Source organism: Lampris incognitus, chromosome 5 (genome assembly GCF_029633865.1).
Source record: "Lampris incognitus isolate fLamInc1 chromosome 5, fLamInc1.hap2, whole genome shotgun sequence".
In the NCBI taxonomy this organism is placed as follows: Eukaryota; Metazoa; Chordata; class Actinopteri; order Lampriformes; family Lampridae; genus Lampris; species Lampris incognitus.
Genome location: NC_079215.1, coordinates 35,126,646 through 36,280,078, shown reverse-complemented (window position 1 = coordinate 36,280,078; position 1,153,433 = coordinate 35,126,646). Strand labels below are relative to the sequence as shown.

The 1,153,433-nt window shown below is 43.2% G+C and overlaps 4 protein-coding genes across 7 annotated transcripts; 3 read left to right on the top strand and 1 right to left on the bottom strand.

The window, feature by feature from the left end:
* Positions 1-176,696: 176,696 nt before the first annotated feature.
* LOC130112973 (transcriptional regulator Myc-like) lies at positions 176,697-177,317 on the top strand. The gene has a single exon (XM_056280493.1). The coding sequence runs from the start codon at positions 176,697-176,699 to the stop codon at positions 177,315-177,317; it is 621 nt and encodes a 206-aa protein (XP_056136468.1).
* A 56,287-nt stretch (positions 177,318-233,604) lies between these two features.
* LOC130112972 (paraneoplastic antigen Ma2-like) lies at positions 233,605-235,301 on the top strand. Its single transcript, XM_056280492.1, has 2 exons — positions 233,605-234,411; positions 234,558-235,301. Exons 1-2 carry the CDS (start codon positions 233,605-233,607, stop codon positions 235,299-235,301), a joined length of 1,551 nt encoding a protein of 516 aa, XP_056136467.1.
* Positions 235,302-352,109: 116,808 nt separating this feature from the next.
* On the top strand, positions 352,110-1,084,490 carry ctnna2 (catenin (cadherin-associated protein), alpha 2). 4 transcript variants are annotated; one of them, XM_056279504.1, is made up of 17 exons: positions 352,110-352,211; positions 467,227-467,422; positions 478,324-478,490; positions 479,565-479,684; positions 481,280-481,546; positions 553,153-553,356; positions 928,279-928,359; positions 944,678-944,830; positions 1,041,893-1,041,985; positions 1,044,445-1,044,601; positions 1,045,129-1,045,329; positions 1,055,245-1,055,396; positions 1,059,515-1,059,628; positions 1,066,930-1,067,111; positions 1,068,130-1,068,235; positions 1,080,923-1,081,057; positions 1,084,203-1,084,490. In XM_056279504.1, exons 1-17 carry the CDS (start codon positions 352,110-352,112, stop codon positions 1,084,488-1,084,490), a joined length of 2,718 nt encoding a protein of 905 aa, XP_056135479.1. The 4 variants fall into 4 exon arrangements, with proteins under 4 accessions (XP_056135479.1, XP_056135482.1, XP_056135480.1 ...); XM_056279507.1 differs by lacking the exon at positions 479,565-479,684; XM_056279505.1 differs by lacking the exon at positions 1,041,893-1,041,985.
* On the bottom strand, positions 864,883-866,460 carry lrrtm1 (leucine rich repeat transmembrane neuronal 1). Its single transcript, XM_056279508.1, has one exon. The coding sequence runs from the start codon at positions 866,458-866,460 to the stop codon at positions 864,883-864,885; it is 1,578 nt and encodes a 525-aa protein (XP_056135483.1).
* Positions 1,084,491-1,153,433: the final 68,943 nt, after the last annotated feature.

The following is a 1,153,433-nucleotide window of genomic DNA, read 5'->3' as shown; positions in this document are numbered from 1 at the left end:
CATGTGAAAGGTTCCGATGGCACGTTCGTTTATCACCCCCTTGTGGACATATCGGAGCAAGATTGCTAACTGTTCTTTCTTAGACATGTCCTTTGTTTCATCAACTAAAATCGAAAAGTATTCTGCTTCCTTTACATTCCTAATCTTTTCTCCAATAACCTTAATCATATCATTCTGAGCCTCTGGGGAGGAGTAGTGTCCATATCTGCGATCCTGTTCGGTTTTCACATTGTTGTCATCAGTTGATACAACATCGAAATGTTCCAGAAAATTTCCCCTATTATCAGCACTATCTTCCTCGTTGTGGCCACGAAAGGGGAGTCCCTGTCGCCCTAAAAATGATGCGACTTTTAATAAGGATTTAACGTGCGCTCTGTTTTCGTGCACCTCCGATAATCTATGAGCATCAATTTGACTCGCTATAGAATCCTTGCGTTCATTGGCCACAGCCTGAACTCAATCCATGCCAATACAGCGTTTCTGTGCCTGTTGCTCTCCGTATGCTCCAGAAGATTCTTTTGCATAATTCTCCAGCATGTGTATCCATGGTCAATGAAAACACGGCGCAGCAGTCGAAACCCCACTGAAATGACCGCATGCAAAACAATAGATAGCATCCCGTGACACTGAGTACTCAACCCAGTCGTAGTTCTTAGATACATTGACATTAAAACGTCTTGCATTCCTGGTAGGAAATTGAGTTAAACGAGGTTGCACAGGCTCACTTGCGCTGATGTTGGATTTCATAACGTTGGCGTTGGGGCTGGAAGTTGATTGCTCTGGCGGCTCTGCAGGCTGCGCCTCCCCGTTGTGTTACTTTCTATGGGGTGGTGGGGTTTGAGTTGTGTTTAGTCAGAGATTTTAGTTTAGTTTAAGAACAAACTTGTGAAAGTTATTTCGTTTACATGTAGTTAAATTGTAACATTGTTTGAATTGTTAGGTAAATAAGTGAAACTGAGTATTGATAATAATAATGATATTTATTTCAGTTCGGATGTATGTGATTTCTGTGTGCTTGATAAGGACTTTTATTGCGAAATCCTATTGTTGAGAAATGCGTGCATCCGGGGTCTCAGTTGGGGAGCTGCTGTGATTGGGTGATTTACGTTCTGGGGGTGACGTCAAGAAAGTTAATACAGCTTCAGAGCGGAGATTCTTTAGTATGACTGGACGAGAGGATGGGCTGGTGAGTGATTGCGAGAGTGAGTGAGTTATATTGTGTGTTAGCTTTGAGTTGAGGGGTATTTGAATGGTGTATGTTTGTATTTTGTGTGGTTTTCTTTTCAAGGTTCGTAACCTGTTGGTTAAAATAAAGAAATTTTCGACCATTGAGTGACGTCCTGTTCCTCCTCACCTCAGCTGCGGGGCTCGTTTGAGAGTTAGCAGCACAGTTACGAACCACCACGACGGCAGAAGAGTTGCTGAACCGTTGCCTGGAACAGAAAGGTTGTGGTATCTATGTTGTTGGTGTAAACGTAATAAACCCACACATAAGGCCGCTAGGGTCAGCGAGCAGGTGGTGAACTTTCCCTTTCAACAACATACCTGTTTGTAGCTAGCTTGCTAGCTCAGGCCCGTGTAGCTAAGGAAAGTAAGGGCTCAGCTAGCAGTTTAGGAAGCTAACGCTGCTAGCTAAAATAAGCACAGCTAGTACGCTATGAAGCTAGTGTGCTAGCTAGCAATTATGAGAGTTAGCAAGGGAAAGCTAACGTGAGTTAGCATCGGAAGCTAACGTAATTACCATAACAAAAGCTGACGTGAGCTAGCAAGGAAAGCTAGCCCAGCCAGTAGAATAGGAGCTGGCTAACTAAACAGCTACCTGCTGATGCCAGTGATCACATTTAGCAGCTGTCTAAATTAATGACCTAAGCTTTAGCTTAGTTTTAAGTGTACCTGGGTAGCAAGCCGGCGGGGGAAGGTGAGACCGTCCCCACTTTATTTATTTGTGTTGTTTTCTATTTTGGGCGGTATCCCCGGGGGGACCCCTGGTGAGCCCGGTAACGCCGCTGAAGACTAGTCAAGCTGAGCTAGTCAGGGCAGAAGATTCTGAGCTAGTGTAGGCAGCTAGAGAGGGCGGAAGACTTTGAGTTAGAAAATGAGATACAGGTATGCTCAGGGCTTAGCATCCACGGTCAATCAATAAAAATTGAATCACTAAAGAAAGAGGACCAAAGTGAAGACGGCGTTCACAAAAAGAGCCAACTACATCCTTAGAATGGCAACAACCATGGTTCGAGATGAGCTGAAAGTTGAGTGGAAATCATTTTCTGATGATGCAAAAAAGGTTCTTTCTGCAAATGATGACTATGAGGCTGGCTTGCTAGCTGAAGCGAACGATGACGCGGAGGCACTGGATGGGCAGCTCAAAGCAGACATAGAGAGAGTAACCAGAGAGTGTGAGCTCAAAGTTGAAGAGGTGAGACAGGCAGTCAAGTCCAGCCTTTGGTCGAGATATGTGGAGACCGAGCTAATATCTACCATTGGACGGGCAGAAAGAAGCTATGAAAGCGCTGAGGGAATCAGCCTGGAAGGAGTAACCTACAACAACGGTAAGGAGCAAAATGCACTCTTGGCGGGTCTCGTCGCCAAGGCAGAAAATCTGCTGGCTATCTGGGAAGAGTGGATTCCTGAAGGGGTTACGTGCGACATGAGTAAGTGGCTACGGGTGCTGGAGGACAAGAGAAACGAGCTCTGGATCAGGTGGTTGGCAGAATTCGGCAGGGCCAGGAAAAAGGAGGCCGATGAGATCGCCGAGACTGAGAAGAGAGCCGCCGAGGCCAGGCTAAAGGCTGCCGAAGTTAGCGCCGAGTCTGAGGAGAGGGCTGCGGAGGCCAGGAAAAAGGCTGCTGAAGCTCAGCAAAGGATTGCAGAAGCTGCCGAAGAAGAGCGTGCTGAGCTAGCTAGAGCTCAGCGGAAAGCATGGGAGGAAGCACATAGCGCCAGTATGGCATGCCTGGGAGCGGGAGGCATGCAAGCAGCAGCCAAACCGAGAGTGCGCCTCCAACCAACAAGACTACCGACATTCAGCGGTTGCATGAGAGACTTCCACCGTTGGTGAAGAGACTGGGAAAGTCTGCAGCGGCAGGGAGATCTGTCAGAGTCACCGGAAGTGAAAAAATTCCAGCTCCTAGACAGCGTGGAAGAAAAAATCACCAAAGACCTCAGACTTTCGAGCTATGATACTGCAGGAGAAATGCTCAGGGTCCTGGAGAACCGGTTTGGGAACAAGACTACCAACATGATTCAGATAATCAGGGAGTTGGAGAAGTTTCCAGCGGTGAAAGGAAACCAACCAAGAAAGACAATTGATCTGATTCAAGTTGTGGAGAAGGCCCTGACCGATCTGACGAATCTCGGAAATACCGATGCCATAAAGAATCCGCTGGCAATGGAAACTATAGAGAGCAAGCTACCTGACAGTGTGAAGATGGACTGGCTCAAATTCGAAAGCAAACCCGAGAACGATGTCACCGCTGGTGGTCGCTTTAATGCTCTCTTAAAGTTCCTAAAGGAGCAAGAAGCGGTCTTCGAAAGGATGGAGCAGCTAAGAGTCTCAGGAGAGCCTGAGAAATCGAGCAAACCGGAAAGGAGGGCGTTCACAAGGGCCACAGGAGGGAATTTGGCAGAAGAGGAGTGCAGCGTGTGTGGAGATGAGAAACACGGAGGCAGGATCTTCTTCTGCAAGAAGTTCAAAGGGCTCAGCCTAGCTGAAAAGAAAGACGTCGTCGAAAGGAATGGAGCCTGCAGGAGATGCTTGGCATCCCGTGGTGCGGATGGAGAATGTAGTAACAGGTTCCTCTGCAAGAAGAAGTGCTGCCAGAAAAGATACGGCTCAGACCACCACTACCTCTTGTGCTCCATGGAAGGAGGGCACAAAAGTGATGAGAAAAAGAGGGAAGAGCAAGAAGGGGGAAAGAGAGACACAAAGGCAGGAAGAATCTCAAAAGAACAAGAGAAGGCCCTAGCTGATGTCTCCCCTGAAGTAGCGGAAAGGGTAATAAGGGCATTTTCCAACAAGACGACAGTGTCAATGAGAGCGAGCGCAAAGGGTGATGGTCTCCTTGAAGAAAGGGGTTTGACAGAGCATCCAGTGCTTATGATGAACATGGAAGTCACAACCAATGGAGGACAAACAATCGGGACCCTGATGGACCTTGTGTCCGATACTAATTATGTTACCCACCAAGCCGCCAACAGACTCCGACTGAAAGTAGAGAAGGTAATGCTGGTTGTGCGTGGAGTTGGTGGAATGAAAGTAAGAGTCCAGACAAAAAGGTACTTGCTCAAAGTCAGAATGTGGACTTCAGAGAATGAGTGGAGTCCCCACCAGATCGTCTGTTATGGACTGGATGAGATCGCACAAGCAGACCGTGTTGTTAGCCCAGGGCAGCTCAAGAAGTTCTTCCCGGAGGTCAAGACACAGGAACTGGTCAGGCCAGAGAAAATCGAACTCTTGATCAGCCACCGAGAGGGTAGGCTTGCTCCGCAGCGGATGAAGAGAGTGGGAGACCTGGTGTTGTGGGACGGCCCGCTGGGCAAGACTGTGGGGGGAGCGCACCCTAATCTGTTCGAGGAGGTGAAGGTATCCATTCACAACTCAAAGACATATTTTGCACGCTCAATGAGAGCAAAAGTGATCAAGGTCGAAGAGACTTCCAGAGAGCCAAATAGCTCCAGAGAGGAAACGCTGGGCCTGAAGCAAGAGAGTGGTGAGGAGATCAGAAACACGGCCGCAACCAGCAAGGAAGTTCTTGAGTGGTGGAAATGGGACAGCATCGGAGCTGCGTGTGAGCCGAAGTGTGGAGGATGTCGGTGCGGGAAATGCCAGCCAGGGGGGAAGGAAATGACTAGCTGAAGAGAAAGAACTAGAAAAGATCAAGGAAGGCCTGACCTATGTGGCTACTGACGACCACAGTGACTCACCGCACTGGGACGCGGGATACCCCTGGGCTGAAGACCCGGCTTCACTTCCAAATAACAGGAAAGTGGTGGAGGCGACATTCCTGAGAACTGAAAAGCGCCTCAAGAAGGACCCATTGTGGAGAGCTGCTTATGCAGCCCAAGTACACGAGATGGTGGAAAGAGGAGCAGCCATCGAGTTAAAGAAGGACACAATCAACAGTTGGAGAGGGCCAGTTTGGTATGTAAGTCACCTAATCGCACCAAACCCTCACTCTGTCACCACGCCACTGCGGCTCGTCTGGAACAGTAGCCAAGAATTCAAAGGGACGAGCATGAACAACATCCTGCTGAAGGGTCTGGATGTGCTAAATCCAACCCGGGCGGTTCTGCTCAGGTTCAGAACAGGAGAGCATGCGGCCAAAGGAGACATCAAGAAGATGTACAATTCTGTGTGGCTGAACGAAAGAGAGGTTCACCTTCATCGGTTCCTCTGAAGGGACTCACCCGAGACTTCGCTATCACTCGGGTCAATATTGGAGACAGGCCAGCGGGATGCATAGCGCAGTTGGCCATGAGGGAAACCACGAGACTGCCCAGGTTCTCTCACATGAACGACGAGAGAAGAGTGCTTGAAGAGGACAGCTATGTGGATGACATCCTCACGTCCCACAATGACCCAGAGAAACTGGACAAGATCACAAGAGGAGTGGAGGAGATACTCTGGGCCGGAGGCTTCTCGCTCAAACCGTGGGTTCGATCCGGTCAAAGTGGGAGGTGCGAGGGTAGTCAGGTTGGGCAAGCTGTTAAAAGCCCAAGTCCAGAGTCCGGAACCCTGGTGTTGTCCAACCAGCTAGGGCAGGAAGACAACAAGGCTCTTGGTGTCGGATCCTACGTGGACAGCGACAGACCCTTCCTTATGATTTCAATTAACTTCTCCAAAAGAAAGCAGAAGATGAGGACGGGGGTCGACCTCTTGGAGAAGGAGATCAAGGAGAAAATGCTAAACCCTCTGACCAGACGGGAGCTCCTAAGCCAGGAAGCAGGGCTCTACGACCCTGTTGGTCTAGCTACCCCGGCTAAAGAGAGAGGGGCCATCTTGGTCAGGAGAGCCTTCCAGGAGGCTGGGGGAGGAGATTCCAAGAAAGACACGTGGGACAGTCCCCTTCCGGCAGACCTCCGGACAGATGCCATCAAGCTTTTTGAAGAGTATGTGCGGCTTCGTCAAATCAGTTTCAAAAGGAGCCTTACTCCTCCTGGATGGAGGGGGAGGCCGTGGGGCATCACGTTTTCAGACGGGAGTGATGGCGCCTTCGGAGCTGTTCTGTACCTGAGGTGGGAGACGTCTACAGGGGCGGACATCCACCTTGTTGAGTCAAAGGCCAAGCTGGCGCCCCTTGACCAGAAGGGCGACGTGGTCAAAGCAGAGATCTGCGGCGCCGTCTTCGCTGCCAGGCTGAGAGGGTTCTGGGAGAGGCAGGGTCGACTTGAGGTGGAGCGATGGTTCCACTTCGTAGACAGCCAGACTGTAATGAATGAAAGGTCACGTGTTTAACTTGACCTACTCACGGGTGTACGTGCAGTGCGTGTGACGTATACAGGAAGTGAGACGGGGATGTTATGAAGGTTGTATGTCGGATGAACGCTAGTAAAAGCTACACAGTTAAGAACCTACGAAGTCGGCTCGTTCTTGAATTATTCTTATGTCAGTAAGACAAGGCGTCTACGGACATTACATGGTGTCAGAATAGTCTGTGTATCGGAACACGAGCGGTCATGCCGAAGTTTAATCCGCCGAGTGAATTCAAGTTTGACTGCCCCGTTGAATGGCCGGAGTGGAAACAACGGTTTTCGCGCTTCAGGCTCGCGACAAAGCTGGATAAAGACGACGGGGAGATTCAAGTGAGTTCGCTGATTTATGCAATGGGCAGCGAGGCTGAAAAGATATTCAGCTCGTTTGACTTCGCGGCGGAGGGTGATAAAGTGGACTATGATATCGTACTGAAAAAGTTCGACGACTACTTTATTCCCCGCCGTAACATCATACATGAGAGGGCGTGCTTCTATCAACGTAGCCAGCAGCCAGGAGAGACAGCGGAGATGTACATCCGGACATTGTATGAGCTGTCTGAACACTGTGAGTTTGGGGACAAGAGGGATGAACATATCAGAGATCGTCTGGTAGTGGGCATAAAAGACAAAGTGCTCTCCCGTCAGTTCCAGCTCACAGCGGACCTTACTCTGGTGAAAGTCATTGAACAAGTACGCCAGGCGGAGGCAATAACAAAGCAGCTCAGCCTCCAAGCTAACCAACCAGAGGCCCAGCTGGCTAACGTCAATGTTGTCCGATGGCGGGACGAACGCCAAAACAAAAAGGGCGGACAGCGTCATGGTGGCAGCAGACCTGCAACCAACAAAGTAGATGAATGCGGGGGGTGCGGCAAGACACAGCACACCGATGAGCGGAAGTGTCCTGCAACGAACAGTAAGTGCAAAAAGTGTCATAAAAAGGGACATTGGGAGCGTGTATGTCACTCTAAAGCGGTGAGAGAAGTCACTGAAGAGGTTAAGCAGCTGTACTTTCTGGGAGAAGTTGGCAAAGAGAGCAGTCAGGAAGATTGGACTGTTAGTTTAACAATAAGTGATGTACCAATAACCTTTAAAATTGACACGGGGGCTGACGCTACTGTTATCAACCAAGGGACATTTAAAAAGCTGAAGCCAAACATAAAACTGGGACCTCCTGACACATGCTTCATAAGCCCAGGTGGAAACATCAGCTGCATAGGACAGTTTCAAGCCACAACCAACTACAAGGAGAAACAATACTCCTTTCCAGTGTATGTGATCAAGGGGAGAGGCAGCTGTCTGCTGAGTCGTCCAGAGGCAGTGGAGATGGGTCTAGTGAAGCGGATGAATGAGGTCAGTGGAGTTTTCGGTTCAAGTGGACTGCTGAAAACAGACCCAGTGAAAATAGCTCTGGTGGAGGGTGCCCAGCCATACGCGGTGCATACAGCCAGACGGATACCGCTGCCACTTGTACCACTGGTTAAGAAAGAACTGCAGCGCATGGAAAATGAGGGCATTATTGAAAAAGTGACTCAGCCCACAGAATGGTGCGCCGCTATGGTGCCGGTGCTGAAACCGAACAAGAAAGAGGTTCGCTGCTGCGCTGACCTCAGGAGGCTGAATCGAGCGGTGAAACGTGAGAAATACGTGCTGCCCACTATGGAGGAAATAATGCCAAGGCTCGCAGGGTCAAAGTTCTTCACAACGTTGGATGCAGCAAGTGGGTTTTACCAGATCCCCTTGCATGAAGACAGCAGGGGGCTCACCACTTTCATCACCCCATTTGGGAGGTATGCTTTCTGCCGCCTTCCATTTGGTATAATGAGTGCTCCAGAGATTTTCCAGAGAAAGATGGCGGAAACTCTGACCGGGCTAGAGGGCACAGAGGTGTACATGGATGACATCCTTATACATGGAGAGACTGAGGAAATCCATGACCGGCGCCTAGCAGAGGCGCTGGGGGTCATTGGAACAGCAGGTCTCAAACTGAACCAAGCGAAATGCAAGTTCAAACAGAAACAAGTCCGCTTCCTTGGTCATATCATCAACAAGGCAGGCATCAGACCTGACCCGGACAAAGTGGCCGGAATAGAGAACTTTCCTCAGCCCCAGAACGTGACGGAACTCAAGAGGTTCCTCGGGATGGTGAACTATTTGGCAAAATACGTCCCAGAGCTGTCCACTGTAGGTCAGCCGCTTTATGGACTGCTTAAAGCAACGACAGAGTGGCTGTGGGGACCTGCACAGAACACAGCATTCCAAGACCTTAAAGCAGCACTCGCCACCGCCCCGGTACTCACCTTTTATGACGTCACTAAGGCTACGGTGGTGTCAGCAGATGCCAGCAGCTACGGGCTGGGAGGCGTTCTGCTCCAGCAGCACGGGGAACACTGGAAGCCCGTGGCCTACTGCTCCCGACGGCTGAGTGACGCAGAGACAAGGTACGCACAGATCGAGAAAGAGTGCTTAGCCAGCGTCTGGGCATGTGAAAGGTTCGAGAAGTACTTGTTTGGGCTTGACAATCTCAGACTTGTCACCGATCATAAACCACTAGTGCCTCTCATGAACAGCAAAGACTTGGATAATGTGCCCATTAGGTGCCAGAGACTGTTAATGAGGCTGATGCGTTTCATTGCAGTGGCTGAATACGCACCAGGCAAAACTTTAGCTGTGGCTGATGCACTCTCCAGAGGCCCAGAGCAGCGCTATGGAGATGGTGCTTCTCATGATGATGTTGCAGCGCACATTGATGCCATCATGTGCCAGGTGCCTGCCACACCTCAAAGGATGCAGGAGATAAAACAGAGCACGGATGGGGATCTGCAGCTCCAGACAGTGTTGGGCTTCATCAGACACGGCTGGCCTGAGTATGTCGATAAAGTGCCGGAGACAGTCAGAGACTTTTATCAGGTGAGAGGGGAGTTATCTGAGGTAGATGGTTTAGTCATCAGAGGCAGTCGTATCGTCATTCCCACAGAGATGAGGGAGGTGATCTTAGACAGAATACACGACGGGCACCAGGGGATAGTTAAGTGCAGAGAGAGAGCTAGCCAGTCAGTGTGGTGGCCCAAAATGACAGAGCACATTACAACAAAGATATAGCAATGTCAATTCTGCAGAGAACACAAGAACACACAGAGAAAAGAGCCTTTAATGTCAAGTGAGCTCCCATCCAGACCATGGCAGAAAGTTGGCATAGACCTGTGTGAGTACAAAAAGCAAAACTACTTGATAGTGTCTGACTATTATTCCAGGTTTTTGGAGATCCTAAATCTACCAACAACTACTAGCAGTCAGGTTGTAGCTAGGCTGAAGGCTACATTTGCACGTTTTGGTATCCCTGAAATTGTAGTTAGTGATAATGGGCCACAGCTAGTTTCAGAAGAGATGAGGAGGTTCAGTGAGGATTATGATTTCATCCATGTGACTTCAAGCCCACACTACCCCCAGAGTAATGGACAGGCAGAGAGGGCTGTTCAGATAGCCAAAAGCATATTAAGGCAGGAAGACCCTCTCCTCGCCCTGTTGACATACAGAGCTACACCCTCTTCTTCCACTGGAGCCAGTCCAGCGGAATTGCTCATGGGTAGGAGACTCAGAACCACCTTACCCACATTGCAGCATAACCTGAAACCGGCCTGGCCTAAAGAGGAACTGATCAAAACCGCTGACGCCGCAGCCAAATCGAGGCAGGCTTTCTACTACAACCGCAGGAACGGCGTGCGGACACTGCGCCCACTGAACTCGGGTGACGCAGTACTCACCAAACCTGATGGACAGAAAACATGGACAATGCCAGCAGTTGTTCACAGTCAGAGCTCCACTCCCAGATCCTACATAGTGGAGACAGCTCAAGGTGAACATTACAGAAGGTACAGGCGCCACCTGTTGGCCACACCTAAAACACTCACCTTTGTCAGCAGGGATCCTGACCATGTCACTCCAGGGGAGAGTGGAAACACGGATGAGTCCCGAGCAGCAGAAATGCCAACTTCCACACCATATGTTACTCGCTCTGGCAGGGTGAGCAAGCCTGCAATCCGGCTGGATTTGTGAGGCGTATGGACTTGTGTACTGTGGGGGATTTTTTATTTTTTTTTTGTGAAAAGGGGGGTGATATACAGGTTAGAAAATCATCTTAGAGGGGGAGATGTAATGAATGAAAGGTCACGTGTTTAACTTGACCTACTCACGGGTGTACGTGCAGTGCGTGTGACGTATACAGGAAGTGAGACGGGGATGTTATGAAGGTTGTATGTCGGATGAACGCTAGTAAAAGCTACACAGTTAAGAACCTACGAAGTCGGCTCGTTCTTGAATTATTCTTATGTCAGTAAGACAAGGCGTCTACGGACATTACACAGACTATCTTGGGAGCTATCCAAAGGGAGAGTTACGGGTATCAGACGTTCTTCGCGAACAGGGTCAGGGAAATTCAGAAGGCTGGGCTTGTAGCTGACTGGTGGTGGATCCCAGGAGATCTGAACGTCGCCGACCTTGTCACCTGAGGAGGTCCTCCAGAAGACCTGGGTGAAGGCTCCATTTGGCAAAAGGGTCCTGAGTTCCTAGTGAGGCTGGTAGAAGAGTGGCCCATGAAGTCCGCGGCGGAGGTGGCGGCCAGCGCCAGAGAGGCTGTGAGTAAGCTCCAGCGGAGGGCATTCACAGCGGCTCTCACTCGAGCCCAGTGGAAGAAGACGGCAAGTCCTGTCCAGGGGCCTCTGGATGGGGCTGACGAGGCTCCTGTGCACACGTTGAAGGAGGAAGAGTCGACCTCCGCTGAGATTGAAAGCAAGGAGAGGCTCTGGGGCGCTGTTGATCTGGTTGAACCTGAAAAGTTCAGTAGCTTGGCCAAGCTCTGTGTGATCGGTTGGGTTCGCCGAGCTGTTAAGAGATGGCTGATTCGCGGGAGAGCCCTGGAGAGAGCAGAGTGGGAGGCTAAGCACTCGAGAGAGGAGGTGGGCAAGCCAGTTCTCGACGTGGGGGAGGTCAGAGCTGCCTTTTGGAACCTATGCTTGGCAGCCCAAGAGGGGGTAGCTTTCCCTGAGTCTACATTGAACAGGCTTGTAGTCGTCAGAGAAGAGACGTCAGGGCTACTGTTGTGCTATGGAAGGGTCCACACCACAGGAGAGACAGGAGTGCCGCTGGTTCCGTATGGAGCATGGATGAGCACCCTGCTGGCACGAGAGGCCCATGGAGCAAACCATGAAGGGGTGACTGGCACCCTGTTTCGGATGAAGAAAAAGGCTTGGGTGGTTCAGGCTCAACGAGTCGCTTGGAAGGTCGTTGACTCCTGTGTCCCCTGCCGGAAGACCAGAGCAGAGATGTGCCAGCAGGTTATGGGCGACCTTCCCTCTGAGCGGACCGAGCCAGCCGCTCCATTTCAGTTTACGACCCTAGATCTGTTTGGCCCATACACGATCAGGGATGTGGTAAAGAGGAGGTCTAGGTTAAAGGTCTGGGGTGTGGCGTTCTCTTGCATGGCCTCTAGGGCGCTACATGCTGATATGGTGGAGAGCCTGTCCATGGAGGGCTTTTTGGGCACTTACCAGCGGTTCACTGCTCTCAGAGGGCGCCCGAAGAAGGTCTGGTCTGACCAGGGTACGAACTTTGTTGGAGCTCGACCGGCGCTGAAGGAGCTCCATGAGTTCCTGGAGAATGTTGACAAGGAAGAAGTAAGAGGAAAAGCCACCAGGCAAGGAACAGAATGGATTTGGGTTCTCCACCCAGCCTACTCGCCTCACAGGGATGGCGCAGCGGAAGCAGCAGTCCGCATACTCAAGAGGGCACTGAGCAACGTTGGGAGTGACGGAAACCTCACGGGGCTTGAGTTTCAAACTCTGCTCTACCTGGCAGCCAACTTGTCAAATGAGAGGCCGATTGGCGCCAGACTACAGATCTGAGACGACGCGGTGGAGGTGGTTACGCCCAACACTCTGCTGTTGGGAAGAGCTGGACCCACAGGGGACATGCGGGGCTTTGAGTTTCAGAACTATCCATTTGTGAGGTTGAGGGCAGTCCAGGCTGAAGTAAACAGATTCTGGCTGCGGTGGAGCCAGCTAGCTGGGCCAGGCCTGTTCATCAGGCCTAAGTGGCATAGAAAGGCTCGCAACATCGCAGTGGGGGACTTGGTTTGGCTAGCTGATCAGAACGCTCTGAGGGGTCAGTTTAGGCTGGGTCGAGTCCTGGAGGTGACCCCCGATGAGAAAGGGGTCGTTCGTGATGTCAAAGTGAGAACGTGCCCAGTGGCTACAGGCAAGCGTCCAGAGGAGAAGAACGACGGCGGCCAGAGGTTCTCCACAGTGCTCAGCAGAGACGTTCGAAGGCTCGTGGTGCTCCTGCCTGTGGAGGAGCAGGAAGGGCTGGGGAGTGAGCGGCCCCAGGATGGCGGCCATGCCTCTCCGGGAGGACCTGGCTCCGGGGTCGTGAGAGGTCAGGAGAGCATTCGACTCCGTGACTCTGGCTGTGCCTCTTCGGGGGCCCTGTACGAAGATCAGCAGCGAGTGACCCTGTGATGCTGGCCGTGCCTCTTCGGGGGGACCTGACTCCGGGGTCGTTAAAGGCTTGAAGAAATTGAAGAGTTGACCGAAGAAACACCACCAAAGAGAAAGCGGTGATTATTAGTGTGGTCTCCTTAGGCCTAGAGTCCAGGAGACCAAGTGGGAGGTGTGTTATTTTCTATGGGGTGGTGGGGTTTGAGTTGTGTTTAGTCAGAGATTTTAGTTTAGTTTAAGTACAAACTTATGAAAGTTATTTCGTTTACATGTAGTTAAATTGTAACATTGTTTGAATTGTTAGGTACATAAGTGAAACTGAGTATTGATAATAATAATGATATTTATTTCAGTTCGGATGTCTGTGATTTCTGTGTGCTTGATAAGGACTTTTATTGCGAAATTCTATTGTTGAGAAATGCGTGCATCCGGGGTCTCAGTTGGGGAGCTGCTGTGATTGGGTGATTTACGTTCTTGGGGTGACGTCAAGAAAGTTAATACAGCTTCAGAGCGGAGATTCTTTAGTATGACTGGACGAGAGGATGGGCTGGTGAGTGACTGCGAGAGTGAGTGAGTTATATTGTGTGTTAGCTTTGAGTTGAGGGGTATTTGAATGATGTATGTTTGTATTTTGTGTGGTTTTCTTTTCAAGGTTCGTAACCTGTTGGTTAAAATAAAGACATTTTTGACCATTGAGTGACGTCCTGTTCATCCTCGCCTCAGCTGCGGGGCTCATTTGAGAGTTAGCAGCACACCCGTGATCAGTTTCACCCCTAGCAGCAGCAGTGGCTTTAGCATTGTCGACGCCATGGCCACGGTCCTTTTCTTCACCAGTGTCCACTCTTAGTTACGAAAGCATCTAAATATATCTGTTTTCGTTTCATTTTCCCCAAAAGAACTCCAAAACCAAACATAGCTAGCCTAACTGCGTACTGTAACTTCAGCTACACCGCAGCACCTGCCACATGTCCACTTATCAACATCGATCATGCCCTACGTGCTAGAGGTCTGCACACGGACATGAAATTAAAGCCTGAACCCGACCCGTTCCCGTGACCTTAAAGCCTTACCCGAACTGAGCCCGACGACCGGTACTGCCAAATTTGAAGCTCAACCCGACCCGAACCCGAAATCAGAAAAGTTGGTTTAGTTTGTGATAGATAGCTGCTTTGTGGCACTGCCCCCCCCCCCCTCTCTCTCTCTCTCTCTGTCTCTCTCTCTCTCTGCACTGCATGCTGGGAGTTTTGGTGGTGGAGAGCGTGGTGAGTTTGGCGGAGAATCTGTGACTTTTTCTAGATTTTCCCTCTTTTCCTTTTCCTACTGTGTTTATTGTATGATTATTTTGTAGTTGTGGTTGTTTTTTTAATGTATTTTGATGTGTGTTTGGTCATTGTTTTTGGTGGACGGTGAGTCATGCTTCGTGCCGGGCATGGGGTCCCTTGAGACGCCGTCTCTGTCTTTGAGGCACGGAGTGAGGATAGCACCACAGCCCAGTACCATGGTGGAGCAGGTGCTGTTGGTGGTAGGAGAACAGGTGGGGCATAGAAACATCTCGTTTGCTTCACGAATGCATAAAGCGGTGGCTGTATTTTTGAAGGAACAAGGTTTGGTCAACCAGCTCATCGAAAACGGCTTACTGGTAAATGATGAGTTTACACTCGTTTCCCCGCTGGCGGTGCCTTCCACCCGGATCACCGTGTTCGGAATCCCTCCTTTTATTTCCAACAAGGCGCTGGCGCAAGAACTGAGGCGCTTCGGGAAGTTTGCGAATGGGTTCCGGACGGTGAATCTGGGGTGTGAGGACACCAAATTGAAGCATGTTCAGTCTCTGAGGAGACAGGTGTTCATGTATTTGCACTCTCCAACCCAAACACTGAACGTCCCTTTCCATGGGAGGGTTTCTGCATGGTAAATGCTAGCTCCGGGACTATGAAGTGTTTTGAGTGTGGAGATGTGGGTCACAAGCGGATTGCTTGCCCACGTAGACAGCATGCAGCGGGGTCTGCTGCGGCTGATGTGTGTGACAACGGGGAGGGGAGCAGCGGGCAGTGGGCCGATGTGGCTAATGGTGGTGAGCAGCAGGCCGCTGCGGCCGATGTGGCTGACGGTGGCGGGCAACAGACCGCTGCGGACGAGGTAGCTGACGGTGGTGAGCAGCGGGCCGATGTGGCTGACGGTGGCGAGCATCGGGCCGCTGCGGCTGACAATGGTGAGGGAGGCAGAGGGCGGCAGACGCTGCTCAAGGCCGCTCCCCCTGTGCAGAGTGAGGCTGGTGGCTCCGTGGTCGGGGCCGCCGGTGCGTGCGGCTCTGTGTCTATGGATAATTTAGCAGGGGGAGTGGAGGCTGACTCTGTGGTCAGGACAGTGAAGAGGGAAGACGACATGGGGAGGTCGGAGCAGGTTTCAGTACAAGAGGCAGAGAAGCTGCAGGTTGAAATGAACAGTGAGGCAGAGGAGCAGGTGGTGAAGCCTGCTGAGTGGTGTGACAATGTGACTGGTATGGAGCGTGAAGATAAATCTGATAATGTTTCTGTAGCGGACAGTGACTCTCAGAATGTAAAATTATGCTCACTGAAGGAGATTAACAGTTTTTTAGATGAGACATATGGCAAATCAGTGAATGTCATGGATTATTTTCCTGACGCTGACAAATTTATTCGGTCAATTACTACACTGTGGCAGGATGTGGGGTTAGATGTACTGGATAGCAAGAAACGTTACCGTCTAAAGAAACATGTTACTGGTCTAAAGAGAGATTTGAAAGTGCCTATGGCAAAAATGGTGAAGAAAGTGAAACTCTCAGTTTAGATGTACCATGATCATGCAACACTTGATGTTTCTTATCAGCTGTCTTTCTGATTTCTCACTGGTCTGTCTTCCTTCCCCCGCAATGCAGGGTTTCAAGGTGGCTTCATTAATCATGAATGGGGGTAGAGATGCACAGAAAAGAGCATTAGTAACAGAAGTAATCACACAGAAAGGACTGGATGTGATTTTTCTACAGGAAACACACAGTGATAGCATGAATGAAATAGACTGGGGCTTATGGTGGGCAGGGCAACATGAGCTTAGCAATGGGACCAATTTTAGTGCAGGAGTTGCCATTTTATTTTCTCCTGCCTTAAATGTGAACATCTTGTCCAGCACGGAGATTGTGAAGGGCAGGGTCCTTATGGTGACAGCGGAAATAGGGGAATTTATGTTTATTTTTATTAATGTTTATGCACCAAACAATGGCTCTGAGCGCAGAGGGCTCTTTAAGATGTTGCAGGACAAATTGGGTGGCATTAATCCGGGAGGATGTATTGTATTGGGTGGAGACTGGAATTGCTGCACTGACTTTACCTTAGATAGGACTGGAGAGGAGCCACACCTTCAGTCATCCTCTGTTTTGTCCCATGTCTTAAAGAAATCTGATTTGGTTGATGTGTGGACGATGAAACACCCTTCAGTCAAACAGTACACTTGGGTCAAAATGTCAGACGGCAGAGTTAGTGCAGCTAGATTGGACAGGTTTTACGTGTCTAGCTCCTTTACAGCTCGAGTTGTTAATTGTCAGATCCACCCAGTTGCTTTTACGGATCATCATGTAGTTTTAATGGAGCTGATCTTATCTCCCACTAGAAAACCCAACTTTTTTTTTGCCATTTAACGTTAAATTACTGCATGATCGCAATTTTTGTGAAAACTTTAAATTGTTTTGGGATTGTTATCTAAGAAAGACAATTTTCTTTCTCTAACTCAATGGTGGGAGGTAGGAAAGGCCCAAATCAGGGTTGTTGTTTTTTTGTTTGTTTTTTTTTTTTGCCAACAATACACATACAATTTCACAGCCAACATTAAGAGACCTGTACAGAAGTTAGAAGACGAGATAAGAGACTTGGAAGATGTTTCCACCTCACAGCCTGATCAGCAGCATAATAATATCTTACACTGTAAAAGACAGCAGCTGAACTCCTTCCTGCGAGAGAGAGCTAAAGGAGCTTTAGTCCGAGCACGCTTCACCAGACTCCAAGACATGGATGCACCAACTGCTTTCTTCTTTAATTTAGAGAAGTCAGTGGTTAAAAAAAAACAGATGGTGTGTCTTCGTCTTCCTGATGGAAAGGTGACCACAGATTCTGCTGAGATGAGGAAGCATGCAGCGGACTTCTACACAGACTTGTTCAGGGCAGAGGGCTGTGATGTGGACTCTGCTGCAGAGCTTTTACAGAGCCTTCCCCAGCTGAGTCCAGCAGAACAGCATACATTGAGCATGGACACAACTCTAGATGAACTGACTGCTGCGGTGTCTCAGATGGCATCGGGCAAGGCTCCAGGAATGGACGGCTTACCATCCAACTTCTTTAAACACTTCTGGAGTGTTTTGGGACAGGATCTTCTGCACATGTTTAAAGAGTACTTTAAAAAAGGGACATTTCCTGCTTCTTGCAGGTGTGCAGTTCTCTCTCTGCTGCCTAAGAGGGGAGACTTAGCCCTTTTGGAAAACTGGAGACCAGTAGCCCTTTTGTGTGCAGACTATAAAATCCTTTCCAAAGTTTTATCCAACAGACTGAAATTGTTTATTGAACTAGAAATTGGTGCGGATCAATCCTATTGTGTTCCAGGCAGGTCTATGATAGATCATTTGTTTTTGATGAGAGATGTGTTTGATATATGTAAGCTATATGGTATAAATGTTGATATCTTGTCCATTGACCAAGAGAAGGCTTTTGACCGTGTAGCTCACACCTTTCTTTTCTCCACCTTGTAGGTCTTTGGTGTTGGGGATGGGTTCCTGTCCTGGATAAAGCTGTTGTATAGCGGTGCATGTTGTGTAGTGAAGGTGGGGGGAGGGTTGAGCTGTGCTGTGCCAGTTGGGAGGGGTATTAGGAAGGGCTGCCCCATCTCAGGCCAGCTATACAGCATTGCCATTGAGCCTCTCTTATGTAGGTTGAGGAGCAGGCTGAGGGGTCTCTCTCTGCCAGAGTTAGCTCAACACCCTTCGGTTGTTGTATCAGCATACACTGATGATGTTAATGTTTTTGTCCAGGGATAGGGAGATGTTCAGGAATTGGAAGAAAGCCTGGCCTTGTATGAAAAGGCTTCTTTAGCCAAAGTCAACTGGGGGAAAAGTGAGGCTTGTTTGGTGGGTCAGTGGGACTTGAGGAGTGCTCCTAGTCTTCCTGGGAATCGTAGGTGGGGGGTAAGAGGTATTAAAGTTCTAGGAGTATATCTGGGAAGTGAGGACTTTCAGAGCTAGAAGTGGGAGGGAGTGCTGGAGAAGGTGGAAGCCAGGTTGTCTAAATTGAATTGGATGCTACCCCTGCTGTCCTACAAGGGAAGAGCTCTGGTCGTTAATAACCTGGTCGCCTCGTCTCTCTGGCACAGACTCGCTGTTTTAGTGCCACCACCAGGCCTTGCAGAAGAGATGCAGAGGCTTCTGGTGAAGTTTTTCTGGTTTGGTCTGCACTGGCTGAGGTCATCGGCCCTGTATCTCCCTGTGGCAGAGGGAGGACAAGGACTTATAGACATTCGGTCCAGGACTGCGGCCTTCAGAGTACAGACAGCACAGAGGTTGCTGTATGGCTGTGGTCACTGCTGGTTGGCTCCTGCTCAGCTGCTTCTTTGGAAACCTGTTTGGCTTGGGTTGGATAATCAGATTTTTTACTGAGATCAACAGAAGCTGACCTAGTTGGACTCACATCTTTTTACACTTCGGTGGTTGAAGCCTGGCAGATGCTGAAGGTCACATGAACTCCAGACCCTAGACCAGGAATGTGGCTTTTTGAGGAGCTGCTGTTTCACAATGACTTCCTTACGAATACCATTTTCTCCTCTGCAACAGTGCGGACTGCATTTGTTGAGGCTGGCATTACCAAACTGGGCCATCTTACAAGAACATCCGTGGAAACACTTGGTGGCATCATCAACAGCAGGTCCTCCAGAGTGCTGAAGAGGGTTGTGAAGGAAGTCTGGGAGTCCCTGCCTGGGCCACTGCGGGCGTTTGCCGAAAATCATGCTCTAGCTGACCAATGGGATGATGACAATGAGTACGTTTTTCCCTCCCTGATCATCAGTCCTGCATTTGGGGCATGGCGAGGGGGGAGCTGACTGTTTCTTTCCCTGAGTACACCAGTGCTGTGTAGTTTCAGCTCTTGTGGGAAGAAGCAGCTTTACTACAGCTGTGTGAAGGTACGCAACCTTCACTCTCTGGCTGAAGTCAGGGAGTCGAGGTGGACTGAGGTTTTTGCTTCAGACTGTACCCCTAAGGGCAGATGGAGGGTCCTGTATAAGCCCCCTGTTGAGAAACGGATGGCTGACCTCCAGTGGAGGATCATACATGGAGCAATAGCTACGAACAGACACAGGGCTCACCTCAATCCAAGCACTGGGGAGGGCTGTCCTTTCTGCATTCAGAGGGAAACGTTAGAGCACTTAGTGGTCTCTTGTCCTCGATTGGTGGGCTTATTTAGGGTACTGCAGGAATGGGTGGAAGCTTTGGATGAGGGTTTCTCCATCCCCATGTTTGTTTTTGGGCCCAAATACACGGCAAGAAAAAGGCTGCTCATGGTCCTAGTCAATTTTCTGTTCAGCACTGCTAAGCTAGCGATCTGGAAGACCAGGAAGAATCAGATGCTAGGTCAGGGCTGGAATGATGTGGTGCAGAGTATGAAGGGTTTGGTGGTGGCTCGTCTGAGCATAGAGCATGCTTTCTACACCCTGACCAATAATCTGGACTCTTTCAGGAATTTGTGGGGGTTACGACGTGTTTTATGTTCACTAAGTGAAGATGGGTTACTTGTTCTGAATTTCTAATTCATTATGGTCGTGTGTATGTATTTTGATTGAGAAATGATGCATGTGATTTTGTTTTTCTAGCTTACCAGTTTGTTTAATGTCGACTTGATGGGAATGGAGTGTTAGTTTTTTACTGTGATGTAAATAAAAGTTATTTTAAAAGTCAAAGTCTATCTCTCTCTCTCTCTCTCGGAGCGACGGAGTGTGCATATACATATATACAGACAGATTCTCTCAGTTATACAATGCATTGCTAGGCTGCTGTGTGTGTGAGTTGATGGATGGAAACTGTCTTATGCTGCTGAGCTAAACTGGTATATTTTACAAGAATCGGAATACTTGTTACCAGTATTTGAATACAAGTGAATAAGTTATCAACGTAAAAGTTGCAATCGATCTGACTGGAATGAGATTTTATGTGACACTAACGGCACAAGTTCACTTACATCTTCAGACAGGCTTAGCTAATAAAACCCCAGAACCAGCATACAGAAATAAAAATGAATCACAGAATTCAAACCAACTAATTAGGCTACTTCTTACGCACAGTGGTCCGAATCAGCAACACATAGGCTAGTAGTAGCCTACACACTGCACGGTGGCCATCAGAACAACACAGCAGTATAACAATAAACCACTTTTTCATCTTACTTGTTCGTAGCATTTCCAATAATGCAGTAAAACGTCACCCACCGAATAAGTTGACATGGCAACGGTTCAATAATCCAATCTTTGTCATATGAACATGGCTGAGTAACAGTTCACAAATCATCTTCGCCAACTGAACTTGATCAAGGCAACAGTTAAAACAAGTTAGACTATTACTGTTGTCACATCGAGGTCATTCTGTTTCCATAACGAAGCCTTCCCTGACTCATTTGGGATTTTAAGAAGTTCTGCCTTTGAGAGTTTTTGTTTAATTTCAAAGTCATCCATTGTGTATGCTACAGTTATTAGCTAGCTACACAGTACGCACGCTCTTCTTCCTCTGTTTCTGGCGTCCGCATCAGTTAGCAACACATGTGACGCATGCGCAGAGAGAGAGAGAGAGAGAGAGAGAGAGAGAGAGAGAGAGAGAGAGAGAGAGAGAGAGAGAGAGAGAGAGAGAGAAAGAGAGAGACAGCTCCTCTCACTATTGAGTCAGTGATGACCGAAAGACAGGAGTTGAGCCGAGTGAGGTGCCGATTCACTCGATTTTATTCTACTTTGTGCAATGAATGATTTTGCTACAGTAATAGGATCATTTAAAACACTGATAAATATTTATATTGAAATATATTATTACACATTGACCAAGCAGCCAAGGTATGGCAGCTGCCATCTATCTATCTATCTATCTATCTATCTATCTATCTATCTATCTATCTATCTATCTATCTATCTATCTATCTATCTATCTATCTATCTATGTGTGTGTGTGTGTGTGTGTGTGTGTGTGTGTGTATAATCATATTATCAACAACATCATTGATGGTTTCCGGGAAAAAAAACTTTATATTGTGACAACCCCGGTGTCAGCCCAGCTTCTGCACCATGGCCAGCGACCCAGCACAGCCCAGAAACACACCTGTACCCACTCCCCCCCCCCTCAACGGGAGGGAGACTGAGCGACACACCTGGCCCCAATCAGAGGCTGAGGAGGAGCCCAAGGATAAAAGGGAGCCAGAGACAGCCGCCAGGGGGCGAGAGAGGAAGCGATAGTTGTGTTGGCTGCCCAGCGTAGGAGCCAAGGAAGCCAGCCGGCTGAGATGACGAGCAGTACTTCTGTTGAGGGCTTTTCCTTGTTTGTTTTGAATAAACGCCCACAGCGGGCTCTGTTTCGTTGTTGGGTCGGGTGCTAAGTTCCCCCGTGGTTGTCACAGTTGGTGGAGGATGCAGGCACAGTGAAACCACTACCAGAGCACTCGATTCAGTGAAGCAGACCGTGAACAGCTGAAACATGGAGGCAGCAATGCAGTTGCTGATCCAAGCCCAAACCATGCAGGCTGAGGGCATGGCCACTCTCCAGACGATGGTGGCGCAGCTGGGCGCCACCAGCTGGCTGGTGTCCCAGAGGGACACCAGCCAGCTGTCTCACCAAACAAACACCGGAGGACGACGTGACGGCGTACCTGGAGGTCTTTGAGCGGGTGGCAACATGAGAAGGCTGGCCCGAGGCACAATGGGCAAATATCGTCGCCCCGTTCCTGACGGGAGACGCGCAGCGAGCGTACCAGGACTTGGACACTGGAAGTGCAGCCGATTATAAAATTATTAAGAAAGCGATTCTGAACATTCATGGACACAATTTGGCTGTTAGGGCCAAACGGGTTTTTCCGTGGGAATATAATGACAGTCGGTGCGCAGCCAGTTGGCTCAATTGCGAAGGCTGACACGTAATTGGTTGACAGAGGGGGATGGGCCGGCCATGGTTGACAGGGTCGTACTTGATAAATGTGTATGCTCCCTGCCGCCGGAGGACCAAACGTGGGCCACCCAGAAATCCCCAACCTCAACTGATGATCTAGCTCAAGTGCTGGAAGCATACCAGGTAGCCCAGCAGATGAAGGGCGCGGCCGCCCAAAGCACTTGCCCTAGGGAGGCGCGGCCCGAGAGACAGGTGAGGGGTGGGGATCGGGGCACGCCAGCCCCGCCCACCACCGCCCAGAGAAGAACCCGAGCACCATCACCCCGTAAGAACTGGCACTGCTATTCCTGTGGACAGAAGGGACATCTAGTTCGCCAGTGCCCCGGCGGAGGCAAAGCCTCCATGCCCACTGCCAGCGCCCCAGAACCCTTTTCAGCCAGATGCTGTTTATTCTCCGACTGCCTGACCTCCGAGGGGTCCGAAGCGCCCCGCCTACCAGTGAAAGTGGGATGTCAGGATACGTGGGCTCTTCTCGACACGGACAGTCACCTGTCCCTGGTCCGACCCGACCTCGTCGATGGCCCCCCAGGGAAGATGGTGGAAGTGACCTGCATACATGGCGACGGCCACAGCTACCCGACTCATCACATCGTGATCCAGACCCCAAAGGGTACGTATGCGGTACAGGCGGGGGTGGTCCCAGAGCTGCCGGTTCCCCTTCTCTTGGGCCGAGGCTGCCCCCTGCTGGAGAAGTACTGGGGTGAATGCCGCGACAGAGGCCGAGGCCGGCCACGCGCCACCCGGAGGCACAGGGACCGTCGTCCTGCTGCATGCGCAGCTCTGAGGTCCCTCACACACTCGACTGATGAAGGGCCTGGAAGAGAGGATGACGTGGCCCAGCGTGAGCAACAGGCCTCCCTGGAGACACCGGAGACCGCAACCGCCAGTGAGCAGGCCCGCCCACCGCCTGCCGTGGACAGCCCTGACACCGCCACAGCCTCGCCAGCCCCAGCTCAGCAGACAGGCCTGGACCCGGACAGCTCCCCCCTCACCATGCTGTCGGACTTCCCATTTGCTGTTGGGGATGGAGCCGCCCTAGAAGGGCGATTCACAACGGCACAGCTGGAGGACGAGGTCCTGAGTAATGCCTGGGCGCAGGTGCGAGTCCACAATGGGAAGCCCCTAGATCTGGTGAGTCCCCTTGTTTATCCTCACTTCGCCACTCGGCGCAATCTACTGTATAGAGTAGTGAAAAGCAATGGGGACGTGGTAGAGCAGCTGGTCGTACCCTGACCGTATGTAACCAAAGTACTGTACATGGCCCACACCCACCTATTAGGGGCGCACCTAGGAATGGAGAAGACCCGAGAGAGAATTGAGGCAAGGTTTCATTGGCCTGGGTTGAAGAAGGAAGTCTGTGATTATTGTAGAGAATGCCCCGAGTGTCAGAAAAATGCACCCAGGCCTACTGTGCGCAACCCTCTAATCCCATTGCCGATAATCGAAACCCCATTTGAGAGACTGGCTATGGACATAGTGGGGCCCCTCCCCAAGACCAGCAGAGGCAACAGATATCTACTGAAGATGGTGGACTGCGCCACTCGGTATCCTGAAGCTGTGCCACTGCGTGCTGCCTCTTCCAGGTCTGTAGCCAGGAAGCTGATGCTGCTGTTTAGCCAGGTGGGGATTGCCAGGGAAATCTCAACAGACCAGGGCTCCTGCTTTATGTCCAGGGTCTTAAAAGATCTCCTGAGTCTCTTACAGGTGAAGCAGCTGAGGACGTCTGTGTACCACCCCCAGCCAGATGGGCTGGTGGAGAGATTTAACAAGACCCTCAAGAGCATGTTGCAGAAGGTAATCGACCTTGATGGGAAGAACTGGGACCAGCTCCTGCCACATGTGTTGTTCGCCATCCGGGAGGTACCCCAGGCCTCCACTGGGTTCTCCCCGTTCGAGCTGCTGTAAGGTTAGGAGACCAAGGGGGCTGCTCGACCTGGCCAAGGAAGTCTGGGAGAGCCGCCCCCCCCCCCCACCACTCCGTCATCGAACACATGGAGGGGATGAAGAAGAGGCTGGCCCAGATCTGGCCGGTGGTGCGAACGCACCTGGAACAGGCCCAGCAAGCCCAGGCCCGGGTGTACAACAGAGGGGCCCAGGTGCGTACCTTCCAGCCAGGTGAGAAGGTACTGGTCCTAATCCCCTCATCTGAATGCAAGTTCCTGGCCAAGTGGCAGGGGCCTTACGAGGTGATTGAGCAGTTGGGGAAGGTGAACTATGTGGTAAGACAGCCGGGGAGACGGAAACCTACGCAGCTGTACCATATCAATCTGCTTAAAAAGTGGCACTCTCACCCTGTCCCACAGGCTGGTCCAGTGTTTCTAACCCACTCTCCCCCCCCCCTGAGGTTCCAATGGGAGCCATGTTGGGGCCCAGCCAGCAGCAGGATCTCCGTAAAGTGGTCCTGCAGCACCAGGACGTCTTCTCAGAGCTGCCTGGGCGAACTACAGTGACGACTCATGACATCCACACCGACCCAGGGGTGACCGTTCGGGTGAGACCGAACCGGGTCCCAGAGGTGAGGCGGACAGCCATTCAGGAGGAGGTAGAAAAGATGCTGAAGTTGGGAGTGATAGAGGAGTCTCAGAGCCATTGGTCTAGCCCCATAGTCCTTGTACCTAAGCCAGATGGGACTTTTAGTTTTTGCAATGATTTCAGGCAGCTGAATGCAGTGTCCAGGTTTGACGCCTATCCCATGCCCTGGGTAGACGAGCTCATTGAGCGGCTAGGGCCAGCCCGTTTCATTACAACCCTTGACTTAACTACAGGCTATTGGCAGGTTCCCTTGACGCTGGCTGCAAGGGAGAAGACGGCGTTTGCGGCCCCAACCAGGCTGTACCAATACACCGTACTCCCGTTCGGGGTACATGGGGCCCCCGCCACCTTCCAGCGGATGATGGACCGGGTCCTGGGTCCTCACCGGGCCTACGCCGCGGCCTACCTGGACGACATTGTGATCCACAGCACCACCTGGGGGGGTCACCCTGACCCACCTGCGAGCCGTCCTGGGTTCCCTGAGGGCCGCGGGCCTCACAGCCAACCCGCGGAAGTGCCGCCTTGGGGTTGAGGAAGCCTCATACCTGGGCTACCGAGTGGGATGAGGCAACGTGTGGCCCCAGGAACCGAAGCTGGAGGCCATCAGGGAGTGGCCCCACCTTGTGACGAAAAAACAGGTGAAGTCGTTCCTTGGACTGGTGGGGTACTACCAGAGGTTCATCCCCCAGTACGCAACCCTGGCCGGCCTCACCAAGAAGAACCTACCTGACCACGTTCTCTGGACCAGAGAAGCGGAGGAGGCCTTCACCATGCTCAGGCAAGCCCTCTGCTCTGATTCAGTACTGGTTACCCCTGATTTTGCCCTGCCTTTTGTTGTCCAAACTGATGCTTCAGCCATAGGGGGTGGGAGCAGTCCTCTCCCAGGTGAAGGATGGAGAGGAGCATCCGGTGACCTACATAAGCCGCAAGTTCCTGCCCCATGAGCGGGCCTACTCCATGGTAGAGAAGGAGGCATTGGCCATCAAGTGGGCAGTGGAGAGCTCCGCTACTACCTCCTGGGGAGACGCTTCGACCTCATCACAGACCACGCTCCGCTCCGGTGGATGGCCGCCGCCAAGGACATGAACAAGCGGGTAACACGATGGTTCCTTATGTTGCAGGATTACAGTTTCAGAGTGGTGCACCACCCGGGACGGGAGAACGCCAACACCGACGCCCTGTCCCGCCGCGATGCCTGCCTCTGGGCCATACGTGGGGACCCTGGCTACCTTCTTGGGAGGGGGAGTTGTGACAACTCCGGTGTCAACCCAGCTTCTGCACCACGGCCAGCGACCCAGCACAGCCCAGAAACACACCTGTACCCACTCGCCCCCCCTCAACGAGAGGGAGACTGAGCGACACACCTGGCCCCAATCAGAGGCTGAGGAGGAGCCCAAAGATAAAAGGGAGCCAGAGACAGCTGCCAGGGGGCGAGAGAGGAAGCGATAGTTGTGTTGGCTGCCCAGCCTAGGAGCCAAGGGAGACGGGAGCCAGCCGGCTGAGACGAGGAGCAGTACTCCTGTTGAGGGCTTTTCCTTGTGTGTTTTGAATAAATGCCCACAGCGGGCTCAACTTGCCGACGGTCTCTGTTTCGTTGTTGGGTCGGGTGCTAAGTTCCCCCGTGGTTGTTACAATATATTATATATATATATATATATATATATATATATATATATATATACACTACCGTTCAAAAGTTTGGGATCACATTGAAATGTCCATATTTTTGAAGGAAAAGCACTGTACTTTTCAATGAAGATAACTTTAAACTAGTCTTAACTTTAAAGAAATACACTCTATACATTGCTAATGTGGTAAATGACTATTCTAGCTGCAAATGTCTGGTTTTTGGTGCAATATCTACATAGGTGTATAGAGGCCCATTTCAAGCAACTATCACTCCAGTGTTCTAATGGTACAATGTGTTTGCTCATTGGCTCAGAAGGCTAATTGATGATTAGAAAACCCTTGTGCAATCATGTTCACACATCTGAAAACAGTTTAGCTTGTTACAGAAGCTACAAAACTGACCTTCCTTTGAGCAGATTGAGTTTCTGGAGCATCACATTTGTGGGGTCAATTAAACGCTCAAAATGGCCAGAAAAAGAGAACTTTCATCTGAAACTCGACAGTCTATTCTTGTTCTTAGAAATGAAGGCTATTCCATGTGAGAAATTGCTAAGAAATTGAAGATTTCCTACACCGGTGTGTACTACTCCCTTCAGAGGACAGCACAAACAGGCTCTAACCAGAGTAGAAAAAGAAGTGGGAGGCCGCGTTGCACAACTGAGCAAGAAGATAAGTACATTAGAGTCTCTAGTTTGAGAAACAGACGCCTCACAGGTCCCCAACTGGCATCTTCATTAAATAGTACCCGCAAAACACCAGTGTCAATATCTACAGTGAAGAGGCGGCTGCGGGATTCTGGGCTTCAGGGCAGAGTGGCAAAGAAAAAGCCATATCTGAGACTGACCAATAAAAGAAAAAGATTAAGATGGGCAAAAGAACACAGACATTGGACAGAGGAAGACTGGAAAAAAGTGTTGTGGATGGATGAATCCAAGTTTGAGGTGTTTGGATCACAAAGAAGAATGTTTGTGAGACGCAGAACAAATGAAAAGATGCTGGAAGAATGCCTGACGCCATCTGTTAAGCATGGTGGAGGTAATGTGATGGTCTGGGGTTGCTTTGGTGCTGGTAAGGTGGGAGATTTGTACAGGGTAAAAGGGATTCTGAATAAGGAAGGCTATCACTCCATTTTGCAACGCCATGCCATACCCAGTGGACAGCGCTTGATTGGAGCCAATTTCATCCTACAACAGGACAATGACCCTAAACACACCTCCAAATTGTGCAAGAACTATTTAGAGCAGAAGCAGGCAGCTGGTATTCTATCGGTAATGGAGTGGCCAGCGCAGTCACCAGATCTGAACCCCATTGAGCTGTTGTGGGAGCAGCTTGACCGTATGGTACGCAAGAAGTGCCCATCCAACCAATCCAACTTGTGGGAGCTGCTTCTGGAAGCGTGGGGTGCAATTTCTCCAGATTACCTCAACAAATTAACAGCTAGAATGCCAAAGGTCTGCAATGCTGTAATTGCTGCAAATGGAGGATTCTTTGACGAAAGCAAAGTTTGATGTAAAAAAAATCTTATTTCAAATACAAATCATTATTTCTAACCTTGTCAATGTCTTGACTCTATTTTCTATTCATTTCACAACATATGGTGGTGAATAAGTGTGACTTTTCATGGAAAACACAAAATTGTTTGGGTGATCCCAAACTTTTGAACGGTAGTGTATATATATATATATATATATGTGTGTGTATGTATGTGTGTATGTATGTATATATACACACACACACACACACACACACACATATATATAATCCAGAGAGTCGAGTAAATGCTTTATGAGACAGTACAAGCCTGTTTCATGCCATGATAATGCTGATGATTGTTTATGCCATGAAAAAGGCTTGTACTGTCTCATAAAGAATTTACTTGACCCACTGGATTTTATATATGTATATATATATATATATATATATATACACACACACACACACTAGTAACTATTTCATCATATCTGTGCTTACTTGTGCAAAGATCCATTTTTCAAATGTTGTATTAGCTCATATCCTGATGTTAATTATGCCTCAATCTAAATGAAGCATTAAGAACCTTTAGAAATAGCCATCTATTTTTAGCAGTTACAATTTGCATATTTCTATTAGAAAAGCCCTGTGCTGAAATAGTACCAGCTATGTTAGGCATGCAGCCATTGCAATAGGCAACACTGAAGCATAATTTCTTAGTGTGGGAAGTGTTGGGTCGAGGTGCTTATTTTGATGGGGACAACCGATTACTGCATAGGAACTTCTAACATTCTAATCTCAAAGAGAGGCTAATCTCAAAGAGAGGCTAATCTCAAAGAGAAAATGGCAACTGATCTGACTCAGACATTGGCCTTAGATTTAAGGCATAATTGTCAAAATCATAACACAGCAACCATTATCTGAAAATGTTTTATTTTATTCTGTTCTTCTGCTTTTGAGTCCCGGTGTCTTGATTTTCCTCTTCCCGTCGTCATTCCTCCCCTCTGTCTCCCTCCTTCTGAGTCTCACTCATATATTTTGTCCTGAGGCTCTGTATGACACGTGAGAGTGAATCACACTCTTTAGGCGAAAGATGAGTCATAGAGAGAGAGGGCAATGAGAGAGGGAGGGGAGAGAGCGAGACATGAATGGGGAGGTAGAAGGGTAAATTGGGCAGCAGATGCGAGAATGAGGAGAAAGACTAACGCAACACATCGAGACTAACGCAACACATTCTGGGGTGAGAGAGTATGAGATGTCTGCCGGATGTCAAAGAGCAAAGTCACATTTTTTGCACACATGATTGCAAGCACACATGGTTGCTTGCAATCTACTGAATTCTCAAAATAATCATGTTTCCTCCTGTTTAGTTGTCAGATCAGGAAACTTAATCTGGTGATTTTGACATGGACTGAAATGTAACTAGCTACCTGCTGTCTTTTGGATGAGAATGTGTTATAAGGGCTACTATCCAAGGGTTTTGTGTTGATTGTGATTGTAAATAGGCCTGAAATTTATCATGGATGCCTCTATCATGCACGACCCTGGGCCATTTTTTTTTTTTGCTTCTCGATTCGCTTTAGTACTGTAACGTGCACTGATAAATAGACTCGCTAGCCCTTGGCTAATGCTTCGGACCCTTTAGTCGATTGGTTAACGTTGTCGCCCACGGTGCGGGAGATCCAGGTTCGCGTCCTGGCTGTGGCGGTTCCCGGGCTGCCCACCGAATTGTTGGAAGTGGGATGGTGAGAGCGTGAGGCCATCGGAAGCGCGTGCGCCCAGATGCGTGAAGGAGCTGATATGCTGGAGCGCGGGGACGCGCTTCCCGAAAGAGGGGAGTAGTATAATGATGAATAGACTCGCTAGCCCTTGGCTAACGCTATAAACTACATCACAATACGTACGTGTCAGAGGACACGTTTTTGCGAGAGCGAAATACGTGTATATGGACACGTATTAGTTGTCACTGGGGCCGCAATCCCGTCTTCTGGCCACTGGGGGCGCAATCCTGTCTTCTAGGTCTAGGCAGAGCTATATCGGTCGGGATTCACCACAATTTCTCCACCACACAAGGTAATGTTACATCTAATACATATTTAAGTAAAATGTTAATTTAGACATCCTTTTTATAGAATTGGCTGTTGCCCCATAGCTAGATTTGCGCACCATTTTACCGGATTATAAATTCATCATTACCAGACTCAGATTGTTTTTTGGTAAATCGCATGCAAAATTGTGGGGACTAATTTATTGAGATTGCATTGACACTTCGTTTATTTAGCGCATATTTAGCAATTTAGATATAGTATCCACTCGCATATAACGTTAATATGAGTCAAAAAATAATTTGAAGATAGCAAATTTAGCTACGACTCACATATTAAGAACATTCGCTTCGCTTCGCATCGCTCCGCCATCTTTGTTCAATATTTTTGACATTCTATTGCGTCATGACCATGGTCATGACAGACCTAGTTATTGTATTTAGAAATCACGTCAGGACACAGCGCTGTCGCTCGACACAACCTCTCCGTGGCATTCTTTATTTAGACTGACACAGCATCAAAGGCAGACCCGATCAAACAACCCAGAGCCCGCAGGCATCACCAATCGATCCCAGCACAATAGAACAGCACCAAATCAAATGCAGCACTGTCGATGTGTGCATACATAACATTTCCCCCCCCCCCCGGCAGGATTTCAAACATGAAAGGTTGACACAAAGTCCTCTAGGTGGCCAGGGCGTAAACGTGTGCGAACAGGTCGCGGGGCGGCCTGAGGCTGGTCAGGCCGAGGTGGGGAGGGAGATGGCAGGGGAACCTGAGGCCCAGAAATGTCTGGGGCCCGTGTAGGAGCTGCATGAAGCCCTGGGGCGTCTCGCCATGCTGAGGGAATGGCTATGGTTGTGTCACCAGCTGTGTGTGGCGGAGCTGACACCTTCCGTAGACGACTGGAGTGCCACCGAGTGCCATCGCTGAGGAGGTAAGTGGCTGGGCCCAGCTGACGGGTGACTTGGAGAGGAGAGGACCAGTATGAAGCCATTTTATTGTCCCTGTGGGGCCTGCGGACCCTGACCCAGTCTGACACATTGATGTCTGGCACCCTGGTTCGTTTTGACTGGTCAAACCGTTGCTTCATCCGCGTCTGCTGACGAGTGACTGAGGCTCTGACCCCAGAGGGAGGTGCCTGAGGTGTGGAGGGGCGGAGCCTGTCAAGGGGCATGCACAGTTCCCGGCCTAGCATGAGAGAGGCTGGGGAGACGCCTGTGGTCGAGTGCTGTGTGGCCCGATAGTGCAGCAGAGTGTGACGGATGGCCTGCGTGAAAGAGCACCCTTGGGCCATGTGTGCTCTGAGGCCGTTCTTCAGTGACTGGTGAAAACGTTCAACGCCGCCATTGGCCTGGGGGTGGTAGTACGCAGTGCGTATATGACGGATGCCCTTGCTGTCGAGATAAGCAGTGAACTCAGCAGAGACCAGCTGAGGGCCGTTGTCAGTGTTGATGGCCTTTGGGAGGCCCCAGCGAGAGAAAAGAGAGTCCAGGAAGTCGATGATTATCTGTGTGGTCACAGTGCCGGAAGTGGTGAGTTCAGGCCATTTTGAGTGTAGATCGTAGGCGACCACCATGAAGCGTTGGTGGTGGGGAACTCCATGGATCTCACCACAAATGTCCAACTGCAGGTGTTCCCAGGGCTGAGAGGGCCAGGCGAGAGGTTGCAGGGGTGGGGGAGCCTGGTGGCCAGTCTTGCCACTCACAAGGCAGGCAGAACAGTCCTTCACCAGAGCCTCAATATCTCTGTCTATCCCCGGCCACCACACCAGGTCTCGGCAGCGCTGTTTCAGTTTCACAATGCCCAGGTGGCCTTCATGCGCCGTATTCAAAACACGTGCACGGAGAGCAGCTGGGACCACTGTGCAAAACCCACGTGCCACGCAGGTGTCGTTCCAGCAGGAGAGCTCCTGTCTGACTCGGGCGAACGCAGCCAGCTCCTCTGGGACCTTGTGAGGCCAGCCGTTCTGGATGTAGGTGCGGAGCTGGGAGAGGACAGGGTCCTGTTCGGAGGCTGCCCTCAGCTCCTGCAGAGAGACAGTGGCCTGGAGGGGTGTGTGTAGCATTTGGACAATGTCCTTTTCCATACAGTCAGTGTCCGTCTGTGGAGCTGGGGTGGAGACAGAGCGAGAGAGCAGGTCGGCGACAACATTGTCTCTGCCTGGGGTGAACTGCAGGCTGAAGTTGTACTGGCGGAGGCGGTCAGACCAGCGGTGCAGCCTCAGGGGTTTGTGGCCTGTCCCAGATGTGGACAGCAGCGCTGTCAGGGCCTGGTGATCTGTCCTGAGGGTGAAGGAGCGGCCATAGAGGTAGAGGTGCCACCTTTCACAAGCCCAGATACAGGCTAACGCCTCACGCTCACCCACGGAGTACCGCTGCTCGGTCAGGTTGAGGGCACGGGAGGCGAAGGCAATGGGCTTCTCCACACCGTTCTGGGTTTGAGACAACACGGCCCCTATCGCTGTGGCTGATGCGTCACAGGTCACAAAGGTGGAGCTGGAGATGTCGAAGTGAGCCAACACTGGTGGTGAAGTCAGTTGAGTCTTGAGATCACGCACAGCGTCACTGCATGCCTTTGACCACACCCATGGCTCGTCCTTACGCAGCAGCTGGCGCAGGGGGGCTGTGGTCGCAGAGTACTGGGGAAGAAACCTCAGGTAGTAACTTGTCATACCCAGGAAGGAGGCGACCTGGGCGGCCGAGCTGGGCTCAGGGATGGCCTGAATGGCGTCCACGTTGGATTGTAGTGGAGTTACACCGCTCGCTGACAGCCGGAACCCAACAAAGTCGATGGCTGGTACAGAGAGGACACATTTCTCAGCATTGAGAGTTAGCTTGTGCTTGGACAGGGCTGCGAAGACCATGTTAAGGCGCTTGTCGTGGATTTCACTGGTGGGCCCGTGTACCACTATATCGTCCAGATAAATGGCCACGCCCAGTATGCCAGCCAGCATGGAGACCATGATTTTCTGGAAGCAGCTAGGGGCGGAGCTGAGACCGAAAGGCATCCTGGTGTAGCGAAACACTCCTGCATGTGTCACAAAGGCTGTGAGGTTTTGGCTGCTGGGGTGGAGGGGCACCTGTAAGTACCCCTGTCTGAGGTCGAGCTTGGAGAACACCTCAGAGCCATAGAACTGAGCAGTGAGTTCTTCTGAGGTGGGCAGTGGATACTTATCAGGGACCACTGCCTTATTTACTGCACGTAGATCGACGCAGACACGCAGGCCCCCCGACTTCTTCTTAGCCACCACGAGGTTTGAGACCCAAGGTGACGCGTCCACCGGTTCAATGATGCCAGCTTCCAGCAGTTGTTGCAGCTCGGCGGAGACCCCATCACGGAGAGCCAACGGGATGCGGCGCAGTGGTTGGATGACAGATTTCACAGCAGGGTTGAGGAGAGGTTGATGGGTGAAGGCGGAGAGGCAGCCCAGCCCCATAAACAGCGATGGCCACTTCTGCTGCCAAGGTGTGGCGACAGTCAGGATTGCTGCCCCCCTTGTGTCTAAGAGGGAAAACCCCAGAGCGGAGAACAGGTCCAGGCCCATCAGGTTGGCCCCACGGTGTGCCACATGAAAAACTGCATTGGGCACCAGCTTGGTTCCATAGCGGACAGTCACTTGGAGAGAGCCAACCAGATCGATTTTGGAGTCACCATACCCACAGAGGACAGCTGAGGGTGCGGACAGTGGCAGTGAACCGAAAAATTGACTGTAGGTATCAACATTCAGGAGAGACACACTTGCACCGGTGTCCAACAGCAGGGGGATGCACACATCATTAATGTTGACTGTGCATGATTTGAATGACACTGGCCCAGAGCTCACCTTGTGAATGACGGCGGTTGAAGACTGGGGGGTGTGGCCCTCTGACCCAGCCGGGGAAGATCGACAGACGTTGGCAAAGTGATTGTGCTTACCGCAGCTACGGCATGTCTGGCCACGGGCAGGGCAGTTCTGAGCCCTTGAAACATGAGACCGAGACCCACAGTTACCACAGGACTGTTGAGGGCGGGGCCGAGAACGCCGTCGTTGCAGTTGCAAGACGTCCCCAGTGGAGTCGGCGCCCGCCTCGCTCTGGCTGGGTTGCGTCCCGAGGGGCAGCCGTGAGTAGAGGGAGGAGTCGTTGGCAGCTTGACTGGAGGTGGCCACTTGCTGTGTATTTAGCATAGCAGCATACTCAGCTGCTCCCTCAACCTGTAGTGCGATGGTAATTGCTCTGGACAGCAGCAGATCGTCTTTTTCCAGCAGGAGAGTCTCACGCACCTTTGCGTTGTTGGTGTGTTCGATTAGCTGGTCGCGAACCATCTCGTCCTGAAGCGCGCCAAACTTGCATGAGCTAGCTAGCCCTCGCAAATTAGCTACGTACTGCCGCACAGACTCACCAGGCAGTTGGTGTCGCTGACGGAATATAAATCGCCGAAGGAGGGCACTCTGTGGAGCAGCGAAATGGGTGCTCATAAGTCCCACAGCTTCGGCAAAGCTTGTGACGTTCCCCAGAGTCCCGAGCACACGATGACCCTCTGCTCCCAAGCAGTGAAGCAACAGAGCCGTCTTCCTAGCCTGGCTCACGTCGTCGCCAGGTAATGCCAGGGAGGGGGCAGGTGGTGGGAGAGAGATATCAGCCATCCTCGTCGCCAATATTGTATTTAGAAATCACGTCAGGACACAGCGCTGTCGCTCGACACAACCTCTCCGTGGCATTCTTTATTTAGACTGACACAGCATCAAAGGCAGACCCGATCAAACAACCCAGAGCCCGCAGGCATCACCAATCGATCCCAGCACAATAGAACAGCACCAAATCAAATGCAGCACTGTCGATGTGTGCATACATAACACTAGTAGGCTACAGGGCGCCCCTAGCGGCATCTGTGAGATACGTGTCAATGAACACGTATAAGAGACTTGCAGAAGCGTGTCCATAGACACGTAAAGAGGAGGCGACCGGTCTGGGCTAACGGGTCGGACCCTTTAGTCGACTGGTTAACGTGGTCGCCCGTGGTGCGGGAGATCCGGTTTCGCGTCCTGGCTTCGGCGGTTCCCGGGATGCCCACAGAATTGTTAGAAGTTGGATGGTGAGACCGTGAGGCCATCGGAAGTGCGTGCGCCCAGAGGCGTGAATGAGTTGATATGCTGGAGCGCGGGGACGCGCTTCCCGAAAGAGGGGAGTCGTGTAATGATCACAGATGACTAGACTCGCTAGTCATCTGGCTGCGGCGGTTCCCGGGCTGCTCTCCGAATTCGCTACATTGGTGTCAGAAGTGGGATGGTGAGACCGTGAGGCCTTCGGAAGCGCGTGCGCCCAGAAGCATGAGGGAGCTGATGTGCTGATGTGCGGGGACGCACTTCCCGAAGGAGGTAGCCCTTGGCTAACGAGTTGGACCCTTTAGTCGACTGGTTAACGTAGTCGCCCGTGGTGCGGGGAAACCTAGATTCGCGTCCCGGCTGTGGCGGTTCCTGGGCTAACCCCAGAATTCGCTACAGTACGTTGAGTTCCACCTGGCTCTACTTGACATTTACTAAGCTATTTATCATTAGGGGGCAAGCACCGAAAATAAAAAGGCACAGCATTTGTGCCTATTTGTCTTGTATCTGTTCCATCATCATCTTCATCATTATCATCGTCATTATTATTATTATTGTTGTTATTATTATTCCTTTCACGTTTCCTGTTTTACATCCTGTAGAGCCGGGTCTAAACTATGGATCTGAGTCACTATAGGGCAGATGTCACTTGATTGACAGTACTCGTCATAATATGTGGGCTGTTCCGAGTAGGGCGATCTTCTGGACTGCAGATGATCGCCCTACTTGGAAGATCGCCCTACTTATTATTATTATTATTATTATTATTATTATAAGAGCCATAATGTTATTTGGTAATATTTTTTCGTTAGTTTAAATGCCAGTTTGTTATGGTGTAGTGATAGAAATAGCGCGTCCCCGCGCTTCAGCATATCGGCTCCCTCACGCCTCTGGGCGCACGCGCTTCCGATGGCCTACGGTCCCACCATCCCACTTCTGACACCAATGTAGCGAATTCGGGGGGCCGTCTGGGAGACCATCACCACAGCCGGGACGCGAACACGTGTTTCCCGCTCTGCAAGCGACAACGTTAACCAGTCGACTAAAGGGTCCGACGCGTTAGTCAAGGACCAACGTGTCTACTTATCCATGCACGTTACACTACCCCCCTCATTCGGGAAGAGCGTCCCCGCGCTTAAGCATATCAGTTCCTTCACGCTTCTGGGCGCACGCGCTTCCGATGACCTCACGGTCTCACCATCCCACTTCTGACACCAATGTAGCGAATTTGGGGGGCAGTCCGGGAATCGCCACAGCCGGGACGCGAACCCGTATCTCCCACTCCGCAAGCGACAACGTTAACGACTGACGCGAACCCGTATCTCCCACTCCACAACCTTGTGGAGTGGGAGACACGGGTTTGCGTCCCGGCTGTGGCGACGGTCTCCCGGACTGCCCCCCGAATTCGCTACAATATTTTGACTCCAGTATTTTGTTTAAGAAGAGATACGACACTGACACGTCCGGAGTAAAAACAGTTCCATAGACATTCAACGTCAGTAGCCTACAATTAATATTATTATTATTATTATTATTATTATTATCTAAAACCCACCCCCAAAGTCTCAAAATCTACTTGACTCGCAAGCAAAGTAAAGGTTGTGTTGACCACACACAAGTGAAGAGAAACCAAGTTCACGTGTGTCACACCTCCGTGTTCGCAGGACTGCATTATTGCATATAAAACAGAAATGCTCCTTCACATGGTTGCTTCTTTGCACGCTGTGAGGTGAGCGAGCAAAGAAGCATCACACGAGAGCTGAGGCTAATAGCTCTCGTGCGTTGATCCTGTTCTGTGTGCCATAATTGTAGCGCCTCACTGTAACATCAACCAAGAGCATCAAGCAAATACACTCAGTGTATTAGGTTTCTTTTAAACATAAAATCAGAAAAAACTTTGCAATTTTCTTTCATGCACTCACGCGCATGAAATGAAACGAAAAATCGTTTTCCCCAGCCCACAACAGTGAAACACAGACAAAAACACATATCCAAGAACTACAAGAACACATATATCCTCTACATGTTTCTTCTTCGGGCGCAGCTCCCGGTCAAGGCCGGAGTCTGGGCCCAGAGGACGCAGCAGACCAGGCTCCCTCAGCCTATCCAAGACTAGCTCTCCCAGCCAGACACCTTCGACACATCTCCCCGCATGCCACGACTGTTAGAAGACTAGACTAATACTTTATGTCTATCTCTGCGCAGATGAAGTGGATTATTAAACCGTTATAAAGAATCGTACTGACTACCGAACTTCTGCTGGAGGGAAAAATGCAGCCTTCGTTTATTCGGTAGTTTTGGGAGAAGAAAAAAATGAACAGCGTCTCAGTGACGTAATCAATCCACGCATGCAAGCGCAACACCGCCCACTTGTGGACAAACAAAGTTGTAAACAAAATAATAGTACACAGTAACACATAGTCATACAAATACACTGGTGTTATATCTCAACACTCCCACTTATGAATCATGAGCTTACTGTATACCTTTTCATATTCATAGAACAAATGAAAAGAAACTTGGTATAACCCATACCACTCACATTTCACACACCAAACATTGCCTTAGCAATTGTCTTCAGTTTTACCTTGGATGCGGGCTTCGTCATTACACCCGCAACCCTTTCGTCTGTAGGGCAATACACCAATGACATCCTTTCCTGTGACTCCTTGGAGTACACACAATGGTCTGATTGGTTTTGTGTAAAACCATCACCTGTCAAACACTCGTGTAACAGTAAGTTCCAATTGCGGCCAGACTGCTTGAGGCCGTAGATTGACTTCTCTAGTTTACACACTAGTTTTTCTCCCTTCTCAATATAACCCTTAGGTTGTTCCATGTATATGTCATAGTCTATGGGGGCATGAAGATAGGCCGTCTTTACATCCATCTGGTGTAAAATCAAGTCATACTGAGCCACCTTCTGTAGAAGCACTCGAACACTTGTTAGGTTGGCTGTTGGCGAAAATGTCTCCCCATAATCCACCCCAGCTCTCTGGCTATATCCCTTTGCTACAAATCTAGCCTTGTACTTGTCGTGTCCGTCTATATCTGTCTTTATCGTATACACCCACCTTCCTCCCACTGTTTTCTTGCCCTCTGGCAATTTCGTAAGGGTGAATGTTTTGTTGTCTCTTTGAGACTCCATTTCCTCGTCCATTGCCCTGGACCACTTTTCTGATTCTGGCGATTCCATGGCCTCTTTAAAGGTCAGAGGGACACCGCACACTGCCCTGTATGCATAATCTATAGTAGTGAGTGAGCTGTCATCACTGTCGCCCTGACTATAGTCAATCAGGTATCTCGGAGGGTTGCGTTCCCTTTGGGGGTACCTCCCACTGGCTGAGGCTTGTGACGTCACCCTTGGGTGCTCCTCGTCATCATCCTCGGGTGCTGACTGTGTACTGTCAGTCTGTACATTTTTCTGTACTCTAGGCTGAGTTGCAGCTGTCTCAACAGACTTTCTCTCTCTTACCCAGTCTTCTGGGTGCAGACCTGGTGTTTGAGTCTCATTTTCACTAGTTGCCTTGTGTATAAACTTAACTAGTCTGTGTTTCTGTACTTTCTCTTGGTCAGGGTAGTAGACTAGGTAGGCCGGGCTGTTCTTGTCGTGTCCTACAAGACACCCCCTCTCACATCTAGAATCTAACTTTCCCTTGTCCTGCTGGTAAGCATAGCAGGCGTAGTGCCTGTGTGCTTGTTGAAGCATCTGTTTCTGTTTTGGGTAAACTTCCCTTCTATGCATACTGCACACTCTTTGTCAGGTTTACATACTTTACCCTTTATATGCATACCATCAGTGATATCCTGTAGCTTTATGATATCGTCATAGTTGCAGTGGCCCATTATCTCATGCCAAGTTTCTATATCATGGCTCACATGGCACTTTTCAACAACACATTCAGTTTGCAAATAGTACATTTTCCCCTGTACAAAAATGTCAAACCTGGTACCATCCGGTGACATCAGGGCATCTCTGCCCTCTTCGAAGAACACACTGGCTCCGTGTGCTGTCGCAGACTTCACAGAGAAGAGCTCTTGGGGGTACGATGGAATATATAGTGCGTTCCGCAGTGTCACTCTACACCGTCGCCCCTCACTGTCGAGCAGACATACCGTAGCATCTCCCCTGCCCTGCACCACACCAAAGGTGCGCTTACCGTCCGCCAGCTCCATGCAGTGTTTCTCTGGCTCGAACGAGCTGTCAAAGCTCTTGAACTTCTTCTTATCATTGACTATGTGGGAAGAAGCCCCACAGTCCACAATCAATCCTGGTTTGAACTGTTGCCGTCGTCCTGGTCCTGCTGAGCTGGTCTCTCCAGCCTGCACTCTGAAGATGTAGTTCTCTTCTTCCGCAGCATTCCCCGGTCCCTGACCTCGACCTGCTCCGTGACCACCACCGCCGCCGCCACCTTGCTCGCGTGCACACCTGGCTCCATCAGCGCCGTCCTTCTTCTTGCACACTTTGTCCGTGTGACCCTTGACCCGGCAGAAGCTGCACCACACGCTGCGTGAACAGTCCGATTTCCGATGGCCTTTGTCACCGCATCGCCAGCACACCGTTTGTTCATCATCTCCCTCACAGCGTTTCACTGGCTTTTTCTTAGGCGCTGCGTGGGCCTTCATCACCCTCTCGGACGTCTCGTCCGATGCTGTAGCATTAGCTACATCTTCTGCCGCCTCAAAGTTTCTCAATTTGGCCTTAAATTGTCCCAATGTCAACTCACTGTCGCCATGTGTCACCATTAGAGTGAATGGTTTATATCTCTCAGGTAACCCCCTCATCACCATGGCCATCATTAGTCCCTCACTCGGTGCTTCTCCCGCCCCTTCGAGAGCCGTAATGATTTGTTCAGCTCGGATAATGTATTCGGTTATCGTCTCATTATCAGCTTTCTTTAGCCCAGTCAATGTTACATACAAAGTGACAATCCGGGGTCTGCCCTTACCAATGTAATGTTCCCGCAACACCCGTAGACTCTCTCTACCTTTGTCCTTCGTTTCTCTGAAGATCAGTCCCAAGCTTGTGTTGTCCAATAAAGGCGCCAATGCGCAGTAGGCGTCCGCGTTCCGCTGTTCGTCTAGGGCCTGCTCTTCCACTGTCAAAGGTCCCACGGGCTTGGTAAGAATGGTGGTTTTCAGCCCCACACCATGCATGCAACAGAGCATTTGCTCTTCCCACAGTTCCTACTCATCAGCCTGTCCGTTGAATGTGGGCCACCTGCTCTTCTTTCGCTCCATCTCCCTAGGTAGCGTTAGCTTAGCTTAGCGTTCCGTTAGCTTCCCGATAGCCTCTCTCGATGCTAACTAGCTTCACACTTGCTAACTTGCTACTCCGTGCTAACCTGCGCGCATCCCGCCATCCGAGGTTATCACACTTTGTGTACTTCTTTTATCAAACCACTAAATAATCCAACGTTATCTGGGCCCATAACCTGTTAGAAGACTAGACTAATACTTTATGTCTATCTCTGCGCAGATGAAGTGGATTATTAAACCGTTATAAAGAATCGTACTGACTACCGAACTTCTGCTGGAGGGAAAAATGCAGCCTTCGTTTATTCGGTAGTTTTGGGAGAAGAAAAAAATGAACAGCGTCTCAGTGACGTAATCAATCCACGCATGCAAGCGCAACACCGCCAACTTGTGGACAAACAAAGTCATAAACAAAATAATAGTACACAGTAACACATAGTCATACAAATACACTGGTGTTATATCTCAACAACGACGACACTAAAAATGCAGTCAAGGCTTGGCGAGGCTACCGCCAGACCGGCCTATGGCAAGCCATTTTAACATTTATTAGCTAAGTTTGACAATCTGTAATTGTGCTGCCAGATACTAAATGAACGGCGGCTTTTATTTTGACACGGAAGGAAGTTGAGTTTGGCGGCTGTTGTGTATAGGCCATGAAGAAGGAAAAAAATCTTTCACAAAGAAGAAGAAAGATAAAAGTGTAATATTCTCTAGAATATAATAGCCCGTTTGGCTATAAGGTTGATGTGATACAAGCACTCCTATTGGCTGTTAAGTTAGCTGCAAGCTGATTGGTCCATCTGACGCATGAGGGCGCAGGGGAACCACATAATCATCAGTCTATGTTTAGCACTCAGACGAGTCACTACTGCGGAGCTAGCTACTGTATGATTGTAACCGTCACCGTTGAAATAAAGACACTTAACTATAAAGTCGTCATCGGATCCCTCCATATAGACAGAAAGTCAGACAAAAAGGAGCTCACGACGGGAGAGACGGAGAGTGTGGCCTGAGCTGCTAATTGAGAGCCAACTGGTCACAATAGGCTCGGTGCATTAATGTCGCACTGCGGAACTTCCGGGTGTGTCTGTTTGCATAAGAACTTCCGGTACAACCGGATGCTTACGTCCCTACTGAATCATTAGTTAGTTGCTAACTTATCTGTCCTGAGCGTCCGGGTAGCGTAGTGGTCTATTTCATTGCCTACCAACATGGGGATAGCCGGCTCGAATCCCAGTGTTAGCTCCGACTTGGTCGGGTGTCCCTACAGACACAATTGGCCGTGTCTGTGGGTGGGAAGCCGGAGGTGGGCAAAACGGGGGCAACTGGCCACGTACAATTGGGGGAAAGAATGGGAAGGAAAAATAAAAAATAAATAACTTATCTGTCCGAAATCTTAATTTCGTCCGAAAACTCAATGAATCAAACAGGGCAAAAAGGGGCGTTAAGTATCAACGCCGTGAATCAGGCTCCACTGAACACTGTTGTGTGCCACAGGCCACAGTGTGCAAATTCGGCGCGCTATAATTTTCTTTTAAGTTTCCTTTGATTCCCTAGTAACTGCGAGGAAAGAGCTAAGTGGCTGGCAAAGATTCAGAGGGATACATTTACTGTCACCAAGAGTACAAAAGTGTGTAGTCGGCATTTTGAACCAGGTGATTTTGCTGTGCCAGCTACAGGTGTGTTAAGGAGGCTCAAGAAATGAGCTGTACCCACACTCTGCGTGGAATCAGTACTCCAAACCCGCACCTAGGCTAGGTGTGTGGGAGCGCCGGGAACATCCTGTTGTCGCCCGTCTGCCAGCTCTGGACTCCTCTGATAATGAGATGGATGTCAGCAGCTGCCTGCAAGAGCATGACCATTGCGTGGCTCCTAATCCTGCCACTTTGGATGATGCCCTGGCCCAAAATGAGTCAATGAGGAAACAAATAGAAGTGCTCCAGAAACAACTAGATACCGTCCAGCTACAGTCCAAATTCAGCCTGAGGCGATTTGCAGGTTCTTATGAGGGCATTCGGTTTTAAACCAGGTATGTCGGATTTGTATCATTTCATTTAATCGCCCCTGCCAAATTAACTCACCTATTCAGTCTGTCCACCCCCCACCATGCCTCTCTCACACACACCCACACATAGTAGATTGCAATAAGTACTTGGCTATACTTTAACAACTGTGCAGAAGATACAATGTGAACATTAGCTGACTAATGAAAACAAAGCAGCAAGGTAAAGTTATTTGCAAGGCAGCCAGCTAACGTTAGTTAGCTAGCTAGCTAGCTAGCTAGCTAGCGCTAGCATCGTTCTAATGATGCCTTTACTCACCCTTGTAGTTGTCGATGTAGCTTGACATATACATCTTAAACCCGTTTTCTTCATCTGAGCTACCGAGGAAGCACTCGGGATGTGGTGTACATCATTGACCGTGATTTTAGGGCAGTCCTGCAAACAGTGAGTGCAAAACAAAGCCATATCTTCTGTCAAAAAATCAGACTGGAAGTTCTTGTGCAAGTACTCGTACGTCGGAAGTCGAACGACGCCATCTTACACAACCAGGTTATTAAACCAAAACTGGAGTGGAGTGATCGTCATCTTGCTGGCCGTCTACAGCGATGCCACTGGTGGGCTAATTAATCCTTTTTTGTCGTTACCATTCATTGCTGGTTAGCATTGCTGTAGAATTCATTGATAGTTAGCATTCTGGTATTAGGCTAATGTTTAAACGGTTAGCTAATCACTCAGATTGCCTTGCTGTGTATTTTAGGTCATGTGTAATTAAGTTAGCTTGAGGTTAGCCATGTTTTGTGCAATTAAATGCAATGTGTATGGTTATATATACATTTAATTTGGTAAAGGATGTAGAATATGAGTGAGATTCATTTTGTTCATACCCTTAAAAAGAATGATTAAGAAAAAAAAGAAGTTTATTCTTCTGTATTTGTGGAATGGAATTAGTAGTAATTGCAACATTATAGTTTCTTCCTCTCTCTTTGTATTGTAAACTAACAACGCAATCATCAAAAAGCTTGACAGCTGAAATAATTCAGTAAAACAAGACTAAAGAAGATTGCTGTTTGAGTTGTGCCATACATTCCCTGTGGTTGGCTAAGGCCTTTTTCAAGTTTAGGCAGGAGCTGAAGCAAATTCCCCTTAAATAACTTGACAGGAATTAACATCACAAATATCAACAACTTCATTTTGACTAGTTGTAATTAAATTGTCACCAGTAAACATTGTTATTCAAGATATCTATAACGTCATTCTGACTAGTCAAAACGACAGTGAGAAATATCTGTAATTCACTTTAGAACAGTCAAAGCTGAATTACAGATATCTGCATTGTTGTCACTGTTGATGACACTCAACTTGTCACATATCCTAAATGACAATTACAGATATCTATGGCAAGCCCTTTTAACATGTATTAGCTATGTTTGACTATCCAGAATTAACATCAAAAATTATCAACGTCATTTTGACTAGTCAAAAGTTGAATTACAGATATCTGCATTGTTGTCACTGTTGATGACAGCTGACTCATCACATATCCTAAAAGACAATTACAGATACCTGCAATTCAGTTTTGACTAGTCCAAATAAAATTTGCGGATATCTCAAACGTCATTTGGACTAGTCAGAATTGTTGTGCATGATGTTACTCATGAGATCTTTCTCATTGGATATTGGTCTAACAAATCATTTTTAACTGTTTTGAACAGTGTTAGCAAAGCAATGGCTGTTAGTGTTGTGGATAGGATAGTTAGAAAATGCCATGAAATAGAAAGAGCTTATCATCAAGGAATATGTTAGTCAGGACCGAATTTGGGAAAAAACTCTTCAGAAAATGAGGTGGTAGGCATTTTGGGGTAAAAGTGTTTTCTTGGTTGTTCCTATAGTATTTTTTTATGCTGAATTCATTTCTGCCGGATGCCAAGCTGTACAAGTTACGGTTTAGTCATAATTATTGATTAATTAGCATAATTATTGATTAATCGCCCAAAATTAGAAATGGCTATAATTTTCCTGTTTGTTAATATTTAATATACGATTGTGTTGTATCATTGTAAAGGGGACCTTCTAGGCTTTCATTTAAGCCCATGGTTGTATCTTTCTGACAAACACAGAGTTCACATGACCTCTTTAAGCCATAAATTACACACATTTTCCCACAATTTTCGCCTAAACTATATAGTTTCTTTTATCCCTGTGGGATCAAGGGATACCAGGCACCCAAAATTCAACAACTTCAATACGTAATGGCCTCTGTGGATTCAGGAAATGAATAATATACCCATACTATTTCTTTGTGAGAGGTTATTGTGAGCCTTAAAGTAGCAGTAACAGGCTCATGCCCATTCACCTCCATTCATTCTTCATCGTCAGATTAGGTGGCCTTCATACTGCAATGAAATTCATGACAGTCATCGGCAAGCACATCCAATCATCTGGACGGTTGGAAGCATGGGTTGAGAGCAACCTACTTGGCCCCAAAACTGCTGAACTAGTAATGACAGGGAAGTCCTACAACAAGGGAATCAGAGCCCACAAAATCACTCTCCAATCCATGTGGAGGATGCTTATTCCTGAGCTGCTTAGCTTCCTGGGACACAGGAATCCGGACCTCAAAGAACAATTGGAGAAGACCAAGACCGGCCCTGCAGAAGATCTTGTGACGTTGCTTGCTTCCAAAGAGTTTGAAGCCACCACAGAAGCCTACTTTGCAGCCAATGACAACCCAAACTTCAGATTTTGGTGGGGCTACATGCAGATGGTCCAAATCCTTCTGTTGTTCATTCGCGCTCAGAAAGATGGCATCTGGGACCTGCACCTTTATGCATTCCAGCGAATGTTGCCTTACTTCATGCGGTACAATCATACCAACTATGCTCGCTGGGGGACCATCTACCTGAATGAGATGCACCAACGTCCACAGCAAGTCAAGAGGGAGTTTGAGGCTGGAAACTTTGTGGTCAAACACTCTTCACAATGCTTCAACCAAGTGGACCCAGATCAAAGTCAGGAGTGGCTAGGCTGTATCGGCAAAAAGAGAGGAGGCATTATTGGAATCACAAAGACATCTTCAGCTCTCAGCCGGTGGGCTCTGTCTTTCAACCTCCGAAGTGATCTTGCCCATAACACCAGGGTGGCCTTGGGTCTGGGAACCGGTGACAAATGCATCCACAATGAAACCACAAAAGGCAGAATGAAACGGGACTCAAAAGATGAAGATTCTTTGCTCACTGTCTTGCAGAGATTTGGTCTCTTTTCCACTAACCTGCCTCAGACACTGCAAAACATTGCGAACAACGACTTGGCTACACAAGATATCGAAGATGACCTGTTGAACACTCCACAGAAAGGGCAAGATCAGTTGGATGCTTTTGTCAAGGAGAGGCTGATACCATCTAAGGAGAGAAGAGTGGGCTTCAGGGACAAATTGATACAGAACAAGCATTTGACTTTTTCCTCACTGTTTGAAGTAAAACAGTCAGATCCCAAAGCAGGACGTACAGTTAACCTGGACAACATAATGATGCATGAACTGTTTGTTGTACCTCTGTCTTTGGCAGAGGTTAACGGGCAGCTTCGTTCAGGTTCAAAGGCAATATTTGCTAAGATCTTGACAGCTGACATACCATGTCCCAATCACCTCAAAGCCAGAGATCTACAGTGTGAACCAATGCTAGTCATTGATGGACAAGCTCTAATCATTTCCATTGGAAAACCACAAGAAGCCAAAACCTTTGGAGACCTGGCAGACACTTTTGTTGAATCTGTTCTTCAAAGTGCACACAGTTCCAGTGAATTTATGTCCTGTTCGATCACTACCATGAGCACTCAATCAAAGGCGGAACACGGAACACGGAAACGGTGTGGGAAAGGCTCAGTGCCAATCAGAAGACCAGTTACAAACAGAGATTTACCACTTCCTGCAAAGTGGGAGAACTTCATTGCTCACGAAGACAACAAGGCAGACCTTGCTCGCTTTCTCTCCCAACAACTGATTCTGAGGGCACCAGCAAACAAAACCATAGTTGCTGCAGGTGGTTTCAGCGATGAAGAGAGGGTCGAAGCTTCTGACCCAACCCTTGATACAGACAGCTTGGAAGCTAAACATGAAGAAGCAGATACAAGAATTGTTCTTCACTGCATTAGAAGCAGAGCGGCAACCATTTTTGTGTCTGAAAGAGACACCGACGTCTTGATTCTGCTGATCGCCTACTTCCACAGAATGCCATGCCAATAAATCTGGATGAAAGCAGGGACAGCAAAGGACAGAAAGTACATCCCCATTCATGCAGTTGTGGAAAAGCTGCAGATGGAAGAACAGGTCCTTGAGCTGCTTCCAGGTTTCCATGCACTGACTGGGAGTGACTCAACATCATACATTGCAGGACACACAAAGAAGACCTGCTGGAATGTCTTTGGACAGCACAGCCATCTACTCAAAGGGCTTGGTGAAGGTCCTGAGCTTAGTGACTCCACCATCCAGGATGCAGAAGTGTTCTTCTGCAAATTATATGGTGCAATGAACACAAACAATATCAATGAAGTCCGTTTGGGCATGTTTGTCAAGGGCATGACCATAGAGAGACTGCCACCCACCAGAGATGCTCCGAACTTTCACATTCAGCGTGTGCACTTCCAGACTTTGGTCTGGCGCTAGGCCCACTTGCAGTACCCGGTGCTGCCACTCCCTGAAAATATGGGATGGAAGATGAAGGACAATGTGCTTGTTCCTGAACTCATGTCGCTGCCTGCAGTTCCAGATGCCTGTGAGGAGCTAGTGACCTGTGGCTGCACAACTGGATGCAAGACAGCTCGATGCAGCTGCAAGCCAAACCCATGCACTGCATCTTGTCAGTGCTGAAATTCAAGTGACCTTTGCATGAATATGTAATGCACTGAAGAAAATAAAAAATGTGATCCCAAAAAAATGAATATGTAATGCACTGTTGTTTTGATTTGATCATTACTATCCATATTTGTAATTAGTGGCCATGTTCAGTGAATTTTATGGATTAATTAAATGGATGAAAATTTTTTACCTGGCCTATGATTATAATTACATTAGTATTAGTAATATTATCAATATATCTAGACAATTGGTGTGGTAGTTTTTACGTAATGCTGGTCCAAAGAATGAATGGAGGTGAATGGGCCTGAGTCGGTGACTTCTTATTTAAGGTTCACAATAACCTCTCACAAAGAAATAGTATGGGTATATTATACATTTTCTGAATCCTCAGAGTCCACTAAGTATTGAGGTTGTTGGGTTTTGGGTCCCTGATATCCCTTGATCCCACAGGGATAAAAGAAACTATATAGTGTAGGCGAAAATTGTGGGAAAATGTGTGTAATTTATGGTTTAAAGAGGTCATGTGAACTCTGTGTTTGTCAGAAAGATACAACCATGGGCTTAAATGAAAGCCTAGAAGGTCCCCTTTACAATGATACCAAACAGCCATATATAGAATATTAACAAATAGGAAATGTATAGCAATTTCTAATTTTGGGCGCTTAATCAATAATTATGCTAATTAATCAATAATTATGACTAAACCGTAACTTTTACAGCTTGCCATCCGTCAGAAATGGATTCAGCACAAAAAAAATACTATAGGAACAACCAAGAAAACACTTTTACCCCAAAATGCCTACAGGGTTCCAGAATTCTGAAGTTACAGCTCTGACTATGTGGCAAAAGAGAGCTTTGTTCACTGGAGAGTTGTGGTAGAAATGTAAAGTGTATTGTAAATTTTTTGTCTCCAGACACACTTGAGGACTTTCGACTGGAGTAACGTTCTGGAGTAACGACTGAAAATGTAGGGTTTTCAGCCCATTGAATTAATTCAGGTGAGTTTATTTGGAACAACATGATGGACTGGCGGCCTGTCCAGGGCATCTCTCCGCCTGCCGCCCAGTGACTACTGGGATAGGCTCCAGCATCCCATGACCCTATGTAGGGTGAGCGGTTTGGATAATGGATGGATGATGTAGCCTAACGTTTGATAATAATCAGACGGTAACAGAAATGCTCAAACACATGAAACGAGCTGCAGACAAACCAATAAATAATAATAATAATTAAAATAAAGTGCTTTAGCTTCTTTGGGACCAGTGTTAGGAGTAAGTTATACAATATTAGGCTAATAATCAGGGCCACAGTTGGATAAATGGCTGGCTTTTTCTTGTCTCCTGTGTGGTATGGTTTTCTTTAAGGTAGGCCACTTGCATGATTTTGCATTCATGAGTTTACTGTAGGGCTTGGTTCTAGTTAAATCAGTGGTTTTCAGTGAAATTATCTGGAGTTAATTTCATTTGTGATATCTTAAATACATATTGAAATGTTTTTTTTTAAATTTGTTTCAGGATGGTGAGGGCGACCAGCAATTCATGTAACCAAGCACCAAATTTATTTATTTATTTATTTATTTTATGATACAAGGCCAGACTGTTAAGTGAATAGCAAACATTTTGGGATGTTCTTTATTGTCTCTTTACAAGAGGTTGAAGTTGCTCGGTATACTAGTTAGGAGCAAATTTTCCATGATGGATGGTGAAGAACTTGAACGTCATGTAAGACGACTTCAAATATTTAACTTTAGATAGGTTATTGAAAATATTGTTTAGAAAGCCTGTATGGGAATTTGTAATCCTGTTTTTCTTTGGTGTTCTTCCAAACTCTGCTTGTCTTCAGCAGTGTTGCCATTCTTGATAGGACAAATACACAATTCTACTCACTTGGGATGACAGCACTGCTTTATAACTGTGATGATGTGTTACAACACAGGGGTAACACAGAAGCAGAGTGCTCTGACTTCTCACACAGCCTGCCTAAATGATGGATTTTAAAAATTACTTTGTAGCTTAAAAACTGTCTACCCATATAGATTAAATATGTGCATCAGAGAAACAGGCTACCATTAAGTTGAGGTTTGATGCTTTATACTGGTTGATTTTTTTTTCCCTTATGGTTTTCGATGGCATTAACAAATATACCTACGCAGTGGTCATTTTTAGTGGCTAATACCTATGAAATTGGGACACTATAGTATAAACATGTACAACCCTGGTAACCTTTTTTGTCTAGGTCTTGATTATTTAGAAAACAATTAGGGTAGGCTAATAAAAGATGACAGTGACAACATTTAATACTGCATTGTTATAAGGCCTTGTAACTAATTGAAGCCTTTTTTATTATTTTGTTGATAATCCTGTTTTACACATTAAATAGTTACTTGTTTATTAACCACAAATATTTGTTCTGTCTGTTTTCATCATTTTAGATGGGGCTTTCCAGTTCATAGTGCCGTAGATGGACGCTCTCAATTGATCACTTATCTTAATTGCAACTCTGACAACCGTGCCACCACTGTGCTGTCCAAGTTTCTTAAAGCCACATGCCTTTATGGACGACCCTCTAGAGTCAGATCAGATTATGGTGATGAGAACTTGCAGGTGGCCTTGTTCATGAATATTGTGCAGGGCATTGAGTGCCGGAGTTTCCTTACAGGAGAGTCAGTCCATAACCAGAGAATTGAGCGTCTTTGGAGGGATGTGTTTTTGCATGTGTTGCAATCATTTTACAGCACATTCTACTCTCTTGAGGATTTACAGCTTTTGGATTCCAGTAATGACATCCACAAAATTTCACTTCACATTGTATTTCTTCCTGAGTTTCAAAAAAGCCTAGAACATTTTAGGGAGGCCTGGAACAACCATGCTTTGCATACGGAAAACAACAGAACACCAACTCAAGTCTGGACAGAAGGCATGCTCTCAAATATAGCAATGGACAGTGCAGCAATAAACAATGTGTTTGGGGAAAATCCCCACAGACCACAAAATTTGGAGGCTGTTATGGCACACTATGGAATTGACTCTTTACCCACTACTGATGATGATGATCTCCCAGCTGTAATTATGGAGCAATCTCAAATCAATCTCAGTCAAAAGCAACAGGAGTCTGTCTCTCGTGCCATTGACCACATTTCTGATTGAAGATGAAGTATCTGACATGCTGTGCAGAGATTTCAAATTGTTTGGCAACCTAGAACTGTTCACCTGTTCTTCAAATGGGGACACTACTCTTATGACATGTTTGGAATTATATGATAAAGGCCATTTTAAGTGCTACAGGGGTAATCTTGTCAGGTGCATGTTGGCAAAAGACATCTTGACAGAACAGTATTTGAGCTGTAGACATACAGTATGAGTTAAATAAACTTAATAATCAAGTTTGAAACAATGTATTCGTTCAAATCTACATTTAAGTTGCACACTCAAGTATGGTACTTATTGTAAACATAGTACAATTCTGTGAACATTGCACAATTCTTGTTTGACATCATTGCAAAAACTTTGGAAAACTTTGCAACTCTTTGAAACATTACTGAACTCAGCAAACTATGAAAGTGCATGACACTTTTTTGGGATGCACAACTGTTAATGTGCTCAATCTTTGAAGTTCGAATTCATTACATTTTAAGTACACACATAAGATATGTGTTCACATAACTTGTAGCAGTGGCAACAACCATGGAAAGAAACATTCATTTTAATGAATTGTTAACAGACTTGTCACTTCATGCCATACGTTGGTGCCAGTGAATTTTGTTTATCTATTAATCAACTTTTGATGGAATACAGCACTTTTTTTTGGTACGCTATTGGCTCAATAAAATGCTTCATCTCACAAATCCTGTTTTCTTACTCTTTTCATGTGGCAGTTGTTAGTGTGGAAAAGCAGTAAAAACTTCCTAGACAGAAACAACAATTTTGTGAGCGAAATCCTACTTACAAATACTGTTCACACAATACCAAAAGTAGGGGTCTGCAGAATTCCCTCTGTCATATATTTATTGAAGATGTCATAACCATCATGTATGGGTAAGCAGAGGATTATTAGGCAGGTGTTTGCCTCTGGAAAGAGTTTGATGGCTTCATGGAGGAACTGAATTTGTGGACGGTGTGGAAATCCCAGCGGAGCCACTGCTGAGGCTCCAGAGGTAAACTCCCAATACCTTCTCAAGGGTAATTGGACTGCGTTCTCCTTCTGTAACACAAAGTGGGGGAAAATTTATAGTATATTGACCCTTTTATGACCTACGTCACGCATAGTATGTGTGCACATTTTGGCAGCAAAAAAGACAACTTCTCCATCTCCAATCAATGCAGAGTGCAAGTGGATTTTTGATCGATTGATATTTACATTTTTAAAATGTCATCTTGTTGTGTTGTGGGTTGCCAGAACAGGTCTAGCAAAACTAAAGGTTTAAATTTCTACTACATTCCATCGGGAAAAATACCGTTCAAAGCAAACAGGCAAAGATTTTAAGTCGCTTTAGATAAAAGCGTCGGCTAAATGACTGTAATGTAATGTAATTGTGGCTACAATCAATAAAATGAGTCTAGATAAATACGTAAGTGGCTATCATAACAAATAGAAGTTATATTGTAGCATAAATAAGAGGTTATAGCATGCAATTGTATGGTCGCAAATAATAAAATACATTTTTTGATGCCAAAATGTGTGCGCATACTAAATCGCATGATCACTGTTTACCAACTGAAAATGGGTCTATACACTGCCTAAAAAAGAAATTCAGAAAAAAGAAATTCAGACCACTGAAACATTTTAATATGTAATTTAGAATGACTTTTTTTGTATAGGTATGAATAACAAAGACTAAAATATAAATGTGGAGAATAAATCTGGAAATTGGTCCACAAGTATTTTGAAATATGAAACAAATGTATGTAGTTCTTAGTAGTACTTTTTCATTCTACCTAAACAGCTAACAGCATGGTATGTCTTTCACTCCTTGATGGAGCTGGAGAACTGTCGCTGAGAGTTATGAAAATGTAGAAGTTGCAGTATCAGTCATTTTTGCCAATTGTTGGATTTCTCCAACTTTCCCAGAAAAAAAAATCCACTGTATCAGTACATCCACCTTCTACAGTTTCACATATGGCAGTGGAGAGGTAATATACATTTTATCTGGACTGATGTGAGGTGCCATTCATAAATAATGAACATACACACAAATACAAAAAAATGCAATGGACTTTACCTTATTTGCCAAGGAAACATATTTCTGAGACATAACTTCAAAGACAACATTGTTCATAGACTTTAAGTACAGTTTACACAATGTACTGTATGAGCTACTTATGTGCAATTTTTAAAGTTTTGCCTGTATGGATGCTAAGGACAACATATTCATTATTAGTTATGTTGATTGAATCTCTTTTGTACTGGCTTTTTTGGATCAATTTGGACATTTCAATCATCACACTGACATTGTTGAGTTTTGACAGTGAATATCAACAAAAAGCCTCAAGTAAATTTTTGGTCAAATATTACAACACAATTTGGAAAAGTTTAAGGGAGCTTGTCTACCCATTGTACTTATGAAGTACCTTACATTACAACCAATACAACAGATAGTTTACCTTCAGTCAATCAAGTTGCATTCTGCTGAAAGCACTTTACATTTCTGGTCAAATCTGAATTTCAGACACCTGTTACAAGCCGTTTTCCGTACAATCGCTACCTACCTTCAATATCAATTAACCAGTCACACCAAAATCATGTTATCATGTTTTCTCTGGCTCTTCTGTTGCTGCCCTGCACAGAGAAGTCCACTTCAAACAGAGTGCATAGGTCCTTCACCTGAAGTGGCCTCTCCTCACTGATGAAGATGTAGAACACTGCTGCATTCTTTCACAGCTTCTCCAGTAAACCAAGGGTTCTTAAGCCCTCAACAAACCTGTAAAACATATTACATAATGTGAGACTTTACCTGGGCTAATGACAAGTTTCATTTATCTGACCCAAGGACAGGTGGGGCAATTGCTTACTGGTCCAGGGCAGTCTGCACCCTCCCATTGACAAAGAAGTCTGCAGCAGACTGGACAAGGGAGTCCTTCTCCTCCAAGCTGGGCACATGTCTCATGGCACCTATAATGCTGAAACTGCTGCTTCTGCAATAGCACTGTTTGCCTGTTGGACTGTTGTTGCTTCCTGTATCTAAAAAGAGTCAGTCAGTCAGTAAGTCAGACAGTAATTCAGTCATTAAGTTAGTTGGTTATTTGCACATAAAAAGACAAGAGAATAATCATTAAATTTAAAGCATTGTGCTGGTAAGCCTAGAAGCCAAAATTGGCTTCTTAGGATACCTCCACTATATACACTCACCGGCCACTTTATTAGGCACACCTGTCCAATTGCTCGTTAATGCAAATTTCTAATCAGCCAATCACATGGCAGCAACTCAATGCATTTAGGCATGTAGACATGGTCAAGACGATCTGCTGCAGTTCAAACCGAGCATCAGAATGGGGAAGAAAGGTGATTTAAGTGACTTTGAACGTGGCATGGTTGTTGGTGCCAGACGGGCTGGTCTGAGTATTTCAGAAACTGCTGATCTACTGGGATTTTCACACACAACCATCTCTAGGGTTTACAGAGAATGGTCCGAAAAAGAGAAAATATCCAGTGAGCGGCAGTTCTGTGGGCGAAAATGCCTTGTTGATGCCAGAGGTCAGAGGAGAATGGCCAGACTGGTTCGAGCTGACAGAAAGGCTACAGTAACTCAAATAACCACTCATTACAACCGAGGTATGCAGAAGAGCATCTCTGAACGCACAACACGTCGAACCTTGAGGCAGATGGGCTACAGCGGCAGAAGACCACACCGGGTGCCACTCCTGTCAGCTAAGAACAGGAAACTGAGGCTACAATTCGCACAGGCTCACCAAAATTGGACAATAGAAGATTGGAAAAACGTTGCCTGGTCTGATGAGTCTCGATTTCTGCTGCGACATTCGGATGGTAGGGTCAGAATTTGGCGTCAACAACATGAAAGCATGGATCCATCCTGCCTTGTGTCAACGGTTCAGGCTGGTGGTGGTGGTGTAATGGTGTGGGGGATATTTTCTTGGCACACTTTGGGCCCCTTAGTACCAATTGAGCATTGTGTCAACGCCACAGCCTACCTGAGTATTGTTGCTGACCATGTCCATCCCTTTATGACCACAGTGTTCCCATCTTCTGATGGCTACTTCCAGCAGGATAACGCGCCATGTCATAAAGCTCGAATCATCTCAGACTGGTTTCTTGAACATGACAATGAGTTCACTGTACTCAAATGGCCTCCACAGTCACCAGATCTCAATCCAATAGAGCACCTTTGGGATGTGGTGGACCGGGAGATTCGCATCATGGATGTGCAGCCGACAAATCTGCAGCAACTGCGTGATGCTATCATGTCAATATGGACCAAACTCTCTGAGGAATGTTTCCAGTACCTTGTTGAATCTATGCCACGAAGGATCAAGGCAGTTCTGAAGGCAAAAGGGGTCCAACCCGGTACTAGCAAGGTGTACCTAATAAAGTGGCCAGTGAGTGTAGATATCAACAGTAATACACTATGAATGAAAGGGGTGGATAAAAAAGAAAGAAAGAAAGTAAATGGAAAGCAACTTGAGAGCTATGTCACATCAGACTGTACGTTCTATGTATAATACATTTAAACTCCTGCTTACTTTGATTAACTGTTCCCTGAAGATATGGTCACCAACCTCATCCACTCTAGCAGGGGGTGTTGGGATCCAGCAGATCTGCTGGAAAAGCCTTTCGGAGAAGAAATGTGGACCAACTCCTCCATGAACACACACAGCTATCGTTTTTACCACCCATGTGTACAGTTTAATCTGCAAAGCTAAACTGAAAGACACACAAGAAGAAAACTGCTGCTCTGTTGTAATGCTTCTTAAAAAAAATATTGTCTTAAAAATGTACTTATTAATATTAATGCTACTACTAACAATAATGGCGTTTAATAGCACCTTTCAAAACATGTACAAGGTGTTTCAGTCAGTCAATGAAAAAAACAAAACAATTAAGAATGAAGGTAAAAACCTAACTGAGAATAAGCAGTTAAAGACAAAATCATTATTAAACAAAAGAACAGATAAAAGTAAGACAATGCAGAGATAATTACAACACAATGTAAAACCTGGGTAAGAGATTAAAAACAAATATCAGAAGATAAAGACAATAAATCAGACAGGAGAAATAGTTAGGCAAAAGCAATTTTAAAAAACGAGTTAACATGTATTAACTTACAGGCAAAAATTATGTCCGTTAAATGAAGACAGTCATATTAATGTGGGCTTACTTACCTTGAATATCAAGAGACAACTGCTGGCCTTTCTCATGGCCATCAAAAATGTTTGACTGATGGATAGCCCTCATGAATAGCCTTAGATACTCTTATCGGGCCACCTTCGTCAACTGTCCCTTCACCATTGTGATCTTCATCCACAAAAACAATGTCCAATTTTGCTTCAGGGTTGAAGTATCTGTGTTTGAACACATGCAGGCTACACGGTAAAACATTATTTCTGCATACATTTATTTGGTTGCTTGTTGGACAGAAGCTTTCATCAACTTTGCTGACCAGTTTTATCAGTATGTAGATCAATCCTGCAACCAAAGAAGTTAATGCATTTTATTCATATGCCAAATGTATAATTTTTTTATCATAGTTTTGATTTACGGCACATCTGAATAAATGTAAAAGGACATTAACTTTACACTGACTGTATATACTAACTGGATTAGTGTGAGTCCTTTATGTAGTATTGATAAAAACATCTCTACATACAAACATACAAAAACAACATAAAGGCAAGTTTAATGAGAAAAGACACTTATCCACAGGTACTCTGCGGTGATGTAGTGATACAGGTAAAATATTGCATGAAACTGGCTCCTCTTGTTCATCAAGAATAATGATTGGTTCCTTGGCAGATGAAGGACTGAGTGGTGGTTCATCATCAATAATCTGGATATCTGGTGGGTGTGAGGTCAGAGTGAGTGGAGGCTGGGTGGAGGGCACATACAGCAGTGGCTGGTTGGAGGGCACAGACAGCGGTGGCTGGGTGGAGAACAGAGTGAATGGTGGCTGGGTGGAGGGAACAGACAGCAGTGGCTGGGTGGCGAACAGAGTGAGTTGTGGCTGCTGGGTGGAGGGCACAAAGCAGTGGCTGGGTGGAGAACAGAGTGAGTGGTGGCTGGATGGAGGGTACAGACAGCAGTGGCTGGGTGGAGAGCACATACAGCAGTGGCTGAGAGGAGAACCGAGTGAGTGCTGGCTGGGTGGAGGGTACAGACACCAGTGGCTGAGAAGAGAACAGAGTGAGTTCTGGCTGGGTGGAGGGTACAGACAGCAGTGGCTGGGTGGAGGGCACAGACAGCAGCAGCTGGGTGGAGAACAGCGTGAGTGTTGGGAATGAATTCTGGGACATGACAGAGGATGGTGATGTTACCTGAGGGTAGACAAGGGAGCCTTTTTAACTTTGCATATATACACTTACTTATATGACTGTAGTTATGATATAAATTCTTCTGTGTGTTATTCCATACCTGCAATACAGTGGCTCATGGCACAATGTAAAGTCTGCTTTTGCCAACTGTTTTTTTTAGCTTCTTCACAGAACGTACTTGTACTTTCTGGAGCTTACATCCTTTGTCTGTCCTTGCCAATTCAAAGCCTAGAAAATTTAAACTGACTTGAGGGTAGCTTTGGCAAACAAAGTTGTTCGATTCAGACAAACTCGTTTAACTCAATCTTTGACCTTGTGTGTCTGGCCTCCGTGGTCTCATGCTCAGGTTTCCCTTAAAATGGAAATGTCAACATCAGTAACATCAGTTTCTAGTGGCAATGTAACACATTCATAGCTGCTATATGCAAGATATCTCAGGACTAATATCAAAGTACATAATGCCCAGACTCCTAGAATGTTGGGGGGCCAATTTAAGAGAAAATAAGTTCTACAAATATCATATTTTCAGCCATAATCAAAATGTTTCCCAAAAACTAGCCTAAGCCTGTTGAAAGAATATAACTACCATAGGTAACTAAGAAGCATGTTTTTTGTTTCTACAAATTATATATCTTTAAAACTAAGCTAACCTTACATACTCTCCAAGGGAAATTGCATGAGTGAGAAGATCGAGCCTCTGGGCACATGCGGAAAAAAAAATTAACATATATAGTGTAACATAACCTTTGGCCTCTGAATGCACCACCCAGATCCTCACACTAGCCTTAACCACATCCCACCATTGACTAATTTTAACACATAGCTGATGCAAAAGAACACTTTTACAAAATGACACCTTGGCCTGGGAATGTGTTAGAAGGGCATAGGTGTGACTATTAAAATAATTATGTGGAAACTGATATGAAAATCCAGACAGGAGAGAGTAAACAGCGCTACAATATTTTTAAAGCTAATACTAATGTATTCAACATAACTATATGTTTCCCTATAGAGCCAGTAAGTAACCAAAGGGAACAGTTACAGGCTCATGGTAACATAAAATTCAAAGTAGCTCATTCCAATGTTTTCTTAGCAAGAAACAGATAAACCTGGAATCAATGTCTTGGTGTCATAATATAAAAGGTTTATGTGATTAAATCTCACATTTACCTAATCCAAGTTTAGCGAGTTCCGCGAGTTCAGATGTGGAGGGTAGAACCTCATTATCTGGCCCTGAAAGAAAAAAGTTTTGCCTGCCAAATATGGTTTTATCTGCATCCACCAGATCCTCCCGCAAACAAAAATAAACAACTGTCAACAGTCAGACATTGCTAAAACTGCTCTACTTCCACTAAGAACAAACCAGGGGTGGTACAGAATAATTGAATGTTACTTGAGTAGTGTAGTTACTCATATGAAAAAAAAATATTTTGAGTAAAAGTTACCTTGTAAGCAGGGCACAAAATTTGCACAAGACACTAGCCAAATGTTAGTAAAATATACAAATGGCTGGAAGATTTGCTTCACTCAATAGTCAAAAAACAATCGTAATCTATTGGGTGGCTGGTAAATTTGAGCCGTCACTACTAGCCATTTGGCTTGTGGACAAGAGTTAAATTTGCACCCTGTCTGTAAGGAAACTACTAAAGTAAAAAAGCAATGTTCAGTAAAAACACAACTTTGATTAGTGAGCAGTTGTTACATTTTTAGTTTGGTCTATGTTCACACCATGTGATATAATCAAGAACTGTGATTCAAAAAGTAGCAATTTTAACATTTTTGTTTGGCGTCACGTTACAAATAAGTTGGTTCATGATCTTTAGTTGTCACATTTTCAAAGACATTGTATTGATATCAGGTGAAAACAGTAACAGTAGTAAATTATGCTGCAAATAACTTATTACATTAACATTAACCCTTGTATGGTATTTGGGTCTGTTTTCAATGTTTACTAAAAGAGAAAATATATAATGATTTTTTTTTCAACCTGAGACTCAGTGGCCTTGGCTCATTTTGTTTCGATCATGAATATTGTGGACCCCCCCCCCCCTACACATTTGTATTACCATATGTGGTGTTCGGGTCAACTGGACTCGAGGGTAATACCCCTCTCCCCCCCCAGCACACACACACCCCTAGTCCTCCTAGTCCATAAGGATTCTTGTTTCTTGTCAAAATCAGAAATCAGCTGCTCCTTGGGCAACACACACACTTGCTTGCTTTAGGTTGTCCGTCGTGTCCGATGATGACAATCCTGCCTCTGTCACTTGTGAGTCTTCTTATGGCTGTAAAGCCCAATCCGCGATCCACTATTTCTGCCGCAGACAAAACAGGTGAAATCACTGACTGGGGATGTAGGTGTGGTACTGGCTTCATGTCTCTTCAGACGTCTTCTGGTCCGTCGATCACCGCGGTCCTTCTCGAGGTTTTGCACCCCTTGTTGACAGAGCTGCCGCCAGATGGAGCGTTGGGCGGCAGTGTCTTCCAGCTGGCTCGGGTTCAGGCCGCAATTTTTTATGATGGTCTTCAGCTGGTCTTTGTACCGTTTTTCTGGCCCCCTGCCAAGCGGCGGCTAAGATGTAGCTGGCCATACATCACTTTACGCGGTAAGCGCTCCTTTGGCATCCTGATGACATGACCGAGCCATCGAAGTTGGTGCTGGGTGACGGTAGCCTCCATGCTGATGCAGTTGGTCTTGCGGAGTATTTCAGTATGGGGCACTCGGTCACGCCAGGTTATCCTCAGGATGCATTGTAGGCATCTGATGTGGAAGGCCTCAAGCATCCTAAGGTGGTGGCTGTACAGGGTCCACGCCTCACAGCTGTAGAGGAGAGTCGTGATGACAACTGCCAAGTAGACAGATATTTTGGTGTGGAGGTTGAGGTCTTTGTTTTGAAAGACCCTTCTCCTAAGTTTGCCAAAAGAGGATGACGCTTGTTTAATCCAGTTTTGCATCTCCCTGTCGATGCTGCAGTCGTCAGAGAGGAAGCTGCCCAGGTATTTGAAGGATTCCACTGTTGCAAGTGGTTTGTCGGAGATGTTGAAGGTTGGTGAATGAGATGGAGGAGTAGATGCCCACTGGCATACTACTTCAGTTTTTGCCATATTTATAGAGAGCCCCAGCCTACCATACGCCCTTGCAGCAGCTGCAAGGGTAGCTTGTAGTGCCTCGGATGTGTGGGCCACAACTGCACAGTCATCTGCGTACTGTAACTCGATGATGTGCTCGGATGTCATTTTTGTGACCACTTGGAGCCTACGGATGTTAAATAGGTTTCCATCTAGTCTGAAGTCCACAGTAACCCCACTGTCCTTCCTGATTTCCTTGTGGAGCAGCAATGTCACACACAGGAGGAATATGTTGAAGAGAACTGGAGCAAGGATGCACCCCTGATGTACCCCGGTGCACACCCTGAAGGGCTCGGATTCCTGGCCTCCAATGGTCACACGTGCCATCATCCCCACATGAAATCTTTGAAGGATGTTGACAAACTTTCGTGGACAGCCAAACTTCAGGAGGATGTTCCATAGGATGTCCCTGTTGACTGTGTCGAAAGCCTTTGACAGGTCGATGAAGGCTGTGAAGAGGTTCTGATGTTGCTCCCTACACTTCTCTTGGAGTTGCCGTGCTGTGAACACCATGTCCACAGTACTCCTATTCCTCCTAAACCCACACTGTGACTCAGGCAACAGTTCCTCTGAGATGTGTTTTACCAGCCTGTGTAACATGAGTTTGGCCAGGACTTTTCCAGCAACAGCCAGTAGTGAAATGCCACGGCTGTTGCCACAGAGGGGCTTGTCTCCTTTGCCTTTATATATGGAGATGATGTTAGCATCCCTCCACTGCTGAGGGACAGTTTCATTCTTCCATACGTGTGAGATGAACAGGAAAAGTGCACGGGTGCAGAGGTAGCCTCCCTGTTTAAAAATCTCTGCAGGGATACTGTCAGGGCCAGGGGTCTTGTTATTTTTCAGCGACCTAACTGCACAATGAACCTCTTCAAAGGTTGGTGGACGGTCAAGGTCTTGGATGGTGGGGTGGACAGGTAGTTCATCCAAGATCAAGGGATCTGTTGGGAAGGGCTGGTTCAAAAGAGTCTCAAAATGTTCTGCCCATCTTTTTGTGATGAGTTTCTGGTCCTTTATGAGGGTGGTACCATCATCAGACTTCAGGGGGGAGACAGAGCAGTTTCTTGGGCCATAGATGGTTTTCACTGCATCATAAAAGTTGTGCATATCATTTCTATCGGCATGGGATTGTATTTCATTTGCCTTCGATATCCACCACTCATTCTGCAGGGCACGCAATTTTGACTGCACCTCTCTCCTGGATGCTTGCCATTGTTGCCGGAGTGTAGCTGATGTGGGATTGTTGAGGACAGCACTGTGTGCTTTATGCATGCCTTTGAGTATGGAAGTTATTGTGCCTGTGTTGTCATTGAACCAGTCCTGGTGTTTTCTGCTCTTGTAACCGATGGATTGGGATGCTGCCTTGTAGAGTCTGGAGCTCACGGAAGACCATTTCCTGTCAATGGAATCATCCGTGCTCAAGAGAAGCTCAATGTCTTCCAGGTTTTCAGCCAGAGAGAGGCGGAGATTGTTCTGGACCTCAGCCTTTTCTAGCCGGGTACAGTCAAGTCTCTTCTTTCCTGACCTTTGGAGACGAACAGCAGGGCGTACCTCCACCTGGAGCCTGGTCATGATGAGCCGGTGATCTGTCCAGCACTCAGCACCTCTCATTGCACGAGTGAGTAAGACATCTTTTGTATCAGCACGTCGCACAATGATGTAGTCCAATAGGTGCCAATGTTTGGAGCGTGGGTGCATCCAGGATGTTTTGTGCTTATTTTTTAATTGGAAGAGGGTGTTTGTGATGGTCAAGCCATGCTCAGCACAGAGGCTTAGGAGGCGCAGTCCATTTGCATTGACTTTCCCAATGCCATGCCCACCAATGACACCACTCCACACCTTGTTGTCTTTCCCCACTCTGGCATTGAAATCGCCCAGCAAAAAGATCTTGTCCTCCTTGGGTATATGACGGAGAGCCTCATCTAGTGACTGGTAGAAGCAGTCCTTTACGTCATCCTCTGATGGCAGTGTTGGCGCATAGGCACCTAGGAGGGTGGCATAACGTTTCTTGGCCAGAGGGATCCTGAGTGACATGAGCCTTTCACTTATGCCAATCGGTGTTTCAGTGAGTCTTGGTAGGAGGCTGTTTTTTATTGCAAATCCCACACCATGCTGATGTTGTCCTCCTGCAGGGTATCCCTTCCAGAAGAAGGTGTAGGTGTCCTCCTTCAGGGAGCCTTCATCCAGGAACCTGGTTTCGCTGAGTGCAGCAATGTCAATATTGTAGCGATTGAGTTCCGCTGCCATTAGTGCAGTCCTTTGCTGAGGTCTTTCGGCATTAACGTCCAGCAGAGTTCTTATGTTCCATGTTGCCAGTTTAAAGGGAATTATTTTCTTTTTTTTATTTCGACCGCAGAGTGGAATGTCCTGATAGGCGCGGTAGCCTATCCAGGATGTTTTGAGTGGGCAATGTTTAGGCCACCTTTTCTAGGCCCCTCCCCAGTTGGGGTGAGCAGTGTGGCTCCTAAATAGGGCTGCTCAGACACACAGGGGTCTGCCGAGAGCAGCTGCCACTCAAGCCCAGCTGCTGGCGACCATGAATAGCCCTGTGCCGCTGGCGTGCAGGGGTCTGATTAGGAGCTTCCAGTGCATTCATACCTGCTCCCATCACCAGACACCCCATCGCCGCCAGACTTTGATCCATATTCCGGTTGCTGGTCTCACCGAGGCAGAGGTGGATACCTGCGCAAAGAGATTATTTACAGTGCCGCTGGGGGTGCGCATGTCCCAGCAGCACTTCTTCACTGTGAGAGGTTGGGATCTAGTGGCAAGGGGGGCCCAAGACGACCAGCACTCTTCCACAGCTGCAGGAGGCTGCCGGAGCTCCAGTCTGTCAGAGGACCGCCTATCGTGCGCCGCCATGCACGTTGCTTTTCTCTCAGGGTGTGCTCCCCTGGCCTTTGTCGTCCTACACTTACCCACAAGGCAGTGGGACAGTGGTTGGTCAATGTCAGGGCATATCCACTTCACATGGGCCTGTGCATTAGACCTCTGGGGACCACTGTAGCTCCGAGATCCCCTACAGTTTAGCCAGGGACCGCAAGGTACCCAGTTACCGTGTGTGGCCACGAGGAGGCACTGCAGGAGTCTTGGCGGTAGAGAGGCTATGTACCGGCAGGGGAGACTTACGCACTCGGCTCCTCTTTTCACCCCCGCAAAGAGGGCTAGCTGGCGGCAGTAGCTGAGAGCAGAGCGTAGCAAGCAGAAGCAGCATGCAGCATGCACTAAGTACAAGCACTACTACCCCAGTATTACTGCACTGACGCATCACACACGCACTGTGCCGCACGCACACACACACAACACACACACACACACACACACACACACACACACACACACACACACACACACACACACACACACACTCCTAGTCCTCCTAGTCCATAAGGATTCTTGTTTCTTTTCAAAATCAGAAATCAGCTGCTCCGTGGGCAAAACACACACACACACACACACACACACATTCCCGCACACTTTACCCTCTGTAGTGTATAAAACTACACAATGTCCCATGAAAACCTGCACAATGTTCTTTCAAAACATGCTAAACATTTTATATTTTCTCACACTCTATCCCAGCTGCAAATTGAGGGCGGGATTCAACAAATAAATAGCTTTGCATGTGTGGCTTTTTTTATCACAATCGATCAACATGACAAAAAGATTCTCTGCCCAGAAAGCATCAGAAATTATTTTAGAAGAGAGAGGAAGCATTGAATAATGTTCAGTTCAAAGCAATAAACATTTAAATTTGTTCAAGATAAACATGATTTATTCCACCCATATCTTGGAAATAATTAAGTTTTGTTTTAAAAATCACATTTTATCATAAACAACGAATGGCACTTTTATTGACAAATTTGATCTTGCAGAGGTAAATGGCAAATAACCATAGATACTGTCTATATTGCTTGAATTCGCGCCGTCACTGCAAACGTGAATTTGCGCAGCCATCTTCCCACACCGAGAGCAGTGTGATGTCCACCATGCAAAAATACTTTCAAAAGCAACTGTTTTAATTCAGAGTCCTCTCTAACTTTATTACCATATGCAAACTGATTTTAACAATGCCTGTGTTAGCATTGCGGCTAGCTACCTTGAAATGTATGCATGCTACATATTTTCCGCTGCTGTTGCTCCTGCCACCTCAATGCATTTACCATTTATGTTGCCATATACATTTATATGAAGAAAGGTACATTCATCATCTGAATGCATTGATTCTGCATTCTTGTATGTTTATAGCGTAAAAGTCACTGCAGGATTTGTGTTACAGAAGTGCAGAATGTGACTGACGGTCTATTCCGTTGCCTACCAACATGGGGATCTCCACTTCGAATCCCCATGTTACCTCCGGCTTGGTCGGGCATCCCTATTGACACAAATGGCCGTGTCTGCGGGTGGGAAGCCGGATGTGGGTATGTGTCCTGGTCGCTGCAGTAACGCCTCCTCTGGTCAGTCGGGGCACCTGTACGGGGGGGGGGGTAGCTTAACCCTCACATGTGCTATGTCCCCCTGGTGAAACTCTTCACCATCAGGTGAAAAGAAGCGGCTGGTGACTCCACATGTATCGGAGGAGGCATGTGGTAGTCTGCGGCCCTCCTCGGATCGGCAGAGGGGGTGGAGCAGCGACTGGGACGGCTCAGAAGTGGGGTAATTGAACGGATACAATTGGGGAGAAAAAGGGAGGGGGGAATAAAAAAAAAATAAATAATGTGACTGACTGCAGTAATGGAATCAGGATGATTTATTCCTTTTTGTATTCTCCATAATCTACAGATGTTAAACTAAATTTGGTAAAAACCTTGGGCCTGTCTGGGCTTGTCTCCTAAAACCTACACAATGAAGTAGGTATGTAGAATGATATGGTAATCGATAGGAATGAATATATCTATGAAAATAAGACTCAAGTTGTAAAAAAACACTAATTTCACTTAAGCAGTCCTGAAACAACACATGGTGCATGTAACAGACTTTTTGTTTGCTCATTCCTTTCACTGCTTCATCTTTTGAAGATGCATGTCCTCCCACCTCAAATTACAAAACTGTGATTTTTTAAGCAACAGTTCTACACCTAACACACAAAGGCTTCTCTAATGCCACCACATGCACACCCATAAAAAAATCCTCTGATGAACATCTTATGAGATCAGCATCTTATTACAGGTCAGGAGATATATCAGAAACAGAGATGCTGAGTTTAGAAGCATCAGGGGGAGTGTCATCTGTGTAAGAAAGCTCCTACATTATATATGTCATTTATGCTGCAACTAAACAATACCTTCCACTTGGGGGGGGGGGGGGCTCTCAATAGTTTCCGATCTGTAATTCCTACACCTGCCATTACTGATTTATTCTGACCTTGGTCAGAAGCATAATCATGGTATCCGCAGAGAATGAAATTCCCTCCCAAACGGTGTCCCTTCTTCCGCACTTAGCCAAGATTCACTGCACACATAAGAATTATGGGTCATGTAAGAAATATGGCTTCCCCCTAGCCTTTAACTAACAATCCGTAGTCTTGCCTTGTTCTCACTTGGAAAAAATAATACTTCTCCAAAAGGAGCATATGTCACCAACATGCTTACCTCTGCAATACATTATATATATATATATATATATATATATATATATATATATATATACACTACCGTTCAAAAGTTTGGGATCACCCAAACAATTTTGTGTTTTCCATGAAAAGTCACACTTATTCACCACCATATGTTGTGAAATGAATAGAAAATAGAGTCAAGACATTGACAAGGTTAGAAATAATGATTTGTATTTGAAATAAGATTTTTTTTACATCAAACTTTGCTTTCGTCAAAGAATCCTCCATTTGCAGCAATTACAGCATTGCAGACCTTTGGCATTCTAGCTGTTAATTTGTTGAGGTAATCTGGAGAAATTGCACCCCACGCTTCCAGAAGCAGCTCCCACAAGTTGGATTGGTTGGATGGGCACTTCTTGCGTACCATACGGTCAAGCTGCTCCCACAACAGCTCAATGGGGTTCAGATCTGGTGACTGCGCTGGCCACTCCATTACCGATAGAATACCAGCTGCCTGCTTCTGCTCTAAATAGTTCTTGCACAATTTGGAGGTGTGTTTAGGGTCATTGTCCTGTTGTAGGATGAAATTGGCTCCAATCAAGCGCTGTCCACTGGGTATGGCATGGCGTTGCAAAATGGAGTGATAGCCTTCCTTATTCAGAATCCCTTTTACCCTGTACAAATCTCCCACCTTACCAGCACCAAAGCAACCCCAGACCATCACATTACCTCCACCATGCTTAACAGATGGCGTCAGGCATTCTTCCAGCATCTTTTCATTTGTTCTGCGTCTCACAAACGTTCTTCTTTGTGATCCAAACACCTCAAACTTGGATTCATCCGTCCACAACACTTTTTTCCAGTCTTCCTCTGTCCAATGTCTGTGTTCTTTTGCCCATCTTAATCTTTTTCTTTTATTGGTCAGTCTCAGATATGGCTTTTTCTTTGCCACTCTGCCCTGAAGCCCAGAATCCCGCAGCCGCCTCTTCACTGTAGATGTTGACACTGGTGTTTTGCGGGTACTATTTAATGAAGATGCCAGTTGGGGACCTGTGAGGCGTCTGTTTCTCAAACTAGAGACTCTAATGTACTTATCTTCTTGCTCAGTTGTGCAACGCGGCCTCCCACTTCTTTTTCTACTCTGGTTAGAGCCTGTTTGTGCTGTCCTCTGAAGTGAGTAGTACACACCGGTGTAGGAAATCTTCAATTTCTTAGCAATTTCTCGCATGGAATAGCCTTCATTTCTAAGAACAAGAATAGACTGTCGAGTTTCAGATGAAAGTTCTCTTTTTCTGGCCATTTTGAGCGTTTAATTGACCCCACAAATGTGATGCTCCAGAAACTCAATCTGCTCAAAGGAAGGTCAGTTTTGTAGCTTCTGTAACGAGCTAAACTGTTTTCAGATGTGTGAACATGATTGCACAAGGGTTTTCTAATCATCAGTTAGCCTTCTGAGCCAATGAGCAAACACATTGTACCATTAGAACACTGGAGTGATAGTTGCTTGAAATGGGCCTCTATACACCTATGTAGATATTGCACCAAAAACCAGACATTTGCAGCTAGAATAGTCATTTACCACATTAGCAATGTATAGAGTGTATTTCTTTAAAGTTAAGACTAGTTTAAAGTTATCTTCATTGAACAGTACAGTGCTTTTCCTTCAAAAATATGGACATTTCAATGTGATCCCAAACTTTTGAACGGTAGTGTATATATATATATATATATATATATATATATATCATTACGTCACCTTCTTAATATAATGGCCTAAGTCATATTTTCAAGTTTTTCAAAAAACAGAATAAACTGAAACAAATATAGAATATAATTGACAGACAGCGTTATTTGTATGTCAATAGTCATATATTGTCATAACCTTTTTGTGTGAAATGATTAAGAAATATCATATATTCTATATTTGTTTCAGTTTATTCTGTTTTTGAAAAACTTGAAAATGTGACATAGGCCATTATTTTAAGAAGGTGACGATTATATACGTATATCAACACGGATACAGGAAAAAAGATTTTAATACATAGCAGTACAGGCCTGTTTCGTGCGTCTCGCACTCATCAGCTGCTAATGTTTTTTTCACAAAGACTCATACAGTTACGTTGCCCAGCGTCACACCCCTAATTTTGGTTGGACAGCTACCAATCAGATTGGGAAACATTCAAATTATAACAGCCAATGGGGTAGGTGCTTATGATGCACAGCAACCAATGGAGGGGTAGAAAACATTACAAACAATGGGACTGGGGTTTGTTTTGAAAAGCATTTAGGGGCCAGGGCACTGTTGAAATGGCATGCATTAAAAATATAACAAGGTAACTTATGTGACTTATATATTGGGTTGGTGTTGGGGCACAGTTGGGAGGACAGGTAGTTAAAAAAATATCTAAAATAGCATATAAAAATAGCATATAAAAAAGCATATTTAAAAAAATCTAATAAATATCATATTTGTATCATCTAATGGGGGGAGAATAATAAAGACATTTCACTTCTTCTAGTTACAAAGGAGATAGTTTTTTCGGTGTCTACAGCTGGTGGCCAATTAGTTTCTATTATTCAAGGTGGACATATCAGGTCTGCAAATAATAAAATACTTTTCTGCCAAGCACAGGTTACATCTTTTGCCCCTAACTGAATATGCACTACTCTTTGCAAGGATTTTCCATGAGACAGAATAACTGATATTCTTGTCTATCAATGACCAAATGTGGCAGCTTAAGGCCGTTGCATTTTTCACGCGCTCATTTCTGAAGCTACTCATATGGGCGTTAAACCTAATTTTAAAAGGGCCTTCTGTTAATCCCACGTAAGTGTCTACATTGTAGTTATCTTTTCTTGTCTCTGATGCCTGGTAGATGACTCCCTCTATCTGGCATTTTCCTTCTAGAGGACATGATGTCTTAACACGGCATTTGCAGTTGGAGGTGTTTGGTTGCGGTGAGGGGGTCTGTGCCTTGGCCATGATGCTTGTGTTGTGGGATGAAATAACCTACTGGACATTTGGCATGCAGCTGTAGCTCATTTTGACTGTGTTTCTGCTGAATATTTTCCTCAATAGATGGTCTGGGGTAAAGATCTCACCCAAAAGCTTGAAAAATTGTTTTCCAATATTAGAGGCCACAGTGTCACTGTAGGGAGGATTATACAAGGTGATATTTCGCCCTCTGTTGCACTTTTTTGTTGTTGTTGCTGGCTATCGCTAATTGGTGGTGGATTGTACTTAAGTCTGAAATCATATCCACGTGTTTGTAAGGCTTCCTGGTATGGGGGGGGGGGCTGCTTCATTAAAGATGGCTTCGCTGGATGATAAACATGAGAGTCTTTTGTTTATGCTCACTGGGATATTTTTCAAAATGGAGGGTGGATGATTGCTTTCCCTGTGGATGTATTGCAGTATATTGTTGGGCTTCATGTAAGGCTTGTATTTACCATTTCTCAGATCTAATGAGATGTCGAGGAAGTCAGTCTGTTTTTTGTTAGCCTCAATTGTAATTTTTAGTCCATTGTTCGCGGATATACTACACGTTTTATTTTTTATTCTCTCGACTTCTCTTGCCAGTTTGTTGCAGACTGCCAGCCCATCGTCTCTATATAGCCCGACGTTGATGTCTAGGACCTGTAGTTGGGACAACAAGTCCAAGCCCATCAGCTCACAAATCTCTGTCCTGTCGAAGCTGCCCATGGTCACGTCAAATTTGCTGTTACCTTGTTTCTGCCATGGTATTCCCTTGTGGTATAAGATTGACTCTTTAGCATGGGCTATTAGGTCTCTGTCTTGGTGGGATATTTTGGTGTATGTTGAGGCAAATTCAATGGCTTTGTCTAATAGCTCTTTAGTTATGGAGGGGTAACATCCACAAATATGAGCGTATGTCTGCTCTTGTCATCTATGTCCTTAAACCAGTTCAATACTTGGTCGGTGTTCTTCGACTGGTTTAAGGGAACCTTCTTCAGAATCGACCGAATAATATTTTCAATATTTATTTTTTTTTGCTGAGCTTACCTATTTCGGGCTTGATGGGGTTGATAAGCCTACATGTTGGTTTATTTTTAAAATTTAGTTCGTGGTCTTTCAGGGTAATAAAGGCTTGCTTCTGGGCAGTGACATCAATGCGGTCATCTAATTTCAGATCCAATGCAATTTTTTTGTCCTTTAGGGTGATGTCTCTCTCAGCAGACTCCACAGCCTTGTCGTAAGATTTGGTGATGTTGCTGTGTAGAAGACTGTCATATTGATCGGTTTCTATTTTATAAAAATTAGAAGTTTTGTTGGTTGCAATGAAGAGTTTGTCATCTTCTTTTATTACATTTTTATTAGGTTTAACACCCATATGAGTAGCTTCAGAAATGAGCACGCGAAAAACGCAACGGCCTTAAGCCGTCACATTTGGTCATTGGTAGACAAGAGTATCAGTTATTCTGTCTCATGGAAAATCCTTGCGAAGAGTAGTACATATTCAGTTAGGGGTAAAAGATGTAACATGTGCTTGCCAGAAAAGCATTTTATTATTTGCAGACCTGATATGTCCACCTTTAATAATAGAAAGGAATTAGCCACCAGTTGTAGACACCGAAAAAAATATCTCCTTTGTAACTATAAGTAAAACGTCTTTATTATTCTCCCCCCATTAGATGATACACATATGACATTTATTAGGTTTTTTTAAATATGCTTTTTTATGCTGTTTTTGTATGCTATTTTAAACGTTTTTTAATTACCTGTCCTCCCAACTGTGCCCCAACACCAACCCAATATATAATTCACATAAGTTACCTTGTTATATTTTTAATGCATGCCATTTCAACAGTGCCCTGGCCCCTAAATGCTTTTCAAAACAAACCCCAGTCCCATTGGTTGTAATGTTTTCTACCCCTCCATTGGTTGCTGTGCATCATAAGCACCTACCCCATTGGCTGTTATAATTTGAATGTTTCCCCATCTGATTGGTAGTTGTCCAACCGAAATTAGAAGCGTGATGCTGGGCAACGTAACTGTATGATTCTTTTTGAAAAAAACATTAGCAGCTGACGAGTGCGAGACGCACGAAACAGGCCTGTACTGCTATGTATTAAAATCTTTTTTCCTGTATCCGTGTTGATATTCCGCTCCTCATTAGTTGAGCACTCAACACCATTGACGGTTTCGAAAAAAACGCCATATATATATATTGGCATTGTGATCTGTAGCGAGAGTAGGGTGCAGGTTGAGGAGAGCCTGGACAGGTGGAGGTATGCACTGGAGAGAAGAGGAATGAAAGTCAGTAGGAGCAAGATGGAATACCTATGCGTGAATGAGAGGGAGAACAGTGGAATGGTCAGGATGTAAGTAGTGGCGGTGACAAACGCATTTGAGTTTAAATAATTGGGATCAAATGTCCAAAGTAACGGGGAGTGCAGTAGAGAGGTGAAGAAGAGAGTGCAGGCAGGGTGGAGTGGGTGGAGAAGAGTGTCAGGAGTGATTTGGGACAGAAGGGTACCAGCAAGAGTTAAAGGGAAGGTTTACAAGATGGTTGTTAGACCAACTATGTTATATGGTTTGGAGACAGTGGCACTGACAAAAAGACAGGAGGTGGAGCTGGAGGTGGCAGAGTTGAAGATGCTAAGATTTTCACTGGGAGTAACGAAGAAGGACAGGATTAGGAACGATTATATGAGAGGGACCGCTCAGGTTGGACGGTTTGGAGACAAAGCAAGAGAAGCAAGATTGAGATGGCTTGGACATGTGTGGAGGAGAGATGCTGGGTATATTGGGAGAAGGATACTGAATATGGAGCTGCCAGGAAAGAGGAAAAGAGGATGGCCAAAGAGGAAGTTTATGGATGTGGTGAGGGAAGACATACAGGTGGCTGGTGTGACAGAGGAAGACTCAGAAGACAGGAAGAAATGGGAACGGATGATCTGCCGTGGCGACCCCTAATGGGAGCAGCCAAAAGTAGAAAAGTAGTAGTAGTATATATATATATATACACACACACACACACACACACACACACACACATACGTATATACTATATATATATATATATATATATATATATATATATATATGTCATTGTACATGTTTTCCCTGCAAGGCTAATGGGTTTTGCAATTCATATCTAAACCAGAGGTAGGGCCCTGCAGAATATGGGCACTATGACAGCTGGTATATCAGCCTGTTTGTACCTGACCTGATTATCACTGCCACTAAGTCCTGGTTTGACATGTAACTGATTTGGCATGTTGTCAAGCTAATTCGGTCAATTGCACAGTTATGGTGAGTTTACGTGAACAGCTGGGCTCTCTTGCAGCCAAGCGTTTCTGGCTGATTTTGCACCCTAGACAGTATCTGAAACTCTGGATCCATGTTGAAGGGACCACTAGACAGCCAAAATGTTGATTAGACACCCAACTCCAATCCTCTTTCTTTGACTATTAAGACATCTTCTTTGGCAGATGGGGATGTTAAGTAAGGGATAACACAGTATTACAAGATAAAAGAAAGAAGAGACACTTTCATGACTTTTCTTACAAAGATTTTGAAACATTCATTTATGTTCAGTATAGTGTTTGCCTTAGTAGAGGCTTATTCCAGCTATACTCCATTCCCTCAGCAGCATCAGCAGGCCATACTACAAAACAAAAACAAAAACAAAAAACACACACTGCCCGCAACCAAACCGCCATAAGATTGGCCAATCATTTTAACCTGCACAATCCCATTTTCCAACTATTTTTGAGTCCTTTAATCTTGTACCTATTTGATAAAGGTTCGTGGTGAGTGGATGTACAGTAGCATGGGACCCATTGAGACACACTGACGTGAACAAATCCTTGATCTTTTCCGTGTATAAAGAGATTTACTAGACATGTGGTAGCAGATCATATTGGACAAACTTTTTGTTAGTCACATGTGCTTGCATGATTATGGCGATGTCAATGGTCAAGCAGTCATGCTTTTACTTAAAGGCGGACCTACAATAGGTTTTGGGGTTCAGTAAACAGGGTGGAGTAGTTACTAAGTAAATAACTTCATTCTTTACATTTACCCACTTTATGGATGGATTATCAAAATAAACTCACTCTCAGTCAGACAGCATGCATACAATATGGTCTCCAACCCACCGGCTTTACATCTTGGGCCCAGGTCTGCAGCCAGACCTGTGTTGCATCACATCGCCTCTCTTTCTTGTCAGTGTTTTCTGCCCTGTGCAAATAAAAGATGCAGAACAAAAGTAAATAGGAAAAAAATCTGCCAGCGAGAAAAGAGGATTTCATCAGATTGCAGTAAAAGTGAACTATTTTCAGGAAATTCCTGGAATGAAATATTCTTGCCTTCATACTATCTGAGTGAGTGACCTAATTCTCCCCATGTTAAGACAGTGGCACCAGCAGCCTTAATCCTGTATGCACCATGCGTACGTTTTTTTATGATTTTGTTTGCTTTTTTTGCCACTCACGCCGTTTGACACAAATACATTCCCATATCCAGCTTCTCACCCACACACATGGCCAGTTGTGTCTGTAGGGATACCGGACCAAATCGAAGGTAACACGGAGATTCAATCCAGCGATCCCCGTGTTGGTAGGCGGATCTGAACAACTGGTTTTGAATGGGGTAATATTATTGGACTATAGAGGAAGTGCATATAAAATGAAAATGAAAGTCACTTTATTCGACATTGTATTCTTACAATAAATTGTATTTTTACAATGAAATATGTTCTCATCCTATTGTGTAGAAGCAGTGGGCAGCTACAGTGCCCAGGGACCAACTCCAGTTCTTCTTTCTATTGCCTTGGTCAGGGAAACACAGGAGTATTAACCCTAACATGCATGTCTTTTGATGGTGGGAGGAAACCGGAGCACCCGAAGGAAACCCACGCAGACACGGGGAGAACGTGCAAACTCCACACAGAAAGGACTTCGGACGGCCAGGGGTTCAAACTCTGGACCTTCTTGCTGTGAGGCACCAGTGCTAACCACTGGGCCACTGTGCCACCCAATATATATGATGTCTCTCTGGCTTTGGCTCGGTATTGTCTGTTAACCTCAGCACCAGTCAGCAGTGAGCATCTCTGCCATTGAACTGTATTATAAATTGCTAACAGCTTTGTAATCTAGTTTCATTTAAACTTTTCTCAAAGCCTTTTTATTATTATTATTATTATTTTATTCTACAGTTAATGGCAGCTGAACTTTAAAGTTTCCTATTAAGAATATTTAGCAGCATAGCAATATGTTGTTTATGGATTTTAATGGTGGTTTGTGGCTCTCAAGATACATTCTTTGTACTGTCTAAGACAACTGTGGCACAGTGGTGCAGTGGTTAGCGCTGTCACCTCACAGCAAAAAGGTCCTGGGGGTCATCCTCTGTGTGGAGTTTGCATGTTCTCCCTGTGTCTGTGGTGGGTTTTCTTTGGGTGCTCCGGTTTCCCCCACCATCAAAAAGACATGGATGTTAAGGGTTAATACTCCTGTCTGTGCCCTTGACCGAGGCATGGCAAGACAAACTGGAGTTGGTCCCCGAGTGCTGCACGGTGGCTGCCCACTGCTCCTAGCCACACAGCTAGGATGGATTAAATGCAGAGTGTAATTTCCCCACAGGGATTAATGAAGTATCCCAAAAAAAATGTTTTGGTTTACCTCTCAAGAGCAAATCTCAAGTTCATTGGTTTTGCTGCTGTAAGACACCAAGCATTCTCTATAAGAATGTAGATATGTGTTATAGCAATATTTGAAATCAGATAATTAATGTTTTGTCATATTAAAAAAAAACCACATTTGCCCAGAGTTACTGATGACATCTATTGTTATTCTGATATTTATAATTGACATTTCTGTTTCGAAGAACAATCTGGTTCTCAATAATATTTTGAGGTGCATAAGGAGTTATTTCAGTTGAATTTGGTCAGTGCTTTCTGTATATTCCCTTCAGTTTAGTTTGATGAAAACTGGAATTGATTTCCTTTCTCTCTCTTTATAAACAGTGTTCAACCCTTTTTTACTGAGCAGAATTATATATCAAGTAATGCACAAATAGATAAGTATGATCAGAATCAGAATACTTTATTCATCCATCAATCCATCAATTCTCTTAACCGCTTATCCTGCTATCACGGTCGCGGGGATGCTGGAGCCTATTCTAACAGTCAATGGGCAACATGCGGGGAGACACCCTGGACAGGCTGCCAGGGCGCGCACGCACGCACGCACACTCATTCATTAATTCTTAGGGACAATTTAGTACTGCCAATTTACCTGACTTACATGTCTTTGGACTGTGGGAGGAAAGCGGAGCCATCGGAGGAAACCCACAGGGAGAACACGCAAACTCCACACAGAGGACGACCCGGGATGACCCACCAAGGTTGGACTACCCCAGGGCTCGAACCCAGGACCTTCTTGCTGTGAGGCGGCCACGCTAACCACTGTGCCACCGTGCCGCCACTTTAATCATCCCCAAGAGGAAATTGGGTCTACTTAAAATCAAATAAGCCAGGGGGATTTGTTGCGCTTAAAATATCAGATATCTTCAACTATTTCAAATCTGTCTATTCAAATGCAAAAAAAAAAAGCCAAGTGCAGGGGCATCATGGGGAATAATTGAGAGTGATTTTAGAAGTTATCTCGACATCAACTTATTGCATACCTCTGAAATGAAGAGTAGCACAGGGGTGTTCATTTTTCTTTTATTCTGCAGCACCAATGATTAACGGATTCGAGATAACACAGCTACACTAATTAATACTGAGTAATTTGGTGTTACTTAAAGAGGGACTCGTCTGACCATCATCGAGTTCTCTGTGCAACTGTGGGCTTTCAAAGATAAAGGGTTAGAAATGATTGCTTCCATTAAGAAGTTACAATATATAAAACATTTCAGGGACAACTATACAGTGGTGTGAAAAAGTGTTTGCCCCCGTCCTGATTTCTTATTTTTTTGCATGTTTGTCACACTTAAATGTTTCAGATCATCAAACTAATTTAAATATTAGACAAAGATAACACAAGTAAACACAAAATGCAGTTTTTTAATGAAGGTTTTTATTATTAAGGGAAAAGAAAAATCCAAACCTACATGGCCCTGTATGAAAAAGTGATTGCCCCCCCCCTGTTAAAATATAAATTAAGTGTGGTTTATCACATCTTTGGAAAGCTGAGTTCAATTTCTCTAGCCATACCCAGGCCTGATTACTACCACATCTCTTCTCAATCAAAAAATCACTTAAATAGGACCTGCCTGACAAAGTGAAGTAGACCAAAAGATTCTCAAAAGCTAGACATCATGCTGCAATCCAAAGAAATTCAGGAACAAATGAGAAACAAAGTAATTGAAATCTATCAGTCTGGAAAAGGTTATAAAGCCATTTCTAAAGCTTTGGGACTCCAGCGAACCACAGTGAGAGCCATTATCCACAAATGGCAAAAACATGGAACAGTGGTGAACCTTCCCAGGAGTGGCCGGCCGACCAATTTACCCCAAGAGCGCAGCGACGACTCATCCAAGAGGTCACAAAAGACGCCACAACAACATCCAAAGAACTGCAGGCCTCACTTGCCTTAGTTAAGGTCAGTGTTCATGACTCCACCATAAGAAAGAGACTGGGCAAAAATGGCCTGCATGGCAGAGTTCCAAGACGAAAACCACTGCTGAGCAAAAAGAACATAAAGGCTCGTCTCACTTTTGCCAGAAAACATCTTGATGATCCCCAAGACTTTTGGGAAAATACTCTGTGGACTGACGAGACAAAAGTTGAACTTATATATATATATATATATATATATATATATATATATATATATATATATATATATATATATATAAACACACAGACACACACACACATCATAACACTACTACTACCACTTTCACAGCTGCTCCCGTTAGGGGTCGCCACCGCGGATCATCCGTTTCCATTTCTTCCTATCCTCTGCATCTTCCTCTGTCACACCAGGCACCTGCATGTCCTCCCTCACCACATCCAATAACCTCCTCTTTGGCCTTCCTCTTTTCCTCTTCCCTGGCAGCTCCATATTCAGCATCCTTCTTCCAATTTTGAGGAGAAGGATGCTGTTTCTCCCAGCATCCTTCTCCCCTTTTACAGTTTGTAAACAGTGATGACGTAGGTGTGGATGCGCGCGCATTTAGGCAATGGAAGTATGGCGGATGTCCCATTACATCTGGCGTAAAAATAACACCGCATTTCAGAAAAGGAACATCATACCAACAGTAAAATATGGTGGTGGTAGTGTGATGGTCTGGGGCTGTTTTGCTGCTTCAGGACCTGGAAGACTTGCTGTGGTAAATGGAACCATGAATTCTGCTGTCTACCAAAAAATCCTGGAGGAGAATGTCCGGCCATCTGTTCGTGACCTCAAGCTGAAGCGCACTTGGGTTCTGCAGCAGGACAATGATCCAAAACACACCAGCAAGTCCACCTCTGAATGGCTTAAGAAAAACAAAATAAAGACTTTGGATTGGCCTAGTCAAAGTCCTGACCTGAATCCGATTGAGAGGCTGTGGCATGACCTTAAAAAGGCGGTTCATGCTCAAAAACCCTCCAATGTGGCTGAATTACAACAATTCTGCAAAGATGAGTGGGCCAAAATTCCTCCACAGCGCTGTAAAAGACTCATTGCCAGTTATCGCAAACGCTTGATTGCAGTTGTTGCTGCTAAGGGTGGCCCAACCAGTTATTAGGTTTAGGGGGCAATCACTTTTTCACACAGGACCATGTAGCTTTGGATTTTTTTTTCCCCTTAATAATAAAAACCTTCATTTAAAAACTGCATTTTGTGTTAATTTGTGTTATCTTTGTCTAATATTTAAATTTGTTTGATGATCTGAAACATTTAAGTGTGACAAACATGCAAAAAAATAAGAAATCAGGAAGGGGGCAAACACTTTTTCACACCACTGTATATCTCTGCCAGTTTCATATCCTCCCACTTATCATGTACAAGGCTCTGGTAAAGCTCTCCTGCCCCCTTGTGTAATGTCAGCTTTCAGTAGTTTCTGTGTTGTCTACATTTAATCTGTCCCAACAGAATTATTCAAAAATAGTCTGTTCTAATCAGACAGTGATTAAAAACATGTTTTGCCTGGAATGACATGAAGAGGTCCAGCAGTTTTACTGGTTTTGGCACAGAAAGGATGCAAGAAATTCCACGCTCAACTCACTGGTTATTGTTTGACTTCATGAGGAAGGAAGGGAGGGAGATCATCTCTCATCCCTTGCCCTTCCTTCTAAAAAAAAGGCCTGTGTAAACCAGTAGACCGGCAATGAACGCCAGAAGAAATGACATCTTAATGCCAGGGCTGTGTTTTCTGCCAAGCTATTTTGAGGCCTCGCCAAGACTGAAGATATGACTTGATTTGACACTGGTCCTGAGTCCAAGACTGTGCACGTTTGCTGCCATAGTGTCTGAAACTCTCACAGCTCAAATAAACAGTGTATTTCAATTGCCTCTAACATTATTGGCCCAGCTGATCAACAATTGCCCATGTAGAATAAGAAAATGTGGCCCTCAAAAAACTGACGATTAATTAATATTGATTAAGATTATAACATACTGTTAATTTACAGCTCTATTTCATGTTTTCATAGCAGACTGCCATTTTAAGGAAATTACATCCCGCAAGCTTTGTGATATGACAAGGAAAGGCTTTTTTTTTTGATGAAAGTCCACCACCTAGTGGCACCAAGTGGAGGGTTGCTTTCAATATGCTCCTCCACAGTCTGAGTATACTATATCTGGGTGTGCTTTTTAATTTCTCTGAGATATTTTATCGTGTATTTCTTCTTTTGGAGGTGGGTTCAAGGGACCATTCTTGGTTTTGGGGCATTTAAATTCTTGTAATAATAGCAAGAGAGAGGATGTGTGCATGTGTATTTAACTTTTTTCCCCCCATTTTTCTATTTTGTGAAGTTGTTTCTAGGTAAACTGTTAACTGACGTAACCATCATATGGTTTAAGCATATTTTCTTGACAGAATGAATATGAAAGTATCATGGAGCTAAAATGATAATTCACACAGTAGCACCATCTAAGCCTGAACATGTAACGCAAACCGATGCTCTGTCCATGTTGTCAATGTATGCTGTGATGGGATACACCACTTTCTTACAGTAGCACTGAGGTAAATCTGCACCACAGACTGGCAGTACAGTGAGGGCACAACTGCCGATTTATCAAAACCAGGACTTTTAAAACATCAGAGTTAAAACCATGTTTAAAAAAACAAAACTAAACAAATATTAGTTAAGTCTTTTTTTAAGGGAGAAAGCCCTGCTTTGTAGGGAGAAAGCCCTGAGAAAGCCCCAGATCTCATGCTCACCAGCCAAATCAAAGCAATCACTAAAACAGCCTTCTATCATCTTAAAGATATAGCCAGAACCAAGGGTCTGGTGTCCCAAAATGACCAAGAGAAGCTCATCCACACTTTTATTTCCAGTAGAATTGATTATTGTAATGGTCTCTTAACTGGTATTCCCAAAAAGACCATTAAACAGCTGCAGCTTATTCAGAATGCTGCTGCTAGAGATTTAACCAGGACCAAGAGAACAGAGCAGATTACTCCAGTCCTGAAATCTTTACACTGGCTTCAGGTTAGTTACAGCATAGATTTTAAAGTGCTGCTACTTGTGTACAAATCACTGAATTGTGTAGGCCCAGAATACCATCACTGACATGCTTGGAGAGTATAAACTGGGTAGGGCTCTAAGCTACATGGACTCAGGTCAGTTAGTTCAGCCCAGAGTCCAAACCAAACATGGTGAAGCAGCATTTAGCTGTTTTGCTGCATGCAACTGGAACAAACTACCAGAAGATCTTAGATGTGCCCCAAATATTTCAATTTTTACATCTAGGTTAAAAAACATTTCTTTTTCTTGTGCCTATGATTGAGCATTAAAACTTGCACCTCATTCCTACTGCACTTTAATTCTGGAAGTAGCTCTCTAGTCACTCCGGACAGGGAAGTGACTATGTTTTTATTCTATTTTTTTTTGTACTTTGTATTTTCTTTTTATAGTACCTGTCTTTTAACTAGATTACTATTTTTAATTTCTAATTCAAAGTACATTTTATATATTTTGTACTCTTTTAATTATGTTTAACATATGATTGTTCCGATTTGTTTTTATTTAATATCTTTAATTATAATTCCTATGGTTGTTCCTTTTCTGTTTTTATTTGTGTAAAGCACATTGAATTGCCCCTTGTACGAAATGTGCTATATATATATATATATAAACTTGCTTGCGGGTCCATCCCCACAGCTTTCAGTTCTCTCCCTGTCTCTGGTGTGTCTTTTTTTTCCCTCTTTTTTTTGGGGGGGGGTGGGACCAGTTTATCCGTGTTGAGTTAAGTAGACTAACTCGGGACAGCTGGTCCACACCCCAATCTGCCACAAGCACGTTAACCCCTTGACAGCTGTATTTTTGTCCACTAGCAAGTTTTATGTGCACAGAAAGACGAAGTTCTTTTTCGAGACACCCCCAGGCACAACGTCACTGTTCAGTCTATCAATGTTAATAGTAGTGGAGAGTGTACGCAGTGAGTTTTTCTGATGATCAGTTTTTATTATCTGGGATTCGATCACACTCCTCCAACTCAGCTTCAGGAAGTCAGTTAAAACCACCAGAGGAACTCAGACAACATGATATATATATAAAAACACACAGACACACACACACATCATAACACTACTACTACCACTTTCACAGCTGCTCCCGTTAGGGGTCGCCACCGCGGATCATCCGTTTCCATTTCTTCCTATCCTCTGCATCTTCCTCTGTCACACCAGGCACCTGCATGTCCTCCCTCACCACATCCAATAACCTCCTCTTTGGCCTTCCTCTTTTCCTCTTCCCTGGCAGCTCCATATTCAGCATCCTTCTTCCAATTTTGAGGAGAAGGATGCTGTTTCTCCCAGCATCCTTCTCCCCTTTTACAGTTTGTAAACAGTGATGACGTAGGTGTGGATGCGCGCGCATTTAGGCAATGGAAGTATGGCGGAGTTAGCTAGTTTGGCAAACTATGCAAGACGATTAATGACAAAAGATCGCGAAAGTTACCTGAATAAATTAACTTTGGCGAACGGCAACCGACTTCCAGATCCGTGTGGTATTACCGAGTGGGAGGAAGACGTTACTAAGTGGCCTAATATCCAGTGGCCAGATATATATACATATTTGGTGGAGAAACCGAGCGTATACACAAGAGAGAAGTTGCGGGCATACAAGTCACTGGATGCTTACAACTATGTTGTCTGTGGTCACGTACAAAATGTAAAATACCATGACATAGACTCTGAGTTTTGTGTCCTGAAATCCGAAGTCTTGCCAGGTCAAAGACAAGGACACAAGACGGCTATGTACGAGGCATGGGTCATCATAAACAAACTCAAGAACTACGTCCTCACGGCCAGTTGTACCTGCATGGCAGGGTGAGTATTTTCTGTCCTGTTGCTTTTCTAGTTTGCTCAGGGTTAATGATATCGGCCGAGTTGTTGTGCAAACATGAAATCTGCTTCTATTTTACTGTCATTTTCTCCCCTCATCACATCAAAATGTGCCTTTCCCTGTAACTCAGTCATGATAAACGGGGCATGAAATTCACATTATCATGAACTACACACAGTGTCTTGTTGATTCAGTTCCAGCTGTGGATGTTATTAATTTGCAGTGGAAAAATGCGAAATTATATAGTAGTCTCAGCCACAGCCTAATTTTGACTGAGATGGGGTGTTAATTGCAAGCCCTGGTCATCAAATTAAAACATATTGTGGCGGACACTAGGGGCTATGCCTCTCACCCAGCAGGACTGTGAGCTGGGGGCGTGGTTTACGTTCCCGGGCTTGCTGGTGCAGGGTTGTTCCTGCTGTACTTTTGGTTTTTGGAGTTGAGGAATAAACATCAAACTCGCCTTCGTCTGCTGTGTTTTTCCTCATCCTGCCACATTGGTGACCCCGAATTGAACATGTTTGGAGCAGAAGAAGAGTGTGAATCCACTTCCACCTGCCACAATATATTGGATAAGTCAATATGTTTTATTCTGTCTTTTTCACATTTCAGACTTGGGTCATGCGGCAGCCATGCAGCAGCAATTTTATTTAAAGTTGAGCCCCGTGAGCCCGTAGTTTTTCACACTCCTGCTGCAGGTTGACATAGTCATTCTGAAGCTCAGTGTACCTCAGGTTCAGATCATCATATTCTGTCCTTTGAACTGGGAAAAGCGAACAGTTAGGATATGCCGGCACAAGCTCAAAACAATTTGGTTGATTGCACAACAAAAATATATCCTTACCAGGACAGCGATCCATGCTGCTGACTTGTCCGAGAGTTTCAGAAGGAGCAGGCTGATTTGGTGGAGCGTAAACCTTTTCATCTCATCTCCTTTTCCTATGGTACCTTAACATAAAAAAGCTAAATTAATGAACAGAAATACTGCTCAGAGGCCATATTACAGGAAATTCCTAACTTGCAGATCCTATCTTAACTGTTTGGTTACGATTAGATATTAGGTTATGATTTGCTTAATACCAACTGGAGAAAAATCCTATCTTAGACATCCCTATCTCCACTTTAAACTTAAGACAGTAAATATTTGTAATACAGCCTCGTTTTCTCAAAGCCAGCAGCTGCAAGCTCCAAAGTGCACTGAATAGCATGAAATGAAAGAGGGAAAAAGTAATTCTAAAATGATTAGGAAGTGTTAGGCCTAATTATTCTTACATTTCCACCTTTGCCTCGGGGTTCTGACTTTGCTTTGTGTACTTAAACACAGAGGGCACAAAATCAGGATTCTGTGAGTCCAGTGACGTCTCACCTGTAAATAGCCAGACACACCACATTAGCCAAATAATACCAGCTAACGCTGCTTATCGGTTACTTTAGATATTAGTCTACATCTAAACCAGGCATTCCAGTGAAACCAAAGAGTAGATAGATAACTTACCTGATATAAAATGGGCACTGCAAACGCCGGCATTTTGGATCGTGTCCTCAGTCCAGTTTTCATCAATACGTTTGATGGCTTGCAACCACAGGTGCCTCCGGTTGCTCTGAAATGGCCGTGATCCCGTTGGAATTCAGTAAAACTTCAGTCCGCTGGTGGTAGAGTAGCGATTCGTACAGCCAAACACACAACAACCGGACATTTTGATGTGGGTTATACTTCTGAATAAACTTTGTAATCTCCTCTTCCTCGTCTGAATCCGTGAATGAATGGGAGACTTTGGGGGGGGGGGTAGCATTTCACTTCCGTTGCCTAAATGCGCGCGCATACTTTTGATGACATAGGCTGTAAAAGGGTCTATATTGTTACACTTCTAACTTGCATATTATGCCAAGTAGAACCGAATTAAATCATATGCACACCGAGAGCCACGTTTCACATCACTTCACTTTACTCCATATTTCTTTTTCATCTACATTCCGCATCAAAGCGCGACGTAATGACGTAATCAATACACGACATCCCCCCCTTACTTGGATTAGAACTCTAATGTCTCCTTTACATAAACACTGCCCCCTAGCATTATCTATTAATTTTCTCTATTACCATACACATGAACATATGCATTCTCACATTGAATTCACTTCATAACAAAACCTGTGAATCTCTGGGGCGTCTTTATTTCTCGTTGAGGTCTCTCTGTCTGTGCTGTCAGAGGTCGGCATGGGGATGACCCCTGACTGAGTGTCTCTGGTATGGACCTCTCTTTGTGTTCAAGTCCCTGGTTTTCATTCTCACTCAGTGTTGTCTGTGTTTCTTTTCCAGCAGGTGATGACTCGGCTCAGCTGGTGTGTACCTTTTGACATGGGTTGTGTTTCTGGAGTCCTGAGCTCCTGTGGGTGACTCAACTACCACATTGTTACTGTTCTTACTGTGGTGTCTGGTTGAAAGTTGTCATGAACTTATCTGCTTTGTCCTGTTTCAAAAGGACTTCATCTCCCACTTGTACATGGGATGGTTTGGCTCCGCGTCGGTAGTCGGCGTATATTTTGGACTTCCCCTTTCGCTCTACATCAGTGTCCCGTGCCTCCAGGTCACTCCTAGGTGTACTGATGTCTGACAGCTTTCCTCGCAGCTTTCTGTTGAACAAGAGTTCGGCTGGGCTCTTGCCCATGGTGGAGTGGTCTATGGATCTGTAGATGGTGACGCACCTCCGGAGTTCCTTCTCCCAGTCCAGTCCCTCCGCCTGTGCAATGCATATCCATTTCATGATCGACGCGTTTTGCCTCTCCACTTCTCCATTTGCTTGTGCCCATTTAGGCGTTGTTTTCACGTGCTGTATGCCGTTGTCTTGACAGAACTCCTGGAACTGTAATGACAAGAACTGTGGTCCACAGTCGGACCTGATAGCGACAGGTAGACCGTGACGGCTGAATATGTTCCCTAGACGGTCTATCACTTTGTCTGTCATGGTGGATCGCATGATCTCGTACTCATAATATCTGCTGTAGTAGTCTAAAACTACTAAGATAGAATGTCCTGTTGGTAACGGACCTAACAAATCCGTGGCAATATCCTGCCATGGTCCATCAAGGAGAGCTGTGGGCCGCAATGGCTCTGGTACGTCGGGCTGCGCCACTAGTTGGCACCCGTGACATGACTTAACATATTTCTCTGTTGCCCCGTACATCCCTGGCCACCACACCTTTCCCCTGAGATGCTGTTTTGTCCCTACAATACCTAAATGTCCTTCATGAGCTAACGCTAGAGCTCTGTTCTGTAGGCTCTGCGGTAGAACAATTCTCGTTCCCCTTAACATTAACTGTCTTATAGTGCATAGTTCCTTTGCAATAGCCACATAGGCTGAACACTTCTCAAACTGACACTTCTCACCATTTAAGGTCAAGCCGCATCTCTCAAGTCTCTCCAGTATGTCGTGTAGTCACTGGTCATGTGTCTCACGATCTGGTGCGTGGACGATGATGTCATCGGATATGTTTGCAATTCCTTCGATGCCAGCCAGTGCCGTTGCCACTTCATATTGGTACTGCTCACTCGCAGACGAGACTCCAAATATGAGCCTTTTGTAACGGTATGTTCCACTGTGCACGGCGGATGTTGTTATGGCTCTTGACTCTGGTGTGAGCTCCATTTGATGGTAGCCCCATTTTAGATTGAGTCTACTAAACACAACTGAACCGTTCATGTCATGTAACAGTTCATCAACTGTCAGGATTGGCTATCTTCCCCGGATGATAGCCCTGTTTGCCATTCTCATATCTAGGCATAGTCTGATGTCAGTATCTTTGGGAACTACTACGACTGGGTTTTCCACGGTGTTGGGCCCTCAACCTTTTCGATATGTCCATGCTTAGCAGCTCCTCTTTCTTCTTGTCTACTGCCTCCCTCAGATGGAACGGTACTCATCTCAGTGGTTGTGCTACGGGTTCCACGTCATTGTCGATGTGCAGACTGATCTGTTTGGTATTAAGCTTACCAGCCCCTGTGAAGAGCTTTGGGTACTTCCTCTTTACCTCTGCCCTGATATCAGTCACCGCTGCTACATCTACACCCACTTTTAGCGCACCTAGCTCCATGGCTGTCTCTCTCCCTAGTAGTGGTATTCCCTGACCCGCTACTACTGTGAACTCTGCTTTTTCCCTTTTCCCTATCTTCACCTCACATGTGAACACTCCCTTCACTGGCAGTGGTTCCTTTGAAGAGTATGTTTCCAGCTCTTTGTCTGAAGTGGAGGACTGACACTTAATTTTTTTCTCTTTTTAGGCCTTCCCATGTGTTTTCATCTACTATATTGGTCGTAGCCCCTGAGTCAATCAACATTACTAGGTCTACACCACCCACATTAAATGTTAATCTAACAATATCGCTACTGTCACATACTACAAATGCATAATCTTTATCCTGTTGCTCTTCCTTTTCGGAGTCTACATACAGTGCATCCGGAAAGTATTCACACCCCTTCACTTTCCCCACATTTTGTTATGTTACAGCCTTATTCCAAAATGGATTAAATTCCTTTTTTTCTCATCAATCTGCACACAATACCCCATTATGACAAAGTGAGAAAGGTTTTGAGGAAATTTTTGCAAATTTATTAAAAATAAAAAACTGAAATATTGCATGTACATAAGTATTCACACCCTTTGCTATGACACTCAAAATTGAGCTCAGGTTCATCCTATTTCAACTGATCATCCTGGAGATGTTTCTACATCTTGATTGGAGTCCACCTGTAGTAAATTCAATTGATCGGACATGATTTGGAAAGGCACACACCTGTCTATATAAGGTCCCACTGTTGACAGCGAATGTCAGAGCAGAAACCAAGCCATGAAGTCAAAGGAATAGTCTGTGGATCTCCAAGACAGGATTGTATCAAGACACAGATCTAGGTAAGGGTACAAAAATTTTTCTACAGCTTTGAAGGTCCCGAAGAGCACAGTAGTCTCCATCATTTGTAAATGGAAGAAGATGGATCCACCAGGACTCTTCCTAGAGCTGGCCGCCCAGCCAAACTGAGCAATCGGGGGAGAAGGTCCTTGGTCAGGGTGGTGACCAAGAACCCGATGGTCACTCTGACAGAGCTCCAGCGTTCCTCTGTGGAGATGGGCGAACCTTCCAGAAGGACAACCATCTCTGCAGCACTCCACCAATCAGGCCTTTAGGGTAGAGTAGCCAGACGGAAGCCTCTGCACAGTAAAAGGCACATGACAGCCTGTTTGGAGTTTGCCAGAAAGCACCTAAAGGACTCTCAGACCATGAGAAACAAGATTCTCTGGTCTGATGAAACCAAGATTGAACTCTTTGGGCTGAATGCCAAACGTCACGTCTGGAGGAAACCAGGCACCTCTCATCACCTTGCTAATACCATCCCTACAGTGAAGCATGGTGGTGGCAACATCATGCTGTGGGGATGTTTTTCAGTGGCAGGAACTGGGAGACAAGTCAGGATTGAGGGAAAGATGAATGGAGCAAAGTACAGAGAGATCCTTCATGTAAACCTGCTCCAGAGCGCTCAGGACCTCAGACTGGGGAGAAGGTTTACCTATCAACACGACAATGACCCTAAGCACACAGCCAAGACAACGAAGGAGTGGCTTCGGGACAAGTCTGTGAATGTCCTTGAGTGGCCCAGCCAGAGCCCAGACTTGAACCCCATTGAACATCTCTGGAAAGACCTGAAAATAGCTGTGCAGCAACACTCCCCATCTAACCTTACAGAGCTTGAGAGGATCTGCAGAGAAGAATGGGAGAAATACTCCAAATATAGTTGTGCCAAGCTTGTAGCTTCATACCCAAGAAGACTTGAGGCTGTAATCGCTGCCAAGGGTGCCTCAACCAAGTACTGGGTAAAGGGCGTGAATACTTATGTACATGCAATATTTCAGTTTTTTTATTTTTAATACATTTTCAAAAATTTCTACAAAATCTTTTTCACTTTGTCATTATGGGGTATTGTATGTAGATTGATGAGAAAAAAAGTAATTTAATCCATTTTGGAATAAGGCTGTAACATAACAAAATGTGGGGAAAGTGAAGGGGTGTGAATACTTTCCGGATGCACTGTGTTTCACTGACTGTTTGCGACCTTTACATTTGCACATTTTCGCATAGTGATCTTTACCACCGCACTTCCTGCAGGTTTGCCCGCGTGCTGGACATGTTTCGTCTTTTGCAAAGTGGTCTCCGTGCCCACAACGATAGCACAGTTTCTCTTTCCCTTTTCCTTCCGCTTCACGTTTTCGGCTCTTCTTGGCCCATTTCCCTTTGGATACCTGGTTCACAGTCTCAGTTGCCTTTGCATCCGTGTTACTCACTCTCATTGCTGCCATCTGTTGTTCTACTCTTTCACACTGCGCAGCAATCTCTAGCGCTCTCGCTAAAGTCAGTCCCCAACCCTCCTCAAGCAGCTTTCTCCGCACATATTCTGATGTGCATTTACTCAGCACCGCATCCCTGAGCTGATTAGACATATCTGCCCCAAAACCACAGTCTTTAGCTGTCTGGCGCAAACGTGTTACAAACTGTTGTAGTCTCGCCATTGTTCTGTGACAATTGGTAGAAAGTCTGGCGCACGAATGCGGTATTCACCTGAGGCATGAAATAGTTATTCAGTGCATCCACTGCTTTGGCATAATCTTCATGACCTCCCGTGTTGTCAAGGGTAGAGAAAACGTCCTGTACATCTGTCCCTGCATGATGCAAAAGTAATGCTCTTCTCCTAATCTTTGTACTTGCGCTGACATTGTCTGTCATTATCAGACCTTTATCATCTGCGAACAACTCGAAAGCCGTTAGCCATCTACTCCAACGAGGACCTAGTGTAGCAGGCTCGTTGTAGCAATCAAACTTTGGCACGTTGGTGTTCTCCATCTTGCGGACGAACTAAACTCACTTTCCATATTTAACTATTCGAATTTAGTATCCTCGTCGCCACTGTTACACTTCTAACTTGAATATTATGCCAAGTAGAACCAAATTAAATCATACGCACACCGAGAGCCATGTTTCACATCACTTCACTTTACTCCATATTTCTTCTTCATCTACATTCCGCATCGAAGCGCGACGTAAGGACGTAATCAATACACGACATATATAAACAGCATCTCTCCTCTACACTTGTCCAAGCCATCTCAATCTTGCCTCTCTTGCTTTGTCTCCAAACCGTCCAAGCTGAGCGGTCCCTCTAATACAATCGTTCCTAATCCTGTCCTTCTTCGTCACTCCCAATGCAAATTTTAGCATCTGGATCATAATGCCATAAATTATAAATTCTTGGCCAGGAGGCAGGCAACGCTATAAGTATGACCCCAACCAATCATTGTATGCTATCTTTCATGATCGTTAGTTACGTACTGTAATACCACATTCTATAGGCAGAACCGTCACATGGGCTGTGCTAAGTGTGACCGCAAAGGGCCTTGCACCTCGCGTCAGGCCTGTAATTCTATAGTTTTTTTTTTATGACGTAATTTTTTTATGACCGTTGTTGACCCAATATGCAACTAAAATGAAATTCCTGTGTGTCAATTCCATTTTGCATAATCAAGGTCACATGAAAAAAAACAAAAAACAAACAAAAACAATGTAGTACCTGCTCCACCTTGCTGCTCACGGCAAGGAAGAAATAGAAGAGGAAATAATGTCGGCTGCGTGAGAGCGCGACCGATTTCGTAAACACAAGTCGGATGCTGAGAAAAGGAAAACCAGTAAAAAGAAGGACGAATTTCATAAGTAACTGCGAGGATTGCTGGATAAATTTGTCAACACTTCCGGAGATGTGATAGCTGAGCAGGTGTCCAAAGCAAATGCATGTGACCGTAGGCTACATGTAATGACTGGTCTGAAAAATTATCTAAAATCTGCATGAAATGTAGACAATAGACCTGAAATGTTCAGAATCAGAAGATTCAGAATCATGTTTATTGGCCATGTAGTTTTGCACATACATGGAATTTGGCTCTGGTTTCGTGGTTCTCTCAGTGTACTTAACATAGAATAACAATACTACAACTGTTGTAGTGTTGTGACTCTATGTTAAGTATTGTGTTGTGTTGTAGTACAATAAGCTGATCATACCCCCCCCCCCCCGTCTATATGCAGACTCATCACCATCCCGGATAAGGCCAATGATGTTTGTGTCGGCCGCAAACTTCAGGAGATTAACAGACGGGTCACCTGAGGTGCATTCGTTTGTGTAGTGAGAGAAGAGTAGAGGGGAGAACAAACATCCCTGGGGGCTGCCATTGCTGATTGTCTGGGTGCTGGATGTGATTTCCCCAGCCTCACCTGCTGCCTCCTGTCTGTCAGGAAGTTTTTAATCCACTGGCAGATAGGGGCTGGCACAGTGAGCCGGGTGAGTTTGGAGTGGAGGATATATGAGACGATGGTGTTGAACGCTGAGCTGAAGTCCACAAACAACTGAGCTGACTTGATGATATAAGCAAATAGTTTACAGTGGTTGTTGTTTTGTTTTTGTTTTGTTTTGTTTTTTTCGTTGAAAGACTATAATAGCAAAAGGTCATATACACTATGTGTGTTGTAATGGCACTATTTTATAAGAGCGCAGAGCATATTGATATGTTGTGTGACGTTTCAAGAAAAGGGGTTCCAGTTGAGGGAGGAGTAATGGGTTTCTTTTTATTCAGTTTGAAGCTCCATGTTGATGGGCTGGATTGGTCGATAAATTCTCCTCAGACAACGGATGTTTATGTGTGTTTGTAACACTACATGGTGTCAGAAGTTAAAAGACGATGGCGAAGAGTCCACCTCCTGAAAACTTTTAGTTCTCTCGCCCACAACTTTGGTCAGAATGGCGCCAACAATTCCAATGCTACAGAATCGCAACAAAGTTGAACAAGGAGGAAGGAGGGGTACAGGTCTGTACACTGCTCTATTCTCTGGGGAAGGAATCTGGAAGATTGTGAGACTGTGTTAGCCAAATTGGACAATTCCTTTGTACCGAAAGTAACGTCATCCACGAACGAGCCCGTTTTCACCAGCGAGTTCAAAAGCCCGGTGAGAGCACAGATGAGTATATCAGAAGCCTGCATGAGCTTTCGGATACATGCTCCTTTGCTGAAGCCAAGAACGAAAACATCCGCGACCGGTTAGTAATTGGCATACTAGATAAAGAACTGTCTGAGAAGCTACAGCTAACATCTGATTTAACTCTTGACAAAGCGGTAGAGTTAGTGCGGCAGTCCGAGCAAGTTAAGGGACATGTCAGCGAGTAAGGAGCACATGCTAACAGTAGCACACAGCTCGACAAAGTTGCCAAGCCTGTGCAGCACGCAGTGAAGCCAGAGCGCAGCTTTGTTCAGCGGAACTGGAGCATCGTGAAACCAGCACAACCCTGGTGTTGAACATAATGTGCAGTCTCACATATACAGCCAGTCAGCCACGGTATTATTTACTACGCTATAAGCAGCTATTTTGGTCCTTGCGGGTATCCATATGTGTGTGTGTGTATGACTTCTGCGCATGTGCAATAAAGTTCTCTTCCTGCCCCACCAAGTACGACTGGACGTCTAATGTTCGCTCCTGCAGTCTAACTCTACAAAAGTATATTAACATACCAAACAAGTATGTAGCTAGACATCCGTGACATAAATATGAACAATGCAACAGGTTATGGGCCCAGTGCCATGTCTAGTCAGCGATTTAATAGACTTTTGTTCGACGGCGACGAGAGAGGATACGAGTTATGGGAAACTTGCTTCCTAGCCCACATGGAGTTGAGAGGACTCAGCGAGACTCTACTGAACGTGCCAGTTATCGCTGCGGGCGAAAATGCTGTCAAGTTGAGAGAAGCAGACGTCAAGAAAAACAGAGAAGCGTACGCGGAGCTGGTGCAAGTTTTAGACAACAAGAGCTTGTCACTAATTATGCGGGATGCAGCAGCCGACGGTAGGGCGGCATTGAAGATACTTCGGCAACATTACGCGGGCAAAGGGAAACCGCGCGTGGTGAGTTTATATTGTGAACTCTCAGCTCTTCGCATGGAAAGCAACGAGACCGTCACAGAGTATATTGTTCGTGCAGAGACAATATTCTCGTCGTTGAAAGGAGCCGACGAGAACATAAGTGACGGGTTGCAAGTGGGAATGGTAGTGAAAGGACTGCCGGACTCTTTCAAACCGTTCGTGGTTCATATTACTCAGAGTAGTGACAGCCTGACATTCAGTGAATTTAAGGCAAAACTAAGGAGCTTTGAAGACACAGAAAGGTACAAGCCGAGTAATGGTGATGACGGGGACAGTGTGATAAGAGCTGCCACAGCAGCCACCACCTCTCGTGGAAGAGGTAGAGAGAGAAAAAGCATGGCCGAAATTGAGTGCTTCAGATGCCACAAAAAAAGGGCATATGTCTCGAACATGTATGAGCATGCCTGAACCAAGAAGAGCGGAACGCAGGAGAGACGCGCGAGGCCGGGGGAAGCAGCGAGACGCCATCGCGGGAGTGACCGGAGCAGAGCAGGGTGCAGCGGGGGACCAGGACGGACGCTGGGGAGCGCACCGAGAGACAGACGGCACCCACCGAGAAATAGAGGCGGACGCCGATGACCGGGTAGGCAGGTCATATTGCTTCAAGATGAAAGAGGACACCAGGCCGGTGAGGCGGACTGTCAACAACAGAGGTTTGATGGTCGACTGTGGCGCGACGTCACACATGATAAATGACTTTACAAAGTTCAAAACAGTCGATAAAGGCTTTAAGCCCAAGAGTCACGTGATTGAACTTGCAGACGGGACAAAGGCTACCGGAGTTGCCAAGGCCAGAGGAGAAGCTGAAGTCACCTTAATTGACAGCAAAGGAAGAAAGGTGACAGCACGACTGAAGAGGGCCCTGTATATCCCGACGTTTCCTCAGGACATTTTTTCCGTTAAAGCAGCCTCAAGTAACGGAGCAGAAATCCACTTCAAGGAAGGTGAAAATTGGATGGGGTATAAAAACGAGGGTACCAAGTTTAACATTGAAGTATTTGGGAAACTGTATTATTTGTCTATAGCTAATAATACTGATGATAATGTTGACGGATACAAAGGATGTCATGATATTGAAACGTGGCACAGAATCCTTGGTCATTGTAACTTAGATGATGTTTCAAGACTAGAAGGTGTAGTTGAAGGAATGATGATTAAGGGGAAAAGTGACAAATCTAACTTCAACTGTGAAACATGTACACAAGGAAAATTTGTGGAGTCTAGAAATAGACAGGCTGATAGCAAAGCTAAAGGAATACTTGAACTAGTCCATACAGATCTGTGCGGCCCGATCGAGCCTACTGATAAAGATGGGTATAAATACACCATAGCTTTCACAGATGACTATAGCAGTATGACATGGACATATTTCATGAGGTCAAAGAGTGATACAGCTAAGGCTACCGAAAAATTCTTAGCTGACACTGCCTCTTTTGGGCAGGTGAAAACCATTAGGTCTGACAATGGTACCGAGTTCACTGGAGGATGTTTCCAAGATCTGCTGAGAGAAAATAAAATTAGTCACCAAACTAGTGCCCCCTACTTGCCGCATCAGAACGGCACGGCAGAACGAAACTGGAGAACATTATTTGACATGGCACGATGTATGCTGCTAGAAAGTAAGATGCCAAAACAGCTATGGAGGTTTGCGGTGCAGACAGCTGCACAGATATGCAACAGGTGCTATTGTAAGCGATTAAAGCAAACCCCATACAGTGCTTTCACATGGAAAACACCAAATATTTCCCATATGATGGTTTTTGGCACTGAGTGCTATGCCTATAGACAAGACAAAAAGAAACTGGATCCAAGGTGCGAGAAGGGCATTTTCATAGGATATGATAAATACAGCCCTGCATACAATGTATATTATCCAAAAACAGGAAAAGTGTCAAAGCATAGATTAGTTAAGTTCATACAGAAGAGCAACAGAGACTGCCAGACACAAACAGGTCCACACAACGATGGAGACAGCTATGAGGATATAGACTCATACGAGCCTGATGTAGTACCAGTTAGGACTGATGAGCAGCCCCAGATTACAGGTACAGGAGGTGAAAGTGGTACACTTTCTAATAACCAGGGGGATAGTGAGGGCAGAAACCGCTACCCAACTAGAGAGAGGAAGACCCCAAAATATCTTGAAGAATACCAGTGTAAAGCAGAATGTACTGACGAGCAAGATGTGGATTATTTTTATAGAGCTGTATTTGGGGTACCAAACACATTCAAGGAGGCCATGAGCTCTAATAAGTCTCAGAAGTGGGCTAACGCAATGGAAGAAGAGATTAACTCTTTAAAAGAGAACGAAACGTTCACATTGACCACACTTCCTAAAGGGAAAACTGTTGTGGGAGGTCGCTGGGTCTTTACGATTAAAGAGAACCATGATGAATCTGAAACATACAAAGCTAGATATGTAGCTAAGGGCTATAGCCAGATAGAGGGGATAGATTATAAAGAGACATTCTCCCCAACTGCTAACATGACGTCAGTGAGAATTCTGATGCAGATGGCGACACAAGACGACCTAGTGCTCCATCAGATGGACGTGAAAACGGCGTACCTACATGCCCCGATGGACTGTGAGGTGTATATAGAACAGCCGGAGGGATTCATAGTTGAGTCCAACACTGATGATCGTTTGGTTTGTAAGCTGAACAAGTCGTTGTATGGCCTGAAACAGTCAGGGCGCAACTGGAACAAACTCCTACATGATCACCTAGTAGAAAACGGATTTATCCAGAATGCGGCCGACAATTGTGTATATGATAAACAATCTGAAAATGAGAAGGTGATCCTGATTATTAGGGTGGACGATTTAATAATTGCAGCCAACAACAACGACTTGATCAGTGAGGTAAAGGAAACGTTGAAAATGAAGTTCAAAATGAAGGATCTAGGGGAGCTTAAACATTTCTTGGGTATTGATTTCACACAGAAAAAGGGAGAAATCAAGATGAGTCAGGCAAGACGCATTGCAAAGGTGCTACAGAGGTTTGGCATGTCCGACTGTAAACCGAGGTCAACACCCTGTGAACAAAAGCTAAATTTTGATGAGGAGGGTGAGGTTGTAGATGCCATAGGTTACAGAGAGATAGTTGGCAGTCTGATCTACATAATGACCTCTACCAGACCAGACCTAAGCTGGGTGGTCAGCAAGTTGTCACAACACTTAGCACAGCCAAAACAACAACACTGGGTAACAGCTAAACAGGTGCTACGTTACTTGAAGGGCACAATTGAATATGAGCTATGTTACAAAAGAAGTGACAAAGACCTTAAACTAGAGGGTTATAGTGATGCCGACTGGGCGTCAGACCAAAATGACAGGAGTACTACTGGGTACTGTTTTAGCTTGGTCAAAGAGGGTCCAGTTGTATCCTGGAAGACTAGGAAACAACCAACAGTGGCTTTGTCAACATGCGAGGCGGAGTACATGGCTCTAGCAGCCACTGCCCAAGAGAGCCTATATCTTGTTCAATTACTTCAAGGGATGAATAAGGATAGGCAGCACACACCAGTGAGAATATTCGAAGACAATCAGGGGACGATTGCTCTGTCCAAAAATCCAGTATGTAGGCAACGGCGCAAACATGTTGATATTAAATATCATTTTTATGCGAGCCGCACATATTGATGGTAAAATATCCATTGAATACTGTCCCACAGAAAACATGATGGCCGACGTGTTGACCAAACCACTGACAAAAGCAAAGTTTGAGAAGTTCAGATGTTATTTGTTTGGGGAAACATAGATAACCCAGAAGTATCAAACAACAATAAAGTTGGGGCTTTCCTGAGTTGTTATTCAAGGAATAATGCTACCGTTATGTTATGTTATGTTAATTACCGGCATAGGTAATTTATGTTTTAAGGAAGACCTGTTTTTCTTTTCATGTAAGTCTGTAAAGGTGAGCCTGAGTGAGGGTGTTGAACATAATGTGCAGTCTCACATATACAGCCAGTCAGCCACTGTATTATTTACTGCGCTATAAGCAGCTATTTTGGTCCTTGCGGGTATCCATATGTGTGTGTGTATGACTTCTGCGCATGTGCAATAAAGTTCTCTTCCTGCCCCACCAAGTACGACTGGACGTCTAATGTTTGCTCCTGCAGTCTAACTTTACAAAAGTATATTAACATACCAAACAAGTATGTAGCTAGACATCCGTGACATAAATATGAACAATGCAACACCTGGAAAGGAAAAGGAAAGAAATGTTACAGATGCAGAAAGCCACATGTAAAAGGAGACGGATGCCCTGCGAGGAATGCTGAATGCCACACCTGTAAAAAGATGGGACACTTTGCGGCACGTGCCATTCACGCATCGTCAATGAGGTCAGTGCGCAGCCAGATGGTGCCCAGCAGAGCCAGGCTCCATTTCTCGGAGAAATCACTCAGGTGAATGATTCCAATGATGCTTGGACAGTAAAACTGCCAATACGTGGTATCCTTGTGAACTTAAAAATTGACACAGGGGCAGATGCAAGTGTTACATCAGAAAAGACTTAGCTTGATGGGAAATAAGTCAGTAGTACTGAAGAAAGTTGGGACAAAACTTGATAGTCGGGGGGGGGGGTAGACTGAGCTGTTTAGATTATTTTATAGCCAACACCCAGAGAAATTAGAGACAGTTCAGGTTCAAAGTAAATGTAATTTGTGGGGACGGCAGTCACCTCCTCGGGAGAAATGTAGCTGTGGCAATGGGCCTAGTTATGCACATTGAAGAAATAAAATCAGAGCATAGCAAAATTTCCTGTCCAGCAGAAATATGAGTTTTGAAGATAAAACCTATAAAAAATAGCATTGGAGGAAGGTGCAGTCCCATGTAGTGTTCGACGGCTAGATGTGTGTCAGTGCCCATGCTCTCTAAAGTAAAAGAATAACTAGATTGCATGGTAGCCAGTGGCGTAATCACTGAAATTAAATAATAATAAGGATACATTTTATTTGTGGGCGCCTTTCAGATCACTCAAGGACACCTTACAGAACATAGTAAAAAAAACAAAAACAAGCAGTACTGTATCAGACAGCATAAAATCAAAACAAAGCAGGGTGGACAATAAAAAGTTAATACAAAATATAAGTATAAAATCATTATCTGCACAAAACTCAATGAAGCGTGGATCAGACTGAATATGCCAGTTTGAAAAGGTATGCTTTGAGATGGGATTTGAAAGTTGAAAGAGAGTCACTGTTGCAAATGTCTTGTGAGAGAGAGTTCCATAGGCGGGGGACAGAATGACTGAAGGTTCTAGTCCCCATGGTAGTCAAGCGGGCCGATGGTGTAGCGAGTTGGAGATCAGAAGAGGATCTGAGAGTGCGGGAGGGTGTGTATATGAAGGAGCTTGGAATGATATGAAGGAGCTAAGTTATTAAGGGCCTTAAAGGTGAGGAGCAGGATCTTGAAGTCAATATGGTATTTAACAGGGAGCCAATGGAGTTGCTGAATAACAGGAGTGATGATCTATGGAAGGAGTTCTGGTAATGATACGGGCAGCTGAATTCTGGACCAATTGAAGCTTATGAAGACACTTGAGGGGAAGACCAAAGAGGATAGCTTTACAGTAGTCAATATGGAATGTAACCAGGGTGTGAGTGAGTATGGCTGTGCTTTGATTAATATTGTGTAGGTGGAAGTATGCCGACTGAGTAACATTGTTGATGTGGGCTTCAAAGGATAATGTGCTGTCCAGAATGACACCCAGACTCTTAACCGGAGGCGATGGGGGAACTATAGAATTTCAATAGTAAGAGAACAATTATCAGTTTTGGCCAAAGTAGATTTAGTGCCAACTAGGAGGACCTCGGTTTTATCACTATTAAGTTTGAGGAAGTGGTATGAAACCCATGGTTTAATTTCTAGTAAGCAGTCAGAAGGTGAAATGGGTGGAAGAGTGGAGGTAGGCTTGGTGGATAGATAAAGTTGGGTGTCATCCACGTAGCCGTGAAATCGAATGTCAAATTTCCTGAAAATGTGGCTAAGAGGTAGTAGGTAAATAATAAATAGGAGGGGCCCTAATACGGACCCCTGGCGAACGCCGGTAGTAACAGGAAAGAACTGAGATCTCAAATTTTTAAGTTGGACAAACTGAGTGCAGCCAGAGAGATATGATCTAAATCAGTCAAGGGGGGTGCCAGTTATTCCAGTGGAAGCTAATCTATCAAGGAGGATGTTATGTTAGGCTGGGAGCCAGGACCAGCCCTCAGGATGTTTTCTGCTACCATTTTTCACTATTATTTCTTGTTAGCCTATACCTTGGGCTAGGGCTGGGTGATATGGCCTTTTACTAATATCCCGATATTTTTAGGCCATGTCACGATACACGATATATATCTCGATATTTTGCCTTCGCCTTGAATTAACACTTTGATGCACACAATCATGCCAGTATGATGATTCTACGTGTCTACATTAAAACATTCTTGTTCATACTGCATTAATATATGCTGATTTTAAACATTCATTACTTACAACGTTACTGCGGACTTTATCTCCTTCTGTTTTTGACTATTTTTGTTGTATGGTGTTGTTCTGGAAGAAGAAGACGCCAGACTCAATTGCGTCGGTGCTGGTTGCTTCGGCACTTTCTTCGATATGGCACTGGCCGGAGATGCGCTCGTGCGGAGTTTCAAGCACTCTTGGTTTTCTAGCGGGTGGGTTCTCAAATGGTGAAATAAATTCGTTGTACTACCACCTTTTGTGGCGACGCTTTTGCGGCATACTTTACATATTACGTTTATTTGTTCAACGTCCTCCCTCTTGTACCCAAACCACTGCCAGACGATGGATCCTGCGTTTTTCTTGGGAATTAATTCTCCCTCCTCCATTTGTCATAGCACGTGCTGCTGCCGCTACCTGACATCTCTGCTGCTACATGCTGCCGGGCGTATGACGTTGCACGCATGACAGAATGTGACATACATAACTAGGTGCACTTGTTTTATCTCTCTGTGCGGAGAGATGAGAAAGAGTGAGAAAAACCTGTAGTTCAATGCCCGCGACTAAAACCAACTGCGTGACAATTGAACATATACTCGAGTATTCGCGATATAATCATTTTCTACATCCCACAGAGAACAAGCCGCGATACATTGAGTATATTTGATATATCGTCCAGCCCTACCTTGGGCCATCACAAGTTGATAACGAGCACCCCCAACTTGGCCCCGTTTGGCCTCAGGGGGCCAAAAACCCAATTTTTAGGACATGTTCCTGGCGAAATTATGTCAATGTAAATATTAAGGTATTACAATGGCATAATTAGTCATACAAGTATGACATAGTGGGAAGCAGGAAAATAAGAATCTGGGGCTTGCTGCAACTCTATTTTAAGATATCACCCACACCATCCCCAAAGAGACAAAAAAGTATTGTCTGCCTGACAAATTCTCATCAAAATTATTATTTTTCAGCACTTTATGGTGAATAGCTCTGCCTTACTTGTATATAGAAAACGTCCCTAGTTCATAAGCTTCAGGTTGAGCCCAAGATGACCTTTCTATCTCGAAAATTACACTTGCTGTGGCCAAAAGTCTTCTCTATACCTCAAATCAGAGAATTTTTTTTAGTCACTAGCCTTCCAAATAGGGGTAAGTGCAATGTATTACATTCAACAATATGTTCATATGTACTGTTTACTACTGCTATCTGAAGTGAACACGAAAAGTGAATACTAAAGTACCTGTAGGAAAACAAATGCTTTTAAGTGGTGTCTCATAGGCCTATAGCTTGTCCAAAGCAATACACTCAAGTAGAAGCCAACCAGCAATAGAGTAAACTTTTTTTATAATCATTATTAAACAGATGGTTTTCATTTTATTAACAACAACGAAACATTAATCCCTACCCTTTTACCCCATCCATCCCATCCCATCGACCCCTAAAAAACTACTCAAAATATAGCCAAAGGGAGAAATAACAACAGAAGAAGCCAAAAAAATCACCTTAAAAATAAAAATAATATAAAATAAATCATAATTGGTCGTTCACTAGGATAGTGCGCATACCACATCACTTGTCCCTAATGCACCAGCATGGGTTCGAATCCAGCCCACATCCATATGCTGCATGTCCTCCCTTCTCTCCTTCACCACTCACGTCTATTTCAACTGTACTATCTAATAAAGGTGAAAACCCGAATAAAATAAAATCAAAATTGGATTTGACATCTTAATCATCCCCATATTCCTCCTCTTCTTCATCATCATCCATGTTACTGTGTATTTACTCAAGGTCATCCTCGTCTGTCCCCTCTTCCAAGACATCAATGAGGGCCTGGGGGATGACGTCACCCTCAAACCACAGAGGTTCTAGCGTGCCATCATCATTTACATGAAACCCATGGTCCAAAGGGGATGGGACGTTTGGGTGATTTTCCTGAGCCGTTTTCCAGATTTCTACTTGGTAGTTCACTCTCTTTATGTGCTGCAAAAGGACCCTCTTGCACGGTGGAAAGTTTTAAAGGTCAATAGAGAGAACTTGTCGCAGCTCGAGGCTTGAGCCACATATTTTCTTGACCTTGACCTCTCTTGCCTCGTCAGCCTGCTTTACTCGAGGACCAATGCCATAGGGGCGACAGGTGAACTCTTTGGCACCACTGAGGACAAGTTCATCAAGCTCCCAAGGGTTCCCCACTGCAGCAAAGATCTGAATGAACTTTGAATTCTGATTCAGAATCTTGATCGGTCGCACCTTTCCTTTGCTTTTGAATGCTGAAGTGCAGTTGGCACCAGTGAAGGCATGCAAGGCCAGTAGAGCTGAAACATGTTCTTGTGAATAATTGTCAGCCAGCTGGTTGATATTGATCAGCTTATTTCCCATGTCAAAGATGATGTCAACTGTGAATGATTTGGCATAGTAGAGGAGAATGAAGAAAATGTCAGAGTCTTTTGCTCTGACTCTGACTGTTTTGATGTGAGGCATTCTGGTTTGGAAATACTTAATGTAGATGATCACCCTCACATCAGTTTCGTCATGTTTTGAACAGATCTCAGGTAGAAGTTATTTTGATATCACTCCAGGATGGCATTCTATTTTGAAAGCTTGACCAGCATCTATGAAGATGACAGGCTTTCTAAGGATTGCTTCCATCATATCTGCAGAGCTCCAGTGCTCGAGAAGTATATGAATGAATTATATCTTGTTTTCATCATTTGTGAGGAAAGCTTTCCAATCTGCAGGTCGATGAACATTCAGATCACTAACTATGAACTGTTCCCCACAACCTCTATGATCCCTCTCAGCTGATTTTGGCGAAGGACGACGGTCTACATAAGTGTCTGTGCTGAATACTGTTTCAGCTGCAGCAGGTAGACATTTGAAGGTGCGCTCTGATATAGTCTTCATTGTCCGAGGCACATCATTCATGTATAATGAGCAGTTCATCTTGAACGAGAGCACATTGGCTAGGAGAGGGGAGCTGTGCATTCTCAGCATCTTTGTGACACAATCACAGGCCAGAGGATCAGCAGCCAACAGGTGACATTTCCCTATCGGCCTGCAATCAGCCAGTATGAGTGGCACCTGTGTACTGGTTGGCCTGTGATTAGGTGCACCTGTGCTGGGCATTATTTGACTGGGGGCTTTGCAGACATTCCGTGTTGAGTCTTGGAAAAGCTTCACATTGGTCTGCAGAAGCCCGTGTCTCCTAGACCCTCGTCTGCCTCCTCTGTGTGAGAGAGTGTTTCCTTTGCCTCCTCTGTGCGAGAGAGTGTTTTTGCGTCGTTTAGTTTTGTACTTTTATTCTAGTTAGTGTTATTGCCTGCCCTGTTGTGCAGTGGTCTTTTGCTATTTTGTGTTGTTTTTGAAGTCCAGTAAAAGACTTGTTACGTTACAAACTGCCTCTGCCTCTTCTCTGCAATTGGGTCCAAATACTCAGCGTTACAGCAAGACTCGATCAGACATGGACCCAGCAGAGTTAGAGCAGTTGCGCATCGCTGTTACCGTCCAAGATGCAGCTCTGGGCGAAGAGTACACCAAGCTGCAGTCACTGGAGGCGAGCGTCCGCTCCATCTCCAGGTCTGTTGGAGAGATCCACTGCATGTTTCAGCAGCTGACAGCAAATTGCTCCCAGCTGCAGCAGGTCCAGGCTCGACAGCAGCAGATGATGGCCGCCATCCCCAGCCTCACCACCACTGTTCAGCAGCTACAGCCTACCCAAACAGCGCCACCTGTGTCAGCAACGCCCACCCCGACCAGTATGGACCCAGCAGAGGGGTCAGCGTACCGGAGACAATGTAGGCCGAGCCTGGTGTCTGGGGTAAATGGCCTCCAGTGAGGGGTTGTTCGGTTGGATAACCTGCAGCCTGTCTCCCGGTCTGCTGGCCCTGAACCCACTAGCCGCCATCCTGCCTACCGCCTGGTAAACTGCCAATCGAGGGGTGGTGCTGAGCTGGCTCCAGCCCAAGACCCATTCTGGGGAAACCGCCTGGCCAGGGGAGGTCCCCGGAGTCTCCACCAGTCCCATGTTCCTCAGTAGCTGGCCGACGTCCTGTCCGACTACCAGTCGCCGGCCACACCAGCCGACTCCGTCTAGCAGTGGTACTCACTAATTTTCTTAGGAGAGCCACTTATGAGTAAGACCATTCCTCAAAGAGCCACAGAGCTTGCAAAACATTTCGGAAATACAAAGCTACACACATAGGCTATATGTCAACCCATGATCCCACGCTGTTACGTAGCCTACGTTCTTTGACATAGCTTCAGTATGCTGCCATTTGCTGTATAATTAATTTCAATGTGCTAAAACAAGACACAAACAGAACCTATAGAAGTAAGTTATAGCTATGTTCTTATTGTTATCAGTGGCTCTATATGAGGCGCAAAACAAAGTCTCATGAGCTGCATGCAGCTTGCGCGCCACATAAAAAGTAACACTGGTCTAGAGGTTCCTGTTCGGCCGGCCACTGCCGCCAACCAGTTGGGCTTGGCTGCCGAGCATCCCCAAGCCTCTGCTGCCCATCGTCCCCGAGCCTCTGCTGCCCAGCGTCCCCGAGCCTCAGCTGCACAACGTCCCCGAGCATCAGCTGCCCAGCGTCCCTGAGCCTCAGCTGCCCAGTGTCCCCAAGCCTCAGCAACCTGCTCCACGACCAGCTGCCGGGCCACCTCCGAGGTCCGTCTGCTCCGCGGCTGCCACGCCGCTTCCGGGATCCATCTGCACCCGCGGCTGCCACGCCGCCTCCGGGGTCCGTCTGCCCCGTGGCTGCCACGCCGCCTCCGAGGTCCGTCTTAACCGCGGCCGTCCCGCCGCCTCCGAGGTCCGTCTCCCCCACGGCCGTCCCGCCGCCTCCAAGGTCCGTCTGCCCCGCGGCCGTCTCGCCGCCTCCAAGGTCCGTTTGCCCCGCGGCCGTCCCGCCGCCTCCGAGTTCAGTTTGCCCCGCCTTACACTGGATCACTTTCTGGTTTGATGCCATAAGCTTCCTTTTAGGTGTTGTGGAAGACATTGTCTTGAATTTGTTTCTCTTGATAGGATAAAAAAAGAAGAACTTTCCTTGTAAGAGGACAATCACAGATTAACTCTTCTTTTTGAGTTCGGCCATTTTTCAGAACATTCAGCACATCAGAGCGCACCTCTTCTGGCATAGCAGCACCTGAAGTCAAACTTGTCAAGGGTTGAGAAGTCTCAAGCTTAAATGGGTTGATGAACTCTGAAATGCTTCTATTATTTGCTGCACTTGCTCCTCAGACCAATTGATTTCACGTGGTCTTAGCTCTCTTTGCTGGTTCTCTGAATGCTCACCTCAGCTGCTAATCATATTCCACATGGCCTCTACAAACTCTCCTTTAGCATGGGCAGTCAGGATCTGACGTTGGCTGGCTTCATAATTGCTGGTGATTCCACAGATTTCAGCTGTGTTCCAGAACCCGAGATTGACTGAAGCCATTTCATAGCTGTCTCCTCTATTGCTTTGTCGACATGGCAGCGTTTGCCTGGGATATTTCATCTTGCTACACTGATTGCTCCAGCACCCAAAAGTTTCTCTGAACCAGGATATGTTTCCTCAATGTGTTCAAGGAAGCATTCAAAGTATGCGAGGGATCTAGCGTAATTCTGCTGATCTGAGCAGAAAAAGAGGTCTTGCATGATGTTTATGTCAGCTTTGTACCCATCATAGTCATTCATTTTGATTGCGCTATTCATTGTCAGGACAAACCAGATGCAGTCCATGTATTCCATCAGAAACTGGCCAGTTTCTCCCAGCTCCCCCTTTCTCACTCTTTCTCTGAATGAATTATATTCTGCTATGTAGTGAGATATATCAGCTGATGATAGAACTTCAGTGAGAGTAGATTCATTCGGGGTATGTTTTCCAGAAAAAAAGGTATCTTCAGCAGAGAGTGCTTCATGGGTTTCCAGATACTCGTCATAGAGGAGTCTCTCAAGACCTTCTAGCATCGACTTGTATGTGTTCATAGCTCTGTCCCAATTCTTTCCACCAGTGACCCCAGCCACAGAGCCTGTGGTGATCAGTTTTGCTTCCAATGCCACTTCTACCCATCCACTCCCCTGACAGTATCTTCGGCCTATGCCTTTCAAGTAAGCTCCACAACAATGGAATATCCCAACAAGGATGATGAGCTTTTTTGTATTTTTCAGGTTCATTCCATATTAGCTAGCTATAGAGCTAAGTAGCTAGCTTGTTAGCAAAATTGTGCTAGCTTGATAGCGAAATTGTGCTTGCTTGCTAGCTAGCTAAAACTCAAGAGATTTGCTTAAATCATGTTAACTATTGTTAAATATCAGTTTAATAAGTCTTCTAATCATTGTTACAATGCTTAGTCACTGGTCTAGAACCTAATACATACCTTCAATCTGTGGTGACCTTGTGGTTTTCAGGCTTTTTTTGATACAGCCCACAGTTACCATGGCAGGGAAAATGATACGTATCTGTTTTTTTTTCACATTTGAGGTACTGTAGGTATATAGTGAATTCTGCCACAGCAAGTGTAATTTTTGAGATAGAAAGGCCATATTAGGCTCAAATTGAAGTTTATGAACTAGGGAAGTTTTCTATACACAAGCGAGTCATAGATATTCACCATAAAGTGCTAAAGAATAATCAGTACTTGAGTACTTTTTGGGGGGGGGGGTGTTGGACTGCAGCTCACTCTACCAACTCATCTTCATCTATGTGAGAGCGTAGTCCTGCGTGTTTGTTGATAAAGCAATAGGAGAAGATGTTCGGTCTCAAAACCATCCGTTTTATTTAGCAGTAAATGGATAAAGCATACAGAGCTCTGGGTCTAGATCTTCCTATCCCTGACAAACAACAGATTGTGTCAGTTCACGAAGTCTGACTGTCTCTCCTTTCCCTGACCCAGTCTTTATACTATACAAAGTGTTGACTGAATATGGATGTGTGGTCTTCTTTCTGATTGGTCCGTTCATCTGACTCCGTTTCCGCCTCACTGATATCCGGACTCCAGGTAATCTTCTTCTCCATCTGCTGTGATCTCCTTGTTGCAGCTGCCGTCGTAAAATCCTGTTCCTATCTCTGAAACCACAAATCACAGCACATCTCGTCTCTACTCCCCCTTGACCACAACACCCTTATTGTTCCCTTTCCTATTCAGAGCCGCTAACCTTATCTAAGGTCAGCGACCCTCACTCCTTCCATGGAGATAGACACACTCTCCTTGGGACATCTTATCCTTTTATTGCCCCCCACTTCTCTTCCCATAATTTACTCTGCATTCCTCTGTCTGCTAACATACTCAGTACTTTTCCACTGCCACTATAGCCCCTCATGTCCTTGTAACAAGCCCTGTTCCTCATGCATATGCTTTCCCAATGATTAATATATCCTTATATCCCTTATTCCAATTAATACATTGTAATCATCATTATTAAACATCACACCATTACATTTATCTACAGGGGTGTGGGTGATATCTTAAAATAGAGTTGCAGCAATCCCCAGGATCTTATTTTCCTACTTCCCCTTATGTATCAGGATACTCTGCCAAATTTCATACTTGTGTGATTATTTATGCCATTGTAGTACCTTACTATTTGCATTTACATAATTTTGTCAGGAACATGTCCCAAAAATTGGGTTTTTGGCCCCCTGAGGCCAAACGGGGCCGAGTTGGGGGTGCTCGTTATCAACTTGTGATGGCTTAAGGTATAGGCTAACAAGAAATAATAGTGGGGAAAAAAAGGCAGCAGAAAACATCCTGAGGGCTTGTCTTGGCTCCCGGCCTATGTGAGATGGTATCAAAGGCTGCACTCAGATCAAGGAGGACAAGTATGGTTAAGAGCCCAGAGTCAGCTGCCATCAAAAGATCATTAGTGATTTTCACCAAGGCTTTCTCCGTACTGTGCATGGAGCAAAAACCAGACTGGAATTGTTCAAACAGATTGTTGTTAGTCAAGTGAGCGTGTACCTGAGATGCCACTGTTCTTTCTAGTGTTTTAGAAAGAAATGGTAAATTTGAGATTGGGTGAAAATTATTCAAATTGTTGGGCCTACAGAGTGGTGTGCGTCAATGGTACCTGTACCAAAGAAAAATAAGGAACAGCCTAGAATATGTGTAGATTTGAAGAATCTAAACAAAGCAGTGAAGAGAGAGAAATATATGCTGCCTATGCTACGATAGATGACATTTTACCTAAGCTGGCTCATGCAAAAGTTTTTTTCTCTAATGGATGCAGCTAGTGGTTTCTGGCAGATGTATATTGGCACAGAGAGCGCTAAATTGACTACATTTATTACACCATTTGTAAGGGGTTTTTTTTCAGTAGATTTCCATGTGGGATCACGAGTGCCCTGGAAATCTTCCAGCAGGAGATGACTGAGCTTTTAAAGGACCTAGAGGGCGTGGCCATATACATGGATGATATCTTGATCTACTCCGAGACCGCCAAACAGCACAAGGTGAGGCTTCAGAACACCCTGGAAACATTGAGGAAAGCAGGGTTAAAGCTAATCCACGACAAGTACTTGTTACGTCAGTGGGGGCTCAACTACTTGGACCATTGCATCAACGAGCATGGAATCCACCCAGATGACACCAAAGTCCAAGCCATCACTCAGCTACAACCTCCAAAAAATGTACATGAGCTCAGAAGAATCATGGGCATGATTCACTACCTAGGCGGGTATCTCCCACACCTATCTGATGTCACAAAGCCCTTGACTGACCTGCTTAAGACTGAAGTAATGTGGACTTGGGGTGCAGGACAGGAGGAGGCCTTTAAGAAAGTAAAATGGCTCGTTACAGAGGCCCTTGTGTTAACAGTCTTTGATGTAAGAAAAAAAAAAACTTGTCAGTGCTGATGCGAGTAGGTATGGGCTGGGTGGGGTTCTACTGCAGACACATGATGGACAATTAAGACCAGTAGCATACTGTTCCAGAACATTGATTGATGCAGAAAAGTGCAATGCGTAAATAGAAAAAGGATGTCTTGCTGCAGTCTGGTCATGTGAAAAATTTACAAGATACTTGTATGGTCTAGATTCATTCACATTACAGAGTGATCACAAACCACTCATTCCACTCATCAACAGCAAAGACCTAGACTCTTTACCGATGAGATGTCAGAGAGTGTTACTTCGTATGATGCGGTATAGCCCTACTGCTGACTATGTTCCAAGGAAACACCTTGTCATTGCAGACACCCTGTCCAGACATCCTCCGATTATGGCTTCGCAGGAAATTGCAGAGTTGACCAGTGAGCTGGAGGCTTACGAGGAAGCTGTCCAGGAGGTGTGGCTCATCACACCCAGCAAGCTCGACATGGTCAAACAGCAGACACTGCAGGATGCCGAGCTGCAGTTGGTCAGACACTACGTGACTGATGGGTGGCCTAAGTACTCTGCTGATGTACCACTAAAGGTAAAAGCCTTCTATTCACACCAAGATCACCTGACAATATCACAAGGGCTAGTGTTGTACAACAACAGGACTGTGGTGCCCCAGAGCATGAGAACTGAGATATTGGAACGTATACATGATGACCACCAAGGTATTGTTAAGTGCCGTGAGAGAGCAAAGTGTAGTATATTGTGGCCCAGAATAAGCAAAAACATTCAAGGAATAGTCAGCACTTGCAGTGAGTGCCTGGAGATTAAGCCAATTTAGTGAAGAGAACCTCTCATTTGTACACCACTTCCTAGCTGCCCATGGAGAGGGTAGCAGCAGACTTTTGCCAGTTAAACCAAGAGAACTACTTAGTAGTTACGGACTATTTTTCAAGATACATAGAAATAGGTCACCTTACTAATATGCCTGCAGATACAATTATAGGTAGTCTGAAGAACATCTTTGCCAGGTGGGAGTGCCCAAATGAACTGATTACAGATAATGGACTCTAATTTTCAGGGAACGTTTTTTTCAGTTTTTAAAAACTTTTGATTTCAACCAAATCACTACAAGCCCTCATTATGTACAAGCCAACAGTGAAGCAGAGAGCACTGTGCAGCTAAACAGATTCTGAAACAATCTGATCCTTTCTTAATGCTGTTGTCTACAGAGCAACTCCCTTGTAGGTGATGGGGGGAGCACAGCCCAGCCCAGCACAGCTAATGATGGGCAGACAAATCGGCGCTTCACTTCTTACCCTGGAGGCTAACTTACAGCCTGTATGGCCAGACCTTCAACAGGTGTGGCAGATAGACGACAGAGCCAAACAGAGATACAGTCGAGTGTACAACACAAGGTACAAACTCAGACCACTACCTGCACTTCAACCAGGGAACAGTGTTGCAGTAAAGCTGGACATGAGAGAGGCTGGACAGAATCAGCTTCAGTTGGGCAGAAGTGTGACACACCGAGGTCATCTTTATATATATATATATATGAGAGTGTATGTTTGTATGTTCGCTTAAAACTCCAGAAATACTCATTGTAGAACAAAAAGAAAGGTATCATTAGTCAGCACTTTCCAAGGATTGCACAGTTAAAAAAATATTTCAAAAACAAAGTTAAACAAAATTATTTATTTGCGAAATTGATTTTATTTTGTGGCGAGTGGCGGTGGCCAAGACTGTATGTTTATATGTTCGCTTAAAACTCCACAAATACTCATTGTAGAACAAAAAGAAAGGTATCTTTAGAATCAGCACTTTCGAATGATTGCACAGTTTGAAAAATATTTCAAAACCAAGTAAAAATTTTGAATTCTTTGCGACATTGAGGTTATTTTGTGGTGATTTGTGGCGGCAGTGGTGGCCAAGAGTGTATGTTTCTATGTTCGCTTAAAACTCCAGAAATATTAATTGCAGAGCAAAAAGAAAGGTATCTTTAGAATCAGCACTTTCCAAGGATTGCACTTTTCGAAAAATATTTTGAAAACCAAGTAAAAAATGTATTTATTTGCGAAAGAGGCATTCCAACAATGCTTTGTGAAGACTTCCGGCAAATACTTCCAGTGGCCAAGGGAGTCACTACACTGAACATTGTCAATGCTAGCCTGAAGGCACGCAGTGTGGTTTACCATGAGGCACTTGTGTGTGCAGTAGAACTAGTATAGCTGCATGCAGTAGAACTAGAATAGCTATGTGCATGTGACACTGATTCGTGTGCATGCATGTCAATGAACAGGACCTCGCATTTTAAGTTTGCATAGGGCCTTGCATCCCCCCTGCAATGTTCCTGCGTATAGCCATAGCCCTCTAAGAGCTGTCACTACTGAGTTTATCCCTGCATACATGCGCAGTTATAAAGATTTTCTTTTGCACCCTTGTGCTCTGCACGGGCCTTCCTCAGGTCCGTATTGATTGTATAGAACTTCTGTGTGACTTGGCTCTGCTTCTAAATAAGCTAGTTTTTTCTTCAGCTGATGTTGGTGCAGCCAGTGGGGCCCGAAGCTTAGAGGGCTATGCCTATACTAATAGATCTGGAGTTACAGTATGTAACTAACGTTCTATTTCATATAGGCTTCTCCCTCTTAAGAGTTGTCACTATTGGGGTAAGGGTGAAGCTGAATGTAGTCAATGCCCTGGTGGACCACCAGAATCTACAAGCACTAACACACCAGCAAGGCAGTGTGTACATCCTTAGTATCCTTTAAGAAGGAGGAAACTGATGTGACAATATCTTTAAGAAAAAAATAACCAAACCTGGACAATGGTTCAGTGATGGAACCTATTCCAGAGACAATGGGTCTCAGAGGGGGTTCAGTTGGATGTTTATGGATCTTATGTAGACTGTATAGGATAGGGGTTCTCGGAAACTCAACAGTAAGATAATCAAACTCCTTTTTTGAAATCAGATTGTGATGCTTGTTTCAAGACGTTGTCGATTTCTTCTTTAATTTCATTGACTGGATTCCGATGGAGGGGTTTATATGCCTCTGTGTCCAGATGTGCAAGCATTTTCGTCTGATAGTATTCTGAGTCCATAATCACTATTGCACCACCTTTATCTGCTGCCCTGCTTGTGATGTCTGAATTGTCTTTCAGTTCTTTTAGAGCTTTGCAGTCAGCATCACTGTGATTGTGATATTTAGGTCCTTTGTCTTTCTTGATCATTTCATCTATATCAAGGTCAATTGGGCATAAATGATGATAGTTCAGCAAACGGAGTTCTAGTAGAGCTATCAGTAGATGGGGTAGTGGTGTAGCTTGTGGTTTCATTTAAGGTAGATAAAAAATGCTTGATGTATTTTCCTCATGAACTTGAATGTGTCCATCTTCAAATTGAATGCTTTAACCCGGTTTGTCAGGGAGTAAGAAAGGCCTTTACTGAGGAGAGACATATGGGCAGGGCTGAGAGCTGTTTTGGGAGGTTTATTACCGGGGCCTCAGTTACCATCTCAGGGGCTCTCTTTCCCCTTGAGCCTCTTCTCATCCTCCGCCTCCTCTGTTGCGTCCACAGCCTCTTCGACATTTGTCCAAAAAAGGAACTGTTGGTTAGAACGAGAATCAACATCTCAGTATCACTTGAGGCACTTGACTGGTCATCACTCACTGAGGAGTACCCAGAGTGAAAACGCCCATTCTGTGGACATCTTTGTATTGTGGTACATTGCCTTGTTTGAGTGTGAGATTTCCCTTTTTTATGCCATTCATATACTCTGCCCTCTTTATAGTCATGTATATCACATTCATATTTCTTACATTTGTAGTCACTTAATTGGTTTTTGAAGGTGTCCATTGACGCATTTAGCTTGTCTTTCCACAGAGCATAGTCATCAGTTTTGGGCATTTCCTGGATTTTCTGTTCAATTGTTTTCATTTCTTCCAACTTTTTCCTCCCTTTCAGATTTGGTTTTCTCAATTATCAAGACTTCCAAGTCAAGAGAGCGCTTGTTAAGAATAATCTCCCATTTTCTGATTAATTTTGGGTCATCCCTTCCAAAAGTTGGTGATTTTTTAATCCATAAGCCTCGTGGTATTCATTGTTGGCGTCTGTACTCAGATAAGGTTGCTGCATGCCATATTAGGTGGATTTCTTTTTCCTTCAGATCTTCCAAGTCAGAGAACAGTTACTTTCGAGAAGTTTGGGGATTTGAGTTTTGTACTATTTCATCAAAAAGAGGGTTGTGGCAGAAATACGTCTTGTAGATCTTGATCGCTGTGGAAAAAAAAGTGTCCGATCTTACCGAAGTAAGCTGATTCAAATTATCAAACATGGCCATGGTGTGAAGGATGTCCGTATTTCAAACACTATGATGGGAGCTGCAGTCCAAAAGAGAAATTAAAGTTGGAATAGAGGAATTGGATGCACCTTCCCAAAAAAAAACTCTTACTGTCGTGCTAAACCCAAAAAAAAACTTATTCTTCAAAAACCACATCCAAGGATGTAGGGTAGCACTCACCAATTTGAAAAAGGACAGAGACAGTGCCTCATTTTCACCAAATTATTTTGGCCAGCAAAATATGCTAACGTTTCGGCCTACTGCTGCTGCTACAGGCCTATATCAGAGTGATTTGATAGTATGTTATTGTAATATAATTTATATTTTGAAAAGTAAAGACTTTTGTTTACTGTATTTGATTGAGTTCCATTACTCATTTAATGAGGGAATATTCTTAGATCATTAAGATAACGGAGGAACCTACAAAAATAAAAACATTATACATGATTATTTATATATACACACACATTAAAAAGAACTCAGGGTGCCCCTAAGAGAGAGTTTAGTCAATTTAAGGTTTCATGCCCATCACCTCAGCATGGGGGTGTTACACAAACTACATTTGTCACAGATTCTGTGATTTTTGGCAGTGTTAATGATAAGTTAGGCTATGCAATGGATAGGATCAGGAAAAGTTCCTGTTAGCGCGATTGGAAAATGGGAAAGTAACTTTACACAGGGATAACGTATCACCAAAATTTATGACAAAGGGCCATTAAGTTCAGTAAATTCATTTAAATGTGTTAAGGAACAACTGCATCTTAAAAAGCAGAACAAACTCTGTTAAAATAAGTGATGTCAACAAGGCATGACAAATTATTTCAGATGAACTTTAATTTCTAGTTAAGGCATCAACTTTCACAGTGCAATTTATTTGGAGCGATGGGAGTTGTGGCCACTTCCTCCCACAAAGTGAGGCTCACACATTCCTCCCCATCTGAAAAGAGATCAGTCTGTGCACACTGATATCTGTGTCATAGCTCTCTTGAGGGGAACCCCCGCTGACAAAACATAAGGGTTTTTCCAGTATATCAGCTCTGACTGCAGGGATCGGTGGGGTGGGGTCACCATGCATTTCTTGTGATGTAATGGGTCGATGTGGAGACAGCCAACCATCTCTGGATTTTCCTCATGTGAAGAAGACCCAGAGAGACTACTTCATGACTGGCTGACATCATCTAGTAGACTCATCACAGAAAGAGCTGTCATCACTTTGCGAGGTGTGATGCAGGACAGGAGAGAGCTGAGCACTTCCAGCTTGGCAGGGGACAGTTTCACTCTCATGTTGGATGACTCCAAATCCACCCCCAGGTAAAGTATTACTGTGAGGCGAGGGGAGAGTTTTTCCGCCAGTTTATGGCAAAACCTAGCAGTGACAGGTGTTTGACGTACAAGCTCCATCGTATGAAGTACTGCACTCATTCTGGAGGGCACCATCACAATCAGACCATCCAGATGGAATAATTCCCTGTGTCTTCTTTGGCACTAGGAAGTAGCAGGAGTAACAGCCCTCTTTCTCCTCACCTGGTCAGACTCTGGAAATAGCTCCTTTTTCCAGGAGCTCCAACAACCCTGTCATCAGAGTGGCTGTTTCTGTCTAACTGGAGCATGTAACCTCTCTTTATTAATTTTGCCATCCATTCATTCATGGAAAACAGACTTTGCCACACTAAGCGGCACTCTGAATGCAGGCGAGCAAACATCTGCGGAGCCTCTGTAGACATTTCTGACAGCCAGTGAAGGGCCCTGTCCACCACTGTGTGAACCAAATGTATGCTCGACACAGCCCATGGGAGGGCCGAGCTGAAAAGACTGAAGCGGAGGCCATATGTTAGTGTAAACACCAAAACAGTTTCTGAGACTGATTCATGCTGTGCAGGGGTGATACGAACCGATTTACCTCTGCACATAATGATACTGCTAAGCCATGCCTCACCACCACAAACATTCTGTACATGAAGTCACTTCATTTAAACTTCATCACAACTTTCAAATAATACAAACATCTCTCTCCAACAGTATGACATGTCACGCTTCAAAAATTCAGTGCAACTAAATACATTTCTTCACCACTGCAAACACTACCGCCTTTACAAAAGACCACACCCAAGGGCGGATCTACGGGGTGGCAGCTGCCACCTCTGGGACACAGTCTTGCCACCCCTGTTGCCACCCCATTTATAAATCAGATAATATGTTTTTAAAGTATATTTTATATACATGCATGGTGAAGGTCAATGAGACCCCCACCAAACTCATCTCAAACAGAAATCGCCGATTTAGAATCCCCCGCCCTCTCACAATGGTTTCACCCATCACCATCAGCGCAGCGACCCTGCGAAATTTCACCATTGGCAGCAGGCTGCACTGTGCATGCAACAACAAAGTGGTTCGGAGAAGAGAGGCTGATTTTCCTGAGCAGTTTGGAGGTAAGTTTGACCACCACGTCGAAAAGGTCCATCAGACAGTTAACCCTTCAACAACCTCATTGTTACGTTATTTACATCCGCAATACTTTGTCTCGTCGAATTTTTCGATGATGGTCAGGTCAGATAAGGACCATGCTTGTGTGTAGCATAACGTTGTTTAGGACATGTCCTCGGTATTTTTTCCTCAAGTTTTGTTTCATTTCCTTTTTTTCCCTTCAGTGTCAGCAAGTGAAAATGTAGACTTAAAGGCATGAAAACAAAGGCATAAAGCCGACCTAATTATCATGGCTTCAATGTGGTTTCACGAGACACAGCAGCTCCATCTGACTCGTTAAACCGAAAGTAAACACGGTCGCGACGTGACTGAGGGTCTATTCTTAGAGCGGTAAATTTACATGACTGAGAATTTAAATAGGATAAGAGAATGAGAAAAAGAGTGACCTACAGATGCAACAGATAGCCAATAGAGATGCTAACCTGTAACCTACTGTATCACGATCAACTAGAAAGAACATAAACAGTAACATTGTTGATAACAGCTGTTCATGGCTCTGCAGCATTGTTAATTTAAAAAAAACATCTCATGGGAATACACAATAGGTATGCTATCTATCTAGTCAAAGTATTTACATTTTACTAAGGATTAAGATTCAATTGACATGGATAGATGAATTAAAATTGTATGACGTGTGCTGACTCCTGTCATTTCTATTAGTATTTTGAAACTATAGTGCCACCTACTGGCGGAAGGGTTATTGCTCCTGCAAGGAAGTGATGCGGCGCCAGCCCATGTTGTCATAACGGCATTTCCTTTCAGTATGAGTTCGCCTGAAAACAGAAAACTAACGTTAATGGATGTGCTCTATAGTTGTTTTTGTGTCCCGTAGAGTAGATCTATCACTAAGTATGGTGTTATTTCGTGTTTAAGTTAGAAATGAATGTGTGTTATGGGAAAAGTTAAGTCATGGGTTTCTATGAGTGTTTAACGTTACGTCGGTTGTTGTGTGTGTGTGTGTGTGTGTGTTAGCTATATACCGTTAGCCTAGCCTCGTGCATGATAGCCTGACGTTACTTGCTGGTAGCTGTGCATCACATTCATTGTTCTGTTTAGTGTGCTCTGTAGTTTACCTACCATATACTTACCCAACATTATTTGAAACTGGAAGGAAGTTCTCTAGTAATAGAGCTATAGTTTATTGTTACATAGGAAAAGTTTGTTATGTTGAAATTTGGATTGTACTTACCTTTGTGAATGTTGATCCTGGTGAGGGTACCTGTAAAAGAAACATGTTAACTGAGGTCACAATTGTTTAATATTCTTATTTTAATGTGTTCACATTGTGCTTTGTGTGTTTCAGTTTTACAAAATTGCAACGAGTGATTAAACTACTCCAGTGGAAAGCTTTGTCCCTTGTTTGCGTTAGCTATCTGTCTAGGCACTGCACAGAACTCATGTGCCGAGGACAGAATGACATGATTTTAACCAACATGCTATTTTTATGTTTCACAAACTGCAGGTCAGATTAGGATGAGAAATGAAAAGGTTTGGCATAGCTAAGTTTTTCCAACCAAAGAAAAAAAGGGGGGAGCTGGACACAGGTGGAGAAGACAGGGAGAGAAGCTAGAGAAACAGAAGGAGAAAAGGACAGGCAAGTTAGACAAAATTGAGCAGCACAAGAGACTGGAGCAGACCGAGGGCCAGAAGCAGACCAAGGGCCAGAAGCAGCACAAGGCTCAGGAGCAGCACAAGAGACTGGAGCAAACCGAGGGGCAGGAGTGGCATGAGAGACAGGAGCAAACTGAGGGGCAGGAGCGGCATGAGAGACTGGAGCAAACCGAGGGGCAGGAGCGGCATGAGAGACTGGAGCAGACCGAGGGGCAGGAGCGGCATGAGAGACTGGAGCAAACCGAGGGGCAGGAGCAGCATGAGAGACTGGAGCAGACCGAGGGCCAGAACCAGTGCGAGGGGCAGGAGCGGCATGAGAGACTGGAGCAGACCGAGGGTTATGAGCAGCATGAGGGGCAGGATCAGTACGAGGGTCATGAGCAGCACACAGGGCTGGAGCAGCCCACTGAAGAAGAGGGAAATGTAGGACGAGAAAGAGGGAAAATCAGTGAAGAGTGTGAAAGTGAAGCTGATCTAGGAGCAGCGAATGTCAAGCTGGCCCTCATGGTACGTTGAATCACTGCTGTGATAAAGACATTTTCCAACTCTAGGCTGCAAAATTAAAACAGATCTTGTTTAGATAAATTCAACAAAAATTGTAACATGTCAGTGCTGTGATTGTGTTTTTTTTTGTTTTCTCTTCTCAGATATATCAAAGCTGAAGGCAGATGATCTGACACAACCCGTGTTAAAGGTATTTCCCAAAACCATGCAGGGAGGGGCAAGGAGGAGCTTCCGCGGCAAGTGGTATGAGGAATATCCTTGGTTGGAATATTCAGTGACCATCGATGCTGCGTATTGCTTTGCATGCCGCCATTTTTCATCACTTTCAAAGATGGTGGCTTTAGAGTACATTCCAAATCTGAAGCGCATTTGAATGCAATGACGCATGGCAAGAGCATCAAAAGATGATGAAACGCAACATGTCTGTATTAGGCATGATGAATGACGAGAATCGCAAACAGATAAAAGAAAATCCAACATTACATGATAAAGACTATAGGGGAAGTATTGCGTCTTACTGCAACACAAAATATAGCTCAGCGTGGACATAATGAAAATGATGAGTCTAGGAACAGAGGCAATTTTCTTGAGATTTTGCACATAGTAGGAGGTCATGACTCTTTTATTCAAAAAAGACTGTCAGAAGGCCCCCGCAATGCGATGTATACTTCCAAAAATATCCAAAATGAAATATTGCAAACGCTGGCAGGGATGGTCCAGGAGGACATACTAAAAGAATTGAAATCTGTCAGTACTTCTCTGTTACATCATGTGACGAAACAAAAGATCTCAGCAAAAGGGAGCAATTGTCCATAGTCTTGAGGGATTACTATGATGGAGCCGTAAGGGAGGGCTTCTTAGGCTTTTGGGAAGCGGAACATTTGGATGCCAGCTCCTTAGCTAACAAAATCATCTCTTGTTTGGAACAGTATGGCCTTGAATACAAGGAGAATTTAGTGGGCCAAGGGTACGACGGCGCTGCCGTAATGAGTAGCAGGTGCTCAGGGGTGCAGACAAGAGTTAAACAGGTGGCAAAATATGCTTTCTACGTCCACCGCAATGCTCATTGCTTAAATTTGATCATTGTTGATTGAGTCAAAAAGGTCCCTGAGGCTGGGGAGTTTTTTTCTTTGCTCCAGCAATTGTATGTGTTTCTTTCCGGCTCTTATGTCCGTCAAAAGTGGATTGAAGTACAAGTGGAGCTGTTTAATGGCCCCCCTAGAGAACTTCAAAGCCTCAGCGACACAAGATGGGCCTGTCGCAGCATTGCCTGTAGGAACCTTTTTGATAGATTGCCTGCAGTACTCAAAGTGTAAGATGACATATCATACAAGGTTGATCCTGCAAGATCTACGAATGCCCGAGGGCTACTCTGTCAAATTGACCTTAATTTCATTGGGCTACTTGCCGTATTTAGACAGGTGCTTGGTGACGCAAAATTTTTGTCTGAGCTGCTACAGTCACCAGACTTGGATCTCCTCAGAGCTGTAGACTTAATTGAGACCCTCAGGGAGACCTTTGAAGAGCATCGCAATGATGATGAGTACTTTAATGAGCTGTGGAACACAGTGATCCACACGTGAAATCTGCTACATTCCCATCACTGTTAGACTAAAAATAGCCAGACACACACCCAGAGCACTAAATTATAGTTATGTCACATCCACACTTGGTCATGGAGGCCAAGTTGATGGGAAGGATGCCTTTAGAAGGTGCATATTCCTGCCCATAATGGACTCCCTTATTGGGGAAATGCAGAAGCGTTTTTCTATGTCCAGTTGCAATATAATGAAAGGCTTACAGGGGCTAAACCCAGTTAGCAATCACTTCCTAAAAGAGGATGTTGTCTTGTTGTTTGCTGAGGCATATGGCTCAAATATTGAGGATCTGAAAACTGAACTCAATCAGGTTAAGAGGCTTCTTGGAAGGAGTAAAAGAGATGGAAAAGATTGTCCATCTTTAATTGAACTGCTAGGTTATTTGGACCCTTTTGAAGAGGTGTTGTGTGAGATGCATCGTTTATGCAAGATTGCAGCTGTTTTACCAGTTACCACAGCTGGATGTGAACACAGTTTTTCCACTTTAAAACTCATACAAAATCACCTGTGCTCAACTATGTTAACTGAGAGGTTGCCCCATTTAGCTGTGCTCAGCATTAAGAGTGACTGTGCGAACGCAGTTGATTTGAATGAGTTTATTCAACACTTTGCTAGAAGTCATGGCAACCACCGTCTGAAATTGATTTAACTGTAGTTTAATGTATAGTAATGTGCAATAAAATAGCAGCATCTTGCAAATAAGAGAATTCCATTAAAAGAAGAGCTCTCAAAAGAGATATTGGATAGAATTGGAAGCCATGTTGCCATGCAATCGAACCAAGCCATGTTGCCATGCAATCAAACCATTCATATAGTTTTATTAAGTTAGTGTTATCAGAGAAATAGCAGTGTCAGTACGTTTCTAAATCAAGATTTACTGTTCAAAATGAAGACATTGCACAAGGCTGCCTGAATTTAGCTCACTAAACCAATGTTGTTTTTCATGTTTTCTGCATACCGGTACAGTATGGAGCCTCACAAATGCCTGGCATCCATAAATGGGCATTTCAGCCCAAGATGAACTATCTATAGTTAAAGGTTGTGTCAGCGATGCTTAGCGACAAAACACTTTTTATAATCTTCAGCTAATATCTCCTCATGGTTGGCTAGCTCTCATGCCATTATAAGCGCTGTAAAAAAATCTGGTCTTTTTACGCAGCCCAGGCACCACAAACCGGACAAACATTCTGGGGTTGGTAGCACCACCAATAATAACAAATCATTGTGTGGATTTAAAAAAAAAGAATACTGAATGTAAGGGTGAGTTATCTCTTGTGTGTGTCTTGTTGGGTCCTCAGACAAAATATAAAATTAGTTATATCGGGCAAAAACGAAATTTGAACATAAACACAAACAAAAACACATGCAATATCCGCCAGGCTCGCTGATACAACCTTTAATATGGATTCCATAGTTCAGGGGTTCCCAATAGGCGGCCCGCGGGCCACGTCCGGCCCGTGACGGGTTGATTTATGGTCCACGAGAATTTTTGGAGAAATGCCAGAAGGAAGTTTTTTTTTTAATTATTTCCCTACCAAAAAAAAAAAACTTAATTTTTTTTGGAAATAAAAAATTGTTTCTTCCTTCTGGTATTTCTACACATTTTGTTTGGGAACACTATTCCAAACATAATTTCAGCAATCAATCCAACAAGAAATGCTACCTTGTATCTATCAATTCCACCCCGCATTTCCCCTTGTGGGCTAGTCCAGCCCCCCTCACTTGCGCGTCACATGACCTTATCAGCATTACTGAAAATACTTCAGTTATGGTGGGCTAGAATCGAGAATCGAGACAGACGCATAAGACCAAATAAGTAAGTTCCTAATTGCAATGGCTACAAAGAAACGCAAAGTTGACACCGAAAATAAACTGTTTAATGAAGATTGGACGGATCAATTTTGCTTCATTCTGCCTGAACATAACAATGCTAAGCCAACTTGCTTGATCTGTTCGCAAATGGTAGCGGTCAGCAAAGTTGCTAACATCAAACGCCATTTCGAAACAAAACACAGCAGCTTCAATGAAAGATTTCCACCGAAATCAGATACCAGAAAGCAGAAAATAGCTAGCTTAAACTCTGCGTATGTTCACTCTGTTAAAGTTATTCATAAAACGGCTACTGCTCAAGAAAATGCTACCGCAGCATCTCTCCGTGTATCATGGCGTCTTGCAAAGAGCAAAAAACCTTACTCAGACGCAGAGCTTTTGAAGACTTGTGCTGTGGATATGCTGGAGGAAGTGCTCAGTCATGACGAAAAAACAAAAAAATCTGTGACAGAGTTAATCAAACAAGTCCCGCTGTCTGATAATAGCGTAACAAGAAGGATAGAAGTCTTAGCCGAGGATTGCTTCCCATCCCTCCTTGCCGATCTCAAAAAGGCAGATTCCATGTCACTAGCCGTCGACGAGTCCTGTGATGGAACTGACATTGAACAGCTTTCTGTTTTTGTGCGTTTTTTTGACGAGAAGTCTTTTCGAGAGGAGTTGCTATGTTTGATCCCGTTACATGGGCACACTACAGGTGAAATTATTTTTACAGAACTAACCCAGTTTTTTGAAAAGAATGATTTGGACATGAGCAAAGTTATAGGAATTGTAACAGACGGAGCTCTGGCCATGATTGGTTCTCAAAAGGTCTGGTAAGCAGGCTTGCTGCCATTAACCCAGCACTCCTGTCATTCCACTGTATCATTCACAAGTCCGTTTTGTGTGCAAAATTGTGTGGGACGATGAAAGAAACCATGGATACTGTGATGTGGCTCGTAAACTTTATTCGCGAGAACTCCAGTCTGCAACACAGACTTTTCAGGGCTCTACTGGAGGAACGGTCAGCGGCACACAAGGACTTGCTGTTGCGCAGTGATGTACGTTGGCTAAGCAAGGGCCGGGTACTCGAGAGAGTGTGCGAACTACAAGACGAAATACTCGTCTTTTTAGGCAGCCTGAAAAGCCAGAAGGCACAACCATTTCTTGATGTTTTTAATGACAGCAGTGCTATGGTAAATGTGCATTTTCTGTGCGATGTCACATCCCACCTCAACCAGCTCAATTTGCAAATGCAGGGCAGGAATCACACTGTTGCTGACCTGTACGAGGCCGTTGAAGCTTTCCGCCTCAAACTGAACATTTTTGAGAGGGATCTGCATGGGAGAATGCTCCACTTTCCTCGCCTCCAGCAGCACTGCGAGAAGAACCACACACAGGCTGCGCCACAGATGCATGCATTCATGACGCGACTGATCGAGAATTTCAAGGAACGCTTTGACAATTTCAAACTCTCAAGCGAAATCCTGATGTTTCTCCGCCAACCCTTTGCTGTGAAACCAGACGGACGGTGGACTACCGAGGCTAAAAGGCTGCTTCCATCGCTGCAGGAAGCATCTCTCCGGTTAGAAGTCGTGGAACTTTCATATTCGGATTTACTGAAAGAACAGCATAAGAATGTCAAACCTGCCGAATTCTGGATCAGTGTGCCCGAAAAATTCAGATTCGCAAGAGCCATTGCATTGTTCTTGCTCACATTGTTTCCATCCACTTACATCTGCGAATCATCATTTTCAATGATGAATATGATCAAAAGCCAAGAAAGAAATCGGCTGACCAACGAACATCTTGACCAGTGCCTTCGCATAGCAACAACGGAGTATGAGCCCAACTTCAGGACCATGGCCGCTTCCCGACGCTGTCATTTCTCCCACTGAGCGGTGAGTCTACAGTAGTGGACAAAAGTTTAATCCGGAGGGCAAATTCTCATGGACTCAATCGGTTATAAGTTTAGGCCAGTGATATTATGTTTTTTTCAGACAATAACTTTATAAAACGTTTATTAAAAGCTTATGTTTATAACATTTCTTCGTTGTTAGTTTCTTTTCATTAAATATAATAAACACTGGAATCTTTCGAATCATCGTTCTATTGAAAACCTACAAATTCGGCACCCGGACTAAACTTTTGGCCACTACTGTATGTGAAATAATTAATTTCTTAGTAAAAGTAAGACTAGTAATATATCGAAAAATAGATGAAAAATCTTTGTTTAAATTATAATACCTGCAACGTATCGACACCAAAACAAACTAACGAACAACATGCTGCTGGAGGTTGAGTGGCCCGTGGATTTAAAAGTGGCCCTAAAAGTGGCCCGCTATGAAAAGTAATTGGGGACCCCTGCCATAGTTCCTCTGGATGTTGAGGTCTTGCCTCAGAAAATTTAATTTTTGATGAGTTGCTAAATTGTATGTTGTATCGCAATAAATATTATCCAAAAAAGAATGTTTTGACTAAGAAGGTATTTGACTGAGTCTTTATTGAATAAGAGGGAAATGTTTTGAAAGTCACAGTCATGATCATCACTGCAACAATCCTGCATTAGAATCTTGTTTCAATCCAGATAACCTAAATCTATTGATGGCATATTTTGTATGACTAAATTTATCCATATTCCCTCAAAACTCACCAGAAGACATCATCTGAGGGGTAATTTTTTCAAAAATTTCCCCGGGGGAGCATACACCCAACCCCCCCTAGAATTGCTTTTTAAGCAATTTAAGTATAGACTATACATACTGTAGATAGTGATTACACAGAGAAAGGGTCCACAATTCACAAATTAAGACCCATACCATCCAAAAGCCAGCTACATCTCTGACTTGCCTCCCACCCCGTGTAATGTAGTGTAGAGAACAAAATACATTCGATGAAATCCGAGTTTTGAATAATAATACGTTTAGAATAATGTCCATTGCCCCCCTCCTTGAACCTCATGCCACCCCTTTGCCACCCCAGGAAAAAATCTCTAGATCCGCCACTGGGATGCATTGCAAGCTACATAAACAGTCTAGAGCATGTTAATGCCATAATTACAAGCATTAGAATTATGACCGGTTTTCTTGGCTGCAAAATCCCTGATTAACTCCTTGAAGTTCAGTGCCCAAAGAATGTCACTCTCAGTGGATATTAGCATCAGTAGGCTTATGGCCCTTTCAGACACAATGCAATTTGAGCTGTGCGCACCACTGGGTTTTCAGCACGCAGCCTACAGACACAACGAGATTTGAGCTGCAGTCACTGCTGGGTTCAGCGCACATCTGAAATCTGGGGAACTCATGGAGGATAGAGCAAAATAGGCACGGTTTCCAAAGTTTCTGGCGGGACATCTCAAAACTTCTAGCAGGATCATTTTGTCATTTTGTTGTTGGAAACGTATATCCAAGATAGGGCTTTCCTCCCGAGGTCTCAATATAAGCAAAAACATGTGTTGTACAATTTCAGGAATTCTGACGAAAACAATATTATCTTTTCCTCCATGTTGCCTTCTATGCCTGGCTGGCTGCCTAGTTTCTATTGGCCACGCAGGTATTCGTCACAGCGCACATGTGAGCTCGCCGCTCGATGCAGCAAAAAGCCATCATGGTGCAGCGCAGGCCCTTGGAATGTGTTTCAGAGTGCAGTGTTGCCATTGGATCGTTGTGTACTATATTGTTAAAAGATATCCAGAGGCCGTTTGAAATTCGGGACCCCTGGGTTCAGCCCAGGAAAACCGTTCATTTAATTGCCACTGGTGCTGCGGAGAAAAACTTCCACCAAACACTCACTGGTGGGTGAGAAGTAGGGAGGCTGCAGAGAGGCGGAGTGTGGAGGGACTGTTGTGTACAAATGAGATGAGAGGTTATTCCTGCTTGTGACAATGTTTGACAGGAGTGACTCTGCTGCTGGCATACCATGTGTACGTGCAGTGGAGGCAACATGAATCGGGGAGTTGTGGGCCTCACACATCTTTTTGCTTTTTGTCTCAACAGAAACAGCTGCTGAATGCTCAGGCTGACAGAAAAAAGCCCTTTATTGTTAAGTGACAGCTAATGCACTGTGTAAGATTCGACTTAGAGACGAGAGAGAGATTGGTTGTAACGAACTCTTTACTTAGAACTTAACAAATTTAGGATACTCAGCCATCAGGCTACATCTGCGTTTCTTCCAGTTCGGCTCATACTTAACATTACTTCCTGGTCTCGTCTCGCGAGAGCCCCCCATCAAAGACTAACCAGAGAGCATGCGCATTAACATAAGTCCCAATACATTACACCCCTTTCCCCCAGTCAACAAAATTCGCCAAGTGGCGTGGAGGGTGCCGGTCTCTTGCCAGACGCTGTAGAGGGGTAGTGGGCACAGGAATGGACACAGGACCAGAGGGATCTTCAACAGACCCGCTGGTCTCTGGTCGTGGCGTTTCCGACGAGGTAGACTCGAGCGGCCCATCTTCAGGTGACTGCTCACCAGGAACAATGGATTCTCCAGCGACCACATCCGTGCATGCAGTCGCTCTACCACGCAGCTGATCCACGTGGCGTCGATGCATTTGCCCATCAGGAGTCTGTGTAGCGCCGCATTATGTAATAACGCTGCATTATGTAATAATGTAATAAATTTTCACATCATTATGTAATAACGCCACATTTCGTAATAACTTGCCGCATTTTGTAATAAAATTCTTGAACGCAATATGTAATAAAGTTTGCCGCATTTGGTAATAAGTTGTTACATATTGCACCGGTTATTGCAAAATGCAGATGTTACACTTTTTTATGAAGAAAATGTAATAATTTGGTGCATTATGTAATAAACCACCAAAATGTGTCTTGATTTGAAAAAAACATAACGTCAGAACAACATTGATTTTAAGCATTCTAGCATGACTCAACTAAGAATTAATTTTACAAACTAGTAAGATGTTTCATTAGTCAAAACTTATTCAAATATAACTGTTTATTATAATCATAGAGAATGTGTTTGAATGTTCAGAGACAAAAACTGCACTAAATGCGTGTTACAGACACAAACATTATCAGTGCACTGAAATGTCAGGAGACATACACACATCTGCATTATGTTATGCATATATACGTGATAGAAAGACAAAAGACAGAAACAAATATGGAATAGAAAAAACTTTATTCCAGTTCCATTTGTGTTAATGCAACATAGATGTCCTTTTCTATAGTGATTAACAATAGTATAAACTGACTAAAAACAGCCTAAACAATCTTTCAAATCAAAATGAGATATTTCTAATCATGATATTAAAATAAAAAAGAAGGCTAGCCACACTTGCCGATTAACAAAAAGATTTGCAATATTTCCAATATACAAGAAATTTACTTACGACTTGAAAAAAAAACATCTCCAGTAGCAACAGTAGAAATACCTTTTCTTCCAACATAAACTTCTCTTAAAACAACCATCACTTAGTAAGATTAAAGATAAACAGTCAGAAAATTATTGAACTAGGTACAACAGACACATACTGTTCAAGGTTAAATGTGATCTGTCACATTTGGAAGTTCCTCCTATCATTCTTTCCTTTATTCATTCACTATTTACATCATATCTCTCCTTCCTTCCTTCCTTCCTTCCCATACTATGTTTTCCAAAAAATGTCCTTGATTTTGAAATGTCCACAGCTTGTGTGCCTCAACAAGACCCAGGCCCTCATCCACTTGCTATTTTTTCCAAATAGCTCCTTTAATCTCGCTGAGAGACCACTCCCACGTCCAGCTGATTTATATAGCTTCATAATACTAATGACACTGTCACTGTCATGTTCCAACTGAAGGCTTTCAGCTAAAGATTCCCTGATGTAGATTTGAGGAAGAAATCGTGATGCAAGGTCTTGAAAAAGTTTAGAAACCCTGTTGAATACACCAAGCATTGACATGTCAGCATGTAGTGTCAACTGAATAACATATGCCAGCAATTCTATCGGCAGGTTGGGCATGTCACAATTTCCATCATCATATAGAAGGGCATCATCATGGAGTATATCCAGGGGATCATGATGGTGTTCATCCAGAGCACAGTCATCTGGTTCATCCGTGAAATGGTGATGGTTTTCAACAAACGTAGCATCATGGCATTCATTCAGGGCATCATCATGGAGAACATCTGGTTCATCATCTTCTTGGTTTGATCCATTCTCATATCTTTGACATGTCCTTTCCCTCTCAGCTTCCACAATATTCTCAATGAATTAAGACACTGACCCCTCCAGACTGAGATAATGTGCTCCATGCTCCTCTGCAATATGTCCAAGGACCAGCAATGGCAAGCTTTCTGAGTATGTGTTAGACTGAGATATAATAGAAGAGGCATCAGTTCCCATTGTGGAGATAATGAGAAATTGGACATTGAAAATCTCAGCTGCCCTTTGTAGTGTGATGTGATCTCCGTAGGTCCCAAATTGTGACATGCTATCCAAGTATACATCCAAGTCATTTCCATCAACATAGTGAGACAAAGGTGTTCCATTTACGGTAAATGGATTAGACCTGAGATCTTGAACTATTTTATCCCTTAGGGTTGCTGCTGATCTGAATATTCCTAATGAAGCAAGCTGATCAGCTATGGCATTAAACTGGCAATTTCCATCGGGTGCTGGGTCAAACCTTACACTCACATCTAAGGAGTTATAGTCCCTCAGTCTGTCTTCATGTGTGTATGTCATCAAAAGTGGATGCAAAGTTAGAACTGACTTCGAAGATTTAGAGCGCTTTTTTCTCGTTGCCGTGTTGTACTGGTCACATCAGAAACAAAGTACCATTTTTCTTGCACTTTAGCATCACCAGGAATCTTGAACTGAACTTTGTATTTTGAAAGCTTTATGTTACGTTTCATGATCCTACCAGGCAACACGCGATACCGTTTTGAAACTCGATGGGCACCATCTTTCACTCTCGCCAAAACAGCTTCACTGACATGATAAACAGATGGAGGATTTTGTTTAGATGCATGCCGGATCATCCGTTTACTGCAATGCTCAGTGGCTTTCTTTGCCATTTGTCTTTGTCTTCTTCGTTTTTCCTCAAATCTGAGCCACTGTTTCAGGGAGGGTAAATTACTTTGTGGATAATTCGTGGATTGTTCACCAATGACACTGGATGGAGAACCTGCCAGGGGATGCATCACCATGTTACTTTTCCTCCCATAGTATACTTGAAATGGAGACATCCAACTTAAAACTTCCTTTGGGTCTTCATTTAGCCCTCGGGAATATGACGGCAAATGTTTAACCCAGTTAACCCCTTTCCTCTGACAATTCACAAGGTCATACATGATCTTTTTCCTCAGCACTCTGTGGGTCCTCTCTACCTTTCCTTGGCTTTGGGGATGGAACGGTGAACTCTCAATTATTCTCACTTGCATTGATTCCATCAGCCTTCGCACAGCTCCTTTAAACTCTCTGCCTTGATCATGCTGCAAAACTTGAGGTGGGCCATGTTCAGTGTAGATATCATAAAGATGTCTTGCAATCTCTGAGCTGTCTACTTTTTAATGGTTTAAGCCATGTGTATCGACTAAAGACATCAATCACAGTGAGGATGTATCGATATGTGAAATGGCCATGCTTGATCTTCCACTTTCCCATATCAAGGAGGTCAATCTGATGCCGATCCTGTACTTCTTTGGCCCTGATAGGCCTCGGAATGGGTTTATTTCCCAAATCTAGCCTCGTGGAGTTGGTAGCATCTAGAGCAGTCCAGTGTTTTTTGAACCTTTCTTTCACTAATGCCAGAGTGTTGCTCATTTAGTTGCTTATTCAGCTTCCTCGCACCTGATCCCTTTGTGTCATCCAGACCTTTTTTTACAATGCCACCAACTGCAGACTTCATAGTTACTGGCTTCCCGGCACATAGCAAGGTCTCTCCATCCTCGCTCAGAGAGTAGAGATTCCTATTTCTCCACAGCCTCACCAGAGCACTTTGTTGCACTCTTGTACGTGCATTGACAGGAACATTGAACTCTCCCTTTAGTTTCTTCACAATGACTTCATAGACATCTTTAGTCATTGATTGTTGTTGTCCATATCCCATGCAGACAACCCAAAGGGTACAGGCCACAATTATGCTGAACTGTAGAGCTGTCAAAAAATATTTTGTTTAATTGAATATATCACGTTGTTGTATTATGTTATAGCAGTAACTTACAGTAGTTTTCTGTTATTGGTCCCCGAAATTAATCTGTCATTTCAGAAACTTTCTAAAACCAATCTAGCATCTGCTAGTTTAGCTTATCATTGCTAATCAGATCATGGTTACTAACTTAAAAGTTTGGGCTTTAATCTGTTAGCATTTCATATTAGTTGCAAATCAATCAACATACATTTCTGAGAGATTCTCTGAATCTGAATTGCTGTTATTGGTCCCCGAAATTAATCTGTCATTTCAGAAACGTTCTAAAACCAATCTAGCATCTGCTAGTTTAGCTTATCATTGCTAATCAGATCATGGTTACTAACTTAAAAGTTTGGGCTTTAATCTGTTAGCATTTCATATTAGTTGCAAATCAATCAACATACATTTCTGAGAGATTCTCTGAATCTGAAATCTGATATTTGTTCATACCTTTAATCATGTTGCCTTTCAAATATTTTCCATCTTAAGTGGTCAGAGGGCATGGCAAAACTGAAGCCAAAGTGTTTGGATCTCCCCCTGGTGGCTGGCGTTAGTACACACACATACTACCACCACTATGTTGTGAACCAAACCAAAAAATAACGTATAATGCTAGTCCTGTTAGAGAATTTTAAATTTTCCTAATTGTTATACATATTATGAATGCAGATGAAGGACAATAATTTTGATTGTTTATTAAATTAATTAAACTGCATTATTTTTTCTGTTTCATATTTGTTTTTATCTTTTGTCTGCTTTCTAATCACATGATATTTGTTTAACATAATGCAGATGTGTGTATGTCTCCTGACATTTCAGTGCACTGATAATGTTTGTGTCTGTAACATGCATTTAGTGCAGTTTTTGTCTGAACATTCAAACACATTCTCTATGATTATAATAAACAGTTATATTTGAATAAGTTTTGACTAATGAAACATCTTACTAGTTTGTAAAATTAATTCTTAGTTGAGTCATGCTAGAATGCTTAAAATCAATGTTGTTCTGACGTTATGTTTTTTTCAAATTAAGACATACATTTTGGTGGTTTATTACATAATGCACCAAATTATTACATTTTCTTCATAAAAAATTGTAACATCCGCATTTTGTAATAACCGGTGCAATAAGTAACAACTTATTACAAAATGCAGCAAACTTTATTACATATTGCGTTCAACAATTTTATTACAAAATGCGGCAAGTTATTACGAAATGTGGCGTTATTACATAATGATGTGAAAATTTATTACATTATTACATAATGCGGCGTTATTACATAATGCGGTGCTACATCCTGCACTCTATATGAAACTGGGCCAGTAGGATCGGCTATCACACCAGGGACCCATTTGGGTCCCCCAGTGTAGCTCCTCATGTACACAGTGTCCTGTGGCCTAAAACATCTGTTTGGGCCTTGCAGCTTTTCTGCACTCACTTCCTGCTTGAGGTGCATCCCATTTTCATAGTCAGGATGAAGGCGATCAAAGGCCGTGGTAAGACGCCGGTTTATGAGAAGCTCGGCAGGGCTCTTTCCTGTTGCTGAATTGGGAGTCACATGCTGTGACAGCAGAAACCTAGCCAGGCGTGTCCGCCAGTCACCAATAGTGATCCTAGATAGGGCCTCCTTGGTTGTCTGGACCATACGTTCTGCTTGGCCATTTGAACGAGGATGGTAAGGGGCCGTAGTCACTGCTCTGATGCCATTCCGTCTGGCAAACTCTTTGAATTCTTCCGATGCGAAGGCTGCACTGTTGTCAGAAACAATGACACCTGGTAACCCGTGAGTTGCAAAGAGGAGCCTCAGTGTGCTGATCGCTGCAGAGGAGGACATTGAACTCACCATGGCAACCTCTAACCACTTAAGAGTGTGAGTCCACAATTATGAGAAATGTCTTCCCCTGGAATGGACCAGCAAAGTCAATGTGTAGCTGGGACCATTTCTTAGTTGTCCACTCCCAAGGGTGCAGCTGTGCTGTTGGTGGTGCATGACGAGTTCTCTGACAGGTTTCACAGGATTTTACTGTCTGTTCTATTGCTAAATCGATACCTGGCCACCAGGAATAACTCCTCCCCAGGCCCTTCATATGCACAATGCCTGGGTATGCATCATGCAGCATGGCTAGTACCTCCTCCCTCGCCAGGTTAGGAATAACTACACGACTCCCCCATAATAGGCAGTCCTTGTGTGCGGACAGTTCATGGCGCCGGGTGAAAAACGGCTTGAAACGGCTGTCGGGTGTATCCACTGGCCAGCCATGCAGGACCCAGCGCAGCACCCGAGACAGAACTGGATCCTTCCGAGTAAGGGCGGCAATGTGTTTTGCATTCAGTGGTGCTTCAGGCGCCATTTCCAGTAAGAGCACCCCCATGGGTGGAGGGGTCTCACGCATACCAGCGGGCAGTGGTAAGCGACTGAGGGCATCAGCATTTGCTAGCTGTTTGCCAGGGCGGTAGCCCAATTCGTAATCGTAGGCCCCAAGAAGAACACTCCAGCGTAGCATGTGTGGGGACAGGACAGGTGGCATGGGCTTTGAGTGGTGTAGCAGGCCCAAAAGAGGTTTGTTGTCAGTAAAAACCACAAAGTGGCTCCCAGCAAGGTACTGGTGAAATTTTTTGACTGCAAAAATGACCGCCAAGGCCTCCTTATTTATTTGAGCATAATTTATTTCAGTGGAGGATAGTGTCCTCGAGGCAAAGACGATGGGAGCCTCCCGGCCATCAGACTCCATGTGGAAGAGCAGCACCCCCAAGCCATAAGGCGAAGCGTCACAAACAACGGCTAATGGCTTTGTTTCGTCATAGTGCGTGAGCATGCCATCAGCCTGAAGCAGTTGTTTTGCAGCAGTGTAAGCTTTTTTATGTGCGTCAGTCCACTGCCAGGGTGCTGACTGATCCAGGAGGCGGTGCAGCGGTTCTAAGATGGTAGCCTTGTTTGGCAAAAAACAGCTGTGAAAATTGAGTAGGCCTAGGAATGACTGAAGCTCCGTTTTGTTCCAGGGTGAAGGCGCCTTCTGAATAGCCTCAACTTTCTCCATAGTCGGCCGCACGCCATCCTTGTCCACACGAAAACCTAAAAATTCAACTTGGTCAGCAGCAAACACACTCTTCTCCTTCTGTAGCCGCAATCCTGCTTCTGCGAATCGTTCCAGCACTGCACGAAGATGGTCATTGTGCTGGTCAACAGTCTTTCCCGCTATTAAGACATCGTCCAGGTACGGTTGCATGCCTGGTATACCGGCGAGGAGTGTATCCATGAAACGCTGAAATATGGACACAGCTGTCGATACTCCAAACTGCAGGTGGCGGGCCCGAAACAGCCCGCGATGGGTGTTTATAGTGAGAAGCTCTGCAGCCTCGTCGTCCAGCACCAGCTGCTGGTAAGCTTGTTTGAGGTCCAATTTACTGAAAAGCACCCCCCCCTGCCAGTCTGGAAAACAGTTCAGCCACCGTAGGAATGGGGTATACATCAGGTTTCACAACTGTATTCACAGTGCAGTGATAGTCACCGCAAATTCTTAAGCTGCCATCCTTCTTAACTACTGGTACGATGGGTGTGGCCCACCTTGAGTGTCTCACGGGTTCAAAAATACCCTGAGCTACTAGCTTGTCAAGCTCCTCGTCTAGCTTTGGTCGAAGGGCAAAGGGCACCGAACGTGCTTTAAAAAACTTGGGTGATGCTGTCATATTAATATCAATAGCAATTGGAGGGGTTCGTGAAGCCCCGAGATCCTGGAAGACTTCTGCATATTCCATTAAGATGGACTCCACAGATTGTAAGCATACTCGGCGCACCCCCGTTACAGAAATGCCCAGTGCCTCAAACCAGTCCCTGCCCAGTAGACTTGCCCCCTGACCTCGAACAATAATCAGTGGCAAGGTCTTGTGATTGCCTTGATACTGCACATCCACAAAAATCTTCCCATTAACTTGTAGTTCTGCTTGTGACCATTGTCTAAGCACACTACTGTCCTTGTGCAGTAAAGGCGGCTGGTCAGGCCACAAGGTGTTGTAACTGCCCTCACTGATCAAGGAGCATGCGGCTCCAGAGTCCACCTCCATTACATGTGCTTTGTTATTCAGGATCACAGTGGCTTGATATGGCTTTTTTACGTGAGCATACAGCTGCCTGCCCATGGTGTAAATGTCATATTCCTCTTCTTGTTGCCTAACAGTGTGTGTGTGTTGTTCGGCTTGAGGAACTGTGTCAGAAGAATCCGCTGATGCGACATCCCTGCTCTTTTTAAAACAAACACGAGAAATGTGCCCCCTTTTTTTGCAATAGTGGCATACAGCAGAGGTAAATTTGCAATGTTGTTGGTTGTGTGTATAGTGGTTACAGAAGACGTTTGGTTGAAGTAATGGCTGCAAAAGGAGGAGCCACAAGCTACTAATACAAGGGTTCACATACTTTTGCACATGTAACATTTTCAGTTTTTGTGAAATAAACTACCTTTGTTGAATTAAATAATGAAAATATATCTCTTTTTGTGTGTGTGTCCATTATTTGGAAGGTGTGCTTTACAAATTGGTATTTGGATGTATGTGTAATAAGCTTATTTTAATGTTTTTTACAAAAACAGTGACCATGTCTGGAGGGTTCACAAACTTTCAAGCAGCACTGTATATATATATATATATATATATATATATATATATATATATATATTATAGGGAGTTTGTATGTTCTCTGCTTGTCTGCGTGAGTTTCCTCCGGGTCCTCCAGTTTCCTCTCACAGTCCAAAGACATGTAAGTCAAGTGAATTGACCAATTGCACCTGTGTGTGTGTGTGTGTGTGTGTGTGTGTGTGTGTGTGTGTGTGTGTGTGTGTGTGTGTGTGTGTGTGTGTGTGTGCACTGTGATGGCCTGGCGGCCTGTCCAGGGTGTCTCCCCGCCTGCCGCCAAATGACTGCCGGGATAAGCTCCAGTATCCCCGCGACCCTGAGAACAGGATAAGCGGTTTGGATAAAGGACTCTATATATATATATATATATATATATACACGTCATTAAATAAGCCCTTCAACAGTAGGGGAAGTCCTCAAAAAACAAGGAGCAAAATAATCCAGTGGTTCAAGTAGTTCTTTGATAGACAGTCTTGAAACACTGGATTATATATATATATATATATATATATATATATATATATATATATATATATATATATATATATATATACACTACCGTTCAAAAGTTTGGGATCACCCAAACAATTTTGTGTTTTCCATGAAAAGTCACACTTATTCACCACCATATGTTGTGAAATGAATAGAAAATAGAGTCAAGACATTGACAAGGTTAGAAATAATGATTTGTATTTGAAATAAGATTTTTTTTACATCAAACTTTGCTTTCGTCAAAGAATCCTCCATTTGCAGCAATTACAGCATTGCAGACCTTTGGCATTCGAACTGTTAATTTGTTGAGGTAATCTGGAGAAATTGCACCCCACGCTTCCAGAAGCAGCTCCCACAAGTTGGATTGGTTGGATGGGCACTTCTTGCGTACCATACGGTCAAGCTGCTCCCACAACAGCTCAATGGGGTTCAGATCTGGTGACTGCGCTGGCCACTCCATTACCGATAGAATACCAGCTGCCTGCTTCTGCTCTAAATAGTTCTTGCACAATTTGGAGGTGTGTTTAGGGTCATTGTCCTGTTGTAGGATGAAATTGGCTCCAATCAAGCGCTGTCCACTGGGTATGGCATGGCGTTGCAAAATTGAGTGATAGCCCTCCTTATTCAGAATCCCTTTTACCCTGTACAAATCTCCCACCTTACCAGCACCAAAGCAACCCCAGACCATCACATTACCTCCACCATGCTTAACAGATGGCGTCAGGCATTCTTCCAGCATCTTTTCATTTGTTTTGCGTCTCACAAACGTTCTTCTTTGTGATCCAAACACCTCAAACTTGGATTCATCCGTCCACAACACTTTTTTCCAGTCTTCCTCTGTCCAATGTCTGTGTTCTTTTGCCCATCTTAATCTTTTTCTTTTATTGGTCAGTCTCAGATATGGCTTTTTCTTTGCCACTCTGCCCTGAAGCCCAGAATCCCGCAGCCGCCTCTTCACTGTAGATGTTGACACTGGTGTTTTGCGGGTACTATTTAATGAAGATGCCAGTTGGGGACCTGTGAGGCGTCTGTTTCTCAAACTAGAGACTCTAATGTACTTATCTTCTTGCTCAGTTGTGCAACGCGGCCTCCCACTTCTTTTTCTACTCTGGTTAGAGCCTGTTTGTGCTGTCCTCTGAAGGGAGTAGTACACACCGGTGTAGGAAATCTTCAATTTCTTAGCAATTTCTCGCATGGAATAGCCTTTATTTCTAAGAACAAGAATAGACTGTCGAGTTTCAGATGAAAGTTCTCTTTTTCTGGCCATTTTGAGCGTTTAATTGACCCCACAAATGTGATGCTCCAGAAACTCAATCTGCTCAAAGGAAGGTCAGTTTTGTAGCTTCTGTAACGAGCTAAACTGTTTTCAGATGTGTGAACATGATTGCACAAGGGTTTTCTAATCATCAATTAGCCTTCTGAGCCAATGAGCAAACACATTGTACCATTAGAACACTGGAGTGATAGTTGCTTGAAATGGGCCTCTATACACCTATGTAGATATTGCACCAAAAACCAGACATTTGCAGCTAGAATAGTCATTTACCACATTAGCAATGTATAGAGTGTATTTCTTTAAAGTTAAGACTAGTTTAAAGTTATCTTCATTGAACAGTACAGTGCTTTTCCTTCAAAAATATGGACATTTCAATGTGATCCCAAACTTTTGAACGGTAGTGTATATATATATATATATATTAGCTCAAAGTTGTTAAATGGCAGAACAAGCTTGTTTCGTGCTCAGTGCACTCATCAGCTGCCTACATGGTTACAGTCCTTTTTATACCAGTTACTGTACATGGGCTCTAACCATGTAGGCAGCTGATGAGTGCACTGAGCACGAAACAAGCTTGTTCTGCCATTTAACAAATTGAGCTATAAGAAATATATCTTTGCTCCTGAATTGTTGAGCTCTTTTTTCTACATCAAAGTTTTCACTGCAACATCCTGTGGACACACACACACACACACACACACACACACACACATATATATATATATATATATATATATATATATATATATATATATATATATATATATATATATATATATACACTCACTGGCCACTTTATTAGGCACACCTGTCCAACTGCTCGTTAACGCAAATTTCTAATCAGCCAATCACATGGCAGCAACTCAATGCATTTAGGCATGTAGACATGGTCAAGACGATCTGCTGCAGTTCAAACCGAGCGTCAGAATGGGGAAGAAAGGTGATTTAAGTGACTTTGAACGTGGCGTTGTTGTTGGTGCCAGACGGGCTGGTCTGAGTATTTCAGAAACTGCTGATCTACTGGGATTTTCACGCACAACCATCTCTAGGGTTTACAGAGAATGGTCCGAAAAAGAGAAAATATCCAGTGAGCGGCAGTTCTGTGGGCGAAAACGCCTTGTTGATGCCAGAGGTCAGAGGAGAATGGCCAGACTGGTTCGAGCTGATAGAAAGGCAACAGTAACTCAAATAACCACTCATTGCAACCGAGGTATGCAGAAGAGCATCTCTGAACGCACAACACGTCGAACCTTGAGGCAGATGGGCTACAGCAGCAGAAGACCACACCGGGTGCCACTCCTGTCAGCTAAGAACAGGAAACTGAGGCTACAATTCGCACAGGCTCACCAAAATTGGACAATAGAAGATTGGAAAAACGTTGCCTGGTCTGATGAGTCTCGATTTCTGCTGCGACATTCGGATGGTAGGGTCAGAATTTGGCGTCAACAACATGAAAGCATGGATCCATCCTGCCTTGTATCAACGGTTCAGGGTGGTGGTGTAATGGTGTGAGGGATATTTTCTTGGCACACTTTGGGCCCCTTAGTACCAATTGAGCATCGTGTCAATGCCACAGCCTACCTGAGTATTGTTGCTGACCATGTCCATCCCTTTATGACCACAGTGTTCCCATCTTCTGATGGCTACTTCCAGCAGGATAACACGCCATGTCATAAAGCTCGAATCATCTCAGACTGGATTCTTGAACATGACAATGAGTTCACTGTACTCAAATGGCCTCCACAGTCACCAGATCTCAATCCAATAGAGCACCTTTGGGATGTGGTGGACCGGGAGATTCGCATCATGGATGTGCAGCCGACAAATCTGCAGCAACTGCGTGATGCTATCATGTCAATATGGACCAAACTCTCTGAGGAATGTTTCCAGTACCTTGTTGAATCTATGCCACGAAGGATTAAGGCAGTTCTGAAGGCAAAAGGGGGTCCAACCCGGTACTAGCAAGGTGTACCTAATAAAGTGGCCAGTGAGTGTATGTATATATATATATATATATATATATATATATATATAGATATAGATATATATATATATATATATATATATATATATATATACATATGTGTTGTTTTTATATTCACTTTTTGCCATTTTCTTAAATAATAATCATTAGTAGTGATGGTAAATTATCTGATCTCTTTGGATTTTTTCCCCTTTTTCTCCCAATTGTATCCAGCCAATTACCCCACTCTTCCAAGCCATCCTGGTTACTGCTCCATCCCTTCTGCCAAGCCGGGGAAGGTTGCAGACTACCACATGCCTCCTCCGATTCATGTGGAGTCGCCAGCCACTTCTTTTCACCTGACAGTGAGGAGTTTCGCCAGGGGGACGTAGCACGTGGAAGGATCACGCTATTCGCCCCGTTCCCCCCCCCCCCCCCGAATAGGCGCCCCGACCATCCAGAGGAGGCGCTAGTGCAGCGACCAGGACACACCCGCAAACACGGACAATTGTGTCTGTAGGGATGCCCGACCAAGCCGGGGGTGACACAGGAATTTGAACCGACGATCCCCCTGTTGGTAGGCAACGGAATAGACCGCCACATCACCTGAACGCATGGTCTCTTTTACCTTTAATACATCCATGGTTATAGAAATGAGAATACGTGACAAATTTGGTGTTTATTGCCAACACTTTCCCTAAAGATTGTTTCCATTGTTCATCATTGTTGTTTAAATAATTATTAAAATAAATTCTGTAAATGTAATCATTTTGTTAGTGAAACCACTCAACTCAATCGATCAATTTAGGGGTGAAAAAGAAAGCGCTTGTGGTGAAAATGATGGTTCGATATATAAGAAATAAGAGGGATCACATACGGAAGGTGTTTTTAAGGGACGCAAATAATGTGGTAGGTGTGGGGAGCATGGAGTGTATATGCTGCTGAAGAAAGGTATGTTGATCGGTTTTACAAGGAGGTGCTAGGAGCATGGGGAGAGTTTGTGAAATGTGTGCAGTATGAATGTAAGAATGTGAAGCAGATGTGCAGACAGCCAGTGTTTATAAAGCCAAAAATCACATTTGAGGGGAACACAATTTACAACAGGGTGATTTGGAGATTGGCGTTTAGAAAGGTAAAGGATTTAGTTTATGAGTATGTACCAGGGTTTAAGTGCATCCGGAAAGTATTCACACCCCTTCACTTTCCCCACATTTTATTATGTTACAGCCTTATTCCAAAATGGATTAAATTCCTTTTTTTTTCTCATCAATCTCCGCAAAATACCCCATAATGACAAAGTGAAAAAGGTTTTGTAGAAATGTTTGCAAATTTATTGAAAATAAAAAACTGAAATATTGCATGTACATAAGTATTCGCACCCTCTGCTATGATACTCAAAATTGAGCTCAGGTTCATCCTGTTTCCACTGATCATCCTTGAGATGTTTCTACATCTTGATTGGAGTCCACCTGTAGTAAATTCAATTGATTGGACATGATTTGGAAAGGCACACACCTGTCTATATAAGGTCCCACTGTTGACAGTGCATGTCAGAGCATAAACCAAGCCATGAAGTCAAAGAAATTGTCTGTGGACCTCCAAGACAGGGTTGTATAGAGGCACAGATCTGGGGAAGGATACCAAAAGATTTCCACAGCTTGGAAGGTCCGGAAGAGCACAGTGGTCTCCATCATTCATAAATGGAAGAAGTTCGGGTCCACCAGGACTCTTCCTAGAGCTGGCCGCCCAGCCAAACTGAGCAATCGGAGGAGAAGGGCCTTAGTCAGGGAGGTGACCAAGAACCCGATGGTCACTCTGACAGAGCTCCAGCATTCCTCTGTGGAGATGGGAGAACCTTCCAGAAGGACAACCATCTCTGCAGCACTCCACCAAACAGGCCTTTATGGTACAGAGGCCAGACGGAAGCCTCTGCTCAGTAAAAGGCACATGACAACCCGCTTGGCGTTTGCCAGGAAGAACCTAAAGGACTCTCAGACCTTGAGAAACAAGATTCTCTGGTCTGGTGAAACCAAGATTTAACTCTTTGGCCTGAATGCCAAACGTCACGTCTGGAGGAAACCAGGCACCTCTCATCACCTTGCTAATACCATCCCAACAGTGAAGCATGGTTGTGGCAGCATCATGCTGTGGGGATGTTTTTCAGCGGCAGGAACTGGGAGACTAGTCAGGATCGAGGGAAAGATGAATGGAGCAAAGTACAGAGAGATCCTTAATGAAAACCTGCTGCAGAGCGCTCGGGACCTCAGACTGGGGCGAAGGTTTACCTTTCAACACGACAACGACCCTAAGCACACAGCCAAGACAACGAAGGAGTGGCTTCGGGATAAGTCTGTGAACGTCCTTGGGTGGCCCAGCCAGAGCCCAGACTTGAACCCCATTGAACATCTCTGGAAAGACCTGAAAATAGCTGTGCAGTGACGCTCCCCATCTAACCTTACAGAGCTCAAGAGGATCTGCAGAGAAGAATGGGAGAAATACCCCAAATATAGGTGTGCCAAGCTTGTAGCTTCATTACCAAGAAGACTTGAGACTGTAATCGCTGTCAAGGATGCCTCAACCAAGTACTGAGTAAAGGGCGTGAATACTTATGTACATGCAATATTTCAGTTTTTTATTTTTAATACATTTGCAAAAATTTCTACAAAACCTTTTTCGCTTTGTCATTATGGGATATTGTATCTAGACTGATGAGAAAAAAAAGGAATTTAATCCATTTTGGAATAAGGCTATAACATAACAAAATGTGGGGAAAGTGAAGGGGTGTGAATACTTTCCGGATGCACTATATGGGCACAGGTAGTGGTAGATGAAATGAGGGGAAGGGGTGATTGAATGTGGTTGAGTACGGCGGAGGGGGTCTTGGGAAAGATCAAGGGGGGGATGCTGAGAGAATGGGTCAGTATGATTGAGAGAGAGAGGCTGTATTGGATGAGGAAGGGGTGATAGAAATGCACCCCCAACCTTTTCTCCCCAATTGTACTTGGCCAATTACCCAACTCTTCACATCCGGCTTCCCACCCGCAGACATGGCCAATTGTGTCTGTAGAGACTCCCGACCAAGCCGAAGGTAACACGGAGATTCGAACCACAGACCCCCGTGTTGGTAGGCAACAGAATAGACCGTCGCACTACCCGGGCGTATGTGGGAGAAGGAGAGAGGAGGGTGAGGACAGTGAGTCTGATGAGTGTGAAAATGAGTGATGTATAGATGTTCAAGAGGGGAAGAAGTGAGAAGACCGGCTGCGGAGAAAGTGTGGGAGAGGGTTATGAATGAGATGGTTGTAGGGAGGATATGGAGACATCTGAGGGTGAAGTGGAACAGTTGAATGTGAGACTTTTTTTTTTTTGATAAGGCATAATAGGGTGTTCGATAATGTAATAATCAGTAAGTTTGATGTGAATGTGAAGGAAGAATATGATGTGTGTGGTGTAGGAGTGGAAACATGCATGAGTTTGTTGAATGTTGTGAGCTGGAGGGATACATGTTGAAAATGAAAGAATAAGTAGATGTTGGAGAGGTGGGTTTGTTTAGAGAATGTAATGGAGAGAATTGTGGTTGTTTGGTTTGGGGTGACTAGTGAAGTGAAAGGATGTAACGTGAGTTTATTAAATTGTCTTTTGAGCCATGCAAGGTTTGCTGTAAAGTTAAGGTGGAATATAGCTCATTATGAAAAGCAGAGAGTTGAGGCGTGGAGTAATGGAAAGAGATGTAAATATGTTGTATAGTTATGTCAGGGAAGGAGAGTTTATTAGTGGATTTGTGGAGGGGAGCACTTTTATTTTGATTGGGGAAGAAGGGAGGGTGATGTTAGATTTTGGTAAATAGTGTAGTGTGTGGGGTAAGACGTATTGGGGATGATATATATGTAATTTTTGTTTGATTTATTTGATTTGGTGGGGGGGGGTCTGTAGGCTGGAAGCTAAGCAAAAGCCTACAGGTTCCCTCACTATTTTCTGTCTCGTCTATCTGTGTATTAAACTTTAGTTGAATGTTTTGTAAGAAGAAAAAAAAACAAAATGCTTTTTTCTTTTTGTTCTATGATTATGTATATGTATGTTTGTGTTAAAATGTAAATATAAAATTTGGTATGTATTTTCATAATATTAAAAAAAAAATCTGCTTATTTACAGACGTCTCTTTCACAATGTAAGTCTATAGGGAAAAGTCTTTTTGGGCCAGTGTGCGTCACCAGTTGTTGTAATTAATTACATGGTTTGGCCACTACATCAAATTTACTTCAGAGCCCGGCACACTTCCTGTATCCAGTTCTCTTTATACATCCATGTTGGAAACTCTCATAGAATTTAAGCATCCGGTTGACAGCTTTTCTTTTCTAATTTATTTATTTATTTATTTATTAAGTGGTCAGTGTGTACTTGTATGTGCACACTTGTCCCAAATCTGTCCCAAGCAAATATGAGTAGTGGACTGACCTCATTGCCCCCAAGCTATAGTTCTTCTCTTCAGAGAGAGCAAATTGAAGGCATCTCCCCATATCTGATAATTTTCAAACGTCTCATATTCCCAAAACAGGCAGCTGAGAGGTCTAATTGTGCTGCGAAAAACGTCAATGATCGTTTCAACATTACCATTGAAAACTTAAATGATTGCCCCTTTGGACTGTGATGAAGTCTAGCGCAAAGATTCGGCAAAGTGCCGAGTTTCTCAAAAATGACGCAATCAGTGTCATTTTTATTTGTACCGTTTTAAGTAGAGTCTGACAACATTTTAATGAGCCTCGTTTAAAGAAAAGTGAAAAGTGTGTGTGTGTGTGTGTGTGTGTGTGTGTGTGTGTGTGTGTGCACGCCCCCTGAACCAGAGCAGATAGGATTGTCTCGCTCATCCCACATGGCAGTCCCACAGACACTGCTGTCCTCTACTGATACATTTTGCATGGAACTGACAACAAACATCCTTTGATCAAAGTCCACAGCTCTGCCATTGCACATATCCCAGGCTAACACTGGAAATGTCAAATGAGGTGTCTCTCAGCGTACTGATTTGTACATTTTGATTGCTGCTGTTGCAGCAAGTCTTTTGTCGTTTCGTTGAGTGGACATTTTCTATATTTTTCATTGATAGAAAAATTGCTCCCTTCGAAGGCTTGCAATCCCTTAAGCGCACGTCAAAAATATCTAAAACAGATGGAATGCTCTTTGGATTTCTACTGGAAGGATAGAACTAAGGGGCTGATCGAAAATCATAGCTAAAGTATATCAATGGCTGTGGGTCTTCTTGTTTTAAATGATTAGATGCATGAATCCAGTGTTTCATGCATTTCAGATGGGCAACTTTTTTCTTTTCTTTTTTTTTGCAGCAGTGTTTTGCTGGGAGGATGTTTGGAGTTATGGCTCCATTATCCCAGAAAATTCAAATTACTAATGAGCTACAAGATTAGCGGTGAGGTTCATGGCAATAGGGAAGAAATGTTGCATTGAAGATAGACTAATTCCTCTCCCCAAGTGGAATTAGTCTATCTTCCCAGGCTCTTTTGAAATCCTCTTCTGCATATTAAGCTAATGATCTGAATAGCTTCAAAACAACATGGTTTTAGCAGTTATTCCACCTCAAATCTTTTTAACTGTGAACATTTTCTCGCAGTGGTCCCTGCATCCTCCTGTAAAGTGGAATTATAAATGGATATTATTTCTCCTCTCTATCCCTCAATAGTACTCGTTTTAGTCGTCCTTTTCATTTATTTCCTGAGTAAATACAAACATGCTTCCTGGAATCATTGCAGAACTACTTCAAAATGCATGAAATGGATCGTTATTCATATTTGAAGAACACTTATTGGGTGCATTTAGATTCACTGACTTACAAATGTTTGGTTTGGTGACTCTTCTGGGTTTTGTTTGTAGCTGTCATAGTTCCTTGGTGATATGATGTGAACCATGTCTGAGAAAAGAAGCTTAACAGTAGTCTGAACCCCACTTGACTTCAAAGTGTAAGTAATTGATTTTATATTTTCCTGAGCGAGCAACAGTGGAAAGGTCTAACTGGGTTATGTCTCTGACAGAGTTTTGTTATGCAACAATTCTGGTCCTTTGTGCATGCAAAAATCTGCCTTTAACATCAGAATCAGAATCATGTTTATTGGCCACGTAGGTTTGCACTACATGGAATTTGACTCCGGTTTCGTGGCTCTCTCGGTGTACTTAACAGAATAACAACACTACAACACAACAAGTATCAGATATATACACACGGATTGACTTATACGTCACCTAATTTCCCCTCAGGGATGAATAAAGTATTCTGATTCTGATTCTGATGAGGTGTAATGGTGCAGAGGATATATCAGAGATGCTGAGATAGATGAACTCTGTTTTATGTTTCCATGACTCTAACAGTTTAAAACTACCAAAGTTGACCATCATATTATGTAACAGAGGTAACAGAGTTAAATTTAGTGGATCAGATGCACACAAGGCATGTTTTATAATCTTCAGTAATACAACAAATGTATGCAAAGTACTCCACAAATATAATCCCCCACCTCAGTTACCACCAAAATAATCAATATTAATGGTAACAGTTGCTATATGTTATCCTTGATAGACCACATTTAGCTTGAAACGAAGATGAAGTTTAGCAACTTATTTTACTATGGTGGAGCTGGTGAGTCTGTCGGGGGGAGGGGGGGATGATTAGATGTGGAAAAACAAATAATATTTTTTTGATGCCAAATATTCACATTTTGATTGATTTATCATTCTGTATTATTTGGCTGTTTATTTTGTGTTGAAAAAAATAACCAGTGGACAGCCACTGGAACAGCACAGTCAAAAATACATCTTTGAGATTAGTTAGTTTATTCAGATTTCTTTAAAAAAAAAGAAGCATGAATGACAAATTTTGTTCTGAACAACAAAAGATAAACCAAATTTCACTCTGGAAAACATTTTTTTTTATTTACCAAAACCAATATCGGGTTCAGTTTCACATGTCAGCAACTGTCGTTAGTAATCGTTGTGGTGGAAAGGACCGCGTAAGCTGCAACACTGTGTGAGCCACAGGTTTTGAGTGAAAGTTCATGTAGCGAATCCTACATGAACAGAGAAAGTTATCAAGATATGGAGACATTTTAGATTGCTTAATATTATTGGTTAGTAGGACAAATGTAATTTTGAGTGTGGCTGTGCAGGCTATAACTAGAAATAGACATGTATGCTAGTTGGGTTGTTAATGTACGGGAATGGTGTTATAGAAATGTTTATAGAAATGTACTGCTGTAACCTGTGGGCTGCTACCAACACAGTTGCTCGAAAGGGGTGTTTATTTGATATATGTTGGGACTAAATTGTGACTCAAAAATTTTATTTAACAGTTAAGGCTTACTGTTCAAAATTCACATTTTGTGTATAAAGGATCTTGAAGGAAGCTTTATGGACTGGAATGATAATGTTGGACTACAATTGAAATGGAATGCAATGGCAATAGACAATTAGTGTAAAAATTATTATTGCTGTATTGTTGATGTTTTCTTTCTCAGCAAAAGTTTGATTCTCCATAAAAATGCCAGACAGTGAACACTATAAGCCATATCTTTATAGATTCTCTCCCTTTTCATGGTATAATGTGTGTGGTGTCTGTTTCCCTGTCAAAACAGTAGGCGAGTGTACAGACTTCCCAATATGTGTGTTGAAAATATGTTTTTTACACTTTCAATATGTAGAAAAAAATCTTGTTATCATCAAAAGGCTTGAACAGTCAAACATAAACTCATCCTTTTGTCACCAGCACCTTGAAAGTCTTCAAGATTTCAAGTTCAAGTACTTTATTTGTCACATGCGCACAAATACAAAGTAAAACATGCAGTGAAATGAATGGTACTCCATCTGTCATTATGTGAAAAAAGACAGGCCTAGATAAAAGACAAAAGATCAGTGCATTCTTAAGTCAAAATAAACATTAAATAACAAATTTTAAAAAAAAACTAGCTGTCTCAAGTATGTGAAAGGTTGTATATGTTGAGAGTTCTTATGGCCTGTGAATAAAAACTTCTCTTTGGTCTCTATGTTTTGGCCCTAAGACTACAGAGGCATCTACCAGACCCCAATAGTGTGAACAGTCCGTTGTTAAGGTGAGAAGTTTTACTCATGATCTTCTTGGCTCTAGTCCTCACTCTTCTGGTGTAAGTGTCCTGCAGGATGGGGAGGGATGTTCTGGGGGTGCGAACGCACCACCACAAGTCAATGAACAGCAATGAACAGCAGTGATAGAAATATTTGTCAATTTTCTGAATTTACGGTGATAGAAATATTTGTCAATTTTCTAACTATGATTTCTTCTCACACACACACACAGATACACATTAACAGACAGAAAAAGACCCCCCCCACACACACACACACCCTGGATCCTGTTGACCAGAGCTGGTCCAGGGAATATGCTGTCTCCTTTGAATTTGAGATGCTACCAGTGTTTCTCCCACTGGTTTCTCCAAGCTCCTCCACAGAGAGAGCAGCATGCTAATTTTGGAACGGCTCCATCTGGATGACAATGGAGTTTCAGGCTCCCAGAATATGTTCAAAGTTTTATTGTGTGTGTGTGTGTGTGTGTGTGTGTGTGTGTGTGTGTGTGTGTGTGTGTGTGTGTGTGTGTGTGTGTGTGTGTGCGTGCGTGCATGCGTGCGTGCACATGAATGTGAAAATAATGATTTAAGAGAAGAAATACTGTGTGGAGAATTAGCAGCCTATGGTATCTTATATTTATAAAGTTTAAACAAGGGTGAGCCTGTTTTCTTTAATCTCTTTACCCCTTTTCAGCCTCAATTCTCCGCTTAAATGACCCAGACATCATTAAAACTTACAACAACAAAAAAAGAAGAAAAAAAAAGAAAATGAGACCTGAATATAAAAGGAGGGTATAGACAGACAGACACACACACAGAGACATCAAAGTCCATCTAATTAGAAAACCTAGACACTGCTGTCAGTTTCAGGTAGCATCCACAAAGCATTACTTTTATTTGGATTTTTAACATTATCAGTGTTGACCAAATGTTTTCTTTTATTTGATCCAAGACATAATCCTTAGTAAGATGCAGGAGTTCTTGCAATTATAATTGAATAAATGAACAGCTAGTAACCTATTAAGTAAAACAAGTCTTTTCTAAGGGATCCTGCTGTGGCCATTCTGTACCTTACAACGTGCTTCCTGTTTACACAGTTTGTAGTGGTATTAATTCAAATGTCCCTATAGTGTGACAGACTGATAGAATAATACTTTATCGCATTTAGCACATTGAATGGATTGCAAACACATCAGGCCGGGGTGGTGCTCATCTACTTGGGTTCTGCTCTGTACAGTTATTGGTATATGAAAACTGTAACTAATTTTGATGCATGCAGCTGTAACTAATTTTGACGGTGTTTGATGGTGTTGTGGTGTTGATGGTGTAACACCAAGAGAGGTCGAGCAAATTAAGAAATCTGTATGCAGACTATTCTCAAATAATGGGCTAAAAATCACAATTGAAGCAAACAAAAAACAAATTGAATTTCTGGATATCTCAATGGACCTTAGGAACGGCAGATACAAGCCATACATTAACCCCAACAACATGTTGCAGTATGTCCATAGAGAAAGCAACCACCCATCCTCCATCTTGAAAAACATCCCAAAAACCGTTAATAGAAGACTCTCAAAAATATCATCAAATGAGTCCACCTTCAATGAAACTACACCCCCATACCAAGATGCATTACAAAAGAGCAGCTACAATTTTAAGCTCAAGTACAACCCACCATTAAATACTGACTGCCAGCAAATCAATAAATGTAGCAGAAGACGAAACATCACCTGGTGCAACCCACCCTACAGTGATACCGTGGCCACAAATGTTGGTAAGCAGTTTTCTGAACTTTTGGGGAAGTGTTTCACCCTGGACCATCAACTGGAGAAGATATTCAATAAGAACACCATCAAAATTAGTTACAACTGCATGCCTAACATTCAACAAATAATATCATCCCACAACACAAGAATAATGAACAAATCAATGACACCATCACAAACATACACCCCCAACTGCAACTGCCATGTGAACGACTCATGCCCCCTCGAAAGAAAATGCCAGACGAAGGGAGTTATCTACCAGGCTACAGTGACGAGAAATGACAACGGCAAAATAGAGACATACGTTGGTCTAACAAAGGGAACATTCAAAAAGAGGTTTAATGCACACATGTAGCTTTAGAAACAAACATTTAAAGAATGTAACATCTTTCAGTCATTATATTTGGTCATTGGCGGACAGAAACATTAATTATTCTATGACCTGGAAAATTCTCTCAAAAAATAAAGCATATTCAACCAGTAGTAGAATGTGCAATCTATGTCTAACTGAAAAGTATTTTATCATTTGCAAACCAGAAATGTCTACATTGAATAACAAGAATGAAGTGGCCAGCAGTTGCAGACATAGATATAAGCATCTATTTTGTAATTATAGATAAAGTATGTCAATAGACAAATACCATTAACCTTGTATGCAACCTACCCCCCCCCCCCCCCGCGATCACATATTTTTGAATGTTTTAATGTAGGCACCCCCCCCCTTCCCCGTTGGACGCTGTGCACGTGATGTGCATGACGATGACGAAGCAATTATGTTCTTTCCAGTGTAGATTTATTGACAGCTGATGATTGCTTATGTAATGAAACAGGCTTGTACTGTCTATTAAATAATATACTTAAATCACTGGAATTTAAGTGGGCACCTTTCAGAGCACTCAAGGACACCTTACAGAAGACAGTAAAAAACAAGCAGCACTGTATCAGACAGCATCAAATTAAAACAAAGCAGGGTAGACGATAAAAAGTTAATACAACGGATAAGTATGAGATCCTCATCTGCACAAAACTCAATGAAGCGTGTATCAGACTGAATATGCCAGATTGAAAAGGTACATTTTGAGATGGGATTTGAGATATTATACATATATATATAGATATATAGATAGATAGATAGATAGATAGATAGATAGATAGATAGATAGATAGATAGATAGATACAATCTCTCTCTCACCCCTTTTCGGGTGGTTTATGTCTTCCTCAAGCTTGGGTCCTGTAACCAGAGGCCTGGGAGTTTGTCTTAGCTGTTTCTAGGGCCACACTCTTCTGGACAGTGACCTCAGATGTTGTTCCTGGAATCTGCTGTAGCCACTCTCCCGGTTTGGGGGTCACAGCCCCTAGTGTTCCTATTACCACTGGGGAATACTGTGGATTTCACCTTCCACATCCAATCTAGTTCTTCCCTCAGCCCTTGGTATTTCTCTAGCGTCTCATGCTCTTTCTTTCTTATGTTGCCGTCACTCGGATTGCTACATCGAACACTACTGCTGTCTTCTGTTCCTTGTCGACCACTACAAGGTCTGTTTGGTTAGCCAGCACCTGCTTGTCAGTCTGGAACTTGAAGTCCCACAGAATCTTAGCTCTGCCATTCTCAACCACCATTGGCAGTGTCTCCCATTTGGACTTGGGAACTTCCAGTCTCTATTCAGTACAGATATTTCTGTACACTTACACAGCCACTTGGTTATGCCTTTCAGTGTATGCTTTCCCAGCTAGTATTTTACACCCTGCTACTAAGTGCTGGACTGTCTCAGGGTCATCTTTGCAGAGTCAGTATCTTGGAACTTGTCTCTTATCTGGTGTGGTAGACTCCTGCCTCAATCAATCTGGTGCTGAGTGCCTTTTCTTGTGCTGCTATGATCAGAGCCTCTGTGCTGTTCTTCAATCTAGCCTTTTGCCTTTTCTAGCCACTGGTAGGATTTCCTGATATCAGGTATGTCTTCTATCTGTCAATGGTACATCCCATGGAGGGGCTTGATCTTCCATGATACTTCCTCTTCTTCCTCCGCACTCTCTGTCTTCTGCTACCTGAGGTACTCACTCAGCAGTTCATCCTGGGGGAAGGGGGCTCTTTCTAATGTATTCATGGATGTTCCTTGTTTCATGCTGGATAGTGGCCCTGAATCTCACTAACCCTCTGCCCCCATCTTTTTGCTTATGTACGGTCTCAGACTGCTGGACTTCGGGTGGAACCCACCGTGCATTGTGAGGAGTTTCCATATCCTGATATCTGAGGCCTTTATCGCCTCCTTTTGCCAACTTATTATTCCAGCTGTGTATCAGATGACTGGTAGGGCATATGTGTTGATGGCTGGAATCTTAATTCTTCCCATTGAGCTGGCTCCTCAGGACCTGCCTCACTATGTGGAGGTATTTGACTGTAGTTGACCTCCTTGCTGCATCGACGTGGTTCCCATTTGCTTTTGGAATGCCCAGGTACTTGTAACTGTGCTGTATGTCTGTTATCCTCCATCCATCCATTATTTTAACCACTTATCCTGCTGTCAGGGTCACGGGGATGCTGGAGCCTATTCCAGCAGTCATTGGGCGGCAGGCGGGGAGACACCCTGGACAGGCCACCAGGCCATCACAGGGCCAACACACACACATTCATTTCTAGGGACAATTTAGTACAGCCAATTCACCTGACTTACATGTCTTTGGACTGTGGGAGGAAACCAGAGCCCCTGGAGGAAACCCACACAGACATGTGGAGAACATACAAACTCCACATGGAGGATGACCTGGGATGACCCCCCAAGGTTGGACTACCCCCGGGGCTCGAACCCAGGACCTTCTTGCTGTGAGGTGACTGTGCTAACCACTGCGCCACCATGCTGCCCTGTCTGTTATCCTGCTATCTGAAAATCCAACCCCTTTCATGTTTACCACCTTTCCTCTTTTTACCATCATTTGATGGCATTTGACCAGTCTGACTGACATCCCAATGTTGTCGCTGTAGATCCTGGTGAGGGGGATCAGCAGGTCAATGTCTCACTCATTCCTGGCATACAGCTTGATGTCATCCATGTTTTGGGGGGTGGCTGATGGTAACTCCACTTCTGAACCTGTATCCATATCCGCTCTTTTTGATGATCTGACTCTGAGGGGGTTCAGGCCTATGCAGAACAGCAGCAGGGACAGTGCATCCCCTTGGTATATGTCACATTTGATGGTTACTTGTGTGATTGTCTTTGAGTTGGCCTCTAGTGTTGTTTTCCACTGCAGCATTGAGTTCTTGATGAAGGCTGTTAGTGTCCTGTTGGCTTTGTATAGTGCCAAGCACTCCAGTAACCTGGGTGTGGGGCATTAAATCATAGGCTTTCTTGTTGTCAATAGATTGTTTGCACATGACGTCACGAACTACAGATGGAGGGTAGGAAGTGGTTTTCTACAGGGGAAGCACTATCACAAACGCTCGAAATACCTGTGTTTGGCGTCATTAACTGAGAAACCACAAAGAGTTTTTATTGAGTACCAAAAGTTATTGTTCATGAGGGGGGGAAAAATGCAAGAAATTGACCAAAAATGCCGGAAGAAAATGGCTTGCGAACCGTCGTATGCAGTCGGGAGGAGCGGAGGCGGATAACGTGTGTGTGCAGTGACCACTTCGTCAAAAAAATCACTCTTCATAACAGAAAGGATCACGTCCAACATTTCTTACTTTCTGTTTATACCTTTCTCTCATAATATCATCTAAACTAGCACAGTTCAGGCTAAACTAGCTCCATCTTGTCCATTCTGCTTTTCACTTCCTGGCCTCCATCTGAATCCTGTGTGTCATCAGAATCACTTGACTGCAAACAAGCTATTCAGGCTGTGCTCAGGTTGATCTGTCTGGTCTTAGAGTCTTGGGTGACTGCTCTATCAACCAGTCGCTGATGCTTTGACCCTCTGGTATTATTCCCAATTCCTTTCTGAGTTTCATTCATGTAGTGACTTATGTGCCCATTCAGCTTAGCTGCTATGATGCCTGACAGTATCTTCCATGTTGTGAAGAGGTGGTTATCGGCCGGTAGTTTGATGGTGTTGTACCCTTGTGGGGATCCCTCTTGATCAGTATTGTTCTCCCCTGTGTTAGCCAGTCAAGGTGAGACCCTGATGTTAGCAGCTGGTTAATCTGTGTTGCCAGGCATTCAAAGAGTGCCGTTAGCTTCTTCAAGTAGTAGGCATGAGTCATGTCAGGGCCTGGTGCAGTCCAGCTCTTCATGTTTGAGACTCATCGTTGGATGTCACCCACTGTGATGATAACTGGTTTTTGTTCTGGGATATTGCTGTGGTCTGCTCTTAGGCTCACCAGCCAATGGGCATTGGTGTTGTGTGATGCCTCCTTTTCCTATATATCCTTCCAGTATTGCTCAGTCTCTGCTCTGGGTAGGTCTGATTTTTTTTCCATTGTTACTCTGCAGCTGGGAGTGCACTTAGGATGGTTCTTGGAGAAACAGACCATTTATTATTTTGGCTTCTACTTCTCTAGTGTAACTCTTCAGCCTGGTGGGCAGACCTGTGAGCCTTTGTTTGGTAGTTTCTAGGGCCTCACTTTTGGACAGCTTGCTGTACTTCTTCAACCAGAGCCTGTCTTTCATCACATCTTTCTGCACGTCTGTTAACTGGGTAATGTTTCTCCGTGGTTCTTCAGTCATGGCTTCCAGCCTTCTCTTACATGGAGGGTACTGTTTTTTACTTGTGTTCTTAATCTTGTACCCAAGAATCTCCAGGATTACAGTTGCAGTGGCATATACAAGCTCATTGGTCTCTGATACGGGGGCATTTGAGATCAGGAATCAGGAACGGTTTATTTGTCATTTCATTTCATGTACTTGCATAAATGAAATGAAACAAAATGCTGTTACCCCCAGCCCACAGCAGTGCAACACAAAGACGAAAACACATATCCAAATACTACAAGAACTACAAGAACACACATAACCAAACTAACACATATATCCAAACTAAAAAAAAAATATCGCAGTCCAAGGGAACAAATGGCAGCCAGGATGACTGTCGGAACTACCTTTCTGCATGAGCTATCAGTTAGCTTAGCCTGCCCTGCTTCCACATCCTGTCAGACCACCCTCAGTGTTTCCACTTTGGGCACAGACGTTGTGTAAGGCTGTGTTCACATCCGTAAGCAGGTGTTGTGATGGTACTTTTTCACTGAGTCATGGAAGCCATGCCTGGGGGTTGACTGTCTTTAGGCTGGCCATGATTATTATTTGAATCTCAGTAGATTCAGCTGTCATGGCCAGTAAGCTTGTTTCATCTGGTTGGGGTCTGTCCTCATGTATCTCCTGCCAACTGGGCAGCCATTCAGGGTGCTGAACTGTATAGTCATCCTGTTGGAGCCTCTCCATCTCAAGTCGTGACAGCAGCTCCCTTCTACTGATGTTTGAGCATTGAGGCACTAGTTACTTCTGAGTCAGTGTGGAAGTAGGTGTCCTACTGGTCCACAGTTCCCACAGTCACTTCATATAGCCCCTCTCCAGGGGTCTGCTGTTATAGTAGCATTCCATCAATTCCAGGTTCTCTGCCTTTGTTCATGAATGTCTTGTTCCAATAGTCCATTTCTCATAAGGTTGCCCTGGTTCCCCAATACCTGACCCGGACCTTGTTAACCTGGGCAACATCCGAGCCGGTGTTACTCTATTCATGTTACTCTCACTCATATCTGAGGTGGCTGGCTTATATAATGTTCACGAAATCGGTCGTGCTCTTGTGCAGCTGACATTTTTTTCCCCTTCCTCACAGTGAGCAGCAAGATGGAGCATGCAGTATGTATTGAAATATCGAAAAAGAAAAAACCTGAATAATTTGTTAGATTTTTTTTCACGTGACCTTGAATATGCATAATGGAATTGACACAGGAATTTAATTTTAGAGACATGTTGGGCCTAGAACAGCCATAAAAAAATATACATATATATATATACATATATATATATATATATATATATATAAGAAATTGTAGGCCAGGCGTGAGGCCCTGTGTGGTCGCACACTTGGCACAGCCCATGCAATGGTTCTGCCTCCAGTAAAGGAATGTGAAAAAACCACTCTAGTGACAAACTGTCCACAGATACAGGTCAGTATAGTCAAAGCCAGACATTTTAGGGAACACAAATATAAGAGTAGAGGTGTACTTTAGGGTTTTTCTTTTTATATATATATTGTGGCGGACACCAGGGGCTATGCCTCTCACCCAGCAGGACTGTGAGCTGGGAGCGTGGTTTACGTTCCCGGGCCCGCCGGTGCAGGGTTGTTCCTGCTGCAGTTGGTTTTTGGAGTTGAGGAATAAACATCAAACTCGCCTTGGTCCCCTGTGTTTTTCCTCATTCCTGCCACAATATAAAATTAGCACAAAGGAAATTTGTGTTTGGTAGATTATTTCTTTGTTGTAACAATGCTTCTTGGCAATAAATCTTATATCAGGCACCTGATTGTCAGCGCCTGGGGTACCAAAAGCTCAAAACAAGAGTCAATAGCAACAGCAAAATAAGCTGTTTGGCATTGGCAAAGAAGATTTGGCAAATTTTTCATGGACACAACCAACATACTCAGCTCTGCTGCTCATCCCACAAATGCATGTTCCTTACAAATGTGGCACCATTTAAAAGGGAAATAAACAGGCTTTCCAACGGCATAGGACTTATTGCCAAGAAGCATTGTTACAATAAAGAAATAATCTACCAAACACAAATTTCCTACTTTTTGTGCTAAGTATATATATATACACTACCGTTCAAAAGTTTGGGATCACCCAAACAATTTTGTGTTTTCCATGAAAAGTCACACTTATTCACCACCATATGTTGTGAAATGAATAGAAAATAGAGTCAAGACATTGACAAGGTTAGAAATAATGATTTGTATTTGAAATAAGATTTTTTTTACATCAAACTTTGCTTTCGTCAAAGAATCCTCCATTTGCAGCAATTACAGCATTGCAGACCTTTGGCATTCTAGCTGTTAATTTGTTGAGGTAATCTGGAGAAATTGCACCCCACGCTTCCAGAAGCAGCTCCCACAAGTTGGATTGGTTGGATGGGTACTTCTTTGAGCAGATTGAGTTTCTGGAGCATCACATTTGTGGGGTCAATTAAACGCTCAAAATGGCCAGAAAAAGAGAACTTTCATCTGAAACTCGACAGTCTATTCTTGTTCTTAGAAATGAAGGCTATTCCATGCGAGAAATTGCTAAGAAATTGAAGATTTCCTACACCGGTGTGTACTACTCCCTTCAGAGGACAGCACAAACAGGCTCTAACAGGTACTATTTAATGAAGATGCCAGTTGGGGACCTGTGAGGCGTCTGTTTCTCAAACTAGAGACTCTAATGTGCTTATCTTCTTGCTCAGTTGTGCAACGCAGCCTCCCACTTCTTTTTCTACTCTGGTTAGAGCCTGTTTGTGCTGTCCTCTGAAGGGAGTAGTACACACCGGTGTAGGAAATCTTCAATTTCTTAGCAATTTCTCGCATGGAATAGCCTTCATTTCTAAGAACAAGAATAGACTGTCGAGTTTCAGATGAAAGTTCTCTTTTTCTGGCCATTTTGAGCGTTTAATTGACCCCACAAATGTGATGCTCCAGAAACTCAATCTGCTCAAAGAAGTGCCCATCCAACCAATCCAACTTGTGGGAGCTGCTTCTGGAAGCGTGGGGTGCAATTTCTCCAGATTACCTCAACAAATTAACAGCTAGAATGCCAAAGGTCTGCAATGCTGTAATTGCTGCAAATGGAGGATTCTTTGACGAAAGCAAAGTTTGATGTAAAAAAAATCTTATTTCAAATACAAATCATTATTTCTAACCTTGTCAATGTCTTGACTCTATTTTCTATTCATTTCACAACATATGGTGGTGAATAAGTGTGACTTTTCATGGAAAACACAAAATTGTTTGGGTGATCCCAAACTTTTGAACAGTAGTGTATATAATATCTTTCCCTCCCTTGCACATTCCACAGTATGACAAACATCAGGAAATCTCTAGCTTCATCATTTTAATATCATTCTTTTCCTTCTAACTGAAGGTTGGCTGGATTATGGGTTTTGGTCTTTGTTGACCGGGATGGAGAGTGACACGTCACAGAAGAGCCTTGTATTCTCATAATTTAATTGTCTTGTCTTTAAGGTCAAGATGAAATGTATTCCTAACCTGTCATTCACTGTCTTCTTTCAGGGTTTTTTTCTGTGTCTTAAAATCTATTCTACTAATAGTTCATTTTCTTTTAGATAGCTGATCTCATATATAGTGAGTAGAAACAGCATTTGCTGCTGGGTTGGTGTCTAAAAAACAAAGATAAATGCTGTTCAGTAATATAGATGTCATTGGGTGTTGGGTGTGGACAATCCTGTTTTGAAATATGACTTCAGATTATTCTGTCAGTTTCTTTCTCTCTCTGTCTCACACCATCTTTCTCCTATGTAGACACCTGCAGACATTGCACCAATTTTTCCACATCTGTCTTTCCTCCTCTCAAAGCATTTGTCTTTATTCCCTGTTCATGTATACCGACCGGAATGTTCCTATACCATGCAGTAAAATTATTAATAATTCAAGAAGTTCAATTATAATAATGGATTACATTTATATAGTGCTTCATCTAGACACCCAAAGCGCTTCAACGTTGAAGGGGGTAACTCACTTCAACCACCACCAATGTGTAGCACCCACCTGGGTGATGCACAGCAGCTGTTTTGCACCAGAACGCCCACCGCACATCAGTTCGAGGTGGAGAGAGGGGAACCATTAAGCGAATTACATGGGGGGATGATTAGGTGGCCAGCTGGAGAGAGCCAAATTGGGTATTTTGCCAGGACACCTCCTACTCTTTGTGATAAGTCAGGACCTCAGTTTACGGCATCTCCTACAGGACAGGGTCCCCATCACTGCACTGGATTTTTTTTTTTTTAGGACCAGAGGGAGGACTGCCCCCTACTGACCCACCAACACCACTTCCAGCAGCCACTCATTTTCCCGGGAGGTCTCCCATCCAAGTACTAACCAAACCCATACCTGCTTAGCTCCCGTTGTTCGGCAGAGCCAGGATACATGTTGGTATGCCTGCCGGTTTTGGATTTTACTGACCAACTTATCCCTGTCAGCCACACCCATCATCTCACAGAAGACTCAATGAGCTCCTGTTTTGTGTGGTAGGAGCCCTTAAGACAAATTAAGATGTCAAGCTCGTTGTCTTCTCCAGCTACATTCTGAGTGGGAGGTATCATATCTGTTGGCTCCACGAGGCACAGGTCATTTCGACATCAATTTATCTTTTTACTCTGCAATGAGGCACAAACAGAATTGTCATTAGTTTGAAAATAGTAAACTTCTAAATCTCAGTGTAACATTTTATTCTGAGGAAACCCCAATAAAATGTCCCCAATTAGGAATCTAAGTGAGGCTATTGATTCAACATTGTGATTGTTAGTGTGTTAGATTAATGGGGCACCAGTTCCTCTCGATAACAACAGTTCACTCTCAAATCAATCTTTTGATTCAAAAAGCTACATTAAGATCAACTATACTGTAATCGTCTCAGACTACTTTTGTAAAAACACCCACAAATGTGCGAGTCCTCACCTCACCTCACCTCACCTCACCTCACCTCACCTCACCTCACCTCACCTATCCCGTAACCTCTCGAGAGGTCGTTGGGGCACCGCTGTTGAATCTGCAACCAGTTCTCGCCATCTCTGTCTGTCCTCAACTGCCCTCTGTAAGCTGGCAAAGACAAGGCCTTTCCACTCTCAGCTGTTACATAGCCATCACTTATTCTGTCTTCCTCGTCTTTACCCGCCCCTCACTCTGCCTTGTACGATGGTCTTGGCAAGGCCTGTGAGTCCTCACTCCCCCAGTGAAGTACTTGAATTTCTAATATGATGAATTAAGCAACAGGCATCAATGAAAGAAAACAACTGAATGGACTAATGCATAAATAAATGATCATGTGGGGAAAGACATTTGGTTGTTTAGGATGGGGAGGTGAAGGATGAAGCGGATGAAATAGTTTAGTCAACAATCTGAAAGAAGATGACAGACTTCTTCAGAGGAGAGAATTCTGTCTGTAGGATAAAGTGTAGGAAGCTGATCTCAATAAATCACAAGTGAAAGTGTCACTATGGAAACTGGTGATAAATGTACCTTTGCCTGAATGAGCAGCTCAGGCAGAGACTATATAGGTGGAAAGCAACTGACATTTCAGTTACCGGGCACAGAATAAAAAGAAGGAACGGCAGACGGCAGTAAAGACTGTGTCTATCATTATTTCCACTGCTAACATTTGTACTCACACCAGTGCAAATTACACATTCGGCGAGAAAGATTGGATGAGCCGGGGTTCTTTGGTCAGATGAAGTTCATTGTTTTATAAAGGGCAACAATGCTGGGTGGGGCTCTCCATGGAGAGAAGAGCAAAGCGGGCTGTCTGATAACAATGTTATCATGGGTTTTTGATGTTGCAGCAGAGAGGGGATTATGCTCCATCTGTCCAGTGTAATAGTTGAAGGCTGGATAAGTGTGACCTATTCATATGAATTTTAATGGGACAGATATGATTCATTTTGAGTTATGTTATCGTTTATTTCCACGGTTTTATATACACTGCCTTGTAATTGTATGTAATTGATTGTTGATAGTTGTTGTGCATATATGTGTGTATTTTGATTAACCTGCCCAGGAACAGGGGATGAAAATAAGCTATCTAGCGATACCTCTGTCTAATGCATCAGATTTTTTGGAAGGTTACTTGTTTTTGTACCTGATCCTTGTTAAATAAAAGTGGAAATAAAATAAGATAGTTGCTGCGGCTGGGCTTTGTCAAGACGAAACACGGCCTCTTAATTAATGTCAGTTGTAACTCATTTATAGTCGATCTCTTTTGGGCATTCAAACTCTGAAACATGAAACCTTCAGTTGAGGAAGAGGAGCAGACCTAGAAGTGGTGTAGTACACTAGGCAGGCAGTTCAGAGACCCAGTGTTGCAATTAGAGGCCTTGGAGTGGATTTGTTGGTGGTCTGATCTGTTATTTTCTATTGTATATATCCATATATATGTAAAATGCCAAAACATAACCTTGGATTTCAGATATTTGATAAGATTTCAATTAACACTGTAAATAAATATCTCACATGGAAAAACTATCATTTATCATTTGTAAGTCATTAGTGAAATACAGGAGTACAGAGGGATATTAAGCACATCAGGCAAAATGGAACATCATTTTCAGATAGCATGTAAAATTCAGGGCGGCACGGTTGCGCAGTGGTTAGCGTGGTCGCCTCACAGCATGAAGGTCCTGGGTTTGAGTCCCGGGGTAGCCCAAACTTGGGGGTCATCCCAGTTCGTCCTCTGTGTGGAGTTTGCATGTTCTCCCCATGTCTGCGTGGGTTTCCTGCAGGGGCTCCGGTTTCCTCCCACAGTCCAAATACATGTAGGTCAGGTGAATCGGCCGTACTAAATTGTCCCTAGGGGGGTGTGTGTGCGTGTGTGTGTGTGTGTGTGTGTGTGTGTGTGTGTGTGTGTGTGTGTGTGTGTGTGTGTGCGTGCGCGCGCGCGCGCGCGCGCGTGTGTGTGTGTGTGTGTGTGTGTGTGATGGCCTGGCAGCCTGTCCAGGGTGTCGCCCCACCTGCTGCCCAGTGACTGCTGGGATAGGCTCCAGCATCCCTGCAACCCTGAGAGCAGGATAAGTGGTTCGGATAATGGATGGATGGATGTAAAATTCATTATTTTGCACAAAATGTTCCCTTCTTCCCCAAATGAGACGTGAGATTGTATTCCAGATTATATCCTTCGTAACCAATACAAGCATGTATTTAAAGAACATGTGTGAGCTGGGGACCAACTTGTTGGCATATCTTGCTGTTTAAATGTTGTTTCCATTTCAGCATGAAGACATTTAATATTTCTTATATTGTGTATGGGAACTTTAAATAAATATAGCTAGAAGCTATTGTACTTTTCCCCTAACAATTATCAAGTCTCGTGACCTTTGTACATAGAAACGTTAAAAATTTCCTTCTTCATCAAGAAAACCAGTCTTGCTTCAACAGCAATTACTGAAGTCAACAACACACCCAATTAGAGACAATGATTCAAATGCCACATTTGTTTTTTGATACACCATCATACTGAAATTGTATACTGTTGTGCACTCTGAGTGGAAATTATTTATATCAGTTTGAAAGTATCTAATTAATGTAAAATGTAGATGTTTTCCTGTGTCTGATTCCATTTAAGGGAGTGCTAATCAAGTTTGTTTATTTTGGGGCAGCAGTGTCTCAGTGGCTCAGACATAGAGTAGGTCATCTGGTAACTGGAGGGTTCGATCCTCTTCCCCTCCTTGCAAATATATCGAGGTGTCCCTGAGCAAGATACTGAACCCGAACTGTCTGCAATGAACTGATTGTTACTTTGCATGGTTGGCACTGCCATTGGTCTATGAGTGTGCAGGGGCGAATGTGAGGCATTCATTGTAAAGCACCTCTAGTGGCCGTTGCAGCTACAGCAGCGCTATATAAAATGCAGTCCATTTACCATTTATTTCATATACAAAGGCAATTCAACTGCTTAACATAAAGGCATAAAAGACATTAAACAGGAAACACAGAAAGATGAAAAGAAATGAAAAAACACTAAAAGATAAAAAAAATAAAATAAAACTGAGATTGAAAGATGAAAATACAGAAGAATGAAGTAGCCAAAACTGGTTAGACAATAAAACGCTAATCAGGGGGAGACAGAGCCTCCAAAAAAAAACCAAAAACTGAAATTCAGTCCACAAGTGCATTTTTTAACAAGAGAAAACTCAGTGGAACAACAGCATATAGAGTAAAATAAGTGCACCTTCTTGCAGACTGTGGTACTGTGTAAACACAAAATAGCTTCTCCAACAAAGTGATATGCAGACAACTGATAAACAGTTTCTCCCGGAACAAGACTCAATTATGCCTGAGTACATTTGCAGCACAACCAAAAGCAGTTATAGAAACAAACAAAGTTCTCCCCATACAAGACTGAAAGATGACAGACTTTATCCTTGGACAAGACTCGGTTACATACAAAGATTTTGATTCTGCCCAGAACAAGACTCTGTTAAGCATAAGTATATTTGCTGTATTGGTATACAAACAATCAACAAGTTGTTCTAGACAAGATCACCCTCTTAAAATGGTAACAATCAAACAAATAGCACCATACAATATAATATTAGCCTTTAAAACCAGATCCACAGTCTGCTAACTCTGGGAATAGTTAGCAGACTATTCCAGGTGACCTGTGGGGTCGAGAAAGTTCACATGGTAAAAGCAAGTCAGAGTTGTATTTTTTTCCTACACCATTGAGAATTGTAGACAAGCAGCAGTATGCCCAAGTATTTATTCTTTGACACATTGGAAGCCAAAGCAAGTCAGAGTTGTATTTTTTTCCTACACCATTGAGATTTGTAGACAAGCAGCAGTATGCCCAAGTATTTATTCTTTGACACATTGGAAGCCAGTGCTGCTGGGGTCTGTGTTAGCATCCTAGCAGTAGCATTCTGAATGACCTGAAGTTGCCTGAGAGCCTTTTTGGAGAGACCTGAGGAAAGGCTAGGCTATGACAGACCTACTGAAGATAAATGTGTGGATGCAATTTGTTAAGTTTTGTTTGGGCACGAATCCTCTCATTCTTGCTATAAAAGATGATAATAAGCTGATTTTGTTGTTGACTTGTTGAGGCCAAGGTTTCTAGCTTGGTTTTTATTCTTCAAAGACGTGGAGTCATGTTGAGCACTGACTCTCAGCTTTTCTTCTTTGGCAGGAAAAACAATTATCTCAGTTTTGTCTTTATTTAGTTGAAGGAAGTTCAGGCAGGTCATTGATTTGTTCAGTGCACTGACATAGCTATGGGACCATAGTCAAGTCAAGTCAATTTTATTTGTATAGCCAAATCTCACAAATTACAAATTTACCTCAGTGGGCTTTATAGCAACACAGCATCCTGTCCTTAGACCCTCTCATCGGATAAGGATCAACTCCCTAAAAAAAAAAAAACCCTTCTACAGGGAGAAAAAATAGGAAGAAACCTCAGGGAGAGCAACAGAGGAGATGGACAACATGCAATGGATGTTGTGTTTACACAATTTGCAGGATACAACATTGAAAGAGGATAACAGAATTATAATGGAATTATAAAATTTATGAAGAATGAAGAATATGTAATATGATGCGAAGGATGCCAAGCAGTGTCCAGATGCCATCGGAACAGCCCAGGACCCAAGCCACGCGACCACCATCACCATGCAAAAAAAAGAAGAAGAAAAGAAACAGGATAGCAAAAATTGTGGATTTATAAGGTATATAAAAAGAAAATGTGATGAGGGGAATGCCAAGCAGCATCCAGGTGGTGACCATCATCACCACAGAGACCTGGGAGGAGGACCGACTGCACGTGCACACAAAGGAGACTCAAATGACACTATTCACACAATAATATGTGTGAATATAGCACATTCTTGTGAACATATTCAAAAGAATATGCTATAATCTCGTCAGCAGAACAGTGGTCACTCGAAAGAGCTATGCACATTTGCACACATATCACATTTGGGAGAGAGATCCCTCCTCTGTTGCTCTCCCTGAGGTTTCTTCCTATTTTTTTCTCCCTGTTAAATTTTTTTTTTTAGGGAGTTGTTCCTTATCCGATGAGAGGGTCTAAGGACAGGATGTTGTGTTGCTGTTAAGCCCATTGAGGCAAATTTGTAACTTGTGATATTGGGCTATACTAATAAAATTGATTTGATTTTGATTTGTTTTGATTTGATTTGGATGTTGTCTGCATAGTTATGACAGTTGGCTGTTAAGTGCCAGATAATAAGTGTTATAGAATTGCAAGCATGCCATCCATTGCCTCCTAACATCATGCATAGCTATAAGACCTTGAAAATTTACAGAGCGTCTCCCAGCAACACCGGCTTTCAGCTGTCACTCAAACACTATAACAATGGGAATACCCAATCAGTGGAATGAGGTCAAGATGCCATTTCAGCATAGATCTCCAAAATATGCTTTACCTTCTTTTCAAAAATATAGTCAGAATGATGTTGATATAACCTTATTTATGTATTTTACCACAAAAGTGAGAAACTTTTTATTTATTTTTTTGGGGTGGAGGGCAGTGTCCTTGTGCCCTTTGTGTTAAGGCAGAGAGAGCCAGAGCACAAGAATTGCATTGTATTCCAATACACAAGATAATAAAGTAGAACTTGAACTTGAGCTTTCAAATTTCAGAGGCCTTAAAGATGTCTCACATTTCTTCAAGAGTTTTGTTGTCAATAGCATTGAACTGTTATCTTTACCAAGTTACCTTTATATGGATGTAATGGGAAAGCAATTTTCCTGTTTGACAAGGATGTTTTGACTGCTTGTCTAATGCTTTTGATTTTATTACTGACACATGTAACAAACTGGTAGCACTCATAGGCAGAGGTGGGGGGGGGCTGTTGGTGCTGGCGGCGGTTACTAGATCTACAGACAGTAGCAAACAAAATGCATGCATTATGAATATTATTGTGGATGATGTTAGTCTAGTACTTCATCTCATCATCAGCCGCTTCTCTGGGGTTAAGTCACAGTAGCAGCAAGCTAAGTAGGGCACTCCAGACGTCCCTCTCCCCAGCAATAACCTCCAGTGCCTCCTGGGGGATGCCAAGGCGTTCCGAGGCCAGATTGGACATGTAGTCCCTCCAGCGAGTTCTGGGTCTACCCCGGGGTTTCCTCCCAGTTGGACATGCCCCGAAAATCTCCAAAGGAAAGTCTAAAAAAATCTCCAAAGTCTAGTACTTATCAACTCCAAATCTCCAGTCTAAAAAGGGAAAAAAGGAAACAAAAAAAAGGAAAGTCTGAAGTCTCTCTTTATAGATGTCATGATATGATATGGCAAAAACCATTCCAGTTGGTATTTACAGGGCACAACACTGTTTTCTTTTTAATTTGTCTTTTACTAATAATAATCTGGCATCGCCAAAATGATCATTCTGATCCAGTATATTAATCACAAGATGCAACTAAAATGGCAGACAGCAAAAAAGCTAACTTTCAACCAGACACCCATAAAGGGCAAAAATGTCTTGTTACTTATGCTGCAGTGGCCAGACCTCGCCACCTGTTTCCTGACAAGTGATGATATGCACACAGGCAACGGTATTATCCTAACCAACTCTCTTATAGGAATATATTTTCTCATAATACATTGTAACATATTAATGTAGCATAAAACGCTGCACAGGCATTAGAGTGAAGAGAAAACGAGAAGGACAGAATAGGAGGAGGATTCACAGAGACTGATAAAGAAAGACACATTCAAGCAACCATGGTAGATATAAGGTTTAAAGTCAAAGAGGCTGGCAAATGATAAAGAGAATGATAGATTTTAAGACGCAAAGAGACAGGGCAGATGGAGCCTTGGCTTCCTTAACTTGCTGATTTGTAAATGATGTTGGCATATTGGTATATTCATGAATAATGTATGTGTCCTTATCTGTATGTATTTGTGCATCTCTGTGTGCATGTGTTTATCGTCGGCCGAGGACAGCCAGGTTGTTTCTGCACGCTGACAGTGTGATCTGTGAACTCCTTTTCAGTGCCATCTTTAAAAATGTGGAGTGGAGTAGTGGGCCCAAATCCTAATCAAACCAGCCAGATGCCAACAGATGCAAATGTCAGTGTCGGCCACGGAACCATCCACTAAGATGGCTAATCATATTTACACAAGGAGGGCTAAAGGCATAGGCCATACAGGCGGTCGCTTAGAGCGCCACCCTCTGGTGGGCACTGGTCACAATTGCCGGTGGGCACCCTTCCTCACTTTCTGCCTTGAGGTAACAAATGAACAAATAAATAAAGAGAGACAGAAATACAGCGTTCCTTTCTTAAAACAAAGAGGGAGAGCATCCAGGTGGTGTGGCGGTCAGTCTATTCCGTTGCCTAACAACACAGGGATCCAGGTTCGAATCCCAGTGTTACCTCCGGCTTGGTCGGGCGTCCCTACAGACACAATTGGCCGTGTCTGCAGGTGTGAAGCCGGATGTGGGTATGTGTCCTGGTCGCTGCACTAGTACCTCCACTGTCCACTGGTCGGTCAGGGCGCCTGTTCAGGGGGGAGGGGAAACTGGGGGGAATAGCATGATCCTCCCACACGCTATGTCCCCCTGGCGAAACTCGTCACTGTCAGGTGAAAAGAAGTGGGTGGTGACTCCACATGTTTCGGAGGAGGCCTGTGTTAGTTTGCAGCCCCCCCCCCCGGATCGGCAGAGAGGATGTAGCATGATTTACCTGCCTTAAATTAAGTGGCAGGGGGGGCCGCTCTGATGGCCGAGCGGAATAAACCGCCGTTCTTGTAATCCGCTCATCATGTGGCTGGGAGGTTCATATCCCAGACTCGCCGTAACCGGTCACGGCCAGAGCGTCCAACTGGGTAAGGCATTCATTAGGCCACCCTTACCCGAGGGATAGTGGGTGTAGATCAGTGTAGTGTTCGGGGACTCGTCGTTCTCCAGTGACCCTCCAGTGACGACTATCTCCTTCCTGTGGAAACGTGAGCCAGGGGAGTTATTCGACAAGAGTTCCAGCCATATGCCATTGGGTTAATCGGGTGGGATAAGGGGAAAAACTAGATTTTTTAAAAAATTTTTTTTAGATAATTGGCAGGGGAATATCTGAAGGGAACTGACCTTTATTCTAACATCAGCCTGCAGTTTTCAGTGATATCAAGATTATCCAATTTCTTTACTTGCCTTCAGCCAGGAGAAATTGACTCTTTCTGAAGGACACCACTGACTGAAAGCGTAGACCAACTGAAATGGCATGGTTGTGGGTTCTGCTCAGTTTATTCTGTAACTCCAAAACAAAAGACTGGACTTCAGGGTGCTAAACCATCTTTAAAGTGTTACTCTTACAGATATTAAGTAGTGTTCCAAGCAATAGCATGTCAGGATGAGTTCACATGCATTGACTTAAAATGTGCATATTTTCATGTTCCAGTGGGACCTTGTTACAGGCAGTTACAGGGAGACCCATCAGTACAAGGTGTTCCTGTCTGTAAAGGTCCTAGGTTTTTAGGAACATACTTGCAGCTCTGTTTCCGGTGCTAGCCAAAGGTATGTGAATTCAGAAAATGAGATCTGAAATATTTGAGGAAGGGTTATTTGAAAATTAGTTTTAGTTTATACTTTACTTGACCAATTCAACGAGATGAACCTCAGTTGGATTCTTGAAGGCATACTGAGTAGCGTTTAGCCACTTGTGGCTTGTAAACACAACTTGACTCTCCTTACCAGCTCATCAAGATGTACAGCCCACACATTTGGTTTTCTTTCTTCCTTATCTTCTCCTTCAATGCTTGCAAATGTTGAAACACCGACCCCAGACTTTTGTTTTGGAGGCAAAATACCTCACTCTATTTTTGTTTTTGTTTTATTTATTTTTTTGTTTTGTTTTTTGTTTTGTTTTTTTTAGATGCTGTGTCAACCATTATGTATCGTTTTAGCTACAACAATCTATTACACTCACTGAACACTGCACTTTCAAAGAATCATGCCCTCACATGCTATTGGTTACAGGTGTTGACTGACAGACCCACTGCCAAATAGTTGACACCCAGAAATGTCCTGAACATTCAGAAAACAAGAAACACGAAACACAGGCAGAAAGCAGGTTGTCTGCAAACAGAAACACTGAAATACATTCGGTGGCCCATAAAGTATGACTGAGTAGGTGGGGGGATTCTATCTGTATGCCCTTAGATATTTTATATTGGGTATTTTTGCACATGTAAGCAGATATCACAATATATATTGATATCCTGTAAAATTCTTGATGAATATCGTTTACATATTACCCCGCACTACATAGAGGGAGGAGCACAGTATATCTTGCTTGAAGAGTTTCATTATTTTTATCCCGTTTTCTTTTTTTTCTTTAATATGATACATCTAATTCCCTTGTTCTCTGGTTTTGCACAACCCCAGAAATGCCTGAGGGCGTGGAGTCGCCAACCCCTTTGTCTCACTTGCTGGTGTGGAGGCCCATGTTATTTCCCCCAAACCCCCCCCACACACACACACAGTTGAACCGGTGCCCCGCCACCAGTAGGAATCACTAGTTGCAATGGCAGGACACATTGCCCTCTGTTCTTCTCTTATTCTAAAGTAGTGATGACAGATGCCTTGCCCCCTGTATTGGAAACAGTATGGCAGCACAGGATAGTCAGGGGACTCTGAAGTGTACAGGAGAGGGATGAGCACATAAACTGGCTTGAATTCAGTGCTGTATGTGGCACTCAGACAATTTTTGCCATAACTGAGGGTAAGGTTGTCATTGGTCCAACCACACCCCTTCCTTGTACCATATCTATCATAAAGGGGGGCACCAGGTCCAGTCACTAAGTGGTATGACGATTCCTCATATCGGCCTTTCCACACTTTGCAAGCTTCGGGACCGTACATTCCCTTCTGCTTAGAGACCTCACTTGGGGGTGGTCATAGGTAGGTGACGCAAAATGGAGCCAGCATGGGAGGGCGGAGGTAGAGGTTGGCAAGTCTCCAATAATGTATTTCTGAGTCTGTTGAGAAAAACACACTGGCACATTCATGGGCAGGCTGTCTCCTCTACACCTTTCTGCCAAATAATATAGATGACCTTGTGCAGAGTTCAGTAAGGTGCAGTTCTACAAGGTGTAGGTTGCTGCTCCCCATTGTAGCAGCAGCTGTATTACAAACACCATCAGCCTGCTCTCAATGAAGTGGGCACATTACCTTTGGCCTCGTTGGTAATAGCCATCCAATCTCTATTTCTAATGTTTGGATAGAAGGCTTTTGGCTTAAAGCTTGTGATTCTGGTTGTACTGTAGTACCAGTGGTGTGTTAATTCTTTGTGTGTGTTATTATGCTTTTAAAATAGTCCAAGGTGTAGCACTTTATATATTTAAATTGCATCAGTTGAGGTCTGTATTTGGGTGACTGAAACCTGTATGTTAGCTCAAATATTGCACATTTTAAGGCACATCTGAGCTGTGCATTTCATTTCCATTATGACAGTGTGATTGTAGGTGGGAGCTGCTGAGTGGAAGTCATTGCCATGTTTAGGATTGATCTCGGAATAACTTCAGAGTGTTTCAATTTTGTGCAATCTTTTGAAAGTAATATCCAAATAGAGCAACACAGGTCAGCGTATTGGCTGCCCTCCATAATTTCCTTATGGATATGCTACCTGCCCAGTCATTTATAAAAAAAAAAAAGTTTGACCTAACTGCTTTCTTGCCTACTCATTGGTTATGCCTATTAACTACTCATCATAAACTTTTTGTGCTTGGACTTAATATTTTATCACATTGTTGCTTCTGTATTTTTTATGTCCCCTGCTATTCAAATTCTTGCTTTTCCCCTTCTGCAGAGGAAGACTGGCCCAGTGGGACTGGCTGCTTCCTGAAGAGAGGGAGAGAGAGATTATTTGCACTTTTTAAACTTTTTTTTTTGGCAACATGTGCTCTTTGTCATGTATGGAAGCAACTGGCAGACTCTTAAAGAAATATGTCTTTCTAGTTTCCGCACATTGTCCTCCTGGTTGGGATACTGTAACATGTCAGGCTATAACACCTACTTACTTACATCTTTATCCCTTCACTCATATCAGCCTCACATAGGAAGCTTGTAGCACAGTGACAACTTAAAGTAAAAGTGGGACTGTAGAACATTGTGAAAGGTTACAAGTGCAGGAGAACAGCTTTAAGTAGGTAATAACTAGGATGTAAAGCTTACGATTTCCAATTATGTTGCCATTAAAAGCAGACTTTCCTCAGGTATTAAGTTGCTGAATACAGGCACTGACTTGTTATATGAATAACAGTGTAAGTCCTATGTAACAAGTTTTGAAAAGGTGGTACAACTCAAAAAACGTAAAATAAAGGAAATATATAAGTGCAAGAACCTGAATATGAAGTTTTGTAAGAATTAAAGGTTAAAATATCCTTGTTGAAGACAATTCATCTGCAAGTCTGTCTTCAGCGTTATACAGCGTATTTGAAATATGATACAGACTTAACAGATTTCATTGACTCAACTAGAGGCTTCTTTGGCATGTAGGTCCAGATGGCCCAGTCAAACGCTTGGAAGTGAGTTTGATTAATAACACAGACACACTCACCCTTGCATACATCAGCAGAGAAAAGCCACCGCATTGTTGAAGCCTCAGTACTTTTTAACTTTTTGGGTGGGTCAGTCCAGTCAGCCAGACACTCACTTAGTAGGCAAAATGACCTCGGTGAATCATGGTTATGAAGTCACTTGGACAATTTTCTTATCAGATAATGGCTGATGCAGTGACATAAATTGAAGATAGAGTTCACCTTCGGGACACTTGTTGTCTTGACTTACTAGGACTGGCATGCTGAGGACAGCACACCTTTGTTGAAAGGTAAACACATTTGAAATAATTAATTTCGGTCTTCCAAGATCCCTGAGTAAAGGGACTAATTGTTTGTGTCTTAGTTCCCTCTGTATATGATTTAACAAAGGACTGAAGAAAAAGTTATTACTGCTGCATATCCAGAGACTCTTGCTTCATCGTGCCAAAATAATGAACAAACATCGGGGTAAGCTTAAATTCTGTTATTTTAAAATGTACTGCTTTAGTTTGTCCATCCATCCATCCATCCATCCATCCATTATCCGAAGCACTTAGCCTGCTCTCAGGGTCATGGGGATGCTGGAGCTCATTCCAGTAGACAGTGGGCGCCAGGCCATCAAACAGGGCCACACACACACACACACACACACACACACACACACACACACACACACACACACACACACATTCATACCTAGGGGCAATTAAGTATGGCCGATTCACCTGACCTACATGTCTTTGGACTGTGGGAGAAAACCGGAGCACCTGGAAGAAACCTATGCAGACATGGGGAGAACATGCAAACTCCACACATAGTAATAATAATAATAATAATAATAATAATAAACTTTATTTGTATAGCACCTTTCATACATAAAATGAAGCTCAAAGTGATTTACATTAAAAACAGGGGAAACAATAAAACTCAACAACAATACAGATAAAAGAAGTTAAAAATAATAAAACACAGACCTAGGCAAAAAAAACATAAAACAAGGTGTAACCTGCACGACAGGGGGATGGGCCTATGCTTGCGCAGGGACAGTTTACAGTCTAATGTCTAAGTTCAGTGGAGATTGGTGTAGGTTTTTTTCTAGACCAGATTCTAGTACTCACCCCAAAGACAACACACACACTCGTGGGTATAGTTTACAATAACAAAAAACAATTTATTTCAACAGTTCAAAGTAAAGTTATTTCAATATCAATACTAAATTAGATGTGTTATATATATATATTTTACTCTATTATACTTTTTAAAAGTTCTTCCTAATATTCTGTTTATTGTCTATATCTATCTATATTCTATTTTATACCCTTCTAATATATTACTTATGCAGCCATATTCTACACTAACAAATTAAAGAAAATAATCCAAAATAAAGTATGAGTGCACTCAAAGAAAATAATAAAGAAAAGAAAAGGGGGAATGATTCAGTCTTCCAATCTGTGCAAGGTGCAATGTCCAGATCCTACCACAATCACAGGGGCAAGTTAATGTAGAGGCGATGATGATGAATCCAAATCCAGGGCGATGATGGGGGCAATCCAAAGGGGGTATCCAAGGGTTCCAAACGGTGTAGCAAGGGGGGTTGTTCGGGGTACTAAAAAAAACAGTCAGGATTCCAGCAGCGTACAAAACACAAGAGAAAAGAGTCTTCCTTCTTCCTTCAACAGGAGATCATCTGTCAAGGAAGCTTCGTGGGAGGGATCTTTTTTGTCGTAGTTCAAATGTCCTGTAGCTCAAATATTTGTAGTTCAAATATCAATAATTCAGGTATCCATAGTCAAAGTTGTCCGTATTTCTAAATATCCGTATTTCTCTTCTCTATTGTCGACGGTTGTTTGTATGGTTTAAACTCTGTAGCTCGTGTGCATCCTAGAGGCAACTCGTGGAACTTACATACGTCACAGGGTACATGAAATCATGTGGGTTACAAAGGCAAGAAATAAAACCACAGTACTGTGGTGACCCACATCTATATAATGAGAGACATTCACCTAAGAGGACGGTGTACCTTTAAGGGAAGAGGCGAGGGGTCAGATAATGCACTTCCGCTTCCGGTTCACAGTTCAGTGTCGTTGTCGAATGTATGACATGCTAAATTGGAGCTAGTAAACTACCTCGACTACGTCTACTCTCACGTCTCCTGTCTCGTTGTTTTCTAACTCCACAGTACAAGATAAAAATAAGAATAAAAATAAATATAAAGTGGAATTAATTAAAAGCATGGGCATAAAAATGGGTCTTAAGCTGATTATTAAAACTATCTATGGGCGTTGCTTTTCTTATTTGTTGTGGGAGTCTATTCCAAGCCGTCGGTGCATAAAAACAAAATGCTGCTGCACCATACTTTTGGTAGTTCATTCTAGGGACATTGAGCAGGCCAGCAATGGAGGATCTAACAGAGCAGCTCCGAACATAATCAGATAAGCTGTCAGATAGGTACGAGGGTGCTAAACCATGTAGTGCTTTAAACACAAGTAAAATAATTTTGAAATCAATCCTCAGTGCTACAGGAAGCCAGTGTAAAGACGCGAAAACTGGGCTAATGTGATCTCTCATCCTGTTTTTTGTTACGACCCTTGCTACCGTGTTCTGTACTAGTTGCAGTCTATCAATACTTTTTTTTTGGGTAAACCAGTAAGAAGTGCATTGCAATAGTCTAGACGCGAAGCGATAAAAGCATGTGTCACCTTTTTGCCGTCTTCCAGAGAGAGGTAGGGTCTAATTCTAGCAATATTATTTAGGTGAAAAAAGGCACCCTTTGTAACATTGTTGATATGTGATTTAAAATCCAACTCAGAGTCAATGATGACACCCAGGTTTTTTTACAACAGTCTTATTCTGTACAGCCAGACTTCCCATTTTACTAGATATCATTTCTCTATGTGCATTAGTACCTATAATGAGAATTTCTGTCTTGTCTTCATTCGATTTGAGAAAGTTTTCACTCATCCATTGTTTAATACTAGACAGACAGTTCATCAAGGTTTGAGAGCATTGAGGTCATCTGGTGCTACAGATAAATATAACTGAGTATCATCAGCATAAAAATTGGAATTCACTCCATGATCACAGATAATTTTCCCAAGCAGCAGCATGCATAGGCAGAACAATAAAGGACCAAGAATGGAACCCTGCGGAATACCTGAGAAAATTAAATGTTTGTCTGAGACATGGTCAGAAAGACTAACAAAATAGCTTCTGCCAGTAAGATATGTGTAGAACCATGATCGGGCAGTGCCTGAAAGGCCAATCCAATTCTCAAGGCAGTCTATACGTATATCATGATCGACTGTATCCAAGGCAGCCGTCAGATCAAGGAGTAAAAGATGACTTAGGAGTAAAAGATGACCCCCAAGGTTGGACTACCCTGGGGGCTCGAATCCAGAACCTTCTTGCTGGGAGGCAACATCACTAACCACTGCACCACCGTGTTTTAGTTTGTAAAAAGTTAAATTTAGCACTTCAAATTAGTATTGATTTATATGCAAATGTTAGTTGTATTTACTTTATTTTGGAGGTAATGATAGTTATGTTCTCAGACATCAACACACAGGGCTCTATTTTCACGAAACTGGGCACAAACACAAATGCAAGCTTGGGCGAGCTGATGTGCATATCTAAAATATTTTTGGTAATATGGTGACCAGCAATGCAAGGGCAACCCTGGTGCAACATGGTACAGTTGATGAAGAGGTTGGATTAGGATGAATGCAGGAAGTCTCCGGATTACGAACGAGCTCCATTTTTGAGTCTGTTCATAAATCGAATTTGTATTCAAGTCGGAAGTTACATACAGTTCAAATGTAGCATCAATTAGCCAAATGTTTGTCTTAGTATATAGTATTGTGACATGGTGAAATAATGGACTTCTCAGCCAGCCTTTCAGAGTTAACCAGCAAGCTTTTAATGACCGTAAACTAAGCCAGTCTTAACAGGCACACGTTAGTATTGGTCTCAGTTCACCCGCTCTTCTTGGCCACAGAACCAACCTTACCTATTTGCCTACTCTTCACACTCATGGTGGGAAATAGCATGCTGTCTAATATAACTTCTCTCATAACGTCCCCATTACCTTCCACCACATCCCCGCTATCTGTAACAGATATGCCCGTTTTTAGCATGCTCAATATCCCACAACACAACCAAAACATTAACACTCTTCGGTTGCATCGTGGGTAATATGCAAATGAACCCCCTGACTTCGAGCAGGAACACTCCAGTAGAATTCGCCACACTATATAGTTTACCTAAAACACCATAATTATAATAATTAAGTACTAATAATAATATAACTACAGCACATTATTTATAATTGAGAGAGAGAATGTGTGTATAAAAAAACTTTAAAGAAACATTTCTTACATTTCAAACTCCCCACCTGCCACTGTCCCAGAAGCGGGTCGCGACTGGCGACGCCGGCCGTTTGACGCCAGAAATGGGAGCCCGCTTGGGGCTCGCCTCCCCGCCTCACCGGTTAAGTGAAGAAAAAAAAAAAATGGTGAGCGTTGCACCTCTCTCTGAACGCTTTATTATTTCCACTTTCATTTCAATCGTGATCATTTTCCTTTTCTTCGATGCATCGCCATCACTTGCATCAGATTTATGCTTTGAAGCCACGATGACGTGTAGAAACACGTGAAAAATGTAAGTGAAAACACAATGCACACAACAATGTTTACGCAATTTGACTTAAACGGCGTGACAACAACGGCGTGGCGTGTTCTCCCTCGGGCAGTAGAACCACCTAAAATGCAGTGTTTTGAGCATCGCGCAGAGTAGTTTGCCGTTCGTTAGTGTGAACCAATGTGTGTCATTCCATTTTTGTTTTTTTTAATAATGGGCTTTACGGGGTTTGGTTCGTAAATACGGGAACTCGTAAATTGGGTGTTCATAAATCGGGTGTTCGTAACCTGATGACTCCCTGTACATTATAAGGAGGTGGTATTAGGGCGGGCTTTGACTTGGACAATCAAAACAGTCACCTCTGGTCATATGCTGTGTTGTCATAGGCGCATTGTCATTTTCATGATCGATGAAGAGGGACTCACATCAGAAAGGCTCCACCAGAGCAATTTTATGCTAGGAGAAAATGATTTGCTTGTCCAGGAGGTGCAAAGTTGTCACGATTAAAAATTTCACAGGAGATGTGTAGCTTTTGCCTACATTCCTCCTTGGTTAACATGGACTTATATGAAAGAACGGTAAGTTCTTTCATATATCTTTGATGAAATCCATATTCATTATGTTGTTGTCATATAGGCCAGATTGCTATTTATATCCACTGTTTTAAATAGATCAGATTGTATGTATAACTTTTGAGATTGGTTTTCTGATGTATTGCACATTTTTATTTTGTCTTGATTGTTCTTTGTCTGCCCGTTCAATAGTTTTCTTATGTATTGTTATGTTTTTACTTCTGTATTAATTGTTGTTTGTTTGCTTGCCCAGGGACTACAGATGCAAATTAGCTGCCAGCTAACTCTGGTGCAATTGTAAAATTGTGCGTTGTCCCTGTCAAATAAATGATAAACTAAACTAAACTAAGTTCTTTCATATTCTGCTGCCATCTTGAAATTATATTATCTATCCCTATAGAGTGTAAAAAAAACAATATATATGTAATTTGAAACAGCACACAAGAAGTTAACTCAACAGTCTGGTTGACATAATTTACGAATTGCTTTCAGTGTTCACTTGTTGTGCACAATAGCCTACAACATTGTTTCCAAACCGTATTTATGCCACTGCACAGGTTTTATAATGGAAAAATCCCACAATACACTACAATCCACTATAGCCCTACTGTAACATGTTGAACTGTAGGCCTATTAGTTTTAATATGGGTTGTATGGTAATAAGGGATTTATCAGGCCTATTCGTACAGGATAAATTATAGTTCACCGAAATCACAACAGATAGCCATAAACACAGTTTTGCCTAAAAGGAAACGTGGTGTCTAGTCGTAAGGTGGAACTGTCACGCTTATAATTTGTTTTAGCAGGCAGGGTGGACTGGGTGGAGAAGAGTGTCAGGAGTGATTTGTGACAGAAGGGTACCAGCAAGAGTTAAAGGGAAGGTTTACAAGATGGTTGTGACACCAGCTATGTTATATGGTTTGGAGACAGTGGCACTGATGAAAAGACAGGAGGTGGAGCTGGAGGTGGCAATGTTGAAGATGCTAAGATTTTGATTGAGAGTGACAAAAAAGGACAGGATTAGGGACAGCTCAGGTTGGACAGTTTGGAGACAAAGCAAGAGAGAAGATTGAGATTGTTTGGACATGTGTAGAGGAGGATGCTGAATATGGAGCTGCCAGAGAAGAGGAAAAGTGGAAGGTCAAAGAGGAGGTTTATGGATGTGGTGAGAGAGGACATGCAGGTGGCTGGTGTGACAGAGGAAGATGCAGAGGACAGAAAGAAATGGAAACGGATGATCTGCTGTGGCAACCCCTAACGGGAGCAGCCAAAAGTAGCAGTAGTAGTGGTAATAGTAGTAGTAGTAGTAGATAGTAAATAATGGACATTGTACTCCTTGTTTCTTCTTCTTCTTCCGGCCTGTTCCCCTATTTTCAGGGGTTGCCACTGTGGATGTTAGTTTCCTTTGGAACCTTGTGAGGGCATAGCATCAATGGTGGCCATTGTTAACCCAGGCCTTGACCGAGCTGGTATGGTCTTGTCAATCTGCATACTGATTTGGCAGAATTTTACGCCAATAGCCCTTCCTGACAAAACCGCTAACCCTATGGACGGGGGCACAGGTAAAGTGCTGGATGCCTCCCCAGTATTCTTGGACTTGTGCCCATACCTGTCACCACTCCATTGTATTTGTGTGAAACAATCAAAAACAAAAAACAGGTGTGTACCTAGGCTGCCAAAAAGTAGTCCAAAACATGTCACTGGTCGAGAGAGAGGAAACTTGACATTTAATTTTGGTGTGTTATGCTCATCACCAAAGAGATAATTGTGCACAATGATAGTGTATGGAAAAGTGTTTTCAAAGAACATTTATCAAATTGTCCTTCGATAAATTATGCGTTTAATGACTGGGGCAAGTACTGCAAAAGCAGGAAAATACAAGAGGTCAGGAGCCAATCCCATGCAAAAAGCGTGTTGTATGTTACTACATTACAGATGTGTCAATTAACACTGGATAAATTAGAGAAAATCCCCCGGATGTTTTACTTTTCTGACTTGTAAAAACTATGGACACATCCGATTCATACTGGATTACACATATCCTATCGGTAATTCCTTATATTACTGAATGGATGAAACTAATCCAGTTTGAGAAGGTCTTACAACATGAAAAAAAATTACTATACAATTTTGAAATTGCAATGTAAGAACCAATTTCCATTAAGAATATAAGTTTGTTGTATTTTATATATAGACAATCCATTTTGAATGGAATTTGAAATTTCTCCAATGTTCTCCTGGTCAGCTCTGATGGTAAACCAGTCGTCCATTTGTGTACACCAGTTTAAAAACACTGGCCAAAAGAGACTGGCACAGTAGTTTACTCTATAGACAGTTTGTACTGTTGGATACATCCTATGAGGCCAGACAGATATTCGCATACCCTTAAGGTTAATTTCCCATACCAGCTGTCTTTGAGTCACATTGAATTCAATAGCAACATAGAGTAAGTATATCAACCGTATTCAAACACTGCATTCAGTTAGTTGTTGCCAGTGGTTTCATTAGTCCTTTTTTCCAGGTTAAATGCATAGGTTAATATCCATTGAAACACATTTGGACAGATGTTCCCCTTCGCCCTTGCCTAGACTGCTGCGTTGAAATAGGTTACTGCACATGCACCTGCACTTAGAAGTGGTCTGGGTGAGTGTAGGTATAATTTCAAGCCAAATAGACACCAAAATTGTACTGCGTCAGTGGATCTGCAATAATACAACACCAGCTGTGCCACCCCACCCATCTCAGCACAGGAGGGCTCCTTCAAGCCACAAGCTTACCAACAGAATGCAGGCAGGGAACTGTTGCCTTGGGCCAATCAACCTGCATTCACTCCTCTGCCAGCCTTCGACCAGCATGGAAATAGATCCCACAGAGTTATCTCATATTCTCATATCTCATATTCTCTTATTTTGTTTATTTCATTTCATGATGCTAACAGTTATTTTCAAAATGCAGTAGGCTGAAGTAAGGCATCTGTTAGCTACAAATTACAAGCCCCAATTCCAATGAAGTTAGGACGTTGTGTAAAACATAAATTAAAACAGAATGCAATGATTTGCAAATCCCTTTCGACCTATATTCAATTGAATACACTATGAAGACAAGATATTTAATGTTCAAACTGATAAACTTTATTGTTTTTTTGCAAATATTCTCTTATTTTGAATTTGATGCCTGCAACACGCTCCAAAAAAGCTGGGGCAGGGGCATGTTTACCACTGTGTTACATCACCTTTCCTTTTAACAACACTCAATAAGCGTTTGGGAACTGAGGACACTAATTGTTGAAGCTTTGTAGGTGAAATTCTTTCCCATTCTTGCTTGATGTATGACTTCAGTTGCTCAGCAGTCCGGGGTCTCCGTTGTCATATTTTGCGCTTCATAATGCGCCACACATTTTCAATGGGAGAGGTCTGGACTGCAGGCAGGCCAGTCTAGTACCCGCACTCTTTTACTACGAAGCCACGCTGTTGTAACACATGCAGAATGTGGCTTGGCATTGTCTTGCTGAAATAAGCAGGGACGTCCCTGAAAAAGACGCCGCTTGGATGGCAGCATGTTGCTCCAAAACCTGTATGTACCTTTCAGCATTAATGGTGCCTTCACAGATGTGCAAGTTACCCATGTCATGGGCACTAACACACCCCCATACCATCACAGATGCTGGCTTTTGAACTTTGCGCTGATAACAATCTGGGAGGTCCTTTTCCTCTTTAGCCCGGAGGACATGACATCCATGATTCCCAAAAACAATTTGAAATGTGGACTCGTCAGACCAGAGCACACTTTTCCACTTTGCGTCAGTCCATCTCAGATGAGCTCAGGCCAGAGAAGCCAGCGGCGTTTCTGGGTGTTGTTGATATATGGCTTTCACTTTGCATGGGAGTTTTAACTTGCACTTGTAGATGTAGCGGCGAACTGTGTTAACTGAAATTGTTTTCCGAAGTGTTCCTGAGCCCACGTGGTAATATCCTTTACAGAATGATGTCGGTTTTTAACGCAGTGCCGCCTGAGAGGTCGAAGGTCACGGGCAATCAATGTTGGTTTTCAGCCTTGCCGCTTACGTGCAGAGATTTCTCCAGATTCTCTGAATCTTTTGATGATATTATGGACTGTAGATGATGAAATCCCTAAATTCCTTGCAGTTGCATGTTGAGAAATGTTGTTCTTAAACTGTTGGACTATTTGCTCACACAGTTGTTCACAAAGTGGGGAACCTCGCCCCATCCTTGCTTGTGAACGACTGAGCCTTTCGGGGATGCTCCTTTTATACCCAATCATGACACTCATCTGTTTCCAATTAACCTGTTCACCTGTGGAATGTTCCAAACAGGTGTTTTTTTTAGCATTACTCAACTTTCCCAGTCTTTTGTTGCCCCTATCCCAGCTTCTTTGGAACATGTTGCAGGCATCAAATTCAAAATGAGTGACTATTTGCAAAAAAAAATAAAGTTTACCAGTTTGAACATTAAATATCTTGTCTTTGTAGTGTATTCAATTGAATATTGGTCAAAAAGGATTTGCAAATCATTGTATTCTGTTTTTATTTACGTTTTACACAATGTCCCAACTTCATTGGAATTGGGGTTTGTAATTTTAAATGAATGTTCAAGTAAAGAAATTATCTTTTGATGATAATTTTGTGTTTCTGAGATTATATTCAATTCTATATATATACTATATAGTCCATCCATCCATTTTCCGAACCACTTATCCTGCTCCTGCTCTCAGGGATGCTGGAGCCTATCCAAGTAATCACTGGACGGCAGGCGGGGAGACACCCTGGACAGGCCACCAAACTGGGCTGACATATACATATACACACACCTAGGGGTTGGACTACCCCGGGGCTTCAACCCAGAACCTTCTTGCTGTGAGGTGACCACGCTAACCACTGCGCCACTGTGCCGCCCAATACTGTAGCAAATTCAGGGGGCAACCGGGACGCGAACCCGGGTCTCCTGCACCACGGCGACTACATTAACCAGTCAACTAAATAGTCCGACCCAAGTAGTATAAAGTTTTATCCATTGGTGACATCCGTTGGTAAAAGAGAAAAGTCTTGATCATGATTGTTTTTTTTCTTTCTTTTATTACTTGTACCATTTTTGAGCATTTGCATGGCATTTTATGACTATACTTTTGAATGAACTGAATTTTCAGCAATCACTGTTGTCTGACAATGATTTTCGGGTTTCTTCCTTGTGGCTCTCCTGCGGTGTGTCAAACAGTGCAGATAGAGTGCAATCATGCAGTGCAATCATGTTCACAGTGGGTGGCCTGTTCATCCTCTATTGAATCACATTATTACTTCACTCTTGACTGCACCCTTTGATGTCTGTACAAGGTAACTTCCTCTCTTCCTTTGCAATAAAATAATGCTCTAGCCAAATCACCGAACATAATTTCCTTAAGCAGGCCATATAATGTGTATCCATGTGTTTTATCACAAAATGGTATTTGATATAGAAACTTATTGTACAATAGGAAAAGAAAATTACTTGATTATGAGGTAATAACCATTTTGTGACAGACTGTACCTATCCTAAATTAGGACTTCAAGTCAGTGCCAGTTCTTTATTTTATTTTATTTTTTATAACTGTAGTAAAGTTCCAATCTCATTTCAGAAGAGGATGAAGGGGATGAGGAGGAAGAAGAGGAACAGGAGATATCAGAAGGGGAGGTAGTAGTTACCATGGGGAAGGGGAATGTGAATGTTTGCTATTTCTGCTGTTCCAATCTCATTTCAGAAGAGGAGGAAGGGGATGAGGAGGAGGAGGACGAGGAGATAGATGTGGTTACCGGGAAAAAGAGGGAGTCTGTGAAGCAGTGCAGCTCCATCTCAGTGGAGACGAGGTGTCCCAGCCTCCTCGTGTTGAAGAGGTGCCAGGTCTACCACCACTATAATTATGCCGCCCACCCATCCACGAGGTGGGAGCTGCCGGCTGTCAAGATGCTGAAGCTGGAGAGTGTCGGCAGCCACAGCAGGGTCTTCGAACAGATCAGCAGCAATCGCAAGTGTTCCAATCCCCAGACGTCAGATACGGAAGACTACAACAAGAGAATGACTCGTACAGTGCATGAGGGTTGGAGGTGGAATGATCGCAAGTCAATCTTGTGCGCCCTGCAAGATGAGATGCCGGAGGTGGCCAACGATGAGAAGGCAGCCCAGGTGGTCATCCTGGAGAAGGCCAGGGAGTGCATTCACAGCATGCAGTCGGACGAGCAGAGTATCCTCTCATTGAAAGAGCAGCTGAGGAGGAAAAGTGAACTCTTAAGACAGAGACTTGCACAGTTGCAGAGTTCCCGTGTTTAAATTAATGTTTAAAGACTTTTTTCTGGCCTTCAAGTTTTCTATGAAAGTTCTGACTTAATGTGTACAGTTATTGCATGCAAATGCAAATATTCTTGGAGTCTTGTTTGAGTTCAATGTTAAAACTTCCTCAATTGATATTATGGGTGGATCAGATATGGAAAGTTAATTTGTATTAGTAAAATATTTAAAATGTCCTAAGAAATATAAGTTTCGATCTCAATTTTCTGGAATATCAAACAGTTGTTTTCAGTGTTAGGTTTTCCATGTTCTCTCTAGATTCTTTTGAAATATAAAACCATTTCTTCTTGACAATATCTCTCTTGTCTTCCATTGCACAACACCTCATATCGAGTTTCACAGTGAGGCAAATCCCACATCCATGCAGATTTAAAGAGTACTGCTACAGTTAGAATCATATTAGTGGGTTACTTTGAATAAAACCCAACCTACATATCTACAATATGCACTACCTCTTTAAACCAGATATGCAAGACAAATGTTTGTGCAGTACAAATGTACAATCATAAATACCTATTCAACTGCTGTATACTGGTTACAAATTATTGTCGTTATTGTTGTTGTAACATAGGTATATAATATAGTATGTAGTTGTGAGGTGCGTGGTAGGTGAATATATAGTTTATACCTCTGGTACATAAGATAAAAAAGTGTAATATAGTGGGAGTACATAGCATTGTATATGGGCATGATGGGTTGTAGAGTTGTGGTATTGGTCAGACATGGGACCAGAACATTGTTTTTCAAGTCACAAGTCTCAAGTCCTGGCTGTCAAGTCCCCATAATGTGGCCGTGTTGCCTTGACTACGCACAGCTCTTAAAGTGAGCGAGTCAACACAACGTCATAACATAACTGCACATGTTGAACAACACAATGAACGACAGGCTATGATGAATTATGTCCACAACTCCACCAAGAGTCCACTGAAGGTGGTTGTTTTAAAGCATATGGTCAATTTTTTACAAACACCAATGTTGCAAATGGCTTTTTCCAGGCATGGGTTCCTACGGTACAATAACAGTCATTTTATTAGAGTCTGCCAGCCACTGAGGATGCACAAGCCAGTGCATTCTTAGTGCCAGTCCCAAGCCCAGATAAATGGGGAGGTTTGCGTCAAGAACGGCATCCGGCGAAAAACCTTTGCCAAATCAAATATGCAGATCATAAATCAAATTTCCATACTGGATCGGTCGATGCCCGGGTTACCAACGACCACCACCAGTAGTGTTGGCCAGCAGGGTGCCGGTGGAAACAGCTACTGTTAGGCAAAGGAGAAGAGGAAGGCACGTCCAGAGGCAGTAGGAGAGGAGGAAGGGTCTAGAAGTGTGGAGGTGAGAATCGGAACTTTGAATGTTGGCACTATGACTGGTAAAGGGAGAGAGCTGGCTGATATGATGGAGATGGAAGGTAGATATACTGTGTATGTAAGATACCAGGTATAAGGGGAGTAAGGCAAGGAGCATCGGAGGTGGGTTAAAACTCTTATACCAAGGTGCAATTGGGAGGAGAAATGTGGTAGTGTATCTCTGAAGGAAGAATATGTCAAGAGTGTGTTATAGGTGAAGAGAGTGTCGGACAGAGTGATGAATACGAAGCTGGAAATCTAAGGTCAGAATCAGAATCATGTTTAGGTTTGCACAAACATGGAATTTGACTCCAGTGTCTACAACACAACACTCTTCAGATATATACACACGGATTGACTATATACAGGTGAAATAAGAGGTGATAAGGTGCAATGGTGCAGAGAATATATCCGAAATGCTGAAATAGATGGTAGCATGTTACTTACTACATACATGCCTTAGGAAGACGGACATGTCAGAGCGTACTAGTATACGTAAATGTACAGTATAGTATATACAAAATGGTTGGATTTATTGTGAGTGTTAAGCGTTCATTTCAATGACAGTCCGCAGAAAGAAACTGTTTTATATCTGTTGTTTTGGTGTACTGTGCTCTGTAGTGCCTGCCAGAGGGGAGGAGTTGAAACAGGTTGTGTCCAGGGTGTGAGTAGCAGCAAACTGTATTAGTTATTTTTATAATGTCGCTGTTAAGCAGGCTCAGATTGAACTGGAGGAGATTCAGGACAATTACCTATGACCTAGACTTAGATCTTGACCTTGACGGAAAGTGCATTGTTTTAAATACCCCGCCCTACAGGGTTCCGGTTCCCCACTGACGATTTGTTTGTTTGTTGCTCTGCTTGCTTTTAAATTTTAAAAAAACTTTTAAGAACTCATTGGGACCATTGTATTATTTTAACTGATTTTATGGTTTGCTTCGATCCGTTGGGCGGTGTACACCTGTGTCAGCGGGATCTCTGTTGCTGCTATTTTTGGATTTTACTCGTTTTTTTACGTGATTTTAAAGTTGATGTTTTTTTTTATCCAGCTTTTTCTTTTAAGTATGTTTAAGCACTGCAATTATTTTAATGATCGGAGGATCTAAACACCTGATTTTCACTCTTAACGAAATGAAGCTTGAGCTGTCCAGTCTGAGATCCGAACTCCACTCCATCGAGAGCCTTCTGGATGACGTCCTCCAGCGGCAGTCTTCGCTTCTCTCTCAGGTAGATCTGCTGCAGCTGGATGCTCCCCACCGCTCTTAGAGTCCGGCAAAAAGTGACACTCCCGGCTCATCCGCTGTCCCTGCCCCCCTCCCCAGGAAGTCCGTCATGAGGAAGGAAGAATAATTTATCTTCCTCTGTTCTCTCCAGGTGGGGAAGACGACCCTGTCCCGCTTTCAAATGTCTTTGCTCCAATTGAACAGCTACCTGACCTAACGGCTGCACATACATAGACAGCTCCGGAGCAGCTGGCCCCAGTCCAGTCCAACAAGAGGGGAAAGCGTTGAAACTCCCCGGCGACCCCGGCTTCCCCTGGGAAACATCCCCTCCTGCTGTCTCCAACCTCGAGTATGCATCTGCTAGCCCTCAGCATCCAACCCACCAGCTCAACGGAGCAATGGATACTGCCGTGGCTAATGGTGACATTATCTGCAGCAGTGACTTGCCAGGTGAAACTCTTTTTATCAACTCTGTTGTCCTTGAAGCTGCCCCAATTAATGTGGCTAACATCATTCAGCTACCTATTTCTTCCAAACTTTTTGCCTACATAGGGGGCTGTAAGGACAGGCAACCTGAAATCCTTGTTATTGATGACTCCATCAGAAGACCAGTTGTACTCCCAGGCGCTATCACCTACTGTGTCTCTGGTGGCAAAGTTGCAGACATGATCAAACTGTCACCAGTACTCACAGATCTCCACCCCTCAGCTCATATTCTAATTTTCCATGCGGGCACAAATGATGTTATGGATAAACAATCAAATTCTGTGATCAGTTAGAATCTCTTGCAATCACAATCCAGAGCCTGGGCAAAACCTGCATTTTTTTTCTGGCCCCATTCCCTCTCCTTCAAAAAGCGCTGAACGTTTCAGCCATCTCAATAGTCTGCATGGATGATTAAAAACCTTCCGCGCTGCAACTGGGCAGGGTTTTATTAGCAACTTTGACTGTTTCTGGGCCAGACATGACCTCTATAAATCAGATACCCTGCACCCAAACACAAAGGACATTATACAACTTGCTCAGAACCTCATACAGTATATTGGTCTTAATTCTGACTGATACCTACCTCAGTATGACCCTGTACCAGAAACCATGCCCACTCATATTGAAGTGCCTCTGAGATGACTCTCTGGGTCCTGCTGAGCACTCCTCCATCAACAATATACCTAACAGGATCACCCTAAACAGTACCACCTATAGACACAGAGGTACTACTAAATCTACAGTAAGAGCAAACTTAGTTTCCATTCCACCCACTCCAATAACAAAATCAGGAATAGCTCCTACTCAACTTCAGTTACGCCCTGTAACTGTACTGCTGAAGCCATCTCTAACATTGCTGTTGTGTTTTGTTTACTTAATGTGAAGTCCCTTGCTAACAAGTCTCTTATGCCAAGATTTTATTAAAACCAATAATATAGTTTTTTTTTTCATTACTGAGTCCTGGTTAAGCCCTGGATACACTATCCCGCTAACTGAGGCATGTTCCCCTAACTACTCCTGTTTTAATCAACCTAGACTTTCTGGCCATGGAGGTGGGGTAGCTGTCATTTTTAATAATTACAAATGCTCCCCTGTCTCTCTTAATACTTTTTCATTCTTTAGAGTCTCTGGGTTTTCTTTTAAATTGTCAGCATCCTATACTCTGTATTTTAATCTTTAGACTGCCTAAGGCTAACACTAGTTTTATAAAATCATTTTCTGAACTTCTTTCTTTTGTTATGGAAAAATATGATCAAGTTCTTATCTTTGGCGAGTTTAACATTCACATGTGTTGCCCCTCCATGTCTTGTTTTACCACTGATTTTATTAACCTCTTTGAGTCTTTTAATCTTGAACAGTCTTTGAAAAATTCAACTCAATAGGGGACATACTCTTGATCTTGTGTTGTCATATAATGTTTCTCTTAATAATAAGCCCTCTCCTGGCTTAATGACCACACAAGGGTCTTAAAGATGCAATGCAAGAAAGCTGAAAGAAAATGGAAGGACAAACTTAAGGTATCTCTTGATACACAGAAAGGTTTGTTGCTGGCTTATCAGAATACATTTAAGGAAGCATGGCATCCCTACTTCTCCAGTTTGCTTGCTGGTAGCTGCCACAACCCCAGGTTTTATTCAAAGCAATAAATTCAGTGCTTAGCCCTACTCCTAGCCAGCCTTTGGAAGCATCCATTGAAAATGTGAGAAGTTCCCCCACCATTTATTTAATAAAATAGATGATATCAGGCTCCACATTACACCTGTGATGAGAAATCCCCTCATCTGCACTGAACCCTCAGCCAGTTTGACTCATTTTAAACAGATTTCTCTGTTTGATTTAGAGGGGTTAATCTCTCACTTGGAGTCTTCCACCTGTCAATTAGACACCATCCCCACTAGCTTTCTGAAAGAGGTATTTCGGAGAGTCGGCTCACAAATTCTCTCCATTATAATGGAGAAAATTAACTGCTCACGCACACAAACACACACACACACACACACACACACGCGCGCACGCACGCACACATGCACGCACGCAATGAAACGCATAATCCCCTCCAGGCTACCACTTGGCAGAGTATATAAACACGTTTCCACAGTTGATGTGTTCACCAGTCACTCGTGCAACTTCAACAAATTCAATAAAGTATAGCCACAATATTGTAAAGTGCATGGATAAGTAGACACGTTGGTCCTTCACTAACGGGTCGGACCCTTTAGTCGACTGGTTAACGTTGTCGCTTGCGGAGTGGGAGATACAGTGCTGCTTGAAAGTTTGTGAACCCTCCAGACATGGTCACTGTTTTTGCAAAAAACATTAAAATAAGCTTATTACACATACATCCAAATCCCAATTTGTAAAGCACACCTTCCAAATAATGGAAACACACACAAAAAGAGATATATTTTCATTATTTAATTCAACAAAGGTAGTTTATTTCATAAAAACTGAAAATTTAACATGTGCAAAAGTATGTGAACCCTTGTATTAGTAGCTTGTGGCTCCTCCTTTTGCAGCCATTACTTCAACCAAATGTCTTCTGTAACCACTAACCAGTCTCTCGCATCTGCTTATGGGGCTTTTTGCCCACTCCTCCTTGTAGAACTCAGCCAGTTGAGAGAGGTTGGAGGGACATCTGGTATGTACCAACTTCTTCAGGTCTCGCCACAACATTTCAATTGGATTAAGGTCCGGACTTTGACTGGGCCAATCCAGAGTACGAATCCTCTTTCTCTGAAGCCATTCCTTTGTAGTTTTGCTGGAATGCTTTGGGTAATTGTCTTGTTGCATAATCAATTTTCGTCCCAGCTTCAACTCCCTGACTGATGGCAGGAGATTCTGGTCAAGAATTTGTTGATATGCCGGAGAATTCATGGTTCCTTGGATAATATGGAGTCGTCCAGCTCCAGAAGCAGAAAAGCAGCCCCAGACCTTCACATTTCCACCACCATGCTTCACTGTTGGGAGGAGGTTCTTTTCTTCATATGCAGCGTTGGCTTTTCTCCAAACATGTTGGTTTTGATTGTGACCAAATAATTCTATTTTGGACTTGTCTGTTCAGGGAATGGACTTCCAGAAGGTCTCTGGTTTGTCCAAGTGCTCTCTGGCAAAGTTGAAATGGGCAGCTTTGTTCTTTTTTGAGAGCAGAGGCTTCCTTCTAGCAACCCTCCCATGAATGTCATGGCTATTCAATTTTCGTCTGATTGTAGACGCATGCACATTTGTCCCAGATACTATCAGAGAGGTCTGCAACTCTCTAGAGGTGATGTGTGGGTTGGCCTTTACCTGATTTATTATTTTTCTGGTGCTTCTGGGTGATAGTTTTGATGGGCGTCCACTTCTAGGCAGAGTTGCTGTCATGTTGAAGGCCCTCCATTTGTAAATTATTTGTCTTACAGTGGATGGATGGAGCTGGAATCTTTTGGAGATGGTCTTATATCCCTCCCCAGACTGATGGGCTATCACTACCCTCTTCTTCATGTCCTCAGATATCTCCTTTGCTCTCGGCATTGTTGATTTGTATGGGACCACGGTGGTTTGGTTGGTTTCCTCTCTCTTTTAATTAGTGCAGGCCAAACCCTTTCCCAAGGATGTCTCATTTCATTGGTCTGCTTAAATGATTAATTAAGCACCCAAATGTGTTTCACCTGAGTCTGTTACCTGCTTGACTTAACCAATGCAGCTGGGGGTTCACTTACTTTTGCACATACACTAATTCCATGTTTCATGTAGTTTTTGGGCTACTTAAACAAATCCCACTAAACAAGTACCTGCAACTGATAAACATATATCTGACATTTCATACATAAAAACTGGTGATGATAGAATAAGAAAATCATTGTAAAACAACAGACAAAATCTAAACTGCTCAAGGGGTTCACATACTTTCAAGCAGCACTGTATGGGTTCGCGTCCCGGTTGTGGCGGTATTCGGGCTACCCCCTTGAATTAGGTACAATATTATAAGTGCATCCCCTTCAGTTCAATAAGACAAATCTGCACACTAGCGAACTTCCACCTCACTTGAGAGACTTGTGGTAGCCTTTTCTTCCAGAATTCGTCCAATAATTTAGTCTGTTTGGGAGAACGTGTAAAAAATGCAGACAATTCTCCCAGAATCACAAAATACACGAATTAGATCGGAAACGAGATCATCAGAAGCTGTAAATGTGGTGGCCATTGCACTTAGCTCGCTCACAACATGCCAAAGGCTCAAACTAAAACTTGATGACGACACCAGGGGTGAGCACCGATACATTGCGGGGCCCCTGCAGCATTCTGTCACTACACATCAGGGGCGGATCTACAGGGTGGCAAGGGGTGGCAGCTGCCACCTCTGGGACACAGTCTTGCCACCCCTTTGCCACCCCAGGAAAAAATCTCTAGATCCACCACTGCTACACATCAAAATTTGATTGGCTGAGGATACAGCCACTTGTAATCAGCTTGCAGCTTTGGGCTTCAATGAAAGGCTAGAAATACCGCTAGTGCAGGTCCAAGGCACTGTGATGCGTTTAGATGACATAGGAATTCCCTGTTCAGCCCCTCGAGAAAACAAGTAATTGAATTCAGAAACATTTCAGGCACACTGCAATTTAACTATGAAAAACAAATTACGATTTTCATTCATTTTATCTTTCAATTGATTTTTGTATAGCCCAATATCACAAATTACAAAGTTGCCTCAGTGAGCTTTAGAGCAATACAACATCCTGTATTTAGACTGTCACACTGGATAAGGAACAACTCCCTAAAGAAACCCTTTAACAGGAAGAAAAAACAGGGAGACATTTCAGGGAGAGCAAAAGAGGAGGGATCTCTCTCCCAAGATGGACAGACGTGCAATGTATGTTGTGTTTACAGAATAGAACACAATTAACAGAATACAGCATTGGAAGAGAATGACAGAATTATAATGGAAATCAATAATTTAGCTCAAGATGGAAGATAAATGAAGAATGTGATGAGGAGGACGCCAAGCCTAGCACCTGAGCCACGCAACCACCAACACCAGAAAAGCCTAGCACCTGAGCCACACAACCACCAACACCATGTAGACCTGGCAGGAGACTCATATGACACCATTCACTTACACGGGAGAGAAGAGACAAGAAAATACATTAGTCACCCATCGGGGGGGGGGGGGGAGAGAGAGCGAGAGAGAGAGAGAGAGAGAGAGAGAGAGAGAGAGAGAGAGAGAGAGAGAGAGAGAGAGAGAGAGAGAGAGAGAGAGAGAGAGAGAGAGAGAGAGAGAGAGAGAGAGAGAGAGATGATACAACATTGAAACACGACAACAAAATTATATGGATTTATAAGATATATAAAGAGTGTGATGAGGAGAATGCCAAGCAGCGTCCAGTTGGTGGCCACCATCACTATGGAGACCTGGCAGGAGGACAGACTACACGTGCACTCCGGGGAGACTCACATCACACCTTTCACGTGTACGGAAGAAGAGACAGGAAAATATATTATTCAGAGAGAGAAAGACGTGAGAGAGAACAGTTGCTGTAAGTGACCGCAACCCTAATGTCGTTTTTTACCAACTTTTAATTTGAGATAGCTATACCTATGTATGGGGACTTTTATTTTGAAGAATGATTTCCTTGCCGTCCGACTAGCGGAAGTTCGCGTTGGCTCAACGATAAAGCAGGCGAAGGCATATATGTGTGAGATCGCAATATGAAAAGGATCGTAGTGTTCACTGCATAACGCGAGAATTGGCCTAAATGTTTATGATTACTGAACAACAATTGATTCGAAACTATTGATAAGCAGTTTAAAACGTTTGCAACCAGAAGACTGTTAGAGATGAAGAGCAAGTTGCAGAGTTTATGGCAAATTGCTAGCTGTTTCAAGACGTGTCTCAAGATGGCGTTCTAAGATTTTCCTAGCCCCTTGATAAGCGGGGCGAGGTACGTCATGTTTCACGTTAAGTATAGCCTACTATTGCTCATGCGTTTTCTTTTATGGTACATTCCTCTAAATGTATATTATTTTGTGAAGCCATGGAGTAGTTAACCTAATTGTGTTGTGACTGTCATTCTATTCTTTATAGTTTTCACGGTGCTCGACAAGAATGTACCTTTGTGGTGTTTGAAGCAATAAATGCACCCGTTGAGACTCCACGTTTCGTCTTTATTAAAAATATCGAGGGCAGCTACAGTGAAAACTCGCTGCTGAGCATCGACGACAACTCAACGCCTCATCTGCTGTGTGCCATCTTGTGCATCGAGGACGCCTCAAGTCCCGTCATCAGTCCACTGGCCCACGTTTGTAACCAGCACTCAGGCAAGATCAGTACAGTAGGCTACCGAACGCACGGATGCAGTGAGAGACCTTTTCTGACAAAAGTAGCCTAACGTTGATATCCACATATTGGACTGAAAGTTACCTGGAAATGATTGTATATTTTCTGATTGTAAAGGGATTTAAAGACTTTAGTTACATGATCTAAGTATAGGCCTACAGTTAATTTAATCTCTTAAATTTAGAACTACTGAACCTGTGTTATTGTACGACAACCAAAAGGGAGAAATTGTGTAATTGTGCTGTACTTTGAGATTTGTTCAGTTTTTGTTTGATAGAAATCCTTTAGGTGTTTAAAGTAGTATATGTCTAGTGATGTCACTCCGTGCTAAAACAAACTATATTCATTGAAGTTCAAACTCAGACTCAAGACACTCTAAAGTCATAAGTTAGTTATACAGCTGCACAAGCCAAACAAAATGCCGATCCCTGAAGAGACAACGGTTGACACACAACAGGTTAGGTCAAGCTCTCATGAAAGAAGCTTAACAGACAAGGGCCGAGAGATGCACGATCAGGAAACAGAAACATGCAAAGGCATTTAACAAGGCTTATAACTCCTGGAGGGAGATAGCAAGAGAATCTAGAACAGCACTGAAATCATTCTGTTCACATGAAGACCTTGATAAAATTGAAAAGGATATTCAACCCAGGCACAACGTACTAAGCCAACATTATGAGCCCACCCAACGCAACTGCAATGCTACTCCAGATATTGTTCATAAAATGGATGCCTGTCTTATAATAACGGCAGAGATATGTGACATTGTAAGTAAACGGCTAGAGACTGTTGATGGGGCCTTCAGTGTCCATCTTGAGAAGGAGAGAGCGAGGATGGTGCTAAATAAGGATGAATATACGTCTGTCTTTGGAGGCACAAATACAGAAACCGTAATCTCAGGGTTATCACAGATATCAGAGAACCATTCAAATGCCTCTAAGGCCTCCAACAACCACTCAAATGCCACCTCCAAGGCCTCCAGCAAGCGAGCTGATGCAGAAGCAGAACTTGCAGCTAAACAAGAACAAGCTAAGTCCATGCATGAAATCCATACTCAGCATGCAAGACTTTGTAAACTAGAGACAGAGATGCAAGAAGAGAAGACAAAACTACAGCTGCTACAAGCTGAGAAAGAAGTTAAGAGTAGCACCAGCACGGGTGAGAACATACAAGAGTTTTGAAGATGATTCTAAGCACTGTGATGAAGAGGTTGATAACAAACCGCCCTGTTCCTCGAAATACTGAATCGAAAATCCATGTAAACCCAGAAGTGATGACATTCCAACCTCTGCAAGCACACCCTGAAATATCAGTAACTCAGGAGAAAGGTAGTCTAACCTACCTTTTCACACATCCAAAGCCTAAAAGCAGACATAATATTCCTCCAAGAGACACATTTACACTGCTCAAAAAAATAAAGGGAACACATAAGCAATGCAATGTAGCTCCAAGTCAATCACACTTTTGAGATATCAACCTGTCCAGTTAGGAAGCAACACTGATTTGTGAATCGATTTCACCTGTTGGTAAATTGTCTAATTTCCACCAGGTGGAAATTAGACAATTTGCAAGACAACCCCTATAAAAGGAATGGATTTGCAGGTGGTGGCCACAGACCATTTGCCTGTCCTCATCTTTTCTGGCCGATCTTTGGTTAGTTTTTCATTTTGCTAGTGCCCTCACCACTAGAGGTGGCATGAGGCGGTATCTGCAACCTACAGAAGTTGCTCAGGTAGTGCAGCTCATCCAGGATGGCACATCAATGCGTGCTGTGGCAAGAAGATTTGATGTGTCTCCCAGCACAGTGTCCAGAGCATGGAGGAGGTACCAGGAGACAGGCCAGTACACCAGGAGACGTGGAGGGGGCCGCAGGAGGACAACAACCCCGCAGCAGGACCGCTATCTGGTCCTTTGTGCAAGGAGGAACAGGAGGAGCACTGCCGGAGCCCTACCAAACGACCTTCAACAGGCCACTAATGTGCAGGTTTCTGCTCAAACTGAGAAACAGAATGCATGAGGATGGTATGAGGGCCCGACGTCCACAATTGGGGCCTGTGCTCACAGCCCAACACCGTGCAGCCCGATTGACCTTTGCCAGAGAACATCTTGGTTGGCAGATTCGCCATTGGCGCCCTGTGCTCTTCACAGATGAGAGCAGGTTCACACTGAACACATGTGACAGACGTGAGAGAGTCTGGAGACGCTGTGGAGAACGTTCTGCTGCCTGCAACATCCTCCAGCATGACCGGTTTGGCGGTGGTTCAGTGATGGTCTGGGGAGGCATATCCTTGGAGGGCCGCATAGACCTCTACGTGCTAGCCAGAGGTACCATGACTGCCATTAGGTACCGGGATGAGATCCTCAGACCCATTGTCAGACCATATGCTGGTGCAGTGGGCCCTGGGTTCCTGCTCATGCATGACAATGCTCGTCCTCATGTGGCCAGAGTGTGTCAGCAGTTCCTGTATGTCGAGGGCATTGATGTTATGGACTGGCCTGCACGTTCCCCAGACCTGAATCCAATTGAGCACCTCTGGGACATCATGTCTCGTACCATCCGCCAACGCAATGTCACACCACAGACTGTCCAGGAGTTGACCGATGCCCTGATCCAGGTCTGGGAGGAGATCCCTCAGGAGACCATCCGTCGTCTCATCAGGAGCATGCCCAGATGTTGTAGGGAGTGCATACAGGCACGTGGAGGCCACACACACTACTGAGCCTCATTTTGAATCGTCTTGAAGAATTTCCACAGAAGTTGGATCAGCCTATGTTCTCATTTTCCATTTTGATTTTGTGTATGATTCTGAATCCAGACCTTAATGGGCTAATGATATTGATGTCCATTGATCATTCTTAGGTTATTTTGCTCTAAACACATTCCTCTGTCTAATAAATAAAGATTTTCAGCTGAAATATTTCATTCATCGAGGTCTATATTGTGTTTTTAGGTGTTCCCTTTATTTTTTTGAGCAGTGTACTTAATGCCGATCAACAGAGACTAAGTAGACATTGGATAGGACAGATTTTTCATTCAAAATGTATCTGAAAACAAGGGGTGCTGCTATTCTAATTGGAAAAATGTACACTTTACATCATTGTCTCCAGTACACTATACCAAAAAAGAAAAATCACAGTTATTCTTTTGCCTGTATATGCCCCTAATCGGGGCGATCATAACTTTATCAGAGGTCTGTTATCCTCTCTTTCCAATTTAAATTCCCATTTATTAATAATGGGGGGAGACATGAGCTGTGTCATTGACCCTTTAATTGATAGATCTAGTCCTAGGGCTATGACACCCTCCAAAATGTCTCAGACCCTCTCTGATTTTATGGAACAATACGGATACATCGACCCCTGGAGATTTTTATATCCCTCTGCAAAACAGTTTTTTTTCCACATGTACATCGGACCGATTCGTGTATAGATTATTTCTTCATAGATAGAGCATTTATCTCATCAGTAGTCTCTGCACAATACTCACCAATAGCTCTATCAGACCGTGTTACAGTAATCTTTGATCTTTGGTTTGACCTTAAACCTAAATATTTTAGATCTTGGCATTTAGATCCCTTATTATTGGCTGAAGCAAATTTTTGTATATACGTCTCATTGACTTTTTCTTGGAGACTAACGGAATAGAAGGCACCTCTCCTTTTTTTATTATGGGAAACCCTAAAGGCATTTATTAGAGATGAAATTATCTCATACGCATCTCATGCTAGTAAATGTTGTAGAGCTTGTCAAAGGGAATTAGAAGAGTCTATCGCTAGCATAGACAGTCACTACTCAGCTAATTAGTCACCCGATCTTTGTAAGAAAAGTTTGAAACTCCAAACAGAGCTTGATCTTCTGAGAACCAGAAAAGCTGAGCAACTGCTGCTTCGCTCACGAGGTACTTTGTATGAGTATGGGGACAAAGCGAGCTGTCTTTTGGCTCATCATTTAAAGGTTAGAACCGCTTCCAAACGGATCACTCAGATTCGTAATAACACAGACACTCTTAGTGTCGATCCTAGTGAGATCAACAAAGTTTTTACAGTTTTTATACCCAACTTTATACATCAGAGTCCTCCAACGATGAAGCCCACGTCTGAATTCTTTGCGTGGCAGCCGATGATGGACAGCTATTAGATAAACCCTTACGACGTTCCGCGATTACTGAGGCAATTAAATGAACCCATAATGACAAATCCCCAGGGCCTGATGGATTCCCGGTGGAATATTATAAGAAATTTTCAGCGAAGTTTGCTCCATTAGTACTTGAAATATTTAAACAATTATTCCAACAGGGCTCTTTGCCACCCACTCTCACATAGGCCTCCTTCTCTCTAATTCTCAAGAAGGACAAAGATCCTTTTGATTGTTCTTCCTTCCGTCCAATATCACTGTTATCTGTTGATGTAAAAATACTTGCGAAGGCATTTGCCCGTTGATTAGAATCTATGAGGATCACCAGTTCAAATCCCCATGTTACCTGTGGCTTGGTCGGATGTCCTTACAGACACAATTGGCCGTGTGTGCAGGTGGAAAGCCAGATGTGGGTATGTGTCCTGCTCGCTGCATTAGCGCCTCCTCTGGCTGGTCAGGGTGCCTGTTTTTGGGGGAGGGGGAACTGGGGGAAATAGCGTGATCCTCCCATGCACTAAGTCCCCCTAGTGAAACGCCTCACTACTACTACTACTACTACTTTCGGCGGTTCCCGTTAGGAGTTGCCACAGCGTAGAGGGGAACCTTTAGGGACTTCCAGGATTTCAGAGAAGGCCCAACATATCAGCATTTTAAATGCTATATTTAAAAGCTTTGAGGCCTTCTGATGGAACTTAAATCCGAGGACAAACTGCATGATGCTGCCATTGCCCACTTCACAAAGAAGGACCGCCGGATGGACTTTATATTCAAGTAGCCTAATAAAGTAAGCTGCCTAATTTTATTTTACTCCAAATCAAAGCTGGCATATTCATTTTACATATTGTGATGGCACTTCATAACTGGTTAATATCACACTTTACTCATGTAACGATAGGCCTACTACACTCAATATTATGTCGTAAGGTTTGGCATATTTTGCATATGTTTGGATTGCGACTTTGCTCATGGCATATTCTGCAGGTTGATTTATCATTATTTCTATTCTTTGCTCATGAATTTGATCATTACCTAAATTAGGTGGACACTACTTAAATTAGGTGGAAATGTCGCCTAAGAAAAACGCAGGACTCCCTGAGGAGGTCGAGGAGATTAGGAAGTCTCTCAACTTTCTTTCGGCAGAGATATCCACAATAGCCGCACAGCAAAAACGGATCATGGATCGAGTAACAAGTTCAAGCACTAAAAAAACAGAACATGGAAAAGGACAAAAAGATATCTTTCCTGGAAAAACGAGTGGACGACCTGGAGCAGTACTACAGGGTAAACAACCTGCTCATCAGTGGTCTGAAAACCAGGCACCGGTCCTACGCAGGGGTGGTGGCAGCAGCCAATGACACCACCGCTGGGCGTGGAGCCGACGCGACCGAGGCCAAAAGGGAATAACTGGAGAAACGGGTTGTAAATTTTTTGGACAGTAAGGGTATCTCTATTAAGAGTAATGATGTAGAGCAGAGAACCACATCCAAGGATGTAGGGTAGCACTCAACAATTTCAAAAAGGACAAGGACAGTGCCTCATTTCCACCAATTTATTTTGGCATGCTAACGTTTTGGCCTACTGCTACAGGCCTTCATCAGAGCATGAGTGTAACAAATGGCATGTGATTTATATAGGGCCTTATTGTGGTTACATGATACAGGACATGAAATGGTCACATGACAGGTCACCAAGGTCACATGCAAAGGTTGCATGGTCACATGACAGGTCACCAAGGTCACATGCAAAGGTTGCATGGTCACATGACATGTCACCAAGGTCACATGCAAAGGTTACATGGTCACATGACAGGTCAGCAAAGTCACATGAAAGGTTACATGACACGGATCAGCAAAGGTCACATGACAGACCAATAAAAAGGTAAAAAGGTTCAAACTTAGTTCATACTAGTACATTCCTGAGGTAAGATCAACATCCAATTCAGCAATTGTTAATCACGATTACGTACCTGGGAAATAGACAATATAGACAAAATTGGAAGAAAACAAAAAACAATCAATAGGCTACTGCTATTAATTTACAAAGCATGCAGCAACCCGAAGGAGCCAAGTCACCAAACCAAAACCGCATAGGAAATAGTGGCCAGGAACAAAGCAACAATTCAAGGGGCAAATCACAACAATTACTCCCATTGCTGCTGAGTCTGTATACAATATATACAGTAAATCTGAGTGATACAGTTAATAATTGATGGTTATTTAATTACATTTAGAAGAAATAATTCAAACTGAAATCATCATTTAAGCCAGCTGGACCCATTGTATTTAGCATGTATATCCAAAACATCTCTCTTTGAGAGAATAGCTTTGCAATATTACCACCTCTTACTGGAGTGGACACCTGTTCAAGTCCAACAAAGTGTAAAGAAGCCAGAGAACCATGGCCGGCTTCATGGTAATGTTTGGCCATTGCGTAGTCCATGTTGCCGGTGCGTATAGCTGTTTTATGCTCAGACACCCTTCGCTTCAGACAGCGTTTTGTCTGTTCAACATAAGCTTTTCCACAATGGCAAGTTAGTTTATACACCACGGAGGTGGTGCTACAGTTAATGAACTGTTTTATAAAGAATTTTTTCCCAGTATGCGGGTGTGTGAAGAACTTCACATCTGCTGAATTATTGCAATGGCTACATCTACCGCATCTGTAGTTGTCCTTTAAGTCAAGCCAAGACCGTTGTAGCATGTTTGGTTGAAAGGTGTGAACAACACTGTCCTTGATGGTAGGTGCTCTTCGAAAGGTGAAGAAGGGAGGAGTTTTAGTCTGTTCACAAAGCGTAGGCTCAGCTTGCAGAATATGCCAGTGTTTGGTGATGATATTGCACAATTGTTGGTGGCAATGATTAAATTCTGTAGTAAAACATAATCGGTTTGCTTTTGAAGGTCTTTCTTTTGGCTTGAGTACATCAGGTCGGAGATACTGGAGGCGTGCTGGTAAGCTTTGTTTATTGCTTCAGCTGGATAATTTCTTTGCCTGAAGCGAGTTTTCATGTCCTCTGCTTTTTGTTCAAAATCCAGTATGCTTGAACAGTTTTGCCTCAGTCACAAAAATTGACCTTTTGGTATTTTTGTTTTCAGATGATTTATATGGTTGCTTGAGCCATGAAGAACTGTGTTGCATTTCATTGGTTTTCTGTAGATGGTGGTCTCAACGTGTCCATCACAAGTTTTGAGGATTGTGAGATCTAGAAGGTTGACAGAGGTGAGATTATATTCTACAGTGAATTGTAAAAAGGAGCTACTTAAATTGGTATAGTCATGAAACAGTTTGAGCTCTTCAACTGTACCATCCCAAAAGATGAGGATACCATCCAAGTATCTTTTCCACAACTTAGTTTTGGCATGGAAAGGGTTTGTAGTAGTATTGTAGATTATGTTTTCTTCCCAGTGTGCCACTACTAATGATGCAAAAGATGGCGCTGCCGGTGTTCCCATTGCTGTCCCTTTGGCGTGAAGGTAGTAATAATCCCCAAATCTGAAATAGTTTTTCAATAGTACAAGATTGAGGATTTCTAAAAGGAACTCATTTGGAGGTAGGGCTTGGGTGTCGCATTGGGTCAGATAATGAGCCACAGAGGCTAAACCAATCTCATGTGGGATGCAGGTGTACAGGCTATCTACATCGAATGAAGCAAGGATTGTTGAGCTATCCAAATAGTAGTTGGTGAGGCATTTTAGTACATCCTTAGTATCCTTTAAGAAGGCGGGAACTGATGTGACAATGTCCTTCAGAAAAAAATCCACAAACTTTGACAGTGGTTCAGTGATGGAACCTATCCCTGAGACAATGAGTCTCAGAGCGGGTTCAGTTGGATGTTTATGGATCTTAGGTAGACTGTATAGGATAGGGGTCCTCAGAAAATTAACAGTAAGATAATCAAAATCCCTTTTTGAAATCCAATCAGATTGTAATGCTTGTTTCAAGCAGTTGTCGATTTCTTCTTTAATTTCATTGATTGGATTCCAACGGAGGGGTTTATATGCCCCTGTGTCCAGATGTGCAAGCATTTTCGTTTGATAGTATTCTGAGTCCATAATCCCTATTACAACGCCTTTATCTGCTGCCCTGATTGTGATGTCTGAATTATCTTTTCAGATCTTTTAGAGCTTTGCACTCAGCATCACTGAGATTGTGATATTTTGGTCCTTTGTCATTCTTGATCATTTTGTCTATATCATGGTCAGTTAGCTTGCCAAAAGCAGTTATTAAAGGGCTGGTATTATTGGGCATAAAAGATGATGGTTTAGCAAATTGAGTTCTAGTAGTGTTATCAGTAGATGGGGTAGTGGTATAGCTTGTGTTTTCATTTAAGGGAGAGAAAATGCTTGAGATGTAGGCTCGGTAGCCCTTGGCTAACGGGTCGGACCCTTTAGTCAAGTGGTTAACATTGTTGCTTGCGGTGCGGGAGCCCCAGGTTCGCGTGCTGGCTGTGGCGATTCCTGAAGGAAGGGGGCAATGTAACGATCACGGATGAATAGGCTCGGTAGCCCTTGGCTAACGGTTCAGACCCTTTAGTCGACTGGTTAACATTTTTGCCTGTGGTGCGTGAAATCCGGGTTCGCGTCCCGGATGCGGCGATTTCCGACTGCGGCAATTCACGACTGCCCCCTGAATAGGCTCGGTAGCCCTTGGCAAATGGGTCGGACCCTTCATTCGATTGGTTAACGCTGTCGCCTGTGGTACAGGAGATACGGGTTTGAGTCCCAGCTATGGCGGTTCCCGCCCGGCAGTACATCATCTGTGATCTTGTTGACCTGTCATGTGACCATTTCATGTCCTGTATCATGTGACCACTATGAAGCCCTATAGAAATCACATGCCATTAGTTACACTCATGCTCTGATGAAGGCCTGTAGCAGTAGGCCGAAATGTTAGCATGCCAAAAATAAATTGGTGGAAATGAGGCACTGTCCCTGTCCTTTTTGAAATTGGTGAGTGCTACCCTACATCCTTGGATGTGGTTCTTTGAAGTACTTGTTTTTTTGGGTTCAGCACCACAGTAAGAGTTTTGAAACAAATGTTTGATGATGATATCGTTTGCTTGGTTTGGTTTTTTTTCTTTTTCTTTTTTTTTATTATACATTTTCATTTTATTTTTTAACATTCGAAATAAACTGAATAAACTAAAACTAATTGCTTTGACTTGATCTGGTCAGCAAATTTCCATCTCTATCCTTGATCGCCCTTACCTGCTGCACATCCTTCCCAGCTTGGTCCCTCTCTTTAGCCAATTGGTACAAGTCCTTTTCTCCTTCCTTGGTGTCTAACTTCTCATACAACTCGCCATATGCCTTTTCCTTTGCCTTTGCCACCTCTCTCTTCGCTTTATGCTGCATCTCCTCATTCTCATGTGTACTTTCTTCATCTCTCTGCCTATCCCATTTCTTCTTTGCCAACCTGTTCCTCTGTATAATTTGCTGTACTTCCTTGTTCCACCACCAAGTCTCCTTGTCTTCCTTCCTGTGTCCTGATGACACACCAAGTACCTTCCTGACTGTCTCCCTCACTATTTCTGCAATGGTTGCCCAGCCATCTGGTAACTCTTCACAACCACCCAGTGCCTGTTTTAACTCCTCCCTGAACTCCACACAACATTCTTCCTTCTTCAACTTCCACCATTTGATCCTTGGCTATGCCTTCACTCGCTTCCTTTTCTTGGTCTCCAAAATAATCCTACATACTGCCATCCAATGCTGCCTAGCTACATTCTCCCTTGTCTCCACCTTGCAGTCTCCAATCCATTTCAGATCGTGCCTTCTACACAAGACATCGTCAACCTGTGTGCGCTTTCCTCCACTCTTATACATCACCCTGTGTTCCTCCGTCTTCTTGAAATACGTATGTATTCACCACAGCCATTTCCATCCTTTTCGCAAAATACACCACCATTAGTCCTTCCAAATTTCTCTCCTTGACACCATACCTGCCCATCAACTCCTCCTCGCCTCTGTTTCCTTCACCAACATGCCCTTTGAAGTCCGCTCCAATCACCACTCTCCTCCTTGGGTACACTCTCCACCACTTCATCCAACTCACTCCACAATTATTCTTTCTCTTCAAGCTTGCAGGGCATATGCCCTGATAACATTCATCAATACACATTTGATTTCCAGCTTCATACTCATCACTCTGTCCAACACTCTCTTCACCTCCAGCACACTCTTGACATACTCTTCCTTCAGAATTACCCCTACCCAATTTCTCCTCCTATTCACAACATGGTAGAAGAGTTTGAACCCACCTCCAATGCTCCTGGCCCTACTCCCCTTCCACCTGGTCTCTTGCACACAGTATACATACCTTTCTTCTTTCCATCATATCAGCCAGCTCTCTCCCTTTACCAGTCATAGTGCCAACATTCAAGGTTCCAACTCTCACTTCCACACTCCTACCCTTCCTCCTCTCCCGTTGCCTCTGGACATGCCTTCCCCCTCTCCTCCTCCTTCGCCCAACAGTAGCATAGTTTCCACCAGCACCCTGCTGGCCAACAGTAGTGGTGGTGGTTGTTGGTAACCCGGGCCTCGACCGATCCAGTATGGAAATGTGACTTTTGATCCGCATATTTGATTTGGCAAACATTTTACGCTGGATGCCCTTCCTGATGCAACCCTCCCCATTTATCCAGGCTTGGGACTGGCACTAAGAATGCACTGGTTTGTATATCCTCAGTGGTTGGGTTGGTGAAACTCCTCACTGTCAGGTGAAAAGAAGCAGCTGGTGACTCCATATGTACAGGAGGAGACGTGGTAGTCTGCAGCCTTCCCCGGATTGGCAGAGGGGGTGGAGCAGTGACCAGGATGGCTCGGAAGAGTGGTATTATTGTCCGGATACAATTGGGGAAAAAAATCCACAAACAAAAAGAGAATCTATTGTACCTTCAATCATATCAGAAGATCAAACAGGATTCATTAGACAGCGGCATTCATTTTCTAACATTCAGAGGCTTCTCTGCATCATTCATAATCCGGCTTCTCCTTCTGATTAGGAAGTAATTAGTATACAGTGCATCCGGAAAGTATTCACACCCCTTCACTTTCCCCACATTTTGTTATGTTACAGCCTTATTCCAAAATGGATTAAATTACTTTTTTTCTCATCAATCTACATACAATACCCAGTAATGACAAAGCGAAAAAGGTTTTGTAGAAATTTTTGCAAATTTATTAAAAATAAAAACTGAAATATTGCATGTACATAAGTATTCACACCCTTTACTCAGTACTTGGTTGAGGCACCCTTGGCAGGGATTACAGCCTCAAGTCTCCTTGGGTATGAAGCTATAAGCTTGGCACACCTATATTTGGGGTATTTCTCCCATTCTTCTCTGCAGATCCTCTCGAGCTCTGTAAGGTTAGATGGGGAGCATCGCTGCACAGCTATTTTCAGGTCTTTCCAGAGATGTTCAATGGGGTTCAAGTCTGGGCTCTGGCTGGGCCACTCAAGGACATTCACAGACTTGTCCCGAAGCCACTCCTTCGTTGTCTTGGCTGTGTGCTTAGGGTCGTTGTCGTGTTGAAAGGTAAACCTTCACCCCAGTCTGAGGTCCTGAGCGCTCCGGAGCAGGTTTTCATCAAGGATCTCACTGTACTTTGCTCCATTCATCTTTCCCTCGATCCTGACTAGTCTCCCAGTTCCTGCCGCTGAAAAACATCCCCACAGCATGATGCTGCCACCACCATGCTTCACTGTAGGGATGGTATTAGCAAGGTGATGAGAGGTGCCTGGTTTCCTCCAGATGTGACGTTTGGCATTCAGGCCAACGAGTTCAACCTTGGTTTCAGCAGACCAGAGAATCTTGTTTCTCATGGTCTGAGAGTCCTTTAGGTGCTTTCTGGCAAACTCCAAGCGGGCTGTCATGTGCCTATTACTGAGCAAAGGCTTCCGTCTGGCCACTCTACCATAAAGGCCTGATTGGTGGAATGCTGCAGAGATGGTTGTCCTTCTGGAAGGTTCTCCCATCTCCACAGAGGAATGCTGGAGCTCTGTCAGAGTGACCATCGGGTTCTTGGTCACCTCCCTGACCAAGGCCCTTCTCCCCCGATTGCTCAGTTTGGCCGGACAGCCAGCTCTAGGAAGAGTCCTGGTGGATCCAAACTTCTTCCATTTATGAATGATGGAGACCACTGTGCTCTTCCGGACCTTCAAAGCTGTAGAAATGTTTTTGTACCCTTTCCGAGATCTGTGCCTCGATACAATCTTGTCTCGGAGGTCCACAGACAATTCCTTTGACTTTATGGCTTGGTTTCTGCTCTGACATGCACTGTCAACAGTGGGACCTTATATAGACAGGTGTGTGCCTTTCCATATCATGTCCAATCAATTGAATTTACTACGGGTGGACTCCAATCAAGATGTAGAAATATCTCAAGGATGATCAGAGGAAACAGGATGAACCTGAGCTCAATTTTGAGTATCATAGCAGAGGGTGTGAATACTTATGTACATGCAATATTTCAGTTTTTTATTTTTAATAATTTTGCAAAAATTTCTACAAAACCTTTTTCACTTTGTCATTATGGAATATTGTGTGGAGATTGATGAGAAAAAAAAGGAATTTAATCCATTTTGGAATAAGGCTGTAACATAACAAAATGTGGGGAAAGTGAAGGGGTGTGAATACTTTCCGGATGCACTGTATGTCTGGATGCCGAGAATGCCTTTGACAGAGTGGAGTGGGCCTACTTGCTTTCTACACTGCAGCGGTTTGGTTTCAGGGATAGTTTCATCTCTTGGACTCGATTGCTCTATACCTCTCCTCATGCATCAGTATGTACAAAATACCAATCGCTCTATACCTTTTTCCCTCTTTCGTGGAATAAGTCAAGGGTGCCCACTTTCCCCGCTGTTATTCGCCATCACCATCGAGCCGCTCTCGATAGCACTGAAAACTGAAACTCAGTTTTTAGATATTCAGCGATGGGGAACAGAGCACAAAGTCTCACTACACGCAGATGACATATTGTTATATGTGCATAATCCATCATGTAATATCCCCTACATTCTGTCAGCTCTAAATTCTTTTGGCACACTTTCAGGGTATAAATTGAATATTTAAAAAAGTAAATGCGTCCCTATTAATCAACCAGCCTTAAAAATATTACTGTTATCATGTCCATTCCAGCTCTCCAAATCAGGGTTTAAATACTTTGGTGTTATTATGACACGGTCCATTATTTCATTATGTGAAAAGATTTTTTTTCTTTCTTTTTTTTAATTTAGACCCTAGACCTTTTTTTTCCTTCAGTTTCCCCCTTTTTTTCTCCCCAATTGTATCTGGCCAAACCCGCTCTTTTTGAGCTGTCCCAGTTTCTGCTCCACCCCCTCTCTGCCAATCTGGGGGCGCCCCGACCGACCAGAGGAGACGTTAGTGCAGTGACCAGGACAAATACCCACATCCGACTTCCCACCCGCAGACATGGCCAACTGTGTCTGTAGCAACGCCCGACCAAACCGGAGGTAAGACGGGGATTCGACCTGGCTATCCCGTGTTGGTAGGCAACAGAATAGACCGCTACGCTACCCGGGCACCCACGTGAAAATAATTTTATGGCCCTAACAATAACTAAATAAATATAAAGTCTGACTTATAAAGATGGAGTCACTTGCCTCTTTCTCTAGCAGGGCGAGTGCAAACAATTAAAATGAACATAATGCCCAGATAGTTTTACATTTTCCAAAATAGCCCCATCTTTTTACCCAAATCCTTTTTCAAATCTACTGACTCTATCATCTCCTCATTCATATGGGCGGGCAAGAATTCAAGAATCAGTAAAGTCTCTCTGTAACTGAGTAGGACGTCAGGTGGACTTGGTTTACCGAACGTTCTGTGCTATTACTGGGCTGCAAATATACACAAGCTTCTGCTTTGGTTTACTTCCCCGCAGAGTAACTGGTGCCAACTCGAGACTAATTCATGTATATCCTGTTCACCCCAGGCTCTGACATGTAATACCCTATCTCCCTCAAAATATACAGCTAATCCCATCGTTATTGCCACCTTGAAGATATGGGCACAAATAAGACGAAATTTCAAGTGGTCCACCTCTCCTCGATCAACTCTTATTTGCAATAACCATCTTTTTTGCCTGATAGAATGGATTCTAGGTTTATGTACTTGGCTAGAAAGGGCTTGCACTGCTTGGGGGGAAATATATGTGGACAGTCAATTCAGACTTTTTAGGTACTTTCAACTACGGGACATTGCGAGGACTCATTCTTTGGTCTTCCCTCAAATTCCAACTGAAACTGGCACAGATTACATACTCATGGCTGATACTTGAACCAAGGGTCATGTCTCTTACCTTTATGACCATTTACTACCTACAAATGAATCGATTTTAGAGAAAATTAGAGCAAACTGGGAGAGTTACAGACTACTTTCTCTGATCAATTCTGGGAAGAAGCCATAAAAACTGTCAACTCGTCCTCTTCTTGTGCCCGGCTTAGCCTTATCCAGTTTAAGGTGCTTCACAGGCTCCACTATAGTAAGGCTAAGCTTTCCAAAATTTATCCAGATACAATCGAAGATAAATGCAATAGATGCTAATTTTCTCCGTGTGATATAAAACATGTTCTGGTCGTGCCCCAAATTACTTAGGTTTTGGGAATCTTTTTTCAATGTAGTCTCCGAAATAACACAGAATCAAATTTCACCATCTCCTCACATAGCAATTTTTGGAAGACCAACAGAAGATAACATCACAATTACGATTCAAACTAACGTTATTGCCTTTACCTCTGTTATTTATCCACATATTATATAGCAGAAATGACATGACTGCTCAGTAACTGTCCACAACTGTCCAGGAGCAGCCTAGGGTTCTGGCTGGAACCAGCCCTGGTGTAACATGACTGTAGACTGTGTGTAATTTATATTTCTTGCCATTGAATAGGCCAGATTGATTTTTATAGCTGTTGTCGTAGTTTAGGTCAGATTGCTATTTATTTATGTTTCAGGTCAGTTTACTATTTATATTTATTGTTGCTGAATAGATGAAATCCATATTCATTATGTTGTTGTCATATAGGCCAGATTGCTATTTATATCCACTGTTTTAAATATATCAGATTGTATTTATAACTTTTGAAATTGGTTTTCTGATGTATTGTCATGTTTTATTTTGTCTTGATTGTTCTTTGTCTGCCTGTTAAATAGTTTTCTTATGTATTGTTATGTTTTAACTTCTGTATTAATTGTTGTTTGTTTGCCTGCCCAGGGACTACAGATGCAAATTAGCTGCTGGCTAACTCTGGTGCAATTGTAAAATTGTGTGTTGTCCCTGTCAAATAAACAATAAACTAAACTAAACATCAGTTCTGTTTATTTTCTGGTTTTTTTTTCATGTCTTTTTCTTACTTCTCCCTTCTACTCCCCCCCCCCCCCCCCCAGTGAGCAGCGGACTAACTACAAGATATAATATCCCTCCACCCCTCGTTGAGCATAACCATTACTTTGAAATAAACTCCCACAAACACTCGCAGATGAGTAAATGTGGGTCTAACCAAATAAAATATTCACAGAAAGAACAATATAAAAGCAGCTAACTCAGAGTGGGGGTAAACTGCCCCAGCTCTGGTGGACTCAGAACAGGGATTATCGTGCCCCAACAAGTTCTGGCCACTCTAACTACAAATCAAGGTTTTCGGGGGGGGGGTTGCCTTGACCTACAGGAACGGCGAGGGCCCTCATACCCTATTTTCTCCTCCCTAACGTCAGGCTCAGTATCAGGTGACTGATGTGGCTGCTCAGCTTCACTTCCACCCCCCACCCTACCCCACCCCCCCAACAGCTTGTGGTCATTGTGCCAGGTCCTCAGGCTCTGTACACGGTGGCTGAGTTGACTGCACAGCCCCATAGCAAGAAGAGCACGCATATTAAAGGAAACCTGGCAGTCACAGAATGCTGTAGAAATGACTTTCTACAGCTAAATTCAGCAACTCCTCCAGGATTTGTTTCTATATGGAAACCTACCTAATCAATCTTCCTTTGAACTACTGACTGATAAGCTCTATGGCCCTACACCCATCATTATTGCTGCTCTGTACAGGCCACCGAAGTCATCGAATATTTGTATGACAGAACTCTCGACAGTCTTAACCACCCTTAGTGCAATTTCTCCGAATATAATCCCAATGGGGGATTTAATATTCATTTTGATAACACTGAAAATATGTTCACTAAAGATTTTAAAGCAATGTTAAATTGCTTTGATCTAACACAATATGTCAACTTTACAACCCACACTAATATCCTTGACTTAGTTTGCTGTTCCGGCATCACACCATCAGGAATCAGGAGCATTTTTTTGTCATTTCATTCCATGCACCTGTGCACATGAAATGAAATGAAATATCGTTTCCCCCAGCCCACAGCAGTGCAACACAAAGACAAAAACACATCCAAACTACAAGAATGCATATATCTAAACTATAAAAAAACTACAAAAACACATATATCCAACATATATATATATATAAACATAAATAAATTCACTATCTAAGAGAGCGAACACTAGGATGACTGTCGCAACTGCCGGTCTGCATGGGCTAGCAGTTAGCTTAGACTGTCCCGCTTCCTTGTCCTGTCAGACCGCCCTCAGTGTTTCCTCTTCGGGCACAGCTCCAGGCAGGGCCATGGTCCCTGGGCCCACCGGATGCAGCAGACCAGGCTGACTCCCCCAGCCAATCTAACACCAGCTCTCGTAGCCAGATACCTTCGACCCCCCCCCCCCCCACTCCACACGACAGAACCAAAAACAGTCAACGGTAGGCGAGGCCGCCGCCAGACTGCCCTCAATGGTATTGGAACTGCTGGTCTGCATGGGCTAGCAGTTAGCTTAGCCTGCCCCACTTCCACGTCCTGTCAAACCACCCTTGGTGTTTCCTCCTCGGGTGCAGCTCCAGACAGGGCTGTGGTCCCTGAGCCCACAGGGCGCAGCAGACCAAGCTCTCCTAGCCGATCCAGCACCAGCTATCCCAGCCATTAAATGAAAACACAAACTTAAATGCAGATGTAAACAAAGACACTGCATGGATGGTACTGGGTGAGGCCGCTGCAACATAAGTTCGCACTGCCATCTTCGTACACCGGTACTGGGTGAGGCCATTGCAAACTTGAATTTGTTCAGCCATCTTCCCACACCGGAAGCGGAAAAAGAAAACCTATAACATCACCTCTGTGGAATTACCTATCTCTGGCCATAAAGCTGTCTTATTCAACACCAACCTAATGCTTAGTAAATCAATGGTGCATCGTACCATATCATAATTTTAGATATGTTAATCCAGATGATCTCATCAGTTTAATTACATTGAACCCCATTCCTGCTCCCACCTCCTCACTCCCTGATCTTGTGGACTACTACAATAATATTTTACCTTCTGTGCCTGATACTTTAGCGCCCCTGAAAACAGGGGTTGTCTCATTTGTCCATACTGCTCCTTGGTAAACATCTAAATTACGTCAGCTCAAGGTTATAGGTCAGCGCCTTGCACCAAGACTGGACTTGCTGTTCACAAACGTGTATTCCAATCATAAACTCCATTACAAAAATGTTCTTTCAACAGCAAAAACTTCCCATTATGCAAATATCAGTACCATTGAAGGGAATACTGGAACACTCTTCTCCGTAGTGAAAAGACTACTAAATCCGCCTGAAACCAATGTAAACAGTAACATTTCTAGTGAACAATGCTCTTCTTTTTTTTTTAAGTTTTTCAATTCCAAAATTAGTACCATTCATGAGCAGCTAGCATCTGCTAACATCATGCAGACTGCCTTACCATCAGCAAGTGCCATGAAACTGTCCCCATCCACTGTCCTGTGTGACTTCAATCTTCCAACTGAAAATCACATTTCTGAATGTATTACTAAGTCCAGCACCTCCATATGTCACATGTATCCAATCCCCACAACCATAGTTAAAACATGCCTGCCCTCTATCATCTCCCTGATATTCTTCATCATCAACTCCTCTCGGTCCACTGGTACAGTTCCCCCTTCACTGAAGGTTGCCATAATCGGACAACTCTTAAACAAAACCTAATTTAGATTCTAATGACCAAAAAAACTATGGGCCTATTTCCAATTTGCCATTCATCTCCAAAATCCTTGAGAGGGTAGTTGCATCTCAACTCCAGATCTACCTTGATAACAATAGTTTCTTTGAACAATTACAATTTGGCTTTCACCCCAAACATAGCACAGAAACAGCCCTGGTTAAGATTACAAACGATCTCCTTCATGCAGCTGATTTCGGTCTACTTTCTATCCTCATCCTCCTTGACCTCACTGCAGCCTTTGATATTATATCCCATCAGCTCCTCATTAATTGTCTGGCTAGCATTGGAGTTGGGGGCACTGTGTATCAGTGGTTTCCTTCCTACCTTACAGACGGGACAAATTTTGTACAAATTCAGAATTACCGGTCAGCAAGTGCGATAGTTCTCATGGAGTTGCACAGGGTTCAGTGTTGGGGCCACTCCTGTTTATTAATTACCGCCTCCCTCTTGGCAACATCTTTCACCACTATGGTATCCATTTCAACTGTTTTGCTAATGATACACAGATTTATGTGTCCACCAAGCCCACTTCCACGCTCTCCTCCGGTACCCTCACTGCTTGTCATATACAGATATGAATGACTAACAATTATCTGAAATTCAACAGTAGTAAAATTGAGCTACTCCTCATTGGCACTCAACCTACACTCTCAAAAACTATTTGTTCACTCCCCATTGCTGGAGCCACCACACCTGTCTCCTCGCAGGCTAAGAGCCTTGGTGTTATCCAAGGTAGTACCCTTTCCTTTTCCAGTCATATAAACAATGTCTCCCGGATTGTCTTTTTTTATCTGTGAAACATCTCCAGACTACCCCCTGCTTTAACACAACACCCCACAGAAGGCTTAGTCGATGCTTTGGTCACATCACGCATTGACTACTGCAATGCGATCCTGGCAGGCATCCCCAACAAACTTATTCGCTGACTTCAACTCATCCAGAATTCTGCAGCACGGCTTATTACACGTTTAAAGTCCACTGACCATGTCTCTCCCCTGCTGATTCAATTACACTGGCTTCTTGTGTCACAGCGGATTAATTTTAAAATTTTATTAACATTCAAAGCTCTTCATAATTTATCTAATGCTTATCTCACAGACCTTCTTCAGACCTACACTTCATCTCACTCCCTGCAGTCTTCACCAGCAGGTCTATTGGCACTACCAGCTGTCAACTTCAGCACAGTGGGTGCCAAGGCTGTCTCCTATGCTGCACCCAAACTCTGGAGCACCATTCCCCGTCACATCCACTTACTAGACTACATTACAGAATTCAAAACTGCTCTTAAGACCCACCTTTTTAAACTCGCTTACTCACTTTTACAGCATTTACAGCACCAAATTCATCTTCTTCTTTTTTAAACTCCTGCTGATGTGTGCTCTATTGCTTATTGTGCGTTTTATTGCTGGTTGCACTGATGTTTTTTTACTGCTTTGTTTTATTGTATGTGATGTAAGATGACCTTGTGTGTCATGAAAGGAGCCTTTAAATAAAATGTTTATATTATTATTGTCATTATTATTATTAAAAATGTATACATTGCAAGGAGAACATGCATACTAAAGAGACAGAGCGAGATCCAGTCAACATGGACAGCAGGTTGCAAAATATTAAGCTGAATGGATCAACACCAGATGCAGATAAAGTGCTTATCATACAGGACATAAATGAACTGTCCGAGTTTGATGTATCAAAGCTGGGAGAGCAATCACAACAAGGCCACAGTATGAAAACATGAAAATCAAATAAGGTAACAACTCACTAAACATTCCCATTTCAAATTCGGACAGAAATCACTCATCCACAAAATATTAAAAACCGGACTTGAAAACTTTGAAATATACTGAATATAAATCACAAGGCATTGAAAAGGATTTAGACCCTGACAACACTTTCTTCAAGAACACATGCAGACATTGTGAATACTACACAGAAGACTAGTTCAAAAGAAATGTAAAAATGGATTGAGCAATATCAATAATTCAATTCAATAGCAAGAGCCTTAGTTCAAGCTTTTCGAAGATCAATCGCTGCTTAAGAAAACTGGACAAGAAATCCCCAGTAATTTGGCTTAGCAAAGAACAGACAGACATGGTCAAGATTTAGGAATATGAAATGTCTTTCATTAACAGGATGCAAACAAAAGGTGGGGGAGTTGTACTATACATCAATGAAAATTATAAATGTAAATCTGCCAGGAATATGTCATATGTCTTGGACAATGTCATGGAATGTGTGGAATGGAGAAATGGAGATGGAGAAATCAAAAAATATTCTAATCTGCATAAACAGAAAACCTGGATCTTGTATCAACACATTCAAGGACAGGGTACTGGAATTGTGTAACAATATAAATAATAAGAAAATTGCCTTTGTCTGTGAGGATTTAAATATTGATCTGCTAAACCCACAAGAACATGATACAACCACAGAATAGGTTTCCTCCCACAGTACAAAGTCATGTAGGTCAGGTGAATCGGATTGTCCCTAGGTATGAATGTGTGTGTGTGTGTGTGGACCCTGTGTGAAGGCCTGGCGGCCTGTTCAGGATGTCTCCCCGCCTGCCGCCCAGTGACTGCTGGGATAGGCTCCAGGATCCCTGCGACCCTGACAGCAGGATAAGCGGTTTGGATAATGGATGGATGGATGTTTACCGGCAACCAACACATACTGATCAGTACTTAAGGTTTGACTCTCATCATCTGCTGGAGCACAAACTAGGAGTCATCAAGACGCTGTACCACCGAGCTGGCAACGTCGCCACCGACACAGTGGCCAGGGAAGGGTAGAAATCCCACATTAAGGAGGCCCTGGTTAGGTGTGGTTATCCTAATAGGGCTTTTGTCAAAGCCAGGAAGACGCCCAAATAGTGAACCAGCAAATCAAAGAAAGGAGAAGGGCAACTACTGTCTCAAGCGAAAACCAGCGGTGATCCCGATCCATGTGGCGGGAGTGCCGGAACATTTGAGACCCATGGTTTTCCAAACACCGCGTCTCAGTTGCTTTCAAACCCTAAAACATGCTGCACCAGAGGTAGGCCCACCCCAAGGATCAGGCTCCCCGGCACAAACAAACAGTTCCTCCCTCTTCTTGAATTCACCACAGCCATTTCCATCCTTTTCGCAAAATCCACCACCATCTGTCCTTCCACATTTCTGTGCTTGACACCATACCTACACTGGTATGGTGGGTTGAAAACAACCCAAATTGGGTTGTTTTTAACCCAGGTGCTGGTCAACTATTGGACAAAACACACATTGGATTAAAATAACCCAACAAGATGGGTTGTTAATTTAACCCAGAAGCTGGGTTTCTCAACCAAACCAAATATTGGTTCATTCTGACAGGGATGCTGGGTTAAAATGACCTGGAAATTTGGTCTGACCTATCAACCCATTACTGGTTTATATTGACCTCTTTGTTGGGTTTATTTGACTTTTCAATTAAGTTATTATTTCCAGGTTTTTGCACAGGTAAAAAATTACATTATTTACACATTATGAGTACATAATAGTGTAATAGGGGTGGATGCTACCTCCATGTTTGAACTAAATAACTGACAGCTAAACCCTGTGATGTTACTTAGTCCAGCCCCTTTGTGAAATCTTCCAATCGGCATTCATAAAAATTAAGGGAAAGTTGTGCATTCCATGCTAAAAACAAAAACAACCCAGCGGCTGGGTAAAAACAACCCAGCTACAGGGTGAGCTAAGAAATCACAGTGGCTTAGCACATTTGCATTTACAAGGTGCTAGCTGTTAAAGCTAAACAAAGTTTAACAAAACAGTCATCACAAACAAAGCATTATTTATTTGCATTTGATAATCAGAGCATTCAATATCACTCAAAATCAGCATGCGTAGAAACAGGTGTTTACGCCAACTCATCCAGCACTCTCTCTTGGGCTGTCCTTTACTTCCCTGTCGTTTTCCCTAATGTGTGGATGGCTACAGTGGGGGGGGGGGGGGGGCGAATTCGGGCCGACATGTTGTATTTAAAAACGAAAAGCAAGCAGTCTGAAACCAACGTGTTCTGCCTGTCTGTCAAGCTCCTCCGCTTCGTTTCTGTACTATCACAGTGCTGCCCCAACATACAATGCCACTGCCCTGCTGCTGCTGCTACTATCATGGCCACTCTGTTGATCCGCCGAAACGAGTGTGTTTATTTCACTCCGTTTTCCAATGCATTTTGAAAACTACTCGCTAGTACGGTCGGAAGAATGACTATTTTTTTAAGTTGTTCAGTTCAATGAAACAACTGAGTTAAAGTGACCCAGTCGCTGGGTAGATTACGTCACATTCGGTGGAGGAGCAGAGGGCCACTGTCTTCAACCACGAATTCTGGGGTAATTTCTGTAACCCAGGGTTACAGAAAACAACTCAGAATTAGTTAAAATAACCCAAAATATGGTCAAGCAGCCTCAACCCAGCGTTTGTATTACGAAAACAACCAGCATTTTTTTTCAGCGTACCCATCACCTCCTCGTCACCTCCACTTCCTTCACCAACATGCCCATTGAAGTCCACTCCAATCACCACTCTCTCCTCCTTGGGTATACTCCCCACCACCTCATCCAACTCACTCCAGAATTCTTCTTTCTCTTCCATCTCACACCCAACTTGTGGGGCATATGCGCTGATAACATTCATCGACACACCTTCGATTTCCAGCTTCATACTCTGACTCTGTCTGACACAGTCTTCACCTCCAACACCAACACACTCTTGACATGCTCTTCCTTCAGAATTACCCCTACCCCTTTTTTCCTCCCATTAGCACCTGGTAGAAGAGTTTGCACCCACCTCCGATGCTCCCGGCCTTACTCCCCATCCACCTGGTCTCTTGCACACACAGTATGCCTACCTTCCTTCTGGCCTTCATATCAGCCAGCTCTCTCCCTTTACCAGTCATAGTGCCAACATTCAAAGTTCCGACTCTCACCTCCACACTCCTACCCTTCCTCCTCTCTCGCTGCCTTTGGACACGCCTTCCCCTCTCCTTCGCTCAGCTGTAGCATTTCCACCGGCGCCCTGCTGGCCAACAGCACTGGTGGCGGTCGTTGGTAACCCGGGCCTCAACCGATCCAGTATGGAAATCTTATTTATGAGCCGCACATTTGATTTGGCGAAGATTTTACGCCGGATGCCCTTCCTGACGCAACCCTCCACATCCATCTGGGCTTGGGACCGGCACTAAGAATGCACTGGCTTGTGCATCCTCAGTGGCTGGTTGAGTGAACGATTGAAAGACATTATTAAATAAAGCCTGTTTTAATCGCCTAAAACCATGTCCACCTTCACCTCGAACCCTCCCTGTGGCACGTGCCACAATCACGTAAATAAACAGAGAAACATGTACAGAAATGCAGGGAGAGAGGAGTCAAAGCAACAGGCATTTAACAAATGAGGTCGTTGCTCACTCGAGCCTCATTTTAATGCGCCATCAATCAGTATGACGCATTTCACATCTGCTGGTTATTACTGTCAAATTATGTTGTTATAACAACTTTGAAGTGCTATTAAAGAACTAAAATAAATCACCATATCCTAACTGCGTTTCTTTTCTTTTATCTCCACTCCACTTCGTTGTGAAGCACAACAGGGTTTTAGAAAGTGCCGTGTAAATAAACGCTATTATTCTAATGATGATGATGATGTAGTTCTGAAAGCCTTCAGACCTGATATATCGCCTTTAAGAAATAGTCTATTGTGGCTAAATAGTTCCAAAGTATTACAGAGTAGTGTTATGGACACAGCAAATGCATGTCGCGCCAGGCAGAGACAAATAATGTAATTGTAAGGTAGTAATGTAAATCCGCAACAGGGTGGCACTGTTACGCTGTATGTTCCCCTGGGAATGCCGCAAATGGCAATGTTTGTCCCTTTTGCAACACCGTACCCCTAGTTCTTGCCCCGGGCAAAAGGCTACGTTGATCAAATGTTTTTTTGTTTCTTCTGCCGGAAGGTGAGCAGTGTTACTGGCGGTCTGCATTATCATAAAAATATTGATTTATATCGCACATATTGTCTAACTGTTTATTCTGTGGTGTTAATAGACAAGTTTGCTTATAACCTAGTTAAAGTTTGATGTCGAACATTGTATTTGGCAAGAGAAATGTGACAAAAAGTGTTGGCTAGCCTGTTGAGCATTAGCATGGCATATAACGCAGGATGCAGTATTATTTGAGCAGATTATCCATGGTTTTTTTGTTTAATTTTATGGGTAATAAGTGCCTTATTTAATTTATAATGGATGACATTTGCTTTGGTTTTGCCGTAAGGTAGCATTTTGATATGAGATGTGTTTATTGGCACATTTGCACTTTTTATTTTAATTTTATTGAGAAAGAAAAATGTTTTTTTGTTTCTTCTGCCGGAAGCTGTGAGTATGATGAGGCCAGCGGCCAGCTGATAGATGAGAGGTGAAGTGCAAGCGAGTGCCAATAAAGTGTCCAGGTCTCAGCCACGATACCAAGCCTCCGCCTCCTTCCTTTCCACGCAAACATCATACTACAACAAACACAACGCAGAGTCCCAGGGCGTGTGGGGAGACGACGGCCGAACGCAAAGTACGGGTTACATAATCATTCCAGCGGGTTTGGGAGGGTCGGGCTCTGTGCTGCGGTGGCTCAATGAGCTTGAACCTGAAGTTGAACTTGAATGTGCAAGCAGGCGGGGGCTCATCCACAATTGTGGGTCTAATGTCAAAAATCGCAGACGAGATAAAAAAAAACAAAAAACAAAACAAAACAAAAAGAAAAACCCAGGCGAGGATTTGGTGACTAGATGACCCTTCAGTGCGGCCTGAGACATGTGCGTTTACACGTCAAACGCGATGTGGACAAACGCGTCCCAGGCCACCTCCGAATATGGCCTGAGAGATCGGATCTCAAGACGCACTGAGGACGCATTGGGTCCATTCACACCTGTACTTAGTGTTAGAAGACTAGACTAATACTTTATGTCTATCTCTGCGCAGATGAAGTGGATTATTAAACCGTTATAAAGAATCGTACTGACTACCGAACTTCTGCTGGAGGGAAAAAATGCAGGCTCCGTTTACTCGGTAGTTTTGGGAGAAGAAGAAAATGAACAGCGTCTCAGTGACGTAATCAATCCGCGCATGCAAGCGCAACACCGCCCACTTGTGGACAAACAAAGTCGTAAACAAAATAATAGTACACAGTAACACATAGTCATACAAATACACTGGTGTCATATCTCAACACTCCCACTTATGAATCATGTGCTTACTGTATACCTTTTCATATTCATAGAACAAATCAAAAGAAACTTGGTATAACCCATACCACTCACATTTCACACACCAAACATTGCCTTAGCAAATGTCTTCAGTTTTACCTTGGATGTGGGCTTCGTCATTACACCCGCAACCATTTCGTCTGTAGGGCAATACACCAATGACATCCTTTCCTGTGACTCCTTGGAGTACACACAATGGTCTGATTGGTTTTGTGTAAAACCATCACCTGTCAAACACTCGTGTAACAGTAAGTTCCAATTGCGGCCAGACTGCTTGAGGCCGTAGATTGACTTCTCTAGTTTACACACTAGTTTTTCTCCCTTCTCAATATAACCCTCAGGTTGTTCTATGTATATGTCATAGTCTATGGGGGCATGAAGATAGGCCGTCTTTACATCCGTCTGGTGTAAAATCAAGTCATATTGAGCCGCCTTCTGTAGAAGCACTCGAACACTTGTTAGGTTGGCTGTCGGCGAAAATGTCTCCCCATAATCCACCCCAGCTCTCTGGCTATATCCCTTTGCTACAAATCTAGCCATGTACTTGTCGTGTCCGTCTATATCTGTCTTTATCGTATACACCCACCTTCCTCCCACTGTTTTCTTGCCCTCTGGCAATTTCGTAAGGGTGAATGTTTTGTTGTCTCTTAGAGACTCCATTTCCTCGTCCATTGCCCTGGACCACTTTTCTGATTCTGGCGATTCCATGGCCTCTTTAAAGGTCAGAGGGACACCGCACACTGCCCTGTATGCATAATCTATAGTAGTGAGTGAGCTGTCATCACTGTCGCCCTGACTATAGTCAATCAGGTATCTCGGAGGGTTGCGTTCCCTTTGGGGGTACCTCCCACTGGCTGAGGCTTGTGACTTCACCCTTGGGTGCTCCTCGTCATCATCCTCGGGTGTTGACTGTGTACCATCAGTCTGTACATTTTTCTGTACTCTAGGCTGAGTTGCAGCCGTCTCAACAGACTTTCTCTCTTTTACCCAGTCTTCTGGGTGCAGACCTGGTGTTTGAGTCTCATTTTCACTAGTTGCCTTGTGTATAAACTTAACTAGTCTGTGTTTCTGTACTTTCTCTTGGTCAGGGTAGTAGACTAGGTAGGCCGGGCTGTTCTTGTCGTGTCCTACAAAACGCCCCCTCTCACATCTAGAATCTAACCTTCCCTTGTCCTGCTGATAAGCATAGCATTCTGTCCCGAACTTTTGCATTCTAGGCATGTTGCACTTTTTTCCTGTCATTGCCGTGTATGGCGTAGTGCCTGTGTGCTTGTTGAAGCATCTGTTTCTGGTGTGGGCTGCCTCCTGTACGGCATAATGCCAGAGGCTCTTTGGTAGACCACTATCTATTAGCATACACCTTGCCATCTCATATAGTGTGCGTCCTTCTCTCTCTGCAACGCCATTTTCTTGGGGAGAGTATGGGCAGGACGTCTCATGTCTTATTTTGTTCCGTCTCAACAGGGTTTGAAACTCCTTGCCTCTAAACTCAGTTCCATTATCCGACCTTATGCATTTCACTGTCCCATAGGGAGCTACATCTGCCAGAAATTTCTCGGTCGCTTGCACTGTGTCACTCTTTGTTTTTAAGAAATAAACACACACTGCCCCTGTGCACACATCTGTAAACGATTGCATGTACCTGAAACCATTAATGGACTCGTTTGCCACAGGACCGGCTAAATCAGTGTTTACCAACTCCAGTGGTGTCTTGGCTTTGTCTGTAGATTTCCTGTTCCTGTTTTGGGTAAACTTCCCTTCTATGCATACTGCACACTCTTTGTCAGGTTTACACACTTTACCCTTTATATGCATACCATTAGTGATATCCTGTAGCTTTATGATATCGTCATAGTTGCAGTGGCCCATTATCTCATGCCAAGTTTCTATATCATGGCTCACATGGCACTTTTCAACAACACATTCAGTTTGCAAATAGTACATTTTCCCCTGTACAAAAATGTCAAACCTGGTACCATCCGGTGACATCAGGGCACCTCTGCCCTCTTCGAAGAACACACTGGCTCCGTGTGCTGTCGCAGACTTCACAGAGAAGAGCTCTTGGGGGTACGATGGAATATATAGTGCGTTCCGCAGTGTCACTCTACACCATCGCCCCTCACTGTCGAGCAGACATACCGTAGCATCTCCCCTGCCCTGCACCACACCAAAGGTGCGCTTACCGTCCGCCAGCTCCATGCAGTGTTTCTCTGGCTCGAACGAGCTGTCAAAGCTCTTGAACTTCTTCTTATCATTGACTATGTGGGAAGAAGCCCCACAGTCCACAATCAATCCTGGTTTGAACTGTTGCCGTCGTCCTGGTCCTGCTGAGCTGGTCTCTCCAGCCTGCACTCTGAAGATGTAGTTCTCTTCTTCCGCAGCATTCCCCGGTCCCTGACCTCGACCTGCTCCGTGACCACCACCGCCGCCGCCACCTTGCTCGCGTGCACACCTGGCTCCATCAGCGCAGTCCTTCTTCTTGCACACTTTGTCCGTGTGACCCTTGACCCGGCAGAAGCTGCACCACACGCTGCGTGAACAGTCCGATTTCCGATGGCCTTTGTTACCGCATCGCCAGCACACCGTTTATTCATCATCTCCCTCACAGCGTTTCACTGGCTTTTTCTTAGGCGCTGCGTGGGCCTTCATCACCCTCTCGGACGTCTCGTCCGATGCTGTAGCATTAGCTACATCTTCAGCCGCCTCAAAGTTTCTCAATTTGGCCTTAAATTGTCCCAATGTCAACTCACTGTCGCCATGTGTCACCATTAGAGTGAATGGCTTATATCTCTCGGGTAACCCCCTCATCACAATGGCCATCATTAGTCCCTCACTCGGTGCTTCTCCCGCCCCTTTGAGAGCCGTAATGATTTGTTCAGCTCGGATAATGTATTCGGTTATCGTCTCATTATCAGCTTTCTTTAGCCCAGTCAATGTTACATACAGAGTGACAATCCGGGGTCTGCCCTTACCAATGTAATGTTCCCGCAACACCCGTAGACTCTCTCTACCTTTGTTCTTCGTTTCTCTGAAGATCAATCCCAAGCTTGTGTTGTCCAATAAAGGCGCCAATGCGCAGTAGGCGTGCGCGTTCCGCTCCTCGTCTAGGGCCGGCTCTTCCGCTGTCAAAGGCCCCGCGGGCTCGGTAAGAATGGTGGTTTTCAGCCCCATACCATGCATGCAACAGAGCATTCGCTCTTCCCACAGTTCATACTCATCGGCCTGTCCGTTGAATGTGGGCCACCTGCTCTTCTTTCGCTCCATCTCCCTAGGTAGCGTTAGCTTAGCTTAGCGTTCCGTTAGCTTCCCGATAGCCTCTCTCGATGCTAACTAGCTTCACACTTGCTAACTTGCTACTCCGTGCTAACCTGCGCGCATCCCGCCATCCGAGGTTATCACACTTTGTGTACTTCTTTTATCAAGCTACTAAATAATCCAACGTTAGCTGGGCCCATAACCTGTTAGAAGACTAGACTAATACTTTATGTCTATCTCTGCGCAGATGAAGTGGATTATTAAACCGTTATAAAGAATCGTACTGACTACCGAACTTCTGCTGGAGGGAAAAAATGCAGGCTCCGTTTATTCGGTAGTTTTGGGAGAAGAAGAAAATGAACAGCGTCTCAGTGACGTAATCAATCCGCGCATGCAAGCGCAACACCGCCCACTTGTGGACAAACAAAGTCGTAAACAAAATAATAGTACACAGTAACACATAGTCATACAAATACACTGGTGTCATATCTCAACACTTAGACCTAGGTGCGAAATTCTGATATCAACTTTGGAGGGGACAATTACATGAAATGTTCTCAAGCGCAATTCCTGAGAGGGACACCAAAAGTAGTGTTGTACATCAGGGACGAAATATTGGGGGGGGGGGATATATCATATTTTTCTCAGGATGGGGGGATCATGCCCCCCCCCCGCAATTTCCGTCTATGCTTAGACCTGTCCACTTGTGATCGGATCACCCAAGACGCATGCTAACGCCAGGCTCCGATTGTCAAAGAGCCCATATGTGACGGGGGAACGACCATCCCTGAACCGAGGAGTGGGGCTAAAAGTACGTCATTTGCCATCTTATTCCCCAATCCTCTGTGAATAGTACACATGGACATTGTAACTCTAGTTAATGGTCACGTCAATTTGCATATGAAACCGATCGCCGGTTTCGGTCGCTATGCAACTGTGCTTTTTGTATCGGTGGGGAAACCTGTAGTCAGTTGAGCCTGACGAAGTCACTCATAGGTCACTTTCCTAGGTCTGATTTTTTGTAATGCAACCTCAGTCTGAACAGTCATATCAGAACATACGGTAACCCCGCCCCTGTTGCCAGAGTCTTGTGGAGAGGTGCTGACAAATGTAATTAAAATGAGGCCTTGACATAATGAAATGTTGGATGCAATATGTTTCTGTGAAGCCATTCAGGTCATGATCCCGCCACTCGTGGCTCCGACTCCGCATCCGCACACACCGTCGTACAGAAGCAGCAGCCATATTGCTCCACAAAAAGCCATAATCAAAAATCTGGCTCTCTTTCTCCTCATCCTCGTCCTCGTTATCACCTGCTCACAAACTCACTGGCTTCCACTGCACATCAACTTATTAATGAAACCGTAAACGCTGACTTCAGTGGCGTCCATGTTTTGTTTTTGTTTTTTATTTTATTGAAAATAATACTAACTATACGCCATTAGACCAATCAGCAATAAACAACCTTACACCTTCACATTCGATGGTCATAACCAAGGTAAATAAAGAAAATGAATAAACCTGTAGTATTAACAATAATAATGATAATAATAATAACGCTGAACAAAAATTTAGCACTTTTGCCAGGGGGCAAATTAGTGAAAAAGTTATCGTCATAGTATTACAGCTATTACGGTAATGTGCACGACAGTGACGGAAACTGTGAGATGTGGCTGTACTTAAAGAGGTTTTTACGACAGTAGGCTTTATGCGTGAAAGTCGTGTTGCATACATGTAAGCTGACCTATTAGCTGAATAAAGCAGACACTTGACCTGCTCCGTTTGACCGGACATTCCGTGATTTATTACACGGTGTCAGAAGTGAGGCATATATTCACAAAGATAGTGAATTATGGCGAAGTTTAGCCCACCAGAAAACTTTTGCTTTGATAAACCGACGGAATGGACTGACTGGAAAAGACGCTTCGAGAGATTCAGAATGGCGACCAAGCTCCACAAGGAAGATGGTGAAGTACAAGTTAGTTATCTAATATATGCGATGGGGAGTGAAGCAGAGAATATTTTCAAGTCTTTCACTTTTGCTGAAGCAGCATACGAGAGGGATTACAATATAGTCATGGATAAATACGAGTACGTTTCCCTAAACCGAATATAATCCGCGAGCGAGCCATTTTTCATCAGCGAGTGCAACAGCCAGGTGAGAAAGCAGAGACATTTATCAGAGCCCTTTATGAGCTATCAGAGCACTGCGAGTTCGGGATAAATAGGGATGAGAATATTCGTGACCGGATCGTGGTAGGGATTCTAGATAAAGAGCAGTCTCGTTAGTTGCAAAACATTAATGATCTCACGCTAGCACAAACAATACTGTAGCGAATTCGGGGGGCAACTACAGGGACTGCCGCAGCCGGGACGCGGACATGTTAGCCAAGGGCTAAGGTGTCTACTTATTCGTGTACGGTACACTACCCCGCTCCTTCGGGATAGGGCGTCCCCGGCCGGACCGTCACAGCCGGGGATCCCACTTCTGACACCAATGTAGCGAACTCGGGGTGGCAACCACAGGAACCGCCGCTGTCACCCGCGGTGCGGGAGATACGGGTTCGCGTCCCGGCTGCGGCAGCTCCTGTGGTTGCCCCCCCGAATTCGCTACATTGCTACCCGACATCGCTAACCACTCGAATAAAGGTGGCTGGTTAACGTTGTCGCAGAGTTCGCGTCCCGGCTGCGACGGTCCGGCCGGGCTGCCCCCCGAATTCGCTACATTGGTGTCTGAAGTGGGATCTCCGGCTGTGACGGTCCGGCCGGGGACGCCCTATCCCGAAGGAGGGGGGTAGTGTAACGTACACGAATAAGTAGACACATTAGCCCTTGGCTAACGGGTCGGACCCTTCAGTCGAGCGGTTAGCGATGTCTCCCGCTGTCCCGGCTGCGGCAGTTCCCGTGGTTGCCCCCTGAATTCGCTACAATACAGTCAGTGCGTCAGTCAGAGACCGTTAGCATGCAAATTAACAAGCAAGGGGAAGCTATAAGCGTTGCAGCAGCTGTGCAAGAGGTGCATGCACAGGGCGCGTGGAAGAAAAATACAAAATGGCAACATAACGCTAAACAGAAAGGAGACAAAGACTCTAGAAACACGGAGCGCGGAGGAAAGTGCGGCAGATGTGGAAAAAGGCAAAACAAAAACCACGAAAGTTGCCCAGCGTTCAAATCAGCATGCAACAAGTGCAACAAAAATGGCATTGGGAGAGAATGTGTAAGAGCAAATTGGTGTGAAGTTACAAAGACTGATGAGCAGAATGCATACTTTTTGGGATCAGTGAATGCAAACTTGAGTGATGAAAAATGGACAGTGCAGCTTCTCATTGGTGCAACACCAGTGTTATGTGTGAAGACTGGAGCAGACGTTAGTGTTATGGGTGAAGAGACTTTCAATATGCTAATTCCAGAGAGAACTAACGCAGACCAGCATTTCACTATGCAGTCCAGGGGGTCAGTTGAATTGTCAAGGGCAATTTCAAGCATTCACCATGTACAAGGGCAAGTCATACTCATTCCCAGTGTATGTTATCAGAGGGCAGAGTGTCAATAACTTACTCAGCCGTTCCACTGCAGCAGAGATGGGCCTTGTGAAGCAAGTTGAGGAGGTCCTTAATGCATTTGCAGAGCATGGCACTCTCAAGACAGATCCTGTAAAGATACAATTAAAGGACAATGCCACACCATATGCATTGCACACAGTGTGCAGTGTCCCAATACCGCTAATGCACACGGTTAGAGAGGAGCTGCGCCGGATGGAGGAGAATGGCATTATAGAGGAGGTAACAGAGCCGACAGATTGGTGTGCCCCTATGGTGCCCGTCCTGAAAAGGTCTGGAAAAGTGCGAATATGCGTGGATCTAAAGAATCTGAATGAGCAGGTCAAGAGAGAGAGATTCATCTTACCTACACCGGAGGCGTTCATGGCCAAGCTGAGCAGAGCAATGGTGTTCTCCAGCCTCGACGCAGCCTCAGGATTTTTCCAGATCCCTTTGCACAGTGACAGTGCCAGGCAGACAATGTTCATCACTCCATTCGCCAGGTACTGTTTCCGATGCTTAGCGTTTGGAATAACGAGTGCACCAGAGATGTGTCAAAGAAAAATGACAGAGACACTGCATGGCCTAGAGGGGGCAGCTGTGTACATGGACGACAATCGTGTATGGAAGGGACATGGAAGAACACGACTTTCAGCTTCAGAAAGTCCTGGAGAGAGTCGAGTCCGCTGGACTTAAGCTCAACAAGGAAAAGTATGTGCTGAGGCAGAAACAGCTTCACTCCCTGGGCATGTGATCGATGCCGCTGGCGTGCGACCAGATCCAGCCAAATTGGAGGCTATCCAAGAGCTTACCACACCAGAGAATGTGCAGGACCTGAAACGAGTCATTGGCATGGTGAACTATCTCAGTCAATACTTGCCAAACCTATCCACAGTGGGCCAGCCACTGTATGAGCTGCTAAGGTCCAAGACAGCATGGACCTGGGGGCCAGCACAACAGACAGCATTTGAGAGATTTAAAGAGCTCCTGATGACTTTGCCTGTGTTGACATTCTATGACGTCAACAAACCCACCGCAGTCTCAGCTGATGCAAGTAGCTATGGGATCGGTGGCGTTCTCCTGCAGCACCATGGGGAAGACTGGAAGCTAGTAGCATACTGCTCCAAAAGATTGGCTGACGCGGAAACCTGATACATGCAGATCAAGAAAGAGTGTTTGGCGTGTGTCTGGACCTGCGAGCGGTTTGAATAATACCTCTATGGCCTCGAGAGTTTCAACTAGTGACAGACCACAAGCCCTTGGTCCCACTGATGAACAGCAAGGACTTAGACCAGGGGCGCCCACTACGTCGATCGCGATCGACCAGTAGATCGCGAAGGCAATGCTGGTAGATCTCCATGACATTCCAAAAAAACATTTTTTTTTCAAGACATTAGCCTATCATCTGTCCTCCATTTGGCATTTGCTTTTTGATTGATGTAAAGGACGGTCAGTCTGCAAAGATTCTAGAGTGGAACCTAAAACTTTGTTACATTAGGTTACCCTAACAACCAGAGCCCTTCTCTAACGTACATTGAAGTTCACATGCCCACAACGTGAGCTAATGCAGAACTGCATTGAGCTAGCTAGTTCAACTCTCTAAAAAAAAACTCTACTAAAAAGTGAAACAAAACAAAAATGAGTGGGGGAGCCGGTCCTAGCAAGAAACAAAAAAACGTACCATTTCCATGTGGAATGGGAGGAGGACTTTTTTTCACCATGTCTTATTCCAAATGCGTTTGTCTCATCGGTTAGTCTAGCATTGCTATCCCAAAAAAAGGAAACGTGGAGAGGCACTATCGAACTGTTCATAAAAACTATGACAATGACTTCCTCCGAAAGGCGAGCTGAGAAAGGTGAGGGAACTAAAATCGCAGTTAATCGTGCAGCAGTCACTTTCCACACAGCCGAATTCAAAGGCAAAGGCAGCCACCGAAGCATCTTTACGGGTGAGTCACTCCATCATTAAGCATAAGAAGGCCTTCCAAGATGGAGAGATGATGAAAGAGGCCTTCCTTGAGGCAGCAGATTCGTTGTTTCGGGACTTTAAAAACAAATCAGAAATAATATCTTCAATCAAAGCTCTCCAGTTATCAAGAAATTCCGTCACGAGGCGCTGTGAAGTGATGGGCGATGATTTGACACAGCAGCTTTGGAGGGACATCGTGGACTGCGAGTGTTTCTCACTACAATTGGACGAGTCTACGGACATAAGTGATACAGCCGAGTTGTGCATTTTCATTCGGATGGTTTTTTCAAGATATGACCTCAAAAGAGGAGTTGTTAACAATACTACCCATGAAGGAACACATGCGGGGAGAGGACATTTTTCAGATCTTCAAAAACTTTGTGGATAAAACCCAGCTCCCAGTGTGTAAACTGGTGTCAATCACCACGGACGGTGCGCCTGCTATGGTGGGCCGCTCGAGTGGATTTATTGCCAAGTGCAGGGGGGACGATGGTTTCCCGGACTTCCTTAATTACCATTGCATAATACACCAACAAGCACTATGCGCAAAAATACTAAACATGAAAGAGGTCATGGATGTGGCAACCAAAATCGAAGGAGACGCATCGCCACTTTCGTGACAAGGTGAATCCAGGCCAAACCACTGCTTTTTCCAACACAAACAGAGATGCATTCATGTGATGAACACAAGCCGACTCCGCCCCCCTCCCGAAGACAGCGTTGCCAATTATTGCTGCTTCATCGAATCCAGCCATAGTCAGATCTGACGAGACCGGGGCGCGAACCCCGGTCCCCACTGGGCAACTGCATCGACACAAAGCCGATGCTTCGACCGCTACACCACCGCGGACCCGATACATAGAGATTCTACACATGACAACAACAACCAGTGCTCAAGTCGATCTGAAGCTAAAAGCAACATGTGCATGGTACGTCGTACCGGATTTGGTCGTGAGTGACAATGGGCCACAGTTCTCGAGTGCCAAGTCCTAGCCCATGAGCTCAATTTTAAACATATCACCTCGAGCCCACACAATGCACAAGGAAATAAATGGTCATGCGGAAAGGGCCGTGCAGACTGCAAAGACAATCCTGAAACAGAAGGACCGTCTCATTGCACTCATGTGATACAGGTCGACTCCCTGCAGCACCACGGGAGCCAGCCCAGCTGAACTCCTAATGGGCCGGAAGATCAGGACGACGCTTCCTGCCCTCAAGAGAAACCTGCAGCCTAGATGGCCTAATTTGCAACAGATCAAGCAGACGGACAAGGCTAAAAAGAAGAAGCAAGCCTTCTACTATAACCAATGTCACTTAGCTTGCTGCCACCACAACCCAACCCCGGAAAAGCGGCTGAAGATGAGATGAGATTAATGCCCACGATAGAAGTATCTGTTTATGGAATGCCGAAAGTGTCACAGGGATTTTATCAACATTATAATTACAAAGAAGAATGAAACTAAGACCACCAAGTTTTGAAAATATGTAACGTGGAAAGATATTCCAAACAGAGGTAGGATTCTTTAAATAGGACTTGATCCAATTTATTTTGAATGTATGATTTAGAGTTGTACAATCTAAGAAATTTAAGCCTCCCTTTTCATAAGAATTCATCACTGCTGATTCCTCCAAACAAAGTTAAATAACAATTGGTCAATGGATTTGATAGTCCGACTATCTAAATACAAAGATAAGGCAGTCAGTATATGTTAGTCGAGATATTCCTTCTGCCTTTAATAGCAAAACTCTACCCTTCAAGCTCAGTTCCCCTTGGAGCCACTGATTGAGGTGTTTTTTTTAGTTTTGTCAATTATGGGGTCAAAGTTCAGTGGACAGCTTACTATTTGAGCTTTTGCAATAATTATGCCTAAATATATCACACTGTTTTTGACAGGAATGTCACAAATAGATACCATTGAACATTAGGGTAAAGTCCTGGAGCTTTGGAGAAGGATTGAATTAGGTGAAGGGCATAAGATATTTGACTGCTGTCTTTCAGAAAAATAGTGTTATCTGCTAGCTGGCGTCCATGCCCCCCCTCCCAATTTTCCACCTTTTTCTCCCCAGTTGTATCTGGCCAATTACCCCGCTGTTTTTGAGCCATCCCGGTCGCTGCTCTACCCTCTCTCTGCCGATCCAGGGGGCTCCCCAACCGACCTGAGGAGGCGCTAGTGCAGCGACCAGGACAAATACCCTCATCCGACTTCCCACCCTCAGACACAGCCAAGCCGGAGGTAACATGGGGATTCGACCCGGCAATCCCGTGTTGGTAGGCAATGGAAGTGTCGTCCATGTTTACTTTCGTACGACAGCTGTGTGTGACATCTTTGTTATTGTTCTGTGCATGCGGGTTAGTTCAGGACCATGACCAGTTCACACAAGAATCTGATATTGGCCACATTTAAATAATTATGTGAACAGCCAAAAAAAAAAAAACGGATCTGAGCATTAAATACGAATTGACCACTAAGGCTTGCAGTCTTAAAGTAGCAAAAGGTACCGACATTCCGTTGCCTACCGACACGGGGATCGCCGGTTCGAATCCGAAGTAGCAAAAGGTAAGTGATGAAATGTTTCTTCCACTAAACTTTGTGTCCAGATGGACTGATTCAACTTTCTGAGATAGAAAGATCCTTTTTTCCCAACTGCAAGCTGCCTACATACATATGACATACTATGTGAGCAGACAAGAATAGCAGTGATGGCATTAATACTTAATGGAGAAAGTCAGGTATTAAACTGGAAATTGATGTGAGGACACAGTAAGTACATTTAAATGTTTTATGTGTGACTCAGCATTCATAAAATTATTTCATTCAGTGACATATTAGAGTGTCGGATTTGGGGATTCACTTTTGCTAGAAACTTTTAGATTTTTTTTGTACACTTTTGGAAGACAGAAAAAGAAATAAGAGATCAAGGGAATGTAACTTCTCTCTTAAATGAGAAGAGGGTAGTGTTGTTTTCAAGATGGCAATGAGTGAATGATAGCGTATTGATTACTGCATAGATTACTGTCTGTGATTTCTCCAGTCATAGAGGGCAATTGGAAAAATCCCACCTACATTGTGAATATCCCAAATGTGCATTAAAGACATATGCTGTTCAAACATATAATGGCAGAAGTTAGATTCATTGTTTGCTCTATTTTATTTTCTAATTAGTTTCTTTTCTAAAAGTGGATGTTGGTGGTAATGTTTGGATTTGGCTCTAGTTTTAAGGTCTTAAGAATTCCTTGGTAAATTGAATATATATAATTTTGAGTGCTGAAATTATAACATATGGATAGTATACACACAAACGCGCATATGCTCAACCCAACTTCCCGACTTGAGTCCCTCTGCCCACACACACACGGGAGTACAAATTCGGTCTGACGGGGGGGACCAACATCGGCGATGGCCAGTCATTCCCAGAAAAAAAGGCTATATATATATATATGTGTGTGTGTGTATGTATATGTATATGTAGTATATGTATGTATGTGTGTATGTGTGTGTGTGTGTATATATATATATATATATATATATATATATATATATATATATACACTACCGTTCAAAAGTTTGGGATCACCCAAACAATTTCGTGTTTTCCATGAAAAGTCACACTTATTCACCACCATATGTTGTGAAATGAATAGAAAATAGAGTCAAGACATTGACAAGGTTAGAAATAATGATTTGTATTTGAAATAAGATTTTTTTTACATCAAACTTTGCTTTCGTCAAAGAATCCTCCATTTGCAGCAATTACAGCATTGCAGACCTTTGGCATTCTAACTGTTAATTTGTTGAGGTAATCTGGAGAAATTGCACCCCACGCTTCCAGAAGCAGCTCCCACAAGTTGGATTGGTTGGATGGGCACTTCTTTGAGCAGATTGAGTTTCTGGAGCATCACATTTGTGGGGTCAATTAAACGCTCAAAATGGCCAGAAAAAGAGAACTTTCATCTGAAACTCGACAGTCTATTCTTGTTCTTAGAAATGAAGGCTATTCCATGCGAGAAATTGCTAAGAAATTGAAGATTTCCTACACCGGTGTGTACTACTCCCTTCAGAGGACAGCACAAACAGGCTCTAACAGGTACTATTTAATGAAGATGCCAGTTGGGGACCTGTGAGGCGTCTGTTTCTCAAACTAGAGACTCTAATGTACTTATCTTCTTGCTCAGTTGTGCAACGCGGCCTCCCACTTCTTTTTCTACTCTGGTTATAGCCTGTTTGTGCTGTCCTCTGAAGGGAGTAGTACACACCGGTGTAGGAAATCTTCAATTTCTTAGCAATTTCTCGCATGGAATAGCCTTCATTTCTAAGAACAAGAATAGACTGTCGAGTTTCAGATGAAAGTTCTCTTTTTCTGGCCATTTTGAGCGTTTAATTGACCCCACAAATGTGATGCTCCAGAAACTCAGTCTGCTCAAAGAAGTGCCCATCCAACCAATCCAACTTGTGGGAGCTGCTTCTGGAAGCGTGGGGTGCAATTTCTCCAAATTACCTCAACAAATTAACAGCTAGAATGCCAAAGGTCTGCAATGCTGTAATTGCTGCAAATGGAGGATTCTTTGACGAAAGCAAAGTTTGATGTAAAAAAAATCTTATTTCAAATACAAATCATTATTTCTAACCTTGTCAATGTCTTGACTCTATTTTCTATTCATTTCACAACATATGGTGGTGAATAAGTGTGACTTTTCATGGAAAACACAAAATTGTTTGGGTGATCCCAAACTTTTGAACGGTAGTGTGTGTGTGTGTGTGTGTACATGCGCGCGCACACACACACACACCAGTTCAAATGCAAAATTAGGCTACCAGAAAGCCTATAATTCAAATTCGCTTTTAGTTTTGCCTATATTCTACATCCCTTTGTTACTTACAGACTTCAATATAGGATCCAACGCAGGGTATACAGTACCTGTCAAAAGTTTGAGTACATCTGCTTGAAACCAGGTTATTCATGATTATCTATGCTTGAAATTGCATGAACTGGTCTATTAACACTTTATATTTAATTATATGATACATGAACTTATACATGTGGCTATAATCATCAAGTGAATTGCATTCAAAAAAATAATTTTAAATGAAAATATAAATAATTCACCAAATGCTAGTTAACTCAGAGAACATCTAACCAAGACACCTTTACAAGTGTTCTAATTCCATGTTATACATTTCAGACTTTAAACTGACCTGGGATTCAGACCTGATATCCCCTTGCTATAGGTGACTATTTCATAAAATTTTATTTTAATTTAAAATAAAAAAATATTGAATGCAATTAACTTATTATATGTACAGGTATAAGTACACATATTCTATGATTAAATATTAAGCATTTATAGACAAGTGTATACAGTTGGAAGCATAGATAACCATGAAAAACCTGGTTTTGCAGGTATACTCAAACTTTTGACTGGTAGAGCTACACTCACTGGCCACTTTATTACGTACACCTTGCTAGTACCGGGTTGGACCCCCTTTTGCCTTCAGAACTGCCTTAATCCTTCGTGGCATAGATTCAACAAGGTACTGGAAACATTCCTCAGAGAGTTTGGTCCATATTGACATGATAGCATCACGCAGTTGCTGCAGATTTGTCGGCTGCACATCCATGATTCGAATCTCCCGGTCCACCACATCCCAAAGGTGCTCTATTGGATTGAGATCTGGTGACTGTGGAGGCCATTTGAGTACAGTGAACTCATTGTCATGTTCAAGAAACCAGTCTGTGATGATTCGAGCTTTATGACCTGGCGCGTTATCCTGCTGGAAGTAGCCATCAGAAGATGGGAACACTGTGGTCATAAAGGGATGGACATGGTCAGCAACAATACTCAGGTAGGCTGTGGCGTTGACACGATGCTCAATTGGTACTAAGGGGCCCAAAGTGTGCCAAGAAAATATCCCCCACACCATTACACCACCACCACCAGCCTGAACCGTTGATACAAGGCAGGATGGATCCATGCTTTCATGTTGTTGACGCCAAATTCTGACCCTACCATCCGAATGTCGCAGCAGAAATCGAGACTCATCAGACCAGGCAACGTTTTTCCAATCTTCTATTGTCTAATTTTGGTGAGCCTGTGCGAATTGTAGCCTCAGTTTCCTGTTCTTAGCTGACAGGAGTGGCACCCGGTGTGGTCTTCTGCTGTTGTAGCCCATCTGCCTCAAGGTTCGACGTGTTGTGCGTTCAGAGATGCTCTTCTGCATACCTCGGTTGTAATGAGTGGTTATTTGAGTTACTGTTGCCTTTCTATCAGCTCGAACCAGTCTGGCCATTCTCCTCTGACCTCTGGCATCAACAAGGCATTTTCGCCCACAGAACTGCCGCTCACTGGATATTTTCTCTTTTTCGGACCATTCTCTGTAAACCCTAGAGATGGTTGTGCGTGAAAATCCCAGTAGATCAGCAGTTTCTGAAATACTCAGACCAGCCCGTCTGGCACCAACAACCATGCCACGTTCAAAGTCACTTAAATCACCTTTCTCCCCCATTCTGATGCTCGGTTTGAACTGCAGCAGATCGTCTTGACCATGTCTACATGCCTAAATGCATTGAGTTGCTGCCTTGTGATTGGCTGATTAGAAATTTGCGTTAACGAGCAGTTGGACAGGTGTGCCTAATAAAGTGGCCGGTGAGTGTATATAAATAAAGTTGAACTGAATTGAATTGAATTGAATAGAGTATACGTTTTACTTAAGTTGTTTGTAAAACTACAAACAGAATAATACATATGAATTCTATAATGTTCCATAAATTATTATCAATACTCCATACTAATGATCTGGCAATGGCAGGTATATCAATAGCCTAAAGAGTCAGCTGTAGTGAACTAGTTGATTCTGGTGACTTCTGAAAGGAGAATATTGTAAACTACATTGCACACCTTCTACTTTTTTCCTCAACTATATTCTCAAAGCTGTTTTTACGAGGAGGTCAGAGATGAGTCAATATGCATTTTTGTAATAGGCCTACCTCTAAGAGCATTTTCCTGCCATTAAGGACCCCTTAGCAATTGATGGGTTTCAGGCCTTTCTCCCCTTTTTTCCCCCACCCCTACACACATTTGTCACCCCTACACACATTTATTACATGGGCAAGCCATCGGTGGTGCCTCAGCCAGATGCTGTTAAAAAGTTGTGCATGCCTCCAGCCAGTCAGGTCAGATGAAAATGATGCGAGGGCTGCAGCCAGTACCAAATACATGGAGGGGGAGGGGATTTTTTTGTTTTTGTTTTTTTGTCGTTTTTTGTTGTTTTGTTTTTTTTTGTTAATAACATGCTTTTACATATTGTGGGATGGGAGTGACATGAATGATGGCACATACAGAGAGTGTATGTCTAATATTGTACATATGTATATATCTAGTAGTGGTGGAAAATCGAACTTTCAAAAAGTGGGGGGGTTTTGTCCCCCCTGACCCCCCATATTTTGTGCCGATGCGCGCGCACACACACACACGCGCGCACACACACCTTCAAAGCAAAAGTACACACCCTCAGGGCATCATGTTGCAAGTCTCATATGAAAGGGAGCAATTGTTCTTTGTTTCACTCCATGACCAGTGTATCAAAACACAGTAAATATGCAATGCTGTGCCAATTGATTTTAGGAATTTTAAAAGATGATTGGAAAGTGTACAAAATAAATTGTGAAAAAAATGTAATGAAGCGACAATTATTGGTGCTATCTAATGTTATAAGTTGTGAAACAAAACTGCAAGAAAGCCTTTAAGTGCATTCTTGTAACAAAGTGCAACCTCTGGTGATGTGTTCATAAAGGACAGGCAGATGTTTAGTGGTTTTATTTGTTTTTATTTTTGTAGCACTAAAATGTCAGTGTGATTTAGTAGAGTAATAAAACATTATGCAAAAATGCATTGTCAGAGAAAACCCATTAAGCTCTTGTCATATATATATATATATATATATATATATATATATATATATATGTGTGTGTGTGTGTGTGTGTGTGTGTGTGTGTGTGTGTGTGTTTGATCTTCAGGTGCATTTGTGGGTAATGGTAATGGTGTTTGGGGGATCTGTGGAATATATTTTCATAATGCATGTTTGTAGCCCTGTTTGATGAGCCAGTCTTAAAAGAGTGCACTGATAAATTTGTGATTGAACATTTTTCATTGTGAGTACTCAACCATTATTGACTAAAGACACAAATAGCTTAGTCCAAGTTAATGAACATTATGCCCTGCAGCCATTCTTTTTTCTGCTGCACAGATGACTGAAGCCATGGGATTGTTCACTGGATGAATGGTGAGTCACCTCGCCGCTTTTAGCCCTGGTTAATAGTATAGCTCTCAGACAAAATGGTGTCCCTTGAAACGTTTATGAAAATGGGTTTGCATTATGCACGTTAAATGTTATCTTTGGTAGTAGAAACAAACCTGCTAATTTGTATTGTTATTGGGAATCTGAGGTTTGTTTCTGCGTCACAGCAACACCAAGGCTTACATGAGTTAGCCAGTTCTTCCAAAAAAGATGCACAGTGCTAAGGCAGTTTATCAAACCAAACAGTTTGTACATTTGAACTCTCACAGCCCACAGATGCACCTTTATGGAAATAGAATACATTAATTTACACAATAGATAATACAAGTGTTAACTCGAATCATCAGGGTGGACATTTAAAACAGTAAAAGAAATAACACTCCCCTTTAAGGCAATATGTACACAGAAGAAAAGCACATAAAAATCTTCCAAAAATATACACAGGGCCCACACATTATGCGTACCTAATCTGATTAACAACAGCAATCTTAAGTCATGTTAGCTTGCAAGCAATCTACTTCATCAGCAGAGAAAATAAAAGAAAATGAAATAAAAAAAACAAGCCTGCACTCTCAGACAGACTGTCAGACAACTCTGTCTCAGTGTATCCAGGCTACAATAGAAGTGGAAGCTGCCTTCGAAGTGAGTGTGTCTAACATGCATGAGAATGCATGAACGGCATGCACTACATGGACATTCATGATAAAAACAGGTGGCTTTTCAAAAAAATGTTGACTTAAATATTTAAATCTTCTTTATTTGCATTTGAAGATTTAATGATTTGAAGATTTAATTATTTTTACTAAGGCCTATGGTCTGTAGTCTTTTCATCTTTGTTTAAATCTTCTTTTTTTTTCTTATCTAGTGTAAAGTGCCGTTGGGTTCCTTGAAGGCGCTATACAAAACTGTTGTCGTTGTTAAATCTTGTTCATTCAAATAGTTTTTCCACATTTGTGATGCCCAGACTTTTTTTTTTCCCTCCCCAGTTTAACAGGCCTTTCATTTCCAGTGTTTCTCAATGCATAAGTCTCTTTAAGACCCATGGCATCACATTGCAGTTCCAAGCTTGGCCACTGAACCCATACACGCGATATGTACTGGGTGAGCAGCCCCCATTGTAATTAATAAATGGTCATGATTCAGTCTGTCTTCCAGAGATTAATACATCCATGAGATGGGGAGATACTTGTAAATCGGGATGCTTAAATTGAGTATTAACCGTGAAGGGATATTTGTATACAATGATTTGCATGTAGAGTTGAATCATGTTTTTTCACGCACAAATCTTATTTATATGTATTTAGATGACATACAACTATGATTATTTTTTTAAGTTTTATTTCATCCATCCATTATCTTAACCGCTTATCCTGCTCTCAGGGTCGCGGGGATTCTGGAGCCTATTTCAGCAGTCAGTCATTGGACGGCAGGTGGGGAGGAACCCTGGACAGGCCGCCAGGCCATCACAGGGCCCACACACACACACACACACACACACACACACACACACACACACACACACACACACACACACACACACACACACACATTCATTCCAAGGGACAATTTAGTATGGCCAATTCACCTGATTTACATGTCTTTGGACTGTGGGAGGAAACCGGAGCCCCGGAGGAAACCCGCGCAGACACAGGGAGAACATGCAAACTCCACACCGAGGACGACCTGGGATGACCCACCAAGGTTGGATCACCCCAGGGCTCGAACCCAGGACCTTCTTGCTGTGAGGTGACTGCGCTAACCACTGTGCCACAGTTTTATTTCACTCATTTGCAAATATCTGTATACTAGCATAAGTAACAAAACACAAATACACCTCTTTAGACATTTGAGTACAAGTAACCAAATACAGCTATAACTCTTTAGATGTTCAAGTACAAGTTATGATAGTGATTGAACACCATAAGTGAGTGCGCATGCACGCAGACACACACACACACACACACACACACACACACACACACACACATACACACACACGTCAGTTAAAACTGGTACCACCAGAGAGAGGAATATATAAAATTGTTTCAAAATTAAAGTCAAAATTTCAGCAATGAAATGTAATTATTGAGAACTGAGAATTATTAAACTCAAAATGTTGATTATAAAGTCAAACCTAAAAAAACTAAATTCAATTTCGAACAGAGTCAAAATGTTGACAATAAAGTCCAGAATAAAGGCACATTCCACAGTTGATGCACACCGCAACTATCCGCCCCTTTCTGCCCTTGTCTTGGTCATACTTTGTAAGCACTGTTCCCTTTGTAGCCCTGGTTAAATATATCAGGCTTTAAAAATGCAGAGAATAAATAATGTCATATTATTGGGAAAATAAATTCATTTAAGAGAGAAGGTTAAGATCATATAAATGGTTTTAAAAAGTCATTTCATAGAGTTTCATAATATTGAATAGTAATTTGTGTTTTACTATTTACAAGGTTTATGCTCATATGTCATAAGTTCATAGTTGAGCATAGTTTATTTGAATTACACATGGTCCAGCACATGTTAAGTTTAACAACCTAACCTCATTTAATCCAAATGTCATTCATTCTTTTTCTTTAATGTAATTCGTGTATCCTAAATTATTAACCAATCTGATAGTGTATTCAGAGGAAAAGGGGTGGGGCTTGCGGCCCCAATACTTGGTTTCGTGGGTGACAGTGGCAGACAGCAGCTGAACACGATAGAGTGAACCTGTCATTTTTGACATTGATCGTGAACTTTGTATGCAGACCGTCTGGGGATTGACGACCAGTTAATTTCATCGTGTGTTTGTGTATATTGTTTCTACTAAAGGTAACTATGCAGTTTATATCCTGTATTATTTGCTATGACTACTCATTAGAGTTAAGAAATGTAGCCTAGCATAGTGTAACCGGTTATTTTCTTGCCCGGTGCGGGATTCGATACGGGGTGTGCTGCACCACAAGGCGACACCACTAACTGCTCGGCTAAAGGGTCAGACCCGTTAGCTAGGGGCTAACGTGTCTTATTAGTAGTTTACAGTCGTCACCCTCCCTGGAAGCGCGCCCTCGCACTTTGTTATTCCCGCGCTCCGAAGAGACTTCTGAGGATCTGCACACTTCCGGATCCCACCGCTGCCACCAATGTAACCGGTTATTTTTCTTTCCCGGTGCGGGATTCGATACGGGGTGTACTGCACCACAAGGCGGCACCACTAACCACTCGGCTAAAAGGTCAGACCTGTTAGCTAGGGGCTAACGTGTCTTATTAGTAGTTTACAATAGCAATGTTAGCTGTGTGTATGTTGGCTGCCTGAGACCAGTTGTTCCCAGCTCAAACCGGGATAGTATTGGGACTTGGTAGCTTAGCTATCTATTTTATTCAAAAGGAGTCGGACAAGGTGAACGGTGAGCAGGGAAGACCTCCGTGGACAACATTGAAACGTTCTCCCGGCTGCCATGCTACCTTGGACTGCCCTGCTGTTTCCTCGACGTGACATTTGTTCTCTCTCATCCTCTGGCGCACGCTGCGCGAACGGTTACCCTGATTCCCACCATCGTTGCCCCTCTCCCCTGGCGCGGGGACTCGTGAGTACAAACCTCCATTCATGCACGTGCATTTTGTTTATACTTGGCAGTGACCAAGCAAAGTGGCCATAACAGTTTGTAGGCCCCACCGCTCCCAAGCTACATTTCAGGCCTGCAACGTACCCGTTACAGTCTGGATAAAAGTTGGACTGTGTCGTTGCATCATGTGAGTGTGTGTGCGAGTGTGTGGGCCCACTTTATTATTTTGTGTTGTTGAAAGTTGGTAACAGAGTCTAATTGGAGACTCCGCTTTATTATTTTTCTAGGTTTTGAACCTACATGGCTTAAAGCCATACATTGTGTTTACATACAAATCCAACTATTGTGATTTCATATCTATATTATTATTGTCTATAATAGACAATTCCTCATTTCATTTCATATTGCTTGTTAAATAGATATCTATATTTTGGTACATTTTAAGTTAAAGGTGTTGTGTCACATATTTAAAAAATAGACAATTCCTATAATTCATAAGGTAAACAGGAAGTCTTAATTCATGTTACTTCCTTTTAGTCATGGAGGCACCGCCAATATTTACAGTTTTTTTACAGCATTAGGACATTTTGGTAACCAGTTGATAAGCTAAGAGCGCCATTTATTTAGATCATAACCCAGGGCCCGCCCATATTAGTAACAGACTGCAGATTTTATTTAGATAAATATGGGACGGGTGTTACACATTGGAGGCACCGCTTGGATGTTTGTAGCATAACAAGCATTTATTTAGTTTACTAGTACAAGGTTGTTTTTTTTTGTGACACAACTACCAATCAGTTTACATTGTTTAGCACGTTGCAAGAATGGCAGGCCAAACAAGTAGCCCTTCACAGCTTGAGTTGGTCAACTGGTGTAGAGGAGAGAGATTGAACGTAGAACATGCCCTTCTAGTGTATGGAGTGCCAGAAGAAACTACCATAGCAGAGATAGAGGAAACAGTAGGAGCAGTTAAAGTCTTGGGCAAGGTTGCAGTTAAGGGCAAAATGTTTAACTCGCAACATCAGTCCTTGATGGTGTTGTGTGAGTGTCGTGAAGTAATAGACCCCACAACAGTCCCCCCAGAAATACCCCCCCTAGAGGAGGGTGGTAGTGCATGGAAGATGGTGTACTACACCGAGGAGGAGGAGGCTGAGACCCCAGATGACTTCGCAGTGAAGTTATCCCAGTTCCTACAGCATGAGGGAAAAACAATGGATGATATCCCGAGACTAGGCCAACCCACTATAGCAGGACACAGTAGCCCTGAGTCTATTATACGTGCCGTTGGTGATGTATGGGGTAAAAGTAGTAAACCACCAGACAGTAGTTCATATAGGCATCTGAGAACTTTCTCTGGGGTCAGTCCTACCCCCACAGGAGAAGAAAGTCTAGACCTCTGGTTAGAGCAAGCTAAAGTCATGGTAGACGAAGGCGAGTGCTCTGAGAAAGAAAAACGCAGAAGAATCCTTGAGAGTCTAAAAGGCCCTGCGTTGGAGATCATACAGGCTGTGCATATGACTGATGCTGATGCTAGCCCAATGGAGTACATTCAGGCAATAGAGAGCATCTTTGGTACGTTCAAATCTGGGGAAGACCTCTATTTTTCCTTTAGATCTCTTCGCAAGAGTCTAGTGAGAGTTTGTCTGACTTCCTCAGACGTTTAGAGAGGTCCCTAGTAAAAGTAGTGCAGAGAGGAGGTCTCCCAGCTAGTTCAGCTAACAAAGCCAGAGTTGAGCAGCTTATTAGAGGTTCAACCTTCGACCTTCTTCTACTCCAGTTGAAAGTTAGGGAGCGGAAAGATGATCCCCCTACCTTTCTGAGTCTGCTCCAAGAGATCCGCGAAGAGGAAGAATGCCAGTCTGATCGCCAAAGCCTAGGAGCAACCACCAGTAAGCAGCGAGTACGCGCTGTGCAGGTTGAGAAGGAAACAGAGCCTGAGATGGACCAGCAGAGTGAACTTCGAGATCAGATCAAAGAACTAACTGCTAAGATGGATGAACAAATGAGCAACCAGTGCCAGCAGCGATCTGACCGTTCACAAGGTGGGTCAAAGAAAAAACAAACACGGAGAGTGAAAAAGGAATCACATAGTGACATGGAGTCACTTGGCCAACAAGTGAAAGCGTTAGAAGAGAAAATAAGAGTGATGTCTGTGAGACCCAAATCAGAAAACACGCGAGAGACCACAACTCAGTCCCGTCGATCAGCTCCAGGCCATAGAGCTGGTTCATCCAAAGAATATTTTTGCTATCGATGTGCCGAAAATGGTCATATTACACCAAAGTGCTCTGCACCAGAGAACGCACAGAAGGTAATCAAAAAGCTTGTGCGTTTGGTGCGCGGACCAAAAGACAAACTCGATGAGACTCCCAAAACCTCTTCAGAAGAGGAGACAGTAGCTAGGACCCACAAGCTCGAAGTCTCGGAAGAGGGCACTGGTCTGCCTGGCGGTCTTCTGGGTCCATCAAGTATCTACAGGACAAATGCACCAGCATCACCGTTCTGGAAGAACCCAATATGATTAGCATCACCACCACAATAATGCAGCACCAACTGCGATGGAGAGGCCATGTCATCCACATGTCCAACACACATCCCCCAAACAGATCCTGTACTCCCAGCTGAAGTAAGGTCAGCGAGCTCCCGGTGGGCAAAATGACCGTTTCAAGGGCAATATCAAGACCAGTCTGAAGAAATTCAAGTTCACATCAAGCAACTGGCAATACATGCACTGGGAGGCACTACAGGAGCCTCAGAGCCCGCACTACCAGGCTCAAAAACAGTTTCTTTCCACAAGCTGTTGCCCACCTGAACCTGGCTACCCACTGAATGTCTGTAGATATTTTTAAATATTTTGTACTCCAGCTCTCTTTTAACTTATTTTTAGCTTTTGGTCTTCGTGTGTGTATATCTTATATTGTGTTTGCTGTGTTTGTCTGTGTGTGTCTGTCTTGCACTGTTTGATGAAGCCACAGCCCTCATTTCATTTTTAACATGTGCCTGCACATTGTTTTTAATGACAATAAAATTGAATTGAATTGAATTGAATTGGATAGGTGCTTCTGGAAGAAATCCATGCAGGAAGGAGCTGCACATCATGAAATGGAACTCCACTGTGCCACACAGAATAAGCAACAGCACAGAAAGGAGAGAGAAAAAAAGCTCAACCACCACCACCAACCAACACCACTTTCCCCGGTCCACACGGCACCAAAGTATGTGGATCACAGATCAGCCTCTACAGCCATCTCAAGACCCACAAGTAGACAACCCAACTGAGAGGACAGTCATACTCGCTTCAAGTGACAGCCGATGATGATTTCATCGTTGGAGTCCTCCACTTGTGATGATGCAAGCTGATATGATGGATAGAAGGAAGGTAGATATACTGTGTGTGCAAGAGACCAGGTGGATGGGGACTAAGGCCGGGAGCATCAGAGGTGGGTTCAAACTCTTCTACTGTGGTGTAAATGGGAGGAGAAATGGGGTAGGGGTAATTCAAAGAAGAAAGGAGTACAAGGAGATGCCGTGTAACTTGAAAGAGGTGGCAAAGGCAAATGTTAAAGGCGTATGATGAGTTGTATGAGAGGTTGAACACTAAGGAAGGAGAAAAGGACTTGTATTGATTAGCTAATGAGAGGTACCGGGCTCGGATGAATGTGCAGCAGGTTAGGGTGATCCAAGGATAGAGATGGAAATGTGCTGCGAGGAGAGTGTAAGGTGGAAGAAGTACTTTGAGGGCTGATGAATAGAGAAAATTAGAGAGAGCAGGTTGAATGATGTGGTTATAGTGAATCAGGAAGTGCAGTGGATTATCAAAGAGAAAGTGAGGACAGCTGTGAAGAGGATGAAGAGTTGGTCCTGATGACATACCTGTGGAGACATGAAGATGTTTAGGAGAGGTGGCAGTAGAGTTTTTAACTAAACTTAGCACAAAAAGTAAGGAAATTTGTGTTTGGTAGATTATTTCTTTGTTGTAACAATGCTTCTTGGCAATAAATCTTACAGTGCATCCGGAAAGTATTCACACCCCTTCACTCTCCCCACATTCTGTTATGTTACAGCCTTATTCCAAAATGGATTAAATTCCTTTTTTTTCTCATCAATCTACATACAATACCCAGTAATGACAAAGTGAAAAATGTTTTATAGACATTTTTGCAAATTTATTAAAAATAAAAAACTGAAATATTGCATGTACGTAAGTATTCACACCCTTTACTCAGTACTTGATTGAGGCACCCTTGGCAGCGATTACAGCCTCAAGTCTTCTTGGGTATGAAGCTACAAGTTTGGCACACCTATATTTGGGGTATTTCTCCCATTCTTCTCTGCAGATCCTCTCAAGCTCTGTAAGGTTAGATGGGGAGCATCGCTGCACAGCTATTTTCAGGTCTTTCCAGAGATGTTCAATGGGGTTCAAGTCTGGGCTCTGGCTCGGCCACTCAAGGACATTCAGAGGCTTGTCCCGAAGCCACTCCTTCGTTGTCTTGGCTGTGTGCTTAGGGTCATTGTCGTGTTGAAAGGTAAACCTTTGCCCCAGTCTGAGGTCCTGAGCGCTCTGGATCAGGTTTTCATCAAGGATCTCTCTGTACTTTGCTCCATTCATCTTTCCCCCAATCCTGACTAGTCTCCCAGTTCCTGCCGCTGAAAAACATCCCCACAGCATGATGCTGCCACCACCATGCTTCACTGTAGGGATGGTATTAGCAAGGTGATGAGAGGTGCCTGGTTTCCTCCAGATGTGACGTTTGGCATTCAGGCCAAAGAGTTCGATCTTGGTTTCATCAGACGAGAGAATCTTGTTTCTCATGGTCTGAGATTCCTTTAGGTGCTTTCTGGCAAACTCCAAGCGTGCTGTCATGTGCCTTTTACTGAGCAGAGGCTTCCGTCTGGCCACTCTACCATAAAGGCCTGATTGGTGGAGTGCTGCAGAGATGGTTGTCCTTCTGGAAGGTTCTCCCATCTCCACAGAGGAATGCTGGAGCTCTATCAGAGTGACCATCAGGTTCTTGGTCACCTCCCTGACCAAGGCCCTTCTCCCCCGATTGCTCAGTTTGGCTGGGCGGCCAGCTCTAGGAAGAGTCCTGGTGGATCCAAACTTCTTCCATTTACGAATGATGAAGACCACTGTGTGGAAAAACACTTCAGTCACCAAGTCTAGCAAAAGCCACGGATCTGATAATATCTGTGGTCAGGTTCTTAAAACCTGTGCTGAACAGTTGTGTGGAATATTTCACACTATTTTCACACTATCCCTTCAGCAACAGAGGGTCCTTAAATTATGGAAAAATTCCACAATTGTACCAGTTGCCAAGACTAGAACCCCTGTGACATTAAATGAATGTAGACCAGTAGCCTTGACTTCTCTAATCATGAAGATATTTGAGAAGCTCATTAAAAATTAGGTTTTATCAATGGTAGAGAAATCCCTTGCTCCACTGCAATTTGCATACAGGCCCGATAGGGGTGTACAAGATGCCATAATAACACTTTTAAATTTTCTCTACTGCCATCTTGAGTGGACAAATACTTATGCCAGACTGTTGTTTATATATTTCTCCTCAGCCTTTAACACAATCCAGCCACATCTGTTAGCAGATGAACTAATTCATCTTTTCAAACTGGATCTTAATCTAGTTGGCTGGATACTGGACTTCTTGACTGATAGGTCCCAGTGTGTGAAGGTTAGTGGCTGCTTTTCCAATCAGCTGTACTCTTTCACTGGTTCCCCTCAGGGCTGTTGCCTCTCCCCATTACTCTACATATTGTGCACTAATGATTGTCGCAGCAACCATACCAACAGACACATATTCAAATTTGCAGACGATTCAGTGATTGTAAGTCTTCTTGAAAGGGAGGAGGAACAACATGGACCTGTGGTCAATGATTTTGTGTCTTGGTGTGATGACTCCTTTCTCCACTTAAATATGTCTAAAACTAAAGACCCAATAATCAGCTTTAGAAACACTCTTCCTAGTCCTGTACCAACCAGCATTAAAGGGCAGCTTTAGCAGCAGAAAGGGAGGAGGAGAAAGTGGAAAGAAGAGATTGGAAGTTGAGAAGGTCCTCTGGGAGTTTGCCTTTTCTCCATTTGCACTCTGAGTCTGTCAGTACGTACTGAGTCAGACAGCCAAGGGGCAGGTGGAGTGGCGTGCAGGCCTGGAGGTGAGGGGATAGAGATTGTCCAGAGAAGAGGAGAGGGTAGAGAGAAGACGAACATTAGCAGTGTGAGGGGGTAGGAGAGAGAAAGAGTCAGGTGTAGGGAGGATAGAGGTAACAGAGGGAGAAAGCTCAGTGGCAGAGAGAGAGTGGAGGTGTCTACAGGTGGAAACTATGTGGGTAGGGTGAGGGGCTGAGGGGGGAGAAGAGAGGCAACAAGCAACTCACTCTATTCCCTATCTCATAGTATCTCTGTTTGGAAAATCTTAAGGTTCCTTCCGCTTTATATGTGAGGAGCTTATCCAATGCCTTCATAGTTTATTTTCGTTCTAGCAGGATGTTACAAACCCCAATTCCAATGAAGTTGGGACGTTGTGTAAAACGTGAATAAAAACAGAATGCAATGATTTACAAATCCTTTTCGACCTGTATTCAATTGAATACACTACAAAGACAAGATATTTAATGTTCAAACTGATAAACTTTATTGTTTTTTGCAAATATTCACTCATTTTGAATTTGATGCCTGCAACATGTTCCAAAGAAGCTGGGACAGGGGCAACAAAAAACTGGGAAAGTTGAGTAATGCTCAAAAACCACCTGTTTGGAACATTCCACAGGTGAACAGGTTAATTGGAAACAGGTGAGTGTCATGACTGGGTATAAAAGGAGCATCCCTGAAAGGCTCAGTCGTTCACAAGCAAGGATGGGGCGAGGTTTACCACTTTGTGAACAACTGCATGAGCAAATAGTCCAACAGTTTAGGAACAACGTTTCTCAATGTACAATTGCTAGGAATTTAGGGATTTCATCATCTACAGTCAATAATATCATCAAAAGATTCAGAGAATCCGGAGAAATCTCTGCACGTAAGCGGCAAGGCTGAAAACCAACATTGATTGCCCGTGACCCTCGACCCCTCAGGCAGCACTGCATTAAAAACCTACATCATTCTGTAAATGATATTACCACGTGGGCTCAGGGACACTTCGGAAAACCATCGTCAGTTAACACAGTTCATCGCTACATCTACAAGTGCAAGTTAAAACTCCCATGCAAAGCAAAAGCCATATATCAACAACACCCAGAAACGCCGCCGGCTTCTCTGGCCAGAGCTCATCTGAGATGGACTGACACAAAGGGGAAAAGTGCGCTGTGGTCTGACGAGTCCACATTTAAGATTGTTTTTGGAAATCATGGATGTCGTGTGCTCCGGGCTAAAGAGGAAAAGGACCATCCAGATTGTTATCAGCGCAAAGTTCGAAAGCCAGCATCTGTGATAGTATGGGGGTGTGTTAGTGCCCATGGCATGGGTAACTTGCACATCTGTGAAGGCACCATTAATGCTGAAAGGTACATACAGGTTTTGGAGCAACATATGCTGCCATCCAAGCAATGTGTTTTTCAGGGACGTCCCTGCTTATTTCAGCAAGACAATACCAAGCCACATTCTGCACATGTTACAACATCGTGGCTTCGTAGTAAAATAGTGCGGGTACTAGACTGACCTGCCTGCAGTCCAGACCTGTCTCCCATTGAAAAGGTGTGGCGCATTATGAAGCGCAAAATACCACAATGGAGACCCCAGACTGTTGAGCAACTGAAGTCGTACATCAAGCAAGAATGGGAAAGAATTCCACCTACAAAGCTTCAACAATTAGTGTCCTCAATTCCAAAACGCTTATTGAGTGTGTTAAAAGGAAAGGTGATGTAACACAGTGGTGAGCATGCCCCTGTCCCAGCTTTTTTGGAGCGTGTTGCAGGCATCAAATTCAAAATGAGTGAATATTTGCACAAAAAAACCCCAATAAAGTTTATCAGTTTGAACATTAAATATCTTGTCTTTGTAGTGTATTCAATTGAATATAGGTAGAAAAGGATTTGCAAATCATTGTATTCTGTTTTATTTACGTTTCACACAATGTCCCAACTTCATTGGAATTGGGGTTTGTATATGTACCTGTAGTTCTATGTTCAATTTCTAATTGCTTTATTCTATTTTCTAGCTTCATTTGCTCTTCCAATCGTATTTTCTTTAGTCTTGATGCAGTCTGGATCATTTTCTCCCTTATGACTCTTTTGCCCCCCCCCCCCCCCCCCACAGTATTGATGGTGTCACCTTTCCATTATCATTTATCTCAAAGTATTCTTTTAAGTTCTGTTTTAGTTTTAGATCTTGCCCTATTGCTTTATTTGTAAGTAATGACACAGTAAGTCTCCAGTATCTGAAGAAATTTTCTTTACTTAAATCTCTGTTTAACATGACAGGTGCATGGTCACTCAGTGTTATTGGTTCAATATGACAATCTATTACTTTATACATATGCTGTTGGGAAAGACAAAAAAAAGTCAATCGTGGAATAACTATGATGAACATTGGAAGAAAAAAAAAACTGAAGTCCCTCCTTTTTGGGTTTTTAGATCTCCATGGGTCAACAAGTCCTAGTTCTGAAATCATATTAAGTGTTTAGTTTTTTGTTTTTTTGGTTCGGAGTCCTCCTTCTGATGGTGTGTTATCTAATCTTCCATCTTGTACAACATTAAAGTCACCCCCAACTACTATCATGCCCTTAGCATTGTAAGTAATGATATTTGCAATTTCCTTGAGGAATTTCTGATCATATTCATTTGGGGCATACAGGTTCAAAATAGACACCTCCACTTCCCCTATTGTGCCTACTACCATGACAAACCTCCCCCGTTTATCCTGGATGACATTTTGACGTTATTCTTGAAACTCTTCTTGAAAATTTTGAGGGTGTTTTTTTTCTTCAATTTCAAGTCTTATCACAAAATGTTTACTTTATTCATGACATTTTAACTCCTGCAATTATTTTTTCTTTCTGTGATTTTTTTTTCCTTCAGTGGCCCCAGTTACACACAATTCCTTCCACACATGTACCAAAGCAAAGACAATGGGAAGAGAAGGCTCAACCTCTCAATTGAATGTTAAGATATCTAAGTTCTTTTAAGGGCTTTCCTAGCAAAGAGAAAAGCCAAGTCAGTTTTATTTGTATAGCACATTTCATACAAAATTAGACACAGTGTACGTCACATTAAAAAACAGCTGATCTACAGACAATGGGCTTCTCCCCAGCCATTCTCACTCCATTGAACTGGGTGAACATGAATAATACGAAATTAAATTAGCACTGAAAAGGGTTGAGTTTCAGGGGAGGAGCTAATTCACAAACCATTCATGGTATTCCAAAACCGAGAGCTGAATACAAGCCATTATAAAATAAAACAGGTTTACACCACAAACATATTATACCCAAAAGGTCAGCTAGACTGAGGGGAAAATGTGTGTGTGTGTGTGTGTGTGTGTGTGTGTGTGTGTGTGTGTGTGTGTGTGTGTGTGTGTGTGTGTGTGTGTGTGTGTGTGTGTGTGTGTGTGTGTGTGTGTGTGTGTGTCTCAGTAGTCTGTGTAAAGAAAATCTGATAGACTTGTTTTCCATGAAATTGAATCCCTGATGCCCTGACGTAGGGTATTAAATTGCATCCCTGAAGCCTTTTCAATGTATATTCATCTTTTAATCTTTAAATGAATATCAATCAGCAATGCACTTGACTTTTTGCTTGTAGTGAAAACAATTCAGTCCAACCTCACAGACAAAAGAGTTTGTCTGTGTGTGTGTGTGTATGGGGTGGGGGGGGGGGGGGTGGGGGATGGATCATGTCTTAGATGTAGCTCATTGCCTGTGGTGACCTCCATGGGTCTGTCCTAAGCTCCACTGTGTTCATGCTTTACATTCTCCTGCTTGGTCATGTCATCCGCCGCCACAGGATCTCATTCCACTGCTATGCAGATGACTCAGCGTCAGATGAAAATATCCCAAAACCCCACTGCAGCTATGGCTAAACACTGCCTTGAGGAGATGAAGGCCTAGGCCATATACTCATCACTGGGAGGTGAAATGATGCCATGAAAGAGCAAAACATAAAAATGGTTGTACAGACAAACTTTATTATTGCTTGACAACGTGTTCTTATGAAAATATGTCTCATTGCAAGATACAAAAATAATTCAGTTCAATTTGTCGTTATGCATTTATGGTATAATTACAATACATTTAACTACATTGCATATTTTCACCATTAATGCCAATTCAATGGAACGAACGCAAGAAGCGCAGCTGCAGCACATCAGAGCTACAGTAAAAGGCTCAGGCATTTACCCAGTCCCAGCGTATACTCTGACAGAAAGTTGGAGAGGGAACCAACACTACAACAACACTAACATTGAATAAAATCAAAGAAGGTCTGTGCTGCATTTTTGAGGCCAAATTGCATCCTCAGGAACTCGAACAGGCCAAATGGTGTGATCACTGCCGTCTTAGGAACGTCCAGCGCATGAACGGGCACCTGATGGTAGCCGCGGACCAGGTCCACCTTGAAGAAAATGACCGTACCAGCTAAGCGGGCAGAGAAGTCCTCAATGTGTGGAACTGGGTAGTGGGTCAGGAGTTGTTGTGTCATCGAGCTGGTGGTAAACCCACCGCCAGGCTTCGGTGTGATGTGGATGGGTAAAGCCCATGGGCTGCTGGAGCGGTGAATGATGCCGAGGCGCTCCATGTTTTCAAACTCGGCCTTGGCGATGGTGAGTTTGACCAGGTCGAGGCGCCGAGCCCGGGCGTGTAGTACAGGCAGCCCGGTGGTGGAGTGTGGCGTTCCACCCTGTGCTTGGCGGACGAGAAGGTGGGCTGCGTGAGCGCCAGGAACTTAGTGATGAGGCAGACAAACTCATCCGCGGCCGAGAGCATGCTGGACAGCCCAGCGATGTGTGGTCCGCCCGTGAGGGGTTTAAATAACGGGGAAAACAGGGGTGCCCAGTTACCTAATGGATGAAGTTCACTAGTGGACAGTAGTGATTACTGGGCATGAAGCATGGAGCCAGTAATCATAACACCGTGTACAAAACAGGTTTCTGTGAATTATCTGCCTGTCCATACAGAGCCCGCTGCAACACAGGATTGAATCGGTTCACCCGGACATGACGTTTGGTGGGAGAAAAGTTTCATCACTCGTGTAAGTGACTTCTTCAGTCTCAGCAGGCTACAAGGTGGGGACAGTCTTTTTATATATCTTATAAATCCATTTAATTTTGTATCCTGTTTCAATATTATATCCTTCTTTCACTCAGATGTGTGGCTATTTTTTCCCTCTCCATGTTAAGGGTTTTTTAGGGAATTGCGCCTTATCGGATGCAAGGATCTAAGCACAGGTTGTTGTGTTGCTGTAAAGCTCTTTGGGGCAAATTTGTGATATTGGGCTATACAAATAAAATTGACTTGACTTGACTTGACTGCAGTGCAAAAAAAGAAAAAAGTATGAAATGGTGCAAGATAAAATTCCGAGCTACAACATGAACGAAACAAGAGAGTGCACTTAGATAGTATAAAATTCATAAGACGCCATTATAGGAAAATGGCATGCATAAAAATAAGTGAAAGCCTGGATAGAATCGTAGGTAATTGCACGTTGGCATTCAGTTCTTGCACTTAGTTACCAGTCCACATAGTTAGCAGTCAGGATAACGTTTAGTGTATGTATGTGTAGGGGGTCAGTAGCTCAACAACTCTAAGATGAAAACTGTTCTTTAGGCTGTTGGTCCGGGATTGGATGGGCCAGTACCTCCTGCCAGATGGAAGAGGGTCGAAAAAAAATACTGACTTGGGTGTGAGGGATCTTTATGCGGACCCCCAGGAACTTGAAGCTCTCTACCCTTTCAACAACAAATTCATCAGTGAAACCCTTAATATAGAGGGGTTTGTGATTCCCTCCTTTATTCCTCTAATCAACAATCAGCTCCTTAGTTTTATCGATGTTTAAGCACAAATTGTTGTTGGTGCACCACACTGCTAGGAGCTCCACCTCCTCTCCATAGGCTGTCTTTTAATTGTTGTGGATTAGACCCTCTGCTGTAGTGTCATTGACTAATTTAATGATAGAGTTTGTGTTGTGCCTGGTGATACAGCCGTGGAAGTACACAGAGTAAATCAGTTGTCTGAACATGCAGCCCTGGGCGGCAGTGTTGTTTAAATAGACTGTGGTTGAAGTGAGGTCTCCCAACCTGACAGACTGGTCTGCCAGTGAGGAAGTCCGGGAGCCAATTGCATGTGGGGTTGGGTAGATCAAGGGCTTGTAGTTTGCTAGCCATTACCAGAATAATGGTATTGCAAGCTGAGCTGAAGTCAATAAACAGCATCCTCACACATGCATTTCTATTTTCAAGGTGGGTTAGTGGGTGGTGATGGGCTGTTTAGATTGTGTCCTCTGTGCAGGGATTGGGCTGATAAGCAAACTGAAGTGGGACTATATTAAGGTGACCAGATTTCTCAAATCAAATCCGGGAACATTTCCAGTTTTGAGGTTAAAAAAATCAAATGTTATCATGATGAAATAAAAAAAACTGGGACAATTACAGTTTCATTTATTTTGACCAATGTATACACATTTAAACAAGAATACTCAGTCATGTATGTATGTTTTCTGCATTTTAATCTAACGTTACAATGTTATGTTTCATATTTTAAAAAATAATCATGAAAATCGGATTTGAGGTTTTTTAAGTTATGGACCCTCAATGGAATCTCTACTCAACATTGTAGTCATTGAGAAAACCAGTCCAGATTACATCATCTGGACTGGTTTTGGCGTGGGAAAATGAAAATTTTCTAGGACAGGGTTACATTGACAGTGTTTACAAAGCCTACTCATATAATTTAAACATTCAATCCAAATATAGCCTTAAGATAGTATAGCATGACAGTGCCCCTTTAAAAAACACACACACAATATGGTCATGTATTATACACATACATAGAATACACAATATTCTTTTCTGTTTGCTCTTCCACTTATCTTGTCAGGAGAGCCAGTCAGTGGTCCTGGTAGTCTGGAATGGATAAGAGTAGAAGAGAACATGAGCACAAAACTGAGAGAATAGGGATTTGAGATGTACCATTAACTAATTTAACCGTGCAACAGCATCAGAAAGACTAAACAACAACATAATGCAACTGTATTAAAATAAAAATAGCCCACATGCTATAACTAGCACTGATAAAATCCACTCATCAGAGGAACATATTCACAGCTTTTGTATAGAAATGCATTAAGGATCAGGTCATGTTTCTCCTTCTGTCTCTCTCTCTCTCTCTCTCTCTCTCTCTCTCTCTCTCTCTCTCTCTCTCTCTCTCTCTCTCTCAATTCAATTCAATATGTGCTTTATTGGCGTGACATACGTTTGTGTACATATTGCCAAAGCATGTAAAACAACAACATAATACAACAATGATTATAATAATAACAGCAACAACTACAATGATTATGATATTAAACAACAACAGTAGCAATAGGTACCGTCACCCACTGTCTCTCAGGTTGTGGCAAGATAATATAAATCTTGCTGCAATGCTCGCCGCTGGCCCCCGTCCCAGGACCACCCGCAGCCTACTTGCGTCATCCATTTCCTGGTACTCTGGAATCACATGTTCCAGTTCCTTGACAAAAGCCCGGCGCTGTTTTTCAAATTTGTCACATTTAAGGAGGAAGTGCACCTCTGTCTCCACCTCATCTGTCATACACTGACACATGTTCTCGCTCTTTTGGCAACCACGTCTTTTTGTGTCTCCCCTTTTCAATGGCTAGACTGTGGTCACTGAGCCTGTATTTGGTGAGGATCTGTCGCTGCTTCCTGTCTCTTGACAGTTAAGAGGTATTCTTCCAAATCATAGTTTGTTTTTAGGGCCCGATAGACTTTTGGTTTGTTTTGAGTTTTGATTTCAGCGTTCCAATGTTTTTCACTGCCCTACTGAAACTCCCTGATGCTGTAATAATTAGACCAAGGTAAGTATACTGCATCGTATGCTCTAAGGTAATGCTATCTAGAGTCAACTGATATCTATTTTCCTGACATCTGGGCTTCTTCTGGAAGATCATTACTTTTGTCTTTTTTGGATTTATTGCCAGGGCCCAGTGCTGGCAATAGTCCTCAAGCAGGTCTAGTAGTTGTTGCAGCCCATCTGCGGTTGGTGACAACAAAACTAGATCATCTGCACAAAGCAAACATTTCACTTCCATGTCATACAGGGGGAGACCTGGGGTTGCACACTGTTCCAGCTGCACCGCCAGTTCATTAATATATATATTAAACAGTGTCGGGCTAAGTCCACAGCCCTGTCTCACCCCTCTATTCTGAGTGAAGAACTCAGTGTGTTAATCTCCAATCTTAATTGCACATTTGTTGTCCGAATACATTGACTTTATTATGTCATACACTTTACCCCCTATACCACTTTGTAAAAGTTTATAGTATAGTCCTTCATGCCAAAGAGTCGAAAGCTTTTTTGAAGTCAATAAAACAAGCAAATATTTTTCCATTTTTGGTTTGATTCATATTTTCATTTATGAGGGTGTGTGGGGTGTAAATATGGTCCGTAGTCCGGTGATTTGGGAGGAAGCCAATTTGACCTTTGCTCAGGACATTGTGTTCGTTAAGGAGGGTTAGAATTCGATTGTTCAAAATGCTATTAAACACCTTCCCCAGACTACTGCTCACACAAATGCCTCTGAAATTATTAGGATCCAATTTGTCTCCATTTTTATGAATAGGAGTTATAAGCCCTTTGCTCCAGATGTCAGGAAAAAATCCCGAACTTAGAACAATGTTGAACAATTTGAGTACTGCCCTTTGCAGCTCAGGTGTGCCGTTTTTAAGCATCTCACTTCTGATGCTGTCAAGGCCACAAGGTTTATTGGGTTTTAAGGATTTGAGCTTCTGTGCCAATTCTTCTTGTGTTATTGGAAAATCCAGTGGGTTTTGGTTGTCTTTTATAGTGCATTCGAGCAACTGTAATTTTTGTTTGATCAGATGGTAATTGGAATTTGAGTGTTCTTGTTGGATTTACGAATAGATATGTTTAAAATTATTTTCCAAATTTCTCCATTTTGGATAGGCAGGTCTTGTGGTTTTGTAGCGCTCAAATTATTCCACATTTCCCAGAATTGGTTTTGATTCAGGGAATTTTCTATTTCTTGTAGGGTTCTATCTACATGGCTTTGTTTTTCATTCTTAATGTGTGTTAATATAGTTTGAATGTTTCACTATATTTCTTTCTTATATCCATATCTTGAGGTTGGTATTGTTTCAGGTTTGACAATTTACGCAGTTCTTTTCTTATATTTTTACAATTGTTGTCAAACCATTTTTAATTTTCTGATTGTTTCTTCTTCTTTTTTTTTGGTCCTTGGTAGGACCATGTTTGCTGCCGTCTGAAAGATACAATTGATTTAATTGACAGCTTGGTTGGTACTGTCCTTATTAGTTTCAAATGGTTTGTTAATGAAGTTAGTAATCATATTAAGTAATTTGGATGAATTCAGGATATTGATAAATTTTTCTGCACTGTCTGGAGCCATCTGTAGGTCTTATTAATTTTGAACAGCTTGCTGGGCTCCTCTATAGGCATTTGAGTCAGGTTAATAGTTTTGAAGAAAATCATAATTTGGTTATGGTCAGAAAGAGGAGTTTGTTGTCTGACAGTGAATGCGTTGAAGGAGGTGGGGTCCATGTCAGTTATTGCATAGTCAACTACACTAGCTCCAAGACCTGAACAATATGTGAACCTTCCCAAAGAGTCTCCTCTGATCCTACCATTAAGCGTGTACAAGGCCAGAGGCGCGACAGAGGTGCACTAGCTCCTTACCAGCCTTGTTCACAGTATGGTCGAGGGAGCTCCTTTTAATGAGGGTTGGTGAGAGGTACGGGGAATGTTGACCAAACACATGTCTGTTACCCTGAGGGTCAATGGTATCATTTATTGAACCTGTTCTTGCGTTAAAATCTCCACACAGCAGCACATTTCCCTGGGCTTGGAATAGGCTTACCTCTTCATGGAGGTTCCTCAGGAAATCCTCACCATAATATGGGGATTCAATTGGGGGAGAATATAGAGCACAGAGATAGATATCTTTGTTTGATATGCCAATTTTATAGCTTACGTTTCGTTTTTTATGCACGTCAGATTCAACTGTACATGTCCTACCTTTCCCTCTGCGTCGGCAGGTAGCGTGTTTCTTCAGATTGGATCCGTAACGTTGGACCAGGCCACGTTAGTTGTTGAGTTGTTTTGCTTTACGGTTGGCTAGCAGGTTAGCCAGCTAACAAGTTAGCCAGCTAGCTGTTTGCGAACTCTTCTACGCAGATTTAATCTAAAAACTTGGGTTTCCTTGTCGGATTAAAGGGAGGATTTTCTTTTAGGAAAACGATATACGATGTCTTCTTCTTTTAGACTGTTTTCTAAATTCTCTGTCTCACTAGAGACCCAATGTTTGATAATTTTTTAAGAGCTCATCTCGTGTGTGCGCTCTCTCTCTGTCTGTCTGTCTCTCTCTCTCCCTTACCTAATGTGCATATTTCTCTGAAGAATGTATCTTCTTCAGGATGGCTTTGTTGCTGGCTAGCATCTCCTTGAACTCCTGACAAGGGAGGTTGATGTTGTTCTTCACTATTAGCATGGCCTTGATGGTCTCAACAGTGAATCTATTTCTGCTGTCTGTCCAAATGTCATTCATGAGAGAGAACACCCTCTCTACTGGTGCATTACTCCCAGGTAGGCACAGGACAACAGATACACATCTCGCAGGTTAGTGTGTGGGGTTTCATTTGCTTTAAAGTGAGAGAACACTGCTCCATCTCTGAAAGAGGTGTCTCATCTTTTCTCCAGTCTTCAAGTGCCCCCCCTTTCAAGAATTCATGCAGAGCAGAGACTTGTCAAATAGTGTATCCTCATCGATGTGGACACTAGGGCACTTTTCTTTCAGTCTTGTGGCTGCCTTCTCAATCTCCTCACGCTGAGGTGTATTTTTTAAAAGTAGACAGTTTAAGTCTGAGAGAGAGTCTGCGTGCTTTCCCCAAGCCTGTATGTAGTTGACAGCGGTGCTGAAGAATGACCGGGATGTGGTTAGAAAGGTGTCTCTCGTCATTGCTCCATTTTCTTCAAGCTCCTGTCCTCTGGCCAGAACTGGGATGAAGTTGTTGTCATGTTGTGTGCAGTCAATTTTGCCTCTAGGTTTCTCAGAATTGCAGCAGACTCCACAGCACAGCGGTCCTGGCCTTCAAGCATCTTGATTGTGTCACTGAACATGGTCAGGTTTCCATGGGCAAAGGCCAGCCACAGCTCAGTCAGTGGATCTTCAAACACCCTTCACAGGACAACAGGGCATTTCTCTTCAGAGAGAAAAAAGGATTTCAGTGGTGCATACATTTTCAGCACTCTTTCTAGTGCAGGGAGCATAGACAGCCAGCGAACATTGCTGTGTCCTAATATGTTGTGGTACTCCTGGCCAGCAAACTCACAAAAGCTCTTCAGTCTTTCTACTCGAACGGTAACATTACGGTAACGTTAGCCTACTTTTGAGTCGCTATTTCCAATGTAACTTTTCTTACTGTGTGCCAGTGTGTGGCCACTCCTAGCTTATGTTACACTGTTCGTACTACACTGACTAATGTCGAGGGTGTGAGGGGATGAGGGATGTTGGCACTAACGTTAACTGTTAGCTGAGGGATGTCATGGTTCATGTATGCTAACTGTTAGCCCAACTCACAGTCCCACACAAAATAAAGTTCTTCACACACGTACTTATCGTATAACGCAGTAAATCCAGCCAGGACCAGGTCCCCAAAAATCCTCAAGCCTCGGATCAGTGACAATATAGAAGCCATGGATGGCACGAATGATGAGAGCTCTTCTTTTGATTTCCGCACGCTCTCTGCTCGCTCGGGCTTCATAGTAGCCTAGCAACAGCAGTGCATCGGCAGCAGTGCGACCACCAGCTACCGGTCTCGCGCATAGAGATTAGTAGAGACGACATCTATCTATCTGGTCTCGCGTAGCTTGCTCCGCCCCCAAACAGTAGGCGAAGGGCGAGAGACTACATTGTTTCTTTGTTATTATTAATATCAAAACATTAACACACCATTGTTCTGTGTTCTAGTCTGCGCGCATCAAGACGTATACCATACATAAAATGCTGAAATCGGGGACATTTCCGGGGACAACTTTAGCCGGGGACAGGACATCCAAAACGGGGACTGTCTCCGGAAATCGGGGACGTCTGGTCACCGTAGTCTATATGTGTGTTGGGGATGATGTCCTGAATTTTTGTCATAACAAGCCTCTCGAAGCTCTTCATGATAATGGAGCGGTAGTTGTCCAGACATGTGATGACAGACAGGTGTCTTTGGGACGAGAATGGTAGTCATGGTCTTTAAGCAGGTGGATGCTATAACTTGGGCCAAGGACACACTGAATATGTCTGCACAGATCTCAGCCAGCTGTTGTGCACAGGCTCTGAGGGCACAGCTAGGTATTCTGTCAGGGCCTGCTGACACGATCACTGGCCAGAGGTTCAGCAGCCAACAGGTGTGAGGTTTTCCTATCGGCCTGCAATCAACCAATATGAGTGGCATCTGCATACTGGTTGGCCTGTGATTAGGTGCACCTGTCATGGTCTGTGATCTGGGCTCTCCCATCTCTGGATTGATGTTTTGGTTCACCTATGCCCAGTCTCTTTGATTGGTCTGTGATTAAGTGCACCTGTGCTGGGGACTATTTGACTGGGTGCTTTGCAGACGTACGTGGTCGAGTCTTGGAGAGGCTTCGCGTTGGTGTGCGGAAACCCGTGTCTCCTGAATCCTCGTCTGCCTCCTCTGTGTGATGGTATTTTATGTTTATTCTGGTTTGCATTTTTGCCTGCCCTGTTGTGCAGTGGTTTTTTGGTTATTGTGTGTTTACTGAAGTCCAGTAAAACAACTTAGTACTTACCAACTGCCTCTGCCTCTTCTCTGCAATTGGGTCCAAACGCACTGCGTTACAGCAAGACTCGACCAGACATGAACCCAGCAGAGTTGGAGCAGTTGCGTGTCGCCGTTACTGCCCAAGGTGCAGCTCTGGGTGAAAAGCACACTGAGCTGCAGTCGCTGAAGGCGAGCATCCGCTCCGTCTCCAGGTCTGTTGGAGAGACCCGCCCCATGCTTCAGCAGCGGAGAAGCGGATCACTCCCAGCTGCAGCAGGTCCAGGCTCAACAGCAGCAGATAATGGCCGCCATCACCAGCCTCACCACCGCTCTCCAGCAGCTACAGCCTACCCAGACAGCGCCACCTGTTTCAGCAACACCCACCCCGACCAATATGGACCCAGCAGAGGGGTCGACATACCGGAAACAACGTAGGCCGAGCCCGGTGTCTGAGATAAATGTTCTCCAGCGAGGGGTTGTTCGGTTGGGTAACCAGCAGCCTGCCTGCCTCCCGGTCTGCTGGCCCTGAACCCGCTAGCCGCCACCCTGCCTACCGCCCGGTAAACCGCCAATCGAGGGGTAGTGCCGAGCCGGCTCCAGCCCAAGACCCATTCTGGGGAACCCGCCTGGCCTGGGGAGGTCCCCGGAGTCTCCTCCAGTCCCACGTTCCTCAGCAGCCCCCCGACGTCCTGTCCAACTACCAATAGGCGGTCTCACCAGCTGACACAGTCTACAGGTTCCTGTTTGGCCGGCCACTCCTGTCGACCAGTTCGGCTTGGCTGCCCAGCGTCCCCGGGGCGCCTCCGAAACCTACTCCACGAGAGGCTGCCATGCCGCCTCCGGGGTCCGTCTCCCTCGCGGCTGCCACGCTGCCACCTCCGAGTTCAGTCTGCCCCGCAGCCAGCCCCCTGCCTCCGAAGTCTGGTCGCCCAGCGGCTCCAGCCACAGCGGTACTATCGGCATTGTCCATCTGTCCATCCGCCGGAGATGATCTGCGTCCTGGTCGCCCTCCCGATTGGTCCCAGCCCTCGGGCCGCCTGCCTGAGATCCCTGGCCCCATTCGTCCTCCCCCTGGGCCCCTCTATCCGTCCTGCTGGGTCCTTTCGGTTTTGGGACATCTGGAATCCGTCCCTGGGAGAGGGGTACTGACCCGATCACTGGCCAGAGGATCAGCAGCCAACAGGTGTGACATTTCCCTATCGGCCAGTATGAGTGGCACTTGCATACTGGTTGGCCTGTGATTAGGTTCACCTGTCACTGTCTTATCTGGGCTCTCCCATCTCTGGATTGGTGCTTTGGTTCACCTGCGCCCAGTCTCTTTTGATTGGCCTGTGATTAGGTGCACTTGTGCTGGGGACTATTTGACTGGGTGCTTTGCAGACATGCGTCGCCGAGTCTTGGAGAGGCTTCGCTTCGGTCTGCGGAAGCCCGTGTCTCCTGAACCCTCGTCTGCCTCCTCTTTGTGAGTTTCCTTTTGTTTATTCTGGTTTGCATTTTTGCCTGTCCTGTTTGGCAGCGGTTGTTTGCTGAATTCCAGTAAAGTGACTTAATACTTACCAACTGCCTCTTCTCTGCAATTGGGTCCAAACGCACTGTGTTACACCTGCAGCCTTGTTTGTGTGTGGCCACCATCCTCAGACATCCCATTACATCATCCGTGGATAGCTGGAGTGATTGGTTATCTTGACCTGTCACAGACAAGCACTGAGGCTGTGTTTTGGGCTTCAAAGCATGCATTGCATGTGTTGTGCTTAGGGCTGAAAGATGTATTTCAGAATTGTCATTGTAATGTGTGCATGTGCAATAGCCAGCCACATCGCAGGGCATGCGATATTAAGAGGCAAATTAACAAACACCAAGCTACTTTTTTTTTTACTGCTTGATACAAAAGGAAAACTCGCACGGTTCTCATTTTTCATGATGAATCTACGAGAAGTGTCTGCTATAACAATTTACTCCAATTTAATGGTTCTTAGATGGACGGCGTTTGTTGCTAGTTAGTGACACGCAGGCTCTGCATGCACAATGAACCACCAATCACAGCCATTCTTGATCAGTCTATAAAACCACAGCAGGCCCTGCTAGTCGCCACCCGCAACCTGAAAATGAACGAAGAACAGGAGAAAAACACTGAAAAGGAAGATTGGGTTGCAAAAAGAAAAGCAACGTCAGTGTTATGACTTTTTAAACTATCCTTAAGACTAGATTATTTTCAGCTCTTATCAGGATGCACATTTGTCCACTGTCCATCAGTTTTTGCCTGCTGTGCATCAGGTGCATAAGTTTTCAAGAATCAGTCCTTTCATTTCATGTGCTTCTGTACATTAAAGTTTCCCCCAGCCTACAGCAGTGCAACACAGACGAAAACACATCCCAAAACTACAAGAACACATATATACAATCTAACAACTCAAGGTAGGATGGCCAAATATTTACACACTACTCAACAAAAACCAAAATCTCTACAATTCATATTTTTTTTCAATGCAACCCAGCCACTGCAAATGCACAAGCCAATGCATTCTTAGTGCCAGTCCCAAGCCCGGCTAAGTGGGTAGAGTGACGTCAGGAAGAGCATCCAACATAAAATATTTGCCAAATCAAATATGTGGATCATAAATCAGATTTCCATACCGGATCAGTCGAGGCCTGGGTTACCAATGGTACTGTTGGCCAGCAGCGTGCCGGTGGAAACTATGCTACTGTTGGGCGAAGGAGAAGGCAGGTCCAGAGGCAGAGAAAGAGTAGAAGTGTGGAGGTGAGACTTGGAACTTGGAAAGTTTGTTGCAGCTAGAAAAGGGCTATATAAAATGCAACTTGACTGATTGAATGTTGGCACTATGACTGGTAGAGGGGGAGAGCTGGCTGATATGATGCAAAGAAGAAAGGTAGGCATACTGTGTGTGCAAGAGACCAGGTGGAAGGGGAGTAAGGCCAGGAGCATTGGAGGTGGGTTCAACCTCTTCTACCATGGTGCGAATGGGAGGAGAAATTGGGTAGCGATATTTCTGAAGGAGGAGTATGTCGAGAGTGTGCTGGAGGTGAAGAGTGTCAGAGTGATGAGTGTGAAGCTGGAAATCAAAGGTGTCTTGATGAATGTTATCAGGGCATATGCCCTGCAAGCTTGAAGAGAAGAATTCTGGAGTGAGTTGGATGAGTGTCCCCAAGGAGGAGAGCATGGTGATTTGGAGCAGACTTCAATGGTTATGTTGGTGAAGGGAACAGAGGTGATGAGTGGGTATGATATCAAGGAGAGAAATGTGGAAGGACAGATGGTGGTGGATTTTGCAAAAAGCGTGGAAATGGCTGTGGTGAATACATATTTCAAGAAGGGCAAGGAACACAGGGTGACGTAAGAGTGCAGGAAAATGCACGTGTTGACTATATCTTATGTAGAAGGTGTGATCTGAAAGGGATTGGAGAATGCAAGGTGGTGACAGGAGAGAACGTAGCTAGACAGCATCGGATGGTGGTCTGTAGGAGGATTTTAGAGACCAAGAAGAGGAAGAGAGTGAAGGCAGAACCAAGGATCAAATAGTGGAAGTTGAAGGAAGACTGTTGTGTGGAGTTCAGGCAGGAGTTAAGACCGGCACTGGGTGGTAGTGAAGAGTTACCGGATGACTGGGCAACCACTACAGAAATAGTGAGGGAGACAGCTAGGAAGGTACTTGGTGTGTCATCAGGACAGAGGAAGGAAAACAAGGACACTTGGTGGTGGAATGAGGAAGTACAGCAAAGTATACAGAGGAAGAGGTTGGCAAGGAAGATGTGGGATAGTCAGAGAGATGAAGAAAGTAGACAGGAGTACAAGGAGATGCAGCATAAATTGAAGAGAAGGGTGGCAAAGGAAAAGGCGTATGGTGTTATATGAGAGGTTAGACATTAAGGAAGGAGATACTTTTACCGATTGGCTAGACAGAGGGACCAAGCTGGGAAGGATGTGCAGCAGGTAAGGGCAATCAAGAATATTGATGGAATTGTGCTGACAAGGGAGGAGAGTGTGTTGAGAAGGTGGAAGGAGTACTTTAAGGGGCTGATGAATGAAGAAAATGAGAGAGAGAGAGAAGACTGGATGATGAATCAGTAAGTGGTAGATTAGCAAGGAGGAAGTGAGGGCAGCTATGAAAAGGAAGGCAGTTGGTCCAGATGACATACCTGTGGAGGCATGGAGACGTTTAGGAGAGATGGCAGTGGAGTTTTCAGCTGCTACTACTACTATTAATACTACTTTCGGCTGCTCCCGTTAGGGGTCGCCACAGCGGATCATCCGTTTCTATTTCTTCCTGTTCTCTGCATCTTCCTCTGTCACACCAGCCACCTGCATGCCTTCCCTCACCACATCCATGAACCCCCTCATTGGCCCTCCTCGTTTCCTCTTCCCTGGCAGTTCCATATTCAGCATCCTTCTCCCAATATACCCAGCATCTCTCCTCCACACATGTCCAAGCCATCTCAATCTTGCCTCCCTTGCTTTGTCTCCAAACCGTCCAACTTGAGCGGTTCCTCTCATATAATTGTTCCTAATCCGGTTCTTCGTCACTCCCGATAAAAATCTTAACATCTTCAGCTCTGCCTCCTGTTTTTTTGTCAGTGCCACTGTCTCCAAACCATATAAAGCATAGCTGGTCTCACAACCGTCTTGTAAACGTTCCCTTTAACTCTTGCTAGTACCCTTCTGTTACGACCACGTGTGTCCGTATAGTTGTGTTCTGTTTCGTGTTCCCTTCTGTATTTAACCCTCACTCTCATTCTACATTCAGGTATCCGACAGGTCACCTAATCAAGCAGTCAACCAATTTCCATCAGCTGTGCAGACTACTATTTAAACCCCCACATGTCTTCGGTTCCCCGGCCAACTGGTTTAGTTTGTGTGTGAGTTTAGTTAGTGTTCTGTAGCCACCTTGTGTTGATGTCTTTGTAGCTACTTTGTGTTTGTAAAGTCTGGTCAGTTTCCAGTTAAGTTTTGCATTGTTTCAGACTTGAGTATGTTGAGTTATGTTTAGCCTTTAGTTTGTTTAGTTCTTTTGGGTAAGGAGATCAAGGAAGATGCCCATAGGCATACACCCCATCACGTAGCTTACCTCCTGTTATACACACTAGGTTAGGAGTGGTTGCCACCCTTTGTATTTAGGTTTGGTGCTTTTGAGCACTATCAAAGGGGGGGGGGTACATTTATTAGTAGTTTGTTGTTTTGGCAACCGTTCGGTTCCCCTGTCATGGTGTTTAAGTTAATAAATATTTATATTTTATTATACATTTACCTGTCTCACTGTGTTGCACCCTCACCTCACTGTTACCCAGTGCACTAGTTGTTGTCCCTCACAAGACTGAAGGATGTAACACCTTCTGTTGCAAATCACTCCTGACATTCTTCCCCACCCTGCCTGCACTCTCTTCTGCACTCCCCGTTAAGTTGGACAGTTGACCCCAAGTATTTAAACTCATACGCCTTCATCACCTCTACTCCTTGCATCCTCACCATTCCACTGTCCTCCCTCTCATTCACGCATTGGTATTCCGTCTTGCTCCTAATGACTTTCATTCCTCTTCTCCAGTGCATACATCCACCTCTCCAGGCTCTCCTCAACCTGCACCCTCATGTTGCTATAGATGACAATGTCATCTGCAAACATCATAGTCCATGGAGACTCCTGCCTGATCTCGTCCGTCAACCTGTCCACCATTGTAAACAAAGGGCTCAGAGCCGTTTTTAACTAGCCTATTTTTTTTTAACATTTATTTCTGATTTTTCCCTTTTTCTCCCAATTTAGCGGCCAATCGATCCCTGTTTTAATTCAAACACCCACCCTCGTACTGCATGCGTTCGCCAACTGCATCTCTCCGGCCGGCAGTCTCGAAGGAGACGCCTCCCCACTTTCGTGAAAAGGCGAATCCAGGCTGAACCACTGCTTTTTCTGACGCATTCATGTGAAGAACACAAGCCGATTCCACCCCCCTCCCGAAGACAGCGTTGCCAATTATTGCTTCTTCATCGAGTCCGACCATAGTCGGATCTGACGAGACCGAGGCGCGAACCCCGATCCCCAGTGGGCAACTGCATCGACACAAAGCCGATGTTTAGACCGCTACACCACCACAGACTACATACAACTAGTCTACTTTTGAACTAGATTGTGTAACAATCTTGGAAAGTGAGAGGATGCCTGAGGAGTGGAGAAGAAGCATACTAGTATCGATGTTCAAGAATAAAGGTGATGTGCAGAACTGTGGCAACTACAGAGGTATAAAGTTGATCAGCCACAGCAGGAAGATATGTAAAAGAGTAATAGAAGCTAGGTTAAGAGGAGAGGTGATGATTAGCGAGCAGCAGCATGGTTTCATGTCATGAAAGAGCACCACAGATGTGATGTTTGCTTTGAGAATGTTGACTGAGAAGTATAGCGAAGGCCAGAAGGAGTTACATTGTGTCTTTGTGGATTTAGAGAAAGCATATGACAGAGTGCCAAGAGAGGAGGTGTGGTATTGTATGAGGAAGTCGGGAGTTGCAGGGAGGACAGTGGAATGGAGGAGGACAGTGGAATGGTGAGGATGCAAGGAGTAGAGGTGATGGAGGCATACAAGTTTAAATACTTGGGGTCAACTGTCCAAAGTAATGGGGAGTGCAGAAGAGAGGTGAAGAAGAGAGTGCAGGCAGGGTGAAGTGGGGGGAGAAAAGTGTCGAGAGTGATTTGCGACAGAAGGGTACCAGCAAGAGTTAAAGGGAAGTTTTACAAGATGGTTGTGAGACCAGCTATGTTGTATAGTTTGGAGACAGTGGATTTTCATTGGGAGTGATGAAGAAGGACAGGATTAGGAACGAGTATATTAGAGGGACAGCTCAGGTGGATGGTTTGGTGACAAAGCGAGAGGCAAGATTGAGATGGCTTGGACATGTGTGGAGGAGAGATACTGGGTTTAATGGGAGAAGGTTGCTGAATATGGAGCTGCCAGGGAAGAGGAAAAAAGGAAGGCCCAAGAGGTTTGTGGATGTGGTGAGGGAGGCCATGCAGGTGGCTGGTGTGACAGAGGAAGATGCAGAGGACAGGAAGAGATGGAAACGGGTGATCCGCTGTGGCGACCCCTAACGGGAGCAGCCGAAAGTAGTAGTAGAGTTTATTATTTTCTATGCAGATGCATTCCCCTACAAAATCACCTCAATTATTTTAGAATGATTAATTCTTTCCAAATAGAGCTATTCAAGTCATCTGGTGAAAAGTCATGTATTTCCTTTTTTCATATCACAATATATACAACAGGGAAAAAAAAGATCTTGCAATGTGAGTTTTTTTCCAGTATGCTGCATCCCTAGTTGAGTTCATTCAGCCAGGTGGCAGCAGAAACTGCTACACAGCTAGATTTGCTTTTTATAATCTGTGATTGTTTGGATGCCCTGCCACATGCCGGGTGGGTCTGTGTTGAAGGGAAAGTTGTCCTCAATTTGTAGTTTGAGTTTGTTGTTGATAATCAGTCACTCCTCTTGCAGTGTAGTATTGATGAATTCAATCGATACAGTTTAAGAGCATCGATCCAAATTGTTGACATTATTTAGAAAACAATGTTTTAAAGGTTTTATTGTTTCCCTTTGAAAGTGCATGAAATTTTTCAGAGTTTGGTTTGCAAAAGGCATTTATGAGCAGAGGCTGGAGGGGAAAATTGGGGCAAGATGGGTGAGGGGAAAAAAGTAAAAATCTACATGGTAACATGAAATAATGAATATCGTACAATCAGATTTGTCGTTCCTGAGCAATTTATTACTTTTCTTGCTCGCTTTAAATTTATCTTAGCCGAATTAAATTTAATCATTCCCGCATGTTCCAAATAATCAAACTTAATCAAGCACAATAACATTAAGATTGTTATATAATATTTAATCAGTCAATCAGACTTTATTTACACAGCACTTTTCATACAAACAAATGTAACACAAAGTGCTTCACACCAGTGGTGGCTGGCCAGTACAGGGCGCTGGAGCACCGCCCCCTTCAGATATCACGAGATGAAAATCTATTTAAACATGTTAAATATAATTTAGTTATATATTCCAAATAATTATGAAATAAAGTGTTTTTCAGTCTTTGAGTGTCTGTCAGCAGCCAGGTATTTGGTTGATTTCTGTCTGAATACATATACTTCCTGGGTGAGGGGTGCCGGCCAAACGATACCTTACGTAAGCCCTGAAACTTTTGGCGAGCAGGTGACCTGAGGCTGCTGTCTAATTGGTTTCGTCAGATGTTCCATGGGGCGCAATTCTGTGCACCCCAGACACTCCCAATTTTATTGGCAACGAATTTGTATTGTTTTATAATAAACAGATATTGTTTTTCGTGCAGAATTGAACGTTTCATTCAGAAGGCTGTGAGAGATTGTATCATTTCAAAACTGACAGAGTAGATCAATCATGTTGTAACTAGCCAAGATATCGCTGTTCAGTGAGCCTAAACCTAACTGCAATAAAAATATTTGCACTATCAACACGATATCAATTGAAATGATACAATCTCTTGCAGCCTTCTGAATGAAACATCCAATTCTGCATGAAAAACACAGTCCATTGAAATCTCCATTGACTTAAATTCGTCCAGTGCAGGATGAAAAAAGTTAACAATCGTTCAATAGATTAATTTTCCTCAATATAAGAACGAAATCTAGTGATACCATGTTGCACTGCGCCAAGGTAAATTGCGCCCCCCCCCCAAAAAAAATATCACCAGCCACCACTGCTTCACACAGTAAAACAATAACCCCCCCACACACACACAAAGACAAAACAAACAAAAAAACAATGGTCCAGTCCAAAAAACAAAAAAAAGTAGACAGTTTTAAACTTGTCTGTACTTTTATAAAATGACTTATTAAAATAAATAAAAGTGCCATAAAAACTGATTAATTAAAAGTAACAAAATTGGAGCAGAAATATAAAAAATAGCAAAATATACAAAACACACACCTAGAACTTAGCTGTAGGCGGTTTTAAAAAGTAAGGTTTTTAACCTGCTTTTGAATGTGTCCATCTGTTGAGTTTAACATCTGTTGATTTTTTTTTTAATTATTATTCAATAATAAATTATCATTGCTCATTTCCTTGTTGAGGCTGAAGGCACCCCAGGCAAGGGTGAGCACAGAGGGAAGAGAAGCCGCTATTGTGAGTAGCTCCTTGGCATGGAAAAGTCTATGGGGCACAGGGCCTCCAAACCCCCCTAATCTCCTCAGCCACGAAACCTCAGTCCCATGCCATGGCCAATGGCCTCTCCTTCAGAAAGGGACAGGGAGAGGGATTTGGGGCCTCTTGAGAGAAGGCAGCCAGATTAGCTGAATATTAAAGAGAGCCAGGAGTGGGATGACGAAAGCGAGAGGACGAAAGAGAAGTAAAGCAAGAGAGACACAATGGAGAAAGGGGAGTAAAGTGAAGAGTGAAAGCGGGGAGTTGAGAGAGAGAGATGAACAAGACATCCCTCCAAAATTGATGAGAGGATGAGGGAAAAAACTGGTCAGGGGGGATGCTAAGAGGCCTACGACTACATTAAAGGAGCTGCAGAAATTTCTGGCAAGTACTGGTTGCTCCCTACATGTGACAACAATTTCCCATATTGTTTATATGTTTGAGCTATGGGGTAGGGTGGCAAGATGGGAAGCCTTTTAGCACAAACAAAAACATCCAAGCCTGGCTAAATATTGCAAAAAGATACATCCAGTCTCCCAAAACCATGTGGGAAAATGTGATATGGTCTTTTGAGACCAGGCATGGTCTAATTTTTTGGCCATAATTCCAAAAGGTATGTTTGGCACATCTCCAAAAGAACAGCATACCGGTGGTGAAGCATGGTGGTGGTGGCCTCAAGGTTTGGGGCTGCTTTTCTTGAGCCAGAACTGAGGCTTTAGCCAAGGTGGAGGGAATCATGAATAGCTCCAAATACCAGTCGATTTTGGCACAAAACCTTCAGGCGTCTGCTAGAAAGCTGAAGATGAAGAGGAATTTCACCTTTCAGCACAACAAGGACCCAAAGCATACATCCATATCAACAAAGGAATGGCTTCACCAAAAAGGAGATCATTTTGGAATGGCCCAGACCTAATTGAAAGTCTGTGGGGACCTGAAGAGGGCTTGCACGGCAGATGCCCTCTGAATGTAACAATCTAGGAGCATTTTTTTCAGGGAAGAGTAGAAAAATACTGCCAAGTCAAGATGTGCCAAGCTTATGGACGTTTACCTCAAAAGACTGAGTGCTGTAATAAAATCCAAAGGTGCTTCAACAAAGTATCAGTTTAGGGGTGTGCACACTTATGCAACCAGGTTATTGTAAGGTGTTTTTTTTTCATTGAAAGGTTTCTGATTTTTTTTCACATTTTTATAGGTTGCAGTTTCACATTAAAAGGTAGAAAAAGTTCATCATTATACTCATTAGTAAGACAATTGGAGAAATCGATATATTTTTTCTGCACACCCCCCCCCCACCACCACCACCACTATTCTCTTAGCAGCTCCCTCATTTTCTATCACTTGGTTTTGCCCAAAGTTTCATTTGAGGTAAAATTTCACAGAAGCACTATCTGCACAGATGCATGTAGGATGTGCTCTATCACCTTTAAAATGCTCAAACAAATTCATCTTTTGATCAAGAGTTTTAAAGCGTTTCTGATATGTGAGCTTTTTTTTTTTTTTTTGAGATTTTTCGGGGTTGTTGGTTTGCTAAAAACATGACGAGCTAACTTTTTCCTCTGAACAGGTGCAAAAGCATCTAATTCACAATGTCAGGGTACGGGGATACGCAAATATAAATCATATGTAACATTGGTGTGGAGGAGTAGGGTGTGCACCCGCTGTCCAAAGTTAGTGTAATTAGCTCAGCTCAGGACAGATAAAATACCCCACAACCCAAACAAAGATGCACCATAGACAAGAAGAGAGTGAGAGGGGAGCAGGTCCATGTTTCCTCGGCCCTGTTTTATTGAACTTACCTAAACTTAACATAACTTGACTGCAACCTCTACCTAACCTTAACCCAAATCTTACCTTAAGCTAACCTTAACCGATAGTGCTGACCCTGAGTGAGAGCTACAAACATGTGGACTTTGCAAGACCTCTTGTTTTTAGTCTTTGTTTTATAATAAGAGTTTATCCTTGGTGTTTTTAGCCTTGTGGTTTAAAAAGCAAAAAAACAAAACAAAACAGGCGTTTGCACCCTCAGTCGCTGTCTTTGTCCATGTCTCTGGCAAGGCTGCACTGTGGCACAGCCTTGCCACAGGCTGCTTATTCAATTGAAAACATGCAGTCAATATGAGGTCTGCTACCATTACAAACTTAAGACAATGATCCTGTATCGGTCTGTTCACAACAAAGCAACACAACTACTGTTTACGATTGTGTGTCTACACAGGTATGAGACAGTAGGTGGCAAATACACCAAAATGCTCTCAAAATCCACAACTCTCTAATAAACAGAACACTTAAAAAAAAAGTTCTTAGCATCTATGAGACATCCTTGTTGTATCGGGTACTTTTTTTTTTCTTACGGCAACTTAAGTTTGCTTTCATTATGAGTATGCTCCTGTGGTGCTGGGATCATTGCATCAAGCACAGACTCTGCAGCTGCAGTGTTTCTTGTGTTTTCAGGCAGCAGGGCTCAAGCATACTTTCATCCTCCTCAGCACCACGGTCTGTCTCATGGTTATGACACAGGTTGTGGAGGAAGGCACAGGCAATGATGACCTCATGAGGTAAGCTCCACCTTTACCCCCAGAGCCTTCAAAAACATGGCGCGCCTCCTGGTCTTCAGCACCACAAATGACCATCACATCACAAATTGCCCTGGACAACTTTTCTTTGTACCCTCCACTGTGCATACCAGACTGATGCTGTATTCATCCAGCAGATGCTCCATCAAGGAGGCCAGTGAATGTAGCTGGAACTGTGTTTCTCTGTCTGTGGAAGTAGGGTATGTGATGTCCCCGGGTCTACCCACCGTTTGTTTAAGAGCTCTTTTCTTTTTTCCCAGGCTCTATGGCATTCATTTAGTGATGCTGTATGGGAAAGTGGGTGGCATGGTGGCACAGTGGTTAGCACGGTCACCTCACAGCAGGAAGGTTCTGGGTTCGAACCCTGAGGTTGTCCAACCTTGGGGGTCAACCCAGGTCGTCCTCTGTGTGGAGTTTGCATGTTCTCCCCATGTCTGCATGGGTTTTCTCCGGGTGCTCCGGTTTCCTCCCACAGTCCAAAGACATGTAGGTCAGGTGAATCAGCCATACTAAATTGTCTCTAGGTGTAAATATGTGTGTGTTTCCCCTGGCAGCCTGTCCAGGGTGTCTCCCCAACTGTCACCCAATGACTGCTGGGGTAGGCTCCAGCATCCCCGCAACCCTGAGTAAGGATAAGTGGTTTGGATAATGAATGAATGTATGGGAAAGTCCTGCTCTGTGGCAATGTTTGGGGAGGATGCTTTGAATGTTTCTGCATGCAGTGCTGTCCCAGTATCCAGTTTTCTTTTTTGCATTGTTTTGTTATCACATAGGCCCTGTGATGGCCTGGCGGCCTGTCCAGGGTGTCTCCCCGTCTGCCGCCCAATGACTGCTGGGATAGGCTCCAGCATCCCCACAACCCTGAGACCAGGATAAGCCGTTTGGATAATGGATGGATGGAATGTTATCATATAATTAAGTGATTTTCATTAAGTGACTTATTTTTACATCTGCTACTTCAGTATCTACCTTGTCCATTTGGTATGTATTGCAAGCCTCTGTACTGAAACATGGAGCTCTCCTCTGCTGCTCCTCCCAATCTTTTTCCTTTTTTTTTCTGAAAAGTCATTTTTTTTCTGCAGTTTTAAATCTAGGATTAAATCAAGAGTCAAAGGATAAGGTGTCTTTCCAATTTTGTCCATCGTTGTTGAAACCAACTGTGATTTATGGCTACACAAATACACTTTTATGTAACTTTACTGTGTTTGAGGGCCTGTGCAAAATGCACACAGCCAGGGCTGTCATATGAACGAAGTCTGTAGAGCTTAATCGTTTGTGTTAAAGTGATGGGGGGGGGGAAGCAATGGAAGAAAAGTCCACATCGTTTCCCTCAAGGGTTAACAGTTAAAACGCTTAGAAAGAGGTGAGTGGCTTTGCTTTTGTGTTGTGGAGATGTGCCACTTCCATGAATGCAGTTGTTTTTCAAACACATCCTTACAGTCTGTAACCTCACCGTTACATTTTTAGCTGATCTGACCTTTGACAGTCATATGAAAGACCTATTCTACACAAGTTTGTGCAAGGATTGATTTCAAAATACTTCTTTTGACGTATCAGTCCATGAACCTACATGTCCCTACCTGAAGGACCTGCTAACCCATCTAACCACCCACTTGTTCCTTCCATCCAGTCTTGAAACGTCTTTGCATATCTTGGTTTTGAAGCTTTCTGCTTTCATGTGCTTTGGTTTTAATGTTTTTCCACTGCTTTTGACTTGCACTTTCACATTTGATCATAATAAAACACGCATTATAAAAAATATTCTTTATTATCATCATCAAATTTGTCTATAACAGAAACTCTTTTCTGCATGGCAAAATATGCTCCAATTAAGGTTTTGCATACAGAGCTCCAGGGATGTTATAAAACAGCCTGAATCGAGATTTCAACTGTGATTTATGGTTGTAAAAAAGAATTTGTCTCAACAAAACTTGACTATTTGAAGGCCTGTGCATAATATGCACAGCCATGGTAACCTGCAAAAATACCAAGGAAGTGGCTCTTGTGTGGCCTGAAATTCAAGAGTAAAATGGTCTCTTGTTCAAATAGTCATGTTGGTGTAGAGTTGTAGAAGAGGCAACCGGGCACTGAAACCAAGCTTATTTTGGAAATTCCTTAAGATGCAAATCATATGATGGTTGCCAGACGCTATGTCCAAAAAGACTCCAGTTATATATTTTTTTTTTAAATTTTTATTTTGAGATACTTTATTGATCCCCGTAGGGAAATTACTCTCTGCATTTAACCCATCTGAGCTGTGCAGCAAGGAGCAGTGGGTACCTGCCATGCGGCACGCGAGGACCAACTCCAGTTCATCTTGCGATGCCTCGGTCAAGGGCACAGACAGGAGTACTAACCCTAACATGCATGTCTTTTTTGATGGTGGGGGAAACCAGAGCACCTGCAGAAAACCCACCGCAGACAAGACATGCAAGCTCCACAAAGAGGACAACCTGGGATGACCCCCAAGGTTGGACAACCCCAGGGTTTGGACCAATTTCCATATTGATTTTCCATATGAAAATCAAAATGGAAAATTTCCACTTTTGTCTGGAAATACAAAGTCAATTGTTTTTGTTTTTTTTCCAAAGAAGTTAGGTTCTCAAAGGCCGATTTCACTCCTAAAACGTGTTTTGGTGGGGATTTTGAAAATTACTGTTCCATTGAAAGGATATAAAGGCTTAAAAATGTGTAGTTTTGGAGGTGGTTGCCTTTATTGATAATTTCTCTGTCTGAAGTCACTGACCGTTTGCTCATGGGGAATCCCTATTTGTAGACCATTTCACCTGGGGTTAACTTTAAATTAAAATAAGGATTAAGGATGTCCGGGTATCATGGCGGTCTATTCCATTGCCTACCAACACGGATTGCCCATTCGAATCCCTGTGTTACCTCTGGCTTGGTTGGGCATCCCTACAGACACAACTGGCCATATATGTGGGTGGGAAGCCAGATGTAGATATGTGTCCTGTTTGCTGCAGTAGCGCCTCCTCTGGTCGGTCAGGGCGCCTGTTCGGGGGGGAGGGGGAACTAGGGGAATAGCGGGATCCTCCCATGCGCTACATCCCCCTGGTGAAACTCCTCACTGTCAGGTGAAAAGAAGCAGCTGGCGACTCCACATGTACTGGAGGAGGCATGTGGTAGTCTGCAGACCTCCCCAGATTGGCAGAGGGGGTGGAGCAGTGACTGGAACGACTAGGAAGAGTGGGGTAATTGGCCAGATACAGTTGGGGGGGAAAAAGGGAGAAAAAAATCCCCCCCCAAAAAATGATAAGGTTGGAAATGATTTCGATGACATCATCAGATGTGCACACACTGGGAGTCCTGTTTACTCATGCATCTGAAGCACTGACCAGTATGGTCCCAGCTCTGCTGCACCTTGCCGCCCCAATTTAGATGTTCAGATTCCAAAATCTGACAAAATGGGTCTGAGCGTGCCTGCACAAAAGACTTTCAGAAGCTTATGCCTGAGTTCACAGACACATGTTTATCTGGAATGTGTCCCCATTTACCCTTAGCTTTTCCTGGTTGAGTAATCGACATGACCTTCCTGAAAATCTCTATTTGCCCTTTGCTGACTTGGTGGCACTTTAATTTGTTCTTAATGAAAGATGCATTATAAACAATGTTTTCTATCATTAATACTTGTATGAAATACAGCTCAATCATCTTTAACCTTCTCCTACATGACTTGGCAATGATTTTAGGAAATTGTACATAAAATCTTTTCTGCAAGGCAAGAGAGGCTCCCTTTAAGGCTTTGCACAGTGAGCTCCGGGGATGTTATAAAACAAAACCCATATTACAGTGCAACAAAGACTTGTGAAAAAATGGGGGTGTGGAAGGAATGTGTGGAATGTGTATGCAAGACTTTAGTCTGTCCCCATCTTTTCATTTAAAGTCAGCTGAACAATCTATCTTAAAAATTCAGGAAGTGTGCTTAAAAAGAATCTGACAGCAGAAATAACCCAATTTGCTGAGGCTTGTGCTCGCAGCGGAAGCCTCAACTTTAACAACAATCCCCACCACCACACACACACACACACACACACACACACACACACACACACACACACACACACACACACACACACTTCTGAGAACTAGCAATTCTTACAAAACTCAATATAAAAGTTTCAAGATTATCTTGAAAAGAAACATAATCAAAATTAGGCCATCACATCTATAGCACCCTTTGCAAATATAACTTTGTAGGCATGATATGAAAAGTAAATTCTTAGATTTAGGCAACATCATAACCCAACTATATACTTTCTACATCAATACATGGAACAGGCTAGTGTTTTGCAGCAAACGGGCTTCCAGTGCATGTATTCTTTTCCTTTTAAGAAATCCATTTTCCCTTGCTACTGTCCGTAGCATAGCAATACTGCTAGATGGGAGAAGTTAATGATGTGTTGTACCAGTAAAGATTCCATTGCATTGACTTATGATCCAAAGACCATGGAAAATTTACTGTTAAATGACTTCACTCACTCCCCACAGGATAAAAGATAGACTCTGAATAACCATAGTAATATCTCATGCCTGACACAGGTCTAAATGATATATTTCATCACAGGTTTTAAATCACCAACCATCTTTGATTTATTACTTGGGTGTGGAACAGAGGCCAGCAAAGAAAAAAAAATCCAAGGAAGATTATATTTAACATCCTGGACATCTCCTAAATTGTCAGTTGTCAGTGAAGCTGACCACCTAGCTACACTGACTGCTTCTCCAATCTGCTGAAAATTCTGCCTGAATGCAAACTCTCTATCCCAGTCTTATGTAGACCTCCAGAATATAAATTCAAATCAGACATTTGGTGTCTAACATGTTTATTTGATATACCTGAATGAAAGCACATATGAACATATTCCAATAAGATTCTCAATTCTCATATTTTTTCTCATATTAATCACTTCACATACATCACTCTTTCTTTTTTAAGTGTCATCCATCCCATGTAACGTGATGCATTTTGCATGCAATCTGACACACCCCTTTGCACAATAAAGCATGTATCGTTTCCCTTCACTCATTTAGTGGCCGTGTACCAGTGCAATAAAGGCCCAGCTCCATAGGGGTCCAAGGTGGTGTAGCGGTCTAAGCATCGGCTTTGTGTCGATGCAGTTGCCCACTGGGGATTGGGGTTCGCGCCCCGGTCTCGTCAGATCCGACTATGGCCGGACTCGATGAAGCAGCAATCATTGGCAATGCTGTCTTCGGGAGGGGGGCGGAGTCGGCTTGTGTTCGTCACGTGAATGCGTCTCTGTGTGTGTCGGAAAAAACAGTGGTTCGGCCTGGAGTCGCCTTGTCACGAAAGTGGGGAGGCGGTCTCCTTCGAAACTGCCGGCCGGAGAGATGCAGTTGGTGAACGCATGCAGTACGAGGGTGGGTGTTTGAATTAAAATAGGGATCGATTGGCCACTAAATTGGGAGAAAATCAGAAATACATTTTGAAAAAAATTTAAAAAAGCCCAGCTCCATGCTGCCAACTTTGGATCAGTGTGGGGATAACAAGCAGGATGAAGATAACTTAGACTTTAAATAAATGAGATGCTGATTGGTAGCGTGATAATATTTCCATTGGATGAAAGCAGGAGTCTGGACGAGTTGGCAGTAATGATGATATTGTTTGCTTATGTCAGATGTGTGCACAATAAAAGACCCCGATTATACATAGACACATGTTGCCACCACCACTGCTATAGTGTTATAGTGGTGTTGGGGTCATCATTGTCTTCCACCGGCTGTGAAATGCAACAAAACTCTTGAAACAGGAGCTAATTGGATTAATTAGGGGATTAAGCCATTATCATTAGACTACATTGTAAACCACTGCTAATGGCTTCTCATACATAATGCAGCCCAACATTCTGTCTCTAACCCATCTTTGTGTTTTTTAACAGATAAACAAATGCAAAAACAGATAGCTAGCATTCCAACATGGGGAAGTGTTTTTGCCTGACTAGCTTCAAAATAATTCATGCCTTTTTGTGAGGATTTTTGGTGCTTCAGTCCTGTAGGAGCATACAAAAGTCACTCTCAAAACTAGAAATAATACAAGAAAAGCTCTCTTGATGATGCTTTCAAACATCATGGAGCAGCTGCACTGACAGCAACTCAGCAGACGGGTATACATCAACTCATCTTAAGAAGAAGAAAGCCACTTTATTTTTCCATTGTATTCCTACTACAAATTTACTCTGCATTTAACCCATCCAATTGTATAGGAGCAGTGGGCAGCTGCAGCACCTGGGGACCAACTGCAGTTCTTCTTTCCATTGCCTTGGTCATGGACACAGACAGGAGTATTAACCCTAACATGCATGTCTTTTTGATGGTGGGAGGAAACCAGAGCACCTGGAGGAAACCCACACAGACATGGGCAGAACATGCAAACTCCACACAGAAAGGACCTGGGACAGCCTGGTGTTCAAACCCAGGACATTCTTCCTGTGAAGCAACAGTGCTAACCACTGGGCCACCATGCCACCCTTGATGTCCATCCATCCATTATCCAAGCCGCTTATTCCAATCGGGGTCGCGGAAAGCTGGAGCCTATCCCAGCAGTCGTTGGGAGGCAGGCGGGGAGACACCCTGGACAGGCCGCCAGTCCATCACAGGGCCGACACATTCACATCTAGGGACAATTTAATATGTCCAATTCACCTCACCTACATGTCTTTGGACTGTGGGAGGAAACCAGAACACCTGAAGGAAACCCTCACAGACACAGGGAGAACATTAAAACTCAACACAGAGGACGACCTGGAATGGCCTGGTGTTTGAACCTTGTTGCTGTGAAGCAACAGTGCTAACCACTGGGCCACCATGCCGTCCTTGATGTAAAAGATCAAAATAGGATAGGATGCATCTTTTGAGAGGTCTTAACTTTTAAGGAGTGTGTCCAAGGTTTTGGTGCAGGACAAGGAACAGATCTGAAATGAGGAGCATTTCAAAGATTTAACTAAATTTGTATTTGATTTATTCAACACACATTTACAGCTAACATAACAGAGGCATGAAGAGCTGAAGAATTGTTTTAAAGAAGGGATGGAAAAGGAGAAAAACATAGACAGTAATGGTAATAAACAGCATTGTGATGATAAATTATCAAGATAACAATAGAACATGATTACATTTACATTAATGCAAAAACATCTGCATAAATTTGCAAACTTTGCATTATTAATTTTTATCAAGGATGAGACAAATACTGAACAGGAGGCTTGAAGATTCACATACGTAAAATGACAATAAGGCTAGATTCCCCTCCAGATGAAGCACAAAATTTAATCTTAAAAAACACAATATAATAATGATGAAATAAGTTGATGCTAATAAATTGATGCTACTGTCTTGTTGGTCCACCCGGGAGGAAGTTCCCCCTTGTCCTTTCTGTTGGGCCAATCATTGCTCGTTAGCTAAATAAATGTCTGTTACTGTTGTGTGTAATGTACCATTTCTGTTGGACCAAGCAGAGAGAGGACATTCTGCATATCCTCTCTCATGGACCAGACTTGAGTTCTGTTTTTTTTTTGGGGGGGGGGTTGTTTTGGGGGGGGTTGCGTGTGGAAAGGGTGGGACCGACAGGTTTTTTTTTTTTTTTTTATGCAAAGGCTTTTATGAATTGAATAAGAATCAGAACTTATTGTATTGCCATGTGCATTTACAAGCACTAGGAAGTTAGCCAGGTGTTGTTGGTACAACTTCTTGCACTCTTAATTGTACTAAAAACGCCAAGTTAAACATGCATGTAGTGCATGTAAATGCACATGGTAATAAAAATATATCTGATTCTCATTCAAATCATAAAAACCTTTGAATTAAAAAAAAACGCATCACTCTGACCCTTCCCACGAAAAAAATCTCAAGTCTGGTCCATGAGAGAGGATATGCAGAAAGTCCTCTCTCTGCTTGGTCCAACAGAATCGCTATTGTTTTGACTTAGCCAGTGATAGAACAGACATTATGTATTAATTCAAAAAAAGCTCATTATTACCAGTTTAAGTTGGTGCTCTATTAAACAATGTAAAATAGGGGGTGTCCGGGTAGCGTAGCGGTCTGTTCCATTGACTACCAACACGGGGCTCGCCGGTTCGAATCCCCGTGTTATCTCCAGCTTGGTTGGGGGTCCCTGCAGACGCAATTGGCCGTGTCTGTGGATGGGAAGCCGGATGTGGGCATGTGTCCTGGTCGGTGCACTAGCGCCTCTTCTGGTCGGCCGGGGCGCCTGTTTGGGTGGGAGGGGAAACTGAGGGGAATAGCGTGATCCCACTACGTCCTCCTGGTGAAACGCCTCACTGTCAGGTGAAAGGAAGTGGCTGGCGACTCCACATGTATTGGAGGAGGCATGTGGTAGTCTGCAGCCCTCCCTGGACCGGCACAGGGGGTGGAGCAGCAACCGGGACGGCTTGGAAAATAGGGTAATTGGCCAAGTACAATTGTGGAGAAAAAGAGGGAAAAAGAAAAAAAAAGTAAAATAAATTAAAACCATGCATGAATGAGATTGTAATAGAACACTATTGCTTAAATAGGGCCCTGAGAAAATAGCTGCAGCACTTGATGTTAGTACTGAGTACTACGTATATGTACCGTATAATGTGTCTGTATTTCAAGAGTTCAAGATTCTTTATTTGTTACGTCTCATTATACAAGTACAAGAGGGTAAAATTATTGTGTTTTGGCTCCTCAACACTGCAGCAACAATAGTAACAAAATAACAACAAAACAGAACAAAAACGCAGTAATAATAGTAAATAGTGTGCGGTGTATGTAAGGTGCTGTGTGTGTGTGTGTGTAGGCCCAACCTTAATAAAAGTGCATATGTGTGTGTAGTTGTTTGCATATTTGTGTGTGTTTGTGTATGCCAAGCTACTTCTTTGTCTGTGTGTGTGTGTGTGTGTGTGTGTGTGTGTGTTTGTAAACTGATGATCCGCTGAAGACCATAGGTCAGTACCATCCGTCCGGCACCAGGCTTAGTGTCTTTAATGTTCTTTGTTCAAAAGCCTGGTTGCTTGGTGGGAAAAGCTGTTTTGGAGCCTACTGGTCCAGGCTTTGAGGCTGCAGTACCGCTTGCCTGAAAATAGCAGCTGGAACAGTCCATAATTGTGGTGGCTGGGATCTTTGATAATCCTATGGGCTTTGCTGACACAACATCCATTGTCTATGTTCTGGATGGAGGGAAACTCACATCCACTGATGTACTGGGCCATCCGCACAACCCTCTGCAGTGTGTTGCGGTTGTGGGCAGTACAGTTCCCATGCCAGGTGGTGATGCATCCAGTCAGGATGCTCTCGGTTGTGCCTCTGTAGAAGGCCTGTAGAATCTTGGGTCCCATGCCAAACTTCTTCAGTCGCTTGAGGTGAAAGAGGTGTTGCTGTGCCTTTTTCACCACATGGCTGGCATGTTCATCCCAGGTGAGGTCCTCGGTAATGTGGACACCGAGGAACTTGAAGCTCTTGACCCTCTCTCCAGCGGTCCCGTTGATGGTGATGGGCTCCAGCCTCCCCCCTCTTCCTGTAGTTTGTTTCATATTGCTTCCTTTGTTATATTCCCAGTGGTTATCAACATCTGTCACACCTCTCCATTAATTCTAAATTTGTGTTTTTCTTTGAGAATTGAAATAAAAACCTATTAACATTTTTTACACCATCATCTAAATGTAGTTACAATTGGATTCAAGTTTAAAACCAAAGGGTGCTTTATATCAGAAAAATGGGAATAAAAAAGAAAGGTAAAGTGTCTTTTTCAATCTATAAAACTTAAAACAGTGTTTGGAGCTTTGCGATCAACTATACATTCAGTTGTGTTGTATTATTTATAGTTTATCTCAGCAAAAATGGTACGCTGATATAAATGAGGTTATTTTTCATATCATTCAGCTGTAGAAAATGGACTACAGCAGCTTTTTTGTTTCCCCTCATTGAGCATCATGGCATATTCCAGCTAGAGAACAGTTTTTTCCTAAAATGAAAAATTAGAAGTGTTGAACTTTTAATTTCTTTAAGTGTTTGTTTGCTTTTGCATACTTTGCATTTACTCTACTGCACACACAGAACAGAACAGTTTGCACTTCTCTACCGGCTGGTGCTGATGTTAATGCGCCAGCGCAAGGCTTTTACAGAGGGAAATGATGCTAATCTGTTTACGCTCAAGGCATAACTACCCTTTATTCAATCATTTATTTGATTTAGTTTTTTATATTTTCATAACCTCCATTCATTGTTTGTCAGCAAAGCTCATACTGACATTTCATGAACAAGGCACCATTCGATAGGACGGATACACAGTGAGGCAGAGAAACTGTAAATTGTTCTAAAGGAAAGAGAAAAAAAGATCCATGCAATTTAAACAGCACATTTATGACTGTTTTTCTGAAAATATATTCTATCATTTACTTTCATGGTGGCACGGTGGCGCAGTGGTTAGCACGGTCGCCTCACAGCAAGAAGGTCCTGGGTTGAGCCCCGGGGTAGTCCAACCTTGGGGCTCGTCCCAGGTTGTCCTCTGTGTGAAGTTTGCTTGTTCCCCCCGTTTCTGCTTGAGTTTTCTCCGGGTGCTCCGGTTTCCTCTCACAGCCTAAAGACATGTAGGTCAGGTGCATCATTGATCAAATGTAGTGACAATGAAGTTGTATTGTTTACAGTGCATCCGGAAAGTATTCACACCCCTTCACTTTCCCCACATTTTGTTATGTTACAGCCTTATTCCAAAATTGATTGAATTCCTTTTTTTTCCATCAATCTACATACATTACCCCATAATGACAAAGTAAAAAAGGTTTTGTAGAAATTTTTGCAAATTTATTAAAAATAAAAAACTGAAATATTGCATGTACATAAGTATTCACACCCTTTACTCAGTACTTGGTTAAGGCACCCTTGGCAGCGATTACAGCCTCAAGTCTTCTTGGGTATGAAGCTACAAGCTTGGCACACCTATATTTGGGGTATTTCTCCCATTCTTCTCTGCAGATCCTCTCGAGTTCGGTAAGGTTAGATGGGGAGCGTCGCTGCACAGCTATTTTCACGTCTTTCCAGAGATGTTCAATGGGGTTCAAGTCTGGGCTCTGGCTGGGCCACTCAAGGACATTCACAGACTTGTCCCGAAGCCACTCCTTCATTGTTTTGGCTGTGTGCTTAGGGTCATTTTCGTGTTGAAAGGTAAACCTTCGCCCCAGTCTGAGGTCCTGAGCGCTCTGGAGCAGGTTTTCATCAAGGATCTCACTGTACTTTGCTCCATTCATCTTTCCCTCGATCCTGACTAGTCTCCCAGTTCCTGCCGCTGAAAAACATCCCCACAGCATGATGCTGCCACCACCATGCTTCACTGTAGGGATGGTATTAGCAAGGTGATGAGAGGTGCCTGGTTTCCTCCAGACGTAACGTTTGGCATTCAGGCCAAAGAGTTCAATCTTGGTTGCATCAGACCAGAGAATCTTGTTTCTCATGGTCGGAGAGTCCTTTAGGTGCTTTCTGGCAAACTCCAAGCGGGCTGCCATGTGCCTTTTACTGAGCAGAGGCTTCCGTCTGGCCACTATTCCATAAAGGCCTTATTGGTGGAGTGCTGCAGAGATGGTTGTCCTTCTGGAGGGTTCTCCCATCTCCACAGAGGAACGCTGGAGCTCTGTCAGAGTGACCATCAGGTTCTTGGTCACCTCCCTGACCACGGCCCTTCTCCCCCGATTGCTCAGTTTGGCTGGGCGGCCAGCTCTAGGAAGAGTCCTGGTGGATCCAAACTGCTTCCATTTACGAATGATGAAGACCACTGTGCTCTTCAGGACCTTCAAAGCTGTAGACATTTTTTGTACCCTTCCCCAGATCTGTGCCTCGATACAATCCTGTCTCGGAGGTGCACAGACAATTCCTTTGACTTCATGGCTGGGTTTCTGCTCTGACATGCACTGTCAACAGTGGGACCTTATATAGACAGGTGTGTGCCTTTCCAAATCATGTCCAATCCATTGAATTTACTAGAGGTGGACTCCAATCAAGATGTAGAAACATCTCAAGGAGGATCAGTGGAAACAGGATGAACCTGAGCTCAATCTTGAGTGTCATAGCAAAGGGGGTGAATACTTATGTACATGCAATATTTCAGGTTTTTATTTTTAATAAATTTGCAAAAAAATCTACAAAACCTTTTTCACTTTGTCATTATGGGGTATTGTGTGTAGATTGATGAGAACATAAAGGAATTTAATCCATTTTGGAATAAGGCTGTAACATAACAAAATGTGGGGAAAGTGAAGGGGTGTGAATACTTTCCGGATGCACTGTATATGCACAAGTTACATTAGTGGAAAAAATGTATCCATATAAGACCTCTTAACACCTTGGAGGTAAACCTATTTATTTAGGATTTAATTTTGAGTGACACTTGCTCTCGGAAACTCAAACACCATTGTCTCCATTTCATCCTGTTTTCCTGTGCGCTATGACCAAAAGACATCAAATGAATGATCCATGGCAAACAAGAACAGAGAAAAAGAGGATGGGTGGCTCTTCTTCAGAGACCCAACAATGATCCAAACAAAGGTTATGATGAATTTATGTCTACTTTTACCAACTTATATGACAATCACTGTCTTATACAAACATGAAGACAAGCCCTGGATCACTAGTGGACTAGAAAATAGCTGTAAAAATATACTATACAAGCAGTTGTTAAGGAAGGAAAAAAGTAAATATAAAAAATATAGAAATAAAATGATAAATATAATGAGACTCAATAAAAAGGATTATTACAACAAATTATTGAAACAGCATAGAATTAATACACAAGGTACATGGAAAGGGCTTAACAGCATAAGTAGGGCACAGGAAAATCAGATTACCCAAGTTACTTCATTAAAAATCAACCAATCATAATCGATACAAAAGAGATTGCCAATGAATTTCATGATTACTTTGTGGATTTTGGCTATAATTTAGCAAATTATTGGTGGACCCAATAACGGGTGTAAACAATGACATTATTGACATAAACTCCAACACCATCTTTCTGAAGAGAATTGATGGAACCAATTGACATAGTATACAATTATAAGAATAAAAAAAATCACTGATTGTACTGATATTGACATGACATTAATAGAAAAAAAGATTATAGAGTTCAACCAGTCATTCCAAACAGGTATATTTAAAAAAAAACATGAAAATAGTAAAGGTCAGAGCCTTTATCTGTATAAAGGTGGTATATCAATCAAAGGAGTTTATTTGTGGAATAGTTTTTTTTTTAAAAAGTCAGCACCTTTTGTTTTTAAACTATTGACCTGTTTCTCTCTTTCCTAATTTCTCAAACATTTTAGAAAACGTTTTTTTGTTCAAAGACTTGATCATTTTATAGAAAAACACATTTTTTTGAGTGACCATCAATATGGTCTTAGATCTAATCAATCCACTGCAATGACAGTGATGCAACTGATAGAGAAAATATCCACAGCAATAAAAAAATAAGGAATATACTGTAGGGGTATTCAAAGAATTAAAAAAGGCATTTGATACAACTGATCATAATGAGGAGACTTGTAAGATATTGTGGGAGTACAGGAATGAGGAAACGGAGAGATCGAGTCGAGTCAATACCATTTACTCACCACACAAAACGACACCGATAGAGCACAATCTCTCGTGGCAACCAGCTAACCGCTAGGCTGCTGCAAACATGGCTCACTCCGGGAACCCTGAGCAGTGCCTACGTCAGTACTCTGAATGTCCACCTTAAAGGAGCAGCAGCTCCTGGTGAATCTACCGTCATTTGTGTATCACCACACAGGCCCCCCCATAATTCACCATCACGAAAAAATGCAACACAACAGTACTCAGCGAAACACAAACAGCCAACAGGCAAACAGTCCTCAGTGAAACAGTCAACGTCTCGGGGGGTGGACCAGGCAGCCCAAAACGGCTGCGTTGAATGGGTATTGGGGCGGGGACAGGGGCAGGGGCAAGGGACAGAGCCGGAGCCCTGGCAGGGGCCGAGGCTGGGCCAGGGGCCTGAGAAGGGGGGCGTCCACGCCGTGAGGGCAGGGCCAGTTCAACCGGCCAACCCAGGTCCAAATGGGCAGGCTTGAGACGGTCCAGCGAGACCCGCTCCGGCTTGCCCCCCATGTCCACCACAAAGTTCTTAGGCCCCGCTTCCAGGACGTGGAAGGGCCCGTCGTAGGGGGGCTGCAGGGGGGTACGGTGGCTGTCGTGGCAGATGAAGACGTACCTGGCCGACAGCAGATCCTTGGGGACGTAGGACTGAGGGAGGCAGTGGTGAGATGTAGGGATCGGAGCGAAAGCTTTGGCGCTGTCCTGGGCCGCAGCCCGATGAGAAGCTGCTGACCAGGGGGCCACAGCGTCCGTGAGAAACTCACCCGGGACACACAGCAACTGGCCGTAAACCAGCTCGGCAGATCAGGGCTGGAGGTCTTCCTTGGGGGCAGAGCGAAGGTCGGGCATGACCCACAGGAGGCGATCAACCCAGTTGCTGTCCGTGAGGCTGGCACGAAGAGCGGCCTTCATAGACCGATGAAACTGCTCACAAAGTCCGTTGCCCTGCGGGTTGTATGCTGTGGTGCGGTGGAGCTTCACCCCCAGCCCCTCCGCGACTGCAGTCCAGAGCTCTGACATGAACTGCGGGCCCCTGTCAGAGGTGAGGTCAGCCGGCATGCCAAAACGGGCCACCCAGGACCCGATGAATGCCCGGGCCACCTCAGTAGATGTGGTCGATGACAGGGGAACAGCTTCTGGCCACCTGGTGGTCCTGTCCACCATGGCGAGAAGGTGAGTGAACCCGTGGGAGGGGGGAAGGGGGCCCACCAGGTCCACATTCACATGGTCAAAACGCCTCTCGGGCACCAGGAATGGTGCCAAGGGGGCTTTGGTATGACAGTGTACTTTGGAACGCTGGCACATCACGCAGGAGTCAGCCCAGGCCTTGACGTCCTTCCTGAGGCCGGGCCAGACGAACTTGGCTCCTACCAGCTTAGTGGACGCCTTCACACCCGGGTGGGAAAGGCCATGGATAACATCAAAAACACGGCGCCGCCAGCCTGTGGGCACCATGAGGCGCTGTTGGCCCGTGGAAACATCACAGAGGAGCGTGGCGCTGGCCCTGTCAAACACCACGTCCTCCAACCGCAGCCCCCTAGCAGCTGTCCGATATGCCTGGATGTCCGCGTCAGCGGCTTGGTCTGCAGCCATGGCAGCGTAATCGAGTCCCAAGTGAACGCACCCTGCCACCGCCCAGGAGAGGCAGTCAGTGACCAAGTTGTCCTTGCCAGCCACGTGCCGGATATCCCACTGCTCGCACACCGCCCCGACCGCATAGTCAGAGGCGTTGGTCGTGAGGGCAATCGGGACAATGGGGGACGGGTGCGCCAGCAAAGCGGCATTGGCCAGCGCAGCCTTGGCATCGTCGAAAGCTTCGTCCATCCCCGGGGACCAGTCTACTTTGCCCTTGGCTTCCTTGCCCCGCAGGGCTCGTACAAGGGCCGAATGTGGTGAGCTGCATGGGGAATGAACCTGTTATAAAAGTTCACCATGCCCAAGAACTCCTGCAGGGACTTCACAGTGCGGGAGTGTGGAAAACTGGCGACGGCGTTCACTCTGGCAGGAAACGGAACGGCTCCTTGCGGGGAGATGCGGTGGCCGAGGAAGTCGATGGACGACAGGCCAAACTGGCACTTGGCTGGGTTGACTATGAGTCCATGCGCACTCAGCCGCTTGAACAACTGCCAGAGCAGCGTCAGGTGCTCCTCCGCGGATGCGCTGGCCACGAGAATGTCATCCAAGTAAACAAACAAGAACAGCATATCCCGTAGCACAGAGTCCATCAGCCGCTGGAACGTCTGCGCTACCCCCTTGAGACCGAAGGGTATCCTAAGGAACTCGGAAGAGTCCAAATGGTGTGATGACCGCTGTCTTGGGCACGTCCCGAGGGTGGACCAGTACCTGGTGGTAGCCCCGCACCAATTTACTTTGGAAAAGATGGTGGCCCCCACCAGTTGGGCGGAGAAATCCTGTATGTGCGGGACGGGGTACAGGTCAGGGGTTGTGGCATTGTTCAGGTGACGAAAATCGCCACAGGGGCGCAAACCTCCATTAGCCTTAGAAACCATGTGCAAGGGGGAGGCCCACAGGTTGTCCGAGCGGTGCACAATGCCGAGGCGTTCCATCGTGGCAAACTCTTCCTTGGCGATCGCGAGCTTAGTAGAGTCGAGGCGCCGAGCACGTGCATAGACAGGGGGGCCGTCAGTGGCAATATGGTGCTCCATGCCGTGCTTGGCCACCGCTGACGAGAACGTCGGGGTCACCAATGTGGGAGTGCAGCAATGAGGAGACGATCGAGTCGAGTCAATTCCGTTTACTCGCCACACAAAACGACACCGATACAGCACAATCTCTCGTGGCAACCAGCTAACCGCTAGGCTGCTGCAAACATGGCTCCCCCCGGAAACCCTAAGCAGTGCCTATGTCAGCACTCTGAATGTCCGCCTTAAAGGAGCAGCAGCACCTGGTGAATCTACCCTCATTTGTGTATCATCCCAATATGGTATTAAAGGGGTAGCATACTTAGTTTTTAGTATTAAGCTTAGCAACTATCTATAATAGACATCAGTATGTGCAAATAAAAAATGATGAATTTGACGTTCAGGGTCACATGTGGGGTTCCACAAGGTTCGGTGCTGGGTCTCAAGTTGTTTATATTGTACATTAATGATATCTGCAATGTGTACAAATTGCTAAACTTTGTTTTATTTGTAGATGATATTAATTTAATTTGTTCTGGTAAATACTTTAACCCAGCCACTGAGGATGCACAAGCCAGTGCATCCTTAGTGCCGGTCCCAAGCCCGGACAAATGGGGAGGGTTGCGTCAGGAAGGGCATCCGGCGTAAAATCTTTGCCAAATCAAATATGCGGATCATAAATAAGACTTACATACCGGATCGGTCGAGGCCCGGGTTACCAACGACCGCCACCGGTACTGTTAACCAGCAGGGTGTCGGTGGAAACTATGCTACTGTTGGGCGAAGGAGAAGGAGAGGGGGAAAGCATGTCCAGAGGCAGCTAGAGAGGAGGAAGGGTGGGCATGTGGAGGTGAGAGTTGGAACTTTGAATGTTGGCACTATGACTGGTAACGGGAGAGAGCTGGCTGACATGATGGAAAGAAGAAAGGTAGGCATACTGTGTGTGCAAGAGACCAGGTGGAAGGGGAGTAAGGCCAGGAGTATCGGAGGTGGGTTCAAACTCTTCTACCATGGTGTGAATGGGAGGAGTAATGGGGTAGGGGTAATTCTGAAGGAAGAGTATGTCAAGAGCGTGCTGGAGGTGAAGAGAGTGTCAGGCAGAGTGATGAGTATGAAGCTGGAAATTGAAGGTTTATTGCTGAATGTTATCAGCGCATATGCCCCGCAAGTTGGGTGTGAGATGGATGAAAAAGAAGAATTCTGGAATGAGTTGGACGACATGGTGGAGAGGGTACCCAAGGAGGAGAGAGTGGTGATTGGAGCGGACTTCAATGGACATGTTGGTGAAGGGAACAGAGGTGATGAGGAGGTGATGGGAAGGTATGGAGTCAAGAAGAGAAATGTGGAAGGACAGATGGTGGTCGATTTTGCGAAAAGGATGGAAATGGCTGTGGTGAATACATATTTCAAGAAGAGGGAGGAACACAGGGTGACGTACAAGAGTGGAGGAAAGTGCACACAGGTGGACTATATCTTATGTAGAAGGCGCCATCTAAAAGGGATTGGAGACTGCAAGGTGGTGACAGGGGAGAGCGTAGCTAGGCAGCATCGGATGGTGGTCTGTAGGATGACTTTGGAGACCAAGAAGAGGAAGCGAGTGAAGACACAGCCGAAGATCAAATGTTGGAAGTTGAAGAAGGAAGACTGTTGTGTGGAGTTCAGGCAGGAGTTAAGACAGGCACTGGGTGGTAGTGAAGAGTTGCCAGATGGCTGGAAAACCACTGCAGAAATAGTGAGGGAGACAGCTAGGAAGGTACTTGGTGTGTCATCAGGACAGAGGAAGGAAGACAAGGAGACTTGGTGGTGGAATGAGGAAGTACAGCAAATTATACAGAGGAAAAGGTTGGCAAAGAAGAAGTGGGATAGTCAGAGAGATGAAGAAAGTAGACAGGAGTACAAGGAGATGCAGCATAAAGCAAAGAGAGAGGTGGCAAAGGCAAAGGAAAAGGCGTATGGTGAGTTGTATGGCAGATTAGACACTAAGGAAGGAGAAAAGGACTTGTACCGATTGGTTAGACAGAGGGACCAAGCTGCAAAGGATGTGCAGCAAGTTAGGGCGATCAAGGATAGAGATGGAAATGTGCTGACAAGCGAGGAGAGTGTGCTAAGAAGGTGGAAGGAATACTTTGAGGGGCTGATGAATGAAGAAAATGAGAGAGAGAGAAGGTTGGATGATGTAGGGATAGTGAATCAGGAAGTTCAGCGGATTAGCAAGGAGGAAGTGAGGGCAGCTATGAAGAGGATGAAGAATGGAAAGGCAGTTGGTCCTGATGACATACCTGTGGAGGCATGGAGATGTTTAGGAGAGATGGCAGTGGAGTTTTTAACTAGATTGTTTAACACAATCCTGGAAAGTGAGAGGATGCCTGAGGAGTGGAGAAGAAGCATACTGGTACCGATTTTCAAGAACAAGGGCGATGTGCAGAACTGTAACAACTACAGAGGCATAAAGTTGATCAGCCACAGCATGAAGATTTGGGAAAGAGTAATAGAAGCTAGGTTAAGAGGAGAGGTGACGATCAGCGAGCAGCAGTATGGTTTCATGCCACGAAAGAGCACCACAGATGCGATGTTTGCTTTGAGAATGTTGATTGAGAAGTATAGAGAAGGCCAGAAAGAGTTGCATTGTGTCTTTGTAGATTTAGAGAAAGCTTATGACATAGTGCCGAGAGAGGAGGTGTGGTATTGTATGAGGAAGTCAGGAGTTGCAGAGAAGTATGTAGGAGTGGTGCAGGATACGTATGAGGGAAGTGTGACAATGGTGAGGTGTGCGGTTGGAATGACAGATGGGTTCAAGGTGGAGGTGGGATTACATCAAGGATCGACTCTGAGCCCTTTCTTGTTTGCAATGGTGATGGACAGGTTGACGGACAAGATCAGGCAGGAGTCTCCATGGACGATGATGTTCGCGGATGACATAGTGATCTGTAGCGAGAGTAGGGTGCAGGTTGAGGAGAGCCTGGAGAGGTGGAGGTATGCACTGGAGAGAAGAGGAATGAAAGTCAGTAGGAGCAAGACGGAATACCTATGCGTGAATGAGAGAGAGGACAGTGTCAGGATGCAAGGAGTGGAGGTGACAAAGGCATTTGAGTTTAAATACTTGGGGTCAACTGTCCAAAGTAACGGGGAGTGCAGTAGAGAGGTGAAAAAGAGAGTGCAGGCAGGTTGGAGTGGGTGGAGAAGTGTGTCAGGAGTGATTTGCGACAGAAGGGTATCAGCAAGAGTTAAAGGGAAAGTTTACAAGATGGTTGTGAGACCAGCTATGTTATATGGTTTGGAGACAGTGGCACTGACGAAAAGACAGGAGGCGGAGCTGGAGGTGGCAGAGTTGAAGATGCTAAGATTTTCACTGGGAGTGATGAAGAAGGACAGGATTAGGAACGATTATATTAGAGGGACCGCTCAGGTTGGACGGTTTGGAGACAAAGCAAGAGAGGCAAGATTGAGATGGCTTGGACATGTGTGGAGGAGAGATGCTGAGTATATTGGGAGAAGGATGCTGAATATGGAGCTGCCAGGGAAGAGGAGAAGAGGAAGGCCAAAGAGGAGGTTCATGGATGTGGTGAGGGAAGACATGCAGGTGGCTGGTGTGACAGAGGAAGACGCAGAAGACAGGAAGAAATGGAAACGGATGATCCGCTGTGGCGACCCCTAACGGGAGCAGCCGAAAGTAGTAGTAGTTCTGGTAAATAGTTTGAGCAGCCTCTGGATAGAGTGGAAAAGGATTTGAAAACTTTAAAATGATGGTTTGGTATTTAGTGGTCATTCAAGTTAAATAAAACTAAAATTATAATATTTGGATATTAAAAAATATATAATCAAGTACAAATCATGATGTATAATGCTGACATAGAAAGAGTTTATGAAATTTAATTTTTGGGAGATGTTATAGACCACAAACTATGCTGAAAACCACATATAAATCATATAAAGCCAAAACTGTCAAAGTCCATTGCAATACTGCACAAATCAAAAGACATTCCCAATCTAAATTCATTTCATACTATATACCCAGCTGATGAGCAATTGGGGTCACCTGGGCTCAATCGGCAGTTCCACAGAAGGCAGGGCATTACCTGGAGAGGGAAAATTAGACATGCGGCACTAGGGCCATAACACCCCCTCCCATAAAAACAAACCCTAGGTTTGTATATGAGTTTAACTGTATACAACACACGGCGCTGGGGCCGTAACATAACCGATCACTTTACCAAATACACAGTTGCCATACCCACCAATGATCAGAAGGCTACAACAGTTGCAGGTATCACCAAAGTGGGCACTAGTCCCTATCATCCACGGGGAAATCCGGTTGAATGGTTCAATCGAAAACTTCTTGGCATGTTAACCTTGAGCGACAAGAAGAAAAGTCACTGGCGTGACTATGTAAAGCCAGTAACCCATGCTTACAACTGCACCAAGAATGAGGTCACCAGGTTCAGCTATATGAGTTAATGTTTGGGTGTCAGCCTAGGTTACCAGTGGACATTGCGTTCTGCTGGCCTGTTAAAGATGATGCACCTAAATCCCACTTCCAGTATGTGAGAAACCTGAAAGCATGGCTTGAGGAGAGTTACCAGATTGCTCGCAAGAATTCACAAAAGGTTGCTGAACGAAACAAACGCCACTTTGACAAGGCAGTAAGAGAGTCAACACTAGAGGAAGGTAATCAAGTTTTAGTAAGAAATCTGTGGTTGCAAAACAAACACAAGCTTGCGGATAAGTGGGAATCCACCATGTACAAAGTTCTGGAAAAGATGGGAGACCTACCTGTGTACAAAGTACAGCCCACAAATGGATATGGTCCTATCCAAACCTTACATAGGGACCTCTTACTCCCTTGTGGTGACTTATCTGAAGCAGAGGAAGTCGAACAGGGCGAAGCCAAAGGCCTGCAGGCCAAGAACCAGGCGTGGTCCACCTCAGCCTCGAAAGGAGTACTCTGAGTCTGAGGATGACTCACCTTTCTTTCCCACCCAGCTGTCTGTCCTTCCTGAGGAAAGAGTCGTTCATGTGTATGAAATTCCAAGGACACAGCAACCCACTGTAATGCAAGCAATAGATGGTAAATACTCACCAGCCCTGCCAATGACCTCCCATCCTCAGGACGAATCTCATGTTGGTCATTCTGTGATGCCAGCTGAACCTGTTGAGATGCCCCCTGAGATGGTTGAAGTACAGACGCCAGACACTAGGTATGAGCAATCCCCTACTGGATAGGATACAGCTTCACCGGACATGACAAATGAAATTCCAGCCATTGCTGTTGATGATTATGACACATCTGTTAATCAGGAGGATCCTGAAGATGGCAAAGCTGTTGAGGAAGTTCAGCAAAATACTGACATGAACGATGAACCAACCAGTAAGATGACTGGTAAAGGAAAGGAAAGTGAAGTGAAGATGTGGCACATGAAGAAACAAATGACTCTACACGTAAATCTGAGAGGTCACGACGGCCCCCCGGCCGTTTTCACTACCCCCGGTTAGGGAAACCCTTAATCTCCTTTGCACAGTCTCTAAGAAACTTTAATGTAGCACTTGACACCATTATTGACTATAAGGCTTCCCCGTTTAGTCTTTTAGACTGGCAATAGGTCAGCGCATCAAGGGACTCATGCAGAGTCAAGGGGGGGAGGGCGTAACCCATATGTATATAGGGCTACTAATAGTAATTGATTTAGAGGTGTAGTGACATGCCGCTCCTTAAGGGGTGCACTATGCAAATCGCTAGGGTAGAGAGTACTAGAGACTGCTACACGCAGTCGTCATCTTTTCTTTTTTTTTTTTGCGATCCCCGGAAATTGTGCTCCTTAACCGACGACTGAATTTCATTATACATAGCCTCAGAAAGTTAGAGTATTGGCATTTTTTTATTCTGAAAAGTGTTATGTATAATCAGAATCTCATCTGTGAGCTTACGAGAAGAAGGTCTGTTGAGTTTTAAGTAATTGGCACTCCGGTGAGTAAAGCACGTTTTTGTGCTAGCTTATTGCTAACCACTGAAGGGAAAAGATAACGCTGGATCATATAGCTGTTAAGATACTCTTCATAAAACCAGTCGGAGTTATAAGAATGTCTAATGTTTGAATAGCCTGTACTTTGGTAAGTATTGTATCATAGTTATGAGAATGTTTAGAACTCACTTTGGTGCATACTGTATCACTGTGTCATGTTGAATGTTTTAGAAGATAGCTCACGCCAATAGTTAGCTAGTGTCAAACGCTAGCTTAGTCAGTGAAGCATTGGGGAATTGTGTAGCATTAAAGATCGGTGGCAATTATCCTGTTGATGTTAAAGCCATTCGGTTTAAGTGGTTAGCGCACTTAAATGGTTTGTATTGAGGCTACACTGTGATTGCACAGATTTTTTGTAACAGAATTATATATGTTTAGTGATTAAGTAATGATATTGCAATTCCTTTATAAGTTAATGGAAAGCATATTGTAAGATGTTCTGAATGAAAAGAAGTTAATGAGATCTCATGTTAGAAACGGATATAGAATGGAATACTTACTGTTCTGCACTATTTGCTTAGTGTTTTTTTTTTAATTACTGGATAGAATTTGGAAGATTGTGATGGCGAGCCCAGCCCAGTGAGATTGTGGACAATCATAGAAGCGGTGGCCTACCGTAGGATCTCTTCCAGGAGACGTCTGACAGCCTGAATCATTCATCCAGACACCAGATAAGAACCCATACAAATTAGCCTATTTCCTCTGCCAGGGTAGAAATAGTCATTGTTGAAGTATATTCAATACACTCACGGAACTCTTGGACCAACCTATACACTCAAGGACAAGGAACTGAACTTTTCTTTCATCTCAAACTGCTAACACTCATTGAGGGTTGTGATTTGAATGAGGTTTTCTTTGGTTTATTATTTTATTTATTTCAAAGAGCTCTATTTTGTTTTATTTCAGTCCTTTTATGTAAAAGTCAGCATTGTGTATATTTTGCTGTTGTGAGGCAATAAAATTGTCAACTGTTCAACTACACATCAACTCCTCTCGTGAGTTATAGTCCAGTGGCTTAGTGACATGATCGTTACGGAGCGGACAAAAGCGCCATTTTTTTGCATGATGTTTCCTTAGGGTCAGTTATTGAATTTTAGCCTAGGAGCCCCCGGCAAATATCTATTTAAAATAGTAAATTGCAAGACTATGAATATCATGAAATATGTGAAAATTCGCCTAGTAAAATCCAGCCTATATGCATCATAAAATGACCAAATTACATCCAAATCTGATAAAGTTGACTTCTTTAAGATTATTAAAGACCCAGAACATGAAGTATAATCAATAATACCTTTAATGCAATGATAAATTCAAACAAACATGCATCATAATGTGAAAACTTGGTGTCGTGTTGTGCGTTACTGTACTTGGTGTCTATTTGTTACAGTTGCATTTACAAAGTGGTGAACAGTCCAAATTTGCATTGCTGCATTTGCAGGTGCTACAGTCCCATTTACAAGAGCATTTGATCAGCTCTCTGCATCCTCTGGAAACCTCTGGAATGGTCAACCAAACTGGCACCCATGACCCCGATTCCTTGGTCCATCCGTAGCCCCGTGGAGAGGGAATCACTTGCTGGGGTTGTATGCTGGTTGCCCAGATTCCTGCTTGATACACTGCCCGTTTCATATGCTGTAGTAGGGCATCTTGAGTGGGAGGTAGTTTCTGCATTGACCGACTCTCTTGACAGAAGAGTTCCTTTCTTTTATGGATGATGGAGCTCAAAGGACTGGATTTGTCATATAGGATTACACTCAGTCTTTCAAGCTTCTGGAACTGCTCGCAGTCAACATCTAGTTGCTGGAAGGGATGCTTTGCCAGATAGACAAATGTTTCTGTTCCATCGTCATAGGCTTGCCAGGACCGCCAAGCTGACTTCTTACCTTTTCCACTGAATGCAGATGTTGTGTCACAACCTGAATACGCATGAAACATAGGCAGAGCTCGAGATTTGGGCTCCCCCAGGCTTTTGCAGATGTCGTTGATGTGGTAAAATCGGTATTTTTTTGCCCATGCCAAAAGCCACCCAGATGTCAGTCAAGGGTTGAAGCACCACTAAATCATGGAAGACGCCTGCAAGGATCACTATAACATCAGTGTCCACAGTACGCACAAGAACAGTTTTTGATACTTGCTCCAGTGCATGTTGTACATGAACCACAATCCTGGTGTCTGCCTCCTCATGATTGCAACAGTTCATGCTACTGGAACCAAAAGATGACACAGCTTGTCCTGATGTGACATGCAAAGCTTTGGTTGGTGGCCAGCTGAACTCTTCAATCCTGGATATCAAAAAGTCTGTTTAGAGCTTCCTTTAACATATTTTTTATTCCTTCCTTGAAAATGAGAAGTGTGTTCTTCCCATCACACTGTGCTCGTGCCTCTGGCAAGTGTTCAAGTAAATGATCCTGGAGCCTGGTCTTGTTGACTAGTTTCTTGATCCCCAGCTCCTCAAGGCGACTCACATACAGAGAATGGATCTCAGACAACTTGAAGAGAAGAACTCCAGAGTCCACAGATTTCACAATGTAGTTGATCAGTTCTATGAAAGCTCGAGACTCATTCGTTTTTTCATCAGTGTTTTCTGGAGATGACTTCCGAGTGAGACTTAGGTGGTGATTTCTAAACTTGGTCAGGTATGGCAAATGGTATTTTGCCTCCATTGCCATTAAATCTCCTCCGAGTATCCTGGTCATAAGCTTAGTGTCATTTAATTAAGTGATCATGGTTCAGATCTTCTTATCATCATCAAATGTTGACACTTCATGGAGAGCACCTTGATCTGTGCCACTCTCACAGAAGAAGCATTTTTGAATTTCTAGTCTTTGGCACTTAATTTGCTTTTTCCCTTCAGAGTCATCAGGATTCTGCAGTCTCTTCTGTTTTGCCAGCTTAAAATTGTTGAATTTCAGGTGACAAGATTTGTGCCATGAAGCAGAATGTGATGCAAAATTTCTTGCAGTTTGACCATCCCCAAAATAGAGTTCAGTTGGAAGAGCATCAATGGCACGGAATTGCTCTACATTAGTCAGAAATGAACTGTAGGCATCTATTTTATTATCATCACTTGTCCCAGGGCCTCTCAAGGGACATCTCAAGGGTTCAGCAGTGTCCTTCTGGCAAATGATACAGCGATCCCAGTTCAGTTCCATGGCTCACAAACTGTCACACAAAAAAATGGAACAAATTAATCAAGAAAATGCAATCAACTTAGCTTTCACTCTGTTTAGCAACGTATAGCTCATTGTTAATGAATTACTATTGTGTTATTTACCTGAATTATGTACACTTGTTGGGTTGCAGCTCTGTGTGAGTGTCTACTGCATTATGAGCATTCTGAGTTCTGGCTTTCTGGCTAAGTTCACTTTCATCTTGAGGCCTCACAGACTGTCACACAAATAATGGAACAAATTAACCAAGATAATGCAATCATGGCACATGTACAGTCCTTATATATCATATCAGAACTATATTAAATGACTTTTTTGGTGGGTGTCCAACAATTAATTGTGTTCTAGATTAGACTAGCTAACATTATCTAGCTAGCTAGCTACCATTAACCTGGTTAGTTGCTAGCTGCAAAAACACAGACCTCTGTGCTAACATTAGCTGTCTAATGTAAGTAGCCTAGCTAATCAACTTTCCCTTTGCTCTGTTTAGCTACATAAAGCTCATTGTTAATGAATTACTATTATGTTATTTACCTGAATTATGTTCACTTGTTTGATTGCAGCTCTGCGTGAGGCTCTACTGCATGCTGAGAGCATGCATGCTCATGTTCTGGGTTCTGAGTTCTGGCATCAGGGAAAAACTCATTTTTACAGTTAGGCTTATTTTATTTAGCGCCATCTGTTGTTGTAAATGTATAGTGACACAGTAGTTGTGAATGTGAACAACTTGATGCTTAAATCTCAAACCAAAATGAAGAGAGAGAACTCTTTACATAAACATAGAATACTTTTACGTCTTTTTTTTTAATTCAGCCTATACTGTGCAGGACTTTATGGAGGGTGTACAGGTACCAGGTGTCTTGGTACTCTATTTTACACATCATTTGGGAAGTTTGATAGTCAGTGGACAAATTAAAATCAGATTAATCTTCTTAGGTGGACAAAAAAAGAAAAATTTACCACCGATGTTCTTTTTATGACTCAAGAAAAATATTTTTTTTATATAAAAAACAACTTTTGTGTTTTGTATAGATATTTCAAATATCTGTGTGGGGCTCCTAGGCTAAAATCCTCTAGTTGGCCCTAAGAAAGCCTCGTGCAAAGTTTGGCGCTTTTGTCCGCTCCGTAACGATTTGCCTAAAAAAGTGCGCTAAGCCTCTGGACTATTAGTCAAGTCAAACCCCTCACCAAACCTAGTTAGCGCCTTTACTGCTTCCTGTAGTTTGCACCGGAGGTGCTGCAATAGTTTTCAAAATCATATTTACAGGTCTTTAATTTACTAAAGACTCAACATTTGGTATTTAGACAGCGATAGTACAGACTTGAAGAAATAGCAATAGAAATAGTTGTGTGGTAGAATAGTGAACTAAATAGGAACAGATAGCGCTATAAACTGCTCCAGACCAAAAAAAAAAAAAAAGAAATTACAGAGGAAAGTAATTTCTGCCATAATGTGCTCAAACACCATATTCACATGTATTGCCTATTCATAATATGAGTGTGTTTTTTCAGATTACCATCTGTGAGCTAATCGGTAACCTCTCATTTGCTCCTTATTTGTGTGACAATAAACTACTTCAAATGATTCTTTACTTCCAGTTGAGCAGCATATGCATTGTTGGTTTTGGGGGAAAGGAACCCTTAAAAAAAAAAAAAAAAAAAAACATATTAATTTTGAACGGATATTTATGCCCCTTTTCCACAACATGGTACTGGCTCAACTTGACTCGCAGACTGTCATTTTCCATTACTGTAACAGTACCCCCCAGTGTAGCTGGTCTTCATTGATTTTGGTACCCGCTTGTTTTTTTTGGAACCGTGACAAAAGGTGGTACCAGTTACCAAAATGCCAGTACTTTCCAGTAATGAAAAACGAAAAAGTCAAGTTGAGTTGAGCCGGTACCATGTAGTGCAAAAGGGGCATTAGACGCCCAGTTGACTTTTCCAATCGGACTTGGGACAAATCATTTGAAAACTGGAATGTCTGGCTGAGAGGATTCGGTCACATCCATTGTAGATAAATAGTGAACATAAGCAAGCATACCCTCTGACCTAAACTCTCTGAAACAGAACACACACCACTGATGCAAATTTACAGAGGAGGTTGCCTGGGTCTAGACCTTCAAATCAGTCCACTCCACCGAGTCGACTGATTCTTCTGGTCTGGCATCCATCCATCCATCCATTATCCAAACCACTTATCCTGCTGTCAGGGTCGCGGGGATGCTGGAGCCTATCCCAGCAGGCATCGTGACATGATAAAGCCATTTCTCGGTTGAAAAAGTGATTATCCAATCAGTGTTGTAGGCAAAACTAACGATTAGCCAATCAGCGCCGTGGGCAGGACTAACGCCATTGTCAAACCGTTGTTGTTGTGTCAAGTCTTCTCAATATATGCTGACATTGCAGCTTGTTTTTACTTCGCTCCACTCTTAAAACCCCGGCAAAACCAGTATGCTGGCATGGCTATGCATCAGTGTCGACTTAAAAAGCCATTAGAGTCAGGTGGATACGTTGGTCTCTTGTGATTGGTGAAGGAAAATCGAATCCCTCTCCCCGACGGAAATCGGTTAGAGTGGAGGCAATGTCTGACTGAAGATGGAAATGGAGTGTATCAAAGTGTAGCAAAAAGACATGCATGTTAGGGTTAATACTCCTGTCTGTGCCCCTGACCAAGGCAATGGGAAGAAGAACTGGAGTTCGTCCTTGGGTGCTGCAGCTGCCCACTGCTCCTATGCAGAGAACAAATTCATTGTAACAAACAACTGTGCAATGACAAAAATAGTGGCTTTCATTCTTTTCTTTCAAAGTGGCTTTCTTTCTTTTCTTTCTTTCTAACGAATTCTTTGTGATATCAGGCAACAGAGAAGGAGCTGCATTAAACCCAATTACTGGGTAGGCCCTTCAAATGCACGATACAATTAAAATGTGATGGAGAGTTTCTTTGTTAAAGTACAGAGTCTCAAAAGAATACAGGTACAAGGTGCTCCACAATGCAACCTTCCCCTTATACTGTAGGTATATACAGTTACACCGCAAAAAAAGAAAAATTCAAAAGACCACATTACATAATATTCATTCATTCTTCAGCCACTTCTCTGGGGTTGGGTCATGGTGGCAGCAAGCTAAGTAGGGCACTCCAGATGCCTCTCTCCCCAGCAACGGCCTCCAGCTCCTCCTGGGGGATCCCAAGGTGTTCCCAGGCCAGACTGGACATGTCATCCCTCCAGTGTGTTCTGGGTCTACCCCGGGGTCTCCTCCCAGTTGGCCATGCCCAGTTAACCTCCAAAGGAAGGTGCCCCGGAGGCATCCTAATCAGATGCCCGAACCACCTCAACTGGCTCCTTTCAACACGAATTACATAATACCCTTGCAATTTTGCATTTGCCATTTCTCATCTATGTCATTGTTTGTGGGGGCTAATTTTGAAATCGCATAGCCGAACTTTAGCAAAACCCATGTTAGGGACATACTCATCCCTTTGCTGTTGACCAAGGCACTGGCTCTATATCTGGGGCTGGTCTCCAGGCTCTGGAGAAATGGCTACCCACTGCTCCTTATAGCTAGAATGGGTCAAATGCACAAGACAAATTCCAGCTATGTGTGAAAATATACCTGGCAAATAAAGCTCTTAAACTTTAGTGTTAAGCTTATATGAGAACTAATTGAAAATGGGTTGAATTTGAATGAGTTCTGAGGGTGGGCTGTGATGGAGCAAAAGCAATGAGCAATAATTCCACTGTATGAATCCTACATACATGTTGCTCTCTAAAAGAAAACAAAATGCCCTAAAACATTTAAAGAACTGATTGGATGCCATGAATCTCTAAATATTTCAATCTGATAAACAAATGTAATATTACTCTCGTTGCTCGCTGCAACTAGAAATGCCCATGCCTCCAAAAAAAAACTCTACCAAAAAGTAAGGAGTTATCAGATACAAGTAGATGAACATATATTTTTGGGGGATGATGGAGCTTTGACCTTTCTTTGCCTGGTCTGTGAACTTTTATTTGTCCACCTGCAAAGTGCATTACAGCTGTGGTGTGCTGAGGTTTGTTGGAGGAGTAGCCAAAATATAATTAGGACCACTTGTATTGCCCCCTCTCTTCTTCCCCTGCATTACAGAGGAGAGCAGGGCTAATTAGAAACCCTTAATCTCTTAAGCCTCAGCTCATCTCCTTATGTACATGTAGAATAAAAAAAAAAGTATGCCTCCAAGTACGAATCCCACACCTGCTTCTACAGACTAGTTCCAAAAGGTGGTAATTGGGTTGTTTGCATGCTCCTTCAAAGTGCTCCTGCTGTTGATTGCTGCTTTTACCAGGTGTGCCTCGTTCTCATGTAAAGTGAGTCGGGTTGAAATAAGCAGCAGAACTGAAACACTACTCCTCTGTAGATATTAAGCCCCAGGGGAGAGTTGTGGAAAGTGCTGTCTGACTCCTTCTCTCCTCTTCGCTCTGTACTCCTGGTCTCACGGGCTGAGAGACCAGGAGTAGTGTGACAAAACATTGGGAAGCTTAATTATTCCCCTGCGCAGTGAATGTGGTGTGAAGTCATGTGAAGCCAATAGAAATTAGCCCAGTCTTTCTCAATGAGAGTCCCTGGGTTTATTGATGAGAAGAAAAAAGATTTTAAAAAAAACAGAATCCAGCTGGATACTTTGATGGGCTTTCAACATATGTGTTGACAAAGGAGAGGTTTTTTTTATGAGCCAGTGGGATGTCCTTGTGCACAATCACATGCATGCATGCACACACGCACGCACACACACACACACACACACACACACACACACACACACACACACACTATAGCCTACTATTGGGATCAGATTTTATTTGCAAATGAGAACAAGTATGCTAAAACATTTTAATTTTAGTGTGAAGCCTTTTAGTGCTGGAAGAAAAGGGGAGCTTATCCCCGTGTAAATACTTCATGCAGAGGCCTTGATCTAAATATAAAGTTAGTAGAAATTCAGTCAGCTACCACTCACATCCACAGACAGCTGTATTCCCAGTGCAGCTCTGCTCCAGATGCAGCACACTAGAGAACCAGATGGCAGTTCCGATTAAGGGGCTGAGTAAAACAAGGGGACATGTTTTAGAGCCCAAGAGTAATCCAATAGTCACACTCCCTTACAAATAAGAAATTGCCTGCTAATATGCTGTGCTGTGTTAATACCATGCCGGAGAGTCTATGGGATGCTGCTGTTCCCCTCTTCTCACCAGAGGAAGAAATATGAGAGGGAACCAAAGTGACTGTAAATGGACAACATTGTTTTCTCACAAACAAATTAGTTGCTTTAACCATTACCACCAATGGAGTTCATATAATCTTGGCTTATTTATGTGGATTGTGTTGTGGAAAAACATCATAAAAAAGTCTGAAATTGTCTGGCTTATTTTCAGTGCATTAGTTTGTTAGATAGTCTTGCAGTTTTGTTCTTAAGGGTGTTTCACTATGTACTTTTGATAATGTTCGGCGTAAGATCATCAGATCATCTGCCACAGCTGCATGGCTTAAAAGTTACATCCCTTTTAGCAATGCCTTATTGACCTAAAATGGTGCTTTACGTCATATAATCCAGTTTCCTCAGAAGGCACTACTTTGCCAAGGCTCTCTGTGATTAACTGCTTCTTTTTGGCCCAGAATTTGTTTTAATGTTTAATAGGCTGTTCTTGAAATTAAAATGTTGTTTTTTTTCTTTTCTTTTTTTTTTGTTTTGTTTGTTTGTTTGTTTTTTGCTGTTACAGGCTGATGAATATTTCACCTTGACAAGATATGATATGGATATTGCTACTGAACTACTCCACAGCAGAATGGTCTTGAATGAGTTTTGTTTCTTTTATCCTTTATGGAATATTGCTCTGCCATGTGGTCCATGGACTCTGCATTGTATGGAAAAATATATTATTGTTTCAACAGTTTAAATAAAGTCTATGGTAAATACGCTCTTAAGAGATTTTCATGTTTTGTTCAATGATGATGACGATGATAATAATTAATGAACACCATTGAACAACTTATACAGTATAGAAACAATTTATATGAGTAAAGAGTGGACATTAGGTAAATCTGTATAAAAACAGAACTACGACTAGAGGTTGCACACCTCTGACTGCCACGTTAAGTTTCTTCAATTTAAACTTAGCCAGTGCATTAAGATATCAAGTTTTTTTTTATATTGTTAAATATAGATGTAGTTTTTTAGCTGGGTTTATCATATCTATGGTTGCTTTTCTTCATGGGTCCTCTGTTGTCACTGTGGCAATGGCTGTCAGCTGGTAACTTGACATCCCTTCTTAAGACAGTAATGAAGGCTTGATGGTAGTTTTGGTGAATTTATATGTTCAGTGTGATGACGTAATTTCTGACCAAACTCGTGGAGGGTGCTTGTTCAGAAACTATTTGGCCTTTCTCTAAGATAGACATTTTCTTAAAACTGTGTTGGTACCAGAACTTGTTTAATGCATTTAACCAAAAATCATCCACTTTTCTCAGTGAGTGCGTGTGAGAGAGAGAGAGAGAGAGAGAGAGAGAGAGAGAGAGAGAGAGAGAGAGAGAGAGAGAGAGAGAGAGAGAGAGAGAGAAGAGGGGGGGGGGTCTTAATATAAATTTATTTCTTTTATATCCACCACAGCATTGTAATATCCGACTGATAACTGATTGAGAGGATCACCAAATGCCTCAAATATGCAGTTGGTTACAGGCCAAAAAATAATGCGGTTGGACTTTGGGAAATGTACCAAGCAGCCATAAATAGGTGTTGTGTCAGGTGTTTCAACACGCTCTGGACTTAAGTGATACTTGGTAACCTACAGTACCTTTTCATAAATGCTGTGTTCAGTAGCCTACCTTTTATCGTTTTACTATCAAAGCAGACATTTGCTCGCAGCATCACAGTATTTGGCAAAGCGCTGAAGTACTCCCTCCTCTCACGGCGCGTTTGCCAGACGTGTGACTGCGCAGGCGTAAAATGGTCGCGACTCCTCTGATTTGACCATCACTGAATGTGCCACATAGCTCACTATATTGCAAGGCTCCCGTTTGTCATCCAGCGGGCACGCATAGCGGACAGCCTCTGCCTGCCTTCGCTGTGGTTGAGTCGGAGCGCTGGGAGGGGTCATTATTTTGCAGGCGTCGACGAAGAGGGGAGGGATTTCCTGCTTACCATCAGCCTCGCATGCAGTCGGAATCAGCACCACAAGACTGAGGAAAGCGTCCGGGTTTCGGCAGTCTTACGTTAACTAACTGTGGAGACAGAGACGGAAGGCAATCGTCTTTGGGAATACACAGTGAAACCAGACGTTTTAAACGTTTCGTGGACCTGCGAGAGGCGACATCCGAACCGGGTAAGGTACGCAGTCAGACGCTGTTGGTTGTCAGCTGGGTGTTTCTAGGTGTCTTTTTGGCTAGCAGCGTAGCATTCTTCTCACTGCACTGGCATATTACTGTAGCAACTGTGCTGCTAATGTTAGCTAAGGCGAGGTCTGGTCATTCATTCATTGGTCTGTTTTCGCTAGTGAGTGTCTCCACATTAGAATACGCCTATCTTAATCCGTAATCGCAGCCCTGGTCTAACGTGAATGGCAAATATAGGAGCTGAATTGATGCACTTAGTCAGTATATTTTTTCTCACCCCGCAACCAAAACTGTGCGCCGAGCCCTGCTATCCAGAGAACCCGGTGCTGAAAGCTTGTTGGGTCCGAGCGGTGCAAGCATTACGGGCAAGAGGAGCTAGCATGCTACCATAGCGGCTAGGCTAATGAGCTCCAGCCACTGTTATCCACGTAAATAACGATTCCTAGTCTCAAAAGCATGTCCACACTTAGGTTATGGCCCCTATCGTCGATCGCATGTCTATCAACCCTCGGGAATCTTAGCCCTTGAGCACCTTCCACTTTATTTTGCAGTTGCTGCTCCTCCTCATCCTGTGGATAGTGCACATTGATGTCTTTGTCTGGTGATTTTGCCTTTTGTTTAGTTCCGAGTCTTATACTTAACAGGCCAACTCGTCATTATTTTTTTTACCAGTACCAGAACCCTTAATTAGGCATTCACACTTGACTTTAAGACTTAAAGGCTTGTAGTTACAGAACTATATTTAAGTGTTAGGCTAACGGCAGCTGTTGTAAACTAGTGTCAACCTCGAGCAGCAAAGCCTTACCTCATACTCAAGTCGGCTTTAGGTCGCATTTGAAATGATTTTCTAACTATTGTATACCAACAGCTCTTTGACCGATTTAACATGATGAGACTGTCACCTATATAAATCGTTTTGAAACGCATCCCAAAACGTGCAGCTCAGAAACTAAGTTGACGTGCTGATTAAAAGCCCATGTTTACTATAACTGCATCATACAGCAGTAAACAGTCTCCATTAAAACAACTCATACTGCCTTTTTTTAATCACGTACTGTGTATGTGTTTTGGTGGTAGGTGGACTGCATAGTGCAAGTTATGTTATTTATTTATTTATAAGGATCCCCATTAGTTGATGCCCATGGCACCAGCTAGTCTTGTGGGTCCGTTATGTGAGTGTTGTTTCTAATAATGTTGCACAATGAGTACCCAGTGAAAGTAGTTATGACTCAGTGCAGTTTACCACACTAGGCTCATGTAACTAGAGCTGTAATGTGGAATTCCAGAGGGCTGTAGGGGTCACAGAGTGGCTGAATATAGAAGGGGAACTTATGATTGGCACTGAGGCATGCACAGAGCACACAGACATGCTGCAAGCTTCTCCCAAGATTTTTGGGAGAACCAGTTCTTTGGCCACGGGAAGCTGACGGATAGATACGTATATGTCATTAAGAAAAGATGAGGAAAATTATACATTGCACAAATAAGCAAGGATGGATGACCTCTCCCGGTGCCTTTTAACTTTGGAAGAAATTGCTCCCAGGGCTCCCGTTATAAAATGCGAATGAAACGATAGAAATGAGTAGCTAAACATATGTTAGATTGTTTTGTCCCTCATTAAATAAAGCAATACTGATCACTATTTCTCTGTTGCTTACTTCCAGCTTTAGACGAGAAGTAATCTGATGAGCATTATGAATATTTTAACAGTTATTACAAGCTATTTTACAGACAGGATATCTACAGAGTAACATTTTTATTTTAACTTTTACCTTGGTGCTGTTTAAACTTCTGGCATGGGGACAAGGGGAGAGTTGAAAGAGGCATGACTGTGGGCTGCAACGGAGAGACAGCCTGTCCTCTCCCCATACTGAACTAGCTGCATTTGTTTCTGTCTCTGCTACTGCCTCGGACTGTCTTTTCCGCAGGGATAAATTGGTTCATCTTTTGGATGCTTTTGCCTTTTCATAATTTCACATTAGGCTACAATTATATTAAAAACCTGTCATGCAAACCCATTTTTTAACAAGGGCAAATGTAATTTGATAATTGATATGGATATTATTAAATGTTTTAATCTTAATGTCCTTGCTTTAATTCAGCAGATCACTTTGGAAAATTTGGTTTAAACTTCGAATCACCTATGGTAGGACAAATAAAAATATTGCAGTGATGATGCAACCATGAGAAAGGTTTAGACTTCTTTTGAGCTCTATCAGTTGGGAAAAAAAAGTATTTCCACTTGCTTCTCTCAGTATTTGTGAAAATGGACTAAAAATAAGCCGAGTGCAGTTTTAGGTTATTCACAACAGTAATATTTTCAGACAATAATTTAGCCTTGCTCTACAATTACAATATTATCACATTATCTCTCCATAATACAGCACACTTGTGTGTTTGTGCAGGTGATTTTATAGCAAGGTTCAAGCACAAAGCATCAAATGAATGAGCTAATATTCACCATATTCACTTACCTCTGGATATTTTGAATAGAGTACCCTTTGTTGCTCTCAATTTAAAAACGGTCTATGTGGCTTGATCTGGTGTAAACCTTACAGCACACTCTGAAAAAGGAAATATTTAATACAGTATATCAATTCATTGGTCTTTATCCCAGTGGTGCAGTCTAGAATTCTTAAAGGTTCAACGTTGATTGCAGACAATCCAGTAAGGAAACACTTATTCCTGTCACATTATTTATTCATTAATCCCATTCAGTTCTTAATGCACATTTGCAAACAGTATTTGGCAGATATCTGCATGTAAGCATCTGTATATATGGGCTCAACGAGGTCACCGGTGGCTCATAGCCTGTATTTTGTGTTGCTTTGATAAGGACAAGCTGTAATTTATGGGCAAGGCTACACAATCAATGACAGTCAGGATTGCATTGTGTTCCTTGTCTCCTGGGAGAGGAAGCCGTGTTGGCTGAAAACCATGGAGCCCCCCCGTTGTTGAGCAGATGCAGAGCCTCGGGGTAGCCATGGTACCACTGTTGAATGGAACAGAATTGCCTCTCCTCTGTCGCCATTCACTTTTAGTCTAACTCGTAGGACAAATGTTTGATGTTGTTTAAGTGACAAGACGGTAAAAAAACAAAAATAAAATAATCCATAATTGCAGCTGTCTTGTTTATATTCCTGATAATCAATTTCAACTGTCTTGACCAGAGAGTGGATACTACACTATGCTGTAGTTTGAATCGGTGTTGTTTTGAAAACTCAAAATTCTCACCAAGCCTCATGTATTTAAGCCTTTATTTATTTATTTATTTATTTTAACAATATGTTGTTTTAACTCTTATTATTGTTCTGAATGTGAGGTAAGCTGTTAACTTGTCTACATCACACTGGTACCAGCTCGAATGCTCTATTGTTTTCTTAGTTGTTTTATGACGTCAGCTCACTAACGGCCCATGTAAATGACATGCTGGTGGCAGGATGTGTAGTGTCAGCAACCGTTTGGTGCATCATAAAAGAATGAGGTCATTGTCCTTAGCTGGTCTACATGTCTGTTAGACTTCCTAAGACCACACCCACACTGCCTCACTAAAGCATTGCTGCTGTGTAAGGAACGGCTAGCATTTCACCGAGGGGCTTCGGCAAGGCACTATGAAGAGCACCGTAAACACATCACCAGTGCTTTATGAATGCAGAGCAGGAAATAGGTCTAAATCATAGCTGTGCATTCTAGGTTATTACTGTGACAAAATGTTCATGTACGGGGCCTGAATATCTATCACAAGTGCATCCATTCATCGCTTATTTAGGTAGTTTTGATATGGATTTCAGTAGGATTCAAGGAAATAAAGCAAAGAATCCTGACTTGGAATATGCCATCTCTGTCTCGATATGTACTTGGAGGGTAATGATGTTGACTACTACTTTTCATCCTCACTAAGCTACAGTACGGTGAAAGAGCAAACCCGTCTAAAATGCCGACGAGATAGAGCAAAGCTGAAACTAAGACCAGAGGTGTCACTGTTATAAAAACAGAGTGGTTAAATACAAAAGTTGATATAAAATGCCAAAAAATAATTAGCATATTCTGTACTGCTCCATAACCCATTTGTGTTGATGCTCAAAAGATTTCTATGAGACTGCAGTTGTTTTTTCCATACTTGGCTCTCTGGCTTATGATATAATCAGCTGTTAATGTCTGTCTCCTGACAGATCCTATCTATGGACAATACACTAACATTAGGCTACTCAGCTGACTCATTACGGTTAGCAACAGAACAATTAGCAAACACAACTTACATACATGGAACCGCTATTTCTGCAACAAAAATTTCATCATAAAGTGCCAGAATGTGTTTGTTTTACCATCATGAAAAGGGTTTAGTTATATCACAATACATCACCATATCCTAGCAGTCCATGCAAACTAATAGTGATGGAGAACTTGGTTGTAAATTCTCATGTTTTTATCTTATTTTGTTTTATTTTTGTGCACATGAAAAGAGAATTAAGGGAGGTGTGTGAAAATTCAAACATAATTTATGAAGATTCACATTTTTATGTTAAATTGACATTTTCAAACAACATACCTAACATTATTTTAGAGAATGTAACATAACATTATTTGTAACATAACACTATTTTAGAGGTTTTTTTTTTGCTCTAAAATGAGAGAATGTTTCATTAGTGTACATGTTAAGAACACTCAATGGTCTCACCTGGCTGACCAAAATTTGCCTTTCGATGCAGCATTTTAGTGATAAAGTCCACAGTAAGTGACAGTCTTGAGAGCTGGATTCAGCATCAACATGCAGCAGTTTCTCTAATTTGTAAGCAAGAACACACTTCTAGAGGCTAAAACGCTAGAATGGAAATCAGATATGAGCTCTGTAATACCAGAGCTTTTAGACCAGTAAGGCTGCTACCACATTTTTCTCATTTGCTCATTGAAACTACCTTTTCTAAAGTGTTCCAGCATTTCTCAAGGACACATTTAATGGTACATTTTCAACATTAACCTGACATTTTGACCTTTCACTTTCATTATTTCACTGAAGCTTCCATTATGGTCGGCTACCCGATAAAGTTGAAGTTAAAGAATGTACTGTCCAGCCTTTATAATGGTTCTCTGGCATTTGGCTTTCATTTGGCTGTTTATTTCCCCACCCTACCTGCTGTGATGCTAACTTAAGACTTGTCGAAATCCATCCATCCATTATCCGAACCACTCATCCTGCTCCCAGGGTCACAGGGATGCTGGAGCCTATCCCAGCAGTCATTGGGCGGCAGGCAGAGAGACACCCTGAAAAGGCCGCCAGGCCATCACACACACACACACACACACACACACACACACACACACACACACACACACACACACACACACACACACACACACACACACACACACATACCTAGGGGCAATTTAGTGTGGCCGATTCACCTGACCTACATGTCTTTGGACTGTGGGAGGAAACCGGAGCACCTGGAGGAAACCCATGCAGACATGGGGAGAACATGCAAAATCCACACAGAGGACGACCTGGGGCGACCCCCAAGGTTGAACTACCCTGGGGCTTGAATCCAGAACCTTGTTTCTGTGACCACGCTAACCACTGCGCCACCGTGCTGCTTGTTGTCGAGCTGTCCTTTATAAAAGTTGCATGGCAACATATAGCTCGATTTCTGTGAACTTATTTCTGGTCATTTCTGTGCACTTGCCAAACAAATTATGAATATTATGGTTAGGACTGGGCCAATATAAATTTTTTCAAACCGGTTTGATATTAAGCCGAACACCGAACCGAACCGGTATACCGAATTTTACCACTAAGTGTCACACTTGACTCGGCAGCCGCTCCCGAGTGGACCATTGTGAGACTCGAGTGCAGCAATTCCAGTCCAGCTGGGGGCGGTAATGCCAATATGATATCACGAGATTTCGTTCTTTTATTGATGAAAATTAATCTATTGAATTGTCCGCCAGTCGACGACTGTTTAACTTTTTTTGTTCTGCACTGGACGGATTGAAGTCAATGGAGCTTTCAATGGACTGTCATATCATTTCAAAACTGACAGGGTAGATCAATCATCTTGTAACTAGCCAAGATATCGCTGTTCAGTGACCCTATGTGAGTAACGTGTCAAAACGCGGTTGTATGTTTTGCTTGAAATATCCTGATTTGTAGAGTTATTTGCCATCATTCACCTAATTTTAATTTGATATAGTGTTGATAGTGCAAATGCTTTTTATTGCAGTTAGGGTTAGGGTTAGGGTCACTGAACGGTAATATCTTGGCTAGTTACATACAACATGATTGATCTACTCTGTCAGTTTTGAAATGATACGACAGTCCATTGCAGTCTCCATTGACTTAAATTCATCCAGTGCAGGACGAAAAAAGTTAAACAATCGTCCATTGGTGGACGATTCAATAGATTCATTTCCGTTGGTAATGCACCTCTCTAAGCTGGTTCAATAAACACTAAATAAGAAGTGTAGCGTTTACCCGATGCCTCGTCTGTGTTTTCGGCTTTCCGCTTTCGTCGGCTTCGTATCCAAACTGTTGCCATATTGGCACAGTTTTCGTTTTCCTGCCATGTCTCGTCTCTCTGGTCACCCCCAAACAAAGTAAACAAACACACCGTGTGCATCTTGCCTCCATACACATTTACGGAAATTTGATATCCTTTTTCCCGTACTGGCTCGGCGCTAATGGCGCTTCTCCATGGTACCAACTCGACTCGGCAAATTACCCATGGCCTGTTAACTGTTAGACAGTAGTGGCTCCGCTAGCTACATATATATATATATATGTATATATACATATATATATATATATATATGTATATATACACTCACCGGCCACTTTATTAGGCACACCTGTCCAACTGCTCGTTAACGCAAATTTCTAATCAGCCAATCACATGGCAGCAACTCAATGCATTTAGGCATGTAGACATGGTCAAGACGATCTGCTGCAGTTCAAACCGAGCATCAGAATGGGGAAGAAAGGTGATTTAAGTGACTTTGAACGTGGCGTGGTTGTTGTTGCCAGACGGGCTGGTCTGAGTATTTCAGAAACTGCTGATCTACTGGGATTTTCACGCACAACCATCTCTAGGGTTTACAGAGAATGGTCCGAAAAAGAGAAAATATCCAGTGAGCGGCAGTTCTGTGGGCGAAAATGCCTTGTTGATGCCAGAGGTCAGAGGAGAATGGCCAGACTGGTTCGAGCTGACAGAAAGGCAACAGTAACTCAAATAACCACTCATTACAACCGAGGTATGCAGAAGAGCATCTCTGAATGCACAACACGTCGAACCTTGAGGCAGATGGGCTACAGCAGCAGAAGACCACACCAAGTGCCACTCCTGTCAGCTAAGAACAGGAAACTGAGGCTACAATTAGCACAGGCTCACCAAAATTGGACAATAGAAGATTGGAAAAACGTTGCCTGGTCTGATGAGTCTCGGTTTCTGCTGCGACATTCGGATGGTAGGGTCAGAATTTGGCGTCAACAACATGAAAGCATGGATCCATCCTGCCTTGTATCAACGGTTCAGGCTGGTGGTGGTGGTGTAATGGTGTGGGGGACATTTTCTTGGCACACTTTGGGCCCCTTAGTACCAATTGAGCATCGTGTCAACGCCACAGCCTACCTGAGTATTGTTGCTGACCATGTCCATCCCTTTATGACCACAGTGTTCCCATCTTCTGATGGCTACTTCCAGCAGGATAACGCGCCATGTCATAAAGCTCAAATCATCTCAGACTGGTTTCTTGAACATGACAGTGAGTTCACTGTACTCAAATGGCCTCCACAGTCACCAGATCTCAATCCAATAGAGCACCTTTGGGATGTGGTGGACCGGGAGATTCGCATCATGGATGTGCAGCCGACAAATCTGCAGCAACTGTGTGATGCTATCATGTCAATATGGACCAAACTCTCTGAGGAATGTTTCCAGTACCTTGTTGAATCTATGCCACAAAGGATTAAGGCAGTTCTTAAGGCAAAAGGGGGTCCAACCCGGTACTAGCAAGGTGTACCTAGTAAAGTGGCCGGTGAGTGTGTATATATATATATATATATACACACACACACACACACACACACACATGTTAATCACGTTGTCATATTGCTTATTACTAATGCAATTAGGGTTGACAACTTTTTTACTACCAAATAAGGGATAAAAGGTGGTGTGCCGCAGCAGTGTGGGTATGGTGTTGTGTGAATTTTCAGTGTATTGTTTTAAGCCATTTGTCATAATGATAGCTAATCTCTTACAGTCAAATTAAAGATCAATGCACAACTCTCATGCCTTGGCAACATACGGTAGGTTTAATAATAGTTTGTTAATTTACAGCAGGTACCTTTAACACTCCCTTATTTGAACCATTACCTATTACTTTTACGATTAGTCTAAGTCAGAACACTTGTGACTCTTGCACTGTAGGTAACAAAAAGTTATCCCTTTCTTGTTAATCCTGCAAGTGACAAACTAGAAGTAACAATAGCTTCTGTATGCAGTAGTTTTGCAGAGGAATCAAACAGCAGACTCACAGAAGGTGCACCCTCTGTGTACACAAACAGTGGTGGGGAATGAATGCTTCATGTTCTTATTCATTAAAACTATATATAAGCTGGAAATCACAACTTGGACCTTCACAGCAACAAAATAAATAAATAAATAAATAAATAAATGCAAAAGCGGAAAAGAGGGGCATGCCTCTGCTCACCAAGTCTACTTTTCCCATGGATATTTGTTGCTGCTCTTGACCGATTCAAGCAGTCTTTTGTCCTTTTGTGCAGTCAGAGAAAAGTCCTTACATGACAAGTCACAGTTCACAGATATTTGAAGTTCATTTTTAATCAGGTCTATGCCGCATCTGTGTCTTGAGTTGACCATTTAATGGTCATCAGAGAGAAAATTCTTTCTACAAAGGCATTTAGTCTGGCACATAGGACGAATGAGACGATCCTGAACATGATCAAGTTGGCTTTCCCTGTGTTTTGGAAAACTGCCACCCACTTCTAATTGGTGGATTTTCTGGTATCCTGTCTGCCTTTCTGTATTTCCTCCCTGCTAGCACAAAACTATTTGTAGAGTTGGTCCATACTGACTGTCTGTCATTTTGAGGGCAGCCACCACCTGCTCCAGGTCAGTGAAGGAGAGCTCCTCGTGTAGGCCAATTGATTTGAGTTTCATCATTACATTTTCTGATGAGAAATAAAAGCACTTGTCAATGTATGAAATGACAGAGTCACAGAACTTCAGAAAGTCCTTTTGCTGCTTTGATCTTTGTGCTGACACTGTTTGTCCATCAGCTGCTTGGTCTGGTATCCAAAAAAAGCTGTCTTGTTTCCACTGATGCATCTTCACTTTGAATTTTCCCACCTCATCGTAAACATCTGTGATGCAGAGTATTGTTTCCTCCAGCTTTCTAACGAGTGTGTCAAAAACACACCCTGCATTGTGGAAAAAGCAAAGATAAATCTCAGCAGCTCCGGTTTTTTCTTTGTCCTCAAAAATCCTCTTCAGTCTCTCTCTCCCCAAGGGACCTGAAGTATGAGGTGAGAGCTGGCCAGCTCTGCAGGAGACGATCAACAGCTGGATGAAGAGACAGCCATCGCATGCAAACATGACACAGAATTTCACGCCACTCATTGTCAACAAAGGCAAAAAATGCACGCAGTTCCCCTCTTCTGGAAGCAGATATTGAGTAGTGGCTGTAGATCTTTAAAACGAGTGACTGAATATCCACTGACAGCTGATCACAGGTGTGCTTGCAGGTGTTATGAGCTATGTAAGCCAGACAATTAGCTTTCAGAATGTGACTGTTGGCACTGCTCAATAACTGGTAAACAGAGTGGTGTTTTCCAAAGTTGATATTAGCATTATCTGCTGTATAGGATGTGATATGTTTAATATCCAGTTCATACTTTTCCAAACAGTTCATCAGAGCTTGATGTATACCATTTGCAGTTTCATCACTGTCTTCATAAAAGTCAAGTAACTTGCACTGCACTCCATCAGACACAGAAAAATGTCTCACACACACTGGAAACATTTTTCTATTTCCCTTGTTTGAGGCATCGGTGGCAACTGAGTAAAACACAGGCTCACCTTCAGTCGGGGCCAGAATATCCCGCACAGTCTTTAATCCTAAAACATTCATTCTGATCAGCTCACTTTTCGTTCTTCCCAAGTGCATCTTCTTCACAGCATTTGAGTCATGAAACAATGCACCGTTGAGCTTAACGAGACATTCGCTGCTGTTGTAGCTGAGTCCATGTTTAACAGTTTGATACACGTACGAGGCGTCACTTGCCGCAACTTTGTCATTTTCCACAGTAGATGCCATGAAGAATGCACCGATATTTCTTGCACCTTTAGCTAGTGTGGCCTTCTTGTGCATTTCTGTGGAAGCATGCTGAGTCAGGTAATTCTCACCTCCATAGCCAACTGAAAATGTCCTGCGACATAAAGTACAGAAGACTTTCGTTGAGTCACCACTGACGGGCTTAACCCACATCTTTTTTACTTCCCCTTGCTTATTGTAACTGCACAGTCTTTTCTCTTTTGCAGGTTTATCCATATTTGCAGTTAATGCATATTTCTACACGCCAAACCGACTGAACAGTACCAGACATTGCTGGAACTTTTTCTGTTTTTGAAGGAATTGACGCATTTACTGTACATGTACAACTGATGCTCGTGAGGGGGCTGTGAATGGATGATGACAGGGGATCATTCTCACCCATCGTGATCAGCACTGCTGCTACTGCTGTTGTTTCAGATTTGGTACTACTGTGAGAATGCCCTCTAGTGGTTAGAGTAGAGTCGCAGTCAATTTGCGGGACAAAGGAGGTCATGTGGGACAAATCAATTTGGCCCAATATTAGGGACATCCCGGCTAATATGGGTCAGTTGGCAACCCTGAATGCAATGCAAGTTGGATTTCGCGCCATGATGCCATCGGCACAGGTTGCTGATGTAGGCTACTTTTTAATTTTGGCAGACGTCTCATAATGACAAATGGCGGTTCAGTCGGTTTGCATAAAATCAAACCATTTTAAACTCATACACTGAACCGGACCGGCAAACCGGAAACCGACTCAACTCTAATTATGGTGACGAAGACATTCTCAGCATGCTGAGAATGCCCTCATATTTCCCTTGCATAATTAAGTTTGAACCATCCTTTTATTTTTCATTGATATACTACAGAAATGTAGTGCTTTATTCCTGACATGTGTCAGGAATAGAGCAAGGTGACCTTTCAACTACATAGACTGTATTTCAAGAGACACTCAAATAAATGTTCCAAGACCTACCAAATCAAATGGGAAACAGAATAGTGGTGTGACGTTGTGAATGCATGCTCGACTGCGGTCGAAGGATGATGATGATGATTCCTGACATCTCTTTATGTGTCTTATACTAAAGGTAAGACAAGATAGAATAAGATAAAATTAGATGAAATAAAATAAGGTTTATTGGATGTTGAGAAGACTAACAGTATAACTTCATGTGTGTTATTCTCAACAAGTATTTCTGTTGTGTTCTGTTTGTGGTCTTACATTATTAGTTAAGTGTTACTACATAGATACTGTCCACAAGTTGTCCTGACTAGTGGTTTGCCACTGCAGGTAGACTGTGTATGTGTAGAGTGAAATGACATCATTATTGTTTTAATGGATCTTTAGAGCCCTCAGCTCCCTCTTGCAGGCATTATCAATCTGATTGTAAGAATCCAGCTGATTGATCATTGTTGATCTTTTAAATTGGCAAAGGATGCAAACCAAGCCTCTCTCGTTTTAATTAAAGTAATTCTTTGCAAACCACTTCTCCAATTAAAGAGAAAAATTACCTGAGATAAAGTTTTTATCTGCCTTGGCATGAAAAGAGTAATGAAACTGTAATGAGTTGATGAAACAACCAAAAGAGTGGGGTCTCCTGGGAAGCACACAGTGTAATCACTGTTTTTATTGTAAAGCTGGTTGTGTCTTGAGACATAGTTACTGAGGTACAATGCCAGGTGCAGCTGAGAGTTTTTTGATACTTTTTTAATGATACTCTCCCAGCCCCACACAGATATCACACTCGCAGTGGGGCATTTATTGATGTAGACAAGATTGAATTTAGAAGATGCCTTTTATAACAGATGGCATTCCCAGTCTTATCTAGTGAAAGGAAAGTCATATTTTACTTTTTCAGTGCAAGCAAGGTGGTTTATTCACGCAAGTTATTGGGTTAAGAGTTGGACCCAAACATTGTCATTCAAAAGGGATGGTACTAAGTTTAAGAGTTAAACTTTTTTTTTCACAAGACCTTAAGTAGTTTATTTGATATTTGTGAACACAAGTTCCCCTTAAGCATACAGTAGTATGCCAAGGGACAGTTTCAATCCATTTGTCAATGTATGGTACCATAAGGTGTTAGAGTTACAAGGATAATTTGTAACATTTACAGACAAGGCATTGTATCTCATTTGCAAGCACCCAAATATGCTCACGGACACCCAGTGGTTAGCGCTGTTGCCTAGAAGGTCCTGAGTTCAAACCCAGGGTTGTCCAACCTAGGGAGGGTGATCCCAGGACATCCTCTGTGTGGCGTTTGCATGTTCTCCCCATGTCTGTGGTGGGTTTTCTCTGGGTGCTCCGGTTTCCCCCACCATCAAAACAAACATGCATGTTAGGGTTTATACTCCTGTCTGTGCCCCTGACCAAGGCAATGGGAAAAGAACTGGAGTTGATCCCTGGGTGCTGCATGAAGGCAGCTGCCCACTGCTCCTAGCTACACAGATCACAGCTAGGATGGGTTCATTTGCAGTAACTGAATTTCACCAAGGTGATTATTAAAGGAAACTTAACATACAGCACATATGTACCTCAAAAATCCCATTATAAATTATTTGAATTGATTTAAGATGTTTGTCAACAGACAAGGTATGTGGCCAAAGCAAAAAGGTAGCTAGGGTTGGGATGTTTTTGTTTCATTGTCATGGGATGATGTCGCCTCTTCATTGTACATTGAGGTTGAAGATGATGACCACAGTTTATTTATTTCCTCTTAGTTGGTATCAGTGGAATCAATTCATGAATTCTGAAAATATGCACAGAGAGTGTACCCTTGGGCCAATGGTGCATCTGCACAAACTGAGCTGATTGATCTCCTGGAGAATGGTTCTCTGAATTAAGTGGATTGTGATCCTTTGACCTTCTGGACAAAGATGGTTACTGCAGCGAATGTGCCACACCCTTCATGTCCTTACCATATTTGGTTCCACCTACACTTGTGAGTCTGGCTTTTCAATAATTTACTTCTTGAAGTTACATTTATTCCCAGAGTCTAACCAATGAACATTTACATCAGTGTTTCCACCTAGCCTTTGCACCTTTTATGCCCAGGTATTGCTGTATTGTTAAATGTGTTTAGTTCAAGACTGTCAGTGTCACGGACTTTATTTCATGATGTTGCATTTAGCTGATATTGTATTGGACCTTGGAGTTTGGTATACATTTTGCAAGTGGACCTTCAATAAATATATTTGAGCACCCCTGATTGAAATGTCAGTGAGTAGGAGGCACCAATGTGGCTTTTCTCTGATATGTGCCACATTTTGACTGATAATGCTGAAAGCCAAAGCGAGGCAGGGCAAGGTTATTTATATAGCACGATTCATACACAAAGGCAATTCAAAGTGCTTTACATAAGGACATAAAAAGACATTAAAAAGGTGATACAGAACATGATAAAAAGATTAATAATAAAAAGAATATTAAAAATATAATGATCAAACAAAGTTGAAGTGATTATTTAGTAAAATGCAGTGATGAACTTGAAAGTTTTAAACCTGGATTTAAATGGGTCATGCTTGAGGCAGAGCTGATCTCTTCAGATAGTTTATTCCAATGATGAGCTGCATAATGACTGACCGCTGCCTCGCCATGTTTGGTTTTCACCCTGAGAACTACCAGCAGAGCATCCTCAGATGACCTGAGGGGTCTGCAAGGTAATCCAAAAGCAGGTCAGTGATGTGTTTTGGCCCTGAACCATTGAGAGATTTATATAAAAAAAAGCACTGTTTTAGATTAGATTCTGTGATTTACTGGAAGCCGGTGATGGGACCTTAGAACTGGAGTTGCATGTTCAAATATTTAATGTTGCACTAACTTCCACAAACCTTGTTGCCCTCTCTCTGTAGTGTCGTACAAAACACTGTTTCTGGCACTCATTCATACCTTCCTTGAAATTCTCTATCCTTCCTCTTTACTTTTTCTCCAGCCCTCCGCTGTGCCAGGAACCCCATATTGTTCATTTGATTCTATCAAAACCAAATCGGAGGAGAATATTACCTGAGGGTATTGAAGTCTAATCATCTCTTTTCCCCTCCATTGTTATGTCCCTTTGCAACATAACATCCTACCTCTCTCTCTGTTGCTCTCTCTCACGCTCTTTGTGTCTTATTTTCCAGCCTGTTCTAACAGTTTCTTTCTCTCCCTTTCCCCTGTCTCTTCACCTTCACCATCGGCTTTATCTGGGACTAGAATGGGCCTCCGGTATTGGCGGAGCTCCTCTCGCACAGTGTGTCTTTTCTATGCTGCTGTTGTAATGCACTGGTTTTCTTCTCTCTTTCTCTTCCTAACGAAAATCCCTGTGCTGGCATATTTAACATCCGTTTCAGTCATGTGCTCTTGGAGTTGTGAGCATCTGACTTTCTCCTTTTCCCCCCTACTTGGTTAGTATAGTTTACAGTTTCATGACCTTAACTCACACCGTGCTTTGGGTTTCTCTCTGCTCACAGGTTGCATACAAGGCAGGGTGTGCATCTTCAGGTATTTAGTAATAAAAAAAGAAAATTATGATTTATTTTTTAAACTACCTTCATGTGCACATTATGAATTTGGAGCGGACACTTGGTGACAGTGATGGGGAATCAGAACATTTCCCTCCTATTACAATTTCATCTAGTTCTACCCTGCTTTAAATCTTCCCTCAAAGAGGCATATTCATAACTATGAAAGCGCTTTCATCCACCCATGACTTGAAATTGATTTCCTGTTTTGCCCCCGAAATACAAGGCAGACTACAAAAGAGCAGGGGGCTTTTCTAGTTCTCTTTTTTTGATGGATATTAAAGGATTGTTTAACAAAAGGCAGGAGATCTGCAGCATGCATGGGAAAAGAATGTTTTTTCGAGCTGGAGCATTTATATTTGGTTGTGTGCTTGCGTATGTGTGTGTGTGTGTGTGTTAGTTGGCAACCTCTTTTAGGTGGCAGGCCTTTGGAATCAAAGCACTTCGAGCCCTGCAAAGTCAGAGTTGTGCCATATGCACACGTCTTCAAATCGTATCAATGGAGCTCTAAGCAGATGTCAAATTGTTGCTTGAAAGAGGGTAATTTACTGGGGAGGGCTTAAAAAATGTGCTAAAAGTCAGATATTTGGAGAATAAAGAATATCAAATAGTCATTGTCAAAGTGCGTGCTGTTCATAATATGACTTTTTTTTACCCCCCCCCCCCCCCCGTTTTTCTCCCCAATTGTACCTGGCCAATCACCCCACTCTTTGAGCTTTTCCGGTCACTGCTGCACCCCCTCTGCCGATCCGGGGAGGGCTGCAGACTACCACATGTTTCCTCCAATACATGTGGAGTCTCCAGTCACTCCTTTTCACCTGACAGTGAGGAGTTTTGCCAGGGGGACATAGCACATGAGAGGATCATGCTATTCCCCCCAATTCCCCCTTCCCCCCTGAACAGACGCCCCGACTGACCAGAGGAGGCGCTAGTGCAGCAACCAGAACGCATACCCACATCCGGCTTCACACCTGCAGACACGGGCAACTGTGGCTGTAGGGACGCCCGACCAAGCCAGGGGTAACACGGGGATTCGAACTGGCATTCTCCGTGTTGGTAGGCGATGGAATAGTTCACTACGCTACCCAGAATACGGCCAATTTAAGCACCACCTTTACTCTGCAAAGAAAATCACATCATGAAAATATGAAGAAAAAAAAGTTCTAATCATAAAAATTCGCCCTGGAACCACACATTTCCTCAACCTGTCTAATTTGAGAATGCCAGCCATACAAGGTTTTCTGAGAATCTTGTCATGTTAAAGTAATGATGGGAGTTTAAAAGCTGATCAGGCAGGTGGAGACAAAATGGAGCGACAACAGAAAACATCCCCTTTTTGTTTCTACATAGCTTTAGTTTTAGTGAGTTGCTGAGTCATACTAAGGGAGAGTCTTCTTGTTACGATTGCAGCAAAAAAAAAAAAAAAGAAAAAAAGAAACTGATTTGCCTTTCATAGATTTCCAAAGGGAGGCCTGGAAATTAAATTGTACCCATTACTTCAGCTGTAAAAGTGCACCACCATATGATATAGAGTTCAGACCAGGTATATGCTGCGGTGTGCTGGAAAACATTTAGATGCTCACATGCTTTCAATACAACACCTGATGGAGTGCATTAGGCTGAAGTAACAGAAGCCATTAATGCAGTTTTTCCATTATCAAGTTACTTCTACAGACTTTGATGCTAAGAGACAGAGATTGCAGAGCCCCCATTCCCCTGACAGAGATAGGATAGGGTTAAGTGTAGAAGACACACACTACTGGCTTTATACTAATCCCCTGCTCACACTATCGTCCAAATTATGCACATTTGTTGAACCAGTTAAGTCAAATTAAAACTGTATTACATAGTATTGCCCTATTTGATTAATATTCTCCCTTAGATAGTTTGGTGCCTACACTGTTATCATGCTGCAAATACCAAGACACCTCATTGACTCCCCCTAGGGAAATGTGAAGGACTGATCAACTTCATTATGCTATGGGGTGCAAGGGGAGATAGCAAACAGTAATTTCTCTATCCCAAATCACTGAGTGGTTTTGTATGGCTATAGAGAATAGGGAGGGTGAATTTTGAATAATTATCAGGCACAATCATCTGATTGACTTACAGAAATCAAGAGACGTATTGATTTCTGTAAGTTGTCTTTTCAAAGGAGGATGTTCCGCTGGGATGCCAGATACCATTTCTCTCAGAAATGATGACTTCTGTCTAAAGGAACAATTTTTATTGACATTTTTGCAGAGCAAAAAGGCCCCAGATGATATATTTCATTGTTGAAATTTTGTTTGAATTATCGGAATCGTTTTTTCCTTAATTCCCACACTGAGTGTGTGTGTGTGTGTGTGTGTGTGTGTGTGTGTGTGTGTGTGTGTGTGTGTGTGTGTGTGTGTGTGTGTGTGTGCTGGGAGTTTACATGTATTCAAATTAATGTAAATACTAATTTCAAAATGTTTCACTGTTGATTCTAATGTCTAATAATACATTGTATTTATTGACTCATACTCCTTTTGGCTACGCATGAAAAATCAAAATGGTTCTACATCTTTTTTCTTTTTTTTTTATCTTTGCGAGGCAAAAAGAGTATAGGCATTATGTCATTATGTGCTGTCGCATGTTTCTGTGTACTCAGGGAAATGTGGAAACTAATTTCATGCTATTTTGATCAGCCCCTTTCAGTTGTGGAGAGCAGTTTTATGACAGGTTGAGCCTTGTTTGTTGCTTCAAGAGACTCACTATTAGGCCTACTTTGTGCATGTGTGCATGTTCTTAAACGTACGCCGTGAATCTGGGCCATTGCAGAGTCTGCATATTAGCTCTCCATAATGACAAATGACAGGGATTGTAGAAGTCACCAAGTTAGAACATCACATGGTTAAGAAACCGCAATGCTCAGTTTATGCAGTTCAAGCAGATATTCAAACTTTATAGCATTTTCCTGTCTGACACGAGTGTGTGCAAAAATCCACGCTAGAGACTTTCTGAAACAAGCCTTGTGAATTATTGAAAACTATCACCCTAATTCATTACTTAAAGTCGTTGTTCAAGCACTCTTGCCTGTATTCTTTAAAAACAGATTTCTTGAGTACAACTCTATATCTGTTTCTTGTTGTGTTGCTGTACGTTGCCTCTGCTGGGATCCATTGGAGGTAAAACATCTACATGTTAAATCACCAGATGTTTTGAGTTATGATTTCAATTTCCAAGTGCAAAATAAAATAGTGTACAAGGCTTGATTGACTTTGGTTTTATGGTATTTCTCAAAAAATGTCATTTTGATTAGAAAATTATTATTAAATTCCGTCAAGATAACTGCTCAGAGCAACTCAAGGATCTATGGGAAACTTCTTAATCAGGCACAAAGACACCCGCTCTCCTCTGTGAATTAGATATTCAGTACATATTGGCTGCTATATATGCTTTTTCTTTGTCATCATGATTATTTTTTCTTTTGCTTAAGGTAAAAAGATATTTTTTTGGTGGCACAGTGACCCAGTGGTTAGCCCTGTCACCTCACAGCAAGAAAGTCCTGGGTTCGAATCCTGGGGTTGTCCAACCTTTGGGGTCATCCCAGGTCATCATCTGTTTGGAGTTTGCATGTTCTCCCTGTGTCTACGGTGGATTTTCTCCAGGTGCTCCGGTTTCCCCCACCATCAAAAAGTTAGGGTTAATGCTCCTGTCTGTGCCCCTGGCCCCTCGGTCAGGCAAGAAGAACTGGAGTTGGTCCCTGTGTGCTGGACGACGGCTGCCCACTGCTCCTAGCTACACAGCTAGGATGGGTTGAATGCCGAGAGGAATTTCCCCACACGGATCAATAAAGTATCTCAAATCCGCCCCCCCCCTCCAAAAAAAAATCAAAAGGTTTATTGTGGGGATCTGCAAAATTATTCAACCACAAATTGTTGGAGCATTTGGACTGACCTTATTTCTTGAATCCCCTGAACACTTATCATAGCATTAACCTCATTTGAGGCATAATAGTGATGTTAATCCCAGTCAACATGGCCTCAAGACAGATGAGCCGTCATTTTCACCCCGTCTCTCTGACCACCAGATGAGATGCAGACCAAGTGATAGCTTCTTAACAGGCGTAAAGTAAAACCATAATGCATTCATTTTAGCCTTGAGTATAAAAATTGACAACTTGATGTGGACATGGCCTAACCACTTAATGTGAACCATTAATGTTTGCATAAATGGGATGTGCTGAATTGTGCAACCATGAAAACTTGCAATGCATGAAATGCAATAATTTTGTCAAGTGTGCTGATGAAACATATTTATGCTTTGGTCAGAGGATTTAGCCACTTTTGAAAGCATGTTTTAGTTTCTGCTCCATTTTATTTTACGCAGTGGAAACAGTATGAGTAACAATGCAATACTGGACACAATTTCCTGCTGGTAGTAGCTGATAAAACTTAATTTTGTACCAGAAATCAGAGATAGCCATGTCATAGCTGTAGAGAGGATGAATATTTTGATTTCCAACCTGGATTCCTTTATAACTGGTTCAGTATGCATTACAAAACAGACATTTGAAAACTGAACAGGATGCTAGAGTGTACAGATGCCAACATGACAGAGAAACGATACAGAATGTTTTTAATTTTGTCATGACCTTTCTTACATATTCTGCCTTTAAATGTCCTCATTCCAGAATTATTTCTAAAATTGCTTTGGAAAACAAATACAGAGAGATTAGATGGTTTGCACCCTATACATGTATTCAAATGAATGTAAATATTAATATACCTCGAACCCTGCAGCATCATGGACCACAGGGTCGAAATACAAGGATACAGCTCTGTGCTGCAGCATGCCATTTGACATGACTATTTCTATTGCATTCATCCCTTGTAATTGTGAGTGCTGACAAAACCCAGTTAGCCATAGTCACATGTGACTACTAATGTGCTTGCTAAACAACAGTGTGATGAGCATAAGGAAGGGGGAAGTGGGGTTTCAGGAAAGGCACAGGGAGGCACCATTCAGACTCAACAGACAGGCAGTACCAAGTCCATTAGACTGTCACAGAAACAGAAGGTGCAGTCATTACACAAATATAGCAATAGAAACAGCAATTTCCTTTAACTTTGTTACTTGGACATGTTGAGGCACATTAAACATCCGGCACCTCGGGAGAGAAAGTAGGCAGAGGCATAAAGAATAAAGGGACAAATAACTGCTTGTATTTCAATTAACTTTCTAATATTTGCTTACAAAAATGTGTGGCACTGTGAAAGATGACTACATGAGGAAGAGCATTCTAAAAGTGTTTTCTTGCCTTGGCAAACTAGACAAGCTCTGATTTTTTTAAATAGTCGTCCCAAGCCTGAGTTGGAGCAGAGTATGCATTCACATGTTAGTGCCACGTTTGATCACTCAGCACAACGCTGCTGTGTTTGCAGCCCTCAGCCAGGGACAACACTGGTTTCATAAGAAGCAGGAGCACCAGAGGTTGGACAACAGTGTTCAATAGTACTAGTCATTACCATCTGTTCTCTTTCATGTTGTCACTATAACACTGGATAGATTGCGTCTATTTAAGGGGTGTTCAATCAATGTAGACACTGCAACAAAGCTCTGACTCAGCAGGCTATCTTTCCTGACTGTCGTCATTGCATTGCCCCTCTGTGCTTTGCTGCAATGTTCATCCTGCCATAGCTTTAAGCTATCATTTAAAAAAAAAAAATTATGAAAAGTTAATAAAATCGAACAGCGGAGGTTGATCCAGGTTGATCACAGACTAAACAATGTTTTCCAGTCCAAGCATCATCGTTGCTTGGAGTGGAATTTGGAAGCAGCCTGAAATTAACAATGACTAACTCACATTTATTAGAGCTAATAGTACTATGATGATGTCTAAGTTGGCTGAGATACTTGTTAATGAGGACACTGGCAGAAATATTTGCTGGATAACTGTGACCTTGAGGCCTTGGCATTAGACAAAGATGACCATTTAAAGGATGCCTGAATCGACATTCCCCATTGATATAATAATATTTTATGAAATAGTTATTGAGTATAGGAGAACTTTCTCTATCAAGGATTGCTTGTAGGCCAAGCCTACCAGGCTAAGCATCAGTGATTATTCTTAGTTGATGTTTTATCTGTTTATCAAAGTGCATGGATTTATTTTTGACATACAGTGCATCCGGAAAGTATTCACACCCCTTCACTTTCCCCACATTTTGTTAAGTTACAGCCTTATTCCAAAATGGATTAAATTCCTTTTTTTTCCATCAATCTACACACAATACCGCATAATGACAAAGTGAAAAAGGTTTTGTAGAAATTTTTGCAAATTTATTAAAAATAAAAAACTGAAATATTGCATGTACATAAGTATTCACACCCTTTGCTATGACACTTAAAATTGAGCTCAGGTTCATCCTGTTTCCACTGATCATCCTTGAGATGTTTCTACATCTTGATTGGAGTCCACCTGTAGTAAAGTCAATTGATTGGACATGATTTGGAAAGGCACACACCTGTCTATATAAGGTCCCACTGTTGACAGTGCATGTCAGAGCAGAAACCAAGCCATGAAGTCAAAGGAATTGTCTGCGGACCTCCGAGACAGGATTGTATTGAGGCACAGATCTGGGGAAGGGTACAAAAAAATTTCTACAGCTTTGAAGGTCCCGAAGAGCACAGTGGTCTCCATCATTCATAAATGGAAGAAGTTTGGATCCACCAGGACTCTTCCTAGAGCTGGCTGCCCGGCCAAACTGAGCAATCGGGGGAGAAGGGCCTTGGTCAGGGAGGTGACCAAGAACCCGATGGTCACTCTGACAGAGCTCCAGCGTTCCTCTGTGGAGATGGGAGAACCTTCCAGAAGGACAACCATCTCTGCAGCACTCCACCAATCAGGCCTTTATGGTAGAGTGGCCAGATGGAAGCCTCTGCTCAGTAAAAGGCACATGACAGCCTGCTTGGAGTTTGCCAGAAAGCACCTAAAGGACTCTCAGACCATGAGAAACAAGATTCTCTGGTCTGATGAAACCAAGATTGAACTCTTTGGGCTGAATGCCAAACGTCACGTCTGGAGGAAACCAGGCACCTCTCATCACCTTGCTAATACCATCCCTACAGTGAAGCATGGTGGTGGCAGCATCATGCTGTGGGGATGTTTTTCGGCGGCAGGAACTGGGAGACTAGTCAGGATCGAGGGAAAGATGAATGGAGCAAAGTGCAGAGAGATCCTTGATGAAAACCTGCTCCAGAGTGCTCAGGACCTCAGACTGGGGCAAAGGTTTACCTTTCAACACGACAACGACCCTAAGCACACAGCCAAGACAACGAAGGAGTGGCTTCGGGACAAGTCTGTGAATGTCCTTGAGTGGCCCAGACTTGAACCCCATTGAACATCTCTGGAAAGACCTGAAAATAGCTGTGCAGCGACGCTCCCCATCTGATCTTACAGAGCTCGAGAGGATCTGCAGAGAAGAATGGGAGAAATACCCCAAATATAGGTGTGCCGAGCTTGTAGCTTCATACCCAAGAAGACTTGAGGCTGTAATCGCTGCCAAGGGTGCCTCAACCAAGTACTGAGTAAAGGGTGTGAGTACTTATGTACATGCAATATTTCAGTTTTTTAGTTTTAATAAATTTGCAAAAATTTCTACAAAACCTTTTTCACTTTGTCATTATGGGGTATTGTGTGTAGATTGATGAGAAAAAAAGGGATTTCATCCATTTTGGAATAAGGCTGTAACATAACAAAATGTGGGGAAAGTGAAGGGGTGTGAATACTTTCCGGATGCACTGTATTTTCTTGAATAGAATCCTGAATGGCATAATTTTGAAGTTAGTCGACTGTACTTGACCTCTTTGAATCGGACTTTCCCAATTCCACAGTTAATAAATAAATAAAAGCAGTATTTTATACATATGTACTCAGACATGTAGCTGCTGTCAAATAAAGACTGGCTGATAAAGATGGAAGAGTCACACTTAATATTAGAAAAATAGTATGGGATCCCTAGATACAGAAGATCTGATGAGTATATTTGTGTGAAGACTTTGATGTTCTGCTGAAAAAATAGTCTACCCAACGACTGTTGAAATAAGCAGAACATTATGGCAGTGTCAAAGATCCACTCCAGTGACTTTCATCCTTTCAAAGATTGCTTGGAAAACACCTTGAATTTGCATTAGTTTGATAACACACCTTTTTGCTGGTGTTTCCACTGAACTAATTGATTTTACGCACCAACGATTCCATCACATCTAGCCATGCTGTGGAAAAGTGTGTGGGAGTGCTGTTTGCTGTCACCCCCCCCCCCCCCCCCACACACACACACACACACACACACACACACAACAAACCAGTGGTTGATAAGTTGATTTAACAAGTAGACAGCAAGTCAAATATTGGAGGGGAGCACATGTTAACACAGTGAATCCCTCGTTTTCTAAAAGGCAACAGTACACATATTATGATAAACTATCTTGATATGATGTGAGGGTTTTCCCGTGGCAACATAAATAAAAAGAAACACTGCAAGCAAGATAGCTTAAACAGGCTAGTGGGCCAAGTACTACTACTTCTATTATTACCATCATATCAGCCAGCACTCTCCCTTTACCAGTCATAATGCCAACATTCAAAGGTCCGACTATCACCTCCACACTTCTACTCTTCCTCCTCTCCTTCTCCTTTTTCTTCACCAAAAGTAGCATAGCATCCACCGGCACTCTGCTAGCCAACAGTACTTCTGACGGTCGTTGGTAACCTAGGCCTCGACCGATCCAGTATGGAAATCTTATTTATGATCCACATATTTGATTTGGCAACAGTTTTACGACGGATGCCCTTCCTGATGCAATTCCCCCATTTATCCGGGCTGGCGACCGGCACTAAGTATGCACTGGCTTGTGCATCCTCGGTGGCTGAGTTGGCTGGCAGGCCAAGTAATATTGCAACAAAATTGTTTAGATGATTTTTTATTTTTATATTCACCCTAAATGCCCCCAAACAACCCAGACAGTTGGAATATTTGTGTTTTTGATGTTCAGGTAATTATTAGGTAGATTGTCACCCACCCACTCTCAACCCCCTCCTTATAGGGTAGTGCTTGTCAGAGATCTGTATGGGTTTTAGACAGCCTGTACGGACAAGATAATATCTTATAAATTTACTTTAAAACTGTAGCCCAAATAATTAGGTTATCTTAACATATTACATTTTAGTTATTTTAATTGAAATCAGGTGCATTAATTATTACATTAGACTACATACCATTAACTATTTCTGATGTCTTATAGGTGCTCACCACCTGGAAAGGGTATTTGCAAAAAAAAAACCTCCATTACTTTTTAAAATCCAAATCACTTTGTGTTCTGTTGCATTTCAGTTTTAATGACTTTGTTAGGTCGATGCAGCTTACATAAGTTTGTTTTATTGGGTTGTGTTTTAGAGATTAGTTCATTATGGTGAGTTGTGTGCAGTGCTAGGGAGGCAGAGCAGAGCTTCTCCCAACATGAAGCAGGAACCCGTTGGCTCTGCAGGGTTCTCATTCTATTAAACACTGTAACTTCATCTGACTTGAAGTAACAGCTATTTATTAGACTCTATTTGTAGTTAGTCGAGACATTTGACATTACTCCTCTTACTTATAAGTTACCGCATGAGTCAAGAACGCTGACTAATGAAAAAGAATTAAAACTCAACCAAATGTTTATCGCTAGTATGTCTTTGCTAAACTCATATTGTATTAGTTTGCTGTTACCCGCTTTAAACATTTGTGCCAAATGAAACCTGGGTTGGTTTTTTTTTATATATATTTTTTAAGATATACTTCATTGATCCCCAGGGGAAAATTATGCTCTGCATTTAATCCATCCTAGCTGTGTAGCTAGGAGCAGTGGGCAGCCGCCATGCAGCACCCACGGACCAACTCTAGTTCGTCTTGCCATGCCTCAGTCAGGGGCACAGACGGGAGTATTAACCCTAACATGTATGCCTTTTTGATGGTGGGGGAAACTGGAGCACCCGGAGGAAACCCACCGCAGACGCAGGGAGAACATGCAAACTCCATACAGAGGATGACCTGGGATGACCCCCAAGGTTGGACAACCCTGGGGTTCGAACCCAGGATCTTCTTGCTGCGAGGCGACAGCGCTAACCGCTGGGCCACCCAGTTATTCGATGATTAGATGATTAATGTATATAAGCAAGCAGGTCAAGCAACTAATAGTTGAAATGGCTGAGTTATCTTATGTACAACTGAGTTAAGCGTACTAATGGTTGTATGGTGCTCTATGGAGCCAGGGTATGGTAGGAGTACAATTTGACTTCATGCAGATGGAGAAAGAGGAGTTAAGTGGCTCGATGTCAAAAACATTATTGGCCTAAATCAGACTTATGTTAAAAATGTATCATTGACTGACTCAACTTACTCAATATTTACTTGAGGGAAATCATAAGGGTGATGGAAGCAATGGAGTAAGTGCTTTTGCTGTGCTACATTATGTAAGGAACCTGGTTGTGTAGGGAGACTGAGAAGGTGAAAAAAAAAAAAGAAGCTAGCCCATGATGCCGGCTGTTATTTACAGACAGCTGGGAATGTCTCTTGGAATTGCCTTGCACATCGCTCTGTATTTCCCCCACTAAAATAAAATCCAGAAGGAAGTTGTCACAAGGCGTGGACAAGTAAGAACTCGACCATTTATTGTGTATAGAAACATGTACATGCTCTCACAATCTCACATGCGCACACATGCACACACACATCCATGCGTGCACACACACATACACACACACACACACACACACAGAGTTGTTGGCACCTGGCCAACTGATGCTATTACTTAACATTCGTTAACAGCTGTCTCTGTGCCATGCCATCAGCGTAATTTCAGAAGCAAGCTGACATTAGCAGGACTTCAGCTCATAATACTATTTAATGGGAAATAAACACCAGACAATATAAAAAAAAAAAGCCCCCACACAAAGTGATAGATAAGCTGACCCATGAAAAAGTGCAGCATGTGGCACAATCCCTCCTCTTTGTTGTCCAATTTGCTTTTGTGTTAACCTTTGTGCAGTTGCACACCACTGCCCCCAGTCACTATCGGGCCTCTCCCATGTTCAAGAACCATCCAGTGGCAGCCATGTGGTAGGGTTATGTTTATTCCTGTAAATCTCAGATCTCAGCTCAACCCCTGATTGTTATTGAATATAATTGTTGAAGCTTAAATTGTTTTGTTTTTTTACCACGCTGTTAGGATGTTTGTTTTCCATTAGCACCGTGTTTATCCTAAGTTACAACATCCGCCCTGTCCTTGAATAGTCACAGTTTCTCACTTACATACACTGTCGAAGTTGTGCAAAATTCAACACCTGTGCAATGTTAGAGGTGATGGGATAGCAGAGCAGCGTTGATACTGATCACCAGGAAGAGGGGTTTGAGCCTGGAGGACATACTGAGAGAGGAGTGTATTTGTCTAATGCTGCATTAGGTTCCTGTCATGGGACAATTTACAGGAACATCGCAGCATGGTAATGTTTTTTTTTTTCATTTTCAAATAACCTGTATCCTATTGCTTCAACCCATTTACATGCCAATTTTGGAGTATGCAATTGTTGGAAAGTGCATCTAAACACTTTCCATCTTTATTTTATGGATATTTGTATCTCTGCACATGATTTCATTCATGTCTTGCTGAGCATATTTGAATTCTAAATCTGGCTACAATTTCCAACCAAGTAATTATATGGATGATCATTCATGATCACAATTTAGAATATTTTTTTTCCCCACCCCAAGGATCGGGTCCCCTGGCACAAACAAAGCAATATAGTATACACTGTTTGTTAAGTGCCAGGAGGATTGCAGTGACTTGTACATTGGGGAAACTAAACAGACGCTGGCCAAGAGGATGGCACAACACAGAAGAGCTAACACGTCAGGCTAGGACTCCGCAGTCTACACCCATCTACAGGCCAGTGGCCATTCTTTCAAGGATGAGGATGTGCACATCCTTGATAGGGGGGAACGCTGGTTTGAACATGGAGTCAAAGTGGCCATCTATGTTAAGAGGGAACGACCATCCCTGAACCGGGGGGCTAAGAGTACATCTGTCACCATCTTACAATGCTATGATTGCAAACATTCCCCAGTCCTCTGTGAATAGTACACATAGCCATTGGAACTGTAGTTAATGGTCACACCTATATTAACATATGAAACCGATCATTGGTTTCGGTCCTGATGCTACTATATAAGGGTTGGGATACCTGCAGTGAATTGAGACTGAAGAGGTCACTTAGTTGAGTGATGAACGTATCTGTCAATAAACATTGTGTCCAGATGAACTGATTCACCTTTCTTTGACAATTTAGAATACTTTTTAATAGAATAGAATACACTTTATTTGTCATTTGTACATACCATGAAATTCACCCTCTACATTTAACCCATCCTCGCTGTCTAGCTGGGAGTAGTGGGCAGCTGCTGTGCAGCGCCCGGGGAAAAACTGCAGTTATTTCATCCTGTTGCCTTGCTCGGGGAACAGACAGGGGTATTAAGCCTAACATGGATGTCTTTTTTGATCGTGGGAGGAAACCGGAGCACCTGGAGGAAACCCATACAGACACGGGGAGAACATGCAAAATCCACACAGAAAGGAACCTGGGACGGCCTGGGGTTTGAACCCAGGACCTTCTTGCTGTGAGGCAATAGTGCTAATCACTGGGCCACCATGCTGCCCATTATATATGATATATGATATTCTTTGAAGTTATTCTTTTGTACTCCACACCATTTCTCCAGAGAAGTGCCTCTGGAGGTGGGGGGGGATTGTTTACTTGCTCAAGGATACTTAAGCAGAGCTGCTGCTTGTTGTCATGGGAAATTAAACTTGGGCCTTCTAATTGAAGGGCTCTTTTCTTCAGACGGGGTTTGCTAAAAGAGTACCCTCATGTACTCAGGTTCACATTGGACATGTGACGTAAGTGACATGTTACATGTTTTGTTTTTCAGATAGATACTTGTGATAACTGGATGGGTAGGAATCTTGCAGATTTCACTTTTGAATCTCATTCTCAAAGGCCCCCCCTTTTTTTTTTCAGACAAGGTCATGCACAATAGAGACCTTAAAGCCAGTGTCAAACTAGACGGCTGTTTAAAGTGTGCCTGGGGACTAAGAATCAATCAATCCGTCAGACTTTATTTGTATAGCACTTTTCATGCAAACAAATGTAACACAAAGAGCTTCACATACTAAAACAATACCCCCCCACAAAAAAATCAACGATCAGGTCAAAAAAATAAAAAAGTACAGACAAATTTTATAAAAGTACAGACAAGTTTAAAACTCAATTATTCAGATAAATAAAAGTGCCATAAAAACTGATTAATTAAAAGAAACAACAATCAGAGCAGACTATATAAAAATAGCAAAATATACAAAGCACACACACACACACACACACACACACACACACACACACACACACACACACACACACCCATTCAGTATAGGCCTAAATAAATTCAGCACAGAAAGCTGCCCATTGGAGGAATTCAACTTTAACCAGGTAGTAGCGAAATGGATGTCCTCTTGTTATTATTGGCTTGTTATATCCTTCTCTCACTAAGAAACTGACTCTTCTAAGAGGGTCAGGAGGCCAAATAGGAAAGAGTAGCCAACAGACATGCCATATCTCACACACACACACACACCCACACACACACACACCATACATATATGTCTGATGATATACATTTACTGAGATTTGCACTGCTCATTTGATGCATAATATTGATGTTTTGTATACAGTTATGTCCCTGCAATTTACCATTATGGCCAAATAAAGAAAATGTCTGAAAACATTGTTGAGGTTTGGATTTTGTGTGCTCTGTTTGCAACATTGTTGTCCTTTGCCAGTCACATGCCTGTTTAAGTGAACTGCGCTATTTGTGTGTTTGTTTTTTTTTAGAAATGGGGTAACAGACGTTTTATACTCGTGCTACAATTATGTGGCCTGTGCTACAAAGAGGTTGTGTGTGTAAAAAAAAAAAAAAAGTTAACATATAGCCCTGGAATAAATAAAATAAGATGATATTTATATTATAAAATATTCAATGTTATCTTAAACATGGCTTGCGCTTGCTCCAAATTAGCAATGATATAACAGAGTTAAGGCCATGACTCTCAGTTGGTCACTAGAGTTACCCTCTATCCATCTTGGCAAGCAGAATATTGGAGCCTCCCATCCGAGACACTGGCATAGTGCTGCAAATGAATCCTAACTGCTGCACTATCACCTCCTGTCACTCATTTTACAAAAAAAAATTGTAATATACACATTGTAGCATGCTTCAAAATGAATGTGCTGACAAAATGTGTTGAAAATGAGTGACAAGGCCGTCAGTTTATTATATTATGAACTTTGTCCAGAAAATAGTAGTTTGTTCAGGGTGTTAAGGCATCTTTTCCGTTGACTTCCATTCAAAAAGAACAGCCCAAGGTCTCCCTGTTCACATCCCAAGGCACTGTGAGGATTAGGGCAAAGTTTGTGAAGAGGGTCTGTGACTGGTCTGTCAGGTTTCAATTCACAAATCTGGTTTTGCATTTGGGGTTTCTTTTCTTCTTTTTTTTTTTAAAGTACACTCTGTACAGCCAATCGGATTATGTCTCCATTCAATCCTGTGATTCAAGATCATCACATTGCACTACTTCTATACAGTTTGGCTTTGCTCTATCTGCCTTTCCGATCACTGATGACAAGGAGTAACCAACATGTCTTTAATTGTCAACACGATGGCCAATAGCTGCACTCCACGCTAAAGTTAAGCAGAAATATTTCTACAGTTGGTAACTTTTCTAACAAAGTGCCACATTTGCATTTGAGTTTCCCCTTGTGGTGGTTGCACTAATCCCAACCAGTCACCATTATATAAACACTGTAAGCCAGTTGTTACAATAGGATCTCTGTTGAAGCCAGATTTCTTTCTGCATCTGATCTTCCTTCTCTCCACTGTGTGGACTAATAAATGCAAATTGTGTTTGCAGCGTTGATATAACTTGTTTTGTGCTTTTGCAACATTGGAAGTAACCTAGTCTTCCCACCATTTGTCTAGCTTGCTAATTTAGCCAACATTAGCAAACCCTCTTCATTTATATTACCAACTTTGTGATAAACTGATGTAGCGTAGAGTAAAGCTTTAATGTCCCTGAGGGGTAATTTGGCTTACAACAGCAGTCAGTAATAGTAAAATGGTATCCATACAATATAGACATATATCCACAAATCAAAACAAGTACACAGTTAGCGGCAACAGCACTGTTGTCACTTATTATCAGAACCATCAGAAGAAGCAATAATTAGTCACAGTCCCACTTTGTTTAAAAAGCCAATAACTGATGTAATAAACGACCTCATATATCTGTTAATGTCACCTCTAGGGTGGTAAAACCTCTGCCCTGAGGGAAGCAAATTAATCTCACTGTGTAAAGGGTGCTGGGAGTCCAATAAGTTGGCCTGAGCTTTCTGTGTGGCTTTGACTTGGTGCATATGGCAAAGATCATTTAAATTTACACCAGTCACTTTACGGCACACATTCAAACTTTTTCCCCAACAAGTTTTTGTTTCTCACAATGAGATTACCAAACCAACAGATCATAGTGAATGTTAAAACTGACCCAATACACAAATTATAGAACACTTTCAGCAGAGACTTGTCAACATTAAAACTTCTGAGCTTCCTAAAGAAAAGCAATCGTTGGTTTGCCTGTGATGGCCTGGCGGCCTGTCCAGGGTGTCTCCCTGCCTGCCACCCAGTGACTGCTGGGATAGGCTCCAGCATCCCCGTGATCCTGAGAGCAGGATAAGCAGTTTAGATAATTGATGGATGGATGGATGGTTTGCCTTTTTACAAACAAAATCCCTGTTGGCATCACAGGCAAGTTTATCATCCAGGATGGTTCCCAAATATCTGTATTTCTGGACTACAGTCACAGCCTCCCCTGAAATGATGGCAGGAACAAGAAAAGTAGAAGTAGGTCTCCTGCGAAAGTCAATGAACATCTCTTTGGCCTTAGAAACATTCAGTTGTCAGAAAGATTGTTCACACCAACTGACAAATTCTCCAACCAGTGGTCCATGACTGTTCCTCATGCAAAAGGGTGACCATTACAATGTCATCCACATACTTAAGCACATACCTTTCTTTATGATAAATCTGACAGTCGTGTATACAAGACAAATCAAAGCGGGGAAAGAAGACGGGACTGAGGAGACCATGTGGAAGATGAGTGTACTAGACAGAGAACCATTCACTCAAACTGTGTTCTATTTTTCAAAAAAATCTAGCAACCAACAAAAAATATTAAAATCCAAATTAAAATTTGACAACAGCCTAAATGTCAAAGATGGTTGAATCAGTTCATCTGGATCTCATCACTCATTTAAGTGACCTCTTCAGTCTAAACTGACTGCAGGTATCCCCAGCCTTATAAACAATACAGTTGCATAATGACTGAAACCAATGATCGGTTTCATATGCAAATTATCGTGACCATTAACTAGAGTTGCAATTGCTATGTGTACTATTCTCAGAGGATTTGGGAATGTTTGCAATCACAGGATTATAAAATGGTGACAGATGTACTCTTAGCCCCCCCCCCCCCCAGTTCAGGGATGGTCGTTCCCTCTTCACATAGATGGCCTCTGACTCCCAGCCTATGTGCAATGATGTGAGGCTGAATACAATTAAAAGCTGAAGAGAAATCATTGAAGAGCAGTCTTGCATGGTTTTGTTCCCTTTCAGGTGCCTCGGAACAAGATTTAACAAATTTGCAATAGCATCTTCAACCTCTCTCCTTGCCTTATACACAAACTGAAGGTATCTTGTGTTACGTATAAAATCTTGTTTTTAACAATTCATTCAAGTTTTCATTACAAGGGAAGTAAGAGCCACGAGCCAATAATCATTTGATCTCGTTGGTGATGTGACTTGGCCACTGGAACCACATTGATTCCTTTCAAAGTCTGGATACTTTCTGCTGTTCCAAAGAGGACTGAAAGTAACACAGCTTTTCAGGGGTTTTCCCCCCAACGCATTTAGGACCAGGACTTTTCCTCTCATTGATAAGACTGAAAGATTGAAATGCTATGTTTGTCAATCTGTATCCTACAGCCTACTCGATAAGACTAGAAGATTTGTATACTATGGCTTCGTCAATGTGTATCCTACATCCCACTACCCTGTCTCGGAACTCAGAGTTCAGGATTAAAATCCTGTGTATCAAACCTTAGATAAAACTTATTTAACTCCTCTGCCAATTCAGTGTTAGACATATCAATGCCCTTCACGTTTTTCTTTTTATTCTGCAATCCAACCATAGATTTAATGCTTTCCAGGCTGCGCATGAGTTACCATTTCTCACTTCACTCTCCACTTTATACTTAAGTTGAGCTAGTTTTATATCCCTCTTAACAGGCTTCTGGACCTTTTTTTATTCTTTTTATTTTTTTTAAGCACTGTCCCCCAGATGAAAGGTTATTTTCTTCTGATTCAATAGCTGTTTAAGTGATTTACTAATCCAAGGTTTATTGTCGGAAAAATATTGTACATGTTTTGTGAGGAGTGAGCACATGTTCACGGAATTTAATGTAACATGATACTGTGTCAATAAGTTCATCCAGATCTGTACAGGATTCTTTAAAAATGTCCTCCAAGTTTGTACATTCAAAACCGTGATTTAGTTTCTGAAAAGAGTCCTCAGACCACAATATGATGTCCTTGTGCTCCGTTTTTTCCCTCTTTAGAGTTGGCTGGTAAACTGGAACTAAATTAACTTAATTATGGCCAGAGTTGCCTCGAGGAGCTTTGAAGTAAGAGTTGTAGGCTCCCCTGATGGTCCCATGACAAAGGTTCAGCACCTTGCCATGTCTGGTGGGACAGGTAACATACTGAAAAAAGTGACTGAGGGACTTTGCCATAGAACAGTGATTAGAATCCCTCATAATAAAGTTAGTTGCATCAGGGGATATGCTTTTCAAACGCTGCATCACTCTGACAATGACTGATGTTACATTGTCCATGTTTGGTTTTGGGTGGATATAAACATCCATCCAGCTTATATTATCCAGTATGATCCATCCATCATATAATCCAAACAGTTTATCCCGCTCAGGGTCGTGGGGATGCTGGAGCCTATCCCAGCAGTCATTGGGCAGCAGGCAGGGAGACACCCTGGACAGGCTGCCAGGCCATCACATCACAACTGTAATAAATATTGCGGAAATTCTCTTGGCAGATGAAAAGGGTGCAGAGAAACAATAACTCAATGTTGGGGCTGCAGACAGTTTCACGCACAACCACAGTCTTACACCAGTAGTTGTTTACATATAAACACACACCTCCCTCCTGTACTTTACCAGTCTTATGAGGGTCCTGATCCAATCTGGCATGGTGGCCCAGTGGTTAGCGCTGTCACCTCACTGCAAGAAGGTCCTGAGTTCGATCCCCGGGGTTGTCCAGTCTTGGGGGTCATCCCAGGTCGTCCTCTGCGTGGAGTTTGCATGTTTTCACATGTCTGCGGTGGGTTTTCTGCGGGTGCTCCAGTTTCCCCCACTATCGAAAAGACATGCATGTTAGGGTTAGTGCTCAAGGCATGGCAAGACGAACTGGAGTTGGTCCTGCAGTGCTGCGCGGCAGCTGCCCACTGCTCCTAGCTACACAGCTAGGATGGGTTAAATGCAGAGCAGAATTTCCCCAAGGGGATTAATGAAGTATATCAAAGTCAAATAGAAAAAAAAGAAGTCTCAAGGGCTGCCCAAAACCTTCCATTTCAAGATTGAAGTGGGAGTCCTGTACTTTGAGCCAGGTTTCAGTGAGAGCGAAGATGTAGGTGTTTCTGTACTCTGACAGAAACCTTGCATTTGCTCTCACTTCATACATCTTATTCTTTAGCAATTGCACATTATCGAGCATAATTGAGGGCAGGGATATACGGCACAGACTCCTCCCTTCCTTCCCCTCTTTCTCACCTTAACAGTCCTGGTTCTAGGGTACATTACACGACCTTCCTTCAGAATCACTGGCTGTATAATAGTGCCTGGATGCATAGCCACAATTCCAAAATTAGGGCAGTGAATGAGAAATTGTCAGCTGTATTTGAGTCTGTGAAGCTGGTCATATTGTAGGCCAAACATGACCATAAAAAGACCATTATCATGCAAAAAAAGTTCGCAACATCAATGTTAGTATAATGACAATGTGACAGTGGTTGTTTCTTTCTTACAGAAGCACATACCGCTGAACAGATAAGTGACAGAGACACTGTGCTAAAAGTTTTTTTTTTTTTAATGGGGATATCCTATTTTCATATTGTTATGACACAACTTAGACATTTGTGTTGTCTTGGTCACATAGCCTAAAAATTCAATTCAATTCAAATTTATTGTCATTAAAAACAATGTGCAGGCACATGTTAAAAATGAAATGAGGGAAAGCCCCAAGGCTCATACCCCATTAAAATCTTGTAAGTAAAAAACATTTGTTAGTTTGTTTTTGCTTTGTTTTTTGTCACATATTTTACTCTTACTTGCAGATGAAGCCATCAGAGAACGTTTTGAATCCAAAACTACAAGACTAATCTATGGGGAAGTCATCATTGACAAATAGTTAACAATGCTTTTTCACTTTGTAAACATTCATGGCTAGTAGCAATATGAATTCGTATACACTGTCATTTTATGCAAAGTCCATACTGTATATGTTTGTTTTCACTGGAAAGTTAATATACTGAAATGTTTTTCATTTTGTATTGACCTCCGTCCCTGGAAAATACAGTAATTGATGCATTCTTAGGGATTCTTTAAAAGCGAAAATGCCACCCCCTAATTCTGACACAATATACTGTGAATGGATTTAATTTGTCATGCTAACAAATAAAAATGATGCTTGGTTTAATGTAATGGTAAATGGATTATTTGCCTTACTTTGCAAGTTAGAAATGAAATACAGTAGGCCGTGTTGTATGCCTGCACAACTAATAGCAATTAATGAGTGATGTGTTTAAGCAAAATCTTTAGCCCACTGTGCAGAGAATTGATGAAAATGTCATCGCTTCATGCAGTCGCTCAGCAATGCAGGAGTGGGGCTGAACAAAACTGTTTCTCAGACATGGAAAAGACATCCCCTGTTTCCTTTCCAAATCAAAGCAAGTCTTCATGTAGTCCAAGTTACAAACTGCCCTTGGTTTTTGACCACAATCCAGATGCATGTTGCTATAAAATTCAGAGATTGTATATATTAAAAATCTGCTAAGTGGTTATATTAAGCCATTATCTGCATAATTTGTAAGTAGTTACAGCTAAGGTGACACAAAGAAAAGACCGTGCAATTTGCAAATACAGCCAGAATTTTTTTGGATTATTACTTAATGTAATGCTATTGAACAAAAGCACATACAACCCTTACCTTGTTCCATAAGGTGGGAATATCTGCTGCTCCCTTCTTTTGTAGAGAGCATACTTAAGTAATGTCTGGATGATGGAAAGACATTATAATTAAAATGTTAATGACAATGAAAATGAGTGTTCGTGGAGTGCCTCATCAGTTGCTTTGTTGAGATATCATTGTGCTGTGATCCCAGTGTTCGAGCAAATGACTGTGAAGCAGATGTTAAAGTGATGTTCAGCCTTGACGAGATCAATAATTGTACTGATTAGGAAGGACAACCAGGGGATGGAAGACTATGAGGACTTGGAGCACAAGACCCACTGGATAGAAAAAAAGAACAGCAAGCAAGCAACATTTTATTTATATAACACTTTTAACAACACATTTACAAAGTGCTTTACACAAAATATGAATAAATACATAAAATAAATTGAATGAATGAATATAAGACATGGCATAGGGAGTAACAAACCAAAACTAAAAATGAAACAAAACAGAAGGCAGAGGGAGGGAATCTATAAAAAGGCTTGCCTGAAAAGATGGGGTTTTAGAAGCCACTTGAAACAGGGGAACATATTGTGGGAAACAAATATTTATAGAATAAAGTAAAAAAATATATCAAAATTTAAAAAAAAGAAGGCTTTTTTACCCCCTTTTCTCCCCAATTGTACCCGTCCAATTACACCACTCTTCCAAGCCTTCCTGGTCGCTGCTGCACCCCCTCTGCCGATCTGGGAGGGCTACAGACTACCACATGCCTCCTCCGATACATGTGGAGTCGCCACCCGCTTCTTTTCACCTGACAGTGAGGAGTTTCGCCAGGGGGATGTACGACATATGACATGTATTTATATATATATACATATGTGTATGTGTGTATATATATATATATATATATATATATATATATATACACACACACAGTATATATATATATATATATACACACACACACACAGTATATATCTATCTATATATATATATATCTATATATATACACACACACACACACACACAGAGTATATATATATATATATATATATATATTTGTGTGTGTGTGTATCTGGGGGGGACTATAATGCATATCAGTACTGAGCTGAAATGCATTAAAGTTTTTTTTCCTATAGCTAACTTAATATTCTGCTCCTCATTTGTTTAGCACTTTTTAAATAGATATATTTCTGATTTTTCCCATTTTCTCCCAATTCAGTGGCCAATCGATCCCTATTTTAATTCGAACATCCACCCTCGTACTGCATGCGTTCGCCAATTGCATCTCTCCGGCCGGCAGTCTCGAAGGAGACCGCCTCCCCACTTTCGTGACAAGGCGACTCCAGGCTGAATCACTGCTTTTTTTCCGACACACACAGAGACGCATTCACGTGACGAACTCAAGCCGACTCCGCCCCCTCCCGAAGACAGCGTTGCCAATTATTGCTGCTTCATCGAGTCCGTCGATAGTCGGATCTGACGAGACCCGGGAGCGAACCCCGGTCCCCAGTGGGCAACTGCATCGGTCTAAGCATCGGTAAGCCGATGCTTAGACCGCTACACCACCGAGTACCCCTGTTGAGCACTTTTATCTACACCATTGATGGTTTCTAAATAATAATAAAACAAATTTTTAAAAAAAACACTAACTATTCCCACCACATTGAAATTATGGGACATCCATGCATGTATACAATAGGTATGTAGAGGTCTTCAGTTGGAATTCAATTATTATTATTTTATTTATTTATTTATTTTTTTATACTTTAAGCTTCGGGCCCCATTTCTTTCACCTTTTTCTTGTTATCTTTTTAATTAATTTTCTTTTTTTTTCTTCTTTCTTTTTTATCTTTTCATTTCTTCTTCTCTTATCGTCTGTGGCGAAGGAAAAGCTCTCTGATGATTTTAGCTATTAGAGGCGTCTACTAATCCACAAATTACACAGCAAGTTTATATGAACATTGGTCAGTGGTTGGGACTAGTGCGACCACTGCATGGCGGAACCCCAATGTAAAGTTAACATTATTAGCTAAGTGAACAATTGTAAACGAATATTTATTTATTTATCCATTTATTTATTTATTTTATTGATTTCCCGGGCCCCCTTTTTTTCGCTCCAATTGTACTTGGCTAACTACCCCACTCTTCTGAGCCATCATGGTCGCTGCTCCACCCCCTCTACTGATCCGGGGAAGGCTGCAGACTACCATATGCCTCCTCCGATACATGCAGAGTCGCCAGCCTATTCTTTTCACTCACTGTGAGGAGTTTTGCCAGGGGGACGTAGTGCACGGGAGGATCATGCTATTCCCCCCAGTTCCCCATTCCCCCTGAACAGGCACTCTGACCGACCAGAGGAGACATTAGTGCAGCGACCAGGACACATAGCCTCATCCGGCTTCCCACCCACAGACATGGCCAATTGTCTGTAGGGATGCCCAACCAAGCCAGAGGTAGCACAGGAATTCGAACTGCTGATCCTCGTGTTGGTAGACAATGGAATAGACCACTACACTACCCAGATGCCCACAAGAATATATATTTAAATACAAAAAATAACATGATTATTAGTTATACAATTTGTGCTTCACTTAAATGTGGAGTGCAGTTATCAACCACCATGTTGTAAATGTGTTGACCTCTGTTCCTTGTTGTCACTTATTGGGGAGGTCATACCAAATTCTGCGCCTTGAAAATTGTGACCCTGTGGTTGTTCTGAATGTGCAGAGTGCCATCTCAAAGTAACCATACCCAACCCATAACTAAACTTAACCAGATATCGGAGGACTTGGAAATGTCCACCAGTCCGCCACCACACTCTAATGCATTGTTCCCCAGTTGTTCCCAAATTTTTTAGCCAAAATCTTCAGCTTCTGCAGATTTTGTTTAGACATAACATTGCATCATCAAAGCCTCTATTGCTACTACTACTACTACTACTTTTCGCTGCTCCCGTTAGGGGTCACCACAGCAGATCATCTGTTTCCATCTCTTCCTGTCCTCTGCATCTTCCTATGTCATGCCAAACACTTGCATGTCCTCCCTCACCACATCCATGAACCTCCTCATTGGCCTTCCTCTTTTCCACTTCCCTGGCAGCTCCATATTCAGCATCCTTCTCCCAATATACCCAGCATCTCTCCTCCACACATGTCCAAGCCATCTCAAGCTTGCCTCTCTTGCTTTGTCTCCAAACTGTCCAACTTGAGTGGTCCCTCTGATATAATCGTTCCTAATCCTGTCCTTCTTCGTCACTCCCAGTGAAAATCTTAGCATCTTCAACTCTGCCACCCCCAGCTCCACCTCCTGTCTTTTCGTCAGTGCCACTGTCTCCAATGCATATAACATAGCTAGTCTCACAACCATCTTGTAAACCTTCCCTTTAACTCTTGCTGGTACTCTTCTGTCGCAAATCATTCCTGACACTCTTCTCCACACACTCCACCCTGCCTGCACTCTCTTCTTCACCTCTCTCCTGCACTCCCCGTTACTTTGGACAGTTGACCCCAAGTATTTAAACTCATATGCCTTCATCACCTCCACTCCTTGGATCCTCACCATTCCACTGTTCTCCCTTTCATTCATGCATAGGTACTCCTTCTTGCTCCTACTGACATTCATTCCTCTTCTCTCCAGTGCATACCTCCACCTCTCCAGGCTCTCCTCAACCTGCACCCTACTGTCGCTACAGATCACAATGTCATCCGCGAACATCATCATCCATGGAGACTCCTGCCTGATCTTGTCCGTCAACATGTCCATCACCATTGCAAACAAGAAAGGGCTCAGAGCCGATCCTTGATGTAATCCTACCTCCACCTTGAACCCATCTGTCATTCCAACCGCACACCTCACCATTGTCACACTTCCCTCATACATATCCTGCACCACTCCTACATACTTCTCTGCAACTCCTGACTTCCTCATGCAATACCACACCTCCTCACTCGGCACCCTGTCATAAACTTTCTCTAAATCTACAAAGACACAGTGTAACTCCTTCTGGCCTTCTCTATAGTTCTTGATCAACATTCTCAAAGCATAGAGAATGCTGGTGTTGGTACTCTGTGGTATTAACATTGCAGGATAAAGACAGCTGCAGGTAATAGTATTGATGATCAGTCTGTTGGATGTGCTGTAGGTGTGCCAACGAACCAGCAGTGACTACTATGGACAGTTGTTAGTGCTGACTCTGTCTGTCTGTCTGTCTGTCTGTCTGTCTGTCTGTCTGTCTGTCTGTCTGTCTGTCTGTCTGTCTGTCTGTCAATGCTGATAGGTGTGCTGGCACACCTAAACCAAAAGAAAGTCTTTAGGGATAACAATCGGAGGCTAAATCTGCTGGTCAGACAATGCCCTTTCCAGTCATTGTCCAACTGTGCAACTAATACCTCTACTTTTGTTTGCTACTTTAGACAACAATTCATTGAAGGATATTTTAACGTAATTATCATCGTAGCATGATGTTAGTTAATTTAGGGGATGAGATGTGTGCTGATAAGTATATGGAAACTTGACAGACTAGTAACAAAAACATTGTGTAATTTAAGAGTTGTATATATATATATATACATATATATAATTTAATACATACTGCTGTGTATTAAAACTTGTTTCCTGCATCTGTATTGATATTCTGCTCCTCATTAGTTGAGTACTTCTAACAACACCATTGACGGTTTCGGGGAAAAAAAACGTTATATATATATATATATAGAGAGAGAGAGAGAGGTTTTTTTTTTTTCTCCCCAATTGTATCTGGCCAATTACCCCACTCTTCTGAGCCGTCCTGGGCACTGCTCCACCCCCTCTGCCAATCCTAGGAGGGCCGCAGACTACCATGTCTCCTCCGATAAATGTGGAGTCGTCAGCCACTTCTTTTCACCTGACAGTGAGGAGTTTCGCCAGGGGGATGTAGCTGGGGGGATGTTGCTATTCCCCCCAGCCTCCCCCTCCCGAACAGGCACCCCGACCGACCAGAGGAGGCGCTAGTGCAGCGACCAGGACACATACCCACACGCGGCTTCCAACCCGCAGACACGGCCAATTGTGTCTGTAGGGAGGCCCGACAAAGCTGGAGGTAACACAGGGATTTGAACCAGGGAGCCCAGTGTTGGTAGGCAATAGAATAGACCACCATACCACCCGGACACCCCATATTGATTTTAGAATTGAAATGCCTCAACTATTTGTCTCCATTTTGCTCCATTGAGGTTCATATCTGTTCTTCCTCACTTCAGTTTCAAAATCTTTTCGGCCCCCATCTAGATATCAGTACAGATTTATCTGAGAGGAGTAAGAACATCTTTCTGGAGGTGTTTTCAGGGAAAATTATCCCCCAAAATAAGTTCTTAAAATTGTAGAGGATGGCCCAGTATTTCTGCCTTTATACACTGTCTGATTATAAATCTTCTGACAGAATGCCATCTTGCATGTGAAGCATGTCCTGGGGAATTGGGTACAAACATTAGCTTTAGTCTGTGAATTGAGGAACAAACACGATAGTAAGCATATATTGCTCTCTTCAAACAACAGTCCTTCAAAAAATGTCTACCCACACACTGGCACACTTCAACAAACGTGCACATTGGCATGCACAGAAGGAATCACTACTCATATTCACAGGCACACACACACTAACAAAATCACACTCAAATGCAGGAGCAAACAAGCATTTGCATATACTTGCCACACATTTACAACTCGTACACACAAACATGCACATGCAGACACACACACACACACACTTACAAAGATGCACATATAAACTCATGCATAGAGTAGACAAACATCAAAACGTTCAACGGCAATTCACCATTTCTGCCCCAACTTGGAGGTTTTAGGAGCCAGTGGATAGGAGCTTTTGAGGGGCGGCTACATAAAGAGGTATTTTTGATGGGCTTACCTCCTTGTGGCACTGAGAGGAGCTCTGCTAAGTGGTGCACTACTCACTCCTGATATTTACTGCCCTTCCAATGACAAACCCTGAGTCCCTTCCATCCTGTTTGTGCACGTCTGTTTTTGTATGCCCATTATTATCCATTGACCAAGTGCAGACAAACAAATAATAACAATATGTTCTTTGCATTATCATAAAAGGAAAATCAATATGTCATGGGTGGGTACTATCTCTCTATCTCTCTCTCTCTCTCTCTCTCTCTCTCTCTCTCTCTCTCTCTCTCTCTCTCTCTCTCTCTCTCTCTCTCTCTCTCTCTCTCTCTCTCTCTCTCTCCATCTATCTATCCCCTGCTTAATATTAGTTAACCTGTTTGGTATTGCATCAGGACTCTAGATGAACACAGTTACTGCTTGGCAAGCTTTGAGTATGTGAAGGCATTTGTTTGATTACTTCAGTTTACTGCTTTAATGAATTGGCTGTGGTGTACCATTGCTCTCTGGATTTGTGTCATATTGCTTTCAGAGGCCCATGGTCTGTCGTGCTCGTTTTTTTTCTTTTTTTTCTGTCTGATAGCTTTCCTTTGTTGGTTTCATTTGAGTATAAGGGAAGGTGTTAAATTTCAGGGATAGCCAGTCTGTCCCCAGAAAGCGCAACAGAGCTCAAGTAAACAAAGGGTTTATCCAGCCAAATAGCTCTGCTCCTATATTCCCCAAAGTCTAACCTCACCCAAGTGTATATGAATGTGAGCTGCTTGTTCGCATCTGGTGCAAACCAAAGAAACCACTAGAAACCACTGCGTTTGGATATCACTAATTGCCATTTTCCATGTCTTTGTTATGAGATTTTTGCTTTTCTGTTCCTTGTTTGAGAATGTTGCATAGAATTACTGTCACTGGTTCTTAACCTACAATACCAATGTGTGAGATTGAACATGGACAGTTTGCTGAAGACATTTCAGCAACAAACTGACAAGTCATCTCAGCTTTGAGTCTTCTTGTTTCAGCTGCTGCTGTTAGGGGTCATCACAGCGAATCATCTGTTTCCATCTCTTCCTGTCCTCTGCATCTTCCTATGTCATGCCAAACACTTGCATGCCTTCCCTCACCACATCCATAAACCTCCTCTTTGGCCTTCCGCTTTTCTTCTTGCCTGGCAGCTCCATATTCAGCATCCTTCCCCCAATATACCCAGCATCTCTCCTCTGCACATGTCCAAACCATCTCAATCTTGCCTCTATTGCTTTGTCTCCAAACTGTCCAACCTAAGCTGTCCCTCTAATATATTCGTTCCTAATCCTGTCCTTCTTCGTCCCTCCCAATGAAAATCTTAGCATCTTCAACTCTGCCACCTCCAGTTCCACCTCCTGTCTTTTTGTCACTGCCACCATGTCCAAACCATACAACATAAGCTGGTCTCACTACCATCTTGTAAACCTTCCCTTTCACACCTACTTGCTACCCTTCTGTCACAAATCACTCCTGACACTCTTCTCCACCCACTCCACCCTGGCTGCACTCTCTTCTTCACCTCTCTTCTGCGCTACCCGTTTCTTTGAACAGTTGACCCCAAGTAATTAAACTCATACACCTTCGTCACCTCTACTCCTTCCATCGTCACCATTCTGCTGTCCTCCCTCTCATTCACACCATCTTCCTCCTACTGACTTTCATTCCTCTTCTCTCTAGTGCATACCTCCACCTCTCCAGGCTCTCCTCAACTTGCACCCGACTCTCGCTACAGGTCACAATGTCATCCATGAACATCATTGTCCACGGAGACTCCTGCCTGATCTCGTACATCAACCTTGTTTTATCACCATTGCAAACAAGAAAGGGCTCAGCCAATCCTTGATGTAATCCCACCTCCACCTCGAACCCATCTGTCATTCCAATCGCACACCTCACCACTGTTGCACTTCCCTCATACATATCTTGCACCACTTCTACATACTTCTCTACCACTCCCGACTTCCTCATACAATAACACACCTCCTCTCTCAGCACCCTGTCGTATGCTTTCTCTAAATCTACAGACACAATGTAACTCCTTGTGACCTTCTCTATACTTCTCCATCAACATTCTCAAAGCAAACATCACATCTGTGGAGCTCTTTCGTGGCATGAAACCATACTGCTGCTCGCTAATCATCACCTCTCCTCTTAACCTAGCTTCCACAGTACTTTTTCCCATAACTTCATGCTGTGGCTGATCAACTTTATACCTCTGTAGTTACTACAGCTCTCCATATCACCCTTATTCTTAAAAATCGGTACCAGTACACTTCTTCTTCACTCCTCAGGCATCCTCTCACTTTCCAAGATTTTCCTTCTTGGCAATGATCTACATTTGTCAAGGGCTTTGGGTCAAGTTTTATATGGGTTTCTAAGTTGCACATTCATGTGATAGCTAATGCATGAGTTTGGCCTTGCCACTCTCGCAGACTACCACTGTATTATTGATTTTTGCTTTTATTCTTTTTTTTCTTATTTTAAGACCCAGGTTTCCAAGGCAGCATATTATTGATAGATTGGATATGAGAACACAACAGATGCATCCCTTCTTTAATTCCTTTTTGAAGTATTTCACTCTGTTGCTTTCAAACTTTTAAATTTCTGGGCACCCTGATCAAGGTTTTCCACCTCTAGTCAAAGGGGAATGGGCTTGGTTGTCTTACACACTTTCAAGGTATGGGTTTCAAGTCATTGAAAAAGACAGTCATGTAAGTGTGTCACAGCCTCTCACCCTTGACATCAAAGCGTCCCATTATACTTGGTCATCCCTGGCTGGTTAAGCATAGTCCCCATATTGATTGCTCATTGGCCAGAATTTCAAGTTGGAGTCCTGTCTGTCATGCCATATGCCTCCAGTCTGCTCTGCCTCAGTCTGTCCCCAGTCAGGTGTCAAGCTCTGAGACCTCTGACCTGTCACTGGTGCCTCCAGAGTACCATGACCTCCAAGCCATGTTCAACAAGCAGCAAGCTCTCTCCCTGCCTCCTCATCGCCCCTATGATTGCGCTATTGACCTGCTGCCGGGCGCTCCCCTCCCCAGCAGCCGCCTATATAGCCTCTCCAAGCCTGAGCGCAAGTCCATGGAGAGGTACATCAAAGACTCCATGGCTGCTGGTCTGATTCGCCTGTCTTCATCGCCCCTTGGTGCGGGGTTCTTTTTTGTGGCCAAGAAGGGCAAGACCCTCCGGCCGTGTATTGACTATAGAGGCCTCAATAACATCACAGTCAAGAATAAGTACCCTCTGCCCCTCATGACTTCCGCTTTTGATTCTCTCCAGGGAGCCACAGTGTTCACTAAACTAGACCACCGCAATGCTTACCACCTGGTCCGGGTTCGAGACGGAGATGAATGGAAGACTGCCTTCAACACCCCCTGGGGCATTTTGAATATCTGGTGATGCCGATTGGTCTCACTAATGCCCCAGCTATCTTCCAGAGTCTGGTCAATGACGTCCTACGTGACATGTTGGATCGTTTCGTTTTTGTTTACCTGGATGATATCCTGATTTTTTCCAGAGACCTGTCAGAGCATGTCATGCACGTCCGCCAAGTCCTTCAATGGCTACTGGAGAACCGCCTTTTCGTAAAAGCAGAGAAGTGCGAATTCCATGCCCCTTCAGTCACCTTCCTGGGCTACATCGTGGCCGATGGGCAGGTGAGAATGGACCCCGCCAAGGTCAGAGCGGTGCTTGAGTGGCCAAGCCCGACCAGCCGTAAGCAGCTTCAGAGGTTCCTCGGGTTTGCCAACTTCTACAGACGGTTCATCCACAACTACAGCCGTGTTGCGGCCCCACTAACCGCTCTTACCTCCACCTCCAGACCGTTCCTGTGGACCCCTGTAGCAGAGGCAGCTTTCCAAGCCCTCAAGCACTGCTTCACCACATCTCCTATCCTCATCCAGCCAGACCCAACCAAGCAGTTCGTTGTAGAAGTGGATGCCTCTGAGATTGGGGTGGGGGCAGTCCTTTCTCAGCGCTCCAGTGAGGATGGCAAGACACACCCCTGTGCCTTCCTGTCTCGCCGTCTCTCCCCAGCTGAAAGGAACTATGATGTGGGGAATCGTGAGCTCCTGGCGGTGAAATTGGCACTGGAGGAATGGCGACATTTTCTGGAGGGGTCTGAGCTCCCTTTCATAGTGTGGACTGACCATAACAACTTGGAATACATCCAGTCAGCAAAGCGACTCACCGCGCGCCAAGCCAGGTGGGCGCTCTTTTTTGGTCGTTTTAATTTTTCTTTGACGTACAGACCTGGCTCCAGGAATGCCAAGCCCGATGCTCTGTCTCGTGTGCATGGGGAGGAGTCTGAGCCCAAGCTCCAACCTGACACCATCGTTCCCTCTACCTGTGTGGTTGCGACTGCGGCTGTCACCTGGAACATTGAAAGGGAGGTCATGGCAGCACAACAGACTCAGCCTGACCCAGGTAACGGTCCCCCCGGGCGCTTGTTTGTTCCAGACGCTGTTAGATCTAGCGTGTTGCAGTGGGCTCACTCTTCCAAACTTACCTGCCATCCTGGAGTAACCCGTACCCTAGCCTTCCTCCGCAGGCGGTTCTGGTGGCCTTCCATGACGGAGGATACTGGGTCTTTTGTTTCTGCCTGTCCTGTTAGTGCCCTGAATAAGCCCTCCACTCGGACCAGTGCCGGTCTGCTGCGCCCCCTGCCTGTTCCACACCGTCCCTGGTCACATCTGTCCTTGGGTTTCGTCTCTGGTCTGCCTGCCTCCGATGGTAACACCGTTGTACTGACTGTCGTTGATCGCTTCAGTAAATTTGCTCACTTTTTGCCCTTGTCTAAACTGCCTTCGGCCCGAGAGACTGCGGATCTGCTGGTCAGGGAGGTTTTCCGGGTCCACGGTCTTCCCCGTGATATAGTGTTTGACCGTGGCCCCCAGTTCACTTCTGCTGTCTGGAAGGCTTTCTGCTCTGCCATCGGTGCCACCGTCAGCCTGTCATCGGGGTTCCATCCTTAGACCAACGGCAAGGCCGAGAGGGCCAACCAGGCATTGGAGACTGTCCTCCGCTGTCTGGTGTCTGCCAACCCATCCTCTTGGTCCTCACAACTTCCCTGGGTAGAATATGCCCATAACACCTTGCCATCGTCTGCTACTGGGTTGTCCCCTTTTCAATGCCTTTACGGCTATCAGCCCCCCCTTTTTCCTTCTCAAGAGGTAGACATTCCAGTTCCGTCTGTCCAGGCCCATGTCCGTCGGTGCCGTCGGACCTGGCGGCGAGCCCGTGCTGCACTGCTCAGGGCCTCCGGCCGTTACCAGCACTTGGCAGATCGTCATCGCACCCCTGCCCCGGACTACTCCCCTGGCGACCAGGTATGGCTCTCTACCAAGGATCTACCCTTGAGATCGGACGCTAAAAAACTGTCCCCCAGGTATATTGGTCCCTTTCCCATTGTCAAAGTCATTAACCCCTCTGTGGTCCGTCTGAAGCTGCCCCGCACTCTCCGGGTTCACCCTTCCTTCCATGTGTCCTGCCTCAAACCTGTCTCTACCAGCCCTCTAGTTCCTCCGGCCCCCCCGCCCCCACCTCCTCGTATGATCAACGATCATCCGGCTTACACCGTTCGTCATCTCCTGGACTCTCGTCGCCGCGGTTGCGGCCTGCAGTATCTTGTGGACTGGGAGGGATATGGCCCGGAGGAGAGGTGTTGGGTCCCTTGTCGCCTTGTCCTGGACGCGAACCCCATCTGGGACTTCCACAGGACACACCCTGACGGGCCTGGTAGGTCGCCCGGTGGCGCCCCTCGGAGGGGGGGTACTGTCACAGCCTCTCGCCCTTGACATCAAAGCGATCGCCCTTGACACCTGCTACGCCAGCTGACACCTGCTACACCAGCTGACACCTGCTGACCCCCCCTTCACCCCGGCAATGGCCCTCACCCTTAAAAGGCCTCCACTATGGACCAGTCTTAGCTGGAACGTCGCCATTCATGGACTTCTGCCTGCCTGCCTACCTGCCACAGAGCCACCTCTTGCTCTACCCCCGAGATCAGTCACTTCAATAAAGACTGGATTCTTCCCTTACCTGGTTGTCCCGTCTGCTTTTGGGTTCCTTCCCGATACGTGACAAAGTGCAATTATCTATTGCTGTATTATTTCTCTGAAGTACTTTGTGTGTGTGTGTGTGTGTGTGTGTGTGTGTGTGTGTGTGTGTTGGTGGGGGGGTGTTGGAAAGGAAACGCAATTTCAGTGATGAAAATTCTGGTGGATATTGCGAAGAGCAGCTACTAAATCAAAAGAATTCAAATAGAATTCAAAATGTGAACAGGGTGCCATCGCTTGGCTGAAATCTGGAGTCACTAAAATGGGTCTCTCAGGGGGCCCAGCTTTTAAAGGACCACCTCACAGTCATAACACTGTTCGCTCTCCGATGAGCGATAGGAAAAATGACCGCTTTGAGCAGACACATGAACAGAGGATCTGTATATTACTTATAAGTTTAATATGCTTAATACAAAATTAGAGCACAGGATTCAATATTTCAAAATCTAAATCACTTGCTCCTCAGAAAAATGTAGAATTATGATTTTTCTGCTAATTTTTTCAATTTTCTCATTTTAGCTTTATAATTACAAATGGCTTCATAATTAGGAATGGATGAGAAGTTGAGAGAGACAAGATTGAGATGATTTGGACATGTACAAAGAGGAGCTTTAGACTATATTGGAAAGAAGGTATTGGACATGGAAATATCTGCTAAAAGAAAAAGAAGAAGACTAAGGAAACAATAAGAGACCAGATAGAGGAGGACATGAGGGGGGGTTGGACTGCAGGACAGAGATAATAGTAATAATAATAATAATAATAATAATAATAATAAATCAAACTTATATAGCGCTCTTCTAACACTCAGTCACTTTACAATAAACGGGGTGAAACAAGATGACAGATAAACATAACGCAGACATACAGGGGTGGATGGGAAGGGGGGCTATGAGATGTGTCAGACAAAAACTATGGAGGACAAAAAAATCTGCTGTGGCAACCCCTAAGAAACAGGAAACAAGCCAAAAGAAGAAGTAGAAGAAGAAGAAGAAGAAGAAGCTTTATAATTAGAAAAAATGAAATTACAACAGTATTGGTATTTGAGATGAAAATTGGGCTTTTTGTTAGTTTCATGATATACACAATTTATGTTTTTTTTAATTTATTTCTGATTTTTCCCCCAATTTAGTGGCCAATCGATCCGTATTTTAATTCAAACACCCACCCTCGTACTGCATGCGTTCGCCAACTGCATCTCTCCGGCCGGCAGTCTCGAAGGAGACCGCCTCCCCACTTTCGTGATAAGGCGACTCCAGGCTGAATCACTGTTTTTTCCGACACACACAGAGACGCATTCACGTGACGAACTCAAGCCGACTCCGCGCCCTCCCGAAGACAGCGTTGCCAATTATTGCTGCTTCATCGAGTCCGGCCATAGTCGGATCTGACGAGACCGGGGCGCGAACCCCGGTCCCCAGTGGGCAACTGCATCGACACAAAGCCGATGCTTAGACTGCTACACCACCGTGGACCCCACAATTTATGTTTTTAAATACACTATATATGTGAAATATGAGCCATATTAATGAAGTCTTATCATGCTTGTTTATAAAACAAGTTTGCACTTGTTTGTAAAAATGGTGCAGTCTGCAATTGACTGTGACGGTGGCCAGCTTAGAAGCTCTGCATATTGCGTGTGTGCATTTGTCATGTACTGAAGAGAAGAAGAAAGCCACTTTATTTCATCATTGTACAGGTTACAATGAAATTTGTTCTCTGCATTTAACCCATCCTATTGTAAAGGAGTAGCGGGCAGCTGCAGCACCCGGGGACCAACTCCAGTTCTTCTTTCCATTGCCTTACTCAGGGACACAGACAGGAATATTAACCCTAACATGCATATCTTTTTTATGGTGGGAGGAAACTGGAGCACCTGAAGGAAACCCACACAGACACGGGGAGAACATACAAACTCCACACAGAAAGGACCTGGGTAGGCCTGGGGTTCGAACTCAGGACCTTCTTGCTGTGAGGCAACAGTGCTAACCACTGGGCCACCGTGACGCCCATGTTGATAATACTGTTATTTTCCTATGGTGGATCAATGGCACGCTTCCATGCCTGAAGCACTTGCATCATTGCTGCGGATGTTCAGCCCTGGTGCTATGTATTTGGCTGGAAGCCCGTCTTAATTGAAAAAAGAACAAAGAAAAGGAAACGGCATGTTTGTTTTTTCCCTGTTCATTCTTTCGCTATTTACGGTTTGGGTGGCATGATTTAATGTGGGTTTGTCAACAGCCAGCTTGGATTAGGTCTGATTAGCTGAATCACAAACCACATAATGACAAGAGAACTGGAGAAGCTTCCATCATCTAATGACACAAAGCTCTCAGTCCATTAGGGCACACTATCATGATTCAGTACATTTATGGTGTCAGTGAGCTCTCCAAACGTGGCCAGACTCTAAACAGGAGCTGTGCATGCAAAATAGATTTCAAACCAAACTTTTTCCTACTTTGTTTTTTTCTTTTCTTTTTTTTTCTGGCACAGTGACATTACTTTATGAAGGTTGTAATGTCATTCTGCTCATCTTTTCAACATTTTTGTAAAATCAAAAGCAGTGGTTGTCAGATGTTTTTCTTTGGGTTATGAGAGGAATTGAGCTGGCTTTAGTTTTGGTCCCTCCATGAACATGCCATGTATCTACTTATGTTCCCCAGCTTCCCAGTGTCACCTACTTAAGAGCACCCAAACCACTTCTCACCACATTTATTGCCTTAGCAAAAACAAATGTTAGCTGAAGGGCAACTGGACTGTAAAGCCTGTTGCCTCCAAACTACATCTAAATTATCCACCATAAATGTATTTTTTATCAGTGTAAGTGAAGTATCACAATGTTATTAATGTCACTGCTGTTTGTAATGCTTTCCTGAAAATATTTTCAGAGAACATTTTTAACTTTACACAGGATATGATGTCAAAAATTCCTTGTGTGGTGTCCGGGTGGCATGGTGGTCTATTCCGTTGCCTACCAAAATGGGGATTGGCGGTTTGAATCCCCGTGTTACCTCCGGCTTGGTCCAGAATCCCTACAGACACAACTGGCCTGCACAATTGCAATTTTATTTTTGCAAAATTGCAAATTGCAAACAAAAAAAAACAAAACATGCGCAATAGGTGTCTGTGGGTGGGAAGCCGAATGTAGGTATGTGTCCTGGTCACTGCATTAGCGCCTCCTCTGGTCGGTCGGGGCCCCTGTTACGCTATTCCTGAATAGCGTGATCCTCCACGCGCTATGTCCTCCTGGCAGGTGAAACGAAGCGGCTGGTGACTTCACGTGTATCAGAGGAGGCATGTGGTAGTCTGCAGCCCTCTCCATATTGGCAGAGAGGGTGGAGCAGCAACCGGGACGGCTCGGAAGAGTGGGGTAATAGGTTGGATACAATTGGGGAGAAAAAGGGGGAAAAATCCACACAAAAAAAAATCCTTGTGCTTATTCCCCAAGAAGAGCATTCACAAAGAAACACAGTTTCCTTGATAAACATAAACAAATAAATAAAACAAACAAACGAAGAGTGGTTTGCGAATAGATAACTTCTATCATAACCTGCTAATGTTGACTGTAATGTGTTTTAAATGCCTTCTTGAACATGGGCATATTTGGAGTAATTTGGATGCTATCAGAGCTTTGGAAATACATTGGCTGAGTCAGGGCTATGATGAAGCGGCAGGAGGCATCATGGTGGGATGAGGAGGAACCCTACCACACCACTATGTTACCTTAACATGCATGGACCCACTACCTTTCCTGCAACTAAATGCTGGTGTTGTTTGGTGAGGATTGCAGTCCATTAATGCAATGAGGGTTAATTGCCAGCAAGTTTTCCGAGTGTTCATCCATCTTTACTGACCCAGGCCAGAGTTAGGGGGCCTCTGGCCCAGATCTGTCATGTTTATTCACTTTCTCTCCTCCCCTCTGCCAGCTTGACATCAGCAATAGACTTGAGTGTGTCCTGGGCAGCTCACTGTGAAGGTACTTGGACTCATACCACCACAGTAACACCAGACGGCTACCCCTGCCATCCTCTCAAAATAACCCTACCAGGCCAAATGGCTTCGTAATTCAAATAGCATGGCCAGGTTCATATAAGTCTACCAGTAGTAAAGGGAGTCTGTGTCTCACATTTTTACCTGCTTACTCACCTCCCCTTTTTTTTCTCCCCAATTGCACCTGGCCAATTACCCCACTCTTCTGAGCCGTCCTGGTTGCTGCTCTACCCCCTCTGCCAATCCGGGAAGGGCTGCAGACTACCACATGCCTCCTCCGATACACGTGGAGTCGCCAGCCACTTCTTTTCACCTGACAGTGAGGAGTTTCACCAGGGGGAAGTAGTGCGTGGAATGGTTACACTATTCCCCCTAGTTCCCCCTCCCCCCCAAACAGGCACCCTGACCGACCAGAGGAGGCACTAGTGCAGTGATCAGGACACATACCCACATCCGGCTTCCCACCCGCAGACACGGCCAATTGTGTCTGTAGGGACACTGACCAAGCTGGAGGTAACACGGGGATTCGAAGCGGCGAGCCCCATGTTGGTAGGCAACAGAATAGACTGCCACGCCACCTGGACACCCCTCCCTGCTTACTTTTAATCAGGAAAAAAAACTTTTGTTACCTTGTTTTGTTTGGATGCTTTCATGGTGCAAAGCCACAGTGCAAGTGTCTGATATGCTTTTCAGTAGTCCAAGTCCTGCTCTCGTCAGCTCAAAGGAAATGTGTCTGAAACTAGGCTAAAATACCAATCAATGGCAATCAGTTTGAAAAAGGAGCAAAGTAAGTTTTCTGTGAATTTCCTCAAATGTATCTCAATAAACACCACTTTGGTGATGCATAGTGCTGTTGAAAAAGCAAAGTAAGCGCAAAGTTAATCCAGTGAGTGTCGGGTTCAAGCAGCGGTCAGGTCGTTTATGGTGTGCGTGCACAGTATGGCTCTGTGGGGGTGGTTGACGGCCCCTTTGACTTATTTCTGAAGGTGTGACTAGTAGGGATTCTCTAACAGTGAAATCGTCTAACCGACAGGGCGCTGAATCCATAAAGCAGTCATGATACACAGGGCTTAACTTTCAGTGCCTCATAAATAATCTGAAAATGAGTCAAGAGATATTGTATGATTATATTGACTGTAACAAGAGCCTGCCCGTGTGAGCTATATTATTCTTAATGGCAGGTTTGCAATATTATATTTGGGAAAATTGTTGAATTAATAGATCCTGTGTTTGGTTTTAGTAAATATCTCGTGTTATTTATAATTTCACATGTATGGGTTGTAATCATTTGTATCTAATATGACTGAAGCTTATGGAGCATTAATGCAAAATGTGCAATGTACTTTCTTGGTATAATAACAGAACACTACAACTAAGTAGACAGACTGACACCAAACTAGCTCTTTATAATTGTCATTCTTTTTTCTTGGGGAAGTCTCAGGTGTGAAAAGAACCAGTAAGGTCTCTCTTACCATACTATCTACTGAGTTCAAGTACACACCCAGCTATTTGAACCACAGTCTTTTATATGGCTGTCGTTATCAGGAGAAACCTAAAATTGAAGCTACTCCATTAAGTTCTTCCATTTTGTCAATTTAACCTCCTTTAATCCCTCTTTTAAAGCTGTTTTATGGTGTATGTGTCATCATGAAGAAATTGAGCGAGATGTCAAATACTACTACTCAACAAATTTCACTCGTGCTGAGAGTGTAACTTTGGTTTCAGTGTATTTCTACCCTACTATATTTTCCATCAGCTACCACTTGCTTCTATGCGGTATGCTTTTTGGGAACCCAATTAGGAACGTGGAGGAATACAACAAATGCTCTGCTTTAGGGAAAATATTTTGACAACTCACTAGAGTCGTCAACAACAACACCAACAGCAACACCGCCACCGTAACAAAAACAACAAACACCACCATCACAACAACAAAGACCACCACCACCACCACAACAACAAACACCACCACAACAACAACAAAGACCACCAACACCACCACAACAACAACAGCAATCACCACTACCAACACCACCACCTCAACAAAGACCACTACCACAACAAAGACCACCCAGCAAACATACCTCTTTGGGGCCCATGTGGGGCCACTGTGGGCAGGAACAGAGGGCCCACAGTGGGCTGCCCACAGTGGGCCCTGTTACCGGCATGACATGCGGGGCACGTGTGGGCCCCACACTAAAGGCCCCTGATGGGGCCCCAGTGGGCAGCCCACACTAAGCAGAGTGGGCCCTCAGAGGGACCCATTGTGGGCCTGCAGCATGCCCATAGTATGCCCACACTTTGGGCTGGGAGCAGTGGTCCCACATGGGCCCATAGTGCCCCATGTGTACCTGGTATGCTAGTGACATTTATTGACAACCAGCTCAAACAAAAAAAATGAAGAAAATATAAATTATACAAAGAAACAATTTATTCAAAATTGGAAACAATTGGAATTGAAAAACAAAACTATATACCAAATTAAATGCTTTTATAAAACAGAACAACAAACATAGAGCCACATTTGAACACTATAAGAACATTAAATCTAAAAAATAAAAAAAAACATTAAATCTATTTTTTGCTCCTTCTGCTCCTTCCTCCGTCTCTATCCCTGGCATTTCTGAGCCACATTTTAATGGCGGCTTCCACCTCGGATGCTGTGGCCCGGCTGCTTTTTGTCACAGCCTCTGAAGAAAACGACAATTAAAATGTAAGTGCACAGTATGAGTTAGCCACAGGTGGAGCATTTAATCTAGCCAGGGATTCCATTCACCTGTTGGGGTAGAGGCAAATCTCGAACAGAGATGTCTCGAAACCTGGGCAAGTAAAGCCAAAATTATCTGTATGTGACCGTGTTTTTTTATTTAGGTAAACTGACACTTTGATTGTTCCGTGGACTCAGGCGGGGCAAAATTCAAATTAAACTATCCAAATCCAACTTCTTGGAGTATTTAAAGTAACGAGGATTGGCATCACCTCGTGACCAAGCCCAAACTGAACCAGGGCTATAGGCTATATTTACTTGTGTACTGCTAGAGTGATGGAGTGTGTGTCAAGCTTATTACTGCACACATGCACAACATGTCAAATGTATTGCAGACTATATGAGACTACAATAAGCTGCTGTGTGTGTATGTTCGCTAAATTTCTGATGGTTCAAAATGATTAAAATTGTAAAGTTATGAGTAATAATTAATCTGTAATTAAGTTGGTTAAGAAAACAGCATGAGCTGCTCTGTGGGAACATTTAAGGGAAAAAAAATTAACAAAAAAAACTTGTGTTCTTTCTCTTAACTATAATATGAAACAGCTGCGACAAACCAAAAAGTTGAGACGGTACTTGTCTTGTTGGATGGGCAGTTTTAGTTAAGTATGGGATGGACCGGTTATACCTTGGACAACTTGTTTACATTTTACTGTCATTTTTGCAGAGGTCTGACTATATGCAGCATCGGGCATGGGCGGTAAATAAAAAGTTTGAGTACCGCTTACCCTAAAGCAGTTGTAATCTTAAAACGTTTTAACTGTACTGTCAACAGGGGGTTGACCTCAAAGGTCAAAACTGCTGTGGGCCCCGCATGGGCTAACCCACAGAGGGCCCATGTGGGCTTACTGTGGGCAAGCCCAAAATAGGTACCTCAAAGGGCAAAACTGCTGTGGGCAAGCCCCGCATGGGCTGACCCACTTGGGGCCCACATGGGTTTACTGTGGACAAGAACACAGTTGGACTTGCCCACAATAAGCCCACATAGGGGCCTCAAAGGGCAAAACTACTGTGGGCCCTGCATGGGTTAACCACATGGGGCCCATGTGGGATTAGTGCGGGTTTGCCCCTGCCCACATTGCCCCACAGTAAACTCACACCTACCCACAGTGGGCCCGTACGGGCATGTTTGCTGGGCACTACCACCACCACAACAACAACAAACACCATCACCACTACAACAAAGACCACTACCACCAACACCACCACAACAATCACCACTACCAACACCACCACCACAACAAAGACCACTACCACAACAACACCACCACAACAACAACAAAAACCACTACCACCAACACCACCAGAACAACAACAACAAACACCACTATCACCGCCACCACAACAACAAACACCAACACCACTAACACCACCACCTCTATTACCACAACAAACACCAACACCACCACCACAACAAACACCAACACCACCACAACATCAAACAGCAACACCACCAAATGCCTCTTCTGTTACGATCAAACGTCAAAGTTTGTGGTAGAGTGTCAGCATAAAACTTGTTAAACGGTAAAATGGGCTTTTACCAGGTTGTACCTGATTTTATATAGAACTGGACTTATCTTTTCATACCCAATTTTAAATATTTTACCTCCCAACATTAATACCTGTCTTGATGAGATCAATTGCCCCTGATCTCTTCACATGTACTTAAGGACATTAAAGCTGCCAAATGGTCCTTAGATCATGTCTACTTTTGCTATGAAACCCAATGCCAATGTGTGACAGCTTGCTCTGTATCACTTTTTCCACATCACATTCAGAGCAGCAGCCTGTGATGAGATGAGACTACAATTATCCGAGGTTACTCATCCTTGTAAATGTTGCCGTGCCTCTTTTCCCACCAGAGACCATGACGACCGCCACATCCCCCATCCTGTTGAAATGGGACCCCAAGAGTCTTGAGATTCGCACCCTGACGGTGGAGAGACTGCTGGAGCCTCTGGTCACACAGGTAGGACTCGAATTAGTCATACCAGACCTTTTATACCAATATCGCTAGTGCTGCCATTAAAAGCACGGAAAATCTCATCTCAACTCTACTCAATTATTATTGGTTTTTTTTTTTTTTTTTTTTTTGGTCAAAGTAAAACCAATCAGTTGCTAGCAAACATTTGCTACAATACACAAAGGATATAATTGGTGAAAACAACTAAAAAATATAAAGAAATAAGAAATGCTTAGAAAGGACAGTACAGAAAATAACAATATTTCCAGACCACACTATAAAAGTGTTTTACGGCGCTCAGACACAGAATGTGATAGGTTTCTCATGCCGAGTGCAGGCTGTTCCCTTGTCACATGGCCATTGAGAGAAGGCAATCTGCTTGTAGCCCGGTGTCAGAGCCTTATAATAGGCTCTGGTGCCTCTACTCCTGGGCCACTTGTTATAGTGCTGGTATGCTTCATTGTGTTGCAGAAAAGGATTTGGGGTTATGGCCACTGACTTGTTCAGCATGACTGTGGCTTATTTACTGTGGCTCCCACAGATTCTGACAAGCCCAGGTACTAAAACAGTGCCCTTTCATGCAGGCACAATTAATCAAGTACATTTAAAAGAGAAAAGTGTTGTTCATAAGAAGAAATTCATCCTTTTTCTGTCTACTAGTCAGGCCTCCCAAGAACACGGGCAATGGCAATAACTTCTTCACTTCATGTTTTTTCTTCTTTTTTTCATAGACATTAATAAAGTATTCTGATTCTGAACCAAACTCTGCAAATATTATATGTTTTAACAGTTCTAGGTTCTCAGTCATACTATTTACTTTGAAAACACATTCTTGGCAACCAGTCCAATTCCTTAGGAAGACTTTATAAAGGTTTGTCAGTGCAAAGGTGTCTGTGTTGAATATTAGATCCTGGACCAGATTTACTCACTGTTTAGATCTAACTCCAAAGCATAGTGTTCAAATACTGCACATTCACCCTGTTTAACCGTAACCACCCCTTGGGATTTTTTTTAAACATTGATTCTCGACTCTTTGCCAACTACTGCTGAGTTCTTTTTTTTCTACCATTGTCTCCTTTTCAGTGAAGTCTGGCATTTATTTCTGTTGGAGGGAAGGATTGCTCTGAACCTCCCAAATATCCACTCATAACAAAGCACAAGCACATACTGCAGCTCGACCTGGTGTGTGTGTTTGTGTGTGTGTGTGTGTGTGTGTGTGTGTGTGTGTGTGTGTGTGTGTGTGTGTGTGTGTGTGTGTGTGTGTGTGTGTGTGTGTGTGTGTGTGCGTGTGTGTTTTCAAAAGGGGATGGAGGGGGTCTACGCCATTGCAACATGTTGTCCAAATAATGTTTCATGGTACTTTTCTATTTGTAGTTCATTTTAAAGTCACTGACAGAAATGTGGTATACTGTCTCAATGCATGCTCAATAATCCTGTTGTATACTATTATGTTTTGATGGGGTCCTTCTCAAAATAAATGCTACTGTTTGGTCAGCAAAACATGGGCTTACTGACGCTGTGTGGGTGCGCGTGCATGGGGGCGGTGGAGTTGGGGGGGGGCATAAGAGGCACCACAAAAAGCAATACTGAATGGAACACGTACCTCACAGCGAGATACGGATGAAAAGGTAGAAAATAAGTCTTGCAAAAATGATTCTGTCCAAAAGTGTATGCATGCAGTGCTTTAGTGCAGTGTATCTCAAACTCTTTTTTTTCTTCTTTTTTCTGGGGATCCACTTTTTAAAAATGACAAACCATCGCGACCCAATTCACAATAGGCCTTATCTATAAATCGTGAGAAGAGCGAATTTGTGCATAAATGAACGTTCCTGACCATTTTCCTTCCATTGCCACATCACCTTGTATTATCTTGAATAGGTAAAGCAGCCATTTCAAAGAGACATATATTTGATAAATCACAAATGTGTTTTATGCACGTATTGTTAAAAACATATACACATGTTAAATGCTTTATAAAGGAGACCAAATAAATACATTTAGGTGGAGTTAATAGGCTAGCTCATTGTTTTTATTTTCTCTCATCAGTAAAACAACATGTTAAGTATTTTATAAATGAGACAAAATAAGTGCATTTAGGCAGTTAACAGGCTCTCATTGTTCCTCTCATCAGTAAAACGGAGTGTACGCTAGACTTTCATATTAGATTCAATGTTATAAGTACAATTATCAGAACAATCCAAATATTCAGGGCTATCAAAAACATGCTTCTTGTTGAAAGTTATTTGTTCGTGCCTATTATCAGAATAAGTAGGCTTGTGTTTAAGTGTAGCTATGTTATCAAACAACAAACAATCAGTTCATTAACCACATCAGGTCTATTCCACATCAAAGCTCATTAGGCCCATTATGTGCTATTTACTTATCCTGAATATTATCTTTTTAGGCCTACTCCAAATATCAATTTGTGCATATTAATTTTACTTACGCCTTGCTAATGTGATGCATTTAATCAGTGGACACCACTCGTTTTTATTACAACACACCTGTCATAATTGTTTTCTTTAATAAAGTAGAGGTTTATTATTATTATTATTATTGTTATTGTTGTTGTTGTTGTTATTGCTTAACATACTGCATAGGTGTAAAAATTAACTTTTTTAGCAAGAGATAGCACTTGCAAAGCCTAAGAAAGTAGCAGAAATGTGCAGAAAGTCGTTTTTGTCTTAAAGTCATCGTGACCTTAAGACAATCTTAGTACTCTAGAGGTGTACAGCTTTCATGGAAATATGAACAAAAACAACGTTTCACTTTTCTAATGTTGGGGTCACTCTAGGTAAAGTCATCAAATTTCAGGTTGAAAAAAACATAATTTAGTCTTTTTTTCCTGCTGTTAAACAATGTTATGGTCTTTCTTTTTCTTTTTCTTTTTTCTTTTCTTTTTTTTTTGACCTGTAGACAACAGAAGGATTAAATAAAAGACTATGGAAGAAGTTCTGCAAACTTTATTTGGCGACCCGGGTCACGACTCAGTCTCTGAGAATGACTGCTTTAGATCAAAATGGTCTGGAAACAGATTAACCTCCAGAATCCCAGCACTGCATTTCATCTGGCAGCTGTCACTGTATTTTGTGTTCCTTCCTGTTGGTTTCACTGAAAGTTTAAAACAAAATCATTGAATTCGACATGTAATCACTGCTGAAAGCTTTCAGAAGGAAGTAGTAGTAGTAAATGCATTGAAGCACAGAGGTAAAACACAATATAGAACAACAGACTAATATGATGTTGGATAGGCCTAGCTTAGTGAAACCGTGTTTATTGATTTGGTCAATTTCATGTTGCTTTGGTCACATTTGTCATCCAGCCCCAACTCAATTAGCCAGATGTAATAGAAATAAATGGCATTAACTAGTGACGGTGAAGGATATCAAAATTTCATGCTGTTGTCTTAATTTTGTCCTCTGTTCAAGAGGTTTAGGTGACAGTGAAAAATAGCCCAGAAAAATAAGCTTTTACTGTTTTTAATTAGCTTTTATATTATTTGTTCATTTAAATCTAACATCTCCCCAAACGTTTGGAAATGTAATACTGATATTTTTACTACAGCTACTACTGCAAATAATAATAATGTAAGATTAAGTTAAAAAAACACTACAGAAATGTCTAAGTCAACAAATGTATTTCTTTGGGTATGTTGGCAGCTCAAAAATGGTTTCTTGTTTTGGCTAGAATCTACTGCTCTCAAATCAAGGAGGTTTGTTAACAATTAAGTAGGAAATTGGGAAGTTTTCAATGATTAATAGCATGAAGTGAAGAAATGAAGAAGAAAGGAGCTAGAGGGATGAAAGAGTTTAGTGGAGCACCAAGTGACTAGGGACGAGATGGCTCACATCTGTCACCAACCTGGCCATATTCCATGGAGATGGGCCCTCTGGGAGCCACTTGGCTGAGCGATGAGCTGAAGTTCCAATAGCAATCACAGCACTCAGTATTTCCTCCTTCCTTCCCTCTGTGTCTGCTGACTTTCCAGTCTGTTATACAGTCTTCGTCTGGATTCAGCTGATTTCATCCATATCTCTCAATATGTTCTAGTTGGGGGAAATGATTGTTTCACTGTAATGATAACAGAGGCAGATAAAAGGCAGTTGTGTGTGTGTGTGTGTGTGTGTGTGTGTGTGTGTGTGTGTGTGTGTGTGTGTGTGTGTGTGTGTGTGTGCGCGTGTGTGTGCATTTAAATTTTGTTCTTTTATAACAAAATAAGTCTTTGTAGATTTAGAGAAAGCATATGACAGGGCGCCAAGAGAGGAGGTGTGGTATTGTATGAGGAAGTCGGGAGTTGCAGAGAAGTATGTAGGAGTGGTGTAGGATATGTATGAGGGCAGTGTGACAATGTTGAGGTGTGTGGTTGGAATGAAAGATGGGTTCATGGTGGAGGTGGGATTACATCAAGGATCGACTCTGAGCCCTTTCTTGTTTGCAATGGTGATGGACAGGTTGACGGACAAGATCAGGCAGGAGTCTTCATGGATGATGATGTTCGCAGATGACATTGTGATCTGTAGCAAGAGTAGGGTGCAGGTTGAGGAGAGCCTGGAGAGGTGGAGGTATGCACTGGAGAGAAGAGGAATGAAAGTCAGTAGGAGCAAGACGGAATACCTATGCGTGAATGAGAGGGAGGACAGTGGAATGGTCAGGATGCAAGGAGTGGAGGTAACGAAGGCATATGAGTTTAAATACTTGGGGTCAACTGTCCAAAGTAACGGGGAGTGCAGTAGAGAGGTGAAAAAGAGAGTGCAGACAGGGTTGAATGGGTGGAGAAGAGTGTCAGGAGTGATTTGTGACAGAAGGGTACCAGCAAGAGTTAAAGGGAAGGTTTACAAGATGGTTGTGAGACCAGCTATGTTATATGGTTTGGAGACAGTGGCACTGACGAAAAGACAGGAGGCGGGGCTGGAGGAGGCAGAGTTGAAGATGCTAAGATTTTCACTGGGAGTAACGAAGAAGGGCAGGATTAGGAATGATTATATTAGAGGGACCGCTCAAGTTGGACGGTTTGGAGACAAAGCAAGAGAGGCAAGCTTGAGATGGCTTGGACATGTGTGGAGGAGAGATGCTGGGCCAGGGAAGAGGAAAAGAGGAAGACCAAAGAGGAGGTTTATGGATGTGGTGAGGGAAGACATGCAGATAGCTGGTGTGACAGAAGAAGATGCAGAAGTCAGGAAGAAATGGAAACGAGTGATCCGCTGTGGCGACCCCTAACGGGAGCAGCCGAAAGTAGTAGTAGTCTTTTATAACAAAATAACATCTCGTGGGGGTTTGTACGTACTTTGAAACTTGAACCAAGGAGTCTGAAATAAAAACATTCCATAAAGATTAAAGTGACAGGTCTTTGAGCAGTTGAACTCCTTATTTATTGCATAAAAAACTCCCAACAACATGATATCCATGGTAATATGAAGGGCCTGAAATTGAAGTAGTACTACGTAGGCAGCATGTTTACTGAAGCTGACCCTTCACCTACTATGGCTACGGATGCACTATGCTACTAGAAGTGTAATGTCCGTAGACGCCTTGTCTTACTGACATAAGAATAATTCAAGAACGAGCCGACTTCGTAGGTTCTTAACTGTGTAGCTTTTACTAGCGTTCATCCGACATACAACCTTCATAACATGCGCTTCTAACTTCCTGTATACGTCACGCGCACTGCACGTACACCCGTGAGTAGGTCAAGTTAAACACGTGACCTTTCATTCATTACATCTCCCCCTCTAAGATGATTTTCTAACCTGTATATCACCCCCCTTTTCACAAAAAAAATAAAAAATCCCCCACAGTACACAAGTCCATACGCCTCACAAATCCAGCCGGATTGCTGGCTTGCTCACCCTGCCAGAGCGAGTAACATATGGTGTGGAAGTTGGCCTTTCTGCTGCTCGGGACTCATCCATGTTTCCATTCTCCCCTGGAGTGACATGGTCAGGATCCCTGCTGACAAAGGTGAGTGTTTTAGGTGTGGCCAACAGGTGGCGCCTGTTCCTTCTGTAATGTTCACCTTGAGCTGTCTCCACTATGTAGGATCTGGGAGTGGAGCTCTGACTGTGAACAACTGCTGGCATTGTCCATGTTTTCTGTCCATCAGGTTTGGTGAGTACTGCGTCACCCGAGTTCAGTGGGCGCAGTGTCCGCACGCCGTTCCTGCGGTTGTAGTAGAAAGCCTGCCTCGATTTGGCTGCGGCGTCAGCGGTTTTGATCAGTTCCTCTTTAGGCCAGGCCGGTTTCAGGTTATGCTGCAATGTGGGTAAGGTGGTTCTGAGTCTCCTACCCATGAGCAATTCCGCTGGACTGGCTCCAGTGGAAGAAGAGGGTGTAGCTCTGTATGTCAACAGGGCGAGGAGAGGGTCTTCCTGCCTTAATATGCTTTTGGCTATCTGAACAGCCCTCTCTGCCTGTCCATTACTCTGGGGGTAGTGTGGGCTTGAAGTCACATGGATGAAATCATAATCCTCACTGAACCTCCTCATCTCTTCTGAAACTAGCTGTGGCCCATTATCACTAACTACAATTTCAGGGATACCAAAACGTGCAAATGTAGCCTTCAGCCTAGCTACAACCTGACTGCTAGTAGTTGTTGGTAGATTTAGGATCTCCAAAAACCTGGAATAATAGTCAGACACTATCAAGTAGTTTTGCTTTTTGTACTCACACAGGTCTATGCCAACTTTCTGCCATGGTCTGGATGGGAGCTCACTTGACATTAAAGGCTCTTTTCTCTGTGTGTTCTTGTGTTCTCTGCAGAATTGACATTGCTGTATCTTTGTTGTAATGTGCTCTGTCATTTTGGGCCACCACACTGACTGGCTAGCTCTCTCTCTGCACTTAGCTATCCCCTGGTGCCCGTCGTGTATTCTGTCTAAGATCACCTCCCTCATCTCTGTGGGAATGACGATACGACTGCCTCTGATGACTAAACCATCTACCTCAGATAACTCCCCTCTCACCTGATAAAAGTCTCTGACTGTCTCCGGCACTTTATCGACATACTCAGGCCAGCCGTGTCTGATGAAGCCCAACACTGTCTGGAGCTGCAGATCCCCATCCGTGCTCTGTTTAAACTCCTGCATCCTTTGAGGTGTGGCAGGCACCTGGCACACGATGGCATCAATGTGCGCTGCAACATCATCATGAGAAGCACCATCTCCGTAGCGCTGCTCTGGGCCTCTGGAGAGTGCATCAGCCACAGCTAAAGTTTTGCCTGGTGCGTATTCAGCCACTGCATTGAAACGCATCAGCCTCATTAACAGTCTCTGGCACCTAATGGGCACATTATCCAAGTCTTTGCTGTTCATGAGAGGCACTAGTGGTTTATGATCGGTGACAAGTCTGAAATTGTCAAGCCCAAACAAGTACTTCTCGAACCTTTCACATGCCCAGACGCTGGCTAAGCACTCTTTCTCGATCTGTGCGTACCTTGTCTCTGCGTCACTCAGCCGTCGGGAGCAGTAGGCCACGGTCTTCCAGTGTTCCCCGTGCTGCTGGAGCAGAACGCCTCCCAGCCCGTAGCTGCTGGCATCTGCTGACACCACCGTAGCCTTAGTGACGTCATAAAAGGTGAGTACCGGGGCGGTGGCGAGTGCTGCTTTAAGGTCTTGGAATGCTGTGTTCTGTGCAGGTCCCCACAGCCACTCTGTCGTTGCTTTAAGCAGTCCATAAAGCGGCTGACCTACAGTGGACAGCTCTGGGACGTATTTTGCCAAATAGTTCACCATCCCGAGGAACCTCTTGAGTTCCGTCACGTTCTGGGGCTGAGGAAAGTTCTCTATTCCGGCCACTTTGTCCGGGTCAGGTCTGATGCCTGCCTCGTTGATGATATGACTAAGGAAGCGGACTTGTTTCTGTTTGAACTTGCATTTCGCTTGGTTCAGTTTGAGACCTGCTGTTTCAATGACCCCCAGCGCCTCTGATAGGCGCCGGTCATGGATTTCCTCAGTCTCTCCATGTATAAGGATGTCATCCATGTACACCTCTGTGCCCTCTAGCCCGGTCAGAGTTTCCGCCATCTTTCTCTGGAAAATCTCTGGAGCACTCGTTATACCAAATGGAAGGCGGCAGAAAGCCTACCTCCCAAATGGGGTGATGAAAGTGGTGAGCTGTCTTCATGCAAGGGGATCTGGTAAAACCCACTTGCTGCATCCAACGTTGTGAAGAACTTTGACCCTGCGAGCCTTGGCATTATTTCCTCCATAGTGGGCAGCACGTATTTCTCACGTTTCACCGCTCGATTCAGCCTCCTGAGGTCAGCACAGCAGCGAACCTCTTTCTTGTTCGGTTTCAGCACCGGCACCATAGCGGCGCACCATTCTGTGGGCTGAGTCACTTTTTCAATAATGCCCTCATTTTCCATGCGCTGCAGTTCTTTCTTAACCAGTGGTACAAGTGGCAGCGGTATCCGTCTGGCTGTATGCACCGCGTATGGCTGGGCACCCTCCACCAGAGCTATTTTCACTGGGTCTGTTTTCAGCAGTCCACTTGAACCGAAAACTCCACTGACCTCATTCATCCGCTTCACTAGACCCATCTCCACTGCCTCTGGACGACTCAGCAGACAGCTGCCTCTCCCCTTGATCACATACACTGGAAAGGAGTATTGTTTCTCCTTGTAGTTGGTTGTGGCTTGAAACTGTCCTATGCAGCTGATGTTTCCACCTGGGCTTATGAAGCATGTGTCAGGAGGTCCCAGTTTTATGTTTGGCTTCAGCTTTTTAAATGTCCCTTGGTTGATAACAGTAGCGTCAGCCCCCGTGTCAATTTGAAAGGTTATTGGTACATCACTTATTGTTAAACTAACAGTCCAATCTTCCTGACTGCTCTCTTTGCCAACTTCTCCCAGAAAGTATAGCTGTTTAACCTCTTCAGTGACTTCTCTCACCGCTTTAGAGTGACATACACGCTCCCAATGTCCCTTTTTATGACACTTGTTGCACTTACTGTTCGTTGCAGGACACTTCCGCTCATCGGTGTGCTGCGTCTTGCCGCACCTCCCGCATTCATCTACTTTGTTGGTTGCAGGTCTGCTGCCACCATGACGCTGTGCGCCCTTTTTGTTTTGGCGTCCGTCCCGCCGTCGGACAACATTGACGTTAGCCAGCTGGGCCTCTGGTTGGTTAGCTTGGAGGCTGAGCTGCTTTGTTATTGCCTCCGCCTGGCGCACTTGTTCAATGACTTTCACCAGAGTAAGGTCCGCTGTGAGCTGGAACTGACGGGAGAGCACCTTATCTTTTATGCCCACTACCAGACGATCTCTGATATGTTCATCCCTCTTGTCCCCAAACTCACAGTGTTCAGACAGCTCATACAATGTCCGGATGTACATCTCCGCTGTCTCTCCTGGCTGCTGGCTACGTTGATAGAAGCACGCCCTCTCATGTATGATGTTACGGCGGGGAATAAAGTAGCCGTCGAACTTTTTCAGTACGATATCATAGTCCACTTTATCACCCTCCGCCGCGAAGTCAAACGAGCTGAATATCTTTTCAGCCTCGCTGCCCATTGCATAAATCAGCGAACTCACTTGAATCTCCCCGTCGTCTTTATCCAGCTTTGTCGCGAGCCTGAAGCGCGAAAACCGTTGTTTCCACTCCGGCCATTCAACGGGGCAGTCAAACTTGAATTCACTCGGCGGATTAAACTTCGGCATGACCGCTCGTGTTCCGATACACAGACTATTCTGACACCATGTAATGTCCGTAGACGCCTTGTCTTACTGACATAAGAATAATTCAAGAACGAGCCGACTTCGTAGGTTCTTAACTGTGTAGCTTTTACTAGCGTTCATCCGACATACAACCTTCATAACATGCGCTTCTAACTTCCTGTATACGTCACGCGCACTGCACGTACACCCGTGAGTAGGTCAAGTTAAACACGTGACCTTTCATTCATTACAAGAAGGATCACCAACTAACAGATAATTCAGGATTATTTTGTTCAAAAAGTAACTGTTGCAGCATCCGGGTGGCGTAGAGGTCTATTCTGTTGCCCACCAACATGGGGATCGTCAGTTGAAATTCTCGTATTACCTCTGGCTTAGTCGGGTGTCCCTACAGACACAACTGGCTTTATCTGCGGGTGGGAAGCCGAATGTGGGTATGTGTCCTGGTTGCTGCACTAGTGCCTCCTCTAGTCAGTCGGGGTGCCTGCTTGGGTGGGGTGGGGGGACTAGAGGGAATAGCGTGATCCTCCCACGCGCTACGTCCCCCTGGTGAAACTCCTCACTGTGATTTGAAAAGAAGTGGCCGGTGACTCCACATGTATCGGAGGAGACGTGGTAGTCTGCAGCACTCCCCGAACTGGCAGAGGGGGTTGTAACAATAGGAACTATTGTTAGGAACCATTGTTTAGTTCCTTGTTTACACAGGGGTCGTTTATGTTGTTGCACCTGGAATAACGGACCGAGCATGACGCATAACCTTACGTGCCGAAGTTATTATTAAAGTTTATAGCCCAGTGGGGTTGAAAGGAGTTGTAAAGTCTCATTAGTAGAAGGAAACAACACACTTTAACAGGGGTGGAGCAGCGACCGGGACAGCTCAGAAGAGTGGTGTTATGTATGCACACATCGACAGTGCTGCATTTGATTTGGTGCTGTTCTATTGTGCTGGGATCGATTGGTGATGCCTGCGGGCTCTGGGTTGTTTGATCGGGTCTGCCTTTGATGCTGTGTCAGTCTAAATAAAGAATGCCAAGGAGAGGTTGTGTCGAGCGACAGCGCTGTGTCCTGACGTGATTTCTAAATACAATATTGGCGACGAGGATGGCTGATATCTCCCTCCCACCACCTGCCCCCTTCCTGGCATTACCTGACGAGCCTCCGGTACCATGGACTCGCTGGCTACATAGTTTTGAAAATTACATCATCGCCTCAGGGCTCGACGACGTGAGCCAGGCTAGGAAGACGGCTCTGTTGCTACACTGCTTGGGAGCAGAGGGTCATCGTGTGCTCGGGTCTCTGGGGAACGTCACAAGCTTTGCCGAAGCTGTGGGACTTATGAGCACCCATTTCGCTGGTGATTTCTAAATACAATAAGTGGCCGGGTACAACTGGGGAGAAAAAGGGGGGAAAACAATCCCAAAAAAAAGAAAAAGAAAATAACTGTTGCTTAGCTTCATTTCATCTATTTTAGTCAGCCTTTTTAGATCTTTAGTTTTCCTTAGAGTTTGAACAACCCACCTGACCTTTCTAGGTTATCTTCATATATTCAACTCTTCAGGTTTTTTATTCACTGTCCAGATGAGATAGAATTTCGTAGGTGATCATTTCTAAACCTCTGGTCTGTAATAACGCTAGAATCTGATTTTATTTGAACTCTGTTTGTGGGCTTTAGCATTATCATGCACTGTGTTTTGATAGTGAGATTTCAGCCAAACTGTATGACATGGATGCAGTAGGACGTTGCTCATCTGACCCCTTTGAGAGTGAAGTTTGAACTGTAAAATATTCACAACACAGAAATACATTGAAATGCTGGGTGGAAATATGATCCATACCTTTACATACATTGTACAGCTCTATTTTGGAGTCGAGTCTTAAGTCAAACTCTTGTGCTTCTATTGGCCCTATCTACAAATAGAATAAGAGAAATAATCAATAGTTGGCTCCTGTCTTGGTGCTCTGCCACCTTTCCTGAACGATAAGTTTGAATTTATGAGATGTAAATGACCAAATCAGTGGGCCGGTGTTGTGGCATATCCAACTTAGTGTAACCAGGTTAAAATTAATGTTTTTATTTTATTTTGTTTGAGTATGAAATATCACCAAATCCTGTCTGTGTGCTGTTATTTGTGTTTACTACATTTTATTTTATGTCATTATTTACTTTTATGTGTTTTACAACGACCGTCATATACGTGTACTGTCGCTTTAAGAGAGAGGTCTTATGGGTACACGGAAGACGGAACGCGGGAGAGGCCATTTTTGTTTTGTGGGAGGAGTCTCAAGCAGCAATCGAGCCGAGCGACACGTGTTTCTTACCGTGGGACAGTTTTGCTGGTTGAGGAGAACGTAACCTTGAGTATCCCTGTAAGAAGATACTGCAAGCTGTGGGATAAAATACTTGTTTATCCTTTCTTACATCGGAGTCCCGTGGACGGTTTCTACTTCTAACGCACACGAGTGGAGTCTGGGCAGTGGTTGAACTTCGACCCCCACGTCCGTAAGAAACACCGCTCCTGCTGGAGGACTGGACGGTTGTCGAAGGGTTTGAAACCAAAATAAATGGCAAGGTGGGCCAAATAGAGTCCTGTGTGTCCCCGCTCCTTCCTTGATCATGATGATGATGATGATGAGAGACTGAGGGCCCCCCACAACACCTGGGGCCCCACACAACTAGAACACAACGCAGAGCTAATGATGAGAGTGACGGGCGTGCAGCAGGCTGACCAGCATAGAACAGCATAGGACTGCCCCCGTTACATTAGCCAAGTTAAAAGAACAAAACAAAAAAAAAGAAGATAAACAAATTTAAAAAAAAATGACACCGAGACCATTTCTTATGCAACGAGATTAAAATGCCAAATGAAAAGGTCTCGACCATCACTTACACAGCTTAGTTTCATTTTACAACTGCACTGACTTGACTGTGAAGCAGGGTGAGTTTCACTGTGTAACCAAGCAATGCCAGACTAGTCTCAGTTTGCAGGGCTGAACTGAGAGACCTTGGGTAATGTTTAACTTTCTTGAGAAAGACTAGCCTGTGTAAGATGTCTGTTTAAACTCTGTGTGTACTTATGGGCATGTTTGCACATATGTGTCTGTAGTCATGGCATTTCCAGTGATAGGTTACAACTTTGACCTCCATTACTGCTTCACTGGCACTGAAATATGCTTAGTCTGAGCATCTCCCTGAAACCCATGACACCGCAGCATTGTTTCAGAAAAGCTGTTAGAACATAATTCAAAGGACACCAGCTTCCATTTTCATGCATTATGTGTTACCGCTCAACAAGATATGATATTCCTGCATGCATTATATCATGGAACACTTTTTGTTATGGGACATATGGTGACCAATGCATGGGTCAGAATGGATAAGAATACTGCATTTGTGCATCTGGTCGGCGTGGCGGTCTGTTCCATTGCCAACCAACACAGAGATCGCCAGTTCGAATCCCCATGTTACCTCTAGCTTGGTTAGATGTCACTACAGACACAATTGGTTATGTCTGCAGATGGGAAGTCAGATGTAGGTATGTGTCCCGGTCGCTGCACTTGCGGGGCGCCTGTTCGGGCAGGAGGGGGAACTGGGGGGAATAGCGTGATCCTCCCATGTGCTACGTCCCCCTGGCGAAACGCCTCACTGTCAGGTGAAAAGAAGCAGCTGGCGGCTGCACATGTATTGGAGGAGCCATGTGCTAGTCTGCAGCCCTCCCCGGATCGGCAGAGGGGGTGGAGCAGTGACCAGGACAGCTCAGAAGAGTGGGGTAATTGGGCAGATACAACTGGGGAGAAAAAAGGAGGAAGAAATCCAAAAAAAGAAAAAGAATACTGCATTTGTGAGGTTAGGTGAAGACAACATCCATGACTGTGAGGATGCATGCACAGTGGGGTCGACTGAAGCCTTTAATGAAATAAATGATTGGAATAGCTTTCTATGGGAACACAGAGATTTTTCAATTTAATGAAAATGAAATGGATAGGTATTTTGGAAGCATTTCAGCAGTGACAGGGTAAATAAAGATTTAGATTGTGAAGGTTGTGAAACCATTATATTAGAATGAAGTATTTATAAGTCATCAAAACTGTTCACACTCTTAATTACTCTGAAATAAAATTGTTTTATTAGCACATGGTTTTTGAAGGTGTTTCAGTGATTCTAAAGAAACCTGACAAACGTTTAATGAAGCTGAGTTAAAAAAAAAAGACAAAAAACAAGTGAACTTGTCCTTTCAGGCTGATGGCTCAAGGGAAATTGGTTGCATTATAACTATCCTTGCATAGTACATATGCAAAGCTCACTGTATATATTTTGGACATGGAATGGATCATACAATTTTGGAATTGGACAGTGTGTCTGTACTTTGTGCGCATCAAGGCTAAATATACATGGCCAATGGCTGCTATCATTTCCTCAACTCTCGTTTTCTTTTTTGCCCCTCTTTTCTTCAATCTAGCATGGCTAACAGAGACTGGAATTTTTACTCTCATTAAACTGGACTGATTTATCACTGGTGGCACGGTGGCCCAGTGGTTAGCGCAGTGGCCTCACAGCAATGAAGGTCCTGGGTTCGAGCCCAGCCTAGGTAGTCCAACCTTCGGGGTTGTCACGGGGCGTCCTCTGTGTGGAGTTTGCACGTTCTCCCCGTATCTGCGTGGGTTTCCTCCCACAGTCCAAAGACATGTAGGTCAGGTGAATCGGCAGTACTAAATTGTCGCTAGGTGTGAATGTGTGTGCGTGTGTGTGTGTGTGTGTGGGGGGGGGGGCTGTGATGGCCTGGCAGCCTGTCCAGGGTGACTCCCCGCCTGCTGCCCAATGACTGCTGGGATAGGCTCCAGCATTCCCTCAATCTTGAGTAGGATAAGCGGTTTGGCTAATGGATGAATGGATGGAAGTACACATATGTGAGACCCCTCCCGTCACATTGGAGACATACGGTCATACAGATGCTTCGCATGACCTCCACAGTTCACTAAAAGTAGTTGAAACACTACCATCTGCCCATTATGCATTCATTTTCACCCTCAGCCCCTTTCTGTTTGGTGCTATTGTGTAATATTTCCGCTTTTTTGTGGCAAAATATAACCAAAAGGTCTAAATAGTGAAAGAAAAAATCACTCAAGTCAAGTTGATTTGTATAGCTATAAATCACAGTTACAGTCTCGGAGGGATTTACATCCCTACATATAACAAAAACAGATAGGTAGGGGTAGTCACCAATAAACAACACTCCTGCATGAATGTTTATGTTATTGCCGGTTGCATCACCCCCAGAGGATTTGGCTCACTCTCACAGTCCTCTTTGAATGATGCAGATACGTCCACTGGAGATGTTCAAAAACGGTAGATATAGGCAATATGTGCTAGCTATCCACTACTTTTGTATCTGAATTTGCTTGTGTAATCTGTTTTGATTTGTAATTTGTATAGCTATATCAGAAATAACAGCAATCAGGGCCTATGTGTAGGAATTGCACATAGCCCCTTTATGGTCAACTATGACTCACCCAAATAAGGGAAACTGTAAAAAAAATTGCAAACACTGCTTCCTTTGCTGTTTCATAAATAGCCCCTGAAGACAGGGAGTGAGTGACACACTAGTAATGGAGGAATTTCATTTGGTCCGTGTAGCTACTCTGTCAGCATCAGTGCTATATTCAGGTTTGGTCTCTCACACATCTTGCACAAAGTGATAGCCATTACTTGCCTTTTTTTCCCCAGAGTATTATTATACATCTCTTTGCCTTTTAAGTCCCCTCTGGCTCACTGGGATGGCAGAGCAGGTCTTTGATCAGGCAAAATTATTGTCATTACAAGACTCCAGGATATACTCTGCACCGCTGTCCCCTCACCATGATACAAATGATGGCTATTTCCAGAAATCCAAATTTAGTGTGATCATTCCATGTGTACAGCTTAGTTCATTTACATTGTCTTCCCTACATGAAACATTGAAGGCCTTCAGTTGCACACAGAATGGGGGCTGGGTGGGTGGGGGTGCGTTTAGGCTTTTCATCATGTTATCAGCATGTTCACCCATAACTTAATAACTAAAATGTTTGCTGTTTATGAAACATCACAGGGATCATCCAAATATTGTGGTTATCAATTTTAACCCTGCAAAATGCCTTGTAACCTTTCATTTAAAGAGGTCCCGTCAACTGAGTGTGTGATGTTTGCTTCCAAACATTCATTTGCAAATGTTTTGCACAGTTATCTGGATGGTTTCCACCTCTCCACAGTTGAATATTGTTGTTTTTAACTAAAATAATGCCCACTTGAGTTGAGAAATGCCGTGATAGCAGAATTCAGGTCAGGTTTCCTTTTTAGATGTGACACACCTCATGAGCCTAGCTTCTAACTCACTGACTCACAAGCGGACATTTAGCCCCACTTTTAGCTGTGCCATCTGCATAGGTTTCTGGATGGGGTGTACAACCCCTCTAAAAATGTTTGAGTGCATCGAAAAACAAATGCTATTCTCAGAATTTAAAAGTTTTGCTTTTTTTTTTAAAGTTAACATTATAATCCTATTTGGTAAGAAAATTAGCAGCATATGTATTTTTCCTGCAGTCACACCACTATTTTCCCTTTTTTTGGGGGGGGGGGTTCTCCCCTTTTTGTCCCCAATTGTATCCGGCCAATTATCCTACTGTACTCCACTCTGAGCCATCCCGGTCGCTACTCCACCCCCTCTGCCGATCCGGAGAGGGCTGCAGACTACCACAGGCCTCCTTCGATACATGTGTCTCCTCCGATACCAGCCGCTTCTTTTCACCTGACAGTGAGGTGTTTTGTCAGGGGGACATAGCGCGTGGGAGGTTCACGCTATTCCCCCCAGTCCCCCCCCCCCCGAACAGGCACCCCGACCGCCCAGAGGAGGCGCTAGTGCAGCGACCAGGACACATACCCACATCCGGCTTTCCACCCGCAGACACAGCCAATTGTGTCTGTAGGGATGCCCAACCAAGCCGGGGGTAACACAGGGATTCAAACCAGCGATCCCCATGTTGGTAGGCAACAGAATAGACGGCTACGCTACCCAGACACCGATACTAGGCCTACTTCTAATTGCAATCCTATGAGCGTGTATCGTTCTATTCACAACAAAGTCACACAACAGTTCTTTGTATTTATGACACTGTGTCCTCATTAAGATATTGATTGCTGATGTTTTTCCTCTTCACATTGAGTTATTCTTCTTCATTCCTCATCATGTTATGTTTGTTCTCAAGAAAATCATTTGTTGTTAAACGTGAATTTTTATTCAGATTTTCGTCACTTGAGTTATATCTTGTGTATTAGCCATACAAGATGTTAGGCTATATATAAGCTGTTATCAAAGTGGCAGGCAGGCATTTATGTAATATCCAGAAGAATAAAGGCTGATTAGCTTTTTGTTTCTACGTTGATGGATTATGATACAGAGCTATTTAATTTGAACTATTGACAGACTGGTATAGTGCAGATGTAACTTTATCAAATAAATATATTCATATATATGGGGGGGGCTCTCTTTTGCTACCTTGAGAAAATATTGTTAATTTTGTCATAAATTGACTTTGCCATTTTGCTGTTGCCACAGTGATCTTTTGGATCCTTTTGACAGATTAACTCTTTTTTGAGAGTAGTTCCCTGACACAAAGCTTATTGATTTAACCAGGAATAAAGAGCTCAAATACAGTTATTTTTTTTAGACTGGCAGTCTGAGATAAAAACAATTGATTGCTCCCTTGTGCATCCATGAATGTGTTTGTGTTGGTATATACACCAATCAGTCAAAGCATTAAAACCACTTGCCTAATATTGTTTAGGTCCCTCTCGTGCCGCCGAAACAGCTGTGACCCATTGAGGCACGGACTCCACAAGACCTCTGAAGGTGTCCTCTGGTATCTGGCACCAAGACGTTAGCAGCAGATCCTTTTAAGTTCTGTAAGTTGAGAGGTGGGGCCTCCATGGATCGGACTTGTTTTTTCAGCACATCCCACAAATGCCCGATTAGAATGAGATCTAGGGTATTTGGAGATCAGGGCAACACCTTGAACTCTTTGTCATGTTCCTCAAACCATTCCCGAACAATGTGTGCAGTGTAGCAGGGCACATTATCCTGCTGAAAGGGGCCACTGCCATCAGGGATTGCCGTTGCCATGAAGGGGTGTACCTGGTCCGTAACAATGTTTAGGTAGATGGTACATGTCAAAGTAACATCCACGTGAATGCCAGGATCCAGGGTTTCCCAACAGAACAATGTCCAGAGCATCACACTGCCTCTGCCAGCCTGCCCTCTGCCCATAGTACATCCTGGTGCCATCTTTTCCCCAGGTAAACAGCGCACACACACCTGGCCGTCCACATGATGTAAAAGAAAATGTGATCCATAAGACCAGCCCACTTCTTCCACTGCTCCATGGTCCAGTTCTGATACCCACGTGGCCATTGTAGGAACTTTCGATGGTGTACAGGGGTCAGCATGGGCACTCTGACTGATCTGAGGCTATGCAGCCCCATACACAGCAGGATACGATACGATGCACTATGTGTTCTGACACCTGTCTTATCATAGACAGCATTAACCTTTTTCAGCAATTTAAGCTACAGTAGCTTTTCTGTGGGATTGGACCAGACGGGCTAGCCTTTGCTCCTCACATGCATCAGTGAGCCTTGGGCACCCATGACCCATCACCAGTTCATCGGTATTCCTTCCTTGGACCACTTTTGGTAGATACTGACCACTGCATACTGGGTAAACCCCGCAAGACCCGTTGTTTTGGAGATGCTCTGACCCAGTCGTCTAACCATCACAATTTGGTCCATGTCAAAGTTGCTCAGATCCTTACGCTTGCCTATTTTTTCTGCTTCCAACACATCAACTTCAAGAAGAAGAAGGAAGCCACTTTATTTTGTCACTGTAGGTACAATGAAATTGTAGGTTATAACAAAATGTGATCTCTGCATTTAACCCATCCTATTGTATAGGAGCAGTTGGCAGCTGCAGTACCCAGGGACCAACGCTAGTTCTTCTTTCTATTGCCTTGCTCAGGGGCACAGGCAGGAGTATTAACCCTAACATGGATGTCTCTTTGATGGTGGGAGGAAACTGGAGCACCTGGAGTAAACACGCACAGACTTTTTTAGAACTGACTGTTCACTTGTTGCCTAATATATTCCACCCCTTGACAGGTGTCATTGTAACAAGATAATATTGTAACGTGCATGGATAAGTAGACACGTTAGCCACGGGTCGGACCCTTTAGTCGAGCGGTTAGTGATGTCTCCTGCGGTGCGGGAGATATGGGTTCGCGTCCCGGCTGCGGTAGTTCCTGCAGTTGCCCCCCGAATTCGCTACATTGGTGTTAGAAGGGGAATGCGCGCGGACGCGCTTCCCGAAGGAGGGGGGTAGTGTAACGTGCATGGATAAATAGACGCGTTAGCCATTGGCTAACAGGCCGGACCCTTTAGTCGAGGGGTTAGCGATGTCTCCCATGGTGCGGGAGATACGGGTTTACGTCCCGGCTGCGGCGGTTGCCCCCCGAATTCGCTACAATATTAATGTTATTCACTTACCTGTATTGTTTTGGCTGATCAGTGTGTGTGTGTGTGTGTGTGTGTGTGTGTGTGTGTGTGTGTGTGTGTTGGTACAATGTTTATTTTCCTCTTTCCAATTAGCTTTTAGCCACTGTTACTGGATGTGGGAAACTAAACGCCAGTGATTTCTCTTGTGTTTTTCCCTGATAGTCTATTCCTCTATGTGCAATTTCTATCTGACCTTATTCCCTCAAGATGAATATTTTAACTTCAAGGAATTTATCTCTCTACTGTGCTATACAACATCTGCAGTATTCTGCAAGAAAGATTCAACTCATTTTAAAAGTTGCACTCACTATAAAACTATAGGAAAGAAATCAATACGTAACAATAAAAATAAATCTTTCCCATCCATCATTGTGAGAAATTTTTAGATATAAACAAACAATGACATGTTTTCCCTATTGTTTTGGAGGATTCAGTGTACCTGAAGCAAGGATGGGTACCAAAACCCGGTATTAAATGGGAACTTGCGTTAAATTATTAAACACCGGGGTATTGATAAGCTCTGATGTTCGCGGTCTGTTATCAGTATTGGAATTTTTAAAAAAAAAATCCTATTTATTCAGGCTACATACACGTTATCTTGCACCTTTTATCTCACAAACTCCGTTTCTAATTTGCAAAAGGATTAAGACGTTCGTCTATGATGCAGAGAGATGTCTCTCGGAGTCTGCCGAGAGTGCGAGCTCTCTGCCTCTCTCTCAGACACACACACACACACACACACTCACACACACACACACACACACACACACACACACACACACACACACACACACACACACACACACACACACACACACACACACACACAGTGCTTGCCCTTAGTGACAATGGCGGAGAGAGAACTAAACGGTCAGAAGTCTGGTTATACTTCCCTAGAGTCCTTGCTGATAATGCTCGCTGCCACAAGTGCAACAAGTGTTTGCGTGTAAGGGCGGAAACACAAGCAATATTTCGAAACATCTAGCGAAAGTGCATCAAATACAGGTGGAGAAACGCACAGTTTTCGACTGCCTAGCTCGTTCATCTCTCGCTGGCCCATCGACCTCAGGTTTGTTATGTATGCAAGCAGCCTCGAGCCCACACAGTTAACTAAACTATACAAACATGGGTTAATAATTAAAAGTAACGATATGTCCAGACATGCGAAAATAAAGCAATATTAATTCTGTTCTTTTTTTTCTTTTATAAATTAACAAAAAGAACAGATATGAGTACTTTTAAAGTACCGGATTGATAAGCAGTGTCGGTAAGAGTAGTTGTACCATTAAAATCTCAATGATACCCATCCCTAACCTGAAGTAAATAAAAAGCAGCCAGAGGTGGTTAGACCATCAGGCTTAAAGGGATAGTTCCGATTTATGGACATTGGGTGATATGAGTTACTCACTAGTAGTGTTATCAATGCATGGATATTACCTTGGTCAGTGAGACCCATGGTCAGAGATGTCTGGTTACTAGTCCAACGAGCAATAAGCCATCATGCTATTCATGGTACAGCTATTGAAGCTATTCACAGTGAACGCTGAGTGGTCAACATGACGGCTAAAGTTATTGATAAAATAACATTTGTATACCATTTGAAATCCTGACAATTTTGCTGAAATGCAACCAATAGATGCACCTGAGTTGAGTAAACAAAGATTGAAAAGAAATTAACTACAAGTTTGTACTCAACATTGTGCAAAAAGAAGGTCCTTCAAGTAAAAAACAAACAAACAAACAAACATGCAAATAGTAGTTTTCCATTACACAGTACTCACAGGGAAACATTGCACCAGTGAACCAGTTTAATCTGTAGTTATGCCTTTTGTCATAGCCACTGATACAGAGCTTATAAATATCATTTGTAATTGGCTTTAAATGCAGTCTAAATTAGACTACAAAATTCCATCTTTACAGCCTATACTAACTACACAGTAGGTGTGAATTGCTCACCTGATAAAGTAAAAAAAAAAATAAAGAAATTAAGCAGAAATTAAGCAGTCTGCAGGCAAGAGGTGAGATACAGATATAAAAAATGCACTGAAGGTTACTCTTTTCATACACACTAGAAGCTAGGGGGTACTTGGCTAGGGTGGGTTCTATGTATTATTCAGCCCTATGTGTATTATTCTTCAAATCACCTGTATTTCACTCTGCTGACAGCGTGGCCCATGCTTTACATTTGTATTCCAACAGAGTTGCTTTGCTCTCTAAGGCTGATTCTCGTAAACCACTTCCATCATTACCATCCTGCCTGACCTTCTATCACACTACTTGCACTGATATGTGGAGATTTTGTCAGAAGGGGTACAGGGCAACATGTAGCAAAGTCATAAAGAATCTCAAAGAATAAAAATTTGAAGAATCATTGGGAATGAGCAAGAGAGGCTGTGATAAGTAGAATGGTAGCATCAAAGCTTGATAATCAAATTTCTAATTTGATTGAGGCATGTTTGAGATGGGACTCTGCTCACTAGGTTAGACTGACTCTATTAGGATTTCCCTCTCGCCGCCTTTCCAATTCCAATTTCTGACTCCTGTCATGGGCAATGAGAGGAGCAATGCAATGAAGGAGGTTGTCAGGTTTGGATGATGACATCAGAATCAGATTTATTGCCAAGTAGTTCAATAACATGCAAGGAATTGGTCTTGGTATGTTAATGCAAGAGGGAAAAATTAAGAGTAAATAGTACAGATATAAGTTAAAAGGATGATAAAATTTATGTATATACAAATTAAAATTAAAATACACAATACAGTAAATATGGTGCAATAAAGGGGGGACACTGGGGATATGGCAAGTACTCTATTTACAAAATGTTAAATGAGAATTTTAAATGTTATTTACAGAATAATAAGTTATATGTAGGATAAGAGTTATTTACAGGGTAGTGCAGTTTTTGTGCAAAGTGTCCATGTACAGAGGGTACAGTAGGGCAGATAGAAAAATTGCACTGTTTGTGCATGTGTGAAAGCGTATGTCATGTCATAGTGCGGAGAGAGGGGGATGGGTAGGGGCAGTGTCAGTATCTTAGGGTGTCTGAGTGCTTGTTGGAAATGCCTACTGCTATTGGGAAGAAGGTGTTCTTATCAAGTGGGGTTCTGATTTTTTATAGAGTTTAACCTCTTGTCAGAGGGGAGTGTTTTGAAGAGACCATAGTCTGGGTGGGAAGGGTCAACCGAATCTTTCCTGCTTGCCTCTGTGTCCTTGATGCATAGAGGTCCTGAAGGGATGGCAGGCTTCAACCAATCACCCTCTCAGCAAAGCGAATGATTCTCTGGAGTCTGCCCTTGTCCTTGGCAGTGACAGCAGCATACCAGATAGTGAAGAGGAGGTGAGAGTGGACTCAATGATGGCAGTGTAAATGTGCACCATCATTGGCTTTGGCAAGTTGAACTTCTTCAGCTGGCGCAGGGAGTACAACCTCTGCTGTACCTTGTTGGTGAGGGAGCTGATGTTCAGCTCCCACTTGAGGTGCTGGATGATTGTGGTGCCCAGAAAGTAGAGGGATTCCACAGTGTCAAATATGGAGCCACATAGGGTGATGGGGACAGGTGGCTGGATTCTTTCTGAAGTCCACAACTGTCTCTACTGTCTTTAGAGCATTGAGCTTCAAGTTGTTTTGGCCACACCAGGACACAAGATGGTCAATCTCTCACCTATAGGCAGACTCGTCCCCACCAGAGATGAGCCCAATGGGGGTGATGTCATCAGCAAACTTCAGGAGCTTGGCTGACTGATGACTAGGTGCAGCTGTTTTTATACAGGGAGAAGAGTAGAGGGGAATGGACACAGCATTGAAGGAAACCAGTGCTGATAGTTCAGGAGTCAGAGACGTATTTCCCCAGCTTCACGTGCTGCTTCCCGTCAGGTAGGAAGTCAGTGATCCACCTGCAGGTGGAGTCAGGCACGTGCATCTGGGAGAGCTTGTCCTGCAGCAGATCCGGGATGATGGTGTTGGAATGTGGAGCTGAAATCAAACAGGATCCTGGCATAGGTTCCTGCAGAGTCCAGGTGCTGGAGGATGAAATGGAGCACAATGTTTACTGCATCATCTACAGACCTGCTTGTTCTGTAGGCAAACTGCAAGGGGTCAAGGAGTGGGTTGCTGATTGTTTTAAGGTAGGACAGTACAATGCACTCGAAAGACTTCATTACCACAGAGTTCAGGGCAATGGGTCTGTAGTCACTGAGTCCTGTGGTCCTTGTTTTTTTAAGAATGGTGATGATGGTGGAGGTCTTGAAGCAGGCTGGTATGTGGCATGTCTCCAATGAGGTGTTCAAAATGTCTGTGAATACCAGAGGCAGCTGATTGACACAGTGCTTTAGGGTGGAGGGAAAGACAGATTCTGGTCCAGCTGTTTTGTAGGGGTTCTGTTTCTTGGAACAGCCTGTTAACATCCCTCTTCAGGATTAAGAGAGTCATCACTGTGGTAGGGTAGGAGGGGGCCTCTAAAGTGGGCAGTTGTAGAGTGGCCCGGGCCCCTGCAGAGAAGGAGGAGCTGGTGAGCTGGACCTGGTGGGTGGAGTTACAGAAGATGGTTTCAGGATTGTCCCATTGTCTTTCAAAACAACAAGAGTACTTATTCACAGGCACGGATCTATGCACGGGCTTACCTGGGCTTCAGCCCAGGGGCCAATCAGGAGAGAGGGCCTATGATACTTCAATTTTTTATAGGCCCCAAGTCCGAAATCTCCCCCAAATCCGAAACCCTTCCCCCTCCAAATGGTGCTTGTAGTCTATCGTCGAAATGGCAATGTGTGTCTTTCATGTTCACGTTACCTTAGCTGACCCTGGGTTGTACGTGTATCTAAATGCTACCTTAGCTGACCTCGTTTATAACCAATCAGGGGCCATGTTCTGTTCAAAAGTGGTATGCAATGTGCAGGTGCACGTTGGTTTTGAGATTGTGGGAAAACGACAGCTAGTTTACTAATTCAAATCGATGCAATCAAAATGTCAGAGTCTCAGCCACCGCGTAAATTTGAAAGTGGTTATCAAAAAAGAAAGACACAGAAACTCAAGGAGCTTCGTGAGCAAGAACTGCTTAAAAAGATTCCGAAACTTACTGGATATTTCGGTAAGGCTCCTGCTGATCAGTTGCCCGTGGGGAAAAAAATTGAGCGCTGCTGCCAAAGAGCTCGACCTAGCTACAAGTGGCAGCGCTGCTAATCATCCAGCAGCAGAAGCAGCAACAGCACTTCCAGGCCCAGCAGCACTCACTAGCCCTGCTCCCAACAGCATACCATCAGCCGACCCAGACGAAGATCTGGTCAAACAGCCTAGCGACGAGAATGCGGACTTCAATATCACAGCAGCCGACCCCAGAGAATCGACCGCAGAGCCCTTGGGTACTAATGCTAACGATGTAGCAGCTAGCCACCCCGATCAAGCTGCCAGGTCAAACGTGGCTGAGGATCCATACAGTACAGATGCAGCACGCTGGGGTAACATTAATGAAGCTGTGCGGACTTATTGGGTGAGTAAAGGGCATGAATCATGCCAGAATAAAAACGTGGATTTCTCAGCTTCTGAGAGACAATATAAACATCAAAAGCGGTGTTTTTCAAAAACTTTATTCAATCGAAAGCCTGTTAATGGAGAATATGTTCCCCGTGAGTGGCTCCTTTACTCCCCTTCTAAAGGAGTGGTGTTTTGTTTTGTCTGTCGCTTGTTCGGGGACAGAACATCACATTCAAAGCCATTTGTTAATAATGGCTATAATGATTGGAAACATGCCCATGATGGCATAGTTGAGCATGAAGGCTCTGACTCCCACAGGAAGGCGATGCTTGCGTGGCTTGCTAGGATGGCAGATAAAGGACAGATCGATTCAGACCTGAAAAAACAATTCGAGAGTGAATGTGATTACTGGAAAGATGTGCTCACACGGGTGGTCGCAGTTATGAAATTTTTGTCCGAGCGTGGGCTACCTTTTAGGGGTGACAGCGAGTTATTTGGTCTTCCAAGTAATGGCAATTATTTAGGCATGTTAGAAGTGATAAGCCAATTTGATCCTTTTCTAAAAGCACACATCAATAATACGGGAACGCTGGCCGAGGAAATCCTTCCTACTGTGGTGACCCACATCTATATAACAAGAGACATTCACCTAAGAGGACGGTGTACCTTTAAGGGAAGAGGCGAGGGGTCAGATAATGCACTTCCGCTTCTGGTTGACAGTTGAGTTCAGTGTCATTGTCGAATGTATGACATGCTAAGTTGGAGCTAGTAAACTACCTCGACTACGTCTACTCTCACGTCTCCTGTCTCGTTGTTTTCTAACTCCACATTGGTGACCCCGACGTGATCGAATACTAATACGAGTATGTCTGACAACGAAGACGCCGGGAATAATGCTGCTGCGGTACCCACTCCCGACGCCGGTGCTAACAACATGGCTATTGCTAACGCTAGCATTTACACCGCTACTGTGAAGCTACCCGAATTTTGGCAGGATAATCCACGGCCGTGGTTTCAACATGTGGACGCCCAGTTCCAGCTGAGAGGGATAACGCAGGATGCAACACAGTACTTCCACGTAGTGGCGGCGTTAGACGCATCGACAACGGCGCGAGCAATGACACTGTTGGAAGCTCCGCCAGCTGCTGGCAAGTACGATGCTATAAAGACATTCCTCCTGAAGCTATTTGAACTGTCGGAGCTGGAGAAGGCAGACCGTTTACTGTCCCCGAATGGCCTCGGCGACGGCAAACCGTCTGAGTTAATGGAAAAAATGCTGTCTGTGCTGGGATCGGCTGATCCGGCCTTTCTTTTCACACACATTTTTCTGAGGCAGCTCCCCGCACCTGTACGCACAGCACTGGCCAGTTCTCCTCTCGCCGCCTCCAAGGACTACCGTTCTCTGGCTGCTGAAGCAGACAGGGTTTTCCTGGCCAACCGGCAACAGTTTGTGCAGGCCCTGCTACCCCACCAGACCGCCCCACCACCACCTGTGTACGACTATATGGACACCGCGGCTGCGGTGACAGCCCGCCGCCAACCTGACGACGGGCTCTGTTATTACCATGCCAGGTTTGGGGCAAAAGCAAAACAGTGTCGCAAACCGTGCAGTTACAGGGTTCAGGGAAACGCCAAGGCCGGCGCTCGTTAACGGCTATGGGCGCCGGCCGTGACTGCAAGCTGTTGTTCATCAGAGACTCCTTGTCGGGCCGGCGGCTGCTGGTTGACTCTGGCGCTCAACGCAGCATACTACCAGCACATGCTGTGGACACGATGACCGACAGTCACGGCCCCCAGATGGACGCCGCCAACGGCACGTCCATTCGGACGTACGGTATCAGACATGTGGACGTGTGTTTTGGCGGCTGACGTTTCGGCTGGGACTTTGTGATGGCTGCTGTATCCACCCCGCTCCTAGGTGCGGATTTCCTCTGTGCTTTCAACCTGCTGGTGGATGTTAAAAACTGTCGCGTGATTGATGCCGTCTCTTTTGCGTCATACCCCTGCACGCTTGGGGGGCTGGAGCGCTGTGCCTCACTAACACACTCTCCACCGGGGATCCATACCAACGCCTGCTCGCAAATTTCCCCGAGCTCACCACACCCACCTTCTCCTCGGCGGTGGCCAAGCACAGCGTGGAACATCATATCACCACAGTGGGCCCCCCAGTTTACGCCCGGGCCCGACGCCTCGACTCGGCCAAGCTCGCAATAGCCAGGGAGGAGTTTTCAACTATGGAGCGCCTCGGCATTGTCCGCCATTCTGACAGCCCGTGGGCTTCCCCTCTTCACATGGTTACTAAGGCCGACGGGGGTTGGCGCCCGTGGGGGGACTACCGTCGCCTAAACAATGCCACGACCCCCGACCGGTACCCCATACCGCACATACAAGATTTCTCTACCCACCTGGCGGGCGCTGCCATCTATTCCAAAATCGACTTAGTGCGGGGGTATCACCAAGTGCCGGTCCACCCACTGGATGTCCCAAAAACGGCTGTCATCACACCCTTTGGGCTCTTTCAGTTCTTACGTATGCCTTTCGGCCTTAAAGGGGCGGCGCAGACGTTTCAGCGCCTTATGGATTCTGTGCTCCGCGACATGCCATTTTTGATTGTGTACTTAGACGACATCCTCGTGGCCAGCGCGTCGGCGGAGGAACACATGACGCACCTCAGACAGCTGTTCGACAGGCTCAGCGAACACGGCCTCATCATCAACCCAGCTAAGTGTCAGTTCGGGGAGTCGTCCATCACCTTCCTCGGGCACCACATCACTCCACAGGGGGCCGTTCCCCTCCCTGCCAGGGTTGAAGCTGTCACCATGTTCCCCCGCCCCCGCACTGTACAGTCGCTGCAGGAATTCCTGGGCATGGTGAACTTTTATAACCGTTTCCTGCCCCGTGCCGCCCACATCATGCGTCCCCTGTTTGAGGCCCTGCGGGGTAAGAAGTCTAAGGACGAGCTGGACTGGTCTTCGGGGATGGATGAGGCTTTTGTGGCCGCCAAGACCGCACTGGCCAACGCTGCGCTGCTAGCTCACCCGTCGCCTGCCGCCCCCATAGCCCTTACAACAGATGCCTCCGACTACGCCGTGGGGGCCGTGTGTGAGCAGTGGGTGGGTGGGGGGGGGGCTGGCAGCCGTTGGCGTTCTTCAGTAAACAACTCCGTGAGAGCGAGCGCAAATACAGCACCTTTGATAGGGAACTACTGGGTCTCTTCCTCGCAACCAGACACTTTAGGTTCCTATTGGAGGGCCGACAGTTCACTGCTTTCGTGGACCACAAACCGCTGACGTTCTGTATGGCCAAAACCTCAGAACCGTGGTCTGGGCGTCAGCAGCGCCATCTCGCGGCGGTTTCCGAGTTTACCACGGACATACAACATGTGTCGGGCAAGGATAACTTCGTCGCCGACTGCCTTTCACGGGCGGTTGTTAACGCCGTTCACTTGGGACTCGACTACGCCACTATGGCAGCGGACCAAGCCAAGGACGCGATCGTTCAAGACTACCGGTCGACCCCTATGGCGCTACGGCTGGAGGACGTGACGTTCGACGCGGCCAACACCACCCTCCTCTGTGACATCTCCATCGGTCAACCGCGCCCCCTGGTGCCTACTTCCTGGCGGCGCCGAGTTTTCGACACCGTCCACGGCCTTTCCCACCCGGGAGTGAAGGCCTCGACCAAGCTGGTGAGCGTCAAGTTCGTTTGGCCTGGGCTCCGTAAGGATGTTAGAGCCTGGGCCGGCTCGTATGTGGCGTGCCAACGCGCCAAGGTGCACCGCCATACCAAGGCCCCCTTTGGCGCCGTTTGTGGTTCCAGAGAGGCGGTTTGACCACGTCAATGTTGACCTGGTGGGTCCCCTGCCCCCCTCCCGTGGTTATACGTTCCTCCTCACTATTGTGGACAGGGCCACCAGGTGGCCAGAGGCTATTCCCTTGTCCTCCACGACGGCAGCAGAGGTAGCACGGGCATTCATTGGCTGCTGGGTGGCCCGTTTCGGCACGCCTGGTGACATCACGAGCGACCGGGGCTCCCAGTTTACCTCGGAGCTCTGGACGGCGGTCGCTGAGCACCTGGGGGTGAAGATCCACCGCACTACGGCGTACAACCCGCAGAGCAACGGACTTTGTGAGCGGTTCCATCGGGACATGAAAGCCGCTCTGCGGGCAAGCCTCACTGGCTGCGACTGGATGGACCGGCTCCCGTGGGTCATGCTCGGCCTGCGTTCGGCCCCGAAGGAAGACCTCCAGACCTCCTCCGCTGAGCTGGTGTATGGCCAGCCCCTGCGGGTTCCGGGGGAGTTTCTTCCGGATGCTACGGCTCCCTGGTCGGCCGCCTCTCACCTCAGTGCGTCCCGGAGCGCTGCCGGTGCCTTCGCTCCCGTTCCTATGTCTCAACACTACCTCCCCCGGTCCTACGTCCCCAAGGATCTGCCATCGGCGAGGTACGTCTTCATTAGGCACGACAGCCATCGGTCCCCGCTGCAGCCCCCATACGACGGGCCCTTCCGCGTCCTGGAGGCGGGGGATAAGAACTTTGTGGTGGACATGGGGGGCAGGCCGGAGCGGGTCGCTATAGACCGTCTCAAGCCCGCTCACTTGGACATTGGGGAGCCAATGCAATTGGCCCTACCCCCGCGGCGGGGGCGCCCTCCTAGGTCGGCCCCGGCACCTGCCTCTGTTCCTGCTTCGGCCCCGCCTATGGCCCGGGTTTCGGCCCCATCTGTTTCCCCTCCTGTGAAGCGCAGCCGTTACGGCCGCAGGGTCCGCCCCCTGACTCGTCACCTGTTTTCCCCGTGACTTTGCACTATGTCATTGACTGTTCTGTTGTAGAGTCTATTTTTATGTTCATGACTTGCACTTTTGCTGTTTTGCATTGTTTTGTGTAGGTGAATTCTGGGGGGGCCTGTGTGGTGACCCACATCTATATAACAAGAGACATTCACCTAAGAGGGCGGTGTACCTTTAAGGGCAGAAGCGAGGGGTCAGATAATGCACTTCCGCTTCCGGTTGACAGTTGAGTTCAGTGTCGTTGTCGAATGTATGACATGCTAAGTTGGAGCTAGTAAACTACCTCGACTACGTCTACTCTCACGTCTCCTGTCTCGTTGTTTTCTAACTCCACACTACCTTTCTTCAAATATTCGTGAAGAATTTATCGGGCTGATGGGACAAAAGGTGCTTTCAGAAATAATAAGTCAATTGAAGATCGCAAAGTACTTCTCGATCAGTGTCGACTCGACTCCTGATGTTTCGCACGTAGATCAACTTACGTTCATTATGCGTTATGTGTCGCCCGACGGATCCATTGAGGGGCGTTTCCTGAAGTTTTTACCAATAGCAAGTCACACAGGAGAATCGTTGTGCAATTCAGTTCTCGCTGTTTTGCAGGAGACGGATATCGATATAGCCAATTGCAGAGCCCAGTGCTATGACAATGCTAGCAGTATGGCAGGGTCGTACAAAGGGTTGCAGTCATGCATACGGGAGATTAATCCACTAGTGGAGTGGCTTCCGTGCGCTGCCCATACGCTCGATTTAGTGAGAGTAACAAGTGTTAACTGCTGTCTTGAGACAGACGAGTTTTTTTCTTTTGTGCAGTGCCTTTTTAATTTTTGTTCCAAGTCAACCTCGTGCTGGCAAATGGTTACCTCGGGGTTACAGCCAAACGATAACAAGCGAATCGAGACGCTTACAAGCCTATCCGATGCGCGGTGGTCCGCGCATGCCCAAGCTTCAAAGGCACTCTGCCTGAATTATGTTAATATCCAGCAGTCTATTAAAAAAAATATCTGATGACCCAAACCAAAATTTGACCACTCGTAATGAGGCACGAGCACTCAACAAGAAAATGGAACATCTCGAGACGGCTTTCCTTTGCAACTTGTGGAATACTACTTGTTATGTCTGCACACATCGACAGTGCTGCATTTGATTTGGTGCTGTTCTATTGTGCTGGGATCGATTGGTGATGCCTGCGGGCTCTGGGTTGTTTGATCGGGTCTGCCTGTGATGCTGTGTCAGTCTAAATAAAGAATGCAACGTAGCGGTTGTGTCGAGCAACAGCGCTGTGTCCTGACGTGATTTCTAAATACAATATTGGCAACGAGGATGGCTGATATCTCTGTCCCACCACCTGCCCCCTTCCTGGCATTACCTGGCGAGCCTCCGGTACCATGGACTCGCTGGCTACATAGTTTTGAAAATTACATCATCGCCTCAGGGCTCGGCGACGTGAGCCAGGCTAGGAAGACAGCTCTGTTGCTACACTGCTTGGGAGCAGAGGGCCATCGTGTGCTCGGGACTCTGGGGAACGTCACAAGCTTTGACGAAGCTGTGGGACTTATGAGCACCCATTTCGCTGCTCCACAGAGTGCCCTCCTTCGGCGATTTATATTCCGTCAGCGACACTAACTGCCTGGTGAGTCTGTGCAGCAGTATGTAGCTAATTTGTGAGGGCTAGCTAGCTCATGCAAGTTTGGCTCGCTTCGGGACGAGATGGTTCGCGACCAGCTAATCGAACACACCAACAACGCAAAGGTGCGTGAGACTCTCCTGCTGGAAAAAGACAATCTGCTGCTGTCCAGAGCAATTACCATCGCACTACAGGTTGAGGGAGCAGCTGAGTGTGCTGCTGTGCTAAATACACAGCAAGTGGCCACCTCCAGTCAAGCTGCCAACGACTCCTCCCTCTACTCACGGCTGCCCCTCGGGACGCAACCCAGCCAGAGCGAGGTGGGCGCCGACTCTACTGGGGACGTCTTGCAACTGCAACGACGGCGTTCTCGGCCCCGCCCTCAACAGTCCTGTGGTAACTGTGAGTCTCGGTCTCATGTTTCAAGGGCTCAGAACTGCCCTGCCCGTGGCCAGACATGCCGTAGCTGCGGTAAGCAAAATCACTTTGCCAACGTCTGTCGATCTTCCCCGGCTGGGTCAGAGGGCCACACCCCCCAGTCTTCAACCGCCGTCATTCACAAGGTGAGCTCTGGGCCAGTGTCATTCAAATCATGCATAGTCAACATTAATGATGTGTGCATCCCCCTGCTGTTGGACACCGGTGCAGGTGTGTCTCTCCTGAATGTTGATACCTACAGTCAATTTTTCGGTTCACTGCCACTGTCCGCACCCTCAGCTGTCCTCTGTGGGTATGGTGACTCCAAAATCGATCTGGTTGGCTCTCTCCAAGTGACTGTCCGCTATGGAACCAAGCTGGTGCCCAATGCAGTTTTTCATGTGGCACGCCGTGGGGCCAACCTGATGGGCCTGGACCTGTTCTCCGCTCTGGGGTTCTCCCTCTTAGACACAAGGGGGGCAGCAATCCTGACTGTTGCCACACCTTGGCAGCAGAAGTGGCCATCGCTGTTTATGGGGCTGGGCTGCCTCTCCGCCTTCGCCCATCAACCTCTCCTCAACCCTGCTGTGAAATCTGTCATCCAACCACTGCGCCGCATTCCGTTGGCTCTCCGTGATGGGGTCTCCGCCGAGCTGCAACAACTGCTGGAAGCTGGCATCATTGAACCGGTGGATGCGTCACCTTGGGTCTCAAACCTCGTGGTGGCTAAGAAGAAGTCGGGGGGCCTGCGTGTCTGCGTCGATCTACGTGCAGTAAATAAGGCAGTGGTCCCTGATAAGTATCCACTGCCCACCTCAGAAGAACTCACTGCTCAGTTCTATGGCTCTGAGGTGTTCTCCAAGCTCGACCTCAGACAGGGGTACTTACAGGTGCCCCTCCACCCCAGCAGCCAAAACCTCACAGCCTTTGTGACACATGCAGGAGTGTTTCGCTACACCAGGATGCCTTTCGGTCTCAGCTCCGCCCCTAGCTGCTTCCAGAAAATCATGGTCTCTGTGCTGACTGGCATACTGGGCGTGGCCATTTATCTGGACGATATAGTGGTACACGGGCCCACCAGTGAAATCCACGAGAAGCGCCTCAACATGGTCTTCGCAGCCCTGTCCAAGCACAAGCTAACTGTCAATGCTGAGAAATGTGTCCTCTCTGTGCCAGCCATCGAGTTCATGGGGTTCCAGCTGTCAGCGAGCGGTGTAACTCCGCTACAATCCAACGTGGATGCCATTCAGGCCATCCCTGAGCCCAGCTCGGCCGCCCAGGTCGCCTCCTTCCTGGGTATGACAAGTTACTACCTGAGGTTTCTTCCCCAGTACTCTGCGACCACAGCTCCCCTGTGCCAGCTGCTGCGTAAGGACGAGCCATGGGTGTGGTCAAAAGCATGCAGTGACGCTGTGCGTGATCTCAAGACTCAACTGACTTCACCACCAGTGTTGGCTCACTTCGACATCTCCAGCTCCACCTTTGTGACCTGTGACGCATCAGCCACAGCGATAGGGGCTGTGCTGTCTCAATCCCAGAACGGTGTGGAGAAGCCCATCGCCTTCGCCTCCCGTGCCCTCAACCTGACCGAGCAGCGGTACTCCGTGGGTGAGCGTGAGGCGTTAGCCTGTATCTGGGCTTGTGAAAGGTGGCACCTCTACCTCCATGGCCGCTCCTTCACCCTCAGGACAGATCACCAGGCCCTGACAGCGCTGCTGTCCACATCTGGGACAGGCCACAAACCCCTGAGGTTGCACCGCTGGTCTGACCGCCTCCGCCAGTACAACTTCAGCCTGCAGTTCACCCCAGGCAGAGACAATGTTGTCGCCAACCTGCTCTCTCGCTCTGTCTCCACCCCAGCTCCACAGACGGACACTGACTGTGTGGAAAAGGACATTGTCCAAATGCTACACACACCCCTTCAGGCCACTGTCTCTCTGCAGAAGCTGAGGGCAGCCTCCGAACAGGACCCTGTCCTCTCCCAGCTCCGCACCTACATCCAGAACGGCTGGCCTCACAAGGTCCCAGAGGAGCTGGCTGCGTTCGCCCGAGTCAGACAGGAGCTCTCCTGCTGGAACGACACCTGCGTGGCACGTGGGTTTTGCACAGTGGTCCCAGCTGCTCTCCATGCACGTGTTTTGAATATGGCGCATGAAGGCCACCTGGGCATTGTGAAACTGAAACAGCGCTGCCGACACCTGGTGTGGTGGCCGGGGATAGATAGAGATATTGAGGCTCTGGTGAAGGACTGTTCTGCCTGCCTTGTGAGTGGCAAGACTGGCCACCAGGCTCCCCCACCCCTGCAACCTCTCGCCTGGCCCTCTCAGCCCTGGGAACACCTGCAGTTGGACATTTGTGGTGAGATCCATGGAGTTCCCCACCACCAACGCTTCATGGTGGTCGCCTACGATCTACACTCAAAATGGCCTGAACTCACCACTTCCGGCACTGTGACCTCACAGATCATCATCGACTTCCTGGACTCTCTTTTCTCTCGCTGGGGCCTACCAAAGACCATCACCACTGACAACGGCCCTCAGCTGGTCTCTGCTGAGTTCACTGCTTATCTCGAAAGCAAGGGCATCCGTCATATACGCACTGCGTACTACCACCCCCAGGCCAATGGTGGTGTTGAACATGTTCACCAGTCACTGAAGAACGGCCTCAGAGCGCACATGGCCCAAGGGTGCTCTTTCACGCAGGCCATCCGTCACACTCTGCTGCACTATCGGGCCACACAGCACTCGACCACAGGCGTCTCCCCAGCCTCTCTCATGCTAGGCCGGGAACTGTGCATGCCCCTTGACAGGCTCCGCCCCTCCACACCCCAGGCACCTCCCTCTGGGGTCAGAGCCTCAGTCACTCATCAGCAGACGCGGATGAAGCAACGGTTTGACCAGTCAAAACGAACCAGGGTGCCAGACATCAATGTGTCAGACTGGGTCAGGGTCCGCAGGCCCCACAGGGACAATAAAATGGCTTCATACTGGTCCTCTCCTCTCCAAGTCACCCGTCAGCTGGGCCCAGCCACTTACCTCCTCAGCGATGGCACTCGGTGGCACTCCAGTCATCTACGGAAGGTGTCAGCTCCGCCACACACAGCTGGTGACACAACCTTAGCCATTCCCTCGGCATGACGAGACGCCCCGGGGCTTCATGCAGCTCCTACATGGGCCCCAGACATTTCTGGGCCTCAGCTTCCCCTGCCTTCTCCCTCCCCACCTCGGCCTGCCCAGCCTCAGGCCGTCCCACGACCTGTTCGCACACGTTTACGCCCTGGCCACCTAGAGGACTTCGTGTCAACCTTTCATGTTTGAAATCCTGCCGGGGGGGGGGGATGTTATGTCTGCACACATCGACAGTGCTGCATTTGATTTGGTGCTGTTCTATTGTGCTGGGATCGATTGGTGATGCCTGCGGGCTCTGGGTTGTTTGATCGGGTCTGCCTGTGATGCTGTGCCAGTCTAAATAAAGAATGCAACGTAGCGGTTGTGTCGAGCGACAGTGCTGTGTTCTGACACGATTTCTAAATACAATACTATTCTCCAACCATTTCAAAAGACAAGCACTTCCCTCCAGGCTGTGGAACTTGACCTATGTAACGCCGCTGATTTGGTGCGCTCATTAAGAGAATTTGTAGCTGGGTTGCGGGATCAATTTGAGCGCTTTGGGTCGGCAGCAAAATGATTGTCGCCCTCATTTTCACAACTCTACAAATCGGACACGCAACGCGAGTCAAAACGAAAAAAACATTCTGATGAATCATCAGAACCTGACTGTCACATGTCAATGTCAGGCAGACAAAAATTTTCTGTGGGGGTCTTCACTATCACTGACAAACTTTCCGTGGGGGTCTTCGCTATCATTGACAAACTTGTCGCGGAGCTAGATCGAAGATATAAGTCGTACAAGGAGGTTAACCACAACTTTGGATTTTTAAACAATCTACATAACCTCTCCCCACAGGACCTTCGTTCTTCTGCACTTAATCTGCAAAAGAAATACCGCACGGATTTGCAAAACAATTTTGCAGATGAACTGGCCCAGTTCAGGGAATTCATCAGAAATGAGGAGAAGAAATCTGCGAAGACATTGCTGCAGCTGCTGAGGCAAAGGAATCTACAGGCTGTGTTTCCAAGTGTAGACATTGCACTACGGCTATTCTTGACTTTACCGGTAACAAACACGGGAGGTGAGAGATCTTTTTCAAAGTTGGCTCTGGTGAAAAACAGACTGCGATCTAAAATGCATCAGGAGAGACTGAACTATTTGACTTTAATGTCACTTGAGAGTGACCTGCTCCGGGCCCTGGATTTCACAGACATAATCACGGATTTTGCAGCCCGAAAAACCAGTTGACACTGACCATATTGCTAACTGTTGGATTGTGAATTTGACTGGTAGAGTGTGCCTGACAAGCATCTCTTACCGCCTTGCTAAACCTGTATTTAGACTCTTTAAACCGGACCTTGTCCCCACTCCTAAACACTTCCTACTTTTCTAACCTTAGCTGTCTGAGTTTAGCTGTAAACCAGAGTTTGTTGTTGTTGTAACAAACCCTGGTGCGTGATGGTACACAGCTGTCATCACAGAAGCTGATGTAAAATGTCACAGCCACAGTGTATTCATCCAGACTGTTGGCGGCAGCCCTGAAAGCATTCCAGTCACTACAGTCCAAGCACACACGAAGAGCCTCCATAGCTTCACTGGTCTATTTCTTACATGTCCTCACAACAGGTTTACAGAGTTTTAGTTTCTGCCTGTATGTAGGAATCAGGTGGACCATGACATGGTCTGTGTCCCAGTGCAGCACGGGGAACCGTGTGAGGCACTGTTGATTGAAGTGTAACAGTGATCTTAAGTGTTCTCCACCCTTGTTGGGCATTTCATCAGCTGACGTTATCTAGGTAGTTTATGGCTGAGATTCGGGTAGCACGGTGGCGCAGTGGTTAGCGTGGTCAACTCACAGCAAGAAGGTCCTGAGTTCGAGCCCTGGGGTAGTGAAACCGGGTGCTCCGGTTTCCTCCCACAGTTCAAAGACATGTAAGTCAGGTGAATTGGCTATACTAAATTGCCCCTAGGTATGAAAGTTTGTGTGTGTGTGTGTGTGTGTGTGTGTGTGTGTGTGTGTGTGTGTGTGTGTGTGTGTGTGTGTGTGTGTGTGTGTGTCGGCCCAGTGTGATGACCTGGCGGCCTGTCCAAGGTGTCTCCCCGCCTACCGCCCAATGACTGCTGGGTTAGGCTCCAGCATCCCCGCGACCCTGAGAGTAGGATAAGCGGTTTGGATAATGGATGGATGGATGGATGGCTAAGATTCCCTTTGTTAAAGCCATTGAGGAAAATAGTGAAAGAGCTCAGGTTTGTTGGCTCCATACAAATTATCTGGTCTGTGAGCACGTGCTGTGCCTCCTGCAGGTCGATCTGAAGTAGAATGTTAACACTAGCCAGAGAGTGACGCGAACTCACGGGGGGAGGTTTACAGTTGATAATTTTTTTCCAGAATAGAAGAACAGTGCTGCAGAATCACTGTCACAGAATTACACCGGCCACTGTTGATATGAAAACAAAAACCTCCACTTTTAATTTTGCCGGAGAGCTCTGCATCGCGATCTGCTCTTAACAGCTTAACAGCTGGAAACCTGCCAGCTGCAGCAGGAGTACAGTATTGATCCACACAACTAGGTTTCTGTGAAGCACAAAACACATGATGAAGAAAAGTAACTATTCTTCCCCACCAGTAGATGAAGTTAATCTAGGATGTTGCATAGTGATCAGACATTAGAGAGAAATATTCCCAGTAATGGAGTGTGCAGTCCATGTCTGTGGAGATGCAGCGGCGCACCGACACGTTTCCCTCTCCTCCGGCATTTCATTAAGTTTACAAAGGTAAGCTCACCTTTGACCAAATGTCCAGCAATTCCACAGATATGATGAGAAATTTGGGAACTAAATCCATAAAAGTTGTTTCCCTGATGTTCATGAGCTCTTCTCTGGTGAAAGAGTTCCGGGTACTGTAGCAAAATACTGAATTTGCAAACAAAACAGTACACACTGACACACCAAGGCTACCACTGGCAGTGCCATCTTGGAGCTTGATCTGGAAATGCCTCTCCTAATCCAAGTGACACATAGGCAAAACTAGAGGATTGCACTCAGTAGAGTACAGATCTCCGCCAGATGTATGCATCCTCTTTTCCGGTATTCAAACTTGGCTGGTTTCTTATATCTTAATATGCTGCACTTCAGTTTGCAATCTTATAGTCAGTCCATCTCCTGTTTTAGCATTGCATATTTTAGGCCAGGGAGGAGAACTGCTATCCCAGGCACTCTTTTAAGCTTGACTTTACCACCTCGAAAAGAAACCATCGATTTCTCAAAAAATAAATCATTGATCAGAAACAAACCAAAGAAAGTTGAAGCAAATAGTACAACCATTCACCTTTTCAACTCTGTTTTCCAACTTTCTGAGGTCATGGCAACTTCCTATAGTAAACTTCATGTGAGGTGACAAGACAAGCTGACCCGAGGAGGTTAAGATGCTTTTCATGTTTTCAGGTTGGTAGTTAATGTGCCGTACCCTGCCCATTGTGCTGTGAGAGCTAGATGGTTTTGTCCCCAGGTCTCAGTGGAGCATTTTGCTTTGCACATGAATGACTTCAGACTTATTCAGACGTGCAGCAAATGGTCCTTCTGGCCCCACTGCTGCTACTGTGAAGCACAAGAGCTGAAACATCACTTTTCTCTGTGTCTCTGCATATAATGCTTATACAATAACACATGCAGCAAAAACAGAGAAAAATGTGAATAATAGTAGTGAAAGGAATCTGGGTAAATAAGATTATAAAAAAAGCTATCATCACTTTTAAATCTTGAAAAAACGGCTTGTTTAAATTGAGCCCAACCATTCGTAGATGCATTTGAAACACTGTACAACTTATATTTCATTGAGTTAAACAAGAAAATCATACACAACTGCTATTGACAGCATCCCACATGCATTTCCCAGTCAGCTTCCTCAACTCGGGAGTCAAATGTGAGTTGAAAGTTCATCCCTTCTTCTCACATGGTGTCTTGATTTGAGCAACACAAAAATGTACACAGTACTATGGATTCTGGATTAAATCCAAAGAAACAAACTTCATTGTCAGAACTTTTTTGGCTGGTGACAAGCTGGAGTAAAACATGATACTGAAGTATGACTTTCTTTGGGGAGTCTGAAATTGTTGTTTGGTGAGACTGCTATGTTGTTAATAACGAATACACTTGACAGGCCTCCTGCCCCAAAAAAGAAAAAAAAAGTGTTGTTTCATGGCTGGAGTCAGCAAAGGAAATCTCTCTCTCTCTCTCTCTCTCTCTCTCTCTCTCTCTCTCTCTCTCTCTCTCTCTCTCTCTCTCTCTCTCTCTCTCTCTCTCTCTCTCTCTCTCTCTCTCTGTTTCCATCTCTCTCTCTCTCTCTCTCTCTGTTTCCATCTCTCTGTCTCTGTCTCTCTGTCTATCTCTCTCTCGCTCTTCTCTCTGTCATGCTCTCTGTCTCTCTTGCACACACACAATCACACACACAGGCACACAAACATACACAAATTTATTGTATTTTTCCTCTTCCAGCTTCCCACCTTTTGTTTTTTCTTTGTTCCTTCTCTTTTACCTTTCCACTTTGTTCATCAGACATTGCCATGTATAGGAAAATAATGTCCTGTTTGCTTTGTGTGCTTCATTTCATTTGTTAGATGTGCAAATTGGACATTCCTTTCAATAAAAACAGTCATGAGGCCTGCTAGAAATGCCGTCATTACGAAAACGAGAAAGTAGCCAAAGGAAATTTTATGACCCTATCACTAGGCTGTTCATTCATCTGGTATCTAAATGAAAACACTAAAAAACAGAACACATTTCTCCACTAACATGAGTGAAAAAGTAAAGAATAGACTGTAATTGTTTTTTTTCTTTCTTGTAGAATACCTTAAATGGTGTGGTTTATTAGAATTCAGCTCAACTGCATCCTTCAAAAAGCCACACCTGTTTTGATATGATAAAATGATCTGTGATGGAGATTTCTAATGGTCCTTGCTTATTGTGGTTGACCACCAAGTTAATGATCATATGGTAGACATTGATAGCATATAGTCTTCATTATCTCCCAAACAGCTCTCGGTGGCAGTGCCTCCAGTATCATTTTTGGATTTGAGTGTTTGGGGTCTTTAAAGTTGATGCAGTCCCATCAAACTGCATCTTAAAAGCCCACCTTAGTTGAATACTGCCTTAATACAAAAAAAACAAAAACAAAACCTAGGTTTAGAGTTATTTCTTTGATGGTTTTAGTCCAAAATGCATATTTTCTGTGTTTTTGGCATATTGGTCATGGAGCACAGCTGCTCCTCATCACGTGAGATTTCTAACACGATGCCAAGGATGTGTACTTTTATTCTGAAGATGTGTGTGTGTGTGTGTGTGTGTGTGTGTGTGTGTGTGTGTGTGTGTATGTGTGTGTGTGTGTAGGGCCGCCTACAAGGGGGGGGGGGCTTTCTGGGGCTGAGATGTCAGGAGGGGCCCATGGAGGCCAGCAATAATCATGTTCATCGTAAATATAAGCAATGATAATGGCATCACTTGCCACTGAGTGTGAACTGGCTAAACAGATGGTCTTTAAAGACATTATAAAGGACTTTGCATCCAGTAAGACAGGGAAGATGGCTGTATATGAGGCAAAGATGAAGCCATAAGGTAAGAAATTACATGTTTTACTAGGACGTGTGGTGTAAGTGTAGCAGATCTTTGTTGGCCTTGGTGTGTTTGGTGTGTTTGTGTGTCGAAGAGTTATATTGTTGTGTGTGTGTGTGTGTGTCTATGTAGCCCCGTTACTAAGTAACTCTCAGTTTTCATTGTATGTGTTTAGTAGGTGAGAGAGAGAGAGAGAGAGAGAGAGAGAGAGAGAGAGAGAGAGAGAGAGAGAGAGAGAGAGAGAGAGAGAGAATGTACATGCGTTGATATGAGTAAAGCAGATTTTTTATTTTTTTGGGGGGGGGAAAATTCACGAGACTAAGTAAAAAATATATATGAGAGAGAGAGAGAGTGTGTGTGTATGTGCATGCATGTGTGCATGCATGCACGTGTGTATGTGTGTGTGTAGGGAGGTACTTGATTCAAGAAGTTGTGAGTTGCACCTGCGTGTTTGCATGTTATTCGTGTGTCATAATGTCTGCAGTTACAGATATTTACTTTACTTAAGACTTTGAAATACGTCTAAAAGCTAGAATCAAATCCAAACATGACCAACAACCCCAACCTTTAGAAAATAAAATATATGGTAATTAAGCATAAACAATGGATGTAATTTCTGCCATAATATGGCTGAACACCAAATGCTTTGACTGCACACATATAGTAGGCTATTCATTGTGTGATAGTTTCTTCTGATTACCATCCACGATCAGAGAAATCACAGTCAGTTATCCGTGGGATAATCAATAACCTTATTATTCACTCCTTGCCCTTGTGAAAACAAACACTCCTTTAAACAATGTTTTGCTTTGATTGAGCGGCGTATGTGTTGCGGTCGGTTTTGGGAGTACAATTAGATGCTTAGTGGATGTACGATGAACATAAGTGAACACACTCTCTGACATAAGACACACAACTGATGCATTATTTGAAAATTTACAGAGGAGAGACTCCAATAAAAACCAACCACTGGGTATGCCCTTGAAGCATCTGCCTCTCTTTGTAGACAGGAACCATGCTGAACATTGATTTATGTACTGATCCCCTCATCAAGTAGGCAATATTTTTTTTTCTGTGTTCGATGGCTAAGATTCTTTTGACTGGGATCCCTTTTGTTAAGTCACCATATTGCTTGCTAGCTTTATCTTTGTCTTTTCACTGATGGCTCAATATTTTCGCATTATAGAGTGTAATGGCTTCTAATATAAATTGCTTTTCCAGATTATCATGGAGATGTAAAAGTAAAAAAAAAAGTAAGAAAAAGAACATACAAAGAATTTAATTAAAAGTGAGTAGGATCCTAAAGTTTTTCATGGACCAAGAGAATACCTAAGGTGTCCACCTATTTATTTTGAACAATCAAACACAGTATACTGAACAAAATAAACACTACTAGCCACACCTGACAATTCCCCCCCCATTTACTCCCCAATTGTATGCGGCCAATTACCCCACTCTTTCGAGTCATCCCGGTCACTATTCCACCCCCTCTGCTGATCCAGGGAGGGCTGCAGATTACCACATGCCTTCTCCAATACATGTGGAGTCGTCAGCCGCTACTTTTCACCTGACAGTGAGGAGTTTCGCCAGGGGGACGTAGCGCATGGGAGGATCCCCCATGAACAGGCAACCCCAACCGACCAGAGGAGGTGCTAGTGCAGCGACCAGAACACTACTCACATCTGGCTTCCCACCCACAGACACAACCAATTGTGTCTGTAGGGATGCCTGACCAAGCCAGAGGTAACACAGGAATTTGAACCACGAATCCCCGTGTTACACGTATTTCATTTGAACAATCAATCACAACATATCGAACAAAATCAACAATGCTAACCACACCTGAATTTTTTTACGGTAATAGTTCATGAAAGAAAACCAGTGAATTGAAATGCAGTCATTAGACCTGTATCTATGGACATCATTGGACAGGGTCTACTGATAAGCATCTCTTGGTCATGTACCATATTAGAGGGGGAGAAAAAGAAACATGGCTCCAAAAATGTCTCAGTATTAGATGTAATCATCATATTTTTCTGCACATCCTCTCAGAGCTGAGGCCACTTCTCTTCAATGGCTGTTCTAGTGAAGAGACGTACTGAAAAATTAAATGATGGCAGCAGATGAATAGCACAATTATGAGCATCAGTTGAAGATTTGAATTTTTCACAGTGTCTGTGACAGCTTAAAATGCCATTGATGAAATACACGTGCTCATTATTTGTTGCTTATGCTTTCCTATATCCTATGACACCTAAATGCTGTGAGATAGCACATACATAAAGAAGGCTAATAGAAAAGCAACACATATGAATAGTTTACCCCATTTTCAAATGTGCATGTCTGCTTTCAAGATGACTTGGACTAAAAAAAACCAACAACAAATAGGCATGAATCCAAACCCTCTAAATGTTGGTGTCTAAGTCCCAGTGTAGAGCACTACTACCATGATAATACAGTGGCACACTAGCCCTGTGGTTAGCACTGTTTCCTCACAGCAAGAAGGTCCTGGGTTCAAACCCCAGGCTGTTCCAGATCCTTTCTATGTTGAGTTTGCATGTGCTCCTCATGTCTGTGTGGGTTTCCTCCGGGTGCGCCGATTTCCTCCTACCATCAAAAAGACATGCATGTTAGGGTTAATACTCCTGCTTGTGTCCCTGAGCAAGGCAATGGAAAGAAGAACTGGAGTTGGTCCCCACGTGCTGCAGCTTCCCAATGTTCCTATACAATAGGGTGGGTTAAATACAGAAGACAAATTTCATTGTAAGAATACAATGGTCAAATAAAGTGGCTTTCATAATATGTATAAACAATGTATGTTTACTGATAGTCTGTAAGTGATAGCTGAGTTGCCTAAATGCATTGCCTAGTAACAGTTGGACCATGTAAAGACATTTTGTGGCAATTAGAGGTGTGCGTTCAGGAATCAAGAACAGGACTCAAGAACACTTGGTCATTTCACTTCATGTACTTGCGTACATGAAATGAAATAAAATATTTTTTCCCCTAGCCCACAACAGTGCAACACAAATACAAAAACATATATACAAAAACTACAAGAACACATATATTCAAACTAGAACACATATCCAAACTAAATACATATATCCAAACTAAAAACACATATATCCAAGCTAAACACATATATCCAAACTAAACACATATATCCAAACTAAGAACATATACACTACCGTTCAAAAGTTTGGGATCACCCAAACAATTTTGTGTTTTCCATGTAAAGTCACACTTATTCACCACCATATGTTGTGAAATGAATAGAAAATAGAGTCAAGACATTGACAAGGTTAGAAATAATGATTTGTATTTGAAATAAGATTTTTTTTACATCAAACTTTGCTTTCGTCAAAGAATCCTCCATTTGCAGCAATTACAGCATTGCAGACCTTTGGCATTCTAGCTGTTAATTTGTTGAGGTAATCTGGAGAAATTGCACCCCACGCTTCCAGAAGCAGCTCCCACAAGTTGGATTGGTTGGATGGGCACTTCTTTGAGCAGATTGAGTTTCTGGAGCATCACATTTGTGGGGTCAATTAAACGCTCAAAATGGCCAGAAAAAGAGAACTTTCATCTGAAACTCGACGGTCTATTCTTGTTCTTAGAAATGAAGGCTATTCCATGCGAGAAATTGCTAAGAAAATGAAGATTTCCTACACCGGTGTGTACTACTCCCTTCAGAGGACAGCACAAACAGGCTCTAACCAGAGTAGAAAAAGAAGTGGGAGGCCGCGTTGCACAACTGAGCAAGAAGATAAGTACATTAGAGTCTCTAGTTTGAGAAACAGACGCCTCACAGGTCCCCAACTGGCATCTTCATTAAATAGTACCTGTTAGAGCCTGTTTGTGCTGTCCTCTGAAGGGAGTAGTACACACCGGTGTAGGAAATCTTCAATTTCTTAGCAATTTCTCGCATGGAATAGCCTTCATTTCTAAGAACAAGAATAGACTGTCGAGTTTCAGATGAAAGTTCTCTTTTTCTGGCCATTTTGAGCGTTTAATTGACCCCACAAATGTGATGCTCCAGAAACTCAATCTGCTCAAAGAAGTGCCCATCCAACCAATCCAACTTGTGGGAGCTGCTTCTGGAAGCGTGGGGTGCAATTTCTCCAGATTACCTCAACAAATTAACAGCTAGAATGCCAAAGGTCTGCAATGCTGTAATTGCTGCAAATGGAGGATTCTTTGACGAAAGCAAAGTTTGATGTAAAAAAAATCTTATTTCAAATACAAATCATTATTTCTAACCTTGTCAATGTCTTGACTCTATTTTCTATTCATTTCACAACATATGGTGGTGAATAAGTGTGACTTTTCATGGAAAACACAAAATTGTTTGGGTGATCCCAAACTTTTGAACGGTAGTGTAAATCCAAACTAAGAACAGTTATATCCAAACTAAGAACACATATATCCATACTAAACCATATATCCAAACGAAATACATACATATATCCAAACTAAACACAAATATCCAAACTAAGCAACACAAAATTCACTGACAACTATTGTGGTTGAAATTGCTGTGTCAGGCTACCTTGTCAGAATAGCTGTCAGATAATTTGTTTGAAATATTCCAGCGAGTACAACCACATTAAAGTGTGGACCTCAGTGAATGATCCAAAGAGAGAAAGAGAGAGATACAGCTCTTTACAGTTTTTCTTGATTGCTTACACACATTTAGCGAATCATGGGTCAACTTAATCTAATGCTCACACCTTCCTTGCACAGCAAGAGTCTTGTCTGGCGAATAGGTTAACTATTTCTCGCTGATTTCGCACAATTTTCTTTGAGTTTCAACACACTTTTCAAAACAGTTAACACACTTCTCAGAGAGACACAAAACCTAATTGACCTTTCGCAAAGTCCCACCCCCCTTAGTTACTGCCCGTCAAGCATTTCAGAACTAGGAAGAAACCTACATCCATGATATAATTTGTCAGCGTGTGAATGAAGGGGAAATTAAAATCGAGGCTAAAGCCTACAGGTCCCAATATAAGACCCAGGCACCCCACGTCTTAACTATTCACGTTAAGGACAAGGAGATAAATGAGCAACAATGCTCGTGCACAGCAGGGTAAGACAATATAGATAGTTGTAGTTTAAGTTGTATTTTAAGCTGACATTTAGTTATGAGTCCATATAGCCTACTAGCTAGCTTTCAGATCTAGCTAACATTAGGCTATGTTTTAGCTAGCCAGGCTAGCCAGCTGGATCAGGGGAGCTCACATGCACTTTCCCGTTTGTTTAAAGTGCACCAGGATATTGCTCACACATCGTGGGCTTGAGCCATACACTGGATCTTATAAAGGCAAGAACAGAAGAGTCAGCTGAGTCCTGCACAAGTTTGCCACAACAATGGCACAAACCAAGAGGTGGTAAAATAAAGGCTGTGCCCGTATCATTGGTGGTGGTCGCAAAGGCTAGATAGGATTGAAAGCGGAGGCCAGTTGACTGTCACGTTAGCTAACCTATCTAGCTAGGCTAGCTAACGTTAGCAAGCTTACCTTGAAGCAAACAAATGTATTTTTGTTTATCCTGAATGGATTCAGCTGTGAGTGAGGTCTTCCACACTTTTTGATCCACATTAGACATTTTTCCTCTTGTGTTTTACGCTTAGGAAAAGCCCAAAATACGACTCCACCCTCCAAACTTTTAGGATATCTGCTGTCTGATTTGAAGGGACTGTATGCACACCGCTTTGGCATTTCCTCGATAGCTTGCCAGGCCTCCTCTGCTTAGTAACGGTTACTAACGTAGGATTGGACAGTGGCTGTTCTAGGGCGGGGCTTAACGAAGGGTCAGTTGAGTGCAAATTGTAGGTTTTGATGGAAATGTTTGGTTTTGATGGGTGTGTGTCAAGTTTGAGAAGGTGGTGTCATTCTGCAAACATTATATGCTGTTTTGGTCATTTTGTCTTCTGTTAAGGGCTGTGTGTGAGCTGTTTTGAAAAAGTAAACTGCGAATGGAGTAGGGGGTAGTATAACGAGCATGAATGAGTTGACTTTCTAGCCCTCTGCTAATGGGTCGGACCCTTTAGTCGACTGGTTAGCGCATACCCGGGTTCACATCCCAACTGCGACAGTCCCCAGCTTCCCCCCCCCCCCGAATTCACTAGCATTATAGCATTTTTTATATATATATATGAGGAGCTTTGCCATATTCCACTCCTCATTAGTTGAGCACGCAACACCATTGACGGTTTCGGAAAAAAACGCTGTATTTTTATATAATCAAGTGAGTAAATTAAATTCTTTATGACTCACTGGATTATTTTGCTCCTTGTTCTTTAGCACTTTCTCTACCACTGAGTGTTTCTTTTACATAAAGTCATATATATATATATATATATATATATATATATATATATATATAGAGAGAGAGAGAGAGAGAGAGAGAGAGAGAGAGAGAGCGAGCAAGAGAGAGCTTTGTTATCAACATTGGATGTTATTGACAGCTGATGATTGCTTATGGCATGAAACAGGCTTGTACTGTCTCATAAAGAATTTACTTTACTAACTGGATTATTTTGCTCCTTATTTGTTGAGCACTTTCCCTACCGTTGAGTGTTTCTTTTGACAAAGTTTTATTTATATATATATATATTATATAGACGTAAGAAGAAAAAAAAACTTGATACATAGCAGTGCAAGCTTGTTTCGTGAATCGCACACTCATCAGCTGCTAATATTCTGCTCCTCATTTGTTGAGCACTTTTATCAACTCCATTGATGGTTTCCGGAAGAAAAAAAAGCTATATATATATTGTAGCGTTTTCTGCCTCAAGGTTCGACGTGTTGTGCATTCAGAGATGCTCTTCTGCATACCTCGGTTGTAATGAGTGGTTATTTGAGTTACTGTTGCCTTTCTATCAGCTCAAACCAGTCTGGCCATTCTCCTCTGACCTCTGGCATCAACAAGGCATTTTCGCCCACAGAACTGCCGCTCACTGGATATTTTCTCTTTTTCGGATCAGCAGTTTCTGAAATACTCAGACCAGCCCGTCTGGCACCAACAACCACGCCACGTTCAAAGTCACTTAAATCACCTTTCTTCCCCATTCTGATGCTCGGTTTGAACTGCAGCAGATCGTCTTGACCATGTCTACATGCCTAAATGCATTGAGTTGCTGCCATGTGATTGGCTGATTAGAAATTTGCGTTAACGAGCAGTTGGATGGGTGTGCCTAATAAAGTGGCCGGTGAGTGTATATATATATATATATATATATATGTGTGTGTGTGTGTGTATGTATTCTCCTTATCTCTGTGAACAAAGGTTCTCTCGCCTACTTTTCTTCACAAGAAGAGACAGCAACGGCATTATGGTACATTTTTTAGCTTGAGTGCTGCATATTAAAAACTTTTTTGCTATATTTCCAGTTCAGTTGACTTGGACACTGCTGTAAAGCCCACTGAGGCAATTGCGTAATTTGTGATATTGGGCTATACAAATAAAATTGACTTAACTTGTCTCTCGTTCCGCATCCTTTTTTTTGTTTTTTGTTTTTTTTTTGTTATCACTCATCGGGAAATAATTGGTGGTGGGGAAAAGTCTACGAAAGCACACACATCCAAATGATAAATACTAGGTGCTAGACAGACAAACATTAGAAAAATATAGTCTGCACACTAGATAATGCTCTCATGAGCATTTAATGGTATACCACCAAGTGACATTTCAAGCATTTAAGCTCTTCTTCTGACAAGATAATTGGTAATGGCCCTACAATAAATCAAAAGCATGTCCGATATCTCTTAGAGGGAGGTAGAAATCATGGATGTCCGTACAGAAATGGTGAGACATGAGCCCCGTTTGAGCAAAGCAAAGTGCATTTGCACTGTGATCTCTCTGTCCTAATCCGGCCTCTTGGATGGGATTTCACTGGGATGTTTTGGATGTTTACATGACAGTCTGCCTCTGCATATGATGATGAGAAGAGTTTCCACAGAGACCAGAGGGATCTGTCAGACTGCCTCCATGCTATTGAGCTATCCTGTGTTTTTCTCTCTCTGGGTGCTTGTGATTCCTTGGCTGTTTAGGGTCCTGTAACATGGATTCATCCATGGTGAGTAGTCGTGTGAGCTTCTTGATACACCTTAGTGCTCTTGATTAATGTCTGTTCCAAGTGGTCAGTTGCCTTGCATTGATTCTCCAACTCGAAATCACTTTAATAGGGCACATGGCCTTACAACATGCACTTTCGATTCCTGCTGGAAGTCCACCACTGCATAAGAGTCTCTTGACATAAGTTACATTATGCTTATCTTCTTAACTGGACAAGGTCACACAAGTCCATTGGCCCTTTTTCCTCCAGTCTTTGTAATGAACCAGAGCTGCATTGAGCCTGCTGGTCTTCAGGTTGTTATGTTCAGGTGACAGTTTGTACTGAGAAGAGGCAGAGGGTACATTTTTTTGCCTTTGGCTGTGGTACGGCTGATTAAAAAGATCTTACTGCACAAACGACACACGAGTGACTTCAAAGTCAACTGTTAGAAGAGACAAAAATAAAATAATTTATATTCACTTAGAATCTAAGGTTGATAGTTGTTCTTGTGCTTTTGGATTTATGTGCATACTTATGACGGCAGTTATAAATTGTATTATAACTGTCAAGCAGAGGATCAAAAACTAATTCATCAAGGAGTCTATCAACATTATATCGTGATTAAAGTGTCAGAAATTGTATTTGCACAAGTGTAAAAGCAGGAGGAAATTATGTAAAAATCAAAATACAAAAAAAAGTTCTAGTTTGGAACAAATGTATTTGTTTTTGCTGTTTTAATATTTAGTTTTTTTATCATAGTATTTAATGTTCATAGTTTTTTAAGAATTGTATTTAGATAATGATAATAATAATTGTATTTAATTTTGTATTTGAATAATAATTAGGCATGTGGAAAGACTGGCATAATGACAATGCAACTGTATTGTTTATAAGGGTGGGGATACCTGCAGTCAGTTTAGACTGAAGAGGTCACTTAGATGAGTGATGAAACGTTTCTGTCAATAAACGTTGTGTCCAGATGAACCGATTCAACAATAAAACTGGGCAATGAAAATAATGGGTTACCCAAAAACTACACTTATCTGAGCTCGTTCATAAGAATACCATGGTAGTGATTGCTGCTACAAGTGCACTGTCATGGCATTATTACCAGCTGTAGCCCCGGTGAAAGACTATAAAATCAAATTATAAAGGTTGCTTATTGAACAACCCCCTGATCATCCACAGCTATGTGCAAGTACAATCAATATCCAACTAGATGGCTCTGAAAGGCAAAAAAAAAAAAAATCCGCTGTTTTTGGCAACAGAACTTCATAAATTAAAGGAGGAATTTTTCATCTCTGGGGGCAAAATGTCTTTGTAATCTAACAACTGGCTATTCATCCCCTAACAAATCACCTCTATCTTCATGCACTGCTGATGCTGTAACTGCAATTTTTGCCAAGAGTCCAAGATATAGATAGACTGCACCTTAGTTATGGTCGATAATGGGATATTTAAAATGCAGTGCCATTTGCCAAATGTTGCCTCTTAATAAGGCTATGAGCCAAACACCTGCTTCCAAGGACATACTGACTCAAATTGACAAATCATAACTTTTAGACATGCTTTTTTATTACTGAAACTTTTTTTTCAATTTACATAATCATAACTTTGACACTATACAGTGTAGGTAGTATTTTCACCCAGCGGTGGGCTTTTATAAATCTCCTAAAGGACACGCAAATCATTAAAAGGAGGTGGTGAGGTCAGAATAGCTCAAGTGGTATAACTGAAGTGCTAATTCCCATTTATGAATTAGGAAAATGCCTACCACCATGCACACTGCAGTGTTGTTGACCCTCCCAGTAAGTTTTAGGAATGTATGTCGTTGTATTATGCATGTGTGCTCTTGAGAAGTGAGAGTGCTGGAAGGACGATGTTTCTCAGAAGTACAGGTTGAGTAAGCTCAGAAACTTATTTTTTATTTATCTGAGTTATTCATAATCTATTCTATAAATGATCATAGCATTTTTTTTGGCTGGACCGGACCAGCGGGCCAGCCCTACAAACGTGAATGTCCCTAACTAACTGACTGACTGAGTGATCAGTTTGACAGGATCAGGCCACTGGATCAGTTGACCAACAATGTCACTGAAGTTAAATGATTGGTTGGGCTGCCAATGATGTATCTGGTAAACATAGAAATGGGAGTTTCCCTATTGGCCGTTGCTCTTTCAAAATTAATTGGCACTGGGCATCCCTACAGACACAATTGGCCGTGTCTGCGGGTGGGAAGCAGGATGTAGGTATGTGTCCTGGTCGCTGCACTAGCGCCTCCTCTGGTCGGCCAGGGCGCCTGTTCGGGGGGGGGGGATGAACTGAGGGGAATAGCGTGATCCTCCCATTTGCTAAGTCCCCCTGGCGAAACTCTTTACTGTCAGGTGAAAAGAAGCAGCTGGTGACTCCACATGTATCGGAGAAGGCATGTGGTAGTCTGCAGCCCTCCCCGGCTTGGCAGAGGGGGTGAAGCAGTAACCGGCATGGCTCAGAAGAGTGGGGTAATTGGCCAGATACAATTGGGGAGAAAAGGGGGGGGGTATCCAAAAAAAAAAGAATATGCGCCGCAGTTCCAGCTCCTTCCACATTTACCGCATGCTAACGAATATGTTGCTGCTCGTGGATACTACTGAAACACTAAGAACAGAATAGTTTGCTGCTCTTTCCCCATCTGGCTATGCACTGTAACAGTCCAGCATATACTAGTGTAGCAGAGAAAAGAGCTCTGTCCAAGCATGGAGAGGCATGACGGAGAGCGCACAGTTAAAGCATCCCAAATAATGATCACTGACAAAACACTCACAGGTAATTCAAAAGGAATGGATTGCCGCTGCTGATAGCACCATGAATCATGCATCAACTGCAACTGCCATCTGCCCCGTCTAAAGGTCTGATTCAATAAAGATACTGTGCTAATGCTATTACAGTGCAAACACACCCATAAAGCTTTGCAGCTGAGTGCAATTTGCCATTGTTTTGCATTTGATTGCAATTTTCTGTGGCAAAGTATAAATGGTGGTTATGCACCAAGAACACGGTAGGCAGGCTCAATATCATCCCTGATGTCATCAACTATAGCAAAAATTGTTTGACCTGGCAACCTGTATGTGCAAATGATTTCGATCTCAGTTTAATAAAAAAAATGATATCCATCCATCCATTATCTAAACCGCTTATCCTAATTAGGGTTGCAGGATGCTGGAGCCTATCCCAGCACTCATTTGGCGGCAGGCGGGGAGACACCCTGGACAGGCCATCAGTCCATCACAGGGCAAAAAAAAGAAAAGAAAAATATATTCTTCTTCGAAATATTCACTCACAAGCACACCTGGCATGACGATGCCTTCGCCTGGCCATAATCACTTCTGCCATGATCACTGGGCTTGACACCCCTTAGAGTATAGTATGTGCATTTCACTTACCAGCAACTCTCTGAACATGCTAATAATTTTAACTCTAACCGCGTGTGGCTATTAGCGCTGATGTTTGTGAATTTGACTTTTTTGCAATGAGGCTCATTTGCATAGAAAGGAGACAATTTTGCACCAAATGTATGCATATTACCTAATTTAAATACATGCAAATAGCAACAGAGCACTGAGACGCTATTTGCGTGGCAGAGCAGTTAGGAATGCACTTGATTCTCCACAAATATTACTGGGATCACAACAGCAAATTGCAGAAGAACATTTAAAACCCAGGAATTCACATTATAGACCACTGACTTACCCTGCAACAAATTGGCCACAATTTCGAACACTGACCATACATGGTCCAGCCATATACTAGGTTTTGACCTAGTCTTGTTTCACTAATTAGGATACAGTGCATATATGCACTGCAGGAGCTTGGAATGGGCCATCCTGCAGTTTTTTGGCTAAGGATCAGGCTCATACTTCCTACACAGTGCTAATAGATTTGGCAAATCTGCAAGTACATCATTATGAAACCTCCATGGTGCAATAGAAGTGCAACTTGATTTATTGCATGTGTTCATACCCATGACAATCACAAACAAAATGCTGTATATATTGAGTATTTGGACAGTGACAAAATGATCCTGTGGATCTGCACTAATTATTGTTGACAGGAAATGACAATGAGTTTTAAGTGCAAATTACCAGCTTTGATATGAGGCAATTTTCAGGCAAGTTGGATGAACAGAACATATTAGGATTTCAGAGCCAGAGAACAGCATGCCACTGTGCAATTACTATATATCTTGCATTACCTTTGGGATTTCTTTGCAGCACATGGCAATGAGTACGCATCTTTTCACTGATTTCAAAAGTGTGTCTGTAGAGAATATGCTTGTTTGATTGTAATAAGACTTGAGGGTTTATAAAGCTGTTTGCTGGGTACTCACTGACTGACATTATTACATGATGATGCTGGTCGCGTGGCTTGGGTCCTGGACTGCTTCGTTGGCACGTGGACACTGCTTGGCATCCTGTGCATCATGTTCTTCATAAATTTTATGTCCATTATAATTCTGTTATCCTCTTTCAATGTTGTATTATGTAAATTGCGTGAACACAACATCCATTGCACGCTGTCCATCTTGGGAGAGAGATCCCTCCTCTGTTGCTCTCCCTGAGGTTTCTTCTTATTTTTTCTCCCTGTTAAAGGGTTTTTTTAGGGAGTTTTTCCTTATCCGATGAGAGGGTCTAAGGACAGGATGTTGTGTTGCTGTTAAGCCCACTGAGGCAAATTTGTAATTTGTGATATTGGGCTATACAAATAAAATTGATTTGATTTGATTTGATGATGCTTCAAGGCTATGGCTAATACTTTGTTGTCAGTCAGGTATCCATGACTTGCAGTCATGTTCTACAATTCCAACAGAGAATAATTCTAAATTCTGTCAGGTCTCAGTCCTTAGTCCCCACTCCACTGGCTTCTTTTGAGAGGGGGCTGTTTTCTGACCCCAGTGCTCATTGTACTTTTTGTAGTTAAAGCAGAACATCAATAGAGTAGGTAGTTCTCCAACATTGGTGGTTATAGTATTGTCTTCTGTACATATCACTCTGTCAGCAGCAACGGTGACATTCCTTGGATAATTATTACAAAGTAAGTCTTAACTGTTATTGATTCCGCTGCAAATGAGTTTAGTAAGGATCACTGGGTAACAAACAAGGCTTAAAAGATAAGTGTCTAGCTGGTTGTTGTATGCCAAGTTGCCTTTCAAAATCAGCTTTAGCGTTCGAGTTTCATTTCATTTTATGATGCAAACTATTACTTTCTTAACAAAAGAAAGTTGAATCAGTTCATCTGGATACAACGTTTATTGATATAAACGTTTCATCACTCATCTAAGTGACCTCTTCAGTCTAAACTGACAGCAGGTATCCCCACCCTTATAAACAATACAGTTGCATAGATGTGGTATACTGACTACCTGTTCATATTATACTTACCTGCAGTACCACCCCACCCCCTAAGGAGGTACAGTTGATCCCTAGGGTTATCAAGTTGATGAGTTGAGACATACACAGAGTAAGTAGTGATAACTGAAATGACAACATGTGAATCTGTACGCTGTTCCGTGAGGCTGAATAAAATCGGTAAACCCGAATCCGGTGAAACTACTTCTTTTCATAAAGAACACGTTATCACAATAACGACCGAAACCAACAACCAGTTTCATATGCAAATATGGGTGTGACCATTAACTAGAGTTTCAATGTCCATGTGTATTATTCAGAAGGATTTGGGAATGTTTGCAATTGAAGCCTTAGTTCAGTAGTAGTTCAGGTATGGTCCTTGCCTCTTAACATACAGATGGCCTCTTTGACTCCCCATTCAAACCAGCATTCCTCCCTATCAAGCTATAGATCTAGAAAGCTAGAGATCATGGTTATTGACTTTATTAAATAGACAGTTCATTCTATAGGGGGAATATAAGAAAATAGATTCATAAAAAAGACCGACAACAAGAGCAAACTGGTTTAAAAACAAAAGCCAAAATATGCCCCTCTTTATTTTTGTGTCTTCTAATGATGAATTAATTTTTGCTGGCTTACTGGAATGGTCAAATTTGCCGACAGTCAATGTCACAAACCTCACATATAAAGCTCACTCTCCATGACACCCACACACTATACCAGCACTTGAGGCTCCTGCTCCTAGCGTGTAATTCCTGAGCACAGCCGAGGTGAAACACTCATGGCAGACCTCCTGCGGGCAAGCTGAACACCTCTGAATGGCAGTATTGGCTGTCAGAAGTGGATGCCTCAACCTCTTCTCCCTTTTCATGTCTTCCAAGCCCAGAGGCTGGCTCAGGCTGTTTGCTGGCAGCTGACACAAATACACCCACAAACACACACAAACACTTTTGTCGAAAGGGTTTAACCGTAAAGGGAGGGGAGATGACGTGGCGGGAGGAGGATTAAGGCCTCATGCTGCATTACTATTATAATCCATTAAGCCAGCGTAAAAGGAGGAGGTTGGCACCTAAAACAGGCAGTCTTTGGAGGCAGGGAAGGATGCTGCATTGCTCCTCAGGGATCTTGCATCTAAACAAGGCGACACGAAAATGATTAATTCCATGGAGTTACTGAAGATGAACCCTGTGTTGGAAAGTGATGATAGTTTCAGCAAAAAAACAAAAAAAAAAAAAAAAAAACGAAACAAAATAAATAGCTTTTAGCTTGCAGGGATATTGTCCTGCACTTGGTTTCATAGATGATACTTGGAGAAATCATAGTGAGGTGGTAGATTTTTAAGTGTGTCTGTGAATGTTCTCATTCATCCAGGCATGGTTTCGCGTCATCTTTGAATCCATTTTATATGCCCCGTCATGTCCATACGAAGCTCCCTGGCAATATGTAGGTTCTTTAATGTTATCCTCAAACACAACACTTCTTCCTATAAGATAGCATAGATGCAATGGGCCATTTTCTGTCGGAAACACCCACAGCATGGCTCCAGGAGTCTTTCTGAATTATCCACATTAGAAAGTGTTGAGAGAGATAAGAGAAAGTCTGTTTGGATTTGGAGTTGTTCAGTCCTGCTGTGTTTGTACTTTTTTTTTATCATCCCTCATTTGAATTTGGGTGATGGTATTTCTAAGAAGCTTTGGACAGCTATGTGAGAGTGATGTAGAAAGGCTGTCTGCAACCTCCTGCTTCCTGGCATGCCACTCATTGGACACTTACAATGTTACAGGATGCCCTTAATTAACATCGGTGAGAAAAGGTGGAGCTCTAAGTGACATTAGCGTATTTGGAGAAATGGAAACTTTATGACATTCTAGTAGGGACGACATTGCAGTTTCAGCGTCTCTTTTTAACGGGATGCTTATCGAGCGGCAGCTGTTTCACTGCCAGTGGGTTGCATTGTAATGATATACATGATGGTGAGATATTGTCTCATTACCCACAGCATGAGCAGTTTTAAATTGGCGTTAAGCTTGCAGGAAGTGAAAGGGCTTGAGTTTTGCATTTTGAATCTTAAATGATGTTGCATTAAACAATGGAATCTGCTTTAGAGCTTTCAGTAAGATTATTCAGGAAGATTATTAAAGAAAGAAATTATATAATTTTTCTACCTCGTTAGAAAGAAAATATTTCAGCCCATGTCATGCTACATTGATTTCTAATTCAGCCTGCCAATGACTTCTTAGTTGTTCAGTTATGTGGTCAGTCAGTCAATGCAAGGACAGTCAAACTCATGATTTAAAGCTGCAATCCCTAACAGTTCTCCTGTAATAAATCATTATTTTATCCATCTGGAACATGGAGTCAGGTTGCATAATACAATCATCTTTACCCTGTTTGTAGACAGTTGCAGTCTCCATATGCCACATTTTTTGACCAGGTGGGATGAACAATGGTGCAGCAGCAAACACATACATATTGGAAAGAACCCAGTAGGAAAAAGACTGAAATGTGATGCCGATGTGGCGATGCTTCTGTTCGATAGACGATCGAGATACACTGACGAGCCAAAACATTATGACCACCTGCCTAATATGTTGTTGGTCCTCCATGTGCCGCCAAAACAGTGCCAACCCGCAGAGGCATGGGCTCTACAAAATATTTGAAGGTGTCCTGTGGTATCTGACACCAAAACATTAGCTACAGATCCTTCAAAGTCCTGTAAGATGTGAGGTGGAGCCACTGTGGATAGGACTTGTCGGTACAGCACTTCCCACAGACGATCAATCGGATTGAGATCTAGAGAATTTGGAGGCCAGGGCAACACCTTGAACACTTCATCATGTTTCTCAAACCATTCCCAAATAATGTGTGCAGTGCGGCAGGGTGCATTATCCTGCTGAAAGAGGCCACTGCCATTAAGGTATACCATTGCCATGAAGGGGTATAACTGGTCTGTAATGTTGTCTTTATGCATGCTCAATTATCCAGGTAAGGAAATCACAAAAAGTTTAAATTAGTTCATCTGGACACAAGGTTTATTGAGAGATGTCTCTCAATAAATGTTGTGTCCAGATGAACTGATTCAACTTTCTGTGGTCTGCAATGGTTTGTACGTAGGTGGCACATGTCAAATTGACGTCCACATGATTAGCCAGACCTAGGGTTTCCCAGCAGAACATTGCCCAGAACATCACATGCTCTTCACCAGCTTGTCAACTTCCCACAGTGCATCCTGATGCAATTACTTCCCCAGGTAAATGGCACACACGTAAACGGCCATCCAAGTGATCTAAAAGAAATGTGATTCATCAGACCGGGCAACCTTCTTCCACTGCTCCAAGGTCCAGCTCCACTGCTTGCGTGCCCATTGTAGAGGCTTTTGATGGTAGACAGGAGTTATCATGGTTACTCTGACCGGTCTGCATCTACGCAGCCCCATATGCAGCAGGGTGCGATGCACTGTGTGTTGTGACACATTCCTCCCATAACCATCATTAAAATGTTCTGTGACGTGCCACAGTAGACCTTCTGTCCATTCGGACCAGATGGGATAGCCTTCGTTGCCCTCACACATTGATGAGCCTTGGGTGCCCTGTCGCCAGTTTGGGGTTTGTTCCTCCTTGGACCACTGTCAGTAGATACTCACCACTGCTGACTGGGAGCACCCCACAAACCTTGCCATTTCAGAGATGCTCTGACCCAGTCGTCTGACTGTAACAATTTGGCCCTTGTCAAAGTCGGTCAGGTCTTTACTCCTGCCCCTTTCTCCTGCGTCCAACAAGTTGACTATGACAACTGATTGTTCGCTTACCATCTAATCTACTGTTAGAGGTGATAGGAGTTATAGCTGCCTTTTCCCTCTTCTTTTCTTACTTACTTGGGCTGGTTTTCATTGAGAAATGATTGGAGATGTGGTTAAGCAGGGTATATAAGAGGACATCACCGTGAGGTGCGGGTGCGTCTCCTGGTCTACAGGTTGATAACGGGTTGGTTTGGCTTGTTAGCTGATGGCTACTTCGCTAATGGTGGCAGGTGTTTTGCTGGTGTGCACCGCAGTGTATCGGTTTTGGGTCTTCGAGTAACGTCGTGAGCGCTCTGTGTGCGGCCTGTTCATAACAATTTCTGGGAATATTTCGATTTATGAGCTAACTCTTGTTGCAGGTTATATGTTTTGTTGGTAAGGCTATTTGGTAATAGTTACCTTAGAGGTAATTTTGTGAGAGTCTTGTCTCTTTTGGTTAGCCTAACTTTTGAGAGAATTTGATAACGATAACCATGGCAATGTTCAATGTTCAATGTCGAGGAGTTTTGTGGGAGTGGTTTTGGGCGCAAGGAGTTGCATAAGCTTAAAAAGGGAGATTTGCTTTCAGTAGCTCAATATTGTGACGTAGATGTCACTCCAGAGACGAAAAAGCCAGAGATTGTGGAGACCCTGATTTCAGTGTTACACCTAAAAGATCACATACATGAACGAGCAGAGTGAGAGAGAGAGGGGGAATGGCTGTTTCAGCGTGAGTTAGCAAAGCTGACATTGGAGCAAGAAAAGCTTAAAGTGAATAACACTGACTTACAACATAAGAGTGATGCTTGTTTTGATTTTTCTAGCTGTTTGAGACTCATGCCAAAATTTAACGGAGATGATGTGGGCTCTTTCTTTGACGCTTTTGAGAAAATTGCCAAAGAGCTAGAATGGCCTGAGAATAGGTGGACGTTGCTTGTGCAGAGTGTGCTTGAGGGCAGAGCCCAGGAAGCTTATGCTGCGTTAGATGCTTCTGACGGGGGAGGCTATGATACTGTGAGGAAGGTGGTTCTGGCAGCCTATGAGGTGGTGCCAGAAGCCTATCGACAGAAGTTCAGGTCTCTGCAGTGTAAATCAAGTGAAACTTCCCTTGAATTGGCTAGGCAACAGGAGGTTGTGTTTGACAGGTGGTTAGCAAGCACTAACACTCACACCTTTCAAGAGGTGCGGCAACTTATGCTGGTGGAGCAGTTCAAAACAAGTTTACCCTGACATATGGAGATAACTCTAAATGGGATGGGCATTACTGAGTTAAGAAAAGCTGCTATGGCAGCAGATTCTTATGAGTTAACTCACAGAGAAATGTCCTTGAAAGGAAAGATTGGCAGACAGGATAGGAGGCAGGCTGCAACTGACAGGCTTGGTGAGGCTGTCACGACAGAATCTACTCCCACCTCTGTTCAGTCTCCAGGGCCAGGGAAAATATATCAGAAGCTTAATTTTTTTCCACAAAGATGTCATCTGTCAGTATTGCAGAAAACCTGGCCATATAAAGTCCAGTTGTCCCGGTCCAAAGAGGAAAAATGGAAATGGGAAAATTTTGGGACTGATTAGAGCCCAGACTCAGATCAGTTCCTGTGAAGTGGACAGTTTGAACCTGCCTTCCTGCCCAATAGTGAAGGGGTTTGAAAGTTTTGTGTCCAAAGGAGCGGTGTCTGGTGCACCTGATTGCGAAATGGTCCCTATATCAATTTTGAGGGACACAGGTGCTACACAGTCCTTAATGGGTCAGGGTGTCATAGATCTACCGTCTGCCACCTATTTAAAAGCTTCTACCCCAGTGAAGGGGGTAGGAGGTGGTTTTGTTAGTGCCCCTCTGTACAAAGTATTTCTAGCATCTAACATTGTAAATGGACCGGTAGTGGTGGGTAATGTTCCTTCTTTGCCAATTGCAGGAGTTGCCTTCGTGTTGGGCAATGATTTGGCTGGTACTCAGGTTTGTGTGACACCTGTTGTGAGTGAGACACCTTGTGAGGTCTCTGAGACCACAGGTTGTGGGCAAGCCCAACCAGACAATTCAAGTTGCTCCTCTCTAGACTCTACCTGTTATGGAGGAACCGTTCTCAAGAGTACTTATTGATTGTGTTGGCCCTTTGCCAAAAACTAGGAAAGGGAAATAGTATCTCCTAACTATTATGGATGTGGCCACCAGATTGCCAGAGGCGGTGCCAATGAAATCAATTAAGACCAAGGTCATAGTGGAGGCTCTGCTCCGTTTCTTTTCACAGGTAGGTTTACCACTAGAAGTCCAACATGATCGTGGGTCCAACTTCACTTCTGGTATGTTCCAGGAAGTGATGCATGAGCTGGGAGTTAAACAAATTATGTCATCTGCCTATCATCCTCAGTCCCAAGGTGCAATCGAGAGGTTGCACATATACTTTAAAGTCTATGATTAAGACCTATTGTGTTGGTTGCTCAAATGACTGGGATGTAGCCATGCCATTTTTATTGTTTGCTGTCAGAGACTTGGTGAATGAGGTTACAGATTTTAGCCCTTTTCAGCTGGTTTATGGACATCAAGTGAGAGGGCCACTGAAGATGGTGAAAGAACAGCTGTTGCAGTCAGCTTTGCAGAAAGGTGCTCTTGGTGGGGTTTTGCAGTATGTAGCATCCTTCAAGGACTGGCTGCATGCAGCTTGTGACTTGGCCAGGAATAACTTGGAAGCAGCTAAGGGAAAGACGAAGGCTCACAAAAAGGCAGTGAAGTGTACCGTCAAAACAGGAGACCACATTCTAGTGTTGTTGCCCATGGGTGGAGGTAAGCTGGGGGTGAAATTCTATGGTCCATATAAGGCTATCAAGAAGGTGGGTGATTGCAATTATGTTGTTAAGACACCCGACTGGAGACAGAAATCACGATTATGTCACATCAATCTTCTGAAACCTTATTATACTCGTGACACTCCATCTGCTGTGTGTATCACATCTCAGGTTACTGTGGAAGAGGAGGAGAGTGAGGATGATGGGGTTGGGTCAGTTGAACCAGTCACAGCTAGGTTTAAGAATTCCAATGCCCTGGCCAATCTCAGAGAGTCACTGAGTCATCTCACCACAGAGCAGAAAGAGGATGTATTACATCTAGTGGATCAGTATAGTCCTCTGTTTAGCGATACCCCTGGCTTAACAAATGTAATAACTCATGATGTAGACACTGGTGAGGCAACCCCCATTAAACAACATCCATACCGGATTAACCCACAAAAATGGGCTCAGCTGAAACCAGAGTTGCTCTACATGGAAGGAACTGGAGTGATCGAGCAAGGCTCAAGTGAATGGAGTTCTCCCTTAGTCCCTGTTCTCAAGCCCGATTTAACTGTGCGTCCTTGCGTTGATTACCGAAAGGTAAATAATGTAACTAAAACAGATGCATATCCTATACCCAGGTTGGAAGACTGTATTGATAAGATTGGCAATGCACAGTATGTGTCGAAATTTGACTTGTTAAAGGGCTACGGGCAAGTCCCGTTGACAGAAAGGGCAAAATATGTGTTTGCATTTGTGACACAGGAGAATTTGTATCGCTGTCAGGTTCTCCCGTTTGGCATGAAAAACGCACCGGCAACCTGTCAGAGATTAATGAATTTGGTAACCTCCAGACTGCAGAACACTGTCACATATCTGGATGATGTGGTTTGCTATAGCACTTCGTGGTCTGATCACATCGACCACATGAGACAGCTGTTTGAGCATCTTAAGCAAGCGGGGTTGGTAATCAACTTGTCCAAATGTGAGATTGGAAAGGGGCAAGTCACATATTTGGGGTACCAGGTGGGTCAAGGTTAAGTGAGACCAAGGACTGCCAAGGTGCAAGCCATTTTAGACCTGCCTGTTCCGAAAACAAAACGCCAGCTAATGTGCCTTTTGGGCATGTGTGGTTTTTATAGGCGATTTGTTCCCAACTTCGCAGCTGTGACACCACCACTCACAAACCTGTTGAAGAAGGGAGTTAAGTTTAGCTGGTCAGCGGATTGTCAAGACAGGTCTGGAAATGTTTAAAGCTATTCTAACTAGTGAACTGGTGCTGGTTGCTCCTGACTTCTCTGTCACATTCAAGCTTGCAGTGGATGCTTGTGATGTTGGAATGGGGGTGGTGCTGCTACAGACTGATGGGTCGGGAATAGACAGGCCTGTTGCATATTTCTCCAAGAAACTGAATCGCCATCAGAGGCAATATTCCACCATCAAGAAGGAGGCCATGGCTCTTGTCCTAGCAGTTCAACACTTTGAGGTGTACGTCTCTAGTGCTGGAGCTGATCTGGTAGTCCTCACTGACCACAACCCACTTACGTTCCTGTCAAAGTTCAGAACATCCAGTCAGAGAGTGTTCCATTGGAGTTTAATTTTACAACCATATAAGCTGACGGTAGTGCATTTGCCAGGCAGAGAAAATGTTATTGCGGACACTCTGTCAAGGGGATGATGGTTTGGGTATTTTTGAAAAGTTTGTGAGTGCATTGCTGATAGTAATGCACTTGAATCAGTGGAGTTAAAAAAAACCAGAATTAGATTATATCTGTACATAGTCTTGTTGTTGTTTTAAGAAATGAGGAAATAATATAAAAATGATATAAAAAAAACAAATAGGTGGAAACCAGATTTTGTTGTTGTTTTTTTTGTAAGGGGGGAGGAATGTTAGAAGTGATAGGGGTTATAGCTGCCTTTTCCCCCTCTTCTTTTCTTGAACTGGTTTCATTGAGAAATGATTGGAGGTGTGGTTAAGCAGGGTATATAAAACGACGTCACCGTAAGACGCGGGTGCGCCTCCTGGAGTTTGTTAATGGCGGGAGGTTGCATAAACGCATCAGGATACGCCACTTTGAAAACGCGGTACTGGTTCACACCATTTCAGCCTTGAGGGACTTTGAAGAAAACCAACTTTCTTTTATTTTTGAGGATCCATCCACTATCAAACTAAACTGAACTAAACTACCAAGACAGTGTCTGCCGCTTACGGAAGCCGAGACCCACGGGCCGAGGCCTTGTCGGAGGGACCTGCTAACTGCTAGCCTGCTACCTCGGTAAGCTAGCCCACCTCCGCTATCTCTCTTGTCTCGGAAATCAGTCCTTCTTGTTTTTTCCCTCGTTTCCATCTTTTCTACACGTTCCAGGTTAGGACTACTATTGCGTGTTTAACCCTTAACTCCTAGACCCGACTAGTCCGTAACATCTACCTTGATATGTGCCCGTGTTCGGAGACGATCTATGTTATTCAGTTCACCTGGGTGGTCATAATGTTATGGCTCATCAGTGTAACTGTAGAACAACGTGTCAATGTAATTTGATGAAGTGTAGACTACCTACATTAGCTCTGGCCCAAGACTCTTATTTTTACAAGAGTGCAGACTATTTACTGGTGAGCTGATGCCATACGAGCCAACGGTCGCTACATCTTGTTTCTAGTCCAAGAAAGTACACGTCAACAGGACTATATCTCTCTGGCTCCTACATTAAGCTATGTTGGAATGCTGTGTGACCATAATATTGATCAATTGTTCAACAGAATCACCACGTTGTCAGCACATTTTGAATAAATAAAACAATGCAAATTCTTAGGAATTGCAATTTTAAGATGGGCCAAGATAACACGATGAGTTTGTCTTGTTGGGTTAGTTCACGGTGAGGCATCTGCTGCTGTTCTCTGCTCTGACCTGAGGGTTACTTACTTGGCTCCACCAAAACCACGTTTCTTGTTTTTATTACTTCTACAGGTGCCTACCTTGTTTGAGTGTGTGCATGCACACACGCACATACATGGCCCCCCCCCCACACACACACACACAGTCTTATCAGGCTCAAATCTTGTGGGACACTTTCATCTTATCTCTAGGCCGTAGCTTCTGACATGTTGCTTTGTCAGCATATGGCTTGCCCCAGGGTTCTGAACAGCAGTCATAGACAGATGCTGTTTTCCTGCTGCTTTTCTATGAGGAAATTAATGGCGTCCTTTGTAAAGCTCTGTTCTACTTCCAGGATACAATGCACCTCACAATGAAATGACTGCATCATATTACAGTAGATGGCTCGAGTGCAAGTTGAACCCCTAACCCTGGCAGCATGAGTGGCACGCTCCAGGCATTTGCTGCCATACCACCACTTTCAAGGATTGAGGTACACAGGACTACAAGAAATGGTCACAGTGTCAGAGCAGATTGCCTCACTAAAACAACTGGGATTTCACTCCTACCTAAAACAAACATGGGCCATCAAAATGACCGGCGGTTTCTAAACTATATTCTGTCAAGATAAATACCCAATTGAGATATTAATGCATTGCATATGTTGGTATGTCTGCTAGGAAACGACTGACACCAAAATTAACCATTAAACAACTTTAATACTATTTTTAAAGAATTTGGACTTCAGAGAGACATGGTCGAACTTGAATAGCAAAATTGAAAAAAGTGAAATTATCTGAAAAACAAAACTGAAAACACATTGCTAATCTAACAAATGAAACAAGGCCTATAAAATGTGAAATGTAAAAAAAAAGGAAAGAAAAAAGAACTGAAAATAAATATTAAAACAGTCCCAAACAATGACAGGAACTTAAAAACGACTACAACAGCCATGGGCAGTCAAAATGACGGCCCACGGTTTTTAAACTCTATATTCTGTCAAAATAAATACCCAATTGAGATCTTAATGCATAACATAGTATGGTAGTATGTCTGTTAAGAAACGACTGACACCAAAATTAACATTTTAACAACTTTAACTCTAGTTTTCAAACAATTTAAAATTGCCACTGTCCATCGCCTGTAAATATTGCAACGCCTCGGTGGTAGTCATGGTGCGTCTGAAACGGTGTCTGTTACCAGACATGTTGGCACTAATCAGAAATCAAGTTTGGACTATTACTCTGTACTGGAGAATGCTAGTGTGTTTCTAGGACAGAACAATGAACTTCGCGAAGGAAACGATGCGACCAAAAAACATTGTTTATAGTGACATGACGCGCACGATCTCGCGCAAGTTAGAGCCGTCTTTTTGATGGCTGAAGATCGTTTTAAGTAGACCTTATCATAATCTTTTTTTGTGTGCAATTGATCTAAAACTAATTTAATGCAAATATATTCAATTTTAGGAGCTCTCACGGAGTGGCAGGTCTGTATCTTTTTCTTTTTTTTTTCAGTTATTAAACTTTGAAGATCCAAAACCGTCAAAACGACGGCCTTGGTCGTTCTAGTGCTAAGAGACACTCACTCGGTAATGATAAGAATAAAAAAAGAAAAAAAGAAAAACTCTATTCACCTCCGACCTGTTTCCATGATGTTTACCAAGAGACAATCTAACCTGCTTCTTTTTTTTTCCCATTTAATTTGTTCAGTTTTCTTAGTCAGTGCAGTATATGTAGCTCAAAATTAAGTTTTTCAACAACCACAATAAACATTAAGCTCAAATCTTGCTCTCAATAAAACTTTTAACATTGTTAAACACAGGTGCGATCAAGAAAATCTGACAAATATCCCAGATCTAAAATAATACTGAAACAATAAATAAGTACACCAGTTGATTAGCTACAGTGGGTGCGCTGGTAAGCTTGTTTTAAGATTTCTTTTATTTTTAATGACATTTCTGCTTTATTCGACTGTGACAGTATAGAGGAAAGATGGGGGGAGACAGAGGGGATGACATGCAACTAGGGTCGTCTGCTGGATTTGAACCGACAACATTGTGACTGTGTGGCCATGCGGTATGGGCTTTCATCACTCAGCTATGGAGGCAAGTTGCGCTAGTGATATTTCTACAGTGCAAGTAGTAATATGAGTAAATGTTATCCTCCCTAAAAATAAGTAATAATAAAAGAGTTTGTCATATAAATTAACCATGCAGCTTCTTCAAAAAGTCAATATTTAAACACCAGAACACTGCACAAAGTACAGGCACCTTTCAGACTGCAACATGGAACAGTTTTTGTTCTCTCCTCAAATGAAGTGAATAAAAAATGAATTTTCTCGCATTTCCATCAAGTAACCTTCAGTCGTCTTTTTTGAAGTTGTTCAAAAGCACATGTCCCAGACCTGCTCAGCCTGTGTGTGCAACTTCATGTCATTAGAGCTTGTCAGTAGCTCAGTACACCGATGCATTATGCTTTAGCCCAGTGTAGGCACCAATATAATCACCTCATTATCAGGCAAGTCAGTAAATACTGTTATAGCAAAAATTCAGGATGCCCATCCTTATAAGTGCCATTAATGTGGTCTATGTAATTTATTTTCTTCATTTGTGGTTTTGTATCATCACTTTAACCATCATCCCCCTATGTAGTTGTTACAATAATAGGTTCCTGGGGGGCGGGGGCGTCCTCCTCCTCCTCCTCCTCTGAAACTTCTTGAGATGTTCTCTTAGGAGCTAATAGGCTAAGAAAAAAGTTTATTTAGTTCTTTTGCTATGATAATTGACCCTGGTAGATAAAGCCATAGTTGGCCCCTGAAGAGGAGCATAGAAACTTCAATGACAATGATATTAACATGTAATGAGATTGACAGGCCTTGTCCTTAGTTGTGCTCAGTCACTTGGAATGCACTAAACTCAGGAGAGGACTTACATGCATGTTTCATGAGAACAGCCCAAGGTTGTTCAAAGCGAACATTTTGCTATCAAGCCCTACTTTGAATCAACTAAATGACTAACTAAATTAATATATAATGGCGTAGTGGTTAGCACTGTTACATGACAATGGAGGAGAGGAGGTTTCTGGGTGGGATCTCAGCCCCTCTGAATGGAGTGTCTAAATTCTCCCTTTATTAACATAGGTTTCTCACAATATTCCAGTTGTCTACCACAGTTCAAACTGCAGACTCTAAATGTCCCATAGCTGAGTGAAAAAAATCTTAAGATATAGTTTTGGCCATCCGAGTGGCATGGTGTCTATTCCATTGCCTACCAACACAGGGATCACTGGTTCGAATCCCTGTGTTACCTCTGGCTTGGTCAGGTGTCCCTACAGACACAATTGACCATGTCTGTGGGTGGGAGGCCAGATGTGTGTATGTGTCCTGGTCACTGCACTAGTGCCTCCTCTGGTCGGTCGGGGTGCCTGTTTGGGGGGGAGGGGGAACTGGGGGGGAAGTGTGATCCTCCCACGCACAACATCCTCCTGGTGAAATGCCTCACGGTCAGGTGAAAAGAAGTGGCTGTCAACTCCACATGTATCAGAGGAGGCATGTGGTAGTCTGCAGCCCTCTCGGGGATCGGCAGAGGGGTTGGAGCAGCGATCAGGATGGCTCAGAAGAGTGGGATGATAGGCCAGACACAATTGGGGAGAAACCGGGGGGGGGGGGGATCCAAGAAAAAAAAGATATAGTTTTGTTGCAAAATGAATTGCTAAATAGGGGTTGAAGGTAAAGTTTTGAAGTTAGATAGGTAGTGCCATAGCTCCTGAGTTCATAAGATGAAAAACTTTACAATCGATAAAACAGCCAACAAAAATGTCAGACCAAAAAGGTCATAAAGGCCAATAAACAGAACATATAGTGCACTGACAACCCACTTTAATAGCCCATCCATCCATTATCTATACCCGCTTATCCTGGTCAGGGTCCCAGGGGATGCTGGACCATCCCAGTATGCATTGGGCACAGGGCAGGATCGACCCCTTGACAGGGCGCTTGTAAAAAACAGGGTGAACACAGACATACAGCAACTCGCACTCACATTCATACCTACGGGCAATTTAATGTCTTCAGTCCACCTAACCTGCAAGTCTTTGGACTGTGGGAGGAAACTGGAATACCTGGAGGAAACCTACAGGAACATGGGGGAGAATATGCAAACTCTACACAGAAAGGACCAAGGCCGAGATTGAACCCAGGTCCTTCTTGCTGTGGGGGGAAGGCCCATTTTGATAATATTTGATAAAATAATATTTTTTTTCTTTTTCTCCCCAATTGTACTTGGCCAGTTACCCTATTTTCCAAGCTGTCTCGGCCACTGCTCCACTCCCTCTGCCGATCCAGGGAGGGCTGCAGACTACTACATGCCTCCTCCGATACATGTGGAGTTGCCAGCCGCCTCTTTTCACCTGACAGTGAGGCGTTTCACCAGGTGGATGTAGTGCGTGAGAGGATCATGCTATTCCCTCCAGTTCCCCCTCCCCCCCGAACAGGCGACCCGACTGACCAGAGGAGGCGCTAGTGCAGCAACCAAGACACATACCCACATCTGGCTTTCCACCCACAGACACAACCAATTGTGTCTGTAGGGATACCCGACCAAGTCGGAGGTGAAATGGGGATTCAAACCGGCAATCCCTGTGTTGGTAGACAGCGGAATAGACAGCTATGCTACCCAGACGCCCCAATTTAATGATTTTTGATTAATACCAGGGACAGGATGTGAACATGTATTTTCCCCCAACTCAAATATGTATTTCGTGTCTATTTCAATGTAAAATCCTAATCATAATGAGTAACATATTATCACCATTACATTTTCTAGTCATGTAGCATTCCATCATATGAGAATATTTGGGTTAGTAATGTTTTACTGTAGATCATAGACTCCTAAAAACATGAGATCGTTTTATAAATGTTCAAACCTAAATAATCAGCCCAGTGGTTAAGTAGGCAATCCTGTGCTCAAATTTGTAGGCACAATGTGCAGCTCTTATCATGCTCTTTGATATTTTTCAAACATAATATGCATTCTCGTTACATCAGGGAATAAACCTTCAGAGTCCTACCCAAGTTCAGTTTAAATTGTTAATGTTAAATCGTCACAGGTTGATCAAACCTTGAGTTTTATTCCCTTTCCGACCAACCCACTATTTTGAAAACCATAGTCAGATGGGTGCATAGAGAAACCGTGGAGGGAGGGAAGTAGGAAGAGGGGATGCGGCTGTCACTACCTGCACACACATCCACCACAGAGTAAGAGGAGTAATACAGAATCTCACCAAACTTTTGCACCAACAAACTACCAAATAACAACAGGATTATAGACTAACTGTAGGTAAACTAAATAATTAGAAAAATATGGATCGGGCTCTCTCTGAAAAACTAAGGACACAACCTGCAGAAGCGCTTGTGCAGAGAAGGGTGGATAAGTCCATACGTTCTGTGAAATCTGCGATGACAAATGTTAACACAAATAATGTAGTTGTACTTAAAGTAAGAATATATGAACCACCCAATAAAATTCGCCTACTTTTGATTTTCAGTCCCCCTAGGAAAGAGAATATTTATTTAACACCTGAAGCAAACACATTGCAGTGGATACACTTACCTGTTGAGGCGCTATTTTCTGCTACTTCAACAATAACCCAGATGTCAGTTAACACTGCAAAAGCACATTTTAGTTTTTTCTTTTCTTCTTTTTTTTGTTTGAATTTCCCCTCTTTTTCTCCCCAACTGCATCCTTCGGCCAACCACCCCACCCCTCCAAGCCATCCTGGTCGTTGCTCCACCCCCTCTGCTGATCCGGGGAGGGCTGCAGACTACCACACACCTCCTCCGATACATGTGGAGTCACCAGCTGCTTCTTTTTACCTGACAGTGAGGAGTTTCGCCAGGAGGACATGGCGCGTGGGAGAATCGCACTATTCCCCCCAATTCTTCCTTCCCCCTGAACAGGTGCCCCGACCAACCAGAGGAGGCGCCAGTACACTGACCATGACACACATCCACATCTGGTTTCCCACTTGTCAACACGGCCAACCATGTCTGTAGGGATGCTCAACCAAGCTGGAGGCAACACGGGGACTCGAACTGGCGATCCCCAAGCCGGTAGGCAACGGAACAGACTGCCACGCCACCCGGATGCCCCACAGTTCAGTTTTTCTGACCCCCTTTAAATTCTTGCTTGGTTGATCCACAAACTGAACAGAAAATTTGATTTAATGGCGTAAGGAGAAATAAGAGCTTTTGTGGGTCCCCCTCCCCTCTCTTGAATTTCTCCTTAAATGAGAGCTAAGGTTATGATTTCATCATGATGAATTTATAGTTAAGGTAAGCAAGGCTTTGCGAAGAGAATGAATAATGAAGGAAGTTAACATTATGCAATTTTAAGAGGATTGTGCCGCTCTGCAAAGGCCAAATTCTGTTAGCATGAAAGCCAGATAGTGAGATGTTCATAAGTAGTTGCAAATACTGGTAAAACATGTTATAGATTTTTTTTTTTTGGTTTGTAGTCATTGGACCATTGCTTGAAAAATAATTAATACTAGCATACCTGACTTTTAATAGATGCTGATGGCAATCAGGGGTGCTAATGACCTAAGTGTAAATTCAGAACGAGCTTTTGCTGTGTAGTGGGAGGTACATTATAGTTTTTGCTTGTAGTCAAAGACCGTTTCCTCGTTATTGATGCTGAACAGTGTTGGCACGAGCAAGCTGTTGGAGCAGAGGGGGACAGTCCAAAGTCATTCTTGCTGCATTTTATGTGTGTGAGGGTGTGTGTGCAGGATGAATGAAATTCACAACCTCTAACAATCTCTGATCTTGTACTTTTGAACACATGTATCAGATTGTACAGAAACAAAAAAAAACAAAAACTGACATAATGTCCAAGCCCTCACTGGAAGGATGCTCTAGACTCCCAGGAGTGAGTTAGCTTAACTGAAAAATGTGCAGCGCTGAAGTGATTCATTGCAGTGAGCCAGCAGCGCTCTTTTCTTTGTATATGTGTGTGTGTGTGTGTGTGTGTGTGTCTCTCTCTCGCTCGCTCTCTCTCTGTGTTTGCGTTTGTGTGTAGGGGAGAGGGGGAGAGCAGGTGAACTAGATTATGAATTTCTGAGATTTTGAAGAGACTGAATTTGTGCTCATTCAGGTTGGGAGTGGATCAGTGCAGCTGATAAGATTTAGATTTGATGATATTTTAATTTGACAATAAGTCAATATGTTTGTCTACCTTTTGTCTTTTCTGTGAATGCTCTTTTTGTGTATGTTCATGTGCATCTTTCCATTTCTTGCTTTGTTCCTTTTTTCTGTACCTCATTCATTAGCCCTACCATCTACTACTTTACGATGCTACAGACAGTTTATTCTGATGCACAACATCTTATCATTTTAGAGATGAGAAAATACCAAAAAATCAACCTGCGTCCATGAATATTTTACCAGCAAAGCCCGGTTTGTAAAACCACTTGATTAGTCTTTTGCTCTCCCCCTTGTTTTGAAATAAGTGTTGCGTTTTCTCAGAGGAGGAGTTACTGTCCGATGTAAACATTTTGCTGCTATTCCCTATGGCCCACTGTTGGAGGAGTACTGTTTCTGTTGCACAGAAACAAACCAAATAATTAGTTTAGCTTTTTCATCCTTAATGATTTAGATTGCACACATGGACCCCTGCGTTAATCCACTCTTGTGATTTACTTTGTTTTTAGGCGTTACATAATTTTAAGGCAAAAATTCTTTGCAGACAAAGGAGGGCAGGATTAGGAATAATTATATTAGAGGGACGGCTCAGGTTGGATGGTTTGGAGATGAAAGCAAGAGTGGCAAGATTGAGATGGCTTGGACATGTGTGGAGGAGAGATGCTGGTTATATTGGGAGAAAGATGCTGAATATGGAGCTGCCAGGGAAGAGGAAAAGAGGAAGGCCAAAGAGGAGGTTTATGGATGTGGTGAGGGAGGACATGCAGGTGGTTGAAGTGACAGAAGAAGATGCAGAGGACAGAAAGGGATGGAAACGGATGATCTGATGTGGTGACCCCTAACGGGAGCAGCCGAAAGTAGTAGTAGTAGATAATTATTTGCAGTTTGTATCCCAGTTGCATTGTCGGACAACACGTAGACATTTTCTCGCAGTTCTTGCACTTGTATTTTAAATGATCTTGACCTACACATCAGTCCACCAAGGCGGTTATTGTGACTGATTGCTCAAGAACTTCAGAGCAGTGGCCAGGATGGACAAGGAGACTGCGGGTAAAATAATCAGCTAGCGGGTGAATACTGAAGACTACCCAGGATAGATTTAACTTACCAAGGTGTTTTAAAATATCTAAGAAAACACCCTGCTAACCCTGTTGGTTGTTGTTACACACATTCTTTGCTTTTTTAATGTCAATCACTAACGCATCTTTACATAAAATCATTGAAACTGTTCCATGACATTTCAACAACCTCTGGGAAAAGAAAACAACTGTCCCATACAGCTTTCAGTTGATCCTTTAGAAAATGTGGTGCCATTTGAACCACATGCAGCAGATAAACTGTATCAAGTCTTTCCACATACATATGATGCTGTTATATTCATGTGCTCAGCTTGCTAAATTTTTCTCATTTAATGTTTTAATGTTTTGTTTAATGTTTTAATGTCAATTGTCTATTTTAAGTTAACCTCCTTTCTGAAGTACACAATCACTATGAATTTACAAGAGGAAAGTAGAACAACCAAAAATAAAATACTGTATTTCCTCAAATAAAAGCTGATACTCAGTTAAAAGTTGGGTCCCCAATAATGGCTGGGGGCGTTGTTGTTGACACGAACGAATAAAGGCCAGCCCCAAATACAGGCTGAGGATAAGAAAAAAGTGTGGACAAACTCCTCGTGCTTGTATAATGTGCAGTTATGTACAAGTGCCACAAGATGACAATAGCTACATCTGAAGTACCATATGGGACCCGTGCATGTGACTAAATTTTCCACAACACGGTATAGAGCGAACTTGAGCAACACGGTATAGAGCGAACTTGAGTAGCATGGAACCATGTATAGAGAGAGTCTTGCCATCCTTTAATCTTTGCAACATGCACTGTGATTAGCCGAGAGCCTGTCATGTACTTGACGGGCGCCATGTTGCCTACCAACGTCTGGCTCTGTCATCATGACGTTTCAACGATTTTTCCTGCATTTTTGTCCCATTTCTCGCCGAGTTGTAGCAGGTGAAGGAGAAATGGTGTGTTGTGCGGCTTGGGGCTGTTATTTTCGGCCGGGACAAGGCCATATGATGCATTGATTTCCACAGGATGCACAAAGGAGGGCAGTGTGGACCGTGAAGATTCGCAGGCTGGCTGATTCCCCTCAGCTTATTCCTACTTGTGCTCGGTGAGTTAATTTCAGGGTGTACGAATTTTCGATAAACTAACTTCCCTAGAGCAATCTGATAGTCTGTAAGGTATTGATGTGTGGAAATCAGTTGTGTAGCACATCCAAGCCATGTATAACCGTTGATAGAAATCAGGCAACTGTAAACAGTGTCAGATTTTCATATGGGATGGATTGAGTGACAGGCCTGAGCCGAGGCAGTGTGTGGATAGTGTTGAGATAAACTAGACAAGAGCCCCGATACAGAACTGATACTGCACTGGCTAAACCTCAAAACAGGTTGGCCTAATATTTCTCAAGTGTTCCTGATATTATTGCTCATTATCATTCACTAGTAGCTTACTGAGCGTTGCAAAATATGTAATCCTAGTACTGATCACCAATTTACCCACCACACCAGTAGTGTAGTGGATAAAAACTAAAGTCTCTGCTCAGTGCCTGCAACTGTGTTATGACCGCTGGTGGTTCTCTTCCTGACCTCATCACCTTCATCATGGACTGAAAACATGAAACACGTTATTACCATAGCCTCTGCTCCTGATCTGTGTTAAACCACCTACTCTGACTACTGGTGCGCAATGATAAAAAAAAGAAAATCTGGTTCTCTGAAACTGGGATTGAAATGATGGAAAATCCATAATTTCTGGAACCCTAAGTACTGGTACTGAATGATATAAAATACATAAAGTACCTCTCAAAATAATTTACGCAGTGGTGTGGCCTTAAAAGGCCAAACCTCTTTCTCAATAGCTTCAATATGTTGTCTAAAATTTTAATCTAATAAATTCTTGTTTCCTCTAAATTGGGGTCAAAGTCTAGTAATAGAAATTAACAGAGTGATCCATTCATGGTACATTACACCCACAAAACAGGGTAAGCTGTGAGCCTCATTTTGCCATGTGACCAATTAATAAGGTGACAGACACAACAGTCATGTTAAATTCTTATTTAACAGTTGTCAAAACTGAGGCGACTCGGTCAGTTATCTCATTAAGCTGGTCACATGACATAACAAGGCTCATAGCTTACCCTATTACATGGAGTGCTTCAATCGTCCTCCTGATTTCTATTACTGCACTTGAACTGTGACCCCCGACTTACAGGAACATGAATTTATTAGATTAAATAATTTAGACAACATTTTGACACTATTCAGAAAGGGTTTTGAGCTTTTCTGAGGCTGTCATTAGCATTTTTAATACTTACAGCGTGATTTTTGAATAGCATGCGCATTGGGCTGCCGACCAGTTGGTAGGCAATATGACGCCCGTGTAACCAGTTGGCCAGACTCTATACACATGGCACTGGTGGGGGGGGGGGGACTGGGTGGGGTAGCACGATCCTTCCACGCGCTACGTCTCCTCACCGTCAGGTGAAAAGAAGTGGCTGGTGACTATACTGTCAGGTGAAAAGAAGCGGCTGGTGACTCCACATGTATCAGAGGAGACATGTGGTAGTCTGCAGCGCTCCCCGGATGGGCAGAGGGGGTGGAGCAGCAACCGGAACATTTTGGAAGAGTAGGGTGAAAAAGTGGAGAGGAAAAGGGGGACCCCCCCCCCCCCAAAAAAAAAGGAAAGAAAGCAAAAGCCGAATCTAGACATTTTTGGCGATTTAGAAATCCCAGCTGGATGCTTTTTTTTTTTTTTTTTTTTCAGGCCCAAAAAAGAGTATGTCTGGGGAAAAGGATGTATGGTCCCCCTTATTACCCATCCTTCATCAGAGCATATCTTACATTTATCTTTGGTACTACCTAAAGGGAATCTTTTATTTTATTCATTTTTTAAACCAGAGTTCGACTAGAGTTTAATCTGATTCACTTGGTACTTTTGCTAGCTTTAAATGCCTGGTAGAATAGAATAAAATGCTGAAATGATTTATATATTTGTTGGTGGTTGTTGTTTTTTTGTTTTTGATTTTTTTTGCCGTTTACCACTTTTTATTCAGCTGAAAAACTTTCCAAATATAGATTGTAGGGTTCTGTTTTGAGTGAATACCCAGACATTATCAGCCCACTTGAGTGTGTACTGCTGGTGGATATTGCTTCATTCAAACCTTATATGCTGCTCCCACTTCTCACTTCGTGGACACCAACCGACGAAGTCCCCTGACAATTCATGTAAATTATGTTGAATAATCTTGTACAATAGCAGTTAGAAATTAAAACAAAACAAATATCAGTTTAGACCAGAGAGATGATGGCTTTCATCGTCATAGTTGCCCCTCATTGTCCTATCCATGTCAACAATTGCAGCAGGTGATCTTCAGGGTTGTGTTTTAGTGGTGGGGATGTGGGACAGTCCCTCAAGTTCTTAGAGGATTGTTTTCTGATATTAGATTTTTACATATTCCAGGGGGCTTTTTTTTACTAGTATGAGTCCCCTTTTTCCAAGGACACTGGTACACTGATTTTTCTTCTTTTTCTTCCCATAAAGCCTTACGTACATCTGGGGCAGCAATCTCATTAAAAGTCAGAACTTTGTAAGACATTTTGTTTGTGATGTGAGCGTATTGGATGGTGCAGATTCTGTCATTTGTTACAGAGGTTATGTGAAATCCTCAGGGCACGTTGTTTAAAAAGTTATTTATTTGAATATTTGATAGGGACAGAGCACATCAATGAACATCAGTATAAAATACAAGACGTAAACATGCCGGAGTTAGCAAGAATGCTAATTTACATGCGTCGTCCCTAGGCAGGTAACAGAAACAATGTAGGTAACAATATGCAAATACAAATAAACAAATACACAAGTAAAAGAAGGCAAAATACATTGTACACATGTCCGGTCAAAAGTGATCACAGTTCTGGTTTACCTTGAGCCATTGTTTGAGATGAGTCGTAAAGGTGGGCTATGTAGGGCACTTCTTAATGCAAGTGGTAGGCCATTCCAATATGTACTTCCCTTTACTGACAGCAAAGTTTGTCCAAATGTGGTGTGGCTATATGGCACCACACAGTCCCCTCTAGTGGTGGCCTGGTGCTATTGCCACTGTCAGCCCTCTTAATGAAATGCAACTCGAATTAAATGAGGACTTGTTGAAGAGGCGTTAACTTTTGAATATTTTGTGATGTTATTTGCTCATCTTAAAAATTTAGTTGGAAAGTTTAAAAATTATGCATAACCTTCCCCAGAATTAATTATCATATGATTAGCCAGTGTATCATATTTGAAAGTATAGCTCTCTTTTACTGCTGTTTTTTTAAAAAAAAATTTCATTATTGCTTCCCAAATTAAAGCTTGGATACCTATATTTATGGACTAATAGGTGTCCAAATCAAGCAGGTTGTTTCTAGGATTTGTTATGGGTGTATATTTTTCTGCCTCCTGAACCTGATGGAGTAGTTAGTGTTAACTGCTTTGTATCTTCGGACTGGAAAAGTGTGTTAGAAAAGAGTAATTTCATTTCCCAGACATTTGGTTCCAAATGGTAGCTGTGATGCTGCCCTAACGAAAGGGTAGGGACAATTCTAGCAACAGTCCACAAAATTTTCTTACAACAACGTGAGTAGTTTTCAAGATGCAGGGCCTAAAAACTGTCATTAGAGCATGATGAACCTCCTGAGCCTTGGTTCTGGCAATGGTCAGATTGATCTGGAAATTTATGGGAATCAAATGGCCTGTGGCCATGAGATACTTTCCTCCTACTCACGCATTAGCCTTTGAACATTGCTTTAGGTGTTTGTTTTTTTTTTCTTTTGTTTAACTAACCTATCAATCCTTGAGGCAATCAACTTTGACAGTTATATAGCCTCAATCAGGGCAAACAGACAGCCATGATGAAGAGAACAGTGGGAGACGAGAGGAGTGTGGAGAACGAGGTCAGACACAGTGGGTCGTGAGAACTTACAAGAGAGCACAGGAGAAAAGGATATAAAGAATTCAAAAGCCCCAAAATGATAGGGGATGGTGAATGCTAATCTGAGGGGGCCGTGCCTATAGTCCCCGGGTCCTATAGGACCCTTTCGAAAAAAAAGGGTCCCATATTCCCCGTTTTCCCCTAAAAAGGTCCTATAATCCCCGTTGCAATAGACACCGGGGAACATAGGACCCTCTTTTGGAAAAAGGGTCCTATATTCCCCGCTGTTTCCAGGGGAACATAGGACCTTTTTCCAAATAAAGGGTCCTATATTCCCCGCTATTGCCAATCGAGGAACAAACCGGGGAACTTAGAACCCTTTTTGCAAATTATTTCCTTAACGGGTCCAAAATAATCAAAACTGGGGTCATGGCTGAGATGTAGGCTACGACAATCTATTCCTCCGCTGATTAAATTAGGCCGTATTACCATTGTTGGCTGTTGTATATCGCAGGCCACCTTGAGTGCGTATCCAAATTGGGCCTAGAGGAGGCTGTAATTTGCTTTATTGTTATTTCTTACCAATATTTACTGCAGTAGGCCTAGTTAGTTGGCTCTCCGGCTCAGCATGGACAGTCGGCAATCAACGCAAGTTTGTCTTGCAGTAGGCCCGCCTACCAGTATAACCTAGCCATTTCCACCTTCGCTCAAAGTTCAATTTGCACAGCACTGGACACTTCAGCCACTTTCTTGTTACTTTGCAGATCGTTTTCCATATTAAATCACTTGGCAGACTTTCTTTCAAAAAGACTTTAATGATGAACTTTTTAGGCAGAGAACTTAGACCAGGACTTGAAATTTAGGACCAGCAAAAAGTATCCATCAACGGGGGCCGCCTACCTTACACAATAGGCTAATTGCCTAATAATAATAATATGTGCTTCTCAAAAAACTAAAGGCTTGTGGAGGTGCTAAACCAAAAACATGAATCAAAGACGAACATCAAAGGATGTAAGGTAACACTCACCAAATGGTAAAAAAATAACAGAGGCAGTCCTCTATTTCACCATTTTATTGTTTGGCATCAGTCATTAAGGTTTCTGAAGAAGACCACCCGGCCAAGTTAATGACTGATGCCAAACAATGAAATGGTAAAATAGAGAATTGTGTCTTTTTTTTCATTTGATGAGTGCTACTTTACATCCTTTGATGTTCTTCTTTAATAATAATAATAATAATAGTAATAGTAATAATATCAATAATAATAATAATAAGAAATAATACATAATAATAATAATAATAATTACAGCCTAATAATAATAATGATAATAATAATAATAGCCTAATTATAAAAGAGGCCTAATAACAAATAACAAAATGCTTTTAGTAAAAGCTTGGCTGAAAAAGGGTTGGTCTATGGCAGAAGCCCCCCAGAAAAGGCATGGTCTAAAACAAAAATCTCCAAGGCCTAACTAGGCTAACGTTAAGGCTTTTTTCTTCTTCAAAAAATCAAAATGAGTAGTCCTAGTCCATTAGGCTACTCAACAAAGAGGGGCTAAACCCTGGATTTGACATTGCCGACACTGCAGGACCCTTTGCGCATTATAGATCCTTCTGATTGGGACTGTTGGCTCCCTCGCAACTTCTGCAACCACCCCCTGTCGGAATTCTGCACGGTGCACCATTTCTCCGTCAGGGGGATGCACGTGTTCCCCAACATCGTGCACAATAATGTTAGCATCCACGTCCTCCACTTCAAATCTATTTGTGATCAGTGGCACTCTACAGTTCCACCTCCAGCACCTCCATCTAATGGTGTCTTGATTGGTGCGGTGCTTCTGATATCTGAAGTTCTCATGTACCAACACTTTGCCCCCTCGATCACCATCCATAACTATCGCCATGGTTTGTCTTCTTGTAGGCTAGTAAGCACATGACAGTGAGTCCACGAGTTATCACCAATAACAACCGATTGTTGCAAGTTGGCGGGCGGTTTAGACATTGGTGAATTTTGATCATGTGGTTTAGAACGCCAGGAAACTTGCGTGCAGATGACCACACATCCACGACAAGTCTTAAATATTTCCAAACTCGAAATCATGTGTGCATTTGGCTATTTATAAATTATTTTTCGAGCAATATGTGTTTTGTGATTCAGCTTTAGTGTTGTTGATTAGCCTTTCATTCATATTTTGTCAAAAAGGCGTATTCATTAGCCTAGGCCTATGTCCTGTTATTTCTGTAGCATACAGCATCTTAGAATCTTAAGAGACCAGGCAGATATTGTTATTATTTTATTGTTATTACCATGCTATATTAGCCTACTTTATAATTATAAATATTTCAATTATCCAATTTTTAGCATTTCTAATATAAGGCTATATTGTTATTATTATTATTATTATTATCATCATCATCATCATTATTATTATTAGGCTATTATTATTATCATTATTATTGTCATTATTATTATGTTATTATTATTATCATTACAATTATGATGCTTAAAGGGCCTTACTGAGCAGATGGTTTCTATCTAATATCTGTCAGATGCTTTTCCCAATAAGCTGGTGTGGTTATGATGGGAACGACGGCTTTCTAGCGAACATAGAAGAAGTGGGTCGGAATTGGCCTATTGTGGGTATCAGCCAGCTTTTGCAGGAGTCTATCCCTGGTACAATGCGCTAGACCTCTGGGAGATGGACTGCTGAGGACGGAACACAACACCTATCCTCAGCTCCCAGCACTTCTCGCACAATGTGCTACTCATACGCCGAGTTGGCGGTACCCGGGATCGAACTCACGACCTTGCGATCCATAGGCGAGAGCTCTACCGACTGAGCTACGCCCGGGTACAATTGCCCAAGGAACACAGGCTTACTATATTACATTCAGACACAGACGAGCCAGCTCACCTACTCGGCGAGGCGCATTTTCCTCGGTAAGTGACACATTTCGCGCATAAATATCAGAGAACTACCGGGGTGGGTTATGCGCCCAAATACAGGCTATAGCCTAATAAGTTGAAATTGGTGTAGTGTCGAAAGTTTCCACATACTTTAGCCAACCTGGACTTTGTGAATTCGTTTTTGTGATATAAAAATAGAAATCGTATGATTCATTGACTTCTTAATAATCTGCCCTAAATAATGCATTATTGAAAATGCACTTTTTGCGCCAAACAGCATCAAACCTGCTGACCGGGGAACATAGGACCTTTCTTTATAAAAAGGGTCCTATGTTCCCCTAGGGCACCCGGGGAACATAGGACCCTTTTTATAAAGAAAGGTCCTATGTTCCCCTGCACATACAAAACGGGGAACATAGGACCCTTTTGGGGAAAAGTGGGGAATATAGGGCCCTCTGTATACAAAAAGGTCCGATATTCCCCGGTCTCATACAAAGCGGGGAACATAGGACCCGGGGACTATAGGACCCGGGGACTATAGGGAGGACCCCAATCTGAGAGGTTAAGCAGGCCATACTGGAAGCACAAGTCTTGGACTGACTCTTGGATGCCAAGTGTCATCACTGCTGATGCTGCCTTATATCTCGTGGATGGTTCTGCCCTACTGCTGAGTCACGCTCATGAAGTTGCTATCTGTTATCAATCAGTCAACCAATTATCCAAACTTTATTTACATTGCTTATTTTGTACATTAAAACCCAATGCTATGCACTTTACATGAAAATGCACAAATAAAATTAACATAATGATGAAAACAATAGACTGAATAAACAAAGAAAATTTAGAAAATAGTGAAGATATAAGAGCATCATAAAATGGAAAGGCATGAAGCAAAACAAAATCGATTATATTAGTATAGATAATTTATAACTGATAAACAGCAGGCTGATGGTTGATAAATAAAAGGAGAGACTTTGCTAGGCAAAAGTGTAATTAAGGTGTACTTAATTACGTACAATTAAGGAAAAAGGTGTGTTTTAGGAAAACAGTTTAAAGTTATTGCAGCGGTTGTTCTCAGTTCCAGTGGGAGAGTATTCCTTGGTTTATGACCATACACACAGAACTCTGCTTCACCATATGCCTTAGTTGATGTTTTTGGATTAGTTTGAAGAAGATTGCCTGTGGATCCGTTTTTGTTTTTTTTACCAGGAACATATTCATGCAGTGTATTCTTTATGTAGGCAGAAGGTCCATTGACAAAATCACAAGTGTAAGGTTCGTGAAATCTATTATAGGGCGGTGAAAGGTTTCAGAATAGGAGTGACATAGCATCTCTACTTCTTTCCTGTTAGTACTCCAGCCAGTTGTCGCTGATAGCAATGTTGTTCCCTGACAACAATGCATTGCAGTAATTATACGGAATCAGAACAGTCTCAGTATTTACAAATATACCAAGCAAAATTCACACATGAATATGTTTGTTCACAAATATTTTTCTGATGCACACACAAATATTTCTTATTTTAAATAAGTAAAAACAATCCACATATACATATAAACACTTAATTTGAAGTGTTTCATGTACATACGTATATGTACATCTAAAACATATATTAATGTCGTTAAATACATCTACAGATTGTTGAATCTGCATTCATAAATCACCGGATATGTGTGGATTCCATTACATTTATTCACACACACACACACACACACACACACACACACACACACACACACACCACACATTATTTATTATTATTATTATTACTGCTTTTTTGTTCTGATCTGTTGTTATTTTATTACTATTTTTGCTGCAGTGTTGAGGAGCCAAAACACAATAATTTTACTGTCTTGTATTTGTATATTGAGATGTAACAAGTAAATAATCTTGAGACCTTTCTGCCAGGTTTAGATTCACAAATTAATTTTTCAAAATGAATTTTGTTTAGCCAATGAGGTTTTTTTCCCCATCTCAGCCAATCATATTATGTCTGCATTCAAGCCTATGATTCAAGATCATTCCATTGCGTCATTTCAGTGTAGTGGTGCTTTGGCATATCAGGTGTTACACCAAAATCTGTGGCCATCAAAAATTCTGACCATCCTTAAGTTACGTAAAAAATGGTGAATACTCCAAGAGAGTTTGGCAGTGGACATCTCCTACCTATGAAGTCCTCCCATCTTTTGATTAAATTTCGATAAGAGTTTGGTGTGGTTAAGGCCAGGATAACATTGTGGAAGGGAGGTCCTCCCATAGCAATGTCATATAGTGACGGACCATACGGTCACAATTCTCCATGGTCTCAGATTTTGGCATAATACTGCCTCCACCATCACTGACGACAAGGAAGTGAAGCCAACATGTCTGACAGCAGCATGGGGGCTGAAACCAACTCTGTGAGGCAGAAGTTATCTAGCTATTAATCCCCATGTTGTTCGTGTTTCAATAAATTTTGCAATCAGTTACATTTCAAACAAAATGCCTGCTTTTACATGTGGTTTCCCCATGCAGTGGTCGCACTGGTCCCAAACACTGATCAATATAAACACATAGACACAGCAAGCCCATTACTATAGGGTCTTTGTTGAAGCCAGATTGTTTCTACTGCTACAAATTCTCTTCGACTTCACTGTGTCGATTAGTAGATGTAAATTGTAAATCAATGGTCACCAACCCTGCTCCTGGAGAGCTACCATCCTGCTGGTTCTCACTCCAACCCTAATTTAACATGCAGGGATGGGCAACATGATCCAGAAACGGCTGGTGTGGGTGCAGGTCTTTGTTCCAACCAAGCAGTTACACATCTGAATCTACAAATCAAGGTCCTTAGCAAAGACTATTGGTTGACTAATATAATCAAGTGTGTAACTGCTTGGTTGGAACAAAGACCTGCACCCACACCAGCCCTTTCTGGATCATGTTGCCCATCCCTGAATCAAGGTCTTGGTAGAATCAGGTGTGTTAAACCAGCACTGGGAGGTGTCCACCTCCGTGTTTCTAGCTGGCGAACTTGGCTAATGTTAGCAAACCCTCTTAATTCAATAATGCTTTGTCATTCAGTGACACATCCATGACCAGAAGCAATCTAAATTCCAGTCAAAACCAAATGAATAAATTTACTCTTATGTTCCACAGTGCTGGATTTAATTTTTTTTTATTTTTTTTTTATTATATCTTTGAATAGTTTTATGGGAGACATTAAGGGAGATATTGGATGACCTACATGTAAACTAAGAAGGAGGAAGATGTGTTTTGTCTTTGACAGACAATCTCAAAGGATAATCTTAAAATTCCTCTGATGCAGGCATCTCAAATATTAGTTGAGATGGTTAGTGCTTAAAAGTTTTTCTAAATGTTTTGTTCAACTTTATTTTATAAAAATACATTTCCCACAATATGCTCCCTTGTTTTTTCTTGTTGTTTAGTGGGTCTTGTGCTCCACATCTTCTTTCACCAAAGCCCTCATACCCTTCCATCCCCTGGTTAACCATCCTGATCAGTACTGTACTTGATCTCCAAGAGGATGAATATCACTTCATCATCCACTTGGCAGTAATTGGCTCAAACACTGGGAATATGGCACAATTGCTATGCCAGTGGAGCAACTGACGAAGCACTCTGTGAACACTCATTCTCATGGTCATTAACATTTTAATTATAATGTGTTCTCATGATCCAGACATTACTTATTTGCACTCAACACAAGGAGAGAACAGCAGACATATCAATCATTATAGAACAAGGTAATACGATTAGTAATATTCTGAAATATGTAGCTGTTTACATACACCATTATAGCACTCATCTTTGTGTCACCTTAGCTTTAATCTAAAAGATTATGCATATAATGGCTTGATATAACCACTCGGTAGATATGTAATGTAGATGTGTTTTACAGCATCTTGGATCTAAATTGTGGACAAAAATCAAGGGCAGTGGGGTGTCCGGGTGGTGTGGTGGTCAATTCCGTTGCCTACCAACCTGGGGATCACCAGTTCGAATCCCCGTGTTACCTCTGGCTTGGTCGGGCATCCCTACAGACACAATTGGCCGTGTCTGTGGGTATATGTCCTGGTTGCTGCACTAGTGCCTCCTCTGGTCAGTTGGGGTGCCTGTTTGGGGGAGGAGGGGGAACTGGGGGGAATAGTGGGATCCTCCCACATGCTACGTTCCCCTGGCAAAACGCCTCACTGTAAGGTGAAAAGAAGCAGCTTGTGACTCCACATGTATTGGAGAAGGCATGTGGTAGTCTGCAGCCCTCCTTGGATCGGCAGAGGGGGTGGAGCAGCGACTGGAACGGCTTTGAAGAGTGGGGTAATTGGCCAAGTACAATCAGGGGGGAAAATAAATAAATAAAAAATTGAGGGAAGTTTGTAACTTTGCCTACCTGCAGTCTTGTCTTAGTTTGAAAGGAACCAAAACTAAGACAAGTTTGGCTGCTGGGGGATGTCTTATCCAAGATACTTGCACTACGCCGATTCCATATAGTCAGGCCTATTGGCAACAAATGCATGAACCAATTTCTCACTGTCACAGAGAAAAAAGGGATTGACTTTTGATATATTGTTAGATGCTAAGTGCTGTTTTTGTCATATGATTTACATGCAGTTGGATACTTAGGTCTGAATCGAAGATGACACTGCCATTTTTGGATGGATCTGTAACATGATAATGAAGTTGGTGAGCTCAGTGTCTTCTCACTGGTCATGAAAACTTAAGTTTTCTCTTGGTTGAGGTTCATGAAATGTGTCATCCATACGTTCATATTTGATAGAGAATTTGCGAGTTTTACTAGAGTGTTGAGATTCTCAGGTGTAACAGCTAAATAAAGTTGGTTGTCATCTTCCATAATAATGGGATTATATCTTATGTATGGGGATAATGGTCTCTAGTGGTAATGTATAAAAACTAAATTGAAATGGACCTAGAATTTAACCTTGTGGCACTCCATTAAAAATGTCACTTTCTCTGAAGAAATTTCATCAAGACAAATGATTCGGTGATCAGTTAGGTAGGACAGAAACCATTCCAATGCTATGTGGGAGGCTCTTTTTTTAAACATTTAATCTGTCTATAAGAATGATGTGATCTACAATGTCAGAGGTTGCACTCATATCTAAAAGTACAAGACATTTTTTTTTCTTCATCACAGTTCATTCTTAAGTTATTTAGAATTTTTACCAGAGCAGTTTCCGTGCTGTGCAACATTCTCAACTGGAATTTCTCAAACATATTGACGGAAATAAAGTAATCTATTAACTCTATGACAGTTTTCTCCAGAAATTCATTGAGAAATCACAGAGTTGAGATTGGTCAATAATTTGTAAGATAAGCTCCAGCATCCCCGCAACTCTGACAGCAAGATAAGCGGTTTGGATAATGGATAGATGGATGGTTTAGTCTAGAGTGGGTTTTCAGTGGTGTGCGCACAAAAGTAGTTTAATGAGTGGCTAAAAAACATCTGGTTTCTAAAGAATAATAAAATCACAAAGCAGATCAGCAGGCAGACATTCAAAGACGGAGTTTATGTTCAAGTTTCACTTTATTGTCATATACACTTAAAAAGTACCATGTACCTTCTAATGCAATGAACTGCATATGTCCTGGCTTTCTCTCAGCCTTTAAACTATATACAAACCCCAATTCCAATGAAGTTGGGACGTTGTGTAAAACGTGAATAAAAACAGAATACAATGATTTGCAAATCCTTTTCGACCTATATTCAATTGAATACACTACAAAGACAAGATATTTAATGTTCAAACTGATAAACTTTTATTATTTTTTGCAAATAGTCACTCATTTTGAAGTTGATGCCTGTAACACGTTCCAAAGAAGCTGGGACAGGGGCAACAAAAGACTGGGAAAGTTGAGGAATGCTCAAAAAACACCTATTTAGAACATTCCACAGGTCAACAGGTTAATTGGAAACAGGTGAGTGTCATGATTGGGTATAAAAGGAGCATCCCCGAAAGGCTCAGTCGTTCACTAGCAAGGAAGGGCGAGGTTCACCACTTTGTGAACAACTGCGTGAGCAAATAGTCCAACAGTTTAAGAACAACGTTTCTCAACGTACAATTGCAAGGAATTTAGGGATTTCATCATCTACAGTCCATGATATCATCAAAAGATTCAGACAATTCGGAGAAATCTCTGCACGTAAGCAGCAAGGCCAAAAACCAGCAGTGAATGCCTGTGACCTTCGATCCCTCAGGCGGCACTGCATTAAAAACCGACATCATTCTGTAAAGGATATTACCATGTGGGCTCAGGAACACTTCGGAAAACCATTGTCAGTTAACACAGTTCGTCGCTACATCTACAAGTGCACGTTAAAACTCTTCCATGCAAAGCGAAAGCCATATATCAACAACACCCAGAAACGCCGCCGGCTTCTCTGGGCCTGAGCTCATCTGAGATGGACTGACGCAAAGTGGAAAAGTGTGCTGTGGTCTGACGAGTCCACATTTCAGATTGTTTTTGGAAATCATGGACGTCGTGTCTTCCGGGCTAAAGAGGAAAAGGACCATCCAGATTGTATCAGCGCAAAGTTCAAAAGCCAGCATCTGTGATGGTATGGGGGTGTGTTAGTGCCCATGGCATGGGTAACTTGCACATCTGTGAAGGCACCATTAATGCTGAAAGGTATATACAGGTTTTGGAGCAACATGCTTCCATCCAAGCGGTGTCTTTTTCAGGGATGTCCCTGCTTATTTCAACAAGACAATGCCAAGCCACATTCTGCACGTGTTACAACAGCGTGGCTTTGTAGTAAAAGAGTGCGGGTACTAGACTGGCCTGCCTGCAGTCCCGACCTGTCTCCCATTGAAAATGTGTGGCACATTATGAAGCGCAAAATACGACAACGGAGACCCCCGACTGTTGAGCAACTGAAGTCGTACATCAAGCAAGAATGGGAAATAAAAAATAATAACAAAAACAATAAATCAGGCGTCCGGGTAGCGTAGCGGCCTATTCCATTGCCTATCAACACGGGATTGTCGGATCAAGTCCCCGTGGTTCCTCTGGCTTGGTCGGGTGTCTCTACAGACACAACTGGCCATCTCTGCGGGTGGAAAGCAGGATGTAGGTATGTGTCCTGGTCACTGCACTATCACCTCCTCTGGTCGGTTGGGGCTGCTGTTCAGGGGGGAGGGGGAACTGGGGAGGAATAGCATGATCCTCCCACACGCTGCGTCCTGCTGGTGAAACTTCTCACTGTTAGATGAAAAGAAGCAACTGGCGACTCCACATGTATCAGAGGAGATGTGGTAGTCTGCAGCCCTTCCCAGATCGGCAGAGGGGGTGGAGCAGAGACCAGGACAGCTCGGAAGAATGGGGCAATTGGTCGGATACAATTGGGGAGAAAAAGGGAGGGGAAAAAAACCCAAAAAACAAATCGGAAATCCCACAAAATAATAAATCACTGAAAGTTATGCAAAGCACCTACTGTTTATTATTCTGACCCCCTGGGGGTAAAAACTGTCTTTGAGGCAGCTGGTCGGAGCTCTGATGTTCTGTAAACATTGTCCTGAGGGAAGGAGGAGAACAGACCATGTGCTGAGTTTCTGGTGTCCTCCATCCTGCTTGGGGCCTTCCTTCTGCAATGGGTGGTGTACATGTCGTGAAGCTGTGGCAGTGCTGCGCCTATGATTTTTGAAGCTGTTTATACTATCCTTCTCAGTTGTTTGTGGTCCTGTTCAGTCAGGTTGCCAAACTACACCAGTATGCTTCCAGTAAGGATGCTCTCTATGGTAGTGTAATAGAAACTGACCGGGGGTTTTATGGACAGTTTATATTTTTTAAGACATCTCAGATCTAATGTGACTTTCTTGACTTTTGATTTTGAGATACTTTATTGATTCCTGTAGGAAAATTAAGCTCTGCATTTAACTCATCCTAGCTGTGTAGCTAGGAGTAGTGGGCAGCCGCTGTGCAGCATCCGGGTACCAACTCCAGTTCGTCTCGCCATGCCTTGGTCAGGGGCACACTAACATGCATGTCTTTTTGATGTTGGGGGAAACTTGAGCATTTGGAGAAAATCCATGGCAGACATGGGGAGAACATGCAAACTCCACACAAAAGACGACCTGGGATGACTTGCAAGGTTGGACAACCCCAGAGTTTGAAACCAGAATTAAGAGCAAAGTAAACATGGAGCTTAATGGTCAGATGCAACTTGCTGGGTTCATGTGTTTATTGTTTTGCAGAGAAATATAGCAATTTATTAAATTAACTCAGTTAAATAATAGTAATAAAAAAACAAACTTGATGAAACGGTTATTGTTTTGTTATTTAGAATTCTCATCAGTTTTACTTTTACCGGCTGTTGTGTGTGTTTCTGTCTGAGATTTGATCACTTGGTTTTTAAGTCGTAAATATCAAACTTGTTTGATATTATCGGGGCAGCTTCGACTGATGTGCAACAAGATCAGGAGGCTGCAGATTGAATCTGTAAATACTTCACAGTACAGGATAATCTCCGAGCAGCCTCAAATCAGGACTGCCCCCCTGATTCTAAATGGGGGCAAATCAGACCTAAAATTGGGCTGATTATCCTCCGGTGTGCATCCAGCCTTACTTGCATGAGCATACAAGACCATTTGCTGTCTGTGATTAGGAGAACAGTGATGGAATCAGAAAAGAAATGCATGCATCAAAGCAGAACTGATCTCGCAGAGGTGATGTGGGTACGAGCGAGTGTTTATCAGGCTTTAGAGGGAAGTTATAGTAAACAAAAAAAACCCAAAACATGATTAGATGTGTCAGCCTGATTAACAGCTGAAATTTGAAAATATTTGTAATATCTATAAAGCATTGTGAATACTTGTTTTCAGCTAGGTGTGCAGTGAAGTAGATACTTTTTTGTTGTTTTTTTTGGCTTTTAATTTCAGACTACAGTTTTTACTTGGCACAAAAATAACTATTTTATGAGACATTTTTTGGGGGGGGGGTTAGGAAATTATGTGCTTTGTTTGTAATAAAAAAGTCTATGGAGGAGTAATGCAAGCATTGTTTTCTTCATTCACATTTTTCATCTGTACCATCACTCCTCCTTTCTGCAGTATACATAGTTCCTTTTCTTCTTTTGCCCATTAAGTTGCTCTTGTTCCTCTAGTCTTATTATTATTCTTTTAGGGACATTTCTGTGGAATGTGATGGTGAACATTGTTCAGAATATTACAGCTTGCTAAAAAGGTGCCTCTTCACCCTAAAATCCATTCAAGTACCAATGTGGGCACTTTCTAATACTTGTCTTGCACTTGAGCAGATTGTTTAAACTAAAGGGACATAATCCAAACTGATCCAATGCAAAGTTTTTTTGTTTTATTTGCTTTTTTGTTTTGTATGTAAAGGTAATTGTTAACCTATCTCTTCCGGGAGTGATTGATTTATTCTACCGACTGGAAAATTTGCTTGTTTGCTCTTGCCCTTCCTACCCCTTGTACTCATCTTGTTCCCCTCCGAATGTTGCGAGGGCTGTGACCTGATCAGGCTCCATGGGGGTATGCACACAAGGTCACTGCTCTGTGATGCACCCATTACCCTCATGCTGTCATCATCCCGCTGTGCATTCATCTGAACTGACTAGTGACCTTCACCTCGAGAGAGCTGTGTGTGTGTGTACATAGGGGACGTGGGGCATGGTTTTATAAGTTTGTGTGTGTGTGGAGAGAGAGAGCGAACGAGAGAGAGATTCTAGTGGGAGCAATTTCTCATGGGGTAAGCATGCAGTCAACATAGCAGTCTCTTTGTGGACAGGTTTCTACAGTATCTCCCTATGGCTTTATAATTTTTTCATTCACTGGGCAAAATGTCACTTCGCTAAATGAGAGACCAGGGATAATGGGGAGAAGGCTTGATCAAAATGTGGTACTCTGAGCTTTTGCACTATGCCCTTTCGACAAAAGATTCATCCATAATTCAGCACAAAGGCTCACATGTAGTACATGATGTAGGACGAGGCCAAAGGTCAGCTTGATCTTACAGGAACTTGTGGGACAAACACACCCACCTTAGTTTCCAGCAGTTAAATCTTCTCTCTCATCCATTGAATGCCAGTCTCAGAGACTGTGGGCATAAAAATGAGCAGCTGCACATAGCCACAGGGATTTACTGCTGAGCATAGCATCTACTGGCCATAGGTTCAGAGAGGGCAGGGCATGTGGCATTTAATGTTATTGATTAGCAATAAAATGGGTGGGCAAGGCCTAGCAACTCCCTGTGTTGGAGAGAAAGGTTAGCCTCTCTTGTGTTGCAGTATAATCAGTTGTAGATTACTGGTAGATCTCGCGTCTCATCGTGACATCTCACATCTGAGCATTAAGGCCATAGAATTAATCATTAATTTATAAATACCATAAATAAATTCTATTTACCCTTTTTCTTTCATGAGAAGACATTGTATGGGGAGTACATTTTTTTAGACATGGGGAAGCCCTTATTCACTGACGTCAAAGACAGTATTACCTTGGTGAGAGCAGTAGGCATACTCTAATATAATGGATCAGTATGGGACTGCATGATAGCAATAAAGAGAGCTGAACTGTGGTCACTGGTTAACACACTTGCATTTAATATATAATATATTTGTTTTCTACGTCTTTCTTAATATTCCGCTCCTCATTTATTAAGCACTTTTGTCAACACCATTTACGGTTTCCGGAAAAAAACAAATCTCTCTCTCTCTCTCTCTCTCTCTCTCTCTCTCTCTCTCTCTCTCTCTCTCTTTCTATATATATATATATATATATATATATATATATATATATATATATATATATATATATCCAGTGAGTCAAGCTACATGGGAAATAACATGCCATTGGACCGTAAGCGATGATGTGTTTTTGAATTTTTTTAATGTCGCACCTCTCCCTTCCCCATTGGACGTTGGGCACATGATGTGCATGACAAGGCAATCATCAGCTGTCAATAAAGTTACTGTGAAAGAACATAACATTTACCAGTTCTTTCAGAGTAGCTTTACTGACAGCTGATGATTGCTTATGGCATGAAACAGGATTGTACTTTCTCATAAAGAATTTACTTGACTCACTGGATTTTATATATATATATAGAGCCCATGTCTCTTCAGGGGGGAAGGGCCCTGACTTGATGCTTGGGAGCGGAGAGGCCCAAAACTTATTTGGCCGCTTCAGTCAATAGAGCAACAAAACAAAAGTGTGGTACCTTGATAACAAATTCTGAGTCCAATCTGCAGCTTATACCGATCTCTTGGTCTCCAGGGAAGGAAGAAAAGACCCATTGTCTTTTTCTCCCTGAAATGAAATGAAATGAAGAAAAGGCCCACAGTGAGGCTCTTGCTCAGCATCAGGCTGCATCTGCCAGTCTTTCCAGTGACAATGAGCAGTTGCAAATGCAGTATAGTCATGCTGAGAAGGAGAAGACAGACATCAATGAACTGTGGCGCTCCAAGCTAGAGTCAGCTATTGCCTCTCACCAACAAGCCATGGAGGAGTTGAAGTTGTCCTTCAGCCATGGAGGAGTTGAAGTTGTCCTTTGTCTCCATCAGCTCTGTTGTCTGAGCTGGTGGAGACAAAGAGTACCCTGGAGAAGTTGAAGGTGGAGCACAAGTTGGCTCTGGCAGAGGCTGAAGCCAGGCATGAGGCTGACATTGGACCTTGGGCTCTGAAGACAGAAGCACTGAAAGCACAGCTGCTGTCTTTGACTGAGGAAAAGGAGAGACTGGAGGATTCCCTGGGGTCCAGCGTTGACCATGCTGAAGAGTAGCATCTTGTGGAAATGGAGGATGTGTTGGGAAAGCTGCATGCTGCTGAGCTGAAGGTAAAGAACTGCAGGAGAAGGAATCAAAGTTAGTTCAAGAGGCTCAGGACAAAGACAAAGAAGCCTAAGAGCAGATGGCCACAGTGGAGGCCTTGTACTCCAGGGAGGTTCAAAATGACCAGGACCTTTAAGACTCTGAAAGCCAGTCTTAAGGAGGCACAAAATCAGACCAAGTCAGAGAGGCTTAAGGTCAGTGAGCTGAGCTCTATGTTGGATGGCTGACAACAGGAGATCATATCCTTACAACAGAGTCTGACCAATTTACAACAGGATAAAGATGCCCTAGAGAAAGAAACCAGAGGCCTGAAACAAAAGTTGTTGGAGAGCACAGAAGAGAAGACTAATTCAGCAAAAAACTATGCAAGAAATGCTTGAGAAGATCAGTAAAAAAGAAGAGCAATGCACATCCCGTCCAGCAAATTAGAAGCTGTGAGAGGTCAAGTTACTGGAGAGGGAGCTAAAGGCTGGAGATGAGAAGCTTGATCAACTAACAAAAGATGAGGCCAAACTGGAAAGTGATATTTCAGACATGATGAAATCATAGCTCAGTGCAGCTGACCAAAGTGAATGAAGTCCTCACACAGAAAAAAAAAGATACTTTAGGAGTTACAGAATCAACTGGCAGAGAAGAAGGAACAGGTGGCAAACGTAAGTGAAAAACACCAGCGAAGCTGTCTCGCAAAGACCAGGGGCTGAATTCTATCAGAGATGGGTACCAGTGTCAAATAAGCAGCCTCCTGGAGAAGATTGCTGAGTTGGAGAAGAGTGTAGAGCAAGGTGAGAGCTGGGTTAAGGAACTGAAGGCTTCCCAGGAGAAGGCCTTGTCTCAGTCATCTGAGCTCCATGCGATGGAGCTTGAGGAGTTGCAGAGTGATAGCAACAAGCTGAAGCAAAAGCTTGCCACCTCCAGGGACAGAACCGAAAAACCGACAGAACCTTAATTGATGGGCTGGGGTAAAGCACTCATCCAAAAGATTGAAAAATAGTTTTCCAATATTAGAGGCCATGGTAGTTTATTAGATGTTATATTATTTTATATATGCCCTTCCAACTGTGCCCAAACACCACCCCACTATATTATATATGTCAATTACCCCATTTGATGTTATCTTGTTATATTTTAAATTTGTGCTATTTCAGCAGTGACCTGGCCCTTTAAATCCTTGCTTTTTCAAAACAAGCCCCAACCCAAACCCCATTGGTTGAAATGTGTTCTATCCTGCCATTAGTTGCTGTTCATCGTAAATGCCTACCCCATTGGTTGCAGTATTGCAAATGATTTCTATCCTCTCATTGGTTGCTGTTCACCAAAATTAGGCGTGTGACGTGGGGCAACATAATATTTATTGACTGTGTTTTTCTTTGTTGTTTAATCACATTGGCAGCAACGCACGAAACAAGCTTGTACTGAAATGCATTAAAGTTTTTTTTCCTACATCTGTCTATATATATATATATATATATACATATATATATATATATATAAAAACAAAATTGTTTTCAAAAAAAAAAACTACGTACAGTATTTTTCTCTTCTCTAGCAGAGAAATAAAGCTTCTTGTTCTACAAACACGTATTATCATTGTTTGGCTAGCTAAAACATGCACCCAGAAATATAATTCCTTGCCATGTTAGACTAAGCTTTATCTGTTGGCTAGTGATAGATTGTCTAACATATTTCCTATGTTGACGCCTTCTTGTTTGAGCAGCTTTTCTCCTTGCAAAGGGCTTTCAAAGAGAAAGTCCAAGCACAGAACTAAATGAAAGACAACAGTGTCTGTGTTGGAAAAAAAAAGTTTTATTTTATTGAAATGAATTAAAAAACTTTTAGGATAATTTTTAGACACAAATACTATAAAACATAGTGCACAATACTACCTGTAGAACACACAACATTACACAGTTGTGTACAGCCATGGCTTTTGGTAATGCATAATTTTGTTAAGTTAAAGCCAGATGATGCATGCAGATGAACACAATTGCTATACCACAGAAAACACTGAAGTTAAACTTAGTTGAACAGAAATACATAGCTTGCATACAAGCTGAGATGTCAAGCAGGAATATTTGTGTAATATTTCACAATTGTGTCACACTTTATCAGTTACAACGAAGATACGGTTTGCACAAACAGAAAACATATCGTACAAAAAGGGAGGTATTGCCCAATAAAACAAATCCACACTAGCTCCCAGCTGACAAGTTGTTGATGTTGCATCATTACAATGTGCTTGTGTTACTGACTCGCTGATGAGTGAGTCATCAGGGTGTGTCAATGTTCATTGAATCAGAGACCTAATCAGTGCCCAAAATACAATGCACTGCAGTGCAGTTCACTCAATCACTACCTACTGAACTGAGACACAATCTGGTTACGTGTAGAGCGGAGTTAATGGGAACTTGTTTCAACTGGTGCTAATTCACACAACAATCACTGCAACAACAGGGTGGGGATATGATAGGCATGACACTTACTAATATTTTTCTTTTTGTTTGTTTACAACCATCACCAAATTACTGGCAAGCAAGGAGGCGAGCGAAAAACACAGCTGAGGTAGTTTTTTTTTAAGGTTCATGGACAGTTTGAGAATATTGTACCATATTGGTTTTGACAGTTTGAAAGAAATTGTTTTGGTTTACCTGATTGAGGATGCTACATGCTGCCCAGAAGCATGACTCGGAGAGACAGAGCTTGTCTGAAGTGAGAACCCGTCCCATCTCTGCTACCCAGTTTAGAAAATGAATTGGCGTCCAAATAGTTTATTTCATCAATGAGCCTGCAGCTGTTGTACATCTCTGCATTTCCTGCCTGACTGGATATGAGGAATTGTCAAATTGCCAAACCCTACATAATTAAGACTGAACTTAGACTGCTTTTAATGTCATCACCTTATATGCATACAATGGAATGAAATTATATTTCACATGGACCACAATGCCACATAAAAATATATAACACACAATAAATATTAAAAACAAAGAGCATTAAAAACAAAAAAATGACCTAACGGACCTAAATATCACAAGCACACCTGACATGGACAGTGAGTAAGAAGGTCAATAAGTAATTTTACGGAAGGTCTAAGTGTTCAGGCTATTGAGGAGCCTCACGGCCTGAGAAATGAAACTGTTGCATAGTCTGGTGGAGGCAGCACGGATGCTCCGGTACCTCCTGCCAGTGGGTAGGAGGGTGAAATGGATGTGGGAAGGGTGGGTGGGGTCTTTCATGATGCTGAGAGCCTTCCAGGTGCACCGTGTGTCATAGATGGCCTGGGTGGATGGGAGAGCAGTTCCTGTGATCTTTCCAGCTGTCTTCACTATCCACTGTAAATATTTGTGGTCGGAGGCCTTGCGGTTCCCAACATGAAACACAACATATAGTGTATGTTGTGTTTCACAAAACCTGTAGGGTTTGCTGCTAATACTGTTGATAAATGAGCTGGCCATACCGGCTGATGCCCGCTGACCGTGGAGGGCAAGGTTGCCCATCAAAACAGTATATTTATTTTGTTAGGTATCATACATTTGAATGCAGCACAAAATACAATATTCTGTTTCATTTCATTCTGGAAAAACATTTCAAACACTACTTTTGTTTCCTCCTACTTCCCTGTTGGGCCAGTTTGATTTGGTGATTTGCCTGTTTTAGTTTTTGCTCTTTTGTTTCCACGCAGATTCAAGGCTCCCACAGGCCATGTTTCAATGTTTTTCCCATTAAAGTGTACCATGCCAATGCCAATACTTCCAACATGGCCATGCAGAAAATAGCTTTGTGGCATATAATTTTTCATTTGGCTGTATGGCTCTGGGCCATGCACAACTGTGTGTGGAATGTGTATGAGTTTCAACCAGCTGGATCCCCCCATCTTCTGGGAGACACACACACACACACACACACACACACACACACACACACACACACACACACACACACAGAGTTGGAGCTTTTTCACAGGTATTGTTTTCAAAGCATTATGCTATTGTAAGAAGAACTCCCTACAAATGTTTTGAAGTAGTAAGACTTCCTCTCCCCCCTGGGGGGTTTGACACCCCTTCCTTTGCCCTGTTTTGATTCTGATGTGGGGTTTTCAGTCTCTTACCTTATTTGTATCATCCTACCACTTCCACTGCATTCACAGCACCGTCAAATACAGTGTACCATAACAGCAACAGTATCTATGCTCCTCTTGACCACATCAGTGTTTTATTTAGCATTTATCATCATTTAAAATTTGAAAGCGACTGATTCATTCATTTTGCAAAGTGTTATTTCAACTGCCTAGTAATCATGTAAATGTATTGCTCTTCAGCCGAGTTAACACAGATAATCAAATAATTTTCCAAAGCCAGAAAAGTTAGCCTTTGTGGTCTCACACTAAAGGCTGAGATGTCAAGAGCTATTTATGTATTCATGCACACTCACTGATTCAACTTTCTGTGAGATATTTATGTAGACATTCCAAATGCTTCCCCTGTTCATGCCACTGAAATACACAGAAGCCAGTGGAAAGCGTGTATATATATACACATATCGTTTTGTTTACCATTGGCATTTTGTTTAAACTTTGATACCACCCTTATCATACACTTTATTTATTTTAATATTATTGGAATTCTTAAAAGGCGCAGTGGTTAGTGCAGTTGCCTCACAGCAAGAAGTTCCTGGGTTCAAACCACAGGGTAGTCCAACCTTGGGGGTCCTCCCGGGTCATCCTCTGTGTGGAGTTTTGATGTTCTCCCTGTGTCTGCGTGGGTTTCCTTCGGGTGCTCTGGTTTCCTCCCACAGTCCCAACACGTGTAGGTCTGGTGAATTGGCCGCACACATGTGTAGGTCTGGTGAATTGGCCGTACACATGTGTAGGTCTGGTGAATTGGCTGTACTAAATTGTCCCTAGGTGTGAGTGTGTGTGTGTGTGTGTGTGTGTGTGTGTGTGTGTGTGTGTGTGTGTGTGTGTGTGTGTGTGTGTGAGAGCCCTTTGATGGACTGGCAGCCTGTTCAGGGTGTCTCCCCACCTGCCGCCCATTGACTGCTGGGATAGGCTCCAGCATCCCTGTGACCCTGAGCAGAATAAGTGGTTCGGATAATGGATGGATGGATGGATTTTGTTTAGAAAAGTAATCAGATTTCAATTCTATCCTAATTCATACAGTGAAGCTATTGTTGGCATGATTAAATCATAATTGAATAGCTTTTTTTTTTAAAGTTGCTGCAACAGAATAAATCTTGGGCAAGTTTTAAAGTTTATGAAAAGTAAATGAATCAGTCACACCCATTGCTTCCATTTCTTCTTGCATTTATGAACTGGTGTGGGCATTATGAAGACTTGAGCTAATAGGTTGATTATCCCTGAAATTGACTGATTAATTGTATTATGAAAGAAATCAATATTCTCATCACCTAATCTCTGAGGTATGGAAGCCTGTTTCCGCCACTTAAAAGAACAAAAAAGAAAAAAAGATCACAACTCATTATTTTGGGATATCATCTTGTTATTTTGAATTTAGAAATGCTGTCTCGAAATATTGAAATACACTGTGTGCACAATTATTAGGCAAGTTGTATTTTTGACGATGTTATTTTTCAACAACTACAGCGCTCTTGCTCAATCCAAACTGTTAATAAAGCTCAAACCTGAATATTTAAGAAAGTAAAAGTCAGATTTTGTCTTTCTTAAGAGAATATCTCCATGTGCACAATTATTTGGCAAATATTGGTGCGCAGAATTATTAGGCAACTAAATGAAATACGAATATTGTCCCATCTCACTTGTTTATTTTCATCTGTTAAAGTGAAAATAATGAACAAACAACTGAAAATTTACAAATAAACATTTCTAACATTTCCACACAAAAAAAAATCAGTGACCAGTATAGCCAACCTTCTTTTCAATAACCATCACAAGCCTTCCATCCATGGAGTCTGTCAATTTCTTTATCTGTTGACAATCAACTTTTTGTGCAGCAGCAACCACAGCCTCCCAGACACGGTTCAGAGAGGTGTACTGTTTTCCTTCATTGTAAATCTCCCATTTAAGAAGAGCCCACAAGTTCTCAATAGGGTTGAGGTCAGGTGAGGAAGGGGGCCATGTAATTTTCCTGTCATCTTTAAGGCCTTTACTGGCAAGCCATGCAGTGGAGTATTTTGATGCATGTGATAGAGCATTGTCCTGTATAAAAATCATGGTCTTCTTGAAAGATGCAGGCTTTTTTTCTGTACCACTGCTTGAAGAACGTGTGCTCTGAAAACTGGCAGTAGTTCTGGGAGTTGATTTTAAGTCCATCTTCAACCCGAAAAGGTCCAACTAGCTCATCTTTAATGATACCAGCCCATACCAGAACCCCACTTCCACCTTGCTGGCGTTTGAATCGAAATGGAGCTTTGTGCCCATTACTGATCCAGCCACGGGCCCATCCATCTGGTCCGGCAAGAGTCACTCTCATTTCATCAGTCCATAAAACCTTTGAAAAATCTGTCTTCAGGTATTTCTTGGCCCAGTGTTGATGTTTCAACTTATGTGTCTTGCTCAATGGTGGTCGGATTTCAGCCCTCCTTACCTTGGCCATGTCTCTGAGCACTGAACACCTTGTACTTCTGGGTACTCCATGTAGGTTACAGTTCTGGAATATGCCAGCACTGGAGGACAATGGGTTCCTAGTAGCTTCACGCTTGATTTTTCGTAAATCTTTGGCAGTTAATTTGCGTCTTTTTTTCTCAACACGTTTCTTTCGACCCTGTTGACTTTTTGCAACAAAACATTTGAAAGTTCTGTGATCACGACCCAATATCTTTGCAATTTCAAGTGTGCTGCATCCCTCTGAAAGATTTTTTTTTACAATTTTTGACTTTTCAGAGTCAGTCAAATCTCTTTTTCGGCCCATTTTGCCTGAGGAAAAGAATCTGCCTAATAATTATGCACACTGATATAGGGTGTTGATCTCCTTAGGCCACACCCTCCCTCATTACACAAATACACATCACCTGATATGCTCAAATCCAATAAGCACTCAAGTTTGTATAGCTTGGAGTTGGGAAAATATGCATAAAAATGGTGACATGGTCAAAATACTCACTTGCCTAATAATTGTGCACACAGTGTAGTATCTTAAAATATTGAGTCAGAGAGTGTCATTTTGATAAATGCATACACCCACTCGCTGTAAACACCATACCAAACTGGTTATGAATACTCCATTATGCTTAGTTTATCAACTCATAATGAGACTTATAACCCACTTCTCAATCCACCAATTTTCATGACAATCACATATTAACTTGAAAGTACAATAACGACATCGGCCGACTCGTCTTTATTTGTTTTGTACTTGGAAAACTAGGCTATGGTCACTGACACCAGAGCAATAGCTCAATTCATAAATTCAAGGTCTTTCCTGCAGACAACCCGGGTTGGATTCCTGCACAAACAGACTTCTCTGTTCTTACGGAGTAATTTATATTTATTAAATGATTAATTCGGACGCATTATGCATCAAAATGTTTGCCGCCTTCTTGTGACACTCACAATGTAAAAATCTAAGCTGTGTGATGTCTAAAGAAAATATATAAATTAATATGTGATTGGTATGAAAGTTAGTAGATTGAGAAGTGGGTTAATTAAGTCGATAAACTAAGCATAATAGAGTATTAATAGCCAGTTAGGTAAGGTGTGTGTGTGTGTGTGTGTGTGTGTGTGTGTGTGTGTGTGTGTGTGTGTGCCCACACACACCATACCTAACACTAGCGAAACAGGCCTTCAACACATTAATTTGGCGTTTATTGCTGGTATAGATACATTTATATTTTTGAGTTGAGTGATTGATCTGAATTCATGAGACTAAAAAGAGTTGGAATTTGGACTCATTTCATGCTAATAACATTTGTAACATGTTGTACATTGACTGTGTGTTTGGTATTTGCCATTGGGTATTTTCTGTGAGTTATTTAGTGTATGCTTAAGAACTAGGTGTGTTTAAATAAGGTTTAATACCCAGAACAAAGAAAACATTTGTGTTAGAAAGTAAAGAGGGTTTTGCATTTGAAACAATTTGTGTTGAAGCAAAGTAGGTTTCATATTAAAAATAGTGTGACTGAAGGTGACGTGAAATCTCATAATATGGAAATTGGTTTCAGAGGAAATAGTGATTAAAGTTTTGGAAAAGTATTCAAAGGAATTGAATCAAGTGCAACTGGACTTGGTATATATCCGTGAAGATGTTTCGTCCCTCATCCAAGAGGTTTCATCAGTTCGTGCCTTTCTGACTAGACCAAGCTAGTCTGACTGGTTGGTGATGAAACTCAGATATTTATCCTCTTTGGGGTCGTTATCAGAGCTATTGATGTGCATGGCTCTTTGTGATCCGATGTTAAGCAGCGACGGTCATTGGGGGTGTTAGTTTCGACTTCGTTAGTGCTCCATTCAGTGGTCATGAGTCATTGGAGCTGTTAGTGACCGACTGTTGTTCTTGGAGGCTAGGCTTCTTGAGTCTCCTGGGTAGAGATGAAAGGACGGCATTGTAAGTGGGAGATAGGTGGTGTCGCGGACCTCCTCCTCTGTTGAGGGATGGTTTTTCCAGTTTCGCATAGATGGCTTTCTTCACCCCTCTTTCAAACCATCTATCTTCCCTGTCCAAAATGTGTACGTTGCTGTCCTCTGAGTGCGTCTTCTCCTTTAGGTGTAGATAAACTGCTGAGTCTTGTCCTGAGGAGTTTGGCCTTCTGTGTTGGGCCATCCGTTTGTGTAGTGGTTGTTTGGTTTCTCCTATGTAGTATAGGTCAGTGCAAACTCATTGTATTGTACAGCATACACCAGATTGCTTTTTGGGGTGTGTGGTACACGGTCTTTGGGATGAACCAGTCTTTGTCGGAGTGTGTTGCTGGGTTTGAAGTATACCGGGACGCGGTGTTTGTTAAAAATTCTCGGAGACCCCAGAAACATATGGGATGACTATGTTATTCCTTCTGTTCCTTTTCTCCTCATCGCTCACCCGGTTGGTCTTTTTGGAACGTGTTGCAGTTTTCACAAAGGTCGAACTGGGCTAGCCGCCCGTTTTTAAAGCTCCCTTCAGGTTTTTGTGTTCTTCTTGTTGGGCCTGAGTGCTGCTGGGTACATTGTTAGCTCTGTGTTGCAGAGTTCTGATGACGCTCAGTTTGTGTTCCAGAGGGTGGTGTGAGTCAAAAAGTAGATATTGGTCTGTGTGTGTAGGTTTCCTGTAAACCCCAATGTGGAGGCTCCTGTCGTCCCCAATGTGGATGTCACAGTCCAAGAAGGGCAAACTGTTGTTCTTTACATCTTCCCTTGTGAACTTAATGTTCTTGTCCACTGAGTTGATGTGTTTGGTAAATGCTTGCACCTCTTGTGTTTGGATTTTGACCCATGTGTCATCCACATATCTGAACCAGTGGCTCGGAGGTGTTCCTCTGAAGGAGTTCAGGGCCCTGTGTTCTACATCTTCCATATATAAGTTGGCCACAGTGGGAGACACTGGTGAGCCCATTGCACAGCCATGTTTCTGTCTGTAAAACTGGCCCCTGAATTGGAAATATGTAGTGTTCAGGCAAATGTCCAGTAGTTGGCAAATCTGATCACGCATATCAATATCTCTGATAACGACCGCCGTTGCTAAACATCGGAACACAAAGAGCCATGGACATCAATAGCTCTGATAACGACTCCAAAGAGGATAAATATTTGAGTTTCATCACCAGCCAGTCAGACTAGCTTGGTCTAGTCAAAAAGGTACGAACTGATGAAGCCTCTTGGATGAGAGGCGAAACGTCTTCACGGATATATACCAAGTCCAGTTGCACTTGATTCAATTCCTTTGGATAACCATGACCTGGATGAATGAGAACATTCACAGACATCTTATGGAAAAGTAGTTTCCTACAACTGAAATAAATTGAGAAATAAGATAAAGACAGTGATTTGATATTTTATTTTATTATAATTTCATTTATATTTTGAAAAGTAAATAATTTTATGTTGACTGTATTTGATTGAGTTCCATTACTCATTGAGATATATGTAGTGCCCCCATGCCGTGGTGATGGGCATGAAACCTTAAATTAACTAAACTCTCTCCTAGGGGCGCCCTGAGTTCTTTTTAACTTATGTCTACAAATAATAATGTATAATGTTTTGAAGATGAGTTTTTCTTTTTGTAGGTTCCTCCCAGTTATCTTAATGATCTGAGAATATTCACTTGTGAAATATTTCAAGATAGTATCTCTAAATAACGACATGCTTATAATAATAATGAGATATTTCAAACTAATGAGTCGTGAGCTGTTTTTTTCTTTCTTTTAAGCGGTGAAAATGGGCTTCCATACTTAGGTGATGTATTGGAAGAAGCCAGAAGTAAAAAAATAAAATTAAAATCCACAAGTACAGCCTAATGCAATTCAAAAGAGGTAGACAGTCAATGTCAAAAACTTGAGCTTACTTTTTGCCTATTTGTCATCTTGATTTGTTACAGGCAAGCCATTATCATTTCATCAAATGCCATTGATAGATTACAGCTGTGGAACAATTTTCTTACCGTAAAAATAAATTCTCAAAGTCAGCACTTGCATAAGGAAAAGTTCAGTTCACTTTAATCTTGCAATTGCAGGCAAAGGTGACAAACAGCATAGCTACAGTGCTTCAGATGGACTGTCTCCCCAAATGTAGAGAAACAATTATTTTTGTACAGTAAATAGCAATACACATAGAATGTAGTTTAAATTCACAGGGTTATATCAATTCCTTTCACAATAGTATGGTCGACTTTCTGGCTCCAACAGTAAGGTGAAAACAACATAAATGAATTAGCATTGAACACCATTGGCCCATTGGGTTTGGCTTGGCACATGAGCCAGTGTTCTTTGCATAAACAAGAGTAACTAGCATATGGGCAATTGACTCATGGGGTTAGGGGAATCCTTCAGGGAGTAATTATCCAGTGACAGATAACTCAATTAGGCTCAAATTAAGTAAGCACCTATGTATGTAAAGAGGCACTCAGAAACTCGGTGCCTCCTTGTCTGGAGGAAAGCTCTTGATTATAACAAAAGGGGAAAAATATGCTTCCAGACAGCAGACTTAAAGTCTCACTTTGCCTTCTGAATGCCATGTGCAAGCAGGTTATTGCAAAAGTCAACTCTATAGAACATGTTCTACCAAACTGAACACTGAATACAATAAATGCAGAAAAACGCTACATAGAAATCAAATACCATACCCATGGTAATCAGTGGACCCCCTGCTATTCTACCAGGCCAATAGCAGAGATAATTGCTATGTGCTTTAAAAATCCAACCTAAAACCTATAGCTAACCAGAAGCTAAAGAAAATTATTTGGGGGTTTTCACATGTTTAGAAGACATTTAAGCCCTCAACCTAATACGATATATGGATCAGGCCATGATAATGAAGGGACAATGAAAGAGTTTCAGGGGAGAACCCTTAGTGCAGCTCTGGGTAATAAATCATAAAGGAGCTGTTTGAAACCAGCCACTGTGGACACATGGATCTACTGTAACTTTACTGAGGTACTGTCATAACTGTTTAGAAGAACAGAACTGGCAAGAAAAGCGGGTCTTTGTGTATTTTCATGTGGTCTTGTACTGCTGTTGCGTGTATGTATATGTGCACTGGTTTTCTCACATGTGTGTATCGCTTATGTGAGTGGGTGTCTTTTCTGGTATTTGGTAATGTGCATGCACTGTTGTGCTTTTTTGTTTACTCAAAAAAGCTTTTAGTGAAATATATAACATTAGACCCCTTATTGAGCAGTCAACTGTTGTTAGCTGTAGTGTTATATTTGGCAGAGCATTTGCATGATATTAGAATAAGTTGTCAGTGGAGCCATTATTGTAGCTTCTACAGATAATTGATACAGAACCTGGAAACACTCAATTGAAAACAATAGGAGTTCAAACACTTTGGTATGACTGACGAGCTAAACCGGGATTCCAAATGAACACTCCTATTCATAGGTGCATCATGAATATGGATGCACATATAAAAGTTATTATGCCTGTTTAGAAGTATTTAAATGATATAGTCTAGTCAGAACATAATTTTGCTCTTAACAGCTTTTAAGAGAAAAAAAAGACTGAAGTGAAATATTGTGTGCATTCCACTGGTCTTATTACAACATATATTAACTGAGCTGTTGACTGACAGGGCTACAGCAGACATTATAGGAGTGTGTGGTAGGGCATTCACAACTGCTGCATTTAAGTAGTAACCAATACTCCCAAAAAGTAGTTGAGTAGTTGATGAATCACTGGTGATATATCATATTTTGTGACCCAATAACAACAATAAATTCTTGTCAAAAAGGTCTCAAATACAACCAGTAAAGGGTTAACTAATGTAGGCAGGACCAACCTGTGAGGTAGATTAAATAGTAGAGTCCTCGATTGGCTCCGAGAGGCTGTTTACAAATGAGCTGCAATCTGATTGGACTAAACCCCAGCTAGCCTGTCTGAGCTAGAGGGTTTGACTGTAGTAACAGTGCAACTGCTTTCTTGCAGGTCCACGTTCTGGTGACTTTCAACCGAATGCATCGGTGGTTGTTGTGGTGACAGCAGCTGTTGAAAAGCCTAAATGGCTTAAATGATCTTAAATTGAATGTTCAATACTGCATATATTTGCCTGGTCCTTTTTGTCCTACATTATGTAAATTAAACGGTATCACCAACTAGAAGCATTCACATTTCTTCAAGTTACTTTTAACGTGGCGAAAAACAAGTCAGTTACCTTACTGGAACAGTCCGTTGTTGGGATGGTGAGGGTCCTTCATAATCCTGTAGGCTCTGGTTTGCCACCTCTTGGTGTATAAGTCCTGCAGGGTGGGGAGTGAGTTACCAATAGTGCGCTCAGCCGAACGCACTACCGTATGCAGAGCCTTCCTATCCTGGGCGGTGTTGTTGTCAAACCAGACAGAGATGCATCCTGTCAGGATGCTCTCCACTGCCCCAGAGTAGGCCTGGAGGATCTTCCAGGGGACTTTGAATTTCCTCAGCTGCCTGAGGTGATAGAGGCACTGCCTTGCCTTGCTCACCAAAGTGTCTGTGTGTGAGTGCCATGTGAGATCCTCTGTAATGTGGACTCCCAGGTATTTATACCTGCTCACCCTCTCCACAGTAGTCTCATTAATCCTCAATGATGAGTACGTCCTCAGTTGTTGTTGTGCCCTCCTAAAGTCCACAATCATCTCCTTAGTTTTGGAGACATTCAAGAGGAGGCTGTTGTCCTGGCACCAGACTGATAAAGCAACAACTTCCTCCTGGTAGGCTTTCTCTTGATGCAATGTTTGCTTTGAGAATTTTGATCAAGAAGTACAGAGAAGGCCAGAAGGAGCTACATTGTGTCTTTGTAGATTTAGAGAAAGCATATGACAGGGTGCCGAGAGAGGAGCTGTGGTATTGTATGAGGAAGTCGGGAGTTGCAGAGATGTATGAGTGCTCCGGAATTGCTAGTCTGCGGTGCCGAAAGCTGGGTTTATCTCAGGCTATGCATCCTTGCTCCCCCTCAACTTTCTTGCTTTAACTGAGACCTGGATCATGCCAAAAAACACTACCACACCCACAGCTCTTTCAGATGTGTACGCTTTTTCTCACACTCCCAGAGCTGGGAGGCAAGGTGGTGGTACTGGCCTGCTAATCTCCCCGAAATGGAAATACTCTCTTGTTAACATTCCACAATTTTCTCCGCCCTCTTTTGAATTTCATGCTGTTATTGTCTCTTATCCAGTCAAGCTCACCATTGTGGTTGTGTGCCGCCCACCAGGCCCCCTTGGTGAGTTTCTGGAGGAGCCTGACACACTTGTCTCACACTTCCCTGATGATGACTCTGCACTTATCCTTCTTGGTGACTTCAACATCCACACTGACAAGCTAGATCCTCTTCTATCTTTCCTCTCCTCCACCTCTCACCCTCTTCTCCTACTCACAAGGCTGGCAACCAGTTGGACCTTATCTTTACTAGACACTGTCCTATTTCCAATCTCTCTGTTACTCCCCTCCAGCTCTCTGACCACTATTTTATGTCCTACTCTCTCTTCCTCTCTTCTCCCCCCTCACCCCCTCCCCCTACCCACGTGGTTTCCACCCGTAGACACCGCCGCTGTCTCTCCGCCACTGATCTTTCTTGCTCTGATACGTCTATCCTCCCTACACTCGAATCTTTCTCTTTCCTATCCATTGACACTGCTACTGATCTTCTTCCCTCTACCCTCTCCTCTTCTCTGGACAATCTCTGTCCCCTCACCTCCGGGGCTGACTCAGTACGTACTGACCGACGGAGCCCAAGAATGGCAGAGTGCAAATGGAGAAAAGGCAAACCCCCAGAGGACCTTCTCAACTTCCAATATCTTCTTTCCACTTATTCCTCCTCCCTTTCTGCTGCTATAGCTGACTTCTATTGCTCTAAAATCCTATCATCTGCCTCTAATCCTAAGAAACTCTTTGAAACCTTCTCTACACTTCAACCCCCACATCCTCCTCCTACTTCCTCCCTTCTTCCTGATGACTTCGCTGAGTTCTTTGACAAGAAGGTAAACAACATCAGATCCTGCTTTTCTCACCACCCGGTTAGCGCTCCTTGCACTAGCCCACCCTCTGCACCCTCCCTCACCCCTCCATGTCCCACCCTATCCCACCTCACTGCCCTCTCCCCCGTCGAGGTCCTCAATCTCATCACATCCAGTCGCCCCACCACATGCTCCCTTGACCCGGTCCCCTCTCCTCTTCTTCAGTCTATAGCACCTGAACTCCTTCTCTTTCTAACCCACCTCATCAACTCCTCCCTCCAGGCAGAATGTTTTCCATCTGCCTTCAAGACTGCTAGAGTCACCCCCTCCTCAAGAAACCATCACTTGTCCCCTCTGATGTCAAAAACTACAGACCGGTTTCCCTTCTACTCTTGCGATCCAAAACACTCGAACATGCTGTCTTTAACCAACTTTCTTCGTACCTCCACCAGAACAACCTCCTGGACCCCAACCAGTCTGGGTTCAAGATGGGTCACTCAACAGAGACGGCCGTCCTTGCAGTGACAGAGTCACTGCGCTCTGTGAGAGCAAACTCTCTCTCCTCTGTCCTGATACTCCTGGACCTGTCAGCTGTGTTCGACACAGTGAACCACCGGATCCTCCTCTCTACCCTCGAAGGGCTGGGTGTCACAGGCTCTGCACTCTCAATGTTTGCATCCTACCTGACGGGTCGCTCCTACCAGGTGACATGGAGGGGATCTGTGTCGGAGTCTCGCAGACTGACTACAGGCGTTCCACAAGGTTCGGATCTGGGTCCTCTCCTATTCTCCTTGTCACAACATCCCTGGTTCTGTTATTCACTCACATGACTTCTCTTACTATTGTTACGCCGATGACACCCAGCTGATCTTGTCCTTCCCTCCCTCTGACACACAAGTAGAGACATTGCTGCGTGCGTGACTGGCGTCTCGGAGTGGATGGCAATACACCACCTGGAGCTCAATCTGGACAAGACTGAGCTGATGTTCCTCCCGGGGAATGGTTGCCCACACCGAAACCTGGCCATCACCATTGACAACACCATGGTGAATCCAACTCAGACTGTGAGGAATCTGGGTGTGATCCTGGACGACCAGCTATCGTTTGCTGCAAACGTTGCATCGGTTGCTCGCTCCTGCAGATTTCTCCTCTATAACATTAGGAGGACTCGCTCGTTCCTCACCAACGAGATGGCACAGGTGCTCACCCAGGCTCTGGTCATCTCCCGGCTGGACTACGGCAACTCCCTCCTTGCTGGTGCCCTGGCATCGGCCATCAGACCTCTGGAGCCTGTTCAGAAAGCTGCAGCTCATCTGGTGTTCAACCGCCCTAAGTTCTCCCACACAACTCCCTTTTTCATGTCCCTACACTAGTTCCCAGTAGCTGCTCACATCCAGTTTAAGACTCTGGGGCTAGCCTACAGGTCAGTGAAAGGAACAGCTCCTTCCTATCTGCAGGCCATGGTCAAGCCCTACACCCCCGCCTGACCACTTCGCTCTGCTGCCTTGGGACGCCTGGTTGCCCTGTCGCTCAGAGGCCCCTGCTGCCGATTGACCTGGTCACGGCTCTTTTCTGTCCTGACCCCACAGTGGTGTAAGGAACTCCCCACTGATGTCAGGACAGCGGAGTCGCTGCCCATCTTTCAGCGCAGGTTGAAAACTCACCTCTTCAAGAACTAATACCCTGTTACTTGCTCTTAGCACTTATTGTATTCACTCATTTAAAAAAAAAACTTTTTTGCACTTTCACTTTAGCACTGGTTTTGCTCTTAGATGCTTGTTTAGGGAGAAGATGCACTTATGACCTCTGATGACTAGTAGTTCTCCTGATTTCCTACGTTAAATGTACTTATTGTAAGTCGCTTTGGATAAATGTGTCGGCCAAATAACTAATGTAGGAGTGGTGCAGGATATATATGAGGGAAGTATGACAATGGTGATGTGTGCGGTTGGAATGACAGATGAGTTCAAGGTGGAGGTGGGATTACATCAAGGATTGGCTCTGAGCCCTTTCATGTTTGCAATGGTGATGGACAGGTTGATGGACAAGATCAGGCAGGAGTCTTCATGGACGCTGATGTTCGCTGATGACATTGTGATCTGTAGCGAGAGTAGGATGCAGGTTGAGGTGAGCCTGGAGGGGTGGAGGTATGCCCTGGAGAGAAGAGGAATGAAAGTCAGTAGGAGCAAGATGTAATACCTATGCGTGAATGAGAGGGAGGACAGTGGAATGGTGAGGATGCAAGGAGTGGAGGTGACCGAAGGCATATTAATTTAAATACTTGGGGTCAACTGTCCAAAGTAACAGGGAGTGCAGGAGAGAGGTGAAGAAGAGAGTGCAGGCAGGGTGGAGTGGGTGGAGAAGAGTGTCAGGAGTGATTTGCGACAGAAGGTTACCAGCAAGAGTTAAAGGGAAGGTTTACAAGATGGTTGTGAGACCAGCTATGCTATATGGTTTGGAGACAGTGGCACTGATGAAAAGACAGGACACAGAGCTGGAGGTGGCAGAGTTGAAGATGCTAAGATTTTCACTAGGAGTGATGCAGAAGGACAGGATTAGGAATGATTATATTAGAGGTACCGCTCAAGTTGGACAGTTTGGAGACAAAGCAAGAGAAGCAAGATTGAGAGGGTTTGGACATGTGTGGAGGAGAGATGCTAGGTATATTGGGATAAGGATGGTCAATATGGAGCTGCCAGGGGAAAGGAAAAGAGGAAGGCCAAAAGGAGGTTTATGGATGTGGTGATGGAAGACATGTAGGTGGCTGGTTTGACAGAGGAAGATGCAGAAGACAGGAAGAAATGGAAACAGATGATCCACTGTGGCAACCCCTAACGGGAGCAGCCAAAAGTAGTAGTATATGTTAAGGAAGGGTTAGTGGTCTGTCTAGTCTTTTGAAACTATAACCGGTTCAATGCAAATCATTTTGACAGAAATCCACTTTCTCCTGCCAAGAGAGCTGAGGTTCTCCACTGACGTCATTGGTACCGGAAGTAAGCCAGTTTGCTATAGCGGGCTATGGCAATGCAGACAACATTGAGAATTATTGCGTACGTTATAGAGATGTCATCCCTAAGATTAATATGTGGACCTGAGGTTGAAAATCAGCAAAATTTCCTTTGAATGGTAACTTTAGTGATGCTAGCTGTTGAAAACATAAACAGAACACATTGTGTCCTCCTAAATGCCTTTAATTTTACTTTAATCAATTTAATACACATTCATCTGTGATTAATATCTATGCTAACCATTTATGTAAGTTAAATTTTGCACAGCAAGATTCAGTCACCTCTCGCAATATTTCTTATAATGTGGGAAACAAACCGCAGCTGAAAGTGCAGCTCTGTTTTATTGTTTTCCTCAGTTGGAAAGTGATCCATATTCAATCATTTAACAGCTCAGACAACCCCACACACAGCCAGAAGGTCCTGGGTTTGAGCCCCGGGGTAGTCCAACCTTGGGGGTCATCCTCTGTGTAGAGTTTGCATGTTCTCCTCGTGTCTGCGTGGGTTTCCTCTTGGTGATCTGGTTTCCTCCTACAGTCCAAAGACCTGTAGGTCAGGTGAATTGGCCAGAGTAAATTGTCCCTGGGGAGGTGTGTGTGTGTGTGTGTGTGTGTGTGTGTGTGTGTGTGTGTGTGTGTGTGTGTGTGTGTGTGTGTGTGTGTGTGTGTGTGTGTGTGTGTGTGCCTTTAGCTATCCTTGTCCAGACCAAATGTCCACACAAAGATAGCAAACCTGACAGCACGTACCTTGTGCGGACATTTCAGAGGTCCGCACCAGGAAAAGGGTCTATTTTAGGGTTAGGAGTTGGTTTTAGGGTTACGGTTAGGTTAAAGTTAGGGTTAGGCATGCAGTTTGCGTGGGTAAGGTTAGGGTTAAGGGCTAGGAAATGAATTTAGTCAATGAGGGGTCCGCACAAGTATAGTGAAACACGACTGTGTGTGTGTGTGTGTGTGTGTGTGTGTGTGTGTGTGTGTGTGTGTGTGAGAACCCTGTGATGGTCTCGCAGCCTGTCCAGGGTGTCTCCCCACCTGCTGCCCAATGACTGCTGGGATAGGCTCCAGCATCCCCGCAACCCTGATTAAGGATAAGCGGTTGGGATAATGAATGAATGAACAGCTCAGACAGGCTAGCTGGGGGTTTAGCCCAATCAAATTGCAGCTCATATTTATACAGCCTCTCAGAGCCAGTCAAGGACTCTGCTATTTCATCTACCCCCAGGTTGGTCCTACCTACATTAGTTAACCCTTTACCGGTTTTATTTGAGAACTTTTTGACAAGAATTGATCATTGTCATTGGGTGATAAAAGTATGTTAAATCTCCTGCGATTGATTGACTACTCCACTACTTTTTGGGAGTAGTTGATGACTACTAAAATGCAGCAGTTGTGAATGCCCTACTGGGTAGTACTGATTGATAAAGAGAAAACGACTAATGGCCCCCTAACTCCCAAGATTATTGAACATTTTAATTTTGCCTGAGTTGTTTTATGTTGACAGCCACAAAGTACTTTGCTCACACTTAACGCCCCCACCACACTATGCAGCTATCAGAGTAAACAATATCTGAGCATGTTTGAAAATGGCAGAATGCTGTTGGCAAAAGTGCTGTGTCTCTGTTGCTTTTTAATATTGAGTAACTGCCGATTACATGTACACTACCGTTCAAAAGTTTGGGATCACCCAAACAATTTTGTGTTTTCCATGAAAAGTCACACTTATTCACCACCATATGTTGTGAAATGAATAGAAAATAGAGTCAAGACATTGACAAGGTTAGAAATAATGATTTGTATTTGAAATAAGATTTTTTTTACATCAAACTTTGCTTTCGTCAAAGAATCCTCCATTTGCAGCAATTACAGCATTGCAGACCTTTGGCATTCTAGCTGTTAATTTGTTGAGGTAATCTGGAGAAATTGCACCCCACGCTTCCAGAAGCAGCTCCCACAAGTTGGATTGGTTGGATGGGCACTTCTTGCGTATCATACGGTCAAGCTGCTCCCACAACAGCTCAATGGGGTTCAGATCTGGTGACTGCGCTGGCCACTCCATTACCGATAGAATACCAGCTGCCTGCTTCTGCTCTAAATAGTTCTTGCACAATTTGGAGGTGTGTTTAGGGTCATTGTCCTGTTGTAGGATGAAATTGGCTCCAATCAAGCGCTGTCCACTGGGTATGGCATGGCGTTGCAAAATGGAGTGATAGCCTTCCTTATTCAGAATCCCTTTTACCCTGTACAAATCTCCCACCTTACCAGCACCAAAGCAACCCCAGACCATCACATTACCTCCACCATGCTTAACAGATGGCGTCAGGCATTCTTCCAGCATCTTTTCATTTGTTCTGCGTCTCACAAACGTTCTTCTTTGTGATCCAAACACCTCAAACTTGGATTCATCCGTCCACAACACTTTTTTCCAGTCTTCCTCTGTCCAATGTCTGTGTTCTTTTGCCCATCTTAATCTTTTTCTTTTATTGGTCAGTCTCCGATATCGCTTTTTCTTTGCCACTCTGCCCTGAAGCCCAGAATCCCGCAGCCGCCTCTTCACTGTAGATGTTGACACTGGTGTTTTGCGGGTACTATTTAATGAAGATGCCAGTTGGGGACCTGTGAGGCGTCTGTTTCTCAAACTAGAGACTCTAATGTACTTATCTTCTTGCTCAGTTGTGCAACGCGGCCTCCCACTTCTTTTTCTACTCTGGTTAGAGCCTGTTTGTGCTGTCCTCTGAAGGGAGTAGTACACACCGGTGTAGGAAATCTTCTATTTCTTAGCAATTTCTCGCATGGAATAGCCTTCATTTCTAAGAACAAGAATAGACTGTCGAGTTTCAGATGAAAGTTCTCTTTTTCTGGCCATTTTGAGCGTTTAATTGACCCCACAAATGTGATGCTCCAGAAACTCAATCTGCTCAAAGGAAGGTCAGTTTTGTAGCTTCTGTAACGAGCTAAACTGTTTTCAGATGTGTGAACATGATTGCACAAGGGTTTTCTAATCATCAATTAGCCTTCTGAGCCAATGAGCAAACACATTGTACCATTAGAACACTGGAGTGATAGTTGCTTGAAATGGGCCTCTATACACCTATGTAGATATTGCACCAAAAACCAGACATTTGCAGCTAGAATAGTCATTTACCACATTAGCAATGTATAGAGTGTATTTCTTTAAAGTTAAGACTAGTTTAAAGTTATCTTCATTGAAAAGTACAGTGCTTTTCCTTCAAAAATATGGACATTTCAATGTGATCCCAAACTTTTGAACGGTAGTGTATGTGTTACATGCATGGGTTATCTGGCCCATGTCTGTTTTGGGAATAGTGCTCATCATGAGTGAGGCTCCTGTTTTCATTATGGCTAGACTAATGCTATCAATAAAACATATGGTTACAGACTTCATGTTTTCATAGAATAATATGCATTTTCTTCCCTGTCTGCCTGCTTGGTGAGAATGTAGGTAGTGGAATTGATTGAATAGAGTCTCCTGACTGTAATTTCAGCTGCAGTCACTATGGAAACCATCACTTTTCTTCTGCAGATTACATGAAATGCTGACCACACCCAAAAATAATCACATTTATGACTCACTTTATAGGATTCAAGAAACACATGTTCTGTATTGATTATGTGCAGTGTAGTCTACCCAAAATAGCTGAGATAAGGAAAACGATTGCTCAAAGCCAGATTCACAATAAAAAAAAATTTTTTTATTTTCCCGATATATACTCGTGCTTGCGGGCCTTTTTCTTCACCACACTTTCATTAGCTGAGGAAAGTAAAGACTGTGTACTTTTGGTGACTCAGGGTATTCGTAGACAGAAAGGTCCCTGTTTGATGTTGTACAGTTTTACAATTTTCAGTTACAAAGATGGCACTTTTTATAAAATGCTGGATTATAGTTGCAAAAGCTGTTGATAACAGACAAATTACCTTTTGTGTATGCTTAGAGGCAAAAAATATGTTTTAAACATATTTATGAAAGAAACTAAAAAAATAAGACGAAGAAATAAATTCAACTTGTAAGGGCACAGGGATAATAAGTGCTTGCTTTTTTTGTTGTATTTCACTTTTGATACCTGAAACACATAAGGGGCCACTCACATTCTAATGATGACTCTAATCTTATCTAACTAAATAAGCTGTTATAGTATGGACACAAATTACAAGAAAGGGTGCGCTGGTGGCTCAGCTGATAGATAGATGCACCACTTAGGCTCAGGCCTTATGTCAACATCCTGGGTTTGAGCTGGGACCTTTGTCACTTGTCATCCCCTCATCTGTTTCATGTCCTTCTACACTTTCCTGGCAATGAAGGCTAAAATGGCATAAATTGAAAAAAAAAAAAAAAACAAGAAAAAAACAAAACAAAAATCACTTAATCTCTGTCTTGGGAGAGAGATCCCACCTCTGTTCTCCCTGAGGTTTCTTTCTATATTTTTCTCATTCCCTGTTAATGAGTTTTTTAGGAAGTTATTCCTTATCCGATGCGAGGGTCTAAGAACAGGACCTTGTGTTGCTGTAAAGCCCCTGAAGCTAATTTGTGATATTAGGTTATGGGTTATTCTCATATTATGTCACATATCACGTGACAGCGATACATCCACCATGTTGGAGGACAATGGCTCCAATCCATAGGCTACTGTGTTGCTCTCACTGTGCGATGCTAAACGTTTTCTAAACAGTCGGAGTGGGCAGAATTTGTTTCAAGATTTGATTCCTACAGAATAGCTATCATGGTTGGATATTTTACAATTTGGTTCATACAGAATAGCTATCATGGTTCAATATTTTACAATGGTTAATTTCTGCGCTGTTTTTGGTTGTTCTAATCAAGCTGACAGAGAGCGGAACAAGTCCTACTTTTGCATTCCAAAGATAATCAGCCATCATGGAGATGTCAAGTCAGGTCGTCAATTTTACTTGTATAGCCCAATATCACAAATTACAAATTTGCCTCAAGGGGCTTTATAGCAACACAACGTCCTGTCCTTAGACCCTCGAGAAGAAACTCGAAGGTTGTCAGAGGAAAGAAGAAGAAGAAAATGGATATCGAGGATAAGTCGGGAACATCTTACAGATGAAAAATTCATATACAGAAGTTAAGATAACTGCTTTTACAAAAGGGAAAAAGCAGCTTGGTCCTCTAGAAATTGAGGCAACAAGAATGTTTGCATCAGTCCGCATCCATGTGGAGTGTGTCATTGGCATAGTATGGAGAAAATTTACATCTTTACAAGGAATTTTACCAACAGACTACCTCAGTAATAAGGATAGTGCTGGTATGACAACAGTGGATAAAACTGCCTTGGTTTCTTGTACATTGACATGTGTGGGACTCAGTAGTTCCCTCAGACTGATACAACTTTCAAGTTATGTATTATTCATTGTATAAAACTGTTATACTTTTTAAGAAACAAAATCATTTAAAAATAAAGACATTTAATTTTAATAGACATTTTTCAGTTGTGTGTCAACCATCATCAGCTAAATCTTAAAATTACATGGTTTGAATATAATTGGTACAAGAGGGAGAGAAACTGCTTTTGTTTTGTAAATTTTTTAACATATCGGGCTAACATATCGATAAGTGCGAATTTTTCCATACATTTCCTTGGATTTTCCATATAAATCTTGTACATACATTCTTGATGGAAGCCATCTTGGAATTGCATAAGATTGGCCTAACAGCCAAAAATTCTCAAGTCGAATCTGATCCTTTGTGCCGTTTGGCCAGAACTTTGCAAAATTTATTTTGCAAACTGTTTTTTGAAGAGTGGATCACAACTGCGATGCTTTATTTTGGTAGGTTTGTCCGATTTTCACTGAAAATTTCGTTTTTGTAAACACAGATGGACAATGAGAACTTCAGTGTAAACAGTGGTTGCTAAGGTCTAGTTGTCCTCCAACATGGCGGAGCTGTTCGTTGTCAATGAAAAAGTCATGCGATTGAGAATAACCCATACAAATAAAATTGACTTGACTTAATCTCATTTGCAATTGTTTTTTCCTTGTGATTTTACTTTGTTGTACAGGGGCAGGGGGTTCTTTTGAACAAGTTTGCTTTTTTACCAAGGCATTGGCACATCATTATGTTGGAAACGTAAAAAAGTTATTCAACATGCAAAGACCACCCCAAGCCTATTTTGACATAAATAAATATAAAATGGGTCACCGAAGGTTCCAGCTGATGCAGTGATCCTATCAGTTGCTCCTCTGCAATACTTCTCCAAATTTCACCATCCTGACACAATGTCATATTTTTTACATTTGTCACAAACCAAGCTTAACAAAAAAAAAACAAAAAAAACATAATCCTCAGCACCAGTTTTGAGTGTCTGAGTTGCATTTTTGTCCCTAATGCATAGGATCTTGAGATAACCTGAATTATCCTTGTGGGAAACTGACCAAACATTACAAAAGTGAATTCTTCACTTTGTCGTACATTCTCTGTTAAACATATCTCTCTCTCTCTCTTCTCTTTTTCTTAGGTGACCACCCTGGTCAACACCAGTAACAAAGGGCCATCCAGTAAGAAGAAGGGGCGCTCCAAGAAGGCCCATGTGCTGGCTGTATCTGTGGAGCAGGCCACACAAAACTTTCTGGAGAAGGGTGAGCAGATTGCTAAAGACAGCCAGGACCTCAAGGAGGAGCTCATTGTAGCTGTAGAGGATGTTCGCAAGCAAGGTAAGCTAGTGAACAGTCCTCGTATAGACAGGTAAATCCTCCAGTTATTATGAGGTTGTTTTGATATTGGTCAGCTGTATGAAAAAAAGCACAATATCTCAACGACATAACCACAATGTAGGTAGACATCTAGCAATCCCTTGCTGTTCGCCACATTCATATTGTTCTGTTCTGTCAATCTTCCAGAAAAAAATGTAACTGGCTTATTCCTTGGAAGTACAGAATGGTGCATGATGAGGTTAAACATATCCTCTCTCAGAGTTTTCCAAAGATAGTTGCATTTATCTTTGAATTAAGGAAGACACACACCACCTGAAAAAGGGGTGAGAGGGAGATTTGCAATGTAATTGGATTTGCTTGTCCACCACTGGAAATAGTTTGGCTCACATTGTAATGGATCCTAATCTAAATGAAATCCTGAAAACATACTAACAGTATCGCACAATTACCATGCCGAGAAATAAAGAAATCACCACTACAGCAAAAGTGATCAGCCAAAACTTTAAAACAGCTGACAGGTGAAGTGAATAACATTGATTATCTTGTTACAATGGCACCTGTCAAGGGGTGGGATGTATTAGATAGAGCTGTCTAGATCATGAAATTTTAGTTGACGATTGTCATACAAATAATCACGGTTAATGATTAAATTGTAATTTTTATGTCAGATTTTTGTCTTTTTTATTATTTACTAATTTTATGTCAGATGATTCAATATCTACATTGCTTTAACTCCTGTAATAATAACTCCAAACAGGATACTGATAGAATAAAATAGAATGATTTGCAATTAACTTAGCCTCTTGCAACTAAGAATGAATAAATCATAAAATGTCACTATAGCAATGAATGGTATTTCTTGCAACCACCAGTGGTTTAGCTGAAGGTTCTGTGTTATGACAGTTTTTTTTCCTTTTAAAACAAGGCATCCTTTAGATCCAGTCCAACTAAAACCAAGAATAAAGATTAACTTAAAAAAAAAAGAAGTTTCGTTTGACTTGCAGAGGAAACACAGCCAGAGGCAAGATTTAAGCTTTCTCACAAGCTACAAGTAAAAAAACGGGTACATCCTCAAAAAACTCAGGCTGATTTATAATTTAATCTTATTTTTTCTTTCCAAGTTCGGCAAATTGGGTGGGGTGGTGGATCTGTAGATGGTTTTTAAGTTTGTGGTATTAGCACTTTTGACTGCTACCTTTTTGCTGCAAAATCTGACAAATCGCCTCCTCCAAGTTAGTGGGCTCTCCTTCATTTGGCTTAAAACCAAAATGTACCCACTGCGGTACTGTGGTGGTTGGCTTTGCAACTATGTCTATGATGGTAATGTCAACAGATGCTCGTCAAAACGCAGTCATCAAATATTATAGAATAAGCATCTCAAGATAAACAGTTTGTTGGTGCTAATTCACCACTCATATACTGGGGCGCAACAAGATGACGCCGTTAAAAGAGCACCAGTCAAACAACAAACTGTGGAAAATGATGTGGAAATACTGATGGAAATATGACATTTCTGTTAGTTTCATCCAGCTATTTTTATACAAATGAATGGAAACAATTCTAATGAATGTGCAAAATGATCACGGTCAGGTCAAATGATCGCGATCAGGCAATTGTGTAATAATTGTGATAGGCTTAGTATTAGGCAGGAAGTGAACCATCAGTTTTTGAAGTTGATGTGTTGGAAGTAGGAAAAATGGGCAAATGTAAGAATCTGAGCAACTTTGACAAGAACTAAATTTTTATGGCTAGATGACTGGGTCAGAACATCTCCAGAACAGCAGGTCTTGTGGGATGTCCCCGGTATGCAGTGGTCCGTACCTACCAAAAGCGGTCCAAGGAAGGATAACTGGTGAACCAGTGACAGGGAATGGGTGCCCAAGGCTCACTGATGCGCTTGGGGAGCAAGGGTAGCACGTCTGGTCTGATCCAAATTAAGAGCTACTGTAAGGCAAATTGCTGAAAAAGTTCATGCTGGCTATGATAGACAGGTGTCAGAACACACAGTGAGTCCCAGTTTACTGTATATGCGGTTTTGTAGCCTAAGACTAGTCAGAGTGCCCATGATGGCCGGCAAAAGTGCCTACGATGGGCACGTGAACGTCAGAACTGGACCATGGAGCAATAGAAGAAGGTGGCCCGGTCTAATGAATCACATTTTCTTTTACATCATGTGGATGGCCGGGTGCATATGTGTTTACCTGGGGAAGAGATGGCACCGGGATGCACTAGGGGAAGAAGGCAAGCTGGTGGAGGCAGTGTGATGCTCTGGGCAATGTTCTGCTGTGAAACCTTGGGTCCTGGCGTTCATGTGGACGTTACTTTGCCACGTACCACCTACCTAAACATAATTGCAGACCAAGTGCACCCCTTCATGGCAATCGTATTCCCTGATGGCAATGGTCTCAGGTCGTTTTCATGTTTTGGCTGATTGGTGTTTAACATAATGATACTTATTCAGACTCACTCAACTTTGCCATGAACCCCTCCCACAACAGGGAACAAATCACTATGACAATAGTCACAGTAGCTTCAAACAAGGTGGCAGCTAAAGGACAGTCAAACAAAAGTTTTTTTTTATTTTTTAAGAAAATGGCTCTTTCTCAAACATTCTTTATTTGACTACTTTTATTTTTATTTTCATTTTTATTTTGGGATCACAATAGACCGTTTCCCAGCCACTGATTTCATTTGCATAGTGCATGCAAGGGAATGAGATCCATTCTCAACACTGAAACCATTCATACAATGAAAGCTCATAGAAAAAGTAGACAGAAGTCCCAATCAGATTGTTCATTATCCACATAACATATTCAGATGCAGAACATGGGATAATAACAGGTGTACATAAAAGTGGAGCCAGTGAGATTGATTAAATGAAAAAGGAGGGATCAATTATAGACATGAAGAGGTAATTAGAAAAAATGATGCCATATCTTGCAGTATTCAGAGTGTCTCTAGCTCCTGGCGTCCGGGTAGCGTAGCAATCTACTCCGTTGTCTACCAATATGGGGATCTCTGGTTCGAATACCTCTGGCTTGGTTGGGTGTCCCTACAGACACAATTGGCCGTGTCTGCAGGTGGGAAGCCAGATGTGGGTATGTGTCCTGGTCGTTACACTAGCGCCTCCTCTGGATGGTTGCGGTGCCTGTTCAGGGGGGAGGGGGAACTGGGGGAAATAGCAGGATCCTCCCACGTACTACGTCCCCCTGGTGAAACTCCTTACTGTCAGGTGAAAAGAAGCGGCTGGCAACTCCACATGTATCTGAGGAGGCATGTGGTAGTCTGCAGCCCTCCTTGGATCGGCACAGGGGGTGGAGAGCTCCCGGGACAGCTCGGAAGAGTGGGGGTGATTGTCCAAGTACAATTGGGGAGAAAAAGGGGGGGGGGGGAAAGAAAAGAATGTCTCTGGCTCATTTTCTGTTTCATTCATTTTGCATAACTATAGTGTTGCACAAAGAAATCGCTTCAGATGACCTCTTTTGCCACCCAATAGGGATAATGTCATGAAATACAGACTGAGATGATTCAAAGTATAGAGGGATAGTCATTAGCACTGTCAGAGAGACACAGACATAATATCCCCTTTTCAAGGATTCTCACAGCTCCCTTCAGTCCAGCCTGGATGGGACTGAATGTATTTCACCATGGCAGCCCACAGATCCTGTCCCACCATTTCAAGATTAGAATGGCCTGTTTACAGATATTACTTGTATGGCTTCGAGCCAGCACATAACGGAGATTTTACAAGAACACAGTGTATAAATGGCAATTAAAAACGGTATGAAAAATGTCTTTTGACATATTTGATGAAGGAATTGTTACAATAAAAATCATGATATAGCAAAAATATTTTCAGTTATTCGAAAAAAAATCAAAGTAAGTTGAATCAGTTCATCTGGATACAACATTTATTGACATACGTTTCATCACTCAGCTAAGTGATATCTCAGACCGGTTGCCCCCTCTTTACGTGTCTGTGGACATGCTTCTGCAAGTCACTTATACGTGTTCATTGACACGTATCTCACAGATGCCGCTAGGGGCGCCCTGTAGCCTACTAGGTCTGTCATGACCATGGTCATGACGCAATAGAATGTCAAAAATATTGAACAAAGATGGCAGAGCGATGCAAAGCGAATGTTCTTAATATGTGAGTCATAGCTAAATTTGCCTGTCAGTATTCACGAAAGTAGCTAGGTAAATTAGCCTAATGATGCGTGTACATGTCATATTAACGTTATATGCGAGTGGATACTATATTTAAATTGAATAAATGTAAGCTAAATAAACGAAGTGTCAATGCAATCTCAATAAATTAGTCCCCACAATTTTGCATGCGATTTACCGAAAAACAATCGGAGTCTGGTAATGATGAATTTGTAATCCGGTAAAATGGTGCGCAAATCTAGCTATGGGGCAACAGCCAATTCTATAAAAAGGATGTCTAAATTAACATTTTACTTAAATATGTATTAGATGTAACATTACCTTGTGTGGTGGAGAAATTGTGGTGAATCCCGACCGATACAGCTCTGCCTAGACCTAGAACAGTGTTTCTCAACCCGGGGTCCGCGGACCCCTAGTGGTCCGTGGTGTAATTGCAAGGGGTCCGTGAAAATAAAATATCTTTAAAAAAAGATCCTATGACATTTGTAGAAATAGGATTATTTTACTCAAATGTGACTGAGACCTTTATCTACCTAAACTATAAAGGGTAACAGGACTTTTTTCTCTAATTACATCTGTTTCACAAGTGTAATTTATTGTATTTTAATAAGAGATCTCGCTCCTGTTTGCATTGTTAAAAGTAACTGCATAAAAATTCTGTTGTTACATATATCTGAAAGTTACTGAATACATATTCTGTTTTGTTACATACATCTGAAAGTTACTGCATAAGAATTCTGTTTTGTTAACTATATCTAAGTTCTAACTGAAAGCTCTTATTTTTGCCCCAAAGAGTGAATAAATGCTATGATGCAATTTAAAATGCAATTCTACTGTTTCTATCAAATTGCAACCCCCCTCCCCCAAGATCAGGTGGAGGGGTCCTCAGGGTAGATCAAAAATACGCAGGGGGTCCAGGACCCCAAAAAGGTTGAGAACCACTGACCTAGAAGACAGGATTGCGCCCCCAGTGGCCAGAAGACGGGATTGCGGCCCCAGTGGCAACTAATACGTGTCCATATACACGTATTTCGCTCTCGCAAAAACGTGTCCTCTGACACGTACGTATTGTGATGTAGTGTTGGATATCTTCAGTCTAAACTAACTGCAGATATCCCCACCCTTATAAACAGTACAGTACAATAGTTGCATAACGACCGAAACCAACGACCAGTTTGATATGCAAATATGGGTGTGACCATTAACTAGAGTTTCAATGGCCATGTGTACTATTCACAGAGGATTTGGGAATGCTGCAATCACAGCTTTGTAATGTGGCGATAGATGTATAACAACCGAAACCGGTGACAAGTTTCATGGAGTATGGACCATGAAACTGGTCATTGGTTTCAGTCGTTATGCAGCTGTACTGTTTATAAGGGTGGGGATACCTGCAGTCAGTTTAGACTTAAGATGTCACTTAGTTGAGAGATGAAACATATGTCATTAAACGTTGTATCCAGATGAACTGATTCAACCCTATTTGATTTTCTTACCTGCATTATTGAGCATGCATCAAGACCGAACAATCAGAATATGATTAATTAGCTAAATAGAAGGTTTTTCACAGAAAAAAAAAGTAGTGAAGCTACATGGCAACACAAACTATAATGATAGCATGATCATGTTAAACGGCAACGAATACCTCATGTGGCTGTGGAGAGCCACACACACACTTTTAGACACCAGATCTTAGTTCTCAGTTCTTGACTGCAGAGCTGGCAGGAGTAATAGGGTAAATGTATTTGCAACAGATGAAGGCAGCTAATGGAGTCGGGGGGGGGGGGGGGAGACATCAAAGATTCCTGATTGAAACCCATTTGCTTTGGGCTTTACTGTGGTGCCGTCAGCTTTGGCAAGAGTAACGACTTTGATTCCCCGAGTTGTTTACCCCACAGTTACGTGTCGTTAAAGCTTCGACTGTCTTCGCTGGCGAGGCGCCCTGCTGCCTTTTAGCTCCGCTCAGATGGCCGTCTCACAAGCAACTACTGTGCCGTTTTACACATGGTCACACCAAAGCTGCTGGACAGACATTAACACCCCATCCTAAACGAATTGTGACAAATTGTTTTTGGTTGTGTTTCTCTCCTCTGCACTGAGTGGAAGCCAATGAGCCCCAACACAAGTCACACATTTGTCTCCGGAATGGAATTGGACCCCATGTTCAATACCATTGTCACCAGAGAGACTGAGTAGAAACTGTGTGGAAATGTTCAACCCATATTCCTTATCCGGCATTGTCTGTTCCACTTGGCCAGTGGTGTTGTTAAAGACTGAATGAGACAATGCCCATGCCCAGGTCTTCTGAGGCGTGAAATTGATCAGTGGCCTGTAGGTCCGCAGCATAGGCTGCATGAAGATGGATGTAGAGATCTATCATTTCCACAATTGTGTGTAAGCCATTGTTCAATTATTGGCAACAAATGAAATGTGCTTGTAGACTGAAGGTTCTACTTTAAATTCGCTTAGCTTGTCTCTGTTGGTGTTTATGCTTGTGGGCAGGACTTGTACATTGTTACTTGTACTTGTTACCTGCAAATCTCTCTCCTTCATGTCGCAAATGATCAACTGCGATGCCCAGGACAAGCTGACCTTGAACTAAAAAGCATACTAAAAGAGTCCATAGCAGATCCATAACAGATCAGCAAATGAAACTGAAATCCTCACATTTCTTATCCTATTAAGCAGCTACTGTTACAGAGAGATTTGGCATGTTTGAATGGAAAATAAATTCTTTGTACCCTACAGAACTCTCTCCTGCTGATACACAGCTACTCGTGTGCGAGCAGTCTCTCTCTCTCTCTCTCTCTCTCTCTCTCTCTCTCTCTCTCTCTCTCTCTCTCTCTCTCTCTCTCTCTCTCTCTCTCTCTCTCTCTCTCTCTCTCTCTCTCTCTCTCTCTCTCTCTCTCTCTCTCTCTCTCTCACTCACACACACATAGTTACAGGAGGTGACTACAAAGTACCCTGGCTTCCTGTCCCTATGATGCACATTTTCTGTCAGGTAAATTTCGATGGAATCCTCTCATATGCACTAATCGGAACAAAAAGACAAAATAGCCCGTTTCTAAATTCCTGTTTTATGATTTAAAGAGCCCCTTCAATGAAAATCACCACGTTAACATGTGCATGTGGTGTTAGGGTACTGTTATAAGACATATCAGGAGCAAAATAAGCAGTCGATGCCATGGCTGAGCATATCTACTTTGAAAACGTAGTGTACCAAGGACAGACTCAACAAAACAGTCTAGGGTGTCCGGGTAGCATAGCAGTCTATTCCGTTGCCTACTAACACGGGGATTGCCGGTTCGAATCCCCATGTTACCTGCGGCTTGGTGGCGCCTCTCTACAGGCACAATTGGCTGTGTCTGTGGGTGGGAAGCTGGATGTGGGTATGTGTCCTCATTGCTGCTCTAGTGCCTCCTCTGGTCGGTTGGGGGCGCCTGTTCGGGTGGTGGTGGGGGGGCTGGGAGGAATAATGTGATCCTCCCACGTGCTACATCCCCCTGGCTACACACCTCACTGTCCGGTGAAAAGATGCGGCTGGTGACTCCACATGTATCGAAGGAGACATGGTAGTCTGCAGCCCTCCATGGATCGGCAGAGGGGGTGGAACAGCGACTGGGATGGCTCGGAAGAGTGGGATAATTGGACAGGTACAATTGGGTAGAAAAAAGGGGGGGGATGATTCAGACAGGCAGGGTTTCATACGTCCCAAACCTAAGGAACCATTCATGGGCGAGGTGGTGTTCAGTAACGGGATTGGTTACGTATCATTTCACATACCATTATGTGCACCCGCTTCAGCACTGCGAGCCAGAGAAGTGGTGTCGTTAATGTTGCCAGCTTTAAGTTTTGCTTTCTGCTGCAAATTTACAAAAGGAGAAACGGTGAGCCTTCATTTATTACCAAAGGATCTGAAAATCCAAGAGAAATGGGTGCAGTTTATTTGGAAAAATCTTAACATCCCAGCCAAACTTCCAGAGAAAACGTGAGTTTGCAGTAGCCATTTTTAAGAGCACTCTTTTGAAAATGTATCACAAAAACAGGTGGGTTTTGCCACAAAACTCATATTGAAGCCCGGCGCTGTGCTATCCATTTATCCTGGGGACACAGTAAGTATGAGCCGATGTGTTGGTCAACCAGTATATTTATTTTTCCTTCTATTTCGACAGAGACTTTGTATGATCATCAAAGCGTTTATTCCTCATGGCGCATTGAGTGTTTATCTTCAAAAGGTAGATAACTTGTCAGAGCTGGCGAGCGGGACCAAGGTTTATCTCACATTAGAAACACTTTATTAGCTGATGGATAACACAGTCTGATACGTCCACTTGTACGCAACTGTGGCGAGTCTGTTGCCACGAGGGGGGTTGGACAGAGAGACGGAGGCAAATATTATCAGTCACAGTTATATTTATTATGTCACATACATACAGTAATGAGAAGTAGACAGAGCCGGCCACAGGCACGGAGAGCTTTCCCAGTCTTTCCCCGGCCCACCTTGCTCCCCTCCCTCCCTTCCCCGGCATTGCTTTCTCAGGGTGACAGCCACTCGACGGCGGCCCCAGCTGGCACTGTCTGTGGCACAACATTATCTCTCTCCGTCTGTCTCGGTCGTCTGGCACATTCACCTCCGCCCGGTGTGGCGGTGGTGGTGAGGCTCCGCTTGCCATTCTCGGCCTAGAGAGCACACCAGAGGCTCAGTGGGGAGGATGAAGGCTGCACAATCGCATCAACTTGCCGCCTCCTCTCCGCTGGCGCTAACAAGCCACAGCGACCCTGTCCAATTTGCTTCTTCGGAATTGGTTTCCCGTTTGAACATGCACGGCTGAATTACTCCTATAGTACCACTTGCTATTGTGTAGTGTACAGTAGCAAGCAAAACAGAAAACAAGCAGAAGTTAGTGTTTGATGAACACTGCGGGGGGGGGTAGATTTAAATTGAGGGTGGGGATAATTTGCATATTCCTAGATTCTGGATTTATTTTTTTTTACGAGGGAGGAGTAGATGTAATTTTCAGGATTTTAACTAGATAATTGAACTTATTTTGCAGAAAAAACACATCAGACTATTTATTATTTCAAGCAGAGCATTTTGTATGTCTTAAACATGACAGGAGGGGGACTTAAAATGGTGTAACTTCGTTTGGTTTTGTAACTTCATTACACAACAAACAATATTCTGCAACTTAAACAGGGAGGTTGTCAGACTGAGCTGCAATCACAGTAGTCTTCTGAGATCAATAGAGGCATTTATTGTAGGTTTGATCACCAGCAAGCACTTTGTCAGAACGACAATATAATGTATAAGGTAATAGCACCCCAAAACTTCTCCCCTCACCGCTACACCTCCATATCATCTCCCCGTCCTCCCAGAAACTCCAGTAAAAGCCAATGGTTCACACTTCTAAGGCTTGGAAACTTCCAGCACTAGAAGTGATCTGAGGCTTATTGTCTTCCTCCCTGACATTGGCTAAACAACTGAATGAGCTGCTGAGCAAGCCCCTCTGTCACAGTGACACCTCTATTTTCCTCATGTTCTCCATCCCAGCACATTTCACAAAATGTATTGAATGACATGGTTAATAGGCCTGTCCAAGACAGGTTGTTAGTCAACAAACACGATCTATATCTATCTATCTGTCTGTCTATCTATTTATCCATCTATCTAGCTATCTATACATCTATCTATCATTGGTTAACCATTCTTGTATATGATCAATTTAAGCTATAAATAGTAATTATTTTGCAGCTCCTTTTTTGTATCCCTTGGTACCTCTGTGATTAGTGAGGTGGTCTTAAGGTCACGGATGCTACCACCTCGAGCTTTGAGTCAATGAAACGTTCTGAAGGTCCCTTTTTCCAAACGGCACATTTAAAATAGTCTCGTGGTCCACACACAACATGGCTCTTACACTTACACAAATCCTTTCTGTTGGTGGTGGTGGTAAACAGGCTAATTGTGAACATGGTGCACCTTCAGCCAACCAGTGTGTTTCTCCTAGTGAAGGTCATTGTACCACACCCTCTTTAAAAAGATTACCTCCTCCATGTCACCCTGAGCTCGTCATCTCACCTGCCTATGTGCTGTCCTGATTAAATTATAGATGCTGATTTCCAACTGCAGAGAGACTCGATAATCAGGCACTCAGAACCGTCACTCTCTACTAGCTCATTACCGGGCCAGACAGAGTTATGGCTGCACATAGCAATAGCCTGTATAGGTGTGTGTGTGTGCGTGCGTGCTCAGAGTGCCTACCCCATCTTTGTGTGCATTTCCTTTTTATGTGCTTGCTTTACTTTGTCCTTGGCTGCTTTCATTCCAGTCCCTAAGGATTTAGTGTCATGTTACACCTGGAACAACTGCAATAGGTTCTATGTATTTGTTTTACATGAATCAACAAACGCTAACAGGCTTCTTGGGACACAGAGATCTCCAGAGATATCCAGAGAAATCTCATTTTGGCTTGCTCTGGTCCTTGGGGATGTCAGAGTGCAGGCAGGGCGAGATATAGGAGCTGGCCTGTGGGACTTAATAGAGGACTCATGCCTGGGTCTTGTGGTTGAGAGGCAAAGATGAAAACTTCCTAGTGAAGAAACAATAAATCATCACATTATTATTGCTCCTCTTTTCTCTCTCTCTCTCTCTCTCTCTCTCTCTCTCTCTCTCTCTCTCTCTCTCTCTCTCTCTCTCTCTCTCTCTCTCTTGCTCTCTCTCTTTCTCTCTCCAGGTGAGACAATGCGTATTGCCTCCTCTGAGTTTGCCGATGACCCGTGCTCCTCAGTGAAGCGCGGCACCATGGTGAGGGCCGCCCGGGCTCTACTGTCAGCTGTCACCCGCCTGCTCATCCTTGCCGACATGGCCGATGTCATGCGGCTGCTGGCACATCTTAAAATTGTAAGTATAAACAACAACAACCCATCTATGCTAACTTATTTAGCTCGAGTCTCACGCCACATAAAGTGTTTGAATCAACATTCTCCTGAGCGGTTATTGCTCTCTCATGCACACTTTAAGTGGCTTTGTGGTTGGTCAGATGCTGTGGCAAGGAGTCTGGCTGTCTCCACTGGTTATTCCACCAGGATGTTGTGGTAATCCACAGTATTACCAGTCCCTTTCATTCCCAGCTCTGCATTAGCATATAGATAAGGTATAGAGGAGTATCCAGCAAGCACACATCTGATAGCCCTGTTGCCATGGTATGATTGAAAACACACCACTATCGTACCTAATCCCCAGATTTAGAAAGTCGGTTAGGTCCTCAAGAGGGACATTATTTAAAGTTACCAGCAATCAAAATAAGCAGTGGTAGGATTTCAAGCAGTCTCACACATACACAACTAACACATCCTTGCTTGTGTCCCTTCAACTTTTTCTCTTTCTACTTTCATTCACATGCTTATGCACATGTGCACCGATTTCATTTTTGATGTCCATAGAGGGGCTTAACAGCTGCCAGTGTAAGCCCTGCCATCAAAGGCCACATAAAAGTTATCTCTCCCCTTCTTTCTTTCTCATTATGGCTTGCTTGGCACTTCCATTAGAGACTGAGAGTAGTTTAGAATAAGAATGGGCCTGCACTGGGATGGAGATAGCTGAAATGGGGTCCATTTTTTAAACTTGTATGTTAATGGCCACTGTCTGTTTTCAGCCTGGGTGCAATTACATTGGAGGGAAAATTTATTTTTATTTGCACCATTCAAAGAATCTAATTGTTTATTACGTATTTCTCTCTCCACATTTATCACTAAAGACTTGTTAACCAGCTGGAAGCCATGCAGTTATTTTTAGTTATGGCCACTGGGTATTTGGATAGTCACAAATGTGTTTTATGTGTGTGCATAAACATGTGTGTGTGTGTCCGTGTGTGTGTGTCCATGTGTTTGCGTGTTTGTGCACGTATGTGCTTGTATGTGTCTGTATTTTGTCCCTGTGTGCTTATTTGTGCATGCATTTTTGTGTGTGTGGCAGGTGGAAGAGGCCCTGGAGGGAGTGAAGAATGCGACCAACGAGCAGGACCTAGCCAATCGCTTTAAGGAGTTTGGGAAGGAGATGGTGAAGCTGAACTATGTAGCTGCCCGAAGACAGCAGGTAAACGAGGGCAGCCATCTACTGTCTCCTTCCGTTAGCTTAAAATGCTCCTGACTCGCCCTCTAGTGTCACTAATGCATATGTAGTATGAAGTTCTGTCCCGTGAGAAATGGCCACCGCAGGAGCACACGCTCACTCTGTTTCTGTTTTTCTCTGTGCTGCATGCGCATACACACTCATACACATGCACACAAACCCTTCGCTCTCTCTCTCTCTCACACACACACACACACACACACAAAGTTCTACATACCTCAGAAATCAATAAAATAGTGAGAATTTCTTCCAGTGAAGAAGATAGTATTGAACACTACAGGACACATTAGTGCTGAATGACTTCATGTTGTTTTAGAAAAGTGCTATTAAAATAAAGTTATTAGTATTATCATGATTGTTGTTCATTCATTCATTCATTCATTCATTCATTCATTCATTCATTCATGCATTCATTATCCAAACTGCTTATCCTGCTCTAAGGGTCACAGGGATGCTGGATTCTATCCTAGCAGTCATTATTATTATTATTATTATTATTATTATTATGTTGATTAGCATAGATAAGCTGAGCTCGAATCAAAACGTAAAACCATCTGCATTTGCAACAACTGTGTTACAAAGCCCACAGTCCTGCCAAAAATGCCAAGCATCGCACAGGTAGTGTGACCTGTTTTATTTATGTCACCCAGCAAGTGCTTGTTCCACCAGAGAGGGTAGGTAGAACAAACACTCTGTGTTTCAATGTTGTGGCGGCTGTCTCCTGGGAAGAATATGCCAAAAAAAGAACACAACCGGAGTCTTCAAGATTGCACTTTAATTGCAGCTTGATGTTTATTTTGGCTTCATTTGATTTTATGATGTGTGTCCCTTAATGAGGAAATGTTAAAATTCACTGGGCTCAATAAAACACATCACTGTATGCAAAAAGGAGTGTGGATGTTCTGCAGCACTCCTTGCACTCCAGAGCAGTGCATCTCTGCATGTGCATTGAGATTGATAGAATTTTCTAATCTCTGTTTGACCTGTCAAATGGTGCAAACATCTCCCAACAGTCTCAAACTAGCCTTGACACCACTCATTTTAAGAGCTGGCCAGCAGATGGTGGTGTACTGTTGTGGGGGGGCTGTCAGCATGGAATGGAAATGAAAATATGGCCCCACACGGCCACATAAATGAACACTGCAGTCTTTTGGGCCAGTTTATAATGAGTCACACCCTGGGGGCTGCAGCACAAAGAACAGTTTCATGAGTTTCATCAAACCTTTGCATATCATGAAGGCTGAGGTAAATAAAACCCCTCAATTTGTTTAATTGGCAAGTACACTGAACTATATGGATTAATCCCCCTGGCTAATTACAGATCTCTAGCCACTGTTAAGCCAGTAATTGTGTTGCTCTAAATAATCTGACATGAATCTCTTTATGGTTAGTCTGGAATGCCTGTTGTTGATAAACCCTTTAAAATGTGTGCTTCTGAATATGGCGCAGGGCTCTCTTGTATTCTGTTATTTCCATAGTTCAAATCTTCTTTGGAAATTAACCACAAACAATTGTTAACTGGAATACTGGCCTGTCTGGAATATTCTGCCTTTCATTAGGAGCTGAAAGACCCTCAGTGTCGGGATGAAATGGCTGCGGCACGAGGGGCCCTGAAGAAAAACGCCACCATGTTGTACACTGCCTCTCAGGCCTTCCTGCGCCACCCTGATGTGGCAGCCACGCGCGCCAACCGAGACTATGTGTTCAAGCAGGTGCAGGAGGCGATAGGAGGAATCTCCAGCGCTGCCCAGGCCACCTCGCCCACTGACGAGAAGCATGGCCATGCCGGCATCGGTGAGCTGGCTGCTGCCCTCAATGAGTTTGATGTAAGTCACCAAAGTTTCCTTTGTATTTCTGTCATGCTTGTTTCACGCTATAAGTTTCTATTCACCGGTGATAATACTCAGTTGCTTGAATAGAGTCAAGTTTCCTCCTGTGGCGATATAAATGTACATTTGACTGATGTTGACAGAAAAAACAAAAGGGCCTGCAGTGTTAGCGATGATTCCTGGTTTTACAGCCGTATTCCCATAGCCTTTCAAAGTAAGACACCCCAGCAGTAAATAAACAGTTTACTTTATTAGCTGTAGGGAAGAGGACCTTCTAATGACCACACTCCCATTTATGACTTCGTTTGAAACCGCTTTCATGTGCACACAGCATGATAAACCACATGCTTAGTATTTCCTGGACACTGTATTTCAACTAAGACCACTAGATGGCACTGTTTAATCTTGTGACGCAATTGGAAATACTGTATCACCATGTAAATGCGACATATACACCAAAGCGACTTATATGTTTTTTTCCCCCTTGCAACAATGCTTTTTTTTGGCTGAGTGTGCCTTATACTCCAGTGTGATGTGTAGTCCGGGAAATACAATAGTTAGGAATCATTCATTTATAATTTTCATGATTTCGAATAGAGCATGTAGAAATTTTCATACTGACATGACACTGTAAACAAACTTGTTTGCTTTCACACACAAATGCACACAATGACGTATATGCATGCACAAAACCTCACATTTTGTCTTGTTCTGTGAGTTTTTTTTTGTTTTTGTTTATATCTCAATGATGGTGTTTCATCTGGATTTTTGCATGATATTTTATGTGCATATAAATTAGAGGTTTGGACATTTCTCGATTCTTAAGATGCATCATCATGCGAATGTGGACAATTCTGCAACAAGGAGTGACAGAACATAATCATACAAAATTATAGCCTACTAATGTTGATTGTTGATTTACCGACATAGTTCTGACCATAAACAATGCTGACTAGCGATCCGGCGGCGTTATACCCATGACCAGCTCAGCAGCATCCGGGAAACCAAAGTCTTTGGGTTTGGGAGGGAGTATGGTTGCAAAGCTGAAGCTTAAAGGAAGTGATGGAAGAGCCCCACCAGGAATGGAGCCTTCAGCTTTATTTGACTCAACACGGGAAATTTCAGCTGGCCGGACACGGAAAGGACTAACTGATTGATAGCCCTTTCTTGATTCTGGGAGTGATGGTGTATGGCCATTCTTTGTTGGTGAAGCAATCTGTGTTGTTAATTCCGATAACAAACGACCCCGGCATTTTAACTAGTTACACGGCCCCATGCGGTCATTAGTCCAACTTCTTAGATTGACAAGTGGTGTTCAACCATGCGAGACTGAGCAATAATAACAGGTCCGTGATGCCCTGAGATGTCAGGGGCTGCGTGTATCTGCCCTCCGCCGATCCCTGATACTCATTACGAGGGGGGTTCAGCGGGTTACCTGCACCTCTCCATGGAGTTTTTGATATTTGCCACATTCAGGAAGTGTCCTTTCTTAGAGCTGCTATGTGAAAACCTTATTATTATTTTTGTAGATTACAGCACACTTGTAATGCACTGCAGAAGGATTTATGTTTTGTTTTTGTAATGTTGATGTATTGAGGTGGGTCACACAGATACTTGTATTGAAAAGATGCAGCTTTTTATATTATAGGCTGCTGTTGTCTGATGTTTGAAAATACTTCTAATTAAAAAGGGAGCTCAGATTTATCGGACTGCTTGTATTAATTGATGAAAAAGTAGCCATATGCAGTATATAGAAAACTGAGGATGCGATACATTGAGATGCATCAAGATGCATTGAGCACTTGAATCGTTGTCAGGTGAATCGTAATTGAACCATGAGGCCAGTGAAGATTCACACCTCTTATATCAATGTCATTCTGTTGCCAACTTTTTTTTTCCTCCAATTCTGCATATGAAAGTGACCATGCCAAATCCTCTTCCACATGACGCACAATAATTTGGGAGTTCATGGGGCATAATGATTGCATACTTTTATGTACTAATTTGTTTGGGCTATGACAATTGAAATGCAGTCTCTAGCCTTGTTTTCACACACACACACACACACACACAATTAGAATTTTGATTTTTGGCTGCAGATTGATTGCACATGCCAAATGTTTCCCTGAAAGAATTTTCTTATCACGTTTAGAAAAACTAACAAATATAGTGTTATTATCTGCCGCCATCTAGAGGCCATATAGTGACAGTGAATCCAGTGTGACGACGAGGATATTTTAGTGGCAGTTTGTTCAGTCTAGTAATATTTATGTTTTAGTTTTGAGCTGATTATCATATTCAAACCAGCTAATAATAAACAAAATTCTAGAATCAGTTAATAAGCAAGCAAGTGAACAATGTTGACATCAGTTTTAATTAATATAGGTGTAATAACAAGCACCCAGTGTTACAAACAGCCAACATTTTGACAGTATGGATTCTACTAGTAAGTGACCTGCAACCAAGTTGCGGTGATCATGACGTTTATTAGCTATCCACCCGTCTAAATCTCCCTCCTCTTCATCCTGCCAGCTAACCGCCTTCCCCCTGCCCCTAACCCCCCCCACTCCAACTCCCTCCCCCCAAATGCTCAGAATCATCTGAAATACCGAGAAGTGGTTTTTAGCCATTTTTAGAGAAATGCATATTTTGCATATTTATGCATAATAATGCATAATTTTAATTTTCTGGGATTTTTCCCTTACTCTCTGAGACAATACCTACCACCTCCAAAAGAATTAGGATCATAAATGCTTTAGTTTTCGGTCCCGCTATCTACACTAACACACACACACTAACACCACACACACACACATTCCGAAAATATATGAGTAGAAGGTGCGAAAGTACCCACACCTGTACGACACATCACAGAGAGGATACATACCACCGTCTCTTCAGTTTATTTTCTTGTAGAGCCAGCAGGCAAGAGCATCTCTTCCTCGTCGTCAGTGTCGGACGCCATGACAGAAGTGTAAACAACACGCAAGCATTGTGGGTAATGTAGTGTTTCACGGACAGTTTTACAGGAAACTACAACGCGGAAGTGCGCTCGACTATGGAAGCCCAAATGACTGCGGACATTCCTCGTGGAGTCCGCTCCGCGTACTTTCCGCCCGAGTTTGTTTGGGCCTTTAAATGTGATTCATCAGATAAGACACTCGGACACTTCCACGCGCGCAACAGCGGACAACTTTATTGTTCGTCAGACCAGCCAAAACTCAAACCGCCCACACGCGCTGATTTACATTCAAAAACAGACAACTTTATTGAGTTCACTTCACGTGACAGCCGCCATATACGCCCGTGCTCGACCCATGCAAATGCGACTCTTACGTTGTGGCTTATTTCACGGACGCTCTCTATTTCCAACGCTGCTCGCTGTCTCCGACCGCCATCCAGCAACCCGTTAAGAACGCGAGGTTTGTGCGAACAGCGGAAAGAGCCGAGGTGTGACGTAGCCAGAGCCCGCCATCTTGTTGAACTGCTCAGGATTATGAAGGGATTCCACATATTTTATGCATATTCTGCATATTATGCACAATTTTAATTTCCTGCTATTTTTTCTAGGTGCCCCTCATCATCCCCAATAACCTCCAAAAAGAAGGCCCCAAGTGCTTTAGTTTGGCCGTTTATAGACTCCCACACAGACACACACCAGACACACATTGTGAAAATACGGGAGTCGATGGATTTAACTTATTAACATATCAGCTAGTTGTCATGCTCATAAAACAAGGAAAACACCCTGTAACAAATAACTTCTTGCTGAATTAGAAATAATTTATATGTTTTAAGATATTCATCATTTCTATTTAGCCCCAGTATGTGTTTTGCCTTTAAAATGATGACTGGGGTGTCTTGGTGGCGTGGCCAACATGGAGCTCACTGGTTCGAATCCCCCAGTTACCCCTGGCTTAGTCATGCGTCCCTACAGACATAATTGGCTGTGTCTGCAGGTCGGAAGCTGGATGTGTGTATGTGTCCTAGTCGCTGCACTAGCGCCTCCTCTTGTCAGTCTTGGCTCCCGTTTGGGGGGGAGGGGGAACTGGGGGAGAATAGCGTGATCCTCCCATGCACTACGTCCCCCTGGTGAAACGCCTCACTGTCAGGTGAAAAGAAGCGGCTGGTCACTCCACATGTATTAAAGGAGGCCTGTGGTAGTCTGCAGCCCTCCCTAGATCGGCAGAGGGGTTGGAGCAGCAGCCGAGACAGCTTGGAAGAGTGGGGTAATTGGCGAAGTACAATTGGGGAGAACAAGGGGCAAAACTTTTTTTTCTTTTTTTTTTTTGATGACTAATACCCTGATCTGAATGAATCACAGATCAAAATGACTTTTAACATGAGTTTTGGTGACATTAATGAAAATAAACTGATAATTCAAATATATTTTGCCACACACATAATTTCATAAGAAAAACAAATAAGAGGTCCGCTTGTGCTTGACAGTTATTCTTTTGTCTTTCCTGTATGTGGTGTGTTGCATTTTTACTCTTCTGGCTACTAGGTGTTATATACTGCAATTATTTTACAACATTTTAGCACAAATGAAGGGGGTCAAACTCCTTGTTCGCACATTATACAGTGGCAAACAAAGGCGGCTCTGACTCTGTAAAGGCAAATTATAATCGGTAATTACATTTGTCCCTGGTGAGGGAAGGGCTTCGGACTAACGTCAGTGCACTGTGAGATGCTCTGTGGAGAAAATAGGCAGGGTCACGGGGTCTTTGACAAACGTCACTGAAGAAACCGAAGGATGAGAGCACTTCCCTGTTTTGGATAATGGCAGATATCTGTGACACCTGTGATTTATGTGATGACCTCTGGAATACACAGGTTGCAGTATGGACTCTGTTATCAGATGATGAGTATACTCTTTCCAAAGATATGAGCTTCTTGGGTAAGATCAAATATAAATTACTGGTAGGAATAATGCGTTTATGTGTATTGTAAGTGGGTTCTGGAGTGCGGCTTATATACACTCGTTCATATGTCTTCAGCCCCTCTTGTTGTGACTGCAGATGTTTTCAGATTTGTCCATTCCGTACGTGGCTTTGTATAAGATGTTTTGATGGGGGGGGACAATCTTGTTGTGTGATGTTATTGAATGTGTCCATCCCAAATGGCTGTCGGATTGCTTAAAGCAGTATGTGAGGGACCCCATGTGGTATCACTTGGACACTGCAAGTAGCCCATATTTTTACACTTAAATAAATGTGGAGAAATTGCACGTAGGGGAAATTACCAGAGGTTGTTCAGACATTAGCACATTATATAAATCTAGATGTAGGAATAGTAGACAATCCACAGCTGTGGTGTTAAACAGGCTTAGAAAGAAGCACATTATAATTTTTTCCCTGAACTCCTGCTCTTCCATTCTGCATGCAACAGTTTTATGTAAAAAAGAGGGTCGGGAGGAGCAGAGAGAAGAAAGAGCTAGAAAAATTTTATTCTAGAATAGCAAAAGAACAACATCATTTTGCTCAAGCTGGCAGGCAAACGGACAGAAATTATAATGAGACAAATTACCCTTTGCTCAGCCCTCTGTGCTTGGCTGGTTCATGGATAATCCCTAACTCACCATGGAGAAACACACTGGTCAGATCCACCAAGAATAATAATGACCTGATATACAAAGCAATGTCAGAGCACGTGTACATACATGCACACTGTATGCTCACAGATGCATGTGCACGCACTCTCTCTCTTACCCATACACACACACACACACACCTACCTTATGTTGCATGTTTTGTGCCTGCCCTATAATACATCTACTCATGTGTCCTACACACACACACACACACACACACACACACACACACAGAGTTTGTATTCAGTAATGAAGTCCCTCTGGATGATGCGGTGTCATGATGGCATCCATCTGTTTTGGACTAGTGTTGTTTAGAGAATGAATCCTCTTCCTTTGATTGTGGAAGCTCTAGTGGATCAACGGCTAGTTGGACCACAGGTAGAGGGCCGGTTGAAGAAAAAATCAATCCATGCCTAAAAGACTAGATCTGTGGCGGCTTGTGATTGTGTTACTAAGGTGCTGTTGTTTAGCAGATGAGTTATCCTCACTGCAGAACAGAACGGATAATTTTGGCTGTGGCACTTGACTGACTCCTCTCCTTTCTATTTGTTCTTAAATGGTTCCTTTTTCTAGTTCCTTTTCACTGAGACTCCACATGACACCCTCGCTGGAAGTGCTACAAGGCATGGAGGCAGATCTGTCAGAATATAGACCGCCTACTATTAGGGTTCTTTTGTTATTTTGTAGTTTTAGCACGGTGTTGGGAGTCAATCTCATCTCTGTGCATCATCCATACATCCATCCATCCCTTATCCAAGCCACTTATTCCAATCGGAGTCATGGGATGCTGGAGCCTATCCCAGCAGTCATTGGGTGGCAGGCAGGGAGACACCCTAGACAGGCCGCCAGTCCATCACAGGGCGGACACATTCACACCTAGGGACAATTTTAGTACGGCCGATTTGCCTGACCTACGTCTTTGGACTGTGGGCAGAAACCGGAGTACCCGGAGGAAACCCACACAGACACAGGGAGAACATGCAAACTCCACACAGACAATGATCTGGGATGACCCCCAAAATTGGACAGCCCTGGGGTTCGAACCCAGCGCCTTCTTGCTGTGAAGCGATCTCATCTTAGTGCATCATGATGCTTCCTAAAGTGCTGTGCTATTGTCTGTAATTAAACTCTGAGGACGTGCTCCACCGGGGTAAAGGTTGATATTATCATGATAAGGCACTTTGCCTTTTCTCTCCACCCTGTCCTGATGTTACAAAACAAACCAAGGATCTTTCTGAAGGTCGATGCAGGCCAACCCATCAGGGAACTAAAAATGGCAAAGACTTTGAGCACCTTGCCTTCACCCGCTCCCAAACATGTAGAGTCACTGACACAAAGGTTAGACAAAAATGCTAAATGCTGGACCCAGACACTGCTCCACAGCTGGGGATAAAGGGCAGCATATGAATAAGACAAGGAGAGGATGACCTAATCCATGCTTTTCCGCTGGCAGTAAGAAGTTGTTCAGAACGAGTCAACTGCAGACATTAAGATGCCTGATATACAGCTTGACAGAAAGAGAGATGATCTGTATTGATTTATGGTGAACAAATTTTAGTGTCTCTTGGCAAATACCCCCATTCAATCTTTCACCTGCAGCAGTCTGAATTTATGCGATAATGGGGACATGAGAGCGACTCAGTTCCACCCCCTTGTAGTTATTTGAGTGCTTTGTGAAAGGGGTCAGTTTTAACTGAAGTCGGAGACTGCGTGCTGGGCAGTCTTCATCATCACATACTGACGCCGTCTGGAGATCTGAGCTTAGGGAGACAGATGGGAGGAAGGCCCTGCGGGTGTGAGGGTGGAGACCCTGTAGTATACCAAGGCTTAGAATTTTAGGTCACACAGCAAACATGGATACAACAGTTCCATGACGTTTAATGCACGATAAAAAAGGTACTAAAAATGATTCAGGTTGCTGGCGCCCTGTGGCAAATTATACAACATGACGTGCACTCTCAAATACGGAGGGTGGTGTATTTCCACATCAGCCATGCCAACCTAATAGACAGAGAACACAGGGTGTGGGTGCCTGTGGGGTAATGCAGTCACCACTATCCTCAATGGAGTAGGGTGGTTTGCCTATGTCTATCACTATGGAGCAGCCTCTGGTATTTGTGCTCAGTTTGTGGAGAGGATTGGTCTCTGTCAGGCTATCGCTGTGTGGACATGAATAGACAACCTGCACCGCCCCCCCTCTCTCTGCAGCCTTTTTTTGAATGCTTATACTCTATGGTTGTCTCCCTCTTCCTAACCCTTGGATAAAATAGCACACACCTGATAGTACTAGGATGTTTAAAAAAAATAAACAAAGAAGGGGGGAAAAAAGCACAACATCTCATTGTGTACACATATACCTTCTGAGTTTGCAGAAATCCAAGTTACAGTTTGATGACTCAGGAAATATAACAGCGTACCAAGGCAGGACTGGCCCCAGAGCCTCTGCCCCCTTTTGTGTTCTGCTGGCTTCTGTTAGATGATCTAAGGGGATCTTTGAAAGATGTGTCAGGTGCTCTTTAAGACAATTGCATATGCATCGAAAACAATAGCTGTAAGCAAGGCGGTCCCTCTTCTCAACCAGCCAATAAAAAGTGACTTTTCTTTTTTTTTAGCCTGGTTAGCTTTGTTCAAATCTATTGATAAGGCCGTCCTTGCAACTTAGCTTGCAACTTGATAATCTGTTGGGGCGGCATTGCATCTCTGGGGCATCCTATTTTTCTTTAACTGAATCAGCACATGTAGGTGTTGAAAGGCGCATCTATTTTCATCTTGAGCCGCATGTTGGAACCCTGCATTTTAGTCAGCAGGTGGCAGTGTTGAATAGCTTTTTGTCTTCATCTTTTTTTTTTTTTAATTTATTGCTCCACACTGTCTTTCCATCTTTATTCCTTTTTCCTGCAAGTCCTTAAAAACAGAAATTTGTAGTCTGGCTCGTTTACTGTTCAGAGCAAGGGCCTACATCACCTCGTGTGTTTTTTTTAACATTAATGAGACAGAGGCCATCTTGCTGGTATAGGATGTTTTTTTTCTATTTAAATCCTTAGGAGGAGCTGTGTCAAAGAGAATATTCTACACTGGAGTTTGCAAGACGCAGCTTTCCTATTTTGACCCCGTGCTGCTTGTTCATCGGTTAGCAGTGCCTTCCTCTGATCCGTATTCCTGCAGAGAGGAGACAACTCAGTCAGCAGTCCGGTCCAAACACCCCCTGACACACACACACCCTCCCTCCCTCACTGATCTATCATCACATCCCTCATACACCCACAGCTACCTGCCATTAAACCACTCTATAGCAGCTGGCAAACTGCTGTGCAACCCATGATGCGACACACACACACACACACACACACACACACACACACAGAACAGAATGACAAATTCAAACAGACAATATACACTTTCATTCAAATGCAGTGTAGACACTCATGCAGCGATGGGAGGATGAGAGTGGAGCATTGCTTTCAGCCCGCGGCAGAGATTCAAATCACTCTGGATCGTTTTACCTCTACTCTCATTTCCATCTGTTTATGTTTGGGATTTTTCTCAATTTATTTATCATTTCATTTTTTTAACCTTCCCTACCAGATACCCATCTTTTCTTACTCTTTCTCCTTCTCTCTCTTTCTACCCCTCTTTCTCCTCGTTGCTACTGTGCATACATGCAGTTAGTCTCCACAGAGATGTTCAAAATGGCTGCATGTTTAGATGCCCACTCCAGGCCCATTGTGGGACAACATGCATGACTCTCCTCTGCCTGTATGATGAGTTTTGTATTCATAGTTTGAAAGCGTTTGCCGGAGCTTAAGCCCTGCCTCTGCATACATTGTGCTCCATAACTGGATTTGGTCAGCCGCCCAGCAAAAGCGTGTTTGACAACCAGCTCTTTTGAATCCTGCTGGGAAGTGTCTTTTACCGCATGTGGCATTGTCTGTGTGCCGGGACCTGTTGTCGACAGCAGCAGGGTCAATCAGTTGCTCAGCTGTTGGTTATTGTTTAACACATGGAGACACTTCTCCGCATACATTCAGTGTCCAGCATGGGACACTCAATCAATATCATGGCCATCAGACAAGTGACTGGATGAGAGACTATGGTATCTCTCGCTCTCTCTCTCTCTCTCTCTTGCTGCCTTACTTTATCTTTTTTCTCTTTTCACTTATTTTAATTTTCCTCAGTTTTTGTTTTTGTTTTTTGTCGGGACAAAAAGTTCCTGCAGTGTTTTTTCCCTGTACCATGTATGTATGAGCTGCATACGTGATAGTTGGGGGCAGTGCATGACAGTAGCTGCCCAAAATACTTTTTTTTTTTTCCTCTGGCTTGTTGTGTAAGGGTGCATGAGACCAAAGCCTTTTTCTCTCTGAGAGTCAAGCAGCCACATAGCAGCTTCACTCTAATTTATTTAGATGTATTCCAGACCAAGGAATAGCTTTCTCACTAATTGCTGTATCAATCTGTGCACTCGTATCCATTGTCACATTTCTCTCTCGCTCTCTGTCTCTGCTGCTTGCAGGGGCAGTAGCTCAGGAGGTAGAGCAGGTCATCTGGTAACAAGAGGGTAACCAGATCGATCTTCGGCTCCTCCTGGTAAAAATGTCGAGTTGTCCCCGAGCAAGACGCCTAACCCCTAAGTGCTGCTGATGAGCTAGTTGTTAGAGCTAGTTGTTACCTTTGCGTGGTTGACACCACCATCGGTGTATGAGTGTGAATGTGAGGCATTAATTGTAAAGCGCTTTGAGTGGCTGTTGCAGCTAGATAAGTGCTATATAAAATGCAGTTCATTTATCATTTTGCATGTTCATATGCATGCACGCACACACACACACACACATTAGTTGTGTTTCCATTAATTGTGAAGCAAATTTCAAGCGAACTTTTGAAATGTTGAAAAAAAGAAAAGAAAATGTGAATTAGGCACGTTTCCATCAACTGGTTTGGAGTGAATAAATAAATTAGGCCATGCAAAGTGTAGTTTTATCAGAAGTTGGTGGTATATGCTACGTTACGCATGGCTGTAATAAATGGAGTGGAAGAAGTAGAGGTTGCGAACCGGGAATGAAACGAGTCGCTTCGGCCATCAGAACTTATTCGGCAAAGGTGATTCTGTTTCCCTTTAGTGCATTAAATCTTTTGAAAAAGGCAAACCACCTCAAGCGAACGTAAAAACTGTTTTAATAATGATAATAATAATACTAATAATAGGAGCAAAATCCTCAAAGACCCAAGTGTGCAGGATATGTGGTCAATTCCAAGAAACCATTGACCATATTGTGGGAGGATGCCCTGAGCTGGCCAAAACTGAATACCTACAAAGACACAACAAGGCCGCCACAGACCTGCACTGGAACATCTGCAAAGAAGTCAACATCAACGAAAGAAAAACGGTACGAGCACAAGCCCCAAACAGTAACAAAAAGACGACATCACAATCTTATGGGACACGCCAATACAGACAGATCGTGAGATAAAGACCAACAGACCAGACATCATCATCAAGAACAAACAAAGAAAAACGCTGCCTACTCATCGACATGTCCATCCCGACTGAAAGGAGCACCTCAGTAAAAGTAACTGAAAAACTGTCGAAATATAAAGACCTTGAAATCGAGATTGAACGAATGTGGGGAATGAAAACCACAACAATACCAGTAGTGATAGGAGCCCTGGGACTTGTACAAAAAGGGATGGAGAAATACACCCTATGGATCGCGGGTAACCTCAGAATACAAGAACTACAGAAGATCGCACTACTTGGAACATCTCATGTCCTAAGAAAGGCACTATCCATCACATAGACTTCTACTTCATTCTAACCCTAGGCCCAAGGAATGGGCGCTGTTATTATGCTGTGTTATGGCATGAAGTTAAAGGAAAGTTGTATAATAATAATAATTATGCATTTTATTTATATAGCACTTTTCATGGTACTCAAAGACGTTTTGCGAAATTGAGGAAATTTTTTTCGACTTTTGCCGCTTCCATAAACCTTATAATGTGATACTTCAAATTGCATATAAAAATACCATATGGAAACACTGCTACAAACTGTTATTGCTTTCTTTCTCTTGTTCTGTTGTTTCTTCCTCTTTGATTTTGTTGTTCTCCCGCTTTGACTCACATTGTCTTGGTGCAAGACCATGTCTCTGTTCATTGACTGCTCATATGACTGTTTCTTTTTTCATCTATGTGACAAACTGCCAGATAAGACTTACTACCATTTGCTCCATCCATCGAGCAGATCAGTGTTTTTTGGCTGAACCGGACCAGCAGGCCAGTCCTACAAACTCGAATGTCCCTGAGCAACCACGTTACAGTGATTGAGTGTTCATGTTTAGAGTGACTGAGTGAAGAAGTTACACGATCGCGCTGCTGGATTAGGTGACCAACAACATCACTGAAGTTACATGATTGGTAGGCCGACCATCGACATTGCTGTTTTAGTAAGTTGACTAAAGTGGTCAGGGTTTTTGGTACTTTATTTGTACTCAACATAACACTCGTGACAACTTCACTTTGCTTCCTCTCACTGATATGCTGCTACTGTTGGATCTTCTCTGCCCCAGCATCTGCCGTCACGGACCCTCTATTGCACACTAGTGGATAGGCTGCTTTACTACACCGGTCAACACAGAAATAGAAGTATCCCTATTGGCCGTTGCTCTTTCAAAGTGAATCGGTCGCAGTGGTTCCAGCTCATTCCACATTTATTGCACGCTAACGCACAGAACACATTACTGCTCATGGATGCTACTGAAACACTAAGAACAGATTATTTTGCTGCTCTTTCCGCACCTGGTTATGTACGTACTGTAACAGTCCAGCGTAATAGAGCAGAGCCGGAGAGAAAACAGCTGTCCATATGCCAGAAGGCATGAGGGAGAGTGCACAGTTGAAGCAACCCAAATAACAGCCACTCTGACAAAACACAATACAGAATGAGTCTTAGAAAAATGAGAGACATCCGTAGATAGAAACAGACCAAATAGGGGGATATAAGAGATAATTTAATTGTAAGTATAACTCCTCTAATTAAGTTCTCATTCAAATCAAACATCCCAAGATATGAGTGGAAAGTATTTTTCTAACAACTGCCTTCATACCCTTTTTTTTTCTTCTTTTACTTGAACGTAGCTTTACCATGTCATGTGATGTGCTACTTCAGTACACTTTAACAACAAATATTACTGGGACCACAACAGCAAATTTCAGACGAACATTTAATATCCAGGAATTCACATCATAAACACTACACTGACTATCCCTGTAACAAATTGACCGTACATGGTCCGGCCATATACTAGATTTTGACCTAGTCTTGTTTGACTTAGGACAGTGGGACACATGAAGTGTGCATGTGCATGGCCAACCATGCATGCAAAAACAAACAAACACTCAGCCAAGTATTAATGACCACATCCGTGTCACAAAATGGCTTCCCTGTCTACTTTTTTACACAAACAGCTCCGTCACAGTTTGTCAGATTGAACACTGTGCCAAGTGGCAGTGTGTTATTGACAAGACCTTGTTGTGTTCAATAATACTCCACTCCCACAGTCATTTTCACCTCGACTGAGCCTCATGTTAGCTCAGAGGCACACCTCTTAATTACCACATCCTCTGCCTGGCCATTACAACACTGCCTCATTCTCCATGGACAGATGCACCTGTCAAGAAAGATATGAATAGTTGGAGCGGGTTGAAGTAATGGGACATGACCGGCCAGATAGGAGGGTAACATTTTGTTTGTTGCCACAAAGTGATTAGCCGCTATTTGAGACAATATCTTAATGAGGAGTATGACGAGAGGTTGCCATTTTCCAATAACCCTGGTGTCTATAGCTCTAGATCCATAGTGATCAGCTTCACCACTGTTGGATCCATAAAGCTCAGTCTGCAGCATTCAGGTCCCACACAGCTCAGCTTATTCCTCCACCATAATAGATCTGGTTGTGTTGGATCAATGACTGATCGTTTAAAAGCCAGAACACTTGAGGAATTTCAGTTCACAAAACATGCACAGCTCAGTGAGCTATTGATGTGTTGGTCATACATGAGATATTTTTAGCAATGCATCAAATGTGTTGTTAAAACAATATCTTGTTGGATTACTTGAGATAAAGGAGAGGCCCGTACTTTCAGGATTCCTAAGAATCCTGTATCCCTGTTTTTATTATTATTATTATTATTGTTGTTATTAATAATGTTATCAGAGGTGTTTTTTTTCCCCCATTGGCTCATTATGATTCTGGACAGAACCTTTCTATTTGTTAATTACATACCACTTCCTCTTTCAGCACAAAATTCCTAGGTACAGGTTTTTCAGTGGGCATTGAGTCATCTTTTTCTTTGTATAATATCCATTTTAGTCAAGGTGACCTCCAGATGCAGCTCACCCAACCTCTGTTAAATATTATGCACTTTATGTTATCAGACATAGGCTTTTGCTTGCACTGCTGCATGCACTTGTCAGTGTTCAATAATTGCCAAGTGAACAAACAGGTGCACGTTTAAAGGCCCGTGCAGAGTACCTTTAAGTTGTCCAGTTTCTCCAGATGTGTAAGGTCTTAACTCTGGGATGAACGAAGTGTGGTTGTGTGTGCCTCAGGCAAATCTCACTAGTCCTTGCCACTTGCACAAAGCTACTTTGTAAAGTTTTGATGACCTTTGCAAATGAACTACTCCCTCTCAGCCTTTTTTCTCCAGCATATAAGCTCAGGCATTCACAGTTCTAAGTACATGTGCACTCACACTTGCTTTCCTTTATGCACACACACACACACACACACACACACACACACACACACACACACACACACGCGCGCGCACACATGCAGAGAGCAGTGTTAGGGAGGCAAGACTTTCTGCACAGGGATATATCTGGCAGCTAACTCTGGGGGGATTTGAGACAAAACCCAACCAAAAGATTATAAATGGGCTGATTTTCTGATTTTTCAGTTTCTGTGTTGCTACGCTAAGCTCTCCTCCTCAACGTCAGACCTTGGGGAGAGAAGCGCAACAGCCTTTTCATCCTAGAAATATTATCTCAATCCTTGTGTGTTATGACTGGCTCTCAGGCCACAACAGAAGAGGGAACCACACGGCAAACGTAACAATAATAAACCAAAATGTATTAAAGTAACAAAGGTAATACAGTAATGTATGAATAGACGTGGTACAAGTTGAGCGAGGCTTATGTAGGTGCTGGGACACCGGGCAGATGTTCCCAGTTGATACTTGATGTCACCTCAACTCCACCCCTCCCAAGACCGAAGGGAGAGACACTGGAGCCATCACCCCCCCTCCCCCCAAAAGACAAGGTCTCCAAAGGAACCCATGCACCTACTCTAAAAAGATCTGCAACATATATGTAATCTAAGCTATAACAACAAACAATATATAATATAACCTTTTTAATCCCCCCGTCCTCAGCAACTGGATCCTTGAAGGTGATTTCAGAGGAAAGAGAGAGAGGCCTACAGGAAAAAGGAACAAAACAGAGTGCAAATAAACACATATTAGGACATTATTCACAGGGAGCCCGAGACAATACATCCGCCACCACATTGTCCTGCCCCTTGATGTGATGAATGTCCAGGTAATAAAAGACAGGAGCAGCAGAGCCCAGCGCATCGGCCTCTGGTTAAGACACTGGAGAGAACTGAGAAAGGTCAATGGATTGTGATGTGTAAAGACCACCATAGGCCTAGTGCTAACATACACATTGGAATGCTGCAAAGCCCAAACCAATGTCAGTGTTTCTTTTTCAATAACTGAATAATTCACTTCACTTTATTCTGCACTGTTCACTTTCATCTACACCACTCCTGCACAGTGTACATCAGAATCATGTTTATTGGCCATGTAGGTTTGCGCGTACATGGACTTTGACTCCGGTTTCGTGGCTCTCTCAGTGTACTTAACATAGAATAACAACACTACAACACAACAATCGTCAGATGTGTTTCAACACAAGGATTGACTTATACAGGTGAAATGAGAGGTGATAAGGTGCAATGGTGCAGAGAATATATCAGAGATGCTGAAGCAGATGTTAGCATGTTACATGGTACATGCCTGAGGTAGATGGACATGACAGAGCATACCAGTACAGGTACAATGTACACTGCAAAAAACATGAGTTTAAATACAAGAAATAAATACTGAACTTGAGGGGAAAAGTACTTAATACTAGTGAAATTATCTGTCTATGCAGCAAGATAATTTTACTTGACAAGAAATCATAAGTTGGTTCCAGTCTAGAAATAAGTAGGCTCGGATGAGTGTTCAAAGGCTTGAAATAAGAAGAAAATGCTGGTTTATAGGTCAAATTACTTAAGATCAGACCCACCCTCGTACTGCATGCGTTCGCCAATTGCCAATTATTGCTGCTTCATCGAATCTGGCCACAGTCGAATCTGACGAGACCGAGGTGCGAACCCCGGTCCCCAGTGGGCAACTGCATCAACACAAAGCTGACACTTAGACTTCTACACCACCATGTCAGGGGAGGGTGCCCCAGACATAGCCAACGCTAAACCATACATGTCAGAGCAGCTGGATGCTGTCAAAAAAAAAATCAAGAGCTGTAAAGATTACTACCAAATTATTGGAGCTGAAAAATATGCAAATGAATCAAATAATTCTTAACTCAATTTTTTGCATTTTTAATTTTAGCACACTGAAAAAGGAAAAAGAAATCAAATAACTAATTTAAGTGGAAACTACTTAATACTAGTGGAGTATGATTATTCCGTTACTTGAAACAAGTTGGCTCATCGTGACATACGTAGGCCCAAACTTAAAACTAGTCCTTAATCCAGGAGCATACATCTTAAAACAGGAAACTTGGTTTACTGAAATCACAACCAGGACAAGTGAAATTTCTGTCAACATTTATTGACAACTCTTTCCAAGTTTTAGCAGTGATAATCAAAGTGTACTTTCATTTCCTGATAGGTGAAGCATGTTGGGCTATTGAATAAAAATGTGTGTGTATATATATATATATATATATATATATATATATATACACACACTCACCGGCCACTTTATTAGGCACACCTGTCCAACTGCTCGTTAACGCAAATTTCTAATCAGCCAATCACATGGCAGCAACTCAATGCATTTAGGCATGTAGACATGGTCAAGACGATCTGCTGCAGTTCAAACTGCACATCAGAATGGGGAAGAAAGGTGATTTAAGTGACTTTGAACGTGGCATGGTTGTTGGTGCCAGACAGGCTGGTCTGAGTATTTCAGAAACTGCTGATCTACTGGGATTTTCACGCACAACCATCTCTAGGCTTTACAGAGAATTGTCCGAAAAAGTGAAAATATCCAGTGAGCGGCAGTTCTGTGGGCGAAAATGCCTTGTTGATGCCAGAGGTCAGAGGAGAATGGCTAGACTGGTTCGAGCTGACAGAAAGGCAACAGTAACTCAAATAACCACTCTTTACAACCGAGGTATGCAGAAGAGCATCTCTGAACGCACAACACGTCGAACCTTGAAGCAGATGGGCTACAGCAGCAGAAGACCACACCGGGTGCCACTCCTGTCAGCTAAGAACAGGAAACTGAGGCTACAATTCGCACAGGCTCACCAAAATTGGACAATAGAAGATTGGAAAAACGTTGCCTGGTCTGATGAGTCTCGATTTCTGCTGCGACATTCGGATGGTAGGGTCAGAATTTAGCATCAACAACATGAAAGCATGGACCCATCCTGCCTTGTATCAACGGTTCAGGCTGGTGGTGGTGGTGTAATGGTGTGGGGGATATTTTCTTGGCACACTTTGGGCCCCTTAGTACCAATTGAGCATCGTGTCAACACCACAGCCTACCTGAGTATTGTTGCTGACCATGTCCATCCCTTTATGACCACAGTGCTCCCATCTTCTGATGGCTACTTCCAGCAGGATAACGCGCCATGTCATAAAGCTCGAATCATCTCAGACTGGTTTCTTGAACATGACAATGAGTTCACTGTACTCAAATGGCCTCCACATTCACCAGATCTCAATCCAATAGAGCATCTTTGGGATGTGGTGGACCGGGAGATTCACATCATGGATGTGCAGCCGACAAATCTGCAGCAACTGCGTGATGCTATCATGTCAATATGGACCAAACTCTCTGAGGAATGTTTCCAGTACCTTGTTGAATCTATGCCACGAAGGATTAAGGCAGTTCTGAAGGCAAAAGGGGGTCCAACCCGGTACTAGCAAGGTGTACCTAATAAAGTGGCCAGTGAGTGTATATATACGCCATGTGGCTTTCTTAAATAAAGCAATTGAATTTGAGTTTGTGTCACGGAATCTTGAAACAAGTTATTTTTGGTGAAAGAGAATGGTACAAATTGCTACTCTAGCTAATTTAGCTTGTTTTAACAATACATTACTCAATTGTAAGATTTTGTGACTAATTGAGACATAAAAGACATAGTCATGACCAATTTAAGAATATATCATTAATTCAACGATAGAAACCAGTAAATAACCTTTAGAACAAGATAATCTCATGTTTCCTGATCTAAGATTTTAAACCTTGGCAAGCTCAGAAGAATTTGCAGTATATGCAAAATGGTTGGATCTATTTGACAATGTTAAGTGTAAATTATAGTAAAATATAATATAGTTACATTTAACGTATTTGTTACAACTACCTCTGTATATACTGTTACAATCCATATCTACTGTTAATTCTAGATTTAATGTGTGATTTTAGTTGAAATTTAAGTTTATTCTTCTGAGGCCTATATTTTAGCTTACTTTTAGTCTATTTTTGCTTTAGTTTTAATTTTTCAGGCTAGACTGTAAAGACTGTAAATGCTGTAATTTCATTTTATAATTTGATTATTTTTCCTAATTTTTGTATTTTTTTTTTTTTAAAATAACAGCTTGATCTTGAACTTGAATAATGGTACAGACGAGAGCCAACCTTGCATTGCTGAACCGTGGATCTCGTAGCAACCCTCTCTCTGCATTTATGTTGTGGTCCCTGGAATGCAACAAGTGCTCCGTATCGTTCATCTGATGTGTGGGAGAAGTGGTTCCAATTAATGCAGGCTCGTTGACAGACCTATTTGGGTATCATCTTGAGATTCTACGGAGATAGGTGGAACTGCACTGGAGATGAGACCAGTGTACCAGAAATCCAACATCCTGAGTGCAACCATCTGTGGCTCTCCTTATTCTGCTGGAGGTTCACAGGTTGTTTGTTCCCCTGTTACCAAGACATCAATTTGATTCTCACAATGACCCTATAGTTAGATAATGTCAAGATTTAACATCAGGAGTGTTTTGTTTTTTCCCCCCTCATTCTTTTTTTTTTTGCTGCACTTGATAATTTACCATGGAGCAGGATGATGATTAAATTTGTCTGCTGTTGCTCTCATCAGCACAGCTTTATTTGTCAGGTCTTTCATTCCCTTGCTGAAATTGCTTTTTCATGCCTTTGCTTGCCTTGCATTAAGCCTTGATCTGGTTTGTTCTACATCTCGTACCTTTATCCGGTCTCATAGATGTTTTCAGTGTGCCCATAAAAACATCCAGCTGGTTGGAGTTGCATAGCAGTGCATTGTGTGCAGCTGTCTAGAGACATAGTCTCTGAGCCATGGGTTGAGATCGCTAATAAGTCTGGGATCAGAGTGGGAGGTGTTTTCCTATCTGGCAAAAGCTGCAGCAATTAAATGAGAAACTTAGGAAAATTATCCTGCCATCCCTGCCAAGTCCAATGGCGGCCTTTTTACAGTCTCTGATGTCGAAACACACACACACACACACACAAAGGTTAATACGAGTGGCATAATCACTTAGATATCCTCCAACTGATGCTCCTTTGCTCATTCAGGACATTGAGTGAAACCCAAACAAATGATAATGGTGAATTAGTGTAAAAGCCAAATACATATTAATTCATCTGCAGTGGTGTACAGTCTTTGTAAATACAGTGCTTTAAGGTGAGTTGGTGGACTAAAAAGTATTTTTTTTCAAATTCAATTCCAAGCTTCTGCTTTTACCTCCAGTACCAATACTGCTGTAGTTTCAATATTTTTGAAAAACATGAATTACTCAGGAGTAGGGCTGCACCTAACATTTTTTTTTTGATCAATGAATCTAGTGATTCTTTTTGCAATTACTCGATTAATGTAATGACCAATTTATCAATTATTCTTAAGATTTTTTAACAATGTGTTCATTCAGTCATTCATTATCCAATTCATTTACCCAAAATAATTGTCAAAAACTTGTCTCATTAATATTTCAATGTTTTAGTCTATCATCTTCTCTTAAAAACAAGACACATATATTAATTTAATCACTATGTCATAGCAACCCTTTCCCTGAACTGGTGAATCAGTATTTTTACTTAAGTACTTGATCTCACATTTAAAATGGTTACGACATGGATTTATTTCATCACTGGATTAATTTGAATGTTCCTTTGGTTATTTCATGGAAAGACAGACAGTGAGATAGAGGTATATTTATGAACCCCGACAGCCGGTGTTGTATCGAACTGTTTCCCCGTTGAGCTCTGTTTCCCCCTAGCCAGAGTTCGATATAACACCGGGGTGCTTGATTAACCTGAACCCAACCTTAACTTATCCTCAACCTCATTCTAACGCGTACCTTATCCTAACCTTAACCTAACCTCATCCCAATGCTTAACTGATTGCTAACCTGTTTCCATAGGGGTAAAGAGATCTCGATGGGGAAACAGAGTTCGATACAACACCGGTACCTCCGCGACGCTCATTTCACCTACATGGACTAATCAGTGGCAAACGTATTGTAGTGACCCTGTACTGTTAGTAGTTCTGATTAGTGGAGTCTGTCATCCCCTGCTCTCTGCCAATCACGGGAATGCATGCTATGTTGGTCAGTGTGCATGCCTGTGGTTGGTGGAGCAGAGTGAGGAGGGATGGCCCGCTGCTTACTTATTGTTTGTCGTCGTTGTTTTGCATAAGTAGGTTGTTGATTGTACGGCATGGCTGTGGCGAACAACAGCCGAGAGTAAAGATTTCATTCGGTTGTAAAATATGCAAGTGTGATCCTTATAGCGGTGAATGCTACAGTATTTTTGCATCAGTGTGCAGCAAGGAAAATAACTGAAACAATTTGCAGGCTGTAACAACAGTCTGTAATGTTAGTTAAAGCAGTTTTCTCACTCATACATGGCTGTTTAAAGTTCCCAGAAAATATAAGATGGCTGAATAGCAATGTTGGATGGTGCATGGTGTAACGTTACGTTACTGTAGCAGCAGTGGTACAGAAATTACTTTTGTCATGGGGGTGATGGAGAAACGTTTAGAAAATTAATTTCAAGGGACTACTACTAACAGAAACATGTTCCACATGTTGATAATCTGAATGTATCATGAGTATATATTGTGAAGACAAAAGTAAACAGGATTTACGGTGATGTCTCGTCGCCGGTTTGACAAAGGGCTCCGGTATGCTTTTGCTTCAAGTGTCTTTATGCATGCTCAATAATCTAGGTAAAGACTTATTATTCTCCCAATAAACGTTGTGTCCAGATGAACTGATTCAACTTTCTGTGATTTCACTTCAAGTGTTTGTGCATAGCAGTTGTACTGCTGTGATGAGCCATTTCCAATTTGCATAGTTGACAGAGCACCACATTGTTGGGTCTCTGTCTGAAATACTCCCATGCTTAAGGTGATTGTGGTCGAGGTTAGCTGCAGCTTGTTCTCTGGAGGAAGCCATGCTTTGACTGGGAGAACCCATTTTATCTAATTGCGACGCGCTGACGCACGGTATGCAAATCAACGTATTTGAGTAATTGATGACGTCGATTACGTCAATTAGTTGCCCCAGCCCTACTCAGGGGTCCTTGTAGCTCGGGCAATAGTGGCAGAGCTGTGTGCCAGGGTGTGTGCTGTTGCATCAGTTAAACGAAGGACGTGAGTAATAATAGCATGCTATTTAATATTAATTAAATATGTTACGGAGGCTGCCAACTTCTGAAAATGGATGCTTTGAGTGGCTGTTGCAGCTAAAAAAGTGCTATAAAATGTAACTTGATTGATTGATTGACACATGGTCAACATACAAACCTCGCATAAGCAAAATGAACATTTAGCTGAGTTAAAAGTACACTTAAACACACATTTTGTGTCCTTTTCTTTATAACTGTTTGGTTGTTCCAGTTTTGTTTTTTTTAAACTAAACTGTTGTGTAAGGACTGCTATAGCTATCCTGATAAACTAAATAAAAGAGAAGAACCTTATGGCTGACACGTGTTCCACTTGTCTGTTTGGTCCAATAATGATTTGTGTTTTAAGTATTTATTTGAACTTGCTTGAAGACATACAGTGAAATAATGAATTGCATCCATGAAATAATAACTTTTAACCTGACCTAATACATGCATACACAAGGCACGGATACACATAGGCTACGGTCACGTAGGCTATGCATGTCACGTAAGCTATGCACGTCACGTAGGCTATGAACGGTCAGAAAAACCATGTGGCTCCACTCTTCCATTCTAGGCAACTCGCCCTTCCGCTTACTTCCTCTTCCGGAGCGTTTTAACCCAAGAACACCCTTCTTAAGTTCTTAAAGTGACATGCACCTATCTAAGACTACACAGCAAACTTAATACATACACAAATAAAGCAGTTACCTAAAGTATATGATGTGTAAAAAACTAAGTATTTAAACTAATTATTCAAATTACTAATTGAAACATTAATTATTAACCATTAGGAGACATTCGGCTCCTACATATTGATTGTACTGTTCTTCAGAGCAGTGACATCTGCCATACACACCAGTGCATTGATTAATATTCTTCGTGTGGAGTTAGGAAATAGACTCTTTCACTCATGATTACTTCAATTTAAGGCAGCATGCACAATTACTGAGATGTCATGGGCTGAAGTGTCAGTTGCTCATTTATGTGCCTGCCCTCTTAGTTTTGGGGAGTAAAGGTAACTGGTTAAAGTCAGAATAGAGGTGGACAAACTGATATGCCAAAAATAAGGACAAATTTAAATATTTAAACTTCGCTTCTCTTAACTCTCCTTGGTGGAAGCTTTTCTAAAGAGCATATTCATTTAGATTCCTTTAAAGCAAGGGTGTAGAATTTGCTCTACTACGAGTCCCGCCTCCCTAACCCAATATGGCTAACAGGACTGGCTTTGCTGTTTCTTGCTAACATGTGATAGGCTGTAGATACATCTGGTAGTCAGAAGTGCCAAAGCTCCGTCAACTAGATGTGCATGTAGGCTAAGTGAGGAAGACGCCATCCTTATACTAACAGTTCATGTGTTATGCCATTACGGTTTGTTTATTTAGTAGGCTACCATGTGCATCTGCAGCAGTAAGTGGTCACAGCTTTGGCGTTCATTATGCCAGGGTAGCTAGACATATTTTGATATCAGACATTTACTTTGTCCTGTTGTGTGTGTGTGTGTGTAGTGTGTGTGTGTGCGTGCGTGCGTGTGTGCGTGTGTGTGTGTGTGTGTGTGTGTGTGTGTGTGTGTGTGTGTGAATTAGGCTAATTTGGTGATACTCCCAGCTCAGTCAGGATGGCAGCCAAAAAAGAAAGGTGGACATTAAGAGCTACTTTACACAAGTCAAAGTGCTAATGTGTAGAGACACCAATAATGGTAATGATAAGACTCAACTAAGCTATACATGTTTTTCCCTCACCGTTCAAATGGCATGCATCAATGTGTTATTTTGTCAGGTGATAGAAGCAACCTGACCTAGTAGTAGCTCAGACAGAGGAGGAGAGGCAGGTGGAGAGGCAGGGTCACAGGTGAGGTCAAATAATGACTTGGTGATATGTTCGTACTGAGATTCAGCATTGTGACAAATGTTAGACTGATGATGTGCCGTATAACAGTGGTTCATAAGTGTGTGTTTGAAATGAGAGGTTTGAATGGAATAGGCACAAGTCTCACTGTTCATATGGCATGCATCAATGTGTTATCTTATCAGGTGACAGAAGCAATCCTGCCAGGTAGTAATCAATATTGTGTAATTATAGTCCCAAGAACATATTGACAGTAAGAAAAAAAAACTCCCTGTATGAGTGTGTTGGCAACCATATTTTTAAATAAAGGCTCTAGTCTATCATAAATGGGAAAAAAAACCCCTCAGCTTCGGGGTGGGGGCACTCTTCTGTCCCCACCAATGTCAAAATCAAACCTACGTCCTTGCTTTGAACATAATAACATAACATTTTTTTTAAACTACTCTGGTTGCATAGCTGTTGCATATGGGTGGTGGTTTTGATAACTGGATTGGATGGTGAGAAGGTGATAATAGTGTAGCGGTAAGGCAGAAGCATCGGCAATGTCTAGAAGAATGATTTCTATTGAGGTGTTTATGGTGAACAACAGCAGGGGTTATCACCTTGCTAGACGGAATTTGAAAAGGCAGAGAATTAAATGAGAACTGTATTCTTATTCAAATCCAAATGTGCATTCTAAGTTTTCAATTATGGAGGTGTATATTTATGCATTTTGGAAAGCGCTGAATTGCAGATATGTCGACTTCTATTCTGTTGACAAGTGTCTGTCTGTCTGTCATTCTGTCTGTCTGTCTGTCTTACAGACGGGGGGAAAAAAATGACTCTCAGCCACAGCGACATTTCTGTGTGCTATGACATTGAATGCAGTCTGTTAGGTCTACTAATGAAAATTCAACTGTATATTTTATTGTTAGGGGACATTTGTCCAGTGGTGCTCTGAAGATTACATTCTGCTGCAGTTAAAAAAAAAACAACTTTGTGTTGGGAAAAAAAAACTATAACAAGCACATGAAGCTCCTGATAAGAATGATATCCCAGAGCATGTGGTGATTCTGAGTTTTAGGTTTGTTTTGCCTCTACCTCTTGAACCCATAATATCTTTCACCTAATATTTGGCGGATAAAATGGAAACTGAAAACCCTAAATCCCGAGATGGATAATGACATTAGACCAATCAGCTTCACAGCCACTGACTCAGAGAATGCACCAGTTTGCTCCTGCATATTCATAAGCTTTTAAAGTGTCAGAAGCATTTATATATAAAAAAAAATTCCCCTATACCCCCAAATGTATTCTATATCCATGTAGTTATCATTCACTCCATAACAGCAGTGTCCAAACTAGATTAGAAAAAAAAACCCCAAAACAAAACCAAAAAAACATGATGGTTTCTGTGTTTGCATGCCCAGCAGCACACCATCAGCGTTGTCTCAGCAATGCTCTTTTAATGAAAATGGGGCATATTGGCTGAGTGTGTGGCATGATTTCCCTCGTCATCATTTAAAGTCCAGACCCCTTGCTGTGGTGTGAGTGGTTTTAATCTTCATTAAGACACAAGAGACCCATCTGACACAGTGCTACAGAGCACATGAGAGGGTTTACTGAAGTTCCTCCTGAATAATTAATAAAGCCCTCTACTCTCTCTCCAGCAACTCTCTTCCTCAGCCCCCCATAGAGTTAAGATGAGGAGATGGAAAGTTAATTTTGAATGGTAATTGTGGCTTAGTACCTCTGGAATTGTTTATACCGTTTCTGTGCATTTTCAGTAAACACTAGGTAAAATATAGGGATTAGCCATCCAGTAATGATGGTGATAATTACAACCTACACCACCACAGTCACACACTCAGTACCTGCCCCAACACTGTGATGTATTTCTCACAGTAATGGTTGCTCTGGAGTCTCCTGCCACTTCATAGGTGATGGAAGATGCAGCTATGAACGTGGGAAGAAAGCTGGTTTCCAGTTTATGTGCAATAGAATCTCTTTGAGTTTTATGGACCTATCCCTCATAGCTGTTGCAGCAGCGTTTCAAAAGCAGGGCTGTCTCTGCCCTATTTCTTCACCATTGCTGCCTCTCTGTGTGGACATACTGATGGGGACACAGTGGTCACAGCAACAGCTCAGGTTTTAGCCTTTGTGAAAAGTCGCCAGATGCAGTGAACAGGGTAATTAAAAAAATAAAAATTATTGACCATGCACCAAACAAATACATTGTCATTTTTGGTTTAAGTACAAAATACAACAGCAGAAAACGGGGGGATACAGAGAAAAGGGAAAGAACAAATCAAAATGAAATAAACACACCCTCTCACCCACCCCATCCCAAGAATGGTACAATGCTCACCAGGGTAACAGGGTACAGGGTGTTGTTTGAACAATACAGTCACTACAACAGCCATTAGTGAGTTAGCTGGCTGTCAGCTAACTCTTGTACAGAACTGAAAATAGGAACCCGCGTGCTGTGTTTTTGTGCAATAACTATTCAGAAATATAAAGACAGGAAGAGAATATCATCTTACATGCTTCCTTAAGGACTTTAACTGCCATGGTTGTGCAGCAACAAGGACAGAGTATTGCAAGAGCTGAGGTACTTCAGACCAGTTAGAGAAGTAATCTATGTATGCGTCCGTATTACAGAAATTGTGCTATCTCTACTACTACTTCTGGCTGCTCCCATTAGGGGTCACCACAGCAGATCATCCGTTTCTATTTCTTCCTGTCCTCTGCATCTTCCTTTGTCACACCAGCCACCTGCATGTCCTCCTCTCTCACCACATCCATAAACTTCCTCTTTGGCCTTCCTCTTTTCCTCTTGCCTGGCAGCTCCATATTCAGCATCCTTCTCCCAATATACTCAGCATCTCTCCTCCACACATGTCCAAACCATCTCAATCTTATCTCTCCTGCTTTGTCTCCAAACTGTCCAACCTGAGCTGGCCCTCTAATATACTGTCCTTCTTTGTCACTCCCAATTAAAGTCTGGAAATTGTGCTATCTCAAACCATGTAAATCCTCTCATCAAAATATTTCCTCAAACTCATGACTTCAAGTAATCTGGGTCTTGGCAGCATTAAAATTTAATCACTGACATTTAGGATTTATGGTATGGTCAAATCATAGTAAAACATTGACTAAAGTGATGATAAAACTAAGTGTAAACAAAAGGGATATTGAAGTAAGTGATAAGAAATTGGTATGTTCAATTAATAAGAAAATGGTAAGCAATAGTGGCGGTTACTAACCAAAAATGATGTGGTGCAACAAAAATTCCATTTGCAAAACCCCTCATTTCAAACATTATCCTATCTCTAAGGCTGATCCCAGACACCCTATGGAGGAAACTCATTTCAGCCACTTGTATCCGCGATCTTACCCTTTCGGTCACTATAAGCCCATGACCATAGGTGAGGGTTGGAATGAAGATTGACTGGTAAATTGAGAGCTTTGCCTTCCAGCTCAGCTCTGTCTTCACCACAACGGTCTGGTACAACGTCCGCATTACTGCTGATAGTGCTGTAATGCAGACATTGTACCACCTAGCCAGCTAGGCACATCTCTTGCTAATTCAATTTCTCATCAAATTGAGAGTTCTATGAACAGAGAAATTTGTCATAATTAACCTTAAAACCTTTTCTGTATTCTCTAATACAGAAAAGGTTTTCTGTATTCTCTAAAAAAAAAAGATTTTATTCTGAAATAATTTTGTTGAACATCATTTAAAAAAATATGTCTTTGTGAAAACAACACAGATGAACGTACACACATATTCACAGACTGAATCAATCATTTTTGCCTTGTGGTTAGAATCCATATAGATGTTTCAGGTAAAAAAAAAATAAGCAAGGTTGGGCAATTTATTTTTTTACATTTGTAGGATTTACCATTTTGGTTATATTTGGTGAAAATGTCTTTACATCTTGACAGATAACAGTAAATGTAATGCTCTGGGAATCTGGACTTTGTGACTGCTCATGTAATCAGTCTGAATCTAACACCCAATCAGGACTGCTCTCTGATGAGCCGTCCACACCTGCCTGTCAATCACGTTGCACATGATTACCTTCAGTGCTTGCAGTGCACCATGATGTGACGTAGCTAAAGTTTAGCAAATGAAGTAACCGTATGCTAAACATTATACGCCATATGCTAAAAGTCCAATATGCCGTTTAATATGTGTAAATGCTGAATAACATTTTAGTTATATGCTAAACATTTAGCATGAATCTAAAATACTTGATGTTTAGTATTCAGCTATTAGCATTTTAGCTTTATGCTAAACATCTTATTTATAACCTGTACACAGAATTTAATTAATCCTGTTCAGTTTTTTGTTCTTTTTTTCCTACAAATTAGCAGCAAAGCGTTGGCAGGCTGGACCCTCTCCTAGTTTGGTAATCATGTGACTGTAGCTGTATTAATATCACAAATGGCCAGTTCCAGTCATAGCTACCAGCACAAACGGCATTGCTGCAATTCATTACAGTACATTGCAGGCACAGGTGATATGCTCTGTGTGCACACAACATGATTGATAGGCAGATAGGGATGCCTCCTTGCAGAGAGCTGGCGCCGTGAGATTTTGGAATGGCTCATTACATTGCTTAGGGTAGTAACAGAGACCAGATTTTTTTCCAGAGCATTTCATTTATTGATCTTTGTCAATATTAGGGTTGGCACCCGTTGCCACCCCTCTGTAACGGAATGATTATTTAATGAATAGTGAAATGAATAGTGAAATGTTATTTTTGTTTGAGTCAATAAGGAATACCGTTTGTCCCATACATCCATACTTGAGTAATAGAAATGAGAATAACACAATTAGGAATTATAATGAAACCATTTTTTTTCATCAACCTGTACTAGAGAGTAATTTTTGTTGTAAACAAATTAAATTGCAGGTGGGCAGCCCTCCCAGGGGAGTTTCCCCATTGTGTGTGTGTGTGTGTGTGTGTGTGTGTGTGCGCACGCGTGTGTCGTGGCTGTTGCCTAGTTATACAGTTGCCAATCTTGTGTGCTATTGTAAGCAAAGATGTGTTGCTTCCCTCCTAGCTACAAGCAGCAATGGCCTCTTCCTCCTCAAGTCCACCTCTGAAACAATGGCATTTACAAAAAATATTGAGTTGAATGAGAGAAACAATATCAATGGCTCGAGTGTGTCAGAGAAGATACATTCAGGTCACATTGCTAAGAGTGTCATTGGCAATTTTTTTTTTTTTTTTTGCCCATGCGGGCATGTCTAATTTTAATAAGCAGCATGCCTCAGGAGAGGGGCATACTAGTAATATTAAGGGACAGAAGTCCTTGGGTCAGAGAAGAATTGACTAATTTCTCATTCTTCACACATCCCCCAGAATCTGACATGGCAATGACGTACCTCTGCCAAATACTCTGTGTGTTTGGGAAGATCTGCTAAATAAAATGTTAGGCTAAATTCTAGTCAGATAGTTCCATCTATAGAATTGCACATTACAATAGGGAAGTGTAGCCCATTATACTGTCATGGTTTGACTGAATATAAACGTTGCAGTAGCCTAATTCTGGACATTTACATTTAAGTGTACAATATTTCATGAATTATTATAATGACAACCATAAATATTGCAGGGGATACATAGTTTATTGACAGCCCCACTTCATCTGTGTTAAAAATGTCTACATTTTATGTTAAATATGTTAAAAAGTGAAACGAAATCATTAAATGTGTATTAAACAGATTGAAAAGTCCTGCACAATTTGCTTTCATAAATAAGTCACTGAGGCTATCTTTGAACTTTTGAGTAACCTGTGTCATAAGTCACTCCCTGCTCATTATTTTCACTTTCATTCCTCAAAGGTGGCAACCCTAGTTGGTACGTAAAGACATTTTTCAAATGTCCCGAATATTACTAAATGGTTATATTTTGGATACAATAGTTATACAATATCATATCCCAAATTTATATATTTGGGATATGCTTTATTACCAAAAATGGTTGAAAAAAGTTGCCTACTGTAGTTTTAAACATTCATACGTATGAACTGCATCAGTCATGCAGAGCTCCAGTTAACAGATCCTGTTGCAGTATATTATGGGGCATCTGTATCTATTTCCTAACACCTGCTGTATATTCAGACGTTCTCTATGAATGTTGTATACATCAAGTACACAAATGGAGCTGCCAGGGAAGAGGAAAAGGAAGGCCAAAGAGGAGGTTTATGGATGTGGTGAGGGAAGGACATGCAGGTGGCTGGTGTGACAGAGGAAGATGCAGAAGACGGGAAGAAATGGAAACAGATGATCCGCTGTGGCGACCCCTAACGGGAGCAGCCAAAAATAACAGTAGTAGTAGTAGTATAAATCAAGTACACAAAATCAAAATACTTCTCAGTAGAAACAAACCACACACTTAATTTTAGGTCACAGTAAAATATTATTGGTGGTGTGCGGTTTCAACACAGTCCAAACCCTGAGGCCTCATGGGTGTTACAGGCCTGCCCACAAGTGTCTACTACTGCTGCCTCATTCAGCTTTGGCCCATTTGAACCATATAACTAAAATACACTGAACTGGCACCAGGGCAGAAGAGCGGGGCCTTTGCAAAAAGTGCCATGGCGCGACACACTCATGCACACATACGATTTCCCTCACGCTGCCTAGCTTGACCTGGTCAGTGCAACATTCTGTAATGCCACCCTCCATAGGGGTTAGGCAGCTGGTGATGAGTACCAGCATGGGTGTGCTAGAGGAGGACTACAGGGCTGAAAGGTCAATGTTGGTCAAGTTACTGCCATTGTGCAGTGGAAGTGAATGCATTTAATGTTGACATGAATGCAATTAATGGTGTGCAAGTATAACTGCTGTTTATGTTGCAATAAAAATATACAAATATAAAGATAAAAAAAAACTAAATATACATTCTGTGAAAACACAATTTTGCAGCTGACCTTCACAACTGACCATACTATATAAATGGTGCAGTCAGGGAGACACTTGTCACCTAGCATGTAAACACTGACTGCTCATGTGAATAGAATATATAAAAATCCATGGTTACTGTCCCCAGAGGTTTTTTTTTTTTTGCTTTGTGAGATTCAGTTGGTAAAGAAATCAAGTCATTCTTCCCAGTAAAAGAAAAAAAAATCCTGCAACATCATGTCTTTATGTGGCACTATCAAAGCCGTCGCTCGCTGACACCTCGACCCCAGCTACATAGAGTGGATATAAAAAGTCAACACGCCCCTGTTAAAATGGCAGGTTTTTGTGACGTAAAAAAGTGAAACCAAGATAAATTGTCAGAACTTTTTCGACCCTTAATGTGGAATTGCAACCTATAGAAATAACGTGAAAAACAAACTGAAACCTTTTCAAAAAAAAGAAGAAAATTACATCACTTACAATAACCTTGTTGCATAAGTGTGCACATCCTTTTATAATTGGGTATATGGCTGTGTTTAGAATTAACCAGTCACATTCAAACTCATGTTAAGTAGTAGGTAGTGTACACCTGCCATCAATTAAAGTTTCCTGACATCTTCTTGGTTGCATCCAACTGCAAAAGCCATGGACCACAAGGAGTTTACAAAGCATAAATGGCATCATACGTATATACTTAGCACAAAAAGTAAGGACATTTGTGTTTGGTAGATTATTTCTTTGTTGTAACAATGCTTCTTTGCAATAAATCTTATACCGTTGGAAAGCCTGTTTATTTCCCTTTTAAATGGTGCCACATTTGTGAGGAACATGCATTTGTGGGATGAGCAGCAGAGCGGAGTATGTGGGTTGTGCCCATGAAAAATTTGCCAAATTTTCTCTGCCAATGCCAAACAGCTTATTTTGCTGTTGCTATTGACTCTTGTTTTGAGCTTCTGGTACCCCAGGTGCTGACAATCAGGTGCCTGATATAAGATTTATTGCCAAGAAGCATTGTTAGAACAAAGCAATAATCTACCAAACTCACATTTCCTTACTTTTCGTGCTAAGTTTAGTTGAAAGGTAATCCAATGAGTCAAGTAAATTCTTTGAGACAGTACAAGTCTGTTTCATGTCATAAGCAATTATCGGCTCTATATTATAGTTTATATTATTATAATATACATTATAGATGAAAGGTATCAATCAGGAGAGGGGTGCAAAATAATTTCCAAGGCATTAGATAGATCATGGAACACATTGAAGACAATCATCAACAAGTGCCGAAAATATTGCACAACAGTGACATTACCAAGAAGAGGACATCCCTCCAAAATTGATGTGAGGATGAGGAGGAAACTGGTCAGGGAGGCTGCTAAGAGGCCTACGATTGCATTAAAGGAGCTGCAGGAATTTCTGGCTAGTACTGGTTGCTCCCTACATGCGACAACAATTTCCCATATGCTTTATATGTCTCGGCTATGGGGTAGGGTGGCAAGACGGGAAGCTTTTTCACATGGGGAAAAAATAAACAACATCCAAGCCTATTTAAATTTTGTAAAAAAGAGACATCCAGTCTCCCAAAACCATGTGGGAACATGTGTCATGGTCTGATGAGACCAATGTTGAAATTTTTGGCCATCATTCCAAAAGGTATGTTTGGCACAAAAACAACACAGCACATCTCCAAAAGAACAGCATGCCCATAGTGAAGCATGGTGGTGGCGGCATCATGCTTCAAGGCTGCTTTTCTTCAGCCGTAACTGAGGCTGTAGTCAAGGTGGAGGGAATCATGAGTAGCTCCAAATAACAGTAAATTTTAGTACAAAACTTTCAAGTGTCTGCTAGAAAGCTGCAGATGAAGAGGAATTTCACCTTTCAGCACAGCAATGACCCAAAGCATATATCCACATCAACAAAGGAATGGCTTCACCAAAACAAGATCAATGTTTTGAAATGGCCCAGACCTGAATCCTATTGAAAGTCTGTGGGGTGATCTGAAAAGGGCTGTGCACTGGAGATGCCCTCACAATTTGACGGATCTAGAGTATTTTTGCAAGGAAGAGTGGGAAAATACTGCAAAATTAAAATGTTTCAAGCTTATATACTTTTACCCAAAAAGACTGAGTGCTGTAATAAAATCAAAAGGTGCTTCAACAAAGTATTAGTTTAGGAGTGTGCACACTTACGAAAGCCATGTTATTGTAAGTTTTGCAGTTTGTTTTTTTTCCCCTAAAATGTTTCAGTTTGTTTTACACATTATTTTTAGAGGTTGCAATTTCACATTAAAATTGGGAAAAGTTCCGACATGATTTAACTTGGATTAATTTTTTTTTATATCACAAAAAACTGCCATTTTAACTGGATGTGTAGACTTTTTATATCCTCTGTGCACCACAGTCAAAGGTGTTTGGAGATTGGTTCTAAAAAGCAGAGGACCTATACACCCTTAACAATATCTTGTTGGTAGTGGAGGCCAAGCAGGCCAATCCTAGAGGTCAGTTAATAGCCCCCCTCCATCCCATCCCCCCACAACTGTGCAGCCTCTCAGGATCTTAAACTACTCCGACTGATTTGCACTCGTTGCCCCACGCCTCCTCCCACCCTGCTCCTCGGTGTAAATTCCCAGGGGGCCTTCTGAACAAGGCTCTCTGAAATACAAAGCGGAAGTCTGTTTTACTTTCTGCACACAATAGGTGACATAACAGCCACTTCTGACTCTAGCTGGCAGATTTGGAATTTACAAAGTACTCTCTGAACAGTTACGTTGTAACAGTGACACGAAACTGAGAGCCTTCGCTGATTTTTTAAATTTTTTTTATATGACTCAGAACGGTATAATGACTTGGATAATGGGCTTTTAAACTGCTGCCATCCAGTCTTGATGCATGCTCAATAATCCAAGTAAGAACATCAAAGAAGGTTGAATCAGTTCATGTGGATAAACGTTGTATCCAGATGAACTGATTCAACCTTCTTTGATGCTGCCATCCAGGTTTACTTTCTCAATATACTGATACGATTTAAGATATTTTCAGAGAATCAGTATATTACAACAGCCCATTACAGCTCTTTAGAGATAGAAATAACATTGATAACAAAAAAAAAACATAAATTACTTAGGGGAAAAAACACAGAATGTAGAACTTTGTCTAAAACATCTTTGAAGCGTTGGCTGCATGTTAGTAAGAACTATTGTGCCCACTAAATGTCCAAGAGACTGTCATCTTATGGTTTTCACTTTTGCTAGCATTTTTTATTTTTTATTTTTCTGGAAATCAACCACAGGTGATTTTTGCTGGCTTACATCTCTATCCTTGCCACTACTTCAACTCCCCCAACTCCTTGTTCCCAAAGAAAAAATGTCGTATCATCAGAACCAAACATAGTGAAGCGACTTCTATTGTAAGAATTCAGGCATTGAAGTAGTGATTATTGGAGGGGATTGCTTTAATCCCCGAATGATCTGTCAAGTAGCATATGATCTCATTTTGCATATTGCTCATGTCACTATGCATCTTGGTATGTAATTTTGGTTGGGTTTTGGACGGCTTACGTGTCCTGCCAAGGTCGTCAGTATACATAATCAGCCTGTGACACTGTAGGTCCGCTTAACTGTATCTTCCAAAAACCTTTTTCTACATTGATGGGCATTACTGTTTATCAGTTAGTTTCGTCATTCCTGCCCTGAAACAGCCCTGCTGCCTGCATGAAGTATTCCGGGGGAAATTCCTTGTCCTTTTCAGTAAGTTAAAAAGGCATTATCATCTTCATATTTACTGGAGTCCTAATTTAGCAGAAGAGGCTGACTTCCAGAAACATTGATTTCACATATCTCCCAAAAACATCAAATGAGATTAGTGAGGAAGATGACAGGTACGCCTTTGGTGATGACCCTAGTCCATGTCCTCTCCTTTCATTGCAACCAGATACTGCTCAGAAAGGATGGTTGTAGGAAGGAACACACATGGAAGGAACACACATTTTACTTACTGGTCCAGCGGGAAGTTGGAGCAGTAGTTTACAGATCAGTACTACCAAGAATTATTATTAAATAAAAGTTTGAAAAGGTTCAGTAAACTCTACCTGTGACTGTTGACTGGAAGTTTGACAGTCAGCAGTGTTATATTGCTACACCAGCAATCTAGAGATCGTCGTGTTTTCTACAGCTTACTAATTACCTTGCTTGTGTGATTCGTGAGGTCTGTGCCACTGGCCCTCTGTCCCTATTTGCCACACTTGTCCATTAGATGTATCTCCTTAATTATCATTTCCTTAATTATCATAATGTGGGCAAGTGGATATTTTGCATGCAACGTGACAGACGCCATGACCCTTTGTCAAAATTGGCATGCTGATTTTGTTTATTTGATACCCAAACATTACGTAACCATATTCATATATTGCTCAGTTGACCACCTTTCACCTTTCTTTTTTTTTTTTTAATTTTTTTCCCATTTTTCTCCCCAATTGTACCTGGCCAATTGCCCCACTCTTCCGAGCCGTCCCAGTTGCTGCTCCACCCCCTCTGCCAATCCGGGGAGGGCTGCAGACTACCACGTGTCTCCTTCGATACATGTGGCATCGCCAGCCCCGCTTCTTTTCACCTGACAATGAGGAGTTTCGCCAGGGGGACATAGCACGTGGGAAGATCACAGTATTCCCTCAAGTCTCCCCTCCCCCCCAAACAGGCGCTCCAGCTGACCAGAGGAGGCGCTAGTGCAGTGACCAGGACACATACTTGTATCCGGCTTCCCACCTGCAGACAGCCAATTGTGTCTGTAGGGACGCCCGACCAAGCCGAACGTAACACAGAGATTCAAACTGGAGATTCCCATGTTGGTAGGTGAGGGAATAGACTGCCACGCTACCCGGACACCCAAACTTTTCGCTTTTTGACACAACCTCTATTCTCCTGCAAGAGTGGTGTAAATATAATGGTGTCTGTCATTTGTAACCCCAAGGCAAAGACCAGCCCACCAATTCACATATTCTTCTGTAATACCCAACCTCGGTGTTTATACTTGTATACTCTACAAACCCCACTGCCACCTTATTGGTCTGAGGCCCCCTACTGTGGTTCTGCACCCCATGATCTACACCAGATAGCTCTTCCCTGTTCCAAACTATTATTACCTGGACCAGCATTGAGCCTTGTTGGCTCCATTATAAAACAACACAGAATAATTTATGACTGGCTGTATGCATACACTACATTAATGAACATTGTGGCACAATTCCATAATTTAGCTTTATCATATTGGCTGTATCGATTTCATCACATGCACTATGTGATAAAGATAAACAATAAGCAAAGCTAAATACATTTTTAAAGCATGATTGTGGTGACTCCAACAATAGTGTTTTCAAGTTCAACTTCACCACATACTTTATCCATCCATTTGTTCAAAGAGAGCAATTGCTATTGACTCTCCTCTAAAACAGAGGAAAGGAGAAAAAAATTCAATTTTCTTTTTCCCCATTTCGATGATACTTCTCAGAAGATCACAACAACAAAATCTAGATGCAGGTATTGGAGCACTCTGTCAGCTCTTATTGCAGCAAAGACCCACATGGGTAGATATGTCTGAATCATGTGGAGGAAACAAAGAAAGAAAATGGAAAAAGAAAAAGTCCTTCACCGCTGCAGTTCTCCCAGTGGTTTGTGAATGGATTTTGTCCGCTATCACTTACAAGGCACAGAGGGAGGAAGGTGAAAAAGCAATAACATGCAAACAATAAAATACTCTACAAAAACCTGCAGAGTGGAATGGCTTCAGGTAATAAGCTTTTATTGACATACTGCACTTAAAGACAGAATATGCAAAGCACAATTAATGTAAATACCCAAGTGTGTGAATTTCTATAGTGCTTTTCACGTATGACAACACACAGCGATGAACAAATACAAAGAAATCACTGCATCGCATGTGGCCACAGTGGGTATCAAACCCTATACCTTTGTAGTATTTTTGCCATATTCAAGGGTTATACTCCCTTAACACTGGGCGCTCTACCAACTGAGCTATACAGGCTCTAACAACAGACAGTTAGAGGTGTGTATTGAGGGGCTATTTCCCAACAGAGGATATTTTTTTTTTTGCAATCTAATTGAATATTTATTAAGTTTGTTCACCAGGGGGACGTAGCGCGTGGAAGGATCGCGCTATTCCCCCAGTTCCCCCTTCCCCCCGAACAGGTGCCCTGACTGACCAGAGGAGGTTCTAGTGCAGCAATCAGGACGCATACCCACATCCGGCTTCCCACCCACAGACATGGCCAATTGTGTCTGTAGGGACATCCGACCAAGCCAAAGGTAACACAGGGATTTGAACCGCCGATCCCCGTGTTGGTAGGCAATGGAATAGACCGCTACTCTACCTGGACGCCCCATAAATGAATAGCTTTTTAAATGTTTGAAACTTGTCCTCTCTATACAGGTGACTTAAAGGCATTTATGTGACTAACTTCCACTTAGGTAAAACTTACATATTAGCTAGACAATGCGCAAATTCACAATAAACCAGAACAACAGCAATTCAGTGATCAATGTGTCCTGTCCTGGAGCGATCACATTTCTTTTTGAAGGAGATTAAAAGAGAACTGGGCAACTTGCAACTAAAGAAGGTTTAAGAGCTGTGGATGACTTATTCAGGAACATTTATTGAAGCTCGAGGAGAACCAGAGATCGGCAGCCCATGTGGATACTGTGTAGCGCCACTCAGTTTTGGAGGTTACTTCCTGACAAGGAGTATTTAAACACTTCCCTAGACCCACGGTCAACTTATATTAACACTTTATCTGCATTCTTGTCACCTGCAATACATATCTAAGAGGAGTCATCCTGACCATCCCCGACCATCTAGAACAGGCGCCCCATCCTCTGCAACCTTGGCCTCCACAGGAGAACGCTCAGTCTTATCAGGACTGCCGCCTTGCCAAGTCAACACAAGCTGACAGAGAGAGATGAACTGCTCAGAGACAGGTTTTAACCCATCGCTCCAAGGTTAGAAGTAGAGTAAAGTTCCTGGGAACACTGTCGTATTATCTCAAGAGGAAAATTCTACCACATTCTTTTTTTTTCCTCCCCAATTGTACTTGGCTAATTACCCCACTCTTTCAAGCCGTCTCTGTCGCTGCTCCACCCCCTCTGCCGATCCAAGGAGGGCTGCAGACTACCACATGCCTCCTCTGATACATGTGGAGTTGACAGCCACTTCTTTTCACCTGACAGTGAGGCATTTCACCAGGAGGATGTAGTGCATGGGAGGATCACACTTCCCCCCAGTTCCGCCTCCCCCCCAAACAGGTGCCCCAACCAACCAGAGGAGGCACTAGTGCAGCAACCAGGACACATACCCACATCCGGCTTCCCACCTGCAGACACGGCAAATTGTGTCTGTAGGGACGCCCGACCAAGCTGGAGGCAACACGGGGATTCGAATTGGCGGTCCCCGTGTTGGTAAGCAATAGACCGCCACACCACCCGGATGCCCCAAATTCCACCACATTCTTGATCTGTGAAATTGATGATCAGAGACTGCAGCTTCCATTCCCTCCATCACGAGCACCCGCCTTCTTTCGCAGCCTATGTTCTTAAGCTGTTTTATTTTCTTCTTCTCCTGTTTAGTGCCTCTATCATGATTTTTTTGTTTTTTTTTAATCAGTCCTCTACAACAATAACAATAATAATAATAATTAATGATGATGATAATAATGATAATATATCATTTTGATGCCTTAATATGAAATTCCAGATGTGTTCATATTTCATCTCATTGGGGAGAAAAGACAAGTAAAATAGAGGCCTCACATATCTAACTTCTTCCAGCAGTAGCATTACACTATACTTTATCTGTTGAAATAGATTGTTGTCGGCGTTGAAGTCGCAATAAGAAAGGTATTAAAAAAAATCTGAGCATTGCTAAGCTTTGCATAATCACCATTTGTATTTGTTTGTCAGAGAGGTAACATATCCACGCAAAGCTGTTAGCACCATGGCTTTCAAAAATATCATATGTTGTTAAAACTACTTAAAATGGCTGTACCATGTGTCATCATCCACGCTGTTGGTCAACAGTTGTTTTCATATTGAACATAATTCAAGGATAGAGATATTGCCAAACAGGATCTGAAACTGATTAATTTTGCCATACAAGAGAAGTTGGGTGGATTTGAATATAATGCAAAAGACAGAATTGGAGGTCATTGCTCCAGAGTTGTGTTAGTTGTAGTGTTGCACTTTATACCGAAATTTAGTTGCTTTTTCGATACTTTTTTGTTCAAAACGGTTCAGCATTAGAATTTCCCAACGTTCGGTACTTGTCGGTCAAATGTGTCTCCAGTGAAAATGAATGAGAGGATGAAATGTATAATTTGTCTGAATCTACACTAGGTGGCAATACTAGCAAGGTAGCCAAGTCAGGCGCGTGTACGGTGTATGGTCAGGGGACATGCGCCTGTGCATTCATCACCGTTGGTATAGCGTGAGCCTCATCCTCGATTGAGTGGGAGAACCAATGCCTCTGCCTAAACATGTCTAGTCTACAACTGAAAACAACAGCGTGTCATCTTCAGAGTTAAAAATAATACATCCACACCCTGTACTGGTTAACAAAACGGGCTGTCGAAGTCTGCTGTGGGACTACTTTGCCTACAGAGCCGACACTGATGGTGAACCCACTAACACAATGAAGCCTGTATGCAAAAGGTGCTATAAAACTGTGTCGTGCAAAGGAGGAAACACTTTAAACCTCACCAAGCACCTCAGTGACAGACATTAAGACCTCTCCAAGGAGTACAAAACAGGACAGGTTAGCGAATAACCTAGTTGGCTAGCCATATGGTAGGATGTTGACGAGCTGCTAAGTTATGAGATGCGTAACGTATCAATGTCAGGCCTACTCTGTATCGTAAATAGTATGACAAGCATATTAGAAAATGTGAGTTCCAAAACGACAAGTGTGTTAAGGTACAGTTATTTGGGGTCTCATTTTGGTGCTTTTTAAAATGTTTCAATAGCTAAAAAGCATAGGGCTACTCACTACGTGCTGCCATGCCATTGTTCCGAGGGCCCATTATTCCGAAACCCCAATAGTCCGAAAAATGCCCATTGGACCGAAAAGTCATTTGTCCGACAGCCCGTTATCCTGAAAACAAACGGCCATTGCTCCAAAGGCCCGTTGTTCCGAAAATAAACACTCTCCCTACAATTGTTGGTTCAGTGACTGCTGGTGTTACCCCAAAATCTGTGACCCATCAGATTATGTGACCCTGCTTTTAAAATGCGCTATTTCGGCCATCCCTCCAGATGCTAATCCAAATTTTAATCACACCAAACCCACGTCAAAAATTAACCATCTGCAACAGAACGCCTAATCTTTACCATTTCTAATTTTATGCCTAAATTTAACCGCATCAATCTGACTGCCATATCATGTCAGAAATTGCGTGTTTTAAAAGCATGGTCACATGATCTGAAGGATCACATGTGTAACACCGCTTTGGGTCTGGACGGTTTCGTGCTTGTTACTTTACTCCCATGACACTTGGCGGCTGCGCCACCATTATTGCCTTGCAGTAATATGGTGTTGTTCTAATTTACATCAGAAACATGTCAAAAGGAGCCTAACCAGATCCTTCTCACGTTCTGTAATTTGTCACGTGTGCTGCTCAAGGCATTGGCAGGTTTACTGCCCTTCCACTTTAGGAGACTAGAACAGGCACAGACTCCATTCACTCCAATGAGAGATATAGAGGTTTTATGTGGCTTTTATTTTCTTAACCATTGAGATTGAGGTAAACATCAGACCTTCCCTTACAAGTTGAAAGTGTTCTGAACATTTTGACACTAAATCAATGTTTTTCTGACTTGTAGATCCAGCGAAAAACAAGTTTGTTTGGGACTTTTCATCATTTCAGTTTCAAGTATTGTTTCGGTATCGAGTATCGTGATACTAAACTTGGTATTGGTATCAATATCAAAATGTTGGTATCGTGACAACACTGGTTAGTTGTGTCATCAGAGCACCCGCTCCTTGTTTTGTACAAGAATAAACGATAGACACTTTAAACCAGTTTCACTTTAAGACATGTAAAGTGAAGAGATGTAGAATTTAATTTGTCAGGATCTGTTCTATAAGTGTGTGCGTGTGTGTGTGTGTGGTGCACACCCATACATGTGTGTATGTTGGATTAGGAAGGTAAATCAGCAGTTTGCACAACATAAACACAACTGTTATAAAAAAAAGAAAAATAAAGAGGGGAAAAGCTTTACACAGGCCACCATGAGCTCAATGAGCCATGCACTTACACTATTTTAGGAATACTTTAACACTTTTAGCTTGGTTTCTTGCTGGTTGCACTATTTTACTAATTCATTTCTGTTCGCCCTGTTTTCACTGCACCTATTGCTTTTTCCTTTTTGTATTCCTTTTTATTTATTTTTTGTTCTCTTTGGATTATTTATGAATGTTATAAGATATTTATGTGAAATTTGTACAGGTCATTTAACATTCATCATATGTTTTCTAACACATCTCAAGCAACATACACTCACTGGCCACTTTATTAGGTACACCTTGCTAGTACCAGGTTGGGCCCCCTTTTGCCTTCAGAACTGCCTTAATCCTCCGTGGCATAGATTCAACAAGATACTGGAAACATTCCTTAGAGAGTTTGGTCCATATTGACATGATAGCATCACGCAGTTGTTGCAGATTTGTGGGCTGCACATCCATGATGGGAATCTCCCGGTCCACCACATCCCAAAGGTGCTCTATTGGATTGAGATCTGGTGACTGTGGAGGCCATTTGAGTACAGTGAACTCATTGTCATGTTCAAGAAACCAGTCTGAGATGATTCGAGCTTTATGACATGGCGCGTTATCCTGCTGGAAGTAGCCATCAGAAGATGGGAACACTGTGGTCATAAATGGATGGACATGGTCAGCAACAATACTCAGGTAGGCTGTGGCGTTGACACAATGCTCAATTGGTACTAAGGGGCCCAAAGTTTGCCAAGAAAATATCCCCCATACCATTACACCACCACCACCAGCCTGAACCGTTGATACAAGGCAGGATGGATCCATGCTTTCATGTTGTTGACGCCAAATTCTGACCCTACCATCCGAATGTCGCAGCAGAAACCGAGACTCATCAGACCAGGCAACGTTTTTCCAATCTTCTATTCTCCAATTTTGGTGAGCCTGTGCGAATTGTTGCCTCAGTTTCCTGTTCTTAGCTGACAGGAGTGGCACCCGGTGTGGTCTTCTGCTGCTGTAGCCCATCTGCCTCAAGGTTCGACGTGTTGTGCGTTCAGAGATGCTCTTCTGCATACCTCGGTTGTAATGAGTGGTTATTTGAGTTACTGTTGCCTTTCTATCAGCTCGAACAAGTCTGGCCATTCTCCTCTGACCTCTGGCATCAACAAGGCATTTTCGCCCGTAGAACTGCCGCTCACTGGATATTTTCTCTTTTTCGGACCATTCTCTGTAAACCCTAGAGCTGGTTGTGTGTGAAAATCCCAGTAGATCAGCAGTTTCTGAAATACTCAGACCAGCCCGTCTGGCACCAACAACCATGCCACGTTCAAAGTCACTTAAATCACCTTTCTTCCCCATTCTGATGCTCGGTTTGAACTGCAGCAGATCGTCTTGACCATGTCTACATGCCTAAATGCATTGAGTTGCTGCCATGTGATTGGCTGATTAGAAATTTGCGTTAACGAGCAGTTGGACGGGTGTGTCTAATAAAGTGGCCGGTGAGTGTATGTGTGCCATGTTCACAAATCACATATAGCTGCAACCATTTCACACGCTACCCACATGTCACTATGACTCAAAACGGACAAATAAGTAAAAGTATGGAAAGCTCTTCTAAAGCTTGCAATCAGCTGACCAATACTTGAGACTGTTGTGAACTATTGCATGGTCCATAGCATATCTGTTAACAGTGAATGGAAGACTGAATTTGTGGAGCCACTGAATCTTGGCCATCTTAATGAGCAAAAGCTGTAATATGTAATTTAATACCATTCATCCTGAATATGATTAACTTACTTTTCATTTTTTTATTCTCTCCATTCAATTTATTTGGAGCTACACAGCCCTCTGACACAATTATCTGTTTTGAAAACATCTTACATGGTGGTATCCACAGTCAGCTTCATGTAGGAGGAGGAGGATGATGATGATGATGATGATGATGATGCATATTGAGAACATAATGATTGGGCATGCTGCAGTTAATTATACAAAATTACAGAAATATCTAATTGGTTGAAATGAGAATGAATTTTTTTTTTCTTTTACTAAATGGTGGCAACAAATGATAGCTGTATTAATTTTTTTGTATCTTTTTTTTTAACCAGGTATACGTGCATGTCTGTGTGTGTCTTAATTCATTTTAAGCTGTTATTAATCTCTTCAACTGTGTTAGTTTTTTTATTGTGAAATGTATTGTGTGTGTGTGTGTGTGTGTGTGTGTGTATATATATATATATATATATATATATACACATATACTATAAATTGTGAAATGTGCAAGAATTTTGGAAGTTTGGAAAAAAATATTTTCTTCAGCTTCTCACTATAATGTTCAGGTATATGAATGCTAAAACAAGGCAGCATTGGATTGGCTACATTTCCCATTCTTTGGACAAATGTGATGAAAAATGCCAGAGTTGCTTTGACAGTATGTAGTAGATTAGCTCTGACTGTGAAAAGCACCATACCAAGCCATTCATCATAATTTGAGGTGAACTGTATCACACATTTTGATTAGGCTTAAACTCTGCTTTGCATGTCCAATGTGTTTGTCAACTTAAATACGCCGACTTAAAATCCACTTACTTCCGCGTCAAAATCACGGACTAGTATCTCTACCCGTAAATGTTGCTGTTTCAGATGTTCCTTAATTAATCTTAATTTTTCACTACTTTTCCCACATTGTATTCACTGACCCATGCTCATCTTGGAAGCAGGTCTTTATTTTTATTTTTTTTACACAGCCAGTTTTTTTGTTTTTCTTAAAAAATTCCCCCCTCTCCTCCTTCAACCCTTTCTCTGACATTGTATGCCACTTTCAACACAGCCCTAGTTAGTGGCTGCTTGTGAGGCTTAAGTGTGCTGGGGTCTCTATGCTCGGATGCCCCACTGTGCAGCTATAAAATATTCAGCGCTATCCAGGTTAGCTTACTTAACACCGGAATGTCATGATAAAAGCTCACCCTTTAAATATTCAACATAATTCAATGGAGTAACCAAGTCAGCAGGTGGATAAATGGTTAGACCATTACAACTGTTAGATTTATAGACACAACTGATTTTTATATATATATACACACACATACACACACATTGTATGGTGGAGCTTTCAAAGTCATTTTTTTCCAATCGTTACAGACCTTCAAACAATTAAAATGTGAAAAAAAAATTTTTTTCCAGCTGTGAAATAAGATGGCAGCACTCGGAGAGATAGATTGAATCATAAATTCTTTTGAAAACCTTTAATAAGCTTTGAAGTGCTCAGTCATGACTAAATTATTTGCTTGTTCATCCTGTAACTCTTGAATCATATATTTGCCTGTGTCCAAGCCAGCCAGGCAAAGGGGTACACGGTGGCTTTAATCATTGTATGCCTACCTCAGGGCCAGCAAATAAAACATGGCAATACACAGTAGATATGTCTTTCCTTCTGCAGAGAACCAGGAAGCACCGTCAGATGGACTTCACACTGCTTTCTCTGATCAGGCACACATTGATGTTTGACGGTAGACCGAAATGAAATGTTTTTTTTTTCTTTTTCTTTTTTCTTTTGTTCTGTTTGGGACAGATTGCAATATAGGATTTATGGATGGTACATATATCAGGGCTGACAGGAGTTTGCAAGGGCCAGTAAATTATTGTAAGTTAGTGGCACCTAGTCTTATAGCGAGTTGAGCTTGTTACCTTGACACTATTTCAAGGCAAAATTAAATACTTTGGCAAATGCTCTGTGTCAGATTTATCTGCCTTGGTGGTAAGACTCATTGCAGCAAATGCAAATTTGTTGGTTTTCTCGTGTAATTTGCATTGAGTATAAAGTAACAACAAATAATGTTTGATAACAGTCTGAATTCGCTAAATTTTATGGTGGATGCTGTTGTTGTTTTCGCAAATCATTGTTATTGTTTGTTTTTTTGTTTTATTTTTTTTATTGAGTCATTCTGAGATAGATATTGAGAGTGATATACTCTGATGTGTGAAAAACTAAGTTTATTAATTGAGCATTAGAGAGGGGGCAGGAAATTATAAGTAGAAACTTCCTCCTGCTCCTTTTTGAACATATAATATTTGTTGGATTCTGTATTGAGAATTCTTTTGTTGAATTCTTCTGGTTTTATTTTGATCATTTGTTGTGGTTTTTTGTTTGTTTTATTTATGCTCAGTCATTTTTTCTTTATTTTGCATGTTCGAAATAAAGACATTTGATTTGATTTGATGTGGCCATTTCACAAAAAAGGGTGGCCCTAAGTGTATTCTCCAAGATGATGAAGCTTTAACTGAATGAACATAAAATAAAAATGTTAAGTTCTCCCAATTTGAAGGACAGTGGTTGTGCAACATTGAAAATACAGGCATCAGTTCCATAATGCACCCCATTGTTTTTAGCTTTAATATAATCATTCTTTTAATGCATGCCTCATCATGTCGGTATGATTAGTATTGTACTACTACTACTGGGCCATTAGTCCGGAAAACAAAATGTGAAAATTAATTTTCAAGTGGGTTTACCCTTTAAGTAATGCCCTTTTCTAATCTGAGTTTTTAATCAGAAGATGATCGGTGCTTTTTGAAATGAGTTGGCCAGTCAGCTGTTGAGTACACAAACCATTGCCCGGATGGGAATGCCACTGAAAATCAAACATCATATGACAGCGGAGGTTCCCAAAGCTGACCCCAACTCGGGACCCTCTTCATTAGGTTAATTAATCAAATAGCGTGACATGACCGCATCCGCCCCTGGGCCACTGTAGCTTGTACTTTGTCAAAAAGTGTAATAGTTACGACAAAACATTCCTTGAACCTTGGGCTAGGGTCTCCAAATGCTGTGTTGTGGTATGCCCATGACTTTGCTCCACTGACCCCGGTCACAGTCGCTTCCCTCAGTTGGAGTGTCCTGGTAGGCACATTAGATGGAGACTTACATGACATCTCTCCCGTTTCACATTATGCTGGCCCAAAGTAGGGTCAAAATAATACCCACATCCAAATACAGAGCTTCCTTAGATGCTTGTGTACTGAACAGTATCAAACTGTAGATAGCCAAAAGCCAAACACAAGGATGACAGTGAGAAAAGTCAGTTGCAATGCCTGTCATGTTCTGCATGAACACCATTTCCTGTTGCTTGGAAGAGATTATTCTAAAATACTCTGTACTGAGCCCTTGTTTATGCATATTTCAGCATACAAAACAACCTTATGTAATTTTCCTCTCCCCCTTCACTCTGTACTTACACAATAAAAGCCTCTGCAAATGTTTTTGTTTACATGCTTTTTTTTACCAATGAATTTACAATCACTTGAGAAAGTCCGTCTGACCAACTGATCTAGCAGAGGTGTTTCCCTCCTGATCCATCCATATGGGCCTAAACACAGGCACTGTTAAGCTTGGCAATACCTAGGAAAAAACAAAATCATTAAAACTTGGTAAGTGAGCTGCCCCATCCTTTCTCCAGGTTTACAGACAGATGGAAGGATGGACAGACACAGATAGATAAATATTAACTAATATTTGACCATAGAACATGCTTTTACCGTTGTAGAAAGTGACCAATCAGATTTCACTTCCAGTCTTTAGATCTACAAATCCAAATCTCTCTGTTAAGAGGCAAAGAAAAACAAGAACCAAGTCATGGCTGTTTTACATTCCCATCAACCATCACCACTGGATCTAATTAATTAGGCCACTCCCATCTCTGTGTCAGGGTGTATTAATTAGTTAATTAGTGAAATCAGCTATTTTTTTCACGTTAAAATGAATGAGATTTAAGAGGGTTTAAGAGCAGAGAGCTGTTTTCTCAAAATCAGTTTGAGTGAGCTCTCTTTCTCTCTCTCTCTCTCTCTCTCCTTCTAGTATGTATAAGATGACATTTACTGACAAACCTTACAAAGTGCACAACTTCATTATACATAATTTAATTGAAAACCTATAAATGGGCAAACACATTTTAAAATCAATGATCATGAGTATTTTGAAAGGCCAGATTCATTTCTCACCTGATGAAATTTTTGAGTGTTTCAAGCCTGAGTTGTTTTTTTTTCTCCATCTAAATGGCATGTGATTAATAAGAATGAACTTGAATTAAAAATGGACTTGAAAATATTTTAAAAAAAAGAACGGAAGAAAACATATATTAGTCACATTTGTGAGGTGCTTGAAGAGTGAATGTGAACATCCTGTATTACCTTTTGTAAAACCCTCCGGCTTTTTCAACCTAGCCTAACCCCTTTTTTCCCGTCGTGCATTTTCCTAAGCCTGGTAATAATGGCAATGTGACATCATGCTTTGAATAACAATTGAGCAGAGTCCTTAGGGAATGTGTTCATTCCTCCTCTCATGTTCTTTTCTCTGTTGTATCTCGTCTGTGTTTTTTTTTTCCTTCCTAAAGTACTAGTTTGTGATGCAGACATGAAGCCATTCCACTGAATGTGTACATGTACATGGAAACCAGTAACCTAATTACTGGGTGTAATTGCTTGAAGGTACTATTATTGATTAATGGGTTTACATGGTTTGAAATAAATCTGATTTCTCTGCTGTATTGCTTTTGGGATAGTTGGTCTAAGGTATGTCGAGTCTGTTGAGACTGACCGTTGTTGCTACCTGATCATGGCAGGGACAGTCCTGAAGCATGCATATCTGATCATTTTCACAGCCTGTCTTTGTAATTTTTTCCCCCCCTCATTGGTTCGCTCACATTTACACAGAAAACCAGAACACGAGTGCCCTACTCAGCATCCTCTTTGAAAGTTATCTGTAAGCCAACAAAGTGGGCTTGTTTATATAGTGGTGCACAGTAAAAATCGCAAACTGAGCATCATCACTGTAATGAATTGTGTGCACCTTTTACCGTCTATGCCATCTGGAATTTGAACCGTAAACAAGTGAATAACCCCATCCGCTTTTATCACAATTGAGGAAAAGTAAAGAGACAAACGGTGACAGGTGCTTGGATAAGATGCCAATGTCTTTAAGCAATATGATGAGATTTTCTTTGTAAATTGTTTAAGGTTTGAATGAGTCTCACTTCTCCTCCCCATGGGCAGTCTATTATGAACACATAATTGATTGTACTTGCTGCTCCTCTACTTCTATTGTCCCACTTTAAAGTTTGTGTTTCAGAAATTGGTTGCAATTCAAAGACTTGACCTGATTTTTATTATGAGTCTCAAAAAGTGTAGAGAACTTCTTTGTGTCATGTTTCTTTAATCAATAGCCACCTGAGAACACTCAATCTTTCTGCAACAGGTTTATCCTGTGCACATCTGTGTGCTATTTTTGCAGCCTCATTTTGAACATTTTGTAGTCTTATTTCCCTAGTGCTAGTATTACCCCAAATAGCTATATAGTAGTCTAGTAGAATCAGGAACATTTGCCATTTCATTTCATGCACTTGCGTATGTGAAATGAAACAAAATATTGTTTCCTCCAGCCCACAGCAATGCAACACAAAGACAAAAACACATATTCAAACTACAAAAACACATATATCCAACATGTTTAAAAAAAAAAGAAACCCTATCCAAGAGAGCGAACGCTAGCCAGGATGACTGTTGGAACGACCGGTCTGCATGGGCTAGCAGTTAGCTTAGCCTGCCCCGCTTCCGCATCCTGTCAGACCGCCCTGGGTACTTCTTTTTCGGCGCAACTCCGGGCAGGGCCGGTGTCCTTGGGCCCACCCTATGCAGCAGACCAGGTTCCCCCAGCCAATCCAGCGCCAGCTCTTCCAGCCAGATACCCTCAACACACCGTCCTGTACTCCACACAATGACACCAAAAATCAGTGCCAGGGTGACGCCGCCGCCAGACAGTCTTCGGTGTTATTGGAACTGCCAGTCTGCATGGGTTAGCAGTTAGCTTAGCCTGCCCCGCTACCGTGTTCGTCTCTGCATCCGCATAGCATAGTATAGTAGTTCATAGTGGTTTCAGTGACTACTAAGTACAGCACAAGCCTTTTGTCTCAGTTTACACATGGGCAAGTATACTGACTGGCAGATTAAACCATTAGCCTCCATTTAAAACAATATTGATATGCTAATTGTGCATTCAAGTATGTTACAAAATACAGGAAGGAGGCAAATGGGTCTATTTCCTGGTGAGAAGACTTGTTTGTGTGCTATTTTGTTTTAGTTTGCTTCCTTACCTAAGGGAAAACGGCTATTAATACAAATAACTAAACAGAGCAGTGATTTGCAAAGATATATTTCTAATAAAGTATTTCTGATTCTGATTCTCAATAACTCCATAACATATGTTTTTGGCCTTACCTTTAATCAGTGTTCTAATATTTTCCTTACCTCTTTTTTTTCTTACTGAAATGAAGTTAACCTACAATGCATCAGGGTTTGCAAACAAGGTGCAAAGAATCTGTGTTAAGATGAGAAGACCAGTAATTGGGAAATTGAGCTAGTACAGTTGCACTTATCAAAAAAGTGAATGTGAAAATATTCAAGTTCAAGAATCCATGCATATTTATCCATATTCGCACATTCAATCCATGGTCATGCCTAAGCGTTCTTATCAGCTTCTCTGTGAAGGAATAAGGCATATAATTATTCCTTCTTCTCACTCTTTCTACATAATATCTGTATTTCAATACAACAGAATCATTAAATGTTGATACAGAAAACAAGCTATCTGAAATTGCTTTTCTCCCCACTTTGTCATGATTACCAGACCATAGCAACACTGATGGCATAAAAATGAGATGGAGACTTCTCCACCTGTTCCACTACTTACATATTTAAGGAACAATATGTTGCAAAATTGTTGAAAACAAGCTCTAAAAAAAGTGGCTGAATAAAAGCACCATGTCCTAGAGGGTGGAAAATTAATCGGTGTGTGTGTGCGTGTGCGTGTGCGTGCGTGCGTGCACACAGTGCATGCATGAAAGGGAGAGAGAGAGTCTCTCCTCTTATTTTTACCTTCAATGTCTAACTCATTTCTCTTCTTTGCCTTTTCTTTTCATTTGGTCTTGTCAGCCTGGTAACATATTGGCACATACTTTTTCCTCACAAACGATGTTTTCTGAATTTAAAAAAAAAAAATTTTTTTAGTCCAGTTACTTGCAGTCAAACAACGTAACTCAGTATTTGCAGCTCTTGGCATTTCCTCTACAGCCTCCTAGCAGCTGAAGGAGAGATGAGGTGCAGCCTGACAGTGGTGTAGCAGCCACTGGTGGGAATGCACATCACAGCAGACATCTATTAACTGCATGATAGATGCCTTGACATAGTCTCTTGATGTTCAGCCTAATGATTATTTCTTTGAAACATGAACCTGAGCAGAACACATCACCTACTGAAGGGGGTGGTAGACAGTGTTACCTGCCACAGCCTCTTTTTTTCTTCTTCGACTTTTTTTTTAAACCTCCCTTTGGTGCCCTGGATTTGTCTACTCTTTATTGATGCAGTGCTCTAAGCATCAGGTAAAAAGAATCAGAATCAGAAATACTTTATTCATCCCTGAGGGGAAATTGGGTCCTATTACAGACACTGATGCTGTCGTAAAGAAAAACTAAAAACTTCCAAGATAACAAGAAACAAAAGTAAATAGAAATAAGAAAAAATGAAATATATAAAAATAGAAATAGAAGACAAAATAGGAAATAGAAATAAGAATAAAATATATAAACAGGTGCACACCATGCTCCAGCATATAATACCCTATCTATACTGTATTACTGCAGCATTAAAGCAAAACACAAAAAAAATTGCTGCAAAAGACAGACGGGTTTCCTTTTCCTGAGCCCAAGAGGATCTGTTCAATTATGTTCTGCTCTTATAGAAATTGAACACACAAATGGGTAGTATTATGAGCAATTTTTTGGAAGAAGGCTGGATTGTAACTTGAAAAAATAACAAGTGCTATCAATTTATGTAAGCCTTTAAATGTGGCTTTGACAACACTGGTTGTTTTGCCCTTTTGACTTTGGTCACAACGTCCTGTTCGGTATTCAGAGTAGCACAGTGCTAATGCTAGCATTGCAAGGCACAGGCATCGACAGGCACCATATCATCAGTGCCTGGCTTCAGTCGATAATGTGACTTGGTCACAGTCACATAAATACATGCATGCATACATAAATAATCAGAAACACATATGGTGTGGGCTATCAAATAAAATCCTTTCAAAACACCTGAAGTTGGATCTCATCCTTTCATCCCAGACCAAGGTCCAATACTAGCTGGTCTGTGTGGGGACGTTTCAGTTTAGATTCCAGGGGGGGGATGAGAAAAAAATTAAATTAAATAAAGGGATAGCGATGCATTAATAGCCCTCCAAATGCTGTTTATGAAGAACTGATGAGAAGCTCCAGGGTTGAAAATGAGAGATGTCATCTTTTCATGTCCTTAAAAGTGATAATGCACTATCTACCCAAAGCTACATTGAGGAATAGGACCACGTTGGATCTATTTAATTATTTTATAAATTTATATTATTTATCATATTTTTATTTTTTAATTATGTATTTAAATATCTAATTAATTATGCAAAATTTTACTATTTAAGAATCCTAATGCACAGGTCAGGGCTACTGAAGTCAAACCTACTTTTGGTGCTTGTAAAAGAAAAGGCTCCTTTTTTTATTATTTTGAACTCAGACCTCATTAACACATTGTCTGGCAGCATTCATAACCATGCAGGCGAAATGTTCACCAGTGGCCTCAGTGGTGGGAAACTTCCCACTTTTTTTTAACTTAGACACAAAACCAGCAGGGTGGTTGTTTAAGCCTACCATACCCACTACATACTGCCCCCCACTAGTAAGAATGGGAAACTCAGTCACTATAAATATATACGATATACACAGGAGCGCTTACCTGTAGTTCTTTGATCTCTTTGCAATGTATTATATGTACCGATTGAGGTTTAAAATAACTTAAATGTTAACGTCACCTATCTTTCTATATGGATTTATTTGTCTTGCTTTGATTGTGTCATTACTCATATCATTGAAAGACACCAGAATTCAAATAATACTTTTAAAAACACCCATCCTCCAAATCCCCTGCCTTGATTCCTGTGTAATGCAGTTGGCATAGACAGCTTCTTCTGCTTGGCAGGCTTACCATGTTGTCAAACATCATTGTCTTTAATATCATAAAAAGCAAATATCAATGCAGGTGCGGCTAGATATTTAAATATAATGTACTGTGAAACATTTCTGTCCATTTTCTGTACTGTCAATGGCTTTTTCTAAATATTTTGGTTTTAAAACGTTTCAATTTTTTTTTAATCAATTGGATTGATTATAAAGACCATTTGTCTAATCTCGTCCATACAAAATCCATGTTGGCACCCGATAGTGTGCCATTTGGCATGGATGCCCAAGTATAAATGTCGTCTCCCAATCTCTTTAAGTGTAATGGTCAAATTGATGTCACATTTCAAGTGAGAATCAATTAAAACAGACAAATAAACACAAAAAAATGAATAAATAATTCTGTTGTTCATATGATTACTGTGACGCTCTCAAACAGGTGAGATGAGGCCTCTGAGAACCTTTATGAGGAGACGTCAATGTGGTCAAGTGGTAAACAAATGATTTGCTAGCAGAGTAAACAAGCATACATTAAGATTACCGAAAGCTTGATCAACACTTGTGACACCTACAGCCCCACAAAAAAGCAAAAAATAATCTCTTATTCACCCTGATCTCTGCACTTCTGTGTGCATGGTATTACAGGACATGGTTGGACTGAACAATTGGTTCAATACCCGGTTAGGTCATTCTTGTTACAGAAACACATTGAGAAAAGAACAAAATGAAACAAAAAAGAAAATTACGCAGTTTGCACGAAAATGTTAGATTTCCAAAAATAAAATTCCACAGCCTGAGTTTTTAAACCCTTTCCATATGAAGTAAGCGGATGTTAATGTTGCATGTTCACCCCGTGTCTGTGTTACAGGTCCCAGGTTTGGGACTGTAGCAGTGTAACGAATGCAGGTCGCAGCCGGGAATCAAAACTGGGTTCCCTGCATCACAGGCGGCTGCCTTTAACCAGTCAATTAAAGGGTCTGACCCGTTAGCCAAGGGCTAGCGATTCTAGTCAGCCATGGTTGTTACAGTAGCAGATAAGAAATATGTAAAATACAGTTAAGAGTTCAGCAGCAATGAAGACATTGAGTGTTCAGTCCATCATCCGGATTGCATCTATTTTCAAATTCACAATACGATACTCGATACATTTCTGAGTTTCAGTCTATGTTTCAGTCCATAACTGTGGTTTAACTGCATAGCCATCCGTGAATCCAATTGTTCCATAATATCTCACAGAATTTATTCACTGCTGTAGCTATATCACGTTTCTGGTGTACTTCAAGCAACATTCTAGTACGTATAAGTGAATCAGGGACACTATAATGCTATAGTACAAGTTACAGCAATACTCAATTGTACTTAATGCAACCAACATGTAGTCTCCAATGATTCTGGACTTAGATGCTTAATTTGAACACAACTATCACTCATAAAGAAGTACAAAACATCTTCAATGTAAAACTGTTTTCTATCCATCCATTATCCAAACCGCTTATCCTGCTCAGGGTCGCGGGGATGCTGGAGCCTATCCCAGCAGTCGTTGGGCAGCAGGCAGGGAGACACCCTGGACAGGCTGCCAGACCATCAAAGGGCCGACACACACACAAACATTCACACCTAGGGAAAATTTAGCAAGGCCAAATCACCTGACCTTCATGTCTTTGGACTGTGGGAGGAACCGGAGCACCTGGAGGAAACCCACACAGACACGGGGGAGAACATGCAAATTCCACACAGAGGATGACCCAGGCTGACCCAAAAGGTTGGACTACCCCGGGGCTCGAATCCAGGACCTTCTTGCTGTGAGGCGACTGCACTAACCATTGTACCACCGTGCTGCCTAAAACAACCATTATACTATAACTAAATAGCACAGTAATATTTTACCTTTAAACTGCGTACATTACACAATTAACATTCTCCATAAAGAAGTGCAACTCTGTAGCATTTAACTGTTTTGTTATATAAGGTACTTAACAATATCCCAATTTTCCTTAAGCTATTATATATGTAGAAGCCCAAATAAAACACTGCAATGTGAATAAACTAAAACCTGACAATCAGTCTGCAAGACTATAGTCAGGGAAAAGAAACCCAAACACCCACGGTGCAGCAACCACCCACCCAGTGACATCTGAACCTGCTGCCTTAGACAGTGATGGAATTTCTAAATGTTTAACGTTTGATAGAAATGCTCAAAGCAACATCAAAATATCTTTATAACACTTGCCCAAATAAGGCTACTCTTGAAGAAGCTGACATTGGTAATTTTCACCAAATACTACCCTGTAAAATACAATTAGAGTTTAACAGCAATGAAGTCATGGAGTGTTCAGTTCATCATCCAGATTGCATCTGGGGTGTGAGCGGAAGGTTCCCCCCTGAGACCGCCCACGGCAATAATGCTCCAAAGTCAAAAGTTCCATCTAGGCGCTGATTACCTTTACCATTTCTCTTCCCAATACATATGACAAATAAAATGTCATGATTGTCACCTACATTATTAGAGATAATGTTAGGCCCTGGAAATCAAAGACAGTTACTGTTCATCTAATTAAATAAACACAAAAGTGGTCACACAATTTTGGGGCGTACCACATCTGCGTGGGTTTTCTCTGGGTGCTCCGGTTTCCTCCCACCAGCAAAAAGACATGCATGTTAGGGTTAATACTCCTGTCTGTGCCCTGAGCAAGGCAATGGAAAGAAGAACTGGAGTTGGTCCCCTACTGTATAGGAGCCAACAGTAGGATGGGTTAAATGCAGAGAACAATTTCATTGTAAGAATACAATTCATTGTAACAATACAATGAAGAAATAAAGTTGATTTTTTTTTTTTGCTTCTTTTTCAACAGACATACTAAGTTGTAATACTGTGGCTCAAATAGCAAAGCTTGGCTTAAGACTATAAAAGCCAGATACTTAAAAACCACCGTGACATCCAAGCAGTGCCATCAGGTGTCATTGCTGTCAGACCTTTGGCCCTTTGCCTTTGCTTCTTTTACTTCTAGTGTAAACACATTTTAAGTCTCCAGTCTTTCCAGCATTAATAGGATGTCCCTGGTTCAAGCTTTGTGTTAGTAAGCAGCTGCTCTGGCCTTTAGTATGACATAAATCCTCTCCATCACCAGGGACACTTGTGTAGCTTCGCTCTGGCTCTCCTGTGGAGGGGGACAAATGCAGGGAAAAGTTTCAGATTATAATAATGCCAATATTTATGACCCACCATCAGTGCTGTCTGTGAAAGATTTGCATAATCACTAATGTGCTACTGTATGGAGGGATTTGACAGTGAACTGTCAGGCAGTTAATGTGGGGCACATCTCCATAATGTTTACACTCAAACAAAACAATCAAATGCTACTAGCTAACCATTTTCACTTTGACTCTGCACTCTGCATCTGCATTGTGTTTAATATCATAAAAGGCAAATGTCTTGGCAGGTGTGGCTAGGTATCATATGTGTGAACGACTATAAGGTGAAGATTACGCCTTCCTTATTATTACTGAGTTTTACAGTTCATCCGTGGTTAAAGATGAGCAGAGGGCAGGGAAACATCTCTGCAACATAGTTTAAGCTTGGATAGCAGTATTTAAAGAACCACCCTAGATCATTAACCAGACAAGCACACATGCAAATCTGACCTTTTTTTAAAAAAAAATTAATATATATATTTTATCAGGACAAGGATGTAACACAAAAGCATAATCACAAGAGAATAGGTATTTTCATATTTTCAAATTTCAAACCCACTTTCCCTTAAACCAGGGCCCCTATGAGCTAACTAGATGATTCTCACCCCACAGTCCTCCGTGATGGAATTGAAACAGCGTGTGAAGCATGAAATCAAATCGAGCACTCACATACAGTGACACAAGCAAACACAAACTTTTATATATATATATATATATATATATATATATATGATACAGACATATAAACAAACACTAGAAAAGAAGAGTTGGTAGTGGCTGACATTCAGGGCATTATGTTGGACTATTGAAGATCCAAAACTCAGGAGGTAAAACTGATAAGACGCAACATGCATACTACTGCACACGCAGAGCCTTTGTATATCCCTTCATATACAGGGATCTTATATGGGGGCCGTGTGGCAGACAGGCAGCGAGACCTGCACCCGATGCAGGCAGACACATGGCATACCATTACTGCGACACCCTACCAGGGGGAAGCTGGTCAACATAATTGATCTATGGTCTCCAGTGAGAGTAAAATCTATCGGGGGAACCTCACAGTTTAAATTTAATTTTCGCCAGTTTTAGGAGATACAATATTAAGCAGCCAGGATTTAAATGAAGGTGGCAGGGTGGACTTCCATAGAAGGAGAATTTTCCTACAGGCGTTCAAGGAGGTGAACACGATAACATTGGTTTGGATGGGTTTGGATGGTTGTTGTAGTGGTTTAGTCTGGAGGTGTACCAAAATAGCTGCATGAGGGGAGGGATTTTGATTTTTTTAATTTCTGTGAGTGCATCAAAAAATTATTGCCAGAATTAATTCAATTTGAGGCACGACTAGAACATGGGTCACATCACAGGGGGCTTTTGTGCATCTATTACATCTGTCATCTACTCTATCTGGGTAAAATTTGGAAAGTTTAGCCTTGTTATAATGGAGTCTATGAAGTACCTTGAACTGTATAAAGCAAAGCCTGGTGCAGCTGGAGGATGAGTTGACAGGTCTTAGGGCTTCTTCCCAGAAATTATCAGAGACGGTAATCTGCAATTCATTCTCCCAATCAGTTCTGGTCTTGTTAATGATAGACTTATCCACTGGGAGTGAGATGCCAAAAAAGTAGGAGACATGGCCCTTGGTTAAGGATCTGGCTCTAAGTATAACATCTACAGCATTGGGGGAGTGGGTTCTAGCAACCATAGCTGAAAATACCTAAAAAAAATCAGGGCTGCCTAAATCGAAAGCTGCACATAATTGATCAATGCTGGCAAACAGGCTGTCTAGATATAAGTTTTCCAAACAGTGGATGCCTTTCCTGTTTCGAGAGGTAAATCTAGGGTCAATTCCAGCTGGCAAAAACAAATGATTATTGCAAATAGGAGTCACCTGGGGGAGAATGAGCCACCCAAAGTGATGCCTAATCTATGCCCAGATTCCCAGTGTTGATAACAATGGAGTTAGATGTGTACTGCGAGGGGGATCGGGGCAGGGTGCTGCATGCCAAGGCATGGGGTGAAGATGAAGAGCATGAGTCAGCCTCAGTCTGATAACAGCTACTCTGAAGTGAAACAAACCAGAAAATGACCTTGTGTGCATTGGTGGCCCACTGGTAGTAGCCAAGGAAGTTGGGTAAGCCAAGCCAACCCAGTGACCTGTCTCTCTGCAGCAAGGTTCTACCAATTCTCGCATGCTTACCAGCCCAGATAAATGAGGACATAATGCCATCAAAAGAGTTGAAAAACGATCTAGGCAAAAAGATAGACATTGGAAAACATACTATAAGTATCTAGGTAAAATGTTTATTTTGATAATCTGTACCCTTCTCGTTAAAGAAAGTGGTAGATGACTCCATTTCTGTAGGTCAGATTTGACTGTTGCCGTTAGTGCCGTAAGTTTTTGTTCCTGTAGTGAACAAATGGATCTAGTAATAATAATACCGAAGTATTTAAATCCTGAGTTAGATAGTTTGAAAGGTATTGATGATATTGGTAAATCTGCAGCCGATTGATAGGGAAACATACACTTTTTTGGTTATTCAATTTATAACTTGAGAGCACACCAAAAGATTTCAAGACTGAAAGAATATATATGAGGGATACTAGACTAGGGGTCACACACATATAAAAGCAGGTCATCAGCATATAGCAAGCCTCTTATGTTCTGTACCCCACCTCCAGATGCCCCTTAGGCCCGCTGTCTGCCTTTAGAGCAATCGACAGTGACTCGATAGCAATCGCAAACGAGCGGCAACAACGGACATCCCTGGTGCATCCCACGGAAGAGGGGGAAAGGTTCAGAGCAGTGGGTATTTGTACACACCAATGCGTGAGGGGTAGGGTAAAGTAATTGAATTCATGAAACAAGGCCTTCACTAAAACCGAACTGTCGTAACGTAGCAAACAAATAGGCCCACTCCACTCTGTCGAAATCTTTCTCAGAGTTAAGAGATATGGTCACATCTGGTTCAGTAGAGGGTGGCGTGTGAATGACGCTGAGAAGTCTTCCTATGTTTGTTAAAGAGTGTCTCCCCTTTATGAATCCCATCTGATCTTCCGAAATGATTGAGGACATTGTGTTGCTTTCTGTGGGGTGGTTGGATTTGAGTTGTGTTTAGTCAGAGATTTTTGTTTGGTTTGGGTACAAACTTGTGAAAGTTATTTCGTTTACATGTGGTTGAATTGTGGCATTGTTTGAATTGTTAGTTACATAGGTGAATCTGAGTATTGATAATAATAATGAGATTTATTCCAGTTCCGATTGTATGTGATTTCTGTGTGCTTGATGAGGACTTTTATTGCGAGGTTCTATTGGCGAGAGATGCGTGCATCCGGGGTCTCAGTCGGGGAGCTGCTGTGATTGGCTGGTTTGCGTTCTGGGGGTGACGTCGGGAAGGTTGGTGCAGCTTCGGAGTGGGGACTCTTTAGTATGACGGGACGAGGACGGACTGGTGAGTGATTGTGGGAGTGAGTGAGTTGTATTGTGTGTTAGCTTTGAGTTGAGGGTACTTGAATGATGTATGTTTGTATTTTGTGTGTTTTCTTTTTCAAGGTTTGTAACTTGTTGGTTAAAAATAAAGAAATTTTCGACCATTGAGTGACGTCCTGTTCATCCTCGCCTCAGCTGCGGGGCTTGTTTGAGAGTTAGCAGCACAGTTACGAACCACCACGACGGCAGAAGAGTTGCTGAACCGTCGCCTGGACGAGAAAGGTTGTGGTATCCATGTTGTTGGTGTAAACGTAATAAACCCGCACATAAGGCCACTAGGGTCAGCGGGCAGGTGGTGAAATTTCCCTTTCAACGACGTACCTGTTTGTAGCTAGCATGCTAGCTCAGGTCCGTGTAGCTGACTAACGTAAGGGCTCAGCTAGCAGTTTAGGAAGCTACCGCTGCTAGCTAAAGTAAGCACAGCTAGTAGGCTATGAAGATAGTGTGCTAGCTAGCAATTATGAGAGTTAGCAAGGGAAAGCTAACGTGAGTTAGCATCGGAAGCTAACGTAATTACCGTAACAAAAGCTGACGTGAGCTAGCAAGGAAAGCTAGCCCAGCCAGTAGAATAGGAGCTGGTTAACTAAACAGCTACTTGCTGATGCCAGTGATCACATTTAGCAGCCGTCTAAATTAATGGCCTAAGCTTTAGCTTAGTTTTGAGCGTACCTGGGTAGCAAGCCGGCGGGGGAAGGTGAGACCTTCCCCACTTTATTCATTTGTGTTGCTTTCTATTTTGGGCGGTATCCCCGGGGGGACCCCTGGTGAGCCCGGTAACGCCGCTGAAGACTAGTCAGGCTGAGCTAGTCAGGGCAGAAGATTCTGAGCTAGTGTAGGCAGCTAGAGAGGGCGAAAGACTTTGAGTTAGAAAAGGCGATACAGGTACGCTCAGGGCTTAGCGTCCAAGGTAAATCAATAAAAATGGAATCACTAAAGAAAGAGAGGACCAAAGTGAAGACGGCGTTCACGAAAAGAGCCAATTACATCCTTAGAATGGCAACAACCATGGTTCGAGATGAGCTGAAAGTTGAGTGGAAATCATTTTCTGATGATGCAAAAAGGGTTTTTTCTGCAAATGATGACTATGAGGCTGGCTTGCTAGCTGAAGCGAACGATGACGCGGAGGCACTGGATGGGCAGCTCAAAGCAGACATAGAGTAACCAGAGAGTGTGAGCTCAAAGTTGAAGAGGTGAGACGGGCAGTCAAGTCCAGCCTTTGGTCGAGATATGCGGAGACCGAGCTAATATCTGCCATTGGACGGGCAGAAAGAAGCTATGAAAGCGCTGAAGGAGTCAGCCTGAAAGGAGTAACCTACAGCAACGGTAAGGAGCAAAACGCACTCTTGGAAGGTCTCATCGCCAAGGCAGAACATCTGCTGGCTGTCGGAAGAGTGGATCCCTGAAGGTGTTACGTGCGACATGAGTAAGCGGCTTCGGGTGCTGAAGGACAAGAGAAACGAGCTCTGGATCAGGTGGTTGGCAGAATTCGGCAGGGCCAGGAAAAAGGAGGCCGATGAGATCGCCGAGACTGAGAAGAGAGCCGCTGAGGCCAGGCTAAAGGCTGCCGAAGTTAACGCCGAGTCTGAGGAGAGGGCTGCGGAGGCCAGGAAAAAGGCTGCTGAAGCTCAGCAAAGGATGGCAGAAGCTGCCGAAGAAAAGCGTGCTGAGCTAGCTAAGGCTCAGCGGAAAGCATGGGAGGAAACACATAGCGCCAGTATGGCAAGCCTGGGAGCGGGAGGCGCGCAAGCAGCAGCCAAACCGAGAGTGCGCCTCCAACCAACAAGACTACCGACGTTCAGCGGTTGCATGAGAGACTTCCACCGATGGCGAAGAGACTGGGAGAGTCTGCAGAGACAGGGAGATCCGTCAGAGTCACCGGAAGTGAAAAAATTCCAGCTCCTAGACAGCGTGGAAGAAAAAATCGCCAAAGACCTCAGACTTTCGAGCTATGATACTGCAGGAGAAATGTTCAGGGTCCTAGAGAACCGGTTTGGGAACAAGACTAACATCGCGATTCAGATAATCAGGGAGTTGGAGAAGTTTCCAGCGGTGAAAGGAAACCAACCAAGAAAGACAATTGATCTGATTCAAGCTGTGGAGAAGGCCCTGACCGATCTGACGGATCTCGGAAATACTGATGCCATAAAGAATCCGCTGGCAATGGAAACTATAGAGAGCAAACTACCTGACAGTGTGAAGATGGACTGGCTCAAATTCGAAACCAAACCCGAGAACGGTGTCACCGCTGATGGTCGCTTTAATGCTCTCTTAAAGTTCCTAAAAGAACCAAGAAGCGGTTTTCGAAAGGTTGGAGCAGTTAAGAGTGTCAGAAGAGCCTGAGAAATCGAGCAAACCGGAAAGGAGGGCGTTCACAAGGGCCACAGGAAGGAATTTGGCAAAAGAGGAGTGCAGCGTGTGTGGAGATGAGAAACACGGAGGCAGGATCTTCTTCTGCGAGAAGTTCAAAGGGCTCAGCCTAGCCGAAAAGAAAGATGTCATCGAAAGGAATGGAGCCTGCAGGAGATGCTTGGCATCCCATGGTGTGGATGGAGAATGTAGTAACAGGTTCCTCTGCAAGAAGAAGTGCTGCCAGAAAAGAGACGGCTCAGACCACCACTACCTCATGTGCTCCGTGGAAGGAGGGCACAAAAGTGATGAGAAAAAGAGGGAAGAGCAAGAAGGGGGAAAGAGAGACACAAAGGCAGGAAGGCTCTCAAAAGAACAAGAGAAGGCCCTAGCTGATGTCTCCCCTGAAGTAGCGGAAAGGGTAATAAGGGCATTTACCAACAAGACAACAGCATCAATGAGAGCGAGCACAAACGGTGATGGTCTCCTTGAAGAAAGGGGTTTGACAGAGCATCCAGTGCTTACGATGATCATGGAGGTCACAACCAATGGAGGACAAACTATTGGGACCCTGATGGACCTTGCGTCTGACACTAATTACATTACCCACCAAGCCGCCAACAGACTCCGACTGAAAGGAGAGAAGGTAATGCTGGTCGTGCATGGAGTTGGTGGAGTGAAAGTAAGAGTCCAGACAAAAAGGTACTTGCTCAAAGTCAGAATGTGGACTTCAGAGAATGAGTGGAGTCCCCACCAGATCGTCTGTTATGGACTGGACGAGATCGCACAAGCAGACCATGTCGTTAGCCCGCGGCAGCTCAAGAAGTTCTTCCCGGAGGTCAAGACAGAGGAACTGGTCAGGCCAAAGAAAATCGAACTCTTAATCAGCCACCGAGAGGGTAGGCTTGCTCCGCAGCGGATGAAGACAGTGGGAGACCTGGTGTTGTGGGACGGCCCACTGGGCAAGACTGTGGGGGGAGCGCACCCTGATCTGTTCGAAGAGGTGAAGGTATCCATTCACAACTCAAAGACACATTTTGCACGCTCAATGAGAGCAAAAGTGATCAAGGTCGAAGAGATTTCCAGAGAGCCAAATAGCTCCAGAGAGGAAACGCTGGGCCTGGAGCAAGAGAGTGGTGAGGAGATCAGGAACATGGCCACAACCAGCAAGGAAGTTCTTGAGTGGTGGAAATGGGACAGCATCGGAGCTGCCTGTAAGCCGAAGTGTGGAGGATGCCGGTGCGGGAAATGCCAGCCAGGAGGGAAGGAACTAGAAAAGATCAAGGAAGGCCTGACCTATGTGGCTACTGACGACCACAGTGACTCGCCGCACTGGAACGCGGGATACCCCTGGACTGAAGACCCGGCTTCACTTCCAAATGACAGGAAAGTGGTGGGAGCGACATTCTTGAGAACCGAAAAGCGCCTCATGAAGGACCCATTGTGGAGAGCTGCTTACGCAGCCCAAGTACACGAGATGGTGGAAAGAGGAGCAGCCATCGAGTTAAAGAAGGACACAATCAACAGTTGGAGAGGGCCAGTTTGGTACGTAAGTCACCTAATCGCACCGAACCCTCACTCTGTCACCACGCCAGTGCGGCTCGTCTGGAACAGTAGCCAAGAGTTCAAAGGGACGAGCATGAACAACATCCTGCTGAAGGGTCCGGATGTGCTAAACTCAATCCGGGCGGTTCTGCTCAGGTTCAGAGCAGGAGAGCATGCGGCCATAGGAGACATCAAGAAGATGTACAATTCTGTGTGGCTGAACGAAAGAGAGGTTCACCTTCATCAGTTCCTCTGGAGGGACTCACTCAAGGAAGAGATCAGAGACTTCGCTATCACTCGGGTCAATATTGGAGACAGGCCAGCGGGATGCATAGCGCAGTTGGCCATGAGGGAAACCGCGAGACTGCCCAGGTTCTCTCACATGAGCGACGAGAGAAGAGTGCTTGAAGAGGAAAGCTATGTGGACGACATCTTCACGTCCCACAATGACCCAGGGAAGCTGGACAAGATCACCAGAGGAGTGGAGGAGATACTCTGGGCCGGAGGCTTCTCGCTCAAACCGTGGGTTCGGTCCGGTCAAAGTGGGAGGTGCGAGGGTAGTCAGGTTGGGCAAGCTGTTAAAAGCCCAAGTCCAGAGTCCGGAACCCTGGTGTTGCCCAACCAGCTAGGGCAGGAAGACAACAAGGCTCTTGGTGTTGGATACTACGTGGACAGCGACAGGCTCTTCCTGATGGTTTCAATCAACTTCTCCAAAAGAAAGCAGAAGAAGAAGACGGCAAATCCTGTCCAGGGGCGTCTGGATGGGACTGACGAGGCTCCTGTGCACACGGTGAAGGAGGAAGAGTCGACCTCCGCTGAGATTGAAAACAAGGAGAGGCTCTGGGGCGCGGCTATCGTTGATCTGGTTGAGCCTGAAAAGTTCAGTAGCTTGGCCAAGCTCTGTGGGGTGATCGGTTGGGTTCGCCGAGCTGTTAAGAGACGGATGATTCGCGGGAGAGCCATGGAGAGAGCAGAGTGGGAGGCTAAGCACTCGAGAGGGAAGGTGGGCAAGCCAGTTATCGATGTGGGGGAGGTCAGAGCTGCCTTTTGGGACCTATGCTTGGCAGCCCAAGAGGGGGTAGCTTTCCCTGAGTCTACATTGAACAGGCTTGTAGTCGTCAGAGAAGAGATGTCAAGACTACTGTTGTGCTATGGAAGGGTCCAGACCACAGGAGAGACAGGAGTGCCACTGGTTCCGTATGGAGCATGGATAAGCACCCTGCTGGCAGCGAGCGACCCTGTGATGCTGGCCGTGCCTCTTCGGGGGGACCTGGCTCCGGGGTCGTTAAAGACTTAAAGAAGAAATTAAAGAGTTAACCGAAGAAACACCACCAAAGAGAAAGCGGTGATTATTAGTGTGGTCTCCTTAGGTCTAGAGTCCAGTAGACCAAGTGGGGAGGTGTGTTGCTTTCTGTGGGGTGGTTGGATTTGAGTTGTGTTTAGTCAGAGATTTTTGTTTGGTTTGGGTACAAACTTGTGAAAGTTATTTCGTTTACATGTGGTTGAATTGTGGCATTGTTTGAATTGTTAGTTACATAGGTGAATCTGAGTATTGATAATAATAATGAGATTTATTCCAGTTCCGATTGTATGTGATTTCTGTGTGCTTAATGAGGACTTTTATTGCGAGGTTCTATTGGCGAGAGATGCGTGCATCCGGGGTCTCAGTCGGGGAGCTGCTGTGATTGGCTGGTTTGCGTTCTGGGGGTGACGTCGGGAAGGTTGGTGCAGCTTCGGAGTGGGGACTCTTTAGTATGACGGGACGAGGACGGACTGGTGAGTGATTGCGGGAGTGAGTGAGTTGTATTGTGTGTTAGCTTTGAGTTGAGGGTACTTGAATGATGTATGTTTGTATTTTGTGTGTTTTCTTTTTCAAGGTTTGTAACTTGTTGGTTAAAAATAAAGAAATTTTCGACCATTGAGTGACGTCCTGTTCATCCTCGCCTCAGCTGCGGGGCTTGTTTGAGAATTAGCAGCACAGGCATAACGTGTTCTCATCGCTGAGCAAAGACTTTAGCTAGTATTTTCACATCCACAGATAAAAGTGAGATTGGGCGATATGGCACACAGTTCAATTGATCCTTGCCTTTCTTAAAATATAAAAGAGATAGAGGCCTGTGTAAGGGTAGGCGGCAGTGGGCCCTGGTGGTGAGACTGATTAAACATTTCAAGTAATAATGGGGCTAACTGATCTGAAAACTTTTATAAAATTCCATCAGGTACCCCTCAGGTTCTGGGGACCTGCTGCTATGCATTTACTTAATTGTTTCTTTGATTTCAGAAAGCGTTAAGGGGGCATCAAGAATTTGGCGAGTGCTGGTAGAAATCTTGGGCATGTCTAAATTCTCAAAAAAGTTAAGCAGTCGAGCTTCATCCTTGGTAGATTCTGATGTGTAAAGCTGAGAGTGGAATGTTTTAAATATATTATTAATCTCACCCGGGTCAGTAGTAAGGGAGCCTGAATCATCTCTAATATGAGTGATTTGATTTGATGTCATCTTGGCCTTCAGATGGTGGGCCAATAAGCGACCAGACTTGTCTCCATGTTCATACATGGTCCCCCAAGAGCGCAGTAAGAGACTTTCTGCCTCTCTTGTTAGAAGATTGAGCTCCGTTTTGAGTCCCATCCTTTCTCTATATAGATTGGGTGATTTATTAGTTTTGAGCTGGTTGTCTATGTTTGCAATAGACTTGTAGTTCCTCTTGGCAAACTCTTAAGAAGTTTATTGGCATGAGACGTATGTGAAATAATTTTACCCCTAATACAGGCTTTGAGAGTTTCCCATATCAGAGGTGCGGGAGTCTCTTCATTTTTATTTTGTTTACTAATTGACTCAGAGATGTAATTGCAAAAATGTTTTTATCAGCTAACAAAAGAGGGTCAAAATGCCAGAATCTAAATCCCTTGGGCTTAAGGTCCAAGTGAAAGTCTAGAATCACAATAGAATGGTTTGATACAGTTATTGGTGAATATTGGGTGGATACAATAGATGGAATGAGTGTTTGATCCATGATGAAATGATCTATATGAGAGAATGAATGATGTGCATGGGAGAAAAATTAATATTTCCTATTAGAGGGGTTTAGGATGGGTTGACATAAACATACTGGTCTAAAAGCGGAGAGAGCCTGAGACATTTTTGAGGATGCAATATGTCTTGGGCTGGATCTGTCAAGTGTTGGGTCTATAATACAATTCATTTCTCCTCCCAGTATCAATGAGTGTGAATTTAAATTTGGGATAGAGGAGTGCAGCAATTTAATAAAGCTATTGTCATCCCAGTTGGGGCATAAATGAATGCTAAAACAAGTTGTTTATGATAAAGTATGCCAGAGGCAATGACATAGCAGCCATTTATGTCAGTGATGATGGTGCTAGGATTAAAATGTACATTTTTTCCTAATTAGTATGGCTTTATCCCTCGTTTTCAGATTAAATTTGGAATGGAGTACCTGTCCAACCCAAGGCCTACTTAGTTTCTGTTGGTCAGAGTTACATAAATGTGTCTCCTGAATAAACATGTCCGTGTTTAGACTTTTGATATGTGCAAAAATCTTTTCACGCTTCACAGGTGCATTCAACCCACCAGTGGTTAGTGAGATGATCCTCACCGCCCATCCGCCACCAGCACCTATGCCAGCCATGCTTGCCATGACATTGCGTATAACTTTAGGAATGTCAGGTCAGTCCTAGAATGCAAGCAAAAACAAGTAGAGGAAGTACAACACATAAAAACAACACAATATAATGTCCATGAGTTTGATGAAAAAGAACTCCCACTTGAAGAGTAGACAAACAAAGAGGTCTTCCCACCCACCTTAACCTGGCTGTCCCTCCCCAGTCTATCCCTCCTAACCCAACCCAGATTTGTTGCCCCGAGAGATCTAACCCTCCCCTGTTCTGCCCCCTCCCACCTCCCTGTGCCTTTGTTTCCCTTAATAGAAACCTTTTCTGCCAAACAAATTGACACAAACTTTCCTTTCTTTATCGTCATTCCTTCGCAAGCCGTCTTGGCATCCCTTTACTAAAACCCCTATATTAACAAATGTAAACAGTTGTGAAAAATTATGTTCTATAATTCAGTGAGTCAAGTAAATTCTTTATGAGACAGTAAAAGCCTGTTTCATGCCATAAGCAATCATCAGCTGTCAAAATTTGACAGCTGATGATTGATCATTGATTTCCCAAACTAGCCAGAAACAACTAGCCGACACTGCGATGTGGGTAAATCTCCGAAAAAACACAGGCCTCATATGCTAAAGTTGTGACTTGCAGTGTCAACCCCATCTTAACAGAATAGTATTCACAAAATGATGGCTCGTTGAGCTCATGTTAGTCCCATGGGCTCTTCATACAGCACAGGCGATGTGCAAAGTGTACTATGATGGCTAGTGATAAGCCCAGCCCAATTTAGCAGCTAAGCTAGTTGGACACCGGCTCCTGTTGGTGGCTAGGAGCGACGGCCGTAGCCTCCTCGGCTGAAGAGAACCTCTTCTTAGCGCCGCCTCTCAGCGTAATCTGCAGGCGAGCTGGAAACGGAAGAGCTGGTCTGACGCCCAGGTTGTACAACTTAGCCATGACGTCTCAGTACTTTGAACACTACTCCAGCACCTACGGGGTGTCTTCCAATATCTGTACGGGTGTCCCACGGTACTGGAGATGTCCTCATCTCTCAATGGGCTTCACAGACGATTAGGTTCTTGGTCTGGTATCAGTGGAGCCGGATGATTACAGGCCATGGTCTGCCCCCGGCTGCGGTCTGGCTGCAAGCAACCTGTGCGCACACGGTCCAGAGTGGGAGGAGATTGAAGAACCTGATCGCCTAGCAATTCGACCAGGAGTTTTGAGAAGAAGTCCATCGGTCGAGGCCCCTCGATAGATTTGGGTAGTCCATTAATACAGATATTAGTTGTACGGCTTCGACTCTCCAAATCTGCTGTCTTGGCAATCAGCTTGGTGTTGCTATCGGCTAAGACCTTGCATCGCTGCTCTAGCGCTTTGATTCGCTGATCATGTAGGTCAGCCATCAACTCCAGAGACTTGACATGCTGACCGTGTTTTGTTACTGTAGCCTGAGTGTTGTTCAATTTCTCCTCAAGAGCCACAAAGGCCGCTTTAAAATCGGCAGAGATGTTAGCTCTGTGCTCTTCTAGTAGGCTAGCTATGCTAGCCATAATTGGGCTATCAAATGGTGTGGTCGAAACTTCGACGTCTCCCCTCATAGATGACTTCGTTGATTTTGATATTATCTCTGTATGTACTATGTATTACAGTTTCTGTTCACAGATATACTTTTGATCGTCAGGGGTTATGAAAAAATGCTATTTTCAAGTAAACTCATGGGATGGCGAGACCAACATCTCTTCTACATTCCGACATCTTCGGAAGTCCTTGCAAGTCTGATCTTTGTTAACATGGAGCTAATCAGGCCATTGATTTAATTTATTTCACTGGGGTCCTCCAAATTTAATTTTGAGCTTTAACATGGTTTTGAAACACAAACCCGGATGACATCAAAATCAAGGCTGTTGATAAATAATACAACAATCCATATCGATCATTTCGGATTTTCCCCAATTATGGCTGTCATGAGCTGTTCCAGTCTAGGAAATAAAGCATTAAAAGCCCCTGCTGGAACATTTTCTTGACAGCACGCTTAGATGTTTTTCTTTAATTATTATTTGATTTAATTCATTTGTATGTTTTTAGACATTTCTTATTCAATTTGCAGTTACTGACAACATAGCTGCCCATGGTACAAACCCAGTTTTGAATGCATGTTAAATCTGTTGCAAATAACACACTTGTTATAATGTGTGTGTGTGTGTGTGTGTGTGTGTGTGTGTGTGTGTGTGTGTGTGTGTGTGTGTATGTATATATAAAGAGAGAGAGAGAGAGAGTCTGTCAGGATGATGGAAAATCTATCAGCTTTGTACACATGAAATTCATTGAATTTCATCAGCTCCCAGGTTTGGTTGATATTTTCTACAGTTTCACATGGGGGTATGATGTGAGGCATACATCCATCCATTATCCAAGCTGCTTATCCCAGTTGGGGTCGTGAGATGTTGGAGCTTATCCCGGCAGACGGGGGGGACACCCTGGACAGGGTGCCAGTCCATCACAGGACTGACACATTCACACCTTGGGACAATGTAGTATGCCCAATTCACCTGACCTGCATTTCTTTGGACTGTGGGAGGAACCCGGAGCACCTGGACGAAACCCATGGAGACATGGGGAGTACATGCAAACTCCACACAGAGGACGGCCCCTAAGGTCGGGCAACTGCGGGGTTCGCACCCAGGATCTTCTTGCTGTGAGGCGATAACCGCTGTGCTGCCGTGTGAGGCATACAAAATGTGCAAAACCCAACGTAAAATTGATTTTCTTTTGTTAATTGTTTCTCAGCTTTATCCTCAGTTTTACACTGTTGAGCTCCTGTGTACCGTGTTACAGTCATAGTGTGTCTCTTGACAATAGATTAAAAACCTTCAGACACCTTACTAGATTACCATTCCTGTGATTACGAAGATATTGACAAGTGTGATCAAAACTAGACAGTCATTAATAAATTGGAACATATAACCAAACTTTCCAGTCAATAAGGTGAAAAAAAAATTAAACTAAAGACGTGAATGTTTTTCCACAATGTGCAGGAATCAGTGACCCTGACAATGTAGGTCAGCCGAACGCTGAAAGCGGGGCAGAAAGAGACACGGGACATTTTTACGACCGAGGGTGCCATTATTTTCACTCCAATCTTCTCTTTCTTTCCATCATTCTGCCCGCCTCTCCTGTTGACTTTTTTCTCGACTGCTTTTCGCTGTTTTTTTTTTCTATCATTTTTTGTTCTCTGTTTTTTCTGTGGCTCCAAACTTTACCCCTTCTCTGTCTTTACCGATGGAGGGGGGGGGGGAAATCCTCCTCCCAGCTGCTGCTGCTGCTTCTGAAAAGTAGGTTATGCCTAACGCGGTCCCCACTCTCTGTTATCCTACATGTTATTATGCGTCATTTGATAAACAGTCTGTCACCCTGCCCCAGGATTAGACTGGCTGGGGAGAGCCCCAAACCTGTACTTTACTCCCAGCCATTACCCAGAACCTCGGCAACTCATCACGCATGACATACGACTGCAACTTCATGCTTCTCCCCTTAGATTTCCCACCGAATCTTACAGCTACATTTCAAATAAGGTTGACTTTGCAAGGCAACTCTTGCAGTGTGGGTGGAGGCTGCAGAAAGCTGATGCATCTGATTTGGTTGCTACGCCTCTGTTGAACCTCATGGGGAGAGGGGGACTAAACTTGATTTTAGGTAAATATTACTTTATGAATAAATGGAAAAGGTTTATGCTAAAAATGCAGTGTTTGGCGCAAGGGCGCCATTGGAGTGTGTTGAAATGTTCTGCATTAAACGGTGAACAGTCACAGACATAACAGTGTCTGTTGTCATCGACATGGTTGCATGGGCATTCTTCAGTCTGAATATTAAAGATCCACAATAAGGGGATGTTAACTAAATGACTTTATTACCATAATAAATTTGTGTGTGCATGCAAGCGTGTGTGTGTGTGTGTGTGTGTGTTTGTGTGTGTGTGTGTTCATTTGGGAGCACACACTTTACACTAGGCTCATTACGCCCCATGTAATCCAATGTCAGAGCAAATGGAAATTGGAAGGGTAAAAAGTGGTTGCCAGGAGATGATTTTGGCATTAAATTGTGAAACAGTTTGAAATACTCTGTTAGATCGAGATAGTTTGGCTTTTAAAACTGCCTCAAACTACCATCTGTTATTGTTCTCTCATCTCTAGAGCCCATCGATTGGCTCTGAGATATTTGCCAGTCTTTGTGACAGTAGCATCCTCTTATTTAAAATAAATAAATAAACTCAATAGCAATTTTCCTGTCTTATTGATGTGTATTGGTCATGTTCAGGAATAACATAGTATTGAATAATAGTGTTAATGGCATCAAAACAGCCTTAACATGGCATCAATGGATACCTTATGCCACCACTGTCCCCCCAAAAATGGAAAATGTAGCATATTACTGTGAGTAATGGTGTTTTCTGAATTCTAGGAACAACTTGAACTAATCTGCAACATTCACTTTCAAACGGTTTGAACTGGTGCAGGACAGAGGGCCACTTCTTACGAAGGCAAACGGATGTAGCTCGAATTTACCTCTAAAAACCCCCCAACACACCGCAAACTGCTGTTCCAGGCATTATAAATAGTACAGCCATAAAACATAAGATCACCACTATCAATATGGTAATTTTCCCCCCATTGTAGAGATCATAAAAATGAATCTATTTTGCAGCGAGTCTAATAATGTGTGGTGTGTGTGTGTGTGTGTGCGCGCGCGCGTGCGTGCGCGCACATGCGTGCACGTGTGCATGTGTGGACATGCACATGCACACAGGTACTGTTGGTACACTGTTGGTTGGTGTGTGAAGGAGAGGCATAGCACCAGTGTTGGCGTTGTACTTAATGGGTCCATAAAGCGGAGAAAGATGAGAGTTGGCAGATAACAAGGCTACGGAGCTAACTTTGAAGGTCACCTTATTTTTTTATTTTTTTTATTTTGCTTGCTTCTGGCTACCACCTTAGACTGATTGCCCTGAACCTTCTGCCACCCAGGGCCATGCCAAATTTTCTCTCTGCTCTTTGTTAAGGTCTGTTAAACTCTATGTCTCCCACTCAACCACTCCAGATTTCCCCATTCATCACTTTCTCATTTCCCTGATCTTTCCTTTTCTGGCATTCTCAGCTGGATCTTGTTTTAATGACTTGTATCAAAGTCATCATGTCTGCTGATTGTTGTTTTAGTGAGACAACATTATCTCGAACTAGCCCCTGGACAACCTAGCGAGTTTGTAAACATACACTTCACTTATCAAACGTCTAATTTTCAGCTGAAGGATTAGCTTCCGGCATCAGCATGATACACTTGTTAAATAACTGACATAAAAACGTGTCCCTGGGCGAGTATTATTTAAATATGTATTATCATTTTATCCAAAGTAGTGTTTTAGGCATTGACGATTGATGTTTGTGATTCCACTTCCTGTTTTTATGTATTGAGAGAAACAATGATACTTTTTTTGCTTCCTCTGTAATTTAAAAATTCAGTTATTCAATCCTCGAGAACCCGCGCCATCTCACGGTGATCCATAAACCTATCAGATCACATAAAATATTTTCCCTTAACAGCAGGAATACTTTTATAAGTATTTTTTATTGTTACTGTTATTTTTTACATCAATGGGTATCTCATTTGGTCATAAAATTCTTTACAAATGCACATTTTTATACTTTTTATATTGCCATGAAGTTGAATCAGTAGTGCTCCTGAAAGGATAAAGTTTCGCCTTGGGGTTTACCGTTGGTCGATCCCTGTTGGTTTTATGGTATGGTACTAAGCTTCTTTTCCTTCTTCCCACAGAACAAGATCATTCTGGACCCGCTAACGTTCAGCGAGGCCCGGTTCAGGCCCTCTCTGGAGGAGCGTTTGGAGAGCATCATCAGTGGCGCCGCACTCATGGCCGACTCCTCCTGTACACGCGACGACCGCCGTGAGCGAATTGTGGCTGAATGCAATGCCGTCCGACAGGCCCTGCAAGACTTGCTGAGCGAATACATGAACAATGTGAGTACCACCTTTGATTATAAGATGCCCAGACTAGATACGGCACAAGCCATGGCCACATGCGAATGGAATGAGTGTGCACACACTGTGATGTGCACCACACACACACACACACACACACACACACACACACACACACTTTTCAATCAACCTTTTAACCCACCTTAGCACCACAACCCTTTTCTTCTGTTTGAGATTATCCATTTATCATGTGTACTGGACGGTGTTTTTTGTCTTCTGTCTTTTGGTAAAAAGGACTAAAAATTCTCTTCTTCCCATAAGAGAGAACATTTTTACATCAAAACACTTTCCTACACAAGCTTCAACACTTACCAAACAAGAATTAGGTCTCAAATAAGCGGCATTGCATTTTTTATTTTTTAAATCAGCACTCCAGATCTGTTACGTCACTGGACTAGGTCTTCTTTTAAAAATTCAAGTGCAGCGCCCATCACAAAGTCTCCCGGTAGAATGTAATTGTGCTCTCCCACTTGCCTGAAAGGGATGAAAACTTACACACTTTGATGTGAGTCCTGGATGAGTTATGGAGAGCTTGTGTTCTCCCCAGTTGATATCCACCGTCTGTTGTGCAGGGCTGACAGGGAGACGGCAATCTAATGTGCATGTAGTGGCAGCTTTTCAAGCTCCACAGCCTTAATATAGTAGCACACATCATTGTGAAGCTGCAGTGTGTAAGTGCCACTGTGAGGCAGTAATCAGACCTGCCTGGGTGCTCAGATAAACTCTAATGGTCTCGACTCCATTGGTAGGTTACTATGGTGTCCGAGGTGGCTATAATGCATCCTACTAAACAAGGAAGGGTGTAAGAGTCCACATGGCTCAATGTGGATTTAGTCAAATTTCTAGGAAAATGTATGCCTTAGATATTTTTTGCAAGTTTGGGTGTTTCCGTCTTAGTTGATGGGGAAGGAAGGGACGAATCACAAGTTAACATAATGGTGCCACTTGTAAGCTAAGGCCCAGTCCTCAAAGTCCTTCCTTCTTTTGTAGGCCTGTAAATAATAATTCAGAAACTTCTTCAATATAAGTGGTGATTTTGCATTGATTATTGTCTTGGTGGTGTCTTAGGGTGGAACAGATATGTCTTTATTTTGCTGAATACACACCTTAAAAAGGACATACATTGTCCTTCTCTCAGTTGATTCGATAATTTTGGATGTGGGGGCACAAACATTTAGCCAATCGTTTTATATTGGCTTTTATTGTATTAGTTTCGTCGTCCCACATATTTTCTATAAGGGGTGGTTGGAGGGATTCACTTTGGAAAATGTCAGCCAGAAATGATACTGACAAATTGTCACATGATATTTATGAAATGTTTTTACATTTGTGAGAAATTAAGATGAGTGATATGAACGCGCAACCTAGCCACTGACAGACACTAACATGCAGTACACAACTTCTCCCTGCCAACATATACAAAAATCTATGAGAAAATATGTCCTTTGAAGGTCTATGAGTCTTGAAAAGGAAAGAAAAAAGGAGTAGTAGTGTTTAGGGGAATATGTTGTTAAGTGACCATTTATGGCTCTCACTAAGAACAATTATAGGTGGTGTCGAGGTCTGATAGGACAGGTTACATGTTGGGGCTCATGCTAGATGTGAGTCGGTCAGCAAAGTGTATAAGATACTTTTTTTTCTACCTCTTTTTTCAGCACATCCCGTCAAGGTCAGGTTACTACCCCCCCCCCCCCCCGTACTCCCATAGAGCAGCTCAGTAGCTATTAGTAGAAGACTCAAATTACTCTGTACTTTAGTTCAAAGTGAGACAAGTTATGCACCAAGTGAACTTTCTTCTTTTTTTTCAAATACTCTAAATGCAAATTTAGGGCAAGATTCAGTGGATATCCATTATGTGTAGTCAGCTCACACTGTGCACACTGTCGATCCAGTGGTGTCATTTTGGCCATTAGCAATTGTCAAGTCTGCTTTCGAGATTCGATCCCTACACTATCAGTTCTCCTGCTGGAAAAAGGTCCCTCACCATAATCAATGACCTTCTCGCCTGTAACTTAGTGTAAGTTTTTTGAGGGCTATAATCTCATACAACAGTTTAGAGACAAAGGGCCTCTAATTACCGAGTGATAGTGCAGTCAAAGGCGCCAGCGCTAGTTTACGGGGCAAATCAATCTAAGGTGTGGCCAATACTTTTTTGGTAATTTTGGGACGTGCCACGCTGGTGGTAATCGGGCGCAATGGAGGTGCAGTTGGAAAAGGGTTTGATTAGAAGGAATAAATTATCAGTAAGGGTGGTGGGGCTGTCTTGAATTACGACCAATCAAATCAGCTCCTCTCATTCCCTATAAAAGCAACATGCGCTCTCTCACATGGTGAACTGCCAGTTTCGTAATGGACAGCAGAAGTCCAGATAGAAAAGCTTCTCCCTGGAGGAAACTGATGTCCTTGATTGGGACGTGCAGAGTCGCCAAGTGCGCATACAACAGACTTTTAACACCAACTCCAATGTGACATGAGACAACACGCAAACACGATTATTTGACAGGCTACCATTTAACGTGTCTTCATTTTCACCAGTGTCTGTCTCTATTTCCTGTGCATTCTATGAACACAGTGGGAGATCTTAAATAATTGTGATCATGGATCAGTTAGCCTAGGCAATCAGTTAGTTCTTTCAGGCTGAATGAGGTTAATTGAAATATTGAAATCCTCATCACCATGTCGTTTTCCATGCGTAATGACGCACATCGTTTTATGTTGGAAGACAATGATACACGTGCAGATATTTTGTTTTGTGATTAAAAAGGTTTAGGACAATAGTCATTCTTTAAATTATTCACGTAATACACGTGAATAATTCACACACAATTCACGTAAAAGACAATGGGAAAAGAGCTGGAGTTGGTCCCTGGGTGCAGCAGGAAGGCAGCAGGCAGCCCACTGCTCCTAGCTACACAGCTAGGATGCGTTAATTTGCAGTAACTAAATTTCCCCAAGGGGATTAATAAAGGAAATTTAATTTAATAGGCCAACATAACATACACAAAGTGGAGTGTGTGATTTTGGATAAGTCTTTGCTTACTGCACCTTCACCTAAAGCCTGGAAACTACACACAACGCTTGCATTAGAGCCAAGACGTGGTCTGACCAAGCGGAAATGCAGACGTAATATTTGGTTTTATTTGACACCAAACTAGCACTGCACCACCTGATTTTTTGACTGACACATCCTCTACTGCGCCCCCATGCCAATTTCAGCTCAAGCGATATCATGGCGAGCCCGGAAATTAGCAAACGCTGCCAGGTGAGAGAAAAACCACCTTGCACCCAACAAAATTGTCACTACGTCTGCATTAGCGCTACCGCCGACCTTGCACCATCCGAAAACTAGAGCCCAGGGGGTGCATATCAGATGGAGCGCTCACCAGTCATAAGAAAACATTAAGGGTGATTCACACAACATTATTTCTTTGTGGCTGTACGTTTGCACAGGGGGTAGAAAGCAAGATGAAGAGGGCTTTTTGACCTCAGTTTGATGGTAAGGGTATTTCTGATTCTTATTTGCTCTGAAAGCTTTGCCGATTTAGATATTTTCACTTTTCACATTTAGATATTTTCACTGATTTTTAAGTGACAGACATGGAATGTTGACATTTTCAGCATCATAGACCTTAACGGAAAGCTGCATTTCCTGCTTCATGGTCATACAAATGTGTATGACCATGTGTATTACACTGGGTTATGCTTAGAAAAGAAAAAGAAAAAAAACTATCGAGCATCCCACATTTTATCACAACTGACAGAAGGGTTTTCTTGATTCGCTCCCTCTTGAAAGATGTCAAATCATGGACTTATTCCTGAACACTCAAATACCCCCCCCCCCGGCTTTTAAATAAAGTAATTTTGCCTTGGTTCATTAGCCATGAGTTGTGTTCTACAGGCTACAGCTGGGAGACTGCAGACAGCCGCTGGCTATTCTAGCAGAGAACACAGTGAATCACACAGAAACAAAGATCAAAACGCTCCCGATAGTCAGCACAGCAGCTACAACAAGGGCAAACCCACAATAGTGGTATAGAGAGGGCACTTCTGTTGCAAGGCATATTGATAAAACTCTTAATTTGGTAACATACATAGGCTGTGAATAGCTGTAAATTTGGAGGCAAATAAAATAAGTGGAAGCTTTCGTCAAACCCAAATTAAAATCCAAATTAAACCATGTCCCAAACCCAAACCCAAAATACATTCATGTTTTATCTTGGTGCAACTTCTAGAGTTTCGGTGACTAACCCCGCTGATCATAGCCCAATTAACTTTTACATAATAATTACACTAATTTATGTGCAATTGTTTTGACTAACCCTGCTGATCATAGCCCAATTAACTTTTACATAATAATTACACTAATTTACGTGCCATTGTTTTTCGAGAATTTGGCATTAGCTGTCTTTCATTAGTACCAATGCAGGACAGTAGGGAATGAAAGTAATCTTCCCTGAAAATGCATTATATACGTTTCTTGATTAATTTGTAATATCTTGCACAGAGCTTTGAGTGGAATAGCTGGCAGTAACAAACTTTCATTTGTGTTGCTAACAGTTGTTAACAAGAGCTCACTGCTCATTACATAAGCCTTCAATTACAAGGTTAAAAAAAAAGGTTTCGAACTAGCTGATAAGTTGATCTCACACTTACACAAGTTACTAAGTCATGCATCAGAAGTTGTATGAGCGAGACGAGATAAACGTAAACAGTCACCACTTTACTCTTTTATCTTGACTTCTGTTTTTTTTTATCAGCAAGACATTTGGATTGAGAAGGATTTTATTGCACAAGATATGCATAGTAATAATAATATGTAACCCCCCCCCACACACACACACACCCAGTCAAACCCTCCCCTCTCTTTGCTTTTCAGCTCTTCTATGTTAGCACTGCTGCAAATACAAATCAAGGGATTAAAACTTGTTGCCATTAGTAAATGTGGCACCTGCCCTGGATAAATCAAAATGATTGAATATCAAGTTAGAATCCCAAGATCTTTGATTGGTTGACCGATCGATTGATTGATTGATAGATTGAACTTCCCGGGTGGTGATACTAGTAATAGCATCAGTGTTAGACTTCTCCAAATTCCAAACATCTGTTCAAAAAGAAACAAATCTGCCAGTTCTGTTGCATCGGTACTTTCCTCATACCCCCCAGTAGATAACTGATGACCTCAAAAACTGTGCTTCTTTGTCCTAGTCTCTGTTACCTGCCATATTCATGTTCATATTTCATGTTCATATTTTGGATGTTTGTGGAAAAGCTAATGTCTTAACATACACCAGTGATAAAAAGTGTAACAAGCCCACGGTATATCCCTCGCTCATGAAGCATTGATCACATCCTCCAGTTATTTTAGCAAACCACTATAAACCTTGTACCTCTGTAATGTGAGAGACGTGATGGCCGAAGTGACTGATTTGTCTTGTTTCTTTATTCTTGTATTTGCTGATACTTTTTGTTAGACCTCCACTTCGTGGGTTACACATAATACTATAGTGTAACAAATAAATTAACCAACGAATGGACAGAGACTGATCCAAAGGCCCCCCCCCCCCATCTGATTACATTGTGGTAGGGGGGCACAAAAAAAACGATCTGTAGGGTGTGAATCTACTGGATTGCAGTTTTAAATGCAGTAAAATTGAGGTAGCTTCCAGGTTGCACATTGCTGGAGCATCAGCAACTTCTTCTTGGGTATGTAATTTTTTAACTTGATAATTTGTTGTTATTTAAAAACTTCGCTGGAACACTTACATTAACATATTTGCCTTTTTTTTTTAACAGTTTCATTGAAGCCAGAATATGAAGGTTAGCAATGATGTTAAAAAATAGGAACAGACCCAGAAAAATTCACGATGGACCAACACTGGAAATTTGCCGATATAGCCTGGAGAGCCTGTCATCCTAAGATCACTGAAGTAGCACAAACATCCAGTTGTTTTTAGACCTACCCATCCTTCTTCATTCAGTCCCCCACTACCCTCATTTTTATAGTAAGCTTGAACTGCAGCACAAGGTTAATCAATGTGGTAGCTGGCAATAAATTAGGTTCAAGTGACAGGAGAATGTCCATACCTGTCCCGGCTGCTGGTGATCTGTGATTGGTGACAGCAGGCCCTGCTCCCTGCCTGCTGCTGAATCATCAGGAGCAGCTGATTTAGTTACGGCAGCCCCGACAGGGCCGATCTATCAATTGATCCGGGGAGTAATGCATTACCGGCCCGGGTCAAGAGAGACTGGACGGAGTCTGGGAGGTAGAGTCATGTCCAGAAAGCGTGGCAAAAGGCGGCAACCGGGGCAGCCCATAGCAGTGGTGGGGGGTGGTGGGGTGGGGTGGGGGACAAACTAGGCATGGCTGTTAGCACCGATGAGAAAGATTTAGAAAGTGTGAAAACAAGACCACTAATCTCCCTGTTAGCAGGAGACAGGAACAGAAAAAAAGCATGTTAGGGGGTTACTGACACAGCGGGGGGGGGGGGGGCACTGATAGGCTTCCTCCCCCAAAACTGTCTTCTGTTTGTCCAAGTGGTTGTGTGGTGATGTCTTTAAAAGCTTACTTCTGTCTTCTCTCAACCAGCTATTACTTTAAAAGTACAAGCGAGATTGTTAGGAACAAAAACAAGCGAGAGTAATAGTGAGACCCTTAGGAAGGCAAAGTGGCTGAACACTGACCCCTGAGGACTGAGTAGATGGGGGAGTATGAGCTGTGATCAATACATAATGTAGCGCGCAGCAGAACCCCTGGGCTGACCCTGTCACTGTGTGTTTATATTTGTGTGTGTGTGTATGTACCAGCCTGCAGGCTTACTGGAACCGTCCTTGAGGGGCAGCAGCACGTCTATTGCTGTGCACCAATCAATGGCTGTCTGAGGCCATCTTGTCTTTGGCTGAGCATCAATTTGTCCTGAAAAAAAATGCGCAAAGCCGGCAGCCACCTACGTCATCTCTATCCATCCCTTGTTCCCATTATACTGTATATATTGTGCTGTTTTTACTGCTGTACGGTAAATCAGTTCCAAACAAAACCAAAGTTCCTCCACCAAAAGCTCTATGACATCACCAATTATTCCTGTATATACAAAAAAGGATGGTCTCAATGGGACACCAGTCCAGATTTGAAGAGCAGAGCAGAATAGACTGACTGATCGATAACTCCTCTGGCCCCCCAGCCTCTCTCCCCCGCTCTGCTGTCTGTCACCAGTGGATGGCTGAAGGACACAGGCTGTAGATGTAAAGAAGCTGGATTTACTGAAGAAGCTCATTTAAATGTCTGGCATCAGGTGAGATGACATGGTGATGCCACTGATACTTAGTGTGTCACAGGGTTTGGCTTTAGCGTGGACACATTTTCAACTTGTTGCTTTTGGATATTGTCATCCCACAAATGGCAAATTGTACACAAAAGTGTGCGTGTGTGTGTGTGTGTGTGTGTCTTTATTTTCAAAATCATATTTTTGGATAATGTGCTTTTGAAATAGGTTTTCTAGGTGCAGTTGCTTTCAACTTCTTTGACATGATGTCCATTGCTGTGGAGGTCAGATATTGTTCAGTCTCCCAGAAGCCTTTTGAAAATCAATAGTTTTGTCTATATTTCTTTAGCTGTATTTCCCCCTCTATTTCATGTTATTATATTATTATTTTTGTTATGCTGGTGTGGTGAATGCACACTGGCATGTGTATCCGTCTTTACTGTGTGACTAAAGCTGCAGACAGACCCTTGGTTATTAACATGTGTCTCTGTTGTATAGTAAACACTGGCCCTTTAAAACACTTTCTCTGTGCTATGCTTTAACCTTATCATCATGGAACGAGTCCTTGCTGGCTGACATGGATGCTAACACCATGGAGAAGTGCATTTTTTACTTGAGTAGAGAATTTATTAAAAAGCATCTCAGGTAGGTTGTTCTCCCTGTTGGGGCCTATCCATTACTCCAACATATTTCTCAATCTCTCAAACATAACTTTGTTAGTTTCCAAACAACTTCTCTCAGCTCTCTGTAAGTGAGGGGGATTTATCCCTCTTCTCTCTTGAGCTGCCTGTGCTGCATACCAACATCGCTCCTTGTTTTGCTGCAGTTCATCTTGTCCTCTTTTCTTCTTGAGTACCTATTGAGGACCCAGGGAGTCTTCCATCCATCCATTATCCAAGCCACTTATCCCAACTGGGGATGCTGGAGCCTATTCCAGCAGTCATTGGGCGGCAGGCAGGAAGACACCCTGGACAGGCCGCCAGTCCATTACAGGGCCGACACACATTCACACCAAGGGACCATTTAGTATGGCCAGTTCACCAGACGTACATGTCTTTGGATTGTGGGAGAAAACTGGAGCACCCAGAGGAAACTTACGCAGACACGGGAAAAACATGTAAACTCCACACAGCATACAACCTGGGACGACCCCCAAGGTTGGACTCCCCCAGGGCTCGAACCCAGGACCTTCTTGCTGTGAGGTGACCATGCTAACCACCGTGCCACCCAGGGAGTCTTGTTAATGATTATAGAGCAATTCATCAATTGGTATTTAATTGGACTATAAAAAGAGGAATCAATACGATTTTGCAAAATAAAAAAGTCTTGATAAATAGATTGAATTAAAAAATAATTTATAAATAATTATATAAAATGACTGATGTATAGATCAGTTAGAAATAGATGAATAGAATAGATGAATAGGTGAATAAATACCAACATATCTGTCAATAAACATATCCAGATGAACTGATTCAACCTTCTTTGATTTGCTTACCTGGATTATTGAGCTTGCATCATGACATATACCAAAATGAATAGTTGACTTTGTTAAACAGTTTAATACACTTTATAAACAGGAAATTAATTGCTCAATTCATAAATGCATTCAAAAAATACATTTTTAAAAGGAAACATTAAGGGGGTTGCTTTTTGAATTACTGTTTGCCTTTCTATTTGCCGGCTCCATTATCATTTCATTACAAGAGCTCTCATCGGCTATCACCTGATTGTGTTGGCAGTGGGCACTAGTAATAGCCAATGAGAGCTCTTGTTACACCCCTTGGTGGGTTAGTAAAGTTTTGCCACAACAGGTCTTCAGAGTGTCACTGCAATCATAATGGATCAGGGCAATGGAGAAGCAATTGGTAAATATCTGGGTCCTCCATACAGTGCATCCAGAAAGTATTCACACCCCTTCACTTTCCCCATATTTTGTTATGTTACAGCCTTATTCCAAAATGAATTAAATTCCTTTTTTTTCTCATCAATCTACATACAATACCCCATAATGACAAAGTGAAAAAGGTTTTGTAGAAATTTTTATAAATGTATTAAAAATAAAAAAACTGAAATATTGCATGTACATAAGTATTCACACCTTTTGCTATCACACTCAAAATTGAGCTCAGGTTCATCCTGTTTCCACTGATCATCCTTGAGATGTTTCTACATCTTGATTGGAGTCCACCTGTAGTAAATTCAATTGATTGGACATGATTTGGAAAGGCACACACCTGTCTATATAAGGTCCCACTGTTGACAGTGCATGTCAGAGCAGAAACCAAGCCATGAAGTCAAAGGAATTGTCTGTGGACCTCCGAGACAGGATTGTATCGAGGCACAGATCTGGGGAAGTGTGCAAAAACATTTCTACAGCTTTGAAGGTCCCGAAGAGCACAGTGGTCTCCATCATTTGTAAATGGAAGAAGTTTGGATCCACCAGGACTCTTCCTAGAGCTGGCCGCCCAGCCAAACTGAGCAATCGGGGGAGAAGGGCCTTGGTCAGGGAGGTGACCAAGAACCCGATGGTCACTCTGACAGAGCTCCAGCATTCCTCTGTGGGAACCTTCCAGAAGGACAACCATCTCTGCAGCACTCCACCAATCAGGCCTTTATGGTAGAGTGGCTAGACGGAAGCCTCTGCTCAGTAAAAGGCACATGACAGCCCACTTGGAGTTTGCCAGAAAGCACCTAAAGGACTCTCAGACCATGAGAAATAAAATTCTCTGGTCTGATGAAACCAAGATTGAACTCTTTGGCCTGAATGCCAAATGTCACGTCTGGAGGAAACCAGGCACCTCTCATCACCTTGCTAATACCATCCCTACAGTGAAGCATGGTGGTGGCAGCATCATGCTGTGGGGATGTTTTTCAGCGGCAGGAACTGGGAGATTAGTCAGGATCGAGGGAAAGATGAATGGATGAAAACTACAGAGAGATCCTTGATGAAAACCTGCTCCAGGGCGCTCAGGACCTCAGACTGGGGTGAAGGTTTACCTTTCAACACGACAACGACCCTAAGCACACAGCCAAGACAATGAAGGAGTGGCTTCGGGACAAGTCTGTGAATGTCCTTGAGTGGCCCAGACTTGAACCCCATTGAACATCTCTGGAAAGACCTGAAAATACCTGTGCAGCGACGCTCCCCATCTAACCTCACAGAGCTTGAGAGGCTCTGCAGAGAAGGATGTGAGAAATACCCCAAATATAGGTGTGCCAAGCTTGTAGCTTCATACCCAGGAAGACTTGAGGCTGTAATCGCTGCCAAGGGTGCCTCCACCAAGTACTGAGTAAAGGCTGTCAATACTTATGTACATGCAGTATTTCAGTTTTTTATTTTTAATAAACTTGCAAAGATTTCTACAAAACCTTTTTCACTTTGTCATTATGGGGTATTGTGTGTAGATTGATGAGAAATAAAAAGGAATATAATCCATTTTGGAATAAGGCTGTAACATAACAAAATGTGGGGAAAGTGAAGGGGTGTGAATACTTTCCGGATGCACTGTAAGTACCAAGCTGACATATACACTACCGTTCAAAAGTTTGGGATCACCCAAACAATTTTGTGTTTTCCATGAAAAGTCACACTTATTCACCACCATATGTTGTGAAATGAATAGAAAATAGAGTCAAGACATTGACAAGGTTAGAAATAATGATTTGTATTTGAAATAAGATTTTTTTTACATCAAACTTTGCTTTCGTCAAAGAATCCTCCATTTGCAGCAATTACAGCATTGCAGACCTTTGGCATTCTAGCTGTTAATTTGTTGAGGTAATCTGGAGAAATTGCACCCCACGCTTCCAGAAGCAGCTCCCACAAGTTGGATTGGTTGGATGGGCACTTCTTTGAGCAGATTGAGTTTCTGGAGCATCACATTTGTGGGGTCAATTAAACGCTCAAAATGGCCAGAAAAAGAGAACTTTCATCTGAAACTCGACAGTCTATTCTTGTTCTTAGAAATGAAGGCTATTCCATGCGAGAAATTGCTAAGAAATTGAAGATTTCCTACACCGGTGTGTACTACTCCCTTCAGAGGACAGCACAAACAGGCTCTAACCAGAGTAGAAAAAGAAGTGGGAGGCCGCGTTGCACAACTGAGCAAGAAGATAAGTACATTAGAGTCTCTAGTTTGAGAAACAGACGCCTCACAGGTCCCCAACTGGCATCTTCATTAAATAGTACCTGTTAGAGCCTGTTTGTGCTGTCCTCTGAAGGGAGTAGTACACACCGGTGTAGGAAATCTTCAATTTCTTAGCAATTTCTCGCATGGAATAGCCTTCATTTCTAAGAACAAGAATAGACTGTCGAGTTTCAGATGAAAGTTCTCTTTTTCTGGCCATTTTGAGCGTTTAATTGACCCCACAAATGTGATGCTCCAGAAACTCAATCTGCTCAAAGAAGTGCCCATCCAACCAATCCAACTTGTGGGAGCTGCTTCTGGAAGCGTGGGGTGCAATTTCTCCAGATTACCTCAACAAATTAACAGCTAGAATGCCAAAGGTCTGCAATGCTGTAATTGCTGCAAATGGAGGATTCTTTGACGAAAGCAAAGTTTGATGTAAAAAAAATCTTATTTCAAATACAAATCATTATTTCTAACCTTGTCAATGTCTTGACTCTATTTTCTATTCATTTCACAACATATGGTGGTGAATAAGTGTGACTTTTCATGGAAAACACGAAATTGTTTGGGTGATCCCAAACTTTTGAACGGTAGTGTATATATATACACACACACATATATATATACACTCACTGGCCACTTTATTAGGTACACCTTGCTAGTACCGGGTTGGACCCCCTTTTGCCTTCAGAACTGCCTCAATCCTTCGTGGCATAGATTCAACAAGGTACTGGAAACATTCCTCACAGAGTTTGGTCCATATTGGCATGATAGCATCACGCAGTTGCTGCAGATTTGTCGGCTGCACATCCATAATGCGAATCTCCCGGTCCACCACATCCCAAAGGTGCTCTATTGGATTGAGATCTGGTGACTGTGGAGGCCATTTGAGTACAGTGAACTCATTGTCATGTTCAAGAAACCAGTCTGAGATGATTCGAGCTTTATGACATGGCACATTATCCTGCTGGAAGTAGCCATCAGAAGATGGGAACACTGTGGTCATAAAGGGATGGACATGGTCAGCAACAATACTCAGGTAGGCTGTGGCGTCGACACGATGCTCAGTTGGTACTAAGGGGCCCAAAGTGTGCCAAGAAAATATTCCCCGCACCATTACACCACCACCACCAGCCTGAACCGTTGATACAAGGCAGGACGGATCCATGCTTTCATGTTGTTGACGCCAAATTCTGACCCTACCATCCGAATGTCGCAGCAGAAATCGAGACTCATCAGACCAGGCAACGTTTTTCCAATCTTCTATTGTCCAATTTTGGTGAGCCTGTGCGAATTGTAGCCTCAGTTTCCTGTTCTTAGCTGACAGGAGTGGCAACTGGTGTGGTCTTCTGCTGCTGTAGCCCATCTGCCTCAAGGTTCGACGTGTTGTGCGTTCAGAGATGCTCTTCTGCATAACTCGGTTGTAATGAGTGGTTATTTGAGTTACTGTTGCCTTTCTATCAGGTCGAACCAGTCTGGCTTATTCACCTCTGACCTCTGGCATCAACAAGGTATTTTCGCCCACAGAACTGCCGCTCACTGGATATTTTCTCTTTTTCGGACCATTCTCTGTAAACCCTAGAGATGGTTGTGCGTGGAAATCCCAGTAGATCAGCAGTTTCCGAAATACTCAGACCAGCCCGTCTGGCACCAACAACCATGCCACGTTCAAAGTCACTTAAATCACCTTTCTTCCCCATTCTGATGCTCGGTTTGAACTGCAGCAGATCGTCTTGACCATGTCTACATGCCTAAATGCATTGAGTTGCTGCCATGTGATTGGCTGATTAGAAATTTGCGTTAACGAGCAGTTGCAGAGGTGTGCCTAATAAAGTGGCCGGTGAGTGTGTGTATATATATATATATATATAGTGTAAATATCAACAAGAACAATGTTGGGAGCATGATGTGCTTTTTTTCTAATTGAAGGACATTATTTGAAAGGTTAAATAATAGGTTGCTAAATGCGGCTTGTGAATTTTATCCGTATGGAGTAATCAACATCTGGAAACCTCCCCTGTGCCCAGTATAGCTCATTGCAATCAAACATTTTCCATTTGGATGTAAACTACACATTCAGTAAAATTGAGATTGGTCCAAACTTTGGAGGGGCTAAAATTGCACCCAGCTGACTGGCAAATGTGCAAATTTAGATTGGCACATGTTGCCTTTCGGCAGTAATTGCAAAAAAGGCCCCCAGCCAAAAATTCAGTATGACTCATTGCAGAGGAGACTATGAATAATGTCTCCATATGAGAAAAAAATGTATATGTTGATTTAAGCGGAGTAGCCATCTTAATGAACCATCCATAGTGATTCCACCTAAAATTGGACAATTGATGGTAGGGATGAGTACCGAAACCCAGTATTGAAAGGGCATTGGTATTAAATTATTACATACCGAGGTTTTGATAATCTCAGACGTTAATGGTTCTGCTATCGGTATTGGAGATATTAAGAAAATGAATTTCCTATTTATTTAGGCTACATAAATGTTATCTTGCCCCTTTTATCTCATCAACTCCGTTTCCAATTTGCAATAAGATTAAAACATTCGTCTATGATGCAGAGAGATGTCTCTCTTGGAGCCTGCTGTAAGTGCAAGCCGAGGGGCGGGGCCAGCTCTCTGCCTCTCTCTTTCTTTCTCTCTCTCTCTCTCTCTCTCTCTCTCTCTCTCTCTCTCTCTCTCTCTCTCTCTCTCTCTCTCTCTCTCTCTCTCTCTCTCACGCACACACAGTGCCTGCTCTTAGTGACAATGGCGGAGAGAGATCTAAACGGTCAGAGGGCTGGTTATACTTCACTAGAGTCAATGCTGATAATGCTCATTGCCACAAGTGCAACAAGTGTTCTGCATGTAAGGGCAGTATCGGTAAGAGTAGTAGTACCATTAACTTTTTTTAAAAATTATTTTTGCCCTCCCCAATTGTACTTGGCCAATTACCCCACTCTTCCAAGCCATCCTGGTCACTGCTCCACCACCTCTGTTGATCTGGAGAGGGCTGCAGACTACCACACATGCTTCCTCTGATGCATGTGGATTCGCCAGCCGCTTCTTTTCACCTGACAGTGAGGAGTTTCACCAGGAGGGACATAGCGCATGGGAGGATCACACTATTCCCCCCAGTTCCCTCTCCCCCCGAACAAGTGCCCCAACCAACTAGAGGAGGCGTGAGGCGTTAGTGCAGCGAACAGGACCCACACCCACATCCGGCTTCCCACCCACAGACACGACCAATTGTGTCTGTAGGGACGCCCGACCAAGCCAAAGGTAACAAAGGGATTCGAACCGACGATCCCTGTGTTGGTAAGCAATGGAATAGACTGCCACGCTACCCAGGCGCCCCATACCATTAACAATATCCATCCCTAATTGATGGACTACAAACCCTGTCATATTCAGACAGGGTATGTCAGCCACGTCAGTGACATTTATAGTTACCAGTACAAAATCCTATTTGGGATAACTTGCTTTTTACCACAAATCCCTTAACTTACTTCCCTCACAGGTTTTCTCCATCTCCTCCACTCTCCATCAGCCTTCTGTGGCTCATTAGACAGTACTGCCATTGTTTTGCTATTTCAACTTCTCCTGATGTTGAAATAGCAGTGTCAGTACACTCCCCTGACAGGCCCTCTGTCGCTCTAATAAAGACCAACCAAAACCTGAGCTCATGGACACACTCACAGGCTTGTGTCAGCACGTACAGACACAGACATCAGAAGACCGAGTGAGAGCATGTGCTCCATTTCACCCTTACCAGCCCGTCTACCTCTCTCTCTTACACACACACACACACACATGCACACACACACACACACACACACACACACACACACACACACACACACACACACACACACACACACACACACACAGCCCTTGTGGCCTTGCTCATATATACTGCATATATTTGTGAGCTGTTATAGCCACACTCACTAAACAACCTGCCCAGGCAGGTCTTTCACATCGGCCACATTGCTGCTGCAGGTATGGCTGAAACCAAAAGCTAATTAGCGCCTCACAATCAAGCAGCAGGCATGCCTCATAATTAAAGTGTTTCTGTCAAACTTGTCGTTTTGGATTAGTTTCTAGGCCGTTTGAGTGGGCTGTTGAGTTTGCACTGGTCTTGTTGCCTACTTTGTTCTGTTAAGACACGTTGATATGGCACAGCTCCATGTGACTAAGCAAAGTTGGTATGTTGGTCTACAGGAATTTGCATGAAGATATAACATCGGGATGAATTGCCTTTGAATGTAATGATTTAAATTGTGATAGTGAATGATGTTGTTATGCCTCAGAGGTTTGTCAACAGTTACCCCATCCTGATCATTGCTGGATGAGCGGTTTGTTCCTCGCTTCTGTGGTACTACAATTGTCAGGAGTAGTGCCCGACCTAAATTCTAATGGGTTGCACCATAGATTGATAAAACAAAATGCATTGTCATATCTCTTTGTGTGGGTTCGCAAAGGGCTTTATTATGACTCGGTTTGAAAATGTCCAAATGTCAAACTTGCCACAACAGTGGTTTGAATCATAGGTCACGCAATGCTGTCACATCTGTTTTGACCCTCTTCTTTTGTTGTCGGTGCTGCAATCTTCCCTGCCTTAAAAAATAATGATAAAGGCGTCTGGATAGTGTAGCAGTGTATTCCGTTACCTACCAACACGGAGATCGCCGGATCGAATCCCCGTGTTACCTCTGGCTTGGTCGGGCGTCCCTACAGACACAATTGGCTCTGTCTGCAGGTGGGAAGCCGGATGTGGGTATGTTTCTTGATCGCTGCACTAGCACCTCCTCTGGTCGGTTGGGGCACCTGTTCAGGGGGGAGGGGGAACTGGGAGGGAATAGCGTGACCCTCCCTCATGCTACGTCCCCCTGGTGAAACTCCTCACTTTCAGGTGAAAAGAAGTGGCTGGCAACTCCACATGTATCGGAGGAGACGTGTGGTAGTCTGCAGCCCTCCCCGGATCAGCAGGGGGGGTGGAGGAGTGACCGGGACGGCTTGGAACAGTTGAGTAATTGGCCGGGTACAATTGGGGAGAAAAAGAGGGGGAAATCCAAAAAAAAAAAAAAAACCGAACTAACGATAAGTTGGATGAACGGAACGTCATTAGGGCTATTTTGATTGAAAAAGGATTAAATGTATTAAAGGGACATTGATGACATTGATTTTCAGCCATACCTGAGTTTATCACTCATTGGGTTTCCATGTCTGTAAATATCCAGTGGACCTGTTGATGTTTTCAGCCATATTTACAGCAACACGATACCTGAAATCGTTTGGATGGTAAAATCTCATTGTGTCTCCACTGAAGACCTTTCGGATGACTCTGATTTTGGTGATGTTTTGGAAGTGTGCAGCATGTCGGCACACTTGTCTGAGCCAGAAGATATCCGACAAAGCCAGGGGGAGGCTGCCACTGCAGTGGCCACACAGACAGCTGCAGCCTGCAGGAGTAGTGAGCAGCCCGAGCCCCTGAGAGCCTTCACTGACTGCTGGTGTTTGTGTACAAATTGACCCACCAAGCCAACACAAACCAAATCCCCACATTTCCATGATTTTCATCGTTAGATAAATAAACCATAACGATGGACAGGAGTGAGTTGTGTAGTAACTGCAGGACAAGCTCTCCCTACAGGGAAAGACCATTTTTTCTGTAAATATGAGTTACACCAAAGCCGGTCAAATTTAGTAGACAATATGGCCCACCAGTCAGTACCTCATGGACATTATGACATTTCCTTCCTATAGAATTTCCTTTAAAAGCTGCTGTAGGTCACATTTGAGAGGTGAGCAGATTTGACATGACACCCCCTCCCCCTTCCTGTGCTCTGCTTCCTCCTTCCTACCTGCAACCCCTCCCAGCTTCAGCTTCATGCACATGCATGTGTTCGCCCATCACAACTGGCAACATTCCTATAATCATTGATAATATTTGCATGTGAAAAATATGTTTTTTAGCAAATTTCTTAGTTACACCAACATTGTTGTGAAACACTGTTTTACTTTCAGGTGAATTATTTTATAAAGTTTGTTATTTCCAAAGTACTGGGCTGCCCTGTGTGTGCACACATAACATGATTGGCATTGAGTTAGAGATACTCCTTATTGGTGAAAAGGTTGTTCATTAAGACCAAATTGATTTTTTTGAGAATCAGTATATTAATGATAATAATAATAATACTAATAATACATCTTATGTAGCGCTTTTCTAAACGGGGTGAAATGGCAACAGATAAACATAGCACAAACATACAGGGGTGGATGGGAAGGGGGGGCTACGAGAGGGAGAAGCGGCCACCACAAACGACGCCAGCCGTACTCTCCCACTTAAACAGATACAAAAGGACAAGAAAAACAAAAAACAACAGAATTGTGGACGTTGATTTTCTGTAGGGGTTTACTCCCATAGCCTATTCCTCTCCTGAGGTATCCACTAGGCAGTGGCACTAGTTAACCCATAACTGGGAGCTGGTTCATGGGCATCAGGGAATAGCCACACACCAGTGGGCCTGCATACTGCACATCTAGGGGCCAGACCTCCTCTGAGTCCCTTGTAGTTCAGCCAAGGTTCAAGGTGTACCCAGTTACTATGTGTCACCACGAGGAGGCACTACATAGGGCTTGCTGTTGGAGAGGCTATGTACTGGCAGGGAGAGACTTACATGCTTGACTCTCCTGTTTGTATTTCTGTTAGCCAGCAGTGAAGGTTGAGAGTGAGACGTGACAGACACAAAGCACTACACCAACACACTAGATGCTTCACAGCAACCCCACTTCTTACACAAGAATATCAGACACACAGTATACAGCACAAGGAGCAGCCAGAGAGACTGGATTTTTCCAAACTTGACGGCTACCTGTCATTATATAATGGGAATTTCACCAAATATGATGAAATGGTGTTAAAATGCACAGCAGCTTTAAACACCAACGCAAACTGAAAATGTGCACACATTGCAGAATGTTCCAGTCATTATGAATTCCAGTTGATTCATGCACAGGCACACATGTAAAAAGGGATGCACCAATATTGGTATCGGATATCAGGCCAATACCAGGTAAAATGGAGTGTTGGTATCAGAAACTTTAGCCAAGACTACAGTTCAATACCAAAAGCCATGAGTAATGTGTCATAAATAAAAGCAAAATGGCTGGATTTACTTCATTTTTGGCAAATGGAAGCCTGTTTTCACACAAACACACACACACACACACAGAAGTTATCAGAATAAAGTACAAGGTAGCACTTAAGGAAATAGAGTTACTGGGAAAATAAAATTAAGAGGTTGTTGTACTGCAAAACATTTCCTTTTGCAACCATATGCATCAACTTATGATCATATTATACTTTTATATTATTTTCCAACAATCGTTTAGCATTAAATATTCATTTACTTACTTTATTTACTTCCTAACAAACTAATTAACTGACTAAATCAGTAACTACAAGTCAAATCCAGCGATGAGTAATTTGATCTCCGGTCATCCGAATGCTGAGGTCCGTGGTTGAAAACCCTTGGGTTGCCTATGGCGCGGCCAAGCCTGGCAGGTAACACATGCATCCCGCCATTGCAATTAGCAACTCTTACTGGCTCCGCCATTGCAATTAGCAACTCTTACTGGCTGCAACAGCTGTCTGTGCGTGTGTGTGTGTGTGTGGGGGGGGGGGTATCTAGGGGATATATTTTGACCCCCTCACACATGTTTTCATTCCCCCGGAGAAACCTTCAGCAGGCAGGTGAAATAAAGGCTGGGTTGACGGGTGTGGGAGCATGCTCGTGGAAGTCTTAACGCCCTCCTCAACCCCCCACAAGGAAATGGTGAGGAGCTTGGAAAACAGGGAATTGGAACAAGCCAAATTGAGAGAAAGGGAGAAAATGAGAAGTAAAAGAAAGGAGGGGAGACTAAAAGGAAAAAAAAAACCAAAACAAATTAAGATGGTCTAATGAAGAGTGTTTTCTCAGTCGTTCATGTTTGTGAAGTGGAAAAAGGGTTTAATTAATGGCCCACTGTCAGCTAGGTGAATAGCATGCTTACGCCTTGGTTTGTCATTATCGGTAGGAGGCTTAGGATTGTCTTTAATGAGGTGGATTGTAAAATCCTCTGCAGCAGCCATAAAGATCTTTCTATGTGATAGCAACTTGTTTTAATGCCAAACATCGTCAAAAATTCAATTTCATAGCCTGTTTGCGTGAGCAGTGGAAGTTCTGCATCACTCTCTCCATCGCATCTTCCTCGGTTGTTCTCCCTCTCCCTTCCGGTTGCCCCGTCATCACGGTCCCTTCAGACTTAGCGCTTACACCCTGTTAAGTGTCCCAAGCTTGGCAATAAATCACTGGCTCCCCCACAGTGTCCTAAACCCTCCCTCCCATCTGTCAACACCTAAAGCTCCCGCGCAACGGGCCCCAATCCCATGTGCTCCAACAAAACACTCACTTTAAACACCTCAGCCCTCTCAGTCAGCGAAGGGTGGCTCAAAGACATGTCCCCCGAAGGGACGGGGACAATGAGCTGATCGTAAAGCTCAAAGAGAGACCCTGATCGACACAGGTAGTCCTTCATTTCTACCACTTAAGCCTAAGAGAGCTGGAGCTGGCTGGATGAGCTGTCCATGAACAATGAATGTCCTCTGATAGGAAAGACCACATGTGTGTCTGTGTGTGTCTGTAATGCACAGCTGAAGGAAATGTACTTTTGTGCCAACAAACCAATTATTTCAATGATGTTGTTCTTGTCCTTCCTCAGCGAAGAGAGGAAATGTTTAGAGAAGAAAGAGACTTTTTTTTTTCCTTTGTGTGATTTACTTTCAATTTTCAATCACAATGCCTCAACAATTAGTTGGGTAAATCTTCCTCTAGCCCCGTCTCGACTCTATTTGCAAGAATCACCATAATTTTCAGGACAGGGTTTTACCGGTCATACATAACTTTGTTATTAAGATTGTGTGTAAAAGGTGGGTATCCAGGTGGCATGGCAGTCTATTCCATTGCCTACCGACACAGTGATTGCCGGATTGAATCCCCATGTTATCTCCGGCTTGGTCGGGCATCCTTACAGACAAAATTGGCAGTGTCTGCGGGTAGGAAGCCTGATGTGGGTGTGTGTCCTGGTCGCTGCACTAGCACCTCCTTTGTTCAGTTAGGGCACCTATTTGGGGGGGGGGGGGATAGCGTGATCCTCCGACGCACTAGATCCCCCTGGTGAGAGTCCTCACTGTCAGGTGAAAAGAAGTGGCTGGCGACTCCACATGTATCGGAGGAGACGAGGTAGTCTGCAGCCCTCCCCGAATCAGCAGAGGGGGCGGAGCAGCAACCAGGATGGCTCGGAAGAGTGGGGTAATTGGTCAAGCACAATTGGGGAGAAAAAAGGGAGAAAATGAAGGGAAAAAAAAGATTGTGTGTAAAATCCTTACTAAGTTTATAGTATTGACTAGCAGGTTATAAATTAGCAATTAACTAATTTTGTTGGAATTGTACATGCGTGTGCACACACATATACACACACACACACACACACACACACACACACACAAACATTTTCATAATTTCTCAGGGGTTAACTTTGTAAGGGGGCAAGCCTACATTTAAACAACTTGTCCCGTATTCCTACCCGGTGAATGAAATGCAGACAAGGGATCTGGTGTCATTTCTGTGAGCGTAGCAGTGCTAATTATATTCGTATACAGCACCATTTTTTTTTTTTTTGGAAAAAGCTGGCTCATTTGCCTTTAGTTGTGCTGTCTGCTGTAGCGAGAGAGAGAAATACCCTGAGCTCATTTGTGGGAGCCTCATACCATATTGTGGTTTGTGATGACGTGAGGGGCCGGGGAACACACTCCCCCCTCACTTAACCACACACACACACACACACACACACACACACACACACACACACACACACACACACATACACACACACACACACACATACACACACAAGTCCCCCCCCCATTCCCTTAACATCTGTAAAATGCCGGATTAAGTTGTGCTCTGATCAACCAATGGGAGGGGGTCTAGCATGATTTCCCAGGGTTTTCCCAAGTCTTGACAAATGGGATGGGAACAGAAATCCCAGTTCCATCATAATCAACAGCTTTAACAGGGAATTGCTAAAGTAATTGGCTTATTACCTGAAGGTATATCAACTTTATGTTCAAGCCTTAATAAAGCCTACTTGGAGTTATTTCCTGCTAGGGGACCAACATTTTATTATTTACACTCGAGTTTAGAGACCAAGAAGCTTCACAACACACCAGGAAAGTCTGTACTTTGTGTTAATGACAGATATTGTTTTTGTGCCAAGTCATTTCGAGCCTGCATATGGACTATAAAGTGATTTGTGTAGCTTCCAGTTACGTGACTGTTAGGATGTTTGACACCTGTATTCTTTGCCATTGAGCACACCCACTTGCCTTATTCACAGCAATGGAAGACCGCCTGCAAGAATCTCACTTCCAATTACACTGAATGCAGCGGCCGGGCAAGAAACAGAATATTCGTAGGGTGGTGACTGGCGACTAGCACATCGCTGTCATAATGGCCCCACGTCACTGTTTCTGATTGAGGTGATCAGATAAATGAGGATTTAATTGGGTTTTTAGGCTAAGTCATACCAGGAAATGAGATTGAATTAACCAGAAAGATATTAATGAAATAAAAGGCTCTCAGATCTGGCAGCTCTATTGCATTAGAAAGCTCCCACCCCCCTCTCTTTTCTCTCAGCCCACCCTCTGTGCCTCCATGTTCCCCTCCAGGGCCGGCTGCTGCTTTCAGCTGTGCTAACATGATTGACATTGATAGTTGGATCAAACTATAGAATCAACCCTGATGTCATTAACCAGGCAGACATGGGACCGCGGACGTGAACTTAAAGTGTATTAGTCGCTATATATGGTCATGTTACTGCAGGGGGCTGAACGCATACAGCACACGAGCAAACAGGCCGCCATTTATTGTAAAGGAATTGGAGTCGTCTTATTTTTCTATTTTTAAATCTGTGTGGAACTTTGTGTGTGTGTGTGAGAGAGTGATTGACTGGACTTTTTCTTCTTACATGTATTTTAATAGCTACATTAATTAGCAGATTCTTGCCAGCCCTGTTTTCCTGTTGCAAGATAGAATAACATAAAACATGTTTAGATCTGTGACCCGGTCCCGGATAAGTGGCAGAAAATGATGATGATGATGATGATGTTTACATGCCTAGATTGTAATCAACATCTGTTCCTCCTTAAAGAGAAAAATCCACGCATAGTCAAGTGTGTTTAGATGTAGATGTTTCAGATTGAGAATTAATTTGAGATTAAAAAGGTCTTTGGCATAAAATTATGATTGATATTTCATCTCTAAAGTATCCAAAGGAATTGAATCGAGTGCAACTGGACTTGGTATATCCATGAAGACGTTTCGCCTCTCATCCAAGAGGCTTCATCAGTTCATGCCTTTCTGACTAGACCAAGTCAGACTAGCTTGGTCTAGTCAGAAAGGCACAAACTGAGGAAGCCTCTTGGATGAGAGGCGAAACGTCTTCACGGATATACCGAGTCCAGTTGCACTCGATTCAATTCCTTTGGATAACCATGACCTGGACAAATGAGAACATTCACAGACATCTCTAAAATATGTTATGTTAATGTGATTTTCATGACATCCAAGTGAATGATAAATGAAGTGAGTTTGTATACAACATTATCCAGAGGTTTGTTTTTTCTTAATATTTTACATTTTTAAACAAGTAATTTTTAAGGTATATAATATTTATATTACATTTGTGACATCAAATAGGGGGAAAAAGGAGTGGATAGAGCAAGAGAGAAAATGTGGGCTATGTTTGATTTGGGGTGTGATACAACATAAGCAGAATTAGTCTGTTTTGATTTTTCTCCCAAAACCATGCACATAAGGCAGGCCTTCAGAGTGCAATATTATACAGTAAATCACAGGTTCAAAGCCTCCATCAAGCATACGTCACCATTGTTGTTTGTTATCTTTGTTATTATAGATCTGTTCTTAATACTGCTACTACTACTTTCAGCTGCTCCCGTTAGGAGTCGCCACAGCGGATCATCCATTTCCATTTCTTCCTGTCTTCTGCATTTTCCTCTGTCACACCAGCCACCTACATGTCCTCTCTCACCACATCCATTAACCTCCTCTTTGGTCATCCTCTTTTCCTCTTCCCTGGCAGCTCCATATTAAGCATCCTTCTCCCAATATACCCAACATCTCTCCTCCACACATGTCCAAACCATCTCAATCTTGCTTCTTTTGCTTTGTCTCCAAACCGTCCAACCTGAGCTGTCCCTCTAATAGTGAGTCAAGTAAATTCTGTATGACACAGTACAAGCCTGTTTCATGCCATAAGATACTATACTATATATATGTATATACAAACCCCAATTCCAATGAAGTTGGGACGTTGTTTAAAACGTAAATAAAAACAGAATACAATGATTTGCAAATCCTTTTCGACCTATATTCAATTGAATACACTACAAAGACAAGATATTTAATGTTCAAACTGATAAACTTTATTGTTTTCTGCAAATATTCACTCAGTTTGAATTTGATGCCTGTAACACTTTCCAGAAAAGCTGAGACGGGCATGTTTACCACTGTGTTACATCATCTTTCCTTTTAACAACACTCAATAAGCATGTGGGAACTGAGGACACTAATTGTTGAAGCTTTGTATGTGGAATTCTTTCCCATTCTTGCTTGATGTACGACTTCAGTTGCTCAACAGTCCGGGGTCTCCGTTGTCGTATTTTGAGGTTCATAATGCGCCACACATTTTCAGTGGGAGACAGGTCTGGACTGCAGGCAGGCCAGTCTAGTACCCGCACTCTTTTACTACGAAGCCCCGCTGTTGTAACACGTGCAGAATGTGGCTTGGCATTGTCTTGCTGAAATAAGCAGGGACGTCCCTGAAAAAGACGTCGCTTGGATGGCAGCATATGTTGCTCCAAAACCTATATGTACCTTTCAGCATTAATGGTGCCTTCACAGATGTGCAAGTTACCCATGCCATGGGCCCTAACACACCCCCATACCATCACAGATGCTGGCTTTTGAACTTTGCGCTGATAACAATCTGGATGGTCCTTTTCCTCTTTAGCCTGGAGGACACGACGTCCATGATTTCCAAAAACAATTTGAAATGTGGACTCGTCAGACCACAGCACAGTTTTCCACTTTGCGTCAGTCCATCTCAGATGAACTCGGGCCAGAGAAGCCGGCGGCGTTTCTGGGTGTTGTTGATATATGGCTTTCGCTTTCCATGTTAGAGATTTAACTTGCACTTGTAGATGTAGCGACGAACTGTGTTAACTGACGATGGTTTTCTGAAGTGTTCCTGAGCCCACGTGGTAATATCCTTTACAGAATGATGTTGGGTTTTAATGCAGTGCCGCCTGAGGGATTGAAGGTCACAGGCATTCAATGTTGATTTTCGGCCTTGCCGCTTACGTGCAGAGATTTCTCCAGATTCTCTGAATCTTGCAATGATATTATGGACTGTAGATGATGAAATCCCTAAATTCCTTGCAATTGTATGTTGAGAAACGTTGTTCTTAAACTGTTGGACTATTTGCTCACACAGTTGTTCACAAAGTGGTGAACCTCGACCCATCCTTGCTTGTGAATGACTGAGCCTTTCCGGGATGCTCCTTTTATACCCAATCATGACACTCACTTGTTTTCAATTAACCTGTTCACCTGTGGAATGTTCAAAACAGGTGTTTTTTGAGCATTCCTCAACTTTCCCAGTCTTTTGTTGCCCCTGTCCCAGCTCCTTTGGAACATGTTGCGGGCATCAAATTCAAAATGAGTGAATATTTGCAAAAAACAATAAAGTTTATCAGTTTGAACATTAAATATCTTGTCTTTGTAGTGTATTCAATTGAATATAGGTCGAAAAGGATTTGCAAATCATTGTATTCTGTTTTTATTCATGTTTTACACAACGTCCCAACTTCATTTGAATTGGGGTTTGTGTATTTTTTATATATATATATATACATACACACACACACACACACACACATATGTAGGATTTTTTTCCCCGAAATCGTCAATGGTGTTATAAGTGGTCAACTAATGAGGAGCGGAATATCAACACAGATACAGGAAAAAAGTTTTAATGCATTGCAGTAAGGGCCTGTTTCGTGCGTCTCGCACTCATCACTGTATTATTCACACTGTATTATTCTTTGTTTAACCACATTTGCAGCAAATGTGATTAAATATAGAATAATACAGTTTGTGTTGCCCGGTGTCATGCCCCTAATTTCTGTTGGACAGCAAGAAATCAGATGGGGAAACATTCAAACTAAAACAACCAATGGGGTAGGTACTTATGATGCACAGCAATCAGTGGAGGGGTACAAAACATTACAACCATTGGGACTGGGGTTTGTTTTGAAAAGCATTTGGGGGCCAAGGCACTGTTGAAATGGCGTACATTAAAAATATAACAAGGTAATTTATGTGAATTATATAGTGGGGTGGAGTTGGGGCACAGTTGGAAGGACAGACAGTTAAAATATTTAACAAATATTTAAATAAAATCTAATAAATGTCATATGTGTATCATCTAATGGGGGGGGGGATAATAAAGACGTTTTATTTATAGTTACAAAGGAGATATTTTTTTCAGTGTCTAAAGCTGATGGCCAGTTCATTTCTATTACTCAAGGTGGACATATCAGGTCTGCAAATAATAAAATACTTTTCTGCCAAGCACAGGTTACATCTTTTACCCCTAACTGAATATGCACTACTCTTTGCAAGGATTTTCCATGAGACAGAATAACTGATACTCTTGTCTACCAATGACCAAATGTGGCAGCTTAAGGCCGTTGCATTTTTTGCGTGCTCATTTCTTAAGCTACTCATATGGGCGTTAAACCTAATTGTAAAAGGGCCCTCTGATAATCCCACGTGAGTGTACACATTGCAGTTGTCTTCTCTTGTCACTGATGCCTGGTAGATGACTCCCTCTGTCTGGCATTTTCCTTCTAGAGGACACGATGCCTTGACACGGCATTTGCAGTTGGAGGTGTTTGGTTGTGGTGAGGGGGTCTGTGCCTTGGCCATGATGCTTGTGTTGTGGGATGAAATAACCTGCTGAGCATTTGGCATGCAGCTGTAGCTCATTTTGACTGTGTTCCTGTTGAAAAATTCTCTCAATAGATGGTCTGGGGTAAAGCACTCATCATATACACTACCGTTCAAAAGTTTGGGATCACATTGAAATGTCCATATTTTTGAAGGAAAAGCACTGTACTTTTCAATGAAGATAACTTTAAACTAGTCTTAACTTTAAAGAAATACACTCTATACATTGCTAATGTGGTAAATGACTATTCTAGCTGCAAATGTCTGGTTTTTGGTGCAATATCTACATAGGTGTATAGAGGCCCATTTCAAGCAACTATCACTCCAGTGTTCTAATGGTACAATGTGTTTGCTCATTGGCTCAGAAGGCTAATTGATGATTAGAAAACCCTTGTGCAATCATGTTCACACATCTGAAAACAGTTTAGCTCGTTACAGAAGCTACAAAACTGACCTTCCTTTGAGCAGATTGAGTTTCTGGAGCATCACATTTGTGGGGTCAATTAAACGCTCAAAATGGCCAGAAAAAGAGAACTTTCATCTGAAACTCGACAGTCTATTCTTGTTCTTAGAAATGAAGGCTATTCCATGCGAGAAATTGCTAAGAAATTGAAGATTTCCTACACCGGTGTGTACTACTCCCTTCAGAGGACAGCACAAACAGGCTCTAACCAGAGTAGAAAAAGAAGTGGGAGGCCGCGTTGCACAACTGAGCAAGAAGATAAGTACATTAGAGTCTCTAGTTTGAGAAACAGACGCCTCACAGGTCCCCAACTGGCATCTTCATTAAATAGTACCCGCAAAACACCAGTGTCAACATCTACAGTGAAGAGGCGGCTGCGGGATTCTGGGCTTCAGGGCAGAGTGGCAAAGAAAAAGCCATATCTGAGACTGACCAATAAAAGAAAAAGATTAAGATGGGCAAAAGAACACAGACATTGGACAGAGGAAGACTGGAAAAAAGTGTTGTGGACGGATGAATCCAAGTTTGAGGTGTTTGGATCACAAAGAAGAACGTTTGTGAGACGCAGAACAAATGAAAAGATGCTGGAAGAATGCCTGACGCCATCTGTTAAGCATGGTGGAGGTAATGTGATGGTCTGGGGTTGTTTTGGTGCTGGTAAGGTGGGAGATTTGTACAGGGTAAAAGGGATTCTGAATAAGGAAGGCTATCACTCCATTTTGCAACGCCATGCCATACCCAGTGGACAGCGCTTGATTGGAGCCAATTTCATCCTACAACAGGACAATGACCCTAAACACACCTCCAAATTGTGCAAGAACTATTTAGAGCAGAAGCAGGCAGCTGGTATTCTATCGGTAATGGAGTGGCCAGCGCAGTCACCAGATCTGAACCCCATTGAGCTGTTGTGGGAGCAGCTTGACCGTATGGTACGCAAGAAGTGCCCATCCAACCAAACCAACTTGTGGGAGCTGCTTCTGGAAGCGTGGGGTGCAATTTCTCCAGATTACCTCAACAAATTAACAGCTAGAATGCCAAAGGTCTGCAATGCTGTAATTGCTGCAAATGGAGGATTCTTTGACGAAAGCAAAGTTTGATGTAAAAAAAATCTTATTTCAAATACAAATCATTATTTCTAACCTTGTCAATGTCTTGACTCTATTTTCTATTCATTTCACAACATATGGTGGTGAATAAGTGTGACTTTTCATGGAAAACACAAAATTGTTTGGGTGATCCCAAACTTTTGAACGGTAGTGTATATATATATATATATATATATATATATATATATATATATAGGGATTTTTTTTTTAATTTACTTTTGAAATTTCATAATGTATGAAAGGGCCACTGTATTGGCTTTGAATGTGCAGGGCGGAAAGATTTACAGCCGCCCATCGCTCTGCACCACCGCATCACACAGAGTTCAAGGTGGGTCCAGGTAGACCAGGTTCCACACTAAAAGCCCGTTTTGCACTTGGCCCTGGGAAGATCCATTTCATGGCAAATAAGCACACTAATTGTCCCTGCCCACTACAGACAATACAATTCCAGGGCTCTATAATTTTAGCCATTCTCCTTTTCCTCCCAAGAACATTTATTAGGATGGGCAGGAGTTTGATTGCAGAGGAATATAATCAGAACACTTACACACCAATGATTTTCCTAGGTCTTTGGGCATTGCTGCAGTAAAAAAAGAAGTGGAAAAAAAACCCCTTTAACTTGCCGCTACAAGAGTTTAAGTCTTCTTAACTCTCTATTTAATCATTAATTGAGCAAGCATTCTGCAACATTACCTCTATCGGGACATTAGGCCCGACCACATTTGAAGATTTATTTCGTCTCTTTGAAAGGTTAAGTCTGTTCTACTTCACCCATTCCCCTCTGCATCCCCTTCTTTATCAATTGGTTTTATAGCCTAACATCACGATCACCAAGCAGAAGTGAGTGTCTAACTGCTGGCCATGGTCTTTCACCAGGCTAGCCTGTCACAACATAGGAACATGTGATCTCTTTGGGCTGAAATGATGAAAGGAAAATAAAATCCAATAGCTGTTTCACAGCATTATACAAACAGTATATCTCAAATAAGTGCTAAAATATAAAACAAATGGAAAAAAAACAAGAAAATAGTAGCAGGATGTTGTTGGCTTTGGAAAGTCTTTCCTGAGAGATTGAATCTAGGCAAGGTCATTGAAAATGGCACTTATTTTTTGCCTTTTCTTCTCCCAGCTTCTATTCTGTTCTCTTGTTATCTCTTCTTGGCACTGGGATACAGAAAAATATGTCAATTACAAGCAGAGAAAACAGGTTGTTATTGTTGTTAAAAAAATTCTTAACCACTTCTAAAACATATAGTAATATTAGTAATAGATTTTTTTTTAAATATTTCCCTCCTTTTCTCCGCAATTGTATCTGGCCAATTACCAAGCCGTCCTGGTCGCTGCTGTACCCCCTCTGCTGATCCAAGGAGGGCTGCAGACTACCACGTCTCCTCTGATACATGTGGAGTTGCCAGCCGCTTCTTTTTACCTGACAGTGAGGAGTTTCGCCATGGGGAAGTAGCCCGTAGGATGATCACGCTATTCCCCCCAGTCTCCCCCCCCCGAACAGGCGCCCTGACCGACCAGAGAAGGAGCTAGTGCAGTAACCAGGACACATACCCACATCTGGCTTACCACCCGCAGACACAGCCAATTGTGTCTGTAGGGACGCCCGATCAAGCCGGCGGTAACACAGGGATTCGAATCAACGATAATGTTTGAATTTTTTTTTTTTTTACATAGTGTTCAGGTGTAGTCACACTGTTTTAATGTTCCAGCTCTCTGCTCAAATAACCCTAAAATAAAAATTTCCTGTCGATTTTACCAACCGAAAGACTCGTGGAACTGTTTTTTGAACAATTCTCTACCTGATTATATCTATGAGGCTTGATCTGTCGTTTCAGTTTTTTTGCGAAGCACACTAAGCTTGACTTCTGTGTCTTGTTGCATCATTTAGGAGGATCACTGGTCTGTTGATCAAATAGATTCATGCAAAAGTCAACGCCGACAGGGCCATTGGGCAGTAATGAGTTGGCAGATGGGATAGCAGTCACAGATGGCTAAAAGCCCCAGATAGCACTGACGATTTATGTACTCACCAGCGTTAAGACTTGCTCTTAAGATCTCGAAGGTAAGGTATTGTACCAGTGCTTCTGTGGCTCAAGAGGCCCTACACAATCGTTGTTCCGCCTCCTAGTCTTCAAGGACTACCATCCTATCCACACTCACCAAATTGCACTGAGAAAGTTAGACTACTTTAATTAAAACAAGCAACACTAAAGCAATGCTGAAACAAGGAACAGGCTCTTGTGTATATCAAATCATATTTTATTTTATTTTACATGTTGTTAAATAGGTGCAAGAAACATGCTCTTGAGTAGGAAGCCATTAACCAGCTTGTTTCACACTCTCAAATTGAGTTTTATCACTACGGGTCCATTGGACCACCATTATTTTCGCTGATCAACACTTCACCATTATTAGCTTAATACGTTCACACTTTGATCTGCATTCCAGTTGAAATCCAAAACTCAAGTCTGTCTTGGCCCTGTTTTTGGTTGCCCTGTTCCAGATTTCCTGTCCTACTTCCGATCTTGAGTTTGGACCATTTTAGCCATAATGTGACCCTGCTTGATCCACATAGGGAGATCTGCTTTTCACCTGTTCCCCTCCAGAGAGAGGTGAGGGTGAGTGACAGAACAGTGCCCTTGAAGCTGAGCGAATGCACAGGGGCATGCATACTTATTCCTCATTCACTTTCTCTCTCCTCCTCCCTTCTTCTCTCTATTTCTCTCCCTCTCTCTCACATGTGGGTCTGGAGAGTTTCCGAGGCACAGCATGAGCAAGCTGTGCCGCTGGCTGGCACCCAGTCATTAATGTCTTGAACACAACATGATGGAAATCAATTACATTCCTCTGAGCTTGGTTCTATGCAACCCGCTGCAGAAGGACAGAGAAAGGGGCTTCTGGGAGCATGAAGATGGAGTGGTGTGGGAAGAGCTGAACAAGGGAAAGTCAAGCAGCACAAGTGGAGAGGGAGAAGAGGAGGAGACATGGTGGTTGATGGAAGAGAAGTGGTGCATCTGAGTAAGCACAGATGGAGGAGGCAATTGAAGGGCCAGTGTCCACTAAGTATTGATGGAAACTAATGGGATATGAAATGCAATATTGTGAAACCATACATAATACTTCAGGTTCCAACAGCATTTATCTATATCTGAAATGTAATTTCTCTTGTTGTAGGACTGATGAGAGATGGACTGACAAGTTTTAGGGCGGATGTTAGAGACTTCTTTGGTAATGGCTTGCACTGACTGGACTGAACTTGCAAACTGTATACTCTCTCTAGCCTTTTCCCCCCATAAGCTTTGGTTTACTTGGGGACAAGATGTGAGAGGAGGTTCCCTCACTCCATCTTTTTCAATGATTACTTATCAATTTAGACACAACTCGCTGGGCCTATACATACACAGAAAAACTAACTAATGTGGTAGGCAGCCAGATGGAGCATGCCTCATATTGATCTTAGTCTCCCCGCTTTTGTTATTATATTGTTTATTTGTGCCAGAGTCAAATTTCATTACACCCTCTCGATCCATAATAACAACAAAAAAGCAATCGAAGCGGCCATAAAAAAAGGATTACTTTAACGGAGTATAGAACTTTAAAGGTGTTTTATTGCTGCTACACGATAATTCCCATAAATAAGTGGGAGGGGGGGAAACGTCTAATGTCACACAGGGTTGAAAGAAGGTTGGTGCTTTTTTCAATAGAGTTCATAGTTCTCTGACCGTTTAAATAAATATTGTTGCTTTATCAGATAGTAAACTTTATAGACAACCTATTCTCACTTGTTTTCTCATAATGCACCATTGATTTTTTTATTTGCCTTATGGCTTAATTTAAAGGCCAACAATAGCATTTCACTTAGATATTTAAAGGGTTATTTTATTTAGGGTCATTTTTGCTATTGTAGGCAGTTTGCCGCAGGTGAATTAGATTGTTTTTAAAATACTTTTCTTTTTTATTTGATATTTTTCCAGCTAATTTATAAGGTACTTTTATTTTAAATTAACATACTGAGCTTTTTATTCAAGGCAAGATAGAGATGGTTTGGACATATGTGGAGGAGAGATACTGGGTATATTGGAGGAAGGATGCTGAATGTGGAGCTGCCAGGCAAGAGGAAAAGAGGAGGACCAAAGAGGAGGTTTATGGATGTGGTGAGGGAGAACATGCAGAGGACAGGACGAAATGGAAACAGATCATCTGCTGTGGTGACCCCTAACGGGTGCTGCCGAAAGTAGTAGTGCTGAGCTTTTTATTCCTTGTTATTGTTTTATAATTTCAAGCATTTACTACTGACTTGTCGGTGCAGATTAATTCTAGTCATCCAGGTAGTAAAATATCCAAGATGGTTTTAAATGTATTTACCAGATGTTAGGTTTCTAGGCAAGTATGTTACAACACTGTTATGACACTGCCGTAACGTTACTGTCTCAGCAGTCCCCCAACACACCATACGGCCCGGCCCCAAGCGGCCACAGCCTGGTCACCTCTGAGCCTGGCCTAGCTCAGGGAAAATGGAGGTGGCTCGGGTTTTCCGCTTCTGGTATGGGAAGATGGCGGCGAGTGTGAATTCACATTTGCAGCGACCTCACCCAGTACTGGTGTGGAAGATGGCAGTGCGAACTTATATTTGCGGCGGCCTCACCTAGTACCATCCATGCAGTGTCTTTGTCAACATCAGTTCACGTCTTCATTTGATGGCTGGGAGTGCTTAGTCTCCTGTGTGACCTGTGGGCCCAGGGACCACAGCCCTGCCTGGAGCTGCGCCTGAAATGTAAACACCAAGGGCAGTCTGACAGGACATGGAAGTGGGGCAGGCTAAGCTAACTGCTAGCCCATGCAGACCGGCAGTTCCGATAACACCGAGGGCGGTCTGGCAGTGGCCTCACCTAGTATTGACTGTGTTTTTGGTGTTGTCATGTGGAGTGCGGGGAGGTGTGTCAGAGGTGTCTGGCTGTGAGAGCTGGTGTTGGATTGGCTGGGGGAGCTTGGTCTGCTGCGTCCAATGGGCTCAGGGACCACGGCCCTGCCTGGAGCTGTGCCCAAGGAGGAAACACCAAGGGTGGTGTGACAGGAAGCAGAAGCGGGGCAGGCTAAGTTAACTGCTAGCCCATGCAGACCGGCAGTTCCGACAGTCATCCTGGTGTTTGTCGTTTGTTCTCTCGGACAGTGATTTTTTTTTTTAATAGTTTGATATATGTGTTCTTTTAGTTTTTAGATGTGTGTTTTTGTCTTTGTGTTGCACTGCTGGGGGAAAAGATATTTCATTTCATGAAATGACAAATAGTGTTCCTGATTCCTGATTGATGTCATTTTCATAACGCACCAAAAGAGAATGCATGCTCTGAACGGCTATTCCCGATCCAGTCAGCGTCAGAACTGAAGAAGCCATCCAGATGACTGATGAAATGTTTTCAAAGTGAAAGCTAACATCCAGTGAATAGATTTAAATCTGTCCTGGATATTAACTCTGACTTATAATATTGTGATCTTAAACTGGGGTATTTAACTGGGGAGTGCAGTAGAGAGGTGAAAAAGAGAGTGCAGGCAGGTTGGAGTGGGTGGAGAAGAGTGTCAGGAGTGATTTGCGACAGAAGGGTACCAGCAAGAGTTAAAGGGAAAGTTTACAAGATGGTTGTGAGACCAGCTATGTTATATGGTTTGGAGACAGTGGCACTGACGAAAAGACAGGAGGCAGAGCTGGAGGTGGCAGAGTTGAAGATGCTAAGATTTTCACTGGGAGTAACGAAGAAGGACAGGATTAGGAACGATTATATTAGAGGGACCGCTAAGGTTGGACGGTTTGGAGACAAAGCAAGAGAGGCAAGATTGAGATGGCTTGGACATGTGTGGAGGAGAGATGTTGGGTATATTGGGAGAAGGATGCTGAATATGGAGCTGCCAGGGAAGAGGAGAAGAGGAAGGCCAAAGAGGAGGTTTATGGATGTGGTGAGGGAAGACATGCAGGGGGCTGGTGTGACAGAGGAAGACGCAGAAGACAGGAAGAAATGGAAACGGTTGATCCGCTGTGGCGACCCCTAACGGGAGCAGCTGAAAGTAGTAGTAGTAGTAAACTGGGGTATTTATCTTATACAATCATTTTACTGTTCATTGGGTTTTCTATGGCTTGCTAAATAACAAGATAATGGGTTTGCAACATCAGTAAGCGAATAAGCATTCACGATTCCTTGACCTAGGTGGCACGGTGGCGCAGTGATTAGCACAGTCGCCTCACATCAAGAAGGTTCTGGGTTCAAGCCCTGGGGTAGTCCAACCTTGGGGGTCGTCCCGGGTCATCCTCTGTGTGGAGTTTGCATGTTCTCCCTGTGTTTGCATGGGTTTCCTCTGGGTGCTCCAGTTTCCTCCCACAGTCCAAAGGCATGTAGGTCAGGTGAATTGGCCATACTAAATTGCCCCTAGGTGTGTGTGTGTGTGTGTGTGTGTGTGTGTGTGTGTGTCTGTGTGTCTGTCTGTCAGTCAGCCCTGTGTGATGGCCTGGTGGCCTGTCCAGGGTGTCTCCCCGCCTGCCGCCCAATGACTGCTGGGATAGGCTGCAGCATCTCTGCAACCCTGAGAGCAGGATAAGCGGTTCAGATAATGGATGGATGGATGGATTCCTTGGCGTAAATCTAAAGAACATCTGTGTGAGCCTTTTAATCTGGTATAAATGAACAATTTTGCACATCTATGGAAGGAACTGGGGATCAGACATGTCGTGACTTTTCCCTCATCAATCTCTACTCTGAAGTCTGTATGAATTGTTGAGTGCAAAAACTAAGATTAAGCACTTCCTCTCTGTGATTTATTAAACCACAATGCAGTGTTTTGGTAGCAGTCTTTACAGTGAAGAGAAAGAATGTTAACTTTTCAGACTGCCAAATCCTCTTATTGAGTATGCTGCATTCCGTACCATATTGCATAACCCCACAGAATTACTAATGACCCGAAAAAACTGGCTTTTAGAAGTGTGATGGTATGTGACTTTGTGTGTGTACTGCTCCCTCAATGTTGTAAACTTCCCAGAAGTGTTAGAACAAAGATGAACAGCAAGCCAACCTCTCCACAACCTCTGTTGTGGAGAGGTTGTCTGACGTATACATTGAACCCGATTATGCACATATACGTAGAAGCGCTTGGACTCGTTGAATATATATCCAAGGACGACTTTGCTGTCGCAATAGAACTTGACAGAATCTAGCTTGTGGTCTAGCTCATCGAGAATCAGTTCGGCCATTTCAACCGCAAGCACAGCTGCACACAGTTCAAGGCGAGGGATCGTGGGCTCGGGACGAGGAGACAGCTTGGCTTTTCCGAGGACGAAGCCAATGTGGCACTCTCCATCTTCAAAGACAGTTCTTAGGTAAGCCACTGTTCCTATGGCCCAGTTTGAAGCATCTGAGAAAAGGCACAACTCTGTGTATGCAGCCTTGGAGAACGACTGTGGAGTGTAGGCTCGTGGAACATGGAGACTGCTCAGATCTTGAAGTGATCCTTTCCATGTTTCCCAGCTTCCTCTCTTGTCTTCAGGAAGTTCGGTGTCCCATTCTTCTGCGTCAGTGGACAGTTCTCTCAGCAGCGCTCTTCCTTGAATTGTCACTGGTGCTGCAAAATCAAGGGGATCAAAGAGGCTGTTAACAGTTGAGAGCACACCACGACGAGTGAAGGGCTTGTCACTCACTGCGACCTTGAAAGTGAATGTGTCGGAGTTGATATCCCAACACAAACCAAGGCTCCTTTGTGTGGGGAGCTCTTCATCTTTCAGACCAAGGTCCTTTAAGTCTTTGGCCAGGTCCTCAGGTGGGAAGGCTTGCATCACTTTGACGCTGTTTGAAGCAATTTTATGTAGCTTCAGATTCGACTTGGCGAGGGACGCTTGGGTGCGTTTGAGTAAGTCGATGGCCTCGGATTCAGAGGGGAGGGAGGTGAGTCCATCATCCACATAAAAGTGGCGCTCGACGAAGCGGCGTGTGTCGGACCCATACTGTTCTTTGCCCTCTTTGGCGGCTTGTCGAAGGCCATAGATTGCGACGGCTGGGGAAGGGCTATTCCCGAACACATGCACTCGCATGCAATACTCTGCTATTTCTTTGGTCAGATCATTGTCCTTGTGCCAGAGAAACCTTAGAAAGTTCCTGTGATCCTCTTTGACTAGGAAGCAGTAGAACATCTGCTGTATATCGGCTGCTACTGCGACCAGTTCTTTCCGGGATCGGATCAGCACTCCCAGAAGAGAATTGTTCAGGTCGGGTCCAGAGAGCAGGACATTGTTCAGAGATAGGCCAGAGTACTGTGCACTCGAGTCAAACACCACACGTATCTGGCCTGGTTTGTGCGGGTGGTAGACCCCGAAAATAGGCAGATACCAGAACTCCTCCTTCTCTTGGAGTGGGGGTGCTTCCTCGGCGTGTTTGTTCTCGAAGACCTTTTCCATAAAGGCAACAAACTTCCTTAATTTCTGGCCTCTTGTCCAGGGTGCGTCATAAGGACGTGAGGCGAGAGAGGGCTTGCTCTCGATTGTTAGGAAGAGGTGGTCTGGGTGTCCGAAACGGAAGGGGAGCAACCCAGCTGTTCTGTTCGTCTTGGTGAACCTCTCGCTGCATAATTTCGAGGAACACTTCATCCTCGAGTGACATGGAACACTTGTTGTCGCTTTCAGTTCTCTGAAACACAGTAAGTCCCAGCTTTTCTTCAGCTGGCATGTCAGAAGAGATGTGTTTGGACACGTGAGTGGATACACTATGCCCGGACTCCCCGCTGTAGCTTGCTCTCTCTTTCAGGCTGACACATTTCGGCCAAGGAGTGAGAAGGGATGGGCGCCCGTTCTCCAGGACATTAGTCTTGTACACGCTCACATTCGGGTTGTGGGCATTGTTGATGCAAACTTCCCCCATGATCACCCACCCTAGGTCTGAGCACTGTGCGAAGGGTGCATTGTGCGGCCCGTTAATCTGCTTTCTCACTTTGTGCACTCTGATAATGTCTCTCCTTCAGCATCTGGGTCGAGCTTTGGGAGGTGAGGAGCCACGGTCTTCAGGTGAGTGTGTGAAAGGGCAACTTCTCTTGTAGGGATCTCTGCTCTGTTAGACATGATCTCATTGCACTCAATGAGAGGAGGGAGGTCAAAGCACTCACCAGTTTCCAGTGCTTCTATGTGGAAGCCAACTGCTTTTCTTCCAGTCATCTCCATGACGCCAGCACAGGTCCTCATCAGGTAAGGCGACAGGCTGCTCTGGATCTCGAACAGTTTGAAGAACTCCGACCTCGCCAGTGAACAGTTGCTCTGGTCGTCAAGGACCACATACATTTTGACAGAGCGTTCCCGTTGCCCCGTGGATACACCCTCACGAGGCAGATCTTGGAGCAGGATCGACTTGGGAGTCCAGGGCCACATACCTGTGTACATGCTGAAGTCACCTCAGCGGAGACATTGCTGTGATGTGGAGGAGGAGCAGTGCGTTGATCTTCTGATGCAGTTCCTGTGATAGGATTGGCGGGCGTGGAGGATGAATGAGTGTCTGGATGTAAGGCTGTGCAGTGCCGTTCACTCTCACACTCGTTACACTTCAGCTCCACTTGGCAGTCCTTGGCCATGTGAGAAGGGGAGCAGCACTTGTAACATCTTCTGTGCTCCTTTAGAAATGCCTTTCGTTCTGCCATTGTCTTTGTTTTGAAGGCTCTACATTTTGTGAGAGGGTGGGGCTTGTTATGGATAGGACAGTGCTTAGCAGGGTCACCCTCTGACTTGTCTGTCTCTTTTGTGTCAGACACATCTGTCTTGTTTACTGTCACTCGGGTCTTTCCTCCCTCATGCTTTGAGAAGGGCCTTTCATTTCGGTAGATCTTGCAGGTCTTGCTTGGTAGGACGAAACTTGGATCGTTCCTCTTCCTAGCCTCAGTGCAGACAAACTGAGTGAAGAATGAGAATGGGGGGAAAAGTCACTCTATGCTCCTCTTTGTATCGTGAGCCAGCGGTCATCCCTCTCTCTTGAAGGTAAGTAGGCAACTTTTCAACGATGGGATTTATTCCCTGCGGAGTGTCGAGGTAGGTAAGTCCAGGGAGGTAACCGTCCTCTTTAGCTGACTGCAGCTCAGTGAGGAGGTCTCCGAGTTCTCGGAGCTTAGTGTTTTCTTTGGGTGACAGAGCAGGGAAACTGTCTAGGCGTCTGAACAGAGCACTCTCTATTACCTCTGGGGTGGCATAACACTCTTCTAGTCTCACCCAAATCAAGTGAAGAGCAGCGGGAGGGTTGGAGACATGGACGGCTCGAATCCTTTTAGCCTGGTCAGCGTAGAACAGAGACTGATACTGCACATACTCTCTTGTTCTCTCTCTAACCGTATTTGGTGATACGCCGCGGCTGCTGGTCGTATTACTCTTGTCATCTGCAGCTTCTAAAGCTTCTAAAGTAGCTTCTAGCATGGCCCTTTCCAAGTCCAATCATGCCTTTTCTTTCTTAATCTGTAGCTCCTGTTTTGCAAAGGATGCTCTAGCACATGCAGCCTGGGCTGAAGCTCTCGCTCTGGCAGCTGCACTACTAACTGATGACTTGGAAGATGTTTTAGAGACACTGGACCTGATCTCCTGTGGTGTTGTTTCTTCCAGCAAGGGTTCTTCTTCATCCTCTGGGTTTTCCATTGCAGCATGCGTAGTGGAATCTTCTATGCTTGGCTGTTTCGCCATCTGAGGTTTGACTTTTCACTGTACTGCTCCCTCAATGTTGTAAACTTCCCAGAAGTGTTGGAACAAAGATGAACAGCAAGCCAAACTCGAAGTCAGGGGAATTTAATGACGTCTTGCCATTAACTATAGTGAAACGACGACGACGACGAGTGAAACTGTAGAGAAGAAAATAAAATACAATTTTGAGCACCTACGCTAAATATAAAAATATACATAGGTGTAAAATATCTGCATATAGATATACCGTTATCTATCAAAAGTAACCTGAATTACAGTAAGACTGTATAAAATCTCTATGGCTAACTAGCTAAAACATCTATTTCTGCAGCTAACATATAGCTATTTACCTAATATCTGTAGCTAATGCAAAACTATCATAGTAATATCCTGTATTGCTAACACAATGCAACTCAATAATGTAGCTAACACATCCAAATTAATAGCTAGCACACAATACAGCTTAGCTTATAGATTCCGTTTTTCCTGAGCTAACAAAACTACCCTATAAAATATTCAAACTACACAATATACACTTACAAACGTTACCAAAGATGTACACTATTATTTAGACTTAGTCATTGCTTTCTGATGGCATTAAACAGAATGATGAGCGAAGATTGAGACATGCAACAACTTTTTCTACTTTCTTTACTGTAACTACACTTCCTGTTTCATTCTTCTTCTTGTGCCGGTGGCGCTAAAGCACATCAAAACAATAGCATGCAGCCACCCAGTGGTTGAAAGTGGTATTACATCAAAATAAACTGCGCAGGCAGAACAGTGTGTTTTGAGACTACGTTATGCAAACACACACACACACTTATATATTTTTATTTAGTCCAGTATGCAACAATTATTAGTTAATATATAAATATGAGAGTTATTTCATATGCCCAAAATATTTGCACTCTCAATCGTAATTGTTATTGAACTTATTGTGTTTGTTTGACGTCACCTTTTTCTCAAAGTCAGACTTTGCACTGGCGTAATTAAAATATAAAGGGAAATTTGGCCAATTAAGGCACTTGGCAACATTTGATTGACACGGTAATAATGAACCATTTTGTTAATGGATGATTTTAGATTTTGGTCAAACTTTCAGTGCCCTTAACAGCCCTCCCATGCTTTTTATCAGACTGCGAGATGATCTTCTCTGCAGTGTCTCGATCAAAAATGTTCAACTTTTGGGCATCCAGGTAGCATAGAGGTCTATTCCGTTGCCTACCAACATGGGGATCGCCAGTTCGAATCCTGGCGTTACCTCCAGCTTGGTCGGGCGTCTCTAGAGACACAATTGGCCATGTCTGTGGGTGGAAAGCCGAATGTGAGTATGTGTCCCGCACTAGCGCCTCCTCTGATCGGTCAGGGCACCTGTTCAGGGGATAGGGGGAACTGGGAATGTTGCGATCCTCCCAACGCGCTACGTCCCACTGGTGAAACTTCTCGCTGTCAGGTGAAAAGAAGCGGCTGGTGACTCCAAATGTATCGGAGGAGGCATGTGGTAGTCTGCAGCCCTTCCCAGATCAGCAGAGGGGGTGGAGCAGCGACCGGGACGGCTCAGAAGAGGTTATTGGCCAGATACAATTGGTGAGAAAAAGGGGGGGGATTAAAAATGTCCAATTTTTGAAAACTTATTTACTCCTCAAATCTTTAAAGGATATAATGCACGTTTTGTTATTGAGCTTATTGCTTTTATTCGTCACGCTTTTCTTTAAAGTGGGACTTGTCTATTTGTGCAGGTGTGGCCATGTTCCTCAAATCTATGCATTTAAAACAGACCTCAGACTTCTTTTATTAGTTACCTATATCTAGAGTAAAATTTGGCAAATTAAGAAACAAAATGAACCATTTAATTAAAGGGCAGTTTTAAGATTTTGGCTTAACTTTCTGTGACATTTTTATCTGCACTCCGATGCTTTTCATCATATGATCTGCATTGGCAGCAGCTTTTTCCAATAGCAGTTTTAATTATGTCTGCTCTCACTAACAGCAGAGGTGGATGCAATTAATGCCCACACTTTTTCTTTAGTCTTGAAGAAGAGTGAATGGGACTGGGATGAGTAGATTAGATGCTTTTGTTTTTCAGCCTTCATGGCTATTGATGTCTCTATGCAACTACAACATGGTTTGCACTTGTGTGTCTTTATCTGTATTTATCTATTTGTAAGCAGGCTGGGCAGCATGGTGGCACAGTGGTTAGCGCGGTCGCCTCACAGCAAGAAGGTCCTGGGTTCAAACCCTGGGGTAGTCGAACCTTGGGAGGGTCATCCTGGGTCATCTTCTGTGTGGAGTTTGCATGTTCTCCCTGTGTCTGCGTGGGTTTCCTCTGGGTGCTCTGGTTTCCTCCCACAGTCCAAAGACATGTAGGTCAGGTGAATCGGCCATACTAAATTATCCTGTCCTGTGATGGCCCGGTGGCCTGTCCAGGGTGTCGCCCTGCCTGCCGCCCGATGATTGCTGGGATGGGATAGGCTCCAGTATCCCTACGACCCTGAGCAGGATAAATGGTTTAGATAATGGATGGTTGGATGGATGGTTGTAAGTAGGCTTCAGATATTTCTCCCAAATTGTGTTTTGTTCAAAATTTAAGTTCTCCTGATTTTATGAAAGGGGTCTGGGCTAATTCATGCATCTGTTTCAGATGGATAGACGGACAGACAGACAGCTGGATATAGATGGATGCTTTGTTTACTTCTCAACAACCAGAATTACACTGTAATTTAGTGTCTCAAGCCATTGTCATCCTATTTTTTATTTTCACTGTTCAGTTCATTCTGACTAGATATGGTAAAATAGATTTGAATATTTCCTTCAGGGAAATCGAATAGCTTGGTTGGGTGAGTGACTACGCAGCTTAAATGGTTGCAAATTCACACATGAATTCAGAGTGAATTTTTCATACCAAATTTAACTCTGCTATGGACACACGCACATGTGCGCACGCACACACACACACACAAAGCATGGGTATACCCGCTCATTATACATAACAGAGAGAAGCCACTGAATGATGCAGCCACACATCCATATGTGTCTGTATTTTTTCCCTTTGGTTATACATGTCTACACCACCGCAAACCCATTCCCTATCTGCCCACCCATGGAAGATAACACATATGAAAGTGTAATCGTGTGTGGTTGGCACAAATGGAGCATTTGAGAATTAACACCACTAAGTGTGTGAAAATCAGCTCCGGGACTTGTGTTGTTAGCTGTGAAAGTGGAGCTGTCAGATAATTTAACCTCAGCGCAAGCGCCAGTGCACAGCACACTTGAAGTCCAAATATCATAGTCTTTGGCACAGTTCAAAAAAGCAGGGAGCACAGCGCTAAGTAGAATAAACTAATGCTCAACTCAAGCTGTCCACACACACACACACACACACACACACACACACACATATATATATATGTATGATACACACACACTCTCTGATGAGTCAAAACATAATACATTATGACCATCTGCCTGATATCCTGTTGGCCCTCCGTGTGCCACCAAAACAGCACTGACCAGCCAAGGCATGGACTCTATAAGACCCCTGAAGGTGTCCTGTGGTATCTGGCACCAAAACATTGGCAGCAAATCCTCCAAGTCCTGTAAGTTGCAAGGTGGTGCCACCGTGGATCGTTCTTGTAGGTCCAGCACATCCCACAGATGCTCAATTGGATTGACATATGGAGAATTTGGAGGCCAGAACCACACCTTGAATACTTAATCATGTTCTTCAAGCCGTTCCTGAGCAATGTGTGCTGTGTGGCAGGGCGCATTATCCCACTGAAAGAGGCCACTGCCATCAGGGAATACCATTGCCATGAAGGAGTGTGCCTGGTCTGAAACAGTGTTTAGGTAGGTGTCTCATTTCAAATTTACATCCGTGTGAATGGCCGGACCCAGGGTTTCACAGCAGAACATTGCCCAGAACATCACACTCCCTCCACCAGCTTGTCGTCTTCCCACAGTGCATCCTGGTGCCATCACTTCCCCAGGTAAATGGCACAAATGTACACGGCTATCCACGTGATCTAAAAGAAACATGATTCATCAGACTAGGCAACCTTCTTCCATTTCTCCAAGGTCCAGTTCCAATGCTCGTGTGCCCATTCTAGGCACTTTCGACGGTGGACAAGGGTCATCATGGTCACTCTGACCAGTCTGCAGTCATAGTCACTCTGACCAGTCTGTGGCTATGCAGTCCCATATGCAGTAGGGTGCGATGCACTGTGTGTTGTGACACATTCCTCCCATAACCATCATTAAAATTTTCTGTGACTTGTGCCACAGTAGACCTTCTGTCAGTTCGGATCAGATGGGGTAGCCTTTGTTGCCCTTGTGCATCGATGAGCCTTGGGCACCCAACGCTATGTCGCTGGTTTCTGATTTGTCCCTACTCAGACCACTGTCAGTAGGTACTCAACTGCTGACCAGGAGCACCCCACAAGCCTTGCCATTTCAGAGACGCTGTGACCCAGTCATCTGGCTATAACAATATGGCCCTTGTCAAAGTTTCTCAGGTCTTTACTCCTGCCCATTTCTCCTGCATCCAACACATTGAATATTAGAACTGATTGTTTGCATACCATCAAATCTACTCAGATCTTGACATGTGTCCTTGTTTGGAAATGATCGTTATTCGGTTCAGCTGTGAGTGGTCATAATGTTCTGGCTCATCAGTGTATAATCTCTAACTCACCATGAAGAAACAAGCTGTAGTCAGATCCACCAAGAATAGTAATAATGACCTGAAACACAAGGCAATGTCAGGCCACACGTGTACGTACACAAATGCACATGAGTGTACACTCATACATGTGCACTCACTTACACGCACACACACACATACCTGATATTGCACACTTTTTGCCTGCCCTATAATACATCTACTCATATGTGCCCTGAATAATATCAGTCATACTGATATACAAATTGAATTTTCCCTCTCTCTCTCTCTCTCTCTCTCTCTCTCTCTCTCTCTCTCTCTCTCTCTCTCTCTCTCTCTCTCTCTCTCTCTCTCTCTCTCTCTCTCTCTCTCTCTCTTTCTCTCTCTTTCTCTCTCTCTCCATCCACACAAACTAATAAATGTGCACATACCCACACAGTTTGTATTCAGTAATGACGTCCCTCTGGGTGGTGTCATGATGACATCCATCTGTTTTGGACTAGTTTAAAGAATGAATCCTCTTCCTTTGATTCTGGAAGCTCTAGTGCAGCGTTTCTCAAACCTCTCCTGGCAGACCGCTTGTCCTGCATGTTTTAGATCTCTCCCTGCTCCAACGCAGCTGATTTAAATGATCAGTTTTGTTATTAGGCAGCTTCGGGAGCTCATAACGAGTTGATCATTTCAATCAGCTGCGTTGGAGCAGGGAGAGATCTAAAACATGCAGGACAAGTGGTCCGCCAGGAGAGGTTTGAGAAACGCTGCTCTAGTGGATCAACGGCTGGTCGGAGCACAGGTAGAGGGCTGGTTGAAGAGAAAATCAATCCATGCCTAAAAGGCTGGTGCTGTGGCACCTTGTGATTGTGTTACTAAGACACCATTGTTGAACAGATAAGTTATCCTCACTACACAACAGAACTGATAATTTGATAATTTTGGCTATTACACTTGACTCTGACTCCTCTCCTTTCTATTCTTTCTTAAATGGCTCCTTTTTCTAGTTCATTTTCACTCAGATGCCACATGACACGCTTGCTGAGAGTGCTACAAGGCATATGATATTTCTACTACTTTCGGCTGCTTTTGTCCTCTACATCTTTGTCTGTCACACCAGCCACCTGCATGTCCCCTCTGACCACATCCATAAACCTCCTCTTTGGCCTTCCTCTTTTCCTCTGCCCTGACAGCTCCATATTCAGCATCCTTCTCCCAGTATACCCAGCATCTCTCCTCCACACATGTCCATGCCATCTCAATCTTGCCTTTCTTGCTTTGTCTCCAAACCATTCAACCTGAGCTGTCCCTCTAATATACTTCTAACCCTGTCCTTTTTCCTCACTCCTAATGAAAATCTTAGCATCTTCATCTCTGCCACCTACAGCTCTGCCTCCTGTCTTTTTGTCAGTGGGCTCAGAGCCCATCCTTGATGTAATCCCACCTCCACCTTGAACCCATCTGTCATTCCAACCACACATCTCACCATTGTGACCCTTCACTCATGCATATCCTGCACCATTCCTAAATACATCTCTGCAATTACCGACGTCCTCATACAGTACCACACCTCCCCTCTCGGCAACCTGTCCTTTTTCTAAATCTACAAAGCCCCACAATGTAACTCCTTTTTGCCTTCTCCATACTTCTCAGTCAACATTCTCAAAGCAAACTTCACATCTGTGGTGCTCTTTCTTTGCATGAAACCATATTCCTGCTCGCTAATCATCACCTCTCCTCTTAACATATAGCTTCTATTACTCTTTCCCATCTCTTCATGCTGTGGCTGATCAACTTTATAACTCAGTAGTTGCTACAGTTCTGCACATTGCCCTTGTTCTTAAAAATCGGTATCAGTATGCTTCTTCTCCACTCCTCAGGCATCCTTTCACTTTCTGAGATTGTGTTAAACAATCTAGTTAAAAACTCCACTGCCATCTCTCCTAAACTTCTCCATGCCTCCACAGTATGTCATCAGGACCAACTACCTTGCCATTCTTCATCCTCTTCATAGCTGCCCTCACTTCCTCCTTGCCAATCCAGAGCACTTCTCTGATTCACCATCCCCACATCATCCAACCTTCTCTCTCTCTCATTTTCTTCATTCATCAGCCCCTCAAAGTATTCCTTCCACCTTCTCAACACACTCTCCTCACTTGTCAGCACATTTCCATCTCTATCCTTGGTTGCCCTTAGCTGCTGCACATCCTTCACAGCTTGGTCCCTCTGTCTAGCCAATCGGTACAAGGCCTTTTCTCCTTCCTCAGTGTCTAACCTTTCATACAACTCACCATACACCTTGTGCTTTGCCTTTGCCACCTCTCTTGGCTTTACGCTGCATCTCCTTGTACTCCTGTCTACTTTTTTCATCTCTCTGCCTATCCCAACGCTTCTTTGCCAACCTCTTCCTCTGTATACATTGCTGTTCTTCCTCGTTTCACCACCAAGTCTCATTGTCTTCCTTCCTCTGTCCTGATGACACACCAAGTACCTTCCTAGCTGTCTCCCTCACTATTTCTGCAGTGGTTGCCCAGCCATCTGGTAACTTTTCACTACCACCCAGTGCCTGTCTTAACTCCTGCCTGAACTCCACACAACAGTCTTCCTTCTTCAACTTCCACCATTTGGTCTTCAGCTCTGCCTTCACTCTCTTCCTCTTGGTCTCAAAAATCATCCTACAGACCATCATCTGATGCTGCCTAGCTACATTCTCCCCTGTCACCACCTTGCAGTCTGCAATCCCTTTCAGATTGCACCTTCTACATAAGATATAGTCTACCTGTGTGCACTTTCCTCTACTCTTATACTTCACCATGTGTTTCTCCCTCTTGAAATATGTATTCACCACAGCCATTTCCATCCTTTTCGCAAAATCCACCACCATCTGTCCTTCCACATTTCTCTCCTTGACACCATACCTCCCCATCACCTCCTCATCACCTCCGTTTCCTTCACCAACATGTCCATTGAAGTCTGCTGCAATCACCACTCTCTCCTCCTTGGGTACCCTCTCCACCACGTCGTCCAACTCACTCCAGAATTCTTCTTTCTCTTCCATCTCACACCCAACTTGCAGGACATATGCGCTGATAACAATCAATACACCTTCGATTTCCAACTTCATACTCATCACTCTGTCTGACATTCTCTTCACTTCCAGCCCACTCTTGACATACTCTTGCTTCAGAATTACCCCTACCCCATTTCTCCTCCCGTTCGCAGCATGGTAGAAGAGTTTGAACCCACCTCCGATACTCCTGGCCTTACTCCCCTTCCACCTGGTCTCTTGCACACACAGTATGCCTACCTTCCTTCTGTCCATCATATCAGACAGCTCTCTCCCTTTACCAGTCATAGTGCCAACATTCAAGGTTCCGACTCTCACCTCCACACTTCAACCCTTCCTCCTCTCTCGCTGCCTTTGGACATGCCTTCCCCCTCTCCTTCACCTAACAGTAGCATAGTTTCCACTGGCACCCTGCTGGCCAACAGTACTAGTGGCGGTCATTGGTAACCCAGGCCTCGATCCGGTATGGCAATCTGACTTATGATCCACATATTTGATTTGGCAAAGATTTTATGCCGGATGCCCTTCAGTGGCTGGGTTTAGTGGCTGGTTTTTATATACTGCAATAGCTGGACATAATTTAGTTTTTACAACCTTTGAGATTTGAACACAGAAAACAGCTTTAACAGAAAATATCTTGAAATATGTATTCATATATATGGCATTTCATTCAAAGTATTTATCACTGTTTCTTGCAGACTTTTTTTTTCCCTCCACAAAAGCCCACAAAACATCAAGAATTCTGCTTCCATCAGGAAGTGCCAGCAGGCTCGACAGACGTTTGAGTCAAATTGTGTATGCTTTTTTTTTAATAACCTCTCAAGTGGTCCTTTGGTGATTTTCTTTTCTTTGTTACCAACAAAAGGCAGCCCCCCACCCCCTTTTCTTAAAGCCCAAATATCCTTCTAGAAGATGACTGACTGCTTAACAACTGTCTCTTAGGAGGATATTAAATTCAGTAGTAACCACATGAGCTAATGTGATTATACGCACACACTTTTGTAAACACATCAACACACTACCCGCACATACTCCATGTGGAAATGCATACATGCACAAATACCCATTCTCCCCCCAGATAGAAAATCATGTTCTCCCTGCATGCGGACTCGAGGTTTCTCATCATCTCAGCTTTTCTCAGCAGCTTCTTTACCGTCTCCCCATTCTGTTACTGTTGTCGGATGCACATCCGAAGTTGACTAAAATGCTACAAGTAATTCTCTGAGTAGCCATTACTCTGTAAGTAGGTGCAACAGAGAATGCTTTTGCACACTCTAAACAGGCAAAGGCAGGAAAATAAATGTAAAAAAAAAGTTATTTCATATCCCAGATGGCCCAAGCTGCTTGACTCCAAGTCATATCAGCTATTTTTCTGTCTTTTCCCCCAATCGTCATGTATCTCATTTTATTTGCCCATTTTCTTTTACCTTGAATTTCCCTCATTGGCCCCTGCTTTTATTCTTTCCATCCTGCTTCGATTGTGCTCTTCCGCAAATGCCCACACTTAAACAGCTTAAACCGGTTCAATATATAATTTGTTTTAAAGCCAAGATGATTTCCACCTTTCCTTTTGCCATGCCTCTATTGAAAGTAGAGGCAATAACCGGCATAATTCATATCACAGAAGAGCCAGGCCTTTCTGAGAGATCCTTTTTTTGTCATTTTCCCTCTGTCAGAATGATATATTCTCCTCACACACGGTGATGTAGCAGCTCTCAGACTCATACTGCAGTGGGCGCACTTGAAAATCCCCACAAGACAGAGCCTTAACTGCTGCCACTACTATTTCAGCTATTTCATTTTAGTGTTTCTCACTGCTCTCGTTTGCCTTTGATCGGGCTTTGACATGTGTAAGCAAAACACTAAGCCCCTTGTTGCACAAATGTCTGCCTTAGTCCTGATTTGCAACTACAAGTGGATTACATCTCATTCCTTCTCCAGTCAACACTTTCGTTTTGTTCCGTCCTGTATTGACCTATAGGCTTACTTTTTATTTTCTACCTCCTACCATTGCTCTTGCAAAAGAAATGGTTAAACTGTTGTATGTCTCAGGGTTTTTACTTACAATATATAGAAAACCTTTTTTTGTTTTTTTGGGGTTGACTCAGTGGGTCACTTCCTTCTCTTTCGAATGTGGTAAGTGTGATTATATTCAATAAAAAAAACATGGAGGTAGCGCTGCGTGTTTGTTTTTGTTTTTTTACATTTTCCCCCCCTTTTCTCCCCAGTTGCATTTTTGGCAGCGCGGTGGCGCAGTGGTTAGCTCAGTCACCTCACAGCAAAAAGGTCCTGGGTTTGAGTACTGGGGTAGTCCAACCTTGGGAGGTCATCCCTGGTCATCCTCTGTGTGGAGTTTGTATTTTCTCCCCATGTCTACGTGGGTTTCCTCCGGGTACTCCGGTTTCCTCCCACAATCCAAAGACATGTAGGTCAGGTGAATCAGCCATGCTAAATTGTCCTTGTGTGTGTGTGTGTGTGTGTGTGTGTGTGTGGGCCTGGCGGCTTGTCCAGGGTGTCTCCCCGCCTGCCACTCAATGACTGCTGGGATAGGCTCCAGCATCCCACGACCCTAATTCAGATAAGCAGCTTGGATGATGGATGGATGTATTTTTGGCCAATTACCCCAATCTTCTGGGCCATCCCAGTTGCTGCTCCACCCCCTCTGCCGATCCAGGGAGGGCTGCAGACTACCACATGCCTCCTCCAATACATGTGGAGTTACCAGCCTCTTCTTTTCACCTGACAGTGAGGAGTTTCACCAGGGGTAAGTAGCGCGTGGGAGGTTAACACTATTCTCCCCATTTCCCCCTCCCCCCTGAACAGGCACGCCGACTGACCAGAGGAGGCACTTATGCAGTGAAAGGACCCATAACCACATCCAGCTTCCCACCTGCAGGCATGGCCAATTTGTGTCTGTAGGGATGCCCGACTAAGCCAGAGGCAACATAGGGATTTGAACCGGCAATCCCCATGTTTGTAGGCAACAGAGTAGACTGTTACGCTACCTGGACACCACCGATTTTTTTTAAAATTTATTTCTGATTTTTCCCTTTTTTCTCCCAATTTAGTGGCCAATCGATCCCTATTTTGATTCAAACACCCTCGTACTGCATGCGTTTGCCAACTGCATCTCTCCGGCCGGCAGTCTCGAAGGAGACGCCTCCCCACTTTCGTGACAAGGCGACTCCAGGCCGAACCACTGCTTTTTCCGACACACACAGAGACACATTCATGTGACGAACACAAGCTGACTCCGCCCCCCCCCCCCCGAAGACAGCGTTGCCAATGATTGCTGCTTCATCGAGTCTGGCCATAGTCGGATCTGATGAGACCAGGGCGCGAACCCCAGTCCCCAGTGGGCAACTGCATCGACACAAAGCTGATGCTTAGACCGCTAAACCACCGCGGACGACACCACCGATTTTTGATTTTGACATATACTATATTAATCCTCGTGGGGAAATTTCTCTGCATTTAACCCATCCTAGCTGTGTAGCTAGGAACAGTGGGCAGTCACCATGCAGCGCCTGGGGACCAACTCCAGTCTTGCCATGCCTCGGTCAGGGGCACAGACAGGAGTATTAACCCTGAAATGCATGTATTTTAGATGGTAGGGGAAACCAGAGCACCTGGAGAAAACCCACCGCAGACACGGGGAGAACATGCAAACTCCACCCAGAGGACAACCTGGGATGACCCCTAAGGTTGGGCAACCCTGGGGTTTGAACCTAGGACCTTTTTGCTATGAGGCGAAGGTGCGAACCGCTGCACCACCATGCCACTAAGTCATGCCATGCCAATTGTGCCTGTAGGGACGTCCGATCAAGCTGGAGGCAATGCGGGGATTCGAACTGGCGATCCCCATGTTGGTAGGCAACAGAATAGACCGCTACGCTACCCGCATCCCCAAGCTCTGTATTTGTCCCTCGTTGGGGGAAAAGAAAAAAAAACAACGCACAGACTCAGTGGTAACATATATTTATACTGTGACACATTAATCTCTGATGGAGATAATAATTTTACTAAATGTTGCATCTTCGAAGTCTCAAAACCCCAAATGTGTTAAATTACAACCTCACTATCACCAATGACATTGGGAGATCCATTTTAAACACCTGCTGTGCATTATCAACCATACGCCAACATCTGTAAAAGCATTATGGTTGTATTTGTTTTTGTATGAGAATTTTCTTTGTATAGAAGCAAATGTCTTGTCATAGAGGCAGTGTGAGGTTTGGTGCTTTGGACACCACACAACTCCTGTGAGTTTCGGGCCCTGTGTAAACCCAAATTAATCTGCACTTTATCGAACCAATTAACAGAAACTGCAAAGAGTCAATCCGTGTTCCACGCCAAACACACCATTGTTTGACCCGTCCACTCCTCAACCCCACAACACCTTGCTCTTTCACTCTAAACCACTCCTCTGTCTGTCTTTGCAAATACTTCCTGTAGGCGACAACAAGTGATTTCTATTGATTACCCTGATTTGTTGACATAGTTGTAATTAATAAGGAGAAAGATGTCCACTTCTACAGTGAAGGGATTTGGAAGGTGGATGGCAGACAAACTCCCTAGACCCAGCTGGGTCCCTCAGAGGCATGCTAACCATTAACGAGCATAGGATTAATTGCTTTTTTAGTGTTTTGTTGATAACCACTTTGTTCATATTTTTCTTCTTATGTGGTGGAGTTGGGGCAGTCTAGGATGCCCAACTCAATTTTGCCCCTGGGGGAATGCTAGCAGTGCTTGTAAAGTAAAAAAACAAAAACAAAAAAAACCAACATAAAACTAGTCTGGTTTTATTTTCTTTAAAGTGACACCAATGTGTTAAACACCATGGACAGGAGTTTTGTCAATTTTGATTATTTGTTTTTTTGGGGTTTTTTTGTGTCCATGTTGTTCGTGGGGGTGGGGGTGTTGCTTTGTGCCTATGAGGTTTCACTTGTTAATTTCAGCTTGTAGTTAATTTAGTGAGAGAAGAAAAAAAGAAAAAACATCCAATCCATCCATCCGTTTGTGGTTGTACAAGTATGTCTAATTTACAAGAGATACATCCAATCATTTCTTATGGCTGCAGTCACTGCTGTTTGTTATTACGTAATTAAAATAAATACTGTATTAAGTTAGCGTTGACTGACAGAAGAATGAGCCACATATTAAAATCAACATGAAAAAAAATAGCTTGATGAAAATGTTACACCGAAGGGGCGTCCGGCTGATGTGGCAGTCTATTCTGTTATCTACCGACACGGGGCTCGCCGGTTCGAATACATTTGTTCAGGGTTCGAAATTAACACTCGTCACCCACCAATGGCGAGTAGATTTTCTGATTGGCAAGTAAATCTTAGAAGCCTACCCGTCAAATGGCAAGTAACAACAAAGTGAAATCCAACCACTTAATCCCCCCATCTCTCTCGCTCTCTCTCTCTCTCTCCTTAGCAACAGCAATAACATAGCAACAACAATAACAGAAATTAACCAATCAAAGTGCATTAGAATGTTGCTAGACGCTACTGGCGGGTAACATTACGCACACACTCAAGAGGAACAATGACAGCAGCACCCGTCAAACTCGGTACTAGCCTACTCTATTCTTTTAACTAGCATTAGTGAGCAACACCAGTTACGTGGCAATATTTAGAAGGCGCAAAACCACCATCAAAAAGACAACCATGCCCTGAAGAGGAGGAAGAAGCCACCATCACCACCAAACCGAAAAAAATACAGTTTAGTGAAAAGTGGAGGTATGGCGATAAAGGAGCTGCGAGAGGCTGGCTGGAGTATAATGCACAGACCGTGATAATGAGTTGATCCGTCTGTCGCCAATATGCCAAAAACCGTAGCAATTCATTGTCATCGGTAACACGATAATGAAGGTAGAAAACATCAAGGAACATGAGACCTCCAGATGTCACATTACCTGTATGAATGCCACTCGGGCTCAGTCAGAGCCTCTCCTCGCAACATCCTCCGTAAAGGCGCTAATATCCATGTCCGAGCAGATCAGCATGAAAATGCAGAACATGTTTAGGACTGAATGCCGTTGGCAAGAAGGCCAGACCACTCTCCGACTTGGAGAGTGCGAGCAAGTGAATTTAATTGTCACCTCAAAATATCCTTTTACAGCGTAAACAAAGTGCTGACTGTAGCTAACGTTAACCAGCTAGCACTAGTGTGTGATACCTAGTTTGCACTAACGTTAGCTGTGTGCTAGCTTCAACTCCATGAAACAGGTTAAAATTGATTGGCATGTCCGGGGTGGTGTAGCAGTCTAAGCATCGGCTTTGTGTCGATGCAGTTGCCCACTGGGGACCGGGGTTCGCGCCCCGGTCTCGTCAGATCCGACTATGGCCGGGCTCGATGGAGCAACAATAATTGGCAGTGCTGTCTTCGGGAGGGGGGCAGAGTCGGCTTGTGTTTGTCACATGAATGTGTCTCTGGGTGTATGGGAGGAAAAAGCAGTGGTTCGGCCTGAATTCGCCTTGTCACGAAAGTGGGGAGGCGTCTCCTTCGAGACTGCCGGCCGGAGAGATGCAGTTTGCAAATGCATGCAGTACGAGGGTGGATGTCTGAACTAAAATAGGGATCGATTGGCCATTAAATTGGGAGGAAAAAAAGGGAACAATCAGAAATAAAAATTATTTTTAAAAAAACTGATTGGCGGTCCAAGCTCAACTCAGACACACTCTCGGATCTACTGATGGTGCAGCTGTCATCTCCCGATATCAGGGAGTATGACCCAACCAGTGCTGTTGATCTGTGGCACCAAGACTCTGTCAGGAGCAGGAGGCCAGACTTCATGGACGGTGCAAAGAGAGTGGCTGCTGTAGAGTGAGAAGTAGTTTGGGACTAGGGATGGGCATGTGGAGCACTCGAGTAGTTATAATAATACTGCAAATAAAACATGAAATTATACTTGTAATATTTTATCTTTTAACCATTGACTAATTTTACATAAAAAATATTTTTGCTTTCGATCTGCTCTCGTCACATTTTTAAAAGCTCTTATTCAACACAATACGTTATTCTCTAATTGATATGTACTGAAAACGTTTGTATGGCACAAAAAAGGCTACGAATTATTTTGGCTGGTAAAAAATATGCTTGGCCAGTAGATGTTTTCATCTGCCAGTCCCCGTGGCCGGTAAGCCGAAAAGTTAATTTCGGACCCTGCCTGTGTTACCTCCGGCTTGGTCGGGCGTCCCTACAGACATAATTGGCTGTGTCTGCGGGTGGGAAGCCGATTGTGGGTCATGTCCTGGTCGCTGCACTAACCCCTCCTCTGGTCAGTTGGGGTGCCTTTTCAGGGGGGAGGGGTAACTGGGAGGAATAGTGTGGTCCTGTCACGCGCTATGTCCCCCTGGTGAAACTCCTCGCTGTCAGGTGAAAAGAAGTGGCTGGCGACTCCACATGTATCAGAGGAGGCATGAGGTAGTCTTCAGTCCTCCCTGGATCGGCAGAGGGGGTGGAGCAGCGACCAGGACAGCTCGGAATTGTGGGGTAGTTGGACGGGTGCAATTGGGAAGAAAAGGGGGGGGTGTAACACTTTCTTTCTTCAATATTCAAAGTTTTCAAACTTTTTCCAAACTCCCTCTTTAAGCTGACCTTTTGTCAAACAGTCTTATTAGTATGGCCAAGATAATAATAATATTCTCCGGTCAGAAAACGGATAGTTTTATATGTTGTAAAGGAAAATGTTAAGAAATCTTCATCCGAAACCCACCTCTCTTTTAATACCCAAAGACACTGCAACTGATTTGGTAGATATGAAAGTCAAATGTGCAATGAACAGTTGCAGTCAGCGTACAGAGCTGGCTAAACTATGAGTAAATGTAAGACATTATGGAATAAAATCCTCCTCATACATTTATCTGTAAAGATTTTTCTACATGTCCCTTTGTGCTCAATTGAGTGTGACCAGAGTCTTGACATTCAAGGGCAACAACCCTTTGGATCTTTTCATTAAGGACACACTTGCATCACAGTCACCACCAAATTGATATTTACAACAACCCAGCTATATGTAAGACCTCAAGGGGTTTATATGAAAATTCAGTGTACACACTTAATACTTTTTTTTCCATGCCTTTTACCCATTTCTATATCAAGCCGGGTGAAATGAATCATTTTGGTGGCATGCCCATGTTACATGTTGTCCGGGAACACACAGTGAGTGGGGGTAATAATATCTTTACATGGCCTGTAGGCATACGGCTCCAGAATGAAAGAGTCTGTGAATAGGTAAGATAAAAGAAACCCATCATGAAGACAGGCTGGCAATGTTGGAGGGGGGGGGGGGGGAAACATTGTTCACTTGTAAGTGAAAGCTACAAAAAGCATACTTGGAATGCATAATGAGCCTGGTGGTGTGTACCTGCATATGTGATTTCCAAATATACTATATATATATACACATACATACATACATACATACATACATACATACATACATACATACATACATACATATGTATACACACACACTTCTATGTGTGTGTGTGTATGTATGTATATGTATATATATGTGTGTGTGTGTGTGTGTGTATGTATGTATGTATATATGTATATATATATATATATATATATATATATATATATATATATATATATATATATAGGCCCTGTGATGGCCTGGCAGCCTGTCCAGGGTGTCTCCCCGCCTGCCGCCCAATGACTGCTGGGATAGGCTCCAGCCTCCCCAAAACCCTGAGAGCAGGATAAGCGGTTTTGATAATGGATGGATGGATGGATATTTATATATAGATATTTATAAAAAGATGTTTATGTATGTGCATGTGTGTGCCTCGGGCCACTGCTTTATTTACTTATCTATATTATTTATTTTTACCGTATCATCCACCAGTACTTGTCACTGAGAATAGACCAGGGGTCACAGCAGTCTATAGAGCCTGCAGCCAAACAAGAGACATCGGTAAACGGGCGATGGGGAAGATGGGGTTGAAGAGGTAGGAACGCTGCCGAGCAAAGCGGAGAAGCATATGAGGAAGAAGGTTAGAGAGAGGCTGCTTTTCTTGTGACCTGCCTTGGGGTTATAGTGCATTGAGAGTGGAGATCTAATTAACCGTCCTGAGCTTCTTTCTCAAAGAAATGCATTGGTGACTCCCCTCAGGGCAGCAGCCTTCTCAAATACGGCCCGCATCCACACACATGGCCCTCGGACGAAGTCATGCACGCAGGCCTCATCAAAAGTCTGCTTTGCTTATTTCATTAATTGCAATGCTAGCTTCATTAACAATATGAGGTGTCAAAAGCAAGCAATTGTGAAATGAAGCATTTATTATTACTTTTTAAATTAATTACGAATTCATGGCCATTTGCTGTGGGGTGGAATGAGTAACTCTCTTCCCCTTCACTGTAGAAGACGTGCACAGTTTAATAATCACCCCTCAGTAAACACTCATGGAAACTGAATATATCTCTCTGTCCTTGGCATAAAGAACACATCTATCTATATCTGTCTATCTATCTGTGTATATTATTCATTGTTTATTTTCATAGAGGAGATGAGCGATGTTCTGGAGCTTTGCAAAATGAAAATGAACACTAAACAATAAAAGGGTTATATGCGTTTTGCTCTTTTCACAGTCATTACCCATGTTGTGGCTTAACGAGTCCCCCCCCCCCTTTGGAGATTAGTAAACAACACATGACAACGAAACAACTCCCCTCCCAGCTCCTTGTACATCCAAGGGAATTTGTTAGGCAAAGCTTTGTTTTACCGACAAGGCTCATTAATGATTTTCAGTGCATCTATAAAAGTTTCAGTATTCTCATTACAGACTCGGATATAAATTATCAATTGCCAAGAGAGAGGAGGTGAAACAGTACAAGAGAGCCTATGTTTCTTTTGGTGCGGGTAGCAAGTTGATAAAATTAGTGCTACGTTCTAAGAGAAAAACAGCAGAAATGATAAATCAATCATGCCTCTCGACTTTGTTGCTGATACTTGTGTATGCAAGTGGAATCGTAGGCTGTTTTTCTGCTGCTTGGATCTAAAGCACCACAGGCTCCTTCCACACTTCATTTCAACTGCCACAATGGATCATACTTGTGGCAAACCCCTCAGCAGAAACAAAACCTCTTTTTCTGCAGAATTACAAAACCTTTTTTTTTTTTTTTACGGAAATAATATCCAAGTCAGAGTCCGTCGTTCCAGTGATGTGCATGTGTTGATCCTTACGTATGGGTCTTGGGAGTTTTCTTCTTTGTCGTCCCCAGTGTAATACTGGTCAGCGACAAATGTCAATTTACCAATCTTTGTGACACAGACAGATTCTCAGTATCTAGAAACGGGATCACAGCCTGGAAGGAATATGTGCTGTATCCAACAAATTCTAAAATTACTGTAGTTGTGTCCTTGACATTTTCCGAAAAAGTGATGAAAAGATAATGAGCTAAAGAGTCTGACTCACCTACATTAACTAAACTGAAGGGTATCTGCTTACTGTTCTGCTTAAGTAGATGATCTAGACATTAACTGTGTGTGTGTGTGTGTGTGTGTATATATGTATGTGTGTGTATATATATATATATATATATATGTATATGTATATATGTATATATATATCTATATTTATAGCATTTCTTTTGGAAACCATCAATGGTGTTGATAAAAGTGCTGAACAAATGAGGAGTGGACTATCAGTATAGATGTAGGAAAAAAAATAATACATAGCAGTACAAACTCGTTTCGTGCACTCATCAGCTGCTAATGACATTGGCAGCTGATTAGCAGCTTATGAGTGCACGACGCACGAAACAAGCTTGTACTGCTATGTATTAAAAGTTTTTTTTCCCCCTACATCCATATTGATCAGAATAGGAATATGTTATTCATCCTCGAGGGGACATTGGGTTCTATTACGGACATGCTCTAATAACTAAAAACTAACAAGATACAAGATAAAAAAAATAGAAACAGAAACAAATAGAAATAAAGATAAAATAAGAAATAGAAATAACAAAAAATATGAACAAGCATGGTAAACCTAACACCCTATCTATACTGCACTACCGCACACACAACAAGCAGCACAAACAAAACCCGACAATCATCAATAACTGACATCAGCTGTCAATCATATTAACAGATGATGATTGCTTATGTCATGAGACAGGCTTGTACTGTCTCATAAAGAATTTACTTGACTCACTGGATTATATAATATATATATATATATACATACATACATATACACACATATACACACATATATATACATACATACATACATACATACATACATACATACATACATACATACATACAGTGCATCCAGAAAGTATTCACACCCCTTCACTTTCCCCACGTTTTGTTATGTTACAGCCTTATTCCAAAATGGATTACATTCCTTTTTTTTCTCATCAGTCTACACACAATACCCCATAATGACAAAGTGAAAAAGGTTTTGTAGAAATGTTTGCAAATTTAGGAAAAAAAATGAAATATTGCATGGACATAAGTATTCACACCCTTTGCTATGACACTCAAAATTGAGCTCAGGTTCATCCTGTTTCCACTGATCATCCTTGAGATGTTTCTACATTTTGATTGGCGGCCACCTGTAGTAAATTCAACTGATTGGACATGATTTGGAAAGGCACACATCTGTCTATAGTATAAGGTCCCACTGTTGACAGTGCATGTCAGAGCAGAAACCAAGCCATGAAGTCAAAGGAATTGTCTGTGGACCTCCGAGACAGGATTGTATCGAGGCACAGATCTGGGGAAGGGTACAAAAATATTTCTACAGCTTTGAAGGTCCCAAAGAGCACAGTGGTCTCCATCATTTGTAAATGGAAGACGTTTGGATCCACCAGGACTCTTCCTACAGCTGGCTGCCCAGCCAAAATGAGAAATCTGGGGAGAAGGGCCTTGGTCAGGGAGGTGACCAAGAACCCGATTGTCACTCTGACAGAGCTCCAGCGTTCCTCTGTGGAAATGGGAGAACCTTCCAGAAGGACAACCATCTCTGCAGCACTCCACTAATCAGGCCTTTATGGTAGAGTGGCCAGACGGAAGCCTCTGCTCAGTAAAGGCACATGACAGCCCACTTGGAGTTTGCCAGAAAGCACCTAAAGGACTCTCAGACCATGAGAAACAAGATTCTCTGGTCTGATGAAACCAAGATTGAACTCTTTGGCCTGAATGCCAAACGTCACGTCTGGAGGGAACCAGGCACCTCTCATCACCTTGCTAATACCATCCCTACAGTGAAGCATGGTGGTGGCAGCATCATGCTGTGGGGATGTTTTTCAGCGGCAGGAACTGGGAGACTAGTCAGGATCGAGGGAAAGATGAATGAAGCAAAGTACAGAGAGATCCTTGATGAAAACCTGCTCCAGAGCGCTCAGGACCTCAGACTGGGGCGAAGGTTTACCTTTCAACACGACAACGACCCTAAGCACACAGCCAAGACAACGAAGGAGTGGCTTCGGGACAAGTCTGTGAACGTCCTTGAGTGGCCCAGCCAGAGCCCAGACTTGAACCCCATTGAACATCTCTTGAAAGACCTGAAAATAGCTGTGCAGCGACGCTCCCCATCTAACCCTACAAAGCTCAAGAGGATCTGGAGAGAAGAATGGGAGAAATACCCCAAATATAGGTGTGCCAAGCTTGTAGCTTCATACCCAAGAAGACTTGAGGCTGTAATCGCCGCCAAGGGTGCCTCAACCAAGTACTGAGTAAAGGGTGTGAATACTTATGTACAAGCATTATTTCAGTTTTTTATTTTTAATAAATTTGCAAAAATTTATACACAACCTTTTTGGCTTTGTCATTATGGGGTGTTGTATGTAGATTGATGAGAAAAAAAAGGAATTTAATCCATTTTGGAATAAGGCTGTAACATAACAAAACGTGGGGAAAGTGAAGGGGTGTGAATACTTTCCGGATGCACTGTATATATGTATATATATATGTGTGTGTGTGTGTATGTATACACATGTATATGTGTGTATGTGTGTGTGTTTGTGTGTGTATATATATAAAAATAACAGAATATAAGAAATGCACATCAACAGAACATACGAGGTAAATTGTGCGCAATGTAGTTTTAAGACCTCATCATATTATCATAATGCTAATGAGTGAAATGTAAGCAAAAATCAAGAGCTTTAAGCTGTGCATTCACTAAAGGGAGTATATAAAAAAAACTAACAGAGAAAAAAAAAGCATACTAATAACTATATTCATGCATGTTTAATTTTGATATAGTGGGTAAACCTAAAAGTTATACTGTGCACCAGTAATACAATTACACCAACACAATTATGGAGCTCAGTGTGTTGCCTTTTATTAATACAATAAAGCCACCAAAATTATATTCTTCATGCTATCATTAATTAAGGTTTGTCCCTTTTCCCAAGCATTATGGCTCATTGCTTTCGAAGTTTTTTAGTTTATTCACATTTTTTTCAAATGTACCTATAGTTCTTGAGGGCAATATGCTGGTATGGAAGGAGTTGTGATCTTACTCTGTGTGAGAGACAGATGGAGTAAACCCCCAAATGTGTATAGAATATAGAAACAAGAAAGAGCTGACTGAATATCAGTCAACACATAAGAATGAATCCTCTCTCTGTGTCTGTCTGTCTGTCTTTGTATACATTTGTATGTTTTTCTGCATGTTTTTATTGGGTGTACATACTAGGTTTTTATTCCAAGCTAGGCTAGAATGTGATATAATACCAGTCAGCATACTGCCTTCAGTGGGCACCAAGGAAACACAGATTATAGATGGCTATATTTATATAGAGAGAGATAGACAGACAGATATGAGTTTGCCTTAGATAAGTGATGTGGCAGAGTGGGATGTGGATCAACTGTCCCATGTTGATCAACACCCCACTCCCCCACAAAGGTTTTTGGCAATTTAGCATTGCATTGTTGCGACAGCAAGTTGTTTCCTTGCTTTTGAAGGTAGCTAGGATTAATTTCTACATTCTCACCTGCAAACCTCACTGCTTCCCCATTGTTGGGTGTCCAGGTGCCATTCATACCCCACAAGTTAAAGAAAAAAAAAATCCTACAGTATTTTCTTGTTTTTGGTCATTGCAGTAAGAAAAAACACTCTTAAAATATGAAATTGCCTACCACAGTTTGAAACACTGGACATTTCCATCTCCACTTCAGATAATTCTGTGTTCGGGCAAATTGTTTGTGTGATGTAGTTTTTTGTCCTTTACTCTTATGCTGTTATTGTCTTGTGAATGCAACCAGTCATGCTGGCAAATGTTTTATAAATTATGTAATGATAGAGCTGTCTCCTAATATGTAACTATTCTGTGAATGGGACACAAACATACTATACAATAAGGCCTACATAAGGGCTTCTCTTTTGGACCTATGTTTTTAGAAATCACCTGAATGGCCAGATCATTGTTGATCACTCTTGGGAGATAGTTAAAGAGGGAATAGTAGGTCCAGAGACTCAGGCCATGACCACACATATATGGATATTTTTCTAAACAAATATTTTCCCCTGTACATTTGAGAAGAAAAAAAAATCTGTCCCTACAACCTTCGTTTTATAATATCGCTGTACAGATGAGAACGCAAAAATGATTACAAATGCTCAAACAATCATGCCAGGCCAGGAGGTGGCGATTAAGGCTGTGTCCCAATTCAGGGGCAGCATCCTTAGAAGGAAGAACACGGTCTACAAAGGCCAAACCGAGCATTGTTAAATGAGACAGGATTTGAGATAGGATTTCCTACTGGTCGCCAGCTTTTCCTGCCATTACCCTTCCAACATGAAGTTGACTAGCAACCTTGACAGGTGCAGTTGGTAGTGGAAATAGAGACAGAAATTTTAATTTATTAGTTTATTTTAATGACAATCGTTAGCATCATTAACATCAAGTAACTTTGCCTATTATTTTCATGAAAATTTGAGCTTTTAACACTAGAATGACCAAGATGGTCATTATGACCGTTTTTGGATTTTCAAAGTTTAATAACGTTGTGAGGGGGCAGGGGGGATACAGACCTGCCACTCCCTGAATTCCCCTAAAATTGCATATATTTGCATTAAAATTAGTTTTAGATCAATCGCACAAAAAAGTTATGGTAAGATCTACCTAAAACGATCATGGACGGTCAACATGACCGTCTCGTAATGTGCGTGTGATCTTGTGCGTCATGTCACTATTTATGACGTGTTTTGGTCGCATCATTTCTTTCGCGAAGTTCATTGCTCTGTCCTAGAGAAAAAAGAAAAGAAAAAAACAAAACTAGTGTTCTCCAGTGCAGAGAAATAGTCTAAATTTGATTTTTGATTATTGCCAACATGTCTGATTACAGACATCATTACAGATGCGCTATGACTACCACTGACACATTGCAGTATTTACAGGTGTTGGATTGCGGCCATTTTAAATTGTTTGAAAAATAGTAACAAAGTTGTTACCATCTAGTCATCCTGTGATGGATGACTGATGACTCATCAACCCCACTCTCTCGTCCGAGACCACCTGCTACCAGTGGCAAGACTAACGAGATGACTGGCAACTAAGACGGATGCAGAGTTTTCTTCAGGGTTTCTTCCCGAAGCCTTTCCCGTGGACGAGTATACCCGCAAGGCAGTGGAGGTTTTAAATGAGGGTTTTCCTTCTCCTGGATGAACTGCTTGGCGAGGCTAATGAGTTACATCTACCTGGGTTTGAAATCAGAGTTGTCCTTCTCCTAGATTGACTGCCAACCAAGGCTAACGAGTCCAATCGCCCCACCCGGTTATACCGCCGGGAACCCGGTCGCCCCCGCAGCAGACTTTGTGAAAACAGGAGGTACCACGAGAAAGCGCTGCTGTTGACACATTTGCGTAAGAGCAGTGATTTAAGCTAAGGCCCTGATGGACCTGCGGCGATCACTGCATCAGGAAGTGAGAGGCCACCTCACCACTTCGCATTCCTTTTGGCTCTAAGGACATCTGGTTGAGTGCTCGCCACCCCCTTATCAGACATACTACCATGTGTAATGCATTAATATCTCAAAGTGGTATTAATCTTGACATAATATAGAGTTTAAAAACTGCGGCTGTCAAAATGACCACCCAAGGTCGTTCTAGTAGTTTTTAAGTTCCAGTCGTTGTTTTGGACTGTTTTAATATTTATTTTCAGTTCTTTTTTTTTTTTTTACATTTCACGTTTTATAGGCCTTGTTACATTTGTTAGATTAGCAATATGCATTTTCCGTTTTGTGTTACAGGTAATATTTTCCCCTTTTCAATTTTTCTATTCAAGTTCGACCATATCTCTGAAGTTTAAATTGTTTAAAAATAGTATTATATTTGTTAAAATGTTAATTTTAGTGTCAGTTAGTTTCATAACAGAAATACTAACATATGTAATGCATCAGTATTTTAATTGGGTATTTTTCTTGACAGAATATAGAGTTTAAAAACCGGTGGTCATTTTGACTGCCAATGGTTGTTTTAGGTAGGAGTGAAATCCAGGTTATTCTAGTGTTAAGGCCCTGTCATGACATCACCACAGGCCCCTTAGTTTTTTAACATTTGTATCGCTCGCTATTCGAGTTAGTTGAAATGCAATGCTTAACCTTTAAGTGTAATCATCAGCTGCTGCTGGAGTTGGAGACATAATTTTCTTGTGGAAGAAATCCAGTCATCAGCAGCATGCAGTGAATCATGGGATAGGTTGGGTCATGAAGGAGCCCCCTGTTGTGTCCTTAAAATTTGGACAAACGAAGGCCGCATTTCTCGGCCACATTTGAAGAACTCTTCGGAATGGGACAGCCTTGGTGAGCCGCTGTGATGTAATCAGTCTTCAAATATAGCCTTTGAAGGATGCAGCTGCTGAATTGGAACACAGCCGAAGTCTGCATCAACTCAAATACGTCACTTACCAGAGAAATTCATTCTATCTTATTTTCCACTTAAAAACAAAAACAATAGTAATTAATTATTTTCTTATTTTTAGTTATTTGACATCTTCACCTGTGATGGACTGGCGGCCTATCCAGGGTGTCTCCCTGCCTGCCACCCAATGACTGCTGGGATAGGCTCCAGCATCCCGCCATCTGAATTCATATAAGCGACTTAGATAATGGATGGATGGATGGATGTTTCTTCTTTATTCTTTATTTATCTAACACCTTTCTGACACGTGGCCCAATGTACTATGGTCGATCATTATTATCATCATCATCTTCTTCTTCTTTTCTTCTTCTTTCTTCTTCCTCTTCTTGTTTTGGGTTGTTCCCTATTTCTCAGGGGTCGCCACAGCAGATGTTTGCCCTCCATAGCTTTCTGTCTGACACATCCCTCTCCCAAAGTCCAACCCTCCTAATGTCCTCCTCTATCTGGTCTCTCCATCTTTTCCTTGGTCTTCCTCTTTTTATTTGCCAGGTATTTCCAGGTCCAATACTGATCCAAGGTGCTATGGTGAATCTTGTTTGTTTGGACAGCCATTGTCTGCCATTGTTGTTGCTGTTTCAGGTGCATGCTTATTACACAAAGTAATAATGGCCATGCGCAAATTGAGGTGTGACATCATCATTTTCCAAATGCTCCATTTTACATGTACACGGATCCACAGAAACCAGAGTTTTTAAAAAAAATCTGCACTTTAGAATGCGTTTTAAAAAAGTATTTTTTGGGCGTCTGAGTAGCGTAGCAGTCTATTTATTCCATTGCATACCAACACGGGGCTCGCCGGTTTGAATCCACGTGTTACCTCCAGCTTGGTCGGGCATCCCTACAGACACAATTGTCCGTGTCTGCAGGTGGGAAGCCGAATGAGGGTCATGTCCTGGTCGCTGCACTAGCGCCTGCTCTGGTTGGTCGGGGTGCCTGTTCAGGGGGGAGGGGGAACTGGGGGGAATAGCATGCTCCTCCTACATGCTACATCCCCCTGGTGAAACTCCTCACTGTCAGGTGAAAGAAATGGCTGGTGACTCCGCATGTATCGGAGGAGGCATATGGTAGTCTGCAGCCCTCTCCGGATCGGCAGAGGTGGTGGGGCAGCGACCAGGACAGCTAGGAAAGGTGGGGTAATTGGCCTAGTACAATTGGAGAGAAAAGAGGAAAAATCCAAAAAAGAAAAAAAAATCTCTGTTTTAGTGACCTAAAACATCGTTTGTGTGTGGATGACAGGCCAAAATGTGGAGGAAAATATTAATTTTGCAAAATATCAGTATTAGTGTTGACAATGCATCAGAGAGGTCTGTCAGTGCTGATCTGGGGTCAGACCAAGTTATTAACCCCTCTGCCTGAGTCACTCTGTAACAGGTAAACATCAAGGAGTAAATAATCACACAATGCTTACCCCCTCTCACCTCTGACCAGCTGACATCTACTTGGACAAACTCCCAGCAGCTTTTTTTTTCTTTCTTTTTTTTGGTAACATCACACCAAGGAATCCTTTTAGTCCAATACAAGGCTCTGAGTTTGTTCGGGAGGGCTAGACAATGCAGGAGTGCTTTTTTTCCCCCCTCTCCACAGGACATGCCCCTATAAATCACACACTTTCTATTACAACACTTGTCCACACAACGTCTGACATCCTATTCTTTGAGCAGAGGGCTAACAAGAGAAGCCTTCGAAAGGTGATTTATGAGGAAATATCGATACGGCTACCACACTAAACAAAGAATTAGGGTGTATGTTATTTAAGGGATCCAGGTCGGGATGGGAAACGGAAGTGCTCGTTTTTTTTTTCCCCCACCCATAACTACCTTAACAGATGAGGTGTATGTGTGTGTGTCTTTGGAAGGTGAATGGAGGGAGGGTATGTTGCCTGCCTCCTCATGTCATCAAAAACCACATATGAGGCTCCACCAAATGAGCTCTGGATATTTATCTCTCCACTGCAGACAGCACCAGTAAAGGCAGATGAGCCAGCTTTATTTAAAAGTCCTCTTGTACTGATATCGTGCACATTTCCGAACTCTTAGAAACAACACCTATTTGTGGTTGGGCCCCTGGTAAAACCTGACTTTGGTATTTCTCTGCTTCACATATTCATGACTTGAAATCTGATAGACTACATTACTTTCGATTTATGTCTCAGAAAAACCTAATGCTCGCTCTTCATTCTGCGCTTACATTTCCACTTCAAGGGGATGCCAAGGTGACATATTATCTCCGAAATAAGATTGCGTAATCAGTTTGCTTGATTGACACAAATTAATTTTCATCCCTTCCCATAGATCCGATACTCAGGCCTTTTTTATTATTATTAGTGTTATTTATTTATTTATTTATTTTGCTCAGTTTGGATTAAACCAAAAGAAGCACCATTGTGCAATTGTACTGCATTCACTATTTTTCTTTGATATAATAACAGAGCCATTTACACAATGGTTTCAATGACTACAAAGGTTGGGTCAGATTACTTTGAAATAGTTATTTACTGAATACAAATTACATGACAGGTTTGTAATTGATAACATAATCCATTGGATTACAAAAATGTAATCTGAATATTTTTGGATTACTTTTGAATTACTTCAGAATTAACCATTGAAAATATTGCACCTTATGCAAAAAAGAAAAAGAAAAATGGACACAGCCACAGCAATTTGGTTTGCACAAATATTGTTTTTCTCAGTACATTTTCATTGCAAAATGCATTTTGCATGTTTAGCATTTACAGTTGTTCAAAACAAATTACCCTTGAAGAAAAAGCACCGGCACAAACTAAAGGTGAACTGCATGTATTACACAGTATATGGGATGCTGTTTCTTTTGTGTAAGCTTTTGTTGCTGCTGTTTTTTAATCAAAGGCCACATGGAGGACTTTGCTGTTGTGTCGCAAAAGGACCGCTTACTCAAAATGTTCATCTTCCATATTCAATGTAGATAAACAAGGAATAAAAACTCCTTTATTCATAAATGATCAGGTGAATTGGCGATACTAAATTGTCCCTATGTGTGTGTTTGTGTTTGGGGGGGGGGGCTGCGATGGCCTGGCGGCCTGTCCAGGGTGTTTACCCACCTGCCGCCCAATGACTGCTGGGATAGGTTCCAGCATCCCCGCCACCCTGAGTAGGATACACGGTTTGGATAATGGATGGATGAAAAAACAAAAACAAATATTGGTTAAATCATCATTAACAAAACTGACAACCTGAGAGGAGTCACTTACTTTGATATACAGTAGAACATATTCTGCATTTAGAATTGGTCAAGTCAAATTACCCTTACAAAAACATGCTGGAACATCTACAGGTGTACTATTGTTTCTTTTAAGTTTTTGTTGCTGATGTTTTTTAATCAAAAGCCACAGGGAGGAAGAACTTGTTCGAACTGTTCAGCCTGTTTCAGTTCATTGAACGGGACTATGCAGTCAGAGTTCCGGTCAAGCACAACGATTTGTTGAACAAATCTTTTTACTAAACTGATTCTAGTGATTCAGTGCACTGAAAAGAACTGCTTTGCACTGAAAAGAACCTGCTTTGCCCATCACTACCACAAAGTGGAGCGCTTGCCTAAGAAACCCGGTTTGTCTAATGCGATTTTCATGAGTTAATAGAGGATTGGTTAGAAATGGAAATGGAAACGGATGATCCGCTGTGGCGACCCCTAACGGGAGCAGCCGGAAGTAATAGTAGTAGTAGTAGTAATAGAGGATTGGTTAGCATGAAAAAAGTTTAATCATTTTAAAATTTCCATATTTTAAAGACACAGCCAAAAATATAATCAAGTAATCCTTGACAATGTAACCTAACCCTAATCCAAAAATATAATTACACATTTTCAAATGTAATCTGATTACAGGTACTTTTTTGTAATCTGATTACGTGATCCCAATTACATGTAATCTCTTACTACCCAACCCTGATGACTACCATGCCAATTCAGTCACTATCAATAATGGAAATAGTTCAGTTGAATTTTTGCTGTCATTGGAAGATATTTGATGACTTTTTTTTTTTTTTTTTTACTAGCCTCATTAATGAGATCAATCTTTTGAGGTGATTCCACATTGATCTTGCAAGAATTTGGGCCTGGTTCTTCGTGTCATTGAGTGTGATTTGTAGAAATATTTGACTGTCTTAGGAGTGGATGATTTATATACACTGCTTTCAAGGCACGTCAAAGGATATGAGTGAGATGTGACACAGCAGAATTGTAAATATAAGCTGTAGGGTAAGAGACATTGCAATGCAGAGTGACATCTGTGACAGCAAATATCATACCCTTGCCTGTTGTGCACTGTGTCATGAAACTCATTCTATGATATCACTGTCTCGAATCTACCAACTCAGACATTCACATGCACCGCTTATATAGTAATTTTCTTCAGACACCAGTGTTGCTATCTTGTTTGTTTAGTGCCTACCTGCTCAGTTTTGGGTTGCTTTTTGTGATGCCTTGACCAAACACCAAATCATACTTTGATAGATGTTATGTTCTGGCTTTCTCTGTAACAATACAGAGATAATCGTTTTATCTTTGTTTTTGCTTATTTGAGTTTGATTAAAGATTTTGCTGCTGTGAAAACATCCCTCTTTACATAGGCCTTTAAGTCATACCTACTCATAACAAAGACAGTAATGCAAAATTAAACATAATGCCAATGATGTAAATTTAAAAAAAAAAACAACAAAAAAAACAGTAGTAAATATAGTTTACTACTGTTTTAGATCTTGAAACAAAGATAATAGCAATTTGCCTGCAGCATGACTCATTGTGCAACCACTTGTTTATTATAGCAACTGATTATGACATTATTGACTTGGAAACCTTTTTTGGTAATAGCATTTACCAATGAGGTCAGACTATATAACTGGGAAATCCCTGGAAATCTTTTTTTTTTAACCCTGAGTAAGCGGTAAGAGTAAAATTTGATTTTGCTCATGATCATAATTTACCTAAATGACCTCTTTTTTTATTTAGCAATTGCATCATCGTTCATGAAGTGCATGTGAAGTTCAATGTAGAAAAAGGACAGAGAGAAATATGTTTTTAGTTCACCTGTTGAAAAGTTCCTTTACAGTCCCATCTATCTTTTTTTTTTTCCACTGTGAAACTGTTAAGGACTGAAACAGTCTCCCTGAGCTGTATCTGTCTGGCTAGCACTGCAAGTGACTAACCAGAGGAAGAGACAGTGAGAGAAGGAGATTTGAAAAAACCACAAGCAAAATAGTAAAGGTTTAAATGCCCATTCCAGAGGAAAATACATTTTTCTAGTTGCCTGGGTGGTTTGGCAGCATTCAAAATGTATAGTGGTTTGATTAAAAATCGAAACCTGGGGTTTTGCAATATCTTTTTAATACATCATCTAGTCAAAATCTCCATCAAATAGAAGTAGAGTGATATTGCTAGTTGCTATGATGTGCATCTTTTCACTACACTTTCTTATCTACCTGTCATGAAAACAGTTTTACAGAAAATACCAAAAAAGGAATATTTCTTCCATTCTTGGCTGTCTTTCATTAAATATAACCAGACTACTGAGAACTATTACCCTTTTTTTTCTTCCCACCATTATCATGCTGAGGCAGTAATGAGGCCACGGCATGCCACACCAGCAAGGCGCCTTGTTGGGCACAGTTATCATTTGTGTTATCATTAGCGGTAGAGCTGAAGTGAGGACTAAAGTCCCACGGAATAGTTACAATGACTACGATAAAAAAATGCCATACACAGTCTGTCTAAGTAATGCACATGTGATGGTGGCCCCAGTATCTCCTCTACTGACTGCAACATAAGTTCAGACATTTTTTTTTCCTGATCAAAAAAGACAAAGGCCTGTTTGTTAAGATTTATGTATGCACTGTAGGATCCAGTGCATGTTGCAGTAATGGCGCTGTAGGATATCAACATCATATCAAAGATGGTTCCCTAGAGAAAGACACACCACTTGGTATCTTTTTGCTGTTCAAAAGGTAAGAGAAGGGTGTGTCTGTCTCTTGGACAGTGATTTTTTTTGTTGCTTAGTTTGGATATCTGTGTTCTTGTAGTTTTTTGATATGTGTTTTTGTCCTTGTGTTGCACTGCTGTGGGCTGGGGGAAACAACATTTTGTTTAATTTCATGTACACAAGTACATGAAGTGAAATGGCAAATGAAGTGATCCTGATTCCTGATTCTTTCTCAGGTTAATGTCTTTGAGCGTATCAGATTTGGTGTCACCAGATGTGACGTGAATGTAAAACCAATCATTGAATACGGATGTAGTTAAGCCCCCCCACCAAATGTTAAGCACGGTTTTAAATCAGTGGCAAAAATTCCAGAAATGTGCACAGTTTAGAACCATTCCACTGCAATGGAAAAAAACAAAAACAAAAAAAACAATGTTAAGATATTTCATCTCTCTACAGTGTCCATTTCCAAGGGGATTGTATTCCAAATTTTTAGTTATTACTTAAACCTGCAGTGCAGAAGTTTTGTCTTCCTCTTCTGGCAGTGAGAGTAATTACGTCTTCTTTCAGCGCTCTCCAGCGAGGGAAAGCTTCACCAATGGTTATCCATGTTTGTCCTCACTGTCAATCGCTTTATTTTTCTGACTTTATTCCTTCTGAACTCCGAGTGTCTTTTTTTTTTTTGTCTGGAGCGTCACATACTTTTTTTGGACAATTATTGGGTTTCTTTCCGCCATAACTTCCAAGCCCTTAAGTTTTCTGGCAGAAAGCCCTAAAGGACAGCCAGTCAGAGGCATGCAAACACTCTCATCACATGGACGTTCAGCTCTGGTAAAACAATTGCTTGTTGATGTAAAACACATTTCTACCGGTGCTTCAGCACGCCAATGTTGCACCAGACACCAGATTAAAACTCTGGTGTACTGCAAAATACAGAGAGATACACCTGGTGGTGACAGGCTTAACCATCAATATGTGAACTCGATTGCCAAGGGTTTGAATGTAATGGATGCTCATTTATATGTAACCATTCCGCACTCTTGCTTTAATTTCACCAAATCTGTGAAATTGACAGTGCTATACATTCCATTAACTTCACTGATAATGAGCAATAATCTAAAATGTTGGCACTGTACTCATGTTTTACTATCATTGTAGCTACATGATGGCCTGCTAGCACATACAAACTGACTTTGCTATTCACTTTTTTTCACTTAGTTTCCAATTGCAGACCCCACAACAGGTCTCTGCATTGTCAAGTACAATTTACATATTCTGTTGGCCCATTTCAGTGAAAAAAAAAAGACTTTCCAGCGATCTAGGGGGTTTGTAGCATTACAAGTACTAAATTTACATATTTCATTAGGGGCTTGTAGGAAACATGTACTGCTGGCTCATGTAAATGGGACATTTTTGACATCACCCAAGATTTATTTGTCAGAGTGCTGCTGACAGTAAAATAAATCCTTTCTTAGCTAGAAGAAAACTTGTTTGATATGCAGCCCTTTCAGTGTTAACATATGGTCTAATCTAATGCAAGGGGTCGAGAGCGTAAAAGGAAACAGAGAAAATTAACTTTTAGAAGATTTAAAAAAACACCAGTGCAAAAAAAAAGAATATTACAATGATTAAGAACACCAAGGACAAAAAGAGAAAAAGTAAAAAACAGATAACAAACAAATATGTACAAAGATAGCTGGCAGAATCAGTCAGATGTCGTGGCAAGCCCAAAACGAAGTATTAAAAGCCGGAAAGGGAGAAGTGCCTGTTATGCGAGACTCATTCATTTTCTTGACCTTCAGGAGACCAAGCTTGAAGTGATGCCTTTTTTTTTTTTACTAAAGAGGAAATAAGGGAGGAAAAGTGAAATTGAAAAAAGGAGAGGCAGATAGGCAAGGTGCTGTGAGGATAGCAGACATATCTTCACTCAGTGCATTGTTTGATCCTATTAGATTTGATTGAATAGGAGCTTTTTGTTGTGCTTTACTTAACTATTATCTAAAATGGAACATTGTGCAAGAGAAGAAGAGAGAGAAAAGAGACAGTACCAATAGCTACACACTGTAACTGCAGTAGCCTCATAACTGTTTTTTTTGGGGGGGTCCCGGGGGGGGTCGCGCCCCAACCAACCAGAGGAGGCGCTAGTGCAGCAACCAGGACTCATACCCACATCTGCTTTCCCACCCGCATACATGGCAAAGTGTGTCTGTAGGGACGCCTGACCAAGCCAGATGTAACATGGGGATTTGAACTGGCGATCCCCATGTTGGTAGGCAACGGAATAGCCACCCGGACACTCCCCCCCCCCCCCATATTTGTTAAAGAGTAAGTTCTCCCCCAGGTCTGAGCCTAACTCCACCCAATGCTTAATTTCGAAAAATGCTAACAAGTGGGCAAGGGGCTCGTGGGGGGCAAGAGGGACTGCGGAGGGGGGTGGGGGGTGGCTGTGTGAGGCAGGAGTAGTTGGGGAGACCCGCAAGAAGGGCCTGCGGCGTGTCCAGTGTCGCCACTGCACATCGCGGTGGTCCCCTCCACAGGCCTGCCTTCCAGCACGGTGTCAGAAACCCCCTGCGAGGACATCTGACTGCCACAACACGGATGCACTGCAGATGGAAGGGGGTGGGGTGTCACCCACCTCTGATAAGAAGGCATCAACATTATTTTTTTTAATTTATTGATGTAGTTGAGTCCCAACCGGTCGACTCTTAAGTCAGCATTGGCCGCCTTGCAAAGTTCAGGGCTGATTTAACACAGTAGATGGCGTGTTGAGCCATTTTAAACCCATGAAATGCCAATTTTTAACCGCAGCATTGATGTGTTTCATCACTGTACAGTCATATCATTTAGTTTACAGCTGAAAAAAAAACACCTTTGAGTGTTTAGTACCTCTTTAAATAGAGTCATCTCGATTCTGCCATGACAGCCAGGTCATTATCAGATAATATGGCTTTCTTACAAATGAACACCCTCACCCTTCGGACCGGTTAGGGCCTGGGCAAAATTGCTCCTTTGCTTTTTTCAACAATACCTTGAATTCTGCTATTTTCTCCCAGTTATTATGTTAATTGATGCATGGGCTACCTAGGAACATTGAGGAAAACGCTGCCCAAGGTCAGAATAACAATATGAGTCACCAAGACCTGCCTGTTCTCTGCCTGGTATCGAAACTCGAATACAAAAATCAAAACCACCTCCTCTAATATTATGAACAGATGAAGGATATCCCCTAAGGGTCACATACACTCACATTGTAAGTTATTTACCTTTGAATAAAATCCATAAGCTTGCAATGTGGATTCAAGAAATGTCATTCCAACGTCCAAGGTTATATAGCGCTTTACTTCACCTGTTTTGTGGGTCTCGGCTCTATGCAACGTGATCACAAGCTGTAGATATTGTGGCATTGAAGGGGTATATCTGTCAGGTAAAGGTTTATTAACCTTGAAATGAAATCGAGCTTAGGTGTCTTGGCTACTAGTGTGTATCACTGAACGAAACAGAAATCACACGAACAATCGTGTGTGTGTGTGTGTGTGTGTGTGTGTTCTATTTATTTCTAAACACTATATTTGTAAGTGTTCGGAAGAATAAAGGGGTTGTTATTTTGATTTTCTTTCTCCCCTTTTCTCTTTATCTGCTCATGCACAAACCATGTGATTTGTACACGAGATGTGTGAGCATGCCTATTACTGTTCTTGCACGTGCATTTACCATTACATGAACACAAATACAGTTATAATTTTTCATGAACTTTATAATGCTAAATTTGATCTGGCCATTGCAATGGGTAGTGTTTCTATTGAACTCGCCATTCCTAAATGACACATGCATTCACAGAAATGCACACCAACATGTACTTACAAATATGATGCTTTCACAGGCTTACCACACACGTACACATTGAGGCTACCATAAGTAGACATGGTCTTGCTACCCAGACCCTACTCCAAACTTAATGTAGGGTCTGGTTGGAGGCATCCGTGTAGCATAGCGGTCTATTCCATTGCCTTACCAACACAGGGATCGGCGGTTCGAATCCCCATGTTACCTCCGGCTTGGTCGGGCGTCCCTACAGACACAATTGGCTGTGTCTGTAGGTGGGAAGCCGGATGTGGGTACATGTTCTGGTCACTGCACTGGCGCCTGCTCTGGTCAGTTGGGGTGCCTGTTCGCGGGGGGGGGTAGCATTAGCATGATCCTCTCACATGCGACATCCCCCTGGCGAAACTCCTCACTGTCAGGTGAAAAGAAGCGGCTGGCGACGACGGCACATGTATCGGAGGGGGCATGTGGCAGTCTGCAGCCCTCCCCGGATCGGCAGAGGGGATGGAGCAGCAACTGAGATGGCTCAGAAGAGTGGGGTAATTGGCCGGATACAATTGGGGAGAAAAAGGGGGGGAAATCCCCCTCCCAAAAAAAAAAGGCAGGTTCTGGTTGAACCGATAACCAAATTCGAAAGAATCAAAGAATGAAATGAAACAAACAGGTGGCGTTGTTCTGTTTTGAAGAGGCCGATTGCTATTCTGGTTCGTGGCACTTTATCATCAAGTAGCAAGTTCATCATGTTGAACCTTAAGTCATGAGTAACACTTTGGCGATTTGGGTGAGTGAGCAGTGGACAGGTCTCCTGTCAAAACACCATCAAGAAATACAGATGTTAGTCGACATTGTTGTTGCCATTATAAAGACAAGAAGGATGAGCATAATATTTTCAATGGTACTATAAAACAACAATATACTTTAGACTTAGAAGAACTAACCAGGGCCTATTTGAACTACCGATGTACTTACCTCTCTTTGCCACTCCTCTAGATCGCTGTTTAATAAATACAGTAGGTGTCGAAAAGAGATGGAGAGGACGTCGTCGTTGATAAATCAATGTCAGTGGAACATTTAACCACCAGAATTAAATGCTGTGCCAACACAACGCCAGCTGGCAGTACTCGGCACTATACACGTTTCTCACATCCATTTGGCTTGAATACAGTAGACACGCCTGGATATACATTTAGATATTTAAAATACTTCAGGCCCCTTTTAAACCCTTTAGGACCCCATCTCTTTTTGATTTTAATTATTTTCAGAAATGAACATTCACCAAATCATGAATATGAATTACATATTCCTTCTCTCTTTCTCTCTCGCTCTCTCTTTTCTCTCACTCACTCACTCACTCACTCACTCACTCACTCACTCACTCACTCACTCACTCACACACTCTATCTATCTCTCCTTCTCTCTCTCTCTGTCTGTCATATCATTGCTCCTGGATAAGGCAGCCTTTTCCAACCACCCAAAATAGTGGTGTAACCACAAAGAAAGCTTATCTCTGTCTGATTGAGGAGAGCATGGGTTATTTCTAAATCAATCCCTGCAGGGGAAGAGCCCTATTTTGTCATTTTGCCTATTTTGTCAGTTTCTGTGCCTTAATGGAATTTGATCTTTGATAAATCCACTCTAACTGAGACGATAACGACATCGTCTCAGGCAGTTCTTTTATAAGTTATCAACTGTCATGTGTTTGATGTTGAGGCCAATTAGGTTGCAGCGATGGGATTTTTTGAGTCTCTTTGAAAATTGGTGTGAGAAAAGTTTATCAAAGTTTATCCTTTCTCTGTGAATGAAGCTACAATTATAAATGGTCTCTACTGAACTTCATTACATTGGTTTTTTTTTCAATACTTGTAATTAAAACATCAGTGAGTTATTTCTCTCTTGTGTTTTGTTCAAATTGAGTAACTCTTGCCAGAGATTTTATTATCAAAAATATCCAGATTTTGAATATTACTTGAAATGTACATCACATGAGTCAAGCTCGCCTTGCTAACAGAAGCTAACTGTTGCTTCAACTTTGAATATCAAGTCTTTTTTTTTGGGGGGGGATTTCCCCCCCCTTTTTTTTCTTCCCAATTGTATCCGGCCAATTACCCCACTCTCCTGAGCCATCTCGATTGCTGCTCCACCCCCTCTGCCGATCCGGGGAGGGCTGCAGACTGCCACATGCCTCCGCCAATACATGTGGAGTCACCAGCCGCTTCTTTTCACCTGACAGTGAGGAGTTTTGCCAGGGGGATGTAGCGCATGGGAGGATCACTCTATTTCTCCCAGTTCCCCCTCCCCCTGAACAGGCGCCCCGACCGACCAGAGGAGGTGCTAGTGCAGCAACCAGGACACATACCCGCATCCAGCTTCCCACCTGCAGGCATGGCCAATTGTGTCTGTAGTTACGTCCCGACCAAGCCAGAGGTAACACGGGGATTCGAACTGATGATCCCAGTGTTGGTAGGCAACAGAATAGACAGCCACACCACCCGGATGCCCCCATTGCTTCACCTCTGAATGTCAAGTCTAACCTCTCACTCAAGTGTGATTGTTTGCTCAAAACTGGCGGAAAACAATGAAGAAAAAAGTCTATCAAGTTATATTTTGGATCAAAGAAAATTGATCTTATCTTTGCTTTTCTTTATAGAGCCATGCTTGAGCTCTCGGGAGCTCATTTTTATAAACAGTGAGTGCTGAAACATTGTTGAGTCAGGCTGGACATTGCTGTTCATACTAACAATAGTAATAATAATAACAGTAATCTTGTATAGCACTTTTCCAAGCAAGAGACCTACATGGCTGCTGTTGGTTCAGCTCTGTCAATAATGTCTAATCACACTGAGAAGACCACAGTTGCACTGGCTTTTAATGATTTATTTACTTTAAATGGAGATATCTACATTTTTTTCTAATTACAATCATAATCCTTCTCATCACTTACCATTTCCCCTTGGCAAGATGTTGTCATACACAAGCTACAGATAAATGCACAGGGCTCTGTTGTGATGAAACTGGGCAAAAGCACAAATGCTAGTGTCGTGCGCTGGTGAACGTGTCCAATATATTTTTGGCAATTTGGTGGCCAGAGGCGTAAGCACAACACTGGCACTACTGAAAAAAGGGGGTTGGATGAGGATGAATACATTACAAGCAGGTGGAGTTGGGTGGGCTTTGACTTTGCCAAATCGGCTCTTCTCATTACCTTAAATTATGCATTGATGCAGTGTATTGTCATTTCCCTGATGAATGAAGAGGGAAGTTGCATTTCTCCTCGGTTAACTTAGATGTATGAAATCTGGCAGCAGTAAATTCTTTCCCTGTACTACCCTCTTCTTCCAGTTATAGACTTCATTCCTATAAATTGTGACAAAAAAATAAAAATTATATATATATATATATATATATATATATATATATATATATATATATATATATGTAAGGTGAAGCAGCACACACGAAGATCATTATTCAACACCTTGGTGGATATAATGTATATATTGCCTTCAGTGTTCTCATGCTGTGCACAAGCTTACAAAGATTGACAATTGGTGTAGGCTAGACTCTGACATGGGAGTGGATTTTCACTTCCTACCCCAGGCCAGGCTTGGTCCTTGGGAAAGTCAGGGCAATCCTTGATGGCCTAGTCTGCCCGGCAACTGATTTGGAGCCAACTTTGACTAAATGCAATTAAGACAAGTTGACACTGCTATGTCTGAGCTACTGGAACTCAGACTTGCTGCTCTCAGCAGATGATAGGGGTAATGTAGGGTGTGTGTGTGTGGGGGGGTCTGTTTGAGTCTAGCACAATTTTTGTGATACAGGATTAGTTAAAATGTTATCAATACACTCGTCTTGATAGGCTTATGTAGTGTGATGTGGTCATCTTAAAGGGGAAAGAGACTGGACATATCTTAATACCAGGGGAATGTTCTTGAGGAGTATAAGCTTGGCAAGTTGAACTTGGAAGTCAAAACTCATGACATCACAACACAAATAAAATTCAGTTTACAGTTTGAGATGAGAGGGACTTGTTGATAGTACACACACCCGAGGTAGCAAAGCTTCCAATAGCTCCAAAAATTATGGAGCAAATTTTGAAATTAGCAGCCTACTATTCCAAAATGGAGAAATGTTGAAGGTCCTGGGTTTGAACCCGGGGGTTGTCCAACCTTGGGTGGGGTGTCATCCCATCCCATCCCATCCCAGGTTGTCCTCTGTGTGGAGTTTGCAAGCTGTCCCCATGTCTTTATTGGGTTTTCTCTGGGTTTTCCCGTTTCCCCCACCATCAAAAATACATGCATGTTAGGGTTAATACTACTGTCTGTGTCCCTGACCAAGGCATGGCAAGACGAACTGGTCCCCGGTTGCTGCATCTGCCCACTGCTCCTAGCCACACAGCTAGGATGGGTTAAATGCAGAGCGTAATTTCCCTACAGAGATCAATGAAGTATCTCCAAAAAAAAATAAAAATAAAAAAATAAGTTCTAAATCTACGCTGTTGATTTCTTGCCACATAATTTTTAAGAAGGGAATATAAAAGTTATAGTTATGGGCTTTGCTTTGCCTATTTTTACTTTTAAAGGTCCATACTGATGTTTTGTACATTTTAGCTCATTAATCATGGTCTGTACTTTACATTACTAGTCCTGAATGTTTTTTCAAGCCCCTTCAGGCAAATTTGTATTTTGTGATATTGGGCTATACTAATAAAATTGACTTGACTTGACCAGTGTTTCAGATTTTTAATTTTAATTTTTTTGGCTTATTTACCCCTTTTTCTCCCCACTTATATTTGGCCAATTACCCCACTTTTCTGAGCCATCCCAGTCACTGCTCCACCCGCTCTGCCGATCCGTGGAGGGCTACAGACTACCACAAGACTCATTCAATACATGTGGAGTCAGCAGCCGCTTCTTTTCCCCTGAGAGTGAGGGGTTTCACCAGGGGTTGTAGCGCGTGGGAAGATCACGCTATTCCCCCCAGTCCCTCCCCCCCGAACAGGTGCCCGACAGACCAGAGCAGGTGCTAGTGCAGCGACCAGGATACATACCCACATCCGGCTTCCTACCTACAGAAACAGCCAATTGTGTCTGTAGGGACGTGCAACCCAGCCGGAAGTAACACAGGGATTCAAACCGGCGATCCCCATGTTGGTAGGCAATGGAATAGGTCACTATGCTACCCAGATGCCCTTCAGATTTCTTAAAAGCACTTTTTTTTCTTCTTACATTTCAAGCACCCAGTGGATTCCATTAATTTCAGTACAGTACCAAAATTAGCTTGCAGACCTTGAAACTTGTTTATCCATCACAGTGAACATTGAGTCGCCTTTATTTTTGGTCAGCTGTGCTATTGTTTTGGGATAATCCATATGAAAGCCTTGGAAAACATCTCTAAGCAATCCATGCTTTCATCCTCCATCCTTCCATCCGTCCATCCATTATCTGAACCGCTTATCCTGCTCTCAGGGTCGCGGGGATGCTGGAGCCTATTTCCAGCAGTCATTGGGTGGGAGGCGGGTAGACACCCTGGACAGACTGCCAGGCCATCACAGGACCGACATATATACAAACCCCAATTCCAATCAAGTTGGGACGTTGTGTAAAACGTAAATAAAAACAGAATACAATGGTTTGCAAATCATTTCGACCTATATTCAATTGAATACACTACAAAGACAAGATATTTAATGTTCAAACTGATAAACTTTATTGTTTTTTGTTTTTTTTTTTGCAAATATTCACTCATTTTGAATTTGATGCCTGCAACACGCTCCAAAAAAGCTGGGACGGGCATGTTTACCACTGTGTTACATCACCTTTCCTTTTAACATCACTCAATAAGCGTTTGTTAACCGAGGACACTAATTGTTGAAGCTTTGTAGGTGGAATTCTTTCCCATTCTTGCTCAACAGTCCAGAGTCTCCGTTGTCATATTTTGCGCTTCATGATGCGCCACAAATTTTCAATGGGAGACAGGTCTGGACTGCAGGCAGGCCAGTCTAGTCCCCACACTCTTTTACTACGAAGCCACACTGTTGTAACACATGCAGAATGTGGCTTGGCATTGTCTTGCTGAAATAAGCAGGGACGTCCCTGAAAAACATGTCGCTTGGATGGCAGCATATGTTGCTCCAAAACCCGTATGTACCTTTCAGCATTAATGGTGCCTTCACAGATGTGCAAGTTACCCATGTCATGGGCACTAACACACCCCCATACCATCACAGATGCTGGCTTTTGAATTGTGCGCTGATAACAATCTGGATGGTCCTTTTCCTCTTTAGCCTGGAGGACACGACGTCCATGATTTCCAAAAACAATTTGAAATTTGGACTCATTAGACCACAGCGCACTTTTCCACTTTGCGTCAGTCCATCTTAGATGAGCTCGGGCCAGAAAAGCTGGCAGCGTTTCTGAGTGTTGTTGATATATGGCTTTCGCTTTGCATGGTAGGGTTTTAACTTGTACTTGTAGATGTAGCGACAAACTGTGTTAACTGACGATGGTTTTCTGAAGTGTCCCTGAGCCCACGTGGTAATATCCTTTACAGAATGATGTCAGTTTTTAATGCAGTGCCGCCTGAGGGGTCGAAGGTCACGGGCATTCAATGTTGGTTTTCGGCCTTGCTGCTTACGTGCAGAGATTTCTCCGGATTCTCTGAATCTTGCCATGATATTATGGACTGTAGATGATGAAATCCCTAAAGTCCTTGCAGTTGCACGTTGAGAAACGTTGTTCTTAAACTGTTGGACTATTTGCTCACGCAGTTGTTCACAAAGTGGTGAACCTCACCCCATCCTTGCTTGTGAACTACTGAGCCTTTCGGGGATGCTCCTTTTATACCCAATCATGACACTCACCTGTTTCCAATTAACCTGTTCACCTGTGGAATGTTCCAAATAGGTGTTTTTTTAGCATTACTCAACTTTCCCAGTCTTTTGTTGCCCCTGTCCCAGCTTCTTTGGAACGTGTTGTAGGCATCAAATTCAAAATGAGTGAACATTTTCCAAAAACAATAAAGTTTACCAGTTTGAACATTAAATATCTTGTCTTTGTAGTGTATTCAATTAAATATAGGTCAAAAAGGATTCTCAAATCATTGTATTCTGTTTTCATTCACATTTTATACAACGTCTCAACTTCATTGGAATTGGGGTTTGTACATACACACACACACACACACACACACACACACACACACACACGTGTTTCACTATCCTTATGAGGACCCCTCATTGGCTACATTAATTTCCTAGTCTTTAACCCTAACCTTAACCACGCAAACTACATGCCTAACCCTAACCTTAACCTAACCCTAATTCTAACCGTAACCCTAAAACCAAGTCCTAACCCTAAATGGACCCTTTTACTTGTGAGGACCTCTAAAATGTCCACACAAGGTAGGTGGTTTCTGTTTTTCTATCCTAATGAGGACATTTGGTCCACATTAGGATAGTTAAACATGTATACACACACACACACGCACACACACACACATTCATACCTAGGGACAATTTAGTATGGCTGATTCACCTGACTTACATGTCTTTGGACTGTGGGAGGAAACTGGAACCCCCAGAGGAAACCCACGCAGACACGTGCAACATGCAACATGCAAACACCATACAGAGAATGACCCAGGATGACCAACCAAGGTGGGACTACCGCGGGGCTCGAGCCCAGTCTACATTAATAGTCAACTTCTTGCTGTGAGGTGACCGCGCTAATCATTACGCCACCGTGCTGCTGCTTTCATCATATTGTTGTTGTTTGTTTTTTTTTAAACTCAATTTTTTTTAACTTTTTTTTGGAGCTGTGCAGCATATCATAGAGCAGATACAGTACAGGACATTTACACAGAACAGAAGATATCCATCCCTTCACATAAAAATAAAATAAAACCATAGACATGAACAATGCACAGCAGTTAATTAACATGTTTACATTCTGTTGTAAATTCAGTTTAACATGTTGAAAACATTATTGAACTTTAGATCATAGAATAAAAGAGGCTATTAAAAAAATGTATCCAATCCTTTGCGCTCACATAATTGGTCTTGAGATTGTCTCTTGTTTCATGGGAATTCTGCTGGAATTTAGTGGTTCACAGGATTCCCTACCATATGTCTGGCGCTGGTGTTGACAGTTTGTACTGGTTGATGCATCCTAGTGGATAAGACAAATTTTCACTTAGCCAAGTTATGTTCAATTCTGTGTCATGATGAGAGCAAACTGTCTTTGATTCACAAAGTTCAGTAGCCACATGGACATTTTTTCTGTTTACTTTATTCACAATGAATTCAGCTTGTTTTTGGGTTTGGTTGTATTATTTATTCAATGGGGTGAATTGTATAGGCTCTGCTACTACTACTACTTTTGGCTGCTCCCGTTAGGGGTCGCCACAGCGGATCATCCATTTCCATTTCTTCCTATCTTCTGCGCCTTCCTCTGTCACTGCATGTCTTCCCTCACCATATCCATAAACCTCCTCTTTGGCCTTCCTCTTTTGCTCTTTCCTGGCAGCTCCATATTCAGTATCCTTCTCCCAATATACCCAGCATCTCTCCTCCACACATGTCCAAGCCATCTCAATCTTGCCTCTATTGCTTTGTCTCCAAACCGTCCAACCTGAGCGGTCCCTCTAGTATAATCGTTCCTAATCCTGTCCTTCTTCGTTACTCCCAGTGAAAATCATAACACATTCAACTCTGCCACCTCCAGCTCTGCCTCCTGTCTTTTCGTCAGTGCCACTGTCTCCAAACCTTATAACATAGCTGGTCTCACAACCGTCTTGTAAGCCGTCCCTTTAACTCCTGCTGGTACCCTTCTGTCGCAAATCACTCCTGACACTCTTCTCCACCCTCTCCACCCTGCCTGCACTCTGTTCTTCACCTCTCTACTGCACTCCCCGTTACTTTGGACAGTTGACCCCAAGTATTTAAACTCAAATGCCTTTGTCACCTCCACTCCTTGCATCCTGACCATTCCACTGTCCTCCCTCTCATTCACGCATAGGTATTCAGTCTTGCGCCTAATGACTTTTATTCCTCTTCTCTCCAGTGCATACCTCCACCTCTCCGGGCTCTCCCCAACCTGCACCCTACTCTCGCTACAGATTACTATGTCATCCGCGAACATCATCATCCATGGAGACTCCTGCCTGATCTTGTCCATCAACCTGTCCATCACCATTGCAAACAAGAAAGGGCTCAGAGCCAATCCTTGACGTAATCCCACCTCCACCTTGAACCCATCTGTCATTCCAACCACACACCTCACCATTGTCACACTTCCCTCATACATATCCTGCACCACTCCTACATACTTCTCTGCAACTCCTGACTTCCTCATACAATACCACACCTCCTCTCTCGGCACCCTGTCGTATGCTTTCTCCAAATCTACAAAGACACAATGCAACTCTTTCTGGCCTTTTCTATACTGGTCAATCAACATTCCCAAAGCAAACATCGCATCTGTGGTGCTCTTTCGTGGCATGAAACCATACTGCTGCTCGCTGATCATCACCTCTCCTCTTAACCTAGCTTCTATTACTCTTTCCCAAATCTTCATGCTGCGGCTGATCAACTTTATACCTCTGTAGTTGCTACAGTTCTGCACATCGCCCTTGTTCTTGAAAATCGGTACCAGTATGCCTCTCCACTCCTCAGGCATCCTCTCACTTTCCAAGATTGTGTTAAACAATCTAGTTAAAAACTCCACTGCCATCTCTCCTAAACATGTCCATGCCTCCACAGGTACTATGTCATCAGGACCAGCTGCCTTTCCACTCTTCATCCTCTTCATAGCTGCCCTCACTTCCTCCTTGTTGATCCACTGAACTTCCTGATTCACTATCCCTACATCATCAAACCCTCTCTCTCTCTCTCTCTCATTTTCTTCATTCATTAGCTCCTCAAAGTACTCCTTCCACCTTCTCAGCACACTCTCCTCACTTGTCATTTCCATCTCTATCCTTGATCGCCCTAACTTGCTGCACATCCTTTGCAGCTCGTTCCCTCTGTCTACCCAATCGGTACAAGTCCTTTTCTCCTTCTTTAGTGTCTAACCTCTCATACAACTCACAATACGCCTTTTCCTTTGCCTTTGCCACCTCTCTCTTCGCTTTACGCTGCATCTCCTTGTACTCCTGTCTACTTTCTTCATCTCTCTGACTATCCCACTTCTTCTTTGCCAACCTCCTCTGTATAATTTGCTGTACTTCCTCATTCCACCACCAAGTCTCCTTGTCTTCCTTTCCTTGTCCTGATGACACACCAAGTACATTCCTAGCTGTCTCCCTCACTATTTCTGCAGTGGTTGCCCAGCCATCCGGTAACTCTTCACTACCACCCAGTGTCTGTCTTAACTCCTGCCTGAACTCCATACAACAGTCTTCCTTCTTCAACTTCCACCATTTGATCTTCGGCTGTGTCTTCACTCGCTTCCTCATCTTGGTCTCCAAAGTCATCCTACAGACCACCATCCGATGCTGCCTAGCTACTTTCTCCCCTGTCACCACCTTGCAGTCTCCAATCCCTTTTAGATCGCGCCTTCTACATAAGCTATAGTCCACCTGTGTGCACTTTCCTCTACTCTTGTACGTCACTCTGTGTTCCTCCCTCTTCTTGAAATATGTATTCACCACAGCCATTTCCATCCTTTTCGCAAAATCAATCACCATCTGTCCTTCCACATTTCTCTCCGTGACTCCTTACCTTCCCATCACCTCCTCATCACCTCTGTTCCCTTCACCAACATGTCCATTGAAGTCCGCTCCAATCACCACTCTCTCCTCCTTGGGTACCCTCTCCACCACGTTGTCCAACTCACTCCAGAATTCTTCTTTTTCATCCATCTCACACCATACTTGCAGGGCATATGCCCTGATAACATTCAGCAATACACCTTCAATTTCCAGCTTCATCCTCATCACTCTGTCTGACACTCTCTTCACTTCCAGCATGCTCTTGACATACTCTTCCTTCAGAATTACCCCTACCCCATTTCTCCTCCCATTCGCACCATGGTAGAAGAGTTTGAACCCACCTCCGATACTCATGGCCTTACTCCCCTTCCACCTGGTCTCTTGCACACACAGTATGCCTACCTTTCTTCTTTCCATCATGTCAGCCAGCTCTATCCCTTTACTAGTCATAGTGCCAACATTCAATGTTCCGACTCTCACCTCCACACGCCTACCCTTCCTCCTCTCTAGCTGCATCTGGACATGCCTTCCCCCTCCTTCGCCCAGCAATAGCATAGTTTCCACTGGCACCCTGCTGGTTAACAGTACCGGTGGCGGTCATTGGTAACCTGGGCCTCGACCGATCCGGCATGGAAATCTTATTTATGATCCACATATTTGATTTGGCGAAGATTTTAGGCCGGATGCCCTTCCTGACACAACCCTCCCCAATTGTTCAGGCTTGGGACTGGCACTAAGAATGCACTGGCTTGTGCATCCTCAGTGGCTGGGTTGGGTGAATTGTATAGGCTAACGTTCGTTAAAACACATCACTATAGAGCTTCCTGTGTGCCTGCACCTAGACTGCAGCACAAAAATAGCTCATTGTACCTGTGTTTATGCATACATTTACTGTAGTCTGACTGGACATAAGTTGGGGTGCAATTGCAGGCCTGCACCAGCAGATCCGTATTAACATCCCAGCTGTGCCACCCCACCCATTTGAGTGCAGACTTGTTCTTTTCGAGCTACACAAATACTAAACAGGTGTAGCCAGGAAAAATTTGCCTTGCTCCTTAGAAAATTGACAGTCAGCAGCTTTGCCAACCCTGCACCAGCACAAAAACAGAGCCCACTGTTTCACGGGCATCTTTTTGACGTGCTTGTCCGATCTTTTGGGAGTAAGCTTAATCATTCATTTAGCAATAGCGAAAAAGAAAAGAAGTTGAAGTCCTTCTCCTGTGCATCTTCATCACCTGCAGAGTGCTTTGGGAATTGCTGTTATTGTGCAGAGTTTATGTACAGTTAATTTGCAGTAAAATATACTTATTTCTTTACATCTTTTTTTCCCCATCACATATTTCTCAGTCTTAATTACTACATCTGCCATCTACATGGCATCTGTATTCAGTTACAGAAGAAAATTATATTTTCTCTACATGGAAGAGCGCACGGATTTACAGAGTATTGTGTCACTGGTTTCATCTTGAAATTTCGATAGAGTGAGCTCTCAGTGGAAGCATCTGAACTAATGGCTCCAATGTTCTTTCCTTTTTCCCTAGTAATGACCTCCTTTTGTTTTTGCTCAAAAGAGATGGAGGTGTCACTGCACTGTATCTGTCCTCCTACATGTGTGGAATGTATACTGCTCTTCACCATTGAACCATTATTTTTAAATGGTATTAAAGAAAGTAGATTGGCAAACCATCCCTCTTTCCCCAGACATGAGATGAAGAGTTAATTGAAGAGGGGAACAGACAGAGAAGAGGCTGGTTCATTGGATTTTTTTTTCTCTGTCAGTAAACTAATGACACCTTTTCCCCCTTTTCTGCCCTGACGGATATTCAATGTTCTGTTGATATACAGCAACTCTGTGGTGGAAGTCACATGAAGACTCTCTTGGGGACATAGACCACTAAAATTGCAACCACTCCCTTAGTAGATCTCGTATGTTCCAACTTATTCCTAGTTTCAGTGAAGGGCTGTGGGTTAAGGTGGAAACCTAATACAGACCGATCAGTTGTCCTGCCTGAGATCCGCAAGGACGGCAGAGAGCCTATTTTCCTCCTCTACTATTTCACTTAACATGTACACATGTTTTACATACTTTAAAAGGTAGTATGACACACACACACACACACACACACACACATATATATATATATATATATATATATAAAATGCATTCAATTGTACCAAGTTTATGTATTGTCCTGTCTGTTGATATGATGATAAATTGTTTAGAGAATATTGCTAGATAAGAGGGAGGTGACTCAATGTCATGATGTATTGTGGAAAAAAAACAAGAAAAAAGGATATTGTTATTCTAAAATTTGATAAAAGTAAAAAGCAAAATTAGATAGGTGGAGAGATAGATGGATAGATAGATGCAGGCTGTTAATATAAACTGTGCAGTTCAGCACCTTGAACTCTTAAATGTGCAGGGGCCCAATGGAATGATGAGGAATATTCTAAACTTAATGGTTGCTCAGCCCTGAAATTGAGCCTGTGTCCTTGGTATCATCACTGTGATGTATTGACTACAGAGTTATAGAGGATTTGTGGCCCCCAATAAATTATACATGATAGAATATCCAGGGTGGTGACTTTAGTACTGATCTAAAATGACTTACTTTCTCAAAGTTTTGGACAAAAGCAGCAAAATTGCTTTGAGCTGTTTATTTATTTATGTGATTGCAGTGAGCTAGTGGCTAGCTCACTGTCCCTCATCAGATTACAGTTTGGTTCATATATACACTCAGTCACACAGTAGTAAGTAACTGACCATATGTTGATAAGTAAAGAATTTGGGTCAACATCGTGCCAACCTATGGTGTCAGGCTACAAGCCACTCACCCCTACCAGTTGCGTAAGTGGGTAAATACCCATCATAAGACATGTCCACACAACTGTGCAACACCAGATGTGGCAGCCAATTAGGAGTTTTAATGCTCCGTGGGATTATTTACATTTATTTGTTTTTGAGTGACGATACACAGATTACATCTGTGGAGACAAAGCAGAAGTCTAGCCCCTCATGACTGGCTCCTTAAATGCATCTCATGACCATTTAACACTTCACAGCTGCAGCATCATGTTATGCTAAAATGGCTATATTCATAATTCAGCACACTGATGTGGAAGTCCATTCTAATTGCTAGATATTTTGACTGCAGCAGCTGCAGCCTCTGATCTTGACTAAGCACTTTAGCAGTAATAGCTAAGATTTATTTTCTGGTTTTTATAATTTTCAATTCACCAACTTGTTTCAGCGACATGTTAATCACAGGGGTCATTGTCGTGAGAGATCAACAGGGCCTTAAAATACGTCTTGTATAACAAAGGCTATGTGATTTGGCAGGAGGTGGTGTCATAGATTTTGTTGTGAATTGTGTTGTGTGTTAATAATAACAATATATATCAAACAAAGTGTCATAATGGTGTTATGCTTGCCACGGTTTCAAGTTCATGACTCCTAAAGCTGAAGCAATGCCTTCTTCATCGGTTTATAATTGGCTATTTTTTTGCATGTAAACACACTCAGTGGTTAAAATAGTCTACAAATATCACACTGCTTTTTCCTCGGCAGGCATGCTTTTGAAAATGCATCATGTGAGCAGAAACAATTAAAATCAAAATGACTTTAAAATACCCTCCAGTAGGAATGTTTCAATAACAACACACTGGTTCAGATCAGTCTGACAAAACAAAACACATAAGATAAGAAAATGTATTTTCTTATCTTTAGCTTTATTAACCCACACAGGGAAATTATAACTTCCAGCAGTTGGCAGACTTGTATTGATACAACAATGTAGGCTTACAAGAAAAATAAATAAATGGAGATAAAATACTACTACTACTACTACTAATAATAATAACAATAATACTAATTATGATAGCATGATAATAAATAATATTAATACTAATACTAATGATAATAATAATAATAATAATACTATGATAATAATAATAAAAAACATAGCACAATGTCTATAAAAGCTATACTTGATATTGTGTGTGTAGTATGTCAGAGAAGATAGTGTGATATCCTCCAATAATAGTGTCGAAGCAAAGCACAGACAAGGCAGACAGGGTAATGACATCAGACATAAAACAGGAAAAAAAACTGTCCAACAATGATAGATTGATTGAATATCTACTACTACTACTACTACTACTTCTACTTTTGGCTGCTCCCACTAGGGGTTGCCACAGAGGATCATCCGTTTTCATCTCTTCTTGTCTTCTGCATCTTCCTCTGTCATACCAGCCACCTGCATGTCCTCCCTCACCACATCCATAAACCTCCTCTTTGGCCTTCCTCTTTTCCTCTTCCCTAGCAGCTCCATATTCAGCATCCTTCTCCCAATATACCCAGCATCTCTCCCCCACACAAGTCCAAGCCATCTCAAGCTTGCCTTTCTTGCTTTGTCTCCAAGCCGTCCAACCTGAGCTGTCCCTCTAATATACTCATTCCTAATCCTGTCCTCCTTTGTCACTCCGAACAAAAAGCTTAGTATCTTCAACTCTGCCACCTCCAGCTCCACCTTCTGTCTTTTCGTCAGTGCCACTGTCTCCAAACGATACAACATAGCTGGTCTCGCAACCATCTTGTAAATCTTCCCTTTCACTCCCTCTGGTACCCTTCTTTCGTAAACCACTCCTGACACTCTTCTCCACCCACTCCACCCTGTCTGCACTCTCTTCTTCATCTTTCTTCCACACTCCCCGTTACTTTGAACAGTTGATGCCAAGTATTTGAACTTGTTCACCGTCGTCGCCTCTGTTCCTCTTCTTCACCTCTACTTTCACCTCTACAGTGAAGATACAGTGCCCAAACAAATGAAGCATTGTGCAAGTGAAAGCTATTACTCCAGAAGAAAGAGGTATCATCCATTAATGATGACAACCTTGGGTGGCACAGTGGCCCAGTGGTTAGCACTGTCGCCTCACAGCAAGAAGGTCCTGGGTTCGAACCCCAGGGTCATTACAGGTCATCCTCTGTGTGGAGTTTGCATGTTCTCCCCTTGTCTGCGGTGGGTTTTTTCCGGGTGCTCCGGTTTCCCCCACCATCAAAAAGACATGCATGTTAAGGTTATAACACTCCTGTCTGTGCCCCTGACTGAGGCATGGCAAGACGAACTGGAGTTGGTCCCCAGGCGCTGTACAGTGGCTGCCCACTGCTCCTAGCTACACAGCTAGGATGGGTTAAATGCAGAGCATGAGTTTCCCCACGGGGCTTAATAAAGTATATCATAATCCTAAAACAAAATATCACCCACTCCAATATGTGTTTAAATTAGTGAAAGGACAGCAGAATGTGCTATATGTGGTGTAGAATTGGGCCATTCAGGAACAAGGTGATGACTTTGTTTGTTGTTCCATGCAAATATGTTTCACTGACAAGTAATTAAGTAATTACACTTAATTCAGTTAATCTTGTACATTTATAAAAGTAATTGCACTTACCCTATCAAAAAAAAGGGGTGGGGGACTCCATTAAAAAAGTGTGGCAGCTGCTCTGGCCTTAAATGCAAAGCTCTGCAGAGGGTAGTGAAAATCAGTACAGTTCATTTATAGGCTCTGAGTTAACAGTCATGCAGGTTATATTCACAAGAATACATCTGAAGAAGGCTGTGTTGATTTAAAAGGACTCGCGCCATCTCAGTCACAAACTCATTTTCCATGTGCTGTCCAGCAAATGGTGCTGCACCATCCAATCGCAGACAAAAAGGCTCATGTGCTAACTGCAAGCCAAAAGACTGATGAAGAGTTGTACTGCCCTGACTCACACCCACTACCCCTCGCCTACGACACTGTATTTACCTTTGGTTATATGGCATCCATAATCTAAATTTTACTGATCATCATCCTTATATAGTTTCATATTCTATTTTTTTATATATTTTAGTTCATTCTGTTTTATTACCCATATCATTGTTATTATTATTACTATCTACCAAAATGTCTTGATACATGCTCAGTAATCCATTTAAGGAAATTACAGAAAGTTGAATCAGTTCATCTGGACACAAAGTTAATTGAGAGGAATACGTTTCATCACTTATCTAAGTGACCTCTTCAGTCTGAACTGACTGCAGGTGTCCCAACCCTTATAAACAATACAGTGGCATAACGACTCAAAACAATGATCGGTTTCATATGCAAATTGTGTTACCATTAACTAGAGTTCCAATGGCCATGTGTAGTATTCACAGAGGATTGGGGAATAGTTACAATCACACATCAAGTTCACTTGGGACGATGTGAAAAATGAAGGGTTAGCCTTCATATACTGTGAAGTTGTTATTGGTGATGGGGGACATTAGATTAGATAAATGTGTTTTATTAGCCACACAACCAAGGCCTGTGGAATTTGTTTTTGGTACACAAACTTGGCAGCACAATACATACATTGACAACAACAGACACTCCACATATTACCATGAATAATACAGTTACACAATAACAGAAATAAACATCATTCATAACAATTAGGTTAATGGCGGTATTTATGCCAATGGTGTGTGAGGAGGGGACTATAGGAAGGAATTCAGAGTCCTGATGGCTAGGGGGAAAAACTGTCTGTGAAGCGTTTCGTCTTAGTGGACAGTGGCCTGTAGCGCCTCCCTGAGGGAAGGAGCTGGAAGAGGTGATGAGCAGGATGTGAGGGGTCGCAGATGATCTTCTTTGCTCGCTTTACAGTCCGGTTAGTATGTAGAGATTCAACTGAAAGTAGATGTGTACTGTAAACGAGGGCTGAGTGATATGGACAAAATCAAACATCACAATATGTTTGGACCAAATACCTCTATCGATATTGTGGCGATATTGAGAGGATGACTATTGGTGCTTTCACAAAACATTTACACAACCATATTTTTGATAAATAATCTTCAGTAATGCCTATATAATAACTACGTGGGTAAAGGCAAATCATAGAGAAGCTAGAACAGTCTGGTAAGTTCAGAAAATTACATGACTTTACTGCAGTGCAGCTTTTAAAACCAGGAAAAACCAACATTTATGCTATATTGTGGCAGGAATGAGGAAAAACACAGGAGACCAAGGCGAGTTTGATGTTTATTCCTCAACTCCAAAAACCAGCTGCAGCAGGAACAACCCTGCACCGGCGAGCCCGGGAACGTAAACCACGCTCCCAGCTTACAGTCCTGCTGGGTGAGAGTCATAGCCCCTAGTGTCCGCCACACAGCCCCCCCCCCCGAACGCCCAGAAGGGACTCCTGGAAAGAAAATTAGTGTCTCACTGGAGGCTTAAGCAGCCTGCCGTAACGGCTGCGCCGTCCCTCAGCCGAAACAGTAGGTGAAACACAGTCCAAAGCCGGCTGAGAAGCAGAACGCTGAACCCGTGAAGACACTGCCGGGGTCCTAGAAGGAGGACGACCCCGACGGGGAACCTGGGCCGGAAACACAACTTCGCCTGCCACCCTGTGCGCCGGTTTAAGCCTATCAAGCGTGACACGCTCCCTACGCCCACCCATATCTAGCACAAAACCCTTAGGACCCGTCTCAAGAACCCGAAATGGGCCATCGTATGGGGGTTGGAGGGGCGAGCAGTGAGCATCATGCCGTACAAAAACAAAACGAGCCGACATGAGCTCCGCAGGCACGAACGACCGTGGAAAACAGTGGTGCACGGGGCCTGGAACCCGAGTGCTGTCGGACAAAAAAGGATAAATGGCCGGACGGGGTCGAGGAGCGGAATTCCCAGGCAAAAATTCCCCAGGGACGCGGAGTGGCTGACCGAGCACCAGCTCAGCGGGTGACGCGTCGAGGTCCTCCTTAGGAGCCGAACGCAACCCGAGCATAACCCAAGGTAAACGATCCACCCAGTTACCATTCGAAAGCGCAGCGCGCAGCGCTGCCTTGAGCAACCGATGAAAACGTTCACACAACCCGTTAGCCTGAGGGTGATACGCGGTAGTGCGGTGTACCTGCACACCCAAGGATCGCGCAAATGCCGACCAGAGCTCTGACACGAACTGGGGGCCCCTGTCTGAGGTGATATCTGACGGAGTGCCGAAACGGGCGACCCAGGAGGAAAGAAAAGCGCGTGCAACATCCGAGGATGTTGTGGAGGATAGAGGGACAGCCTCTGGCCACCTGGTGGTCCGATCTACCATTGTGAGCAGGTGCGTAAAACCCTGGGAAGAAGGCAGAGGGCCCACCAGGTCCACATGCACGTGGTCGAAACGTCTGGCCGGGATCGGAAACGGTTCGAGGGGCGATTTAGTGTGCTGGTGGACCTTAGCGCGCTGGCATGCTACACATGCAGCTGCCCACCCCTTGACGTCCTTGCGGAGGCCAGGCCAGACGAACTTGGAACCGACCAACTTCACCGACGCCCGAACTCCAGGGTGCGAGAGGGAGTGAATCGAATCGAAAACTCGACGGCGCCAGGCCACTGGAACCACGGGGCGGGGACGGCCGGTGGAGACATCGCAGAGAAGGGCAGGACTGCCTTCCTGCATCACAGCGTCCTCTAGCTTGAGACCGGTACGCGTTGACCTAAGGGCAAGGACGTCCGGGTCGCTAGGCTGGTCGGCAGCCATAGCGGAGAAATCCACACCGAGGTGCACAGGACACACAAGCACACGCGACAGACAATCAGCAACAGTGTTGGACTTCCCAGCCACATGCTGAATGTCCGTTGTGAACTTCGGAGATCGCCGCTAGGTGGCGCTGTTGACGAGCAGACCACGGCTCAGTCACCTTGGACATGGCAAAAGTCAGCGGCTTATGATCCACGTAAGCCCTGAATGGGCGATCCTCCAGCAGGAAGCGGAAATGCCGGGTTGCAAGGTGCAGTGCCAGCAACTCCCGGTCAAAAACGTTGTACTTGTGCTCGCTATCTCGCAGTTTGCGGCGAAAAAATGCGAGTGGTTGCCACGCATTCGCCACACGCTGTTCAACCACAGCCCCCACGGCTATGTCAGATGCATCGGTTGTTAAAGCTATGGACGCCGTGGGTGTGGGATGGGCGAGGAGGGCAGCGTTAGCCAGGGCGCACTTAGCTCCGTCAAAGGCCTGGACCTGTTCGGGAGTCCAGTCGACAGGGTCGTTAGCCTTCTTAAGCCGCAGGGCTTCGTAAAGTGGCTGAAGGAGGTGGGCAGCGTGAGGGAGGAAACGGACATTCACCATGCCCAAGAATTCCTGCAATGCCTTAACAGAGACTGGGCGGGGAAATTCCGCCACCGCTTGCACCTTAGAAGGCAACGGGACCGCGCCTTGTGGCGAAATGCGGTGACCCAAGAAGTCAATCACCGGCAGTCCAAACTGACACTTGGCTGGGTTGACTATCAGGCCGTGTTCGTCCAGACGACGGAAAACCTGTTTCAGGTGCGCCAGGTGCTCTTCAGCTGATGGACTGGCCACTAATATGTCGTCGAGATAAACGAACACGAAAGCAAGGTCACGCAACACCGAGTCCATCAGCCTCTGAAAGGTTTGCGCTGCCCCCTTCAAGCCAAAAGGCATGCGCATGAACTCAAAAAGCCCAAACAGGGTGATCACTGCGGTCTTGGGCACGTCCTCTGCGCGCACGGGAACCTGATGATAGCCGCGCACCAGGTCCACCTTAGAGAAAATAGTGGTACCTGCCAGTCGTATGGAAAAGTCTTGTATGTGTGGGATGGGATAGCGGTCATTGGTGGTGACGTTGTTCAGGCGGCGAAAATCGCCGCAAGGCCGCCACGACCCATCCGCCTTGGGCACCATGTGAAGCGGCGAGGCCCACGGGCTGTTGGAATGCCTCACTATACCCAGACGCTCCATGATGGCGAACTCCTCCTTAGCTACAGCCAATTTTACCGTGTTGAGGCACCGCGCGCGCGCAAAAACTGGCGGTATCAGAGTGGGAATGAAATGTTGTACCCCGTGTTTAGTAACCGCGGTGGAAAAGGCAGGCGTAGTCACCGGTGGAAAATCCGCCAGCAAACGCTGAAAAACATCCCCTAATGCTAAAAAGTTAGTGTGTGTTAACGGCCCGACTCCCCCTGTCTCGCACGGAACAGTGGCGAAACACACATCATCAATTAAACGGCGGTTTGCAACATCAACCAGCAGACCATTAGCACACAGAAAATCCACGCTGATAATAGGAACAGTGGGTCCGCGGTGGTGTAGCGGTCTAAGCATCGGCTCTGTGTCGATGCAGTTGCCCACTGGGGACTGGGGTTCGCGCCCCGGTCTCGTCAGATCCGACTATGGCCGGACTCGACGAAGCAGCGATCATTGGCAACGCTGTCTTCGGGAGGGGGGCGGAGTCGGCTTGTGTTCGTCACGTGAATGCGTCTCTGTGTGTGTCGGAAAAACAGTGGTTCGGCTTGGAGTCGCCTTGTCACGAAAGTGGCGAGGTGGTCTCCTTCGAGACTGCCGGCCGGAGAGATGCAGTTGGCGAACGCACACAGTGCGAGGGTGGGTGTTTGAATTAAAATAGGGATCAATTGGCCACTAAATTGGGAGAAAAAAGGGAAAAATCAGAAATAAATTTAAAAAAAAAAAAAAATAATAGGAACAGTAATGGTGGCCACTACAAAGTCCCACTCAAAATGGCGCCCGTGGAAGCAAACAGTCACCAACCTTGTGCCAAACGTCGCAATGGACGAACCGTTAGCTGCACTTAACTGTGGGCCGCCGCCTTCGGCCGACCTGTCTGTCTTAGCAGGAGGGAGTAGGCTCTTTTGCGAGCTGGAGTCCACCAGAAACCGTCTTCCTGACATCGTGTCCTTAATGAAGAGCAGCTCACTACTTCCGCCAGCGCCCACAGCTGCTACTGAGCGCTGGCCCTGGAGTTTCCCGCCACTTCAAACGTGCACGGAGGGACGCAGCGCCTCGCTTTGCCGCCGAACCGCTGGTGGAAGAAACGGAGGCCTCTCCCGCGCCGTCTCCGGGCAGTCACTTCAGCCACCAATGCCGGGTCCGCGTCCTCCGACGTCGGCTGCAGAGGCTCCGATGCCACACTCTGCACAGACAACCGTCTGGTAGCCAGCAGGACCCGATCGGCCTCCTCAGCCAAACCTCGGCAGTCACCAGCGGCCAGACACGGGGAGTTAGCCAAAGCCGCGCGCACAGGAGACGGGAGCTGGCGCAGGAAAACGTGCGGGAAAAGGAACCCGCCTTCGTCTGAGCCTAGCAGCGACAGCATATTGTCCATGAGATCCACAGCCGTCCCGTCGCCCAAACCGGATAGGGAAAGGATTCTATCTGCCCTCTCTGCGGTAGATAGGCTGTACCTCCGGAGCAGAAGATGTTTGAGGGCGACGTATTTATCGTGTTGCGGAGGGGCGCGCAACAGCTGCATGGCCCGGCGTGTGGACTGCTGGTCCAGCGCAGCGACGACCAAATAGTATCTGGAGTCGTCCGCGGAGATTCCACGCAGGTGGAACAGCGCCTCGACATGCTGGAACCACGAGGCCGGGTCGCTCTGCCAGAACTCTGGGAGTTTCACAGCCGCGGCGAGAACGGCCGGCTGTGAGAGTTGGGGCGGCGTGGCCGAAGTGGATTCACACTCCTCTTCTGCTCCAAACGTATCACGTCGGGGTCACCAATGTGGCAGGAATGAGGAAAAACACAGGAGACCAAGGCGAGTTTGATGTTTATTCCTCAACTCCAAAAACCAACTGCAGCAGGAACAACCCTGCACCGGCGAGCCCGGGAACGTAAACCACGCCCCCAGCTCACAGTCCTGCTGGGTGAGAGGTATAGCCCCTAGTGTCGGCCACAATATCATGATATTATGATATCTAGTCTCATATCATAATTTTGATATAATATTGATATATGGTCTAGCCCTACCGTAAACCAACACATACTGATCAGTACTTAAAGTTTGACTCTCATCATCCACTGGAGCACAAATCAGAAGTCATCAGGACACTGTACCAATGAGCCGACAATGTCCCCACCGACACAGCAGCCGGGGAAGGGGAGAAATCCCACATTAAACAGGTCCTGGTGAAATCTGGTTATCCTAACTGGGTGTTTGTCGAAGCCATGAAGATGGCCAAAGAGTGTACCGGCTGATGGAAGAGAGAAGGACAACAGCTGCCTAAGTGTTAACCAGTGGTGATTCCGTATGTGGGGGGACTGTCGGAAAAGGTGAGACGCGTATTTTCCAAACATCGCATCTCAGTTGCTTTCAAACCCCAGAACATACTGCGCCAGAAATTGGTCCACTCCTATAAACAGAGCGAACAGTGTATGCTGTTAAGTGCCAGGAGGAAACTAAACAGACACTGGCCAACAGGATGGCACAACACAGGAGAGCTACCTCCATAATCAATCAGACTGAATGTTAGGTTTGTATGAATTGTAACGTTCATGGATAAGTAGACACGTTGGTCCTTGACTAACGGGTAGGACCCTTTAGTCGACTGGTTAATGTTGTCGCTTGTGGAGTGGGAGACACGGGTTCGCGTCTCGGCTGTGGCGACGCTCTCCCAGACTGCCCCCCTAATTCGCTCCATTGGTTTCAGAAGTGGGATGGTGAGACCGTGAGGTCATTGGAAGCGTGTGCGTCCAGAGGGAAGGAGCTGATATGCTTAAGCGCGGGGACACGCTTCTCGAAGGAGGGGGGTAGTGTAACATGCATGGATAAGTAGACACATTGGTCCTTGACTAAAGGGTAGGACCCTTTAGTCGACTGGTTAACGTTGTCACTTGCGGAGTGGGAGATAGGGGTTTGCGTCCCGGCTGTGGCGACGGTCTCCCAGGCTGCCCCCCGAATTCGCTACAGAACACTCACTAAGTAATTAGTGGAGTTTGATAATGATTTGTAAGACCGAGTGTAAACTCTTGTTTGTTACTCGGGATTTTTATTCCTCCTTATTTTTTATTTATTTATCAATTCTGTAGTCCATTGACCCATTTGAATTGGGTGCCGTAAACTGAAATACTTACCACACAGCAAGGGCTTCGCTGCTATTTTAACTGTTACTCAATAAATTACAGATTATCTACTACTACTACGTTCAGCTGCTCCCATTAGGGGTCGCCACAGCGGATCATCCCTTTCCATTTCTTCCTGTCCTCTGCATCTTCCTCTGTCACACCAGCCACCTGCATGCCCTCTCTCACCACATCCATAAACCTCCTCTTCAGCCTTCCTCTTTTCCTCTTCCCTGGCAGCTCCATATTCAGCATCCTTCTCCCAATGTGCCCAGCATCTGTCCTCCACTCATATCCAAACAATGTTAATCTTGCCTCTCTTGCTTTGTCTCCAAACTGTCCAACCTGAGCTGTCCCTCTAACATACTCATTCCTTAGCCTGTCCTTCTTCATTATTCCCAGTGAAAATCTTAGCAATAAATAACAGATTATAAGAATGAATAATTAAAGAAATACAAAGGTCTCTATTCCTTGCTGCTTTTGTCATCCTTGCAAATGCCGTGACGATGACCATCATTTACTATCACTCTTCTAAATTTTAAAATGACCCACAGTTAACCTTACTCCAATATTTATCACGCTAACTAGTCTGTTGCAGAAATCACGCCTTTTGTCCTGCCATTTATACCAGCCTTGTCAACTTATTCAGTGTTAGATATTATAGACTTAATTTAAGATATATACTTGGGCTCAAAGACCAGAGTTGTAACAGAGATACTGAGGTGTATGGCATGCATCAATTTGGGAACGTTAAGCCATTTGTTTCCACACTATTGCTGCCTTGTTAGAACTGGCTGACAAATACCTTGGCAGAGGATGGGTAGAGGAATAACACAGGAACACATGAGATAATGCATGCTTAAATAATAGATAGACAAAAAGGAACACCGGTCGGATTATTATTTGTGTCTGCCCAATTAGGCATATAAAAAATGCAGATGCCCAGAGAATAGAAAAAAAAAAGTTGCTCTTTAGTGTTCTTCAACCTGACTAACAGGTTTTAGAACAGGATGCGCCAGGTCTGGTGGGATATGTAAACACAATTTTACTGTTGCAAGAAAGAAGATTTGCCTTTGATTATTCATGGCATGCTGGAGGAGGAGAAACAAGATATCAACTTATGATGCCTAGGTCCCCAGTGAAACTGTGCACATTACACTTGTGGAAGTGAAATAAAAACAAATAAAAAACTATATATATAAAAATGAAGAGGAATAAGGATGTTGCATGATTAAAGCATCATTTCCCATCGAATGTAATTTTGAAGTCTGCACCACTGGGCTTCACAGTAGAGTCTTGTGAAATGCTACAGCCTGTGAAGGGCACAATGTAGATAATTGCTTAAAATTTGTATTTGCAGGTGTTATTGACGGTGCGATGTTTTAGCATTTACTGACACATCTTCCGAGGGAACTTTGACCATTGGGGTTTTTCAATTGGCACATTTGGCCGTACAGAATCAAACCATGCTGGGTTGATTTGCGTTTCCATTACCAGTTTAAACATGTTGAGTTGTGCCGACCCGAACCCGAGATGGACTGTCTCCGGCGTCAGGCCAAAGTGCGCCAGACCCGCTTCTAGGTGGACTGGGCTGACATTGGATGAACTTTGTAGTACTGTTCAGTGACTCTTGTAGATCCATTTCGTCATCCCGTCTTCATTTTTCAAGCAATAAGTGGTAGATGCCAAGCAAAATCATAACAACCATAGGCGCCAATTTATGTTTTTGCACATGGATGCCCAAGTTAAGTGAATACCACCAAGGTGATGATTGTCACACAATCACTTTTATTGTACTCATAAGTTTATACGTTTCCTTTATTAATCCCCTTGGGGAAATTCAGTTACTGCAAATTAATCCATCCTAGCTGTGATCTGTGTAGCTAGGAACAGTGGGCTGCCACTTTGATGCTGCGTCCGGGGACCAACTCCAGTTCTTTTCCCACTGCCTTGGTCAGGGGCACAGACAGGAGTATTAACCCTAACATGCATGTTTGTTTTGAGGGTGGGTGAAACTGGAGCACCCGGAGAAAACCCACCACAGACATGGGGAGAATATGCAAACTGGATGACTGGGATGACCCCCAGGGTTGGACAACCCTCAGGTTCAAACCCAGGACCTTCTTGCTATGAGGTGACAGCACTAACCACTGGGCCACCTTGCTACCCAGTGGTACTTGCTTTAGTAATTACTGTAGTGTAGGTTGTCTGTTGGATGTAGACACAAACCGCAATGAAATGCAACACTGCTCTGCTCCAAATTATAAAACGGTATGCCATACAGCACACAGTCTGGAGGGGGTAGTATTTATGTACACATTGGCCACAACTTAACACTATGTCACTCGCATGTATAATTGTACAACCACCTACTGAAGCAAAGAAAAAAAGCCTACATGAATACCATACTGCGGTATTCATCATGCAATATACACATTGGCCACATTCACAACTTACAATATTTTGTTATTATTTATTTATTTGTTTATTCATTTATTTTTTTGATTGGCCTTTCCTGTGGGTGCTCAGCCTTTTCACTGGGTGCTCAAGCACCGGAGCACCCATGGGATCGGTGCCTATGGTTACAACAGCCTGAAAACCCAGGATGATAAGTAGCTGGCTACCAACAACTGTTGCACAGCACAATGGTAAACAGTGCTAAAGAGGGTGTTGCTTTTAAACCTCATTGACTCAAGACAAATGCATCATCAGTTTAAGACACACCTTCAAGCACGTAGCCCTGTTGCCCCAATCCCAATTTTGCTCCTAAAGTCTATAAGTGGATCCCTCATGGAGTCAGGTGACATAACCTGGTAAGGGCTTGAGTGTGAGAGACTGCAAGGGTTTGAAATGGGACAGTACTTTACGACACATCAGTACATTACCTTGACAAAGTCAAAACATGTTTCATATTATTGTGGGTTTGGAACGTTTATTTTACTTTTTTTTTTTTTTTTTTACTTTTTTCATGGCCAAGGCACTTAAGTTGAGGGTTCGACTGTCTGATTTGAACATCTTCCAGGCTCTTGCCTTACATAAATTTACTCGTGTTTTGTCAATGTAACATCATTAAGCAAAAATAGTTGATGAATAAACTTGGTGTGTAGTATAGCATATGCTTACATTCCTCTGATTTTGTGTGTTTTTTATGCACCATATTAAATCCTTGTTAATGTAGTGTTTCTTTGTATATTTAGGCATACCAGTGCACCCAATATGCCAGGCTGAACACCCATATGCCCATCCGTCCTTCCATGCTTGTTTACCGTTTTTTTTTTTTTTTAATGCTTCTGGGCTTCCCCTGGTAACCTCATGTTTAACATCACAACGCTATGAACTGTGGGTAATTCTCTGCAGACTTTGCCTGAAAGTGTGCACAAAGGGCTCAAAATGTCTGTAAGAGAGGTCTCATGCACTGGAAGATTTGACAGTGGGACAGCCCTAAACCCTCACGGATTTAGCGGGAACGCGCCTCAAAGTCCACGAGTCCGTGAGGGTGGAATTGGGATTGGGCCATTGTAATAGAAATGCAAATCCCAGCTGCACTGGGCTGACACGCCAAGTGAAACTGAGTCAAACAAAGCCAGCACATGTGTATGGAAAAGTGGCTTATATGCGCATGGGATGAAAGGAAGGCTCCTGCCGTGTGACTTATTGTCAGAAGCTTGATCATCGGTACACGCTTAAACAACAGTGAGATGTGAACTATTCCTCCCTAACAATGCCCAAGGGGACTGTTTTGCCCTGTGTGGGTTTCCAAACAGCAGCTATTATTATTGGCTGTCCTGATACAAACTTACTATAGGTTTCAAAACATTGCACTTTAGATTACATAAATCACATCACATGAATGCAATAGTGGAATAATCAGTATACTTTTGACTCCCCCACACTCCTCCTCATGCTCCTGCTATTTGAGCTTGTACTGCAGGCACAATCCACTTTAGGTTGCAGGGCCAACTTGAAACTTATAAGCCAAATAAAGCCCACAGTGGTGCAATTTTTTTTTCATGCAACAAAAATGGTTTTATTCCTAAATATTTATCATCCTAAACAGAAGATAATTAGTACTTTTAATTTAACATTAGAATGACCGGTATTTCACTCCTACCTAAAACGACCATGGGTGGTCATTTTAAACTCTATATTCTGTCAAGATACATACCCAATTGAAATATTAATGCATTGCATGTTAGTCTGTTAGGAAACGACTGACACCAAAATTAACATTTTAACAACTATAATACTATTTTTAAACAAGCTAAACTTCAGAGAGACATGGTTGAACTTGAATAGCAAAATTGAAAAAGTGAAAATATTACCTAAAAAACAAAAAAGAAAACACATATTGCTAATCTAACAAACATAAGGCCTAATAAAACATGAAATTAAAAAAAAAAACTAAAAATATCCATTGAAACAGTCCCAAACAACAATTGGAACTTAAAAAAAACTACTAGAATGACCATGGGCGGTCAAAATGACCACTCATGGTCGTTTTAGGTAGATCTTACAACTTTTTTTAATTTATTTTTCTTGTACAATTGATCTAAAAATAATTTTAATGCAAATACATGCACTTTTAGGAGCATTCAGTGAGCACCAGGTCTGTATCTTTTTTTTTCTCACAAAGTTATTAAACTTTGGAAATCCAAATCAGTCAAAATGACCGTCTTGGTCGTTCATATTTCTGATATGGTTTATCTATTGAGTCCATTTGGTATGCTATTAGTTTTCAGAGTCGCAAGAACTTCCACTTTCTACTCTCTCTCTCTCTCTCTCTCTCTCTCTCTCTCTCTCTCTCTCTCTCTCTCTCTCTCTCTCTCTCTCTGTCTGTCTGTCTCACACATGTACACACATGCACACACACAAACCCGGTGTGTGACTTTTTGGATCAAGTGTGGCATACCTGTATGAGATGCTTGTTACAATAAAATCAATACATCATTGGACATCTAATTTGCTGATGTGTTCTTTTGTACTCTGCTATTAATCACTAACTTGGTGGGGGTTTGTTTCCTTCTTTCCATGTGCTGTATGATATGACATCTCTGCATATTCCACTACAGGTAAGTGGTTTTATTTTCGCTTTGACAATGGTCTATTTTATCCAGTACTGAACATGTTAAAACTGAAGGATTATTTCCCAGAAACTCCTTCAGTTTGTGTTTCTGATGAAAAGGTCCACATGAAACACAATGTGCTTTGGGTAGAGCACTGTTTTACCATCACAATTTAAAAAAAATAAAACAAGTATTCTTCTGTTTGTTGAGACAAATTATCTTCAAGTGCACTACACAGCTCATTTGTTTCAACCTGCCTCACATATCCACACCTTTTTGAAACTTGTATTTGTTCTTTTTCGTTAGAATTTCAGTATATGCCATTCAAAAATGGAAAATATAGACATAACAGAGTAACTTCGTTGGCTGTTGCAAGGTTGAAGTATTATTGTTGATTTTTGTTTTTTAAGATTTGAGTTGAATAGTTCTATTTTGGTAGAAAAAAATCCTGACCCTTTCACCTTTCGAGAACATAACAATTTTAGCAACAAACACGCTCCTTCACCCCGAAATATATTCAATTGTGTAGTGAGAAAATAATTTGGCCTTTAGGATTGATATTTTGATATTAAGTTCACCAAGTGCTTTAGACCTGTTCATGTCCACTGAAGGGTAAATTCAGAAATCGAAAAATGTAAGAATGACCCTTTTTTGAGAGTGTGCAAGAAGCCTGGAGCGGCACGCATACACACACACACACACACACACACACACACACACACACACACACACACACACACACACACACACACACACACACATCTTAAAATTGTTACTGAAGAATCCCTGGCATCTAAGAGGTCTGTTTTTAATTTTCATTCACAAAAAGTGTCAATAAATAACCAACACCTAACCAACACCCAAACCCTAACCACTACTTAACCTTAACCCTAACCACTACCTAAACTTAAAGCTTTTATATAGAACAGTTCCACATTAAAATGTCCAAAAACAACTAGACTCGTGTTATATACGCTACCGTTCAAAAGTTTGGGGTCACCCAAACAATTTTGTGTTTTCCATGAAAAGTCACACTTATTCACCACCATATGTTGTGAAATGAATAGAAAATAGAGTCAAGACATTGACAAGGTTAGAAATAATGATTTGTATTTGAAATAAGATTTTTAGATTTAAGTCTCAGATATGGCTTTTTCTTTGCCACTCTGCCCTGAAGCCCAGAATCCCGCAGCCGCCTCTTCACTGTAGATGTTGACACTGGTGTTTTGCGGGTACTATTTAATGAAGATGCCAGTTGGGGACCTGTGAGGCGTCTGTTTCTCAAACTAGAGACTCTAATGTACTTATTTTCTTGCTCAGTTGTGCAACGCGGCCTCCCACTTCTTTTTCTACTCTGGTTAGAGCCTGTTTGTGCTGTCCTCTGAAGGGAGTAGTACACACCGGTGTAGGAAATCTTCAATTTCTTAGCAATTTCTCGCATGGAATAGCCTTCATTTCTAAGAACAAGAATAGACTGTCGAGTTTCAGATGAAAGTTCTCTTTTTCTGGCCATTTTGAGCGTTTAATTGACCCCACAAATGTGATGCTCCAGAAACTCAATCTGCTCAAAGGAAGGTCAGTTTTGTAGCTTCTGTAACGAGCTAAACTGTTTTCAGATGTGTGAACATGATTGCACAAGGGTTTTCTAATCATCAATTAGCCATCTGAGCCAATGAGCAAACACATTGTACCATTAGAACACTGGAGTGATAGTTGCTTGAAATGGGCCTCTATACACCTATGTAGATATTGCACCAAAAACCAGACATTTGCAGCTAGAATAGTCATTTACCACATTAGCAATGTATAGAGTGTATTTCTTTAAAGTTAAGACTAGTTTAAAGTTATCTTCATTGAAAAGTACAGTGCTTTTCCTTCAAAAATATGGACATTTCTATGTGACCCCAAACTTTTGAACGGTAGTGTATTTTGCTGAGTTGTGTACTTAGATTATCCCAATTGTTTCCAACAATGTTAAAACCCAGATAAATTCATAATTTTATTCAATGTAAAGGTGCATTTCATTTGGTCGCCTGTCCATGGCATCCTATCCCCTTCATCGTCATCAGCAGTCACTCGGGATCGAGTATGACTGTACTTTAGGATGCCTGCGCATGACAGCTTTTTACATGGGGTGGCTGATGCATCTGCAGCCAGCACACCGTTCTTGGCAGGGGGTGGCCAGAGTCCAATGACTTGGATAACCAAGACAATTGGGGACCACCCTCTGTTGCAGCCTTCATCCGCCTTCACTGCCATTATGACCTGAAGACATCTCCCACCAGTGCCACCAGTGAGGTCTTTGTTTGATTGCACTTCGCCTGGAACTTCCCCCTTGACCTCTCCACCTTGAGTGACCCTACAAGGAGACGAGCTCTGGATGGCATAGCTCTTGGGATCATTAGTACATGCACGCTTCTCCACCAGGACATGGTGGCAATCCAGGAGAAGACAGAGAACCATCAACTGGCTGGAAGCCTAAACATGTTTTACTGCAGATTTGATAAGCCCACTGTCATTCACCTCACCCTCTCCGGCCACATCACAAAATCAACTGAACTGCATCCCCTGCCAGGAGATCCAGGAGAGGATCCCCTTTACCCACTCTGGTTGCTATAACGTCCGGGAAAACACGGGGAAACATGGATGAACTAGCTGGCCAGCCACTCTATTGTTTACTATTTGCTCACTCGTGATGGAGCATGATTATTCATTGCCGTTTATTGCGCGCTGTGATGTAGTTGTGATTTACGCATTACTAATATAAAAGTGGTTGCACCATGGAGATAAGTTGAAACGTAACTCTAAGTAAAAACTAAATAGTTATACATGTCCTAAGGTAGGTGCAAATCATAGTGTCACATGATTATACTCAATCATTCAGCATTTTTTCTGCCGCACAGCATATTTTTTCATTAATTGCATTCCATTTTGCAACACGGTAAAGATCAGTACAATAGAGATGTAATTTATTGATATGATATTTCAATATCAATCTAGCTTACTACAACTATAGCAAGTGACTTATGGCAGCTATTTTTTTTTCACACAGTGGTGCATGAAAGTTTGTGAACCCTTTAGAATTTTCTATATTTCTACATAAATATTACCTAAAACATCATGAGATTTTCACAAAAGTCCTAAAAGTAGATAAAGAGAACCCAATTAAACAAATGAGACAAAAATATTATACTTGGTCATCTATTTATTGAGGAAAATGGTCCAATATTACAGATCTGTGAGTGACAAACGTATGTGAACCTCAAGGATTAGCAGTTAATTTGAAGGTGTAAATAGAGTCAGGTGTTTTCAATGAATGGGATGACAATCAGGTGTGAGTGGGCGCCCTGTTTTATTTAAAGAACAGGGATCTATCAAAGTCTGATCTTCACAACACATGTTTGTGGAAGTGTATCAGGGCAAGAACAAAGGAGATTTCTGAGGATGTCAGAAAAAGCGTTGTTGATGCTCATCAGGCTGGAAAATGTTACAAAACCATCTCTGAAGAGTTTGGACTCCATCTATCCACAGTCAGACAGATTGTTGTCAAATGAAGGAAATTCAATACCATTGTCACCCTCCCCAGGAGTGGTCAGCCATCAAAGATCACTCCAAGAGCAAGGCGTGTAATAGTTGGCCAAGTCACAAAGGAACCTAGGGTAACTTCTAAGCAACTAAAGGCCTCTCTCACAGTGGCTAACGTTAATGTTCATGAGTCCACCATCAGGAGAACCCTGAACAACAATGGTGTGCATGGCAAGGTTGCAAGGAGAAAGCCACTGCTCTCCAAAAAGAACATTGCTGCCCATCTGCAGTTTGCTAAAGATCATGTGGACAAGCCAGAAGGCTATTGGGAAAATGTTTTGTGGACGGATGAGACCAAAATATAACCTTTTTTGTTTAAATGAGGAGCATTATGTTTGGAGAAGGGAAAACACTGCATTCCAGCATAAGAACCTTATCCCATCTGTGAAACATGGTGGTGGTAGTATCATGGTTTGGGCCTGTTTTGCTGCATCTGGGCCAGGACAGCTTACCATCATTGATGGAACAATGAATTCTGAATTATATCAGAGAATTCTTAAGGAAAGTGTCACGACATCTGTCCGTGAACTCAATCTCAAGAGAACGTGGGTCATGCAGCAAGACAACGACCCTAAGCACACAAGTCATTCTACCAAAGAATGGTTAAAGAAGAATACAGTTAATGTTTTGGAATGGCCAAGTCAAAGTCCTGACATTAATCCAATTGAAATGTTGTGGAAGGACCTGAAGCGAGCAGTTCATGTGAGGAAATCCACCAACATCCCAGAGTTGAAGCTGTTCTGTATGGAGGAATGGGCTAAAATTCCTCCAAGCCGATGTGCAGGACTGATCAACAGTTACCAGAAACGTTTAGCTGCAGTAATTGCTGCACAAGGAGGGGAGGGGTGGTCACACTAGATACTGAAAGCAAAGGTTCACATACTTTTGCCACTCACAAATATGTAATATTGGATAATTTTCCTCAATAAATAAATGACCAAATATAACATTTTTGTCTCATTTGTTTAATTGGGTTCTCTTTATCTACTTTTAGGACTTACGTGAAAATCTGATGATGTTTTAGGTCATATTTATGCATATATATAGGACATTCTAAAGGATTCACAAACTTTCAAGCATCACTGTATGTATACTGAATTTTTGAATTTGCCTCAACATACACCAAAACATCCCACCAAGAGAGAGACATAATAGCCCATGCTAAAGAGTCAATCTTATACCACAAGGGAATACCATGGCAGAAACAAGGTAACAGAAAATTTGACGTGACCATGGGCAGCTTCGACGGGGCAGAGACCTATGAGCTAGTGCGCTTGTACCCTTTGTCCCAATTACAGGTCCTAGACATCCACGTCGGGCTATATAGAGATGATGGACTGGCAGTCTGCAACAAACCGGCAAGAGAAGTCGATAGAATAAAAAAGAGAATGTGTAGTATATTTGCAAACGATGGACTAAAAATTACAATTGAGGCTAACAAAAAACAGATTGACTTCCTCGACATCTCATTAGACCTTAGAAATGGTACATACAGGCCTTACATGAAGCTCAACAATATACTGCAATACATCCACAGAGAAAGCAATCATCCACCCTCCATTTTGAAAAATATCCCAGTAAGCATAAACAAAAGACTCTCATGTTTATCATCCAGTGAAGCCATCTTTAATGAAGCAGCCCCCCCCCCCATACCAGGAAGCCTAACAAACATGTGGATATGATTTCAGACTTAAGTACAATCCACCACCAATTAGCGACAGCCAGCAACAACAACAAAAAAAGTGCAACAGAAGGCGGAACATCACCTGGTATAATCCTCCCTACAGCGACACCGTGGCCTCTAATATTGGAAAACTTTTTTTCTAACTTTTGGATGACTGCTTTACCCCAGACCACCTATTGAGAAAAATATTCAACAGAAACACAGTCAAAATGAGCTACAGCTGCATGCCAAATGTCCAACAGGTTATTTCATCCGACAACACAAGCATCATGGCCAAGGCACAGACCCCCTCACCGCAACCAAACACCTCCAACTGCAAATGCCGTGTTTAGACATCGTGTCCACTTGAAGGAAAATGCCCGACAGAGGGAGTCATCTACCAGGCATCGGTGACAAGAGAATACAACTGCAATGTGGACACTTATGTGGGATTAACAAAGGGCCCTTTTAAAATTTGGTTTAATGCCCATATGAGTAGCTTCAGAAATGAGCAAGCGAAAAATGCAACGGCCTTAAGCCGCCAGATTTGGTCATTGGTAAGCAAGAATATCAGTTATTCTTTTTCATGGAAAATCCTTGCAAAGAGTAGTGCATATTCAGTTAGAGGTAAAAGGTGTAACCTGTGCTTAGCAGAAAAGTATTTTATTATTTGCAGACCTGATATGTCCACCTTGAATAATAAAAACGAATTGGCCGCCAGCTGTAGACACCGAAAAAAATATCTCCTTTGTAACTATAAGTAAAACGTCTTTATTACCCCCCCCCCATTAGATGATACACACATGACATTTATTAGGTTTTTTACATATGCTTTTTTTTTAAATATACTATTTCTAAATATGCTATTTTAAATATGGATTTTTTTGAATATGCTATTTTAAATATGGATTTTTTTAAATATGTTTTTTATATGCTATTTTTAAATATGCTATTTTAAATATGGATTTTTTTAAATATGCTATTTTAAATATGGATTTTTTTAATATGGTTTTTTTTTACTACCTGTCCTCCCAGCTGTGCCCCAACACCACCCCAATATATAATTCACATAAATTACCTTGTTATATTTTTAATGCACGCCATTTCAACAGTGCCCTGGCCCCTAAATGCTTACCCCAGTTTCATTGGTTGTAATGTTTTCCACCCCTCCATTGGTTGCTGTGCATCATAAGTACCTACCCCATTGGCTGTTATAATTTGAATGTTTCCCCATCTGATTGGTTGCTGTCCAACCGAAATTAGGGGCGTGACGCTGGACAATGTAACGGTATGATTCTTTGTGGAAATAAAAAATTTTTAGCAGCTGATGGGTGCGAGACGCACGAAATAGGCCTGTACTGCTATGCATTAAAATCTTTTTTCCTGTATCCATGTTGAGATATATATATATATATATATATATATATATATATATATATATATATATATATACACACACACACACACACATATATATATATATATATATAACTGAGTAAAAGATTTAGGCTGAGAGTCATAGTATATCTATACACACACACACACACACACACACACACACACACACACACACACACACACACACACACACACACACAGTGCTACACACACACACACACACACACACACACACACACAAAGTTGCAAGTGGCTTCAGGAAGTATTCAGAAAGTATTAATATCACATCTTGCACACTTTATTGAGTTGTATAATTATTTTTAAATGGCTAAAATTGTAATTTTTGGCCATCAATCTATATTCAATAATCCATAATGACAAAGGGAAAACATGTTTTCAGAGATTTTTGCTAATTTATACAAAATCAGAAGCTGAAATCTCTCCAGACGTCAGACCCTTAATTCAATACTTTGTAGAAGCCCCTTTGGCAGCAATTACAGCTTCGAGTCTTCTTGGGTAAGTTTCTACAAGATTTGCATACTTGGATTTAGGCTAAGAGTCATTTAATTCTGTTCGTGAAAAATGATTTCAGAATCAATCCTTTCAGTTGGTCACAGTTATGCAATTGTGATGTATCCTTATTGGTTACCTATTGTTTTGGTGCTCCATCATAATCCTTACAAGGCTTTTGAATGGAATAACCTGCCTCTATTATCCTCTTTAGATATCCATCTCTTACTGCAGGGCCAAGTCTAACACAAAGAAATAGATCCCTCAATAGTGCCTGTCAGACTATGGATTCGAAAGGAGGTGGTCAAGTCAAGTTTATTTGTATAACCCACATTCACAAGGTAGTCCTGAAGGGCTTTACAGTCAGTACAATATACAACAGTATGCAACACATGACACCCTCTCTCCTTAGACCCTAAACCCAAATGAGGAAAAACTTCATATGCAAAACCTTATCGGGGGGGGGGGGGAGTTGTAAATAATAAAATAAATTTAAGAAACTAAATAAATAAATAAATACTATATGTATGTATGTGTATGTGTATGTATATATATATATATATATACACTACCGTTCAAAAGTTTGGGATCACATTGAAATGTCCATATTTTTGAAGGAAAAGCACTGTACTTTTCAATGAAGATAACTTTAAACTAGTCTTAACTTTAAAGAAATACACTCTATACATTGCTAATGTGGTAAATGACTATTCTAGCTGCAAATGTCTGGTTTTTGGTGCAATATCTACATAGGTGTATAGAGGCCCATTTCAAGCAACTATCACTCCAGTGTTCTAATGGTACAATGTGTTTGCTCATTGGCTCAGAAGGCTAATTGATGATTAGAAAACCCTTGTGCAATCATGTTCACACATCTGAAAACAGTTTAGCTCGTTACAGAAGCTACAAAACTGACCTTCCTTTGAGCAGATTGAGTTCCTGGAGCATCACATTTGTGGGGTCAATTAAACGCTCAAAATGGCCAGAAAAAGAGAACTTTCATCTGAAACTCGACAGTCTATTCTTGTTCTTAGAAATGAAGGCTATTCCATGCGAGAAATTGCTAAGAAATTGAAGATTTCCTACACCGGTGTGTACTACTCCCTTCAGAGGACAGCACAAACAGGCTCTAACCAGAGTAGAAAAAGAAGTGGGAGGCCGCGTTGCACAACTGAGCAAGAAGATAAGTACATTAGAGTCTCTAGTTTGAGAAACAGACGCCTCACAGGTCCCCAACTGGCATCTTCATTAAATAGTACCCGCAAAACACCAGTGTCAACATCTACAGTGAAGAGGCGGCTGCGGGATTCTGGGCTTCAGGGCAGAGTGGCAAAGAAAAAGCCATATCTGAGACTGACCAATAAAAGAAAAAGATTAAGATGGGCAAAAGAACACAGACATTGGACAGAGGAAGACTGGAAAAAAGTGTTGTGGACGGATGAATCCAAGTTTGAGGTGTTTGGATCACAAAGAAGAACGTTTGTGAGACGCAGAACAAATGAAAAGATGTTGGAAGAATGCCTGACGCCATCTGTTAAGCATGGTGGAGGTAATGTGATGGTCTGGGGTTGCTTTGGTGCTGGTAAGGTGGGAGATTTGTACAGGGTAAAAGGGATTCTGAATAAGGAAGGCTATCACTCCATTTTGCAACGCCATGCCATACCCAGTGGACAGCGCTTGATTAGAGCCAATTTCATCCTACAACAGGACAATGACCCTAAACACACCTCCAAATTGTGCAAGAACTATTTAGAGCAGAAGCAGGCAGCTGGTATTCTATCGGTAATGGAGTGGCCAGCGCAGTCACCAGATCTGAACCCCATTGAGCTGTTGTGGGAGCAGCTTGACCGTATGGTACGCAAGAAGTGCCCATCCAACCAATCCAACTTGTGGGAGCTGCTTCTGGAAGCGTGGGGTGCAATTTCTCCAGATTACCTCAACAAATTAACAGCTAGAATGCCAAAGGTCTGCAATGCTGTAATTGCTGCAAATGGAGGATTCTTTGACGAAAGCAAAGTTTGATGTAAAAAAAATCTTATTTCAAATACAAATAATTATTTCTAACCTTGTCAATGTCTTGACTCTATTTTCTATTCATTTCACAACATATGGTGGTGAATAAGTGTGACTTTTCATGGAAAACACAAAATTGTTTGGGTGATCCCAAACTTTTGAACGGTAGTGTATATGTGTGTGTGTGTGTGTGTGTGTGTGTGTGTGTGTGTGTGTGTGTGTGTGTGTGTGTGTGTATGGGAGAAACTTTAAATATGGGAGAAGAGTAAATATGTAAATATGCAAGGCGAAATTAGTGAATCTTTGTCCATCCAAGACAACATCAGGAACCCCACAGATGTGGTTAAGGGCCGGCGGGACCCCATGCCACAAACCAGCTCTACTCAGTTGGGCCCTGCAGAGAGAATAGACTTCACATACACATAAGAGGCAAGGCAGACTTCCATACAGCATTCACACAGAGAGAGAAAGAAGACAAGAGAAGTGATGAGTGTGATACAGAAGCTGTCATAAAGCAAATAGTATAAAAGCAATTTTAAACGAGAACAGTGCAAACGATAGTTTAAATTTCCAGGAGGGTGGGACTGTGACCAAGTGAAAACAGGACACATCACAAACAGGCTCCGACGTCATCAAGAGGTCAAAAGAGAGAGAGAGAGAGAGAGATGATCCATGGTCATCAAGACAGTCCATAAAGGAAGAAAAATTGTCCTGGAAAGCGAGAAAGAGAGAGACCGACAGATAGAGAATGAGAGGGGGGGGGAGCAAATGAGATACAAACACAAGGCTAGAATGGTGCAATGCATTCAGAAAGTTTAGGAATATTCTCATCGATAGGACAAAAACAAGAGATTACTACTAAGACCTACAGTTATTAATACACTGAGACCGAGAACCTCCCAAAGATGATTGTTGTGAGGAAGCTCAGAAGGAAGTCAAACTATCAAAGAGATAAAACAACTGGTTGAAAGCTATTGAGATCAAATGGGTTTTCTGTTTAGATTGTAAACAGTCTGCAGTCAGATTCTCTGGTGGTGGCTGGGAGACTGCCAGAGAAAGGGGTCGTGGTAAGAGAAGACTCTGCAACCTGCAGACTTCTGTATAACTCTAGGGTCAGAAAGGAGGCCTGCTTTTGGGGAACGGAGGGCACAAGAAGGTACACAAGGCTGTATAAGATCTGACAAATATGATGGGGCAAGCCCATTAAGTATTTTATAGGTTGAAAGTAGCACTTTAAAGTCAGATTTAGCATGAACGGGGGGATCCAGTGAAAGGAGGCTAGAATTGGCATGATATGGTCAAGCTTTTGTTTTTGCTTTAATTGCTATTACAGGAGCAGCATTTTGAACCAGCTGAAGGTTTTTAGTACTATCACATTGCAGGTCAGAAAGAAGGACATTGTAGTAATCTACAGAAGCACAGATCAGGATCTCAGCACCAGCCATGAACAGAAAAGACCGTATTTTGGCAGTGTTTCATGGTGGAAAAATGAGGTCTTGGTGATTTCTCTAATGTGAAATTTGCAAGATAGGGATTGATAACACCAATATTTTTTGTCTGTGGAAAATTTGGGAGATCACACCAGTTGTCAAGAGAGACAGTTTCTTCGTCCTGGATGGCTTCACTGCAGATTTGAGGATGCTGTTTCTTTTTTGTCTGAAGAGGGAAGGGGGTACTGTGTGTGTGTGTGGGGGGGGTGTTTACATATTGAGTGTGTTTTTGAAAGCATTGAAAGCAGTGCTTATATTGAATGGGAGTCTGCCATATTAGCACTTGAAGAATGATTGAATCAGCGTTCCCCTCTCAGTAAGATCAACAGAGCACTTTTATCCTGCTGAAATTGTCAGGGCTCCCCTGAATGCCCAAAAAGGTATTATTATTGTTATCATTACTAAAAGTTCATTCAGCATCCTGCTATTACTGCTTCATTTTTCTTTTCTTTTTTTTTGTTTTTTTGTTTTTTTTGTTTTTGTTTTTGTTTTTGTTTTTTTTTTGTTAATTTGATGTGTATGAAGGGTCACACCCTTTAGTTGACTGGTTAGCACAGTCGCCTGTAGTCCAGGCTATCCGGGTTCGATTCCCAGCTGTGGCAGATTCCTGGCTGCCTCCTGAATTTGCTAAATTGGTCAGATTGTCTATTATCATGCATACATGCATAATGCATACATGCATAAATCCAAACCCTGGTTTGGATTTATGCATGTATGCAGAAGTTGAAAATAATCACAAATAGACGTCTTGCCTTTCAAACGGCAGTTTTACCTCTTACCATTAACTATCTACTCATATTTAAATGTTGATGTGATTTTGATCTATTGTCTTTGATCCTTGAGGACATAACGTGTGCCTCCCCCCTATTAGTCCAGGTTTAAGAGGAGGAGTGATACTGTGCTCAAGGTACCTTTCAGTCTTTGATATAATAATCAGGATGCATGGTGTGGGTTGTTAGTGTTAGAGTAAACACATTAATAAACATTATAGCAGAATTACACACTCTTAAGTTGCATATTAATTCGTGTCAGCCCCCTATTAAAACAGTTTTCCATCAGTGTTTTACATGCATTATAAGATGTTTCTGCTTACCAAAGGGCAATCGTTCTTCTGATAAACTTTTGCATCATAGAGAAAAGAGGGGAGGGGGGCAAAAATAAATAAATAAATAATGCATTAAGCTATGTTCTGTGTTATTGATTTAAATTGCAGATATAATGGCTTAAGAAGCTTAGCTGAGTCTTCTTGGTCTCTTAAAGCTATTTGATCTGTCTGTCCATTCAATCAGAGCTATCCCTTTGACACATCAATTCCACCAAGTGTACAGCCCTGCAACCTTCAGTCTCACGTAATAACTGGCTAATGTCTACTGCTTCTTGTCATCCATCGGAGAAAGTAAAACACATGGGGAAATAAAGAAATAAACAGTGGTGTGTGATTGGAAAAAAAGGAAAGAAAAATTAATGAATTAATGAATGAATGAAAACCTACACAGACCAAAGTGACCAGTCTGAGTCTCTGTGGTGAAGGTTTTAATGCAGCTCTGTGATCGAGTTAACTATGACTCATGATGGACTTCAAACTTGGAGCTATATTTTATAAGTGCTGTATCTACAACCCTTTTTTATTTCCCCTCCTAAGAAGGGCATCACTATAAATTTGCTAAGTCATGAGTCAGCAGATAGCTAAGGTCTGAAGCAAAACTGGGAATGCTCTTATTCCTCTCACCACATCGATCTCCACAATCTTTCAGTATCTAAAGATTTTTCCTCTATCAGATATCTGTAATAGCTCCAATAACAGAAAAAATGGGCAACATAAATTTCAATTATGAGCCTTCCAGAACTTAACAGCATGGTGCAAGTGGAGCAGCTGTGGTTTTGTGCACAACTCTGTGAAAAAGAATCAACAACTCTTTATTTTACAAACTAGAGGTTTTTTTACTGAAAAATAAAGAAAGCATCTATCTATCTATCTATCTGTCTATCTATCTATCTATCTATCTATCTATCTATCTATCTATCTATCTATCTATCTATCTATCTATCTATCTATCTATCTATCTATCTATCTATCTATCTATCTATCTATTTAGCGTAGTAAAGGGTACACACCACTGTTTATAATGCATGGCATGATTAGCGGTCCATCATTGTGACATTGACCTTGAACTTTAATAAAGTGTGGTAGTGCTCTCTCTGTCTTTCGCTCTCTGTTCTCTGCTTTGGTTTTCTGCATGAAATAAAGGGTAAAGGTTCAACTTTGATGCAGCATTGGTAACTAATGGACAGATGTGGAACTTTTACAGCTGTACCGAGGGTAAAAGTTAATCAATTGTATCCCCAGTTTGTGGTTCTATTCTTCGATAAAACTTCCATGTGTCCTTCCCTCAGTCTTGTTTTGTTTACTGTTCCATTGCAACAACTCATTCTTCTTCTTTTTTTGGATCCCCCCCCCTTTTTTTTTCTCCCAATTGTACTTGGCCAATCATCCCACTCTTCTGAGCTGTCCCAGTCGCTGCTCCACCCTCTCTGCTGATCTGGAGAGGGCTGCAGACTACCACATGCCTCCTCCGATACATATGGAGTCGTCAGCCTCCTCTTTTCACCTGACAGTAAGGAGTTTTTCCAGGGAGATGTAGCACATGGGAGGATCACACTATTCCCCCTAGTCCCCCCCCCCCAAACAGGCACTCTGACTGGCCAGAGGAGGTGCTAGAGCAGCGACCAGGACACATATGCACATCTGGCTTCCCACCCGTACACACAGCCAATTGTGTCTGTAGGGACGCCTGTTCAAGTCGGAGATAACACAGGGATTTGAATTGGTGATCCCTGTGTTGGTAAAAAACGAAATAGACTGCCACGCCACCCGGACGCCCCATTGCAACAACCTCTTAAACCCTTTTTCTGTGTTCTGATGCAATCGTTGATTATTCATATGCTTGCTGTTATGACAAGTTTTCTCACTTATTTGGTTCCTGATTATAGAGTCATCAGGTTTATTATACCTGGACCCTATACCTGGACTCCATATCTCTATTGTCTTTTTTAGGTCTTTAACTAACTTTGACTGACTTTGAATTTGGAAGACCTCAGGGGTCACAGAATGCTGCTATTCCTACTCTTTTTTACCCTATGTAGAACACAGCTGAGAAACCTCACTGCAGAAAGCCTTGAATAAAGGTTATTCTGTACATATTGAAGGTTTGACACTAATGCACCACTAGCGTAGTTTAAACGACCAGTCAAGAGGTTTAATAGTGAATGCGCTCTTAAGAAGTGGATTGTCTCTAACCACCTGATGATGCAGGACAAGGTAAACACACCACTGTTGGTCAGTCGACTGCCATCTTTCAGATCCAATGAGGCAACAAATCGTCATCCTTCTCGAAAGTTGTAAATGGTTTTCACCTGTATTTATCCAGGTGTTCAAATATCTTTCCAAGCTTGGTTGAATTTTGTCAAAACTAAGAGAACTTGGTCCAGGGGCAACACTATGCAGAGTTTTATGTTTTATATGGAGCACACTATAGCGATAAGAACATATGGAGCGTAAGATGGGATTCAGGACTTAGTGAGACTTTTACCATATTTTTATTAAGTCTCTATAACTGCTTGATAAATCACTAGAAGCCAAGGATCATCAACTGCTCTTCAGAAGTTCAAGTTCCTCTTCTCATGCTCTTTTTTTCCTGATGTTGCCATCGCTCGGGATTGCTACATCGATCGTTACTGCTGTCTACTGTTCCTTGTCAACCAAGGTTAGGCAGCACCTGCTTGTCAGTCTGGAACTTGAAGACCCACAGGATCTTAACTCTGTCATTCTCAACCACTTTTGGCAGTGTCTGCCTTTTGGACTTTGGGACTTCCAGTCTATATTCAGTACAGATGTTCCTGTACACTATCCCAACGACTTGGTTATACCTTTCAGTGTATATTTCCCTCAGCTAGCATTTTACACCCTGCTACTAAGTACTGGACTATTTGAGGAGTATCTTTGTACAGCCTGCATCTTGGGTCTTGTCTGGTGTGGCAGACCGCTGCCTCAGTCGATCTAGTGCTGAGTGCCTGTTCTTGTGCTGCTATGATCAGAGCCTCTGTACTGTTCTTAAGTCCAGCCTTTTCTAGCTGCTGGTAGGATTTTTCAAAAGCAGCTGCATCTTCTATCTGTTGATGGTACATCACATGGAGGGGCTTAGCCTCCCATGATACCTTCTCTTCTTCTTCTCCGCACTGTCTTCTGCTGCCTGAGGTATTCACTCAGTAGTTCATCCTGGGGGACCTCTTTCTGATGTACTCATGGATATTCCTTGTTTCATCCTGGATAGTGGCCGTGACACTCACTAACACACAGCCCCCATCTTTTTGCTTATCTTACAGTCTCAAGGCTGCAGGACTTTGGGTGGAACTCTACGTGCATCGTGAGGAGTTTCCGTGCCCTAATATATGTGGCCTTTACTTCTTTCTTTGGCCAGCTTATTATTTCAGCTGGGTATCTGAGGACTAGTAGGGCATATGTGTTGACAGGGTTTGGACCTTATTCTTCCCATTGAGCTGGCTCCTCAGGACCTGCCTCACTCTCGGGAGGTATTTGGCTGTAGCTGACTAGCTGACCTCCTTGCTGCACCCTCATGATTTCCATTTGCCAGTGGAATACCCAGGTACTTGTAAAATTCCTGTACGTCTGTTATCCTGCCATCCGGTAATTCCATTCCTTCAGTCCTCACCACCTTTCCTCTTTTTGCCATCATTCAACCGCACTTGTCCAGTCCAAATGACATCCCGATGCCATCGCTGAAGATCCTGTGTGTGTGTGTGTGTGTGTGTGTGTGTGTGTGTGTGTGTGTGTGTGTGTGTGTGTGTGTGTGTGTATACATATACGTATATATATATATCCCTCTGATTAATGTGTTGGCCATGCTTTTCCTCAACTCTACAATTTAACTCAAATTTTGAGACCGAATGCTTTGCATATGACCTGAGGGTGATGTTGACTTTTTGTTGCACTTAAAGTGGGCATTTATTAATACATGTCTGTGTTTTCACAGTTTTCAAAACACATTTTCATGAAGGAATTTTAACTTCAGGGCACCTTTTTTCTCAGATGGCTCAGAGATAAAAGGAGATGCATCATGCTTATTGCATGAGAGCCATTTCATCTTTAATTACAGAACATTTGCCCTGATTTATTTACAAGGCATTTAAGAGAGCATTTGCTGCAGAACATAATGGGCTCTGCAGGGAAACCAAAATCTAAAAAACTGTTAAGGGGGGGGCTTAATTTTCTTTCAAGATTGTGGATCATTATAAATACTGTTGCGTTTGTTTACTATAAATATTTTCAGATTTGTGTTTATACTTTCAATGTTGTAACAGTGTTGGTTGCACTATCGGAAAACTAAAGAACAATTACCTACGATTAAAAATTAATCAAATGGCTTTTAGCAAAAAACTAAACTAAGCTATTTAAATCTTAACTATAACATTTGAAGGGTGAGTTGGCAGGCAGTCATGGGTAAAGAGGGAGAAAAGGAGGGGGAAAAGGAGGTGCCTTGAGAGGCACCTGTGCTGAGGGTCAGGCTGGAGGAGGTGTGGTCACCTAACCTAACAGACTGAGGTATTTTGGTCAGGAAGTCCAGGGTCCAGTTACAGAGGGAGGGGTTGAGGCCAAGGGAGAGGAGTTTGGTGGTTAGTTTGGCGGGGATGATAGTGTTGAATGCAGAGCTGTAATCTATAAACAGCATCTGGATGTATGTATTGTTAAGTTCAGGTTGGTCAGAGCAACGTGCAGGGCAGTGGCAATTGCATCCTCAGTAGACCTTTTGGGACGGTAGGCGAACTGGTGTGGGTCGAATGTGGGGGCGATAAAGTTTTTGATGTGAGCCAGAACCAGTCTCTCAAGTTATGTCTACTGCTACTACTTCGGCTGTTACCATTAGGGGTTGCCAGAGTGGATCATCCGTTTCCATCTCTTTCTGTCCTCTGCATCTTCCTCTGTCAAACCAGCCACCTGCATGTCATCTCTCACCACATCCATAAACCTCCTCTTTAGCCTTCCTTCCTCTTTTCCTCTTTTCCTCTTCCCTGGCAGCTCCATGTTCAGCATCATTCTCCCAATATACGCAGCATCTCTCCTCCACACATGTCCAAACCATCTCAATCTTGCCTCTCTTGCTTTGTCTCCAAACCATCCAGCCTGAGGTATCCCTCTAATATACTCGTTCCTAATCCTGTCGTTCTTCGTCACTCCCAATTAGAATCTTAGCATCTTCATCTCTGCCACCTCCAGCTCCGCCTCCTGTCTTTTCGTCAGTGCCAATGTCTCCAAACCATATAACATAGCTGGTCTCACAACCATTTTGTAAACCTTCCCTTTAACTCTTGCTGGTACCCTTCTGTTGCAAATCATTCTTGATACTCTTCTCCACCTACTCCACCCTGCCTGCACTCTCTTCTTCACCTCTCTCTTGCACTCCCCGTTACTTTGGACAGTTAACCCCAAGTATTTAAACTCATACACCTTCATCACATCTACTCCTTGCATTCTCACCATTCCACTGTCCTCCCTCTCATTCACACATGTATTCCATCTTGCTCCGACTGAATTTCATTCCTCTTCTCTCCAGTGCATACCTTCACCTCTCCAGACTCTCCCCCACCTTCAACCTACTCTTACTACAGATCACAATGTCATCCGCAAACATCATAGTCCACGGAGGCTCTTGCCTGATCTCGTCCGTCAATCTGTCCATCACCATTGCAAATAAGAAAGGGCTCAGAGCTGATCCTTGATGTAATCCCAACTCCACCTTTAACCCATCTGTCTTTCCAACTGCACACATCACCACTGTCACACTTCCCTCTTACATATTCTGCACCACTCCTACATAGTACTTCTCTGCATCCCCCGACTTCCTCATACAATATCACACCTCCTCTCTTTGCACCCTGTCGTATGCTTTCTCTAAATCTACAAAGATACAATGTAACTCCTTCTGGCCTTCTCTATACTTCTCAATCAACATTCTCAAAACAAATGTTGCGTCTGTGGTCCTCTTTCGTGGTATGAAACCATACTGCTGCTCGCTGATCATCACCTCTTCTCTTAACCAAGCTTCTATTACTCTTTCCCATATCTTTATGCTGTGGCTGGTCAACGTTATACCACTGTAGTTTCTACAGTTCTGCACATTGTCCTTATTCTTGACAATCAGTACCAGTATACTTCTTTTCCACTCCTCACTTTCTAAGATTGTGTTAAGCAATCTAGTTAAAAACCCAACTGCCATCTCTCGTAAACATCTCCATAACGCCACAGGTATGTCATCAGGACCAACTGCCTTTCCACTCTTCATCCTCTTCATAGCTGCCCTCACTTCCTCCTTGCTAATTCACTGCACTTGCTGATTCACTATCCCCACATCATCCAACCTTCTTTTTCTCTCATTTTCTTCATCCATCAGCCCCTCAAAGTACTCCTTCCACCTTCTCAACACACTCTCCGCTCTTGTCAGCACATTTCCATCTCTGTCCTTGATCGCTCAAACCTGTTGCACATCCTTCCCAGCTTGGCCCCTCTTTCTAGCCAATCGTTACAACTCCTTTTCTCCTTCCTTAGTATTTAACCTCTCATACAACTCAAAATATGCCTTTTCCTTTGCCCATGTCACCTCTCTCTTGGCTTTATGCCACATCTCCTTGTACTCCTGTCTATTTACTTCATCTGTCTGTCTATCCCACTTCTTCTTTGCCAACCTCTCCCTCTGTATATTTTGCTGTACTGCCTCATTCCACCACCAATTCTCCTTGTCTTCCTTCCTCTGTCCTGATGACACACCAAGTACCTTCCTAGCTGTCTCCCTCACTATTTCTGCAGTGGTTGCCCAGCCATCCGGTAAGTCTTCATTACTACCCAGTGACTGCTTTGACTCCTCCCTGAACTCCACATAACAGTCTTCCTCCTTCAACTTCCACCATTTGATCCTTGCCTCTGCCTTCACTCTCTTCCTCTTCTTTGTCTCCAAAGTCATCCTATAGACCACCATCCCATGCTGCCTAGCTACATTCTCCCCTGTCACCACCTTGCATTCTCCAATCCCTTTCAGATTGCATCTTCTACATAAGATAACATACATAAGATACATAACATAGCCCCCATCTGACGGTTCAGTCATCCTCGATGAACCCATCACCCAATGCATAGTCCCTCAAATGTCCAGAGTGTCGTTGCTGGCGAACAGGCTGCCTGGGGCTCACAGGAAGTGCAACTAAGGAGAAGCACACTGATCGGATCATGAGGTGCTACTGTTATCCTGAGCCCCAACAACAGGTAGAGCATGGGGTTGGTATGGGGAGAGTCTGTCCTGGTGCAGCACCACCATGCGCCCCTGGCCAGGCATGCATACCCGGCACACCACCTCAGACAGCCAGCCCATGACCTCGCCAGGCCCCTGCCAGTGGCTGCGAAGCTTGGGGGAAATTCCCTTCTTGTGAGCGGGACAATACATCCATACCTTGTCCCCTCGCACCAAAGCCTACCCAAGGCACTGTGTGTCTTCAGCCCTTTTCTGCCGCACTCTGAAGCAGGCCTCGGTCCAACAGTTGCACCAGTCGCAGCAGTGTATGTGCAGCTCCACGTCTTGTCGACAGCCAGGCCAGTAGTACTACCGCCCCCTGAGGCGGTGAAGGGATTTGGTGGTCCCGTAGTGCCACGCCCCCACCGAGCCATGGACCACCTGGAGTACCTGGGGACGGAGCACATGGGGCACCAATAGCTGCAGGAGGTTGCTTCCTCATCTGAGAGCTTTCCACCTCCAGTACGCCAACCCATCGTGGAGCTCAAAGTTGCCCCATTGAAAATGGAAGGCCTTTACCTCGGGCCCCAGCGGTGACACTTCTTTCCACTCGGGGCACTGCCCCATCTCCAGCCAGCCCCTCACCAGCACCAGGGCCACGCCTGCCTCCTGCTGCTGCCTCAGTTGCTGTGTGGTCAATCGGAACCACCTCCCCTTGTTGCTGGCGGTCTTGATGGCCATCACCATCGGCGTCATTTGGCCCCCTTCCTCCTGCTGCTGGCAGCAGGCTTTCCCCTGTATTGGCTCTCCTGGCCTCTATGGGGTGGTGGGTCCATTGTGCACTGGAGCTATGGGCTCGAAAACTTCCATCTCTGGTGGGCTCCATCGTTTGCCATGCCAAGTTTTCCAAGCGTTAATGGATCTGCTCAATGTCCCGCTCCAATCTCTGGATCTCCTTCTCCGTTCTTCAGCGCAATCCCACTTCTGAAACCAATGTGTTGAGCCGACGTGGAAGAATGAGTCGAGAGGCAGAGATCTCTTTAATCGCAAGTGCCGTGCCCCATATGCCGCACAACCCTGAGAGTGCTGTTTTATTTACACACAGGCAAGAACTACTTACACAATGAGGTCACAACCGACAACATTAATCTGAGTCACAGTCCTAATGTCAGTCAGTCAGTAAACGGTCTTGTACTTAGTCTGAGTCAAACCCCCAAACAAACCACACAACAATAACCACAACATGAACACAACATCACTAAAAGACAATTTTATCATGAACATTAACAGTCCGATCAGCCATTGCGCTCCCCCAGCGCAGAACCACCGACAGTCACGTTAATGCATTGCAATACATGCCTATTTAGTGTATCACACACTAATCAGCTGCCAATGTGGTTAAACAACAATGAAAAAAAACACACAGCCAATAAATACTACGTTGCCCTGCACCATACCTCTAGTTACGGTACACAGAAACCAATGGGAGGATAGAAACATTTAACATCAGAAACATTACAACCAATGGGGTAGGTAGTTATGATGCACAGCAGCCAATGGGAGTATAGAAAACATTTGAAAAATAACATCAGAAACTCGTTTTGAAAAAGCAAGGACTTAAAGGGCTGGGGCACTGTTGGAAAAAGCATACATTTAAAATATAACAAAATAACATCCAAGGGAGTAATTTACATATATCATAGAGTGGAGTGGTGCTGGAGCACAGCTGGAAGAGCAGACAGTTAAAATATAAATATATAATATCTAATAAAGGTCATCACACATATATCATCTAATGGGGAGGTAATAAAGACACTGGTTTACATGTAATTGCAAAGCAGATTTTTTTTTCTGTCTACAGCTGGTGGCCAATTAATTTCTACTGTTTAAGGTAGACATATCAGACTTGCAAGGAATAAAATATTTTTTTGCCAAGCACAGATTACATATTTTGCTGTTAATTTACAAACGATTTGTAATATGTATTGTTCTTCATGAGGATTTTCTATTAGATAGAGTAACTAATATTCTTGTCTACCAATGACCAAATGTGGCAGCTTAAGGCCATCGCATTTCTTTAATGCTCATTCCTGAAGCTACTCATTTGGGCATTAAACCTAATTTTAAAAGGGCCCTCTGTTAGTCCAATGTTAGTGTCCACTTTGCAGTTGTCTTCTCTTGTCACTGATGCCTGGTAGATAACTCCCTCTAACTAACTACAGGCATGGCGTGGGGCAGCGTAGTATTTATTGGCTGTTTTTTTTTTCTTTGTTTAACCACATTGGCAGCTGATGACACACGAAACAAGCTTGTACTTCAATGCATTAAAGTTTAGTTTGGATTTTTTTCCTACACCTATCTTAATATTCCGCCCCTCATTTGTTGAGCAATTTCCGGAAAAGAAAAAAAACACTATCTATCTGTCTATCTATTTATCTATCTATCTATCTATCTATCTATCTATCTATCTATCTATCTATCTATCTATCTATCTATCTATCTATCTATCTATCTATCTATCTATCTATCTATCTATCTATCTATCTATCTATCTATCTATCTATCTACACACACACACAAACAAACACACACACACATATGTATATATACATATATATATATATAGTGCATCCGGAAAGTATTCACACCCCTTCACTTTCCCCACATTTTGTTATGTTACAGCCTTATTCCAAAATGAATTAAATTCCTTTTTTTCTCATCAATCTACACACAATACCCCATAATGACAAAGTGAAAAAGGTTTTGTAGAAATTTTTGCAAATTTATTAAAAATAAAAAACTGAAATATTGCATGTACATAAGTATTCACAGCCTTTGCTATGACATTCAAAACTGAGCTCAGGTTCATCCTGTTTCCACTGATCATCCTTGAGATGTTTCTACATCTTAATTTTACTCCACCTGTAGTAAATTCAATTGATGTGACATGATTTGGAAAGGCACACACCTGTCTATATAAGGTCCCACTGTTGACAGTGAATGTCAGAGCAGAAACCAAGCCATGAAGTCATAGGAATTGTCTGTGGACCTCCGAGACAGGATTGTATCGAGGCACAGATCTGGGGAAGGGTACAAAAACATTTCTACAGCTTTGAAGGTCCCGAAGAGCACAGTGGTCTCCATCATTCGTAAATGGAAGAAGTTTGGATCCACCAGGACTCTTCCTTGAGCTGGCTGCCCAGCCAAACTGAGCAATCGGGGGAGAAGGGTCTTGGTCAGGGAGGTGACCAAGAACCCGATGGTCACTCTGACAGAGCTCCAGCGTTCCTCTGTGGAAATGGGAGAATCTTCCAGAAGTACAACCATCTCTGCAGCACTCAACTAATCAGGCCTTTATGGTAGAGTGGCCAGACGGAAGCCTCTGCTCAGTAAAGGCACATGACAGCCCACTTGGAGTTTGCCAGAAAGCACCTAAAGGACTCTCTGACCATGAGAAACAAGATTCTCTGGTCTGATGAAACCAAGATTGAACTCTTTGGCCTGAATGCCAAACGTCACGTCTGGAGGAAACCAGGCACCTCTCATCACCTTGCTAATACCATCCCTACAGTGAAGCATGGTGGTGGCAGCATCATGCTGTGGGAATGTTTTTCAGCGGCTGGAACTGGGAGACTAGTCAGGATCAAGGGAAAGATGAATGAAGCAAAGTACAGAGAGATCCTTGATGAAAACCTGCTCCTGAGCGCTCAGGACCTCAGACTGGGGTGAAGGTTTACCTTTCAACACGACAACGACCCTGAGCACACAGCCAAGACAACGAAGGAGTGGCTTCGGGACAAGTCTGTGAATATCCTTGAGTGGCCCAGCCAGAGCCCAGACTTGAACCCCATTGAACATCTCTGGAAAGACCTGAAAATAGCTGTGCAGCGTCGCTCCCCATCTAACCTTACAGAGCTCAAGTGGATCTGCAGAGAAGAATGGGAGAAATACCCCAAATATAGGTGTGCCAAGCTTGTAGCTTCAAACCCAAGAAGACTTGAGGCTGTAATCGCTGCCAAGGGTGCCTCAACCAAGTACTGAGTAAAGGGTGTGAATACTTATGTACATGCAATATTTCAGTTTTTTATTTTTAATAAATTTGCAAAAATTTCTACAAATCCTTTTTTGCTTTGTCATTATGGGGTATTGTATGTAGATTGATGAGGAAACAAAGGAATTAAATCAATTTGGAATAAGGCTGTAACATAACAAAATGTGGGGAAAGTGAAGGGGTGTGAATACTTTCCGGATGCACTGTGTATATATATATATATATATATATATATATATATATATATATATATATATATATATATATATATATACACTCACTGGCCACTTTATTAGGTGCATTTTGCTAGTACCGGGTTGGACCCCCTTTTGCCTTCAGAACTGCCTTAATCCTTCGTGGCATAGATTCAACAAGGTACTGCAAACATTCCTCAGAGAGTTTGGTCCATATTGACATGATAGCATCACGCAGTTGCTGCAGATTTGTCGGCTGCACATCCATGATGCGAATCTCCCAGTCCACCACATCCCAAAGGTGCTGTATTGGATTGAGATCTGGTGACTGTGGAGGCCATTTGAGTACAGTGAACTCATTGTCATGTTCAAGAAACCAGTCTGAGATGATTCGAGCTTTATGACATGGCGCGTTATCCTGCTGGAAGTAGCCATCAGAAGATGGGAACACTGTGGTCATAAGGGGATGGACATGGTCAGCAACAATACTCAGGTAGGCTGTGGCGTTGAAACGATGCTCAATTGGTACTAAGGGGCCCAAAGTGTGCCAAGAAAATATCCCCCACACCATTACACCACCACCACCAGCCTGAACCGTTGATATATGGCAGGATGGATCCATGCTTTCATGTTGTTGAGGCCAAATTCTGACCCTACCATCCGAATGTCGCAGCAGAAATCAAGACTCATCAGACCAGGCAACGTTTTTCCAATCTTCTATTGTCCAATTTTGGTGAGCCTGTGCGAATTGTAGCCTCAGTTTCCTGTTCTTAGCTGACAGGAGTGGCACCCGGTGTGGTCTTCTGCTGCTGTAGCCCATCTGCCTCAAGGTTCGACATGTTGTGCGTTCAGAGATGCTCTTCTGCATACCTCGGTTGTTATGAGTGGTTATTTGAGTTACTGTTGCCTTTCTATCAGCTCGAACCAGTCTGGCCATTCTCCTCTGACCTCTGGCATCAACAAGGCATTTTCGCCCACAGAACTGCCGCTCACTGGATATTTTCTCTTTTTCGGACCATTCTCTGTAAATCCTAGCGATGGTTGTGCGTGAAAATCCCAGTAGATCAGCAGTTTCTGAAATACTCAGACCAGCCCGTCTGGCACCAACAACCATGCCACGTTCAAAGTCACTTAAATCACCTTTCTTCCCCATTCTGATGCTCGGTTTGAACTGCAGCAGATCATCTTGACCATGTCTACATGCCTAAATGCATTGAGTTGCTGCCATGTGATTGGCTGATTAGAAATTTGCGTTAACGAGCAGTTGGACGGGTGTGCCTAATAAAGTGGCCGGTGAGTGTATATATATACAGAGAGAGAGAGAGAGAGATCACCTTCACAGTGTTGCATTTAAAAAGTAATGCCCAGGGCTATTCAAAGTTTTAGCCTTGATTTGAAGATTTTACTCAATTTTATAGCCTGTGTCAAATCCCAGTTGTCCCTAATCTCAGTTGTCTGTAAACATAACCTTAGCCTTACCCTAACCTCAACCACTCAGTTTACAAGTCTTTTATTAGTCTTCCCCAAACTAACCTGCAACGGGACATTTGCTATCATGAGAAGCCCCTGAAGGACTGACTATTAATTTTGATATTTGACTGTTTTGTCATGTTTGCAAATTAAATTCAGTGCATATATCCCTTCATTAATTGCTTTTTTGTTAGACAGATTAGTGGTATGACTTGGATGAAGGTGTGATCATTCATGATTGCCATAGGGCAGTACAGTGCCTTAATGACTAGCACTGTCACCTCATGCATGCTGGATGACAGGAAGACTGTAAATTATGTGAAATATTTAGAGTAACTAAACCCTAGATCATTTTAGTCCGTTTTACTGACATCTACAAGGTAAAAACCAACTAAACGTGCCAGGCTAGTCATGGTGCTCTGTGATGTAAGTGTAGAAGGATGCACACATACTTTCACCTACTGCTACTACTACTACTACTACTACTACTACTTTCGGCTGCTCCTGTTAGGGGTCGCCACAGTGGATCATCCATTTCCATTTCTTCCTGTCCTCTACATCTTCCTCTGTCACACCAGCCACCTGCATATCCTCTCTCACCACATCCATAAAAATCCTCTTTGGCCTTCTTCTTTTCCTCCTCCCTGGCAGCTCCATATTCAGCGTCCTTCTCCCAATATATCCAGCATCTCTCCACCACACATGTCTAGGCCATCTCAATCTCGCCTCTCATCCTTTGTCTTCAAACCATCCAACCTGAGCTGTCCCTCTAATATCTTCCTCTTCTCCTTTCGGCTTGTTCCCCGTTTCCCAGGGGTCGCCACAGCGGAATCGACAGTTTCCATCGGTACCCTGTGAGGGCACAGCACTGATGGCGGTCTTGTCAATCCGCATAATGATCTGGCAAAATTATACTCATTCCTAATCCTGTCGTTCTTCATCACTCCCAATCCACATTTTAGCATCTTCAACTCTGCCACCTCCAGCTCCGCCTCCTGTCTTTTCATCAGTGCCGCTGTCTCCAAACCATATAAAGTAGCTGGTCTCACAACCATCTTGTAAACCTTCCCTTTAACTCTTGCTGGTACTCTTCTATCACAAATCACTCCTGACACTCTTGTCCACCCATTCCACCCTGCCTGCACTCTCTTCTTCACCTCTCTTCTGCACCCCCCGTTACTTTTAACACAGTTTCACCTAATGACATTTATAATAGCTCTGTTAGATATAGGTGTGTCAGCACACTTATATCACCTCATTTTGGCTCATGTTTTACTTCTTCATGATAGCTTTAATGCATTTTTTTTAATGTGGGGTTTCTTTTAATACATTACAGCAACAAGGAGAGGATATTTTCTACAGCCTGGCATCTCCCTGAAAAAAAAAACAAAAAAAATAATTATTTAGAATCTATTAATTCATAAACAAAATGTGTGCTTAAAAGTTAAATGCAGCAGCTGAACATTTGATTTTTCATAAATGGTGTTGTGGAAAGTAGCCTTCAAGCAAAAATAACTGTGGCCCAGAGCCTATCCCCTCTCCTACTCCTCCCGTGATTTTTTTTAACACACAAAAAAAAAGTTAGTTGGCGGATTTATCGTAAGACAAAATAAAATGATAGATGGCTAAAAAAAAAAATCAGTCTAAAGGGTGGATTAATTGAACAAAATTGGGCAAACAAAACAAAACTAATTGTGGCCACAGATTTTCTGGTGAAAAATCACAAATAAATAAATAAATAAAATAATATGTTGTCTTTTCCCTAATGAGGAGCTCAAAAAAAATAAAATATGAACACCATTGTTTTATTATTCATGTGTAAGGAATGCTTGCAGCCATCTATCTATCTATCTATCTATCTATCTATCTATCTATCTATCTATCTATCTATCTATCTATCTATCTATCGATCGATCGATCGATCTATCTATCTATCACCCAACCATCCATCCAGCTACTGTAGTAAAAAGTGCACACCACCACTGTTTATAATCTATCTGTAGCTGTCTGTCTGTCTGTCTGTCTGTCTGTCTGTCTGTCTGTCTGTCTGTCTGTCTGTCTGTCTGTCTGTCTGTCTGTTTTTCTCTACTAAAATAATATAAGACCTGACAGGAAATAAAAGTAAAGTAGATGGTTGATTTTGTGTCACATCAGTGAAGAAATTAGTCAGCCTAATGGAAGTAGCTGTTGTACATGTCTGCCAGCTGTTGTGCTGTAGTTACATGGACAGCACGAACATGTGCACACTGTTCCCACACTGGCTGAGAGGACACAACAAAAGGAGACAGGGTCACAAAGGGAAAATAAATAATCCTAATGTGTGGGAGAGCGAGTCCCTGTCAACCACACTCTGCCATAGTTTTTGTCACCACATCTGCCATGTCCCTGTTTGTGATACATAAGGTAGACAAAACTGAAATTTCAGCAGGACAAGTCTGATCTGCTCAATCTGTTTAACTATAGGACAAAGAATAGTCATGGGATGAGCCAGAATACCAGATGGCATGCTGCTTAAACTCTGAAGTATTTTATTTAAGGTGATACAGTACACTTAATTGGTGGCCACTTTGAACAATTGTACCAGTATAAGCAGTCTAATTTATGGTTTATGGGTTAATGAAGGTCAAAAGTCATTCATTTAGCATAACCTCTTTGCCCTGAATACAGCATTCTCCAATATAACTCAATTCTTCCCCAAAGGTTTCCATTAATCCTAATTTAGACCCCTTCTCTTATCATATGATATCCTCCGTTTCTGTCAAAAAAGTATGCCTTTTCAATGAATTTATGACCATCTTTTAACCTTCCTGACTTCATTTTGGAGATTTTGGACACAGGACCACTGCTAGACACAACTTTACAATGGTGTCTTACACAGTAACTAAACACAAGCCTTAAACCTGTCCTTTTAACAACAATGACAAAAAACTCCAGTGCCTCAGTGAGACTGTGCACATGATTTCCCATTATCTGTGACTTCACAATTGTACTGGCCAGGTACTTTATTGAGGATTACAACTACCTACTGTAATAGGCTTTTCATTTCTTTTTTTTAATTTAATTTTTTTATTTCCCCTCCTTTTTTCTCTCAAATTGTCAGTTGTACTCGTCCAATTACCCCACTCTTCCAAGTCATCCCGGTCGCTGCTTCATGCCCTCTGCTGATCTGGTGAGGGCAGCAGACTACCACATGCCTCCTCTGATACATGTGGAGTCGCCAGCCGCTTCTTTTCACCTGACAGTGAGGAGTTTCGCCAGGGAGACGTAGCATGTGGGAGGATCATGCTATTCCCCCCAGTCCCCCCCCCGAACAGGCACCCAGACCAACCAGAGGATGTGCTAGTGCAGCAACCAGGACACATACCCACATCCGAATTCCCACCTGCAGACATGGCCAATTGTGTCTGTAGGGACGCCTAACCAAGCCGGAAGTAACATGGGGATTGGAACCAGGATCCCCATGTTAGTTCCAATCCCCATGTTAGTAGACAACGAAATAGACTGCTATAGTACCCAGACGCCCCTGGCTTTTCATTCCTGAAAGTTAAACCAGGATGTAGCTCATCAGTGCAACTGACCATTGATAATATTTGACATTTTGTGTGATAACTTTTAACTTTCATTTTTGTTTTCAATTCCAAATACAATGTTTAGATAATTGGGTTGAATTTTACTTGTTGAAACATGTCTGATGCATGTATTCTGTTGTCTCGTAAGACGCTATTGTAAAGTTGTGTCCAGCTGTGGTCCCATATCTGAAAATAGCTACCATGAAGCTGGTGAGTAAAATGATGTAAAAAAAAAAAGTAAAAAAAATACATCCATTGCTAATCTATAAGTGGAGAACTACTGCAGTGTGAAAAATGCCTGTTGAGAGAATTGTAGGCTGGATTAAGTATTTCAGTCTTATTTTGTCCCTCAATGGCACAAATAGCATTGCTAAAGGAAAATTATATCTATTTCAGTCTTCTTATAATTTTCAGAGTTCTATGTTTCAAATGTTTTAATAATTGAAAGATGTAATGATCAGTAACATGTCCATATTACATCTCTTATTGATAGAGTGATGTCATGCCTACTGTGCTTAGTGTCCAGTGCTGTTCTTTCTTTGTGACACATGAAGAGCAGACTTATAATCATCTTCATTAATAACAGCTGGCCTGGAGAAATGCAATGGTCTTCTCAGCTCTCAGTGATTTAATTTTCATAATGAGCATGGCCAATGTTTGTATGGCCAAGTCATATCAAGTCTTTGCTGTCATTCAGCTTCTTTTTTTTAACTTGGGAGAGAGGGAACGATTACGCTTTCAGACAACTTCCAGGTCATTTAAGGCGAACCAGATGTGACATATCCATTATCCAGTTTGGCTGTGGAGAAAATCTACCCTCTCAGTGGTCAGCATGAATATCTGGCATTCTTGCTTCTGATGTTAGTCTGGAGTGTCAGAGATAGACATCATCAAAATGATTATTATTTTACATATTTTCAAGACCTTAAGTTTTGTTTCTAAATGTCAAACCATCTTTAACCACTTATCCCGCTCTCAGGGTCGTAGGGATGCTGGAGCCTATTCCAGCAGTCATTGGGTGGCAGGCAGGGAGACACATTGGACAGGCCGCCAGGCCATCACAGGGCACACACACACACACTCACTCACTCACTCATTCATTCATTCCTAGGGACAGTTTAGTACCGCCAATTCACCTGACTTACATGTCTTTGGACTATGGGAGGCATCCGCAGCCCCAGACGAAACCCACACAGACATGGGGAGAACATGCAAACTCCACACAGAACAACCCGGGATGACTCACCAGGGCTACCTGGATTACCCCAGGGCTTGAACCCAGGACCTTCTTGCTGTGAGGCGACCACACTAACCACTGCGCCACCGTGCCACCCTAAATGTCAATTAGATAAATGTCAAACCTTTATCTCTAAATGTTATTTTTATGGCAAATTTGATCATGGACATGCAAGTGTTTTATACTTGATCTTTATGCAGTTTTTGCACCAAGGTTTAGTAACAGATGTGACAAACCTCAGACAATTTGGTATGGAAGACACATTTAAAACAATACTCAAGTTTCATATGTATGATTTAAATGTTCCTTTTAAGCCTGACACTCAACTCAAGGACATTCTACTGCTCTTAATAATTTCTTTCGCAGAAGATAAGTAATCAACAGTTCTGTTAAATGACCATGCACACTATCCAGGGTGTCAGCAAATTGCAACTTGGATTTTCCCTCTCTGCCTGCTATAATACATGCATTAACAGTTACAGCTCTATTAGACACAGATGTTTCTCTCTGCTAAAATGAGCCACTCCGCAATCTACCTCCCTCCCTATATTTATTCCCCCCCCTCAAAAAAAATGCATGCAAATACCAAACCTGCAAACACAATCCTGCAGTCTTTGGACCTATTCACAGAGTATATCTTCAAACTCTGGGATATGGAGATGACTAAAAATCCATCATTGTACCTCCACAAGAACAACCTCTGGACCCCAACCAGTCTGGGTTCAATGTGGGGAACTCGACAGAGACGGCCCACCTTGCAGTGATAGAATTGCTGCACTCTGCGAGAGCTAACTCGCTCTCTTCTGTCCTGAGACTCCTGGACCTGTCAGCTGCGTTCGACACAGTGAACCACCAGATCTTCCTCTCTACCCTCGAGTGGCTGGGTGTCACAGGCTCTGCACTGTCAATGTTTGCATCTTACCTGACAGGTCGCTGCTACTAGGTGACATGGAGGGGATTGTGTCGGAGCCTCGCAGACTGACTACAGGCGTTCCACAGGGTTCGGTTCTGGGTCCTCTCCTTTTCTCCCTGTACACGACATCCCTGGGTTCTGTTATTCACTCGCATGACTTCTCTTACCATTGTTATGCCAATGACACCCAGCTGATCTTGTCCTTTCCTCCCTCTGACACACAAGTAGAGACACACATTGCTGCATGCTTGACTGACATCTCGGAGTGGATGGCGACACACCACCTGAAGCTCAATCTGGACAAGATGAAGCTAATGTTCCTCCTGGGGAAAGGTTGCCCGCACCAAGACCTGGCCATCACCATTGACAACACCATGGTGATGCAACTTGGACTGCAATGAATCTGGGTGTGATCCTGGATGACCAACTGTCATTTGCTACAAACGTTGCATCAGTTACTCGCTCCTACAGATTTCTCCTCTATAACATCAGAAGGATTCACCCATTCCTCACTGACGAGATGACACAAGTGCTCATCCAGGCTCTGGTCATCTCCTGGCTGGACTATGGCAACTCCCTCCTTGCTGGCGCCCCGGCATCGGCCATCAGACCTCAGGAGCTTGTTCAGAAAGCTGCAGCTCATCTGATGCTCAACTGCCCTAAGTTCTCCCACACAACTCCCCTTCTTGTGTCCCTACACTGGCTCCCAGTAGCTGCTCGCATCCAGTTTAAGACTGGTGCTAGCCTACAGGGCAGTGAAAGGAACGGCTCCTTTTCTGTCCTGGCCCCACAGTGGTGGAATGAACTCCCCACTGATGTCAGGACAGTGGAGTCGCTGCCCATCTTTCAGCGCAGGTTGAAAACTCACCTCTTCAAGAACTACTACTCTGTTACTTGCTCTTAGCACTTATTGTATTCACTCATTTTAAAAAAAATCTCTCTTTCTTGTGCTTTTACTTTAGTACTGGTTTTGCTCTTAGATGCTTGTTTAGAGAGAAGATGAACTTATGACCTCTGATGACTAATAGTTCTCCTGATTTGCACTTATTGTAAGTCACTTTGGATAAATGCGTCGGCTAAATGACTCTAACGCAATGTAATTAATCTGAGGAAGCATTTCCATGTTGATCTCGACAAAACCTTCTTAGATGTTTCTTTGAGATCAAGATTTTCTTTTTTATCTTCACCTCTTTCTCGGAATTATTACTCTGCATCTCCTCTGACTTTGTCCTCCATACTGAGAAGAACATCATGAGTCTCATCTGTCATTCCCAATCCTCATTGCTTCAAAACTAATTGTTATTCAGGTATATTTATTCAGATTTGATATCGGTATTGGAGACCATCCCTCAAGCAGTGTTCGTCTGGAACCAACTAGAATTTCAGTTACTCTTACATACAAGTTTACCACATCACTGTCGACAATCTCTTTGGTTTTCAGGCATTAGCCAAAAGGAAAACATTGCATTACCAACATGAAGGGTGAAAAATATCACAGCAGGAACCAGGAGAGTCTGTAGTTCTGTAAACATTTGAAAATGCCTCAGCATACACTCTGGCCTATTCTTTGTCTAGGTTAATCATATTAATCAAAATGACCCATAGTCTTCTCTTAGAAAAATGTCTAAGATTGATGACAGATTAACTGTACCAGACCACAGACAGCCTCAATAATGATAATACTGTATTTATTTAAATAGTGGCCAGGGTCTTTATTTGCCTCAACTGCAGAGGGTCTCAAGCCTTTATTGGAGGCAGGCTTTTATTAGATCGAGGAGGCCTTCATTTATAACTATTATTATTATTAATAATAATAATAATAATAATTAATAACAATGCATTTTATTTATGGGTGCCTTTCAAAGCTCTCATGGACACCTAAAAAACAGTTAAACAAGTAGCAATGTATCAAAACATCATACAATCAAACAAAGCAGTGATATACAATAATTTATTACAATAGATAGGTATAAAATCATAATCAATGCAAAACTCAATGTAGGTGTAACCATTGAAATCAGGATCTGACCAAATACTCCAGTACAAAAAGGTATATTTTGAGAGAGGATTTGAAAGTGGGAGAGAGTTGCAGAGATGGTGGGGCAGGACAGCTGAAGGCTCTAGACCCCATGGTAGTCAAGCCGGCAGATGGTGTAGTAAGTTGGATGGCAGAAAGGATCTGAGATTATTGGAAGGTGTGTGGATATGAAGGAGTTCAGAAATATAAAGGTGCTAGGTGAGAAGCAGTATCTTGAAATTGATATGGTATTCAACAGGGAGCCAATGAAGTTGCTGAAGAATAGGAGTGATATGATCTATGGAAGGAGTTCTGGTAATGATAGTGGTAGCTGAATTCTGTAAGAACTGAAGTTTTTCAAGACACTTGAGAGGAAGACCAAAGAGGATAGAATTGCAGTAGAATACGATTAATATTGCATAGGTGGAAGTATGCAGACTGAGTAACATTGTTGATGTGTGTGTCAAAAGTAATGTGCAGTCCATGATGACATCCGCATTCTTAATCAGAGTGGAAGGAGGAACTGTGGAATTGTCAATAGTCAAAGAAAAACTATCAGGTTTAGCCAAAGTAAATTTAGGAAAGCCCCAGTTTTATCACTGTTAAGTTTTTTTTTTTTTTTTTTTGGAAAAATTTCCCCTGTTTCTCTCTAATTGTATCTGAGCAATTAACCCACCCTTCCGAGCCGTCCCGGTCGCTGCTGCACCCCCTCTGCCGATCCGGCAATGGCTGCAGAATACCACATGCTTCCTCCGATACATGTGGAGTCGTCAGCTGCTTTTTTTCACCTGACAGTGAGGAGTTTCGCAAGGGGGATGTAGCATGTGGGAGGATCACACTATTCATTCCCCCCAGTTCCCCCTCCCCCCCGAACAGACTCCCTGACCGACCAGAGGAGGCGCTAGTGCAGCGACCAGGACATATACCCACATCTGGCTTCCCACCCGCAGACACGGCCAATTGTGTCTTAGGAATGCCCGGCCAAGCTGAAGGTAACACAGGGATTTGAACCAGCGATCCCCATGTTGGTATGCAATGGAATAGACCGCTACACTACCCAGATGCCCGGAGTTTGAGAAAATGTTATGAGAATCAGGATTTAATTTTCAGTAAACAGTCAGAAAGGGAAGTGGCGGAAGAGTGGAAGGAGGCTTGGTGGATAGATAGAGCTGGGTGTCAAATGCATAGCAGTGAAATTGAATGCCGAATTTCCTGAAAATGTGATCGAGAGCATGACACTCAGACAAAAATTTGACTCCAAATTTTTGTCTGTGTCATGCTGCTCAAGTTTGCTTTCTACTCCGTTGTGGAACATTCAGTCACTTGCACAGACAAATCCCATTAGGTACTTCAAATGTAGATACTGATATCTAGTGGCAATCGTACACTACTACACGTTATATAACTGGCACCATGAGTTTACCCAACCTCATTTTATCCCTTGCCATATTGTATGGCTCACTAGCCCACTGGTTTAATTGTATTACAGATAAACGATGCAAGGTCTCAATGTTAAATATAAAGAATAATACTTCCAAATGTATCAGCTCCTTAATATCTCACCCAGAAAATGAAAATACAAAACCATGTTTCATTCTCATTAATGAAGCACGTGGGGCTCATTTACCAATCATTGCCTTGATAATATATCAAGTTAACTGTAGAATGAGAGGCAAATAACAGCTGTCCCTATTGCTGTCATCTACTACTACTACTTTTGGCTGCTCCCATTAGGAGTCGCCACAGCGGATCATCCATTTCCATTTCTTCCTGTCCTCTGCATCTTCCTCTGTCACACCAGCCACCTGCATGTCCTCTCTCACCACATCCATAAACCTCTTCGTTGGCCCTCCTCTTTTCCTCTTCCTTGGCAGCTCCAGTATTCAGCATCCTTCTCCCAATATACCCAGCATCTCTTCTCCACACATGTCCAAACCATCTCAGTCTTGCCTCTCTTGCTTTGTCTCCAAACCATCCAACCTGAGTGTTCCCTCTATTATAATCATTCCTAATCTTGTTCTTTTTCATCACTTCCAATGAAAATCTTAGCATCTTCAACTCTCCACCTCCAGACAATGCCACTGTATCCAAACCATATAACATAGCTGGTCTCACAACCATCTTGTAAACCTTCCCATTAACTCTTGCTGGTACCCTTCTGTTGCAAATCACTCCTGACACTCTTGTCCACCCTGCCTGCACTCTCTTCTTCAACTCTCTTCTGCACTCCCTGTTACTTTGGACAGTTGACCCCACATATTTAAACTCATACACCTTCATCACCTCTACTCTTTGCATCCTCACCATTCCACTGTCCTCCCTCTCATTCACACATAGGTATTCCATCTTGCTCCTACTGACATTAATTCCTCTTCTCTCCAGTGCATACCTCTACCTCTCCAGGCTCTCCTCCACCTGCACCCTACTCTCGCTACAGATCACAATGTCATCCGCAAAAATCATAGTCCACGGAGACTCCTGCCTGATCTCATCCATCAACCTGGCCATCACCATTGCAAACAAGAAAAGGTTCAGAGCTGATCTTTGATGTAATCTCACCTCCACCTTTAACCCATCTGTCATTCCAACCGCACACCTCACCATTGTCACACTTCCCTCATACATATCCTACACCATTCCTACATACTTCTCCGCAACTCCCGAGTTCCTCATACAATACCACACCTCCTCTCTCGGCACCCTGTCATATGCTTTCTCTAAATCCACAAAGACACAATTTAACTCCTTCTGGCCTTCTCTATACTTGTCAATCAACATTCTCAAAGCAAACATCGCATCTGTAGTGTTCTTTCATGGCATGAAACCATCCTGCTGCTCGCTAATCATCACCTCTCCTCTTAACCAAGCTTCTATTACTCTTTCCCATATCTTCATGCTGTGGCTGATCAATTTTATACCTCTGTAGTTGCTACAGTTCTGCACATCCTCCTTGTTCTTGACAATCAGAACCAGTATGCTTCTTCTCCAGTCCTCAGGTATCCTCTCACTTTCCAAGATTGTGTTAAACAATCTCCTTAAAAACTCCACTGCCATCTCTCCTAAACATCGCCATACCACCACAGGTATGTCCTCAGGACCAACTGCCTTTCCATTCTTCATCCTCTTCATAGCTGCCCTCATTTCCTCCTTGCTAATCCACTGAACTTCCTGATTCACTATCCCTACATCATCCAACCTTCTCTCTCTCTCTCATTTTTTTTCATTCATCAGCCCCTCAAAGTACTCCGTCCACCTTTTCAACACACTCTTCTTACTTGTCAGCAAATTTCCATCTCTATCCTTAATCGCCCTAACCTGTTGAACATCCGTCCCAGCTTGGTCCCTCTGTCTAGCCAATTGGTACAGGTCCTTTTCTCCTGAACCTCTCATACAACTCATCATATGCCATTGCCCTTGCCATCTCTCTCTTGGATTTATGCTGTGTCTCCGTGTACTCCTGTCTACTTTCTTCATCTCTCTGACTATCCCACTTCTTCTTTGCCAACCTCTTCCTCTGTATATTTTGCTGTACTTCCTCATCCCACCACTAAGTTTCCTTGTCTTCCTTCCTCTGTCCTGATGACACGTCAAGTACTTTCCTAGCTGTCTCCGTCACTATTTCTGCAGTGCTTGTCCAGCCATCCAGCAACTCTTCACTACCACCCAGTGCCTGTCATAACTCCTCCCTGAACTCCACACAATAGTCTTCCTTCTTCAACTTCCATCATTTGATCTTTGGCTCTGCCTTCACGCTCTTCCTTGGTCGCAAAGTCATCCTACAGACCACCATTCGATGCCAGTGCACTAAGAATGCACTGGCTTATGCATCCCTTTGTTTCTTGCCGTGGTACGAATGAGGAGGTGGTAGTATTTTATGGCCATCCTCATTCATTTTTTGGGACTCCTGTGACATATATTTTCTATATTGCATTAACAGGGATGTTTAACTCAATCAGTTAAAGGTGACGTTAAGACATTTGGATCAAGCAGAGGGCTGGCTAATAATCAGTTTTCTCTTTGTATTTTTCATATTCCTTTTAACCTTATTTTTGAGTGCCGTACAGTATGTAACACGCTAACAAACAGGCTACTTAATATAAAGCCTGTAAATGGTGTTTGCCTGTCACACAGAGCATATGTGTGATCGCTTACTTGAGGTGCTGTAGTTTACATTCAGCATATAAGGAAGCTATTTTATATTTCCTAATGAAGCTAGATTTCATTGAAAATTTACATCATCAGGTTTTCCTCATAAATCAGCACATTAAAGTGGTTTTGATAGTAAAGGAGTCCAGGTGGATTTTACTGTCTCAATGTATGTGTGCTGACTCAGTGCAGAGGAGGCCTAAAAAATATCAGGGAGGGACATTCAAACATGTTGATGCGATACAGTATTGTCTCATGTTTAAATGGGGTGTTTTGAACAATGAACTTCTAGAACGAGATTACATCTAAAATCAGGGGTAAAGGGAAAGAGAAGGTGTGTCCATTTGGTGAATAGCGTAAGCATGCTCTGAATGGGAAGGTCTTGCAATACCACTGTTTATGACTACAACCAGGAAGACATAATCAAATGGACAATGGTATGGGTTCATAGATCAGATCTAAAAGCCTCTGGACTTGGGTTTGACCAATATGCTCAACCCTATCATTGGATATACTTTTTTTTTCTTTTGATTTTCTCCCCAATTGCACCTGTCCAATTATCCCACTCTTCAGAGCCTTCCCAGTCACTGCTCCATCCCCTCTTCCGATCCGGGGTGAGCTGCAGATGACCACATGCCTCCTCCGAAACATGTGGAGTTGCCAGCCACTTTTCACCTGACAGTGAGGAGTTTTGCCAGGGGGATATAGTGCATGGGAGGATCACACTATTCCCCACTGTTGCCCCAGCCAACCAGAGAAGGTGCTAGTGCAGTGACCAGGAAACATACATACATCCGGCTTCCCACCCGCAGACACAGGTGGGAACACGTTTGAATCCCTGATTCAAACCGGTGATCCCCATGTTGGTAAGCAATGGAATAGACTGCCACACCACCCGGACATCCCATAGGATATACTTACCTACCTATCTATCTATCTGATATACTCATCTATCTAGTATCAAGCTATATATATACACTCACCGGCCACTTTATTAGGCACACCTGTCCAACTGCTCGTTAACGCAAATTTCTAATCAGCCAATCACATTGCAGCAACTCAATGCATTTAGGCATGTAGACATGGTCAAGACGATCTGCTGCAGTTCAAACCGAGCATCAGAATGGGGAAGAAAGGTGATTTAAGTGACTTTGAACGTGGCATGTTTGTTGGTGCCAGACGGGCTGGTCCGAGTATTTCAGAAACTGCTGATCTACTGGGATTTTCACGCACAACCATCTCTAGGGTTTACAGAGAATGGTCCGAAAAAGAGAAAATATCCAGTGAGCGGCAGTTCTGTGGGCGAAAATGCCTTGTTGATGCCAGAGGTCAGAGGAGAATGGCCAGACTGGTTCGAGCTGATAGAAAGGCAACAGTAACTCAAATAACCACTCATTACAACCGAGGTATGCAGAAGAGCATCTCTGAACCCACAACACGTCGAACCTTGAGGCAGATGGGCTACAGCAGCAGAAGACCACACCGGGTGCCACTCCTGTCAGCTAAGAACAGGAAACTGAGGCTACAATTCGCACAGGCTCACCAAAATTGGACAATAGAAGATTGGAAAAATGTTGCCTGGTCTGATGAGTCTCGATTTCTGCTGTGACATTCGGATGGTAGGGTCAGAATTTGGCGTCAACAACATGAAAGCATGGATCCATCCTGCCATGTATCAACGGTTCAGGCTGGTGGTGGTGGTGTAATGGTGTGGGGGATATTTTCTTGGCACACTTTGGGCCCCTTAGTACCAATTGAGCATCGTGTCAACACCACAGCCTACCTGAGTATTGTTGCTGACCATGTCCATCCCCTTATGACCACAGTGTTCCCATCTTCTGATGGCTACTTCCAGCAGGATAACGCGCCATGTCATAAAGCTCGAATCATCTCAGACTGGTTCTTGAACATGACAATGAGTTCACTTTACTCAAATGGCCTCCACAGTCACCAGATCTCAATCCAATAGAGCACCTTTGGGATGTGGTGGACCGGGAGATTCGCATCATGGATGTGCAGCTGACAAATCTGCAGCAACTGCGTGATGCTATCATGTCAATATGGACCAAACTCTCTGAGGAATGTTTCCAGTACCTTGTTGAATCTATGCCACGAAGGATTAAGACAGTTCTGAAGGCAAAAGGGGGTCCAACCCAGTACTAGCAAGGTGTACCTAATAAAGTGGCCAGTGAGTGTATATTGATCTTTCTATCTACCCACCCACCCAAATTGTCCCTCTCTTTCCTGTTTGATGTTACACACCTTGGTACCCAGCTGTTGAGTCTGCTCTGCCTCATTGTTTAAATATATAGAGTGCATAATAGTGTCTACACAGAGGGCAACAGAGCACTGTCTTGCCATCTTAAAGACCTTATTTTTACGATCTCATTGCCCATTGTATGTCCTCATTACTGGCACATTACATCACATCAAAACTAACATGATGTGCAATCAATCCCTCTCTTGAATATAGGGAGGAAAGAAAACATCCATCTGAATTGCAACATACTACACTGGCATTTTCAACATTCAGTCTACAGCGGCTTTGCAAATATTTGTACAGACAAACCAGAGAGATTATGTTGCTTGATCGCTCTCTCTCTGTATTTGACTGATGGATATTAAATTATAATCCCACTATAGTGTGTTGGGGTGTTAAACCATAATGAATGCATGAATTGTGGCGAGTGAGACAATTGATTGTTACAATTCAAGATTAAGATATAGGGCACCAGTTTCTATACGAGAACAACTATTTCTCACTCAAGGTTGTTATCAGTCAATAATTTGAAGGTCCTTAGCATTCAACAATACTTGTAATTGAGTAAGTAAACTTCATTTAGATAGCACTTTTCAAAACAGCAATTACAAAGTGCTTCACAGTTGATAATAAGAATGCATAATAGCACACACCATGAAAAAGGCAAGTAAAAATATAATTTATTAAAGGGAAACAAACACTCCACAAAAAAAGCAATATAAACAAACAAGACAATATTAAAAGACAGAACCAATAGGAATTGCAGAGTTACAAACGTATGAAAACACCAGCTTATATTAGTAGGTTTTGGTTTGAAAGTTTTTTTTTTTTTGTAATGTAGTACAGACTCAGCTAACCTGACAATGAGGCGGAGGTGATTCCAGTGCTGGAGGTAAGACGGTAAAAGCACAGTCCCCCCTTTTTTTCAGCCTGAAGCATGAGACAGTAAAGAGCAGTTGTTCAAAAGATCTTAGTAATCTTGGTGCAGAGTATTGGGTGATGAGTTCAGAAATACAAGAGGGTGCCATGCCATGGAAGGTTTTGAACGTGATCAGGAGGATCTTGATCTGAATTCTGAAGCATACAGGGAGCCAATGGAAGTGGGGTAATATGCTCTCTTCGTTTGGTGCTTGTCAAAAGCCTGGCTGCCACGTTCTGAACCAGTTGAAGTCGAGCAATTGCAGACTCACTTAAACAAGAAAATATGGATTTACAGTAATCCAGGTGAAAAGAGATAAAAACATGGATGATTTGCTCTATAATGTTCTTAGGCAATGCAGAACTGATTTTGGCAATATTTCTGAGTTGTAAAAAACAAAACTGAACCAATTTCTTAATGTGATGATCAAAATTCAGGTTTCGATCAAACACAACACCAATATTTCTAGCAGATTATTTTATATTCCCTGATAAGTTCCTGAGGTATGAATTATTACTCTTTGAAACTTTGTTTGCGCCAATAACCAAAATTTGTCCGTGTTCAGTTGTGAAAACTACTACTACTACTACCACTACTACTACTACTACTTTTGACTGCTCCCGTTAGGGGTCACCACAGAGGATCATCCATCTCCATCTCTTCCTGTCTTCTGCATCTTCCTCTATCACACCAGCCACCTGCATGTCCTCTCTCACTACATCCATAAACCTCCTCTTTGGCCTTCGTCTTTTCCTCTTCCCTATCCAGATTCAGTATCCAGATTATTAAACTTGTCAGATTTAAATGACACATAAACCTGGGTGTCATCTGCATAGCAGTGTTAGGCAACAATCTTGAACTGATGAATATGACCAAGGGTGAGCATACACAAGCTGAACACAATGGGACCAAGGAAGGAATGCTGTGGGACCCTTCACGACATTTGAGCTGACGATGAGACAACATCATCAATAGACACCCTGCAAAATCTTTCTGTAAGATATGAGTAAAACTAACTGAGAGTAGTTCTATTTAAGCTGACCCAGTGCTTTTGTCTATCTTACAAGATGGTATAATCAATAGGGTCTCAGCCAGCAGACAAGTCTAACAATACTAAAATGGAGTGATGACCGAAATCTGCATTCATAAGCATATAATTAGTGACTTTCAGCAGAGTAGTTTCAGTACTATGCAGCTGGCGAAAGCCAAATTGAAAAAGGGTCAGGAATGTAATTAGCTTCCACTATTTCCAGTAGTTGTTTAGCAACAGCCTTTTCAACAATTTTTGAGAGAAAGGGTAATTTAGAGCTTTGTCTGTAATTATGAGGGAGTGTTGAATCAAGGCCAGGTTTCTTTAAAAGAGGCCTGATATAGGCTTGTTTGAAATTATCTGGGAATAAACTGGAGGACAGGGACTCATTTAAAATACAGAGAAGACAAGTAGTAATGACTTCTAATAATACCTCTTTGAACAATCTAGGGGGTAGAGTGTCAAGGCTACAGGAGGATAAGTGCATGTATGACAGAATATCAAGGCGTCTCAAGATGTACACATGAGGTATGGGGCATTATAGAGGCTTTGATGGCCTTAAATTTCTCAACAAAATAAGCTTAGGGGACAAACCAGCTGAGGAGTTAGTACTCAATTGCGGTATAAAACAGGTTTTTCCAAATGTGTGTAATCCCTGCAACCATCAGGTCCTTGATCATACTTCAGGTCCTTGATCATAACTGCCCACAAAAATTATTAGGCTGACAAGCCCACTAGTATGCAGATTATCAGCAGACATATATGCACACACACACACAGAAAAGTGTTTTTCCTGCCATTATAAGACTTTTGCACAGTGCTGAAGTTGATTGAATGGGAAATATGAGAAAAAAAAGTTTTTAATATGCAAGTGCTCAAGCTAAAAAAACCTACCTAATAAAAATGTTTTGCCTGTCAGTCTGTGGATGTGCAGCCTCCTAGGTGGACCTTCGCACAAATGCAATCAAGTCTAATATGAACGTGTACTTTCAAAAAAGGGTTTTTACTGTGACCATTTTGGTCTCTAGTCAAGTCAAACTTTATTTATATAGCACATTTCATACACTGGGCAACACAAAGTGCTTTACATAAAATGACAATGCAATTGCAACTCAATCATAAAGGTGCAAATAAAGAAAATAAATATGCATATCAGTAGGTGTTAGTGCAGTTATACAGCAATTGGTTCAGAATATACAAATATCAAAATGTACAAAGCACACGCGCACACACACAGACACACACCAAAAACTTAGCCATAGGCTGTTTTAAAAAGTAAGGTTTTTAACATTAGCCCTAACCCTGGGAAAATAAAAACAGGGGTTACTCGTTTTGGTTCATCCAGTGTTCCTCCAGTTGTTCTGTGATTAGATCAGCGGTGAATTATTTGCTGATTTGCAAAATACGATCTACTTTTCATTTATTTTCAAGACTCATACCCAAATTTATTTTGTTGTTTGCACATTTTTGAGCTCGTAGCTTTTTTCATTTCACTGCACTCGGGACTTGTATGTACGTGACAAATAAAACTCTTGAACCTTGAATACATGTTTTGGTTTTGACACTGTCGCTGCCCATCATCCGTAGATGTGAGTCGCGCATGGTTTACCGGGCACTGACGGAAACAGCGTTGGTCGAGCGAGGTAGACAGGGAATGGGAGAAAGAGCGATGATCGCGAGAACAAACATTTTTTGAAGGTTTTGAATTGCTGCAACCACGAGAGTCTTCGTCATACAGTCACAACTTTGAAAAAAATATATATATTATGCTGATAGATCCAGTAGTTTGCGAGAGTTGCAGCGAAAACATACCCACGAACATACAGCCACGACCAAACACATGATTCCCCTCCAGGCTACCGCCTGGTAGAGATACAAATCAACAAAATAGAGGTTCGGCAGCTTTTCCTCCTTTCTTATCAGTAATGCGCAGAATTGAATAAAGCAAAACACAAGTGGTTACAATCAATAACATTAGCAAACAGGCCAACAATGCTGGTCAAGTAACCCATGCTCCGACAATTTTTCCAGAGGAGGGTGTGCAAGCTCCATAACGATGTTTTTTTCTTCTTTCTTTTTTTTTCTTTTTTTTTACCCCACTCCATACAGGCTCTAAAAGGGAGTTTTACCTTGGTGGGTATTTACACCAGTTTCCTCTCCTCTGAATATTACAACATACTGCTGTGCCCATCTTCCACTCTCTCGCCCTTTCCCTTTCCTCTTCCTCTCAGTTTCTCACGCAGACAATAAACACATGAGGGCAGTGTAATTTATTCAGGTAATATACTCTCATCAGCATCTTCTAATAAGATTGTGTGGTGCTGGTGGGACAAGAGAGGTCACAGCGCTAGGTAAACATGGCTTTTTAATGAAATATTGCTATTAAATTGGTCCAGTTTCATTATCATTATCACAAGTTTTTGGATTTGGTCACAATTAGAGACTATATTGGAAAGGCCCTGGGATAAAAAGGAGGGCATCTCGTGTGTGTGTGTGTGTGTGCACGCGCGTTGCTCCTTATTAGTTAAGAACTGTGTTTTACAGTTATTGCCACATTTCTGTCTGTGTCCTGACTTCCCACTCCTGCTCTGGGCAATTGAGATATAAGTCATCATACTTATAGATGAGTAAGGTTTTACACAAGATACATAAGGGTGGCATAGAGTCGCACCTTAGGCGCATGTGAATGTGTTTGTTGACAGTAACTGCTTTTTCATTTGGATGGGGGGGCATCAGATGCATTATCTCTTTAGGTTTGTCCTTTTCTTCTTATTTTTCAATAATTGCAGGACATTCTGACATCAGACATACCAGTTATCATTTTTGTTTGTTTATTTATTTATTTAGTTACTTAGTTATCATTTTGAATGTCAGAAACCATTTGTCTCATGCTGGTTTAATCCTGAAATTTTAATTTACAGCAGTGTGTCCCGTTTGACCTTTTGACCTGTGATGGTGTTAATAATAATAATATAACAATTTATAATTATATTATTATAATATTATTATTATAATATTTAATTTTCTGACAAGCAGGCAGGAGAAGTAGCTGTGTGTGTGTGTGTGTGTGTGTGTGTGAGGAGAATGTGAGGCTGCAAACATGAGCACATGGACAGAGAAACAGAAGGAGGAACATTGCCAGATATATGGTCAATATGGAAAGAAGTATTACAAATAAGTGAATTAAAACAAATTCCCACAGACGAAACTGCAAAACAAAACAGAGTCCACCAATGGGAACCTCGTTGCCGATTCTGAATCAGATAAGTGCTGTATTTCAGTACAAAACTATGCCAGGTATGTGTTGAAAGGATCTTTTGAACCACATCTTCCTCCACCTTCATCCCTCTTTACTGTCTGTCAATGGATTTAGAGTTTGAAGAACTCGTTGTGACACGGGTTCCCTGGCCTCAAAGGCATTCAAATAAAGATACCAGCAAAACACCTGCAGGGCTCACACAATGGAACTGACTTTTCATGTTAAGGACACATTCCTTTTATTTAATGCTGTTTGGCGGTGACCTTCTTCTTTTAGTCAAATTTCATTTTAGTCTTAAGAAGACTGAATTCATGTATTATTTTTATTGGAAGATTTGTACATTTGAATGTACTTCTTTGTTTTTGATGTTTTTTTTTTTTTTGTAAAATATGTGCATGAGGGCAGTTTTCTCCTGATTTAAAATGCTCAAGTACAATAAAACAGTTCTGTTCGCTAAAATGGATGAATATTCATGTGAATAAATACCACAATATTAGGCAAAATAATCGCGATTATTATTTTAGCCATAATCATGCAGCCCCACTTACCATGGATATAAGAGTCCATTAGATTTATCTTAAGCTGGATATAGACATCATTTTGCGAGGGAGTTTACTTATCTATAGATTTCAGCCATATAAAGATGGGAGGGGAGCCTTTGTTATCATTGCTGAGAAATTTATCTTCAAGTGTGACCGTCAATTCAGAATTTCCCTCGTGTTTTTTTGGCCTATATTTCTGTTTTTCATCGCGGTCACATATGTTCACCGCCTAGATTTCTCTGCTGGAAGTCAGACTGTAAATGCCTCAGACATAAACCCACACACCATAGCCCCCGTCCTCACACTGCAGGAAATATGTGAAAAATATGTTCGAACTCACCTCGCACACACAATTACACATGCAATTATATTGCTTAAATTGATGGATAGATAGATAGATGGATGGATGGACGGACCCTCTACTTACCACTGCTGTGTTGTTAGAATTCATTCATAGATGTTTACTCTAGGCGGCACGGTGGCACAGTGGTTGGCATGGTTACCTCACAGGAAGAAGCCCCTGGATTCGAGCCCCGGGGTAGTCCAACCTTGGGGGTCGTCCTGCGTCATCCTCTGTGTGGAGTTTGTATGTTCTCCCTGTGTCTGCTCGGGTTTCCTCCAGATGCTCCGGTTTCCTCCCACCGTCCAAAGACATGTAGGTCAGGTGAATCGGCCATACTAAATTGCCCCTAGGTGTAAATGTGTGTGTGTGTGTGTGTGTGTGTGTGTGTGTGTGTGTGTGTGTGTGTGTGTGTGTGTGTGTGTGTGTGTGTTGGCCCTGTGATGGACTGGCAGCTTGTCCAGGGTGTCTTCCCACCTGCCGGCCAATGACTGCTGGGATAGGTTCCGACATCCCCGCGACCCTGAGAGCAGGATAAGCTTTTTGGATAATGGATGGATGGATGGATGTATGTGTACTCTAACAAACAAACCTGAAATATGTAAATAAATGAATAAATCAAAATAATGGCCAAAAATTCAAGACAGGACAGATAAATACAGACATACAGAATCCATCAACACTGTCGATCAGTTGTGAATGGTTGTTGAAATAGCCTAAATTTGACTTGGCAGCCTTGGTTTTACATCCACGTTGGGCTCTCTTTTTCCATAAAAAAAAAAGAAGCAGATATGCACTTACTGTTAATTACAGTAAGTCTGAATTGAGGCTCTGGCAGCTGTTGCAGCACGTTCATCATTTAAGTTGAAGCATAGATTTTTTTTTACCTCTTAAATTGATAAAAATCTCCTCGGCATAGCATAAAGGGTTTGTACAACTTACATTGTTATTTACGTGATATAAGTATGATACATTATATCATATCAAGTCTTTCACAGTTGGAGAAGGGACAGAGGTCGACATCCTCACGTCAATTTTTCAAATCTGTTCCCATTATAAAGTCCGGCAGGGATGTAGGCCTAATGCATACCTATTCAAGAATATTTCCTGACATAGGTGAGCCATTGGGGAAGAAGTCATTTTCATGTATTATACATTTGCTCAAAGACAAGACTGAAGCAATGTTGTCATTTATTTTCCCTTTTTGTTCTTGTTTGATAATCTCTCAAGCTCCTCTAGCTATTCTATGAACAACTATATCATGTTTATGACGGAAGCGCATTAAGAGTAAAAAAAAGAAGTGATGAAATGCCACTGTTACTCTCTTTGTACATAATGCAATATGTGCCCTGCATCATCATCTGCCTTTTGGTTCACTCTTTGGCAGTCCACATCACTTGCTCTCACTGTCTATCTAAAATATACATGCAGGAGATTGCTCAGGGCAACAAAGCACTGATATCATTAACTTCCTCTAATGTGCACTGAGGCTGATTGCAGGGCCTCCTTTATGTCATCTCCCGGGTCAAACCCGTTTTACAATCCATAAAAAACAAGTGGCATAATTGAACTATTGCTTGAAAAACCTCAGGGGTAGCAATTTGTAGATGTCTTGTAGGGTTTCTTTTTACTGTACTCACGCCTTGCTTTGAAGCATGCAATATTATCATCTCTGTGCTTGATGACATAGTAGTGACTGCCATGCACTCCAATAAACATGGGTTCGTAAGTTGGGGTGATTCCTAATTTATGGATGATAATGAGACATACAAAGATGATGATTATTATGAAAAGTATCATCATTAGCTATAGTATTTTTTTTCCTTGAGTATTACAAGTACCAGAGTTGAAGCAGAGTTGAAGATGCTAAGATTTTCACTGGGAGTAACGAAGAAGGACAGGATTAGGAGTGATTATATTAGAGGGACCACTCAGGTTGGACGGTTTGGAGACAAAGCAAGAGAGGCAAGCTTGAGATGGCTTGGACATGTGTGGAGGAGATATGCTGGGTATATTGGGAGAAAGATGCTGAATATGGAGCTGCCAGGGAAGAGGAAAAGAGGAAGGCCAAAGAGGAGGTTTATGGATGTGGTGAGGGAGGACATGCAGGTGGCTGGTGTGACAGAGGAAGATATAGAAGACAGGAAGAAATGGAAACGGATGATCCGCTGTGGCGACCCCTAACAGGAGCAGCCGAAAGTAGTAGTAGTAGATTACAAGTACCACTATTGTTATTATCATTATCATTATTTATTCATTTATTTATTTATTTATTTTTAGGATCCCCCCCCTTTTTTATTTTTTATTTTTTACCCCAATTATATCTGGCCAGTTACCCCACTCTTCCGAGCCATCCTGGTCACTGCTCCACCCCCTCTGTTGATCCGTGGAGGGCTGCAAACTACCACATGCCTCCTCCGATACATGTGGAGTCGCTATCCGCTTCTTTTCACCTGACAGTGCGGAGTTTCACCCGTGGGACGTAGCACGTGACAGGATCACACTATTCCCTCCCAGTTCCCCCTCCCCCCCGAACAGGCACCCCGACCGACCAGAGGAGGTGCTAGTGTAGAGACCAGGATACATACCCACATCTGGTTTCCCACCCGCAGACATGGCCAATTGTGTCTGAAGGGATGCCCGACCAAGCCGGAGGTAACATGGGGATTCGAATCAGCGATCCCCGTGATGGTAGGCATCAGAATAGACTGCCACACCACCCGGATGCCCATTATCATTATTATTATTGCTGTTATTATTATATTTCATGTCAACACAAAGTATAAAACATGCGTTGAGTTCATACCATGGCTTCATGACCTCTGAAATCTCATCAAGCTTGTTAATGTCATTGCATATATTAAAGGTTTGGCCGTCACAGATTTAAAAAAAAAAGAAAGTCTCTTTTAGTATCACGCTTGAGTACTCTTTCATACACCAACGTTTAAGCAATCTAAAAATAAAATAACTGTAATAAGATGGGGATAATGTGAGTAATAACATGAGATTTTAGGGGGTTACATTTTCACACATGCATTTTTCGAGAGGCCTCTGTTTGTGTGGTCCTTGCCTGAAGCTCGTGGGCAGGCGCTAAATGTCAATCAACTTTGCCCAATGTGCCCTGTCTATATTTACCCTGCTAGGATTTTGCACACGGATGACATTCTTATAACAAAGGAGCACTGCACGTCTCATTTACTAATGTTATAATGTAATTTCACTATTTCACAGGGCAATAAATTAACCATAGTGCATGATGACTACATCATAGATCATGATTAACAGGATACATAGCTATTTTTAGGATCACATTATGCAGTACTCTCTTTCTCTGTGTGAAGGTTTGTGTGTATTGCTGTTGGTGATTCGGTGAAAGTGATCTCACAGTCTAAAATGCCTGTTTACGGATCAACAGTTTTGTGAAAAAGATATTACTGGACATGAAACTCACTTTGGAGAATTTGCCAACCCATGTGTCCCTTCTTTTTGGGGTTTGTCTAAGCAAAAAATTGCAGTTATTAATATAACTGTACTTATATTTCCACAAAACCAATTTGAATATCCCCAGACTGCAAAGTTGTTTTGTGTCAGGGACATAGAGCTAGCCGTCGGCTGTCATAGGACGTAGCCTCTCTGTTCCTATACTTTGACACTAGTATCACTTAAACTTGCACAGTCTGACAAGTGGAATAAATTAAGATTCTACCCCCCCCCTCCATCATTCATTGTGACATACAATATACATATGTTCAACCCTTGCTGGCACCCATATTTCTTTTAGAGTTAAAAGTTTGAAACCTCTAAATTGGCATGCCATGCTGGTGAACTACTCCTTGTTTGTCCTTGTTTGTTTGATGGTGCAGCAATGAAATAGGGGCATTGATTAAAGAGGTGCTAAATCAACTCGTTTATTGAGCTGTAAACTAAATAACATGACTGTATGGTGATGAAGCATATCAATGCTGGTGTTAATATTGACATTTCTTACCAAATTTATAAAAAAAGGCATTTCATGGGTTGAATGACTTATCAGACCATCTACTGTTTTAAATCAGCCCTGAAACTTGTAAGGCCAATGCTGACTCAGAGTCGACTGGTTGGGGCTTACCTACGTCATAAAATAAATTTTAAAAAAACGCACAGAATAAGAAGGAATGATAACACCCTCTTGTCAGAGGTGGGCGACCCACCACCCCCTTCTAGACAGTGGGCCGAGGCTGCGTAGCTGCCTTAATTTTAGAAAATAATGATCCCCATTGAGGGAGAACCCGCATTTCTAAAGCTGTAAAACTTATTTTATTGTTAATAAGATTCTGTTTGTCGCCACTTGAAATTCTTGCACATTTTTCCAAGATCGTTGTCTAAAATGTGTTAAATTGCAGGAAAACACTGCGGCCCACTATATCAGTTGAATCAATAGTACGCTAAGATACTGTTGGAGAGATGTCATTAACCTATCAGATTTAGCTACATTGAGCACAGCTGTTTGGCCTATAAAGAACTGAGGAATCAATCAGCTGATGGATGCAACAGAAAATATTAGAACATGGTAGCAGCACTGCTCGATGTGTGAGGGTACGTATTAATGTCGTTGGAAAATGCTAGATATGTTTATTTTACACAACATTTTGTTCAAAAATATGGCAGCATTTTTTAAGTGTAAAAGTAGTGTTATGATGCCAGCTAGCACTTGCTAGCTGGCATCATGCACCCTTGAAGTGCAGTTGAAGTGGCCTGCATCTATTTCTCCTTAGTTAGTTTCTCAAATGAATATAACATTATCACCTTACATGGGGTGCAAAAACCTGAATTGTTGAAGTTACGTGGGTGGTAAAATGGCTGCTGGCATCACTTGTTAGTAGTCTCATAAACCAAGCAAGCGCATTATGTTGAGCTGTAAAAAATATTGACATTTAATCATTGATTATTTTTTCCTCACATTTAGCAGATTTTATGATTTGACCTTTGAGTTGAAAAATTAAAAATTAACCTAAAAATGTAATGTGTGAAAAATCATTGTGACTTGCTCCTAATTTACCATTTTTTGTCCCCTCTACAGATCCAATTTAATTATTCAGAGTTAAAATTCAATATCCATATTCAGACTCCTTTTCATTGCATGTTTGATACCAACCTTATTTTACAGTCTCTTTTTAAATTACAACTGCCTTCTCTCTTCTCTTCTGGGCTTATTTTTATCTTTGTGATGTTGGTAAAATGGCTGTAGCTGTCGCTGTGATAGCCAGTGTTAGCTGGTATAGCAGCACATTCCTGGGTTTTCAAGTTTAATCTTCACACTGCCTCTTCAGCTACAAGACTCTCTGTAGTTTCAAGATCTTTACATAGAATCACTGAATTAATAAAATTTCCAAATTCATTTTCTGTAAAAGGAATGATGAATCAATTTTTCTCATCTACGTGCATACAACACTCCATCACTTTTATAGATATGTTTGTTAGTGTAACCTGCACGACAGGGGAATGGGCCTATGCTTGCGCAGGGACAGTTTATAGTCTAATGTCTAAGTTCAGTGGAGATTGGTGTAGGTTTTTTTCTAGACCGGATTCTAGTACTCACCCCAAAGACAACACACACACTCGTGGGTATAGTTTACAATAAAAAAACCAATTTATTTCAACAGTTCAAAGTAAAGTTATTTCAATATCAATACTAAATTAGATGTGTTATATATATATATATATATATATATATATATATATATTTTACTCTATTATACTTTTTAAAAGTTCTTCCTAATATTCTATTTATTGTCTATATCTATCTATATTCTATTTTATACCCTTCTAATATATTACTCATGCAGCCATATTCTACACTAACAAATTAAAGAAAATAATCCAAAATAAAGTATGAGTGCACTCAAAGAAAATAATAAAGAAAAGAAAAGGGGGAATGATTCAGTCTTCCAATCTGTGCAAGGTGCAATGTCCAGATCCTACCACAATCACAGGGGCAAGTTAATGTAGAGGCGATGATGATGAATCCAAATCCAGGGCGATGATGGGGGCAATCCAAAGGGGGTATCCAAGGGTTCCAAAAGGGTATAGCAAGGGGGGTTGTTCGGGGTACTAAAAAAACAGTCAGGATTCCAGCAGCGTACAAAACACAAGAGAAAAGAGTCTTCCTTCTTCCTTCAACGGGAGATCATCTGTCTTTGGATAAAATCAAGATATCCTACGTAAATGGCTATGATTACATGGAACACAGAAAGCTGTTTACTTTTTAGCTTTGGCTAGCGGCTCACCAAGGAAGCTTCGTGGGAGGGATCTTTTTTGTCGTAGTTCAAATGTCCTGTAGCTCAAATATCCGTAGTTCAAATATCAATAATTCAGGTATCCATAGTCAAAGTTGTCCGTATTTCTAAATATCCGTATTTCTCTTCTCTATTGTCGACGGTTGTTTGCATGGTTTAAACTCTGTAGCTCGTGTGCCTCCTAGAGGCTACTCGTGGAACTTACATACGTCACAGGGTACATGTAATCATGTGGGTTACATTCTCCCCCTCTAAACCGCATCAGTCTCTGCATGCGTCTAAACACTGTATGGTCTTGCAGAGGGCACTCTAGAAGAATCAGGGACATTTCTGCCCAAACTTTCGAAAAATGAGGCCATGGCTAGGACTAAAGGTCTTCCTAGTTCACCATAACAGAGTCTCTCAGGGGGATGTCTTTCTCTGATAGATCTTCTGATCGGTTCGCTCTCAGACGGGTTTCCGTCAGACAGGTCAGCCTGGCCTGTCACACCAGTGGGCGGTGCACTCTCGGGTTCAAGTGGGTTGTTTTCAGGTGAACGTCCTTCAATAGGTCCAAATTGAGGTACAACAGTAGTGGATGATGCGGGGTCTCCCTCAGGTAAGTGTCTTCGAACAGGTTGAGAGAATTCATCTGTGACTACTTCTGTCTCACGCCCAATTGGTTTCTTTTCAAGTAACTGATTGTGAATAGACTCAGGGGTATGGGGTACTTCACTAAGGAGTGGACTATCAGATTGGGAGAACTCCGACGGACTTGGATTCAACCCGACTGGGTTCAACAGTTCCGTGGCACGTGCTAGAGGGGTGGCCTGTGTGGTTGTCCTAATGCTTTGGGGAAACCTTGTGGAGATCTGTGGATAGCAATCCTCATCCTCGTCACTGCTGGGCATATCTGGGTCAACAATATTGTCGTGCCTGGTCTGCTGCGAGACTGTTTCCCTGCGTCTCAGCCTCCTTGTTGGTAAGTTTGTGTCAGGTTCTGAGACTTTATCTGTAACAGGTAGAAAGCCGCAGGGCAGAAGAAGGTCTCTGTGAAGGGTACGGTGTGGACCTTCACCCTGTTCTTGCTTGACGACATACACTGGGCCATCTCCCATCCTCTTCACCACAGTATGGACTTCCTTTTCCCATCTGTCCGCAAGTTTATGTTTTCCTCTTAAATTGACATTCTTCACCAGGACTCTATCTCCGGTAACAAGTTCTGCGGCTCTGATCTTTTTATCAAACCTGGCTTTATTCTTCTCTCCCATCTTCTTAGAGCTTTCAGAAGCAAGTGCATAGTTGTCTTGGAGGCGCTGTCGAAGATGTTTAACATACTCTGAATGCGACTTGAATCCAATTTGGTCTGGTGTAAGGCCTAGAACCAGATCAATGGGTAGTCTTGGCTGTCTACCAAACAACAATTCATATGGAGAGTAGCCTGTGGTGTCATTTTTCGTGCAATTGTATGCATGGACTAGCGGTTTGACAAAGTCCCTCCAATGATATTTATCCTTGTCTTCTAGTGTCCCGAGCATGCTGAGAAGGGTCCTGTTAAATCTCTCGACAGGGTTTCCACGTGGATGGTATGGCGTGGTTCTGATCTTTTCGGTTCCAATCAGACAGCACAACTCCTTGATGGTGTGGGATTCAAAATCTCTCCCCTGGTCACTGAGAAGGCGACTTGGAAAACCATACTGTACAATGAAGTTTTCCCACAGTGTTTTGGCAACCGTATTCGCCTTTTGGTCTTTCGTGGGGATGGCAACGGCAAACTTGGTGAAGTGATCCGTGATGACGAGGATGTTTCTAGTGTCCTTACTATCAGGCTCAATACAGAGGTAATCCATACACACCAGTTCAAGGGGATAACTGGTCTGTATATTCTCCATATGAGCAGCATGCTGGGAATTGGCTTTCCGCCTCACGCATCTTTCACAAGTCCTACACTTCTGTTCAACAGACTGAAACATCTTTGGCCAGAAAAATCTGGAACGAACAAGATGAAGGACACGCTGAGTGCCAAGATGACCGACTTCATCATGAAGGCCTTGCAATGCTCTTTCTCTGTGGCTACTAGGCAGCACCAGCTGATAGATCTGATTCCCACGATCAAGACATTTCCTGAACAGTACTCCATCTATAAGCTCTAGTCTATTCCATTCTCTAAGGAGCAGCTTGACTTCTGACAGTTCAGAGGACATCTCTTGAAAAGTGGGTTTTCGGTTTCCTTGAATGAAACTGATCACACGTCTGATAGATGGATCCTGTCTTTGAGACTGATACCAGTCATTGTGAGTCATTCCAGGGAGGGTGCCTTGTCCAGAGAACACAAAGTCATCAGGGATGGCAGAAGCATCTAAAGCTAAGGATTCGGCAAGAATGGGGAGTTCTGGCTGCAAATAGTCAGCCAAAGTGGTCACAGAGTGGCGTTGACATAAAGCAGACAGCATGTCACCAGAAACAGTTTTGCTTTCTCCATCCAAAACCCTTTGCTTCAGCTCTTCTATCCTCGCTTTCTCCTGCTTGAACTCCTCATCTTCTTCTGACGGACTCTGGGGTCTTCTGGACAACCCATCGGCATCTTGATTGCTGATCCCAGCCCTATACTTTATGGTGAATCTGTAGGTTGACAGAGCGGCTAACCAGCGATGTCCTGCTGCATCAAGCTTTGCTGTGGTCAACACATAAGTTAGGGGGTTATTGTCTGTTAAAACCTGAAATTCTGTTCCATAGAGGTAATCATGGAATTTCTCACAGATGGCCCATTTCAAGGCGAGGTACTCTTGCTTGTGGGCAGGATAGTTTTGTTCACTTCTGGATAGTCCTCTGCTGGCATAAGCTACAACCCTCAGCTTCCCATCGTGTTCCTGATAGAGCGCAGCACCGAGACCATCGCGGCTGGCATCAGTATGCAGGACGTAAGGAAGATTGGGATTGGCGAAGGCAAGAACAGGGGCCGAAGTCAGTTTATCTATGAGAGTTCTAAAAGCAACGTCACACTCTTCAGTCCACTCATTTCCAAAAGGTAAGGTGGGATTGATGGAAGTCTTGACCCTGTCCTTCTTGTAAATCTTCCCTCTTTTCCTTTGAGCAACATAGCCAGCAGTTAGAGCATTCAATGGCTTTGCTATTTTAGAGTACCCTTCCACAAAACGTCGGTAATATCCAGCAAATCCTAGGAAGCATTTGAGCTCTTTTCTGTTGGTGGGTTGAGGCCATTCTCTCAAAGCAGAGACTTTGCTTGGATCTGTGTGGACTCCATTGGCATCTACAACATGGCCAAGGTATTTAACAGAAGTCTGGAAAAAATGGCATTTTTCAGGGGACAACTTTAGGCCATAGTCTTTGAGCCGGTTCAACACTTTCATCAATCTGGCCTCGTGCTCTTCTAGTGTGTCAGAGAAGACAATCAGGTCATCCAGAAATACTAGTACTTCATTGAGATGCAGGTCTCCAACACATTTCTCCATCAGTCTCTGAAAGGTGCTTGGTGCATTTGTCACACCTTGGGGCATACGATTAAACTCATAGAAGCCTAGAGGGCAGACAAAAGCGGTCTTGTGCTTATCTTCCTCTGCAACTTCTACTTGATAGTAGCCTGACTTCAGATCCATGACAGAAAACCATTTGGCTCCACTAAGAGCAGAGAAGGTGTCTTCGATGTTGGGGAGAGCATAGGCATCTTTGATCGTTCTCATGTTCAGCTTCCTGAAATCTATGCAGAGTCTTATTGCACCATTCTTCTTCTTGACAACTACAATGGGGGAAGCAAATGGAGACTCTGACTCGCGAATAATTCCAGCGTCTAGCAGCTCTCTTAGGTGTTGTTTGACAGCTTCTCTGTCAGAGGGATGAATGGGTCTGGGTCGCTCTCTAAAAGGGGCCTCATCCTGGAGTCGGATGCGATGTTTTACTGCAGTCGTATGACCATGAGACAAGTCATCAACAGCAAACACCTCTGGCATGCTGTTCAGCTGGTGTGTGATCCGTTTTTTCCACTCTTCTGGAATGGGGGAATCTTCCAAATCAAAGTTGGTGGTGTTACTCTGAGACTGAGGGATGTCAGGCACAGTCATATTTTGGGATTCAGACGGCATCACATACTGTGCTACCATCATTTCAGCTATCACCTGCCTTGGATGCAGTGTGACACTACGACCAGTCACATTTCTGAGAATGACAGGAATCTTGTTTAAAGATCGAAGTGGAGTTTCTATCAAGGAATTTTCAACGAACACTCCACCAGGTAAGGAAACGGTTTCAGGGGATTCGACCACGAAAAGGGAACGTGGGAAATGTTTCTTCACTCTGACATCTCCAAAGACAGACACTTTTCTTCCTGGTGGAATGGTGACAGGATGGCGTCCATGCAACTTAACATGATTGGCTGAAATCTCTTCCTGATGACTTAGGGCAACATGCTGGAACAGCAAGATACAGTCACTATTGATATTGGGCCTTTGTAAGAATTCTCTTCCATGCTTTTCTATGCCACCTTCATATAATCTGTCAAGGACATTGGTTCCAATCAATAGGGGAATCTGAGTGTTAAAATGGCAATTTGGCACAATGAGAACTAATGAAGAGACCTGTTCAGCTACGCCAGTGATGCTGCTGGGGAAGGAGATGAGGGCTTGGATATAACCCTGGTAAGGAACATGTTGGCCACCTGCACCTTCTATCTGGAAAAGAGTCTGAATGGGCTGGATGGGGAGGAACGATAAGTGGTTCAAGTAGAATGTCTCTGAAATGGTTGTTACTTGGGAACCGGTGTCAAGGATTGATTCACATTATATTCCTTCAATGGAGACAGATGCAGTGCAGCGTGGCCCTACAAGTTCACAGGGAAGGGATAGGCTATTTTGGTATCTTTGTCTGTATCTATTTTTTCTTGTCTGGGTTCTATTCATAATATCATTAATGGGTTTGGGACTGTTATGCTGGTACTTAGCTCCTGAACGTCCCGAAACAGGAGCTGCTACTAGTTTAAAGGCATGGAGGTGAGGGTATGCGTATTCCTGTGAGCTTCACGTTTTTGTCTCAGCTTGGTGTTCTTTTGATGGACAAGAGCGGGGTTGGGGGCACTCACACAGTGGGCAGCAATGTGACCATCTCCACCACATTTAAAGCAGAACCATGGCTTGGGAAAACGACGCGTGTAAATTCGAGGTGTGGAGGCATTCATGACCATGCAGCTGGTTTCAATCTGAGTTCTGTTTGGCTGTGGTTCTTCCTTGATGGACAGGGTTGCAATTTGTTTCTTTAACTCAGCTACCTCATCGCGGAGTTTCTGTGTGTCTTCATTTTTGTTTTCGGCTGGGCCTTCGATTCCATAAACAGTGTGGGCATGCACTGAAGCTTTTGAGCTCCCTAGATGTTTCTTCATCCTATCTAGTTTAGCTGAACGACGGCCTTCTTCTGTCCTAAGCTGATGAAGCAATTCAGGAAATGAGGGTGGGCTATTTTTTTTCTGTTCAAGCTGAAGACCTAAAATCAACGAGTGGTCCCAGCATCCTCTGCAGAACTGTCTTATTAAGTGTTTTTCTGAATCTACAAGTGAAGCTCCCCCTCTAGAGATGACTTTAGTGAGGAGGGTCTGAAGTCTGAATAAATAATCAGATGGCTTCTCTCCAGAATTCTGGTTTGCACTCAAGAATGCAGCAAAAAGCTCTTCTCCATCTTCTACGACTCCAAAGGCTGATTTGATGTGGTTTACGTACGCAACAGGGTTTGCATTGACACCAAGCGGTTTCACCATGTCAGAAGCTGGACCAACCAAACTCTCTAGAACCTTTCTGATTTTTTGTGAATCGGTGACATAGGTGTCACTTAGAAGCAGCTCAACTTGAGTTCTCCAAGCTTCATAATCTACTTCCCCATTTGGCTTTGGAAGCCTACCTGAGAAGGTTCGAATTTTACTTGGGCTACTGTATGGTTGTGTTGACTCATTCTTAATAACATGTTCTACTACTACGTTCTGGATGCTCGGGGGATTAATGATGTCTTCTTCAAGGCTCATTGAATTACGCATGGATGAGTGTGTGGTTGGAGCACGGTGAATGTCAGATATAGATGGCCGTCTGTTACATTCTTGGGTCATGCTAGGCGTGTGCTCAACATCAATGCTAGGCTTAGTGTCTTGCATAGGGCTGTGTTCCGGTAAAGACGTGTTGTCAGTTTTCTGTGATGCTGTAGACCGAATGCGCCTCAGTTCATTTTTTAAGATGGAGGCATAGCCTGACATGGCACTACCACCAATAGCGCTGAGTTCTTCGAGATATTGCTGGGCTAAGTCTTTGCCTATTTCCTCTTGACATATTTGTCTAATTGTTCTGACATTCCATAGAGTAGTTGGATCAACAGGGCTAGGTATAAGGCCAAGGGTATCTGGGGTTATCCTGGTGATTGACTTTTCACACTCAAATTCTATTATTACCCTACCATTAGGTTGGTTGGGCTCATCCACAACTCTGATGCAGGATGAGATCTTCCCATGTTGTTCGAAGAAGCTTATTATCGTTTCGGCAGAGCTCATTTCATTGACACCTTCAACTAATAAGCAGTTTTGTCCATGGACTTTATACTGATTGCAAAGATCCATATTGACTGTGTTATTTTCAAAATAAAAATATATATAATCAAGTATTTTATAGAGAGGTGTGGTCAGTGGGGTAGTATATGGCCTGAAACGCTAATTAACCAATCTCCTGGCTGGCTCGCCAACTTTCTGTAACCTGCACGACAGGGGAATGGGCCTATGCTTGCGCAGGGACAGTTTACAGTCTAATGTCTAAGTTCAGTGGAGATTGGTGTAGGTTTTTTTCTAGACCGGATTCTAGTACTCACCCCAAAGACAACACACACACTCGTGGGTATAGTTTACAATAAAAAAACCAATTTATTTCAACAGTTCAAAGTAAAGTTATTTCAATATCAATACTAAATTAGATGTGTTATATATATATATATATATATATATATATATATTTTACTCTATTATACTTTTTAAAAGTTCTTCCTAATATTCTATTTATTGTCTATATTTATCTATATTCTATTTTATACCCTTCTAATATATTACTCATGCAGCCATATTCTACACTAACAAATTAAAGAAAATAATCCAAAATAAAGTATGAGTGCACTCAAAGAAAATAATAAAGAAAAGAAAAGGGGGAATGATTCAGTCTTCCAATCTGTGCAAGGTGCAATGTCCAGATCCTACCACAATCACAGGGGCAAGTTAATGTAGAGGCGATGATGATGAATCCAAATCCAGGGCGATGATGGGGGCAATCCAAAGGGGGTATCCAAGGGTTCCAAAAGGGTGTAGCAAGGGGGGTTGTTCGGGGTACTAAAAAAACAGTCAGGATTCCAGCAGCGTACAAAACACAAGAGAAAAGAGTCTTCCTTCTTCCTTCAACGGGAGATCATCTGTCTTTGGATAAAATCAAGATATCCTACGTAAATGGCTATGATTACATGGAACACAGAAAGCTGTTTACTTTTTAGCTTTGGCTAGCGGCTCACCAAGGAAGCTTCGTGGGAGGGATCTTTTTTGTCGTAGTTCAAATGTCCTGTAGCTCAAATATCCGTAGTTCAAATATCAATAATTCAGGTATCCATAGTCAAAGTTGTCCGTATTTCTAAATATCCGTATTTCTCTTCTCTATTGTCGACGGTTGTTTGCATGGTTTAAACTCTGTAGCTCGTGTGCCTCCTAGAGGCTACTCGTGGAACTTACATACGTCACAGGGTACATGTAATCATGTGGGTTACATTAGCAAATGTTGAGAGGTACAAGACTAGTCTAGTGGGAGGCTTGTTTTTATGACGTTATGCTCATCATTTTGACAATGATTTGACCACAAATTTGTGAAATCAGATATATTCCATCCATCCATCCATTATCCAAGCCGCTTATCCTGCTCTCAGGGTCGCGAGGATGCTGGAGCCTATCCCAGCAGTCATTGGGCAGCAGGCAGAGAGACACCCTGGACAGGCCGCCAGGCCATCACAGGGCCCACACACACACACACACACACACACACACACACACACACACACACACACACACACATGCACACATACATTCACACCCACCTAGGGACAATTTAGTATGGCCGATCCACCTGACCTACATGGCTTTGGACTGTGGGAGGAAACTGGAGCACTCAGAGGAAACCCACTCAGACACTGGGAGAACATGCAAACTCTACACAGAGGATGACCCGGGATGACCCCCAAGGTGGGACTACCCCGGGGCTCGAACCCAGGACCTTCTTGCTGTGAGGCGACCGCGCTAACCTCTACGCCACCATGCCGCCATCAGATATATTTATTATGTGAAAAGCTCACAAATGTTTAAGGTCATGAGTAATGTTATGACAGAAGATATAAGTTCTCACATAAAAAAGTAAGAATGGGTGTCCAGGGGCATGGCAGTCTATTCCGCTGCTTACCAACACAGGGATCACCGGTTCAAATCTCTGCATTACTTCTGGCTTGGTCGGGCATCCTACAGACAAAATTGTCCATGTCTGCGGGTGGGAAGCTGGATGTGGGCACATGTCCTGGTCGCTGCACTAGTGCCTCCTCTGGTCAGTTGTGGCGCCTGTTGAATGAAGAAATTAATGATGATTTATTTCGAACATGTAAACAAGCAGGATATAACATAATTCATGGCCAATAATTTGAAGTGAGCAACAAATTCACACATTAAACATGGCGAAAAAATCTCTATGTACACCAGATTATTTGTTACATGTTCAAAAAGGAGTAGGAGGAAGTATACACTTATTTTTTCCTACCCCTTCTCACCTGCTCTGAAGTTAATTCAGCTACTACTACTACTACTACTTTCAGCTGCTCCCATTAGGGGTCGCCACAGCCAATCATCCGTTTCCATTTCTTGTTGTCCTCTGCATCCTCCTCTGCCACACACCAGCCACCTGCATGTCCTCTCTCACCACATCCATAAACCTCTTTGGCCTTCCTCTTTTCCTCTTCAGCTACTATACATTGCAAAAAGGGAAAGAAAAAAATATATAACAAAAAAATACATGTACAAACAGACATGTAGGTCAGGTGAATTGGCTGTACTAAATTGTCCCTAGGTGGGTGTATATAGTGTGTGTGTGTATATACACACATATATAGTATGTATATATGTGCGTGCGTGTGTGTGTGTGTGTGTGTGTGTGTGTGTGTGTGTGTGTGTGTATACACGTATATATGTGTGTGTGTGTGTGTGTATATGTGTAACAACCCAGATATCATCTCGGTGTCATATCAAGGAAAACGAAAAAAAAATTAGGAATGTGTTTGGAGACAAGTAAAACTTTTAACACTTAACACAACTCTTCATCATCCCTATATCGCTTGAAAATAAAACCTTTGTACTTCTTCTTGAACTGCATAATGTTTTTACATTGTTTGAGTTCCATGCTCAAACTGTTCCACAATTTTAACTCACAGATTGAAATGTCCATGCTCTTCAAAGTTGTTCAAACACATAATTTCTTGAAGTTTAATTTCCCTCTCAAATTATATTACCCTTCTCTCTCTGAGAATATTTTTTGTATGTTACTCAGCAGTAGATTGTTTCTTGCTTTGAACATTATTTGTGCTGTGTTAAATTCTGCTAAATCCCTGAACTTCAAGGGACTTGGCTTTAAACATAGTTTGTTGGTGTGTTCACAATATCCTACATTATTGACGATCCTTATGGCATAATGGCCGACATAATGGTTGTAGGTTGGTTTTGTAGGTGTCACCCCATACCTCCAAACAGTAGTTCAGATATGGTAAAATAAATGAACAGTACAGAGTGTGCAATGATTTATGATCCAGAATGTGTCTTGCTCTTCTTTTGACTGCAATGCTCTTTGCCAATTTTGCTCACACATGTTATGTGAAGTTTCCAGCAGATTTTATGGTTTAGTATCACACCTAGAAATTTATTTTCATATACTCATATACAGTGGCACGGTGGCACAGCAAGACGGTCCTGGGTTCGAGCCCTGGGGTAGTCCCACCTTGGTGGGTCATCCCAGGTCGTCTTCTGTGTGAAGTTTGCATGTTCTCCCCGTGTCTGCGTGGGTTTCCTCCGGGGGCTCCGGTTTCCTCCCACAATCGAAATACATCTAAGTCAGGTGAATTGGCCATACTAAATTGTTCCTAGGTGTGTGTATGTGTGTGTGTATGTGTGTGTGTGTGGGCCCTGTGATGGCCTGTCCAGGGTGTCTCCCCACCTGCTGCCAAATGAATGCTGGAATAGGCTCCAGCATCCCCGTGACCCTGAGAGCAGGATAAGCAGTTCAGATAATGGATTGATGGAAACTCATTCTATTTGGACATTGTCTATCACTACTTTTACTTTGGTATTTATTATATTATTTCCAAACAACATAAACTTTGGGATAGGCTCCAGCATCCCTGTGACTCTGAGTAAGGATAAGCGGTTTGGATAATGAATGGCTGAATAAATTTTGTTTTGTCCAGATTTAAGGGACATTCGTTTTTTGTCAAACCACCATATTCATTTTTTTCTCTTTCTTTCATTTCCATTTCCATTTAATTTGTTCGCCTCCAGAAGGTAATGTAAATTCTCACCAGAACAAAATATATTCATGTCATCAGCAAATAAAACAAATTTCAATATTTTTGATATCTTGCATATATCATTTAAGTAAAGAATGAACAGTTTTGGGCCTAGAACCAACCCCTGGGGTACACCACAAGTAATACTCGTGCATGACGATTTATGTTCACCTATCATTACAAACTGCTGCCTGTTACTTAAATAGCTTCTTAGCCAGCAGAGGGGGTGGAGCAGCAACCGGAACGGCTCGGAAGAGTGGGGTAATTGGTGAAAAAATGTGATTGGGGAGAAAAAAAAGGGGGGGTAAGGATGACAGTTAGGACTCTAAAATACTGACATTTTTGTGTTTTGTCAAGCTGAATAACAAAGTAGGGAGGCAGTTAACTGGTGTTAATTTTCTCCTCTAGCTGTTTTTACAGAAGCCTGAAGTTTCAGAGAATATGTGATTTTAAAATCCCCAGATCCAAGATGTCACAACAAGCATGTACAATGAAGCTAATGTGCAAAATGACAAATGTTGAAAGATGAAGTGTATAGGCTGTGGTTCCAACACAAATCTTTTTATTTTAGTTTAATTGACAGTAAAATGTGGTTTTGCATTTCAAAATTTTTACTTTTCAAGATAATACGCATGTTAGTGTGATCTTTGAGTTCACTCATTGATTTAATAACTGGGATTGAGGCATTTAACTCAATCCGGCACTTTTCTAAGCACACTCTTGGATGATAGGTATAAATACATCATGCATGTCAGACCCCAAACATAGCTGCCGGCTCTTTTTGATGGAAAAGGTAACATGGACAGAGTTACAAATAAACAAAAAAATGAGCAAGTATGAGTGGCAACATTTTTTCCATTTGTTGAAAACTGTAAAAGTTAACAAAAAAATTGTGTCCTCCCTGGGTAGGGATCATCTAACTACTCGAAATCTCCCATTGGCTCACCGCCTATTCCATATATGATGCATCTGCGTCGCAGCAGTTGGGGTGTTTTCACGGGACGCTGTGTGACACTGTGCTGGAAGGCAGACTGGTGGAGGGGACCGGATACGGCGGTATGCGGTGGCAACTCTGGATACTTGACGGGCCCTTCTCATGGATCTCCCCAGCTACTCCTTCCTCACCCAGCCACCATCCCCCCCCCCCCGCCCCTTGCCCACTTTTTAGCATTTTTCAAAATTATGCATTGGGTGGAGTTAGGCTCAGAACTGGAGAAGATATGTTTTAAATATGAGCCGTGTGCAACAACAGGAATTTGAAAACTGAAGTCAATAGCTGATAGGAGTGCCCCCACTCTTACGTATATGAAACTCTCTTTTAATCCCTCCACACTAAAACCGCTTTTTTTTTCATGTCAGAAACCCACTACGAAGCTTTTTTTAGTGTAGAAACATCAGATTCTAGCAGTTTTGTCCTTTTTTTGCGTCAAATGATGAACAAGAAACAGTTTGAGGAATGGTGAGTTAAGAGTTTTGGTTGACCTTAACTTTTAGGGTGATATCTGTGCATCAGACATTCTATCCTCCTATGGGCACATGTAGAGGAAAATAGAAGAAATTTGTCCTGCCACACACCAGGAAGAAACACTACTGTTGGGGCACACTCAATACAATCACTAAGACTGATATTTCGCAGACACTAATATTGGTTTTGGATTTCATTCTTTTTGTCTCATATTATTTTCCTCACCTGTTTCACCATGAAGTTGAGGAGAGACTGTGCTATTACCTGTCACCCTGGGGGATTTTTAGCGGCACCAAAGAGAGGGCTGTGTACCACTTTTTTGACTCGAAAACCCTGCAAATAAAAAAAAAGAAAGAATAGAATGGCTTACGCAGACCTGATGGGATTACTCTGCCATTGTCATGGTGAATACAGGCTTGTTAGATGTGACCTTCTCATAGGCTAAAGCAAAGTCTTTTGGATAGATAGACTGGTCTCAGATTTCACCCCGAGCCATTTAGATTATCAATTTGCTGTCAATTTATTTTTCCAAAATTTCAGTGCATGAAGGCTTTTTTTATTTGTTTTAGCTAAGAAAAGGTTATTCAATTTTATTGTATTAGCATTTTCCAGTTTGATACTTCAATTCTCTCCTGATCACCATTTTTGATCAGCAATTTTTGTATCCTTCGAAAAAAAAACGTATGCCGAATGGCAAAAATCAGCTGCTAATATTGCAATTCTAATACAATGCTGGACAGCACGGTGGCACAGTGGTTAACACAGTTACCCCACAGCAAGAAGGTCTTGGGTTCGAACCCCGGGGTTGTCCAACCTTGGTGGTCGTCCAACCTTGGGGGTCATCCCAGGTCATCCTCTGTGTGGAGTTTGCATGTTCTCCCCGTGTCTGCATGGGATTCCTCCGGATGCTCTGGTTTCCTCCTATACTCCAAAGACATGTAGGTCAGGTGAATCGACCATACTAAATTGTCCCTGGGTGTGTGTGTGTGTGTGTGTGTGTGTGTGTGTGTGTGTGTGTGTGTGTGTGTGTGTGTGTTTGTGTGTGTGTGTCTGTGTCTGTGTGTCTGTGTTTGTATATATGTGTGCATGCGTGTGTGTGTGTGTGTGTGTGTGTGTGTGTGTGTGTGGACCCTATGATGGACTGGGGGCCTGTCCAGGTTTTCTCCCCGCCTGCCGCCCAATGACTGCTGGGATAGGCTCCAGCATCCCTGTGACTCTGATTAGGATAAGCGGCTCGGATAATGGATGGCTGGACGTAATGCCTTGCTTCATGATATGAAACTGATATAGCCCAAACAAACAAAAAATCCTCAAAAAACCTTTTGTAGTGTAGAAAAATGTTTTGGAAACTCTTAGATAGCTCATAGCATGCTACCCCACCAGCGCTTGCACAACTATCATTAGCCCCAACAGTTAAGTGGCAAGAAGAAGACCAAGAAAAGAAATTGAAAGTATTGTTGTGAACCGAACAAGTGTTTTAGATATGATAAAAAAGATTCACAACACATTAGAATGGTAACATATGAAAGCCAAGTGAAAGAGTTGGATCTGCAAGGTGCATCTCAATTTGTTAACAGGAAGTATTTGAACAGCTCCTTCCAATCCTGCTGCACAACCTCTTTTTGATGGATGCGCAAATAAACAGACTGCACAGGGACTCGAGACAAACAAGCAAGTCAGAACTCTACATTGCCATCTTGAGTTTGTGGGGCTAAGGCTACATATGTTCACAGAAAATGTCTGCAGAACAAATGCTGCAAGACTTACTCATTGTCCACATTAAATTCCCTTAAACAGACTCCCTCCTTTACATACACGCGCACACACACACAGGCACACATGCAGGCATGCACACACACACACACACACACACACACACACACACAATCAGTTTATAGCCTTGATTGGTTAGAAACAGTGATTGATCCAATGTGGACTGTCAGATGAGCTTGTGTTCCTTGCCCTACTGGTTTGCCCTACGGTCAGTCGTTCATGTTTAGCAGGAGGCAGCATATTAGAGGATTGAAACAGGCAGTCTACCTTGCAATCAAAATGCTCTTTTTACTTTTTTATATTCTTTTCCACCTTATATTTCTGTCCCAGGAGTGGGGGATAAGGTGGGGGGGGGGTGTCTGGGCTGGCTGTGCACCATTCATCTCAAACATTTTCTTCAGTCAACTTCAGTCAAACTTGTCTTTTCTTCAGTTGTACAGAAACAACTGACTACAAGGCTCACTCTTGCCCCTCGCTCTGCTGGTTATGTCACTATTGATTTGTAAGATTTGTAAGCTCATTTTTCATACACACACACATATATATATTACAATTGTAAAAGAAATATGCCCTGTGATGGCCCGACGACCTGTCCAGGATGTCTCCCCGCCTGCCACCCAGTGACTGCTGGGATAGGCTCCAGCATCCCTGCGACCCTGAGAGCAGGATGAGTGGTTTGGATAATGGATGGGTTGGACCCTTTAGTCGACTGGTTAACACTGGCGCCCATGGTGTAGGAAATCCGGGTTTGCGTCCTGGCTGCGGCAGTTCCTTGGCTGCCCCCCGAAGTCGCTACAATATTTGGCCCTGTGATGGCCTGGTTGCCTGTCCAGGGTGTCTCCCCGCCTGCCTCTCAATAACTGCTGGGATAGGCTTCAGCATCCCCGCGACCCTGAAAGCGGGATAAGCATTTCGGATAATGGATGGATGGATGGAATATATAATATTATTATATGTATATATTATAATTATATGTTATTAGATGTAATTATTGTATATACACACACACATGCATATATATATATATATATATATATATATATATATATATATATATACACTCACTGGCTACTTTATTAGGTACACCTTGCTAGTACCAGGTTGGACCCCCTTTTGCCTTCAGAACCTCCTTAATCCTTCGTGGCATAGATTCAACAAGGTACTGGAAACATTCCTCAGAGAGTTTGGTCCATATTGACATGATAGCATCACGCAGTTGCTGCAGATTTGTCGGCTGCACATCCATGATGCGAATCTCCCGGTCCACCACATCCCAAAGGTGCTCTATTGGATTGAGATCTGGTGACTGTGGAGGCCATTTGAGTACAGTGAACTCATTGTCATGTTCAAGAAACCAGTCTGAGATGATTCGAGCTTTATGACATGGTGCGTTATCCTGCTGGAAGTAGCCATCAGAAGATGGGAACACCGTGGTCATAAAGGGATGGACATGGTCAGCAACAATACTCAGGTAGGCTGTGGCGTTGACACGATGCTCAATTGGTACTAAGGGGCCCAAAGTGTGCCAAAAAAATATCCCCCACACCATTACACCACCACCACCAGCCTGAACCATTGATACAAGGCAGAATGGATCCATGCTTTCGTGTTGTTGACGCCAAATTCTGACCCTACCATCCGAATGTCGCAGCAGAAATCGAGACTCATCAGACCAGGCAACGTTTTTCCAATCTTCTATTGTCCAATTTTGGTGAGCCTGTGCGAATTGTAGCCTCAGTTTCCTGTTCTTAGCTGACAGGAGTGGCACCCGGTGTGGTCTTCTGCTGCTGTAGCCCATCTGCCTCAAGGTTTGACGTGTTGTGCGTTCAGAGATGCTCTTCTGCATACCTCGGTTGTAGTGAGTGGTTATTTGAGTTACTGTTGCCTTTCTATCAGCTCGAACCAGTCTGGCCATTCTCCTCTGACCTCTGGCATCAACAAGGCATTTTCGCCCACAGAACTGCCGCTCACTGGATATTTTCTCTTTTTCGGACCATTCTCTGTAAACCCTAGAGATGGTTGTGCGTGAAAATCCCAGTATATCAGCAGTTTCTGAAATACTCAGACCAGCCCGTCTAGCACCAACAACCATGCCACGTTCAAAGTCACTTAAATCACCTTTCTTCCCCATTCTGATGCTCGGTTTGAACTGCAGCAGATCGTCTTGACCATGTCTACATGCCTAAATGCATTGAGTTGCTGCCATGTGATTGGCTGATTAGGAATTTGCGTTAACGAGCAGTTGGACAGGTGTGCCTAATAAAGTGGCCGGTGAGTGTATATATAAAACACATAATGGCGTGATCTTAGGGCTCTTGATTAGTTGGTGGAATCCTTGAGAAAAATAGTTTAATATCATATATCATGAAGAAGTGGGAAGTGATTCATTGATACCACAAAATTCAAGCAAGATTGTCATATGGTCAGGTTTATTAATGACATGTATTTATGAACAGGTTTGCAAGACAAATAATTTCTTCATGTAGGAAACATTCTTCACCTATAATGTTAGGCTTACTGGTTTTTTGTAGTTTGCTTTTGAATCATGCTTTGTGTTTGTTTGGTTTTTAGATTTCATTTTTGCAGCACTCAACCTTCTCATGAAATCCATTGCTGTTGAAAATGTCTGTTCAGTCATCCTCCAGCCAACCACTAGGATTATTTGACAAATGCATTTGCTTTTTTTTTTTTTTGTCAAGAAATCATTGCCAATGTATTTGCATTTTTTCAAGAAATCAACATGACATTCACTCAACTGATGTGGCTTCTCTGAACAGCTGTGTTTTACACTCTGATCTCTGGAGAGAACGGTCACCTAGAAGTAGTCTCCTTACTGTTAGTGCATGCGCTTATCGCCATCCACTAGCCCTGATTTTCATATTTTGAGTCATTGTTTTCTACGACAATATAAAGACATACATAAATACCAGAAATACACAGTCTGTTTTCATTTCTTTCTTATTTGAGATCCTTTAAAAGTATCATAAAATTGTGTCACTTCAAAACTTACTATGCCAGCCCCCTATCACATTATATCAACTCAGCTTTTATAGCAGTCATCTCTCTCGCTCTCTCCTCCTCTGTCTCTCTCCCTCCCTCCCTCTCCATCCCTGTGCACTTAGGTCAAAGAGAAGATTGTATCAGCATGCCGCATGGCACAGAGGCTTTGAACACTATTTGATTCTGGAGACTGCCAGGATCAATTTCAACCTGGCTGGCTCCCTGCTTGGGTAGCTTCGCTTGGTGACAGTTCGGACAATGTTCAGTTAGTTGTGCTCAGGGATTCTGCCCCAAAATAGCAAGAGATAAAAGCCATCCCCAAAAGAAGGGGCTAAGTACACATCAGTGTACACAATTAATACAAAAATGGGAACATATTGCCAGATTGTGCCCTCTCCTATTGGGAGTGTGGCTTTGCTTGCATCCTCGCACTGCTAATTTGATATTTCCGTATTGTGTGCATAGGCCTTTGTATGTTTACCATAGCATGTTAAGATCTGTAAGCCAACTACATCCAGCTTGGCTGCATTCATGTTTGGATCGATGGGTTTCGATGAATGGTCTATTTTCTCCCTGTGACTGGATATGTGGACACAGTTTAAAGTGGCACATACTGATTAATAGATGATACCTTTTTGTGTGATTTCATCAGAATTCATCCTAATCTTCTATTTCTTCTGTCCTCCCCCAAACCCTAAATCCCCTACCTCCTGTTGTCCTCCTGTGCATCCTGATTGATGACCTTACACTGGCTCTCCTTTTAGGTAAGTCAAGCTCTGCCTTTTATACATAGCACTACTGCTGCCTACAGCACAACACTTGTTCTATTATCGCTACTCCGTAGTGCTATATTTACATATTGCCCTCTGACCTCGCCTCTGGCGACGCTAGGCTCTGAAATTCACCGCTCATGCGACAGCATCCCCTAAGCCCCGCCCATAACTGCACTTGACATGCGTCACCACATCACTCGTCAGTTCGACTAGAGCCTCCTTCAAGGGGAGACGTGTCGCGCTGAGCTCTGTTGCGGGTTTTTTCTTCATTGCTAGCTAGCTTAGCTATTTTCTCTATTTTGACAATAGTGCAGTTTTCTCCGTCACTATGGCTGGTGTTAACGTCGACGTCGATGTTCTTTTCGCCGAGTTTTATAGTTGTTGCCACAGGAAGAAGGACGCTGGCGATTTCCATCCTTTTTGCAGCGACCATCCTAGCATGGCTCATGTTCGGGAGACTGCAGCTAGCCTAGAGGCGCCACCATGCATGGTGTGCGCTTCATGGCCGCTCAGTCGACGGACGAGCTGGGTTTCACACGCCTTTTCCACTTAGGTTGGTGCCGGTGTGATCGAGATCCCTCCCCGGCCGGGCTCGTTGGTTTCTGCTGTGCTACCTGGGAGCCAGGACCACATGTGCCCACCGGCGGTTCCGCAGGCTGCTACTCAAGATGGCGGATCTTGCTCCTACCAAGTCCCTGAGGAAAGGTCCGTGGAGGAGGCAAAGTTCGACGACTTTTTCCCTTTTTTTCCTCGAGAGGGCCTTGGCTTCGACGGGGACCACAAGGGTTGCCCCAGTCCATGCCTCGGTGACGCCCGGAATGGATCAGGCTTTCTCTGCCTCGGTGGAGGTGCGGAAAGACCCGAAGCACATTCCGCCCTTCCCCCCCATCACGGAGTCCATCAAAGCCACATGGCCGGAACCAGAGAAGGTGCGCTCCACTGTTAAAGTGAACACCAAGAGCCACCTGACGGTTGCCGGCTGGTCTCCTGCTTCTATGCCGCCCCCCACTGTGGAGAAATTTCTTTTTCCCCGGCTCTACCCTGGTAAGCTACGCGAACCGGAGAGCAAGGAGGCGGTGATGAAGATCAAACATCCCTCGCCAGACATGGCGTCCATGGATGACCACGCACGCCAAATCTGGTTCAGTGTCCTCCGCTCCGCAGCGGCCATCTCCACAGCTGGTCTGGCAGCTGGTCATCTGGCGCGGGCAGTGGACAGTGAGAGCCAGGGAGATGACGACACCGATGCCTCATGCCTGGACGAGGCTTGGAGGGCTTCTCAGATCATTGGCACGTTCCTCCGTGATGCCGCAGTGAACCTGGGTGCGGCTAGTCCTCCTCAGTCCTGCTGAGGCGCGAGTTCTGGACGAAGGACTGTCGCTTGGAGGACAGGGTCGTTAAGATGATCCGCAAGCTCCCCATCAACACGGATGGCCTATTCGGTGTGGATGAGCCAGCACTGGAAAAGATCCGTCACGACCTGGCCAACGCGGAGCTGCTGGCTAAGACCTTCAAAGAGAAGGGCCCCGCGCAGCCTCCGGCACACGCTCAAGGCTCTCCAAAGCCCCAGCCGCAGGGGGGGCGAGGTCGAGCCTCGAAGCGCCGCAAGAACTACGACAAGAGCCAGTCGGCCTGCCCCGCGCGGGCCCCTGGGGCTCACAGTCAGTCCCACCACGCTGGCGGAGGCGGCGCGGGTGGTCCTTAGCCTGACATGAAGCGGAAGTACGAGCACCAGACCAGGGGTGCCAGCTCGGGAGATCCGCGCTGCCACTGATGGTGCGCGACAGACCCCCACACCCCCTGTTCGAACATTGCAGGTATTGATGTTATGGCCACTGGTGGCAAGGTTTTACCATGCAATGAGGGGAACATGTTGATGAATAAAGACTTCAGTTCTGCATTTTATCCTTCGTGTTCCTCGTCTGTAAATTATTCTACTGCGGGTGGTCTGTCATATAATGTTGGTGATGTCGATGCTGCTTTTATTCCACACGCACATGGTGTAGTGAGTAATGTTGTGTCACATGCCACCGGACTCTGCAAGCAAGTCAGAAGAAATGAAGATGTTCCAGATATGGCAACGGGTTCACTAGCTACACAGGGTGTAGGCTATGTGAATTATACCGCTGAGATCAGTTCTGTTTCAAACAGTACACAAGGTTATGGGTTGTTGAACTCTGTATCTATGCCTGTCTCGGATAATCATGAGCTGTCAGATGGGAATGAAATTAGTTTATCCCATCAGACAGGCGTCCAGAGTTACGCGCTGGGTTTTCCCGTGCATAAAGCAGAGTTACCGGAGCACATGACTCGCTGTCTGTGGCCAGTCGGAGAGGGTGCTGGGCGCACGCATGCTGATGCTGATTTTTCCGCGCTCCCACCTTCTGTTGGGCAAAATCCTGCACATATTCGCTCCCCATATGGGACGCGGTCCGCTGTGGGAGCCTCTCAACACTTCCGTGGAGAGCTCGGAGGTTGGACCAGAATGGCAGCGATACAGCCTATTTCTCAACAGCCAGACACAACGCGTCACGCGCCCTCTGTCTCCCCATTACGCACGCTGGCAGGCGCTGCCGGGTGTACCAGAGTGGATCCTCCGGACGGTCAGGCATGGGCACGAGATTCGGTTCGAGTAGGGTCCTCCCCCTTACACGGGCATACGTCAGACGCTGATCCATTCACCTGCCGAAGCAGAGGTGTTGCGGCAGGAAATATTGGAGATGCTGTCCAAAGACACGATACAGGTGGTGGAGAGAGGCACTGAGGAAATAGGGGTTTATTCGAGATATTTCCTCGTGCCCAAGAAATCGGGGGCATGCGGCCGATTCTAGATCTGAAATGGTTCAATACTTGGGTGCGCAAAGAATCATTCCACATGCTGACGGTCCCCCAGCTCCTAGCCATGATATCGAGCGGAGCCTGGTTCACATCTGTGGACCTCAAGGATGCATATTTCCATGTCCCGATAGTGGGTCACCACTGGAAATATCTCAGGTTCGCGTTTCAGGGAACATGTTACGAGTACAAAGTCCTCCCATTCGGCTACAGTTTGGCCCCACAGGTCTTTTCGATGTGCGTCAAGGCGGCTCTCACTCCGCTATTCGCCCAGGGTTACGTTATAGCCTACTACTTGGACGATCTGATTCTGATAGCCCCAGATCACCGGCTGGCTATGGAACGCACGAGTCGCCTGGTCTCGCACCTGTCAGACCTGGGTCTCACGGTAAACTGGAAGAAGAGCGCTCCCTGGCCGTCACGCGAAACCACCTATCTGGGATTAGCGTTGGACTCAGGGAGGATGCTGACTTCTGTCTCGGAAGAGCGGTGGCAGGGGTTAGAGGACCTTCTTGCCAGTTTTGCCCCGGTCCAGTCGGTGACAGTAGGTCAACTGCGTCGGCTCCTGGGCATTATGTCCTCTGCTCACTAGGTGGTGCCTCTGGGTCTGCTTTTTATGAGGAGACTCCAGTGTTGGCTTATTCGAGAGGGCCGGTTCCGCCGGCTGCGCCAACAGCACAGGTTAGTGGTCCCGGAGGGGGTGAGCTTGGACCTGGATCACTGGGCAGAGGCCTGCAGATCCAGGGTTCGGGTTCCCCTCGGACCCAGATTGGAGGAGGTGATTCTATTCACGGACGCATCCCTGGGAGGTTGGGGTGCGATCTGTGGTCACGGCACAATCAGAGGAGTATGGCCCGTGAGTCACAATGCGCACATCAACGCGCTGGAGCTGGAGGCAGTGCTGTTGGCGGTGCGTCATTTCGCTCCTCTCCTACGACATCGACACATTCTGGTCAGGTCGCACAGTACCATTACGGTGGTGTATATCAACAGGCAGGGTGGGACGCAGTCGGCTGCGTGCCGTGCGTTAGCCTACGACCTGTGGAGTTGGGTGCATCAGAACGCACAGTCCATTCGGGCAGTTCATGTGCCTGGCAGCCAGAACGAGGCAGCGGACATCATGTCGCGCGGCGGGCCCAGCTGGGACAACTGGTCCCTCAATCCTCTTATCGTGGAGATGATCTGGGCGAGGTTCGGAGTGGCGCAGGTGGACTTCTTTGCGTCCAAGAGGAACGCCAAATGCGCAAGATGGTATTCACTCTGCCCGAGCGACAACCTGCCTATGGGGGTGAATGCGCTGGGTGTTGAGCCGTGGCCACGTGAGCTGCTCTATGCTTTTCCCCCTCTGGGTCTGATACCGGCGGTGGTGGAACGGATCAGATGCATGGGCGCGTCGTGATCCTGGTGGCTCCCAACAACCCAGGCGCGCTGTGGTTTCCGAACATGGTTTCCATGGTGCGCGCGCCACAGTTCCTCCTCCCGATGTGGCTGGACGCTCTGACGCAGGCAGACGGGATTATCCAACAGGAGCCCCTTCTAGCGGGGTTCCAACTGGCAGCCTGGCTTCTGAGAGGGCCAGGCTGAGAGAGGAGGGCTTTGATGAGGCCACGGTGGCCACTATACAAGCCGCGCGCGCTCCGAGCACATCGGCGCAATACGACTCCAAGTGGAGAGTTTTTGCTAGGTGGTGCGTGGGAGAGGGCGTGGAACCTCTGTCTGCATCCTTGGCCCACGTTGCGGGGTTCTTGGAATACAAGAGATCGACTGACAATTTAGCCTACGAAACGATCAAGGGGTACTTGGCAGCGATCTCGGCCTTTATGCCTAGGCCGGGTGGCGACACTGTCTTCTCTCACCCCCGTATGGTGGCGTTCCTCAAGGGGGTGAGGAACAGGCAGGGTGTTCGGAATGACCGCACGGCCACTTGGGATTTATCCCTGGTTCTGTCGGCGTTGTGTTCTGCGCCATTCGAGCCTTTGGAATCGGCTGACGTTAAGTGGCTGTCGGCCAAGGTGGCGCTCCTGCTGGCCCTGGTGTCTTTGGGTAGGGTCAGCGAACTGTGCGCGCTCTCCACAGAGGGCATCGAATTTGCCGCGGACAGTTCAAAGGTGATAGTCTACCCGAATCCGTCTTTTCGTCCGACATATGTCACCGCGCGTTACCAGCAGGTGCCATTGGTGTTGTCGGCCTTTTATCCCTCTCCCTCTTCGGAGGAGGAGAGGAGGCTCCATCTCCTCTGCCCGGTTCGTGCGCTACGGGTTTACCTGGAGCGCACTGGTCCTTTCAGAAAGACTAAACAGGTCCTTGTCTGCTACGGGGCGATGGGCAGGAAAGGAGAGGCGCTGTCTAGCCAGAGGTTTTCTCATTGGATTTGCTCCGGGATCTCCCAAGCCTATGTGGGGGCTGGTAGAGAAGTACCCAGGTTTAAAGCGCACTCCACGAGGGGCCCAGCCGCTTCGGTGGCTCTCTATGCTGGTGTGGCGATGGAGTCTATTATGTCAACGGCAATGTGGTCTTCGCCACATTCGTTCATTAATCATTACTTAACTGACCAGTCTGCTATGACAGTGACCGGTGCTGTGCTTGGCACAGCGAGGCGCACTGATGCGTAATGCACTCCGGCCATACGCAAGTGTCTCCCGTCGGGAGCGCGGACGTTTGTACATAGTTCATTTAAAATAAAATTTAAAAAAACAAAAAAAAAGAATATTATATATAGGCTATAGCCTATGTGTCTATGTATATGGAAAGTTGGAACGGTTACATTCCCTTTTCTCTTTTTTCCCGCCCCCTTATGCGAGCCTCCCCTCTACGACATACTAATCGGCCAAAGGGGGGATTTGAGTACTGGGTGTGAGGTGTTGTTCCCCTTATTGTCCTCAGCGCGGGTGGCAGGCGAGGGGCATTATTCCGCCGCTACTCCGTAGTTGGGGCAATATGTAAATATAGCACTACGGAGTAGCGATAATAGAACTCCTGGTTCTGTAGAGAACCTAGGTTCTATGAGCTACGGAGTAGTGCTATATTTTCCTGCTCGCCTGCTGAGGTCCCTTGAAGGAGGCTTTGGTGGGTCGAACTGACGAGTGATGTGGTGACGCATGTCAAGTGCAGTTATGGGCGGGGCTTAGGGGATGCTGTCGCATGAGCGGTGAATTTCAGAGCCTAGCGTCGCCAGAGGCGAGGTCAGAGGGCAATATGTAAATATAGCACTACTCCGTAGCTCATAGAACCTAGGTTCTCTACAGAACCGGTAGTTTTCATTGTAATGCCTCTCACATGTACTCTCATGTGCCTCAGATGTGAGAAAGCACATGCCTGAGAATATACCCCTGTCCTTAAATAACTTTCAATAGGTGCCCTCTGAGACACAAGTGGCAACTGATTGAAGAAAAAAATCTTGAGCAACAGTACACAATTGTTCTGACCTGTCCTTTTAACTGCAAAGCTATTGAGATGATGCAGTGCTACCCAAGGCAATAAATACGGGTGTAAGCAACTGGATAAGACTACTTTGAATTGCAAACGGCAAGCGCAGCAGTTCAATTTGCTCCGCTGATATTCACTCTCTCTTGCCTGACATTATTTATTAATTTTATTTATTTATTTTTCTTCCGATTGGCATACAAGAACGCAGCATTGTGCATGTTAACAACACTAGCCTGGACTTGCTCTAACTTAACGATAACAAGGTTAGCTCCACACTACGATTGCTAGACAACAGACATCATCTGGTAACAGCTTAGGTGTCCATGTGCCAAGTTATCAACTTAAGCCGCTGATTTATTTTTGCAAGATTGCTGATTGTGGCCTTAGATCACAGCATAGGTGAAACATCCGCAGATACACATACGGATTTATGAAGGCAATGTTTTGTAAGGCCCTGTGATGGCCTGGCGGCCTGTCCATGGTGTCTCCCCACCTGCCACCCAATGACTGCCGGTGATAGGCTCCAGCGTCCCCGTAACCCTTAGAGCAGGTTAAGTGGTTTGGATAATGAATGGATGGATGGATGGATGTTTCATAATTTAAAAAGTAACTTTTTTGTCAGTCTTTGAACAACAAAATGAATTGATTAAAAGAAAAAACAAAATCCAAAGTAGTTAGTAGACATAGCAATGTGCGTTACCTGATGTAACAAATTGTAACACTACATAAGAACACCACATCTTTTTAGCAATTTTTCCCAGAGGACAGCAAGCCGGGCCTGCAAGGTTTGCACTGTTTGCATCATGCTGTGTGCATCACATTTAGAATAATAAATGATAATCATAAGCATAATCATAATGATTTTTAGTCATAACTGTAGAGTTAGTAGTAACAACAGTGTCAATAGTAGTAGTAGTAGTAGTATCAGGTTTCTGGTTTTTTTTTTCTGGAAGTTTCCCCCTTTTTTTCACCCCATTTGTACTTGGCCATTTACCCCACTCTTCCAAGTCAACCCTGTCATTGCTCCATCCCCTCTGCTGATCCCGGGAGGGCTGCATACTATACTACATGTGGAGTCGTCAGCCGCTTCTTTTCACCTGACAGTGAGGAGTTTCACCAGGGGGATGTAGCGTGTGGGAAGATCACGCTATTCCCCCCCCCCCCCTGAACAGGCGCCCTGGCTGACCAGAGGAGGCGCTAGGGCAGAGACCAGGACACATAGCCACATCTGACTTCCCACCCGTAGACACTGCCAATTGTGTCTGTAGGGACGCCCGACCAAGCCGGAGGTAACACGGGGATTCGAACCGGTGATCTCTGTGTTGGTAGGCAACGGAATAGACCGCTGTGCTACCTAGATGTCCGGTATCAGTTGTTTTAATGATTTGTAGACAAACAAAAATCAACATTCAGTGGCTCATTCAATTTAAATTAATTTAAACTGAAGAATTTATTTCAGACAATCTCCTACTTTGGAGGGAGCTTCTTGAAAGGTCCTTTGCCCAAACCAAATTTAAACACAGGAGTCTCTTCAATAAGCCACACTTTCTGGATACTGTATGAGTGTCCGCAGCTTAACATATTAATGGCATTGAACCCTGGAGTGTCAAAAATGTCAGCAGGTGTTTTACTGCAGTCATGATAGCCATATCATATTCATCTTCTGTCACACTATCATGAACATTTTATGCCCTGCCACTCATACATCGGCACTCCTGTAAAAGATCAGAGGGTTGAGGTAGTGTCGAGTGCCTTGGATGGATGGGTGCTCTGAGGCAGACAGCCATGCTTTATGGCTCCTTGGTTTTGAAGTGGCAGCACCAGCATGAATTGTGTAGACACAACAGTGATCACTCGCTCTTCTGAAGCACTCCTGACAATAGACACACATTCATTCCCTGCAAAAGTGAACAAAAACTCGTATCCACGCACGCCCCGCACATACACACACTGGCCCTGAAATAATCTGCCCACAACTGACTGAGGATGAGAACTCCAAGTCAGGTCAAATTAATCACCACAAATCTTGAGGAAAAAAAAAAAGGAAACGTGTAAGACAGAAGTGGGACCTAAGGAGACCTAAGTGAAAACTGTCTAAACCCAATATCAGCAAGTGAAGCCAATACACATACAGACACGCACACACACACACGCACATGCACACACACAGATGCATTCTCAGAGAGAAAAACAGAAGGAGGGAATGAGACACTCAGCTGCAGACTCAACCAACAACTGAGTAAAGGAGAGCAGAATGAGTAAGCCTGAGGCCAGAGTGCTACAGGTACACACAGCTCGACATCGTTCACCTTTCTTGCTGCACAACTCCTCCCTTTAAATGGGAGCAGAGAGAAAGAGAGCAAGCGAGGGAAGAGGAGGTTCAAGGACAGAGAGGGGAGATGTGATTGATCTAAAGGGAGATGTGTCTGGCTGGGCTCTCAACCCCCCCCCACCCCCATCCCCCTTCCCACTCGTCCCCAGCCCTGTTACAGCCCAATAGATCCAGTCGTCCTACTGAAGTCAGTGTGATGGAGGACCTTGCCTGCCTCTCGACTGCGATGAGGAGGGCCATGTATACTGGCTGTTCTGGACAAATCTGGGTCTCAGCCAGCACACACAATAACAGAATCGTATTATGGCTTTAAGGACCAATCAAATCACATCCGTTTTTTTTTTTTTTTTTTCTTCATTTGGATAAGAGCAGATTGTATTTATTGACATGAAAAAACAAAACAATATAATTGACCCCCAAAAACACTTTTCTCAAGGAATTCAAAGGCTTCCACCATTAAAGGAAGTGCATGTCGATTAAAAAAGCAGCCAAATGTTTTCTTTCAGAATATTTCGAGAGTCATATCCAAGTCGTGTGTAAGATGTTGCAATTAAGAAACTTGAAGAAAGCCATGTTTGTTTTCAGTATCACAATGGAGTGTCTCAATGATGGTGTGCAAGGTCATTTTCAGCCAACTTAATATTATGTTCTCTTTCACTCACACCCAAACCGTTATTATGAATTGATGTAACTGTTCAGAGATACACACATACTTCTTGTCAATCTAAGTGATTTCAAAACAACCTGATAGTTACTATCTCCCTGTATATTGAAAGATTTTAAAATTTTAAAAGATTTAATGTTATGTGTTCACATACGGCAATTATAATGTGAATCTCAGAATCCTCTGAAGGGAAAGCATAATCAAACTGAGGATAATTGGTAGCATCTGTAAAAAATGGATGTCTCCATTTAGTAATGTTTTGAACTAGTGCAAAAATAATCAAATGTATAAAGAGCACACTTGACTATGCAGGAGAAAATGCAGCTAGCACAACACGTTTCCAGCTGGGAGCTATCAGAGCCCATGGAGGGAGAAAGCCGCACCTCTGCCGTTAATGTAACAAGACAGAAACATAGAATGCAGTGCTGTGTTTAGAGCATCAGGGCCAGTGCTGAGAATATTCTAAACAGAGTAAAATACAGAACTGTGAACTGAGCTAAATGCACTAAAATGATCATCACATTCTAGTTCAAGTATTTATGAGTAACTGGACTACTTCTGTCTTTGCTACATGGCCTAATGTTCATATTTAATACATAATTTTAAGCCGACATGCAGTAGGTGGATGTGATAAGATCTCACTTTCAGAATATCTCCACTAGCATGAGGCTAAACAATGTCGTTTGGTACCTGCCCCAGAATATTACTGGCTAAGAGTGCTCTGTTTGGGACTCAATAATGAAGCATTTTGACGCATTTTGCATTGTGGGGAACCCCCCCGATGCTTAACATCAACATAACCACACCAAACTCCTGACTTTACCTAAATTGAACTATCTTTAACCTTCTTACCTTTTACCCAAACCTAGCTGTCTCAACATATGGGTGGCATTGTGGTGCAGTGGTTAGTGGTGTCTCCTCACAGCAAGAAAGTCCTGGGTTCAAACCCCCGGGTTGTCCTACCTTGGGGGTCATCCCAGGTCGTCCTCTGTGTGCAGTTTCCATGTTCTCCCCGTCTCTGTGGTGGGGGTGCTCTGGTTTCCCACACCATCAAAAATACATACATGTTAGGGTTAATACTCCTGTCTGTGCCCCTGACCAAGGCATGGCAAGACAAACTGGAGTTGGTCCCTGGACGCTGCACGGCGGCTGCCCACTGCTCTCAGCTACACAGCTAGGATGGGTTAAATGCAGAGCATAATTTCCCCATGGGGATTAATAAAATATATCAAAATCAAATCAAAAAATATGTTCCGGGCAAAATTTCCTGCTTTTATGGTGTCCCATTTGTTGCTAGCCTACTCGCAAGCAGCAAGTAAGATAGCAAGCAAGCACTGAGAGAAATGGTTTCATAGAGATAAAACTAAATCTACTGAGGTAACCTAACCTTAATGTTAGTTTATATATAATATATAATAGCGATCTTACTGTGAAAAGACCACTATCAGGAGTAGATTAAATAAGTGTTGTAGATGTAAAAAATGGTATGCATGGCAGCCAATAACCCTGGTTCAGGACCCTGCTGGATGTTTTATAACGGGATGTTTCTTCATGGTAAAAAATGTCCCATCGTAAAGCGTCCAGCAGATTCCTGAATCAAGGCAGTGCAGCCAGCAGACTGTCATAGATACATGATCATTAATGTACCGCCGGTACTAACTAGCGGCTGCACCCACCATCATACTCATGATAGCAGTCATGAATATTCATGATCAAATTTGCCTACTTGTAGAAAAAAGTATTTTTTATTCCCCTAAATGGCTAACGATTTCATGAATATAAAAGCATAGAAAGGTGTGTCTTCTTATCTACCATATTCTAATATTGCAATTCCCCAAGTCACAATAAAAATAGGATTATCTCTTACAGAGTTGGTTATATAGAAAAGTGCCACTGACCTGAATTCATTCTATTCAGCCCAGTTTAATGCTCCAATGTGCCCTGTAGAGGTAGCTTCAGATACTCATGCAGCTGGAATATCTCTGTTCTACACAATCTTGGCCACTATCCTCAGGCAGCATTGAATGGCCTGAGAGGTAGTGTTCCTAGAAATTGGAGAAGGGGAGTGTCACCTGACAAGACCATGACAATATAAATAATGGATATAATATGCAAATTAGGTTGCACAAATACATCAAAGAAACACGGATAAACTAACCATAGAAGATGCATAAGTCATCAGAGTAAATCATAGGGAATGTAATAGTTTGACTTCTTGACATAAGCCAACAAGGAAAACTGGGCCCAGGTTTTCTGCTCTTGCAGGTACAACTCACAGTCCTCTCTCTGACATGCATTGCATGGCTCGATATTTCAAATCCACAGCAATGTCCAATTTCCATGGAACAGACTACAGGGAGAGAGATGTTGTTTTTTAAGTTGATGCTACTTTTGTGTTCTCTAATACGTGTCCGGACAGTGTGTGATGGTTTACCCATGTAGAGTTTAGGGCTGAGGCACAGGATGGTGTATACCAGATCTTGGAAGGCACAGGTGGTAAGAGTGCAGGGCCACAGTTTGGACAGACTTTGGGTCTGTAACTCTTCTGTGTCATGGGAGATATAACAGACGGCGCTATGTTCACATGATTAGTGGTGTGGGAAGAGACAGCCTGTCTGCAGTGCCCTGTTTAGGTGTAGGGGGAATGTGCCTAGCATGCACAAGACAGCCTTTGAGATTGTTATTGCGTTTTTAAGGATATAGCAGCTTTAAATTTGACAACATCATGCCAATATGATGCAATGTTTATGTAGGATTCTTGTTTATTTTATCTTATTGACTAGATGTCCGTAATGTAGACTACCATTGACGTGTTTTTTAAAAAAATTATTTCTAGTTTTTCCCCTTATCCCACCTGATTAACGCAATGGCATATGGCCGGAACTCCTGTCGAATAACTCCCCTGGCTCACGTTTCCACAGGAAGGAGATAGTCATAACACCAGTTTCTTTCAAACTTGTGTTGGCTGCTCTCGCTATTTTACACACTGAAGCCTCGCATGGATTGCATTGCCCTCAGACCGCGAAGGAGATGTAGGGAGAATGCTTTCGGTTGCTTGGCTGCAGGCGCCCGGATGGGCCAGAGGGGTCGCTGGAGAACGACGAGTTCCCGAACACTGCACCGATCTACACCCACTATCCCGCGGGTAAGGGTGGCCTAATGAATGCCTTACCCCATGGACGCTCTGGCCGTGACCGGTTACGGCGATTCTGGGATACGAACCTCCCAGCCACATGACGAGCGGACTGCAAGAACGGCGCAATGACGTGTTTGGTGGTAGTTTGAGGTTTGAGCTGGAATAAAGTATCTCTGTGTGCATATAGCGCCCGCCTCTATGCACTTTTCATTCTCAGACTGTCCGAGAGTGATAAGAGGATGGAATTTTGATCTGTGTTCTAACAGAAAATAGTCATGGTGATGGTCGTTGCTTTTTTTTCTAACAAAACATTTTGCTGGAAATAGCTCCATTGTAAGGGGCTTGGATTCCAGGTATTGGATAATGAAAATAATTGTAGGATATCATATTGATGTTTGAAATAGAGCTTAAATGGTCTGTCCTTCCACCACTGTCTTGGAGATTCAAGCAGAATCATTTGCTACGGGAAGGAGTGTGCTTACAGCTGTGAGCAGATGTGAATGAGCGGAAATAGTAGAGAGCACAGCAGAGTTGAGGTGGGGATGTGAATAAACTTATTTAGTTGTTCTCCTCCAAAATGTATTTTGCACTTTATACAGAAGGAGTCTCCAGTAATTTTGTGTGGAGGGATTAGCGTTTTTTTTGTTTTTTTTTTGTTAAGTGCAATTGCGCTTCGTTTTTGGGAAATGTCAGTTTCTTCTTTTTTTTAATTTTTATTTCCTTTTGGTTTGAAATGTCGCCATTGAAACTGATTAAGAAAATTATCCACTGTTCAACTTAAAATTACATTCAAAATTCACATCTTTCCTCTCCTCCCTCCCTCAGGCATAGCACATCTGCTACCTCCTGCAGTAGCATTTTGTGAAAGCTGAAAATGCAATGGATTATGGTAATTGTCAATGCTGCAACACTGAACTGTGTTCAGTGCATTGCTTTTGAAACTACAATTTCCAGTAGGCTAGATGCTTTAAAGCATATTCTTGTGTTCCACAGAAAATGTGGAACAATGGAAAGGTTGCCATTGCTTGTCATCACCCCCCCCCATTACCAAACTCGCAAGAAAAATAAATAGATAAACATCAACCGAGTTCCATTGTTTCTAGCCGAACCAATTTCAGTCAATTAGTTTTCTAGGTATACGTCCGGAACCTCCTGCAGGAAACCTTTTTCTTTTTTCTATGCAGTGGTTTGCTCACTAGCAGAGAAGCCTGTGAAAAACAGACCAGCTGAAAGAATGGAGCAAAAGCAGGCCACAGAAGAGATCCATAGTGGAGGGCAATAATAAGGGAGGGGATGAGTGACATTCATAAATTACAAGGGAGGTTGCTCAGATGAAGTTCATTGCCGGTGCATAAGGAGCAACTCCAGGGGAGAAGAGCAGCTCCTTGTTAAGGAGAGGAGTGAACCTGGCACTGGCACCTCTCCAACATGCCTGCTGGCCCTCCCTCCCTCCCATACACTTAAAGCACCTGGCTAACCTGTGGACACCCCTGGCATCTCTAATTAGCCTGCTGGGCCGGAACTGTAGCGGGCTGTAACCAAGGCAACAGGCTGCTTACTGCATGCTCTCTGAGAGTGTTTACAAAATGACAGGCAGCCAAGGTAAGGACCCGCTGCTAGGACAAATGCATTAGCGTTGGCCAAAATGATGAGCAGTTTCCTACTCATTAACTGTATCATTGTCTCATTTAAATCTTATTTATTTAAATCTAATGGCTTCAGGTTTATATCAGAACCTAATTATTATAAAAGTATACACACCCATGTTAAAATGGCAGTTTTTTGTGATGTAAAAAAAATACAATAAAATAAAACCACAACAAATCATGTTAGAACTTTTGCCACTTGTTTTCGACATTGCAACCTATAAAAATTAAGTGAAAAACAATCAGAAATATTTCAGGGAAAAATAAAAATAAAAAACTTAGAATAACTTGATTGCATAAGTGTGCACACCCCTAAACTAATACTTTGTTGAAGCACCTTTTGATTTTATTACAGCACTCAGTCTTTTGGGATAAGAGTCTATCAGCTTGGCACAGTTTAACTTGGCAATATTTTCCTACTCTTTCTTGTAAAAACATTGTAAATCCATCACATTCTGAGGGCATCTCCTGTGCACAGCCCTCTTCAGGTTACCCCACAGATTTTCAATAGAATTCAGGTCTGGGCTCTCAATGGGCCATTTCAAAACATTCATCTTATTTTGGTGAAGCCATTCCTTTGTTGATTTGGATGTATGCTTTGGGTCGTTGTCGTGCTGAAAAGTGAAATTCCTCTTCATATTCAGCTTTCCACCAGATGTCTGAAGGTTTTGCACCAAAATCAACTGGTATTTGGAGCTATTCATGATTCCCTCCTCCTTGACTAAAGCCCTAGTTCTTGCTGATGCTGATACCACCATGCTTCACTGTGGCTATGGTGTTCTTTTGGTGATGTGCTGTGTAGTTTTCGTGCCAAACCTACCTTTTGGAATTATGGATAAAAACTTCAAACCCTGGTCTCATCAGACCATAAAACATTTTTCCACATGGTTTTGGGAGACTGGATTTATCTTTCTGGAATACTCAGCCGGCCTTATTTGCCAGAAATTCCTGCAGCCCCTTTAATACAGTCATAGGCGTTTTGGCAGACTCCCTGACCAGTTTTCTCCTCATCCTTTCATCAATTTTGGAGGGATGTCGTGTTCTTGGTAATGTCACTGCCATATTTTCTGTACTTGTTGGTGATTGCCTTCACTGTGTTCCATGGTATATCTAATGCCCTGGAAATTATTTTTTACCCCTCTCCTGATCGATACCTTTCAACAATGACATCCTGTTATGGCTTTGTAAACTCTTTGTGATCCATGGCTTTTGTAGTTGAATGCAACCAAGAAGATATCAGGAAAATCCTACAGAAACACCTACACTTTATTTGGGGTTAATCCCAGTTACTTTATGGCAGGTGTACACTATCTACTATTTTAACATGAGTTTGTATGTGATTGGTTAATTCTGAATACAGCTACACCCCCAATTGTAAAAGGGTGTGCACACTTATACATCAGGTTATTGTACTTTTTTTATTTTTTTCCTAAAATGGTTTTGATTGTTTTCACTTTATTCTTATGGGTTGCAATTAAAAAAAAAAAGAAAAAGAAACATTTTGTGTGTGTGTGTGTGTGTGTGTATATAAATATATATATATACACACACACACACTTTTAACTTTGTTAAAAGAAACACTCAACGGTAGGGATAGTGTTCACCAAATAAGGAGCAAAATAATCCAGTTAGTCAAGTAAATTCTTTATGAAGAATAAATAATTTACTTGACTAACTGGATTTTATTTATATATGTGTGTGTGTGTGTGTGTGTGTGTGTAGGAAGAAAAAAAAACTTTAATACATTGCAGAACAAGCTTTTTTCGTGCGTCACACACTCATCAGCTGCCAATATATATTGGGAGGGTTTTTTTTTGCACTAAATCTATCATAATATTCCGCTCCTCATTTGTTGAGCACTTTTATCAACAACACCATTGATGGTTTCCGAATATATATAATTAATTCCACATTTACTGTAGGATGACTTTCATGAGGATATACATTTTTGATAGTAATAGCTGCATTAAACTGACCCACAATAATTGAGTAACATTGGAAGGCAATACTGCTATTTCAAATATGCTAAAATACAAACTGTACTAAAAGATCACATTTCATATATGTTATTTGGTAGAAAATATTAATTTTCCTGACAAGTGACAGTAAGTGACATCTGTGTTGTCACCAGGCACTCGAGGTATGAATGCGTTTACTCATTGTGATTCTGAAGCTGAGGGTAGAGTTTCCTCTCTCAGACACTGTGATTAGATACACCAACCGTTGTATGGCAGCCTCACTCACCACAGCCTCCCACTACTACCTATCAACAATTTACTCTTTAATAAATCTCAACCCTAAACATAACTACTTAAGCTGTAGTTATCGTTACCACCACTGGGAAAGGTTTGCAATGAACAAGTAAAGGAATCAAACCATTGCATATGGGCTGCACATGAAAATGCATGTATGACCTGCATGACTTTTGTGTATGTGTCAAGTAGCTTTATTGGTACGCTGCTTGCTAAAAATATGAATTAGCAGTCCTCACTTGTCACATGGTTTCTTTTTTTGGGGGGTGGGATTTTTACCCCTTTTTCTTCCCAATTGTAATTGGCCAATATTACTTTGCCAATTACCCCACTCTTCTGAGCCATCCTGGTCGCTACACCACCTCCTCTACCGATCCAGGGAGGGCTGCAGACTACCACATGCCTCCTCTGATACATGTGGAGTCACCAGCTGCCTCTTTTCACCTGACAGTGAGGAGTTTCGCCAGGGGGATGTAGCGCATGGGAGGATCATGCTATTACGCCCAGTTACCCCTCCCCCCTGAACGGGCGCCCCGACTGACCAGAGGAGGTGCTAGTGCAGCGACCAGGACACATACCCACATCTGTCATCCCACCCGCAGACACGGCCGATTTTGTCTGTTGGGACGTCCAACCAAGCCGGAGGTAACACAGGGATTTGAACTGGCGCGCCCTGTGTTGGTAGGCAATGGAATAGACCGCTATGCTACCCAGATGTCTGGTCACGAGGTTTCTGAGACACAAACGTCACCGAGTGCCAAGCGGGCATTGTGCAGACAAATAAAAAGCCTTTTGTGGCAGAAGAAGGGGTAGGACCAATGGAAGTGGGTCATTTGACAGGATATTTAAAAGTATTTTAAGGGCCAAGGTTTCCAAAGTAATGGTTTGTTCTCAAACAAGATGTAATGCTCTTACAACAAATTATATGAATTTAATTTTACTTGGCAGCAGCCTTGATTGTATGAGCCATCACAAACAAAAAGCTTCCCATCTTTTTTGTCAGCTTTTAGCCTTGTCCTTCCTTGAAACAGGCCTTCTTCTCATATAAACCAACCCCCCGGGACATGTTGCAGCATGCTAAACAACAGTTCTCACCAATTACAGGGGCTGACAGCACCCCAACATGGCAGGGGACATGAATGAGACCTCTCAACAGGTTTTTCAGGTAAATTATGGACACAGCAGTAATGCAGGAGCATGAACCAGCCACCAGGGCAAGCTGCACTTCTACACATGCTTGTTGGATTTCTTATTTTCTAGATAGGTCCCACTAGCATGAAACATGTTTGCATTTTATAAGGCTGTTTCCATACTCCTTTTCAATTTGCCAAATAAGAACAGCTGAATGAAGGAACTTAGAAGTTGACATTCTTCACACATTGGCCTTCTTGAAGTGGAAAAGTTGACATGACAGTAAAGAGGTAATGCAATAGGTGATGTAAATGGATTTCTCTAATTTCTCAGATACCGTGTTTTGTTTGTCAACTCGTGAATTTTGTGATTTAGTCCTGTACACAGGAAGATTATTTAAGTGTGCAAAAGTAGTTAGTGGATGCACAAACTATTGAGATTGATTTTTTTTTTCTCTGATGCTAAAGATCGTGTAGAACGTAGTTCACATTTGGTGGAAGTTTGGCAGTTGGAAGTTGTTTTGTTGACGGTTCAACAAAACTGATCAAATACAGACAACATATTTGATCATTACAGACAATGTCCATAGTTTCAAATGAGGATAATTGCCTTACTGGTAGTTATTGAAAGCCTATATCTCAATGTAGTTATTCTGAAGCAATTAAAAAAAAAATCTATAATTGTACATATTAGACCTTGTCTCTCAGATTTGTGTCTAAGCTGTCTGTAGATTTTCTATGACATTTACAGAATATTTGGATAAAAAATGTAAAGGTGGCAAGAGAAAGGTGGAAGGAGAGTATCTGAGTTTCATTGTGGGCGATGTAATGGGACGATGCTATCAGTGCAATCGAGTCAATTTACAATTATCCTGTCAGACGGGTTTAAGTTTTGCACCTGTTCCTCTGAAGGGCTTACAGAGAAACACAGTATTCCTCACAGGTCTACTCAAGCCTCTAGTCAACCTTGGTTTCTACTGAATCATCTTTTCACATGCCTCAGTTAATGTCTCTCTTTCTCTCCTGCTCCTTGCCTTTGTATCTTATTTTTTTCTTACACATGTTCTTCATCTCACTTAGCAGCTAGAAGTTCTTTGTCTTTACAGTTGCAGAGAAGGAGCAATTAGTTCAACACTTGGTGAAATCGTGTGTGTGTGTGTGTGTGTGTGTGTGTGTGTGTGTGTATATATATATATATATATATATATATATATATATATATATATATATATATATATATATATGCATCCCAATGCTCTAATCTCAAACTGTGGATGCCCCCTGTGGCACCACATCCCTGCTAGACCTATAGTAAATGGAACCGGTGAGGGGTTCGAACCTCTTGGGGCTTGCCTTGGACCTCATTGCTGCCCAAACTTAAATTACCTTCTGCTTTTCCACTCCAGTAATTACCCTCCCCCAGCCCCCTGCCAGGGACAGGAGAAATGGCTGTGGACAAATATACAAATAAATGCAACACTTGAGGGGTAGACTCACTGCGCGTTGCGACCACTTAAATTACACCATTGCATTTGATTCAACAGTGCAACAGTGCCTGAGAGTGACTGGCAAAACCCCTCTAAGTTAAACAAAACAAAGAGAGCACTAATTCACAGAGAAGATTCAGCACAAATGTCAACGCATAGTCTGTCCCTGGCTTCAACTTTATTGAGTCATTCAGTTTCTGCTCATTATTCACTTTAGAAAAAGAGACAATTCTGGGACCTCTGCCAGTATTTTATGTCGGGACACACATTATCTTTCTCTCTGTTAGGGGTGTTTTGTCTATATTCACATTCTCTTACCATACTGAAGAAACTGATACAGATCCTGCTTTCGCTGCAATGGAAACCTGGCGGTCATTCAGCACTTATCATTTTGTTCTTAACGGGTTCATTTCTCAGTCATAGTTTGAAGGTAATGTGATAAGCTATTAGAATGTAGAAGGTTGTTGAATGAGACGTTCATTAAATGGTGTTAAAGGTACCCAGGTATTGTGGACTTGCAGTTCTTTTTGCTGTGGCAAGAAAATCCTCCAAAGGAAACAGTTGACAGCTTGTGAAAATATTCCCAAAGTGTTGTGTTGGACTTGTTCCTCCCCGCTCTCTACCTTCCCTCTTTTTCTTTTTGCATGCCAAGTTATAATCAGCCGAAGGGAAATGTTTGGTTTATTGCAGCTGCACAAATTCTACGTGTCAGTGGAGTTTCCCTTACTATAAACGTTGCCACATAAAGTTAAACCTATTTTTCTTCCTTTTTTTTTCTCCTTTTTTTCTCCTCTGCTGTCTCCTCAGATTGTTTAACACAACCCCTGCCATTATCTATAATGGCGAAGACTAACAGCAATCATCATGTTATTGCCAGAGGTGGTGTTGGAGAATGAGCGTGGAGGTCTTTGCTAATTTGTGTCTGTCAATGTCGCTGTGTCTGTAAATAAGGCATAGCACTTATAGTAACTCACAGTTGTTTACTATGTGGCACTTTGGCCGGTCAACATCTCTCTAACCTGGCCATCCATTTCCTCCTCTCAGGCCATGCCGTTTACAAAGATGTGCTCTGTTTCAAAAGTTTATCAATGACCAATGACCCCCCCTGTCAATTTCCCCAGATACCAGATAACCCTTATCACCTGTCTGTCTGTGCAAGGCCTGATGGAGAGAAAGCTACATTCATCGCAAAGAGGGAAAGAGAGGTGGAATGATAGTGATAGACAGGTTGAATGATCAGGCAAATCATTGCAAATGAACACAAGGATCTTGTAAAAGCCAGTATCTAGTTAAAACTATGGCTCCACTATGAGGATAAATCATCAAGCCAAAAGGCATCACATCATTTCAGATAGCTATGTAGACACATTAGATGATCATTTCCAGGGAACAAAATGTAAAACCCTTTTTAATGGCTCAAAAGTTAGCATTTATTGGTCTAAGGTTTTGAATCATATGAATGATGTGGATTTTTAGTGTGCCCTTATGGATGTCCCTTGAATGCAATGGGACATCAGTGTCTTTATTGATGACTTTTAATGCCTCATGGGGATGTGAAATACCTCTTGTTTTATAAACAGAGAGGGGTATGAGGAAGACGGCAGTTGTTGAGTTTTACTGTCAACCAGACTTGGCTCTGACCATAAGGGGCCCTGGGCAAGATTTTCGTTGGGGGCCCTCCTTAATTTGCCTGGATTCTAGAACTTTAAAATAAAACTACACTATCTTGAAACGACATTAAAACTAAACTACTATATATACAGTGTAACCATATATATATATATATATATATATATATATATATATATATATATATATATATATATATATATATATATATATATGTATATATACACTCACTGGCCACTTTATTAGGTACACCTTGCTAGTACCGGGTTGGACCCCCTTTTGCCTTCACAACTGCCTTAATCCTTCGTGGCATAGATTCAACAAGGTACTGGAAACATTCCTCAGAGAGTTTGGTCCATATTGACATGATAGCATCACGCAGTTGCTGCAGATTTGTCGGCTGCACATCCATGATGCGAATCTCCTGGTCCACCACATCCCAAAGGTGCTCTATTGGATTGAGATCTGGTGACTGTGGAGGCCATTTGAGTACAGTGAACTCATTGTCATTTTCAAGAAACCAGTCTGAGATGATTCGAGCTTTATGACATGGCGCGTTATCCTGCTGGAAGTAGCCATCAGAAGATGGGAACACTGTGGTCATAAAGGGATGGACATGGTCAGCAACAATACTCAGGTAGGCTGTGGCATTGACACGATGCTCAATTGGTACTAAGGGGCCCAAAGTGTGCCAAGAAAATATCCCCCACACCATTACACCACCACCACCAGCCTGAACCGTTGATACAAGGCAGGATGGATCCATGCTTTCATGTTGTTGACGCCAAATTCTGACCTTACCATCCAAATATCGCAGCAGAAATCGAGACTCATCAGACCAGGCAACGTTTTTCCAATCTTCTATTGTCCAATTTTGGTGAGCCTGTGCCAATTGTAGCCTCAGTTTCCTGTTCTTAGCTGACAGGAGTGGCACCCGGTGTGGTCTTCTGCTGCTGTAGCCCATCTGCCTCAAGGTTTGACGTGTTGTGCGTTCAGAGATGCTCTTCTGCATACCTCGGTTGTAATGAGTGGTTATTTGAGTTACTGTTGCCTTTCTATCAGCTCGAACCAGTCTGGCCGTTCTCCTCTGACCTCTGGCATCAACAAGGCATTTTCGCCCACAGAACTGCCGCTCACTGGATATTTTCTCTTTTTCGGACCATTCTCTGTAAACCCTAGAGATGGTTGTGCATGAAAATCCCAGTAGATCAGCAGTTTCTGAAATACTCAGACCAGCCCGTCTGGCACCAACAACCATGCCATGTTCAAAGTCACTTAAATCACCTTTCTTCCCCATTCTGATGCTCGGTTTGAACTGCAGCAGATCGTCTTGACCATGTCTACATGCCTAAATGCATTGAGTTGCTGCCATGTGATTGGCTGATTAGAAATTTGCGTTAACGAGCAGTTGGACAGGTGTGCCTAATAAAGTGGCCGGTGAGTGTATATACACAGTGCATCCAGAAAGTATTCACACCCCTTCACTTTCCCCACATTTTGTTATGTTACAGCCTTACTCCAAAATGGATTAAATTCCTTTTTTTTCTCATCAATCTACATACAATACCCCATAATGACAAAGCAAAAAAGGATTTGTAGAAATTTTTGCAAATTTATTAAAAATAAAAAACTGAAATATTGTATGGACATAAGTATACACGCCCTTTACTCAGTACTTGGTTGAGGCACCCTTGGCAGCGATTACAACCTCAAGTCTTCTTGGGTATGAAGCTACAAGCTTGGCACACCTATATTTGGGGTATTTCTCCCATTCTTCTCTGAAGATCCTTTCAAGCTCTGTAAGGTTAGTTGGGGAGCGTCGCTGCACAGCTATTTTCAGAGATGTTCAATGGGGTTCAAGTCTGGGCTTTGGTTGGGCCACTCAAGGACATTGACAGACTTGTCCCGAAGCCACTCCTTTGTTGTCTTGGCTGTGTGCTTAGGGTCGTTGTCGTGTTGAAAGGTAAACCTTCACCCCAGTCTGAGGTCCTGAGCACTCTGGAGCAGGTTTTCATCAAGAATCTCTCTGCACTTTGCTCCATTCATCTTTCCCTTGATCCTGACTAGTCTCCCAGTTCCTGCCGCTGAAGAACATCCCCACAGCATGATGCTGCCACCACCATGCTTCACTGTAGGGATGGTATTAGCAAGGTGATGAGAGGTGCCTGGTTTCTTCCAGATGTGACGTTTGGCATTCAGGCCAAAGAGTTTGATCTTGGTTTCATTAGACCAGAGAATCTTGTTTCTTTTGGTCTGAGAGTCATTTAGGTGCTTTCTGGCAAACTCCAAGCAGGCTGTCATGTGCCTTTTACTGAGCAGAGGCTTCCGTCTGGCCACTGTACCATAAAGGCCTGATTGGTGGAGTGCTGCAGAGATGGTTGTACTTCTGGAAGGTTCTCCCATCTCCACAGAGGAAGGCTGGAGCTCTGTCAGAGTGACCATCAGGTTCTTGGTCACCTCTCTGACCAAGGCCCTTCTCCCCCGATTGCTCAGTTTGGCTGGGCGGCCAGCTCTAGGAAGAGTCCTGGTGGATCCAAACGTCTAACATTTACGAATGATGGAGACCACTGTGCTCTTCGGGACCTTCAAAGATGTAGAAATTGTTTTGTACCCTTCCCCAGATCTGTGCCTCGATACAATCCTGTCTCGGGGGGCCACAGACAATTCCTTTGACTTCATGGCTTGGTTTCTGCTCTGACATGCACTGTCAACAGTGGGACCTTATATAGACAGGTGTGTGCCTTTCCAAATCATGTCCAATCAATTGAATTTACTACAGGTGAACTCCAATCAAGATGTAGAAACATCTCAAGGATGATCAGTGGAAACAGGATGAACCTGAGCTCAATTTTGAGTGTCATAGCAAAGGGTGTGAATATTTATGTACGTGCAATATTTCAGTTTTTTATTTTTAATTCATTTGCAAAAATTTCTACAAAACCTTTTTCACTTTGTCATTATGGGGTATTGTGTATAGATTGATGAGAACAAAAAGGAATTTAATCCATTTTGGAATAAGGCTGTAACATCAATTATTTAATAGACAGTAAAGCCTGTGTCATGCCATAAGCAATCATCGCTACATGGGAAAAAGAAATAACATAACATATTAATTGCCTCATCATGCACATCATGTGTACAACATCCAATGGGGAAGGGGGAGGTTCCTACATTCAAAAATTCAAAAACATGTGATCGCTAACCGTCCAGTAGGGTGGTGGGGAGAGGGGGAGGTTACATACAAGGTTAACAGTATTTGTCTATTGGCATGATTTATTTATAATTACAAAATAGGTGCTTATATCTATGTCTGCAACTTCTGGCCAATTCATTCCTGTTATTCAATGTAGACATTTCTGGTTTGCAAATTATAAAATACTTTTCAGTTAGACATAGATAGCACATTTTACTACTGGTTGAATATGCTTTGTTTTTTGAGAGAATTTTCCAGGTGGTTAAAATGTGTAATCTATGTCTAACTCAAAGTATTTTATCATTTGCAAACCAGAAATGTCACACTGAAGAACAGGAATGAATTGGCCAGCAGTTGCAGACATAGATATCCATCCATCCATCTATTATCTGCGCCGCTTATCCTGCATTCAGGGTCACAGGGATGCTGCAGCCTATTCCAGCAGTCATTGGGCGGCAGGTGGCGAGACACCCTGGACAGGCCGCCAGGCCATCACAGGGCGCACGCACACACACACACACACACACACACATACACACACACACACATTCATTCATACCTATGGACAATTTAGCATGGCCGATTCACCTTACTTACATGTCTTTGGACTGTGGAAAGAAACCGGAGCCCCCAGAGGAAACATAAGCATCTATTTTGTAATTATTAATAGATTATGCCAATAAACAAATACCATTAACCTTGTATGCAACCCCCCCCCCCTTTCTAGATGGTTACTGGTCACGTTTTTGAATTTCTGAATGTAGGCACCTCCCCCTTCCCCATTGGACATTGTGCACGTGATGTGCATGACAAGGCAGTTAATATGTTATGTTCTTTCTCATGTAGCTTTATTGCCAGCTGATGATTGCTTATGGCATGAAACAGGCTTGTACTGTCTCATAAAGAATTTACTTGACTCATTGGATTATATATATATAACTTGTTAGGGAAAGTGCTCAACAGATAAGGAGCAGAATAATCCAGTTAGTCAAGTAAATTCTTTATAAGACAGTACAAACCTGTTTCATGCGATTGACAGCTGACGATTGCTTATGGCATGGAAAAGGCTTGTACTGTCTCATAAAGAATTTTCTTATATATATATATATATATATATATATATATATATATATATATATATACATATATATATATATATATATATATATATATATATATATATACATATACTGTGTGTATATATATATATATATATATATATATAGTTTTTTTTCCAAAACAGTCAATGGTGTTATAAGTGCTCAGCTAATGAGGAGCAGAATATCAACACAGATACAGGAAGAAGAAAAAAAAATAATACATTGCAATACAAGCCTGTTTCGTGCAACACGCACTCATCAGCTGCTAATGTGGTTAAACAAAGAATCATACAGTTTACGTTGCCCTGTGTCACGCCCCTAATTTTGGTTGGACAACAACCAATCAGATGAGGAAACATTTAAACTATAACAACCAATGGGGTAGGTACTTATGATGCACAGCAACCAATGGAGGGGTAGAAAACATTACAACCAATGGGTTAAGGGACTGGGGCTTGTTTTGAAAAGCATTTAGGGGCCAGGGCACTGTTGAAATGGCGTCCATTAAAAAATATAATGAGATAATTTATGTGAATTATATATTGGGGTGGTGTTGGGGCACAGTTGGAAGGACAGGTAGTTAAAATATGAAAAAAGTATATATAAAAAAACTAATGCTTGTCATATGTGTATCATCTTATGGGGGGGAATAATAAAGACATTTTACTTATAGTTACAAAGGAGATATTTTTTTCGGTGTCTACAGCTGGTGGCCAATTCATTTATACTATTTAAGGTGGACATAAAAGGTCTGCAAATAATAAAATATTTTTTTGCCAAGCACAGGTTACATCTTTTATCTCTAACTGAACATGCACTATTCATTGCAAGGATTTTCCATGAAACAGAATAACTGATATTCTTGTCTACCAGTGACCAAATGTGGCGGCTTAAGGCCGTTACATTTTTTGCATTTCTGAAGCTACTCATATGGGCATTAAACCTAATTTTAAAAGGGCCCTCTGTTATTCCCACGTACAGTGCATCCGGAAAGTATTCACACCCCTTCACTTTCCCCACATTTTGTTATGTTACAGCCTTATTTCAAAATTGATTAAATTCCTTTTTTTCCCTCATCAATCTACATATAATACCCCATAATGACAAAGCATAAAACGTTTTGTAGAAATTTTTGCAAATTTATTAAAAATAAAAAACTAAAATATTGCATGTACATAAGTATTCACACCCTTTGCTATGACACTCAAAATTGAGCTCAGGTTCATCCTGTTTCCACTGATCATCCTTGAGATGTTTCCACATCTTGATTGGAGTCCACCTGTAGTAAGTTCATTGATCAGGCATGATTTGGAAAGGCACACACCTGTCTATATAAGGTCCCACTGTTGACAGTGCATGTCAGAGCAGAAACCAAGCCATGAAGTCAAAGGAATTGTCTGTGGACCTCCGAGACAGGATTGTATCGAGGCACAGATCTGGGGAAGGGTACAAAAACATTTCTACAGCTTTGAAGGTCCCAAAGAGCACAGTGGTCTCCATCATTCGTAAATGTTAGAAGTTTGGATCTCCCAGGACTCTTCCTAGAGCTGGCCGCCCAGCCAAACTGAGCAATCGTGGGAGAAGGGCCTTGGTCAGAGAGGTGACCAAGAACCTGATGGTCACTCTGACAGAGCTCCAGCCTTCCTCTGTGGAGATGGGAGAACCTTCCAGAAGGACAACCATCTCTGCAGCACTCCACCAATCAGGCCTTTATGGTAGAGTGGCCAGATGGAAGCCTCTGCTCAGTAAAAGGCACATGACAGCCTGCTTGGAGTTTGCCAAAAAGCACCTAAATGACTCTCAGACCATGAGAAACAAGATTCTCTGGTCTAATGAAACCAAGATCAAACTCTTTGGTCTGAATGCCAAACGTCACGTCTGGAGGAAACCAGGCACCTCTCATCACCTTGTTAAAACCATCTCTACAGTGAAGCATGGTGGTGGCAGCATCATGCTGTGGGGATGTTCTTCAGCGGCAGGAACTGGGAGACTAGTCAGGATTGAGGGAAAGATGAATGGAGCAAAGTACAGAGAGATTCTTGATGTAAACCTGCTCCAGAGCGCTCAGGACCTCAGCCTGGGGCGAAGGTTTACCTTTCAACATGACAATGAACCTAAGCACACAGCCAAGACAACGAAGGAGTGGCTTCGGGACAAGTCTGTGAATGTTCTTGAGTGGCCCAGCCAGAGCCCAGACTTGAACCCCATTGAACATCTCTGGAAAGAGCTGAAAATAGCTGTGCAGCGACGCTCCCCAACTAACCTTACAGAGCTCGAGAGGATCTGCAGAGAAGAATATGAGAAATATCCCAAATATAGGTGTGCCAAGCTTGTAGCTTCGTACCCAAGAAGACTTGAGGCTGTAATCGCTGCCAAGGGTGCCTCAACCAAGTACTGAGTAAAGGGTGTGAATACTTATGTACATGCAATATTTCAGTTTTTTATTTTTAATAAATTTGCAAAAATTTCTACAAAACCTTTTTTGCTTTGTCATGATGGGATATATGTAGATTGATGTAGATATACACTACCGTTCAAAAGTTTGGGATCACCCAAACAATTTTGTGTTTTCCATGAAAAGTCACACTTATTCACCACCATATGTTGTGAAATGAATAGAAAATAGAGTCAAGACATTAACAAGGTTAGAAATAATGATTTGTATTTGAAATAAGATTTTTTTTACATCAAACTTTGCTTTCGTCAAAGAATCCTCCATTTGCAGCAATTACAGCATTGCAGACCTTTGGCATTCTAGCTGTTAATTTGTTGACGTAATCTGGAGAAATTGCACCCCATGCTTCCAGAAGCAGCTCCCACAAGTTGGATTGGTTGGATGGGCACTTCTTTGAGCAGATTGAGTTTCTGGAGTATCACATTTGTGGGGTCAATTAAACGCTCAAAATGGCCAGAAAAAGAGAACTTTCATCTGAAACTCGACAGTCTATTCTTGTTCTTAGAAATGAAGGCTATTCCATGCGAGAAATTGCTAAGAAATTGAAGATTTCCTACACCGGTGTGTACTACTCCCTTCAGAGGACAGCACAAACAGGCTCTAACCAGAGTAGAAAAAGAAGTGGGAGGCCGCGTTGCACAACTGAGCAAGAAGATAAGTACATTAGAGTCTCTAGTTTGAGAAACAGACGCCTCACAGGTCCCCAACTGGCATCTTCATTAAATAGTACCTGTTAGAGCCTGTTTGTGCTGTCCTCTGAAGGGAGTAGTACACACCGGTGTAGGAAATCTTCAATTTCTTAGCAATTTCTCGCATGGAATAGCCTTCATTTCTAAGAACAAGAATAGACTGTCGAGTTTCAGATGAAAGTTCTCTTTTTCTGGCCATTTTGAGCGTTTAATTGACCCCACAAATGTGATGCTCCAGAAACTCAATCTGCTCAAAGAAGTGCCCATCCAACCAATCCAACTTGTGGGAGCTGCTTCTGGAAGCGTGGGGTGCAATTTCTCCAGATTACCTCAACAAATTAACAGCTAGAATGCCAAAGGTCTGCAATGCTGTAATTGCTGCAAATGGAGGATTCTTTGACGAAAGCAAAGTTTGATGTAAAAAAAATCTTATTTCAAATACAAATCATTATTTCTAACCTTGTCAATGTCTTGACTCTATTTTCTATTCATTTCACAACATATGGTGGTGAATAAGTGTGACTTTTCATGGAAAACACGAAATTGTTTGGGTGATCCCAAACTTTTGAACGGTAGTGTATGTAGATTGATGAGAGAAAAAAGGAATTTAATCCATTTTGGAATAAGGCTGTAACATAACAAAATGTGGGGAAAGTGAAGGGGTGTGAATACTTTATGGATGCACTGTAAGTGTCCACATTGCAGTTGTCTTCTCTTCTCACCGATGCCTGGTAGATGACTCTCTCTGTCTGGCATTTTCCTTCTAGAGGACACGATGCCTTAACACAGCATTTGCAGTTGGAGGTGTTTGGTTGCGGTGAGGGGGTCTCTGCCTTGGCCATGATGCTTGTGTTGTCGGATGAAATAATCTGCTGGACATTTGGCATGCAGCTGTGTTTCTGTTGAATATTTTCATCAATAGATGGTCTGGGGTAAAGCGCTCATCTAAAAGCTTGAAAAAATGTTTTCCAATATTAGAGGCAACGGTGTCGCTGTAAGGAGGATTATACCAGGTGATGTTCCGCCTTCTGTTGCGCTTTTTTTGTTGTTGTTGTTGCTGCCTGTCACTAATTGGTGGTGGATTGTACTTAATTCTGAAATCATATCCACATGTTTTTAAGGCTTCCTGGTATGGGGGGGGGCTGCTTCGTTAAAGATGGCTTCGCTGGATGATAAACATGGGAGTCTTGTTTATGCTCACTGGGATATTTTTCAAGGTGGAGGGTGGATGATTGCTTTCTCTGTGGATGTATTGCAGTATATTGTTGGGCTTCGTGTATGGTCTGTGTGCCATTTTTAAGGTCTAATGAGATGTCGAGGAAATCGATCTGTTTTTGGTTAGCCTCAATTGTAAGTTTTAGTCCATTGTTTGCAAATATACTACACATTCTCTTTTTTATTCTGTCGACTTCTCTTGCCGGTTTGTTGCAGACTGCCAGCCCGTCTTCTCTATATAGACCGACGTTGATGTCTAGGACCTGTAGTTGAGACAAGTACAAGCCCACTAGCTCATAAGTCTCTGCCCCGTCGAAGCTGCCCATGGTCACATCAAATTTGCAGTTACCTTGCTTTTGCCATGGGACTCCCTTGTAATATAAGACTGACTCATCTTAAATCACAAGGTCCATTGCATTATATACTAGACAAAGGTATTGAATTTGCCTCATCATACACGAAAATATCCGACCAAGACAGAGACATAATAGCCCATGATAAAGAGCCAGTCTTATAAGAAAAACATCAAGAGAGTTCGAGCAAATTAAGAAAACAATATGCAAAAAAAAAAAAAACTCAAACAGTGGGCTAAAAATCACAATTGAAGTAAACAAAAAAACAAATTGACTTTCTAGACATCTCAATGGACCTTAAGAACGGCACATACACGCCATACATTAAGCCCAACAACACGCTGCAGTATGTGCATTGAGAAAGCAACCACCCACCCTCCATCTTGAAGAACATCCCAGAAAGGATTAATAGTAGACTCTCAAAATTAACATCTAATGAACCCATATTCAATGAAGCTACACCCCCATACCAAGATGCATTACAAAAGAGCGGCTACAGTTTTAAGCTTAAGTATAACCCACCATTAAATACTGACTGCTAGCAAACCAACAAATGTAGCAGAAAACAAAACATCACCTGGTACAACCCACCTTACAATGACACCGTGGCCACACACATCAGTAGGCAGTTTTTTTTAACTTTTGGGCAAGTGCTTTACCTCAGACCATCAACTGAGGAAGATATTCAGTAGGAACACCATCAAAATGAGTTACAGCTGCATGCCAAACATTCAACAAATAATATCATCCCACAACACAAGAATCATAAACAAATCAATGACACCTTCATCAGAACCGGACTCCCCCAACTGCAACTGCCGTGTGAATGACTCATGACCCCTCGAAAGAAAATGCCAGATGGAAGGAGTTATCTACCAAGCTACGGTGACAAGAGATGACAATGGAAAAATAGTCGGTCTAACAGAGGGAACATTCAAAAAGAGGTTTAATGCACACGTGTAACTTTTGAAACAACCGTTTAAAGAACGAACAACTATAAGCCGTTATATTTGGTCACTGGCAGACAGAAACATTAATTATTCAACCACCTGGAAAATCCTCTCAAAGAACAAAGCATATTCAACCAGTAGTAAAATGTGCAATCTATGTCTAACTGAAAAATAGTTTATCATTTGCAAACCAGAAATGTCCACACTGAATAACAGGAATGAATTTGCCAGCAGTTGCAGACACTGATATAATCATCTATTTTGCAATTATAAATAAATCATGACAATAGACAAATACCAACCTCTCCTCATTGGAACATTAGCAATCACGTGTTTTTGAATTTTTGAATGTTGCACCTCTCCCTTCCCCATTTGAGGAAGTAAATGGTATGTTCTTTCCTGAGTAGCTTTACTGACAGCTGATGATTGCTTATGGCATGAAACAGGCTTGTACTGTCTCATAAAGAATTTACTTGACTCACTGGATTATTTTGCTCCTTATATGCTGAGCACTTTCCCTACCATGTTTCTTTTAACAAATTATATATACTATATAGCCCTCTCTCCCCCTTTTTCGGGTGGTGTGTGTCTTCCTCAAGTTTGGGTTCTCTACCAGAGGCCTGTGAGTTTGAGGGTTCTGCGCAGTATCTTAGCTGTTCCTAGGACAAAACTCTTCTGGACAGAGACATTAGATTTTGTCTGCTGGAACCACTCTCCCAGTTTGGGGATCACATCCCCCTAGTGTGCCTATTACCACTGGGGACTACTGTGGATTTCACTTTCCACATCCCATCTAGTTCTTCCCCTTAGTATGGGGACATCGAAGTGTAGTGGTCAGCAGTAATGATTCATAATCAGAGGGTTGTAGGTTCAATTTCTCAGACTGTCATATATATATACGTATATATACACTCACTGGCCACTTTATTAGGTACACCTTGTTAGTACCGGGTTGGACCCCCTTTTGCCTTCACAACTGCCTTAATCCTTCGTGGCATAGATTCAACAAGGTACTGGAAACATTCCTCAGAGAGTTTGGTCCATATTGACATGATAGCATCACACAGTTGCTGCAGATTTGTCGGCTGCACACCCATGATGCAAATCTCCCGGTCCACCACATCCCAAAGGTGCTCTATTGGATTGAGATCTGGTGACTGTGGAGGCCATTTGAGTACAATGAACTCAATGTCATGTTCAAGAAACCAGTCTGAGATGATTCGAGCTTTATGACATGGCGCGTTATCCTGCTGGAAGTAGCCATCAGAAGATGGGAACACTGTGGTCATAAAGGGATGGACATGGTCAGCAACAATACTCAGGTAGGCTGTGGCATTGACACGATGCTCAATTGGTACTAAGGGGCCCAAAGTGTGCCAAGAAAATATCCCCCACACCATTACACCACCACCACCAGCCTGAACCGTTGATACAAGGCAGGATGGATCCATGCTTTCATGTTGTTGACGCCAAATTCTGACCCTACCATCCGAATGTCACAGCAGAAATCGAGACTCATCAGACCAGGCAACGTTTTTCCAATCTTCTATTGTCCAATTTTGGTGAGCCTGTGCGAATTGTAGCCCCAGTTTCCTGTTCTTAGCTGACAGGAGTGGCACCCGGTGTGGTCTTCTGCTGCTGTAGCCCATCTGCCTCAAGGTTCGACGTGTTGTGCATTCAGAGATGCTCTTCTGCATACCTCGGTTGTAATGAGTGGTTATTTGAGTTACTGTTGCCTTTCCATCAGCTCGAACCAGTCTGGCCATTCTCCTCTGACCTCTGGCATCAACAAGGCATTTTCGCCCACAGAACTGCCGCTCACTGGATATTTTCTCTTTTTCGGACCATTCTCTGTAAACCCTAGAGATGGTTGTGTGTGAAAATCCCAGTAGATCAGCAGTTTGTGAAATACTCAGACCAGCCCGTCTGGCACCAACAACCATGCCATGTTCAAAGTCACTTAAATCACCTTTCTTCCCCATTCTGATGCTCGGTTTGAACTGCAGCAGATCGTCTTGACCATGTCTACATGCCTAAATGCATTGAGTTGCTGCCATGTGATTGGCTGATTAGAAATTTGCGTTAACGAGCAGTTGGACGGGTGTGCCTAATAAAGTGGCCGGTGAGTGTATATGTGTGTGTGTGTGTGTGTGTGCGTGCGCGTGCGTGCGGGTCTATGTGTAAAACTATTGTTTGACAAAATGACAAACCTTTGATATTGTGCTACGACAATGTGGCAAGAACATTCCTGCAATCTATAGAGTGGGCATAATCCTTGCATGACATTAATACACAAAACACACATTTGTAGTAAACATGCCTTCATTCAATCGATGTTCATAAAGAATTATGCCCTCAGACTTGAAATCAGAGGTCTCAGCTACATCCTTAAGGCATTAAATCTTTCTAAAATGTCAACGAAAAAGGAGGGTGATACAACTCTTGATGACAGACATGTTGACAGAAAAACAATACAACCCAGCCAACACTCAACAGCAGTCATACAATTCAAAATAATCTAAAATGACAACAAAGCTCACTGAATGCATATAAAAATTAATACTGTTGATGTGAGGTGTGAATGAGTGCATACATCAACAACATGAAAGAATCTTAACATTCTATTATACACAGATGTTATCTGTAATTCTTCCAATAAGATGATTTACCAATTGCTTTGAGTGCACAAACATAATATTTTCCAGTGCATAGAAAAGAGGTTTCTAATGTCCTTTATTAAGAGGAACTGCCAGAATGACTGGAGGGATTTAATTATGCTTAATGGGCTCTCGGCTACCCATGACCATTTCCTGTAAATACCCAAATACAATACATAAACATGTTGCCAAATGTGACAAACAATAAAGGCAGATTCCAGTTTTATACTAATTTAGCTACAAGGATGTTGGCTCAGCAAGTGGCAGAACAGGAAAGCTGCATCACTGCGACTGTCTGATGATAAACGTCAGATATCTATAGTGAAAAAAATTAAAGCCAAAACATAATTTAGAACATCTATGGCCAAAAATGTGGGCAAAAGAAGAGATGAGGAAAATAAAATGTTTCAAAACATGTTTAAAAAAAAATAAAATGGTGGACACATTTATCTTTTAAAAACTTGGCATTCTGTTTTTTCCCCTAAGGCTGTGAAGCTTTTTTTCTATTTGACTGTGTGTGTGTGTGGGTGTGTGTGTGTGTGTGTGTGTGTGTGTGTGTGTGTGTGTGTGTTTGTGTGTGTGTGTGAGAGAGAGAGAGAATATTCACATGTGAATTGCTGAAGAATATCTGTATAAATTCCTTCATTTGCAATTAATATCTCCATGACACATACCTGAGTCTCGACTTCTGCTAAACAAATGCACTAGACTAATTAAGATAGCTACCCTGACTGACCTCGTGCATGCTCATAGCCATGCAGATAGCTTAAGGTTTGCCGTCTGTCAGCAGCAGCTTAATTGCTTCTGAACAGACTTGGCTAATATTCATCTGTGAATTGCTAAAGAATATCTAACAATTCATTAATTTGCAATGAATGGTTCTATGACACATACCTGAATCCCAAATTCTGCTCTCTATTTATTTTCTTAATTTTGGCAGTGTTGGAGGAATACTTGGGTTCTGGAGGTGCTATCATGTCGTACTTCTTATTTTATTTTATTTTTTTTACCATCATATCGTATTTTCACAGCATAATGATCGATTGAACAGTTGCTGCAGCACCTGCACCAATCAAATTCATCACATGATCTATCCATTGAGGAGGGGGGCCCTTGTACTGGGTCAGAGAAATTGATTAGCTTTATTTCTCCTTGTAAATGTCTTTAATAAAAAAAAAGTTTGTGGGGGCCCTACACAATTGTGAATTCAATGGAAAGGGTGGGCTGCCTATGCAATCAACACACAGGAAAACAATAATAGGGCTCATGACACCCCAGGATACATCAACAAATGATACTGATGAATCAACTATTCCAGCTTTCTATAACTTTAATATTTAGCATAAATATTATGCTCTCCCTCTCCCCCCCCTCTCTCTCTGTGAGTGACAACAACAAGCAGGATAATTGTGTTATGATCTGCTCATGATGAAATATTTATTGATATTTACAGATGTTCCTCCAAATAAGGAAAAAGACATTGAATCAGTCTTTGAACCCAGTATTTCTTGTCAACAGTCCACTGAGTTTGAGTTGGGTTGATGGCAGGATCAGGCAGGGTGGCGAGGATTGGGTTGGGGGCGGCAAGGCTGATCAAACTCACCCCAGCTCCACATTCTACCCATCCAGATTGTTCTTTGGGGTCAGCTGGGGGACATTAGGGTCAAGTGCCTTATGCACTTTAAACACACATACACACTGTTTTGAACGTTTAAGATAAATATATAAACTAAATAAATGAAGCTAAACAAAAAACTGATTTTCTATCACATCAGTTGTTTCTCATGTTTTGAGCCATCAATGTAAGAATGGTTTTGTAGTTCTGCTTGCCAGAAAACCTGTATTTAGTGATCTTTTCCAGCATAGTTATATATCAACAATCCATTGATTTTGTACCTTTGAGTCAGTATTTTGAATTAGTTTTTGCATGATCACAGACATTAAGTAAGACATTCTTTCTGTAGATGCATAGAAAATAGGAAAACAATTTAAGGAATTCAGTTCTTCGAGGTTTTTCATTCACAAGCTTTGTTATGTTGGTGCTCGGGGACACTTTTGAATCGGAAATTGTTGGTGAATTGTTACGTATGGCTGTGTTTAATATGTATGCAAATCAGCTTCTCAGTATTGTTTGTTAACATCACAGAAGATAGTCTTGGCTTCACATGTCAGAGTTACTGGTCCATGCTCTGAAATATTGACTGAAGGAATATGGGAATCTTCATATAAGGTTGTATGTAAGTGTCATTGCTATTAAAAGCGCAAAGAAGTTAAGCAAGCCTTACCATTAAAGATTGGACAACGTTTGTGACAATCAGTGCCAAGCGTGACCTGTCATGCAACAGTCCCTAAACAAAAGAAGGAAAGGAGACACACAAAACAAAACTTGAATTGTTTGCTTTGATTTGTTAAAACCCCCTAATTGTGTGTTGTGTTACGCCCCCTAGTGGCCAGAGGACCAATGCGCAACATTTACCACAACAGAACAAACCAAATGTGGGTGCAGCCTCACAAAACCACAACTTAAGCAGGAAGAACCACAACGTAAGCAGGAAAAACCACAACTTAAGAAATATGTCATATGACAAACTGTCATCCAGAGTGAGTGTGGCTATTACCTCCTGGGCTTTTCCTGTCAATTTGCACTGCAATAATAGCGCCCACACATCTCTCGGCCATTTCAGTGCGTGAGCTACCCTGGGATCCCTCAGATCCTCACGGATCTGAGGGACCAAAGTAATGTTTTTGGTCACATTAAAGGCTACTGAAGAATCCGCGCTACTATACTTGAGCGCACAGGGCTTCTCTGCTGAGGGGGAAGACTTAACAGCGGCCGCAGCAGCCTCCAACTCTATTCTTTTTAACCTCACCTCCTTCTCTGCAGCTATTTCTAACGCCATCCTGTGTCGAGACATCTCCATCTCTAACTCCAGTCTCCGGAGAGACAACAGATGGGTATATTCCCTCTCCTGTGCCTCACGCTGAAACTGATCCCGTGGTGAAATGCGCCGTAACTCCTCACTTACACCAGTAGACGAAGGCATGGGGGAAAACCGTGCCATAAATGGCCTATCTGTCAATGCAGAAGCCCCGCCCAACATGGGCTTCCCAAACAACTCCCCCTTATCCTCCTCCCTCTCTTCCTCCCCTTCTCCCTCAGGGCCCTCATGGCCCTCCTTAGAGACATCCTCCGAGACATCCTCTGAGAGCCCACTATAGGGTCATTCTTGGACATAGGGAAGGAGGAAGGATCAGGGTCAGGGGACGCAACATCGCCGGTGCCAAGCACCTGCTGTTCCACCAACCCATGAACCACTGCTTCCCGCAAAGCAGGTTTACTCAAACTCTTGGACACTGCAGTCCCATAATGGGCGGCTATGGCATACAGGTCAGCCTTCTTACAGCGGTCAATCAGGTCCACCGATGGACTACTGATAAACTTATCCAGGTTGAATACACTCATGGTCAATAATACACAATCACTAATAGAACCACAGCACAAACAGCCAGCACCACCTACCCTCTGTCAGCCTAAACGTACGTGTGCACTACACACCAACATATGGATCGTATCTGTTGTGGGTGAAAAGAATCAAATATCCCGGATGAGCCCCCATTAAATGTTACGCCCCCTAGTGGCCAGAGGACCAAGGCGCAACATTTACCACAACAGAACAAACCAAATGTGGGTGCAGCCTCACAAAACCACAACTTAAGCAGGAAGAACCACAACGTAAGCAGGAAAAACCACAACTTAAGAAATATGTATTTAATACAAACACACAGCAACACAGGGACATAGGGCACTAATCAGTGGCACCAAATAAACTATAAACTGAAAAGAAAACCCCCTCCCCCCTTAACAGGCGTCAAGCACCCCTAAATACATGGGTTGGTGCTCACCGCTAAACTAATGAAGAATAACATAAAAAACTATGTGTAAAGTAAATATAGACCCTAGGGTGTCTAAATTTACCAACTTACCCAAATGTCCCCTATGAGCTTAAACAAGAAAAGAAACAACGAAAAACTAACCAACAAACAAACATTGGCTGATCAGAGGTAAACTAACTCATAGTCTTAAACAATCAAAAACAAGACAAACACAAAAACCCAACCGACCAACCAACCAACCGCTCGCCTCCTGATCCTGCCACTACCCAGGAGAACGAGAGGGAAAAACTAGGTCTATATATAGGAGGAGGAGCAGGGCGTGGCTAATTGGTGATACGGAACAGGTGTGTTGATAGACAGGGGATCCAAGCTGCAGCTTCTGTAAGAAAGGGAATTACGGGGACACTAGGGGCAGAAAAAACCACAACACACCAGGACAAAGCGACACATCCATTCAACATGCAGGCCTGCATACGTTAAACACAAAAACAATACGGGACGTAAAAGTTGGCCATCCAATAGACACTTGAACACTGAGTTTTAAGTGACAGTTAGAATATGGGAGAAATTCTTTGGAATTATTGCCTTTGATTATTGCCTTTGCTTGTGTCTATAAAACCCATATCACATACCTATTTGCACAGTGTGAACATAATGGTTAAGTGCTTGCCCTTACACTGGCAAATTGGCCATGGTAAAAGCCTGGTTTTTCCAACTATGGCCCTTTATCTGTAGAGACTTAGCGTTAGCTTGGCTCTACGCATACATCAGCACTGCTTTACCACTAGAAGCTCTGTCATAACTTGGCATTTTTATCTAGGTTTTAGCCACAATTTTATGGTACATTTTTAGATCCTGGTTGTTTTACCTATATGTTTTAACAGGGTAAAACGTTTTAGTCATCTGACCTTTGGATCTTAAGTTATTAGTAGTTTAAAGTTGGCTATCAGCTGGATGTAGCTTACTGGACCATCACAACTGCTGCCAGTTTAAGTAGGTTTATTGCTAGCCTGGTGGCTAGGCTAGCTGGTCACTTTTATTGAAGATTTTAAGATTTGTGCACCTTTACGGACTTTAATGCCAATGTTCTTGCTAATTGCCTGATAACAAACATGACCATGTGTGTGGATTGCTGTCCTACCTTTGCACAATTAAAGACTGACTGTATCCAACTGCAGGCTGAACTCGGAGAGGGACAAGTTAATTCTGGACACTGAGTATGCCATCTCCTATGTATATCTGGCTTCCGGTCAGGTGAGCGCTGGAGAAACTAGCCTCCGCTTCCCGCTGGATCTCTGCTGATTTTGGGTCTCTCGTTGACTCTACTGTTCCTTTAGCCCAATGAACAGTAGCTCATTCTGCTGACAAGTTCAGAAACGTTTGCTTGTTTTTATTGTGTTTTTATCTGATGATCCCGTGTGTTTTTGGCTACCATTTGTTTTTTACCTGGCTACTGGATTCCTCGCCTCTGCCATCTACTGTCGTTTTACTCCGGAGCCTACGTTTGGTACAACAACGGTAATAATGTGGATCAACGGGCTGTTTATATGGTTTGTGTTCACCTGGATTAATTTATCTTTGATACTCCATCCAGTAACACCGCTACTTCAGTACACATCAGCAGAACTTTTTCGACTACGACCCCACCCCACCTCTCTGAGCCACCACCAGTACTACATCTTCACCGAGATATTGTTCGTCGTTTTCGTCGGAAATACATTCACAGTGGATCCCGCTGGAGCTTCAATTTCGATGACACAAAATCAATCCATTCCTTCTGCTCTTCCTTTCCTCATCCCCCAAGAAAATCCCGATGGACTGTTGACCACAGCGCACTAGCTAACTTAGCCAGGTCGGCTAGCATCAAAACCGAAAAAAATAACCTCTCCATCGGGTTATTTAACATTCGCTCGCAAACCAACAAGGGACTCCTACTTCATGATCTACTGCATGTTTGTACATTTGATTTCCTATCCTTGACTGAGACGTGGCAACAACCAAATGACTTTTCACAGTTTAATCAAACTATTCCTCCTGGGTTGGTGTACACCTGCCAGTCCCGTGACACCCGGGGGGGTGGGTTGCGCTACTTAACAATGAAAAGTGGAAAGTGTCTTCCATAACTGTGCCTGTGCATGTTTCATTCGAGTCCATTGCCCTACAAATCAATGGGCCAAATCCTACCATACTAGCCACTATTTATCGACCACCGAAGCCGAAAAACAATTTATTAAACAAACTTTCTGTTTTTCTAACCTTCTTATGTTCTTTGTCCCCTAATGTGATATTGCTGGGTGATTTTAATACACACATGGACAATTTCCACAATACTCTCAAAAGGGATTTAACATCATGCCTGGACAGTTTTGGATTACAGCAATATATTGATCTGATTGCTGCTCTGGTGTAACTCTTAATTGCAGTGCATCTGATTTGCCCATTTCTGACCACAAGTTAGTGTCTTGTGATGTTAACTTCAGTATCCAAAACAAGTTTGTCATGCTCCATCTCATTCCGTAACATTAAGAATATTGATTTATCTGCTCTTTCTAGTGAAATTGATAACCTACCCAGCAAAGACAATTTATCCGCCACAGACAAGCTGGTCTCTCGCTACAACGATGGCCTTATAGTCTTTTAAACGTTCTTGCTCCTTTGAAAACCCGGTCTGTTTCCTTTACCCACTCTGCCCCTTGGTTTACACCTGCACTATGCCAGCTTAAAGCTAAAGGTCATCGCCTGGACTGCCTTTACACGAAAACTGGCCTTGTTCATAAAGACATGTATAACGACCACATGCTTCATTATAAGGAGGCTCTGTCCACAGCTAAATCGTCTTATTATGGACATTTAATTAGAACAGGCAAAGGGAACACTAGGACCCTATTTTCCGTGGTAAACAATATTTTACAGCCGCCGGACACTCTTGCACCTCACCTGTATTCAGTTGCTCGATGTAACACCTCCATGACCTTTTTTAATGCCAAAATTGAAAATATTCATCAGCAGTTGACCTCGTCAAACAATATTGCATACGGTTCATCTTATTCACCCTTCTATGTTCCCCTCTCTTCTTCACTATCTAGTTTTAAACTCCCACATGTTGCAGAAATATCTGGTCTTATTCGCAAATCCAAATCATGTACCTGTCAGTTAGACCCTCTGCCAACACATTTAGTAAAAGCCTGTTTACCTTCTCTATCCTCTTTAATAACTGATACATACATTCCTCCCTTACCTCTGGTCTTGTTCCCTCATCTTTCAAAACAGCTGCAGTAACTCCAGTACTCAAGAAACCTGGTGCAGACCCCAAAAATTTGAATAATTTTCGCTCAACCTCAAATTTACAATTTCTTTCTAAAACACTTGAAAGAATAGTCGCATCTCAGGTACACGCTCACTTGACTAACAACAATTTGTTTGAACGTATCTGTGAATGTTCTCATTCATCCAGGTCATGGTTATCCAAAGGAGTTGAATCAAGTGCAACTGGACTTGGTATATATCCGTGAAGACGTTTCGCCTCTCATCCAAGAGGCTTCTTCAGTTCGTGCCTTTCTGACTAGACCAAGCTAGTCTGACTGGCTGGTGATGAGACTCAGAATTTATCCTCTTGGAGTCGTTGTCAGAGTTATAGATGTCCATGGCTCTTTGTGTCCCGATGTTTACCAACGCCCGTCACTAACAGAGCCATAGATATGAGTGGTTCTTTTGTGTACCGATGTTTGGCCGCGGCCATCGTTATCGGAGCTATTGATATGCGTGGCTCTCCTGTGCTCCAATATCCAGCCCCGGCCGTCGCCATCGGAGCTATTGATTTGCATTTGTTTAGCAGCGACGGTCGTTGGGGGTGTTAGTTTCGACTTCATTATTCAGTGGTCATGAGAGTCGTTTGAGCCGTTAGTGACCAACTGTTGTTCTTGGATGCTAGGTATCTTGAGTCTCCTGGGTAGAGATGAAAGGACGGCATTGTAAGTGGGAGATAGGTGGTGTCGCGGACCTCTTCCTCTGTTGAGGGATGGTTTTTCCAGTTTCGCATAGATGGCTTCCTTCACCCCTCTTTCAAACCATCTATCTTCTCTGTCCAAAATGTGTACGCTGCTGTCCTCAAAGGATTGTGTCTTCTCCTTTAGGTGTAGATAGACTGCTGAGTCTTGTCCTGAGGAGTTTGGCCTTCTGTGTTGGGCCATCCGTTTGTGTAGTGGTTGTTTGGTTTCTCCTATGTATAGGTCAGTGCAATCCTCATTGCACTGACCTGTGTCCCAATGTTTACCAACATCAAGACACAAAAGAGCCATGGACATCGATAACTGACAACGACTCCAAGAGGATACATTCTGAGTCTCATCACCAGCCAGTCAGACTAGCTTCGTCTAGTCAGAAAGGCACGAACTGAGGAAGCCTCTTGGATGAGAGGTGAAACGTCTTCATGGATATATACCAAGTCCATTTTCACTTGATTCAACTCCTTTGGATAATCTGTTTGAACAATTCCAGTCTGGTTTTCACTCCATGCACAGTACGGAGACAGCCTTGGTGAAAATCACTAATGATCCTTTGATGGCAGCTGACTCTGGGCTCTTAACCATACTTGTCCTCCTTGATCTGAGTGCAGCCTTTGATACCATCTCACATAACATCATCTTAGAAAGCTTAGTTTCCACTGGAATAACTGGTACCCCCCTTGACTGGTTTAGATCATATCTCTGGCCGCACTCAGTTTGTCCAACTTAAAAATTTGAGATCTCAGTCCTTTCCTGTTACTATAAGTGTTGCCCATTGCTCTGTATTGGGACCCCTCCTATTTATTATTTACCTACTACCTACCTCTTGGCCACATTTTCAGGAAATTTGGCATTCAATTTCACTGCTACGTGGATGACACCCAACTTTATCTATCCAAAGCCTACCTCCACTCTTCCACCCACTTTCCTTTCTGACTGCTCACTAGAAATTAAATCCTGGTTTTCATACCACTTCCTCAAAGTTAATAGTGATAAAACTGAGGACCTCCTATTTTAAGAGTCTGGGTGTCATCCTGGACAGCACATTATCTTTTGAAGCTCGCATCAACAATGTTACTTGGTCTGCATACTTCCACCTATGCAATATTAATCATCTTCAGATGTCACTTACACCCAAAAGCACAGCGATACTCACCCACACCCTGGTTACCTCCCATATTGACTACTGTAATTCTATCCTCTTTGGTCTTCCCCCTCAAGTGTCTTCATTAACTTCAATTGGTCCAGAATTCAGCTGCCCGTATCATTACCAGAACTCCATAGATCATATCACTCCTGTTCTTCAGCAACTCCACTGGCTCCCTGTTAAATACCATATTGACTTCAAGATCCTGCTCCTCACCTTTAAAGCCCTTAATAACCTAACTCCTTTATATCTTTCCGAACTCCTTCATATCCACACGCCCTCCCACACTCTCAGATCCTCTTCTACTCTTCAACTCACTACACCATCGGCCCGCTTGACTACCATGAGGACTAGCACCTTCAGTCATTCTGCCCCCCGCCTATGGAACTCTCCCACAAGAAATTTGCAACATTGACTCGCTTTCAACCTTCAAATCCAATCTCAAAATGTACCTTTTAAAACTAGCATATTCAGTCTGATACATGCTTCATTGAGGTTTGTGCAGATGATGATTTCATACTTATATGTTGTATTAACTTTTTATTGTCTACCCTGCTTTGTTTTGATTTTTCTGCTGTCTGATACAGTGCTGCTTGTTTTTACTGTGTTCTGTAAGGTGTCCTTGAGTGCTCTGAAAGGCGCCCACAAATAAAATGTATTATTATTATTATTATTATTGTCTGTGGCCACATCGCAGTCAAAACACCTCTCCTTACTTGGCAACCCGGGGGGCGCCAGCCCGTCCAACCCCCCAAACCATACAGCGTTTGCCCAGGACAATGATACCACTATTCCGTGGTGTGGAGGTGACGTGATCCACTCTACAGGCCTCTCTTCTCTGGGGGAGATGTGTGGCTCAGCCTTGGAGCAAAACCCAAGACCCAAGTTTGCTCGACTCCATCTATCCCAGAGCTCTGGGTCCAGGTTAAGAACAGTAAACCTCACCAGGGTAAACCCAATCTTCAACCGCTCTCAAAGCTTTGAAGCTTTGTAGCTTGGAAATACATTTCAAATTCTGGAAAATCTGACTGCCCCAACTCCCCAGTATATCCTAATCGGCTGCTACTCCTGACCTTCCAGCAAGTGGATTTGACATTATAGATAGACAACAAATACTTTCCTCCACTGATCAGTCCATTGCATCCAGAGCAGAGCGCTCACCATCGGCTACTGCTCACCATCCCAGATCCTGAAAGGAATCTTTGACATAGGTTGTTGAAGGAGGCTTTGTCCAGACACTCTGCCAGCTCTGAACTGGCCAGCTGTGGCTTCCTCCCTGGTGCTGTGTCCTCTACACCAGTGTTTCTCAAACCTCTCCTGGCGGGCCACTTGTCCTGCATGTTTTAGATCTCTCCCTGCTCCAACACAGCTGATTCAAATGATCAACTCGTTATGAGCTCCCGGGCTGCCTAATAACAAAACTGATCATTTAAATCAGCTGTGTTGGAGCAGGGAGAGATCTAAAACATGCAGGACAAGTGGTCCGCCAGGAGAGGTTTGAGAAACGCTGCTATACACTGGCTGAGAGCCCCCATCCACTGGTGTATGGTGGTCGGGTACGCTCTTCTACTGCACCCATTCCACAGCCACCTTCTGTAGTGTACGTCCATTAAGAAAGTTGTCATTCATGTTAGCACAAATGATAATCCATGGCGGCAGTCAGAGCTTTTAAAATCTGATTGTATGTATCTTTTTAACCTTCTAAAACTTAGTAAGAAGGAAGTTTTTATCTCTGGCCTACTTCTCATGTTCAGCCATGGCATTGGTCATTGTAGCAGACTTTTGCAGCTTCACACCTGGCTTCAGTCGCTGTGCTATCATTTACAATTTGGTTTTATCGATAATTTTAATCTGTTCTGGGAAGACTCTTCTATTTTTAAACATGATGGACTCAATCCAAATCCAGCAGGCTCACGAATGCTAGCTGCAGATGTGTTTTATTCCATTGTCTCCAGCTCTCATGCCCATGCTATGGAGAACAACATTCAGCACTGCACACAGGTGCGGACAGTTCTGTCACTAATTGACATTCACAGGGGCCGAGTGCTTTCAGTTTTGGTTCTGCAGTAAACTACACCTATTCAAGTCCTTTGGTGAATCAGATCCATCTTACTAATGACTGTCACTCTGCCATACTAATTCCTGTAATAATAAATCATAGACACATACCCCATAATCTCCCCATAACATACAGGGATCTAAACAATTTATTACCAGTTCAGACTTCAATTATCAGTCCCCCCAAAGCCATGCACCTTGGACAATATAAATGACTTTATTAAACGTCAGGCCACTAACAAATAAGTCATTTTTAGTTAATGATCTTATAAGCACCCATGACCTGGACTTTACCCAACTGACCGAGACCATCTTCTTCTTCTTCTTCTTCTTCTTCTTCTTCTTCTTCTTCTTCTTCTTCTTCTTCAAGGATTCCTCATTAGCGAGGGTTGCCAGCACCATCAGGATGACATGCTTGCCAAACAAGTCTCCTCCAGTTCATTCTGTCCTGAGCTGATCTTGTTGCCTCCAATATTTTCAGACTAAGCCATTCTTTGATGTCATCATGATGCTGCCTTTTTGGTCTGCCTCTCTTGCGCTTTGCTGCTGTAGTTCCCAAAATCGCTGTCTTCGTTAATTTACTTCCACCTGGACGACAGGTATGCCCAAAGAATGATAGCTTTCTTTTCATTATATATGCCATTAGTCCTCTTTTTGTTCCTAATTCATTAAGGATACTTGCATTCATTCGTTTCCCTGCCCAACTTATTCGAAGCATCCTACGATAAAGCCACATCTCTGCAGCCTCAATCCTGTTTACCATCGCTTTCTTCAATGTCCAACCTTCAGCTCCAGATGACAACACTGGCCAGACGAATGCTTTAAGTAGACTGACTTTCACTTCTTTTCTTACTCCCCTATCTTTCCATATTGGTACCATCTCCATCATTATTTTCTTTGATCGGGTAATTCTGATTTTTATGTCATCTGTACAATCACTGTCATTTTTTCTTAACTGAACCCAAGTATTTGTAGCTGTCCAGGCGTTCTACATCTTCTCCATCTACTGAGATTGCAATATATGATTCACCCACTTTCATGCACTTTGTCTTTTTTACATTCAAACTGAGCAACTTCTTTTTCCCTGCCTCATTTACTTGACTCAACATTTCGTTTGGAGACCTGAGCCGGATAGAAATGGCGTAGTCATGCTCATTAAGACTGCACCTCCTGGCTTCAAATTCATCCATATAACTAAATCTGATAAGAGAGGTGGTGGAATAGCTGCTGTCTTCTCTGATATCTATAGCTGTAAGGAATTCTCCCTTGGGGAATTAACGTCTTTTGAATACCTTGATTTTCTACAAATTGCAATGCTATAATTTAGATAATTACTGTGTATCACCCACCAAAATCTAAATATGGCTTTCTTGGTGATTTTTTCTGAGCTACTGGCTGAGGTTTCCACTGACTACGATTGCTTCATCATCTCAGATTATTTTAATGTTCATGTTGACAGTCAAACAGACCCCAATGCTAAAAACCTAATTAGCTTACTGGAGGCATTTGCCCTCACTCAGCATGTTTCTGGACCCACCCACAACAAGGGGCATACTCTGGACAGTTATATCAAAATTACTTAATATTACTGTACCCTGTGTCATGGATGTTGCTATTTCAGATCACTGTTGCTTATTTTTTGACATGTCTGCTTTTCCTGTACAGCAGAAGAGCACTTCAACAATCAAAAAACATGCCAATAATAATCATTACCAATAATACAATTTAAACTTTTAAGAAAACTGTAAATGAGTTGTCGTTGTTCATGGCATCACAAACGGGATCTTGTGAACAACTTCAACCCAAAAATATGTAATATCTTTGACAACATTGCACCTGTTAAAACTAAAATATAGAAAAACAAAAAGTCCCCTAGAGATGTGGAGTGGTTGTTAGGAAGCTCAAGTGAGAGTGTCGCCAGACAGAATGACAGTGGAGAAAGACTAAACTTCAGGTTCACCATGAACTCTACAAGGATAGACTGAATAACTACAACAGAAAAGTTAAACAGGCCAGACAGTTTTTTTCCCCCTCTAAAATCAGCTCGATGGTGTTTTAAGCCCCAACGTACTCTTCCAGGCAGCACTGCATGGAAGGCACTCCCCGCCCCCAACAGTTTCATCCAATCACAGCACTGGTGCTCGAATTCAACTTTTTCCCTCCAAGCGCTAGCTGCTAGGGATTTTCTTTGCTGAACGGACACCTAAGCTAGCTAGCTAACTGTAAACAGATTGCAATGGTAGATTTTAGCTAACTATTTTAAGCCAAGGTTAGCTCAAATGCATTCAATCTGTTTAAATAGCTGGCAGTGGTGAGCATTCAGTTTATGTTGGCATGTACTACTTTTAAACTTATCCATGCAGGACAGAGTTTACTTAGTAATGGGCTAGCAGTTAGCACTAGCTAAGTTCCAGGTAGCCAATTCATTTTTTGGGTGGTTATGAGAGCGACTGAGTAGTGCTATTGCTATGTAGTTAGGCATTAGCCTATGTCTCCCAGTTTGCTTATTTAAACAACTACGAGACAACCTAGTTTTAAGTGAGCTGCACAAAGGCATGGTTGAATGGGTGTCTTTCCAAAACTCCGTTAGGCATCTAGTTGTTGCTAGATAAGTTGTAAGACATCTAGACATAGCAGCTAAGTAAGTTAAAGCAAAACTGTCGCCAAAATGCAATCTAGGGTCTTTTTTGAATGCACACAAGTGAAACTTTTGTTTAAAAGGATATTTACATAACGCTGCACTTTTAAGATTGACGTTTGTTTTGTTTTCAGGAGAAATGGCTTTTTGAATGGATGCGCTAGGGGCACTACTAGCACTACTGCTAATACACATCAAAATCGCTATTATTAAAATACTAAGAAGGCTCGACACAACATAACGTTGAGTCGAACTCCTTCATTGCAGAAGGAGGGAACAAGTTGAAATCTAGCGCCAGTGCTGTGATTGGCTGACATTGTAGGCGGCGGGGAGTGCCTTCCATGCAGCATTGCCTTGAAGAGTACACTGGGGGTTTAAAACACCATCGAGCCTAAAAGCATTAATGAAAATATTAACAATATTAAAGTGCTCTTCTCTACTATTGATCGTCTTATTAAGCCACCATCTCCAACCCCATCCGAGATGTTGTGTCCACAAAAAATATGAGCAATTTGCTACATTCTTCAATAACAAAATGTTTGCCATTAAACCGAACATTAGTGTGTCAAGATCCAGAAATATCACTGGTGCCATGTTTCCCTTTGACCCTCTAGACCAGGGGTGCCCACAATTTTTTGACTCGTGAGCTACTTTTAAAATGACCAGGTCAAAATGATCTACTCATATTAAAAATAATAATATAAATACTCAATACATGTTTTACATATATATGAACATTTATATGCAGTGTGTGTATTTATATACATGTTGTGTTACATATACAGTATTGCAGTGGATTTGCATTTATATTGAACCTTACACAGGCAATAATCATACCAAGCATTTGCTGCTACACTATGTTGAAATTGCATCACTGCATGAACCTTTACAGCTGTGGTAAATAGATTTGTGATCTCCACCTCTCTACTCTGAGGATGACCTGCACTGGAGGGAGTCAGACAGGTTGCATAGTTCGGACAGTAGCTGCTGGTAGCCAGCCTCAAGCAGGCCTCCAAATGATCATCTGTCATGGTGGAACGGTATTTGGACTTGATAATCTTCATGTGAGAAAAGGCTCACTCACACAAATAAGTAGAGCCGAATAATGCCGTCAAGGAGGTTGCGCATTTCCTCATGTTTGGGTACTTGTCCTCTGTAAGTAAGTTCTCAAAACTCTCCATGCGCCCTGGATTTAAGCTGAATGTCAGCCTGTACTGTCTGCATCTCATCCTCCACTGCAGACGATTTCAGATGTAACAGTGTTGCCATTTTTGAGGCGAGGGAATCCACCTCTGTATCTTTCCCAGATGGGTAGCACATAAATGTAGCGATTGTCTCGAGCAAAGTAAAGTCTTGAAACCGTTTGTCAAAGTCTGACCGGACATTTTCAATCTGCTCTGTGTAGCGTGCACTGTCAAGTTGTGCACACGCCTTCCCTTGCTTCTCCAGCTCTGCTGCGAGGTTTCGCAAGTTTCCCAAATCACGGCGCTGCAACTTTGAGGACAGAAGTTGCATTTTCCATTTGAAAGCGTTAACTGAGCTGATCCTGTTTACCACGCTTTTGTCTTTTCCTTGCAGCTCCAAATTAAGCTCGTTCAACATGTTGGTTAAATCAGTTAAAAACGCCAAGTCTAGCAGCCACTGATTGTCATTAAGTTGCTTGTGTTCCGCATGTTTAGTGATAAGGAGAAACTCCTTAATCTCCGGACAGAGCTCTCGAAATCTCTGCAAGAATCTCCCTCTACTAAGCCATCTCACGTCAGTGTGTAGCAAGAGGTCAGAGTAGTTACAGTCGGCCTCTTCCAAATGTGTATCAAACAACCGTCTTTGAAGAGACCTCACTCGAATAGAACAGGCAATTTTGGTTGCCACATCCATGATCTCTTTCATTTTTACCATTTTTGCGCATAATGCTTGTTGGTGTATTATGCAATGGTAATTAAGGAAGTCAGGGAAAGCATCGTCCTCCCTGCACTTGGTAATAAATCAATTCGAGCGGCCCACCATAGCAGGCACACCGTCCGTGGTGATTGACACCAGTTTACACACTGGGAGCTGGATTTTATCCACAAAGTTTTTGAAGATCTGAAAAATGTCCTCTCCCCGCGTGTGTTCCTTCATGGGTAGTATTGTTAACAGCTCCTCTTTTGCGGTCATATCTTGAAACACCATGCGAATGAAAATGCACAATTGGGCCGTATCACTTATGTCCGTAGACTCGTCCAATTGTAGTGAGAAACACTCGCAGTCCACGATGTCCCTCCAAAGCTGCTGTGTCAAATCATCGCCCATCACTTCACAGCGCCTTGTGACGGAATCTCTTGATAACTGGAGAGCTTTGATTGAAGATATTATTTCTGATTTGTTTTTAAAGTCCCGAAACAATGAATCTGCTGCCTCAAGGAAGGCCTCTTTCATCATCTCTCCATCTTGGAAGGCTTTCTTATGCTTAATGATGGAGTGACTCACCCATAAAGATGCTTCGGTGGCTGCCTTTGCCTTTGAATGTGGCTGCGTGAAAAGTGACTGCTGGGCGATTAACTGCGATTTTAGTTCCCTCACCTTTCTCTTTCTCAGCTCGCTTTTCGGAGGAAGTCATTGTCACAGTTTTTATGAACAGTTCGAAAGTGCCTCTCCACATTTCCTTTCTTTGGGATAGCAATGCTAGACTGACAGATGAGACAAACGCATTTGGAATAAGACATGGTGGAAAAAAAGTCCTCCTCCCATTCCACATGGAAATGGTACGTTTTTTGTTTCTTGCTAGGTCCGGCTCCCCCACTCATTTTTGTTTTGTTTCACTTTTTAGTAGATTTCTTTTTTTTTTAGAGAGTTGAACTAGCTAGCTCGATGCAGTTCTGCGTTAGCTCACGTTGTGGGCATGTGAACTTCAAGGTACGTTCGAGAAGGGCTCTGGTTGTTATGGTAACCTAATGTAACAAAGTTTTAGGTTCCACTCTAGAATCTTTGGTTTTAGGCAACAGCCGACTGGCCGTCCTTTACGTCAATCAAAAGGCAAATGCCAAATGGAGGACAGATGATAGGCTAATGTCTTGGAAAAAAAACTTTTTTTGGAATGTCATGGAGATCTACCAGCACTGCCTTCGCGATCTACTGGTCGATCGCGATCGACGTAGTGGGCACCCCTGCTCTAGACCTTAAAAAACTAGACAATGTTGTTGGGTCGCTCAGGTCCTCCACCTGCTGCTTGGATCCTCTCCCTACCAATTTTTTTTTTAAAACTGTTTTCAATTGCTTAGTAGCTGAGGTATTAGAAATTATTAACTGTTCTCTTCAGTCAGGTATATTTCCTGCTTCACTTAAAATATCTGCCATTACACCACTTCTGAAGAAGAGCAACCTTGATGCAACAGTTATTCCCCAATATAGGCACATCTCCGATTTACCATTACTCAACAAAATACTTGAAAAAACATATTATTCTCAACTTAATAACTATTTAATATCAAAGAACCTTCTGGCCATTTATCAGTCAGGTTTTCGATCTCACCATAGCACAGAAACTCCTGGTTCTGTAGATAACCTAGGTTCTATGAGCTACGGAGTAGTGCTATATTTACATATTGCCCTCTGACCTCGCCTCTGGCGACGCTAGGCTCTGAAATTCACCACTCATGTGACAGCATCCCGTAAGCCCCGCCCACAACTGCACTTGACATGCGTCACCACATCACTCGTCAGTTCGACACACCAAAGCCTCCTTCAAGGGACCTCAGCAGGCGAGCAGGAAAATATAGCACTACTCCGTAGCTCATAGAACCTAGGTTCTCTACAGAACCAGGAGTTCTATTATCGCTACTCCGTAGTGCTATATTTACATACTGCCCCAACTACGGAGTAGCGGCGGACTAATGCCCCTCGCCTGCCACCCGCGCTGAGGACAATAAGGGGAACAACACCTCAAACCCAGTACTCAAATCCCCCCTTTGGCCGGCTAGTATATCGTAGAGGGGAGGATCGCATAAGGGGGCGGGAAAAAAGAGAAAAGGGAACTTAACCGTTCCAACTTTCCATATACATAGACACATAGGCTATAGCCTATATATAATATTCTTTTTTTTTTTTAAATTAACTATGTACAAACGTCCGCGCTCCCGACGGGAGACACTTGCGTATGGCCGGAGCGCATTACGCATCAGTGCGCCTCACTGTGCCAAGCACAGCACCAGTCACTGTCATAGCAGACTGGTCAGTTAAGTAATGATTAATGAACGAATGTGGCGAAGACCACATTGCCGTTGACATAATAGACTCCATCGCCACACCAGCATAGAGAGCCACCAAAGCGGCTGTGCCCCTCGTGGAGTGCGCTTTAAACCTGGGTACTCCTCTACCAGCCCCCACCTAGGCTTGGGAGATCCCGGAGCAAATCCAATGAGAAATCCTCTGGCTAGACAGCGCCTCTCCTTTCCTGCCCGTCGCCCCGTAGCAGACAAGGACCTGTTTAGTCTTTCTGAAAGGACCAGTGCGCTCCAGGTAAACCCGCAGCGCACGAACCGGGCAGAGGAGATGGAGCCTCCTCTCCTCCTCCAAAGAGGGAGAGGGATAAAAGGCCGACAACACCAATGGCACCCGCTGGTAACGCGCAGTGACATGTTTCGAACGAAACGACGGATTCGGGTAGACTACTCACCTTTGAACTGTCCGCGGCAAATTCGATGCCCTCCGTGGAGAGCGCGCACAGTTCGCTGACCCTACCCAAAGACACCAGGGCCAGCAGGAGCGCCACCTTGGCTGACAGCCACTTAACATCAGCTGATTCCAAAGGCTCGAATGGCGGAAAACACAACGCCGACAGAACCAGGGATAAATCCCAAGTGGCCGTGCGGTCGTTCCGAACACCCTGCCTGTTCCTCACCCCCTTAAGGAACGCCACCATACGGGGCTGAGAGAAGACAGTGTCGCCACCCAGCCTAGGCAAAAAGGCCGAGATCGCTGCCAAGTACCCCTTGATCGTTTCGTAGGCTAAATTGTCAGTCGATCTCTTGTATTCCAAGAACCCCGCAACGTGGGCCAAGGATGCAGACAGAGGTTCCACGCCCTCTCACACGCACCACCTAGCAAAAACTCTCCACTTGGAGTCGTATTGCGCCGATGTGCTCGGAGCGCGCACGGCTTGTATAGTGGCCACCGTGGCCTCATCAAAGCCCTCCTCTCTCAGCCTGGCCCTCTCAGAAGCCAGGCCACCAGTTGGAACCCCGCTAGAAGGGGCTCCTGTTGGATAATCCCGTCTGCCTGCGTCATAGCGTCCAGCCACATCGGGAGGAGGAACTGTGGCGCGCGCACCATGGAAACCATGTTCGCGCCTGGGTTGTTGGGAGCCACAAGGATCACCGACGCGCCCGTGCATCTGATCCGTTCCACCACCGCCGGTATCAGACCCAGAGGGGGAAAAGCATAGAGCAGCTCGCGTGGCCACGGCTCGACGCCCAGCGCATTCACCCCCATAGGCGGGTTGTCACTCGGGCAGAGCGAATACCATCGTGCGCATTTGGCGTTCCTCTTGGACGCAAACAAGTCCACCTGCGCCACTCCGAACCTCGCCCAGATCATCTCCACGATAAGAGGATTGAGGGACCAGTTGTCCCAGCTGGGCCCGCCGCGCGACATGATGTCCGCTGCCTCATTCTGGCTGCCAGGCACATGAACTGCCCGAATGGACTGCGCGTTCTGAGGCACCCAACTCCACAGGTCATAGGCTAACGCATGGCACGCAGCCGACCGCGTCCCGCCCTGCCTGTTGATATACACCACCGTAGTGGTATTGTCCGACCTGACCAGAATGTGTCGATGTCGTAGGAGAGGAGCGAAATGACGCACCGCCAACAGCACTGCCTCCAGCTCCAGCGCATTGATGTGCGCATTGTGACTCACGGGCCATACTCCTCTGATTGTGCCGTGGCCACAGATCGCACCCCAACCTCCCAGGGATGCGTCTGTGAATAGAATCACCTACTCCGATCTGGGTCCGAGGGGAACCCCAACCCTGGATCTGCAGGCCTCTGCCCTGGTGAACAGAGGACATGATGCCCAGGAGCCGACGCAGTTGACCTACTGTCACCGACCGGCCCGGGGCAAAACTGGCAAGAAGGTCCTCTAACCCCTGCCACCGCTCCTCCGAGACGGAAGCCAGCATCCTCCCTGAGTCCAACGCTAATCCCAGATAGGTGGTTTCGCGTGACGGCCAGGGAGCGCTCTTCTTCCAGTTTACCGTGAGACCCAGGTCTGACAGGTGCGAGACCAGGCGACTCGTGCATTCCATAGCCAGCCGGTGATCTGGGGCTATCAGAAGCAGATCGTCCAAGTAGTAGGCTATAACGTAACCCTGGGCAAATAGCGGAGTGAGAGCCGCCTTGACGCACATCGAAAAGACCTGTGGGGCCAAACTGTAGCCGAACGGGAGGACTTTGTACTCGTAACACGTTCCCTGAAACGCGAACCTGAGATATTTTCAGTGGTGACCCACTATCGGGACATGGAAATATGCATCCTTGAGGTCCACAGATGTGAACCAGGCTCCACTCGATATCATGGCTAGGAGCTGGGGGACCGTCAGCATGTGGAATGATTCTTTGCGCACCCAAGTATTGAACCATTTCAGATCTAGAATCGGCCGCATGCCCCCCGATTTCTTGGGCACGAGGAAATATCTCAAATAAATCCCTATTTCCTCTGTGCCTCTCTCCACCACCTGTATCGCGTCTTTGGACAGCATCTCCAATATTTCCTGCCGCAACACCTCTGCTTCGGCAGGTGAATGGATCAGCGTCTGACGTATGCTCGTGTAAGGGGGAGGACCCTGCTCGAACCGAATCTCGTGCCCATGCCTGACCGTCCGGAGGATCCACTCTGGTACACCCGGCAGCGCCTGCCAGCGTGCGTAATGGGGAGACAGAGGGCGCATGACGCGTTGTGTCTGGCTGTCGAGAAATAGGCTGTATCGCAGCCATTCCGGTCCAACCTCCGAGCTCTCCACGGAAGTGTTGAGAGGCTCCCACGGCGGACCGCGTCCCATATGGGGAGCGAATATGTGCAGGATTTTGCCCAACAGAAGGTGGGAGCTCGGAAAAATCAGCATCAGCGTGCACGCGCCCAGCACCCTCTCCGACTGGCCACAGACAGCGAGTCATGCGCCCCGGTAACCCTGCTTTACGCACGGGAAAACCCAGCGCATAACTCTGGACGCCTGTCTGATGGGATAAACTAATTTCATTCCCATCTGACAGCTCATGATTATCCGAGACAGGCATAGATACAGAGTTCAACAACCCATAACCTTGTGTACGGTTTGAAACAGAACTGATCTCAGTGGTATAATTCACATAGCCTACACCCTGTGAAGCTAGTGAACCCGTTGCCATATCTGGAACATCTTCATTTCTTCCGACTTGCTTGCAGAGTCCGGTGGCATGTGACCCAACATTACTCACTACACTATGTGCCTGTGGAATAAAAGTAGCGTCGACATCTCCAACATTATATGACAGACCACCCACCATAGAATAATCTACAGACGAGGAACACGAAGGATAAAATGCAGAACTGAAATCTTTATTCATCAACATGTTCCCCTCATTGTATGGTAAAACCTTGCCACCCGTGGCCATAACATCAATACCTGCAATGTTCGAACAGGGGGTGTGGGGGTCTGTCACGCACCGTCAGCGGCGGTGCGGATCTCCCGAGCTGGCACGCCTGGTCTGGTGCTCGTACTTCTGCTTCACGTCAGGCCGAGGACCACCCGCGCCGCCTCCGCCAGCATGGTGGGACTGACTGTGAGTCCCAGGGGCTGGCGCGGGGCAGGCCGACTGGCTCTTGTCGTAGTTCTTGCGGCACTTCGAGGCTCGACCTCGCACCCACTGCGGCTGGGGCTTCGTAGAGCCTTGAGCGTGTGCCGGAGGCTGCGCGGGACCCTTCTCTTTGAAGGTCTTAACCAGCAGCTCCGCATTGCCCAGGTCGTGACGGATCTTTTCCAGTGCTGGCTCAGCCATACCGAAAAGGCTGTCCGTGTTGATGGGGAGCTTGCGGATCATCTTAACGACCCCGTCCTCCAAGCGACAGTCCTTCGTCCAGAACTCGCACCTCAGCAGGACTGAGGAGGACAGAGCCACACCCAGGTTCACCGCGGCATCACTGAGGAACGTGCCTATGATCTGAGACGCCCTCCAAGCCTCTTCCAGGCGTGAGGCATCGGTGTCGTCATCCCCCTGGCTCTCACTGTCCACCGCCCGCGCCAGATGACCAGCTGCCAGACCAGCTGTGGAGATGGTCGCTGCGGAGCGGAGAACACTGAACCAGATTTGGCGTGCGTGGTCATCCATGGACGCCATGTCTGGCGAGGGATGTTTGATCTTCATCGCCACCTCCTTGCTCTCCGGTTCGCGTAGCTTACCAGGGTAGAGCCGGGGAAAAATTAATTTCTCCACAGTGGGGGGCAGCATAGAAGCAGGAGACCAGCCGGCAACCGTCAGGTGGCTCTTGGTGTTCACTTTAACAGTGGAGCGCACTTTCTCTCGTTCCGGCCATGTGGCTTTGATGGACTCCGTGATGGGGGGGAAGGGCGGAATGTGCTTATGGTCTTGCGCACCTCCACCGAGGCAGAGAACGCCTGATCCATTCCGGGCGTCACCGAGGCATGGACTGGGGCAACCCTTGTGGTCCCCGTCGAAGCCAAGGCCCTCTCGAGGAAAAAAGGGAAAAAGTCGTCGAACTTTGCCTCCTCCTCGGACCCTTCCTCGGGGACTTGGTAGGAGCAAGATCCGCCATCTTGAGTAGCAGCCTGCGGAACCACTGGCGGGCACATGTGGTCCTGGCTCCCAGGGAGCACAGCAGAAACCAACTAGCCCGGCCGGGGAGGGATCTCGAACACACCGGCACCAACCTGAGTGGAAAAGGCGTGTGAAACCCAGCTCGTCCGTCGACTGAGCGGCCATGAAGCGCACACCATGCATGGTGGCGCCTCTAGGCTAGCTGCAGTCTCCCGAACATGAGCCATGCTAGGATGGTCGCTGCAAAAAGGATGGAAATCGCCAGCGTCCTTCTTCCTGTGGCAACAACTGTAAAACTCGGCAAAAAGAACATCGACGTCGACGTTAACACCAGCCATAGTGACGGATAAAACCGCACTATTGTCAAAATAGAGAAAATAGCTAAGCTAGCTAGCAATGAAGAAAAAACCCGCAACAGAGCTCAGCGCGACACGTCTTCCCTTGAAGGAGGCTCTAGTCGAACTGACGAGTGATGTGGTGACGCATGTCAAGTGCAGTTGTGGGCGGGGCTTAGGGGATGCTGTCGCATGAGCGGTGAATTTCAGAGCCTAGCGTCGCCAGAGGCGAGGTCAGAGGGCAATATGTAAATATTGCACTACGGAGTAGCGATAATAGAACAGAACATACCAAGTTGCGAATGATCTGTGTGTGAACATATATTCTAATAAATTATCTGTTCTTGTGTCCCTGTATCTCAGTGCCCCCTTCGAAAATGTTGACCATGATATTTTGCTAGATAGATTAGAAAAATGGGTCGGCCTATCTGGCCTGGTTTAGAACCTACCTACAGGACAGGCAGTTATTTGTGTCCATTAGATACTTTACTTTGGACAAAGTGGGAATTATGTGTGGGGTACCCCAAGGTTCAATTCTTGGCCCATTACTATTTAATCTCTATATGATCTGACTTGCACGTTATACAGAAACACTAAATAAATTACCATAATTATGCAGATGATTCACAACTATACATATCCCTATCTACTGATGACCTAGATCCCATACATTACCTAACTGTGTATTGACAATATAGATTTATCTATGGATGTCAGATAACTTTCTAAAGTTGAACAAAAACAGAAATGTCATTTTTGATGCAAAGACTCAGAGACAGGGAATTGCAGCTCATATTAGTTCTTTGCCTCTGGAGTGCAAAAATTAAGAAATAAATTTGGGTGTATCATAGACGGCAATCTAAATTTTAAGAGCCGTATCAATCATCTCACAAGATCAGCCTTTTACCATATTAAAAACATTTCAAAACTAAGGGCCTTTCTATCAAAATCAGAATGTGATAAATTAATCCATGCATTTATAACAAGTAGACTGGACTACTGTAATGGTCTATTCACCGCCCTCCCAAAATCTGTTGTGCGGCAACTACAGTTGATTCAAAATGTGGCAGCACATACTCTCACCTCAACTAAAAAGTATGAACACTGTGCACCTGTTCTTAGATCTCTGCATTGGCTCCCTGTCAAAAGTAGAATTAATTTTCAAATTCTGCTGTATACAAAGCTCTAAACGGCCTTGCACCTCAGTATATAAAAGACATGCTAATTAGATCCAAACTAGCAAGAACTCTCAGGTCCAAAGGCAGTGGTCTTTTGACCATTCCTCGTACTTACTCTAAAGCAGGGGAAGCTGCCTTTTGTATTTATGCCCCAAGTAGATGGAACACCCTGCCTGAGGACCTGAGAGAGGCCTCCACACTGGACACTTTGAAAAGCAAGTTAAAAACCTTACTTTTTAAAACAGCCTACGGCTAAGTTTTTGGTGTGTGTGTGTGGGGGGGGGGGCGCGTGCGTGCTTGCGTGCGCGCATGTGTTTTGTATATTTTGATATGTGTATGTATATTCTGCTCTGATTCCCGTATAACTGCACTAACAACTGTTAATGTGCACATTTATTTGCTACATTTGCATTTTTAATATTTTTTTCAATTGTATTGTGATTTTATGAAAAGCACATTGTGTTGCCTATGTATGAATGTGTTATATAAATTAAGCTTGTTGTTAACTAATTTAATTTTTGGCCTCCATGCCAGTCTATATATTTACCTGTCTGTCTTCATACAATACAGACATGCACACACACACACACACACACACACACACACACACACACACACACACACAGAAAGAGAAGTAAAACCTCTTCCACGCTCTAGTGATCCTGAATTGAAGGATCTTTGTATCTTGTTCCATTTCTTTCCACTCGGTGTGGGTGACTATATGACACACAGACAGACACTGGCCAAGGTCTGCTGGACGCTGACTAAGCTAGCTGCCTTTGTTGTTTATACCAAGTTGCCCGAAGATTAATCCTAAGGTTAGTGTCCTGGCCTATATATGAGTCACCTCAAACCTATTGGTAGTATATGCACGGAACAGTCTGCCTTACTAATTTTATCCTCTCATTGGTTGTGCGTTGAAGTTGGGCTAGGAAGTGGTATTTGGCAGTTGGATTTTCAGGAAACATTCATTGGTCATGTCAAATGTCTGTGCTATTTATTTTCAAACTCCAAAGTGTCTGTGCTAACTGTCACACACTCTTCCAAATGACATGGCCACAGCAGACAGGCCTGTGTGGATCTGATTCCCACCTTGATTGAATTTGACTCCCGTCGTTTGCCTGACTGTACCAATTTATCTGCTCCAAATGTAGTGATATATTGGCACGTCATGCTAATCAGGTTACATTTGACTATCAAATGGCTACGGCCCCCGCATTAATCCTTTTTTCTCTGAAAACCCACAAGTGACAATCAATCAGTCAGATGATCCATACTCTAATGTGCTCTGTGAAACCTTGGCTCTGCTCGATTCAGGGATCTCCTCACTCATCCCTCCCTGTCTCCCATCTCTGTCCTGGCTCAACTCTCTCTCTCTTACTTCTCCCCATGTCTCTTTTTTACTCATGTCTCTCAGAACAGGAAACACTCTTTATTCTAATCATTGTTCCTGTTTACTCCGGGTACTTGCAGGTGAATGATTCAAATGAGTACAGCATCACGGTGTAAAAGAAGACAAGAGCAAGGTGGTTGTCTCAACACCAACACAAAACAGCAGGAGAAAACGTAGTATTTACCCTAAAGAATCAGGCTGCTATTGATGTTTCATTAAAGCTGTTTGTGTTTTTGAAATGGTATGTACCCTCGAGTTGCCGATACTGCTTTTCCTTTGAGTAGTGAGTATTCCTTCTGTTTTCATGCATTGCCCTTGACGTAAAAAAGAGGTGTTTTGATGGTTTGCATTGCCGACAAGACCAGCGTAGATGTTTAAAATTAGATTAACCAAAGCATTCTCAAGCTCCTCTTTGCCTTGTTCCTGCTCTCCTCCTTTTCTTACCTGCTGCCACATCATCCACAGCACTGATCTTCACGTGTGTTACTACGATTGGGTCGTTTATCTGACTACATCTGTTTTTATTTTTATTTTGCATTTTAGACGATATATAATATAGCTTTGGTGTCGTATCCATCCAGGGTGCATCTTCACCACGGTTGTTGCCATTGCTTTTGTTTTTCCTCTTTTGATGTCTGTTTGTTCTCTGTTGTCTTTCTAAATATGAATTCATAGCTTGCTCTGTTGCCGGGGTGGTTTTCCTTTTTGCTTTTAATTCTCATTGCTCTCTTTCATCTGCACTTGTTGAAGCAATAGTGAGAGCAACCAGGGGACGTCTCTTGTCATATGCATACACCTCTTTGCAATTTTAAAAAGGCTGGTTTCGAATAACAATGAGAACACCTGCCTCGCGTTCCCTGGACAGTTTAGCCATGCGTTTTTTGGAAACTTTATCAGACTGATGATATCTTTGCCTTTTCCCAAATGTCACTCACGGTAGTGTTTACGTCTTCTATGGCCACCTAGTGTTGATAAATAAATTGAATTTGATGTAATTAGATTCCTGTCACTGTCTCCTCCCACCTCCAGATAATTTGAGGAGACGTGCTCGGAAAATTGCAACAGGCCATTTTCATTTTCAAATTCCACATGGATCATGTGAAAAGTTACCTCAGAGGTATAAGAATTGAAGAAGTAAAGGACAATTCTCTCACATCAACCTGGAATTTTGCACCGAAACAAATCTTGCTAAATTATGTGCTTGCCCCCCCCCCCATGTCAGCAATTTGCATGAAAGTAAGGTCCATGTGTCCTTGTGCTGTGCCCTAAATGCATCATTAGAACACACTTTAAAGAATACAGCCATTAGTTTGCTGCAGAAGGAGATGTGGGGTAAGCCTTGCATCTGCATTAATATCATCTTCATTGAGCTGCTAATATAGCTATGGCCACAAGTCCCAATCAGTGCTGCTCTGCTGACTTTTGCATGTGTTATTAGTGAGGACATTTGATAGTCTTTTACCAGTATCATTGTACATGTTCAGCGACCTACGGTGTCAGATGTCGAGCCATCACCTGGAATAGACCCATTTTCTGACACAGTACTGACCCTGAAGAGTGGAGACGCCAGTGCCCTCACTAAGGCGATCACATTTGTCTCACGCTGGATCCGCACAGAGAACGAAAGGAAATGCACAGATTAAGATTTCCACCAGCTGGCACAACACAGCAGTACACTGCAGGTTACTACTGTGTGTTGCTAATTTGTGTGGTTGAAGGAAAGGTGTGGTAATGAAATAAGCTCCCTGGGACATTTTTTACAGGGCAGAGTTGAGGGTTAATGAGAGCTTTCTGTAAGTGTATTTTTCTCCACATCCTTTTTCAGTTAATAACTTGCAGAGGGGGAAAAATAAATGAAGAAAAAAAATATACACCACTGGCTGATAATAGTTTTCTCATCAGCGGGTGTTGATATGAGACCCATTTCACTCTCTTTGCTTCATGACTGGATCAGCACCGAAATCAGTTTACGTTGCCTAATTTGGACTTTAGGTCACACAATATGTGCCTTACCTAGAATATCCTATCATCTGGGGGCGTCCGGGTAGCGTAGCGGTCTATGCCATTGCCTACCAACACGGGGATTGCTGGTTCGAATGCCCGTGTTACCTCTGGCTTATTCGGACGTCCCTACAGACAAAATTGGTCATGTATGTAGGTGGGAAGCCGGGTGTGGGTATGTGTCCTAGTTACTGCACCAGCGCTGCCTCTGGTTATTCGGGGCACCTGTTCAGGGGGAGGGGGGACTGAGGGGAATAGTGTGATCCTCCCACACGCTACGTCCCCCTGGTGAAACTCCCCACTGTCAGGTGAAAAGAAGTGGCTGGCGACTCCATATGTATTGGAGGAGGCATCTGCAGCCCTTCACAGATTGGCAGAGGGGGTGGAGCAGCGATTGGGACAGCTCGGATGAGTTGGGGTAATTGGACGGGTACAACTGGGAGAAAAAGGGGGGACAAAGAAAAAAGAAAAGAATATCCTAACATCTTCTATCAAACTGTAAGATGTGCAAGAGAGAGCAATGTGCTAGCGATCCCTACTCCCTTACAAAAGGTATCTGACGCATCTTTGTGATCTCCAAGCATCCACCTCAGCAACAGGCCTCCATCTCACCACCACGGCCAAATATGGGTGTGGATTCCCATCCTCAATATTTTATTACATTCAAATGAAAGGAGTGCGCTTCATGCTCAAATAAGCTTGCCCGTGATAAGCCCTGGAGAAAACGTGCTTATTTCCTAGCAACAGAGAGAGAGAGAAGCTGATGGCGGGGGGGCGAAAGGGAAACGAGGGTAAGCAGAAAGAAAAAAGAAGGAAGACAAGGCAAAATCTAAGCTATGGACAGAGGAGAGCTGAGAGAAGAGTATTAGCAAGGAGGTGGAACAGCGATTGATCGAGGCGAGTGAGTGGGAGAGACAAAAAGGAGAGAAAGAGAGGGAGAGAGAGAGGGCTGATGCGGCAACACACACACACACACACCTCACTCTTTCTTTACTCTGTATGTGGACCTGGCTCTGGGCCCTGAGTAATGTGTGACAGTGCTCACCCTGCCTCATGCAGGTCAGCCATTCTTGCTGCAAGACGATGCACCACTAATAAAAGCTAAGCTCGGGGAATTGCAGAGAATACAAGATTGGAATTCACTTAGGATTCAACTCATCCCGCCAGGGAGGAGAAAAGACAATAACGTCTTATGACCTTTCTTTTTTGCTATCATGCTGCGTCAATGAATTTTGCTTCCATCACTGGCTGTTGTCATTTCTGGCATTTCTCTGCCCTTACACTGCCTCATAAGAGCGCCTTTAGTGTGGTTGTTACATTTGTTTGGTGAAAATAGCATGTGGCGTGTGTTTTGATTTCTTCATATGCTCCATTTCACGGTTAGAAACCCATATTTGAAGCTGCTTCCCTCATTTAAAGCAAGCGCCAGCCTGCCAGCTTTTTCATGCCTCAACTTGACATGTACTGCCTCTTGTTTCATGTCTCTCTTTATCTATGAAATTGTAACAAAGTAGGGGTGAATAAAAGAGGAATATTTGGATTGTCTCTCAGCTGTAACTCCACTAAAAGCAACTGAGATTTGATCTCAAAAAGCGCTGTTCACAAAGTGGTTCTTGCCAGGATTTCAAGACACTTTTTTCTTTATAGAATCACATGCACAGCTCCACATGCAGTGGGCAGGCTCGGACAGTTCCCATTAATAATTGCATAGTTATCCTGTATGATGCAGAGATAAAGAGTGTCTAATCATTTTTCACATTATGCTAATACCATGCAGCACATTATGTGAGGGTGATAAAACTCCTGGTAAGCCTGCCTAATCCTCCATAGTGCTAAAATAATGATTGCCTTTTGCCTGTTGTTGAGGAAGTGGTCAACACCGTATGGGTCATGGCTTGCCTGAAAAATTGATCTGTGTGCCTTATTCTAATAAGACTGTAAGACTGCTCTCCCCCTCTTTCTCTCTCTCTCTCTCGCTCTCTCTCTCTCTCTCTCGCTCTCTCTCTCTCTCTCTCTCTCTCTCTCTCTCTCTCTCTCTCTCTCTCTCTCTCTCTCTCTCTCTCTCTCTCTCTCTCTCTCTGTCACTCTCCCCCTCCATCTATAGTTGCTCATTGCATTTTTATTTGCTAGCAGTGTGCCAGCATTGGATTCTTAATTCTCTCTCTCTCTCTCTCTCTCTCTCTCTCTCTCTCTCTCTCTCTCTCTCTCGCTCTCTCTCACTCAAACACACACGCACATGCACACACATGCATGCAAGCACATTCACCCATGCACATAGTTTACCACACACACTTGCTTGTTCCAATGTACCATTTATATCCAGACGACTATGCAGGAGAGAGAGAATACCATGCAGAAGACCAGACCAGTTGCCATATGGATATTCATCTGCAAGCAGACAGTGTTTTGTTGCTGTTTTTTTTTTCACCACAAATTTTGACAGTGACGCATGGCTGGTAATCTGCTACAACCCTCTCCAAATTTGGCTTGAACACTTGAGACAACAAGACCACTGTTTCATTTATGTAGCCTCATGTTTCTCTCAGAGCATCTCACATAAGACTGACCACACACGACAGATGCTCATACATGGTAATACTTCTTTTATTTTATAAATATTTAACACTTTTGATCTTCTGGCATGAACGGTAAGCAAGTGGGGTTGTGTTTGGGAGTGGAGGGAGTCCTTCCATGCTTCATGTATCCCTATCTTTTAAAGGTGGTCAGCAAGCTCCTGGACACCCTCTGCAGCTCGATAAGACCCTGTACTCAGTCTATTGAGCGAGTGAAGAGGCCAGTTGAACACGTGTGGTCCCATTCTTGCACCGAATAGTCCATGTTGGCTTTTATCACAGATGTTCATACCGAGAGAGACCTTTTATCATGGTTATCTGACTCCCAAAATCGATGATTACAGAGGTTGTGAGAGAGCACGGGGAGAGAAACAGATATAGGGTGTTCTCAGTGCTATCTGTGTTAAGAATGCTTTTCTTATTCTTCATCTCACTTCCATTTCCTTTCCTCCCTTGAAGCTGTGGCTTGTATGACTTTGGTAGTTCTGTCAAAGGAGTAACATCAGAGGTTTGTTGTTTGGTTGGTTGTTTGTTTTTGTTTTGTTGGGGTATTATGAGGGTTTTTAATATACTCATTAGCTGCTATTTGATTTGACTTAATGAGGTATGATAGTGATATGGTGATATTTCTCGGGCACGTTGGCCCCTTGTAATTTAATGTGTCCAACGTTTTCTTTCTGAAGGTGGTAAACATTTTGACGTTACATTTTCCATCCATGATCAAGGCCCACATTATGCAGTTCCATCCGTTACTTAATGCATAATTAAGAATAAGCATCTTTCTGCATGTCAATCCCACTCTTTCCTGCTCTTATTCTTAGTGGTTGTGTCTGTGGGTGGGAAGCCACATGTGGGTATGTGTCCTGGTCACTGCACTAGTGCCTCCTCTGGTCAGTTGGGGCACCTGTTCAGGAGGGAGGGGGAACTGGGGTGAATAGCGTCATCTTCCCAAGTGCTATGTCCCCCTGGCGAAACTCCTCATTCTCAGGTGAAAAGAAGCGGCTGGCGACTCCACATGTATCGAAGGAGGCATGTGGTAGTTTGCAGTCCTCCCTGGATTGGCAGAGGAGGTGGAGCAGAGACCAGGATGGCCGGATACAATTGGGGGAGAAAAAAAAAGGGGGGGGTCAAGAAAGAAAGAAAACCCACCAAAGGCAACAGCTTTCCCATTCTGCCACAAATGTTTTTTTTTTACCATATATCGACCCCCCCACACACACAAAAAAGAGAGAAAAAAAAGTACTTTGCCCTGTTTTGAAGAAAATGCAATGCATCTTGCCTCTGAAGTGAATGGTCTCTGCCAGCAGGTGTGATTTTGCATTTATATGACATAGGGACATAGGTGTACCTGCAACCAACTTTGATAGTCTTTAGTGTGAAAATAAACAATTCAAGTTTGTATATATGTAAACAACTTTACTGAAAACAACATTTACAATGTGATATTCAATTTTCAAATAGATGTTTAGCATATTGCACATCTTAATTTGACAAAACGGAGTACAGATGAGTCCCAACAAGCTTCAAGGTAAAAGTGTCCATTGTTAGCTGCATTGAAGTTGAGCAGCATTATTACACAAAGGCTTGCATATCACATGGTCAAAGCTTGTCTGTTGCTTCGTTCACTTCAGCATGCGCTCTGTACTGACCATTGTGGGAAGCATATTTGGTTCGGTTGCAATGTATGACACAGGCAGGCAAGACGATGCAGTTCCCTTTGCAAAGTGCCTCCCTTTGTAGCACCCACTCAAAAAAGAAAAAGAAAAAATACAATAAGCAGGCAGACAATATTGTCTGAAGAGAGCAAAACACAAAAAAGAAGGTGATTCAGGAAGCTGAAAGTACTGATTATATGCTGTAATGGTAGCAACTATTCCCAAAAGAGTGAATCAGTTCATCTGGACACAACGTTTAGTGGGAGAAACATTTCATCACTCATCTAAATTACTTAGTCGGTCTCACTGCAGGTATCCCCAACCTTATAAACAGCACAGTTGCATAACGACTGAAACCGGTGATCTAACACAGATTTCATGTGCAAATTGCCGCACATATTAAACTGACTGCTGGTTTCAGTTGTTATGCAACTGTGATAGTTTCACTCCTTAACACAGTGGTCATTGTAATTGCAAGTTACTTAAGTGAAGACAACAAATAACATCAGGTTGACGATACACTGAACAACGTTTTGGCCAATATCATAGGGGAAGGTGCTTGCAATAGGAAATGTAGTGAGACATGGGAAAATATACTACATAATTTATCTGGGTAACAAGAGGTTGTCATGCAATCAGTACAAAGGTAATGAGAAAACCGCTTGTCCAACATTGCCATGTATCGCCTCATTAGCCTACAGTTATTACTTTGTTGGCCAAAACAAGCATACTAACTCACTGGTCATCTGTTGACCCTACTGGTCTTGATTGTCTTTTCTATTTTATCTTCTGGATCCTGAAGAAAGTGTCTTAACAAGTATCTATGTGAGGCATAAAACTTTAATGCATAGTAATGCTCACACAGGCTGTCTGAGGGTTGGTGTCGGCGACAGCATCCAACAAAAACTGCCCACACTGAAATTCATTACAGCAGAATGATTGTTTCTGTCGGCATCGGAGGGCAATTTGAGCAACGGCACCACCAGTTGCTGTTTGCTCTCAGCAGCTGAGGTTCTGGATGGTTGAAGCCGGCCATATTATCTTGCTCGTCAGCAGCTTCGGCCTCTCTCCATTGCATTTCTTCGGTCGTATACTCTGGCTAGCATAAATACGGTTGAATATCTGAGTCAACCAAAACACTGTAAAATGTATCCATAAGATCTTCTGCACTCATATTTTGGGATGCCGTTTTTGCTGTTGAAGTGTAGCTCGTTTGCAATACAAGCGAAAAGAACAAGGGCATTCTGTTTTTGAGTGGCAAGTAGAGCACACACCCGTAGGCGGAGACAAGAAGTCCATCTGGACTTGTCCATACTTCTTCCTTTTCACCAACTTTGTCACTGACACGTCAAATGATGACACTGGTGCTGGAAGAACAGATTTTGCCACTACGTCCCAGAGACGCAGAGAATATTGGCAACAACCGCAGGCATGTTTCACACTATACACGGATTGAGATAGATAGAGATCAGGTTGGAAATTGGCAAAGTGGTCCTTTAATGACAACAATCATAAGCATTCATAAAGACTCATTCATGATCATGACAGGTGTCATGTCATTGTTATGATGGTGTCATGCCAGTCTTATGCTCACCCCTTCAAATAAAGTGTTAGCCTGCCCTGCGCCCCCTCAGATGAGTGGGAAAAATGCAGAAAATTTGGAGCTGGATCATTTTTCAAGCTTCATACACGAGACATGGAAATAACTGTACTGTCACTCAAACGTCGTCATTTACACAAAGTTCTATTGATATTGTGAATAGCAATTTTTCTGAAATGCTTGTTATAACGATCCAATTACACATTCCTTTGCATCTACATTGAACAAAGTTATTCCAACGGATTTTAAAAATGTTGCATGCTTATTTGAAAAGATATACACATTTATGGGCTTCTTTCCCTGCACCGGTAGTCATGTTCCATGGTATACTGCCTCAGTTTGCAAATTATTCTGGGAATTTTCTTCTATCCCTCCATTTGGAGTCTGCATCTGAAAACTCCATTTGGAGGGCTAGATGACTACTACCCCTCGATCCCCAAAAGAAACGAGACACCCTGCCCTACGCGGCCACACGCAAAATGGAGGGTAGCAGCCAAGTGATAGGGCCAAGGGGGTGAATTGGGATTGGGCCTTTGACTGCAGTAACAATGCAACTGCTTTCTTGCAAGTGTTTCGGTTTAACTCGTGACCGTGTTAGCTGGTGAATTTCAGCCGAGTGCATCCGTGGTTGTTGTGGTGACAGCAGCTGTTGAAAAGCGTAAAAGCCTTAAAATATCTTAACTTGAATGTTCAATACAGTATATATATTCATCTGGTCCTTTTTGTTTTACATTATGTAAATTAAATTATGTCACCAACAAGAGGCATTCACATTTTTTGAAGTTACTTGTAATGTGGGGGGGGGTGCATATTAGCAGAGCAGCTAGCCTCTAATGAGGAATTTGACATTATAACCTTAGAGGTTGAATGATTGAATATGAGTCACTTTCCGATTAAAGATAATGGTATAAAATACAGCTGCACTGCCAGCTGCAGTTTGTTTTCCACAATATAAGGCATGTTATGAGTGGTGAATGAATCTTGCTGAGCACAGTTGTACTTACGTGCGCAGCTGACGGTATTTTTTCTGCTCTGGTAAAGTATGTCCACACTGTTTATTGTAGTCGAGCAACTGCCATGTTTCTTTACACCTCTTGCTTTTGCTGCATGTCTGCTGCTTTAGTAGCATGCGGTCACACATGACAACTATGACTTATCAACAATAATAACCCACAGCGCCTCCAGCTGCATGTCTGCTGTACATACATTGCCACTACTTTAATACTCCACAGTGTAAAAACTACAGATGAACAATAAGTCTACAACTATACACAATGTCGACTAGTGGTTTTGATAGTTGACTATTCTTTGAAACCCCTACCACTGTGAATGATTTAGGTCGGCAAAGTTTCTCAGCAACTCCTTAACAGATGAATGTCTTTTGCTTTGGTAAACATTAGACTGTCGCAGCACGTTATCGATTAGTTTCTACTCTAAATTGATGTCTGTGATGGCCTAGCTGCATCTCGCTGTGAGGGGGCTGTTCCTGGGCCAAGACCACTGACATCAGCAGGAACAGAGGCCCCACAGAGAGGACAGGAAGGAATGAGGAAATGAAAGACGCTGCCAACTGGGAACATTTTGGGGGTGGACTGTTTAACAGAAGAAGAAGCAGGATGACAGAGTGGTGGTCCAGGGTCAAATGGGACCTGTCAGCAGTTTGGAAAAGGCATTTTATGCCAAAAAAAAATCTGAAAATTTGGGGAATTGCTTTTATTTTGTGGTGGCGTTTGGATGACATGATTAGTCACATGTTATGGGGTATGCTCAGTGCTCAATATTTGGCCACCCAACTACCAAAGAAAGTAAATAGATGCCAATTTTTTGTTAGTGGTCACATGACAGTACTTCGTAAACGTACTGTATGAATGGTGATCTGAGACTGCGTTTGTATCCCTCTCATCAGAGTCAGAGATCAGCATTCATACAATTCTTGTAAGAGACCTCACAGTTGAAATGAGCATAATTAGCATACTTTTTTTATCACAACAACCAAGATCTGCTCTCTATATGGCCTGTCTTGTTTCCCTTTAGGGAAAAACATTTAAATAATCCTGAACCGAAAGGAAGAGATCTGCATTTTTTTTTTTTTATTTCATTATTATTCTCATGAAGGCGCTACCTATCTACATGTCTACTGGCAGGCGTACATTTGGTTTTCCCTCTACGTAGTTGGAGAATAGTTAATTACGATGTTTTATTTCAAGGACAGTCCCCCCCCCCCAAGGTCGGCCCTAGGTCAGCCCTCAGTACCCTATACCACAATACAACCATATGTGTGTACTGGACCAACTTCAGCTAGTCTGCTGTGTCTAACTTTAGATGTTGTGTAGCTGGCTGCTCTAGTGAGGACTCCCTGCAGGGACGAAAGATGGATGGGTAAGGTTTTTAGGGAAGTGTGTCACATCAGAGTTCACCATGTGGATTTGCGACCTCCACTTTGCTCCATTGTGCCTTATCAACTGGGCTCAAACAAAGTGAGTGCTGTTCTCAGTGCCAACGGTGCACAAGCAAGTGCTTGAATGTGCTTTTTTGTGCCTTACGTTAACCCTCACATATCTTTATATTATTGCTTAGCAAGGCTGGTATTAATGGCTTCTGTGAGTAACTTAGCCACAATCTCACACTAGCTAGAATATCTGGCGACATTCATCAACTGTGGCAAGAACCAGAGTGGCTTCGATTCAAATCCAGAGGATATCCCTAAATATAACGATACTGTACATGTAGTTTTTTTGGATATGTTTGTTTTTATTATATCGGATGATCTGCTGTGGCGACCCCTAATGGGAGCAGCCGAAAGTAGTGGTAGTAGTTGTTTTTATTATATATTTTTACTGATGAATACTAGGCGACACGGTGGCACAGTGGTTAGCACGGTCACCTCACAGCAAGAAGGTCCTTGGGTCGAGCCCCGGGGTTGTACAACCTCGGGGGTCATCCCAGGTCATTCTCTGTGTGGAGTTTGCATGTTCTCCCTGTGTCTGCATGGGTTTCCTCTGGGTGCTCCGGTTTCCACCCACAGCCCAAAGACGTGTGTCAGGTGAATCGGCCATACTAAATTGTCCCTAGGTATGAATGTGTTGGCCCAGTGATGGACTGGCAGCCTGTCTAGGGTGTCTCCCCGCCTGCTGCCCAATGACTGCTGGGATAGGCTCCAGCATACCCGTGACCCCAATTGGGATAAGTGGCTTGGATAATGGATAGATGGATGATTAATATGACCATGAAAATTAGAACTGACTAAAGCTGAAAAGTTTACAAACTTACCAGCAAATTTCACGACTGTTCCTTCCAGTTGAAAGGTGTAATTCGACAGACACTTTACTACATTAACTGCCAGATAATAAGTGTTAGGATAATAAAATTGTGCTATATATTGCCTCATAACATTGTTCGTAGCTGTATGACCAGGGAAGTTAACAGAGCATCTCAGAGCAACGCTGGATTTCAGCTGTGACTAAAACAACATCATGGGAACGCCCACTCAATGAAATTAGGTTTCAATGCCATTTTCAGCATATCTAGCTCCAAAAATATACTCTGTCTTATTCATCTTTTTAAAGATTAAAATAAGTTACATAACTTCGATATGATCTTGATTTATATATGTTTTTACATCAAACGTGAGGAGATTTTAAATTTCAGCTGGACTTTAGAAAACAATTTGAGAGCCACCCACCAAAAAAAAAAAAAAAATTGGTCTCTCTGGCCACCCCACTTAAAATTTTCTGCGGGCACCACTGGAGCAGGGATGCTTCCCAGAGAAAATAGAGAGATGGCGATGGCAGAGGGGGATTGCAGTGGTTGTGAAGTAGGAAGAGCAAAAAGCATCTCAGTCTTTGGTCTTCTGCCATCCATCAGCTTCACGCCAGCTGCTTGGCTGACATGCTCCAGGGGCAGCGAGCGGGCACTGAGCACCAGCCCCCTGCACCAGCGGGGACCACTCCAGCGGAGCCCTTGTTAACAGAGACAGATGGGGGATGGGCTTTTCTTTTTTTGTCTTTTTTTTTTTTTTGGGCATGTGTATCTGTGTTTAGGGGGCAATGAATGGCATGAAAACCACTCTAACCAAAGACTGTGGCATTAGCTGCCCATTTGATGTTGCGTCCCTTGAGGAAACAGCCTGGAAGCAGAGAGCATAGAGCTTGGGCCTGGTTTGTTCTTCACTTGGTAATTAAGCAGGCTTTGTGATTTATTTTATTTTTTTTTTCCCCTCTGCCCTGCTGAAGTGATTACTTTACTTTTCATCACGGTTGCCCCAGCCGGACCTGTAGGAAGGCTCCATGGAGCTGTAGAGTGCCATTAGTTTGAGGAGCTAAATTGGTGGTTTCAGTGGGCCTGAAAATGCATGCGTTAGCTCAACTGTCCCATGTGAGCTTAGGCCCGAGTCAGGCCCAGCTCTAATTATCTTTCAAATATTCTCATCCCACCACGCTCAAAGCCTGATTGCTGAGAAATGGATTATTTTCTTTCTTTCATTATTCACCAGAGATCAGAGGAATGAGAGGTAGTGAGTACACCTGTCCTCAAATTGAATAAAACAGGAATTCGCCATGTTGTTCAGACCAACAGCATTTATGCATTCCACGGTGAGTTCATGATTTGTGTTGGTCAAAAACGTTGTTTAGATGTGAGTTCACATTTTGCCAAGTGCTGTCAAAAGTTATTTGATCAATTTGAAATATTTAATGTGTGAAAAAATTAACGCAGGTAGCACAGCTGTGTTTTGTTTACTTCCTCCGGTGGCTGTGCGAGGCTGTTTCACAGGGGGATTTGGTTGTGCGCTGCTTGCCTGTGTATGGAGAGCTCTTTTTCCCCTACTCTGCTCATCACTGGACTGTTATAGTACATAACCTTCGTCTCTGTTTCCTCACAGCAGGAGGTTTTATTTACTTATGTATTTATTTATTTGGACCCCCCCCCCGCCCCAGTTGTACATGGCCAATCATCCCGCTCTCTGAGCTGTCCTGGTCACTGCTGCACCCCCTCTGCTGACCCGTGGAGGGCTGCAGACTACCACATGCCTCCTCTGATACATGTGGAGTAGCCAGCCACTTCTTTTCAACCTGACAGTGAGGAGTTTGCCGGGGGATGTAGCACCTGGGAGGATCACAATATACCCCCCAGTTCCCCACCCACCCCAAACAGGCACCCCGAGCGACCAGAGGAGACGCCAGTGCAGCAACCAGGACACATACCCACATCCAGCTTCCCACCCACAGGCACGGCCAATTGTATCTGTAGGGACGCCTGACCAAGCCGGAGGGAACACGGGGATTTGAACCGGCAATCCCCATGTTGGTAGGCAACGGCATAGACCACTACGCTACCCAGACGCAGGAGGTTTTATTTATTCCCAATCCTCGTCCCCTCATGGAGAATGTTATACATTCGACTCTCTTGTGCCATTGGGGCACATAAGGGGCTCTGAGATGAACACGTAATGAACGTTGTGAATTCACGTCACTTTAATTTCAACTGGCACTTTAACATGGAACACATTTTGTAATTATCATTTAAATTAGTGCATACAAGAAAAATTCAGCCCTCTGATGGCCTTGGTGGTTTGGAAATTCAACTGGCACTTGAACATACAGGCCTGGGTTTTGTTATTATTTCTGTTAGTGCATATAAGAAATATACCTTTCAAGCTGACAGTCAGTTTTGTTGGCCTTGATGGTTTTATAGGAAATCTCTACTTCACAGGAGAGAATCTGTGTCCAAAGTTAAAACTATGCTCTTAAACAATAGTACTTGAATTCAAATACACTTCCTTTGTGTTGATTCTACATTAATTCCATGATTTTACATTTAAATCAGGAACATTTATTTGTTATTTCATTTCACGTACTTGCATACATGAAACGAAACAAAATATAGTTTCCCTCAGCCCACAACAGTGCAGCACAAAGACAAAGGCATATCCAAAACTCACAAGAACACGTATACCCACCCTACAAAAAAAAAACTACAAAAACACATGTATCCAACATATAAAAAAAAATCCCTGTCCAAGAGAGCGAACGCCAGCCAGGATGACTGTCAGAACTGCTGTCTACATAGGCTAGCAGTTAGCTTAGCCTGCCCTGCTTCCATGTCCTGTCAGACCGCCCTCGGTGTTTCCTCTTTGGGTGCAGCGCCAGGCAGGACCATGGTCCTTGGGCTCTCGGAGTCAGCAGACCAGGCTCCCCCAGCCGATCCAATGCCAGCTCTCCTCGCCAGACACCTTCGACACAACTCCTCACACTGCACACGATGACACCAAAAACACAGTCAACGTCAGGCAAGGCCGCTGCCAGACTACCCTTGGTGTTATCGGAACTGCCAGTCTGCATGGGCTAGCAGACACTGCATGGACGGCACTGGGTGAGGCTGCCGCAAACATTACGTTTGCGCCACCATCTTCCCACGTCGGTACTGGGTGAGGCCGCTGCAAATGTGAGTTCGTGTGCCATCTTCCCACACTGAAAGCGGAAATATCCATAATTACAAGCTGCAGTCTTTAAAAAAAGTCATTAATCACAGCAAATTGTGCAATTAATTAGTTGGTTGTTGTTGTTTTTTTGTCGGTTGACAGCACTAATGCCAAGGAACAGGTGAAATACAAATCTTTTATCCTTTACAGCTTGCTTGCTAACCCTAGTGGTGGGATTAATGAACAAACCACGTTTGAACATTTATTTTATTTTATTTTATTTTATTATATGTACGGCATCTGAAACGGTACATATTGGGCACTGAATGTACTGACTGGATTTTCTGAACTGCTCCATATGCCCAAATTACAGAGCTTGAAAGCACGATTTATTGGATGGCTCAGACTAAACCTCATTCTACTGTGGCAAAAAGCAATAGTAAAAAAACTAAAAAGCTTCATTTACTTACCCACTCACTAATTTTCAAACAGTATTTATTAATTCATGTATTTGAGAGTGAGTTTGTGACTCTTTACCTAGTTCACTTCAGATTAGGCAGGCCCTGTTACATCCCATCAGCATCCATCTCAACATGAGTATTCCAATATAGAATGTGTCAGCCAACACATCTATCTATCTATATATCTTATCTATTCATCTATCTAGCTATCTATCTATTTTCCAACATGAGTTGAAACTGTGACTTAAAAACTAAAGGACAGTTGGTTTTACTGTGTTGTTGTAGTTTGTTTTGTTTGTTTGTTTGTAGAAGGTCATTATTTCTCAGTCCTCTTACCTTAATGTTAGACTAGGGGTAGCCTGAGCATGATGATGTTACAGCAAGCTGTGGGGATTGAATGGTGGCCATCACCATAGAAATGTCCTTGCTCCAAAACAAACAATTCATTATACTATGATTTCACATAATGCAGTATTTCTATGTCTTCAGTCTTGTTCAGTGCTACCTGAATGCTGCTTCAATCTTGTTTATTTAATGTTAAGTGATTGCTTTATTTATGCTTGTGTGTGTCTATGAGCGTGAGTGTGTGTGTGTGTGTGTGTGTGTGTGTGTGTGTGTGTGTATGTGTGCGTGCGTGCGTGCGTGTGTGAACACGCGCACCGTGTTTGGACATCTTCCTAAAGTGTTTGCTGTAGTAGTTTGTCATTCCTAAAACCATTTTACCCTGCTAGAACCTAGCAAGAAGCAAGGTCCAATATATTTCCATCCACATTATAGCTTGTTAGTTCTGGTGGCCTGCTGTTTTCAGATTTTTCAACCTATTACCCCGTGAACAGGAGTTAACATTGTGTCACTGGTCCACCCACGTCATCTGTCTTTGGTCTCCCAATGCCAGTCAAACCCTCACAGAGGGAAACAGTTCAGCTATATACAAAACAATGAAAGGCAGAAGGAGACAGCTACACTCTGCTCTAATAGCCTTTCTGTACCTTCAACTCTGCCTTTTTCCACTGGCCAGAGGAGAAAATGACTAATGGTCCATGATATATTAATGGAATCACATCTGTCTGGCCAAATTGTTCTGACAGTGTGTCCACTAAGGTCCATAATTGTTAATATTTGCATTCTTAATGCTACTTGTTGTTGCCGGGACTTGTGGCAGACTGTTGCAATGCTTTGTGTTGATATTGATAGTGTGCTCTTGCTATCACAGCAAAAAGGTTTGCTAATCATATATTGCTGCTGCTGCACCTACTCAATTTCTGAAGATGTCTTAAAGGCTGGATGCAGGATCCAGACTGACTCTGCATTTGTTTACATGCCAAGTTTAGAAGTTTAGAGTCAGTGATATTGGTTGTGTTAAATATGTGTTCAGAGGGCATGTTGGGAGAGGCCTAGAAATCGATCTATCTATTTTTCAGCCATAAAGGGCTGCGGGCCATCAATCAGTCCTAACCCTAACCCTACAAAAGAGAACGATGCACTGCAGACAACACAATAATTATTGTGCTCGGGGGAGAGGAGGTAAACTATAAACAGTGAAGATTTTATATGGGAGCTGGTGGACACAAATTATAAACTGTGCAGTAGGACAACAGTATGATACTTGGACCAAAATATCCTTTTTGCACTTCCTGAAATAACAAATTCAAATGTTGGCCATTGATCTCCAGTTCCCACAAAAATGTCACATAATAAACTCAATAGTTACTTGAAAATGTTCAACAATTATGTCGATTGCATAATCTTCATTCTTTCTTTTTCCACTGTAATATGTGGCCCATTTCCATTAAAGCATCAATCAAGGCCATATTAGAAACTACAGTTGGTAAGACATTATGTTTTTAAAGCTGCTTTTGCATTAATAGTGGTTTTTTTTCTTTTCTTTTTTGTTAGATATCTTAAGCAGTATAAGGGATTTCCTCGTGATTGATCTATTGATATAGTTTTCTGTTGAACTTTTTGGTTATGTGTGCGTGTGTGCGTGCATACATGCATGTATGTGTGTGTGCATGTGTGTGTGTTCACGCGCACACATTTACATATGTTCATATTTGGGGATGTTTTATTGCATCTTCAGGAACCAATATATCATAGCATTGGGCAACAAGCAAAATGTATTTATGCTAATCATCTTCCGTTGCCTACCAACACGGGGGTCGCCGGTTCGAATCCCCGTGTTACCTCTGGCTTGGTTGGGTGTCCCTACAGACATAATTGGCTGCGTCTGCAGGTGGGAAACCGGATGTGGGCATGTGTCCTGGTCGCTTTACCAGTGCCTCCTCTGGTCGGTTGGGGAACCTGTTCTGGGGGGAGGGGGAACTGAGGGGAATAGTGTGATCCACCCACGTGCTACGTCCCCTTGGCGAAACTCCTCACTGTCAGGTGAAAAGAAGTGGCTGGCGACTCCACATGTATCGGAGGAAGCATGTGGTAGTCTGCAGTCCTCCCTGGATCGGCAGAGGGGGTGGAGCAGTGACTGGGACGGATCAGAAGAGTTGGGTAATTGGCGGGGAACAATTTGGGAGAAAAAAAAAAGGGGGGGAGAATCTAAGATCTTGCTAATTTAAGAATATACCACTTTATATTTAACACACCATATTAATTCCTTACCGGATGACTCCTGTTTGCACCCATGCCAAAGTCTAAGAACATGTGGGCAAAATTTGCTGTCTTTAACTTCCCAAGGAATAACATGACAGAGAGTTAAAATGTTAAAAAGACTGCAAGCAGCTTGAAGATAAACCCTAATCCTGATAAACAACATGGCAGTGTGTATGAAATATGAAACACTGTCACGTATTTCTAAATGATATTCATGAGCCACTTAATGTCCTGTCTTTGAAATCAACCAAACTCATACTGCAAGTCATCCAGCATGTTTTGCTCTTGATGTATTTATTTTCTAACAAGGTTAGATTGCACTTAGTAATGAACCTCGCCACCCACCCTAACAATTAATGGCTGGGGATGAAATAGGCGGGAACCAATAAAAGTTTATGGACTTGTGCATGTTTCTTTGCAGTGGCTGGTTAGTGGCTCTTGTTGGGAAATGAGGCCCCATATAGTTTAATGAGCTCATTATAAAGCAGACTTTAGGCGTTAGCTTTGCAATATCTCCTCACACAGATAGACTAAAGGAGATACGTACAGACACTTTAGAGAGCCACAGCGCCCCATTTACATTTCTCGCCGCCATTCACAGATGGGCTGTTGTTTTACAAATGGAAGCAATGATGTGGACAAAATCCTCATTTCACCTGAGTTAATTCACCCAATTGTAGAGGATGTCCAATGAATGTCCGATGCAGTGTTGCATGGTTGATTGATTCATTAATGTGTAAACATCTGCGAGGGTACACTGTGTGCAACATCCACACATAACAATGGCAACTTTAAAGCTTCATCAAGCCCGCTACCTCCCTTAAAGAGCATTTTGAACAAAATTTAGTAAACACTTAAAAATAAAACTTAGTACTGTATGTGTATGAATGCAATTGTGCAATGTGAGTTATTACCAGTTGAGGCAAAGCTATATGTAATTAAGAAAAAAAGTGGCTCATCCGTCTGCCTCGGTCAAATCTAATCTTACTCTCACTACACCCCCCCCCTCCCTCCCCCTATCTCTTTTGGTCAAAGTGAAGCAAAGCTATCATGCTGTCTAGAAAAAGGATATTAGTAACTTTATTACCAATCACAGGGATTAAATTACATTAGATTAGATTGTTTTATCATTATTTTTATTATTATTATTATTATTGTTATTATTATTATCTATATATTATAAATAGATAAGGATATGGTTTCAGTCATCTCGCATGCCCACAGACAAGGAATGTCAGTAAATTGCAATGCAAAGGCAAGGCTTGTGTTCACATACAGGTATGCAGGGAAATATCTGTGGCTCAAGTCCATGCCTGTAGTACTGTATTCTGCAGCTAGCAGGCTTCACCCTTCGTAGATTAGTTCAATTAACAATAGTCTTACATGAGTTATTGTTATACCCGATTCTTTTTCATTTATTTGTCTCTTTTTTGTTAATATTGTACTAAACTTGTTTCTCCGATATGAATTCATCGCTACAAATATGCAAGTGTGTCACATTTGAATCAACTTTAAAACCAAGAGATTGTTTTACATGTTGTGCTGCAGGAGAAAAAAAAATATAGATAGACATGTGAGGCAGTTTTACAGAAAAAACTATCCATATTATGTTGTTATCCACATTTTCCGTGTTAACCTTCTTGGCCTGTAAAACTGGCGGTGTGTGAAAATGGCCTTTACCTGATGCCCCCTATACATTCATTAATCTTCCTCCTTGTGACTGTCTTTCTCTTCAGTAATAGTAATAGATTTTACTGCACCTGTATTTTATTGCTTATTTACTTTATATTTGTACCACAAGCCCACTGCTAAATCATAAATGTAAAAGTGATTATCTGGTTTAACTTTATCTGCACATTGGCTTTTTTTTCTCTTTTTAACATTTGAACCAAAGTTACCCCCACAAATATTTCCCAGTGAGAATAACCTAATTTAAAAAGAGTTTTTGAAATAATATCTTAACTGCATTTACTAGCAAAGTACTTAAATTTAAACATTTAAATATCATCTCTGGGAGAAAATGTCCTTTGACCCATAGCAATAGAATATTTGTCGTCGTCCCACCTCCACCCAATTGCCCCCAAGATGTGTTTTATGTCCTGTAAAAATATAGGTCTGGTCAGATTTAATCTATAAATAAATAAAATATCTGATATCAAATATTCACTAAGCCAAAATATGTTTGCATGATTTCGCAGCTATCTTGGAAAGGGCTCAGACTTCAGAATGTCTTCGGCTCAGGATATATATATATGGTTGTGCAGATTTTATCAATGTGTAGTGGGATACTAGAATGTTTCTTTCCTTCTCTCTCCCTCTCTCTCTTTGCACTGCATGCGGGGAGGTTGGGTGTGTCAGCATTAGTGAGGGTGTTAAATGAGCTTGAGCGTGTTTTTGGCTTAATTAACCGGCTTTCTACTGCTTTCACTTTTCTTCTCTACATGGTAAGGTGAGAGAAGTTTAATTTTACTTCGTTGCTGGTTGTTGGAAAGTGACAGGAGTAGCTGGTCGGGTTTTGGTGGTGTGCAATATGGCATCCCTCCCTGGTGTCTATCACACACGGGTTAGAGTCGTGGTTGGCTCGTGGTTCGGCTATGAGAACATCGCGTACGGCTCTCAGAAGAATAAAGCTGTGGTGGCTTTTCTCCGAGTGGATTGTTTAGTCCACCTGTTGGTTGAGAGAAGCCTGGTGTTGGACGATCTGTTGGCAGCCGTCTCTCCATTGTTTGTGCCATCAACACTTAATACTGTATCAGGCTGTTGACATATATGAAATAATTGTGCTCTCAATTGTAGAAGTAAATCTATATTTTTGTATTAACAAATCGGCAAAATGAATTAGTACATGCGGGTACTGTATGATGGATAATGATAACAGCAAAGGAAATGCGCTGAGATTGACATGTGGTCTGTGCATATACACTCACCGGCCACTTTATTAGGCACACCTGTCCAACTGCTCGTTAACGCAAATTTCTAATCAGCCAATCACATGGCAGCAACTCAATGCATTTAGGCATGTAGACATGGTCAAGACGATCTGCTGCAGTTCAAACCGAGCATCAGAATGGGGAAGAAAGGTGATTTAAGTGACTTTGAACGTGGCATGGTTGTTGGTGCCAGACAGGCTGGTCTGAGTATTTCACAAACTGCTGATCTACTGGGATTTTCACGCACAACCATCTCTAGGGTTTACAGAGAATGGTCCGAAAAAGAGAAAATATCCAGTGAGCGGCAGTTCTGTGGGCGAAAATGTCTTGTTGATGCCAGAGGTCAGAGGAGAATGGCCAGACTGGTTCGAGCTGACAGAAAGGCAACAGTAACTCAAATAACCACTCATTACAACCGAGGTATGCAGAAGAGCATCTCTGAACGCACAACACGTCGAACCTTGAGGCAGATGGGCTACAGCAGCAGAAGACCACACCGGGTGCCACTCCTGTCAGCTAAGAACAGGAAACTGAGGCTACAATTGGCACAGGCTCACCAAAATTGGACAATAGAAGAATGGAAAAACGTTGCCTGGTCTGATGAGTCTCGATTTCTGCTGCGACATTCGGATGGTAGGGTCAGAATTTGGCGTGAACAACATGAAAGCATGGATCCATTCTGCCTTGTATCAACGGTTCAGGCTGGTGGTGGTGGTGTAATGGTGTGGGGGATATTTTCTTGGCACATTTTGGGCCCCTTAGTACCAATTGAGCATCGTGTCAATGCCACAGCCTACCTGAGTATTGTTGCTGACCATGTCCATCCCTTAATGACCACAGTGTTCCCATCTTCTGATGGCTACTTCCAGCAGGATAACGCACCATGTCATAAAGCTCGAATCATCTCAGACTGGTTTCTTGAACATGACAATGAGTTCACTGTACTCAAATGGCCTCCACAGTCACCAGATCTCAATCCAATAGAGCACCTTTGGGATGTGGTGGACCGGGAGATTCGCATCATGGATGTGCAGCCGACAAATCTGCAGCAACTGCGTGATGCTATCATGTCAATATTGACCAGACTCTCTGAGGAATGTTTCCAGTACCTTGTTGAATCTATGCCACGAAGGATTAAGGCAGTTCTGAAGGCAAAAGGGGGTCCAACCCGGTACTAGCAAGGTGTACCTAATAAAGTGGCCAGTGAGTGTATAACTGTGCATCTGTCAATAAAGTTTCTCTTTCTACGTTGATTCAAGTAACACTAGAACTGACGCCCCACTATGTATTTATTCCTCCATAAGTTAGCATTTATTTCAGTCTAGCACTGGGTATGTAGGCCAGAATCCCTGAACAATTCAACTCTGACAACACAGGCGTACCTCCGTTTATCCCGAACGAGCTCATTGAAAGAGAACTGAGTTGTTTCGGAAAGTTTGCTAGTAGGTTCCGAACAGTTCATCTGGGATGTGACGACGCTAGACCGCAGCATGTTAACTCCCTGCGTTCGTGTATTTAAATGATTCTTCACAACATCTACAAGTGTCGTTTAAAGTCAAATACGAATACGGTTTCTACACTTTGTATGCAAGTTCTGGCGGTATGAAATGTTTTGAGTGCAGCGATGTCGGTCACAAACATTCATCCTGCCCGCACAGGGGGCCCACAGCGGGCAGCAGTTCAGGCGAGCCACAGCCTGGAGGCGCCGCTGATGGCGCTAGCCTGGAAACAGCGCAGCAGGCGGCGGGGGATACCGCAACCTGGTATGGAGGGAAATTTAGCAACTGAGCAAGACAACAATGATGTAAATGACAGTAATCTGAGTGATACTGAAGCACAGGTTATGGATGCATGCGGAGCCTATCTCAGTGTACTGATTTTGTGTCACAAGGTGATCAGCAGTCATGTTCTTTAAAGGAGATTAATGATTTCCTTGATGAAACTTATGGCAGACAGTCTGTGGAAGTAGCAGATTTCTTCTCTGATGTGGACAGGTTTGTTAACTCTGTTATGAAGATTAGAAAAAACGGCTGGATATGAAGAGCTCAGTAAACAGAAGAGCTTTCATCTAAAGAAGATTCTGACTAAACTTAGGAAAGAAAAGTGAGGAAAAGTTCCTTTAAATGTACAACATTGAAATATGGGTTATACACAAAAGGTGTTTTTCTTCTCTTAGAAAGGTTTCACTGTCTTATCCTTTATTTTCTCTCTTTTTTAATGGAAAGTTTGCGGGAAGGGAGTTTGAATATCAACGGAGGACGGGATAGAGTTAAGTGAGGTGTGGTAGTTGAGCTGAGTAGAGCTAAGCACATAGATGTGCTCTTCTTACAGGAAACACACAGCTCTGTAGACAATGAGATAGAGTGGGGAATGAACTGGACAGGCCAGTTTTTTTGTTTTTTGTTTTGTTTTGGTTTTTTTTTAGCCATGGTACCAACTTTAGTGCAGGTGTAGCTGTTCTTTTCTCACAGCACCTCCTTTTAGCAAATGCTCTGACGTGTAGTGGAGCAGGGCAGAATCCGAGTAGTTCAGGCAACAATCCCAGAAATACCTTTTGTGTTTATAAAGGTGTATGCTTATAATACAGGCACTGATTGCTTGAGATTGTTTAGCAAACTGAGGGATAAACTTAAACAATTTTATAGTGGCTCAATCATAGTGGTGGGAGGAGACTGGAATTGCACTACACATCCTACAGTTGACAGGAACTCAGAAGAGCCCCATCCACCGTCAGCTTCTTCTCTGTCCACTGTGGTCGCAGAAAACAACCTCACATATGTTTGGAGGACACTTAATCCAACAGTTAGGCAGTACACATGGGTAAAGCTGCTGAGGGTAGTGTGAGGGCAGCCAGGTTGGATAGGATTTACGTCAATCAAACAAACAGAAAACAGGTTAATTAAGCCCGCGATATAACCTGTGGGATTTTCAGATCGCCATTTAGTAGTGGCAGATTTTTCCTTACAAGTTCAGTTTTGACACTGTTCCTACTGGCACTTCAGTGTGTGGCTAACGCATGATAAAGCCCTCTGTCAGTTCTTCTCTGACTTCTGGAGTCACTGGAGGCTGAGGAAGAAAGGTTTTGAGAGCTTAGCTCGATGGTGGGAGGTAGGAAAAACACAAATTAGGATTTTATGTTAGCAATACAAAAAAATGCACTCTTGGTATGGAAAAAATCTTGTTTTGACGAATTAGAGAGAGAAATTAAGATATTAGAAGATGAAGTAATTATTGGACATGATGGCAACAGCAGCACCTGGGAAAGTAGGAGGAAGGCTTTAGGTTGGTTCTTACATGAGAGAGCAAAGGGTGCTTTAATCTGAACCCGAATCGCCACCATTAAAGACATAGATGCTCCAACTTCTTTTTCTTTAAACACGAAAGAAAAATCAGAAAGAACAATGTGATGATGCATCTCAAATTTTCTAGTGGGACAATAACAACTAATCCATCAGAGATGAGGAAGTTGGCCATAGACTTTTACAGCAGCCTGTTCATTGCGGAGACCTGTGATTGTGTGGAGGAGATACTGGAGGGACTGCCTCAGATGGGTGAAACACAGGTGGCCTCGCTGGAGTCCCCCATCTCCTTTGATGAGATGTCTGCAGCGTTTCAGCAGCTCAGCTGTGGCAAAGCCTCCAGAGTTGATGGAATTTTACAAGACAGTTTTACAAGACGTTCAGAGTTTTACAAGATGTTCTGGCCTCTAACTGGATGAGAATTACACGATGTATTTAAAGACTGTTTGGACTCTGGAACTCTACCTTTGAGTTGTAGAAGGGTTGTCCTAACACTGCTACCAAAAAAAGGGAGATCTTGGCCTACTGAAAAACTGGAGACCAGTTTCATTGTTATGTACTGATTATAAGATAATTGCAAAATGTCTTTCAAATAGACTCAAACATTGTATGGATATGGTTGTACATTACAGCCAGACATACTGTGTTCCTGACCATACAATTAAGGATAATATTTTTTTTTTGATACGGGGCATTATTGACAGCTCCAGGAGCTGGATGTTGGCCTGCTTTCCTTAGATCAAGAGAAGGCTTTTGACAGGATTGATCATTGCTATCTGTTTAAAACACTGTATGTTTCGGTTTTGGGAATAAATGTATTAATTGGATCAAGGTGTTGTATTCCGGAGCCAGTGTTCTGTTAAAGGTAGGAGATGGACTCAGCCAACCTGTCTCTGTTCAGAGAGGTACAAGATAGGGTTGTCCCTTATCTGGAATGCTGTACTCCCTGGCCATTGAACCGCTTTTATTTCAGCTCAGGCAGGGGCTCCCAGGACTAAGCTTTTCAGGGAACATCACCAATGCAGTTAGCTTATCAGCATACGGTGACGATGTCATGGTTTTCATAACAACTCAAAAAAATCTACAAATTCGCAAATAGAAATTGGCCTTATACGAACAAGCTTCCTCAGCAAAAGTCAGTTGGTCAAAATCTGAGGGTCTTTTGCTGGAGGAGTGGAATAAAGAGAAGCTGACATTACCAGCGGGGCTGCAGTGGAATACAGAAGGGATAAAATGCTTAGGTGTCTTTCTGGCCAGTGACCTTTTTCTGACCAAAAACTGGGAGGGTTTAATTGAAAAGGTCAGTGCCTGATTGTATAGATGGACAGTTGTCCTGTAGGGGGGAGTCTTGATTGTTAACAACTTGATTGCCTCGATGTTCTGCCACCGGTTTACAGTTGTAGAACCTCGGGACACACTCATATGGGAAGTACAAAGGACGCTGGTGAACTTCTTCTGGGGAGGCTTTCACTGGACCAAGTGTGCTGTACTGTTCCTACCAGTGCTAGAAGGAGGCCAGGGCCTGATTGATCTCCACAGTCATATCATGGCTTTTCACCTTCAAACTGTGCAGCAGCTTTTATACCATGACCAGCGACTTTGGAGTGAAACAGCATATGTGTTGCTTCAGAGGCTTATGAACCTGAATTGTGACAAACACTTGTTCCTTCTGGACCTGGCTGGCATGGAGTTCACTACGACACCCTTCTATCAGTCTGTCCTCCGAGCTTGGGGAACGGTCTTACGCACCAAAAGAGACTACTCCCAGATCTATGGCAGTGTAGGGGATGAACCACTGTTCCATAACCCACTGATACACTGCAGGATGCTCAGCTCTGTAAGTGTACAGAGATCCCTCATGAGAGCTGGACTTACAAAGTTAGTGTGTCTCAGATCAGGAGGAGAGTGGAAGACGGCTGGCATTTTGAGCCAAGAGACTGGCTTTAAATATCTTCGTTTGATGGAGAGATTGTTGGAGAAAGTGATCAGTGCACTTCCTGGCTTCTTCAGAGAGGCACTAGGAGCGGAGTATGGAGAGGATCAGCCGTTTTTCCATCTTTGTCAATCCGTGCAGCAGTGGAGGAGCAGGAGGAAGTGAAGGGGGCCATTCTGTCTTCCAAAACACTATAATTACATGACTTCTTAAGTACATCACAGAAGGCCTTGTATGCAGTCACTGTAAATGTTCTCAACAGAACATCACTACCTGGCATACAGTAGTCGAGGTGGTTGAGTGTGTTGGCACCAGGCTCCTTCCCCAAGGGCAGCAGGAGGTCCCTGTACAAACCCCCCATAGAAAAATGCACTGTGGATCTACAGTGGAGGGTGGTACACGGGGCTGTGGCTACGAACATACATGTGGCACACATTGATTCTAGGGCAGGGAGCCAGTGCTCTTTCTGTAATGACGAGGAAACTCTACAGCACTTATGGCTCAGATGTCCCAGGTTGAGCCCTCTTTTCTCTGTACTCCTCTGGCTCAGAGGTTTAGGAGAGGTTCTCAAAAACAGCCTGTTTGTCTTTGGTCCGAGGTACATGGCAGCACAGTGCAGACATGTCACCTTGGTTAATTTTCTGATAGGTCAGGCAAAAATGAGCGTTTGGCTTAGCAGAATTATCAAAATGAAAGGCACAGGGTCCACAGATGCTACACTCATGTTCAGAGGTCTAGTGGGTGCTCGGCTGAAAATGTAGTTCCTGTTTTTCAAACTTATTTCAAACTGGGAAGAATGTATTTCTATTTGGGGACATGGGGATATGCTGTGCACTGTAGAAAACCAAGTGCTTCTTCTTATTTCTGAAAAAAATAGGGGAAGGTCTGTATCTTTTTGTTTTTACTGTGTATGGTGATTGTTGTGTTTTTCACTATGTATATGAGTATTTGTGTTAATGTTGTTATCTTGACGTGAATGAAGAATTGGACCATTAAAGGTTTGGTTAAAGGTCAAGGTCTCTCTCTGTCTTTCTCTCGCTTGCTTTCTTGCTCTCTCCCTCCCTTTTTATCCCTCTCTCTCTGTCTGTCTCCCTCTGTTTCTGTCTCTCTGTCTCTTTCATTCTTTTTCTCTCACTCCCCCCCTCTTGCTCTCTCGCTCTCACTCTCCCTCTCTGTCGCTCTTTCAATCTCTCTCTTTCCCCCCTCCCCCCCGCTCTCTGCACAGCATGCTGGGAGTTTGGTGGTGGAGAGCATGGTGAGTTTGGCAGAGAATCTGTGGCTTTTTCTCGAGTTTTCCTTTTTTTCCCCCACTGTGTTTATTGTATGTTTGTTTGCAGTTGTGGTTGTTCTTATTGTAGTTTGGTGTGTGTTTGGGCGTTGTTTTTGGTGGATGGTGAGCTGTGCTTCTTGCTGGGCATGGCGTCCCCTGAGATGCCGTCCCTCTCTTTGAGGCACGGAGTGAGGTTAACTCCATGGCCCAGTACCACGGTGGAGCAGGTGCTGTTGGTGGTAGGAGAACAGGTGGCACATGGAAACATCTCGTTTGTCTCAGAATGAATGAAGCGGTGGTTGCATTTTTGAAGGAACAGGGCTTGGTCAACCAGCTGATAGAAAACCGCTTGCTTGTAAACAAGTTTCCCCTCTGGCGGTGCCTTCCACCCGGATCACTGTATCCGGAATCCCTCCTTTTGTTTTCGATGAGGCATTGGCACAAAAACTGAGGTGCTTTGGGAAGCTTGCGAGTGGATTCCAGACGGTGAATCCGGGTTGTGATGACAAGAACTGAGGCACTTCGGGAAGCTTCTCAGTGGATTCCGGATGGCGAATCTGGATTGTGAGGACACCAGATTGACGCATGATTTGTCTCTGCGGAGACACGTGTTTATGTATTTGAACTCACCTACTCAAACAGTGAATGTCTGTTTCCGTGTTAAGCATGAGGAGGGTTTCTATATGGTATATGCTAGCTCCGAGAGTATGAAGTGTTTCAAGTGTGGAGATGTGGGTCACAAGCGGATTGCTTGTCCACATAGACAGCCCGGAACGGGGTCTGCTGCAACTGATGTATGTGACAGCGGGGACGGGAGCGGCGGGCAGCTGGCCACTGCAGCCGATGCGGTTGATGGTGGCAAGCAGTGGGCCAATGTGGCTGATGGTGGTGAGCAGTGGGAGACTGCGACCGATGTGGCTGGCAATAGGTCGCTGTGGCCAAGGTGGCTGACAGTGGTGAGCCACGGGCCATTGTGGCTGGCGGTAGCGGGTGGCGGGCCACTGCAGCTGTGGCCGGGGCCGCGGTGGTGAGCACAGCAGCAGGCCAATATGGCTGACAGTGGCGAGCAATGGGCCGCTGCGGCTGACAATGGGGATAGGAGAAGCGAGCGGTGGACGCTGCCTGAGGCTGCTCCCCCTGTACAGAGTGAGGCTGGTGGCTCTGTAGTCAGAGCCGCTGGTGCGTGCGTCTCTGTGTCTACAGATAATTTAGCAGGGGGTGGAGGCTGACCATGTGGTCAGCACAGTGCAGAGGAAAGATGACATGGGAAGGTCGGAGCAAGTTTAAGTACAGTAGGCAGAGAAGCTGCAGGTTGAAATGGACAGTGGGGCAGAGGAGCAGGTGATGAAGCGTGTTGGTTGGTGTGACAATGTGACTGCTATGGAGTGTGAATCTGAAGCTGATAGTGTTTCTATAGTGGACAGTAATTCTCAGTCATAAACTAATATTCACTGGTGGAGATTAACAGTTTTCTGGATGACACATTTCATAAATCGGTTAATGTCAAGGATTATTTTCCTCACACTGACAAATGTATTCAGTCAGTTACTACACTGCAGAAAAATGTTGGGTTGGATGTACTGGGTAGCAAAACATTTTATCATCTCAAGCAGCATGTCACTAGTATAAGGAGAGATTTGAAAGTGCCTATGGCAAACATGGTAAATAAGATGAAACTCAATTTAGATGTACAGTGATCATACAACACTTAGTGTTTCTTCTCAGCTGTCTGATTTGTTATTGGTCTTTCTTTCTTCTCTCAGACTGGATGTTGTTTTTCTATGAGAAACACACAGTGACAGCACAAATGAAGTAGACTGAAGCTTATGGTGGGCAGGGCAGCATGTCCTTAGCCATGGGACAAATTTTAGTGTGGGAGTTACCATTTTATTTTCTTCTGCCTTACATGTAAACATTTTATCCAGCGCAAAGGTTGTGAAGGGCAGAGTCCTTATGATAGCTGAAATGGAGGAGTTTATGTTTTATGTTATTAATGTTTATGCACCAAACAATGGCTCTGAGCTTGGAGGGCTTTTTAAAATGTTGCAAGCGAATTGAGTGGCATTCATCCAGGAGGGTGTGTTATGTTGGGTGGTGACTTGGAAGATGTTTCTGGCTCACACCTTGATTACAAGAATGATAATCTCCTACACTGTAAAAGACAGCAGCTGAATCCCTTCCTGCGAGAGAGAGCTAAAGGAGCTTTAGTCCGAGCACACTTCATTGGACTCCAAGACATGGATACACCAACCACTTTCTTCTTTAATTTAGAGAAGTCAGTGGTTAAAACAAAACAGATGGTGTGTCTTCCTCTTCCTGGTGGAAAGGTGACCACAGATTACACTGAGATGAGGAAACATGCAGTGGACTTCTACACGAACCTGTTCAGGGCAGAGGGCTGTGATGTGGACTCTACTGCGGAGCTTTTACAGGGCCTTCCTCAGCTGAGTCCAGAAGGACAGGATACACTGTGCTTTGATATGACTCTGGATGAACTGACTGCTGCTGTGTCTCAGATGGCGTGGGGCAAGGCTCAAGGAATGGAAGGCCTACCATCCGACTTTTTTTAAACACTTTTGGAGTGTTGTGGGACAGGATCTTCTGGACATTTTTACAGAGTGCTTTAAAAAAAGGGACACTTCTGGCTTCCTGTAGGCATGTAGTTCTCTCTGTGCTGCCTAAGAAGGGAGATTTAGCCCTTTTAAAAATCTGGGAACAAGTAGCTCTTTTGTGTACACCCTATGAAATCCTGTTGATTGGTACAGGTCACTGTTGTTGTGTTCCAGACAAATCTATGATAGATAATTTGTTTTTGATGTGAGATCTGTTTGTTATATGTTGACTGTATAGTATAAATGTGTGTGTGTGTGTGTGTGTCATTTGATTGAGCCACAGTAATGACTCCTGAGTTTAGTTTTTTTTTAGCTTACCGGTTTAATGTTGACATGGTGGGAATGGAGGATCTCTATACTGTGATGTAAATAAAATTCGTTTTTAAAATTCAAAGTCTCTCCCTCGCTCTCTCGCAGAAGTGGGCGGTAGTGCAAGTTAGTGAACGGAGTGACAGCGTTTTTTGCTTCGGTGTAAGTGTAAATTCTATGCTTTCTCTTTATCTATCTGTTCGGTGTTTATTTTTCATGTTTAGTTTGTTGTCATTAGGTTGTGGTGGTTAAGTTTTGTTTAGTTTGGTTGTGTGGTTGGCAGCTGGGCACTATGCCTGTTGTCAGTAGTTGTGCAGAGCTGGAGAAGCTGACACGCCGACATGTGGTTAAAATATTACCGAGTGTCGGCTGTTTGGTGGTGGAGGCCAGCTATGCTGTTGGATAGGTTGTCAGTTTTGAAAGTGTAAAGTCTGCTTCTTGCATGAACAAAGCTACTGTCATTTTCCCAGACGATGTGGCCAAAGTTGAAAAAGTCATCGAAAATGGCACAGTGATTCGAGATTCTGTCACCCCGTTATCCCGCTGGTGAACCTAGGAAAGAAGATAACGATTTGAAATGCACTACCGTTTATTAGAAATGAAGTGTTGGCCATGGAGCGGTCATGTTTCCAGCAGCTGGTGTCTCCCATTAAATTGGTTCTGCTGGGGTCTAAGTCGCCAAAGCTAAGACACGCTGTGTCACAGAAACAGGTCTTCATGATCCTCAAGGGTAGCAAAGGGGATTTGAACTTTACTTTCACTTTCAGAGTTGACAGTTTTACTTAGAATGTGTTTGCAACTTCTGAAACGATGAAATGCTTCGGTTGCAGGACAGAAAGACATTTGGTTCGGTCTTGCTCTGAGGCCAGAGAACAGGCCAGCTCGAGCCCACGCGAAGCACTGCAGCATGCAGCCAAGACTGACTCGCCCAGTGTGCAGCAGTCTGCAGAGAAAGTAGAGGAGACCAAGGCAGACATGCAGGATAGGGAGAAGATTGTGGAACAGGATCAAGCTAAGAGTGGAAATGAAGTCGATAATGCCCAGACCACAGAGAAATCAGAAAAACGCAAGCTGACGGAGGAAAAGAAATGTAACAAATATTAAAAAAAAAGCTGCAGTCAAAGTTTGGAAAGTGTGGTCAGTGATGAACTGATAGATGAAAACATGTCTACGGAGGAGAATGGTCTAACAATTAAATGTAGTAAAAGGAAAATGTCTGACAAAGAACAGAGTGGTGTCAAGGCTAAGAAAGTGTTGGAAGATTCATCTGATGAGGAATGTGAGTGGATGTCATCACAAGAGGATGAAACCATTTGTTATCCCGTTGAGAAAAAAATTTTTTTTAACTGAAACTAAAGGGCAAAGGGCAGTTAAAACTGAAAAGTTTTTCCCTGATTTAAGCTCATTCGTCAGGTCTGTGGCACAGCTGAGGAAGGGCGAGGGGGCTTTTAGTGACCAAGAGATTTACCAGCTCAAGAAAATTACGACAAAAGTCAAAGCACAACTAATTGATGAGGATTAAGACGAAAGTGATTCTCCACATATTGTTTGTATGTTTTTTTTCTTGTTGTAGAGACTTCTCTCCTTTTCATGGCTGATTTGAAAATAGGGTCTTTAAACATAAACGGAGCGAGGAGTGATGTGAAAGAGCTTCTCTTTTCAAATTGGTGGGAATGAAAAGATTAGATGTGGTTTTTATACAAGAAACTCACAGTGACACTGTGAATTAAAGTGACTGGAAGGAGTGGTGGCCTGGGGAAGTAATTCTAAGCCATGAATTAGCTATGTCACTACCCGGCTCATAGGCTGAGACAAAGATGGCAGACCAGACGAGTTTGCAATTTTGCCCAAGCACATTTATTTGCAAAACGACAAAGAGCAATGAAATAACGTGGTAGTCCGCACTCAGCTCATGAGCAAAAAGGGGCGAGCCTCCGCCCCTCACCAAGATTATGACGAGCCTCCGCCCCTCACCAGGATCCTGCAAGACAAAGAAGAACACAAAATCACAGGCGCCCTTAGTGGAGCCCCTAGTGGTTGTGACAGCTAACAGTGGTGATGTTGGTATGCTTTTTTAAAAGCGTTTTAGTCCCTATTCTTTTGAGGTAGAAGAAATAATGTGTGGTCATATTTTAAAAGTCAAAGTACAATATGAAGGCATGGAAATTATTTTTGTAAATGTTTATGCTCCAGTTTTGGGCATTGATATATTGAGACTGTTGAACATCTTATGTGACATAATTCACAATTGTACTGATTATCCCCCCCCCCCCAGGAGGGATTTTAATTGTACAGAAAATGCCAAACTAGACAGGAATCATCTAGAGCAAGGGTGCCCAACTCCAGGCCTCGAGGGCCACAGTGTCTGCAGGTATTTGTTCCAACCATGCACTACACCACCTGATTTAACCAATTAGCTCACATCTTGGACCAAGGAGGGAAAGGGATTAGTTAAATCCGGTGGTATAGTGCATGGCTACAACAAATACCTGCAGACACTGCGGCCCTCGAGACCTGGAGTTGGGCACCCCTGATCTAGAGCCTCATCCCACTTCATCTGCCAAACTTAAGCGGTTAATTGAAACCCATGACCTAAAAGATGTTTGGAGAGGTTTTAACAGGAATGATAGGCAGTACACCTGGAGTAATTCCAAGGACAATTTGTTATATTTGGCCAGACTTGATCGTTTTTATTGTTTTAAACATCATTTTGGTATATTTAAAACATGTCAAATAATTCCTGTTGGTTTTTCTGACCATTGCCTTGTTCAGTGCTCCTTTTTAATTTAAAATGTTAAGGTACAGAATGCATATTGGCATTTTAATACTGACCTTTTACATGATAGATCTTTCAGACAGGCTTTTGAATTTCTATGGGCTTTACATAGAAAAAGCAAATCTACTTTTTCTTCAATACAGCAATGGTGGGATATAGGAAAGAGCAAAATAAAACAATTATCTCAGCAGTATACTCGCAATGAATGTCACCAAACACATTACCAGGTCTCTTAAAGACCTAGAGATTGAAGTAGTGGAATTACAGTTTAGTGGATTCTACAGGAAATTAAGGGAATTTTGAAGCCCTAAAAGCTAAAAAGGCTGCCTTAGCCAATGTGTTGAGCACCACAGCAGAGGGAGCTCTTATCCACTCACGTTTCATGAATGTCTCAAATGGATGCCCCATCACATTTTTTATTTGGGGGGGGGGGCGAAAAAAATGGTCAGAGGAAGATCATTAGCTCTTTATGCTCCAAAGATGGAACCACAATAATGGGAACCCCTGAGATCCGGAGATATGCCACCTCCTTCTATGATGAACTCTTTAAAAGTGAATGTGTGGAGGATTCAGAGTTGGCGATATCTTTTTATGCTGGGCTACATCAGGTGGACGCTGATACTAATGTGGTGTTGGATGCAGAACTGTCTCTGAATGAATTGTATACTGCTCTCATGACTCGGGGAAATGGAAAAGCACCTGGCGTTGATGGACTGCCCGTTGAGTTTTGTAAGTCTTTTCGACCCGTGATCGGTAAAAATCTGCTGGTGCTGCTTCAGGACAGTTTGTGCAAAGGACAACTACCACTAAGCTGTAGAAGGACAGTTATCACTTTGCTGCCAAAAAAGGGAAATCTACAAGATTTGAAGAACTAGAGATCTGTATCTCTGGTGTTTGGGGAATATAAAATCCTCTCTAAAGTTTTAGCCTCTAGATGTAGAGAGGTGATGAGTAAGGCCATTCATGTTGACCAGACTTACTGTGTGCCCCTGGCAGGTTGATAATATCATTGTAATTGGGCATGTTCTGGAACGCTCTGTCTCATTGGGTAGATACCGGTCTCATTTTCATATACCACGAAAAGGCTTTTGACCAGGTTGAACACCAGTATCTGTGACGGACGTTAAATGCTTTTGGGTTTAGCCCAGTTTTCATAGCTAAGGTCCAGGTACTGTACCGTGACATTGGGAGTATACTAAAAGTTAATGGTGGTTTTGCTGCACCTTTTAATGTAAAGAGGGGAGTACTTCAGTAATGCTGTCTTTCTGGGATGATGTATTCCCTTTCCATCAAGCCTTTTCTTCACAAACTCAGAAAATAACTCTCAGGTGTTTGTTTTTTTGTCCAGGTTGTACGTCAGCTGTAAAAATTTCAGCATATGCAGACGGTGTTATGGTAATGATCAGCAAACAGAGAGATATCGATATCTTGGAGGGGACTGTAGATCTTTTTAATATTTTGTCTGCTAAGGTGAACTGGAAAAAAAGTGAAGCTGTGATGGTTGGGAAAAGGCCACTAGATAATTTAGTTCTACTACCAGGAGGGCTAACTTGGAAAAAAAGGAGGGATAAAGTACTTTAGGAGTAGTTTTAGGTGAAGAATCTGTGCTAGAGAAGAACTGGGAGAATGTTTTGGAAAAAATAGAAGGCCGGCTTAAAAAATGGAAATGGCTCTTGCCGAGCATGTCTTACAGAGGGAGGGCACTTGTAATCAACAATCTAGTGTCCTCTTCATTATGGCACAGATTAGTTTGTGTTGATCCCTCTTCAAACTTACTTTCACAAATTCAAGCTTTTTTTTCTTTTTTCTTTTTTTGCATATGTTTGGAGTCAGTGGTGTGCTCAGTCCTCTCTGTAGTTAAGTAATATATTTTTGTTGGGTGCTCTTTGGTCCAAGGTTAGTAGTTTCAGATGAGAAAAAGAGAACAAATCTCTCTGACCAAGGCACTCCGTGTAATTAAAATGTCTTTATTGAAACTTAGACATATCCAAAAAGGACCTAAAAATGTCCACGCGTAGCGGCTCGGGCCTTCTTCAGGGCATAGTTTTTTTTTTTATATAAAATACATTGGATTCCTTAGGCTGTTCTTTTTCTCCCAAAGGAGGAAGTAGGACAAGGACTTATACATTTGCAGTAGAGATACTGCTTTCCGCCTTCAGTTTATCCAGAGACTGCTTTATGGCCCAAAAAACTTGGTGTGGAGACCACTGCAACACACAGTTTTGCAGAAGTTTTGTGGTCTGGGACTGCATGACTCACTGTTCCTCATGGATCTAAAGACTCTGAAGTTCCAAACCTTGCCACCTTTCCACCGCAGAGTTTTCACAGTGTGGAAAATGATGGTGAGAGAGAGGAAAGTGCAAAGTACTGGTTCTTCAGGGAGCCTGTGGTGAACAGAGGACGTCTGGAAACCCCCTGCTAGGCAGGATCAGCAGTCACAGAAGTGTTTTGCAGCAGGGATTCTAGCCCTTGGATCGGTGGTTAACACTGCTGGACCTGACTTGGACAATGCAGCTGCTCTAGTGGCTGGTCTGGGACTGTGATCTGTAAGGATCATCAACAAGCTGCTTGAACACTGGAAAGGCTGTGTGACGGGACATGAATCCCTTCTGTTAAATGAATACAGCAATGGTTTGATCATGCCTAATATAGATGATAATTTTCTTTGTTTAGGTATCCTTCCCAGTTTTGATGACTGTTCATGTTATTTTTTAGATGAGAAAAGAAGTACTTTTCTAAATTTGGATGAGGTAAAAGGCAAATTACTATATGGAATGATGGTTAAGTGTCTAAACAAGGGTAAGCTAAACAATCATGTTGATGCACATTGGCAAAGTCATCTGGGTTTGGGGGATGATGTCAAACCTGCTTGGAGGGGTTTATACAAACCACCGTGAACGAAAAAGGTTGCATGGGACAGTAGCAGTTAATGCTTTTCTTTCCGTTATTAGTCAAGGTGTGAGTGATACATTTCGTTTTTGTTCTATACAAAGAAACTGTTTTCCACTGTTACCTAGAGTGTATGTGCCTGGTACCACTGTTCATGTTGTTGGAGAGTTTATTCAGTAAGGTAGGGGAGGTTTTCTCCAAGCAGATGTTCATTCTGGGGGTTTAAATATAAACAAACTGTAAAAGAAAAATGTCAACTAATGAATTGTATCTTGGGACAAGCAAAAATTGCTATTTGTGTAAGCAGAAAGAGGAAGATCGACAACTCAGTAGACATTGATGTAAAATTGCTGTTTACTAGAATGGTGAAAGCCAGGATGATGATTGATTTTAATTATTACAGAGAAGTGAAAGATATTGAGCAATTCAGTGTTATCTGGGCCCATGGCAATGTGTTGTCCTTGGTAAAAGACAAGCAACTTTTTTTTGTTTTTTTCTGGAGAATTGATGTGATTTATTTATTTTTAAGTATCTATTTATTTGCTTGGGTTTTGAATATGGCTGTATTTTTTTAAAATGTTTTTTTTTAAATAAAAAAAAATATCTCCCATCTGTCTCTCTACTGCAGCAGTGGCTCAGAGGTTTAGGAGAGGTTCTCGAAGACAGCCTGTTTGTTTTTGGTTTTGGTCCGAGGTACACGGCAGTGTCACCTTGGTTAATTTTCTGATAGGTCAGGCAAAAATGAGCATTTATAATAATACATTTTATTTGTGGGTGCCTTTCAGAGCACTCAAGGACACCTTACAGAACACGGTAAAAAAACAAACAAACAAGCAGCACTGTATCAGACAGCATAAAATCAAAACAAAGCAGGGTAGACAATAAAAAAGTTAATACAGCAGATAAGTATAAAATCAACATCTGCACAAAATTCGGTGAAGTGTGTATCAGACTGAATATACCAGTTTGAAAAGGCATGTTTTGAGATGGGATTTGAAGGTTGAAAGAGAGACAGTATTGCACTTTTCTTGTGGGAGAGAGTTCGATAGGTGGGGGGCCAGAATGACTGAAGGCTCTAGTCCCCATGGTAGTCAAGCGGGCCGATGGTGTAGTGAGTTTGAGAGCAGAAGAGGATCTGAGTGCGGGAGGGAATGTGGATATGAAGGAGTTTGGAAAGATATGGAGCTGCTAGGTTATTAAGGGCCTTCAAGGTGAGGAGCAGGATCTTGAAGTCAATATGGTATTTAACAGGGAGCCATTTGGTTTAGCAGAAGAAACCAAATGAAAGGCACAGGGTCCACAGATGCTACACTCATGTTCAGGGGTGTAGTGGCTGCCCAGCTGAAAATTGAGTTCACGTTTTTGAAAATAATTTCAAACTTAGAAGAATGTGTTTCCTTTTGGGGACATGGAGATGTTCCGTGCACTGTAAACAACCAACTGCTTCTTAATTTCTGGAAGGAAAAAAAAAGGGAAGGTCTGTATCTTTTGGTTTTGCTGTGTATGGGGATTGTTGTGTTTTCATTATGTATATGAGTATCTGTTAATATTGTTACCTTAATGTGAATGAAAAATCGGACCATTAAAGACTTGGTTAAAGGTCTCTCTCTCTCTCTCTCTCTCTCCCTCTCTCAATTCAATATTCAATTCAATATGTGCTTTATTGGCATGACATACATTTGTGTACATATTGCCAAAGCATGTAAAACAACAACAACACAATACAACAATGATTATAATAATAACAATTATTATAATAATAACAGCAACAACAACAATGATCATGATATTAAACAACAATAGTAGCAATAGGTGCTCTCAGGTTGTGGCAAGATAATATAAATCTTGCTGCAATGCTCGCCGCTGGCCCCCCTCCCAGGACCACCCGCAGCTTACCTGCGTCGTCCATTTCCTGGTACTCTGGAGTCACATGTTCCAGTTCCTGGACAAAAGCCCGGCGCTGTTTTTCAAATCTGTCACATTTAAGGAGGAAGTGCACCTCTGTCTCCACCTCATCTGTCATGCACTGACCACATGTTCGTTGCTCTTTTGGCAACCACGTCTTTTTGTGTCTCCCCTTTTCAATGGCGAGACTGTGGTCACTGAGCCTGTATTTGGTGAGGATCTGTCGCTGCTTCCTGTCTCTGACAGTTAAGAGGTATTCTTCCAAATCATAGTTTGTTTTTAGGGCCCGATAGACTTCTAGTTTGTTTTGAGTTTTGATTTCAGCGTTCCAATGTTTCAGATAATTGTTCTTGCTTTGTTTTATAGCCTGATTTATCATAATCTTTGTTTGGGATGCAGTGCTGGCCTGAGGTTGGTTGGTCTTAGTATTTGTTACAGGGTTAGTGAGTCTCAGAGCCAGCTGCTTCAGGGGACTCTTTTCGGGGTTCAGTTCTTGGGTTTTCAGAGCTTTAAAGTGCAATGTATTTGTTGGGCTTGTATTTAAGTGCATCCAGAAATTTAGACATCTTTTTTGTACATTTATTAATAATGGTAACTGGCCTAATTCTGCCCTACATGCGTTGTTTGGTGTTTTCCTTTGTATTTTCAGAATCATTCTACAGAATTCAGCATGTAGGGTTTCTGCTGGATGCTTGTCCCATCTAGTGTAGCGGGAAAGACTGAGTGGACCCCATATTACACTATCAAACAATTTGCACCAGATGGAGATTGGTATATCAGTGTTAAAGAATTTATTTTTTATTGCATATAGAGCTCTGCGAGCTTTTTGTTTTAGGTTATTCACTGCCCTACTGAAACTCCCCAATGCTGTAATGATTAGACCAAGGTAAGTATATTGCATCGTATGCTCTAAGGTGATGCTACCTAGAGTCAACTGGTATCTATTTTTCTGACATCTGGGCTTCTTCTGGAAGATCATTACTTTTGTCTTTTTTGGATTTCTTGCCAGGGCCCAGTGCTGGCAATAGTCCTCAAGCAGGTCTAGTAGTTGTTGCAGCCCATTTGCGGTTGGTGACAATAAAACTAGATCATCTGCATAAAGCAAAAATTTCACTTCCATGTCATACAGGGGGAGACCTGGGGCTGTAGACTGTTCCAGCTGCACCGCCAGTTCATTAATATATATATATATATATATATATATATATATATATATATATATATATATATATATATATATATATATATATATATATATATATATTAAACAGTGTCGGGCTAAGTCCACAGCCCTGTCTCACCCCTCTATTCTGAGTGAAGAACTCAGTGTGTTTGTCTCCAATCTTAACTGCACATTTGTTGTCCGAATACATTGACTTTATTATGTCATACACTTTACCCCCTACACCACTTTGTAAAAGTTTATAGTATAGTCCTTCATGCCAAATAGAGTCGAAAGCTTTTTTGAAGTCAATAAAACAAGCAAATATTTTTCCATTTTTGGTTTGATTCACATTTTCATTTATGAGGGTGTAAATATGGTCTGTAGTCCGGTGATTTGGGAGGAAGCCAGTTTGACCTTTGCTCAGGACATAGTGATCGTTAAGGAGGGTTAGAATTCGATTGTTCAAAATGCTATTAAACACCTTCCCCAACTACTGCTCACACAAATGCCTCTGAAATTACTAGGATCCAATTTGTCTCCATTTTTATGAATAGGAGTTATAAGCCCTTTGCTCCAGATGTCAGGAAAAAAATCCCGAAGTTAAAACAATGTTGAACAATTTGAGTACTGCCCTTTGCAGCTCAGGTGTGCTGTTTTTAAGCATCTCGCTTCTGATGCTGTCAAGGCCACAAGCTTTATTGGGTTTTAAGGATTTGAGCTTCTGTGCTAATTCTTCTTGTGTTATTGGAAAATCCAGTGGGTTTTGGTTGTCTTTTATAGTGCATTTGAGCAACCGTAATTTTTGTTTGATAGGGTTGTAATTGGAATTTGAGTGTTCTTGTTGGATTTTTGAATAGATATGTTCAAAATGATTTTTCCAAATTTCTCCATTTTGGATAGGCAGGTCTTGTGGTTTTGTAGAGCTCAAATTATTCCACATTTCCCAGAATTGGTTTTGATTCAGGGAATGTTCTATTTCCTGTAGGGTTCTATCTACATGGCTTTGTTTTTTCATTCTTAATGTGTGTTAATATAGTTTTAATGTTTCGCTATATTTCTTTCTTATATCCATATCTTGAGGTTGGTAATGTTTCAGGTTTGACAATTTACGCAGTTCTTTTCTTATATTTTTACAATCGTTGTCAAACCATTTTTCATTTTCAGATTGTTTCTTTTTTCTGTTGTGGGTCCTTGGTAGGACCATGTTTGCTGCCATCTGAAAGATACAATTGATTTCATTGACAGCTTTGTTGGTATTGTCCTTATTAGTTTCAAACGGTTTGTTAATGAAGTTAGTAATCATATTAAGTAATTTGGATGAATTCAGGATATTGATAAATTTTTCTGCACTGTCTGGAGCCCATCTGTAGGTCTTAGTAATTTTGAACAGCTTGTTGGGCTCCTCTATAGGCATTTGAGTCAGGTTAATAGTTTTGAAGAAAATCATAATTTGGTTATGGTCAGAAAGAGGAGTTTGTTGTCTGACAGTGAATGCGTTGAAGGAGGTGGGGTCCATGTCAGTTATTGCATAGTCAACTACACTAGCTCCAAGACCTGAACAACATGTGAACCTTCCCAAAGAGTCTCCTCTGATCCTACCATTAAGTGTGTACAGGCCAGGGGCGCGACAGAGGTGCACCAGCTCCTTACCAGCCTTGTTCACAGTGCAGTCGAGGGAGCTCCTTTTAATGAGGGTTGGTGAGAGGTACAGGGAATGTTGACCATACACATGTCTGTTACCCTGAGGGTCAATGGTGTCACTCATTGAACCTGTTCTTGCGTTAAAATCTCCGCACAGCAGCACATTTCCCTGGGCCTGGAAAAGACAGTCAGTCTGTTCTCAGCTGTTCCACCTCCTCCCTTAGCTGCTGGATGGAGCTGGTGGTGGTGTCAGAAAACCTGGCCTGGGTGAACTCCCTAAACTCGACAAAGTCCAGTTCCAGCAGGGCCAGACTCTCCCTCAGCTGCCTGTCAGTGGCAGAGAGAGAGAGTGGGAAGGGGAAGGGAGAGGGGCTGCTGCTTGTTGTGGGGGCTCATTGTCAGAAGGGGGAAGGGGAGGGGTTGCTGCATGTTGTGGGGGCTCTGTAGGTAGCTGGTCCTCAGCCGTGTCGCTGTCTCTGTGGTTGTCTACCTCTGCCTTAAGCAGAGGGAAAACCTCTTCAAAAGAGTTCAGGCTCTCCTCGTTTCCCTGTAGCAGTATAGTTCCTTTGGTGTAGTATGTGATGGTCAGTATGGCATTATCGGTGTCCAGATTTTTATCCGTGCACACTGTGAACCGTCCTCCACGGCCGATTCCCTCTTTAAATACGTGTTTATAGTGTTGGCAGATGGCAGCTTTCCATGCTGACAGTCGTGTGGTGTGGAAGATTAAGTTGTTTTTTATTGGTTTTCCATACATAAAGATAAAGTCCGCGTATAGTGTGTCTGGGTTGTCGTTTAACACGTTCTGTGTTTCTTCCTAACCTGCGTGCTTTTGCAGTCCGCCGGGTAATTCACCACACTAGATTCAGTTGGCTTGGTTTCCATCACGATCGGTAATATTTACCACTAGCAACGGTTTATTGTTTTGTTTTGCTGGCTAACTTTAGCTAATTTAGATTACTTCCGGTCCTACGTTGCGGTTCTTACGTTTCGTTTTTTATGCACGTCAGATTCAACTGTACATGTCCTACCTTTCCCTCTGCGTCGGCAGGTAGCGTGTTTCTTCGGGTTGGATCCGTAACGTTAGACCAGGCCACGTTAGTTGTTAAGTTGTTTTGCTGTACGGTTGGCTAGCAGGATAGCCAGCTAACAAGTTAGCCAGCTAGCTGTTTACGAACTCTTCCGCGAAGATTTAATCTAAAAACTTGGGTTTCCTTGTCGGATTAAAGGGATGATTTTCTGTTAGGAAAACGATTTACGATGTCTTCTTCTTTTAGACTGTTTTCTAAATTCCGTCTCACTGGAGACCCAATGTTTGATATATTTTTTAAGAGCTCATCTCGTGCGTCCTCTGCCTCTCTCTCGCGCTCTCTCTCTCTGAGCGGAAGTGCGAGTGAGCGTGCTGAGCAGACGCCTGAGAGCGGTTGTGAGCGTTTTTCTATCTTTTTTGCCATTTTTTCCGTGCAAATATTGTACATAGTGTGTTTTGTAGGGTTACTGGCTTGGTTTGTGTATGTAAGGGGGTTTCAAGGGGTTTTGTGTGTGTGCGTGTTTGCGGTCGACCAGCGCTTGCTGGGCGGCGTGCTAAACGCCGACATGGAGTTTACCAAACTCACCAGAGAACATGGGCTTAAAGTGTCGCCCGGTTTCCCGTGTTCAGTGGAGGACTGTGCTTTGGCAGTGGCGGAGGTTGTGGGTCACAGCAGCGTTAAATCTGCTGCTAGGATGAACGGCACTGTGGTGATTTTTGTCGACGCTGTAGCTAAAGCACACCAGATGGTGGGAGCCGGCGTTGTTGTTAATGATTTTTTCGTGTCGGTGTCTCCGCTCACCACGCCGTCGATGAGAGTCACCGTTTCGAACATCCCGCCGTTCATCTCCGATTAGTTTTTGTCCAGAGAGCTGTGGAGGTATGGAAAAGTAGTCTCGTCCATCAGGAAACTGTCGTCTGGCTGCAAATCGCAGCTGGTGCGACATGTGGTTTCACACAGACGACAGGTTCACATGATCCTGAACAAACAAGACCAAGACTTGGATGTGGCTTTTAGGGTGAAGGTGAATGATTTTGCCTATGTCATCTTTGTAAACTCTGGGACCTTGAAGTGTTTTGGCTGTGGAGGGGAGGGTCATTTGGTTCGGGCTTGCCCTGAGAAACACCCCTCCGATGGCAAAATGCAGAGCGAAGCGAGAGGACACGGACAGAGTGAAACCAGACAGAACAGCGAAGAGACAACAGAAAAGGGACAGAGTGAAACCAGGCAGAACAGTGAAGAGACAACAGAAAAGGGACAGAGTCCAGATCACAGCGACAAAACTGAACCACCTAAACATAGTGAGAAGTCTAAACAGGAATATGTAAATGTTGAAAACGAAGCACAACGTGAACAGGCAATGGCATCAAACACTACAGGTGGAGCTGCAGAAGGTGTAGTGTTGAGCACTGAGGAGGACTTGCTGGAAGACGAAAAAGTCTGTAAGGTTTCTGTGCTGAAGAGAAAGCAGGCAGCTAAAACGAGTGGCTCTCAAGCCAAGAAAGGAGCATTGACAAGGGAGAGGAGCAGGCACTGTGAGGAGCACCTGTCTGGGGATGAGTTGAGTATGGAGGAAGAGGAGGATGAAGGGGACTGTGGTATAGGCAGCCGGGTACCTGTATTAAAGAAGAAGCGCCAGAGGTACAAATGTCTGAAGATGAGTTGGAGGAGGATGGTGGTGTAGACAGCCAGACTCACACTTCCTCCCAGTTGTCAGGGGTAGCGCAGCAGGAGCACTACGATGCACGCCAGATTAAGAAATTCTTGCAACGAACAAAAAGTTTGAGAAATGTCAAACTTGAGGACTTCTTTGCAGACAAAGAGCTGTTTCTGTACTCTGTTAAATCCCAGATGGGACACAAAGATGGATGCGGCTACACTGATCAGGAGATATATAGGCTACGGAAAATAGTTCTGAAAATTAAACAAGAATTACAACATGAAGAGTCAGAGGCAATATAAGACAAATCTTGTCCCGTCCTGGTCAATGTTGTTGATGATGTTTAAATCCAGGCTGGTTGACAAGTGTGTTGCACCGTTCGTTCTTCCTCCTACTGCTGCTGGAGGAGCCACTGATACATGGAACAGGGGTGCCTTCCAGGATTTCCCAGAAACTGTTTTCCTCCCCGACGATCACCCCGCAGCGCATAGTGGCTGCAGCAGGATTGGGACTCAACAACACCGAGGCCGTAGCTCAGCTGCTCAACATGAGGTCTACATGCCGCACAAGAGGCTTATTGTATAGCTACGAAGTAAAAACTGTCTGAAGGAGATTTTTTTTTACAAATACTTGTTTAGACTACTCATTGGTATTTGTTTTTCCCTGAAACTGTTTTTTGTATGAGCTAGATTATAAAGAGATAATTGTGTTTGGTTATAAGCTGTTGGACTATTGGACTGTAGCGTATTTGGAATAAATTTACTTTTTAAAAATCAAAAAATCTCTCTCTCTCTCTCTCTCTCTCTCTCTCTCTCTCTCTCTCTCTCTCTCTCTCTCTCTCTCTCTCTCTCACTCTCTCTGACTAGCTCTCTCCCTATTGCCTGGTAGACGTGACTGGGTAGAAATGCAAGTGGAGGCATTGGAACCCTCTTGTTCTGACTCTGCATTAAGTCCAGCATTTTAGAGCTGAAGGAGCCCAGAGTCACATTCCCCATCTGCATTTATTTATGCTCTTGTTTAGACTTTAATTAGTCGACTGGAGAGTGTTGCCAAACCCCCAAACTCATGGCAAGCTGGCAGTGAGACATACAACTTGAACAACTATCCAGGGTTCCCTGTGGACAGTGTCATATCAGACTGGCAGAGCTGATGGGGGCTTGTGAACTAATAGAGAACTAACAGAGTGTTCCCCAATCTTACCAACACATTTTTTTCTTTGTATGCAGTATTAACAATTGTAGTGTCTTCTCATGTGAATCCCTGATGGAATGTAATCATAAAATAGATTTTGTTTGACATTTTCTTCTAGAATGGTCCAAGGAATGCAATTATTCAGAAACAGTTCAATCCACCCTCCATCAAAAACTGTGAATCATTTCAGCGCTTGTGTGACTCCAAATGTCGAGGATAGTTTCCCTGCTGACGGACACGCAGCCTTTAACTCTTAATATCGCCACCTATCACTGAAATTACACAGAGGCTGGGATTGATGGCCTTTTGCCTGTGGGTTTGGTCATTGGGGTCTCACTTTGTTTCAGCCTCCACGATCATCCTCACAGGATGTTGGAGTAGCAACCATCATTTGTTTCTTTGTTTTCTTTTTTAATTTACTGTCTCATCTGGTCTCATGCTGTCAGTCAATATTTGTAGAAATATGTGTTTCAATAGTGCTATCATGTTTGTTGCATCAGCCAAGCTTAACGAGTACACTCCTCTCCCCTTTTCCCATTACAGACTGACATTTTGTTCCTCTGCAGCCTTTTAAAATCATAATTCACTGCTACACACCGATACCGCTGATGACATATGCCAGTTGTTTCCAAGGTAACTTGAAAGTGCTCGACATTTTTTCTTAACCTGTGCCCAGAGGAGGACAAGCTTCACCACTATACAGTAGCAGTTTAACTAGTGTTGGATTCATGGGGGTTTGAGGGAGACATCAATCATTCATAAGCGAGCTTTAACACAGTACCTTTCAGACCGGTCCAGCCGGAGAGCCACGGATCCCTAATACTGCTGATTTTCTGTTCTGCTCATTATTATGTTCACCTGTTTTGTCAGGACGTGCAGTTATTTAATCAGTGGGCATTATTCAGTTCCAGAAACAGATATGTACTTTTTTTTATTTTTTCATTTTCCCCCTTTTTCTCCCCAATTGTACTTGGCCCACTCTTCCAAGCCATCCTGTTTGCTGCTCCACTTCCGCTGCCAATCCACATAGGGCTGCAGACTACCACATGCCTCCTCCGCTACATGTGGAGCCACCAGCCGCTTCTTTTCACCTGACAGTGAGGAGTTTCGCCAGGTGGACGTAGCGCGTGGGAGGATCACGCTATTCTCCCCAGTTCCCCCTCCCCCCTGAACAGGCGCCCTGACCGACCAGAGGAGGCACTAGTGCAGCAACCAGGACACATACCCACATCCAGCTTCCCACCCGCAGACGCAGCCAATTGTGTCTGTAGGGATGCCCGACCAAGTGGGTGAGGTAACATGGGGATCGCCAGTTCGAATCTCCATGTTGGTAGGCAACGGAATTGACCAACATGCCAACCAGATGCTGACAAATATGTACTTTCATCCCTTTGGAAAACATCAAGGCACCTTGCAAGTAGCAGATTTAGTAGATCATGAACACAGAGAAGGTCCATTGTGTGTTGTGAGACACAACGTGTTCTCATGAAGTTCTGTGCTAAGTGCAACTAAGGGCTCTCCGTACTTCTGTTGATTCGTTTTACTTTGCATTTGCTGCTATCATTATCCGCAAATGCATGAATGTACCAGATGGCCCAAAGCCAGGAACACACTAGAAAATGTAAAGGCTGTTTCTAACCCCAATTTGGCCATGACAACGGTTTTCAAGATCGTGGAGCGTCTGCACCGTCTGCACAAAATAGGGCAAGCTACCTTTGAAAGGCGGCATAGTCGTGTTGTGTGCGAGCTGCGGGATGTTGAGAACATAGTGAATGGGGAGCCGGGCCAGGCCACAGACTCAGAGGAGGGGGGCGGGGTCCAATGCATATTGCAGCTGCATTGTTGCTGAAAGTTGTTTGTTGCATTAAATTGTATTGATTTAATAAGTGCACCTGTCAATTAGATTACCATTTAAAAAAAGTGTGATCAATTTAACTGTTTCCTCTGTGCAGACTGTGACATTTTTTTTCTTTGATATACTTGTATGTAGATGATGCTTCATCACTGTATTAAGCTTTATAGCTTATGTCTGCTTTAGATAACATGGCTGGGAAAACACTAGGCTTAATTTGTTATGCTGGGCACAGATGAAAGTTCTTGAGCTTGTGTGCCTTAACCATCCATCTAGCTGTGTGGATATTTTCCTTTAATTTTTAAATATATTGAAGAAGTGGGCTAGTTTAATGATTTATTGATAGTAAGGCCATCCCAACTTTCAGCTATGTTGATAAATGAGATCACAATCTCAATTGATTATGAAAGTTAGCTGTTGCACAAATTTGTCAATATTTATATCCTTGCACACTTCAGATGCCTTTGATATTATCTCCTCATGATTGTCATATGGCCCTGTGATGGCCTGGCGGCCTGTCCAGAGTGTCTCCTGGCCTGCCACCCTATGACTACTAGGATAGGCTCCAGCATCCCCGCAACCCTGAGAGCAGGATAAGCCATTTGGATAATGGATGGATGGATGGATTATGTAATGTGTTTCCATCTAAAGGCACCACTCTTCCAATAGAAACATATTCTTTTTGTAGACTGTACAGTCCACGCCACTTAAAACATTATATTTTGGCATGTCGTGGCACCAAATGTATGCTAACTCACACATACAGTACACTTGCATAAATAGACACACAACCCCATTAAAAGTATATGTAGATGGGGTGACTGGGTAGCGTAGCGGTCTATTCTGTTGCCTACCAACACAAGGATCACCAGTTTGAATCCTTTTGTTACCTCCGGCTTGTTCAGGTGTCCCTACAGACGCAGTTGGCCATGTCTGCAGATGGGGAACGGATGTGGGTATGTGTCCTGATCACTGCACTAACATCTCCTCTGGTTGGTTGGGGCACATGTTCGGGGGGAGGGGGAACTGGGGGGAATAGCGTGATCCTCCCATGTGCTATGGCCCCCTGGCAAAACTGCTCACTGTCAGGTGAAAAGAAGCAGCTGGTGACTCCACATGTATCGTAGGAGACGTGGTAGTCTGCAGCCCTCCCCGGATCGGCAGTGGGGGTGGAGCGGACCAGGATGGCTTCGAAAAGTTGGGCAGTTGGCCGGATACAACTAGGGCGAAAAAGCAGGAAAAAAAAGTATATGTATATAATTTGTGTCCCACTTTTATTGTATAAGTATTGTATGAATATATCTCACGGAGACGCAGTCCTAGTGTTTGACTTGCTTTTAGGTAAGTAGATGGAGATGCAAATAAACAACAGTGAAAATCTCAAAATCGTTGGCAGTAAATTGTTGGGTAAATAAAAAAATAGTTGTATTCCCTAAAATGATATTTTCATTAATTTGAAGACACCAAAAGGAGGTGGTAATAATCCAATCATTAGTTCAATTCATCACTGACCCCAATGAACCATGCAGGATATCACATGTACCGCTGTTTTGTTCTCGATGGATTTTATGTTTTAGAATTTGCCCCTGCACTGATATCAACAGTGTTCCCCCTGTTTAAATCTTTCGCAGACTAAGGAAACACAAGCCAGCCTTATACAGTGGATGACATTAGACACAGCTTTGTTTTTGGAGTTAGCAGAAAAAGCAAGGCCCCGGCTGTAATCCGTCCCAGACAACTCCATCGGTTATGAATGATGCATGTGCATAGCGGCTTACGGTATGAACTCCACTCCAAAGGGGAGAGCGTACCGCTGCACTGGAGTCAATCTTTACAGCTTTTGTGTTTGCTCTCGAGAAAGTGCAAGGATCTGTCCTTTTCCTCTGTATGTTGTATCTCTTGCTCAGACCACCGCTCCAAGATACATTATTTCTTTGTCTACATATTTCCTGCAGCATTTGTCTCGGTAAACATCGGGGCTATGCAGCAACAAAATGCTCTGGTGGCTTCACACCTGAGTGCCCAATTGTTGGCTTTTTCTACAGGTCCCTAAGGCTTGATGTGTGGGAGGTACTGTCAGGCACAGTTACTTCTTGCAGAAACTCTGCTTATGAAAATTTGATAGGGGCTCACATAGTGCAAACAGTTTCAGTCAGGGGGGCCTCCTTTCTGCCCTTGGGGCTTAGCAGGGAAGGTTCTGATATAGTGTGTGTGTGTGTGGGGGGGTCTGTTTGTTTATGAGACTTGTGTGCATGTATGCATGTATGTTGGCAGGAGGATACATGCTTGGAACTCGGTGTGTTCATGTGTTTGGTGTGTGTCATTTTTACTTGTTAAAAAGGCATTATTTTTAGTAGTTCATCCATCCATCCATCCTTTATCCAAGTCGCCTATCCTATTTAAGGTCGCGGGGATGCTGGAGCCTGTCCCAGCAGTCAATGGGCGGCAGGCGGGGAGAAACTCTGGACAGACCACCAGTCCATCACAGGGCCGACACACACATTCACACCCAGGGACAATTTTATCATGGCTGTTTTAGTATTTTTAATTTTGTTATTATTATTATTATTGTCATCCATTATTATTATTATTATTGGTATTATTCATTTTTTATTATTTTAATTTTTAATTTTAGTATTTTTAGTAGTACAGCTTGAGTAAATTTGCAAATATTATTGTAATAACAAGAAACCAGCGCAACGTTATATATTGCCATAGATATGATAAGTGAATTCACATTATTTGAGAAGTTGCAGTATTCATGGCTTGGCCTTTCCGGTGGAACCGGCAAGGAGAGATAGGGGAGTACAGTGAGCCCGTCCTCTGTCACTGGATATAAAGATATGAGACATATATGTAGATGTTATCCACTCTTGTATGAATGTGCAGACTTGGGAAGGACACTACACAGACCCTTGCCATTCTGGGGAAGGCTGTCAAGAGCTCCTAAGGTTTCGATGATGAATCGGTCTTTTAACCGTGACCAATGCAGCCCGTTTTCTTCAGACAATGGCCCAGTGTTGCAGTGAGACCAGGAATGCCTGCGACACATTGGCTTGTAATGTATTACGTATTGAGGAGCAGAAGCGAACACTTTTGTTTTCGCCAGTCCTCTGTGGCATCTGCTCAAAGAGGTCAAGAGTATGAGAGCTTGCGTCATCTCGTGGCTTTTGGAGTAAAGCTTGCAGCACCAAACCGGGTTAACCCCTTCAGTCATTCATACACTGTCAATGAAATGTCACATTCACTCTCACTGTGCCAAGCTAGTCTCGCTACTCTCTCTGTGCTCTCACTGTTGAGCTAAGTGATGATCCACCACTTCATCAATACACTAAGTTATGTGTGTGTGTGTGTGCGCGCGCTTGTGTGCGTCCGTGCATATGTGTGTATCAAGCACATGATTGGTTACTACCATTCAAGTGCCTGTTTTTTTAAGTTAATTAAGCTGTAAATTAAGATATTATGTGAATATACAGCATGTTATACATTACATATATAAAAAGGACATATAAAGTTTCCATAGAGTGATGAGTAGATATGAGCATCTGGGTAGTGTAGCGGTCTATTCTGTTGCCTACCAACATGGGGATCGCCGGTTTGAATCCCCGTGTTGCCTCCGGCTTGGGCGGGTGTCCCCACAGACACAATTGGCCGTGTCTGCAGGTGGGAAGCGGGATGTGGGTATGTGTCCTGGTCGCTGCCTCCTCTGGTCGGTTGGGACACCTGTTCGGGGGGGAGGGGGAACTAGGGGGAATAGCATGATCCCCCCCATGCGCTATGTCCCCCTGGTGAAACTCCTCACTGTCAGGTGAAAAGAAGCGGCTGGTGACTCCACATGTATTGGAGGAGGCATATGGTAGTCTGCAGCCCTCCCCGGATCGGCAGAGGGGGTGGAGCAGCGACTGGGATGGCTCAGAAGAGTTGGGTAATTGGACGGGTACAACTGGGGAGAAAAATGATAGACAGATGGACAGATATAGTTCGGCTTGAATTATATATATGGCATGCACATGATTCATGTCATAATTTTATTTTCAGATGTAAAGAATGCATGAATTCATAAATGCAATTAATTTTTCCAACAGTGGCAAAGCGTTTTAATTAACGTTGATTTCTTAATCACAGCATGCTTTACTATTTTGCTCTTCACAGCAACATAATTATCAGATCTTGTAAAAATGTGTTACATTTTAGATGTGAGGTTTTAAACTTAGTTGAGTAATGATATAGACCATAATATAATGAAATAATGTCTTTGGCATAAATCTTACATATACAGATGCATATTATGTGTATGACGTTATGAGATCAGTGAGGATCCATGGAGGGATTGACCTGGCACACTGGCCAAATGAATGATATTTCAAGACCAGCTCAGTGAACATCTGGTGGAGGCAAGAACGTGTACCATATGTCTTTATGCATGCTCAATGTGTGTCATAATTCAGAATCAGAATCATGTTTATTGGCCATGTAGGTTTGCACATACATGCAATTTGACTCCGGTTTTGTGGCTCTCTCAGTGTGCTTAACATAGAATAACAACACTGCAACACAGCAATCTTCAGATATATACACAAGGATTGACTTATACAGGTGAAATAAGAGGCGATAAAGTGCAATGGTGCAGCTAATATATCAGAGATGCTGGAATAGATGTTAGCAGGTTACTTACGTGCATGGCTGAGGTAGATGGACATGACTGAATACCAATATATGTACAATGTACAGTACAGTTTTCAAAATGGTTGGATGTATTTGACATTGTTAAGCGTTCTTTTAAATGACAGCCCACAGAAAGAAACTCTTTATACCTGGTTGTTTTGGGGTACAGTGCTCTGTAGCGCCTACCAGAGGGGAGGAGTTGGAACAGGTTATGACCAGGGTGTGATGGGTCTGCAGTGATGTTGTCTGCCCGTTTCCTGAGTCTGGAGGTGTATAAGTCCTGAATGGAGGGCAGGTTGGCGCCAATGATTTTCTCTGCAGACCTAACTGTCCATTGTTGTCTGTCCTTGTCCTGTTTCATGGCCGAACCAAACCAGGCAGTGATGGATGTGCAGAGGACAGACTGTATTATTATTATTATTATTATTATTATTATTATTATTAATTTGGGTTAATTTTAGCAAAAAATGTAACACAATTTCAGCAATCATGTTTGATGCAATCAATAATGGAGACCTTTTCTTAGGGTAGTCTTTAAATTATCAATTAAGAAGCCAATTAACAAGACGTCAGTTAAAATGTAAAAAAAGATGATTTATTTCTCTTATCATTGTCCTGCTTTCCATCACTAAACTCATCTTCATTCCACTGTATGTAGTGCGTACAAGAGCAACAGCCTCTCTACCAGCCCTTGCTGCATGGCCTCTCTGAAACCCAGCATCATACAGAGCAATGTGACCATAGCTAAGAACCCTATCGGTATGATTTCTTTAAAGGCGAGCAGGTGGAGATGAGCTGCCGCTGTTATCCAGGCCAGGCCTGTGAGTAGCCAGTCTTTTATCCTGACTTTTCCATCCCTCCTCCCGGGTTCACATCTTTTCATTACAGCCCAGGAGGACAGGATATTAGTCCTCCTCCAGGGCCAGGAAGCACTACTGTGATTCACAGAAAGGAGCTATGTTGGCTGGAAGGAGAGGACATAGAGCACGAGAACCCTGTCTATGTAGCCTGGGGGAGGCAACAGGGAGCCCACCCCTGCTCCTTCTCCCACTTCTGCTGCTGGGAACCATCATTTAAATACAGGGATGGTTCTACCACTTTGTACATACATAACGTGAAATGTGCAAACGCTTCCTGTAACATGACATTAAGTCATGCCAAAGCCACAGAGTTAGATTAATCAAGGCTTTCCCATCCTATGAGGTATGCCTAATGCTAAACATATGCACACACTCTTGAGCAAATTTCCAAAATAAAAATGCTCACTTATAAGAGAAAAGACTAGCTTATGTATATGTAGCTTCAAACAAGCAAGTTTCTTTCTCATTTAAGCACAGCTCTGCACAATAATATCAGCTCTGTTCTGAAACCTCAAAATCTTACTGAGCCAAAATGTAATCCATCACCACAACAAGTATTTATCTGTCTCTCCGCATCTAGGGTTGTGTGTGTGTGTGTGTGTGTGTGTGTGTGTGTTTGTTTTATGGGGGTTGTGGAAGGGATGTCCTAAAATTTGAAAGCCGCCAGGGTGACCTAAATCAGGGGAGGTGCTGGCTCAGACAGATAGTTGGAGATAATCCAGGGATCAAGAGGCTTCGTGGCCTCAAAAAAAAAAAAACACAAACAACAGTGACTAGAGAACATACCCCTTCTCCCACCCCCTGTGGTGGCCCTTATGGCCCACTCTGGACCAAAACATGCATGCCCATATATTTCCTCTTAACAGGCCTCCACATGCTCAATTTGCTTTTTTTTTTTTTGCTTTTTTTTTGTGATCAAGAAAGAAACACCAAAATAATGCTGCCACAGCAAAAAAAAAAAAACCAGCAGAGAGAATTTTACTGTGTGAAAGATGACAGTATCAGAATGAGGTTGTTTTTCTTTTTTCTTTTTTTTTTCCATATTCATTTGCTGAATGATTGCAGCTATTGTATTACAGTTCTATTTAATGAAATGGCTTTTGTTATTTGATTTGGATTCATGTCTCTCTCTGTGAGGGCTGAACTGTGTGCGTAGGCGTACGTCCATGCGTGTCTGTGTGCATGCACGTTTGCGTCTGTGTGGGTGGTTTAAAAGAGGTGGCCAGGCTATCCCATTAATCCTTGATTGATTGATGAGTCTCCTACGCTGTGGCTAACGACTGGCCGGTCCTCTCCTCCTCCTCTCCTGCTATCTGTGTGGCGGTGGGCCGGCTGTGGGAGCGGGGGTGTGTGAAGGGGAGACGAGGGAGGTTGCTCACTGATTACTTTGTGGTTAGCTCCAACCAAGGAAATGAAACCATTTCCCCGTGATATTTCTCTGTGTCTTTGCTGATCTCGGTGCACCTCTACTCAAACAGGCTTTCTGGTGATGCATTCTGAAGGACAAGTTTTTTTTCTTATTATTATTAACAATTATTATTATTTTCCAGTCTTAGGGAAACTGGAAGGAAACAACCTTCGGACATCAGAGATTGATCCCAAGAGCTCTTGGGTGTTTCTGGTTTCTGTCCATTTATTTAAGAGTGTTAATACCACCCCCACCGTATGGGAGAACATTATCCTAACATTATCCGGTTCCCGCAGGATCACCACAGCAACATATTCTGCAGTGTGCACAGAACATATCGGGGCTGATGGTCAGTGCCTGTCTTCACCCCATTTTAAGGAAGATTGCGTGTGTGTGTGTGTGTGTGTGTGTGTGTGTGTGAGTGAGTCTGTGGGAGGGGGATGGGGGTGTTGCCTCAGGCGTTGCTTGTTCCGGGCACCATCTGGTTCTATTGGATTCTGGCGTTGTTCATTTTCTGCTCTCCTAACGTCTAACCTCCTCTTCTCTCTCCTCTGTTCTCCTCCTTCCATCTGATGTCGAGGTTGCCACAAAACGCATGTCACAACCCTCTCCACTGTCTTTTACCTTTAATTCCAGGGCAACTTTCTCACACATCTGCAAGCTGCTTAAGATGCGCAGACTGTGGCATAGTATTATGATTATTAAAAAATCTGAATCTAGATTTGTCACAGCTCAGCATGGTGCGGCATTGTCAATACAGTTTTTTTGGTGGTTCCACGGGCAGATTTCAAAGCGTGATGAACGGATTAACGGAGGCATAAGAAAAGTATTGTGCCTTTAGAGCTACGATCAGCAGCGTGACTTTCTGTCACTTTCAGCACAAATTAGAAAGAAATCCTTTTTTTATTTATTTTTTTTTTGTTCCCAAGTTTTGTAGTGCACTACTTGCTGTGTGTGCTTGTGGGGGGAAAAAACAACAATATTTGGATACATATACTAGAGGTCTGTCACCTCGCAAAGCCAGCCCACAAACTTTGCTTTTCTGATTGTGGTCTGGCAAGGCTCAACAGGCTTTCACTTGTGTTAGAGACATCGTTAGTGTGTGGGGACCAAAATTACTTTGCAGCCAATTGAATCAGCCTTTAATCAGTCAGAGCCGCAAACCCCATGACATAGAACCGGAGTGCCACATTTCCAAACATGCTGGTCTGCTAATAGACACCACTATAGCAGGTCAGTCAGTGTAGGTAGTTATTATGTCTGTGCATGATTCTTGCCGACTTTGTAAACATTTTTGATAAAAATGTTTCTCTAGCAGCATCGATGCTAACCTCTCCTTGCGTAGCCGTTGTTGTCATTTTGGAAATATGGCTCTGCTCATTGTCGTCATCCCCGTAGTTCAATGATTGGTCCAGCACCCAGTTGATGGGCTAAATCGAATCTCAACGAATCTTTTCCTGATTAATATCTCATTGCGAACTGAGCTGAGCTCATGAGATTTAAGCTGCCTTTGCAGAGGCTAAGAGATCTGTGTGTAAGGCAAAATCACACTAATTCATACATACTACTGAGTACATAGGAAGATACTGTCATGACTCAGAAATTGCAGATTGCTTGGTTTAAAAGCAAATCCTGTTTATTCTGGGGGGGGGGGGATAATCCTTCATGTTTTTGTTTTTTTGTTTTTTTTTCCCTCAAGTGAGTGGTCAAGTAGGTAGTTGTCAGTGCGCTCTGTTTCATAGTACTACATGAAAGGGAAATGTATTGGCATTCTCATTAAGCACTGGTCCCTAAGATATGTGTCTGTTCAAAGACTAGAAAATTAAATGGAAACGACCAAACTACCATATCATATCTGCAAGTGTTCTGAGAAAGGCATATAGATGCATTTCTGTGTGCAACTCTCCCTCTCTCTCTTTATGTGTATATATATATATTGTGTGTGTGTGTGACTGTATAATACCCGGAACCACTACACAATAACACACACAAACGCATACTAACATAGGCACATGATTGTGAGACCCCACAGACTTACTGCAAGTACTTTCTCATCAAACATCCTGCTATTGTCATGGTGGACCCATGGGTTTCATTAGTGCCAACTCAAACACAACAACTCTAATTCCACTCCCACACTCACCGGTCCCTAATGCTTCAAACAGTAGAGTAAATAATTGCCTAGGGCCCTGGCATATGGAATCGTAAAAAAACATATTGTAATTTTTTTACACTGTGATTTGGATAGTTCAAATGACATCACCAGTGCATTACTTTTTTTCTCTTTTGTGTTCAGTGAATTTCTTTCAGCAATTTCAACACACGCACAACTGACGAGGGTGACGTAGGCCAGATCATTGTGCACTCGTGTGCTTGTGTTTATCACAAAGAACACCTTCACAGTGAAAGCCAAGGTCATGCCCACTCGGCCTATTGTAGAACTTCAAAGCAAAACACTGTTTTGAAGGCTGGGTTGGTTTTATTTCATCTTTGTTAAAAGTAGATTTGAACCAGGAATTTCCGTTGTCATGTTTAATTGAAATGCCTCCATTGACTTTTAAACTCTATATATCTGTCTGTCTGTCTATTTCTGTCTGTCTGTCTATTTCTGTGACTGTCTATCTATGTCTGTCTATTTCTGTCTTACTGTCTATTTTTGTTTGTCTGTCTGTCTGTAAGTCTGTCTGACTGTCTATCTATTTATGTCTGTCTATGTCTGTCTGTCTGTCTGTCTATCTATATATAGATAGATAGTATCTATCTATCTATCTATCTATCTATCTATCTATCTATCTATCTATCTATCTATCTATCTATCTATCTATCTATCTATCTATCTATCTATCTATCTATCTATCTATCTATCTATCTATCTATCTGTCTGTCTGTCTGTCGTTCAGTCTTTCTTTCTGTTTACCCATTCTATTTTCAGTTTACAAAATGTAGGGTTGTGCAGTATGTTTGTGTTTTATGCATTAATTATTTGTGTAGATATTTGTTTTGTTTTTGTTTTTTGGGGTTTTTTTTTTTTGGTCTCAAAACAATCACAGCACATGCTGGGTTAAGTGTGGATGAGTTAGTTAAGGAGAACCGTTAAAGAAGGATCAGAAAGATGAAAGCAGGGACATGGAATAAGGGTAAAAAATGACATTCAGTAGACAAGGTCGTGCAGCACGTTGCAAAGTCTTCATGCATGCACAGTGCACAGTGTTTTGTTTATATGCCCTGCCATATTATGCATGGCATCTTTCTTAAAAGTCTCTGTGCTGGTTGGGAGTTAAGCATGTCCTCTGGGGCAGCGTACCTGAAGTGATAAGACTTTTTACCTTTGGACTGGGAAGGATGAGCTGGATCCAGAAATATTTTTTTCCCCTCTGGGAGGCTGACTTATTCAGTATTCCACCAATGTGTGATCCTGACCTTACTGTTGCATGTCCTTGGTGCATGCAGAGCGCAGCAAATGCCTTTTGGGGGGATTGTAAGCTCTAGTCCATTTTAATGTGTCTTTTTTCATTCTCAGGGCACCGTTACTAAGCCCCACAGCAGGGGCTCAGAGCAACCATTTTGATTATGAGACTGATTGAATTAATGCTGCAGAAAGTTGACACTTATTGGATTATGATGGTTGGGATTGCTAAAACATATGAGTCTGATCCATTTAAAGACATCTTAAACCTCTTTATTTTTCACACTCCAAGAGAATGTGTTTAATGCCTAACCTTGCTAACCTACTGCAAAGACCTATTGGAAATATGGACGAATGCAGACAATCAGACAGTCCAACCATAAGATATCGGGTGTTGTTTGAAATGAATTCCTTCTCTTATCGATTCAAAATTGTTGATGGCACCTCAACAACCGCAGTCACGGGTGTGCCCAGATGTGCCAGTGCCATCTAAATCTCAAGCTGGCACACACAGCATTATCATAAAAAAAATTAACTGGAAATTAAAAAAAAAAAATCTTAATATTATTCTTTATTTCTTACACTATTGAAATAATTCGAAAAAAAAACAGACACAAGTGTTTCGAGCTAAAATGTATAATTAATATTTTATTTCATTTCGTTATACCTCTCATATTGTTTAGGTTTTTTTCCTACTGAGAGTCAGTAGAAGGGGATGTGCACTGTTTCTTTAAGAGAGGCTATGGCTCTACTGTGGGTGGCAAGAATGCACTTTTTTTTACGTATCTGTTGCACAAGAAGAGTCCAGAGAAGAAAAAAAAGAGAACCGGGGACAATGAAGTTGTCAAAAAAAAAAAACGGATTCCTGTCACGTTTGTCAAGGGGGAAACAAGCAATAAAAATAAAACAATTCTTGTTCCTTGCTTCTCGTTTACCATATGATGAGTGGCAGTGCATTTCGCAAATGCCAGATTGCGGGCAGCCCCTCCTGTTGCTGTATCTACTGTTTGTGTGTGTGTGTGCGCGCAAGTGTGCGTGCGTGAACATGTGGCAGTCAAGCCAGGCTATGCGATGGCGTTAATGTTGGTCTTGGAGCCTGTAACATTACATCTACTGATGTAGAAGACTTATATGATTAAACGGTGGTCCACTCAGGCAAGTGTAGTGGTAATGGCCTATTTTGGTTAACATATGGGTTTCGGAAGCTATTAAGTATGATTGGTCTTGGACGGGCTAGGCCCACCCGTTTTTCTCTGTGCCCACCCACACTGTGATTTCTGCCTACGTGGTTGCACCACAGAAATGAACCTTTATTTCTTCTCTTGAGCGGAAAATAAAGAGACATTTACCTAACTCACATTTCTTCATTTCATCTAACAGAGTGAGTTAGCACGCACACCTCCATTTTCATAATTTACGTTTATTTGCGTAAATCATTGTCAGCTGTATTTTGTTGTCATTTTTTTTTACTACTGACGATGAGGGAACACTGTGTTTTCTGTCTGCATTAGCTCTCATCCTCTTTAGCAGCAGCAGCCCATAATATAACTCCCTGTGTTCCTTGTTGTCAGCACAGTAACTTCACCCTCCATCACTGTTTTGGTCTCCTGACACTTGTAGAAGGTTAACCAGGCGCCACTTGCTGTCCTTAAAAGTTTGCAGGTCCCACAGTACATCCTTCATCAATATTATAGACAAACAATCTTTTGGGCTGCCGTCTCGGTCATAATTGTTTTCACATGACCTTTCCATCTGTTGTATCCATGATATAATCTTGCCACTTTCATTTCCATACACAGTGAAGATGTTAGGGGGGGAAAAACGCCCCAGAGTAGATTATGTAAAAAACAACAGAAATAAGTTAGAAAATAAGATGAAATAAATAAGATACAGGAAGACAGTATTAATTAGTGATGTCTTCTAATGCTCAAAAATGTGTTGAAATGTAAAAGCAAGAACTGAAAAAATGTGTGTTCATTCAGTTAGCTACTTAAATTAATTATTTGAAGATAATTGTGGCTGTCCACTTCATGGTACTGGTAATGCTTAAATGATTTCAAATCACCTGCTTTATAAACTGATAACAATTACTGTTGTGGGATACGATCTACAGTAGCACGCCATTATTTTAAAAAATGGTCTTAATAGATGCAATCTTTATCTCATTTAATATCTTAGTTACATTTCAACATTTATATAATTATCACACACAATCAATAACATAATCAATATTGATGCTAATGATTGCTGTTTTATCTCTGATAGACCACATTTAGCTCAGTTGTTTTCAGTGAAACAAAGATATATTTTATTGCTGTCACTGATTATGATATCACAACAGTGAGGAATAATGATAATCAGCTGGGTGTGTGCGCCTGTGTTTCCCTCAGTAAATAACATGGACAGGACTTCACAGTGTGTTTGTTAACAATGATACACTCGCAGCACGTAGCAAATTTTTTTGCTGTCATCAGAAGGCTTGAACACAACTCCCCTTCTACCCACCAGCTGCAAACTGGAGAGAATAAAAGTATTTATCGTTTCTGAAATTAGAGTAAAGGTTCTGGTGATTATGATCCGACACACGTTCAAATATGCACACACACAGTAGTAATAATAATATCAGAATAATCATATAATGATAATAATTATAATATCAGAACTGAAGTATATTAAACTCATTAAAACACCAACTTTTGGGGCGTCCAGGTGGTCTAGTGGTCTGTTCCATTACCTACTAACACAGGGATCGCCAGTTCAAATCACCATGTTACCTCCAGCTTGGTCAAGCATCCCTACAGACACAGTTGGCCATGTCTGCAGGTGGGAAGCTGAATGTGGATATATGTCCTGGTCGCCGAACTAGCGCCTCCTTTGGTCAGTCGGGGCACCTTTTCGGAGGGGAGGGGGAACTGGGGGGGGATAGCATGATCCTCCCACACGCTACATCCCCCTGGTGAAACGCCTCACTGTCAGGTGAAAAGAAGTGGCTGGCGACTCCACATGTATCGGAGGAGGCATGTGGTAGTCTGCAGGCCCCCCCCCCCCCTGCTTGGCAGAGAGGGTGGAGCAGCAACCGGGATGGCTCAGAAGAGTGGAATAATTGGACGGGAACAATTGGGGAGAAAAAGGGGAACCCCCCCCCCTAAAAAAAATGGTATAAACATCTATTGTAATTGATTTAAATGCCAATGGTTAAATTTGGAAATTTGAACTAACTAGTTAAATCCACATTTTATTGGTTGATCAAAATGTTAATCCAGTACCACTTTCTCATTCATTGTGTGCCCAGAAGGGGGAATTCAATCTCGATATTGACAATATATAATATTAACCAGTTAACAATGCATAGTCTTTAGCTCTCACACACACAAACTTTTAATTTAGTTTTAGGATTTTGAAGGACTTATGTGAAGGTTTCAAAGAGCCCCTCCAACAGCAGATTACCCCTTTTCTCTTTGTCCCCTCCCCTTGTCTGCAATGAATGACTTTTTTTTTTTTTTCATTTTTGTCTGTGCTCTGTGGGCTCTGTGTCTTGGAAACCACAGCCAATTCACATTCTCAGCAAGCCATGGACAAATACCACGACTTGAAAATGCACTGCAAAGCTTCCTGTTCATCGCAAATGCTGCCCCACCATATCAACGGCAGCTACATTTACAATGCTACGGTTTAGGTTTAAGGCCAGGTGGTGGTTAATTTTCAGGTTGAGGTTAAGTAGTGGTAAGGCAGGCTGATGTACAATGCTTTGACTCTAATCGCGTGGTTGCTGACAGAATGTCTATGGAGATTCACCCCTCAGCCTCGGAGTCACAACAAGAACACTGATGCCACAAGTGCCTGGTTGATGGTGCAGATACGTCACTCTTCATTTCACTCAGAGTCGGGGAAATTTATGTTTTCTAAAAAAAAAACACACATTTTGTGCAAAATGTAAATTTTATGTGTGTGTATATTTGTATTTTCCACATAAACGATCGATATTTTTTAAGAACATTCATTTATTGATTATTGCTGGTTGGGGTCTTAAAAGTCCCAAATGGTACTGCATGCACACACAGAATTGTATTGGCTTAGCACTAACCTGAACTGTGTGAGTTTTTATTTGTATCTTTTATAAGTAGATATATCTTAGTACTTTTTATTTACCTTCTAAACCAGGGATGTGCAAGATGATCCAGAAAGGGCCGGTGTGGGTGCAGGTCTTTGTACCAACCAAGCAGTTACACACCTGTGTCTACAACAAGGTCCTTAGCAAAGACTATTGGTTGACTAATAGAATCAGGTATGTAACTGCGTGGTTGGAACAAAGACCTGCACCCACACCGGCCCTCGCTGGATCTTGTTGCCCATCCCTGCAACAGTTGAGGCTGCAACACACTGACAGGAATGATTTGGCCCTTGTTTTCCCAATACTTGGGGTAATGGTGGGGATGGTGGCACAGGATGGTTTTCCTCCTGAACTCATCTGGCCAGAGCAGTCTTAGCTGGGGTGCACCTGTGGCGGGATGTGTGCAGGCTCACCTGTTCTATGTCAGCATAAAATGGTTGGGACAGGTTAAATGTCAGACAGACGCAACATGACACCAGCGAGTACATGGGGACATTCTGCAGATCATCTAGTTGGCTTTCGATCTTGGGTCTTTTTGGGGTTTTTTTTTTTGGGGGTGGGGGGTTTAATAAAAGGCTACTGTTATCGCAATACTGGAATCAGCATGTCTCTGTGCTGGAGAGCCCTGGCAGAGTTCCAGGGAGGGCTTGGTTGTGGCAATGCTTTGCCGTAGAACTGATTCCTTTAAATCTAGCACTTTTACCAGTGCTACAAAATGCACATGCCTGTGTGTGTGTGTGTGTGTGTGTGTGTGTGTGTGTGTGTGTGTGTGTGTGTGTGTGTGTGTGTGTGTGTGTGTGTGTGAGAGAAAGATAAGACTGATTTATGGGTAGAAATACTGTGCAAGTCTGGGCCAAATTGCTCATCCTTTCACTGTTTTTCAACCTCAATTACTGCGACTGAGTCAAAATGACCCAAAATCAGCTCTATGATACCATCCAGTTACGGGGTTTGATTTGCTCACAATAAGATCTGTTTTTCCTCATATGTTCAATACACTAATAAAGGCAAGCACAGAGGGGATGTTTCTTCATGCTGAATAAATATCTGTAATGGTATTTTCATTCATTTTGAAAAAAGAAACATGAGACTGGACGTAGAAGGAATAATAAACACCTTATTGGCCTGGAACTGTTACTTACAAATAAATGTGTTTTCTATAGGGAAGACAAACATGGTTCACATTATTGTAGTACTTAAGTGTCAATAACAGCAGAGTAGAAATTATTCTGACCTGTCCTGACTTTTTAATTATTTTCCTGGTCAGCAATTGATTTACACTTAGAAATTAAATGTATAACAGCTCCATAGAGACCAGTTTTGTTTTGTTTATAATTTCACCTTTTTTTTAATCAATTTATTCATTTATTTCTTACAGTAAGTAACAGATTTGGTCTAATCTCATTGAGATGTTGCAATAAATAGCTTTGATTTTGCATTTGTCAAGATTGATTCTTTACCCATATGATACAGTTTGATTTCTGGTTGGCTGAGCAAATGATTTCAAGCCACCAGTCAGCCATTTCTTTAGCTTATTGCTGCAAAAACCAATAGACAGTGTGATATGACATCATATAACTGTAAACGTAAGTGCAGTTACGAGGTGCTGTAGTGTCGAGAGGTGTATTTTCTGCAAGGAGCTTTGTTGAGCATTGTTGCAACTCGGTGAGGTGGGGTTTTGTTCCAGGATGCTGTAATGCATTGTTAAGCCTTCTTGATGTGTCTTGGATCTAACTCAGTGAAATATCAGTGAGGGAAGGTAACCACTTGATAAACCCAATGGCATGCCAGCATGCATTGACTCATCACTCTAAACCTGAGCGCACACCAAATGCATCATGAGTGCTGGCAGTCGCTCAGGCTTCTAGCGGCTCTCTGTCAGCCCTCTAGCTGTCATCACTGGGGCGGGTCATTTAACATGTGCTTCAGATATCATGTTTTACCTAGTCACCTACCAAGATTGCAGTAGAGATATTACAGCAGAAAGAAATCGTCGTCTGCAGTTGGTTGCTATTTCACCTTGTCATCGCTAAATTGCTTGAAGGTAACCTCAGTTCAACTTCAAATCTACACTCTGTAGGCTGGCATCGCTGCTCGCTATGCCATAGGCTGCTGCTCGTCACCATCTCTCACTGAAAATGAATGACTGCCGGTTGCCTTTGCTGCTCATGAAGCTTTTGATGTGAGTGTGAGGTAACAACTAGTTTACCTTATTTAGCAAATGATGCTGCCTGTTAAACGAACCATTAAATTCATAACTGTGTAGCCTGATGTCCTCTATAGTAACCACCGACAGGTTAGAAAACTGGGTCAGGACATGATTTAATGCATTAGTTGATTGTCCGAGTTGGTCCTCGGTGCGTATTTTCACTTTTGAATGTAACACAAAGATTGTGACAGCGCATCCTCTGTATTACTTAAGTCTCTGACACAGGACACCTAGAATTTATAAGCAGGACACATTAATTTATAAGCGGCTGTTGTGACTTGAACATAATAGTGCCTGGCATTCGTAAGGAAGTGGGGGGCGGCATGGTTCAGGAGGTACCGTGATGTTACTTTTCCTGTCTGCGTCTTCTGACTACCTTCGCCTGAAGATACAGGGGAACCGAATTTATTTCGGATCCAGGGCCGAAGTTCGCTGGCGCTGTCCGTCACTTACCGGGTGCTAGCTAGCTAAACTCCGGAGTACAACCCAACACAGTTCAATAGTTTACTTCGTCTGAAAATGGCGAGGACACCGTCTTCTCTCTTTGGAAACACATTTAATCCTTCTTCACAGCTGCACAAAACGTTGACATAGGTCCAATATATCACAGTTCTTAGTAATAGTATTTCCTTTCACTTGCGCGGAGCTCCCAATACCATTCGCGCCACACAACAGCAACAACTTCCTCATTCCCCCCTTCCTACCAACCAATCAGAGTCCGACCACAGACCTTGCTCTTAAAGCGGTAAACCCTTATTTACCAACACTACCCCCACTATGGATGGCATTACACATAATTCCACTCCAACACAGATACAGTTATCTATCATACATTTCTTAGACAGATCACAGAGCCATATAGATACACTTCAATTGTCCTTGTTTCCCCTTTTTGTCTCTTCCAAGGCACCATGCAGAGAGGTAGATGGAGTAACAGTCCATTTGAACCGTCCATTAGGCCATAGGAATCGTTCTGCATCCCTGTGCATCTCCCTTTGGGTGTAAGTCAGTTAATCGTGGTGGGTAGTGCATTTGCTTGCTCTGTACTGATTCTTTGGGTACTCTGTAAGGGAGGCATGTTAGTCAACCAACGAAACAGATCACACCTAATGTGATCACAAATAGGTCATTGCATACTATATAACTCAACTATCCTGGCATTCAACAGAAACCCCAAAAAATAAGACACTTCTCAATTCTAACCGGAATTATAAGTGCAAATATCTGACCAACATTTCTGTTTCACCTTTCAACTCACAACATTTTTCACCAGGTATTAATACTTCAACCGTTTACGTTTCCTCCTAAATAGAACGTCAATCATAACTGAACAACAGTGCAAGCATGCACAACAAAATGATGACAACAAGTCATTGCAAGCATTTGTTTCCTTGTGTGCGTGCAAGCAACACTGATTTTTTTTTCTGTTTCTTTTTTTTTTTCTCAACAATTCAGTTCAATGAGCCACCCACTCTCCATATTTGCTAGGAGCCCTCCTGCCCCTGTTAAGCCTTGTAGGTGTTTGTCTCAACCCACAATCTGAAACAGTCCCTTCTTGACTCTGCGGCAATGCGCTACTCCCACTGGCATGAACTTCCCCACTGCTTGGGGGGGAGCACATCCATGTGGAGAGAAGCTGTTGAAGGAGGGGCCGGACTGGAAAGATCATCAACGACCCGCTCGGTTAGTTGCTGGCTGTCAGGCTCTCCACCTGCTGCGTCAGAGAACAGGCTGGACAAACCTGGGTCAGAGTCGACGATGTCAGTGTCCATGTCGGGAGGTGGGACCTCAGCTGGGTTCCAGACTTGTGCGTGTTTGAAGGCCCAGCTGTTATCCATTGGAGTACGGGACCTGAAGGGTTTCAACTTGTCGTGGTGTACCACCATTGCCTTTGTCCTGGGCCCTTTCTGAATGCGATACACCAGGTCATCCAGTTGTCCCACAATGAAGTATGGCCCATTATATGAAGGCAGGAACTTCCTCACTTTGTTTTGAACTCTTTGCTTCCCTTTAACCAGATACCAGACAGCATCACCTATGCTGTATGCGGTGCGGCAGATAGCCTTGTCGTACTGTTTCTTCACCCGTGTGACAGCTTGACCGAGGGCCTCCCTAGCAATCTGATGAGAGAGTTGTAGTCACTGGCGAAGCTGAGTGACATACTGCGGAGCGTCCTCTGCACTGTCCGAGTCTGGAGGCAGGCCGGCGACGAGGTCAATGGGTTCCGTCACTTCCTTTCCACACAGCATCATGTTAGGAGTGAACCCAGTCGAGCTGTGTTGTGTCGCTCTGTAGGCCATGACCGCATAGGGAAGCATGAAGTCCCGGTCCCAATGGCAACACTCTGCTGTGGTGGCCAAGATCTTTTGAAGCGTGGCATTAAACCGTTCAACCTGGCCATCAGACTGTGGCCTGAAGGGTGTGGTACGGGTCTTCTCGATACCAAGAGTCTCACACATCTTCTGAAAAACCTCAGATTCAAAATGTGTGCCTTGGTCGCTGTGGAGGGTGTATGGCACTCCATACCGACACACCCACTCAGAGGTAAACACCGCGGCCACTGTCACTGCCTGCTGATCTGGCAAGGGATATGCCTCCACCCACTTACTAAAGTAGTCTTGCACTATTAACACGTATCGGTTGTGGCGTTCAGTCTCATTTAGTGGGCCCATGATGTCTAGGGCAACCCGCTCCATAGGTGTCCCCTCCCTCACAGTTCCCATGGGGCCTTGAGGTGTTTTGGCTGGCCTGGCCTTTGCAGCACAACTTATACAGGTACGACATCGAGAGTAACATCTTCTCTCATCTGGTACCAGTAGTACCGGTTCTGGATGCGGGTCAGAGTGCGGTCAACCCCAAAATGGCCTCCAACAGGTCCATCATGCATCTGCTTCAGCACGTCTGACTGAAATGCACGGGGCAGCACAATCTGCGGGTAGAACAGGCCATCATCGTTGAAGTAGAAGCGTCTCACCAGGATGCCATCCCTTAAGTATAGTCGTTTCCACTGGCTCCAGTAGGTCTTCGTGGCTGGGCTGTGTGGTGAAACCTCCTCCCAGTGAGGCCGCTCCCCACCTGATTCCAACCACCTCCTGATGGGACCAATGTCTGAGTCTGCTATTTGTGCATCACGCAGCTGTTCGAGGGTCCAGCCAGAGAACAAAGTATTCGGAGTAGTGTCTGTGAGGCAGATCCTGTCTGTCTGAGACTCTGCGGTTCCTTTGAGTGACTCCACCACCCCCACTGGGCTTGGCACCACCTGGGTGTTGTCCAAATCACACTGCACCCCCTGATGGTTGATGCTCCTGGATTGAGGGGTGTCAGGAACCCTACAAGGGCATGACTCACGACAGGGCCTCCTAGACATGCTGTCAGCATCACAATGGCGGCGACCAGGGTGGTGAACTATCTGGAAGTCGAACTCAGCCAGCTTCTCGAGCCACCTGGCTAACTGCCCCTCGGGTTCTCTCATCCTGGTCAACCAACGGAGGCTGCTGTGATCGGTGCGCACAATGAAACATCGACCCAGCAGGTATTGACGAAAATGACGAGTGAACTCCACCACTGCCAGAAGCTCCCGCCGGGTAGTACAGTAGTTCTGCTCCATCTTAGAAAGCTTCCGACTCCCATAGGCCAACACCCGCTCCTGGCTGTGCTGCACTTGTGAGAGGACAGCTCCAATCCCTGCATCGCTCGCATCGGTATCTAGGATGAGGTTACCGCTATCCAGCGGGTAACCGAGGATGGGAGAACTGGTAAGTAACCGCTTCAGCTCCTCGAACGCCTCCGTACACTGCTCCGACCAGTGAAAACGGGTGTGTTTCTTAGTTAGGACGTGGAGTGGCTCCGCCACCGTAGCAAAATCCCTAACAAAGCGCCTATAGTAGGATGCTAGTCCAACAAACAGACGGACCTCAGTGACAGAGGTTGGAGTCGGCCATTGCTGCACTTTCAGGACTTTTTGTGGGTCAGTGGCAACGCCGTTCTCAGACACGATGTGTCCCAAATAGGCGACTTGATGCTGGAAGAGGCAACACTAGGCAGGCTTCAGCTTCAGGTTGGCCTGGCGCAGCCAGTCAAACACTTCTCCAAGGCATTGTAGCATCTCTGGGACATCCCTGCCAAGGACTATGATGTCATCTAAATACACAAGGCAGGCTCCCATTGCATGCCTGCCAGGACACGGTCCATTAGTCGCTGGAATGTTGCCGGCACGTTGCATAGGCCAAAAGGCATCACATTCCATTCGAAAAGACCCTTCCTGGTGCAGAAGGCGGCTGCCCTGCGTGCTCTAGGAGTCAGTTCGACTTGCCAATAGCCCGAGGCGAGACTCAAGGTGCTGAACCACTTTACTCCGGACAGGGTGTTGAGTGTGTCCTGTATCCGCGGCAGCGGGTAAGCATCCTTTACAGTGCAGTCATTTAGAGCACGATAATCCACACAAAGGTGGAAGGCCCCATCCTTTCTGCGGACCATGACAATGGGCGATGCCCAGCTACTGTGGCTGCGGCAGGCAAAACCAGCCTCGAGGCCTTGCTGTATCTGCTGGTCAGCATCTTGTTGTTTTTCTGTGGCCATTCGTCAGGGCTATTGTTTCACTAGAGCGCCAGGCCGGGTTTCGATGTCATGTTGGACCAAACTGGTACGGCCCAAGTCGGTGGGTCCTCTGGAGAAAACATCCCCGTAGCACTGCAACAGCTGACCTAGCTGACATAGCTCCTCAACGTTGAGCTCATTTGAACTCTAAGCATACAGGGTTTGGAGATGGTCAGGTATCCTGGGAAGCTCCATAGTGGGTGGATCGTGTTCGATGTCAGTGGTAGGGTTTTGTACTGCGTCGGCCAATTGAAGGAGTCCTGCCACCGCCCCCTTCCTTATGGTGACACCAGTGTTCCCAGGGTTGTACATTCTGATGGGGATGTGCTTCATGGACCCAGCCTCAACCACGGCCCGTGCCACCAACACGTGGTGCTTCTCCACGAAGCCTTTGGTGGGACTCATCATCACGCTTCCCTGTACATGTCTGCGGAAATGTACGTTTCCTGGTACTATGTACTCCTGTCCAGGCTCCAAAACAGTAGTGCGAGCTATCCTCGCGACATGCACCCTGGGTTGATTGTTGGGGTCGGAGTAGGCTACCTGCTCGCCGAACAGCACAATCTTAAGTTGGCAAGAATCCAAACGTGCGCATGCCTGCTCTAGGAATGGGCTACTGAGGATGGCCTCTGTGTCAGCTACATCAGCGACAATGAAGTTGATGCTCACTGTTCGATTAGCAACTTGGATGGGCAGGTGGGCTTCACCAAGTACTGGAGCTTTCTCCGGTCCAATGCCCTGCAGCGACTGCACGATCGACGGTTCGAGCGGGGTCGGATCTCAGGGTCAAGAGCATTGTAATGACGCTCAGGAAGAACATTTCTCCTTGCACCAGTATCTAAAAGAGCACACACCTCAAGGTTATGGATTAGTACATGAATGCTCATCTCTTGGCCCTGAGCTCTAAGATGCAAAACATTGGATGAGTGTAAGTTCCTTGTGGCCTGGGGCACCGGGGGTGTTTGAACCATATTTGGCTGTCTTGGTGAGGGGCAGCTTCGTTTCATATGCCCTATGCCGGAACAATTATGGCAGCAGATTTCATCCCAGTTGATACTTTTACGACCACCCTTTTGTCTGTTTGGCTGAGAACGAGAATTGGAGGGTTTAGGCCTCTCATCAGGTGTGACTATGATGGCCACGCTGCTCTTAAGCTCTTCCTCCTCATATTCACGCACTGTAGCTGTTCTAGGCCTCCGCTCGGTCACATTATGGGCCCCTGTTAGCATGAGCTGGGTTACATTCTCTGCTGCTCTTTTCGTGGTTGCATACCGCTGGGCAATTTCATATGCCTGGGCCAGAGTACTGGGCCGCTCTTCTAACAGCTTTTGTACAATGCCAGCGTCCCCCATAGTATTTGTGAACACTTCTACCGCAATGGCATCTTGTTCTGGCTCCGTTCTGTTAGCATACACGATTGATACCTTTTCGTATATGTCATCTCTCAAAGCATGTAGGGCCTCACCCGGTGTACGGACCCGTTGCCTCAACTCGATGCCCACTGCAGCAGCATGCTCTGATGTGGGACCATAGGCGGCCTCCAGCTCCTCCACAGTATGGCTGTAATCCCATCTAGCAGACCGGGGGTTCCAGTGGACCACGGCACCAGCAGCACCTACTAGACAGAATTTCAGCTGGACAGCCTTGGTGGTTTCTGACCATTGGTTAGCTATAGCACAGCTCTTAAAACGGTACATTAACTCTCTCCATGCAGTGGTAACATCATATTGGCCAGGCCGCAGTGTGGGGACGCGCTCACGTCTGTCCAAGTCATCCTCACTTTCTGGGGAGGGGTCACGGCGCACACCTGTGCGGCGTATGCGGGACCTGCCATACCTAGGTGGAGATTGCTCATGTTCATACGGTGGTGTTGCGTCAAAATCTGTCGGTTGCACATTCACACGACGGTTACTCCCAACGGGCATTCCTGGGTGAATGGCTGGGGAGAGAGCTCAGGACATGAAGTAAATGGATTATGATGCACTGGTGTGCTTTCAGCATATCCCACAGGCTGTTCAGACACAAATGGGTTGTTGTTGGGTGTTGCCACAAAAGCTACAGTTTGGGGATATACCCAGGCATTGGGTTGGCCCCCTGACACCAGTTCATTTTCTTCTGGATAGATATGGCTATAACTATCCTGCACATCAGTTCCACTGTCCCTGACCATCCCATCCCATGTCAGAAATGGATTTGTGCTTGAAACTGGTAGTGTATAGTCTGGCATGAAAGGATTGGTCTGCTGACCATTATGATCCATGAATGGATTCGAGTTAGTCTCCTGATAATTACTTTCACTTTCAGTCACATTGCTCCCGCGGGCTGCGGCCATTTTGTGATTAGCTGTCTTCTTCAGAAATAGCATATATTTTCCTTAGAGTTCATTCGCCGATGCAGACCGAATTTATCCCGGACAAGCCATACAGGGGAACCGAATTTATTTCGGATCCAGGGCCGAAGTTCGCTGGCACTGTCCGTCACTGCCTGGTGCTAGCTAGCTAAACTCCGGAGTACAACCCAACACAGTTCAATAGTTCACTTCGTCTGAAAATGGCAAGGACACCGTCTTTTCTCTTTGGAAACATATTTAATCCTTCTTCACAGCTGCACAAAACGTTGACATAGGTCCAATATATCACAGTTCTTAGTAATAGTATTTCCTTTCACTTGCACGGAGCTCCCAATACCGTTCGCGCCACACAACAACAACAACAACTTCCTCATTCCCCCCTCCCTACCAACCAATCATAGTCCGACCACAGACCTTGCTCTTAAAGCGGTAAACCCTTATTTACCAACAGTGGGTCGTCTAGTAATTGGAAGGTCGCTGGTTCGATCCTCGGCTCCTGCGGAGAACGTATTGAAGTGTCCCTGAGCAAGATACTGAACCCTGGCTCCTGCGGAGAACGTATTGAAGTGTCCTTGAGCAAGATACTGAACCCTTAACTGCTCCTGATGAGCAGGTTGGTGCCTTGCACGGCAGCCTCCACCATCAGTGTATGAATGTGTGTGTGAACGGGTGAATGTGAGGCATACACTGTAAAGCACTTTGAGTGGTCGGTAGATGAGAAAAAGTGCTATATAAAATGCAGAAAACTTGGTACACATATTTGAAAAAAGGAATTGCTGCCAAGTGATACTACTAGGTAATTTAAGATGACAATCTGACTTTTCTTGCCACCGTTAGCCATCTCCACTCCAAGCCGTGTAAATCAGTTTGTTTGGCTTCCTTCCCAAGTATTTAAACATAATGCTGTTCCTTTTTCTTTTTTTTTACCTTTGCTCTTCTTTATGGTAATCTGTAAAATTCAGTTCTCCCCAACCTTTGGCACCAAACAACCCCTGGGCACAACAGAACTTTGGGCCCTACGCCACCCAATATATTAATTGTAGGTTAGCTACAATAAATTCCTCAAATGGCGGTCTATTCCGTTGCCTATCAACACGGGGATCACTGGTTTGAATCCCTGTGTTACCTCCAGCTTGGTTGGGCACCCCTACAGACACAATTAGCCGTATCTGCGGGTGGGAAAGCCAGATGTGGGTATGTGTCCTGATCGCTACACTACCACCTCTGGTCAGTCAGGGTGCCTGTTAAAGGGGGAGGGGGAACTGGGGGGAATAGCATGAGCCTCCCATGCGCTGCGTCCCCCTAGCGAAAATCCTCACTGTCAGGTGAAAAGAAGCGGCTGGCAACTCCACATGTATCAGAGGAGGCATGTGGTAGTCTGCAGCCCTCCCCAGATCAGCAGAGGGGGTGGAGCAGCGACTGGAATGGCTCGGAAGAGTGGGTAATTGGCCAGGTACAATTGGGGAGAAAAAGGAGGAAAAATAAAAAAGTAAAAACCCATAGCCACCATACAGCGGGTTCAAAAGAAACACAAAACATTCTCAATAACTACACTGTTTTTTTTTTGTTTTTGTTTTTTTAAATGTGTCCATAAGCTTGCAAGACATCCCTGGTTAAGTTGAACCATCTTCAACACCAGTACTCTGTTCCCTGACACCCTGTCACTCCCATGGTTCAGCTGGGAGTCTTGGCTCAACAAGTCACCCCCCACCACATACACACACACACCCACACACACACCCAACCACCCTAATGCTGATGTTTGATGACCTCCAGGCCTGCTATTAAAGCTCATTTCTCTCTGTCTCACACTCATTTTCCTCTTTAATGGTGCAATGTGAATCACAGTCTTGTTTCTCATTAGCATATTGCTGAACGATCAGTAGTCAGTGGATTTTCAAATGTTGGGGGGGGGGGCGTTGGTTTTACATAAATTCATTTAAATAAATTGCTTTACAGCATGATTTGTTCAACATTAGAATTATTGGGTTTAGTTCTACAAAATATACGAAAATGTGCTCGTAGACTATTAAATTCCCAAAGAAAAGTGGCAATAATGGGAAGAAAACAATAGAATTACTTTAAAAAATCTTCACGATGTTCACCAGCCATTCACGCTGAATACATCTCACTACATTTTCCCTAAATATGTTGAGTAGCAAATCTGCCAATGGAAAAAGTTAATTTTCACACTGAATTAAAAATTATTCATTGACTAATATATGACTAATTCACATGACTTCATATGACTAATTCACTTATAAACATATTGACATATTTCAATCGGACTCCGAATTAATACAAATAAATATGCATGCCCATGTGCTACCAGGAGAGTTTCTGCAGTCCACCTTGGGTCTTCCACTTTGGTTGTTGACTATCTATCTATCTATCTTTCTATCTATCTATCTATCTATCTGTCTGTCTGTATGTATGTCTTTCTCACTCTCTGGCTGTCTGTCTGTCTCTAGCTGTCTGTCTCTCTATATATCTATATGTGTGTCTATCTATATGTCTGTCTCTCTATCTATCTATCTATCTATCTATCTATCTATCTATCTATCTATCTATCTATCTATCTATCTATCTATCTATCTATCTATCTATCTATCTATCTATCTATCTATCTATCTATCTATATGTCTGTCTATCTATCTATCTATCTATCTATCTATCTATCTATCTATCTATCTATCTATCTATCTATCTATCTATCTATCTATCTGTCTGTCTGTCTATCTAGCTCTACCTCGATCTGTCTGTCTGTCTGTCTGTCTGTCTCTTTCTCTGTATGTCTGTCTCTCTGTCTGTCTGCTTTATCTGTCGGTCTCTGTCTGCTTCTTTCTATCTGTCTGTCTGTCTGTCTCGCTCTGTCTTTCTGACTGACTTTGTATGTCTGTCTGTATTGATGCACCTTTGGAATGAATACAGTTAATTGAATTCAATGTAATTGAATTGAGCTGATTATATTGAATAGTAAAAAAAATCAATGGGGGTCGCTTGCACACAAATCACCATACCACCCACCATTTTACAACAGTCAGTGATGCAACATAGTTTGAGAAGCTGTTATCTTTCAGTTTCTGTCGTTAAATGCAGTTTATGTTTCGCTTTTCTGCCCCTTGAGCATTTTCTTACGTTGCCTGAGCCGCTGCTTCAGTGCACTGACCAGATCCAAGGGGAGTAGATTCAACAAAGTGGCACTTGTGTCATAAACATATAAAGACCTTTATAGTTTGCAGCCTGGTTTAAAATCATCAGTGTGTCAGCGCTAGAGATGGCTGTCACAGTCCTTTGTCAGCACAGCCTCGAAATAAAAGGCCTCTCCCATTATTTCTCCCTCCCTCCCTCCCTCCCTCGCTCTCTCTCTCTCTCTCTCTCTCTCTCTCTCTCTCTCTCTCTCTCTCTGTCTCTCTCTGTCACAGTACACTCTCTCTCATTTTATTTATTTAGTTATTTATTTATTTTTTGTGCTGTTGACTATAAGTTGTCACAAGTTATGCCGTGTACATCACACGACTTTTAAAATCTTTTGAAAATCCTGTAAAAGGAGAGCAGCTAATATCTAACGACTGTGGAAGACTGTCTTTTAAAAATCGTTGATAGAGCGCACACTAGGCAATTTAGGAAGGACAGAGAATCATAGTGGGGTCGCACATCACAGGATTTTTATGAGACTTTTTCAAGTCCTTGCGCTGTTACAATTTGCCATGGCAACGCAGTGTGCTGGGCATTCATCAGCGTTCGTCAGCGCAAATAGTTTGCTAGCTAAAATTAGCTAATGTTAGCTTTAAATAGTTTTAACTCACCAGGTAGTTGAAGGGCATCAACGATCTCGCACTATCTTTTATGTTTCTCCTCTATGTCGTAGTAAACGTCTGCCGCGATGTTAAAAAGGCAGTCGTGTTGCTGCCAGAGCTCCACCAATATCTCTTCTTTTGTCTCGTCCACTTCTTCCCTGTCATGTTTTTGGTTGTTTATTCTTCTTCCTCGAGTTTAGCGGCAGTTGGCATTTGGTTTCATTGTAAACTCGTTCATTGGCAGTTGGCAATCCACGCGAACAGTTGCATCGCTGCACGTCCGACAGACCCCCGACAAAATCAAACCATTTTGAAATGTTCCGGTAGGTTGCCGACAATTTCCAGACTGGAGCAGGACAGAAAAATCCAGTTTTAGACCATCTCACATTACAGGACTGTTAAAACTGACAGAATCGGGATTTTGCGGCAATTTCTTCAAGAGTATTCTGCGACTGTAAAATTAGTCGGAGTTCCGTCAGGGACTTAAAACCGGGGCAAAAGTCGGCTGATGTACACTAGACTTAAGGCATTAAACAGACCATTGGTTTAACCACAGGGCCATAATCTATGACCTGTGCTGTGTAGTCCTTCTCACATTTTGGCTCACTTGTAGTCTGTCATTGGCTTTGTGATCTCACAGCATTCTGTATAACTTTCTTCTTCTCTCCTGGCTCTGGGTGTCCTTGGACAAAACTCTTATGATCCCACAAATGATTGGTAAATTTGTATACAGAGACAGTTGACAATCATACCATTTGAACTGCAGCTCAGAGGCCCATTAATGTGATGATGTCAGAAAATGAGAAGACAGCAAAAGTTTCAATTTTCAGCAAATCTCTTCTTGTCTTCTGTCTTTTTTTCTTTTGTGCTTCCATGTGGCTCCATCTTCCGCCCTCTGCCCTGCATCTACTATGACAGGTAAGTACATTTTTAATGTGCAGTTTGATAGTCCTGGACAAAAACCCATTATTTATCAATTACTACTGTGATAATGTTTACGCATACTGCATCCTAAAGACTCACTGCATCACTGTTGAATTTTCGCACGATGATTTTTTAAAGCATGAAGGTATTCCCTTAGCGTAACTGACACTTGGAGAATGGGGCAATTTCATTTATACAGCCAATCTCATTGGCTACTGGATAGATGCCAATCTGCCCCCACAGATAGGGAAGAGAGAGAAAGCGGGGGAGACTGGAGAGAATACCATTTATTCATACTGACACTGATCAGATAAATGGAAAATGATAAATGCTGTCTATTTTTACTTCCTTTAAACCAAATGGTTTTTTTCTTTTCCATTCAAAAATAAGACTGCATTCTCGTGTGGTTGCTTTACTATAATGCTCAATTAAAGCATCCTATGGTAAATCTGACATAGATTCAAGGTGTTTTTGATCATTAATTGATGGTCAAATCACAGGATGCAGTTGCGTCTATGATTAATGTATTGCAAATTGTCTAAATCAAGCTAATGTCTATATACATCACTAAAATCAGGACTTTTTCCATAACCAGTTCACCCAAGCAGCTGTATTTATATACCTGTGTTTGTGTGTGTGTGTGTGTGTGTGTGTGTGTGTGTGTGTGTGTGTGTGTGTGTGTGTGTGTGTGTGTGTGTGTTTGCTCTCAAAACCAAGTGAATAATGGATAGAAAATGATCATCCTCCCCCACAGACTTAACTGGTTGTAGTCGGGCAGAATCCATCCCAGACTGTGCTCTAACTGCTGACTTGCTCTCATGTTTGGATGATAACAGAGAAAGCCCCCCTGATTCAGACGATTTTTATTGTTTTTTGTTTTTTTTGTTCTTGCCATTTTTATTCTCCATCAACCTCTTTTCACACGTCATAGTTCACTGCTTTTCACACCTACAGTATGTTGGCTGCAGCTGACCCTTTGTGTTTGTGAATGCACCTCATAAGTCCCTATAGAAGACTTGTTGAAAGCCATTCCTACAATAGATCAAGTGGTCTGAGAAGTGATACAGGGTGTGTGAAAATTCTAGTGTTAAAAGAAGAGCTCGTATGTACAGAGATACTGTTCCAAGAAGAACGGCCACAGCCTGTGCTGTTGTTTGCAGTCTGTATAGTTGTGCACTGTGCACACGTGTTCATATTGTCATGTAGCTCACTACCATTTGGACTACTGGCCAGCTCTCCTTATGCAGCAAGCAGATTATGCCTTATCCAAATGTCTTGAGGGGCCTAATTTTCTATTGCTATGAGAAATAGGTCTATATGTTCCTGGGATGTGCAATAAGAATGAATATCATTATCTAAAAAAAGAGTTGAATATTGCATGAGCCATAAAATTAAAAGAATCAGCAGAACTTTATGTACATTATTATCTTGGATTTTTATTCAGTGTGGCACATTCAGTCATGTAGGCCTATTTCATATGAAACTCAGTCTCTTCATAGAACAATAATCCATAGTGCACAATATATATTTTTTCTAATTACATGTTGTTGTCATAATGTCTTGTATTCACATGACAACATTAGGATTTGCTGCAGATCACATCACTCACACAAAGCCTCAGACCAGTCCTGGATATAAAGATTTACAGTTTAGCCACCAAAATACTCTCCATATCATGACTTGCCCTGCATTTGCTCTTGTTGGACCCTCAGATGCAGGCGCAGCTGTTGAAACGTATTAGCTCAGTGACTGACCCCAATGTTTTATTTTTAATGCAAGACACAACACTAGCATACGCCAATACAACCTAACCCTGGCAAGTACATTTAACAGCACTGTTGTTTTACTCTGTGCCGCTGTATGTAATGCATAAAATGTTATGAAATAATAATGATCAAATAATAATACATATTAATTTAAAGAGCAACACAATAAATAAAAAATTAAAGTGTTAATAATGGGCATATTAGAATATAATTCTCATTTCATTAAGTTAGCATTCACTAGCAGTCCTTCACCTTTGCAGAGCAATGCCTTGCAACTGACTCATCTTGAATAGATAAGACATGTTATTAGGAACTCCTGATCCACAATAACAGTTTTTTGTTTGTTTGATTTTATATAATGAAACTTTGAATATTGACTGACTGATAGATTATTTGAATCTAACACTTGGGATTGACAACGTTATTGTGCAACCTCCTATGGATTCAAAAATGATCTTGATGATTACAACACTGATCCTGATTAACCACCGGGTATAAAAAAAAGTAGTGGAAAGCCACCCACACGTTGTCATTAGTCATCACTCGTTCTATAGAGCCTATTGCTGTATGAACTGCCACCCATGATTTAGCTCCTCACCCGTTAATGAGGAGGTGTTGGCGTTCATTATGCACCACTCACCCCAGTGCGACGGCAGAAGGTTGGACAATCGATACCCCTCTCACAAAGCCAGGTTAATTAATTTGTTAAGCATTTTCTTGCACTTTTTAAGACCCCTCCTTCTCCTCCAAGCTGTGACATCATGTTCATGATGCACATACTCATGCACTGTCACATGTGAAAATGTTGTATGTGCTTGCAAGTCTCCGGTACTCACTCTCTCTCTCTCTCTCTCTCTCTCTCTCTCTCTCTCTCTCTCTCTCTCTCTCTCTCTCTCTCTCTCTCTCTCTCTCTCTCTCTCTCTCTCTCTCTCTCTCTCTCTCTCGCTCACACACACACACACACACACACACGTTAAATACCTGTCATGTTATGGCAGATAGCTACCTATGGTGTTTGTTGGGCTCTCTGGGGCTTTGCTCTATCATCAGGTTTATTTTTATTATTATTGATATTTTGTTTTTACCTTTATCTCTGATCCTTATATGCCATCTTTACACACACATGCGCATGCACGATGCACACACACACACACACACACACACACATACACGTCTGACTGTCCGCCAGGCACACCATCTCTGCATATTCTAATGTCACCCTCTTGACCTTTTTTGTCTTTGAGTCAAAGATTTTGCATTCATGTCCCCTTATCCCTTACTTACTCTCATTATCCAGCATAGTGCTTGTAACCACAGGATAGTGTGCAGTATTGTGTCTCTTTGATAACCATATATGCACAGTTAAGCACACACACACACACACATTTGCAGGAATGTAATTGGCAGACAGTAGTTGTAGACCTGTTAGAAAGTGCATTATACAACCTCTGCAGAGCCCTTCCTAAACAGCTGTGGCCCTGAAATGTATGTACGGAACAATGAGTATGCTTTCTTATGATGTAATTTTCCCTTACCAAACAAAAAAAGGAAGAAAAAAAAGAAAAAGATCACACTTTATCCTCCCTCAGTGTTGTGACCCGGTTAGCCCATTTACCAAGGCACCGTTTTGACAGTCACCATGTCATCGTTTTGACCTGTAATTGTCTGCTGATGAATAATGAACATCAATATAAATGAAGCATATCTGCTGTAGTTATCAGTGCATAGTTGAAAATGATCGCCAGAGATGGATGCATGGGTTAGCACGATGATCCCTTTTAGTCAACAGTCATCTGCGTGGATTGTCTCCTGAGTATCATCTATCGGAGCATGAATGATGCCTGTGTCCAGTGGGCCCCCATTAGAGAAGTCTCACCTAGGGTCGAGCGACACTATTTTCATATATGTACCTTATTGCATTTTTTTTGCAGACAGAGGCAGACACAGAGAGAGATAATTGAAAGAAACAAAAACAAACAATCTGGTGTCTGGTGAGTAGAGGTGGAGATAGGCCTCGAGAAGAAGTTTCATATCATACCTTAAGGACTCTGAGCTTTTTAAAATATTCAGCCCCATTCTCCTCCCTCCCTTCCGCCCTGGTTGCTTGTTTAAGAGAAGAGTGAAACAAAATCAATATTGGTGCCAACACTGGCTTTAACGCCAGGAGTCATCCAATATTCATACAAATGAAACAGCACAACCAAAACGTATGCCATGGAGTGCATTGTTAAGGCACTGTGGAGGATGTGGAACGGGCGATCACGCTAAATAGGATGTGAAGATGTGGGACAAAAATTGTCTGTCTTCATCCTGTGGCCTTAATGTGCGGACTGTGGCCACAGATGCCATGGCTAGTTTTCATTAGCGGCTATGTTGAGAGACAAAGTGAAACACAAGTAATATATATCCCTGATATATCATGGAAAGGTATGGATCATGAATGCATATGGCTATTTTCTAGCTATTTCCAATTGAGGAATACCTGTAAAGTTGGTTATTTATAGTCTTCTGAGACCATCACGAGATTTGTGTTTTGTTTTCTTTATTTTCATGTTATTGGCATTGTTTAGCACTGTGATGGACTGGCAGCTTGTCCAGGGTGTCTCCCTGCAGGGGTAGGCTCCAGCATCCCACTAGCCCAATTGGGATAAATGGCTTGGATAATGGATAGATGAAATTTTTGTTGTCCAGTGTCCTCCCACAGTCCAAAGACATGGAGGTCAGGTGAATCGGCCATACTAAATTGTCCCTAGGTGTGAATGTGTCAGCCCTGTTTATGGTCTGGCGGCCTGTCCAGGGTGTCTCCCCGCCTGCCGCCCAGTGGCTGCTGGGATAGGCTCCAGCATCCCCGTGACCCTGAGAACAGGATAAGTGGTTTGGATAATGGATGGATGGATGGATGGATGTGCAAAACATTGCATATTATTGGTTGGCATGTTGTTTGCGCACCCACTTCGACTTGGTGTTGCAATCACAAAAACTGGGCTGATTTAGAAGAAGTTAAGGTGATTAGATTTGGATGTAAAATAACTGATCTATTTTTTATGGCATAATGTGTGCATGACATGACTCGGAGAATAAGCTAAAAGGGTTAAAAAAAAACGGTCAGTTTTCATTCCAGAATCATTGTCTTTAAGGTCAGTCCACCTCTTCATTCCCATAAAAGTAGAGGACAACTGGAAATATCCAATCGATGATTGTTGGTGTTTCATTTCATTTTGACACAAAAAAATAGTACATTGAATAAATTTAAACAGTGGTTTTACTGCAAAATGTCATTCATCACATTCCACGACACTGATTTAATGTGACGACTGGTTGGACCATTCAATTTTGAACAAATTTTAACTTCTGAGGTCATGTTCAGATGACCCCACAGTTCAACATCCAAGTGGGAAATAAATCAAGGTGAAAGCTGTACGTATGGCACAGAAAAAAAGGACTGCTTTTCAAAACGAGATAGCCACCTTGTGAAAAAAAATGTGCCCAGTAAAGTGAATGATGAGCTACTGATCGTTCTAGATCATATTGAGAGCTGTAGCTACTTCTAAAATAGCTATTTGGAAAGGATAGTGGATAACTGTTTATTTCCTTACTTACCTGGTTTCATATTGCACATTATAAAATCTTTCACTTTTGCATACTGCTACTAATTTATACAAGAGTGGTGTTTTGTCACAAACACCTGCTGACTCTGAAACAGCCATCATCTGGACCCTTTTATGGCATCAGTTTTCTTTTTTTAATTATTATCGGCAGTGCACTCATTCATTATTATTATTATTATTATTATTATACAAATGTATTATTATTATTATACAAATTTTTAATTTCATGCCATAATACAACATAATAACCGGGCCCATTCCTTGGGCCTAGGGTTAGAATGAGGTAGAAGTCTATGTGATGGATAGTGCCTTTCTTAGGATATGAGATGTTCCAAGTAGTGTGATCTTCTGTTTTTCTTGTATTCTGATGTTACCCGTGTTTGGTGTATTTCTCCATCCCTTTTTTTACAAGTCCCAGGGCTCCTATCGCTATTATTATTATTATTATTATTATTATTATTATTTGTTTACAAAAATAACAATGCAATTTTATTACAATGCATTTAAGTGCACACCATTGCAATCACAGATATGGAGGGTGACTTCATATTTGCAAGAATGAATGACAAGTGATTCAGCTGAAAGGGATTCTGCAAGGAGAGGAATGTAATGTAACTATGAAGGGTTTATCCCATGACAGACAGCATGCATTCAACAATCATCACAGCAATTCTGAAGTAGTCAACAAATTATGCTACAGAGTACTTACCAATAGCAGTCTCCATTTAAATATTTAAATATTAATTGTGCAAGATTCTAATATTAGAGACTGATCTTTCAGACTACGAGGGTACTGTGGCTTGTTAATAGTTTTATCGCACACACACACGCACACACACACACACACACACACACACACACACACACACACACACACACACACACACACACTCAGACACTTAGTATCGATATTCTATAATGATAATAGTAAATTTGATTGATTGTGCATGCCGGCAGTGTAGCCGATTTAGAGTAATTGCTCTGTTGTTAATTCCATTGATCTGCTTCTGTGTGTATGTGCATGCATGCCAGCATATAATGTATATGTGTGTATGTGTGTACTTGTGTATGCACGTGTGTGTGTGTGTGTGTGTGTGTGTGTGTGTGTGTGTGTGTGTGTGTGTGCTTGCAGGTATGTGAAAGGTATGTTTTTTATGTATACTGGTGTGTTTTGTGCAAGGAGTACTGGACCTCATGAATTGATACTTCTGCTGCTGCTGTAAGAATGTCAATGATGTGGTGCACTCCTACGCAATCGGTAGACTGCAGCCTCAGTAAAACAGTATGCACACTAGAGAGCAGTCCATGCTTTCTTTCTGGAGCCATTATGATCATGGAGCTCTCTCTCTATCTCTCTCTCTCTCTCTCTCTCTCTCTCTCTCTCTCACACACACATGTACACACACACACACACACACACACACACGGACATGCACACGGACATGCACACACACATACTTACACTCCACACCATTTTTAGACATATATATTCAGGAAGGACACAGGAAGCATTTTCGGCAGTGCACTCATTCATACAATGAATACCAGAGGAAAAAAAGGGGTAAATATACCTCAAAATGGCTTTGTATTTAACAAACATATTTCACATCATATGATAAAACAGAGAGGAATATTGTATGTTTTAATTTCTCTTTACCACAAAAAGCCCCGATGGATTACTTCTCAAACAAGACATTTTAGAAAGCATTTTGATTTAAACGTGGACAGCTAAGGCATTTTGCTGTCTTTAATTTGCCCCGTTTGGTGAAAGGACGCCTCCATCTCACGTGGCAGCCAAAGACCGAGAAGCAGCACAGGCCACAGCCTAAGATCTTGGATGTTTTCATTTGTTTTCACAGATGGCACACGTAATATGAAAATATGCCAACTGATTAAAATGCAATAGATCCATTTAATCTATTCACAGAAAGGAAATGGGAACAGGGAAAAGCAACAGCAACATTAACAGTGAGCTGACACAGTGGATGATTAACATACATGAAATTTAAGAGGAGCGATTTGATATTTAGACCAAAGCTTAACATTTAAAATGATGAGCAGATACCCCCCCAGTCTTCATTTTGTTTTTGTTTTTTGTTTTTTTTTCTTGAAAGATACACTGCAGAGGCAAGGCAAGCTGACACCGCTCACCAGTCCAAAAGCACAAAAAAATGGCATCTCTTATAATTCACCCTCTCTCAACGCCTTCCCACACGCAGAGCATTTTACTGTGAATAGCAGTTAATTTATTTTAACATTTGTTTTTTTGTACTTTACAAAAGAAATAGAATAGCGTCTTGCATCATTTTTTTTCTTTTCCACACTGTGTTTTCTGCCTTTGGACATATTTTACACAGAGTTCTTATCTTTTTTGGAATCCAACTTAAACACCTTTTTTTTAATCTTTTAAATGTCAGTCACTTTCAAGTGTTTTCTTTACCATAATAGAAATGGTACAGGTTTTTTTTTTCATCTTTTTTTTTTTGTAATTGTTGTTCTCTTCCAATTTGGATTTTGAAACAATAATCAAACATCCTGAAGTAGAAAGACACATTAAAGCTCACACATCCTTTCCTGTTGAGAGAAAAGCCTCAGAGTCTACAACGTATTCCCTTTGTGTTTCTGTGGACAGTCAACAGGTCCAATAGGCTGGTCTCCTTTACGCCCTGTGGCCACAAATCACTAGTGAATCCACTGTCGATAGATTCGGCAGCACAGTGAAACGCAGTATAAAAAGTGTTCCTTTATTCCTCTCGCCCTGCAGTATCTTACTGGCAAATATATCCCAAAACGATTTTATATCCAGTTTAGCATTGGCAAACATATACTCACATAGCAGGGTCACACCTCACATTCTCGAGAAGGTTGCTGTTGACAAGTGCAGGAGCCATATTCATTGATGATTACCAAGGCTCCTTCGATGTGGTTAGGTTTATAGTCAACATAGTATTCTGGTGCAGAAATAGCAGCCATCTGCTGCATGCTTTGCTTCTGCTTTTGCTTGCGACGCTGGCTGCTGAAGCACTGCCTCAGTTGCCTTATTCCGGCCGGAAAACACTTCCAGGCAACATAGAGCATGAGAACTACAATTAGAAAGGAGAAGATGAGTGCCATGGTGCCAGTCACCACCTTGTGAATCTGCATGGTGCTCTCCAGGTCATCGTGGCCCATGGTGACCGTGAATGAGCCAGTGACCACCTCTCCGCCCTCACCCTCGTAGGGATTGGGTGTAAATGGGCCCAGGAATACAGAGCCACCCTGAGCCCGGTCCCTGGTGGAGGCATACAGGCCTGCCGTAGTTACCTCCATTGGGGGATCTTCACATAGTTGAAAAGCGTAGACAGCATCCAACACATCCTCACCTTGTGCAATGTCTGGACTTGAGCACAGTAGTGAACTGTCACGCTGGCCTCGAAAGGCGCTGAGCCAGGAGGCCAAGGCACACACATTGCGGCTGCACTCCCACTCATTCCCTGCCAGGGTGATGCTATCCAGGGATGACCATGAGTCCATGATGCGTTGGTCCAAGGCAGTTAGCCGATTAGAGTCTAGCATCAGCACCTTAAGGTTGGGTGCACTCTCAAACACATGTGGCTCAATGTACTCAATTTCATTGGCTGAGAGGTCAATCTTCTCCAAAAAATGCCAGGTCCAGTCCAAGGTATTCACTACAATTGTGGCATGATTGTTGTGCATATACAATGTACGCAGGGAGATGAGGCGGGGGAAATGGGCCAGATTCACTTTAACCAGTTCATTGTGCTCCAGATGCAGCTCTGTCAGCTTGAAAAGTCCAGCAAAGGAGTTTCGTGCCAGGCTCTGCAGTTGGTTGTACCCGAGGTCCAGAAACTGCATGCTCCGGCAGTCCTGAAAGATCCTCACTGGCACAAATTTGAGAGTGTTGTAGCGCAAATGTAAATTGGTGAGCTTTCTAAGGCCATGGAACAAGTCAGGCTCTAATGCCTGCAGCCTGTTGTAGGATAGGTCCAGGATACGCAAGTTTGGGAGGGGCTTGAAGGTACCATTGGGCAAACTCTCAATATGGTTGCTGCTGAGGTCCAACTCCTTGACACGCCTTAGCCTGTCAAAGGCTCCTTCCTCTACTATGTCAATATTGTTATGATCTAAGTAGAGCCAGGTGAGTTGTGATAGGCCTACAAAATGGCCTTCACGCAACTCCGTCAAGTTGTTCTCTCTCATAGACAGGCCCATGGCGCTGCTTAGGTTGCGAGGGATGTCTGTGAGGTTGAGCCCCTCGCAATACAGCAGCTTGCTGTCGCAGCGGCACAACCTTGGACAAACCCCCTCTGCCAATGGAACCGTTCTCAGAAAAATGCCCAGTGAACACAGTATCAACCCTGGGGGCTTTCTTAGTGTCCACTTGAAATATAGACCAATTAGAAGGAAATCCATCAGCATAAATATCCAGGGATGTCACTGAGAAAATGTCCATTGAACCGCTCTGGGTATGATTTTGGCTCCTCTTACATCATTATGATAGACTATCACTAAAATGCACAAATAGTTCACGTGTCTTTTGTTGCTTGCTTTCTGTTGCTGTTGTGATAGATGATTTGACTTTTTTTTCCTTTGCCTGGTTATTTCAAGTAGAAATCCCTCTTAAAAGAATTATAGAGGATCGAGAGCAAATCTCTTTGCTCATGTTATACATTAAGGTGGAGGTAAGAGCAGAGGGAATAAAAAAAAAATTAAGCAGTCTTCATTTGGTGTGATCTCATATGAAAAGATTCCTACTCACCCCTATCCAGAGGCTGACAACCTCCATTCAGCGGCTCCCTTTGTGCCCCAACACTAATTATGTGCGAATCTAAAAAAGACCCCAGTGTGGTACAAATTTGCCCCCCCCTCCCTTTGCGCTTTTCAGTGGACACCAGATCCTTGGCAGGCTTACAATGTCTTAGTTCTCCTCAAGTGAATGAGCCAGAAAGAGAGTGAATCCAAGTAGCTTTCAGCGAAGGTGGTAGGAAGTGCAAGTTCCCCTGTCTGCATGCATGAGCACTGTCCGCTTTTTCTCGTTCCTCTGCAGTCTTCTGCTGCAATGATGAGAGAGGAGACAAGACAACCAGAGAGGAGGGAAAAATACCAAGGAAAAAAATATATTTTGAATTATCTGTCGCTCTCTTTTCTCCTCCCCTTTGCGCTGAAGTTTCGGCAGATCTGTCAGCACAAATTAACATCCATCACTAGAGGCAATCACTGACTTGTTTAAATCCATTCAGGCGGGTAATCATTCTTTCAGTGACAGATGCTTCAGGACCAAAGATGAAATGAAAGAGCGGGCAGACACTTGGCTATTTTCTCTCTGTTTTCCTTTTTAACTGCGTTAGTTGTTTAGTATCTCATCTCTGGGATGGAGTCTCCTGCCTCCCCAGTGGCTCCTCAGTGGCTCCGTTCATTCCCTGGCTCTCTGGGTGTTTTTTCAGCCAGCTGTAGTCGACGCTGGTTGGCTGGCTTGGGCTGAGAATATGGGGAGGAGAGGAACGCTCGATCCCTTGCAGCAGACTAATGCACTGACAGTGCATGCAGAAGCACCTTCTGTTCACTGAGTGTCGTAAGCCACTCACAATTCAGACTGGTCGCTCTCTCTTTCTCTTGCTCCCTTTCCCTTGATCGCTCTCTCGCCTATGTTCTCCCCTCTCTCTCTCTCTAGTATTGTAAACGAGTGCAAGTAAGAATGCGAAATGACTTAAAGCACTCTCTCTCTCTCTCTCGCTCGCTCGCTCACTCGCTTTTTCCTCTCTTCCCTCCTCCCTCGCTGTGCTTTCCTCTGTTGCTGATACATTTACATATTCAAAAGGGGCTGGGCATATACCAGAGGCTTTCATGAAATCTTTCTCTCTTTTGTGCCCCGCACCCCCCACCCCCATGACAGTGCTGTTAGAAAGCAGTTTTCTGTCTTTGCTGGTGCAAAATAATATTCATCTAAAGACTGAAGGGGTGCCCTACATCCATCCTACTTCTCCAATAGAAAATTGTTTCCAGGCATATTAACAGTCAGATGAGACTCCTGTTTGTGTTCACGCATAGGTTTACTCCCTGTTTAAACCAGTTCTTAATTTCACTCCTCAATACTGTGATTACATTTTCATGATGACAAGCAAAAAGTTTAGATAATGCGGATGATAAACATAAACTCATCATTGATTTTTTTTTTCAACAGTCATTATTGCTCTTTTTTTTTTTCTTAAGAATTTCATATATGGCTTGCTTCAATAACTAAGCTCATTCAATTGATATTCAACATGTAGCAGTGACAAAAAAGCTGTAAGTAAAGACTGAACTACATAAAATTTGTCATTCAACCAGCATGCCCTGTAGCCAGAATTTCTGTATCATGGTCAATTAAGACTTGGCTGCCCACTCTGAATACAGATATAATCTGTTGCTTGCTAGCCATGGTGGAGTTGTATAAATATTCCCCTCAAAGGGTCTTCTCTCTTCTCTCCCCACATTCTGCTCTCTGATGGCGCCGTTGCTCACCTTGTCATCCTTGTTAATTTTTAAGGACAATGAGCTGTGATAATACCTTACATGACATAAACATGTATCACATCAACCAAGCTTCTCAACCAATCAACCCACCTTTCTTTCCCTATGAATTCTGCTTTCTCTTCTGAAGCATGCTAGAACTCTGACATCAACCTCCCCATGTTTTACCACTTTGAGAAATAGAAATTAACATTGAACAAAAAGTACGGTGTCAGCCACTGTCCTTTTTGTATTTATTTTTGATGCACATATTTGAATTGCCAAATAGAAAACAAGATTTTCTGTGATTTGGATAACCTGCATTCTCTATACAGACTGTCAAACTCCAAAGCAATCCTAGATTTCAGACCTAACATGCACAAGTGATGGGCCATTACAAAGAATTGGAAATAAAAAAGCAAACATATGTGCAAAATGAAATATGCACATTTTGAAAGAGGTCTTACATGTAGAGTAAATCCTTCAAAGAACGTTTTCAACTGATTTGTAAAGAATATCCCACTTTTTCCTCATCCTGTCTGTCAGAAATGGTAACAAATAAAAATATGTTTTAGTTGACGAGGCTATTAGATGACTATCGAAGGGGGAAGTTTGCTAAAGAATGACAGTGGCGGACGTCCAGATGGCGTGACGGTCTGTTCCGTTGCCTACCAACACGGGCTGGCCGGTTCGAATCCCCGTGTTACCTCCAGCTTGGTCGGGTGTCCCTACAGACACAATTGGCTGTGTCTGCAGGTGGGAAGCCAGATGTGGCTTTGTGTCCTGGTCGCTGCACTAGTGCCTCCTCTGGTCAGTCGGGGCTCCTGTTTGGGGGGCTGGGAGGAATAGCATAGTCTTCCCACGTGCTATGTCCCCCTGGCGAAACTCCTCACTATCAGGTGAAAAGAAGTGGCCGGTGACTCCACGTGTATTGGAGGAAGCATGTGGTAGTATGCAGCCCTCCCCTGATCGGCAGAGGGGGTGGAGCAGCGACCGGGATGGTTCAGAAGAGTGGGGTAATAGGCTAAGCACAGCTGAGGAGAGAAATGGGGGAAAATACCCCCCCCCCAAAAAGTGACAGTAGCATAGTAGGCAGTGGTTTCCTGCTTGACGTGCTGATTAGCTTTGTTGTGTTATTTTAGCATGTGAATGAGCCAATCTCATGCTCAGACCTGACCTATGGGTGTCTGATACAGTCAAGCTTCCTATCTGTGTAGTGTTGCCATGTGCAGCAGTACAACGAGGATGGTTCAGTACCTTGATTCATGATGATTCATTTAGTATGTATTACTCAGCACATTATCTGACTCATCAGAGCTTTTGAACTTTGTAGTAACGCTTTATTAAGTATGTCCATACGGTGGTCATTATTAGTTACGGATCATTTGCGACTCGATACACTATCAAACTCAAAAATGTTTCGTTCAGACATCATTTGTTAATTATTTTTACTTACAGCTAGTTTTCAGTCATTGGTGTTAAAGAATCTATTGAGTAGCTATTAATGTTGTAATATCTCTTGACCTTTCAGTTTAAAACTCTTCTACCAGCTTTGTGTGCCATGACTGTTTATTGGCCATAACTTTGCATGTTTTTCAAACTCCCGACAATGTAATTCTTCCACATTTTGCTTTTCTGTTGATGATATAAAACCCAATGCACATATCATTTTTTCCTGACAAAGTTGTATCCAACCGTAGCCAATTTAATTAGCAGCTATAAAACCATAACCGATTTGGATATTCTTGCATTAACTATTTTCTTAAAATGTGCCTGTGAGAGAAATTATGAAAAGGGCAATTGTTAGCTTGTGTCCCTTATACCACATGATATCGAGGGGACAGGAGTTTCGATTTCATCTGCTCCCTTTTGGAAATACAATGTTTGGAGTGTTGTATCTTGACATTTTGGAAGAAACCCTGCAGATGTGTGACACAGTCTTTTTATTTAGCTCACTGTACCTCCTATTCTCCAGCCAAAGAGAAGAGAATTTTATTCTAATCAATGGTAGCAGACATCTGATATTTACCCACAATGTTGAATGTCAGTTTTGTTTTAATCATTAACATATTACTATTATTTTTGTTTTTTTTGTTTGTTTTTTTTTGTGATGGAATGGCTTAAACCAGCAGTAGAATACAGCCTATATGCACGTGTTGATGTGGCTTTCATTCCAGTCCACAGGCATGATCAAACCATATGCCAATGTCTCCTAATGTACTTATACCCTTGTAGTCATGGGTTTTAACGGGGTTTTAACCACTGATGAACCAGTCATCAGATGAAGCTGTTTTGTATTCCTGAAAAATTTTCAGTCCAACCTCCATTTTGTTTAATTGTAAAGATTATGAGACACAGACAGTTCGGGATACAGCTGCACAAATATAGTTATGCAAACTGCCAAAATGTCATTGATCTCGTTCACTGATTCATTTATTCATACATTCATTCATTCACTCATTCATTCATACGCTATACTTCCTTAATCCGGTTCAGAGGGTTGGAGCCTATTCCAGGGGGCATTTTGACAGGTTAGAGACATACGCTGGATGGGTTACCAGTCCATCACATGGCCCACATTCAACTACTCACTTTCCTATGCATTACCAAAGGCCATTCAGACTGTTGCAAGGCCAGCATGTGCTTCTGCCATGAAGCATGTAAATGTCTCTGTGAAGCATCACTAAGAAGGGGTTTCTGGGTAACCATGGCTCACAAAGGTTTGCAGAAATGTTAATTTGCACAAAATCTCAATAGCATGTACAACATGTTAATAGCCTGTTGACTATGTCTGTGGGGCTATGCAAACATCATTTGTGAAAACATGATATTGGAATCGATTAGAATTTTAGTATAATATTTGCTAAATTGAAAATGTGTAAATTTTAGCTTTAATTTCAAGCTAAAAACTTGTGCAAAAAAGGCTATCTGCTAGTGTGACATCAACATGAAATGTAATAGTAGGGATGACAAAGGAGCTGACACAATATAACACAGACATAACACAGGATGAAAGGCAAAACTACACAACACAGAAGAAAACAAAATGTGAATACATATTGTCAGTTTTCAAGTCAATTTGTAATCTTTCTTTGGTTGCATTTCTAAATTTCTTTGGCTAGTCCAGTGAATTTTATTTTTTTTTATAGACAGGACACTGCATTTCAGGGCATATGTGAGGGTTATGTACAAGTATGTAAGCAAACTCCAATGCACACATCAGTGCAAATGCATCACACGCTCAAACACAGAGATTTAAACAAATTATCTTGATTCACACATTCGACACATCTTCAGAACATGGCAGGAAACCCACAAGAACAAGGGGAGAACATACAGACTTTAGAGAAAAAAAAGGGCTTACCCCATGTGCTATGAGACAGCAGTGCTTATCATTATGTAGTCCCCATGCCATATACTAACTTCATAGAGCCAGAGTCCATAAATAGAAATTGATTTTTAGAATTGAACTTGAAAGCCCATTCAGTTTGGAGTTTTATCTGGACATTCAAGCTAAAATTCACACATTTTCAGTGTTGCAAAGATTATGCAAAAACAAAAAAGAAAAAAGGATTGATTTGATTGAAATATTACGTTCTCACAAAGTAGGTATATAGAGCTAAGAAATTATCAGCATGTGTTTTCTTAAGTTTTCCAGAGATGCCTGTAGAACACATGGTAAATGCATGTGAGTTTACAAAATTTGGAGGAATGTTATTTAGCATCCTAAATTTCAAAGGAAACATAAGTGCATCCAATAATATACAATATCATCAATAATAGCATTTGCTGTTTGTATTTCAGTCTATAAATGAATGAAATGACAGAATTTAGTTGACATTGTTAGAAAAAAAATAAAGCAGAGAACACCAACTATTGCTCAAAATGATAGTAAAATCTTACTCACAAATTTTCCCTAACACTCCTGAATGATATCTCAGTACCCCCACCTGCATGCTAGCTAGCTACTTGGTGACTCTTACATTGTCAAGATCAACAGTTATTTCCTCTTATCCTTCCATAGATCTGCCAATGCTCATCCAAGGTAAATGCTTTTTTGGACGGTATCTGGCTGGCCTTACTTTTACAATTCCACACACATTGCATTTAGCTGTAATAGTATATCTATGTATATAAACAAACATTTTACAAATGAACATTTTGACACAGATTTCTTTTGATTTGGTTTTGAGAAAGTTCACAAAGTTAACAAGTTAATGAAATTAAGTCTCACAGTAAGGGTTTTTTCTTTATTTTTTTTTTCGCTCTTTGCACATTAGGCCAATAGATGTAGCTGAGGCTTTGGACGATAGCCGTAAAAATTTTGGCCCCAACTAACACTCCTTGGCTGTATCGCAAGGTTTCAAGTATCTTGGCATTCTATTATTAAAAAGTCCTTGTCTTAAGATGTTGTTAAAAGGGTCAGGGACTGCAAAGCTTGGTTAAACCCATGCTACTGAAACAAGTGATCATTAATGGTTATATGTCTCTTGATCTTATCCATTTCCCCCCTCTTCTTTTACAACATTGGTGGGTTTACCAATAATTTAATAGCAGGGAAGCTTTATTTCCTGGGTTCTGTGGCACTGAGAAGATGCCTCTGTATCGAACAGTTATTCTTCGGCTACATCTGGTTATGATGCTTCACGTGCTTCTGCATGCAGTGATACCCCAGTGTCCACTTTTTTGCTGTGTTTCATTTGACACTATGTATAGCTGTTAATGTATTTTGATTATCTACACTGCCCATTAGGAACATACTGTGCACTGATCTGTCCTGGAGGAGCGATCCCTCCTTTGAGGATGTTTCTGAAGGTCAGAGTTTTTCTCTATCTGAATCAAGGGTCTAAAGAGGGTGCCATCTTCTGACCTCCTGACATTTACTGTATCTGTCTGTTTCCTGCTGTGTGAATGCAAAAACCTCTAAGATGGTAACTGTGATTTAGGGCTTTATGAATAAACATGACTTGAAATATATCTGAATTGGGCAGCACAGTGGTGCAGTGGTTAGCATTGTCACCTCACGGCAAGAAGGTCCTGGGTTCGAACCCCTGGGTTGTCCAACCTTGGGAGTCATACCAGGTCATCCTCTGTGTGGAGTTTGCATGTTCTCCCCGTGTCCGCAGTGGGTTTTCTCCAGGTGTTCCAGTTTCCCCCGCCATCAAAAAGACACGCATGTTAGGGTTGATACTTCTGTCTGTTCCCTTGACTGAGGCATGGCAACACGAATTGGAGTTGGTCCCCGGGCGCTGCACAGCGGCTGCCCACTGTTCCTAGCTACACAGCTAGGATGGGTTAAATGCAGAGCAGAATTTCCCCACAGGGATTAATAAAGTATCTCGAAATCAAAAAAAATAAAATTAAAAATTAAAATTAAAATCTAGAGCACAAAAAAAGCAACTTTCCTCTGTACAGTATGGTCACCTTCAAGTTGGAATCAGAATCAGATATTTTGCCAAGTATAAGAACATACAAGTCATCATCTCTTCTTTGCTTTTGCTATATTCCCTTTTTGCTCTAATGGATAGCTAAACCATCAGCTAATGACTCTTTGCATTTAATGGCTTGACACAGCAAACAGGAGATGAGAGTATTCAGACAATCAGTTTTATCAGACTTTAAGAGGAAGATCTCTCTCAAATGAAGTAGAAAGAAAGCCATATGGTGGCATATACTGGCCCATATGCACTTGCATGCACATAATAATATGACCAGAGATGTGTGCATTCACACACACACACCCACACACACACATACACAGGTCAATTCACTTACTCTCTTTTATCTATTCTTATTAGTCACTGTTATAGATGGATGGAGGAAAAATGGTAAGCGCCACAAGCTCCATTTTTTTCCTTCAGCCTAAATCACTTCTGATTGAGAGCTAAAATAAAAACAAGTTTGATAGAATACAAGTTAAAAGGAAATGTTGTACTAATTTTTTTCTCTTTATTTTTAAAACTTTCTGAAATTATAGCAGTTCAGTTTTACCGTCATTGAACCCCTAAAAAAAAACAAAAAACAGACAGTATGGTTGTTGCTGCTCAGATCATGTGACTCCTCCCCCACTCACACTTCCTGTCCCTCTCAAACATGGCTGTAAAAATGCAACATCATACAAAACATCAGAGTACAATCTGCATTTGCCTGATCATGTTAAATGAAATTGTATTACGTTTATAGGAGTGATTTGGAGCCTTTTAGATTTGCTAACATTATAAACAGTTCACGTTAGGTAAGAAAAATTGATGGAACAGCTCAGAGGGCCTCTTTTCTAGGACAGGATATGTTGATACTTTCTCCATTTACAGGACAGTAGAAAGTTCATCTAGCTGTCCTAGCCATAGCCTTAAGCTATGTTTAAACTGAGGCTTAACTTTTTGAAACTTTTGGAACATAATTGAAAACCAAGATGCATCCCATTGAGCAAGTGCTTTCAGTGCCCCGATAATAAATTAAATCAAACCATGCTTACTGTGTTTTTTCTCATTATCAATAATTTCTGTTTTTTTTCTCTAATAGAATAAAATGAACAGTTTCTATTCTATTGTATGCTATTGTTTCCTCATCTGTTGGTGTGAGATGGAATGAGGGTTTGATGACAGCTGCTAGTATCTTTGAGGATAAGAAGTTTTTTTGTGTGTGTGTTTGACAGCACTTGCCCAGTATAATTAAGACAAATGTAGCTGTGTGATGTTTTTGCACTGGATTGTAAGCTAAGACTTTTATTTTGATCTGCACCACTAGGCGTAAAGATATCTCTTTATTTTTTGAAGTGGCAAAGTCAGTCGGTTTAATTGTGTAGTTTACTTACTTATTTATTTATTTATTTTGTATTCATTTCTTACAAACCCTGTTATTTAATGTCCAAAAGTAAATTTCAGAAGTAAATACAAAGTAAATAGAATTTGTGCATCACATTTCAAAGCTGATATTTAGTGTTAGGAAGAATTTATTGTAATGGACTCATCCGTTGTGGGCGGAAGTTCTGTAATGTGCCAGTTCATGCTCTTTCTGCTTCTGGACTTTTAGAGAGAAGGCACAGTAGAGATGTTCATGAGAAAGACCTGTGTATTCATCACCATCTTATTAGTATTCTAATACAAGCTGGTGACAATAAATATGCCGTCATCTACCCCTTCGTGGTAGAGTCTTCATTTAATAATACACAACACAGAGTGAACTCAGCTACAAAACTGGTGCCGTGAGCTGTCGACTGGTTAGCAGAAGCCGACCACCGCTGTTGCTGAACTATGCCATCCTTCTGTTACTGAATCAAGGGGATTCTGGATGAAGTTAATCCTTTGAAAAATATGTATGTGTAAAATATTATTGATGTTTTATTTTCTTTCTTTTTTTACTGATTATATGGTTTTGTTTTTTGAGTGTTATGTATAATTGTGATGGAGACTTTCAATGTCAAGTGGGTTTCTGTTCCTAATACTGGGGGTTTAAATGTTAGGAGAGGCAGAGGTGTTCTAATGTCTACACCAGTCATGCAGTCTAATCCAGGGAATCGAGTGTTCTCAAGCCCTGAGTTATCTGGCAGAGGGAGGGGTAAATTGGTGGGTTCCTCTGACCTTGGTGTCCCACCTTTGATTTTTCCCTCCAGTGTGTCCCCTGTAGTCTCTGCACACTTTAATATGGCCAATACCGATATCGACACATCCCCTAGTCAGTTGGCTGACCTGATCAAATTCATTGGGTTTGAGATGGGGGAATCTATTAAGATTAGTTTAATGCAGAACACAGTCTCAGTGCCTTCACTGTAGTAGCGCCTGATCTAACCCAACATGTTTCTCACTCTGACCAGTGTGGTACTACTGTGATGGATGCATCCAAGATCAACGTTGGCTTATGTTCAGATGCAAATGCCCCTTTTTATGTTAGCGGTGACAGTTCAGACAAGTGCTCTGTATTTGAATGGGAGGAGCTAATGAGAACATAACTTCGGAAAAAAAGCATGCAGTGGGTCTGAATAGTTGGAAGAAGTTATAAACAAGCTAATGGAGAGGGCAAGCAAAGTAACCAAAGTCTGGATGCGCAGCAGTTCAACCGTTAGCAATGGGAATGTTATCTTTGGCATTCTGAGACAGCATTTTGGTGATAGTGATCATTCTGATCTGCCATTATCAGATTTTTATGATGTCAAACCATATGCAAATGAGAGACCTCTTGGTTATTGGATTAGGCTAAACAAAGCTGCTGAGGTCACTGAGCAATGTCATACTAGCAAGGAAGAGGCCATGACTAACCTGACTCTAGACCTAGTTCTCATGTTCATCCATAATTGCCCTGATAAAGAGCTGGCCCTAGTGTTCAAAAAGTAAGCCCTCTCATGAGTGGACAGCATATGATGTGCAGGATCGTTTGGATGAATATTTAAGGGAACACAAGGTTAGTCGAGATAGGGTGTCACAAAACATTGTTGCAATCAGGCTGTCACCGCATGAGTGTTGATTAAGGCGAGCCAAACATGTCATCTACCTTTGGATGTCATTCTGAGGCAGAGCAGTTCTTTTCGGTGTCTAAGAACAGCACAATGGATTAAGTCCTGAGTTTGTTGGAGATGGCATTAGTTAGCAACACACAGTCTGTGCACAGAGTCCCATAAACAACCTCCCAAATGTTTTCATCAATGTCAGGTTTGTAGTAGTAAGGAGCACAACACTAGAGTGCACTGTAGGATGAACAAACTGTGCTTCACCTGTCTTTCTCTCTATATATAAACTGTGGGCAGACCGCCCCGAAACAGTCCCTGGTCAGAGCCAGGCTGGTCTCTCTCAGGGAAACTAGGAGGCCTCCATTCAGAGGAGGGCAAGGTAGGCCTGTATAGTTTCCCCTCCAACTGTGATGATGATATTCAGTCTGGGTGCTACTTCACAAATTTACATATACACAAAGACAAAATAGTGATTTTAAAGAATGTGACAAAAACATCCAGAAGTGACGGTTTGTTTTTTTTTGTTTTTTGTTTTTTTGTTTTTTTACCACTGTAATAGCAGGCGATAAGATAGAGTTACAGGGTAAGTTGCATAGCGGGTCCATGGCTACTTCTCTGCATGCAGATGTTGTTCTTCAGCTGAGGGAGGCAGAAGTAGTAAGAGGTGATTTGATATCCCCTACTGATCAAAGAAGGTTGAGTCAATTCATTGGGATACAACTTTTATTGACATACGTTTCATCACTCAACTAAGTGACATTTTTAGTCTAAACTGACTGCAGGTATCCCCACCCCTTATAAACAATACAGTACAATACAGTTGTACAACGACTGAAACCAATGACCAGTTCATATGCAAATATGGGTGGGACCTTTAACTAAAGTTTCAAAGGCCATTTGTACTATTCACAGAGTATTAGGGATTGTTACAATCGCAGCATTCTAAGATGGCAACAGATGTATAATGACCGAAACCAATGACCAGTTTAATGATCAAATATGGGTGTGCCCATTAACTAGAGTTTTGATGGCCATGTGTACTATTCACAGGGATGGTCATTCCCTCTTAACATAGAGGGCCTCTTTGACTCCCCGTTCAAACCATCGTTCCTATGCACATCCTCATCCCTCCACTGTGAGTGTAGTCTGAGCTGGCCACTGCCATTGACCTGCCAAGTATATCTGGTGATGTGCAAAGGGAGGGGATTCATACCAGGCTGGGTAGACTTGACAAACCAGTTAACAGGTTTATTCAGACAATGTCCACACAGAGTCAAGACTTTACTGTCATCTTAGTGTTGGATGTTCAGGCCATTTTTTCTTTTCTTTATTTCAGTTTATATCTGACTTCATTTGAATCATATTGGGAGTTACAGACCTATGATTGTCGCTGTCTATTGCATTGGACAGAACTTGGTAACTTTGGGTGTAATTCATAAGTGTAACTATGACATTGTTTTCTATGGTTAGGCGAAGGATTAGTTAGCCCTTATCTTTCGTTATCCTTTACATGATAGCTTTTCAGCTGATCAATCGTTTGTGGTTAAGATTCAAGAGATTACACCAGGCTACATGTGACACTGTAAGAGCGGTAATTTAATACGATTCTGTTTTTTTCTGTTGTGGAGGGTATTGATGTGAGCCCTGTTCAAAATCTAGTGTAAAACGGTGAGGGTTCATGTAGCAGTGTGATGTTATGCTAGATTGTAAGTAAATACTTTTATTTTGATCTGCACTACTAGGCATAGAGATGTCTCCTATTTACAATTTACAATATAATTTAGCAAATGCCTTTATTCAAAGCAATGTACACCTGAGAGCTGATACAACACAAGCAAGGATCTAGGCAGGAGAGAACATGAGTAAATGCCATAAAGCTACGTTTGAGTCTGATAGGACGTAGGTGCACACAGGCAGTGCACTAAGGCAATGCATAGAAGCAGATTTGTTTTCCTTTTTTTTTTGCTTCAGTTCATCAAGTGCAGAGGTGTTCATGAAAGAGCTGGGTCTATAATCTTCTCTTAAAGACTGAGAGATACTCTGCCGATTGAGAAGAGTTTGGTAACTCATTCCACCACTGTGGAACTACAGCAGAGAACAGTTTAGCGAGTGACCTAGGGCCCTGTTGTGGTGGTAGTAAAAGGCACCTTTCATTGGCAGAGAGTGGTGAGCGGGAGTGAGCGTAAGCCTGAATGAGGGAGTTAAGGTAGGCGGGAGCTGTTTTGTAAACAGTTGTCAAGGTTTTGAATTTGATGCGGGCAATGACTGGGAGTCAGTGGGGGGTATGAAAAGCTGGTTGACATATGCTCTTATGGGCTGGTTGAAGATCAGACATGCCACTGTGTTCTGGATCATCTGCAGAGGTCTGAACCCACATGCAGGGAGGCCTGTCAGTAAGGAGTTGCAGTAGTCAATGCATGATATTACGAGAGTCTGTACCAGGAGTTGTGATGCATGCTCAAACAGGTAGGGTCTGATCTTACTGATGTTGTATAGGGCAAGTCGACACAACTGAGCAATGAGGCCATGTGAACCTTAAATGTTAGCTGGTCATCAATCATGACACCCAAGTTTTTTGGCAGAGTTGGTTTGATTCGAGCTGGATACCGATCTCTTGTTGTAAAGAGGGACTGGCTGGGATGACAAGGAGCTCAGTCTTAGAGAGGTTAAGTTGAAAGTGGTGTTATTTCATCCTTACCAGTATATTGGCAAGGCTTGACAAGATCCGAACCGAGACTGTGTGGTATTCCGGTGGGAACGCCAGGAAGAGCTGAGTATCGTCAGCATAGCAATGTTGTGAGAAACCACAGGAACGGATGATTACACCAAGTGAGGTTGTGTATATTGAGAAGAGAAGGGGACCGATCACTGACACTTGAGGAATCCCTGTGGATAAGCTGTGCCGTTTGGACACTTTCCCTTCCAAGATACTCTAAAATGTCTCCCTGAGAGGTAGGACATGAACCAAGGGAGGGCAGTTCCTAAGATACCAAGCACAGTGAATGTGGAGAGGAGGATTCGGTGGTTAACCGTGTCAAAGGCAGCTTACAGTTCCAGCAGAAATAGAGCTGAGACCTGACCAGCAGTTCTAGCTGAATACAGTGATTCAATTACAGACAGGAGTGCAGTTTCAGTAGAGTGCATCGCTTAAAGCCAGACTGATTCGGGTCATCCAGGTTATTCTCATAAAGGAATTCAGAGACTTGGTTAAAGTCTGTGCACTCATGTATTTTGATAGGAAGGGCAGAAGGGAAACCGGACTCTAGTTTTCAACCTGGGCTGGGTTGAGTAAAGGTTTCATGAGCAGCGGGGTTACCCGAGCTTGCTTAAATGAGGTGGGGAACACACTTGTTGTAAGTGAGGAGTTGGTGATGTGTGTGACTGTGGGATTGAGTGTGGGGGAAATTGTCTATTGAAGGTTGGGTGGTATCGAGTCCAGAGGACAGGTGGTGGGCCAAGAGTCCAGCAGAAGTTTGGAGACTTCCTCCACGGTCAGAGGGGAGAACAAGGAGATTGTGGCCCCGTTAGGTAGCAGCTGCAGACTGAGATGATCAGGCTCAGAGAACTGGTTACTGACGGCAGAGACCTTGTCAGTAAAAAACGAGGTGAACATGTCTGCAGTGAGCAGAGTGGAGGGTGAAGGAGGAGGCGGATTGAGGAGTGAGTTAAAAGCAGAGAACATTGTCCGAGCGTCTGTGGCAACACAGATCTTGTTCAGATAGTAAGTGGTCTTAGCAGTTTTTAAACTGGAGAACAATGATGCTTGGAGACGGATAGTCACTGAGGTCAATGGGCTGTCTGGATTTATGCCATTTTCTCTCTGCCACTCTGAGTTCCACCCTTTGCTCTCCAATGACTTCAGTGAGCCATGGACTGGGGGGGAATTGCGAGAAGGTTTGGATGTTAGAGGGCAGAGATGGCTAAGAGCGGAGGCTAGTGAGGGACAAAATACGTCTGTAGCCACATTGACAGGGAGTGAGGAGAAGTCATTATGAGGAGGCGTGATAGCAAAGACCTCATTGGAAAGTCAGTGTGGGGGACCGGAAGTTGCGGCAGAAGGAGGCTAATTGCGGAGGAATATGAGGATGTTAATGTAAGCTGATCGTGAATTGAATAAAGAACTGGTCAGACAGATGTAAGAGGGTGACAGTCAAATTTGCTGTGGAGCAGTCCCAATGAAAATCAGATCAAGTATATTGCTCGCTTTGTATGTGAGAGGGGTGAAGACCTGTTTGTTTGGGCAAATGAGGTCAGAAAGAACAAGTCAGCTGCTTGGGTTTGGCTGTATGGACATTCATGTCTCCCATGACAATCAGTAGTGTGTCATCATCAGGAATGGCTGAAAGTAACATGTCTAACTTGACTACAAAGTTCCCCAGTTGACACCCTGGTGGGTGGTATATGACAACCACAAACAGCTTAATAGGAACACAGTAACCCTGATTGCATGGTATTCAAAGGAGGAGTTGTTGCTTAGCAGAGAAAGATTAGTGAATTTCCAGTCTTTGGAAATGAAGACCCCTGTACTACATCTGCACCCAACAGAACGGGGTGTGTTTGAGAAAGTGGAGTCAACAGAGATTGTGGCAGTGTTTTCTGGACAGATTCAGGTTTTGGTCAGAGCTAGTATCTGAATGTCTGACAGATTAGCAAGTGGACAAATTCTGTTTTGTTTAAAGCTGATTGAAAATTCCATAGGCCAAGACTAAAGGAAGAAGTGAGTAGAGGAGGCTTTTCTGAGTTTTCTGGCTTTTCCTAGAGGTTCTCAAGGTTGCATTGTCTGCGACACATGCAATTTTTATTTTTTTTAAAGCCTTGGATGTCAGGGATGTTTTTGTAGCACATGGTGACTGAGGCAGGGTATGTGAATAGATAGTAGAAAAGGACTAACCAGTCAGTGTCCTTGCTCCATGGACTTGCACCGGTAGACTCACAGGTTTTTGTCCAATTTGAAAAGATCTTTACACAAATGAGGGCTGACACATTATTATTTTGAAGCAGCGGAATGGCCAACTTCCTTGTTTTTGTATTAAGTTCTTGCAAGACACTGTTATTTAATGGCCAGGAATACATTTCAGAAGTCATTACAAAGTAAATAAAATACATGCATCACATTTCAAAGCATAGATTTAGTATTAGGAAGAATTTATTGCAATGGACTCATCTGTTGTGGGCGGAAGTTGTGTAACACGCCAGTTTGAGCGCTTTCTGCTTCTGGACATTGAGAGAGAAGGCACAGTAGAGCTGTTCATGAGCGAGACCTGTGTATTCATCTCCATTTTATTACTATTCCAATACAGGCTGGTGATAATAAATACGCCGTTATCTGCTTGGTCATCATAGTGTCTTCATTCAACAATACACAACGCATAGTGAACCCTGCTACACGTTCTTAGCCAGTTAATGAGTGTAGTGATCATAAATTTCCAAAAAGTTGCAAAAATGATGATTCTTGAAATATGATTAAAGAAGTTTCCAAGTTTGTTTAGGTTATGCAGTTCATTAATAATTGCATGTTATTATTTCCTTGTTGGTTTTTCTTTGCTTAATGATACCTGGATATTCATGTCAAATAGAGATAAAAGAGTAATACGTATAAGCGGTACGATTTTCATAAAGATCTTTGACATAAACTGTCCTTCAGCTTTATCAGGAGATACATTTAATGTGGAGGGAGCCTTGTTCCATGGGAGCCTTGTTCCATGTTAGTGATACTTGGCTTGAATACTAACACAGTCAAAACAGATTAGAAAATTCAGGTTATTAGCAACCTTAACTAATTTGTGTCTCACCAGAAAATCTTAACTCTCCATTTCATCTGTTTCATATTGTTTCTTCAGCATGATTGAAGAATCAATTTTGGGGAACTTTGTTTTTACCTCTTGGACATATATATACTTTTGCCACAAAATTTTCTCATATGCTTAAAATTGCCTGCAATATCTCTGTTAAGTCAAAAACACTTCCCCATGGCATAACATGGTGTGTGTGTGTCCCTACTATAGACATAGTGCCAGATGCTGTTCAGGATTGTGGTAATTGGTACTCTTCTTTTTGACGTGTGTTTTGAGTATTGCTAATGCATCAAACTGGGACACTGATATCCTGAATAAATTTTGAAGCGATTGGGATAGTGCCACTGCTCCTTAGTTGGTGAAATTCTCCCTTTCCTTAACGCCTTCTCAGAATTAGATGGAGCCCTACCTAATAGGCCTTATTTTCTCCTTTATTTCTCCTCAGAAGTGAGAGTACCACAAAGTCATCCTCACGGTTTTGAGAACTCACATTTGTTTTGCAACAAATGATTAACAAACATGCATCTTGCTCAGTGTGCAAGGTTTCTCTGTGTGTGTGTGTATATATATATATATATGTTGTTTTTTTAATTAAAAAAACAGACTTTGTTTGCAAAGACATTTAGACCTTGACTTTTTTCAGAGATTGAAAACACAAGTACCAAGAAATAAAATTACAAAGTACTACTGAAATATTCTTCAACATAGACAATTTCTGATGAGTTCAGAGCCAATATAGGATGGCAGTTACACAATTTGTTGTTACACACATACACGTACACACACGCACACACAAATGGCTACAGAAAAACAGCCTATAATGTGAAGGAATCAGTCTCTCAGGTTTCAGTGTGTTTCTTTACATGACTATCTATACCTGAGTGTCTTTGTTCACAGTCTTTTTGTTTCCTGGCCTTGGTTTCACTGCAAGCACAACAATAAATAGGTTAGCTAATGATTACCAAACTGCTTACAACTGTGGCTGCTCACTGGCAGTTAACCACTCCTATTCTCTCAGACTGCAGCCGATTTCCTAACCATACCCCACTTCCACACATGTTTTACAAATAATGAGGATACATAAGCTACTACTACTACTACTACTGCTACTACTTTTGGCTGCTCCCGTTAGGGGTTGCCACAGCAGATCATCCGTTTCCATCTCTTTCTGTCCTCTGCGTCTTCCTCTGTCACATCAGCCACCTGCATGTCCTCTCTCACCACATCCATAAACCTCTTCTTTTCCTCTTCCCTGGCAGCTCCATATTCAGCATCCTTCTCCCAATATACCCAGCATCTCTCCTCCACACATGTCCAAGCCATCTCAAACTTGCCTCTCTTGCTTTGTCTCCAAACTGTCCAACCTGAGCTGTCCCTCTAATATACTCGTTTCTAATCTTGTCCTTCTTTGTCACTCCCAATGAAAATCTTAGCATCTTCAACTCTTTGCCTCCTGTCTTTTCGTCAGTTCCACTGTCTCCAAACCAAGCTAATCAAATTAAATCAAAGGATAATTCTGGTTGTTTTTTTGTTGGTTTTTTTACAACCTGGGTCTTGTTTTTGAAGTTTTTGCCATCATGCATTTTACTCACCGGCTTCGTTTTGGAGATTTTGGACACTGGAGCATTGCGAGACACATCTTTGCAATGGCTGCCTATGGGGCAACTGAACAGAAGCCTTAAACCTATTCTTTAACCAGCAATGACAAAAAAACAAAAAAAAAGCCTAGTGCATAGTCTACGTAGTTAGACTATGTAGCCGCTTTACCTATGACATTTCAATTGCATTGGCCAATCAATGGTTACTTCTACCTGCTGCAAGTGTAGGCTGGTCATCCCTGCAAGTTGAATCAGGAAGTAGCTCAGAAATGTGATGTGATAGGTCGTTAGGGAGAAGGGTCAAGAAATTGTCAATCATGGCTACAGAAATGCTATGTGTGATGCTGGCGGCCTTGTGTTCCGAAACGAAAAAGAAAAGAAAGAAAAAAAAACGATTGTGGACGCTGTTGTGGCTAGTGCTACTGGAGAATGATAACCTAGCATAGCTAAACCAGCTACTCTCTGGGATTCTAAAATGCCTCTGTCATTTCCTGCCAACATTTAGCCAATCTTTTTTTTTTTACTCTGTCGTGGAGCTCCCTTGAGGAAGCGTCAAAAAGGCAGGAGTGTTGTTGCCACTGCTCAATGAAACTTTCCTCGGTTTCATCGTTCCACCTGACAGCAGCAATAGCAGCATCGCTTTCTCTTTTCAGTGTTTACACATGTGCACCAGAGAACACGCTGTCATCCTATTGGTCAATGTCAAGGAACACATCATAGGAGATGTCAGACTAGGAGAGAAAATATTTCGGAAATGCTAGACTTTTCATCGGGGTGATGTGTGGCGGCCCAGACGCCACATTGCTGCTCTTCGATTATGTCACACTACATGGACTAAAGACACCCGTTCATCATTCCCGATGTTTGTAATAGGGCCTCACTCCGGAACTTTGTCAGCGATGACAAAATCGTGTCAAAATTGGGCTGAAATCGTGTAGTCTGATCCCAGCATAATGGAACAGTGGTTCATTCACTTATTTTGCAGCCATTATCAGTAACAAGTTAGATAATAGGTTCCCAAAAGTGCTGACTTTCCAATTGTCTTCTCTTGCCTGAAGCCTCATATATCCCAACCAGGTGAATACACTAAACTGTGTATGCTTGTACAACTATACAACTGTAAACTACTAATAAGACACGTTAGCCCCTAGCTAACGGGTCTGACCCTTTAGCCGAGCGGTTAGTGATGTCGCCTTGTGGTGCAGTACACCCCGTATTGAATCCCGCACCGGGCAAGAAAATAACCGGTTACATTGGTGGCAGCGGTGGGATCCAGAAGCGTGCAGATCCTCAGAAGTCTCTTCGGAGCGCGGGAATAACAAGCGTGAGGGCGCACTTCCGGGAGAGGGTGACGACTGTAAACTACTAATAAGACACGTTAGCCCCTAGCTAACGGGTCTGACCCTTTAGCCGAGCAGTTAGTGATGTCGCCTTGTGGTGCAGTACACCCCGTATCGAATCCTGCACTGGGCAAGAAAATAACTGGTTACACAACTATAGCAGTCTCTCAAACTGTGAAGGAAGGAAGCTGACAAATGTCATCGCCTGATTCATTTTGACTGTCCCCATTTTCCATCATTTCGTTGCTTTACTCCTTTTTGCTCTCTTGGTAAAAGGTGGTTATTGCCTTCCTCTTCAGTTCACCATTTCTAAGAAAGATTTGAGGGGAGAGGGCAGTGGTGTCATGCGGCTCCATAGACAAGTACCTTTGATTTTTATAACTCATTTTTAGAACCTATTCCAGACCGTCCCTACTTGTCTGGAGGCTAGCACGGTAATAAGGACATGGTTGTATCTTATGAGATATTTCCCATCAGCCGTTGTTTCAGTCATGACTTAAAAAAAAAAACATGTAGTGTGTACCAAATGCTTTTTATGTAGCTATAATGCTAAGTTTTGCAATTGTAAGCTCTGAAGGTTGATCTCTTAACAAGGAGATAAAATGTTGGTTTTGTTATATCCTGTTTGATAGAGCCAGATTGCAAAGGTTTTTGCTGGATGCTGGTAGGCTAATTAGAATTTTACAGTGGAATTCACATTTGTTTTTTTTTTTTGTTTTTTTTTTTAACTCTGTGAAAGTGTTCAGTCATCTAAGCTTCCTAATCATATTATACGTAGCGTTACATGTTCTTTTTTCTGTGTGTGTTGAACCACCTATTCTTATTTGGTAGCTTGACAGTTTGGGAATCATTACTTGTTGATGGACCAAGAACAAGTTCAGAATGAGATCAGAAGATTAAACAAACAACAGGGATGTTGGGTGATGGGGCGTCCGGGTCGCGTGGCGGTCTATTCCATTGCCTACCAACACCGGGATCACCGGTTTGGATCCCCATGTTACCTCCAGCTTGGTCAGGCATCCTACAGACACAATTGGCTATGTCTGCGGGTGGGAAGCCGGATGTGGGTATGTGTCCTGGTTGCTGTGCTAGCGCCTTCTCTGGTTGGTTGGGGCACCTGTTCGGGGGGGGGGCTGGGGGGAATAGCGTGATCCTCCCACGTGCTACGTCCCCCTGGTGAAACTCCTCACTGTCAGGAGAAAAGAAGCGGCTGGCGACTCCACATGTATCGGAGGAGGCATGTGATAGTCTGCAGCCCTCCCCGAATCAGCAGAGGGGGTGGAACAGTGACCGGGATGGCTCGGAAGAGTGGGGTAATTGGCCAGATACATTTGGGGAGAAAAGGGGGGGAAAATCTACAAAAAAAAATAAAAGAAGAAGAAAATGAAACAAAATGGGGCTATTTCTGTCATTCATAAATTAAATTATTAACACATTATTAGTTTAAAACATTCAAAAGATATCTGGAAACACACCTATAACTTTTTTTTTACTTATTATTTTTCATCCTCAAGCATTTTTTTTTGCTTTTCATTTGCTTGAATTTAAACAAACCCTTACATTTCTAGAATTTCCCATTTCCCTAATTTTGTAATCTATATTTTCACTTGACTATTTTGTGTATATCTCAAATTTGTATAGCAAAGCCTGCAAACCAGCAAAGGGGCACAAACATTTTATCATGATTAAACACTTGCCGCTAGTGCTTTGTCCCTTTAATCGAACGCTCTGGCTATAAAATATTTGGCAGTGTCTAGCCATTGTATGCTGATTGAGCTGAATTGAAGGATAACCCAAGACTTCATAATTAACTGCATGTAATATCACAGACCTATTATTTAAATAATCCACTCACAAGATCTGACTTTTGAATTGAGTCCAACACAACAAAGCAGTAGATGACTAATCGGCCCTCTGCAAGGTGAATGTTGATGGGCAGCCAGGAGAAAGCTGCAGTGGGGGGATCGGTGCAATCCGTCCCTTTTATAAACTGACTATTGTCAGTGTACAGATAAGTAAGGCTGCCACAAACAGTTATTTTTATAGATTAATCTATCTATTAATTTTGCAATTGATCTGTCAGTCATTTAGTCTGCAAAAGGGCAAAACTAGACCAATACCCATTACGAGTTCCGAGAGCCCAGCTTGATCAGCAGCCCTCGAAAAAGTCAAGTATTCATTTTATAATGATATAAGTCAGAACTGCTAGCAAATCTTGGTATTTGTGAAACGACTGCTAGCTTTTTTTAAGTGATGAAGAACTGAAACTTAATTTATTAAACTACTAAAACTATTAATTGACCAAAATACTAATGTATTTATTTTGTTTTGATCAGCTAATTAATTATTCAAATAATTGTTGAAGAACTACAGATAAAGTAGCTAGAAAGAACTGTGTTTGAAATGAGAGGATAACCTCCAGGAGATGCCATTTACGTTTTCCCAGTTTTAAGAAAGTCAGCTGTGGGTAGGGTTAGGGAGACTTTAGTATTTGGGACTTTTTACAGGTATTTGTGTTTATTTCTTACACATTTTCAAGCCATTTTCCTTATGCACCATCAACATCTAAAAGTCCTCTGAGAAAGATAAAAATATGTTTTAGTATTACAAATCTAAATTTAGATGGTGTAAGCATTAAGAAGGTATGGGTTTGGCTAGTACTTGGATGGGAGACCTCCTGGGAAAACTGAGTTGCTGCTGGAAGTGTTGGTAGGCCAGTAGGGGGCAGCCTTCCCTCTGGTCCTATTAAAAAAATTTTTAAAAAATCTCAATGCCCCAGTGCAGTGCAGGGACACTGTGCTGTAGGAGATACCACCCTTCATATGAGATGTTAAACTGAGGTCCTGACTCACTGTTGTCATTAAAGATCCCATGGCACTTATTGCAAAAAGTGGGGGTCCCTCAGTGTCCTGGCAAAATTCCCAACCTGGCTTTCTCCATCTGTCCACCTAATCATCCCCCTGGTGTAATTGGCTCAATGATTCCTTCCGCTCCACCTCAAGCTGATGTGTGGTGAGTGTTCTGGTGCAAAATGGCTGTCGTGCATTACCCAAGGGGGTGCTACACATTGGTGGTGGTTGAAGTGAGTTTCCTCCTGTCACTCTGAAGCGTTTTTGGGTGTCTAGATAAGGTGCTTTATAAATGTAATACATTATTATTATTATCATTATTACTACTACTACTACTAGTAGGGAGGGAGAACTACAAAATGCAGCCTGGTGCATTTTGCACTGAAGAGACAGGAATCCCAGTAATGAAAACCCACCTGTGATGGCCTGGCGGCCTGTCCAGGGTGTCTCCCTGCCTGCCGCCCAATGAATGTTGGGATAAGCTCCAGCATCTCCACAACCCTGACAGCAGGAGAAGCGTTTTGGATAATGGATGGTGGATGGATAATTTACTCATATATCATTTGTATAGATTTTTTTTTCTTTTACACCCCCCCTTTTTTTCTCCCCAATTGTATCTGGCCAATTACCCCACTCTTCTGAGCCATCCTGATCTCTGCTCCACTCCCTCTGCCAGTCGGAGGAGGGCTGCAGACGGCCACATGCCTCCTCCGAAACATGTGGAGTCACCAGCCACTTCTTTTCACCTGACAGTGAGGAGTTTCGCCAGGGGGACTTAGCGCATTGGAGGATCATGCTATTCCCCCCAGTTCCCCGTCCCCCCTGAACAGGTGCCCTGACTGACAAGAGGAGGCGATAGTGCAGCGACCAGGACACATACCCACATCCGGCTTCCCACCCGCAGACGCAGCCAATTGTGTATGTAGGGACGCCTGACCAAGCTGGAGGTAACACGGGGATTCAAACCAGCGATCACCGTATTGGTAGGCAACGGAATAGACCGCCACACCACCTGAACATCTTTTTACTTTTTATTGCACCAGAAACTGTAGTGAATGGACAACAACTGTTACAAATAAGTTGAATTGCCTTGATACAATGGGTTTTTTTTTTTTCGTGATATATCCACCTTGCTAATCAAAGAGCAGCTATGGCCTACGGATATAAGAGTACAATGTTTAACAAGTGGAAAATAGAAAATTATATCATGTTTTGTTTTGTTTTTTGTCCGGTGTTTACATTGAATTTAATTAAGCATTTCTGAATTCGATTGACATTAAGACTTGTCTTTTGCAGGTCCATACCGTCCCATTTCATTAGTAACATGAGTTTGGTCAGTATTAGTAGTGTGATGTTGCAGCATTGATACCACAGATGATTTTCTAGTGAAAGTCCTAGCTGGGCCTGTTTCATGTCCTCAAACCAGCACAGTTAACCAACACAGATGGTGGAAGAAACAGTAAAGTTATTTTAAGGTAGGAGGAGAACAAGGCAGAGATCAGGATGTGAATCACAACACCCCATACCTGCAGATACTTACAGATAAGGGTTAGTATTGGGTTTTTCCACTTTCATTTCATTAATATGCGGGATGGGGGGGGTTGACGTTTAGAGGCTATTGCTTTTGATCTGTATGATGCAAGGACCTGTGATATGTTGGCAAGCTTTAGTGCAAGCTTTGGAATTACAATAGTATTGTAATTCCAAAGCTATGATGGGCTTTGGAATTACAATACTATAGTTTCCTACAAGTGTTTTTCTTTTCATTTCTTTTTTTTTGGGGGGGGAGGGGGCTGTAATATGTCTGGCTTCAGAGGCCACATCAAGCTGGACGTATGATGGGCCCGTCCACCAAAGGACCTTTGTTCTGCTGTCAGTTGAGGCAGATGCCCTGCTGAGAGCAATTACAGCCCCTTTCAACACTCAGTTCACTGGAGCAGCCAGCCTTAAATTGTCACCGTTTGGTAATCTTGACTTCTCTTTCCAGCCCCCCAAAAGACCCAGAAAGGTAGCCCATTGCCCTCACCTCAAGCCAGGCTACCCTCTGTGTTCTCCAATGAGCTACAAGCATCTCTTGTGGTAGAAGGAAGCAGAGCCAAATATGAATAGCCTCTGACATCAAAGCAAACACTCTTCAACATATTTTCAAATTATGTCCTTGGTCATGACAATATGCCATGTCTAAATCACGCTTTTTTTTCTGCTTGTGAATATTTATGCTTGTCTAGTGTGAATAAAGGACCATGAATAAGAGCAGTGCAAGGCTAATCATGAAATGAACGTCTTTACGTTAATACTAAATGGGGTGAAATCTAAATCTTGGAACTTCGATGAAAACGTGTGTGTCAGCATCCCAATCCATCACATTTATTGTACGTGTATGTAAGTCAGATGTTCGACTACACACCCCTATTTAACTCTATAATTTACGTCTAGAATAATTAATATTCAGCAAATGCTGAGGAGGAAGAGTCTCCTCGCCATTAAAACACACACACAGGTGATAAACTTCCTCCAGCATTTCTATTTAAATGCCTTTAGAAACTGTTCCATCCAGCAAAGGTCTAAGCTATTTTGTTTGCTGTTTCTATAATCCTGCATCTTCATTTCAAGCCATCTTTGATTTGACAGTCTGTCCATTTTGTTTCAAAATCACAAACATCAAGGAACTAAAGCATCTGTTTGATGGTACCTGTTGAGGTAGAAGAGGATACAGGATTCAGATGAAAATGTTTACAAACTGAGTGATGTTCACATCAGGTGCCATTCAAGAGATAAATGCACTCATCAATGGCACTTGACAACTTGGCCTAAATAACTATTGGCATCGGGCACTTGTGTATGTGTGTGTATGCATGGGTCTGCACATGTGTACATACATTTCTGCATGTATACCTGTCTATTTTTTGTTGCTTCGATTAAAGTCAGACTTACATTCATTTGATAGAAGAAAGAAGTATGAAGGAAAAATAGGACAAGTTTTGACTTTGGGCACAGGGGCCGCCATCCAACTTGCCACGCATTATACATGCGGCACAGTTTTCCAGCCTCAATTTAGATGAAACACAAAAATCAAACTGAAGGTGAAAGCTGAAGAAAAAAAAGTTTTGTGGGCAACATTTGACACAACCATTAAGAGAAATCACAAGCAGGTACCATCCAAATGGGACATGGGTCTGTTCAACAAGCCCTAAAAAAACAAAATCGAAAAAAAAAATCAAAAAAAAAATCCCAACATTTGGTTCTAATGCTCATAAAAATATCATATCAACATTAATCTTGAAATTTCAACTTCTTAAATTTTGATTTTATTTCTTAAAAAATATATATGTAAATGTGTGTGTGTGTGTGTATTTATTCATTTATACTTATGTATGGATGCATGTCGCCCCCCTTGTCTCCTAAATTGTACTTGTCCAATTACCCTATTTTCTGAGCCGTCCTGGTCGCTGCTCCACCCCCTCTGCCGATCCGGGGAGGGCTACAGTCTACCACATGCCTCCCCCGAAACATGTGGAGTCGCCAGCCACTTCTTTTCACCTGACAGTGAGGAGTTTCCCCAGGGGGACATAGCGCATGGGAGGATCACGCTATTCCCCCAAGTTCCCCCTCTCCCCGAACAGGTGCCCCAACCTACCAGGAGAGGCGCTAGTGCAGCGACCAGGACACATACCCACATCCGGCTTCCCACCCGCAGACGCGCCCAGTTGTGTCTGTAGGGATGCCCGACCAAGCCGAAGGTAACACGGGGATTCGAACCGGCAATCCCCGTGTTGGTAGGCAATGGAATAGACCTCTACTCTACCTGGATGGCCCCATGTTTTTTTAAAAATAGAGAGACAGACAAACAGACCGATGATATTCATTGGAAGACCTGATGTTACGGGACCATGTACTCAAGTGTTGAGGAGTTGTTAGGGTCACTATTTTTTTGACAGAACTGTTCAGGAGCTCTCACTTATACTCTAGGTAGTGCTTAAGCAATATTTTGTCGGACTCATGCTGAATTTACATGTGGGTTGCATAGAGAGTTAGAGAAGAAGAAGTGCATCAGAACAAATAAAGAAAGTCTTTCGGCCAACATCATTTGATTATGCAAAACCCCCAAATACGGTGCTGTGGCAGCATCAGCAGCATGCTCCCTGTGCTAATCAAAAGCCATGCCGTGGGGGCAGGAATGTCATCCCCACAACAAATAGTCCAACATGTTAATGCCAAATCTGAAATTTGCTGTTTACTGAATCTTTACTTATATTCACAGCGGATGCAAGCACAATTGCAGCATAACCGCATTTTTCTTGCCTTCAGAGATATTTAAAATTACCCCCTCAAGCAAGATTGTGTTTGATAACAATGTGTGTTGAACCTTGCTGATGAATAATGAAAATTACTGAACATTGTTTTTGATCACAATGAATGCTGTGTGCCAACTTCCCCTCTTGATTCTTTCTCGTAGTGTAAAGGATATCTGATCACAATGTGTTTGTGATGCAAACAATGAAAACCTGCATGAATACCAGGTGTAAATCCTACAGACTTGATCAGATTATCCAGATTACGTATTTGGATACAGATCACGTGTTGATGCCAGTTTTCAATGGGGTCAAGAGTCTGAAACACACTTTGGTCACATAAATCCCAGACCAACACTAGATAGTAGCACACATTCAGTTTATCACACGTAGAATACAGTTATAATACGTATTTCTTTGGAGAAAAAAAACACATTTCCAAGTGCACATATCCGAGGAGAACTGGTTTATTAATGAGTCGGTATAGCAACAGGAAATATGATGGTTATCGCTTTAGGAGGTCACTAGATTCAGAAATTGTGGTCTTGTGTAAACAGTGGTGTGCTGGCTTTGGCTTTCTGAGTTGTCAGCAAGCAGCAGCAGCTAAATCCTGTGACAAGCTGAGAAATCCTCGGTCTTACCTCCTCCCTCACCCCGGTTTGTCTCCGTCTCACTCCCCTCTTTCTCTGCCGCTCTCCTTCTCTTTTCCACTGTGGTTGATTTAGTCTTTAGAGATGTGCATTTCCCTCTGCGGTTTCTCCCCACTCCAGCCTTTTTAAAGCTATGTTCAAGCATCCTTCTTCCTGGTTAAAGTACCAATCAAATTCTCTGATGAGTGCTTCTCCCCGATTCCCCTAAAATCCAGGCCAAAAGTCTGGTCAGTGATTCATTCATTTGTAAATAAAGGAGTAAGTGATCACAAACCTATATGATGCTGACTCACCAGTGATTAGGTCTGAGGAGACCTTTGGGTAGCAAGAATGGAGAAGAAACTTAAAAAAAAAACAAAAAAAAAACAACAAATCACAGCCTCTGACCTGAATCTGAACCCCTGCTACCAGTTCTTGGCGGTAAATCAAGTTTTTTGGAAAGTCAGTGAAGTTGCTAGAAATTACCATGAAATAAAAGCTTATAGCAGATAAGTTATTAATATATCCTAAAGACACACACACACATACACAGACACACACACACACGCACACACACACACACACATGCACACACAATATTCAAGAGAACAGATATTCCTCAAAAAAAGTTATTTTCTCCAACAATAAACCTGACATTGAGTCCCGTTCCCCGATGCACCCTCATGCTGTGTGCTTACAGGATGTCCAGATATTCTCTGCTTTTTTTGCGTTTCCTCATTCCTGCAACTAATAACAGTCACAGCTCCTGATAGCTATTTGTACTGTTGTGTGGGTTGACTGACAAAGCCCACATGTAAAGAGATTGGGAGACATAATCGTCTCTTCAGTTCAGCCAGCCCCAACACACTTTGAAGTCGCTGCACCCGGGATCATTACAGCAGGGGGAGAATACCGTTTTCCTAAGTAGCACTGTATATCGGCGTTGGTTGTGTACACAGAGGGTATCATTAACATGTCTTTATTTTGATCTGCTGCTGGCTTAGTTGTGTTGCCAGACCTGCGGCTATTATCTCCCCCCCCCCCCAAACCACCCTAATCCCTGATTAGTGCTCCCTACACACAGCAAACCACCTGGTAGAGCAGCTCGAGTCATCATTATTGTGGTTTACAAAACATGCATATCATTCTCTGTGCTCTTTACATTCTGTGTCAGCTGTCACCTTTGCCTCAATGCGAAAGTGCTGCATGCTTGAGAGAAATCATTAGGTCGTAATAGTTTTGTGTGCGTCCTCTATTGGCTCTGTATTGTATGCATGCGTGCATTTATCGGCGAACTACATGCAGCAACATCAGGCTAGTGTGAGCTTTCTAGTTGGGTCTTGCACAAAACATGTCCATTTGCAGTGGCTCCACAAAGCATTTCTTATTTCATCAGACGTTATATTTGGACGATAGAATGACATCGTTACTCATGAAGTCTGAAAAGGTGTTTGGTTTCATAGGTTTCCGCAGTCTCCAGAGCGGACTATCCAAATTGTAATCCTGTGCGCTGAGCAATGTAGTTAAGAGGACACCTGGAGAGTTTGCTCTGAAAATAGTGAGCAGTGTGTCAGACAAGCAGAGGTGGATTAGGAGGCCCAATTGAGGGTTTTTGATGTTCAGACATAGTCGTTCTTTCCCTTTCCCTTTCTGCACACAGGGATGTTGTTGAACCATAGTCAACAAATGGTCTCAAGGAATCAAGTCCTAATGGATAACCCCTATCATCTAAGAGCTGATAGTTTTGTTTAGCATACGGAAGAAGGATGATGTGTTAACATAAAATGCAGGCAGCAGGATGGTTGCATACCATGCTGATGAAACCCTGTCCACATACCTGTTGTAATAAGACAGAATTTTAATATCATCATGTAAGTTGGGAAGTCACATTGTGCTTTTCAGAGAAGGAATGCCATGGCCTACTACCTATAGGGTATGACTGTATGTATGTTTTATCTGAAGCTCAACTCATTTCAAAAAATCGTGCTTTGACAGATACTGTCTGAAAAGAGGTGTATCTGGTGTATCTGGAATACTCCCGGATACTTGACAGATGTATCCGTGAGTTTGCTGCCCTGTTATGCAGACTGGAATACTCCTGGATATGTACCAGGTTTGGGAGCCTGCCTTAAGCAATTAGTTGCCATGGTGAATAATCCCCCAGGGGTGCTTGCAAGGAAACATTCACATTTCACACCTTGGGCCTCAATTGTTCAAATGTCTTAATTTGCTTTGGTGCACCAGTGTTTTTCCCCTTCTCTAAAACCCCTCCCTATTGGTCCAGAATGTGTCCTTAGACATGATTCCATATGGTTTATAGTATTGTTACTATTTTATTTTATTTCATTTTATTGTTGTTGTTGTTGATGGTGTCATTTTTCATAGGTAGATTACATAGTCTGACAAATTGAATTGCACAAATATTTTATTATAATTAAAATACAGAAAAATATTAATTAGTAGGCATATAAATTGACACTATATATATGTGTGTGTGTCTTTTTGGGACATAAAGGAAACACTAATTGTTGAGCATTCCCAAGAACAACCCAGCTTCTGTGATCTCCATTGTGAATCTAGCCACACCAAAAAAGTTCATGGTGATTCAAAACATATTTTTGGTCTGTGTCCAGTCTAATCTGTAGCACCCCACACATTTCACAGTGCATACAATTATGTGCTACGGGCTACAGGCTGGACGAACCACACTGGCCTTCCATCCAAGATGGCATCCACCTTTTAAGACGTCTTATCTACTGTTGCGGTCTTCCATATGGAAGCCCTGTCCTCGGTTTGAAGAACACTAATTTTGACCTTGTACAGCTGCAAAACACAGGGAAAACAGAAATTAGGCCACTGAAAAAATCTGCTAGAAAAAAGTGCAAGAACTAGGGAAATTATGTTTTGACTTACTCTTCTCTGATCCTGCCTGCCCTGTTCTTCCTGTAACTCTTTCAAATAGTCTCATAATAGGTCTTGCAGGATGCTAGAGAAAGAAAAAAAACGTTATTACTAAATGCTGCTCATACAGTAGAACAGTAAATTGCTGTAAGTTTAGACATAATACATCCTCCCTAACAAGAATAGGCCAAACTATCTAAACATTGTGAATCACCTTTTACAACTTCAGGATCCACATCTGGAAAAGCCATCAACATGTCATTCAAAAGATGTGTTCTTACCTCCTGGTTGTGTAAGGAAGATATACTGTGGAGAAGAAAGGAAGATTTATTAAAAGTTCATTTAGAATTCCAGGTACTGTTATGAAACAATTGTGATGATATACCAACAAAACACACTAGTTTACCTTGTCTGGGTCATATTCTGTGTGTGTTTTCAGCACATGGCATACTACTCTATAATTTAAATGTTGCACTGAATGAAATAAATGTAATTCAAATTAAACTGGGGTGCCTCTTTCCACAAGAAAGAAAATAAGATAAAGCAAATTAATCAGTCACAGTTCTGAAAGTTGTGAACTCTAAGTTCAGTGATCTGTATTTCTGCTCCAAAGAGAAACACAGAACAAATAAAGATAGTAAATATATTATCTCTCAGATGTAGAAAATACACACAACAATGACTTGCTCAAGATGGGAATATTTATTGACTAACTCATGGGATAAATGAGCATACATACATATATACAGTTGGAACAAATATTGAAAGAAATTGAACATGAATGACCAAATGAATGGGAAAGTAAATGAAGGAATGGATGAGTGCATGAGCATTAAACTAACAAGTTATTGCCGACAGAATGAATGAAGGAATTAATTTGGAGGTCAACAAAATCAGAAATTAATCTGAATGCAATGAGGGGCGACTAAAGCCAACTGAAAAACAAATCAATTTAGGATAGCTCTTTTGCATCGACTCTCATATGCAGAATGCATGGAAAATGTTTTTTTTCCTACTTGTTTCTGTGATGATGGATGGCTGAGATTGTAGCAGGCTTACCGAAGACCCTTGAGCGTGTTGAAGCAGACTCAGTGGACTTCAGGTTGCCGTGGTGACAGCTGGAGGAGATCTGTTGTTTCTCCAGTGATGAATGGCTTAGGATGTAGCCGGCTTTTCCAAGAGCATCGAGCGTGTTGAAGCAGACTCAGTGGACTTTGAGATGCTGTGGTGGCATCCGGAGGAGAACCACTTTGAAAGAATTGGTTTAGAGGTTCAAATTGGAGGATGGATCCATGCTCGAGAGGCTCAGCCTAGCTGAGGCAACACAGAAGCAATGTGTGTGTGTGTTCAGGTCTCATTGCGTTCAGAATCCGATGCAAGAGCTCTACTCTAACCTCAAAAGTCACTGAAAAAGTCTCGAAAACAGCCCCTGGAGAATTGGAGGAAATGACTCCAATTAACACTTAAAACAAAATGACACTTAAGCGCATAAAATGCAAAATAATTAAGTTAATTAATAAAGTTTCCTTTATTAATTCTCTTGGGGAAATTCAGTTACTGCAAATTAACCCATCCTGGCTGTGATCTGTGTAGCTAGGAGCAGTGGGCTGCCGCCTTCATGCAGTGCCTGGGGAACAACTCCAGTTCTTTTCCCATTGCCTTGGTCAGATGCGGAGACAGGAGTATAAACCCTAACACACATGTTGCTTTTGATGGTGGGGGAAACCGGAGCAGCCGGAGAAAACCCACCGCAGACATGGGGAGAACATGCAAACTCCACACAGAGGACAACCTGGGATGACTCCCAAGGCTGGACAACCCCAGGGTTCAAATTCAGGGCCTTCTTGCTGTGAGGCGACAGCGCTAACCACTGGGCCACTGTGCCGCCCAAACTTGCAGTATACATGAATATCAACAAAAGGTTAAAATAAATGTTTTCAAAAATATACGTGGCAAAATGGTGTACAATGGCTACATATACTGATATTCTCGGCTTTCTTGCGGTTTTTGAATGTTTCTTTCTTGATGAGCTTTGAACTCTTCAGCAGAAGTTGAAAATACAAGCTCATATGCAAAAAAGGTGAGGACATGGTCGAAAAGCAAAAGTCTTAAAACCAGGGCAGGAGCCACAAGCCTTGGACATGGAGTGCAAGGCCTTTGGGAGCGAGCAAAAGCCAGAAAAACTGAAATCTGAATTCAGAAAAGGTGTAACAATTTTTATAGTTTCTAGGCGGGTGTTGAACAAAAGAGGATACTTTGGCTGGCTTTTATAAGACCACCCATGTTTACTGATTAATGTCTTTGTGTGAGCAGGGGGAAAAAAACGGTCTTGCCTTCAACTGAAGAAGAAGAATCTTATTAATGTCCTGTCTAGAGAGGATATTTGAGGGTTATGCATGTTATTTTAGCCTAGATAGTCATTCAATTCTCTTGTCACATTGACACATCATATAATCATATGGGCAAACACTTAGAAATTGGATAATATTAATCACACAAATACAGAATGAAGACAATAAAATTGTAATTATCTAAGCAGCGGCTAAGAATGAAGTGGAGGTGGAGTACCTTTCAATTCTACAAGACACTAGTATTTAAAGTATCCCTCCATACACATTTTAAAGTTTAAAAATCTAATGAGATGATTAACATGTTGTTTAACATGGTTTTCCCACATAAAAAGTAAATACAAAAATTCTGAAAAGGGGCTAGAAGCACATCTACTCTTTCCCCCTCATTGAGAAATTCAGAATCTATGAACATGCAAATATCATAGACCTCGCGCCCCACCCTCCACCACTGCTTACTCTAGCTTAACCGGTGAAATGGCGGTGTGCATCAGGATGGCTAGCATTAGAGCAAACATCAGAGAGATTCAGCCATACATATTTGAGCCTCAGTCAGACCCAAGCTCAGACTCTGTTGTGCACCAAAATTGGTGACTAGCAGACGTATAAGAATGGTAAGTGTAGTTAACGTCTTTTATTTGTTTATGTTGTTTGTTAGCTTCTAACAGGCAGTTCCTGACAAAGCAGTAGTTGTGAAATATACAGCAATATCTGCTATGATGTTACAGCGTTTTCACATTGTCACATTGTTATTATTTAATTATATACCAGAAGTCTAATTAAAGTTTGCAGAAATATATATTCTATCTGGCTGAGAGTTTTATATCACGTGTATTATCTGCTTATCTTGAGAGCCAACCAAGTTTTCCTGGGAACTGGCTTGGCAGTAGTCTAAAATCAAAATTCTCCAGGGCGTCAGGGCAAGGTGACCTGCATCGCACTTAAGTTTATGGTTCCAGGAGTTTTGTTTGGGACCAAGCCAGTAAAGCACCAGAGAAGGGAATCCCCTGCCGCCGATGGCTCCAGATGCCATTCTATCAATCGTCAGAGCTCATGACCACGGACACCTTTAGTGGTGCTGCTGGAGCAGGGTGGACCTGCGTGAGCCCAGTCAGGATCGAAGTCCAGACTAGAAAAGAGGTTACCTCTGGCTTGGTCGGGTGTCCCTACAGACACAATTGGCCGTGTCTGCAGGTGGGAAGTCGGATGTGGGTGTTTGTCCTGGTTACTGCACTACCTCCTCCTCTGGTTGGTCAGGGTGCCTGTTCGGGGGGAGGGGGAATTGGGGGAATTGTGTGATTCTCCCACACACTACAGCCCCCTGGTGAAACTCACTGTCAGGTGAAAAGAAGCAGCTGGCGACTCCACATGTATCGAAGGAGGCATGTGGTAGTCTGCAGCTGTCCCTTGATCAGCAGAGGGGGTGGAGCAGTGACCGGGACAACTCGGAAGAGTGGGGTAATTGGCCAAGTACAACTGGGGAGAAATAAAAAAAAAGTCAAACACGTTTTCAGTGGGTGTCTGATTCCGCCAAGGTTGCCCCTTGTCTCCGATTCTGTTTGCGATATTCATGGACAGGATCTCAAGGTGCAACCAAGGTGAGGAGTGTGTCCGTTTTGGGAACCTCAGAATTGTATCGCTGCTCTTCGCAGTTGATGTGGTTTTGTTGGCTTCATCAGAACGTGACCTCCAGCACACACTGGAGTGGTTTGCAGCTGAGTGTGAAATGGCTGGGATGAGAGTCAGCACCTCCGAGTCTGAGGCCATGGTTCTCTACCGGAAAATGGTGGATCGCTCCCTCCTGGATGTTGATGAGTTGTTGCCTCAAGTGAAGGAGTTTAAGTATCTCGGGGTCTTGTTCACGAGTGAGGGTAGGATTTACCAGTCAATCTTCGTTCCAACTCTCACCTATGGTCATGAGCTTTAGGTAGTGACCAAAAGGCAGAGATTACTGATACAAGCGGCTGAAATTAGTTTCCTCCATAGGGTGTCTGGGCTCAGCCTTAGAGATAGGGTGGGGAGCTCGGACATCCCTCTGGATGTCCAAGCCGCTGCTCCTACGCGTCGAAAGGAGACAGTTGAGGTGGTTCGGGCATCTGATTAAGATGCCTCCTGGGCGCCTTCCTTTAGAGGTTTACCGGGCATGGCCAACTGGGAGGAGACCCTAGGATAGAGCCAGAACTTGCTGGAGGCACTTCATGTCCAATCTGGCCTGGGAATACCATGGGATCCCCCAGGAGGACCTGGAGGCTGTTGCTGGGGAGAGGGACGTCTGAAGTGCCCTACTTAGCTTGCTGCCACCGTGACCCGACCCCGGAGAAGTGGCTGAAGAAGAATGAAAAAAAGAGCTTTTACATTGCACACTGCCCTGTTTTTCAGATGAAAAACAACGCACCTCACACCACTATCATCGTTTTATATAGCTGAACTTAAAAACATAAACCAAACAACTAGCAGCAGCTAGCAAAAAGTGAATGTACTTATGCTACTCTATAAGTCAAAAAGGAAATATCTTACATGCAGAAAGCTTTCATTTGACTGTTGGTTGAGTAAAAGAAATACATAACTTACATACTGACTCCCGCTTGCTGTCATAGTCCCAGGATAAATAGTCGGCACAGAATCAGACTTCAAACTAATTTCTTTTGAAAACCCAGTGACTTTTGCATTAGCTTACAGAAACACTCCTCATTGAAATGAGCAGTGCAGATGCACAGTCCCTCAAGGCATGTGAGCCTGATGTCTGTAAATACATTTCAGCCATTTTACCAGTATAGTGGTACTTTTTGGTAGATATCTTAGTAGAAGGAAGCTCCAGGGTCTGGTTTACATCCAAAAACTGCACACTCTACCATTTTTGCTGTCAAAACTTTCACTATGATATTGCAAACTCTCTCTCTATACTGACAAGTTCACTCTACACAGGAGGCTTCAGGTTTATAGGCACACCCTGCATTTACATGTAAGACAGGGATTGTCTTTCGGATTTGTGAGGTACCAAATCTAGCTTCCTTGGGGTAGGTTTGAATCTCATATATTAGGGAAGTGCACAGACAGCTCCTCCTCCAGTAGAATAATTTGAAAACACGACTCTAGTGACGAACTTTGCCCAGATACAAACCAGTATAGTCAATGCCAGACATTTTAGGGGACACAAACATAAGAAAAATGCATGTTTGAGTGGAGGGGTACTTTAAATGATTACTAAATAATGCATTGCATCTGAATTTTAATAACTCAGTCATTTTTGATCACACACATATGGGAGTTGAACTACTTGTCATGAAAACATTTACTAAGTAGTTTTAACTGGATTAGTAGATGGTTAAACAGTTAATTCACATTAATTTAGACATGTACAGAAACAAGAAGAGTTACATTGAAATACTCCAAGAAATGTTAGAACTTAAGATAAGGTTACGAGCATTTGGCAAAGTCCAGAGAGGATAATTTGAGTGTGTGTGTGTGTGTGTGGGGGGGGGGGGGATGACTTAAGCAATTCAAGTCATTGTCCTGATAAAAGAAAATGTATTTAACCTTGAACACACAATTTCAGTCTTCATCATATGGTGAGGTGAGAAGAAAGTTTTTAATCCAGTGTGTAAGACTTCCAGTGTTGTGTGGAGATGAGATTTGATCATCTTCCAGTGATCAACGGTGACGATGACCTGGAAAGGTCCTTAAGTGGTCCCATGTCCTGCTGTGAATCTGATAACCATGTCAAAAGCATGGTTTCATTGATGAGTTTCCTGTCTGGTTAATGTCAGTTTGGCACCTTTATGTGAGGTGAAGAGAAGGCCACTTGTGTGTGAGTATGCCCTTGTCCACATACAGGCAGAATGTCAAATTAAACCACATGATGGTTCTGGAAGAATCCATTCTTGTATGCCTGGGTTAGCTACCAGTATTATGCATTCTCCATATAGCTTCCTGTAAAAAGCAAAATTAGTACAAGGGTTAAATTCAGCCACATTAAGGGATAAAGCAGATAAGCCAATGCAAACACATCAGAATGTGTGGCAGTCATACAAAAATCAGCAGGCTACAGAAGTAAACTTACTGAAAGTTATTTCCCGCTCGTTTTTATCTTTTTTTTTGCAGCAGACTCCTCTTGCGCCTCTTTGAGCACGCCAATGTCTGAATCCATCCGGTCCAACAGCCAAATAACTTTCTCCATGAACCTTTCCTGCTGTTCAGGCATCTTCTTAAAAAGAAAAATGCATTTAATATGGACACCAGTTGCTTGTTTTCGTTCGGAGTCAGCATTGGAATAATTGAATATTCCCGGTACACAGGAGTAGCCTCCCTACTGGTAGAAAACTCAAGTGTTCTTTTTGCAAGCCATCTTCAAAATGCACACTATCAACAGCATATGGTGTACAACTTCTCAAATCTTCTCTACCCATTTGTAATATTTCTCTAACTTGCTTCTGCTACATACAGGTTAACCCCCTTCCCTTAAAGCAAATTTCGCACTGCAGTTGCACAAAATGCTATTGGTTACTTCCACACTATGCTATGCACTCACATGAAACTGATTGGACAGGACTGTCAACCTTGGATTCTGAGTGGGTGGTTTGAAAATGGGGGTGCATCTTTGTACTGAGGAGAAACATCCCAAACAAACAAGCAAACAAATAAATAAATAACCCTCCTCTAGCCTATAAACTTCACTCTTCATTACCTCCCCTGACTGCTGCCAAATACATCTAAGATTTCAGATTGCAGAAGCAAAACGGAAAAAGTTGACATTTGCATTTCAGTGGCCATGGAAGGAACAAGGAAAAGGAAAAGACAGTTTTGTGGTCATTGTGATAATGTTATTTTGCATACTCTTGTTTTATTTACACAAGAAATCTTTAGGAATGGAGTTTGGTTGAAAGATACTGCCAATGCTCTGCAGATTCCAGCAAATGTTTTTTTAACCCCCCCCCCCCCCTTTTCTCTCCAGTTGTCAATTGTACTTGGCCAATTACCCTACTCTTCCGAGCCAACTCGGTCACTGATCTACCCCCTCTGCCAATCTGGGGAGGGCTGCAGACTACCATATGCCTCCTCCGATACATATGGAGTCGCCAGCCGCTTCTTTTCACCTGACAGTGAGGAGATTCGCCAGAAGGACGTAGCATATGGGAGGATCACGCTATTCCCCCCATTTCCCCCTACCCCCTGTATAGGTGCCCCGACTGACCAGAGGAGGCACTAGTGCAGCGACCAGGACACATACCCACATCCGGCTTCCCACCCGCAAACACGGCCAATTGTGTCTGTAGGGACGCCCGACCAAGCTGCAAGTAAAACAGGGATTCGAACCGGTTATCCCCGTGTTGGTAGGCAACGGAATAGACCACCATGCCACCCGGATGCCCAGCAAGTGTCTTTTTTATGCTATCAGGGGACAAAGAGCATGAGCAACAACACCCAGGAACACCCTGAAAATGATGAGAATGGCACTCTGCAAGGTAAGATTGTCAGCCTATTGTTATTTTGAAAAAGCTTTTAGCTTGCTAACTGCTAGACTTGTTTAGAGACTGTTGTGATGTTAAAGCACCCAGCGAAAGGCATGGGATACTTAATGTGCATTTAGTTTGAACTTAATATTACTCTACATTTCCATGATTCTGTCCTGTAATAAACTTGGTGATCTTGGTTATACATGGTAGATTGTGGATCTATGTTTTTGTATGTGTGAGTAAAATGGGTCTTGTTTTTTTCCTTTTTTTGTTACAGATAACATTTGAGGATTAAGATTTCAAGCATTTCCTGAATGCCAGTCATACAGTCTTCAGATGATGATAGTTACTATGATCAAGAAAAAAAAATTGTGGAAGTGGATCTGCATGAAGATGGTGACATTGTAGAAAAGGAATATACAGATGCAGAAGGGGTCACTGAAGACAGCTCAGGATATTTGATGGTGAAACTGCTCACAGTTGTGCTTTTGGCATGGCAAGCTGTTTTCAAAATAGCAGCAGTCTTTGCACTCTTGCAGTGTATAAGACAATTCATTTGGCTCATGGGACATATTCTGCACATGAACGCACTCAATGAGCTGGGTGGAAGGATCCCCAAGAATTTATATTCCCTCAGGAAATGGAATAACATCAGCAGAGACAGCTTTTGTCAGTATGTAGTATGCCCCTAGTGTATGGCAGTGTACACAATCTAGGAATCATACATTATCACCAGAACTGATTCAAAAATCAGCTTGTATTCCTTTCCACAAATAACCGTAGAAGAAATTAAGAAAAAAAAATGTGAGACTGCCTTGAAGAGGAAGCCTATTCACTCAAGTGGTAAAGAATACCCGCATCCCATACAAGTATAGTTACAAGAAGGACACTGTCTTTGGAGACTTTTGTAAGAAGGTCTGGATTTTTGGAGAAGTGTGAACAAAGGAGACACCGGAACATGCCTGACTCTGTCATGGGGGATGCATATAATGGGAAATTCTGGCAGGACTTTAAATATGTTAATGGGCAACCATTTCTTGCAGAATAATTTTGCACTGATGATGAATGTTGACTGGTACCAACCCTTTAAGCACTCCTCATTTTAACTCGGTGTCATATATATTGTTGTTTTGAATTTGCTGAGAGAGGAAGGGTTCAAAGATGAAAAGATGATTTTAGTTGGAGTGACACCAGGACCTAAAGAACCCAAAATCAATATTAATGCATACCTTGAGCTCTTGGTTGATGACCTCCAGGGTCTGTGGGAAAAAGTTCTCATGATGGACTCTTCACCCTTGGAATGCCAGGTTTACAGAGCAGGTCTGTTCTGCCTCTCATCTGATATCCCAGCTTCCCACAAGTGTTGTGGTTTTGTTGGCCATGGGGCACTTAAAGGTAAGCTGTGATTTATTATGTTATTTTTCATATTGATATTGTTCAGTGTTTTCTATTATATGAAATGAATCAAACATTAAAACCCATCTGGTTTTCTTTTCAGGATGTAACAAGTGTCTGAAGACATTTAAGAAGCCATTATTCTCCTGATTAGACAGATCAACTTGGACTTTGCGCACCTCTGAATAACACAAACGATTTGCAGAAATGACAGAAGGCCACAACGAATGCAGCCCAGAAGAAACTGGAAGTGCAGTATGGTGCCAGTAGGACAGACGTTTTATTCCTGCCATACTATGATGGCATCCAATTTGTTGTCATTGATCCCATGCACAATTTACTTTCAAATCGCTAGACATGTTTTCAAACCGTGAATTGAGCTTGGGGTATTGAGTATCCAGAAGCTTGAGGAACTCCAAAGAAGAATGAACCCTCTCAAGGTGCTACAGGAAGTTGGAAGGATTCCCCACAGAATTGCATCAGGGTTTAATGGGTTCACTGCACGGCAGTGGAAAAACTAGACCACCTTCTATTTTTTATTTTGCTTAAAAGGCTTGATTGGGGATCAAGACTGACATGTGATTTTATTTTGTGCAAGCCTGCATTATAATCTGCTCAAGGGTCATCTCATATGAAAGGCTTGAATATAGCTGATTGCTACTTGCTAACATTTTTGTCCAAGTTTGTTGAACTGTATGGACCCCTTCATTGCACGTCTAACTTGCACTTACATTTACATTTTAAAAAATTGCATATTAGATAATGGCCCTGTCTATGGCTTTTGGTTTTTCTCATTTGAGCAGTTAAATTGAATGTTGTGAGCGTACCATAACAACAGAAATATTGAGGTTCAGGTCATGAGGCATTTTCAACAAGGTCACCAGCTCCAGATGCCACTGCAAAGTACCTATGCTGCTGAATTTATTAAAACCTCGCCATGGGGGCATCCAGGTGGTATGGCAGTCTATTCCGTTGCCTAGCAACATGGGGATCACCGGTTCAAATCCCTGTGTTACCTCTGGCTTGGTTAGGTGTCCCTGCAGACACAATTGGCTGCGTCTGTGGGTGGGAAGCCAGATGTGGGTATGTGTCCTGGTCGCTGCACTAGCGCCTCCTCTGGTCGGTAGGGCGCCTGTTTGGGCGAGTGAGGGAACTGGGGAGAATAGTATGATCCTCCCACACGCTACATCCCCCTGGTGAAACTCCTCGCTGTCAGGTTAAAAGAAGCAGCTGGTGGTTCCACATGTATCGTAGGAAGCATGTGGTAGTCTGCAGCCCTCCCCGGCTTAGCAGAGGGGGTGGAGCAATGACTGGGATGGCTCAGAAGAGTGGCGTAATTGGCCAGGTGTAATTGGGGAGAAAAGGGGGGAAAATAAAAAATAAAGAAAAATCCCGTCCATTAAAAATGTGGATTCCTTGTCACTCCATGACCCCACTGATGCAATGTACATAAAACAGTATTCATGTATGTCATCTGAAATACTTCTTTTGCCAAATGTGGACATGGTCAAATAATACCCCCATTTCAGAATGATGTATTAAAAGATAGACAAACTTTGTTGTCAATGTACAGAAATGTATATCCTGACAGCTCAGTCTCACAGGTTGGCCAATTAATAAAGCTTAGCAGTAGAATAAGAAGCCTTAGGTTGACTGTTTGTGTAAGCAGTAGGGCTGGAGTTGTGAAACAATTTCTTGTCATTTCTGTAAAAAGGCAAGTTTCTGTTATTCAGCATGTAGTGGCAAAAGTTATGTGGCTGCACCCTCACCCAGACAGACATTTTGTTGGAAAGCCTGTGGAAGTAGGGGGTGTTCAGCGGACAGAGACTGACACAGCACCACCATCCCTGCCTATTGAGCGCATTACAGGCAGGTGTATACTCAGTACCACAACTATGCAGTTGAGTCACACTAAGGAGAGAGTACCTGTGGTAATTCCATTGTGCACAGTGGTAGAGATTTAAGCAAAGTCTACTTAATGTTATCTTCATATTTCCTTTTTTTACATTTATTTTACTGCTTTTTTTGTATATTTTATATCTTTTCAATTCATTTTATAATAAACTGGTTTACGTCATTTAATTAGTGTTTCTTCTTTGTTATAAAAAAGCCAGAGAACGCCCAAATGTATCTCCTATCAGGGTTTCCTTGCTGGGCCATTCAGGTTCCCTTTAACTTGACTCTGTCGCTTCTTTCCAACAACATACAGTACATGTAAAAACACTTCATGTGAGACTGTTTTTAGATAATTGACATGTCCACCTCTAGACAAGATTAAAACAGTTTGGGAACACGATTTGGGACATGCACATCTGATGACCAGTGGGATTCCATTGTCACATCAATACACAAATCCTCACTCTGTGCAAGACACTGCATACTGCAATTTAATGTGGTTCATGGAGTCCACATGTCTAAGGTTAAATTTTCTGACATCTGTCCTGATATCACCCCCACTTGTGACAAATGCAAAAACGGTGATGCTACCCTGATACGCATGTACTGGATGTGCCCTCACTTAGAAAAATTCTGGAAATGTGTTTTTCACACTCTATCCAACATCTTAAAGCGGAACCTAGACTCAGGCCCTATGATTGCTTTGTTTGGCATTACTGATGGAGTGGCTCCTCATTTGACATTTGCAGAGTGCCGCATGGTTACCTTTTCTTCACTCTTGGCCAGACGTGCAGTTTTGCTCAGGTGCAAGGATGCTGTGCTGCCCAAACTTAGTCAGTGGCTTCGAAATGTAATGTTCTGCCTCAACCTGAAGATGTTGCATTTCTCAGTCAGTGCTTCTGAGATGAAATTCTATAAAACTTGGGAACCCTTTTTAACATACTTCCATAACACTCAAACGACATAACATGACATGCATTTTACCTCTGCCCTTGACATAAAAATAACAACTGACTCCATGGAAATACCTGCAGCTTTACTTTTTTTCTTAATTTATTGCTAAATATTGTGCCTAAAAACTGCTCTGGAAAATCAAAGGCGTAGGGGATGGTGATGGGGCTGCTGTTTTATTTTATTCTATAACTGTTTTCCATGTCATTGTTATTGCTTCCTTTTCTTTCGATGTATACTTTACAACAATGTGGAACACATCTGCCCAACCCTGATAATTCCTTTTGCTAATAAAAATATTTTGAAAAGAATGCTAATTGCACTGATTCAGTATAGAAAAGTGTCAGTCAGATGCAAGAACATAGGTAGTTCTAAAGCACATTTTGACACCAACACTTAACTTCCCTGAACGCTAATGGGAGAGGGAGAGGGCTTCTGGACCCAGCCCCATCCAGACCATTGACTGTTGTTAGAATTATTATTTGAAAGGCCAAGCCATCAGCAAGCGACTGTGGTCAGGAAGATTCCTGAAAACCTCCATCTAACTGCTGTATTAGGGCATTTGTGGGTGTTTGCAGGTCTGCATTACAAAGGTCTGCAAGTGTCCGAATACCTCTGGCAAACAGCAAGTTTGGCAGAAGTTTACTTTGTCTGGATATTTCCAGATACACCACTGTTCGCGCATTGAGTGCTAAATGCACGGAATGAAAAGGTCATGATGGTTTATTTCATTGGTACGGTGGTAATCAGACTTGGCCAACTTAGAAGCACATTGACATTTTTTTATTTTTTTTAACCACATTACAAAAACATTCCTCTTCACCCAACCTTGTAGGGTCATATGTTGCTCTTATTGGAAAATTTGATCATAATGTTACTGCTGGAAACTTTGAGTCATGCGTTGATGGAATGCACCAACTATCACACGGAGAAAAATGTAATACAAACAGAGCGTCAGAAATTAGATTTACCAATCATTCAATTAAATCAATTCTCAGTGTGGAACATTGTGAAACTAATTTTCTCCATTGCACTGGACTCAACATAAGGATTTAGCTCATTCAATGGAGTTCTACAAATGACCTGTGGAGGACAACAATACATGTTTGCTTCATATTTTCTGCCAAAAATTCATCAGAAGAACAACAACATTGCTGCTGCAAGTGTCTGGCAATATCAAGTGAAATTTTTGGTTAAAAGGCGTTAGAAAATGCTAAATTTTAGTCTTAAGAGCCACTATCTACTATGTTTGGCTGCTCCCGTTAGGGGTCACCACAGTGGGTCATCTGTTTCCAACTCTTCCTGTCCTCTGTCATTCCACTCACCTGCATATCATCCCTCACCTCATCCATAAACCTCCTCTTAGGCCTTCCTCTTTTCCTCTTCCCTGGCAGCTCCATATTCAGCATCCTTCTCCCAATATACCCATTATATCTCCTCCACACATGTCCAAACCATCTCGATCTTGCCTCTCTTGTTTTGTCTCCAAACGGTCCAACCTGAGCTGTCCCTCTAATATACACTGCTCAAAAAAATAAAGGGAACACATAAGCAATGCAATGTAGCTCCAAGTCAATCACACTTTTGAGATATCAACCTGTCTAGTTAGGAAGCAACACTGATTTGTGAATCAATTTCACCTGTTGGTAAATTGTCTAATTTCCACCAGGTGGAAATTAGACAATTTGCAAGATAACCCCTATAAAAGGAATGGATTTGCAGGTGGTGGCCACAGACCATTTGCCTGTCCTCATCTTTTCTGGCCGATCTTTGGTTAGTTTTTCATTTTGCTAGTGCCCTCACCACTAGAGGTGGCATGAGGCGGTATCTGCAACCTACGGAAGTTGATCAGGTAGTGCAGCTCATCCAGGATGGCACATCAATGCGTGCTGTGGCAAGAAGATTTGATGTGTCTCCCAGCACAGTGTCCAGAGCATGGAGGAGGTACCAGGAGACAGGCCAGTACACCAGGAGACGTGGAGGGGGCCGCAGGAGGACAACAACCCCGCAGCAGGACCGCTATCTGGTCCTTTGTGCAAGGAGGAACAGGAGGAGCACTGCCGGAGCCCTACAAAACGACCTTCAACAGGCCACTAACGTGCAGGTTTCTGCTCAAACAGTGAGAAACAGAATGCATGAGGATGGTATGAGGGCCCGACGTCCACAATTGGGGCCTGTGCTCACAGCCCAACACCGTGCAGCCCGATTGACCTTTGCCAGAGAACATCTTGGTTGGCAGATTCGCCATTGGCGCCCTGTGCTCTTCACAGATGAGAGCAGGTTCACACTGAACACATGTGACAGACGTGAGAGAGTCTGGAGACGCTGTGGAGAACGTTCTGCTGCCTGCAACATCCTCCAGCATGACCGGTTTGGCGGTGGGTCAGTGATGGTCTGGGGATGCATATCCTTGGAGGGCCGCACAGACCTCTACGTGCTAGCCAGAGGTACCATGACTGCCATTAGGTACCAGGATGAGATCCTCAGAACCATTGTCAGACCATATGCTGGTGCAGTGGGCCCTGGGTTCCTGCTCATGCATGACAATGCTCGTCCTCATGTGGCCAGAGTGTGTCAGCAGTTCCTGTATGTCGAGGGCATTGATGCTATGGACTGGCCTGCACGTTCCCCAGACCTGAATCCAACCGAGCACCTCTGGGACATCATGTCTCGTACCATCCGCCAACGCGATGTCGCACCACAGACTGTCCAGGAGTTGACCGATGCCCTGATCCAGGTCTGGGAGGAGATCCCTCAGGAGACCATCTGTCGTCTCATCAGGAGCATGCCCAGACATTGTAGGGAGTGCATACAGGCACGTGGAGGCCACACACACTACTGAGCCTAATTTTGAATCGTCTTGAAGAATTTCCACAGAAGTTGGATCAGCCTATGTTCTCATTTTCCACTTTGATTTTGAGTATGAGTCTGAATCCAGACCTTAATGGGCTAATGATTTTGATTTCAATTGATCATTCTTAGGTTATTTTGCTCTAAACACATTCCTCTGTCTAATAAATAAAGATTTTCAGCTGAAATATTTCATTCATCGAGGTCTATATTGTGTTTTTAGGTGTTCCCTTTATTTTTTTGAGCAGTGTACTTGTTCTCAATCCTGTCCTTCTTTGTCACTCCCAATGAAAATCTTAGCATCTTCAAATTCTGCCGCCTCCAGCTCCACCTCATGTCTTTTCGTCAGTGTCACTGTCTCCAAACCATACCTGGTCTCACTACCATCTTGTAAACCTTCCCTTTAACTCTTGCTGGTAACCTGTCAAAAATCACTGACACTCTTCATCCACTCCACCCTGCCTACACTTTTTCTCCTTTTTTTTTTTTGTAGTTTGATATTTTTGTTCTTAGATGTGTTTGTGTCTCTGTGTTGCACTGCTGTCGGCTGGGGGAAACAATATTTCATTTCATTTAATGTACTTGTGTACATGAAATGACAAATAGTGTTCCTGATTCCTGATTCATCACCTCTCTTCCATACTTCCTGTTACTTTGAACAAACAGTTGACCCCAAGTATTTAAACTCATCAACCTTCACAACCTCTACTCCTTGCATCCTCACCATTCCGCTGTCCTCCCTCTCGTTCACACATATGTATTCCATCTTGATCCTACTGACTTTCATTCCTCTTCTCTTCAGTGCATACCTCCATCCCTCCAGGCTCTCCTCAACTTTTTCTCTATTCTCACTACAGATTACAATGTCATTCGCGAACATCATAGTCCACAGAGACTCCTGTCTGATCTCGTGTGTCAACCTGTCTATCACTATTGCAAACAAGAAAGAACTCAGAGCCGATCCTTGATGTAATCCCACCTCCACCTTGAACCCATCCGTCATTCCTACTGCACACATCCCCACTGTCACAGTGTCCTCATACATATCCTTCACCACTCCTACATACTTCTCTGCTACTCCCAACTTCCTCAAACAATACCACACCTCCTATCTCAGCACCCTGTCGTATACTTTCTCCAAATCCACAAAGACACAATGTAACTCCTTCTGGCCTTCTCTTGTACTTCTCAGTCAACATTCTAAAAGCTAACTTCACATCTGTGGTGCTCTTTTATGGCTCGAAACCATACTGCTGCTCGCTAATCGTCACTTCTCCTCTCAACCTACCTTCTATTACTCTTTCCCATAACTTCATGCTGTGGCTAATCAACTTTATACCTCTGCAGTTGCTACAGTTCTGCACATCATCCTTATTCTTGAAAATCGGTACCAGTATGCTTTTTCTCCACTCCTCAGGCATCCTCTGACTTTCCAAGATTGTGTTAAACATACATACATATCGGGCAGCACGGTGGCACAGTGGTTAGTGCTGTTGCCTCACAGCTAGAAGGTCCTGGGTTCGAACCCCTGGGTTGTCCAACCTTGGGGTCATCCCAGGTCACCCTCTGTGTGGCGTTTGCATATTCTCCCCATGTCTGCAGTGGGTTTTCTTCAGGTGCTTCGGTTTTCCCCACCATCAAAGAGACATGTGTTCAGGTCAGTACTTCTCTCTGTGCCCTTGACCGAGGCATCGCAAGATGAACTGGAGTTGGTCCCCGGGTGCTGCACAGCTGATGCATACTGCTCCTAGCTACACAGCTAGGATGGGTTAAATGCAGAGTGTAATTTTCCTACCGGGATAATTAAAGTATATCAACATTTAAAAAAAGCAAATAAAAAAAATCAATCTAGTAAAAATGTCACCGCCATCTCCCCTAAACATCTCCATGCCTACACACGTATGTCATCAGGACCAGCTGCCTTTTCACTCTTCATCCTCTTCATAGCTGCCCTCACTTCCTCCTTGCTAATCCACTGCACTTGCTGATTCACTATCCCAACATCATCCAACCATTTTCTCTCATTTTCTTCATTCATCAGCCCCTCTAAGTACTCCTTCCACCTTCTCAATACACTCTCCTCACTTGTCAGCACGTTTCCATCTCTATCCTTCATCACCTTAACCTGCTACACATCCTTCCCAGCTTGATCCCTCTGCTTAGCCAATCATTTAAGTCATGTTCTCATTTCTTAGTGTCCAACCTCTCATACAACTCACCATATACCTTTGCCTTTGCCACCTCTCGCCTCACTTTACGCTGCATCTCCTTGTAGTCCTGACTACTTTCTTCATCTCTTTGACTATCCCACTTCTTCTTTGCCAATCTCTTCCTCTGTATACTTTGCTTTACTTCCTCATTCCACTACCAAGTCTCCTTGTCTTTCTCTGTCAAGATGACACACGAAGTAACCTTCCTAGCTCTCTCCCTCACTACTTCTGCAGTGCTTGCCCAGACATCCGGCAACACTTAACTACCATGTAGTGTCTGTCTTAACTCCTCCCTGAACTCCACACAAGTCTTCTTTCTCCAACTTTCAGCATTTTATCCTTGGCTCTGCCTTCACTCTCTTCCAAAGTCATCCTACAGACCACCATCCGATGCATTCTAGCTACGTTCTCCCCGTCACAAGATTGCAGTCTCCAATCCCTTTTAGATTGTGCCTTCTGCATAAGATATAGTCCACCTGTGTGCACTTTCTCCACTCTTATACATCACCCTGTGTTCCTCCCTCTTCTTGAAATATGTATTCACCACAACCAGTTCCACCACCATCTGTCCCTCCACATTCCTCTCCTTGACACCATACCTGCCCATCACCTCCTCATCACCTCTGTTCCCTTCACCAACATGCCCATGGAAGTCCGCTCCAATCACCACTCTCTCCTCCTTGGGTACACTCTCCACCACTTCATCCAACTCACTTCATTCTCTTCCATCTTACACCCAACTTGCAGAGCAGATGCGCTGATAACATTCATCATCAAACCTTGGATTCCCAGCTTCATACTCATCACTCTGTCTGACACTCGCTTCACCTCCAACACCAGCACACTCTTCACATACTCTTCCCTCAGAATTAGCCCTACCCCATTTCTCCTCCCATCCACACAATGGTCAAAGAGTTTTCACCCTCCTCCGATGTACCTGTCCTTACTCCCCTTCCACCTGGTCTCTTGCACACACAGTATACCTGCCTTTCTTCTTTCCATCATATCAGCCAGCTCTCTCCCTTTACCAGTCAGTGCCAACATTACATGTTCCGACTCTCACCTCCACACGCCTACCCTTCCTCCTCTCCCGCTGCCTCTGGACATGCCTTCCCCCTCTCCTTCTCATTCGTCCAACAGTAACATAGTTTCTACCAGCACCCTGCTGGTTAACAGTACCGGTGGTGGTCATTGGTAACCCGGGCCTCAACTGATCTGGTATGGAAATCTTATTTATGATCTGCATATTTGATTTGGCAAAGATTTTACGCCAGATGCCCTTCCTGACGCAACCCTTCCCATTTATCTAGGCTTGGGACCAGCACTAAGAACGCACTGGCTTGTGCATCCTCATTGGCTGGGTGTAAAAGAGCCACAATATAGTTATCAAAGAGCCACTTGTGGCTCGCGAACCACGGTCTGAGTACCACTGCTTTATTTCATTACTCTGCTATCGGAGTTGCAATTTCCCACTGTCTGATATGTGTGTATGTATGGGTCAACATTTGCATGGTGGTACACACGTTCTCATATCAAGTTCATATTTTATAAATCTGATATGTGCTTGAGTTATTGCGTACGCAAAGGTTTTGTGCATACACAACAGCTATACAATTGGCCCCAGGTCTATTTGTTGTCCCAGCTTTCCACTCTGTAATGAAATTGTGGCCATGGGTAGCATAGCAACATGCCATACTGTGAAAAAAAATGATGAAACATCATGAGAGCATGCAAGGGGTCAGGTATATGTGTCTAGTGGAGTAATAAGAATTGTCTGACCCCTGCAGTAATGACTGAAATCTGCTTTTTTTGCAATGGACTCCCACGTAAATATCCCTCGATGTGCCTACGCCACATATTCCTCAATCTGATCCATCACCAGGTGTTGGAGAAAGAAAAAATAGAATAAACAAAGGAGAGAAGGGGGCTAAGTAGGATGATGTATCCTGGTGCTGACAATATTTACTCAATAATAACCCAGTCCCCCTTTTTTAGTGTTCAATTTTGTTATTTATACACCTCTTGTGCCTCCTATATTACATATTCTGTTGGGCATTCGAATAAAGTATGAAGTATTCAAAAAACTGAGCATGTATGTTTGTCTGCTTGTGTGTGTATGTGTGCATGAAAAAAAATTCACCTTTTTCTAGACCTTTGGTAAAACAAAGTATCAGTGAATAAGTGATGCACAAACCTTCTTGTACCGTCTTGCACAGACCTTGGCTTCTCTGTTTTATTCTTCTCTTTTCTGCACCATCGCTCTCACAGATATCACACCACTCACATATTTTTCTCACTCTCTGCCTAACCTGTTCTCAGCCTCTACCTCGCTTACATCTCTCCACCACCTCCTCTCCTGCTGGCCTTCCTTCAGTCACTCCGTCCCTCATGAACTAATTGCCATTCCATTCATGCAGGCTGCAGGCAGCATTGCTCTAGCTTTGCTGCTGCTGCAGGACTGGACATGTTTCTCGCTTTCTATCTGTCTCTGTCTCTCTCTCTCTCTCTCCCACTGTCTGTACCTCGGTACCTCTCTCTCGTTGCCTGATAACTACTCATGTTTCCACCATTGCTCTCCTTCCTTCATCCCCTTTCTCTTAAACCATGTACCACAAACCTTGGCTTTCTGCCCAACTTACTTAATAATGCCTACCCCTCCCCATTCTCCTCTCCCTTTCTATTTTTAAACTGCTGCATCTCTGCATCATATCCCGTTAATGTAACTATGTTGTGTGTTTCAGGAACTCATGAAATAAGAATGCAGTCATAACAATCATACAAATCTAGGCTAAGCTTCAAGATTTTTTTTTTATTATTATTTTTAATTTGGGGCAAGTTTCACTAAAGCTGTCTTCATACTGAACTTAACTGAGGGCTTAATTTATTTACCTATTTTTTTGTTCACTTTATTTATTTCATAAACTTTTCCAGCCCTAGCATTGCTTTCAACCTTGAACGCCCTTAATGTATTTACCAGAATTGATGAAAAGCCTCCGTAGCCTCGTTTGATGAATACATTTTCAGAGTTCCTCAGAAAACAGTGTATTCATCGTTGACCTCTTACATGTTGGGTAGATTCAAAAGCTGTTTGTCCACCTTGTCATTTGCATCTAAATATAGTTGAGTTTAAAAGGAGAGGCATTTATCTCTTTTGATACTGTCTCTTTTCGAGACAGTGGCATTGCTGATTCTCTCTCTTTCTCGCTCGCTCTCCTCCCTCCCTCTCTCTCTCTCTCTCTCTCTCTCTCTCTCTCTCTCTCTCTCTCTCTCTCTCTCTCTCTCTCTCTCTCTCTCTCTCTCTCTCTCTATATATATATATATATAAATATATATATTACTCCTCTGTCTCCCTCTTTCTATCTGTTTCCCTCTCACTGTCCTTTCTTTGTCTGTTTTTCTCTTAATCTTTCTGCATCTCTGCCTGTTTCTCTCTTGACCTTTGCCCCTCCCCCTTCCTCTCTCTGCCTTTATCGCTCATGTTCTCTCTCTCTCTCTCTCTCTCTCTCTCTCTCTCTCTCTCTCTCTCTCTCTCTCTCTCTCTCTCTCTCTCTCTCTCTCTCTCTGTTGCTCTCTCTCTCTCTCTCTGTTGCTCTCTCCAGCAGTCATTGTTTCAATCTTTGCTTGTCTTCTTTCTCCTCTCCCTGCCCCTACTTTTCTCCAGCTGTCTTTTTTCTTCTTTTTTTTTTATTTTTCCAGGAGCACTTGAGATTTTTACTATCGTATAATGAAGTTTTCTGATTGAGTGAAAAATGGGACTACAAAACCCCCTGCAGGTTAATTGGTGCATTGAGAAAATGGGGCCATATTTGCATAAAGCCAGTCTAATGCTAACTTTGTGTTGCTATGTGCAGTATGAAGATTATATTAAACGTGTTTGTGCTTGCCTGCTTTATTACTGTGGGCCAGCACTCCTTGATAAACATGCAGTGCATTTTTCTGTTGATATTAATTGGTGACAATCATGATTACCTTGAAACGGTATTCCTTATATTCATTAACTAAATCTGAATTCCCTGCAGAGATTATTTACTTAACCCCTTATTTTCCCCTACTCATAATGCTTGGCGCCTACTTGCGATGTGTTCGATGATAAACCAGATGCTTCCTCTCATCTGTAGCCTGCCCTGACCACAGACGCTAATAGCCAGTGACAGGCCTACAGTTTGAGTACGAGCTAGTGTAATGAGAGAAGTAAGTAAACGGTTTCAGCCATTAAACATTAGAGAGTTGAAGCCAGAAGGCACTCTGACTCCTCCTGAGGAAGTGCCATAACCATTTGCATTAACTCCAACTGACATGAGACTGCGGGCTTAAATGACACCGTTATAGATACCATTTGAAAGGAGACTAGAGGTGAGATATCATCTGTGCTTCAGCAGTGCACAGGGAGTTGAGAGTGCATCGGCTCTCTTGTGGCTTTATACTGGGCCTCTGGTTATTCATATGCAGTATGTGCGTGCTCTTTCTTTGAGTCAATGACGTGCACAGTGTCTCCTCGTCAACACAGTTTTAATTCATTGTCAGCATTTGCCTGGCAACTGAACTTTGCCGAGCCTATGGCAGCACAATCAGAAGTGATGAGAAACTGGAAAGAGAAATTCAAAGATATTTTCTATTTTGCCATGTGAAATGATGCGCCAGTGCTGGAAATTTGGATCTAAATCTGTTTTAGACACAAAAATGTGTGACTTGTTGAAACCCAAACTACATTATTACAATTATTTTTTTCCCCTGTACTCAATCCTCTCAAGCCAAGGACTGAGATTCAGATGCACTGCTTAATGGGTCTATAATAAACAACAGAAATTATAGACCGTTGGTACATTTACATGCCAGTGGTGTGATGCTGGCAAAACATTGCTTCTCAGTTTCTTTTTTATGGAAACAGGTAGCAGTCGTACGCATAGGATTCTGAGATTAACTGCGGCATGAAGCAGACCATTTGAGCGGCAAAAAGTTCCAATTTTCTCAACGGTTATGCTAATGAGAGGTGTGCTCCAAATTCAACTCTCGTGAACAAACGTTTAAAGCATTGTAGAACTGAATTAAAACAAGATTCAGCAACTACATCATCTATCTATTGCCTCACATGTATGCAGAAAACAATTTAGGTAGACTGGTTAGGTGAAATTGTTTACAGGCGTGTCCGCCATGTTTGTTAAGTGGAAACTAGGTGCAGAAACCAATGGCAGACCAGTGAGTGGCACATTTGTCCAATCAGATTGTTGAATGTTATGTGTCATGCTTTCAGGCGGCCAACGGTTGGCAAAGGCAATGTGTGCCGCTGACATATAACCTTGCCATAAGAAATTGATTTATGCTTAAAGTATATTTTATTTTCCAAAATTCCAACATCAGGATTTAAAAACTTAATTTTTGTAAACTGAACAAAATTAAGCCAGAGTTCCCTCTCTCTCTCTCTCTCTCCTCTCTCTCTCTCTCTCTCTCTCTCTCTCTCTCTCTCTCTCTCTCTCTCTCTCTCTCTCTCTCTCTCTCTCTCTCTCTCTCTCTCTCTCTCTCTCTCTCACACACACACACACACACATTCACTCACTCACTCGCTCACTCTCTCTCACACACACACTGCACACAAACAGTGTTGCTGCTTGAGCTTTGGCTCTGCAGGCATGCAATGACTCACAATGGGAATGATGAGGTGGAAGCACAGTGTGCCATCCGTTTGTGTTCCAAGTGAATGTGTCTTCTTATTTGGGCATTTCTAATCAACACCTCATCTGACTGCACAGGCACTGGAGATTGTTTTCGTACACTCTATCCTGTAATCATACTAGCTGATAGTCAGGGATGCACCCATTAAGTTCCACTTAATAAGGACAAGTCAAATTGGCTCATCATGGCCATGCAACAGAGGGAGCACAGTCTATCTTAATGGGCATCTAGCTACCCATTATCTAGTGGTAACCCGGCCAACATGTTAACACTGTCATCAACTCGATTTCTCTCTCTCTCTCTCTCTCTCTCTCTCTCTCTCTCTCTCTCTCTCTCTCTCTCTCTCTCTCTCTCTCTCTCTCTCTCTCTCTCTCTCTCTCCTCTCTCTCTCTCTCTCTGTCTGTTTTTCTGTATCTTACACAAGCAGAAACACGCACACACCCCCGACACACACACACATCACCTCACCCCCGCTTGTTATCAGAGTCGTTGCAGGTGGCCTTTTTCTTTAAACCTGCTGCAGACAGTGAAACCACTTTGGCAGTAATTGCATCTCCCATTCCCTCTTAATTGAATTGACAAGAAGCCGGAATTGATATCATTTAACACATTGATCTTGGCAGACAATGAGACTGAATGTCACCCACATACAGACACTAAACCCTGTTCTCTTTTCTGCCCTATGATTCATCTGCATGTTGTTTTTGATATGCCATCTGATAGGCCATGAATCGCACTCGAAGGTCTGCTCCACACCTCTCATGCCTTGCACCCAGTTTTAGCATTTTGAGTACACTCTTATTTCATTTGCATTTCCTGGCAGCAGAGTTTTTAGGGTGGCAGGAAGGTTACACCCACACTAGGTTCTACAAAGACAAATCGATGAGTGTGCCAACAACTTTACAAGTGCTAGTTTACTGATTAAAAAAAACAAAACAAAATATAGCAAACTGTATATTAAAAAGGTATGTTAAATTGGCTGTTGAAAACAAAACAAGAACAATGTTTTAATGCTGAGCGAACAAGTCATCCAAATATTAAAAAAGCATGCAAGTCCTCACAGTGTGCCAAGTAGGCCCATGTAACCTGTGTGGTACTTTGCCATTTCCAGACAATTGTTATCGAACACTGTGTCCTAACTGAATGTGATGTGAGTGAGCATCAGTGACAAAATCAGTGTATTTTATTTTCTATTGAAATGTCCTAATTGGCCACGAAGCGATGCAGCGCTACGCAGAGCAGAGCAGCGCAGTGCAGTGCGCCATTTTGTGCTAAACTTTCTAAACATTTAAGATGCAAACTGATGTATTCTCAGACTGGCAGATGAAAAAAATTATAACAATGATAATAATAATAATGCCCTGTGATAGTCTGGCGGCCTGTCCAGGTTGTCTCCCCGCCTGCCCGCCCAGTGAGTGCTAGAATAGGCTCCAGCATCCCAGCGACCCTGAGCGCAGGATAAGCAGTTTGGATAATGGATGTCTGGATGGATGGATTTATTTATTAATTTGTTTTATCCCCCCTTTTTTTTCCCTCCCCAATTGTACTTGGCCAATTGCCCCACTCTTCCAAGCATACTGGTCGCTTCTCCACCGCCTCTGCTAATTCGGGGAGGGCTGCAGACTACCACATGCCTCCTCCAATACATGTGGAGTCGCCAGCCGCTTCTTTTCACCGGACAGTGAGGAGTTTCGCCAGGGGAACGTAGCACCTGGGAGGATCACACTATTCCCCCAGTTCCCCCTCCCCCCTGAACAGGTGCCCCGACTGACCAGAGGAGGCGCTAGTGCAGCGACCAGGACACATACCCACACTTGGCTTCCCACCCACAGACAAAGCCAATTGTGCCTGTAGGGACGCCCAACCAAGTGTGTGAGGTAACGCAGGGATTCGAACTGGTGATCCCTGTGTTGGTAGGCAACGGAATAGACCACTACGCCAACCGGACGCTTGTGAGCTGAACTTTTGCTGGACGCGCTGTTTCGATTTCCTTCCTGTCACTCGCGTTGAAAGCACTGTGTCATATGGACGAGGATTGTCTGCAGTCTGAACTCTGACACATAGCTGTTTTTTTCCATGACCGTTTCAGTGTGGACAGAGAGCATCTGATTTGACACAGTAGTTGTACCCTCGTGCCCAGTTAGGACACGATGTAATAAATGCCACCACCTGAATTGACTTCCAACATACCAATAGCATGCCTATGGACATTAATGTAATTCAAAACATTGTGAGGATTAGCTGACATTTGAACCGCTCACACAGATTCAATATTCAAGAGAGTTTATTGATATTGAATGAATACACTGGACAAGCCTGCCTTCATGTCCAACAAATAACATAAAAGTAGACACAATAGGGACAACACAGTGCAACATATATTGTGTACAATTAGTCAAAATTTGTCATACAATAAACTGTAGCTTAGCAACAGTAGATAAATAGAACAGCAGACCCTTGGTGGTCATTAATAAAGTGATTGGATATAAATAGTAGATTAGTGTTACACCCAGTAGACCATAATAAGCACTAACCTTACTCCCTGAATATAACTGACTATTTAAGAATGTATTTATAGAGCGTCCAGGTAGTGTAGCATTCTATTCCATTGCCTATCAACACGGGGTCGCCGGTTCAAATCCCCGTGTTACCTCCGGCTTGGTAAGGCGTCCCTACAGGCACAATTGGCCGTGTCTGCGGGTGGGAAGCCGGATGTGGGTATGTGTCCTGGTCGCTCCACTAGCGCCTCCTCTGGTCACTCGGGGTTTCTGTTCAGGAGGGGGGGTAGCATGATCCTCCCATGTGCTACGTCCCCTGGGGAAACTCCACACTGTCAGGTGAAAATAAGCGGCTGGCAACTCCACATGTATCGGAGGAGGCATGTGGTAGTCTGCAGCCTTCCCCAGATCAGCAGAGGGGGTGGAGCAGCGACCGGGACGGCTCAGAAGAGTGGGGTGATTGGCCAAGTACAATTGGAGAGAAAAAAGGAACCCCCCCCCCCAAAAAAAAGTATTTACATTATAAAGAGAAATACCAGATATGTAGACTTCTGAAGCAGGTACTTAACTTTAGAATCTAAATAAATTTTGAATTAGTCAATTATATTATCAAGCATGTGATTCTTGCTTATTGAGATTTTTGAAATTCCTTGGGATTTTGCACCTTGACAGAAGTTGGCTAAAGTACTTCTGAGTGAGCACATTGTCCAGAAACTGTAATACCAGTAGATACAAAATGTAAACAGTAGATGAAGCATCTTTTTATTTACTGTAAACTAAAGAACACATGGTATGGTGGGGTAAGGTAGCAGGCATGAGCTTTTACAGTTGTAAGTTAGTTGTGTATGTATGGGGTTCGTCAATCCCAATTATCAAAGAAAGTGCTAGAAATGTGTGACACGGCAAAAAAAATTAGAGCCCCGTCATTTTGCACTGTGCATCATTCTGTATGTCTTATTCTTCCATTAAGAGGATTTGAGGTTGGAAATGTAGCAAAGCTATTTGCGCTGCAGTGCACCAGTGCACTACACAACTTCTTCAAGGAGGACGCCGAGTGAGTAAAGCCGCATGGGACCCCTCAGCCGTTCCACAGGCATGCACCATCCGCCAGCCGTCAGTCTCCTGAGTGGGCAGGAATAACTCTGCTATTAATGCTTCCATTACCCTCCTCACTGGATGCTTATTTCCAGCAACTCCCCTCTCCTCCCCCTTCCATCCCATCGAGAATGAATGAATGTGCACCAGGGGGTGAAAAATAATGGGTAGGGACATTTGGGAACATTGTCTGGCAGCAACACTATGAGGACTTATGTTTACCAGAAAAAAAATAAAAAACATGCACATCCTATTATGTTGCAGTAAGAAAGTAAGCAATCATCATTGCTACATGGGAGACAATGGAGTTATCCCAACTGTGGTGGAGAGCTTTAAATGGATGTGTATAGGGAAGCAGAAATGTTCAGAGACACAGGGCAAACCTGGATGAGCTCAGTCAACACACAAAGAAATTACAATAATATCTATCTCTCTCGCTCTCTTATCGATCTATCTATCTACATCTATTCATCCATCCACTCATCCATCTATCTATCTATCTATCTAGCTATCTGTCTGTCTGTCTGTCTGTCTGTCTCTCTGTCTGTCTCATACACACACCCACATAACAAGGAGCACAGCTATGACCTACCCAGGCAGGATATGGCCCTGATGCATCCACTAACCTATGATTCATTCCATGGTTAATCACCGATAAAGATGATAATTAAAGTGACTAGTTAATATGTTTGCATTGTTTCGTTTAATTCAGTTTTCTCTTCCATGTTAATAGAAAGACAGAAGTGAGTAGTGGTTGCACCAAGGAGTCCTAAACGAAAGAGTAAACACCATAAAAAAAAGAAAACTTGCCACGGGCCCGCGTCATAAGACTTCCGCATGGCCCATATTATGTAAGATTGTGCGGCAAGTTGTGATGGGACACCCAGAACCACTACTCTCAGACTTGGCAGATATGTACAGGTATACAAATACCTGGCATTGTTATTTTTTTTATACCTTAAGGCTTTCATCTTTGCTTTTGTTAATCTACTTAACAGGGATTTGGGAGTCCTGATAACAAGGCCACTGGGATTATTGATTCTGAGAAAAGGAAAGCAGAGTTGTGAGAGGGATTAGATTTTTTTTTTTTATGTATGTGGTTTTGGGTGTTGACGATAAGAGTGCATTTTATTGAGTTGTTGTCATGGGAACCTGAAGATTTTCCTGTTACGTCACCCATACCTTAAAATCTTAAAATGACATAGAGTGCTCGCACATTTTTCATTTCAAACCCACTTTTAGTTTGATCAGCCAGCCTCTTAATCCTCTGCCTCCCTTTAGTGTCTAAATGCAGCTCTGTGAATAATGTCATGTCTTCCACTCTGTCTCCTGCTGTGTGTGTGTGTGTGTATGTGTGTGTGTGTGTGTGTGTGTGCGTGCACACATGCACATAAGTGGGTGAGTGGTTGTAAATGTGGGACACACAGCAGCAGCACATGGTTTTCCCCTTTCAACTCCTACCTTTTTTGGTCTCTCATCAAAGGATGACAATGGACGGGCGTCTGGGTGGCGTGGTGGTCTATTCCATTGCCTAACAACATGGGGATCGCCGATTCGAATCCCCGTGTTATCGCCAGGTTGGTCAGGCATCCCTACAAACAGAATTGGCCGTGTCTGCGGGTGGGAAGCCGGATGTGGGTATGTGTCCTGGTCGCTGCACTAACGCCTCTTCTGGTCGGCCGGGGTGCCTGTTCGGGGGGAAGGGGGAACAGGGGGGGACTAGTGTGATCGTCCCACATGCTATGTCCCCCTTGTGAAACTCCCCACTGTCAGGTGAAAAGAAGCAGCTGGCAACTCCACATGTATAAGAGGCAACGTGGTAGTCTGCAGCCTTCCCCAGATCAGCAGAGAGGGTGGAGCAGCAACCGGGATGGCTCAGAAAAGTGGGGTAATTGGCCAGATACAATTAAGGAAAAAAGGGGGTGGGGGAATCCAAAAAAAAAAATATGATGAAATTGGACAAATTTGCTCTCCTTATATTATCGGCACGTGACATGCAAGAAATAAGTCAAATTCATAGGCAGCTATTTCATCCACACCTATCTATATGTCTCAAAAGTAGGAGAGTTTGCCGCGTCCAAAACAAGCTGCCTTTACAGGCATACTCATTGTAATTATGAGTGGAAGCATGTTTCCTCCCAGTTTGGTGAAGTAGTTCACAGTAAATGCTTACACTGGTTGATTGCTGTTAGCAGCCAACTAACTATAATGCATGCTGGGAGACAAATGACCCACTCCCATTGCTGAACATCTATATGGAGGAATATTCTGTGCTATATGAGCCATGGCCAAGGGCAAGACAGCAGTATATTACATGCAATATGAATCATATCTGTTTTTATGGCTACAGGCACTTTTCATGGAACAGCACTTTCACATCGCTGACCTTGGCCACATGTGTACACACCAGAATTCCCTAATGCACATTTTCTCAATGAGACTCGTGTTCAGCTCACTTTTATTGCAGTTAGCCAGATCCAAATAGCAGCCATTATGATTATATCTCCTCAATTTGTCCTCTTATTTTCTTAGCTCGTGTATTATGATGCAAGAGCAAAGGGAGGAGGAGGTTTTGGCACCTTTACAATTAAACAATGGCAAGTGGCACTTGTTCTTCACTGACAGTCACAACAAAACTACGCTACCATCTAACCAGAGTTCCTTGCCCTGCCAGAGTCTTCTTGCACTAGCAGCCAAGCAGGAACCACAGAAATCATCTAGGATGCCAATGTCATCAGATTATGTTTAAAACCATCCCATCATTAGTAAGTGTCTTTGCTCGGCAGGGAATGAGTTTACATTGATCTGGAAAGGCAGTTGGCGTCGGTGGGGAGCAATTTCCTGACTTATGGGAAACTCTTTTCATTGTTGGATAGTATCAGAGACATTCAGACTGTTAACCTCTGGGATGTTTGCTATCTGGATGGTGTGGCGTCTCATATAGATACTGCTTGTAACACATATGCTATACATTTGAAGTGCTATTATCACAGAAGACAATGGTGCAAGAACACAGAGGTAAACAACAAACTTTATGGATCTCATTCAACTAATTATCAACTGACAACTCTGTTACACAGAACTTGCTGACTTAGCATATCCCTGAAAAGTCATCATCGTTTTCACAATCACTGAAATAAATCAATGGGGCCCCCATGTCATCAGACATGTGTCCCTTTGCAAAGGCTGATGAACATGTTCTTACTTAGAAATTGAGGTTCACCAAAATGCCGTGCTAGAAAGAACTGGGAGATGGTTACTAGGCAACAAGACAATTAATGTCATACTCTGGTATTATATTAAAATTATATCAATGTTCCCTCCGTACGAATGATATCACATTATTTGGCTAAATAGGGCTTACTTACATATGTAGGTAACTAAACATAGGTTTGTGTGGATAGAAATTTTCTTTGTGTGTGCGTTTTTCAATATTTTCATGAGAACAGGTTTGTGTGGATAGAAATGTTCTTTGTGTGTGCGTTTTTCAATATTTTCATGAGAACAGGTTTGTGTGGATAGAAATGTTCTTTGTGTGTGCGTTTTCAATGTTTTCATGAGAACAGGTTTATAATTTAAAATAAAAGCCGAAGCATGTTGCGTAAAGCATTAATTGGTGTTTATTCTAGCCTATACTATAGAAACCTAATCACATAGACGTTGAGCAGTCTTTCAAAGTGCAAAATGATGATATAATTTGGAAACTGTAACATATTTTGTATCATCTAATTGGCCATGTACAACTGGGGAGAAAAAAAACCCAAGTTACACAAAGAAAATGGATGGGGGGGGGCACTCCAAGCTTTCAGTAGGGTTAATAAATATAATACTGTGCTTAAACAAATAAAGCACGGACCCAGCTAATATTTCATTTCTATTAAGATTTGTATGCCTGTGTTAGCCTCTTAGTTTCTACACAGTCTGTTTAAACATTCTGATAAGGTCTGTGACACCTTCATCACACTTTCCTTGTTAATGAACAGTATAGCTGGGAAAATAATAAAAAAGAATCACAGTGCAAATAACTCCTAACAGGCACATACATATACACACAAAGACCAAGTTTTTACCCTTGTCCTTCTTTACTTTTTGAGTGATAGTTTTACAGTTTTACCCATGTAAAGTAATGCAAAAGGTTAACGCTAATGCAAGATAAAGAGGAGTCGGGGTGGGGTGTGGGGGTGGAACGAAAGTAAATTATATCTAATGAGGGAGGCGTAGGTCGGATATAAGAAAGAGGAGAAGGAGGGAGAAGAGCGAGGGAAGTCGTGCTGTCATTTAGTGTGCGGCGTGGTGACACTTGGCTGCAGACAGCTGCGGGCCATCTGATTGAGAGGACCTGAGGGAGGGGTGGCAGCCTAGCAGTCAGTGCTGCACAATCTTAATTGTTTCCTAACAAGCATAGAGCTACTCGCCACTGTACTCCTTCCCTTTTAAGGAACGCAATCACAAAAGAGACAGATGTCTAGGATTAAAAAACCCCAGAGGCACACTGTGTAGACGCAAGCTCACATGTATCACAGTGCAAGGTTAGTTTGTTTTCAAGAAAGTATTTGTTTGCATCTTTTTGTCAGGCTGTAGGCATAATTTGTACACTTGGCTTCGCTCCAGCTTCTTGTTATATATGGATCAATTATTTCAGCCGTTTGATCTAGGATTACTGTATGCTGTGTGTTTTGTCTGCCCAACCGTTGGAGGGCTATGGTGGACATAAGTCTTGCACGTGTCAAGTAAATCTGATCACTTAATAGATATGTGAGGAAATGGCCCTAATAATTTTTAACACGCGCATGCCGTGCAATGTGTGGAGCCTGTTAGTGGGTTGGGACTTTGAGGCACATTCAATTGCCACAAGAAAAAAAAGCAAAAGATATATTTTTCTTTCTACTTAGCTTGGTGGAGGACACAGCCATGAATAAGTTTCACCAGAGGTGTCAGGGCACGCTGTGTGAGTGAGAACCAGTAAGCCCTGTCGGTCTGCAGCCTGCAGAAACTCTCGCACAAAGACACAGTCAGGCAGAGATGTGACAATTTGTCATCATCTAAACCTCTAAAGCCCAAAGCTAAACCTTTTGTTTCCATTGTTTTTACTGATATATCTTTATTATTACCCATGTAATTGTCAACCAGTGTGAAGAGCATCATTCTAAATCACATTGCCGCTTAAAGTAGGACGCTGCTGTTTTCACCTCACCATGCACTCCCCTCTGACAAGATTTATGTAGTGTGGAAGCAGTAATTGTCAGGGTGCGTGCTTTCTGTGAATCCTCGCAAACTCTTTTGACATATTTTGTGATTGCTCACAGTCTGATCAGCACCTCCATAAGTGCTGTATTGGCATTGCTTTCATTAACCTGCTGTACACAATTCCTTCAGTATCCGCTCTACTTTATATACTCCAATTTCTTATGTTGAACAAATTGTTTGCAGTGACATATATACATTTTAATATTAAGGTAGCATGGGGATGTCGAAATCGCAGTGTAGATGAAATGCCGGTGCACTGCAATTAATGTTTCCTGGTTCTACCCACAGACCGGCAGGAAAGAGAAAGGTGACCCACTGAACTCGGCCATCGACAAAATGACCAAGAAGACCAGGGATCTCCGTAGACAGGTGAGTGCATGTCTGTCCTTACTGTACCTGCATCCCCCTGCAGCTCTCTGACAGCTTGTTTTTTTAGAACTGTATAATTTCTCTTTCTGTCCAGAAGCATTGGCAATAATGGATTTTTAACTTAATTTTCATCACATTATAAATCTACTTATTTTTGCATTGCAGCTTTAGGCCATTTTTACCACTTTTAAATGTTAAACTTTGGTAATTGTAGACCCTGTTAAGTTAACTAACTATCAGTATGGATTGTGGTTCTCCTAAAAGAGCCAAATGTGTTTCATTCAATCAGGGCAATTGATCTCAGGTCTATCTCTGATTTCCAAATTCAGGAGAGTTGTAACTGGAAGTAAGCAGAGCCATTACTTTCCAAATTCCACTGCTGCTCTCCGGTAGAGGCCGAATAAATAATCGATCCATCGTGTTTGAATTCAGAAGTGAAATTGATCCCCCCCAACACACACACACATACACACACTCTCTCTGTGAAAGTAAGATTACTCCATGTTCACAGCAATTCTTGATCTTTATAAATCTTATTATTTATATATTTGCTTTCAAAATATCACCAAGATGTTGACATGACTCTAAATAACCTGCCTTTAGGGTTCATTGAGTCAGTGCAATAAATAAAACGTTCTTCTTAGGAGCAGGTTTGCAAACAGGTGTCCCTCAATTCTCTGAAACCCAACCCTCTCTCGGAAGGTCAAGCCAGCGATTCATGAAGTTGCATGTCTGGTCAGCCCTGTCCTGTTTAAACAATAAAATACATTGCAGCAGGGGCAGCTGAAATTATTTTTATTTGGGGGAGCGTGACAGTAGTTACTACGTGCAGAGACTGGCTGTGGCTATGTCCCCTTCAACCTCCAGACAACAAAGGATCATTCTGAATGGGGGGCCGCTAGTCTTTCTTCCTGCTGGGCTCCTGGTGAAGCTCTCTGACAGGCAGGCAGACAACACACCCTCTGACAGGATGTTGTATTGACTTGGGGGTATGCCTAACAGCATGGGCGGTCTGTTCTGAGCTCAGAGACTGAGGGGGAGGGCAAGCTCAATGCAGACAGGCAGGAATTCTACGAAGCTCTGATATTCTAATTAAAGCCACAGGTTTTCGATGTGGTAAGTCAGAGATGCCACATAGAGACACTAGGTCTCTCTGGCAGGAGGAGCATGATCATGTACACACACACATATCCCTCTCCAATAGCAAAATGTAGGCATTAAATATTACAGCAGACAAGCACTGATGACTGACATCTACAGTATTTGTATAAAGGGAACAGATAAGAATAGATCAAGCCCTGTGACAACATCGACAATGACATGCGGCATGTTTTCATCTTACATGCTGGTGTGCGTGGGAACAACATAACTCAGACACATTTCTTTCCTGTTATGCAGAGGAAATTCTGTACACAAAAAGGTTTAGCATGTTGGGTGTCCAGGTAGCGCATCAGTCTATTCTGTTGCCTGCCAGCACAGGGATCGCCGGTTCGAATCCCTGTGTTACCTCTGGCTTGGTCGGACATCCCTACAGACACAATTGGCCGTGTCTGTGGGTGGGAAGCCGGATGTGGGTATGTGTCCTGGTCGTTGCACTACCACCTCCTCTGGTCGGTTGGGGCGCCTGTTTGGGGGGAAGGGGGAACTGGAGGGAATAGCGTGATCCTCTCACGTGCTACGTCCCCCTGGCAAAACTCCTCACTGTCAGGTGAAAAGAAGCGGCTGGTGACTCCACATGAATCGGAGGAGGCATGTGGTAGTCTGCAGCCCTCCCCAGATCGGCAGAGGGGGTAGAGTGGGGTGATTGGTCAGGTACAATTGGGGAGAAAAAGGGGGGAAATAAAAAAAACAAAAAAGGTTTAGCATGCTAGCCACATACACAACACACCCACACACAACCTAGTTTAATTAGGAAATGCCCACTCTGACACCACGACTCACCCTAGTGTTTAAATGTATATTTTCAAGTGAAACCAGACTGATGTGTATAATTTTTAAGATATGCTGAGTTAGTTTGATGAACTGGAGGAAAAACAAAAAAACAACTTTTTTTAAGCAATGTGAATACAAATGCGTATACAAACTTCAAACCAGCCCACAAGGGACTAAATTTACACCCTGAAAACCTGTTGGCTGTACTTATTTCACTCCGTGTTAATCTCAATTCACCGTATATGTAAATCACTTGTTTAGACACCTCCATCCTCCTCACTAAACTAGGATGGGCTCAGAGACAGGAATATCAATATGATACTGTTTTTCTCAGCTGCTGAGGAAAAAAATTCAATTTAAATGGGCTGGGAGAGTTACATAAATACCTTTTAAAACCCTTTGCCTCGACTTTTTCTTGGTTTTAAATACAGCTGTGGTCTTGTTTCCATCAGACCTTTCCTTGCATTCAGTGACCTTGTATCTTGACAAGTATTTACTTACTGCTGGCATTATTTGGACATTGTATTATGAGTGTGCATGTGCACGCACAGTCAAAGAAGATGGCGGTTTGCCGATTTCCAATACGAGTGATTTGTAATCTTCTCAAGACATTTATTTCATTATCTATCACTTTATTAAACGAGGCACAGTGTTTGGTGCATGACCTCCTGATTTTATGGTACAGTAAAATGGCTTAAAAGAAATTAAAACAGTTTATTAGTCGTTATTTACACATGGTAATCTCATTTCTCTGCTAATCCTTATCGTCTGTAATTCATTTGAACACTTAGTGTGCATCTGAGTGAACATTAACATGTCATTATGTTGTGGTACAGGCTTAACAGATCACGACATAAGTTATACACATTCTTGACTGATAACATGTTAATTTACAAGTTACATTCCATTGAGGTCCTATTGATGAGGGAATAAAGGTTCAGACCTTATCATTGCTTTCACCCTGAGCTGGGAAAAGCAAGAAATGTAAGCGTTATGAGGCAAGCTACTTAAACACATTCACTTTAGTACCTCGACCTTTTCACTAACCCATTTACCCTAACAGTCAAGCATTCATTTATCATGTTACATCAATAATAGTGCATACAATAACAATCATAACTAGTAATGATGAAGGCATTTTTGAGAATATGTTCAGGTGACAGGCATGGGTGCAAGTCCATGAATACTGGGATAGCATCCAGTGTTTTACCTGTGCCCCTGTCCATAGGGTTAGTGGTTGTGTCAGGAAGGGCATCCTATGTAACATTTTGCCAAATCAGTATGCGGATTGAGAAGACCATATCGGATCGGTTGAGGCCCGGCTTAACAAGGGCCGCCATTGGTGCTTTGCCCTCACATGGTACTGATGGAAACTATAAAATCTGCTGTGGTACCCCCCTGAAAAACAGGGAACATGCTGGAAGAAGATGATTTTTGAGAATATGTTAACATTTAAAGGTGGACAATATTTAGGCCATCTCTGGCAGGCAAGACATTGAGTGTGCAAGAGTTAATCTCTCAACTTGACATCAATTATGTGCTTTAACAGCTGCACACATACAGTATTTTCAAGTTCACAAAAGAAAACTCTCAGAGACTTGACTGCCAGGGCAGCACGATGGCCTAGTGGTTAACAGTGTTGCCAACAACAAGAAGGTCCTGGGTTCAAACCCCAGGTCCTTTCTATGTGGCGTTTGCATGTACTCCCCGTGTCTGCGTGGGTTTCCTGTGGGTGCTCCGGTTTCCTCCCACCATCAAAAAGACATGCATGTTAGGGTTAGTACTCCTGCCTGTGCCCCTGAGCAAGGCTATGGAAAGAAGAACTGGAGTTGGTTCCCGGGTGCTGCAGCTGTCCACTGCTCCTATACAATAGAATGGGTAAAATACAGAGAACAAATTCATTGTAAGGATACAATTTGTTTCAACAACACAATGACAAAATAAAGTGGCTTTCTTCTTTCTTTTTTTTATAATCTATTAAGAGAAGACACTTTATGTAGATAGAGAGGAAGCAGATAGATCTGTTCATATAGTTTTGTATGTTAACAATACAGATACATGTGTACATGCCCATTGCGTCGGCGTGTGGTGAAGTGGACCAGCGGTGGAAACTTCCATCAAATTGAGAGGATTTTTTTTGCAGCACACTCACAGACAAGAAGGATCTAGAGCAGTCAGTCTGCTTGCCTGAAAGATACATAGTCAGTAAATCTGCAAAATTCAAGTCATGCCAAATGTTTACGAAATTAAAACAAAAACAAATGGAAAAAAAAAACTCTTCATATATTCAGCTCTATCTCATGCACTGGAGCATCTGGTATTTTGCCAAATGAGGGGAACAGTTTTGCTTTTGTTTTTTCAAACATCCTAATGGGGATGCTAACATCTGTAGCATCGCCCATAAGCTCAGAAACTAGACGGAAATGTTATTCAGTCTGAATTCTTCCAGTTTGTTCATGATACATCTGAAACTTTGGCATATTCAGTTTAAAGTTTAGTCTCAGGCACGCCGGTTTTGGAATTAGTGCACATATAAATGTGCCAGTAATATACACAAATATACCTGTGTTGTTACAGAGACCTAAACAATGAGTCCATGATCTTTCTTTTTTTTTTGTCATTTCACTGCCTAACATTTATTTGTTTGTTTGTTTATTTATTTATTTATTTATTTGGACTTTCTCTCCCCAATTGTATCCGGCCAATTACCCCACTCTTCTGACCCATCCCGGTTTCTGCTCCACCCGCTCTGCTGATCCGGGTAGGGCTGCAGACTATCACATGCCTCCTCCGATACATGTGGAGTCACCAGCCGCTACTTTTCACCTGACAGTGAGGAGTTTCACCAGGGGGATATGGTGTGTGGGAGGATCATGCTATTCCCCCCAGTTCCCCCCCCCCTGACAGGTGCCTCGACTGACCTCTAGTTCAGCGACCAGGACACATACCCACATCCAACTTCCCACCCGCAGACACAGTCAATTGTGTCTGTAGAGACGCCCGACCAAGCCAGAGGTAACATGGGGAATCGAACCAGCGATCCTTGTGTTGGTAGGAAACAGAATAGACTGCTATGGCAGCCAGATTCCCCTAACAGCTTTTTATTGTCAGCTGAACTCAATCATTTCTTCTCAGAGCATTCCCTGTAGCTCGCGCCCAAAACTTCCGTAATGTTACCTGTCATGCCATTTATAAACTCTGCTCTAGTCTTTGTGTTTTAAAGCATCTACTGTCAGATTTTTGTCATTTTTTATTTAATCAACTTCATAAGTGACATTATTTAATGATAATGAATGTTAAATTACTCATGTCAATGGGGAAAAAAACAGTGAACATAAATTGCAGCTGCTGCAGCTTTGCTACAGTAGATTGGAAAAACTAACTTCTGTGCGTTATATCAAATATATTTGGACCACGGATTTTTTTTTAAAGTTTTGTCAAGGTTGATAAATAGATTGTACTCATGGTGTTCTTTTCATTGATGAATGTTTGTAATAGGATACTGTTACTTGCTGTCTCCAGTTATATACTATGTATGTATTTTCATTGTGATGTCAGCAAGAGCACATGAAGGTCTGAATTTTCTTGGAATGAATGAACAAATTTTATTTCAATGATAGTTTACATGAATGGCTCTGTCCCTTTTTTTGCCATGTGTTTAGCAATACTAGAATTAAATTGGATCATTTCTAAAGTTGATTTTGTAATGAAAACTATACAGTCATAGTGCAGAATTTTTATAGCTTTTATCAAATCAATAAAACAAATAAAAAAGGCAATTAAGCAATTTAATTCTTAAATCTGTGATGTGAACAGTGTTCCAACGGTTGCCACTGAACCACAGCTCGAGTCGGCTATGTCCCGCTCTCGCCTCTGTTCTCAAGTTTCATCCGTTGTATTGATCTTCTGTCCCGCTCCGGTTTGGCCTGTATGATGCTGGACAGCTCATCCAGCCTGCATTAGTGTTCTGCATAAACACATTAAAAGGCCAGAATGAATGGCATCTAGCCGCTGGGAAAAGGCGTCTCTTATTTACAGCCCACTGAGCCTAGAGTCCCACTTAACCACGCAGAGCCAGGCAATCCTCAATGCTTTCTGAAGAGACGTTGAGCTGTGCGGCTCAAAATTAAATGCAGCAAAATGCATTTTCCCAGTTGCCCAGTTTTCATTACGGTTACCCACTATATAAAGGGGTAATAAGGATTAGTCTCTGTCCATTTATTATGTTGCTTTGTTTGTCCCCTTGTCCATCAGCCATACATACCATTGTAGAAACCATTGTCTAGATTTACAGGAAACTTTGAAGAAGATTGTGTCTTACCGCTGCATTTGTGGCATTTCTGAATGGCATTGATTAGAACAGAGGGGAAGCTGCTGTTAATTGGTTTTGCTTGTTAGGCTCAGAATGATCTGGGAGGCCGGGCCTTAAACGTATTACTCTGCAGTGAGTGTAAATGGGGTTAAAGTATGTCTCAGCAGATGACCCTAACTATGTTGTCATTCATTCTTTCATTGGTAATCAGTGTAGTTTGGGACTTCCAAATATATACGAACAATAAATATATTATTATGTACGAGCGCACACTTGCCTAGTGTGATACCCAAATGGTCATAGAACTTTTTTTTTCTTTTTTTGGCTTTTCCCCCCTTTTTTTCTCCCCAATTGTACTTGGCCAATTACCCCACTCTTCCGAGCCGTCCCGGTCGATGCTCCACCCCCTCTGCCGATCCAGGAAGGGTTGCAGACTACCACATGCCTCCTCCGATACATGTGGAGTCGCCAACCGCTTCTTTTCACCTGACAGTGAGGAGTTTCACCAGGGGGACGTAGCACGTGGGAGGATCACACTACCCCACCCCAAACAGGCGTCCCGACTGACCAGAGGAGGTGCTAGTGCAGCAACCAGGACACATACCCGCGTCCGGCTTCCCACCTGCAGACACGGCCAATTGTGTCTGTAGGGATGCCTGACCAAGATGGAGGTAACACAGGGATTCGAGCCCTGATCCCTGTGTTGGTAGGCAACGAAATAGACTGCTACACTACCCGGACACCCATGGAACTTTTTTTTTTTAAAGAGTACCTAGATACACACATAAATGGATATTGCAAAAAATAGTTTTCTGGCTATTTGATGAATTTGTGAAGTTAATGTCCCCAAGCATTGAGCTAAAAAAAAAACAAAAAAACGAAATGCTGGCTTCCCTTTAATTAGTATTGCCTGTGTAGTCAACCCCTGCAAAGTTGTTGGAGATGAGCCATATGTTTGTACCCCTGTCATCCTGTCTGTAATGAATGTGTCTGTCAAGTTAACTCCCTGGGCCCCAATTTGACTGCTGGCTGATTTCAGGATTTCCCCCATACACCGAAATCGCTTCACATATTGTCTTTTTTGATTGTTTTTTTTTCCTCTCTTTTGAGACACTGTGATCATTTCTATTTTTGCAGTTAGTTTGCTGATTAGAACAGCTGTTTCTAATTGTTTGAAATTATTGTGTTAGAATGAACAGCTGCCATGGAACTTGTCTGCCCTAACTGATTGTGTAGACCAACGATTCAAGATCATTCTTAAATTCACTCAATCATTTCACTCAATCATTTCATTTGCCATACAGTGATTGGAAGCTTTGCATTAGAGGTTTGCTTCCATAGTATTTTAAATCCGTTGGTGTCTGAGGCACTGCACGGAAACACACGTAGCTAGTTTTACAGTTATTGATAAAGTGTTCAGTTTAAATGGATGGGTGTGATGATCGTGGATGTGTACACATTGGCGTTGCTCAAAGATAGGTCTTGATGAGAGGAATATATTTAGATCACATTACATAAAATATTGCTTAATATCTCTGTTGCTACTTTCAGTCATTAATTTGGCTTTTAAATCATGGATTGGCATCCCACCACACCCATGGAAACTAATTAAGGCATGCAAATAAACCTAATCGTTTTTCCTCTCGATGTCCCAAGTCTGATAAGACTGGTATAGCTCATGCTAAGAGTGGATTTTATTTATTTTCGCTTTTATGTCTTATAGCATGACACGAGCATGCAACTGGAATTTCACATCAGCACATAAAATGTGTAAAAAAAAGTTTCACAAATATTATATTTTCATGAATATTATATTATTTGGGTGTCTAGAAAGGTGCTATATAAATGTAATTATTATTGTTATTATTATTATAAGAAAACATGAAATCATTGATATATATGTACAGTCCATCTGGAAAGTATTCACACCCCTTCACTTTCCCCACATTTTGTTATGTTACAGCCTTATTCCAAAATTGATTAAATTCCTTTTTTTTCTCATCAATCTACATACAATACCCCATAATGACAAAGCAAAAAATTTTTTGTAGAAATCTTTGCAAATTTATTAAAAATAAAAAACTGAAATACTGCATGTACATAAGTATTCACACCCTTTACTCAGTACTTGGTTGAGGCACCCTTGGCAGCGATTACAGCCTCAAGTCTTCTTGGGTATGAAGCTACAAGCTTGGCACACCTATATTTGGGGTATTTCTCCCATCCTTCTCTGCAGATCCTCTCAAGCTCTGTAAGGTTAGATGGGGAGCGTCGCTGCGCAGCTATTTTCAGGTCTTTCCAGAGATGTTCAATGGGGTTCAAGTCTGGGCTCTGGCTGGGCCACTCAAGGACATTTACAGACGTGGCCTGAAGCCACTCCTTCGTTGTCTTGGCTGTGTGCTTAGGGTCGCTGTCGTGTTGAAAGGTAAACCTTCGCCCCAGTCTGAGGTCCTGAGTGCTCTGGAGCAGGTTTTTATCAAGGATCTCTCTGTACTTCGCTCCATTCATCTTTCCCTCGATCCTGACTAGTCTCCCAGTTCCTGCCGCTGAAGAACATCCCCACAGCATGATGCTGCCACCTCCATGCTTCACTGTAGGGATGGTATTAGCAAGGTGATGAGAGGTGCCTGGTTTCCTCCAGACGTGACGTTTGGCATTCAGGCCAAAGAGTTCAATCTTGGTTTCATCAGACCAGAGAATCTTGTTTCTCATGGTCTGAGAGTCCTTTAGGTGCTTTCTGGCAAACGCCAAGCGGGCTGTCATGTGCCTTTTACTGAGCAGAGGCTTCTGTCTGGCCACTCTACCATAAAGGCCTGATTGGTGGAGTGCTGCAGAGATGGTTGTCCTTCTGGAAGGTTCTCCCATCTCCACAGAGGAAGGCTGGAGCTCTGTCAGAGTGACCATCGGGTTCTTGGTCACCTCCCTGACCAAGGCCCTTCTCCCCCAATTGCTCAGTTTGGCTGGGCGGCCAGCTCTAGGAAGAGTCCTGGTGGATCCAAACTTCTTCCATTTACGAGTGATGGAGACCACTGTGCTCTTCGGGACCGTCAAAGCTGTAGACATTTTTTTGTACCCTTTCCCAGATCTGTGCCTCGATACAGTCCTGTCTCGGAGGTCCACAGACAGTTCCTTTGACTTCATGGCTTGGTTTCTGCTCTGACATGCACTGTCAACAGTGGGACCTTATATAGACAGGTGTGTGCCTTTCCAAATAATGTCCAATCAATTGAATTTACTACAGGTGACCTCCAATCAAGATGTAGAAACATCTCAAGGATGATCAATGGAAACAGGATGAACCTGAGCTCAATTTTGAGTGTCATAGCAAAGGGTGTGAATACTTATGTACATGCAATATTTCAGTTTTTTATTTTTAATACATTTGCAAAAATTTCTACAAAACCTTTTTCACTTTGTCATTATGGGGTATTGTATGTAGATTGATGAGAAAAAACGGAATTTAATCCATTTTGGAATAAGGCTGTAACATAACAAAATGTGGGGAAAGTGAAGGGGTGTGAATACTTTCCGGATGCACTGTATATATATATGTGTGTGTGTGTGTGTGTGTGTGTGTGTGTGTGTGTGTGTGTGTGTGTGTGTGTGTGTGTGTGTGTGTGTTGTGCAAATACTCATAGACATTTTTTCCCCTCCCCGACAATTTATATCTTGAATCCATGTTGATATAAACCAGGTTGTTAATATTTTTTTTCTAATAAAACAGCTTTTGCACTGAGGTCAGATAACCTAAATGTAATCAATCTACATCTCATCATACGAGGATTTCAGTGAGTCAGCACTTCAGTAAGAATAGAGGAGCACTGCAGCTTGACAAGGGTGTCAGCCAGGTTGACATTAATGTTCTCAATGGCCCACCTGTCTACAGTGAAGTGTTTGCCAGGTCTCCCCGCCTCCACTGTTATTCAGCAATGGCTGATAACCCCTGGCTTTGCCTCCCCCTCCCCCCTTCCCACCACCGCTCAGTGGGAATGTGTGCCAGAATGCAAGCTGCCTCCCCAATGACTGATCGAGTTTTTAGCCAATCCGTTCCTACATCACCACACACTTCAGCAGACCTTTCCCCTCTCCACACTGCGGACTCTACCATGTCTACAGCAAGATCCGCTTTACACCAATAGTGCATGTGATATTTAAATCTATTACACTGGGTTCAATATAATAATAATTATAATAATATTAAAATAATAATGGATTACATTTATATAGTACTTTATCTAAACACCCAAAGCGCTTCACATTGAAGGGGATAACTCACCTCAGCCACCACCAATGTGTAGCACCCACCCGAGTCATGCACGGCAGCCATTTTGCACCAGAACGCTCACCACACATCAGCTTGAGGTGGAGAGGGAGGAGAATGTTAGAACTGGTTGGAAGGGAGGACAAAGATTGAAGTTGCTTTTTCCCCCGAAAAGTTACATTTATTTAATGATGAGCAATTAAATGACAAGAAACAAAATATTGAATCATGAAACCTGCATCGGATCATTAAAGTTCAGATCTGATTAGCAGTCAGTCAAGTAAAGTTTATTTGTATAGCCCAAATTCACATGGTATTCCCAAATGGCTTTACAATCAACAGTATATGACATGTTGGACCTTTAGACCTTAGACCCAAATGAGGAAAAACTCTACAAGAAAAATCTTATCAGGGAAAAAAAAAATAAAAAAAAAAATATATATATATAGGAGAAACCTCAGAAAAAGCAACAGAGGAGAGATCGCTCTTCCAGGATGGACAGACATGAAATAGGTGTCAAATGCACAAAATACACAAAAACCACACAATTTTCTTTTAACATCATAGATGACGCAGAGCGAGGTAATGTAGAATACACACAGTTGATGCATACATTTTAGCAAATTTAAATGTGCTGGGTAAGAAACTTGTAAAGGGAGTGCAAGGCAAATTTAGCAAATCTGTCTCCATCCAAGACAACATCAGGAACCCCCGCAGATGCAGTCAAGAGCCAGCGGGACCCCGCGCCCCAAACCAGTGCTGCACAGTGGGGCCCTGCAGAGAGAACAGACTTCACATGTACATGAGGCGAGGCAGACCTCCACACAGCATTCACACAGCACCTTGAAGTTTGACACTTCTATTTCATCTTCTGCAAATTTTTTGTAACATCTATGTAAATATCTATCTAAAGACACAGCCTATGCAGTTGTTCCTCATTGTTTAAATTTAGCTCTCTGGAATGAAGGTCCAATTTGTCCTGAGTGTCTTTATCACCGTTCTTCGTTCCCCCAGCATATCTCTTCTCTCATCTCACAAATCATGTTCCTACACTCCCACATAGATATCGCATATGAGTGCTATTACTTAATTTTTCATTTGCACAGGCTGTTTTCCCTCAGCAATGACTCAAGCCATTTACACTGTGATTGCTCTTGACATTTTAATAAGAAACTTTCCTGCCCTGACCCCAAGATACCCACCACTGTCTTCTCTGAATCACAATTGAAACCGAGCAGACCAAGGGAAAAAAAACAACTCTAAATGCTAAAAATCACAGTGACATCTTTTCTTTCAAAGACCGGGCTCCCTGTTTTCTACCATCTTATATCGGAATGCTTTTAAAGTCCAATTGGGAATTTTTGTCTTGAATGCATGTGCTGCAAAAGTGCACAGGTGTGTACATGCTTACTCAACTTACATTCCCATGGGCGTCCAGGTAGCGTAGCTGTCTATTTCGTTGCCTACCAACATGGGAATCACCGGTTCGAATCCCCATGTTACCTCCGGCTTGTTAGGGCGTCCCTACAGACACAATTGACCATGTCTGCGGGTGGGAAGCCGGATGTGGGTATGTGTCCTGGTCACTGCACTAGCGCCTCCTCTGGTTGGTCGGGGCACCTGTTCAGGGGGGAGGGGGAACTGAGGGGAATAGCGTGATCCTCCCACGTGCTACGTCCCCCTGGTGAAACTCCTCACGGTCAGGTGAAAAGAAGCGACTGGTGACTCCACATGTATCAGAGGAGGCATGTGGTAGTCTGCAGCCCTCCCCGAATCGGCAGAGGGGGTGGAGCAGCGACCGGGATGGCTCAGAGAGGGGGTGATTGGCCAGGTACAATTGGGGAGAAAAGCGGGGGAACCCCCCCCCAAAAAAAAAGAAAACCTAACATTTCCACAAAGCATTTGTTTCTGTGTGTGTGTGTGTGTGTGTGTGTGTGTGTGTGTGTGTGTGTGTGTGTGTGTGTGTGTGTGTTTGTTTGTGTTTTAACAGAGCATCTATCACAGGGTCTTGGAGACAGTTTCTGTCCAACATCTGTTTTTGTGACGGATCAGGTGCCTCATATAACAAAAAGCAAACATCTCCCCCACTCAAGGGCAAATATGCCAAACAAATATCAAACTAATCTTTTAAGATCACACAGCCATCCTGTTCAGCGATGAGCAACACATCCATCCGTCAAATTTTGTTAAGTGTGTGCATTGCCTTAATTATTTCACAGAGCCTTTTGTAAATCATATCGATATCTGGTGGGAATTGGCGCTGTTAACTTTGGCTAATGCACCATCTGGATGGCAAGAGATGAGAGAAAATGGTGAGCGGGAGACAGGAGGAAAAAGTAGACCAGGCACCAATACTCTTTTATTACAGTATTTATCAAAATATTCACAATAGTCCGCTCTCCTGACAAAGTATGGCTGATTTTACTGTCTTAGATTTCATAATATGTCTCCAGTTTACCTAGTGGTGCCACATGGTGAATTTTTTTTTTATTTGATTTGTTTATTTATTTATACATAAAATTTTTGATATACTATAATATATAATGTATAATATGATAATATAATATATAAATATAAAATGCATTTATAATATTGATAATATAAACATAATCAAGTAAATATACATTATTTATATATAAAAAAAAGTAAAAAGAAAATAAATGTGATAGCATACATGCAGAATGAAAATAACAGTTGTCAAGAGCAAAGGCAATGCTCAGAACATGCACAACCACTTTCGGTATTTCACCATTTTTTCAGAGAATTTGACTATCATGTACTGCTGAGTTTTTCCAAAAAGAGCCTGTACATGCTATTGGTATTCAAGATCCTGTTCCTGTGGGTGTTGGAGAAATACAGAAAGGGTGTTATATTAGATGAGAGACAGTAGGGGTGGAGCATGGAGGGAGCTGAGATCTGAAAGATTGAAAATGGATTTCCGTGCGAGTGGTGGTGTGGGCATTATGATGCTGATGGTGCGACTGAGACTGAGACCAGGGAAATTACTCGTCTGTATCGTCGCTTTGCTCAGAATCACTTCCACTGTCAAGCCATTTCATTAAGTGCTTTGAAACCTACCAAACATGTATGCTTACATGGATTTGGTGTTTACTCCCCGACAGCAATCTGTGACATGAACGATGCTCTCTCAAACATGGGTGGGGATCGAACCTAAGGATTTCACACACTAGGGAGCCCGGCTCTGGCAATGGAAATGTAGGTCTCTTTTTTAAGTTTTCTAGCCAAGTTATTTACATTTCTCATTTGGCAGATGTTTTTATCCGAAGAGCTTACAAGAGAGTCCACAATTAGCAGATAAATAAAGTTGTGTGTAACTCTACAGGTATTTTAGAGCACTAAACAGTAATCATAGTATAAGAGACGAGTACATGTCATGTACTCTTGTCTCTTATATGATTACTGTTTAGTTATATGATTACTGTTTTGTCTCTTATATGATTACTGTCATGTCATGTCATGTCATGTGCAACTTGTGTAAGTGCATGACAGGTAGATCCTTAATATTAACATAGGTGATGAGGGATTCAGAGTAAGTTTGCAGTGCAGCACATCAGTATCAGTCGTGCTTGGACACCAACTATGGATGTAGGTTGTCATGGAAAATAATCCTAAAAGTAATGTTGACAACATAAGGTACAGTGATTGTATCAAAAATTAGGCTACACAGACAAAAGTAAAAAAACAGCTAGATAAGTTGACACTTACTGGATTCCTTTTTATCCATATAAAAGGATTTAACCAAGCTTTTTATATGGATTTAATGGAATTGGTGGGTTCCATCAATTCCATCAAATCCATATCTAACTGTGGGACAAGGTGCAAAGTAAAACGAGTCCTGTCTAAAGAACAACACTTAACATCAGAGTCATTATAGAGGAGGTCACTCTGCATCACAACTTCAGCGCTGCAGATTGATCAATTCTAAGAATATCCACAACAATGCTCACAGAACAGGAATTAAAGATGATACACTGAAAAAAAAGTCTGTTTGTCCTTTCCACCTGTTTATTTTCTCTGTTTGTCTATCTTTTTGCCAATGCCGCCCTCCTTTATTTCAATTTTCCTTCTTTGTCACTTTTTAATTCTTTAGTTTTTGTTGTTTTTTTTTACATGGCAGATAAAACTCATAGATGTGAAGAAGAACCCACTCAGTCCCTCAGCCGCATATGGTTAGCCAGTCTGTCTCTGTGGGTGTGGGAATGACCTGAAATTGAAAAGAAAGGATTTCCAAGAAACATTCAGCGATTTCATGTACAATGTAAAAAAAAAAAAGCCAATGTTCAGTTCCCTGCAAGTCTCCCTCGAAAAGATCATACCCTTCCTCCAACTGAAAACTACCCTTTTCACCACATACCTACTTAAACCAATAGAATAAGGCTGTATGTTCTCAGGGTCTACCTTTCAAAGACACATTGCTCGTGCTGGGGGTGGAAGCTGAGATAGTGGTGTGCAAAAAGCAGGTGCTGAGTGCAAGGAGATGCTGGTGCTACATAAATATATATCACTATATTTTTTTCCTGCTTTCTCTTTATTCATGGTGTGATGATTTACTCATAAAACATGAAAATAAACTGTGCTTTTCTGTCGTCATCATGATTTATTGTTTGATTTTTTTTGTCTGTGTTTTTATTTCTCTTTCCTGCTTTCACGAAATAGGCCTAGCCTACTTGTTTCATCTCCGGTCCTGCACCTCCTTCATCCTTATTGGTTGGTGGAGTTATAAGTGACCTTAATGAGTCGCGTATTTCAGTAAACATTCAAATTTGTTTCAACTTTTGAAAGAGATGCAGCGCTAACAGTGCTCGGCTGTAAAGTGAGCTCAGGTCTCTGCACTGGGTAGAGAGCGCCCACAGACCAGCCTTTCAATAGAAAACCATTCAAGAAAACAGCAAGGTTCGACACAGCCGGAGTCCACAGAGGGTAAATTCACCAAGTCCTTACTAGCTTGGAGTCAGTATTAGAAGTGCTTAGCATCTCTAATACTGTGATTCCTTGTTAGTAGTGATGGATTTTTCTTACATTCTCTCTGGGCTGGCAATTAAAATGGTAATTGTTGGAGGATATTGTACCTGACAGACTTATATATACGGCTTTAGGGGGTTAACAGGTATCTGCATTTGTCCGTCACAGCTATTACCACTCACCCGCCATCACACACACGCACACACGCACAATGCTGCAACCTGGTGCCACAGTGTTTGCTTTATAAGAATTCATAGTGGATAGCTTTTGAAATCAAACACGTTTCTGCATCTGACAGTGTTAAGCAGATAATTTTTCTTTGATGTCATTGTTTTTGTTTTTTTGTTTTTTTTAGTCTGCCAAATAACTAAACACTCCACCACTCTGCAGGAATAAAAAGTTCTGTATGTTTGTTCACATGTGAGCAACTAATCTCCTTTCAGTTTACGATGAAGTTCCTGTCTTTTTTTTTTCTTCTTTTTTTTGTGGGGTTTTTTCTGTGACGCTCCTTCTGATCTCTTCTCTATCTGATAGCTCTGTAAGTAGCATCAGTGTCCATTTACTGCATGATAAGAGAAGCAGTCCCCTGCCAATTTAAAAAGAAAATGACTCCATCCCCAGAGATACACGTCTTCAAGTCTGCCCAAGTGGAAGGCCTTATGGGAAACATGACGCCTGTTGAGATCTCTTTCTTTTTTCCCGTCCCGTTTTCTCATCTCCCATTACATTGCATCATATCAGGTTACCATGTATGATGTGATCTGCACTAAATCTTGTAATCGTTTCCTGTGTTGGTGCCAGTATGACTCTGACTTTCTTCTTGTTCCCAGCTGAGGAAGGCAGTGATGGACCACATCTCCGACTCCTTCCTTGAGACCAATGTTCCCCTGCTGGTGCTCATCGAGGCGGCTAAAAGCGGCAATGAGAAGGAGGTCAAGGAATATGCTCAGGTGTTCCGTGAACATGCCAACAAGCTAGTCGAGGTCAGTCAGTCTGAACTTAATTGCGGGAATAGCGCACACATGCTCACACATAACTAAGACTAGAAGTCTAAAGAATGGTCAATTAAGGTTATGTTCAGGGCAGTGGAAATACATGGGCTGCAGAGATTAGAAGTCCATGGTATCATTAAAATATAAAATCTTGGTAATACTTTACATTAAATGCTTGCAATAAGTGTTAGTTAATCTGTAATAAGGCCCTTGTAAGTCCTCATAAAATGCTTATTAACATTATTATGTGTTAATAAGACTATATAAAGGTCCGCAGTGGTGTAGCGGTCTAAGCATCGGCTTTGATGCAGTTGCCCACTGGGGACCGGGGTTCACGCCTCGGTTTCATCAGACCCAACTATGGCTGGATTCGATGAAGCAGCAATAATTGGCAACACTGTCTTCGGGAGGAGGGCGGAGTCGGCTTGTGTTCGTCACATGAATGCGTCTCTGTGTGTTGGAAAAAGCAGTGGTTCGGCCTGGATTCGCCTTGTCACGGAGTTGGCGAGGCATCTCCTTCGAGACTGCCGGCCTGAGAGATGCAGTTGGCGAACGCATGCAGTACAAGGGTGGGTGTAGAGAGAGAAAAAAAAAAGAAAAAAGATTATATAAGCGTTAATGATAGCATCATAAACATGTTTTAGGCCACTAGGTAGTGCATGCGAGCTGTGCAAAACCTACTTTTTCTACACTCGTCTTCGGTTGTAAATCCAATTTGCATAAAACTGTGCACGTAGCATTTAACAACCCTCATGTTTTAAAGTTACTAAAATAATTTTGACAGTCTACAAAATGCAAAAGTTATGACTAATAAGGGCCTTATTATTATTAACTAATGCTTATTACATGCATTTCATGTAAAGCATTACTAAAACGTTTTTTCTTATTTATTCATTCATTTACATTTTACGTTTCAGTACAATGACAAGCAGAACTCAAAATTAGTTTCTTATATAAGGGTTTTGATGTAGACCCGCTCATAGGAATATTTCCCAAAATTATTTTCACACACACACACACACACACACACACACACACACACACACACACACACACACACACACACACACACACACACACACACACAGTATGTGAGAGTACACATACTATTTTAACATATGTGCCAAAATAAAAGCAATGAACTCAATTGACCCAAAAGGATTTTTTTAAACCTCTGTCAAAACATGTTACCAATAAATGTTTAAATGGTTAAAACACTGCTCATCTTCAAACATATGTGTGCATGCACACACACACACACACACACATGCACACACATGCACATTGACAGCCATGTGTCAAACAGTCTGTCACAGGCATTATATAAATGTCCATGTTTCCATTCGATGATATGAGTAGCATGTTTGCTGCCTTGCAAAGAAAACTATCATTATCTTGCATTCTTACTGTTGCTGTGCTTGCGGTTAGAGCTACAGTATGTAAGATTGTCTTGTTTTTGTTTTGCTTGACGTAGACACACTGACTCACTCTAGTGAGAGTGAGTTTCATACACCAGTTCCTCACCTTCTAACCAATCAGAGAAGGTCAATGGGAAAATGTGTAACTCCTGGTTGTCAGTCAACTTTGTGCATGCAATTTAGGTTTGTGTCCTTTGGCCAAATGAAAATAGCGATTTACTTCACCTGTAGCTAATAAGAAGGAAAATTCCTACACAGGCCTCATTCGGGAAATGATCTTGGTCATAATAATGTTCTGATCCACTTGCGGTATTTTTTTGCATACTCAGCTTGTCTCATGTGGAAGATGTAGGGTCTTAGTAAGCCCTGAATCTAGGCACCAATTCAAGATGGAGGCCCAATGTTATGGATCTCAGACAGAGGTGGTCACACAAGATGTCAGTGCTCTGAAAATAGTGATCTTTGTTGTTCTAAATACTTCACCTATAAGTAAAACAGTGATTCGCGAGAACAGTGTTGGTGTAACGAAGAGATTGGCTGGATTTTTTTTTGTATGCATAGATTCTCAAATATAAAATAGGTTTTGCCAGTTATGACTCATGAACATGAAAATTGTATTTTGTGTGTGTGTGTGTGTGTGTGTGTCTGTGTGTTTGTGTACTTTCAAAATCTAACTCACTCTTGGCCATTTTTCCAAAGTTAAATATTGTAGCTTTAAGCAATGCTTTCACTGCATACATATATTAGGGTTAGGGTGACATCAGGACTCTAGCGCTAGCTAAGCTCTTTCCCACAGCGTTACACACGTTTCATTGTTTTATTAGCTGTTTTTCCCAAGTTTTCATACTTTAATCTGTTTCAGTCTTTGTTTTTCACCGATTCATTCAATTGTTAACTATTTGTCTTTCTTTCTTTATTTTTCTTTTTCTTTTCCTTTCTTTCTTTCTATCTTTCTTTCGTGTTTTCTTTCTTAAACTTTAAAGAATATTCTCATTTTATGTCTGTGGTTAAGCACTTTTAGAGTTTGAGTGGAATATCTAAGAAAGAGAAGAGGTGTACAGTGGGCTGAACAAACTAAGACACACATGCACGCACGCACACACACACACACACACACACACACACACACACACACACACAGAGGAACCGCATGGTAATTATGTGCATGTACTATACTGTATTAAACTACAGCTACTAACCACCCAGTAGCCGCTGTAATGATCATGTGTCATCCTGCTAGCTCAACCAGCTAAATTGGCATCATTCACTGTCAGCCTGGTTGCAGTGACCTAGGTTCAAATCTGACCTCTGGACTTTTGTTGCATGTCTCCCTCTTCTGTCTTCACTCTGTATTTCCGGTCTGTCTCTTTTATCCTCTCGAAGGCAAAAATGCCAGGAAAAAAACAAACCCTCAGCAAACACACATTATTTCCCTTACATTCAGAATGTGTAACTGTTTTCTAGTTTAGATTTACAACATTTTCAGACAGTGTGCTAAGTGCTTCATCCTTGTCTGTCTCTCCCACACAGACATGTGCAGTACATACACATATGTCTCTATGTCATGTTCTGTGATGTGAATCGTGACACTAATGGACACTAGTCTGTAATTAGATGTCACTTGCTGTAATCCCCATCATCATTAGGATATGATCACACCGGGGCATCCGGGTGGCGTGGCAGTCTATTCCGTTGCCTGCCAAGATGGGGATCGCCAGTTCGAATCCCCGTGTTACCTCTGGCTTGATCGGCTGACACAATTGGTCATGTCTGCGGGTGGGAAGTCGGATGCGGGTGTTTGTCCTGGTCACTGCACTACCTCCTCCTCTGGTTGGTCAGGGCGCCTTTTCGGGGGGGGGGTGCTGGGGGGAATAGTGTGATTCTCCCACACAATACAGCCCCCTGGTGAAACTCCTCACTGTCAGGTGAAAAGAAGCGGCTGGCGGCTCCATATGTAAAAGAGGAGGCATGTGGTAGTCTGCAGCCCTCCCCGGATCGGCAGAGGGGGTCGAGCAGCGACTGGGACGGCTCGGAAGAGTGGAGTAATTGACCAGATACAATTTGGGGGAAAAGGGGGGGGAGGACATGATCACACTGAACTGTCACCCATGTCAGGACACACGTTACACATGTATACAAGTTTGTTTTTTGGTTTTTTTGGGGGGGGGTTTTGTTGTTTTTTTTTTGTTTTTTTTTTTAAATTTATCTATTTATTTTTCTGTTGGTATGAGATAAATGCCCTGTTTATCCAAGATTTTTCAAACTCGTTTTTCTTTTAAACCACTTCTTGTCATCATTTGTTTATATTTCAATTTTTTAAAAAGGCCTGTTGGTTCTGAATGATACCCAGCTGCTTAAGGAAATTGAAAATGACAGTACAACAGTAACTATTCCATTAGTGAAAGGAGATTATCATCTAAAATCTATTTGTTTTTCTGTGTATTCCACAGAAGGAGTTGGATGTATTATATTTTTGAATGTGTGAGTTGTCTTAAGGGCGGCACGGTGGTGCAGTGGTTAGTATGGTCGCCACACAGCAAGAAGGTCCTGTGTTCGAACCCCAGGGTTGTCCAACCTTGGGTTCATTACGGGTCATCCTCTGTGTGGAGTTTGCATGTTCTCCCCATGTCTGCGTGGTTTTCCTCCGGGTGCTCCTTTTCCTCCTACAGTCCAAAGACATGTAGGTCAGGTGACTCGGCCGTACTAAATTGTCCCTAGGTGTGAATGTGTGTGAATGTGTCGGTCCTGTGATGGACTGGCGGCCTGTCCAGGGTGTCTCCCTGCCTGCCGCCCAATGACTGCTGGGAAAGGCTGCAGCATCCCGTGACCCTAATTAGGATAAGCGGCCTGGATAATGGATGGATGGATGGAGTTGTCTTAAGACAGCCACATCAATGTTTTTCTCTCTCACTTTAAAGACAGGAGGATTATTAATGAAAAAAAAAAAAGCTGAATCTGAAAAAGGGCTTAAAGGCTATCTTTTGGATTTCCATTGACACATGGCTATGCACCTGTCTCTACTGATCAATGGAAGGAGTGTGTGTCTCTGAGTCATTTGGACTTTTTTGTGATAAAGCACAATTAGCTTTTTAGGTGGTACCGTTTTATGCTTAACTACTTCTAAACAGCAAAGTCTCTGCAAAACTTGGTAAGTTCCCACGGCAACAGTAGGGACTAGCAGGTGTTTATGAACATACTAATGGAAAACTATTAAGAACGTCATCTGATTCTTCAAATGGTCATGGTCTTATCAAGTACTGCTGATTACTAAAAGAAAAAGAAAGAAAAAATCCTTTGGAGGACTATCTTGTCTAGATCGTGGAAAATAAAGTATACTTATGGTTTGGAATGGGTATAATATTGTGCAACTTTAGCTGATTTATCCTTATTGAATCAGATAAGTGGAACTGATTTCTGGAAACTTGTGACTCCCATGCAGTAACAACATTTATATATGCAAGTTGTATCTTGTTTAATGTTATCACCTGAAAAATGGAGATTACTGCATATTTGCCCCTAAAATAGAGAAAGAATGAGGGTGTCTATTGCACCATGTTGCCCTTGTGCCAGGGTGCGTATGCATCGTTAATGATTATTGCTAATAACTTTCTCCTTAAGGCTATCTATCCTCTTATCCATCCATCCATTATCCAAACCACTTATCCTACTCAGGGTCGTGGGGATGCTGGAGCCTATCCCAGCAATCATTGGGCGGCAGGTGGGAGACACCCTGGACAGGCCGCCAGCCTCTATCCTGTTATACCAAGCAATATTAATGGCATTGTCATCATCATTAGCAAGATGATCATCATCATGACTTCTGTCATCCCTACCATCTAATTTGATAATTATCATCTTGACTGCCATCCTAATCTTTATCATTACCTTTGTAACCACCCACCTAATGTCAAGGAGGAGCTGTCTCAAGTTCTTAGCCTGGAGGTTGGATGTGATCAACAGTATCAAAGGGGAAGTGCCCCTCTTAATGCCTGCTTTGTTTCCATTTGATCTTGTTCCGCTTGGTCTCCATAGTCTATCTCTTTGTCCACTCTTTAGGCCCTGTTTACACCTGGCATTAACATGCATCTTGGGTGATCCGATCCCAAGTGGACAGCTCTAAGTATAGGTGTGAATGCCCCCAAGATCCACTGAGATTCGATCACTCGGACCACATTCGGAGGTGGTCTGGGCCATATATGGCCACATTCTTTTAGTAATGTAAATGCGAATGTGTCCTGGGCCACAATGAAGGATGCTTACTCAACTGATATATTCTGCATAAGTGGAAGCACGTACTCATTCGCGCGCCAATGATGTCATATTATGGTCTTTTCAGACAGTAAGCAACACTCTGCCTGCGTACGCGCTTGTTTCCGCGGGGTCTCAATGTGCTCCTAATGTGAATAGATAGGCAGACAAGTGCTCTGCAAGTAAATGCCTTGTGTGCTATGCATGGTAACCATTGAAATGGCTTCTATGCACTACTGTATCCCTGCCGGTACAGCTGTATTGTCTTTATTGGCTATAGCAACATATTAAAATATACTTTATAGAAATATTGAAAGTCTATAACAAAATAACATGAGTTCTCAGTTTGTTTACTGGTGAGTTGAGTTGACTTTAGTGTAGTTGAGATAATGGCTTACGATATAACGGATTGTGGACGGTACAGTGGCCCAGTGGATAGCACTGTCGCCTCACAGCAAGAAGGTCCTGAGTTTGAACCCTGGGGTTCTCCAACCTTGGGGGTCATCCCAGGTCATCCTCTGTGTGGAGTTTAATGTTCTCCCCGTGCCTGCGGTGGGTTTTCTCTGGGTGCTCCGGTTTCACCCACCATCAAAAGAAACATGCATGTTTGGGTTAATAGTCCTGTCTGTGCCCCTGACCGAGGAGATGGGAAAAGAACTGGAGTTGGTCCCCGGGCACAGCATGAATGCGGCAGCCCACTGCTCCTAACTACATAGATCACAGCTCGGATGAGTTAATTTGCAGTAACTGAATTTCCCCAATGGGGTTAATAAAGGAAATTTAATTATTATAAACTGTTTAGAAAAGTTTATATACATATACATATATATATATATAGCGTTTTTTTTTTCCAAAACAGTCAATGTTGTTGAGTGCTCAACTAATGAGGAGCAGAATATCAACACGGATACAGGAAAAAAGATTTTAATGCATAGCAGTACAGGCCTGTTTCGTGCGTCTCGCACTCATCAGCTGCTAATGTTTTTTTCACAAAGAATCATATAGTTATGTTGCCCAGCGTCACTAATTTTGGTTGGACAGCGACCAATCAAATGAGGAAACATTCAAATTATAACAACCAATGGGGTAGGTACTTATGATGCACAGCAACCAATGGAGGGGTAGAAAACATTACAACCAATGGGACTGGGGTTTGTTTTGAAAAGCATTTAGGGGCCAGGGCACTGTTGAAATGGCATGCATTAAAAATATAACAAGGTACTTTATGTGAATTGTATATTGGGGTGGTGTTGGGGCACAGTTGGGAGGACAGGTAGGTAAAAAAAAACATATTTAAAAAAACCTAATAAATGTCATATGTGTATCATCTAATGGGGGGAGAATAATAAAGACGTTTTACTTATAGTTACAAAGGAGATATTTTTTTCAGTGTCAGCAGCTGGTGGCCAATTAGTTTCTATTATTCAAGGTGGACATATCAGGTCTGCAAATAATAAAATACTTTTCTGCCAAGCACAGGTTACACCTTTTACCTCTAACTGAATATGCACTACTCTTTGCAAGGATTTTCCATGAGACAGAATAACTGATATTCTTGTCTACCAAATGTGGCGGCTTAAGGCCGTTGCATTTTTCGCGTGCTCATTTCTGAAGCTACTCATATGGGCGTTAAACCTAATTTTAAAAGGGCCCTCTGGTAATTCCACGTAAGTGTCTACATTGTAGTTATCTTCTCTTGTCACTAATGCCTGGTAGATGACTCCCTCTGTCTGGCATTTTCCTTCAAGAGGACATGATGCCTTAACACGGCATTTGCAATTGGAGGTGTTTGGTTGCGGTGAGGGGGTCTGTGCCTTGGCCATGATGCTTGTGTTTTGGGATGAAATAACCTGCTGAGCATTTGGCATGCAGCTGTAGCTCATTTTGACTGTGTTCCTGTTGAATATTTTTCTCAATAGATGGTCTGGGGTAAAGCACTCATCCAAAAGCTTGAAAAATTGTCTTCGAATATTAGAGGCCACGGTGTCGCTGTAGGGAGGATTATACCAGGTGATATCTCGCCTTCTGCCGCACTTTTTGTTGTTGTTGTTGCTGGCTATCGCTAATTGGTGGTGGATTGTACTTAAGTCTGAAATCATATCCACATGTTTGTAAGGCTTCCTGGTATGGGGGGGGGCTGCTTCATTAAAGATGGCTTCGCTGGATGATAAACATGAGAGTCTTTTGTTTATGCTCACTGAGATATTTTTCAAAATGGAGGTTGGATTATTGCTTTCTCTGTGGATGCATTGCAGTATATTGTTGGGCTTCATGTAAGGCCTGTATGTACCATTTCTCAGATCTAATGAGATGTCGAGGAAGTCAATCTGTTTTTTGTTGCCTCAATTGTAATTTTTAGTCCATTGTTTGCAAATATACTACACATTTTCTTTTTTATTCTCTCGACTTCTCTTGCTGGTTTGTTGCAGACTGCCAGCCCGACGTTGATGTCTAAGACCTGTAATTGGGACAACAAGTCCAAGCCCACCAGCTCACAAATCTCTGTCCTGTCGAAGCTGCCCATGGTCACGTCAAATTTTCTGTTACCTTGTTTCTGCCATGGTATTCCCTTGTGGTATATGATTGACTCTTTAGCATGGGCTATTATGTCTCTGTCTTGGTGGGATATTTTGCTGTATGTTAAGGCAAATTCAATGGCTTTGTCTGGTAGCTCCTTCGTTATGGAGGGATACAATTCACAAATATCAAAGCATATGAGCATGTGTCTGCTCTTGTCATCTATGTCCTTAAACCATTTCAATACTTGGTCAGTATTCTTCCACTGGTTTAAAGAAACCCTTTTCAGAATCGACCGATAATTATTTTCAATAATTTTTTTGCTGAGCTTATCTATTTTGGGCTTGGTGAGGTTGATAAGCCTACATGTTGGTTTGTTTTTAAAATTTGGTTTGTGGTCTTCAGGGTAATAAAAGCTTGCTTCTAGGCAGTGACATCAATGCGGTCGTCTAATTTCAGATCCAATGCAATTTTTTGTCCTTTAGGGTGATGTCTCTTTCAGCAGACTTCGCAGCCTTCTTGTAAGATTTGGTGATGTTGCTGTGTAAAAGATTGTCATATTGATCAGTTTCTATTTTATAAAAATTAGAAGTTTTGTCAGCTGCAATGAAGAGTTTGTCATCTTCTTTTATTTTTTATTTTTTTTATAAATTTATTTCTGATTTTTCCCTTTTTTCTCCCAATTTAGTGGCCAATTGATCCCTATTTTAATTCAAACACCCACCCTCGTATTGCATGCGTTCGCCAACTGCATCTCTCCGGCCGGCAGTCTCGAAGGAAAGCGCCTCCCCACTTTCGTGACAAGGCGAATCCAAGCCGAACCACTGTTTTTCCGACACACACAGAGACGCATTCACATGACGAACACAAGCCGACTCCGCCCCCCTCCCGAAGACAGCGTTGCCAATGATTGCTGCTTCACCGAGTCCGGCCATAGTCGGATCTGACGAGACCGGGGCGCGAACCCCAGTCCCCAGTGGGCAACTGCATCGACACCAAGCCGATGCTTAGACCGCTACGCCACCGCGGACCTACGCCACCGCGGACTCATCTTCTTTTATTAGTGTGAATGCTGGGCTTTAACACTATTGCTTTGCAGTTATTTATTTATTTATTTATTTTTCTTCTGCCCATTTTTTGACACTTTGTTGCTCCTTCATACTTTTAGCTACTGAAACCATTCAATATCAAAATGTTCAACTCATTAAGGACATTAGTGCTCCCCTTTCAGATTTGTCATACCTTTTGAGCTTTTTGAAATATTCAACTTTTTTCAGCCATTTTTTGAATGGGAGTCAATGGGGGACTTTTGCAACATTTCCACCTCTTTTACTCCTTCATACTTTTAGCCACTGAAACCATTCAGGTATCAAAATGTTCATCTCTTTAAGCCCATTAAGGCTCCATTTCGTTTTTTTTTTAATATTTTATACTTTTAGACATATTAAGCTTTTTCTACTTTTTCTAAACAATCGAAGTCTATGGGGGAAGGTTGAAACCCTCATCACCTTTTAACTGTATCTCCTTCATTTTTTGAGCTAGAAACCCCATTTGAAGCTTAAACAGTTCAGGGCATTCAGCTCTTTCAGAATCCTATTCAGATTTTAAAAATATTTTATAGTTTTTGAACAATTCAGCTCTAAAGTGTAGCAATTCTGCCATACACTTTGCCTGTTAGAATGTTCAGTCCTATTGTGACATCACATGTCAATTTGAAACTCAACTGCCAGCCTAATTACTGTCAACTCTCAACACCTGGTAGATCTGATCAGCTTCTGCCACTTCTTAACTGCTCTCCGTCCCTCTTCAACCGTCCTACCTTCCTTCCTTCCTACCTACCTTCCTTCCTTCCTACAACCTTCCTACCTTGCTTCCTACCGTCTTTCCTACCTTCCTACAACCTTACTACCTTCCTTCCTACAACCTTCTTACCTTCCTTCCTACCTTCCTTCCCACAACCTTCCTGCCTTCCTACCTTCCTACAATCTTCCTACCTTCCTTCCTACCTACCTTCCTTCCTTCCTACAACCCCCCTACCTTGCTTCCTACCATCCTTCCTACAACCTTCTTACCTGCCTACCTTGCTTCCTACCTTCCTTCCTACAACCTTCCTACCTTCCTTCCTACAACCTCCCTGCTATCCTACCTTCCTACAACCTTCTTACCCTCCTTCCTGCCCTTCCTCTTCATCACTATTCTCCATCTTCATCACTACCCTTCCTCTTCATCACTACTCTTCATCTTCATCACTACCCTTCCTCTCCATCGCTACTCTTCGTCTTCGTCACTGCCCTTCCTCTTCATCACTACCCTTCATCTTCATCGCTCTTCATCTTCATCACTACCCCTCCTCTCATTCTACCCCTCCTCCTCTCATTCTACCATTCCTCCTCTCATTCTACCCCTCCTTTAATTCTACCCCTCCTCTCATTCTACCCCTCCTCCTCTCATTCTACCATTCCTCCTCTCATTCTACCCCTCCTCTCATAACAAATAAAGACCATTTCTTCTGATGTACTGTAGCTATTTTTTCTTCTTTTAGAATAACAATGTTCAGGTCAGGTTTTGCAGTTCAATGACCTAGGCCTACTTGGGGACTCTTTTACCAGCGGGGGTCACATATTTCAGTCTATTCAAACCTTTTCCATACATAAACCATTGCTGCAAATGCTTGCAAGTTTTGTTACAGCCTTGTGTGTGTTTGTAATGGGACTGTGAGCACTTTGAAATATTTGCACCACTTCCACTTTTTCATACTTTAAACTACAGAAACCATTCAACAATCAAACTATTTATGTATTTAGCACATTATGGCAAATTTTTCAGTTTTTTATACCTTTAAAACTTTTAAAATATTCAGCCATTTCACATTTCAGTTTCCAGGTATTTCAGGTAGGCTAGTGACTTTCTGACTTTTCCTATTTATCCATTTTCAGCAATGCTTTCGCGATTTCTTTCAGCAGCTCAGCATTCACACGCTTTTTCTGTGGAAAAGCATTTTTCTAGTTAATCTTGTGTCTTTATGGAGTTTCTTCTGGAGAGCTTTGTTTGGGCATTTAAATTTAATGTTCTGGATGATTCTGAGCATACCCTCCTCAAAAGGTTTCAGTTCCGAGATGGTCGGCGGTGATTTAGATGACTTGAATACGTACGTTTGCTTTTTTCTGTTGAGTTAGCCGGATTAAGAAAGAAGAAAGCTCTCCATCTTACCGATCTTATGAATTTCTCTATCTTTGCAATGAGGCATTTCAGGAAGTCTTTCTGTGTGGGCGCCTGTATATTCTTTGTTGAATATCTGAAATTCACTGGGTCCATGGTGGTCTCATAAGTGCTCAACAGGGTAAGGAGCAGAGATGGCGTTTTTTCCGAAACCGTCAATGGTGTTGAGTGCTCGACTAATGAGGAACGGAATATCAACACGGATACAGGAAAAAAAGATTTTAATGCATAGCAGTACAGGCCTGTTTTGTACGTATATTTGTGTGTGTGTATATATATATATATATATATATATATGTACATATATTATGGCAAGAATCAGTCTCCTGTCCATTTTTTGAGGTGAATCTGCGTGTCGCATAGAAAAAAGGTTCAAGACATTTCAACTCTGGCAGCGGAGGGCGTGTGTGTGATATGAGCACAACCGTGACAGTTTCATAGGATTGCGCCCGCTTGTCACTCCGCCTGACAGATTGCCCGTACCTCCCTACGTGCCCACTCACCTCTTGTTGAAAATGAATTACTTAGGCACGTCAGTCGCTCCTTGTCTGAAAAGACCATTAAAGTGCGAAAAAAAACAAGAAGAAGCCACAACAATATGCTACCCAGGAAGTGCATTTCTGCCTCCTGCTCATTAAAAACAACAATGGATTTGGTCTTTGCAAACCAAAATAATGTACGTGTTTATTTGCAAATAGAACAGGAAAGTGAGATCCAATCACAAATAGTCACTTGAGGGGGGCGTCCGGGTGTCATGGCGGTCTATTCCATTGCCTACCAACACGGGGATCGCTGGTTCGAATCCCTGTGTTACCTCCGGCTTGGTCGGACATCCCTACAGACACAATTGATGGTGTCTGCAGATGGGAAGCCAGATATGGGTATGTGTCCTGGTGGCTGCACTAGTGCCTCCTCTGGTCAGTCAGGGCACCTATTCAAGGGGGAGAGGGCACTGGGAGGAATAGCGTGACCCTCCCATGCACTATGTTTCCCTGGTGAAACTCCTCACTGTCAGGTGAAAAGAAGAGCTGGTGACTCCACATGTATCGGAGGAGGCATGTGGTAGTCTGCAGCCCCCCCGGATCGACAGAGGGGGTGGATCAGTGACCGGGACGACTCAGATGAGTGTGGTAATTTGCAAGGTACAATTGGGGAGAAAAAAGGGGGCGGGGGGAAACAAGTGGTCACTAGAGACTTATGTGGAGACTCGTTCTAATGCCAAGTGTGAACAGACGAATTTAGAGCTGTTTACTCATAATAGGATTGCCCAAGGTGCATGTTAATGCCAGGTGTAAACAGGGCCTCTGTTCACCAAAGCTACAGGCCAGAATCACTCCAAAGTATCTCCTAACCACATCATACATACCATCATACACACCATCATTTGCACCATCTTGACCAGCAACAGGAAGCCACTTATTGTGGAGCCTGTCATTTCATTGTCTAACAAGAGATGTAAGGGTATTGTAAAACTTAATGGAGGAACATAAATAAATAAATAAATAAATAGGATAGTGGAGTCAAGGGAAAATATTCTCAATGACCTTAACCTTAAATTGAATTGAGCTGGACATGTCATCTTGTATGGCACAGCAGTTATGCTATACTTGAATCATTGCTCACCAAAAGACTTATACCCATGCACGCACACACGCATGCGTACACACACACACACACATACACACACACACACACACACACACACACACACACACACACACACACACACACACACACACACACACACTCCTTAATTTTAATGGCACAATGCAAGATGGAAGATGGCTCCTTGGCAAGCAGACAAACTTTTACTGCCCTCCTTGCTCCGGGTGTGAATGTATGACTTCTGACAAGCTTTACTTTCTTTGTAATTACGATATTTTAACTTCACCCACAGGCTGGCCGGTCTCAGCTATCTTTGTCACTGTTCTCAGAGAGAAAAGGCAGAGGGGTGGGAGGAGATGAAGGGAAATTTAAAATGTATCAACAGGGCATAGTATAACATTTAGAAAAAGAAAAACCTTTTCTGCACAGGGTATCTTTACAGGGTTGAGATGTTATTGGGGTTGTGGGTGTCCTTTATCCCTCATTGCTAACAGAGCCTTTGGGTATGATGCTCATTAATGTGCAGAACTGGCCCTAATGAGAGGTACTTTTGTTTGACCCACCATTCCAGATGCCCCTACACTAGAGCTTCCTTGGTTTTCAAAGACCAGCCACCCATAATGACTCTTGTCTTCTCTTCTCATCTTCTCTTCTCTTCTCTTCTCTTCTCTTCTCTTCTCTTCTCTTCTCTTCTCTTCTCTTCTCTTCTCTTCTCTTCTCTTCTCGTCTCGTCTTACTTTCTACATGTCTGTATTGGTTTATTTCTCTCCTCATCTCATTCTCATTTGACAGCAGAAAATTGCATCTTATATGCACTTAAATCGACCTCTTTCATTACCTACAGTGCACCAGATCTCAATTATAATAGTGCTGACTACCATTCTGACATGTTCTCGTTAATTGAAACACAGGATGGATATTTTGTCTTTCAACATTGCCCGGGTCCTTTTTTATTGCTATTGCAATGAGAATGTACATGCACAGAGCACTATTGTACATCAAAAGGGGTGTCACGCTCCATCTCTATTCAAATGCCACTGACCTTGAGTCCACACTGTCTGACTGCCCCGCCTTTAGTAGTACCTCATTAGGATCTATCCTCCGGGTCTCTACTCTGAGCAGGTTTGCATAAAGCAGCTGTGGAGTTATGAAGTCTTCCTTCCCTAAATTACATTGTTTCATCCTAAAAAGGAAAAAAAGCTGCAACAATAAATTTTTCTGTTATGTGTATGTCAGCATCATATCACAGGTTTGTGCAATAAATCTAGCCGTTCCCAGCATTAGGCAGTATTTTATAGAAAATGTGCTGTACTTTATCTTTTTTCTGCAGCTGTCATTACTGTCCATTAGGTAGTGGTGTCTGTGTCCGTTTCCTCAGAAGATGACTCATACATTTGCTTGAAATCATTACATTTTACTTAGCATTTCATTTATAGGCAGAAAGCTTACACTTCCAGGGGGTTGACGGTGTTGGGACCGAGCCCTTGCTTTGAATCCATCTTCAGATATTTTAATATAAGGTCTGATCACTTTTTTCCCTGTCACACACTGTGAAGCAGTGGCAGTCAGCTTGTTGCATTTTGCCTTTATTGTCTATTTCTCTCCTCTTCTCCTGTTTCTCTCCCTCCTCAGAAATTGTCAGAGGCATTTCTTCATCAGTTTGATGTCTCAATTGATGTTGTGTGCTTGTTTTCTGTTTGTGTGTTGTGCCCTGATTCCTTTTTTCCCCTTGTCAAACTTTTGTCTCTGCATTGATCTGAATCATTTTATGAATTCTGCAGTATACTGCTTTTTCAGACTCCTCCTTGTCTTTCTTTTAATTTAGTACAAGCATTTCTTAACATCAGAGTGCTCCATTAATAATAAACAGATTATGATTCTAACTTTAGAGAGTGTTTTAATGAATGTAATTCAATACTTGCCTAATGATAGATTTTATAAATGTCATATTAGCAATTAACTTTACTGAGCTGTAAATGCTATAAAAATGAAGTAGCATACCCACAAGTGTACATTTAATTACAATTAAGAGGATATTTTATTTTGCTGGGTAACACTGCATCTATGAACACTAGTACTGGTACAGACTAGTTTATATGCCTACATAAATACTGAGGTACTTTTTTTATTTTTCTGCATCAGTCCATAAGGTTGCCCTAATTTGGATTTAAAGCAGTGACCTTACATTGGACAGGAGCTGAGTAAAGGTGGTGAAGAACTTTTCAATAATTATGTAGAATCAATACAGAGTTGATTGTAACCAATTGGAAAGTGGCCTTCTGGGCATAGTGACATGAAGCAGACTGCAGCAGTATTTTTTTTTTCTGTAAGCCATTGCACTGGACACCGAACTGGACTGTGGATGGATTGCTGTTGGAACAAGTCTATTTGTGATGACCCAGACCTTTAGGCCAATGTTAATCTCTTCTGTTCACCAGAGTTATCGGCCTCAGAGGAAATCTGGTTTTGGATGGTGTGAACATCCTCTGAGGTGTGAGGAGGAGGAGGAGATAGATCAGCCCTACCCATCCGTGTTATTTTCCTCCTAGAGTTATTTTTAGATCAGCTCTGCCACAAGAATTAGTCAGGAGGAGAGGTCTATCACCTAGTTACTGCCTCACCTGTGGTAAGACTTATTTGTCGGGAGCTGCTGGGGACCCAGGGGGGTTGGCAAGCATATGCAGAAGACAAACTCGATCCATCCATAAGATGCTGTCTGAAATATCCCCTCCTCAGCAGTCATTAATGACAGCAGTGGATTAACAGTGGTCTTAAGGTGATGAAAGCTTGATGTAGGCCAATCTGATCAATAGTGCCACAGGCCAGAGTCAGTGATCTCCAGTCAATTGTAGAAGGCCACAAAGGTGAAGAAGGTAGCAACTGCTTTACTAGAAGGACAATCATTGTTTTTTTGTCCAGCGTGCCGAGCTACTGGGCAGTATTAAACTGTGTGACTGTATCGAAACATTGCAAAGTCCTCCACAGGGAATCAACGGCAATCTGTTCGGAGACGTGTTTATGTGCTTAGTTTTCTGTTCTCCTTTATGTTTTTGTAGCAAAACTACTATTAGATTCACATAGGAGCAGTGATTAAACTCTTATTTGCAGACTAATGTGACCATCAATGTAAGGTGTATAGAAATAACAATCTTATGAATTCTTTGTGGACTATGTTATAATGTTACATAGATGTTAATTTAGTTATCTGTACGAATACGCTATATGATTGAGTTATCTATAATCTTATTGTCTTGGCAGGGTGGCAAATTAAAGGAAAAATCTGACTGAAACATTGACCCTTACAGTGAGGGGGTTTGGGGGTTCTGTTATCCTGTGGGGGGAGGGCATTTTCCTGGCATAGTTTTTGGTCTACTTGTCCCCTTAGAGGGAAGGGTCACTGCAAATCACTGCAAAGTTATTCTGAGTAATCACCTTTATCCTATCCCACGCTACAGTGGGATAGGATACCCTGTTGCTCTTGCTCTGCACTTTGCACTTTGATTTTCCAAGTTTTCCCACTTTTTGTTACTTTTTGCTAATTCTCCACAAGCAGTACTCATCTCTAACAACTAGATTATTTGTAAAAGTGTTCTTGGTTTTCACGGAGTTTTCAGATTTCATCTCTTTGAAGAGAAGAGACTGTCTGTCCGCAGCTCTGAGGCTTAAACACAATGAATCCCGCTGCCCTTGGAAACTAATCTGGCTTTTCTTTGTGGAGATTGTGTTCTCTTTTAGCTGTGGAATGTGTTGAATTAATGTGGATAAATCAACGTTTGAGGCACTGGAATACATTATCTTAACTGAGGCTTCAAAAAACTTCTGACAGAAAGACATCTGAAAATAGTGACATTCACTTAGGGGTGATGACCCATTGACAAATGAAATAATTAATACTGTCAATTGAATATCAGGAAACACCATGGCAACTTGACAGAATCAAGTGGAAGATAGCTGAACAATACACTAGGAGAGACCTGAAATAACAGCAAACAGTGATCATATATTGTGACAGATGTCCCGGATCCGACTGATGATCAGAACCAGAGACATGAAATGGGTTGTAGAGTGGCTTTCAGACAGAATAAGCCCCATGTTGATGACTATGCGGACACTATTCCCTGGTCCTACCTTAACCCACTTGAGACTGACACCACAAAGGATCTGGATACTGGCTAAACCGAGGAGCAAGACCAAAGACTTGTTCTACCCCTGCAGTGTCGAACCCTGAGCTCTGGAAAGATGTCCAGGGTAAAAGAAGAGTCAGACACAGCAAGCACAGTTCCCCTAATGTCTTGCCAGTGGTTCGGCTGGGAAAGGGTATATTTTGGTCAGGGGCACATACAGGAGTATTAACCTTAATATGCATGTATTTTTGATGGTGGGAGGAAACCGGAGCACTCGGAGGAAACCAATGCAGACATGGGAAGAACATGCAAACTCCGCACAGAAAGGACCTGGGACAGCCTGGGGTTCGAACCCACGACCTTCTTGCTGTGAGGCAACAGTGCTAAGCACTGGGCCACCATGCCATACCGTGTCAATCCAAAGACTCTGCTAGTAGGTGACCATATAATAAGAGATGTGAAAAGCAAAGTTTTGAAAACTGTCTGTCTACCCAATGCTATTGTTAGCGACATGGCCCAAACACTGCCCCAAGTGTTATTCAACCATCCGGGCATGGACATACTTATTGTGCATGTTGGAACAAATGACACTCGTCCTGGAATGGCACATGGTTCAGAGCTGGTAAAAAGGGACTTCATACACCTAATGGATTTTTTTCAACAAGTCACAGCTTTGATGTTTGTGTCAGGTCCAATACCCACTTAAGGGAATACAATTAGCGTTTCAACCGCTTGCCGCCATTAAATACCTAGCTTTCCTCTGCATGCACTGCTCAAAAACTGAGCTTCATTGACAACTTCAACCTGTTCTGGGAGCATCAAAACTGTTTCATAATGGATGGATTTCATTCCAACAGAGTGGGGGTCCACACACTTACTGCCAACTTAATCAATGCCCTCCAGCACCCCACTGCTGGTATTTGGAAAGGGTCAACAAAATCTGGGAAAAGTAGAGTATTTTTTTCTACCCAGGACAATAAGGACAATGACAGGGATAACCCCCCCCCACACACACACACACACACACACACCTCTCAGAGATATCTCACACAAGCTAAGGATGCAGATAAAAGGGATTGATGAGATGTTACTATGTGGCACCAAGAGTTCCTGCTTATCCAAATAAAGCAAGGGCAATCTCCCTTGCAGTCAGCATTACAGGGCAGGGCATGCTAACAGTGTGGATCGACTGGGTCGTTACAACCCCTTCAGCTAAACTCTCACTCTGCTTACTGAGTATGGACCCACTGCTGCTGATACATCCCACCCAAGACAATGAGGAGCAGCTCCAAGGTCAGCAATTCCTGTTTTGACCAAGTTTTGGAAGATCAAAGTCTACTCAAAGTGCACAGCTACTTTATCGAATCTGACTCCAGTTTTACATCAGCAGCCACAGCTTGTCGCAAATATTTGGCAGATAATACACTTAAAACACTAAATTTCACATTACTAAACATCAGGTCTTTCGCAGGAAAAACATTTTTAATTAGTGATGTTATCATCAAGCACAATCTCAATTTTATGTTTTTAACTGAAACTTGGTTGGACCAAGATAACAGCGCAATTGTTCTTATTGAATCAACCCCTTCATATCAGTTCACAAAACTTCAGTTTTGTGAGTGAAACCAGAATTAATAAGAAAGGAGGTGGAGTTGCCATTTTGTTTAATGATTCACTCCAATGCAAGAAAATATCTTATGGAATTTTTCTTCTTTTGAATATGTGGCTTTTCAGTTGAATTCCAAATCTTGCTGTCTATAAGCTGTATAGACTTTGACTGTGTAGTTATTGCTGGTGATTTAAACATCCATGTTGACAACCACCAGGACAGAGGGACTAAATAACTGTGTTGTGATTTTGATAACTATGGACTGTCTGTGAATGTTCTCATTCATCCAGGTCATGGTTATCCAAAGGATTTGAATCAAGTGCAACTGGACTTGGTATATATCCGTGAAGACATTTCGCCTCTCATCCAAGAGGCTTCCTCAGTTCCTGCCTTTCTGACTAGACCAAGCTAGTCTGAATTGCTGGTGATGAGACTCAGAATTTATGATAATAATAAATTCATAAATTCTGAGTCTCATCACCAGCCAGTCAGACTAGCTTGGTCTAGTCAGAAAGGCACGAACTGAGGAAGCCTCTTGGTTGAGAGGCGAAACCTCTTCACGGATATATACTAAGTCCAGTTGCACTTGATTCAACTCCTTTGGATAACTATGGACTGACTCAGCACGTGACGGAGCCCACACACAACAAGGAGCACACTCTGAACTTAATCATCTCCAAGGGTCTGAACATTTCTAAGGTTGTGGTGACTGATGTTGCGCTCTTCGATCTATCGTGTGTTTTCTTTGAGAGTGCTCTCTCCATGCACACAAATGTTCAAACAGTGGTAATCACAAAACAGCATATCACTGAAAGCACCAGTGAAGTATTTATTCAGGCTTTCTCTTCCACACCCGCCCTCTCTTGGGTCTCAGTTAATAAGCTTGTAGATAATTTCAATTCTTAAACTACAAATGTTATTGATGCCATTGCAACCACTAAGGTGAAGGTGGTCTCTGGCAAGAAAATATCTCCATGCAGATGTCACACTGTTCAGAAAATAAAAAAGAGTGAAGCAAAGTTGAATGCAAGTCGTGAAAAACAAATTGTACGGTTCATTTTGAAATCTATAAAAAGAGACTGTGCATTTATAATTTGGAACTAAGAAATGCAAGTTGGCCCTACTCTGAGATCATTGCCAAAAACAATAATAACAAACATTAACAATGATAATCTAGTCACTTCACTAATGAACAGTTAGTGACGTGAAGCCCATATCAAACTTCCTGTTTCTAAGAAAAATCATTGAAAAAGCAATGTTCCAGCAGCTGAACAACTTCTTGGCACTAAACAACTGTTTTGACGTCTTCCAGTCAGGAATTCGACCCAACCACAGCACTGAGACTGCTCCTGCTGAGGTCTTTAATGACACCTGCTTAAATGCAGACCGTGGCAGTATCTCAGTCCTGGTATTATTGAATCTCAGCGCTGCATTTGACAGTTGACCACAACATATTACTAGACCAACTGGGTGGGACTTTCTTGCACAGCACAAAACTGGTTTGAATTCTACTTAAATGACAGTGACTACTTTGTGTCTAAAGGTAATTACAAATCTGAGCGGAAAAAAATTACCAGTGGTGTTCCCCAAGGCTCCATTTTGGGGCCACTTCTGTTTAGTATTTCTATGCTCCCACCAGTTCAGATTATGGAAAACTACAAAATGTGTTACCATAATTATGCAGATGACAAAACAGATTTACCATATGACCAGGGAACTATAATCCCATAAAAGCACTGAGTTAGTACATTGAACAGATCAATTATTGGATGTCTCAGAATTTTCTTCAATTAAGCAAAGATAAAACTTAAATAATTATCTTTGTAGCAAAGAAGAATGATTAAAAGTCAGCGCTCAGCTGCAATTTGTAATGTTAAAACCCACAAATCAAGCCAGAAATGTTGGTGTAGTCATGGACTCGGACCTGCATTTATATAGTCACATTAAGATAATTACAAGGTCAGCCTACTATCACCTGAGGAATATATCAAGAGTTAAAAGATTTATGTTTCAGAAGGATATGGAAAAGCTTGTCTGTGCATTTATCTTCAGTCGATTTTTCTGTAATGGCGTTAATAGAGGTTGCTCTAAAAAAAAAATCAAGCAGCTGCAGCTGATTCTGAACACTACTTCTTTGATTCCTTACTAAGATCAAAAAAATGGATCACATCACTCCAGTTCTGAGGTTTACAGTGGCTTCTTGTCCAGCAAAGAACTGATTTTAAAGTACTGATCTTGGTTTATGAAGCACTGAATGGTTTAGGCCTAAAATACATTTCTGATCTTCTCCTACACTATGAATGATCCAGACCTCTCAGATCATCTGGGATAGGTCTGCTGTCCCCAAATTCAAAACTAAATGTGGAGAGGCAGCTTTCAGTTTTTATGCACCACATATCTGGAAGAATCTCCCAGAAAACTGCAGGTCTGCTGCAACTCTGTTCTTTTAAATCAAGGCTTAAGACTTTCCTCATTGCCACTGCCTTTTATAATATATAAATTGAAGCTTTTGATTATCATCTTATTCTGCACTGTAACTTTTACTCTCCTTTAATTTGTATTTAAATGTCTTTATTGCCTTATTTTGCCTTTACATTTGTCTTGATGCCCTTTATATTTTATGTAAAGCTTTTTGAATTACCTTGTTGCTGAAATGTGCTATACAAATAAATTTACCTTACCTTGCCTACGATGAAACATTTTTATCCTGATGGGAATGGTCCCTTCCAGGATGACAATGCCCCCATCTGCAGGGCACGAGGGGTCACTGAATGGTTTGATGAGTATGAAAATGATGTAAATCAAATGCCATGGCCTTTGCAGTCACCAGATCTCAACCCAATTGAATGCCTATGGGAGGTTTTGGATGGACATGTTAGACAGTGCTCTCTGCCACCATAATCAAAACACCAAAGTAGGGAATATCTTTTAGGAGAATGGTGTTCCATCCCTCCAGTAGAGTTCAGAGACTTCTAAAATCTATGTCAAGGAGCATTGAAGCTGTTCTGAATTGTCACCCGTCTGTCTACACACACACACAAACACACTTGTTTTGTTTTTGTTTTTTTTTTGTTTTGTTTTTTTTATTTCAGCGTATTTTCTTCAGTACAGGAACAAGAGAAAAAACAAACAAACAAACAACAAACAGAAAAAAGGGAAAAAAGAACAGACCAAAAAAACAAAAACAAAAAAAAACAGGAGGTAATGGGATGATCAAGAAACCACTAAAGTAGGGTGTCTCATATACAGTGTACTTACAATAACTATGGGCTATCTTTTTCATTGGCCAAATTAATACACCATTTTCCCCACTGTTTTTATCCCAGTTCTTTTTGGAACCGAATAGAGTAAGTCGCTATTCTGAACGATGTAATTGTTTGACAATATTGATGAAAAGTCTAATAGTAGGACTATTTTTCTGAAGCCAGTGTTTGTAATGGCCTTTTTTACTTGCCACCAGCAAGATCCTCAAAAGATAGACATCAGTTTTATTTAGTCCATCAGGGATATGTCCAAGAAACAAGGATGAGAATGTAGTACTAATGTGAAAATCCAGGGTTTTTGAGATGATAACTGATGCTTCCTTCCAAAAAGTCTGGATGGAGGAACACGACCAAAAAACATAAGCATGATCAAACAGGATTTCTTCACATTCCCTCCAACAGCTCAGCTGAGTGCCGGTTTGTTTGGACTTCTGTTTAGGGGTGATAAAAAAGCAAATCAGGTTTTTCCAGCAGAAATCTCTCCAGGTCTGAGAGTTGGTGGAGGACGATTGTGTTTTCAAGGCATCCTGTTATTTCAGTATCCAGCTCTTTTTCCCATCATTGTTTCACATAGTCTGTAGAGTCCTTATTCTGTGATGCGATGCCATAGTATAACTTACTTATAAGATTTTTGTTGCTTTCTGAGTTATATGCATCAGTAAATACATGAAAAACAGTTGGAATCTCTCTTGGATTAAAACCTTTTTACAGGCATGAAAATCACTCACCTTTCGGCGAAATTCGCCGTTTTGAATCCAAAATAGGTGACCTACGTGAATCGTGTAGATCCGATGAAAAAATATTTCGGGGGGGGGGGGTGTATGGACCGGACATGGAGTTATACACGAGAGCGCGGAGCCATGGTGAGCTGGCCTATCGAATTCGAATTCGCCTTTTTCATTGACAAAAATATTCCCCCTACGAGCGCGAGGGGCCTCGCATCATGCGGTCTTCTCTGGGAAGGTACCGCTACCCGATAAGTTTGTGAAGTGCTTGTGCAGCAAGTGCTTGTGCTGACTAAAGCTATTGATGGAGGAGCGCGCGGGGCTGAGCATTCCATAGGGCTGAGGGAAGACGACTCTTTGGATTAATGTTAGCTGACTGATGCCTGCCTGACTGAATTTGGTGAGCGTTTCAATCATTTCAATATTTATGATGTATAACGTTACTCAGGAGCTCTGTTGACATAGCCTAGTCCTACATGATTTCAGGTAGCTAATCTATCACTAGCTAGAGATTTAATAAAGAATCCACGTGTCATTGACGCATACGTTAGCTACATTCCACACAGACAGGTGGAGAGATTTGCGTCTTGTGGAAAATTGTTAGCTAGCTAGTTAGTAGGGTAATGCTAGCTAACGTTAGCTTACACCGTATACGCAGCAGACTAGGTTGTATAGCTAACGTTATCCCACAAAAAGAAACACGATGAACGTTAACTGTTGGCTAATTCTCAAAATCTCTAAAACCCATTTCAGTACGTGTGGACTGAGGAACTGGTGCGATGGGAAGCTGAAGTAATGTTAACGCTAGCTAGCTAATGTTAGCTGGCTTTTTGTGTTCTAAGTTAGCTAACTCACATTGTAGAATCTGAGTCAACAAATTAGCTAATGTTACGTTAGCGAACGTTAACAATATCATAATTTCACTGTCCTGTGTGTATGTGTCACAGGACAGGCTTATATCAAAGAACTGGACTGTAACCGTCGATTTATGAGTGGCGCAAGCCTGGGGTCTCTCTAGTGCCTGGCTGTTCCAGGATCACGCTAAAGCGCAGGCAAGCGTAGCGAAATACATCGTGTAAATTTACATTCACAGAATTATGTTGAGTAATGTTAGTCAGTGGAAGGGACGTAATGTTACTTATTAACCTACTATATTGTAACTGTAAATACTGGATACAGTTTAATCTGAAATCCAACTATGTATGTAGGCCTAACGTTGTGTGTAAAACAATTTTCAATTTTACTCTATGGGTTAGGGTAACGTTAAGCCTATAGTCTAAGTTACTTATCTGAACTTGTGAAACACTCGTTTACACATCTGATTTCAAGTGGACAGATATCTGTATAACATGTAACGTCGGATCCAAGTGTGAACAACCACCACTTATCAATTAAGCTAGAAGTTAACCCTACTAACGTTAACATTGTTTTTCCAGAATGAGTGTGTTAGGAGAGAAAGATGCTCTTCTTGTAAAACAAGTGGATGCAGGCATCAAATGCAGCTGGAATTGGTCATGGCTTAAACTAGAAGGGAATATAATAGTGAAAGAACAAGAGCTCTCATTCCATCTGTCAGATGTCTTCCGGAAGATCAATAAACAAGGATTTGCACGGTGCATTCTCTGCCAAAAAGATATAAACTACACCCATACACATGTTGTTAGTATTCCTATCTTGTTTTGCCACTATTACCCTAAATTAAAGCTGCGCTCTTGCACATTTCATGAGAGAAGTTGTCAGTCTCGTTTCTTATATAGCATAATGTGAACATATACATACTGTCTTGTAATTATGTTTGATTTTTCTCTCAAAGTGCACCAGATTGATGCATTTAAATATAAAAAGTTCAAAATTTTCTACCAGGGGAAGCATGCCCCCGGACCCCCCTAGAGGGTCATATCCTTCTCATCTTTTTCACCCCTGACCCGTTTTCATCCCTGTTTTTATCTTTTTAGAAAAGTAATCACGGTGCTTTAAATACCTATAAAAGTCCTGCCTCCCCAACCGGTATGTCTGACATAGATTATCAGAACTGTCAATCTCCCAGTTTTTGACAATCTTGCATATGGCTGTGATACCAAAATAGGCCCATTGTTTATATCTACCATGTAAATATGCCAGTGTAAAGTCAGAATCATATGCTGGCCGTCTGCACAGGTTAGCTTCTCTCTCTAGTTGGAAACGTTTAACCACTTCCCTCCATATTTTCAATGAAAAAAAAATCACCCATTGACTCTCTGTCTGTAATATTTCTTTCTCTTTGACAACACAGCCAAGCAATGACTTCATTGGTGTATCAGTTGAGGATAACTCCATAGTCTTGCATTTGGCCACATAAGATGGGTTACACCAGTATACACAAGGGGTCTCTGCTGAGCTGATAAGTAGTAATCCCTTAAAGATGGGAGAGCCATGCATCCACTCTCCTCCGGCGGCTGGAGAGTAGAGAATTTCACCCTTGGCCTCTTTTTGTCCCAAATAAATCGTGAAATATGTTTATTCCATTCTCTAAATTGTTTCTGAGGGATTTCTTGGAAGACACAAACACACTATATAAATCAACACAGATACAGGAAAAAAAGTTTTGATGCATAGCAGTAAATTGACTCTTTAGCATGGGCTATTTTGTCTCTGTCTATATCACAGTCAATCTTATATCAAAGGGGAATCCCATGGCAAAAGCAAGGTAACAGCAATTGACGTGACCATGGGCAGCTTCGACTGGACAGAGACTTGTGAGCTAGTGGGCTTGTACTTGTTGTCTCAACTACAAGTCCTAGACATCAGCGTCGGGCTATATAGAGATGACGGGCTGGTAGTCTGCAACAAACCGGTGTAACCAGGTTAAAATTAATGTTTTTATTTTATTTTGTTTGAGTATGAAATATCACCAAATCCTGTCTGTGTGCTGTTATTTGTGTTTACTACATTTTATTTTATGTCATTATTTACTTTTATGTATGTTTTCCAACGACCGTCATATACGTGTACTGTCGCTTTAAGAGAGAGGTCTTGTGGGTACACGGAAGAGGGAACGCGGGAGAGGCCATTTTTGTTTTGTGGGAGGAGTCTCAAGCAGCAATCGAGCCGAGCCACACGTGTTTCTTACCGTGGGACAGTTTTGCTGGTTGAGGAGAACGTAACCTTGAGTATCCCTGTAAGAAGATACTGCAAGCTGTGGGATAAAATACTTGTTTATCCTTTCTTACATCGGAGTCCCGTGGACGGTTTCTACTTCTAACGCACACGAGTGGAGTCCGGGTAGTGGTTGAACTTCGACCCCCACGTCCGTAAGAAACACCGCTCCCGCTGGAGGACTGGACGGTTGTCGAAGGGTTTGAAACCAAAATAAATGGCAAGGTGGGCCAAATAGAGTCCTGTGTGTCCCCGCTCCTTCCTTGATCATGATGATGATGATGATGATGATGAGAGACTGAGGGCCCCGCACAACACCTGGGGCCCCACCCAACTAGAACACAACGCAGAGCTAATGATGAGAGTGACGGGCATGCAGCAGGCTGACCAGCATAGAACAGCATAGGACTGCCCCCGTTACATTGGTGCCGTGACCCTCCTGGATCCTGAGAGTGACATCAGTTGCTCGCCGCGGGAGGCTGCTGTCGTCATCAAGCCCCAGACGTCCTCAGGTATTTCTACAGACTGTACACTCATGTTACAGTGGACTGGAGTTGAGCTGTGTGGACACTGGACAGTCATAGCTGTGGTTACCATGGACTGGGCTTGTGAACAGGACATTTGTATATACTGAAGGAAGAAAAACACACGAAAAAAAAAGGAAAAAAAGGTTAATGTTGATGTGATTGAAGGACTCGTGTGAATAATCTATTGATCTAAACTACTGGATATGTGCATATGTGATTAATCTATTGGTGAATTTGTTGATTGTGTGTGATTGTTTCAATCTCTTAGTGATTTCTAGATTCAATTATTTAAATGAGTTGAGCTTTTCACTTTTTTATTTTATTTTTTATTTTATCTGAGTGTTAGAGGTAGGAACATGGCAGAGGGTGGTTCGTACGTAGGTGGGGGTAACATTGCTCATCAGGATCTTTTGGATCGCCAGTGTACTATGGAGAGGGGGTACCAGTTAGATGTGGGTGGGGGTTTACGGCTAGGTGTAGGTAGGAGTTTCGGGCAGCTCTTAGAGGGCAGGGAACCAGACACCAGAGCACCAGGACCTAGAGACCCGACCACATTTGGCACTCCTCAGTTCACCTCCACACGCTACGTAGAACGGGCCAGGCCAGGTATCAGCGAAGGGGCTGTGCTGGGTAACAGCGAGCAGCCAGTGGGTGAGTTAGCCATGCTCATTACTCGGTTAGCAGAGAAGATAGGAGAGTCAATCACTGCTAAGCTGCAGGAAACACAAATGCTTAGAAACACACACACAGACAGTGCTAGGTCTGCTGAACAGTGTTCGGAGACAGTGCCTAGTGTTAGAGTAGTAATGCAGACAGACGCTAGGGAGCCTCCTATTTTCAGGGGCGACAGCTCTGATAAGTTTACAGTTCATGAGTGGGAGAGCCTTATGACTTTGTATTTGAGGAAGCGAGCCATTCCAGTTAGTGAGCAGTCACATGAGATTCTAGCTAAGCTTATGGGGAAAGCAAGGGACGTGGTGAGGATAAAGCTGCGCAACACATCTGTCGACCACATAGCGAACCCCCACATTATTTTTGATGTACTGAAGCAACACTTTAGTGACTTCACATACTCGAGCATGCCCCTGGCGGACTTTTACAGTACGCTGCCCAAGCCAGGTGAGGACGCTATGGAGTATTGGATTAGGCTTAATAAGACAGTGGAGGTGGCTGACGAATGCTTGAAGCGGCAAGGCCGTAGTATTGAAGAGCCAAGCCATGAGGTAAGCATGATGTTTATCAAACACTGTCCAGATCAGTCTCTTGCCAATGTTTTTAAGTTCAAGTCCGCAGGGAAATGGTCTGCTAGCGAGATCCAAGAGAGGCTTGATGAGCACATGCTGGAGAGGAAGTACCGTGTTGCTGCAGGTGGACAACGTGAAGCAGGCGCGGTAGAGCGTAGGTTCCATTCACAGGTTCATGTCCCTGTAGTCGACGTGGCTCCCGACTTGAACACGACTGTGCCGGTGGTGCCATCTCCCGTCCCGGCTCATGCGTCATCTACACCATTTTGTGCAAGGTGTCCTACACCGTCTCCCGCACGTGTCTTTGGCGGTGATGACTATATGAGGAGTTTGGTGAGCTTGCTAGACCGTTTGGTCACAATGCAGACTCAGGTTCCAGTTAGCGCTGCGGTCCAGACACCGACGCGGACTCAACCACCAGCTAGCGCCGCAGGGCGGGTGCCAGATGCACCGCAGCGGTTGTGCAGGGTTTGTAAGTCTCCGGATCACTCCACATTTTCCCACTGCAGCCGGGAGAACCGATGTATAAACTGTTTGTCTCCTGGTCATTGGAAGAGGAACTGTCCTCACCCTCAGCCGCCCAACCAGCTCCGTTCTCAGCCTGGTGGAAGAGCTGGTCGTCAGTCTCGTCCGTTAAACTACTAAACCCACACCTAGAGAGGGATGGTGTGGGTAATGTAGATGTATCCCTCACTGATGTCTCCGACCTGGCTCACTTGTATGAAGACAAGTGTGCCAAAGCACCTCAGGGTTCGCGTATGGTCATTCAGGCGACACAGAGGATTCAGGCTTTCAGTGACTTGTTCTATGCTCCTGTTCTTATCAACCAGAGTGTGCAGCTTAATGGCATGTTGGATACTGGCTCTATGTCATGCAGTATCAGTGAAAATGCAGTAGAGAAGCTCCGCTCTGGGGGTGTTTTACCTGAGAAGCAGCAGCCTGAAGAGAACATTGTCTTGATTGGCTGCGGTGGTCTGGAGACTAGGCCTGATGGTTTTTATGACCTCAACATGCAGCTTTATGGTGTTTCCTTTGTCATACCCACTCTGGTCGTGCCCGGTCAGCATGATGATCTGATAGTCGGCACAAACGTCATTAAACATGTGGCCCATGTACTCAAGAGTGGTACTGAGTACTGGGACATCGCGTCCAGACAGGAACATCCGTCTAGTCCTGACGTTGAACAGTTCTTGTCCATGTTCACGAATGTAGAGTGCTGGAGGGGTGGTGCAGTTCCTGAGAAGATAGGTACTGTTAAGCTCACCCAGGCCGTGACACTCTTACCGAGGCACGAGCACTTAGTCTGGGGCAGACTTCCTGCTAAGGTGCCTATGTCAGCTGGAAGCACTGTTGTTGTGGAGCCGACAGACTCCAAGGCCATGCCACGCAGTGTCCTCGTAGGTCGACTTGTCACACCGCTCTGGGGTGATAGGTGGGTACCCATGACTGTTGTCAATCCATCTGACAAAGCCATCACACTGAAAAGGAACTGCAAGTTGGCTGATGTGTTTTCATGCTTGGCGATTGAGGACTTTAATGTTTTCCAGGGACTGCAATCAGTTGCAGGGAGGCATGAGTCCAACGCCACAGATAGTGCCTGTCCCCCTGTCCAGCCGGCTAGGAGTTTGTCAGAGCTCGGACTCAGTGACATTGACCTCAGCTCCTGTCAGGTTAGTGAGGCATGCAAGTCCCAGCTCACTCAGCTGCTCACCGAGTACCATGACATCTTCTCCAGGGACTCTCTGGACTGTGGCGAGGTCACAGGATACACACATCGCATCCATCTGGTGGATGAGCGCCCCTTTCGCTTGCCCTACAGGAGGGTTCCCCCAGCCCACTATCAGAAGTTGAGACAGGTTCTCACTGATATGGAGGAGAAAGGGATTATCCGGAAGTCCTCGAGCGCATACGCTTCACCGCTGGTTATGGTATGGAAGAAGGATGGCGGGCTTCGGATCTGCACTGATTTCAGATGGCTGAATGCTCAGACCTTGAAAGACGCTCATCCCTTGCCACACCAGTCGGACTGTCTTGCCGCGCTGGGTGGTAACTGCCTCTTTAGTACGATGGACCTCACCTCTGGCTTCTTCAACATCCCAATGCATGAAGATGACAAGAAGTACACTGCTTTCACGACTCCCCTTGGGTTGCATGAATACAATCGCATGCCACAGGGCCTTTGTAATAGCCCTGCAGCCTTCATGAGAATGATGATTGGGATCTTTGGGGATCTGAACTTCACGAAGCTTTTGTGCTATCTTGATGATCTTCTTGTCTTCACGCCGTCAGAGGTTGAGGCTCTGTCGAGGCTCCACACTGTGTTTCAGAGGTTGAGGGAGAACAACTTGAAACTGGCTCCGAAGAAGTGTCATCTGCTGCAGAAGCGGGTGCGATTTTTGAGCCACGTGGTTGATGGCGGAGGTGTGTCTGTCGATCCCTCCAAAGTAGAGGTCATCTCCAACATGACAGTGCAGGATCTCAGGGAAGGTGATGGGTGCACGCCTTCTGTTCGTAGGATCAAATCTTTCCTTGGTATGGTATTTTACTACCAGCATTTCCTCCCGAACTGCTCCTCCGTGGCTAAGCCCCTGTTCGCCCTTACAGCTGGACAAAAGAGGAGGGGGAGGTCAGCTAAGGATAAGAAGCCCCATGGCAGCTTCCGTAAGCTTACCTCCGCAGACTGGACGGTGGAATGTGGGGAAGCATTTGATCTGTTGAAGACGATGTTACTGGAGTGTGTGGTGCTTGCCCATCCAGACTTTGAGGTGCCTTTCATTTTGTCGGTCGATGCGTCTTTGGACGGACTCGGCGCGGTGCTGTCTCAAGTGCCCCGAGGAGAGTCCAAGGCCAGACCTGTTGGTTTTGCAAGCAAGTCCCTCAGTGCCTCACAGCGGAAGTATCCAGCTCATAGACTGGAGTTCATGGCGCTGAAGTGGAGTGTTTGTGAAAAGTTCAGCCACTGGCTGAAGGGTCAAAGCTTCACCGTTTGGACAGATAATAATCCGCTGACTTATCTCCTAACGAAGCCGAAGCTTGACGCGTGTGAGATCCGCTGGGTGTCTAAGTTGGCGTCTTACACCTTCGATCTCAAACACCTGCCAGGGAAGAAAAACGTGGTGGCGGATGCATTGAGTCGCGACCCTTTTTCCAAGCCCGTCAGTCAGAGGCTACTTAGGGAGCCCTACCCGGCCCTTGTTCAGGAAGCCGACGGGGTTGAGGGGGACTCTGTGCAGGATGTTTTCAGACTCAGTTGCCAGTCCCAAACACTGAGTAGTGCGCGATCTGGGTTTGCTTGTGATGCAGCTGAGGTCAGGGCTTTTTGTCAAGCCAAATGTGACTGGCCTGATGCATCAGTATTCACAGCACTCAGTTTGGTCCAGCACGTTCAGCATCTGTCGGGTGGTCAGGATACACTGCCAATGTTATCCACCGAGGAGCTCAGGTTGAGTCAGGAGCAGGACCCCTGCATCTCCAAGGTGTTGCCCTTTGTCGCTGTTTGGAAGCGGCCATCGAGGCGTGAGAGGCATGGTGCTGACCAGAAGGTCCTCAGGCTGTTGAAACAGTGGGAGAAGTTGGAAGTCAATGATGGTGTCTTGTACAGGGTGACAAAGGACCCAGTGTCCAAGCAGAGGAGGTCTCAGTATGTTTTACCTCTGAGTCTGAAAGACAAGGCACTGTCTGGCATCCACGATCACGCTGGTCATCAGGGCCAGGACCGTACTCTCTCTCTTGCAAGGCAGCGTTTTTATTGGCCTGACATGGAGAGGGATATCAGAGCATATGTCAGATGCTGTCGGAGATGTGTGTTTGGGAAGACCCCAGAGCCAGCTGCTTGCGCGCCCCTGGAGAGCATTAAAACTTCCGCACCGATGCAGCTTGTGTGTATGGATTTCTGGTCCGCTGAGGACAGTAAGCAGCGGTCAGTCGATGTCTTAGTGGTTACTGACCACTTCACTAAGCTTGCTCACGCGTTCCCCTGCACCAATCAGACAGCGAAGCAGGTCGCCAAGAAACTCTGGGATCATGTATTCTGTGTTTACGGGTTTCCGGAAAGAATACATTCTGACCGGGGCACAAACTTTGAGAGCAACCTGATTGCAGAGCTTCTCAAGTTGGCGGGTGTAGCGAAGTCCCACACGACGGCCTACCATCCTATGGGTAATGGCGGGACAGAGCGTTTTAATCGCACGATGGGGAATATGCTCCGTTCCCTTCCGCTTCAGCAGAAGCAACAGTGGCCTCAGCAGATCCATTCTCTCACGCTCGCGTACAATGCCACTGTTCACGAGACCACGGGTTATGCACCTTTCTTCCTGATGTATGGGCGTGTCCCAAGACTGCCGGTGGATGTTATGTTCAGGCAGGTTTTGCATGATCCTCACGTTGTTGACTATGACTCTTATGCTCAGTCTCTGCTTTCCTGTCTAAGGAGTGCAATGGAGATCGCTCAGAAGCACTCCACGGCTGAGCAGCAGCATCAGGCGCGACAGTACAACAGACATGCCAAGGGCACTGTCCTGTCTGTCGGGGATCGTGTTTTGGTTGCGAACCAGAGTGAGCGAGGGAAGAGAAAGTTGGCTGACAAATGGGAGAACGGAGTGTACACGGTTGTCGGTGTCAACCCCAATATCCACGTCTACAAGATTCAGGATGCAGAGGGGCACACCAGAGTGGTGCACAGGAACCGTTTGTTGGAGGTCAACTTCTTGCTCCTTCCTGAGTTAGATCAGGGTAAGGAGTCCAGTACAACCAGTCAGTTGCTTGACTGCGCAGAGTCCGATGAGGAGGACAGTGCAGATGGCCTGACGGTCTCAGGGGATGCAGTGGGGCTAGCAGTCTCATCACTTGGAGACTCGCCTAGATCTGAGTGGGCAGAAGCGGAAGAGTTCATTCCGTCTAGTCTGGTAGTCAGTCCTGTGGGGGCCACTGCTCAGACTCCACCCAACACACACGCACCACACAACACACATGCACCACACATAGAGGCATCACACTCACTCGATGTTGGTGTTATATCTCACACTGATTCGCACACAGAAGCACCACACTCACTTGATACAGATGTTGCAGCTCGCACACAAGTAGAGAGCGATGGTCGGGTTAGGACACGCACAGGGAGGGTGGTGAGGTCAGTGAACAGGTTAATAGAATCTATGGCTCAGATGCCATTTCTACGGAGTGTGAGGGTTTGAACTTTGATGGAGGTTGGAGTCATTCAAACTAGTTTAATGTGAGTTATTAGGTGTCTATCAGACAGGGTTGTTTTGGGCCAAGTGCATGGTGTGGCGTATCAGGCGTCACATTGATCTAGGGGAATACTGAGACTTGATCAACCTCATTATTTTCTGAACCTCGTAACCGAGGTAGCTCCTAAGTTGACTGGAGGACTAGGTCCTTCTTTTCACTTGTGCCAGTAGTCAGTGATGGGCTTTTCCTTTCCTCTTTCTCTTTTTATCCTGCTGTCAGGATGTTGGTGAATTTCAGGAGGGGTGAATGTAACCAGGTTAAAATTAATGTTTTTATTTTATTTTGTTTGAGTATGAAATATCACCAAATCCTGTCTGTGTGCTGTTATTTGTGTTTACTGCATTTCATTTTATGTCATTATTTACTTTTATGTATGTTTTCCAACGACCGTCATATACGTGTACTGTCGCTTTAAGAGAGAGGTCTTGTGGGTACACGGAAGAGGGAACGCGGGAGAGGCCATTTTTGTTTTGTGGGAGGAGTCTCAAGCAGCAATCGAGCCGAGCCACACGTGTTTCTTACCGTGGGACAGTTTTGCTGGTTGAGGAGAACGTAACCTTGAGTATCCCTGTAAGAAGATACTGCAAGCTGTGGGATAAAATACTTGTTTATCCTTTCTTACATCGGAGTCCCGTGGACGGTTTCTACTTCTAACGCACACGAGTGGAGTCCGGGTAGTGGTTGAACTTCGACCCCCACGTCCGTAAGAAACACCGCTCCCGCTGGAGGACTGGACGGTTGTCGAAGGGTTTGAAACCAAAATAAATGGCAAGGTGGGCCAAATAGAGTCCTGTGTGTCCCCGCTCCTTCCTTGATCATGATGATGATGATGATGATGATGATGATGAGAGACTGAGGGCCCCCCACAACACCTGGGGCCCCACCCAACTAGAACACAACGCAGAGCTAATGATGAGAGTGACGGGCATGCAGCAGGCTGACCAGCATAGAACAGCATAGGACTGCCCCCATTACACCGGCAAGAGAAGTCGAGAGAATAAAAAACAGAATGTGTACTATAATTGCAAACAATGGACTAAAAATTTCAATTGAGCCTAGCAAAAAAACAGATTGACTTCCTCGAAATCTCACTAAACCTTAGAAATGGCACATACAGACCATACATGAAGCCGAACAATATACTGCAATACATCCATAGAGAAAGCAATCATCCACCCTCCCGAAAAAAAATATCCCAGTAAGCATAAACGAAAGACTCGTGTTTATCATCCAGCTAAGCCATCTTTAATGAAGCAGCCCCCCGATACCAGGAAGTCTCCACCACCAATTAGCGATAGCCAGCAACAACAACAACAAAAAGTGCGGCAGAAGGCGAGATATCACCTGGTATAATCCTCCCTACAGCGACACCGTGGCCTCTAATATTCGAAGACAATTTTTCAAGCTTTTGGATGAGTGCTTTACCCCAGACCATTATTTGAGGTAAATATTCAACAGAAACACCGTCAAAATGAGCTACAGCTGCATACCGAATGACCAACAGGTTATTTCATCCCACAACACAAGCATCATGGCCAAGGCACAGACCCGCTCATCGCAACCAAGCACCTCAGACTGCAAATGCTGTGTTAAGACATCGTGTCCTCTAGAAGGAAAATGCCAGACAGAGGGAGTCATCTACCAGGCATCGGTTACAAGAGAAGACAACTGCAATGTAGACACTTACGTGGGATTAACAGAGGCCCTTTTAAAATTAGGTTTATCGCCCATATGAGTAGCTTCAGAAATGAACACGCGAAAAATGCAACGGCCTTAAGTCGCCATATTTGGTCATTGGTAGACAAGAATATCAGTTATTCTGTCTCATGGAAAATCCTTGCAAAGAGTAGTGCATATTCAGTTAGGGATAAAAGATGTAACCTGTGCTTGGCAGAAAAGTATTTTATTATTTGCAGACTTGATATGTCCACCTTGAATAATAGAAACGAATTGACCACCAGCTGTAGACACCGAAAAAAATATCTCCTTTGTAACTATAAGTAAAAAGTCTTTGTTACCCCCCCATTAGATGATACACATATGACATTTATTAGAGTTGTTTTATGTATGCCATTCCTTCCAACTGTGCCCCAACACCACCCCAATATATGATTCACATAAGTTACCTTGTTATATTTTTAATGTACGCCATTTCATCAGTGCCTAGCCCCTAAATGCTTTTCAAAACAAACCCCAGTCCCATTGGTTGTAATGTTTTCTACCCCTCCAGTGGTTGCTGTGCATCATAAGCACCTACCCCATTGGTTGTTATAGTTTGAATGTTTCCCCATCTGATTGGTCACTGTCCAACCGAAATTAGGGGCGTGATGCTGGGCAGCGTAAACTGTATGATTCTTTGTTGAACCACATTAGCAGCTGATGAGTGTGAGACGCACGAAACAGGCCTGTACTGCAATGTATTAAAATCTTTTTTTTCCTGTATCTGTGTTGATATTCCGCTCCTCATTAGTTGAGCACTTCCAACACCATTGACAGTTTCAGAAAAAATGTTTATATATATATATATATATATATATATATATATATATATATATATATATATATATATATATATATATATATATATATATATATATATATATATATCACGTTACTCATTTTATACTGAGTAAAACTTTATTTTTTTCAGACATGGTCAAAAAGGTCCCATGGCCATTTGGAAACCAAAGCAGGAGTGTACTACCATTCAGATATAGATTTTTCCCTTATGATGACATCCATCTTTTTAATTTGGTCATTGGATCTGATTTATTGAGCAGGACAGGATACAAATAATGTTCTATACAAATCATTTGAACAGACATTTACGTGCAGTATTTATGAAAGTTTTTGGAAAATGCTAATTTCCAACAAGAACTCCTAACCATGTGTATATTACAGTATCCAGAAACATCTAAATATGTTAATTTTATTTAGTTGCCCTTTGGGGTTGAATAGAGGCTATTGATTAGGCACCGTTCATAGATTTGGCAAATATAGTAAAAGGTTAAGGCAAATTGGAGTAGGCTAGCATACTTAAATTTGTTGGTAAATGATTTTATTGCATATCTGATTTAGCAGGTATGCAATAAAATGTATGCATAGATAAATCATGGGAGGGCTTAACAGCCTAAGCCCTCACATGCTCATTCGTTGTATATCACCCATGTCAAAATATCATCTCAAAAACTAAGATGTAAATAAAATCGATATCTTAATTTAAGTGACATTAATAATTATATGGCATTAATAGTTATCATAATAATTTTTACCAGTAGTAACACAAAAACAACAATGTAAAGCATAAAATAATATAATGCATCCATTGTCCAGGCTTCCAGAACAAAGCTTATTGACCACACCACTTGCCCTTGGTTTTTACATATATGCATTGTTCATCTTTCAATGGTGGCATCTTTTGATCTAGCTTTTTTCCTGTTGCAGTGTTTTGGACAGCAGTCACCAAATTACATTCAGCAAACATGTTTTTTTTTCTCATACAATACAATCTCTACTATCAAATAAATGAATTAATAGAGTGTGGCCTCTTGTTCCTCATAACATAGTATCTTGAGATCTTTGGCAGTTCCCTCTAATGGCTGCTCTGTTCTTTTTCCTGTGGTCAGCCCACGTAAATTGGATGGAAACTGAATTCGTCATCCATTCTCCTTAAGAACTACATTTGTGCTAATCTCACAATCTCAAAATGATGTTTTTATTCTTTGGGCTAGATTTCTACTGTCCCTAAATTAAAAGAAAAAAAGCGAAATTAAAAGTTGAGAAAATAAAAGAAAATTATACTGACAAATAAGCACATATACACAAAATACTGCTCCAAAAACCCCTGCAGGCTAATGTTAGACTTTGGTGGCTGTTATCGTTCAAAAAAAGCATGGATTGGCTGCCACACTTGTGTGACACATTTCACCAAACCTTACCCTTGCAAATTGCCATAATGATAAGCTTAGCTTTGAGACAAAAGTATAGTCAGCAGACCTGCTGGGAGCTAAAATAGCCTGTGTATCCGAGGTGCTACATGACAAGCAGCGCTGGAATTCCTGTCATGTTTTGCAGATATGACACTAAGTGGATTACACAAGATTAAGTATGACAAAAGAGGAGGCTAGGGAGAAATAAAGCTTGACATAGCACCATGGTTCTCTGCTTTGAACAAGTAGACTTTATATGGTAATATGATATATATCCTAGTATAAATCCTTAATTATGTCATGTGCCCAGGGGGGCTTAGACATATCACTTTAGATATGTCCCATAATGCCATTTTACTTCGGATGCATGCCTCATCTTCATTTTTCACAGATGTGAACAATACTATACTTTTAAGTGCAAACCGTCAGACATGTGAAATGTCCAGGTATAACTGCTGACCAAATGTTTACTATGCATATTTAGGGCAATATAATTTACTGAAATTTAGTAAAAAGAAAGAGATTGGAGATCATAAGCTGTTGGGTTTTATTTTCAAGTCAGGTCAAGTCAGTTTTATTTGTATAACCCAATATCACAAATTACACATTCGCCTCAGTGGGCTTTACAACAATACAACATCCTGTGTTTAGACCACAACATCGGATAAGGAACAAGTCCCTAAAAAAAAAAAAAATCATGTCATTTTGGTGATTTAGGTATTACATATGTCGATTCATTCATTGAAGAATAATTTTCCCCAGCATAGACACAGGTTCTTCTATGTCTGCATATTTTTTGAATTTCACCTTCTTTTTTTTCACTTTTGGTTTTTGAGTCTGGTTTCACATACAAGTTCATGTAGATATGTCCACAGCTGTTTAATTGGGAGCAGAACGAGTGTACAATGACTAGATTATTTTAAAGGTAATTAGGATGTAATCTAGGTTTTTCAATATAAGAGTGTATACATGATGTAATCGAAGTAGATAAGTGTGTGTAATCTAAGACAGGGCAATTGGAGTGTAAACTTTATATCTACTTCCACTTACACCACGTCACACTTCCCCCTTCTTGTACTATAGTGGAGCAGTGGGAAATGTTTGGACATAGGTTTTTTTTTGGGTTTTATAAAAGAGTCAGCAAAGTAACTTTGCTCAAACAAGGGATATGACATTTGCTGGGTGCTCATTACAAAGTGCTCATCAACGTTAAGAACCATTTTTAAGTCTATTCAAAAACACATTTTGCCAATGTGTGTTCCTGTGGAGTAATTGCCCATTTGAGTCAAGTGGCCAACATGTGCTTGTTTCCCCTTTGCCTTCTGCGTGCTATAAAACTTAAATTAAAGGCCATCTCCCATTGTCAACACAACTGTGTGAAAGCGAGAGAGGAGATACGGGAACTGTGTTCACCATTATATACAAACAGGTTGTACAGTACATTATATGTACAGTATATGTTCACCCCAGAGACGCTCACCTTGCAAATGCCATCAACATTCACACAATAAGATACACACAGTCACACACAAACACATTTCTGGCCATACACACAGTTGCATACATACAGAAAAAAATCAAATCATGTGCTCATACACACAGAAGTGCCAAGTGTGCAATTACCCAGTGAAATCTGAACCTCCTATACTATGTGCCCTATCTCTTCCCAACAAACTCACATCAAACAACACATACACAAATCAGCCACACACTGCATACCAAATTTAGTGCAAGCTAATGCCTTTCATGACCTAATTTCCAAATAATATGATTGATTATGTATAAATAGTGCTTAGGTTGTCTAGAAAAGTGCTATATAAATGTAATGATTATTATTATGAAATATGTATTGCAATCAGGCAACACAAACATTGTTCGGTCTAGCTCGCTTTGTTTCTTCTTCAGGATTCCATGTCTAAGTTTGATCCCCCCCTCCCCCCCTTTAGATGTCAATATTTGGGCATCCAGGTAGTGTATTCCGTTGCCTACCGAAAATAAAAAATAAATAAATGTCAATATGATAGACACGTCTACATGGAATGGTCTGGCAGAGGTATGAAACACCCAGTAATCTTGTGGGCATCATCGCTACATGTGGATGCAGAATAGAGCATAATTTTTCATTTGACTAGCTCCCCTCTTCGCTGATGGAGAGACCCCTACTAGCCATCTTTTGTCTATTAAACTTTATTATCCATTGTGCTTGTGTAATGGGTGTTGACGAGAGCTCATTTCTCAGGGATCTAATTTCAAATAGAAAAGTTGCTGAAAGATATGTATGAAGCCAATTCCCAAGACAAATGTTAAAAAGACAGCCAACATAGAAAAGAAGCAAACGCAATGTAAAACAAAAAAAAAAAACAAACATTAACGTAATTAGCTGATAACTGTGTGACTGTGTACCATGTCAGTCTTGATAGGATTTTCATTATAGTGACTTTTTCCAAAAGAGAAAAGTGAATTTAAGAGAACTTTAATGATTTTACTTTAAAGCAGAGTACTTTTGAATCTTGAAATGATTTAGTGTACTGACCGTGGCATGCCAAGTAAGTGAACTCATTTTAAACATGAACTTTATTCGTACTAACTTGAAAAAGACACCAGCGAGATATTTTCAACGATTTTTGTTTTAAATCTGAGCATTCTCCTGTGTGAAGGATACCTAAATCCACATTATTAGTTTTATGGATTTGACTGAGCTCGATTCGTGGCGGAGTGTTGCTTTGATACTCTCGAAGCTTAGATTGATCGGAGATATCAACAAATCTTCCACTTCCCCACCCAACCTGTTTACTGGCTGCATCGCTAATACACCAAACCATGGATAACTCTCTTCCTGTGGCTCATCAATTCAACGACCCTTTTATAAAAGGGCAAATTAAAGCACGTCCCACAGCCATTTCACTTCACTGACAGCAGGGTAATGGCTCATCAAGAGTCTGTTCTTTTTCCTAAATCTGTCCTTTATATTCAAGTGCTTGATTGCTCTTACAGCAGCCCCACGGAAGACGTTTGAGCCCACCTCTCTCTCTCTCTCTCTCTCTCTCTCTCTCTCTCTCTCTCTCTCTCTCTCTCTCTCTCTCTCTCTCTCTCTCTCTCTCTCTCTCTCTCTCTCTCTCTCTCTCTCTCTCTCTCTCTCTTCTCTCTCTTTCAATTCACTTCAGTTCAATTCACTTCTATAGTCTTTTGGCATGAAAGATTTCAAACGAGATTTTCAAAACAAGACAGTATAAAACAATTCAAATAATTAATCTTTTTAAATAATAACCAGCCTAGTGGCAGGCTGTGATGTATCCAGTCACTATAGGAGCTGTTATTCTTTTTCCCAAAGGGAAAAAAAAAATCTTCATCATCTTCTTCAAGATGAAAATTTGGCATCCCATTCCTATTTTTTTGCCCTCCATTTTTTTTCTCCTCTCTCAATGAAGAAAATGTTGCACAGTGCAGGAAGAAGTGCATTTCTTTCTCCACCTCCCGTGTCATGCAGTGACCACATATCCTGTACTCTCTGGGCAGCCACGTGTTTCTCTGTCATCCTTCTTCTAACAACAGTTGATGGTCACTGAGCCTGCATTTGGTCAGGATCTGTCTCTGCCACGGTGGAGACATTCATCCACCTTGAGGCTGACCCAAAACCTAATTTCCATACAAATGTACTGGTGAAATTATATGGTCAATATTGAAAAAAACATCATTGAGTCCGAGGAGCACTTAGTGATACAGAAGGGACATTTTAGGCAACAACATTCTCTTCAGAAAATGGAAAAAAAGAAGTCATTATTTAAGCCAATTAATTTTGACTGGTAAGGTTATATTAATAAAATCCCACTGAATTTGGATTTAAATTAAGATTAGTTTGGCTGAATTGGTGACACGACAGTTTCTGTTTTATTCCATCTCATTTTATGTAAGATTTTCACCTTAACTGGCTTTCATGATGATTTAGAGTCTTCATCTAGTTGTCAGCGGGGGGCATCTCACCCAAATCACCTTTGACATTTCCCATTCTTTTGTTTTTCTCCCGGGCAGCACAGTGACGCAGTGGTTAGCGTGGTTGCCTCACATCAAGAAGGGCCTGGGTTTGAACCCCAGGGTTTCCAACCTTGGGGGTAGTCCTGGGCCATTCTCTGTGTGGCGTTTGCATGTTCTCCCCATGTCTGTGTGGGTTTCCTCTGGGGGCTCCGGTTTGCTCCCACAGTCCAAAGACATGTAGGTCAGGTGAATCGGCCATACTACATTGTCCCTAGATGTGAAGATGTGGGGGACTGGCGACCTGTCCAGGGTGTCTCCCCGCCTGACGCCCTGTGACTGCTGGGATGGGCTCCAGCATCTCTGTGACCCGAGTTGGGATAAGCAGCTTGGATAATGGAATGGAATGTTGATTTTGAATACTTTAATTATTTTGCATGCATTGCTTCTTCAACCTTTAAGTATTTTGATGGCCTGGTTAAAACTTGCTGATGCAGATGTTCAGTCCAAGGTAAATATACTTTTGGGTGTGTTTGATTATTGTGTAATTTAGGTTGAATTGAAATTTGTTTTTCTGATAGCTTTCCTTATTGAAGTATTCCTCTTCATGATGTGGGGAATCGGGGGGGGGGGGGTATAATGTACATCCGATTCATAAATACCCATATTTTTGTCTTCGCTGAGCCAAATGTGATTTTTCGTGTTATATATTATGGTTGTGATCTTGTTGGCCGAGATCAGTCTTCAAGACTGTTATTCTTTTCAAGTCTCAGCCACAATTCACTACAATTTCACTGTAGCTGAGAAACACAGTAACTTTACTTGAGCGACTCCATGTTCCTGAAAGAATCAATATGTCAATATTTTTAATATTTTCCTAGAAATCATGATCTGTGTTCTTAAGACGAAAGTGCAAGTGTCAACCTTGGATGTTCCAAAAACTAATAAGGAAGGTTTTGTTTTGGTTTGTTTTTTTATGAAAATAGATGCGTTTGACCATAACATGAACAAATGAAACAAATGAAAGAGCAAATTGATTTGACTAAATTACATTAAGAATATACATTAAAGTACATAAAAGAAATCTGTGCATGTATGAGTGTGTATATATATGTGTGATCTCACATAGTTTCCATTTGTGTGGCTCTGTTCCTGATGTTTGCAGTAATCTGGTACACGGCGTAGACCATAGTTTTGAGTTCCTCCAGTTCAGTTGTGTTTGTGGCACATTGATTGCATAAATATTCTGGTTTTGGTGGTTTGGGATGGGTAGGAAGGGGGGTGTACAATAGAAAAGGGGTGGTTAGCTAAGGATGGGTGTGTCAAAGAGTATATGTGGTGGGCTATGGGGGGACTAGCGACATTAAATTAGGGTAAAGGGGTTTTTGCAGTGCATGATAAAGTTCCTTCCAGTAGCTCGTAGTAATCTTTTACGGTTTTGACAAATCTTCTCATTGCAGCCTTGTTTAAATGCACAGCATCATATATAGGTCCCATGCTTCGGTGTTGGTGTGATGGGCCAGGTGAATGCTTGGGAGTGCAGCACAGCTCCTTTTCATGTCCATATTAATGTGATGTATGGCGTATGGGGGTGTGTTTCTCCTGGGGAGCAGAGTGTAATGATACTACCTCTGCTGTCAGGAACTCACTGGAGGCCCTCTCAGCCACCTTGGACATTGCTGCAGCAGTAGCTAGACAGCCTAGGGTCGACAGGTCATTGGCTGCTAGTGTGGACCAAAGTGTGTTCTGTTTGAGCTGATTGATAGCCTGGGCTATGTTGTGGCATTGCTTGGTTGCTACATTAAGGCTTGGGAAGAGGCGTTTAATTTCCAGATAATTTCTATTTGAATCCACAAGCAGGACTACCTTGGAGTCAGGCTCACTCTACCTGTCAGGCTGCAGCTGGCTGTATGGGAAGGCTGAGTTGGGTGGGAGTTGGACAGCGGAGGGGAGGTCTATGTCTGTAAGAGTCTCTCTTTCTCTCTCTCTCTCTCTCTCTCTCTCTCTCTCTCTCTCTCTCTCTCTCTCTCTCTCTCTCTCTCTCTCTCTCTCTCTCTCTCTCTCTCTCTCTCTCTCTCTCTCTCTATTTCTCCCTCTCTCTGACTGTTTCCATGCAAGTGTTCTTGTGTGTGAATGAGAACACAAGTGCGTACTTTTAGTTTTTTTGGCTTTGCATGTTGGTATACAGGGGGAAAAAAACACTATCAATATAACAGTGGAGTGATCTTAGGCCAGCGGGAAACTGACAAGCTTGGTTGTGGAGTAGCTGAAAGGAAAGTCAGAGAAACAGGAAAGGTGAGAGCGAGCAAGAGAGAATGAGAGAGAGAGAGACATAACAGGCAGTTTTCTGGATCCATTATCAGCTGTGGCTGAAGGAGGCATTATCAGATGGATGTGGTGCAATAATGAAGGCTATCTCCAAGTGGAGAGACAGGCTACAGACTGGCAAAGACAAGAGGAAATCAGCTCCAGCACACAGAAAAGGAGAAAAATAAAGATCTAGGTAACCTGCTTCCTTTCCATCCCCTCTGTTTCTGTCACAAAGGAGTTTTGTTCAAAGGACCCACATTCACTTCTGAGTCTTACAGAAATTAATTAGGAAAAATTAAATTATAGACGGTAAAAAATCAATTAGTGTGAGAACAAAGCCCTCTACCAGTTTAGCTGTATTAGTATAAGAATTAAAGTGGCTTGATGCAATTATTCTTTAAACCCTAATTAACCCGAATGTCAAAATTCCAAGATGACCATGTTAGACTCCCAGGTAGTTTTGCTTTTCCATTTAAAGAAAGCCCTGAAAGAGGAATCAGCTGTTATGCTAATTAATACCACAACAGTAAATACAAGTACATATAATATAGTGCAACCTCTTATGCCAGGGAGGCTGTTAGAAACTACAGCTATAATAATACTTTTTATTTATACATCACTTTTCAAAATTCTCAGATGCTTTACATATGTTAAAAGAAACATGAAAGCAACACACCAGAAGCATAAAACACGCAACATAATCACACATTAAAAGCAATTCTGAAGAGGTTAGTTTTGATTAATGATTTAAATGTGAAATCAGTGCAGTCTCAGATGTGTTTGGGGAGGGAGTTCCAGAGGGAGGGGCAGCCATGGAGAGGCCCTGTTGCCCCAGGTCCGATGCTTGGTCCTGCTTGGTGGAGACAGGAGGTTGACATCGGAGGAGCGAAGGCTGCAGGAAGGAGTATGGTAGTGGAGCAGGTCAGTGAGGTAGGAGGGGACATGGTTATGAATGGCTTTGTGAGTGAAGAAAAGGACTTTGAATTGAATCCATTGTGGGACAGAGAGCCAGGGTGGTTCTGGAGGGCAGGGAAGATGTAGTCACGGGGGCGAGAGTGGGTGACCAGGTGGGCAGCAGAGTTCTGAATGTACTGGAGTTTGTTTAGGACTTTGGATGATGAGCCATAAAAAATTGCTGTTGTAGTAGTCAATTTTGGATGTGATGAAGGCACCGATCAAGGTTTCAGCAGCAGAGAAGGAGAGTGATGGGCAGAGATGAGCTATGTTTTGTTTTTGTTTTTTAGTTGGAAAAATATAGTTCTGGTGATTTGATTGACATGATGTTCAAAAGAGAGGTCGCTGTTGAAAATTATTCCAAGGTTGCAGATGTGTGGGATGCAGGGACAGAGTGGCGTTATTGGTGGTAAGGCAGAAGTTGTGAGTGGTTTTTGTAAGGGATTTGGGACCGATGATGTTCATGTCAGATTTATCCCAATTTAGTTTGAGGAAGTTTGCTTGGATCTATAATTTAATTCCAGTGAGGCAGTTGATCAGACTGGAGTAAGTTGTGGTGGTGATGGATTTAGTAGAGATCTCGAGCTGGACGCCATCGGCATAACAGTGGAAGTGAAGACCATGATGACGTATGATGTTACGAAGGAAGAGCATGTAAAGGATGAACAGGAGAGGACCAAGCACTGAACCCTTGGGCACACCTGGGACAGAGGAGCAGTGAAAGAGGTGTAGTTGTTGATGCTGATGAACTGTTGTCTGTTGGTGAGATATGACTTTAGCAAGAACAGGGCAATACCGGTGATGTTGAGAGAAAATTCAAGGCAAGTGAGAATAATGGTGTGGTTGATGTTGTCAAAAGCTGCAGTGAGGTCGAGTAGGATGAATGCTGGCATGACCAGAGTCTGCAGATGGGAGAGGGTCATTTGAGGGCTGTTTTTGTGCTGTGAGTAGAAACCAGATTGAAATGGTTCTAACAGGTCATTGGAGATGAGGTGAGCTTTGGGTTGGGAGGAGACATGACGTTCCAGTATTTTATTTTATTTTTTGATCTTTCCCTTTTTCTCCCCAATTGTACTTGGCCAATTAACCCACTGTTCGGAGGCATCCGGGTTGCTGTTCCACCCCCTCTGCCAGTACAGGGAGGGCTGCGGACTACCACATGCCTGCTCCAATACATGTGGAATTGCCAGCCGCTTCTTTTCACCTGAGAGTGAGAAGTGTCTCCAGGGGGGTGGGGGGTGTAGCATGTGGGAGGATCACGGTATTCCTCCCAGTTCTCCCTCCCCCCCGAACAGGTGCCTCGACTGACCAGAGGATGTGCTGCTGCAGCGAGCAAGGCACATACCCACATTCGGCTTCCCACCTGCAGATCCAACCAATTGTGTCTGTCGGGACGCCCGATCAAGCCGGAGGTAACACAGGGATTCGATCCGGCGATCTCCATGTTGGTCGGCAATGGAATAGACCGCCACACTACCCGGACACCCCACATTCCAGTATTTTTGACAGAAAGGGGAGATTGGAGATAGGCCAGAAATTGCCCATGATATCAGGGTTGAGTCCAGGTTTTTTTTAGGGTGGGGGTGACAGCAGCCAGTTTAAGTGTTAGGGGGACTGAACCAGAGCTGAAGGAGGAGTTAATGATTTTTGTGATGAGTGAGGAGATAGCTGTGAGACAGACCTTAAAAAGATTGGATGGGATGGGATCCAGATCGGTAAAGGGGGTTGGGGTAGCGACAAGTGGGGGAGGTAGTCAGGTTGCTGTAGATGGTGTTAAGAGTTGCACTTGTTAACTATGAAGGAATTGGAGGAACTGTCACTGGGTTTGTCAAATATGTTTATTGTGGAAAAGAGCCTTGTGGTTGGTGGAGCCAGAGTGTATGAGGTGTGAGTAGTAAGTGGACTGGGCTGTGATGACAGTGTCTTGTATTGTTGAAGGTAATCTGGGTGGGCTTGGAGATGCACTGTTAAACCAGTTTTCCTGTAAAGTGTTTCAAGCTGGCGCTTATGGGATTTCATTTGTTGGAGTTCAGGAGAATATCAGGGAGCACAGTTTGTTAATGAGACTATTTTGGCTTTGATGAGGTCCAGCTGATCAAGACAGAAGGAGAGTGTGTCATTATAATAATTGACAAGATCGGAGGGATTATCAGACAGCAGAGGAGGGGGGAAGGCAGACATTTTACTGGCAAGAGAGGCAGAAAGAGATGATGGGGAGATAGATTTGAGATTTAGCTTAGTTTAGTTTAGTTTAGTTTAAAACGTTTATTTGGGAAGGGACAATGTACATTAATCAACATTCAAAACAAATGTAGATGTACCCGAGTTAGCTAATAGGCTAGTTTCCATCGGCAGTCCCTTTGCCTGATGTTGTTAGTCATCCTAGGATAATAAAATAGTGCAAAAAAATTTTAAAAAAATAAAACAATAAACATACAACATAGTTAATATAATGCAAGAACAACAAAAGCAAACAAACAAGAAAATATATACAGAATATACAAATAATGTAGAAAAAGTTAATAAAGATAACATCTACTACTATTTTCAGCTGCTCCTGTTAGGGGTCGCCACAGCGGATCATCTGTTTCCATTTCTTCCTTTCTTCTGCATCTTCCTCTGTCACACCAGCCACCTGCATGTCTTCCCTCACCATATCCATAAACCTTCTCTTTGGCCTTCCTCTTTTCCTCTTCCCTGGCAGCTCCATATTCAGCATCCTTATCCCAGTATACCCAGCATCTCTCCTCCACACATGTCCAAACCATCTCAATCTTACCTCTCTTGCTTTGTCTCCAAACCGTCCAACCTGAGCGGTCCCGCTAATATAATAGTTTCTAATCCTGTCCTTCTTCATCACGCCCAATGAAAATCTTACAAACCCCAATTACAATGAAGTTTGGACGTTGTGTAAAACGTGAATAAAAACAGAATACAGTGATTTGCAAATAATTTTTGACCTATATTCAATTGAATACACTACAAAGACAAGATGTTTAATGTTCAAACTGATAAACTTTATTGTTTTTTGCAAATATTCAATCATTTTGAATTTGATGCCTGCAACACGTTCCAAAGAAGCTGGGACAGGGGCAACAAAAGACTAGGAAAGTTGAGGAATGCTCAAAAAATACCTGTTTGGAACATTCCACATGTGAACAGGTTAATTGGAAACAGGTGAGTGTCATGATAGGGTATAAAAGGAGCATCCCCGAAAGGCTCAGTCGTTCACAAGCAAGGATGGGGCGAGGTTCACCACTTTGTGAACAACTGCGTGAGCAAATAGTCCGACAGTTTAAGAACGTTTCTCAACGTACAATTGCAAGGAATTTAGGGATTTCATCATCTACAGTCCATAATATCATCAAAAGATTCAGAGAATCCGGAGAAATATCTGCACATAAGCGGCAAGGCCGAAAACCAACTTTGAATGCCCGTTACCTTTGACCCCTCAGGTGGCACTACATTAAAAACCGACATTCTGTAAAGGATATTACCACATGGGCTCAGGAACACGTCGCAAAACGACTGTCAGTTAACACAGTTCATCGCTACATCTTCAAGTGCAAGTTAAAACTCTACCATGCAAACTGAAAGCCATATATCAACAACACCCAGAAACGCCGCCGGTTTCTCTGGCCCGAGCTCATCTGAGATGGACTAGCGCAAAGTGGAAAAGTGTGCTGTGGTCTGACGGGTCCACATTTCAAATTGTTTTTGGAAATCATGGATGTCGTGTCCTCCGGGCTAAAGAGGAAAAGGACCATCCAAATTGTTATCAGCGCACAATTCAAAAGCCAGCATCTGTGATGGTATGGGGGCGTGTTAGGGCCCATGGCATGGGTAACTTGCACATCTGTGAAGGCACCATTAGTGCTGAAAGGTACGTACAGGTTTTGGAGCAACATATGCTGCCATCCAAGCAACCTCCTTTTCAGGAATGTCCCTGCTTATTTCAGCAAGACAATGCCAAGCCACATTCTGCACGTGTTACAACAGCGTGGCTTCGTAGTAAAAGAGTGCGGGTTCTAGACTGGCCTGCCTGCAGTCCAGACCTGTCTCCCGTTTGAATTGTGTGGCGCATTATGAAGCGTAAAATACGGCAACGTAGACCCCGGACTGTTGAACAACTGAAGTCGTACATCAAGCAAGAATGGGAAAGAATTCCGCCTACAAAGCTTCACCAATTGGTGTCCTCAGTTCCCACATGCTTATTGAGTGTTGTTAAAAGTGATATATCATTGTAGCACACACAGCAGTGCAGCACAAAGACAAAAACACATCCAAACTACAAGAACACATATATCCAAACTACAAAAAAAAAAAAAATGACAAAAACACATACATCCAACATATCAAAAAAAATTCACTGTCCAAGAGAGCAAACTCCAGGATGACTGTCAGAACTGCTGGTCTGTAATGTCTAGCAGTTAGCTTAGCCCGCCCTGTTTCCATGTCCTGTCAGACCGCACTCGGTGTTTCTTCCTTGGGCGCAGCTCCAGGCAGGGCCGTGGTCCCTGGACCCACCAGACACAGCAGACCAGGTTTCCCTGGCCGATCCAACGCCAGCTCCCCCATCCAGACACCTTCGACACACCTCCCTGCACTCCACACGACGACACCAAAAACATAGTCAATGCTAGGCGAGGCTGCTGCCAGAACACCCTCTGTGTTATTTGAACTGCCAGTCTGTGTGGACTAGCAGTTAGCTTAGCCTTCCCCGCTTCTGCATCCTGTCAGACCACCCTTGGTGTTTCCTCTTTGGGTGCAGCTCCAAGCAGCACCATGGTCCCTGGTTCCACAGGATGCAGCAGACCAAGCTCTCCCAGCTGTCAAACGAAGGCACAAACTTAGACGCAGATGTGGACAAAGACACTGCATGGCCAGTACTGGGTGAAGCCACCACAAATATGAATTCGCACTGCCACCTTTCCACACCTGTACTGGGTGAGGACACTGCAAATGGGAATTCATGCTGCCATCTTCCCACAATCGAGCAGTCTTAGGAGATTCTCCAGGATGTCAGAGGACAGTAGCTCCAAGAAAGCAGCGTGTGACCACATTTACGAAACATATGTTTTGAACTATAGAGTCCCCAATGATCAAGGTAGTGTGTGTGTGGGGGGGGGGGATCCTGTCAGTGACTGAGTGACAATGTTGTCAGGGACCGTCTTAGGAAGGGATGAATGTTTGCCTGAGGAAGCGTCATTGGGACTGGGAGTGACCAACCTGCCCAAACGCCAGGAAGGACACTTACAGGAGGACTTGAGGTGGCAACGGGAGCAGGAGGTGAGTTGGCCACCGCAGCAGCTGGAGCAGCCATTGCAGTAGGGGTAGTCCCAGCTGGAGCAGAGACTGGTTCCACGTAGGAAGGAGCAACATCAGCAGTGGGAACAGCAACGGCCCTGGGGGCATCAATACAGTAAAACATGGCATCAGCCGATAGCATGGTAAACCAACATGAGAGGTTTATGGGTGGAGGCAATGCAGCTCAGGGTCTATCCATCTTGCCACATCTGACTGCCACCTCTGACCAGGTAGCCTGTGAGCTAGGAGTGGAGCAGGAGGAGGAGGAGGGCCAGCAACGAAATGATAGGTTCCAGAGGATGGTATCATAGATGGCTGAGTTCATAACTGCGATTGTTTTGGACTGTGCGGCTGTGGTGTCAATAAAATCAGATAAAGAGAGTCCTTTTTTCTGAGTTCATATGCGAGTCGTCGGATATAATCCTTGAGGTTAGTAATGTCCTCCACGATCCTCCGCTGTGATTGATGTCTTTGAACTGTATAGTGAATGTGAAAGGCAATCAACTCCCCCAACATCTGTTCCACACCCACATCTTTTTTTCCTGAGGGAGAAAGTCCAATTTTAGTCCACGCTTGCATCATCAAAGGGCTCCTGTTTCTCATATAATATTAACATGTGCTAAATCAGTGGCAAGCTACAGCAAAAGTGTTTACACAGTATTAGTACAGGCCTGCAGAGCCACGCACAGAGGGCCCATTTCTGTGTGAACAGAGGCCCATGGGAGGTCACAGGATTATAACTGATTAAAAATGACTGTTTTACCAGGTGACTAATCTAGGTAGGCGTGTCCTGAGTAATGTGTAACGACTACTTCTGAGTATAAGTAGAATTGCATATATATTTGCCCATGATTGTATGCTTCATGAATTGTGAGAATTATACTTATTTAAAGGCTTGTCTTCGGTAAAACAGAGAAAGTCTGTATAGGGATCAGCATAAGAACGGAGGGGACATTTGTCACAAAGCTTTTTGGCTTTGTGACACAATCTAAATCTAATCATCAGAAAGCTTTAGAGGTGAAGTGGACTGTCGTTGTGAAGTCAAATCTGCTGGAAATTAAGTCCATTAATCACATTGTGCCTCATTTAGTCTCTCTCTATATACAGATCTGTTCTGCTGTTCTGATTTGTGTGTGTGTGTGTGTGTGTGTGTGTGTGTGTGTGTGTGTGTGTGTGTGTGTGTGTGTGTGTGTGTGTGTGTGTGTGTGTGTGTGTTTGTATGTATGTACGTATCTAAGGGTTGGGAGGGCTCAAATAGGGAAAGGAAAGAGAGGGAAGGTGCTTGGTGTTGCAGAAGAAAAGCCGTCAATTCTCATTAGAAAAAAATAGATCATCTCTCCTAATTAGATTCATGGCTTTTTAGCACAGTAAAAATACGTGATAAAGCAAGCTATTCATGGCAGGCACCACCCATCACTGATTAATTAGGTGAATAGATAAAAGCCAAGGACCCTGTGATTTTGCCCTAGAAAGCTTTGTAAATGTAAGAAGCAATATAGTGCATGTCAGGCCTTCGGAATAATATAAGTACCACGTCCAACTGTGGTATGGTGCAAAACTGTGAAAATGTCCTCCTGTTCATATGTGTCCGTCCATATGTGGTCTGTGTTCAGTGTTTTTTTCTGTCCATGGGTCTCAGGCAGAAGTGTTAGAGCATTGGAAGACCAAATTCATTATTATTCACTAGCGCTAGCACTTCAAAGATGCCATCTACTGTATCTGCTGCACTGTTGGCTGCAACAGTGCCAAAGGAAAGTTAGATATAACTTCCTACAATACTCTGAAAGGCCTATGACTGTCCCATTAGGTGAAAAGCCACCATAAAAGAGACAACTAGACTCCCATATGACCCTCAACTGTGTAGTTAACATTTAATTTTGGATATGAGAGGCTGGCTAGCTTCTTACGTCTGTTGTCATTATCAGCTGATGACCAACTGTTGCATTAGCTTAGTTGCCACCTGAGAATTAACAGATTTTGATTAACACAAGTACTAATGTTTCAATATCATGTTTAAATTAGGGCTGGAACTTTAACGTGTTAATTCGGTAATTAATTATAAGAAAAATAACGACGTTAAAAAAATTAACGCATTTTATCGCATTTTGATTTACACTCCACTCAACACGGAACGCTTCTCAGTGCACTCGTTTCTGGCATACAGATTATACCGATGCATTGAGTGATGTCAGTCAAGCGGAAGGTGGAGTAGGTCAAACCAACAAGTTAGTATGCTAACAACAGATGTGATGGACGATAAGGATGACACCGCGTTGCTTAGCTCTTTGGATGGGAAATTTACGTTTAAAAAACGGTCGGATGGAAGCCTAGATAAGAGCACTGTTGTGTGCAGACTCTGCAACAAAGAGTGTGCATTCCACCTCAGTTATTCAAGCCTCCGGTACCACCTAAATACGAAACGAGTTGCAGCTAGTACGAAAACCGGAGCTAACGCTAGTGCTCCTAGTACAACCAAGCAGAGTCGCCAACCAACTCTCCACCAGATGACGGGTTTCAAAGCCAAGATGAGTAAGTCCACGTCTGATAAATTAACAAACTCACTGACAAAATGGATTGCTGTGGACTGTAGACCACTTTCAGTGGTAGAAGATCAGGGGTTACAAAAAGTACTGTGTTTACAAAACAAACTTGTTTTGAACAAAATAAACAGGATTTTGTTGTTTAAACTTATGTATGTGTCTATTCATTGATTTAGTCATCTACCAAGACCTGTTTGAATTGAAAAATGTTGCTTCTGGTGTCAAATATCGATATGCGATTAAAATGTGATTAATTACGATTAATTAATTACAAAGCCCATAATTAATTCGATTAATTTTTTAATCAAGTCCCACCACTAGTTTAAATACATATACAATATAATTTACATGGTTGGACAACCAGTCCTGGTCCTGCTGCTGCATCTTGAGTTGAGCAGCTCTTCTTCTTCCATCCCTGAGTCACCTCACCTTTCTGCAGTGCTTGGGGATGTTCAGCGGTGAGTTGGGAAAACAAACTGTGCATAAAATCAGGATGAACTGGAGTCTCATTTTTCCTACAAACATAATTTGGAAAAATCGGCACTCTGTATTGTACCAGCTACTGTACCAGCTGACCAGTTGATAACAACAACAAACATTAGTAGTTTGAGTACTAGTGAATACCATCCTCAAGGTGGTGCCATCAATTTTATAGTACTTATGTCTGAAACCCGTGCATAGTAAAAAGCAGTTTTGAGGGCACATTGCAACTTCCATGTCCACTGTAAAAGCAATCCTGTCAATCTCAAATACTTTATCTCTATTTTTTACATCAGTCATTTCCCTGATTAGAGCAAAAGTGAGAACATATTAACAAATGCACAGTAAAGTTTGCTCAAAAATAGTGGCATGAATTACAGCAGATGGGTAGAAAGAAATTTGTTCCTTGTTAAAAGTGCAGAGATGTACGTGGAGTAGAGGAGAATTTTGGCACCAGCCTAAAGGCCTCACTGGAACAAAGAGCACTATGGATAATTGGGGTCTTCCTCTTTAGATGATTAAGACAGTGACAGAATTTAAGAGAAGATAAGAGGGAGCATTAAAGTAAAAGGCTCTCTACTCATCCTGTGATGCATTATTCGAGGTTAAAAAAGGGTTTCTTCAAACAGCTATGTGCTCCATCATATGACAGCCTATAATATAAACAGGATTATAGAGTCCCACAATCAGAGGGTAAATTTGTTAAGTGACAGCCTCTGTCTGATATTTACGCTATAATATAGAATATAATATATCTAATATAAGGTGTTCCAATTCTGGTTCATATTTCCTGGTTTAACCTATGACAACTGAGTTCAAGTTGTCCCCAAAACATCCTTCCTTCTGTTGGTTCCATTGTCAGACATGAATGAGTTGTCTTCTTTTAAGGATGTGTACAGTCATTTCCTATTCATGCCTGTGAAATTCCCTACCAGACACATAAGCATATCTTTGAGCTGGCAACTGCTGCTGCTTCTTCCCTTTAAATAAAATAAATAAAGCAGGAACATAAATCCAGCCAAGCACAAACAGGACGTGCCTAATTTCATTTCCCATCTTCTGTGACCCACTCCAGTCTTATCTCTCTTCTCACCACATTTGTTGCTTTGTTTATTTATATCCCTTCTCATTTCAGGGTTTCTTCTAGTTCCTTTTAAGACTGTAGACCAGATAAAGTAATGGCTTGTTTTGTGAAGGTCGTAGTTGACCATAATAGCCGAGATGCTGTGGAACTAAGTGCTATACTCAGAAGGGACACCGGTCTCCATCGACTCGGATGCAAGTTGAAAAGTCATCTCATGCATATGTATGCAGAGGACAACTTTAATCATTTTCTTTAATCAGATTCAGAATGTGACATGGGCTTGTGCGCACACACACACACACACACACACACACACACACACACACACACACACTTTCACCATAGAATAATATGCCTTTGTGTGTGTGAAGGCATGCAAGGTACTCAAATCATCAGTTCACATCTGGCCGTACCGTCCAGAATAATTAAACCCAGCACTTTGTTTTCCATTCTCTGAAAACCATGCGATATCTAAAGTTCACTGGACTACATAATGTTCTCAGTTTTGTGAAACGCAAAATTGTTACTAAGTATCATCGCTGCTCTACTCATAGAATGGGAATAAACACTGCGAAAATACCATTTTGTTTTTGGGGGGTTTTTTTGTGTGTGCAAGTGTGCTTCATGCATTAAGTGAGGCACATAAGATTATTTTTTTTTGCAGGTTTACTTGACCCATGCGCATCCATCTGTCTGACGTTAGCTATGAGCAGTAGAATGCATCTCACATGCACTGCAGGAACAGACATCCGATGTTAATTTGAAGACGTAGGTGTCTTCACACCCCTAGATGGCACCTTGACAGCAACAGCTAATTTACTTAGTGCAGACGATTTATGCTCTGAGCTGATATGGCATTTGACTTAATTTTATGGTAATTATATATTGCTAATACAGGTCATTCTGTCCTGCGTTGCAAAGAATGCAATAAAGGTGTTGCACAGAGCTTAAGATTGAGAGTAGACTGGATAGATGATCAATAGACTGTGCATACGGGTCTATCACAGTCTTTAATGACATGAGACTTAGCTGGGCATATATTAATCAAACCACTTAAAGTAAAGCTTTGGTTTTAGGTGCACAATAAGAGTCAAAACCCTTCTTTTTTGCGCCAACTCTGAAAATATCATCACACATCTTTTGAACTAAAAATGCATTTGAATTTAGGAGACCCCCAGAGTTTTCAGGGTTAGGAGTTGCCAAGATGGGATTTAAGATAGATATTGTACTGAAAACAGAGGCTAAACACAACTTCTGACACAGGAGGTTTAAACTGACAGATTATTAGTGAACCTGATTCAGTAAGAACACTGATTTATCTCTTTATAATTGCTATTACTTTTATTATTACTACTATATTATTGTATTATCATCATTATGATAAATAATAATAAACTTTATTTATATCGCACCTTTAGGAACAGTGTTACACAGTGCCTCACACAACAGGATAAAATAACAGTCAAGATAAGACAACAAAATACTACTACTACTACTTTCGGCTGCTCCCGTTAGGGGTCGCCACAGCGGATCATCCGTTTCCATTTCTTCCTGTCTTCTGCGTCTTCCTCTGTCACACCAGCCACCTGCATGTCTTCCCTCACCACATCCATAAACCTCCTCTTTGGCCTTCCTCTTCTCCTCTTCCCTGGCAGCTCCATATTCAGCATCCTTCTCCCAATATACTCAGCATCTCTCCTCCACACATGTCCAAGCCATCTCAATCTTGCCTCTCTTGCTTTGTCTCCAAACCGTCCAACCTGAGCGGTCCCTCTAATATAATCGTTCCTAATCCTGTCCTTCTAAGTTACTCCCAGTGAAAATCTTAGCATCTTCAACTCTGCCACCTCCAGCTCCGCCTCCTGTCTTTTCGTCAGTGCCACTGTCTCCAAACCATATAACATAGCTGGTCTCACAACCATCTTGTAAACTTTCCCTTTAACTCTTGCTGATACCCTTCTGTCGCAAATCACTCCTGACACACTTCTCCACCCACTCCAACCTGCCTGCACTCTCTTTTTCACCTCTCTACTGCACTCCCCGTTACTTTGGACAGTTGACCCCAAGTATTTAAACTCAAATGCCTTTGTCACCTCCACTCCTTGCATCCTGACCATTCCACTGTCCTCTCTCTCATTCACGCATAGGTATTCCGTCTTGCTCCTACTGACTTTCATTCCTCTTCTCTCCAGTGCATACCTCCACCTCTCCAGGCTCTCCTCAACCTGCACCCTACTCTCGCTATGAATCACAATGTCATCCGCGAACATCATCGTCCATGGAGACTCCTGCCTGATCTTGTCCGTCAACCTGTCCATCACCATTGCAAACAAGAAAGGGCTAAGAGCCGATCCTTGATGTAATCCCACCTCCACCTTGAACCCATCTGTCATTCCAACCGCACACCTCACCATTGTCACACTTCCCTCATACGTATCCTGCACCACTCCTACATACTTCTCTGCAACTCCTGACTTCCTCATACAATACCACACCTCCTCTCTCGGCACTCTGTCATAAGCTTTCTCTAAATCTACAAAGACACAATGCAACTCTTTCTGGCCTTCTCTATACTTCTCAATCAACATTCTCAAAGCAAACATCGCATCTGTGGTGTTCTTTCGTGGCATGAAACCATACTGCTGCTTGCTGATCGTCACCTCTCCTCTTAACCTAGCTTCTATTACTCTTTCCCAAATCTTCATGCTGTGGCTGATCAACTTTATACCTCTGTAGTTGTTACAGTTCTGCACATCGCCCTTGTTCTTGAAAATCGGTACCAGTATGCTTCTTCTCCACTCCTCAGGCATCCTCTCACTTTCCAGGATTGTGTTAAACAATCTAGTTAAAAACTCCACTGCCATCTCTCCTAAACATCTCCATGCCTCCACAGGTATGTCATCAGGACCAACTGCCTTTCCACTCTTCATCCTCTTCATAGCTGCCCTCACTTCCTCCTTGCTAATCCGCTGAACTTCCTGATTCACTATCCCTACATCATCCAACCTTCTCTCTCTCTCATTTTCTTCATTCATCAGCCCCTCAAAGTATTCCTTCCACCTTCTTAGCACACTCTCCTCGCTTGTGAGCACATTTCCATCTCTATCCTTGATCGCCCTAACTTGCTGCACATCCTTTGCAGCTTGGTCCCTCTGTCTAGCCAATCAGTACAAGTCCTTTTCTCCTTCCTTAGTGTCTAATCTGCCATACAACTCACCATACGCCTTTTCCTTTGCCTTTGCCACCTCTCTCTTTGCTTTACGCTGCATCTCCTTGTACTCCTGTCTACTTTCTTCATCTCTCTTACTATCCCACTTCTTCTTTGCCAACCTTTTCCTCTGTATAATTTGCTGTACTTCCTCATTCCACCACCAAGTCTCCTTGTCTTCCTTCCTCTGTCCTGATGACACACCAAGTACCTTCCTAGCTGTCTCCCTCACTTTATTGAGTTCACTTCACGTGACAGCCGCCATATACGCCCGTGCTCGACCCATGCAAATGCGACTCTGACGTTGTGGCTTATTTCATGGACGCTTTCTATTTCCAACGCTGCTCGCTGTTTCCGACCGCCATCCAGCAAGCCGTTAAGAATTCCTGGTTCTGTAGAGAACCTAGGTTCTAGGTTCTATGAGCTACGGAGTAGTGCTATATTTACATATTGCCCTCTGACCTCGCCTCTGGCGACGCTAGGCTCTGAAATTCATTTTATTTTAAATGAACTATGTACAAACGTCCGCGCTCCCGACGGGAGACACTTGCGTATGGCCGGAGTGCATTACGCATCAGTGCGCCTCGCTGTGCCAAGCACAGCACCGGTCACTGTCATAGCAGACTAGTCAGCTAAGTAATGATTAATGAACGAATGTGGCGAAGACCACATTTCTGTTGACATAATAGACTCCATCGCCACACCAGCATAGAGAGCCACCGAAGCGGCTGTGCCCCTCGTGGAGTGCGCTTTAAACCTGGGTACTTCTCTACCAGCCTCCACATAGGCTTGGGAGATCCCAGAGCAAATCCAATGAGAAATCCTCTGGCTAGACAGCGCCTCTCCTTTCCTGCCCGTCGCCCCGTAGCAGACAAGGACCTGTTTAGTCTTTCTGAAAGGAACAGTGCACTCCAGGTAAACCCGTAGCGCACGAACCGGGCAGAGGAGATGGAGCCTCCTCTCCTCCTCCGAAGAGGGAGAGGGATAAAAGGCCGACAACACCAATGGCACCCGCTGGTAACGCGCGGTGACATGTTTCGGACGAAACGACGGATTCGGGTAGACTATCACCTTTGAACTGTCCGCGGCAAATTCGATGCCCTCCGTGGAGAGCGCGCACAGTTCGCTGACCCTACCCAAAGACACCAGGGCCAGCAGGAGCGCCACCTTGGCCAACAGCCACTTAACGTCAGCCGATTCCAAAGGCTCGAATGGCACAGAACACAACGCCAACAGAACCAGGGATAAATCCCAAGTGGCCGTACGGTCGTTCCGAACACCCTTCCTGTTCCTCACCCCCTTGAGGAACGCCACCATTCGGGGGTGAGAGAAGACAGTGTCGCCACCCAGCCTAGGCATAAAGGCTGAGATCGCTGCCAAGTACCCCTTGATCGATTCGTAGGCTAAATTGTCAGTTGATCTCTTGTATTCCAAGAACCCCGCAACATGGGCCAAGGATGCAGACAGAGGTTCCACGCCCTCTCCCACGCACCACCTAGCAAAAACTCTCCACTTGGAGTCGTATTGCGCCAATGTGCTCGGAGCGCGCGCGGCTTGTACAGTGGCCACCGTGGCCTCATCAAAGCCCTCCTCTCTCAGCCTGGCCCTCTCAGAAGCCAGGCCGCCAGTTGGAACCCCGCTAGAAGGGGCTCCTGTTGGATAATCCCGTCTGCCTGCGTCAGAGCGTTCAGCCACATCGGGAGGAGGAACTGTGGTGCGCGCACCATGGAAACCATGTTATTTGGAGCCACCAGGATCACCAACGCGCCCGTGCATCTGATCCGTTCCACCACTGCCGGTATCAGACCCAGAGGGGGAAAAGCATAGAGCAGCTCGCGTGGCCACGGCTCGATGCCGAGCGCATTCACTCCTATAGGCGGGTTGTCGCTCAGGCAGAGCGAATACCATCGTGCGCATTTGGTGTTCCTCTTGGACGCAAACAAGTCCACCTGCGCCACTCCGAACCTCGCCCAGATCATCTCCACGATAAGAGGATCGAGGGACCAGTTGTCCCAGCTGGGCCCGCCACGCGACATGATGTCCGCTGCCTCGTTCTGGCTGCCAGGCACATGAACTGCCCGAATGGACTGCGCGTTCTGATGCACCCAACTCCACAGGTCGTAGGCTAACGCACGGCACTCAGCCGACCGCGTCCCGCCCTGCCTGTTGATATACGCCACCATAGTGGTACTGTCCGACCTGACCAGAATGTGTCGATGTCGTAGGAGAGGAGCAAAATGATGCACCGCCAACAGCACTGCCTCCAGCTCCAGCGCATTGATGTGCGCATTGTGACTCACGGGCCATACTCCTCTGATTGTGTCGTGGCCACAGATCGCACCCCAACCTCCCAGGGATGCGTCCGTGAATAGAATCACCTCCTCCGATCTGGGTCCGAGGGGAACCCCAACCCTGGATCTGCAGGCCTCTGCCCAGTGATCCAGGTCCAAGCTCACTCCCTCCAGGACCACTAACCTGTGCCGTTGGCGCAGCCGGCGGAACCGGCCCTCTCGAATAAGCCAACACTGGAGTCTCCTCATAAAAAGCAGACCCAGAGGCACCACCTGGTGAGCAGAGGACATGATGCCCAGGAGCCGACGCAGTTGACCTACTGTCACCGACCGGCCCGGGGCAAAACTGGCAAGAAGGTCCTCTAACCCCTGCCACCGCTCCTCCGAGACGGAAGCCAGCATCCTCCTTGAGTCCAACGCTAATCCCCGATAGATGGTTTCGCGTGACGGCCAGGGAGCACTCTTCTTCAAGTTTACCGTGAGACCCAGGTCTGACAGGTGCGAGACCAGGCGACTCGTGCGTTCAATAGCCAACCGGTGATCTGGGGCTATCAGAAGCAGATCGTCCAAGTAGTAGGCTATAACGTAATCCTGGGCGAATAGCGGAGTGAGAGCCGCCCTGATGCACATCGAAAAGACCCGTGGGGCCAAACTGTAGCCGAACGGGAGGACTTTGTACTCGTAACGCGTTCCCTGAAACGCGAACCTGAGATATTTCCAGTGGTGACCCACTATCGGGACATGGAAATATGCGTCCTTGTGGTCCACAGATGTGAACCAGGCTCCGCTCGATATGGCTAGGAGCTGGGGGACCGTCAGCATGTGGAATGATTCTTTGCGCACCCAAGTATTGAACCATTTCAGATCTAGAATCGGCCACATGCCCCCGATTTCTTGGGCACAAGGAAATATCTCGAATAAACCACTATTTCCTCTGTGCCTCTCTCCACCACCTGTATCGCGTTTTTGGACAGCATCTCCAATATTTCCTGCCGCAACACCTCTGCTTCGGCAGGTGAATGGATCAGCGTCTGACGTATGCCTGTGTAAGGGGGAGGACCCTGCTCGAACCGAATCTCGTGCCCATGCCTGACCATCCGGAGGATCCACTCTGGTACACCCGGCAGCGCCTGCCAGCGTGCATAATGGGGAGACAGAGGGCGCGTGACGTGTTGTGTCTGGCTGTCGAGAAATAGGCTGTATCACTGCCATTCCGGTCCAACCTCCGAGCTCTCCACGGAAGTGTTGAGAGGCTCCCACGGCGGACCGCGTCCGATTTGGGGAGCGAATATGTGCAGGATTTTGCCCAACAGAAGGTGGGAGCGCGGAAAAATCAGCATCAGCATGCGCGCACCCAACACCCTCTCCGACTGGCCACAGACAGCGAGTCATGCGCTCCGGTAACCCTGCTTTACGCACGGGAAAACCCAGCGCGTAACTCTGGACGCCTGTCTGATGGGATAAACTAATTTCATTCCCATCTGACAGCTCATGATTATCCGAGACAGGCATAGATACAGAGTTCAACAACCCATAACCTTGTGTACGGTTTGAAACAGAACCGATCTCAGCGGTATAATTCACATAGCCTACACCCTGTGTAGCTAGTGAACCCGTTGCCATATCTGGAACATCTTCGTTTCTTCTGACTTGCTTGCAGAGTCCGGTGGCATGTGACACAACATTACTCACTACACCATGTGCGTGTGGAATAAAAGTAGCATCGACATCACCAACATTATATGACAGACCACCCACCGTAGAATAATCTACAGACGAGGAACACGAAGGATAAAATGCAGAACTGTAACATGTTCCCCTCATTGCATGGTAAAACCTTGCCACCAGTGGCCATAACATCAATACCTGCAATGTTCGAACAGGGGGTGTGGGGGTCTGTCACGCACCATCAGTGGCACCATCGAGCTGGCACCCCTGGTCTGGTGCTCGTACTTCCGCTTCACATCAGGCTGAGGACCACCCGCGCCGCCTCCGCCAGCGTGATGGGACTGACTGTGAGCCCCAGGGGCTGGCGCGGGGCAGGCCGACTGGCTCTTGTCGTAGTTCTTGCGGCGCTTCGAGGCTCGACCTCGCCCCCCCTGCAGCTGGGGCTTCGGAGAGCCTTGAGCGCGTGCCGGAGGCTGCGCGGGACCCTTCTCTTTGAAGGTCTTAGCCAGCAGCTCCGCGTTGGCCAGGTCGTGACGGATCTTTTCCAGTGCTGGCTCATCCACACCGAAAAGGCCGTCCGTGTTGATGGGGAGCTTGTGGATCATCTTAACGACCCCGTCCTCCAAGCGACAGTCCTTCGTCCAGAACTCGCGCCTCAGCAGGACTGAGGAGGACAGAGCCGCACCCAGGTTCACCGCGGCATCATGGAGGAACGTGCCAATGATCTGAGAAGCCCTCCAAGCCTCGTCCAGGCGTGAGGCATCGGTGTCTTCATCCCCCTGGCTCTCACTGTCCACCGCCCACGCCAGATGACCAGCTGCCAGACCAGCTGTGGAGATGGCCGCTGCGGAGCGGAGAACACTGAACCAGATTTGGCACGCGTGGTCATCCATGGATGCTATGTCTGGCGAGGGATGTTTGATCTTCATCGCCGCCTCCTTGCTCTCCGGTTCGCGTAGCTTACCAGGGTAGAGCCGGGGAAAAAGAAATTTCTCCACAGTGGGGGGCGGCATAGAAGCAGGAGACCAGTCGGCAACCGTCAGGTGGCTCTTGGTGTTCACTTTAACAGTGGAGCACACCTTCTCTGGTTCCGGCCATGTGGCTTTGATGGACTCCGTGATGGGGGGGAAGGGCGGAATGTGCTCCGGGTCTTTGCGCACCTCCCCCGAGGCAGAGAACACGTGATCCATTCCGGGCGTCACCGAGGCATGGACTGGGGCAACCCTTGTGGTCCCCGTCGAAGCCAAGGCCCTCTCGAGGGAAAAAGTCGTCGAACTTTGCCTCCTCCTTGGACCCTTCCTCAGGGACTTGGTAGGAGCAAGATCCGCCATCTTGAGTAGCAGCCTGTGGAACCGCCGGTGGGCACATGTGGTCCTGGCTCCCAGGTAGCACAGCAGAAACCAACGAGCCCGGCCGGGGAGGGATCTCGATCACACCGGCACCAACCTGAGTGGAAAAGGCGTGTGAAACCCAGCTCGTCCGTCGACTGAGCGGCCATGAAGCGCACACCATGCATGGTGGCGCCTCTAGGCTAGCTACAGTCTCCCGAACATGAGCCATGCTAGGATGGTCGCTGCAAAAAGGATGGAAATTGCCAGCGTCCTTCTTCCTGTGGCAACAACTGTAAAACTCGGCGAAAAGAACATCGACGTAGACGTTAACACCAGCCATAGTGATGGAGAAAACCGCACTATTGTCAAAATAGAGAAAATAGCTAAGCTAGCTAGAAATGAAGAAAAAACCCGCAACAGAGCTCAGCGCGACACGTCTTCCCTTGAAGGAGGCTCTAGTCGAACTGACGAGTGATGTGGTGACGCATGTCAAGTGCAGTTGTGGGCGGGGCTTAGGGGATGCTGTCGCATGAGCGGTGAATTTCAGAGCCTAGCATCGCCAGAGGCGAGGTCAGAGGGCAATATGTAAATATAGCACTACGGAGTAGCGATAATAGAACGTGAGGTTTGTGCGAACGGCGGAAAGAGCCGAGGCGTGACGTAGCCAGAGCCCGCCATCTTGTTGAACTGCTCAGGATTGTGAAGGGATTCCACATATTTTATGCATATTCCGCATATTATGCATAATTTTAATGTTCTGCTATTTTTATAGGTGCCCCTGATCATCCCCAATAACCTCCAAAACGAATCGAGGCCCCAAGTGCTTTAGTTTGGCCGTTTATAGACTCCCACACAGACACACACCAGACACACATTGTGAAAATACGGGAGTAGATAATGCCAGATCCGCTCTACAGAACAAGGTAAAACATGGTCAGGATAGCATCACAAGAGCATGATTAAAATGAAGAGATTTAGAGCCAATAAAACAAGGATTATACTTGTATTATTTATCATTTATCATTATCAGTATAACTACTAGTAGCAGTATCATCATGTGCATTATTATGTGTTTATTCAGATGGTAGATAATATTTGAGACTTTTTGGGATATTTAACCATTTTGGGAAGAACATTTCCATAAAACTGAATGGTTGGAATCAGGCAGCGTTTTGGTGTCTGAACTGATTTACTTCTGGAGCATGCACACAATTTCTCAGTGGATAATTGTGTCTCTTCTAGTATGTAATTGACAGGGATTTGATATTTCTATGTGCACTGTGTATTACAAATTGATTTTTCCACAATCCCTTAGCAACAATCATATAAACCATTTTATAAGTACATGATTTGGCTCGCTAAGCTGTCATCTCGTTTGATGGAGCCCCACTAAATGTCAACATCTGCCCCCCCCCAGTGATAAGGCTGTGCATTAAGTTCTGTTTTATGTCTTGATACTCAATAATCCAGGTAAGGAAATCCCAGAATCCAGATGAACTGATTCAACTTTCTGGGGTTCTGTTTTACGATTAATTGACTGTTGTTAAAAAGTATATGTAATGGGTGCTGTGTTTCAACTTTCCTTTTGGTTCCCTCCAGTTTTTGACTTGCCATCAGTTCCTCATTGATCTGTTAAAAAGAAGAAAAAAAACCACATACATTTTTTAGAGCGCTCCTATATGTGTCGAAATTGTTGCTGGAAAAAAAAGCATTATTCAGTAGAAAAATTGACATGTTTTTTTTTTTCTTTTACTGATTAATTGTGGTGGCATGGTGGCACAGTGGTTATTGCAGTCGCCTCACAGCAAGAAGGTCCCGGGTTCAAGCCCCGGGGTAGTCCAACCTTGGGCATACTCCCAGGTCATCCTGTGTGGAGTTTGCATGTTCTCCCCATGTCTGTATGGGTTTCCTCCCACAGTCCAAAGACATGCAAGTCAGGTGAATCAGCTGTACTAAATTGTCCCTAGGTGTGAATGTGTGTGTGTGGGCCCTGTGATGGCCTGTCGGCCTGTCCAGGGTGTCTCCCCATCTGCCGCCCAATGACTGTTGGGATAGGCTCCAGCATCCCCGCGACCCTGAGAGCAGGATAAGCGGTTTGGATATTGGATTGATGGCTGGATAATTAATTGCACAAAGTGTTTTTCAAGTGATTTGTTGTGATTGCTATGTTGTAGTGGTGTTATTCTATGGTAAGTACACTGAGAGAGCCTCAAAGCCAGAGTAAAATTCCATGTATGTGCAAACCTACATGGCCAAGAATATGATTCTGATTTTTGAATAAACTATAATCTCTATAATGTGTCTTTAACACTGCAATTTAATGCCACTTGGAAAATGCATTTGTGCAGTGGGGATGAAGCAAAACTATCCCAGTCAGGTGTGAACTTAGCAATCATTTCCATCACAGCTGAAACCATCTCTGAGACAAAGATTTTGAGGAGGTTTCTACTCTATTGGACATGTTTGTTTGTTTGTTTGTTTGTTCAAACAAAATGTTAATGTCAGTGTGACAAAGGCTTTTATTGAACATCACTTAAAAACTGGTGTAATGAAACACAACATCTTCCATAGATGGAGAACATGGCTAAAGCCTTGAAACTGATATGCTATCCCTCTCTGGGCTTAGCTGTAATTGACTCCATACCAATCTTTTTTCTTTTTTCTTTTTCCTGGAGCTTCAGTTGTCCAAAAAAACATTGGAGAATTGAACTTAAGATTTTTTTTTTTACACTTTGCTATGAGTGATTGCGAGCAGCTTGACAAATACTCCTTTCTCTCCATTACATGGTATTTTATTTATTTATTTTGTTGGGGTGGTGTTTTTGGGCAGTTGTTAAATGTAATTTTCAAATTACACTTGGAGCTTAATGCCGTTGCTCTGTCTAATCATTGGACTATTCATAGATCCAAGGTTATTTTATGTTTTACCGATACAAGCTAATATATGCTTCATCAAGCAAAACCTGTCACTGGCAAGTAAAGCAACAGTGCAAAAATTACGTGGAAAACGACTGGTAAATAATACAAGGCTTTTTATATGGTGCAGGCACAAATCATCTTATTATCCGCTCTGCCTTTGTCCTCTAGTTCAAAGCCACAGAGTTCATTTCAACAATATCAGCATCCAATAAACAGGATATGATGCAGCAGTCCATATCATGCAATACATCAGGGCAGGCACTTATGTTTCAAAACAAAGTATAATCCTGGATTTTTAGTTTGTTGCATGGCTCAAAATCTCAGGCTATTGGTCTTGGGTATGGCACAGATAATATCCTAGGCATTGGCGTCTCATTTTCCTGGAATTACGTAGCTGTGAACAAGTCTCTCAGCATTCCTATACTTACAAAGATGATGGCTTACCGTATTCTTGGCAAAATGTTTTTTTTTTAATTTTATTGTTCCTCCTTTTTCTCCCCAATTGTACCTGACCAATTACCCCACACTTCTGAGCCGTCCCGGTCGTTGCTCCACCCCATCTGCTGCTCCGGGGAGGGCTACAGACTACACATGCCTCCTCCGATACATGTGGAGTCGCCAGCTGCTTCTTTTCACCTGACAGTGAGGAGTTTCACCAGCGGGACGTAGTGCATGAGAGGATCACACTACCCCCCCCTCCCAGTTCTCCCTCCCCCTGAACAGGCACCCGGACCAACCAGAGGAGGCGCTAGTGCAGCAACCAGGACACATACCCACATCCGGCTTCCCACCCACAGACATGGCCAATTATGTCTGTAGGAATGCCCGACCAAGCCAGAGGTAACACGGGGATTTGAACCGACGATCCCTGTGTTGGTAGGCAACGGAATAGACCGTTATGCTACCCAGACGCCCTTGGCAGAATTTTCTGCTTTATTATTTCATTGTAGTTCTAGCATGGAGCTAATGTAATAACACTGGTAATATATGAGAAAGAGCTCAAAACTGGAATAATATAGTCCATCTGCCATTTTTTTTTCAAAGTCACTATAAAAATAGGGCTGTTGATGCAGAGGGCTGAATTGAGTTGCAGTCCTTAAGAAGATACGGGAATTTGCTGGGTGTTTGTGAAAGAGGGCTTTTCAGAATAAAGCTGGATTCAACTTGGTGGTGGGAAAGATAGACTTGTCAAAAATCCTAGGATTTAAAACACAGGAAAATGCCAGGATTTGGCCTGAAAGAGTCTGGAGAAGCCAGAGAAACGGCTACCATCGAAGACATTAGCTTATGTGGATTTAATTCTAATGGCAGTACAATTTACTAAACCACCCAAACCATAATTCAATAGCTGCAAATCAGATAAGGTTGGTTATCAAGCGGGCCCACAATAATTCAAGAAGGCCTGACAGTGCATTACATTCTCCTGAAATCACTCGGCTTATATCAACTCTCAGCAGGCTCATGACAGCTGTGCAACTGCTACTTGAGGCTTACATAACATGTTGTTAGTATCTGTCTTACATCTCCCAACAACTACATTACATCTATACAGCTACTAAACATTTAAATGTAATCTGCAGTATATAGACGGTGTACCAATACAACAATAAGTTGCAAGAAGAGCGAGAGAACTATAGGGGGCAAGGGCCTGTGTGAGTGGGTGCAGGCCCACTGCTTACACAATGCCATGCAAACACAAAAAGAAACAGCAACCCTACCATCAAACATAGCATTCTGAGACAAAGGTTTACTATATTAAAGGCTTACATCTCTCCATGCCTAACTAGTTAACAGCAAACTAACTACTTAATGTTAACCACAATATACACAAATGCACAATTAAACAGTGTGTGGTTGGGGACGCTTACTTTGCCAAATTTTAACTCTATAAATAAGTTTATGCATGCTCAATAATCCAGGTAAGGAAATCAGAAAGTTTAATCTGTTCATCTAGACACAACATTTATTGAGAGAGAAATGTTTCATCACTCATCTAAGTGACCTCTTCAGTCTCAACTGACTGCAGGTATCCCCACCCTTATAAATGATACAGTTGCATAATGACTGAAACCAATGACCAGTTTCATATGCAAATATGGGTGTGACCTTTAAGATAAACCCGCTTAGACCGCTTCGGTATTTAAAAATGCCGGGTGATATCCCATGCACGCATTGATGACGCAGTGACACAAAATGACGGAGTGACAAGTGATCATTGCAGACCTCTGACCAATCAGAGGTCTGCAAAGATTTTGGTACCCGCTCTGTTTTTTTTTTTGTTTTTTTTTTTGGAAGCTTGCAACAAAGGTGATACTAAAAAAGTGGTAGCAGTTACCAAAATGCCAGTATTTGCCATTAATGGAAAATTAAAAAAGGGTGAGTCGAATTGAGCCGGTACCATGTAGTGGAAAAGGGGCATAAGATAAGTGATGAAACGTTTCTCTGAATAAATATGTCCAGATGAACTGATTCAACTTTCTGTGATCCAGTATAAATTATATCTCATACTCTACTACTTCCCAATGGCCTCCAATACTGCCACTGAACAAAAAAAAACATTAATTTGCGCTATTTTTACCCATTTCATTGTGCACGAATGCCTCTCATTGAACAGTTCTATAAAGTAGTATTTGCTGCAAACTATGGCATCCAACCTCAACAGATCATTCTCGCTTTCCTTTTTATCCGATCGTTTTCCCATCAACTAACAACGTGAGGTTAGTGCTTACCATTTACTGTGGCGTTATCACCATCATCTTGCTCCAGCAAAAATCTGTCTCTTTTCATTTTTTTTAAAATCCATTTTATTATTGTCCCTTCTGTTAGTTGGAAATCATGGGAAACCACCCACTTTCATTGGTTACTGCCAGAGATTTGACACTTGATGTGAGGTGAGATGAAGCCATCCTTGGGAAAGGTGCAGATTACCCTCTGTCAGTATGAGTACTCTGAGTGCAGACAAACTTAGATTTTAGGAGACCTGTAGGGTTTTCACTTTCCCGCTGACAGCCAAACATCGAATTTGGTTTACCTTTATACCTTTGCATCCTCCAACCAAGTTTTCTTTCTTCCACACTATGCAATTATTTTAATTCACTCTTTTCTGGAAAATAAAAGAAAACAAATCTAAATGAATAGAGTAGAAAACCTTACTATCAAATTCTTATTTCCTTCTGATTTTCCCTGGAATGTTTAACCACATCTAAGCTGCCAATTCATTCTTCAAATTCATTTGCAGAGAAGACATAAATTAAAATTTAATTGATACTGTCAATGAAAGTCGTCAGTCTTATGTGACATTTTCTAGATATGTGAGCTTTAAATGCCTGTATTGTATTCATTAAAAAAACTGAATTGCAGAATTAAATATTCTATTTTTTACAGTTTCTCCACAAACGAAACCCCAACTGACAATCAACGATGTGTCATTTGGTTGTGTTACCTAAGCACGAATGAATGACTGGATTTCTAAAGCACCTTTCTTGTCCCAATGACACAGAGCATTTTGCAGTGAAATGACTGCATCATATCACAACATGGATGGGGTTACCCCTTACCTTGGGCAGTATCAGTACCATGCACATTGTCATAACACCAGGCACTCTACCAGTTAAGCTACACAGGACTGCATGGCTTCTTTTTCTCCTCCAGCACACTGTTAAAATTATTGAGAAGGCAAGCCGCTGATTCAATAATCTCGATCTTAAACCCCGACACTCAAAACACGCATAAGACATGTTTATTCACCCCCAGCAACTCAGTCAAATTCAGAGCATGGAGACAAGCCTGGATCACAGTTTGCATGGACTACAATAAAATACATTGAGTAGGTGTTTTCAAGATGGACAATTCTTTTTTGAAAGTGTGTTTGTTGTCCCTGAAAAGATGCTGGGGCTGAAATGCGTGAGTAAATAGATGTTTCAGATTATATATTACATATATATAGTATGCATGTATCTTTCTTAAAAGAAACACTCAACAGTAGGGAAAGTGCTCAACAAATATATATATATATATATATATAATCTAGGTATATTTTTGATACCCATTGTGAAAGTGGATTCTGAAACAAGATGGCGAGTCAGCCAGAGCCCAAACCAGTGATCCTCGTGGAGCAGAGTGCAGGCCAGCAAGCATGTAGGGTGTTCTTTGCAAAGCAGAATCACACTACCTGGGTAAATGGACTCTGACTGAACACTGACTGAACAAAGACAAACTTTTTTTTCCCTTTTATTGGCCAGTTTGTTTCTATACAAGTGCACTTGACACTAAAATCTTAATATGTACTTGTATTGGTGAATAAATGTTAATTGTTATGCTGCTTTTCTAAAAACTCATCCTTGATTATTCTATCCTCCTTGAGCATGCCTGACACTACCATTGCCAATAGATGCAACCTGTACATTGAGATTTATCTTAATAGATATTATCATGTAGAAATTGTGCATATTGATTCCTGTGCTACATTATTTTGCTCCTTATTCATTAAGCACTTTCCCTACCAATGAGTGTTTCTTTTAATGAAGTTTATATATATATATATATATATATATATATATATATATATATATATACACACACACACACACACATATATATATATATATATACACACACACACACACACTACTTTTGGCTGCTCCCGTTAGGGGTCGCCACAGCGGATCATCCGTTTCCATCTCTTCCTGTCTTCTGCATCTTTCTCTGTCACACCAGTCACCTGCATGTCTTCCCTCACCACATCCATAAACCTCCTCTTTGGCCTTCCTCTTTTCCTCTTCCCTGGCAGCTCCGTATTCAGCATCCTTCTCCCAATATACCCAGCATCTCTCCTCCACCCATGTCCAAGCCATCTCAATCTTGCCTCTCTTGCTTTGTCTCCAAACCGTCCAACCTGAGCGGTCCCTCTAATATAATCGTTCCTAATCCTGTCCTTCTTCGTTACTCCCAGTGAAAATCTTAGCATCTTCAACTCTGCCACCTCCAGCTCTGCCTCCTGTCTTTTCGTCAGTGCCAATGTCTCCAAACCATATAACATAGCTGGTCTCACAACCATCTTGTAAACCTTCCCTTTAACTCTTGCTGGTACCCTTCTGTCGCAAATTACTCCTGACACTCTTCTCCACCCTGCCTGCACTCTCTTCGTCTCCTCTCTCCTGCACTCCCCGTTACTTTGGACGATTGACCCCAAGTATTTAAACTCATATGCCTTCGTCACCTCCACTCCTTGCATCCTGACCATTCCACTGTCCTCCCTCTCATTCACACATAGGTATTCCATCTTGCTCCTACTGACTTTCATTCCTCTTCTCTCCAGTGCATATCTCCACCTCTCCAGGCTCTCCTCAACCTGCACCCTACACTCTCTACAGATCACAATGTCATCTGCAAACATCATCGTCCATGGAGACTCCTACCTGATCTTGTCTGTCAACCTGTCCATCACCATTGCAAACAAGAAAGGGCTCAGAGCCGATCCTTGATGTAATCCCACCTCCACCTTGAACCCATCTGTCATTCCAACCACCAACCTCACCATTGTTGTTTCTATATATATATATACATATAAACCTCACAAGCCATATATAATGTGGCTTGTCACTTTTGGCTAATGTCACATGAATGTTGGATCAAATCAAACCGCTGAACCTGCCAAAATAAAAAGGAGGAAAGGGGGAAAAGCTTTTTGGTCATTGAGTGGAATCCAGTTAAAAACCTTTGGGTAAATGCATCAATCCCTTTCTAGTGGGGAAGCTGCACATACTATTCCAAAAGCATAATTTGACGGTGAAAAACCGGGAGGCCAGGAAATGAACAGCAAGAGCAATAACCTGGAACCCTGGAAAAGGAAGACAATCAAATTAAAATAAAACAACATCAAATCATCATTCAAAAGTTGTACTTCTCCTTGAAAAAGCTGCAGATTGAAATTAAACATGGTTGATCAAGCAGCACGGTAGCGCAGTGGCACGGTAGCGCAGTGGTTAGCATGGTCGCCTCACTGCAAGAAGGCCCTGGGTTCAAGCCCCGGGGTAGTCTATCCTCAGGGGTCGTCCTGTGTGTGGAGTTTGCATGTTCTCCACGTGTTTGCGTGGGTTTCCTCCGGGTGCTCCGGTTTCCTCCCACAATCCAATGACATGTAGGTCAGGTAAATTGGCCATACTAAATTGTCCCTAGGTGTGTGTGTGTGTGTGTGTGTGTGTGTGTGTGTTGTCCCTGTGTGATGGCCTGGTGGGCTGTCCAGGGTGTCTCCCCGTCTGCCGCCCAATGACTGCTGGGATAGGCTCCAGCATCCTTCCACCCTGAGAGCAGGAGAATTCGGATAATGGAATGTATATACACACACACACACACACACACACACACACACACACACACACACACACACACACACACACATATATATATATATATATATATATATATATATATATAAGCTGTGTGGCTAATTAATTTTCCTGGTTTATTGTTTTATAACAAGAAGATTATGCACCAGCTAACTTAAACAAGCCAATGGAAAAAAATGATTGCAAAAAAAATAAAAAAACAAGTGATGCGTAAGTAGCAATTATTTCCAGGATTATATTCAATCATATTACTGGAAGACAAATGGGAAACAAATTGCACAGCGAGTCATGTGACATCTATTTTTTTTTCTAATCCAGCTCTTTAGGTTGACACTGCTCAGGCAGAGAGGGTCATTTACAAAGACAGAATCTCATGTAACGCCTTATGTCTGAAGTCTAAACTCAGCATTCACTTCAAACTTTCACAAGTTTAATGAAATGAAGCCTTCAAGTTTGTTCAGGCGGACAACCTGCACAGTCACTTAGCCAGTTGGGTGTGATCACGTCTGCTGAGCTGATCAGCTGGTCTGGCTCTGCTCATCTGCTGCTGTCTGGCTTACTATACTTATACTTGTCTTGAACAACAAAAAAATGCACCGTTTGTGGAAAATATCTGGAGCTCTTTCTATTGAATATGACTGTCAAGTTAAACCCATGTGAAAGCTACAATACAGTCCTCTTTGATTGCACCCTCGCAGTAAATCTTCTTTAGTAAAGATGGGAGATAGAGATAAGAATACTGTGTAAACAATAAACATTATCACTGTTTGAGTTGAAACTGAAACTACGACTATAGTCAATAGATGAGTTGAATGACCGAAAAAAACAAGGCTTGAAGTTTTCAGAAAATATCTCAATTCAGTAATGGCACAGATCACAGTTGCTTTCACAAGTAGAACTCAAATGTGATTATATATTTTTCATAGGAACAGCAGCATGTTTTATTGAGAACAGCTGCATAACTTGGGTGGTAAATTAGCTAGTTTCTTATTTGATGATTAGTTGAATTTATTTGACAACTTTGCAATTTGTTTGTTTAACTGGCAATCAAAGCTTGGGACTCGACATGAAATGTGAGCAAACGAGAATCTCAAGGTTGATATGCCACTCTATGAACGATAAGGATCAGTCAAAAACTTAAAGCTGAGCAAACGTGCATCAGACACTGAGCAGATATCTTCTTTATAACAAATGTAAAGTTTTTTTTCGATTTTTCCACCCTTTTTCTTCCAATTGTACTTGGCCAATTATCCCCCTCTTCCGAGCCATCCCAGTTGCTGCACCACCCCCTCTGCCAATCCGGGGAGGGCTGCAGGCTACCACATGCCTCCTCCGATACATGTGGAGTCACCAGCTGCTTCTTTTCACCTGACAGTGAGGAGTTTCGCCAGGGGGACGTAGCGCATGGGAGGATCACGCTATTACCCAGTTCCCACTCCCCCCTGAACAGGCACCCCGACTGACCAGAGGAGGCGCCAGTGCAGCAACCAGGACACATACCCACATCCGGCTTCCCACCCGCAGACACAGCCAATTGTGTCTGTAGGGATGCCCGACCGAGCCGGAGGTAACACAGGGATTCGAACCGGTGATTCCCCCTGTTGGTAGGCAACGGAATAGTCCGCTACACTACCTCGCAGATAAAAGTTAATCCACCTTATTTTTAGTTGTCCTAAGGACGTCTAAAGTTTTCCATCTTGGTTGCTCTGTGGAAATTTCAGTCATCAGAGATGACTGGATGACCATAAAAGTCTTTCCATGATTCTAGGTTAGTCATATTTTGAGTGAAAAAATAGGTCCATTCAGGGCCACAATTCAATTTTGTTTACAGGAAAATACCTTTACTTATCTACACAGTACAAGTCTGAGGTGTGATAGAGTCGCCGTTCTTTAAATGATGACACACAAGCTCAAAGGGCAACACAAGATGAGTCCTGATGCATTCAAGCTTTTATTAGTGTTTTGCTAACTACGTCAGTATGTTTCATCTAGCATTTAGCAATGACATATTAATGTATAAGTGGTGGGAGACATCTACATCATATCCTGTATGTTCAGTTATGCAATCATTACAAGTCCATCATAACTACTACTTCTTTGATAGTTGCAATAGGCCCACACAACATAGTTTGAAATAGATGAAATATGAAACCAATTTAACAGCAAAATCCTTGTTATTATATTATATGTCATTTGGTTTTACTGATATGTCTAATTTGGGGGAATTCTTAATCAAAACCAAGTCATCAATGGAAAAACATACCTACTCAAAAAGGTTTAACATAAGCATGCTGTTGTTATATAACACAAGCAAAATCTTCTGTTCATTTAGAGTACTGGGTAGGGAACCAGTGATGAATGAGGCTGGGTTGTTTAAGCAAGTACTGATTCAGAACACAGAAATAAAGTATCTGTATTCATCCCACGTTATGTTGCAAAACACCAGTATTCAGATAAAAGTTACTTTATAATGTTTTTAGGTGAATACGTCCCTCCCTAATTTGCATCAGCGTTATGGGGTGAGACTACGTGGTCACCTTTTTTGACAGGCTCATGTGACAATTGAAAACCGAATGTAAAGAAATTGAATGCCTAGGCTGTAGTCTGCAATTTAGCAACAATGAAAGACATGGAAAACAGCTCATTTGCCACAACAGAATTATTTAATTCATCATAGTTTGTGTAGTGTGTGTGTGTGTGTGTGTGTGTTTGTGTACGCAGTTCCTATGTCTCGTTCAAGTAACATACACCGATCAGCCAAAAGATTAAAACCACCTGCCTAGTATTGTATAGCTCCTCCTTGTGCCACCAAAACAGCTCTGACCCATGGAGACATGGACTCCACAAGACATCTGAAGGCCTCCTCTGGTATCTGGCATCAAGATGTTAGCAGCAGATCCTTTAAGTCCTGCAAGTGTCCAGGCAGGGTCTCCATGGATTGGACTTGTTTTTCCATAACATCCCACAGATACTCCATCGGATTGAGATCTGGGGAATTTGGAGGCCAAGGCAACACCTTGAACTCTGTCATGTTCCTCAAACAATTCCAGAAAAAACTTTTACGACGTGGCAGAGTGCATTATCCTGCTGAAAGAGGCCACTGCCATCAGGGAATACCATTGCCATGAAGGGGTGTACCTGGTGTGCAGTGATGTTCAGGTAGGTGGTACGTGTTAAAGTAACATCTACATGAATGCCAGGTCCCAAGGTTTCCCAACAGAACATTGTACAGAGCATTACACTGCCTCCACTGGCTTGCCTTTTTCCCATAGTGTATCCTGGTGCCATCTCTACCCCAGGTGTGACACACACGCACCTGGCTGTCTACATGATGTAAAAAAAAAAAGTGATTCATCAGACCAGTCCACCATCGTTCCATGGTCCAGTTCTGACACTCGTGTGCCCATTGTAGGCACTTTCAATGGTGGACAGGGAACAGCATGGGCACTCTGGCCGGTCTGCGGTACATCTATCATAGCCAGCATTAACTTTTTCAGCAATTTGAGCTGCAGTAGCTCGTCTGTGGGATCGGACCAGATGGGCTACTCGGCTAGCCTTCACTCCCCACACATATCACTGAGCCTTGGGCACCCATAACCCTGTCACCAGTTCACCGGTCGTCCTTGCTTGGACCACTTTTGGTAGGTATTGACCACTGCATACCGGGAACACCCCAGAAGACTAGATTAGGTTAGATTAGATTAGATTAGATTAGATTGTTTTATTAGCCACACGACCAAGGCTGGTGGAATTTGTTTTTGGTACACATTAGACCTGTCATTTTGCAGATGCGCTGACCCAGTCATCTAGCCATCACAATTTGGCCCTTGTCAAAGTATCTCAGATCCTTACGCTTGCCCATTTTTCCTACTTCCAGCACATCAACTTCAAGAACTGACTGTTCACTTGCTGCCTAATATGCCCCACCCCTTGACAGCTGCCATTGTAATGACATGATCAATGTTATTCACTTACCTGTCATTGGTATTAATGTTTTGGCTCATTGGTATGATTACAAGTTATAGTGAGGTGAGGTCAACTTTAAAGCCTCTTATTTGACTTGTATGTCATGATGCCAACTGTGCCTCTAAGTGTAAGTAATGATAGAATCTTTTTTAAAACTGTGAACTATTTTCAAATCATCGCGCGCACATATCCTCCTGTGTGCACTGCATATTGGTTGAGTGCAGCAGTAAGTGGCAGATGATCAACACATATTGATATAATGGCATGGGGATGGTTTCCTGCCAAAGTCCAAAGACATGTAGGTCAGGTGAATCGGCCATACTAAATTGTCACTAGGTGTGAATGTGTCAGCCCTGTGATGGACTGACAGCCTGTGCGTGGTGTCTCCCTGCCTGCTGCCCAATGACTGCAGGGATAGGCAGTCCAAAGACATGTACACTACCGTTCAAAAGTTTGGGATCACCCAAACAATTTTGTGTTTTCCATGAAAAGTCACACTTATTCACCACCATATGTTGTGAAATGAATAGAAAATAGAGTCAAGACATTGACAAGGTTAGAAATAGTGATTTGTATTTGAAATAAGATTTTTTTTACATCAAACTTTGCTTTCGTCAAAGAATCCTCCATTTGCAGCAATTACAGCATTGCAGACCTTTGGCATTCTAGCTGTTAATTTGTTGAGGTAATCTGGAGAAATTGCACCCCACGCTTCCAGAAGCAGCTCCCACAAGTTGGATTGGTTGGATGGGCACTTCTTGCGTACCATACGGTCAAGCTGCTCCCACAACAGCTCAATGGGGTTCAGATCTGGTGACTGCGCTGGCCACTCCATTACCGATAGAATACCAGCTGCCTGCTTCTGCTCTAAATAGTTCTTGCACAATTTGGAGGTGTGTTTAGGGTCATTGTCCTGTTGTAGGATGAAATTGGCTCCAATCAAGCGCTGTCCACTGGGTATGGCATGGCGTTGCAAAATGGAGTGATAGCCTTCCTTATTCAGAATCCCTTTTACCCTGTATAAATCTCCCACCTTACCAGCACCAAAGCAACCCCAGACCATCACATTACCTCCACCATGCTTAACAGATGGCGTCAGGCATTCTTCCAGCATCTTTTCATTTGTTCTGCGTCTCACAAACGTTCTTCTTTGTGATCCAAACACCTCAAACTTGGATTCATCCGTCCACAACACTTTTTTCCAGTCTTCCTCTGTCCAATGTCTGTGTTCTTTTGCCCATCTTAATCTTTTTCTTTTATTGGTCAGTCTCAGATATGGCTTTTTCTTTGCCACTCTGCCCTGAAGCCCAGAATTCCGCAGCCGCCTCTTCACTGTAGATGTTGACACTGGTGTTTTGCGGGTACTATTTAATGAAGATGCCAGTTGGGGACCTGTGAGGCGTCTGTTTCTCAAACTAGAGACTCTAATGTACTTATCTTCTTGCTCAGTTGTGCAACGCGGCCTCCCACTTCTTTTTCTACTCTGGTTAGAGCCTGTTTGTGCTGTCCTCTGAAGGGAGTAGTACACACCGGTGTAGGAAATCTTCAATTTCTTAGCAATTTCTCGCATGGAATAGCCTTCATTTCTAAGAACAAGAATAGACTGTCGAGTTTCAGATGAAAGTTCTCTTTTTCTGGCCATTTTGAGCGTTTAATTGACCCCGCAAATGTGATGCTCCAGAAACTCAATCTGCTCAAAGGAAGGTCAGTTTTGTAGCTTCTGTAACGAGCTAAACTGTTTTCAGATGTGTGAACATGATTGCACAAGAGTTTTCTAATCAACAATTAGCCTTATGAGCCAATGAGCAAACACATTGTACCATTAGAACACTGGAGTGATAGTTGCTTGAAATGGGCCTCTATACACCTATGTAGATATTGCACCAAAAACCAGACATTTGCAGCTAGAATAGTCATTTACCACATTAGCAATGTATAGAGTGTATTTCTTTAAAGTTAAGACTAGTTTAAAGTTATCTTCATTGAACAGTACAGTGCTTTTCCTTCAAAAATATGGACATTTCAATGTGATCCCAAACTTTTGAACGATAGTGTAGGTCAGGTGAATCGGCCATACTAAATCATCCCTAGGTGTGAATGTGTCAGCCCTGTGATGGACTGGTGGCCTGTCCAGGGTGTCTCCCCACCTGCCACCCAATGACTTCTGGGATAGGCTCCAGCGTCCCGTGACCCTGATTCGGATAAGCGGCTTGGATAATGGATAATGAATAGCATGGAGATACAAGCAAAGTCAAGGAATAAGCCACAATGTATCAAAGAAAATACTAATGATATTCACACATGGTTTCTGAAGATACAGTCTAAGTGTGGTCTGAATAAGTTTACTCTTTTTGAGTAATATAACTGAATATGTTACTGATTACATTTAGGACACTATATATTCAGTAATCAGACACTGAATACTTTTTCAGAGTATTTTGCCCAACTCTAGTGGTTGATAATGACAAATATTATTTTCAGTGTGAATACATGCAAAAGAAGAAACTCAACTGGTATTCCATTAAATTACCATAAAAAAAATTCTGCAACTTTATTATGGAACATAAATGTCATCATAGAAATGTATGGCTGTACATTTTTTTGGTTCTAGAAGAGTAAACCAGCAACACACACACACACTTGAACTCCATTCCCAGAGGACTCAGAAGGAACTTTACGACTGCATGTTAACAGTTATTCACTGAGACTCATCACATAATTCTCCTGGGATGTTCTTGCATATTTGCAAGTCAGGGCTTTCTATAACCAAACCCTTCAAGTTCAGCCACTTTCAATAGAGTTTGGTTGTTGTTCAATGCTTACTTAAATACGGACCGTTTTCTTTCACTTCCTCCAATCTAACGGCCTCTCCCCCACCCTATCTGTCTGTTTTTCTCACGTCATTTTTGTCTTTCTTACACACTGTAATTGGTTGATTGGGTGCATTTGTAACCCCAAGGGAGAAGTTAAAGGAAATACTCAAAACCTTTGCACAGGGACTTGCTTTAAAGCCATTTTGACACTTTTTTTTGTTTTTGTTTTTTTTTTTTTTTGGATGGACAGTTTTTCCTTTACCTTATCAGTGTGGGCATGTGACATTCTTTGGTCGCCATGGGCAGCAGAGGAATGTAATCTGCCCATTGTTTTGAACTACTCCCCGACTATCTTTTCTCTCCTCTTTTTCTTACATTGCCCCTGTTGTATTCATGCATAGACAGCATGCTAAGTGAGAAAGAAGCCAATGGGGATGAGCAATGCCTGTTAAGCTGGTCTTAGTCACGGGGCATTGTCATTAGATTAATGGAGCAGAAGGAGCCATCCTTGTTCTCTCCAGAAGGGAGCTTTACTTTTGGTGGGTTGAGATGGAGGTGCAAATGCAAAGTGGGAGGATGTGGCTTGGCATAAAAAAAGGCATTGAATGGAGGGTGATTTGGTTGCATTTGCTATTCTCTGCTGACCACGTCTCATGGCATGCAACTTCCATAATTGTTTTCTATGCCAGTCCAGGGACTCTCGAGAGTCTTTGTTGTTGTCACAGTTGTCAATAGAAAGATGAATAAGATGTATTTGCACTGCCATTTCATATAGCACAATCCAAATTGTGCTTTTCTCTGTTAAAAAAGTTTATACCGGGGCGTCTGGGTAGCGTGACGGTCTATTCCATTGCCTACCAACACGGGGATCCTGGTTTGAATCCCCGTGTTGCCTCCGGCTTGGTCAGGCATCCCTACAGACACAATTGGCCGTGTCTGTGGGTGGGAAGCCGGATGTGGGTATGTGTCTTGGTCGCTACACTAGCACCTCCTCTGGTCGGTCAGGGCACCTGTATGGGAGAGGGGGAACTGGGGGGAATAGTGTGAACCTCCCATGTGATATGTCCCCCTGGTAAAATTCCTCACTGTCAGGTGAAAATCAGTGGCTGGCGACTCCACATGTATCAGAGGAGGCATGTGGTAGTCTGCAGCCCTCCCCAGATCAGCAGAGGGGGTGGAGCAGCGGCCAGGACAGCTCGGAAGAGTGGGTTAATTGGCCAAGTACAATTGGGGAGGGAAAAAAGACAAAATTTTATACCATGGTCACAGAGAACACTTGTTTCTGATTGGCAGGAGGGTGTGCTTTAAAACCGTTTAATGTACTTGTATTTTGGCCTATTTAATCACTGTTTTAAATTAATATGCTGGCCAGAAATTTGCTGTGTAACCATGGCAATATGCTGAATTAGTTGCTAACCCAGTAAACATTCAGAGCTTTAGCCTAATGGCCAGCTTTGGCTTCATGACCTTAAATAAATCAAATAAAATTTTGAATCCAAAACAAAAAATTAGCGAATGCTTTTATTTTGATTGTTTGGTAAGTGGCCATGGTATTGCGGGATAATCCACTTCAAGGTGTGTTATGTAAACACACACCTTCTCATGGATTATCCCCTACTTAACCTACAGCAAAGCAAACACGTACTTTGTGGCTGAAAAACACAAAAACCCAAACAGCTTTACCCTCAACCAGACACATTCACACAATTGCATATTTAGTTTGCAAAGTTAAAGCAATTTCTTCTCTTTCAATTCAATTCCGGAAAGAAGACCAATAAAGAGGAAAAACCTGTGGATAGTAAAGTTGCACAACAGAGGTGAAAAGACAACTGTTGCCATGGCATTTAATCCCAAAGTCGCCCTCTTTACCATTTCCAGCCAATTACTTCAAACCTCTGTTTTATCTGGTGAGCAAAGGTTTTTGGCAGCAGGTTTGCTCCCAACTCTGATGAGTACTTCAGCACAAATTACAGTTCTGTTTTTTTTTTTTTTTTTTTTTGTGAAGAGTTGAAGTTGCTACAGTAGACACCACAAACTCAAGTCTTAGTTTATAGGTCTGTTCAGTCCATTCATAGGATCAGAGAAATTGCATGATTTGTTGCATTTTGGCTCAAAACCTTCAATGAAAGCAATGTTTCACTCCTCAATTGCTTTTTAATTTGCAAGCAATTGTGTTTGGGACATTTTTAATGAGAAAACAAGTGGGCAGTTGTCATTTGCTGTGTGAAGGCCAAGCACACTGGAGTTACTGTTGAGGCTAATCAAAATGGCCAAATACAAATCAACTTAATGTCTTCATCGCTGAATTTCATATCTTGTTATGCAGTGTGTGTGCGTGCGTGTGTGTGTGCGTGCGTGCGTGTGTGCGTGCACGTGCGTGTGTGTTGATGTCTTTGTGTTTGTGTGTGTGTTAGTGTGTGTGCGTGCATATTGGCGTGTGTGTGTGTGTGTGCGCGTGCGTGCGTGCACGCGTTGAACACATTCAACTATATTTGTGAGGATTTGTGAGGACAATTTTTAACCATAACAGTGAGGACATTTTGGTGGTCCTTACTTCTTCAAGGGGCTATTTTAGGGTTATCATTTGGGATCAAGGTTAGAAAAAGGATTAGGTTAAAAGTAAAGGAGTGAATCTTAACCCTCACCTTTACTTATCTGGCAAGGCATGTAGTTCTGATGCTTAAAGGGACAGTTCACCCCAAAATCAAAAACAAATTTTTCCTCTTATCTGTATTGCTATTTATCCATTTAGATCATTTTAGTGTGAGTTTCCGAGTTTTGGAGATATCGGCCACGGATATGTCTGCCCTCTCTCGAATACAGTGGAACTGGATGGCACTCGGCTTGTGTTGCTCAGAGTGCCAAAAAATACATTTGAAAAACTCAACAGCAGCACCTCTTTGCAGAAATCATGACCAGGTTACTCAAGATGATCCACAGACCTTGCTGTGAGCAGTTTCATGTTGGTGTGGTTCGGTCCAAGAAAATAGTTCATACATCCATGTACATCCATAGTTCCTACATCCATGGTCAGGGACAGGACAGGAGATTGTTCTACGTGTTTCTGTTGGGGTTCTTTTTCTTTTTTATCTTGGAGGAAACTCATGTGAGCATGGGAAGAACATGCAGACCGCACATAGAAAGGTCATTAATTGAGAGATAACCCACCTGAGCATGGGGAGAACATGCAGAGTACACACAGACAGCCACTGCACATCGACAGGCCTGGGGAGAACATGCAGACTCCCCCAGTGCCAACACTGCCCCAGGCGGGAATCAAACCGATGATCTTCTTGCTGTGAGGCAGCAGTGCAAACTGCACTACCATGCCACTGAGTTCTCCTGTAATTCCCTAATCGTAGTTTTATCTTAAGTTGCTTGCAGCAGAAAGTACATATAATTTTTTTCTCTGCTTTACTGTGTCAAAATTATAGACCCTATTCAAACAGCAGAAAGATAATATTCTGAGGACAGGGGAAAGAAACAGGAAGGAAATATTAACAAGGTCTATGGAAATGATTTAAGTCATGTACAGGGGGTTGGTCCCAGTAGTCAGTAATTATGAATGCTGTGTTCATAGGCTGACAGAGAGAGGTTTTCAAGTATAGCAGGACTGTCAGTTTTTGGAGAACACTCTTTGAAGAGAACAGTGGTTAATGGAGTAGATGTGCGTTATCACCCAGTCAGCTTTCCCACCGAGACCAACAATGACGACACGTCCTCCCTCCAATAATGCCATTCTTGTGTTTCTTTTTTCCAAAGAGGAGGGAGGAACAGTGTATTAATTGATGGAAATGAATCATGCATGATGTCAACAGTAAATAGTCCCTCACCGCCTTGGCTAAAAAGTTTTACTAGTCAAGTTGAGTAAAGAACATTTTCTTTAACAAAATGTTGCTATTGTAGAGCTTATGGTAGATATGTATATATCTGGATTACAACAGAGAATATGCTGGAGGGCAAAATTGAACTTGAATGTATGTTGCAGTGTGCCTTTATCTCATCTTGACTTGTGGTCAATTCAGCTCAAAAGATGAAGGAAAGGTTCAAGATGTAGATTCAATTTGATGACTAGTACTATATTCACCTTTACAGCGCCCCTTATTAAAGGGAAACAGCTGTATTGTCAGCTGTATTGACAGCTGATGATTGTTTATGGCATGAAACAGGCTTGTACTGTGTCATAAAGAATTTACTTGACTCACTGGATTATTTTGCTCCTTATTTGTTGAGCACTTTCCCTACCGTTGAATGTTTCTTTAAACAACGTTTTATATCGGAAACCAATGGTGTTTATAAGAGTGTGCAACAAATATGGAGTGGAATATTAAGATAGATGTAGGAATTTTTTTTTTAACACATTACAGTACATGCCTGTTTCGTATGTCATGCACTCATCAGCTGCCAATGTAGTTAAACAAAGAAAAAAACACAGTCAATAAATACTACATTGCCCTGTGCCATGCCCCTAGTTACAGTGCACAGCAACCAGTGAGAGGATAGAAAAAATTTGAAAAATAACATCAGAAACATGACAACCAGTGGAGTAAGGACTGGGGCTCGTTTTGAAAAAGCAAGGACTTAAAGGGCTGGGACACTGTTGCAAAAGCATACATTCAAAATATAACATGTATATAAGGTTATATACATGTTATATGTTGAATGTATGCTTTTGCAACAGTGTTCCGGCCCTTTAAGTCCTGGCTTTTTCAAAACGAGCCCCATATAAAACGCTTATCTTGCTTTCAGGGTCACTGGACGCTGGAGCCTATCTCAGCAGTCATTGGGCAGCAGGCGGGGAAACACCCCGGACAGGCCGCCAGGCCATCACAGGGCCCACGCACACATTCACACCTAGGGACAATTTAGTATGGTCGATTCACCTGACCTACATGTCTTTGGACTGTGGGAGGAAACCCACGCAGACATGGGGGGAACGTGCAAACTCCACACAGAGGTCGACTTGGGATGACCACCAAGGTTGCACTAACCCAGGGCTCGAACCCAGGACCTTCTTGCTGTGAACCAACCGTGCTAACCACTGCACCACTGTGCCACCCTATAACAATATTGATCATTTTAATTATTTCCCTTTAAGCACCAAATGGTGATATTTCAGACTCTTGAGCACCATTAACAATGTCTGTAAAGTCAAAACAGATAGAGCATAGCTTTGAGACAAATGTTCAGTCGTATAGGACATTATCAGCACCTCTGGGTTGGCGAGTAATAATATATATTCTGAATCCCAAACCCAACTTTCTGTAATATAACAAATATCTTTAAATGCTATAGGCCTGGTCTCAGCTGCTCTTCAGACGACATCAAAATAACTATTTTCTGAAAGTGCTCAATGACAGTGATATGTTTTAATCACTGTTGTGTGCTGGGAAATATCTTCAGGGGGATTGTAACGATTGCGTTCATTATTTACAGTGCAAATGTCCAGACATCACTTCCCAAGGAGCAATAGGTCCAGCACTCTTAAGTTCCAACCGCTTAATTACATCAATCCTGAATTAATAGGACCCACAATTTATAGTTTATCATTGCAAAGTAAGAAAAGCACCTATAAAACATTTTGCTTCGAGGTTCACAATAATTGGCAACCCAGGGCTATAGTTATGTCTGCCCCCTTAATGTAGTAATTAGCTAAAGTCATTGCACCACAGGCTTGTGCTGAAAGTGATTTTGACTTTATGTGGACACAGGGTATTTAAACTTGTTCTCATTCATTTATTATTTTGGTGGATGTCCGTTGGCAAAACTGTGTGCCAAGACATTTCGATTCCCTTTTGCTGTCATGTTAATAACTCTACAAGTGACGTCAAAATGATCAAATTCACAATGGTCAGTAATATTTCTGCCACAAAAAGTTTGTCCTCATACAGGTGACAAAGTGGTGACGATAAAATCAGATGATTGAAATAATTCAAATTGGGAATCTGATTTTGATCCTGATGACTTCTACATAAAATATATTCCCTCTTCTCCTTGTTTATCTTAACTTTATCTCACTTTTTTCTCTTGGTTTTTTTTTAAGCATTGTGCTGAATCCTGTTTCCTCCATCCTTTATCAGTGTGCAAGCTACAAAACTAGCTAATCTAAGATAACAGTACAGTGTATTTGTATCATCACAATCACACACATTTCCTGGATAATTACCTAATTATCAGGGAAAACTCAGTTGCACACTTCATTTTACATGAGGTGCCGTTCTGGTAAATATGATTTGCAGATGTACAGGGGCTAATGCACATCATGATCACGGCCGTTATAATGGTGTTGTTAATTCTGCTCACAGCCCTGGTTGCAATGGCCTTTCACGTCCTCACACTCCCTTATTCTCGCCTGGAGGAAAATCACACAAAGCATTAATTTAAAAAGCACGTGAATGAAGGAGTGACATTTCCATTGGGTCCACTACAGTTTCTTACAATACAAGGAGGTATTAGGGGTTTACCTGATCAGTCTGACAAAGAACTCCATCACATATAATATAACTCCAGTGCCCAAAACTAGTGGAAATATATTTAAAACTAATTAAATGAGCAGGAGAGCCGCTTGATCTTTACTCAAATTGAAATTCCTGATGTCCATATTCACACGTTACTCTTGAGCCCAGACAGTTGATCTTTTTTTTAGTTTGGGAACATTTGCTGGTTTCTTTATATATATATATATATATATATATATATATATATATATATATATATATATAAATATCCTGGGTCCTCCTCTGTGTGGAGTTTGCTCCCCGTGTCTGTGTGGGTTTCCTCCAGGAGCTCCGGTTTCCTTCCACAGTCCAAAGACATGTAAGTCAGGTGAATTGGCCGTACTAAGTTGTCCCTAAGTATGATTGTTTGTGTTCGTGTGTGTGTTTGTGTGTGTGTGTCGGCCCTGTGATGGCCTGGTGGCCTGTCCAGGGTGTCTCCCCGCCTGCCACCCAGTGACTGATGGAATAGGCTCCATCCAGCATCCCTGCGACCCTGAAAACCGGATATGCGGTTCAGATGATGGATGGTTATATATATATATGTATATATATATATATGATCCAGTGAGTTAAGTAAATTCTTTATGAAACAGGCTTGTACTGTCTCATAAAGAATTTACTTGACTCACTGGATTATTTTGCTCCTTATTTGTTGAGCACTTTCCCTACCATTGAGTGTTTCTTTTAACAAAGTTATATATATGTATATATATGTGTGTGTGTGTGTGTGTGTGTGTGTGTGTGTGTGTGTGTGTGTGTGTGTGTGTGTGTGTGTGTGTGTGTGTGTGTGTGTGTAGTATATGATACACATAGTATATACATATATATAGACATACAGGCAAAAAGAAAAGTTGCGGGTTTTTTTGCCCCTGATCTGTGATCTTTACTCCACTCATGTCCATGTATTGATGTGGTGTCAGGTGATTTTTAAGAATTATGGATTTGTATAAATCACCAGTGTCACTGCCGCCACTCTGTCTCCACACCTGGATTCCTGTTTCATCTCTCCTCACCATCCCCAAGTTTAAAGGTTGATGCATTAAGAACTGACAACAACTGCCCTTTACCACCATGTGTATAAATTACCCAGCGAGGCTAATCATGCTTTTCTGCTCTATTAGATATATTCAATAAGGCAGCAGGGATGTGATATGTAGAAATGTCAAGGTCTTATTGCGTTCACATTTCGTCCAAGATTCAGCTTTCTGATGTTTCAGGCTTGTCACAACAGATGGGAAAACTAATCTGCCATGATAAAAGACTTTCACTTACAATTTATAAAAGGCAAGACCCAAACTGTAGTCTTATAAATGATACAAACCATATCAACATCTTGAGTTCTTTATGAAAATATTTAAGTAGAGGTGTGTTTAAAATCCTATGTCATGTTTCGTATATGTAGATGTCCGCGCTATATAATTTGGATGAATTGATGTGGTTCGGCTAGCTAAAGGCACGTCTAACCAGTGCCTTACACATGTTTGGCATTTACCACACAGCGGCTCCATGTTAGCTGCTTGAGCATGGAGACAGGTTTGATGCTACAGCAATATCTTGTAGCTGTTGAGAACTCAGGCCAAGACAACGTGGTTTAATTTAGTTGTATTGTATGGGTTTCACAGCCGTCATAAGTATAAGGTCAAAGCAGTGCTTGCTGTCTTTCAGTCCTTGGCCACAGCTCTGTATAAGCTGTTGCTGGCATTCGACAGAAAACGCACAGCATTCAAACTGTGCTGACCTGACCTGCGTGAATAAAACTGTTTGCCGCCACCCTTCTGAAAGTCTTCTGCATTATCTTGATGGAAGAAGAGCGATGAAGTGTGCTGGTCTGCCAACAGCATGCACGTGTCTGGGAGTAGTTTCCCTTGATGGTTTTGGCTAAAGAAAGTGACTCATCTGTTAAACTCCAGTTTTAGAAGATGGCCAATGTTGTGCCACCGATAAGCAGAGCATTTTTTGCAGTACAGTGGGTTAAATGTTTCAATTCCCTTGGAACAATCTTTAAACGGCCCGTGTTTCCGAGGAACCGTGGAAATGTACGAATAGATTAGAAGAAACAACCAAGTGGTCCATTTTCATAATTATACTTTGGTGCCAAGCCCAACTGCTTGGCTAGCACTCTTTAAAATGGAGGCGGGGAGAGAGGGAGTGAAAAGGAAGAGAGAAATCAATACTTAAGCGGAAACGAGCTCAGATTTTTAGGGCTAGGAGGGATGGAGAGGAACGGTGATAGAAGTAGTCTGGCCCCTTTGGCTACAGTACAAGCATGAGCACGAGTTGCAAGATGTTGTAGGATGAGCAAACTACTATCTACCTGAGAGACTCAGCCTTTCCACTATATAGGAGTTACTAAGCTTCTGTGATAGTGCTCGAAGCAATATGGAGAGAAATAAATCCTGGACGCTTCTGCCTCTGAAGGTTTGACTAACATAAAGCAGCCACTCACACACACACAGGAATGGTGTGTAGATGCCTTCTGCCTTGGGGAGTGGGAGTCAGCCATTTGTTTCCCTGGTTCTCTCTCCCAATACCATCCTGTTGGTCCATCATTCACAGTGATGAGAACAAAACAAACCAATATACAGCACTTGAAATGGAAGCTGTAAGATGACACACTTTCTTAATTTACACAAACACACACACACACATGCTAGGTTGGCTCTGTCAATCTTACTTCATGGATTCTTTATATTGTTTTCAATTACCTTTCTGTGTCTGTTGTTGAGATCAGTAAAAAAAAAATACAGCGGCTATTACTCTCTAGGGGCCCATCCTCTGTTCCTCTGGCCTTTTTTCAATTAGGGCATTACCTTCTCACCATGTAAAGAAATCACGTCCATATAATAACTTTATGTTCTCTTTGAGAGGAGCCGTCAGCCTTTGACTTCCAGTCTGGTAGTGGGGTGAACAAGCAGATGTACTGTAAACTCTTCATCCACTGCATAGAGAAAGGTTGCATCTTTTTAGCTTATATATGTTGCATGACATTTGTATGTCAGGTTGGACGGTTTGGAGACAAAGCAAGGGAGGCAAGATTGAGATGGTTTGGACATGTGTGGAGGAAAGATGCTGGGTATATTGGGAGAAGGATGCTGAATATGGAGCTGCCAGGGAAGAGAAAAAGAGGAAGGCCAAAGAGGAGGTTTATGGATGTGGTGAGGGAGGACATGAAGGTGGCTGGTGTGACAGAAGGAGATGCGGAGGACAGGAAGAAATGGAAACGGGTGATCCGCTGTGGCAACCCCTAACAGGAACAGCCGAAAGTAGTAGTAGTAGGAGTAGTATTTGCATGATATAGAGTACCGGGCGCCCCCTTCCCATTGATGTGGGCGAGTACATATGCAGGTGTGTGCGTAGATGCATGTGACTACACTTTTGAGTTCTTGTGTCACCTACCCTGTTGCTGTGTGTTATCCTCTACTACACCCCCACCCACCCACAGCCATTGTTGGGTCAGCTCCCTCTCAGCCTGCAGTGAATTATCATATTTATCAGAGGGTCAGTCGTGTATTACAGGACAGAGCACAACTGCAGCTGTGGCTCAGGAAAAACAACCACTGTAAATCATCTACTGTCAGCCTTTCTCACAATCTCAGTCGCAGTTGTCAAAGAGACCATGCTGATTCCAAGGGTTGTTTTGCACAACGTTCAGTTCAAGCAGACACAGGCCTAGAACAACCAAAAAGAAACATCACTTCTTTTCTTTTCTTTTTTCATAATCAAGCCCCGATGCACACTGGAATATTGTATTTATTTTTGTCATTGTGGCAGGTGAAAAGGGCAGGGATGCTTCGAATCAAAGCATTTAAACTGATGTCTTCATAGCTCACATAGAATACCCAAGTAATCAGTATCTTTTTTGTGAGTTCTTCTCAACCATCCCATACAGAGCTATTTTAGGACTGCTTGATGGTTGTCTTAATTAATATGAATGGTAGCGAGGCAGTTTGTTCTGCTCGACAAGCAGCCAGTTTCCTTCGGATCATAGATCAGGCAACTTAGACCAACTTCTCACCATCACTTCTCGCTAAGCCAAGTGTGGGCTTTCAGTGAACTGAATAACAGATCAAAATGTATTTGAAGGCACTGGTTAAATGGAGCTATCTTGTGGCTGATGTTGTTTTTCAAATCGGCATCCTTACAGTCAATAGCCAGTCAGACTCAAAGACAAGGTGTTTTTTATTTTTATGTTTGGCAGGTTTTAAAATGCAACTAGAAGAGTGCAATCTACAGCAGAGTGTAGATCCCCACCAGATGTATCTCTGATACTCTCTGATACCTTCTCTGATGCTCGGACTTAGGCGACAAACCAGCGGAGGAGTTAGCACTCAATTGCGGTAAAAAAAAACAGGTTTTTCCAAAGGTTTTGAATCACCACAACCATGAGAGGTCCTTGATCATACAGTCATAATGGTACACAAAAAAAAAATATATATATATGTATTAGGTTGACAGGCCCAGTCGTATGCAGATTAGCAGCAGACAGATGCACACAAACACACGGACAGAAAAAACAGTGTTTTTTTTCCTGCCTTTATAAGACTTTTGTGCAGCGCCCAAGTCAATTGAATGGGAAATATGGGGGGGGGGTGTTTTATATGCAGGACTCAAGCTAAAAAATCTACCTAATAAAAATGTTTTGCCTGTCAGTCTGTGGATGTGCAGCCTCCTATGGGGGACCTTCACATGAATGCAACCAAGTCCAATATGAACTTGCACTTTCCAAAAAGTGTTTACATTGCGACCATTTTATTCTAACCCTGGAAAAATAAAGACAGATGTTATTATTTTTGGTTCATCCGGTATTCCTCCAGTTGTCCTGTGCTGAGATCAGCAATGAATAATTTGCTGACTTGCAAAATACGATCGCCTTTTCATTTGCTTTCAAGGCTCATACCCGAATACATAATGTGTTGGTTTTGACACTGTCGCTGCCCGATCAACTGTAGATGTGAGTTGGGTGTGAGTGGCACATGCACACAGTTGATTTAGAGCAGGCAGTAATGGAAAGCAGCGTTGGTCAAGCGAGCAAGACAGGGAATGGGGAGAGAGAGTGGCGATAGTGAGAACAAACGTTTTTCAAATGTTTTGAATCACTGCAACCATGAGAGGCTCTTCATCATAGTCATAACTGTGCACAAAAGATATTAGGCTGATAGGTCCTGTAGTTACACACACACACACACACACACACACACACACAGGCACACGTGTGCAAAATGCATGATTCCCCTCCACCTGGAGGGGATATTGAAAAACATGAATTACATGAATGTGGAAAGGAAACAAGTTAGGGGCTATCTAGAAATGAAAAGATCTGGGCAAGATTTTAATTCATCATTTTAGTCAATATTTGTGACTTGTGAAAGGTATGGTATTATCCTTGTGTCTCAGTTTGGATAAAACCCTCCATAACATTCAACAGTTTGTTCTTTACCTCATACCATTGTTATAGAAAATACAGTTTTCACATTCAAAAGGTATAGTACAAGCCACTTACAGCTGATTTATGGTTGGGCCTGGATGTGATGTTGGGTCCCCGCCATTATGTAGCTAAGTAAGGGGCTCCGCCATAGCCTATGGGTACCTTCTCATAAATGGAACTGCATGCTGAGGCTATGTGGGTCTTGTGGACACCACAAGAGCCATGGCTGGTTTCACTGGGCAGATAGATAGATAAATAGATAGATAGAAAGATATATAGATGAGCTTAATTAATCCCCTTGGGGAAATTCCTCCTCTGCAGTCCACCCATCCAAACACACACACTGAAAGCAGTGGGCAGTCATCTAGGTAGAAGCAGTGGGCAGCTGCAGCATCTGGAGACCAACTCCAGTTCTTCTTGTCCTGCGTCAGTCTTGGGCACAGGCAGGAGTATTAACCCTAACATGCATGTCTTTTTGATGGTGGGAGGAAACCAGAGAACCCAGAAGAAACCCATGCAGACACAGAGAGAATATGCAAACTCCACACAGGAAGGACCTGGGACAGCCTGGGGTTTGAACCCAGGACCTTCTTGCTGTGAACAGTGCTAACCACTGGGCCATCGTGCAGTGCACCTGCTACACATTTACAATACCAGCACAGATGGTTAATCCATCTCTCACAGTTAGTGAACGTCCCCGTCCTCCTGACTTAACATGTATAGTGGTCTCACTGACATCTCCTCTTCTGTCGTGATTTTCTCCTTCTCGGTATTGCCAACAAAATGAGCTTTTTTTACTCATGTAGCAAAGCCATATCCATTGCTAACCTTCTCTTTGCTGCCTTTATTACTGTGAATGTGAGATAATTTAAACACAGTTACTTACTTCGGTGCCTGATTCTTTTGCATGCTCTGGTGTAGCATCCAGAACATCGCCATCTAGTTTGCAGTGGTGCTAAAAGAATCCCAGGAGTTTTGCCTATCAATCAAATGCTACGCCGCAGGCACCTAGAGCAGGACCCTGTGGTCCCCTCACCGTGGAACCATAGATCTCAACTTAGGATGGAAAATATTTTCAAGGCTCTGCTACGCCGACTTAGACCAGCACCACCTAGCCACTTCTGTCTGAAAGGATGACACGGCAAACAGGTGAAACACGGTTTTCGTGTGCGGTTGTTTATGTCTGTGTATGCATTTGTTTGTGAGTGAGTGCAAGTGTGTGTGTGTGTGTGTGTGTGTGTGTGTGTGTGCGTGTCAGAAGGAGAGAGAGAAGAGGTGGAGAACGCGAGTGAGTGTGCCTGTGAACACGTGCTTGTGTGCTTGAATGCATGCGGCACACTTTTCTGTATTCATGGAGGTGATGAATCCAGGGTGTGCTGGGAGAGAGGGTGTGGAGAGGTGAGAGACCTACCCCAGTCCTTCTCTCATATTAGTGGACCTGTCACTTATGTGAACAGTGGTTTGAGTTCATTACCATTCTGATGTAGGGGCTTAAGAGCAAACTGCCCAGTCCGTTAAAGTCTTAGACAATTTAGGTGTACATCAATGAACTAACTGTAGGTCGGAAGATGGAGGAAGGTATTAAAGAAAGCGGAGAAAGTATTAAAGTGAGTATGTTATCAAAATTACTCACAAAGCTAAGCCAACATCAGACGTTATTTCATCTTTACTATACTAATAATACATTTAATTTCTTTCAGTATGTCTTGCAGTGTTTTCTGTAACTGTTCTCCTAAACTGCCAATCAATACAGTGCTATACTGTCCTGTGACATGATCAGAGTTTCTGAAGTTTCTTAGGCCTGTAATATGACTTATATAATTTTACACAATAAGGTAATTATGAATTAAGCTTCATTTTCATACAGGATGAGATGTCAATATGCTGTTAGATAATTAAAAATAAAGTGATGCAGGTGTGCGGGTGGTGTGGCGGTCTATTCCATTGCCTACCAACATGGGGACCGCTGGCTCAAATCCCCGTGTTACCTCTGGCTTGGTCGGGTCTCTCTAAAAACATAATTGGCCCTGTCTGCAGGTGGGAAGCCGGATGTGGGTATGTGTCCTGATTGCTGCACTAGCGCCTCCTCTGGTCGGTCAGGGTGCCTGTTCGGGGGGGGGGGGGGTAGTGTGATCCTCCCACATGTTTCGCCCCCCTGGCAAAACTCCTCACTGTCAAGTGAAAAGAAGCAGCTAATTAGCAGGGTACAATTGGGGAGAAAAAGGGGGGAAAATAAATAAAGTGATTGCTGTAGTTCTTTTTATAATGTGCATGTATAAAAAAAAACAGAAATCCAAGGGGATTTTTACATGCAAATATCGAGTAGATATGAAGTATTTATCAGACAGAACCATCTCAAAATCAATTTCTACTGTGCTTTGAGTTGTATGTCTCCCCACTAATATGCTTTGAGGTTTATTTTGCCTTTTTCATGTTGCTGCAAGTCCAATGGGCATTCTTCCTGAGGCGATGCCTACATTACTCTTTAATAGGGATTGATTTTTCAATGGGTGGTTCATCGTCTGCAGGCCATCAACTCACAGCTTTATATCCCTTGGAGACCTGAACCTCACACAACCTCGAAATCTGGTGGCACAGCCTGGTGTCCTGCACCTTAACCTGTATCTAGGACCTCCTCACCACACCATACATGTGCAGGCTTTGCTGCTGGGAGATGACGTGTCCTGACTAAAATAAATACGAGTGCTTCAGCTAGGCTGGGGCTGTAATAGTTTTGTCAGCTGTACACTGTATTCCCCTGTTTAAATGTTCTCCTACGTCTTTGTTGACAGACTGATTAAATGACTCTATGCGTGTGTGTGCATGTTTATGTGTGTTCCTACTTGCACGCATGTCAGTGTTTCCATTGTGGGTATTCATGTAAGGCAGAAGAGGGATACAAAGAGAGAGATGAGAGCAATTGCAATTTGTATGGATTTGAAAAAGTGCAAAACACAACTGTCCACCCTTTGCCAAAAAATAAATAAAAAAATGACCACCCTACCTTCAACAAGTAAACATCCTGGTGACAGTCTTTTAATAGAACAGAGTGGCTCCATTTAACATCTCATAACTCAAAAAGTCAACCCTTCAGCCCTTTTCTCATCATGATTTCTTCTCCTTTTCAACCTCACTCCCAGCATCACGGTGTGCTCGGCAGCTTGACCAACAGCAAGTTTATTCATTATTCTCGGGAGTCAGTCAGTGGATTGGCCAGGCTGTGCTTTGGGCCCCCTTGTCTCCCTATATGTTGAGCGGATGGATGTATGCTCTATACTGCAAACTTTTATATATATTTATATGTATATAAAGTATATACGCAAATTCCTGTTTGCAGCGGCCTCAACCAGTACCAGTGAGGGAAGATGGTGGCTCCAACTTACGTTTGCAGTGGCCTCACCAAGTACTGTCCATGCAGTGTCTTTGTCCATGTCTGACCACGTCATCGTTTGATGCCCGGAGCCGCGCCCAAAGAGGAAACACCGAGGGCAGTTTGACAGGACATGGAAGCGCAGCAGGCTAAGCTAACTGCTAGCCCATGCAGATCAGCCGTTCCGATAACACCAAGGGCGGTCTGGCGGTCTGGCGGTGGCCTCGCCTAGTGTTGACTGTGTTTTTGGTGTCATCTTGTGGAGTGCAGGGAGGTGTGTCGAGGGTGTCTGGCTGGTAGAGCTGGCGTTGGATTGGCTGAGGGAGCTTGGTCTGCTGCATCCTGTGGGCCCAGGAACCACGTCCCTGCCTGGAGCTGCGCACGAGGAGGAAACACCAAGGGCAGTCTGACAGGACGCGGAAGGAGGGCAGGCTAAGCTAACTGCTAGCCCATGCAGACCGGCAGTTCCGACAGTCATCCTGGCGTTCGCTCTCTCAGACAGTGATTTATTTTTTTTGTAGTTTGATATATGTGTTCTTGTAGTTTTAGATGTGTTTTTTTGTCTTTGTGTTGCACTGCTGTGGGCTGGGGGAATGATATTTCTTTACTTTCTATACTTTATATATAATACAGTGTTCCTGATACTGGACTCTCCTGCTCTCTACCATTATAGTTATGGAACTATAAATATAGGTAGTCTCTGGAGGTCCCCACACACCCCTTTCCATTAGGGCTGATATGTAAGTTCTGAGAAAAACAAAAGCAAAGAGAATGGGGGAAAAAAATCAGGGCTTGTGCATTTACTGCAGCATTTAAAATGTTTGGCATAATTTTAGGACTCCTTATCTGAGGATAATCAGTTATGCTTGTGATTGCCTCTGCAAAAGAAGCACTGAAAAAAGTTAGAAAATGAAATGAAATAAACAAAAAAGATATTATTCTGTGTTTGTCTCGTTTTCATATATTTGCCAAACATAGAAAATAACAATTTTAGGCCCTGCATATGACTTGTGTAAAAACAGAATATAGGTATGTCAATTTGCGAAGTGATTTTGTGTAAATCACTTCACAAATTGATCCATGAGAATGCTCATCTTGTAGATCCCCAGTTGCAATGGAAACCTTTATCAAATTAGAATTGAAGTGATTATCCCAGGCAGAACAAAAAGGACTCAATCGATAGTCCTTTGTTAGAAGCTAAAATGAAGAATGGCCATGCAGCATGAAACGCTCTCTCTCCCCCTGGTTCACCCTCCCTTTCCCAGCCAGAGTCTCTCTCTCTCTCTCTCTCTCTCTCTCTCTCTCTCTCTCTCTCTCTCTCTCTCTCTCTCTCTCTCTCTCTCTCTCTCACACACACACGCACACACACACACGCACACGCGCACGCACACACACACACACACACACACACACACGCATACATTTTCAAGGCTTTAAGTCCAGTATTCTGTCTCAGCATCCTTGATAATATCAGCATTGGGCTAGAAAGGCGCAGGCCTTCTGTCTTGGTTTTATTCTCCCAAAAAGCAAAAATCTCAAAGGAAAAGTACTTTTTTTCAGATATAGCAATTAGTAGTTTTGGCTGGACGTAGGAGCGTTGGCCCAGGCCCAGCTCTCCGTGTCTGATAGAAAGGAGGTGGAGTGTGCCGGCTGGGCATGGCACCAGTCTCCAAAAGGCCATCTGACCCTCCACCTCAAATAGTCCCATTGCCATAGTCACTGGCTCTCCAGGGCTAGTGAATTAGATCAAATGCATCAAAGAGACCTTTAATTTCTACTGTACTAGTCCAACACTGCACAATTCAAGGAAAAAAAAGAGAAGTAAATCGTTTCAAGGATATTGGTAAAATGTGGATGCAGGTTGGAAAAAAACACATTTTCTCTGGAATTTTTCCTTATTAAATATAATTTTGTAGGTGCTAAAGCATCATAACTTGACAGTTGGCGTCAAGTGATCAATGGACTATCTCGCAGTCTGTTTGAAGCATAAATTGCCAGTAGCCACTGAGTATTTTCCAAAACACTCTGGATCAAACTAGAATCCTTACAATAAGGTGTAAAAATATATATAATAACTGATGACTTCATTTATTACACTAGTTTAATTAGCCAAACTTAGCTGATGGTAAGTTAGCCAAAACTACAGTGATATAATGCTGAACCTTTGGTCTCATATATACCCACACACACACACACACACACACACACACACACAAAGTGCAAGCACTAATTCCTTTGTTGTTCTCTCATTCACAAACAAACACACACACACACACCTTCATATAAAGGAGCGCAATCCATCAATGTGTTCATAGCTGTCACTACTACAGGGAGACAGGGCTCTAAGCAAAAGTCTTCCAACACAAATTTGATTTACCCCAATTTGCCTCAAACAGTGACACGTGAGTGGTAGAGGTGCTAATACAGACTGGCACCTCTCTCTGCCAACAGCCATGTGTCTATTGAGCTCAATTTTAAATCCTTGGCTTGTTTTGGCATTTAATTTGCTAAAGGATGGTATTGCATTATGTAGTGGCTGAAGTTATGAAAATTAACTGTGAAATATAGTGATAGAATGGGGAAATAAGACGGCTGCAAAAGAGCCGCAGGTGGAGTATGGCGTGTTTATTTATGTATTTATTTATTTATTTATTTATAGGTGTGTCTGCACCTGTGTGTGTGTGTGTGTGTGTGTGTGTGTGTGCGGTCCAAAGATTCTTCCGCATTTAATGCACGTTTGTGTGTGCAAGCAAGAATGTGAGAGGGAAGGAATTTTCTTTGGAGACTTTTTTTGCAGTGCTGCTTGTACACTGAGTTGCTGAGTAGCACCGCCAGCATCATCAGGCAACAATCAAATTTGGATGACTCAAAGTGGGAAAATCGAACTAGCTGTAGTCATCACTAATGGAAAACATATTTTGAAACCCCTGGTACTACAAAAATGTTAACCTAATGTGTTCATAGGTACATCAAAAGATTGTAGTCAATTGCCATATGATGATATCATTCTGTTTATTTTAGACTTCTGTGGACACGTGTTCTCTGTGACAATATTCTATAGCTCTGTATCATCAAACACTTTCCCTACTTGTTTCTTAAATGGTGCAAAGCCCATCCCATTCACCATTTTCTTGGTGCACTTATTGAATTGAGATTTTCAATAGAAAACTCTCCTTGCCATCTGTGTTATCTGAATTATTCAGCAAGATATTCGTTATTTTCTGAAGTAATGGCAAGACAAGATGTGCTGGGGCAGTGGTGGTTTGTGGTGCTTGGGGTTACCCAATGTGTGGCAATAACAAATACCAATCTAACAGTTGAGCAGGCCCTAACCCCGTGCACATATTTTGCCCCTGACATTGCCTTTTCAAGCCAAGCATTAAATCCCCACTCCTGCACAGATAGCAGTGCACATGAGCTGCTGTTGAGGCTGCTGCTGTTCACTGGAGTCAGTGTTTGCAAGTAAAAAAAAAAGAAAGCAATAGAGGAGTTGTTGGTTTAAGGTAAGAGCAGTCACGGCTCTGCCGACTGTAACAGGAATGCATTTCTTTAAGGATGATGTTAGTTTTTTAGGTGCAGCCTAAATTCATGATTTTTTTTTTTTTTGCATTACATATCATGGGCAAGCAAAATTTTGCATGCTCACTAAAGTGACCACAGAGATACATACTTTTTGGTGGAAAGGTCAAGTCTTAGTGTTTTTATTTTTTTAATTTCAACAGTGGAGTTTAATTTTGACATTTTGTGTTCCTGTCTTCCTGTAGGTGGCCAACCTAGCCTGCTCTATCTCCAATAATGAGGAGGGTGTGAAGTTGGTTCGAATGGCTGCCACCCAAATTGACAGCTTGTGCCCACAGGTAAGAATTGGAAAACCATTGCCAAAGTTGTGTGATATACAGTCAATATACTATCCATCCATCCATTATCCCAGCCGCTTATCTGAATTCGGGTCGCAGGGATGCTGGAGCCTATCCCAGCAGTCATTGGGCAGCAGGTGGGGAGACACCCTGGACAGGCTGCCAGTCCATCACAAGGCCCATACATTCACACCTAGGGACAATTTAGTATGGCCGATTCACCTGACCTACATGTCTTTGGACTGTGTGAGGAAACTGTAGCACCCAGAGAAAACCCATGCAGACACTGGGAGAACATGCAACTCCACACAAAAGATGACCTGGGATGACCCCCAAGGTTGGATAACCCCGGGGCTCAAACCCAGGACCTCTTGCTGTGAGGCGACCGCGCTAACCACTGCACCACTGTGCCGTCTTCTGTATGCTATAATATAGAGTAACTCAGATATGCCTTAGGTTTGCACAAGCCCCGACAGTCATGGCTATAAATCATTACTCTCTTATGAATTAACTTTTGTATTCTTACATGAGTGGAGAGTCTTCAGAAGGCCTTAATAAATATGAGAGAGCATTTACAGTAATGGGAGACAGAGGAAGAGAGAGAGAGAGAGGACAGGAGGAAGAAGAGAGCAGATTGAGTGTTATTCCTTCGGGTGCTGCCAAAGGAGTAGATGATAATCGATCGATTGTATCCAGGGTTAAGGGTTAGAGCATATTCACAGGGGACCTTAACTCACTAATGGATAAGAGAAGTACAGTGAAGTACCGTGAAGTAAGAGAAGTACAGTGAAGTACAGCGAGGAGTAAATTTAAGTTTCAGGATGCATGCTGGTGCGTAGGCCCTGCTACCACCTACCACAACCCACTTACTAATAACTGACTTCCGGCGGGTCAGATCTGTAGCGATGGAAAAATCTTGGCAGCAAATCGCATGTTTTTTCCCTCGGCGCCTCTTTTCAATTTTCATCGACTGAAGGAGAAAAGCAAGAGAGAGATAAGAAAGAAGTAATTATGAGACAGTCTTATAAGAAGGTGGGACAAACCAAAGCTCTACAGAGAGAGTTTGGTGCCTGTCTATCTGTTTTTTGTTTTGGTTTTTTTTTTGGTGCCATTTTCCCTCCATCCGTAGTCACACGTCAGCGTCTGTCACGTCTAGATCCTATCATCTTTTCACCTTCATCAACCTAATTGCCCAGATGGGGAAAAAGTATAAAGAGCATGCAGCCCCCAAGGTGGAGGAAAGCAAATGTATACCACAGGTTATTTTATTTTTATTTTATTATTTTTTATTTATATTATTTTATTACTTTATTGATCCCCGTGGGGAAATTCTTCCTCTGCATTTAACCCATCCTGGCTGTGTAGCTAGCAGCAGTGGGCAGCTGCCATGCAGCGCCCGGGGACCAACGCCGGTTCGTCTTGCCATGCCTCGGTCAGGGGCACAGACAGGAGTATTAACCCTGACATGCATGTCTTTTTGATGGAGGGGGAAACTGGAGCATCCAGAGAAAACCCACGCTGACATGGAGAGAACATGCAAACTTCACACAGAAAGGACCTGGGATGACCCCCCAAGGTTGGACAACGCCAAGGTTCAAACCTAGGACCTTCTTGCTGTGAGGCGGCAGCAAGAAGGTCCACTGCGCCACCGTGCCGCATTGAGTCATACATGCCAGCTGTCATGATGTTCTTTAGCACCAACCCCGTGGTAGAAAAGAATATCAGCTGAATGTTGTCACTCTAATGGAGGCTTGTAAAAAAAAAAACCAACACTACAAAAGTCATAGATGGGGCATTCGGGTGGCGTAGCAGACTATTCGTTGCCTACCAGCACAATTGGCCATGTCTGCAGGTTGGAAGCCTGATGTGTGTGTCCTGGTTGCTGTACTAGCGCCTCCTCTGGTCGGTTGGGGCACCTGCTCAGGGGGGGAGGGGGAACTGGGGAGAATAGCGTGATCCTCCCACATGCTACATCCCACTGGTGAAACTCCTCACTGTCAGGTGAAAAGAAGCGGCTGGCGACTCCACATGTATCAGAGGGGACATGTGGTAGTCTGCAGCCCTCCCTGAATCGGCAGAGGAGGTGGAGCAGTGACTGCAATGGCTTGGAAGAGTTGGGTAATTCGACGGGTACAATTGGGGAGAAAAAGGAGCAAACCCCCCCCAAAAAAAGTCATTGTTGTTTTTGTTTTTTTTGGCTTGACGCCAAACAATGAGTAGAGATTTGACATAGTGCTGCTTGAAGGTGAAATATTTTTTTTTTTTTTTTTTTTTGCTGAAAGCTAACCTTGTTCTCCACGAGGTACAGCTACATAAGCTAATCGGCCGGTGCAACTCAGCATGGGCAGTATGCACAGCCACCAACATACACACACACACACACACACACACACGTGCATACATATAGATGCTTATATAAGCATGTATACTTACACTAGAGGATCCCTCTCTTATGCCAGGTGATCAATGCTGCACTTACACTGGCTGCCCGTCCCCAAAGCAAAGTGGCTCAGGACAACATGGATGTTTTCAAGGACCAGTGGGAGAAACAGGTGCGCATCCTTACTGAGGCTGTAGATGACATCACCTCCGTGGATGACTTCCTGTCAGTCTCAGGTATGACTACTCTCAAAATGGACCTACACTGAACTCTATTTGTTAAAATGTTATTTTTCCTTCTTTGGTGCTCAGCTAATATATTCTTTGAGTTATTAGAATAATGAAATCATGTGTTTGATTTTAGAAAAAAAAAGCTCTCAGCTCTTTACAGTTTTAAGGCACAGTAACATCCTGCATCCAACAAAGCATTCACCTGACAGATTTTATTTCTTTTCTTTTTTTAAGTCCAATTACAGAAGAAAAACGTTTTCAGTTTGGGTGCATCTCTGCAAAAGCGACTAGTTATTCTTGAAGGGAGGACGACATGCACTTTCACTCGCAATCATTTTTGTACCAAACATGAGTATGCAGCACACTATTCAAGATGACACTCTTTCCGACAACAGTTTTTAAAAAAAAATCCAGTCCCTATCAAAAGAAATAAAATGTTTTGTGAAAATATCAAGCTTTTCTCTGTTTTAACAAAAGGAAGCTTTAAGAGCCCCTCCTTCCATTCACCATTGCACTATTTTGTCTTTCCCAAGAAAACCACATACTTGAGGATGTCAACAAGTGTGTGATCGCTCTGCAAGAGGGAGATGTGGACACCCTAGATCGGACCGCTGGAGCCATTCGCGGCCGAGCTGCTCGTGTGGTCCACATCATCAATGCCGAGATGGAGAACTATGAGCCTGGAGTCTACACTGAGCGTGTCCTGGAGTCCATTAAACTCCTCTCTGAGACGGGTTAGTGTGATTCAGTAAACATCTGCGTGTGCTGTTCTGTTAAAATAAATATTATAGGGGTGTCTGGGTAGCATGGCGGTCTATTCCATTGCCTACCAACACGGGGATCGCTGGTTCGAATCCCCGTGTTACCTCCAGCTTGGTCGGACATCCCTACAGATACAATTGGCCGTGTCCGCGGGTGGGAAGCCGGGTGTGGGTATGTGTCCTGGTCGCTGCAGTCGTGTCTCCTCTGGTCGGTTGGGGTGCCTGTTCAGGGGAGAGGGGGAACTGGGGGGAATAGCGTGATCCTCCCACGTGCTACATCCCCCTTGCGAAACTGCTCACTGTCAGGTGAAAAGAAGCAGCTGGTGACTCCACGTGTATCAGAGGAGGCATGTGGTACCCCACAGCCCTCACCGGATCGGCAGGGGGTGGAGCATCGACCGGGATGGCTCAGAAAATTGGGTAATTGGCCAATACAATTTGGGAGAAAGGGGGTGGAGTATCCAACAAAAAACAAAAAAAGATAAATATTATTTACTTATCGACATGCATTAAACTTTTTGCCACAAGTCTTTTGGCAACTTGAGCCAAGTCACAAATGAGAATAGCAGCACATACAGACCTGCATGTGCACTTGCACGCACACACACACACACGGACACACACACACACCAAGTTCTTGCGACTGCTCCCCAGCCAAGTTAGAGACTCGCAGACTCTAACTAAGCGGCGGCCGGTACTACAATTTCAATCAGTGGTGCTGCTATAACGCAGAGAGAATGGAGAATCTGAACACCATCTTTTCTCTCCCTCACCACTCTCCCATCTAACCAATTTTCAGCGGTTATTTTATTTTTCACCATCTCTCTGCTGCCTGTGATTCACAACAGTGTTTTTTTTTAAGGTGACCCCAATTTAACCTAGTGGTAGGCCAAGCCCAGGGCCAAATCATGTTGCCGTTGCACCCTAAAGTGGAGATTGATTTCTCACAATGGGAACCAACAATTTTCCCAATAAGGTGTATGGGTGGGGTGATGAGTAAAGACCTTTCTCAGATAGCATTTTGAGTTAACTCTCACTACATGTACGGCTGCTCCCTGTTTTTGCTAGGAAAGCAGTCTGGTTAATTTTACATATTTCTGCTCACTTGTGGATGACAGTCAGATTGGACCACCGTATGCCTTTCACCCACTGCCAGGCGCTGCCTCCTCCTCCCATCCTATCTCATTTCCATTCTTCTTGCTCCTCCTCTTGTGTGTCCCCAATTAAAGCCCATTTAGCAAGACGGGATATCTATTGTTTTTCTCATTACTTTCATCCACTGGGAAAATTGAAAGACACAGTCAGTTCCCCTCCATTTCCCATGTTTGAAGATAACTCAAAAAGCATCACGTGTGTTCCATAGAGCCAGCTGCAGTACATAGATCCTCTTCTAGCGATCAACTCCAGCATAATGGACTACCTACTAGTTATTATATGGTGTGCTCTATTAAAGCACAACTCCATTTCATTGACTGAAGTAATTAATTTATGAAGTGCAGTGGCAATTTCTCATGGACACTTCAGGTCAATTTCACATAGTAGCCAAGCCACATACAGGGGCCATAAAATTGCACTGCCATGCATGTGGTTATGTTGCTAGAGCTCCACTACAGCGGATAAGCCAGGAAAAACCGAGGACAATTATGTTAGTATTACTGAGACAAAAGCGGTGGGCAAAAAAAAATGCAACAACATGGTGACCTCAAAACGACTGCCTGGTGTTTTCTTCAGTAATTGTCACCTGTTTTTGTCAAAGAATATTGGCTCAGTTCATCTGGATGCAACGTTTATTGACAGATGTGTTTCTTCACTCGCCTAAGTGACATCTTCTTTCTAAACTGACTGCAGGTATCCTCACCCTTATAAACAGTACAGTTGCATAACGACCGAAACCACCAGTTTCATTTGCAAATATGGGTGTGACCATTAATGAGAGCTTCAGAGGCCATGTGTACTATTCACAGAGGATTAGGTGATGTTGCAATCACAGCATTGTAAAATAGCGACAGATGTATAACGACCGAAACCAATGACCAGTTTGGTCACACCCATATTTGCATATGAAACTGGTCATTGGTTTTGTTCGTTATGCAACTGTATTGTACTGTATTGTCCAATACAGTACAATACAGTATTGTACTCTATTGGACTGTATTGTTTATAAGGGGTGGGGATGGTTTAGATTGAAGAGTTCACTTAGATGAGTGCTGAAACATATCTGTCAATAAACGTTGTATCCAGATGAACTGATTCAACCTTCTCTGATTTTCTTACCTGGATTATTGAGCATGCATCAAGACATTGTTTTTGTCAGTTTGCAATACACTCGGCATGATGCTGATGTGACCATGTTACAACCATACCACCCTCCCCAAAGCTAGGCTGTTTCATTATTGTTGTTTAGCCAAAAGGAGAAGGCTTCCACTAAATCTTATGGGGGGAGTTTCTGCACGCTCAATTGAGGGTGCTAATTGAGATGTTTGCACCGGAGACTGGCAGTTATGTCAGGCTGGCGTTTCATTGGCTCTATATTTCCCATTCACGAAGGCGTTTCTCTCTTAGTTGTGATGGGCACGGTTTTTAAGCGCTACCATGCACATCTGATCTACACCATAAAGCGCCCTTATTGATGCTTGTGAACTTTTGCCTCCCTCTGCCCAACGTCCACACGGAGGAGATGGATTTGAGCACAGGCAAAAAGAAATCTATAGGTGTGTGTGTGGGGGTGGGGGTGTTAAAGTATAACAGAACAAACAGAAAGGGATTTAGAACTGTACACTTTCTAGAGGGCATTCAGTCCAATTAACTTGACTCTACCAAAAAAAAAAATCAATAGTTGTCACCAAGGATTTCACTAAGCGATTTGAGCGTAGATGTTAGTGGAATACATTGATGTAGATTCCCTTTTCCTGCTCTTAGTGTTGTGTGCATTTGTGTGTGTGTGTGTGTGTGTGTGTGTGTGTGTGTGTGTATGTGTTTTAGGCTTCTTTGTGTGTGTGTTTGTTTGTTTGTTTGTTTGTTTGTTTGTTTGTTTGTTTGTTTGAGTTTTTTAAGACTGCCTCTGTGTGTGTGTGTGTGTGTGTGTGTGCGTGTATGTGCATGTGTGTGTGTGTGTGTGTGCACATGCATGTAGGTCTTCGGTTGGGTTTTTGTGTAGTTATGCTACTATGCCTGTGCTTATATCCACAGCCAGCCATGCCAGGCGCTGCCTCTCGCCTACCTCTCTGACACCCGCCACATCCACAAATGGCGCTTATCGCAAGCACCTGCCCTTTAACCATGTCTCATTTTGCACATCGCTCTTCCTCATATCGAGTGTGGTCAGATTTATGGCCGGGGCAAGTACAGGCAGCCAAGACACACAACTCCAACGTGTGAAGCTGAGCCATAGATTCCTGACAGTCCACACATGGGCCCAGGATTGAAGCTTGTCCTTGAAAAGGAGGAAAATCAATAGCCTAATAGTAAAGTGGTTATGGCTTCTCTCCCTTTTTTTGCTCTCCCCTCATTCCTCCCTCAGACACTTCTCTGCCCACTAACTCTGTTTAAACTAATCTTCTTTGATGGAAAAAAAAGACAAATTTTAAAGTTGTTCATTAATGCGGTGCTTGGAGAGGGTAGATTAAAAAACTGATATATGGTTGAAGTTATTGTGCCATTTAGAGAAGCCCGGTGATGCTGGTTCGAGTTATTCCACTGGGGTACTGTAAATGGGATTAAGCCTAAGTTTCATCATATGCGCTAACACACATGCTCACTCATGGCACGCCAATAAGTATGTGCATCATGTGCACAAAAAAAATATGAATCAGAGATGGTTGGGTAGTCCTAATAAAGATATACGTTCTTTGTTTACAAGGCAAATTCCTCAAAATAGTCCAATTACCAAAGCCACCAATTTCTAATAGAGACAGAAAAGAAAGCAGGTGTGTGCCTGTTGTTACCCTGGACAATATCTCTGTGCTCTCTTTATGCTAACTGGCACCATGCTGTCTTTATGCTAAACATGGCCTCCTTGTACAACCCAGGCGTACTACAAACGGTAGCTAAACATGAATAGTCCACTCTCTCAATATTGTTATGATGATGGGGAAGGAGGTTGGAGCCAGAAGGGGGAACAGATGGTAAACTCAGGGCAGCGATAAAAGGAGGAGAGGTCTCTTCGACAATGCCGTCCTAGAGGTAGGAGGTAGCGGAAAGCGCTGATGAGCATGATGCTGTGAGAGTCAGCAGTACTGTAAGGGCTTGTAGATAAGACAGTCCAACCGAGGTTAGGGCGAAGGGGAGCTGTGCAGTGAACGAGGGAGTGGTAAATGTCAGCTCTAAATCATTCTGGGGTGGGAAGCCTTCCAGTCAGACTTGGCAAGCCCTCACCTCGAAGACCAGCACAAATCAAAACACTGACAAACCCAATTTGAAGGTTAACGTTGCACTCGGTGATTTACTGCAGTTTGCTTTGTTTGAGTGGAAGTGCTTTTGATTCGATCTCAAACATGATATGTAGTCTGATTTATGCCGTCCTTGTGTGAGATTGAGGCCAAAGTATCGAAACCAGGCAAGTTCTACTTATTTGGAGCTCAATCAACAACTCAAGACGGCACAGCTTCCATCGCCGTGCCGATTTAAGCACTCATTGTACTTCTCTAACCTCTCACTTTAACTATGGCTGAGCCTAGGAGGCTGAAAAAATCCATTCTTACATGGTCACATTTAATTCCCTTCATCATTTCTCAACTGGAATGAGTGAAATTGCTCCTTACCATCAGCAACTTTGCTCATTAAGAGCTTGGAGAACATTTAAATATTTCTATTTAAATCGCTTTCCCAGCAATTCCCAAAAGCCTATTTTACGCTTCTCCGGTAAGTGGATTAAACTGAATTAAAAATGAAAAGAAAAAAAAATGGAGAGAGTTTTTGTAGTACCTTTTTATGTTTAGTGTAATGTGGCCAATGTTTTATATCAGACAAGCATGTTTGCTGCAGATACACCTTTAGCACATGCTGGCTAATTGATTCAGCACACGCCATATTTAAAAGGCACCATGCAGGATGAATAAAGTCACAGCTGGAGTTGTGATCCATGATCTGGCAAGTTACCAAGCTGAATTTGTCTTTGCTGCATTTTTTTCTTCGCTGGTGTGTCCTCATTAGACCTGCTTTATCCCCTCCAATGGATCTTCCGGTGTTTGGTCTCCAAACCCCCCCCCCTTTTTTTTCTTATTTCTATGTATCATTTGCTTCTGAATATTTCAAAGGCAGTAGACAGAGTATCATGTTAGGATTTTAACACGTGTCATAAGAAGGAAGCTTATATGGAGCCCTCGTCCTCAGAACTAGAGGTACAGATATGTTATAAGGTAACATATCTATCTCTCTCTCTCGCTCTCCCTCTCTCTCTCTCTCTCTCTCTCTCTCCCTCCCTCCCTATTAAACTCAAATTCCCTGTTAGTATGGTAATTTGATAGTATACTTAGAACATAATCACAGGCATCCAGGTGGCGTGGCGGTCTATTCCGTTGCCTACCAACACGGAGATTGCCGGTTCGAATCCCTGTGTTACCTCTGTCTTGGTCGGGCGTCCCTACAGACACGATTGGCCATGTCTGCGGGTGGAAAGCCAGATGTTGGTGTGTGTCCTGGTCGCTGCAGTAACGCCTCCTTTGGTGGGTCTGAGTGACTGTTCGGGGGGAAGTGGGAACTGGGAGGAATAGCGTGATTCTCCCACGTGCTACGTCCCCTGGCCAAACTCCTACTGTCAGGTGAAAAGAAGCGGCTGGTGACTCCACATGTATTGGAGGAGGTATGTGGTAGTCTGCAGAGGGGGTGGGGGGTGGAGCAGAGATTGGGGCAGCTCGGAAGAGTAGGGTAATTGGCTGGATACAAATGGGAGAAGAAATGGGGGGGGGGGGGGGTCCAAAAAAAAAAAGGAACATAATCCCACCAACCAGTTTGAGTAGGTACACATAAACTAAGTGTTATGTGAAGGCTGTGTAAGAATAGTCTCTGTAGATGGTGTCTGTCCAGTCATGAACAACATATTTTCTGGTATGATAATTTGCCTCATCTCGAAGCCTTTCAGTGAAACAGCACATTATTAAATATTTTCAATGTCAATTATTGGACTCGCACAGATTATATAGTGAGGCACCCTATTCAATATTCACTCATAGTGTGTATACCTGAATATTGAGCTTGTCTATTTGCATTCATCACATAACTCATTTGAACAGACAAAGACCATAAAGCATTTCCATCTGCTGGGGCCAATTGATACTGACAATAAAACTAACCTTCTTACTTCCTTTTGTTGGCTGCTTTGTGTTTGGCTGTAAAGACGGTGATGAATTTGCTTCCCTTCATCAGCATTTTGAGTTTGCAAGTTAGCGCTCATGCTCTGACACTTAGAACTGCACAGCCAGCTGCATTCACATTAATGTGTACGCATGGAGTCTACACGCACAAGCACTCACACAAACAGATTTGTGACAGACCACACTCCAAGAAGCATACGCCAAGGTGAAACAGCTAATTGGCATTTGATGTGCCAATGGTGCCTCCTTCCCTTGCACAGAGATGTAAGGTGACATCTTGGCTTTATCTTAAGTGTGTTGTGACTAGATCAGATATGACATGAACAGATATGAACCCCCTGATGTTGTTAAATAGCCCTGGTGTATTATTCCTGATACTACGTGATATTCCTGATGCAAAGTGTGTGTGTGTTTGTGTGTGTGTGTGTGTGTGTTTGTGTGTGTATGTGTTGGTGCTATAGGATACAATTTAATCAATGAGTTACCATCCCTTCTTTTGCTCTTTTGTTAAAATGTTTATTTTGTTTAATTTTAGATTTATTGTTCACATTTTATGAGTAGCAGTAAATAGTCAAAGAAAGTTGAGTCAGTTCATCTGGACAGGTTTATTAACAGAAATGTTTCATCACTTATCTAAATGACCTCTTCAGTTTAAACTGACTCCAGGTATCTCACCCTTATAAACAATACAGCTCCACAATGACCGAAACCAACGATCACTTTCATGTGCAAATAGGTATGACCATTAACTAGAGTTACAGTGGCCATGTGTGCTAGTCACGGAGGATTTGGAAATGTTTGCAATCACAGCATTGTAAGATAGTGGCAAATGTACTCTTAGCCCCCCCCCCCCCCCCCAGTTCAGTGACGGTCATTCCCTTTTCACTGAGATGCTTCACTGCGTCTCACCACGTCTCAGTTGCTTTCAAACCCCAAAACACGCTGTGCCAGAAATTGGTCGACCCCAGGGATTGGGTCCTCCGGCACAGCAATATTGTGTATGCTGTTAAGTGCCTGGAGGATTGTCATGACTTGTACATCAGTGAAACTAAACAGGCACTGGCCAAGAGCATGGCACAAGTCAAGTCAGTTTTATTTATATAGCCCAATATCGCAGGCCAGGACTCTGCAGTCTACACCCATCTACAGGCCAGTGGCCACTCTTTCAAGGATGAGGATGTGCACATCCTTGATAGGAAGGAATGCTGGTTTGAACAGGGAGTTAAAAAGGCCATCTATGTTAAGAGGGAATGACCATCCCTGAAGCGTGGAGGGGGGGTAAGAGTACATCTGTCGCCATCTTACCAATACAATTTAATTTAGCAGACACTTTTATTCAAAGCAATGCATACATGTGAGAGTTAATACAACACAATCTAGTCAGGAGGCGACAATGCAAGTAAGTGCCAAAAAAACTAGGTTCCAGTCCGATAGGACATAGGTGTCAACAGGCAGTGCACAAAGGCAATGCATAGGGTGTATAGAAGTGAAGCGAATCTTCCTTTTTTAGATATTAATACCATCAGGTGTGGAAGTGTTCGAGAAAGAACTGTGTCTTTAGGTTCTTCTTAAAGATGGAGAGGGACTTAGCGGATCGAATTGAGTTTGGTAACATGTTCCACCGACAGGAAACTACAGAAGAGAAGAGTCTAGCTCGTGACTTAGGGCCCTGTTGTGGCGGAAGTGCCAGGTGTCTCTCATTAGCAGGGTGTAGTGAACGGGTCTGAGTGTAGACCTGAATGAGGGAGTTCAGCTAGGCGGAAGCCGTTTTAGTTGCTGTTTTGTAAGCAAGCATTAATATTTTGAATTTGATGCAGGCAGCTACTGGAAGCCAGTGGAGGGATATGAACAGTCAGGTGACATGTACTGTTTTGGGTTGGTTGAAGACCAGACGCACCGCCACATTCTGGATCATTTGCAGAGGTTTGAAAGTGCATGCAGGAAGACCCGCCAGTAAGGAGTTGTAGTAGTAAATGTGTGATGTTACAGGAGTTGTGCTGCATGCTCTGACAGGTAGGGTATAATTTTCCTGATGTTGTACTGGACAAATCCTGTGATGGCCTGGTGGCCTGGTGGCCTGTCCAGGGTGTCTCCCCGCCTGCTGCCCAATGACTGCTGGAATAGGCTCCAGCATCCCCGTGACCCTGAGAGCAGGATAAGTGGTTCAGCTAATGGATGGATGGATGTACTGGGCAATTCGGCATGACTGAGCAATTGAGGCCACGTGAACCTTAAAGGTTAGTTGGTCATCCATCATGACACCCAGGTTTCGGACTGACTTTGTGGGCATGAGTTGGGTTGATCCGAGTTGGATATTCGTCTGTTGTTGTAAGGATGCACTGGATGGAATGACAAGGACCTCAGTCTTAGGTAGGTGAAGCTGAAGGTGGTGTTCTTTCATCCATGCAGAGATATCAGCAAGACATGATGATATCTGTGCCGAGATTGTGAGGTCATATGGCGGGAATGATAGGAAGAGCTGGGTATCATCAGCATGGCAATGGTATGAGAAACCATGGGAGCAGATGATTGCACCAAGTGAGGTGGTGTATATTGAGAAGAGAAGGCGACTGAGCACTGACCCTTGAGCTACCCCTGTGGGTATAATGCTGTGATTGCAAACATTCCCAAATCCTCTGTGAATAGTACACATGGCCATTGTAACTCTAGTTAATGGTCAAGCCTATTTTCATATGAAACCAATCATTATTTTTGATCATTATGCAACTGTATTGTTTATAAGGGCGGGGATACCTGCGGTCAGTTTAGACTGAAGAGGTCACTTAGATGAGTGATGAAACGTTTCTCTCAATAAACATTGTGTCCAGATGAAATGATTCAACTTTGTTTGATTTTCTTACCTGGATTATTGAGCATGCATCAAGGCAGCTGTAAATAATGACTCATAAATGAGTAATAGGACACTTACAATCACTTACAACACACTTAACATTAGCAGATGGCTTAGAACTATTAATAACCTTCTTATAATGATGTTGGTCTTGAGTTGGTCCCCGGGTGCTGCACGGCGGCTGCCCACTGCTCCTAGCTACACATCTAGGTTGGGTTAAATACAGAGCATAATTTCCTTATGGGGATCAAATAGTATCTCAAAATCAAAATAATCTTTTGATAATTGCTAATAATAGCAGCGCAAGAAATACACAAGAAAATCCAAAAACAAAATTAAATAAGAATTTAGCTCTGATATTTCTGAACCTGAATGTTAAATTTAGGCACAAAGTCATAAATGGTCATGGTTGGAGGGAATATTTTGGTGTAGCCAGTCTAGTCTGGTAAATGCTGTTAAATTTGGATATAAAAAGAAGAAGGCCCCAGATACAATAGTCCAACCTATGTTGATAAGGTAATTATTTATATTACTGAACTGTCTGCTACTATGAACAAGTGTGTTGTAAGAGTTCATAAGTACACTCATTTTTCAGTCACTGTTTGTATCTACTCAACATAAAGTGGGATAGTTTTGTTGATTTATTTTTACTAGATATTATACAAAGACATTGTATGAATCCTGCTCCAATGCTTTTCCTTCCTCATTCATCGTCTCTCCCCACAGTTATGCCCCGTTTTGCAGAGCAAGTGGAGGTTGCCATCGAGGCCCTGAGTACAAACCCCCCACAGCCCTTTGAAGAAAATGAGTTCATCGATGCGTCCCGTTTGGTCTACGATGGTGTTCGTGACATCAGGAAAGCTGTTCTCATGATACGGGTATGTCTATTGTCTCACCTTGGGGGAATGGGGGGATGCATGTATTTAAATGTCTTGAAATGTTTTAAATGTTGCTCCCTCCGGCCATAAAGGAAATACTTTTTTTTTTGGGTTGTGCAAGTAACAGTAACAGTGATGGTTACTCTCTGTGTGTTTTCTCAAATGGCATGACATTTCCCAACATGCTGTCATAAAAGCATAAGGTAATGATGTCATGGCAGTGGCTTCCACCACGTACTGTTTCTACTGTGCTGTTCAGTATTTACAATTTTCACCCGAGCTGGCCCTCCTCTCTTCAACATGTTAATTCATTTATTCAACCTTATGCAGGCTGGAAAGCTTCCCGGTCCAGCCTTTGGGGGGGGGGGGGGGGTCTAATTATGGAAAATAATTTGATGTTGGTAAATAATGTAAAACAGGCAGCTTTGAACTGCATTGGACCAACTGGTCCCATAATCCCCTCCAAGTTCAGTTAGTCTCTGATGCGACAACTTGGAGGATCCCCGCTTCCACACTGTGTGACTTCATAATACAGACCCTTTGAGCATCCGTTGTGCTGAGGATAATAGTTATTTGTGTATACATTTCCATGTGCCTGCATACTTTTTTCTTTTACATAAATTGGAATATTGGTCCTTCAAATTTGAAGGCCGGGACCTTATGCTCGTTCACTGGATTAGGAAAGCAATTCCTCAGTGTTTGAGAGTCTTGAATAGTGTAGAGTTTTAATAAAAGTTTGTGAAAAGCTGTTTTCCCTCAGACAGCCATGCACATATTCTTATACACACACACACACACACACACACACACACACACACACACACACACACACACACACACACACACACACACACACACATTTACACAGATGTATGCAGACTGTTGGTGAGCAGTGGCTGGATTTAACAGTAAATGGTGCAAATGTATATAATAGAAAGAGTAAATTAAATTAGAGATTTGAATATAACAAACATTCATGTCCATTCTCACTGCTAACAAAGCTAGTCTGATCTTTAATTGGCAAAGGAATAATAAAGTAAAACAGCACAACGCTAATGCTCACCACATAAAAAAGTTTGTTTTTTTGAGACGTTATAAAGGGTTATTGATTCATCTGATCCCACTGGATTTGCAAAATTCAGAGATCTTGTCTTTCTTCTATTTCTTTCTGACAAGTAAAAAAAAAAAACTAAAGGAAAAAATGTAAAGTAAATAAATGTAATATAAAGTAAATTGTACTTGCTTTTTTTTTAAAGATTGTCATTTTGAACCATTATATGAACAAAGATTAAAAGTTAACATTCAGAGTCACAGAAAGTTGAATCAGTTCATTTGAACACAACATTTATTGGGAGAGAAATGTTTATCACTCATCTAAGTGACCTCTTCGGGTGGGGGGCTACGAGTACATCTGTCGCCATCTTACAATGCTGTGATATCAACCAAATCCTCTGTAAATAGTACACAGTGCGATTGAAACTCTAGTTAATGGTGACAAGAAATTTGCATATGAAACTGGTTGTTGGTTTCAGTCATTACGCCACTGTATTGTTTATAAGGGTGGGGATACCTGCAGTCAGTTTAGACTGAAGAGGTCACTTATAGATGAGTGATGAAACGTATCTGTCAATAAACGTTGTGTCCAGATGAACTGGTTCACCTTTCTGTGATTTTCTCACCTGGATTATTGAGCATGCATCAAGACATTAACGTTCAAAGGTCCTAACTTTCTAAAGTAAAGAGCAAAGGTTAAGGCTGTCTCATGGGGGCAAAATGTGCAAATGTACATACAAGAAGAAGACAAAGGAAATTGGCATTGTGAAGTTTTTGCCTCATGTAAATTGTTACTCATAACAAAATGCTGCCCTCCCTCTCCTTTTGTCTTTTTCATAAATGAAGTTCTCTGCTTTTCGCAGATGATGTTGTTTTGTTGGCTTCATCAGAACGCAACCTCCAGCGTACACTAGGGCGGTTTGCAGCTGAGTGTGAAATGGTTGGGATGAGTCAGCACCTCCAAGTCTGAGGCCATGGTTCTCTACCGGAAAATGGTGGATTGCTCCCTCCGGGTTGGGGATGAGTTGTTGCCTCAAGTGAAGGAGTTCAAGTATCTCGGGGTCTTGTTCACGAGTGAGGGTAGGATGGAGCGGGAGATTGACAGGCGGACTGGTGCAGCATCAGCAGTAATGCAGATGTTGTACCGGACCGTTGTAGTGAAGAGGGAGCTGAGCTGGAAGACAATGCTCTCAGTTTATCAGTCAATCTTCATTCCAGCCCTCACCTATGGTCATGAGCTTTGGGTAGTGACTGAAAGGGTGAGATTGCAGATACAAGTGGCTGAAATGAGTTTCCTGTGTAGGGTGTCTGGGCTCAGCCTTAGAGATAGGGTGAGGAGCTCGGACATCCGGAGGGAGCTTGGAGTAGAGCTGCTGCTCCTTCGCATTGAAAGGAGCCAGTTGAGGTGGTTCGGGCATCTGATTAGGATGCCTCCTGAGCGCCTTCCTTTGGAGGTTTACCAGGCACGGCCAACTGGGAGGAGACCCCGGGGTAGACCCAGAACTCGCTGGAGGGACTACATGTCCAGTCTGGCCTGGGAACACCTTGGAATCCCCCAGGAGGAGCTGGAGGGCGTTGCTGGGGAGAAGGACGTCTGGAGTGCCCTACTTAGCTTGCTGCCACCGCGACCCGACCCCGGAGAAGCAGCTGATGATGAATTGAAAAAAAAAAGTTCTCTTAAGTTCATTCTGTCATTAAAGTGTGAAAAAAACATTGTTAGAGAAATCCATTAAATATTACTCAAAAATTCTTCACTAGGGAGTTTCACCATAGCAATCTGTTAAGCCTCTTCAAGCCAAGGGTTTGCAAAGAACGAGACCACTTAACATCATTTGTTATTGGTGTTGAATTCATTAATTAATACACCATCAACCAGAAAATGTGGACCTAATCGAGTTAAAAAGATAATAACCTTCATTCACATGACTGTCCATGGCACATCATAGCCCATCACTGTGTTTTGGCTTCTGTAATGAAACACATCGACATTGGTCGGTGGTTTCTTTTCTCCTCTCAGCTTTCTTTCTGTCCTCATTAGCTCAAAGATGTAAGATGTGTGCTGGTAATTGGACAAACGGATGCCCAAGTTCATCCCTGAACCCTGTCTCATCAAACTGTGCCACCTCTGTTTTGTCTCATGTGACAGAGGATCTGAGTTGGTTTTGGGAGTGCAACCATCTCAAAACCTTTGGCTGCCTTCGCCCTTCTTACATCACACATTTGATCCCATTGTTGAGGAAACTTACTGCCACTTATGTGCATGTACATATACCCCATTCAAAATCAGCAATGGAAGAGACTTTAAATGTTCTTGCAAAATGGTGGAAACTTTAAATGTTCTTGCAAAATGGCTGAAATATTAAGATTGAAATCTAGCTGTTTTACCCATCACAAGATATGTTGAGGCAGAAGTTGAAACTACAAGCAAGGCTTTACGGTAAACAAGGATGCAGTGGATCTTTCTGTTGCCGATTCAACATTTTGGCTTGGCATAATGAGGCATGAAGGCAGAGAAATGTATCCTTTTTTCCATCTAATCCGTCAGCCATGTATTTTTCTCTCATCTTTCCATCCATCTGGGTCTCTAATCTCATTGCTCTCTCTCTCTCTCTCTCTCTCTCTCTCTCTCTCTCCCCCCCCATTTGGTGTTAGAAAGGGGTGCTGTGTTCAGCCATAGAGTATGAGCTGATTTTTGCTGCAGAGCTTGGATAAAAGGGGTCTTACTTGTTTTTTTATGTTTGGAGTTGTTGCTGAATGATTATTTTTGGGATTGTTAAAAGATGCATGTTAAGTGTTTGTTTGTAATTTGACAAATACTGTTTATATTGTTAAAAAGATATCAAGTCTGTTTTTTTGTTGTTAAATAAAGACTTGTTTTAAAAATCCAATTCTCTCTCTCTCTCTCTCTCTCTCTGTCTCTCTCTCTCTCTGTCTCTCTCTCTCTCTCTCTCTCTCTCTCTCTCTCTCTCTCTCTCTCTCTCTCTCTCTCTCTCTCTCTCTCTCTCTCTCTCTCTCTCTCTCTCTCTCACACACACACACACACACACACACACACACACACACAGACACCAGAAGAGCTGGAGGATGATTCTGACTTTGAGCAGGAGGACTATGATGCTCGCAGCAGGACCAGTGTCCAGACTGAAGATGACCAGCTCATTGCTGGTCAGAGCGCCAGGGTGAGTCAACAGTTGTTTCCTAAGTGCACAGTTTAGTAAGGTTACTTGGCTCAAACAATTGAAAGAAAAAAATCCAATGCATTTCTAAATCTGTCTAGTTTACGTAAAGCAAACTAATAAATATGTAGCCTGACTATCATACAGTTAATCTTGGTTTGTTGTTATAGATCCAATTCGAGTCATCTAAAGTACATTTTGAACTGCCAATCCCCACTCTCATGCTTACCCAAAAAAATCCTGGGCCATTCTTGAAAAGAATGATCCCATTGGCACCACGTACTCACCATGAAAGTTCATTTCAGTGACGGTAACAAGTGGATTTTTTTATGACCGTTGTTCAGGGATGGAAGGTGTAAAATTAGAATCACAAACAAAGAAGTAATTACTAAGTCCCCCTCAGATGGCAGAGGGAATACAGAATGCAATACAGTGCAGTATGAAGGCCTAAACTGCTGTCATTGGGGCTCTGTGCTTTGTGCACATTAGTGATTTTTCACTTGGGCCCAGCTTAAAGAACATTAAGAGGGTATCAGTGCTTGGTACCCTCCAGCAACACAGAAGCTCTGGCGGTGTGAACCATGTTGAATAGATTGCGGCTGGCAGGAGTGTGGTGTGGCCCTGTTCCTCCCCCTTTGTGGCCTGCTGTATAGGCCCCTTCACAGCTTGCACACAGAGGGGGATATTGACGCGGAAAGAGGAAGAATGAAATGAAACAAAGACTTTAACTAGTCGGCATTGAATGCATGCAAAATTGCTGCTCCAACTCCCAAATGACAGGAAAAGTGAAAAGAGCAATCTAGGTACCTAGGGGCATGGCTGGAGGGCAAGCCTGTTTCAACACTAGTGAGATCGTTTTTCTTCATAAAAGATGCCTCAACTGCCTCCTGTCGTTTTCCCTTTCACTTGTATCTTTTGTTGCAGCATTTAAATACCTTGTTGGAGTTAGAGTCGACATTTCTTATTCATTTTAAAATGCTTTATCATCTCAGTTAGTGTTTCTAAAATGCCAGAGCTTACTTTCAAGTTAATTTTCACACATAGCAACAGTCATAAATCCAGTCGGCAGTACTGATACACTTCTTTTTTTTTTTGAAGAGAATGGAGGGCATTTCGGGTTGCACATGTTTATTTTGTGACACAGTATTCCCATTGAAAGAGGACATGCGGCATCATAGCACTATTGTTACTGAGTCCAACAAAGTAATGACTTGGTGAATTTACGTCCCCTAGACTTGGGTCATGTGCCCAACACAGACTTGATTCAGAATGTTTCCTGTATTTTTGTACTATTTTGCTATGGAAAGGTGGTGCTTTACAGCACTCTCGACCCAGTGTAGGGACCTGACCTTGTTTTAGAGTCTAGCGCCGTTAGCACGACACCTCTTTCTAAAGTTGAAACTATTTAAACTTTTACTTAAGTGCACAGTTCATTAAAATAACTCTAGATCCACCAACTGATAAGGACGAAAGAAGGACAGGACCAGAGTAGAAAAGAAAGCTATAAGTGTATTTAGTCAAAAAAGAGAGGACAGACAAAAATATGTGAATGAAAGTGAGGCAATGAGTCATACTAATAACAAAAAACCTATAGTAATTTGACGTTTTTTTGTGTATTATGACAGTATGAATAAAGAGAAAGTGATCAATATAGTTATTTTGTCTTTAAACTTACCGTATTGCGTAGTAGCAGCTATTGAGCTTCCCCTCCCAGCACTTATAAGCTGGTTTTGACACTGCACACACTAACGTTGTTTCTTTACAAGAGGTCTCTGGATGACACGCATCCTTATTCCAAATGTGCCCTTTTGGCATGAAGCTCATGAGGGTGTATTTCACTAAGGAGTTGTAGGCAGCTCATAGTTGGAGGAAAAATGTTATGATCCATTTGGGGGGGGGGGGGTCACAGGCAAATAAACACTGAGTTGTTCATTTTTATGTTGTATTTGAATTTGCTGAACATTTTTCGTAGTTTTTTTTCGTAGTTTTTGTACATTGTTGTTTCCTTCTCAAGCCTAACTGAGCTCATTTTAACTGTAGAAGCCCTGCTTTTTTATTTTTTTTGTCCCTGCCCTTTCTTAAAGATAGGCTAGGTAATCACAAGTATGTGAGTACATGAGTAGGTGAGTTGCTTTCCAAGTCCATGAGTTGCATTACATCTGATAACTTTCACGTTTGATCGACCGTTGTTACTCCTACCTACAATAACATTGTCAAGTATAAGGTACACACATTGATCGATCCAACATTAGCATCATTAATCTGATTTCTAGCCTCAGGCAAACATGCATCCATAAACCAAACCAAGTGTTGGGTACATAGTAACTCTTCCAGGAAAACTGTTTGGTCATCAGCATTTCGTTTGCCAGAGTGAATAGTGCTGAGAGTGTTCTCTCCCAGTTAGCTCCCCTGCTGGGTACCATTGCAGGGCCATCTGAGCTTAGACACACCAGCTCAGTCACACAATGGCACTTCAGAGCGCCACACTGTAAACTGTCCTTTTTGGCTCTTTCTGTACATTGAGTGGGCAGCAATTCTTTAGAGCAGTTTGACAGCTCAGTGTGTCCTGTTGTCAAAAACTGTCACATGCAGGTGGGACTGAGTGCTTCTGGTGTCCACACTCACATAATGTGTATAGAAAAATGGATGCACACAAAGAATGCACAATGGTAGTCATCAAAACTTTTATATGACCATCAAATCAATCATCTGCTCATTAGCATTAGCACACATTATTATAGCTCATGCGTACTGTACATGGGGTGCAGGGACAAAGCATTGAATCCAATTTAATGATATTTCCTTTTCTACTTGTTACACCGCCATAGATTATACAGTTACACATGCAGAAGTCAAAGAGCACACATAAAAAAATGTGTTTTCTAGTTAACCATCGTTGAGCTGCCCTTACCAAGTCTGTTTTGTTAGGATAAAGGCGCTGTCCTCTCCCGGTCACGGCCAAGTACAGACTGATGCTCTGTGTTTGTATTCAAACAGACAAGGAAAAATGTAATCCACTCCCTCCATAGGAGCTGACATGAGCACACTGAGGTTTACAGCCATGATCCTTCCATAGTATGAGGGGCGAGGATATCACACACAGGCCACGGGTATAATGCATCCCGCTTTATCTATCTTTCTCTCTCTCTCTCTCTCTCTCTTTTTCCTCTCTCTCTACTTGTCTCTCTTTGTGACTCTCTCTCACTCTGTGGAGGGAGAAATCAAATCCAGGGCTGTCCCAAGAGCCTTTGTTCCCAGAGCTTTGCCTTGAGCACCGCTCCGCTTGTCAGTTCTATTATCCCTATGCAAAAGCTAAGTTATTTGAAGCAAACATGCATAATAAAGCGGACGCAAAACACACAAGGGAATGCATGTGCATAGTCTTTGTATTTATTTTAGTGCATACACACAGTCGCACACTCTCCCCACAAACACACCACAGATCATGCACAGAGAACCAACCACAAAGCTACCCCACCCCACACTTTTAACATGGCGATTTGATAATACTGTTGATAGGTCATCCATAAAATTGAACTCTTGAGTGTCTGGGCAGTTTATTTCAAATGAAACAAATTAAAACCATTTCAAGATGCTGCTCTCTGTGAAGAGAAACCCGGAGAACGTTCTAATCCCTGCAGACGCAGCCGAGTCGCAGAGTGTATTGGCACGGCACTCCCTTGGACGGATTTGCCAGTGTGTTAAGCTCCCAAGGCCCGCTCCTTGTTGTTATCAGTAAAGTAGGGGAAGGGATTTGGGGATAAGTGAATTCTGGAGGAGGGGAAGGGGCTTCACCTAGTGCCTTCTCGCTCCCCTGATGTCCCAATTGGCTCATGTGTTTACCCCTGTACCATGGCTTCCTGTAGTGTCTACAACTTCTGTCCGTCTGTCTCTGTCTCTTTCTCTCACACACTCTTTCTTTCGCTCCCACTCTCCCCCTGTTCACTGTGCTCAATTTCCCGACTGAATTGGAGCAGCAGCTGAATCCTTCACATTCTCTCCCCGCAGTCCTAATTTTAGAAAGATAATGTGAATCCAAATTGTTGAGTTTCGGGAACGATTTTCCTGCCTACAGCTACATAAAAGAACAATTGTTTTGGTCTAATGCGTCTTAGACGCACGACGTAAATCGAGGCATTTTTTTCCACACTTTTTTAAATAGCCAAACCTACTGCTACTTGAGCACTGTCCATGTTCAGTCTTCAGCTCACCTGTTGTAAAGGAAACGGTGAGAGTCATCTTTGACTCTACCATGCATGCCACAAAGGCAAGAACACCAATCTGATAGCTCGCCACCAGTCAGTATAAGGTGTTTTTTATTTTGTTTTCCATTCTGTAACTACTACTATATTCATATTAGGAATGTCTGTTTTAGCCAGAACATATTTCCATTTCTGTTTTCATTGCACCTAAAGAATTGCAATGATGAGAAAAATGGGAGGTGACAACCTCTGTAACCTGTAACACTGAGGGCGGTCTGACAGGATGCAGAAGGGGAGCAAGCTGAGCTAACTGCTAGCCTATGCAGACTAGCAGTTCCAACAGTCATCCTGGCTGGTGTTCGTTCTATTGGACCGTGATTTTTTTTTTTATTTGGATACATGTGTTAGTTTGGATACATGTGTTCTTGTAGTTCTTGGATGTGTTTTTGTCTTTGTGTTGCACTGCTGTGGGGAAAATATGTCATGTCATTTGATTTCATGTACACAAGTACATGAAATGAAATGACAAAGTGTTCCTGATCCCTGATTCCTGTGAGTGGCGGTTAGGTTAATGACCTCATTAGGGAGACGACACTGTCCATTGATATTAGTTGTGATTAGTTACTTAAACTAATGACAACTTAAACTTGGTTAAAGTGTAATGTCCATCTACCTCAGGCATGTATGCAAATAACCTGCTAACATCTATTTCAGCATTTCTGATTTATTCTCTTCACCAGTGCACTTTATCACCTCTTATTTCACCTGTATAGTCAATACTTGCGTATATAGCTGAAGATTGGTGTGTTGTTATTCTATGTGAAGTGCACTGAGAGAGCCACGGAACCGGAGTCAAATTCCATGTATGTGCAAACCTACATGGCCAATAAACATTATTCTGATTCTGATGTAAGACATGGTTTCAGCCCATCTCCACCCAGTACATACATTGTGGGGTGTGGGGTACTATGAGTTAGGATCTAAAAACACATTGAACACCATGGTCAATCTGCGATACTTCTTTTGAGTATTGCATTCGACCAATAAACAGTGTTCACCTCTAGCTCCATATAATGGATTTGGTAAACATCATTTGGTAGCACCTCCTGATGTCATACTAAATTCAAGTTCCTATTTGAGATTCATCTGACAGGCGCTGTAAACACTTTCTGAATCAGTGGGCACAGGATGGAATGATACGAAGCATCAGGGGGAAGGGGGCCTTATAGTCATTAGTAAGTGAATATTCATGTCTTAGCAGTTTGGTGATGAGAAGCGAGGATATGCTTTAACTATCTTCTGGTTGAGGGGTCAGTGATAACTTGCTGCTGAAATAGAGAAGGGGCCTTGTCTTGCATGAATGCAGTTACCCACAATGATGATGTCACACTCATCATTGTCCCTCTTGATTATAATCTATAGTATAGGGTATCAAAGGAGGTTGAATCAGTTCATCTGGATACAATATTTATTGACAGGTATGTTTCATCACTCACATCAGTGGAGTGATGAAATGTATTTGGTAGTAAACATTGTTGAGCATGCATCAAGACATAGTATAGGATAGCTTTACTATATGTTTTGCTACATATTCCATTAATGTGTTATCATCAGACCATGCCTGCAAGGTTACACTGAATAAGTATCGCTGAAAATATCAGGATGTTTTGATTGTTGGTTCCCATACAAGCTTGGTACAATATTAATTCATATCAACATTGTGTAAATTAGTACAGTGTTCACTAACTTAATTAGATTTGGTGCTACAACGTTGTTTATGTTCCCTGGTACTAAACAGCAGAGGAAGTTGACGCTTGGCTCTGAGGGAGTTGGTTTCACTTGTTTGTTTGTGTTGTTCAGCATTCCTCGAGCAAATTCCCCACAAAAGAGGGAGAACGATCTGACCCGCGGACACATCTGGTGGACTGTAATGAGAAATTTGTATCAGGTGGCACCACATATGGCTATGCCCATCTTCTTTCTACCTGTTGAAGTAATTTCAATTTTCTTGTTTTCCCCTCTGACCCACTTCTATTCATGTCTTTCTAAGAATCTCCATGGGACTGTTCAGTTATGATTTACCTACAAAGATGATGGAACAAGATGGCATGCTTTTACTCTTAGCTTTACTGTCAGAAACAGAGAAGGACTAGACAGATTAGTGAATTAGTGAAGACAAAATGGGATTATATCACTAAGAAATCAACAACAGCTGAGGTTTGGAGGTTAAAAAAACAAAAACAAAACAATGGCAGCCATCTGCTGAAATTAATATGTTGTTTTTCTTTTTATGCTACTTGCTTTTTCTGTCTAACCAGAGTCAATAGCATCGACCTAATGGAAAATAGGTTACTTCTCCCTCCATCTCACCTTTCTGACATGTTGAACAAATGCATTATTCATTTCCTCGTCTAACAGTGAGGTAATTATGCATTTATCTCCCAAATAATACTGTGTTCCACCTATGCTTGTGACCTTGCCTTAAGATTTATGCCATTTTGGCCCTACCCCAATGGCCACTGAGAGAGCAAATGTATTCTTTGAGCAAAAAATGAAGCCAAAAATGGATTTGCTTCTTATAAGAAGTCAAGGGGTTTGAAAAGGTCCAGTCATTAATTGCTCAGCTTGGAACTGTATTTTGAAGTGTTTCAGAAGGGCAAAGGCTTTTAAAATTCCATACTTAATATTTAATTTTTGTAGGGAAGATTACAAAGTAGACGGGACAGAATTGTTTTATTTTTTACAAATGGCACGGCAACTGTCCATTTGATGGGTGATTGTAAGTCTTTGCCAAAGTTCGAGTTTTCATCTTTGTATTTTTGCACTCCTTTTTTTGTCTCTCCCACTAAACTCCCTGCCTTCTCCTCCATCCCAATTACCCATTCCTTCATTTCCCTGTCACCCACTCTCTCCTCAACCTCATTTCCCTCCCTTACCAATTTTCTTTCCTCTGCTGACATTTTTCTCTTTCCCTTTTTATGTCCAGTCCATCTACTTTCCCAAGTTTCTCTTTTCAAATTTACTCGTCCCTTACCAACCTCCTCTTCCTCCTGCTCCTCTTCCTTTCACTGATAAAAATCCTTTCTTCCAATTCACCTGCAGGCCATCATGGCCCAGCTTCCCCAGGAGGAGAAGGCCAAGATCGCTGAGCAGGTGGAGAGCTTCAGGCAGGAGAAATGCAAACTGGATGCCGAGGTAGCCAAGTGGGATGACAATGGAAATGACATCATCGTGCTGGCTAAGCAGATGTGCATGATCATGATGGAGATGACAGATTTCACCAGGTAAATTTGAGAGGGCCATCCAGCTTATAGCCACTCAGCTAACAGTAGAAGCTGCTGTGATACTGCTGCAACTTGAAATCTGGGAATGGGAAGTTAGCCAGTTGCACCCTTGGTTAAGGCCACAAAGAATTGATCTTCACCAGCATAATTTGGCTAGAGGAGCCTTTAAATAAACTGTCTTCATTTGCATTAGACTCAACAGTGTTCTTGTGATCCAGGAACAAAATGATTGATCTGCTGGTGTGTACAGACTTGTTGCTTGTGTTTGCTGAAAGCCATTGGCTTTCCTCTCAGTTTTCTCCATCTGTGCTGTACATATCTGGGCTCGCCCCATGCCTATTTGACTTCTCATTCCAGTGCATGTAATAATCTAGCCCACTATTAAATGGCAAAGAGGAAAACAAAGGAATATGCAGAACTGATGTGATGAGTGATTATGGTTGTGATGTTATGACTTTGTTGCTCCAGTGTGGCGATGGCCCTACTGGCAAAAACAGGCAATGGCAAGTTAAAAGGCGGTTTCCTCCAGAGCACTAGTTTAAAAATAAAATGTTACACACTGGCAATCACACATATGTCTACTTTGGCCATATTTACAATCATCACACTAGAATATTAGATAAACTAGGGCACAGTAAAGACAATTAGTACTCTAACTTTATTCCACTTATTTTTTTCACTTACCATAATCCACCTTGTTATTATAATCTTTTTTATTTGTATCTTAAATTCTTTTTTTTCCTCCTGAAATAATTCTTCCCCCATCAGCCCTGATTTGTTTATAACAACTTTTGGTTACACACTTGGCTTGAGATGTAAAAAGTACGCTAAATATATACTTTTATTTGTAATTTTTCTGTTTATTGAGGAAAGGTAGAACAAAAGTTAATCATTTCATTCTGATTATTCATCCAGCTATCTCTTTCACTCCCTGCCTGACACTCATTCATAATTTCTCTCTCCCCTCCTTCTCTTTCCTTTCCTTTTTTCTTGCTCTCGGCTCCTTGTGTTTTGCCAGAGGCAAAGGCCCACTGAAGAACTCCTCAGATGTCATCAACGCAGCAAAGAAAATCGCTGAGGCTGGTTCTAGAATGGACAAGTTGGCCCGCGCTGTAGCAGATCAGGTAAAATCCAATGTGTTTGTTTCTTTCTATGATGTTTGTTTTTTGGTTTTTTTGGGTTTGTTTTTTTGGGGGGGGGTTTACCCCCCTTTTTCCAAACACCCCACACTTCTGAACCATCACGGTCACTGCTCCACCCCCTCTGCCGATCCGGGGAGGGCTGCAGACTACCACATGCCTCCTCCGATACATGTGGAGTCACCAGCCGCTTCTTTTCACCCAACAGTGAGGAGTTTGGCCAGGGGGACATAGCACGTGGGAGGATCACGCTATTCCCCCCGGTTCTCCCTCCCCCTTGAATAGGCGTCCTGACCGACCAGAGGAAGTGCTAGTGCAGCGACCTGGACACATATCCACATGCAGCTTCCCAACCGCAGACACAGCGAGTTGTGTCTGTAGTGATGCCCGACCAAGCCGGAGGTAACACGGATTTGAACCGGCAATCCCCGTGTTGGTAGGCAACGGAATACACCGCTACGCTACCTGGATGCACCGAGATTTAACATTTGACTGTCTCTTTGGAAGTAGCCTGAGTCTGTTTTTAACTATGTTTGTTTAAATGATTGTTACAAAGTTTTGAGTCAGAAGTCACCATGGTCCGTGCGAGGCCAGTGGCCAAGTCTTTAAAGTAGGCACTGATGGACCCATCTGGAACGGTATGCTGTCTTTGCTGCATAGCTATCCCTCCCAATGGGGCAAACACAAAGAGTGGAAGAGACCAGAACCAAGTTGTGTCTATAATGTAATTAGCTCCCAACCGAGGTGTTGCATTCATTATCAGATGAGTACCTCTCTAAAACATGCTGACAGACCAATTTTGATATCAATCAGTGCTATCCCGGAGGAAGTAGCAGACGAAAGGAGGGTGGGTGTGCGTGTGCGCATGCATGTGTGTGATGTGTTCACTTGTTTGTGTGTGTGTGTGTGTGTGTGTGTGTGTGTGTGTGTGTGTATTTTCATGTATTTAGAGGCATTCCAGAATGCCACCAGCATGAGAGGTACACAATGTTCTTTATTCATTTCATCTGTCTCTAATAAGCAGTGAGAATCAACCTCATGTAAAAGGCCTACTGATTTATTATGGCTGCCTGATGTCATTGTAAGTGCAACCACTGTTACCTAGCCAATCCCTGGAACAATTATGCTTGGATTGAAAACCACAGGAGCCTCCTGTCATAATTTCTGCATAATAACCAAATTGCTTTTCAAAAGCCCTGTAAGTAGCTTATAGATGCCGGATCTATGGCATGTAGATAAATGCATTTTGCGTTTGTTGGAGACCAAACTTACGAGTAATTATATCCTGCAACTGAGGTACAATTGCAGCTTTTTAAAATGACAGGCGATTTCGGCTCCTAGGCTAGAGGGAACACAAAGCTTGAGTTGGTATGTGATTTTACAGAAATATTCAAGATTACATTTTGATGAGGGAAAAATGTATTTATCCAGTGGTATGCCATCTTGCTATAGTTTCTGTTGCTGCAGACTCCTTTGTTAAGTCCAGCAAAAGGAATTTACTGGATTTTGATTTTGAAAGAATTTTTTTTTAATGATTCTTGGTGTGAGATACATAGTGTTAAAAAATTAGCCACTTCAAAACCCTTCCTCTTATTGAGTTCAACAACAATAATTTCATAATTTTAAAATATCATACTCAGTATAATTACTGTATTTGAGCCACAGTTAAATAGTGTGCCTATGCTTTAAGAGTAAAATATTCAAACTTCCCAAAGCAGATATGGCATTAAAAGTTCAGTTCTGTAGTGATTGGATAATGCATTAGGAATACTAACTAGAAATCGAGTAATAAAAAGGGATTTGATTTACACACAACCATAATGTTTACATGTTTGAAAGTGGGTCTATTTTTGTGTCAGGCCATGTTTCTTAGTGACGGAAAGAAAGAAGAAGAATCACTAGTTTTTGACTCTGTGTGTTTGTGTGTGTGTGTGTGTGTGTGTGTGTGTGTGTGTGTGTGTGTGTGTGTGTGTGTGTGTGTGTGTGTGTGTGTGTGTGTGTGTATTCTTGTTCAGTTTTATTTTCGAGGACCAAACTGAGTTTTTAACCATTAAGAGTGAGTACATTTCTGCAAAGTGAGGATATTTTGTCATCTCTCACTTTTCAATCATCTATTTTGTTAAAATTAGGATTTGGATAAGATTACAGTTAGTGTGAGGGTAAAGTCAGACATTTAGTCCTGATGATTAAGGTTAGGGTTATAGCCAGGGAATGAATGTAGTCAATGAGGAGCCTCGCAAGTATAGAAAAGTGTGTGTGTGTGTGTGTGTGTGTGTGTGTGTGTGTGTGTGTGTGTGTGTGTGTGTTCATTTCTTGTGATGCAGAGTGATGGGCAGCCTTTATAAGGGTTTACTTTAGGCGGGAATGAATATGCCATAAGGCATAATATCACTAGCAGAACCTCTAGTCAGAATAAACAGCTGCCATAATGAAAGGAGCAGGTGGCTTGCCATTTTTAATTTGCCATTTAACTGGTTCGTAGACCATTGTATGCTAAATATTCACAGGCGTCTGTTATCTCTTTAGGATACATTGGAGCTGTGTTTAGAAAAAAACAGATGAGTCTATGGATTTTTTTTTTAGTTTCCAAAATATTTCATCATTACTCTTTATTTTGTAAAAGTATTTTCATGTGAGCCATTTCAGGCATCTGTTCATACAACCAGCAAATGGAGGAGTGTATAAAATTTTCAAAACCTTGTGTGCTTTTATAATGCTTTTATCGACCTCTTCAAAGACATACAAAACAAATCACTACCGTTCATTATTTCCCCCCCCTCCATAATGAAGAAGACACGCATTTTGCATTCACACATTGCCGCTGATAACATGTAGCTAGCAAGGCCACCGATGCATGACGGTAGGAATAAAGACAGGTCCCTTAAGTAACGAAGCTTGTCGCTGTGACTGCATGACAGCCCTGTTGCTGAGCACATGTGAAGCAGGTGGGTGTTCTATTGTGGAACTATGTGGGTGTTTGGGTGGGGGTTGGGGGGTGACACTCTTTTATACCTGCCATAGACACTGGACAACCCCTCAAGAATCAATTTCACCCTGCTGAGGTCTGTCCTCTACTCTATTTCTACTCTATTTCCCCTGCTCTATTTCCTCTACTCTATTTGCACTACTATATTCCCCGTACTGTTTCCCCTACTCTGTTTCCCTTACTCTATTTCCCCTGCTCTATTTCCCTCACACTATTTCCTCTATTTCCACTACTGTTTCCCCTACTCTGTTTCCCCTACTGTCTTTCCCCTACTGTTTCCCCTACTCAATTTCCCCTGCTCCGTTTCCACTACTCTATTTCCCCTACTCTGTTTCCCTTACTCTATTTCCCCTACTCTATTTCCACTACTGTGTTTCTCCTACTCTGTTTCCCCTACTCTATTTCCCTCACTTTATTTCCCCTACGGTTTCCCCTACTCTATTTCCCTCACTCTATTTCCCCTACTCAATTTCCACTACTCTATTTCCCTCACACTATTTCCTCTACTCTGTTTCCCCTACTCCAGTTTCACTGCTGCTTAACATTTTGATGAGCTGGAGTGGAGAGATGTACTATTATTGAAAAGCTGCCCTTGAGGAAGACATTGGGCATTTTGAAAAGAACATTCTCCCACTTTTCCCCCCCTTCTTTTTTCTTTCTTTCTTTCTCAAATGTGTTCTTTTCCGAAGTGCGAGAGAGAAATCAACATCGGATTCATGATTTGCTCTTGCCCTAGTTTGCTCTTAGGTGTGTGTGTTGTCTCGAACTGTGCTTGTTTGTAATGTGCATACGCAATCCACCACACAATTAACATATACTGAACAAAAATATGAACGCAACACTTTCGTTTTTGCTCCAATTTTTCATGAACTGAAATCAAAGATCTAAGACTTTTTCCTATGTACACAAAAGGCCCATTTCTCTCAAATTTCATTCACAAATTTGTTTAAATCTGTGTTAGTGAGCACTTCTCCTTTGCCGAGATAATCCATCCACCTGACAGGTGTGGCATACCAGGATGCTGATTAGACAGCATGATTGTTGCACACGTGTGCTTAGGCTGCTCACAATAAAAGGCCACTCTAAAATGTGCAGTTTTATCTTGAAAAGAGACATTTATTAGGCACTGTACTATGGATTTCACAGCTATGCGGGGCGGTCAGAAAACCAGTCCGTATCTGGTGTGACCACCATTTGCCTCACGGAGTGCAACACATCTCCTTCACATAGAGTTGACCAGGTTGTTGATTGTGGCCGATGGAATGCTGGTCCACTCCTCTTCAATGGCTGTGCAAAGTTGCTGGATATTGGCAGGAACTGCAACACGATGTCATATACGCCGATCCAGAGCATCCCTAACATGCTCAACCGATGACATGTCTGGTGAGTATGCAGGCCGTGCAAAAACTGGGATGTTTTCAGCTTCCAGGAATTGTGTACAGATCCTTGCAACATGGGGCTGTGTATTGTCATACTGCAACATGAGGTGATGGTGGTGGATGAATGGCACAACAATGGGCCTCAGGATCTCGTCACGGTATCTCTGTGCATTCAAAATGCTATCAATAAAATGCACCTGTGTTTGTTGTCCATAGCATATGCCTGCCCATACCATAACCCCACTGCCACTATGAGCCACTCTATTCACAATGTTGACATCAGCAAACCGCTCACCCACATGATGCCATACATGCTGTCTGCCATCTGCCCGGTACAGTGAAAACCGGGATTCATCCGTGAAGAGAACACTTCTCCAAAGTGCCAGACGCCATCGAAGGTGAGCATTTGCCCACTCAAGTCAGTTACGATGATGAACTGCAGTCCGGTCAAGACCTCAGTGAGGATGTCGAGCATGCAGATGAGCTTCCCTGAGATGGTTTCTGATAGTTTGTGCAGAAATTCTTTGGTTATGCAAACCAATTGTTGCATCAGCTGTCCGGGTGGCTGCTCTCAGATGATCTTGCAGGTGAAGATGCCGGATGTGGAGGTCCTGGGCTGGCGTGGTTACACATGGTCTGCGGTTGTGAGGCCAGTTGGATGTACTGCCAAATTCTCAGAAATGACGTTGGAGACAGCTTATGGTAGAAAAATTAACATTAAATTCATGGGCAACAGCTCTGGTGGACATTCCTGCAGTCAGCATGCCAATTGCGCGCTCCCTCAAAACTTGTGACATCTGTGGCATTGTGCTGTGTGATAAAACTGCACATTTTAGAGTGGCCTTTTATTGTGAGCAGCCTAAGACACACCTGTGCAATAATCATGCTGTCAAATCAGCATCTTGATATGCCACACCTGTGAGGTGGATGGATTATCTCGGCAAAGGAGAAGTGCTCACTAACACAGATTTAAACAAATTTGTGAACAAAATTTGAGAGAAATAGGCCTTTAGTGTGCATAGGAAAAAGTCTTAGATCTTTGATTTCAGCTCATGAAAAATTGGAGCAAAAACAAAAGTGTTGCGTTTTATATTTTTGTTCGGTGTAGTTGAAAACTGAAAAAGATCATGTAAAGAAAGCTGTTTTTTAAAAAAATATATATTATTATTCCTTATAGTGATAATGGAGGCAGACAGGAAATGGGGAGAACGGGAGAGGGGTAAAACATGCAACAGAGGTTGCTGGCTGGATTTGAACCGGCGATGGTTGTGATATGCTGCCATTTGGTATGCGCTCTAACCATTCGGCTATAGAGGAGCCCCAGGACAGCTGATTTTAAGTGTCACATGCAAAGGGGGGGGGGTGGATAACAATTTGAAGGAATCTGAACATCCAATCGAACCTTATGTGTGCCCCATAAATAAAATTGATTGATTGATTGATTGATTGATTTATTCTTTATCTACACATATGAAAAATTAAAAATAGATACAATGTATGATTGGAAAGAGAATGTGAAGCAGAATTGCCTAAAAACCCTCAAGGGGCTTGAAAACTGGCATTCTCCAGGCAGCACACTACAGGAAACAATTACAGCAATGCAGTATGCACAACTTGTATGTATCTATCAATAATTCCAGATATAGCAAAAGACAGAGACACAGTTAAGCACAGCACCCAACAAAATGCATCCCATAAACACCCATGTTACACAAGTGCAATGAATCAGTCATAGTCACAAGACACACACACATTAAGAAAACTCATACGTGATACATGCAAGTATACACAAACACTGTCATTAACAGACTAAGAACATACACTCGTGATATGGCTTAGAGTTTTCATAAGACAAGAAAGACAAAGGAGAAAAATCTATAAGTTTGCCCCTATAAGATCATATAATATTAATAATGCAAGTTCAGAAATGGAAGGGCTGCCAACTGACAAAAAGGTCTTAAGACCATCTGATGAAATATTAAGCCTCACCAGTTGAGGGGTTTCACACCAGACCAGACATGCACTGTGCTCACAGGGTGTTTCACAGATAAAGTCCAATAATACTCGTGTTGCATTTTGGTTCGCAAAAATCGATGCATCAAAACTTTTTCATGAATGACTACTCATAACACAATTTTTTTTCAATGAATTCTGATTTTTCCCTTTTTCTCCCAATTTATTGGCCAATCAATCCCCATTCTAGTAGTTCAAACACTCACCCTCGTACTGTATGTGTTCGCCAACTGCATCTCTCCGGCCAGCAGTCTCGAAGGAGACGCCTCGCCACTTCCGTGACAAGGCGAATCCAGACCGAACCACTGCTTTTTCCGACACACACAGAGACGCATTCATGTGACGAACACAAGCTGACTATTCCCCCCCTCCCAAAGACAGCATTGCCAGTTGTTGCTGCGTCATCGAATCTGGCCATAGTCTGATCTGACAAGACCGAGGTGCGAACCCCGGTCCCCAGTGGGCAACTTCATCGACACAAAGCCAATGCCCAGACCGCTACACCACCGCGGACCCCTTACTCATAACACAATTGAAGAGGCAAGTAAAGCTAATATCCATTTGTCCTACTTTATGAATCAGAATTTTTTGAGCACAGCTGTTATATTCACTGGATTGAAAATATGCTACCAGGTATTAATTTTCTTCCAAGTGAACACAATTTTTTTGCCATATAATTTGGTAGATGCAGGGACCCCCAAAATCATTCATTCAGTCATTCATCTTCAGCCGCTTATCTGGGGTAGGGTCCTGGTGGCAGCAAGCTAAGTAGGGCACTCAAGATGTCCCTCTCCCCAGCAACGCCCTCTAGCTCCTCCTGGGGGATCCCAAGGCGTTCCCAGGCCAGATTGGACATGTAGTCCCTCCAGCGAGTTCTGGGTCTACCCTGGGGTCTCCTCCCAGTTGGCCGTGCCCGGTAAACCTCCAAAGGAAGGCGCCCAGGAGGCATCCTTATCAGATGCCCGAACCACCTCAACTGGATCCTTTTGACACAAAGGAGCAGCGGCTCTACTCCGAGCGCCCTCCGGATGTCCGAGCTCCTCACCCTATCTCTAGGGCAGAGCCCAGACACCCTTCGGAGGAAACTAATTTCAGCCGCTTGTATCTGCAATCTCACCCTTTCGGTCACAAAGCTCATGACCATAGGTGAGGGTTGGAACGAAGATTGACTGGTAAATTGAGAACTTTGCCTTGCAGCTCAGCTCCCTCTTCACCACCATGGTCTTGTGCAATGTCCGCATTACTACTGATGCTGCACCAATCTGCCTGTCAATCTCCCGCTCCATCCTACCCTCACTCGTGAACAAGACCCCAAGATACTTGAACTCCTTCGCTTGAGGCAACCACTCATCCCCAACCCAGAGGGAGCAATCCACCATTTTCTGGTAGAGAACCATGGCCTCAGACTTTGAGGTTCTGACTCTCATCCCAGCCATTTCACACTCAGCTGCAGACCGTCCCAGTGCATGCTGGAGGTCGCATTCTGATGAAGCCAACAAAACCACATCATCTGCAAAGAGCAGAGATGCAATTCTGAGGTTCCCAAAACGGACACACTCCTCACCTTGGCTGTGCCTTGAGATCCTGTCCATGAATATCACAAACAGAATCGGAGACAAGGGGCAACCTTGGCAGAGTCCGACATCCACTGAGAACATGTTTGACTTTGTGCCAAGAATGTGAACAGAGCTCTCACTTTGGTTATACAATGACTGGATGGCTTGTAGTAACTGTCCCGGTACCCCATACTCCCACTGTACCCCCCACATGGTGCCACGGGGTACACAGTCATAAGCCTTCTCCAAGTCCACAAAACACATGTAGACTGGCTGGTCAAACTACCATGCCCCCCTCAGCACTTCCGCAAGGGTAAAGAGTCGGTCCGTTGTTCCACAGCCAGGACAGAATCCATATTGTTCCTCCTGGATCCAAAGTTCGACAATCAGTCGGAGCCTCCTTTCCAGCATCCCCAAAATCAGATGTTCTTTAATTTTTTCCTCCTCTTTCTTGATGTCGTCTTCCCCTCTTGTTTATTGGTTGTGCAGTATCACATCGCAGCACTTGGCTCCAAAAGTTCAACCCAGCTGCATGCCCAAGTCCACTAGGCCAGGCTTCAAATATATATATATATATATATATATATATATGTGTGTGTGTGTGTGTGTGTGTGTGTGTGTGGGCAAAGGCTCTTCCAAGAATTTACAAAACAGAGGGATTTCATCAATGTCAAAAATGTTATTTCTGTGTCAATGGGAAAATATATAATTTCAAAATGCATCCTAAAGAATTCAACATAATTATGTAATTTAAATATGTAAATCATACATAGCCATATATATATACACTCACCGGCCACTTTATTAGGCACACCTGTCCAACTGCTCGTTAACGCAAATTTCTAATCAGCCAATCACATGGCAGCAACTCAATGCATTTAGGCATGTAGACATGGTCAAGACGATCTGCTGCAGTTCAAACCGAGCATCAGAATGGGGAAGAAAGGTGATTTAAGTGACTTTGAACGTGGCATGGTTGTTGGTGCCAGACGGGCTGGTCTGAGTATTTTAGAAACTGCTGATCTACTGGGATTTTCACGCACAACCATCTCTAGGGTTTACAGAGAATGGTCCGAAAAAGAGAAAATATCCAGTGAGCGGCAGTTCTGTGGGCCAAAATGCCTTGTTGATGCCAGAGGTCAGAGGAGAATGGCCAGACTGGCTCGAGCTGATAGAAAGGCAACAGTAACTCAAATAACCACTCATTACAACCGAGGTATGCAGAAGAGCATCTCTGAACGCACAACACGTCGAACCTTGAGGCAGATGGGCTACAGCAGCAGAAGACCACACCGGGTGCCACTCCTGTCAGCTAAGAACAGGAAACTGAGGCTACAATTAGCACAGGCTCACCAAAATTGGACAATAGAAGATTGGAAAAACGTTGCCTGGTCTGATGAGTCTCGATTTCTGCTGCGACATTCGGATGTAGGGTCAGAATTTGGCGTCAACAACATGAAAGCATGGATCCATCCTGCCTTGTATCAACGTTTCAGGCTGGTGGTGGTGGTGTAATGGTGTGGGGGATATTTTCTTGGCACACTTTGGGCCCCTTAGTACCAATTGAGCATCGTGTCAACGCCACAGCCTACCTGAGTATTGTTGCTGACCATGTCCATCCCTTTATGACCAGTGTTCCCATCTTCTGATGGCTACTTCCAGCAGGATAACGCGCCATGTCATAAAGCTCGAATCATCTCAGACTGGTTTCTTGAACATGACAATGAGTTCACTGTACTCAAATGGCTTCCACAGTCACCAGATCTCAATCCAATAGAGCACCTTTGGGATGTGGTGGACCGGGACATTCGCATCATGGATGTGCAGCCGACAAATCTGCGGCAACTGCGTGATGCTATCATGTCAATATGGACCAAACTCTCTGAGGAATGTTTCCAGTACCTTGTTGAATCTATGCCACGAAGGATTAAGGCAGTTCTGAAGGCAAAAGGGGGTCCAACCCGGTATTAGCAAGGTGTACCTAATAAAGTGGCCAGTGAGTGTATATAGTTCATAGGCGGCATGGTGGCGCAGTGGTTAGTGTGGTCACCTCACAGCAAGAAGGTCCTGGCTTCGAGCCCCGGGGTAGTACAAACTTGGGGGTCATCCTAAGTCGTCCTCTGTGGAGTTTGCATGTTCTCCCCATGTCTGCATGGGTTTCCTCCGGGTGCTCCTGTTTCCTGCCACAGTCCAAAGACATGTAGGTCAGGTGAATCGGCCATACTAAATTGTCCCTAGATGTGAATGTGTGTGTGCGTGTGCATGTGTGTGTGTCGGCCCTGTGATGGCCTGGCAGCCTGTCCAGGGTGTCTCCCCACCTACTGCTCAATGACTGCTGGGATAGGCTGGGCATCCCCGCGACCCTGAGAGCAGGATAAGTGGTTTGGATGGATGGATGGATTGATGTATTGTTCATGTTTTTGAATATTTAAACTAGTCTTTCCAAACGTTCAGTCTTCTAAAAACCTAGTTGACCATTATGACTGTTGTGCATATGTGCATTCAACAGATTTCCCCCATTCTTGAATATTGATTTTACCAATGAACGAATCCAAAATAACAGAAAATCATTGACTACCGCAAGATTATTTGAATAGTTGGTATGCATATATTACAAACAAATCTATGTATACAAACAATTGTTGCATGAAAAGTGAGGGATATTGTTTCGTGGAAATGGCACAATACATGCCCCATGGCAAGAAAGATGTTTGAATTCAGGCAGCTCAAAAAGCAGTGTTTCATCCTCCCGAAGTCAGTTGTTGTTCAATTATTGGTAGTTACCTTTGTTTTATGTCTTTTTTCTGTCATCCTCTTGTCTTCTAGAATATGTAGCAGTAAAAACAACCAAATTAATACATTATGCTAGCTGAGACAGCAGCCAAAGAGGTAAAGGCAAAAGAAATCAAATAAATAAAGCAGGAGCCGGCAGGCTCAGCCTTCTCGACATGCCTGTTTGTAAACGCAGCATCATTATGAGTTGTGGCTTGTGTTGCGAGAGGCTGCTGTGTTTGGGTGATGCCCTTACCTCAGCAGCAACAGTTCATGTTCTCATGCTGAATATCAATTTAGAGCATGCTCCATATATTTTGGGCCCAATTATACAACAGCAAAAGATCCACAGATTTCTCTCTGGACTGAAAAAGGCAGAACCCAAAATGCTGAGAAAAGTAAAGGCCAGAAAGAGGAATGGAAAGGACGAGTAGCGTTAGTCCTCCACTGGTGGGTGGTGAATTCAGCATCATTTGAGAGAGAGAAAGAGAGGCTGGCAAGGTAATGGTCCGTATTGTTTATTTACATCAGCATGAAGTCTGAAAAGGAATTGGCCTATTAGTCAACTCCACAAAGGAACAACTGTGCCATCCACATTCCTGTATCAGGCTGGCCTGAGGCAGGAGGTGTATGTATGTATGTGTGTGTGTGTGTGGGTGTGGGTGTGTGGGTGTGTGTGTGTGTTTTCAGTGGAATTAGCAGCGAGGCAAGGCAGTGGTGCTGCGGTGACAATGCCTAAGGATAAGCTTAACCTCTGCCTCACTGGCTGCAATGACCCCCAACATTTGCACTTGAGTCTGCATTCAGGGACAATTGCCCAGCCTGTATTTGGAGGAGTTGGTGTGGCTACACAGTCTAGCTGTGATAGTGGTAATGCCTATCTCTGTCATTCTTTAAATTGGTCGTGAAATGTAGTATAAAAGTCTGCAATTATGGGTCAAGGATGCAAGCATCTCACAGTGCAGTTGAAAAGATGAGTTTGTTTGTGTTGTTTATAGCCATCGGCAATGAGCATGTCTGGCCAATCAGTACCAACAGTCTTTGCCTCAAGGAGCTTTCCCTGACATAGTAATAGAGAGGAGGAGACACTTAAATTATGAAGAAAAAAGGATGAATGGGTTTGAATAGGTCTAAATGGCTGGGGTTGGGGAGGTTCACACTGCTGGTCCCTTTCTAACTGACCATGTCGAACGACTGAGGCCCAAGACACAAACAAATGAGCTGTGCATCTTCTCGGGCAATGCTTCCAAATGTCCTAGTTAGGAGTGTTTAGTATTAATGGCTGGAATAAAGGTGCTACTATGAAATGATGCTCGCAGCATTAAAGCAGTCCTGACCCACCGGGTGTTTAGTGAACTATAGCTGACTCATGGAGTACCTCCAGATGGAATTATAGTGGCAAACAGTGTAATTGCAGGAGACTGAAGGAGGTCTTACTCTAGTTCCTTGCTGGTCCATTTCCTTCACTGTATGACGGGCTTCCTCTTTGTTCATGTGATTGGGAGCCCAGCAGGTCAAGTTAGACATTGTCGTTCCTAAAGAAAGAGACTCTGCTATAGCAAGAGAAGTTGTGAGAGAGATCCTTCTATGGCAGGGTGTGTGTGTGTGTGTGTGTGTGTGTGTGTGTGTGTGTGTGTGTGTGTGTGTGTGTGTGTGTCTGTCTGTCTGTCTGTGTGTGTGTGTGTGTGTGTGTGTGTGTGTGTGTGTGTGTGTGTGTGTGTGTGTGTGTTAAAATTTGTTGTGGATTCTGACTGCTTTGTTTTTCTGTATGACTGGTAACAGTGTGTTCCAACATACTCTTCCACACATTGAGGCAGAGAGAAACCTGCAGTAAAAGTGGACTTTCCCTATGAAAACTATAATTGTAACATTCAGCTAACCACTATTCTGTATTACTCATTCAATGTAGAGACGTGTTAATTTTTTTGTCTTGACAGTTCTGTGTTTTTGCCACTATTCCATGTAGTGCCCTGATTCAGCCTGCAAACAGGATCTCCTGGCCTACCTACAGAGAATTGCCCTCTATTGCCACCAGCTCAACATCTGCAGCAAGGTCAAGGCTGAGGTGCAGAACCTAGGAGGAGAGCTTATTGTGTCTGGGGTAAGTGTAGTCATGCATCAAATCATGTAGCCGGGTCCTGCTAAATATTTTGTTCCAGGTGAGAGTTCACCACACCTGGTCAGTTCCAAGACCCTTTTCATACTCTACACCAGGACTTCTCAAAGTCATTGTCGTAACGGCAAGTCAATCCGGACCCAACCCGTTCCTTGCGTTATGAATACAATGCGTTTTTAAGTGTAACGTTTTCTATTTTGTGTGTCGTGCCGAGTTCACACATTAACGTTACTCTGGAGAATTTGTTTTGGGGGTGGTGTGAAGCTTTTGTTGCACTTTCGGTAATGTAACGAGTGTAGTTGTCATTTAGAAATGCTATCTTCACTTCACCTGTTTCACTGTCTCTGCTCTGCTCCACTGTGTGTGTGTGTGGGGGGGGGGGCTGAGCCCTGCCCTCGTTTTAACACAGAGAGGAGAGAAACCAGTGCAACCATAAATGACAGTAACGAGTAGTCTACCTGTGAGTTATCTTTGGGGTTAGAGCCAATCAGAGGCAGAGTGAGGCAGGTCGTCACAGAACATTTCATCACCAGCAGCAGCTTGTCCTATGAACATTTGGATCAGAGTCTCCGGCTGGCAATCACACCGTTTGTGCCTAGGATCAAGCACCTGATTGCAGGCAAACCAATGCCATTTCTCCCACTAGGTTCGAATGTATTTTGACTATCTTGACTGTCTTGAACTTGAATGTATGATACCTAAAAGTTATAAGTGAGTTGATTAAATGTTATTTTGTTAGTTCCAATTGCTCCAGACCTCTGGCCTTGAATAAAAAATAGATGTGGACCTCTGAGTGATAAGTTTGAGAACCCCTGATCTACACCTTGGGAGGGTACAAATGTCTGAACGAGGTCCACATCAAGGTCTGAATAGTCCACAGAACTTCACATACAATGTACCAAGTGGTTTTTGATAACCATTTGTTTAAAGTAAAAAGATTCACCATCATGCTTTTTCCACCTACGTTTTCTCAGCCCATAACAGTAGATGAAACTATAATCTAGTAACACTGAAATAAATTAATTTGACTTTTGACCATTTATCTTTTTATTAATAAACAGAAAATATTTATCAATGAAATAATTTACCACCTAAATTTTGACACCAAGAATGCTCCTACTCTGAACCTAGCATCAATTTTTAGAAATGACTACTTACACCCATATGACCAACTAATATTTAGAGAATGATGGAAATAAAGCTGTCTCAGAATGGTTTCATTCACAGTAGATAGGCTGTATGTTTTCCAAATGAACTCAGTTGCAAGAAAGAAGAGCAAGTGAAAAATATTGAAAAATATTGAAATACTCAACTCTTTCCTTTACTGCTGCTGCATTCATTGGGAATGGAAAACAAATTCAGGTTACATAGATGACAAATAGATGACTAGATAAGGACTAGACTTGACTAACAGATGAATAGATGATGAAACTTTCCTCCCCCTCCATTCCTTATAAAGCTAATAAGTCATTGGTCACTCAAGCAAAGGCAACACTATTAACTATTCCAGCTTCCACTGGTTATGGTATGGTTCCACTGGTTATGGAAAGGTTCCACTGGTGTGGTATGATTCCACTGATGTGGTATGGTTCCACTCGTGTGGTATGGTCCCACTGGTTATGGTATGGTTCCACTGGTGTGGTATGGTTCCACTGGTTATGGAAAGGTTCCACTGGTGTGGTATGATTCCACTGATGTGGTATGGTTCCACTCGTGTGGTATGGTCCCACTGGTTATGGTATGGTTCCACTGGTGTGGTATGGTTCCACTGTTTATGGTATGGTTCCACTGATGTGGTATGATTCCACTGGTTATGGTGTGGTTCCACTGGTGTGGCATGGGCAAGCTAGCTTATCTGGGCATCACTAAAAAGGCTAAAAGTTGTGTTGTGACTGGCTAATCAGTAACTTGTTCTTGATACAGGCAGCTGAAGTTCATTTTATTTTGTGTTTCATTCATGAGCCAATAAGTGCTTTGGAAACTGTTTAGTTTTGTTCAGTTTTTTTAAGCCAATAAATGAGAGCAATCTGTGCTGCCTCAATCACCACCGGGAGTCCCGTTACCTTTCTTTCTTGCCTGCCCTGGTACACTTCACCCAACACAACGCAGAAACCTTACTGGGGCTCACCGCCTGAAAGACAGGGTTACATCTTTGGATTGAAACCAACTTTAAAAGATCTGTATGATTTTCTCTTAAGCAAAGATAAAGTTGATTAACAGGTGATAAACATGTCAGTAACAATGGCTCCTCGCCGAATGGCCATGCCCTTATTGTCCAGTAAAAATTTGGTGCTCTTCACTGAGCTTTAGGTTTTGCAGCCTCCCGCCAACACAACTTCTCATAATCTGATGGGACTTAATTACAATTTATCTAAATCTCATTGTAGGGCTTGCCCTGCTGAGACCTTAACCTTTTCATGGTGGCCAGCAGGAGTCCACACTCATTAAATCTTATCAGTTGACTTGTCTCAGCATGGGGGGCTGGGGAGCAGGGGTGGGGAAAGACTTTGGGGTGGGGAGGGTGTGCTGACTGCAGACTCTCAAATGTCAGCCAAGCACAATTGTCGGAGGAAGATGTATACCTGACCCCTGGCATTGCTAATTATGAAGCACTGTAAAAGGATGTCGTGTAAAACGGGTGGGGGGCATTTTTCCAGCTTGTTAGTTTCCGCGGAAACTCTTGAGGTCTGCCATGCAGTCAGAGAGGAGAGCATGTTGCTAGTCTTACAAACAGTTGCCACAACATCCACACCAATACCCAGTAACCCATTGCCCCAGGGTTCAATGTTCACTATAAAAGAATTTCTCCTTGACATATGGAGCAGTGCAGTTTTGCAGAAAAACGGGGGAGGGGGGAGGGGGGAGAGAACTTTTCTTGAGGCGGTGTTATGCATCTACTCTCAATTGCACAGCAAGAACAACTGGTGTCGGTTGAACATTTTGCAGAGAAGCTCTGTCTTAATGTTTAAGGTTGTTAATGATAATTGCAGGAGTGGATTTAATTATTCTTCAATGGAGATTTTGCTGATTAACAAATAAGTGTTTGCAAAATTGGCCCTGTAATTCTCTGACACTGTATACAGTAATTTCCTCTTTGTCTTTCTCCCTCTCTGCCCTTGCATCCCTGCAGCTGGACAGTGCCACCTCCCTCATCCAAGCAGCCAAGAACCTCATGAATGCAGTGGTGCTGACTGTGAAAGCCTCCTACGTGGCTTCCACCAAGTACCAAAAGGTTTACGGCACAGCAGCTGTCAACTCGCCTGTGGTATCCTGGCGCATGAAGGCCCCAGAAAAGAAGCCGTTGGTGAAAAGGGAGAAGCCTGAGGAGTGCCAGACTCGTGTTCGACGAGGCTCCCAGAAGAAACACATTTCCCCTGTGCAGGCCCTTAGTGAGTTCAAGGCCATGGACTCCTTCTAAAAGACAGTCATGGATACCCAAGAAAAACAACAAAATATGATGACAAAAAAAAAGAAGAAGAAGTTGAATGAAACTCCCTTTTTACTTAAATGTTAACCCACCTCTGTTTGCCCTGTGTGTGCTTGGTGACACCTCAGGAGGACTACATTACCTGCTAACCTGCCACACTACGGCTCCCATGAACACTGTCAGCCTGACGACCAACGGGCAGCCAGCACATGCCCAACACTATTTATTGTTCTTATTGTAGCTTAATATGTGAGAGCCAAAATGTGTGACACTATAACAAATTTCAAAAACCAGGGAGAGTAAAAAATTTTTAAAAAAAAACAACAAAAATGAACATATCAGAGGAGGGAGAGCAGCATTGTGACATGATATTTGTGCCAGTCAATATTCTAGCGATCTCATTACTATGCTACAGACTGGTTGCTTGTACACACATCAATTTGAATGGAAATAATGAATGATACTGTAGAGGATTTGCTGTAAAGGGATCATATCAACGTTGGTATGCTCCTTGATTTTCCTTTTTTTTTTTGTTTGGTTTTGTTTTTTCCAATTTGAATGTTAACCTGTAGTGCTAGGAATAACTTATGTTCAAGATATCTGGAAGTGTCAGCATCCGAGTAAATTGTTTCCTTGTTCCTGACTATAATAATGATGATAATCCATATAGTGTTTTCTTCCAAAGCACATTTATGGTGAATTGTATTGCCTTTTTAAAAGTCAATTTATTTAATGATTACATTACTAACTATGGCACCCTTGATAGGATGTTGTGTAGCGTGTAATTATAGACACGGAGAGGTTTGACTAGATGTGATTTGCTCAGAGACTAGAATCCCTGCATACAGTACCTTTATATTCACCCTTCTCTAATAAATCTCTCAACTTGACCTTTAAAGATGAAGAGTTTTTTTTTCCTTTACTACCATGTCGCAAACAAGAGGTTTCACCGAGTATTTTTCATCTAGCTTAGAAACAGCTTAAACGTTAGCATGGTAAATGGACTGCATTTATATAGCGCTTTTCTAGTTTACCAACCACTCAAAGTGCTTTACAGTGTATGCCTCACATTCACCCATTCACTCACACATCCATGCACTGATGGTGGAGGCTACCATGCAAGACACCAACCTGCTCATCAGGAGCAGTTAGGGGTTCAGTGTCTTGCTCAAGGACACTTCAACACACTCTCTGAAGGAACCAGGGATCAAACCAGCGATGTTCCAATTACTAAACGACCCGCTCTACCTCCTGAGCCATGCCGCATGTCAATATTCAACCTTTTGCAGTAAGGGTAAACAGAGGTTTTCAGTGTTGTGCCAAGACCTCATGCAGGATTTAGTTTTATTTTTCACATTTCTCTAAAATATTCTCTATTCATGTGTATCTACTAAATAGTTAACGCTTCATTAACTTCCCAGTGCCAAAGTTTCACACAGACCCTGAAAAGTCATCTGAGCCATTATTAAATGTGCATGCCTTTGTCAATTTTTTTCTTAAACCAGCTGAGAGATTGAGGGAAGACAAGAGGGAGGGTGAGGTTAGTGTTGGAGCTAAGCAGAGGCCCAAAATCTCAACAGTCAGCAGAGCAAAACAAAAAACCCCAGGACATTATAGGTCCTGGAAGAAAAGTTCTAGATAACTGCAGGGTTAGGAAGAATGAATGGGCCACTGGAAATGCGTCATTTCATTTGCTCTCCTAATGTTTACACAATGTAAAGGTTGGTTCACTTTTTTTTCTAATCTCATTAAAACAACAGGCATCAGTTACAATTAGTAATGACTTCAGTATCTTACGGGCTTCAACGTGATCCAATACAGCAATCGTTTAAGCCTTCAAAAACCATGTTAATGACAGTCTCATTGATCATAATGAGAGCGGTATATTTTTGCATTGACGGTGGCAAAAAGTAGTTCCAAATCAAATCAGCTATTGCTTGTGTTCAAAACATGTTCTGAATAAACATAAAATAAATGAAGAATCATATGATTGTATTGCGAGTCTCCCAATCTCCAAAAAAAAAAGAAAAAAAGAAAAAAAGAAAGATATATCGCCATGCCCCATTAGACTGTGTTAGAGTCCAGATGAGAACATTCACCAAAGCGGTGCGTTTATCAATACTGAAGCAATCAGAGGAGTCTGTACAATTTTAAATGATGCCTGACGACGTTTAAATGAGGCCTGGCTTAAAAGGGAAAAAAAAGTGAACCTGTCATTTAAATTACGGTTGCAATGTAGTTTTGTGTTAAATGATGCCATGGAATTTCCCTGTGTAATTCACTCTCTAGGCAACGCACAGAACACTCATCTGGAAAAGCATTTATATCAGACCCTCGGTCCTTATCGGTTCACCTGCCTTCAAAGCAGTCAGTTGCATAACACAATCTCGTAATCTCAAATCAAAACCACTGACTCAATAAAGGCTTAACAGATGAATCAATTTTTTAAGGATTATGTTTGCAGGGGATAATGAAAACAACCCGTAGGTCCTCCAAATTATACCACATTGTAGACAACTGCACTTTACTAACTTATCTTGAATGTTGGTGTTGAACAAGAAAAAGAAGATGTAAGCGAGTACAAGGATCAATTCATTGCCGTGGTGTACTCTAACCACAGTACCAATCTGCCAATCGGAACTCCCTAAAAACTTGGTGTTTCGCCCGGGGGCGGTCCCTTACGTCCTGCGTCACACAGTGTCGTGTGCCTGATGCGCGCGCAGCTCCGTGACCGTCTTTTCCACATGTCACATTTTGCGCCATTCCACCATCTATTGAGCACAGTACGTAAAGTTAGCACCACTCAGCTCCAAGAGATTTTTAATGTTCAGCATGTTTGAATGCATCAATGATGACATATAACACTTCTCGTGGTAATATATCGGTACTACCCCTAGCAAAAGAAGGTAAGTGAGGAAGGTAGAGCGTATTGGGAGATGATGAAAATAAACTGCACTCGGTTTTTATTTTAGTTTGGATGAAAACGAGAAGTTAGACTGAGTGGCAAGGTTTGGGCCAGTTTCATATCTAAAGATTGGAAAATTAGGCAAACTAGACTGAACACGCATACAAAATGAGAATGGGTTTATTTGGTGCATATCAAGTATGAAGGCATACAGAATATACTATTCATGGTTTTTCTATAATTTGTATATTTAGTTTCACAGTCGCCCCAATGTAACCTACATGGAACGTGCCCGTTTGGGCTGGACATCTTTTGATGCAGATACTACATTGATATCAGAATACAAATCTATTGATGCAAAATACTAATGTAACCGGTTATTTTCTTGCCCGGTGCGGGATTCGATACGGAATGTACTGCACCACAAGGCGACGTCGCTAACCGCTCGGCTAAACGGTCAGACCCGTTAGTTATGGGCTAACGTGTGTTATTAGTAGTTTACAGTCGTCACCCTCCCCGGAAGCGCGCTCTCGCGCTTTGCTATTCCCGCGCTTTGCTATTCCCGCGCTCCGAAGAGACTTCTGAGGATCTGCACACTTCCGGATCCCACCGCTGCCACCAATGTAACCGCTTATTTTCTTGCCCGGTGCGGGATTCGATACGAGTGTACTGCACCACAAGGCGACATCACTAACCGCTCGGCTAAAGGGTCAGGGTCTTATTAGTAGTTTACACTACAATACAACTATACAGATACAGACCTCCGCCTAAGTAGATTGTTGTTGTTAGACATCTGAATGTCAATATGTTTTAGTATTTAGTTGTATATTTTCCAGTATGGTCAATTTGAGAATTATCAACAGTCAGGGAAAAGCTGCAGGGAACTCTATAGTTAGTCGCAGGGAACGCTAGTCAGTCGCGGTTGCAGCCGTGCCAGCAGTACAACGAGCAAAAATCTAAGTGCATCTTCGTAAAACGATGATCGCAAAAAAAAAAATCATCTTTGTATGAAGCTACAATTTGGCCTGAGGTCTTCTGTAGGTTTAATTTTGGGGTTAAGCCAAAGATTAGGTTATTAAACTACTTTTTACATTACGATTTGGCTAGCTAGTTTATCCAAAAAGTGACTGACGAGACGAAGTAATACGCGCGCATCAGGCACACGACACTCTGTGTGACGCGGGACGTAAGGCACCGCCCCCGGGCGAAACGCCAAGCTTTTAGAGTCCCATCTGCAAACATCTCCACCATCCACGCAAAATGAAAAATAACAGAACTTTTTTCCCCCCCTGTTGTATCCAGCCAATTATCCCACTCTTCCAGGCCCGCCTCCACTAGTGCTACCCCCCCCCCCGGCGCCTATATATAGTTTGAATAATTTTATTAATTCAGCTATAGTATTTTTTTCTGTTAAAAATAAAAAATACCAACTTTATATTTCGTATAAATGAAGTCATTAAAATAGAGAAACAATTATGTGTTTTTGATTGACGGGGCTCTGTTATGCGAGCAACAGACTATCTCTGGCCAGCCACCGTACTGAAAAAGGAAGTTACGCCAATGCAGCGGTTAGCGCGCGATTCCAGTTGGGAGTGGAGCCGAGCTGTTTTTTCCCAGTAGGATTGCTTTTGCTATTTGCTTAAGAATGGACATCCGTAAATGGATTAAATGTGTGTGTCTTCCAACTCTTCTAACGTTATCTTGGAGGAATTAGATTCCGCCTCCAAATCGGACACTGCACCCGCACCCAAGCCCCTTGATGTTGATGCCGACGAAGATGGCGCCGCCGGAATGCGGCCTAGCACTGGCAGCAGCTGCCACATGGATCTGAGACTAGCCCAAACACTAGCCTTGCTGCTGCAACCACAGGAACAGTATTTGGACCATAACTGCCTGTTGGATTATCGGTGGGGGACCTTGGCACGGACAAGCCTAAACAGGTTGGGTTGAACAAATATCCAGTCAAAATGTTTGGTGAAAAAAATACAAAAACGATCATTCACCTCTAGCTGGTAAAGGAACAGGGACTGGCTCGAGTACTCTGTCAAAAACGATTCACCGTTTTGCTATCCGTGCACGAAATTTAAATTGGTTTCATCTGATGCAACCTTCTCCGTTAGGGGATTTAATGACTGGAAACATGCTATTGAAACTAGCAAGGGTTTAAATAAGCACGCAGCTTCAAAAGAGCATTTAGCCTGTGAAGCAATGTGGAGGGAGTTGTAAAAACATACTAGAGAGACAGGGACAGAGATTTCCACTCGTAAATTCAGAACAATTGGCACGCAACAGATATCACATGTCAGCCATAATTGATATGCTCGAGTTTTTAGAGGTGATTCAATTGCCCTTACGTAGAGATAATGCTGATTTTGATAGTGTGCTGCTAAAAGATCATGGCTCTATTGGGCTGTTCTTGTCTGTGTTCGAGTACACCATGCGTAAAGATCCAGAACTGACAAAGATTACGAAAACAGTTCCACAGAGTGCACGCTATACCAGCCCACAGATGCAAAACGAGATTATCGAACTGATGAATGATGTTGTGACAGATATATAGTGAGACAAGTAGGGGATAGCTGGTACACAATAAAGGTAGATGGGACACGGGATCCTATAGGCCAAGAAAACATATCTTTAGTCATGCGTTTCGTTGAGGAAAAATACAGGGTATGTGTGCGCCTCTTGGTAATGACCACGTTGGAGAAGGGGGATGCAGAGACATTAAGAGGTGTGATCATCGATGAGCTCATGAAAGCCGGACTTTGCCCCAACAAAATCCTGAGTCAGGTTTATGATGGCGTGTCACTAATGTCTGGGAGACATGGTGGTGTGCAGGAATTGCTCCGAAACAAACTGGACCGTGACATACTATATACATATCCATTGCTTTAATCACCAACTTCATTTGGTGGTGATTCATGCGATGTCCAGTGAAGCAGCTGTGAAGGAATTTTTCAGCGTATGCAATATGCTGTACAAGTTCATCAGGAAGCGAACTGTAGCTATTTAATACAAGGACGAGACCCTGAAACGCCTCTTGGACCAGAGATGGACTGGTCATTTGGCAACTGTCAATGTTGTGGTGAAGAGTTTCCCCAATATATCCACATTACTGACCGAGATGGAGGAGAACACACGGGGCGATGGAGCTGAGGTGCGGGTCAAGGTTACTGGGCTACTTTGTGCCATATCGCAACCCAGCTTTCGTTTTATTGCACACTTTGTTCAGAAAGTTTTGTCACTTTTCGAGCTGCCAAACAGACTACTACTGTTGCCACTCTCTCAACAGTATAATCATAATTTACTGCATTTGAATAATTTTAAGCCTAATACATCGGGACATATTAAATCTATTTGAGACCAATTTGGTTAGTATGCAACCTCAGTAAAGTTAGTATGTATCAGCATTGCATGAATACAATAGCATATTGGATTATCAAAAATATTTAATAAATTGTGCCCCCTCATGCAGTTCATATGCCCCACTGAAGACTGAGCCCTGGCGACAGGTCTGCACTCTTCTGAGGTGTCCCAGTCGCTGCTCCACCCCCTCTGCCGATCTGGGGGAGGGCTGCAGACTACCACATATCTCCTCCAATACATGTGGAGTCGCCAGCCCCTTCTTTTCACCTGACAGTGAGGAGTTTTGCCTGGGGGACCTAGCGCATGGGAAGATCACACTATTCCCCCCAGTCCCCCCCCTCCCCAAACAGGCGCCCCGACCAACCAGAGGAGGCGCTAGTGCAGCGCCCAGGACACATACCCACATCTGGCTTCCCAACCACAGACACAGGGACGCCCGACCAAGCCAGAGGTAACACGAGGATTCGAACCGGAGATCCTCATGTTGGTAGGCAACGGAATAGACTACTACGCTACCTGGACACACACAACATTTTCCGGCATATTCTTTCTAAATGTTATTTCCAATGATAAGAATACGTCACTTTCAGTATTTATCTACTTTGAGACAACTGCTATTACTACTACCACTTTCGGCTGCTCCCGTTAGAGGTCGCCATAGCGGATCATCCCTTTCCATTTCTTCCTGTCCTCTGCATCTTCCTTTCTCACACCAGTCACCTGCATGTCCTCTCTCATCACATCCATAAACCTCATCTTTGGCCTTCCTCTTTTTCTCTTCCCTGGCAGCTCCATATTCAGCATCCTTCTCCCAATATACCTAGCATCTCTCCTCCACACATGTCCAAGCCATCTCAATCTTGCTTCTCTTGCTTTGTCTCCAAACCGTCCAAACTGAGCTGTCCCTCTATATACTCGTTCCTAATCCTATTCTTCTTCATCACGCCCAATGAAAATCTTAGCATCTTCAACTTTGCCACCTCCAGCTCTGCCTCCTGTCTTTTCGTCAGTGCCACTGTCTCCAAACCATATTAGTCTCACAACCATTTTGTAAACCTTCCCTTTAACTCTTGCTGTTAACTTTCTGTCGCAAATCACTCCTGACACTCTTCTCCACCCACTCCACCCTGCCTGCACTCTCCTCTTCACCTCTCTTCTGCACTCCCTGTTACTTTGTACAGTTGACCCCAAGTATTTAAACTCATACGCCATTGTCACCTCTACTCCTTGCATCTTCTCCATTTCACTGTCCTCCCTCTCATTCATGCATATATGTATTCCGTATCTACTTTGAGACAACTAATGTCTAAAAAAAAAATCCATGCTAAAAAAACTCAAATTGGCTCTGTCTTCCATTAAACTCAGTATGCACGGAGAGGCAAAGGAAAAAAATAGTCAGTGAGTCACAATGGCATTGCAGTTGTAAGCAGGATAGTGCTAGCTGCTGCAATATGGTTTCTGGCCTTAGGTATCACTGATGTCGGGTTCCTCTTGACATTGAACGCACTGGGAACTCAGAGCCATGTGGACGAATAGACATCGATGGTGTGGGGGACTGGTTCTCTGGCTCTGGTTGTTTTCAAAGTCAAAGTCAAAGTATCTTTATTGTCCCTTGCAGGGAAATTAGTTTGCAGCCAGTATAAAAACTCTCACACAAAGACAAAACATACAAACACCAAGGCGGAATTGACAACAGGACATAGTGGGCAAGGAGAACAAAAGTTTTGTCTTCACTACCTGCATCTGAAAAAAAGGGCAGGAGCTGAAGATGGTGGTGGGGCCTCCTGGTTTCAACAAAGAATTGTCACCATCGACACACTGATTGAGAAGAAATCCTCTCATTATTTGCAGTCAGGCTCACAAGAAGCAGTTCTTTGATCCTTAAAAGAAAGATGGTAGTAAATAAACTTTTTTTTTGTTTTGTTATTTTACCTCTCACCAGATGGCACCCTAATTAGACAAAGCTGTCACTATTTAAATTACATGGGGCAAGGCAGAGGGAGAGACAAAGTAAAGACCCTATGCAAATTTGAACAAGGTCATAATAAAGTTGTCAACAGTTCCTCGAAATGTCTCGAAAAAGAGTACTGATTTATGGTTATCTGCAATGAAAGGGAAAAAGAGTGACCTCTACTGAGCTTGAACTTCAACCAGTGAGAGGGAAGAGTCTACCTAACATCAATACAGAGGAGCCACTTTCTTCCAATTTCTATCTTCAACAGCAATTACCCTTACTACTGTTAACACAATTAACATGATCTCTCAGTTAGGGTGAATGGTAAAACGCTCATCTTCCCATATCCATATTTACCCAGCGGGTGTATGTGTTTTCATTTTTAATCCCTCCTCCTGGCCAGTAGCTGTATTTTGACTTCTTGGACTGTCATTACAAAACTCAAAATTCTACAATACAGGAAAATGCATACTTTGTTTTGTTAGTTTTCCAGTGTGAACACACTACACATTCAAAGCAGTTATAATTAGTATGAGGTATGCATTTAGGACACAATATTTGCTTGCCCTGTTACATACCCTATTCGAGTTACACAAGCACGATCACAGGTACGTGACCTTATATAGCTCTATGGCTTACACACCATACACACGTTTTGGGGCCCTGTCAGAGTCATTGATGGCTAATCCACAAGGGGGGATCAAATACACTAATTTGATGGGAGGGCACATTAAGCGGAGTATATTAAGATGGCTACCAATGAGGAAAGTTTGACATTGTACTTTCTCATCAGCCAGCAAAAGATGAAATACTGAAGATGGGCTAGTACAGTGATACCCAAAGTGTGGTCCGCGGACCACCACGCGAGCGCCCCCAAGTGGTCCGCGGGAGGATTGCAAAAAAATCGTGTTTCTCAAATCACCTTCATCTGCGTTCCAATGCAAAGTTACGAGTACAGCTGTTTTCTAAATGTTTTCTAAATTAAAAGTGAATCAAAATGTAGCCTAAATAAGCCTAAGAATTCTGTTCAATTTGTCTAATGCAAACCTGCGTTTTGAGTCATGTCTCTTCAGTTAGCCTGTGTTACCTAGGTTACCTAGTTAGCTTCCATTCCAATAACAGGATTTTCATATCAAAGACCTCCTGACTATTGTGAAAATTAAGTAGAATCTAACAAAGAGTGAAGTGAACCGTTCAAAATGCATCATGGATCGGTGGCTGAAGAGAAAATCCGGAGAAACGACGAACAATGTAAGCAACAAGGTGCAAAGACTTCCTTCTCACATTGAGCGCGTCAGTGTTAGCATGGAGTCCCATAGTGCTAACAGTTTGCAGCAGGAGCTAGCTAGCACAACACTCTGAAAAAGCGACTGCAAAAGTGAAACGTAAATACAGTAGCGATTACATTCAATTTGGATTTTTCTGGACTGGAGATGCTGAGGATCCAAACCCTCATTGTGTTGTGTGCTATGACATATTAGCTAATGAAGCAATGAAACCTGTCAAACTCAAGCATCACTTCGAGTCAAAACACAAGGAATACACCTCGAAACCTGTTCAATTTTTTGAAAGAAAACGTGAAGAGCTTGAGCGACACACGAGAAAGGAAGCCACACAGTTTTTTATGCCAGGGGAAAACGCGAAAGCTACCGAAGCCTCATACAAGGTCTCCCTGCTCATTGCGAAAGCTGGCAAACCTCACTCAATCGGCGAGACCTTGGTTAAGCCAGCTGCAAAGGTTATGGCCAACATAATGCTAGGGGAGAAAGCGAGTGAGGAGCTTTACAAAGTACCTCTGTCCAATGATACAGTCAAGCGGCGAATAACATCCATGGCTGCAAATGTCCAAGATCAGCTGGTGACACGTCTGCGTCAGAGTCTTTTTTTCTCTCTCCAACTGGACGAGTCCACGGACATCGGTAACGAGGCTATTCTCCTCTGCTTTGTGCGGTACATACATGCGGGTGCTGTTCACGATGATTTTCTTTTCTGTCAATCCCTACCAACCAACACCACAGGAGAGGCGATATTTGAGTCCCTAAATAACTTCATTGTGCAGAATAACATTGATTGGAAGAGGTGTGCTGGCGTGTGCACTGACGGTGCCACGACGATGACAGCCAAACACAAGGGCCTGGTTACGCGTGTACGCGCTGTCGCTCCCTCTGCCGCATCGACGCACTGCTGTATCCACAGAGAGCAATTGGCAGTAAAAAAAAAATGCCACCCTGTCTTAAACAGGTTTTGGACGAGGCCGTAAAAATTGTCAACTGTGGTGACCCACATCTATATATCGAGAGACATTCACCTAAGAGGACGGTGTACCTTTAAGGGAAGAGGCGAGGGGTCAGATAATGCACTTCCGCTTCCGGTTCACAGTCAGTTCAGTGTCGTTGTCGAACGTATGACATGAAAAGTTGGGGCTAATAAACTACCTCGACTACGTCTACTCTCACGTCTCCTGTCTCGTTGTTTTCTAACTCCACATTGGTGACCCCGACGTGATCGAACTACTAATACGAGTATGTCTGACAACGACGACGCCGGTGCTAACAACATGGCTATTGCTAACGCTAGCATTTACACCGCTACTGTGAAGCTACCCGACTTTTGGCAGCATAATCCACGGCCGTGGTTTCAACATGTGGAAGCCCAGTTCCAGCTGAGAGGGATAACGCAGGATGCAACGCAGTACTTCTACGTAGTGGCGGCGTTAGACGCATCGACAACGGCGCGAGCAATGACGCTGTTGGAAGCTCCGCCAGCTGCTGGCAAGTACGATGCTATAAAGACATTCCTCCTGAAACTATTTGAACTGTCGGAGCTGGAGAAGGCAGACCGTTTACTGTCCCCGAATGGCCTCGGCGACGGCAAACCGTCTGAGTTAATGGAAAAAATGCTGTCTGTGCTGGGATCGGCTGATCCGGCCTTTCTTTTCACACACATTTTTCTGAGGCAGCTCCCCGCACCTGTACGCACAGCACTGGCCAGTTCTCCTCTCGCCGCCTCCAAGGACTACCGTTCTCTGGCTGCTGAAGCAGACAGGGTTTTCCTGGCCAACCGGCAACAGTTTGTGCATGCCCTGCTACCCCACCAGACCGCCCCACCACCACCTGTGTACGACTATATGGACACCGCGGCTGCGGTGACAGCCCGCCGCCAACCCGACGACGGGCTCTGTTATTACCATGCCAGGTTTGGGGCAAAAGCAAAACGGTGTCGCAAACCCTGCAATTACAGGGTTCAGGGAAACGCCAAGGCCGGCGCTCGTTAACGGCTATGGGCGCCGGCCGTGACTGCAAGCTGTTGTTCATCAGAGACTCCTTGTCGGGCCGACGGCTGCTGGTTGACTCTGGCGCTCAACGCAGCATACTACCAGCACAAGCTGTGGACACGATGACCGACAGTCACGGCCCCCAGATGGACGCCGCCAACGGCACGTCCATTCGGACGTACGGTATCAGACATGTGGACGTGTGTTTTGGCGGCCGACGTTTCGGCTGGGACTTTGTGATGGCTGCTGTATCCACCCCGCTCCTAGGTGCGGATTTCCTCTGTGCTTTCAACCTGCTGGTGGATGTTAAAAACTGTCGCGTGATTGATGCCGTCTCTTTTGCGTCATACCCCTGCACGCTTGGGGGCGCTGGAGCGCTGTGCCTCGCTAACACACTCTCCACCGGGGATCCATACCAACGCCTGCTCGCAAATTTCCCCGAGCTCACCACACCCACCTTCTCCTCGGCGGTGGCCAAGCACGGCGTGGAACATCATATCACCACAGTGGGCCCCCCAGTTTACGCCCGGGCCCGACGCCTCGACTCGGCCAAGCTCGCAATAGCCAGGGAGGAGTTTTCGAATATGGAGCGCCTCGGCATTGTCCGCCGTTCTGACAGCCCGTGGGCTTCCCCTCTTCACATGGTTACTAAGGCCGACGGGGGTTGGCGCCCGTGCGGGGACTACCGTCGCCTAAACAATGCCACGACCCCCGACCGGTACCCCATACCGCACATACAAGATTTCTCTACCCACCTGGCGGGCGCTGCCATCTATTCCAAAATCGACTTAGTGCGGGGGTATCACCAAGTGCCGGTCCACCCACTGGATGTCCCAAAAACGGCTGTCATCACACCCTTTGGGCTCTTTGAGTTCTTACGTATGCCTTTCGGCCTTAAAGGGGCGGCGCAGACGTTTCAGCGCCTTATGGATTCTGTGCTCCGCGACATGCCATTTTTGTTTGTGTACTTAGACGACATCCTCGTGGCCAGCGCGTCGGCGGAGGAACACATGACGCACCTCACACAGCTGTTCGACAGGCTCAGCGAACACGGCCTCATCATCAACCCAGCTAAGTGTCAGTTCGGGGAGTCGTCCATCACCTTCCTCGGGCACCACATCACTCCACAGGGGGCCGTTCCCCTCCCTGCCAGGGTTGAGGCTGTCACCATGTTCCCCCGCCCCCGCACTGTACAGTCGCTGCAGGAATTCCTGGGCATGGTGAACTTTTATAACCGTTTCCTGCCCCGTGCCGCCCACATCATGCGTCCCCTGTATGAGGCCCTGCGGGGTAAGAAGTCTAAGGACGAGCTGGACTGGTCTTCGGGGATGGACGAGGCTTTTGTGGCCGCCAAGACCGCGCTGGCCAACGCTGCGCTGCTAGCTCACCCGTCGCCTGCCGCCCCCATAGCCCTTACAACGGATGCCTCCGACTACGCCGTGGGGGCCGTGTGTGAGCAGTGGGTGGAGGGGGGTTGGCAGCCGTTGGTGTTCTTCAGTAAACAACTCCGTGAGAGCGAGCGCAAATACAGCACCTTTGATAGGGAACTACTGGGTCTCTTCCTCGCAACCAGACACTTTAGGTTTCTATTGGAGGGCCGACAGTTCACCGCTTTCGTGGACCACAAACCGCTGACGTTCTGTATGGCCAAAACCTCAGAACCGTGGTCTGGGCGTCAGCAGCGCCATCTCGCGGCGGTTTCCGAGTTTACCACGGACATACAACACGTGTCGGGCAAAGATAACTTCGTCGCCGACTGCCTTTCACGGGCAGTTGTTAACGCCGTTCACTTGGGACTCGACTACGCCGCTATGGCAGCGGACCAAGCCAAGGACGCGACCGTTCAAGACTACCGGTCGACCCCTACGGCGCTACGGCTGGAGGAAGTGACGTTCGACGCGGCCAACACCACCCTCCTCTGTGACATCTCCACCGGTCAACCGCGCCCCCTGGTGCCTACTTCCTGGCGGCGCCGAGTTTTCGACACCGTCCATGGCCTTTCCCACCCGGGAGTGAAGGCCTCGACCAAGCTGGTGAGCGTCAAGTTCGTTTGGCCTGGGCTCCGTAAGGATATTAGAGCCTGGGCCGGCTCGTGTGTGCCGTGCCAACGCGCCAAGGTGCACCGCCATACCAAGGCCCCTTTGGCGCCGTTTGTGGTTCCAGAGAGGCGGTTTGACCACGTCAATGTTGACCTGGTGGGTCCCCTGCCCCCCTCCCGTGGTTATACGTTCCTCCTCACTATTGTGGACAGGGCCACCAGGTGGCCAGAGGCTATTCCCTTGTCCTCCACGACGGCAGCAGAGGTAGCGCGGGCGTTCATCGGCTGCTGGGTGGCCCGTTTCGGCACGCCTGGTGACATCACAAGCGACCGGGGCTCCCAGTTTACCTCGGAGCTCTGGACGGCAGTCGCTGAGCACCTGGGGATGAAGATCCACCACACTACGGCGTACAACCCGCAGAGCAACGGACTTTGTGAGCGGTTCCATCGGGACATGAAAGCCGCTCTGCGGGCAAGCCTCACTGGCTGCGACTGGATGGACCGGCTCCCGTGGGTCATGCTCGGCCTGCGTTCGGCCCCGAAGGAAGACCTCCAGACCTCCTCCGCTGAGCTGGTGTATGGCTAGCCCCTGCGGGTTCCGGGGGAGTTTCTTCCGGATGCTACGGCTCCCTGGTCGGCCGCCTCTCACCTCAGTGCGTCCCGGAGCGCTGCCGGTGCCTTCGCTCCCGTTCCGATGTCTCAACACTGCCTCCCCCGGTCCTACGTCCCCAAGGATCTGCCATCGGCGAGGTACGTCTTCATTAGGCACGACAGCCATCGGTCCCCGCTGCAGCCCCCATACGACGGGCCCTTCCGCGTCCTGGAGGCGGGGGATAAGAACTTTGTGGTGGACATGGGGGGCAGGCCGGAGCGGGTCGCTATAGACCGTCTCAAGCCCGCTCACTTGGACATTGGGGAGCCAATGCAGTTGGCCCTACCCCCGCGGCGGGGGCGCCCTCCTAGGTCGGCCCCGGCACCTGCCTCTGTTCCTGCTTCGGCCCCGCCTATGGCCCGGGTTTCGGCCCCATCTGTTTCCCCTCCTGTGAAGCGCAGCCGTTATGGCCGCAGGGTCCGCCCTCCGACTCGTCACCTGTTTTCCCCGTGACTTTGCACTATGTCATTGACTGTTCTGTTGTAGAGTCTATTTTTATGTTCATGACTTGCACTTTTGCTGTTTTGCATTGTTTTGTTTAGGTGAATTCTGGGGGGGCCTGTGTGGTGACCCACATCTATATATCGAGAGACATTCACCTAAGAGGACGGTGTACCTTTAAGGGGAGAGGCGAGGGGTCAGATAATGCACTTCCGCTTCCGGTTCACAGTCAGTTCAGTGTCGTTGTCGAACGTATGACATGAAAAGTTGGAGCTAGTAAACTACCTCGACTACGTCTACTCTCACGTCTCCTGTCTCGTTGTTTTCTAACTCCACACAACTTAATTAAAAGCAAGGTACTGAACTCACGACTTTTTAAAGTTCTGTGTGAAGAAATGGGGAGTGAGCACACAAGACTTCTTTTCCACACAGAAGTTCGCTGGCTATCGCGTGGTAAAGATTTCACCCGCCTCTTTGAACTGCGCAATGAAGTCAAGCTGTTTTTGCATCAAACTGATGAACTTTATGACAGAATGCATGACTTTCAATGGCTCACAAAACTAGCCTTTCTTGCTGATGTGTTCAGCACGCTTAATAACCTGAATTTAGCACTGCAAGGAAAAGCGGTCACGGTTTTTACAGTGCAGGACAAAGTTAAAGCCACTCGCATCAAAATGGATCTGTGGTGCGCGCGTCTTGATCGCCAGGAGTTTGACTGTTTCCCAACTCTAGCCGATTTTGTCCTCGAAGCTGAAGAGGTTCTGGATAGCAACACACTTGCAGCCTTCAAGGAACATTTGCAAGGCATTCACACGCAATTGGGAAGATACTTTCCAGAATTGGATGTGGACCTTGAATGGATCAGAAATCCATTTGGAGACCAACCTCACATTGAGCGCGTCAGTTCCAAACTATCAGCACGGAAGGTGGATAGTCTTGTGGACATTGCATCAGATGGAACACTGAAAATGGCGTTCAGAGAAAAATGCTTGACAGACTTCTGGGTTCTCATCTAACCTGAACATCCTGAGCTGGCTGAGTCTGCTTTGCAAGTGTTAATGCCGTTTTCAACCACCTACAACTGTGAAGTTGGGTTTTCCACACTGGTTGGTTTGAAAACCAAGCAGAGGAACAAGATCGATGTAGCCCCCTGTATGAGACTGAAACTCTCTAGTGTGGAGCCAGACATTGAGTCAGTGATGCAACAGCAAAAGCAACAGCATTCCTCCCATTAGTTGTTGACTGCTGCTACCTGTAAAGATGTTATGCTTATTTGAAATGTGTAATTTCATAGCTTCACAAGAGCCAGTACAAAGATTTGATTCCTATTACAACGAATTTTTGTTAAATTAACATTAATAGTTCACTCTTTTAATGATGAATTCACATTGAGTTCACCCTGACAGTGGTATTTCAAATAAATTCCCATGTTTTATTCATCACATCACAACCAAAGGCAATAGCTCTGAACAAAATTAATATGAAACAGTAATTACACATACATCTCACAAAAATCAAGGTCAAGGTATATGGTAGAAGCCTAGCCTAATTTTGCCAGTAGCCTATTTATTACATATTTTGTATTGTAATATTCTGCAGACATAATTTGTAATATAAAACATAATATACTATTGTAAGCCTAATATAGACTGTTTTAAAATGTTTTTTTGGGGCGGGGGGGGGGGTGTTGGCCGGCTGGTTAGGTGGTCCACGGAAATTTTTTTTATGATCAAGTGGTCCTTGGTGTGAAAAAGTTTGAGAACCCCTGGGCTAGTACATCCCTTGAAAACATCAAGAATACAAGATTGATACTATTATTATCTCATTGTGGATGAAGAGAGGCATTTCCAGTGTTTTTGGATGTCAGCATCCAAATTCAACTTCAACCAGATTTTGAGGAGAGAGCAATTCCACACAGATGAATCGCTCTTGTTGGGGCTTGGCTGTGAGTGGGACATGCAAATTTGTGACGCAAGAATGCAAGAAATACCCCTTCTGTTGATCTTTGTGTCATTATGCACTTTGACTTGCATAGGTTATGGGACAACATGATGATACGCTACTACTACTACTTTCGGCTGCTCCGGTTAGGGGTCGCCACATCAGATCATCTGCTTCCATTTCTTCCTGACTTTTGCATCTTCTGTCACACCAGCCACCTGCATGTTTTGCCTCACCACATCCATAAACCTCCTCTTTAGTCTTCCTCTTTTCCTCTTCCCTGGCTGCTCCATATTCAGCATCCTTTTCCCAAGATACACAGCATCTCTCCCCCACACATGTCCAAGCCATCTCAATCTTGCCTCTCTTGCTTTGTCTCCAAACTGTCCAACTTGAGCGGTCCCTCCAATATAATCGTTCCTAATGATGTCCTTCTTCGTCAATCCCTGTGAAATTCTTAGCATCTTCAACTCTGCCACCTCCATCTCTGCCTCCTGTCTTTTCGTCAGTGCCACTGTCTCCAAACCATATGACATAACTGGTCTCACAACCATCTTGTAAACCTTCCCTTTAACTCTTGCTGGTACCGTTCTGTCGCAAATCACTTCGGAGACTCCTCTCCACCCACTCCACCCTGTCTGCACTCTCTTCTTCGCCTCTCTCCTGCACTCCCTGTTACTTTGGACAGTTGACCCCAAGTATTCAAACTCATGCGTTTGTTACCTGTACTCCTCGCATCCTCACCATTCCAATGTCCTCCCTCTCATTCATGCATAGGTATTCCGTATCGTTCCTACTGACTTTCATTCCTCTTCTCTCCAGTGCATACCTCTACCTCTCCAGGCTCTCCTCAACCTGCACCCTACTCTCACTATGAATCACAATGTCACCCGCAAACATCATTGTCCGTGGAGACTCCTGCCTGATCTTTTCCGTCAACCTGTCCATCACCACTGCAAACAAAGGCTCAGAGCTCATCCTTGATGTAATCCCACCTCCACCTTGAACCCATCTGTCATTCCACCCGCACTCCTCACCATTGTCACATTTACCTCATACATATCCTGTACCACTCCTACATACTTCTCTGCAACTCCCGACTTCCTCATACAAAACCACACCTCCGCTCTCGGCACCCTGTCGTATGCTTTCTCTAAATCTACAAAGACACAATGTAACTCCTTCTGACCTTCTCTAGACTTCTTGCTCAACATTCTCAAAGCAAACATCGCATCTGTGGTGCTCTTTCATGGCATGAAACCATACTGCTGCTCGCTAATCGTCACCTCTCCTCTTAACCTAGCTTCTATTACTCTTTCCCATATCTTCATACTGTGGCTGATTAACCGGTACCAGTATGCTTCTTCTCCACTCCTCAGGCATCCTCTCACTTTCCAAGATTGTGTTAAACAATCTAGTTTAAAACCCCACTGCCATCTCTCCTAAACATCTCCATGCCTCCACAGGTATGTCATCTGGACCAACTGCCTTTCCACTCTTTATCCTCTTCATAGCTGCCCTCACTTCCTCCTTGCTAATCCACTGCACTTCCTGATTCACTATCCCTACATCATCCAACCTTCTGCCCCTCTCATTTTCTTCATTCATCAGCCCCTCAAAGTACTCCTTCCACCTTCACAGCACACTCTCCTCGCTTGTCAGCACATTTCCATTTCTATCCTTGATCGCCCTAACTTGCTGCACATCCTTCGCAGCTCGGTCCCTCTGTCTAGCCAATCGGTACAAGTCCTTTTCTCTTTCCTTAGTGTCTAACCTGTCATGCAACTCACCATATGCCTTTGCCACCTCTCTCTTTGCTTTACGCTGTGTCTCATTGTACCCCTGTCTACTTTCTTCATCTCTGACTATCCCACTTCTTCTTTGCCAACCTCTGTATAATTTGCTGTACTTCCTCATTCCACCACCAAGTCTCCTTGTCTTCCTTCCTCTGTCCTGATGACACACCAGGTCCCTTCCTAGTTGTCTCCCTCACTATTTCTGCCATAGGCCGCGGAACGCATTTCGAATGGGTAGGGCCAAGAATGACGTGACGCCCCCCCCACCCAAGCCACACTCGTAATGCATAACTTTATTTATTATTATTTATTATTGCCGTTTTTATTTGTCTTGATTATAGCCTACACTTGAGTCACAATCAAATAGTATAATCAGTATGATTAGAAAGCATAAATCATTGGACACGTCAAGTCCAGTTGCATAGGATTAAAAAATGTCAACACTCACTACCCCGTCTTAAACGTTCCCAAAGAAGTTCCTCCGTCTCTCGGTGTGCTGGATGAAGTCACTGGCAATGGCGAGACCATCCACATTGGCCAAAGCATCCCTGTGTGTGTGGCTGCACATCAAGTCATTGAGTCTCCTTTGAGTCATTGTTGACCTTAGATAAGTCTTCATACGACAAAGGGTTGAGAAAGACCTCTCGGCGCTGGCAGTTGACACGGGAATTGTATAAAACAATTTCAACAGCCTGTGTACATCTGGCAATAGGCTCATAACGTTGAGGGTAGCGGCAGAGGGGCTAGTTGGAGCAGTGGCAGTTAGAAATTCTACTTCTGGTTCCTCAGAGGGCTCATTGTGAGCTGGAGTGACGGTGGTTGTCTCAGCTACCCTGATTAACTTTGACCCGAAGAAATCAGTTATTGTTCGACGCTTCATCATTCATGTTAACGTTACTATTGCTTAAATTTAGCGAACACACTAGCAGTTAGTCTACTTACATAGAGCGCTGGTATTTTGTTCTGTGAAATTCACGTCCGTGTGACGCTAGCTCACACAAATAACCAATCAATCATTAGGAAACAGAGTTTTTTTGCTTGTGATAGGCTACGTACTGTACGTAGGCTTACAGCTAGTGGAAATAAGCCCAGGAAGCGCGCAAAAGTGCAATACATTAAGAATGTAACGTATTTGCGATTTGAATTTTTACATATGTTTATGTTTGATGCACGCCAAAGTAGGTATGGCCACGGCCCTACTGGCCATACCGGTTCCGCGGCCTATGATTTCTGCAGTGGTTGCCCAGCCATCTGGCAACTCTTCACTACCACTTAGTGCCTGTCTTAACTCCTGCCTGATCTCCACACAACAGTCTTACTTTTTAAACTTCCACCATTTGATCTTCGGCTCTGCCTTCACTCGCTTCCTCTTCTTGGTCTCCAAAGTCATCCTACAGACCACCATCCGATGCTGCCTAGCTATGTTCTCCCCAGTCACCACCTTGCAGTCTCCAATCGCTTTTAGATTGCGCCTTCTACATAAGATATAGTCCACCTGTGTGCACTTTCCTCCACTCTTGTACATCGTCACCCTGTGTTCCTCCCTTTTCTTGAAATATGTATTCACCACAGCCATTTCCATCCTTTTCGCAAAATCTACCACCATCTGTCCTTCCACATTTCTCTCCTTGACACCATACCTACCTATCACCTCCTCATCACCTCTGTTCCCTTCACCAGCATGTCCAATGAAGTCTGCTCCAATCACTACTCTTTCCTCCTTGGGTACCCTCTCCACCATGTCATCCAACTCACTCCAGAATTCCTCTTTCTCTTCCATCTCACACCCAACTTGCGTGGGGCACATGTGCTGATAACATTCAGCAATACACCTTTGATTTCCAGTTTCATACTCATCACTCTGTCTGACACTCTCTTCACCTCCAGCACACTCTTGACATACTCTTCCTTCAGAATTACCCTACCCCATTTCTCCTCCCATTCACACCATGGTAGAAGAGTTTGAACCCACCTCCGATACTCCTGGCCTTACTGCCCTTCCAGCTGGTCTCTTGCACACACAGTATGCCTACCTTTCTTCTTTCCATCATATCAGCCAGCTCTCTCCCTTTACCAGTCATAGTGCCAACATTCAAATTTCCGACTCTCACCTCCACACTCCTACCCTTCCTCATCTTTTGCTGCCTCTGGACATGCCTTCCCCCTCTCCTTCTCCTTCGCCCAACAGTAGCATAGTTTCCACCGGCACCCTGCTGGTTAACAGTGCAGGTGACGGTCATTGGTAACTTGGGCCTCGACCGATCCAGTGTGGAAATCTTATTTATGATCCGCATATTTGATTTGGCAAAGATTTTATGCTGGATGCCCTTCCTGACGCAACTCTCCCCATTTATCTTGGCTTAGGACTGGCACTAGAATGCACTGGCTAGTGCATCCTCAGTGGCTGGGTTAACATGACGATTAGCTGATGGCTGTAAGTTCAGACAGAACTTTCTTAGGTTATGGGCGTCAGCCCTATGTTCCCTCATGAATTGATATAGTTAGGTTAGGGTTGGAGTTGGGGTGAGAGAACATAGGGTTGAGGGAACAGAGGGCTGAGGGAGAATAGAACTGCTCCCGGTTACAGGTAGCAACACTGGCTAAGAGCCCTTCCAAGTCTTTTGTTTCACCTCTGGGTCCACTACCACTAAAGAGGAAAAGGGTGAGTTCAGGAGAAGGCATGAAAACCAAAAAAGAATCTTGACATGTGGCATTCCAAATCTGTGTGCACAGTAGAAAGAAAATGAGGGAGAGTTTGGCATACAAACAGATCTTGAGATGATGTTGTTTCTTCCTGTTTCTTCCTTCCCTGAACAGGGGATTGTTTTCGGACTGGTTTAATTTTGGGATTTTGTAGCTGTGCTTAGCCATTTCTTCATTGCTACATTTTATTCAAAGGGTTAAGTGATAAATGCTAACATCAACATGACTGCTAAATAATGTTACTGCTAACCCTGCAACCTAACCATACTTTTGTATATAAATTAGCTGGCTTCCTGATAGAGGGACCAGAAAGTTAGATGTTGATTGATAGCTGGCTAACTTTCTAATAATTATATTGTGGCTGGGCGACTCAGGTAAGACTTAACATTTTAAACAGGCCCTTTCCCAAACTTGGCTGATGTACTTCTGCTTCACCTTAGTAAAGTGATTGATTTTCTCTATTGCCTACAGTGTTACAAAGTTAACTTTCTTTCACCTTCAAGTCTGTCTGCGATTACTTATCTTACGTTTATCATAGTTTTTAACAAAATACAGAAAAGGCTAGTCACATCTACTTAACTGACAACTCTAGTGGTGGCCTGTCAGGGCGATCAAACACCTCACTCTTGAATCGAGACTCCTCAAGTGGACTAATTTGCCAGCTTAATAGTGTCCTTCACCATTGACATCTCTCAGCAGGTGAATGGGTGGACTCCATCACAATCATCCTGCACCTTTTCTCTCAAGCTGCTAGCTGCTGCTTCCACTGTTATGATCTTGAAGAGTTCATTCAGACTCTGTGCCCAACCTCCACCAGGAGGCATTAAAAGCTTGTTCAGAGTTGAAGTAATTTTTTTATAGTCTTTGACTAAATGTTTCCAACGGAAAGTCACATAATATTTTGGAAGATCCAACTCACCACCATGTGATAAATATTGACATCCCAGCTCCTCTTGTCACCCAAATTGATTGTTTTTTTTATTTTTTATTATTTTCTTCCTCTTTCATTGACATATTCAATTCCCTATTCTCCTAGGTCCCACCATTGCATGATCCCTGTAGTATTTTGGGAGGACAATGACTGTCGTCCAATATGAAATGTTAGAAGTGATATGGGGGTTATAGTTGCCTTTTCCCCCATCTACCTTTTTTACATACTTGGACTGGTTTTCATTAAGAAGTGATCGGAGGCATGGTTAAGCAGTGTTTATAAAAGGACGTCACTGAGATATGGAGGTTATATTTTCCTTTTTCCCATCTACATTTTCTTACATACTTGGACTGGTTTTCATTAAGAAATTATTGGAGGCGTGGTTAAGCAGTGTTTATAAAAGGACGTCACTGTGAGGTACCTGCGCATTCCCTGGAGTTAATTAATGGTGGCAATTTGCATACGCCACTTTGAACACGCTGTTTAGGACACTATAGGTTCACTCCTTCCCAGCTCAAAGACTTAGAAGAAAACCAAGTTTATTTTATGTTTGAGGAGCCATCCACTGTCAACCTAAACTGAACTTCAATACCAAGACGGAGTCCGCCGCTTACGGCAGCTGAGACCCACTCGGCCGAAACCTTGTCGGAGGGACCTGCTAACCGCTAGCCTGCTACCTCGGTAAGCTAGCTCACCTCCCGGCTATTCGCTAGTCTTGGAAGTCAGCCCTTCGTTCTGTTCTTCCCTCGTTTTTCATCTTTTCGACACACTCCAGGTTAGGGCTAGTATTACATGCTTAACCCTTAACCCCCTAGACCCGACTAGTCCGTAACATAATTTGGGCCTCGTCTGGGATTTATTTGAAGATTAATGTATATTATTGTTCGATAAAACCGGTTAGCGGTTAGACGTCAGTTAGTGAGTTACATCCAAGCATTCTGTTCGTGAGAAGAGGCACCATTGAGTTGGATTCAGCTCGGGAAAAGCCGTATGTTGCTAGGTTTAAAAGTAGGCCACGGACATACAGCTACGTGCAAAAAAAGCTGCACGGTGCTAACTTCTCACTTAAAACGGATGGCTGCGTATGTATGTAAAACTAAACTAGCAAGATTGGAAGTTAGTGAATGAATTTATCGTGTGTGTTGAGCTTAAAAACGGGGATATAGGTCTACAGGTTGATAAGTTGGTTTGGCTGGTTAGCTGGTAGCTACTGGGCTAATGGTGGCAGGTGTTTTGCTGGTGTTTACTGCAGTGTATTTGTTTGTGGTCTGCGAGTAACGTTAACATTATCGTGAGCGCTCTGTGTGTGGCCTGTTCGAATCAATTTCTGGGAATATAATTACCTATGAGCTACCTCTTGTTGCAGGTTGTACGTTTTGTTGGTACCTTTTAGAGGTAATTTTGTGAGAGTCTTGTCTCTTTTGGTTAGCTTATTTTTGTGAGAATTTGATAACAATAACCATGGCAACATTCAACGTAAAGGAGTTTTGTAGGAGTGATTTTGGTGTAAGCTTAAAAAGGAGGATTTGCTTGCAGTAGCTCAATATTGTGAGGTAGACATCACTGAGACTAAAAAGCCAGAGATGTGGACCCTGATTTCAGTGTTACACCTAAGAGATCCCGTACATGAAAGAGCAGAGCGAGAGAGAAGGGTCTGTTTCAGCTTATAGTTAGGGTCTGTTTCAGCTTGAGTTAGCAAAGCTGACATTAGAGCAAGAGAAGCTTAAAGTAAACAGCAGTGACTTACAATGTAAGCATGAAGCTTGTTTTGATGTTTCCAGTTGTTTGAGACTCATGCCAAAGTTTAATCGGGATGATTTTGGCTCTTTGACGTTTTTGAGAAAATTGCCAAAAAGCTAGAATGACCTGAGAATAGGTGGACGTCACTTATCCAGTGTTCTTGAGGGCAGAGCCCGGGAAGCTTGTGCAGCGTTAGATGCTTCGGGCAGCAGAGACCATGATGCTGTGGTTTTAGCAGCCTGTGAGGTGGTGCCAGAAGCCCACCGACTGAAGTTCAGATCTCTGCAGCGAAAATCAAGTGACATTTTCTTTGATTTGGCTAGGCAACAGGAGGTTGTGTTTGACAGGTGGTTAGCAAGCACTAACACTCTCACCTTTCAACAGTTGTGACAGCTTGTGCTGGTGGAGCAGTTTAAAACCAGTTTACCCTGGCATATGGAGATACATCTAAATGAGACGGGCATTACAGGTTTAAGAAAAGCTGCTATGGCAGCAACCTCTCACAGAAAATAACTCACAGAGAAGTGCCGTGGAAAGGAAAGTTTGGCAGACAGGATAGGAGGCAGGCTGCAACTGACCGGCTTGGTGAGGCTGTAATGACAAAATCTACTCCCACCTCTGTTCAGTCTCCAGGGTCAGGGAAAAATATATGAGATGCCTTCTTTTCTCCAAAAGGGTTTCATCTGCCATTATTGCAGAAAACCTGGCCATAAAAAGTCCAGTTGTCCCGGTCTCCAGAAGAAAAATGGAGATGGGGAAAACTGTGGGATTGATTAGCGCCCAGACTAAGATCGGACCCTGTGGAGCTGACAGTTTGAACCTGCCTTCCTGCCCAGTAGTGAAGGGGTTTGAAGGTTTTGTGTCAAAGGGGGCAGTTTCTGGTGTACCTGATGGCGAAATGGTCCCTATATCAGTTTTGACACAGGTGCCACACAGTCCATAATGGTTCAGAGCGTCATAGACCTACCGCCCACCACCTGTTTAAAAGCTTCTACCCTAGTGAAGGGGGTATGAGGTGGTTTTGTTAGTGCCCCTCTGCAGAAGGTATTTCTGGCATCTAGTATTGTAAATGGACCAGTAGTGGTGGGTATTCTCCCTTCCTTGCTGGTTGAAGGAGTTGCCTTCGAGTTGGGCAGTGATTTGGCTGGTATCAGGTTTGTGTGACACCTGTTGTGAGTGAGACTCCTTGTGAGGTCCCTGAGACAATGGCTTTGGAGAGAGAACATCCTGAGGGGTTTATGGCATGTGTGGTGACACATGCTCTGGCTGCTGGAAAGGAAAATTACAGTGGCAGGATGGACGTGTTTGGTGGCTTGGCTGATAACTTTTTTGCTAGGCTAGCTGAGGTGGCCCCCCCGTTTTCTTAGGAAACCCTTATATCAGAGCAAGGAAAAGATCTTTCTGTAGCTCCATTAAGACAGACGGCTGATAATGCTGAGGACATGAAGGCTGTGGCTGAAGGTTTCTTTCTCCAAGGTGGAGTGTTGTTGGCGGCCTTGAGATTGTCCCACGGATGAGCCGTGGACCGTTCTGACTCAAATGAGGTTGCCTGAGAGTTTCAGGAAGGAAGTCCTGCATTTAGCCCATGAACTATCCTTAGCAGGTCATTTAGGCATCCATAAAACTATGAGAAAATAAGTAGAAACTTCTACTGGCCCAAATGCATAAAGACATGGTTTCGTACTGTCGTAGCTGTCATGCTGTTCAGGTTGTGGGCGAGCCCAACCAGACAATTCCAGTGGCTCCTCTCTGCCCTTTATCTGTCATGGAGGAACCTTTCTCAAGAGTACTTATTGATTGTGTTGGCCCTTTGCCAAAAACTAAGGAATGGAATGAATATCTGCTGATTATTGTGGATGTTGCCACCAGATTTCTGGAGGCTGTGCCATTGAAATCTATTAAGACCAAGGTCATAGTGGAGGCTCTGCTCCATTTCTTTTCTCAGGTAGGTTTACCACTAGAAGTCCAACATTATCGTGGGTCCAACTTCACTTCTGGTGTATTCCAGGAAGTGATGCACAAGCTGGGATTTAAACAAATTGTAATTTGCCTATCATCCTCAGTCCTAAGGTGCAATTGAGAGGTACCATCGAACTTTAAAGTCTAGGATTAAGACCTATTGTGTTGGTTACTCAAATGACTGGGATATAGCTATGCCATTTTTATTGTTTGCTGTCAGAGACTCTATGAACGAGGCTACAAGTTTTAGCCCTTTTGAGCTGATTTTTGGACATCAAGAGGACCACTGAGGATGGCGAAAGAACAGCTGTTGCAGTCAGCTTTGCAGAAAGGTGCTCCTGGTTGGGTTTTGCAGTGTATAGTGTCCTTCAAGGACCGGCTGCATGCAACTTGTGACTTGGCCAGGAGTAACTTGGAAGCAGCTAAGGGAAAGATGAAGGCTCACTATGACAAAAGGCAGTGAAGCGTACCTTCAAAGCAGGAGGCCAGGTTCTGGTGTTGTTGACCATGGGTGGAGGTAAGCTGGGAGTGAAATTCTATGGTCCATATAAAGTTTTCAAGGAGGTAGGTGATTGCAATTATGTTGTTGAGACACCCGACCGGAGACCGAAATCATGACCGTCACAGCAATCTCTTGAAATCTTATTATACTCGTGACACTCCGTCCGCTGTGTATATAATGTCTCACGTTACTGTGGAAGAGGAGGAGAGTGAGGATGATGGGGTTGGGTCAGTTGAACCAGTTACAGCTAGGCTTAAGAATTCCAGCACTCTGGCCAATCTCAGAGTCACTGAGTCATTTCACCACAGAGCAGAAAAAGGATATATCTAGTGGATCAGTGTAGTACTTTGTTTAGAGATGCCCCTGGCTTAACAAATGTAATAACCCATTATGTAGACACTGGTGAGGCAGCCCCCATTAAATAACAGCCATACTGGATTAACCCACAAAAATGGGCTCAGGTGAAACCAGAGTTGCTCTACATGGAAGAAATTGGTGTGATCAAACAAGGCTCAAGTGAATGGAGTTCTCCCTTAGTCCCTGTTCCCAAGCCTGATTTAACTGTGCACCCTTGCGTTGATTACCGAAAGGTAAATAATGTAACTTAAACAGATGCATATCCTATACCCTGGCTTGGAGAACTATATTGATAAGTTCGGCAATACACACTATGTGTTGAAATTTGACTTGTTAAAGGGCTACTGGCAAGTGCCGTTGACAGAAAGGGCAAAAGATGTGTCTGCATTTGTGACACCGGAGAGTTTTTATCATTGTCACGTTCTCCCGTTTGGCATGAAAAACACGCCAGCAACCTTTCAGAGTTCAATGAATTTGGTAACCTCCAGATTGCTGTCACATATCTAGATGATGTGGCACTTTGTGGTCTGATCATATGGAACACATGAGACAGCTGTTTGAACATCTTAAGCAAGCGGGGTTGGTAATCAACTTGCCCAAATGTGAGATTGGAAAGGGGCAAGTCACATATTTGGGGCACCAGGTGGTTCAAGGTTCAGTGAGACCAAGGACTGCCAAGGTGCCAGCTATTTTAGACCTGCTTGTTCCGAAAACAAAACGCCAGCTAATGCGCTTTTTGGGCATGTGGGGCTTTTATAGGCAGTTTGTTCCCAACTTCGCAGCTGTAACAACACAAACCTTTTGAAGAAGGGAGTTAAGTTTAGCTGGTCAGCAGCTTGTCATACAGCTCTGGAAATGGTTAAAGCTATTCTAGCTAATGAACCGGTGCTGGTTGCTCCAGACTTCTCTGTCCCGTTCAAGCTTGCAGTGGATGCTTATGATTTTGGAGTGGGGGCGGTGTGGCTACAGACTGATGTGTCAGGAATAGACAGGCCTGTTGCAATTTCTCTAAGAAACCGAATCATCATCAGAAGTGATATTCCACCACTGAGAAGGAGGCCGTGGCTCTTGTCCTGGCAGTCCAACACTTTGAGGTGTACATCTCTAGTGCTGGACCTGATCTGGTGGTCCTCACTGATCACAACTCGCTTATGTTCCTGTCAAAGTTCAAAACATCAAGTCAGAGAGTGTTCCGTTGGAGTTGAATTTTACAACCATATAAGCTGACGGTAGTGCATTTGCCAGGCAGAGAAAATGTTATTGCGGACACCCTGTCAAGGGGATGAGCATATGGTTTGGGTATTTTGAAAAGTTTGGGGGTGCATTGTTGATAGTAATGCACATGAATCAATGGAAAGAAGAAAAAAAAGATTAGATTATAATTGTATATAGTATTTCAAATTGATAGTCACAACTTGAGACAGAAGTTATATTTCATTAATGAGGGTTTTACTAATGTGATATCTATGTTGTTGTAAGAAACGAGAACATGATTAATATGAAAAGGATAAAACAAAGAAAAAAACCCAAATAGGTTGAATCCAGATTTTTTTTTTTTTTTTTTGCAAGGGGGAGGAATGTTAGAAGTGATATGGGGGTTATATTTACCTTTTCCCCTTCGTCCTTTTCTTACATGGACTGGTTTTCATTAAGAAATGATTAGAGGTGTGGTTAAGCAGTGTTTATAAGGGGATGTCACTGTGAAGTGCCTGCACATCCTCTGGAGTAGAGTTGTTCCGATACCAATACCAGTATCGGAAATGCCTCCGATACTGCCTAAAATGCTGGATCTGGTATCGGCGAGTACGCGAATCTATGCACTGATCCAATATCACGTAACTTATTAGCCCTGAAACGGTATCAACTTTGAAGTAGTTTCACCCAGATAAAACTGCATTTTCCCGGAAATCAATTCTTCTTCGCCGCTCAGTAGCCTACACAACAAGTTGTGCTGTGTTGCCAATGACAGCTACTGTTTTAGAGCGGCAAAGAAGAATTGGTTTCATGTAATTTAGTGTAATGCCAGTTAAATGTCAGCAATTTGGGAATATTTTACACTGCAAAATCCCACCAGTAAAACGGCAATGTGTACAGAATGCTGCAAGGCTTTAGTTTTGAGGGGTGGCAATAGTGTTGCCAATTTCAACGTCAACAGTCTTATAAAAACATTTGAAGACGCATCACACGAAAGAGCACAATGAGTTCAGCAAGGCAAAGGGGAGGAAAAAAGCATGAACTGCAGTTGCAAACATTGTAAACCGCATTCCAACGAGGCAATAAATTCCATAAAGACAGCCCAAAAGCGACAAAGATAACCAACAAACCTGTCAAATTCAGATGTGTCGAGTTTGGTATGCTTCGCCTACTCGATCCAGCTGGTGGTGCACGAAGGGCTACTATCACAGCGAAGTAAGAGCAATGCACTGGCAAAAGCTAGAACGATAACTGGGCATTTTAAACAGTCGCCACTGGTTACTACACGCGTGGAGGCTATCCCGAAATATTTCCAAATGCCCAGCAAACGTCTGTACCAAGATGTGGCGACAAGGTGGAACAGCGCATTTTATATGGTCAAGAGTCGACTGAAGCAGAGGCAATCAGTTTCATCATATGGAGCTGACAATGATCTGCCAGCGACCCTGACAGCCAACCAGTGAGCTTTGCTGGAGAAAACCATCACTGTTCTGGCACCATTTGAAGACCTGCCCAGGCGGATTAGCTCCTCCACCTCCTTTGCAGCTGAAGTTATCCCCTCGGTCACGGTGCTAACATGGCTGCTTGCTTGGGAGAACCAAGAGGACATGGGTATAAAAACGATAAACACTACCCTTATAGAGGCTGTCAAGAAAAGATTCTGAACCATAGAGGTTCAGCAGTTGTATGCAGTTGCCACTCTCTTGGACCTGCGTTTCAAAGACGGGTATGTTGTTTAATTTTGAATATTTCGTTTTTAGGTTGATGTACTACTGTTTACTGTTATGGCACAATTAGAAATTTAATTTTTGTTTTATTTTACTAAATTATATCTGCACTTAAAGAATTTTTTAAAGGAATTGTTTATTCCTGGATTTGTTTATTTGTGCTCTTTTTCAGTTATGACTGTCAAACTAGATAATAAAAAGTTATATGGCATTCATTCTCTATATATGTGTTAGTTCATGTTTTACAAAGGCTTTAACCTAAGCCAGGCCATACAACAATAGCAATCATCTCATTCATACAAGGAGTATACAGCTGTTATAAAATAAAAATAAATTATACGCACTAGTCTGATCGTTACTCAATATCGGCAGATACACAAGTTTAGGTATCGGAATCGGTATCAGTATGGAAAAAATGGTATCGGAACATTTCTACCCTGTAGCTAGTTAATGGCAGCAATTTGCATAATACACCTCAGGATATGCCACTTTGAACTCGCTGTTCAGGACACTACAGGTTCACACCTTTCCAGCTTTAAGGACTTCAAAGAAAACCAAGTTTCTTTTAAGTTTGAGTATCCATCCATCATCAACCTAAACTGAACTAAAATACCAAGACCGAGTCCTCTGCTTACAGGAGCCAAGACCGACGTGGCCAAGGCCTTATCAGAGGGGCCTGCTACCTGCTAGCCTGCTACCTCGGTAAGCTAGCCCACCTCCCGGCTATTTCTCTAGTCTTGGAAAGCAGTCCTCCTTTCTGTTTCTTTCCTCATGTTTCATCTTTCCAACACACTCCAAGTTAGGACTAGTATTGCATGCTTAACCCTTAACCCCCTAGACCCGACTAGTCCATAACAGGTTTGAATAAACCAACATGACAGTTGATCATTGACCATTGCCCTTGTGGACTCTGATACTTAAAGGGCCACTTTGCCGATTTTAAACTTTATCTATACAAATTTGGAACATAGTGTAAAAACATCTGCAGTTGTTACCAATGTTCTCTGTGTCTCTGGGACATAGTTTCAAAATTGTTCTTTTTCCGGTGCCAGTGTTGTCATTTGACGGGTCAGTGAGGTAGTTGGTGACAAGGAAGAACTACGGGCAAGTTCAGCTTGGATTGCTAGTCTCCGACTCCGGGGTGTTCTCTAGATGCCATTCAAGATCAAAACTTCCTTGTTCTCTTCAATTGTATTACAAATGAGCGATGTTTCCAACAGCGAAAATGGCATCCCAAAATATGCATGCAAAGAATCTTATGGACGAGGATACATTTTACAGTGATTTGGCTGACTGTATTTATTCTAGCCAGAGTATATGACTGAAGAAATGGAACGGAGAGAGGCCGAGGATTGCTGCTGCATTAAACGAGCAAGAGGATATGGCCGGTGGCAACCATCCAGAACCTCAGCTACTGAGAGCAAACAGCGACCGGTGGTGCCGTTGATCAAATTGCCCTCTGATGCCAACAGAAACAATCATTCTTCCACAATGAATTTCAATGTGGGCAGCTTTTGTTGGATGCTGTTGTAGAGGCCAACCCCGAGACAGCCTGTGTGAGCATTACTATGCATGCAAGTTTTATTCCTCACATGGACAGAGGTGTGCTTGATACTTTTTTCAGGATCCTCAGGATAAACTGGAAAAGACAACCAAGACCAGCAGGGTCAGCAGATGACCATTGAGTGAATATGCTCTATTTTGTTTGTTCAACAAAGCTGTTGGCTAGTGAGGCCATACACAACAATGTTGGAGAAGTGGTTATCTCAACACGTTTGAACTGATTGCATGGCAACTTCTTGTTACCTAGATATATAGTATATTTTCCCACGTCTCACTGAATTTCCTTTTGCAAGCACATTGCCCTATCATATTGGCCAAAAAGTGCCCAGTGTATGATTACCCTGACATTATTTGTTGTTTTCACTTAGGTGATTTGCAATTACAATGACCACTGTATTAACAACTGAAACCAGCACAGTCTCATAACGACGGAAACTGGTGATGGCTTTAATATGCACAGCAATTTGCACATGAAATCTGTGTGAGATTGCCCGTTTTGGTCGTTATGCAACTGTGCTGTTTATAAGCTTGGGGATACCTCACACGACTGATGAAGTCACTTAGATGAGTGATGAAACGTTTCTCCCACTAAACGTTGTGTCCAGGTGAACTGATTCAACTTTCTGGGAATAGCTGCTAACATTACAGTCAGTGACGTGTGGTGAGGTCATTAGCTGGGTAGGCAGTAGGAATTCGCAAATCTAAATTATTTTGTGCTCTCTAATGCTTTATTACAGTCTGATCCTTCTTCATTCTTTCAACTGCCACAGATTTCTAGAATATTGTGCCCCCCTGGCTGAACTACATTCCAAATGAAAACCTAAAAAAAAACATTGTCAACGTATGGATGAAGTACTTTTTTTCTTGTTTTATATGGTTTGTGATAGATGTGAAATGACTAAATAACACCATTGCCTTTCCTTGGAGCTCCCAAACCATTGTGGATTGTGGTCACTACAAACAGCAGTTATGAGACACTATTTGTAAGTATTGTTGAAACATTACCTTAATAAGAAGAAGACAAACGCAACACAAAGAACATTTGTGGTAAAAATATGTCATTTAATCCATCCAGTATCCAAACTGCTTATCGTACTCCGGGTCGCGGGATGCTGGAGCCTATCCCAGCAGTCATTGGGCAGCAGGCAGGGAGACACCCTGGACGGGCCGCCAGTCCGTTAAAGGGCTGACACATTCACACCTAAGGACAATTTAGTATGGCCAATTCACCTGACCTACATGTCTTCAGACTGTGGGAGGAAACCGGAGCACCCAGAGGAAACCCATGCAGACACGGGGAGAACATGCAGACCCCACACAGAGGACGGCCTGGGATGACCCCTGAGGATGAACTACCCCGGGGCTTGAACCCAGGAAATCCTTGCTGTGAGGCGACTGCGCCAACCACTGTGCCACCGCGCTGCCCACTGTCCACTCTCATATTTTGATTTCAACTTCCAACACAATTCATCTCTCTGATGACTTTCTCGTAAACTGGCATCTCTCTCTCTCAATTTAATATATTTAGAATATACAAATACATATGTTTAAGTTATATACAATTTCATTAATTAATTTCCAGTATTATGATGTATAATAAAATGACTGATAGCAGAACTGAGATTGAATTCATGCAAATAAACTGGGTGCTGAAGTGACAGAACGTTGAGATCATAGTATCTATTGAGGTCACCTATAGATCAGTTAAAAACTATTTTCGGGCAATACATGTGAAAATAGCAGTTAGTCACTTAGGGCATGCTTTTACACAAAATGGTTTAGAAGCAAACTTGTAAGATACAAAGTGACATCAGCATATTAGGTGACAAATGGTGAGAAGTTAAACATATAATAGCATGTATTCCATCATTAATGCTTGTCCTGTACAGTTAGATCCCAGTCCAGTTCAGCTACATAATATAGCAACTTGTAAACATTTTAAAAAGTGAATCTACATAATCACATAAGTTGTATGGTGAAAGTGAACAGTAAATATTATTCATGAGTAATTGCAGTGATTTGTAGAAATTGAAGACAAATTGGGATGACTTGCACAAATATGTAAACCTCTAAATGGTTGACAACTTTCAGGGCTGTTTTTTGATGTATTAGTGGGAGATGAATTGTCCGTCAATGAAAATAACATGTAGCATGATGCCTTGAGCCAGCCTGGGGGAAAAAAAAAAAGTGACTTGGGAAGCCATATATGACCCATGTACTCATGTCGTTCACAGTACTCAGTTTCATGTTTAGCCAGTATCTTAGAAAACACAAAGTGACAAAAGCATCATTAATGATACTGACTGCAAAGCATGCATGCAAGCATCCACTGCAGCTACACTTCAGGTCAGCTACACAATTGCAAAAGTGTGTGCATGTAAGAACAGTGGCATGCCTTTGTGGGCTCTACATTTGTATAGGTTTGTAAAAATGAACAATAAACATCAATGCAAACCAGAGGTCTAAAAATGAACAATAAATATAAATTCAGATGTTGTATAGATTTGTAAAATCCATTACTAAACACTTAGTTCAGCTACACAAACAGTCGCATACCTTTGTGAACTCTACATTTGTATAGATTTGTAAAATTGAACAATAAATATCAATGCAAACTTTATATAGATTTGTAAAAATGAACAACGAAACTTGAATTAAAACATCTACAAAATAATTGTATAAAAAGCTATTAATAATAAGGATGTGAAATAACGAGAGTGTGTGCAGCTGATAGGGAAGGCGTTTCAGTGATGGTTTGATGCAGGACAGGGTTCTATAAAGTAAACATTTAGAGAGTAAAATCAAATTAAAAATCATATTTACAGTAGTGCTTGAAAGCTTGTCAACCTTTTAGAATTTTCTATATTTCTTCATAAATATGGCCCAAAACATCATCAGATTTTCACACAGGTCCTAAAAGTAGATAAAGAGAACCCAATTAAACAAATGAGACAAAAATATTATACTTGGTCATTTATTTATTGAGGAAAATGATCCAGTATTGCATATCTGTTAGTGACAAACGTATGTGAGTGTTTGCTTTCAGTATCTGGTGGGACCACCCCCCTTGTGCAGCAATAACTACAACTAAACGTTTTTGGTAACTGTTGATCAGTCCTGCACATCGGCTTGGAGGAATTTTAGCCCATTCCTCCGTACAGAAGAGCTTCAACTCTGGAATCTTGGTGGGTTTCCTCACATGAACTGCTCGCTTCAGGTCCCTCCACAACATTTCAATTGGCTTAAGGTCAAGACTTTTACTTGGCAATTCCAAAACATTAACTTTCTTGTTCTTTAACCATGCTTTGGTAGAATGACTTGTGTGCTTAGGGCCGTTGTCTTTTTGCATGACCCACGTTTTCTTGAGATTCAGTTCATGGACAGATGTGCTGACATTTTCCTTAAGAATTTGCTGGTATAATTCAGAATTCATTGTTCCATCAATGATGGCAAGCCGTCCTGGCCCAGATGCAGCAAAACAGGCCTAAACCATGATACTACCACCACGTTTCACAGATGGGATAAGGTTCTTATGCTGGAATGCAGTGTTTTCCTTTCTCCAAACATAATGCTCCTCATTTAAACAAAAAAGTTCTATTTTGGTCTCATCCGTCCACAGAACTTTTTGCCAATAGCCGTCTGGCTTGTCCATGTGATCTTAAGCAAACTGCAGATGGGCAGCAATGTTCTTTTTGGAGCAGTGGCTTTCTCCTTGCAACCTTGCCATGCACACCATTGTTGTTCAGTGTTCTCCTGATGGTGGACTCATGAACATTAACATTAGCCAATGTGAGAGGGGCCTTTAGTTGTTTTGCTTAGAAGTTACCCTGGGTTCCTTTGTGACCTGGCCAACTATTACACACCTGGCTCTTGGAGTGATCTTTGATGGTCGACCACTCCTGGCTGTGGGGAGAGTAACAATGGTCTTGAATTTCCTCCATTTGTACACAATCTATCTGACTGTGGATTGATGGAATCCAAACTCTTTAGAGATGATTTTGTAACCTTTTCCAGCCTGATGAGCATCAACACCGCTTTTTCTGAGGTCCTCAGAAATCTCCTTTGTTCTTGCCATGATACGCTTCCACAAACGTGTTGAGAAGATCAGACTTTGACAGATCCCTGTTCTTTAAATAAAACAGGGTGCCCGCTCACACCTGATTGTCATCCCATTGATTGAAAACACCTGACTCTAATTTCACCTTCAAATTAACTGCTGATCCTAGAGGTCCCATAATTTTGCTACTCACAGATATGTACAAACCCCAATTCCAATGAAGTTGGGACGTTGTGTAGAACGTAAATAAAAACGGAATACAATGATTTGCAAATCATTTTCGACCTATATTCAATTGAATACACTACAAAGACAAGAGATTTAATGTTCAAACTGATAAACTTCATTGTTTTTTTTGCAAATATTTACTCATTTTGAATTTGATGCCTGCAACACGTTCCAAAAAAGCTGGGACAGGGGCATGTTTACCACTGTGTTACATCACCTTTCCTTTTAACAACACTCAATAAGCGTGTGGGAACCGAGGACACTAATTGTTGAAGCTTTGTAGGTGGAATTCTTTCCCATTCTTGCTTGATGTACGACTTCAGTTGCTCAACGGTCCAGGTCTCCGTTGTCGTATTTTGCGCTTCATAATGCTCCACACATTTTCAATTGGGAGACAGGTCTGGACTGCAGGCAGGCCAGTCTAGTACCCGCACTCTTTCACTACGAAGCCACGCTGTTGTAGCACGTGCGGAATGTGGCTTGGCATTGTCTAACTGAAATAAGCAGGGACATCTCTGAAAAAGATGCCGCTTGGATGGCAGCATACTATGTTGCTCCAAAACCTGTATGTACCTTTCAGCATTAATGGTGCCTTCACAGATGTGCAAGTTATCCATGTCATGGGCACTAACACACCCCTATACCATCACAGATGCTGGCTTTTGAACTTTGCGCTGATAACAATCTGGATGGTCCTTTTCCTCTTTAGCCCAGAGGACACGACGTCCATGATTTCCAAAAACAATTTGAAATGGGGACTCGTCAGACCACATCACACTTTTCCACTTTGTGTCAGTCCATCTCAGATGAGCTCAGGCCCAGAGAAGCCAGCTTCTCTGGGCGTTCCTGGGTGTTGTTGATATATGACTTTCGCTTTGCATGGTAGAGTTTTAACTTGCACTTGTAGATGTAGCGACAAACTGTGTTAACTGACAATGGTTTTCCGAAGTGTTCCCGAGCCCACGTGGTAATATAATTTACAGAATGATGTCGGTTTTTAATGCAGTGCCGCCTGAGGGATCGAAGGTCACGGGCATTCAATGTTGGTTTTCGGCCTTGCCGCTTACGTGCAGAGATTTCTCCAGATTGTCTGCATCGTTTGATGATATTATGGACTGTAGATGATGAAATCCCTAAATTCCTTGCAATTGTACGTTGAGAAACGTTGTTCTTAAACTGTTGGACTATTTGCTCATGCAGTTGTTCACAAAGTGGTGAACCTCACCCCATCCTCTGCCCATCCGGGGAGGATGGGCAGAAAGGGCGGAGCAGCGACCGGGATGGCTCGGAACAGTTGGGTAATTGGCCAGGTACAACTGGGGAGGAAAAAAAAGAAAAGACTATGAATGCAGTACTAATGCAGTATAAATAATAAATATACACCAGAGTGTTGAACAGTTGCAATATCTATCTGCAATTTGTCCTTTTCATAGTTACCTGCTGCAAAATGCAAAGCTCATACCCGAAGATTTCCCAGTACAGATGTTGGTGCATTTTTGTCATATTTGGGGGGTGGGGGGTTATTGCTCATTGCACCGTTCAACATCTGTTGGTAATCACTGGACAATTTTTTTCAAACGTTGTGCTTCCTAAAAAAAAATAATGATAGACAATGTCAAACTGAACACAAAATAATTTCACATTTGCTGTATCATGTAGGAATTTGGAGAAACATTAAAATGACATTTATTGAATTTAACATGTTTAATCGCATAATAATGCCAACACATTTTGTTAGTTCAACTCAGCTTAAAATGTTTTGCAGCTCATTTTCATTTGTACTCAGCATCTGGTGCCTCTTGTGTCCAATGTCTAACAATAGTTGGCCAGCATTGATGGATTTTAATATTAATAATAGTAATGCATTTTATTTGTGGACGCCTTTCAGAGCACTCAAGGACACCTTACAGAACACAGTAAAAACAAGCAGCACTGTATCAGACAGCATAAAATCAAAACAAAGCAGGCTAGACAATAAAATCATCATCTGCACAAAATTCAGTTAAGCATGTATCAGACTGAATATGCCAGTTTGAAAAGGTCCATTTTGAGATGGGATTTGAAGGTTGAAAGGGAGTCAATGTTGCACATTTCTTGTGGGAGAGAGTTCCATAGGTTGGGGGGAGGGGGTGACTGAAGGCGCTAGTCCCCATGGTAGTCAAGCGGCCCGATGATGTAGTGAGTTGGAGAGCAGAAGAGGATCTGAGAGTGCGGGAGGGTGTGTGGATATGAAGGAGTTCGGAAAGATATGAAGGAGCTAAGTTATGAAGGGCCTTAAAGGTGAGGAGCAGGATCTTCAAGTCAATACGGTCTTTAACAGGGAGCCAATGGAGTTGCTGAAGAACAGGGGTGACATGTTTTATGGAAGGAGTTCTGGTAATAATAGGGGCAGCTGAATTCTGGACCAATTGAAGCTTATGAAGACACTTGAGAGGAAGACCAAAGAGGATAGAATTACAGTAGTCAATTTGGGATGTAACCAGGGTGTGAGTGAGTATGGCTGTGCTTTTAGGTGTAAATGACGGCCGAAGACTATTAATATTGCGTAGGTGGAAGTATGCAGACTGAGTAACATTGTGGGCTTCAAAAGATAATGTGCTGTGCCCTGATACCTCTTTTCCATGGTCGCAAGGTCCTGGTGAAACCTTTCACCATGTTTGTCACTGATTACACCAAGATCAGCAGGGAAGAAGTCCAAGTGTGAATGCAGAAAATTAATTTTCAATGACATGTTGCACTTTATGGTTTGTATGCTTTAAGCATGTTGTCAAGCAGCTCAGTGTAGTTTGGTGCGCTGTAGTTGCCAAGAAAATTCACAACAACATCCTTAAATGCCTTCTATGCTGTTTTCTGAACCCACTAGCCGATTTTCTAACTCCCTGTCATTGATGAACTGTCTGATTTGTGGACCAACAAAAATGCCTTCCTTAATCTTGGCATCAGTTATTCTTGGTTATTCTCTGTCAAATAGTGAAATCCGTCACCTTCTTTGTTCATTGCTTTCACAAAAAATTTCATCAGTCTGAGTTTTATATGAAGAGGAGGCAGAGATATCTTTGTTGGGTTGACAAGTGGTTTATGCGCCACAATTTTCTGCCCTGGAATGAAATTCTTACAGAGTGGCCAGTTCTTTTTAATGTGATGTGACTCTTATAGCACAGCTATCCCATTCACAAAGGAAATAACAGTAATTTGTATATCCGAGCTGCATTCCTAGTAGCAGTGCCAATACTTTGAAATCACCACAGATGTTCATAATTGTTGTACTGCATGTTTCAACAACAGTTCCATGTTATTGTAGGTTTATTTCATGTGTACTGTATAGCCAATGGGTACTGAAGGGTGGACATTGCCATTGTTTGACAAATCTATAAAAAGATGCCATTGTTGTGGATCATGCACACAATCCAAAGCCATGAACAATCCATCAATGTCAGTGCAGAAACAGAGGTTGTCAACCAGCGTAAAGAAGTTTGTCAAATGTTACTGACAGTTCTGAAAGATAGAAATTTTTGTACCTGGTGACAGCAAACCCCATCCTTGGAATCTCTAACCAAGTAGTTCTGCTTTAGCTTTTGACAAATCTAAGTCCCTGACCAGGTCATTTAATTCTGGCTGTGTTATCAGATGAGGATAACCAGGCATCAACGAGTTCAACATCTGAATCAGTGTCGTTTTCCACATCTGGTTCATGCATTGTGGCATCTTCATCTGCTTCATCCAGCCTCCATGTCTCTGGTGGCTTTGGTACTGGCAAACTGTCATCATGTGGCACTGGTCTTATGGCAGAAGGCAGATTGGGGTATTCAGTAGATATCATATTTTGAGTAGAGAAGCCAGATGCATTGGTCAGACAGAAGTTACAGTCCATCATGTGATCCTTCTGTTCTTGCCATATCATTGGGACTGCAAATGGCATTAACTTCCAAGTACCTTTGAGTCAAGCTCTCAGGAGTCCAGGGTTTCTCTTGGTCACCAATTTTACATCCGAAGTAGAGCTCATAGACTTTCTTAATAAGTGCAGTCATGGTGCGTCTTTGAACCTTAAGTGTATACTCGCCACAGATGTAACAGAATGTAACGCAGCTGTTGCAACATGGACAAGACATTTCTGCTATATTAAATCTTCCTGAAGACAATAAGACAATAAATCCTTTTGTTAAGTACACTCACTATGCTATTGCCTGAAGAACATGTGCATCAACATGCATCCAAATGGCATCTGTAAATGTGAGCAGTTTTTATAGCCGGTCTGCCAGCATCTAACCTGACTAAGCATGCCCAGGCATAATTAAGACAACATTTGCATAGCACCTATCATGCTTGGGCGGTATCCATATTTTCACACCGTCATACCAACCTTAAAATATACTGTGGTATGGGGTATACCATATTAATAATAAGATATATAAATAAGGTCACAAAAAGTGTTTGCGTTCTGTGAACACGTTACCGCACGGTGGCAGCACTGTGCTAAAACACTTAACCTTACCGACCAAAAGTTAATTTATTATTGATATAATAACAAAGAAAAACAGTCAAAGTCAAGATGACCTTAAGAAGTGGGTGTCAAACACAGAAACTTTCGTTCTGGAACGTTTATTATTTAACACAGTGACAACGGTCAAAATAAAGTGTAGACCTAAACATCGTAGCAATGGCAACAATAAATTACAAATGAAAAGCTGAATTCTAACATAAAACACACTAGGCCTAATTGTTTTAAATAAATATTTATATTTAACATTGAAACATTATTTTTTTTAAACCATTGTAAAAACTAAAATATTGCGTGTGTAGGCCTGAACAGAACAGTCAAAACACAAGCACAAAATTATTTTAAAAAAAAAGTACATCTCTGGGATGGCAGTCCATGAAAAATATTTCCTGCCTGGAAGTTCGTACTGCTTATCCAGTGTATTGACCAGGTTAATGAACGACTTCTTTTCCGCTGTGTGAAACAACACCACTTCTTTTGCCAAGTAGCGTGTCACTGCATCTGTGCAATCTCTCCATCATGCACTGTTTTTTTTAAATATTTTGTGGACCTTGAAAAAGCAACCATAATCCTTTGTTGTGTTGTTAAGGTGGGAATAGATGAAGATGGTGTGGGTGTGGCAGGCCTACACCTACTCAACTCCGTTGATTTGGCTGGGTGGTGATTACCTAAGTGAGATCGGAGAGTTGATGTGTTCCCCTCCTTTGCGGTGACTTGTTTCTGACAAAGTCGACATGTAGCTATATTGACATCTTTTGGCTCCCCCTTGTCATCTGGCTCAAAACCAATATACTGCCACACAGGAGTCTTTTTTTAGCAACCAAATTGCTAAAAGTACAGCTGTCCATCTTATCACTTCAATTCTGTCTCTCAAAAGTTGTTAACAACACCTCACATGATGCATAGCTTGGGAATCTAAGTGCGCGTGTACGAGAGTCATTCTGTTCCCTGACTACATTTGTCGGTTACCCTCGACTTTTTTTCCCCTCCCCAAAAAAAAGCAGTTCATAGTCTTATGAATTTATCATAGTTCATCCGTTGATTTTGTGCCAATTGAACATGTGAAACCGGATAAACCAGTATTATGTGAATAAATGGCAGACTTTGCTAAATTAATTAAGCATTTGGTAGGGGGCGGGAACATGGGTAGGCTACTTGATTGCATGTTCACTGATCCAAACATCGCAGACATGCGCAAGTGGAATGAGCATGCTTGCTTAAATGAAAAATTGGGCGTGGCGGTATGATGGTATGGGAAAATCATACCACGGTGTCAATTTAATACCCCGGTATACGGTATTTTCGGTATACTGCCCAAGCCTAGCGTTTGCGCTGAATGCTTGCTCAGGCATGCTTGGACTGACCAAAACAGCTTGCTTTGTGGCTCATATACTAGTAGACTTGAAATATGATGGGAGGTCACAAAAATTGGTTATATCTACAAAACAGTATGTAATAGGACAATTTTAAGGTGATTTTTTTTTTTTTGATTAGCAGCCCAGAATCCATAAAATACACCCAACAGTGTTCAGGAAGCAAAATCTTCGTTGTCCAATGAATCAGTGGTAGCTTACATTTACTCCATCCTTTATTCTTTCTGCAGTTCAGACATCCAGGCACGATACAACGAGAAGAGTTGTTTGTTGTCAATAAATCTAATCTAATTCAATTTGTATTGGGTTTCTTTTTTTCTGATTGATGAGCAAAGATTTTAAGACACCGTTCTTTGTACACAGAGCCATAAGAAATGCCCGCCTCCACGAGTGGGGTGGGCTTTGGAAGGATTTTGGGTTTGGGTGTCAGAACTTCACGTGCAATGCATCGGTACTGTGCTGCTAACTCTTAAAACAAGCCCCGCAGCTGAGGCGAGGATGAACAGGATGTCACTCAACGGTCGAAATGTCTTTATTTTTAACCAACAGGTTACGAACCTTGAAAAAGAAAACACACAAAATACAAACATACATCATTCAAGTACCCTCAACTCAAAGCTAACACACAATATAACTCACTCTTGCAATCACTCACCAGTCCATCCTCGTCCAGTCATACTAAAGAGTCCCTGCTCTGAAGCTGTATTAACTTTCTTGACGTCACACCCCCCAGAACGTAAATCAGCCAATCACAGCAGCTCCCTAACTGAGACCCCGGATGCACGCATTTCTCACCAATAGAATTTCGCAATAAAAGTCCTTATCAAGCACACAGAAATCACATACAATCGGAACTGGAATAAATCTCATTATTATTATCAATACTCAGATTCACTTATGTAACTAACAATTCAAACAATGTTACAATTTAACTACATGTAAACGAAATAACTTTCACAAGTTTGTACTTAAACTAAACAAAAATCTCTGACTAAACACAACTCAAATCCAACCACCCCATAGAAAGTAACACAGGTACAACTCCGTGAACAGGGTAACTGAGATTTGTCGGTGAATATAACGTGTGCTGAGGAATTTATTGCTTCAATTGACTACATTTGTGCTCAACACTGATTGGACAGCCACATAAAAACCAATGAAATTTCCCTTTAAGCATAACCGCCGTCTGTTAATACATGGCACTTGTTATAATCCATCCTTGATTGACACAATCCAGTGACAAAAAACTGTCTAGGTTTAGATTAGGCAGGCTTTTCCTTACAATAACACGCCTCTTGGTTTCCCTGCTGTGCCCTTGTGATCTTTGAATTGTCTCAGAATTGATTAAATGTAGCTTTCTAAAACACCCCCAACCCCATTTCCAAGAAAGTCTAATGCTCAACTGCTATCAGACACAAACAAACGTAAGTCAAAGGAGTCAAAACTAAAACCTAAGTACAACTGTATAAAACCCTACACACATGTGGTGCCTCACACCTTAGTCAATTCCTGCAATAGACTGTGTCCTCACGAACACACCACTGATGTTGATGAGAACCTGACTATAGTATATTTGGTTCTCCTAGCCTACTCACACCATTTCGAGTTCTACTACTACTACTACTACTTTCAGCTGTTCCCATTAGGGGCCGCCACAGTGGATCATCCGTTTCCATTTCTTCCTGTCCTCTGCATCTTCCGCTGTCACACCAGCCACCTGCATGTCCTCTCTCACCGTATCCATAAACCTCCTCTTTGACCTTCTTTTCTTCCCTGAAAACTCCATATTCAGCATCCTTCTCCCTATATACCCAGCATCTCTCCTCCACACGTGTCAAAGCCATCCAAATCCTGTCTCTCTTGCTTAGCCTCCAAACCATCCAAGCTGAGCTGTCCCTCTAATATAATCGTTCCTAATCCTGTCCTTCTTCGTCACTCCCAATGAAAATCGTAGCATCTTCAACTCTGCCACCTCCAGCTCCGCCTCCTGTCTTTTCATCAGTGCCACTGTCTCCAAACCATATAACATAGCTGGTCTCACAACCATCTTGTTAACCTTCCCTTTAACTCTTGCTGGTACCGTTCTGTCGCAAATCACTTCGGAGACTCCTCTCCACCCACTCCACCCTGTCTGCACTCTCTTCTTCGCCTCTCTCCTGCACTCCCTGTTACTTTGGACAGTTGACCCCAAGTATTCAAACTCATGCGTTTGTTACCTGTACTCCTCGCATCCTCACCATTCCACTGTCCTCCCTCTCATTCATGCATAGGTATTCCGTATCGTTCCTACTGACTTTCATTCCTCTTCTCTCCAGTGCATACCCCCACCTCTCCAGGTTCTCCTCAACCTGCACCCTACTCTCGCTACAGATCCGAATGCTATCCGCAAACATCATAGTCCACGGAGAGTCCTGCCTGATCTTATCCGTCAACCTGTCCATCACCATTGCAAACAAGAAAGGGCTCAGAGCCGATCCTTGATGTAATCCCACCTCCATCTTGACCCCATCTGTCATTCCCACCTTACACCTCACCATTGTCACACCTCCCTCATACATATCCTGCACCACTCCTACATACTTCTCTGCAACTCCCGACTTCCTCATACAATACCACACTTCCTCTCTCGGCACCCTGTCATATGCTTTCTCTAAATCCACAAAAATACAATGTAACTCCTTCTGGCCCTCTCTATACTTCTCAATCAACATTCTCAAAGCAAACATCACATCCGTAGTACTCTTTCGTGGCATGAAACCATACTGCTGCTCGCTAATCATTGGTGCTAATTGCACCATATCCAGTTAATCCTTGCTAAAAGCATTACATTTCATGTCTTAAGGACCAGTTTAGAGTACAAGAGTCACCCTGTTGCAGGTGCGCAGGGTGGTTTTTTGCACCCACAACAGGTCTTTCTACTCCAGGACTGCTTTCCAGACAAGCGGCCTTTTTCCAGACAAGGTTCTCTATGATATGATATAGTTGAATGGCATGGTGGTGCAGTGGTTGGCACAGTCACTTCACAGCAAGGAGGTCCTGGGTTCAAGCCCTGGGGTAGTCCAACCTTGGGGGTCATCCCAGGTCATCCTCTGTGTGGAGTTTGCATGTTCCCCCGTGTCTTTGTGGGTTTCCTCCGGGTGCTCCGGTTTCCTCCCACAGTCCAAAGACATGTAAGTCAGGTGAATCAGCCATACTAACTTGCCCCTAGGTGTGAATGTGTCAGCCCTGTGATTGTTTGACGACCTGTCTAAGGTGTGTCCTTGCCAGCCGCCCAATGCTGGGATAGGCCCCAGCATCCCCATGACCCTGAGTAAGATAAGCGGTTTGGATTAAAAAAAAAAAAAGAAAAACAGAAAAAAGATATTTGTAATGAGAGTGTTTCAGTAATCTGAATCACCATTCATCTGGCCCCTGGGCCAAATCCTGAGATCAGTTTGCCTGAGATGATCCTACAAGGAGCACAAGGCTGCTTACAAAATGGCCCTTGGTTATACTGAGGCAAACAAATCCTCTTCCTAACTCATGAGCCAAAGTGGTGAGTAATAGCAGCTGGTATTACCAAGTACTACATGGCATTGACAATGTAAAATCAACGGGGAACTCTACTTTTCAATACTGACTTCTTTAAATATGTCTGCACAGGACTGAAATACAATAGCAGAGGTAAGTCAGTCAACACACCACAAATTTTGGGAATTGCGTTAAAGTTTTATTGAATAGAAAGCAAGTAGAAACTTGGGAGACATCACCTACAAAATCTCAGCTTTCAGCATGTAATGTTCATGCACACTCACACTATCTGAGACAAAGCATTACCTGAACTTTCAAGTTCTCATACACACTGAAGACCCATTTGGATCTTATTTTAACCACCAGTCCTGGGGTGATGCAAAATCAATAGTGGATGTTGTTGAAAATGACAGGAAAGAGCAGAATGGGGAAGTGCAGCCACAGAGTCAGCAGCTGAGTTAAAGATTAGTCACAACCCACCAGGAAGACATGAGGAGGAAAAATGTTGTAAAACACGTGTTGAAAAGCTGCCAGACACTTAAGCATTATCAGATCCATTCTGATCATCCTGATCTAACACTACACAGGTAGGGTGATTCAAACACTACCCAGGTTTTATTAAACATATCTATTCAAGTCTGCTAACATCTTTTGTTTTATCTGTCATCACATTAAAAATGAGATATATGAAGATTAATTCATTGCTGACCCAGTAAAATGAGCCTCACAACCCTAGAAACTGATTCCCATTTAGGCCTCACAGCAGAGTTCTGTCACATTTGCTGGTGCCTAATTCTATCTAGCTGAAAAATAACTGAAACTCTGCATAGTGACACCTCCACTACGAGGTCAGCCCGGGGCCTTGTCAGGCTCAAACACAAAAATGAAGTAAGGACCATTAGCACCACAGCAATCTTCACAGTAGGGAGCTCTTAAATTTATATCACCCTGGAAGTACAAAATTCCCACCCACTTTCAAACACACACACTGGAAGTAGCATTCAGCCAAGCTGCATATCAAACAACTACAGGAGTTATACTTTGTAATGCGACTGATAGTTATTGAAAGCTGGACTTAGAATTGGAATACTTCTTGTTTGAATCCCTTCAGATGTGTGTTTCAGTTGAGAAATGTGTAAAACGGCAACAAATTCGGGATGTCCAAGTAGCATGGCGGTCTATTCCGTTGCCTACCAACATGGGGATCGCCGGTTTGAATCCCTGTGTTATCTCTGGCTTGGTTGGGCATCCCTACAGACACAATTGGTTGCTACAGGTGAGAAGCCGGATGTGGGTATGTGTCCTGGTCGCTGCACTAGCGCCTCCTCTAGTCGGTCAGGGTGCCTGTTCAGGGGGGAGGGGGAACCGGGGGGAATAGCATGACCCTCCCACGCACTACGTCCCCCTGGCAAAACTCCTCACTGTCAGGTGAAGAGAAGTGGCTGGCAACTCCACATGTATTGGAGGAAGCATGTGGTAGTCTGCAGCCCTCCCCAGATCAGCAGAGAGGGTGGAGCAGTGACCGGGACGGCTTGTAAGAGAGGGGTAATTGGCCGGATACAATTGGGGAGAAAAAAAAGGGGGGGGGGTCAACAAATTCAAGTAGGATGTTGTATAGTGCATTACTTTGTGTGAATGTGACTGATAAATAAAAGTGGTTCTTGTTCTTCTAAAATCGGTTTTTCTAAGTAAGACGTATCTGAAGTTCCTATATGTATTGCTGTAAAGCCCTCCTGAGGTAAACTTGTAATCTGTGATATTAGGCTATACAAAAAAAAAAAAAGACTTCCTAAGAGAAGTTTTCAGGAATAAGGAAATACTGTCTTGATGCATGCTCAATAATCCAAAATAAGGATATCCCAGAAAATTGAATCAATTCAAAGTTTAGTGGGAGAAATGTTTCATTACTCATCTAAGTGACATTGTCAGTCTCAGTTGACTGCAGTTAGCCCCAACATTATAAACAGCCCAGTTGCATAATGACCAAAACCGGAGATCGGTTTCATATGCAAATGCTACGACCATTAATTAGAGTTACAATGGCAACATGTACTAAAGAAATAATCTCGCAAAAAAAAAATTGCTTGATGGTAACTGTGATAGTAAGGTAGGTGTTGAGAACTTTTTGTAACACGCAAAGGGGCTCCAATAGGTATTAAAATGTTTCACTGGTCATTAAATACATTTGTACTTTGGTGTAAGACATTCTATCCATCAAGATTATGACTGGATTATTTTCAGTATATGGTTGCAGAGTGCAGTGCTCCTCACTAGGCTGACTACAGAAATACCCACTCATAGCAATAAACAAGTCAAAGTATCGGGCATAAATGGCCTACCATATTTCATCTGTTTGTAAGTGCACTGAGACTTCTTGAAAACAAGAATAACTGGTGAAGTAATTATGTCCATTTTATCAGACAGTATGCTCATGATACTTTAGGTCTAAAGTATAATGGTCACCCAGGTAGCATACCTGCATTCATCTCTTTGTGCCATTTCATGCACAACAAATTCAACTATGCTATATACACTCACCGGCCACTTTATTAGGTACACCTTGCTAGTACCGGGTTGGACCCCCTTTTGCCTTCAGAATAGCCTTAATCCTTCGTGGCATAGATTCAACAAGGTACTGGAAACATTCCTCAGAGAGTTTGGTCCATATTGACATGATAGCATCACGCAGTTGCTGCAGATTTGTCGGCTGCACATCCATGATGCGAATCTCCTGGTCCACCACATCCCAAAGGTGCTCTATTGGATTGAGATCTGGTGACTGTGGAGGCCATTTGAGTACAGTGAACTCATTGTCATGTTCAAGAAACCAGTCTGAGATGATTCGAGCTTTATGACATGGCGCGTTATCCTGCTGGAAGTAGCCATCAGAAGATGGGAACACTGTGGTCATAAAGGGTTAGGCATGGTCAGCACCATACTCAGGTAGGCTGTGGCGTTGATATGATGCTCAATTGGCACTAAGGGGCCCAAAGTGTGCCAAGAAAATATCCCCCACACCATTACACCACCACCACCAGCCTGAACCGTTGATACAAGGCAGGATGGATCCATGCTTTTATGTTGTTGACGCCAAATTCTGACCCTACCATCCGAATGTCACAGCAGAAATCGAGATTCATCAGACCAGGCAACGTTTTTCCAATCTTCTATTGTCCAATTTTGGTGAGCCTGTGCGAATTGTAGCCTCAGTTTCCTGTTCTTAGCTGACAGGAGTGGCACCCGGTGTGGTCTTCTGCTGCTGTAGCCCATCTGCCTCAAGGTTCGACGTGTTGTGCGTTCAGAGATGCTCTTCTGCATACCTCGGTTGTAATGAGTGGTTATTTGAGTTACTGTTGCCTTTCTATCAGCTCGAACCAGTCTGGCCATTCTCCTCTGACCTCTGGCATCAACAAGGCATTTTGGCCCACAGAACTGCCGCTCACTGGATATTTTCTCTTTTTCGGACCATTCTCTGTAAACCCTAGAGATGGTTGTGCGTGAAAATCCCAGTAGATCAGCAGTTTCTGAAATACTCAGACCAGCCCGTCTGACACCAACAACCATGCCACGTTCAAAGTCACTTAAATCACCTTTCTTCCCCATTCTGATGCTCGGTTTGAACTGCAGCAGATCATCTTGACCATGTCTACATGGCTAAATGCATTGAGTTGCTGCCATGTGATTGGCTGATTAGAAATTTGCGTCAACGAGCAGTTGGACAGGTGTGCCTAATAAAGTGGCCGGTGAGTGTATATTATCATACCACATCGCCGTCACAAGGTCCTGTAGATGAAGATTTATTGACTCATCTCTTTGTAATGTGCCCTGATCCTTTTCATTTGCATGAATTAAGGGGCAATATAGTCCATGGGCCAGACGATATTTCGGTACACTCAAGGTGGCAAAACTTACTTATAATTTTTGAAAGGATCCATGTCTGTAGATGATATTTTGGTATGATAACCATTCCTGAGTGGCAGCTGTATCACAGTTATCAGCTCATGAAGTTAACCACCCCCTAAAGTAAATTGCATTTTAGACGCTGGTGGATATCCTGGTTTAGCCTCATGGTCAGGACATTTTTCAATGTTCTATAATATTGTCTTTGGTATCATTTTAAAGGGGACCTTCTTAGCTTTCATTCAAGCCCTGTTGTGGATATTTCTCACAAATATAGAGGTCACTTGAGCTCTTCAACCCGTCAATAACACACATCTTTCTGCAATTTTCGCCTAAACTATATACTTTCTTTTAGCCCTGTGGCATCTAGGAATATCAGGGACACAAAACACAAAAACTGGAATACTCACAGGACTGTAAAGATTCAGAAAATGTATAATATACCCATACTATTTCATTGTGTGAGGTGATTGTGAGCCTTAAATGAGAACTAGACCAAAGCCAGTTAGGTCACAAACTGGTCTCTATACATTTGTTTAAATACACAATCAAAATACATGATAAAAAGGAATACCATAGTGAGGTAATGAACTATTTTAATATTTTAAACAACATTGACATTTACATATACTTAGTCAATGATACATGTAATCCCATATCATTAGTGGGTATATGTAATGGTAATGGGTAGGGTAATGGGTATATGTGAATATGGTTACATTATTGTTATCAAGCTCTGGGTAACCAAGTCCAGAATCAACATCCTGTGCATCAATAGACTACTACCACAGTAATACCATCAGAATCATCACACTGTCATTCATCAAACTGCTCGTTTCTCTCATCATCTGACTCCCCAAGTTCAAAGTCCAGTTCTGGACCATCCTGCTGTTTTTGGTTACTGCAGGTCTGTAACCTGCACATGTCTGTGCATGGAAGTCCATTTGACAGGCACATGCAGCTTGGCATTTTGCATGAATGCACACACTTGCATGTTAGCATTTCCAAGACCACATCTGGTGCAGGTGGGGAGCGCATCCAGTAAATGGCCAGCTTGCCTTCATCGTCTGTCCATCCATACTCAGTAGGGCTTGTCACCACAGGGTTAGTCTGCAGACAGCACTTCCATATTGCTGCCTGATAGTTGGCTCGTTGAACATGCATAAAGAGACAGTCTCTACATGGTGGCAGCTGGCTGGACTCAACCTCTCCCCTTTTGGTGCAGAAGAGCTGGTAACGCAGTTTGTTCACCTCAGTAGTGCTGCTATTAGCAACTTACATCCGACAGGTGAACTGCTCAATTTTCTGGAACAGCTCATCACTCACATTCCATGTCTGTCCCAGTTGACTAAAAGTCTCTTGGCAGGAAGTGTGCTTTCTCACTATCTTCAGGGCATTCAGCTTCCCTCGACCAGCGAATGCACTGACAGTGTCGCAGCCTGTGAAGGCATGTAAGCCAATTAGGCTGTCACAGATGCTGTCTCCAAGTGAACTTGCCAGTTTGGTGATGTCGACAAACCGTGTGCGGTTCTGAGTCCCACACTTCTGGTAGATGGGACAGGTGATGTCCTTCTGGAAGCCAAGCCAAAGCACCATGACATCAGTGTCCTCAGCTGTGATGATAACTGACTTTGAGCCCGCATTTGCTGCATGCAATGCATGCAGGAGCAGACGGGTGTCAGCTTCTTCATGTTTGGAGTGCAGTTCTGCTGCTTCCTCACACCCATCTTCTGTCAACTTGTAGCAGGTATCCTCACAGGTCATGTACAACACCTTGCCATGCAGCATAGCTCTGTATCGTGGGAGTTTCCACTCTTCCACCAGAAACTTGATGAGACTGGTCTTGTTGGAGGAACTGCACAGAAATTTTCTCCACTGCTGGACGTGGTGTCCCCCTGCAAGATTCTTGTACTGGAGAGTGATGTCTGTTTGCCAGTGCCCATGGTAGTGGGCCCAATGGGTAGGCAAGGACATCCTTCAGATTCACCTTCCTGCTTTCAGCCACCAGGATCATGTGACTGAAAAGGTTTCTATCTGCCTTCAGAACCACATCCTGTGCTTTCTTTCCATGAGCTTGTTTTGTGCTGACATTGGAGAATGTTTTCAGACTTTGCTTGGTCATCTTGTCGTGGAATTTCACAGCCGGTGGGTCTGCATCTAACCTTGTTTGCTGGAATGCTTGGTAGGCCTCTTCTCCTTTCTCAAGAGCTCTGAAGAGATCTATGGTCACATCAGGTGGAGCCATGTTGCCAGTGGAGAGGCTAACCAAATCAATCTCATCAGGGGACATAGGATTGAGCCAGTTATTCTCCATAAGGTCCATGAGAGACTGGACATCTGCTTCATCTCTCTTGATCCTTGGACTCTGTAGATCTGGATGAGACCATTTGCACCTGCCTTGACCTGTCAGGTCTCTCAGCTGTCTGAGGTACATGCTTCTATACTCAGCTGTGAGATAATATTTGGTCACAGCTCCTGGCTTCAAGCTGAATCCCTTCGTCCCTCCAGCTGTTTGGGTGTCTTTGTTCACCGTTTCTTCTATAGCTTGGTCAACAGGGATTCGGCCAAAGGGATTGGTGGAGCCCAGTTGGACTGAGAAGCCTCCTTCCATGAATTCTGTGTACACATCTGGGTGTGTGATGGGCAGCTCAGACATCTGGGCGTAGTAGTAGGGGAGGTAGCGTGCATAATTCATCCTGTCATAAGCAAAGCACCATGGGATCATTGCTCGAATGCTAGCCAAGTGTAGCATCCAGTCTCCCTCTCTGGATGCTCGGATGAGCCCCAACAAGATTTCAACCATGTCCAAATAGGACATCCAGAAGTTCGAGAGGCTGCCGTTTCCACCTCTAAGGAACTCACGGTAGACTTCAAATAGATCCTTGATGCGTGTACAAGAGCTGTTCTCGAGGACCTCCTTCAAAGCATGTTGTGAGACTTCTTTCCCAAGGCTGTCAATGGTCTTCAGTGTCTCATTCAGGTGAACCATGTCATTCCTGTGAGTTTCTTCCAACCAGGACAGGAAACCATTCAAGGTCAGTCGCATGAGAGCCTCATACAGGAGCTTGTGTAGTCGCACTGCCCTGTTGTACTTGCGGCCATCCATAACACCAGCAATTGAGCCTTCTGCAATCATGCCAGACTCAATGCAGAGGTCTTTGAGTCCAGCATCTTGGAAACGCTTTCCTATTATTGCCAGCAGTGTGCAGATGGTGTGGAATACCCCAAGCCTAACGATGATATCATGGAACTTGTCATGGTGTTTCCATGTGATCTCGACAGCCTTCGCATACAGGGCTTGGTCAAAGACACAGACAATCTTCCTCAGGCCTAAGCACTGCATGATGCTCAGTGACTGGTTAAGCACCTCGTTGACAGTAGACATTTGTGTCGCTGGAGCATTGATGGTAGGCAGATAGCCTATATTGTCGGGGATGACCGTCATCTCTCCTCGAGTCAGGATGTTGAAGCCTGTCCAGCTGCTGACTGACTGTTCTTCTTGTTGTGACATGCGTGCTAGGACCCAAAGAAGGTTTTTCTCTCTGGCAAGCTTAGTATTGGCTGCAGTATCGGCATCTGACTTTTTGCTTTGTGGTGGCCCTACCCGTTGTCCAGCATTGTAAGTTGGTAACATTGGTGGGGGTCCATCAATGCTTCTCTTCTTTGTTTTGGGAACAGTGGGCATGGGTTGGACAGGAAGTGGGTTGACTGGCTTTGCTTGCACAGCAATCCCATTGACTCTGTGAGATGTTCCCTCACCACTGACAGTTTCTTCAAGACGGTCGATATTGTCCCAGGCTAAAGTTGTGAATATGCCAGGATGGATGTTAGCTGGAAGGGCAATGCCACTCCCTGATGATGAGAGTTTCTGGAGACACAGGGCAGTGTTGATCTCTTCCATCTGTGAATAGGACACACTGTGACCAAGTCGGTTGAGGATGTTTATCAACTCTACATTTCCTGTCAACGATTTGACACTGAATGGCAGAACAATGTGCTTGGAAGGCTTGGTATTTCCACATGTCACTGCATATACTATGTCATGGCCAAATGACTGCAGAAGGCACTGCACTCTCTGGGATGCATGATCAGGATCATTTGAGCCTGTGAGTAGAGAGTACAGGAAGATAATGAGCGACTCTGGAATGGTAGGACATTCTGCTTCTGGTTTGACTTCAGGCGGCCAGGTTTGAGGAACATCTTGACTTTTAATGTCTGCTCTCAATTTGATGGCTGCTTTGGCTATAACATCTTGTGAACTGACACTTTTCAGGGTCTGCAGCTCCCTTTTGAGAGACTGATTTTCTTTGGCAAGTTCCCTCATGGACAAGTTATCGGGATAGAGGAGGAATTTTCCTTTCTCATCAGGGAATATCTGCAAGGCTCCAGCAAACTCACTCTCCAGGTTTTGCCTTATGTGCTTCTTGGTTGATTCCTTGACTTGGGCAATGCCTTGGGAGTTCATTGAAGCTACCAGTCTAGAAGAGAGATCAGTCATTGTCATCACTTGAGGATTGCCAAAAAGCTCCATCCTGATGAAGAGGAACAGCTCATTGTATGCCATATTCACAGCAGCTTCATACTGGGCTGCAGCATCATCATCTTCATTGCTGGCAACCTCTCCTTTGGAAACCTCTTCTTTGGTGTAAAGTCTATAGCATGACCTGTGGTAGTGCCCTTCAGCTGCTACAAGGTCTCTACTCACAATGGCAAGGATTCTGCTGTCCTTTTTCTTTGTGGCTGCACTCCTGATCTTTGCATCAGCTCGCAGTTCTCGACACTGCACCAGTACTTCTCTCGTATTCTGTCTCTTGGAATATTTGCTGTTTTTCTGACAAAATATGCACTCTGCATCATAAGTCCTAGATGTACTTTGAGCATGTCGAGCTACTCTCTTAGATTGTTTCTCTTCAGCAGAGACACAACTTTTCTTTTCTTTTGCAAGGAGGCCATCAAGAATTTGCTTCATAGTGAAGATACTGCGACACTTTCTGTGGTAGTAGATTGCTGGAATCTGTCCCTCAGGAATGTCTTTTGCCAGCTTCAAAACTGGTGCATGATTTCGTATCTGAGCTGCCCTGAGCAGAGTTCTCCATGAGTCGACACTTTGTAGTGAAACCAGCTTATCTGTATCATCAGAACAGTGGATAATGCACTCCACCCGTGGGCGCTTTGGTATTGGGTAAAAACTTGCTTGTTCACCAGTGGCCATATTCAGTCAGTTTTCACCTGCCACATACAAACAAATACATGTAACTTAGGTGTATGAACACTACTAAAACAAAGTTTACTTTGCTTCACCAGCGTCATATTACCATTATTTATCTTACATAGCCACAAATAGATACATTACCTAGTTGCTATGCAACAGCTGTATTTTGTCCACATGAGGCCGCTAAAATCAACACAAGATGAAAGTTCCTCGTAGCCACTTTAACTAATCATATTAACATATACATTAAAAGAACATGCTAACATTATGGGAAATTAGCTTACAATCTTCTCCAGAGTGAGACAAGAAGATAGATACCAGTTTCCTCTATATGTGTTTAGTAGAAAGCTATCTGGCTGCACGTTAGCCTAGCTTAGCACAATGCATGGAAGTACACAGTACTGGTTATCCTTGGTTGTTGGCCAACTAAGAACTGTCCCAGAGTTTAAGCTAGGCTAATCAGTACCAGGGGTGTTGAAATGCTATATTTGTAAAAATCTGGGCAAATACACAATCGTGAGAGGCACAGAAACAGGTTTCCTGAAAGAAAAATGAAATAGCTGCTCATTTGGAAAGGTTATCATGTATTATTTTACTTCTGTTAGTGTACCAAATAAAATGGCACCAGTGAAGTTGTGTCACCTTGGGTGATATCGATATCTGGTCTGACCCATGGACTAACTGGCTTTGGTCTAGTTAGTTTCTTAGTAATAATGCCCTTCTAATTTAAGGTTCACAATCACCTCACACAATGAAATAGTATGGGTATATTATACATTTCCTGAATCTTTACAGTCCTGTGAGTATTCCAGTTTTTGTGTTTTGTGTCCCTGATATTCCTAGATGCCACAGGGCTAAAAGAAAGTATATAGTTTAGGCGAACATTGCAGAAAGATGTGTGTTATTGACGGGTTGAAGAGCTCAAGTGACCTCTATATTTGTGAGAAATATCCACAACAGGGCTTGAATGAAAGCTAAGAAGGTCCCCTTTAAAATGATACCAAAGACAATATTATAGAACATTGAAAAATGTCCTTACCATGAGGCTAAACCAGGATATGCACCAGCGTCTAAAATGCAATTTACTTTAGGGGGTGGTTAACTTCATGAGCTGATAACTGTGATACAGCTGCCACTCAGGAATGGTTATCATACCAAAATATCATCTACAGACATGGATCCTTTCAAAAATTATAAGTAAGTTTTGCCACCTTGAGTGTACCGAAATAGGAAATTTTGGGCTCTGGCCCATGGACTTTTATGAATGGACCACTTGGTTAATAAGCAAATCTTTTCTGACCCCTACCTTGATTTTAAGCTAATTTTATTCTTTTTTGAAGTTCATGTCTATCACACACAGGATTTCCCTTTTTTGTGCTCATAACCTACTTGAGCATTACTGCTAGGAATTATAGCAGTTTAGTAACATTTGTACCTTTGGAACCACAGAGAGGCATCTAGAACTGGTTTTTGACTGGAACTATAATTAAGTGGTTCCAAATGATGCAGGTCTCTTCCTGAGTATAGAGCTCACAGTGAAACTCTGGTAGCAGGGATAGAAAATCATGGTAACCATCTAATAACGTTGTAGCCAGTGTTGGGAGGGGGATAAAAAAAATAAATATATATATATATATACACTACCGTTCAAAAGTTTGGGATCACCCAAACAATTTTGTGTTTTCCATGAAAAGTCACACTTATTCACCACCATATGTTGTGAAATGAATAGAAAATAGAGTCAAGACATTGACAAGGTTAGAAATAATGATTTGTATTTGAAATAAGATTTTTTTTACATCAAACTTTGCTTTCGTCAAAGAATCCTCCATTTGCAGCAATTACAGCATTGCAGACCTTTGGTATTCTAGCTGTTAATTTGTTGAGGTAATCTGGAGAAATTGCACCCCACGCTTCCAGAAGCAGCTCCCACAAGTTGGATTGGTTGGATGGGCACTTCTTGCGTACCATACGGTCAAGCTGCTCCCACAACAGCTCAATGGGGTTCAGATCTGGTGACTGCGCTGGCCACTCCATTACCGATAGAATACCAGCTGCCTGCTTCTGCTCTAAATAGTTCTTGCACAATTTGGAGGTGTGTTTAGGGTCATTGTCCTGTTGTAGGATGAAATTGGCTCCAATCAAGCGCTGTCCACTGGGTATGGCATGGCGTTGCAAAATGGAGTGATAGCCTTCCTTATTCAGAATCCCTTTTACCCTGTACAAATCTCCCACCTTACCAGCACCAAAGCAACCCCAGACCATCACATTACCTCCACCATGCTTAACAGATGGCGTCAGGCATTCTTCCAGCATCTTTTCATTTGTTCTGCGTCTCACAAACGTTCTTCTTTGTGATCCAAACACCTCAAACTTGGATTCATCCGTCCACAACACTTTTTTCCAGTCTTCCTCTGTCCAATGTCTGTGTTCTTTTGCCCATCTTAATCTTTTTCTTTTATTGGTCAGTCTCAGATGTGGCTTTTTCTTTGCCACTCTGCCCTGAAGCCCAGAATCCCGCAGCCGCCTCTTCACTGTAGATGTTGACACTGGTGTTTTGCGGGTATTATTTAATGAAGATGCCAGTTGGGGACCTGTGAGGCGTCTGTTTCTCAAACTAGAGACTCTAATGTACTTATCTTCTTGCTCAGTTGTGCAACGCGGCCTCCCACTTCTTTTTCTACTCTGGTTAGAGCCTGTTTGTGCTGTCCTCTGAAGGGAGTAGTACACACCGGTGTAGGAAATCTTCAATTTCTTAGCAATTTCTCGCATGGAATAGCCTTCATTTCTAAGAACAAGAATAGACTGTCGAGTTTCAGATGAAAGTTCTCTTTTTCTGGCCATTTTGAGCGTTTAATTGACCCCACAAATGTGATGCTCCAGAAACTCAATCTGCTCAAAGGAAGGTCAGTTTTGTAGCTTCTGTAACGAGCTAAACTGTTTTCAGATGTGTGAACATGATTGCACAAGGGTTTTCTAATCATCAATTAGCCTTCTGAGCCAATGAGCAAACACATTGTACCATTAGAACACTGGAGTGATAGTTGCTTGAAATGGGCCTCTATACACCTATGTAGATATTGCACCAAAAACCAGACATTTGCAGCTAGAATAGTCATTTACCACATTAGCAATGTATAGAGTGTATTTCTTTAAAGTTAAGACTAGTTTAAAGTTATCTTCATTGAACAGTACAGTGCTTTTCCTTCAAAAATATGGACATTTCAATGTGATCCCAAACTTTTGAACGGTAGTGTATATATATATATATATATATATATATATATATATATATATATATATATATATATATATATATATATATATATACACTCACTGGCCACTTTATTAGGTACACCTTGCTAGTACCGGGTTGGACCCCCTTTTGCCTTCAGAACTGCCTTAATTCCTTCGTGGCATATATTCAACAAGGTACTGGAAACATTCCTCAGAGAGTTTGGTCCATATTGACATGATAGCATCACGCAGTTGCTGCAGATTTGTCGGCTGCACATCCATGATGCGAATCTCCCGGTCCACCACATCCCAAAGGTGCTCTATTGGATTGAGATCTGGTGACTGTGGAGGCCATTTGAGTACAGTGAACTCATTGTCATGTTCAAGAAACCAGTCTGAGATGATTCGAGCTTTATGACATGGCGCGTTATCCTGCCGGAAGTAGCCATCAGAAGATGGGAACACTGTGGTCATAAAGGGTTAGGCATGCTCAGCAACAATACTCAGGTAGGCTGTGGCGTTGACACGATGCTCAATTGGTACTAAGGGGCCCAAAGTGTGCCAAGAAAATATCCCCCACACCATTACACCACCACCACCAGCCTGAACCGTTGATACAAGGCAGGATGGATCCATGCTTTTATGTTGTTGACGCCAAATTCTGACCCTACCATCCGAATGTCACAGCAGAAATCGAGATTCATCAGACCAGGCAACGTTTTTCCAATCTTCTATTGTCCAATTTTGGTGAGCCTGTGCGAATTGTAGCCTCAGTTTCCTGTTCTTAGCTGACAGGAGTGGCACCCGGTGTGGTCTTCTGCTGCTGTAGCCCATCTGCCTCAAGGTTCGACGTGTTGTGCGTTCAGAGATGCTCTTCTGCATACCTCGGTTGTAATGAGTGGTTATTTGAGTTACTGTTGCCTTTCTATCAGCTCGAACCAGTCTGGCCATTCTCCTCTGACCTCTGGCATCAACAAGGCATTTTGGCCCACAGAACTGCCGCTCACTGGATATTTTCTCTTTTTCGGACCATTCTCTGTAAACCCTAGAGATGGTTGTGCGTGAAAATCCCAGTAGATCAGCAGTTTCTGAAATACTCAGACCAGCCCGTCTGGCACCAACAACCATGCCACGTTCAAAGTCACTTAAATCACCTTTCTTCCCCATTCTGATGCTCGGTTTGAACTGCAGCAGATCGTCTTGACCATGTCTACATGCCTAAATGCATTGAGTTGCTGCCATGTGATTGGCTGATTAGAAATTTGCGTTAACGAGCAGTTGGACAGGTGTGCCTAATAAAGTGGCCGGTGAGTGTATATATGTATATGTATATATATACACACTTATGGCAAACTAAGATGACCGCAAAAGAGTCATTGCATGTAAACTGAAATGTATTCCTCAAAAGCCAACACCAGGTATGTTTCCTCAATGGCCTTGCATATGAAATAGTCTTTCCGTCTGTATTAAGTTCACAGCTGCTTCAAAAAGGATTTTATTAATAGCTGAAGAACCGTTGATACATTTTTTTCCCCCAGTGTGTTCTTCTTGAGCCCCTCGCAACCTCAAAGTCAGCAGCATGGAATACAGTTTTTCTCGCTTTCGACATATGATAACAGGCTCTGCTTCACAGGGGGATTTTCATACATGTCCATCCAAGTGATTCTGACAGGAGGTGGAATATATATGGCAGTCAGTCTGGCGCATTGGCCCTCACCATTTCAAAATGGAGCTTTTCAGTGCTGAAACATATCACTCCAGGCCCAATGACCGTTAACGATCAGGAGCGGCATTGCAAAGGCCAGCCATGACGATGGCTGAATTCCACAGAAGGCCTCTGAGTTCCACTTAATCTCTGCATTTGGTGGCCTGAAGCTTTTAATGAATAAATGTGCGCACACACACACACACACACACACACACACACACACACACACACACACACACACACACACACACACATATTCTTAGCCTTACCTAAAACAAATACTTGCCTTTAAGGGTAGTGAAGTGTAAAGAGAAGTGGACTGGATTTGTTTTTTAGCACATGCCTAATTTTTAGAGCACTTAGTTTGCTGTAGTCTTTATCATTTCTTTTTTTTCAGAAAAAAAAAACAGTACATGAACTGATGAAACAAATATATGTATCAATGCTATTTTAAGTGGATGTCATGATCCAAATTGAGTGCAGGAGTCATTGTGCACATTGGATGACAGTCCACTAGTTTTTTTGTTCGCTTTAGGAAACAAAACTCGCAGCTTTTTTACACAAATCATTTTTAGATACAGGAAATGATGCCAGGAGAATGGTATACTTTAGAAATACCTTGAAGTGACTGTATATTTCCTGCTGGCATTGTTGCTGAAAATTTCATATCTTGTATTTAATTATTTTTCTAAAATAGGTAATGCAGTACACCCAGCTTCCAATAATCTGTTGTAAATTTTTCACACAGTCAGTGACACACGCAAACGCACACACTGTTCCTAATCTAGCAAAAAAAAAAAAAAAACCACTGGGATGTTTTTCACATTGACTGAAAATTGGGGTTGTGAGGTTGTGCCTAGCAGAGAAGAAAGCTAGTTGCTGACAGCGAGGCCCCTTTAATTTCCAATTTGAGTCAAATTAAAGCACATAGAAATTGTTCTTTAAAACACAACATGCAGTCTTGGGCTACATTTTTCATTCATGGTTGATTGCTTGTTCTCATTGGGGAGTGATGCTCCAAATTTGCATAGTGTACATTTTACCAACTGCTTCCCCTCTGCGTTACCTTTACAGACATTAGACTTGTTTTTTTGTTTTTTTTCCGCCATGATGGATTGTGAAAAATGAAGTAGGAACATAAACTAGACCATCATCATAGATTTGAAAAAAATTTGCAACTCATCCAATTGGGTTCTTCAGTCCTGATATCGTGGGAAAATCCATCTCCGTTTCATTGCTCATCCGATTGATCAAATGAGCAGAGAAATCTTGTATTCCATGATGACTGATATGAATATACAGACATACTATTCTTTAATAATAATAATAATAATTACAATTTATATAGCACTTTTATGGTTTGGAGATAGTGGCACTGATGGAAAGATAGGAGGTGGAGCTGGAGGTGACAGAGTTGAAGATGCTAAGATTTTCATTGGGAGTGATGAAGAAGGACAGGATTAAGAATGAGTATATTGGAGGGACAGCTCAGGTTGGATGGTTTGGAGACAAAGCAAGAGCAGCAAGACTGAGATGGCTTAGACATGTGTGGAGGAGAGATGCTGGGTATATTGGGAGAAGGATGCTGAATATGGAGCTGCCAGGAAAGAGGAAAAGAGGACGGCCAAAGAGGAGGTTTATGGATGTGGTGAGAGAGGACATGCAAGTGGCTGGTGTGACAGAGGAAGATGCAGAGGACAGGAAGAAATGGAAACGGATGATCTGATGTGGTGACCCCTAACGGGAGCAGCCAAAAGTAGTAGTAGTAGGAGACATTTATATGGTGCTTTTCTAGTCACCCAACGTGCTTCACATCGAAGGGGGTAGCTCACTTCAACCACCAACAATGTGTAGCACCCATCTGGGTGATGTACGACAGCCATTTTGCACCAGAACGCTCACCACACATCAGCTTGAGGTGGAGAGGGTAGAATCATTGAACCAGTTACATGGGGGATGGTTAGGTGGCCAGATGGAGATAGCCAGGTTGGGGATTTTGCCAGGACACTGGGGAACCCCCTACTCTTTGCGATAAGTGCCGTGGGATCTTTAATGACCACAGTGAGTCAGGAACTCAGTTTAATGTTTCATCTGAAGGGTGGCATCTCCTACAGCACAGTGTCCCCGCCACTGCACTGGACTTTGATATTCGTTGCCTTTATTAGGACCAGAGAGAAGACTGCTCCCTTCTGGCCCACCAACACCACTTCCAGCAGCAATTTAGTTTTCCCGGGAGGTCTCCCATCCAAGTACTAGTCAAGCCCCTACTTACTTAGCTTCCATCATTCGGCAGAGCCAGGGTACATGTTGATATGGCTGCCGGCATAATATTTGATTATTAGTCAGTGTTTTCCCATGTCAGTTAATCAGTACTGTTGAACAGTGGGGTTCTGCCAGCAATAGTTTTCCTTAATTGTAAAAAAGTTTTGTTTTTGACCTCTTGACAAAGGTCATGCAGGCTGTACCAGGGAGAACTGTTGTCTCAGTTGTTAAAAGGCTTAACAGCTGATACAGAAGCCACATAATAATCATTCCCCCACAGATCTGTCTATGCAAATAGTGATAATGATAAAAGCTCCAATATAAATTCTCTTATCCCATTTGGTTGAAAAAAAATCAACTATACAAAGAGAAGTCAAGTATTTCTGCTCAATGTAACCATGAAGGATAAAGCAACATTACATTAAAAGGTTACAAAGAAGCCTTTGAAATCAGCCTCCTTTAATTTATCCGCTACCATTGTGTCCATTCTCCTGCAGTACTGTGCCTCCTCCAAGATCCTTCCTTCATCTCTTGCCTGGGGAGCCTGCCGTGCCTCCAGAGGCCTCCACTTCAGAACAAAAATGGCATTAATGAACTCTTTAGTCTACTCACATGCCTTTAGGAAAAGTGCTGCATTAAAAAAAACCCCAAAAACCCCTCTAATGTTGTGTTTTTTTTCTTCATTTTCTGAAGAAATAGGGGGCAATGCTGAGTCACTCATCTTCTCATGATGAAGGGATGGATTTTGACTCCATTATCCCCATTGAGTTTGCACGGTGGCCCAGTGGTTAGCACTGTTGCCTCACAGCAAGAAAGTCCTTTGTTCGAACCCCAGGCTGTCCCAGGTCCTTTCCATGTGGAGTTTTCATGTTCTCCCCATGTCTGCGTGGGTTTCCTCTGAGTGCTCTGGTTTCCTCCCACCATCAAAAAGACATGCATGTTAGGGTTAATACTTCTGTCTGTGTCCCTGAGCAAGGCAATAGAAAGAAGAACTGGAGTTGGTCCCCAGGGGCTGCAGCTTCCCAAAGCTCCCATACAACAGGATGGGTTAAATGTAGAGGATGAATTTTGTTGTATGCTTGCTTATAGTGACAAATAGTGTCTATTCTTGAGTTTGGAATGTGGGCAGGCACAGGGAGTAAGGTCATCTCGCTCTGACTGTAAGGAAGGAGGGGTGATGGTGGGACTTGGATGAGCTCGGGGGCTCGCACTCTGCATTCTCTTTAAAGCTGTGCCATCCCGTGCAAAAAGGAATTTTGAATGCCGCTCCTGCATATTTAATACACAACTTGTTTCACAGATGTTTCTCCAGACATTTTCTGCCTGATAAAACAGGTTATATTATTTTTTAATCAGCTAACATCTCCTGTTGTTATGAGGATAGCTACATGGGCCATCAGAGTTGCTTTGATGTGAACATTGACAGATACATACGTAAGCCAAAGTGACAGGAGAAAGGAATGCAAACATAATGCTTATATGCAACACTGAGTGTCTTAATGAATGCTGCAGGTAATAAAATAAAAGTTAGTACAATAACTTGGATCTACCTAAATATATATATTTAAAATGAGCTAACGTCCACAGAAGCCAAATTAAGCTGGCATCTACAGGGGAAAATAAATAAATAAACCGGATAGCCGAGATTCCCCATAATATTAGCTCAGTGATTGTTGCCCCCCCCCCCTTATTTATTTATTTATTTGTTTGGCTTTCTATCATTAAGTAATATATATTACAGATACACACGGTCTGTCCAGGGTGTCTCCCCGCCAGCCGCCCAATGACTGCTGGGATAGACTCCAGCATCCTGTGACCGGAATTCGAATAAGCGGCTTGGATAATGGATGGATGGATGGATGGATGGATAATGTATATCAACTAACAATAACCGCTTAGCATTCTTCAGTGTAGCCCTACCTGGTAGAGACCCCATTTACACCTATGATTATGGATACCTCGGGAGAGGAGTAGGCTACGGGAGTAAACCCCTACAGAAAATCTATATCCACAGTGCTGTTGTTTTTTTGTTTTTCTTGCCCTTTTGTATCTGTTAAGTCAGAGAGTACTGCTGGCGTCGTGTGTGGCTGCTTCTTCTCCCTCTCGTAGCCCCCCTTCCCATCCACCCCTGTGTGTTTGTGCTGTTTATCTGTTGTCTTGTTTCACCACCGTTTATTGTAAAGCGACTTTGAGTGTTAGAAAAGCACTATATAAGTTTATTATTATTAATTATTATCATGTAGTCTGTATGCGGATAATTTATCTGGTTCAGTGGTGCAGTCCAATCTGAAGTATGCCATTTAGTCAAACAACAAATTTAAGCATGAACCACTCCTACAGCAGTTGTGAATGCAATTTATGCAAAACAACTGGCTGTTTCTGTTGCCTCAAAGTTGTTGAAAGGACCTCTTCAATGATGTATTTAATATCACCTTGTGTTTTAGATAACAGACAGACTTGCCATTTTCCCAGTCGACCGTTTTCTTTGCAGAAATACTCCTGAAATTTGAGATATGATCAACAATGCGGACACAATTCTGATGGTATGAATGCAAAGGGCATGATCGGATTGTTCATTATCCAGCTATCCCATCCAGAGTGTAAGATAATCGATCTTTATAGGATGTAAATGTAGTCAGTCTTGTCATTTTTTTCATTTTCTTTTTAATAAATAAAAAGAGACTCAAGTACATCTTTTGCCCCAAAGTATGCCGACTAGTTCTGAAAGTCAAGTTTTAGATTCTTTATCTTCTACTTATCATATTCTCTTACAGGATGTCTTTTAAGAGATTTGTGATCTTGTTATTGATGCCCTCTAGACTAACCAAATGGAATTGCCCAAACATTTTCTTCTTCTTCTTTTTTTTGGGTCTTTCCCCCCTGTTTCTCCCCAATTGTACCTGGTCACCGCTCCACCCCCTCTGCCAATCCGGGGAGAACTGCAGACTATCACATGCCTCCTCCAATACGTGTGGAGTTTCCACCCACTTCTTTTCACCTGACAGTGAGGAGTTTTGCCAGGGGGACGTAGCACATGGGAGGGTCATGCTATTCCACCAGTTCCCCCTCCCCCTTAAAACAGGCACCCCGACCGACCAGAGGAGGCGCTAGTGCAGCGACCAGGGCACATACCCACATCTGGCTTCCCATTCGCAAACAGGGCCAATTGTGTTTGTAGGGACGTCTGACCAAGCCCGAGGTAAAACGGGGATTCGAATTGGTGATCTCTGTGTTGGTAGGCAACAGAATAGACCGCTACACTACCCAGACGCCCATCAGCCAAAAAAAATGTAACAAAATTTTCAAAGATACTAAAATGGCCAAGGTGAAATTACTCAACCGTAAAGTTCTGTAATTCAAATTTCAACCATCTCCCCTTATCTGTGCACACATGCACTTTGCAGCTCTTAAAGGTGCAGTGTTTCATTTCTACCTAAATGCTAACCTTTACCACTCAGCAAGCTGTAAACAACAGTGAATGATATTTAAAAATTAAAATTGCTTTTTGAAGTGGTGGCTGAGTGATATGAAAATTATTTAGATATCCCAAATATAACCAAAATGATGGATGATAAATATCACCTGGTACTACATTGCGCTCTTGCCTTTAGCCCTCTCCCAGAACAGCCTTCTCTTTTTCCTCCTGGATTGGATCATCCAGGTGGCATGATACATATATGTCTGGCCTGTGTGGCAGCACAGGCTAGGTATCTTATATACTCTGATGATTACATCCACTTCTCTAGCTCTTTTGTATCATCATCATCATCAGTTCTGTAACCTATGGAGGTCGTAGGAGCACAGCTGATGCCTCATCTAGTCTCTTCCTCTGTTCCCTATCCATCGCAACTCTCCCTGCCTCCACTACACTCATCTGTAGCCATTCTCCGATGTTGTTTACCCAGGTTTTTCTCAGTCTCCCTCTCTTCCTTGTCCCTTCTACCAGGCTTTGCAGGATGTCCTTTGCAAGTGTCCTTTCTGTTTGGCAAACACGCCAAAACCAGTTTAATTTCCTTTTTTTGTTTTGTTTTACCCATTGTCAGTAAACTATCATGGTGACCAATAGCTTCCTTAACTCTGTTCAGCACTTCAATGTTGGTGACGTGTGCTGTGTTTGGGATTTGCAGCATTTTTCTGTATGCTCCAAGTTCAAAGGCTTGTATTTTTTTCTCCATAGCTTTTGTTTTTTTTTTAAAATTTATTTCTGATTTTTCCCTTTTTTCTCCCAATTTAGTGGCCAATTGATCCCTATTTTAATTCAAACACCCACCCTCGTATTGCATGCCTTCGCCAACTGCATCTCTCCGGCCGGCAGTCTCGAAGGAAAGCGCCTCCCCACTTTCGTGACAAGGCGAATCCAAGCCGAACCACTGTTTTTCCGACACACACAGAGACGCATTCACATGACGAACACAAGCCGACTCCGCCCCCCTCCCGAAGACAGCGTTGCCAATGATTGCTGCTTCATCGAGTCCGGCCATAGTCGGATCTGACGAGACCGGGGCGCGAACCTCAGTCCCCAGTGGGCAACTGCATCGACACCAAGCCGATGCTTAGACCGCTACGCCACCGCGGACCCTCCATAGCTTTTGTTAGAGTCCAGGATTCTGCACCATATAGAAGAATTGCTATTATGATGGTGCGGAGCAGTTGCATTTTTGACTTCATTCCAAGTTTTTTATCTTTCCAGATCGTGTTGAGCTTGGTCATTGTGTTTGTTGCAATGGCGATTCTGCTCCTAATTTATTTTTCCGATCTTCCGTCTTCGTTAATCACAGATCCGAGATATTTGAAAGATGTGACTTCCTCAAGTTTTTCGCTGCCAATAATGATTTCCGTGTTCTGATCTTCAATCTCTCCAGTCGCCCTCCATGGGTGATCTTTTGTTGCAATGATTTTGCTTTTTTGAGTACTGATAACATACCCATGCCCTTAGCTGCCTTGTCTAGTCTTCTGGTTATTTCAGCTAGTTCTTCCCTGTATAGTTATATTTTATATTTATAGTTATCCATCCATCCATTATCTGAACCACTTATCTTGCTCTCAGGGTCGCGGGGATGCTGGAGCCTATCCCAGCAGTCATTGGGCAGCAGGCAGGGAGACACCCTGGACAGGCCGCCAGGCCATCACAGGGCCTATTTATAGTTATATTTTATATTTATGTTATTAATTAAAAACTACTCAAGCAAGCAGAAAAAATTGAATGGAGAGGAAATGGAACCCTAGCATGCTTGGTGACATCTGCCATTTTCAAACCCCATGGAGACATCCATTTATTGCAATTGTTGCATCGTAAGCTGAGGATTGTGAGGGCAAGCCAATTTTTTTTTAACCTTCAGTGAAAAATACAACAACAAAAATAACAAAACAATCACCCCAGCTCCTCTCTTTTGAGTGCAGAAATCTGAGGAATCAGTTTGGGATTAGACGTTGATTCAGTCACAACTATTCTGCAACACCTGCTGACATTTCAACAGGGAAATTAATTTTTTGCATACAATTAAGCGTTAGCTTTGCAATGGCTACTGAGGATGTGTTCAGATCCACTTGCCACAAACACATTAGTTGGTTGTTCTCATGAATACTAGCTAGCTAGCTACCGTGGAGGTATCAAATAAAAATCAGCTGGGGGGGAAAAATACTTGAAAAAGTTGATATTTGCTCTGTGGTTGAATAGTCAAAAAAAAAATTACATCCTCTGTCCTTTCCTTACCACTTTTCCTTGACCTCGATGGAAAACGTAACGATGTCAAGGACATATATGTGAAGGAAAATTCATGAGGATTTAGGAAGAGACAACTGCGGTGCTAAGAGAATCCGACTGCACTTACAATTTTACAATTTCATTTAGCAGATACTTTTATCCAATGTCATGTACATCTGAGCGTTGATACAACACAAACATTGATCGAGTCAGGAGACAACAATGCAAGTAATTGAAAAAAAAAAAGTTACACTTGGGCCATGTAATCATGCGATGCCGGATGTTACTGACGTGGATCTGCTGTGGTGAAACTACAATGTTCTGAAGATGGGCTACTAAAAGCACATCTTGGATACCTCACCTCATGTGTTCTTACCGTGTTGCTTCATGCAGGCTATATAAATGTGGACAACCCAGTGAGAAATGAGTGAAAAATGTTACTTCATTACAAAGCTTGGAATTGAAATAAAACAGGAATATAGGCTGGTCACAAGGGTGAAACGAAATGGTTGTCACACTGAGAATGGTTGCTTACGATCACCCTCCTACCCACTCATATTTATCAACATGAATCCCAATTAGTATGACTCTGAAAATAATTAAGTGTATGCAAGATATGCATAATATGTTGGGTGTATAAATCTACTACTGTACATATCACCATTCTCAAGTTTCAAACATGTTGAATTACAAAAAAAGCATCTGGCTAAAAACGTCTCATATCTATTTTGTTTTTGTTTTTTGAAAGACAGCCTACTATGTTATGGTTATTATGCTGATTATGATCTGATTATAAACCTATGCATATAATAGCTGAAGAACCACCACTCAACTCAGTTTAACACCTTGAAATGTTGACTTGATTGTGCTTTGAAGTTGTTATGGCTGATACAGGCTGTGGATGTATAATGTGACAAAATAGTTGATTCCCCAAAGATATTACTGTCTGATAATCAAGCCCGATTTCCTTCATCAACTGCCTGTAGGTCCAATTTAGTTTAATTCACCATACCCATTTATAATAACACCATTTAAACCCACAAATACACTTACTCCCAGCCTGTTTTGGCTGCATTTCTCTTCCTGCTGAAGAGATGATCAAAGGCAAGGATTTCAGCATCTGTGACTGAAGTAAAATTAATGAATGATAGGCTATTCCTAAAGGCTGGCAATACAACAACGCTCAAAATGAAGTAATAACTAATGCAAACTGAGCATAAGTTATGCTACAATGTTAACTTCACTTTGATCATTTCACAACAGCAGTGTACATTTCATAGTTTGCTAACGGGTGTTAAAAGGTAAAAATATATATGTAAGCATATAAGCAAGTTATGGTATAACATGGAAAATGCTTGATAAGCAATGGTACATGATGATATGCATCCCTTCTCGGTCATATTGATTTTGGTTTTGTGAAAGGCCGAATAGTGTGTCGCTTTTAATGTTGCTGCTGCAAGGAATTTTGGGATGGCATTATCTCCTTTCCTCTCTTAAAGCATGGTCCAGAGTACCCTATGTTAAAGGAGATAAGAAAGAAAGCAATGAAGCACCTCTCCTTAGCATTTAGAGAATTTGACCAGCTCTTATCATGGCTGCCACTTAGATACTTCCGGGTCATTTCACTCAGTTAGGAAGCTTCCTAAGCAAAAAAGACTATTTGACCACATCTCTGGACTTTGTTGCAGAAATAAGATGGCAGGGAACCCTGGCATTAGATTTGCTGTTGTTCTATGCTTCCTCTGTTAACATTAAAAGGCTTTGCAAAGAATTGGGTGAATGATAAGAAGCATGAAAAAAAAAGGTTTAGATGACTAGGATTTGTAGACAAAATCAAAATTGACTGGTGATACAAGATAGAACTGTGCAGCTGGAGGATTTCTACTGATATGCACAGCACAAGGACAATAATAATCTGATCTGGATGATTTGCATGTCTGGGAGATAGGTTTGCATGAGAAGCCCTCATGGGGTATGCATGTGTACAGTTTAAATTGTATTGTGCACAAATTGTTATTTTCATAAATAATTAAAAAAAACTTTTCATGGGGGCGTCCAGGTAGCATAGCAGTCTATTCCATTGCCTACCAACATGGGGATTTGCGGTTTGAATCCCTGTGTTGCCTCCGGCTTGGTTGGGCATCCCTACAGACACAATTGGCCGTTTCTGCGAGTCGGAAGCCAGATGTGGGCATCTGTCCT

Coding starts and splice junctions, on each gene's coding strand:
- LOC130112973 (XM_056280493.1), top strand. CDS start 176,697: ATGGGGAAGGGGAATGTGAATGTTTGCTATTTCTGCTGTTCCAATCTC.
- LOC130112972 (XM_056280492.1), top strand. CDS start 233,605: ATGGCAGGCCAAACAAGTAGCCCTTCACAGCTTGAGTTGGTCAACTGG. Junction 234,412..234,557: donor GATCTCTTCGCAAGAGTCTA/GTGAGAGTTTGT, acceptor CTTCTACTCCAG/TTGAAAGTTAGGGAGCGGAA.
- ctnna2 (XM_056279504.1), top strand. CDS start 352,110: ATGACGACCGCCACATCCCCCATCCTGTTGAAATGGGACCCCAAGAGT. Junction 1,068,236..1,080,922: donor CCCGCGCTGTAGCAGATCAG/GTAAAATCCAAT, acceptor TATTCCATGTAG/TGCCCTGATTCAGCCTGCAA. Junction 1,081,058..1,084,202: donor GAGAGCTTATTGTGTCTGGG/GTAAGTGTAGTC, acceptor GCATCCCTGCAG/CTGGACAGTGCCACCTCCCT.
- lrrtm1 (XM_056279508.1), bottom strand. CDS start 866,460: ATGCTGATGGATTTCCTTCTAATTGGTCTATATTTCAAGTGGACACTA.